General features: G+C 34.0%; 7 protein-coding genes and 1 pseudogene across 15 annotated transcripts; 2 read left to right on the top strand and 6 right to left on the bottom strand.

The window, feature by feature from the left end:
* The first annotated feature begins 1,214 nt into the window (after positions 1 to 1,214).
* POF1B (POF1B actin binding protein) lies at positions 1,215 to 74,390 on the top strand. Its single transcript, XM_079123031.1, has 17 exons — positions 1,215 to 1,229; positions 1,340 to 1,663; positions 15,620 to 15,694; positions 18,895 to 18,975; positions 26,608 to 26,709; positions 31,765 to 31,947; positions 52,433 to 52,563; positions 57,001 to 57,028; positions 58,348 to 58,422; positions 62,702 to 62,794; positions 63,663 to 63,776; positions 64,468 to 64,620; positions 64,922 to 65,041; positions 67,162 to 67,290; positions 68,100 to 68,182; positions 70,891 to 71,009; positions 73,527 to 74,390. Exons 2-17 carry the CDS (start codon positions 1,379 to 1,381, stop codon positions 73,730 to 73,732), a joined length of 1,977 nt encoding a protein of 658 aa, XP_078979157.1. The 5' UTR covers positions 1,215 to 1,229; positions 1,340 to 1,378; the 3' UTR covers positions 73,733 to 74,390.
* Positions 74,391 to 75,107: 717 nt separating this feature from the next.
* ZNF711 (zinc finger protein 711) lies at positions 75,108 to 105,540 on the bottom strand. 6 transcript variants are annotated; one of them, XM_079123019.1, is made up of 10 exons: positions 103,651 to 105,502; positions 102,566 to 102,710; positions 101,973 to 102,077; positions 93,309 to 93,869; positions 87,132 to 87,287; positions 86,307 to 86,444; positions 84,212 to 84,349; positions 83,316 to 83,363; positions 81,934 to 82,077; positions 75,108 to 81,467 (listed from the first exon to the last, which is right to left on the bottom strand). In XM_079123019.1, the coding sequence occupies exons 3-10, from the start codon at positions 102,049 to 102,051 to the stop codon at positions 80,290 to 80,292; spliced, it is 2,442 nt and encodes an 813-aa protein (XP_078979145.1). In that variant the 5' UTR covers positions 102,052 to 102,077; positions 102,566 to 102,710; positions 103,651 to 105,502; the 3' UTR covers positions 75,108 to 80,289. The 6 variants fall into 6 exon arrangements, with proteins under 6 accessions (XP_078979145.1, XP_078979143.1, XP_078979144.1 ...); XM_079123017.1 differs by having other exon boundaries at positions 102,455 to 102,710; XM_079123018.1 differs by having other exon boundaries at positions 102,450 to 102,710.
* A 15,762-nt stretch (positions 105,541 to 121,302) lies between these two features.
* Positions 121,303 to 225,861, bottom strand: LOC306650783 (uncharacterized protein; the record flags this gene model as incomplete). Its single annotated transcript, XM_079123093.1, has 7 exons — positions 121,303 to 121,757; positions 126,585 to 126,723; positions 127,294 to 127,376; positions 201,063 to 201,156; positions 203,992 to 204,183; positions 223,701 to 223,806; positions 225,786 to 225,861. 7 exons carry the CDS (start codon positions 225,859 to 225,861, stop codon positions 121,626 to 121,628), a joined length of 822 nt encoding a protein of 273 aa, XP_078979219.1. The 3' UTR covers positions 121,303 to 121,625.
* Positions 225,862 to 236,844: 10,983 nt separating this feature from the next.
* On the bottom strand, positions 236,845 to 239,664 carry LOC306650786 (bcl-2-like protein 1; annotated as a pseudogene). Its single transcript has one exon. The product of its transcript is annotated as a bcl-2-like protein 1 (transcript).
* A 48,371-nt stretch (positions 239,665 to 288,035) lies between these two features.
* Positions 288,036 to 309,904, top strand: SATL1 (spermidine/spermine N1-acetyl transferase like 1). 2 transcript variants are annotated; one of them, XM_079123049.1, is made up of 6 exons: positions 288,036 to 288,936; positions 293,665 to 293,716; positions 301,086 to 301,166; positions 301,565 to 301,666; positions 307,024 to 307,064; positions 307,676 to 309,904. In XM_079123049.1, exons 1-6 carry the CDS (start codon positions 288,076 to 288,078, stop codon positions 307,844 to 307,846), a joined length of 1,308 nt encoding a protein of 435 aa, XP_078979175.1. In that variant the 5' UTR covers positions 288,036 to 288,075; the 3' UTR covers positions 307,847 to 309,904. The 2 variants fall into 2 exon arrangements, with proteins under 2 accessions (XP_078979175.1, XP_078979176.1); XM_079123050.1 differs by lacking the exon at positions 301,086 to 301,166.
* Positions 309,905 to 310,346: 442 nt separating this feature from the next.
* APOOL (apolipoprotein O like) lies at positions 310,347 to 379,194 on the bottom strand. Of its 2 annotated transcripts, XM_079123092.1 has the most exons (10): positions 379,060 to 379,140; positions 372,865 to 372,986; positions 355,978 to 356,082; positions 350,335 to 350,454; positions 347,481 to 347,535; positions 345,618 to 345,716; positions 332,762 to 332,853; positions 325,727 to 325,840; positions 325,414 to 325,525; positions 310,347 to 310,926 (listed from the first exon to the last, which is right to left on the bottom strand). In XM_079123092.1, exons 3-10 carry the CDS (start codon positions 356,080 to 356,082, stop codon positions 310,838 to 310,840), a joined length of 786 nt encoding a protein of 261 aa, XP_078979218.1. In that variant the 5' UTR covers positions 372,865 to 372,986; positions 379,060 to 379,140; the 3' UTR covers positions 310,347 to 310,837. The 2 variants fall into 2 exon arrangements, with proteins under 2 accessions (XP_078979218.1, XP_078979217.1); XM_079123091.1 differs by lacking the exon at positions 372,865 to 372,986 and having other exon boundaries at positions 379,060 to 379,194.
* Positions 379,195 to 436,252: 57,058 nt separating this feature from the next.
* On the bottom strand, positions 436,253 to 953,589 carry LOC306651566 (uncharacterized protein). Its single transcript, XM_079124236.1, has 23 exons — positions 953,523 to 953,589; positions 950,579 to 950,745; positions 949,039 to 949,168; positions 801,257 to 801,420; positions 795,034 to 795,072; positions 758,769 to 758,968; positions 754,427 to 754,514; positions 704,743 to 704,784; positions 663,479 to 663,598; positions 619,603 to 619,686; positions 573,682 to 573,803; positions 571,737 to 573,226; positions 568,433 to 568,525; positions 541,501 to 543,995; positions 497,079 to 498,115; positions 494,502 to 494,550; positions 472,096 to 472,169; positions 465,189 to 465,260; positions 445,040 to 445,104; positions 443,719 to 443,819; positions 439,708 to 439,864; positions 438,907 to 439,371; positions 436,253 to 437,278 (listed from the first exon to the last, which is right to left on the bottom strand). Exons 3-23 carry the CDS (start codon positions 949,115 to 949,117, stop codon positions 436,863 to 436,865), a joined length of 7,452 nt encoding a protein of 2,483 aa, XP_078980362.1. The 5' UTR covers positions 949,118 to 949,168; positions 950,579 to 950,745; positions 953,523 to 953,589; the 3' UTR covers positions 436,253 to 436,862.
* Positions 450,466 to 451,063, bottom strand: LOC306651403 (ubiquitin-conjugating enzyme E2 D2-like; the record flags this gene model as incomplete). The annotated part of the gene is made up of 1 exon (XM_079123972.1): positions 450,466 to 451,063. The coding sequence occupies exon 1, from the start codon at positions 450,907 to 450,909 to the stop codon at positions 450,466 to 450,468; it is 444 nt and encodes a 147-aa protein (XP_078980098.1). The 5' UTR covers positions 450,910 to 451,063.
* Positions 953,590 to 1,045,853: the final 92,264 nt, after the last annotated feature.

Consider the following 1,045,853-nt stretch of genomic DNA (forward strand, 5'->3'; position numbering starts at 1 on the left):
TCCCAGATCCACCTTTCACTGATTAATAACTTTGGGAAATTTTTCAGCCTTTTCATAACTATGCCTCAGTTTCTCACTCATAAATCCTTATAAAATTGTTGTGAGGGTAAGATAATTCATGTAAAGCTCCTTGAGCAGTACCTGGTCAATAGTAAATGGCCAGTAAATCATTACCCTTTTTTCACTCAGCAGAGAAAAGTTGACTAGCCAGCTGAAGGACATTGTCTTCCTCTCCAGAGTAGGAGTGGTATGCTAAGTCCTATGGTACATGTACACATCAAGAAAATACTGCTTTTCTGAAGGTACCTCCAGTGAATATTTTGATGCTGAAATATCCAGCAAGGCAAAGTCTGCTAGGTAAGTAAGCATTATGATTGGAATTTCAAGTCATAATAAATATAAGTGCTAAGCATATTTAAATTTCATTTTGTTAGTTAAGGTACTTGGTAGGACTTGTAGCTCCCTTAACAACTGGATATTAAAGAGGCAATCAAGCTCAATGTTTCCTAGGACACAAATAAAGTGAGGGTAAATTCCTTTGTTAAAATGCTAAACAATAAACATAAATGCCAAAAATGCAATTTCTTGACCATTCCTACCCTACCCCTGCCCCCATTTCTGGATAGCAATTCAATCATCTGGACAAACCTCTTGCAATGCATTTTAGAAAAGCATACCATCACTGGAACATGATAAAACAGGTTCATAAATTAGAGTTGCTAGAAGGAAACCCCATAGCATTCTCTTTTATCTGCAGTTATCACCTAAGTTTTGTGAAGAATGCAGTTTTGTCTCTGAAAATTAGTGGTCGGAGATTCTGGAATGATAGTACTTAGGCTTGCCACCACTTTGTTCAGCTTATGAACCGTGGGAAAACCACTTTCATTTGATGTTTGTTACTTTTTTTTTTTCCTTTAACAAGATTGGTATTGGTATGTCTTTGTCTTCAAATTTCCAATTCCATGGGTTTGGAAGCTCTGGTTTCAGTCCTGAAATTCTGCGTTTCTTATCTTTACAGACTCCTTTACCTACTGGGAAGTCTTATAACTATCTCCATGACAAGGCAGGGCCTCTACTGGCACGCAAACCTGCCAGGTGAATCCGCCCTTCAGGGGTGTGGCAGTACAATTTCCTGGAGCAATCTCGCAGGGTGGCTCCACTTTTCGTTTGAGCTCAACTACTTTGTTGCCTCCTCTGCAGCTGCCAGACCTGCTCTTGCTGCTGCTCAGGTAACTCATCTCTCGCTTGCACCTCTATGAGCAGAGGTGGTTGATAAATAGTTTCTGCCCACGTGCCTGCCTGCACTTTTTAAAATTGTCATTCTCTGTTTATTCCTTAGGGAGAGCATCTGGGGAGTCCCTTTCCAACCACCAAGGAGATGATGAGCTCGAGCTATTGGAGTGAGACCAGCAGCAGCAGCTGTGGGACCCAGCAGCCCCTAGAGATGCTACAGTGCCAGCCCCAACATTACCACTGCTACCATCAGTCAAGCCAAGCTCAACAGCCTCCAGAAAAAAATGTAGTGTATGAGCGAGTGAGGACCTACAGCGGGCCCATGAACAGAGTGGTGCAGGCCTTGGACCCCATCAGCCCCCGGGAAGTGCTCTCCCCTCTCAAAACTGCCTCTTCCTACCAAAACTTGGTTTGGAGCGACCATTCTCAGGTATCACAAAGACAGTTATTCCCTTAGTGGAAAAGGAACTCTGAACCTCATTTCTCTCCTTCCTTTCTGTTTATTTGCCTCTATTCTACAGGATCTCTCTTGGCAGATTACAGTTATATATGCCTTGGACAATCTCCCAAATTTTATTTCTTGGCCATTTTTTTAATCATTTACTAGTGCCTATACTTGTTCATTTACCAGTTCCAGTGACTTGCATAATCTAACCAGAGCATTGGTTTTCTGTTGGAGTTGACTGGAAGAACTGATCTGAGTGAGATAAATTTTGCCTCTTCTGCAAAGCAAACCTCATCTTGAATACAGTCATTTTTTTAGAACAGGTTCTCACTGATTTATTTTGTATCACAAGCAAACAGTTTTTTAATAGATTATTTTTAGTTATACATAACAGGAGAATCCATTTTGATATAATTATAAAAGCATGGAATATATTTTATTCTAGTTAGGCATGTGAGAAGTGACAAGTAATTATTTGTGTTCAGTTAGTAGTTTGCTGCTTCAAGATAAGAGACAAGTGCAAATGTCTGTTTGAATTATCATATGGGTTTCATCTTCTGAAAATGGCACATTGATTCTTATACAGACTAGGTGAATAATTTATGTAATATTGATAGAACGAGTACAGAACGAAGAGGTATAGTATTAAAGAACATAAGAAGTAACCAATTGTTATATAAAGCAGCAAAAGATGCAACTCTAATATACCATTTCAAAATGAAACAAATTTGTTTCTAAGGTTTTTTTTAATCACCAATACCTGTGCTGATAATCTTGCCAATAAATTAAAAGTAATATTGCGAGACTGTATATAATGAACAGCTTTATGTTTATTTTCATTCTCTGACTTTATTTACATTAATTTTACATGTCTTTAAACTTTCTGGAAGCTTCTATCCAATCTGAAATTCTGTTTTCAAAATACAACTTGTATTTTGAGAAATTCAGAATGCAACCATTGGGATTTCAGCCTGTGTTACATTATTATAGCAATTGACAATAGTATGAATTATTTTTCAAGCAATTTAAGGAGGATATGAAGCAATATTTCTAATGTGTCTAATAAAATTATTTTAAAGTATTTTTCAAAGATATAAATAATCTGAAAAACCAAATGCTGCAATTTCACTTTTCTGTTCAACACTCAGCTTAATTTCAGGGGAAAAATTTGAAATAGTATTTACGGTCAGTAATTTCTTGGTAGTGAAGAACTCTACCTATATTGAACTCAAAGGAAAGAAAATTATAAAGGCTAAACATACCAGTTTATGTAAGTGATAATAATAATACAAATGTACATTCAAATATTCAGTATTAAGATGCTAATGAACAAAGTGTTTGTCATCTTTGTTCCATAGTAGCCCACAAAACAATGAAGGTTGAAAACAATGATTACTATTATTATAGAAATGCTAAAACCATCCTGTTTGTCATAATTTAACCAATTTAGACACTTTTCCTGTGAACTTGGTAGTAAAAGAAAGGTAGATAGATATATACCAAAAAGCTGAATTTTGGCAAATTATAAATATTGTCCAAAGAACAGGTCTTAAGATCATACTTTATTGTGTGTTCCATTGCTCAGCTTTCTTGTTTAACAATACCAGGACCATGCTGGACAAGCTTTTTACTAGTTTTTCCTTCTTTTACCTGATATTTGCCAAAGTGATCTTTCTAGACTATCTCCATCTTGAAATATAGTTTCCTATTAAAAACTGTATAAAGAAACTTAGGGATAGAACGTATGGCCACAAAAACCAAGGGAAGAGATTGGAACAAAGGACACTGTGAAGTCTGAAGTTATTTATAATTAAAAAGAAAGAAAAGATCTGGGTGTGGATATTGAGGGGTGAAATTCAAGTTATGTTTTAAAGGAAAATAAAAAGAAGCCTTATTTCCTTGGTGGGACAATATGCAGGAAAATTTGACTGTAAAATGCGGAACTGGTTTGGATATAAAATCCACTGTAAAAGAATATGGCAAGATAGCTTTTAGATAGCTACCACAAAGAATGTGAGCACAAAACCCTTATTTTCTTCTTTTCTTGTTTATTGGAGGGATGGCATTGTGACATTATGTGAAACAGTGCCTATGTTTGCTCTGAAATTACCATCATGCTAACGAAATGGGAAAGATGTGATGGCAAGTTTATTATATATCATACCAAGAAGTACATATTACTCAAAAACCTTTCATTTATTTTATGTTTTAATAAAGTCTCTGTTTCATATGCCATGTTTCAGATGAACTGGTATGTAGGCATTATTCTGATGCCAAAGTATGTGACCCTGGCAGCTAGGGAAATGAGTATTACATTCAATTGATGGTCATCCTGAATTCAATTAAAGTTTTACTTTGTTTTCAAGCATTTTGGTGTTTGGATAACATTCAAAGAACTCATGAAATTTTAAAATAAATATTGCCAGTAGTAAAATATGTTCCCTTTCAGTAACTTAAATTGATACCACTCTGATTTGCTCCCTGGATCTTAATTTTAACTCATGTAGTAAGCATTTTATATTTAACCGAATGCTTTTTGCAGCACTTTAGTATTTTTTATTTTTATTTTTTTGGAACATGGGTTTCCCTTATTGCAGTCTTATGCACTAAAATGATGTTAGGGATGTAAATATTTAAACTTTCTCTAGATATATTGTTGCTTTGTTGCTTGTCTATGATTGATCAAGTATACTTTGTTTTTCTCAGTTATTATTAAATTTAGAAATCACTTACTAGCAAGTTGTCTGATTTCATGGTAGAATTAAAATTATTAGGTTTATCCATAAGAATAAGTATAATCAACCTCAGGTATAATCAAGGTCATGGATGCATTTTAGAATTCAATGTAGTATTGTAAATCAATGACTAGTATTCCAGAAACTGCTTAAAAGAACAAAACCCTTTAGAACTCAACCTTTGGAACTTAAAATATTAACCTAGCATCCTTAACTCAAACTGAAATACTGCCTTAAATTTTTAAGAGCAGCATTGATGTAAATTACTCATTGGACTTCCATTTCCCCTTCTACTAATTTAAATTTTCATGAAGTTCAAGATATTTTCCATGAATACAGAGGAACTCTATATAGAGAAAGAAAAATTGATCAAAATAAACTAATTTTTAATTCTACGCATTCACTGAACATGTACTTATTATTTATAAAAATAAATGTCTTTTTATAGAAAAACAGTGATTTTTTTATGGATAAATACTATTTGCTTGTCTGGGGAGAATCCACTCTGAGGATAAATATACAGAGCCCGTTCTACAGGTGATCCATATGAATATCTGTATTTCACTTTAAAAGCTTATTTTTTTATTGTGGCCATTGAATATTTTACTCATTAAAATACTGGTCTTTTAATCTATGTGTTGTAAAAGTTGCCATTCTTTTGAATTTGAAACCTGAAATCAAATCTAATTCTAGAGAGCTACCTAAGGAAAAGGCACATTTATGGATGGATGGCCTCTGATTTCAGTAATTATTCAGCAGGGGCTTACCTTTGTTTACATGATTATTTCCTTTGTATTTGGTTGCAACTATCATATAATGCTCCCATATTGTGTTAGGATTTCTAAATACTATCAGAAAGTTTTCCTGTTCTGTGGGAAAGGGCGTGTTGCTTTGATAAATTGTTGTTCAAGGGCGTGGTCACTAAAGTGAATGATTGTTCAGGGAACTAGGTTGCCTGAAAAAAGAATGAGGTCATTGGATAAAGAGACTGGTGTTTTCAGTTCTGGTCATCTCTAGTGCTTATAATTAAATGAAGCTGTAGGAATTGAGTGCAACTAATTGCTGGGTGAAAATGCCCATGGCAATCGTCTCTTCTTTTAAGGGAGGTCTAAAAAATTTCTGGGAGCGTTTTCAGTTAGTGGCAAACAAATACATTAGAGATAACTTTTTCTTCACACCAGAAGCTACCCAATAGAGGCTCTTTTTTTTTTAACTTCCAGTGGAGCATATATACTTGTGGTATTTAAAGATAGAAAGCATGTGCTGCAAAGGAACTGTATATTATTTCATCTGCATCTACTTTCCTTCAGAGAGGTGGTGTGGGGGACACCCAGTAATGAGTTCTTAAATGAAAGATTCGTGCTGAGAGAAAGAGGGGAGGGAGGTAGTTCTAATACTAGTACATTCTATGCTTTATTTACATGTCAACAGAATAACACATTTTATCCTAAATGAAGGAAACATTTGTTTCATATAAAGAGAGATCATTATAATTTACATGTTTCTTGTTGCATAAAGTTCAGCAATAAACTTAAGCAGGTGTTAACCATATTACTTCTGTCTTAAAATTTCTAACAGCGTCTCCCATACTATTCAGGGGATTTATTGAAATAATAGTTTACCTTGGGAAATTCTGTCAGCATAAATGTCAACCAGTTTTTTAAAGTATTGCCTCTTTTGAAATTGTTCAGCCTATACATTTACTAACTATTATTACTCTCAGTGATTCTCATAGTTATTGCAACTGACAGAAAGATCATAAGTCTCCCATGGTTTCCTTCTTGGTACATTATATTTTATAACACACATTCTTAGGCACTACAACTAGTGCCTAAGTTTTAAAATTCAAATTCAGCAGCATAAAAGAGTTCTATGTTTATTTTAACAAGCTTCCAAATATTTGTAGAACAAAATTCTTCAATATATATATATATATATATATATATTTCTTTTTCCAAGTACTGTATTACCTTGGATAAATCACTTGATCTGTAAGGACCTCAGTTTTCTCATTGTAAACCATGGATCCTTCAGGATTGTGGTGGATAGTGAATGAGATGGCATGTAAAGGTATTCAGTAAAATGTCTGACATGAAGGTAGCATTCAATAGTTTTCTTTATTTCATATTTGATTTCTAAAAGTATAGCTGAAAAATGTCCCTTGCTACACAGGCAAGAAAATAAACTAAATGAACAGACTATAAAATAAGAGTTCCTTTGACACTGGAAAGGTTAGGTAAATCCACATGCTTGAAAGGCTTATTAGGACTCCACTAGCTAAGAAAGAGTAAGGAGGAAAAGCATTAAAGCAATTTTCTAAAATGTGTGGTATATGATCAAAAGGCAGAAACAGCAGGAATGGATTTGAAATGTTTACTGGAATAAATATCCTTTAGAAAGATTAATTTGGAAGTTTTCATGCTCTCTTTGAACTTGAACCTCAGCATTTGAGATGGGGATTTTAAATTTGCTATTGTTTTCTTTTTTCCTTTATTAAATCTAAAGTGACACAAAGCATTAAAGCTTGCTTGCAGTCTATCTCTCTCTTAAGATTTTCTCTAGAGTTGCTCTTCCAACGTGGTAACCACTAGTTATATGTAGCTATGTACTTTTACATATAAATTAATTAAAATCAAATAAGATTAAACATTCAGCTCTTCAGTCACACTAGCATCATTTTAAGTATTCAGCAGCTTCATGGGGCAAGTGGCTACTGAATTGAACAGTACAGATACTGCATATTTTTTACCATGGTAGAGAGTTCTACTGGTCAATGAGACTATAAATTTAAGCCACTCATATAAATACAGAAATATTTCTAAGATCACTATATTTAAAGAAATTCATGGTGGTACAAATATGTGACCAAGGTACTTTTCCAGTTCATGTAATCAACTATAATGTGCATAAAATGAAGCTATAGTCTCTCAATGTATAAGTTTGGAGTGATTACTTTATTAGAAGAATTAAACTCATAAATATTTGTGGGGCACCAGTGATTTAACCAAGGGGTGCTTCTCCACTGCGCCATATTCCTGACCCTTTTTTATTTTTTATTTTGAGACAGAATCTTTCTAAGTTGCTGAGGCTACCCTTAAACTTGCAATCCTCTTGCCTCAGCCTCCCAAGAAACTGGGACTACAAGCTTGCCTAGCTAAATGAAAAGAAATGAATGACTTACATATATATGCATGTAAATATTCTGTTTATGTACTTTTTTTCACAGAAACCACTTTTTTCACAAAGCAAGTGACTAGGAAGAGAAGATGAAAAGTAGCTCCCTTTAATCTAAATGCATCTTCCTTCTTTTTCTGAGACAGTTTCTTACTATGTTGTCCAGGCTGGTCTTACACTCCTGGACACAAGCAATCTTCCTGTTTTACCTCCTGAGTAGCTGGGAAAATAAACATGACCAACTATGCCCAGCTTTATTTCTTTTTGGTATGTGATCTGGGTTTTATGTACTCTCTGGAACTTCTTCCAACCTACCTTACTCTACTAAGTTAATTTTCAACTTTAGTAAGTAAAGTTCAACACTATTTCCATTTTTATAAATTAAGTAAATGAGGTACAGAGATATTATGTGACTTTCTTGAATTCATATAGCTAATAGCAGTCTAGTTCTAGGTCTATGCCTGTAACCACTATGCTGTGTTGAATATTCTTACACATTTGATTATTGTTTATATTACAAAATATCTGATATCTGATTCTTTGTTATATTTCATGATCATTTTCTTGTATGTTCTCCAATTATGAACCACCTATAATCCTTCAGGAATAAGCCAAAGGATTATAAGCAAACAATATAGATGAACATAAATAAATAATGTAAGTTAACATCCCATTTAAAATATTATGTTATTTACCAAGAATGTAGAAATTTAGTTGTTCAGAACTTCTTTTTTATATTTCTCATAAAATCTTACTGATTTTTTTGTAACAAAATATATAATGTTATATAGTACTAACTTGTAATTTTTAGTTATTTAAAGAGTCCAGATGCTTTGGTATAATTTTGATAGAATCATTATGAAAACATAAAATTGGCTTGCATATACTGTGAAATTTATTACCTCGACAATAAAATGGCATTTGTTTATAATTTAGAATGCAAAGGTGGGTCTGAACTGTTTATCTTGGTGATATTAATAGACTTCTTTAAGGGTAGTCCCATTCTAAATTTATAATCTATCTCCCATTACCCATCTCTTTATGCAGTATGTTCCAGAATACTAAAGTGCTTTTTCTTGAGTAAACTGAATAATTGCCTCCCTTCCCACTCCTACTTTGTTAATTCCATTCCAGGCTCTATCAGTATGCACCTTGCCTCATATCTCTGTAGAATCCCACCCATCTCTCAAAGTTCATCAGAGAAGTTGTCTTCTATAATCTTCTCACCCCCTTCTCAAAATAGTACTCCACTCCTGCCTCCATCCTAGAAATGTTCTCTTGGTACTACCAATATAACTTTGCATTATTTAACTATAAAATGACATAGGTATCTATTATACAGACTAGTGTACTTCTGTGGTCTTTCTTTCCCACCAGCCTGGACTGTACTTGCTGAAGGGTGAGATTATTTAAAAAACCAAAACTCAAAGACAAATCCAAATAAATATTTTGGTACATGGAATAGAACTGAAAATTATATGTAAGTTTTCTTTTCCTCTCTCTCTATCCTTTGCCTACCCCCCTCTCTGTTTTTTCCTCCCTTTCTTTGATTATGGCTTCCAAAAACTGCCTGAACATGGCTTCCAGCCGTGGCTTTAGTAAAAATATATGACTTAAGTGGGACTGTTTGTGGCTTTCACTCTTCCATGCCCTCTCTTTGAACTGAAAATGGAAGACACAAATTGCATCTTTAAAAAAGTGAACAACACATAAAATAAACATAAGGAAGCTATTTAATGAGTCAATTAGTTTTCTATTCTAGTTCTTGGACCCCATTAAGCATCTGGATTTGACTTGTTTATATTTGGTTTGTACTTTTTTTTCCTATGGACAAATATTTATCATTACTTATTATGGGAAATGTTGTTAAAGGGGTAGCTATTCTGGTTCATCATCACATCATTTCTCTAGGTTCTCATTGTGCTACTTCCTTTAATCAAATTATCTTGAAGCTGTTAGTTTGCTTTTAGAGATACTCCCTCCACATCCCCTGCTGCTGAAATTCTAAGTCTTGTGCTTTTATTTATTCCATTTTATTCAATGACCCTGTTAAACATATCAGGTATGTGTCCAGAAATTTCCTCATAAAAACTATTGCTACCATTCTATACTTATTCACATACCAAAAGACATTTAGAACTTTCTAAGATTTTATTTCAAGCATTTTGCAAGATAAGATGCATTAGTTATTAGTCTAGTATACAAATAAAGAAACCAAGGCTCAAATAGCTAAAATTTACTTGTCCAAGTTTAGCACAGCTAGTAAATGGCTGTGCTGTGGAGTTTTGAAACCATATATCCACTACACTAATTAACCTTAGATACTAAGTTAAATAGGTGTATAGTTTTTCATTTCAGCAAATCATTTTATGGTTACCCTTACTGTATTTTTCCTATTCTAGAAAGCATCAAAAATACATTGGAGATCAAAAATAGTTTCCAGGGCTGGGGTTGTGGTTCAGTGGCAGAGCGCTTGCCTAGCATGTGTGAGGCACTGGGTTTGATCTCGGCACCACATGTAGACAAATGAGTAAATAAAGGTCTAAAAATTAAAAAAAAAATAGTTTCCATTCTGATTTTTAATAAATAATCCTGAAATTCAGAATATACCTTAAGTTTTAAGGTTTCTCACATACCTAGTTTTATTCCAATAAAACCTCTCCTGATTCTGATTTCCCTTCTTTCTCCATTGCAGTGTTGCTATGGTTTGGATATGAGGTGTCCCCAGAAGTTCTTGTGTTATTGCTGGAATATTCAGAAGTGAAGTGATTGGATTATAACAAGTGTAACCTGATCAGTTCCTCCTAGTTTGAATGAACAGATTGGGTGGTACCTTTAGGCAGGTGGGATGTAGCTGAAGGAGGTACATCACTTGCAGCATGCTCAAGAAGGGTTATTCTTTCTATGGCCTCCTCCTTCTGCTCCCCCTTCTCCTTCTCTCTCTCTCTTCTCTCTCTCTCTCTCTCTCTCTCTCTCTCTCTCTCTCTCTCTCTCTCTCTCTCTCTCTCTCTCTCTCGAAGTGCTGTCTCACTTTGGGTCTAGAGCAGTAGTGTTCACTGTCTATGAACTGAGACCTCTGAAACTGTGAGGTCCTAATTTTCTCTTCTAAGTTGTTCTTGGCAGGTATTTTGGTCACAGCATGAGAAAACTAAAACAACTGTGCTACTCAAAAGCACCCTTGCTTTGGTAATAAGTGAGAAATTTTGGCCATTTATACTTCAACAGATTTAATTCTGAAAAACATAGCTATTTTAACAGTTGGAAATGAAGTGCATTTTTGTGAATAGTGAATTTTCTAGAGAAACCAGAGTTTCTGAGTTCTGGTTTAGAATGTACTACGTTATGAGCAATTATCCCAAGTAATATAGTGAAAATATCTCAAAAAGCAGATTGGTTTTGATCCATTCTGATCTTAAAATTGGTAATTCCATATATACTTTATAAAAAATAAATGGGGAAGAAGAGGAAAAGTGCTATTACAGTTTTCCCAACATGTATAATCATTACCTGAGGAAGCTCAGGAGAAACAGATTTGGCTTATATATCACACCTAAGCCCACGTAATTATAAATGAAATGCTTTTTTACCAGAACACTATGTAAGGAAAGTTATCAGAAATGTAATATTTCTTATTTAGCAGGTCTGATCCACAGGAATAAATGACTCAATAATATGCTTAATATTTTATCAGAAAATTAGGGAAAGCCTTCCTGCAAAATTGAAGGGTTTACATGATAGAAGTATTAAATAAAAGTTCAATGTTTTATTGCACTTAGAGGTCTGTAACTATGCTCTAAATATATCATGTGTTCTATAAATGCCTATTGAATTTTTAGAAGCTTAAATTACTTAATCAAGGCTCTTCCCTCATATAGTCATTTTCAGGTGGATTTCTTAATTTCAGATATCCAAAAGTTGTTTTTAACATTAAAAAATTTAAAAAGACAATTATCCAGCTTCCTGTTATAAGGACTAGTTGAATTTAACCCTTAGAATTAGGTTACACAACTGGAAAAACAGGAAATATAATGAAATGAGCTTTATATGTGGCAAAATATAGTGGTTAAGAATATGAGTTCTGGGAGTTATGGGAACCTAAATTTGAATTCCAGCATGAAAGATTAGCTATGTAATCTTTAGCTAGATAATTAACCTATCTTTGTCTATCATTACTCATGTATATAATGGGGTTGTAATGGTACCTTCCTTATAGGGTCATTGAAAATTCTTAATAAGTGTTGGTTGCTATCATAATCATAGGCAAACAAGACTAAGGAGTTTAGAAGATTTGAAATCACTTTATGTTTATGGAAAAAAGCGGTAGGAATGATCTCCCATATTCACAGAATGTCAGAAATAGAAAGAAACTTAAAAATCTTCTAATCCACACTTACCTATATCCACATCCCATTTCTTACATGATGAAACTCAAGTTCATGGTGATGGCACTAGTTGTCCAATGTCACATAAATAACTTGTAATATAGCTAAGAGTAAAATTTTACCCAAAGCTCCTGACAACCAGTCCAGGAATTCTTCAACTATATAATCACCACACCACCCTATCCCTGCCTTAAATTATTTGGTTATCAGGAATGTAGGGTTGTGGTACTGATGGCAGAACAAAAATGTCATTGTTCATTGAATTTAATGATTTTAACATGAGGGATTTAAGTGAGCTATATTAAGATGAGTGAAACTATAAATTAAAAACTGATATAGGTTATTGTGAGGAGGTTTGTATTCTTATACCTGGGTACCCTTTAAAACCGAGACATCAACTTCATTCATTCAGTCATAAACATTTATATTACTTCCAATGGAACAGGCAATGGCTACTTGTAGCATGACTTGCTTCAATTCTGCCTACAAGAAAATGCCACTGAAAGTAATTTTTCTCATGGTCTAGGGAACTCCCTTAGATCATTTTACATAATTCTGTGGGCTTCCAGGGAAAGTGGATTTTATTTAGCAAGTCTTTCTGGAATTAATGAATCTTCGGTTCAGATAGGTTCACCCTTTATGATCTGGAAAAATCCATACTGCTATAATTTAAATTCAGGCTGGTCGACACCGCATGTCTTAATGTCTCATTCATATTAAGCTTAATGTTTTACTTTTTGAAGTTATTACATTTGTCCTGTAATATTTCCATGAGAGTTATATAAGAAAAGACACATTTGTTCAGATGATCAATTCAAGTAGAGTTAGAAATACATAAGTATATTATAATCTATGGAATTAATGTACCAACTTTCCAAATGTAAGAAAATTAAAAAGTACCTTTGTTTTAGGGTCAGACTAATCTTCGCTCAAATTTAATTTGCCCTTTAAATGTTTACTATCTCAACATCCTAATGAACTAATCCTGCATATATTAGTATAAATATATGTGTTGACATGGTGTATGTGCATGACTGCATGTCTGTGTGTGTGTGTGTGTGTATGTTTGCACCTGTCTATTTGGGTTAATATCTGCAAGGTTATAAAACTTAGTAGATTTTTTATCATAAAAGCTAGTCCACTTGGCTAGAAAGGTTCAGTATGTTTCAATTTGCTAATGCTATCAGATTTGAACTGATTTAATGGAGGAGGAGATAACTGCCACTTATAAAACACCAACCAGGTGCCAGCTGTGTGTACAAACTGTCTTCTTAGAATTATAATAATATCAGCCCTAGTCTAAACAGGATAAACAGTTTTAGAAAAGTAACCAGCCATTGTGAATACTTTCATACATTGCTGATGGATATATAGTTCACAAATCCATTTAGGAATTCAGGTAGTATCTAAATTCATTTTAAGAATAATGCACATCTAGGTGGGGATATAGCTCAGTTGATAGAGTGCTTGCCTTGCAAGCAGAAGGCCCTGGGTTCCATCCCCAGTACCACAAAAAAAAAAAAAAAAAAAAAAGAATAATGCACATCTTCCATGCCTCAGGAATCCCACTTATTTTGTGGGATTCTAGAGAAGCACTCACACTGCACAAGGATGCTAACTATAGAATTGTGAAAATCTGGAAATAACTTAAATATTGATTAGTTGGAAAATAAGCTATCAAACAAACATTATAGAACACTATCAACTTAATGAGTTAAAACATATACCTTGTAAATAAGAGCTACTGTTAGTTTAAGTTGTACAATAATAAAGTTGATAAACATTACTATTTATACATGGATATTTATGTAAAGATACACTTGACAATAATGGTTACTTCTGGGAAATCGATTTGACTGAAGGGAGGATAGTTATGGAAGATCTTTTACTTTATCTGCGTAAAATGTTATGTTAAGAATGTACCACCAGGCCTGGTGGTGCATGTTTGCAATTCCAGCAACTTGGGAGCCTGAGGCAGGGGGATTGTGAGTTCATAGCCAGCCTCAGCGAAACCCTGTCTCTAAATAAAATACAAAAAAATGACTGGGGATGTAGCTCAGTGTTAAAGAGCCTCTGGATTCAATCCCCAGTACCAAAAAACAAAAAATAATGTACTATGTAATACATAACCAAAAAAATCCCTTTCCTTTCTTTCTCCTTGAACCTGCTACACTTGGATCTGTGGTCCAAACTCACCTGCACATGGTTATCTGTAATCATTTTCCTAAACTGAAGAGCATGTTACTGTTTGGTCTACAATCATTATTTAATACTCTGTGTCTGAGAAATTCTCCTTGGCTACCAGCAGGATTTCTGGGAACATACTCAGATACTGTCTAGAAACAATGAACCTGAAATATTTCTGTTGATGTAGGGGGACAGGAAGGATGAAAATGTTACAAGTTGAACAACAAAAAAGAAAGCACGCAGAATAGTTGGCAGTTTGAGTAAATGTATGGTCCTGTTTTAAGAATACATTACACTTGTATTATAGATTTGCTTATGTATGAATCCATCCATGTTTCCCTTGTATTAAATCCATGGTTGTGATTTTTAAAATTTCCCTTGTTCCAAAGAAAAAAAAGTTTTGTCTTTGTGGGACAATATCTTGGAGTTATGTCAATTAATTTTAAATTATAGGTATGGGATGATGGAATAATGTGATCAACTCTGTGCACACTAATAAAGCTCCACAGGTTTGCTGAATTGGGAAAAATATAAACAATGCCAGTATAATCAATAGAGTGACCATTTTATCTGATCATTATATAAATCATATCTTTTTCATTTTTTTTTTTTTTTTTTTTTTTTTTTTTGCGGTACTGGGGATCAAACTCAGGGCCCTGTGCTTGCAAGGCAAGCACTCTACCAGCTGAGGTATCTCCCTAGCCCTATCGTTTTCATTTTTATGGATCATTTTTATATTAGAATCCACTCGCTTTGGAATTAAACTAGAATCAGAAAAGACAAAGAACAATTAAGAGGGAGCTTGAAGTAATCTAAGGGCAACAGTCAAGTTTTCAAAAGTATTTTTCTATATTGGTTGGGCAATTTTTACAGTTAATACTTTTGTTTGATAAATTTCGCATTTCTTAGCCCATTAAGTCCCAAATTTTCAATTCTATTACTTTTTCAATGAAATCGACATAGGTGTATTAAAATAAGTTGTAAACCAATCCAGAGCTTACACATTCTTTATGTTCATTAAGAGCAAAAATACAGATTGTCTTATATATAGGACACAGGGACAATATAGCATAAGACAACATACTATGTATAGGACATTGGTCAAATATATCTGAGATGCTGAGACAAAATGGGATATTAATTACAAGCATATAATAACATTGGGGTATATATCAGCACCCCAAAGAAGAAAAAATACATAACCTACAGGTATAAGGAGAATGTATTCCTATGAAAGTGCTCTAGAAATTATTTTATCATTAGGTTACTTGAAAACCTGATAAAGTAATTCAATAATGTACTCTTTGGAATGATGGACATCATCAAAGAAAGCCCTATATAATATTCTTATTTCTGGCTGATAATATTATTAGAAAACTAAATGACATAATGCCTCAGGAAACTATGACTTTCAGAGGATACTGTTCAGTAAAAATTACTGAACCTTTTGTTTCTCTCAACAGGAACTCCATTCTCCAACTCTGAAAATATCTTCTTGTGCCCCAAGCACTCTACATATAACCGAAAATACTGAACAGGTAAAAAAGTTATGAATAAGATTTGATTTGTTTTAACTCTTTTATGTAAGTCATGATCATATTTGTAAGCAATCTTTAGGCCTGCATTAGGCTTTCTACAGTCACAAAATGTCAGGATCCTAAAAAGAAAAAGGAGACTCTAAACATAAGAATCAGCTCAGTCAATTAAAGGAATGTAAAATGAGTGCTATGAATCAGATTCTTCAGTTTCATTGTCTGTTCAATCTAATTGCCTTTAGCTTGAGTGAAGTTTAATGTTAACCAAAAATATCTGAGTGAATATAGATATTTTAAGGGTAATTGATTTTAGCATAAAGCTCCTTGTAATTTGAAAAATGGACTTTGTGATTGATAATATTTTGTTTGTATTCAGAGAGAATAACTTATAAGGCGAGAACTAGCCTTTCTCATAGGTGTATGATTTGAAAGAGACCAGGGTCTATTTTTCTTAGCATTTAGGGTCTAATAATCCCACTTTTAGAATTCTTGAATCTAGGCAATGTTTGAATGAAAGGCCTCTATAATGATGATTAAATACTATGTTAATAAATATGTGTTTTTACCCAGTTGCCATATATCCAAAATTATATTCTAAGAAATCAAACCATTATATACCATAAAGTTTGTGCTTAAGTGGGAGGGGAGCATAGGGAGTATGGAATTTAGAGGATAGTAGGGGAAAGAAGATACTGTTTTAAAAACCATCTGTTTTAGTCAGCTATTTTGCTGCTGTGACTAAATGATCTGTCTACCACAATTATAGAGGAGGAAAGGTTTATTTGAGGGCTCACAGTTTCAGAGGTCTTAATCCATAGAAGGCCAGCTCCATTCCTCAGGGTTCAAGGTGAGGTTGTACATTATGGCAGAAGAGTGTGGCAGAGGGAAGCAGCTCACATCATCAGGAAGCAAAGAAAGTCTCCTCTTTCCATATACAAAATATATACCCTAAAGCCATGCTCCAATTTCAATCTCCTCCAGTCACACCCTACCATTTCAATTAATATCATCAGGGATTAATTCACTGATTGGGTTAAGACTCTTACAACCCAATCATTTCTCCTCTGAACCTTTCTGCATTGTCTCATGTGAGCTTCTGGGGGACACCTCACATCCAAACTGTTAACACCATTCCATCCAGATTAAGTGCCAGAGTGTGAACTTGGATAATGAGGACATAAATGAAACAATGAACAAACAAACAAACTAGTCTTTAGACCTTGAGTACCATAATGAAAATGTGACATTATGCAAAATGAATAAGATTACCAAAGAAAAGTTTTCCTACTACTTCCCAGTTTGGGCTAGACTAAAGTCAATCAAAATCATGCATTTATTCAGCAAATATTTGCTCAATGCCAAGTTTGTGACAATATTGCACAAAAGCGAGTTAGACCCAATTTTTTTACGCTATGGTAGAACTGCTTCAAAAACTTAAGTCCATAAAGAATGATAAAATTATGGCATTTGCAGGCAAATGGATGAAATTGGAGAATATCATGCTAAGTGAGATAAGCCAATCTCAAAAAGCCAAAGGACGAATGATATCGCTAATAAGTGGAGGATGACACATAATGGGGGGGAGGGAAGGGTTAGTGTTAGGGTTAGAGTTAGGGTTAGGGAGGGGGGCAAGTATGGAGGAAGGAACTACTGTATAGAGGGTAAAGAGGGGTGGGAGGGGTGGGGGGAAGGGAAAAAATAACAGAATGAATCAAACAACATTACTCTATGTAAATTTATGATTACACAAATGGTATGCCTTTACGCCATGTACAAACAGAGAAACAACATGTATCCCATTTGTTTACAATAAAAAAAAAAGAATTAAGTTCTGGTAATACATTGCAAAGCATTGTTAATGTATGCTTCAAAATAACTGAAAGATTTTAAATATTATCACCACAAAGAAATGATAAATATTTGATATGATGCATATGTCCGTCAGCTTGATTTAATCCACAATGTACACATGTAATGAAACTCACATTGTACCTGTAGTTATATACAATTACTTGTAAGAATAAAATAATAAAATGGATGCACAAGAAAAAAAAAAACTTAAGTCCACTTAAATTACAATTCCCTATACCTAAATCCAGATAATCACATTAACTGTTACACATTTAATTTCTCTACATTTAATTTCTGAAAATAAAAATGTTTATTATAGAAAAGTTTAAAATTACAAAAGAATGTAAGAATGAATAATACAAATCATTCATGATTTATTCCCTCTCCCAGAGATACTACTCTTAACATTGTTATATTTTCTTTAGTTCAGAAACAAAATTAAGATCATACTATATATGTTGTTTTGTATCCTTATTTTTTCACTTAAACTTATATGATATTATGAGCATTTTCTAGTAAATGTGCCTTGCTCAAGATAATTATTTAATAGCTATAGATGGTTATTTAATTTCCCCCCTCTCCTTAAGATTATGCTCATTCTACTGAACCTTTATCAGCATTGTTGTCTTTAAAATTTTCAGTAAGTATGTGTTATGCTTTTGTTAACTATTATTCCTAATTTGGTTGATCATGTTTTGTTAAGCTTATTAACCATTTCCTTTTCTTCTTTTATCAATTGTACATGTCATTTACTCATTTCTCTATTAATGTCAAGACTTTATCTTCATTGACATATAAGAACTCTCTTTATATTAATGATATTGACTCTTTCCCATCTAACCTTTACAAATTTTTAGTGTTTTCTCTCCATTTTAATGTTTATGGCCCTCTCCTTTCAACACACTGAAGATTTAAAAGTATATGTGCACACACACACACACACACACACACACACACACACACACACACACATATACTCACAATTTTTTTTCTGTGCCCTTCCATTTTTTTAAATATTGGATGTCCTTTCCAAACCAAATTCTTATTAAATAAATATTAAGCTACATTTTCTTCTAATCATGTGGTAACACAATGAAACATATATTTTGAAATTCTCTACAAATATTGTTCATTTATCACTGTGAGACACCAATAAATTAGAATAGTGCTGGGCACACAACACCTGGTTTCATGAATGTTCCCAAGTCTGAAATTAACTATAGAATCACATATCATGATTCATGCAAATGACTCTAAAACTTTCACTCTAAAACTTGGTCCCTATTAATACTGATGGCTCTAAGGTCACTAAATATATAGAAATAAGCACATGTATATTTTTTTCTTTTCAGGAACTTCATTCTCCAGCAGTGAAAGTCACAACATATCCACAGACTACTATTAGGAGATATATAGTACAAAATCCTGAACAGGTAAGATGTCACAGAAACTCTTTTTCCAACATATAATTCCTTCAAAGTTGATAGGTAAACTAGAAGGGCAAGTCAGTTACCTGGTCATTAAAATCAAGTCATTGGAATTTTTTTAGTAATAAAGTGAATTTCTAATCATTCATATAAAAAATGCCATCTTTCAGACAACCAGGCACCCATTTATTCTGATTTATAGATGCAATAGTTCCAAGCAGCTTAAAAATTCTTGGGTTATAAGTGGTTTCTGATTCTATAGCCATACTCTTGAACTACAAAGGATTTTTCACACTTTGAACCAAAGAGAAAAGGCACAAAGTCCTTTCATAGTCTTTCCATAAAAACCCTATTAACTGTTACACCAGGGATTAGAGTTTTTAGACTATTTAGTTTTGCATTTGAGATATGGACTAGAAAGAAGAAAATGAAAAGTCAAAAGTTCAAAACTGTCTTCATGCTTTTGTTGTTTAGAATGTATGCTTATATGTGCCTAGCAATGAGATGTTTTGAAAATTATATTTAATATTAAGATATACGATCTTGCAATTCACAAAGTAGGTCATTATTCTGTGTCCCATTTTGAGAAGAAAATTAAGAAAATTATTTTTGTTCACAGTAACAAGCTTTCCCTGATATTTACATTCACATTCCCCTCCTAAACACACACACACACACACACAAACACAAAACATTATCAGCAAAAGGAAGTTCCATGAGGATATAAGGACATCATTTTACAATTGGCTACAAAAAGCTATACAGAAATTCTTTGTTTTGCTTTTTTTTTAAAGCAGAAGTTGAAAGAATGTATGTAAACATCCTCAAATAAAGTACACAAAATTCAAATGAGAGCATGACCACAATTAATTTGAAACTAAAATTATATTCTTGCAACAACAAAGTTATAGAAAAATGAGTCATTAAGTAATTGCTATTGTGACATAACTTCATGCTATAGTTGAAGTACTTTGCACAGCTGTAATCTCCAACTACCTTTAACTTTGTCACATTGTTTAATTTTCTGATTTTTTAAATGGATTATTGCTCATTTTGGCAGATCAGAGAGATTACTGAATAACAAAAACCTCCTTTCATTCCTCATTATTTGCTCTCTTTCAGTTCAATGCAAATTTTTTCTTTTTTTTCTTTTTATTTTTACAGACTGCATTTTGATTCATTGTACACAAATGTGGTACATAATTTCGTTTCTATGGTTGTACATGATGTAGATTCATACCATTCATGTAATCATACATGTACATAGGCTAATGATGTCTGTCTCATTCCACCATTTTTCATACCCCCTCCCTCTCATTTCCCTCTACGTAATCTAAAGTCCCTCCATTCTCCTCTCACCCCCACCCCCACCCCCATTATGTATCATCATCCACTTATCAGGGAAAACATTTGGCCTTTGTTTCTCCACTTCTCAGGGAAACAATTTTCACCTCCCTTATAAGATAAAATAAATGATTGGTTTCAGCTATGGAAGACAAAGCATTAAATTAGGGTGCCATGCTTGCTATTTAGGTGAGTGAGAAGGTTATGCTTGGTTTCTACTAGTGTCCAGTTCCACAATTCCTCATTTATTTATTCTAAAATCATGTTGTCATGTTTCCTTATTTAGGGACACCACTGGTTCTGCATGTGTGTGTGTAAATCTATTACACACAAACTCTGAGTATGGTTTGCAGTGTATCTTTTTTTCTCATTTGACCAATCCCTTTATACTTTCTCCATATTCCTCCCCCTTTTTCATTTTCACATGAAAACTGGGCGATATGCATTTTTGAATGCATGGTCCACTTGATCTGGCTTCAAAAGAGTTATTTCTAGATAACACTTCTTTCCCATAATGTGAAAACCTGTGTTTCCCTAGGTTTTATCTAGAAATTTTAAGCATCAAATAATTTGTATTTCAATCCACTTTGCCAGCAAATCTTATGTGACGTTGGAAGAAGTTTTATTTTTCATCCAATGTTAATAAGAAAAGAGGAAAATTAATAGTTATTGGTTATATACCATATGCTAAGCAATTTACATATTGTATTCCATTTAATCCTACAAAAGTGAAGAAACAGAAGCACAGAGAGATTCATTCATCTGTTCAGTGAATATTTATCAGTTACTCTGTGGCAGAAATTGCCCTAAAAAGGTCCCCACTTTTGTGAAACTTAAGTTTTAACTGGTGCAGAAATATTCAGTTACAAAGTGGCAGAGCTGGAAATGGAATCGAAGAATATATATCTGGGAAAAAATATTGCAACTTAGGAGAGTTGATGATGGAGGTAAATTGGGTACCATAGTCTTACCTATAAATCCTCTTACCTTCCATGTAGTTACAAAGGCAGAGAAATTAGATGTATGCAAGTACATAATGTATTAGAAACACTGGGCTTCCTCTGTAGGAACTCATCGTTTTGAGCTGTGGTTCAACTATAAACAATTTCTCAATAAGACCCAGCAGAGGACTTAAGAAAAATAGTGATTTTAAAGCTTTTAAGTCTCTCCTTTATTGAGGAATAAAACAAATTTCAAGCCCCATGCTTTGTAAACAAAAATAATCTAACTGGTCTTGCAAAGCAGCTTGAAAATCCTGTCTAGATATATTCCCCATTTTATTTCTAAATACATTCCTTTTTTGCTTGCTCTTTTAAATCCCACAGGAGAAGACTCTAGTTTAATTACAATATTTATAATAAGCTGAGCCTCCTAAATGGCAGCTTCATCCTCTTTCACCTCTCAGCTTGTCTAATCTTTATTTCTCCTCCCTGTAATTAAACTGATCTCAATCCAATTCTTTCATTATGATTTCCTTCTATCTTTGTTCAGACTTTTTCTTTTTGGTTGTTTCAAAGTGTTCTTAGTCTCCATTTGATACCATTTTAGTCAAAGGACTTAAGCATTTTCATTTATTATTTGAACCAGAAATTTAAAAAATAATTTTATTCCATCCATGGATAGAATCTTATTGATATTTATCAGTTTCATTAATTTTTCAATTGTGTAGCTTTCACTGTGGGGAGGAAACTATACAGCCTTCAAATAGAAACAAGGAAATAGATATGTTTCCTAAATCAAAGGAACTTATAGTTAACTATAAGGAACTTATAGTTAACTTATAATGAAGGGTGAAAAGACATGACCACAAATAGCTATGTAAAATACCGGGTGGGATGATAAAATACAGCTAAAATATTATTAGAGTCAGATGTAGGAGATAACATATATGCTGGGGGGAATTATTGAAGGACTTTTTTGTGGTCTTTAAGTTATTAAATGATTAACATTGTTTTAAGCATCCTTTTACTAAAAATGTAGCTAAAATTTTAATTAAGTGTGATTTGCTCAGGTCTTCTCGAATTCACCACTCTTTTCTGACAGCTGTTCTGGTGATAGTTTTAACAAAATTTAATAACTTACTGGACATGGAGATTGAAAGAAGAAAAATCACATATACTCAAAGCTTTTCAGCTTAAGACACTATAAATATGGCAGCCCAACTAACAGGATTAAGAAGGGTAGAGAAGACAAAGATGATCTGGCAAAGAAGATTTAAGCGCTGTTTGAACCAGTGGCATTTGAGGTACATGGAAGATACCCAATAGTTAAAATGATGCAGAGAAAGTCATATTTGAGACAGAGACATGGGAGTACTATTAAAGTTATTATCAAAGTTTTAGGGATAGTTGGGCATGGTGGCACATACTTATAATCCCAGCAGCTCGGGAGGCTGAGGCAGGATGATTACAAGTTCAAAACCAGCCTCAGCAATTTAACAAGTCCCTAAGTAACTTAGTGAGACCCTGTCTCAAAATAAAAACAATAATAATAATAATAAGGGCTGGGGAGGTGGCTTGGTGGTTAAGTGCCCCCTGAATTCAATCCCTGCTTTTAAAAAAAGCTATGGGAATGAGTGAGATCACTGGGACACAATCGAGAATATTAAGATCAGAAAATCAAGAAATGCTCACTTTAAAGTGACAGAAAAAGTGAGGCACATTCATAGGAAGAGGTGTTATCAGAGAAGGATGTGAACGTAAATAAATGAAGCAAATAACAAAAGGGAGTGATCAACCATCTCTAATAGTTCTAATGACCACCCAAGAGGGTAAATTTTGAGAATGGGGTTGATCATTAAGAAATCAATAGTGATAATTGAGAGACCAGATTTGGTATATGTGTGGTAGCAAAATTCAAATGTAAAAAGTAAATGGGTGAGTGTATCAAGAGGAAATGGAGGAAATGAGTGAGGATTACTGTTATGAAAAGGATATTTGTGAGAAAAAGGAAAGATGGAATGGTAGCTAAAGGAGAATTCAGATGTTTGGAGACACTGGGAGAATTGTAGATACTGGGAAAGAACCAGTAATAAGGAAAGCTAAAGATGTAACAGAGTATAGAGACAAACAATGCTGGAGGTGTCAAGAGGGGATAGTACTCTGGGTACATAAAGAGAAGTGACACTGGGGAGAGAGTATTTCTTTCTAGAGTAGAAACTGAAGAGAGATTTTTAAGTGTGGAGGAACATGGGATTAGGTTATCTTTGTTTTCTCCATAAACAGAAGGAGAATGAGGGAATATGAGCATGTGGGGGTTGAGGAAAATAATATTTGTAGCCACAGTTATAGGGAACTTGATGAATATAAGTATAATCACAAAGTTTGGAATGTTTACTTGAAATTGGATAGCTTGCACTTATAATAAGCATATTTTTAAAAATTTCTTTGTTGGAGTTTTGTGGCCTGGGAACAGCAAAGTAGATGCTGGGAATTACATACTTTGTTAGATGTGAGAACTACTGCTGAAGGTTCCAAACATAACAATTAAATTTATAAGATCAACTATTTTGAAAGCACCTTTTAATTTTTAGTGTAGATATGGCACCAATTCAAATGTACAGATTAAACAAAAGATGATGCCCAAATAGTAAAACTGTTTAGCAGTTCCTTTGTTGATAAATCTAAACTTCTGATTAAAGTTGCTATTCTGATTTGCTATATTAAAATAATTTATTCATATTGATGTTTGATTTTACTGTCAAAGATTTTGGAAAAATAATTATTTCAATTTGAAGTCTTTTTAAAAAAGTCATTTTAAAATAATGAGGCCAACAAGCATTCTAGAGAGAATCAGTACTGTTAACTCCTGAACCATCTTTCTTCCTTAAAAATAGTAATAAAGGTTCAGGATTTATAGTAAAATCATTTGAGAGAAAAGAAAATTTCATGTTTTAATAAATTTGTTTTCTCTCTCTTAGTTCATGTCATCTGTTCTCTCTCAATCATATGCTCCTTTGCTATGGGGTATTCCAGATTTATAAGTCCTTGCCCTCAATAAGCCCATTTTCATTTATTTTGAACTTGATATTCTAGAAACATTAAAATAACATTCTCAGAAATTATTTTAAATATATTATAGATTTTAAATATTATAACAGTGTTATTAAAAACCAATAATATTTGTACATTAAAGTTATAAACAAAGGGTGCCCTACACCCTTTGCTACAAGATACCCTACATTATTGTCCCTATGATAAGCAAACTGAACTTCAGAGAAGGTTAAATGGCTTTCCTATTTTCACAGTTCATAGACAATGAAGGAAGAAATCAAATACAGGTTTTATGACTTCATAACTTTTTTTTTCCCAATTAGGCTTGCTTCTACTAATTTTAGTAGTGAAACTCAGTGGAGTTTTATAATAGTCCAAATCTAATCCAGTTTGTAGTTGTTACTTGTTGACATCTCTACAGCACTTAAACTTTCAACTTCCTGCTACTTCCTGAAAATTTCCCATCTTGACTTCTATGACATATTTTTCTTCTGATTCTCAGATCTCCTACAACTTGTTTAGTTCTATCTTTCATCTTCACTCATCTTTTTAGCAATTGCATGGTTTTAACTAAGATTTCTAAGCAGTTTGTTCTGAAATCCAGATGTGCAGTCTTGAAATTCCTACTTAATTCCGGACCTGTGTTTTGAAATTCCTACTTAGTTCCAGATCTGTGTTTACAACCATATGCTAGATGTGTACATATAAGTACCCACCCACATATTTGTTGCTTTGTGATGCTGGGGATTGAGCCCTGGGTCTCACATATACTAGGTAAGCACTCTGACACTGAAGTACACCCCCAGACACTTATACATTTTTATTACAGTCTTTGTGGTATCTCTTTACAACAATTTCATATTTTCAAACTTGTTGACTTCTATTTTTATACTTCTCTTGAATTTCTACTTTATTCCATCTCCTTATATTCAAAGATCATCTTAACTTTCTTTAAAACTCCACTTGATGCAAGTATCCTACCTGAGAACTATTAGATAGAACTCAGGTTTTCACCCTCTTAGCATGTTCCTATACATTATTTTTCTATACTTTTATTGACACTTGTTACTTTCTACTTCTTACTTTAGATCTTTGTCTTCATGCATTATCTAGAGCGAGGATTTGGAAAAGTTCCCCATAAAGGGCAAGATGGTAAAAATTGTAGGCTTCGTTAGCCATATAGAGCCTTGGATCTTCCTTTTTTTATTATTTATAGTCCCTTAAAAATTTAAATGTCATGTGTATCTTGAGGACAGTACAAAAAAGTGTCTGTTATAGTTTTATAAATTCTGATCAATATTAAATGCTCCTGGTAATAAGTGTGATTCATGTTTGTATGCCTCATAGCCAGTTAGCAAAGTACATTATGCATACCAAGCAATATTTTATGTGATTGATTATAACTACCAAAGAAGTTCATTAACAAAAACAAATACACACAAAATAGCTTCCAGAGATATATATATTGTTGTTGATAGACCTTTATTTTATTCATTTACTTATATGCGATGCTGAGAATCAAACCAAAATGATACCAAAAGATGGCAAAAGAATTTACTACACATTACATTTTACACTCCTGGTCTGATTCTTATTAGTCCTTTTCTGGTTTATTTCAGATCTTGAACATGTCACCAGCCTTTATTTCAATGGCTAACATCTTCTAAGCACTTGGCTAATCCTCCAGCAATTTAGTTGATTATATGTAGATACAGTGGCTCTTAAAGCTTTTATTCTGCTCTTAGTATTCAAAGCATATGTTGCACTGAGAGTCTTCACCTTGATTATAATCACAAGAATTGTACACTTCAAGGGCACCCAAATCAAGTTGTGGGAAAAAATAATTGATATAGTTCCACCTACTTTATGGCCTAGTAATGCTGAATTATGTTTATTTTGTATTTCTATGATAATAATTTTGCATAGAAAGAAACGTACAAGTGAACCCAATTTAAATGAGCTTGACCTGATAGCATGTGATCTGCCTCAGAGGAAACTAATTATATTTTGTTTGCCTTGGTAACAGAAAAAAAATATATATATATATATAATCTTTCTTACCTCATTCCAGTCTCTCCCAAAAGACCTAATAAAAGGTAGTAGGAGAAATTCAGATCTTTCTCTATGATAAATAGACTGCTTTTATTTCCTTATACATATCAGAACCATGTTGGGATGTCATTCCACTCTCCTCCTAAATCTGATGCTACCACCGAGCCTATGACAAACTGAGTATTTTAAGTTAAGATTCCTTAGAAAAGATACCTTTCAAAGCAAAACATAGTCTTTACTGTCTTTATAGGAACCACTGTCTCCATTCTTAAGAGGAGGCCATTTCTTCCCAGGAAACAATGTTATTTACGAAAAAACAATAAGAAAAGTGGAGAAGCTAAATACAGATCAGGTAAGTAATAATTGTTTTAAAACTTGTCTTATAAGTGTAAAACTGTTATTAAATGAATATTAAAATATTCATAAATATTTTAAAGATAGAGCTAAAATGACATTCAATTGTCAAATGCCAGGCAGGACTACCATGAATTATGATAATATTTCATTATATCTGCAGCTCTTAATGGTATCCTCAGTAATCTCATATTCATTTTATTATGTGAAGTATTATTTTCCCCATTTTGGTAAAAGGGAACTGAAGACAAGATATGTGAATCACAGAAAATTAATGGTAGAATCTGAAATATATATAAAATATACATGTATATGAATATATATGTTTTGTGTTTTTTCTTTTAAACTAGTCTCAAAAATGATAATTTAAAGCATAATTTTGCGTTAATTATTTTTAACATATAATGAATTTCAAATGAATAATATATATGAATCGCTATGTAATACACCGTATACTGTGAAAGTTCTAGAACACTAAGGCTTCAAATCACATTTTAAAAATTCCATTAAGCTTAATTGAGAGACCAAGTACAGAGTGCAAAACTGCTGAAGTACTAATCTCATAGCATCTATAGCACCAAGTCCTTTATGCAGTGTTATTGCAACCAGCAGAGGTTTCATGTTATTCTGCTTAGTGTATATAAGTTTGATCAGTCCAATTAAAGCCTGTGATTATCTCTTGAACATTTTTGAACAAGGACAATGTATCAGTTTCCTAGGACTATTCTAATAAATTGCCACATATTGGATGGTTTAAAAAAGAGAAATTTATTGTCTCACAGGTCTGAAAGCCAGAGGTCTGAAAGCACTGAGCAGGGCCATACTCCTTTTGAAGCCTCAATGGAAAGAACCCTTCTATGCCTGCTTCTTACTTTCTGGTAGCTTCAGGCATTCTTTGGCATGTAAATGTATTACTCTAATCCTCTGTCTTTTTATGGCATCTTCCATGTGCATCTTCACATTGGCTTCCCTCTGTGCATGTTTGTCTCTGTGTTCAAATTTCCCATATTTATAAGGACAGTAGTCATATTGGATTAGGATCTATCCTAATGACTTCATTATAACTTGATTACATCTATAAAGATAGTTTCCTAATAAGCGAACATTCTAAATTACTGGGGGTTAGAGTTTCAGCATATCTTTGCAGGGGATAACAGTCAATTAATGATAGGCAGTTAAATGATATCAAATCAGTTTGGATAATAAAATTATTTTTTTCTCATATACAATTTAGACTGACTGACATGTACTAGAATTTCATTTTTTGACTGAGGATGAACCCAGGGGCACTTTACCACTGTTATCTCCTTAATCCTTTCTCTTTTTTATTTTGAGATAGGGTCTAAGTTGCTGAGGCTGGTCTCCAACTTGTGATCCTCCTGCCTCAGCCTCCTGAGTCACTGGGATGACAGATGTGCACCACTGCACCTGGCCATGTTTTATTTTATGAGCACGCAAGGGCAATAATTATCAGATGTGTAGTAACTAACACAGTTACTTATTTGATGCCCAGCAAAAATGAAATGGAGTAAACTCTCAGAATAATAAACATTCAAATTTTGTTTTGCTTAGAAAAATGAATATAGTATGAAGAGTTTGGTATGGAATGTATCGAATATATATATGGTAGAAGAGCATAAGAATAGTTCTGAACATTATGGTATCAAGTAGAAACACTTCATCAAGTATGCCTGTTCTTCCAAGGGCCAGAATTTTCTTCAAGCTACCAAATTATAAAATCTGTAATTTATCTAACTGGGCTGCCTAACAATAAGGTTTTACATATTTTAATATTAAAAAAAATATTTGAGTAGAAACATTTCATGTTGCTTCTAGCTTCTTGTTTCAAAGAAAAACAGGTTTTTTCCTAATTCTTGGTCATTACAATAAAAAATTGACTCCTGTGCAATATATTAACATTATACAGCTGGAATAGCTAAAGAAAAGCTCCTTTAAGGGAACACTGCCATGCCACAATAAATCTCACTTATATGTGTAATTATAATACATTCTTTAAAAAACAATAGGAGGGAAACCAGTAAAGTAGAGGAAGGGGAGAAAGGGTAGGGTGGTGTGAAGGGTCAGGGGTGGTTCTGGAGAATGGGATTGAGCAAATTATGTTATGTGCACCTACAAACATGTCACCATGAATCCCACCATTGTGTATAATTATAATGCCCCAATAAAAACCATAAAAATGAGAAAACCACTACTGTTTACTATTAAGTTGAGTATTTACTTGATTATGCCCACTTTTCTTATTAATGACTTAAAGAATTTGGGAGTTTTTGAACTGCCATGGAAGCTGTCCAAGGTTAAAAAAAAACCGTGTAGACATAACAAACTATAACTTCTTTGTTCTAGTTAAGTTTCCTCTGTGATGGAGAACATATTAGGATAAAATGGATAAAGCCAGAGTCTGCATGAAACTGTTTATTGTCACTAGTGGATTAATTAAATATGACTAGCTGATAGGAGATGTGACCTATCCAAAACAAAAGATGTCTTCATAGTGAAGGGATGGTAAAGTAGTACCAGTTACAAGATAATTATTCAATTCATATAATTTGTACTCTATAATTCTTTTTTATCCATCAAAGAGAAATAATCCATGATAAATCAGAAATGTTTGATATTTATTTTGTACTTAGAAAATTCAGTTCATGGCATGCTTCAAAGATTAATTCATATATGAACATCTTACTCTAGAATAGTAACTTTTTAGTCAGGTATAAAATTGAAAGTGGGGCTATGAGTGTAGCTCTGTAGTAGAGCTGTTGCGTAATAGCAACAGCTCGAATTGAAAATTTGCTATGATTTCAGGAGAACCAATATATGGTTCATAGGCTAGATAGGATCAGAGAAAGTGTAGAGCACCCTAGATGATAGGAATGTCAGTGTTCTATTCAAGAGTCAACTGATACATTAACAGAGGAAGATGATTAATAAATGAGTTTTGTTTTCTTTTTTGGCCTTTGTTGATTTGTCCTTTCCAAGTATTTCCTCACTTGTTTTTTGGGGTATACATTGTTGTAGTTTTTTCAGGAGAAATTCTATCTCATTAGTGTTCAAGAGCCCCACTAAGTGATGCTCTTCTTATATTGTCAATGTGATTTTTATCCTAATCTAGTTTACAATGGTATTGTTTACCATAAAAGAATAGATAATATATTTAAACCCCCAAACTTGTACAAAGGTTGCTGACAGCATATGGTTAATTTTCTAAACTGTTAAGATCTTAGAGTTAGCATACTTTTAAAGTGAGTCATATTTAAAAACAATCTAGAGAAAATAATTCTAAGAATTGATTCTATGACATTTACCTATATGTCTATCAAAGTAACTTGTATTTGTAAAATGTGTTTCTTGATCCTTTTTTTCTTTCAAATCTATTATATATATAAGATAAATATATATACTTATGAAGGTAATTTGTATAAATGGTAAGAATTTTCAGAGTCTAAAGAGACTCTAAAAATATAAAAAGAGTATGAAAATGCATACAGTGAAAAACAAGCTTATTTGGATCATTTTTATCCCTAGTTTCTCTTAGCAGAGTTTGCCATTTTTAAGTTGATTGGTTTATGCCTACAGAAGCATTTATGTATATTCATAAATATATATGTAAATACATTCTTTATAAGTTGTACTCGAAGAATACTAGATTAATTCTTCTGTACTTTTGATTTAATATAGGTTGAAAATTTTTTCAGGTAAAAATGTAAAATGTGAAGTACTTTACTATTTTAATATAGGTCAACTTTCCACAATTGAAAGGAAATAGAGCATTGAATTCAAACATTCGAAGTTAGTTGTACATAAATGTAGCATTATGACACAAAACTGAATATTTTCCTTTGAAAACAAGCTTCTAGTTTTCTCTTATCAAAGTAGAATAATAACAACATACTATAGCAGATATCTGAATTCCTCAAAGCTAAAATGCCTAGATATATTTTCTTAGTTTATTTTCTATACTTACCAGAAAAGAAATTCATGGCATATAAACAATCAGATAGCAAAGATTTAGTTTAGACGTAACAAATTCAAGAATATCTTGAGACCAGTATATGTTCATCCTAGTACCTGAAAGAACTCTGCTAGAAATCATGAGTTCCAACCCCAATTTTGCCATTAATTACAGTCATTATAATTAAATCATCTTGCTTTTCTAGATATCAGGGGTTCATTTTCTACCTTCAAAATTAGTGAGGTAGATGATAATAAAGTCAATGATGATGACATGGATGATATAATAATAGTAATAATAATAGTGATAAATGTATTACTCACCTCCCTTATACTATGCAATGTACAGACATTAGTGCATTTACCTCTCACAAAACCCAGTTAGAACCCATGTTGAATACAGTTTTGCAAATTAGAAAACTGAGACTCAAAAAGATATATATATGTATGTATGTATGTATGTATATATATATGTATAATATAATTTTTTAAGATCAAAGAGTAAGAGTAAGTGGAAGAGTTAGTTTTCTGAATTGGAAGCACCAGTCACTTGTTTTCAATCTTTTTTTAAAAAATTCATACTCGATTTTCATAAGCATAAGTACTTTGCCCCCTACCGTGACTCTAATATGCTTCCTGACACTGAAAATCAGTACATTAAATTATTTTCTAATTTTATACCCATCTACATTTTTGGTGTTATGGTATTATTATGTAATTAGATACCAAAGTGCCTGTTGAATCATCAAAGAAAGATTAATTAATATTAATATTCATTATAGTTTTACTGATAAGTGTAACTGGAATATTAATTTAATCAGAACATGCTATTCCCTGACCTATCTAAGTGAGTATTTGGACAGTCCCAGCTACCTGATTGAATAAAAATAAAATTCAATACAAGTTTTCCCAATGGAGTAATTTGAAAAATAATATAGCATCAATTAATACTACAAATTCTAGGGTTTAAATTATATTGTGAAAAAAATGCATTGAGTTCTAAAATGTGTTTTCTGTTGCTTTTTATTATTGATTAGTGTTATTTATTCTCAGTGGTTAGTTTTTATATGTTTATGTGTTTTAGGAATGCTATCCTCAGGTTCAATGTCATCATCATATCATACAACAGCCTCAGATCATCCACTCTCCACACTGTCAACAATCCCATTCTAGCCAACAAATACATAGCATCACAGGAAGTGATTCAACTTCTACAAACATTGGAAATGAGCTGTGTCATGGTGGAGCAAACCAGATACATGAGCAGGTAAAATCAATCAGCTGATTCCTTTTCAAATGGAAATAACATCCTTGGATACTTCTCACACCATTATATAAGTACTCACATTAAATTTTCATCAAAAAATTGAGTTTTACCACTGTCATTTGTGTATTGTTACAAATTTTTAAAAACCAATTATCCCATCTCTCAAAGACAGAACAATTCAGGTTCTTTAATACATTAAATCTATGACTTAAATTATGACTCAAATAATACGTAATTTCTCGCTGATCCTTCTAAAATAAGTCCAGTTGTTATGCAACATTAAATAATCTTCATGAGATATATGGCGTTTAAATGAACAACAAATTAGAAATATTATTTAAGATGATTATAATGGTTACATTTCACAAGCTAATTACTTCCTATATGTGTTATTTGAAACTATTGTACTAATCCAAATAAAAATATGTTTATATTTCTTTGTATATTAAAACAAAATAGAAACCACACTTAGTAGCTAAAGAAATATCTCTTGGGATGACATCCTCAGTGACTAATTTATGTTTAGAAGACTGGAATCTTTTAAACATCTGTTATACACGTGTTAAAAGAAAAAAATGATTTTCTTATATCTGGTAAACCAATAATCACAACTGGAACAATGGCGAATCAGACATCAGGAATCTTTTTTCAGATCTCAAATCAACATCTCATAGGCAACTATTACTAGAAGACAAAAGAATAAGAAAGAATAAATAAGGAACCTGCCAATATAAGATTTTGGATTGTTTTAAATATATGTGAGATCATTTCTAAAGATTGAATTTTGAAATAAATACTATTGGACAAAAAAAAAACTATAAATGATTTTAAAAATCTATATTTTCCTAATCTGAGAAAACCCTAAAATTGCCTTTCCTCTGAATGTCTGCACAAAAATATTACTCTAAACCACAATCCAAAGGCCATTGAATTTCTTTTATTATATGGATTAATAATGACTATAAAAGTGTTATTAGGTTAAATAATTTGAAATTGTCATTTAAACAGGTCACATTGGTCAAATGTCAGTAATATCATACAGTTCAATCTAATCCTGATTTTGACTAAGTTTCCTCTAATAGAGGAAAGTAGAAAACACAAAAAATATAATGCAAAGCAAAGTCTTGTGTACCATTAAAGATAAACAAACAAAATGCATTGGGAAGACAAGGGAGAAGAAATTAATTTCAGCTGGGAGATCAAGGAAGCGATTGAGAAGGTGGTAATTTACCAGGACTTTGAAAAATAGGCAGAATTTCCATCAAGTAGCACTGTGGTATTGCACAAAGATAATAACCAAGGAGATGAGAATCATATAAATTAAGTTAAAGACTTATGGAAATACATTTTATGTTTCAGGAATAGTGTTTTGTTATGTATGGAATAGAAGATATGTGATAAGGAGATACAAGGGTATAGTGTTACCATATTGAGTTAAAGCCAGATTGTGAGGTTCTTAAGTGTAAAATTACAAATTTTGGACTTTCTTTAGTAGGCAATGGAGAGTGAGTGTTATGGTTTGGATGTGAGGTATCCCACAAAAGCTCATGTGTAGACAATGCAAGAAGGCTTAAACGTGAAATGATTGGGTTATGAAAGCCTTAACCCAATCAGTGAATTAATTCCCTGATAGGGATTAACTGAGTGGTAACTTAAGGCAGATAGGGTATAGCTGGAATAGGTGGTTTACTAGGGTATATAATTTGTATCTGGCTCTCTCTGCTTCCTAATTGTCATGTCTTGAGAAAATTCCCTTCATCACACTCTTCCCCCATGATGTTCTGCCTGAACTCAAACTCTGAGGACCAGAGCCAGCTGATGATGGACTGAGACCTCAGAAACCGTGAGCCCACAAATTTTTCTTGTTTGGTCATTTGTTTACAACAATGAAAAAGTGACTAAAACAGAAATTTGTACTGAGAAGTAGGATGGTTTCTGTGACTAACCTGACCATGTGGTTCAGAAGCTTTGGAACTTTTTGGAATTTGTAGGAGGAATTTTGGAAAGTTTAGCAATAAAACCTGGAAAAGTGTTAGATTGTTGTAAGAAGAGCTTAATGGAGCTCAGAAGACCAGAATGCTGATACAATATGGAAAATAAAGACAAGGCTCATGAACTTTCAGAGGAAGAGGAGGAGGTCTCTATTGGAAACTGGACTAGAGGCCATTCATGTTACATTCTAGCTAAGAAGTTGTCTGCATTTTGCCTGGTTCCTGAAACTTTCTGTGAGGCTGATTCTGGTGGAAAAAATGTCTAGGCAGTATAGGATTCAGGTGGTGGCATGGATGTTGCAGGCGACTTTTAGCCAAGTTTGTTTTGAAATTCAGGAGTAGAAAGATTAGAAAAATTTGGACTTAAAGGCAGGAATAAAACTGGGGCTAAGGAAGTTGCAGTTGTTAAAGACATGACAGCCACTAAAGAAATGCTAAAGACTTTGTCCAGAGACAATAAGAAAGATGCCCCAAGGGCATTTCAGGAATTGACAAGACCATACCCACAGGCTCAAAGGAGTAAAAATTCCTTTGAGAAGAGACCAGTGGGGCACCATGCTTGCATAGGAGAACCTAGAAGATTGTTTCATCATGCTCTTCCACCTAGGCACTCAGAGGCTGGAATAGCCATCCTCCCTGGAGGGTTGGCTACTGCTAGAGATGGGGCCAGACCTTGGAGTTAAATATGTGGTGCTGGTTCTGCACGAATGCAGGATAATGGCGTTAAGAGGGTCATGACGGCTTCCACCAAGATTCCAAAGGAAGGTCTGGGAAGGCCAGGCAAAGTGCCCCAGGGTCAGAATCACTGCAGGCAGTCCAAGACAGTGATGAATGGAGATGTAAAGAAGATGCTGAAGCTCCAATGGAGCCCCTTGAGATTAATAAATGCCAGTAATGTGGGATCTCTGCTGAGGAAAGCAGCAGGAAACGAGCAAAGACAATCCAACACAGAGGCCACTTTGGCTGTAACCAGCAAAGCAATAGGGGTAGACTAAGCAAGTCCTTTGGAGAGAACATCAGAGTGCCTTTTGCTTCAAATGCCAGATATGGAAATATAGGAGTTGTTTGCCCAGCAGGATTTAGGTCTTCCTTTGATCCCATCCCTTCTTTTTTATTAATTTTTTTGATTTTTATTTTTACAGACTGCATTTTGATTCATTGTACACAAATGGGGTACAACTTTTCATTTCTATGGTTGTACACAATGTAGATTCACACCATTCATGTAATCATACATATACATAGGGTAATACTATCTGTCTAATTCTACTATCTTTCCATCCCCCACCCCCTCCCACCCCATTTTCCTCTACACCATCCAAAGTTCCTTCATTTTCTGCCCACCCCCCGCAACCCCCTCTCATATCATCATTCACTTATCAGAGAAAACATTCGGCCTTTGGGGTTTATGGGCTTGACCTATTTCACTTAGCATGATATTTTCCAGCTTCATCCATTTACCAGCAAATGCCATGATTTTATTCTTCTTTGTGGCTGAGTAATATTCCATTGTGTATATATACCACAATTTCTTTGTCCATTCATCAATTGAAGGGCATCTCATTTGGTTCCACATTCCAGCTATTGTGAATTAAGCTGCTATAAACATTGATGTAGCTGCATCACTGAACTATACTGATTTTAAGTCCTATGGGTATCAAATGAGGAGTGGGATAGCTGGGTCAAAAGGTGGGTCCATTCCAAGTTTTCTGAGGAATCTCCATACTGCTTTCCAGAGTAGTTGCACCGTTTTGCATTTCCACCAGCAATGTATGAGAGTGCCTTTTTCCCCACATCCAAGCCAACACTTATTATTGCTTGTGTTCTTGATAATAGCCATGCTAATTGGAGTTAGATGAAATCTTAGGGTGGTTTTAATTTGTATTTCTCTAATTACTAGGGATGATGAGCACTTTTTCATATATTTGTTGATCACCTGTGTATCTTCTTCTGTGAAGTGTCTGCCCAGTTCCTTAGCCCATTTATTGATTGGTTCTTTGTATTTTTGGTGTAAAGTTTTTAAGTTCTTTATAAACTTTGGAGAGTAGTGCTCTGTCTGAGGTGTGTGTGAAAAAGATTTTCTCCCACTCTGTAGGCTCTCTTTTCATATTACTGATTGTTTCTTTTGCTGAGAAAAAACTTTTTAGCTTGAATCTATCCCATTTATTGATTCTTGCTTTTATTTCTTGCACTATGGGGGTCTTGTCAAGGGATTCTGGTCCTAAGCCAATGTGATAGAGACTTGGGCCTATTTCTTCTATTTGTTGCAGCGTCTCAGGTCTAATTCCCAGATCCTTGATTCATTTTGAGTTGAGTTTTGTGTGGGGAGAGAGATAGGGTTTAATTTCATTTTTCTGCATATGGATTTCCAGTTTTCCCAGCACCATTTGTTGAAGAGGCTATCTTTTCTCCATTGTAAGTTTTTGGCACCTTTGTCTAGTATGAGAAAACTGTACTTATGTGGGTATGTCTCTGTGTCTTCTATCCTGTACCTGTCTATTTTGGTGCTGATACCATGCTGTTTTTTTTTACTATTGCTCTATAGTAGTGTTTAAGGTCTGGTATTGTGATACCTCCTGCATCACTCGTGTTTCCCAGGATTTCTTTGGCTATTCTGGGTCTTTTGTTCTTCCAGATGAATTTCATAATTGCTTTCTCTATTTCTATGAGAAATGTCATTGGGATTTTAGTTGGAATTGTGATAAATCTGTAAAGCACCTTTGGCCCATCCTTTCTTTCTAGGCCCCAATTTTTGTGATGGAAATGGTTACTCTATACCTTTATATATTGATTGCATGCTTGTAAAAACACTTGATTTTTACAGGAACTCAGAATACAAGTTTGCCTTGAGTCTCAGAGGAGACTTTGGACTTGAACTTTGTAGCAATCATGTAACTGTTGAGACTATGGGAACTCTTGGAAATGGACTGAATGTATTCCGCACTGTGAGAAGGTCATGAGCTCTTGGATGCCAGGGTTGGAATGATATGGTTTGGATGTGATGTTTTGAGAGTTCCCCCAAAAGCTCATGTGTGAGATAATGCAAGAAGGCTTAAAGGTGAAATGACTTTGTTATGAAAGCCTTAACACAATCAGTGAATTAATTCCCCAATGGGGATTAACTGAGGGTAACTGAAGGTAGATAGGGTGTGACTGGAGGAGGTGGGTCATTGGGGGTTTGCCTTTGGGGTATATAGTTTGTATCTGGTCAGTGGAGGCTCTCTCTGCTACCTGATTATCAGATCTTGAGCCATTTCCCTCCATCACACTCTTCCACCATGATGTTCTGCTTAACCTCGAGACCTGAGGAATGAGACCTGAGGAATGAGTCTGTCTATGGGCTGAGACCTCTGAAACCATTAGCTCCAAAATAAACTTTGTCCTTCTTAAATTGTTCTTCTTAAGTCTTTTGGTTGCAGATATGAAAAAGCTGACTAATACAGTGAGTGAAGATAATTGAGTAGGAAAATACTCATAGGTATGCTCTAAAAGTTTAATCCTTAGCAGCTTTGTGCAAAATAGACTAGCATATTGATTGCTTTTCTTTCTACAATGATGAAATTAGGAAAGTGTTATTATTGCCCTTATCATTCAGATAAGGAAACTGAGCTCTGAAGAGGTTAAGTTACTTGCAGAGGCTTACATGGTTAGATTATTGTGGGTCCAGGATTCATACATAAGTTAACTAACTCCAGAACCCAATGGTTACCCTACCCCTTGGATTTGAGTCAGTTATATGGAGAGTATTTGAACAATAATGTAAACTTTAATAGAGCACTGTATTGAAAGTGTCTGACAGTAGGGAAATATTAGTGATGTAATAGGAAGTGTACTAGCTTAAGGATAAAAAGATTTGGGTTCCATTTCTAGCTTTGTCCCTTTTAAGCTATGTGATCTTCATAATATGAAACCAGTCTAGTATCTTCATTCAAAAAATTGGAGTAATAATGTCTACCTCACAGGGTTGAAATAAAAACTAAATGAAATACATGCTGAAACTTTAGAAACTATAAAGTCCACAACATGAAAAAATGCCATGGAGAGGGCTGGGATGTGACTCAGTTGTAGCATGCTCGCCTAGCATGCATGAGGCCCTGGGTTCGATTCTTAGCACCACATAAAAATAAAATAAAGGTATTAAAAATTAAAATAAAATACGAGCATTTCCTTTTTTAAAATGTCATGGAGAAAGATTTGTGACTAGAATAAAATTTAACATAGAATAATGACAGTAGGAACTGTTTGAGAGATAATTATCACAGATGAAAACAATATCAATGGATTAAGAATTTGTGCCCAGGCCAGGTGTAGTGGCACATGCCTGTAATCCCAGTAGCTCAGGAGGCTGGTTCAAAACCAGTTTCATGAAAAGCAAGACACTAAGCCAATCAGTGAGACCCTGTCTCTAAATAAAATACAAAATACAGCTGGTGATATGGCTCAGTGGTCAAGTGCTCCTGAGTTCAATCCCTGGTTCCCGCTCCCCCCCAAAAAAGAATTTTTGTCCAATGGCAACAGTAATGCTATATATAACTACCTTAGTACATCTAATAATATATTTGATCAGACATTTTATTATGTACTTAGAAAACGGGCAGGATTTAATGACTAATATATCACTTTTTTTTTTTTTTTACAATACTGAGGATTGAACCTATGGACACTCTACCAACTGATCTACACTGAAGCCCTTTTTTATTTAATTTATTTTGAGACAGGATCTTGCTAAGTTGCTGAAACTGTCCTCAAACTTGCCTCAGTCTTCTGAATAATTGGGATTATAGGCATGTGCCACCACACCCAGTTACATCACTTCCTATTTTACTATTCACACTATAGTTTGAGATTTCTCTGTAGTTTTGTTAAAGTTTGAAGGATTTTTGTGTAGATACAGTTTTTTAGTATTTTATTTAGGATAAAGGCAGGATGCATAGGACTGATGAACAAAGGAGTATAGGTGAGTTTTGTAACCCTAGGCTCCTTGGTGTTTACATTTCTGTATAGTTGTGACGATGGGTAGAAGAATCTTTTTAAAGGGTAATAAAGCAGATACAATTTAGGCTCTTTAAAAACTAAAATTTGTCCCATTTCAAAAATTTTTGTTTGAAGTTATATTTTGGAAGTAGCATAAAGTGGTAAGGATTTAGGCTTTCTGTTTAATTATCTGGTTTGATAAAACCTGATTCTGCTGAGCTGCATGGCCTCCTGTAATTAATTGGGTTGAACCTCCATTCCTTCTTCTATACCAGGGCATCATACTTTATTGTACAATATATCCTATAAAAAGATGATTAAATGAGACAAAATATGTAAAATACCTAGCTTAGTGCCAAGCACATAGTAGATGCTCAAATTAATGTTTGAGTCTTGACCTTCTTTCTTCACCAAACTTAGACCCCAGATGTTTCAAGGCATCAGTATAAAGCAGGCATGGTGGTATAAGCCCTTAATTCCAGATACTTGAGAGGTGGTGACAGGAGAATTGCAAGTTCAAGGTTAGCATCAGTAAGTTGGTGAAACCCAGCCTCAAAATGTTAAAAAAATATATAAAAAATTGGTTCATTATAATGCTCTTTGTGTGTGTGTGTGTGTGTTTGTGTGTTGCTAGGGACCAAATCCAGAATCTTTTACATGCTACATGTGTGCTCTATCACTCAGCTGTAGTACTATTTTTAGTATTTTAAAATGCTTGCCCCAAAGGAAAGGGTTTTGAAATATATTTCAGAATCATGTGTCCAAAACCCTGACTTCACAATATTTTTTTATAAAACTAATATATGTATATTTTTCATGGCCCTCCCTCAGGGTAATTTTGGTTTCAAATTCAGAATATCTCTAGCCATGTGCCAGGGGAAATTAATATCATGATGTAATCATCATGCCATTAGCAAGGATAATTTCACAAATATTAATAACAGAAAAGCTCAGCTGAACTCGTTTTATAAGTTGTCATACAGCAGGTGTTTATAAGAATGACCAAATAAATATTTATATTGTGTATATAACTCTCTTGCACTTGGTTTGTGACTTCCAGGAAATATTTAAAGTCACAGGAAGTTGTAAAGAGAACAGTTCTGCCTGCTCAGATAGTGCTGTCTCCAAAGGAAAAATAACTCCAACTTGGGATGTAATATTGTCTTTCTTCCATTTTTTTAAAAAATTTCAATTGTCAAGGTCAGTCTTAGTGTCTTAGTGTCAAATGCATTTTCTGTCAGGTCTTCTTTTCAGGAAGCTTGCTACAAAGTTTATTTTACATAAGTCATTCACTAATGATGGAATTTGGTGGGTGGTTACTTCAATAAACTTAGCATCTTCACTCAATGTGTGGCTCAAGTCCTTCTTCATATTTATTGCTTTCATTCCTATTATTGAAATTGAGTGTCATTTGTGCAAACTTCAATTCCCTGCTATCCATATCAAAAATTTAATTTGTATCTCTTTGGGCGCCATATTTGTCTCCTGCTACCACATGCAACCCCCTGCTATGTTGCACCTTTTTTTTAATGACAATCTCCCCTTTGTTTTATAAAATTGTTACTTATTTAGTATTGTTAGAAATTAGTTTTTATTAACAAAGTAATACACTTACATAGCTTAAAAGTTCAACTAGTACTCAAAAACATAAAATAGAAATTCCCTGTCCAAGCCCTCTTTCCACCCAGATCAGATATCCAGAGGTCAATCATTTTCAATTCTTAGTTTTGTTTTCTGGCATTTACCATTTACCTCCATCTAGCTAAATAGTATGCATATATTTATGATGGTATTTTTTGATTTATCAAATATTCTGTATTTTCTGTTGATAATTCTGGTATACAAAGATTTTGTTAATCTTTCAACCACCTGCTTTCCTCCCTTCCACCCATTCCAAAACAGTTAAATATCCATCTTTCTTTTTTTGCTAAATTAGTGTTCAGTATTTATGTCACTGTTACAATATAAATAGTGTTTACTACTAAACCTGTTGGTGTGTTGTTTCGCTTTTTTTAATTAATATAATTATGATTTTTCTAATGATGCTAATTTCTCAGGCATTACTTATTATTTTCTCAATACAATTTTATACTCAGTCAAATATTCTGGAGTTGTTTTGTTTTGTTTGGTTCTGTTTTGGATACTGGGGATTGAACTCAGGGGCACTCAACCACTGAGTCATATCCCCAGAACTATTTTATATTTTATTTAGAGAAAAGATCTCACTGAGTGGCTTAGTGCCTTGCTTTTACTCTTCTTAAAACTCAGTAATCCACATACACCATCCTTCTTGACTCAAATTACCATTATCTATTGACTTTCTGGTTACTCACACCATCCTTCAAATGTTTCATCAAGCAGCTTACAGTCTTCTCTCCACTTCCTCCATACCCTGTCCTGGAATCATCTATGCGAATTAGACCATCCCTATCAGTGATCCTTCCCACACTCTGTCCTCATAGTTCTTCATCACCTTTAATTTCTTCATTTCTTTGTATTCAGTCTACATAGACTTTGGTCATTCCTTGAATTTATATTATCACTTGAAACTGTTTAACCTGAAGTACTGAATGTCTCTTTCTCTTATCATTACTTTATTACCTCATCTTCTATGCTCTCCTTTCTACTTAACCTGCCTTCATTGAGATTCCAGCCCTCAGTTCCAAGCCAAGTTGGCCACATTGTCAACCAATTCAACAATCCTTTTCCTTGAAGTTGGTTAACTTTTTGTTGCATTCTGTTTTATTGTCTTCACTGTACAGATCTCTTAATTTGAGTAAACTAACATCTACTTTCTCTGTTCTGAGATTTTGACTTCTTTGTGTGATAAAGAAAGTCCCTAAATTAAGCCAATTTAGTCTAGGAAAGATTGTTTCTGTCTTGGTGTCCTCTTTCCATTAATAGACAACTCTTTTAACTAATTCTAAATGGCTTGCTACCAGTATTTAATGTCTAATCCTTTTCTGACCCTCCCTACTTTTACTACAAGTCCCATTACTGCTCTTTCCCAAGTCCCATTACTGGTAGATGACCTTGACTTCTACTAAAATTGGGAAGTGGAGTTCAAGCTTATTGTGTGCCAGAATCAGTTGAAAGGTCTGTTTAGGTAGAGATTGCTGGGGTCTGACAATTTCTATTTCCAATTCCTTAATTATTTGAATTCTACTGGTCCAAAGACCACAATTTATGTTCACTATGTGAATTTCAATGACCTACTTCACTGAAAAAATTTCTCTATTCCTTTAGCATTCTTGATTATTTTGATTCAAGAATTAAGATTACATTTGTTTTCAAGTTAACTCCATTTGCAATCCTATCATTCCATTGACAATATCTCATCTGTTTTTTTTTTTTTACCTCCACAAAATTTACAAAGGAAGAAGGCATGCTCACTTATGCCATGTCCTCACTACCCACACATTCCTTAACAGTTTGTGAATCATATTCTAGCTTTGCTATGTTCCTGAAACTTCTTTTATTGACCTCCAAGTTGCCAAATTCAACTTTCTTTACTGGTTCTCATCTTGTTCCAGTTCTATTGCATATGATACTTTTTTTATCTATTATAGATATTCTTCCATTATACTTTATTGTTGCTTCTAAGTCCTTTTCTGTTTCAGTCAGGCTTTACAGTACTATGACTGAAGTACCTGATAAGAACGATGTAGAGGAAGTTTATTTTGGCTGGTGGTTTCAGAAGTTCAGTCCACTTTGGGCTGACTTCATAATTTTGGGCCCCAGGTGAGATAGAACATCATGGCATAATGGGGTGGCAGAGGAGAGCAACTCAGAACATGGCAACCAGGAAGAAGAGAGAGAGAGAGAGAATACGTGAGAGAGGGAACACTGCTCACTCTGGACAAAATACAAACCCCAGCCACTTCTTCCAGACACACCTTACCTACCTACAGTAACCACTGATTAGGTTATTTTACTCATAATCTAATCATGTTACCTCTGAAAATTCTTGTGTTGCCTCATGCATGAGCTTTAGGGGGACACTTCATATCTCATTCATAACATCTCAAGCTCTTCTCCCTTCACTCACAAAGAGACCTTCCCTAAGGACCCAACTGTGGCCCCTTTCTCCTTCTTCTACCATCTGTCTCTTGACAATATGATATAAAATCTTGACTTCTGCCATACCTCTACATGGACACCTACCAGAATTTCTTCCTCAGCTCTAATATGTCATTTTAATTGCCTGCATGAATCTCTTTTTAACTGACACACAGGGACCTGCAACTGACCATGCCAGATTTTACTGTGTCTCCTCTTTTAATGGTATCTCTAGTTCTCTAATTATCAGACTTAAAATTTAATATCATTTTAACTTTTCCCTCTATTTTGCCACTCCATACCTATTCAGTTGTCATAGTTTAATGATTGTATACGTATCTCCATTTATCTCACTGAAAGTCATCTCTTTCTTAGAATTTTTTTAATATTTGCTAAAAGTTGTCTCAGAATTCTTTTGCCTTTGATTTGAGCCTCTATTTATATTTGTTATCAATTAGTCTATTCCTTACATTAATGCTATTTAGGTTTATAATGTAGCTCTTCTGAAAGACTATAAAAATCATGAAGATATTGAGGAGGCAATAGCTTATTTGATTGTTTCTAGTAGTACTTGGGACAGTGCTTACCAAGTTCTCAGTAAAATGTGTGCTTAATTAAGGAATGACTCATGCCACTGAGACCTTATAAAGCCTATATTTGGTTTGTGGGTATAGATTTTAGCTACAGGTTTAATAAGAAACTAAAATATATGATAAATTACCAGTGCCAGTGTATATGTGCAAGTAAGTATTTCCACTAGACTTGCTTATATAAGCTAAGTGTTTCCATACTTTGAATAAATTATATGCTATGGAATCATAGAACAGAGAAATTATAGAGAAGTAGAAAACAGGAAAAAGTTAACAACAAATGTATTACCAAGCTGTTATGTACTTAAAAAATACATATTAATTTTTTTGATGTATATATTTATGCATTTATACCTCCTTTCTCATTTCAAGGAATTTGGAATGGCTTATGAGAATCAATAAGATGCAATGGAATAAAAAAAGATATAAGTGTCAATGACAGGGTAAATATAATGGAATGATAACACCAGAGGGAAAAGTACACAGAAATTCAGGCCACAGAGTTTTGTCATTAGTAAAACAGAATCAAAACTTTGGCTCTGAGCTTCCCAGAAACGCTTGGGAAAAAAAGAAAAAGCATAATTCTTTATAAAGTTTCCATTGTCCATGAGAGAAAAGCTTTATAAATTATTAATATTCATTTTGTAATATAGTAAAATATTATACATTTAATTTTTCAGTTAGAATAATTTAAGAAGCTACAAATGTTATTATTCACTTATCCATACTCATTATGAAATGACTATGCAAATCAGCAATGTGTTTTTCTAATTGGTTGTGAGTAGAGGAATCACAATATTTTATAATATAATATCAAATTTACGTACACACAAGCGCACACACCAAAATGAAGTCAGAGAAACCTTGATTAGGTTTTACTAAAGTGCATTTAAGTGAGCTTTATTAAAGCAACTTTCCAACCAGTGATTTTCTATCAATTCTACTTAATATGTATTCCCAATTTCATCCTTGATTACAATTTTCTCACTACTTACCTTCCATCATTAGGCTGTTAAAAAGGCTGTCCTTAATATATATTTTGATTAATGAAATAAATTGATGCAGAATCAGCATTATTAATAAATTTATGATGTTGAAAATATTTAATCTATTTATCCAATATATTTTATTAGCACTTACTATATTAAGGCACTATGTAAGGTGATGAAATTTTAGGAAGATACTAAGACAGTATCTCTACTCTCAAGTAGCTAAGAATGTTTAAACATAAACAATATTCTTCTACTCTTTTTATCATAATTCTAATAGAAAATTGTATGCCTTAAATTAAATAAAATCATTATTTTCACAATTAATAATTTACAAAATATTTTACCCCTATTCTTTTATTTATTTATTTTGATGCTGAGGGTTGAACACAGGGTTGCTTTACCACTGAGCTACATTCCCAGCCCTTTTTAAGTTTTTTTAATTATTATTTTTAAAACTTTGAGACATGATCTCACCAAGTTGCTGAACCTGGCCTAAAATTTGTGATCTTCCTGTCTTAGCGTTCTGTGTTACTGGGATTACAAGTGGATGCCACTACTCCCAGCTCCCACTATTTAATTCTATTTGATACTTCCCATAACTTTGTAAAGTAGTCACTAAATTACCTACCTTTTAGAGTTGAGAAAACTAGGTTATGCAATTTACTTAACCCACAACTAGGAAGTATGACTTCAATTTCCGTTTTCTTCATTACCATACTTTGCTTTATAAGTATATCCATATGCAAATTTATATTGGGTGTTTAACAACTTAACTATCACAAGTAAAGAATTCTTTATTTTAGAATTGTGATTATTGTACAGTAAATTCAGTTCATTGATATTTATTTATTTATATTTATGTTAATTTTTTTATTATAAACAAATGGGATACATGTTGTTTCTCTGTACGTGGAGTCAAGGCATACCATTCGTGTAATCATAAATTTACATAGGGTAATGTTGTTTGATTCATTCTGTTATTTTTTTCCTCCCCCCACCCCTCTTTTCCCTCTATACAGTCCTTCCTTCCTCCATTCTTGCCACCCTCCTTAACTCTAACCCTAAACCTAATCCTAACCCTAACGCTAACCCCTCCCACCCCCCCATTATATGTCATGATCCACTTATCAGCGAGATCATTTGTCCTTTGGTTTTTTGAGATTGGCTTATCTTAACATGATATTCTCCAATTTCATCCATTTGCCTGGAAATGCCATGATTTTATTATTCTTTATGGCTGAGTAATATTCCATTGTATACATATATCACAGTTTCATTATTCATTCATCAACTGAAGGGCATCTAGGTTGGTTCCACAATCTGGCTATGGTGAATTGAGCAGCTATGAACATTGATGTGGCTGTATCTCTGTAGTATGCTGATTTTAAGTCCTTTGGGTATAGGCCAAGGAGTGGGATAGCTGGGTCAAATGGTGGTTCCATTCCAAGGTTTCTGAGGACTCTCCATACTGCTTTCCAGAGTGGCTGCACTAATTTGCAACCCCACCAGCAATGTATGAGTGTACCTTTTTCCTCACATCCTCTCCAACACCTATTGTTGCTTATGTTCTTGATAATTGCCATTCTAATTGGGGCGAGGTGGAATCTTAGGGTAGTTTTGATTTGCATTTATCTTAGTACTAGAGATGTTGAACATTTTTTCATATATCTGTTGATTGCTTGTACATCTTCTTCTGTGAAGTGTCTGTTCATTTCCTTAGCCCATTTGTTGATTGGATTATTTGTATTCTTGGTGTAGAGTTTTTTGAGTTCTTTATATATTCTGGAAATTAGTGCTCTATCTGAAGTATGAGTGGCAAAGATATTCTCCCACTCTGTAGGCTCTCTCTTCACATTACTGATAGTTTCCTTTGCTGAGAGAAAGCTTTTTAGTTTGAATCTATCCCAGTTATTGATTCTTACTTTTATTTCTTGTGCTATGGGAGTCCTGTTAAGGAAGTCTGATCCTAAGCCAACAAGGTGAAGATTTGGACCTACATTTTCTTCTATAAGATGCGGGGTCTCTGGTCTGATTCCAAGGTCCCTGATCCATTTTGAGTTGAGTTTTGTGCTGGGTGAGAGATAGGGGTTTAATTTCATTCTGTTGCATATGGATTTCCAGTTTTCCCAGCACCATTTGTTGAAGAGGCTATCTTTTCTCCATTGCATATTTTTGTCCCCTTTGTCTAGTATGAGAAAATTGTATTTATTTGGGTTTGTGTCCATGTCCTCTCTTCTGTACCATTGATCTACCTGTCTATTTTGGTACCAATACCATGCTGTTTTTGTTACTATTGCTTTGTAGTAGAGTTGAAGATCTGGTATTGTGATACCCCTGCTTCGCTCTTTCTGCTGAGGATTGCTTTAGCTATTCTGGGTTTCTTATTTTTGTGTGCTGGCGATATAGCCCATCACGTAGAGTGCCTGCCTTGCATGCTGGAGACCAGGGTTCGAGTCCCCAGCCCTGTTAGATTGTGGAAATAACAAACAAACTAAACCAATTCAGAGGCTCCCGATCTTCAGTCCTCTCCCCTCATTGATGTTTATTGAAAATCAAATATGTACCTTATATTGTATAATAGATAATTTCTTTATTAAATATGTACCCAGATTAAAATAGCATTAAGGATTTTCAGAACATAAAATTCTTATACGTTTTCTCTCTCTAGGTTTGGTTGCTATTTTTGGTACAAAATATGTGCAACCAAATGATGTTGCACTAAAATGCATTTAATTTTCTCAGAGATTAATACCCACTGGATTAAGGATTATTTGAGTCAGTTTGATAGCTATTAAATGTCTAAAATTAAAACAATATTAAATGGTATCCTTATTTATCTATAAATGTCATCATATCCTTATGAGCTTTACTGATTATATAGATATCATTTATACCTTTTAACTTTTTATTAATGTATTTTCATTGTCATGTAGCAGTTCAAAAGTTATTTCTCAATTGAATCTTAGCACAGCCAATCTCATTATTTAACATGTTCATGAGTTTTAGAATGTTAGGTACTTAATGTCTAATCACTTTAACATGATATTTTAAGCACTGTATAATCTGTTAATAGCCCTTCTGAATAGGTGACTTAATAGGTAGACACTAAAGACTGTTCCTGGTGGGAATAAATTGAATTAAGACAATGTGCTCTCATACTGAATTGTGATTTGTTCCTTGGGTGCAAACTAGCCGCCAGAAAAATTCTCACAGGTGTGTGTCATTAAGCTTGAGGGGCACCAGGCAAGAAAAGATAGTTCAGGTGAAATTAGCAGCAATTGTGTTTCTACTATCTTTAGGGTTCTAAAATTACTGTGACTGAACTTTACAAATATGGTTGGTCCAAATCATCATCTTTGAATATCAAAATTGATACAGTGTAGGCCTAGCTAGAAAAGTTTACCTACTATTCCTGGAATCTCATAGTACACAAATATGACACAAAACCCCAAGATAAAATTAGGACAAGAACTTCAAGGCAGTAGTGAGATGAGGTCCGTGATTTCCCTTTGGAAAGTACTTACTTTCTTCAGATATTCTGAAAAGTGACCATTAATCTGGTTATAAATCTTAATGTGGTCGCTTGACTTGGGTTTTCTGGAGTCATTAAAGATTTCTCATCTGCAACCAGAGAAAAGGAACTGGACATCTAGGTATTTATTAGAACAAAGTAGTGATCTGATTGAAGGTATTTTATTGTCACAAGTTCAAGAATCTTTCATAATTTTTTGAAGAAATACCACACATTGGATATCTGGAACAACTGTTCATTAGCAGTCTATATTCCTTTTCTGTTTATATGTGAACAGTTAAAGTTATTTAGAAAGATTGACATTTGGCAGATGAGTAAATATGGAGGGTACTTATATCTCAAGTATCCTATCAACTCAATATCATAAGATACAAAACCTCTATCTACTACATACAGTTCTTCTGGCCCAAAGCATTCATGTTTCCTTGGGAAGCTCCTTATTATGGCTTTCTCAGAGCAAAAAGAAGATGACTTTTAGCCAACTCTAAAAGTTATGCCAGGGCTGGGGTTGTAGCTCAGTGGTAGAGCACTTGCCTAGCAAGTGTGAGGGTTCAATACTCAGCACACATGAAAACAAATAAAAGAATTGTGTCCATCTATTTTTAAAAAGTTTAAATAAAAGCTATGCCAAAACACCCACAATCAATTCCAATAACATTTAGACATTCTAAGAAGTTGTGATTTAGTAATGGGAAAAATGGCTAACTGGCACATCCCAGTTTGTGATTAGAAAATTTCATTTTATTCTTGAGTACTACTCTTATTAAAGATTTAATACTAGGTGAGAATTTGAATTCCTCTGTCCTCACAACTCCAAAATTTTGAACTCAACTGAGTTTTGGTTTCTACTGAATTTTACTTAATTATTATAAATCATAGATTCTAAAAAACAATAAGAATATATTCACGAGTGAATTTTTTCTTCTGGTTTCTCTACTGTGACATTTCTCTTAGCAAAAGAATTCATTCTTCAATTTTAATTATCTTAACCTTTTCTCTAGCTAAAATTTATTGCCTGAACTTTAGGCATATTTTGCATAGATTTCCACTGAAGAAAGAAAATTCCTCACTGTTTTAAGTGCTAGCCCAACTCACCTCCAAAGTAATTACCTCCTAAGTATATACATAGAGATAGTGTAAATCCAAAGTAGCCAAGAAAACAAATAACAGAAGTCATTTGGGAAGGTAATGTATTTTAATGGTAATGAAGTATGTAGTGAGAAGCATTACCTAATTTACTCTTTATGCGGAGTGCATGGCAGTGCCTAGAACACATAGTAAGCCCTGAATAAATATTACTTATTATTATCTTTTCTTGTAATAAAATTGTTTCCTATAGAAACTTCTAATACCCTTTTCTAGCTTTGAACATATATAAAATGTTGATGAAAGTCACTTCATGTCTTGGTCTATGTGATTCTTCGAGTGCTTAAATACACCACACAGAAATCACATAAGTAAAATTTAATTAATGGCACTAATGATTAATGTGGGAAAGAAGGATGCACCTAAAAAGTCTACCTATGTGCAGTACAATGACAAGAGTGTATTTATGCACAACAGCGAATATTTTAAGACAATTCGCAACTATGAAATTACTCTTTCCAATGATTCAGATGGGAAAGAAACATGATTTTCATAGCATTAGGAGAGAATTATCAGCTGAGAGAAAATTATGCAAAATTCTAAATTCATACAATTAATTGTCTGGAAATTTTAGAAGATACACTCAGCACTTGAATATTCTTGGCTAAAAAATGTCCTGTTCTACTTGGGAAAGTTGTCATCTGAGAAGGGACACATGGGGGGATGAGAGAGGAATAGGGGCCAGTCACTGCAAAGAAAATATCCTCAAGATAAATAGAGTGACGTTTATATGATGCCTAGATTTTCAATCTCTGCCATGATTTGGATATGATTTGTACCCCTAAGGTTTATATAGTGGAAGTTTTATCCCTGGTGTGGTGGTGCTCTGATTTTGTTTTGAGCAGGGTAATACCAGGGATTGAACTCAGGGACATTAGACCACTGTAACATATCCCCAGCCCTATTTTGTGTTTTATTTAGAGACAGAGTCTCACTGAATTGCTTAGTGCCTCACTTTTGTTGAGGCTGGCTTTGAACTTGTGATCCTCCTGTCTCAGCCTCCCAGGCCACTGGGATTACAAGTGTGTGCCACTGCGCCAGGCTGCTATGATGTTTTGAGATATTTAAGAGGCAAAGCCAGTGGGAGTTGGTTAGGTCATTGAGAATATCACATTCAGAAGGAATTAAGGTAATTCTTGTGAGATGCTGAATTAATTCTCCTGAAAGAGCTGTTCTAAAAAGATTGCCCCCTTCCCCTGTTCTGGATTCCTGCTTCATCACATAATCACTCCCTCTGTTACATACTACCAACATTCTGATGCCATTTGCCATGAAGCTGTCACCAAAGCTGAACTGATACTGGTGCCATGCTCCTGAACCTCCAGAACTGAAAATCAAATAAACTTTTCTTTGTGAAATACCCACCCTCAGGTAGTTAGCTACACAAGAAAGCAGTCTAATACACCTTCTTATCTAGCTAATTTTGCTTTTTAAAATCACATTGAAACCATGTTTGCTGGCTGCTCTCAGATTGATTAATATATAGATGACCAACAGGGGGGAAATGAATGAATAATACACAAAATAAACATTTAAGTATTTAAGCTTACTTCGACTATGGACTAGCCTGGTTTCAACCTTCATTTCCTGAGAGAAGCCTGTGATAGAGGAGCTGATGGTTCAGAGCTTGAAGTCCTAGGGGAACTGAAATGTCAGCCTCCAACTCTACAATTCAGTTTAGTTGCTGCAACTAAGTAGCTCGTCCCTCTTAACTTTTTATTAATGTATTTTCATTGTCATGTAGCAGTTCAAAAGTTATTTCTCAGGTGAATCTTAGCACAGCAGAGAGTACAGGCATCACAATGATAACTCTTGAGGAAGTTTTGCCTACATCCATTTTGGTTTTCTTAAAAATTCTCATTGACTGCATTAAAAACAGTCTGTAAAAAAATATCCTTTCAGAATCTGCATCAGTTCTAATCAGGTAGATAAATTCTTGCTATTCAACAGGTACTCACTGGGTAGCTAAAGAAATTTTAGCCAATATTGTGCTAAATACTATGGGATATACCAAAAATATGACATTATTTACTGCTAAGTTTTCTTGTTATTTCTTTGGGGGAAGAGAGAGAGTGCTGAGAGAACAAGACTTGTATGTGTTAAAAACTACCAAAACAACTCAAGATAATTGAACACAAAGAACAAAATTAAATTAGCCGTGTTGGCTGGCAGAGTTTCAATTTTCATGGAACTGATAATCTTGACAGGGATTTCAAGGATGGGTAAGATTTTAACACAACCAAAAGGATAGAGCATGTTCTAAGCAATTGACAATGCAAGTAAAGACCCAAAGGCAGACTGAAACAGAGAGCTTGTAAGGAAACAAAGTGTTACTAAGTTGCTAGGTTCATATAAACATTCAAAAGTATTATATTAAATATTTAAATATAGATCTATGGATATGTATTTTTATATACCATAGTACCTAGAATTTATGCACTACTTGTAAATTTTGTGACATTTAAACCTACTGTGTGACACTGACTTTACAGATTAACCCAAAGATTGGTAGTAAACGATATGAAGCCAACAAATTAGTCTTATTTAGGACACTATTCATGATAATTTGTGTCTAGGATTTCAAATGTCTCTTGGGTCTGTGAATTTTCAACACTTGGGTCTGAACTACTTTTCTCCAAGTCAGATCGACTAGATAGATATTCAGTCCAAATAATAAAAGGAGGGAGTCTAACAAGAAATTCATAAAACATATTGAATAACATAAGTTTTCTTAGTCTAACTTTAAGATATATTAGTAAAACGAGATCCCTTTCACTGAAAATATGTAAGTCTAAATGAAAATAATTATTCTGTAGTCAGCATAAGTCAAATATCACATTTTCTTTTCCCACAGGAGGCAGATGACAAATCCTGGTGGTATTAATGAGAAATTCAGAGATTATTACTTATTTTACTGTTTTATTTAAGTACCTATATTCAGTATTTGTTATTCAAGTTTTACATTCATTGGTTCATGTAGACTTGAGTGAAATGAAATTGAATATGTTATTGCAGTGTTTAATTGTCTTTAAATTCTTCCCTTAAGGAAAAAAAGTGATACCTTAGATACAAAGAAAGTTTAGGAATTAATTCATGTGATAACTTTAATAGGTTATTTTAATTTTTACATTTTATATGAGAATATCTGTGAACTTAGAAAAACATAATATTTTTTATAATTCTGATTGATGTTTGCTTCAGGTGATAATTCAGGATGATGGCCCTGAAAAATTGGATCCCAAATATTTTGGAGAGTTGCTTGCTGACCTAAGCCGTAAGAACACGGATCTGTATCACTGCTTATTAGAACATTTGCAGAGAATTGGAGGAAGGTACTGTAAATATATATTTTGCTTTGATATTGTAGCTATCAAATATTTTACTACATTATTATATTTTAATAGACTTTTTTAAAAGAGAAGTTTTATGTTCATGGCAGGACTTTCATATGTTTAGTGGGTAAATGAGCAACTGTGAGTAAAGCTGAGTAGATGGCTTATTTTAAAAATTATATGTAGTTTATGAAAATCATCAAAGGTCACGCTAGTCATTTAAGGATCATTTTGTATATGAACTGATGAATGGATAAAAAAATGTGGTATATGTACACAATGGAATATTATTTAGCTATAAAAAGAATTAAATCCTATCATTTGTGATGACATGGACAGAAGGGAGATCATTATATTAAGTTAAATAAGCAGGGCACAGAAACACAAATACCATATGATCTCACTCATATGTAGAATCTAAATATGTTGATCTCATAGAAGTAGAAATTATAATAGGAGTTACCAGAACCTGAGGACAGTAGCGATGTGGAATGGGGAAAGGTTGATCTTTTGGTACTAAGTAACTGATGCATAGGAACAAGAAATTCTGGTGTGCTATTGCACAGTAGGGTGAATATTAGGTAATGATAATAGAGTGTCCATTTCAAAAACCTAGAAAAATGATTTTGGTTTTTTTTACCATAAAGAAGTGATAGATGTTTGATAAGATGCATAAGTTTAAAAGCCTGATTTAAGTGTTGGAAATGTATAAATGTATTGTAACATTATATGGAATCTCATAAATATTTATACTTTTTAAATGTTAACACAAAATGTATGTTATTCTATGACTTGTTTTAAGATATTGCATGTATGATACAAGATATAGTCCCACTGCCAACACACTACTATTAATCTCCTATGATGAATACCCAATATATGGAGGCCAATGCTCAATGTACTTAATACACTATATTAACTTTAAATATTTTATTTATATTACATCTGAATATGAAGTATAAATACCTATTTATAAATATAAAGTATTATGTATGATATGTAATTATATATGTTTAAAATATGCATTAATAGTTTATCCACTATTCATGTATAAATGATAGCATGCTATCATGAAATGAACTCCATGGATTTTACCTCCAAAGTTGCCTATTACATTTTTAGTCACAGCATGTATGTGACCGACTATCAGGCAAAATCTACAAGAGCTCTTTAAATTCAGAATAATCTGAAAGAAAAGGAAAAATCAATAGTTTTCTTTCAGATCAGACTTTTTATTACCTAGATTCTTCCACTTCTTAAATATGATTTTTACAATATGTAATTTTATGTAATATATACAATTTACACATAAGGGACAACACCATATATGCCATTTTGTATACCATTTTAGGGTGCTACATCTTCATTTTTTCTGATTAATACCTTCTCCCATTGACTGAACAATTCTCCCTGTATCCCATTACACATGAAAACACCTATTTCATACATTCATCACTTCATACAAGTTCACTACCTTAAAATTTTCCCCCTAAGTTTCTATAATCAATTATTTTATTGAGTGTTTACTATGTGCGGCACATTGTACAAAGCACTTTATTTGTATTATTGAACCAAAAAAAATTTCAGATGAAGGCCCAAAGGAGAGTAAGCTTTTCTTTTTGTTTGTTTTTCATTTTTTTAGTTGTCAATGGACCTTTATTTTATTTATTTATATGTGGTGCTGAGAATAATACCCAGTGCCTCACACATGGTAGGCAAGTGCTGTAAAACTGAGCTACAACTCCAGCCCCAAGAAAGTAGGTTTTTAAGCAGGTCACACAGCTACTAAGGGCTTGAAATGAATTCAATCATTTTTGGTAATCTTATACCTATAAACTATTTTCTGATAAACCTTCCATAGATCCTCATTTGGATCTAGGTGCTGCTCCTCTTCTGTGCATTTATTGTGCCCTAGGGGTATTATTTTCTCTCTTCTTTTATGAGATGGGAGTCAACTGTGTTGCTCAGTCTGGCCTCAAACTCCTGGGCTCCAGTGAGCTGCTCCCAACTCAGCTTCCTAAGTATCTGGGACTATAGAATCATGTCACCATGTTGATTTTGTGAATATTTCTATCAAAGTATCACATTGTAAAATTAAGAGGTATAAAGAAACATAGTCTTAAGTATCCTAATTCTAAACTGTTTGCAGGGGGCTACCAAGGATTGAAACCAGGGGTACTTAACTACTGAACCTCATTCCCCACTCTTTTTAAAAAAATGTTTTTATTTTGAAAATGGGTCTTGCTTAGTTCCTTAGGGCCTTGCTAAGTTGGTGAGGCTGGCTTTGAACTTGTAATCCTCCTGCTTTGGACTCCTCAGTCACTGGGATACAGATGTGTACCACTAAGCCTGGAATAAGTACCCTAATTCTAGATCCAGAGTTCACCTCCTAGGTTCATGTTCCAGTTTTTATTACATACCAGATATTTAATATCAGATAATTTGTCTGATCACTATGTCTCAGTTTATTCAATAAAGTTTTATAGAATAAGAGTAAACTATACTCCAAGTAGATTGTCTCATACTAATTATAAGCATAGAAAGTAACTAAGCAAGGGGAGTTAAATTATTTCAAATTTTATAAACTCTCCAAGGTAGATAAGGTCTTGTAAAATTTTGGTACCCAAGAGTGTCTGCTTCTCAGAGGTTATCAGTTTCTTTCTCTTCGTTCCTCTTCCTCAATCTTTCGCTGCTTCCAACTTTTGTTTTTCCTCATTAAATTTCTTCCTTCCCAGAAGGTAAGATAGCATATAGTGAGTGCTACTTTGTTTCTTTTTCTGCCCAGTGTAATTCCAGCTACTATCCCCCAATGCAGAATGGAGATATAATCCACAATGACATTTCCATCTCCCTGATCTGCTCTTTGTTTCCACCTTCTCCTAGTGTCCCTCCTCCTTCTGTTTCCACTTTTTTTTCTTTTTCCAAAATGCAATTCAGCAATGAGTGGGCTGCAAGTTCAGAATTCAGGAAGATTGTCTCAAGAAACCATTCTAATTACTTTCTAAATTTCCAATATTAAATACTATCTATTGTTCCTTGTTTTGTTTATTGGTTTTGTTTTCTTATTTACAGAAAGAAGTGAGTGACTAAGAACATGTATACTAAATTGGTATTGGAATAGGGAGAAAAAAGAATTACCATATTTAAATACAAAATTATCTATTTATATTATTATAATTCCCATTAACATTAATGCAAGATTCCTGAAACTGCATTGTGATTCCTGATTTTAACGTGCTTTATCTTCAAATATATACATACAGTTAATATAGTGAGACAATTCAAAACTAGATGGATTATTTTTTGGCTACGTCCTCCCCACAATTTCTATTTTGGACAACACAGGACACATCACATACATACATACAGATAATTGCACATATATCATCATACCTTGGGAAATGGTACCTTCAGATCTTTTCTCCACACTAGCTTGTACATTTTTCTAAGTGTAAGAGGTTTTACATAGTAAGTGACCCACTTATCTCTGTAAGCAAGCTGTTACTAATAAGCAATTACTTAAAAGGTAAATATAGGTACTAATATACTAAAATTGTCTTTAACATATTCTGACGATATCAGAACATGTATACTGTATATTATTGTTGTTACTGTTTCTTTGTTTGAGAAGTATATTCACCATATGTATGTTGCCTAATTCTTCCACCAAGTACAGAGATAGCAAGTATATAAAAATAAAAGTCTTTCTGTTGCCTCTGACAACATAAGAACTATATCATTTCCAGTTTTCACCATTCCCAAAAGAGCTAGTACCAGTCTAGTGTGACTACTAACAATATTACTGAAGCATTTGCCTAGTTAATGGGGTCCTACAAAGGGCTTTCCAAATCCACTGGCCAAAGTTTCATTTTGATGCTAGAAATTCTATTATCCTACCAAAATTTTGATCACTTTAAGGTTTTATCCTATGTAAAGATTCAAATACCTTCAAGCCTCATTACTACCATATAATAGTACAGGTTGAATGAGTTAGTATTGTCTTTCGACTGTTAATTTTGATTAAAAGGATATGAGAAACTTAAACAGTGTAGAGAGAAACTGATATTATCACTGATCAGGAGCAATACAAGGAGAAAAGAGAGGTGGAGGTGAAGAGAAAAAACCTATTGTTATTTTATTCATTGAGGTAGCATTTACTGGCAAGCACTTAGGACTTCTACATTTAGCCTCAGAAGGATGGTGCTAATGGGTAATGTACTAACCAGTTCTGTAAATTTTGTCTTTGGTATTCTGATGTTGATATTATTAATAGATTAGCTAATTGAAGGAAAATTATTTTAGCCAAACTAAAAGTGCCATTTTAGATAGTTTCAAATTTTTCATTTGGATTATTAAAAAATAAAACTAATAAAATTATAGCATTTATGTATTATAAGTGAGTACATTTTCCAAAGATTCTCTTTTTTATTCTTGCAGCAAACAGGACTTCGAGTCTACTGATAAAGTAAGTGCAAAAATAGTTAAAAAGAAAACATAATAGATAGCAAAGTATACTCTGATATTTGAATTTAGTTTTAGTTTAGTACTTTGTTTTATAGTACTTTAATTAGACTGAAAACACAGGTGTTAAGAGAAATAATTATTTTCTTTTCAAATAGCTATTTATACCTTTTTAATGGCTATAGAAGTAGTCACCATTCACACAAAAAATGTTTTGTCAGTTGTCACTTTACGGGTTTATCTTTGCTTATTAGAACATTTAAAATTACATTGACCTTATACTGCCTCCTTCAGAACACTGAAATCTACAAAATTAAGTAGATAGCAAATTTAATTATAATATGCTTGAAAACCTTGTGTGTGCCAGCAACTCAAAGTAAAAATTGAGTATTCTATTACATATGTAATTTTGTTAATAATTTCTTTTAATGGTATAAGTAATCAAATAGAAAAGAACTTATTCCAGTGCAATAAAAAGCACAATCACCTCTTTTGTGTTAATCTTTATCTTTATTTTCAATATATTGGAATACTGAATTCATTACAATAATTCAGTAAATCCTAAATTGCCTTTTAAAAAGCATTTCAATTCAGTTTCTCCTTTAAAATTAGTTGAAGCTTCCCACTGTTGCTGTGGCAACATCCTAATCTTTCAAAAGTCTCCACAGCTCTATGTAAATTCCCAATAAACCCTGAAACACCTTTAGTTTTATTTTCCAAAGTTTCATTATTTAAAAATTCAGGGGCTAGGGATATAGCTCAGTTGGTAGAGTATTTGCTTTGCAAGCACAAGGCCCTGGGTTCAATTCCCAGCACCAAAAAAAAAAAAAAAAAAAAAAAAAAATTCAGCTTCTAAAATGGCATATCTATCCCACAACAAAATTTATAGTTGTGGAAAGCTATACTAAATAACGTGTTTGATAGAATTTAATAGACCATTTTGTTTTTTAAATTGCTTTTTTTCCCAGTTGTGAGAATTGAACCCAGGGCCTTGTGAACCCTAGGCAAGCACTCTACCATTGAACTCTATTCCAATCCCTAAATTGCTTTTTAAAATAGAATTTGAATGTTTTATTGTTTGACCAAAGCTTGTCCATATAAATGCTTAGAAATCTGTGTTCTTTCCATGCCTAAGTTATATAATTTTTTAAAAAAAGAATTGATAAGACTATAAATGAAGTTTGTGGAAACTATTCATCATAAACTGAATTAATCTTTTAATGTCCCTAAAAAATATGCCTCACTACATAAAAGTCAGTGGACTGCGGACCCTAGGATTAAAATACTAATGTGGTCAATGTGTAAATCTCTCTTTTCTTACAGTCGGAAGATATAGAATCATTGATTCCTAAAGGACTATCGGAGTTTACAAAACAGCAAATTCGCTATATTCTACAGGTGAGACATGTACAGAGTGGGAGTATGAGATAGACACTAACAAACTATACCTTAGGATGCCTCCCTTAATTAAGAAAAGAAAGTCCAAAATGAAAAAAAAATGTTCCACAGGAATTGATTATTTTTTTAATTAGATATTGGTATAAAAAAGAAAAGGCATAAAAGATAAAAGTAATTAGGATTGCATGATAGTTCAGTCAGATCATTAGAAACTAGTATTTAATGATTAGCATTTAGGAAATCATTCTAGAAATAATATTTTCTGCTATGGAATGCCTTTAATTCACTTTTCAGTGTTTTAGTACAATCTGATTCTAACTCAGTATTTGCCTTCCTCTTCTCAATTCCATAATCTACCCCACCCCACCCAACCATGGATAGTAAGAGACTGAAAGGCCAGTGCCTTGCTTTTCCTGAGTTGTGGAAGATTAGAGAAACTGAGCAGTAAATTCCCCTATAAAGAAGTGAGAGACCACAGATCAAGATATGTGCTAAAGAAATATGACTAAAGACAAGAGTGCATGCATTTGCAAGAAAAAAATTCTAAATATAATCTAGTTTTGTCTGGTGAAACCAATGTCCAAGATTGATACTTGGTCTCAGACTATTGTTGATCATCCAGGTATTGACCATGGTGGCATATTTGTGAAACCTAAATATTTTAAATGGCATACAGTCTGTATTATAAAGATGTTGTGATATAGGGAACATATATGCTTTAGAACCTGAATCTTGGAGATATCCTCCATATTGTCTCTGGTAGTGGGATATTCATTCAAAGTATATTCTTTCTATTTATCTACTTTCCATTCTATTTGAAGTGAGTTTCTCATAGACAACACATTGTTGGGTGATATTTTTTTCTTTGTCCATTCTGTCTCTGCATTCTAATTGGCATATTTGGAAAAATTGCATGTATTGGCATAGGATTAGATCTGACTTTTTAATTTTTATTTCATGCTTTTATCCTTTTTTATAAATCCATATATTCTTTGTCCTGTGTCCCAATGGATTAAACACATTTTAGAATTTCATTTTGATTTTTCACTAATGCTTTTGAGTATATATCTTAGTATAGGTTTTACATAGTCTCTCTAGGTATAATATATTATGTATCTATAATTTATCCCAATGTATTGGTGTCAACATTTTATCTGTTTCAGTGAACTGCAGAAAACTTTGCTTCCTTTGTTTCTTTCTCTTTCATATTTGTAAAATTATTGTGTGAAACAGTCCCTCTCTGTACATCAAGAAATTTATCGTTTTAATTTTTTGCTTCAACTATCGAACATAACATAGAAAACTGAAGAAATAGAAAGCATATTGTATTTACCTTCATTTTACTTCTCATGCTATTTTTTTCCATCTTAATAGTGCCAATCCATTGTTTATTATTTTCTTCTTTTTAGAAAAATTCCTTTAGCATTTTTCAGAGTAGGTTTGCTACTAACAAGTGATCTTCATTTTCTTTCATCTGAAAATGTTGTGATTTTTCTATTCATTTCTAAAGTGAAACAATCTCATTGGATACAGTATTTGCAGTTGACAGTTCTGTACTTTTAGCATTTAGATACAGAACCAGGCGGGGTAGGTAATGAAGAACGGAGGAAGGATGGATTGTGTAGAGGAAAATGAGAGGTGGAGAAAGGGGAGAGGGGAAAGAAAGATAATAGAATGAGACAAACATCATTACCCCATGTACATGTTTGATTATGCAAATGGTATGACTCTACTTCGTGTACAACCAGAGAAATGATAGTTTTGCCCCATTTGTGTACAATGAATCAAAATTATAAAATATAAAAATAAATAAATAAAAATATAGTATGCCAATTCCTTCTGACCTCCGTGGTTTCTGATGAGAAGTGTACTATTATTTTAATTGATTTTCCTAATAGTTAAGGCTTTTCTGTGCTGCTTTCAAACTATTGTCTTTAGTTTTGAGAAGTTTTTTGTTTGTTTGTTTTTATTTTTGTACCTGTATTGAACTCAGGGCACTCGAACACTGAGCCACATCCCCGGCACTTTTTTACATTTTATTTAGAGACAGGGTCTCACTGAGTTGCTTAGTGCCTCACTTTTGCTGAGGCTGGCTTTGAACTTAAGATCCTCTGACCTCAGCCTCACTAGCCACTGGGATTACAGGCGTGTGCCACCGCACTCAGCTAGTTTTAAGAAGTGCGATTGGTCTTGGCATAAATTTCTTTGGTTTTATCCTATTGGGGGTTTGTTTAGGTTCTGGAATATATGTTAATTGCTTTTGCTAATTTGAGGGAATTTAGGTTTTTGTATATTTGTTCAATTCTATCCTTTTCTTTCATTATGGACTCTAGTAACATGAATAGTAGATATGTATTATACTCCTCTGGTTGTTTAGGCTCCATTCAGTTACTTTTCTGATGTTTTCTCTCTGCTACTCAGTTTATGTAGTTTCTTTTTCTCTTTAAATTTATCCATTATTTTCCCTGTCCTCTCCATTCTACTTTTTAGTCCATCCATTGAGAGTTGTTTTGTTTTTGCTTTTTTGCTTGCTTATTGAATTTTTCAGTTCTAAAAATTTATATATACTTATATATTTTTTCTTTCTTTTTTGTTTGTTACCAGGTTTGAATCTAGGGGCACTTAACACCTGAGACATATCCCCAGTCCTTTCTTTATTTTTTATTTTGAAGAAGAATCTCACTATGTTGCTTAGAACCTTACTAAATTGCTAAGGCTGACTTTGAAATTGTAATCCTGCCGAGTTGCTAGGATTACAGATGTCCCACTGTGCCCAGATCTTTTTTTATTTTTTATATTTACTATTTCTTTATTGAGAATTTCTAGTTTGTTGTTGAGACATGGTTCTTTTTGTTTGCTTCAGTCTGTTTGCTGAAGCATTTTAGGGTGGTTGCTTAAAAACCTTGTCAGATAGTTCTGATATTTCAGTTATCTTGATGTTGGCATATGTTGTTTTTCTTATTAAATTGAGATTTCCTTGTTCTTGAAATGGTAAGTGATTTTCAGTTGAAATCTGGCCATTTTCGGTATCATGACACTGGATATTATTCTAATATTCTGTTCTAGCAGGACATCTCTGATTCTGAAACATCAGAGGAAGTAGGGGTGCTTTCACAGCCAGCTGGAAAAGGAAGATGTCTAGGTTTCTCTACTCAGTCTCTCTTGATATGATAGCATGGAAGTCCAAGCTCCCTTCATGATATCAACTGGCACCACAGTCTTGGGATTTCATTTTTTCCCAGCTAGGATGAAGGACTCATCTCTCTATTTTTTTTTTAACCAACACCAACCTGATGAGTGATGTTGGTATGCTTCTTTAGTGTCTGATGATGGAAGAAGTCTGGGCTTGACTCTCAGCTTTTGCTTGTTTGGGTGAGGGGAGACTTGCAATTTTTCCTGTTGTATTTTGCTGTAATAAAGGGTTATCACCTAAACATTTCTGTCTTCCTAGCAACCCCTACCCTTTCATGATCCTTTGGCTATTGAAAAAAGGCTTTTCTTAGGACATTTTTGTCCAAATCCGTTGGTATATTTGGATTACCTGTTTTCCCAACACCAGTCTGTGATATATTTAAAAAAAAACAAAAAACAAGAATTCAATATTGCATTCCTCAGTTCCAAATATACTATTCTTTTATCACCATTCTGAGCTTTTAAATATTTCTTTTATATATAATATCCAGGGTTTCTAGCACATTTAGTAAGAGAACTAGGGAAAGGTATTTATTTCTCCTTTATCTTTCCAGAAGCTGAATTTGCCTTTTTTTAAAAAACATATTTTTCTTTAAGTAAATGAGAATAATTTAGTGATAGGCTTTTCTCCTTCTTCTTTATAATTAGAGATGATCCTATACTTCAAATTTAAATTTAATTCCTATTAAATTCTTCTTAATTTAGGAAAAATCTATGCAGTCGGCAGCACGCTTAGGGAGATTCATTTCATTACTTGAAGGTTGATTTCTTATCTTTTCTAAATTTTTAACAAAGAATTAAAGCAAAATTGATAGAATTTTACCATGTGAGAAAGATGATACTTTGTCATGTAAGACATAATAAAACCCTTATTCCCAATACATGGCTATGATCTCTGAAGGAATACTGCTGGGACTGTTTAAGTACACTATTGAAAAAATGTCTTGTGTCACTATTATAATATAGTAATGTCCAAAATAAAATTATAAATAAGTTTACTGTAGGAACAGAAAAATAAGATTACTTTCATTTATATTGCCTATTTTTAAATGTTAATAAAAATAAACCATCAATTTTTGTCCTCCAGATGAGAGGTATGTCTGATAAGTCACTCAGGCTAGTGCTGTCCACATTCAGCAACATACGGGAGGAGCTTGGACATCTTCAAAATGACTTGACTGTAAGGATTATATTGATTTTTATTGATTTTTTTTTTTATTCCCTAAGCACTTCTAATTCTTCACTCCCAACCATATAAATGAAGACATTTAGTATACTTTTTAAAAATTCAATACAACACAGCAATATTATGTTTACCCAGACATAGCTAATTTTTTTCTCAAGAGTTAGAAAAGGAAAAAAAAAAAACTGTCCAATGTGTAATGTTCAGTTTGAAAGTGCTGAGTGTGCACTTATTATTTAGTTTACTACTAAGGTAATTTAATGGTGAAAGCCACGGAGTAGCCCACAATATTAGAATAATCTCACTCATTGAATAGAAATTTCCCATTTCTTAATAATAAAGCATACTCCAATTTCCTTTTCAAACATAACAATTTAAAAACTTCTTTCTCTGAGAACTTAACCTTTACTATTTTCTATTTTAATTGGTATTCCTGGTGCCATCAACTAGACACATTCAGAATGCTTTTCTTACAATGAATAACTCCTTGAGGACTTTGAAGTGGTTTTTCTTTTGTTTCTTCATTCTAATGAATGTAGTTAGTCTCTAATTTGAAAATTCACCACCTGCTGGGGTTAACAAGGAATCTTTGCAGATTGAATAAAAACATTAAAATAATTCAGAAGGTTCTACTTCATTGCACTTAGAGTTAGTCCATCAAAATATCCTTTGCAATATAGGCTTTGAATGTTTCAATCTTGTTTATACCACACTTTGCTTAACTTTTAATAATTTTGCTTTATTAAGCAACCTCAAATGAAACAAGTGTTTACTTAAATCTTCCAATATAGACAACTCTTTGTAGTATGTGGTTGTTGACAAGCTCCTGTTATTCTGAATCATAATAAATAATTTATGCTTTTAGTCACTGGAAAATGACAAGATAAGCCTTGAGAAGAACTTGGCATTCAAAGAAACTCAAATAAAAGAGTATGAAGAACTCTTGGCATCAGTGAGAGCAAATAATCGCCAGCAGCAAGTAAGTTATGATTTTGTTGGTGATATACTAGATTGATAGTTTTTATATGCACAATGACTAATACATTAGAATTATGAGATACAATCCAGACAGAATTAATATATGATGAAAGAATGTTTTCATATGAGAATTGAGTGGTTTTAGAAAAGACAACCTTATATATTTTAGGCATAAAGTATATACAGTCCAAAATTATCTGTATTTTTGAGTGATAAGAATTATATGAATACTAAATGAATAATAAGTGAATGAACTCTAGAAGAGTATTCCTGATATCTGAGTAAAGATGATTCCTAAGAAACTGTATTGAGTCTCTTAGCTCCTTCCTAATCACCCTCATGACTGTTCTAAATTCTTGCTCAGTTGCTAGTGGTCACATAAATAATCAGGTACATGGTCATTTTGATGCCTACTAGAAGGCAAGATAAAATATTATCAAAGAGTAGCAAGAATCTTATTACTAACTTGGGACACCAAAAACTCATGTAGCCTTGACTCATTTTCACTGAAGATAGGCAAGTGAGAATAGGAGCAAGACTAATATCTTACAAGGCTGATTTAACACACTAAGAGAATGAATATAAAATAATGAGCATGGGAAAATATTTGCTTGGTTTTAATTGAATGAACTGATTAAAAGAACACTTCACTGAAAATATATTTGTCTTATATACTTGTGTCTTCCTTATAGCAAGGACTTCAAGACTCAAACTCAAAATGCCAGGCATTGGAAGAAAATAATCTTTCTCTTCGACATACATTATCAGACATGGAATACAGATTAAAAGAACTGGAATATTGTAAACGTAATTTAGAGCAAGAGAATAAAAACCTTAGAATGCAGGTATTAAAATTCTGTTTTAAAGATAGAACATTGCCTTAGTTATGTCAGTATAATTCTAGCATTGACAATAGTAAAATTCCTTCCTTCCTTCCTGTTCCTCTTGAGAAAGTATGTAGATTGCTTTCTGATAACCTGTTCTTATCAAAGGGAAATTTGAGTTTTACAAAACAGTTTCTGAAAACCACTATCATTATTGGTATGTCATATTTAATCATGGTTTCATGTAATATTAATTCTTGAAACATAATATGTATTTCCTTCATAACAATCCAATTATGAAAAGTTATTTCATCTTGTGTAGGTTTCTGAGACTTGCACAGGCCCAATGCTGCAGGCTAAAATGGATGAGATTGGCAACCATTACATGGAAATGGTTAAAAACTTGAGAGGAGAGAAAGATAGAGAGATCTGCAAACTACGGGTATGTTGATCCTATATTTTATAATACACAGGTCAGCACAGTTTCTATCACAATGATAGTTTCAAGTTTAAACGCACAAGGAAAAATCAACTGAAGGTAAAGTTTTATGAATACGCCACAGAACCTTTTGTTATAATTACACATCACCATGTATAAAATATCATTGTTAAATTGTTTTCTGATTTTGCTTAATCTCTTCTAGGATAGTAAAGGAAAACATTAATTTCATTGTATTGGGTTTTGTTATTGTGCTTTGTGGGGTTAGGTGGAGCCCTTTGTTATCTTGCTTATAGCATGCTTATGCAGGCAAGAGAACAATTCAAGATTATCTAGCAAAACCATAATTGAATTTATAAAATCATCCCTGAATTTGAGAGATGATGAATATCAAAGACTTTGTCAAGCACAAGAATAAAATTGCTATTAAGTTTTATGTACCTACAATTGGTAATAAAACTAGAGACTAGAGTATTTACAATAATAAGTATATAGTGACTTACCTTTTAATTCTAGGTTGAATTGGCTTAATATAACCCATAATTTATTGATTTCTAAATATCTAAATATTCTAAATATATCAAATATACTTAAATTTCTTTTTTTTGGGGGGGGAGAGTACCAGAAATTGAACGTAGGTACACTAATCCACTGAGTCACATCTCTAGCCCTATTTTGTATTTTATATAGAGACAGGCTCACTGAGTTAAGTGCCTCACTATTGCTGAAGTTGACTTTCAACTTGTGATCCTCCTGCCTCAGCCTCCTGAGCCACTGGGATTACCAGTGTGTGCCCCCATGCAGGGCCCTTAAATTTCTTAATAAGCAAAATGATAAAAGATTTTTCTCTCCAAATATAACCTATGATGTTTACCAAAAATCAAAATGAAACAAAACATAATTTTCTAAAAAACATACTGATTAGCAGATTTCTTCCACTGTTTCTTCTTTCCTTCTCAACATTACTAACTTTAACCAAACAGTCATCTATATACACATATATAAAAAGAAAAATAAGCCAGGCACAGTGGCACATACCTATAATCTCAGTGACTCGGGAGGCTGAGGCAGAAGGATCGTGAGTTCAAGGCCAGCTTCAGCAAAAGTGAGACGCTAAGCAACTCAGTGAGACCATTTCCCTAAATAAAATACAAAATAGGGCTGGGGATGTGGTTCAGTAGTTGATTGCCCCTGAGTTCAATCCCAGGTACCAAAAAAGAAACAAGAAAAAGAAAATGAACAAGATTTGTAGTCAGACCTGTGTTGATGTGTACTTATTTACCGTGTGAGTCTGTGTCATTTAACCTCTGGAATTTGTTTCCTTCTTTTAATCAGTGAGGATTATAATAATTTTTATCTCAAAGAGATGCTATGAGGCCTGAGAAAATCATGCAGGTGAAATAATTTGTTAACTTAAAATCATAAATTTAGTATTGAAATTTCTTTGATTACTATTTTAAGGAATCTAAAGTGCTTGTTTTGTTAGCTTTATTTTAGTTCTTGTGACCAAACACCATTGCTTTGATAATGTTTAAGTGCTAAGTAGCAAAATATCATTTTAAAAATATTTTTAGTTGTTGATGGACCTTTATTTTATGCATTTATTTATAAGTGGTGCTAAGAATCAAACCCAGTGCCTTGCATATGCTAGGCAAGCACTCTATCACTGAGCCACAACCCCAGCTCTGCAAAATATCTTTTAAAAATGAAAAAATCTTGGCTGGGTGCAGTGGTTGCACACCTGTAATCCCAAAGGCATGGGAGGCTGAGACAGGAGAATCATGAGTTCAAAGCCAGCCTAAGTAACTTAGTGAGGACCTAAGCAACTCAGGAAGACCCTGTCTCTAAATAAAAATATAAAAATATGGGCTGGGGATGTGGCTCAGTGGTTCAGCACCCCTGGGTTCAATCCCTGGTTAAAAAAAAGAAAAAAATGAAAAATTCCTGTCATTTCAATTCATTTTTTATATTCACAAATTTCTATGTAAGTTTGTAATTATTGGTAGTTTTCTGTTCATCTCATGACTAGCTGTGTGACTGTGTAACTAAAACTACACTGGAACTCAGTTATAAACTTAATAAAGAAGGGCTATAATAATACTTTCTTCTTTCTACATCCTTAGTCTCAGTTAAACCAGTACCAAAAAGATGTTTCAAGAAGAGAAGGAAGTTGTAGTGATTTCCAATTCAAGCTTCATGAACTCACAAGCTTGCTGGAAGAGAAGGATTCCCTTATAAAACGTCAGTCAGAGGTAAAGAAAGAAAGGGATAGGAAAATAGAAGAATAATGTAACTCAGTCCAATAAGATAAACACTTCCCAGGGATTAGAAAAGGAAACATTACCAAGACACACTTTATTATGTGGAAATGCATGTGAAGAAGTAGATTAATATTTCAGAAGATATAATTCAAATGAAAGTTAGAATTGAAGCAAAAAGAAGTGCTGTGGTACTGTACATTTAATATTTCTAAGACACTGACTTTTTGATTTCATTAGCAGTGAAACTCCCTCAAAGCCTATGAGCTTCTTATTAAATATGGGCTGCTTCATCAAGTGACTGTGTTAAATTCCTCCCTGTATCTTCAGTATGTAGTTGAGGATTTGGCACACAATAAGTACAAAGGGAACTACCAAAATGGTGACTAATATCATATTGTGGTTATTGAACAAATGGTGCTTATAGTAACATTCACCGATAGGAACCTGTGTGCTTCCATATTGAAATCTCAATACATTTATTCTTTGACTATATTTTTCAGGTTTTTTAGGACAGAAACATTCACATCCTTATCTTAAGAACTATGCCCATTTAACCTCAAGTTAGCCACCAAAGATAGATATCCTACCTCCTTTAGTGGATTCTTACGAAAGTATATAACTTCTTGAATACCATGAAGCAATATTATATGATAATCAACAAAGAAATTAGAACATTTTTGCCTCATGGTTAAAAAGGAAAGGGGTGATAATTATCCTAGTAACCTTGATTAATGATCAAGCATACATCTTACCTCATGTTTCTACTTTTTTAAATGATTATGTTGTTTTTCATTTTTAAGGAACTTTCAAAGTTGAGACAAGAAATATATTCATCTCATACCCAACCCTCCAGTGCTGGAAGGACTACTATTACTACTAAAAAGTAATGTATTTATATGAAGTTTTAATATGACTGGTTAATATACATTTCAAGTTATTGTACTGGTTATTATATATTTCAAGTTATTAAAATTGATCACTAGACAGTTTGGTGTTTTTTACTAAACAATAATTCTACTGAAGAATTAATATTCACAAAGGACATTGTTATTCTCTTCAATACAGTCCTATAACACACCTTTCCTGTATTCACAATCTGTTAAATATTATGCAAATGAAAACAAATAATTGGTTGGTTGACCAACTGTATTAGGACTCTTAGTTGTATGTTACAGAGACAACTTAGTGTGTTTAAACCATCTATACTTAATATGATTATCTATAATGTTGGATTTAAATTTACCATCTTACTCTTCGTTTTCTTTTTGTTTCATGTTTTCTTTATTCCCCTTGTGCTCTTTCTTCTTCTGGATAAATTACTTTTTACATAATTACACTTTATCTATGTGATTAATTATTAGACATATCTTTTTTATGATTTTAGTAGAGCTTACAATTTGCTTCTTTATCAGTCTACCTTCAAACAATATTATATCCCCTTCACATGCAGCCTAATTTCACAATTTTTGGCCTATATATTTTCTTTTACATATATTAAAACCCCCAAATAAATTAGTTTTAATTTTTAAAGACATATTAAGAGTAATGGAAGCAGTGTTTTAAATTTGCCCACATATTTATCTTTTCTGGCACCATTAGTTCCTTTGCTTAGATCCAAATTTCTATCTGGTATGATTTTCCCTCTGTCTGAATGAACAAATTCATTAAATTTTTATCATGCTGCTCTTTTGATGAAGATTTCTTTTGGCTTTTTAAATCTGAAAGTCTTTATCATGCCCTCATTATACAGAGATACAATAATAGTTCCTTATCTGAGGGGGATATGTTCCAAGACACTGAGTGGATACCTGAAACATGGTGTAGTACTGAATCCTATGTATGCTGTTTCTTTCCTATTTGTTTTTATAATAAATCTTAGGAATATCATCATATTATTATTTTCTTATTAAGATGAGAGCTTTTACCTTTTCCCTGGAAAGGAGTATGTTATATATTTTCTTGGATATATATGCATTGCCACCATCACTACTCTTGTGCCTGGGGGACCTTATTAAGTAAGATGGTTACATGAATGAAAGCACTGTTGTTTGAATGATTGATCTGATAATTGAGAAAGCTACTTATTGATTAGCAGCTTCATAACATATTCATCATGGATGGATGAATTTAATATCAAACATCATGGATGTTTGATATTAAAATTATGATTTTTTTTCCTCTGGGTAGTGTTCATTTTTCTCTGGTTGTTTTAAGATTCTCTACCACTGACTTTTAGCAATTTGATAATGTGCCTCTCTGTGTTTTTCTTCATGTTTCTTTTTCTTGTGGTTTAACCAACTTCTCAAATCTGTGTAATTTCATTTTTCATCAAACTTGGAAACAATTTGGTTGTGATTTAGTCAATTACTTCTCATCTTTTGTCATTCTTCATAACTTTAATGCACACACACAATGGCAATTAACATTTTCCATGGTAACTCATGCTGAATATATTTTTCCCTCATATATTATTCAAAACAATTTCTTTATGCCTTCAAACTTACTATAGTAAATAGTGCCTATTCTGCTGTTAATCCTAGTCAATTTATTTTTCATCTTTAAAAGTCCAATATGATCTTTTTAATATCCTCCATTATTTTCCTAATTGTGTTTGTGCATTCCTCTAACTTCTTGAATATATCTGGTGTATTTCTAATAGATGCACCTTTTCTTCTCATTTTTTAATCAGCATTATTTCTTGGCTTGTTTCCTTTATTTTTCTCTTCATTATTAGTCATACCTTCCAGTTTCATTGCATGACTACTGAATTTTTTTATGGAATGCCATATATTAAGGTTTTATATTGTTGTATTCTAGAATTTTTGTATTACTTAAAATATTTGGAAGCTTTATTCTGAGATAAATTTACTTGGAAGCAGATCAACACTATCAAGTCTTGCTTTTAAACTCTATTAGAACAACCTGTATTTAAGGCTAATTCATATGCCCCTACCAAGGCTTCTATGTTGTCTATGGGATACCCCATATGTTAGAAGTTATTTCTACTCTGGTTAGAGGAACACAAAAAAGACCATCCTTGTGCAAATTCAAGGAATTGCCAACCTGCTCCTTTTCAATGGTCTTTCCCTGGCATTAATAACGTCTTCCCATATGTATATTGATCAGCTTTCACCAATTTACAGGGAAGCCTCTACATGTCCCCTGACCTCTCTTCATCTGTATAACTTTCTCTTGTCTGATAATCTGTCCACGAATTCTGGCTGCCTTAACCTATCTTTTCTCTAAACTCTCTCATCAATTTCTGAAATGTTTTGTTTACTTTTCCCTATCCTTTAACTGACTAAATCTTTCTAGGCAGTAAGTTAGGCATTTGTAGGACACACATTATTTGTATCCTTGTATGGAATCATTTCCCTATCCTGACAATGATCCATCACAGCCAGAGGTACAAGTTCCTCCCCTTTATTTTTTAGAAAATAATTGTAATGAATCTTTGCCTATTGAGAGGTGGTTTATTTCTTTGAAACATTTAAAAGTCATTCAGAGCCAATTGGTTTATTAAGGGGAATTAAACTAGGAGTGATTAAATGAGTTATTTTCTCATCCACTGTATACTTTATTATATTATAGGTACAGGACACAATATCCAATCCTAGGACTCCTGTATGATGACTATGAATACATACCACCAGGTAGTGACACACAGACTATTGTGATTGAGAAAACAGAAGACAAATGGACTTGTGTAAGTTCACATGAGCACTTCTACCCCTAATTTGTCTATATCTTAATAGCCTTTACAATTTGAGGCAAAATATCAAATATCCTGGACAATTATGAAGGAGAATGAAGGATGGGATAGAGGCATGTTCTAGTAGAGTCTGTTTTATGTATTTGAATACAGTACTTACTCCTGTTTACATTGTATTAGGATTTTGATAGGCAAGAAGGTGTTTATCTATTTTCTCACTAGATTGTAAGATCATCCAGTTTGAAATCCTACAGTACAGAGTGAGCCTGCTGAACAGTCCTTTAAATGTCATGTAGTCTAATATCTCCCTTCTACAAAGATCACTAGGTAACACAGACCTCAGCATCTTTCAGAGTCATTCAATTCATTGTTAAGGGGCTAATTATTAAAACCTTCCTATGAGCAATGTTAGCTACTTCTCCAGAATTTTTACTGATTGACTTGTTAAGTTTTAAATTAGTGATCATCAAAGAGGAAATATAACTGGACATAGTGGAAAACACCTGTACTCCCAGCAGCTTGGAAAGCTGAGGCAGGAGGATCACAAGTTCAAAGCCAGCCTCAGCAACTTAGTGAGATCCTAAGCAACTCAGCAGGACCCTGTCTCTAAATAAAATATAAAAAAGGGCTGGGGATATGGCTCAATGGTTAAGCACCCCTGGATTCACTCCACAGTACCAAAAACAAACAAACAAACAAACAAACAAACAAACAAAAAAGGAAATATATATTCCCAGCACAGTAGTTCTCTTCAAGGGTAAGTTTATCCTCTAGGGCACATTAAGCATTGTTCAGAGACATTTTGAGTTCTCATGTCGAAAGCAGGGCTATATTGGCATCAAGTGTACAAAGGCCAAAGGTGCTTCTAAGTATCCTACAATGTGCAGAGCCACCCCTCACAACAAAGAATTATGCAGCCCAAAATATTCATAGCACCAAAGTTGAGAAATCCTGCTAACACAACAAAATGCTCTTCAGGTTTTTTTTTTCTCTAATTACATACTCCTATACTCTTGCAAGAGATTCTAATAATAATAATACAGTGAGCACAGAAATGTGTGATATCTCTCAGGTGCAATGGACAGGATAAAGGTTGAGAATACTAGCCCTCAAACTATACATAATCCATTGTAAAATATTGTAAAAATTCTCATTATGTTAAAATTCCCAACCTATCCAACTGCTTTGGGTACTAAAATCAGGCAGAACTAATCCATGGTTATTAAATTCAAGAAGTGATTATTATTGGGAAGTAGGCAGGGGAGTATAAAGAAGACATGTGGTTACTAATAATGTTCTCTTTCTTGAGAAACAGATGATTGCATATGCGTGTTCAGTTTGGGAAAGTTCAACTAGTTGATTGATTATAATATGTGTACTTTTCTACATGTTTACTATATGTTAGTAAATATCCTGTGACAAGCAATAAACATAAAAATAATATTTTGCAGAACTTTTTGAAGGGATTAAAATTATAATTATAGACGTATTAATAAAATTATGTCTGTCAAATAACTAACCTTACCAAATATCTTTTGGTTAAATAAATTCAAATATACTTTTTAATATTTTTAGTTGTAGATGGACACAATGCCTTTATTTTATTTATTTTTATGTGGTGCTGAAGATCAAACCCAGTGCCTCACACATTGTAGGGAAACACTGTACCTCTGAGCTACCACCCCAGACCAAGCTCAAATATTTGAGTAATCAAAAATTAGAAAGTTTTTGGCTCTGAAACTGATCTTTAACTATATAATCAAACCATCAGTCTTGTAAATATGGTTGTCTATCATTAGTGGAAATGACCAATATTTAATAACCCCAAATAAATATGCATACATAATCTGATCTTTGAAATGTTATTTTACTTAATCATTAATTAGTTTAGAATTACTTATTGCTAATTATCAACTGATAAAGGGTACTTGATGACCCAAGAACCATATGATTAGCAAAACATGTCAACATAGGATTTAAAATTTGTCACTCAGATAATTTCATGCTGAAAGTTAAGATTGGAAACAATTGTTGCTAATAACCACGTGTCCCATAGGTGGCAACAGTGTGAGAACCAGCCAAATAAGAAGAATAGTAGCCATTTCTTCCCTCTACATTAAAATATATAGCAATAAACATTAAAGTTTATACCTGAAAAGGCTCTAGAGACTGGTAACAATTCAAAATATATTCAAGTATGTTCAAAGATGATAGATTCATATTTATTAATTGAAACCTTTGAGCATATATCTAAATTATAAATATGACACTATGGAAAAAATCAACTAAATCTTTCCTCCTCCCTGATTAAAATCATTTGAAAAATTTGCCTTCACTAAAGTCAGAAAGACAGATCTTTGTTTCAATTAATGTCATATAAAGGAGAACCATAAAAGGACAATGCATTTCTAGTGGTTTATACATATCAATTTAAATAATTTCCATAATTTTAAGTATACAATAATAACTGTTTTAATTATGGACCAATTGTAAGATAACTGTTTTTCTTTTCTAGCCCTGAAACAACTTCAAAGAATTACAACTCAAAGGAAAATTTGTGTGTCTGTATTAGTATCTACATTATTTTTTCCATCACTAAAGGCCAATCAAAAATTTGAACCATGCTACTACCCAATGAATCTATGGAATAACTTAATTCTACAGATTTTTCTCCAGCCATTTATGAGAACTCAATCCTTTCTATTTGTGTCTCCAATATAATAGCAAACAAACGAAAAGAGGGAACTTGCTTGTTTAAATTTCTATTGCAGACACTGTAGAACAAAACCAGCTATTTTTAAAAAATATGTTAAGTATCTTAGATGTTTAACTAGTTTGTAGAGGTAGATATTTTACAGGTTATTCCATTAGAATGTTTTCTCCAATATTTGCTGTACAATTTACTTAAAAGATTTAATATTGATTTTAACAGTGAGTCAAAAAACAATTTAAATTTTAAAATAAAAGACTAGGCCATGATACATACAATGTAAATTGCATTTTCTCACATGAACCCTATGACTAAAAGAGATGCTTCATTACATACTGTTTGCACTTATTGGAAACACAACTAAATCAAAGTTGATGGTTCATTTCATTTAACAGGGAATTGGGATGATGTCTTTTCAAATAAGTAAATCCATTTAATTATTAATTATGCTTCTCAGTTTGTAGTACATATCCTTTTGTGCCTTGACAAATTTGTTCTTTCAAAGCACATCCTCCCCAAATAGTCACTCACTTCCTTAAAAACATGTAATACTCTACTGTAGTAGTGGTCAAAAAGAAGGTATGGTTTTTCATAGTGGTATACAAATATAATATTGAAGTACTACATATATAGAAAAGCTTATAGAATAAAATAGCAACAAATACTTGATAGCTGTATCCTGCTTGGGAATATATTTTATAGTAGAGTATTTAATGTACTTAAAATTTGGTTAATTAGTTGTACTCTAATGACCTTACAAAATGAACCCAAGAATTTTTAAATACATTACAAGGTAAGAATGAAATTTCTTAATTTCAACTTGTTCAGCTAAAGTTAAAGAGTTACCAAAAGTCATCGTGTTTGTATTAAGGCAACAAATATATTTGGGTTACATGTAAATGAACTTATGCACTGAACTCTCTGCAAATATATATATAAAATTATGTCATTCTTTATAGTGATATTTTAATAACTACTAACAAATTGTTATGATAAGCACAGATCATACACTAAATAATAGGGGAAATTATGAGAAAAATGTTTTCAAAATCCTTTTGTAGAAATATATAAATAGGTCTTATTATGCAGGTAAAAAGACTTATTTATATTATCTAATGCTTTGGGGAAAATGTTAGGCTCCATAGTTTGAATTGATCCAATTCCTACTTTATCAATATTTTGTGATAGTTTTGGTCTTACATCTTTTGCTTGTTGTAGAAACAACAGAGCAGTTTCTCCTCTGCTAAATACTCATATATGTAACCATAATAAAAATGTATAGCTATCCACCCACTAAAAGTGATATGAGGAAGATTTATGAGCCTGATAGAAAACTACCACCATTACTGTTTGAAAATGAGAACAGGTGTAATTTTTCTAAAACACTCAAAACAAAGTATCCAAAACTTGGGAGCAGTTAAGAAGTCAGCATTTTCTTGTCCTACTAGATCCATGGATAGTGAATATGGATCATATTAAGGTACTTATTATATGCAATCTTTTTTAAAACTCTTAATGCAAAATTAATGCTATGGAGAGCTGTTATATATATTTAAATATATGTATATTTGCATATACATATTTAAATACAGATATTTAAATATATATCTTTTGTTTGTGATTAATATCAACATAAATAGTTATATCTTTTCCTCTCACTAGTTTTAACCAGCTTATTTATGAAAATTACAAAGATGGCAAGTGAGAAATGCCTGTTTACCTAATACCTATTTCAGTATGTTTTCACTTTAGATCTGTCAAATAAAATGGAATCTATACATTAATAAAGTAATTTGTATCTAAAATGTGTTAAGTATTTGTGAAAGTTCAAGAAGGAAATGTGTAGGAAAGCTTTTTAACTTAGCTGTAAATTTTTGTCAGGAAGTTATTCTCATGTGAATGCTTATATGGGAGCTAATAAGCACCACTCTAATTTAAAAAATCCAAAAGGACTTCCTAATATGAACTACTGAAGATGGCAATTTAACATGGTTTGACCTCCAGCTGATCCAGATTTCTACTTCAAATTAGAATATCTTCCTTGTACATTGAGTTTTCTTCTCACTTGTTTCAAACATGATTCCATAATGTATTCATCCCACCTTTGTAATGGGGTTGTAATCATATTACTTTTTCTTAATATGGACAGAACCAAATGAACAAATTAAATCTTTTTAAAAATTGTATCTCACTACACAGTTTAGATCCTTAACTAAGCCATCATTACACCTTTTCCCCTTTACTGTAATCTACAAAGATTAATGTTTCTTTTGAAAAAAAATGTTTTGAAAATATTTCCTCAAATGGTCCAATTTCCCACCATATGTAATTACTAAATTTATTGGATTCCACTGTACAGTTTGTCTAATAAAATGTGAAGTATTTAAGGCTTATCTGAAGATAAACAGGAAAACATTTAAATAAAGAATATAATAAATTTCCCTAATTAACAATATTTACTCCAGAATAAGAGATACCCCTTTTAGTCTAAAAAGAAAAAACTGCAATTATATGACAATTTTGATAGCGGATCTCATTATATGATAGACTTAGTAATCTACTTTTATTCATTCCTTAAAGACAATGAAAATGTTGTTGGTTTCCCATCCCATCACTTTAAATACTTTGTTATTGAAGTATATCTTCCTGAGATGCTTTATGTTAAGTGGAAGTCTTTACTTTGATCCTATAGATGGTTTGCTAATAAACTTTGAATGCTCCTAGTTTATATGCCAAAATTCAACAAAGCAGACCAATTTCTTAAAATAGGAGAATACATAGGCTTTTTAATGTGATTTTCCAAAAGGTCTGATGAGCTAGTCATGTTATTAAGGGTGAGAGGTTTTGGAATCTAGGATGACAGAATTTGGGAATGAGATGGGAAGTGATTAAGACATACATTAGGGGTTAAATGGTAGTGTTCATATTGTCAACTGGTTCAGATTTAAAAGTGGAGTTTTCTCTTTGCAATAGTTACTTGGGTAATGTTCAAAGAGAAAGACATAATAACTGGAACAGGCAAGTGAAACACTTTTAGTAGGGGATACTATACTATCTAGTATTGAACCTACTGCCCATAACAACATCCAGTTCTTATCTAGGACCCAAGTTTCTAAAATAACTTTCTCAATGAGTTCCAAATTCACAAGCTCTCTTTTGAAGGATAAGATAAAGTGGGGTTATACAAAATTGTGAATTGGGAAAATTCTGTTATTCTACTGTTTCAATATAGTCCTACATTTTCTGTAAATGAAACCTTACTGATTTTAAAAGACTTCAAAGAATTCTAAGCCTAGCTAGCTTTTTTTGTTGTTGTTCTCACAAGAGGTTCTGAAAGATATGAACACAAGGATTCTTTTATTCCTCTGCCTGCATAGGATATGAGTCATTTGCTATATCTTTTATCAACAAATTATTTAAGAGATATTAAGAATTTGCTTCAAATTAAACCAAAGGGGGAAGAATGCATCAAATAAACCAATTGGTAAGTGCAAGAAGAAGGAAATATATTAATCAAAAATGATTTGTCATGAAATGGTACAATTGTTGAACTGGGTGAGGGTTACACAGAGGTTAATTATATTCTTCTACACCTGTGTGTGCATGTTTCTGTGTCTTTCAGGACAGTTCAAGGTTTGAACTGGTGATTGTCTTGTATGAGACACAAGAAATTGTATATAAGGACCCTATTTAAATAACAATTCCTAAATACTATCCTCTCTATCATGTCATGGGCCTTTTTAGATTTGGATAATTCCATCTATACATAATGACATGAACTCTTCTGGAAAAATTATTTTTCAGTAATTCTCAATTTTTCTTTCTTGTGAAGGTACTTCAATTTTCAGATCTACATTTTTTACATGGAATTTGTTTTGGTATATAGGAAAACCTGTGCCAGTAAAAATCTATATTTAAATAATCTTTCATTTGTGACACTGACTGAATTTGTATGTTTTATTTTTCTTGGGCTGAAGCTTTCTAGTTCTGATTTATAAGTAAAAGTAAATCCAACCCACCTTGTTCCAGCTCCACCATAACCATGAACAACAGAAATAAGTTATCACGGCTCTCTGCTCCCCTCAGCAACTCTATGATACAATTTCAGACAGCCTGCAGAAGGATTCTTAAAAACATCAATCAAACCTATTACACTCTTCCTTGAAACCCCCAAAAGGCTTCCTACTTCGAACTTCTCACAGGTCCCCTCTCCTATCATTTCCCCTTACCCATCATTATTAAACCAAATTTGCTCTCTCTCACATAATTTGCATTTTTTAGTATCTCTGCCTTGCTATTCAATATCTACATGTGACAGCTTCCCTCTTGCCACTTGTGTTTCAGTTCAAATGACATGTACTAAGGAATGCTTCTGTCCACTCACCCACAGCAATCAGTTACACTGGATGCTTTTCTACTATCTTAGTTTTCATTTGGTGGCAACATAAGGGAACTTCCTAGAAATTCACAATTTAGGGCCCACAATTAAACTAGAATATTAATTTTAAAAAGCTCCCTAGGTGAATCAATAGACATAAAAATTGAGAACACTAGTCTAACATGTAAAAGTAATTGATTTCTTCTTTTTCAGCTAATGATTGTTAAAGAATAATAATCTTAGTTATAACTAAGAGTGATACATCTAGGTATTAAAATTCTATTAACTTCACACTAGTTAGAACATAGCAAGTTATTCATGTGCTCATTTTCAGAAATTATTCTCAAATACTTGAATCAATGCTTTCCTTTTCAATGTATATTCAGAATATAACTAGATTATTATCTCAGGGCTATATCATGAAAACAGGTTAAGAATCTTTAGTTTTTCTATAATATTAAATCTCAGGCCCTCTCAGCACTTCATTATGATTTTAGCAAATAACACATTCTTCAGGAATATTCCTGCCACCAGAATTGTTTAAATTCCTAGCTCATATAATTTTTAATTCACAAAATTCAACAAGATGATTAAAAGGTCCAAACTGCCTAAGAAACGTTAAGTTAAAAGGAGTGAACATTACAGCTCAACTTTAAATAAGCTCATAAAACCTAAAATTGCAATAAATGCCTTTTATTGTATGCTCATTTCAATGAGTAACATTTAGAAATAATAATCCCACATAACAGCGACAATCTTATTTTACAGCGTGTACATCATTTACAGCCACATAACACACAATTTTAGATTTTCCAAATTTAATATTCTGAAGTTAAGAAAGATTTAAAAAATTATTCTCAAGTAACTGATTCTTATCTGGTGCAAATAAAGAAAGGTGAACATTATTTGAAACACAAAGCCACAATATAGCATGAAGTAAAATTACATTTTAAGTATGTTCAACAGCTGAATGTAAACATGAAGCAACTAAAACTTAAAAGTACACATCATATGCATTACATTTATGAACAGGGTTTTCAGTAAATTTCCCTAAACCAGCTTTAAATATAAGCGCCATTTTGATTTGCAGCATGCTAACACAAAGCGTTGTTAAAGGGATGCATATTTTAAATTTATACACTGTAAACTGAATATCCACCTCCAAACTCTATTGGCAGCATATTGTTCTGTTAAATACTGCACAAATACTGCCTCATATTGAAAATGCATGTTAATAATATGGTATATAGATTTTTAAAATCAAAAATTTCAATAATGGCATAAAATTGCACCTTTAAACATTAGAGCAAGTAAGACTAGAATAATCATACTTGCTAAGACCCTAAAAAAACCTCTGAACATTATATTTAAGAAAACTGTGTTCTCTGTTTAATCTTTAGACCATTAAGAAATATAGTGCTGATTTTGTTTGCAACACTACAGTTGCATCCATTTTAGAAAGCCACATTTGACTCAAATGTACTTTTGTCACATATGCCATACAGAACAATAAACTTGAACATCAGAAAAAAGGGAAGTTTATTCCTTAGACTTTATGCTAGATTTCAGTACAGAATGCTGTATTTTAAATATCCTATCCTCTGATAAAATATTAGCTGCTCTGAAATTCTTTAATAGTACTGAATCAATTGAAACTGTTTCTCAGTGAAATTTATTTAAATGAATACACAAAACTTTATCCTTTTCTGGAATTCAATTTCCAGGTATAATATAAAAGGCTCAATGACTAAGTGACTGATGGATGACTGCAATTTATTTCCCCACCCCATCTGTAAAATTGCATAAAAGTGAGGCTTGCTTGCTAAAGCAAAGCATTGTTAAAACTCCTCAATTATGTGTTCTCTTTTCAGAAACATTTGTTTCTAGTATGATCAACCAAATAAGGTATTTGTCTTTACTTTTCCCCTTTGTAATTTAATTTGTGTATACTATTAAATAAACACTTTAAGTTTTTCTGAAATCATTCTATGGTGCTTCTTAAAATTCTTTAAGTAATTTTCAAAGGGCTATGAGACTCCCCTGTCAATTCAAATATTTTAAGATCTTTATTACAAAGAATGTAAAGTTATGGTTTAATATCAAGCTTTGAAATCAGATGAAACAATGAGATTTTCCTCCAAAGTGGCATATCTTATTTTCTAAATAGCTTCTTTCTTTATATTGATATAATTATATAAGAGCCTCTTTGTGGTGCCTCATAATATGCTGATTTTTTTCTGATGGTCTTCGAAATCCTTTCTTGCAGAATTCACACCTGTGTGGATAGTCTTTTGTATGAATTGAGATCACATGTCGTTTAAAGCCAGATGCATCTGTAGTGCTGTATTCACAATACTCACATTGGTAAATCTTCCTTCCAGTATGGGTCTTCATATGCTTTTTGAGTTCATTTTGCTGTCTGAACCCTCTCTTGCACCTTTTACATTTTAATGACTGATCCTTAGTATGAACTGAAAGGATATGACCACTAAGAATGAATGGATCTGATGTCTTAAAGTCACAGTGCCTACACTGATGAATCTTCCTACCCTTATGAATATCACTATGCTTTTTGAGCTCAGAAGGACGATGGAAACCTTTATCACAGACCTCACATTTGTGAGGAAAATCCTTGGTATGGACAGATATGATGTGCCGCTTAAGGTCACTTGAGTTGGTGCTCTTATGATCACAATGAGGACACTGGTGTGTCTTATGTCCTTGAAACAAATCCAGATGACGCTGAAGCTCCCTTTCATCACCAAATGCTTGGGGACAATGCTCACATTTATATGGCAAATTGTTACCATGTTTAGACTTAATGTGAGTTTTCAGATTTGACTGATCTGCACACCTGAAGACACAATACTGACATTGATATGGCTTCTCACCAGTATGGGTTCTCATATGTTTCTTGAGTTCAGAAGGATGGCGAAAACCCTTCCCGCATTCAACACAAACATGAGGAAAATTCTTGCTGTGAACAGCCAGCAAATGTCTGTTCAAGAGTCCTTGTTCTGCAGTTTCATAGTCACAGTATTTGCACTTGTGCATCTTCGGTTCCTTGTCTCTTAAAATAAGTTTATTTGAACTCAGTGGACTAGCCTCTCTGTATCTTCGTGTGTATTCTGTAAATTCATGTGTTTTGTCAACTTTGTTTATAAGCTTATGGCTTTCTAAGTGGTTATGGAAACTTACTTTCTTGTTAGTTGTAAAGTCACAATCTGTACACTGATATTTTTTTCTCATCAAATGATCAGGATGATTCTTCATGTGTCTTTTTAAGAATCCCCTGGATTTAAACTTTTTTGTGCAAATATGGCAAGGGTATACTGTCAGGGGCTGTCCATCAGGACCTATTATAACAGCTAGATAAAAAAAAATAAAGGAAATTTGACATTTGGTCAGACTATTTTAATGGATTTTACAACAAAGGTGACAAAACTAGCTGACATTCACTATGCGAAAACTATATTAGTTGAATAAAATCCTATAAGATAAAATTACAAAAGAAATTTATGGTAAAATAGCTCACTAAAAAGGATTCTACTACAGACCACTCACCTGCCAAAATGTTACCATCATATATACTTGGAAAACCAGAATTTGACACCCTTTACTGTTAAAACAACTTGAAAATTCTCTTTAAAAGGAGCAAACAAGCAGTTTTATTAAGTACCAGTATCACACTGTTAAAAAACAATTATCTACATAATACACAAACAGGTACATGGAGAGTATGACTAACTGTAAGCAACAGATTTTTTTCCTTTGGTTACAAAAATAATTGCACATCTCCAATTATTATAATATTCATAAAGCAGAGTATTTTACCTGTTTGCCACTGCCTTGTTTCTCCCTTTCTCCTCTTCTTCGATTTTTGTTTAAGTACTTTATTTGTATTAATACTATCACAAATTTGAAGGTACTGTGCTGCTGTACTACTTCTGTTTTCTAATGTTGAGTCCAAAGTATTTCCTAAAAAAAAAAAAAAATCAATGCATTGTTAAAATACATATAATTACGCTTTTTTGGTTTTGGTAGATTAATTACTACAGATGACATGGTACCAAGTTGCCTTTGCAGTAGTGAATTTCACATTATCATTCTCTATTTTTTTTCTGTCACAGATGTGTACATGTAAACACTCTGAATAGGATATCACATGAAATTAATGTTAAAATATATCACTTGGATTATCCTAAAAAATAAAACTGATGAGATCAATGTAACACAAAAATCTGAGTTTTATGACCCTATTAAAAATATTGTCATCAGACCAATTTCTCACCATAGGAGGCTGATAAAATCATAGTGATTTAGCAAGAAATATACATATATCAATGAAGCAATATAATCATGATAACTATATGTAATGCATGCAAAATCCAATTTCTTACATATGTGCTTTAGAATATAGTATACTTGATGTGAAGGGAAATAAGATTGGTTTTAGGAATTTAAATAACTGTGGCAGGCAATTTGGTATAATTTCAGTGGGATCAGTGCATAGGGAATAAAATCCTTAATAAAACTCCAGTTCTCACAAATATATTGTGGTGCTGTGCAATTTAATTTAAAATTGTAGATCTATAAAACTGTCAGGCTAGCTTATATGCTGCAATATATTCCTCTCATCAATTTCAGTGAAATCTACATTTAAGTTTAGATCATCAAATTCTTCCCAAAAGTGGAAACAGAACAATCAAACACTTTGTCATGAGAAAAAGCCTCCTTGCTTAATAAAAAAAAATATCAACCATAAAATACTACTTAGGGTGAATTAAAACTAAAAAAATTATGTTAACACATGGATTTTATATAACTGTTAATAAATTGATCAATCTATATCTCAAATGTTTGCCATATATATTAAGAAAACAGTTCCACTCGAGAAAAACATTAACAAATGACTGATACCATGAAAACACTTCTACTTTTCTGCCAAAATTTATATTTTATAATTTTTCCAAAGCAGCCTTGTATGACCTATGTGGTAAATTTTGTATCTTGAGAGAATGAACTGCATTCACTGATTAATTCCCATTATATCCACATAGAAGTTAATTTGCAAAAGAGGCAAATTACTATGTAACTTTATTAGGTATGTCCAGGCAAGGTAACAGTCCAACAAATGTTTCTGCAGATTCAAACTATTCTTTACCTACCAAGCAGTATATAAAACCAGATATTTAACATACAAAATGCTCCCTTACCTGATGCTTGACAATCTTCATATCTTCGGGAAACTCTTCTTTCATCTCCTAAAAAAAAAAAGGAAAAAGACTAATTACTAACTGATATGCTGATTATAAAAATTACTAGAGATCACATTTTAATCTATTAAAATCTTACTTTGCCCAACATTCCTTGGATTAAAAACTGTTTTCCTGAGTTCTTCCACTCCCTTGGATTAGGTAATTTCACACACTGAAAATAAGGGCTGCTGTCAGCATTCTTGAATTATTTACATTTAGGACAGTTTTACTTTTTAAATGTAAATTCTGTAACTATTTCTTCAAAGTACTTCTAGCACTGGAGATGCTCAATAAATGACTGTTGAATGAATGTACCTTTGGGAGAACCAATTTAGGTAAATTAATGCATTTGAACACCAACATTTTTCAAAGTAAACAGTATACCTGGACTACCTTGTACAATACACAGAAATGAGATTGACAGACAGAAGGGGAAGAAAATAACTCGATAAATTTACCTTCTATGACATAGTTTCTAAAAGAGCACACCTGAATTTGTTGCTTTTCAGAACCCCAAAATCTTATCTGTGGTGTTAATAATTGAAATGGATTTTTCCAAAAGAGGAAGGATTGATTTTTCAAAGGATACTCCTATTTTAGGAAAATAAAATGTTTTATGGCACTCTCTCATACAGGTAGGATTTAAAATAGATCCTACTGAAAATGTATTAAGCAAGGTTCACTTATGTGATAGGAAAAAAACGTAAAGTAACTAGAAATGAATCAGTCCACACAAAACATTTTATTATATTAGCCAACTCACAGTGGCATTAGCACAGCATATTTAATGGCCTAAAGGCTGATTAAATACATATGTTATGTACTTATCAGGTGAAAAAATGCCAGTGTCCTACCATATGCCGCAGCCCAGACAACAGGGACAATTGTTTTATTAACATCAGAGTCCTCAAGCTGAATCTCAGGGAGAGAAGTTCCTTCCTCTTCCCCTACAATGACTTCCATGTAAACTTCATCTGCTATTTCAGCGCAACCTAAATTTTAGAAATAATTCCTTGTTTATAACCCCAAATATTTAATAAGTGGGTAAAAAATCGAAACAATTTAAATCTTCCAACTTTCAAGATTTCAGTTTGGTTAATTTGAAATTTTGTAAATTTAGTGTAAGTTTATATTAGGCAATTTGGAGGCTAATGCCACTAGGAGACAATAATTTACAAAAATTCTTTTTCTCTCAGATATAAGTCCTATGAAAATGGCTTTTTAATTATATAAAATGTGTGCTTTCCATATATTGGCTGCTTTTATAGCCCATTGGGGATTGCAATTTTATAAAAAGAATTGTATTCAATAAATTTACCTGGTAGTACTTTGAACTCAGAACAGTTTCCCATAGAATATTAGAAAGTATTTACACTATCTCATATACTACATTCAATGTTATTTATGTAATAAAAAAATGAAAATACTGGTAGTTGAAAATTTCTATAAATTAGAATTATATATATATATGTAAATGTATATATAATGTATATCATCAAATGCTGTTGCTCAAGGACGTGTGTACACACTTCAAGAAGCGGAATTTAAGAGACTACTGAGGAGAAAAACAATTGAGGCACATTTAAAAATATTGTGGTTAAAAATATTTAAATATACAAAGCCAGTTTATATACTTTATGTGAAGCATCTGTTTACATTTAACCTGTTAAATAGAAAACTGACTTGAATTTATGCTTTTCTTTGATTCACACACTGAGATCTATTTACTATAAAAGCATGTGAAAATAAATGTAGGAAAAAATGTCCTTCCTTCTCCAAGTTTCTCTTTTTTCCATTAATGAGAAAGAGACCCTGGTCTGTTTTTCACATCCCCCTGGCACTCTGGTATCAGCCAACCTAAGCCTTAGTCTCCAACCTCCTACTGTGTCCTTTTACTAACTAATAAATTAAACACATTAATAAAAGATTTAGAGATCATATAGAAATTATTTCATTGAACCCTATCATCTCCACTCATATTTTTTGATATTTCAACTGAGATATACAACTCATGTAAATAGGTAGAATTCAGTTCCCCATGTCTTCAAGAGAAGGAAACATGAGGAATAGCTGTCAGAATGCAGTTCAGGTAAAAACCCAACATTGTCGAGGTAATGCTGTGAAATAGATGTTCTTTCCCTACTTGTGCAAAACAATAGCGTTTTCTCAACGTGCCAAGGAGACAGAAGTAGCCTTAGAGAAGGACTGTGTACTGAGGTGTGGAGAAAGTATGCAGAGAATTAAATGTCTTCAGAAATCATAACAGGAAAGGAAACCTGAGGATTTTTTTTTTTTAACCCTGTGGTACTCAGCCACAAGAAATCTTAAGGAACAACTACTTGGATACCATCAATAGCACTAATAAATCAAGATATTGACAGATTGACTTGAATGAATACTTACACAGCTAACCTCTGAGTGGCAGAAGAAGCAAAACCAGTTAGTCCTTCCCCTGCTAAATCCAGAGACCAATAGTGCTCAGTGCCATATGGAAAGAACACTGGCAGTAAAGTTAGATAGATATGAGTTCAAATCCTGCCTTCTAAACTTAATATTGGAATGGTCTTGGGCAAATTATTTTCCCTCAGTCTTTCTTCCTTCCATAAAATAAGGATAATACCACCTACATCAGACATGAGTTGTGAGAATAAAATGAGATAATGTGTGTGTAACATATCCAATAACACATATAACATTGATAATTCTCCATACATTTTCAAGCTCCGTTAATTCAGGAACAGTATATTGCTTATCACTGTATTTCCAGTATATTAACTTAGATATTGTATTTTATGTTTGCTGATGTGAACAATATATGTATACACTTATTTGTAGCAAAGGGTCAGGCTTATTTTAATAAATTTTGCTCTTATAATGCTTCTATGATTGCTTGCTTTTTTGAAAATACAAACATTACTCATGGGTTACTACAGTTCCCTTTTGTCTTACTGATATCATCTTCTTCTTGAGAAGAATCTTTAACTGCCATGTAAACCATCTTCTCCCGCTGCATTCGGCTCTGGTCAAGCACTCCGGCTACAGAATGTCCACTGGTGTACTCGCTCTCTGTGACAATTTCTGTTCCACCTTAAAAATTAAAGCACATGTCCAAATAGAGAAGTATCATGGAATAACTCCCTGAATTAATAAAGAGAATATACAAGAACTTTTTACCTTTAGAAAAATATAATTTTCAAAATTCCAAAATAAACTTCAAAGTGCCAAGAAAATTGTCATATAAGTTACAGTTTACATTTTCTGTCATCAGAGAAACAATAATTACTAACACATCACACTTAAATTCCAAGCATCATTTAAGTTTTTTAACATATATTTGCCCATTTATTCCTTACAATAGCCATATTAGGTAGTTACTGTCATTATGGCCATTTTAATGAATGAGGAAACAAGAGGCAGATGGAGGTTATGTAACTCACTTGGGTGGCTCAGCTAAATGTCAGAACTAAGATTAAAACCCCAAACATCCTGCCTATAGAACTCAAGTTCTTAAATACACATTAAAATTTCTTACTCTAAATTCTCTTCATTCATTTTGATATTTCCAGCTATAATACTCTACTCATGTTTGAAACACTCTAAGAATAACATATTTTGTATTCTTGCTTTATATTCACATACACAATTTTAAAATATACCACCAAAGAAAACTATTTAAAAATCTCTACTTTGAGGGCAATTTTAGAATAGTCCCTAGAAAAATAACAATAAATTCTAATTCATATAATAGCAATAATCTAAAATTAGTCTTTGTACCTATTTCAACATCATCTTCAGCCTCTGCTTTAAATATATACACTTTTATTACTTCTGAACCAAACCCATCTTCTTTAACATCTTCTTGTGAACCATCACTGCCGATTTTTAATGGTGTGTTCCCCATATGCTCTAATTTCTCTCCAACATCATCCACTGTAAAATATAAAGAGGAAATTATTTCAGTCAAAAAGTACTACCAATATTTAGGGTGTGATAAGCATAAATGCAACATGAAATAATGTATTTTAACCAAGTACCTACTATATTCATTTGATAACCTATAATGTGGTCACAAAGTGTTGTTTCATAGGATAACAGTACACAAGATAGGATACACTACATGATCAGAGTTAGATTTAAAAAAACTATTCAGAGATTTGAATTTATAAATAGGAAATAATAACTATTTAGCTTCAAATAAAATGACCTGGAGAAAAGATTGAATAATCTTCCATCACCAAAATCAATAACAAAAATTTATAGAACACATTACTTATAAAGTCCATAAACAACTCCCAAATTAAACAGCAGTTAATTATAAAATAAATTAGCATATTAAATCTAGAATTTTTAAAAAAGGAAGAAACAGAACATATTAACGATTTTATAAAAGGGGCTTTTCATAAATCCTTACAAAAATAAAATCTTAGTAAATAATTTCTACTGAGTCAATGGGAAACAACTTCAAACCACAAATTTTGTGTAAGTCTAAGTTTAGCAACATATGCTTTATTTCAAAGACATATGCAAAGGACATAACTAAACTGGGTACCTTTACCTCTTTCTTCTTATTAAAAACCTGATGTTTCAGTATGCATGAAAAAAATCAATAATATATAAAGGTAAAGCAACAGTATTTGAGACTACTACTTACATTTTAAGTATACTTACTAAATTCTATTTTCTGCTGTACAGTTTTTAAGGATAACATTTAGTTTCACACAAACAGAATACATGAACTGTGCAATGAATAGATTATACCTATAAATTTTTCCTATGGCCATAAGTAATATTCAAACAATATGTTCTCCCTAAATATTATATGCCTACCATTTTTAATTTTAATACTATTCCTATAAAACTAAAATGCATTCTAAATTTAAAATCTTCTGATATACATATGTATATATATGTATATCACATTACAATATATGAAACATCAAATTCTGAAGGTTCTAAGTATACATAATTCTAGAAATATGAAAAACAGAATAAATTATTAAAAAGCTATAAACTTGGTGTTCGTAAAATCTTAAAAATATTCAGGAATATATAAATGGGTCAAATACTACATTTTCCCTATTTCAGTTTCAAATTTGATACATATATTTAATAATGTAATTTTGGCATTTGAAAATGGAAAAGACCACATTTTAGAAATTCCCTTTACTTTGTAAAACTACTTAAACTTTGTTACTCAATACACATGATTCCACACACTTAAGATTTTAAGTATTTTATTGTCTATGAAAGAAAGCACTCGAATGATAAAAAATAAATGGACTAAATATTTTTATTCTATCATAGCAACTAATTACATTACTATACTTTGGGCAATTTGCGGGAGACTACAAAACAAATTAAAATGAAAGTAAAAAATGATGAAGTACATGATATTATTGGTTTAATAGCTCATAACATGTTGGAAACATGACATCATAAGAAAAATTAAAATAGACAAATTAAGTTTTCAGGAAAAAAAAGTACTTTCTTACAAAGATAGGATTAAAATATCAAAAAGTTTCCAAAACATGAATTTCTCATGTTGGAATAACTTAGTTATTTATAAACCCTGCTCTATTATATGTGAATGGTTTAAAGTCACCACAGTTCCCTCTGGAACAAGGTGAACTAAAGCTGCAATTCACTACATTAAAGCTCATGAAATTAAATACACATTTTTGGCAAATTTAAAATGCATAAGATCATTTTACCTTTAAGTTTTGTAATTATTGTTGCTATTCTCTCAGATTACATTTTCTGTTCTTAAGGTCTTTAATTTTAATGCATTCATCATTTCCTATTTAGATTCCTCAGAATGAACAATTTTGAAATATACTGAGTGACTGATTTGTTCCATATTTTAAGTTCATGGATTATAAAATTATTAAGGATATTGGTGTGCAGTTTGAAGTAAATCATCAAGATTTAGCCTTTGTTACATAAAGTACCATGTTGACAGACTTAATAGGCAATCAACTAATTTTAAAAACAAATCCTCAAAGACTCATATTAAATCATTCAGTCCCAAGTTTTCAATTCTGAAAATATTTCAAAGAAAATTACTCAAGTGCATTAAAATAGGATGGAAATATTCTAGAGCTTATATATGATTTATTATTAAGAAAGATAACAGACTGTTCAATTAACAGAACACTGAAAAATATAGTATCTGATAATTTGAAATGCAGTGCCTTCCTCAAAATGACAACCTAGTTCTAGAAAATACTTTCTTGAATGCATTTCTTATATTACCTAACAATTATGTACATAATATTTTGTTCAGTTGAACATTTAGAAGTAGCTTTTGCAACAAAGTTTATGCCATTTCACAATGAATTCTAAAATATTTTCAAATGCTGTAATGATTTCCCTATTACTTTTCTTAAAATTATAGACACCTGAAAACATATAATTATTTCATATACCCTAAGTGGTATATTTATTGCTCAATTTAAGATCTTATATGTGTTCCACATACAGGATGATAGGACAAAATGTGTTAATGCAGATAAAACTTAAAATACCAGCAGGGGGCAGCGATTCATGAATGTAATCCCAGCTATTTGGGAGGCTAATTCAGGAGGATCTCAAGATATTGGCCAGTCTCTACATTTAGCAAGACCCTGTCTCAAAGTTAAAAAAAAAAAAAAAAAAAGTTGGGGTTTAGCTTGTAGTAGAGAACCCCTGAATTCAATTTCTAGCATGGAAAAAAAACCTTAAAATATCTAGAATTCAAGTGTAACATTTTTGTTTATTGTAAGGCACAAGATATTCAGGTCCTACAGTGTTGTTTTTCAAATCACCGATAAGTGGGTATTGTATTCACACCACAGAAATCAACTAGCATTAAACATAAAACAGAATAGTAAAGCACACTGTTTGCCAACATTACGACATTTAGTAACATTAAATGTTCTTCTATAACCTATTGGCACAATTTGATTAAACTGTATTTTAGGAAACTGTATAATATAACACTGCTTTTTAAAGCTAAGTAGGCTTTTTAGTGCTTTAATGCTGTATCTACAAAAATTATACAGAGGATATGATTCCAATGTATATATACTGATATAATAGAGGGGTAGGGTTAAACAATGTACAAAGGATCTATATTTCACAATGGAGATAAAAACAAAAAATATAGTCACATTTAAATTTCAAAGGTATGCTACTCTCAAATATATATCCAACAGAACTAAAAACATACCTACACAAATATTATATGCAAATATTCACAGCATTATTCATAATAGACCAAAATGAAAATCCAAAATGTTCATCAACTGATGAGTAACCAAATATGGCATATCCATACAATGGAAAATTACTTGGAGATTAAAAGGAATGAAGTCCCCATACATGCTATGACATGAATGATCCTTGAAAACATTATGAATAGTGAAAAAAGCCAGATATAAAAGGCCGCACATTGTGAGATTCCACTTATATGAAATATCTAGAATAGGAAAAATCTAAAAATTGAATTATGGTTGCCTGTGGGTGAATGACATGGCAAGTAACTTCTAAAGGCTATAGAGGGGGTTGGGGATATGGCTCAGTTGGTAGAGTGTTTATCTTGCATGCACAAGGCCCTGGGTTCAATCCCCAGCAGCACCACCAAGAAAATATAAAATAAAAAAAAAAAGGCTATCGAATTTCATTTGTGGGTAATGAAACATTTTAAAATGATTAGACAATGGTTATACAAATCTGAATAAACTAAAAACAATTTACAAACATTAAATGGGTGAATTTGTATGGTGTGTGAATTATATCTTGATGAAGTGGTTTTACTTTTTTTTTCTTTTTGCGGTGCTGGGGATCAAACCCAGGGCCTTGTGCTTGCAAGGTAAGCACTCTACCAACTGAGCTATCTCCCCAGCCCGGTTTTACTTTTAGAATAACTTTTTTCTTTTATCCCTGAAATCAGTGAGGTTTGAATGAGATCAACCTACCAAGATATTTTGTTTTATACAAAATTATGTTCCTGAAGGAAATATTATTTACTTATTTTTACTTATTTCATAAGTAGAAAGTCATTTAAATACATTAAAGTGGCTCATTATAAAGGAATATCCCTGTTTCAGTGAAGCTTTTCATAAGAAAATAATCACTCACAAATGTCTTATGGGTGTTAGATATTTTTAGAGAAGAGCACATCTGGGACAATATTAGAAAGATATGGTTATTTTCTTAATTTCAATGTTACTTAGCACAAGTGGGAGAGCCTAACCATCTGCTCAGATAAAGAATTTGTGAAGTCTGGCTTGAGTATAGATTAAACTCAGATGTATCTAAGATACTAAGAAAAGATAAACTTCCTACCGCTAAAACTCAGCTACTGATGAGGTTTCCTTACAAAAATATTTAGGGATTCGGTAACAAGACAAAGTTCTAATTTAAGTACTCAGCTTTAAGTCTTAGATATTTGAAAACCTCTATTTCAGAAAAGAGGAAAAAAAATGACTTCTTGATTTAACATTATGGTCTTTTTAAGGTAATGTATTCTCTAATTTTTGAAAGATACAACAGTCAACAGAAACTGAGAGGTAATAAAAATGAATCAAAAATTAAGGAAGAGATTAAATCAAACGAAAATGGTTCCAGTAGTGCAAGCATTATAAAAAAGGTCAAAGATAACGATGGTGGGATAATGAGTGATGTAAGAAAACATTTAATTTATGTATATTTGCAAATACATTTTCTATAACATAAAATAACTTAGTCTTAACTTCATCTGATGAAGGAGTGATTAATCCTCAGCTTAAATTCCCCCTAAAATTATCCTGCAGTTGTTTCAGTAACATTAGAGTTATATAATATGCTCTTTAATTTTCAGTCTAAGAAGCACAGAATTCTTTGCATTTGACATATGTGGTAATTGTCAAGACAAATATTTGAACCTAACATATTCCAGAAACGTTTTGAAAAAACTTTCACAGAATCAAATCATAGAAGATAATGCAAGGTATGACTATTTATAGTAGAGGATATCTAAGTTTTAGGTCACTTTAATACCAATTTAATGAATACCACTTTGAAGACATATTGAATTTCTTTTCAAAGAAACAACCATATCGTTTTATAAATGATAATAATAGTTATTGTAATGTTAAGATGTAAATATACTATTGCTTTAGTAAACTACATCTGTTTAAGAATATGTAATAACATCTTCATTTTTTAATGGCTTAAATCAGTCCCTTAAAAGCAATGTAAATATTCACCATCAAAAGGAAAATGTTAACATATTAGACTTTGAAATCATATTTACAAATTTAAAAATCTAGTTTGTTTTAAATTCACCGACACATATATAACATTTATTTACTATATATTCATACATACACACACTCAGTGGTAATTCTCTTCCCAGTTAATCATTTTTGCATTTTTAAAAAGAACAAAATTCTTCCCCAGAAAAGTGACAAGTTTTTTTCTAATCTTTACTACATTTAGCATGATTTCTTCAAATTTTATAAAGAACAGATCCATTTCTTTTTCAAGCTCCAACAATAACATATCATGAGATTTTTATCATCATTGCTTTTCTGGAAAACCCATCACTTCAAAGGAAAATAAAATATTTCTATCTTCCTTCCTCAGATGTAAAGTTTTAAGGATCTCACATAGAACTCTGAAATAAATGCTAATAGTTTTGCATAAACTATATGCATACATACTTAGTCAAATGGAATACAAACATAGGGAGAACTATAGAATACAATTTCTATTCTGATATTAAAACACTGCATCATACCACTTTATTTTGGGGATAAAATTTCACTTAAAAACATGAATAAACTAAAAAAAATCTGAACACACCTTTGAAAAAATTAATTTTCAAAAGGTTTCCCTGTGACTTTTATTGAATACGTCCTCCATCCCAGAAAATCTTTCCAAGTTATATAAATCAATCTCCTGAGTAATGAAAGACTTTGTTTCACTTACAAGATATCATTAAGTAGTCTTCAGAAGTGCTCTTGACATCATCATCATCATCATCATCATCATCATCATCATCTTCGGTTTTTATAGTAACTGTAGAACCAGGAACACCACCAGCTGCTTGAATCACAGTTTCTGTATCTGAATTAGTTACAAGAACCTCCTCTGATACCATTGTGGGAGAGTCAACTCCTGAAACGCAATCTTGAACCACATGTTCTAAGTGTCCATCAGGACCAGTAACAAGGTCAGCCACAAAAACTTGCTCAGGTACTCTAACAGTTTCTGTAATTAGTTCAGAAGTCAAGATATGATCCCCATCATCCTCTTCTAAGTCTTCTTCAATGGCAACATCAGCTTCAAGTACAGCTTCAGGAACAATCACACCTTCTGTTACTACATCAGTCTCTGTGATGATATCAGGCCCATGGACAACTTCAGCTGCAAGGCCATGATCAAGAGTTATCCCATCATCTGTGACGACATCAGAAACTAATACAGCTTCAGGAACTGAAACAACAATATGGTCTCCATCTATATGTGCAGTACCAGCCATCCCAGCCACTATAATACAAACAATTATCCAAAAAAAGGTAAAGTTATTTTATTAATTAAAAGTAATATATTTAATACATTAACTGTTATAAAATATTACTTAATTATTAAAGTTCTTGCTAAATATAGCATTTTTAAAATATCACTGAAAATTTAACTGTAATAAAAATATCACTAACTAGGAATTGGAGTAGAAGTGGGTGAAAAAAGATGTTAGTAAAATTGAAATTAATACCAAAAAAAAAGTACTTTATTTTCAAGTAAAACATAAGATCAATAATGACACACCACCACACCCCAAAGAAACAGATAAAAAACAGTGGTAATGCTATAGGTTGGTGAGAATGTGGAGAAACTGGATCTCTCATATGTTGTTGGTGGAAATGTAAAATGGTAACAGCCACTCTGGAAAATAGTTGGGCAGTTTCATACAAAACTATAGACATTCACTTACCATACAAACCAACAATTGCTCTCTAGGGCATTTTTCCACAGAAACCTTAAAACATATGCTTATTCAAAAATTGTACATAAAAATTCACAACTCATAAAAGCTATTACTCATAGTAGCAAAAAATTGGAAACAAACCAAATGTCACTTATCAGGTAAACGATTGATTAAACCAATTCTGGCATACCCTTACTATATACTACTACTCAAAAATAAAAAGGAGCACACTATGATACATTCAAAAACCTCAATGAATCTCCAGAAAATGATTCTGAGTGAAAAAAGCCATCATTGAAATTGCCATACTGTATAATATATAAATGGAATAATTGGTATAACAGTCTTAAGATAATAAAACTACAGGGATGAAGAACAGATTAGTAGTTGCCAAAGATGGAATATGTGTGTTAATAGAACAAGAATAGCATATGTATGGTGATGGAACAATTCTGTGTATTCACTGTGGTGGTGTTTACAATAATCCATACATGGACCAAAACCATATAGGTACCACACACACACACACACACACACACACAAATCTGTGTAAAAACACTGAAAACTGAATGCGGTCTGTAGTTCTAGTTAACAGTAAAGTACCAATGTCAATTTTCTACTTGTGATATTGTACTACGGTTACATAAAATGCCAATACTGGAGAAAACATTAAAACCTATATACTACTTTTCCCTAATTCCTGAGAGTGCATATTTTTTTCAAAGAATAAAATGAAAATAAAGACATTAACAAAAAATTAATATATCCAAATAAGTTAATAAAATATATTATAAAATATTTATTATAAACATGAAAGTCCCTGAAATTGTTTCACTTATAAGAATTAATGTATCTGAAGTGGAAGGCATTATTCAATACCTTATTTAGTGGATCAAAAAAACTAATCATTTTAGACTAAATTTTGGTTTGATAATAGTAAATCTACAACAGGATCAAAACTTAAATGTTTTTCATGAGCAGCAGGGTAAATACCAACTCCCACTTGCCTTGTAAATATTGTATAAGCATAAACTCTCTTCATAAGCAATCATTACATTCTGCCACTCTGAGGTGGTAAACAAGATTGTTTGTTTTCTCTAGTAATAAGAGAAATGCAAATCAAAGCTACCCTAAGATTCCATCTCACCCCAATTAGAATGGCGATTATCAAGAACACAAGCAATAATAGGTGTTGGAGAGGATGTGGGGAAAAAGGTACACTCATACATTGCTGGTGGGGTTGCAAATTAGTGCAGCCACTCTGGAAAGCAGTATGGAGAGTCCTCAGAAACCTTGGAATGGAACCACCATTTGACCCAGCTATCCCACTCCTTGGCCTATACCCAAAGGACTTAAAATCAGCATACTACAGAGATACAGCCACATCAGTGTTCATTGCTGCTCAATTCACAATAGCCAGATTGTGGAACCAACCTAGATGTCCTTCAATTGATGAATGGATAAAGAAACTGTGGCATATATATATATATATACAATGGAATATTATTCAGCCATAAAAAATGATAAAATTATGGCATTTGCAGGCAAATGGATGAAATTGGAGAGTATCATGCTAAGTGAGATAAGCCAATCTCAAAAAACTAAAGGACGAATGATCTCGCTGATAAGCGGATGAGGACATATAATGGAGGGTGGGAGGGGTTAGCGTTAGGGTTAGGTTTAGGGTTAGCGTTAAGGAGGGTGGTAAGAATGGAGGAAGGAAGGACTGTATAGAGGCAAAAGAGGGGTGGGAGGGGAGGGGGGAGGGAAAAAATAACAGAATGAATCAATCAACATTACCCTATGTAAATTTATGATTACACAAATGGTATGCCTTGACTCCATGTACAAATAGAGGAACAACATGTATCCCATTTGTTTACAATAAAAAAAAAGATTGTTGGCCTGGTTATAATGAAATTATCTATATCTAGTTAAAATAAATTATAATAAAATTTTATTCTGAAATAATTCATCACAGAAGTCTTTTCCACCCAATGATCACTTTCTATAAACTATGAGAGAATGCCATTTGCCATACAATGTTCATTAGTTTTAATCAATTCACCATGGAAGTTAGTTAACATGAATAGAGACCAACTGACACCATCAAAAACCCAGCCCATCAAATAATAAAGTAAGAAGGGAACACTGCTCAACTTTCATTGGAGCTCTTCAGAGCATCTCCCTTTTTATTCTCTTGAATACTTGTCACCGTTCTCAAACTCTAATCTAAACCACCAGATTACCTCAAAAGAATACCATGATTCTGCAAATCTGTTAGACAAAGGGAATTTGTATAAAACAGATACTTTTATTCATTTATTATTCCACTGGATGTTTAAATAAGAGGAAAGAGGTGAAGTTTCAAATTTAGCATTTAATCTAGAAATGTGATGGCTTTTAGCATGAAAAAAATAAATATTAAGTGCACAAAATTCACAGTACTATAATTCTATATAAATAGATAATAAAATTACTATTTCATAAAAATCTTTATACAAATCAAAGACTTAAAATATAGGAAATACCACTTATTTAGAGCATTGCTGGAGGTTAGTTGGTTCCTGAGAGTAGATACAGAGAAGGATAGACTAATGCTTATACTGACCTGGGTTCTGATTAACTTCACTGTGTGGATTCATTCTAAGAATATGGAATAAGTGCCTTTCATTTTGTTTTATTTTGTTCTTTTTATTATTATTATGTGGGTTTTTTTTTTTTTATTGAACTCATGGACACTTTAAAATTTAACTATAACCCCAAACCTTTTTGTTTCTTGAGACAGGGTATTGCTAAGTTGCTCAGACTGGATTTTAGCTTGTGATCCTCCTGCTTCAGCCTCCCAAGTGGGCTGGGAGCAAGTTCACCAAGCCTCTAGTGGGAATTTACAGGTAAAAATAACTCAGATCTTAACCAAAATAAATCTAAATATGCTTGTTTACCCTGAACCAAATGATCTTAAGTATTCTAGAACAAGAATTGATGAGTCCAGCACAGGATTCTGGCAGATTACTCAGACCAAGATCCAAGATGGCTCCTATTAAATTTTACTCTTCCCTCTACTCAGTTTATCTGTTAGATTTCACTGTATACCTAAATAAAGTCATTTATTTAGCTATACACTAGCTATATTTATTAATTACTGATAATGAGCCAAGCAACCAGATAATATTTTATGTATATTTTCTCACTTAATTCTCAGAACACATGTTTAAGATGGGTATTATTATCCTCATTAAATATGGAGAATCTATAATTTAGAGAGGTTAAGTAAACTTGCCAAGGTTCAATGTAGGAACTGAACTTACTATTTAACTCCAGACTATTTATTTTTTTTTTACTTGCCTAGGAGGAGAGTTTATTTACTTACTATAGAAACTGTTTTAAAAAGATATTTATAGGATTAACCAAGTGGGGCACTGCTAGAAGACTAATTTGAGGGAAAAAGTAAAAAAAGACCTATCACCTAGAAACTCATTTAAATTTTAAAACATTTCACAAGTAGCACTAAAATGGTATGAAGAATTTACTTTACTAGTATAGGAAAATAAAAATGAGAAGAAAAACAAGTGTGAAATGAATGCCATAACCAGATAACAGTAGGAAACAAGTCCTGACTTCCAGTATTTTCCATCTTACTTAAGTTACTTAATTTAAATGTGAATATATGCAGTTTCACCAGAGTAATGGAATAAAATTTGTTATTTGTTGGGTCTGTCTTGTACTACTGTCTAAGACTATTTTCTTTTTAACTTCTAAAACAACATAGACTTTTTGCAATATCAAACTCTAATAAAACATTACACTGACATACCACAAAAATAGCCCAATGTTCTAAAATTTTAAACCTCAACTATCTTTCAGAATAAATTGGTCTAACAATTCTAGATTAATGGTTCAAATTTTCTATATAATAGTTACTCCATATTCCCAACCAAGAACTTTATAGAATTTAGAGTTTTTGACACGTAGGGTATTTATTTGGTTAGTTCTACTTACACAGGCCAAATTCAATGTTTCACAAATATAACTAAATTCATTCATTTCAAATATCAAAGTTTTGATGCTAACAGAAATTCAAAATGAATAGATCTAATTTCAAATGAAATGTTAGAATTTAGAAAACTTAACAGATGGGTAAATAAGCACAGGGGTTGCTTTAGTAAAAAATATATGAATCAATAGAACTAAAATTTCCAAAAGTCTTCTTAACAAAGTTTTCTTTAGGAGTATACCTGTTTGACATCTTTCCATTTCACAAAATAACATACACCTATGTATGAAATTGTGATCACAACTATATATCAAATACAGAAAGAATTCCTGTCTTCTAAGAGTTTAGAATCTATTTACCAAGGAAATACATAGGTTAACATATTTTAGATCAATATCATCCCTAACCACAAATTAGTGGATTTTACCAATATTAATTATAATTGATTTAACTGTAAATTAAGAAAAATATCTTGGGCTGGGTTGTGGCTCAGTGGTACAGCACTTGCCCAGCACATATGAGGCAATAAGTTCAATCACCAGCACCACATAAAAAATACTAAATAGGGCCAGAGATGTGGCCTAGTGGTTAAGTGTTCCTGAGTTCAATCCCCAGTACAAAAAAAAAAAAAAAAAAAAAAAAACTAAATAAATGGAATAAAGCTATTGGGTCCATCTACAACTAAAAATATTTTAAAATATATCTTAAAAATATAAAAACAATTAAGTTGACATTTGATTTTTATACCTAAATTTAATGAACATAAAAAATGGCATTAAAAAAAACACATCCTTTCATAAAACCAATAACCAAAAATACTATTAGAGAGTTAAATCACAAACCAGTGTATATCAGAAAGTAGTGGTTTCATATTTTTGTCTGCAATAAATAAGTTTCTCTTTTAATTTCTCATTTTAGAAGTGGCTTCAAATTATACAATGAAAATACCAATGAGAAACTTTAAGTAGTTCTTAAAGTCTTCAATTTTACTACGACAAGGGGTAGTAGAGGAAAACTTTGTTTTCTAGGCCATAACATTTATGTTTGTGTATAAATATATGTGTGTATGTGTATTCACCCCAGTTCAAATAAAAGGATGCAAAGATGTGTTCACTCTGTGGTTTCAAGTATGCCTTGGCACACTGCCACATGCCTCCAAGGGCACAAGTCTAAGATGCAAAGCTTTAGGTCAAACAAGGAATTGTTCTAACGTCCTAAAAGTGTTTCAACAACCTAAATATCTGTCCACAAATGAATGGATACACAAAATGTGGTTTACCTATACTATGAAATAAAATTTGAGAATACAAATGAATGAAGTACTAAAACATGCCACATGAATGACACTTGAAGTCATGCTAAGGATAAAAGCCAGACAAAAAGGTCTTATATTATAAAAAATATTCAGAATAGGAAAATCCATAGATTAGTGGATGCCTAGTGCTGGTGAGGATGGAGAAGATGGGGAATAACTGCTGGTGAGTATTAGGGCTTTTCATTTGTTTTTTAGGGTTACACAATATTCTAAAATTACTCCCAAGGTGATGGTTGCACAATTCTCTGAACATGCTAAAAGCCATTGAAATGCAAGTTTTAATAGAGGTGGATAGTTTGGTGTATGAATTATATCAGTAAAAATACAGAAGGAAAAACATATATAAAAATTTTAAATAGCATGTTTTACTTCCCTAGCAACTAAAATAGAATGAAGTATTAAAAGTAATAAAATATTAATTACACCTCAAGGCACTGAAGATGAACAATGGAAAGGAAAGTAAGAGGAACACCAAGTAAATATTCACTAGCATCAATCAGATGATTGTCATCCTTTGGAAGGAAACACATTCTACTTGGTAATAGGAGCATCTTCAGGAGTAAAGGGGGTCATGGCAAATTACGAAGTGTTACAAATAGTTAAAGTTTTGTATTAAATAGGAAAAATACTATATTACTTCCATTTTTAAAATATAAAAGCCCTAAAAGGGGCTGGGGAGATAGCTCAGTCGGTAGAGTGCTTGCCTTGTAAGCACAAGGCCCTGGGTTCAATCCCCAGCACCCAAAAATAAAATAAAATAAAATAAATTTTAAATAGTAAAAAAAGTAAAGTTTGAAATTTCAAGCAAAAATTACTTATGCTGAAATTAGTGTATTCCAGTGTTCTAAAAACTATCACCTTTTGAGCCAATAATTCACAAGGACATATATAACCACCTATTTTTTTAGTCCTGTTGTCGCTCCTGTAGAATTTATTTTGTACATTTTCCCACTCCAAATCATTTCTAACTCAACACAATTAATTTATCTTTTAGGAGACTAAGTCCATGATTCCTTTCTACATCATCAATTAACTACACAGGCATTCCAATCCTTACAACATTCAAATATAATGTACCCAGGTTTACTCAGTCTGACAGCAGTGTCAAAGAATCATTGAAATGGAGAGAACTTTAAATATTATTTAGTCCAGCCCACTCATAAAAGTGAATTCAGTCATTTAGCCAAGTTACACACCTAATAAACAGCACCTCCATGTCTACAATCCACTTTTTCTGATACTTATTACTCTGGGTTTTTCATATGGAACCAAATGACATATTTGATGACATTATCCAAAAATAGTAGTGTCATTTCTAATTTGAGCAAAGTATCATGGGTTCTAGTTCTCCATCACTAATTTCAGTTTCAAAATCTCTGTTACCTTATGTTTCCTGTTTACCTTTTATCCCAATTTACCATTTGTATTTTCTGCTTTTACTCAGATCTTGAGTTTTTATGATCACATTCCTGCTTCTTTTATTTCAGATATTTCTATCTCCTCTGTAATTCAGAACAACCCTGCCTGCATTCATTTATTTTGTTGACTATCAACAGAGTTTTAACATCTCCATCAAAAAGACTACTTTTAAGAGGCTACTAAAACACTTGGCCACAAAAGTAGGGAGGTTTTTTTTCTTTAAAAAGAAAAAATGTATACTATTAATAACAAATTTCTCAGGAAAAGCATCAGAATAAAATTAATTACCAAGTGCATGATTTTGCCTATATCACTTTATATGCATCTAACTACTCTGAATTGGTGAAAACACTTCCTTTTCCAGATTTATTAACAATACTACTTAAAATGTATGTTAGAAAGCCAATTTAACAGAATGAATCAAACAACATTACTCTATGTAAATTTATGAATACACAAATGGTATGCCTTTACGCCATGTACAGAGAAAGCCAATTTAAAATTTCCTACACCTGGTAATTTATACATAAGTATAAATATATTTACAACGTGACATAATTATGTACTTACTAATGCAACCTAAGGGGGCTGGGAATATAGCTCAATTGGTAGAGTGCTTGCCTAGCATGCACAAGGCCCTGAGTTCGATCTCCAGGACCACACAAAAAAACAACTAATGCAACCTAAGTTTTTCATTTCCAGTAACAATATTTCTATATTCCAAGTTTGCTTACTTCAGTCCTCCCACAAACTACAAAAATTAAGTATACCACTGACACAGATTATTTTAAGCAAATAATAAGCCTTATAATTTTATTTTTCTAGTAAGAGAATAATTTTTCGTTGTAGGTCTTCCTTTCCTTAATTTATTTTTGATATTTAGTATGTTCTTACTTTTAAAAAAGAAAAAATGCAACAAAGAAAATGCTTTACCAAAATCCTGCATAATCATGGTATGGGCCATTCTAGAGTCTGATGTGTGCAATCCAAGACTTCCTCCACCTGAATCCATACTTAGCAAAGTTCATTCAAAAATATCTGTAAAAGAAATGAATTTAAAAATAGTTTACATTTATCTCAAGTCAGTTGTTTTGAGAAAAAAAAAAAGCAACTGAAAATATGCTTCTCAACCAGGTGTGCAAAGCTTATTACAAACAAAACAAAACAAACAAACAAAAACCCCAAAAACCTAATTTGATGGTTTATGTGATAACTATAATTAAAAAAGGGGTAGGTGGAAGTAAACCAAAGATTATGGAGAATAAGGCACGGTAAAGGTGATGAGCCATAGAGAAATGATAGAAGCAAGCAAAAGAACAAAACTGCAGAATTGAGGTTAAGATTGAAATACAGGTTATAAAAGAAGAAAAAGAACAAGATGAGAACAGACAATAGTTGGGATATTTATACATTACTAGAGGACTCAGATGTCTAGTATTAGTGAATTTCATCCAGTAGCTCTCATCCATTTCTTCCAGACCCAGATCAGCCCTGCAGCGGAGCTCTGCAGATAAACTTGTATTCACCTCTGGCTCCTGGGGTTCTACTTATAATGTAAAATGTTCTATCCCAGTTTCCCTGGAGTTCTTTGAACCAGTAAGGACTTCTGGCCTCACTCTACTACATTCTCTTGTCTCACAGTTTTGAGGACTCATGAAACATGACTGCTTCCTAAATATGGTAAAGATAAGATCAATCACATACAAACATTTAGCAAAGTATTTCAGCATATCATTTTAATTGTACAACTGATTTTTTTTTCAGTAGTGATAAAAAAATCATGCTAGCCTCATGGTGGTTTTGAAAGCAAAGGTTCAACTTATTTCATTTGAAAATGATTTATCATAGATTTAAGATCATCAGAGAGTAAGGAACATAAAGCTAAATGCTGACAATCTATTTCTTATAATTACTTATGTGCATTTACCTTTCAAATGTAAGATTCTAAGTAAATCAAACAAAAAAAGTATAAACTTCATAAGGCATTTATCACATTTTCATTTAGAAAGTGTTTAATACACTCGGATATACTGCTCAAAAGATGATATGTGTATATATATATATATAATATATAATGAAAGTTTTACAAAGCTGCCATGTAAAACAAAATCTATTCTTAAATGCTGAGAGATTGCTAAGTGTTTTCTTCCTCTGCCTTAAGGCTCTACAGTACACAATAGGTAGAAGAACTTCACAGGGTAATTCCTTAGCAACACTGGAGCTAAATACAACATATGCATAAATATGCTATAGCAGTGAGTGACATTTAAGGATCAAAGGCTTCAAAGAATCAAAGGATTCAGACAAAATTATTTATCTATACCTAAGTAAAATTACCTAATTTTAGAAATTCTTAGCCTTTTAAAATATTTTTTTCAAACATCAAATTGTTTCAGCTTTCTGCTAAACAACATGAGATCAAGAGGCCAAGAGAGTTCAGAATAAATTACCTGTAAGCTCACAAAACAAATTAAAATGCAATAAAGACTTATTTTTAACACTTAACTACTCTTTGGTCTTCAATTTAATTGATCTCTTTATAACAGAACAATTATAAATGATTTAAATTTATTTAATAGTTAAATAAAAGATTAAATAACTTGTTAATCACCTTCATATGATTGCCTTGAAGAAATTGTAGATTTTCTCACACATTGTAAAGTAAAATCTGCAGCAATTTCTCCTTATTTTTCCTTCTGAACTATGTTATTTTCTTTGGGAAAATGTTCTTTTTACCTATTGTAAAAATATATTCAAAATTAGATATTTTAAAACATTCTACAACAAATCCCTTACACAACTTAGGAATGTTTTTCTTTACACTTCAACTTTCAGGATGAGGCTGGGAAGAGCTCATGTGCTCAAATCTGTGTTTATCGAAAAAGCAATCAAAAGGGATGCCAAGAGAAACAACTATCTACTGCAACATGTGCAATGTTATTACGCTTAAAATTTGACCACTTGATTAAACCAAAATCTTCTCTTAAAATTCATTTTAAATCCACTAGGAATACTTTATTTTGGAAAGTATAAGAGAACCAAGAGCAAGGTTTCTCCTTGCTAAATCCATACAAAAATCACCACCCTAGTACTCAATGAAGTGTAAAAATTACAACATATAGTGCAAATATTATGAGAAGAATCAAACTGTATGAATACCAAATAAATAAATTGGAGCACCGTTTTTTTCACACAGGAACTTTCAATAAGGTCAATAACAAATGAGGCAAGAGAACAGCAGTTTGTTAAGCATTCAATAACCAAGAGATAGCTAGATTTCTCAATCTTCTCTAGAGTGTACCTCAATATCCTTATGGTATGGAGGTAACATACCAAGTATGCTTCAAGTAAACATCTTTCCATCAATGCACGAGGAGCAGAAATCATGAAAATAGAATTTTACTCGCATATGTGTCCTCTAAACATAGCTTATTCAGGACCAAGCTTCTCAGTGTTGTCAATAGGGTGAAGCACAGAAGAGAAAAGATAAGGCGGCAGAGCAGGAGAATGCGAAAGTAGTATTTGTAGAGACAGAAGACAAAGGAACCCTGGCAAGTAGCAGTATTGCAGCTTTGGACTCAGCCCTCTTCCCGCATAAGTCTCCCTTTCCCACAACCATGCCAAGTTTCAATCATTTCAAGCAGAACGCACACACGTGCCCTTTAGGATATTACCCATCTGTCTCGATCTTAAACCCAGGGAGAGAACCTTCGCACTGGAAATGAAGAGACCGATGAGACAAGAATACCCTTTCCTCCCCTCCTCCCTCTTCTCACTTGGTGCAGCGGTCGCCACCGCCACTACCCACGCCGTGCTGCCCAGCCCCTCAGCCGCCTCCCGCTCCCTCTGCCCTGCTACGTGGGAGACGGCTGGGAACCAAAATGGTGGTGTTTTAGTGGAGGCGACAGTTGCCGCACACAGCACCCCCCTCCCAGGCTGTGAGGGCTCCCTACTCCCTAAAATGCCCGATTGAGTGCCACTTCTTTGCAAATCCTGCCATCCCTCACGCATTCCAAAGGTTACCATCAGCAGCGGGCGGGGGAACAGAAGCGACACGGTGGGGGGCGAGACTGAAAGGAACATGGTGGGGGGTCGCTGAGAGAAAATGTCAAGGGGACGCCGCATTCTTCACTTCATCGTTTTGTTTTCCGCCATTTTCCCGTCACCCTAAACCACCGACGGCCTCAACGACGGCTGTAGCTCCCTGGGGCTCTGGCCTAGGGTAATAAGAGGGTGGCTACCTGTTTATGTGTGTGTCGCGGGGCGGGGGGAACCCTTACTTTCTTCAAATCCTTCAGTCCCTGCCAGCGGCTGAGAACTGTTCGCCTGAGGGTGAGGGAAAGCCTAGAGAATAGACGCCACTTCCATTGTTCCCTTCTCCTCACACTGTATACTGGGTGTGAGCTTCTCCTGCCCTCACACAGGAGGAACTGAGTGCGGCGGACCCAAGTCCCTTCAGTTTCTCTTCAGTAGTCTCCTTACCTGCGGCCGCCGCCACCGCCACCGCCGCCACCACCGCCGCCGCCTCCGCCGCCGCCGCCAATCGCACTAGGACCTTGATCTGGATTGCTGCGGGGGGGGGGGGGGGCGGCAGCTGTGGATCCGTAAGGTCCTCACATTAAGGTTTCCGAGGTTCCGCAGCCCGAGCCAATCACAAGCTACTCTGCGTCTGGGAGGCGCGTCGTCTTGTCCTCCTTTATATCGCTGCTGACATGCTGAGGTTGCATTACGTCACGCTACCCTTGCTGCAGGGTAGGGGGCCACGAGGGAACGCGCGCAGGCGCGCGCGCGGGAGATTGAGGAGCCCGCGCTGGGTTTGTGCTTGGAGACCCCGCGGACTTGCAGCGGGGGCTGCAGCGCTGGTCGAATCCAAGTGCGCAAGCCCAGATCTTGGCGCGCCCCTGAGGAGTTTCCGTGGGAAGATTTTCTGTTTTCCAGGTTTCCCAAGGGAGATGAACAGGGTGGGGAGGGGGAAATCAATGACAGAATGACCACTCTTTGAATCTCTAATATAAATTGGATGGCACGAAACAAAACAAACAAACAGAACCGGCCCGACCCTTGAGGATTTGACAAATTAGGCTGACCAGAGAGATTAGAGGTGTTCTTCTCCACCAAAACAAAACCAAAAACTGTGTGTTTTGCTGTTTCCTCTTACCCTTCTTTTTATATTTCCTAATGGTAGACAGTAATGAAGAAAGTAAAGGAGAGTTAAAAGCATGGAAGAGAAAGGTGGACGAGGAACCTAAATGCAGTGAACACTAAATATTTCTTGAACGTGTCACTTTCAGCTTCTGTCAGCATCTGGAGAACAGTAAGAAATTCTGTGGATGAGGGGTGGAGAAAAGAGTGATGAGATATGACTGAAAGGCAGGTGAGGACCAGATTGTATTTGCAAAGTATCTTACATTCTGATAATTTATCTTTAACTCTATAATCTTTTGAAATTGATAGCAGTACTTTAGTGGGGAAAGGATACAATCCTTTGAGAAAATAGTAAGTCATTACCCGTGTATAATTTGAATATTTATAAATAAACATGTTATTATTGTGAATTATCTAGAAGACAATATTTGAATGCAGGAGTACAGGATCTGACTCATATCAGTCCAGGAGGTACTAAACTTTCTCTGTAAAGGGCCTGGTAGTAAATGTTTTGATTTTGTAAATAGTAACAAGTAAATTTTAAATTTTGTTAGTGCCATGGGGGTGGGAGGGATAGAATCCTGGACCTCACACATGCTGCACAAGTGCTCTACCATTGAGTTATACCACCAGCCTAGTAAAATATTTTTGAGGGTCATACCATATCTCACAAATACTCAACTCTGCCATTGTAACCTCAAAGCAGCCATAGACAATATATACACAAGTGAGCATGGCCATAATACAGTAGAACTTTATTCATGAAAACTAACATTAGAATTTTTATTTCATTTTTCTATGCCATGAAAATTATTATTTCTTGACTTTTTTCACTATTTGAAAATATAAAAACCATTCGTAGTTACAGGTCATTAAAAAAAAAACAGGCAGTTGTTCATATGTGGCATGTGGACCATAGTTTTACGGTCCTAGTAGTTATCATTCATTTATACTTTTATTTTCCTTCCTAGATGAACAAAGGTATTTTATGAGTGTGTTCCCATGCGTGACATGTATTTTCCTATTTTATACCCTGGCAAACACTACTTAATGGTCTTTTAGTGACAGTTCCAACAGATAACTAAGAAAAGAAAGTTGAAAAGTCGTGGGGTTTTTCTACCAATCAACTTGGTGAATTGTACACTGTAGTAGATAATTTTTAAAACTTGAAGATCATCCTTTCTTCTTTTCCTCTTCAAAAATCTGGTCATTCAAAATATCCTGAGAATTCTATCTTCTTTATTTCTGTGTAGTTGAACCTTTTTCCCCAATTCCTAATATTATTATTTTGTTCAGATTCACATTCTTTCTTACCTGCATCATTGCAACACTCTGCTTAGTAGTCCTTCTGGGTCCCTATACTCAAAAAATGCCAGAATTTTTTAAAAAGTCACCAAATTAGGAAAACATCTCATATTGAGATTCCCCACTCCTTTCTCACTTCAGTTGAAGTTCTGGCCAATTGCGACTGTTATAATGTCTTCCGACTCATTTCTTTGCTACAAGTCTCTCTACTCCACTAGATATCTTTTACAGCATAGAATCTACATCAACAGAGTTAACTTGCATCACAAAACTAATATCTCACTACTCTGCTTAAATGTTGCTGTCAATTGCTCCTAGATCTCTTGGCACCCAGGTAAGGATAGAATGGTTGTGGTAATTCCAGCTAGCAACAGTGGGGAAGACCATTCAACACAGGCCTTTTGGGTATTGGGTTAACATTTAAAGGAGGAAACTGACTACTTTGTGGAAGAACTATTAAGCAGGGCAGTTTGTGCTATTTTTTAAGAATAGTGTTGTTTTTATATCCATGCTTTAGTATTTCTGCATTTTCATAGTAGCTGCAAGACCAATAATATTAATGAGGTGCTATAAACTGATATAATTTATAGCTTGCTTGTTTTTATAGCTTGATACCTTCAACCTTCTGCTGCCCTCTTCAAATCTTAGCCATCTAAAAGTGGTATGCTATGGGGACACTTAAACATCAAGTAGTGTTGTCTCTTTTTCCATATAGTTACCAGATGGAAGATTTCCTCAACTCCTGTCTTTATGAAAGAGATTTGTCAAGAGACACAGTTAGAAAAAACATAAACTGGTTTGTTTGTTTGTTTTTTGTTTTTGTTTTTTTTTTCTTTGTGAGATGAAAATAAATATATATATATGATATAGAGCAGGCCTCCTCCAAGAGAGGAAGGGATGTGGGGTTTCCTGCCAGGTAGGTTTTTATATTTGGGCTTGGACCTTCCCTCACACATTATGAATTTGGGCATGGGATTATTTTGGTTCCCCGCCATGACTTAAGTGTTGCACCTGTGCCAATTTTGCCATGTTGGAAAATTTCCAGCATAGAATACAGCCATTTTCTCCAGATTGACAGAGCTATCTGGCCACAAGAAAGCAGTCCCTAAGAAGTACAGCTTTCAGGTGGGTACCATCCAGGGGCAGAGACTGAATTTCCTTTCCCCACTTCCCTTGCTCAAGTCTATCTAGGCACCTATTCTAATATGACTATGGAGTCACAGTGTGTCAACAATTATACTGTCATTTATGTGAGCCTCATCTGTGAAAACTTATATCCTCTTCTTGTTTCTCTGTACTTCTCACAATTCCCAAGAATATAATCCAAAATAAATGAAAATAAGCATAGTCAAATACTCAAAATTTCCAGAAGACCACCCTGTAACTGAATACTGTTTTACATTACCAACACTCACATTTGTATTTACATGCACACAAGCACCAGATAGTACTAATTTAATTGTCCTTGGATGATTTGAAATAAAGGGATTAGACTTCATTTGTAAATTATATGATTCTACCAGGTGTACTGTACAGAATACAATTTCTTCATAGAGTGGTGAGGGAAGTGAGTCATCCCATAGCATACAAGAAGGAAAGCCACAATCGAAATGCCATTTCAGAGTCATATTCATGTGGTGAGCAGCAATTTAGTTTCAGTAAAACAATAAAATATATAATATTAAATTAATACTGTTAATTTATTAATTTTATTATTTATTGTTTGGTTTTATAATTGTAAAAACTTCAGAAGCCCAAAGCATATATTTCTTACTTGCACTTATACTTGTTTAAGCAAAAGTATAAGAAAACTAATTTAAGTCACCACTGAAGAATACAGTTTTTCCTTGTAATAGTCTATAATAAAAATATAAAAAGACACACAATAGTCTATAAATACCATCCTACACAAAAAGTACTAGAACTCATTGGGGGAAATAGCAAATTCCCTAATTCAGATGGGAAATAAGTGTGATGACAGTGTGTCATTTTGATGTCAGAGAGCAAAGAAACCATCAAGACTAATGTGATCATGTCCAAAGTGTACATAAGCATAAAAATAACAGTACCTGAGAATGATGGAATCACATCAAATATGTAAAAAATGTATGAGCTGAGTAAGGATAAATAGAGAAATCCTCCCATTCCCAAAGAAAAACATCAGTGGATTCCATTTTTCTTTTATGCATAAAACATCAACTCCATATTCTGACAATTAACAATAAGAAGTTCCCACCATTTAATTCTACTTTTCCTATACAAACAATTTTAGGATAAATAAATAGGCTTAGTTGGATTAGACAAATTTTGTTTGTTTTACAAGAAGTATCATTAGTAAATGTAGCCAATTACCATTTCACAAGCTCAAATGAAATAACAAATTCTAGCAAGATCATCAGTTGGTGAAACATGAACCACTATGGAAACCATTATGAAAGTTCTTTAAAAATCTAAAAATGAAACTATTATATGATCCATCCATACTGTTCCTGCATATTTATTCAAAGTAATTAAAGACAGCATACTCTAGAGATACATGCATTCCTGTGTTTATTGCAACACAATTCACAATAGACAAGTTATGGAATCTCTTTAGGTGTTCATGAACAGAAGAATGGATGAAGAAAATATACAGAATGGATTTTTATTCAACCATAAAGAAGAATGAAAGGATTTGCAGGAAAATGAATAGAATTAGGAAGCAACAAGTTATTTGAAATAAGCCAGGCTCAGAAGTACAAGTATCATGTATTTTCCATCACACATGAAGCTAGAGAGTAAAATGAAAAAAGTGGTTCTTATGAAAATACAAGAGAGATCATTAAGGTAGAGGAAGGGGACTGAAAGAGAGAAGGGTAAGGGGAGGTGAAATTGAACAAATTATGCTATATTCATATAAGAATGTGTTACAGTTAAACCCACTTCTGTATAACTAATATGCACTAATATAAACATCATTAGACAAATGAAAATGAAGATCCAAAGGAACTATCACTATATATCTATTAGATCAAGTAAAATAAACATAATTATCATATCAAATTCTGGTGATTATCTTACTAAATTGATGAGGCTGGCCTCGAATTTGTGATAATCCTTCCTCAATCTCCTGAGTCACTGGAATTGAAGGTACGTGCCATCACACATTGCTTTTTATCTTATTTATCATGGTAAACAAACTTAACTTTAGATCAACATTCATAACATGTATTAAATTTTACAAAAAATATTTTTAACTAAAGGAACAATGCTGTAAAGTCTATTTCTATGATGTAGTCGTCTTACATAACTGAAAATTTATATCCACTTACCCATTGAACAGCAACTCACCATTTCCCATTCTTCCAGTGCCTAGCAACTAATTTTCTATTATTTTTCTCTGAGTTCAACTATTTAGAAACTGTATGTAAGTGAAGTTATGTAGTATTTGTCCTTCCGTATCTATCTTATTTCACTTAGAATAATATAATCTGTTTCTCATGTTATCACAAATTGCAGGATTGCTTTCAATTTAATAGGTGAATAGCATCCCATTGTGTCTATATGCCATTTTATTCATTATTAGTTGGACTTTTAGATTGTTTCCAGATCATGGCTATTGTGAACAGTGCTTCAGTGAACATGGTAGTGCGGATCTCTTCCAGATCCTAATTTCATTTCTTTTGGATATATACCCCAAATTTAAATTATAGATTATATGTAGTTTTATTCCCAATTTTCTGAGGAAACTCCATACTGCCTTTTATGATGATTGTACTAATTTACTTTCTCACCAATAATGTACAACTGTCCTTTTTCACATCCTTGCCAGCAATTTCTGTCTTCTGATGTTTTGATAACAGCAATGCTAATAGATGCAGAAGTGGGATTATTTTTCACTTTGGTTTTGATTTGCATTTCCTCGATGATTGTTATTGTTGAGCATCTATTTATGTATTTACTGACGTTCTGTATGTAGTCTTTGAAAAATGTTTATTCAAGTTCTTTGCTCATGTTTTAACTGGGTTATTTTATTCCATTTTAATTTTTATTTTTTGCTAGTGAGTTGTAGTGGTTCAATATATATTTTGAAGATTAGCCTTAGTATATCTGAGAACGTTTCTTCCATTTTGTAGGTTTACTGTCTCCTCTGTTGATTGTTTCCTTTGTTTTGTAGAAACTTTTTTTTTTTTTATGTAGTCTCACTTGTTCATGTTGGCTTTTATTGCTTGTGTTTTTGGTGTCATATCTAAGAAATCATTGCTGGGACAAATATCGCAGAACTTTGCCCTTGTTTCCACCTATGAGTTTTAAGGTTTAAGAATTTATGTTTAAATCTTTAATCCATTTTAAATTGATCTTTGTGTATGCTGCTAAAAAAAGATTCAGTGTCATTCTTTTGTATATGGATATCCAGTTTCCCAGCACTGTTTGTTGAAAAGACTGTCATTTCCCTAGTTTTGCTTCTTTGTTTATTCATACTGAGAATTAAACCCAGGGTTACTGAAGCACTGAGCAGCATTCCCAGTCCTTTTTTGTTTCAATTGTAGACAGACACATTACCTTTATTTTATTTATTCATTTTCATGTGGTGCTGGAAATCAAACCCAATGCCTCATGCATGCTAGGCAAGTACTCTACCACTGAGCTAAAATCCAAGTCCCTCAGCCCTTTTTTATATTTTTATTTTGAGACACAGCCTTGCTAAGTTGCTTAGGGCCTTGCAAAGTTGCTAAGGCTGGCTTTGAACTCAATACTCTCCTGCCTCAGACTTCCAGGCCTCTGGGATGACAGGCCTACACCATGGCGACCAGCTCACATTTGTGTATTCTTACCACCTTGTTGAAGATCAATTGGTCCCATGCATTTCTTAATTTATTCGGGGGTGCTCTCTACTGTTCATTGATACATATGTCTGATTTTATGCCAGACCATACTTCCTTCATTACTGTAACCTTGCAATATATATTGAAATTGGAAAAAATTATGCCTATAACTTTATTCTTCTTATCAAAATTGCTTTGGATGTTTAGGAATATTTATGGTTACATATAAATTTCATGATTATATCGTCTATCACTTGTAAAAAGTATTATTGGAATTTTGATAGGAATTTCACTGAAACCATGCATTGCTTTGGGTAATCTGGGCATTTTGATGATATGGAGTCTTTCATCCCATGGCCATGTGATATCTTTCCTTTCTTACCATATATTGTGTCTTATTTAATTTCCTTCATCAATGTTCTGGTGTTTTTAGTTTAGAAATCTTTCACTCGCTTTGTTTATTCCTAAATGTTTTATTATTTTAGATGCTATTGTAAATGGAATTGTTATTTTAAATTTCCTTTTCAGATAGTTCATTGTTAGTGCACTGATTTTTATGTTGATTTTAGTTCCTACAACTTTACTGAATTTATTAGTTCTAACAGGGTTTTGTGAAATCTTTAGGATTTTCTAGATATAAGATCTAGTCGTGGGCTGAGGTTGTAGATCAGTGGTAGAGTGCTTGCCTAGCATGTGTGAGGTTCTGAGTTCAATTCTCAGCACTGCATATAAGTAAATTAAAAAATAAATAAAATAAAATAAAGCTCCATCAACAACTAAAAAATGTTTAACAAAAAAATCAAGTCAGATGCAGAGATAATTTTACTTTTTCCTTTCTCATTTGGATGACTTTTGTTTTCTTGTGGAATTACTCTGCCTAGTACTTCTAGTACCACATTAAATAGAAGCAGTAAGAGTAGACATCCTTGCTTTATTCCTGATTTCAGAGAAAAAGGTTTCAGTTTTTCACTACTGAGTATGATGTTAGCTATGTGTTTATCACATATAGTTTTTGTTATAGTGAGATAGATATATTTCTGTAACTAAAATGTCAAGAGTTTTATCATGTAACAATGTTGAATTTTGTCATATGCTTTTTATGCCTGCATCTAATAGAATCATGCAATTTTTATACTTAAATCTGTTAATGTGCTATACCACAGTAATTTAGTTTGCATATGCAGAAACATCCTTGCATCCCGGGATAAATTCCACTTACTTGCCATGAATAATCTTCTTTATTAGTGCATTTTAATTACACAAAATAATGGGTTTCATTGTGATATATTCATATATACATAAAGCATATGTGGATCAACTCCACCCTCCCCTAACCCACCCAATTGTCCCCTACCCACTCCCCTCCTTTTCTCTAATAGTCTCCCTGCTAGTTTTCTGTTATTTACCCCTCTGGATTGCACATATAATGGAAAACTTATGACACTTGTCTTTCTGAGTCTGGCTTTTCTTGCTTAACCATATGATCCTTTTCATCTATTTTCCTGAAAATTGCATTGATTTTGCTCTTCTTTATGGATGAATAATACTCCATTTTTTGTGTGTATATATATGTGTGTGTGTGTGTGTGTGTGTGTGTGTGTGTGTGTGTGTGTACACTGCATTTTTCTTTATCCAATCATCCTTTGACAGGCAGCATCTATTTCCTCCAATTTGTTGTTGAAAAACTGAATTATTTGTCCTGTAGAGTCACCTGCAGTCTGTATTTTTCCAATTACACCTACATGGTGGTTTTAACCTATTATTCTTTTCATGTGATTCCTCATCTAGGTCCTTGTTGATATCTAGTGCTATAATTTTAATATGTCCCCCAAATTTCATGTGTTGGAAACTTAATTTCTAATGCAATATTGTTGGAAGTCATGTCCTATAAAGATGTGACTAGGTCACAAAGGCTCTATTCTCATTAATGGATTAATGTAATTATTGCATGAATGGGTTAATTTTTGTGAGAGTAAGATTATAATAAATATGTGTTTGACTCCCTCTTGTTGACTTACTCTCTAGTGTTTTCTGCCTTCTGCCTTGGGATGATGCAGCAAGAAGGCTAAAGACCAGCACGTTGATACTGGATTTTCCGGCCTCTAAAACCATAAGAAATATATGTCTATTGTTTGTAAATTAGTCAGTCTGTGTTATTCGGTTATAGAATACAAAACAGACTCAGAGGGAGCATGACAATGTTGAAACTTTGATTTCAAACTTTTGGTTTCCAGAATTGTAAGAGGATAAATACCTGTTGTAGTATCACCCAATTTGTGCCAATTTATTATGGCAACCATGGGAAAATAATACAGTAGGTTAGAGCATTGATGTTAGAGTCAGGTCTGAATTTTTGACTTTCCTCAGTCACTTACCAGCTGCAGGATTTTTCCTTTCGAACTCATCCCCAATCCCTGACAAGGACAATTACTCTGGTGATCATTATCTAGAACTACCTTTTTTCCCTGCCCCTCTAGTTCATTACTTTAAACAAGTGCTCTTACTTTTGACAATAGAATTAATCTCACATACATTTTGAAAACTATTCTGAGTGTCCCTGGGCAAGAAGCACTAGGGAAGTTTTAACTTTTCTACACCTGGCCATAGTAAGCACTTATTAGCTTTCAGCTTTAGTGTTATTAAGGAAGGCAAAGCCACAAAAGAAGGCAAGAAAAGTACTGGCATTAGTATATAATGTATATTCTCTCTCTCTCTCTCTCTGTCTTCTCTTCCCTCCCCAGGCTATTATTTACATAAAGAACAATTTAGTTTCATTTTGTAATTTGAAAGCAATAGATGATGTATTCCTAACTATGATTTTTACCTACATTTTTTAAAAAAATTTTTTAGATGTTGATAGACCTTTATTTTATTTGCTTACTTATATGTGGTGCTGAGACTCGAACCCAGTGTCTCACACATGCTAGGCAAATGTTATACCACTGAACCACAATCCCAGCCCTGATTTTCACCTATGTTAAACCTGTACTTCCAGAGCCATAAAAAGTGCACAATGTTTTCTCATTTCTATACTTAAGAATATATTCTTTCCCTTTAGTTCTAAGCATATGGATTTTCAATGTCAATGGGGAAAATATCATTATGTTAATATAGTGACCAATCTGATTATATCTATTGAACTAAGATTCTGGGCACTGAAATACTAGCCTGCTTATAGCTATCAAGGGAATTCCTCAATGTCACTAATTAGTTCACCAGTGAGTAGTAGTGTTACTACAGGAAACCTGGGCAAGTAACTAATTAAACATATAGTATAATGCTTCATTTTAATTATGTAATTTTTACAAAAACAATATACATGGGTTATAGTTGGTCTCAAATATATCTACCTATATCAGATATGAAACTGTCAAAATGTGGAGTTCCAATCAGAAATCTTAACATATTCACCAATTATGTATTTGAAAAGTTAGCATGCTACTATCAATTGTTAGCTTTTTTAAATGGAAAACAATTCTGAAGAAAACAATTTCTGTAGGATTCTAACTAATACAAAGGATTTATCTCACATAGGGGAAACATAACTGGATCTTCTTCTGAACTACCCAAATGGATAAAGTCTAGTAAGATTATCAAGACTTCAGAATTTCAAGAAATTTTCAAAAGGATGAAACAGGCTCTGAATTCTTCTAAGGTTGGATGCTCCACCTTTTTCAAATCCATCTATAATAGTGTCCTACAAAATTGGATGTTTTGCTATAACAACATGAAAATATAAAACATCTTGTAATATATATCAATGAAAATCTTTTGCTCAAAGAAAGAAAATTACTTTCTTTCTAGAAATAAGATATGAAAATTTTACAGACTTTGAATAACTCAGGGCATAATGTTTTCTTAAGAGTTTCCTTTTGAAATCAATCCCAATCCATGACAAAGATAATTAATTGTTCTGGTGATTATTATCTAAAATTCTCTTTTTCCCTGTTCCCCTAAACTATACTTCAAACAGACTTTCCCACTTTTGACTTCATAGAGTCAAGCATGCCAACATGTTGAAAACTATTCTGAATAACCCTGGGCAGGAAGCCTGTAGAAAGCTTCCTTCTAGAGAGGTATTTGGCACAGTATCAAACTTCTTTCTTACTGTTGATGACCTGTGTCTTTCATTCAGTTACAATAATTATACAGCAACATTTTGTTGCCCTGACTCATTGTTCTAGGATTTTTGTTACCCAGTCAACAGGTTCTAAATCTCTGCTAAATATCTTTCTAGATCTAACTCACTTTCTAGACCTTCATCTAGATACTTTTGACACGTCCTTCAGGATTTGGATATGTCTTGAAAGGAAACTGAAAAGTTACCTTATCTATACTCTTCATTTTAAAGAGGAGGACACTGAGAATTTGATCCATCCTTTCTGTCTGGCACTATGTTTTCTACCTGATTCTCTAGGCTTTTGATGACATCTCTGAAATTCCCTTTTCTGCCTTACTAAAAATGTCCTTTTTCTAGCCTAATAAAAATTTCCACCAAGTATTCACCTAATCTTACCATGTTTCTAGATTATAAGTGTCAATAACATAAACGTTGTGGGCCAGGAAATGGGAAAAGTCTTAAGATAAAATATTATTTTTATCATAATTAGAAAATATTACTACTGTGTATCTCAACTAGATATGAAAGCACAAACCTTAAATATATGCTGCATAGACCAGTCATAATTATACGTACTATGTGCCCAAAGTATCTATTAAGATAAACATTGAAGTGTACAGGAAAAAGGGAAAATTCCTCTGAAACTGTTAAAAATTCCATAAGGGGTGAATATTCCTTCAGAAATTAGCATGAACAAATTTGTATACAAAACTATAAAGTTGTCGCTATTTCAAGGATAGTGCTAAAACAAGAACTATTATGGATAAAATTAAAATAATCTAAGCTAGATACTTCTACCTATAAAAGTAATGTAAAGTGGAGTGTTCCTTCTTTAAGTGTTTAGTACAAATTCTTTCTTGGTTGAGAACCTATGGGGGTACTTACCCCATAAACATACTATTAACTTGGCTAATTTTATCTCTTTCTTTTAGTAATGAGGAGCAAAGAATATAAGGACTTGTGATCATGTTTGGCAATGTCAGAAAGTCAAGCCAAACTCAGCAGTGAGCCTAACAGGAAGGAGTTGTAAACCAAATTGCCTTTGTCATGATGAGATACATGTATGAGTCAACAAACGGGCCTGATCGCATAATTAATTAAGTCAGGCAGTCCAGGTGTAATATCTCAGAAGACTTGTCAGAATGAAAAAGAAGAAAGAGAGAGAGGTAGAAGAAAAGTTTGGAAAAGTCAGCTAAGGCAGTTATAATTAACCATGTACTATAAGATCAAACATGGAAGAAGCCTTTGTTCACATTAGCCTTATTCCCATATTAATTTGTGGTAGCCAATAGCTATGATTTTGGGCTACCTTTTTCTGGGTGCTGTTTTAAGTGCTTTATATCTCTTGTTCCATTTAATCTTCACAACCACCCTATGAAGTACATGGTATTTTCCTCATTGTGGAGTGAATGAAACTGAGGCATAAAGGATACATCACTTACCTAATGTTACATGGCTAGTAAGTGGAGAAGCTAGGATTTTAATTCAGCAGGCCATCTACAGAAATATTTAAAGCTGTTAACCACTATTCTAGATTATCCCCTGCGTATAGACTATTCTTTTTGACTATCCTGAGTCTTTTCCTATTCTAGTGTCAGCACTTACAGTAGAAGCCTCTGACAATTTGAGAGCTCTTCATTGAACATAGACAGCATCTCTAACCACCCAGACTCTGTTGTTAGGTCAGCCTTAGCATCAAGAGACCAATACTTTCAATACCTAAGGTATATTTCTGATTAGACATGTAGGAGCCAGCTAGAGTCTGCTCTTGTATGGTTTTAAATACCTACATAAGTCATACCACCCAAGGTCTGGACCTGTATGATTCTTAGTATGAGTAAAGGAATCTTTTAACAACCTGAAGTCTATTCATGTTCCCAACTATGTAATTTTCATAGAAAAACATTCAACCAGCCATGACTCTTTCAGGGCCAATTCGATTTAGACATTTTTTCTTGGATGGTCACATCTTCCATAGAAGCAGAATCTGAATGTCAGGAACCTGTTTCTCATTAGGTTATCCAGATAGAGGATACCACATGTATGAAAACCCTAAAAGAAAAAGTGCAAGTCCAGTATGACTAGAACACAAAGCAAGATGGAGAGTGGTATGTTAATAAACTGGAAAATACTTACTACAGTAGCTACAGACTTTGTAGTCAGGATGGTTGTGCTTGAATTCTGGATTCTGATACTGTGTGACTTTGGACAAGTTAATAAATTATGCAAAGCCTCAATTTCCTCATTGGTTGTTAGTGAAAATAAGAGTACCCACCTCATAGGGAAGATGTAAAGATGTCATAAGATAATGCTTGTGAAGCATTTTTGCAGTTAAATCATAGGAAATATACTGTGCTACACACTAACACATAGAAACAAACACATGCTAGATATAGATATAAATATAGATAGAAAAAGACAGAAAAACAGAGACAGAAACCCCATATTGTGGAGTCTTTGAGAGCTTTGTAAACTATGGTAAGAATTTGAAGCTTTATTCTAGGGTAATTGGAAGATAGTAAAATGTTTCAAGGAGAAGTATTTTTTTTAACAAAATTAGGTTTGCATTTTAAAACATTTTCCTAGATGCACTGTGGCAATAGGGTAGAATAGAGACAAGTGTAGATATGGGAAAAACAACTAGAATCCTGTTAAAATTGCCCAGGGGAAAATGGTGAGGTCTTGTATGAGGGTAGTGGCAGAGTGAATAAACATGTGAAAGTAGACATATTTGAAATATATTTAGGAAGTAAGAAGGGACAGGTATTGGTGACAAATTATGTTGTATGGGAATGAGACTTGATAGGTACTTTGTTTCTCCAACTTCCTCCCCACTCCACCCAGGGGATTAAGGAGAGATGGTTGAATAACAGGATCAGTGGTTGACAAACTAGCATAGGATACTTTGTAATATATCTTACGTAAAGAATTTGGAGTTATTCGAGATGATAATTTAAACAAGAAGGTCAAATGATGGAAGAGTAAGGCCAAGGCAAAGGCTGGGGAGAATGAAATTTATACAATGGACAAAAGCATTACCCTTAGATGGGATATGAGACATATTAAAACAAGCAGATGAATGTGGGGCTATTTGTAGATTTGGGTGTTTCCATTTGATGGGTTTAATTTGTTATTTAAATTACAAAGTGAGGTCAACTTTCAAGAATTGGGGTGAGTTGGAATGGGTCAAACCTCAATGAAAGGTATCAAATAAGTACTGCAGGGAATTGGAGAGTGGCCTATTCCATTGTCAGATTTGGGGCAGTGTTAATTGCCCAGTTGAACCTGAAGGTCATGAATCTACAGTGATATTCATTTGCTCCTTTCCTTACAGTTCTTTCATTAGCTTATTGTTTTCCAGTCTTATCATTGACTTATTGACCTGTTAAGACCTATCCCCATGAATAATACCAATATACTTTCAACTACAACTTCTTCCTCCTGTCTATGACATTTCAAAGTCTCTATGTTCTGTGAATATACTTAGAAATCACTTTGATTGACCTTTCCTCTCAGTTCTTATCTTCACTGGTTCAGTTATTGAGTTCATTATCTCTAACTTTTAACTGGTTTCCTGCCTCTCATATTGTCTCCTTTAAATATATCTTTCACAGTCATCAAAGTGATCAATATAAAATATAAATTCTGATCATGATTGTGTAAAACTTTTCAATGGAGTTTCTATGGTCTCAATATGTTCTGAGCATATCCTCCATAGATTCATATGCTGGAGGTTTGACCTCAGTGTGGTAGTATGGAGGTGGTAGAAACTTTAAGAGGTGGGGCCTAGTGAAAGGTGGGCAGGTCATGGAAGATTGCACTTAGAAGGGATCAGTGCCAGTTTCATGGAGTGGTTTAGTCCTTCAAGAATGAGTTGTTATAAGAAGAACAAACCTGGCCCTTCCCCAGCCTCTGGATTCTTGCATCACCATATGATTTCTCATTCTTGCATGTGCTGTCATCACAGTGACATTCACCAGGTTGTGTTTACCAGAGTTTAGTAGATTAGGGGGGCATACTCTAGAGCCTCCAGGACTGTCAGTTGAATAAACCTCTTTTCTTTATAAAGTATCCAGTATCACAAAACAGACTAATATGGAGCCCTTTAATTAATAATATTTAGTCTATGTTTCCTAACATGGCATATAAAATTTTCCAGATCTAGTCTTTGCCACCTCCTCAGCCCCACCTCTTATCTTATTCCCTTCTCCATTTTTATACTGCAGCAGTATTTGCAATTCCCTTCATACTCCATGTAGTTTTTCACATCCATGCTCTGTGTATATTCCCTTTGTCTCAAAACTCTCATAATCCAACTCCTACTCATTTTTTTTGCAATAGCTTAATCATCACTATTATAAAAGTGGTCTTCTTCCTCCACCTTTATCGTCACAATTCTTCCTATAATTGGTTAATTAGTGTTTGATTTCCTAGTTTCTTGTATACATCTTTATCATTGCATTGGTCACACTGAATTTAAATAATTGATTTTTGTCTTTGTCTCTTCTACCAATCTAATCTCTAGGGATTATCTCAGATTCATCTTTGTACCTTAGCAACTATCCAGTCCTAGGTACTTAGTTAGCATGATAAGTGCCTTTTAATGAAAGGAAGGATTAAAGGGGAGAAGAAGTTATAAAAGAAGAAAGGAAATATGGGGAGGGAGGAACCCAAATCTTGGGATCATTCTTTGAACCACTCAGTTTATAGAAATCGTTTAGCAATTCTTATTTTATTTTCAGGAATTAATTTATAATCAAATTGCATACTTCAAATATAATTCATTAGTTGTATACTGATGCTTTGGTGCAATTCTTTAGATTTATCCCATAACTGTAAAGTACTCAATATTTTCTATAATTTGCAATCAATATATTATGTACTTTATGATAAAATGCACTTTATGAAGATACATATAATGAATCAGTAAACGAGTATTATGCCAAATTTATGTAGAAACATGTATCTCCTATCCCAGCTAGGTTAATGAAGTTGGATATTGGAGATGAATGTTTTCCTCTGTGAACATGATGGGTAGGAAATATTCAAGATATCATGGGAAACACTGATGGCATAAATGCAGAAAGAAAAGTAAAGTATTTAGAGCACAGAGGAATCATAATTTTTTCTTAAGGTATTACAAGAATGCTTTAAAAATGATCAGATGATCATGTATCTTATTGTATATATATATTTTGTTCTACAGGGAACTTAATAATTATATTTCATCTGCACACGTCCTATTCTATAAGGATTTCCTGGTTCTTCAGAACTTGAATATTCAATGTGTTGTCTCTCTTTTTGAATGTAGCTTGACTTTGGAACTCCTGGTGTAGAAAAATCCTGCAAGAAAATTTAAAATATCAAGTGTAATTAAAAGACATTTAATAAAATTCCTGTTCTTGTTTACATATGATTATGCATTGGGTCAAATAGGCTTATATTATCTAAGTCAACTTAGAAATCTGTTTAATCATTATTAGAAATTTGTAGTCATTTAAAACAACACATAAAATATTTTCCTTTAGTAAATGAATTCTTCACTACTTTTAAAAAACCATTAAATAATGCACTTGTAATAATGCAATTTTTCCAGACTGGTTTAGGTATTGTGTAACCCAAATTCTCAGTACTAAAGTAAGAAATTAATATGACTGGAGAAAATGTTTGAAGGAAAAATAAATATTTCTTTTTTTATGATATTGTGGTACCAAAATTCACACTCAGATACTATACAAGGATGAATTGACATAGTATTACATCAAAATTAAATTTATTTTATGAAATATCCCATTTTTCCTTTTTGTACAATTATGTACACAGATTTCTAATTATATGGTTGTTTTCACAATACATCTATGACAGCATTAATTATATCATAAAACCAGAATGTTATCATTACTATAGAAATCATTTATGATAGTGGTTCATACTCCATTTCCCCCAGCATAACATGTTGTTTTCTAATAATTAAACAATCTCTACTCACAAATTCCCTTTTATATTACAGAGACCCCAAGAAAATATGTCCCTGAGCATCTAAAATATCATTTTAACACAGATCTGAGAAAGTATGAATACTGTAGGCTTTTATTTGAGACCCCTCTATATTTACTAGGAGACATATTGGTAACCTTCATCTGTATGAGAATGACTCAAATGTTTCAAACATTTTAAACATGTATATGGTTGACCACTACTCTGTGGTAGGCACTGTGCATGACATTCACAATGCAAGAATAAAAAAAACAAAAGATTTTCCCTCATCTGGAGGAATTCAAAGTCAAGTGGGGGGTTATATATCAATAGACAAAAGAGAATTATAACATATTACCTTAGTAAAAGAATGAAGGCAACAACATAGTTACTGATGAGAAGGCAGAAGAGAGAGCACTACCTCTGATTAGAGATTTGGGGAAAGGCTTCATGTAGAATATGATATTCAAGTAGGTATTTTAGGATGATTCACGTTTTTTTCTTTTTTTTTTTTCAGAAATTGAATCAAATGCTCAGTAATGACATACTTGCGAAACATTAGGTTTGGTATGGTCAAATCAATAGTACATAAGCACAAGAGTAACAAGAGATAAATCTGGAGAGCTGTAAAGATAAGAGGAGCTAGAATATGAGCATCCTTTTATTCTTTCTTCAGGAGTTTTAACTTTGAACTACTATCACTAAGGATTAGATGAGATTTGGCTTAATGATGGTCACATTGGCAACAGCATGATATTTAAGTCTAAAATAGAAGAGACAGGTGTCAGAGTAGTTAACAATAATTTAGAAGGTGAATAATGAAGGCCTGAATTATGTTAGTGGCAAGGGAAATGATTTTTCAGGATGGAGGAGATTCCAGAGTGGTAGCACTTTCAATTTTAAAACCTAGATCATCCCTGTCAAACCGTGGTAAGTTGGCCACTTGAGATTTAGGACAAAAGTCCACATGACCACTACTAATGTGTGTAATTACATTTAGGGAGCCTGATAAGGAAAAAAGATTCTCCTTGTGTTCACAGAGTTCAGGATTAAATGAGTAGATAAATTATACCATTTACTGAGATACAGTGTGTGGAAGAGGAGTGAGGTGGGTGTTGAAGCCCTGCTAGAAACATAAATGAACGAGTATCCCTTAGGCTAATAGAATCACTGGTCTATATCTAGAGAGACTTATATGAGTTGGAATTAGATTTAAATTTCACCAACAAGATGGAACCCTGGAAAATAACAACATTTACACTGTGTACAGAGTTGAAAGTATTTCTGAAACGTTTGGGGAATTATAGTCAGAGAGGCAGGCAAATCACCAGGAAAAGAAGTATCCTGGCAGATGAAGGAAGAGTTCAAGAATCAGTGAGCATCAAATGCTGATGGAGAGGTCAGGAATGACAAAAATCTTAATAATCCTTTTTGTATCTGACAAAAATAGTATACTCAGTGATGGAAATTTTAATAAAATGGTTTAATAGAATGCTGGGACTGGTTTCCATGTATTCTTTAAATCATATAGAAGAAAAATTTTCAAGTTATTAGCAGAGAGTGAGATGAAATTTTTTTCAGATATTTTCTAAGGAGCTCTGGCCACATTCTTTCTTGTCTTATGCACTATCTTACCCTCATTAATATCTGTATAACTTCAACTTTTGTTCATTCCTTATCTTTTTCCACTTTCAATTCTTCCCTTACTTCTTGTAATTTATTATCAATACTTTTTGACTGAGGTAGCCAAGAAAGACAGCTATGGCTCATGTCATCCCTTTTGAGTTTTTTATCCACCTCTTCTATTTTCACTACTTTCCTTCTTTTTTTTTTTTTTTTTTCGTACCAGGAATTGAACCCAGGGAAACTAAATCACTGAGCCATACACCCAGCTCCCTTTTCATATTTTATTTAGAGACAGGGTCTCACTGAGTTACTTAGGACCTTGCTAAGTTGCTGAGGCTGGCTTTGAACTTACTATCCTTCTGCCTCAGCCTCCCAGTCCACTTTTAGAAGTTGTAAGTAAGGATAATGCTGATATATACAGCACACTGCAGGTAATTCACTAATCTATGTTATTGTTATCCAAGACTGTTATTCTCAGCACCCTGTGATCTTTTATTTTGCAGCACTTATCACAATTTTTAATTTTATACATGTTTACTTGTTTAATATCTGTTTTCCCCACCAAGCTATAGCTCCATAGGGGCAGGGACAGAAACCTTTTTTTTTTTTTTCATCATTAACTACCATAGTGCCTGGCACATTTGGTTCAACCAATTGGCTGAATTATTCATAATGTCATGTTAGTCAATTGGCATCATTCTGTTTTAAAAGATTAATCTGTCTGTCTCAGACTTCCTATAATCCCCTAAACTTCAAGAGTCATTATTTCTTCCCCTCTCACCTTAGCTTCCAATAAGAGGCTCAGTTATTCCATTGTAGTGTCCTTTAAAGGGTAAGTTGCTATTATCTAGGCACACCTTAATAAATGACCCTCCAGGGGTCATATCCCTTGTATAACTCCCTCCGCTCCTTGAGTGTGGGAAGAAACTGTGTCTTTCTTTTAGCCAGAAGAATAAAGAGTATAAATGAGATAACTACTCTCTTGAATAGGTTCCAATCTTTAAGACTCTATTCTATCAGAATGGAGCTAGATATTCTGCTGGCCCTTAAAAAGTAAGCTGCAGTGTTGTGAGAGGGTCTGTCAAAGGGCCACATGGCAACTGTAGGTGGCCTCTAGGAACTGAAAGTAGCTCATAGCTGATAGCAAGGAATAGTGGGGTTGGTGGAAAGGGAGTAATATTCTGCAGCTTCAAGGTAGTGGAAGGTGCCAACAAATATGTGAATTTAGAAAAAGCAGCCTGCCTGACACCTTGATTGAAGCCTTTTGAGATCCTAAACAGTAGACCTATACCCATTCCTGGTCCATGGAATCTGAGGAAATAAATGTGCTTAAGTTGCTGTGTGGGAATTTGTTATGCAGCAGTAGATAACTAATACACAAATCAAAACTGATCCTAAATCCATGTGCATTCAAACCCAGCCAGTTTCCCCTCTATATTCTCAATATTAACCTTTCCTCTTTCCTTCTCAGGCTTGCTCTTCTTGGATTTCCACACATATTGACCTACAATGAATTCAGTGCAGTTGTCTCTCATTTCCTTCTTTCAGAATTTCATATATCCCTTAAATGTTCCCAGATTTTTCCCAGTTCTATTGTCCATCACTGGTTCACATATTCTATTCTAAAGTGTGCTAGAGCACATTAGAAAATCAGTTTTTCCTCAATCACACATTTAGCATTTTGTCTTCTTGAATAATTAAAATCATTAAAACTGCACATTTACATTTCCATGATTTAGCACTCTGAGGTCACTCTTCAAATTTACAATGGATTTTTGAGACAATGTTTATTTGCCACAGTCAACCAAAAATTATCCCCTTACCCCAGAACGATTAATTATATGGACAACCATCAGGTATTCATTTCTGGTGAACTAGTTCTATTTTTCTATAATTCATTTAATTTGTTAAGAAAATTCAAAAAGGTAGCTTTCAGATGATAACCTACCTTACTATTTTTTTCTGATTGCTGTTTTTAAATGCTTCTATAAATAAATACAGTTTGTACTCAGTGTTGTTAATATGTCTTATAACTGGTGACCAGCAGTTAGCTAGTATTCAGCATTAGCCTGGGTGATGTACTTTATGATGTACTAAACTTTATGATGTACTAAACTACACTAAAACATAAAAAGAGTTGTGTTGTTAAATTATGACAATTTAATGACTACAATATCATAAGACCAGTTTCACTGCTGAGTTAGTCTCATGGGACTTAACTAGTCTTCCTTTCTTTGATCTCAAATCTCCTTTTAAAGATTGTAAATGTAAGTATTTTATATAATAATCTTACATAAATCATTTATGAACATATTACATATATCTATACTTGTACATGTATACTAATACATATTATCTATTGTATATCTTTGACTTAATTTTCCTAATCTTATTTTAATAAATGAAAGATTAGTTATAGTTAGTCATATAAAATCTACTTCCCAAACTCTTATCTGAACCAATTCTGTCATATACTTTTCTTATAATGAAGACTTAGTATTCACTGTGATACCTGAATTTCCATTATGGCAATAACCATATATAGAAATTGAGATGCATAATACATACAAAGAATGGCTTCATGTGCACGTCTGAAGAGTATTTGTTCCCATAATTTGCTTCAGGTTTAGTCGTTCCCTGAGAATCATCCCAATTACGAGAAGAATAGTTGTAATGATAGTCCTCTTTGGGCTCATGAATCATAAAGCTGTTTTAAATAAAAATAAATAAGAAATATTTCAGGATTTTTAAAAATATCAAACACATAGTGCTGATGTGGTGAGATTATTTCGACAATATTCTATAGGAAGCAAATAAATTAAGTTATTCAGAAGTCACATTAGATTGCTACAACATGCATAATAGATTAATGACATCCTTATAAAACTGAAAGAACTATATCATTATTCTTTTATTCTTTTTGTTGGGTAATATCTCCTATGTCTGTCTCAGAATGTTTGAGGAACTATTATGATACTTAGATAAATGAAGAAAGTACATTTAGAAAGTCTTAACATTAATTTTTGTCAGTGCTGAATTTTCTTTCAGGAAATGTTTGAAACTACTGTCTTTTATTTGGGCAGAAACACAGTTATGTACCTAATCCCAGTTGGAAATATTGTTATGATTGACCGTTTCCCTTTCTCTCTGTAACCTACTTCCTACCAAAAAATAAATACATAAATTTAAACTGTCCAATAAAATTTTCCCAGATGAAATACTGTTTCTCATTTTCAATATTTGCATGTGTTACTTTCCCTTTTAAGGAATAACTTACTTATAATTTCTTCCAGAGAACTGTGATGATGGAGATACAGGACTTCCAGGAAGCACCCCCTGATGGGATAAGCTCCAGGGATTCTGCCCATAGATTTTTTTTAAGAGAAAGAGAAACATGTTAGTCAGGATTTTAAAGAAATTTGAAATACAATATATAATAGCCCATGTTGATTCTACATGATAATAGGTAAATATTAAGATAGCTCCAAAACTGTTCCTAAAAAATAACAAATAAATAGTATTTATAAAAAAGATAACATTTATGTTTTATACTGACAACTTTGTAAGCCTCTATTTATTTTATTCTACCTATCAATCAATCATCTATTTAGGGATGGAGAATGTCCTCCTAAAGGGAAATTGCAAGTACAGGATACATTTTCGTCACACTCTAAGCAGAAAATGACCCTTCCAAACAAAAGGATTAAATTTAAATCCTGTTTCCCACTGTTACATTGTGAAACAAAATCCCAGAGAAAACACAGTTGACAAAAAGTAACTCAGGTAAAGAAAAATTAAGGTTAAATTCAGAAAGCTACAGCATTAAACAGCCACAGCATACTTCAGGTTTGTAAAAAAAAATTTCTGCCAATCAATTGATAAAATCTTAGAATTCAAAGTCTGTACTTCAAGTAAGCATATGGGTAAAGACTGAATTGTAGTAATATGACAATTGAAACAAGAAATTGACATTTAATCACAGACATGAGACATGTAAGATTGGATTCAAGTCTATACCAAGCCTAATGTTATAGCTACACTAGTTATGGGTAGGTATATAACATTTATGGTATGGCTACTTTGATGGAGTCCTTTTAAAACTGAGGATAGTTTTACATAGCTGATTGATATGATTATTTTGACACTGAAAATTTTGATTTAGCCTATGAAATTATCCACCAGACTTTGATTTAAAAAGAAAAAAATAATTTGAAATTCACATCAAGACCCATCCCTAAGGTTCAGCTCATATCCACAATCACCCTTGATGGATAGGGAATCTTGTATTGGTAATAACATCAGGGGATGAGATAGAGAAAGGTTAGTTTTCATCTGGAAAGACCTACTGATACAAACAGGAAGAATAAAACAGACCCAATATTTCTCCATTTTTCAGATATCTTTCTTTTGTCTTTGAGCTTTCCTTTTCTGCTTTGTTTTTGCAATCTTCTTTAAAATGAAATAAAAAACCACAACAAAACAAAAAAAGAAAACCATTACTATTGAAAGTGTGATTTCAATGAAGCTTGGCAAGAAAGCCTCCCTTGTATCTATAGCTAGTCCCTCTGTTATTTGCTCATTGATGTCATAGTGAGTAGAATCAAGAGTTTCTGAAAGTTCCATGGCTGAAGTCTTAAAGGGGCTACTCTTTTTTTTTTTCATGGTGGACCTAACTTCTTTGGTTCATGTTTCTTTCTCTTGTAGCTATATCAGATGTGATGAAAAGAAGTCTATCTAAAATTTGGATTTGGGGGCCATAAATGCAGGTTCTTTAGCCTCACCAATGTGGATATTTTGAAGATGAAGATAAGGATCCCAGATGATGAAGTCTCAGCATATAGAAGAACTGGTGTGTATCTCCCACTTGGTCTTATTTAAAATCTTTAATCCAGATTAAACACTTGATACAACTATGCAGATATAAGAAAAGGTCTTTAGGGCAAAATTTAAGAGTGGGAAATTATAGAATAGAAGGAAGGACCAAAGGGGAAACTTAGTTACTTTTTGTTTTTGTTTTATTGGGGTATTTTTATCAGACCCTGTGGATGGTGGTGATATTAGTTGTGGTAGAAGTGTGGCATTTCACTCTTTTGAGCACAGGAGGATTAAAAAAGAACTACAGTTACTTAATGAAAATAATTGTTATGGTTTAGATGTGAGGTGAACAAAAAGCTCATATTAGATAATACAGAAATGTTGAGAGGTAAATGATTAGATTATGAGAGTTATAATATAACTAGTGGATTAATTCATGTGTTGGATTAATAATTTGAATGAATTACTGGGTGGTAACCATAGGCTGGGGGACAGGGCTGGAGGAAGTAGGTCACTGGGAACATGACCTGGGGGATTATATATCCCCCTGGCGCTCTCTCTCTCTCTCTCTCTCTCTCTCTCTCTCTCTCTCTCTCTCTCTCTCTCTCTCTCTCTCTCTCTCCCCCTCTCCTTTCTGACTGCTAGGAAGTTGAGCATCTTTTGTCAATTATTACCTTCTGCCATGATATTCTGCCTCACCTCAGGCCCAGAGCATTGGAGTCAGTAAAACATGTACTGAATACTCTGAAACCATGAGGCTAAAATAAACTTTTCTTCCTCTGTTCTTGTGAAATATTTTGGTCTCAGTGACAAAAGCTAACCAACATAACAAATTTCTCCAGAATTAGTGATTGCATCAGATCCTTGAGGTAGGGTCACCATATCATTTATTGTCCAACCAGAACCCTTAAGAGAATGATAAAGTGAGCTATTAATGTTTAGATAGAAACAATAGGCAGATACTGGGTCTATACTGGTCACCCTAATTTGAAGGTGCTGTTATTGAACCCAAAACTGAACCTCCCCATATTCTTCAGAAACATAAACAATGTAGTCTTTATTTTCTCCACAGAAAGAAATTTCTCTTCTATATCTTATTTCACAAAACCTTAATAAATCCTACTCAGTATTAATAAACATAAACAGGGATTCTCTTGTTCCAATCACACAGTAAGGTTGATGCTTTGAGAATATGGGACAGATATGTTCAATATAGCATTAAAACATCTATAGTTCGATTTGACAATTTCAAAGAACAAAGATAAAGCAATGTGGAGGGGTTCATTACAGCACAATTGTAGGAAAGTCATCAGATTCCCATTTAAATTCATGATCAAAAAAGGAAAACATCATCTGTGAGTTTGGAAAAGTAAAGAAATCAAGAGAAGTTTTTGGAATTCACTGACAATACAAAGACAAAAAAGGAAGGAAGAAAGAAAGGATACACAAGATGACACAAATACAACTAATCTCTTTATAACAGCCTGACCAGGTCACCATTTATTGGGAGTCAGAGGCCAAGTATTTGTCCTATTCCCTCTTCTCCTGAATTCCAGTGAAGTTTTCCCAGTTGTTACAGAATAAAAGCCATATCTAGGATAGTAATACCTGTAACCAGGATTATTTTCAATCAAATAGGAATAAATCTGAATTTCTCAGATAAATTTAAGGGCTTAAATCTTATGATAAGAAATGCTCCTCATCCAATGTTTCTCATGTACCATTTGCTAAAACCCAAATCCTTAGAACCATCTTTGATTCCTCTTTTTCCTTCATACCCCAATGTTCAATCTATCAGCATATTGTATTTGTTCTATTTCTAAAATAGAATTCCAAGTCTACTTTCTGCTTTCTCCACTGACATTGTCCTGTTTCAAGGACATTATGTCTCTCTGAGACTTCTGTCAGATTTCAAGCTCTTCTTCACTCTTCAAGTTGTGGCTTCCTACAAACCAAACTCTGTACAACATTCCCAATCATTGCCATAGAGAAAATCCCCCAGTGTGACTTTCCAACTGTACTTAAAACAAAAGCAAATATGTAAGGATATGTAAGGATATCTTACATATCCTGCAGGATATGTAAGGATATCTTACATATCCTGCACAGTCCAACATAATCCATCTACCTAGTCAACATTTCAGACATGCTGAATTGCTTTCTTTGAAATAAGGAAAACTGTTTTTCCCTTATGGATTTATGAATATGGTCTTCTCTCTGTGCAGAAACTTCTTTCTCTGACTTTTTCATATATGGAATGGTTTTTTTCAGGCTTTACTCTCAAGTATCAGTCTTTACTGAGCTTTCCCTAATATTTTCCACTTAATATTGCCCACCCCAATGTCATCATTACAGCACCCTATTTTATTTTATTCATAACATTTCTAGCACAATCTGAAATAATCTTATTTACTTATTTATTTATTTACTATATGTCTCCTCTCCCTTCTTGAATGTAAGGTCTATGAGGATAAGACTTAATCTTGGATATCACTATATCCCCAGTTTATAAAACAGTTCTAGGTATATAATAGGCATTTAATATTTTTTGAATAAATCAATGAATAATGAAAATCATTGAATGCATTGTTATGCTAAAAACCAAAAGGAATAACATTAAGTCCTTTTCTTATGGAGTCTATAATCACTATTCTGGGACCCTCTACTTTAATAGCTTGATCCTGCAAAAATAGTGACTTTAAGTTCCCTTTAAGCTCTTTTGGATCAATTGTGAAAAGAATTTTTAACTTTCTCAGTATCCTTTACTATGTGCCAGATTGGCTTGTGAAACTCAGGAAAAAAATATTTTACATTCATCATTGAAAAAGAAACTGTGCATTCATAAATATAAATTATATATAAATGTAGAAAAATAACTCATTAAGAGTACAACTTAACATAGCTCAAGTATGTGGGGACACATATTATTATAAAGATGGGCTTTTAAAACTAGCAACATAGAGCCATAATTTCCTGACAAAATTCATGTTAATGAACACTCTCCTATGCTATGTTGAAATTCTTTCTAGCCAGAAGTACAGAAATCTAATGAAATTAAGTATTTTAAAACTCTGAGTAAAACTTTTTCCTAACTCTGATATAAGTCACTCACACACATGCTTGCATGCACACACATACACACACACATATGCACCCACAAATACACATTTATGTGAATATGCTGGAAGCTGCATTAAAATGGAGTCCTGTCCCTTGAATTTTATATTATGCTATTAAACAGTACACTGAAGTACTGTAGACTAGAAAGAGTGAATGCATCTGCCAAGGGTGTACATTTTACAACTGTTGCGTAATATAAATTCTGAGAGAATATAACACATGTTACTCTCAGTTTCCTCCATTGGCACTACACCTAATAGACCACATGCCTTAAATTTTTACAACTACAGTCTTGATTTTGCATAACTTTTTTTCAATAATGGAAATTTGCTAAACATATTAGCTAAAAATTGACTTACAACCCACGCAAAACTTTTTATGTAGATAAATACACAGATACTTAAAATCACTTTTTAAATAATAACTGGCCCAACTTTTATATCAGAAAATGTAATTTCTATTGAGGTATTAACTCTTAAATTATTTCATGAATTAGCATTAGAAAGAGAACCCAAAATTTAGTGGAATGATCCTGGAGATAATGGGCAATTTTCTATCATCAATCCTTTTTTTTAATCCATGTATTCTCCTGGGGTGATCACATATAGTCCCAGGATTCAAGCATCAACCCTGCATTATTTAATCTCTTGAGCCTTAATTTCTTCATTTAAATTTTTTTTTGGTACTAGGAGTTGAAGTCAGGGGCACTTTACCACTGAGCAACATCCCCAGCCAGCATCATCATCATCATCATCATCACCATCATCATTATATTTTGAAACAGATATCTCTAAGTTGCCAAAGCTAACCTCAAATTTGTGATCCTCCTGCCTCAGCCTTCCATGTTACTGGGATTGCAGGTGTGTATCATCACACCTGGCAATTTCCTCATTTTAAAACAGGAATAATAAAAAATATCTGACTCATATGTTTCTGCATGAACTTTCAATTAAATAATGCAGATGAAGAGCTGAGTCCAGTGCCTGGAAAAGTATATCTTTTCATTGGGTCTACCTCAAAGAAAATCTTTAATGTAGAAATATATCTTCCACAATTATTCATGCCATAAGTTTTTACAGGGTACCTTCTATGTATTAAACATCTATATACAGCAATAAATAAAACACAGATATTGTACTTCAGAGGGAAGGGATAACAGGCAAGAAAATAATCTAGTCTCTGCCTATAAAGGATAATGAGAGGATCAAGTAGGAGAACATGCATGAAATACCTTAAAAATGTGACCTGCAACACAAAAGTAAGATATTCCTCATCACTTATTCTTATTTACATTTTTAAAATGAGTTTTATTAGGATATCACAGCTCCAACTACTATATACTCCTGATTGATCCCTGATGGATGTGACATCTAAGATGACGGAGGGGAATAAGAGCCCAAGGCTGTCACCCTACCCCTAGTGCAAAAAGCTCAGGAAAGTCCTGAGAGAAATTGCTTGGCAATAGTTGTGTTACACTTGTGTTCAGTCCTATAATTTCCCTAGCTGAGAGAAATTTTATTGAGTTCCAATGTGCCCCACTCCCTGACAGACACTATGGTGTAAAACCCTTGAGTCACCTTCTTATTCCCAAGCATGCATACCTGGAGGGATCTCAGGGCCTGGTCCTTGGTTGGCCCATCTACTGTAGCAGCTGAGAAAAATAACACACTTTTGCTGACATTATATCTACTCTGGTCCTGTGTCAGTTGCCTCTGCACCTTGTCCAATCATGCACTCCTGATAGGACTGGTTGTGAATTTTACACAGAGGATTCTATTATTCTTCCCTCACATCTCCCTGTGAAGCACCTGGATGAATACCAGTGTCTAATGTGAGGAAAAGTGCTTGTGGTCCCCCTACGAATATTGGAGTAGCCAATACCAGAGACCCATTCAAGGAAGAGAGTCAATATCAACATGAAGAAACTGCCATCACTATATAATGGCCACCACTTCCATTGTAGTAGTAACCATACTGGGTACATTCTGCTGTAAACAACATACCTAGCAAACTGCTAGAGTGTTCCTGATTTTATGCTACCCATAGAAACAGTGGGTATCTCCAACTTTAATACAGTACATGCTATACCCAAACTCACCAACCACATCCAAACAAGTACGGGAAGTTTCCACTACATTAGCCAGATTAACATTGCCACAATAAACATGGGTATGAAGGTATCTCTTTTAAATGCTAACTTCATTTTGTTTGGATTGATACCCAGGAGTGGGAGAGCTGGATCACATAGTAACTCTATTTTTAGTTTTATAAGGAATCTGTACTGTTTTCCATAGTGGTCATGCTAATTTATATTCCCACCAACAGTTTTAAATGTTTCTTTTTCTTACATCATCACCACCAGATTTATTTATTTATTTATTTAATGATAATAGCCATTCTAACCAGGGTGAAACTATATTTCACTGAAATTTTGTTTTGCTATCCCTGATGACTAATGATATTGAGCAATTTTTAAAATTTATTTATTGGCCATTTGTGTTTATCTTCTCAGGAGTGTCTATTTAGATCATTTGTTATTCTTAAATTGGATTTCTTAAGTTTTTTAAGCTTCTTTATGTAGTCTGAATATTAATCCTCTATTAATGAATAGCATGAAGACAACTTCTGCCATTATTTGGGTTGTCTCTTTACTCTGTTGTTTCCATTTCCATGCAGAGGTTTTTAGTTAGATGTAGTCCCTTTTGTCAATTTTTGCTTTTGTTTCTTGTGCTTTTGAAGTCCTACCGCCAGCTCTAAGATCTTAAAGTGTTTTTCCTATGTTTTTATCAAGTAGTGTCAGAGTTTCAGGTCTTATATTAAAGTCTGTGATCCATTTTGAGTTGTTTTTTTTACAGTGTGAAAGAGAAGGGTCATTTTGGTCTACTGCATATGGACATCTAGTTTTCCTAGCATCATTGCTTAAAGAAGACTATTCTTTCTTAAATATATGAGTTCAATAACTACATCAACAATTACCTGTGTATGCATGGTTTTATTTCTGGGTTCTCTATTCTCTTCTATTGGTATATGAGTCTATTTTTATACCAATATCCTGCTACAGTTGTTACTACTACTGTATGAAGTATGTCTTGAAATCAAACTATTTTTATTTTCCTCAATATTACTTTGGCTACTTGGGGTCTTTTTTGATTCCATATGAATTGTAGGATCGATATTTTTGGTTCTGCGAAGAATGTCGTCTGTATTTTGATGGAAATTGCATTGAAAAATCTAGACTGCTTTTTGAAGAACGAACATTGGTAATATTCATTCGTCCAATCCAAAAGTATGGGAGATCTTTTTCCTTTTTAGTGTCTCCTTCAATTTTTTCAGTGTTTCATAATTTTCATTATAGAAGTCTTTCATCCTTAATATTCCAGATATTTGATATCTGTGACTACTATTAAAGGATTGCTTTCAGGATTTCTTTCCCAGAGGATTCATTATTGATGTATAGAAAAGAAACTTATTTTTGTGTGATGCTTTTATATCCTGCTTCTTTTCTGAATTTGTTTAACAGTTCTAATAGTCTTTTGGTTAAATATTTAGGTTTTTCTATATCTAAAATTATATCATCTGCAAACAAGGATAATTTTACTTCCTCCTTTCTTATTTGTATGCCTTTTCTTTCTTTCTTTTGATGAACTGCTGTGCCTAAATTTTCTAGTGTTAGACTGAATAAGACAAGTGAGAATAGACACCATTCTCTTATTACTGATAGTAGAGGAAAGGCATTTATTTTTTCCCCATTCAGTATGATGTTCTCTATGTGTTTGCCATATGTAGCCTTTGGTATGTTGAGGTGTGATACTCCTATACCTGATTTGTTCAGGGCTTATATCATGAATTTTATTTGAATTTTATCACTGACTTTATCTATTGGGATGATCATATTTTTATCCTTCATTCTCTTTATGTGATTTTGTTTATTGATCCATATATGTTGAAACATCCTTTTATCCCCAGAATGAAACCAACTTAATCATAGTGTATGATATTTTTGATGTACTGTTGAATTCAATTTGTTAATATTTTGTTGAGGACTTAAGCAACTATGTTCATTGGGGATAATGATCTTTAGTTTTCATTTTCTTTTCCTTTTGTCTTTTTCTTTTTTTGCTGTTGTGTCCTTCTCAGGTTTTGGTAACATGGTAAGGCTGGACTCATAGAATGAGTTTGGAAGGATTTCCCCTTTAAATTCTGAAGAATAGTTAGTTCATCTTTAAATTTTTTGGTAAAATTCAGTAGTGGGCTATCTGGTCCTGACTTTTCTTTCTTGGGAGAATTTTATTACTGATTCAATCTCATTACTTTGTTTATTGGTCTGTTTATGTTTTTTATGTCACCTTAATTCAATTTTTGTTGGTCATATGTCCCCTTATCCATTTCTTCTAGATTTTCCATTTTTTTAGTATATGATTTCCAGTTATAATGTCTCCTTTTTCATCTTTAATTTTATTTATTTTATTTTCTCTGTATCTCTTTTTCTCATTCTAGCTAAAGACTTGTTAATTTGCTTATCTTTTCAGGGAACAAATTCTGTTTCCTAGATCATTTATATTGTTCTTTTAGACTCTATCATTATTATTATTATTATTTCATTATTATTATTTCTTTCCTTCTACTAATTTGGTGTTTGGTTAGTTCTTGATTTTCTAAGGCCCTGAGATGCATCAGTTAGTTGTTTACTTGAAATCTATTTTTTATGGAGGCACTCATTGCTACAAATTTCCCTTCATGTTGTTTTTGTTTTATCCAACAGGGTTTTATATATATCCATTGTGATTACTTTTAAGGAATTCTTAAAGTCTTGTGACTTCCCCAATGACCCACTGTTAATTCAATGTTTTATTCAGTCTTCATATATTTGTATGATTTCTAAAAGTTATCTTTTTGATTTCTAGTTTAATTCAATTGCAATTAGAAAAGATATAGAATGTTATTTCAATATCTTGAATTTGTTGAGACGTCTTTTGTGTCCTAATATGGGTTTATTCTAGAGAAAGTCCCATACTCTATGAAAAGAATGTATATTCTGCAGTTTTGACTGTATTATTCTGCAAATATCTGTTCAGTTCATTTAATCTATTTTGTAGTTTAACATTTATGTTAACTGATTCTATTTCTATCTGATCTATCCATTGGTGAGAATGTGTATTGAAATTAACCCACTGTCATTGTATTGAAGCTTATTTCTCCTTTAGGGTCTGATAGTCTTTGTTTTATAATATTGAGTGCTATGATATTCAGTGCATATAGATTTATGATTATAATATCTTTTTGATAAATTTGTCCTTTTATCATTTTATAATGTCTTTCTTTGTCTCTTGTTACTGTTCTTCTTCTAAAGTCTATTATTTCAGATATTAATATAGATTTTTTTACTTGCTTTCATATTCCATTTGGTGGAATATCATTGTTCATCCATTCTCTTTCAGTCTCTGTATATCCTCACTTGTGAGGTGAGTTTCTTTTAGGTAACATGTTGAGCCTTGTTTTTAATCCATTCAGTCAGTCTGTATATTTTAATTGAAGAATTAAGACCATTTGAATTCAAAATTATTAATTAAAGGAATGGACTAGTGCCTGATATTTTGTTGATTTTCTTCTAGTTGTTTTGAATAATCTTTGTTCATTTCCTCCTCTTGTATTCATCTTTTTAGCTTGATGATTTATTTTACTGTAATATAGGATTCTTTTGTATTTCTCATTTTGTATCAAATCTTCTAGTGGGATTTATCTTTTACATATTGTCATGGTATTAATTATATTTCTTCCATTTCTGCATGTAGGGCTCCATCAAGCATCTTTTTCAAGGCTGGTCTAGTGGCTATGGATTTCCTCAGTTTTTAGACCTTATCTTGAAAGGTCTTAAAACTGGGAATGTAGCTCATTGGTAGAATGCTTGCATAGTATGTGCCAGGACCAGGTTCAATCCCAAGCACCACAAAAAGAAAAAAGAAAAAAGAAAGAAAGAAAGAAAAAGAGAGTGTATAAAAAAAGAGAAGAGTTCTAGTTCTTCTTTGATTTTCCATATGATGGAATGGATATTTCTACCATAATTATTGGATGACTTTCTTAGTGACTTTCTCTTGCAATTCATTGTCAACAGATGAATGGATAAATAACATATATTACATATACATAATGGAATATTTTCAGAAACTTAGAATGAAATCCTGTTATTTTGCAGCAAATGGAGAACTGGAGGAAGCAAGTAAGCCAGATGCAGAAGGAAAAATATCACATGTTCGCTCTCATATGTAGAAACTTAAAAAAAACAGAAAGTAGAAAAGGGAATATCAGGGACTGCAAAGGGCAGAAGGGGAGGTAAGAGTAGAAGACTGAATGGACACAATCAATGCCTGATATATGCAGGAATAGAAATATCCCAGTGACTTCCATTGATTTGAATAATTAATGTACATTAGTAATCAAAATTTCAAAAAAGATATAACTCACATACCATAAAATTCACCCACATAAAGTATACAACTCAATGGTTTTTCAGTATTTTCTGAGTTGCCCAACTACTGCTGAAAGTTTATAACATTCTTGTCACCTCCAAAAAGAAACTCTGTAGTCAATGGAAATAATTCATCATTTCTCCACAACAACTACTGATCTAGGCATCCATCAATCTACTGTCCATTTGGAATTTCTTCCTTTGAACATTCCATATGGATGGAATCATATAATATGTAATCCATTGGGACTGGTATTTTTGTCATTGCTGATACCAAAGTCACAAAGATTTATAACTGTTACGTCCAAAAGTTGTATCATTTTACCTTTTAGCTTTATGTTGTGATATTTTCTGAACCAATTTTTGTGTATGGTGTAAAGTAGGTGTATACTTTCATTATTATGCATATGGATATCCAAATGTCCCAGTAAGTTTTTTGAGAAAGTTTTCTTCCATTGAATTTTATTGACACACTTATCAGACATAAATTGATTGTAAATGTGAAGCTTTGTTTTTGAACTCTCAATTTTATTACATTGATCTGTATATCCTTATCCAATACCTCATCATCTTAACTACCACAGATTTGTTCAAAATATGAGTCTACCAACATTTTAATTAGTATTTTAATTGTCCTTGTTTTCAGATATAGTGTGATATTTCAATACATGTATAAAATATGTATTGACCAAAATATGATAATTTACATTTCCACCTCCTTATCATTACATTCTGTCTGGTGCCTTTGTTAGATTTACTTGAAAAATACATATATTAATATGAACTCTAGTCATCTCACCATTCCTGAGAACACTAGAACTCATTACTTCAATTTAACTGTTTTGGTACCTATTATCCAACTGTGTTTAGTCCACCTCCTTATCTCAATTTCCAGCATGTAGTAATCACTACACTACTGTCAGATTGACTTTTAGCATCTACACACAAGAGAGGACAAGCAGTTTTTCTTTCTATGTCTGAATTATTTCATCTATTATGTCCTATTCCATCCATTCTGCTGCAAATGATAGTATATCATTTTTATGATTGAATAATATTCCTTTGTGTGTATATATACCTTATTTTCCATTTATTCATTGATGGGTATTGAGATTAATTCCATCTCTTAGCTACTGTGTATAGTGCAGCAATAAACATGGGAGTATAGCTTTGGTATAATGATATCATTTTCTTTGGGTATACAGTGGGATAGTCAGATAATATGGAGATCTATTTTTAGGATTTTTTAGGAACACCCATACCATTCTCCATAGTGGATGTACTAATTTACAAAACTACAGGATAAAAAATAAAAGTAAAAAATAAGTAGCATTTTATACATCAATGACAATATTGCTGAGAAAGAAATTATGAAAGTAATCTCAGTCACAAAAGTTACAAAAATACCTAGGATTTATATTATCTAAGGAAGTAAATTATCTCTACAACAAAAAATTTAAAACTCTGATGAAAGAAATTGAGGAAGACAAACACAAAATTGGAAAGATCTACATTCCTGGATTATAAGATTTAATATTGTTAAAATGCTCATACTATCTATAGTCAATGCAGTTCCTATCAAAATACCAATGGTATTCTTCACATAAATAGAAAAAATCCTAAAATTCATATGCAACCACAAAAGACCCCAAATAGCCAAAAGAGTGTTAAACAAAAAGAACAAATCTGTGAACATCACACTACCTGACTTAAAAATATATTACAATGCCATAGTAATCAAAACAGTATTGGTACTTACATAAAAAGAGACACACAGACCAGTGGAACAGAACAAAGTACCTAGAAATAACACCATGCATTTATAGTCAACTAATAGCTAACAGAGACCAAAAACATACAAACCCTTCTTAATAAATGGTATTAGGGAAACTGGATGTCAGTATGCAGAAGAATGAAACTAGACCCCTATAACCCTACACAAAAATCAATTCAAAATGAATCAAAGACTTCACTGTAAGACCTGACAGTATGCACCTAGGAGGTTAAGATCCCACAAGCACAGTTAAAAGCAACAGAAGCAAAAATAGATAAATGGGAATGCACCAAACTAAGAAATTTCTATTTAGCAAGAGAAATGATCAAAAGAGTGGAAAAGGAGGAACAATTTATAAACTTTATACAACAAAGAATTAATATGCAGAATATGTAAAGAACAAAATAACCTCTAAAACACCAAAACAAATAACACAGTTTAAAAGCAAGTAAATTATATGAACAGGCACTTCTCAAAGGAAGAAATTTGAATAGCCAAAAAAGTTATGAAAAAGTGCTCAGCATCATTAGCCATCAGGAGAATGCAAATCAAAACTTCAATGAAATATCTCTTCCACTCAGAATGGCTTTTATCAAAAAGAAAAAAAAAACAAATGTTGGCAAGGATGTGGAAAAAGGGAATTCTTACACACTGCTGGTGAGTTCTCCAACTTTGTTCAACATTTTCAAAATTGTTTTGGCTATCCTGGGGTTCCTTTACTTTTATATGAATTTTATACTCACAATATCCCTTTTAGAGAAAAAGGCAGATTGAATTTTCATGGGGCTTGCCTTGAATCTGCATGTCAGTTTGGGGATTATTGTCATCTTTACAATATTAAGCCTTCTAATCCATGAACACAGGATGTATTTCCATTTATTAAGGTCTTCTTTACTTTTTTTCAACAATGCTTTGTGTTTATTGTTTTGTGTTGCTTTTGTTAAATGTATTCCTACTTTTTTTCCATTTTGATACTATAGTAAATGAAACTATTTTCTTAATTTCATTTTATATTTCATTAGTTCTTCATAGTTATACATGACAGTAGAATCCACTCTGATAAAATTATACAAGATTGGGATATATTTTATTCTAATTAGGATTCCATTCCCATGGGTGGGCACCATGGTGGGATTCATTTTAAGATTAATCATTGCTTATATATAGATATTTGTTTTATTTTGTATATTGGTCTTGCATCTTGTTCTATTTCAACAGCAGGCTCAATAAAGACTTGAAGTTATATTCAACCTTGTGGCAAGAGTGGGTTTGTAGGAATATATTGGGTAGTCTCTGATTCTTTCTTTAGGAGCTAAAATTCTGCCCCCCCTCAGCCTTGAGAAATTAATATTTATCAAATAATTCAACTACCTCCAATTCAATATTTATATGTTGTCATAATGATTTTATAAAATACAGTTCTGAGCATACTCTCAATCATCTGAACCCTTTTTTTTTCCAGACTCATCCTTTTTTCTGGTCTCCCATTTCAGTCCCAAATATGTCCTTTCTGCTTTTGTCAAATATGTTCTACTGCTTTTGTCATTGCTTTGATCCTAAATTTTCTCTATGAATAACAATAGTTGAGTTTTTCACACTCAGTCTTCTTTTCTTTCCATATTTTTATTGGTGCATTATAGTTGTACATAATGGTTGGATTCATTACTGCATATTTGGGCATACACACAATATAAAATTATGATTTGGCCAGTATCATTCCCAAGTGTTTCCCTTTCCCTCTCTTCTTCCCTTCCCTGATCCCTTTCCTCCACTTTAATGATCTCCCTTAGATTTTCAGGAGATCCCTCACCATTTCCCTCTTATGAGAGAAAAATATGACCATTGACTTTCTGAGTTCAGATTATTTCACTTGGCATAATGCTCTCAAATTCCATCCATTTTCCTGAAAAATGTGATAATTTCATTTTTATTTATGACTGAATAAAACTCCATTATGTATATAGACAACATTTTCTTTACCCATTCATCGAGAGACACCTAGACTTGTTCCATAATTTGGCAATTGTGAATTGTGCTGCTCTACACATAGACATACATGTATCACTATAAGTCTGGCTTTAATTCTTTAGGATAAATGCCAATGAGTCACATTAACTATTTTTCTGTGGAGGGGTTATTGAGGATTGAACCCAGGGGTTCTTAACCATGGAATCATATACTCAGTCCTTTTTTTTAAATTTTAAGACAGGGTATCACTAAGTTGCTAGGGTCTTGCTAAGTTGCTAAGGCTGATCTCCAACTTGCAATCTTCCTGCCTCAGCCTCCTTAGTTGCTGGGATTACAAGCGTATGCCACCAAACCCAGCTTCAATTTTCTTAAAAGATGTTCTACTGCCTATATTTCTTTGCCTCCCCTCTTTTCTTAATCTCCTACTATATGCCTTCTGTCTTCCACCAGTCCAATGGAAGTATGTGCTGCCTCTGAATCTGGAGCTAGAAGAAAATTCTTAGTGAAACATAAATGTTTTTGGAGTCATAATGCTATAGTTCTACCAGATTTATACTTATATCTCCCAAATCAATATTTATAACTAAGACTTTTACCCTAAGCTGCAGCCATATATATTCAACTTTCCACTTTATGACTCCACCCTCATGATCAATAGGTTCTTCAAACTTAACAGAGCTACAACTGTTATCTCCTAATCTGTTCTTCCTTCCTTATGTCTAGTCTAGCTGAATGGACAACCACAAATCCAGTAACCCATATCAGAAAACAACTCTTTATTCTGGACTGTCCTTGTACATATCCTATCAGACTTTTCAATTCTATGTTTTGAGTATTTTTTTCAACTCCAACTCCATTTTTACTAAGTTTGGGTCACTTATCAATTCTTGCCTTTCCCATAACTGGTGTTTCTGTTTCCAATCTTGTTTACTGTTTCTTTCACTCCTATGCATTCTGCACACAGCAACAGCAGCAATATTTATTTAAATTTGTTTTTAAATGATATATCAGAGTTATATTTCTAAAATGCAGATCTGATCATGGCAATCTTTTATTTAAAATCTTTAGTTTTCCTGACTATCTCCCCACTTCACGCACTGTCTTTAGAATAAAATCCCTTACCATGACTTAAAAAAAAAAAGTCTTTGCCTGGAACATATCATGACCCCTGTGTTCCAGATATATTGAAACATGCATATATTGTACAGCTCTTCAAATAAAGCACAGTTTCACTCAGTTCCATTGCTTTTAATGAACCCTTGCTTTTCCTGCTTCTTTGTCTAAGGAGTTCCTACTTAGCCCTGAGAAGCCTTCCTTAATACTCTAAATTAGGAACATATAAGTTTACATGGCATTCTGTGTATACCTACCTATTTCAGAACTAATCTCATTGTATATTTATCATTTTTCTTCTCACTAGACAATGATTTTGAGAACAGTGTTATAATCTTATCTTTATCTGTAGGACTTTACCAGTGCCTGAAATCAATTAGTTCCTCAATCAGTACCTATTGAATGAATGTTATAGAATATAGAATATCATTGTCCTCTTATACTTGCTTACTTCCAAAATTACAAACCTCCAACTAAATATATAATCATGACTTACTTTTAAAACTCTTATATTACCTTTAGCTTTAATTTTATCCTTGTGTCTTATAGTGAAAAGCACTTTTAGAGTAGAGTGTGGTCACCTACTTAAGGTAAAACTTCTCTCCATGAGTTATAAAATACAGAGGAGTGTTTTATTTGTAGTATACACTTTGTGACTCATTTAACCAAATATTACCTAAGTAGAGAAACAAGTCATCTAACACATAATTTTATTTTGAGAGCTTATTAAGAGGTAGGCACTCTGCTAAGCATTAAGGATAAAACATATGACATAGTTTCTTCTCTCAAACAGCTAAAAAAGAGCTGGGCTATAGCTCAGTGGCAAAGCCCTTGCCTTCCATATGTAAAACCCTGGTTCTATCCCCAGTTCCAAAAGAGAAAAGATAAAAAAAAAAAAAAAAAAAAAAACTTCATCAAATAGTGAAAAAAGTAATGGGGAATGTAGGTGTACATCCTCATAATTCAATGTTGTGTGTATTATAGGGACAGTGTATATGAGACGCTGTGAAACTATCTGAAAATAAGTGAGCAAAATTAAAGACTGACTTCATTAGTGAAATATTCTACAAAGAACATGCTTTTGATCTCACATTTACTGAATGAGTGTGAATTTTCAGGTATGTGAGATTAGGGGTCAAAGAAAAAGGAGACCATTAAAGACAAAGGAAAAATAATGTAGAGTGTGGAAAGTGTGAAAATGCAGGAAGTGCTTGAAAAACTCCAAGTACCATAAAGTGTTTAGAATACAAGACAGTGAGTGGAAGGGAAGTCAGAAAATGAGGTTAGTAAAGAAAACCTCAAGTCAATCAGGAAAAGCTGTGAGCTATGCCAAGGGATTTAATTTTAAACCTGTAGATCACTGGACACCGTTAAAAAGTTTATCGTCTTTAAAGTAACAGGTGTTTATATGTTTCAGAAAGATCAAGTTAGATCCCCAAGTGAGACTGAATGTCATGGATTAACATAGTGCAAAAATGGAAGCTGATAGGCTAGTTAGGGGACTAAGGTAATAGAACAGATTAAAGATGATGAATACTGATTAAACTTACACAATGGTAATAGAGATAGAGACAAGTGACAAATTTAAGAAATACAAAGAGCTAATAAGTGTGATGTGATCATTGACGTGGCAAATGAGGAAGAGAGAATAGACAAGGATCAAGTCTGCAATTCTGGCTTAAGTAACTTGATCTCTTTTACTGAACCAGATGAAGTTGTCTATAGGTCACACTGTTAGGTGTTCATAATAGAGATACCATATCCTGAAAGATCACTGAACTAAGGGATTTAAAGGATAACGGAGCCATTAGCTTATTTCAGGAAATGTAGAAAACAATAGCAAATTCCTAAATCACCATTTTTTTCTTCATATTCTCTCACAAAAGTTGAGTAAGTGCCAGAGACATGAACTTTTGGTATAATCAGAACACTGGTACTGATTGTTTCCAGTTATATTTCTGCATCAGAAACTATGCCGTATATTTCATCAATATTTTCCCCATGGTTATAACCCTTGGTCAGAGTTGAAGCTTGGCCAATTAGTAACCCAAAAATATTTTGCCCAGATCATCAGCTTCAATTCTGGAGATCATTATGCTAATACTATTTGAACCTTGAATGTTACATTCATATTTTAAATAGGAACAATTGGCTTTAATGTAGTCTGAAAAAATATGATTGCAAAGTAAACAAGGAAAGCATCACTTTGCTATGGTTGTTATACTGACCTTGGTCCTCACTGAAGTACTTTAGCAATTCTCTTATGCTCAGATATTAATACATGTTAAATAATGTACATTTGTTTTGAATCTTTACACAATAATGCATACTTTCTGTTAGTTAATACACCAGTTTTCTTCCAGATCTAAAATCATGTAAATTCGGTTCTATCTTGTTTGGTGGGGAGTGATTTTCTTTTTATTCTACTGTATTAGTCAGTAAAATGAAAACAGAGGAGGCTTAAACAATGCACTCTGTTCAGGCTGAGACTATGATTTTTTATGTGCTTAGGAAAAGAAAAGGAAGTATATATGGGCATTTGTCATTTTAATTTTTTAAAAATTGATTTAGACCTTTTGAGAAGTATATCATAATGATTGATTATTGGCACATGTATTGTAGAGTGATCCTTCTAGAAACAACCCAAGTCCTAACTTCACCAATATTGAACTAGTTACTCTAACTCACACTTGCTTCTCTCAGAAATTCTACTGTTATTATTGTCAGGTTAGCTCTCAACTGTACTTAAATCTAAATATGTTGCTTTATTATTTCCAACTTTATCATAAGCTTACAGAACTGAGGAAATACATCTTCTATTTCTTGTCTATGCCATACAACCTGCAGCACAGAGACACTGAGATACTGAACTGGTTGATTGAAACATCATGTATAGAAGTATTAACTCCTAGAGTTACATGAAATTACTCAATTGCTTATATAATTGACATTGCCCTAACACTACTTGCATCATCTCTTCTACCATAGATACAATAGAACTCTGATATTGATATAATGAGTCTAATTTTTAGCTTATGAAAATTGCACTCATTGTTTTACAGTAGAATTGTGAACTTGTTTATATTTTGAATGAATGACAGTGTCTGGTGATAATTAAGTTAAATCACTAACTGAATAAGTTCTGTTTCTTTAATTTTATTAAATAACAAAATATCCATTCTAACATACATCTTAAATTTGTTATTAACTAAGATATTATGCCATACATTTTGATAGTTATTTTATAGCATGTTTGCTAGTGATTAATCTTAACACATTCTCATGACTTAGGGTAATAGTGAAGGTTGGATTGAGTTCCTTTGAAAATAGGACCATAATATTTATCCAGCTGAGTTAGATGCCAAAGTGTGAATTAACAATCTGTAGATAGTCATGAGTTTTTAACATTATTACTATTACTATTTTATTTTAATGCAGATAACTATGACTTAAACATTAAATATTCAAATAGGATAGATCCTATTAAATAAGGTCATTGCTTATTAGAATATAATTTTTCTTGTTAAACAAAAAGTTTCTGAGATAGTTTTATTTTTGCTATCTCTAAATTTTATGTATCTTACAAGCCTAGACTATTTTATTACTAGTTTGTTATAACAAATATAGGTACCACAGGTCAAATGTAGCTGTGTTATAACCATAATTACAGAATAAGTATATTTTAAAATAATTTTATTAAACACCAAACTGCAATAATGCAAAGGACAAGACTAAAAATTATATTTATTTTTAATTTAATAAAGGAATATATTTGAGCATGAATAAATTAATATTCAAAAATTTAAGCTTTCACGTTTCTAAAAATGACCTTGGCAATCATATTTTTCCATTTGGTAATAAATTGGTATGGGAATAAATTAGAATTCATTAGCAAGGAAATGATTAAAGAAAAGACAAAAGTTTTCTTTCTTTGAACATTCACTTAACGAATGCTGCCATTAGCTCTTCTGACCGTGCTTTATAACTAGCAGTTGCCTGACTCCAACTGTGCAATATCCATATTAGAGTGATACACACAAATTGAATATCAAATCTTGCTAAGTAGCATTCATAGTTTTGTGTTACAAATGCCTTGTTGTGCCTTTTTCTGAAAACTCCATTTATGATTCAATGGATATTAGCATAATTTCATAAAGATCTTTTATCTGAGAATAATATTCAGATTCAAATTGGCTCCCCTTTTTGGGTGCATGTAACTGTAAGGAAATCTTGTGTGATCATTACATTGAAGCCTTGAACTATGGAGAAACACAAAACTGCTTCAAAAATATTCAGAATTCTGTACATTTAAATGCTTAAACCGGGATGAAGACCTTTTAATACAAGAAACTTGTCACATCAAAATCTTGTTTGAGGGCTGAAAATATAGCTCACAGTACAGTGCTTGCCTAGGATGCAAGACTGTAGGTTTAATCATTAGTATTACCAAAAAGAAAAAAAAATTGTTTGCTTCCAAAAATGACCTTCTCTTCAAGTTTTCTGGAAAATTATGCCTATAGAACCAGTTATAAAAAGGTTCAAAGACAAAATTTTAGGAAAGTTAATAGAAATGACAATTCACTATTTCCTACTAAATCTATTTATCATCATCAAATAATGATGGAATATATGACTTAAAGACTGGGACATGAAATAATTTGTTATATTTTAATCATTTAATGGGTAAATAATATTTTTGCATGAGTAAATTAAGTAATTGTATGACAAAAAATTCATTATCAATACTGATGCATTAGCTAGCTTTCTGTTACTGTAACAAAATACCTGAGATAATCAACTTAAAAAGAGAAAGGGTTCATTTTAGTCAACAATTTTAAGTTCTCACTTCAAGAACTTTTATGTTCTTGTCCTCTTGCTTTTAAACCTGAAGTGTGGCAGCAGAGAATGACAGCATTGTGTAGCAAAACAAAACTGCTTGCCTCATCAAGAACCAGAAAGCACAAGAGAGAAAGAGAAAGGAACTGGGGTCCCAAAATCCTCTTCAATGGCACAGTGACCTTCCTCACATTAGGCCCTTCCACTTAAATGTTTTACCACTTCCTACTAGCACTGCAGCAGTAAGCCTTTCTCTTATGGGCCATTGTGGGTACTTGTCCAAATGATAGCGAACACAAAATTCAAGACAACTCTGATGAATTCTGGAGTCACATATTGTGTTGTCTTTAATACAAGAGTTAAACATGAAAAGAAAAAGGCAACATTTACTAAAATCTCTTTATCATCATCAAATAACATTAACTGAACATCCACAAGATACATAGCAATCATAAACATGGAGTTTCAAGATAAATGTCACATCCTGGTTGTTAATAAATTTGCAATTCAAGTAGAAAAGTAATGAAGATAGTGTATCCAAATATTTTATAATGAACAAGTACAAAAAAACAAGATACTATATTCCCAAGCAAATAAAATTCATCTTTTTAAATATTTATTTGTCTGCTATGGCCAAATTCCATTTTACATATGGCATTTTTTACATGAAGGTAAAAATTTATTTCTGAAGAGATAATAAATGATATAATCTGCTAAAAATTCACCAAGTTTTCACAGAATCATATTTTTAAGTGGATAAACTAGAAATCATTTAAATTTTGAACTGATTTGTTTTCATTTTACAAAAATAGAAGTGGTGTGTATGGATGAATATGTGACAGTAAACTCATCATTATGTATAATTATAACACACCAATAAAATAAGAAAACAATCAGGACTTGGACCTGAAAGATAAAACATGTTTGTGGAAATACAGCATAGGACTATTTTAAATTAAAAAATAGAGTAGAGGTTAGAGATGTCCAGAAGAATTTAAAATGTTTAGAATTTTTAAAAACTTCTTATTTTAATAAGTATACATTTATTTTTTAAAATTTCTTAATTTGGACTAATTTGTTGTATATGATAGTAGAATGCATTTATACATTTTGGTAGATCATACATAAATGGATTGTAATCTCTCATTTTTCTGATAATACATATTGTAGGAATATATTGCTCACTCCTCGGTTTATACTCAAAGGACTTAAAATCAACATACTGCAGTGACACAGCCACATCAATGTTTATAGTAGCTCAATTCATCATAGCTAAAATATGGAACCAATCTAGATGCCCTTCCACAGATGAATGATAAAGAAAATGTGATATATATATATATATATATATATATAATATACACACACACACACACAATGGAATATTACTCAGCTTTACAGAAGAATGATATTATGGCATCTGTTGGCAAATGGATGGAGTTAGAGAATATCATGCTAAGCAAAATAAGTCAAACCCAAAAAACCAAAGGTCAAATGTATATATACTTTAATGTGTAATGCTAAAACAGAAATTTTGTTTCTTCCTTTCTAACTGATGTATCAGTTTGTATAGCTATTTTTTGTATTTGAAGCACTTTGTCTTTACTATCCCAGTGATTATTGAGACACTATATGACAGTGTCTTTACTATCTCTGTATTATGAGGCAGAGATGGCATATGCCTCTGTATTTTTTAATGGATGATGAAATTAACATATAGGTATGTGATTTGTTTGAGGTCATATAACCAAACCTATAACTCTTTGTTCTTTCTGAGAGATCAAGAACTTTAAAATCACTTTAAGAGTTTGATTTTGCAGGTACATTCAGGTGTTGTTTTCAGGTTAAAGGAGAAGAACTGGTGACTAAAAAAAATATGAGTCCTAATTTCCCCACCCCCAGCAAGCTGGATTTCAGTCTGCTCTGGTGCAATCAAGACTGCTCCCAGACATCTTATTTTATATGAAATATTTCAGTTCCCCACAAAGTATTACTGAAAGGCTATGTCAATATGGCAACTGTCTCAAGTGTCTTAGAGTATGCATATTGAGGCAATCTATACTTCAGATTGCACTTTGGTTCCTCCTTAGACTGAACTAGAAATTAACTACCAAGAAATAAAGGAAAGAAAGCAATGTTTCCCTAAGCATTTACTCAACTGAGAATTTTTCTCAATATTGCTCCCAGGAGGGAAATGAATTCTCATTCTTTCTCTCTCTTAATCTAATACCCCTACACACACATTATACTCAACAGCGTTTCAAGTAGAAATTTATATTTTTAAACTTTACAATGATTATTTTTTCAAGTTGTGGTATTTTATCAATTGACAAATTGTTTCTTATTAAATTGATCTTTAAGATTATGGATAGTACCAGTTCTAATGTTTCCATTTAGATTATATGTAATATCTCACAGAGCATACAAGAAAAATCAAAGAGAAGAGAGACATTTACTATAAGCATTTCCCAAGTGTATGCAATTACATTTTTGAACATTATGATAAAAATTCAGAATCTGGAAGGAGGATATTGAAATGTATAAAATAGGTAGAATATCTAAGTGATGTAACAAGATAGGAGAAACTGGATCAGAGACTTACAAAGAGGAAATAGTTGGTTCACTAATAATTTTGAGTTTAGCAGTCTAACAACAGGAAGCACCTTCCACCTTGGCTTTGCCTACTCTGAAAAAAAAATAAGAATACAAATATAAACAGGAACCAGATTGGTAATAAATGAAAATTGCATATCACTAACTTGCCTCTCAGTTTTAACACCCTTAGATAAATTATATTTAATATAAATAGGGAAAGGAAAGAACAATGAAGAAAATGTAAGAGCAAAAAGCTTTTGAAGATAAGAATCTGGTTTTACATATCTCTCCAATCTGCCTTCTTACTCTCAGTGTAATATAATGTTTGTACATGATGAACACTAAAGTTATATTTTTAAATTGAAGGGTAAAGTAGTCCTCAAACCAGTCAATGACATCTTAAAGGAAAATGAGAGTGTGAGAAGAGTTAACTTGTTAAATTCTCCTTGACTTCTTTAGAGCCTTTGACCCTACTAACCTAATTTAACCTGTGTTTTATAATTTCTTATCCATGAAACTCACAAGGTTATTGTGAGAATTAAAATATAATGTATATAAGGTAACTAGCACATGTCTTGGCACATGAGTTCTCAACTTATGTTAGGTATTATTGTTTTTTTCTTAAATTTCTCAGTAGGTAACTGTGTTTTACTGGAAGATTGAACTTAGAGTTCAAATACCTGGTTTTGAATTCTGATTCTGTTGCTTAGTATCATGGTCCTGTGTTGTTACTTATAATTAATTACCTCATTTTAAAAAATTGAGCAATAAGACCATGCAGGGAAACCATGTAAATTAAAATAAAAATGTTGTATTATAGATATATACCATGCCTAGGAAGATGACTGACAAATGGTAGATGTTCAATAAATGTTAGTTCTTCTTTGCTCCCTTACCTTATGCATATTCTATCCCATCATACCTAGCTCACAGTAAAGGTTAATGAATATTGACTGAGAAAAAGCATTGCAGCTATTCAATTACCATGATTCACACATTTTTTAATAAATTCAATAAGTGTAAAAGAACATGTTCACAGAAACATTTCTGAGACTCTGATCACATGCTTCCAAACTCAGACTTTTAATACTATAACACACAGAAGGAAATTAGAAACCAAATACAAAAACTGCCTTGAGAAACTTTTAAAGATTTTAAAAAGAGATTACATAAATTATTTCCATTGACTTTTATAGAGGAAATTATTAAGAATAGCACTTTATCTATTCATCTGTTGTGGGGTACCTGGACTGGTTCTGTAACTTGGCTATTGTGAATTGCACTACTATAAACAATGATGTGTCATTCTGTAGTGATCTATACTTTGCTTATTTTAGTTCTTTTGGATAAAAACCAAGCAAGTGGAAAGTAAATAGGTGTGACTGGAGAACATGATGGTAAGTAAAATAAGCCACATTGAGAAAGTCAAGGGTAAAACATTTTCTCTCATATGTGGAAGCTAGAGAAAAATAAATGTAAAAGGGGAAATCCCATCAAAATAGAAGGTAGATCAATAGACTAGAGGAAGGGGATTGAGAGGGAAGGAGGGGAGATGGGAAAAGGGAGGAACTGAGGAAGGAAATTGATCAAATTATGCTATGCACATATATGAATATACCACAGTGAATTCCATTCTATAAAGCACCAATTTTTAAAAACAATAAAGAAATAGAAGGAATACCAGAAGGCCATGGATTAGAGGAAGGAGGATAGGGGGAGGGAGCAGGGGAAGGAATGAAGATGTACTGGGGACTAAAATGAAGCAAGTTACATTGCATGCATATATGGTTATGTTAAAATGAACCCTGCTATTATGTATAATTATAATGCATTAATTAAAACATTTTTAAAAGAATACACTTATCTCAAAGTATGTATTAAATTAGAAAGACCAGAGGTATTGAACAAATTATTTTAAATGACTAGGATGCTCTATGTTCTTCCCAAAATAGTAGCAACTAGTCACATGTGACTATCTGCATATAAAATTAATTAATTAAAATAAAATATAAACATAAAAACCACAAATGATTCATCACAGTAGCCACAGTTCAAGCCCATAAGAGCCACATGTGGATAATGGTTAACATAATGGACAATGATTTATGGATCATCATAAATCAATGATCATCCATAAATTAATTATGGATCATCCAATTATGATCCAATTATGATCATCCATAAATCAATGATTTATGGATCATTGTCCATTATAGGAACAAATTCTATTTGAAATCATTTATCAATATTTATAAAATATTAAGGACTGAAGAGTACCTTCCCAAAATTTGAAGGAGCTCAAAGTTGATATGAAATAGATGACCAATAAATGTTAAATTTTGTTATAAATGACTGCTATGCTAACTCCAACAAATAAGGATAAAATCCAATCATGGTGGGTAAGACAATAGATTAACAAAGATCATCAATGTTTAAGAAAATATAAACCACAAGGTAAAAACAATCACAATTTCTCTAAGAAACAAGGTGACTAAATCAATTAGGGTTTTTCTGAACATTTTGAGTAAGGGAGTTGAAATGGTTAAAACTGGTTTAGACCTTCAAAAACACTTGACAAATTTCCACAACAAAAGCTCTTTTAAAATTTAGGTCACCATGGAGCTAGAGAAATTGTAGTTGAATAGTTGGTCTCTAAGTTTCTTTCAGGCTACCATTTGATCCTGGCCTTTCTGGGAATTAACTGTCAAATTGACAAGGATAAACTGTGTAGAGATTTCCCAAGGCTGGGTGAGTGGGTAGAGCTCAGCAGATAAGCTTCAATAAACTGAGTGTTATTTATTAAACAAAATGGGTTTTAAAAAATAACCTTGGCATTTAACATAGTGATAAAAAAGAGTTGAAAAAGAGTAAAACACATACATACACAAACTCTTTTGATTCTTCAAATATGATGTTGAAGCAAATTTAAAGTATGATATGCTGAAATGGATATAGATTCTTAGAGTAGACTATCTAGAATATTAGCTATCATCTAGTCTGCTCTCTGACCCAAAGATGTTCCCTCTGTCTCATTTTAGCCTTTTCTGGAATACTTCCAGTTTGGAATTGAACACCCTACTCACAGGAACAATCTACTTAACTATTGATTGCTCCAATTGTTATAAAATAAATGCATTACATTGAACATAAATTGTCCTCCCTGTAATCTCTACCATTAGTTCTGGTTGTCCTTCTTGGACCTATGCAAATCTCATACAAGTGCCCTGCTCATACTTTAAAATACCTATTATGTATAATATGTACAGATTATTTTGTCTGCCATTGTTAAACTTAGAGTCTAGTTGGAAAGTAGACACTAAAAAAATACCAGTCATATTTTGATCTTCATGGATAAGCTGGAATAAATGTGGAAGTTCAGGAATCTCTTTAAAATTGCTAGATCATATGGTATTTTTATTTTTAGTTTGTAGAAGAACTTCTATACTGTTTTTCAAAATGGTTATATCAATTTACATTCCTATCACCAGTTTACAAAAGTTCCCTTTCTCCACATCTGTATCACCACTTGTTATCATTCATTGTTTTGATAATAGCCATTTTAACATGTGTTCAGAAATATTCACAAGAGCTAAGACACAGAAGCAAAAAAGAGTGTATATCAATACATGAATGGAAAAATAAAATATGGTATACATACACAATGGAATATTGCACAGTATTATTTCCTTTTTTAAAAAAGAAGGAAATTCTGTCATTCATAACAACATGGATGGAACAGAAGGACATTATGCTAAGTGAAATAAGCTAGGCACAAAAAGGCAGATTCTGTATGATCTCATGTGCAATCTAAAGAAGTTGATCTTATAGAAATAGTACAAAGGTGGAGGGGAGGAAAGGAATGGGAAAAGGGAAGATATTTATCAAAAGGAACAAACTTTCAGATGCACTGTAGAAATAAGTTATAATAATCTATTGCACTGCATGGTGAACACAATTCATAATACTATATATTACAAAATTACTAAAAATATATTTTTAACATTCTCAGCAGAAAAGTAGACTGTTGAGGTGATGAATATATTAATTATCTTGACTGAATATTTTAATAATATATACATAGATGAAAACATGATATTGTACCCCATTGATATATATATTGTAATTAAAATTAATTTGAATATTTTGAAAGATTAAACATCCAAATGATTATATAGTTGCATTGTAAGACATGTTATGAAGGGGAAAACATCTTCTACAAGAGTGTATAAAAAGGAACCTAACCTATACTTTATTGTTTCGTGGATTTTTATCACATCACTGGATAACAGGGATAAAGATGTCCATATGTATTCACACATGTCCCAGTAAAGGACTGGGGACCTAAGAAATTTTCAATGAATGTTTATTTTAAAATAACTTTTTTTTTTAACTAATTTTAGACTAACAGAAAAGTTGCAAAAACAGTATAGTGTGTTCCCATATTAATTTAACTCAACTTCTCCTAGTGGTACCATCTTATAAAACCATCCTACTTTATCAAAACCAGAAAAACAGTGATTCTTGGAAGCTGTGTATAAATTATGGGTTTGATTGAGGCAACATAAGGCAGGGAATCTGCTTTTCTGGGAACTTCTGGGTGAAATTCCCTGATTCGGGAAAGCCCCGATCATGGTGGTGCCCTGCTTTAGCTCACAGCACTAAGTTCAAACACAGCCACCCAGATATGGGCATAACCTACCAAGCACCAAACAGCCTATTTTCCCCACTCTTATCCCATTTTCCTAAAGAAGCTCCTTACGGATTCCCTTTGGTGTGTCCCATTGCAAATAAAGCATTCGCAGGGTTTTCTCTTTGTTAGAGTCAAACCCATCATGTCTGTTCAAACCATCACAATCCCCACTTTGAAATTAAAAATATATATATATATATATTTCTTGCCATTTTTTTCAATTTTATTTTTACAGACTGCATTTTGATTCATTTTACATAAATGGGGTACAACTTTTCATTTCTATGGTTGTACACCATGTAGATTCACACCATTCTTGTAATCATACATGTATATAGGGTAATAATGTCTGTCTCAGTCCACTATCTTTCCTTCCTCCTGCCCCCATTTCCCTCTACATAATCCAAACTTCCTTCATTCTTCTCTTACCCCTTGCTTATGTATCATCATCCACTTATCAGAGAAAACATTTAGGCTTTGTTTTTTGGGGGGATTGGCTTATTTCACTTAGCATAATATTCTCCAACTCCATCCATTTACCAGCAAATGCCATAATTTTATTCTTCTTTATGACTGAATAATATTCCATTGTGTAGAAACTGTGTATACCACAGTTTCTTTATCCATTCCTCAATTGAAGGGTATCTAGATTGGGTCCACAATATAGTTGTTGTGAATTGAACAGCTACAAACATTGATGTAGGTGTTTTACTATAATATGCTGATTTTAATTCCTTTCAGAATAAACAAAGGTATGAAATAGCTGGGTCAAGTGGTGGTTCCATTCCAAGTATTCCGAGAAATCTACATACTATTTTCCAGGGTTGCTGCACCAATTTGCATTCCCACCAGCAATGTATGAGTGTGTCTTTTTCCCCACATCCATGCCAACACTTATTATTGCTTGTGTTCTTGATAATCACCATTCTAATTGGAGTTAGATGAAAACTTAGGGTGGTTTTGACTTGCATTTCTCTAATTACTAGGGATGATGAGCACTTTTTCATATATTTGTTGATCACCTGTATATCTTCTTCTGTGAAGTGTCTGCCCAGTTCCTTAGCCCATTTATTGATTGGGTTCTTTGTATTTTTGATATAGTTTTGTAAGTTCTTTATAAATTTTGGAGATTAGTGCTCTGTCTGAAGCGTGTGTGGAAAAGATTTTCTCCCACTCTGTAAGCTCTCTTTTCACATTATTGATTCTTTCCTTTGCTGATAAAAGGCTTTTTAGTTTGAATTCATCCCATTTGTTGATCCATGCTTTTGTTTCTTCTGCTCTGGGAATTGTTTAGGAAGTCTGGTCCTAAGTCAGCAAGATGAAGATTCAGGCCTACTTTTTCTTCTATTTGGTGAAGGGTCTCAGGTCAAATTTCTAGATCCTTGATCCATTTTGAGTTGAGTTTTGTACAGGGAGAGAGATAGGGGTTTAATTTCATTTAACTGCATATGGACTTACAGTTTTTCTAGCACCATTTGTTGAAGAGGCTATCTTTTCTCCATTGTATGTTTTTGGCACCTTTGTCTAATATGAGAAAACTATACTTATGTGGGTCTGTCTCTGTGTCTTCTATCCTGTACCATTGGTCTACCTGTTTATTTTGGTGCCAATACTATGCCATTTTTGTTACTTTTGCTCTGTAGTAGAGTTTAAGGTCTGGTATTGCGTTACATCCTTCATCACTCTTCTTGCTAAGGATTTCTTTGGCTATTCTGGGTCTCTTATTTTTCCAAATGAATTTCATGATTGCTTTCTCTGAAGCAATGTCATTGGGAGTTTAATTGGAATTGTGTTAAATCTGTACAGCACTTTTGGAAGTATGGCCATTTTGATAATATTAATTTTGCCTATCCAAGAACATGGAAGATATGTCCATTTCCTAAGGTTTTCTTTAATTTCCTTCTTTAGTGTTCTGCAGTTTTCATTGTAGAGGTCTTTCACCTATTTTGTTAGATTTATTCCCAAGTATTTTGTTTTGAGGCTATTGTGATTGGAGTAGCTTTCCTAATTTCTCTTTCAGAGGATTCACCACATATGAATAAAAACACATTAGATTTATGGGTGTTGATTTTATATCCTGCTACTCTGCTGAATTCATTTATTAGTTCTAGAAGTTGTCTTGTGGAATTTTTTGGATCCTCTAAATTTATAACCATGTTATCAGCAAATAGGGATAGCTTGAGTTCTTCTTTTCCTATTCGTATCTCTTTAATTTCTTTGGTCTGTCTAATTGCTCTTGCCAGTATTTCAAGCACAATGTTGAATAGAAGAGATGAAAGAAGGCATTCCTGCCTTGTTCCAGTTTTTAGAGGGAATGCTTTCAGTTTTTCTCCATTAAAAATGATGTTGGCTGTGGGCTCAGCGTAGATACCCTTTACAATGTTGAGGTATGTTCCTATTATTCCTATTTTTTCTAGTGTTTCGAGCATGAAGATGTGTTGTATTTTTCAAACGCTTTCCCTGCATCTATTGAAATAATCATATGATTCTTAATCTTCAGTCTATTGATGTGATGAATTACATTTATTGATTTCTCTATGTTGAACCAACCTTGAATCCCCAGATGAACCCCACTTGATCGTGGTGCACTATCTTTTAAAAATGTTTCTGTATGCAATTTGCCAGAATTTTGTTAAGGATTTTTGTGTCTATGTTCCTCAGCGATATTGGTCTAAAGTTTTTTTCCTTGATGCATCTTTGTCTGATTTTGGTATCAGAGTGATACTAGCTTCATAGAATGAGTTTGGAAGCATTCCCTCTTTTTCTATGTCATGAAATACATTGAGGAGTATTGGTATAAGTTCTTCTTTGAAGGTCTTGTAGAACTTGACTGAGAATCCATCTGGTCCAAGACTTTTCTTGTTTGGTAGGCTTTTGATGCCTTCGTCTACTTCATTGCTTGAAATTGATCTTCTTTAATTGTGTATGTCCTCTTGATCCAGTTTTGGTGGATCGTATGTCTCCAGAAATGTGTCAATGACTTCAAGATTTTCTATTTTGTTGGAGTATAGATTTTCAAAGTAGTTAGTGCACCACAATCTAACAATTTTATGTATTTCCTTTTTCATCATGAATTTTAGCAATTTGAGTATTCTCTCTCCATCTCTGCATTAGTGTGGCTAAGATTTTATCTATTTTGTTTACTTTTTCTTTCTTTTTTTTCTTGAAGTGCTGGGAATTGAATCCAGGGCCTTGTGCTTGGGAGGCAAGCATTCTATGAACTGAGTTATATACCCAGCCCTTGTTTAATTTTCCAAAGAACCAATATTTTGTTTTTCAATATTTTCAATTGTTTCTTTTGTCTCAATTTCATTGATTTCAGCTCCTGTCTTCTACTAGTTTTAGTGTTGTTCTGTTCTTCTTTTTTGAGGGCTTTGAGATGTACTGTTAGGTCATTTAGTTGTTGACTTTTTATTCTTTATTTCAATGCATTTCATGCAATGAATTTTCTTCTTATTACTGCTTTCATGGTGTCCCAGAGATTTTGATATGTTTTATCATCATTCTCATTTACCTCTAAGAATTTTTTATCTCCTCCCTGGGAACTTCTGTTATACATGCTTCATTCAATAGTGTATTTAATCTCCAGGTTTTGGAGTAGTTTCTGTTTTTACTTTTATCATTGATTTTTAATTTTACTCCATTTTGATCTGTTAGAATACAAGGTATTATCTCTATTTTTTGTATTTACTAAGGGCTGCATTGTGGCATAACTTGTGGTCCATTTTAGAGAAGGATCCATGTGCAGCTGCGAAGAAAGTATATTCACTCATTGATGGATGGAATATTCTATATATGTCTGTTAAGTCTAAGTTATTGATTGTGTTATTGAGTTCTATGGTTTCTTTGTTCAGTTTTTGTTTAGAAGATCTATCCAGTGGTGAGAGTAGTGTGTTAAAGTCACCCAGAATTATTGTGCAGTGGTCTACTTGTTTCTGAGCATGGAGAAGGATTTGTTTGACACACATGGATGTGTCAATGTTTGGGGCATAAATATTTATGATCTTTATGTCTTCCTGATTTCTGGTTGCCACAGCAGTATGAAATGTCCTTCTTTAGCCTTTGGACTAACTTTGGCTTGACGTCCACTTTATCTGATATAAGGATGGAAACCCCAGCTGTTTTACTGAGTCAGTATGCATGGTATGTTTTTTCCTATCCTTTCACCTTTAATCTGTGTGTAACTTTTTCTATGAGATTAGTCTCTTGCAGGCAGCATATTGTTGGATCTTTCTTTTTATTCCAATCTGCCAGTCTATGTCTTTTGATTAACGAGTTTGGACCGTTAACATTCAGGGTTATCATTGAGATATGATTTGTATTCTGGGTCATTTTGGCTTATTTTTGGTTTTTAACTTGACTTGGTTTCTCCTTTGATTGACTTTTCCTTTAGGATAGTTCCTCCCTTTGCTGACTTACATTGTTGTTTTTCATTGCCTCCTCATGGAATATTTTGCTGAGAATGTTCTGCAACTCAGGCTTTCTATTTGTAAATTCTTTTAACTTTTTTTTTCATGGAAGGATTTTATTTCATCATCAAATCTGAAGGTTAGTTTTGCTAGGTATAACTTCTTGGTTGGCATCCATGTTCTTTCAGAGCTTGAAATATGTTGTTCCAGGCCCTTCTAGCTTTTAGGGTCTGGGCTGAGAAATCTGCTGATATCCATATTGATTTCCCCCTATATGTAATCTGATGCTTTCCTCTTGCAGCCTTTAAAATTCTCTTTATTTTGGATGTTAGACATTTTCATTTTAATGTGCCTTGCTGTGGATCTGTTGTAATTTTGTACATTTGTCCTGTAAAACTCTTGTATTTGATTTTCCATTTCATTCTTCTGATTTGGCAAAATTTCTGATATTATTTCATTGAATAGATTGTTCATTCCTTTGGTTTGTATCTGTGCCTTCTTCAATTTCAGTAATTCTTAAATTTGGTCTTTTCATGGTATCTCATAATTCTTGGAGGTTCTGTTCAGGTTTCTTACCATCTTCTCTCTTTGGTCAACTTTGTTTTCAAGATTAAATATTTTGTCTTCAATGTCTGAAGTTCTGTCTTCCAAGTGATCTAGCCTATTGGTTATGCTTTCTATTGAGATTTTAATTTGATTTATTGTTTCCTTCATTTCAAGGATTTCTGGCTTTTTTTTATCAGAAACTCTCTTTATTGAAATGATCTTTTGCTTCCTGCATTTGCTCTTTTATCTGTTGATTGGTGTGATCATTCAATGCCTGCATTTGCTCTCTTATTTCATCATTTGCTTCTCTAATCATTTTAATTATGTACATTCTGAACTCCCTTTCTGACATTTCTTCTGCCATGTCATTAGATTCTGTTGTTGTAGCATCTAGGTTTGTTTGGGATGCTTTCTTCCCTTGTTTTTTCATGTTGTTCATGTATCTTTTCCTCTAGCAGTGCAGCTCTGGAGTACTGCAGTTTCCCCCTATAGGCCTATAGTAACCCTGCATGTTTCCAAAACCTCTTCTTTAATGGGGAGATCAATAATAGCAGCACTTGGTACAGACAATATGCAGTCCTAAACCAAATAAACCCTATGAAGACATTAATAGACCAGAGAGGATGAGCTTGATTATTATCTACAGTATATCCAATAGATTTGCAATGAGGTGTACAGTTTCAAATGGTAGACAAAGAAGATGGGGAAGGGTGTAGGATGTAACTGTTAATGGGATAAGATAAGATTATATACAGGTACTAGAATGTAGGAAGAGTGAAAGTGGAATCAAAAGAAGTTGATTGTTAGCATGAGAAAAGGGTGAAAGAGACCCTTAGAAAACAGGTAAACAAAAGGAAAATGTAGTGAGAAAAATAAAGGAATAAATACTTTAAAATTTCAAAAAGGAAAAAAAAGTATCTACACTCTAACAGTCATATATTATTCAAACCTCCCAGTCTTCAGTAGCCTGATGCATGAGAGGTACCTGACAATGAACTTCCATTCTCCAGCAGGCATCTCAGGATGGGAATTGAACTCCTAAAGATGGCAGCTTCCATTTCCAGGATAATCCAAGATGGCTGCAATGTATTCCAATGTGTTGGCAAATGAGGAGCCACAGTGTGGGTGAACCAGGCATGTGGGCTGAGTCTTCTTGGGACATGGGCAGGCTGGGGATCCTGAAGGCAGGGCATGTTTGGTTGGGCCAAGGGTCTCCTGGCTTTTGTCCCAAAATGGTGGCAGCCATGTGTAACCAAACCTGCGAGTACTTTTCATCAGATTGACAGGCAACAGTGGGCAGCAGGCAATCCGCTGGCAGTCTGTGGGTGGTCTGCAGGCTAACAACAGATGGTCTGTAGGTGGACCTCAGGCAGTGGGTAATGGGTAGTTGAAAGGCAGGTGATAGGCAGGCAAGAGCCAGGCAAATGGGCAAATGGTGAATGATAGGTGGCAGTCAGTGAGCACTCTCCACTCAAATAGTAGGCAATATGCTGGCAGATGCTGGGCGATTGTGGTGGACAAATGGTGTAAACAGCAGGGGATCAATAAGCAGCAAAGACTGCTTCACAGAGAAGCAGATTTTCCTCTACTTGAATCCTGAGTTATGGAGCGACAAGGACCACAGCCTCTCTCTAGTCCACCATCTTGGATCTCCTTGTCTTTATTTTTAAATACTACTTTTCCAGCTGGCACACACCTCTGATGGTTACACATTCCCTCCCCATGCAGCATGTGGGTAAAAAATGATGACCCAAAACTATTAATTAAATATAGACCTTGTGCAAATTTCAACAATTTTCTCACTGATAGACGTTTCCTGGTCTAGAATTCAATCCAGACTCCTGCATTGCATTTACTTACATATACTTAGTCTCTTCCAGTTTATTGACAGAAATTCAGTCTTCAATTTTCATGATCTTAATAATTTTGAAGAATACTGGTAAATTATTTTGCAGATTTCCCTTAAATGATTTTTTTGATGCTTTCTTATATTGAGATTGAAATTGTATATTTTTGGCAAGAAAATTAGAGAAGTGATGTATCTTTCTTAGTGCATCATTTTGGGGAAAAATAATGTCAATATCTTATTACTAATAATGTTAACCTTGATCAAATATTTAAGGTGGTATCTGCTGGGTTGTTTTTCAAAACAGTTTTATTTAGTCTGTTATTGAAACCAAACTAGTCTTAGAAAAACTTCTGAATAAATAATAATTTATACAGTGAAAGATTTTTCCTCTTATGATCCCTACAATTCATTTCCCACCCCCTATTCCTCTAAGTGGTAAAATTTTTATAGTAGTTTGTGTAGAGTGTCTTTATATAAATATAAGCAAATATGTATATATATAAATATTTATGTGTTCATATGTAGCAAATATGTAAATATAAAAGCACATATATGTGTGGTGTGTGTGTGTGTTCTAGTTTATTCCTTATTCATACAAAAAGGAAGCATACTATACACACTACTTAGCACATTATTTTATTTTCATTGAACATGCATTGGAGGATATTTCATTTTAGTGCATAGAGATCTTTCTTCTTTTGTAAGGTTATATAGTGTTCCATTGTATGGGCATAGGATGGATTATGTAACCATGCCCACTTGATAGTTCATTTGCCTTATTTAAATCCTCTCCTATTGCAACTGATGCTATAATAATTCTTGTGAATATTTGAGTTTGCACCTGTGGGGAGATATCCAGTAGGATAGACTCAGATATTATACTGTTGGATCAAATGATACGTTCATTTGTAATTGCCAAACTCTTTTTTTCAATTGTTTCAATAATTATTTTATTTTGTATATTTATTTTTATATGATGATATGGATCAAAAAAGTGCCTTACCATGCTAGGCAAGCACTCTTATCACTGAGCCACAAACCCAGCCCCACCAAACTGTTTTTCTACCAGCTGTTTTTCTTATAGGCTCATCAAGGCAGAAGTTGCCCCTCATTCATGGTTTCACTTTCCAGAATTTCAGTTATATACAATCAACCATGGTATGAAAATATGAAGTAGAAAGTTCCAGAAAAGAACAATTCTTAAAACTTATAAATTTTATCAATCTACTCAGTGAGATGAATTTTTGTGCCATTTTCCTCCATCCTATCAGGAACATGAATCTTCCTTATGTTCATGTAGCCACACCCTATACATTACCTACCTGCTAGTCACTTACTAGCTGTTTCTGTTATCAGATTGCCCCTTGTGCTGTTGCAGTGCTTATGTTCATGTAACCCTTATTTTACTTTTTAATGGCCCCCAGCTCACAAAAGTATTGATGCAAAGGAGGCAGCAGGGCATAAAGCCCAGAGGACAAATTAACTCTGGTATTATGTGGCAATGCTGTATGGTATATAGGAAAAACACATATTAATAGAGTTTGGTACTGTCTTTGATTTCAGGCATCTATTAAGTTCTTGGAATATATCTCCTGCAGCTAAGGGGAGAATTACTGTAGAAAATATTCTCAAGCTTTTGTATTTTCACCAAATGATAGGCAAAAAATGTTATTTAGTACAATCATAGAAACATTTCTTTTGTTATGAGCGATATTGAATGGCTTTTTACAAATTCAAAGGAGGGACATTTGAATTTCTTTTTCAGGAAACTGTGTATTCAAACTAATTTGCACATTTTTATTGGTTGTTCATACTTCACTATATTGAAAAACTCTAAATGTTAAGGGAAGTTGGTCCTTTGTGATATTTATGTTGGTTATCTTCTGTTTGTGGATCTACTCTCCACCTTTGTCTTCCTTTTTATCTTCCCCCAGAAAATTTACCCTTATTATCAATGCCCTCCTTTGGCCCCTGACTTTCTGTTGGGTTTTGGTTAAATCACATCAGGATACAAGAGAGAGGGAAGAGAGTGATATTGAAATATTTATTTCTCTAGTTTCTTCTCTACATGTTTGCCTTGAAATGATAGCATCCTTTAACTATGATGATCTGCTCCACATAATTCTTTCATCCAAGGTTCCAGTAACCATTCCTTCTCTTCATTCTTTCATGCATGCAGGTGGTGACAGCCTAATATTACTAGCTTTCAGGTTATACATTATCTTTGAGGTTCTCTTATCTACCCTTAGTAACGTGATTTTCATGTGCTATCTGTTTCTTCTTGGGACTCTGATAAATATAATATGAATTGCAAATAATTTTTCCTAGTGTTGTCATATATCATTGATAATGGTGATTTAATAATATAGAAGCATTTTGTTTCATTTGTAATGCAGTAAACTCTAATTAGTCATTTTTCATGGCTGCTGTATTTTGAATCATAGGAAGAACTTCCTCATTCTTGTGTTATTAAAGATTTCTCTCATATTTTAGTCTAGTAGTCATAGGATTTCAATTCTTTTTTTCAGTTCTTTATATGTAAATATTTGATCCATTTTGCATTCACTTGTGTGTAGTGAGTGTAAGATCTAAAACTTGAACATGTATTAGAATCACCTAGAGAGTTTTAAAAACATGGATTGTTGAGCTGCAACCTAGAGTTTCTAATTCAGTAGATCTGGAAAGGAATCAACAAATTCATTTTTAACAATTTCCCAAGTTGATGGTTCTGTTGGTCAGAACCATACTTCAAAAACCACTATTATAAAGTATAGATCCAATTTTATTTTTTTCTGGGTGGCTGTCCGGTTGTCCCATCACTAATAATTATTTCATCTTTTCCTCATGTATACAATATATTAAATTCTAATTTCTGGTCTTTCTATTCTGTTTTATTAGACCATTTGTCTATTAATGCCTCAGCATCATACAATTTTTGCTGTTAAGGCTTTATGTTAATTTTTAATAACTAATAAGTCTAGTGTCTTCTCTGTTCATTCTTTGAGTTTAATTGTTTATTTTGTGCATGAAATCTAAAATATTTTTGTATACTTAAAATCAGTTTGTATATTTAAACAAATGTCTAAAACATTGTATTTTTACTGGAATTGTGTTAATGTCTTTAGCTTAGAATGAATTTATACTACATGATTTTTATTTTTATTGTCAAAGGACATGCTATATATATTTCTGTGTGTTTGGTTCTTCTTTTATTACTACAGTGCTTATAAATTTTGAACATTGAAGTGGTAGAGCATATCTAGTCAGCAACCCTCAACTTCTCCAAAGCTCAGAAAGGAAGCAGTGAGAGAACAGCTGAGCAGATAGGTAGGAGACACAGTAAATACTCTAAAACTCAATATTGAAGACAGCTTTGAGACTTGGAGAGACTTGGATTTTGGTTACCAGAGAAGAAAATAAGAACATAGGTCCTTGACCCTGAACTCTTGTTAGGATGGGGTCAGGGGGAAGGTTAGAAAACAGAAAGAGGGAGGGGAAATTCCATAAGCTTATTTCCTTAACAAAAGCTGTAATGAAAAGCAGAACAAGTTAAAATGGGAGAGAAGCAGCAAAGACAGTGAAGGAGATCATATACCTGAACCCAAATTGTGGGATGAAAGCTGTGCCATTAAGGACAGGTATTTTGTTGATTCCACAGTTAGTCATCCTCCCTAGAAGAAATTAAATCATCATAGCTTCTTTTTATCTTAAGACAGTAACAAATATAATCAGAGGGAACACCTCTGAAATGTGTCTTCTCAGTAATCCATCTAAAATGAACTTGTTGGGGGATCATTGTTAGTTGAAAGTTACTGAAACCTTCTCTCCATCACCTAGGACAAGGGAAGTAGGGTGGAGGTGATATAAAACCTATTACTCCCTGGAAGTGTTATCCCAACCCAACGCTCCACATAGCCTCTGCAAGATCTCAGGGAAAGATGGGCTAACTTACATCTTACCACCATCACAGTGACCAGTAAAACCCCGCTGAGCTTCACTAGCCAGAGTGAAGACTTCAGTGCCACAAAGAGCCTACACCCACATGCCCCACAGTTGAAGATAGCTACCAAGCACTTATACAGTGCCCGTCTTAGTTTTTTCCTTGCTGTAACCAAAAGATCTGACACCAACAATTTTAGAGGAGGAAAAGTTTATTTGAGGCTCATGGTTTGAGAGGCCTCAGTCCATAGATGGTTGGCTTTATTGCTCTGGACCCAAATTAGGCAGAATACCATGCCAGAAGAGTATTATGGAGGAAACTAGCTCAGTACATGGCACCAGGAAGCAGAGGGAGACTGCTTCACTCACCAGGGATAAAATATATACCCCAAAGACATGCCCCCAAAGACCCTGCAGATACACCCTACCTGCCTATAGTTCAAGCTGTTAAGCCTTATCAAGGGATTAATGTACTGATTAGGTTAAGTCTCTTATAACCCAATCATTTCACCTCTAAACTTTGTTTTGTTGTCTTGCACATAAGCTTTTTTGGCAGGGGCACTTAATATCTAAACCATAAGTGTGTCTCTATAAGTTCCAGTGGAGAAGCATGCATTCAATGATGTTTAACCACCAACCACTGGCAGCAGGAGTTCAGACATAGGTAGGCCAACTGACACTCTACCCCAGTCACAGGGACAATACTACATTTACCTATAGCAGCCAGAGTGAAGATTTCTCTGCCAAAGACCACCCACAGAGAGCACAAAATCACATTTCCCACACCTGAAGACAGCTACTGAAGTCAGAATTGGGGACAGGCAGTTAGTGTAGAAATAGGGGATGGGGTCAAATCGAGGAAATGAAGGCCATGAAAGCCATCTGCATCTGGAAGTTGGAGACTGCCCCTGGGAGAATGGAATGTTAAGGATCTCTGGAGCTCATTGATTATCAAATTTACCTGCCTTTATCAAGGACTGCAAGCAAGGAGCTGCTAATTAATGCCCCCTGGGCCCTTGCCTGGCTGAACCACTTTGGCCCTCCTCCTGCCCCATCTGCTTCTCACTTTTTACATCACACCTGCAAAACCAGGCCTAGTCTTGTAGGCAGGAAGGAGAGATAAGGGGGGAGAGAACTGGAGAACAAAAGAGACCTTAACCTATAAAAGATGTATTGTAGGGTGCGCTCACTTCTTTGGACTTTAGAACATCAGCCACGGCCCCCTTCTCCCTCCAGAGAGACGTATGTATTACTACTTTTAAATAAAACCTGCTTAATATGCTTGCCTTGCCGTGCTTCTCTAGTGTTCAAACTTCAACATTAGAGGGAGCAGAACTCATCATCGGTAAACGGCGGTATCACTACCAAACTCTATGCCATTTTAAAAAAGGCCCTGTGAAGGGGAGTGGGGGCACAGCCTCCTACAGCAGTCAACAACAGCCCTGATCCTTGCATTCTGTGTCCCTACGCCCAACAGAAATGGTCAGTAAATGTAGCACAGTATCCACTAAGACCACTTGGGACCTTAGGCTAACAAACAAGAATCTGTTGGCTAGAAAACCATGACAATCAGGGAGGTACCTCCTGTGCCTCAGTAACTGTAGAATACACAGTTGCACATCACAGAGTTGCCAGTTAACTCAATTATCATTCAGATGCAAAGACATAGAGAAGCCAATTTCTGAAGCAGCCAACAGAGAACTTCATGCATAGACAATGGTAGTACAACCCAAAAAGGGGTTTACAAGGTAATACCTCATGGGCACCAACTATAACCCAGTATGCCAACATACAAATCCACTGTCCTGAAACCTGTGCATTCCAGAGAAGATAGCATTCCTAACCTCCACACTGCCAGACCACAGGGCACCACATGAAACAGACTATAATTCTACCACCTTAGACCAACATACTCTGCAAACTCTGAACTATACACAGAGTACCCAATTTTGAATTTGATAGTGCGGAATTCATGAGGCTTTTCTTCAGCTCCCCCTATGAGGGATAAACTGGACTGCTGAGTCACAGACAATTAGGGACCATCTCCTCTAATCTAACAGAAAGTTAGTAGATACCTAGTCACACTAAGATTGGAGAGGAGTTCCTAAAATGCTATCAGAGGAGAGCTGATGTAATCACTATCTCCACGCCCAGGGAAACACAGAGGTAAAGCTGAAGTGTAGTGGGCATCTTCTGAAGGCCCCAAATCCTGCTGAAATCCAAACCAGGAAGACTAAATAAAATATTTCTCCACCACAGAATGAATTATCTTAAATGGCTCTAACACCAATTTGATCTTACATATTGAGTATTGATACTTTTCATCATTCAATAATTTTCATATTCAGTTGATAGATGTTCTGTTATTTGCTACTGTACCCTCAATCCATTTGACTGCATTTCTTCAAATAGCTTTAACTGGAATCATTCTATCTTTGTTTTTGTAGCTCAGGTTTACATTTGCTCCTCTTTTGCATTACCTGCTTCTGCCTCAAATGTCTCCACCCATCCTTTTATTCTTTTCACCTTGGTTTGCATTGTTCTTTTCTATTTCTTTTTTGTTCCTTTGCCCAAAATTTCTCTCCTCCTTTTTTAGCCCCTATATAGTGTAATTATTATTTATATGTCTGTAATAACTAATTTCTCAACTTATTACAGAATAGTACTACAATTTTACAAGCATATTATAAGAACTATGGAGAACATTTGTGGGTTTCAGCCCAGGGATGCAAGGTTGGTTCAACATATACAAATCAATAAATGTAATTCATCACATAAAGTTCAAGACAAGAATCATATGATTATCTCAATAGAGGCAGAAAAAGAATTTGACAAAATTCAGCACGTATTCATGTTAAAAAAGTTTGAGAATCTAGAGATAGAAGGAACTTACTTAAACATTGTTAACACTATATGCAACAAAATGAAGGCCCATATATGGAATGGAGAGAAACTTAAAGCTTTTCTTCTAAAATCAGAAGCAAGACAAGAATGCCCATTGTTACCACTTTTATTCAATACAGTTATTGAATCTCTATCCAGAGAAATTGGGCAAGAAAAATAAAGGGATACAAATAGGAAAAGAAGTTAAACTATCTTTGCTGATAACATGATCCTATATTCAGAAGAACAAAATAACTCCACCTAACAACTTTTAAAGCTGATAAATTCAGCAAATTAGCAGGATACAAGAGTACCATCAATAAGTAACTTTCCTATACTCAAATAATGAATTTGCTGAGAATGAAATCAGGAAAATATTCCATTAACAATAGCCTCAAAAGAAAAGTACTCAGGAATAAATCTAACCAAGGAGGGAAAAGTCCTCTACAATGTAAAATATAGAACATTGAAGAAAGAAATTGAAGAAGACCTTAGAAGTCAGAAAGACCTTACATTTTCTTCGATAGTCAGAATCAATGTTGTCAAAATGGCCACATTACTAAAAGAAATCTACAGATTCAATGAAATTTCTATCAAAATACCAATGATACTCTAAACAAACTAGAAGATAGAGTCCTAAAATTCATTTTGAAGAATAAAAGACCCAGAATAACCACAGCAATACTAAGCAAGATGAGAAATGCTGGGAGTATCACAATATCTGATTTCAAATTATACTACAGAGCTAGAGTAACATAGCAGTGTGGTATTGGCATAAAAATAGACATGAAGACCAATGGAATAGGAAAGAAGACACAGAGACAAATCTGCATAGGTATTGTCACCTGATACTTGATCATGGTCCCAAAAACATAGGTTGGAGAAAAGATAGCCTTTTGAAAAAATGGTTCTGAGAAATTTGGATATCCATGTATAGGAGACTAAAGCTAGATCCCTAACTTGCCCTCTGCATAAAAGTTAACTCGAACTGGATTAAAGATCTATGAATTAGAGAAGAAACTTTGTAACAGCCAGAAAAAAATATAGGGTCAGCACTCCGACGTATTGGTGCAGGCACTGATTTCATTAACAGAACCCCTAAAACTTTCAAAAAATAAATCCAAGAATGAATAAGTGTGACAACATCAAATTACAAAGCTTATGCACAGAAAAGGAAACAAGAGAGACTATAGAATGGGAGAACTTTGTGTGTTCCTTCTCTGACAGGGGATTAATATCCAGAATATATAAAGAACTAAAAACACCAAAACAAAATCAATAAATAGGCAAAGGAACTTAGCAGACACTTCTCAAAAGAAGAAATAAAAATGGCCAACAAATATATGAAAAAATATGCAGTATCCCTAGCAATCAGGAAAATTCAAAATAAAACAACATTGAGATTTTATCTCACTCCAGTTAAAATGACAATCATCAAGGATACAAAGAATAATAAATGCTGGCTAGGATACGCATGTTTCACTCATATATTGCTTCACTCATATATTGTTGGTGGGACTGTAAATTAACAGAACCACTTTGAAAAGTAGTGATTGTCCTACTCTTCCTCAAAAGACTAGCAATGGAACCACCACGTGACCCAGATATCCCACTCCTTAGTATTTATCCTAAAGAACTAAATCAGCATACTCTAATGATACAAGCACATCAGTATTTATAGCAGCATAATTAAAAATAGCCAAGTTATGGAACCAGCCAAGTGCCTGCCAACAGATGAACGGATAAAGAAAGTGTGATACACACACGTACACACACACAGGGTGGAATTTTACTCAGTCATAAGGATTAATGAAATTATGGTACTTGCTTGTAAATTAATGGAACTGGAGAACATCATGCTAAGTGAAATAAGTGAAATTCAGAAAGTCAAGAGTCAAATGTTTGCTTTTGTATGCAAAAGCTAGAGCAAAATAAGGGAAAATTGGGTGGAGCCCATGAAAATAGAAGGGAGGTTAGTGAAGTAGGAGATAGAAGGCAAGGGAGGAGGTATGGGAAATGGGAGGAAGTGCAGAACTAAATCAACACATTGTGCTATGTTCATATGTGAATATACCATAGTGCATTTAGCCTCTATGCATATCTATAAATCACCCATTTAAAAAAAAACTATAAATAAATAGAAGGAAGAGTAAAGTAGAGGAAGGGGAACAGAGAAGGGAGGAAGAGAGGGAGAGAGGAAGTGCTGAGGAATGAAATGGAGCAAATTATTTTCCATGCTTGTTTGATTATGTCAAAATTAACCCAAATACTATGTATAACTAATGCACTAATAAAAATCTTTTAAAAAGTTTTATTCATACACATATTATAATTTTATTCTTCAGTATATTCTTAGTTATTTCATCCTTTTTTCTAATAAATTATATTTACATGGAAGCATTAAGAATATCTACAAAACAGATGCAACATTTCTTGCAATTACAGAGTGCTATTCAGCTAACAGAACAACAATTATTTTGTATAAGCTGCATCAGAGAAAACTGAAATTGAAAACTACTGTCCCCATATATAATTAATTTGTGCTGTGCACCAACAAGAACCTGCTTTAAATTTACATGCCAATTTACAAACCCCCAACTGTACCAGACAAGGTTACTGGCTACTGAGAAACTACCAGGTGAGGACTATCAAAACATATATTTGGTAGTGTGTTAACTATACAAAAAAAGACACTGTACAATTTAAAAACAAATCTTACACAGCATTACATTTCAATTTTTTTCTTTAAAATAAATGAGTTACTTACAGGGGGTTATATGCTTTATAGACAAGAAAGAAAACTGCTAGAACCAACTTATCATCATCTTCTTCATCTTCATCTTCATTTCCTCTTCCTCCTTATCCTCTTCATCTTCCTCCTCTTCCTTCTTTTTCTGGCTTTCTTCAGTCTTGACAATTCCCTTTTTAGCTGTATCAGGTATTCCTCTAGCTCAGTAGGTGGCAATATCCTTTTTTTAAAATTTATTTTTATTGTAAACAAATGGGATACATGTTGATTCTCTGTTTGTACATGAAGTAGAGGCATACCATTTGTGTAATTATACGTTTACCTAGGGTAATATTGTTTGATTCATTCTATTATTTTTTGATTGTGGATCCTTTTATTCTTATAATTTTATTAATAATGCATAAATGGTTAATGGACAGTCATCACCAACTTGACTGACTTAAATCAACTATCCTGTGGAAAGAATATTTTGTATCTCATCCAATTTACCAATGATTGTTCATAAGCTGGTTAAAAATGTCATCTTGTACCCAAATTTACACAATAAATAAATCTAACTGATGTATCAAAATACATTTTGGACAGACACGAGTCCCAGCCCAACCCGGCCCCAGCTCATGGTCTAGTGCCCCTGCTGTGGTTGACCATCTGTCAACACGTGGGGGTGCCTCTGCCCACTAGCATGGGTTATACTCCACCTGGACGCCACCATTCCTAGAGTGGCAACACTCTTCATGGAATACCACATTATCAAGTTCCTCCCAGGCATCAGGCTACTGAAGAGTAGGAGGTTTGAAAAGTACAGTATAGTTTTATTGTAGTTTTTTTTATTAATAGTAATATTATGATTATTCCTATTATACCTAGTATTATTCCTACTTTGCTTTACTTTTATTAATATGTTTCTCATCCTCTCTAGTTTTCTCTTATCTGTCTCCATGGAGACTCTTTCTTCCTTTTCTCATGCTAATGACCAATTTCTTTTAATTCAACTTTCACTACTCCTACAACATAGTACCTCTATAGATTCACTTCTTATTCATAAACGTTATATCCTACACTCTTCCCCATCCTCTTTGTTCATCATTAGAAAGTGTGGTCCTTATTGTAAGCCATTGGCTAAGCTGTAGATAATACTAGAACTCATAATCTCTATTAAGACGATAGGATTAATATCTTAAAAGGGACTATTTGAGTTAAGGATGTGTATTGGTTGTATGGTGTGCTGCTAATATTGATCTCTCACTTCAAGGTGAGGTATTGGAAACCTGCAGAGACACTATAAGTCTATAGGGGGGAAAATGCAATACCTCATATTTACAATGTTAGCAGGGAAGATACATGAACAACATGAAAAAAATAAGGGAAGAAAGTGTCCCAAACAAACCTAGAAGCTACAGCAATAAAATCCAATGACAGCATAGCAGAAGAAATTTCAGAAAGGGAGTTCAGAATGTACATAATTAAAATGATCAGAGAAGCAAATGATGAAATAAGAGAACAAATGCAGTCATTGAATGATCACACCAATCAACAGTAAAAGGGCAAATGCAGGAAGCAAAAGATCATTTCAATAAAGAGATAGAGATTCTGAAAAACAAACAAACAAACAGAAATCCTTGAAATGAAGGAAACAATAAACCAAATTAAAAACTCAATAGAAAGTATAACCAACAGGCTATACCACTTGGAAGACAGAACCTTAGACATTGAAAACAAAATATTTTTGGGGGGTGCTGTGGATCAAACCCAGGGCCTTGTCCTTACAAGGCAAGCACTCTACCAACTGAGCTATCTCCCCAGCCCCTGAAAACAAAATATTTAATCTTCAAAACAAAGTTCAACAACAGAAAAGATGGTAAGAAAACAGAAATGGAACCTACAAAAATTATGGAATATTGTGAAAAGACCAAATTTAAGAATTATTGAGATCGAGGAAGGCAGAGATACACACCAAAGGCATGAGTAATCTATTCAATGAAATAATATCAGAAAATTTCCCAAATCAGAAGAACGAAATGGAAAATCAAATACAAGAGGCTTACAGGACACCAAATGTACAAAATTACAACAGATTCACACCAAGGCACATTAAAATGAAAATATATAACTTCCAAAATAAAGATAGAATTTTAAAGTCTGTGAGAAAAAAGAATCAGATTACATTCAGGGGAAAACAAATATGAATATCAGGAAATTTCTCAATCCAGACCCTAAAAGCTAGAAGGGCCTGGAATGACATATTCCAAGCTCTGAAAGAAAATGGATGCCAACCAAAAATCTTATACCTAAAAAAACTAACCTTCAGATTTGACAATGAAATAAAATCCTTGCATGATGAACGAAAGAAAAAATAATTTACAAATAGAAAAGTTAAAGAACATTCTCAGCAAAATATTCCATGGGGAAGAAATGAAAAACAACAACGTAAGTCAGCATAGGGAAGAACTACCCTAAAGGAAGCTACATAAAGGAGAAACCAAGTCAAGTTAAAAACCAAAAGTAAGCCAAAATGACCGGGAATACAAATCATATCTCAATAATAACACTGAATGTTAATGACCTGAACTCTTTAATCGAAAGCCATAGATTGGCAGATTGGATTAAAAAGAAAGACCCAACAATATTCTGCCTTCAAAAGACTCATCTAATAGAATAAGATACCCACAGACTAAAGGTGAAAGGATGGGGAAAAACATACCATGCACGTGGACTAATTTAAAAAGTGGGGGTATCCATCCTCATATGAGTTAAAGTGGACTTCATGCCAAAATTAGTTAGAAGGTATAAAGAAGGACATTTCATACTGCTTAAAGGAAGCATAAATCATCAAGACATAACAATCATAAATATTTTTGCTCCCCAAAATGGCACATCCACGTATGTTAAACAAATCCTTCTCAATTCCAGAAACCAAATAGACAACACAATAATACTAGGTGACTTCAACACGCCTCTCTCTCATCATTGGACAGATGTTCCAAAAAAAATTGAACAAAGAAACCATAGAACTCAATAACACAAAAGATAATTGAGACTTAACAGACATATACAGAATATTCCATCCATCAATGAGTGAAGACACTTTCTTCTCAGCAGCACATGGATCCTTCTCTAGAATAGACCATATGTTATGTTACAAAGCTACTCTTAGCAAATACAAAAAAATATTAGAGATCCTATCTTGCATTCAATCAGACCATAATGGAATGAAATTAGGAATCATTGATAAAATTTAAAAAAAAACAGAAACCAATCCAACACCTGGAGATTAAATAATATGCTATTGAATGATTAATGGATAACAGAAGACATTAGGGGGAAATAAAAAAATTCTTAGAGGTAAACAAGAACAAAGATACAACATATCAAAATCTCTGGAACAGAATGAAAGCAGTACTAAGAGGAAAATTCATTGAATGGAGCACATTCAGTAAAAAAAGAAAAAAATCAACAAATAAACAACCTAAATAACAAGCTCAAATCCCTAGAAAGAGAAGAACAGATCAACACCAGCATAACAGAATACAGGAAAAAATTACAATCAGAGCTGTAATCAATGAAATTGAAACAAAAGAAACAATTCAAAAATTGACAAAACAAAAAGTTGCTTCCTTGAAAAAATAAAAAAAATTGATATACCCTTAGCCACACTTATGAAGAGAAGGAGAGAGAAAACTCAAATTACTAAAATTTATGAAAAAAAGGAAATATCACAACAGACACTATTGAAATAAAAACATCATTAGAAGCTATTTTGAAAATCTATATTCCAACAAAATAGAAAATCTCAAAGACATCAACAGGTTTCTAGAGACATATGATCCACCCAAACTGAATCTGGAGGACATTTAAATTGACCAATTTCAAGCGATGAAATAGAAGTCATCAAAAGCCTACCAACAAAGAAAAGTTCGGGACCAGATGGGTTCTCAGCCGAGTTCTATAAGACCTTCAAAGAAGAGCTCATCCTAATACTCCTCAAAGTATTCCATGAAATAGAGGAGGAGGGAACCCTTCCAAACTCATTCTATGAAGCTAATATCATCCTGATACCAAAACCAGACAAAGATACATTGAGGAAAGAAAATTTTAGACCAATATTGCTAATGAACATAGACCCAAAAATTCTTAACAAAATTTTATCAAATTCCATGCAAAAACATATTAAAAAGATAGTGCACCATGATCAAGTGGGTTTCATTCCAGGGATGCAGGTTTTGTTCAATATCCAGAAATCAATAAATGTCATTCACCATATCAACAGACTTAAAGTTAATAATCACATGATTATTTCAATAGATGCAGAAAAAGCATTTGATAAAATACAGCACCCCTTCATGCTCAAAACACTAGAAAAAATAGGGATAGTAGGAACATTCCTCAACATTGCAAAGGCTATCTATGCTAAGCCCATGGTCAACATCATTCTAAATGGAGAAAAATTGAAAGCGTTCCCCCTAAAAACTGGAACAAGGCGATGATGCTCTCTTTCACCACTTCTATTTAACATTGTCCTTGAAACTTTACCCAGAGCAATTAGACAGACCAAAGAAATTAAAGGGATATGAATAGGAAAAGAAGAACTCAAACTATCCCTATTTGCTAATGACACGATTCTATATTTAGAGGAGACAAAAATGCCACCAGAAAAATTCTAGAACTCAAAAATGAATTTGTAAAATAGCAGGATATAAAATCAATTCTTATAGATCTAATGCATTTTTATTCATAAGTGATGAATCCTCTGAAAGAAAAGTTAGGAAAGCTACTCCATTCATAATAGCCTGAAAAAAAAATAAAATACTTGGGAATAGATCTAACAAAAGAAGTGAAAGACCTCTACAAAGAGAACTACAGAATACTAAAGAAAGAAATTAAAGAAAACCTTAGGAGATGGAAAGATCTCCCATGTTCTTGGATAGGCAGAATTAATATTGTCAAAACAGCCATACTACCAAAAGTGCTATACAAATTCAATGCAATTCCAATTAAAATCCCAATGAAGTACCTCGTAGAAATAAAGCAAGCAGTCATGAAATCCATTTGGAAGAATAAGAGACACAGAATAATTAAAGAAATCCTTAGCAGAAAGAGTGAAGCAGGGGGTATCACAATACCATATCTTCAACTATACTACAGAGCAATAGTAACAAAAATGGCATGGTATTGGTACCAAAATAGGTAGACTAATGGTACAGAATCAAAGACACAGAGACAAGCCCACATAAATACAGTTTTCTCATACTAGAGAAAGGTGCCAAAAACATACGGCAGAGAAAAGATAGCCTGTTCAACAAGTGGTGCTGGCAAAACTGGAAATCCATATGCAGCAAAATGAAACTATATCCCTCTCTCTCACCCTGCACAAAACTCAACTCAAAATGGATCAAGGATCTAGGAATTAGACCAGAGACCCTGCACCTAACAGAAGAAAAAGTAGGTGCAAACCTTCATCATGTCAACTTAGGATCAGACTTCCTTAATATGACTCCCAAAGCAAAAGAAAAAAAAAAAAACAGGAATCAATAATTTTCAAACTAGAAACCTTTTTCTCAGCCGAAAATAATCAACAATGTGAAGAGAGAGCCTAAAGAGTGGGACAAATTCTTTGCCACACATACTTCAGATATAGCACTAATCTCCAGAATCTATAAAGAACTCAAAAAACTTTACACCAATGAATAAATGGGCTAAGGAAATGAGCTGACACTTCACAGAAGATCTACAATCAACAGATACATGAAAAAATGTTCAACATCTCTAGTAATAAGAGAAATACAAATCAAAAATACCCTAGGATTTCATCTCACCCCAATTAGAATGTCTATTATCAAGAATAGAAGCAACAATAGGTGTTGGCGAGGATGGGGGGGAAAGGTACACTTATACATTGCTGATGGGGTTGCAAATTAGTGCAGCCACTCTGGAAAGCAGTGTGGAGATTCCTTAGAAAACTTGGAATGGAACCACTGTTTGACCTAGCTATCCCACTCCTTAGCCTACACCCAAAGGACTTAAAATCAGCATACTACAGTGATGCAGCCACATCAATGTTCATAGCCGCTCAATTCACAATAGCTAGATGTGGAACCAACCTAGATGCCCTTCATTTGATGAATGGATACAGAAACTGTGGTATATATACACAATGGAATATTACTCAGCCATAAAGAAGAATAAAATTATGGCATTTTCAGGCAAATGGATGAAATTGGAGAATATCATGCTAAGTGAGATAAGCCAATCCCCAAAAGCCAAATGGCAAACATTTTCTCTGATAAGCAGATGTTGATCCGTAATGGGGAGGTGGAATTAAGGGACTTTGGATTCTGCAGAGAGGAGTAAGGGGAGGGGAGGGAATGGGGGAATGGGAAGGATGGTAGAATGAGATGGACATTATTACCCTATATACATGTGTGAATACCCTACTGATGTGACTCTGCACTATCTTCAGTCAGAGGAAGGAGACATTGTGCTCCATTTGTGTACAATGTGTCTAAATGCATTTTATGTCATGTATAACCAGTTAGAATAAATTTTTTAAAATTTAAAAAAATCTTTAAAAAAGGAAAATTCTGAGAAGCGGACTAAAGCATCTGGGTGCTTCTTCTTGTGCTCCTCCCAGCAAGTTTGCACAAAGAATGCAAATCAAGGGGCTGGGGATTTAGCTCAGTCGGTAGAGTGCTTGCCTTGTAAGCACAAGGCCCTGGGTTCCATCCCCAGCACCCAAAAAAAAAAAAATGCAAATCATGACATTTTGCCTCTGGGCTTCTTAGGATCTTCTTTGCCCATATTTCATTGTTTTTCCTCATTGAAACACAGAGTTGCCAAGAGCCAAGTGTTTTGACTCCACCTGTCTAATTATTTAGGTCTAATGTCTTTATTTTGCCTAATTTTATTGGCCAATAGTGTTAGATAATAGTGGTGGTAGTGGGCATCCTTGTCTTGGTCCTTACTTTAGAGAGATTGTGTCTATGTTTCTTATGACCTTTAAGAAATTTCGAGTTGAGAAAGATACATTTTATTAAGTTGAGGAAGCATATATTCATTTCTATTTTATCAAGTTCCTCCTTCCATGAATGTGTATTAATTTTTGTCAAATGCCATTTTGATATTTGTGGGTATCATAAAAATAAATAGATCTTCATCTATTAACTTGAAGAATTACATAGCCTTTCATTCCTCGAATACTACTACTTAGTCATGACAGGGAAGCCAGCATTGGGGATAGGCAGTTAGTGTAGATATAGAGGATCGGGTCAAATGGAGGCCATGAAAGCCATCTGCATCTGGAAGTTGGAGACTGCCCTTGGGAGAATGGAATGTCAAGGATCTCTGGAGCTCATTGATTACCAAATTTACCTGCCCTTATCAAGGATTGCAGGCAAGGAGCTGCTAATTAATGCCCCCTGGGCCCTTGCCTGACTGAATCACTTTGGCCCTCCCCCTGCCCCATCCACTTCTCGATTTTTACATCTCACCTGCAAAACCAGGCCTAGTCTTGTAGGTAGGAAGGAGAGATAAGGGGGAGAGAACTGGAGAACAAAAGAGACCATAACTTATAAAAGATGTAGGGTGAGCTCACTTGTTGGGGACTTTAGAACGTCAGCCATGGCCCCCTTCTTCCTGCTGGGAGAAGTCTGTATTATTAGCTTTAAATAAAACCTGCTTAAAATGCTTGCCTTGGCGTGCTTCTCTAGTGTTCAATCTTCAACATTAGAAGGAGCAGAACTCGTCACCAGTAAACAGCGGTATCAACAGGTTACTTTTTCATGTGCCACTAGATACTGGTTGCTAATATTTTATTCTGGATTTAGCATGTATATTCATTGAAGCGTTTAAGGGAGTGGTCTACAGATTTATTTACTTATTTATTCATTGGTCTTTGATTTATACATGACAAGTGTCCAGTTTGACAATATTACAGTTTTTTAAAGATTTTTTTTTGTTTTTGTACTAAAGTTATAGTCATTTCATTAAAAATTCAGAAGCTACATTCTTTTTGATCTGAAAGAGTTTAAATATCATTAGAATTCCTCGTGAAATTCCTAGCCCAGTGCTATTTGTGTGCGTCTGTGTGTTTGTGTGTGTGTGTGTGTGTGATGTGTGTTTAACTTTCTCTGTTGGTTCCATGGAAATCAGTCTGTTTAAATTTACTGTCTTTTCAGAAAGCAATTATTTAATTCACTTTTTAAAGTTTATCTGTATAGAGTTGAGCAAAGTTTTCTCTTATGATTCTTTCCATTTCTTTCATTTCTGAAGTTATTTCCCTTATCATTATTTTATATATTTGAAGAAAGCAAAGAATTTTTAATTTGGAACTTTGAAAAGCAAGGAAAACTTGAAATAAGGGAGACAAAAGCACTTATACTGTTCCATGTAAAGAAAAATGTGGTAATATCTTGGTAAATTTATTGCTGTAGTATTTTGTGTATTTTAGGAAAATGATACTCATTTGTGATCCTTTAGCATTTTACAGTATCCTATTTTCCTAGTTTTACTTGATTGAGTCTTGTTTTAAAGTGCCTTTTGGGCTGAATGTTTTCTCTGATATGCGGATGTTGACTCACAATAGGCCGGGTTGGGGGATGGGGATGTTCACTGATTGGACAGGGTGGAGTGGAGGAAGAGGGGGGGGATGGGAATGGTTAAGAGAGTAGAATGAATCAGACATAACATTCCTAGCTCATATATGAATACACGACCCATGTAATTCCACACCATGAACAACCACAGAAATGGGAAGTTATACTGTCATGTATAACTAAAAAGAACAAATAAATTTTCTTAAAAAAATTAAAAAAAAATAAAGTGTCTTTTGTGTGAAATAAATCAGTTAAAATTTGATGAAAATCAGAATAATCTCATACTGGTGGTACAATCCTGTAAGTAACTTGGCCCAGATTCCTTAACTATACATTTTCTGCTTTGGGATTTTCAAAGAGGCTTTTCCACAAAAAAAGAAGATGGACAATATAAAAGCTAATCACTGCCATCTACTGGTACTCTTGGGGAATTTCATCCAGTGAATTTTCCTATGGAGTAGGTGGTTAATGTTTATAAAATAATATTTTATAAAATAATTCCAGAAAGTTTGGGAGCATCATAACCTTTCCTAACATGGAAAAATAGTAAGGAAGAAAATTAAGGAAGATTAGAACTTTATCCAGCGTTTTATGATTTTTCTCTTAGCTTCTCTTTTCAATATATATGTTCAGCTTATACATATAGAAAACTAATCTAATCTAGCTGCTTCAAAACAAGCTAATACTTCTGTAACCAAGAGTCTTGCAGTTATCATCATCTATGGTGCCACACAATATTAGTAATATAATAACAGTAGTTTAACATAAGGTGGTGATTGAAAGTATTACTTTACATATTTTTATTGTTGATTCATGTGTTTATTTATTTTGTGTAAAACATTCTTTTTTGGGGGGCGGGTACCGGGATTGAACTCAGGGGCACTCAACCACTGAGCCACATCCCCAGTCCTATTTTGTATTTTATTTAGAGATGGGGTCTCACTGAGTTGCTTAGCACCTCACTGTTGCTGAGGCTGGCTCCTCCAACCTCAGACTCTGGAGCCACTGGGATTAGAGGCATGCACCACTGCTCCTGACTTGTGGAATACATTCTTATACAAGTGCTAATTTAAGACAGTCAGTCTTAGTGGCACAGGAAACAGAAGGAGAGATGAAATAATGGTAGAATGTTTGGGGCACTGGGTAAAAGGAAAACATTTCCCTTTCATTGTATTATGCATGTTATTTGAAGTCTCTTAGAACCACATTGCTCTCCTTCTAATCTCTAAAGATGGGTGGAAAGTGCCATTATTTTCAATGCTAAAACTGAAACTTGGTGTGGTTAAGAACATACGGGTAGTAAACATTGGAATGCCTCCTTTCTTTTCACTGAATATTCTCTTCCTATACAATCTCCTTCTCTCTCATCTGTATGCCAGTTACTTAAAGTTCTTCTATTGGTCAACTTCTCATTGCCCATTATCTATGAACTAAACTCTAGCAGCATGGCCTGTTTAAGAAATATCGTAGAAAAGTCATAATATACAGACTAGAACAGACACCATCCTACTCTTAAAGATTAGAATCATGAAGTATGGCACACGTTTATCTGCAGCAAAATTCTCAGGTCACAGAATTTCTCAGTATAGGACAGCCTCTTTTGCCTTTGTAAAATCTGGCTGATGTAACATAGAGCCTGCTTAATGCTTTTAGTTTCCTAGTATGAAAATGATGAATAAAACTAGCCAGTTGAAGATGGTAGCTCAACATGCTTGGCACAGGCTACTCAAGGTTATCATGTTTGGAAATTCTACTACATAGTACCAGGCCACATCAAAGAAGTCCTTCAAATTTCATTTAAGTATTGACAAACCAAAATCTCTAAACGGATGTGGAAAAATACTACCTAGTAAAGTAAACATGGAGATGGTATACCAGCACCTGAATTTCCTTGTAATGGAATAGCTTGGCTGCTCCATGGTCATAGAGGCACTGAATTCAGGACCACAAATCTTCTGTCTGGTAATATGGGAACTCCTTGACTAAATAAAGCATAATAGTGGAATTCAACTTCCAGTCACTCAAATATATTTCTCAGGGTTTTTGCAAAGGCGGATAGTCTAAGACCATCTGATTAAAAGTTTCTAGAGGTCAGATATAATGATCAGATAAATATATCATTAGGTAAATGAAATACCCATTGATCCATAAGTTCATTTGATATCATTCAGTTATTACCGAGAGACAGTAGACTTATTTTTTAGGTTATTAAAAAAATCACTGGATCAGGGTTTCAAGATGGCAGACTAGAGGGTGGCTGCATTTCATGCTGCTCCAGGACTCAGGATTCAAAAGAGGAGATATTGAGAGACTTGGGACCAACTCAAAGCCTTCGAGTGAGTCTCTCTTGTTGGGGAGGCATCCCGGATGGGGTGGTAGTCCCTGAACGCAGGGAACTTTGTGAAGTAGAGCTGCCCAATGAGACACCCTGCCCCCTGCTGGAGCAGTGAACATGGAACAGTGAGCATCGTAGAGGAGGCCCTCAAACAGCACTTGGACTCAGAGCAACCACTGGGGCTCCGGGCGGCTTCCAAGAGGAGGAGCTGCTCAGCTAGCTGTTTGGACTCAGAGTGACCGCTCCTGAACACCGGGGGGTGCCCGGAAGAGGACGAGGTGCGCGGCGGGTCACTTGGACTCAGAGTGACTGCACCAGAGCTCTGGGCAGCTGCTCAGAGGAGGAGGTGAGTGGTGAGTTCTTTGGACTCAAAGCGACCGCTCCTGAACACTGGGGGGGGTGCCCGGAGGAGGAGCATGGTGGGTCACTTGGAATCAGAGCAACTGCTCCGGAATACCCGGGGGGGGGCTGCCCGGAGGAGAAGGAGAAGCGCGGCGGGTCACTTGGACTCGGAGTGACTGCCCAGGGCTATGGGTGGTTGGCGGGAGGAGGAGGCACACAGTGAGTTGCTTGGACTCCTAGTGACCGCACCGAAACACCGGGCGGCTGTCCGAAGGAAGAGGCATGCGGTGGGTCGCTGGGACTCGGAGTGACTGTACAGGGCTCCAGGTGGCTGCTCAGAGGAGGCGCCACATAGCCAGGCAATTAGGTGCAGAGCAGGGTCCCAGGACCTAGGAGGCTTCTTGGTGGAAGAGCCACACAGAGACACACTTAGGGGCAGAGCGAAGGTTCCAGGACTGCGGGCAGATTCTCTGAGGAGAGGCAGCCTAAGGAGACCGACTGCAAAGGGTGAGGCTCCCAGGCCCAGGGGGTAGGTCTGGGCCACTGGGAACGTTGCAGAGGAAGGCAGCCAGCCCAGGCAGTAGTTGTAGATTGAGGGGAACCTGTAGGAGGGGAACTGACCAGTGAGACCTCCCCACCAAGTGAGTCTTCCCTGCCGGGTGAGGTTTTCCCACAAGGCCAGTAAAACCAGAGACACAGGCCTAAACAGGTCGTGCCTTAGCCTGCAGCCTAGTTCCTCTTTGGATGACCATTGGTCAACAAGTGGAGGCACCTCTGCCCACTAGCAGGGAACCCCACCAGAAGGCCACCACCCCTAGAGAGGCAGCTTCCTTGTGGCGCACCACATTATCAACTTCCTCCAAGACCTCAGGCTACTGAAGGCTAAGAGGGGATATACTAGAAATCTTCAGGCACATTATAAGTCAATAGAGGAAAACTGCAATATCTTAGCAGTCCACTGATACCTGAACAAGATGAGAAAACAAGGGAAGAAAATGCCCCAAGCAAATGTAATTGTTACATCAATAAAATCCAATGACAGCATGGAGGAAGAAATGACAGAAAGGGAGTTTAGAATGTACATAATTAAAATGATCAGGGAAGCAAACGATGAGATGAAAGAGCAAATGCAGGCACTGAATGATGAGATGAAAGAGCAAATGCAGGCATTGAATGATTGCACCAATCGACAGTTAAAAGAGCAAATACAGGAAGCAAAAGATCATTTGAATAAAGAGTTAGAAATATTGGAAAAAAAACAAACAGAAATCCTTAAAATGAAGGAAACAATAAACCAAATTAAGAACTCCGTAGAAAGCATAAACAATAGGATAGAACACCTGGAAGACAGAACCTCAGATATTAAAGACAAAATATTTAACCTTGAAAACAAAGTTGACAAAACAGAGAAGATGGTAAGAAATCATGAACAGAATCTACAAGAACTATGGGATATCATGAAAAGGCCAATTTAAGAATTATTGGGATTGAGGAAGGCTTAGAGAAACATGCCAAAGGAATGAACAATCTATTCAATGAAATAATATCAGAAAATTTCCCAAATCTGAACAATGAAATGGAAAATCAAGTTCAAGAGGCTTATAGGACTCCAAATACACAAAATCACAACAGACCCACACCAAGGCACATTATAATGAAAATACCTAACATACAAAATACAGAATTTTAAAGGCTGTGAGAGAAAAGAACCAAATTACATTCAGGGGGAAACCAATACGATGTCAGCAGATTTTTTCAATCCAGACCCTAAAAGCTAGAAGGGCCTGGAACAACATTTTTCAAGCCCTGAAAGAAAATGGATGCCAACCAAGAATCTTATACCTAGCAAAACTTACCTTCAAATTTGACGATGAAATAAAATCCTTCCATGATAAACAAAAGCTAAAAGATTTTACAAAAAGAAAGCCAGCACTACAGAACAATTCTCAGCAAAATATTCCATGAGGAAGAGATGAAAAACAAAGAAGCAAATCACCAAGGGAGGAATTATCCTAATGGAATTGTCAAATAAAGGAGGAACCAAGTTGTGTCAAAAAAATAAATAAATAAATAAATAAAATTTAAAAAATGACCGGGAATACAAATCATATCTCAATAATAACCCTGAATGTTAATGGCCTGAATTCATCAATCAAAAGACATAGACTGAACTGGGAGTGCCGTAAAGGAGGCCGCTCGGCACAGCGCTGGGACTCGGAGCAACCACTGGGGCTCCGGCGGCTGCCCAGGGGAGGAGTGGCGAGGAGAGCTGTGTGGACTCAGGATACCGGGGCCTGCACTGAGGAGGAGGAGGAGCGCGGCCGCTTGGATTCGGAGTGACTGCACCAGAGCTACAGGCGGTTGCCAGAGGAGGGGCTGCATGGCGAGCTGTTTGGACTCAGACCACTTCTGAACACCGAGGCCCGCCCGGAGGAGTAGGAGGAGGAGGAGGAGGAGCGTGGCGGGTCGTTTGGACTCGCAGTGACTGCATTAGCGCTCCAGGCGGCTGCTCAGAGGAGAAGGCGAGTGGTGAGTTGTTTGGACTTAAAGTGACAGCTCCTGAACACAGGGGGGCTGCCTGGAGGAGAAGCGTGGTGGGTCGCTTGGTATTGAGTGGCCGCACCAGAGCTCCGGGCGGTTGCCCAGAGGACGCGTGCAGCAGGTCACGTGGATTCAGAGCCACTCAGAGCGACCGCTCCAGAACACCCGGGGGGTTATCTGGAGAAGGAGGAGGAACGGGGAGGGTCACTTCAACTCGGAGTGATTGATTGCCCAGGGCTACAGGTGGTTGGTGGGAGGAGGAGGCATGCAGTGAGTTTCTTGGACTCCTAGTGACCGCACCGGAATACTGGGTGGCTGTCTGGAGGAAGAGGCGTGTGGCGGGTCTCTGGGACTCAGAGCGATTGTACGGGGCCCCAGGTGGCTGCTCAGAGGAGGGGCCGCATAGCCAGGCGATTAGGTGCAGAGCAGGGTCCCAGGATCTAGGAGGCTTCTTGGTGGAAGAGCCGCACAGAGACAGGCTTAGGGCGGAGCGAAGGTTCCAGGCCTGCGGGCAGATACTCGGAGGGGCAGCCTAAGGAGATTCATCTGCGAAGGGTGAGGCTCCCAGGCCCAGGAGGTAGGGCTGGGCCCCTGGGATCTTTGCAGAGGAAGGCAGCCCAGCCCAGGCGGTAGCTGTAAATTCAGGGGAACCTCTAGGAGGGAACTGAACAGCGACACCTCCCCACCGGGTGAGTCTTCCCTGCCGGATGAGTTTTCCCCACAAGGACGGTAAAACCAGAGACTCAGGCCCAAACAGGCCTTGCCTCAGCCCGCAGCCTAGGTCCCCTTTGGATGACCATTGGTCAACAAGTGGAGGCACCTCTGCCCACTAGCAGGGATTATACCCCACCTGAAGGACACCACTCCTAGCGAGGCAGCTTCCTTGTGGAGCACCGCATTATCAACTTCCTCCAAGACTTCAGCCTACTGAAGGCTAAGGGGGGATATATATAGAAATCTTCAAGGATATTGTAAGTCAATAGAGGAAATCTGCAATATCTCAGCGGTCCACTGATACCTGAACAATATGAGAAAACAAGGAAAGAAAATGCTGCAAACAAATCTAGATGTTACATCAATAAAACCCAATGACAGCATGGCAGAAGAAATGAGGGAAAAGGAGTTCAGAATGTACATAATTAAAATGATCAGAGAAGCAAACGATGAGATGAAAGAGCAAATGCATGCACTGAATGATGAGATGAAAGAGCAAATGCAAGCATTGAATGATCGCACCAATCGACAGCTAAAAGAGCAAATACAGGAAGCAAAAGATCATTTCAATAAAGAGTTAGAGGTATTGAGAAGAAAACAAACAGAAATCCTTGACATGAAGGAAACAATAAACCAAATTAAGAACTCCATAGAAAGCATATCCAATAGGATAGAACACCTGGAAGACAGAACCTCAGACATTGAAGACAAAGTATTTAACTTTGAAAACAAAGTTGAACAAACAGAGAACATGGAAAGAAATCATGAACAGAATCTACAAGAACTATGGGATATCATGAAAAGGCCAAATTTAAGAATTATTGGGATTGAGGAAGGCCTAGAAAAACAAGCCAAAGGAATGAACAATTTATTCAATGAAATAATTTCACAAAATTTCCCAAATCTGAAGAATGAAATGGAAAATCAAGTTCAAGAGGCTTACAGGACTCCAAATACACAAAATTACAACAGACCCACACCAAGGCACATTATAATGAAAATACCTAACATACAAAATAAAGACAGAATTTTAAAGGCTGTGAGAGAAAAGAACCAATTTACATTCAGGGGGAAACCAATACGGATATCAGCAGATTTTTCAATCTAGACCTTAAAAGCTAGAAGGGGCTGGAACAACATTTTTCAAGCCCTGAAAGAAAATGGATGCCAACCAAGAATCTTATACCCAGCAAAACTTACCTTCAAGTTTGATGATGAAATAAAATCCTTCCATGATAAACAAAAGCTAAAAGAATTTACAAAAAGAAATCCAGCATTACAGAACATTCTCAGCAAAATATTCCATGAGGAAGAGATGAAAAACAAAGAAGCAAATCAGCAAAGGGAGGAATTATCCTAAAGGAATTGTCAAATAAAGGACGAAACAAGTTGTGTCAAACAAATAAATAAATAAAATTTAAAAAATGAACCAAATGACTGGGAAACCAAATCATATCTCTATAATAACCCTGAATGTTAATGGCCTGAATTCATCAATCAAAAGACATAGACTGGCAGATTGGATTAAAAAGAAAGATCCAACAATATGTTGCATGCAAGAGACTCATGTCACAGAAAAAGATACCCATAGCCTAAAGGTGAAAGGATGGGGAAAAACATACCATGCACATGGACTCAGCAAAAAAGCTGGAGTATCCATTCTCATTTCAGATAATGTGGACTTCAAGCCAAAGTTAGTCAGAAGGGATAAAGAAGGACATTTCATACTGCTTAAGGGAAGCATAAATCAGTAAGACATAACAATCATAAACATCTATGCCCCAAACAGTGGCTCATCCATGTATGTCAAACAAATCCTTCTCAATTTCAGAAACCAAATAGACCATAACACAATAATACCAGGTGATTTTAACACGCCTCTCTCACCACTGGACAGATCTTCCAGACAAAAAATGAACAAAGAAACCATAGATCTCAATAACACAATCAATAATTCAGACTTAACGGACATTTATAGAATATACCATCCAACCGAGAGCGAATACACTTTCTTCTCAGCAGCACATGGATCCTTCTCTAAAATAGACCATATATTATGCCACAAAGCTAATGTTAGCAAATACAAGAAGATAGAGACACTACCATGTACTCTATCAGATCATAATGGATTAAAGTTAGAAATAAATGAAAGAGTAAAACACAGAAACTATTCCAACATCTGGAGATTAAACAATATGCTATTATATGACGAATGGATAACAGAAGATATTAGGAAGGAAATTAAAAAATTCTTAGAGGTAAATGAGAACAAAGAAACATCATATCAAAATCTCTGGGACACTATGAAAGTAGTACTTAGAGGAAAATTTATTTCATGGAGCGCATTTAATAAAAGAAGTAAAACTCAACAAATAAACGACCTAACACTACAGCTCAAAGCCCTAGAAAAAGAAGAACAGAACAGCACCAAAAGTAGTAGAAGACAGGAAATAGTTAAACTCAGAGCTGAAATCAATGAAATTGAAACAAAAGAAACAATACAAAAAATTGACAAAATAAATAGTTGGCTCTTCGAAAAAATAAACAAAATTGATAAACCTTTAGCCACACTATCAAAGACGAGAGAAAACCCAAATCACTAAAATTCGGAATGAACAAGGAAATATCACAACAGACACAATTGAAATACAAAACATAATTAGAAGCTATTTTGAAAATCTATACTCCAACAAAACAGAAAATTTCGAAGACATCAACAGGTTTCTAGAGACATATGAATTGCCTAAACTGAACGAGGAGGACATACACAATTTAAATAGACCAATTTCAAGTACTGAAATAGAAGAAGTCATCAAAAGCCTACCAACAAAGAAAAGTCCGGGACCAGATGGGTTCTCAGCCGAGTTCTACAAAACCTTTAAAAAAGAGCTCATTCCAATACTTCTCAAAGTATTCCATAAAATAGAAGAGGAGGGAACCCTCCCAAACTCATTCTATGAAGCCAATATTACCCTGATACCTAAACCAGACAGAGACACATTGAGAAAAGAAAATTTCAGACCAATATCCTTAATGAACATCGACGCAAAAATTCTCAATAAAATTTTAGCAAATCACATCCAAAAATATATTAAAAAGATAGTGCACCATGATCAAGTGGGTTTTATCCCAGGAATGCAAGGTTGGTTCAACATCAGGAAATCAATAAATGTAATTCACCATATGAATAGACTTAATGTCAAGAGTCACATGATTATTTCAATAGATGCAGAAAAAACATTTGATAAAATACAGCACCCCTTCATGCTCAAACACTAGAAAAAATAGGGATAGTGGGAACATTCCTTAACATTGTAAAGGCCATCTATTCTATGCCCATGGCTAATATCATTCTAAATGGTGAAAACCTGAAAAGCATTCCCCCTAAAAACTGGAACAAGGCAGGGATGCCCTCTTTCACCACTTCTAGTCAATATTGTCCTTGAAACTCTAGCCAGAGCAATTAGACAGAACAAAGAAATTAAAGGGATACGTATACGAAAAGAAGAACTCAAACTATCCGTATTTGCTGATGATATGATTATATACTTAGAGGAACCAGGAAATTCCACCAGAAAACTTTTAGAACTCATAAGTGAATTCAGTAAAGTAGAGGGATATAAGATCAATGCACATAAATCTAATGCATTTTTATACATAAGTGATGAATCTTTGGAAAGAATAATTAGGAAAACTACCCCATTCACAATAGCCTCAAGAAAAATAAAATACTTGGGAATCAATCTAACAAAAGAGGTGAAAGATGTCTACAATGAGAACTACAGAACACTAAAGAAAGAAATTAAAGAAAACCTTAGAAGATGGAAAGATCTCCCATGTTCTTGGATAGGCAGAATTAATATTGTCAAAGTGGCCATACTACCTAAAGTGCTATACAGATTCAATGCAATTCCAATTAAAATCCCAATGACGTACCTTACAAAAATAGAGCAAGCAATTATGAAATTCCTCTGGAAGAATAAGAAACCCAGAATAGCTAAAGCAATCCTTAGCAGAAACAGTGAAGCAGGGGGAATCGCAATACCAGATCTTCAACTCTACTACAAAGCAATAGTAACAAAATGGCATCGTATTGGTACCAAAATAGAATGGTAGATCAATGGTATAGAATAGAGGACATGGACACAAACCCAAAGAAATACAATTTTCTCATTCTAGACAAAGGGGCCAAAAATATGCAATGGAGAAAAGATAGCCTCTTCAACACATGGTGCTGGGAAAACTGGAAATCCATTTGCAACAGAATTAAACTAAACCCATATCTCTCACCATGCACGAAACTAAACTCAAAATGGATTAAGGACCTCGGAATAAGACCAGAGACCCTGCAGATTACAGAAGAAAAAGTAGGTCCAGATCTTCAGCATGTCGGCTTAGGACCAGGCTTCCTCAACAGGACTCCCATAGCACAAGAAATAAAATCAAGAATCAATAACTGGGATAGATTCAAACTAAAAACTTTCTCTCAGCAAAGGAAATTATCAGCAATGTGAAGAAAGAGCCTACAGAGTGGGAGAAAATCTTTGCCAATCATACTTCAGATAGAGCACTAATCTCCAGAATCTATAAAGAACTCAAAAAACTCTACTCCAAGAATTCAAACAGTCCAGTCAACAAATGGGCTAAGGAAATGAAGAGACACTTCACAGAAGATCTACAAGCAATTAACAAACATTTGGAAAAATGTTCAACATCTCTAGTAATAAGAGATATGCAAATCAAAACCACCCTAAGATTCCATGTCACCCCAATTAGAATGGTGATTATTAAGAATACAAGCAACAACAGATGTTGGCGAGGATGTGGGGAGAAAGGTACACTCATACATTGCTGGTGGGGCTGCAAGTTAGTGCAGCCACTCTGGAAAGCAGTGTGGAGATTCCTTAGAAAACTTGGAATGGAACCACCATTTGACCCAGCTATCCCACTCCTTGGCCTATACCCAAAGGACTTAAAATCAGCATACTACAGAGATACAGCCACATCAATGTTCATAGCTACTCAATTCACCATAGCCAGATTGTGGAATCAACCTAGATGTCCTTCATTTGATGAATGGATAAAGAAACTGTGCTATATATATACAATGGAATATTACTCAGCCATAAAGAATGATAAAATTTTGGCATTTGCAGGCAAATGAATGAAATTGGAGAATATCATGCTAAGTGAGATAAGCCAATCCCAAAAAACCAAAGGACGAATGATATTGCTAATAAGTGTATGATGACACCTAATGGGGGGTGGGAGGGTTTAGTGTTATGGTTAGAGTTAGGGTTATGGAGGGGGGCAAAAATGGAGGAAGGAAAGACTGTGTAGAGGGAAAAGAGTGGTGGGAGGGTTGGGGGGAAGGGAAAAATAACAGAATGAATCAAACAACATTATCCTATGTAAATTTATGATTACACAAATGGTATGCCTTTATGCCATGTACAAACAAGAAAAAACATGTATTCCATTTGTTTACATTAAAAAAAATCAGGGATCATGGGAAAACAGCTGAATCTAGGGCTGCAGTAGGAAGTATATAAGATGAACATGGAATATCTTATAATACCAGAAATTGAGGAAACATTAAAAACCCATGTTCACAAGCAATGATGGGGGATGTCAAAAAAATGCAGAAACCAACAGACGTCCCAATGACTGAAGTGGGAACAATTTGTGCAATCAATCAAGCAAGCAGCAACAGAATTTAATCTTATTTTCCACATCCCACATACATGTCAATTTTATTTATAATATCTCTTAGATCTTCAGCCTATTTATTATTAGATCTGTGAGGCTTTTAATTTTCTCCCCTAAATTATCACGGCCTCTGAGATGGGCCTTTGCTTTCAAGCTTAACTCTAGATCCCTCTATTCTACAAAGGGACCCAGTCTTTAAATGTAGTTCTCACCATGTTTGTCCTTTGCTTAAAATTCTGAAATATTCTTCTGCCTAGATCCCTTAGTGTGACCCTTTATAATATGATCCTAGATGACCTTTTGTCAGTATTTTCTACTATTTCTTCCTCACAAAGCCCAAACTTCCCATAAGCCAGGACAAAAAAACTTGACACCAACATCCAGAAGATACCTTCTAACAGACCTGAACTGGTGTTTCAAGAGTAGATAGTAGAGAGAATTGAGGAAAATTAGTGGAATGTCAAATAATTAGTAGACACTGCTTAGTTTATGGCACAGAGCAAGTGAACAGATAACATTTGATAAATGCTTATTGAACAGAACTGAACTTGGTCCCACAAGGCAGATAATGGGTAAAAGTTCATTAACTGTTTGTAGCACCACATATAGAAAATAAAAGAATAATAATGTATTTAACATAAAAAAATCACTGTATACTTAAGATACGTTAGCAAGGCTATTTTGCAGGTGACACTATTCCTGTCATTAATACTTTTGATCAAGAAATGGGTAATGATGGTCTACAGTCATCTAATCCTTGACAAAGTTGCCAAAAACGTAGGTTGAAGAAAAAAACAGCCTTTTTAACAAATGGTGCTATGAAGATTGGTTATCCATATGTAGAAGAATGAAACTAGCATCAAAATGGATGAAAGACATAGGAACTAGAACTGAAACTATGCAAGTCCTGTAAGAAAATATAGGGTAAACACTCCAGCATGCAGGCACGGGCAATGACTTGCTCAATAGGACCCCTAAAGCTCAAGTAACAATGACAAGTGATAATAAATGGGATGGCATCAATTAAAATGTTTCTGCTCATCCAAGGAAAGAATTAGGAATATGAAGAGACGACCCACAGAATGGGAGAAAATCTTTGCTCATTACTCTTCTGACAGGATTAATATCTAGGATATATAAAGAACTCAAATAACATTATGCCAAAAAAATCAGATAACCCAATTGATAATGAGCAAATGAATTAAACAGACATTTCTCAAAAGAAAAATAAATGTCTAAAGAATATATGAAAAAAACATTTAACATCATTAGCAATTAGGGAAATTCAAATAAAAACTACACTGAGATTTCATTTCCTACCAGTCAGAATGGCAGTCCTCAAGAATACAAGCAATAATAAGGACTGGAGAGGATATAAAGAAAAAGGAAAACTTTTAAACTGTCAGTGGGATTGTAAATTAGTACAATCACAAAGGAAATCAGTATGGAGGTTCCCCAAAATATTAAGCATGGAACTACCATGTGACCCAACTATACTACTTCACAGTATTATCCTAAAGAATTAAAATCATCATAGTAGAGTGACATATTCATAACCATATTTATAATAGCACAACTCACAATAGCCAAGCTATGGAACCAGCCTTGGTGTCAATAGATGATGGATAAAGAAAATGTACCATATATACAAAGGAGGTTTATTCAGTCATAAATAAAAATGAAATTTTGTCATTTTCAGGAAAATAGATGGAACTAGAGACTATCATGTTAAGCAAAATAAGTCAAACTCAGAAGGGGAAGGGTTGTATTTTTTCTCTCATATGAGGAAGCTAGAAGGAAAAAGGTAAAGAAAGGTGGGTAGAATCTCATGAAAACCAACAGGACATCAGTAGAGGAAAGGAACCAAGGGGTGGAAGGTAGGGAGGGATGGGAAAGTGCTGGGGAGTGATATTGGCCAAATTATATTCTTAGACATGTACATGGATGAACATGTAACAAATCCCATCATTATGTACAACTATAATGCACCAATAAAATGTGGGGAAAAAGAGATGGGTAATAATGGTGTCAAAGATATACAATAAGAAGAGATTGAAGACCAAGGAAATAATGGCTATTACCAGACTGTCCATATGCCTCCCTACATAGAGTTCAATAAATATTTTCCCAGAGGGAGTCACCCATCAGCAACTATTTTTTTTATTTTTTTTTCCTTTTTTAATTGTAAACAAATGGGATACATGTTGTTTCTCTGTTTGTACATGGAGTAAAGGCATTCCATTTGTGTAATCATAAATTTACATAAGGTGGGGGGTGGGAGGGGTTAGTGTTAGGGTCAGCAACTATTTTTGACAGGTTTTGATGGAATAAGCTATGGGGCTTGCCAAACTAGTTATTGGTTGATAAGTCTGCCTTCTGTTCTCAGATTTGCCCTAGCTTGGATCTGGAGGCAGATGTCTGCCACCTTCTTTCCACAGAGAGAGGATATGGAACATCAATCCCCTTTCCTTCCACCTGATAATGACCATCTTTGATAAAGTCCAGATGATTCTTAACCATATCCCATTAACATTGGAAATGTAACTGTTTATGTCCAGTATTCAGAAGGACATCCTATGGGCAGATACCACACACTAAACCACCTTTTCACCATGAAGAAAGATTTTTGTCATCTTTGTTCCATGCCATTTCTGAGGGTTTCAATAAAGATAGGTAACAGAGAGTTAGCTTGATGGGTTCATATTCATACCAGAAAGGAGAGTGAATTTGCCAAAGCAGTAAGAAGATATAAGAAGGATATAAGCTAAGCTTTTATCTGGCACAAAGATCTGTGCTCTAAGTCTGGAGTCTCAATGCTTCATACTGTGCCATAGGCCCTTCAGGAATTAAGACAATAGTTCAGGTTCATTCTGTAATAGTTGCCTAGCAAGAGGCTGAAGTTTGGATAAATCAGGCTACTATCCCACAGTGCTCCACTGTCTCTTTGCCCACCAATTAACCTTATTTATTCAAGTACATATTGGTATAAAGCACATATCAGGGGCTGGGGAGATAGCTCAGTCGGTAGAGCGCTTGCCTTGCAAGCACAAGGCCCTGGGTTTGATCCCCAGCACTGCAAAAAAAAAAAAAAAAAAAAAAAAAAAAGCACATATCGGCAGAACAAAGTTATTTTTTATTTTTTCAGGGCACTTAGATTATTCTATATGCACTCAGGTTTCTGGAATGCAAAGAGCCATATAGCACACTGCTTTTATCCTGGTAGACGGGTAACATGGAATAGTTTTTATTTGCTTACTGTAAATAGTAACATAAATCATTTCTAGACTATAAACAGGCATTGTTCCAAGCTCCTTGCGTATAATATTTCATTTAATCATTTCACAACTTTATAAAGCAAGCTAATTTTAATTGCAGTTGAAACTGAGTTTTCAGAGATACAATGGTTTAAGTAACTATTCAACTATTCAAGTAACTAGGTGGTGAGTTCCAGGCCTCTGACTCAATAGCTCATATTCCTATAACATCATTTGCTCTATGAAATTCAAATTCTTGAGTTTACCTGTAAAACTGTACTTGATGTTAAACACAAAACTCCAAGCAAGGGAGCTTACAATAATGCCTTTTAAATCGAAATTTTTCAAGCCCTGGGAACATCAGGGGCCTAGAATAGAGACAGGCACTAGGCAGTTCAGAAGTGCAGTGTCAGTGGCTCTAGCCTCACCTCAACAGTTGAAAGGTGAGCACTGTCAGTGAGACAGGGTTCTTTTGCAGCACATTTGTTACCTGAATATTGAAATGAAGATTGTGAACATAGGCCAGCTGTGGAAAGGACCAGGGGTGAGAGAACATTTGCCAACAATGACATAAATGCCGGTGAGAATTCAAAAGGTAGTTAAAAATATGGTTGAATAAAGTGGGGAATGATGACATTATTTGGTAGTGGGGAAAAAAGAATTTATCAAAGTTGTGACTAGGACATCAATTTATTTTTATTTTTATTTTTTTATTTTTGGAACCAGGGATTGAACCCAGGGGCTTCACCACTGAGCCACATCCCCTGCCTGTTTTTATCTTTTTATTTTGAGACAAGGTCTTGCTAAGTCGATCAGGCTGGCCTCGAACTTGTGATCCTCCTGTCTCACCTTCCTGAGCTGCTGGGATTAGTACCCAGCATAGAACAACAAATTTTAATTCATTCCAAAATTTGTGTATCACCAAGTGAACTGAGTTTCTTTCCCCTATCTAACTCAGAGCAAAACAAATTATGCATTAAATTGCCAGGAAGCAGAAGATCAACAGATTGTTTTTGCTCAGTGTTTTGGTTGAAATTTTACAAAGAACTGTCTCAGAAGATAAACTCATTGCCAAACTCAAGTGTTTAAATAGCAATGGGGAAATAACTACATCAGTTTTGAAGACAAATTTAAAATGGAAAAAAGATTGATTGTTACATCATGCGTGGCATTAATAACATCAATTTTTTAATTTTCAAACTTCTCCTATTGTTAATTCATGTCTATCAATTTATATTTTGAGCCTAGATAATGAGTGATGTATCTCCTAATGACCCTTTTGATTCAGGAATCATTAATACTGGTAAAAGTTCCTGAATATTAAAGATATTTTCTCTCTTCTTTTTTCAAGCTTAGGGCATTTACACTCTTATAATACAGACAAGAAAACCTAGAATTTCTTGTCATAATCAGAACAGAATAATTGGGAGGGGAAAGATTTCCTAAACATGAAAATGTTGCAGTTTACTATTATATATCAATTAACTGTATTTTAGTAGCATACTTGAAATTAGAAATTATAGGCATTAAATAATATGTTGATATTATAAAATAAATATTCATAATTAAGCTTTAATAGTCTCTATGGATTTAGTCTTATGAGATTAAAAAGGTAAACAATAATGAAATGGTTAGTTTTAACTAGATCACTAATGTAACTTTAAACAGTGTTCTGCCTTTTCTCTTGTGATCACAACACAGGAATAGGAATAGGCTTAACCTGATTTATGCTAATTTTCATTTTTGGCCCTCTTGTAATGAGTGGCTGGCTTTTATGGATTATAGCCACCAGCATCTATTAATTAGTTTACTATTCTTTAGTTTCAAATGACTGGTTATGAAAGATTTCTTCATCCTACAGCTCCCCCTTTGGTGATCAGATCATCAACATGTGACACACATGATAATGTGTAAGTTTTACACATAATAAATAAGACTCATCGGGAGTATTCATTCATTTCTTTTCATGCATTCACTCATGTGTTCAAGGATTTATTTAGTTTCTTAGGTGTGCCCTGTGCTAATACCAACTAATGCTGACAAGAGAATGAAAAAACAAAATTGCAAATGATCTTCTGCTTAGACCTCTATAAAAAGTAACCTCTTTCCTTTAATCCTAAATATTATTTCTTTATTAAAACTCTATTATTTTAATTATATTTCCATTTTATGAATGTTTCACTTTTACAGGCTTTACATTTAACACTAGACTACAAAGTCAGGAAAGATTTTTATGTGGAAATTCCTAATATTGTTTTTTAATTTTATTGATTTTTAGTTGTACATTATAGTAGAATCCATTTTTACATAATTATAAACTCATGGAATATATTTTGTTCTAATTCAGACCCCAGTACCTCTCCCTTCCCTCTACTGATCTTTCTGCCATTTACCCATAGTTACTTTTCGAAATTAATTTCTTGTGGCTGTACAGTATGTTGAGATTCACTGTAGTGTATTCTTATATGTGCATAGGAAAGTTGTGTCAGATTCATTTATCAGTGCATAATATTTCTTTCAATCATATTTTAAAATGATTAAACTAATGCTTTTCATATTTCATTGTTGACCTGAAAATGGCAAAGATAAAATACTGTAGAATAATATTCCCCTTCCAATTACCAATATCCCTTTTGTGTATCTAGCCAATATTTTTCCTAAAGCAAAATATTGGACTATTAAAAAAAATCATGGTAAAATACATTATTTCAGCCAGGCACGGTGGCACACCTGTAATCCTAGAGGCTAGGGAGCCTGAGGCAGGAGGATTTTGAGTTCAAAACCAGCCTCAGCAACTTAGTGAGGCCCAGAGCAACTCAGTTACTTAGCAAGATTCTGTCTATAAAATTTTTAAAAGAGACTTGGGATGTTGCTTAGTGGTTTAACCCTTGGGCTCAATTCCTGGTACCAAAAACAAAATAACAACAACAAAAAAATGGATATTATTTCAACTTGCTGATGTCCATAATGGGTTATCTGTCATAATGGGTTATCTTTTTATAAACCTCATTTCATGAATTATATAAGTGACATAAGATAGGACCTTATATATTTATAAATTCATAAAACTGTGAACTGTGACTAAAAATTTACTTTTAGGGTAGAGTTAATGTAAATACCCAGTGATACTGCATATTGAAAATATAGCTATGGTCTGGAGATTATCATAATTTGCACAGTATTTTATATATAGTAGAAATCTCTACAAGATTTAGCTACTTGAATAGGATACTTATAATGAGAAATTATTTAAGTCATGATAATAGTCTCAACTGTACATAGGAATACTTTAATTAATTAGATATTATTTTCATTCATTATCTAGGAAGAATGATTTCCTGAATATAGTAAATGGATAATTTAAAACTTAGCTGATCATCTGCTACTACTTTCAATTTATTCAATTTGAAAATATAATAAAGTTGCCAATTTCCTAAGTTAGTGATTATTACTGCCAAATTTAGAAAATCTGATTCTTAGGCAAGGTATTTTTTTCTTTGTGGTGAGCATTTTTCCATATTTTTTGCTCCTATTATATGGTTTAATCTTCCTTTTTATTCTCTTCAAGCAATATCAGTATTTATTTCTAGGCTCTTCAAAATATGCCTGTTTCCTGAGTCTCTGATAAATGTACATCCCCCCACCCCCACCCCTGACATAGTTCCTTTGTATTTTCATGAGTAAAAATAGTTCAAACATGTTATACCCTGTATAAAGGGCTGAACCATATAAATTTAGTTTAACTGGCAGGTAAATTTTAGAAAGTATTTATGATCAGGACAATAATCCAGAATAACCAACACAGGCAGTGGTGAATTCTTCTCATGAAACTAAACTACCCAGCACAACTTCCTGTGAAATACTCACAGAATATATTGGGGTGTCGAATTATATGCTCATATTAGGATTGTAACAACTTTGAAAACAAGTCTGTGGTAAATGTAAAAGTGGGAATAGAGATGGGGTGAAGAAGAGGTAGCAAATATGTGGTCTTACCACCCACTCAAATTTAATTGTCAAGACAATTAGGAAAGATTAATGTTGACAATTCAAGAATGAATTACTTTCCTTACTAGTCCTGGATCTGTGTGTATATGTGAACAAGCTGAATAAAGAAAATACTGATCAATTTGTGTGATAAACATTATTTAATTCTATGGTTCATGTGAGACTTAACTTCTGAGAATGTTGTTACTTACCAAAGTCAATATTTTAAATATATGTTTAGAGAAGAGTGCATCTTTACACCTTTCTAAACAATTTAAGTCAAATGTCTCATATTTCTATATTAAGTTGCTAATCTATAGTGCATTTGTTTTCTAATTCCACAGACTTTGGAAAATAATCTGCAAGTGAAGAATGTGGTAGATTGGGACAGTCATGATGGTTCACATGTGGCTTCCTCAATCAAGGAAATGGTCACAACTCTGAAGAGAAATTTTTCATAGTAGATGTATTCAGACAGATGTAATAAGAATTATAGCAGACATTTAGCCACAGGAAGATTGAAATGATAAAAGGGAGAGTAACACTTATTGAACATACTCCAAGTGATGGACATTTTACGTGGCTTTACTCATAAATTTTAGAGTGTACATAACATTAAGTAAAAAACTAATTAGCACAAGTTTTTAAAAAATTTAAAATGTAAAGAAAAGACATGATGAATGATGAGAGGGGAGGAGAGAGGATGAGAAGGTCAACTTGGAGATTTGAAAAACAAGTTGTTGGCAGAAGTAACTATGGAAATTAAGAACAAGTGAATTCTTAGAAATGATACAGGATATGCTAGGTTCTCTAACTCATATCACAAAACACTGGGTCATTTCAAGGGAAAAGTAGGCAAACAAAGCCATTTGACAGTCTTAGAGATTAGAATTTTAGAGCTATCAACAATATTTACAGTAGAATATTTGCCCAGAATATTTTTAACTTTATTTTGAAAAACAATGTGTAACAGTTCCTTCATACTATAAGTCACAATATTTAATTGTTTTGACTTCTGGTAAAAAGTATCTGATCACTATCAATTCAATAATACTTTATCTTAACCTTTATGTGTTTCAATGTTTACCTTGCCTTGACGTTATTAAGATGGTACCATACATGAAACATTATGCAGAATTATGCTTCGGTTTGAGTTCTGTAATCTCAATGGAGGTCTTACTTCGTTAAAATATAGATATCATAATTGGGCATATTCTAGAACTTAACTAACAATAATACAATGGCTTTGTGTTAGGTTGTTTGTGATTTGTTTGATTTAAATTACTGTTGCTTCTACTTTTGATAATTGTGGTCTAATATGACACACAGACCCTTTTGTTTTCTATTCAGAGATGCTTCTAAAGTATAGTGAATTGCAGAGATTTCCCCACAAGTCTTTTCCTTTGGAGGGTCTGTGCTAATATATATCTTCCTATCTATCCACAGGATTCAAATTCTTTTTCCTCTTATTCATCTTTCTAATCCCTCTTTAAGGACTTTCCCTTTGATATGTGTTTAACTTTCACCAAGTCTGCCTCTGATACCTGTGTTAACTGGATTTTACCTGGAAACAAATAATGGAGGTGGGGGGAGATAATGATCATTCACAGTGTAATTTCCCCAGGCCTGGCCTGTACTCTTGATATATACCATGAGATCAATCATTCCATATTTATGCAATTTGATCTTCTGATAACACTTCATTTTATTGTCTCTGACTACTGCTTTAATCTCCAAGTTTTTTTTTAATTTCTCCAAGGCTTTTTTTTTTTCTGGTCTCTTCTGTAAACTTAGTTTATTTGTTAAATGAATTTCAGTATTTACCTGGCCTTGATCTAGTTGAGGAGGCCTCAAATGAGTATCAAATGCATATTCAGATTTATGCTGAGGTTGAAGTCCAGACAAACTCTTCTGTTCTCTGACATATTAAAAAGACAAAAAAAAAAAAAAAAAAGAGCAGTAGCTTAAATGTTTGTAAATCACTTGTTTGATGAATTTTTTTGACAGTACAGAATGAATGTTTGTGTTTTAAGACTGTAACCAAAAGAAAGCAATGGCAATAGTTACAATTTATTGAATGTTTTCCATGTTTAAGTTATTTTACATAACATTAACTGACTTTATACAACATTTTATTATAAAATACTTTTAAGCATATATCAAAATTGAAAGAATTTTATGGTGAATATGCATATGTCTTCCACATTGATTCCACCATTTTTACTATACTTGTTTTAAATTGTATCTGTTCATCTATTCATCCCTCCCATCCATCCATTTACCCATCTTATTTTTATGCAATTGAAAGTTAATTGTAGACATAAGGATATTTTGAAAAAGTTACATTATCTTCTTTGAATATTTACAAAAAGTCTACAAGTCAATTAAATTTTGCAGATGAGAAACCTGAGGCTGAGAAATTTTTAGAAAATTTCCGTAGGCCACACAGTGATTCATGGGGCATCAATTTGAGCCCCACTCTTCCTGGTTTGATGACCTTTACTTTATCCATTATACTAAGCAATATCCCAGAGTATGTTTGGAGTTACTTTGTCAATTCATGGTTCATGGAATGACAGAAGAAATATTAAAGAGCTCAAATTAAAATGTATTTAATGGAAATAAAACAAGGCAGCTCAATTTTATACTCAACAAGCCTATAAATCAGCCAAAATGTGTGGGCACACTTCTACTACCTGATTTATAATCAAGCTTTCCATTTTGCCTTTGCTTCTTGGTGCACTTTCCCATTAATTATTTCATTTGGATCTCAAAACTACGAGGAAGTAGAATATATACTACCCCTCTTTCTTTTTTTTTTCTTGTATTGTTTTTTTTTTAGATGACAGTAGAATCCATTCTGATATAATTATACAAGCAAGGAATATATCTTATTCTAATTCAATCCCCAGTATTTCTTCTTCTCCTTCCCTCCCCCACCCCTGCTGCCTTCTCTGTACTGATCTTTCTGCCATTTACTCATAGTTATTTTTTAAATTAATTTCTTGTTGACATACACATTGCTGAGATTCACTGTGGTATATTCATGTATGTACATAGGGAAGTTATGTCAGATTCATTCTGCTCTTTCCTTTTCCCATCTCCCTTCCCTTCTCTTCATTCCCCTTTGTCTACTCTACTTTCTATTAAAGAGGAAAATAGCTAAGGGATCCACTCAAAGTCACAGCTAGTCAGTAGAAGAGAGAGATTTAGAATAAAAATAAAGTGTTGTAGAAAACTTTGGCATAGGAAAACTACAAAAAATAGTTTTAAAGTGACTTGTTTACATATATGATTTCTAATTAAAATGATTCTTACCATCTCAGGGGGTTACCAATCTATGTCAAGTGGTGATATGAAATTTTTCACATTAATGTAAACATAAAATTAATTTTATTAACATTAATATTATACACACACGCACCACATGGTACTTTTTTTAAATTTTTTTATTGTAAACAAATGGGATACATGTTGTTTGTCTGTTTGTACATGGGTTAAAGGCATACCATTTGTATAATCATAAATTTACATATGGTAATGTTGTTTGATTCATTCTATTATTTTTACCACATGGTACTTTAAAGAACATGGAATAATGGTGAAAAAGAATTCTGATTTTAAAATGACAAAATGGACAGTTTATCTTATTTCCCTCAGAAACAAATATCTAAGGTTGTTTAAAGTATTGACTTTATTGTAAGTGTCAAGTCTAATCTTAGGAGTATGAGGTTAACAGTAAAAGTCACTTTAAAAAGTAATATTTCAACCTGTTCTTGTAATACATATAAGGTAACTTTACCTTATCATTGGGGAATGGTACTTTAAAGTTGATGCCAATTTGAATTAACTGATAGAAAATTTACGAGATTTTATTCTGTTGGTACTTAACCCTCATATCTCTATTATTCTAAGGCAATGAAAAGTAAAAAAGAAGTGCAGTAAAGGAAATGCAGCAGGGCTTTGCAGGTTTCAAAGCACAGTTTTACTTAATTATATTCCATAGCATAGCATGAACTTTAGGTCTAGTATTCAGATTTATCCCATGACCTTGGCCAAATTTTTTTATCTCTTTGGGTCTCAGTGATTTTATCAGTACTTAATAGCATTATGGAGAGGAATAAATCAATTGTTAGATGTGAAACACTTATAATTCAGTCTGAAACTTATAATAAATCCTCAACAAATGACAGCTGCTCTCAGTATTATTCTCACCCTCTATGTGAAGTGAATAGTCCTTATTATAAATATCACTACATTATAGATAAAGAAATTAAAGCCCAGTGAGGCAAAGAGACTTACCCAAGGCAGAGTCAGATTACAGGCAAATATATTAGATTCCTCTTTCAATTTCTGTCATTGTTGCTGGGATTTGGGGCTAAGTAGAAAGTACTTGCTAAGCAGCCTCCCTTCCCTCACCCCCACACTATTAGGCAGTATGTGTATACACACAAATACTGCCCTGGTGTATGGAAAACATTGAGATAGGACAATTGTTCTGCGAATTACACTAGGTTTTTAGGTTTTTACTAGGGGAAAGGACTTCCCAGTTTTTGCTCTATATCCACATCCTGAACAAAATATTTCTAGTTTGGCAGTGTTAATCTGAATTTGCTGGAATTTAATTAAAATGTTGATGAATATGAGAGAACATACCAGCTACGTACTTGATAAATGATATTAGTTCTTGGTTAATTTGCTGATCGCAGAAGAGATTTCCCATTATTCTCAGTGGTATTTAGAAATATCTTACCGGTTATTATCTATATTCTTCTTTGAATTCTTTTTACAGTAGTGGATTGTCTGGATTGTTACACCAACAATTAAAGCCAATCCTATTCCAGGCAATGTTGCTACTAAAATCAGATCCAGAGTATTCCAGAGTTGGTCACATTTAGCTCCCATGAACCAATAGTTTCCCCACTGACCTCTGAAGTTTAGACATCTAAAGATAATAGAAATAGAAAATTTTACAAATTAGGAAGAAAACAAATTGTCTCCCCTGAATGAATCCATTTCATTGTTATACAACCATGAGGTTTCTCTTTAAGGCTTCAAGAGATTTGTTGTCCCATTTTCCACTTGAGTAAGCATTCTAAAAGTACAGGTTTAAACACATAGAGTCATCATGTTGAAAGCTGTCAGGATTTTCCAACCATTAGCTAATGAAGATGTGGCACTTATTTACAACTAATAAAGGTGTGCATGGTGGGGAGAGTCTCAACCAGAATGGTTTTCTCAAGACTACTTTAAAAAATATTCACATTTTGCCCACTGCTTATACCTATATTCACTTTGGATACTCTAGGTCTATTGGTGCTATGAAAAGTTTTTGAAGCAGCCTAGGCTATCACTTCTGTAATTGCAGGCTGAGTGTGACACCCACCCATTCATATAGAGATGAATACAGGTTTACAGACTAACCTGCCATTCTATAGCAAATGCAAAAAAAATAAATAAATAAATATGAGAAGGTGAGAATAGACTATATGCCAGCAAAATATGACTGCCCCCATTTTTGTCATGACTCCAGATTTTGCTCCTTTATTTCATAGAAATAAATGACTCAGATTTGATCTAGTGTTCTTTTTTTATTAATAAAGGCATGGGGCTCTGCCAAATAAAGTTAATTTGTTCCTCTGGTGCACAGACCAAAAACTGGCATGGTGTATACTCACACAGAAATGTCTATAATTGTAAAGTGGGAGAATATGACTTCACATCCCCACTGGGAGTGACCAATGGAAAAATTTGTTCATGTAGTCTGTTTAGAGAATGTTTCACTATCTCCTGCAGAAGTCTTATGGGATTACCCAGTTGAACAGTAAGTCTCAGTAAGTAAGCTACTCCTAGATTGTGCTGTTCCAAACATTAAGTAGTAATATTGTGGCTGACATGAATGGACTAATTATATGATATTTTATAACCCTACTTGTCTAGAATTATCTAAGAAAACATATATACCAGCTTTAAATCATTAGTCATATACTTTATAAGATTCAATGTTTAATATATAGCTAATTATCATTCATTTAAGGAGATAAACCATACTTTTCAAATATCTTATCCATACACATGAATTTCTTCCAAGAAAAAGACTGAAAAGAATATATTTCTTATTTAGTCTAGGAATGCATCACAAAGAAATTGTCTAATATGCAATAATATGTAACCCATTCAACAGTTATTGACTACTGTGTGCAAAGTAATATTCCAGGCACTTAAAATGAACTAATGAATAAAACAAAAGTACATATCTTCAATTAGTTTACAATAGAGTAGTGAAAGACAAAAAATAAGCGTAATTAGTAAATTACATATAATGTTTAAAATTGAGAATTGTTGTGGAGTAAGGAAAAATAGAACAGTAAGGGGAATCAGCAATATGGGAGGAATGGTATTAGGAGAGATTGTAGTGATATAATAAGGTAGTAAAGAGCAGGCCCCATTTAAAAAGCAACATTTGAACAAAGACTGATGGGAGTAAAGGAGTTACCATATAATATTTGGGGAGAACAGCATTCCAAGCAAAGGGAGTAGAAAGTACAAAGGGTCTGAAGCAGGAGTGAGTCTGCTCAGATGTTTGAGGAACAAGAAAACGAGTGTGGTTGAGCATAGCTAAGTTAGGGGTGTATGATAGAAGTCTGTAAAGCCAAAGAGATAGCTCTTCAGATCACAAAAACTTTACAGACCATTATATACACTTTTGGCTTTCATATTGAATGAAATGAGGAATAATTATAGGGTTTTGAGATGAATTGGTGACATGATCTAGATTGTTTTAAAAGGATCACTATTTTTTTTCTTCAGTGCTGGGTATGGAACTCAGGCCCTTGTAACATGCTAGACAAGATTTTTACCAATGAACTGTATTCCCAGCCCTTTTCATATTATTGTATTTTGAGATAGGGTCTTGTTAAGTTGTCCAGGCTGGCACTGAACATGCAGTCCTCCTGCTTCAGCCTCCTGAGTAACTGGGATTACAGATGTGTGCCACCACCTTCAACAGATAAGTCTCTTTTTTCATTCGTTTTTGATATTTGAGTTGATATTTTTATATTGTTTGAGATAAGAGCTAAATTCATTCTGCATATGAATATTGTTTTTCCAACATCATTTATTCAAGAAACAACTGTTCTTTCTCCAATGTGTGCTCTTGGTACCATTGTTGAAAGTGAATTGATCATGGGTTTATTTCTGGGGTCTCTATTTTTCATTGTTCTAGGGTATGTTTCTGTTTTTCTGTGAGTACCATAATGTTTTGATGGCTATAGCTTTGTAGCATATTTTGAAATCAGGTAGTGTGATACCTCCAGTTTTGTTCTTTTTTGCTCAAGATTGCATTGGTTAGTGTGGTTCCATATGAATTTAGGATTCTTTTTGATATTTCTGGGAGAAATTTCATTGGGATTTTTAATTGAATGTAGACTAGAGGGTAAAAGATCTTTTTCCATGTAGAAACAGGGAGAAAGATCACAAACATATTCAGTAATCTAGGCAAGAAATGATGGTAGCTTTGGTCAGAATGAGAGCAGTGAAGATGAGGATGAGAAATGGTTGATTTCTGGTTATCTTTTTAAAGATCATGAATAGGATTTCCTGAATAACAGCAAATGTCCATGCAAGAAAAGGAGGAATGAAGAATGATTTCGAAGTTTTAGGTGAGAAAGAGCGAAAGTAGAACAGGTTTGTGGTAGTTGTGGGAACTCAGGGTTTTTTTGTACTTGCTTACTTTGAGATGGGTTTTAGATATCCAAATGGAGATAATGAGTAGGAAGCTACATCTCTGAGTCTGGAAGTATTAATTTTCCCAACTGGTTGGTATTTAAACTCCATTTACAACAGGCTCAAAAAATATCAAATATCTGTACACAATGGAGGGAATACAGATGAAGACCAGGGACATAGACATTGCAGCATTAAGTAAGTGTGAAGAATAGAAGAAACCAAAGAAATTAAAAGTAGAGAGTGAAGAAGGAAAAAAAAAGAAAAGGGAATATTTTGGAAGCCAAGTGAAAATTCAAGGGAGAGATCACAATCAACTATGTTAAACACTTCTGAGCATATTTTGAGACAATTCCTATTCTCCTATCCTCAGAACTTTAAATATTTTATCCTATTTAATTCATCAAGCCATCCTTGAAGATATATATATATATATCTTCATATATATATGTATATATATTTATTTATATTTGTTTTCTATCATCAATTTGAAATGAAATTTTATATAAAATATATGTATTTTTAAATGACAGATAAAATTATATTTATCATGTGTATCATGATGTTTTAAAATATACATATATATTGTGGAGTGGTTACATCTAGCTAATTATGATATGTATAACATCAAAAAGTTATTTTCTTGGTGAAAGCACTTAACACCTACTTTCTTGGTATTTTTCAAGAATGCACTGTATCATTATTGACTATATTCACCATGCTGTACAACACATCTCTTGAACTTATTCCTCCTATGGAAGTGTAATGTTGTATCCTTTGACTCACAACTCCGTAAGTAGTTGGCACTTTTATTCTTGTACATCAGTAGATGTGAACATTGGTTGAAGGATATATTAACTGTAGGAACCAAAATTACATATTGGGCATTTGTTTTTACTTTGGCCGATGTTGTTAAGTTGTCTGTCTTAAATATATTTTCAATTTGGCTTTTGTTCTTTCTATATTTGGAACATCTGTGTGTTCATGTGTGCACATGTGCATGTATGTGTGGTGTGATCTGTGTGTTATATCATGGATAGTGGTGGTGGTATATGTGTCTTTGGGAAATTTAAGAAATGCTATAAAGATACTTTCATCATTTAAAATAATGATCATGTCATATAGTTTGATATATTTAACCCTGATTTATTAGTGTCTAACTCTGATTTATAGTGTTAAAACATCCGATTCGAACCATATATTAAATATACTTAGTAATAAAAAAGATCACTTTTCACTATGTAGACTGTATGGGTTCAGCTTGAGGTGACTGCAGCCATCTTGAGACATAACCACCATGATTGCACCAGATTAACTTTAGTTTTCCTACACAGTTTCCCAGTAAACTATAATTAGTCAAAACTGTTAAGAGTGGTATGGTGAATTTTATAACTGAATCCCGACTCCTGGAATGTGTCTGAGCATATTAGCTTAAGATGAACAAAGTGCATTCCTATTGCACTTTGAAGTCACTTTTGCCTAATCCATGCTCATCCTTGTGTCCTAAATTGTGTGAATCCACATGGTCTTGCTGCTGACCAGTTTCATGGTTCTGTCAGTAAGTCCCCTAATGCATTCCACTTTATGCAATTTGAGATTTGTCTTTCTTACTTTCCTCAGTCTCATGTGACCTTGTATCCAGTATTCACATATAAGGACTGGGTTATTTTGGAAGAATTGGCAAGCCAGTAAGGAAAACTATGAAATGGGAAAGGGGATGGAACTCTATTGGGTAGAGAGTATCCCATATGTTAAATGTCTGCAGCATTCTGCATTAGTACAAGGATACCTCAATTGGGTTTGGAGCATCTGTTTGTTCAATGTCCCTTATCTTACTGTGATAAGAAAGGGTAGTTTCTTTCCACTGCAGTGGATGGTCATTATTGTAGGCAGTTCATTTGGCCATCTATGGCCAGCTGGCAGTAAATGAAAAGATAAAGAAATTAGAGGAGTTACAATGTGAAAGAGATATGCACCTCTCTTCCTCTCTCTTAGCCTATAACCTGGCTGAAAAAAAGGAAAAATGAGAAGCCAAATTTGAAACTCCAGCTTGTCACTATGTGTAACTGGAGGGGAAGAACTGGAAGAACAAACAGGTGAGAGATGTTATCTCAAGATCAGAAGGAGATGCAAAGAATTGCAATCCCTGGGAGAAGAAGGGTGAGGAAGAACTGGAGATGGAAGTGAAAGAGAACAGGGAATTCTCCTGCCTGTGAGCCTTTTTTTCCTTTATCATTAATGCAATACAAAGTAAAAGCATAGCATGTGTAGTTGCAGGAGGGGAGTATCCAATTCAAGAAACTATTACTTTTCTGAATAATAATTTTTAAAATAGAATTGCTAGATATTGCAAACATTTTTAAACAATTGCCCTGTGAGCCTCCGACTGCCAAGCTAGTGAGACTCTGTGACACAGGAGGGTATATATGTATTTCTCTGATAGAAAATGAAACTGATAATACAAGAAATACTAGCACTCATTCAGTCCTATGCATCACCTACATAATGCCCACCAGATCCAAATAAATCATTCTCTAATGGATTATATCATCTTACACATTAACAAATGAAGGTCAGAGACCTCCATGGAAAAGCACAGTGGAAGACCAGCGTATTCTTCAGGAATCGGGCTTGTGACAATGTATTTATACACAGGTATTTCAGGGACCAAATAAAGTCATTTTCACAGCTGGATTGAAAAACAAAACAAAACAAAACAAAACAAAAAAAACACCTACATGATGCCAATCAAGAATGTACAGCCCTAAATCACATACAAAAACATATTAGAAAGATAGTGCACCATGACCAAGTTGGGTTCATCCCAAGAATGCAAGTTTGGTTCAATGTATGGAAATCAATAAGCATAATTCACCACATCAATAGACTTTAAGACAAGAATCATATGATCATCTCAATAGATTCAGAAAATGCATTTGACAAAATACAGCACCACTTCATATTCAAAACACTAGATAAAGTAGGGATAGTAGGAACATATCTCAACATTGTAAAAGCTACTTATGCTAAACCCAAGGCCAACATCATTCTAAATGGAGAAAAACTGAAAGCATTTCCTCTAACAACTGGAACAAGGGAAAGATGCTTTCTTTCACCACTTTTATTCAACATCATCATTGCAACTCTAGCCAGAGCAATGAGACAGATGAGAGAAATTAAATGGATACAAAGAGGAAAGAAAACCTCAAACTATCACTATTCGCCAATGAGAAGATTCTTCATTTAGAAGATCCAAAACACTGCGCGAGAAAACTTCTAGAACTAATAAATGAATTCAGCAAAGTAGCAGGATATAAAATCAATACCCATAAAACAAACACATTCCTATATATCAGTGATGGATCCACCAAAACAGAAATTAGGAAAACTACCCCATTTACAACAGACTCAAAAAATATCAAATACTTGGAAATTGATTTAACAAGAGGTGAAAGACCTCTACAATTAAAACTACAGAACACTAAAGAGGTAAATTGAGGAAGACCTTTGAAGATGGAAAGATCTCCCATGCTCTTGGATAGGCAGAATTAATATTGTCAAAATGGTTATACTATCAAAACTGTTATACAGATTTAATGTCATTCTTATTAAAATCCCAATGAAATTCTTTGTATAACTAGAAAAAGCAAACATGAAATTCATTTGGAAAACTAAGAGACCCAGAATAGCCAAAGCAATCCTTAGCAAGAAGAATGAAGCAGAAGGCATCACAATTCTACACCTTAAACTATACTACAGAGTCATAGTAACAAAAATGGCATGGTATTCGTACCAAAACCAATAGGTAGACCAATGGTACAGAATAGAAGACACAGATACAAACCCACATGAATACACTTATTGCATACTAGAAAAAGGCACCAAAAACTTTCATTGGAGAAAAGGTAGCCTCTTCAACAAATAGTGCTGGAAATATTGGAAATACATATGAAGCAAAATTAAATTAAACCCCTATTTCTTACCCTTCATGAAACTCAACTCAAAGTGGATCAAAGATTTAGACACTAGAATAGAGACCCTAATAGAAGAAAAAGTAAGCTCAAATCTTCATCATGTTGGCTTAGGAACTGACTTCCTTAACAAGACTCCCAAAGCACAAGAAGTAAAATCAAGAATCGATAAATGGGAAGGATTCAAACTAAAAAGCTTCTTCCCAGCAAAGGAAACAATAACATTAAGAGAGAGCCTACAGAATTGGAGAAAACATTTACCAAATGTACCTGAGCATTAATCTCCAGGACATATAAAGAGCTCAAAAAACAACACCAAAAATAAAAAATAATCCACTCAATAAATGGGCTAAGGAACTGAGCAGACACTTCACAGAAGAAGAAATACAATTGATCAACAAATATATGAAAAAATCATCATCATCTCTAGTGATTAGAGAAATGCAAATCAAAACTACACTGAGATTCCATCTCATGCCAGTCAACATGACAATCTTCAAGAATACAAGAAACAATAAATGTTGATGAGGGTATAGGGAAAAAGGTACACTCATACATTGCTGGTAGGACTGCAAATTGTTGCAACCACTGTGGAAAGAAGTACAGGGATTCCTCAGAAAACTTGAAATGGAACCACAATTTGACCCAGTTAGACCACTCCTTGGTTTATGCCCAAAGAACTTACACATACTACAGTGATGCAGCCATATTGATGTTTATAGCAGATCAATTCACAATAGCTAAACTTTGGAACCAACAAAGGTGCCCTTCAACAGATGAATGGATAAAGAAAATGTGGTACATATACACAATGGAATATTACTCAGCCTTAAAGATGAATGAAATTATGGAATTTACTGGTAAATGGATAGAGCTGGAGAATATCAAGTTAAGCAAAATAAGACAATCCCAAAAAACCAAAGACCAAATGTTTTCTCTGACATGTGGATGCTAATGCACAATAAGAGAGGGACCTAGGGAAGAACAGAGGTACTTTTGATTAGGCAGAGGGGAGTGAAATAAGGGGCAGGGTGTAAGGGGGTAGGAAGGATAGTAGAATGAATTGAACATTAATACCCTATGTGCATATATGAGTATACAACTGGTATGAACCCTACATCATGTACAACCAGAAGAATTAGAAGTTATACTCCATTTTTATATGATGTATCAGAATGCATCCTACTGGCATATATAAATAATTAGAACAAATAAAAAAGAATGTACAGCCCTTTCTTCTCCCTTGTTAGCCTGATTGTTGGGCAGGATGCTTATAATGTGGATGAGTGTATTACCAACCTGGGAGAGACTGAATGTAGCTGGGTTGGGGTGCGATTTGTCACAAAGAATGATAGGAAAAAAGGGACAAATACAAATAGGAAAGAAAAGAAATGTGGGACCATTTAAGAAGACAGCAGATGCAGTATCATTTTCTTTATGCTTGTATCTCCAGAGAAAAATATGATAAACTACTTAGTACAGTCTTGGTAGTGTACTAGAAAAAAAATTTACATTGGAAAAGCAGTTCTAATCTTCTCCCTGTGCTTCCAAAAAGGGGAAGAACTCTCATGATTTGGCATTGCTGGTTACTCTGGATACATTACCCCACTCTCAGAGATCATGGGTGGAGTAAAGGTCACCCCAGTGTGAGAGCTATAGGGGTTGACCAGAGGCCTCACATGGAACTCATTATCTGCTTTTCCTCCAAGAATAAGGAGAATACAATTGTTCCATATTTGGTACTATTCTCCCTAGCGCCTGATGATACTCTAGGGAGAGATATTTTATTGGGAAAGACATTACTAAACTTCGTGGGGGAGTTTAGATTCAAAGTTTGGGTGGCAAATGGAGTGTTGAAGAGGGAAGCAAAAAGGGGCCTTGTTAGTGTTCCTGTTCCTAAGAGGGTGGTAAATACTCAGCAGTAAAAGCTGCCAGGTGGACATGTCAAGATTAGAGAGACCATAAAATAATTAAGAGTAGGTTAGGATTTTCTGGCATGCACATAGTGACTCTAATATCCCTGTCTGAACAGTGAAAAAGCCAGATACAACTTGGAGAATGACTGGATGACAGGGAGCTAAATAAGTTTTTACCTACTATTTACGCTGTGTTGCTTAACATTATCTAGGTACTGAACAATATCACAGCCTCCCCTGGCTCTATGCATGCTGTTCTGTGTTTATTTAATGCTCTTTTCAGTATTCCTTTAAAACTGCTGTCATAAAATCAGTTCTCTTTCACTTGGAAGAAAAGGCAATGGAAATTCCCTACTGTTGTGATTTGGTTCTATATAATGAGGATGTCATATGTCATGATTTGGATGTGAGGTGTCCTCCAAAAGATCATGTATGAGACAATGCAAGAAAGTAAAATGATTCAGTTGTAAGAGCCTTACCCCAAACAGTGAATTAATCCCAAGATAGGAATTTGCTGAGTGATAACTGAAGGCAGGAAAGGTGTGGTTATTAAATGTGGGTCACTGGGGGTGTGACTTTGGGGTATATATTTTGTATCAGGTGAGTGGAAGCTCCTTCTCTCTTTCTGCTTTCTGATTGTCATGTCTTGAGCCAGTTTCCTCCACCACACTTTTCCATCATGATATTCTATCTCATCTCAAACCCCAAGGAATAGAGCAGGCTCTCTATGGACTGAGATCTCTGAAACCATGAGCCCCTAAATAAACTTTTCCTCCTCAACTTGTCAGGTCTTTCTGTTCACAGTAGTAAAAAAAGCTGACTAAAACAGAAATTGGTACCAAGAATTGGGGTCACTGCTGTGACAAACCTGACCAAATGGTTTAGAAATTTGGGGAGCTTTTTGGAATTTGTGAGAGGAATTTTGGAAAGTATACAGATGAAAGCTTGAAGAGCTTCAGATTGTTGTAAGTGGAACTTAGTAGGTGATTCTAGTGGTTGCTCAGAAGATGAGAATACTAATAGAATTGTGGACATTAAAGACAGGACTCATGACATTTCAGAGGAAAAGGAGTATGCTATCGGTAATTGAAAGAGGCTATTCATGTTGTGTTCTGGCTAAAAAGTTATCTATGTTCTGCCCTTTTCCTGAGACTTTTTAAAGGCTGATTTAAAAAATGATAGACCTCTTAATCCAGCAGAAGAAATTTCTAAGTAGCACAGTATGTAGGCAGTGGCATGGATATTGCTAGTGACTTAGCCAAGTTTATTATGATGTTCAGGAGCAGAATGAAGAGCAGAAATATTTGAAAAACTTGGACTTGAAAGGTAGGAGTAAAACTGGGGCTAAGGGAGTTGTGGTTGTTAAAGACATTACTGCCACTAAACTAATGCTAAAGACTTTGCCCAGAGAAAATAAGAAAGGTGGCTTGAGGGTGTCTCAAGAATCCTCAAGAACACACCCATCTCAGGCTCAAGAAAGTAAAGGTAAAATTCTCTTGAGAAGGGCTGGAGACATAGCTCAGTTGGTAGAGTGCTTGCCTTGCAAGCATGAGGTCCTGGGTTCAATCCCCAGCACCACAAAAAAAAAATTATCTTGAGAAGAGACCAGTGGGTAAGAGACCAGTGGGTCACACTGCTTGCACAGGATGGCCTAGGAAGTTGTTTCACCAAGCTCAGCTACCCACACTCAGAGGCTACTACAGCCACAGTTCCTGAAGGCCTGGCTACTACTTAAATTGGCAGCAGACCTTAGTAGCAACCACAGTGCTGATTCTGCAGGATTGCTGATTGCTGGAGTTAGGGGGTCATGGAGGTTTCCACAGAGAATTCAGAGGAAGGCTTGAGAAGCCAGGCAAAATGCAGTAGTGTCAGAATTTCTGCAGGCAACCCCTGATAGGGAGATGAGTGGAGATATGAAGAGGAAACTGAAGCTATAGTGGAAATCATCAAGATTAAGAAAGTGAAGTACAGTGCAACATCTGCCAAAGAAAGTAGCAGAAATCAAGCAGAGACAAGACAACAGAAAGGCCATGTGGGCTGAAACCAGCAAAGCCATAAGGGCAGAGCTACACAAGCCCTTTGGAAAGAACATTAGGTTGCCTAGTGAAGCCAGAATCGAGGACCAGCAATTATTGTAGAATAGGGAATATGGTTGAATTCAGGAATGGAGGCTATCTGAATCTGGGAAGTTGGAGACCACCCCTGGGAGATTGGAATGTCAGTGTCTCCAGAGCCCTTTTGATCACTAAGGTTATCTGCCTATACTACCCCTCCCAAAAGGTTGCAGGCAGGGAATTGCTAAATAGTGCCCCCTGGGCCCCTACCTGCCTGAATGGCTCCATTTGGCCCTCCCCCACTGCCCATCTGCTTTCACCTTTTTGCCATCTCACTGGCATCTCTTGGGCCTAGTCACATAGGTAGGAAGAAGAGGGATAAGTGGGGAGAGAGCAGGAGAACAAAGAAGACTCCAATCTATAAAAGGTGCAGGGCTCTCTCACTTCTTGGAATTCCAGAACACCAGCTATGGCCCCCTTCTCCCTCCCAGGAGAAGTCTGTGCTACTAACTTTAAATAAAACCTGCTTCATATACTTGCCTTAGCATGCTTCTCTGTTGTTATACTTTAACATACGAAGAAGCAGAACTCGTCACTGATAAATGGCAATATCATTAGTGCTCCAGATGCTGGACATGGAACTACAGAAATTGCTTGTTCAACTGGATTTTGGTCTTGCTTTGGTCCCATCCCTTCTTTCTATGCCCTTATATCTCCTTCTGGAATGGAAATGTTTACTATGTGCCTTTATGTATAGGGTATATGTAACTTACTTTTGATTTTTACAGGGCTCACACTGAGAGTTTACCTTGAATCTCAGTGGAGTCTTTGGATTTTGACTTTTGGAAAATCTTGGAACTGTTACTACTACAGGGACTCTTGGAAATAAAGTAAATGTATTTGGCATTGAGATGGTTATGAGCTTTTGGGGACCACGGGTGCAATGTTATGGTTTAGATATGAGGTATACCCCAAAAGCTCATATGTGAGACAATTAAAGAAAACTTAGAGGTGAAATGATTGGGTTGAGAGAACCTTAACACAATCAGTGAATTAATTCCCTCATTGGAATTAACTGAGTGGTAACTGAAGGCTGATAGGGTATGACTAGAAGAGGTTGGTCAATGAGATCATGACTTTGCGGTATATATTTTGTATTAGGTTAGTAGAGTCTCTCTCTCTCTCTCTCTCTCTCTCTCTCTCTCTCTCTCTCTCTCTCTCTCTTTCTCTCTCTCTGCTTCCTGATTGTCATGTCTTAAGCTACTTTCCTCCACCACATTCTTCTGCCATAACGCTCTGCCTCATCTAGGACCCCAAGGAAGGAAGCCCTATCTATGGACCTCTGAAACCATAAGCCCCCCAAAAAAGACTTTTCTTCCTCTAATTATTCTTGCCAGCTCTTTTTGGTTGCAGTGGTGAAAAAGCTGACTAAAATATCATGATAAGTGATGAAGGTTATATTCTGTCACAGGACACAGTAGAATGTGTACTTATGTATGTCAGAGAAATTAGGCTGTCAGTCTCAAGATTTAAGGGCCTGGACCATCCATTCAGTTCGTAGGGTTGGTGGTCTAGTGAGGTAAGACCAATTTTACTACAAGCATCATGGCAGATTAAGTGCAAACTCTCCCCATTCCCTGACAAAGACATATGGGTTTTTGTTGGACTCCTAGATTATTGGCAGACTTTCATTCCTCACCTCTCTCAATGGCTACACCTAGAAAAGTTTTTGACAGCCTAGGCACTAACTCTGTGCACCCCTTTACCAAGTGTGCCAATATAGTTAGATGTCACTTATATAGCAGATGGTATGAGTTGGGCTCTCTGGCAAGGACAAGATAGATAAAAGCTACCACTAGGTTTTTGGTCACATCTCTGGAAAGGAGTTGAAACTAGATGTACTCCTTTAAAAATGGCAGTTTCTAGCAGTGCACAATGCCAGATGGAGCCACTGACCAACACTTTACTGGTTATAGAGCAAACTGACCTAACTATAGAGGGATGCGTGGATGGCCTACATTACTAACTTAAATTTACTATAGTGCCAGATTCCTACTTTAAATAATGGCATGCATATTCACAACAAAGCAGAGCACCATCCAATAGTATATCGACTCTTGAACTATAGATGGTGTTGGGTCTGATTACTTATAAAACTGCTGAAGTACCCCACGTGGTCATCATAGTGCCTATGATCTCACAAATGAAAGAGGGTTTGAACTCCATAACTGAAAATGTGTGGTATACATTTGGGTCCAGCAGGGAAAACTCAATTTTCTGGATTCCTGCTGCAGTAATCCTGACACTAATACTATCTGGTTTGAGATGGAACAAAACATGAACAACAAATGGGCAGAACTATTTGTGGTATGCCTGGTAGTAACATATAGACATGCCCACTGGTTATTTGTGCTGACAATTTGGCAGTGTACCAAGACCTTACATTGTGGATTGCACAACGGCAAGTGAAACAATGGTCTACTGGCCTTATGTAAGCATTTCTTACCATATTGCTATATAAAAGGTCTTGATAATGAAGTGTAATATGAAGGTACCTGCCCCAGATTGACAGTGGCCAGAGCACCCATTTCACAGGATATGGTGTCCATAATTAGGCCCAAAAATATATGTGAGGGTACTTTATCTGCCAAATAACCCTAAGGCAGCAGTGTTGGAAAGAGAGAATAGCTTATTAAAGCAAAATATATGGGCCCTAGTAGGCAAATCCCACCTTTGCCAACTGTACTGAAATCCTTGAAAAACTGTTAATAAATTTAAATACCCATACAGCTGGCATGCCTGCCACTTATGAGCACCTGGAGGCTCAGTCTCCCACTCCAAAGATCTATGTTCAATCTCTACATCCACATGTAATACTTCCAGTGTTGATACACTGAAGAAAGTGCTGGTGTTTCAAACACAGGAAGTATTAAACCCAGGGGAGGGGATAATTCAGTGGCTTTTTCTCCTTGGATATGTTGGATATTTCTGGCTACAGTGTGTGAAGATTCTGGCCCTCCTAATTTTATCCCCATTGGTCCTGTTGGACTCTGGACCTGTGGTCATGGGCTTATGCTTTTAGTGGGCTAAAAAAAATAGCTCAGGGCACTACACTTGGCCTCCTTCTCTGGCATGCCCTTTTGTCATTCATTTTAGGAATCACTCATGGACTCAGACTGTTGGCCAACATGTGTTGTTAGTTCCACCCCATCAATGCCCAGATGCAGCTCCTGTGTTGTCTAATACAGATGATGCCACCAGTATTGTCTTGCTGGGTGGCACAAATTTATCTTTAGAAATCCCTATGAAACATGTTTTTCCATCTATAGCTACAATTTTGCTATTTTCACTGTTTTCCCTAGAAACTATGGAACCTAAGTTAATGCCTTTTCTGATTTTGTACCTTCTCTAGGAGAGATAGCATGTGGTTGGCTCCTTGAGATACTGCTGAGAAAATTAATTATTTTCATTTGCATAATTGTTCTCTTATTTGGTGCAAGTGCCTCTACTGTTTCCGTGAATTCTACTTACAAGTTAGATAAATGACCTCAGAACACACCACCTACAAAATACTAACACCCTTCACAGGCTTAGGGCACATTGAGGAAGAGGGGGACATGGGGGATTGTAAAGCTGGTTTCAAGGAATGCAATGTAGGGATTCAATTTGACAAGACTCAGCCATCTTGATAATTACTATGATTTCACCAAAGTAGCCCTAATCAGTTATTTCTGCATATTGTCCCAGAAAACTGTAAACATGTAAAACTGTTAGAATTGTATGGAAAGTTTTACAACTGAACCATGACTCCAATAAAGTGCCTGACTATTGTATACTAGCTTAAGATGAACCAGGTATATTCCAGTTAAGATGAAGTCACCTTTGTCCTAACCAAATGTATCCCCTTCCTTCTAATCCAAATTGTGGTGAGCCAACTGATCTTACTTCCATCCAGGTCTATGCTTCTGTCAGTAAGTTCCTCAGAAAATTTCAATCTGAGCAATTCTAGATCTGCCTGCCTCTCTTTTAGTCTCCTGGCACTTTGGAGCTGATCTACACCCATAAGAACTGTGTTGTTCTAGAACATAAACATCCATAGAAAGTAACAGTTGCATATGTATAGAGGCACTTTAACACCAGAACAAGTATTTTGCACATTGAGATTTGCCAATAAAATAAATTGAAGTAATTTGTTTGAAACAACTTGGTGGAGAAAAACTTTAAAATAAGCATAATGTTAATATTATACAGAAATTAATAAATATAAAGACTTTTTAAAACAAGGAAAATAATCATAATAAAAATTAGGAAGAGTTGGTCATGGTGGCACACACCTGTAATCCCAGTGACTTGGAAGGTGGAGGCAGGGGGATTGCAAGTTCTAGACCAGCCTCACATCACAGTACCAGACGACAAAATATACTACAGATCCATAGTAACAAAACCAGCATGGTATTGACACCAGAACAGGCATGAAGACCAATGGAATAGAAGACACAGAGACAAACTCATAAAAATATAGTTACCTCATACTAGACAAAGGATCCAAAAACATACATTGGAGAAAAGATAATCTTTAAAAAAATGGCGCTGAGAAAACTGGAAATTCATAGATAGTAGATTGAAATTTAACTCTTATCTTGCACAAAACTCAACTCAAAGTGTATCAAGGACCTAGGAATTAGACTGGAAACCCTGTATCTACTAGAAGAAAATACATGCCCAACACCCCAACTTATCAGCTCAGGAAATGACTTCATTAACAAGACTCCTAAAGCATAGGAAGTAAAACACAAAGTCAATGAATGTGATGGCAGCAAATTATAAAGTTTCTTTATATCAAAAGAAACAGTCAAGAGCATGAAGAAAGAACCTAGAAATGGGAGAAATTGGAACAGAATTAGAACAGAAACTATGCAACTCCTAGAAGAAAACATAGGGTCAAAATTCCAGCACATAGGCATAGGCAATGACTTTCTTAATAAGAGCCCTAAAGCTCAGTAAACAATGCTAAGTGTTAGTAATAGGTATAGCATCAATTAAAACATTTCTGTAAATCAAAGGAAACAATTAGGAATATGAAATGAGAACCTACAGAGTGAGAGAAAATATTTGCTCACTACTCTTCTGACAGAGGATTAATAACTAGATATATAAAGAACTCAAAAAACTTTACACCAAAAAAATCACATAACCCAATTAATACATAGGCAAATGAATTAAACAGACCTTTCTCAAGAGAAGAACTATAAATGGCAAGAAATATATAGAAAAATGGTCAACATCATTAGCAATAGGAAATACAAACAAAACTGAACTACAATTTCATCTCATATAGTCAGAATGGCAGTCATCAAGAATACAAACAATAATAAGTACTAGAGAGGATGTAGGGAAAAAATGAACACTTTTACACTGTTGGTGAGATTGTAAATTAGTACAACCACTATGGAAATCAGTATGGAGGTTCCTCAAATGACTAGCCATGGAAACACCATATGACCCAGCTATAACATTCCTTTTTATTTATCCTAAAGAATTAAAATCATCATACTACAGTGATGGAGCTGCATCAATGTTTATAGCAGCACAGTTTACGATAGCTAAGCTATGGAACCAACCTAGGTGCCCTTCAACAGATGAATGGATAAACAAAAAGTGGTATATATACACAATGGAATATTACTCAGCCATTAAAAGACTTTATGGCATTTGCAGGTAAATGGATGGAGTTGGACAATATTATGCTAAGTGAAATAAGGCATTCCCAAAAAGAGAAAGGTCGATTGCTTTCTCTGATAGTGGAAGCTAACATACAATGGGGGGGGGGCAAGAAAGAATAGAAGTTCAAAGGAGTAGACAAAAGCGAATGAAGGGAAGAGAGGAAAGATGAGATAAGGAAGGACTGTGGAATGTATCCGACATAACATTCCTATGTATGTATATGAATATACCACAGTGAATTTCACCATTGTGTTCACCCACAAGAAATTAACAAAATAACTATGGATAAATGGCAGAAAGATCAGTATAGTGAAGGGAGTAATGGGGAAAGGGATGTTCTGGGGATTGAATAAAACAAGATATATTCCAAACATTTATAATTATGTCAAAATGGATTGTACTGTAATGAAAAACCAAAAAGGATAAAAGAAAGAAAGAAAACAAACCTAAACTCAGCAATTTAGCGAGGCTTTAAGAAAATTAGTGGGACTCTGTCTCAAAATAAGAAATAACAGAAGGGCTGGGGATGTAATTCACTAGTAAAGTGCCTCTGGGTTCAACCACCAGTATTGAAAAAAAAATAGGAAGACAGGTAAAGGGTAATTGGCTATTAGTGAAAAGGTTGATTAGCTGCCTCCAGAATTCCTCCAAATATGACTTTATGAAATAGTACCAAATTATCATTTCCTTTTTTTCTTTTCTTTCTTTCCTTCTTTCTTTCTTTTCTTTCTTTCTTTCTTTCTTTCTTTCTTTCTTTCTTTCTTTCTTTCTTTCTTTCTTTCTTCTTTTATAAAGAAAGAGAGAAAGGGAACAAAGGAAAGGAAATTTCATCAAAATGGGAGAAAGATCAGTAGAGTAGACAAAGGAGATTGAGGAGGAGGAAGAAGGAACCAGAAAACGGAGGAACAGTGGAATGAATCTGATCAAACTTTTGTATGTGCATGCATGTATGTGGCAAATTGGATCCCAGCCTGGGGTGTATCCACAAGACACTGTTATAGTTTGGGTATGAGGTGTACCCCAATTGATCATGTGTGAGACAATGCAATAGGATTTAGAGGAGCAATGATTGGGCTATGAGTGTTTACCCAATCAGGGTGAATGAATCTCCTGATGGGATTAACTGAGTGGTAACTGAAGGCAGATAGGGTGTGGCTGGAGGAAGCTGGTCATTGGAGGTGTGACTTTGGGGTATATATTTTGCATCTAGTGACTGGAGTCTCTTTCTCTGCTTTCTGATCATCCTGTGAGCTACTTCCCTCCACCACATTCTTCTGCCATGATGTTCTGCCTCACCTTGAGCCCCCAAGGAATAGAGCCAGCTGTCTATGGACCAAGATTGCTGAAATCATGAGACCTCAAATAAACTTGTCCTCCTGTATAATTGTTCTGGTTAGGTCTTTCAGTCACAGAAGTAAAAAATGCTGACTGAATCAAACATTAATTTTTAAAAATGTAAATTATAAAGGGATTGAAGAGGGATCAGTGGAGTGGAGGGAAGAAGGATGGAGAGTGTTGGGGACTGAATTGGAGTGGTCTGTGTTCCATGCTTTTGTGATTATGTCAGGGTGTATCCTGGTGCTGTATATAACTAAAAAGAATAAATAAGTAAAATGAAATTGACGTATATGGGTCTGTATTGTTGAATTACTTCTCACTTCTTGGATGTAATTTTGTAACCTGGTTTTAATCCCTACCTTGATCTTAGAACAATATTCTAAAGGTTATCACCAACAACTTCTGGATGCTAAATCCAGGGATGTTTTTATTCTTTTGAGAAACAGATTCACTATTTTACCCAGGATGGTGGTGAATTCATGGGTTCAAATGATCCTTCTGCCTCAGCTTCCCACATAGGGCTTCAGGCATGGTACCATCATACCCAGCTTCAGTGGTATTTTAAAAATAATTTTCATCCTCTTCAATATGCTTCCAGTACTTTGCACTTCTGAGCAACAACTCCCAGAGTTGATTAATGCAATAAACTCTTACAGAGTATATTTTGTATGCCAGATGTTGTGCTAGATGCTGGAGATAAATAAGACTAAATTCTTATTGTGGTTCACTCAAAGAGGAAACATATCCTACATTCAAAAACATTGTAGTAGAATTGCTATTTTAACAATATGACAGATCTTAGTTGTAAAGGCCAAGTTAGAATTTGTCAAGGGAAGAAAGGGTGTTTCAGGAGGGGAAAGGAAAAGAAAATGTAATAGAAAGAAGTTGTATATGCAAACATTCAAAGATGAGAGGGGAAACAGTGCATTTGAGGAACTGAAAATACTGTCACACAGTATATATAGTGAGTGGTGTACAAACTATTTTTATTTTACCAAACATAAAATTATCTCAAGTCACCATGTCTTTGCTTATACATGTGTATGCTACTGTAAATTTTCAAAATTCAGTTCAAAAGATATAGATGCTGAAAAACTTCTCATATATCTTTTCTTTCTCACAAATGTACTTTTTCTTATTCTTATGCTATATTTTTCCTAAGTCTTTCATATTTGACATATCTACTCTCATTTATGTGGTTATAAAAATAAAATATCTACAAAAATTTTAAAAGAAAAATTATTTATGGCTCAAAGAACACATTTGTTATAAAAAATGAAACTAAAAACAAAGAAGGGTCATCACAGAGCCTTTAAAATATATATTAATTTACAAAAAATTCATTCATATATCACATGTCTGGATTATAGCTATTACATAAAATGATTCACACTCAAATTCTACTTTGTTAGAACTATAAGCCATTTATTTATTAATACTTGTAACTGAGCTGTAAAAAAGTCTATAGAAATCAGTTTTGAATGTTGCTAATCTCAAAGTTAATACAAATCATCTGTTTCAATTATTAAAATTTTAGTATATTATTTTTAAATAGCAGGTTAATATAATTTAGGAAGACCAGAACAGTTGTGCCACATGTGTAGGAGCCATTACTGAATAAAATATAATTTTAAAGGAACCATTACATCATTAAATATTGCAAACAAAAATAGAATGAATTTTTTTTACAATACATTAGGTTTTCTCTGCTTTTATAGCATATACAACACTTACTTGCAAAAAGGCTCTCCATCCTTGCATGCACAAACAATATTCTCTGGACAGAAATCTGTTATATTTCCTGGACAATCATCAAAGTCAGTCACAGATGTACAGTTGGCTGTAAATAACAAAGTTCAAAACTCCCTCAAAAGTACAGAACAAATTTGAATACTGCATATGTGAAAAGTTCTGCATGTTAGAAAAACTGTTAATCATGAAATGATCAAATTATGTTATGTGCATTACAGATATGCCACAATGAAACCCACTATTCTGTGTAATTGTTATGCACCCCTAAAAATTTTAAAAAGAAAATAACTGTGGTATTTTGAGAATGTTTAAATATCATACTATCATGCACTAGGCTTCAGAAATTAAGATAAATATCCAAACAAATTTTCTATTACTTTGTAATTGATGATTTTTATATAATGGCTTTAAAAAAGGAATACATAATATTATTGTCAAATGACATCTAATATTTGAAACAAAACTCCCTCAACAAGAAGGAGTTGTTGAATAGAAGTTATTTGGGGCTAAATTTGTGTACTGTCTTCTGGCTAAGGAAAAACAAGGTGATATAGCCAAAGATAGAGTCAATATAGTACTGTTGTTCTAGTACAATTCCATTTTATGCCCATTACCCTGGAATAAATTTATTAATGACGCTCCCTTCACTCCCAAGTGCACTCATTTAGACGGGTAAATTTAAAGTCACAATAGTGGCAGGTCACTGGGATAACAGGCACTTCAATCTTAATGATTTTTTATATTTCTGGGGCTAATATGGAGAGTCATTTTGCCAATGACATGACCACTGTATCCCTCCCCAGTCTGACCTGAGAAAAAGTTTTTTACACTCTGAGAATTGATGAGTAGAAAAGTTTTCTATGATTCAAAGGACCCATAAGCATGCACAGAAACTATAATTCCAAGAAAAGCTGAAATATTTTGAGACTCTGCCAGTCTAAATATAAAGAAAAGATTTTATAGAGTGAGATTTCAGATTGTTGGAATCCCAGGCTCCTGAATATCTGTATATCTGTTTGGCATTGGAGGTGTCAAGGCAAGAAGGAGAAATGTCTATGATAAGATCAGGCTTATAGAACCTAAAAGGAAGCCATTTTCCCTTAGCAGATCATATTTTTCCTAATGTACAAGTGACAGACTGATTTTCCTATATAAACATATTGCCAAAAGAAACAAAACATAATGGAATTTGTAAGCGAAAACACAAAACTGTACATTAAAAGTTTCTCATTTTCTAATATGGAAGCAATATCCACTGACCAAAGGTTTATTTGGTTATGCTACCCAACATTACAAAGGGTCAAATGGTGTTGCTTAGAAAATTTTAAGATAAATCTGTTTTTTTTTTAATTTTTAAATAATTTTTTTAGTTGTAGATGGACACAATACCTTTATTTTATTTATTTATTTTTACATGGTGCTGAGGATTAAACCCAGTGCCTCACACATGCTAGGTAAGTACTCTACCACTGAGCTATAACCCCAGCCCAAAATATCTGTTTTCAATGGACAGCATTTAGAGAAAGAATTAGACTTCTGGACTTGGCAAATATTTTAGGATCTTTTTTTATAGATGGATGATTATATCATGTATTTCTTTGGCTATCTCTTTTTATAAGGATTCATATAATTTTGATGCTATCAAGTAAGTACATGTTTCTAATGAACATATTTCATATTAAAATTTTTGTGAAAAATAAAAAACTTTATAGATTCTGAGAAACAAAGTGCTTGAATGCAAGTAGCTGAAAATAATCATTAATGTTGGCATAAATAAAAATTTTAGTTAGTAGTCCATAGAACTTTTCATATTTCATGTTCATTTCAGAGATCAGAAATAAACATGTTAGATTCAAGAGAAAATTACGGAAAGCCTCTAAAAATAAACTTTATAAAAAGGCAGATACATTTAAGTTTGCTATTTTTTTTTAGCAACAGAAACTTTGCTTATCTTATCCAGTTATTTAGACTTGCATAAGACCACAGTATTGCTTCCCTGTCTAATGAGAATCTACTTAATTTTTATATTTTCAATCTACAGAAATAAAGCAATTAAAAATTTCTTACGTTGTGCACAATGTACAGTCAGAAAACAGCAGGAGATGAACAAACTTCTTGTAAGTATAAACATGCAATCCACCATTGTGTGAGGAAGGTAGAAATCTAAGTAGTTCTGACAACTGCACTTTAAAACTACTGCAATTATTAGAGGCAGCTGGTGAACTGAGATTGTGAATAGTTTATATAAGAGATAAGTAAGATGGATTTTGAACTTTTTCCTTTGTATAAATTACTAGTTAACTTTTTTGGTCATATACTTGTTATTTCCCCATATGTACACTTCCCACAAACAGAACATGCAAGATTTATCTATGAATCATATAATGCTGGAGTTTAGTCATAGCTGTTTGTACTTTCTTTAACTATTTATCTTTGTACCATGCTTCATAATGTTTTATTATTTGTCAAGGAAAAAAGAAGTCATTTGTTGAAATATATTGCTACAAATAGTTTTCAACCCTGTTCAAAATTAGAGATCTCTAACCTTATAGTAACTCATATGGCTAAGAATCTCAGGACATCATTGGGTATCATTAGCAAGGAAAATAAAGTAACAATAAGAAAAAAAAAGAAGTGGAAGATGGCAGAAAGAGAAAAACAAAAGTAAGGAGAGCTGCCAGAAAGAGAAAATAAAGAGAAGATAAAGAAGGAATTGTCAGAAAGAACAAATACAGATGTAATTTAATTGGGTCATTAAACTTTTTAATCTCTTTTATTAGAATATTCTCATTCATTCTTTCTCCTCCCTCTTATTCTCTTATCTTTCAATCCCCTCATAAGTTCACATTTGTCAGAATGTAAGTTCATGTTATGCTGATCATATCTGCTGTGTGTTTTCCACCTAGGTCATCTTGACAAGTAATGTTTAAACTTGTGTCCTTTGTATATATCAAAATCCACTATTTTCCATTCCTGTTGGCAAGTATATTTTATGTTCTATTTCCTGCTTGTTATTTATCTGTTTTTGTACATTATTTTCCACTTCTACTTTCTGGCCATCAATTGAATTGCAGTTTCATGAGAGTTCCATACTGAACCTTCATGCCACCTGCTAATACAGATAATTTTCTCCCTACCTGGCTCACCTTGACTCAGTATAATTTATTAGTTTTCAATAATTGTACTTAATTTTTTAAAATGTTGTCCTTGTTTTATAATACCATAGTTGTAAAATTTATGCTTAATGGCATTAGTACAATATTATGAAATTACGCATACAAAATTAGTATAACATATTTGAAAAGTGGGCAGTTTTTCTTTGTTTCCATTATGGTGAGAGCCAAGTCCTTATTTGAGCATTTAGTAAGAAATAAGATACAGAGTATCATAAATCAGTGTCTAACTCTCTACTTGACTTTTACATGAATTTCTTCTACAAAATTCCACTGGCTTTTGAGATTTTCATGTCTCATGGTTTAGAATTGATAGGTTACTGTTGTCACTAAAGTTGTGCTTAAACAATCTAGTGACAAGTAATTCAGATCTCTGTAAGAAGATATCTGATAGCTGTCAGAAATATCCTTTCTTCTAATAAGACAAAAAAAGCTTTTCTGAAATTTCTAGCAAATATGGAACAAATTTATTGTGGCTCACTTTGAAACTCCCTGCTATAATGTGAGACTGTGGAAACAGTAGCATTCAGACAATGAGACAGAAGTCATGGGAAGGTAATATTTGTAGCTCACTTACCTGAATTTATTATTAGTGTAGTTAATAACTCCCTTCTTCATTTAATTCTTTCTAAGACACTAAGGTTAGCTATAAATTACATATGTGAAGCACTCAATGGTGAGTACATATTGGAAAAACACATTATCCCTCACCAGTCCAAAGAACAAAGTTTCTCCCCCAAATACGGACTGGAAGTACCAGTTTTTAGTATGTCAGACTGCCTGTGTCTAAACATTGTCATGTGGCACAATTCTAACCAATGAGATGTACCAGAAATCTGGCGGGCCTTCTCAGAAAGTTTCCCTCCTTGATAAAAAGAAAAGGTTGCCTTCCTTGGTCATCTCCCTTTCTTCCTCCTTTGCATACAGTTATGTCAGGACGTGACAGTGGAATAGTTCTAGTCATCTTGTCACCATGAGTGGAACCATCTTAAAACCCTGGAGGGTACAGAGTGAAAAGATGAAAAAAAAAAAAAAGTCCTTGAAAACATCATTGAACTAATTAATCAACTCATTCATTGTTTCTTTTGTTCTCTTGCCTACTTATTTTTTGTTGTTGTTTTGTTTTGTTTTGTTTTGGTACCAAAAATTAAAACCAGAGGTTCTTTATCATTGAGCCACATCCCAAACCCTTTTAATTTTTTTATTTTGAGATTGTGTCTCACTAACTTGTTTAGAGCCTCACTAAATTGTTGAGGCTGACTTTGAACCTGCAATCCTCATGCCTTGGCCTCCCAAGTCGCTGGAGTAATAGATGTATGTCACCAAACCTCGCTTCCTCATGCCTTCTTAAGAACTTTGCTCCAGAAATTCTTTCCTCTCTTTCCTGCATTAGAATTTTTGATTCTCAATTGCAGCATTCCTGTTAACAAACATGACCTAATACATCTCATCTCCCAAACAAACAAGAAGTACTTTCCCCCACATCTTCTCCCAGCTATTTCCTTTTCGTCTATCCCATTAGTATCAAAAGGGGTGCTACTTCCAATATTTCTTCCCCAGTCTGTCATGAACCCACTTAAGTGAAAGTTTCTTCTCACTAAATTGGTTCTAGCACACCAAGAATCACAGTCTAAATCAGCTTATAGCAGAAGCTACTGGAGCCAACAATTGGCAGGAAATCTGAAATGAAAATTGGTGAGGCTGAGCATGGACCAGCTTGAAAGGTAAAAAGCAAATAAAGAAACCCTACAAAACTCCTGGGGCCAGATGTCAGATCACTGCAATAAAAACTATAAAACATTTATGAAAGAAATTGAAAAGGTCATAAGAAATGAAAGGCATTCCATGTTCACAGTTTGGAAAAATCAATATTGTTAAAATGTCTGTATCACCCAAGGCAATGTACAAATTCAATACACAGCGAAATTCTTCACAAAAATAGAAGAAATGATACTAAAATTCATAGAGAATCACAAAAGACCCCAAATGGCCAAAGTAATCCTGAATAAAACAAAGAAATCTGGAAGCATCAAAATATCTCATTTCAAAATACAGCACAGTGACAGTAACCAAAACAAAATGGTACTGGTATAAAAGCAGATACATAGGGACAGGATTGTAGCTCAGTGGTGGAGTACTTGCCTAGCATGTGTGAGATACTGGGTTCAGTTCTCAGTACCACACAAAAATTAATAAATGAAATATTGTGTCCATCTATAACAAAAAATTAAAAATAAAACAGATATAGAAAAATGGAATACAATTGAAAACCCAAAAATAAATCTGAACACTTATAGTCAGCAGAATTTCAGGAAAGGTACAAGGAACATAAATTGGAGAAAGGATAAACTCTTCGATAAATGGTGCCGAGAAAGCTGAATATCCATTTGCAGAAGAATGAAACTAGAATACTCTCTCATACCAGTTAAAAAAAATCAATTCAAAATTGATCAATGATTTAAATTCAAGACCCAAAACTGTCAAAATACTCTTAAGAAAATACAGGGAAAACTCTTCATGACATTGGTATGGTCAACAAATTTTTAGAGTAGATTCCAAGAGCACAGCCAACAAAAGGAAAAGTAGACGAAAGGGATTTTGTCAAATGCAAAAGTTTCTATATCGCAAAGACAAGAATCATGAGGGTGGGGATAGGTCAGTGGTAGAGTGCTTGCCTGGCATGCAGATGGCCCTGTGTTCAATCCCCAGCACCAAAAAGAAAAGAAAAAGTAAAAAATCAAAAGGAAAGAGTCAACAAAGTGAAGACATAGTTTTCAGAATGGGAGAAAATATTTAAAAATTATTAGTTTGCAAGGGATGAACAACTAGAAAATAAAGGAACTTAATGGAAAATAACTGATTAAAAATAGGCAAATGAGAGAAACAGTATGTATCTAATAAATTTAAAAAAATAGGCAAATGATCTGAACAGACATTTCTCAAAGAGAATAGTTACTGGGTACAAATACAGGTGGTTAGGAAGAATAAGTTCCAGTATTCTATTGTACATTAAGATGACTATAGTTAAAATAATTTATTGCCAATTTCTAAATAAATAAAAGAAAGAATTTGAATGTTTCCCACACAAAACTGATAAATGTTTTAGGTGATGGATATGCTAATTACTTTGATTGGTTATTACACATTGTATACATTTATTGAACTATCAGGCTGTACAACTTAAATATGCACATTATGTGTCAATTTTAAAAAACTTCCTAGATCCCAGTCTTTGGGGGGCCCTCATGCTTTAAATACCTTACTGCCACACCAATAGTGCTTCAGTATAATACAAGTGGACTGCAACTCATAGAGATGCAAGATAGAGACTCTATTCAGGGAGCCTCTAGAAAAACTCATAACAGGGGAGACAGAGCCAAGGATACTAGAAGGAATTTTGACTCTTGGCACCACAACTACAGCAAAAAGTAAACACCTAACTCCAAAAGAGACAGACAAAAAATCACATACTTTCTCCTTTTACCTGACACATCATGTCCAGGTTTCAACAAAAATGTACAAGCCATGTTAAAAGGCTGGAAAAAATAACTTAAAGAAAACAAAGCACCAGAATAAGATTAAGATATGTTAGAGAGTTTGGAATTATCAGATTTGGAATTACCAGATTTGGAATTTAGAGTAATCATGATTCATATGCCAAAGCTATAATGGATGAAGTGGACAACATGAAAGCACAGGTGGGTAATGTAAGCAGTGAGATGAAAATTTTAAGAAAAAATAAAAAAGAGATTCTACATATCAAAATAATGGAACAAAAGTGAATAATGTCTTTTGTTGGGCTTATTACATTGGACATGGCTGAGAAAATAAGCTGGAAAATATATTTATAGAAAATTTACAAATTGAAAATCAAAAAGGAAAAAAAAAGAATAAAAACAACCTTGCCAGAATACACAAGAATTGTGAGATTATTATTAAAAATGTAACATATGTATAATGGGAATATCAGGAGAATAAAGAAAGGAATAAAATAATTATTTGAAGTAATAATGGCTGAGAATTTTCCATAATTAATGGCAGAGACTAAACCACAGATCCAGGAATCTCAGAGAACACTAAGCAGAGTAAGTACCAAAAACTCTACATCTAGGTATATCTCATATTCAAACTGCAGAAAATCAAATAAAAAGAAAATCATGAAAGAAGACTGAATGGAGTGGAAGTGGAGGGGAGCTACTAAAATAATGAAATACAGAGAAGCTGATAGCTCAGACTAAGCTGATGACAGTGGAGGTGGAGAAAAATTGTTGGTTTTGAAGTATGTTTCAAAGATCAATTTTACAAAATTTCCTAAACCAATGCAAATGGCATGTAGAATTAGTAGAGTTAGCATAACATATCCATGGCTCCTAGCATCACACTCATTAAAAGTTCTTAACTGTAGTCTCCTTAAACCCAAATTACTAAAATTCAGAATGAACAAGGAAATATCACAACAGACACAATTGAAATACAAAACATAATTAGAAGCTATTTTGAAAATCTATACTCCAACAAAACAGAAAATCTCAAAGACATCAACAGGTTTCTAGAGACATGAATTGCCTAAACTGAACGAGGAGGACATACACAATTTAAATAGACCAATTTCAAGTAATGAAATAGAAGAAGTCATCAAAAGCCCACCAACAAAGAAAAGTCCGGGACCAGATGGGTTCTCAGCCGAGTTCTACAAAACCTTTAAAGAAGAGCTCATTCCAATACTCCTCAAAGTATTCCATAAAATAGAAGAGGAGGGAACCCTCCCAAACTCATTCTATGAAGCCAATATCACCCTGATACCTAAACCAGACAGAGACACTTCGAGGAAAGAAAATTTCAGACCAATATTCTTAATGAACATCGACACAAAAATTCTCAACAAAATCTTAGCAAATTGCATACAAAAATATACTAAAAAGATAGTGCACCACGATCAAGTGGGTTTTATCCCAGGGATGCAAGGTTGGTTCAACATTCAAAAATCAATAAATGTAATACACCATATCAATAGACTTAAAGTCAAGAATCACATGATTATTGCAATATATGCAGAAAAAGCATTTGATAAAATACAGCATCCCTTCATGATCAAAACACTGGAAAAAATAGGGATAGTGAGAACATTCCTTAACATTATAAAGGCCATCTATGCTAAGCCCATGGCCAATGTCATTCTAAATGGTGAAAAACTGAAAGCATTCCCCCTAAAAACTGGAACAAGGCAGGGATACCCTCTTTCACCACTTCTATTCAACATTGTCCTTGAAACTCTAGCCAGAGCAATTAGACAGACCAAGGAAATTAAAGGGATACAAATAGGAAAAGAAGAACTCAAACTATCCCTGTTCGCTGATGACATGATTATATATTTAGAGGAACTAGAAAATTCCACCAGAAAACGTTTAGAACTCATAAGTGAATTCAGTAAAGTAGCAGGATATAAGATTAATACTCATAAATCCAATGCATTTTTATACATAAGTGATGATTCTTCAGAAAGAGAAGTTAGGAAAACTACCCCATTCACAATAGCTTCAAAAAAAAAATAAAATACTTGGGAATCGATCTAACAAAAGAGGTGAAAGATCTCTACAATGAGAACTACAGAACACTAAAGAAAGAAATGAAAGAAAACCTTAGAAGATGGAAAGATCTCCCATGTTCTTGGATAGGCAGAACTAATATTGTCAAAATGGCCATACTACCAAAAGTGCTATACAAATTCAATGAAATTCCAATTAAAATGCCAATGACGTACCTCACAGAAATAGAGCAAGCAATCATGATATTCATCTGGAAGAATAAGAAACCCAGAATAGCTAAAGCAATCCTTAGCAGGAAGGGTGAAGCAGAGGGTATCGCAATACCAGACCTTCAACTGTACTACAAAGCAATAGTAACAAAAACGGCATGGTATTGGCACCAAAATAGACAGGTAGATCAATGGTACAGAATAGAGGACATGGACACAAACCCAAATAAATACAATTTTCTCATACTTGACAAAGGTGTCAAAAATATGTAATGGAGAAAAGATAGCCTCTTCAACAAATGGTTCTGGGAAAACTGGAAATCCATATGCAACAGAATGAAACTAAACCCCTATCTCTCACCCTGCACAAAACTCAACTCACAATGGATCAAGGACCTTGAAATCAGACCAGAGACCCCGCATCTTATAGAAGAAAAAGTAGGTCCAAATCTTCACCTTGTTGGTTTAGGATCAGGATTCCTTAACAGGACTCCCATAGCTCAAGAAATAAAAGTGAGAATCAATAACTGGGATAGATTCAAACTAAATCGCTTTCTCTCAGCAAAGGAAACTATCAGCAATGCAATGAGAGAGCCTACAGAGTGGGAGAAAATCTTTGCCACTCATACTTCAGATAGAGCGCTAATTTCCAGAATATATAAAGAACTCAAAAAACTCTACACCAAGAATACAAATAACCCAATCAACAAATGGGCTAAGGATATGAACAGACACTTCACAGAAGAAGATCTACAAGCAATCAACAAACATATGGAAAAAATGTTCAACATCTTTAGTAATAAGAGAAATGCAAATCAAAACTACCCTAAGATTCCACCTCGCCCCAATTAGAATGGTGATTATCAAGAACACAAGCAACAATAGGTGTTGGCGAGGATGTGGGGAAAAAGGTTCACTCATACATTGCTGGTGGTGCTGCAAATTAGTGCAGCCACTCTGGAAAGCAGTGTGGAGATTCCTCAGAAAACTTGGAATGGAACCACCATTTGACCCAGCTATCCCACTAGCCAGATTGTGGAACCAACCTATATGCACCTCAATTGATGAATGGATAAAGAAACTCTGGTATATATATATACCATGGAATATTACTCAGCCACAAAGAATAATAAAATTATGGCATTTGCAGGCAAATGGATGCAGTTGGAGAATATCATGCTAAGTGAGTTAATCCAATCTCAAAAAACCAAAGGACGAATGATCTCACTGATAAGCAGATGATGACACATATAGGGAGTGGGAAGGGGGCAGGAATGGAGGAAGGAGGGACTCTATAGAGGGATGAGAGGGGTGGGAAGGGTCGGGGGGGAGAAAAAAAATAACAGAATGAATCAAATCTATTACCCTAGGTAAATGTATGATTACACAAATGGTTTGCCTCTACATCATGTACAAACAGAGAAACAAGATGCATCCCATTTGTTTACAATAAAAATGAATTTAAAAAATTTAAAAAGTAAAGATATAGGAAATATCTGAGACTTATTTTTATAGTCACAAAATAATGTTGACTAGAATAAGCATACTAGTGATTCTATCCTTACTTTAACAGGTGCAATTTTAATGATAGATTTTTCTGTGTGGTATATTGACAAATAGTTTTTATTTTCCTCATTGTACCTTTTCTGTTTTCTACACTAAATATGCATTTGTCTATACATTAATAAAAAATTCACAGGATAAAATTACAGTTATGATGTTAGACCTACTCCATTTCCTGGCCCTTTCCACCCAGTCCTTGCTATAAAAATCTCTTAATTGGCTTTCATCCTTCTTTCATTCATTCTCTTCTCAGTAAAGAGATGCTTCTCAATCTTAACAAATCTCATCCTTCAATTTCCGTGGCTGATCCAATCTTTTTTTGCCTCCTTATGGTCTCTCTTTTATTTATTATTCCTTCTGTTTCTTGAATCTTCATCCTCTACGCTTTTGTTGGTGCTTCCCATCAGTATTTAAACATGTGTAAGCCTTTTCCGAAAGAGAGAGAGAAACTAAACTCAACCCTCCATTGAGGGTTTCCAGCTCGTTGGAAAAGTAACACCCCCTTACTATGTCCTTTCTCATTTGTTTTTGTTTAAAAAAAATCATTTAGTAAATGCTAAAGTAAGAAATTTCATATATAAAATTTTCCATATATAAAAAGTACAGGTACATTTTAATATTTCCTATGCACTCATGAAATATTTGTGAGGCTGCTACAAGGAAATATCCCTGGACTCCCTCATTTCTTATCTATTCCTCAGCCTATAGCAGTTTGATTCCATTTCCTTCACTCAAATGAAATTGAATCTACTCACCAAGGTTGTCTACAATTTATTAGTTTTTAAACTCACTGGGCATTTTTCCACCTTTATTTTCTGTAATTATTTGACACTGGTGACCTCTCCCTTCTGGAAACTCTGCTTCCTTGTCTTCTGTGACATGATTCTCTTCCTGACTTTCTCCATTTTGCTATAAACAAAGCCTTCCAGTCTTCTTCAGGTGCTCCTGTTTTTCCATTTAGTCCACAAGTATTGGTATTTATTATGACTCTATCCTTGGCAGTTCTAATATTACTTTTTGTTTTCTCTGTTGAGTATCCTTACTGTGACTGTGTCCTCTGCCATTTCTCTAAAAGTATGCTTAAATTTGTCTCCAGTCCAGATGTCCAACAGCTTAACAAACATCTTTGCTTGGAAATTTCAAAGTCACCTCAAATTTTATGTGACTGAAATCGATCTCATAATATTGCTTCCCTACCTGATCCATCTCCTATATGTCAGCTCATTAAATTGCACTCGCATCTTTCTATTCCTTAAAGCTCAAAATCTAAGAGTTTTCCTACATCCTACCACCTCTCTCATCTTTAAATATAGTCAGCTGCCACATATCACATATCCACACAACTCCTAAGTAATTCTTGAATGTGTCCCTTTTATTTCCTACCTCCACTCCATTTACCTTCTCTTCCTTCTTCTTTTTCTAAGAGTCTCACTATTTTGCCCAGCTTGGTCTCAAAATCCTGGGCTCGGGTGGTCTCTCTGCCTCAGCCTCCAGATTAGCCAGAATTACAAGTGTGTACCACCATGCTCAGTTATTATCATTATTTACCTAGGTTCTTCTATTCATTAGATTTATCTGTCTAAAACAAAAAACTTCTCATGTCACTATTTTGCTTAAATTTCTCTGATGGTTCTCAGTCACCTTTAAGGTAAATCCAAACTCCTTAATATAGGATACTAAGTCCTTTCAAAATCTAGCTTCCATCTACCTCTTCAGTTTCATTAATTGCTACTTCTTCAGTCACGCTCTAAGCATTTGAACAACTTAACAGATAAGAAGAATACCCCTTGCTTTTTGTTATCGAGAGACATTCATAAAAGCTTTTTCTTCTTTCTTGAATACACTTCACTCTCCTTTCACATGAGCAACTCCTTCTTCCCACTTCAAACTCAGTTTAGACTGCCATCTCCCCAGGGAATTTTACTTGACCCTGCAGTTTGAGATGATTTGCATTTTGTTTGTCCTTTAGCAACCTCTGGAGTAAAACATGTAGTTTTGCTTGTAAAATATCCATATATGGTATCATCTCTCCAGTGATACTGAAATTTTTGAGAACAGAAATTCATCTGTTCATCTTTGTCTCCCTAGTACTCTATATAATACCTCCATGGCACACCATTGGTGATGAACAGTTATTTGAATGAATGCCTAAATGAATTAATGCTTTTCCCCTTCCATAAGCCTGATATCCAAATCTCTATATTCTCTTCCATTCAGGCTTTCCTTTCTCATATTTCAAATATTTCTTATTTTTGGTTTAATGTGTCTTAAAGAGTTCCATCTTGAAGTTCTACATTGACAGTGTGTATGTTTATGTGTGTGTATATCCATAAAGATGGATACTTGTAGATGCTTTATGCTTTTATTAATGGAAAAAATGCTCATTAGAGGACATAAGCTTTTGAAGTTTTAATTCTGAGCAGAGAAGAAATATTTTGCTTCCTCATACAAAATTTCTTTAATTCAAGAGCTCCCTGAATATGTACTTCTTTCAGTTTACTATTAAACAATGCAGAGAGTAATTTACTCTTGGCCATGTAAGAAAATGTGCATGTAGCACATTTATTATATTAATAGAATGATATAATTCTATTAAATATTGAAAGCAGGAGAAATCTAAATTCTTTAATGGTGTAAAATATTTATGGAAGTCATAAGTGGTAATACAAGGCAATGATATAAAACAATTTACTTCATAGTATCGGTAACCATTTGGTTTGAAAAAGTCATTAACAATTCATATTCTTCATCAGATATTTTGTTATTTACCAGCAGAATTTGGAGGAAATTAATATCAATGGATTATAAAATTTTAAAAGTGTAAACTGTTTTGTTTTACATATGGAAAGAATGAGGTTCAGATAAGTTAATGCCTTCACTGAGATCACAGAGCTTGGATTAGTGACAAAACTAAAATTGAACATTTCTTGGTTCTCAGATCTGATGTTATGAATAATAATGCAAACTACATTTTTATATTGCTTTAGAGCTTAAAAAGTAGTTATAGATGCATTATCTTGTCTGATTCTCAAAATCATCTTTGAGATCAGGTAAATATCATCACTAATTTACAGGTGAGAAAATAAGAGTAGGGTGAGATGAAGTGGGGTAGGGCTCAGAGAGATTAAGTAAACTTCTAATGTCAAACAGTTCTGAGTGTCAGAGCTCGGAACTGGATTCAACTCTTCTGATTCTAAATTGTATACTGAATCAAAATATACTGCACAGGAATCTGAAGCATCAAGTTGGTAACACATCTTAGCTTTTTATTCTATTTTATCTTCTCCTTTTTTAGAAATAGCTCATTAATATATGAGGGAATATTTTGAGGAAGTTGAGTGGATAATTTAAAATACTCCCTAAGTCATTTTTCCAATGTTTCAAAATAACTTTGAACTTTGATTCATGTGTCATCTTTTTTTTCTACTAAGTCAACACAGTTTATTACTGAACTGCACTTTCACCTGCACACAGACTATTTCAAAGAGCTGGAACAAGTGGTGGGGGCAGGTCCCCCTCAAGAGCCAAAACCCCTGGGACAGCTTCCCTGGATCAGGGCAGGGAAGGGAGTATTAGGCCACCAATATCTGGGTACCAGCTCTCCACATGAATGCACACAGCAAACCAGCAGCTCCTCCTCACACATAAATACGGACATGGTTAACAAAAATAGTATATCATCTTCACAAGGAATAAAAACTAGTCTGGAATGTGTACAGCAGAGATTCTGGGGTGGCCAGTGCTGTGCTGGGACCCCCAGAGATCAGACAGGCCAAGGGTGGTGCAGAGGAGAGAGGGAGGCCTGAAAGACTCCTGGCCAGGCCAAGACAAAGATGCCACAGGCTGATCTTGCAGGAAGTGAGGCAGCTGAGGACATAAACAGCTCTGGCACACCTATCTTGGGACCAGTTGGTCCCTCAGTCATGGTCATGGGAGCCAGGGGATGGGGCGAAGGGACTAGGGTGGTGCTAAACTGCAAGAGTCACCCTAGCTTTAACATGGAGTACTTCTTGCAGTTATAACCTCCTCCCTCTTAGGTGGAACTGGCTTCTAGCCAGAGGCCTCTGGAGAACATTCAGACTAGGAGTGGGGACTTTGGCCAGGCCAGAGGTGGAGAGGAAATCCTGATCCTTGCTTCTTTATCCCAAGCAGCCTGAGTTACTAATTAGTCAAAAGTGGCCTCTAAATGGCTCTTAGGGGTACAGATGGAAGGAATAGTTGCCCAGGTCCAGAGGCAGATGGGAAATGATTAACTCTGAGGCCACATACATCAAAACAAAAGCAATCCAGTCTTTCTGGAGAAGATGGCCAAAAAACTTTCTAGCTCCTTACCAGGAAAGCAGTCTCAGAGGTGAAGGGATAGTGAGGGTTCTACTAATTAGGTAGGGCCCTCCTGCCCCCAAGCACCACCCACTCCCTGCCAGCCTTCATTGGACAGATTTTAGGGAAATTTTGTGAATTTTGAGGCCAAAAAAACTAAGGTATGTGAGAAGGTGGCTCTTACAGAAACCTGGTAGATTCTAGAAAACTAATTGAAGGGGACCAGTTCTTGGCCCAACTCAGTGATGAATGGATGGGCATGGGCTTAATGTAGTGGTTCTCCTGGTGGCAATGGTGGCTGGATGGAGGGATGTAGTGGGGTGGGATTGGGTGGGAGGGAAGGTGAATGGGTGGTCAGTGTCTGGTTATTTCTGACTGAAGAGTGAGCCCAGCAGAACCACAGTGGCCACAGTTATACTGGTCAGGAAAGAGGGGTTGAAGTGCTCCTGGTCCTTCCAGTTCTCAGTCACTGCATTATTCCCTTAGAGTTCCACAAAAGTGTCCCAGTCGCTGTTCTCCTAGATCCAAGGCTGTAGGTGGTTATTCAGGTAAGTGGCCATTCGACTTGTGATCTGACTCACCAATACTTGTACTTTGTGTCCATACTTTCCATGCATAGTTCCCTGCTGAAGGAGAAAAAGGCCACAATGTGACCCCAGTTTACTCCATCCCGGAAGAATTCCTTCACTACCCGTTCAAAGCTCTTATATATTGTCCCCGGGGGTGATGTAGAGCCAGGACGTCAGGTCACTGAATGCCCTCAGGTACCGCAGTTCAAACTTGTCACTTGCCTCCCTCAGTGCTTGCTTCACTGCTGCCATGGGGATCACCTCCCGGGCATCCAAACTGCTGCTGTGACCCTGGCTCCATTCACCGCAGGGGCTGTTCGCCAGATGCCATGATGCATTACCATTGATGGCACTGGGTGTCTCCACCTGTGATTCAGTTACTTCTGGGGCTTCGGTCTTGTTCTCTTCCACTAAACTGCCTCCAGCTGTATCCTTTTTGGGAAAGCTTGTAGGAAAGAAAGTCAACCACCCGCTCCAAGTAGCTCTGAGACATTTTAATAATAATGTGTCATCTTAATTACAGTGAATAAGTTTCTTATAATGGTATATACTGGCTTACCCAAAACAGGATGTTGAACTTGTGATGAAAGGAACAAGCTCTCAGTCTTAGCACCATCTTCTTGGAAACCTCTGAACCATGAGAGCCAAGTGGAGGAAGAAGCGAATGCACAGGCTGAAGCACAAAAGAAGAAAGATGAGGCTGAGGTCCAATTAAACTAGCTTGGCACTGTGGAGGTAAAAGGAGTAGAAATAAGGAACATCAGAGGCCAGGGACGTTGGGACAAGTTGTTGGACTGCCTGCTACTGTCCAGATTTTGTCTCAGTGGATACAGAACTTATATTGCCATTCGGTCACCAAGACCACCACCTTGCTCATAACAGCCCCTGTTGATCCTTTGCCCGGGAAATTGGGCACTCTGGACTAATAAGTTTCTCAATTGTGGCCAGTGTAACACATGTACAATAAATCATCCCTTCTGTTATTTTAGCTGAAGAACCAAAAAAAGAAAAGAAAAGAAAAAACAAAGGCCACTGGGCATTTGGGCATTTCCACCCCTGGAAGTGGATTCAAATCTTGAAGAATTTGTCAGGTACCTAGTCTTAAGGATTCTTTAAGGCTATAGAAACTGAGTGAGATGTGGTTGCTGCTCTTTGGGCTGTCCAAATCAATAGGCTTTATTTAAAAATTACACAAAATCCAAGCTCTAAAGTAGTGACATTTATAATTCACAGAAAATAAAACTGGTAAGACTGGAGTAGCCAGATAACGTCTCTATACACTGAGAGCAGAAGTACAAAGTAGTGGTTAAAAGCATAAACTCTGGATCTAGACTGCCTAAATTTAAGTCCCAGTTCCATTATTTACTGTGTGACTTTGAGATAATTACTGTAACTTTTTTATACTGCAGCGTCCTCACCATTAAAATGAAGATAACAATGTTACCTGTATCATAATTGGTAGAGTTAAATGAATTAATATAATTATAAGTATTAGAACAATTCCAGGCACCGAATGCTTTATACATGAATAAAATAATTAATAACCTGGATTTGTGGGAGGGGTAGACTACATGAGAAAGGTGGAATCTCATGAGATAAAATGGGAAGCTGTTACAGTAATCCAGGCTATGATGATACAGGATGAGGGGACTTTAACAGATATAAAATTGAAAGTAAGAAGGGATGTTTTGATGATGGATTGGAGATAATGTAGGGGAGAGAGAGCCTTAAATCTACTGCAGTTCTGGATTTATCCTTATATTAACTCTTAGGAGGTTAAGTCAATTTTGGACTTTTGAAATCACTTAGGGCTCTCTGACTTTGTACTGAAATAGACCTGCAAACTTTTTTTGTAAGAGATCTTTTGGACCAGATAAAAACATAATAATGTGTGAAGCATATTTTAATCTCTTGAGGTCCATCACAGGGCAATTATTCACCATGGGAGTTGACTAAGTACCTTGAACAGGCAATTCACAATTTGAGAAAAAAACAGACATTGGAATTAGACTTCTTAGTAATAAATTACATACTTGGTGAGGTCTTCAAAGGAATGATCCAAGAATGAACTAGTTGTATTACAGGTGGACAATTTCATTATTTTAAGTTTCATGACACTGATGCCTTTTAAAGAAAACAATTTGTTCATGAAATATTTCTTGACATCTTGAGCAACCAAGTTTTTCCTAATATATATCACATTATATTAGATATTAGATATATGTATATATAACATATATTATATATTCTATCTATCTATCTATTGAAAAAGATATAGTAAGTATTGTGAGGAACAACCATGGAGTGCTATGGGGAAATAAAACAGAGGTATCTTATTTTATCTTCTAATATGATCTTTAATACATAATATATATATATATAAGAAAAAACCTTGATATATATATATATATATATATATATATATATATATATATATATATATATAGCTGTTGTTTCTCATCTGAAATCTGTGCAGTGAATGATATGGTACTATGGATGTTTGGTTAAGCAAATTCTTGTGGGATTATTACAGATTGACTTTGAGAGTTATGTTCTCATGAGTTCAGAGTTCAGAAGAGATAACAGACATTTATATAATGCAGTGGGCAATTATCCTATCACTCTTCTTCGCATGCATGTACACACATGCACACACACACACACACACACACATTCTTCTTGTTGTTTTTACCTTCAAGTGGAAGGAAGAAGAGACAAGATGAAAGTGAAGCTGGGCACAGTGGCACACACCTGTAATCCCAGCAATTGAGGAGGCTGAGAAAGGAAGATTGCAAGTTTGAGACTAGCCTCAGCAACTTGGCAAGACCCTGTCAACAAAATAAAAAATAAAAAAGGCAGGGGATGTGGCTTAGTGGTAAAGTGATCCTGGATTAGAGCCCCAGTACAAAAATAAATAAATAAATAAAAGATTAAAATAATGTATTCTTGCTTTCACCTTCATATTTTGCCTTGCTATTCAGTTTGTCACTTCTAAAGGAAAGATACAAATTTCCACATCAAAACAAAATAAAAAATCAAATTAGATACCTGTGTTATATTCACAAGTGCATTCCATGGTTCCTATTCATAGGATTTATGATGTCTCTGTTCACTCAATAAGTAGAAGGATATAATTTGCCTATGCTGCTAGCTCCATAAGGGAGTTACTGCGTTGATTTTGTGCACCAGTGTATCCCCAGTGCATAAATATATGTCTGGCACATGCTGCATTGTCCCCATGTAGTCATAAATGACCCAGTTTCTTTCCTGTCTTCTTCTTACCTGCAGTTCTCAGAATAATTTATAGAATGTACTTGGAACACAATATCCTGAGACAGGGAGGAACTTCCTGAAACAATCAGCCTTGTTCCTGCCCCTTGTAGGGAAATTAACATCTAGAGTTAGGAAGATATTGTCATGGCCAGGTCAGGTTTTTTTCTCCTCTCCCCTGGAAGCAGTAAGACCTTCACAGCTTTGCACACCAAATCATTACAGATTGACTTTTTTTATACCCTGAGGTATAAAACCCATGGAAGGCTGCCTTTCATGGTTCCTCAGTTGTCATTCAAGAGGAGCATGACAATCAAGACACCATCAAATAAGTATTCTTGAGCCTCAGGGAACTGGCTCATAATGCATCTTATACTTTTCCAGTCCCTGGCTGCCTATCCACAGATTATAAATCCACTTAATATTACTTGTTGCATGTGAGTATGTTCTGTCTCTACCAAATTCAGGCAATTGGTAAAAGTGTAGCCCAAAATGCAGTAGGTAGAAATATTTGGATTCTTGTTCCTGATGGTGATTATTTTTGCTATCCTGCACAGTGGGAGTTCTCTCTTGGGGCAGTAATTAGTGGACATTCTTTACTTCACACAGTGCTAAGTACACATTTGTCTGATGAATGAATTAATGAAGCACCTAGTTCCATGCTAGATACTTGACATGTAATGTACATTTATTCTTTAACAACAGTTCGGTGAGGAAGGTATTATTACTAGCACCTTTTTAAAAATGAGGAAACTGAACTTCAGAGACACTGAAAAATGTATCTAACATCAGAATCCTTAAGTGACAGTTCCCAAATTCAAACTTAGGTCTGTTGAACTTCAAAGCTAGTGCTCTTCACTCTATCTCATTGTTTCAGTATATGCTTAATGTGATTTCTCTGTGATGTAAAAGATGTACTCTGAGGTCATATTGAAAAGTAACAGAAGAAACAAATAAAACAAATGTACAAAGATAAATAGGTCTACATCAATCCCTAATACCTAAACATCACAGATAAAGTTGGATTGCAAAATGTATTTAAGTACAACTTTCAGAATGTTTTTATAAATCATGGAGTTACTATTATAGACCTTGACTTTTAAAAACAATTATTTTTCATAATATTTAAAACTTCAAATGTAATATACAATCCTATTTTTAGAAATACATAATTTTAAAAATCATTTATCCTCCTCCCAGTCCTATTATCCAGTGGTAACTAGATTTAACAGTTTGCTTTGTTGTGTACATGTCTTTTGTTTTTTGTTTCTGAAAAATTTCCTACAATTTCCATTAAAATTATGAAACAGTAGTTGGCAGTTATTAAGAAAGTCAAGCCAGAAGTAGATAAATATTTTCTATTTACTATGTATGTTTTGAAGGCATGAAACTTTTTGAAACCACTGATATGCAGGTTCAAAGGGCCATGCAGAGTTCATTGGTTCTTACTTTAGGAAACTCCTTTCCTATTATATTTTTCTTCTTTTCTTTTCTCTTTCTTTCCTTCCTTCCTTCCTTGCTCTCTCTTTTTCTTCCAACATTGAGTGCTTGTCATATGTGAGACACTGGGGATATAATTGTGAGCAAGGAAAACATAGTCCCAGATTTCATTGCAAGTTAGAGGGGAAATATAAACATACAATTTTAACTCAGTTTGATGAGCCATATGACAGAATGTGGTTCTTAAACTTTAAGGTGTGATCAGAATCATTTGGGATGCTTGTTACATTTGTAGACTGGCCTTACACCATACTTACTGAATCAGAACATCTGGACGAGTAATCTCAGTAATCTCCATTTTAATAAGCTCCTCAAGTGTGCTGATCTGGGTGTCTTCTTTTGGCAATATGTAGAGGAAAAAAAGGTGTAATGGGAGAGTACATTGGAGGCAGTTTTATTTAAAGGGGTCAATGACAAATTCCGTTAAAAATTATGTTTAGATTCAGACTTGAACAATCAGTAAGAATTAACTAAGCAAGTGGAAGTTGGGCATTGGAAAGTGGGTAAGAGAATAATAAGAAGAGACACTTCACTGAATTTAAGAAGGAGAAAATCTGAATTTAGGAAGTAAAATAATTTTAATACGTCTAAAAAGTAGATCTGTTATTTTTGTTATTTATTTATTTATTTTTAATTGGCCAATGCAAATTTTACATACCTATGATATACATGTTTTTCAGATATATATTTTATATATATATGTACATATAGTGGAATGATTAAATTAAATTAAATAATATAACCATCATTTCACAGATGTCTTATTTTTTATGTGGTGAGAACATTTTAAATCTACTTTCTTAGCAGTTTTCAAATACATTAATATTATTATGCATTATTAGTTAATTATAGTCATCATGCTGTACAACAGATCTCTAGAAATTATTCTTCTTCTCTAACTGAAACCTTGTATCTCTTAACCAACCCCTTGGAGTTTAAGGTGTGGAGAGCTATGGTAAGTGAATAATATACCACCAACATGGAATGGGCAGCTTCAGATAGTAAGAAAGGGAGTTACCCCCATAGGGATCATAAGATTTAAGAGAAGGTTCAGGGAGATGGGTAAGAAAATTAAGAAGGCCATTCAATTATTTTCTGTCATATTTTTGGTCAATTAGTTATTTCATGTTGTATACACATACACACACACATAATCATTGTCACTAAATATGCTAATAACCTCTTTTATTTGCACTTTCTAATACATTTTTGTTATCTAATTGGATCCCTCAGAACAAATCTAGGGTAGATTGGACATTTGACAGATGAGAAAACTGAGGTTCATTAGAGGTTAACTTTTTAAAGCACAAAACTTATGAAAAAGCACGGAACTAAATATTTTTTTTCAATATTTTGTCTTTATTGATTGACTAGAATTAATGAGTTTCAGAATGTGAATTATTCGATATACTGCTTATTATAGTTTTTACTATTTCATTTATCAGCTGTCAGGGAAACATTTCACTATTTTTAACAATAACTATGACTGTTAATATCTCTACTGTTGTATCACAGAAAATATTTGTATGCCCAGAAATTTTTTAAATGACTGCCAGAATACATTTATCTCATCACATTGCAATAATTCATATACATAATAGTAAGCTTATTGAGAAAATGTTAATGCCATATTCGTTTATATATCCAGAGTACCGACCACAATGCTGGATATAAATAAATGTTTGCTGATAAGAGTATTTCTATTTTCCTCAACAATTGATAAAAAATTTATTGTCTGATGGCATTAGCTGCATCTTTAATGCTTATGTATCACATATAGAACTCACACACTGCACTGCTTAGTATTTGTTGACTGATGCTCAAAACGTAGGAAATGAATCCACAAATGCAAGAGTTACATTCTCCAGCATTTTATAATTCCATTCAGATGACCCTTGAGATTTATTCTATGCTAATACAACGCAGTAGCATATAGACCATCGTCATTTAATCAAGTCATTTCTGAAATATTCAACATACTCTATATTTTTATAATTAACTCTAAAACATTTGACTTTTTTAAAATTTATTTTTATTGTAAACAAATGGGATACATGTTATTTCAGTTTGTACATGGAGTAACAGCATACCATTTGCATATTCATATATTTACATAGAGTAATGATGCTTGATTCATTCCGTTATTTTTTCCCTTCCCCCCCACCCCTCCCACATCTCTTTTCCCTCTGTACAGTCCCTCCTTCCTCCATTCTTGTACCCCTCCCACCCCCATTATGTGTCATCATCCGCTTATCAGTGAGATCATTCCTCTTTTGGATTTTTGAGATTGGCTTATCTCACTTAACATGATATTCTCCAATTTCATCCAATTGCCTGCAAATGCCATAATTTTATTTTTCTTTATAGCTGAGTAATATTCCATTGTATATATATACCACAGTTTCTTTATTCATTCATCAATTGAAGGGCATCTAGGTTAGTTCCATAGTCTGGCTATTGTGAATTGAGCAGCTATGAACATTGATGTGGCTGCATCTCTGTAGTATGCTGATTTTAAGTCCTTTGGGTATAGGCCAAGGAGTGGGATAGCTGGGTCAAATGGTAGGTCCATACCAAGTTTTCTAAGGAATCTCCACACTGCTTTCCAGAGTTGCTGCACTAATTTGCAGCCCCACCAGCAATGTATGAGTGTACCTTTTTCCCCACCTCCTCTCCAACACCTATTGTTGCTTGTATTCTTGATAATTGCCATTGTAATTGGGGTGAGATGGAATCTTAGTGTAGTTTTGATTTGCATTTCTCTTATTACTAAAGATGTTGAACATTATTTCATATATCTGTTGATTGCTTCTACATCTTCTTCTGTGAAGTGTCTGTTCATATCCTTAGCCCATTTGTTGACTGGATTATTTGTATTCTTGGTGTAGAGTTTTTTGAGTTCTTTATATATTCTGGAAATTAGTGCTCTATCTGAAATATGAGTGGCAAAGATATTCTCACACTCTGTAGGCTCTCTCTTCACATTGCTGGTAGTTTCCTTTGCTGAGAGAAAGCTTTTTAGTTTGAATCTATCCCACTTATTGATTCTTGCTTTTATTTCCTGTGCTATGGGAGTCCTGTTAAGGAAGTCTGATCCTAAGCCAACAAGGTGAAGATTTGGACCTACTTTTTCTTCTACAAGATGCAGGGTCTCTGGTCTGATTTGAAGGTCCTTGATCCATTGTGAGTTGAGTTTTGTGCAGGGTGAGAGATAGGGATTTAGTTTCATTCTGTTGCATATGGATTTCTAGTTTTCCCAGCACCATTTGTTGAATTACACCATTTCTCCATTACATATTTTTGGCACCTTTGTCTAGTATGAGAAAATTGTATTTATTTGGGTTTGTGTCCATGTCCTCTATTCTGTACCATTGATCTACCTGTCTATTTAACCATTTCTATTTAACAGATCTAACCATACTGTTTTTGTTACTATTGCTTTGTAGTATAGTTGAAGTTCTGGTATTGCAATATCCCTGGTTTCATTCTTCCTGCTAAGGATTGCTTTAGCTATTCTGGGTTTCTTATTCTTCCACATGAATTTCATGATTGCTTGCTCTATTTCTGTGAGGTACGTCATTGGGATTTTAATTGGAATTGCATTGAATCTGTATAGCACTTTTGATAGTATGGCCATTTGGACAACATTAATTCTGCCTATTCAAGAACATTGGAGATCTTTCCATCTTCTAAGGTCTTCCTTAATTTCTTTCTTCAATGTTTTGTAGTTTTCATTGTAGAGATCTTTAAACTCTTTGGTTAGATTGATACCCAAGTATTTTTTTTTTTAGGCTATTGCAAATGGAGTTGTTTTCCTCATTTCCCTTTCAGCTGTTTCGTCGCTTGCGTATAAAAATGTTGTAGATTTATGTGTGTTGATTTCATAGCCTGCTATTTTGCTGAATTCATTGATGAGGTCTAGAAGTTTTCTGGAGGAGGTTTTTGGATCCTCTAAATATAGAATCATGTCATCCACAAATAGTGATAGCTTAAGTTCCTCTTTTCCTATTCGTATCCCTTTAATTTCTTTAGTCTGCCTAATTGCTCTGGCTAGAGATTCGAGGACAATGTTGAATAGAAGGGGCGAAAGAGGACATCACTGTGTTGTTCCCGTTTTTAAAGGGAATGGTTTCAGTTTTTCTCAGTTAAGAATGATGTTGGCCATGGCCTTAGCATAAATAGCCTTTGCAATGTTCAGGTATGTTCCTACTATCCCTATTTTTTCTAGGGTTTTGAGCATGAAGGGGTGTTGTATTTTGTCAATCGCTTTTTCTGCGTCAATTGAAATAACCATATGATTCTTATCCTTAAGTCTATTGACATGATGGATTGCGTTTATTGATTTACGAATGTTGAACCATCCTGGCATTCCAGGAATGAACCCCACTTGATCATGGTGCACAATTTTCTTAATATGTTTTTGGATATGGTTTGCCAATATTTTGTTAAGGATCTTTGCATCTATATTCATCAAGGATATTGGTCTAAAATTTTCTTTCCTTGATGTGTCTTTTCCTGGTTTGGGTATGAGGGTGATATTAGCTTCATAGAATGAGTTTGGTAGGGTACCCTCCTTTTCTATTTCCTGGAATACTTTGAGAAGTATTGGGATGAGTTCTTCTTTGATGGTCTTGTAGAACTCGGCTGAGAATCCATCTGGTCCTGGGCTTTCCTTGGATGGTAGATTTTTAATGGCTTCTTCTATTTCATTGCTTGATATTGATCTGTTTAAATCGTGTATGTCCTCCTGGTTCAGTTTGGGAGGAGCATATGTCTCTAGAAATTTGTCAATGTCTTCAGTACTTTCTATTTTGTTGGAGTACAGATTTTCAAAGTAGCTTCTCATTATGTTCTGTATCTCAGTGGTGTCTGTTGTGATATTTCCTCTTGCATCATGTATTTTAGTAATTTGAGTCTTCTCTCTCCTTCTCTTTGTAAGTGTGGCTAAGGGTTCATCTATTTTGTTTACTTTCTCAAGGAACCAACTTTTTGTTATGTCAATTTTTTGAATAGTTTCTTTTGTTTCAATTTCATTGATTTCAGCTCTGATTTTAATTATTTCCTGTCTTCTACTACTTTTGCTGTTATTCTGTTCTTTTTCTAGGACTCTGAGCTGTAATGTTAGGTCATTTAGTTGTTGACTTTTCATTCTTTTCTGGAATGCGTTCCATGCAATGAATATTCCTCTATGTACTGCTTTCATAGTGTCCCAGAGATTTTGATATGTTGTATCATCATTCTCATTGACCTCTAAGAATTTTTTTTAATCTCCTCCCTGATGTTTTTTGTTATCCATGTTTCATTCAATAGCATATTATTTAATCTCCAAGTGTTGGAGTAATTTCCTTTTTTTATTTTGTCATTGATTTCTACTCTCAGTCCATTATGATCTCATAGAACACAAGGCAGTAGCTCTATTTTTTTGCATTTCCTAAGGGCTGCTTTGTGGCATAACATATGGTCTATTTTCGAGAAGGTTCCATGTGCTGCTGAGAAGAAAGTGGATCTGCTCATTGATGGATGGAATATTCTATATATGTCTATTAAGTCTAGGTTATTGATTGTGTTATTGAGTTCTATGATTTCTTTGGTTGGATCTTGTTTGGAAGATCTATCTAGTGGTGACAGCGGTGCATTAAAGTCACCCAGAATTATTGTGTTGTGGTCTATGTGATTTTTGAAATTGAGAAGGATTTGTTTGATGTACAGGGATGCACCATTGTTTGGGGCATAAATATTTACTATCATTATGTCTTCCTGATTAATGGTTCCTTAAGCAGTATGAAATGTCCTTCTTTATCCCTTCTGACTAACTTTGGCTTGAAGTTCACTTTATCTGATATAAAGATGGAAACCCCCGCTTTTTTACTGAGTCCATGTGCGTGGTAGGTTTTTTTCCCATCCTTTCACCTCTATTCTGTGGATGTCTTTTTCTATGAGATGAGTATCTTGCAGGCAGCATATTGTTGGGTCTTTCTTTTTAATCCATTCTGACAGTCTATGTCTTTTGATTGAGGAGTTTAGGCCATTAACGTTCAGGGTTATTATTGAGAAATGATTTGTATTCCCAGTCATTTGGCTTATTCTTGATTTTTAAGTCGGCTTGGGTTCTCCTTTGAGTGGTTTTTTGCTAAGGTAGTTCCTCCCTTTGCTGACCTCCATTGTTGTTTTTCATTTCCTCCTCATGGAATATTTTGTTGAGAACATTCTGTAGTGCAGGCTTTCTATTTGTAAATTCTTTTAACTTTTGTTCATCATGGAAGGATTTTATTTCATCTTCAAATCTGAAGGTTAGTTTTGCTGGGTATAGGATTCTTGGTTGGCAACCATGTTCTTTCAGAGCTTGGAATATGTTGGTCCAGGCCCTTCTAGCTTTTAGAGTCTGGGTTGAGAAGTCTGCTGCTATCCGTATTGGTCTCCCCCTATATGTAATCTGATGCTTTTCTCTCACGGCCTTCAAAATCCTATCTTCATTTTGAATGTTAGGCATTTTCATTATAATGTGCCTTGGTGTGGATCTGTTGTGATTCTGTGCATTTGGTGTTCTGTAAGCCTCTTGTATTTGATTTTCCATTTCATTCTTCAGGTTTGGGAAATTTTCTGATATTATTTCATTGAATAGGTTGTTCATTCCTTTGCTTTGTATCTCTGTGCCTTCCTCAATCCCAATAATTCTTAAATTTGGTCTTTTCATGATGTCCCATAGTTCTTGGAGATTCTGTTCATGATTTCTTACCATCTTCTCTGTTTGGGTGACTTTATTTTGAAGATTAAATATTTTGTCTTCATTGTCTGAGGTTCTGTCTTCCAAGTGGTCTAGTCTTTTGGTGTTGCTTTCCATTGAGTTTTTTAGTTGGTTTATTGTCTCCTTCATTTCAAGGATTTCCATTTGGTTTTTTTTTTTTTTTTTGAGAATCTCTATCTCTTTGTTGAAATGATCTTTTGCTTCCCGCAGTTGCTCTGTCAGCTTATTGGTATTATCATTCATTGCCTGCATTTGCTCTCTTATCTCATCCTTTGCTTCGCGAATCATCTTAATCATGTATAATCTGAAGTCCTTTTCTGACATTTCTTCTAACATCCTGTCATTGGATTCTATTAGTATAGAATCTAGATTTGTTTGGATCATTTTCTTCCCTTGTTTTTTCATGTTGTTCATGTATCTTCCCCTCTAGCAGTGCAGATCTGGAGTATTGCAGATTTCCCCCTATAGGCTTATAGTGGCCCTATAGGTTTCCAAAAGCATTTCGTTAAGGGGAGATCAATATTAGCAGTGCCCACATCAGACACTATGCAATCCTAAACCAAATAGCCCCTGACAATGAGCTTCAAGCCTCCAGCATGCGTCTCAGGATGGGATTTGTCCCACCTGAAGATCGGAGCTACGGCTTCCAGGTTTATGCAAGATGGCTGCTCTGGCTTCCAAATGTGTTTTCAAATGGGGAGCTACAGTTCAGGGTTGGACGTGGTCAGCTGGAGGTCCTGGAGACAGGATGCAGTTGGTCCGGCAGGGGTCCTGGAGGTCGGGTGTGTTTGGTGTGGTTATGGGAACCTGGAGGCCGGGTGCAATTGGTCAGTCTGGGGTCCCGGTGATTGGGCGCAGTCAGTTGGTCTGGGGGTCCTGGTGGCAGGGAGCAGTCAGTTGATGTGAGGGCCCCAGAGGAAGGGAGTGATCGGTTGGGCTGAGGGATCCTGGAGACAGGGCTCAGTCAGTCCGGCCAGGGGTCCTACGGGGCCTGGCTGTTGTCTCAAAATGGCGGCAGTCACGTGTAATCAAACCTGCAGGTACTGTAACAGTGAACTTCCAGGCAACAGCAGTTAGCTGGTTCTCCACTGGTGGTCTGCGGTCAGTCTGCTGGCAGCTGTCAGACGATCGGGAGGTGAACCTCAATCATTGGGTGATGGATTGGGGTAAGGCAGGCAATGGACAGGTGAGAGGCAGGCAAATGGCAGATGATAGATGCCTGACAGTGAGAAATCTGCTTTCAAAAAAGGCGTCGATATGCTAGCAGATTTCAGGTGATCACAGCAGACAAATGGGGTAAAGAGCAGGGGATCAATAAGCAGCAAAAACTGCCTCACCTAGAAACAGATATCCTCTGCTTGAATCCGGTGTTACGGAGCAACAAGGAACACAGCCTCCCTCTAGTCCACCATCTTGGATCCAATCAATATTTTTTATGAATATAATTTTTTTGTATTGCATTTTTTATTAAAATATTTTGTTGGTGCATAATTATACACAGTAGTTTGATTAACTGAGATATATTCATACATGCATATAACGTAATATGACCAAGATCATTTCCCCTACTTTGTCCCCTGATCCTCTTACTATAGGGTCATTGATTCCCTTTCATTTCCATATTACTTTTATTTTCTTTGCTTCTTTCTAGCTTCAGCGTATGAGAGAAAGTATATGACTCTTGAGTTTCTGAGTGGCTTATTTCCCTTAATATGATACTCTTTATAGCATGATATATATTCATTGCATTTAGTGTAATGACAGTGATATTTTTATTAATTTTGATTTATTCACAATGTTTAATTTTATCCTAATAATTATTGCATAAATGCTCTTCTCATGAGTCTTATTCTTTCCTGACAACTCTTGTATATTTTTTTATCTCCATCTATGTGTGGGATTTATTTAAATATCTTCTGCTTGCTGGTTGAGTATTCAAGAATTGTTTTGTTTGTGATTATCTTGGAAGACTCTCATCTCTCTTTTGATAATGAAGGATAACTTTGCCGAATATGACAATCTTGGTTGATAGTTATTTTCTTTCAGGGCTTAAAACATTGTTCCAAGCTCTCAGATTTGAGGGTTTCTTCTAAGAAATCATGTAGTATTCTGATTGGCTTACCTCAGAATGTTACCTGACATTTTTCTCTAGAGGCTTTTTAAATTCAATTGATTTTCTGTACATTTGATATTTTAATTAAAATGTGTCATGGAGAGGTTCCTTCTTGGTCTTGTCTACTTGGCGTGTGAAATGCCTCCTGTATCTTCATATTCATTTCATTCTCAATGTTTGGGAAATATTCTGCTATCATTTGACTGAATTGTTTATCAGAACCATTCACTTGTATCTCTATTCATACATTAATGCCAAGGAGTCTTATATTTGGTCTCTTAACATCATCCCAGAGTTCTTGTATATTATTTTTTGGATTAATGTTAATCATGTTTAAGAATCACATATTCAAAAAGAGCACACTCTGAGGCCCTGGGCACTTAGAACATCAATGTATGAGATCTGGTGAAGGAACAGAATTCAGGTGGTAACATAAACTAGTCCCGTGCTGAAGATAGACTCCCAGGAAAGGTAATACTTAGTAAAGGAATATCCACTTGTAATAGTTTTAATAGTTACAGTCAGATTACATCAGGTAAGGATTACAGAAACTACACTGACTCCAGAAATCTCTGATTGTTGCTACTTTTATGCATCCAGGATTCCTGGGTGTTAGCATTAAAAAATTGTCTTATCTCTTCTATATGTGGCAAATAAATCACACTGTTTGATTATTTTCAAATTTTGAAGCAGATAAGCTTGAGTCACCTTTCAGTTGATTATTATTTAGATTTTTTTTCTCCCCTGAGTCATACTCAGATTCTGTACCCTGAAATGTACTTTCTTATACCCTGCAGTCTTCATGCATTTGCCCCTATTAGGAACCTAGGTTTACATAGGTCTGTTTCTGAAGATTTTTCGTAACATGTAAAAAGGACAAACAAGTGTGTCTCTTAAGTCAAAAGGTACTCCTGGGATATCTGCTTTGGGCTCTCTATTTAAATGGGGAAGAAATAATATTTCTCCAGACTGACATCCCCCATACCAGGAGCAAACCAGATTAGAGCAGCATAGTAAGAATTTCATACAATTCTGTATATTGGAAGTTCTAAATTATGACACATGGTGCTCAGAAGCTACTTAATTTGTATTTTTTATTTACTTTTTTTTTAGTTACACATGAAAGTAGAATCCATTTTGATAAAATTATACAAACATGGAATATATCATATTATAGTTAGGATGCCATTTTTGTGGATGTACATGATGGTGGGATTCACTGATATTTTCATATATGTATATAGGAAAATTATGTCAGATTCATTTCACTATCTTTTCTTTTCCTATTCCCCTGCCTTCCCTCCATTTCCCAATGTCTAATCTAATGAATATCTATTACCCACTTATTGTGGGCAAATTTGAATATATCAGAGAAAACATTCAACCTTTGGCTTTTGGGGACTGGCTTAATTCACTTAGCATGGTAGTCTCCAGTTCCATCTATTTACTGGAAAATGTCAAAAAGTCATTCTGCTTTATGGCTGAGTAATATTTCATTTTGTATATATACAACATTTTCTTTATCTTTTCCTCTGTTTAAGGGCACCTAGGTTGTTCCATAGCTTAGCTGTTGTGAATTGAGCTGCTATAAACATTAATGTGTCTGTGCTACTGTAGTATGCTGCTTTTAAATCTTTGGATATATACCAAGGAGTGGCATAACTTGGTAAAATGGTGGTTTCTTTCCTAGTTCTTTGAGGACTTTCCATAATGCATTCCAGAGTGGTTGCACCAATTTGCAGTCCCACCAGCAATGTATGAGTGTACTTTTTCTCCTACATCCTTGCTCACATTTATTGTTACTTGTATTCTTAATAATTGTCATTCTGACTAGAGTGAAATAAAATCTCAGTATAGTTTTAATTTGCACTTCTCAAATTAATAAAGATGTTGAACATTTTTCAAATATTTGTTGAGCATTCACATTTCTTCTTCTATGAAGTGTCTGTTCAGTTCCTTTGCCCTTTTATGGACTATTTGTTTTGGGTTATTTGTTTTGTTTTGTTTTGGTGTTGAGTGCTTAATATATTCTGGAAATTAATGTTCTATCTGAGGTGAAGGTGGCAGATTCTCCCATTCTATAGATTCTCTCTTTATGTTCTTGAGTGTTTCCTTTGCTGTGAAGTTTTTTAGTGTGATGTCATCCCATTTACTGATTATTGATTTTACTTCTTGTGGTAAATGAATATTGTTAAGGAATTCATTTTCTGAGACAATATGTTGTAGTGTTGGGCCTACATTTTCTTCTAATAGGTGCAGGGTCTCTGGTCTAATTCCTAGGTCTTTGTTCATTTCAAGTTGAGTTTTATGCAGGGTGAGAGAGAAGGGTTTAATTTCATTTTGCTGCATATGGATTTCCAATTTTCCCAGCACCATTTGTTGAAGAAGCTATCTTTTTTTCGCTGCAAGTTTTTGGAGCTTTTGTCTAGTATGAGATAACTATTTTTGTGGGATTGTTTGTGTCTTCTATTCTATTCCTTGGTCTTCATGCCTGTTTCGTTGCAAATACCATGTCATTTTTGTTACTATGACTTCCTTAAGCAGTATGAGATGGCCTTCTTTGTTCCTTCTGATTAACTTTGGCTTGAAGTTCACTTTATCAGATACAGGAATAGAAACCCCTGCTTGTTTATAAAATCCATTTGAATGCTAAGATTTTTCCCCATCCTTTCTCTTTCAGTCTGTGGATGTGTTTGCCTATGAGGTGGGTGTCTTGAATACAACATATTTTTGGTTCTTGATTTTTAATTCAGTCTACCAGCCTAAGTCTTTTTTTTTTTTTTCCGTGCTGGGGATTTGAACCCAGGGTCTTGTACTTGTGAGGCAAGCACTCTACCAACTGAGCTATATCCCCAGCCCCAGCCTAAGTCTTTTGATTGATGAGTTGCATCCATTACCAGTGTTATTATTGAGAGATGATTTTTATTTTATGTCATTTTGGTTTCTAGTTTTTAAGTTGAATTAGATTCTCCTTTGATATATTGTACTTCTAGTGTATTTTCATCCTCTGCTGATTTTCATTTCTGTTCTCCATTTACTCTTCATGAAATATTTTATTGAATATGCTTTATAGTGCCAGCTTTCTAGTTGTGAATTCTATTAACTTTTGTTTATTGTGGAAGTTTTTAATTTGATCTTTAATTCTGAACCTGTATTTTGCTGGGTATAGTATTCTTAGTTGGCATCCATTTTCATTCAGAGCTTCAGTTGTTTTTCTTTAGCCACTTTTAAAATTCTATCTTTATTATGTATGTTAGTCATTTTCATAAAATAGTGCTTTATAGAGTCTGTTGTTGTTTTGTATATTTGGAGTCCTTTATGCCTCCTGTATTTGATTTTCCATTTCATTCTTAAGACATAGGTAATTTTCTGTAATTATTTTATTGAAGTTTGTGCATTCATTTAGTTTGTACTTCAGAGCCTTTATCTATCCCTATGAATCTTACATTTGTCCTTTAAATGTTATCCCATATTTCTTAAAAATTATCTTCATGGTTTATTAACATCTCTTTTTAAAAAATGTTTTAGTTGTTGATGGGCCTTTATTTATTTATTTATATGTGATGCTGAGAATTGAACCCATTGCCTCACACATGCTAGGAAAGTGCTCTACCACTGATCCACAATCCCAATCGGGTTTCTTAATATCTTTTCTCCATGTTCAAACTTGTTTTCAAGATTGTATACTTTGTCTTCATTGTCTAAAAATCTATTTTCCATATGGTCTAGTCCATTGGTGATGCTTTTCATTGAATTTTTAATTTGGTTTATTGATTCCTTCATTTTGAGAATTTCTTATTGATTATTATTCAGAATTTCTCTCCTTAGTGAAGTGATACTTCCCTTCTCATATTTTACTCTGATTTCTCTCCTTACATCATCTTTTATCTTGTAGATCATCTTAACTATGAAATTTCAGAATTGCTTGTCTGACATTTCTTCCACTGGTGTTGACGGAGTGTCTTGTTGAGTCATTCTGGTTTGTTCTCTTGTTTGTTCATATTGTTTGTGTGTCTACCCATATATCTGAATGAATCTAAGGCAGCATAACTTCTATCTATCAGCTTTTAATGACCCTGTAGGTTTTCACTGCCTCACAAATTAGGGGGAACCATATAATAGTAACAACTTATGCATACAATTTATATCAGTAAATTAAGTACTTAGTTCCTATATGGCATCTACAATATTATTTGACACATTAAATACAAGTGGTAGGATCAGAAATTTCTATCAGTAAAGACAGTAAGTAATCATGAATTATATCTGGCACGGAATCAAACAACAGTAGTTTTCTGTTACTTACACTGTAGTGATTTTTGCTATGGCATTAGTGGTGGGGTCTGGCATTTTACAAAACAGTGTTAAGAGATGTTAAGAAGAGAGTTAGTCAAGAGGAGAGAAGATAACAGAGGTAATGCAGGATGTGTTGTTTATGAGGGGGGAGGAGAAAAAATTGAGAGTGAAAGAGAAAAAATGAGAATGAAAGAGAGAAGAATAGAGTTTAACTGTTAGCAAGAGAAAAAGTAGAAAGAGAAACAAAGGTAATAGAAAACACAAAACCAAACTGAAATATATGAATTGAAGACCCTTACCCTCAAAAACCCAAGTAAGAAAAAATAACTACCTTCAAGAAATGCTAGAAATGAGAAATGCATATGTATAAATAACCATGAATCAATCAGTACACTTTGCACCAAAAATAAATAAATTAGAAAAATAGCAGAGAGTAAATGAGTGTGTATATTTGCTGTCCATTTCTTAGTTTCCTTTCTCAGAAGAATGGTGTAGGGTGGGATGGGAAGTGCTGTGTTGGCTCCACTCCCAGGGTCTAATTGCTACTGGGTTCTGTGAGATGAGTTTCTATAGCTGAAGCTCCCAGGAGCAGGGCTTAGGTTTAGTATGGCCCCAGGTGTTTTATTGTGTGGGGAGTTGTTGGGTGATATTAAATCAATGAACCTCTAGTACTAGTACTAGTCTCTTCAGGGCTCCACTTGTGGGACAAGGGAGCCAATCCTTCTCAGTTTCTGTTCCCAGATACTGCCCTTCTTGGTCTCCAGGGGTCTGTCCTCAAGTGCTGTCACTCCCACCCATCTGATTCCCCTACAGTCTGTGGCTGGTCCTGCATGCTGCCAGACTCAAAGGAGGTGAAGGAGCTGGGCTCACCCTGGGCTCTCTGATCTGTATTACCTGCTGAGAAAAATACTCACTGTGCCTGAAATTCTCTGGATTTGCTAGGCTCAGTCTATATTCCTCAGTGGTGGCTACCAGGATCATGTATGTATTCAGCTCTGAACTCTTAGTTCTAAGCTCCAGCTCACTTTTGGTGCTACTGCAGTGTGGTTGACACAAGATGGCTCCTGCCTCAGTTTCCAATGCTCAACTGTCAAACCCAGGGTGTCTTTCATGCACCAGTTTAATAAGCCAAATAGACTCTGGGTCAGTAAAGGGCAGGCTGCCCCTCTGATCCCAGTCCAGGGATTCTCCACATCACCATTGTCCACAGCACTTCTCAGTCTTTTCTGACCTTGTATACTAATTCCCCTGCTCCCGCCAACAACCCAGGACCAATTTTATTCCTTTTTCTTGTTTAATGCACCAAAATTTCCAATTCTTCAAAGTGCTCTGTCCAATATAAAGTATCACTTGTCTCTTTTTCATCCTCTTCAGAGAGAAGAGGTATTCCTGCTACTTCAGTCCTGTGTCACAGAGCTTTAAGAAATGCACCTTCCCTCTAGTTCACCATTTTTTTTTCTCCATTTCTTGTATATTCTGATCATGGTTTCTTTTTCTTTAATACTGTCTGAATATTAATCATCAACCACTTGTCTTCGAGCTCTGATATTGTCTTTTACTTGGTCTAATCCATTGGAGTGACTTTCAATTAAATTATTATCAGGTCTTTTATTCTTTTATTTACTTACTTTTGTGCAGTGCTGAGGATTGAACCCAGTGCCTCACACATGCTAATCAAGCACTTAACCACTAAGCTACAACCCTAGCCCATTTCAAGATTTCTATTTTTTAATATCTTTATCTCTTTATTTAAATGTTTTTTTTTAATTTTTTTTTATTGTAAACAAATGGGATACATGTTGTTTCTCTGTTTGTACATGGCGTAAAGGCATACCATTTGTGTAATCATAAATTTACATAGAGTAATGTTGTTTGATTCATTCTGTTATTTTTTCCCTTCCCCCCACCCCTCCCACCCCTCTTTACCCTCTATATAGTACTTCCTTCCTCCATACTTGCCCCCCTCCCTAACCCTAACTCTAACCCTAATACTAACCCTTCCCTCCCCCCCCATTATGTGTCATCCTCCACTTATCAGCGATATCATTCGTCCTTTGGCTTTTTGAGATCGGCCTATCTCACTTAGCATGATATTCTCCAATTTCACCCATTTGCCTGCAAATGTCATAATTTTATCATTCTTTATGGCTGAGTAATATTCCATTGTATATATATACCACAGTTTCTTTATCCACTCATCAATTGAAGGACATCTAGGTTGGTTCCACAGTCTGGCTATTGTGAATTGAGCAGCTATGAACATTGATGTGGCTGTATCTCTGTAGTATGCAGATTTTAAGTCCTTTGGGTATAAGCCAAGGAGTGGGATAGCTGGGTCAAATGGTGGTTCCATTCCAAGTTTTCTAAGGAATCTCCACACTGCTTTCCATAGTGGCTGCACTAATTTGCAGCCCCACCAGCAGTGTATGAGTGTACATTTCTCCCCACATCCTCGCCAACACCTGTTGTTGCTCGTATTCTTGATAATCGCCATTCTAATTGGGGTGAGATGGAATCTTAGGGTGGTTTTGATTTGCATTTCTCTTATTACTAGAGATGTTGAACATTTTTCCATATGTTTGTTGATTGCTTGTAGATCTTCTTCTGTGAAGTGTCTATTCATTTCCTTAGCCCATTTGTTGACTGGACTATTTGAATTCTTGGAGTAGAGTTTTTTGAGGTCTTTATAGATTCTGGAGATTAGTGCTCTCTCTGAAGTATGATTGGCAAAGATATTCTCCCACTCTGTAGGCTCTTTCTTCGCATTGCTGATAGTTTCCTTTGCTGAGAGAAAGCTTTTTAGTTTGAATCTATCCCAGTGGTTGATTCTAGCTTTTATTTCTTGTGCTATGGGAGTCCTGTTAAGGAAGTCTGGTCCTAGACCAACAAGGTGAAGATTTGGACCTACTTTTTCTTCTATAATCTGCAGGGTCTCTGGTCTGATTCCGAGGTCCTTAATCCATTTTGAGTTGAGTTTCGTGCATGGTGAGAGATATGGGTTTAGTTTCATTCTGTTGCATATGGATTTCCAATTCTCCCAGCACCATTTGTTGAAGAGGCTATCTTTTCTCCATTGCATATTTTTGGCACCTTTGTCTAGTATGAGAAAATTGTATTTATTTGGGTTTGTGTCCGTGTCCTCTATTCTGTACCATTGATCTACCTTTCTATTTTGGTACCAATACCATGCCGTTTTTGTTACTATTGCTTTGTAGTAGAGTTGAAGATCTGGTATTGCAATACCCCCTGTTTCACTCTTCCTGCTAAGGATTGCTTTAGCTATTCTGGGTTTCTTATTCTTCCAGATGAATTTCATAATTGCCTGCTCTATTTCTGTAAGGTACGTCATTGGGATTTTAATTGGAATTGCATTGAATTTGTATAGCACTTTAGGTAGTATGGCCATTTTGACAATATTAATTCTTCCTATCCAAGAACATGGAAGATCTTTCCATCTTCTAAGGTGTTCTTTAATTTCTTTCTTTAGTGTTGTATAGTTCTCATTGTAGAGGTCTTTCACCTCTTTTGTGAGATTGATTCCCAAGTATTTTATTTTTTTCGAGGCTATTGTGAATGGGGTAGTTTTCCTAATTTCTCTTTCTGAAGATTCATCACTTATGTATAAAAATGCGTTGGATTTATGGGCATTGATCTTGTAACCTGCTACTTTACTGAAATCACTTATGAGTTCTAAGAGTTTTCTGGTGGAATTTCCAGGTTCCTCTAAATATATAATCATGTCATCAGCGAACAGGGATAGTTTGAGTTCTTCTTTTCCAATTCGTATCCCTTTAATTTCTTTGGTTTGTCTAATTGCTCTGGCCAGAGTCTCAAGAACGATGTTGAATAGAAGTGGTGAAAGAGGGCATCCCTGCCTTGTTCCAGTTTTTAGGGGGAATGCTTTCAGTTTTTCACCATTTAGAATGATATTGTCCATGGGCTTAGCATAAATGGCCTTTACAATGTTAAGGAATGTTCCCACTATCCCTATTTTTTCTAGTGTTTTGAACATGAAGGGGTGCTGTATTTTATCAAATGCTTTTTCTGCATCTATTGAAATAATCATGTGATTCTTGACTTTAAGTCTATTAATATGGTGAATTACGTTTATTGATTTCCGGATGTTGAACCAACCTTGCATCCCTGGGATGAAACCCACTTGATCATGGTGCACTATCTTTTTAATATGTTTTTGTATGCGATTTGCTAAAATTTTGTTGAGAATTTTTGTGTCGATGTTCATTAAGGATATTGGTCTGAAATTTTCTTTCCTTGATGAGTCTCTGTCTGGTTTAGGTATCAGGGTGATATTGGCTTCATAGAATGAGTTTGGGAGGGTTCCCTCCTCTTCTATTTTATGGAATACTTTGAGAAGTATTGGAATGAGCTCTTCCTTAAAGGTTTTGCAGAACTCGGCTGAGAACCCATCTGGTCCCGGACTTTTCTTTGTTGGTAGGCTTTTGATGACTTCTTCTATTTCAGTACTTGAAATTGGTCTATTTAAATTGTTTATGTCCTCCTCATTCAGTTTAGGCAATTCATATGTCTCTAGAAACCTGTTGATGTCTTCGAAATTTTCTATTTTGTTGGAGTATAGATTTTCAAAATAGCTTCTAATTATGTTTTCTATTTCAATCCTGTCTGTTGTGATATTTCCTTGTTCATTCCGAATTTTAGTGATTTGGGTTTTCTCTCATCTTCTCTTTGTTAGTGTGGCTAAAGGTTTATCAATTTTGTTTATTTTTTCGAAGAACCAACTATTTATTTTGTCAATTTTTTGTATTGTTTCTTTTGTTTCAATTTCATTGATTTCAGCTCTGAGTTTAACTATTTCCTGTCTTCTACTACTTTTGTTGATGTTCTGTTCTTCTTTTTCTAGGGCTTTGAGCTGTAGTGTTAGGTTGTTTATTTGTTGAGTTTTACTTCTTTTATTAAATGCGCTCCATGAAATAAATTTCCCTCTAAGTACTGCTTTCATAGTGTCCCAGAGATTTTGATATGATGTTTCTTTGTTCTCATTTACCTCTAAGAATTTTTTAATTTCCTTCCTAATATCTTCTGTTATCCATTCATCATATAATAGCATATTGTTTAATCTCCAGCTGTTGGAGTAGCTTCTATTTTTTACTCTTTCATTTATTTCTAACTTCAATCCATTATGATCTGATAGAATACATGCTAGTGTCTCTATCTTCTTGTATTTGCTAACATTAGCTTTGTGGCATAATATATGGTCTATTTTAGAGAAGGATCCATGTGCTGCTGAGAAGAAAGTGTATTCACTCTTGGTTGGATGGTATATTCTATAAATGTCCGTTAAGTCTAAATTATTGATTGTGTTATTGAGATCTATGGTTTCTTTGTTCAATTTTTGTCTGGAAGATCTGTCCAGTGGTGAGAGAGGCGTGTTAAAATCACCTAGTATTATTGTGTTGTGGTCTATTTGGTTTCTGAAATTGAGAAGGATTTGTTTGACATACATAGATGAGCCACTGTTTGGGGCATAGATGTTTAGGATTGTTATATCTTGCTGATTTATGCTTCCCTTAAGCAGTATGAAATGACCTTCTTTATCCCTTCTGACTAACTTTGGCTTGAAGTCCACATTATCGGAAATGAGGATGGATACCCCAGCTTTTTTGCTGAGTCCATGTGCATGGTATGTTTTTCCCCATCCTTTCACCTTTAGTCTATGGGTATCTTTTTCTATGAGGTGAGTCTCTTGCAGGCAACATATTGTTGGATCTTTCTTTTTAATCCAGTCTGCCAGTCTATGTCTTTTGATTGATGAATTCAGGCCATTAACATTCAGGGTTATTATAGAGAAATGATTTGGTTTCCCGGTCATTTGGTTCATTTTTAAAATTTTGTTTATTTATTTGTTTGACACAACTTGTTTCCTCCTTTATTTGACAATTCCTTTAGGATAATTCCTCCCTTTGCTGATTTGCTTCTTTGTTTTTCATCTCTTCCTCATGGAATATTTTGTTGAGAATGTTCTGTAATGCTGGCTTTCTTTTTGTAAATTCTTTTAGCTTCTGTTTATCATGGAAGGATTTTATTTCATCGTGAAATTTCAAGGTAAGTTTTGCTGGGTATAAGATTCTTGGTTGGCATCCATTTTCTTTCAGGGCTTGAAAAATGTTGTTCCAGGCTCTTCTAGCTTTTAGGGTCTGGATTGAAAAATCTGCTGATATCAGTATTCGTTTCCCCCTGAATGTAATTTGGTTCTTTTCTCTCACAGCCTTTAAAATTCTGTCTTTATTTTGTATGTTAGGTATTTTCATTATAATGTGCCTTGGTGTGGGTCTGTTGTAATTTTGTGTATTTGGAGTCCTATAAGCCTCTTGAACTTGATTTTCCATTTCATTCTTCAGATTTGGGAAATTTTCTGATATTATTTCATTGAATAAATTGTTCATTCCTTTGGCTTGTTTCTCTAGGCATCCTCAATCCCAATAATTCTTAAATTTGGCCTTTTCATGATATCCCATAGTTCTTGGAGATTCTGTTCATGATTTCTTACCATCTTCTCTGTTTGTTCAACTTTGTTTTCAAGGTTAAATATTTTGTGTTCAATGTCTGAGGTTCTGTCTTCCAGGTGTTCTATCCTATTGGATATGCTTTCTATGGAGTTCTTAATTTGGTTTATTGTTTCCTTCATGTCAAGAATTTCTGTTTGGTTTTTTTTCAATATCTCTAACTCTTTATTGAAATGATCTTTTGCTTCCTGTATTTGCTCTTTTAACTGTCGATTGGTGCGATCATTCAATGCTTGCATTTGCTCTTTCATCTCGTCGTTTGCTTCTCTGATCATTTTAATTATGTACATTCTGAACTCCTTTTCTGTCATTTCTTCTGCCATGCTGTCATTGGGTTTTATTGATGTAACATCTAGATTTGTTTGCAGCATTTTCTTTCCTTGTTTTCTCATATTGTTCAGGTATCAGTGGACCGCTGAGATATTGCAGATTTCCTCTATTGACTTACAATGTCCCTGAAGATTTCTATATATATCCCCCCTTAGCCTTCAGTAGCCTGAAGTCTTGGAGGAAGTTGATAATGCGGTGCTCCACAAGGAAGCTGCCTCTCTAGGAGTGGTGGCCTTCAGGTGGGGTATAATCCCTGCTAGTGGGCAGAGGTGCCTCCACTTGTTAACCAATGGTCATCCAAACGGGACCTAGGCTGCGGGCTGAGGCAAGGCCTGTTTGGGCCTGAGTCTCTGGTTTTACCGTCCTTGTGGGGAAACCTCACCCAGCAGGGAAGACTCACCCGGTGGGTAGGTCTCGCTGGTCATTCCCTCCTAGAGGTTTCCCTCAATTTACAGCTACCGCCTGGGCTGGGCTGCCTTCCTCTGCAAAGTTCCCAGGGGCCCGGCCCTACCTCCTGGGTCTGGGAGCCTCACCCTTTGCAGATGAATCTCCTTAGGCTGCCCCTCCTCAGAGAATTTGCCCACAGGCCTGGAACCTTCGCTCCGCCCTAAGCCTGTCTCTGTGCGGCTCTTCCACCCAGAAGCCTCCTAGATCCTGGGACCCTGCTCTGCACCTAATCGCCTGGCTGTGTGGTCCCTCCTCTGAGCAGCCACCTGTGGCCCCGAACAATCGCTCTGAGTCCCAGAGACCCGCCACAGGCCTCTTCCTCCAGACAGCCGCCCAGTATTCCGGTGTGGTCACTAGGAGTCCAAGAAACTCACTTCGTGCCTCCTCCTCCCACCAACCACCTGTAGCCCGGGGCAATCAATCACTCCGAGTCGAAGTGACCCTCCCCGTTCCTCCTCCTTCTCCAGATAACCCCCCGAGTGTTCAGGAGCAGTCCCTCTGAGTGGCTCTGAATCCACGTGACCCGCTTCACGGGTCCTCTGGGCAACCGCCCGGAGCTCTGGTGCGGGCACTCAAGACCAAGCGACCCACCACGCTTTTCCTCCAGGCAGCCCCCCTGTGTTCAGGAGCTGTCACTTTAAGACCAAACAACTCACCACTCGCCTTCTCCTCTGAGCAGCCGCCTGGAGCGCTAATGCAGTCACTGCGAGTCCAAAGGACCCTCCGTGCTCCTCCTCCTCCTCCTCCTACTCCTCCGGGCAGGCCCCGGGGTTCAGAAGTGGTCAGAGTCCAAACAGCTCGCCACGCAGCCCCTTCTCTGGCAACCCCCTGTAGCTCTGGTGTAGTCACCCGAATCCAAGCGGCCGCGCTCCTCTTCCTCCTCCTCGTCCTCAGGGCAGGCCCCGGGGTTCAGAAGCGTCGTTCTGAGTCCAAACAGCTCACTGCGGAGCTTCTCCTCTGGCAACCACCTGTAGCTCTGGTGCAGTCACTCCGAATCCAAGCTGCCACGTTCCTCCTCCTCCTCCTCAGGGCAGGCCCCGGTGTCCTGAGTCCACACAGCTCTCCTCGCCACTCCTCCCCTGGGCAGCCGCCGGAGCCCCAGTGGTTGCTCCGAGTCCCAGCGCTGTGCCGAGCGGCCTCCTTTACGGCGCTCCCAGCTGTCCGAGTTCACTGCTCCAGCGGGGGGAGGGGCGTCTCGCCGGCAGCTCTACTTCACAAAGTTTCCTGCGTTCCAGGACCACCGTCCCATCCGGGATGCCTCCCCAGGGGGTGAGAGTCACCCGGCTGCTTTGAGTTGGTCCCAAGCGTCTCAATATCTCCTCTTTTGAATCCTGAGTCCTGGAGCAACATGAAATGCAGCCACCCTCTAGGCCGCCATCTTGAAAAACCCCTTAAATGTTTTTTCACATCCTGTATTTTCTCTTAGTTCATTCCTTAGATCTTTTTATCATTGATTAATAATTTTAACAATCAACTTTTTGAATTATCCATCCAAAATTCCATTTACTTTTCTACCTGTGGATCATTATTGCAGGGTTATAAACTTTTGGGAATATTTTGTTTTCCTCTTTCCTCATGGTTTCTGAGATTCTGTAGTTGTACATCTGATGTGGATTTCTCCTCTTCCTCTTTCATGTGAAGGTTGTTTAATGAGCAGTTATCACTATAATAAATTCTGTGCTGGGTGTATATGTTAGCTGCCGCACATTGAATCAGAGGAATAACCCTCAGTAACAGTGGTAATTTAAAAGCAATTTAAAAGCAAACCATACATGAATTCATACTATAAATGAGAAAAGTAGGTGAGAAATAAAATAGTATAGGCTGAGAATATTAAGCATTGAGGGTTAATGATATATGCTAAATTGAATGGGTAGACGTGCTAAAATTAAAAAGAGAGAAAAAATGTAGTGGAGGGGATGGAAACAGGAGATAAATTCAGGAAAGAAAGAAGGATGAAGGAGGGGGGAGGGATTAGGGATGGGTATAAAGAAAAGAGGTATTGGCAAAATACATAAAATTAGAACTCTGAAAAAGCACAAAATTGGGGAAATACTAGAAATTACTTTACATTGATCAGTCAATCCAACAACAATTATGAATATATTCAGTTTTCTTCTTGATGATGTTTTTAAAATGGTGATATTCTTTCCAGTGTTGTTTTGATTTTAGAATGTCCTACTTATGAGGATGTTTTGTGACTTAGTCAGGAAATCTGGATGCTGACTCCTGCAGCAAGTATTGGGGGAGGATTGTCCCTTTCATAGCAGCATTCATCCTTTTTATTGTGACCAGGGACAGAGGTATAACTTTGTCAGGGCTGTGGGTCAGCCCTCTCATTCACAAAACCTGGTAACAATGCAGATTGCACTAAATTCCAAGAGCCTCAGATGGTGTGTTGGGGAAGATTTGTGGGAAGTGTCCAGGTCTATTTTTTTATTAGATCTCGGAGAGCATCTATTATATGGTGTGTTCTTCTAATCTGCCATTTTCCCCCCAGAACTGATTCTTGGACTAGAACTATTTTGTTTGTTATGTTTACATTTCAAAATGTCCAATTCACTGTTCTTCTACTATCTTTTTCCATATCCAATGGCATCTTGAATTCTGAGGTTAACATCCAAGATTCTGTATACTCCAGCTCACTCAAAGTTGAAAGTGTCATCATCATATCTGTGGTGATCCACACTGCCCAGGGCCAGTTTAAACAGGACCCATTTGTCTTCACCCTTCTCTATGATGAACAACTCTAAATTTTTTTATGATAGATTCATAGAAGAAAAAAATCTTGTCTTAGAATATATGCTGCAAAATTACTGGCATCTGGTATGTACTTGTTAAATAAGTACAACACTCATGGTAATACCCTTTTCTGTAAAAGCTCAAGATATTACAGGGGTTAGTTTATTGCTGTGGTTTTTCAGTTCCAAAGTTCAAATGAAGTAGAACCCTCTCATCAACATCATTGACATAAATTAAGTTTATGGTAATATGCCTTCTACAACTTTGGTTCCTTCTATGTTGGGTATTTCCTAATAATCCCAAAGTAAATAATTCTCAATATCAACCTTGTTAGCTTTTTTGATCTTGTATTTTCCCACAATTATGTTCCTCTGAAGATCTTTTATCTTATCATTTTCTTCAAGAGTATAATGTTTTGACAGGTGGTAAAGAAAGATTTGCATTATTGCTCTTGAGGAGCTTTGATAGTTCAGAAAGACAATACATAAATGGTGAAAAATTGGTAAGAATAATGAGAACAAATAAGGGACAGAGAATATAAAATTTCTATCACACAGTTACATTATCTGTCCCCTGTATCCCTTCAACCATACCCCATTAAGACAAGCTTTCCCATAGTTAGAGCATAGGAATAGGGATTTTTAAAGAGACTAGAAAAGCAAGAATATAATAATACTAGTTGAATATTTAGCAATTTCAAAAGAAAACTATTTGAAGGAGGAAAAACAGGATTTAAATTCCATTAATTTTCTTATTAAGACTCAAACTGGATCATTCCATTAGTGTTTCTGAATTATTTTATCCTAGACTGAGTTTTTTTCCTTTTTGTCCTTTCTTCACTTAATTAAAACATACACTAAACCTATTACCTTTTACTATTAAGATAAAATGGAAAAAAAATAGAAATTAAAAATATTGTTAATTGCTGCTAATGATATGTAAAACCCCTTGCAAAGGTAGCTCTTATGTACTAATTTCCTCAAATTCCCTCTAAAGTATTTGAGGAGTTGGGAGTAAAAGCAGATTTTTTTTAAATAAGAGAAGAATGTCCTAACTTGACATTCCCATGGTATGTGCTAAAACTTATACACTGAAGGAGGTCTTTTATCAAATTATACCATATAGCAAATGCAAGTTATTTAGGCATGTTAAATAGGTCTTTTCTCCGGATTTTGGCAACTGCTATTTTTCCAAAAACTCTCCAGGATTTCTCAGAAATGTTTACAGTGATATTTATTTAAATATATATTGTGTAAATAGGTTCACTTGAACATTGATAACCATGAAATAGGAAACAATTAAAATATGTATTGAAGATGGGATTGATTAAATAAATGAAAACAAATACACCATGAAGTGACTCAGGATCTGATTCTTAGCAGTGCGTTCTGGGGTCACAGTAGTCCTACATTTTTATCCTTACCCATTTCCAAATGGATGGAAAGACTAACTTCTCTAAGATTCAATTTATATATTTGATATATTGGGATCTTTATGTCTACCTCATTGTAAGTATTAAATGGGATCATGTACATAAAATACCTTCCATAATAGCTTGGCCCTTGATAAATGTTCAACAGGGCCTTGAACAATTTGACATATGGTTGATATTTAATATTTGTTGAATATAGTAAAAACTTCCATTTTGAAATATGTAAAAAATAGAATGACTAAACTGAGCTAATTAAAACATGAATTATCTCACTCATATTTTGTGGAGAGAACATTTACAAATCTACTCTCTTAGCAACTTTCAGGAATACAATATATCAACATCTCAGAAGGTATCTGAGTATATCTAAGAAGTAAATCTTGACTCCTCCACAACCTAGAACTAAAACAGTAAAAACAGCTGACCAGATAAATGGGTAACAGAGTAAACACTCTAAAACTGAATGCTGGACAGCTTGAAACTTGGAGAGACCTGGAATTTGATTCCTGGGACAGAAAATAAGGACAGAATTCCTTGACCCTGAGCCCTGACCATGATGGGGTCATGGGTGAGGGATAACAAAAGAGAAATAAGGAGAGGAAAAGCACATAAGTGTATTTCCTTGATAAGAGTTGGACAGAAAAGCAAACTAAGTTAAAATAGGACAAGAGCAAAAAGACAGTAAAGAAGATCAAACAGTTCAACCCAAATATTTGGGAAAAAGCTGTGCCAGGTAGGACAAACATTTTGGAGAGACCACAGCTAAACAACCTCCCTAGAAGAAACTTAGTTAATACAGCTTCTGCCAACCTACAGATAGTAACAAATACAACCATAGAGAATGCCTCTGAAACAAGTTGTCTCAATAATTCCTCTACAACGAACTCTTAGCTGAAGGTTAAAAAACCTTCACCTCAGACAAGAGGAACAGGGTGGAGCTAACAAAAGAGCAAATCATTACCAGGAAGTAATATCCACAACCCAGTGTTCCCCAGTCCCTGAAGGACAGGTAAAGATTGACCAACTGACACCCTGTCCTCCTTATGGTGAAATGTAAAACCCAGTGATCTTCAGCAGCCGGAGTGGAGGCTTTTGTGCCATAGACTGCCCAAAGGGAGCCTATACTCATAGGCTGCACAATTGCAGATGGCCACCATGCCCTTAGATAGGGCCACTAATAACAAGACCCAGCAGGGGAACCAGCACTCATTGTTGAACTCGAGCCACTGACAGCCCTGAGTCCTATACCCTGCACTCTTATAACCAACAGAAACAGGAGATGCAGCATCCTCCAAACAAGGAAACTTGAGCCTTGGGGTAGACTAACAAACACCAATTAGCAAGAAAACTGCAGCAACCAGGGAAGTAGTTCCTTTGCCCAAGCACCTCTAGGAGGGTCTACAGCTGCAAGGTCCAGATTTGCCAGTTAACTCAGTTCTTATTTATATGTACACATCCAAACAAAGTAATTTCCTGAGGCTATCTCCAAGCATTCTGTAGAGAACCTTGTACATACACAATGACAGTACACTCCTGAAAAATCTTACAAAGGAGCATCCCACAGACATCAGCTACCACCCAGTGTACCCAGATACAAGCCCTCCTACCTGCAGCCTATGCACATCAGAGGGGGCAGCAGCCATACAAAAATTCCAGAAGTCACCCAGCACATCAAACAGACTATAATACCTCAACTTTAGACTGCCACAACCCCATATGCTTTGAAATATATATGGGGGATACCACACTGGATTTGATAGTCTGGAAACATGAAGCTTTTATTCATAGAGGAATACAAGACCATACCTCCTTAACAGGGAGTAACCTGAATGCTATAGCACAGACAATTAAAAGACCATCTCCTCAGATCTATCTGAAAGCCAAAGATCATAGGGAGCTTCCTAGAATTGCATCATAGGTAGCTTGTGTGAAAACTATCTCCACACTCAGGGAAACTTAGAGATAAACCCAAAGAATTGTGGGCATCTTCTAAAGGTCCAAATTCTGATGAAATTCAAAATAGGAAGACTCAATAGGAAATCTCCCTACATTGATATGGAATATAATTAGCTGTAATGTCTGTTTTGATCTTACAGATGTTAATTTTCTCATTGAGTCAACATAGTCCCTTATTATTTGATAATATAGCCCTTATCCCCATTGATTGTATTCTTTTGTTTTAAAGAATTAACTGGTATCATTCTTTCTACCTTTGCTTTCCTAGCTCAGGTTTATACTTGTTCCTCTTAGTCTCTCTTTTTCCTCTTCCATTACCTGAACCTGCCTCATCAAATTCTCCCCCATTTTTCTTCACTGTATTTGGTTTTTATTTTTTCCTATTCTTTCTAGTTTTCCTTTGCCCATTTTTCTCTTCTCTCCTTTTTCAACCCCTATACATTGTAATAGTAATTCTACTATATTTCATGAATACTCTACCAATCTATTCATAAACATTCCTACAGTTTTGTACCTGGTTTAGAAGATTTATGGAAAATATTTTCAGTAAGTATTTTCCCCTAAGGTTTATTAGTCCATGGTTTTGACCTGAAATATTTTCAGTTAGGGTATAGTATCTTCTCTCAAAATGGTTCTGGATACTGGGGCTAGCAGAGGGTAAACATTAGGTGAAGTATCAATACTTAAATATTTTCCCAGCCCAGGTAGCTTAAGACAAGGAATCTCACTAAATAGTCCCTGGCATAAAGGTAGAAGAGATAATCATTGCAGCAGAAGGGGAGGAATGCAAAATAACATAAAAAGGAAGGGAGTAAGTCATCCAAAACAGCCTTCAACACTTAAACAACTGATCCCATTGACATCACTGTGGAAGAAATGCTGCAGAAAGAATTTAGAAAGTTCAGATTTAAAATGTGTAGTGAAATAAAGCAGGATATAAAGAATGAAATGAGAGGAAAATACAGGAAGAGAAAAACGATATCAATTAAAAAAAATTCTGAAAAAGAACCAAACAGAAATCCTAGAAATGAAAGACTCAATCAAATCAAATCAAATAAAAAATTCAGGTGAAAGCATCAAAATCGATTAGAACACACAGAAGACAAATTCTCAGGCCTCAAAGACAAAGTATATAATCTTGAAAATAAAGAAAAGATGTTAAGAGACTATGATCAGAATATTCAAAAAATCTGTTATAACATTAACAGGTCAAATCTAAGAATTGTTGCACAGATGGAGGTACTGAAATGCAAAATAAGGGAATGCACAACCTTTTCAATTAAATAATATCAGAAAGTTTTCCAAACTTTAGGAACAATATGGAATTTCAAACAAAAGAGGCATTAAGGATCAGAAATAGGTAAGATCATAAAAGATCCTCTCCAAGACATGTTATAATTAAAATGCCTAATATGCAGAGCAAGAATAGATTTTTTAAAGCTGTAAAATACAAAGGGTATGCCATATTCAGAGGTAAACCAATTAAAATTTCAAATGATTTCTTACCTTATACTCTAAAATCCAGGAGGAGGGCTTGGAATAATATATAAGCCCTGAAAGAAAATGGATGTCAACCAAGATTGCTACATCTAGCAAAACTATCCTTAAGAATTGAAGATGAAATAAAAATTGTCTATGATAAACAGAAACTAAAAAATTCAAAACCACTAAGCCAGCACTATAAACATACTCAATAAAAAATTTCACATAGAAGAAAGGAAAAATAAATATCAAACCCAGAGTATTGTTGAAGCTCTACAGAAGAATAGTTAATTAAAGGGGATTCAAGTTTGAATTGAACATTAGAAATATAGTCAAACAGCAGGAAACAAAAAATCACCTCTCTATTAAAATATTGAAGGTAAATGGTCTAAACTGCCTAATCAAAAGACATACATTGACAGAATAGATTAAAAAATAAGACCTAACCATATGTTGTTTACAGGAGACTCACCTTACAGTGACTGAAGGTGAAAGGATGGAAGAAGATATACTATGTGAATGGAGAACAAAAGCATGCAAGAATAGCTATGTTCATATCAGACAAAGTAGACTTTGAACAAAAATCAATCAGAAAAGACAAAGTAGGTCACTTTGTACTTGTTAAGGGAATCATCCAACAGCAATATAAGATGGTTGTAATATGTATATCCCAAGCATCAGTGCACCACTGTACATAAAGCAAACCTTACCCAAAATAAAGACTCAAGTAGATTCCAAGACAATAATATTGGGTGATTTTAACACATCTCCCTCATGAATAGATCAGGCATTCTAGATATAAACTAAGTGAAGATTCTTTGGAACTAAAAAACTACTACTAATTGAATGAACTTAGCAGACATCTAGTGAATATTTTATACAGCAGCAACCAAATTCACTCTTTCTTTTCAGCTGCAAATGGAACATTTTCTAAAATAGACCATATTTTAGGACAAGAAGTAAATCTTTGTGAATACAAAAAATAGACAATTTCTTACATCTGATCAGATTATAATGAAATTAGAAATCAGTGACAAGATAAACAGAAAACATTTTAACAACTGGAGATTAAATAATACACTTTTGAATAGTGAATGAGTCATAGAAGAATTTGTAGTCATAGGGAGAAATAAAATATTCTTAGACACAAATGAGAACATATACAATATATCATAATCAGTGGGACAGTATGAATTCAGTTCTAAAAGGAAAGTTTAGAGCACTGAGTGACTACATTAAATAAAAAACAAAACATAAAGTTCTAAAATAAATGATCTAATGTTATAACTCAAGGCCCTAGAAAAGAAAGAACAATTCTAAAATCAGAAGACAGGAAATAATATCAGTAGTATAGTTAATGAAATTGATTCTAAAAAAATCAATACAAAGGATCAGTACAATCAAGAGCTGTTTCTTGAAATGATAAACACAATTGATAAATCCTTATCCAAACTAACCAAAAGAAACAGAAGAACAGGATCAACAAAAATTGAGATGAAGAAGGAGATATTACCACAGACAAATTCTGAAATCCAGAGGATCATTGGGAACTAATTTGAAAATTTAAACTCTAATAAACTTGAAACTGTAGAAGATATTGGCAAATTCCTGTAAACATATGAGCTATCAAAATTGAAACATGAAGATATGTAAAATCTAAATAGACTAATATCAAGCAATGAGATTGAAGTGATAATAAAAGGTTTACAAGAAAGTAAAGTCCTGGACCAGCGAGATTCTCAGTTGGGCTCTACCAGACTTTTAAAGAAGAATTAATACCACTCCTCCTCAAATTATTGCATGAAATAGGGAACACTTGAAAATTCATTCTTTGAAGCCAGAATCACCTTGATGCCAAAACTAGATGAAGATCCATCAAGGAAAGAATACACTGGACCGATATGCCTGATGAACCTAGATGTAAAAATCCTTAATAAAATATTGGCAATGACATTAAAAAATGCATTAGGAACACAGTAAACCATGATTGAGTGGGTTTCATCCCAGGGATGCAAAATAACTTCAACATACAGAAATCAATAAGTGTAATTCACCACATAAATGGAATTAACAAGAATCACACAATCATCTCAATAGATACAGAAAAAGCCTTTGACAAAATCCAGCATCCATTCACATTAAAATGCTGGAGAGCTGGGTGTGGTGGTACGTGCCTGCAAACTCAATGACTCAGGAGACTGAGGCAGGACTGCAAGTTTGAGGCCAGTGTTGGCAACTTTGTGAGGCTCTAGGCAACTTAGCAAAATTCTGTCTCAAAATAAAAAGTGACAAGGATGTAAGATGGAGGGAAAGCACCTCTGGGTTCAATCCCCAGTATAAAAAAAAATGCTGGAGAAAGTAGGGATAGAAAGAACTTACCTCAACATTGTAAAGACTATGAGAAACCCAAAATGTACATTATACTGAATGGAGATAAACTAAAAGCATTTTCTCTTAAGTCAGGGACAAGACAAGAATGCCCATTCTCACTACTCCTATTCAATATAGTTCTTGAATCTCTAGCCAGAGTAATTAGGCTAGAGAAGGAAAGAAAAGAGATACAGATGAAAAGTTCAAATATCTCTGTTTGCTAATGACAAGGTTCTATATCTAGAATACCCAAAAAATTCCGCCAGAATTTTAGAGCTAATAAACTCTGAAATGTTACAGAATACAAAATCAACATATGAAAAGCAATTGCTTTCCTATATTCCAATAATGAATCTGCTCAGAAGGAAATCAGGAAGACTACCCTCTTCACAATACTCTCAAAAAATACTTGGGAATAAAACTAACCAAAGAAGGGATAGACCCCCATAATGAAAACTATGGAACACACACACAAAAAAAAAAAAAAAAAAAAGAAGAAAGAAAGAAATCAAAGACCTTGGAAGATCTAATGACCTCCCATGTTTTTGGGTTGGCAGGATTAATACTGTCAAAATGGCCACACAATCAAAAGAGAAGTTAGAGTTGAATAAGGGAAAAAAGTGGCAGATCCACTGAAAACAGAAGGGAGTTCAGTGAACTCAAGGAAGGGGAGTGAGGGGAGAGAGGAAGGATAGGAAAAGGGAGGAACAGCAGAATGAAATTGTGTAAATTATGCTGTGTATATATATATGAATATATCAGAGTGAATGATACCTTTATGTTTATCTATAAAGCATCAATGAAAAAAAACAACAAATAAACAGAAGGAAGGTCAGTAAAGTAGAGGAAGGGAAACTGATTGTGGTATGAGAGAAGGAAAAGAGGAAGCAGTGGGGACCAAAATGGAGAAAATTATATTCCATGTATATATCCTTGGGTTAATATGGAGATTCCTTAAAGAATGTGGAATGGATTCACCATTTGACTCAGTTACCCCACTCCTTGGTTTATACCCAAAGGGCTTAAAATCACCAGACTACTGTGATGCAGCCACATCAATGTTTATAGCAGCTCAATTCACAATAGCTTAGCTATGGAACCAACCTAGGTGCCCTTCAACTGATGAATGGATAAAGAAAATGTGGTATATATACACAACAGGATATCACTCAGCCATAAAGAAGAATGAAATTATGGCATTTGCTGGTAAATGGATGGATTTGGAGACTATCATGGTAAGTGAAATAAACAAATCTCAAAAAACCAAAGGATTAATGTTCTCTCTGATATGTGGAAGCTCACACACAATAAGGGGTGGGGATAGAAGTTCACTGGATTAGACAAAGGGGAATGTAGGGAAGGAAGGGGATGGGAATAGGAAAGACAGTAGAATGAATCAGACATAACTTGCCTCTAATCATATATGAACACACAACTGGTGAAACTCCACATCATGTGCAACCACAAGGATGGGATCCTAATTAGAGTAAGTTATACACCATGTATGTATAATATGTTTTTTTTTTATTGTAAACAAATGGGATACATGTTGTTTCTCTGTTTGTACATGGCGTAAAGGCATACCATTTGTGTAATCATAAATTTACATAGAGTAATGTTGTTTGATTCATTGTTATTTTTTCCCTTCCCCCCCACCCCTCCCACCCCTCTTTACCCTCTATACAGTACTTCCTTCCTCCATACTTGCCCCCCTCCCTAACCCTAACTCTAACCCTAACACTAACCCTTCCCTCCCCCCCATTATCTCTCATCCTCCACTTATTAGCGATATCATTCGTCCTTTGGCTTTTTGAGATTGGCTTATCTCACTTAGCATGATATTCTCCAACTTCATCCATTTGCCTGCAAATGCCATAATTTTATCATTCTTTATGGCTGAGTAATATTCCATTGTATATATATACCACAGTTTCTTTATCCACTCATCAATTGAAGGGCATCTAGGTTGGTTCCACAGTCTGGCTATTGTGAATTGAGCAGCTATGAACATTGATGTGGCTGTATCTCTGTAGTATGCTGATTTTAAGTCCTTTGGGTATAAGCCAAGGAGTGGGATAGCTGGGTCAAATGGAGGGTCCATTCCAAGTTTTCTAAGGAATCTCCACACTGCTTTCCAGAGTGGCTGCACTAATTTGCAGCCCCACCAGCAATGTATGAGTGTACCTTTCTCCCCACATCCTCGCCAACACCTGTTGTTGCTTGTATTCTTGATAATCGCCATTCTAATTGGGGTGAGATGGAATCTTAGGGTGGTTTTGATTTGCATTTCTCTTATTACTAGAGATGTTGAACATTTTTCCATATGTTTGTTGATTGCTTGTAGATCTTCTTCTGTAAAGTGTCTATTCATTTCCTTAGCCCATTTGTCGATTGGATTATTTGAATTCTTGGAGTAGAGTTTTTTGAGTTCTCATAGATTCTGGAGATTAGTGCTCTATCTGAAGTATGATTGGCAAAGATATTCTCCCACTCTGTAGGCTCTCTCTTCACATTACTGATAGTTTCCTTTGCTGAGAGAAAGCTTTTTAGTATGAATCTATCCCAGTGGTTGATTCTAGCTTTTATTTCTTGTGCTATGGGAGTCCTGTTAAGGAAGTCTGATCCTAGACCAACAAGGTGAAGATTTGGACCTACTTTTTCTTCTATAATCTGCAGGGTGTCTGGTCTGATTCCGAGGTCCTTAATCCATTTTGAGTTTAGTTTCGTGCATGGTGAGAAATATGGGTTTAGTTTCATTCTGTTGCATATGGATTTCCAATTCTCCCAGCACCATTTGTTGAAGAGGCTATCTTTTCTCCATTGCATATTTTTGGCACCTTTGTCTAGTATGAGAAAATTGTATTTATTTGGGTTTGTGTCCGTGTCCTCTATTCTGTACCATTGATCTACCTTTCTATTTTGGTACCAATACCATGCCGTTTTTGTTACTATTGCTTTGTAGTAGAGTTGAAGATCTGGTATTGCAATACCCCCTGATTCACTCTTCCTGCTAAGGATTGCTTTAGCTATTCTGGGTTTCTTATTCTTCCAGATGAATTTCATAATTGCTTGCTCTATTTCTGTAAGGTACGTCATTGGGATTTTAATTGGAATTGCATTGAATTTGTATAGCACTTTAGGTAGTATGGCCATTTTGACAATATTAATTCTGCCTATCCGAGAACATGGAAGATATTTCCATCTTCTAAGGTGTTCTTTAATTTCTTTCTTTAGTGTTGTATAGTTCTCATTGTAGAGGTTTTTCACCTCTTTTGTGAGATTGATTCCCAAGTATTTTATTTTTTTCGAGGCTATTGTGAATGGGGTAGTTTTCCTAATTTCTCTTTCTGACGATTCATCACTTATGTATAAAAATGCATTGGATTTATGGGCATTGATCTTGTAAACTGCTACTTTACTGAATTCACTTATGAGTTCTAAGAGTTTTCTGGTGGAATTTCCAGGTTCCTCTAAATATATAATCATGTCATCAGCGAACAGGGATAGTTTGAGTTCTTCTTTTCCAATTCGTATCCCTTTAATTTCTTTGGTTTGTCTAATTGCTCTGGCCAGAGTCTCAAGAACGATGTTGAATAGAAGTGGTGAAAGAGGGCATCCCTGCCTTGTTCCAGTTTTTAGGGGGAATGCTTTCAGTTTTTCACCATTTAGAATGATATTGTCCATGGGCTTAGCATAAATGGCCTTTACAATGTTAAGGAATGTTCCCACTATCCCTATTTTTTCTAGTGTTTTGAGCATGAAGGGGTGCTGTATTTTATCAAATGCTTTTTCTGCATCTATTGAAATAATCATGTGATTCTTGACTTTAAGTCTATTAATATGGTGAATTACGTTTATTGATTTCCGGATGTTGAACCAACCTTGCATCCCTGGGATGAAACCCACTTGATCATGGTGCACTATCTTTTTAATATGTTTTTGTATGCGATTTGCTAAAATTTTGTTGAGAATTTTTGCGTCGATATTCATTAAGGATATTGGTCTGAAATTTTCTTTCCTTAATGAGTCTCTGTCTAGTTTAGGTATCAGTGTGATATTGGCTTCATAGAATGAATTTGGGAGGGTTCCCTCCTCTTCTATTTTATGGAATACTTTGAGAAGTATTGGAATGAGCTCTTCTTTAAAGGTTTTGTAGAACTTGGCTGAGAACCCATCTGGTCCCGGACTTTTCTTTGTTGGTAGGCTTTTGATGACTTCTTCTATTTCAGTACTTGAAATTGGTCTATTTAAATTGTGTATGTCCTCCTCGTTCAGTTTAGGCAATTCATATGTCTCTAGAAACCTGTTGATGTCTTCGAAATTTTCTGTTTTGTTGGAGTATAGATTTTCAAAATAGCTTCTAGTTATGTTTTGTATTTCAATCCTGTCTGTTGTGATATTTCCTTGTTCATTCCGAATTTTAGTGATTTGGGTTTTCTCTCGTCTTCTCTTTGTTAGTGTGGCTAAAGGTTTATCAATTTTGTTTATTTTTTCGAAGAACCAACTATTTATTTTGTCAATTTTTTGTATTGTTTCTTTTGTTTCAATTTCATTGATTTCAGCTCTGAGTTTAACTATTTCCTGTCTTCTACTACTTTTGGTGCTGGTCTGTTCTTCTTTTTCTAGGGCTTTGAGCTGTAGTGTTAGGTTGTTTATTTGTTGAGTTTTACTTCTTTTATTAAATGCGCTCCATGAAATAAATTTCCCTCTAAGTACTGCTCTCATAGTGTCCCAGAGGTTTTGATATGCTGTTTCTTTGTTCTCATTTACCTCTAAGAATTTTTTAATTTCCTTCCTAATATCTTCTGTTATCCATTCATCATATAATAGCATATTGTTTAATCTCCAGATGTTGGAATAGTTTCTGTGTTTTACTCTTTCATTTATTTCTAACTTCAATCCATTATGATCTGATAGAATACATGCTAGTGTCTCTATCTTCTTGTATTTGCTAACATTAGCTTTGTGGCATAATTTATGGTCTATTTTAGAGAAGGATCCATGTGCTGCTGAGAAGAAAGTGTATTCGCTCTTGATTGGATGGTATACTCTATAAATGTCTGTTAAGTCTAAATTATTGATTGTGTTATTGAGATCTATGGTTTCTTTGTTCAATTTTTGTCTGGAAGATCTGTCCAGTGGTGAGAGAGGCGTGTTAAAATCACCTAGTACTATTGTGTTATGGTCTATTTGGTTTCTGAAATTGAGAAGGATTTGTTTGACATACATGGATGAGCCACTGTTTGGGGCATAGATGTTTATGATTGTTATATCTTGCTGATTTATGGTTCCCTTAAGCAGTGTGAAATGACCATCTTTGTCCTTTCTGACTAACTTTGGCTTGAAGTCCACATTATCGGAAATGAGGATGGATACTCCAGCTTTTTTGCTGAGTCCATGTGCATGGTATGTTTTTCCCCATCCTTTCACCTTTAGTCTATGGGTATCTTTTTCTATGTGGTGAGTCTCTTGCATGCAACATATTGTTGGATCTTTCTTTTTAATCCAATCTGCCAGTCTATGTCTTTTGATTGATGAATTCAGGCCATTAACATTCAGGGTTATTATAGAGATATGATTTGGTTTCCCAGTCATTTGGTTCATTTTTTATTTATTTGTTTGACACAACTTGTTTCCTCCTTTATTTGACAATTCCTTTAGGATAATTCCTCCCTTTGCTGATTTGCTTCTTTGTTTTTCATCTCTTCCTCATGGAATATTTTGCTGACAATATTCTGTAATGCTGGCTTTCTTTTTGTAAATTCTCTTAGCTTTTGTTTATCATGGAAGGATTTTATTTCATCATCAAATTTGAAAGTAAGTTTTGCTGGGTATAAGATTCTTGGTTGGCATCCATTTTCTTTCAGGGCTTGAAAAATGTTGTTCCAGGCTCTTCTAGCTTTTAGGGTCTGGATTGAAAAATCTGCTGATATCAGTATTCGTTTCCCCCTGAATGTAATTTGGTTCTTTTCTCTCACAGCCCTTAAAATTCTGTCTTTATTTTGTATGTTAGGTATTTTCATTATAATGTGCCTTGGTGTGGGTCTGTTGTAATTTTGTGTATTTGGAGTCCTATAAGCCTCTTGAACTTGATTTTCCATTTCATTCTTCAGATTTGGGAAATTTTCTGATATTATTTCATTGAATAAATTGTTCATTCCTTTGGCTTGTTTCTCTAGGCCTTCCTCAATCCCAATAATTCTTAAATTTGGCCTTTTCATGATATCCCATAGTTCTTGTAGATTCTGTTCATGATTTCTTACCATCTTCTCTGTTTGTTCAACTTTGTTTTCTGAAATGATCTTTTGCTTCCTGTATTTGCTCTTTTAACTGTCGATTTTTGCGATCGTTGAATGCTTGCATTTGCTCTTTCATCTCATCATTCAGTGCATGCATTTGCTCTTTCATATCATCGTTTGCTTCTCTGATCGTTTTAATTATGTACATTCTGAACTCCTTTTCTGTCATTTCTTCTGCCATGCTGTCATTGGGTTTTATTGATGTAACATCTAGATTTGTTTGCAGCATTTTCTTTCCTTGTTTTCTCATATTGTTCAGGTATCAGTGGACCGCTGAGATATTGCAGATTTCCTCTATTGACTTACAATGTCCCTGAAGATTTCTATATATATCCCCCCTTAGCCTTCAGTAGGCTGAAGTCTTGGAGGAAGTTCATAATGCAGTGCTCCACAAGGAAGTTGCCTCTCTAGGAGTGGTGGCCTTCAGGTGGGGTATATTCCCTGCTAGTGGGCAGAGTTGCCTCCACTTGTTGACCAATGGTCATCCAAAGGGGACCTAGGCTGCGGGCTGAGGCAAGGCCTGTTTGGGCCTGAGTCTCTGGTTTTACCGTCCTTGTGGGGAAACCTCACCCAGCAGGGAAGACTCACCCGGTGGGGAGGTCTCGTTTGTCAGTTCCCTCCTAGAGGTTCCCCTCAATTTACAGCTACTGCCTGGGCTGGGCTGCCTTCCTCTGCAAAGTTCCCAGGGGCCCGGCCCTACCTCCTGGGCCTGGGAGCCTCACCCTTTGCAGATGAATCTCCTTAGGCTGCCCCTCCTCAGAGAATTTGCCCACAGGCCTGGAACCTTCGCTCCGCCCTAAGCCTGTCTCTGTGCGGCTCTTCCACCCAGAAGCCTCCTAGATCCTGGGACCCTGCTCTGCACCTAATCGCCTGGCTGTGTGGTCCCTCCTCTGAGCAGCCACCTGTGGCCCCGAACAATCGCTCTGAGTCCCAGAGACCCGCCACAGGCCTCTTCCTCCAGACAGCCGCCCAGTATTCCGGTGTGGTCACTAGGAGTCCAAGAAACTCACTTCGTGCCTCCTCCTCCCACCAACCACCTGTAGCCCGGGGCAATCAATCACTCCGAGTCGAAGTGACCCTCCCCGTTCCTCCTCCTTCTCCAGATAACCCCCCGAGTGTTCAGGAGCAGTCCCTCTGAGTGGCTCTGAATCCACGTGACCCGCTTCACGGGTCCTCTGGGCAACCGCCCGGAGCTCTGGTGCGGCCACTCAAGACCAAGCGTCCCACCACGCTTTTCCTCCAGGCAGCCCCCCTGTGTTCAGGAGCTGTCACTTTAAGACCAAACAACTCACCACTCGCCTTCTCCTCTGAGCAGCCGCCTGGAGCGCTAATGCAGTCACTGCGAGTCCAAAGGACCCTCCGTGCTCCTCCTCCTCCTCCTCCTACTCCTCCGGGCAGGCCCCGGGGTTCAGAAGTGGTCAGAGTCCAAACAGCTCGCCACGCAGCCCCTTCTCTGGCAACCCCCTGTAGCTCTGGTGTAGTCACCCGAATCCAAGCGGCCGCGCTCCTCTTCCTCCTCCTCGTCCTCAGGGCAGGCCCCGGGGTTCAGAAGCGTCGTTCTGAGTCCAAACAGCTCGCCGCGCGGCTTCTCCTCTGGCAACCGCCTGTAGCTCTGGTGCAGTCACTCCGAATCCAAGCGGCCATGCTCCTCCTCCTCCTCCTCCTCAGGGCAGGCCCCGGTGTCCTGAGTCCACACAGCTCTCCTCGCCACTCCTCCCCTGGGCAGCCGCCGGAGCCCCAGTGGTTGCTCCGAATCCCAGTGCTGTGCCGAGCGGCCTCCTTCACGGCGCTCCTAGTTGTCCGAGTTCACTGCTCCAGCGGAGGGAGGGGCGTCTCGCCGGCAGCTCTACTTCACAAAGTTTCCTGCGTTCCGGGACCACCGTCCCATCCGGGACACCTTCCCAACGGGTGAGAGTCACCCGGCTGCTTTGAGTTGGTCCCAAGTGTCTCAGTATCTCCTCTTTTGAATCCTGAGTCCTGGAGCAACATGAAATGCAGCCACCCTCTAGGCCGCCATCTTGAAACCTCTGTTTTTTTTTTTTTTTTTTTCCCCTCTGAGGTGCCAGGGATTCAAACCACGACCCTTGCACATACTAGGCAAGTGCTCTCCAAAATGAGCTACTTCTTCAGCTCCTATATAATATGTTGAGACACACTCTACTGTCATGTATATCTAAAAAGAACAATTAAAAATTTTTTAAATGAACCACAGTATTATGTAAAGCTATAGGACACTAAAAAAAAACTTAAAATATTTCTGAAAAAAGAATGTTATTAGCAAAACAAATAGTTATTATGATGTTTTCTTATTCAAACAGAAACTATAAGAACAGTCAGGGAAATACAAATCTAATTAGGATTCTAAGCATTTTAATTTCTATTTTATGCATTTCTTACGTAACCAAAAAGTTGCCCAGTCTTCTGGAGTCCCATAATGATCAAATCTTTTGAGTTTAAACTCCAGGTATCCAGACTATCTATTCATATTACAAAGCCCTCCTTTTCCAGGGCAACTACTTTCTTTTGTATCTGTGCATGAAACAGTCCTACTTACCATCAATTTTTCCAACCCCTGAGCTCAACTTCTACAGCTAATAATAACTGTATGACTCTTCCTCCAGCATTTCTGCCCATATACAACCATGAATACAAAGTTAGTGTATGGCAAGTGACTTCAATTAAAGTACTGGTGTGAAGGTAGGAATATTTCCATAGAGCTCCAAATAGGAAAAAAATTAAAACTGAATATTGACATCTGACAGGAAAACTTTCATTGGCTCTTTCGTGCTCTGACTTTAGCTTACCTACCAGTTTTGTGAGGTTCTGTTCCTCAAGGCAAGGACTCATCCCTTCCATTTAACCCCTCTTTTCCTAATTTCTGAGCTATTAAGCCTCTTTATCCAGACTGCTGTCTGAAAAAAATATTCAAGTTCTTCTTTTTATATGCAAAGCAATTTCATTCTCTCCCCCTTGCCCAGTCTAGGCTCTAGACCCATCTTGCCTCTCAGAAATGGTTACTGTTGTGAAACTTTTCTAAACAAAAACATCTATCCTGGATCTGCACCTTTAGCTAAGCAGAAAGACACCATAAGCAAAGACATGAATTTTCCTTTCATTGGAAATTTGATAATGGTACCTGGAACTGAAGAAAATTCAAATTCTTAGGTATGCTCGTTTCCAATTAGAGCAAATATAGAGGTCATTACTTTTCATAAAACTTTCCAAATTTTCTACAATGAGCAAATGTTTCTTAATAAAATAAGATAAAGCAAATATTACTTTCAAAGAAAGCATTGCTTATTGATCAATGTCTCCACAGTACCTTGAAGTTTTCATTTTGGAAAATATCCCATTTGTCAATTCTGCTCCTTTCTGGCTCCTTGCCTTAAAGTCCCCCTCCAACCTCAACCCTACATTTTCCCCTTCCTCCTTTCCTGTTTGCATCCAACAGGAGGGAAAAGAAGTCTATGAACTTCAAAAGGAAAGGAGAAAAATATTGGCTCTGTGTTAGAGGGATAATCCCACAAATTTAAACTCTGCTTGTCATAGATGAAAACTATATGATGTCAAACTGGAGTCCGAATTTAGAATACTTTATTGTATCTTCAGAAAAGGGAGTAATATAGATGGTACTTATTAGAGTTTAAATGCATAAAAATGTCAATATTTTAAGATATATGGGGATGGCTTTTTATGTTATTTCAAACTAGTTCAGTAAGCACACAGTGTACATACATTTTGAACTTTTTGAAATAGAATTTGTCAAATATTAGCATATAAAACTCACTACTCAGACTAGATCTTTAATAATATATCATGTTAAGTTTAAAATTACATTTGCTAGAAATTTGCTGTTACTATTTGTAAGTAAAGAAAACCTCTAATGTTAGTAATATGTACACTTCCATGAAATATAAGCTTACACTATTTATCATTTAGCCTTTCAGTTCCTAAACTGGATGACAGTGCCACTTTGTGGCAAAGATTGATTACTGAAGGTTTTGTTTAAATATTCTAAACATTCTCCTTAATGGTTTATCCTAATTGGGTTTTTGAATGGCTGATGGATGCCGTTTCATTCTAAGTTTCCAAGATAAAATAAGTTGTACTAATAAGAAATTTTAAGCAATAATAAATATTTTTGGACATGTTCCCTTAAATTGTGTTCAGTTTCACAATGTTCAAACCCCATTTTCTTTAAAGAGAAAAAAAATCAAAAACCAACTACCAAAGTGGTCTTAAACTGATGTAAAAATGCAGAAGAAACTCCTTAACCAGTTCTAGATTGCCAAACTGCATTTCTAATTTTATTTTTAAAGGCAACAACTGGAAATTTAATATGTCCCTCTTCCTCTACTACAGCAAAAACCAACATTATCCGTCCCCACAATAAATTCTGTATATTGTTTGATTTTGTAAAGCAAAGAGCAAAATAACTTTGTATTTTTCCTGGTATTTCAGTATAAAAAATAACTGTGTTTTCCTTATTTTTTCTGGATTTTAAGCTGTGTGATCTATGTCAAGCTACTCAATATCTCTGAATCTTAGTTTCTTTACCTGCAAAATGAAGATAATAATATTACCTACCTCTTATATTGGTGTGAAGATTAAGTGAGTACATACAAATAGTGTTCCTTAGAATTGTGTCTGACACACAAGAAGCACCATTAAATTATAACTCTCATTTTTATTACAAAAATTGTGGATCAAGGTCACCAACATACCTACAACTAATTTTTATGCAGCTTAGAATAGTTCTGTGATATGATTTGGTTTACCTGTCATGTTAGGAAGATGGACTCTCTAGGTACAATTTATACACAGCATGGGCCTAATAGTAATGTTTTCTGGTTTTAATTCAAATCATCCATCTATAGAATGGGCATTGGATCCTATCCCCATTATGGCATTAACTGTACTTGCAAAAATTAAAAAATATATATTTTAAAGTTCCAGTTGGTAAAATGGGGGAAAATATGTCACATAGTTGCTTAGATAAGTGAAATAATGCATATGTAAAGAACTTAGCACAGTGCAAGATTTAGAACAGGCTCAACTGAGTTCCTCCAGTATCTATGAAAAAACATAAATTAAAACAGTATTAAGATAAGTTTCATAAAATACACTTTTTAGGAAATGAGTCAGCAGATAAAATGAAAGAAGGAGTACTGGGCCTGGGGAGAGGGAGGAGTGAGAGGGCACTATAGCTGACCTCAGAGATAAGGGGGTAGAGAATGAGGAGTGAATAAGAGGCAGAACAGTGTATCTGGCAAAAATCCTGGACAGGGAATCAAACAGACTTTAATTTGTTCTGACAACTGTCATGAGTCCTTTTAAAGTTTGCAAGTCTCTTGAGACAGTTTCCTCAGAATGGGGAGTAATAACATTACTATAGGATTAAATTAGAATATGTAAGTGGCTCACATTGAGTCTAGGTCATAAAATAATTTAATAAATAGTAGTTGTAACTATGTAATTTTTAAAGGCATACTTTCTGCATTTAGGTCTTGAGTACCTCATTGGGACAACCCCTTTAAGCATTCTATTTTCTATTATATGTGAAAATTAGAACAGAAATAGAAAATTTTATAAGGATTTGGAGACATAGGAAAGGGAATTGGGTGGGGGCAAGTATCGTTAATTTGTTGTTCAGAATAGCAGACTTCTTGGAGGGACAGCCAGAAACATACTCTGAGACACCTTGCCCCTGGTATCACCCTCTCAAAATTTTAGAGAAGATAAAGTAGTAGTCAAGAGGGCTCTCCCTCTTGCCCTATCCTGCCCCTACCATAAGTGGGTGGGGCCACTGTAGGCATTGTGATGGCATCATTATGACATCATTTTGATAAGGTGACTGTATAAGGTGGGTAAAGTGGTAATTCCCTAGGGTCATTTTCTTCTTCCCCTTCCAGCTGGCTGGCAGGGAAAAGCCAAATGCCAAGCTGAAACCCAGCTAAGCTTGTAGCTGTGATCACTGGTGAATACATCTCCAATAAATCTGAGGCAACAATAATCTTCCTTAGGTAACCACCTCTTTATCCAATTCCCAAGAGGCTAATCTTGAAGCATAATTCAAGAGGAAAAAAACTAGAAGAAGCTCACAGCCTCGCATCATAGCATTGCACTTAAGAGATCCTATTCCATCAGGACAGTTATTGGCCAGCCAGTCATCTGCCAACCAGTCAAACGTCAACCAGCCCTTGGCCAACCCATCTTCAGCCAACCAGGCAACAATCAACTGTGCATGAATCAATCAGGTATGAAACAATCAAGCTTATCAAATATGAACCAAACAGGAACAAGTCAGTCAGGCACAAGTTTACTTGATATGAACCAAATAGTCATGAACCAACCAAAAACAAGCACACATGATGTGATCCATCCAGGCAGGAAACATTCAAGGGTCAGCCAACCAGGCATTAAGCAATCAGGCACCAGTCAATCAGGCATGTGTCAATCAGGCCTAAGTCAACCAGGCATGGATCTACTGGACACAAACCAACCAGGCATTTTGCAACAAAGCATGAGTCAACCAGGTATGAGAGAAGCAGGCCCAAGCCAAAGAAACTTGAATCTACAGGACATAAAACAACCAGACATTTTGAAACCAAGCATGAGCCAAACTGGTATGAGAGAACCAGGCCCAAGCCAAAGAAACTTGAATCTACAGGACATAAGCCAATCAGACATGAAACAACCAGACATTTTGAAACCAAGCATGAGCCAAAGAGCTATGAGAGAACCAGCCCCAAGCCAAAGAGACTTCAATCTACAGGACATAAGCCAATCAGGTATGAAACAACCAGGCATTTTTAAACCAAGCATGAGCCAAACAGGTATGAGAGAACCAGGCCCAAGCCAAAGAGACTTCAATCTACAGGACATAAGCCAATCAGGCATGAAACAACCAGACATTTTGAAACCAAGCATGAGCCAAAGAGCTATGAGAGAACCAGGCCCAAGCCAAAGAGACTTCAATCTACAGGACATAAGCCAATCAGGTATGAAACAACCAGGCATTTTTAAACCAAGCATGAGCCAAACAGGTATGAGAGAACCAGGCCCAAACCAAAGAGACTTCAATCTACAGGACATAAGCCAATCAGGCATGAAACAACCAGACATTTTGAAACCAAGCATGAGCCAAAGAGCTATGAGAGAACCAGGCCCAAGCCAAAGAGACTTCAATCTACAGGACATAAGCCAATCAGGTATGAAACAACCAGGCATTTTTAAACCAAGCATGAGCCAAACAGGTATGAGAGAACCAGGCCCAAGCCAAAGAGACTTCAATCTACAGGACATAAGCCAATCAGGCATGAAACAATCAGGAATTTTGAAACCAAGCATGAGCCAACTAGGTATGAGAGAACCAGGCCCAAGCCAAACAGACATGAATCTACTGGACATGAAACAATCAGGCATTTTGAAACCAGGCATTTTGAAACCAAGCATGAGCCAACTAGGTATGAGAGAACCAGGCCCAAGCCATTCAGGTATCAATCTACTGGACATAAACCAATCAGGCATGAAACAATCAGGCATTTTGAAACCAGGCATTTTGAAACCGAGCATGAGCCAACCAGGTATGAGAGAACCAGGCCCAAGCCATTCAGGTATGAATCTACTGGACATAAACCAATCAGGCATGAAACAACCAGGCATTTTGAAACCAGGCATTTTGAAACCGAGTATGAGCCAACCAGGTATGAGAGAACCAAGCCCAAAGCAACCAGGTATGTTGCAACGCAGCATGAGCCAACCAGGTATGAGAGAACTAGGCCCAAGCCAACCAGGAATGGATCTAATGGACACAATCCAAGCAGGCATGAAACAATCAGGCACGTGGCAACCAGGTATGCGGCAACGAGGCCCAAGCCATTCTGGCTTGAATTTACTGGACACAAACCAGTCAGGCATGTGGCAACCAGGCATGAGGCAAGCAGACACCAGGCAACTATTCCTGGACCAACGAAGCACGTGGCAACCAGGTATAAGCCAACAGTTTCCAAACCAAACAGGCACATGGAAACCATACACAAGCCAATTCAGAATAAACCAAGCAGATACGAGTCAACCAGGCATGGGCCAACCAGGCATGAATTTTCCAGGCACAAGCCAACCAGGTAGGAGCCGACGAAGTTCCAGTCAAATAGGGCCAATCCACTTAGTCAGGAGTTCAACAGGAAGGAGCCAGTCAGGTATGAGTAAATTTGAAAGGAGTAAATCACCCACAAGGAAACCAATCATGACTTCTTTCCGAATAAGACCTGCAGAGGCTCGAGACTGCCCAGAAATTCTGCAGCTGATTAAAGTAAGCCTGTCTCTCCTAATTCCTTGTAACTTCATTGCATTAGTGTAGGGCTGCAAGAGAGCAAGAAAAGCATAATCTGGGTTTGAATTCTGGCTCAGCTAATTATGACACATGTACACAACCTTCTGGAAGTCACTAAACCTCTCAATCTTCATTTTTCCACATACAAAGTCAATATTATATAATAATTTCCATCAAAAAAGATTGCTGTAATGATTCAATAACAATATACATGTAGATTACTTGTCATATAGTAAGGGGTTCAAAGAATCATGGATCATTTACAGACCGAACATGATGTCTCTCCTGGGGAAATTTTAACATTAAAAGAGGATCTCAGAAAAGAGAAATGCTTAATCAAACAAATCAATGACAGGATTTCAGATATTAATTACTAATATTTTGGAGTAGGTAGTTTTGTTTCTTCTAAGATGATACCTGATTGTAAAATCTGATGATTGACTTCCTAAAAACAATATTCTCACTCAAAAGATTTTCCATACAATTTGAGACAGTTGATACCAGAAGTTCATCCACACACAACCCCCAGAATCAAGGAGCTGAGTTGAAAATTTCTTGTGTAAACATTTGTTTTAATGGCTTTCCTTGAAATCATTCTGATATAGTAAAGGGAGCAATCTAATAGCCATAGTTCTGTGCTGAAGTTCTGCACCACTTAAGGCAATCATTTATGTGATACACAAGCAAAACATTTCCATATAAAGATATATAAAAAAGCAGTAGCCCAGATCCTTTATGGAGTAAATATAGGGCTAAAATAAGGAACCAATTATATATATGGAAACAATATGAAGATTTTTGTAATGAAAATGATTGCATTTTCTCATTATATATAATAACTAAATCTTATCTAAATCAGGTCACATTTATATTCCCTCTGATTAGAGAGCAATGTTTAAATTTTTTTCACTTATTAGTTCATAAAATTGTACAATTTAATGGGTTGTGGCATTTCCACCCACGCATGTTTTGCTTTGTTTGTATTCACCCTTTCTATTACAAACTACCCTCTCTTGTGCTCCCTTTTCTCTCCTCATCCCCTGTTACCTTTCCTTTCCCTACTACCTAACTACTTTCAGGTCCTTTTTTCTTGGTTTCCACACAGGAGAAAATGAGAAGAAATGTGATAATTGTCTTTTTGTGTCTGGCCTATTTTGCTTAACATAAGGACCCCCTAATTCCGTCGATTTTTCTACAAATATGTTTCCATTCTTCTTTATATCTGACTCTTGTGTGGCTACCATATTTTCTAATGACCAAAATAAAATATCCAGTTTTCTAGTGAAATCCATCTGTCAAAGTGATATTAGGCCCAGGCATAGGTTAGTAAGAACTTGGATATATATCTTTCCAAGGTTTCTACCATACTCCATCCTCATAAGTTCCCACATCATTTCTCTTAAGTGGCATTAATCTTCATGGAATCAAAATACTATGGCCAACAGGTTAGTTATTCCACTTAAGATCTACATTTTCCCAGATAGTAGAAAATAATTTTAGAGTTTTTGTGGTTCCAGTATCTGACAACTATTTGGTCATTAATAAATTTATTGTTGCACGACAGTGAATCTCTCCACTAGGATAGAATTCATTTCTTATTTTCCCAACAATGCCCATTAACATCACTGGATGAAAACACACCACTGGACTCCACACTTAAATGAAACTGTATCTCTGAAGTTCCTTATTATATTTATATTTTAATTTGCCTCATGTTCTTGAAATACACCATAAGTTTCTTGAAAGTAATTAAATGTGTAGTCAATGTAGAAAAATAATTGAAAAGTTAAACACTTTCTATGCATCACAGAAATATGGAGTGATTAGTTTTGAGCTTTTTGTTCTTTATATATATCCATTTCCCCTAAATCCTGCTCATTGTTAAATTTGCAAAATACTCTTGTCTTGCAAAGAAGTTTAGAGTTTTCCATCACAGTAATTTCTTTGCTGAATATATTAGAGGTTTTATTTAATGTCCTGCCACAAAAATTCCTCAAAATATCTCCTATATGCAACCATTTTAAATTTAACCACATCACAACATTATCTAGGGATCTAGTCATGTTATAGATAGATATAATTTCTTGCTTACCAGATTTTCCATCTAAAGTAGTGGTTCTCAAAGTGTGGTTTTGGTCCATTGGTGATACATAGATGACTACTGAGTAGTAGTAAGATTTCATTTTGTTTATAATGTAAACATTGAAGATCATGTACTAAGTCCTTTAAAGGATGTAGGGATTACTGAATTACTATCTCTTACCTAAAGGAATTTAAAGGGTAACAGGGAAGGTATGGACATAAATAATTCTTGAACTCTCTGCCAAGTTCATTCTCCAGATAGATAGAAGCTAAACTGTTCAAAACCCAATTTGGCTTCTGGTTGTATTGAGAATAAAATTAAAACTTCTTACCAAGGCTCTACATAACCTAGACCATTGTTTCAGTCAGCTTTTTCACTGTTGTGAGCAAAAGCCCTGACAAGAACAATTGTAGAGGAGGAAAAAGTTTATTTGGAACTCATGGCTTCACAGGTCTAAGTGCACACATGGCCAACTTCATTGCTTTGGATCAAAGGTGAGGAAGAACTATGTGGCTGAAGGGCATGGCCGAGAAAAGCATCTCAGCACGTTGCACCAGGAAGCACAGAGAGAGAATGGTCTCCAGAGACAAAATACATACCCTAAAGACATGTCCCCAGAGACCCACCTCCTCCAGTCATGCCCTACCGGCCTATAGTTACACCCTAATTAATCCATTCAAGTGGACCAATGCTCTGATTAGGTTTAAGGCTATCATAACTCAATCATTTCACCTCTTAACTTTCTTGCATTGTTTCACACATCAATATTTGGAGGACACCTAATATGTAAGCCATAATACCTTTGTTATCCTACTTAAGTATATAAGTATGTACACATCATATTTACATATTTTTTGTTTTACTTTTCCCCCATCCCGCAGTGCTGGGGATTCGAACCCCAGTCCTTCTGCATGTGAGGCAAAAACCTTACCAGATGGGCTACATCGTCAGCTCTTATTCACATATTTTAAAGTCCTTTTCCATTATAAATTTCATACAATTCAGTCAATATCCTTAAGTTACACATGAAAAGAAATGCAAAAATGAAGAGTAATGAGGTCAGATGATTCCTAACATATATTATAAAGCTGTGAGTAATTAGAATGTTATGATCATTGGTGCAGAGGTAGATCAGTAGGATCTAATGGAGAAGTCCTCTTTATTATACATGATAATATGGCATATGATAAAAGGGATATTTCAAGTCAGTGAATAAGATGGTTATTCAATGAATGGCATTAAGGACAACTGGGGGAAAAAGATAAAGGTGAAATTCTACCTCATTTCTTCAACCTAAAAATGTCTATATGGTAGATTTTAGTTTCTTGAGCTGTACTACTCCTTTCTATTTATCCAAAAGGAAGTCAGCATACTCCATAGAAACATGCAAAACCATGTGCATAATGCACAAAAGTCAAGTTATGGAAACAGACTATGGAGTCTACCAATGGAAAAATGAATAAAGAAAATGTGATATATATATATATAGAATATATAAATTTATTTATATATAAATATAAATATATAAATATATATGATATATATATAAATTTATATAAATATATATATGATATATATATATCAGAGTTTTTTCAGCCATAAACAACAAAATTATATCATTTGTAGGAAAATGGATGGAACTGTAGAGTATCATGTTAAGCAAAACAAGCCAGATACAGAAAGACAAGTATTGCATGTTTTCTCTCATAAGTGGAACCTAATGGGAAAAACAAAAGAAAATAAAGGGACATCATGAAAGTATAAGGCAGCATAGAGGCAGAGGGTCTGGGGGACAGAAGAGAGAAGGGGAGTTACTAGGGAGTGAAATTTACCAAATAATGTTATATGCATGTATCAATATACCCGAATGAAACCTATCATTCTATATAATCAATATGTACCAATAAAAAAGAAAATAAGAATATCTATTTTTATAATTTTCCAAGCATGAGATACAAATCATGAAGGAATTAATTTGAGTATGTAAATGAGATAATAGTAAATATCCCCATTAAAATATCTAAAGTTTCTGGGCATGGTGGCACATGCCTATAATCCCAGCAACTCAGGAGGCTGAGGCAGGAGGATTGTAAGTTTGAGGCCAGCCTCAGCAAATTAGTGAGGCCCTAAGGAAATTAGTGAGACCCTGTCTCAAGACAAAATAAATAAATAAATAAATAAAAAGGACTGGGGATGTGGTTCAGTGGTTAAGCACCCCTGGGTACCAACAACAAAAGTCTAAAATTAATCTGGCAAAAACCCCTCACAAACACCTGACCAACTTTTCTGTAAAGTCTACAAGCCGCATACAACATGAATTTTGTAACCTTCATATCACAAATTTGTGACCTTCATTCATGAGGAATTGACTCTATCTACCTACCTACCAATGTATAATCTATATTTATCAATCTATCATCTATCTAATCTATCTATATTTTTATTCTTTTGTTGCATCGATTCTTTAGATTTTTAGTTTCTAGATTACTGGGTTTAAGTTTGACTCACTTTTAGCACTTCCCAGGATATCATGTCCATAAATGTTCAATACAAACTCCATGATGATTATCATGTTAAGAATTCATCACTAAATCATAAACTGAAGGTTTTCTCTACTTTGACAGGAACTGGCTGCCTGTGAAAATATGTTACATGCAGTGAAGTTAACAGCAATGGGTAAGATGTTTTGTGGTATTTTCGGAGCAAGAAAAGTAAACATGAATGTATGCACACAGGACTAGTACTTAGATATATGGAAGCTGATGTGATTGGTACATAAAAATGATGCCATTAGTAAACTATACATGCACATGACATAAATTTGCTAGTTTCACCAGTGCTCCTCTGTTTTATACTTTCCTGTTTTTAGCATGAGACTGATATTTGACAGCACTTACACCTTTACAGGTACAATAGATTTCAACTGGTTTTCAAAACATAGAACAAGAAAAATTATTGGTCAAATAAAGAATGTAATTTAAAACTCACTATGTTGGAAGAAGCTTGACGTGATTCAATGGACAAAAGCAAATGATTTAAAATATTTGCAAAGTATTTAATACCCTTGATAGCCAGCAATAATGGGATAATTAGTGATTTATGATGAATTAGAACTTTAAGGTAATAAACATAAATATTAAAAGATGATTAAGGCATTTAAAATTACAAATGGAAAAGACTAAAGAGTTATTTACTAAACCATAAAAGAGTATGATGAAGGATAACTCCCTGAAGATTAATAACTGAGAATGCATATAATCAATTGAGAACATTATACCTAGAAGATAATGGGTTTCAGTCTAATACTGTGTGACAGATTCAGAAGGACATTAGAATGGCTTGTGGGATTTTTGGTGCCATGCCTTAACTAACTAACCTTGGGTGCTTTGGTCAAAAATAGAACCCTGAGTTGCACAGATCGTGAATGTCATCTCATGTGATGATTCTTATGTTCTTACACTTGATAATAAACATCATTAGAATGTTAACTGAAGAGTAATTTTGTTGGTTTAAAGGAAACATTAAGAAACACAAAGTTGAAAGTAAAGGGCACTCATGAAAGTAGTACTCAAACTAAAACAGTATTACTATGTTGAGATATAACATTTCATTGTGGCTAGGGAAAATACTGCTTGCTCAGGGTAATGTATAACAGTTATTCCTTTTTGGGTGGGATACCAGGAATTGAATCCAGGGATGCTTAACAACTGTGCCACATCCTCAGTCCCCATATTTTTTTGAGACAGTGTCTCAGTAATTGAACCTCTGCTGAATTGCTGACGCTGGCTTTGAATTTGTGATCCTCCTGCCTCAGCCTTCCCAGACACTGGGATCACAGGTGTGTCCATCACACCTGGCTATAAAAGTTAATCTTAAAAAAACAACAACAAAATATTTTATATACTCCATATTCCAGTCTTAGGATTCAGTATTCCTTTGAATGGTAGTAATTTCATAATATCCTCAGTCCTTTTTTTTCATTGTACAAAGTCCTTGTGTATTTGTATAGTTGCAGGTAAAATACTTGGTATTTTCTCTTACCTATTACTGTAAAGTTTTATGAACTATAGTAAAATATACACAAATTACCTTTTTAACCATTCCTAGGTGTACAATTCCTGACATTAAATATATTCACAATGTGGCATGACCATTATGGTGATTCATCTCCAGAACTTTGTCGGAATGAAAATCTGTAATAATAAAACCGACTCTCTATTGCTGTTCTCCTTCCCCTCTAGCCCCTGACTTCTGCTCTATTTTCTGTCTCTACTAATTTGCCTCTTCGAGGTACCCCCCATACAATTGGAAATATACAATATCTGTGTTTATGTGTCAGGATTATTTCACTTAGCATAATGTTTTCAATTTTCATCATGGTGTAGCCTTTATAAGTATTTCAGTCCTTTTTAAGATTGAATAATATTCCATTGTCTGTATAAACCACATTTTGTCATCATTTGGGTTGTTTCTCCCTTTTGACTCTTGTGAATTATGTTGCTATGAAATATTGATGTACAATGTTTCAATCAATTGACTATACATGTGTTTATTTTTGGGCTTTCTAGTCTGTTCTGTTTGTCTCTCTGTCCTTTTGCAAGCGCCTGAGTTCCAGCTTTCAATTCATTTGGCCATACACATAGCTAGAAGTGACATTGCTGGATCATATGAAAATTCTGTTTATTTTTTTGAGGAACCATCAAAATGTTTTCCACAGCAGCTGCACCATTTTACATTCCCATCAGCAACACATAGGGTCCCAAATTCTACACATACTCACCAAAACTTAATTTCTTTTTTTCTGATTTTGTTTTTGTATAATGATCATTCTAATGGGTACGAAGTGGTATCTCACTGTGCTTTTGGTTTGTGTTGCCCTAATTTATGATGTTGAGCTTCTTGTCATGTATTCACTGTTCCTTTGTATATCTTGAGAAATATCTACTTATGTCTTTTACCCATTTTTGTATTGAGTTGTAGGTGTTCTTAATATATTCTTCATATTCATTCTTTATAAGATTTCCAAATGTTTCCACCAATTCTGTGACTTTACCTCCTTTGATATTATCCTATAATACACAAAATTCTTTTTGGTTTCATTTGATGTTTTTTTTTTCACTGCCTTGTGCTTTTGGTATCATAGCTAAGAAATCGTTACTAGATTCAATTATATGAGGATCTTCCATGCTTCCAAATTATAAGTTTTATAGTTTTAGCACTTACATAGAGGTCTTTGATACATTTTAAATGAAATTTTGTACATAGTATGAAGGTAAGTATCCAAATTTGCTATTTTGCATATAAATAGTTTCCCCAGAAAAATTTGTTGAAGACAGTCCTTCCCTTAATGAATGATCTTGGCATCCTTCCCAAAAATCGAATGTTCAGATGCGTGTTTATTTTGGGGCTCTCTAGTCTGTTACACTTCTCTATCTGTCCTTTTGCAAGTACTATAATGTTTTAATTACTATAACCTTTTAGAAATTTTCAAAGTCAGAAAGTGTGAATCCTCCAATGTTCTTTATTTTTAAGTTGTTTTGGCTATTTGTGGCCTTTGGAATTCCATATGAATTCAAGGATCAGATTTTCAATTTCTTTTTTATAATGGTTATATAGTTTTTATTAAATGTAGTAGTCAGGATTTACATTTTTTATTAAAATCTTCTTTAATTTATAGACTGCATTTTGATTCATTGTACACAAATAGGGTACAACTTTTCATTCTATGGTTGTACACAATGTAAATTCACACCATTCATGTCATCATACATATACATAGGGTAATACTGTGTTTCATTTTACTGTCTTTCTGGATTTTGGAATTTTGAGAGACTGTGTTGAATACGTAAATCACTTTGGGTAATATTAACCTAAAAATGTTAAGTATTCTATCTATAAACATGGGCTTTCTTCAATTTATTTAGGTCTTCTTTACTTTCTTTCACAAAAATTTCTAGTTTTCAGTATAAAGTAGTGTCCCCCTTATCCAAAGATATGTTCCAAGACCCTCAGTTGGTGCCTGATAGTACAAAATCCTAGATATATTATTTTTCCCCTATACACATGTATAATGAAGTTTAATTTATAAATAGGCATAGTAAAAGATTAACAATAATAATGAGGTGACATAATCATTACAATATAATAATACATTTTCAGCATCATTTCTCTTGTGCTTTGTGGCTATTAATTAAAGCAAGGGTTTTGTGAACATAAGAACTGAAGTACCACAAAAACTGATGGTAGTACCAAGATATCTTCTAAGTGACCAGTGGGCAGGTAGAGTATACAGCAAGGGTATACCCCCACTTCAATGTAGGAATTTCCTCCTTTTCTAAGGTTTAATATTTGTAACCTCTTTCTATTCTTTTAAAATCTAGCTGTCAATTTTGTTATTTTCAAATGACCGATTTTTGATTCCATCAAGTTCCTCCATTGTTTCTATCCATCTTATTTATTTCTGCCAATTCTTTTTACCTATCTTCTGCAAGCTTTGGGTCATTTGCTCTTCTTTTCCTAATGCCTTGAGGCATAAAATTATTGTTTGAGATCTTATTTCTTTTTATAATGTCATATAGATGTTTCCCTGTGCACTGCTTTCACTGCATCCTCTGATATGTTGCTTTCATTTTCATTCATCTCGAAGTGTTCTCATATTTCCTTTGTGATTTGATTGTTTACAAGAATGTTGTTTAATTTTCACATATTTGTTAATTTCAATTTTTTTGTTTTTTTCCCCTAGATTCAGTACACTGTAATTGGAAAAGATACTGTGTATGATTTCAAGTTTTTTAAATGTATAAAGACTTGGTTTATGTGCTAACATATGTCATATCCTGGAGAAGTTACATCTACCTTGAAAAAAATGTTAATGATGTTGATTACAGGTAGTGTTCTGCATGTCTGCTAGTTCCAATAGGTTTATGGTGTTGTGCACATCATCTACTGCCTTATTTATCTTGTTTAATTGTTTCATACATTATTAACAATGGGGTATTGAAGTCCCCTACTTTTATATTACTGTATATTTCTTCTTTCAGTTCTATCAATGTTTCCTTCATATATTTTGAAGCTGTAATAGCTGCTGCATGTTTATAATTGGTATATTTTCTTGTTGAATTTACCCTTCTATCATTACATAATGTCCTTGCCTCTTACAGTAGTTTTTGTTGTTGTTGTTGTTTGGGTACTGGGGATTGAACCTGGGGGTGCTTAAACACTGAGATACTTCCGCAGCCCTTTTTATTTATTTTTTTTCCCTCCCCCCACCCCTCCCACCCCTCTTTTCCTCTATACAGTCCTTCCTTCCTCCATTCTTGCCCCACTCCCTAAACTTAAACCTAAACCTAACCCTAACACTAACCCCTCCCATTATGTCATCATCCGCTTATCAGCAAGATCATTCATCCTTTGGTTTTTTGAGATTGGCTTATCTCACTTAGCATGATATTCTCCAATTTCATCCATTTGCCTGCAAATGCCATAATTTTATCATCCTTTATGGTGGAGTAATATTCCATTGTATATATATATACCACAGTTTCTTTATCCAATCATCAATTGAAGGACATCTAGGTTGGTTCCACAATCTGGTTATTGTGAATTGAGCAGCTATGAACATTGATGTGGCTGTATCTCTGTAGTATGCTGATTTTAAGTCCTTCGGGTATAGGCCAAGGAGTGGGATAGCTGAGTCAAATGGTGGTTCCATTCCAAGCTTTCTCAGGAATCTCCATACTGCTTTCCAGAGTGGCTGCACTAATTTGCAACCCCCCCATCAATGTATGAGTGTACCTTTTTCCCCACATCCTCGCCAACACCTATTGTTGCTTGTCTTCTTGATAATCGCCATTCTAATTAGGGTGAGATGGAATCTTAGGGTAGTTTTGATTTGCATTTCTCTTATTACTAGAGATGTTGAACATTTTTTCATATATCTGTTGATTGCTTCTACATCTTCTTCTGTGAAGTGTCTGTTCATATCCTTAGCCCATTTGTCGATTGGATTATTTGTATTCTTGGTGTTTGTAGAGTTCTTTGAGTTCTTTATATATTCTGGAAATTAGTGCTCTATCTGAAGTATGAGTGGCAAAGAATTTCTCCCACTCTGTAGGCTCTCTCTTCACATTACTGATAGTTTCCTTGGCTGAGAGAAAGCTTTTTAGTTTGAATCTATCCCAGTTATTGATTCTTGATTTTATTTCTTGTGCTATGGAGTCCTGTTAAGGAAGTCTGATCCTAAGCTGACATGTTGAAGATTTGGCCCTACTTTTTCTTCTATAAGATGATGGGTCTCTGGTCTGATTCTGAGGTCCCTGATCCATTTTGAGTTGAGTTTTGTGCAGGGTGAGAGATAGGGGTTTAATTTCATTCTGTTGCATATGAATTTCGTTTTCCCAGCACCATTTGTTGAAGAGGCTATCTTTTCTCCATTGCATATTTATATTTTGAGATAGGGTCTCACTAAGTCACTGAGACTGGCTTTGAACTTGCGATCTTCCTGCTTTAGCCCTCTAACTCGCTGAGATTACAGGTGTCTGACACCATGCCTGGCCTCTTAAAATAGTTTTTGACATCAACTTTATTTTGCCTGATGTTAAATGTAGCCACCCCAGCTCTTTTGGTTATTTGCACAAAATTCTCTTTTTCTTTTATTCCATTTTCAAATGATTTGTTTTTTTCCTGCTTTAATATTTAATTTCTGGTGAGTGTATTTAAAAACCTGGAAAGCCTAGAAATGAAAATACCTTTATAATTCCATATGCTGCACAATTGACACAATTGTAGTAGACAGAATGGGAAATTACCTGGGAATGAAATGTCTACTAATATTTCAAAGTTAACACAACTTACAATGCTTTATTCATCCCACATGTCCATTAATGTAACCTCCTATCTCATTCTATTCATGATTTGAGACTCATATTTTCAAACTATTTGTATCTTTGAATCTAATATGTTACTTGTAGATAACATATCATTGGATCATGTCTTTTAAAAATTTCATCCATTTTGCTAATCTGTGTTTTGACTGGAGTATTTGATCCTTTAACATTTTAATTACTGATGGAATGGGGTATAGCTCAGTGGTAGAGTGCTTGCTTAGTATGAGTGAGGCCTAGGCTTGAAACCCAGCACTGCAAAAATTAAGGAAAAAAATGACTGATAAGATTGACCTGTGTCAATCTTTTATATGCCAAAAGTTATGTATCTTTTTAATGTCTCACTTCCCTTTGTATCTAATTGATTTTTTAGTGAAGCACTTTCTCAGGATTTGCTTGTTTCTTGATTGCTATAGGGTGTCCCTGTAAGGGATTGACCCGAGTTGAAAACTAATTATGATCTTAGGTTTTATTGGAGCACATATTTCCCTAGTCATTTGTGGTGGTTTTGTAAATTACCTTTTGTGTTTTGCTTTCACTGTCCAACAGTGTCACTCTTTTAAATTTCTAGCAAACCACTTCAGATCATGGGGGCTGGAATAATGGCAACCAACCTTAAGTCCTCACCTAAGTGGTCATAGTGGCAGTCCACCTTTAGGATATAAAACATCATTATTTTTAAAATGAAAACAATTGAGAATATTTATTGCTAATATAAAACACAAACTTTCAAGCAGAAATCAGAATTTGGAACTTTAGTTCACCACTAACACCTGACAGATTCCCACTACCTAAAGACTTGTCTGATGAAACCTCAACGCTTGCAAGACAAGATACTTATTCCCCACCCATCCTCTGGCAATCTGCTCCACAAATGCATGTTGCCCTCCCCACAGCTGCCTGCCACTGGATGGGACAGTAGTGAAGGTCAAGAATCTGGCATGACACTGATGGCTGAATTCCTCCTAAATTAACTGTGGTTTACCACTCAGCCTGTCTCCTAGAAGTTGAAAGTGTTCAAATAATCTAAAGAGCTCCAAAATATTCAGTTCAGACAGCTACTACTAGTACAATTTTCATCCAGATAAAGAGTCAAATTCCTGGAGCTTTCTACTCACCCTCTCAGATGCAAAATTCCTTTGTATGTTAAATTGATATTTCAGATTTATTGAGGGATGGCTTTGGGGAAAATCCCCTTTTCTACTGCCTGATTGCTGAAGTAACCAATCAACGAACACCATCAGGTAAAGTAAACCTTCCTTTTCCAATTTAATCTGAAGCATATTTTCTATATCCTGAAAACGAAGTACCATTACATAGCACAAACTCCTATACTAATTAGGAATATTCACGTATAAGCCTAGTTTATTTTTTTACAAAGAAAACGTATGCTTTGTACATGTTTGTTCATTTAAAACTTTGGAAGAACATATGCAAACTATAAAAAAGAGTACTTGTCTTTTAAAGGTTGTATTACAGAGGAATTAAACTTTCTGTGTTATACATTTATGTATTGCTTGAATGTTGTCTCATGAGCATCTATTACTTTAATAGTTAAACCAAACAACAAAATATTCTATTTTGGGGAAAAGATATTTCTAAATTCATTAACCTGTTAATGATCCCTCTTCTCTCTTCCTAGGCAAAATGCCCATTGGATTTGCCATGTACTACTTCACATATGACCCCTGGATTGGCAAGTTACTTTACCTAGAGGATTTTTATGTCATTGAAGAATACCGAGGTAAAACTAGGATTATATTACTTAAAAATAATTAGAAAACTAAGGGGGCAATCCAAGATGATGGACTAGAGGGTGACTGCATCTCCAGTCACTCCAGAAGCCAGGATTCAAGAAGGGGAGGCATTGAGAGACTCGGACTAAAATAGAGCCACGGGGTGAGACTCCCACACCCGGTGAAGCTCGGCCTGGGCGGCAGGCACGGAAAGTAGCGGCTTATCAGAGTAGGACAGGGCAGCTAGAGTCCTCCCCAGGCAGCCCTGTGCACTCCGGCGGTGGGCTCCTCCCACACGGCCAGCTTCTCCAGCATCTCGGAACAGGCCCCCCAGTGAGAGCCTTTCTGTACAGAACCAGCTCCAAGTCCATGAGCCAGCGCGGCGAGGTCCGGCCCGCAGGTAGCTTCAGGGAACAGGACAGGGCAGCCAGGGACTTTCCCAAGCAGCCCGGCTCCCTCCGGTGGGAGGCGCCTTTCAAGGCTAGCTTCTCAGAGCAGACCGCCCAGTGAGAGCCTTTCTACACAGAGCCAGCTACAAGTCCCCAAGCCAGCGGAGAGCTCCGACCCGCAAGCAGCCTCTGGGACCAAGGCACGGCAGCCAGAGACCTCTCCAGGCGGCCCTGTCCCCTCCGGCCGCAGGCTCTTTCCATGGGGTGATCCAAGATGGTGGACTAGAGGGTGATTGCATCTCCAGTCGCTCCAGAACCCAGGATTCAAGAATGGGAGGCATTGAGAGACACAGACTAAAATAGAGCCACGGGGTGAATCTCCCCCACCCGGTGAAACTCGGCCTGGGCAGCTTATCAGAGCAGGGCAGGGCAGCTAGAGTCTTCCCCAAGCAGCCCTGCACACTCCGGTGGTGGGCTCCTGCCACACGGCCAGCTTCTTGGAGCAGACCCCCAGTGAGAGCCTTTCCACACAGAGCCAGCTCCAAGCCCTGGAACCAGTAGCGGGCTAGGGGCAGCTTTCTTCGGAAGCACTGCATTATCAAGTTACTCCAAGACTTCAGGTTACTGAAGGCTGGGAGGTGATACCCTGGAAATCTACAGGGACACTATAAGCCAATAGAGGAAATCTGCAATATCTCAGACACCCACTGACATCTAATCAATATGAGAAAACAAGGGAAGAAAATGTCGCAAACAAACCTAGATACTATATCAATAAAACCCAATGACAGCATAGCACAAGAAATGTCAGAAAGGGAGTTCAGAATGTACATAATTACATTCAGGGGGGAACCAATAAGAATATCAGCAGATTTTTCAATACAGACCCTAAAAGCTACAAGGGCCTGGAACAACATTTACCAATCCCTGAAAGAAAACGGACGCCAACCAAGAATCTTATACCCAGCAAAACTTACTTTCAGATTTGACGACAAAATAAGATCCTTCCATGATAAACAAAAGCTAAAGGAATTTACAAAAAGAAAGCCGGCATTACAGAACATTCTCAGCAAAATATTCCATGAGGAAGAGATGAAAAACAACGATGCAAATCAGCAACAGGAGGAATTAGCCTAAAGGAATAGCCAAATAATGGAGAAACCAAATCATGTCAAAAAACAAAAATGAGTCAAATGACTGGGAATACAAATCATATCACAATAATAACCCTGAATGTTAATGGCCTGAACTCATCAATCAAAAGACATAGACTGGCAGATTGGATTAAAAAGAAAAATCCAACAATATGCAGCCTGCAAGAGACTCATCTCAAAGAAAGAGATACCCATAGACTAAAGGTGAAAGGATGGGAAAAAATATACCATGCACATGGACACAGCAAAAGAGCTGGAGTATCCATCCTCATTTCAGAGAATGTGAACTTCAAACCAAAACTAGTCAGAAGGGATAAAGAAGGACATTACATACTGCTTAAGGGAAGCATAAATCAGCAAGACATAACAATCATAAGTATCTATACACCGAACATTGGCTCATCCATGTACGTCAAACAAATCCTCCTCAATTCCAGAAATCAAATAGACCACAACACAATAATACTAGGAGATTAACACACCTCTCTCACCACTGGATAGATCTTCCAAACAAAAATTGAATAAAGAAACCATAGATCTTAATAACACAATCAACAATTTAGACTTAACCGACGTATATAGAATGTACCATCCAACAAAGAACCAATGCACTTTCTTCTCAGCAGCACAGAGATCCTTCTCTAAAATAGACCATGTCTTATGCCACAAAGCTAATGTTAGCAAATACAAGATAGAGAAACTACCTTGTACTCTATCAGATCATAATGGATTGAAATAAGAAATAAATGACAGAATAGAAAACAGAAACTTCTCCAATACCTGGAGATTAAATAATACGCTATTATATGATGAATGGATAACAGAAGACATCAGGAGGGAAATAAAAAATTTTAGCAAATGGCATACAAAAATATATTAAAAAGATAGTGCACCACAATCAAGTGGGTTTTATCCCAGGGATGCAAGGTTGGTTCAACATCCGGAAATCAATAAATGTCATTCACCATATCAACAGACTAAAAGTTAAGAATGACATGATTATTTCAATAGATAAAATACAGCATCCCTTCATGCTCAAAACACTAGAAAAAATTGGGGTAGTGGGCACATTCCTTAACATTGTAAAGGCCATCTACGCTAAGCCCATGAAAAATATCATTCTAAATGGTGAAAAACTGAGAGCATTCCCCCTAAAAACTAGAACAAGGCAGGGATGCCCTCTTTCACCACTTCTACTCAACATCGTTCTGGAGACCCTAGCCAGAGCAATTAGACAAACCAAAGAAATTGAAGGGATACAAATTGGAAAAGAAGAACTCAAACTATCCCTGTTCACTGATGACATGATTATATATTTGGAGGAACCTGGAAATTCCACCAGAAAACTCTTAGAACTCATAAGTGAATTCAGTAAAGTAGCAGGTTACAAGATCAATGCTCATAAATCCAATGCATTTTTATACATAAGTGATGAATCTTCAGAAAGAGAATTTAGGAAAACTACCCCATTCACAATAGCATCGAAAAAAATAAAATACTTGGGAATCCATCTCACAAAAGAGGTGAAACACCTCTACAATGAGAACTACAGAACACTAAAGAAAGAAATTAAAGAAAACCTTAGAAGATGGAAAGATCTCCCATGTTCTAGGATAGGTAGAATGAATATTGTCAAAATGGCCATACTACCAAAAGTGCTATACAGATTCAATTCAATTCCAATTAAAATCCCAATGATGTACTTTACAGAAATAGAGCAAGCAATTATGAAATTCATCTGGAAGAATCAGAAACCCAGAATAGCTAAAGCAATCTTTAGCAGGAAGGGTGAAGCAGGGGATATCGCAATACCAGATCTTCAACTCTATTACAAAGCAATAGTAACAAAAACGGCATGGTATTGGTACCAAAATAGACAGGTAGATCAATGGTACAGAAGAGAGGACATGGACACAAACCCAAATAAATACAATTTCTCATACTAGACAAAGGGGCCAAAAATATGCAATGGAGAAAAGATAGCCTCTTCAACAAATGGTGCTGGGAAAACTGGAAAACCATATGCAACAGAATGAAATTAAACCCCTATCTCTCACCCTGCACAAAACTCAACTCAAATTGGATCAAGGACCTCAGAATCAGACCAGAGATCCTGCATCTTATAGAAGAAAAAGTAGGTCCAAACCTTCAACTTGTTCGCTTAGGATGAAACTTCCTTAACAGGACTCCATAGCATAAGAAATAAAAGCAAGAATCAACAACTGGGATAGATTCAAACTGAAAAGCTTTCTCTCAGCAAAGGAAACTATCAGTAATGTGAAGAGAGAGCCTACAGAGTGGGAGAATATCTTTGCCACTCATACTTCAGATAGAGCGTTAATTTCCAAAATCTATAAAGAACTCAAAAAACTCTACACCAAGAATACAAATAATCCAATCAACAAATGGGCTAAGGAAATGAACAGACACTTCACAGAAGAAGATGTACAAGCAATCAACAGATTTATGAAAACATGTTCAGCATCTCTATTTATAAGAGAAATGCAAATCAAAACTACCCTAAGATTTCATCATACCCCAATTAGAATGGCGATTATCAAGAAGACAAGCAACAACAGGTGTTGGCGAGGATGTGGGGAGAAAGGTACACTCATACATTGCTGGTGGAACTGCAAATTAGTGCAGCCACTCTGGAAAGCAGTATGGAGAGTCCTGAGAAAGCTTGGAATGGAACCACCATTTGACCCAGCTATCCCACTCATTGGCCTATATGCAATGGACTTAAAATCAGCATACTACAGAGATACAGCCACATCAATGTTCATAGCTGCTCAATTCACCATAGCCAGATTGTGGAACCAACCTAGATGCCCTTCAGTTGATGAATGGATAACGAAACTGTGACATATATATACAATGGAATATTACTCTGCCATGAAGAATGATAAAATTATGGCATTTGCAGGCAAATGGATGAAATTGGAGAATATCATGCTAAGTGAGATAAGCCAATCTCAAAAAACTAAAGGACGAATGATCTCGGTGATAAGCGGATGAGGACATATATTGGGGGTAGGAGGGGTTAGCTTAGGGTTAGGGTTAGGTTTAGGGTTAGCGATAAGGAGGGACGTAAGAATGGAGGAAAGAAGGACTGTATAGAGGGCAAAGAGGGGTGGGAGGGGTGGGGGGAAGGGAAAAAATAACAGAATGAATCAAACAACATTGCCCTATGTAAATTTATGATTACACAAATGGTATGGCTTGACTCCATGTAGAAATAGAGAAACAACATTTATCCCATTTGTTTAAATAATAAAAAACATATATATATATAAAATTAGAAAACTAAAAAAAGCATATATTAATTTGTGGAACAGGGACAGGATTTAATATAAATATACTTTTTTGTTTTGTAACTCATTTCTATTTCATGAGCCTGATCAGTATGCTAGTGTAGTGACGACTCAATCACAAATAAGAAAACCATTTTATTAGTGTGCATTAATGTTTGAATAAGCCATGTTATCATAGCTATTCTTTTATTTTTAAAAACAATAAATTTTAGATTGGTTTTTAGTATTCATAGATTAGAAAAACGGCCTGTTAAAAAACGATGGTGACAGAGACTTGTTTCTTCTTCATTGATCTTTAAAATAAACCTAAAGTCTTTTACATTAACTTTGGTACCACATTCCAATTACAAAAAAGAGATATAATATACATTCATGAGTTAGTTTCACTATACACTCTTAAGAATATGTAACAACCTGATAATACGGTTTTATATTTTATCCCTTTTAAACTAAAGGTAAGTGGAATTTTTCATCTTATGGTTTTCATTTGGCATTATCTATTTAACAGGCCTAGGTATTGGAGCTCAAATGCTGAAGAGGCTAAGTCAGGTATGTATTATAATTAGTACTAATGTTCCAAACATTATCCTTTTCTTCTTCAAATATTACTTAACATGGCATAAATTAGGAAATTAATTTCAGTACTTAAACATAAACCTAATGTACTTCACATTTTTATCTGAATTAAACTGGATTTTCAAATTGAATACATGAGTTATATTTAATTAAATTTGATTTCTATGTAATCCACAACCACACAGTATACCTTTTTTGTTATGAAGTAGAAGTAAGCCTGATAGAGATTAGAAGGCAACTTTATCCACAAAATATATTTGCAATGTGAATGACAACAATATAAAACAAACTTTTTCATTTTGCAAATAGATATGAGAATATGTGTGCTGTTAGGTAACTTTTTCTATAGAATAAAGACTCTGCAATCAATTTTGGGCTTTTGAAGAGAGGGGTTGTAATGCTTCAAAAAGTGGAAGTTTTTTCTTTTTATAGCTATACAGAAGTCCAAAAGATAATGCTTGTATTCTTATTTCCAAATATTGTGCACATATAATGTCTTGCATATAGTAGACCTTCAATAAAATAATGTTAATGAATACTATATTTCAAATAAAAGTAATCTTTGTTTATTTGTTTTTAAACAGATAGCCATCATGAGCCAATGTAACTGCATGCACTTTCTTGTTGTCATTTGGAACCAGGCTTCTATTGAGTATTACACAAGTCGAGGGGCTTTAGACCTTTCTTCTGAAGAGGGCTGGCATTTATTCAGGTTTAACAGAGAAGAACTCATGGACATGGCAGAAGAAGAATGAAAGTGGCCTCATAACAACTCATCCCAACATAGGCTCCAACATCTGAATGTCACCTGAGTCAAACAGCAGTTTGACTTTGAATGTTGTAAAATACAACAAATGATAATATTCTTGTTTGAGAAGATCTTTTACTTTGAAACAGATTTTGCAGATACAGTTAACTATCCTTTATCCAAAGTAATATACTAATGGTTAGAAGCAGTGCTAGTAATCCAAAGGAACAAGTGATTTCAAAATCACTTATGCTTGGTTTTGGCATATTTATTATTAACGTACCATATTTCATCAAATTTACAATGCTAATTTTTTCACATTTTAACATATTTGAAATTGGAATAGTGTAATTATCAACTGGCAGGTTTTTTTCTTCTTAAAGTTCTACGATGTGTTTTACATTTGATGAAATAAAGGTCCTTCTGAATAGAAAGAGCAGCCTAAAATATTCATTTCACATACTGACATTAAATCCTAAAGAGCTTACTTGTGAAAAACTAGCAAATGAACTGAGTCTTCGAGAAGTTTTAAGCTTTAAGCATCACTACCTCCTAGACATTATCCCAGAATTACATTTCATCTCTAAGCATCTATAGCTTTTTGGTTGTACATACATTAGGACAGATATCACATATAACATTCTTATTTGTATGTTTCTTTCCTTCCTGGTAGAGTATAAGTTCTTTACTGAATTATAATTATTGTTATCCTGTAACTAGCAACAACCAGCATGGCAGTATATGAGAGTTCTATGTATTAGGCATTTCATGGGCATAGAAGAAAAATTCAGCCACACCCACAAGAAGCCTTGTCTATGAGAAAATACTACTAATAACAAATGGGGTGGGCTATTATATCTATAAATACCAAGTACTTTGGAATGTAGAAAAAGAACATTGAAATTCTACCTTGGAGAATTGAGAAAGGGGACACTGGTATTGGATTTGGAGGATGGGTACAGAGTTAGAATGTCGAGCAAGATGAAACAGAAGAGCATTCGAAGAGGAAACATTCACAAAGGCAGAAAATACTGAGGTATAAATTACACAGCATGTTCATCAATGAATACAATAGAAAATTTATTGGTAGTAGGGTGAACAGGAAGAAGGAAGAGAAGATTGGCACTAATGAACCACTGTACCAACCCCGTATTGCTTAATTCCAGGCTTTAAGAAGATATTTGTTTAAGCTACTGCTAGCTGGTTAACTTGAAAGCAGAACAGACTGATAGTGAGCAGATAAACCAGGAAGCTACTCTGATAACCCAGGAGATCAATGATGAAGACCTGCATGAGAGCAATGATAGGATTAGAAAATAACAAAGGTAGAACAAATTTAACAAGAAATAAGGAGAAGGCGACAGACACAATTTATTTTTAGGTACACTGACCTATAACTATATTGGAATATCTTTGGGATGTTAGGTGGATATAAATAAAAATAATTAGAAATATGGATCTACAAACTAATTAATAATTAGAAATATTGGTCTACAACACTGGAGATACATGACAGCTGAACTATGAATGAAGCCAATGAAGTTGGTTGAATGAAAATGAGAGGGCATATAGAATGAAAAAAGATCATAAGGGATGCAGTTTGAAGAGTTTTAACATTTAAGGAATTTAGAGCAAGAAAATAAGAATAAAGAAAAAGAAGCAGGAAAAACAAGAAGCAAAAGGAGAAGTGAGTTTCAAAGATGGAGTGGTGAAGTCTAATTGCATAAAAATTCATGTTGGTATAGAGTTCAGGATGTTGTAAGTTATAAAAAAATTGAAGGTGGGGAATTCAGAAAGGGACATTAATTACACATTAAAAAGTATGGAAATAACAGGAGTTCAAGAAAAGAAAGTTTCATAGAAAAGGTAGAGTTAAGAAAATTTCTTTGTTTTTATTCCTTTTGGATAAAGAATAGCTAAATATTTTTAGAGGCTGAGGAAAATAATTGAGAGGAAAGAAAACAAAGACTGGAGATTCAACAGAATGGCATATGGTTCTAGTTAAAGACAGGAAGGAATGAGATCAGGAACACAAATAGAAGCATCAGCTTTAGGAAAGGGGATTCATGGCTGAAAAGAGGTAAAACCTGCAAGGCAGATGGAAAGTAGTTGGAAATGGTTATGTCTAGTAATATATTTTATGCTCTATGAAATAGGAAATGTAGTCAACTTTGATGGGTATAGGAGGCTTGAGAAGAATAAAAGGTTTTTAATACTTCTCAAGAACAGAAAAGTAAACTGCCCAGGGACCAGTAGAAGGATTGCTAAGTAGCTTTAGGGGGCCTGTGAAGGATATGGTCCTTTTATAGAGAGACATCTTCAGACATTTAAGAGAATTTGACCTTAATAAAACAAAAAGACAAAGCCAAAAGAACTGTGTCATAAAATATAGATACTTTATTCCAGGTCTCAGAAATGAAGAGAGAGAGAGAAAGAGAGGGAGGGAGGGAGAGAGAGGGAGAGAGGGAGAGAGGGAGAGAGAAGGAGGGAGAGGGAGGGAGAGAGAGGGAAGGAGAGGGAAGGAGAGGGAGGGAGAGGGAGGGAGGGAGCGGGAGGGAACACATCCTTCCACATACCATTCTAATTTAACTGACATTAATTCAAAAAATCTAGAGATGTGTGTACACATACATATGTATACACATATATGTATGTGCATATATTTTTATATACACACATATTTTCAGATTTTTGTGCCAATGGTAATCATACCTTTACTGTGGTTTGCTTTCTAATAAATGTCCTTACAAATCATCAAATGCATCCTCATATTTCTGTGTTGCTTCAATCATTCATTTAATATTATTTTGATTGCACTCAAGAGTTTGTGTTTTAATCATTTATGTGATTGGTCAAACTGTACATTTTAAGATGTCAAGAAAAAAACCTGATTAAAGTTATATTCTACTTGTTGGTTACCCATTATATGATTTTTCATCACTATTTGCAACTTCACACATCTTGTAGTTCTCTATGCAGTCTCTCTATGCAGTCTATTTCAGCTTCTAGTGCTGTACATATCTACATCTTCTGGATGGGACTGCCCGTGATCCATGAGCTTGGGGTCAGGCATAAATTGTGTAGCACCTGATAAATATTAAAACAATAAAAAAATAGTCATTTAGTGAATTAAATTTTGGGACCGTATGTTAATGAAGCAAACAGACAAAACTCTGCCAACATGGACCTAACATTCAAGTTGAATGAGACAGACAATAACTTACGTAAAATATATATCAGATGGTGGTGAGTGCTATGCAGAAAAATAAAGCGGGGAGAGACATATGGAATATCTGGGTGATTTGCAATTTTATAGAATGACTAGGGAAAGTCTTCTGGAAAGATATATTAGCCAAGAACTAAAGGATATGTGCCCTGAAAATATCTGTAGGAATGCCTTCCAGGATGAGCTGACAGCAAACATAATAGACCCAAGGCACATTTGAGGAACCAAGACAGCTGGATCCGTAGAAAAGATGTGGTGTGTGTGGGTGGGGGACACTGGATGATAGGAGACGTGATCAGATTGGGTCACAAAGAGCCACGGTAAGGATTTCAGCTTTCATTTTAAATGAGATGAGAAACTAGAGGACCATTTTAAGTAGACACAATCTTATGTTTTTTAATAAGAACACTTTCAGCTATAGAGAAGAGATCATGGGCAAAAAGGGTACAGGGAGGGTGATCAGTCAGGAAGCAAATGCAGTACTCCAGGAAGAATACTGAGTTCTTTACTTAGGGTGAAAGCAATGGAGGTGGTGAAAAGGAATTAGATTCTAAAGATAAAATGGACAGTTTCCTAAATGGACTGAATATGTTATATGAGAGGTGTTCATTTATCTCAAAAAACTGGAAGAATGAAGTTGACATTTACTAAAATAGGACAAAATGTGACAGAAGCAGGTCTGAAGGGAAACAAATGAAATGTAGTCTTAGATGTGTTGAACTTGATTTTGCTTACTAAACAACTGAGTAAAAATGTTGTTTAGGCAGATAAACCTGTGAATCTACTGAGTTCAGAGGAGGCCTTGACTGGTTTATAAATTTTACAGTCACAGCCTACATATAGCATTTTAAACAACGGGACTATGTGAGATCATCTATAATCAGAGAAGTCCAAGGTAGGAGCCCTTTGGTACTCCAACTTATTGAGGTTAAGAAGATTAGGAGAATGTAGCAGAGAAGACTGAAAGAAAAGCTAATCAGTGATATAAGAGAACCAAGAGTAAATGCTATCTTGCAGGCCAAATGAAGAGATAATTTCAAGGAGGAGTTTAACCTGTATAAACTGTACTGACAGACTGCATCAGTTGGAGCCAGAATTCCTGCTTTTGACAATATGTAGATTAACAGTGATTATAACAAGCTTATCTTGTACTATGCAAAATGCTAAGCTATTTTCATGCATTATCTCATAACATCACCATGAGGTAGATGCCATTTTTATACAGTCATTCACATATAATGACATATTGATAAAGGTTTTGTAATATTATACTGTAGCTAAAAAAGTTCTTTCACCTAGTGACATCAGAGTACAACACATTATACACATATGGGGTGATGTTGATGTAAACAAATCTACCTTCTGGTGGTCAAATAAAAGCATAGCCATATAAAATTATACTCAATACTTGATAACAATGTTATTTACTCAAAGTGGTATATACTCTATCATAAGTTTTAAAGTGAACTCATAAAAATATTTACTGTAAAACAGTATGACATGTTGTGGCAGCAGTAGTCTCATATGTCTTGCACTTACCATATCCCTTGATTGTATCAAGAGGACACGTTTAAGTAAGAGGACAGGTTTATATAAGTACACTTTATGATGTTCTCATAATGGTGCAATCATCTAATGCCACATTTCTCAGAATAGATCCCTATTGTTAAGCAATATATAACTGTATTAGTGTTTTATAGATAAGGAAATTTTAATTTAGAGAGGTTAAGTAACTTGAACAATGTCACTCAACTGATAATGTGATACAAACAAGACTGAATCCAAGTATGTTTAACACCAACACAACAACCTTGGCTTTTCTATAAAATAGGTACTAGAGTAATAACAATCTCATATAATTATTTTTAATATTAAATAGGATAATGGGTACAAAGTTTTGCATATAATACCTTGGGCACAGTAATTACATAATACTAAAATGTTTCTTCTGAGCACTGTTCTATTTAAATGTTTTCCTTCAAAATGTGATTTGTTTTAAAAATATTTTATTACATTTGAGAATCACACATTTTTTCTATAGGACAATTAAATTTCAATTTTATAATGAAAAAGTGGAGAAATAGATTTGGATACATTGATTTCTTTTACTCCTATTTTTTAGGAACATTTTCTATTTTATAATGTGAGAAACACCTATCTATAACTTCTTCATCAAATGTATTTTTTAAAAAACAACCAGATAATAAGTAACCATTATCCATAATAGCAATACAGTTCTCTGTAGATCAGGAATTCTTAACTTGAGGTCTCATTGGGAGTCTATGTTATGACTTATGTGATCTACTAAATGGAATGGGGAAAATTTTTATTTATTTTCACTAATGTCTCAAAATAGACATTTTCTTCTTCAATAATGGACACAGGCAAAAAAGATGACAGCATTAGCAGTACTTTGCATTTTGTCACCAATAGAAATCACAGATGTTTTCGTATCACATCATAGATGCAGATTATCTAAAATTTACACTTACAACTATTGAAAATTGTACTACTAACCTATATTAAATATTGTTCAACACTTTTTAAATAATATCATATATTACTGTATATTTTACATATTCTGTCATTTGAAAACATTTTGAGAAGGAATCTTAGCACATAAATGGTTAAGAACCTGCTAGAAAGGCTTTCTTAAGTATCTTTACTGCCACCTGGTGGAAATCATTGCTCAGTATAAGTAAATAGTGTGCTATGAAATTGCTCTTTTTTATCAAGTTAACATAGTTATCAGTAGGCATGCGACAAATAATTTTATGTGTCTTAATGTGCTGAATCTGCTTACTAGTACCCATAAATTGACTAAGTCCTCTAGCACTTCTATCCACTTCCTTAATTTATATTCTTGTCCAAAGTCTTCTCAAATATTCACCTCAACCAAACTTCCTGAATTAGAAAGGTCCTTTTAAATTTAGATCTCATCCCTTAAATGTTCTTAAAAGGCTTCAAGATTTTAATTTATCCATAGCTTAGGTAGAGTTTACTAATTAGAAAACATGCTTCAGAATTCTCTGTGGAGCTTTTCCTAAAATGTATCCTCTTATAGATCTCACCTCTGGAGATTCAGACTTGTAATTCTTCAGTAGTGTCTGGGAATGTTGAAAACAAAACAAAATCTCAAGTAATTGTGATATAGATCACTCTGATTTAGAATCACTTTGCCTAAGTTATTTTGTTTCCATCATTTTAAAACTCTTTTTCTCATGCTCTTCCGAAGAATTAAGGAATATATCCTTCCTCTTAGAAGTTTCTTCATCCCTTGGACGGATCAAGGACTCTCCCAACAAAAGGATGGAGTCATAATAAAACTCTTCTTGAATCTCAATGCCCCAGTAATTATGACACTTTACTTGTATTTATATTTTGATCACTCATAAAATTTTATTTACTGCTTAAAGTTTCTTAGCAGACTTTTGGACAGATCACCAATAAATTTCTGAGTGAAGTTAAGGATTGCCAGTAATTCTATACTTCTTTCTTGCATATAAAACCAGGATGATATTCAGCATTCAGCTTCTCAGTAATTCAACATTTAAAGACAGCAGTTATGAAAAGTACTTTCTCACACTTTGTTCTATACTTTCTATTCTTTTATCTCTCTGTGCTTCAGTTTGCTGGGTTTTGTTGACTTATCTTTGAGTTTATCAATGCTGTTTTCTGTATACAGAATACTATTAAACCTCGCTAATGAGTTCATTTCAGGTAGTATTTTTTTTTTTTCACTTCTGGAATACAAACTTAATTTTTAGTAGATTCCAAGTTTCTGTGAAATTTTATAACTTTTCATCCTTTGGGTCCATCATGTTTTTCCAATTCACATATTAGTTACAATTAATATAAAGTTGATTTCTGTGAATTTTCCATGTTTAAGTCACCTGCAGATTTGATACTATTGCTTTATTTATTTTCTCATTTGTCAGTCATATATTCCTATCTTTTTGCATGACTACTAGTTGTTTGTTTGTATGGCAGACACTGTATATAAAATAACTGACAAAGTTCCAGATGGTATCATCTACAAGAAAGGAGTCTAATTTTCCTCTTTGAAGAATGGTGAAGCATTTATCATCTCAATCCCCCTAGGCATTGAGCTGGGTTTGGCTGGGTTGTAGGTTAAGTGAGTCAGAATTCTGGTTCCTCCCTGTTTTTTAGGTCTGGCACTCCTTGGCTTCTAATTGACAGCCTGACAAGTTTCTATCGTTAGCACTAAAAGGCTGCAGGAAATCTGGTTTTGTCCTTCAAAGGTTTTGAGGTTGGCTTTTTAATCTCATGATACACAAAAAAGTCTGGCAAACATCATGAGGGGGAGTAAGTTGTGTATATGTGCACACCCTCTCCATGTAGAACAGGAAATGGCAGACCTTTCTTGCAAAAGGTCGAGTAAATATTTTTGATTTTGTGAACCACATGGTATCCACTAGAACAGCTCAACTATGCCACTGTTTATGAAAGTCACCATAGAAAATACAAAAATGAATGTAGCTATATTATATTGAAACTTTATTTGTTCACCAATGTCTGAATTTCATGTAATTTTCACTTGTCATGAAGTAGTATTTCTTTAATTATCTCAGAATTTAAAACACATATAAAACATTCGTAATTTGTAGAACATACAAAAAACAGGCAGGGAGTCACATCTGGTATATGGGTCATAGGTTGCCAACTGCTGCTTTAGGGAACATTATCCTGTAAGTCCATGGAAGATTTCATTCTGCTTTCACTACATTCTTGAAGAGGTCCATGATATCAACTTACCAAATTTGTGATTCTTCAAATAGTATAATTTTCACCTTAAATGTGTAAGGGAGGTAGGGAAGTGAACCCATGTTCAGAGAATTAATAATATAATCAGTATACACCCAATCTGTTCCATATGGTATTAAGTGGTGGTTCATTAGCTAGCAATCACTAAGGTGTAGTAAATGAAAATTTATTTAATGGCAAAAAATAATTACTCTAAACAAATGATAATGACTTCTTCTTCTTTATTATTATTATTAGTAGTAGTAGTAGCCACATCCCCAGCCCTTCTATTTTATTTAGAGAAAGAGTGTTGCTGAGTTGCTTAGGGTCTTGTTAAGTTGCTAAGGCTGGTTTGAATTCAGGGTCCTCTTGCCTCAGCTTCCCAAGCCACTGGAAGTACAGGCATGTGCCATGGAGCTCGGCTGATGACATCCTTTAACACTCATTAAGACCTTAGTATGTGCCTAACATTATGCTTGGTGCTTTATATGCAATATCTCATTTGATATTCACAAAAACCATGTGAGATCTATTACTGTCCCTCTTTCATTCGTGAGGGGACTGAGGCTAGAGGTGATACATAATTTGCCCCAGGTAACAAAACTATTAAAAGCTGCATGTGGAATTCAGATTAAAGTCTTATTCTAAAACCTATAATCACAGTCACTACTTTTTCCCATGTTACAGAACTTTGGGATTACATGTGAAATGTAGAAATGGTGAATCTCAAGTGTAGGAAAATCAACTCTGAATCATATATTGTTAATGACTGAATGTTTGTGTTTCAAATATCACATGTTGAAACCCTAACCACCATTGTGATGGTATTGGTAGGTGATGTCTTTGGGAGGTAATTAGGATTAGATGAGATGTTGAGGGTGGAGCCCTCATGAATAGAATTAATGTCCTCGTAAGAGTTCTTTTTTTTTTTTTATTGTAAACAAATGGGATACATGTTGTTTCTCTGTTTGTACATGGCGTAAAGGCATACCATTTGTGTAATCATAAATTTACATACAGTAATGTTGTTTGATTCATTCTGTTATTTTTTCCCTTCCCCCCACCCCTCCCACCCCTCTTTACCCTCTATACAGTACTTTCTTCCTCCATACTTGCCCCCCTCCCTAACCCTAACTCTAACCCTAACATTAACCCTTCCCTCCCCCCCTTTATGTGTCATCCTCCACTTATTAGCGATATCATTCGTCCTTTGGCTTTTTGAGATTGGCTTATCTCACTTAGCATGATATTCTCCAATTTCATCCATTTGCCTGCAAATGCCATAATTTTGTCATTCTTTATGGCTGAGTAATATTCCATTGTGTATATATACCACAGTTTCTTTATCCACTCATCAATTGAAGGGCATCTAGGTTGGTTCCATAGTCTGGCTATTGTGAATTGAGCAGCGATGAACATTGATGTGGCTGTATCTCTGTAGTATGCTGATTTTAAGTCCTTTGGGTATAGGCCAAGGAGTGGGATAGCTGGGTCAAATGGAGGGTCCATTCCAAGTTTTCTAAGGAATCTCCACACTGCTTTCCAGAGTGGCTGCACTAATTTGCAGCCCCACCAGCAATGTATGAGTGTACCTTTCTCCCCACATCCTCGCCAACACCTGTTGCTTGTATTTTTGATAATCGCCATTCTAATTGGGGTGAGATGGAATCTTAGGGTGGTTTTGATTTGCATTTCTCTTATTACTAGAGATGTTTAACATTTTTTCATATGTTTATTGATTGCTTGTACATCTTCTTCTGTGAAGTGTCTGTTCATTTCCTTAGCCCACTTGTCGATTGGATTATTTGTATTGTTGGTGTAGAGTTTTTTGAGTTCTTTATAGATTCTGGAGATTAGTGCTCTATCTGAAGTATGATTGGCAAAGATATTCTCCCACTCTGTAGGCTCTTTCTTCACATTACTGATAGTTTCCTTTCCTGAGAGAAAGCTTTTTAGTTTGAATCTATCCCAGTTATTGATTCTTGCTTTTATTTCTTATGCTATGGGAGTCCTGTTGAGGAAGTCTGGTCCTAGCCCGACATGTTGAAGATCGGGACCTACTTTTTCTTCTATAATCTGCAGAGTCTCTGGTCTGATTCCAAGGTCCTTAATCCATTTTGAGTTGAGTTTTGTGCAGGGTGAGAGATATGGGTTTAGTTTCATTCTGTTGCATATGGATTTCCAATTCTCCCAGCACCATTTGTTGAAGAGGCTATCTTTTCTCCATTGCATATTTTTGGTGCCTTTGTCTAGTATTAGAAAGTTGTATTTATTTGGGTTTGTGTCCGTGTCCTCTATTCAGTACCATTGATCTACCTGTCTATTTTGGTACCAGTACCATGCCATCTTTGTTACTATTGCTTTGTAATAAAGTTGAAGTTCGGGTATTGCAATACCCCCTGCTTCATTTTTCCTGCGAAGGATTGCTTTAGCTATTCTGGGTTTCTTATTCTTCCAGATGAATTTCATGATTGCTTGCTCTATTTCTGTAAGGTACGTCATTGGGATTTTAATTGGGATTGCATTGAATCTGTATAGCACTTTTGGTAGTATGGCCATTTTGACAATATTAATTCGGCCTATCCAAGAACATGGGAGATCTTTCCATCTTCTAAGGTTTTCTTTAATATCTTTCTTTAGTGTTCTGTAGTTCTCATTGCAGAGGTCTTTCACCTCTTTTGTGAGATTGATTCCCAAGTATTTTATTTTTTTCGATGCTATGGTGAATGGGGTAGTTTTCATAATTTCTCTTTCTGAGGATTCATCACTTATGTATAAAAATGCATTGGATTTATGAGCATTGATCTTGTAACCTGCCACTTTACTGAATTCACTTATGAGTTCTAACAGTTTTCTGGTGGAATTTCCTGGTTCCTCTAAGTATATAATCATATCATCCGCAAATAGGAATAGTTTGAGTTCTTCTTTTCCTATTCGTATTCCTTTAATTTCCTTGGTCTGTCTAATTGCTCTGGCTAGAGTCTCAAGAACAATATTGAATAGGAGTGGTGAAAGAGGGCATCCCTGTCTTGTTCCACTTTTTAGGGGGAATGCTTTCAGTTTTTCACCGTTTAGAATGATATTAGCCATGGGCTTAGCATAGATGGCCTTTACAATGTTAAGGAATATTCCCACTATCCCTATTTTTTCTAGTGTTTTGAGCATGAAGGGGTGCTGTATTTTATCAAATGCTTTTTCTGCATCTATTGAAATAATCATGTGATTCTTGACTTTAAGTCTATTGATATGGTGAATTACATTTATTGATTTCCGGATGTTGAACCAACCTTGCATCCCTGGGATAAAACCCACTTGATCGTGGTGCACTATCTTTTTAATGTATTTTTGTATGCGATTTGCTAAAATTTTATTGAGAATTTTTGCGTCAATGTTCATTAATGATATCGGTCTGAAATTTTCTTTCCTCGATTTGTCTCTGTCTGGCTTGGGTATCAGGGTAATATTGGTTTCATAGAATGAGTTTGGGAGGGTACCCTCCTCTTCTATTTCATGGAATACTTTGAGAAGTATTGGAATGAGCTCTTCTTTAAAGGTTTTGTAGAACTTGGCTGAGAACCCATCTGGTCCTGGACTTTTCTTTGTTGGTAGGCTTTTGATGACCTCTTCTACTTCATTACTTGAAATTGTTCTATTTAAATTGTGTATGTCCTCCTCGTTCAATTTAGGCAATTCATATGTCTCTAGAAACCTGTTGATGTCTTCGAAATTTTCTATTTGGTTAGAATAAAGATTTTCAAAATAGCTTCTAATTATGTTTTGTATTTCACTTGTGTCTGTTGTGATATTTCCTTGTTCATTCCGAATTTTGGTGATTTGGGTTTTCTCTCGTCTTCTCTTTGTTAGAGTGGCTAAGGGTTTATCAATTTTGTTTATTTTTTCAAAGAAACAACTATTTATTTTGTCAATTTTTTGTATTGTTTCTTTTGTTTCAATTTCGTTGATTTCAGCTCTGAGTTTAACTATTTCCTGTCTTCTACTACTTTTGGTGTTGGTCTGTTCTTCTTTTTCCAGGGCTTTGAGCTGTAGTGTTAGGTTGTTTATTTGTTGATTTTTACTTCTTTTATTGAATGCGCTCCATGAAATAAATTTTCCTCTAAGTACTGCTTTCATAGTGTCCCAAAGATTTTGATATGATGTTTCTTTGTTCTCATTTACCTCTAAGAATTTTTTAATTTCCTTCCTAATATCTTCTGTTATCCATTCATCATGTAATAGCATATTGTTTAATCTCCAGCTGTTGGAGTAGCTTCTATTTTTTACTCTTTCATTTATTTCTAACTTCAATCCATTATGATCTGATAGAATACAAGGTAGTGTCTCTATCTTCTTGTATTTGCTAACATTAGCTTTGTGGCATAATATATGGTCTATTTTAGAGAAGGATCCATGTGCTGCTGAGAAGAAAGTGTATTCGCTCTTGATTGGATGGTATATTCTATAAATGTCCATTAAGTCTAAATTATTGATTGTGTTATTGAGATCTATAGTTTCTTTGTTCAATTTTTGTTTGGAAGATCTGTCCAGTGGTGAGAGAAGCGTGTTAAAATCACCTAGTATTATTGTGTTATGGTCTATTTGGTTTCTGAAATTGAGAAGGATTGGTTTGACATACATGGATGAGCCACTGTTTGGGGCATAGATGTTTATGATTGTTATGTCTTGCTGATTTATGGTTCCCTTAAGCAGTATGTAATGTCCTTCTTTATCCCTTCTGACTAGTTTTGACTTGAAGTCCACATTATCTGAAATGAGGATGGATACTCCAGCTCTTCTGCTGAGTCCATGTGCATGGTATGTTTTCCCCCATCCTTTCACCTTTAGTCTGTGGGTATCTCTTTCTACGAGGTGAGTCTCTTGCAGGCAACATATTGTTGGATCTTTCTTTTTGATCCAATCTGCCAGTCTATGTCTTTTGATTGATGAGTTCAGGCCATTAATATTCAGGGTTATTATTGAGATATGATTAGTATTCCCGGTCATTTGGTTCATTTTATTTATTTATTTATTTATTTATTTTGAGACGACTTGGTTCTTCCTTTATTTGACAATTCCTTTAAGATAGTTCCTCCCATTGCTGATTTGTTTCTTTGTTTTTCATCTCTTCCTCGTGGAATATTTTGCTGAGAATGTTCTGTAATGCTGGCTTTCTTTTTGTAAATTCTTTTAGCTTTTGTTTATCATGGAAGGATTTTATTTCATCATCAAATTTGAGGGTAAGTTTTGCTGGGTATAAGATTCTTGGTTGGCATCCATTTTCTTTCAGGGCTTGAAAAATGTCGTTCCAGGCCCTTCTAGCTTTTAGGGTCTGGATTGAAAAATCTGCTGATATCCGTATTGGTTTCCCCCTGAATGTAATTTGATTCCTCTCTCTTGCGGCCTTTAAAATTCTGTCTTTATTTTGTATGTTGGGCATTTTCATTATAATGTGCCTTGGTGTGGGTCTGTTGTAATTTTGTATATTTGGAGTCCTATAAGCCTCTTGTACTTGGTCTTCCATTTCATTCTTCAGATTTGGGAAATTTTCTGATAGTATTTCATTGAACAGATTGTTCATTCCTTTGGTCTGTTTCTCTAAGCCTTCCTCAATTCCAATAATTCTTAAATTTGGCCTCTTCATGATATCTCATAGTTCTTGGAGATTCTGTTCATGATTTCTTACCATCTTCTCTGTTCAACTTTGTTTTCAAGGTTAAATATTTTATCTTCAATGTCTGATGTTCTGTCTTCCAGGTGTTCTATTCTATTGGTTATGCTTTCTATGGAGTTCTTAATTTGGTTTATTGTTTCCTTCATTTCAAGGATTTCAGTTCGTTTTTTTTTCAATGTCTCTAACTCTTTATTGAAATGATCTTTTGCTTCCTGTATTTGCTCTTTTAACTGTCGATTGGTGCGATCATTCAGTGCCTGCATTTGCTCTTGCATCTCGTCATTTGCTTCCCTGAGCATTTTAATTATGTACATTCTGAACTCCCTTTCTGTCATTTCTTCTGCCATGCTGTCGTTGGGTTTCATTGATGTAACATCTAGATTTGTTTGCAGCATTTTCTTTCCTTGTTTTCTCATATTGTTCAGGTATCAGTTGACCGCTGTGATATTGCAGATTTCCTCTATTGTCTTATAATATCCCTGAAGATTTCTATTATATCCCCTCTTAGTCTTCAGTAGCCTGAAGTCTTGGAGGAAGTTGATAATGCAGTGCTCCACAAGGGAGCTGACTCCCTAGGGGTGGTGGCCTTCCGGTAGGGTATATTCCCTGCTAGTGGGCAGAGGTATCTTCACTTGCTGGTGAATGGTCATCCAAAAGGGAAGTAGGATGTGGGCTGATGCAAGACCAGTTTGGGCCTGTGTCTCTGATTTTACAGTCCTTTTGGGAGAACCTCACCCGACAGGGAGGAGTCACCCGGTGGGGAGGTCTCACTGGTCAGTTTTCCTCCCAGAGGTTCCATTCAATTCACAACTACCGCCTGGGCTGGGCAGCCTTCTTCTGCAATGTTCCCAGGGACCCGGACCTACCTCCTGGGCCTGGAAGCCTCACCCTTCGCAAACGAATATCCTTAGGCTGCCTCTCCTCAGAGAAGCTGCCTGCAGTCCTGGAGCCTTCGCTCCGCCCCTCAGTTTGTCTGTGGGGCTCTTCCACCAAGAAGCCGTCTAGGACCCTGCTCTGCACTTTTCGCCTGGCTATGCGGCCCCTCCTCTGAGCAGCCACCTGGAGCCCCTTACAATCGCTCCGAGTCCCAGTGACCTGCCACATGCCTTTTCCTCCGGTAGCCACCTGTTGTTCCGTGCGGTCGCTCTAAATCCAAGTGACCCACCACGCACCTCTTTCTCCACCAGGCAGTCACCCAGAGATCTGGTGCGTCATGAGTCCCAAGAACTCACTGTGCACCCTCTTGTCCCGACTGCCACCCGTAGCCCTGGTGCAGTCACTTCGAGCCCAAGCACCCCGCCGCGCTCCTCCTCCTTCTCCAGACAACCCCCCTGTGTTCAGGAGCGGATGCTCTGGGACCAAACCACTCACCACGCTGTTCCACCAGATAGCCGCCCAGAGCCCTGGCGCAGCTGCTCCAATTCCAAGCGACGTGCCGAGCCCGTATTTCTCCTTCTCCTCTGGGCAGCCCCCTGTGTTCAGGGATGGTCGCTTTCAGTCCAAACAGCTCACCGAGCACCTTCTCCTTTGGGCAGCCTCCCAGAGCCCGGGTGGGTTGCGCCGAGTCCAAGCGCTGTGGTGAACAGCCACCTCTCCAATGCTCCCAGTTGTCTGCGATCACTGCTCCGGCGGGGGGAGGGGCGTCTCGCCGGCAGCTCTACTTCGCATAGATCCCTGCTTTTGGGGCTACCGCCCCTTCCGGGACGCCTGCCCAGTGGGAAACACTCACCCGGCTGCTTTGAGTTGGTCCCAAGTCTCTCAATATCTCCTCTTCTTGAGTCCTGAGTCCACGCTGCTCCTCCGGATAGCCGCCCGGAGCCCTGGCGCAGCTGCTCCAAGTCCAAGCGACGTGCCGAGCCCGTATTTCTCCTTCTCCTCTGGGCAGCCCCCTGTGTTCAGGGGTAGTCGCTTTCAGTCCAAACAGCTCACCAAGCACCTACTCCCTTGGGCAGCCTCCCAGAGCCCGGGTGGGTTGCGCCGAGTCCAAACGCTGTGGTGAACAGCCACCTCTCCAATGCTCCCAGTTGTCTGCGATCACTGCTCCGGCGGGGGGAGGGGCGCCTCGCCGGCAGCTCTACTTCGCATAGATCCCTGCTTTTGGGGCTACCGCCCCGTCCGGGACGCCTGCCCGGTGGGAGACGCTCCCCCGGCTGCTTTGAGTTGGTCCCAAGACTCTCTATATCTCCTCTTCTTGAGTCCTGTGTCCTGGAGCAACACGAAACGCAGCCACCCTCTAGTCCGCCATCTTGAATCCCTCCTCGTAAGAGTTCTGAAAGGCTTGCTTCCTCTGTTTTGTAGGTAGTTGACTTGTTGCAGTGTCCTCAAATGGCAGAGAGAATACTACCAATCAACAGAAGAGCGCATTCACAAGAACCTGACCATGATGGCAACCTAGTCTTGAACTTCAGCTTTTAGAATGTGAGAAATGAATTTCTGTTATAAGCAACACAGTCTATGGTACTTCTTCTATATACTTCTTACCTACACTAAGACATATAAGGATGAATAGCACTGGCATCACTCTCTGCCTCTGCATATGTCCTAAGAATATGTGTCATATACCACACAGGCAAAAACAGATGGTTAAAGGATTCCAAAATCCAGATAATTAAAGAAAAGATATTAGCTAGGCACAATTTTAGTCCCAATTGTTAGAGTATGTTTCATCTTTACCAGAATATTTGGGAATAAACAGGCATTTTAAAAAATGACTGGATACATTATATGCTTTGGGAATATGGTTGGCTGTGAGTTATTTAGAGAAAGTCTAAAAACTAAAACTTATCTTGATTAGAAAAGAATGGCAATAGAGGAAAATAATAAAACTCAAATCAGGTTTGGTATTTGGTGACAGTTTTTATAAAGATTAAGTATAAGGAGGGGGCTGAAATTAGAAACTAAATTCTGGTTTTAAATTAGAAAAAAATATACAATGGCAAGGGCTTAGGCTTTGTTATCAGGAAAATCTAGGCTATAAACACAGCTCTGCTACTTACAAGCTATACTTATTGGAACAAGATATTTAAGCTCCCTGATTCTCAGTCTTTTCATTAACCAATGGGAATAATTACTGCTACACTAGAGTTTGTTTTGCTTTTCTTTGTGGGTGAGGATCAAATAACAGTACACTTAAAACGCTTTGTATCACAGTACATGCTTGATAAAGGGTAGATATTACTGGTACTTTCTACTTCTCCACCTGAGTTGGGTCATATTTTATTAGCAATAAGACACCTTAATGGGTTGAATTATCCACATTGTACACACAGAAAAACAGATATGCAAACCAGTTACACATGCGTTTGTGTGAATGTACTGTCAAAATAGTATTAAAATCTCTGCTACATTCTTTGCAATCACAACAAAAATGGCAGTATTTGTTTACAAATTATAATTGCCAAGTATTGATTGCCAATATTGAATACTAGCAAAGTTATAAGTATTGTAATTGGTACCATCTCTATTATTTGATGCTGTAATTTCTCTTGGCACCTAAACATAATAAAAATAGAGGTGGTGGAATCTAAGATTGACAAAGACTGACAGGCAAGTAGCACAAGAAATAGAAACTGATATTTCTTTATGTAGGCATGACTCATACCTATGTATTGATAGAACCCAGAAAGTTACACTTTCCTTCTCCTGACAAAATGGCTCACATTTATAAAGTGATATTAAATGCTTCACTCAATCAACTTGTCAGTGCTATTCTATGCGCCCACATATAATGATCTATGTTATGAACTAAGAGGTGATTTAAAACAAAACAGGTCCCCATAACCTAAAAAGAAATACAAACTACATGTACGAGAGAGAAAAAAATGTATGAGAAAACCACATAAGTTCAAACCAATTATAATGCTATGAAATTATTTAATAAAAGAAAGAAAATGAAATTGAATTATTGCAAACAAACCTGAGACAGATTCTGATTTGGTCTTTGTTTCAGGGCTGAGTTCTGTTGGCAAAGGCACTGAATGTTTCTGGACGTGAGTTGTTTTTGCAGGTATTTCATCAGAGTTGCCTAGCTGTTTACCAAAAAGATTTTTCCTTCATAAGTAGATCATTTTACTAAGAAAATATAATACCCCAAAGAATTATGGCAGTATACTATGATTCCTTTACCTACTTTCATTTTATCATTTACCTCGGTCCAATACCCCCATTATTAGTCAACACCAACCCAAACAAAACTCATGTCTACCTTGTTGGTCCCATTTAAATTCTACCTTATTTCTTTCCTTAGGTTCAGGGAGTGATTCCTTTTTGTTGCTTTTTTTCCATAAGGATTTAAATGCTTCATAAATTTGCTGGCTAGCAGCATATGCCTTTTTTCCAGTTACCTAAACAAGAGGTGAGTCAAAAACATATTTTTAAAAGTTAAAATAAAAATATTTTAAATTCATATCAGGTATTTTATATGAACATTCAGGTTATAAAGAATCAATAGCAAAAATATAAAAATCTAAATCTCATAACACAAAGCACCATTTTCCAAATCTTATATGAAAAATTATTTCTCATATAAAGGCTAATGAATATAAAATTTACATGTATACTATAACTTGTTAATTGTAAATTAAGTGTATTTTACTATTATTTTTGCAACATTGAAAGGATTGAAACCAAGATCTTGTGCATAGCAGTTGCACACTCCACAAAGTGGCATTCCCAGACCTATTTTATTATGTTAAAATTATTTTCCAAGTTTTATTGAGGTATAATTGACAAATAAAAATTATATCTATTTAAGATAAACAACACAGTGTTTTGATATATCTTTTTATAATGATTCTTGCAGTTTAGTTAATTTGTCACCTCACAGAGTCTCCGTGCATGTGCTCTTTTGTGTGCTTATGTGTGTGGAGAACACTTAGGATCTACTCCCTCAGCAAATTTCAAGTATTCCATGCATTATTATTCTATAATTGACCTGCTGCACATAGATCTTCAGAATCTTCTCATCCATTTTTTTTACTTAATGTCCATGGATTATGTACCTATCTTATAAGAAAGAAAAATTTATGGCAAATGAAATAAGTTAAAAATCTAAACACCTAGAAAAAATTTATGAAAAATGGTCAATTCCCATCACTTAAATGTTTAGTATATTTTAGTGATTTAAAGAAAACCACAAAGAATTGGCTCTGTAGAATATGCTGTAACTTGTAATCAGTAGATTATCACTCATCTTTAACGAAGAATGAAACTATAGCAATTTTCTGGTAAACGTTCTCATTTTATGACTGAAAGTTTGTCTTTTGACCAACATCTCCCCATTTCCTTTAACCCCACAGTCCTTGGCAACCATTATTCTACAATCTGCTTCTGTAAGATCAACTAATCTAGATTCCACATATAAGTGATACTATACAAATTTGTATTTCTGTTTCCCAAAATTTGTGACAATGTGGTTAATCTTGGGAAACCTAATGCTAAGTGAAAACTGTGTCTATCTGCCTTAAGTTTGGGGAAAATAATTTGACATAATAAACAGCTGAATGAAAAAAAATGAGATTTTGAAACTATAATGTTATTACATTTCTTAAATTTTTATGGTACTTTCTCCATTCGCTAAGAAAGCAACTAATTTCTCTAGAAAAGAAAAATATTTTTTGGGTAGAGAGATAAAATAAATGAACCACACACTATAGCAGAGACTGGAATTCCTAAAGTTGCTGCTCCTTGCATTCATATTACTTTCCCTTTGAAAATCTCCTTCTGATTCCTTCTTATCCCTTAGTCATCCTTTTGTTCCTTGTTGCTAAAGTAAATTCAAGAATTATTGATTTTTCATGGGGAGATTTCCAGTATTACCCTTTCTATAAACATGATTTTTAAAGTTCTCTTTTTCTTCCTCATGTAGAAAAGTTTCTCCTATTTTCACTAAGTATATACATATACTTAAAAAATTAAGCAACATATTAGTATAAAGAAAGTCCTCTTTCTCTCCCAATATAACCTTTGTTAACAGTTATATAGGTAGCCTTTCTGAAGTTTTACTATTCTATATACATTATATATATAATTGCCTCCTTATCTGTGGGGGATATGTTCCAAGATCTCTAGTGGATGAATGAAACTGAACCTTACATATTATATATATATATATATATATATATATATATACACATATATATATATACACACACACACACACGTGTGGACACATATGTATATCCATCCCTATGTAACTATACTTTTTTCTAAATAAGTATCTGATAATGCTTAATTTCAATTAGGTACAGTAAAATATTAACAAAAATTAATAAAGCAGAACAATTATAACAACAAAATGTATAAGTTTTATGGAAGTTCTCTAACTCAAAATATCTTACTATACTGTAAATCTTAGGTACTTCAACAAATGGTTACTTTTTCCTTAAGACAACTTTCATTTTTTACTTAAAGGAAGCACTTTTTAGTTTTTCTTTAGTCCATCTAAGTAGTGCCAGTACCTCTTCTCTTCTGTTTTGGGACCATCATTAAGTAAATAAGAATTACTTGAACACAAGTAGTGAGGTATTGTTATGGTTGACCTGATAACCGAGATGGCTGCCAAGTGACTAACAAGTGGGTAGTGTTATAGCATATACATTTGTTAGGCAGTAGCTAGCACATGAAAGAAGAGACAAAAAAAACTACTAAGGGACTAGGAAAATAATGATCAAAAGTGCCATATGTATAAGCTTTTTGCCTCTCATGATCAAAATGGCAGCTTTCCTTGCTTTTAGCTGCCTATCTGATAGCCATCTGGAATGTAAGCTGCATAAGTAGGTGCCCAAACTGATTTGAGACCAGAAGAAAAAAGTGTCATTTTAAATCCAAGCTGCTGTGGTACATACAACAATGTTTTCTCTTTTCTTATAATTTGGGATTATGCTCTATCAATAAGTTCCTCCTTAAACGATTTTCTCTTTACTCCAGATGGTCACAAGGAAGAAAAATAGAAAGGTCCTATATGTACAAGTTTTCTTTTTCTTAAAAATCTTTTTCAGAGGATTTCACAGGCTCCCACATTCTTTAAATATCTGGGCTGAATCTAATCAGATCCAAAAGTGCACTCTTGTAGTTGTCCTATGTGCTCCTTTCCTACAGTAATTATGACCATGTCATTTTTTTGTTCTTGTCTTTTTTTGAGCTCAAGTTCTTTTTTGTATGATGAATTCATTTTTTTCTCCTAAACAAATTAGTCTTGTTTGTCTAACTGAAGTTTATTGCCCTCTGCTCTTTTACTGTTTTTATTCAGTGACCAGTTATTCAAGGATTAATTCTCAAATACACTAGAAAAAGAAAGAGACGACCTTTAAAGAATCCTAAGCAGGGAAAATAAACCATGGTAATGGTGGGAGTAAATCTGCTTCCATGAAGGATGAGTGACCAGTTGAACCTTTAATTTCAGCATCCATCAGCATTCTGTCAGCATGGCAGACAGAATCTATTCCTAAAGTTCCTGACTTCATATGTTCTATTTTGATTTCTGAATTGCTAAATCTGACAGTCTGTATAATAAACCTTTATAGCTCTTTTGTATACTACCTGTGGAAGTCATACCTGGCAAAAAGCTATAAAATCTTTGTTTCCTGTTGATTTTTATTTCTGTGTTTGCATGTTGCGTCTACATGTGCGCTTGTATCTATATATGTACATGGTACCAAAATTGGCTATAGATAAATGAGCACTCAAAAACTTTTTAAAAAGTATCCAAATAACTTTCAATTCACATGATTTAAAATGATTCGAGAGAAAACTAAAGATGCCTTTAAAATCACTAACCCACACATTTTTTTCCTAGGTAAACAGCCAATGAAGAGTGTTGTTTTTTATAAAATGTTTACAGTATATTATCCATTACTTCTAGGATTTTTCTTCAACAAAAAAAGGTGTCTTAAAATGTTAACCACTTGGTTTAAATGGATAACCTAAATTAAAAATAAGTAAACCAGATTTAACATAAATAAGATAAACATTTATAAGTATGCTTTAATAAATTATTGGTCAATAGAAATAGTTTAGGGCTGGGGAGATAGCTCAGCTGGTAGATAGAGTGCTTGCCTTGCAAGCACAAGGCCCTGAGTTCAATCTCCAGTACAGCAAAAAAAAAAAAAAAGAAATAGTTTAAGATTGCTTTGTTTCTGGGTCTAAAAATAAAAAGATTGAGCATTAAAATCTACTTTCATACATTGCTCTACATACAAGAAAAAAAGTGTCAATAAAAAACCTATAAGGAAAACTATTTTATTGCACTAAAAAGTATTTTGTATATATTCATAAAATTGTTAAGGACTGTTTTAAAATGTAAACTTAAAATGTCAGTAACTAGGAAAGAAATGTAAGAAAGCTACAGGTATGAAAATACATTATGGTAAGAATAATTAAAGGGAAAAGAAAATATTTCTGGATGAAAAAGTATCTTGTAGTGTAGTATAATATTTTTGTCCTAAACTTCAAGATAAAAGTGAGGACAAAACTAATGATATAAACTGGTTATTAAATGTCTAAGTAAACTACAAAAGGTTCGTAGAAGTTAAATATAAAATAGTTTGTGTGTGATGAAGTCATCTATAATCATCACAATCAGATAAACTTATTTAAGGGTTTTTTCCCCAAAGGTCAACTGTTAATACATTAATATAAAACAAAGTCTAATTCTGTTTAAAAATATGAAGATTTTCTTAAAACATTAATCTCCTCTTATCTATCAAGATGATTTCTTGTGTCTTCTAGGTTTTATTACTTAGAGAAACTAAGTCGTAAAGAAATTAGGGTTTTTAACTGTTTTAAAGTCTTTTAAATGATTATTTCATAACTGGTTAATAAACAACTGCTATTTTAGGTAATTGCAAGATAGTTAACATCCTAAATATATGAGACCATACACACACACACACATATACACATCTGAGAACTAAATATATTTGTCCGAGGCTTATAAAAGTTCATAAAATTAAACTTAATATAGGTTTACAGGAAAGGTAACCAGTAAATGCTCTCTTTTAAACATTGTTTCTGACAGAAAAGGGCCACATTGCCATTTGAAAACCTGGCTTGCATCCGTTTGCTTAATTACATAAATGTTTCATTATTATATAAATGAGATACATTTATATATAAAATAATAATTTTAGGAAAATTAAAAGTTTTATAAAGACTCAAATTAAATGGCTAAAAATTAACTGCTGTGAAATTAGAGGTTAGCAAGATAACTATAAAAGGCTGGGAAAATAATAAAATTTAAAAGAATTATTAAGCATTCATATACTTTAAAACTGTTTTTAAGGGTGATTTTCATTTTCAAGAAATGTAAACAGGAATTTATAGACATGGCACATTGAAAGAAAGATATTGTATATCTTCAACAAGGAGATTGGTACTCAAAGCCCTCCTTTAAAATAGAGAAAAAGGAACATTCATGCTTTAATTTGAAATAAAATTTCAGATACATATTTTATATATTTATATTTTGTTATATATTTTTATAATTACTTGCTTTAGTATTTTCTATTGTTAACTACTGATCCTGATAATATCAATAGAAAGGGTTCTATTGTGTATACACATTTTTTTCATGCAAATATGAATGGTGGGAGTCAAAGACTCAAGTCCATCATGGATCTCAGGTTAAGCAACCATTTTCCCTCTATAATATATTTTGCCAAATATTACACATAAGATTGATGTGTTACAGTCAAAGAAAACACAAGCATTTTAGCTCTAGAAATCATTATTTATCCTAGAAGAACTTTAAGGGAATCAACATTAATACCTCTTGTATTATACAAACTTATTTTAAGTTCAGCAATTCATTTGTTTTTCCTTTGGTAAAAATTAAATTAAATTTAATATCTTACTTTTAAAAACAAAAAGAGATGCATACTATACTCTCATAGTTATCTGGGCATTCACCCATCGATTTTTTTCTAACTATGTATGCATTGAAAGATGTCTAGAAATGTGTTTTATCAAATTTTAACACTGTTATTTTTAGGGACAGAAGTATTGTGTGTGGTTATTTTTCTTGTAAGTTTTCCTTTCTATAATGCTTGTATTATTTAAGGAGATGAGTAGGTGTCATTTTGATCAAAAGAAGAATAAAAAGCAATTAAAGAAAAAAATGTACAATCAGTGGTAGCATCATCCACTGGGAACATTAATGTAGAGGAAACCAGGGCACCTGCAGCTAAGTGTGATACTGGGCAAGTCAGTGACTGTGAAAATTCTCTGGGTCATAGTTTCCTTATTGGTAAATGAGAAAATATGGACACTGAATTAAGCATCCTCAAAGTTTTCTTTGAGCATCAACATGTTATTAATTTCAGTGGCTAATTCCAACATAAATTCTTATGAGGGAGTTTTAAAAATAAATTTGTTTTTATTAATCAATTCTCTCAAGTATAGCTAGACTTAATGCTCTCTTCCTTTGTTATAAACTTTTATAGCTTGATCACATTATAAATTCTACAGTACATGATATCCTTGGCATTTTCAAAATACTGAATAGGCAGTTTTATCTACATAATTAAAGAGATGTACAAATGAGAATATAAATACAGTAAGTCCTTCTCTAACACTATGCACTGCATCAAGTGTGAGAAGGAAATGTTAAATGTTGATAATTAATGGAAGAAGGAAAGGAGGGGGAAACGCATAGCCCAAAATTCTCCTTCTCAATCTGAATATGTATTAAAAAAAATACTACAAAACCTTTTCAAATCATTATGATAATCTTTAGCTTTATAGGGAAGCTCACAAGAAAATTATGAAACAACTGTAATAAGCATTTTTGGTGGAAGGTATTTCTTTGTTCTATGTGGTTTCAGAATTCTTTTTCTATATGTCTATGTATATTTTTTAACATTCAGAAAACTTGGTAATTAATTGATTATTTCTTGCATTATGTTAATCTTCTTGAAAGAATAGCTGCTAAAAAGTGTACTTTTCTATTCATAAAAAACCAGAATCTCATGTAGCAGCAATGGAAGAGTATTTCTGCTCAAAAATTCTAATTTGACATCTCTGAATATAGTCCTCAAACCTGCATTTATGTTGTTCAAATATATTTTTAAAAATTCATACTGTTTCTGATGATTTAAGAATAGCATTTACCAGGTCAAGGTGCTAAAGCAATTTTGCCTACATAAGTGGATACCAACTATATAGCTCTGAAAATTAAATGCTGCAGTTATTGTAAAACATCAAAGTATTATCACACTGAGAGTTTTTAAAAAATTGTGAAAGGCTGCTGTCACTTAAAAAGAACTTACCTTTGCAATTATTACTGACTGAACTGGATAGCAAACAGTTGCTCCTAAAGTGGCCAGTCCTAGTGGATAAGCAACCTTTTTAAACCCAGAACCTATAAAATTAAAAAAAAAATTCCAAATAGATGCCACAAGAAATTTGAATCTTATACTATAACATTTCCTTTGCTCTCCTTAAGCTATCATTGTCTTTTAAATTGCTGTTTAGGTCCTAATACCAATCAAAATGATACCTAAAATGCTCTTAAGGATCTCAATTCCATTAATAACTTTTAGCTGTTTTGTCCAATTAATAAAGGTGTTCTCATTCTAATACACATAAGTACCTAAACAAAAGGAATGGATGATTTTCTTCTTTTTTAAAGCTAGGTAGCTTTTTGTGTCCTAAGAAAGTTGTAACCACACTTTTTTCAAGTATCTAACAAAGGATGATAATAAAAAATAATTAGTCAACTACTGTCTTTGTGACACCATGTTAAAGTGAAATTAACTATCTCATATGTTCTTTTTTTGATTAAGTACTTTGGAAGGCAAATGACTGAACTAATTAATCAGCTAAGGACTTTAAAAAGTACATAGCTCCTTCATGTCACTGACTTAGAAAACTGAGTAATTCCATAACTTAACATAATTAATGCACTTCCAAAAGTGCTTCAATTAAGCATCTAAGAGTCACTTTTCATACCATTTTTGAAAGCACAACCCTTCCCAAAAATTTACAAATTGAAACTCACTAGGAACTTCAATACATAAAACTTGTAAATTTGAAGTTGCTCTGATTAAACCAGGAGTGAGAAGCTAACCTTGTTTGTGTGGCTTATTCGTTTGCCTCCATTCATACCTAAACACTTTCAGGGAACTCTAGGTTCTGCAGAACAGTTGGAAATCTGCCACTGTAAGCTAAATCTTAGTTTCACCAGACAGTTTGTTCAAAATAATGTGTATCCTAAATGCTTGTCTGGGTATTTTGGGCAATTATATGATAGAAGTTTAAGTTGGGGTTAAGTATTTTTTTTATCCTCTCAAACGGCTTCTTCAATCCCTAATTGACAGTGGAATGAAACTGACAAAATTATCCTATGTACATATGTTTTAGTCAGCTTTCTTGCTGCTGCAACTAAAAGATCTGAATAAAACAATTTTAGGAGAGGAACAGTTTATTTGAGGGTTCATGGTTTTAGAGGTTTTAGTCCTTAGAAGGCCCGCTCCATTCCTTGGGGCTCGAGGTGAGACAGAACATCATGGCAAAAGAATGTGGCAGAGGGAATCAGTTCACATGATGATCAGAGTGCAGTGAGAGAGAAAAACTCCACTCTCCACATATAAAATATATATCCCACAGCCACACTCCCAATGAACCATTTCCTCCATCCATATCCCACAGGCCTCCAGTTACCAGTTAATCCCATCAGGGATCAATTCACTGATTAGGTTAAGGCTATAGCCCAATCATTTCTCCTCCAAACCATCTTGCATTGTCTCACACATGAGGTTTTGGAGGACACCTCACATCCAAACCATAACAACATATATGAATATACCACCATGAATTTCACCTTTATGTGTACCTGCAAGGCACTAATTTAATAAAAAGCTATGATAGAAGAAACACCAGTAGAGTAGAGGAAAGGGAACAGGGCGAGGGAAGAGGGGAGTAAAAGGGGAAGTCCTAGGAAGTGAATTAGAGTAAATTACATTCAATGCTTGCATAATTATGTCAAAAATGTACCCCAACATCATGTATAAAAAAAGTATTAACAAAAAACTAAAGGAAAAAAGAAACAGCTTATGTGGTATATCAATAAAGACTAAGGTAAGAAATATCTGCTAATATTTGCAGGCAACATTGCACTTTAGGGAAGGTTAAAACAACAGGTATATTTCTGACTGGTTTGATTATTATTAATGAAGACTTTTACATCATGTCTATTATAGACTGAGTTTGAGGGAGGTCAGTAGGCAAACTCCTTCTATCTCTAGTGTCAGTGTTCTTGAGATTTAGACTGCTATTATGTCATACGGGGAAAGAGGGTCTAGGTTAATTAAAATATACACTATTTTGCTCTTTTATTCCTATTCATTATCATGCCAGTATCTATTATTTAATTGTTGATTTTTTAGTTCTAATATCTCAATTTTAATTCCTTTGACTCACTCGAATTTCTCCAACTGTGTTGCTCCTAAACTTGTTAGGAGGTGTTTTTCCCTTGATGTGCATTTTAAAGATTAAAAGACTTAGGTTTGTCCTCTCTTTACCTGATATGATAGTCTGCAAGAAAATAAATTTAAGTTCAACAGTCCTACTCTATTAATTACAAAAGGACTCTAGATACAATCACTAACTAGTTATGTATTATGTACTAAGAAACCATTAAGTGATTTCCTTACCTTGGACCTTTATCTGTAGCTTAACAGGGTTAGACAAAACCACAGCTGTTGAACACTTTTGACTATGACTAATACAAAGAAATGAATTTTACATCATAACCTATGACCTGCCACACACACATACACTTCATAGAAGCAAAAGTGTCATGATATTTACCCATGCTAAATACAAAGGACTCTGATATTTGCTATTTTTCTCTATTATCTTTTTTATTGATTTTTTATTTTATTAATTTTTTATTTGTTCTAATTAGCTGTTCATGACAGTAGAATGCATTTATACATTTTTATGGATCATACATAAGTGGAATGTAATTTCTCATTTTTCTAATTTGTACATACTGTAGGATCATATCAGTCATGCAGTCATAAATGTACTTGAGGTAATAGTGTCTGTTTCACTCTATTACCCTTCCTTCCCCCCATACCTCTTCCCCTCCCTTCACTCCCCTCTACCTAATATACTGTAACTCTATTCTTCCCCAGTCACCCCCGCCCCTGCCATTTATGGTGAATTAGCATGTGTGTGCATATCAGAGAATACATTCGACCTTTAGATTTTTAGGTTTGGCTTATTTTGCTTAGTATGATATTCTCCAATTCCATCCATTTACCAGCAAATGCCATAATTTCATTCTTCTTTAAGGCTGAGTAATATTCCATTGTGTCTATATACCACATTTTCTTTATCCATTCCTCTGTTGAAGGGCAGCTAGTTTGGTTCCATAGTTCAGCTATTGTGAGTTGAGCTGCTGTAAACATTGATGTGGCTGCATCACTGTAGTATGCTGATTTTAAGACTCCCAAAGCACAAGAAATCCATTTTATCTTTTAATAAAATGCTTCCTTAGATCTACTACATTATTTCACTATTTACTAGTAGGTTGAAATCTTAAGTCTAAAACATATGCATTAGATTATTCTAGAGCTGACATTCAGAAATATGGTAAATGACCTAAGGAACAATTTATCTTTTAAGAGGATTACGAGTTCCTTACTGAGAAACTAAGTCATGCATTTTGGACAATTTCCTTCAAAATTTAGCAGGGAGTAGATTGTGGGAAGGGAGGTTGGAGAGTGGTTGCCAGAACAGAGTTAGATAAAAGTATTAAATTCTGTTCTATAGCACAGTGGGGTGACTAAAGTTTACAAAAAAACTATTATATATCTTAGGAATAACCAGAAGAGAGGAGCTTGAAGTCTCTAAATAAACAAGTGAGGAGACAGAAACATTAATTACCATGATTTGATCATTACATATTATAGGAGCAATGCAATATCATACTGTACTCCATACATATATATAATTATTGTGTTCTAATTAAAAAATTAAATGTTTCAGGAGATGGAAATGTCAACCACACCATAGAAATATATATAATTAAAATAATAAAAAGATGAGATGTATAAAAATTATTTGAGTATTATTTTACATATGGTGATCTTGGTTTTAAAGTGTTTCCTACTGAATAATTTATACTGCATATTCAATTAGAAGTTGCTCAGGTATTAGAAAAAGAAATGGGACATAGGCATTATTATTACATATAGGGAGAGCGTTGGGTCTACTGGGATGAGATATATGGGTCAGAGTTCAGATGCTGGAATTTTCTTACATATACCCAAAGCTGTAGTACCCAAATAGATGTACTTAATTTGAAGTTGCATTTAGGATTATATATTTGTACAAACCAACCACAATATGATACCACACTCCAGACTGGTTCAGAGTTGTGCCTTCCAACCACAAGTAATTTAGTTTGGGGACAATGTTTAGCAAATGGGTGTGGACAGAGAATAGATAGAAGGTGGCCAAAATGACTACTGACCAGAGAACTACACTAGTGTAATAAGGGCATAAGGGAGGAGGCAACACATTAATGCCTACTGAAAGGAATACTCATGCCCAGAGGCAAAAAATGACCAAAGACAAAATTCACTGTGTACTTATCAGATAGGATTACCTGATGGTATAGAGAGAGTTAACATAAGATGCCTGAGACCACTATCATTAGAAAACCCTGTGGGTAAGGTTGGTCCTTGGCTAGCATCTGGGCACTTATAAGCAGTTCTCTATAATGATTTAAAACATTTGCTAAATAAGAGTGGCTCACTGTGCTTAAACTCTGTACAAATAATGTGATTTATGCTGAATATATGCTTTCCTTCTGGAAGTTTGTAATTTTGGTACATGCTAGGTAGATACTATTTCTTTAGCCAGCTCTCAATTAAACCTTGGTCACTCAGCCTGTAGTTGTTACTCAACCCTTGTTGACAACATCTCATTCACATTGTCACAACTCATTACGGAAGAAAGTAAGCACACCCAAGGTGACTCCACTGGGAAAGAACTCGTGAAAGTTTATATCCAATTTCTTCTAAACTCTGTACTATGTACTTTTTCCTTTTCCTTCTGCTGATTTTACTCTATCATTTCACTGCAATATGACCATATGCTGAACCCTTAAGTCTTTCTAGCTAACCACCAAATCTAGGTGTGGTCTTAGGGACTCTCCACTCAAGTGGTATAGTGGTAAGAAAGGAAAAAGTTGGAAGAGACACAGGGTAAAAAAGGGGACAAAGAAATAAAACATATTAAGTCTCATGATGAATGAGAGTAGTGAGCTGTTATCTACTTTCAGGATCTTCATTCTGAGCTGGATAAAACGGTCCCAGCTACCTTCATCTAGAAGAAACTAGAAGTAAACTAAATTTTATCTGAGATCTGAATATCTATCTCAAATCCTTAACATGGCCCCTAGAATGTGAGGTCAATATTAACAAAAGGCAGTTTGAGTGGTTAATGTACATTTTCACATTAACATAAAGCTCTTAAGAATATTCTTTGGGGGGCAATCCAAGATGGCGGACTAAAGGGTGACTGCATCTCCAGTCGCTCCAGAAGCCAGGATTCAAGAAGGGGAGGCATTGAGAGACTCGGACTAAAATAGAACCACGCGGTGAGTCTCCCCCACCCAGTGAAGCTTGGCCCGGGTGGCAGGCCCGGATTCGGGCAGCTTATTAGAATACGGCAGGGCAGCTAGAGTCTCCCCCAGGCAGCCCTGAGCACTCCGGTGGTGGGCTCCTCCCACAGGGCCACATTCTCCAGCTTCTAGGAGCAGGCCCCCCAGTGAGAGCCTTTCTGCACAGAACCAGCTCTAAGTCCCTGAGTCAGCACGCAGCGAGCTCCAGCCTGCCCGCAGGTTGCTTCAGAGACCAGGACAGGGAAGCCAGGGACTTCCCCAAGAAGCCTGGCTCCCTCCGGCGGGAGGCGTCTTTCTAGGCTAGCCGCTCGGAGCAGAATGTCCAGTGAGAGCCTTTCTACACAGAGCCAGCCACAAGTGCCCAAGCCAGCGGACAGCTCGGCCCACAAGCAGCCTCTGGGACAAGGGCAGGGCAGCCAGAGACCTCTCCAGGCAGCCCTGCCCCCTCCGGCCGTAGGCTTTTTCCATGGGGTGATCCAACATGGCGGACTAGAGGGGGACTGCATCGCCAGTCGCTCCTGAACCCAGGATTCAAGAAGGGGAGGCATTGAGAAACTCAGACTAAAAATGAACCACGGGGTGAGTCTCCCCCACCCGGTGAAGCTCGGCCCGGACGGCAGGCCCGGATTCAGGTGGCTTATTAGAGTAGGGCAGGGCAGCTAGAGTCTTCTCTAGGCATCCCTCGGCACTCCGGTGGTGGGCTCCTGCCACACGGCCAGCTTCTCGGAGCAGGTCCCCCAGTGAGAGCCTTTCCACACAGAGCCAGCTCCAAGCCCTGGAACCAGTGGCGGGCTAAGGGCAGCTTTCTTCGGAAGCACTGCATTATCAAGTTACTCCAAGACTTCAGGCTACTGAAGGCTGGGAGGTGATACACTGGAAATCTACAGGGACACGATAAGCCAATAGAGGATATCTGCAATATCACAGAGTCCCACTACATCTGACCAATATGAGAAAACAAGGGAAGAAAATGTCGCAAACAAACCTAGATACTATATCAATAAAACTCAATGACAGCACAGCAGAAGAAATGTCAGAAAGGGAGTTCAGAATGTACATAATGAAAATGATCAGGGAAGCAAACGAGGAGATGAAAGAGCAAATGAAGGCATTAAATGATGGCACCAATCAACAGTTAAAAGACCAAATACGCAAAGCAAGAGATCATTTCAATAAAGAGTTAGAGATACTGAAAAAAAACCAGAAATCCTTGAAATGAAGAAAACAATAAACCAAGTTAAAAACTCCATAGAAAGCATAACCAATAGGATAGAACACTTGGAAGACAGAATCTCAGATACTGAAGAAAAAGTATTTAATCTTGAAAACAAAGTGACCAAACAGAAAAGATGGTAAGAAATCATGAACAGAATCTACAAGAATTATGGGACATCATGAAAAGGCCAAATTTAAGAATTATTGGGATTGAGGAAGGCTTAGAGAAACAAACCAAAGGAATGAACAAGCTATTCAATGAAATAATATCAGAAAATTTCCCAAATCTGAAGAATGAATTGGAAAACCAAGTACAAGAGGCTTATAGGACTCCAAATAAACAAAATTACAACAGACCCACACCAAGGCACATTATTATGAAAATACCTAACATACAAAATAAAGACAGAATTTTAAAGGCCGTGAGAGAAAAGAATCAAATTACATTCATGGGGAAACCAATAAGAATATCAGCAGATTTTTCAATCTAGACCCTAAAAGCTAGAAGGGCCTGGAACAACACTTACCAAGCCCTGAAAGAAAACGGATGCCAACCAAGAATCTTATACCCAGCAAAACTTACGTTCAGATTTGATGACAAAATAAGATCCTTCCATGATAAACAAAAGCTAAAGAATTTACAAAAAGAAAGCCGGCATTACAGAACATTCTCAGCAAAATATTCCATGAGGAAGAGATGAAAAACAATGATGCAAATCAGCAACAGGAGGAATTAGCCTAAAGGAATAGCCAAATAAAGGAGAAACCAAATCATGTCAAAAAACAAAAATGAGTCAAATGACTGGGAATACAAATCATATCACAATAATAACCCTGAATGTTAATGGCCTGAACTCATCAATCAAAAGACACAGACTGGCAGATTGGATTAAAAAGAAAAATCCAACAATATGCTGCCTGCAAGAGACTCATCTCAAAGAAAGAGATACCCATAGACTAAAGGTGAAAGGATGGGAAAAAACATACCATAGACACGGACACAGCAAAAAAGCTGGAGTATCCATCCTCATTTCAGAGAATGTGGACTTCAAGCCAAAACTAGTCAGAAGGGAAAAAGAAGGACATTACATACTGCTGAAGGGAAGCATAAATCAACAAGACATAAAAATCATAAATATCTATGCCCCGAACATTGGCTCATCCATGTACGTCAAATAAATCCTTCTCAATTCCAGAAATGAAATAGACCACAACGCAATAATACTAGGAGATTTTAACACACCTCTCTCACCACTGGATAGATCGCCCAAACAAAAATTGAATAAAGATACCACAGATCTCAATAACACAATCAACAATTTAGACTTAACCGATGTATATAGAATATACCATCCAACAAAGAACGAATGCACTTTCTTCTCAGCAGCACATGGATCCTTCTCTAAAATAGACCATGTTTTATGCCACAAAGCTACTGGTAGCAAATACAAGAAGACAGAGATACTACCTTGTAATCTATCAGATCTTAATGGATTGAAATTACAAATAAATGACAGAATAAAAACCAGAAACTTCTCCAATACCTGGAGATTAAATAATACACTATTATATGATGAATGGATAACAGAAGACATCAGGAGGGAAATTAAAAAATTCTTAGAAATAAACGAGAACAAAGACACATCATATCAAAACCTCTGGGACACTATGAAACCAGTACTTAGAGGAAGATTTATTTCATGGGGTGCATTCAACAAAAGAAGTAGAAATCAACAAATAAACGACTTAACACTACAGCTCAAAGCCCTAGACAAAGAAGAGCAGACCAACACCAAAAGTAGTAGAAGAGAGGAAATAGTTAAAATCAGAGCCGAAATCAATGAAATTGAAACAAAAGAAACAATCGGAAAAATTAACAAAATAGTTGATTCTTTGAAAAAATAAACAAAATTGATAAACCCTTAGCCACACTAACAAAGAGAAAGAGGGAGAAAACTCAAATTACTAAAATTCGGAATGAAGAAGGAAATCTCACAACAGACACAACTGAAATACAAAACATAATTAGAAGCTATTTTGAAAATCTATACTCCAACAAAACAGAAAACCTCCAAGACATCAACAAGTTTCTAGAGACATATGAATTACCTAAACTGAACCACGAGGACATACACAACGTAAATAAATCAATTTCAAGCAATGAAACAGAAGAGGTCATCAAAAGCCTACCGACAAAGAAAAGTCCAGGACCAGATGGGTTCTCAGCCGAGTTTTACAAAACCTTTAAAGAAGTGCTCATTCCAATACTTCTCAAAGTATTCCATAAAAAAGAAGAGGAGGGAACCCTCCCAAACTCATTCTATGAAGCCAATATTACCCTGATACCTAAGCCAGACAGAGACACATCGAGGAAAGAAAAGTTCAGACCAATATCCTTAATGAACAACGACGCAAAAATTCTCAACAAAATTTTAGCAAATGGCATACAAAAATATATTAAAAAGATAGTGCACCACAATCAAGTGGGTTTTATCCCAGGGATGCAAGGTTGGTTCAACATCCGGAAATCAATAAATGTCATTCACCATATCAACAGACTAAAAGTTAAGAATGACATGATTATTTCAATAGATAAAATACAGCATCCCTTCATGCTCAAAACACTAGAAAAAATTGGGGTAGTGGGCACATTCCTTAACATTGTAAAGGCCATCTACGCTAAGCCCATGGCAAATATCATTCTAAATGGTGAAAAACTGAAAGCATTCCCCCTAAAAACTGGAACAAGACAGGGATGCCCTCTTTCACCACTTCTATTCAACATCATTCTGGAGACCCTAGCCAGAGCAATTAGACAAACCAAAGAAATTAAAGGGATATAAATTGGAAAAGAAGAACTCAAACTATCCCTGTTCACTGATGACATGATTATATATTTGGAGGAACCTGGAAATTCCACCAGAAAACTCTTAGAACTCATAAGTGAATTCAGTAAAGTAGCAGGTTACAAGATCAATGCTCATAAATCCAATGCATTTTTATTCAGAAGTGATGAATCTTCAGAAAGAGAATTTAGGAAAACTACCCCATTCACAATAGCATCGAAAAAAATAAAATACTTGGGAATCCATCTCACAAAAGAGGTGAAACACCTCTACAATGAGAACTACAGAACACTAAAGAAAGAAATTAAAGAAAACCTTAGAAGATGGAAAGATCTCCCATGTTCTTGGATAGGTAGAATGAATATTGTCAAAATGGCCATACTACCAAAAGTGCTATACAGATTCAATGCAATTCCAATTAAAATCCTAATGATGTACCTTACAGAAATAGAGCAAGCAATTATGAAATTCATCTGGAAGAATCAGAAACCCAGAATAGCTAAAGCAATCCTCAGTAGAACGAGCGAAGCAGGGGATATTGCAATACCAGATCTTCAACTCTATTACAAAGCAATAGTAACAAAAACGGCATGGTATTGGTACCAAAATAGACAGGTAGATCAATGGTACAGAAGAGAGGACATGGACACAAACCCAAATAAATACAATTTTCTCATACTAGACAAAGGGTCCAAAAATATGCAATGGAGAAAAGATAGCCTCTTCAACAAATGGTGCAGGGAAAACTGGAAAACCATATGCAACAGAATGAAATTAAACCCCTATCTCTCACCCTGCACAAAACTCAACTCAAAATGGATCAAGGACCTCAGAATCAGACCAGAGACCCTGCATCTAATAGAAGAAAATGTAGGTCCAAACCTTCTACTTGTTCGCTTAGGATCAGACTTCCTTAACAGGACTCCCATAGCACAAGAAATAAAAGCAAGAATCAACAACTGGGATAGATTCAAACTAAAAAGCTTTCTCTCAGCAAAGGAAACTATCAATAATGTGAAGAGAGAGCCTACAGAGTGGGAGAATATCTTTGCCACTCATACTTCAGATAGAGCGTTAATTTCCAGAATCTATAAAGAACTCAAAAAACTACACCAAGAATACAAATAATCCTATCAATAAATGGGCTAAGGAAATGAACAGACACTTCACAGAAGAAGATCTGCAAGCAATCAACAGATTTATGAAAAAATGTTCAACACCTCTAGTAATAAGAGAAATGCAAATCAAAACTACCCTACGATTTCATCTCACCCCAATTAGAATGGCGATTATCAAGAACACAAGCAACAATAGTTGTTGGCGAGGATGTGGGGAAAAAGGTACACTCATACATTGATGGGGGGGTTGCAAATTAGTTCAGCTAGTCTGGAAAGCAGTATGGAGATTCCTGAGAAAGCTTGGAATGGAACCACCATTTGACCCAGCTATCCCACTCCTTGGCCTACACCCAAAGGACTTAAAATCAGCATACTACAGAGATACAGCCACATCAATGTTCATAGCTGCTCAATTCACCATTAGTAGATTGTGGAACCAACCTAGATGCCCTTCAGTTGATGAATGGATAAAGAAACTGTGGCACATATATACAATGGAATATTACTCCACCATGAAGAATGATAAAATTATGGCATTTGCAGGCAAATGGATGAAATTGGAGAATATCATGCTAAGTGAGATAAGCCAGTCTCAAAAAACTAAAGGATGAATGATCTCGCTGATAAGCGGATGAGGACATATATTGGGGGGTAGGAGGGGTTAGCGTTAGGGTTAGGGTTAGGTTTAGGCTTAGGGATAAGGAGGGTGGTAAGAATGGAGGAAGGAAGTACTGTACAGAGGGAACAGAGGGGTGGGAGGGGTGCGGGGGGAGGGAAAAAAATAACAGAATGAATGAAACAACATTGCCCTATGTAAATTTATGATTTTTAATTAAAAAAAAAAAGAATATTCTTTGGTAGTTGAGAAACTGTTAAGACATTTAAAAAATAAAATTACCTGGAAGAAAAAAAATGTCAGATTCAATTTTAATAGAAACAACTATGTATTTTAACACTTTTTTATAAATTGATCATAAAGAAAATTTATACATTTCTATCAACTTTAATATATGTACCATCATGTAACAAAAACCACAGTTAAGATACATAATAATTATCCATTCTTAAAAAACACCTCATGCTATCTCCTTTTATAGTTGTACCTTTTCCTCACTCCTAACTCCTGGGAATCAATTACCTGTTTTCTATCACGATAGTTTGTCTTTTTGAGAATGTCATCTGAATGGAAACATAAATAGACTGGCTTCTTTAATCCAGACTCATCAGGATTGGTACACATGTTATTGAATAGCATTCATTTGTATGGATATGCCACAATTTATTTCAGCCATTTACATGTTGACAAACTTCTGGACTACTTCCAGATTTATAAGATTATGAACAAAGCTACACCAAACCATTGTGTACAAGTTTTTTTTTTTTAATTTCATTAGTTTTCTTTTTTATATCTAGTTCATGATTCTTAAGTATTTTACAAAATCCCAGGAAAATTTGCAGATTCCTTTTTATATAAAATTTTAGGGCTGATGAATTTCTGAGACTATTTAATAGACTACAGATAATTCTAGATAGTCCAGACATTTATTAGGTATTATTAATGTTAGTATTTAATGGATTCCAAAGGTATGTCCCTTCTTCCCTTTCTTTTATAATGAATTCATCAGTGCATTATAGTTTTACATAACTATGGGTTTCATTTTGACATTCATAAATGCATATAACAAAATTTGCTCCAACTCAGTCCCCAATACTTCTCTATTGCCTCCCATCCTCGCTCCCCATAATCCCCTTCCTCTATTGTCTTCCTTCTATTAATTTAATTTTAATTGTTACAATATAGCTATACATATAAGTAGAATTCATTGTGATGTATTTTTACATGATATAACACAATGTGGACAATATCAGGTTTTTCATTTCTCCAGGGTACATACCCAGAAGTGGAATTGCAAAGTTGCATGTGAAGAGTATGTTTCACTTTATGAGAAGCTATCAAACTATTTTTCAGATTGGCTAAATCATTTTGTACTTTTACAAGTAGTGCATAAGAGTTTTCGCTCCTCTTCATTCTTGACTATTGTTGATATGGTTGGTTTTAAACCTTTTGGACATTTTGAAATGTGCCATGTTATCTCATTGTAGTTCTCATCTGCATTTCCCTAATGACTAATGAGATTGAAAACATTTTACAAATCTTTATAAAAGGAAACACAGTGTACTAAGGAATCTAAAGTTTCTACACTAACCTATTCTGATGTTGTTCAATAAAGGCTATGAGGTTTGCTCATCAAAGTAAAATTTATAAATTGGTATAATGTCATTGAAAGAGCATATTTTTAAAACCTACCTTTTCTTGCTGAAACCAAGCCTGCCAATCCTGAAATTGTAATCACACCCATTTTTGGAAGAAAATCTCGAGGAGGATTCTTCAGATAGACATATGCATCTCAAGAAATAAGGTAAAAATTAATATAAATGACTGACTACAATTGCATATTCCGTAATTATTATGCAGAAAGGTTAACGAGATTAGCTTATTAATAGTTGTCAATAAGGTAACAGTGAATGGTTTAAGTACTCTTTAAAAGAGCTATATAAAATGATTATATGAGCAATGATATAAAACTATATAATAATTACTCATTACAAAATAAAATCTCTTTAATATATTTATTTTCTTAATGACAGTTATTACTCATTTATAAAATATGATGCTTTAGAGGGTACATCTTAATATGTATTACTTTAGGGCAAATTCATGATTTTCAATATATTATATCATTATAATGAACATGCTTCTTCCCTTATCTGTTCAAGCAATGGGTAGGACTCATTTCATTCAGAAATGAAATAGATAACCATATCCAGGAGCTCTGCCACTAGAACTTCCTTATCACTATTTCCCAATAAACTCAGGTAGCCATTGCTCTCGGTTAAAACCAACAATCAGGAAAAGAAGTGAGGCAAGACAAAAAGCAGATGAAGAATAAACAAAAGTCTGGATGCGTTGGGTTCCTGTGTATTTAAATTCCTTATAGTTCAAAAAATACACTCTTTTGTCATAGTTATTTATTGGCAATCATAAATTTAGTCATATTCCTCAAGATTGATGAGGGAAGTAAATTTTGAATTCTTAACATATTAAATTCAAATACAGGTCATCAACTTCAGGAAGATATTAATTTTTAAGTATTTAGGTGATCTTTCTGTCTAATATTTATTTTGACAACTGTTATATGCCAAGAATATTAGAAACCTATATCTGCTGCCAAACACTATTAATGAGCTGAAGAGTCAAATACAATTAATTTCTCACATTAGCTTATATATTCCAGGTTGACTGAATGGAATTGATAGCAAAGTACTATACATTTTAATAACAAATAACACTTTCATTTGGTATTGGGAATTGAACCCAGAGGTATTCTACTACTAACCTATACCCTAAGTCCTTTTTATTTATTTTTATTTTGAAACAGATTCTCACTAATTTGCAGAGGATCTCACTAACTTGCTCACTCTGGCTTCAAACTTGTGAAATGCCTGTGTCAGTCTCCTGAGTCACTGGGATTACAGGTGTGCACCAACACACCCAGCTGCAAATAACATTTATTTAAACTAATTAGCAACAGTGAAGAAATATTTTTAATTTATACTTTTTAAGAATATAATATGGACTTTACAGTTAAAATAGATCTTAGTTTGACTATGGGCACTGCCACTTACTAATGATGTGACCTTCGTAACTTACTTAATCTTTTCAAACCTCAGCATCTTCATGTGTAAATACTATAATTATATGTGTAAAGACTTAAATTATTATGTGTAAATATATATTATATGTGTAAAATATAATTATATTACATTTTATATATTATATTTTATGTTATATGTAAAAACATAATTATATGTGTAAATACATAAATTATTATGTGTAAATACTATAATTATAATACCAATGCTAACAGAATTATGACAAAAATAGAAAAAATATGTAAAATGCTTTACATAATGCTTTAGCATATAGTAACTGCTAAATAAATGGTAGATATTTGATGATTTACTATTATCAGTAAAATACAGAATATCTTCTGAATTGGTAAAAACATGATAATGGAGTAGTATACCATGCTTATTTTTCTCATACTTAAATACTGCATCTTAAAAACATAATAGAACATTTCTAATTATGGATGGTTCACTCAGTTACCTTTTCCAATCTGTACTGTATCCATTATTCCATTTTTCACGAAGACATAAACACCCTAAGAATAAAAGGAAGATAAAAGGACATCTGTGTTTTTCAAGTTGCTGATAAATAGATCAATAGAAATAGCCTATATTTCTGAGATTATATTAAAAAGTTGACTTAGAATTACATCAAAATCTAAAACCAGCTTTTTAATTCATTCACTATGAAGATAGTTGCTTAATTTATCTCCTCTTCATTTCTTGCTTTTTATTCTATTTAACATGAATAATACTTGTTTACTGATTTCCCATATAGGTGGGTAAAGTAATGCCTATAAAATAATAGAGCAATTCACAGAAAATATATTGAAAAAATATAAAGATTTATCATCTTATTTTATAATAGCCTAGAGAAATAAATGGAACTTGAATAAAGCATGAAGGGAGGTATATTTCAGCACAGAAGCAACATCTGATTAATAAAGATACAGCAGCAACAACAGAATGATTTGTGGAGAAAAAAACAAAAACAGGAAAAAGCCTAAAGAGCTTCAACTCCTTTTTTTTCTTAGTTTTCATTAGAATAAGGGAAAAATTGAAACAAGGCCTTTATTTCAAATTATCCTACTCAGACTACTATCCATCTTACTTTTAAATAGGAAAATAAATTCTCCATAAATCAGGATCATATTAACCTATTTGAGGAATTAAAGGCTTTTCCTTTTACCTGTTTTTAACTAATTTATTTTAATGCAGAAAAGACTTACATATATTTATTGTGTGATAGGTATTCTATTTGCATTAGAGGAAAACTAATGTCACAAAATGACTTACTCATAATCATGCTGTATAAACCAGAAAAAACAATCCAAACTCCTTCTCTGAACTAGTTGCTGCAAAACCATGGGATAAAAACAAGATGAGAAGAGATTTTCAAAGCATAAAAACAAATGATTATATCAGATGGGAAAAAAGGAGTTATTGGTATTGATATATCTTGGTCTAATAATTTTGTCTCAGTTTAATGGTAAACAGATATGCAGAGATTTGTCCCATTCATCCTGGTTTAAAGTTATGCAAACCAACACAGACCTAACTGCCACTGTGCTACTTCTCTTTGTGGACTGTCTTACAAAAATTTCACACTCAGCATTAAAATACCTGTTGACCAGTTGATTGGAAATCATTTAACCGTTAAGTCTTTGGGAAAAATTCCTTAGCTGAGTTTAGGAATTCATTTGTACCACAAGGGGGCACTGCTACCTAAATTTAAAAACACTACAGAGAAGTATGAACTTGCTCTACATGATTTTAGGTTTCAAGCAGAATGCAATTTGAGACACACATAATTTTTTTAAAGATTAGATTATGTTTTCAGGGAAAAATTAGTACAAGTTATTTATACTGATTAAACGCATTTGAAATGCTCTTCAACCTATTTGTTTTAGTGTATTAACAGAAATGTTCTTTCGGTCTTAAAATGGTTGAGAATTACAATAGCAATTTAAAAATCTCTCAGGGACAATTTTCCTCACTGAAGACACATCTGAGAACACTATAAAAAATTAGGTCTCAGGAGATTTTAAATGTGAATCATTTAGCTACTGGCGTGCAGCTTTGGGGGCATGATTCAGATCATAATTACTTAAGATATTTCTCTCAGAGATCAAAGTATTAAGAGTGTGTAGTATAACTAGTACCATTAGAATCATATGACAAGCACAATTTTTCAAAAAAAAACTTCATATATTCATCAGATGTATGAAATATCATCTGGAATGCCCAGAGTTCACTGATTTGGTATTTCACCTAAGGACAATTATATTTCCTAAGCTCATTAGAATTTTCTGTTTAACAGGAATGCATTAGAAACTAAAAAAAGCACAAAGGATCACAATCAGAGAGGCTATATTTGGGAAAAATTGTGTGGATTTTAGGTCAGAATGACAAAAATATTATTCCAATATTATCATTAAGAAACTCATATTGGAGATGCTCATGTAAATACAACGATGTTTATATAATAATAATGAAATATCAGTGTTGTATCAGCTTACTTGACCACTCTGCAGCTGGACACTGCTTATTTAAGGCTAGAGCATCAAAGTCTGATGAAGTCCATTTGACCTAATAGCTGCCTCTAGTTAGAAAGGTCTTAAGAGAAAACCTCAAGTGAACAATATTTAGCTCAGTCAAATAAAGAATAATTCAGAAGTAATCTCAGAACCTCTTCGTATATGCTAGTTAAACATACACCTTAAATGAACTACTTTAATATGTACATTAGGTTGAATATGGCTACAAATACTTTGCTTCTACTCCAAGTGGAAGTAGAAGTGGCATCTAGTTCCCCTTCCTTTCAAACTGGCCTTAGTGATTTGACTTTACACAAGAATGCTGTTACATGAATGACTGTTTTTGGACATCTGAAGATAGGTAAGAAAATTGGAAAGTTCTGCCTAGGGCCTCTTGTAACTTTGTCATTAGGAGCCCTGAACTTCCCACGTAAAGTTATCTACCTAGAGACCAACATGCTTGAGAGATCATGACAGATGCTTCAGTTGACAATCCCAGTTGAGCCCAGTCTTCCAACCATCCTTGACAAGGTGCCACAGATGCAAATAAAGGTGTCTTGTACAATCCAGATCAGCCCATTTGCCAGATAAATACCACGAATGGCTTCTGTTAATACCACATGCAACAGAAGAAATACCTGTCTGAATTCTGATCGAATTCCTGACCCACAAAAGCATAGGTCAGGAATTTGATGTTTCAAGCCACCAAGTTTTAGGGGTAGATTTTTACACATCAATCAATAATTGGAAATTAACCTGAAACCTCTGATATTAAACCAACTATCAGAATGAACTTACCTTGCACCAGCCAATGTAATGACCAGTTGTAGTGCGGATGGATGCAAAGCCCATCTGTAAACGGCCAGGCTGCTCTTCTACATATTTAGACTGAAGAGGTGGTGTAGCGTATATGGGAAGCTAGAGTCAGAAAAACATTCATGTCAAAAACATAAAATAGTTGGACTGCCTTTTCCTGTAGTATTGCAGAACAGGAATACTTATCAATTTTCCTCCTAAAAACAACTAAAACTGCTGATAAAATTTAAAACCATCTTAAATACAGGGATGATGTGGTAAACAGGTTAGTAAGACTAGGGACCCAACAGGCCAGAAATTAAGTGATACCACATATAGTTCGACCCAGTGGCTCTAATCCTATGTGTATGCAGAAGAAACTACTGATACTAGCACACCTAGGGGTATGTATAATATCATTCATAGCAAAACTCTAATTGCAAAAATCTGGAAACAACCCCAAGGTTCATCAACACCAAAACAGGTAAACTGGAATATATCCATACACTGGAATATTACAAATTAGAGAAAATAGAAAAATAATAGTCATATGGAAAAATCTAGACTAATTTCAGGAATATGTTAAGGAAAAAGAAAAAAAAAAGGTAAGAGCATAAAACTGCAGGTATGTTTCTATTAACATACAGTTCAAACAAATGCAAAACCAAAAATGCCCAAATTGTTTAGCCATACAAACATATAAGGTAAAATTATAAAGGAAGGAAATAATAAGAATTCAGAGTAGTGGTTATACCTGAATGAACCAAGGTAAGTACCCAGGGGATACTGTTTTGTTTTTCCTTGAAATTGGGTGGTAGGTACATGGTTATTTATTATCATATCAGTACTGCTGGTTCTTATACCTTCAATATATTGAATGAATAGGCTTTTGATGCTAGTCAATATTCAATAAAACCAAGTATAAATATAAAAGAACTATGAAAATTTCAGGTAAAATCTTACTTACTTTTACAAAGTGAATAGAAATTCGTTTTTATATTCAGAGTGTAGCATCTTCCTTCGAAATGTGGAGAAGATATAACCGGGGAGAACCAAGTTTACAAATCAACATAAAGGGAACTAGATGATTAACGTCTTTGGATTTGATCCTGTACCAATAACAATCATGAGATAATAGCTAATAATATATTGTATTCTTATAAAATGCTCCAAGAGTTGATGCAGTGTTCTCACCATAAAAATCATAATTATGTAGGTATATCTAACAATCAGATTTAGGCATTCCATGATGTGTGTGTGTGTATATATATGTCAAAACATCACATATGAGGTACATACATACAATTTTATCTGTCAACTTAAAATATTAAAATAAAAACCAATACACAGTATCAGCTTTATAAAATTTCCAGTAGTAGGTTTAAAAGTCTTGTTTTACCATTAAATGACACTTTACTACCCATACTAGGACTAAAGAGTTAGTGTTTCTCTTTCCAGACGAATGCTGGAATTTAAATTAACCAAGTTGGCAATTATGTATGAATAGGAGGGTCAGATATGCACATTTTATATTAAAAGTACATATTACATATAAAAAGCAGATATGTTATAGGTAGAGATATTTTCATCTTCCCTAGAAAGGTACATGGATGTACTGGTATTAAAACGGGCAAAATTATTTACTTAAATGTTTGTTCATCATATCCCTCATCTGTATTTATGATCCCCAATTCCATACTTTATTAATCATTAACTGTACTTATTCTTCTCCCTATCCTCATGGAAATCTCCTGATTCTTAATATATACCCCAACATACATTAGATTAATAGCTTAAAAAAAGTTCTTTATTTGTGGTCTATTGTAAACAAAATTTTATATATACATTTTCTAGAAAGAAAATTTAAAATTTTCATCGGATTTTCAAAGGGGTAAGAAAAGTTAAGAACCAGTACTTTCTAATATTTTCTTCTTAGGGGCATTCAAGCATAGTTGAAAGGTTTATATAAAAGGATATCATTTCTCTTTTTAGAATTTTAGGAACCATTCAGTACCATGTTATTACAATCACTACTGAGAGAATATTCTCACAATAAACTGGAGGCCTTGGTCTTAAATGCCACTTATTGTATAAACACAATCTATTTGTACTTAGTTAGAAATCATGATTAGATCCAGTAAGCTATAAAACCACATTTAAAATTAAATTGAACCAAATAACTAGAAATTTCAAATCAATATTTTTCTCAGTTACTTCTTGGTGAAAAGAAGCAAATGGCAAGAAAATAAGTAAAGCTCATGTCAGAGGGATTTTTTAAAAAAGTGTTAATTTATATATGTAGTTGGCTACATACATGCACCCAATTACCAGTCATTTTACTGACTTGAACACTGAAATTTTCAAGGTTAAAAAAATGATTACCCTGTGGTCCTGAAGAGTTTCCTATTAAAGGAAGATTTATTTATGTTCACTATATGGCACTTAATAAGGCAGGAGCATACTGGTAACTTTTTAAAATATTTTTAGTTGTAGATGGACACAATACCTTTATTTCATTTATTTATTTTATGTGGTACTGAGGATCAAACCCAGTGCCTGACATGTGATAGGAAAACACTCTACCACTGAGCTACAACCACAGCATGCTGTTGCAACATCTTTTAAAAAATTTATCAGTATGGGACTGGGGTTGTGGTTCAGTGGTAGAGCGCTTGCCTAGCATGTGTCAGGCACTGAGTTTTACACAATAAAAGTACCTAGAAATGCAGCATGTAAATGACATTTTTATTAATTCAAAAATTCTAAATTCCTCAAGATTAAATCTTGACTTTGTGAAGAGTCCCTATCACACAGATGACAACAAAATTTGTAATTCAATTAAATTCAAATTAAAATGTACTGAGGAAAATAATAAATATCAAGGAATCCTATATATTCTACTAGTACAGTAAAGATGCACTCATTTACTTTAGAATTCAGAAATATGTAAATTTAGCTATTAGGAACAAATATCAGTTATTTATCTTCCTATTTAGATTTTTGAGCTGCCCAAATATGGGAATGTCAAGGAAGGTTTAAAATGTCATCCTTCTGAGATTAGTAAAGAGAAAGAAAACAGAGTCAGCAAGTAGGAAGAATGGTGAATCTACTGAAGACTGCTAATGAAAATTAATAACACTTTACCCAGTGCTTAAAACCATGCTGCACACAAACTCAGAAGGAACTCAGGAAATCTTTTCCTTTTCTGGAATATGTGACTATCACAGTTTTGCACATAAATTTGCCAATATTTATGGCAAATTGTCAACAATTTTTATGCCACCAGCCCTACATTAATTCTGCTTCTAGAAATCTATCCTAAGGAAACAGTTATAGATGTATACAAAGATTTAGTTAAGTGGTTCAGTAAGCAAGGTATAATAGCAAAATTATGGGAAATACTCTCAATTTCCAAAAATTTATGAAAGTTTTACATTTGATAGTGATACATTTATACAACAGAATATTTATGTCACCATTAAGATTTCTACCCAATATTGTTATTGGTAGAGTCAGAGTTCAGACTCAGACCTATCTGACTTACGAATATACCACTAAGTCTTTACACAAATCTTAGGTGTGACCTCAGGCTGGTAGACATAAATAGAATAGTAAATAAACAGAATTAGTAATCAGAATGGCAGCTCAACAGGTTAGCATGATGGGCCAGATCAATAAGATGAGATCTAGACAGGCATAAATACACCTGGCAACTGAGTCCAATAAATCCAAAAGCATAAGTACAGATCGGGACATGACACAGCTTACCAATAGCCTGTGTAAAAAAGTTAGTGAATTTTAGAAAACTATGTCACGGTCAAAGGCTGTTTAAGAGCACAGTTGATTGAGAATTCCAAACAAAAAATAAATATAGAAACTAGTATGATCTTAGGCCACATTAATACAAATGTAACATATAAAACAGGAGAAAGTGTCTGACTCTATCCTTCAATAGTCAAAATACATCTAAAGAAAACATTAACCATCCAGAACATGGCATAGAGTAATCATGGCAGTGAAGGAACTCAAAGCTATGACATGAGGAATAATTAAAACAATTAATACTTTCTTTCATCTAAGAAGCAAAATGTTATGGTTTGGATATGAAGTATGCCCCATGAATATGTGTTGAAGCCTTGATCTCGAGTGAAGTAATGTGCAGAGGTGGAGCTGTGGGGAAGCAATTAATGTACGAACTCTGACTTCATCAGTGAATTAAACTTTTGATAATTTAATGGACTGTAGGCAAGAAGGGCATGTTTGGAAGGAGAAGGTCATGGTTCCTTGCCCTTGGGGACAGTATCTGATCCCTGGCCCCTTCCTCTCTCTGCTTTCCAACAGTCATGAGCTGAGCAGCTTTCCTCTGCCATGCCCCTTGTCCCATGATATTCTGCCTCATCTCAGGTCCAAAACAATGAAGCCTGCTGACCAGGGTCGAAAAGCACTGAAACCATGAGCCAAAATCAATCTTTCTTCCTCTAAATTGAGTTTCTCAGGTACTTGTCACAAAGATGAGAGGCTAAGACACAAAATCATTTAAGGGAAAACTGACATCTGAGGTGTTGTTTTTTGGAAGAGAAATGAGAATTTTTCTGTGTGATGTCAATAAATGGCACACATACATGAAAATGGTAGTAGTTATTATGAGGCAGGTTTGTATTTGACATAAGGAAGTACCTAATTATGATTTGGATCTAGAAACGTTCCCTAAAAATCTCATGTTATGTTAAAAAGCATAATCCCCAATAGAGAAAGGTTCAGAGGTTGGGTTTCTAGGTAATAATGAGAGTTGTGCCCTCAACCTTCAATCCATTTGAAGGATTAATAATCTGAATGGATTACAGGGTGATAACTATAGGCAGATGGGAAATGGTTAGGGGAAACAGGCCACTGCAGGCCAGTCTGGCCACTATATATTATTTCTGGCTCTTAGATCTCTCTGCTTCCTGAATGCCATGAGCTGACAGCTTTCTTTCACTGTACCTTCCTGCCATGTTCTGCCTTACCTCCAGTCCAGACCAATGGAGTTGGCTGACCATGAACTGATACCTCTGAAATGTGAGCTTAAAATAAAAATTTCCTCAAGTTGTTCTTGTCAAGTATTTTGATCACAGTGTCAGAAAGCTGACTAACAGACCTTAAGTCAAATGAGAGCATCCAAAAAATGGAACAGGCTCCTTAGATTCTTTAATGCAGCTTTTTATGCATGTAGAAGATAAGTGGTCATTGAGTGTGACTACTGTAGAAAGGAGTATAATACCATACAGGAGACTGAACTAGAAAACATCTAAGGTCCCTTCTAAAACTGATATGATTTTTGAGACATGCTAATACTGGATATAGCTATATAAGTATTTCAAGAAAGAAAAGTCATACTGTTTAGATGGTGTAAGACCTTGTACTAATATTATTTATAAAGAAAAATCACCAAATATTTTTCACTGAAGTTAAAGTTAGATGTTTGTGTTAAATATACTATATAGAGATACTTTATAACTATTTCTTTCAACATATCAAACATACCTAACAGGTTTCAAAGATATTTATGACCAATAAAGGTATGAAAAACAACAAAAACAATCACCACAGAGATTTTGCATTGTCTTTACATAAAGTAAGGTTCATAAACTTTTATAGGCAATTTACCTGGTCTGGTCTTATTAGCTTCTTTTTGTATTCCTCTTCTCTGGACACACGTACACTTACACATGCATATATCAGACTTGCTGGCATGGTTGTTAGCTTTCCCATCTGAGAGAGATATATTAAAAAAAAAAAAAAAACCTTTTAATCTGAAAAGCTACCAAGCTTCCATTTCTTGATAAATTTGAGGGACATCTCAGGAACATTATTGCTTTCCCTTAAATATATTAAATATTCCTGCCTTCCCAAAATATATCACTTTTTATTTCTTATATATAATTGGTATTCACCAATAAAATAACAAGATTTCTGTTCCATACCTATGTCAGATATCACTAAAAATATTAAAACAGGGAACTTGGCTCTCTCAGCAGGAATATGAGACCAGAGGCTGACTGCTAACATGGTGGGTGGGTGACCAGCAAGACCTGACCTATGCAGTTGCACCCCAGGAACCACATACAGGTGGGTCCAGTGCCCCTGCCGGCCAAACATAGGCCATGTGGGGGAAGGGACTGAAGCTGTAGCCTACACACACTTGGCAGGCTCCTCTGTTCTGGGGCACATACTTCATGCCACTTTCCCCCCACCCCCTGCTCACACACAGCAGGGATATATCCAAGGCTGACTTCTTGCTCTTATCCCTGCCTCCCTGCCCCTTTGCTGCAGAAAATGAACCAGCCACAGAGAATGTCACCTGTGGTCATGGACAAAGAATTCAAGGACCTCCTGGACTTCAGAAAGATGTTTCTACTGCCTGTGGCAAAGGGGAAGGGCCTGTCCCCCCACCACCCTAGCCTACCCATAGTTTGGAAGTTCACGGTTCAACTACTGGCCCAGCTGGGGCTCCTGGGGCACTCACAATGGCAATAAGAACCTTTCCTATTTTGACCTCCAGCAAAGGTGCCCACTTCAGTGAGTTCCATTCCAGCCACACTTTGTCCATATACCCAGCACCTGGACTTGGAGGTAAGGGTGATGGTTGAAGCACATACTCCACCTTCAACAGAAATACAGTTTTTCAGCAACTTGACTGAGGCTGGCTTCTTACAAGGCAAGCTGGTTCTCAGCAACACCGTGTCACTGTCTACACTGGCAACCCTGCATGGACAGCTATGGACAGAGGCCTCCCTCTATATACAGCCCAAGATGATCCATGAAATTCCACCTTTTTTTTCCCCATAAACTTAGATGAAAATAAAGGAATTCTGTCACCAGCTCATTTGACAAGACTTCCAGCAGAACCTATCCCACTGGCTTCTATATAGCAGAAAGCAGCCTAGTATTTCCAGCAGCCATTTTAGCGTCCCCCTGACCAGGCAGGATACAGATCTATAATGAGTGGAAGATCATTCCCTCACTTCTCCTGACAAGCAGCAGCAATTCCATGGGTGGTGGTAGTGGTGGCCGAATTAGTCTGAACACATGGGCTACCAGCTGCACTGAGTAGGAAGTGGACTCCAGGGTATGTGTTCCGGAGCCATGTATAGCAGTGTTGCTGGAAATATTCTGCCAGTGGGTAGGGCTGATAGTCTCTCGGGTTCCCACAAGACAACAGCCAGCATCAGTCAAGCAATTTCTTCTCATCAAGTCCCACAACCTGGTAAGGCTAGGAGGGCCACCACAGTATCCCCAAGTAGGAGCCCCTAGTGTCCCTTGCAATATGATCTGCAGAAAAAGATTCAAGACCTGAATGAGGCAATCCACTTTCACAGCATCCACAGGGTTAGCAATATGCACTGTTGCTAGGTTGCTGCATAGCCATGCAGCAACCTAGCAACAGCCCCACTTACATCACTGGGTGGGCAGTGCCAGGCTTGGTTACAGGCAGCTGTTAGGAGCACAGCTTTGCAAATAGCCCCAGTTCCTTTAAACAGACACTCAGCCCTCCCCAGTCAGTCCAGCATGCTCCTGGAATATGCACTAAGGCAGGCAACAGTAAGATCAAGAGGGGAGGGGAGGACAAGAATACTTTGGGGGCCAACAGCTCAGAGGAGTAGGTGGAGCTCATGATGACCCCACAGATGCAGCCCAGCCTAGATGAAAATGACCTTCTCCTCCCCGTTCACCCACCAAGTGCAAAAATTTGAATGGGAGAACAGGGTGGCCAGCAATGCCCATGAGCATCAATGAGACTTCTAAGAGTTAGAGTGTATGTGCTAGTTGCACGTCAACAGCAAGAAGCCCCAGACCAACTGCTCCTTGTGAACTGGGAAAAGCAAGTGCAACAGGGCAACCTGAACTCCCACATAGCCTACTTGAAATAGCAAGAAAAGGTGTCCACGTGTTGGAGACCTCTGGATGGTGTTTTCAGCTGCCTACCCAGGCCTAAGACCCAAAATCCTCCCAGGGACATGTGAAAGGTAAGCGGTGTTGGATGGGCATCCCAATTGCAGTCCAGTGTCCTTATCTGAACACTAACACTAAATGGTCCTTTAAGGACTGCCCTATTCTTTGTCCAGTAAGTGGGCTTGAAGGGCCACAACTCACACACACCTGTGGTCAGCATTGTATACATTAGTGAACTAATAAAGCTCTAAGTGCTGGGGAGGGAGCAAGAAGCTAAGAGTGGTCTAGGAATCCCATGATCTCCCTGCCTGGCTTGGCCTCAAAGGCCATGATCTCTTATTTCCAAAGTATTAGTCACCTTCATTCCCTGTGACTAGCTTCATACTGAAACTGTTTTGGCTCCAATGTACAGACTGAAAGGAGCTTTTTGTTTTTCATATATCTTTTTTGTTTGGTAGTGTTTTTTTTTTTTTTTTTTAAGACAAGAATGATTCCTTTCTCCTTTTCAGTTTGGTTTGCATTGGTTTTATATACAAAAAAATTTACATAAGTCTTCTTTGTCTTGCTATTTTTGCTGCTGTTTCTAGAAAAGAGTGTTGGATTTCATGATCAATCAGATTAAAAGTTGTATTTAAAAGATCCGAAAATATTAAAACTAGTGCATGAACTAGTTTTTTACCTATGAACCTGAGATATTATGAATAAAACTAAATTTAATGTTTGAAAATGTCAATTCTTAAAACATCTAAACTCTTAAGATACCTGTCTAGATCTTCTTATCTTCTTCTGAAGACATTATTCCCTAGCTATAAGAAAAACACTTTAGAAGTATGACATTATCGGAAAATTTTTTCTACAACTTAATATTCTCAAGTATAGTCATTATTACTTTATAATGTGACAATGTGTAGAGTATAAAATAATTTCTTAAATACTGATAGACAACTATAATCCAGTATTCCAGAGTATTGATTTACTGATAGTACATTAAAAATTAATATACCTATTAAAGTGCCTAGGTATCTTCTATATAATTTCTATTTAGTTGGGTAAGGTCCATCCATTCTTTCTTACTATCTTCACAAACACCTTGACCTTTATTGATAAGGCAGTGTGGCATAATGTAAAAAATACAAGCTGAGGGGTTGCACAGATCTGGTTTCTGAAATAGTTATGGAATTTATTGTGTAAAGCTGAGCATAATACTTAATGTAAGCTCCTCATGTTATGCGGCTCAGAATGGTAATCACGAACCATACATAATTATTTAAATTGAAATTAAAATTAAATAAAATAAAAATTTAGTTGCATTAGCCCCATTCCATATACCCAACAACCATAATATATATAAAACAATTCCATCATCACAGAAGATTCTAGTGGTCAGTTGTATTTTAAGTCTTAGACTATATGTATGAAAAAAAATAGGCATGCCTTTCTGGTTTTGATTATCATGAGGATTAAATAAGGAATTATAAAAAATTTCTTATATTTAATAAATAAGCAATTCATTTAAGTTTTCCATTCCTTCTGATTGATGAATAAAGAAGATATGTGGCTGGGCTTACTCCCCATTTTTTTTCTCATGTATATTTGGTGGTAGGAAATCATTGTCCAATCATTATACACTGTAGACATGTATCAAATTATCAGACTATATCCCATTAAACACTTTTAAAATTCCAATAAAAGAAGAAGGAAATCAGATGAAGATTGGCACACTTAGGTCTTTTCAAGCCCAGGTTACCTCAGAGAAGTAGGCAATACTATCAAAGGGGAAGCTGATGGTATATAACACAGAAAATTTAGAACAAGGATTGGAAAAGTAAAGCCCTAAGCTAAATCTGGTCTGGACTCAGCTTAATTAACACACACACACACACACACACACACACACACACACACACACACACACACACACAGAGTTAACGTAATATAAAACAACAAACAAAAGCAAAGAAGAATATGCAACTAGAGATTTTATTTGTCCTGCAAAGCCTAAAACATTTACCATCTGACTATTAAAGGAAAAAAAAATTGCCAAACTCCAATTTAGAAAATCAAATATGATTTTTTTAAGTATCCACATTTGGGGGTACTATAACTTATAGACTCACAGGGATGCCATGAATTAAATACCATTAAAATTGAGCAGAGGTGATAGAGTTTGATTTAAAACTATTTATAAATGCAAAATAATTATTTGTCAAGTCAAAATTATAAATGACTTGTTTAAAATCTGTGGTAGATAACAACTGGCTCCTTCCAAAAGATAACAGGTTCTAGAAAATAATTCTATCATGCAGAGATTTAAAAATAGCAAAACTGAAGGTAAATACCATGTAATTCTCCCTCTCCCTTAGGACTCATCCCTTCAAAGCGCTCTATAATCAAAATATAGTTGATGTTTGTTATTTGAAATAGTTTTTTTAAGTAGCTGTGAACCACTGCTTCTGTGGAAAATATTGAATAGCTTCTTTTGGCTACAGTGTCATAAAGCCATCAATATATAACTTTGTTTCATGTTTCCTTCTGTTTCATGATACCTTATTTGATATATTTTATTGATACATTAACATTGAACTCTCCGCCAACAGCACTATAACTCATGCTTGAAGTTATCAACATATATAAAGCATACCATACCACAGCTTTCTTGCACTTAACATTGTATAGGACTTTAGCCCTCTGCTTGGGAGCCTAATTAGTAAAATCACCAAAAAAGCAGAAAAAGGTAACACTAAACAGACCACAAAAAGGACACATGTTCACGATATGACAGTTGAAACAAGAAAGGAGAGCACTGCCTTCGATATGACAGCTGAAACAAGAAAGGAGAGCACTGCCTTGTTGGACCACAGCTAAAAACTTGTAGAGGACTCAGATCAAATGTTTTGTCACTTTGGGTGTATCTCCAAATGATCAAGAAAGTGCCAGGAGTACTGACTATAGAATCCCAATTACATTTTAGTGAGCAGGCAAATTCACAAATACACAATCAATGAATAATGAGGGCTGACTATAATTGATTTTTGCCAGCTATTTAATTCCACACAACATGCATCCTTTAAGCTATGTTAACATCTCATCACTTAAAGGCCTGGTAGGTATTCTGGATTTTCTCTTCTTTACTAGAACTGAAGTTTAAAGTTCTATAAGAAATTCTGTTACTTGATTTGTAACAATGCATAATCTAAGCAATCTAAAATCTACCATTTGTTGTTCTTTAATATATATCATTGTATGGTAAAAAATTAATTATATTAAGTCCTCTGATCACTAAAAAACAAAATTTAAACAACAAACCTTAAAAATTAAAACAATAATGAAATAAACAAACCATAAGAAAGTAATGACCACAGAGCTAGGAACAATTCAAAGTGAATTTGGAACCAGCCACATAATTGTCCATCCCCAATGGGCAGTCCAAATGGAGAAAGAGAACAGTAAAATGGGAAAAGCCTTCAATTTTAATAATCATATTTTTTGGTAGTAGTGCTAGCATTTTATTACGACACTGCTCTGTGGATATGGGAGAATAGGATAAAATTAATTTTTATATTTTAAAGACTGGGATTTTCAGTATGCAAAATAGGAAAGATGTAAGATTGATGAAGTTAAAACACAATCTTATAGTTCTAAATTTTTTTCAGAATTATCAGTTGAACTCATGATAAAGGAAATATAGGAGACAGAGAACCACAATAAAAGATTCCATGAAAATCCAATAAGTATGCTCAAATTTGGAAATTTTATACGGCAAATGTTAAGACCCAAAGTATTCAGCAAACAGAGGGAGAGAAATGGAGAAATAGATTAAATTTCAATAAATTGCAATGTTTAGAAACTATTGGTCCTGGGATCAAAAACAAACATTTAGATATTATGATATATTCAGGGATATTTGAACATTAATTCGGTATTTGGGATTAAGGAATTATTGTTAATTATGAGGTATGATAATTTTGTAGGTTTTTTATAAGCACTCCAATACATTAAGACACACACACTGATATTTAACAGATAAAATATGTCTAGAATATGCTTCAAAAGAATCCAGGCTTTAAAAGAATATTGATGAAATAAGATTGGTCAAAATTCAATACTTGTTAAAGTTAGCATAATATGTCATATTATATTTCATATTACTCTCTAAAATTTATGTGAAAATGAGTGAAATTTTCCATATAAAAATTTTAAAAGATTCTATGAAATTTAAAGATATATCCCATTAAAATTTTACAACAGTATTTTTGGTTGAAAGAATGAGTACAGTTTATCAAAATAAATGGCAAAAGCAGAAGCAAGCACTCTAGTATTACAGACCTCAATATTCTACTGTGACTTTACTCTCAAGTACCAAAATAAAGTAGCTTACTGTTTATATTTCTTGTTTATCCCTTTCTTTATTAAAAAAGAGGCTTTTAATTTCTTCTTTAATTATTAATACATACTTGAATTGTTTCCAGTTTGCACATAATGCTGTTGTAAAATTCTTTCACACGGTGAACATAGTTAGGCATTTCAATTGGGTATATGCCTAATCATCTTTTTTTAGTTGTTGATTTTAGATGTACTTGACAGTAGGTGTATTTTGATATATTATACCTATACGGAGTGCAATTCATTCAAATTGTGATCCCATTCTTATGGTTGTACACGATGTGGACATGACTGGTTGTATATTCATATGTGAACGTAGTAAAGTTATATCCAATTCGTGCTATTGTCTTTCTTTTTCCCATTCCCCCTCCCTTACCTTCATCCCTTTGTCTAATCCAATGAACTTCTATACTTCTAACTACCCTCCCTTGTTATGTTTTAGCATCCACATATCAGAGAAACCTTTCAGCCTTTGGGTTTTTGGGACTGGCTTTTTCATTTAGCATGATATTCTCCAGTTCCATCCATTTACCAGCAAATATACTATTCCATTCTTTTCCATTGTGTATATATACCACATTTTTTTAATCCATTCATTTGTTGAAGGACACCTAGGTTGGTTCCATAGCTTGACTATTGTGAATAGAGCTGCTATAAACATTGATGTGGCTGAGGCACTGTAGTATGAGTTACATACTGTATATAAGAAGTGTAGTACACCTTACTTTCTTTTCTTTCATTCTGAAAACTTTACCAAATACCTACTATTATATTAGGTACTGGTATTTCAAAGATGATTAAGATATGATTCATGTTCTCAGATTCATAGTCTAATAGGAGAAACAAGATTCTAACACAACCACCACCAGGGTTGATGATATAGGTAGGCACAAGGTACTCTAGGGACCACCAACCTGGACCAGGCCCTTATCATCTCCTTGGTAAAGTAGTGAAAAGAAGACAGATTTTATAGTTAGTTGTTGATTCAATTCTAGCTCCAGTACTGGTGATATGGCTATGATCAAGTGATCAGTATCAATTTCCACATGTGTAATATCACCTATCTCATAGGTCTACACAGAAAGAACTCAATATATACTTGCTGTTACCATCATCACTATTACTTCATCCTCAGTATCCTAGCCCATGGCCACAACTCCAGCATCATTTAGTTCCAATGAACTATAATTTCTACTGTCAAGTCAAGATAAACCTTGTCAATCAGATCGTTACCCTAGCTTAAAAGAATGAATTGGCCTCTTCTTTTCTAACACACAGATTAAAACCATTTTGTACTTTTCCAGTTCTCCATAATCTTTCTCAATATATACAAGTGGTCTTACTTCCCACTTCTCCTCAACTCTTACATTTCAAGATTATATTCTGTGTATACATCATGATATACTATCCTATAGGCTTAAAGGTGTAATAAGCCTACTTTACACCTCAAACAGATCTCTAATCAGAAATTTATTGAAACAGTATAAAATACAGGATTATGAAATACAAAATTGTTTTAATTTACCAATGGTCACCCAAAGTCTACAAAAAATTATCAGAGATATCATCTATTGGCTTATTTGACATGAAAAATACCAAACCATGAATTCATTCATAGTTTCCTTAGTCCAGAACTGACAACTTTGTTCATGAAATGACCTATGAAAGAAAGAAAATACTTGGAAAAATGCTGCCTCATATTTACTGAGCACATCACACTTCCCACAAAGCCAAGAAGTCGTATGTGTGTGTGTGTTTACATATATAAATAATTTCATATTCATGGGACAAAAGCAAATGACATTAGCAACCTTCATAAGAAAACATTTTCTAAGTTTTTTTTCTGTGTTCAATATTCTTTTGGGCCCACTATATATTCATGTCTCCATTTTGATAACAACTATAGCATATTATAAATGTCAAAGTTAAAAACTTAAAACAGTAAGTAATAAAGAATGGGTTCAAGGGCTGGAGTTGTGGTTCAGTGGTAGAGCACTTGCCTAGCATGTGTGAGGTACTAGGTTTGATTCTCAGCACTGCGCACAAATATTTTTTAAAAAAGTCCATTGACAACTAAAAAAATATTAAAAATGCTAACGTTTAAAAAAAAAGAATGGGATCAACTCTGGTTCAATGATGGTCGGGAATTAGAAGGTACACTTGAAATGCAATTTTCATCAAATATAAAGCCCTGGCATTTAAAGGTCAAACTTAAGCTGAACAAATAACTACACAGCGCAGTGTGGCTGTATTATTAAATTATAGAATATTAATGATAAACTATTTCAAGTACCAAGTACATTATGTTGTATGAAAGAAATTATTTTGCCATTAAAATTTTGTGATGTAATTATTATTAATACCTGAAAAATGTCAAAAATTTATTTTATATAAATAAAAATTCAAGGAGAAAAATTGTAAAATAAAAATACATGCAGAGTAGAGTTACACAAATAAACATCTAAAATCCTCCAGAAATGACACAATTGATTGGCATAATTCAACTGTAATTGGTTTATGTTAATCAGGATCAGACAAATACAAAATACTGTTAATTAGTAAGTGAATATTTAAAAAAAAAACACCTAGGCAACCCCCCCAATTTTTCCCATATACAATATCCACTTTTATACATGTGTGTGTTATATACAGGAAAAAATATATACCTTGTGGAATTGCAGGAGAGGAATACTAAAGTTATTCTATTTATTTGAAAAAATAGTAAAACTCCAATAAGATGATTTTTCAAGCTATTTTCAGTGAAGAATTTAAATGGTATACATTTCTTAAAATAGGATTAAAGAAACTACACTGGGAAGTTGATTTAAGCTTCCTAACAGTCCTAAGGTTAATATAAAATTCTAAAACTGATTCAGTGATGTAACCATGTTTGAAAATCTAATGAAAATTATTAACTATCTTCTCCCAAAATGTACTCTACACCGAGAATTTTGCATATGCTCACAGACTCCTAGATTCTCTGAAGCATTTGAGGACCCATAAAACTATTTATTTTTTTCATTTATTAGCATCATTTATTGAAATAAGTTATTTCTTTTTTTTAATTATTTATTATTAAATTTTTTTACAGACTGCATTTTGATTCATTGTACACAAATGGGGTATATCATTTTGTTTCTATGGTTGTACATGATGTAGATTCATACCATTCATGTAATCATGCATGTACATAGGGTAATGATGTCTGTGTCATTCCACCATTTTTCATACCCCTGTCCCTCTCATTTCCCTCTACATAATCTAAAGTTCCCCCATTCTTCTCTCACTCCCCACCCCCTGACCCCCACTATATATCACTCTCCACTTACCAGGGAAAACATCTGGCCTTTGGTTTTTTGGGATTGGCTTACTTCACTTAGCATGATATTCTCCAATTCCATCCTTTTATTTGCAAATGCCATAATATTATTCTTCGTTATGGTTGAATAATATTCCATTGTCTATATATACCACAGTTTCTTTATCCATTCATCTAATGGACCCACCTTTTGACCCAGTTATCTGACTCCTTGGTTTATACCCAAAGGACTTAAAATCAGCATACTACAGTAACAGTCACATCAATGTTTGTAGTAGCTCAGTTCACAATAGCTAGATTGTGGAAAATGTTTCTTTTTTAAAATTGTATTTGTTATTATTATTATAAGTAGTAGTAGTAGTAAGTACCAGGGATTGAACCCAGGGGCACTTAACCACTGAACCGCATCCCCAGCCATTTTTTATACTTTGACATATCATCTTGCTAAGTTGCTCAGGGGCTCACCAAGTTGCTGAGACTGGCTTTGAACCTCTGGTCATCCTGCCTCACCCTCCCAAGCCATTGGGATTACAGGCATGCATCACTGCACCCAAAGAAACAATAGGGTTTAAAGTAGTTTCAGAACATTCCTTGCCCCAAGTTCAACCTTCTGAAGACCACTTAGAAGTGGCCAACAAGCAAGCCTGATTCTTTCAACTGAAAACAGCACTCTACTTTATATATGAGAGACAAAATCTCTTGGTCAAATTAACATGGTTATTAGTATTTTGTATTAAATGCATAGTTAAAACATACTACCTTCTATCTAAATTGATGTATGTTTAACAAGAATGGCCAAAAATGCTTTGATTTTTGAGTTTCCTAGGGAAAATTGTTTTATACCATGATAGCTTAAATCATTTTTTACAAGGCCCCATTTTGTGGAGGCCAATATATCTAGTAGTGGAGGGAGGTAAAAATGTATGGTAAAAAGTTTCCATTCCATTTGTGGAATTTGTGTCAGATGAGCTACTCATAAGGTATCATCATCTCAGCTATTTATAAACTTTGGATCATTGGATTTGGGTAAGGAACAGAAGAAATTTGTAGTCTACCATCCTTATTAAAGGAAAAAGTTAGCTTACCTATTACTAATTACTCTGTTTGTTCTTTCTTCTTACCTCCCCCCACACTTTTTGTACTTCTTTCTCCCATCATTTAATTTTTTCCCACAACCATTTGTTCCAAATTGTTTTTTAATCCTTATTTTACCTCTACTTTTTCTTTCTTTTCCCCAATAGTGGCTTTATCAGCAGAGGAGGGAGGACTATAACTGATTATATCAAACTGTTCTTTCTGGGTGATTTCCTTTGTCTACAGAACTAATGTATACATACTGCTGAAGAAAACAAACATATGGGCATAAATATACAACCAATGATGTTTTTAGCCTTTTCTGACTTTTTAAGTAAGGATGGGAGGAACAGAAATTTTCCTGAAAGATCAAGAACCGCTCTTGAATAATGATTATTAAATTTAACATAAGATGTTGACATTTGTTTTAAAAGTGTGGTATATCAGACATACCAACTTCTTAGTATGAGAATTTCAATATCTGAATTCAATGTAACCTTAAAGATCATCTGATATAGACATTTCTCTGATGCTAAAATTCTTTCTGAAACATGCTAACAGTGTGTAACCTTCTTTAGTACCAGGAAGCTCTATCAATAGATCATCCCCCCCCCCTTTTTAACATCTCTATGAAAATATTCTTCAGTAGAGTGACATGTAAGAATGTCCATATAATCTTCACTGATCTAGTTTCAAAACTCTGGGTCATACAGAAAAGGTCCAGCCTCTCTTTCACATGAAAACCCATACTGATCCCCTTTTCTGACTTCTGGTCTACACCACTGTGTCTCCAAGACTATTTTCCAAGGATAATAAAGTTTCTGATAATACCAAATGCCACTCAGCCCATCTTGTTTTAAAAGAGATACTACTGTATTTTTTCTGGTTGATATTGTAAATAGGAAAAGGTGTTATTGCTTCATTTTGGAGACACAGCTTAAGAGCTATTTCCTGACAGCAACATAAAAGTCTTACACAGGCTGCCCTGTTTTAGATTAATCACCAGTGAGTCACTAGCAGAGGACCTCTACATATCAGCCTGCTTATTTTCTTCAGAAAATGAGTAGGTGAATCATCTCAAAGAGAATAAACCATCATTAAATGTACACAGAACAGCTGAGCCTTTCAGCCATAGTATTATTTATTATACCAGTATAGAAAAAGCTGATACTCTGCTGAAAGAGGATATATTTTTTTAAATCATGCCTATATTTTCTTATGAAACTCTTGCAAAAGAGTACAGTAGAACAAATAATCAAACTACAATAATCAAATTACAAAAACATACATGTACAATTTGGGCCTTTCACATCAGTATTTCAGAGTCTACTTCAGAGGACTGAAATATTGATATCAAAAACAACCTACAGAAAAGCTATCACAGTAAAATTTTCACCAAACTATAAAGCCTGCTAGCATCTCAATTCTTGAAGCTTTGGGACTATACTAAGCCTTAATTTACACTGTTATAAGTTAAGCTTTTATACAAAGGTCAATGAAAATGTGACTCTCATTCATACTCTACTAGAATTTTACCTATATCAACCGGGATTATTCTTTTTTTTATTAAAATATTTTTTATTTTTACAGACACATTTTGATTCATTGTACACAAATGGGGTACAACTTATCATTTCTATGGTTGTACAAATGTATATTCACACCATTCATTCAACTGGGATTATTCTTAAGGAAACTCTTCTTAAGCCATGAACACTATTTTATGCTTCACAGGATAGTTTTTAAGTAAACCATTTCTGCAGTAACACCTGCATTCAAATTTCTAGCTTAGTGATTGAATGACAGAAAGGATAACATTTTATACATAAGGAATATGGAAACCAACTAAATACAGTATATGCCACAATTTAAAGGTAATTTCTGTCATGAAAAATATCATAAATAACTACCAGGGTCTGAATGAAATCAGAATAATTTTAAAAATAAATAATGCTATAAATAAATCTTTAATAAAATTTATAATATACAACAAATTTCTATTCTACTTGCTTGAGACTACTGATATTCATTATTATGAGAAAGAGGTTTTCAGTCCACTGACATGAAGGATGTGAGGCTTAAATTGAGATCTGATTATTAGTAATACTGAAATACAGGAGGTGCTGGGAATATTAAGATTCTTCTACAACAGAATAACAGCAGCAGCTAGCAATCATTGAACATTTGAATAGAACAAACAGTGCTATGTACATTTGTATTATCTATTTAGTACATTCTAGTTTAAAATCCTGAAAAAAAAGTATTATTCTATTTCTAATTATACAGATAAAACTGAAGTTGAGACACATTAAGTGATGTGCCTAAAGTCTACAGCTATTATATGGTAAAGCAGGGAAACTCACAAGAATCCAAAAAGACATGTATATGGTCATTCATAACAGTATTATTTGTAACAAATAATGGGAAAAAATTAAACATGAGAAATAAAGAAAAATGATGGGGAAAGTGACCATAATACTCATTAACAGAATAGAAAAATAAACGTGGCATATTTTTAAAATGGAATACTCTGCAGCAGTGAAAATGAATGAACAAGAGCTACACATGTAAACATAAATGCAAATCATGAACAATGCTAACTGATAACAAGTAGCAGAAGAACATATGCACCAAAAATAAAACTTATGTAAAAGCACACAAAATAGTATATAAACTTTAGGAATATGCATACATATAGTAAAAGTCTATAAACATGCATGTCAATGTTCAATACCAAAGTCAGGAAAGGAGTTATGTGGGAGCTCACGAAGCAAGAGGAATACTATCAAGGTTAGAGGGGTAAAAAGGAGGTTTCAACTGTGTTTTAAGTGTTCACTGTATTATTGTTAATATACTTTTGTATGTCTGTACCATTTTACATTAAATTTTTAAAAACCATAAGCCATTTTGGATTTGTTTCAAGGATTTACCACTGCCTTAAAGTTAAATTCCAACTTATTTTAGCAAATACTCTACCATCTTGCTTTTTCTAATCCAATCTTATCTTCTATCAGTAAGTCCAAATTAACCTTTTTGATTTAGCCAGCCTAACTGCCTTAAATTCCTGGAATACATCATAACAATGTTCAACTCCAAACCATATCTGACAAGCTAACTACTCCAATACTGATAATTTAAATGTCAGCATTGGAGGTTTGAGGACTTAGTTTTATAATACATAAGTCCTTTTTAATTTGAATTGCTAAGTTTTTGTATATGTTATAGTATTGAAATAGATATGATTTAAAAACATCCATTTAATAAGTTTATGTTCTCTTTACAAAACTTTGTTTCCTTAGAGTAGAAATTATGTTGTAAAATATGTATGCATCCTTATTGTACTTGTTATATTATCAGTATTATTAAACTACTGAACAGAATAAGTCATTTTATAGAGCTAGAGCCTTTAGATAATTCAATCTTAATACAATAAAGAATTCTTACATACACGTGAATGCCAGAGATAAGTCAATCCAGGACTAATCAAACACCTATCTTAAAATGATATCAAAGATAAAATCCTAAAGAAGTAATTATATGCCACTATTTGAAGACAAAAAAACTAGTGTAAATACCATTATATAAAATACAGTATAGATCATAATCAAATACTTCCTCTACCAGCATAGTTGGAGATTTTGATATTGGAGTTTATGTTTGTTTTAAAGATACCTCAATTGTTCAAAAGAAAAGTAATAAGTACAATTTAACCAACACTTAGTCACAGCACAATTAGAAAGAATACTCTCCTTCAGATACATTATATGATTTATGTTTCTGAAAGTATGCTGTATATCTCACTTTTGCACCAATTTATGTAATGCATCTTTTTCTTGTGGATGTTTTCTAAATATCTCTTTTTCTTCTATCAGTTTGAATGGAACATGTAAAGGGGAATAGGATATGTATGTGTGCACGTGTGTGTTGGGGGGTATTTATTCTAGGTGGAGTTCTCTGTTCTTACATCTGTGATTTGATGTATTTCATTATTTTTAAAAAATTGTAATTATTTCCTCAAATGTTTTTCTTCCTACAAAGACATTTTTAATATGAAATAAAGGTTCAAAATTTCAAAACACTAGCAAAAACCATTTTTAAAAGTAAACTATATACATGGAATTTTGAAAAAATAGGTATATTACACTTTAATATTATCCCCTTTTAGAAATTAATATATTTTAAAATTTGTAATTACAATAAACTTTCCTTCTAAATACATACTTGTTTATATTGGCATCACAAAATGCACTCATTCATTCATTAAACAAACATTAGTGTCTGCTATATACCATGTTTCCAAATTCTGAGTTACAAAAATGAATGAAACATGGTCTGTGTTTCTAAGGAACATCTCAGTTTGTTCAGTAAGAAAAAAATAAAAATACTCGCAAATATAGTTGTAAGCAGCATACTTACACAGCACAGGAATGTACTGTGGTGACACAAAGAACAAACTGATCTGTTCTACCTGGGGAGCAGAGACAGTATATTCCCATTTTCAAGTACTGGAAAAATTTACCTATAAAGAACATGAGTAAGTCAATCTACAAAAGCACAGGATAATTCAAGATTTAAACATATTCTGAACTATTAATTAAATTCACATTTCCTCTACAAGGCTACTTAGTTTTTATGGATGGGAAGTTGAAAAGTTATTCAAAGTTTTAGCTTATTCAACAAATACTTCCTAAAGGTTATGCTCTAGGCAGGTGATATATTAAGACATGTGGGATATAAAAGTGAAAAAAATATTGTTTCTGCTCTCAAGGATAATATAACCCCCTAGGGTGGGACTCAGACAAATATATCACAAGAATAGGATGCTAAAATGACATGATGGAGGGCAAACCTGATAAAAAGCGAAGATGGCAAAGTGGAGCACCTTAACCATCTGGATGTTGGCCTCTGGGACAGGGGTGGGCAGGCCCCTGGGAAGCCAATTGCTCTACTGCACCATTCGAGAATCCTTATCACACAGAACAAACACTTTCCTGATAGTTGTCTTTAAGATACAAAGTATGACTCTTCTTGAAGCCAGATCAACTCAAGCAAAAAGCAGAACAAAACAAAACACCAAAATAAACTTTTTATCTTCCTGTGTTTTAATTTTGTTACTATTAGTTATGGAGAATCAATTTCTTAATTCTTCATTTTTATAAACATGGATAAATTCTTTATTTTTAAAATTTGCTATTTTTCTATTCTTAGTTTTAGTACTAATACAACTTACTTGTCTGTGACATTTACCAGAATAAAGAATTACAATGAAAAAAAAAAAAAAACAAAATTCTGAACTCAGGACATGAAGGACATGACAGGTATTTCTATGTTCTATTCTAGAGTGGGTAGTCCTGCTTCTTTTATCCAGCCACATTACCTCCACGGTTTGGAGTGAAAGACTGCTTTTCTTTTGTCCCACCTTTCAGATTCAACACAGAAAGAAGCCCTTACGAGGCAGTTATCCTGCTGACTTCTCCAGGAAGAAAAAAGAAACTGATATGGGTCTTCTGTTGCAATCTGCTTAATTATCAAGAAATTATTTTGTAAGCTAAAGACAACTGATAGACAGTTTCAAGGTTTTAGTCTAAGTTTGCTTGGCCCTGTTTCTTTGGGTCTATGGTAGCCCAGTATATAATGGGTAGAATATGTAGAAAAGAAAGACTGTCACCTCATGGTAGCCATGAAGCAAAGAGAAAGAAGGGGCCAAGGTTCCAATATCTCCTTCGAGGACACACCCCCAATGACCTAACTCCCTCCCACCTGGCCCCACCTCCTAAAAGTTTCTGAGGCTGGAGAAGGCATTGTGCAGGTATTGTAAAACTGACCTTCAACCCTCTTCGATTTGTCTTTTCTTAATTCTGTGCTGCACTCAGATGCTGTATCTTATGGTTTCCTAAGCTCTGGTGAAGTTACTTTCATACATGGACAATTGTTTGAATTGATGTATCTGTAGAAGGACAAGAGCAGGACAGTCATATTCTGTCATCTTGCTTATGTCCACCTCTAAGCTGAGATTTGGATCACAGATGCTTCCTTAAGCTTCTTAAGCCCCAAGAGCTCCATAAATCTGTCATTTCTAATGTAGCACTTACCCTACAATTTAGAAATGCTTTCATTTCCAAGATCTTAAGTACCTGAAAATTTCCCATTGAAATTAATCACCATTTACATCTCCCTTGTTCTTGCAGCTTGTTCTTTCTCACTATGCCCAACAATCTCCTAGTACCCTAGACAATCACTTCTATTCTTTTTCATTTATATCTTTATCCAGTTTGGACCACTATTTGGATAAATTCCCCAGGTTATGTATTACTCCCACCTTGCCAAACACTCAGAACTTGAGCATACCCATTCTCTCCTTTTGCTTTTCTAGGATGTGAGCAGTTCTGGAGAAAGTCCTAACAATAAAAATAGTATCAGCTGGGCCCTCACCTCTATGCAAGTATTTTGTTCAATCTCTAAATTACTAAATTCACTAAATTGCCTACAATGTTCTTTCCAAGTCTTTTACATTCTTGAACTCTTGAAGGTATGTTCTACTTTTCCTCTCTTAGATGACCTTATACTGAGAAGACACAGACATCCAATATGAGGTCTCCAATTTCCCATCTCTGTTCTTCAAAATCTCTCTGTATGTTCTTCATTTTTTATCTACCTGTCCTAGCCTACAAAGTCAATGATTCCTTTTTTCCAAGGTTAATCCTTCCATTTGTCCTTTTAATTTTACCATCTCTTTATGAAATAAGGTTGAGTGCAGCTTCTAGATTTAGACCATACTATTTCAGATCTACTTCTACCACTTACTGCTGAGCAAGTTACTTAAACTTTCTAAGTTTTGTTTTCCATACCTGTTAAAATACTGGCAAACAGCATACAAAAACACATTAAAAAGATAGTGCATCATAATCAAGTGAGTTTCATTTCAGGGATGCAAGGCTGGTTTAACATGCAGAAATAAATGTAATTCACCACATAAATACCCTAAGAAAAAGAATAACATAATTACCTCGATAGATGCATAAAAAGCATTTGAAAAGGTGTAGCACCCATTCATGATTTAAAACACTAGAAAAACTAGGGAGAAGTAATTTACGTCAACATTGCATAAGCTATATGTGATAAATCCAAGGTCAACATTATACTGAATGGAGAAAAACTGAAAGTATTTCCTCTAAAGAAAGGAACAAGACAAGGATACCCACTTCCATCACTCCTACTCAACATAGTCCTTGAAACTCTAGTCAGAGCAATCAGGCAAAATAAAGAAATCAATGGGATAAAAATAGGAAATAAGAGCGCAAATAATCTCTGTTTACTGCTCACATGATCCTCTATTTAGAAGAACCAAAAAGACTTCCAGGGCTGGGGATATAGCTCAGTTGGTAGAGTGCCTGCCTTGCAAGCACAAGGCCCTGGGTTCAATCCCCAGCACCGCAAAAAAAAAAAAAAAAAAAAAAAAAAAAAAAAAAAAAAAAAAAAAAAAAGAAAAAAAAGACTTCTAGAGCTCATAAATGAATTCTCCAAAGTAGGATATAAACTCAACACCCATAAATCAATTGTGTTCCTGTTTTCCAATGATGAATCTCCTGAAAGAGAAATTAGGAAAACTATCCCATTTATAATATCTTCAAAAAAATAAAATAAAATATTTGGGAAGGAATCTAACAAAAGATGTGAAGAACCTCTACAATGAAAACTATGTAACTTTAAAGAAAGAAATTGAAGAAAACCTTAGAAGGTGGAAAGACTTCACGTCCTTAGGAAGAATTAATATTGCCAAAATGGCCATACTGCCAAAAACACTATAGATTCAACGAAATTTCTATCAAAATTCCAATGGCATTTTCAAAGAACTGGAAAAGACAGTTATGAAATTCATGTGGAAAAATAAAAGATCCAGAATAGCCAAAGCAATCCTTAGTAAGAAAAGTGAAGCAGGAGTCATTGCAATATGGAACTCCAAATTATACTACACAGCTAAAGTAACAAAACCAGCATAGTTCTGTCATCAAAACAGGCATGAAGACCAATGGAAGAGAACAGAAGACACAGAGACAAAACCACATAAATACACTTATCTTGATACCAGATAAAGGTGCCAAAAGAGTATGTTGGAGAAAAGATAGCCTTTTTAACAAATGGTACTAGGAAAACTGGAAATTCATATGTAGAAGAATGAAATTTAACCCCATCTCTCACCCTGCACAGAAGTCAACTCAAAGTGGATCAGAGACCTAGGAATTAGTCCAGAAGCCCTGTGACTACTAGAAAAGAATGTAGGCCCCAAACTCCAACATGTTGGCAAAGGAACCAACTTCCTTAAAAAGACTCCTAAAGCACAAGAAAGAAAATAAATCAATAAGTAGGATGGCATTAAATTGAAAAGCTTCTGCATAGCAAAGGAAACAAGCATAGAGAGAGAGTCTACAGAATTGGAGAAAATGCTACCTGCTCCTCAGGTAGGGCATTAATATTCAGGATGTACAAAGAACTCAAATATCTTGACACCAAAACAAACAAACAATCCAATCAATAAATGGGCAGAAGAAGTAACTACTTATTTCTTTACACTTGTAAAAAAAAAAAGAAATGCAGTCAACAAATATATGAAAAAATGTTCAACATTTCTAGCAATTAAAGAAAGGCAAATTAAGACCACACTGAGATTTCATCTCATTTAAGTCAGAATGGCAATTATTGAGAATATACACTCATACACTGTTGGTGCAAATTAGTACAACCATTCTGGAAAGCAGTTTGGAGATTCCTCAGAAAACTAGGAATGAACCATCATATGGTTCCCACTCCTCAGTATATATCCAAAAGATTTAAAATCAGCGTACTACAGTGATGCAGTACTGCCAGTTGGTAGCAGCATATTTCATAATATGCTATGGAACAAACATAGGTGACCTTCAACAGATGAATGGGAAGAGAAAATGTGGTACATATGCATACTGGAGTATTACTCAGCTATAAAGAACAATGTTTTGATATTTGCCAGTGAATTGATGGAACTGGAGACTATCATGCTAAGTAAAACAAATCAGTCCCAAAGCATTAAATGTCAAATATTTTTTTTCTGTTATGCAGAAGCTAATCCAAAATTGGGGGGTGGATAAAATATAACAAGGAAGAGAGAAAGGGGAATAAAGGCCAGGGAGAGGTAATTCCATCAAAATAGAGGAAAGATCTGTAGAGTAGATAAAGGAGATAAAGGAAGAGGAAGAAGGGATGGAGTAAGGGAAGAACAGTGGAAACTTTCACATGTGCATGCATGGATGTGGACATTAGGTCCCAGCCTTCGGTGTATGCACAGAACACTTAAAAAACAAACAAACAAACAAAAGGACTGAAGAGGGATCAGTAGAGTGGAGGGAGGGGAGCAGGGATGACGTGTGGGGGCATGTATTGGAGTGGATTGGGTTCCATGTTTTGTAATTATGTCAAGGTGTATCCTGGCATTGTATCATAACTAAAAAGGATTTTATTAAAAAAAAAGTGTGACATCATTATTTTACTTTAAAAAGGTGATAAGTAACAGTATGTACTCCAAGGGCCACTGAAATACAAAAGAGAAAGTCAAAAGAATGTGATTAGTGAAATACACGCCTCATATTAAATGTTAAATATAACGTAATGGCAGTGATTAATGTTATTATCTTTCAATCTATGCTAGCTCTTAGCACATCGTCCTTCTCTTCAAACTTGCAACAAGTCTCCTGTTTTTAATTAAAAGACACTTTGGGAATTTGCTCCCCCATCCCAAGATATCTTTCCTTCCTTTCACCACTAAACTTCTCTAAAAATATACTTTGTTTCCATAAAAAGCAGGGAGTAGTGCAAAGACTTTGATGTCAAATACACCTGTGTTTCAGCCTGATTTTTCCACTTAGGAGCTGTAAGACCTGCAACTGGCACTTTTTCTAAGCCTGTTTTTCATCTGCAGAATGAGTACAATGACCCTTTCTGAAGGCCATCAAAACACTTAAATTGAAAATACATGTAAAGAAAATAGCCAAAGTGGGTGATAAGCAAATGCCATTTCTCCATCTCTTACCCTTTCTTTAACCTCCTACAATCTAGAATCTCCTTCTATTACTGTAATACCTTTTCATCTCATTTTAGCTCTCATTAGCATTATGACTTTGGGCATTTATTTGACTTTGCTAAACATTAGTTTTTCATCTATAAAAATGATAATATCTACCACTTGAAGTTTCTTAAGAATAAATGAATTAACATTTATAAAATGTTTTAGCACAGTGCCCGACTATGAGCTAATGGTCAAATCAAAATATTTTCTTTCTCTAGCTTTCACTAATAGCACACTATTCTAATTTGCTCTAATAACCACTGACCATTTATTCTGTCTCTGCACCTCCTTCATGAAGCTGTTTTTTATTGTCTTCAAACTATGTGTAAGCTTTTTCTCCTTTGAACCCTCAGAGCACTTTGTACTTCTCTTGATATAAGGCACTTTCCTTTCTCTGAAATCATAGTCATTTGTATTATGTTGCATCTCCACTGCTTAATTTAGTCTCTTTCATCCTCTTTGCCTGGTACTTATGAATTCAAGTATAATTTTTAAATATCAAATATAAACCAGACCTGTGCTGGCTATTAATAATATAAAGACTAAGATGCTATAACTATTGTCCTTAAGAAATTTATAGTTTAGGACAGTAGAAGAGACAAGTAAATAGCCTATTTTTTGTATTGCAAGAAATGCTATGTCAAGAGTATCCTGAGAGTCTCTGAGAGCATAATGAGAAAATATTTAAAGTAGGCTGGTGACAGTAAGGACAGTCTCTTATAAAAGGCACTTTTTGCATAGCAAATGGGGAGGCTGCTCACAAAATATCCGTCAAATGAATACATGAACTGTAAGTAGAAAGTGACTGGATGAGGATGGGAAAGGGCACTTAAGGACCATCAGAAAAGAGGAGATAAAAAAAATGACATGGAGGGATGAAGCAAGTAATTTAGTACTGAGGACAGAAATTTTTCCAAGAGTCTGGAGATGAAGCTGGAGAGTCAAGGCAGGATGAGATGTTCTAGACATAGGAATGTGACCTGGGCCCACAAGGCTGGTAAAGAAGTACCGGTAAAGACTTTTTAGCAGAGGAGCATATTCAGATTTGCATTTTGGTCGAAGTACTATGGCAGCACTGGGGAAAATGGATTTCACAAGAGTCAGACTAGAGGTAGAATTCAGTTAGGAGGATGTTATGATAATTCAGATGAAGGATGAGCTCCAGAACTACAGAAATGAAGTGAGAATGGTAAATCAAGATGACACTGGGACAACTTCAAATCAACTGCAGCTGAACTTAATTATGTGTATTTGTATCTCCAAGCCTAGCAAAAATATATTATACTTAAAACATCTTATGTAAATACTTGTAGACTGCCGTTATTGAAACCTTCTTAAGTAATTGCAGCCAGCTGCGTCACTTCCTTTACTCAGATTCCTAAGTAAACACACCTTTTCTCACTTTAAAACTCAAATTTGTTATTAGAACACGGAGACTAACAACACCACGTACAAACTCGCACTCTGCAAAGACTCTGGGTCATCTCTATACTGGATTTTTTTTTAACCCCAAATAATATTTGAACAAACTCCTTCGATAAAGTCATGAGGCTCTGCTCTGGGCGCCGAGACAAACGCCAAGGATTCTTTTCTCTTTCCTGCAAGCAGCTCCTGGCCTGGCCATTTTCACCCAGCGGTTCCCAGTGTGTACCATGCTGCTGTATAAACAATCAATCACAGGGGACTAAGGAGAGGGCAGTATTCCGGGCTGAGGAAACTCTGGAGGGGCAGGTGTCTAGAAGTTTCAAATGTTAATGATTCCAAAGTACCCACATCTCCACCCGGCCAGTTTCTGTGGAACTATCTTCCGAAGAGAGAAGGAGCCTTTCTAGAGTTACTTGAAGGTCATCGACACCAAAAGAAAAAAAAGAAAAGGAAATGAAGAAAAAGTAAAATGAAACTAAGCAAGTTTATTTTCACTCACCCTAACGACCGCCATCTCTATGACCCCCTCCGCTCCAGTATTCATACGGGGAACGCAGAGGGACAAAGTAGTTCAACTAGATTTCTCTCGCGAGAACCCCGCCCCGCTTTGCCTTTTGGCGGCAGGCTCCCGCCGTTTCTCTGCCCTCTTACAGACGCTTTGGCAGCTATTGCAATTAGATTGTGACCCTTCTTCCGGAGACAAGTTTTATCCTTGTAATTGATCATCCAGATCCCTAATAAAGTCTCTCAGAATATTCTCCATAGGCCAGTTGAAGTTTGTTTCCTTGGGTACATAACTTTCGTTATTTTTTTTTCTTCAGGCATACATGATATTTAGATAAGAACTTAAAATTGAAGTCCAACTGCCTTTAAAAAATAACTATGTAGTCACATGGAGAACACTTTATGTCTGCCATAGAGGGACATGTTCATTTATTCTAAAACTATGTCACTGAGCACCAACTCTGTGCCAGGCAGGTCTTAAGAGTACAGAATTAAACTTCGTGGCATCTCATGAAGCTTATTCTTACAGAAGCCAAAGAAAAACAAATACCACATAGTGCCAAATGCTATGAAAGAAAGTAAAGCAATGTGGAGACAGGATGGGTTTTTGTTGATTTATATAGATTAGATAAAGAATCGCTGATGAGGTGATTTGGGGAAATCCTGAAGGAATTTAGTGAAGAGTGTTCCCTAAAGACAGAATAGAAATGAAAAAGTTCAGCCTGGGGGAGTGATGAATTCAGAAGTAGAGAAAAAACATACTATATAGGGTTTGTGTCACCATAAGGAGCTCGAATTTTATTCTGAATAAGATGGGAAGTCATTGGAGGGTTTTGAGCAACGTGTGACATGGTCTGTTACATTCTGAAAGGTTGAGTTGGGTGTTGTCAGGAGACAATACTATGGGTGGCTACAACAATCTCAATAGGGTCAAGGTCTCCCTAAAACCTCCAGTGAATTCTTCTAAATAAATAAGATATTTATAATGTGTCCATCAACATCTTCAATGTTAATTCATTCAGCTGTCTAACAAATATTTATTAGGTACAAACTATATACCAAGCATTAGTAGTGTACCTACAACATTTGATATTCAAAGTAGATTCTTTTTTTAACAGAAGCTCCTTTATATGACACAATTATTTTTTAAGAAATAATGATGAAATTAAATTAGTAACAATGGCCATAAAAATAGAGTCAAATTTTTCTTTTATTGAACTTCATGTATATATGTGTACACATAAACACATATAAAAATGACAATACAAAATAAAACAAAATAAAGCAAGTAGTTTGACACAATGAATACAGGAAAGATAACCATATTTAAAATTGTGTTAATGCATTTTTACAGCAGAAAAAACCTCATATCTACCAGAGAAATAAATAATAGTAGTTTCTGGTTTTGAGTCTTAACATCTGCATATTTGTTAATGACTTCATCAAAAGTTTAATACTTATGAATATTTAATACTTTAGACAGCTTTGTTGGTTTATTTTTGTTCATACTTGATTGTTGATTGATGAATACTTTTTGATAAATTTTAAATCAGTTAATTTTCTCATTAAAGGACAGATATCCAAATAGTAAAAGTTTTAAAAATTTTGATGAGCTGAAAGTGATAACACTCACCTATAATCTCAGCAGCTCTCAAGGCTCTCATGTTCAAGGCCAGCCTTAGCAAGTTAGTGAGACCCTAAATAACTTAGCAAGACCCTATCTCAAAATTAAAAAAATAAAAAGGATGGGGATGTAGCTCAGTGGTCAAAGGCCCCTGGGTTCAGTCTCCAGTAAAAAACAAATAATAAAATAGAAAAAAAAATAACGTGCTGGGGATTTAGCTCAGTAGTAGAATGCCACTGCATTCAGTCCCTAGTATCAATAAAAGAAAAAAAAATTCGTATGAGTGAGTTTGGGATAGATTCATAAAAAAACCTATTTTCCCCAAACTCCAGGAATTATAATACCACCTATATCATTGTTTCTTTAGAATCAAATATGAAGGCATTCAAATTTTCTACAGTTGGAAATTTCAAACAAAATATCTTCACCAGAAATTAATCACAAATTCTGTTATACTTGATAACAACTTTAGAAATTTTTATTCTTTAAAAATCAGTGAGCTCTGTTTCCTGGTCGTCATGTTCTGGGCTGCTTTTCTCTGATACAGGGGCCTTGTGCTGTGATGCTCTGCCTCATTTCGGATCTAGAGCTATGGTGTAAACTGACCATGGAATGAATCTGTGAAACCAATACTGATAAGACTGCTGTGAACAGAGCAAAGTGAATAGAGCAAATCTTTAGGGCAAAGGAATTTGCATTCTAACTGAAGAAGAAAAGCAATTAACAGTCTTGCTAAATTTCCAGACTGGCCTTGAATTATCAGTCCTCCTGTCTCAATGTTCCTAGACACTGGGATTACAAGCATGCTCCATGAACTATTTATGGAAATAAAACACTTTATATGTTTCTTGGTCTGAGTACTTGAGATGTCAATTTTATACCCAGCCTCAGGTAAATGCAAATTTAAGATTTACAGGTTGCTGGACTGGGGTTGTAGCTCAGTGGGTAGTGTGCTGACCTAGCACAAGTGAGGCGCTGGATTTGAGATTCAGCACCACATAAAAAACAAATGAAAAACAAAGGTTAAATTCTTAAAGAAAAATCAGATTTACAGGGTACTTAAAATTATATCAGGACCTCACCAAGTTACTGAGAACATTGCTAGTTGCTGAGGCTGACTTTGAATTTAGGATTCTTCTGACTCAGCCTTCTGATTCACTGGGATTATGGAAAGACTGTTCAAAGAACAGGACAAGCTCCTACAGCGTGGGACAAATAATGTGCTTGGAAAATAATCAGCAGTATCTTCAGAGGAAAACACTCAAAGCAGGGAGCAAATTCACATGGAGTCACTGGTCAAACACACCAAAAATAATCAGCTGGAAGGCTATGGAAAGAGAGTTCTTAAAGGAAATAACACAAAATCCTTCACCTTAGTGGAGCTACTATTTACTTCAGACTTTGCCTCCTTCAGAAGTAAGCATCTTACTCTTTGTTCAAGTTCCTTAATGGGATATGTACATATATCCAACAATGGACTGTCAGTCATATGACATGAAGCCCCAACTCCCTCAAGATGGAGAGATGAGGCAGATACAGTGGCACATACCTGTAATTCCAGTGACTTTAGGAGGCTAAGGCAGGAGGATCACAAGTTCAAAGCCAGCCTCAGCAATTTAGTGAGGCCCTGTAGCAAAATAAAAAATTTTTAAAAATCTGGGATATAGTTCAGTGGTGGTTGAATGCCCATGAGTTCAGTCCCTAATACTAACAAATCAAAATAAAAAACAAAAAGAAAAAAAAATGAACAGATTGAGGGATGAACAGGATGAGCAGGATACTGGGTGGGGGTAGGAGAGGGGACTTGAAACAGAACCTCTCTGAAAATAAGGGCAACTTCTTGATAATTTGTTTCTCTGAAGAAATTGAAACAGATCCCTGAAAATAAAGATTCAAATTGTTTTATCTCCAGAACTTCCTCATACTTAAAATGTAATCTTCCTCCTATTGAGGGCAGATGCCCTGGAAGTTGAGCCTGACAGAATTCTCTGGCTAACTGAATCTGCATAGGCTTATTTCCTGCCTTTTGTCTCACTTTGCCTTTTCTTCACTTATTACAGTTTTCCTCAACATTGAATTCTCAAAAATGATTTGAGACAAAAACTCTCCTGTACATACCTTCAAAGTTGGCTTTAAATGAACCTAATTTCCTTCTCCCCTCAAATCATTGAAAATGTCTTACTGAAACTTTGACATCATTTAATAGATTGCTTAGGAAAAAGGTCCAGTTCTTGATGTAAATGACAAAAATATTCAATAACAGCCCTTTTTATTTCTTCCAATGTCAAATAAGAATCTTTTTTCATTCATCCTGCTATCATTCTGTAAATGATTAAAATTTAAACATTCACTTCTTTACATTATATTAGTGCCTAGTAAATGACTTTCTCCACTTTTTCTGTAATCCAGTCTTTAAAGTTTAAAACTTAATTTTCCACTTAGTTTTTTAGTTTTTCAAGGCTATGTTTTTCAAATATTTTTCTGATGAATATCATTAAAAAGTTAACAACAGAAAAATCCAAATTCAGTAAAATTTTCACATATGAATCAAAAGTTTCGCATTCCAAGCAAAAATATTATTACACTTCTAAGGTTACATTATTCCACTGTTTTAAATGTTCTAAAAACAACTTACTTGTTTATTACTATAATTATTAACATATATTAAATGTAGAAATTAATGGGTTTCACTATGGCATTTCTGTTTATGCATATATCAAGCTTTGATTTTGTCCACACTTCCTTCTCCAACCTCTTTCCCCTGCAACCCAACTTCCTCCAAATTCCTATTGAGTGAGGGTGCCCTCAGGTCATCTATTTTTTGTAGTTTTTATTAGTTCATTTTAGTTATGTGTAATACTAGGTTTCATTCTGACAATTATACAAGCATGGAAAATAATTTGCTCTCCCTTAATCCCCAGGACTTCCCCTTTCCCTCTCCTCCTTCTTCCCCCAGTTTTCTTCCCTCTACTCCACTGATCTTCTATTTACTTAGAGTATTTTTTTAGATTACTCTTTTGTGGATATAATAACAATGAGATTCACTATGGTATTATCATATATGTATATAGGAAAGTTGATCAGATTCATTCCACCATTCTTCCCTTTTTCTGTCTTTCCTCCCCTCTCTACTCCACTGATCTGTCTTCTATTTTCATGGAATTGCCCCACTTCTCTCTCTCTCTCTCTCTCTCTCTCTTTCTTTGTTTTCCTTCCTGCCTGCCTTATTTTGGTCTAGCTTCTGAGCATCAGAGAAAACTTTCAACTTTTGAATTTCTGGGTCTAGCTTATTTCACTTAGCATGATAGTGTCCAGTTCCACCCATCTACATGCAAAGGCCATAATTCCATTCTTCTTTATGACTCAGTAATATTTCATTGTGTATAAATAGCATATTTTCTTTATCCATTCATCTATTGAGAGGCAAATAAACTGATTCCATATCTTGGCTACTGTGAATAGTCCCATGGATATGCAGGTATCTCTTTTGCATGCTGATTAAATCTCCTTTGAATGTATAACCAGGAGTAGTATATCTGGATCATAGAGTTGCTCTATTTTTAAGTTTTTGAGGTTTTCTGTAGTGGCTGTTCAAGTTTACATTTCTACTAACAGCATATAAAGTTTTCTTCTTCTCCACAACCTCACCAATATCTGTTTTGTTTGCTTTTTGATGTTTTCTAATAGTTAATGGTATGGAGTAGAATTTCAAAGCTGTTTTAATTTCAATTTTCCTAACGACTGAAGATATTAATCATTTTTCATATATTTATTGTTCTCATTTATACTCCCTCATTTGTCTAGTGTCTATTCAGATCATATTACCACTTATTAATTGGATTATTTGGTTTTGCCAAGAAGTTTTAGGGGTACTTTATGTATTCTGGATATTAATCATCCGTTAGGTAAATAGCTGGCAAAGATTTTATCCCATTCTGTTTTATTGTTTCCTCTTCTGTGAAGAAGATTTTAATTTGATGTAATCCCATGTGTCAATTCCTGGTTTTGTTTCCTGGGCTATAGGAGTCCTATCCGAAATAATTGCCTGGGTCAATATCTTGAAATGTTTCCCCTTTGCTTTCTTCTACTAGTTTCAATGTTTCAGGTCTTATATTGAGGTATGAAGTACATTTTTAGTTAATATTGTACAAAATGGAAATTAGGGATATATTTTCAATCATCTACATGTGAATATTCAGTTTTGCCAGCACCATTTGTTGATGAGGCTGTCCTTTCTCCAATATGTTTTTGGCAACTTTTTCAATAATCAGTTGTTTGAAGTTGTGTGGGTTTATTTCTGGGTCCTCTATTCTGCTCAGTTACCATTTCTGTCTTTTTTTTTATGCCAATGCTATGCTGTTGTTTTTAATATGGCTCTGTAGTTTGTTTTGAAATCAAATATTTTGATGTCTCCAACATTCCTCTTTGTGCTCAGGATTGCTTTCACTATTCCATGTCTTTTGGGATTCCATATCAATTTTAAGATTGTTATTTCTAGTACTATAAAGAATGTCATTAGTATTTTGATGGAAATTGCATTGAATCAGTAGATTGTTCAGGGTAGTATAGATATTTTAACTGTGTTTTCCCAATATATGAGTATGGGAGATGGTTCAAACTTCTAGTTTCTTTTTATTTCATCTTTCAGTATTTTCTAATTTTCATTATAGAGGTCTGTCACATGCATTGTTAGGATTATTACTAGATCTGTGTGTGTGTGTGTGTGTGTGTGTGTGTGTGTGTGTGTGTGTAATGAGGATGGAATTGCTTTCCTGAATTATTTCTTAGTGAGTTCACTATGGGTATATAGAAAAGTTAGTGATTTTTATGTTGATTTTTGTATCCTGCAACTTCACTGATTTTGATATCATGCCTAAACATCTTTTTGTATCTATAGATTTTTCATGTATAGATTTTCTGTGTATAGAATCATCATCTCCAAACAGTGATGATTTGATTTTGTCTTTTCTATTTGTTTACATTTTATTTCTTTCTTTTTCCTAATTGATTGTGCTAAAACTCCTACTACTATATTGAATAAGAGTAGTGAGAGTGGATGCCCTTGTCTTGTTTCTGGTCTTAGAGGAAATGGTTTCAGGTGTTTCTCATTCAGTATGATGTTGACTTTGTGTTTATCATATATAACCTTTACTATGTTTAGGGATGATCACTCAATACCTATGCTATTCAAGGCTTCATTATGAAGGGATGTTGAATTTTATTAAATATTTTTCTACATCCATTGAGATGAATATGTGATATTCATCCTTCATTCTAGTTATGTGCTCCATTACATGTTTTGATTACTATACACTGAACTTCATTACTGGAATGGAAACAACTTGCTCTTGATATGTGATCTTAATAATATACTTTTAAATTCTATTTGCAAGTGTTTTGTTCAGGATTTTTGCATCTATTTGTCATGGATATTGAACAGCAGTTTTTTCTTCTTTCCTTCCTTCCTTTCTTTCTTTCTTTCTTTCTTTCTTTCTTTCTTTCTTTCTTTCTTTCTTTCTTTCTTTCTTTCTTTCTTTCTTTCTTTCTTTCTTTCTCCTTTTCAGTTTGTGGTAGCAGCATAATACTAACTTCGTAGAATGAGTTCGAAAGGGATACCTTCCCTTTATGTTTTTTAGAATATTTTGAGAAGCATTGGTGTTAGCTCTTTAAAATCTGGTACAATTTAGCAGTGTATTCATACAGTTCTGTGTTTCTGATGGGGAATTTTTTGTTCCTGCTTCAATTTCATTAATTCTTACTGATATATTTATTTTTTATCTTCTTTGTTCAATTTATCATGTCATACATGTCCAGAAGTTTGTCAGTTCTTTCTAAGTCTTCCAATTTATTGGCATATAGTTTTTCAAAATGTTCCCTAATGAATCCTTGAATCTCAGTGGTATTTGTTGGAATGTCTCCTTTTTCATCTGCAATTTTATTTATTTGGACCTTTTCTCTCTTATAGTTAGTTTAGCTAAAGGTTTGTTAAATTTGTTTATCTTTTCAAAGAGAAAATTATTACTTTCATTTGTCCTTTTTGTATGTATATATCTCCAGGCACTCTCAAAAGTAGTATGGAGATTCCTCAGAAAACTTGGAATGGACCCCCCCCCCCCAATTTGACCCAGTTATCCCACTCCTTGGTTTATACCCAAAGGACTTAAAATCAGCATACTACAGTGATGCAGCCACATCAATATTTATAGAAACTCAATTCACAGTAGCTAGGTTGTGGAACCAACCTAGATACCCTTCAATAAATGAATGGATAAACAAACTTTGGTACATATACACAATGGCATATTACTTAGCCTTAGAGAAGAATAAAATTATGACATTTGTAGGAAAATGGTTGGAGTTGGTGAATATCCTGCTAAGTGAAATAAACCAATCCCAAAAAACCAGAGGCTGAATGTTTTCTCTGATAAGTGGATGCTGATACATAACAGGGGTGGGGGGCAGGGAGGGGGTAAGGGAAGAATGGATGAAAGTTGGATTGTGTAGAGGGGAATGAGGGGAGGGGAGGGGACAGGGGGAAAGAAAGATGATGGAATGAGACAAACATCATTACCCTATGATCATGTATGGTTACACGAATGGTGTGACTCTACATCATGTACAACAAGAAAAATGAAAAGTTGCATCCCATTTGTGTACAATGAATCAGAATGCGTTCTGTTGTCATATATAACTAAATAGAACAAACAATAAAAATAAAAAATAAAAAACTTATTTTGAGGTCTAATATATGGTCTATTTTGTAAAAAGTCCCATGTGTTCATGAAAAGAATGTGTATTCTGCAGCTGTTGAATGGAATATTCTGTAGACACCTATGTATTTCATTTTATCTATAGTATAATTTATCTTTCACGTTTCTTTGTTAATTTCTTGTCTGGATGATCTATGTATTGGAAAAAGTGTAATTTGAATAACTCACTATTATTATATTGGTCCTCTCTCACTTTATCTCTAGTAGAATTTGTTTTACAAAGTTGGGTGCTGTGATGTTCAGTGTATATATGATTATAATTGTTCTGTCTTCTTGGTGTATTATTCCATTTATAAAAAACATAGTGACCTTCTTTACCCTTCTAACTAACTTTCTCTTAAAGTTTATTGTTAAGAGGTAAGTGTACCTCCTCTTCCTTGCTTTCAGATTCCATTTCCTTGCAATATTGTTTTCCATCCTTTCAATTTCAGGCTGTGTATATCTTTGCACATGAGATGAATTTCTTATATTTAACATATGGGTGGGTCTTGTTTTTCAATACATTCAGACAGTCTTTGTCTTCTAATTGGAGAATTAAGACCATTTAATTTCAGAGTTATTTTTGAGTGGTATGTGCATATCCCTGTCATTTTCTTGATTTGCTTCTGGTTGTTTTAATAATTAGGTGTATGTTTCTTCCTCCCTTTATCATTTTAGGATTTTCATGGTTTACTGCATTAATGTTTGATTCTTTTGATTGTTTTTCATTTTTATTTGCATGTCTCCTTTTCTAATATTTTTCTTTTTTCTTTCATGCATTCTCATGAGTATTTATCTTTCTTCCTTTCTCAGGTGTAAGATTGCCTTTGTCATCTTTAATGTTGGGCTAGTGGTCATGAATTCTCTAAGTTTATGTTTATCTTGGGAGATCTTTGTTTACCCTCAATAGTGAATGATAACCTTGCTTATTATAGTAATCTTAGAAGTTTTGTTTCAGGTCTTCCAATACATTATTACACGCCCGCCTGGTTTTCACAATTTCTTCTAAGAATTCTGCTGTTAGTCTAATAGGTTTGCCTTTGAATGTGATTTGGCACTTCTTGGTTTCAACTTTTAACATCTTTATTCATTCTTTGCTTTTGGCAATTTAATTGTATGTTGCGAACAGATTCTTTTCTAGTCATGCCTATTTGAGGTTCTAAATGCCTCCTACACCTGGATGTCCATGTCTTTCCCAAGATTTTGGAAATTTTCTGCTATTATTTTACTCAGTACATTTTATCTGCCTTAGCATGTAGTTCTTCTCCATCTGTTCTATGTTTATCTAGATATTTGATTTATTAATGGTATTCCAGAGATCTTGTTCTCTGCATTCTTATTTTTTAAAATTGTATTGAGTGTAATAATATAGCAGTTTTCTTCAAGCCCTGATACTCTTCTCTTTTCTGCTTGATTTGGTCTATTTTTGAGTCATTCAACTGTGATTTTTATCTGACCAAACTCCTCATTTTTAAGATTTCTGATTAATTCTTTTGTAAAATCTCTCTTTAGTGAACTGCTCATTAATATTCTGCATTGTCTTCCTCAATTTATTCAAGTGATTATTCGTATTCCCTGGATTTCACTGAACTTTTTAAAAATTATTCTTTTGAATTATTTGTCTTGAATTTAATCCATTTCAAAATCTTTAGAATGTGTTACTATGGTGTTATGAATCTTAAGAAGTGACATACTATCTTGTTTCATATTTCTTTTGCTTCCATGTTGAGATTTATGCATCTGTTGAGATGAATATCTTTTCCATTATTATGTGGTGTATTTCACAGTATGTGGCTTTCTGCTTTAATATGACTCAGGATATCAGTGTGTTGTGTATTACTGAATTTGTTTTCAACTTGACTCAGTTGTTCACTCTCCATGTCATTTTTTGTTGCAATTCATGGATCAGGGCACAGAATGTACCATTTTGGAGTCTGAGAGACCTACACTCTCTACAAACCTTGCAAGATAGAGACACTCTGATTATTCAGGCAGATGTTCTGTAGGCAGCAGATTATGTGAAATGCACCCTCTGAGGTTACTCTTATTATAGAAGTGGGAGACTCTTATCAGGAGTAGTGGATTTCCATAGGCACTGCTGATAGTAGTAGTTACTTGAAAGTGATTCTGATGGTGGTTGCTATAGTCACGATAAAGGGTCTAAAATTTTTATCCTCCAGTTGGAGACTGGTGTGGATCTAAGTGCTTCATGGGATGGGTCAGTGTCTGGAATCACATTTTCTTTCCTGTGAAATTCACCTTCAGTCTTACCAGCACTATGCCATCAGACCAAGTATGGCTGCAGTTGATGTAGAGAAACCCCACAGATGCAGTGTCCACATCTGTTGTGTTTTTCATTCTCCTGTTATTGTAGTGTGCCTGCCCAGGAGCCTAATCTTAGCCTATTCCTAGTTGTGCCCACTTGGGTATGGATCAACAGCTGGGCATTTATGTCCCCACTTTTCTTTAAGCAGAAGTATATTTCAGGGTTTGAGCAGGACTGGGTTTTGGTTGGAGTTTAGCTTTCTTCTGATCTGGGAGTAAAGCTCAAAGATTGTCTGCCAATGGTGCATGAGACCCTGGGCTGAATCCCTAGCACCAGAAGAAAAGAGAGAAAATTTAAAAATAAAATAGATAAATAAAAACAAGGAGAAAGAAGAAACTAATAATGGAAAGAAAATGAAAGAAAAAAGGATAAATGGGAAGAATAAAAATCAAATTGAAAAAAAATTAATGAAAATAAAAGAAAAATTAAAAATGAAAGAATGGATGAATAAAATAATGAGTCATAAATTCTTCCTAGCTAAGGAACTCAGAAACATAAAAGGTAGCCTGATCACAGGTTATACCAATCTCATCTTCTCTCCATGTGTTTCTAAAGTTGGAATCTGGTAGGTATAGGGAAGGAGGTAGTGGTTTACAGCTACAACTTGTTGGGATTCCTCCCAGTACCTGCCAAACTAGCTGAGGTGTAATGTAGGCCATGCCAGGCATTTCTTGCCCAACACATAAAGGCAAAATATTAGCCACACCAGGGATATAGTCTCTTCAGAGGTTTTTGTTTTCTTTTCAAAAATTTATTCTAATTAGTTATACATGAAAGTAGAATGAATTTTGACACATTGTTCACAAATGCAGCACAACTTGTCATTCCTCTGACTGTGCATGATGCAGAGTCACATCAGTCATGTAATCATACATATAAATAGGGTAATAATGTCTGTCTCATTCTATCATCCTTCCCACTCCAACACTCCTCCCCTCCCCTCACTCCTCTCTGCCCAATCCAATGTTCCTCCATTCTTCCCTACACACCGCACTATGGATCAGCATCCACTTATCAGAGAAAACATTTGGCTCTTGGTTGTTTCACTTTGGCTTATTTCCCTTAGCATGATATTCTCTAACTCCATCCATTCCATAATTTCATTCTTCTTTAAGGCAGAGTAATATTCCATTGTGTGTATATATATATATATATATCACCTTTTCTTTACTTATTCATCCATTGAAGGGCATCTAGGTTGGATCCACAGTTTAGCTATTGTAAATTGAGCTGTTACAAACATTGATGTGGCTATGTCACTGTAGTATGCTGATTTTAAATCCTTTGGGTATAGACCAAGGAGTGGGATAGCTGGGTCAATGGTGGGTCTAGTCCAAGTTTTCTGAGGAATCTCCAAACTGCTTTCCAGAGTGGCTACACCAATTTGCAATTCCACCAGCAATGCATGAGTGTACTTTTTCCACACATCCTCGCCAACACTCATTGTTGCTTGTATTCTTGGTAATTGCCATTCTCACTGAAGTGAGATGACATCTTAGGGTAGTTTTGATTTGCATTTCTCTAATTACTGGAGATGTTGAACATCTTTTCATATATTTGTTGATGAACTTCTGTGAAGTGTTGGTTCAGTTCCTTAGCCCCTTTATTGATTGGGTTATTTGTATTTTTGGTGTTAAGTTTTCTGAGTTCTTTTTTATATCCTGGAGATTAGTGCTCTCTCTGAGGTGGGTGTGGTAAAGATTTTCTCCCACTCTGTAGGCTCTCTCCAGAGTTTTAAATCTGTGCACTGAGTGGTGTGGCAAGTGGTAGGGTCATAGTTGCCAAGATATTCAGGCTAATTGAATTTGATTATAATGTGACCCATTTCAGGCCTATATTCACTCCAGAGGTTTTTAAACTATTTGCCTTGTCACATGTTGAAACTACTGAAGGCAAAAAGAGTAATTGAACCACTGAGTTTTGTGCTAGAGTGAGTTTGTGGGAACCAGTCTGTTACCCTCAACCCCAGCACCTTGGAACCTTTCTCCCATTTGAGCCATATGCTACTCATGTTGCACCTAGTCACAGATGGCAGGTTTATTTTAACCACTGATTCCAGAAGGCAGTGCCCTCCTCTTCCCTCCTCATTTCCGCCTGTGTCCCCTGCAACATAAAACTCATAGTGGATAGTCAGAGACACTCCCCGAAGACAAGATTGTCTCCTGTGGCTGTGGTCTGCCCAGTCATTGCAGTGGGGTGTCCACATGGACTCTGAGATATGGTTATGCAGGGTTTTATGACCTCCCACCTCACAGCAATATGGTCTCAGATGATAATACTGTACTTAGTATGGTTCCTGGCTATAGCACTCTGAAAGTTTTTGAAAGATGCATTGAAATGTTTCCCTAAACCTAACTTGCTATGTAGGATCCAGGTCACTTATTTATTTAAGCTGCTTGGCTATACAGCCTTCTGAATCACACCACGATTCTTTCTCATTCACCTTTACTCCCCTTGAAGGGAGAGTACTCTTTCTCTGACTGAGGTGCCAAATGCTAGTTGAAGGGGTATTCTTCTTCTCTTGCTTCGTTATTCTTCCTATCATCTAGATTTCACCAGGATTCATTTTCTCTGTTGTCAATTTCCAGTGGTTACCCATGGCCACTCACTTCCCCAAGCAGTTACACACCTGTTACTTTGTTTCTATCCCATGAAGAAGCAGAATAGTTCTGGGTGCCCCTATTTTGTCATCTTCTGACTTACTGTTTAAAATCTTAAACACAAGTCATTCCAAGTGCTCACATAAGATGGCAGAACTGAAGGAACCCAAGTTCTGTTTATCTTTTTTATCTATAAAATGTTTTCTTTATTACCTCTAATTTTACCATACTTTGTGAAGTTTTAAACACCTAGAAAGAAAAGATGTTTCAAATAAGTACTTAAGGTTGTCCACTACAATCAGTGTGCTATCATTGTTTATTTAAAATCTACTAGTAAAATGCAGGGATATATGTAGTACCACCAGGGATGGAGACACAAATTACACCAAAGATGAGCTCCAACAATTAATAAAATTTGTGATCTTATTCTCCAAGTGAATGCATGTAGTTTGATTGATATGTGCTAGAGACCAAATGCATACATAACTGGGAATTCTCCAATCTTTATGAAGAGTAAAATGTCTGCTAAACAATGATAAAACATGTTATTAGGTTACATATATGTATATGATTAAATCTCAACAGTATCCACAAAATTTCTCTAGAATTTAAACACAAAAAAAGTCTAAGGAAAGTAAGGAGTATTTTCTCACTCACATTTGATTAGAATTGCCAAGGCACAGTGATAATAAAAAGTAGGATGATTTTATTATGTTTTTGAAAAATTCTCTACACATACTCCTTTCTCTTATTGCCTTCACTCAGGTCTGACTACTCCCACTTCTGCCCATGGTACACTACTAGTACAAATTCTTCTACAAAACAGACATAATCTCTAACCTGGTGGAAATTAAGCATACATTTTTCAATGAAAAAAACAAATAAGATAATTTTAAATACTGATAAATAATATAGAGTGTGACTGATTTGAGAGGAAAGTTTCTTTAGATTAGGAGGGCAAAGAATCTCTTCAAGGATCAGACTTTTGAGTAAAAAGAGAATCCAATCAAGAGTGTTCCAGGCAGAGGGAACAACATATACAAATACTCTGAGTTGTTAAGAAACTTACTGCATTGCATGTGAAGTAGAAAGTGATATAGAAGTCAGGCAGGATTCAAATCATATATAAAGAATTTGTATTTATATTTTGAAGGACATACGTTTTTAAATATTGATAAACTTACTGTAGATTTACCAATTGCTACTGATTACTTTGATCACAAAATTAAGCTTTGCTTAATGAGCAGTTTTAGAATCAAAGTAAGATTTTGACTTCTAAAAGAGGAGTTCTATAAGGGAACAAATTAGATCAGAGATACTCCAAGTTAGTGTACATAAGAATCACCTGAATGATTTGATAAAATGCAGATTTCTGAATACCTCCCCTACATGTTAGTATTTGTTTGATGTTATATAGAGGTGTTCTAAAGAGTGTTTCATGTATAACTAATGTTGGGTATTTTCATCAGATTTTGAGATAATTGTCAGTTCCAATTAGATTAAATTCATGACTTATAATGGTATCTTGTTTCCAGCTTTGATATTCTAAGCTTTTATAAGGGCTCTCATTTAATTTTATTTGGTGATCCTGGGCAACTTCAGTTTTGGATACATTACATCCTTTTCTCCAATGACTATAACTCCACTTCCACTTCACCATCCACAATGATGGCCATATCTTTAACTTTCTTTTCATTAGAAAACTGATTATCTCTGAAAATTTAAATTCAAACTTTTATTTTTCTCAGACCTCAATTATTATCCTTTGAGTTATTTTAACTATACCTTTTCTTTGGTTTCCTTTAGATCTCCAGGCCTTAAGTCTGTACTAACTATCTATGGCCAGACAAAAATTTATCTCAAATTTGGCAATATAAAAAAACAAACATTTATTATCTCATGATTTTGTGGGTCAGGAATTGAGAAATGACTCAGATGTGTGACTTTTCCTCCTGGGATCTCATGAATCTCTAGACAAAGTACTGGTTAGAGCTTCAGTTATAAGAATTTTTGATTGGATCTGCAGGAACCACTTCCAAGTTGGTTCATTCACAACATTGTTGGAAGGAGACCACAGTTATTTTCCATGTGAATCTTTCCATAGGGAATTGTTTTCATGACATGGTAATTAGCTTCCTCTGAAATGAGTGATATGAGAGAAAGAACAATGAGGAAGCTACTTTGCCTTTTATGTCCCAATTGTGGATGTCACAGGCTGTCTCCTCAGCCACATTCATTAACAATGAGTCACAAAGTAAACCCCATACTCCTCAGGAAGGGAAGTAAGCCCTTGGTTTTAAAATGAGGGCTATCAAGGGATTTTTATACATCTTTTAAAGACTTAAACATCTTTCCTTTTTTTCTACTATCCACTGATAGTAGATCTTTTATCTACTATCATCACTGATCTTTTATCTTTTCTAACCAGCATGCACTTCATGATACATCTCTTCAATCACTTTGTTATCAATAAACTCAACTACTCAGACTCACTGTAACAGCTTCATTTTACCACCTGGAAAAATAAACTTACATTCTGCCTCAGTTTAGGTGTACTTACACAGCTCATTCTCTTTTATATGGTGGCTATTTTAAATCTTCTCTTAGTAAACTTAAACTGGGTGCTGTTGCATGCTCTTTTGGGGACTTCTTGTTTTCCCATTCACTAATTCTTGGTTAGGTTTAGTTATAAGTAACAAAATTCTATATATCAATAATAATTTATTATATACTTCCTTTTCACATAGGCAGTTCAGGGATGATATGTGAACTTCATGATTTTTAGGAAACCAAACCCCTTCTATCTTCTCGTTCCAGCATCTTCAACATATATATCTACTTCCTGGTTCAAAATGGTTCCTCCACTTCTAGTCATTACAGTTGAATTTCAATAAGCAGGAAGGATAAAAGGGGAACAAGAAGAATTCACTCCCTACATTAAGGGCGTTTCTCAACAGTGCAAGACTTATTGCTGCTGCTCAGATTCTGTTGGCCAGAAACTAGTTACGTATCCAGACTTAATAGCAAGGGAGTCTAGGAAATTAACTCTATAACTGGAACAGTGATATTTCCAGATTAAGAAAGAAAAAACTTGGTTCTGTTAATACAGAAGATAGAATGAATAAAGGAATCTATTTCACAGTGCTTTACTTTTTACTTCATACACTGGATAATTTCACCCTACCTGTGACTTCAACTAGTAACTTTATAGAGTTGATTCCTAAATCCATTTATTCTTCTTAAAGCTATCTTTGAGCTTCAGACAGTCAGTTAGTGACAGGAAATCATAAGTTCTGTAATTATTTGGATTGCAGCACCTTGAGGCACTATAGAACAAGGTTCCTACTCAGATTGTATAGCCTATGCATGTGAGTCTTCTCTGGATTGTGGTGCTTGTGTGAGCTCCTTTTTCTTCTTCCTTCTCCCCCTCCTCTTCTTCTCCTTCACCTTCTACATATCTTTCATTTTACAGACCCAGGGCCTGTTGTATACTAGGCAAGGATTCTACTAGTGAGCTACATTTGAAGCCCTGATGTAGTAAATTAAAAAAAAAATCTTCCCTCAAGTTCTTGGAAATATAATTTTGCTTCAATATAAGGGGGAAGAAATGTTAAATGCATTTGCCATTAGTGTCCTTCAATCTAGGAGAAAAGAGAAAATAAGTATTAAATCACAAAAACAAAGTCCTATAACTATTATGCTCTGCAACTGGGCTTTATGTTTTTAATATTCTTGAACAACTTTGAGTAGACTTCTGATTCTTACAAACATATACGACCTAAGACAAATTTATTTTTTAATTTAATTATTGTTTAACTTAAATTTATTTTAACTGGCATATAAAACACAAAAATTTTATGTATTAATAAAATACCACATGGGGTTTCCATGAATGTATATTTAAATCAGGTTAAACATATCTACCTCCTCAAATATCTATCATTTCATTAAGGTGAAAACACCAAAAATTCTTTCTTCTAGCTTTTTAAAATATGCAGTGTATTATTGATTTCTATAGTAACAATACTGAGCAATAGCATATCAAAACTTCTTATGTCTATATTGATCAGCTGCTCCCCATCCCTCCTTTTCCCCTACTATTCTCAGCCTCTGGTAACAACCATTTCACTCTCAACTTCCAACGATATCAACTTTTAAAATCTGTATATAAGGGAGCTCATGCTGTACTTGTCTATTTATGCTGACTTATTTCACTTGACAAAATGATCTCCACTTTCATTCATATTATCACATGACAGGATTGCATTGAATGGTTGAATGGTATTCCATTGTATTTATGCACCATATTTTTTAATTTTTCAGTTGATGGACACATAGATGATTTCCATTTCTTTGTTATTGTGAGTAGTGCTGCTGCAAACATGGAGTGCAGATGTCTCTATTTGATTTCATCTTCTTTGTATATATGCCCAATAGTGAGATTGGTAGATCATGTGGGAGTTCTATTTTTTAATTATTTTGAGAAGTCTGCATGCTATTGTTCATAATGACCTACAAATTGTTAAAATTTTATTTTTGATTGATAGATAATTGTATAAACTTATGGAATCCAAAGTAATATTTGGGTAGATGTTTACATTGTGGAATGACTAAATGAAGTTAATTAATAAATCCTTCAACTCATCTATTTATATTTTTTATGGAGATGATATTTAGTATCTACTTTTAGAACTACTTTTTCATTCATGCTAAGTGAGATAAGCTAATCTCAAAAAAACAAAGGAAGAATGGTCTTGCTGATAAGTGGATGATGACACATAATGGGGGGGTGGGAGGGGTTAGTGTTAAGGTTAGGGTTAGGTTTAGGGTTAGGGTTAGGGAGGGTGGTAAGAATGGAGGAAGGAAGGACTGTATAGAGGGAAAAGAGGGGTGGGAGGGGTGGGGGGGAGGGAAAAATAACACAATGAATCAAACAACATTACCCTATGTAAATTTATGATTACACAAATGGTATGCCTTTACTCCATGTACAAACAGAAAAAAAAATGTTATGAAAGAGATTTAAAAAAAAAAAGAACTACTTTTTCATCCAATATTCCCACAAATGTGTATATATGCAAAGGAATTGAAATCTGTATGTCAACGAGATACCTTCACCCCCATTGTTTATCACAGCATTATTCACAATAGGTAAGATATACAAGAAGCCTAGATGTTCGTAAGCAAACAAATAAAGACAATGTAGCATATATACAATGAGTACTGTGAAGCCTTTGTAAAGGAGAAAATTTTGTCATTTGCAGTAATAGATGAACCTGGAGGATGTTATGCTGAGTGAAATAAGCCAAGCACAGAAAAACAAATACTTGATTTTATGGAAACAAAGTAAACTTTATAGTGGAATAGGGGAAGATGTGAGTAGATATGAGTTTAGTTTGCAATGTGCAGAATTAGCTCAGATGGGAAATATGAATTGTCTATAAAGATTTAGAAATCTTATATATATGTCCTTCAAAATCTTGATAATAGATGAGATTGCTCAGGGAGATCATAAAGTGGTATTTCTCTCAGTTATCTTTTAAGACTGTTTAGAATTTTCAGAAGGAAAATGCAAAGAAATAATTTGTCCATATTTTTCATTAATTTGAAATCAAAGATAAATATACTTGCAGAAATTCCATTATACTCTTAATAATTATATACTCATATAAGAGGGGAAATTATTAATTAATAATTAGAGAAAATGAGCATAACCAATTCTTTTCCTGTAAACAGGTGAGAGAGACCAGTAACTATAAGGGAAAAAAGCAGTGGTCAATAATCCATTATAAATATAGATTGTTAGCCATTATGTGCTTGGACAAAGGAGACAAAGGATGTGAAAATTTTGCCTAAATACTAAAAAAGTGAAAAGGTGAAGAAAAATGAAATTAGAAACTACAATGATAAATATCTGAAAAATTAGATTTTTATTGGACCAGTGATCTTTTCACTTCAAACCCCTGGAATGCTATCCAATGAGAATTAAGAAAATAATGGATTGAATTTATTGATACTTTTGTGCCATGTTCACAGTCATCTTTTTGGTAAACAAAATGAGTTTTTCTAAAATAAATACAAAATAATGTTTGTGAAATAGAATTTATTAGTTCGGTAAATGTTGAGAAGATTTTTTAAAAAATGGTATCTTTAAAGATTATACGTATTATAGGAAAAGGAGAAAAAGATATGTTATTGCTAATAACTGTTTTAGTCAGCTTTTTCATCATTCTGACCAAAAGACCCAATGAGAACAATTGGAGGAGAGGTTTCTGGTTTATGAGGTCTAAGACCATAGCTAGCTGACTCCACTGATTGGGGCCCAGGTGAGGTAGAATATCATGGCAGAAGGGTGGGGCAGAGGAAAGCAGCTCAGGACATGGCAACAAGAAACAGAGAGCTCCACTCACCAGGGACAACATATAAATTCCAAATACACATTCCCAGTGACCTACTTCTTCCAGTCGCATCCTGTCTGCCTACAGTTACCACCCTGTAACTATACACCTTGTAACTGTACCACCCTGATTAGTGGATTAATCCATATATGAGGTTAAAACTTTCATAACCCAATCATTTCAACTCTAAATTTTCTTGCATTGTCCCACACAATAGCTTTTAGGGGACACCTTTAAAGTATAACACTGTGTAAATCTAGATCCTAACCGTTTTTACAGAGAACATACTATTGGTAAAATTCCTCTATGAAACAACACTCTTAGACACTGCATAGTAACCAACATATATACAATGTAACAGAACAGTTAAACAAAGAATTCATGCATATTAAATGTTCATGATCTTATGTTAGACAATTGTTTCTCAGATAAAATAGAAAAAAAGTGATAAAAATAAGATTTAAATTGATTTTTTTTGTTTTTGGTACTAGGGATTGAACCCTGGGATGCAGTACCACTGAGCTACATCCCAAACTTCAAATTAATTATATTTAAAAAAAATTGAGACAATGTCTTACTAAATTGCTGAGACTGGTTTTAATTAGCAATTCTCCTGTCTCTGCCTCCCTAGTCTCTATTATCACTGGTGTGTGCCACTGCACCTGCATATTTTGTCCAATTTTGAAACTCATGTATTTCAAAGGACAACATCAGGAAAGTGAATGATAAACTACAGAATAAAAGAAAACATATGCAAACCACATCACAAAGTAGATTTCTATCTGTAATACGTAACTTTACAACTCAATAATAAAGATAACCCAATTAATAATGGACAAAAGATCTGAATATACATTTTTACAAAAGACATATGCAAATGGTCAATAAGACTATGAAAAATAGGTCACTCCGCAATGCCGGATTCAAGCAGAGGATATCTGTTTCTCGGTGAGGCAGTTTTTGCTGCTTATTGATCCCCTGCTCTTTACCCCATTTGTCTGCTGTGATCACCTGCAGTCTGCCAGCATATCGACGCCTTTTTTGAGAGCAGATTGCTCACTGTCAGGCATCTATCATCTGCCATTTGCCTGCCTCTCGCCTGTCCATCACCCAACGCTCGAGGTTCACCTCCCTGATCGTCTGACAGCTGCCAGCCGACTGACCGCAGAACGCTAGTGGAGATCCAGCTGCCTGCTGCTGCCTGGAAGTTCACTGTCACAGTACCTGCGGGTTTGATTACACGTGGCTGCTGCCATTTTGAGACAACAGCCAGGCCCTGTAGGACCCCTGGCCGGACTGACTGAGTCCCGTCTCCAGGATCCCTCAGCCCTACTGATCACTCCCTGCCTCTGGGGCCCTCACATCAACTGACTGCTCCCTGCCGCCAGGACCCCCAGACCAACTGATTGCATCGTATCACTGGGACCCAAGACCAACTGATTGCACCTGGCCTCCTGGATCCCACAACCACACCAAACACACCCAAGCTCCAGGACCACTGCTGGACCAACTGCATCCTGTCTCCAGGACCTCCAGCTGACCACATCCACCCCTGAGCTACAGCTCCCCATTTGCCAACATATTTGGAAGCCAGTGCAGCCATCTTGGATAATCCTGGAAGCCTTAGCTCCGATCTTCAGGTGGGGCAAATCCCATCCTGAGACGCCTGCTGGAGGCTTGAAGCTCATTGTCAGGTACCTCTCATACATCAGGCTACTGAACACTGGGAGGTTTCATTAGTATATGACTGTTATACAGTAGATTTTTTTTCTACTTCTTAAAAAAAATTTAAGTTTTTATTTCTTTACACTTCTTGCTTTCTTTTCCTTCTGTTTACCTGTTCCCTCAGAGTCGCTTTCTCCCTTATTTACATGCTAACATCCGATTTCTTTTGATTACACTCTCACCCTTTCTATTTTCTAGAACTTCTGAATATTATTTTATTATCCCATTAGCAGCCATATTCTTCATCCCTCTGCATCTTCTTTGTCCTCCTTCAGAAACTGCAGACATTATTGTAAACCTGTTTGTTTTACCGAAGACAACATTTGACTTCATTTTGTTTATTATGGCAATTTTGTTATTGTCCCCATAGGGGCTATTTGGTCTAGGATTGCATAGTGTCTGATGTGGGCACTGCTAATATTGATCTCCCCTTAAAGAAAGGGTTTTGGAAACCTATAGGGCCACTATAAGCCTATAGGGGGAAATCCGCAATACCCCAGATCTGCACTGCTAGAGGGGAAGATACATGAACAACATGAAAAAACAAGGGAAGAAAATGATCCAAACAAATCTAGATTCTATAGTAATAGAATCCAATGACAGGATGTTAGAAGAAATGTGAGAAAAGGACTTCAGATTATACATGATTAAGATGATTCGCGAAGCAAAGGATGAGATAAGAGAGCAAATGCAGGCAATGAATGATAATACCAATAAGCTGAAAGAGCACCTGCAGGAAGCAAAAGATAATTTCAACAAATAGAGATTCTCAAAAAAAAAAAAAAAAAAAAAAAAAAAAAAAAAAAAAAGAAAAAGAAAAACCAAACGGAAATCCTTGAAATGAAGGAGACAATAAACCAAATAAAAAACTCAATGGAAAGCATCACCAAAAGACTGGAACACTTGGAAGACAGAACTTCAGACAATGAAGACAAAATATTTAATCTTGAAAATAAAGTTGCCCAAACAGAGAAGATGGTAAGAAATCATGAACAGAATCTCCCAGAACTGTGGGACATCATGAAAAGACCAAATTTAAGAATTGCTGGGATTGAGGAAGGCACAGAGATACAAACCAAAGGAATGAACAACCTATTCAATGAAATAATATCAGAAAATCTCCCAAACCTGAAGAATGAAATGGAAAATCAAATACAAGAGGGTTACAGAACACCAAATGCACAGAATCACAACAGATCCACACCAAGTCACATTATAATGAAAATGCCTAACATTCAAAATGAAGATAGGATTTTGAAGGCTGTGAGAGAAAAGCATCAGATTACATATGAGGGGAGACCAATACTGATAGCAGCAGACTTCTCAACCCAGACTCTAAAAGCTAGAAGGGCCTGGACCAACATATTTCAAGCTCTGAAAGAACATGGTTGCCAACCAAGAATCCTATACCCAGCAAAACTAACCTTCAGATTTGAAGATGAAATAAAATCCTTCCAAGATAAACAAAAGTTAAAAGAATTTACAAATAGAAAGCCTGCACTACAGAATGTTCTCAACAAAATATTCCATGAGGAGGAAATGAAAAACAACAATGTAGGTCAGCAAAGGGAGGAACTACCTTAGAGAAAAACCACTCAAAGGAGAACCCAAGCTGACTTAAAAACCAAAAATAAGCCAAAAGACTGGGAATACAAATCATTTCTCAATAATAACCCTGAACGTTAATGGCCTAAACTCCTCAATCAAAAGACATAGACTGTCAGAATGGATTAAAAAGAAAGACCCAACAATATGCTTCCTGCAAGAGACTCATCTCATAGAAAAAGACATCCACAGACTAAAGGTGAAAGGATGGGTAAAAACCTACCACGCACATGGACTCAGTAAAAAAGCGGGGGTTTCCATCCTTATATCAGATAAAGTGGACTTCAAGCCAAAGTTAGTCAGAAGGGATAAAGAAGGACATTTCATACTGCTTAAGGGAACCATAAATCAGGAAGACATAATGATAGTAAATATTTATGCCCCAAACAATGGTGCATCCCTGTACATCAAACAAATGCTTCTCAATTTCAAGAATCACATAGACCACAACACAATAATTCTGGGCGACATTAATGCACCGCTGTCACCACTAGATAGATCTTCCAAACAAAATCCAACAAAAGAAATCATAGAACTCAATAACGCAATCAATAACTTAGACTTAATGGACATATATAGAATATTCCATCCATCAACGAGCAGATTCACTTTCTTCTCAGCAGCACATGGAACCTTCTCAAAAATAGACCATATGTTATGCCACAAAGCAGCCCTTAGGAAATGCAAAAAAATAGAGCTACTGCCTTGTGTTCTATCAGATAATAATGGACTGAGAGTAGAAATCAATGACAAAATAAAAAAAGGAAATTACTCCAACACTTGGAGACTAAATAATATGCTATTGAATGAAACATGGATAACAACAAACATCAGGGAGGAGATTAAAAAATTCTTAGAGGTCAATGAGAATGATGATACAACATATCAAAATCTCTGGGACACTATGAAAGCGGTAGTAAGAGGAAAATTCATTGCATGGAGCGCATTCCAGAAAAGAATGAAAAGTCAACAATTAAATGACCTAACATTACAGCTCAAAGCCCTAGAGAAAGAAGAACAGAATAACAGCAAAAGTAGTAGAAGACAGGAAATCATTAAAATCAGAGCTGAAATCAATGAAATTGAAACAAAAGAAACTACTCAAAAAATTGACATAACAAAAAGTTGGTTCTTTGAGAAAGTAAACAAAATAGATAAACCCTTAGCCACACTAACAAAGAGAAGGAGAGAGAAAACTCAAATTACCAAAATACATGATGCAAAAGGAAATATCACGACAGACACCACTGAGATACAGAACATAATGAGAAGCTACTTTGAAAATCTGTATTCCAACAAAATAGAAAGTACCGAAGACATTGACAAATTTCTAGAGACATATGCTCCTCCCAAACTGAACCAGGAGGACATACACGATTTAAACAGATCAATATCAAGCAATGAAATAGAAGAAGCCATTAAAAAATCTACCATCCAAGAAAAGCCCAGGACCAGACGGACTCTCAGTCGAGTTCTACAAGACCTTTAAAGAAGAACTCATTCCAATACTTCTCAAAGTATTCCAGGAAATAGAAAAGGAGGGTACCCTACCAAACTCATTCTATGAAGCTAATATCACCCTCATACACAAACCAGGAAAAGACACATCAAGGAAAGAAAATTTTAGACCAATATCCTTGATGAATATAGATGCAAAGATCCTTAACAAAATATTGGCAAACCGTATCCAAAAACATATTAAGAAAATTGTGCACCACAATCAAGTGGGGTTCATTCCTGGAATGCAAGGATGGTTCAACATTCATAAATCAATAAACATAATCCATCATATCATTAGACTTAAGGATAAGAATCATATGGTTATTTCAATTGACACAGAAAAAGCAACTGACAAAATACAACACCACTTCATGCTCAAAACACTAAAAAAATAGGGGTAGTAGGAACATACCTGAACATTGTAAAGGCTATTTATGCTAAGCTCATGGCCAACATCATTCTTAATGTAGAAAAACTGAAACCATTCCCTTTAAAAACGGGAACAAGACAGGGATGTCCTCTTTCACCACTTCTATTCAACACTGTCCTAGAAACTCTAGCCAGAGCAATTAGGCAGACTACGGAAATTAAAGGGATACAAATAGGAAAAGAGGAACTTAAGCTGTCACTATTTGCGGATGACGTGATTCTACATTTAGAGGATCCAAAAACCTCCTCCAGAAAACTTCTAGACCTCATCAATGAATTCAGCAAAATAGCAGGCTATAAAATCAACACGCATACATCTACAGCATTTTTATACGCAAGCCATGAAACAGCTGAAAGGGAAATGAGGAAAACAACTCCATTTGCAATAGCCTCAAAAAAAATAAAATACTTGGGCATCAAACTAACCAAAGAGGTAAAAGATCTCTACAATGAAAACTACAAAACACTGAAGAAAGAAATTAAGGAAGACCTTAGAAGATGGAAAGATCTCCCATGTTCTTGGATAGGCAGAATTAATATTGTCCAAATGGTCATACTACCAAAAGTGCTATAAAGATTCAATGCAATTCCAATTAAAATCCCAATGACGTACCTCACAGAAATAGAGCAAGCAATCATGAAATTCATGTGGAAGAATAAGAAACCCAGAATAGCTAAAGCAATCCTTAGCAGGAAGAAGGAAACAGGGGGTATCGAAATACCAGAACTTCAACTATACTACAAAGCAATAGTAACAAAAACAGCATGGTATTGGCACCAAAATAGACAGATAGATCAATGGTACAGAATAGAGGACACGGACAAAAACCCAAATAAATACAATTTTCTAATACTAGAAAAAGGTGCCAAAAATATGCAATGGAGAAAAGATAGCCTCTTCAACAAATGGTGCTGGGAAAACTGGAAATCCATATGCAACAGAATGAAACTAAACCCCTATCTCCCACCATGCACGAAACTAATCTCAAAATTAAGAACCTCGGAATCAGATCAGAGACCCTGCAGATTATAGAAAAAAAAGTAGGTCCAGATCATCAACATGTTGGCTTAGGACCAGACTTCCTCAACAGGACTCCCATAGCACAAGAAATAAAAGCAAGAATCAATAACTGGGATAGATTCAAACTAAATAGCTTCATCTCAGCAAAGGAAACTATCAGCAATGCGAAGAAAGAACCTACAGAGTGGGAGAAAATCTTTGCCAATCATACTTCAGATAGAGCACTAATCTCCAGAATCTATAAAGAACTCAAACAACTCTATACCAAGAATGCAAATAATTCAACCGACAAATTGGCTAAGGAAATGAATAGACACTTCACAGAAGATCTACAAGTAATCAACAAACATATGGAAAAAAGTTCAACATCTGTAGTAATAAGAGAAATGCAAATCAAAACTACACTAAGATTCCATCTCACCCCAATTAGAATGGCGATTATCAAGAATACAAGCAACAATAGGTGTTGGCGAGGATGTGGGGAAAAAGGTACACTCATACATTGCTGGTGGGACTGCAAATTAGTGCAGCCACTCTGGAAAGCAGTGTGGAGATTCCTTAGAAAACTTGGAATGGACCCACCATTTGACCCAGCTATCCCACTCCTTGGCCAATAGCCTGTCTTCTACTACTTTTGGTGCTGGTCTGTTCTTCTTTTTCTAGGGCTTTGAGCGGTAGTGTTAGGTCGTTTATTTGTTGTGTTTTACTTCTTTTATTAAATGCGCTCCATGAAATAAATTTTCCTCTAAGTACTGCTTTCATAGTGTCCCAGAGATTTTGATATGATGTTTGTTTGTTCTCATTTACCTCTAAGAATTTTTAAATTTCCTTCCTAATATCTTATGTTATCCAATCATCATATAAGAGCATATTGTTTAATCTCTAGGTGTTGGAGTAGTTTCTGTTTTTTACTCTTTCATTTAGTTCTAACTTCAATCCATTGTGATCTGATAGAATACAAGGTAGTGTCTCTATCTTCTTGTATTTGCTAACATTAGCTTTGTGGCATAATTTATGGTCTATTTTAGAGAAGGATCCATGTGCTGCTGAGAAGAAAGTGTATTCGCTCTTGGTTGGATGGTATACTCTATAAATGTCTGTAAAGTCTAAATTACTGATTGTGTTATTGAGATCTATGGTTTCCTTGTTCAATTTTTGTCTGGAAGATCTGTCCAGTGGTGAGAGAGGCGTGTTAAAATCACCTAGTATTATTGTGTTATGGTCTATTTGATTTCTGAAATTGAGAAGGATTTGTTTGACATACATGGATGAGCCACTGTTTGGGGCATAGATGTTTATGATTGTTATATCTTGCTGATTTATGCTTCCCTTAAGCAGTATGAAATGTCCTTCTTTATCCCTTCTGACTAACTTTGGCTTGAAGTCCACATTATCTGAAATGAGGATGGATACTCCAGCTATTTTGCTGAGTCCATGTGCATGGTATGTTTTTCCCCATCCTTTCACCTTTAGTCTATGGGTATCTTTTTCTATGAGGTGAGTTTCTTGCAGGCAACATATTGTTGGTTCTTTCTTTTTAATCCATTGTGCCAGTCTATGTCTTTTGATTGATGAATTCAGGCCATTAACATTCAGGGTTATTACTGAGATATGATTTGTATTCCCGGTCATTTGGTTCATTTATTTTATTTTATTTTATTTATGTATTTATTTATTTGACACGACTTGGTTCCTCCTTTATTTGACAATTCCTTTAGGATAATTCCTCCCTTTGCTGATTTGCTTCTTTGTTTTTCATCTCTTCCTCATGGAATATTTTGCTGAGAATGTTCTGTAATGCTGGCTTTCTTTTTGTGAATTCTTTTAGCTTTTGTTTATCATGGAAGGATTTTATTTCATCATCAAATTTGAAGGTAAGTTTTGCTGGGTATAAGATTCTTGGTTGGCATCCATTTTCTTTCAGGGCTTGAAAAATGTTGTTCCATGCCCTTCTAGTTTTTAGGGTCTGGATTGAAAAATCTGCTGATACCCGTATTGGTTTCCCCCTGAATGTAATTTGGTTCTTTTCTCTCACAGCCTTTAAAATTCTGCCTTTATTTTGTATGTTAGGTATTTTCATTATAATGTGCCTTGGTGTGGGTCTGTTGTAATTTTGTGTATTTGGAGTCCTATAAGCCTCTTGAACTTGATTTTCCATTTCATTCTTCAGATTTGGGAAATTTTCTGATATTATTTCATTGAATAGATTGTTCATTCCTTTGGTTTGTTTCTCTAAGCCTTCCTCAATCCCAATAATTCTTAAATTTGGCCTTTTCATGATATCCCATAGTTCTTGGAGATTCTGTTCATGATTTCTTACCATCTTCTCTGTTCAACTTTGTTTTCAAGGTTAAATATTTTGTCTTCAATGTCTGAGGTTCTGTCTTCCAGGTATTTTATCCTACTGGATATGCTTTCTATGGAGTTCTTAATTTGATTTATTGTTTCCTTCATGTCAAGGATTTCTGTTTGTTTTTTTTTTTTCAATATCTCCAACTCTTTATTGAAATGATCTTTTGCTTCCTGTATTTGCTCTTTTAACTGTTGATTGGTGTGATCATTCAATGCCTGCATTTGCTCTTTCATCTCATCATTCAGTGCCTGCATTTGCTCTTTCATCTCATTGTTTGCTTCCCTGATCATTTTAATTATGTACATTCTGAACTCCTTTTCTGTCTTTTCTTCTGCCATGCTGTCATTGGATTTTATTGATGTAACACCTAGATTTGTTTGGGGCATTTTCTTACCTTGTCTTCTCATATTGTTCAGATATCAGTGGACCATTGAGATATTACAGATTTCCTCTATTGACTTACAATGTCCCTGAAGATTTCTAGTATATCCTCTCTTAGCCTTCAGTAGCCTGAAGTCTTGGAGGAAGTTGATAATGCGGTGCTCCACAAGGAAGCTGCCTCTCTAGGGGTGGTGGCCTTCAGTTGGGGTATATTCCCTGTTAGTGGGCAGAGGTGCCTCCACTTGTTGACCAATGGTCATCCAAAGGGGAACTAGGCTGCGGGCTGAGGAAAGGCCTGTTTGGCCCTGTGTCTCTGGTTTTACCATCCTTGTGGGAAAACCTCACCCGGCAGGGAAGACTCACCCAGTGGGGAGGTCTCGCTGGTCAGTTCCCCTCCTAGAGGTTCCCCTCAATTTACAGCTACCACCTGGGCTGGGCTGCCTTCCTCTGCAATGTTCCCAGGGGCCCGGCCCTACCTCCTGGGCCTGGGAGCCTCACCATTCGCAGACGAGTCTCCTTAGGCTGCCTCTCCTCAGAGAATCTTCCCGCAGTCCTGAAACCTTCGCTCCGCCCCTAAGCATGTCTCTCTGTGGCTCTTCCACCAAGAAACCTCCTAGGTCCTGGGACCCTGCTCTGCACCTAATCACCTGGCTATGTAGCCCCTCCTCTGAGCAGACACCTGGAGCCCCGTACAATTGCTCCGAGTCCCAGTGACCCGTGGCATGCCTCTTCCTCCAGACAGCCGCCCGGTGTTCCGGAGCGGTCATTAGGAGACCAAGCAACTCACTGCATGCCTCCTCCTCCCGCCAACCACCCGTAGCCCTGGGCAGTCACTCCGTGTCCAAGTGACCCCCCTGTTCCTCCTTCTCCTCCGGGCAGCCCCCCGGGTATTCAGGAGCGGTCACTCTGAGTTGCTGTGAGTCCAAGCGACCCGCTGCACACCTCCTCTGGGCAGCCCCCCGGAGCTATGGTGCAGCCGCTGGAGACCAAGCGACCCACCGCGCTCCTCCTCCAGGCAGCCCCCCGGTGTTCAGGAGCGGTCGCTTTGAGTCCAAACAACTCACCACTCACCTCCTCCTCTGAGCAGCCTCCTGGAGCTCTGATGCAGTCACTGAAGTCCAAGCGACCCGCTGCACTCCTCCTCCTCCTCCGGGTCGGTCCCTGATGTTCAGAAGCGGTCGCTCTGAGTCCAAACAGCTCACCACGCAGCTCCTCCTCTGGGATCCGCCTGTAGCTCTGGTGCAGTCACTCCAAGTCCAAGTGACCCGTCGTGCTCCTCCTCCTCCTCCTCAGGGCAGGCCCTGGTGTTCAGGAGCGGTGGCTTTGAGTCCAAACAGCTCACCGTGCAGCTCCTCCTCTGGCAACTGCCTGTAGCTCTGGTGCAGTCGCTCCGAGTCCAAGTCGCTGCTTCCTCCTCCTCCTCATCCTCCTCCTCCGGGTAGGACCCGGTGTTCAGAAGTGGTCGCTCTGAGTCCAAACAGCTCTCCTCACCGCTCCTCCTCTGGGCAGCCGCCCAGAGCCCCAGTGGTTGCTCCAAGTCTAAGCACTGTGCTGAGCGGCCTCCTCTACAATGCTCCCAGTTGTCCAAGTTCACTGCTCCAGTGGGGGAAGGGCTGTCTCACTGGGCAGCTGTACTTCACAAAGTTCCCAGCGTTCCAGGACGACTGCCCCATCCGGGACGCCTCCCCAATGAGAGAGACTCACCCGGCTGCTTTGAGTTGGTCCCAAGTCTCTCAATATCTCCTCTTTTGAATCCTGAGTCCTGAAGCAACATGAAATGCAGCCACCCTCTAATCCGCCATCTTGAAAACCGATACTGAAGATATTAAAATTTAAGAGATTGCTTTGAAGATTTCCAATGAAATAAATTTGGAAATCTAGATAATGTGTAATGTCATAGAAAAACAGTATACCAAAATTGGCTGAATTATAGAAACTACTTCCTGTCTCTGTCTGCTTCCTGCCTACCATGAGAAGAGAGACTTTCCTCCATCTTTTTTTTTCCATAATGTTCTCCCTCACCACAGGGACAGAATGATGAAACCAACCAACCACCAACTTAATCCTCTGAAGCTTTGAGTCAAAAATTCTTTCCTCCTCTAAGTTGTTCTTTTCAGGTATTTTTGTCACAGTGATGCAAAGCTGAATAACACAGTGAGACCTAGAAATCCTATTAATTATTTCTGTTATTGATCTGAAATATTCTTTTTTATTTCTGACACATTGTTAGAAGTAAAGGATTTATGAGATAAACTGTATCCTAGATAAAATCCTATAATTTTGTCAAAATACATAAACCGTATGTATTTTGACAAAATTATAACTTTAGTTTTGAAACCTTATGCTCTTTCTGGGCTAAAACATTGAGCAGATACATGGTGTGTGAGTCAGCTTTCTGTCACCATGACAAAATATCTGAGCAAATCAACTTAAAAGGAGGAGATATTATTTTGGCTCATGCTTTTAGTGATATAAGTCCTTGGTTAACTACCACCAATGATTTAGACTTGTCATAAGACAAAACATCATGACAGGAAGCATGTGGTGAAGCAAAGCTTCTCAGCTCATTGGAGTCAGGAAGCAAAGAGAGATAGAGGAAGAGGTAGGGGACAAAATATACCCTTCAGGGGCAGGCACCCAATGACAAACTTCCTCCAACTAGGTTTTACCTCCTAAAGTTTCCACCACTTCCCAATTGTCCATCAAGTTATGAATCCATAAATGGGTTACTGCATTCATTAAATCAGAACCCTTATGATCTAAATACCTCCCCAAGGTCTCACCTCTGAACACTACTATATTGGGGACCAAGATTTTAAGACAGGAGATTTGTGGAGACATTTAAGATCCAAACTACAACACTTTGCTTCATATTTAAGCACAACAAAGGTCATCCACATATTTTATTCATAGAATCCCTTGGAAACTTAAAGTCCTTGAGGTTTTTTTGAAAAGTAGGAGTATGCCTCAGGAAATCCTTGAGGCATTATAGCCCAAGCTTATTGCTTATTTCCTCTGTTTTATGAACATGTGTGGATGAAGAGGAAATGAGAGAGGTAAACTAAGTTTATAATTGATTAAAGTAAAATTTTCAATAAAAGGTGCAATTTGTCATATTGAAAATGGCCTGGAAACCTGAATATAAGACATAGATGAATTTCAAGGACAACAATAGTGTGGCTGGAATCAATTGATCTCTACCTGAAAATGTCAACAGTGGTAAGACACCACCAACAGTCTTGAAGAGATCTATGATCTGATGTAACATATTTTGTAATATATTTGCCAGGAGCAGGTGGGAGACCATGTCCCTGTTCTCTCATATTTTGAGATTCAAAAGGTCAACTTTAGATGGGGATAATAAATATGACATGTCATGGTAGCATCTCCATCAGAAACAGGTTCAGGGTTGATCAACAACTTGATTCAGTCCTTTCAGAGATTAGAACTCCACTGTGGACATCTATATGAGTGTTATGGTTTGCATATGAAGTAGCTCCCCAAACTCCTCTGTCAACGTGGGAGATTAAATGATTCAATTATAAGAATATCATAACCTAATTAAATGATGAATAATTTGAATGGATTATTGGGTGGTAAACATAGGCAGATGGGCAGGTGGGGTGAGCCTGAAGGAAGTGCTTCACTGGGGATTATGTATTTTTCCCTTGAGATTATATATTTTGTCCTTGGTTCCTCCCACTCTCTCTGATTCTAGGTTGCCATGAGGTGAGCAGCCATCCTCTGCCTCACCCTTCCACCATGATTTTCAGCCTCACCTCAGACCTAGAGCAATGGACAATGGACTGAATATCCGAAACCATGAACCCAAAATAAACTTTTTCTCCTCTATGTTATTCTTGTTGGCTATTTTTATCCTGGGAATGAAAACCTATCTAACAAATGTGGGACTCAATTTTATCAGCAGCTACAATTTTTTTTCACAGTTCAAAATACCAATGAGGGGTGTTTTAAATCTGCTATTCTGTGGTTTCCCAAGTGGAAGACCAAACTCCTAGACTATTGGTAATAACTCAGAAGCCTAAATTCTGCCTTCTGAGTGAAGCATCCACATTCACTTTTGATTCTGTATAGCAGGTTCTGAAGGTGAACAGCCACGGAATTCGTGTGGATATTGGGATTTAACTCAGTTGAACCATCCATAACCTAAGTCCAGGCATTTAGCAGAATCTCTGTGAATTCACAGTTCAATTGGACACAGTGAATTTGCTTCAGGATTCAGAGAGGTTTAATATTTCCCCTAGAGAAATAGTGGCCACAATTTTATGTAAAGACCTTTGGTTAGGGTCAGCTTTTAAAATATATCACTTTCATTTGATAAATAAGACACTTTATATCCTTTAAACCCTTTTACTCATTGACCCATTAACAAAATGGAAACATCAGACAAGAGAATTAGAAGAAGTGCATGCATCTGGAGGTAACTTTATGGTGGAGACTGCCTTAATTTTCCAGATCTACCAATTTTCATAATCAATAGATATAAAGACTTGTATTATCATCAGAATCCAAAGACTAACAATGTTATGAGCCTCCTGTTTGGTAGTGAGGGGTCAAAGATACATCAAGTAGGCCCATGCATGCTTTGGGGGTTTATCTAAAGGCTCTAAATATCAGAGAAAGACATAATAATTATTGACTCATGCATTGGTGGAAAATGCTAGAAGAGTTTGCCCTACTAGCACATTTTTCTAACTATAGTTCTCCCCTGATACAGATTATCATTTTTTCTTTTTCATTTGTTATTTTTAGTTACACATGACAGCAGAGTACATTTCAATTCATTGTACATAAATTGAATACAACTTTTTCTTTCTCTGGTTTTACACAATGTAAAGTCACACCATTCATGCAATCATGTGTGTACATAGGGTAATGATATCAGTCTCATTCTACCATCTTTCTCAACCTCTGTGCACACTCCTGTCTTCTCATTCCCCTCTGCCCAATCCAGAGTTCCTCCATTCTTCCCTTACCTCCCACACCCATTATGTATCAGCATCCAATTATCAGAGAAAACATTTTGCCTTTGTTTTTGGGGATTGGCTTATTTTGCTTAGCATGATATTCTCCAACTCTATCCATTTTCCTGCAAATGTCATTATTTTATTCTTCTTTAAGGCTGATTAATATTCCATTGTGTATACATACCACAGTTTCTTTATCCATTCATCTGTTGAAGGGCATCTAGGTTGATTCCACAATCTAGCTATCGTGAATTGAACTGTTATAAACATTAATGTGGCTGCATCACTGTAGTATGCTGATTTTAAGTCCTTTGGGTATAGGCCAAGAAGTAGGATAGCTGGGTCAAATGGTTCCATTTCAAGTTTTTAAAGGACTCTCCATACTACTTTCCAGAGTGGTTGCATGAATTTGCAGTCTCACCAGCAATGTACAAGTGTACCTTTTTCTGCATATCCTTGCCAATATTTATAGTTGCTTGTATTCTTGATAATTGCCATTATAATGGAAGTGAAATGAAATATTAGGATAGTTTTGATTTTCATTTCTCTAATTACTAGAGATATTAAACATTTTTCATGTATTTGTTGATCAATTGTATATCTTCTTCTGTGAAGTATGTGCTCAGATCCTTAGCCCATTTATTGATTGGGTTATTTGTGTTTTTAGTGTTAAATTTTTTGAGTTCTTTATAAATCCTGGAGATTATTGCTCCCTCTGACGTTCCTGTGGTAAAGATTTTTCCCACTCTGTAGACTCTCTCTTGACTTTATTGTTTCCTTTGTTGAGAAAATACTTTTTCATTTGAATTCATCCCATTTATTGATTCTTGATTTTATTTCTTTCAATGTGGGAGTCTTCTTAAGTAAGTCTGGTCCTAGGTCCACTATTTCTTCTATTTGGTGCATAGTATTCGAACCAAAATAGACAGGTAGGCCAATGGTACAGAATAGAAGACACAGAGATAAATCCACATAAATACAGTCACCTCATACTAGACAAAGGGGCTGAAAACATACAATGGAGAAAAGACAGTCTTTTCAACAAATGGTGCTGGGAAAACTGGAAGTCCTTATGCATCAAAATGAAATTAAAATCATATCTCTCACCCTGCACAAAACTCAACTAAAAATGGATCAAGATGATCATTTTTCAAGACTGGAGTTATAATTCTATAGTAGAACATGCCTAGCATGCATGTGGCCCTGGGTTCAATCCCCAAAACTCCCTCCAAATCATCCCTTTATGTATTCATTGATGGATAAATAAAAAAAAATTCTACCACCTATTCAGGTATAAAACCAACAAAATTAGAACATTGTGTAGAGAACCCAACATAAAGTTTCTTTAACTTCCCTCCTGCACTATCAATCCTGCCCAAAACCCAACACTGAATTAAAGGGTATCTCCCTGCCAACATATCTGTTGGGTAGGTGACTTGAGCTTCTGTACTAAATATAGTTAAACAAATTTGAGTCATTCCCCTCCTGGAGTGTTCTAGTGTATTCACCATGTTTATCTTTAACATAGGTGATATGAAGGTAGAGGGGGACGAAGGGATCCTGGAGCACAGAGAGTTAAAGTGATTCTACATCAATGATCAAGGCACATATACTTTTAATTTCAAGCACATGCCAAGGGACAAAATTTTCCATTAACTCAGAATTGGCAAAAATAATTAGAGTTCTAATTGATGTTTACTCATGATCCATGGATGGAGATAGTCTCCATTCTAAAAAATAGAATGAGAGCTCCAGCTGGGCAATAACAAAACACTGGGTTTGTAAGGTAGGAACAAGAAAACAGAACAATAGAAACCATTAATTAATGTCAATTTACTTCAGGCTATTTTTCGTAAGGGTTAAAGCAGAGGGAATTTGCCCTATTACACTGACACATCAGGTAGGCTGGAATCTTCTTTTGTCAAGAAAAAATGGTCTATTTGGCACTGGCTCTATTTTGGTTCAATCAGGTCTACTGGGACCACATGCAGAAAGCTAGTCCAAAATGATGTCATCCCATTTGCTTTGTTTAACACAGTCCAATAGCTGTTCACAGTTCAATGTTTTCAGGACATATCTAAAAGTTCTAGACATCAGAGGAAGTCAGGGCAAATTTTAACCCATTTACTGGTGGCAAATACCAGTAGAGATTACCCCACAAAGAAATGAACATTTAGTGTTTTTGGTCCACTTAAACTTCTAGATCAATTCTGTGTCTTCTTTGACCCTTCCTTCTCTCACTGGGGCAGACTGACCAACAAAGAAAAGCATCTTTCAGTCTTCTTGTTTCCATCTTACTTCCTTATTGATCCTCAGTCTCATTAACAAGGACAGTGGGAACTCTTATCCCCTTCCACCACCACCACCACTGCAATTTAAGTAAGTGCGTTCAGTTCTGAATGCTGGGGAGTTTTCTCTTCTCTTTTAGTTCAGCTTGTGAAGACAAGATGGCCTTCATACTTTCCTATTGCAGTAACTCATGCCCTTATCAGCAACACATCCTAACTGCTAAAACTTTGAAGAGCTGTGCAGAGTCTGCAATTTTACCATACTTGTCATTTAACAAGTGAGTGTGTCAGTTTCATAGATGTTGACACAAAGTACGAGATTCCTGTGACAGAGAAAAAGAGTTTATTATTCATGGCATAGCAGGCAGTATGAACTTCATGCTCACATTAGATTTTTTTGCTCCTGCCACAGTCCCATGAGGATGATGGAGGACAGCCTAGGTGGATGCTGTGCATAAATGGGTTTGTGTCACAGCTGAGGAGACCCATAATCTTATAAATTGATGCTAACGAATGTGCTGTAACCTTTCCTTAGAGGTTGTCATTGTCTTCACTATACAGGTCAACAAAAATATCTAACATTTACCCTCAAATGACTATTTTCTAAGTGTATTTGCTATACAAACATCCTCAAAAATATAATATGGAATGAAGTTTTCACAACATGTGTAGAAGTGCCATAGAAAATTCCAACTAAGCAAAGGATAAAAGAAAATCGTGGACTTGATTCCCCTTGGAGACACTTCATCAATCACATGACTTTATTTTCCCTCTTTTTCCCTTAGCTAATGCAGAGCAATTCATTTTCCAGTGTCTTTTCTGTTTACAGTATCCATTGGCATCTTAATTAAGAGAGTCTGTCCTTTGGAATTTAATTTCTGGGGTGGGAACACCACATTGCTTTATTTATAAGGACATCAATTTATTATAATTCTTATTTTGTCATTGTTTTAAGACTTTTTGAAAATGTTTGCTAAGTTGTTAGAGGTCTGATGATGAGGCTATTGACCATTTTATGTTGGGCTTGCCTAAAACATCATCAATTTCTAGCTATCTATTTTTACAGAAAAGATTTTGGGCATAGCCCCAAACCAACTTTTAGAAATTCCTCTGTTTTCATCTGCAATTCAGATTATTTCAAGTGTTAGGGTGTTAATATCCAGGATATACAAAGAACTCAGAAAACTTAACACCAAAAAACAAATAACCCAGTTAATAAATGGTCTAAATAACTTCTCAAAAGAAGAAATATGGATGGTCAATGAATATACAAAAAATGTTCAACATCTCTAGCAATTAGAGAAATGCAAATTAAAGTACACTGAGATTTCATCTCATTCCAGTTAGAATGGCAATTATCAAGAACACAAGTAACAATAAATGTTGCCGAGGATGTGGAGAAAAAGGTGCATTCATACATTCTTGGTGGTACTGCAAATTGGTGTAACCTAATGCCTTCTTATTTTGTCTTTTCCATTATTTTTTTTTCTTTTTGAACAAGAAGAAAACAAAATTCACCATTATATATGAACTAATTCATACAGATCTGGGAGTCTTGGACTACATATTTCTATAACTACTACAAGTTCATCTACTATTTTCCCTCCATTCTTTTTAGGCTTTGGAAAGTCTTTGTGACAGTGTCTCATGGGTCAAAATGGAACCAGAACCTCAAGAGTTCCATTTTTTCTCTGTTCTTATGGTATTGAACTCTGGGAGGAAATTAAATTATGGGGTTTCCGACTGGCAAAAAAAGGAGTGAAGTGGGTTTGAGGGAGAGATAGGGGCAGAGAGAAATTGAGAATCATAGAATTAGAAAGAGGAATAGTAGGATAAAGGCTCTTAGGTCCAAGTTTTGATATAGGGGAATTCTAAAAGATTATTTTGAGTTTTTCATTTTTCTTTTGTCTTGGCCAAAGTACTTTTCAAAGCAGCATTTTTACTGCGTGTGTGAAAGGAGTTATTTGTTTTACTAATGTAAGTTTGCATGATGCAAAATTTTTCTCGGAAAATGAACAAAACACAATGGAAAACTGTGTAAACAATGGAATTTTATGGCAATTTCTTACAAGTTGAATGAGCAGCCTTTCCAAAATGTAAAAAACATCTTCCTTTTCCTCCATGTTCAGGGCAGTGATTTTTTATTTGAATTTCTCTTTTAACATTTTTTCATACAAGTAAAATATAGATCACTTAATGCTTAAAATTCTGCTCCTTTCTTCTAAAGTCCCTCTCAAATGTATAATTTTATTCATCTGAAATTCTCTGAAGTGGCCACTATCATTCAAAATTATCCTTGATGAAATTATGCCATTTAGAATAAGTACATGAATTTGGATTATAACATAAAAAACAAGAAGCAGGAGTCTAGTTCAGAAGGGGGAAAACTTATGTTTAGGCTGAAAGAAAAGCTTGAGAATCTAGGAACAATCAATCTAAAGATTTATCTACGCACTTCGTGTCTCAACCCACCAATCTAATGCCTGAAATTTTCGAACATACACCCTGACCAAATTTATATTACCAGAGAAGACTGAAATTTTTAACAAGGATAGCTCTCCCATAAGTAGCCTCTGATGGACAAGATAATACTGAGGATAGTTCTCATAAAATTTTAATGAATGAACCAAGGCAAAGCCTGACTAATAGATGCAATTCTGAGAAAAAACTGAACACATTTTCCCTGGGAAGCAATTGAGGAAAAGATTTATTTGGGCTTGTATTTTTTTCTGCATCTGTTTCTCTTCCCCTTGTATATGAACAATAAAAATGACAAGGACAGACAGAGGCAAGCGGTGTTGTAAATTCTAAGTCATATTTATATTAAAGAATTAAGGATTTTTCCAATGTGGTGAGATAAGCCAAAGAATACCTAAAAAGACTTCCTGATCCTCAGATGTTGAAATGAACTCAGTATTTGGAGAGTTCAACTAGATGTAATTATAGTGCCATCCAGTGTGAAACCTCTTTCCCTCAAGGTCTGAAAACCCACAAGCCAGGAGGCTCAAGGAAACTTGGAGGAACATACAGTTTTGTATGGACAAACAACATGTTTGTTGTGGACCATTTTTGATGAGGAGGTCTTAGTCTTGTCTGAATCTCAATGAGATTCCCAAGTCTGTAAGTAAGGTTAACTCCTCAAAATACTGCCATGGAAAATATTGCCTGTTGACAAGGCAAACCTGAATTTCTTGCTTACTGAGGTAAGGGAGAGTACTGCCACAATAGAAATTTAACACCGTATCAGAGGGGGAAAGGTAGAGTCATAATACTGTCAGTTTTCATGTACTATACTATTATAAAACACCTGAAGTCAGATATTTTATGTTTTAAAAGAGGCTTATTTAGCTCATGCTTCAATGGCATGGTGCTAGTATCACATTGACTCTAGTGAGAACCTTGGGCAGATGGTATCACAATGGCAAGAGCAAGTCCCTACCTCTTAAAGTGTCACAACCTCTCAAATATTGTAACACTGAGGACCAAGGTGCTAGCTAACACATAAACTCTGGGGGTACACTCAAAACATATCCAGACCATAGTGCTTATTTAAATTTTTTAAATAGGCTTTAATTTTTCAAAGCAGTTTTATGACCACAGCAAAATTAAGTAGAAAATATGAAGAGTTCCTATATACTTGCCCCAAAGTATGCACTGCCTCCCTTAGTATGAACTTCTGGCACTAGAGCGATACTTTTATAAACATCAGTGAACTTACACTAGTATACCATTATTATCCAAACTTCATAGTTCATAGGAGTGGTTACCTTGGTGTTGCATACTGTATAAGTTTATTTTTTGTTGTCATTGTTTTCTGGCACTGGGGATCTAATAAAGGGGCATTTTATTATTGAGCTACATCTTCAGTCATTTATATATTTTACTTTGTGTCACAGTCTCTCTAAGTTGCTGAAGTTGACCTTGAACTTGTGATTCTCCTGTCTCAGACTCCCGAGTTGCTGGGATTACAGATATGCACCACTGAGCAGGTTTATATGAATTTTGATAAATGTCTACTGACATGTGTTCACCACTAACGTATAATGCAGGAGAATTTCATGTCCCCCAAATCCTCCGTGTTCTATCATCCCTCCCTCTCTCAACTTCTAAAAATCACAGATTTTTTACTGGCTATATTGTTTTGCCTTTTCTAGGATATTATATAGTTGAAATCTTACTGTATGCAATCCTTTAATATTGGTTTCTTTCACTTAATAATATGTTTTAAAATTTCATCCAAATCTTTTCATGACTTGATAGCTATTTCTTTTTATTACTAAATAATACACTATTGTTTGGATGTACTGCAGTGTATTTATCTTTTCCCTTGCAAAAGGATATCTTGATTGTTTCCAAGTTTTGGCAATTTATGAATAAAGTTGCTATAAACCTCTGTGCACAGGTTTAGTGTGTCCATAAATTTTCAACTAATTTTAGTACATATCAAGGAGTACAATCAATTGTATGATAAGGTATGTGTAATTTTTAAAGAAAAGCGATAATCTGTCTTTAAGAGTGGTCATATCATTTTGTGTTCCCACCAGCAAAGAATGAGAATTCTTGCTGCTCTGCACTTTCATCAGCATTTGGTTTGGATTTTGGCCATTTTAATAGGTGCGTAGTGATACTTAATTTGCAATTTCCTTATGACACATGATGCTGAGCAACTTTTTACATACTTATTTGCCATTTTTATATCTTCTTCAGTGAAGTGCCTTTTCAGATCATTGTTTTAATCTGGTTGTTCATTTTCTTGTTTTTAAGTTTATTAAGAGTTTTGTTTCATTCAAGTCAATAATATTTCAACACTGCAGGCTTTGTTTGGATGATATATGATGAATGATGATATAATAGTTTTGATTGGTGAACAAACAAAGTAAGGATTTTTAAGGTAAGGGGATTAAAATCTATGGGTGTTAATTGTTATTTGGTGCTAATTATAAAGAATTGGTGGATCTTTCAGGAAGTTTCCGGAATTAACAATAAATTTTTTGCAAATTTTATTATCCTAGTTATGAAGAGTCATCTGGAATAGTGATGTTATATTAATGGGAGAGTAGAATAGTAAGACCATGGTAATGTATACATTTTGCTAAGAGTACAGATGGTTTCAGTAGGAAAAAACCAAGTATTACAAGCAAGAAACAATAAGTTATAACATTTGGTAGCTCTGCAGTAAGCAATATTTTGAAAGTTAACACAGCAAAAAATCAAGGCATGGGAATATTATTAAGTTCAAAACTTGAATAATAGAAAAACTGAAATATTGCTAAGATAATGGTTTTTAAGCACTCTACACACAAAATTAGAGCATATGAGGTACTGCACATTTTAATTGGTGCCTTTTCACACACATATTTGTGCACACATATATATGGAAACATCATATTGTACACCATATATATACATAATATTTGTCAACTTAAATATAGAAAAGGAGACAATTATATAGGGAATATAAGGACAGTAGAGGGGATGATAGTAAAGGTTGTTTGAAAAAAATGTCACTAAGCAATAATTTAAAGTTATTGAAATGAATAGGTGGTATCATAAAAATGTTCAAAATACCATAAACATATGATTTAAAATAATTTTGGAAATTTATTTACAAATAAATGTTTAGGAACTACTATCAGAAAAAGAGGTAAGATGTTTTAAAAAAAGCTGACTGTAGAAAGCTAGACAAAGCTCTCATATTATATTAACTGACTGATTTCAGCTCTGGGAATGAATTATTCCAGTCCATTCATTACATTTTTAGATAGTTTAAAATTACTTTAATTTGCATATTTGCATATGGTTAAATTTAAGCATTTAACTTTTTAACATTTTAGTCTAATGTATGTATTCCTTAGCGACTGATGGGACACTAAAAGTACTCTTTAGTGAGAAATTATGCCATAAACTTTGGGTTATATTTCATCTAAATATCCAAAGCTATTTGACAGTGGCAGGAAAGTCATCTTACTGTTACTGATGACTTATAAATTGTGAATTAAGACTTTCTGATTTGGTAGAAATAAAGAATAAAGTAGGAAGTGATTAAGAATCTAATCTTAAGTTTAATTTGCAGAATATGACTTAAGGGCTAAGACTGTGGTTGGGAAATTTCCAAAATAGAAAATATAAATGTTTAAAAGCTGAACATTTTCTTTAGTAAAGAGAGGAAGGCAAATTAAAATAGCAATGGCATACTTGCAATAACAATTCCGATACTTACATGGATATGGAGAAAGGATTATCCTGGAGGCAGTGTAAATTCATATGGATGTTTGAGGGGAAATTCAACAATACTTACTAAAATTTAGAATATTCATACCATATAAGTTAGCAGTTTCATTTTCCAAGTGTATATTCTACAGATGCTCTCTCACAAGATATAAGGAAGTGGATATAATCTTGTAGCATCTTTTTTGTTGTGACAAAGAAAAGGTAAGTGACCTAAATGTAGATGAAATTATAACCTATTTTGGTATAATAGTATTATTATGGAATACTATAAAACATTTAAAGAAAATGAGGTTCTTACATATATACATTTAAAAACATCTCTAAGACACGTGATTGAGTGAAAATAGAATGTCTTACAAAAATGTATTTGACTTTATCTCATGTATAGAAAATAAGCAAAACACAAATGCTTTTTCACCTACAACAGAGTTTTTTACATAGTACTCTTTGTAACCATGAAAAGGAAAGAATAAATGATACTCAACTGGGATAAGGAGACTGATGTGCAACTCCATCTGTAATTTTGTAGGTTCTAGATATTTTCATCACATATTACAACCTGCATAATTACATTTACTGATATGAAACTGCTATTACATTCAGAAATATTATGTTTCATTTTCAGTGAAAACTTTTCAATTAATCTTTCAATATTTTTAGTGAAAATTGATAATAACTTTGTGGGAGGAATTCCCATTAACATATATCCAGAGGTTGAAAATCTGAGAAACATGATGTAGTAAGAGAATACTATGGATACGATAACATGAAAATTTCTCAACCAGATGGAAAAATTAAAAACTGAAAATGATAATTTCACACGTAGGAGAAGTTGAAGAGTGTGGCAAGAGCAGAGAAACAGTGTATCAATCAATAATTGGTCATTGGTAACATTGGTGACCTAGTTTTAGTGGAGGGATTGGTACAAAGACTGGATTGCAGTGGACTGAAGAGTCTGTATCATGTCTGTATCCGAAAGATAGAGAGGGTGATAACTAGACAGAGATACAAAGTCAGAGCAAAGTTTCAGTTTTCCCCTGCATGAGAAAGTTTTAGTTTATATTACAAAAGGAATAAACTTGCAGAAAGTGAGAGTTTGTAGAAAAAGACTCACCCAGACTGAAAGATGAGAGAGTAATAGTAGGTAAAGTGCATGTAGAACATTCACCTCTAATTTTATAAGTGATATATTATTTTTATTTATTAAAAATAAATTGAACTTTTATAACTTAAAAACTACAAAAACGAAGGCAATAATATTACCTTTTCAGGGGAAATCCATTTTCAAAGTTTGGTGTGATATTTCCCATTTGTTTTTCCATTTTGGCTATTTTAAAAGACCAATGGGCCTTCAGACTACTTGAGAATATAACCAGTGATGGCTATGACTATATTTTCTAGCCTGGATATTATTTCCCTTTTGAACAAAATTAATAGAACTTCTTGAATTTCATATGCAGTTATTAATATAGATAATATGTCTTTCTCTGTTCTTGTCCACTAGGTTTATCAACTAAAGCAATCTACCTTCACTTAACAGTGTTTATAGTGCATCTTTCCTCTTTTATCCAAGGGATATGCCAACTATCCTGTTCTGAGACACAAATTATTTGGTGAAGACATTGATTTCCTATCCTAGAACACTGACAATCTTACTGTTGTCAGTAAGTGGTGTGGTGTGTCACCTGGCACACCACAATTTTTATAGTGCACATAAAGGTGATATTTAGTAAATTGACCTTGGATACCTGGAAGTTAGAAAAATGCTAAATATCTTGGTAAAGCAGATAGTGTGCCTGGGAAACTAATACTGGATAAATAGTTTTGCTTGCTCCCTCATTAAAAGTATTCTTTAATAGGAGCTGTTGTGGCCAGGGGCATGTGAGAATTTCCTATAAACTGAAAGATAAATGTTATGGTTTGGATGCAAGGTGTCCCCCAAAAGCTCACATGTGAGACAATGAAAGAAGGCTTGGAGGAGAAATTATTTATTTATAGCCTTAACCTAATTAGTGAATTAATCACTGGTAGGATTAACTGATTGGTGACTGGAGACAGGTGGGGTGTGACTGGAGGAAGTGGATCAGTGGGGGCATGGCTATGGAGTATATATTTTGTATTTGGAGAGTGGAGTTTCTCTCTGCTTTCTGATCATCATGTGAGTTGCTTCCCTCTAACACACTCTTCTGCCATGATGGTTAGCCTGAGGATGGAATCAGCCTTCTATGGACTAAGACTTCTGAAACCATGAGTGCTCAAATAAACTTTTCCTCCCTTAAAATTGTTCTGGTCAGATCTTTTAGTCACTGCAGTGAAATAGCTGACTAAAACAATAAACATCTGCACCTTTAACTCCCTACCACTAAGAAGGAGATGCAAAATCTGATGGGTGTTTTTCAAATCTTGGAATAGCATGTAATTCACACAAATGGATTTTTCAGTTCAGTTATTGTTTCCTTCTTGTGGGGCTGAAAGTAAGAGGAAAGTCTCTACTAGTTCAGTATGAGGAAAACACTTCTCTATCCATCTGTCCTCATATTTTCAGTATTCTAATTGTTCTTGAATGTTTATTGAAGCCAGAGATAAGACCAAGTTTAAGTCTGGGGCAAACTCAGTTAAACGAATTATAATAGATGGTTTTGGTCTATATTCTGTTCCTGCAATATAATAACTAGTGTTGGTATATTTGAAATAAAATAAGTTTATTTAGCTCGGTTTTGTGGCTGTAAATCCAAGATTATGCAGCATTAACAGTTTGTCCTCTGGTTAGGGCCTTTTTAGCTGTGTCACAACATGGAAAGAAAATAGGAAGGGAAATGTCTTCATAAAGGCCAGGCAAAGTGTGTGGGGTGGCCAAAATTTATGACAATCCACTTTTGTAGGACTAGGTGGGGGTCCTGTGGCAACAGTTTCTTGAGTGCAGCACTCCCAGTGATCTTACCACCTTCCATTAAACCTTATCACTAAAGGTTCTGCCAGCCCCCAACACTGTCATACTGGGGAGCAAGCTTCCAGAACATCAACCTTTGGGTGAAACACTCAAACCATATCTAAATTGTAGAAGACACACAGAGAATTTTGGAGCAAGACCATAAGTAGTATTTTCCAACTCCTCTTTTGAGACAGAGCTCCTAAATTGCTACTTGACAATTATGGAGACCACATAATAGCCAAGGAATGCCAGGTGTCCTGTGATGCCAGTCATATAGGAAATGCACTCATCTGCTTAGTTATAAAGTTGGATTTCTCAGTAAAAGAAAATTATTATGTGAAATAGTTGATGATATCCCCCAAGGTCTCCAAAGATACAGGTAGGCAATATTAATAGATGTGTACCTTCATCTTAGTGTGTACAAACCTGTTATGTTTTTACCCATTCTCTCTAAATTAGTGTCTTTCTAAATGGGGACTCCCCTATAACCAACTGATCATTAATAAGAAGACTCTTTCCTGGTTTGTAGATGGCTGTTTCTTAGGTGCTGTTACTTGTCAGAAATGAACTGCTACAGGATTGTAACCTCTAAAATGGTAAACTTGAATAATAAAGGAGAAGGGATACTTTTCTAGTAAGTAGAAGTTTGAACTGTACATCCTATAGTCTACCAATCCAGAAATTAGGAATGATGTGAGACCAGGGTTTGAAGTAATTTGGGGAAAATTGCTAAGTATTTGACTAGGTAGTTAAAGACTCACTCTATTGTCATATATGCAGTGTGTGTTGATTATAATTTTAATTATACTTAGAACGCAGAATAGTGACAAAATAAAAACTGTGAATAATCTTGGAAAAACTGAATGGGAAACGAGTACAAGAAATGGTAATCACCTGGAAATTGTGGAATATGAGAATGGCAAGCTGTATTTAAAGTGGTCCTATGGTCAATATTCGGATGAAAGAGTGTGATGTGAGTTTGGTGTGTTATTCACTATTAAAATGATTAGTTCTTTTGGAGTTGTATTCAGGAAATGTTGGAAATCATTATGGATATATGTGTCTAGAATGAAAGGTGTTGTGTTTTAGGCAAAGAGTAAAATATACCAGATTGAAATACAGTAAATCTACAATTCCTTTAATGCTTATCTCCTTCTGAGGAAATACATTCTAATCAATTCTTTTCTGAAGTGGCTTACTTAATATGAAACTCTGGTATGTGGAAGTTGTCAGAATGAATAAACTCAATAGTATAATGATTTTACTAAAGCTACATAGCTTTCAGTTTGACTAAATTGGCACCAATGCCTAAGCCTCCTGGATCTTTAGTACATTTTATACCAAATCATGTTGTTGTATATTTAATTTCTGGTTTTGCTAAACAATGGTTTTATGTGAATTTAAATCTAGATTTTCCTTCCAGGTATACAGGTGCACACCTGTAATCCCAGAAACTTGGGATGGTTAAGCAGGAGAATCACAAATTCGAAAGAAGCCTTGGAAACTTATAAAGGCCCTGTCTCAAAATTTAAAAAAATTAAAAATTTAAAGGATTTGGGATGTAGCTCAGTGTTAAAGCTCCCTTGGATTCAATCTCCAATACAACAACAACAACAATAATAATATAAATCCAGATTTCCCACTGTGAAATTATGATAATGGAAACATTCTTTTAATACACAGGTAAATTAAACTAACAGAATTTTGTAATGCATAGTTTTCTTTTCCTCCAAATAGTATTTTTACAATATTCAACAAAAGCATAGTGAGCTCCAGATGATGTGTTAGGCACACTGTCTTACACTTTTCTTCCTTTTTTCTTTTCTTCTGTGGGGGCCTTGAAAATGTCCATTACAGACCTCCAACTACAGGAGTGTAATTCACCAAGGTCCCCAGGTGCAGCACTCCAAAATCCACTGCTGTATTTGCACTGAGACAACATGTCCCATTGATTGCTGCCCTCATATGATTCAATATGGGAGGGAAATTAAGACAACCACATTCCAGAGAGATATGGGACCCCTCTAACAAATATCTTGGGTTTGAGATATCCACCATAAACTAGATGAAATATCCTTAGTTTGTGGAGAGATCTAGAATTCTTCTATACAACCTTCCTTCTTTCCTCCTTCTCTTCCTACCTTTCTTCCTTTCCCTAAGACCTGCTGACTCTCCCAGTTTTTTCCATCTCCCTGACCATTTTCTTTCACAGGAGTTTCTCCAAGTAAAATCCTTGTATATTTAACTATATCTTGGAATCTACTACTCAAAGGAATCATACGAACACACATTCTCTTCTTTTTCTTTATCTTTATCAATAGTTTAGTCCTAAAATACTGAGTGGGTAGAGCGAGTTAAGCATCTACATTTTTTGGGGTGGGGGTATAGTGACCCACAGCATAAGGAGGAAATGTGATGGGAAGTGTAATGGGCCACTTTAGAGAGTCAAAATAAAGAAGAGAGAGGAAGGTATTCTCAAATAAGGGAACCCTTTCCTATAATGTTACAGTTAAATCAAGTTGAAAATGGTACCCTTGGTCAAAGAAGGTCTGGAAGAAGAGTCTCAATCTGAGTAAGAAGAGAATCCCAGGTGAAGGGCAACCTGGTAAGGTGGGGGATGAGCCCAAGCAGGATGCAGAGAGTGCTCACATAGAATGGGCTGATATGGGTACTCAGTGTCTGAGTGAGATAAAGAAAGCATCTGTATCTCTGCAGAGGGGGGTCTGGAGCAGAAAGAGTTTGAGTAGGATGAGGAGGACATACCTGTGGGGTGAGGATATGTTTGACACAGAATAGATACTCAGAGTACCAAAAGGGAAAGTGAAGTACCTGAAAGGGATAAGGGCTTAAATGCATAAATGGTAGATTAACTACTTAATCAAATAACTATATTAACTATAATTAAAATCAGGTTTCTCACTGCCACAGAAAGACATTACAAATGTGCAAAAGGTGATAATAGTAGTAGAGTATTGGACTAAAATTAAAGATATTGATGGGATCTCACGGTTTTCAATATATGGTGATATATATAGAGATATAGATGTAAATATAATTGTATCTGTTTATATCTATCTACCTATCTATCCTTTTGTACATTGAATCTATACAATAAAAGCAGCCATATCTCAGTAGTTTTGAATCAACCTAAGAACTAGCTCTTTGCTTATAATTAACAATCTCCGCTAAAAGGAATGACAATTCCTTGAACACAACAATACTCTCTAGCACATTTCAACATGTCAACAATGGGGACATGTTGAAATAATAAGGAATAAGCTCTAAAGAGGATCACACTGAATAAATGAGGGACATTTTGAACATAAAAATAATGTGTTACAAATAATCAAGTATAATCAGAAACTATATGTCCTTACAAATATAAATGGTGAAAAATTAAAAGTTCAATGAAGAAATGAATACTTAAATAGGATAAATCAAGATTGTGTGTCATCTGATAGGATGTAATGAGAAGAATGTAACACACTGTGATATTCTTGTTGAAGATTGTAAATCGAATCTAATTATGAGGAAATACAGGCAAACGTTAAATTTAAAGACACTCTAACTCACAAAATTTGGCTTGTAATCTTCAAAAGTCCAGGTCATGAAACTCACGGGAAGATGGAAGGACTACACTACATACTGTGTGAAATAAGTCAATCCCAAAAAACAAAGGCTGAATGTTGTCTCTGATGTGCAGATGCTAACAATAAGGGTGGGGGAAGGAAACAATAAAAGTTCATTGGATTAGACAAAGGGGAACGAAGGGAAGGGACTGGGGTGGGAATAGGAGGGAGTAGAACGAATCAGACATAACTTTCCTGTGTTTGTATATGAATAAACAACGAGTATAACTCCTCCTCATGTACAGCCACAAGAATGGGATCCTAATTAAAATAAGTTATACCCAATGTATGTATAATATGTCAAAAATATACTCTACTGTCATGTATACCTAAAAAGAACAAATATAAAATAAAATAAAGACTGAAGAATCATGGCATCAAACTGCAACATGTGATTCTGAACTAGATCTTTCTGCCATAAAGGGCACCATTGACACATTCCATGTAACATGAATAGGGCTTGGCAATTGCCTATTTTTAATTGTTGCATTGTGGTTACATAGGTGAATATTCTTGTTTGTAGGAAATACATACTAAATTACTTAAATGGTGGTTCTTAGATCAGTAATTTAGTCTTAAATGGTGCAGAAATAAAAATGTAGTCTACAGTATTTATAGGTTTTATTCCTATGTATCCAATTATTTCAAAATAAATGTAAAAATATGGATTTCTATGTTGTATCCTCAGAGATTCTTATTTAGTATCAGGGTATAGCATTAAAAATAATTTTTGACTACTTCTTCAAGAGATTTGGATGCATATTAAATTAGGGAGTCATTATTTCATAGAAAATTATCATATAAATAAGAACAATAAATATGATTATATTTCTTTATGGTTGTATTATTTTAGGATTCAATGTCTAGGAATTTGATGTTTTTTAGTGAAAGAATATTCTTCTAGAATTCTTGTAGTAATAGAGTCTACATTATATTTGTCTGAGACTATTCTATGTTAAGTCAATAAGGACTTAAACCATTCTGTTTCTGTGAATGTTTTATTGATAGCTAGTTTTATGAGTTATTTCTTATAAAATTGTAACAAAAGTGGTTATCAGTTGTTACCAGTGTGGCTTTTCATAACCACACTCATTATTTACTGCTCCCTAACTAGACTTTCAGCTTTGCCAGTGTATGGATGAGTTTGTTTTACTCAACATTATATTCCCTAAAGCTTAACATAGTACAGGCCACAAGGTTGGTGCACAATAGTACATTGAACAAAGTGACTGAATGACACAGCTCTATCTTCTCAAGTTTTCTGCAGTAATTTTCTTTTCAATGAAACTTTACTATTAGGACACTTATGTTCATTCATTCATTGGTTAGATTAATTTTTCCTGTATAAAATATTCACATTTTTAAATCATAAATTAATTAGAACCATTAGAATAAAATTGTGACTGGGACTGAAGTTGTTGCTCAGTGGCAGAGTGTTTGCCTAGCATGTGTGAGGCACTGGCATCCTTAGCATCACATAAAAATAAGTAAATAATATAAAGGTATTGCGTCCATCTATATCTTTAAAAAAAGTAATAAAATTGTGACAAAGGTAGTTTGGGTTGGCTTTGTTCATCACCATTGTCTGATCACTATATTGAAGTTGAAATGAATTCTAATATGTGTAATGTATATTAGTATATATACATATATTAATTAAAATATATACTCATTAAAGATAATAATATTTTTTCAATAATTATTCAATGGAAATGTGTGTACAGTGCACTTCTGAAGTTAACAATAGTAAATGTCTGAAGTACTCGAAGTACCCCAAAAGGAAAACATCAATAGAATTCCTTACAGGTTGGTGAACTGGGAAAAGAGGACTGTAAAAAAGGTGTATCTGGAATCCTTGTGTGTTTCTCGGAAATTGTAATGTTGTTTAATGGGTTTAGTTTATACATAATTAAGTTGAACAAAGTTACTCAAGAGTTAAAGTAGTACCATAGAACTTGCTTGACATATTTTTTAGTGACTACTGTTTTGTGAGGCGTGGCTAACATTTTGAAGCATTCAAGTAGTTAAGTCTGTAATTATTTGCTTGACTTTAAAATATCTGAATTAGGAATATTTCAATGAAAAATGTATTTAAAAGAAATACAAATATAAGAGATTATATTGATTACCATTTATTGATATATAAGTTTACAAATGAAGTTTTTAAAGCAAAAGACAAATTCGAATGTAGAAAGAGATATGTTACTTTCACTATTGTGCCAGATACATATTTTTCAGCAAATTAATGTTAGCAAAAAAGACCATTTTAAATGTTTTTGCATCGCACCTTACACATCATTGCAATGTATCAGAAAAAAAATATGCCTAATGAGGACATAGTAACATTACTTCCAATAAATTTTATCAGACACAAAATATTAACAAGATAATTTGCAGAATCTGATAGAAAAAATGGCATCAATCACAATCAATATCACAATTTACTTGAAAAGAAGAAGGAAGAGAAACAGTTAACACATGTTACAAAATCTAGAGTACAAGTCTCAACATGGTACAAACACAAAGTAGAAAATACTCAGGAGAAACAACATTATCCAGGAGTTGAAACTTATTTTTAAATAAATAAGAGGGAGTAAATTAATTTTTATTTCTGTATCATCAACCATTTCTGGTGTTTTAGTTAATAAGATTTATATGTAAGAAAAGAGTGTAGTTTCTCATAAATACGAATTGAATTTTTGATGAAATTTTATCTATAAATTAAAGATGTGAAACATTTATAGCAAACGGAAATTTTCAATCTGGAAATTTGGAGGTTAGCTGACCTTTCTGTTTTCATTCATAACTTTCAGACTCTAATGTCAGTATTCCCCTGTTTGCTATCTTAGCAGGGCAAAGACTTAGAAACATGGATTTATATTATGGATACAGTTGAAGTTGTGTCATGCACACTTACAGAAAAAGATTCAAAAAGTAGAAGCTGCCTCATCAGGTGATTTTGATTTTTGAAAACGTTCTAATAAATGTTTGGTGAGTTTTGCTACAGAAATAAGATTGATTTAGTAATTTGGCTTTTAAATTGTTATAACTCCTCTGTAGTATTCATCATTTGAAATTTAAGTTAGTAACATCAAAATACCTGTTGTGAGCCTTGCACGATTAGGGTACTCTTATAGATTAAGCACCAGCAGTTTTATGGTCTAGTGCTGCAATAATTCAACCCCTGAATAAAGAAAAAAAATCACATCAGTCTACACCACATTTTACTTAAAAATACAGTACAGACCAAGGTATACATCACATATATATTAAAATATCACCTTGAATGGTATACTGTTTAAACACGCCACAGTATTTAGTAAATAAGACAGTCAACAATGGCCAGCAATTAATGACAATACACATTTTCAAAAACCAAATACAGCATCAGTGTAAAAAGGAAAATGTTTCACAATACCAGTGTACTTTGCTTATTTTCCTTTTTTCCTTTGAAAATAAAACCAAGGTGTGTCCTTCATTTTCAAAATGTGGAGATTAAACTCATTATGAATACTAAAACCGTAAGCATTGCATTAACTTTTGCTGATTTTTTGGAATCAGAGAAGAGTTTTTTTTTAAAACTTTTTATTCTCCCATTAAGACAGACTTGTTCTCTAGTCACTGGTGATAAACATAGCAAAAGAGAAATATGGAGTCACTTGAAATATACCAAACATAGTTATAACAAATTTAAACACTTGGTTTGAGAGTTTGATGAACAGTTTAAAGGTTTGGGAATGTGTAATGTGTAGAGGTGTTTTTTAACCAAATTTTGACATAATGGGCATTTTCAAATCAATTGTATTTCCTTATGAATTTTCTCTTCATGATAGAATTTAGAATCCCTCTAAGTACTGCACATGTATTGGCATTTACTCTTATTACATAGTACTGAAATGTTAATAATGAACTTTGGACACTATTATTGTGCAACTTTAAAATTCTCAAATTTCTATGTGTTTATTTTCAAATGATATAGATACACTAATGGAGGAATAATGAAAATTAGCTAATATTATTCTCTTCACGATTTGGGGGCTTTGGGGGACAAATCAGTGATATTAACTGTTGAGATTTCTAACACAGTTTAGTATTAACTATTATTTAGAATGTCACTGTGGTTTTCAAGTGAATTTTATTTTGAAGACAGCCTTTTATTTTACTCTAATATATGTATAGGAATAGAGAATTTAGTTTGCAGGGGACACTAATTGCATGAGATGAGGAAATGTACTATAGGTGAATCAGCTTCAAAAATTAACTCCTAAAAATATTACTTTTTAATAGCAAAAATATGCTCTTGGTAGATTCACAAAGTGCATATTTTATCTTTTTTGTCAACATATTTTACAAATTAGGTGAAGAAATTGGTGATGTATATCTGTTCATTTATTCAGAGAGCCTAAAATGAGTACTTCTTTAAGTGAGAGGTTTTTTTATAACATAAGAAATAAAGGAAAAATCTGGATCTTTTTATATCATTCACAAATTAAAATTTAAAGAGAAAACTAAAACAGAAAAGGGCTTGAAATATATACTGTATATGTTTTTATTATCTCTGAAAAACTGGCAGAAACCAATCTATTTTCCCTATCAAGAATTCCTTTGGGTGTACATGGTAGTCAGGTCCCTGCATTTTGACAATCATTTTCATTTGGCTGCTTTAATATCAGAGATATTACATTTTAGAACATATTGACATTCTAGAAAATATACCATTTTTGAATTATTACTTTCATAAATCAGTGAAGCCATGAAATAGACATCTTAACTCCATTCATGGTTCTTACTTAGTCTTTATTCCATCTCGACCTTTGAAATTCAAGATTGAAAGAGAATTTGATTAGTATTAGGGTGGAGTTAAAGGGTCAATGCTGGGATGAGATTAGGGAAAGGAGAGGTCAAGTGTGGAGTGAGCGTTGGAATGAGTCTTAGGAATAGGCTTAGAGAGAGGATAACAATAGGAAATGTGGTGGGGATAGTAATGGGGATAGAGTTTGTGGAATTTGATAGGAAGAAGAAGAAGGTGAGCAATGAACTGAGGATAAAGGATAGGGAAGATACCAGAATGTACCCAGAATGAGGTAGGGGCCAGGAAAGGGTTAGGGGTAAAGTGGAGATGAGATATGGATAGTAGGGAGAAGAGTTGGGGGTAGGGTAAAGGATGGAGTGGAGTAAAGGTTGGATTGAGGAACTTGCACAGAGGGTGAGAATTAGGGGATCAGGGACAGTATAAACTCAGGGTTATAAATGCTAAAGTTTAATTATTTTAAAGTTTATTTGTTCATATATAAATAACAAAATGACAAGTTTCAAAAGAAAAAATGAAAAAAATTGTCCTCAAAATAATTGTTTTAGGAAACATAATTTAGTTTAAAAACTATAGTTTATTCTCATTTTTTCCTTTTTTCCCCCTCTCATATTCCACAAGATTGTCACTCACATCAGTGAGTTTCTCTGCTCTTGAAATATTTACTGAACAAGGCACATATGATTTATTCCCTATGATACATTAAAAGTACTTTGCTATATTTTTAATTTCCACTTCAAAAATATATTTAAAACAAAATTATGAAATAGAAATACCACATGCAATTAATGAAGCTTTCCTGATATTTTATGGATTTTAGAGTAAAGAATGTATACTGTCTATATTGTCTCATTCTTTAAAAAAATATCATTGTACATTCAGTTACTATTAGGTTGATGATTGAAAGAAATTACTTTGTCTTTTTTTTGGATAAATTTTCCTATACCTGCATATTTTAATTTTATAATGATTACTAATACTGTAGTTTTCTGAAATAAATTAAGGTTTCACTAGATGTATAAGGCCTCGGTTCTTCATTTTATTTTCTAATTATAGGCAAACAGACATTTTCCCATATTTTTAACATATCTTCTACAAACTATTGAAGTTTCTTTGTTCTATTGTATAGGTAATGGTTATATACGGATATTGTCTCAACTCAGAATGCTTAAAATATTTTGAATTCAATTAAATATTTTGGGAAATATTTTTAACACTGTTGATTGAAATGGAGGTGGCAGTTATGTGTGTACCACAATTTTGTTGATTCTTAGAGGGGTGATTTCATGATAATTTTCTCCTTAGCATCTTTCGATTAAACTTTCAGCAAAATATTTTTTCAATTACTTAATTTTAAAGCTTAAACAGAGATACATGTTTTTTAATAAGAAAAACATTTTTATTCTTCTGCTAAGTAACTTGAGAAGTAAAAAAATACTTGGTCTTGTCTGAATGCACACTATATAATTTAATTTAAAATGGAAATAATTTTAATACAATCAGGGGGTTGGATATGAAAAATTTGTAAAGTTAGAATTTACCTCTTATTCCCATTGGGCAGGGCAAACTTAATGTTTTTCTAGAGCCTTAGAAGGAAAATAATTATGGTAGTTACATGGTAAATATTGTTTTCTAATTTACTGTTCTTAGTTGTATAGTACAATGTCAGGAAAACTTCAGATTCTTTCTCCTACCTCATGTCACTATCGGTTTTTAATAAGTAATTTTCTTCTTCTTTTAAAAGGGATACATTCAAATGTAGAAATATTAGACATAGTTGGGTTTAATCTATCTTTCATTTGGTAAAAGCAACTAGTTAGACAATTCACATGAACTTAGTGACAAAATTTTCTTATTGAATATATTCTAAACTCTTTACTCTCTGTTCTGTAGAATTATGATGTTGAGAGATTTTTGATAACCCACTTGGACCTAGAGAACCCTAAGAAGATACGGTACCATCTTTGAAGAGAAACGATGTGTCACTGAAATTCTGAACACCAGTGCTATAAGTCATTTTCTTTACATGATTAACATTATTTTCTTAAACCATTTCTGTATTTGATTCTTTCCTTAATAGTTTCATTCAATTTCTTAAAACTTTACAAAGAAGCAGCTGGCCATTTTACATGTATTTTTATATTTAAATTTAAGCCACTAAACACAATACCCAAAATTATATGGATCACAAAGCATGAGAAATAACACTCATATAGCAGGGTTTTGTTGCTGTTAATGATGGTGGTGTTTTCATGACCATCTTCAATTACATATCACTGTTAAATATAATTGAGACAAATTTTGTTTGCTGTGATCCTTTTCACTTCCCTTCTGATAAATGTTAATTCTTAGTAAGTTATCTCTCAATTTCCACCTTACTTTACTACTTTTTCACTCATAAGGTGGTTCACTGTGAAGGTTAGTATGCAATAGTTCTTTTCCAGTCTGTATGACAAGAGATCATACAGAATACACTAGCTGGTAAACAAGGTGAGCTGTTAAGTTGTTTTTTTTTTTTTTTCCTCAATCAGGCATTGGCAGTAACTGAAATATGGCAGCCTGTATTCTTCCATTATTTTTGTGGTTTTGCCACCCTACACAAAATTCAGTTGACTCAAGTCTGACATGGGTTGATAAGAAGTAGGAGAAAAGAAGTCTCACTACCTTTCTTTTAATTCTGAGGCCAAAGATCTGGTTCAGTTAGCACAAGCTGAACCAGAGGAGTGAAGAGAGGGAGGCTAGCCAGCCTCTTCACCTCCTTCCTCAAAGGCCAAATAGATCCTGTAAATGCACAAGTGTTTGCCTTTAAACCATAGATTACCACCCCTTGCACTATGTGTTAAGGCACATAATAAGGGGTTAGGTGGTAACATATTATTTAAATTGCCCTTGGTTTTATAAAAACAACAGCTACCATTATTCAGGAAAGTTGAAAATTTAGATGTACAAATTGAATAGTGACCCATATGCCCTAAAACTGCAGAAATTTGATATATGTATGAATATAAAGTAATGAGATTATTTCCCCATGTAATTTATGAGTTAATCTCATTAACTTATAGTCACACTTTATCTATCTTAAAGTATTTATGAAATAAATATTTTGCAAACTGCATTTTGTAGTTAAATAAGGTTGTGTGATTTTAATACCATGCTGATCATCTGAGTCATTGAAAAGTTTTCATCTTCTGAAAAGGGCATTCTGTTCAGTAATTTAGTAAAATGTTTCAAAATATTCTCCCTTCTACTCTGCATATTTCAATTCCAGACTAATTTAGTTGAGAATAATAAACAATTTTCAAAGGAAAATATTGTTTCAGCATGCAATATTTTAGGCATCCTGTGGTTCAATCAGTGTTGTCTTAGCCATATTATTTACATTACAAGCACATAGTCTATTTACAGTTCTACAGTTTGTCTCCTTGTATTTTTAAGGCTTCCCATAAATATTTACAATTTTGTTAGATATATGCCATAAAAATAAATACATATATTTAAATAGTCTTGTCAGTGAACTTTCTTCAGAGGTCCTATCTGGATATTTTTTAGAAGCCTGGTTCCTTAGCTTCAAGTCTATAAATTTTTTGGATATTAAGCTGGACACATCCAGATAAATGTTAATTACTATGAGATCTCTTTCATTTGCCCATCAAAATATCAAAGAATAGCTGAAGTTAGTATATATATAAGGTGTACTGTATTATCTGGACATTGGTTGGTATTTTGTTTAGTGATAGAAGACATTGTATTTCTTTACAAAGTAGAAAAAAGTAGAAATTTAAGCTTAAGGAAGTAAGCATAGTACTCCTCCATGATGCATTCCTCCAACCAAACTATGCCACACATAATTGATGATTGCAATACAGAATAAATTAGTAAATTAACTCTAATCTAGTTCCAAAATTCTGATAAAGACCAATGTAATAAGTATATTCATATATTCATTTATGTATTCTAATTTTAGATATCCTTTTTGCTATTTTGGTTTGTCAGAGTTGGTACTTCTGTTTTGATGCTGAATATCTTGGTGTGTTTCATTAACTATTAGGACTACTTTGTATTGTATTCTTTCTGTTTAAAAATTTTTTTAGTTGCCAATGGACCTTTATTTTATTTATTTATATGTGGTGTTGACAATCAAACCCAGTGCCTCACACATGCTAGGCAGGTGCTCTACCCAGAGCTACAAACCCAGCCCTGTGTTCTTTCTTATAATTGGTGTTCACCTATCTTTGAGAGCTCAGTAAGTAGAGAGGATATAGTATGTCTGGAAGTTCCAACATTATGCCTGAGATAGTCAACATTATCCATGGAAACTCCAACACCACTGCCCCAGGGAACTCCACTATTGCCTGAAGGAATTTCAGGATTACATATGAGGACTCCAGCATTGCTCCTGAGAACTTCAGAATTATCAATGGGTACTCCAACATTAACCATGACATTCGTACTGGGAATTCTAATATTGCCCTTGGGAAGTCCAACATTATCTTCTGGAATTCCAATTTTGCTTCGCATTGTAGAAGAATACTCAAAGTTTGGATTGATAGGAGGATATTCTCCAGAGCCTGACAAAATGTCCTTTTGCCAAGCTTCTTCAATTCTGTTTCTTTCCTTTGAATTTTCTAAAATGCAAAATCAAAAATTGTTCTTAAGTGTTGAAGATTGATTTCTCTTTTGAGAAGAAACAATTAGGATGACAGATAAATATTTTCATATTCTATGCCAGTACAATCACCTTACGAATTTAAAATCACATGGCAATGTTAGCACAGTACATAATATTTTATTTAGGAAAATATTTTGATAAACTGTTTTGGGGGTAAAAGATAAACAGAAAAAATCAATGGCTAGATGAGCTTGCACACTGATTAGAAATTTGGGAATAGTGGAGAGTAGAGAAATGGGAGAGAGGCTGAGCAACATTATGATAGGATGGGAGCCTGCTGAAGGATGTTAATTAATAAGACATTATAGTGGTGGTTGGTTTAAGGAAATTTAGGAACAAAGATGGTGAGTATGTGATTTTAATTCTTTTGTATCAGAAATTAATACCATCAAGAATTAAGTGGAAACATGAAAACAGAGAACAGGGAGCCAGGAATCATTAGAACTCTTGAGGAGTGTATTGAATGTGAGATTGAGGTTAAGCCAATTTTATGAATGTTTTAGAGAATGATGTAATTCGAGTTGACTTTAGGTTATACTTCAATTTCAATCTCTGTCCTAAATATGGGTAGAAAAAGAAACAATTTTCAGATTGGGCCAAATTATAATTTCTGCACAATGTTTGTCTTAGAATTCAGATTCTTCTATGAAGCCACTTTCAGTGGTTTGGTAGAGCTATTCCTAAGTAAAAATTCTAGTTGATAACATAATTTTCATTAAGTTATGGGAGCAGGTTTCCTACATGAATTAGAAAGCAAAATTCCTAAAACTATTTATTATCCTCAGTAGCATTTTTGTATATTGTTTAAATAGCTCTAATGATAAAGACAAAGATATTACTCTGTAGTTACTAGCAAATTTCTAGCTGGGACTTGAAAATACATTAAAATTATTTCATTAATATTACCTTTAAGCAGGGATTGTCTGTAATATTATTATTATTGATAATATATATATTATTATCAATATTAATATATTGATAATATAATAATATTATTATTATTATTGATGATTATTCATTCATCAATTCATACTATCTAGTAATTAGAGTGCTCACATACAAGAAGAAATGAAAAAAAAAGTTTGGTGTATTTCTTAAACATAAGGGTCATGCCCATTACCCATTCAGTTTCCAACCTAAGCCCCTATTATTTAGTTCCTGGGTGATGAATGCATAAGGGGGTAAAATCGTTTTTTTTGTATTCTATGGATTAAAACTATGATTGAGTGAAAACTAGTCATATTCTCAAGAATACCCACTAGGAGAAAGTTATTTTTAAAAGAGAAAATTCATTCCAAATTTCTGAAGTCACAGCAAGTCTGTTTTAAGGTTTTATTTTCCCATGATGATTAAATGGTTCATGAATAGAATTTTTCCAACTTAAAGTCAGATTTTAAGCACCAAATATAAGGTATAAAATTGCAGGGTATTCACCATTCTCTCAGAAAAAGCTAATGTTTTGGGAATAGCAAGAAATAGATTTCCAGGTGGTGAATTTGAAAATAAATTTACTGATGAAATCTACTTGTGTGGAAAATCATACATAATTTAAAAACCTAGTTACAACAAATTCAAAAAGCTTACCTCCTGTGAACAAATTATGATCACTTGGGAAGAAGAAGTGTTTCTCCTCTGGATTTAATGTCAATTCAGGTGGATTTAGTTTTTCTCTCCTGCTATCACTGTATCGTGGTAAGCTGTGACTGCGCTGCCGCTGGAGCTTAGGTCGCTGGGGCAGCAGTGGAAAAGGGCCTTGCAAAGGATGGAGGTAGGGATCCCTGGGTGGGGTGGTTGCTTGATTCTCCTCCTCTGGTGCTAGCTGGAGGTAGCCAATCTCTCTGTCTTCTTCTGTAGGAATAGTTTGGACAATGTGGAGCCCTTCACTGTTAAGTGGTGCTTCTAAGAGCTCTGCCCAGGAACGCCTGAAGATAGATCTTTCTCTAAGAGGATACATGTTTCTTGCTACTTCCAGATCCTCACTTCCTGGGGACTCTGCATTTTCAGGAGATTCCAGCCACAGATTTCTTGGGGTTCGTGGGCAACCGTATTCTGAGGATGGTGAACATTTATTTATTAAAGCCTCCAAGTGTATAAGCCCAGTGAATTTCAAAGTTGGAATTTCTGTATCATCTAGCTCCTCCTTTCCAGGCACACCAGCAACAAGTATTGCAGTGCCTTTCCCCCTTTCCTCTGGACTGGCAATTCCTGTAACATCTAAGCGTTGAGATTCTGGGACCCCTGGAGATTTAACTGGAATTTTCTCTAGACGAAGAAGCCCTGAAGTTTTTGGTCTTATAAGGGCAATGCTCTCTACCTCTTTAGTTAGTGGGGGGGTGGTGACCATCATCACTTGACTGATAATCCCCTGGTCCCTCTGATGGATACCTTCTCCGTCGTGTTGACGGGAGGCCATAGTTGGTTTCTGTTGTTTTTTCCTTCTAGTCTTTTCCCGAATTTCCGCATCAATAGGACGAAAATAGATGAATTCAGCAGAAACGTTTTGAGTGCATCTATATTGAAAGTTTGGATTCACAGAAACAATCTGAAAGAAAATTCAATTTCAAAGACACCATTTATTGCATTATACCAATACATTTAATATCCTTGTCTTAGTTTTGGTACATTTTATTTTAGATCTGTAGGTCTAGGATAACACTAATGTAGACAATATGGACAAAGCTGAATTCCTTCAAGTTAATTGAGAAATATAAGAATCTCCTAGAGTATCACTTTTTTCTTTAAGAGGTAGATGATATTAGTTTAATGTTTCCAAAGTATATTTTCTATAACTGCACCAAAGTCTCCACCCCACCAAATACACATGACCCTATGGCCAATAATTTGGAAAATGACATTTATTATAATTCTCTCTTAAAAGTTTCATAAGATATAGGAGACAATTATAGGCTATGAAAAATCTTTTTATTGCTATATAGTCACATTAATCATATATTTTATTTGATTCATTCTAATGCTTTGACATCTGGGGCCTTGCTGACCTTGGAGGAACTGACTCTTCCAGGGTTAACTAACATCTAGAGATAATAAACAGCTTGCATGTGAGCACACCTTTCAAATTAAAACCAACCAGTCCAGAGTTCATACTTACAAACACTTCACATTCCAGACACCATCTCTTTGTCCTGATAACTCCAGGATGGGGCCCCAGAAAACCAAAGACAGTACCTGTACCCCAGAACTCAATGAAATTATTCAAACTATCCTGTTTGCCTTGCATCATATCAGCAATTTTGGTGATTTCCCCATGTGCACTTTCATATCTCCTTGGTGGCATGGCATGCTGCCTTCTCTTCGGATGTGTTAGTACAAGAAACTATTTTCAATGGTAGTTATTTCCTGATATATTGCCCTTTTGAAGGTGGTGGAAGGGGGTTAGAGCTCTTCCAAATATTCATTCCCAGAAAATTATCATTAATTGACATGCCTAGCAATCATTTATCTACTTTTTGTCTCAGTAGATTTACATACACTGGACATTGCATATAAATAGAATTATACAATATATGGCCCTTTGTATGACTTAGCATAGTATTTCCAAGGTTCATTTATGTTATGGCATGTATTGGTACTTCATTCATTTTCATGGTCAAAAAATATTCTAATGTATGAATATGCCTCATTTTGTTTATTGATTAATTAGTTGATGGAAATTTGGGTTGTTTCCACATTTTTACTCTTAGAAGAAGAATGCTGCTTTGAACATTCATGTCTTAAGTCTGTACGTGTTTTCATTTCTCTTAGGCATGTACCTCAGTGAAATTACTAGATCTGCTTGTAGCTCTATTTAACCATTAGAAAACCACCAGACTGTTTCTCAAAGTGGTTGCACCATTTTCTATTCCTGAGATTGTATTTAACCTAGGTCTATTCCAAACATAGTTTAATTCAAATAATTATAAAGACCATTTTTATTGTATTAGCACCATTTTATGGAAGGATTATGGGTGTAATTCTGTTCTAATCAAATAGACAAGACTTCCCCTTGTCACCGCCAAAATAATAAAAATAGAGGACTAGTAAATAGACATTTTTTTTTCTCCTAAAATGTTTAATGGTAAAATGCAAAAGAGTTGGGAGAAGGTTTCATGGGAACTTAACACTCATCTTCCAGTTAACAACACAACATGAAATGAGTAATTATTAGCCTGAAGTATTCAATGTGATGGTGTTGCTTTATTCACTTTTTCTTTGTTTCAGGTTATAAAAGGATCATATGATAAAAGTAATGGGAAAAAAATTGAAAAAATAGTAGACTTTAGAATCAAATGCAGATAATACAGAGTGGATATTTGGAATTTTACTATACTTTTTTCTAAGCTTTGTATTTATGCCCTTTCAAAATGAGAAGTGAAAAAAAAAACCTACTCTAAGCTGTAAATAAATTCCTGAGGTTTTATACATTTATCTTAAAATATGATTTGAATAAGAATTTTATTTCTTGAAGTAACATTTCTTCAGTCCAATTTATGTTGATACCATCCTTTTTTTTTCATTTTCTTTTTTTTTTTTTTAATTTTATTGTAAACAAATGGGATACATGTTGCCTCTCTGTTTGTACATGGTGCAAAGGCATACCATTTGTGTAATCATAAATCCACATACAATAATGTTGTTTGATTCATTCTGTTATTTTTTCCCCTTCCCCCCACCCCTCCCACCCCTCTTTACCCTCTATACAGTACTTTCTTCCTCCATACTTGCCCCCCTCCCTAACCCTAACTCTAACCCTAACACTAACACTTCCCTCCCCCCCATTATGTGTCATCCTCCACTTATTAGCGATATCATTCGTCCCTTGTCTTTTTGAGATTGGCTTATCTCACTTAGCATGATATTCTCCAATTTCATCCATTTGCCTGCAAATGCCATAATTTTGTCATTCTTTATGGCTGAGTAATATTCCATTGTGTATATATACCACAGTTTCTTTATCCACTCGTCAATTGAAGGGCATCTAGGTTGGTTCCATAGTCTGGCTATTGTGAATTGAGCAGCTATGAACATTGATGTGGCTGTATCTCTGTAGTATGCTGATTTTAGATCCTTTGGGTATAGGCCAAGGAGTGGGATAGCTGGGTCAAATGGAGGGTCCATTCCAAGTTTTCTAAGGAATCTCCACACTGCTTTCCAGAGTGGCTGCACTAATTTGCAGCCCCACCAGCAATGTATGAGTGTACCTTTCTCCCCACATCCTCGCCAACACCTGTTGCTTGTATTTTTGATAATCGCCATTCTAATTGGGGTGAGATGGAATCTTAGGGTGGTTTTGATTTGCATTTCTCTTATTACTAGAGATGTTGAACATTTTTTTTCATATGTTTATTGATTGCTTGTACATCTTCTTCTGTGAAGTGTCTGTTCATTTCCTTAGCCCATTTGTCGATTGGATTATTTGTATTGTTGGTGTAGAGGTTTTTGAGTTCTTTATAGATTCTGGAGATTAGTGCTCTATCTAAAGTATGATTGGCAAAGATATTCTCCCACTCTGTAGGCTCTTTCTTCACATTACTGATAGTTTCCTTTGCTGAGAGAAAGCTTTTTAGTTTGAATCTATCCCAGTTATTGATTCTTGCTTTTATTTCTTGTGCTATGTGAGTCCTGTTGAGGAAGTCTGGTCCTAGGCCGACATGTTGAAGATCGGGACCTACTTTTTCTTCTATAATCTGCAGAGTCTCTGGTCTGATTCCATCCTTTTTAATGCTCAAAGAAACAAAAATCTACACATGTTAACTACCAACTTGGCATATCAGGTTCAAACATACCAGCTAATAAATAAAGTAAATCAGAGGAACATTATTGTCCTCCTTCTTTTACTGTTTTTCTCTATGCATTGTACTATTCTATTTTCTAGAAGAGGTATTCATATTTCACACTAAGATTTTTTATACAGATACTTCATTATGCTATGAATACATGTTTTATTGCTGAATGCATTTTTTTTTTCTTTTAATACAGGGGATTGAACACAGGGGCACTTAATCACCGAGTCACATCCTCAGCCTATTTTATTTATTTATTTTTTTATTTTGAGACTGGGCCTTGATAAGTTGCTTAGGACCTTGCTAAGTTGCTGAGGCTGGCTTTGAACTTTTGATCCTCTTGCCTCAGCCTCCCAAGCTGCTGGGATTACAGGCATGTGCACCATAACTGACCGAATGCACTTTTATTTTACTTTTAAATTTGTTTTGTAGTTGTAATGGACAGAATACCTTTATTTTGCTTATTTTTATGTGGTTCTAAGGAATGAACCCAGTGTCTCACACATGCTAGGCAAGTTGCTATAGCCCTAGACTTGAATACACTTTTAAACAACAAAAAAATCTGAGTTTTTTGAATGTGGTTGCTGCTGAGCAATGTTAAAATGGTAGTACTTACAGTAGTTGCTTCATGGCAGTTATCACACCAAATCACAGGGAAGTCTTTCTTCAAGGCCAAAACACATTTTGCATAAATCATAGCACCTATACGTCTGTATTCTGTAAGGAAAAAATAGGGCTCTGAGTTTGAAAAGTCTATCCAAGTTACCTTGTAGGTTGGCACATTTTCTCATAGTCTTAAATATATGCTAGAGTTTGAACAGTGTGATGGTGGCAGATAAAAATAGGAATGTTTTTATTCTTTTCTTCCCTGTGAGCACATAACAGCCTACCTACCTAAGGATGACAGTGGTTGATATTTTGAAATAGTATGGAAATTTTTGTTACACAGAGTGCTAATGATGTATCCAGGATTTTGTTAAATAACCATATACAGATACTTCTTTCTGAGGCATTCAATAAACTACTGATTTTAAGATAACTGAAATTGAGCTCAACTATGGAAACAGTGGTTAAGGTAGTACGCACAGACGGAGCATTCCTGCTGTTCATTGCTGTCTATGTGTATAAATCTGTGCATTGGTGGAGTATTTCACTGAGTAATTGGTTATCTGGAATAGCTCCTTTTAATTAATTAATTTACTTACTATTTGTTCTTTTTAGATAGCTCCTTTCAGATAATTTTTCTTGTTAATTTATTCATATTCTGTAACTTTTAACTGTGCAATAAAGTTTTATGACTTTTGATCACTAAATATTGGTATTTGGTAATTCATTTATACTTGCTTTTAGATGAATATTAAAATTAGTAAAAATGTATGTGTAATGCTACTGTATAAGCCTTGTCCCCTTTGTTTTTCCTTTACTATCCACATTAGCTTACATAAAAGATTTTTAAAAATTATTGACAATAATGAATACTTGAAATGGAGAATGTTTTAAATAATACTATGTGTATTTGATATCAAAATTACTCTATACTTGATTCTTCTATCAGTGGAAGTGATCAGGTGATATTTATTGTTTTATAAAGGTAAACAGTAATACTAAGGACTACATCAATTTGGTTAATCTAATCCTGATTTTTATCCTTTGAGAATTTTTTCATCTGGAATTTAGAAAATATTTGTATGCAGAATTGCACAAGTGCACAGGGATACGTGTTGCACTATGTTTATGATGGTGAAATCTCTGGCGAATAGGCTAGAAATCGTTTGTACTTTTAATTACATGGTCAGAGAGTCAAGAAGTAAAGTAAGTGAGAAGCAAATAAAAAGGAACAATACCTATGGAAAAATGTCTTACCAATGAGATTAGTTTTAAATCATGTTTTTGCATTTTCTAAACTGTGCAAATCATTGGAACTTTGAAGTCCTTACCTGCATTAGCAGCTGCATCTCCAAAGGAGGAACCATATGCTAACTGTAACATTTGACTAACCCAACTGAAACAAATCCAAAGGAGAAAAAAAAGGAAATAGTTACTAATAACAGTCAATCAATATGAGTGATTGTGATGTGCATGATACTTTCTCAGTTAATGTATAAATCATAAGAGGTAGGAACTATTATTATTCCCATTTAACAGATGAGAAATCTGAGGATCAGAGAGGTTAAGTAGTATGCCTGAGTTCAAACAGTTACTAAGTGGTAATGCTCATAATCTGGGCAGTGTATATTCAGAACCTACAATCTTTAACTCTACAAGATACAATTTCTAAATATCATTAGAGGTACATTAAAATTCAAAGGGATAAAGCATTAGCATCAAATGCCAAAGAGTTCCGTAGACATTAATTTTCCTTAGGGTGAAATTTTAAATTAATAATAGAGTAATAACCAGAATGAAAAAAAAAAAACAAATTTCATGATTTGAGGCCTCTAAAAATTATATAAGAACCTTCTCTAAAAATGATATTAAAGAAAGCTACATCATTGGTGGTTGCATACTTTCTATGCTCTCCATGTCACCAATATTAGAAAGCTAAATACTATAGTCACATTCAGAGGTAAACCAATCTGGATTTCATCTGATTTCTCAACCCTAAAATTAGGAGGTCTTTGAATAATATATACTAAGAGCTGAAAGAAAATGGATGCCAACAAAGAATATTACACCCAGCAAAATTAAGCTTCAGATTTGATGATGAAACGTTTCAAGATAAATAAATTTAAAAGAATTCACAACTAGAAAACCTGCACTATAAAACATACTCATAATATGTTTCATGAAGAATAAATAAAAAAATAAAATTGAGGACTGGGTTTTAGCTCAGTGGTAGAGCACTTGCCTTGAATGTGTGAGGCATTGGGTTTGATACTCAGCACCACAAGGAAATAATTAAATAAAATAAAGGTACTGTGTCCATGTACAACAAAAATTATTACAGAAATAAAAATTAAATTTAAAACCAGCAAAGGGAGGGACTACACTAGAAGAATGGTCAATCAAAGGAGAAACTAATACATATTAAAAATAAAAAATAAATCAAAATGATAAGGAATAAAAAATATTTTTCAATAATAATATTGAATGTAAATGATTTAATCTCATCCATTAAAAGGGATAGCCTGGCAGATTGAATTAAAAACAAGAGCCAACAATATGCTGTCTGCAAAAGACTCACCTTATAGGCAAAGACATTCACAGACTGAAGGCAAATGGATGAGAGAAAACATATAATTCACATGGGTTTTTTAAGCAAGTAGGGGTTTCTATATTCATATCAGATAAAGTGGACTTCAAGCCAAAGTTAATCAGAAGGGACAAAGAAGAACATTTCATACTACTTAATAATTTTACAACCACAAGAAATAACAATGATAAATACTTATGCCCCAAACAATGGAACATCTATGTATATCAAACCAACCCTTCTCAATATCAAGAATCAAATAGACCACAACACAATAATAAGGGGTGACTTTAACATATCTCTCTCATCACTGGATAGATCTAACCAAAAATCTAAACAAATAAACTTATAGAACTAAAAAATACAATCAATAGTTTAGACTTAATAGTCATATATACAATATTTCGCCCATCAGTGACTGAATACACTTTCTTCTCAACAGCACATGGATCATTTTCTAAAATAGACCATATCCTAGGCCACAGTGCAACTCCCAGCAAATACAAAAACCATAGAGGTAATACCTTGCATCCTATCATTTCATAATGGAATGAAATTAGAAATCAATTATAAAATATAAATAGAAGCTACTCCAAAACCTGGAGACCAAATAATACACTATTAAAAGATAAATGGATACCAGAAGAAATTAAGGATGAAATTTAAAAAAATAATTAGAAGTAAATGAGAACAGCAACACAACATATTCAAATCCCTGGGACACCATGAAGGCAGTTCTAGGAGGAAAGTTCATAGGATTGAGCATATTCATTTAAGGAATAGAAAATCACCAAATAAATAATCTAACATTACATCTCAGGGCCCTAGAACAAGAAGAACAAATCAACCAAAAAGCAGTAGAAGACAGGAAATATTTAAAATCCGAGTTAAAATCAATGAAACTGAAACAAAAAAATTAAAAATCAACAAAACAAAAGTTGGTCTTTGAAAAAATAAAATTTATTAAACTCTTAGCCAAGTTAACCAACAGAAAGAGGGGAAAAAACTTTTTTAATTGCTAAAATTCATGATGAAAAAGGAAATATCACCAGGGACACTACTGAAATTCAGAGAATAATCAGCAACCATCTGTTTATAGCACAATTTTCAAGATGAAGCACTGACCTGATGGTGTCTACAGAGGCAAAATTCAGTCATAATTTCCTATTCCCAAAACATATAAGTAATGACTTTAAAAATAATGCCAAGCACTTAGTAAACTGAAAATACTAATTTTACACTGGACTCTTTGTTTTAGAAAGAATTTAGTAGTTTTTACTAGGAAAAAGCTATGCCTTTTGATGCTTAGGATTGAATCCTTTCCCCACAGGAGTTCAGTTTATTCTGCTTCTGAAAATACTGATAAAAGAATAAGATCATTCCCTCCTCTCCTAATCCAAATAAAATTTTTAACATTTCATTATTTATTTTACTGAAATTTAGAAACTGGTGGGTGAAGATTAACAGATCAAGATTGTAGTGAACAGTGTGAATAAAATGGAACACTACATATTCTAATAAGAAAGTGTTACCATACTGATATTGTCATTTTGATCTTCTCAACATGTCCTGCTTAGACTGCACTGTTTAGCCTCAAATATTTACTATTATGTGGGTATATTTTTTGTATTAAAAATACTGCATTTGAATCAAAATAACAGACAATATAATTAGTAACTATGAATTATAACAGGAAAAAGCATAATACTATGAGATAATTTTATTCTAAAACTTCTGGTTATTATTATTGATGATCTATATTGATAACTTAAAGATACATATTGTAACTTTACAACACAAATTTCTGTTAGGCTCTTGGGAAGACTATAATCCTAAATTCTGTATTAGAGTTACTTAACTGCCCATGTTTTAACTGCCTTGTCATATTAAACAAATTCTTGGTGTGATTAATATATTAATGATATTTAGTGACATGGGTAGATATTTTATTCACTTAGAGTTTTTGCATATAATGTAAATATTTTGTTAATATTCTCTTAGAGGCATGAAAAAACTAAAGAACAAAGATTACAGAGCATTTACTTGCAAACTAAGCAAAAAATAAAGTTTTTAGTAAGAACTGTATTAAGACAGAATTCTCTTTCCTTCTCTCAATTTCAAGTGTTCCATAGACACTTGTGCCTAGTGGTTACTGCATTGAATAGTGTACATATAGAATATTTCCAACATTTCAGAATGTTTTATTAGACATTCTTTAATGTTTCTTTAATGTATAGGAAAAAGAGAAATTTTATGTTTTAGGTGTTATCTTTGACATAGAATTCAATTTTTCACGTATATTTAATGGTTGGTTTAATGAATATTTTAAAAATCTGAAATAAGTGATTTTAGCAAATCTTTTGAAAACTATAACTCCTTCATTGTCCCTTGAAAATAATACATTATAGATAAGATACTAAATTTAAATTTACATTTTCAAAATGAATTTTAAAAAGAAAAATCTTATTTAGAAATTAAAATTTTTCTCAAGTGAGAAATTAATGTAATTTTCACAGGATTGTATATCAGAAATTAGTTTTTGTTTTTTCTTTGTGCTCCAGCTAAAAGAAAATTTGGTATTTATTTAAAATATAATGTCAATAGCATTGTCATCATCCATGTGAATTATTTTTAAATGTTCATGAAAGCAGTAAGAAACTACACATATATTTTCCCTGCTGAGCAAGGATTGTTGTCCTCTTTTTCTGGAGATGTTATAAACTTTCTTTTAGAAACTTAAAGTTTTGAAAATTACTATTCTTCAAACTACCAGAGTGCAATTTTCCATATTTCTGTACATATTATGACAACATTTATCTTGGACTAGCAAGATTTTTTTAATATAAATAATGTACATTTTCTTACAGATGTACTTACTGATCTTTATTTAATAACTGATTTTCCTTTTCAGAATATTAAAAACTGAAAAGATATAAAATTGTGCTACAGTGGGTAAGAAAGGATTATTAAAATTTTAGTACCATGTTGAATATATTTTTTTTTCCTCTTTAAACTGCTTTATTGAGGAATATTTGTACAGCAGACAGCCTGAGAAGATAGAGAGCCCTCCAGGACAGAGTTGATTTGTTTTCGGATCAGGTTAATAAGAACATCTCTCTCGGGCCAAAGACGGGGCAGGTTTTCTAGCATGCTCCTTCAAAGACTGGGGCTGCTCAGCTGTGACAGAAACCCTCTGTGTGTGCAGCAGCCTCCTGGTCTGATACACATCTCCCCCTTGGGATTTGTGGGGTAAGGGGAACCTACATCAGTGAAGCTCATGCTGCCTCCTTGCTGTGCCAGGATTAATAAAGGCCTTTGTCGCAAACCCAGGAGTCTCTGTCATTCTTCCAGCCTCCACCTAAATGCTGACAGGTTAACTTGAAGGCTTGCAAGCTGTGTAAAAATCTCAGAATGTACATGGTTCTTGTGAAAACAAGACAAATTAGAGCCCAGTAGGTATGTCCAGAGAAGTCATATATAATCCAGAGGATGGGAAAAAGGCAGAGTGGGTAAAATTGTGGGAATAGAAGAAGTGGGAGGTAGAAAACTGGGATCAAAACATTTATTTGTAGCAACTATTAAGCCATCTGGTTTTCCGTCAGTTAAGTCTGTACCTCAAAATAAAGGCTGTGGGTTAATATTAATCTTGACCAAAACCAAAATACCTAAAGGCCTAAGTTCTTCAGAATGAAATGGATGCCTAGTTTTGTAATTTTCACTCAGAATTTCCTACCTGTCAGTTCTAGACTCCACAGTTTTCCCACTGCTAGGCTGAGGTGGAATTGCTCTCCTCATCCCTAAGACACAACCCTCTTGATCTTTTTCAATTCTAAACCATTAAAAAAGTCTTCAGTCAAAACTAAATTGAAACTGGCTTCATATTCTTTTTTTCACCTCCACCCTCCTACTCCCCAGACAACTTCCAAGAACCTAGCACTTCCCCCTCCCTTCGCCCCAGCCCTTTCCCACAGTCCTCCCCTTCCTGCTCCTCCCCTCTTTACCCAATTCCGTTCCCTTGTGCCCAGATGTGAAAATTTTACAGTGAATGCCCAGAAGGATGGGGGAGACCTCACTTCATAGAAAGTAATCAAAGGACCACCAATTAATTGAATTGTCAATTTTGGATTTATTATTATGGCGATGGCGAAGGATTGGCATTATATTTGGAAATCACATGGCATATTTTTCGGTCCACTCTCGAGCGACTCTGTCATACTTTCTCCTGTCCTTTAGATAGATTTTAGCAATTTCAGGAACCAAAGGATCATCCGGGTTTGGGTCGCACAACATAGAGCAGATGGACAACAGCACTTTAGAAATTGTCAGCGCTGGCGACCACTCCGATCTAAGGATGTCTAGACAGATGCTCCCGCTTCTGTTGATATTCGGATGGTAAATTCGAGTGATGAACGTGATCTTGGGTGGTTTGAAGGGATAATCAGATGGAAACTGTATGGACAGAAAAAAGACCCCTCCCTGGTAGGGACTGTCGTTGGGCCCCATGATGGCAGCTTGCCAACGGAACATATCGTTCCCCACGGGCCCTGCAGAGCACTGGGCTGGGGGGTCTCGAGCCAGGTCTAGGAGCTCCTTGTGAATGCGCTTCAGAGCCATCGCGGGGTGGCCACTGCCTGGCACAGGGGCTGGCGCTTGTGGAGGAAGTCGGCGATCGCGACCGAGGGGTGCAGGGTGCGGCGGGGCGGATGGCAGCACTGGGGTGCCGGTGCTGGTCGCGGGGTCTGAGTGGCGCCGGTCAGGAGCCGAGAGGCTGCCGAGACCCGGAGGGAAAGGGGCGCGCCCCTGCACCTGAGGCTCTGCAGAACACCTGTGGTTCAGGGCCGCTGTCGACGTGCCTTCTGGAGCTAAAAATTCCGTTGCAGGGAGGCCGCGCCTCCTTAGGACGCTGCTGCCCAGAGAGGCCCCTGCTCCTGTCCAGGGCAGCCCGCTGCTGCCGCTGGCCCCTGACGCCCACATCCGGGCCCTGGCAACAGGAGGGGATCGGCTCTGTGAGGTCACAGAGGCCGCCCTGACGGAGCCGCGCTGCGTCGCCGCCCCCGCGCCCCGAGGAGTCCCGAGGGGCGGGGGCGGAGCGCGGAGGGAGGGGGTCAAGGGTGGGGGTGGGGGCAGTGCGGGACTCCCCGCGCTCCGCTGCCTGGCACGCTCTCCGAGTGGCGGGGAGGGTCACTACGCGCCGCCCTCCGCCCAGTTACCGGGATGGTAGGACCAGTTGGACGAAGGCCCCTTCCTTTCCCTTGGCTCACCTGCCTGGAACGCAGGTGCTACTGCTTTGACTTGATCCTGATCTCTCTCTCTGTCCATCTTTGAGAGTAAGGTACCCAGGCTGTGGACTGGACTTACGTGTGTATTTCCTAACAGGGATAGCCTCTTGTACATACAACCTCAGCATTTGTAAGTTCGGGATAATACATTTTACAGTAACTTTTGATAATATTTTGGTGAATTTATTTTTATGAAGATTTAAAGCCTTCAAATTTTCGATTTGGAGTTGAAATAAATTTAATGTTTGAAGAACTACTGACAGAACAGGTTGTGAGGGAGGAAGAAAGGAAGGAAAATAAATCAGTAGATCATCTGGTATATATATATGCGCTGTAGTTATTGTTCTTTACGAATGCAGTCATTTGGGGAGGGATGATAGTTCTAACAGCAACGTGACTGCAGAACAGAATCTTTTCAATTCTTGATAGTTTCCTATACATATATTGATTTTACGTATAGAAATGTAAAGCCAGATAAGTACTATCAAAATAGGTTAGTCTGTTTGCCATTCAATTCCTTTCCATAATTAATAAACAGTTCTTAAATTTTGCTAAGAAAATAGTAGATTACAGTTGCACTTGTGCTGAATATTCAGTTATGAAAATTTCCTGCTGCAAAATTAATATACCTATTCAACCAACATAGGAAAGCAAGATAAGAATTACTTGACAATACAAGGGGAAGAATGTAGAAGTGTGACTCGATTTTTAAATAATGCTATAAAGGGCTGGGGAGATAGCTCAGTCGGTAGACTGCTTGCCTTGCAAGCCCAAAGCCCTGGATTTGATCCCCAACACCGCAAAATAAATAAATTAAAAAAATAAAAAATAATGCTATCAAGTGTCTAACTCATTGAAAGGAACTCTCAGAGACTTCTGGTGTTATATGGTACCAAAGAACATTTTTTTTTTCCCATTTTTAATCCTCATATAACATTTTATTTAAAAGTCCTAAAATTAACAGCATAATCAACAATAAAATTTTTAGCAATTGTACTTTTAAATTAATGTACTATTTCAGTGTTCCATTTGTTGTTATTTACTTATTTTTTAAATTGGTGTATTATAGTTATACATAATACTGGAATTCATTGAGATATGTTCATACATATATATGAGATAGTTTGGTTAGTTACATTCTGCTGTTCCTTCCCTTTCCCATTCCTCCTTCCTTCCCCTGGTTTACCTTCCTCTACTTCACAAGAAGAGTATTTTTTTTTTTTGTTATTGTTGTTCTGAAGGTAAACTATTCATGTCACTGTGCTGAATAGCAATTTAAAACTCTACATTTAAAATAACATTTTGTAAGTACATTCAAAAAGAATATCAAGGCTACTCCCTTGTGTAGAAATCATATGTAAAATTGCAAACTTCTGAGATAAGAGTTCAAAGGTATCTTTTTCCACAGGAATGAGATTTGAAAATTATTTTGCAGTATGGGATGTGATTAATGCCAAATTTTTTATTGGACTGGGTATCAGGATCATGTAATCTTGTGTGAATTCTCTATAGGAAAGGAAAGTGTGACCATGATCCTCATATGCTTTCTGTGCAATACACCTTTTTACATTCAATTTCATCCCCATTGTGGCTGTCTTCATTTAGTTATGTAATCATTTATCACCCAAATATGATTTTATGCACACACGCATAATTATGTTTTTGAGACAGAGTCTCCATATATTGCATGTTACCCAGGTCCATCCTAGCCTGGAACTCTTGATTTCTCTACCTTGGTCTCTAGAGTAGCTGGAGCTGCACACATGTGCTATTATGCCTGACCACAAAAATATATGTTTAATGAGTGTTTATACTGCCAGTCTTCCAGCTCTCAAATCCATCTTAAATACTGCCATGTAGAATAATCTTCCCAAAACATAAATCATTTCCTATCATTGTGTGTGTGTGTTTCAATAGTTCTCCATCACCTTCGGGATGAATTCTTAACTTCAAAGCCGTCCTGCTAATTCCTCCCCAGGGAAAATTAAACATTTTTCTGCTACACAAAAACTTTTTTTGTTCTTCTAATACAGCATATATTATACTACACTGTCATTGTCTAAATGTTCACCCTCTTAACCAATCTCATAGATCTCTGATAATAGGATTGGCCTGGATATTTTTTGTCCTCTTATTGCCTAGTGTATACTAGGTACTCAATATTTTCTGGAGGAATGCATGCATTCATTAAAAGTTAAATGATATAATTTGGGCAGGGATTGATATAAAATGTTATAATTTCCATTTCTCTACATAACCTACAATTTAGGTCATAAACAGTATAGGTTATGAGATATTATACCACAACAAAAACAAAAAGCAATATAGTGGGTTTCTATTGCATTATTCTTCATTTGACAAGCCCTCAATGACAGTTCAAAGCCACTTTCCCTTTCATATGACATAATGGAATGCTTCTCTTAGAGTTTAGTCATAAGGGCATATTGCTTTCTTCAGATACAGTCACTATTACACTTTCATTATAGATAATGAGCTTTCAAAATTTTAGGAATAAAAATGATACAAGCATCCTTTCAATGTGGCGTGTTATTGAAACACATATTTAATTCCACAAAGAGACAGCCTTATTTCATTACCCAAAGAAAATTCTGTTAAGGCAATGCTTGCTTTCATACTATCTCTAGAGTTCATTACTAATCAAAGGTCACTCATAATGCTAGCATTCAGCTTAAAATGTATGGGTTAGAATAGGTTAATATCTATCAACTGTTTTTCATCTTCCATCACTGTGTCTAGCCCAAGTGTTACATTTAGTTATTAGAGAAAAATCACAGCTCAGTAACTGATTATTTAATCTCCCATGATCCTGGGAGAAGTTGATATAATTAATGAATTTTGAATTTTTTTAAATCAGGAAAGTTATAAAAAATCAATATCTAAAAGTTTAATAAGGTTGTTGTGTCTAAAGTGTTTCTCAAACTTGAGCTTTTATCAGGATCATCTGGAGGGCTTTTTAAAAAACAGAGTGTGTCCAAACTTTAAAACTCAAAATCAGCTGTCACTCCAGGTGATGCTGATGATCCTGGCCTGTGAGTAGTACTTTGAGAACGATTGGCTTAAAGCAAAGCAATGTAATTGGCAGCTTACATCAGAGAATTTGGGCTTAAGGATCCTCAAAAATTCATCCACATGCTATGGTTAATGATCTTATGTTACTGATGTGTGCTCAAGAGGATCCTAGGTAACAGGGGCCATACAAATGAAGGTGACTTGATTTTCTTTTTTTTTTAATGTCTGTATGTTTATGTTGGAAATACCATACTAATCATGCCAATTGAACAATCAGTTGACAATGTAAGCTATTATATTGTTGAGTGTTAGTGTTGTCATTCAAGAAAAAAAAATATGCTACAAGGTAGGATGCTAGATTTAGTTAGGCTTGCGTTCATGGTTTCTTCAGGAATTAGATCGTAAATAGGTCATAAAGGTTAGTTAGATGTTTTGGATAGGTCCAATGAGAGAGTAGATTCTGAGCTGATCCAACAAGGGAAAAGGTGCTCCAATAAAAATTATAAAGAATCACAAGACAGAAGAGTTACTTAAGGAATATCAGAGAGGCTAGTGGTAGGAATTGTTAGATAAATTCTAAAGAAAAAGGAACTCTAAATTATTCAGAAGTTTGAAATACTGTTGATTTGAAACTTTCCAGAAAAAAAAAATTAGGACAATTGTTCAGTCTATTTTTAATCCATTTAGAAAAATAGATTTATAGAGGTATAACTAACATACTATCAACTGTATGTTTTAAGTGCACAATTTGATATGTATACAACTGTGAAACTATCACAACAATCAAGAAAATGCACATATTCATCTTCCCGCAAAATTTTGTGTCCCTTCATAAACTCTCCTTTACTCACCCCATAACATATAACCACCAAGTCACCTTTTGTCAAAGTCTGAGTTTTATATAATATATATAAAGTCATGCAGTATGTGTTTCCTAGTTGGTTTATTTCACTTAGTGTAATTATTTTGAGATTTGTCCATATTGTTGCCTGCATCATCAGTTGAAGTGTTCTTATGTGTGAGTCATATTCCACTATGTGTATGTACACCAGTTTGTTCATCCACTTACCTATTGGTGGTCATTTAATTGCTTTCAATTTTGGGCCACTATGAATAAAGTTGCTATGAACATTTGTGTACGAGTCTTTCTGTAACCATATGCTTTTATTGCTTTTGGATGAATATCTAGGACTGTAATGGCTGGAATATGTGTTAAGTGTATGTTTAACTTTATAAGTAACTGCTCAACTGGATTTCAAAATGATTGTAGCATTTTCATTCCAAACAGTGATGTATGAATGTTCTTCACTCTGTATTTTCAATAACACATGGTATTGTTAGTATTTTGTGTCTTAGACATTCTAATAAGCATCAAGTGGTATCATTGTGGTACTGTGATTGAATAATGTTGACTATTATTTCATGTGTTTATTTATCATCTGTATATCTTATGAAATAAGGTGTCTGTTCAAATATTTTGCCCATTTTATTTGGGTAGTTTATTTTCAGTTATTGAATATTGATAGTTCTGTATATATTCTGGTTACAAGTACATTATCAAGTATATGACTTACAAATATTTTCTCCTTCTGACTACGGCTTGTGTTTTAATTCTCTTAACATTAGCAAAGATCATATTTTTATTTAGATAAAGTCCAATTTTTAATATTTTCATTTGTGGATTATAATTTTGGTGTTTTATATACTAAACCTTTGCTTCAACCAAGTCAACAAAGAATTTATCCTATATATTTTTCTAAGAGCTTTATACTTTTAAGTTTTAGATTTTTGTCTGTGATCCATTTTAGTTAATATTTTATATGCCCTGAGTTGTAGATTAAAGTTCTTTTTTTTAATATGGATATTCATTTTTTTCAGCATAATTAAAATGTCTATCCTTTTGGTACTGAGTTGATTTGTACTTTTATTGAGTATCAATTGTCCATATATGTATTGTCTATTTCTGGACTTTCCCTTGTGCTGTATTGATCTATTTGTCTATCATTATCCAAGGATTACACTGTATTTATTTTTGTAGCTTTATATTAAATTTTGAAATCAGATTGTGGTAGATATCCAAATTTCTTCTGTTTAAATAATTGTTTTGGCTATTTTATGTTCTTTGTGATTTCATATGGATTTTAGAACCAGCTTTCTAATGTCTTTTAAAAAGGCTGCTGAAATTCTGACTGAAATTGCAATGAAATCTATAGATTAATTTGTGGGGGAATGCTAGGGTAATGATATTTAAACTTTTGACTTACAAACATAATGAATTTTCAGTTTATTGAAGTTTACTTTCAGTTTCTTCAGGAATATTTTGCATTTCTCAACATAGAGATATTGTACATTATTTTTTATAATTTCTGAGCATTTTATATACTTTGACCTTTTAAATTATATTTTAAAATATAAAAACTGACTTTTTGATGCTGATATATGGAAATAGAAATGAATTTTGTATATGGATTTTGAATCTTGCAACTTTACTAAACTCACTGATTATAAGTAGTTTTCATGAAAATTCAAATATAGAATTCTTTTTGCTCCTTTAACTCAATGATTTCAATTAACATGTCTTCAATTGAGTGATTCTTTCTTTTGCTTGATCAAGTCTGCTGCTGAATACCTCTAATAAATTTTTCATTTCACTTTTGTATTTCTAAGTTCAAGAATTTCTGCTTGGTTCTTTTTTATAGTTTTTATCTTTTTCATGATATTCTCATTTTTCCATGCATAATACTTCTCCATATTTCCTTTAGTTGTTTGTGTTATTTTCAAAAACTTATTTAGCACCTTTATAAACTTATTTAAAATTTCTTGTCAGGCAGCACCTAGATATATTTTTTTAGGGTTGATTTTCAGAGTTTTTTTGATTCTTTCATGGGGCCATGTTTTCTTACTTCTTTTTAGGCCTTGTAATTATTTTTTGAGATTTGGGAATTTGACAAAACAACCACCTCAGTCTTTACACATGATGAACTTCATGTAGGGGAAAACCTTCACTGATCAGGTCAACTAGATTCTAGGGCCTGTTATTCTTTTTCTGTGTGTTTTTTAGACTTGTTCATGTACTTTTAGCCATCTCAAATCCCTAAAAAGTTTTTTCTTCTATCTTCTTTAGACGTCTATAACCTCTTTTCCCACCTCTTCTGTCTGTGGAATTTTAGCTTTAATGTGTTGCCATAATTGCATCTGTTTCAGCAGCTTCATAACGCAATCAGTTCAATCAATGCTCTTGGGCTAGGCAAGTCAGTACTTCAGCAGCCCCCCAAATAACCAGAATGTTGGAAACTCGATCTAATATTTTTTTCCAACCAGAGTTGGATTGTGTGGGAAGTCTGCTCACAGTAGATTTTCCACAATAGATTGGAAGTTAGAGGGGCACAAAGGGGCTTACACAATGCCATGGACATTTCAGCTTTTTTCACTGAGATTTCTTTTAGGTTTATGTTAATCTAGATGCTATAACTCCTGAATGGGTCTGTAGAATTCTCACAAAGTTAATCTGGTACATATATTACTTAATGTCTCTGTGGCAGAGTGAGGACCTAAAGTTTCCTTGTTCACCACCTTGTCGACATCACTTTCACTGATTGCTTTGTGAATATAAATACAACCTTACATTCCTGGGATAAAACCCACTTGGTCCTGATATATAATATATTTTATATCTTGCAAAATTCAATTTGAGAAAATTTTTGTTAAGAATTTTGACACCTATATTCATGAGGGATATTTGTTGTTTTAGTTTTAATTTTCTTATAATGTCTTTTTCTGATTTTGGTATGAGGGCCATGTTGGCCTCATAATATCTTCTGGGAAAGTTCCACTAGAGTGAATATTTTTTGTTTAATGGGTACAAATTACTAGAGAATCTGTCAACCTAGAGTTTGGTGGCCAGGTTTTTACAAACTTAGGTTCTTTAACAGAGGTAGGGTTATTTAAGCTTTCTGTTTCTTCCTGCATAAACTTTGAGAATATTCCATTATGAAGCTTTAATATTTTTAGAATACATATTGATTTTATTTCCTGATATTGGTAATTTGTGTCTTCCCTTTTTTCCCCCAATCATTAAAGGTAGAGATTGTTCAATTATATTACTCTTCTCAAAGAACAAGGTTTTGGTTCCATTAATTTTTCTATATGTAATTTTTCTATTTTGATTTTCCCTTTTTATGTTATTTCCTCACTCATGCTTAATTTTCTCAACTTTTTAATTTATATTTTAATTGTTGAGACCAAGATTAGCAACTTAAAACCTTTCTTATTTTCTAATAGTAATTTAGTACTGAGAATTAAACCCAGGGGTATCTACCACTAACTATATCCTCAGCTCTTTTGTTTAGAAGCAGGGCCTTGCTAAGTCGCCGAGGTTCTCACTAACTTGTTGAGGGTGATCTTGAACTTGTGATCATTCTGACTCCGCCTTCGAAGTCACTGGAATTACAGACATGCACCGCTGAGACAGGAAGATAGCTCTCCCATAGGTGGCCAGGATAAGGGCCTTGGGAAGGAAAGGAGGTAAGGGGGACTTGCCAACCTTAAAAGAAACATCAGGTCTGAAGGACATCCTGTGACTTGTCATGCCCTGTCAACTTTAAACTTTATGACTTCTGAGTTAGAATATCGGTTTCTATTCCTCACAGCTTCAACCACACCAACCTTCTTTAGTTACCCTTGCCCTTAAACCTAGCAATAGGCAATGGCCAAGTAAACCCCAGTCTGCAGTGCTTCCTCATCCCAGCAGATGTGTCAGACCACAAGGTTGGACCCTCTCCTCTTAATTTTGTAAATAAAGGAATTTGCAAGACAAAGAACCCACTCATTCATGCTTTGTATTTCTACCACCATGATTAGCCTAAGTATTTCTTTAATGGCATCTCATACATTTTGATATGTACTGTTTTTATTTTGTTCAGTCCAAAATACATCTAATTTTCATTTTGCTTTCTTCCTTGGACTATGTGTTATTTAGAGGTGAGTTAATTTGATTTTGAATATTTGAAGGTTTTTCAGATATCTTTCCTTTATTGTTTCTAATTTAGTTGCATTGTGCCCAGAGAAAATGATTGTATGACCTAATATTAAGAATATTTTTTATACTCAGTGGTAGAAATTGTATAATTTGAATGTGTGAAGCAAATTATAACATGGAATAATTATTATAATCTTCCCTACAGAGAAGCAAAGAGTAATGTGACAAGCTTAATACATCAGTATAAATTTCTAAATCAAGGCAAACAACCAAGACTATGTCTATAGGTTCTAATAATGCTTCCATTTTGATTGCACTGATGGTCAGATAAGTTAAGAACTGGTTCATCTGAATTTTTTTTGTTTACTTAATTAATTCCTTGATGGTTTTATGTCAACATACTATGTCAAAGAAGTTGGATAACATATTGGTAGAGACTAATAAAATATTTTTGGTTCTAAGATTTCTAGTGTATGAAAGGTTTAATTCTATTATAAAACATAACTTCTATTAATTTTTCCTTCATGTTTTTCTTTAGATGAATATCTGGAGTATTTATTCTGTGATTTTTATCTTGAGCCACTCTCCTTGATTTTAGTCTTCTGTTTTATATTGTAATTAATAGATTAAGCAAATACATTCATTTTTTGCTAAGTTACTTAGTCTTATCTGCTTTGTCAGATATTCATCATCCTGAGTTAATAACCACAAGATTAAGAAGATTCAATAATCTTCTACTTAACTTTACAAGCACATAGAAAGATTTTATGAATTGTTTTAGTTTATCCCACTAATCAAATAAGCTTTACTTACAGTATAAGTAGCTTGTAGTTATGGCTATCAACCTTTACATTTTGTTTTACTGAGAAGTAAATGATGATTGACTTGCCAAACAGAAACAAATAGGCATGCAGACTTTCTGTAATGAATTCATGTATCTAAATTAACTATTGAGAGTAATTTCATCTGCTACAATTGCTCAGTCTTTATAAGTAATATCACCCAGATGATCAAGCATTTGCTCTGGTTTGATAATTCAACATGTTTCTGTTGTTCTCTTTTAATTAAATATCCACTTAGATTTTTTAGAAAACTAACAGATGAACTTGCCCCAAACATCTTAAGCATTGACAAGAGAATATGACAATATTTGCAGCCTTTGTGTAACTCTTTTTTCTTTTTGTGTAGCTAATTGGATTAAAAAACAAGCAACACTCTAAACCTATCAATTCTATGCAGAGCATTGCTTCTTTAGATTTAAGTTTAAATAACTGTTTAATACTGTGATAATCTAAGTCTGTGTTGCATAATATTTAAATTTAAAAACTGTTTCAGTGAAAATATTATATATCATATAATTTAAAAAGTTATGCACACAAAGCAGAAAATCAGAGTAATATGAAGTCTTAAAAGGGATTGCCAAATATGGGGCACAATACTTAATTCAATCAGTGGGCCGATTTTCACATATATGAAGATGAAGAGAAGCACCACGATCTTTGAAAAGTTTTATCTAACTATGTATTAAATTTTATTTAATTGAAAATCATGTTTGATATGATTTGCTATTACAGGAAATGCAAATTTACTTTATATGCCTTTTTACATCACAGTTTAGATGTTAGAAATTGTGTTGATATAGATGACAATTTAGTCATGATCTCTGAAACTACAGTTTTACTTATCAGTTACTGTTATGCTTTCAAATTATTCCATCTCACTTTCCAAGGAAAAAAATGTAACATAAATTGATGAGATTTAATTTTTACTTTTCAGTTGTATATTAAAAATTATGATGTTTCTACAGAGGCATATTTATTTTATTTATTTCAATTGAAACAACCTATATTCCTCTTCTTCCATTTTTCCAATAAAATCACTCTCCAGATGTGGAACGTTTTCAAGAAAAAAAAAATCATACTATAGCTACCCGTTATTATCCAAATGATACTTGATATATTTTTAAATTACGTAAAATTCCTGAAAAATGGTTTACAAGAGATCTCCATTCTTATTTTATATTTTAACATAATAATTTGCATGTTTCAAGTTCAAGTTCAAGTTATCATGGAGTAGCTCTAACTTTTCTTTGACTAGAAGACCAAGCAATTATCATGGTGAGAAAAAAGCAGATATTAAGATTATTTTATTCTTTCATAGTTTTATTTCTGAGGTACTGACTATAGAATATGTTCACTTAGGTTATCCTTACACTGTAAAAGTTAGGAATGAGATTAATTTTCTGGGATAAGCAGCTTTTCCTTTGAAACATTGTTTTGATGATATTTTGTGCAGAAATGTGTCAGGTACATTTCTATTATTCACTGTGAATGCAATGACTCAATTTACCCTTTGATGTGCCATTTAAATATTTTTAAAGGGTTTAACTTTTTCAGAGCACCTTGCCTCCTTCTTCATGAAGACAGTAAGTGGGAAACAATCATGGTCATCCATTATTCCTAACTTTTTCATAAACTTTATTGCACCCCTACCTATGCATTTACTCCTTTTTAAACCTAATTTCCACTGTACATACTGTCCATTTCATTCTCTCATTCCTTTCTTTGTTTCAACAGCTATTTGCTTAACATCATTATCTTCAATTTCTTCCTCTTTATTGATTTTTTGCCTGTAAACATATTCCTATCTTTTCCCTCATATAAAACAAAAATCTACTTTTAATCCTGATTTTCTTCCAAATATCAAATACTATCCCTACTGTATTTCTTGACAGAATAGAACATATTTATTGTTTTCACATCAGTATATTTTTCAAAGTTTTTCCAGGGAGCTTCTTGCTATATTAATAATTATGCCATTCTCTGGGGATATTTGCATAGCTTTTCTGATAGTAGAATTTTATTTCTTCTTATAAAAAGTTATTAATTTAGTGCTGTCAAGAAAGAGGTTATTTTTTCCCCATACAGTAACAATATTGTTGTACTTGTGTCTCAGAGGCATAAATTATAGATAGTAGCAATGTGACAGTATAAAATTGGATGTAATTAAAATTGAGAGTGGGCTATATAAACTCACTAAGTGAAGAACATTCCTTCCTTCTGGCATGTTGAATAAAAACATAAGCAATTTTCCCTTTGAAATTATAGTTAATTTAATTTCAATTTTAATTAAACATGAACACAAGAGCCTGTTATAATCAAAGGTTCATCGATGACATTAGTCAACACGCTTTAAACCTGCAGGATGTAGTTTAGAATATCAATAAACTTTACCTAATTTGAACTAAATGTCTTTAGAGCATATTTTCTTTACATGAAATACATATACATATATTTTTTAAAGAGGGAAATCTGCATTCATCCACTCCATAGAGAGTGTACTTGATATACAAACAGATTAAATATGATCTACTTGAAATACTTGAAGGGTTGATAAACTTAAAGCTAATTCATGGCATAGAGCTGCAGTCAGTTTATGGACAGTAGAATAATCAAGTTAACCAACATATGATTTGTCAATTTTATTGGGCATTCTTTCAAAACTCACATAAATGCATGTAAAATTATTCAAAAAATTGGCTCAGAAGGTCAAGGCAGGCGGATAATGCGTTCAAATCTAGCCACAGCAACTTAACAAGGCCCTAATCAACTCAGCAGGACCCTGTCTCTAAATAAAATATTTAAAAAGGGTGGGGATATGTTTTACTGGTTAAGTGCCTCTGGGTTCAATCCCTGGTGCAAAACAAAACAAAACAAAGCAATTAAACAATACATATTTCTTCATTATACAAACAATGTCAGTGTAAAAAATTTAATACAATGTGCACTTCAGTAAAGTCAGTGTCAATCGTTCCCCAAGCCTTGCTGGCAATACAGGAAAATGGCACACATATATAGTATACCATCTTTTCATGCTATGGTCATTTTTTTGGTCTATAAATATGAATGTTTATTGCAAAGGACTTAATAACCCCACAATGAAATTTCCATTATGGTTTAGATATTTAGTGTTCCCCAAAAGCTCACAAGTGAGACAGACAATGCAAGAAAGTTTAGAGGAGAAATCATTGGGTTGACAGCCTTAACCCAATCAGTGAATTAATCCCCTGATAGGGATTAACTGAGTGGAAAGTGAAGGTGGATAGGGTACAGATGGAGGAGGTGGGTAATTGGGAGTGTTCATGCTATAGTCTTAAGTATCATTGAAAGCATAAATATCATTGATGAATGCTGATTGGATACTTTGTGTAAAATATTCAAAGTCATACTTGTTTTTAGTTTTACCTTGAGAAATATGATAAAATGGATATTAGACAACCCTAGTTGAAATATCTGTTCCTTAAAATAAGGCACGTTTTAGACAAGAACATTTATAAGTTGTGGGACACAGGCCCTTAGGCTTATATCTACAGATATTTTCATATATTATTATTTCTGGGGTTAACATCTCATATGCAAAGAAGTTGTAGGTATAAAACGAACTCCTGATTCAGAAAGTGCAACATTTTTCCTTCCATAAGGACACAATACTGCATGTTTGTTTTGCTTTTATGTTTTTGCTATAGAATGCTAGGAGAATATAAAAATTATGCTATAATATCACTGCAATTCTGCCTATCTTCTGAATTTTCTGTCTATCTACTTTCCAGGCTTTAGTTGCTCATAAAATGTTGCAATTCTATTCCTCTTCTCTAGTCCAGTGGTTCTCAGAGTCCTGGGAGCACCAGTATCATCACTCAGAGGTTTGTTACATAGGTGAATTTTCACCCTCTGCTCTAGACCCAGTGAATCAAAAACTATAGGGAGTCTGTCTTTCAATAAGGTCTCCAGGATATTCTGATGCACACTCAAGTTTTAGAACCACTGTCCTAATTCTTCTCATCTATGCCTATGGCTTTAAGTACCATATCAATGCTGATAATTTCCAAATTAAATATCCACCTCATCCCTTATAAACTCCAGAATCAGAGGAACAGCCTAACTGAAGCTCCACAAGATGTCTCAAAGGAACCCCAAAGTCTGCATGTTCACAGGTCAAACTTACATTTTTGTCCCAGAAACATGATCTTTTTCCTTGAAAATTACAATAAAATTCATCTTGATACACAAACCAGAATCCTAGTAATAATCTTTGATATTTCTCTCCCTCAATTGCTATAGCCAAGTGTTTGTTTTACTTACCAAAGATATCTTAAATAAATCTACTTTTTTCTCTTTTATTCCCACCATTCTAGCCCAAGTAAGCCTTTATTCCTGTCTGTGCACATGCCCTTTGCTCCTTTTTATCAATTTATGCCCTGATATAATTACCTCTTTCTGATCAACTTTTACTTGCTTACTCTGGCTCTTGAAATAGACTAAAAATCATTAACCTGATGGTTCATATGAACTTTGAAGCCTAGATGATACCTGCCTTTGTAGCCTTATTTCATAAGATGCTGCTCCTTTATCTCCATATTCCAACACACTGGCCTTCTATTAGTTATTATAGCTCCCCTCAAGTACACTAAAATGCATTAGGATGAAGGTAAAATAATTTTACTTTCAAGAAAAAACATTGTTTCCTCTGGATCTAGTAAGGTACTATCACATAATTGATCCTCAATAAATATATATTGAATCAATAAATGAATAAAAATCACTTACTAATTCATCTCATCTGAGCAATCAGCAGCAAAATAGAAATTCTTGATTCTTGCATGGGTACCTTGGAAAGCACTAGGGGAAAAAGACAAAGCAGAAAATTCAGATTTCCTTCAACAACCATTGAAACATTTAATTCTGTAACCCACAATGGGGTTGCAGTAACCACCTAGTAAAATTCTTTTTTGTATTTAAAGTCCAGAAAGGTAAAATGACTTGCTAAAGGTAATAAATTAGTGACTGAGATTGAATTAAGATACTGATTTTTAGTACAACAGTCTGAGAATATTCTGTTTGTTTCTTATAAGATTAAGAAATGTCTTGATTTTAAATGAAATGTCACACAGCATTAAAGGGGTAAAATATGATGATTTAATAATAACAGAGTTAATGATTAGTGTCTACATTTCTGCAGAACAATTAGGTTCTTCCTTAATGTTTCTTTCAAATGTCAATATTTTTTTCATTTTCCCTTTGACATATGCACATATAGGTAAATATGTCTGTCTTCTTTCTATGGGTTCATGTGTTTCCAAAGTAAATGATGTATATATGATTATGGAATTTTCTCTATTTATCTTTCTATCTGGAGGGGGGAGAGGGAGAGGGGGGAGGGAGGGAAGGAAAGAGGCAGAGGGTGAGCACCTTTGAATGTTAGTGAAGTATTTCTATAAAGATCTAAAAGTGCCTCAATGGTACAGTTATTATTTGATATTATTTTTTGAGGATCTTAACTCCCTAAACTCACTCAGGTTTTTTTTTTATTTCATTGAGATCAATCCCAATGTCTTATTTGCTACTTGTACTAGGATATCATGCACTTGAAATAAGAAATTCATTAAAATTAACAGAAAATTTATATGTAAATCCTCCATCCATCAATTAATGATTTTCATGGCTTCAGGTTACCAGAAGGAAATGAATAAACAAATATTTTCTCATAGAAAATGACTAAAATAAAAGACACACTATAATAAATTTTGTAAAAATTTCTGGTAGAAGAGTTACCTGTATGGATATCTACTTGAATGTAATTAATGTACTAGACAACAATTCCTATTATTAGAAGAATTTTTTAAGATTATCTTTTTGGTAAAAAAATAAACATATGCATAATTCCTAAAGCAATCTTTTCTCAATAAATACAACATTGGTTTTGATCATCTCCCTTGCAACTTAAATTTCTAATGGTTGTCTTATAGTTACTATAAGCCACTTTATAGGGCTGAGAATTTCCTTCTATATAGCAACAGCCCTTTCTAAAACTGCCTCATTCTCATAATTGCACCATTACCCTCAATTGAGTATGAATTTCCAGTTAATTCAATACTTTTCAATGTAATATATATTTGTTAAGTAGACACTATTACAGACACCATTCTGGTGAAACACTTCTAAAATTACTTGTCTATAAAATAGGGGTGCTGGCTTTGATCAAGAAAGTCTCTCCTGGCACTTAAAGTTTTATGACTCTGTAAAATACACATAATAAGTTAAATTAAAATGACTTCCTTAAAGAAAGCCTTATTTTCTTTTTTACCAGGGCATATATATATTTTTAAGTTCCTGGTAGCATGATGTGGGGTTAAGAGCTCAAGCTTTGGGGCTGGAGATATAGTTTAGTGGTAAAGTGCTTGCTTTATATGTGTGATGCCCTGGGTTCACTCCCTAGCACGGAAAACAAAAATAAGAGCTTAAGCTTGCTCAAATTCATAATGCCATTTACTAGCTGAATGAATTGGGCAAATTAACCTTGCAGTTTTCTCATCTATAGTAGAATAATGCTTCACAGGATTGTTGGCAGTATTAGAAGAAACAGTGTATGGAAAATACTAAGCATATAATATCTGGCATACAGTATATGCTAAAAAGTGGGAAGGAGACTTTTTAAAGGACAGAAACTTTTGTATAAAAGCTGTAGTTCTCAAGAAGATCTTGGTACATATCATTGTAAAAATTGTCACTTTGGCTTAAAATATTTCGGGTTCTAGTTTTGATTCTAGTAAAAAGATGGGTGAGGTATTCTCTATAATACTGCTTTAAATGCATAGAAATCCATAGTGAAATGTGTAACTTTCTCCTTTCTAATCAATTCAGGTCTGTCATTCATTAATTCAAATTGTATTGGGGTCTGTATATATATTTCTGATTATAACTCTTTGAAGTACTCATTTCCTTAAAATCTGACATGCATCCAATTTGGTAAATGAACTTTGCATTAAAGAATTAGCACTGAAGAAATGCGAATCACTTTTTTCTTGAGTTATTTACTTGTATAGAGTTTCATCTTACTTATGGTTAATAGCTTACAATTTACCTTTTACTGATACCTTTCACATTTCTCAATCCCTGTGACCAACCCAATGATAGATATCCCTCTTCTGGGCTGAGGCATTTAGATGAGTATTGATTTTTCCATCTTAAATTCAGCTACAGTTTGTGGTTTATATGGTGTATATGCAGGGATATCTGAGTTCCCTTCTTTTATGAGATGATGTAAAGACCATCATGCAGCCTCTCTCTGTGTGCTTGCTTCAAAGAGGTCATTGTAGAACTTTGCTAATACAATTCCGCTTGTAACTTTTCATGAAATCGAAACAGTCATTTAAGATTCTACAAATATGTTTTAGACTGAATCTTTCTTCAAATTTACTTCATTCATTAAAAATCCCCATGACTAAGGATGGCATATGGGTATAGAAAACGATTTTAATTTGTTCTCGATTTGCACAGGTCCAGTCAGAAGGAAGGTGTTTTACTATCTCCAATAAGATCACTGTTAACAATTGAGCAAAGAATATAGGTGCCAGGCTCATGTTAGTTGTCATGTCTATCACTCACCAATCTATTTTCTTTCTTTTTGGGGGAGGCTACTGGGGAATGAACCTGGAGTTTTTAACCACTGAGTCACATCCACAACCCTTTTTAATATTTTTATTTAGAGACAAGGTCTCAGTATGTTGCTGAGGCTGGCTTTGAACTTGTGATTCTCCTACCTTAGCCTCCTGAGACACTAGGATTACAGGCATCACTGATTTATTTTCTTGCTAATACATCTGAAGACTAAATTGACCAAATTATTGTTATGTGCATTCATGAATATACCAAAGTGAATTCCACTTTTATATATAACTATAATGCACCAATTAAAAATAAATTAATAAAAGGAAGACGAATATAGTAGAGTTAGGGGACTGGGGTATGAGGAGGGGAGGGAAGGGAATAGTACTGGATTGAAATGAAGAAAATTACATTTTATGCATTCATGAATGTGTCAAAATGAAGCTATAATGCACTAATAAAAACATAAAAGCCCAAATACATGATGATCCTTGCAATAAATGTATTCTCCATAATTGTGTGTCATTCCTGTTCAATTCTGTCATATGTTCTCACTGAAGAAATCATTACTTTAGAAATATTTTGTCTATAAAAGCACTACTTTTTCAAAAAAGCTCATGTGTTCTTTTTTACACAAGGATTCTTTTCATTGTTTTAAAATAGAAATTTTAATTTATTAAGTATTCATACATTAGGAAACAAATCTGAATAGAAATAATTTCTTCTCTGTAGTTGAATATCATAGAATCAATGTTAGTATCTTTGATATATAGTCTAGAGGAATAGCCCATTTTAAGGAAGTTAATTTAATATTTATTTTTCAATAGAAAAGAGAAATTTAGACCATTTAACCATAGTTAGCAGTATATAAAAATACTCCAAAGAAAACATGAGAAAACATTTTGGAACTAAAATTTGCTGATTTTCTGAAATGAAAATTCAGTGCTAATACTTAACATTTTTATTTAGGTGAATAGATATATATGATGATTTTTGGCATTAGTACCTCACTGCCCTTATATATAAAGGAATTGAAACTACTGCACAATATTTTATCTTTTGGATATTTATCTTACAAATATTTATTCCTCACTTTTATATTCTATTATGTTAAGAATATGTAGATATTAATATTCATAAATTATAACTTTTACTTTATAAGTAAGCATGTCCTTTTGGAGAAAATGAATATTCTGTTGACATTTGGGTTATGAACCAAAGGTTAGTATAGTTTTTCCATATCTGCTTCCTTAATTATTTATCCATTTATAAATTATTTGATTGAATAGGACCCTAAACCTATTTGAACCTGATTTTGAGTTTTTAGGTTCTTTAAATAACTTGGTCAAGAAATTGGGGTCTTTTCCAACTGCAAATGATTTCTAATCATTGGTATCAAATATAAATATACCTAGTAATGTGTCTATTCTCTTTTGGGGGACATATCCTTGCTTAACTCTATTTATAACATAGAAGAGAAAGAAAGCAAATCAAAATTGGAGGATACAAATGGGACCAGAGGGCATCTCCATGTGTGTTTGTGTGGGTCACTTAAACAGTATACTTAGGAAATATTTTGGAAACTGTGAAGCAAAGACCTGATCTAGTAGCATACATACTTCATTTTCCTAATACAGATTTAAATACAGTCAAGTAGGACAAGATATCCTTTAATAAGGGTAATAAGGAATCTGACTCCATTTTTTTTCTTTTTTGGTACTGGGGTTTGAACTCAGGGACACTCCACCACTAAGCCACATCCCCAGCCCTATTTTGCATTTTATTTAGATACAGGGTCTCCCTGAGTTGCTTAGTGCCTCACAGTTGCTGAAGCTGGCTTTGAATTCCCCATCCTACTGCCTCCACCTAGCATGTGCCAACATGCCAGGCCCTGAGTCCATTTTTGATACTTGACCGCACATAGTTTTTAACTTCTTTCGTCTTTCTCTTTTGCTGGAACCTTAAGCTCAGCAACAGTGTGTAACCAGCACAAAAGACAAGTCTCATTTTCCTACTCTCTCAAGATATTTTTCGATCAGCCTGGAATGCCTACATGTGATGCTGCCCTAAAAAAAATCCTCATTATGCAAATAATAAACATTTTCACTGTCTCCTGTTGTGTGTGTCTACCATCTGAATATATGAACCAAATTTGGGGGTATTGGGGTGAAGGTTTATTCCAATTCTGTGGGTAATATTATTATCAAAATTAGAGACAGTCATTAAAAAGAAGATATAGTTATATAAATAAAAGAATATGTATTGCATATTATTCACCAAATCCAATAATGATTTGAATTCTGTTTTCCAAGACCAAAAAATTAGGTAAGAAATTTTTTAAAGAGTATGGTTTGATGGTATCCACTTGATGGTAGAGGCCAACTCTCATTCCTCAGAATAGAACTAAAATTTTCCAGACCTGGGAGATGAACCTTTGAGTAACTTAACTCCCTTCCACTTTAAAAGTAAGGCTGGGGCTGGGGAATAGCTCAGTTGGTAGAGTGCAAGGCCTTGGGTTCAATCCCCAGCACCGCAAAAAAAAAAAAAAAAAGTAAGACTGGTTTTCTGTGTTCATCTTTATCACTCGTAGATATATCACTCCTGTACATTACAGTCTAGATGTAGAAAAGTTATGTTCTCATCCAGGTCTATACCAGACACACGGATAAGGATTATCTAGATATGCTCTCAAGGATAGACTACCAAAACCTTAGTTGGAGAATTACGAGAAAAATTTGTTTCTACTTCTTATTTTGGGCTTTAATATTTAAGGCCTCCAGGAGAGAGTTTAAGATATTAAAATGTGGAGGCTGTGATTGTGGCTCAGTGGTGGAGTGCCTGCCTAAAATGTGTAGGGCTCTGGGTTCAATTCTCAGCGCCACATAAAAATAAATAAAATAAGAATAAAAAGCAGTGTTTAAAAAAGCTATTAAAAGTGGAAATTATATCACTATCCTCAATAGCCAATTCTTGACAATTTATTTCAACTTATTGATAATTCAAGTCATCCTGCTTCAAGTTAAATACACATTTTTACAATTTTCTTTCCAAAATTCCACCTGTCTTTTCATAAATTAAAAATACATTGTAATAATTATATCACTTTCCCTACCACTAAAACCATCAATTTATTTAAATTTTATCCATGTAATCAGTTTACATATCACTTTAATTGGATGTTTATCTTCCCTGCACCTTTTGAAGTTTCAGTTCATCTGTTCTGAAGTCTGATAAAGGCAGATATATAAGAAAAATATAGTATCATATTAAGAAAGCACAACACCCAGTAATTTATAGATGCTTACCATTTCAATATTTTCTTGTTTATACTGTCATCTTTCTAACATGTTAATTTTATAGCACTGATATAATAGCCTAAGTAGACAGCTTTGACTTACAGAAGTTTTCTATTTTTGACAGTGGTGAGTTTTGTCCTTAATTTCTTAGATAGGTTGAATTTTTTAAAAATTTGGTGGAACCAATAATCTAGTTCATCAAATTATTTATAGAATAGTAGGCATAAAAGAAGGAGGAGGAATTATATTTATTTGGATCCACTTCCTGATTAACTTCAAGCCCTTGTTTGATAAAGGGTTAAATGGGCTATATTAAAAATAAGGAAAAAGAACAAACTGAAGCTGATTGATTTCCCTTCTCTAAAGCTTGCTGGTGGTTTGATGGACACATTCTTTAATTATGGGAATCAGGTAGACAATGTATTATTTGAAGAGCATTGTAACATAGTAGGTATTGCAATATGGTAAGTTAGAGAAATACTTCATGAAATAAAAGCGTGACTCCTCCCAAAGAAAAACAGCAGACATTTCCAACATTTAACATATAAAGGAAGGTAAAAAGTGAACTAGTTTTTTCATAAGTTGAAAGTGTTACAATTGTGGAATCCATCAACTATAAGTTTCAATCACAGCATAATGCTAGAATATTAGTAGTCTGAAGTTACCAGGAATGTGACTACTAGAAAATTAAAAATTATAAATATGTGCTGTGTTACATTTCTATTGCACAGTGCTGATCTGGACTCTGAATTTAAAGATTTACTATTACTTACTGGTTTCTTCTGCAATGTGGAGCTAAGCCAATTCGGAATTCAGGTAGGTATATAAAACCATCAGCCTTGGTGTCCTACAGAAATTGGAAAAAGGAAAGAATAAACTAATATAAGTAAAATGCTGAACTGAGAGAGACTTTGAAATGAATCAAGTCACTGTTGTTGTAATGAACAGCATTTTTCTAGACTGCTTATTAAATAGTGTAGTTTGCTTAGCATGCACTTGAAGTAGCTTTATGCAAAGCAAATGGATCGTGCATTTATTAAACCACCAATAGTAACAACAACTCTTATATTAATGATTATACAAAGGTACTTCAAAATATGCAAACAGCTCTCAACATCATTAGGACATTCAAAGCAGGCAATCGATTTATCAACAAAGGCCAGCAAAACAGCAGTTATAGCAGCACTTAGCACATTTCCAAAACTTACATTTTATAATATAGAATGGAGATTACATATACAAATTATTTCCTATTTCATATCTCTTCAAAAAAATCTAATAATTTAATTGCTCAGCATGAAATTCTTTAGCATATAGACATAAGAGAGCAATATTTGGAATGTAGTCTTCCCTGTGTCTTTATTAGCTTATCTTTTATAAGCAACCCATCAAATTTCTAAGAAATTGTTATACAATGATACAAGGTTGGACATCTTCCAACCTATTTACAGAGCTTAGTAAGGTCTGGCAATTGTAATGCTGTCCATGCTTACCAAGCCACTTGTTCTTTCTGAGTCACAATTTCTTCAAGGATGAGAAAGGGGAACAGATTACTGATATGTTGCAATGTTTCTAACATGCATTGTAATTGTCTACAGAAGTATCAAAGTTATGTGAAAATATAAACTTAGCAATCATTGAATTAAAAAATCAAAATCTCATACATTTAATAAAAATCTGACAAAGGGTCACCTGGAAAAAAGTATAAAAATGAATACAACAAAAAGCCACTGGAACTCTGATTAAACTTGAATGAAGCTAATTAATTCTAAGAATGTCAAATTAAAAACATGGCAGATAGAATTCACTGTTTTTTTGTTTAATTTGGATAGGGATTAGATGCATGATATTTATCATGGGGGATTATGAAAGTAGTATGACATTATGAAATAATTGCTTTTGAAAAAACGTTCACATTTGAAGTAGAATATTTTTCACATTAGTTGGGAAAATAAAGACATGATGGGAAGTGAACTTTATTGAGGACTTATATGGCAGGAAGTGTGCAGATACTTTATATATATCAATTTGTTTAATAATCACAATTATTCATTAATTCAACTATTATCCATTGAACCCATGTAGTGTCATATGAAGGAGATCAATGGTTGAACTCCTGAGGAGAGGTTGGGAGAAACAGTACTTATGAAACATGATTGATGAGGAGACAGACATTAATACAAGAATACAAGTGAAAAACTAAAGTGAAGAAGTGTGTTAAATACTGGGAAAGGTGAGGTATATGATGCTATAAGAGCTGGCAAGAATTGATTAAGTTGGTGGAAGGGGATCAGAGAAGGCTTCCCTAAAGGTTGAAGTCTTGAAGCAAGATCTGAAGGAAGACTAGAATTTGACCAGGTGAGGGGATCGTAGAGCATTACAAGAAGAAAGAATGGCATATGCAAAGTTTCTGTGGTTGGATGGAGCATAACATATTAGAGAAAATAAAAGATTAAAGAAGGCCAGTGGAGCTGAAATGTAAAACTGTAGTATATATGGGATAAGATGTGACTGGAGAGGTATGGTATATATATATATATATATATATATATATATATATATATACACCATATATATATGTGTGTGTGTGTGTGTGTGTGTGTGTGTGTGTGTGTATGAACAGGTAGTTCTTGTTCGGGATAGTTTTTTAGTGTAAGTATAATGGGAAGTTATTGATGGCATTTAATAAAGGGGACAAGCAAGAAAGCAGGGTGAGGGGAGGTAGTAAAGATATGATCAAATTAGAATTTTGAAAAGATTCATGTGTAGAGTGGAAGAAAAAAATAGAGGGAGGTCAAAGCAAATGTGAGTATTCAAGTAGGAAGCTATTGAAATTGTTCAAGTGAAAGATGATTATAGCTTAGACTAGGGTGAAGGCAGTGACAATGGAGATAAATGGATTAATTTGAGCAATATTTTGGCTATATTATTGTAGTGAATATGTAGATATGAATAATTAAAAGAGGTGAAAGAGTGGTAGAGGATGAAAGGATGACTCCTTAGGAGAAAAATCACAGGAAGGAAAAACCATTTTGAGGATTGCAAGATGATGAGTTTTGTTTTGTACATATTGAATAGGGTCACTCTTGACATATCTCAGTAAAGAGATTAATTGAATACATGAGTTCTCTTTAAGAGTATGTTGGACTATAAATATAAATATGTGTAACCTTTGTATACAGATAGTAATTGAAGCCATACACATGGATAAAATAATCTAGAAAAAGAGTACAGATTAATAAAACAATCTAGAACTGATTCCTGAAGAAATTTTAATGGTCTGAGAGAGTAGGAAAATCCTGCAAAAGTGATAGAGGAAGGAATGCCAGGAGAAAAATATGGAGAGTTGTGGTAGAATAAGGTCTGAAATGTCTGTTGGATTTAGCAACATGGATGCTCAAGATAACCTTATCAAAGTAATTCTAAAGGAGTAATTGAAATAGAACAGAGATTGGAGAACACTTAGGTGTAATATACTGAAGAAAGTATAAAGAACACTGTTAAGAATTCTGACATATTTAAGGTGAAAACTGGAAATTTCCTCTGAGTTCTAGATTTTTCTCACCACTGGGATAGGTTTAGTGACATATTACAGTCAACATGTCCAAAACTAAACTCATGACCTTGTCCCTTCTGCTCCACAAAACAAAACAAATCAAAACAAAACAAAAATCAAAAACAAACAAAACAAAACCCCCTGGTTTCTTAGTTGGCTTTCAAGACCAGTGAAAGATACCTTACTCATCTCACTTTTATTTAAATTGAAAGATTCCAGCACATTTAAATTTATAGAAACATATCTGGTTGTGAGGAAGAGGATCAACATGTAATGAAAATATTTGGCAAATATTATTATGTGCCATGAGAAAAATGAAGAAAATGAGTCTCAGAGAAATTAAGTAACTAGCCCAATCTCTTCAAGATAGTAAGTAAAGAGTCTGGATTACAAACCAGGTATTTTTGACTGCAAAACCATTAATTACAATGCCTTTCCTAGATGACAATGTTTAGCAAAGAAGTAGCATCAATGGCCTACTACCTAACATTAAATATTATAAGAATACCTTTATTTTTCAGAAATTCATATCCTTAATACTGATATAAAGGTTAAGGACTATTCTCATTCAATGAAAGCTTTTCTTTCCTTCCTGGTGCACTTACATTCAGGTGTGAGAACCAGTAGAGAGTTGAGTGTTTCAAAATAAACCAGTATCTTTTCCAATTAAAAAAGGAGATTCCTCTAGACTCTCTTTTTTTCCAAAGCCATCCCTCGCATTTCCCGTGGCCCAATTCAGTACAGGCCATTGCACAAAACTGAGTTCTAAAACAAAAAAATCGGTCTTCCTCAGAGAAAAATGAGGGCAAGACCCTTCTAAACCAAGACACTGTAAAAACAAACATAGGAATGAAATGTTAATTTGGATATCATAACAATATAGATTTTAATTATTATAACATTTTCACAAGTTTACAATAATCTAACAACCCAACAATACATGACAAAATTTTTCTTCTCACCACAAATGGCAATATCTTCATCTTTTATTTATTTATGGCCATTTGTATTTACTGTTTTGTTATCTATCTTTTAGCCATTTTTTTCCTCATGGTCTGTTAATGTTGATCTTACTGATGGAAATATTTAGGCTATTAACCTTTTGCCTTTCATATATATCTCAAATATTTTTCCCAAGATATTTTGCCTTTGTCCTTTATTTATGGCATTTTTTACATACATAATTTTCAATATTTAGTCACAGATATGAATAGTTTGTTTTGTTTTAATTTTAATGCTTACAAGTGTTTATAAACATTCAAATCATTAATTCATCTGCAATGGTTTTTATATATTATATAATACTGGGACCTTGATGTATTTCTTCTTCCAAAAAGAACTGAATACTGTGAATTGAACTCAGGGATACTTTATCATTCAGGCTCATCCACATCCTTTTTTTTTTTTATTTTGAGGTAGTTTCTCACTAAGTTGCTAATTTGCTGAAGCTGGTTTTTTACTTATTATGCTTCTTATAGCCTTCCATGTTACATGTATTACAGAATTGTACGACCATGCCTGACCTTTCTATATATTTTGAAAGTTGCTCCATACTGATTATTATATGAACTGTCTTTTCCCCATTGATGTGAAATATTATCTTTATCATATTTTAAAATATTTTATATATTTAGTTTATTACCATATTTTCCATTTTTTATTCAAATATCTGTATCTTTATTTTTGTCCTTACAATAGTGTATTATATATCTTGAGTGTTTTAGGATGTATTAGGGTAGATTCTTTCCTAATATTTTAGAATTTTTTCTTAGATTTTCCTCACAATGTTTCCTCAGATGAAATTTTAGAGTTACAGTTAACTTCTAAACAAATCCCATTAAAAATTGATTGAAACAGTGTTGCATTTAAATTTAACTTGAAGTTTGTCAAATTGAGTGTTCTAAATCAGGAATATGGCCATTTAAGTCATCAGTTATCTAAGACTTCCTTTCTAAAAAAATTTTGTAGTTTTCCTTATGTATGTCTTACACATTTCATATTGTTTAGTCTTGTGTATTTTATAGTTTTGTTGCTATTTAAGAAAAAACATCCATTTAATCATTATTATTTTATTGTAACATAATTGATACTATAGTTTTAATAGTCAACAATTATACTATACTATTATTGATTCTATAGTTTATAGTCAACAATTTAGTCTTTTATTCTATATGTAGGCAGTAGTCTAAAACCATACGATTTTACCTAAAATTTAATTAATTTATGGAATAAGTGAAAGTAAGCTATTGGAAGCAAATCAATTCTTATTTGTGTCATCAAATAAAATTAAAAACAAGATTGAGAACAGCATTTGCCTCTCTTTTTCACATTATTTTAAAGCACCTCTGTACAATGAATATGAAAATCGGGTCTCAGAGTACTTATTTCTACTGAACTCCTCCCTTCCTTCATGTATTACTTTTCTTTAAAAGCTCCAAATAAATTTATTTAAGATATTAGACATTTTATTTAAAAATTCAGCTTGGATTAATTACAATTGCCTTAATATGACATTGTAAATTTGTAATTTTCCTTTAAAAAACTCACTACTCCAGAGTCCAGCTTGTAGCAATTACACTAATTACCAGATTATTGTTGTTTCATTCTGGACTTTCACAGGGTTCTACCAATATCCATCAAGTTTCAGTTGAATAGTCCCTTGTATTGTCATTTTTATTGTAATAGTATATATACTCCAAGTATAGGTCTCTTCATAAAGCTAAATGTAGCTCTACATTTTTCCTATGGTCAGCTCTGTCTTAAGAGAAAATTACTAAAGAAAGCAGCCTAAATTAAACTTTGAAAACCATGGTAGTAGTAGGCCACTCTTTTCTGATGTGAGTTCTCCCAGATAAAATTATGAGGGAATGGTGGGGACTCTAAGATTATAATACTTTTGCAAAACTGCTACCTCAAATTGTGGTCACTATTACATCTTTTTACTGTGGGAGATTTTTCCAGATAAATCATTTTCTAACAGAGAACTTTTTAAGCTGGAAGGAACATTAAAAATCTTCTAGCTCAATTCTTTGCTTTACTGATAAAGAAATAAGGTCAACAGATGTCAAGTTATACGTGCAATATTATTGCTAATTGATGAAAGACCTTGAACAAGAGCCCCAATCTTCAATTACGCCTGCTACTTACTTTGCCTATTATTACACCCTGAGGTAGCTTAGAATCTCCTTAAGTGCCTGTATTGGTTTCATAATAAGTATGAATGTTTAAATGGTTTATTAAAATATCACTTTTGAAATACAGGTTTTATTCACTGAGGGTAGAGTGGGTAAAATTTCATGACAACAAAAATCTGTTCAGATATTAGGAGTAATCATAAGACGAGCTTCTTATAAAAATGATCTCATTATAATATTTATAAAGTCTGAACTTTTTGAAAAATAGGACCCCTTTTAATGGAATGAGAGAAAACAAAGAGGGTCCTTTTTTGTTCATGATTTATGTTTACAGGAAGATAAATAGTACAGGCTTACAAAAATATCTTGATATCTATATGCTATATTTTCATTTTACCAACTTGATAATATTAAAAAAATTAATTAGCAGTCACAGAATTTACCAATCTTTATTTTTAAATCTAATTTATTGTCCCACATAAGTTGCCCAAATTTATTATCTGGTCAGCTGACACAAATTAACTAGTAGACCATTAAGATCAAACAATCGATATAATGTTATCATTATAAATAGTTGAACCCAGGCAGAAAACAATAAAATTGAATAGACGAATTGTTTTAGCTAGTAGCAATTGCTTATTTAATTTTAAGGTTTTAATCTTTAATTCCAATAAACTTATTTTATGAAGCTGGAGCAATTTGAAGAGAGACTGAAAAGAGGAATATATGTACACTCAGTGAAAGATTGAATCATGTCCAATTCTTAGACCCCAGTTGTGTTCATTCTCCATTGCTATCAGGAAATTTTCGTGTAGAATGCATGCATAAATAACTATCTGCTCATTTGACCATTCTTAGAAAAACTCTGTTACATCTCTAAGATAGCCCATACTTCAATGTTATTGCTTTAGCTCCCCAATATAAACAGCAGTTGACAGAAATGCATTTAGAGGAAACAGAAGGGAACAAAGCCAACAAATATAAACTTACAATTGAACCAGCTTTGGGCTTTTGCCTTCATGAAAAAATTTATAAAAGCCTACAAAGAAAAGGACATTCAAATTAACTAATTAATCTGTCAGTTTCAATGCTTATAATAATTATTTTGCTATATCTGTTAGACCAGGCAACAATAACACTTTAAGTTCATTTAAAATTATAGAAGGAATATTATAAACATGGTAAAAACCTAAAAAAATCACAGAAGAGTTTTCTTAATTTAAATCAGGAATTGCTAGTAAATGTATCAAATAATTTTTCTATAAGAGATGGCAATATATGAATTTTCTTCTTTAACCTAAAAGTGATGAATGTGACTAACAGGCTTTCTTCTATTAAACTCTCCTTGAGTTGAAAGTAGAATGGTGGTTAGCATAAAATAAGAACATTATAAGGGGAGAAAGGTTGATTAAAGGGTACTACATCACAGTTAGATAGGAGCAGGAAGATCTGGGGTAATATTGCACAGTATGATGATTATAGATAAAAATTATGTACTATATACTTCAAAAAGCCAGAAGAAAGGATTTTGAAAGTTTTCTCTGCAAATAATTGATACATGTTTGAGGAGATAAATATGCTTAATTTGAGTCAAATATTATGAAACATATACTTGCAACCAATATTACATGGTATGCCGTTAATATGTCCAACATATATGTTTCTTGTGTATCAGCTAAAAATACAAAAAATAAAAAATTGTGAATTCTCCTTGAATTTCTGTAGCAAACCCTATTCCCGCACATTGTATTTTTTTAAATGTGCTACTGGAATTAACTTGCTATTATATAATTCACAATTTTGCATTTATGCCATTAATTGACCATGATGATTGTTTCTCATTTTATTTTTGGTAGCAAAGTTATGGTATTCAAATAAGCTTACATAAGATTAGAATGACCATTAAAGCGTGAGAAAATATGATTCACAAAAATTTTATACTAGTCTGTGGTCAATGACATGTTAATTTTTCTTGTGTCAACTTTAGTATTTCATATTTTTCCAAGAAGCTTTCCATTTCAATGTATTTATAACTTTTAATGATTATAAGATTAATACAAACACAGGCAGGAAAACTTAAAATTCTCCTGTCTCATACCCATCACCAGTAGTTTCATTCATATCAGTAAACACTATTACCAGTTTGTACTTCCTACTAAGAAGTTTTCAATATTTTTCACACATTTGGTGCATACATGAACCCAACAATTTTATGTAAACTATAAAAAACTTTAAACCACCACTTTAAAATATTAAATCTATAGTTGTAAAACTATATCAGTAATAAATATACATACTGTTTTATCTAGAGTAGTAAGAGGGTAGATTTGACTTGCACTATGTTACCAAATATTTATACAAGGCTAGTAATTCATAAACTAAACAACTTTTTGGTTTATGCATCCCATTTTCAGAATAAAGTGCATGTGTCTTTTGTGTGTATGAAATGAGATCTGCTGATATTTAAAAAAAAAGTCTGAATAAGACACTTAGCTATAATGTTCTTTATATTGAGATAAGATTTGGTGTTTTAGTATAAAATTCATACAGACTACAATTTTTTAATTTTTAAAGAACATCCTTCAACCCTCAACCTTATGGCAGTTACCCTTGATGATAGGCGAACCCTCAGAAGCACAGTGTAAATAACATAAAACCCTTGAAGAGGGAATGCTGGTGGTATCACAGAGAGCAGGGGTTACCCTTTTCATCCCCTCTGAGGGGCAGGTGAGGGCGAAGGCCTCCTGCTTGAGATCAGGGGAAGGCTACAGGGATGGTCAGGAGTCTTATTATATTATTAGTACTATTATTATCATTTGTCCCATAACATCTTTTTGGTATTTGCTCTAAAAGCCAGTTTCATGATATTTTTATCTACTTGTGTTCAACATTTATGATGATGTATTTCAGACATTTTTAAATACAAGTTACATTTTCCAGCTTCTTTATAGGGGCATTTATCACCTTCAATTTTCAACAACTGATTGAATAATAATTTATCAAAAGACCTATTGACCTTAATTAGAGAATAAGTTCATAAATAAGTTAAGAAAATTAAATAATTCATGAGGTTATGAAGAAATATGAGAAAAATCCTTTTCTTCCTTGTAAATGATGAAGCATTTAAGGAAACTAGAATTTAAGCCCTATGTGATATTTATAAAACTGTCATCAATAGAACATCTGAGAGAGACAAGAAAAAAATATGAAGATTATTTCAAGTAGAGATGACCAAGGCTCTGCAAAATCCTTTACAGAAGAATAATTTCAAGAAAAGATTAAATATGCACAGATAATGGAAATCAATGTGGTCATCTTTTTGACAAAATTATGACAAATGATGATCTCACACACACAAAAAGAACTTTAAGCAAGTGCAATTTTATTAAAGAAATGGATATGGTTTTCTTCCTTATGATGCTTTTTTCCAATTTTCCATTTATTTCTTCATGTCTATGTTAGTAATGCCACTTCCTTTTTAATTTTAGAAGTAGAGAAAATTTAATTATGTAATATATTAAATTTTCAACTATTTATAGAATTTCTAGAATGTATGCATTTTCTTATTCATTGTCTTACCTGATCATGTAACAATCCTATAAAGTGGGTATAATGAATATAAATTTTCCTATGTTGCAGATGAGAAAATAATTTCAGAATGAAGCACTGTTTTGTCTATGATCACAGGCAGCAGCCTAACAGGAAGAGCCATTTCCCCTGAATCCATATGTCTTCATCCTTATTCCAATGACTTTCCCACATAAACACACTATAAGAAATACTATTCAAATGCACCTATTATTATGCCTGACACAGAGCACATATTCAATACAAGATAGAAATTAATATTATTATTTGAAATGAAAGCAATCAATAATACAATAAACAGAAGCCAAATCAGAAAATATTCAGATGGAAAACCCTGAAATACATGTTTCAAATGATCTCCAAGTTTTTAAACTCCTCACATGCATGTGTCTCATTATGCCATTAATTTGATGTTTTGAGAGTTCTCAGACCAAGTTACAGCTCCTTGTCCCTTCATGAATGCCTTAAATTGGAGGAGATTTTTTTGTCATGGAACTCTTCACAGTCTGATTAAACCTATGAACCCATTTTCAGAATAATATTTCAATGCATAAAAATAAATTACATAGGATTACAATGGAAATTGTTTTTCCTTAAATAAAGTTCTCAAAATAATGAGGGATAATTCATAATTCAATTAGATAAAATCTATCAGCAGGTATAATGATGATTGCAATTTTGAAAGAATGGTTAATATAAATTATATATTGAGATATATGTAATAACTAGTATGTGATATAAAAATGTGGTATCTTTGTGGGGAAAGGCACAACATTATGAATACTATTATGGTTTATTAGTTTATTCATTTAGTTAGAAAGGTTGTTAAAATTCAGTAAAATTTGATGTATATAAGATGCATTTTTAACTCTCCAACTTCATGGAATCCACTGAATTCTATCCATGATAGAATGTTTGATGGTCTATGGATCCCAGCCAGAGAACTCTTGCCCTAAAACAAAGTCCACCAGTCATCAAGAACCATCCATTGATAGAGCAATCCAAGTTAATTTTCCTATTTCCTCATACTTAAATTGAAAATGCCAATATTTTTAATATAATATAATGTATAATTTTATATTCACCAAAAGAAATAGAATAGAAGAGAAAGTCCATGGTAAACAGAAAACTGATTTAGAAAGAAGAGAGAGATTTTAGAGGACACAAAGAAACATAAAAAAATTATCTAAATTTACTCTGAGAGAAATTCAAGCAGTCTTCCATGAAAAAGGAATAACTCAGGACTAGGAAATACTTCCTGGAAATATGAATTATGATTGCTAAACTATTGAAGGAAAAATCAGAGTTCAAGACAACCATTGTGCTATATTTTATTACTGGCCTAAATTTAGAGTTAATGCTATCCGTCCTTTCTTTTAAGTCCTTTTGTTCCATCAGATTAGTACTTAAAGAAGTCCTAGGCCTTTTGGACAGGTTTGCAAATTCCCTTTTTGGTTTTCTGGTTGCAGCACAGTAAGCACTTTACAGGAACAGAGTAGAAAGACTAATTATGGTCTCCAACACAGTTTACTGCTGAGAATAGAGGTATGAATCTGGGTAAGTATTAGTAACTTGTTTCCTAATAAGGAAGTGGGTCTTATTTTTTCCACAAGTATTTTGTTTTCCTCTATATTGAACTTCTTTATTCCAGGTATTCTTGTGAGAAGGGGATATTTTGTCCCATAAGGAAACATTTGGCAATGCCTGGAGTCATGTTTGGTTGGCATAAGTGACATCAAGGTAGAGGCCAAGAATGCTACCAAGACACACTACAATGCATACAACAGCCCCCACAACAAATAAAGATCTGACCTGAAATGTCAAAATGCCCAGGTTGAATACTGATGCTTTATTTAAGGACTGTAAAAGGAAAGACACAAGTGATAGAATTGTTAAACCACACTTAATGAAAGCCATTTTGTATTTGAGAATTCATTTAAAATAGAGATATCTCTGTACCATATACTTTTGAAAGTCACATAATCTATTCTCAATCTATTAAAATATATTTATAATATTGTAGACTACATACTTGATTTAAAAATATCTTGATTTAAAATATCATTCAATAAAAGAATAAAAATTCAACAAATAAATGACCTAACATTACATCTCAAAACCCTAGAAAAAGAAGAACAGATCAACACCAATAGATCAACACAAAAAGTAGTAGCTGCAGGATATAATTAAAATCAGAGCTAAAATCAATGAAATTGAAACAAATGAAGCAATTGAAAAAATTGAGAAAACAAAAATTTGGTTCTTTGAAAAAATAATCAAAATTGATAAACCCTTAGCCACACTAATGAAGAGGAGAGAGAAAACTCAAATTACTAAAATTCATGATGGAAAAGGAAATATCACAACAGATATTATTGAAATACAAAACAATTAGAAGCTATTTTGAAAATCTATACTCCGACAAAATAGAAAATCTTGAAGACATCGACAAATTATAGGCTTTGTGTAAGAAATACCAAAACATTGGATTGGTTTAATCTTTTCATTATTTGGAATGATGATTTTGACATTTTGACAGGGATAAACTGAGACTGATGAAAAACCTCAGAGGCAAAATAGAAATACTAATCTCAGCTCTACTTTTAAAATGCAGATCATTTTGAAATGTTAAAGAAAATACAAAGAAATCTCATTTGGAGGTTTAAGTCAAATATTTTATCAAAATATCTAACTTATTTTAAAATAATTTCCCTAGAGGTAGCCAGAGAGGTTTAATTTATAGTTAAAATTGAAGTGGAAACCATTAATATTATATGATGTATGGCTTTAAAAATTTAATCAATAATAATTTAACTAAATTATTTTAGTAATTAGCTTATCATTTTTCTTTATTTTTCAAAATTATAATCAACTAGATATAGTGGGCAGGGACAAGCTAAGGAACTATGTTTTTAAAAATGAGAAATTCAGAGTTCACTGAATATTCAATTCAGAGGCTTATTCTTCATTAGATGTAAAACATTTCTACAAATTCTAAATTAGGATTAAATGGAAATTATTTAAGGAAGAATTAGAGGTTCTGTGTCTAAAATCATAATTATATAAGAGGTCAGGCTTTAAGAAAAGTATCATTTTGAATGTTTTTTATGGGAGAGAGAGCGTTTAGCCTTTGGGTTTTTTGGGATTGGCTTATTTCACTTAGCATTTTAGTCTCCAGTTCTTTTAAAAAGTAGATTTACCTATATATTTCTGCTAATACTAAACTCCTGATGTTGAATATTTTGAGTCTTTTCTTTCATGTCATGTGAGTTTAAAAATTGTTAACTAATTGTGAACTTTTGTTTTTTGCTTTACTATATGGGGACTGAACCCAAGACCTAGTGTATTTTTAGGCAAGCACTCTACCACTGAGCTACATCTTCAGCCATAGAATTATTCGATGAAAGTTTAACATAGGAGCAAAATTTGAACGTATATTGAATAATAGTTGGAAAAACTGGTGAAAGAATGGTTAGAATGAAACATCACCAAAGTAAAAATAAAGTTTTACTGAAGAGAATTTTAAAAATAAACATCTTTTTGTGGAAGGTGTCTTTTTCAGTGAAATTGAAAATTGTTATGAGTATATTTAAAATTCAGGCATTAGAACATTTTACTCTTTGATGGAACTTCATCTCCCTATCCCCTTCATGTACTCTTAGAGTACACATGATGTATTCTTGCTTTAACTAAAACATGGCAATTGGCCCAGAATAGTTAGAACTTGCTTAATTACTACCAGCATTCCTAATTTTTGTCCCCATTTCCAACTCAAAACTGAATAAAGTAAAATGAGTTTATTAAACTAATCATATAAGACATCCTGCTTCTAGATAGCCTACATCCAGCTCTCCCACGTCCACAGTATACAATCAGAGCATAGCTGATACCTATCTTTTCACTGTAAGCTTTCCTGCTCTCCTGCCTGATTTGATTGTCTGCCAACACAAGTGATGGTAGCTGACTCTCTTGATATAACTAGTTCTGAAAAAATAGCCTTTCCTTTTCATTTGGGCAGTCTTTATTTCCTGCTACATCCCTATTACATAGCTATTTTAAAGCCAAAGTTTTTAACTGGTTATATACATGATAACCAACTAAGAAGCCTGAGAAATGGCAGATAGTTAAGCACTACTCAAGTTTAAATCAGCATTTCTCTGTAGGGCTTTGCAATGAATATTTTTAACAAGATCCCAGTTGATTATTGTACAGTACAGTCTGAGAACAGATGTTCTGTGGAAATATGTTCTTTTATTTCATATTTATGAATACTAATTCCAAGCTGGGTGATAGTAGAAAACAAGCAAAAATAACTACAATAATAAAGTACAAATCTGCAGAATCTATAAAGAACTCAAAAAAACTTTACACCAAGAATAAAAATAATTCAATCAATAAATGGGTTAAGGAAATGAGCAGACACTTCATAGAAGAAAATCTACAAGCAATCAACAGATATATGAAAAAATGTTCAACATCTCTAATAAGAGAAATGCAAATCAAAACTACCCTAAGATTTCATCTCACCCCAATTAGAATGTCTATTATCAAGAATGCAAGCAACAATAGGAGTTGAGGAGGATGGGGGGAAAAGGTACTCTCATACATTGGTGGTGGGGTTGCAAATTGGTGCAGCCACTCTGGAAGGCAGTGTGGCGATTCCTTAGAGAACTTGGAATGGAACCACCATTTGACTCAGCTATTCCACTCCTCGGTCTATACCCAAAGGACTTAAAATCAGCATACTACAGTGATGTAGCCACATCAATGTTCATAGCTGCTGAACTCACAATAGCTATATTGTGAACCAACCTAGATGCCCTTCAATTGATGAATGGACAAAGAAACTGTGGTATATATACACAATGGAATATTACTCAGCCATAAAGAAGAATAAAATTATGGCATTTGCAGGTAAATGAATGGAACTGGAAAATATCATGCTAAGTGAGATAATCCTATCCCAAAAAAACAAAGGCTGAATTATCTCTCTGATAAGTGGATGATGATACATAATGGGGGGGAGGCAAGAATGGAGGAAGGATGTTTTGTATAGGGGAAAATGAGGGTGGGAGGGGGTGGGGGGAAGGAAAAATAACAGAATGAGACAAATATCATTACCCTATGTACATGTATGATTACAAAAGAGGTGAGGCTCTACTTCGTGTACAACCAGAGAAAGAACAGTTGTACCCCATTTGTGTAAACAAAACATCTACAGCAGTTTGAAATTTATTCTGACAGATAAAATCAAATACCCTTATAAACAAAGGTTTTTGTTTTCTAATATTACGAATGTTTCCTGAAATGGGTCATCACTCTAGCATTGTTCATAAACCCCTAAATGAAATCAGTGGTAAATGAAGAAGTAGTGTTAGCACAGTGCAGATCAGATAATTATTTGACAAGAAGAAAATTGATTGTTTGCTCTCAAATATAAGAACGATATAACACTAGCTTGGAAAAACCATTCTTACTCCCTTCTGAAAGTAGAAAAGTAATCAGCCATTTCTATGTATTGATTAATTCTGGAAAGGGGCCTTTTGGCAAGGTTGATAATTTGTTTTAAGTTTAACAGAATCCAGCCAAGACAACCCATTGGGTCTTGTGTTGTATTCAGAAAACAACCTGAGACAAAAGACACTTTCATAAAGATTCCCCCCCGCAGTTATCAATTTCCCAAAGTGTAATATTCAAATTTTCTAAGCAATATTACAGTGACTACTTGCTAATATTAAAGGTATATTATTCTAATTACTAATAGCATGTATTTTACCTTAATTACTTTTCCTTTGAGGATTACCTGGGTTATTCAAGTTAATGAGACACAATATGAATCAAACGTCAATGAAAAACAAAACAAATATTATATTATTTTGAACCAGGGCAAGGTCAAATTTATGGATTATTAAAGCATTAAAATAATTTCAGGGAATGACTAAGTAAGAGTGATTGTCTCCCACACATCACTTTATCCACTGAATTCAAGATTAGAAATATTTAGAACTAAGGAAAATTTTGGAGGAAATTTCCAACAAATTAAGTGATTTTTTACTTTCAATGATGTCATCTACTTTCATTGAAAATACACTTAAAAATAATTGAGACAAAGTGTGATGTGGCCACTAGAGTGGAAGAACAAGGGATTGCATTTGTTGATCAGGTCATGGTAGGGATGTGGAGGTTGTGTATATTAGAGGGAGAACTGAGGAAATCAGGAGTTAGGCAATAGTGGTAAGAAGAGTGAAGTTTAATTGCTTCTTGAATATAGATGTGTTAGATATAAAAAGAGCACTAACTGTGATGAAGGGTAAACACCAGAAGGTTGTAGGGTATGGTAAAGAAAAAGTGCATGGTTTTTCAGTTCTAAAACAACAGTCTTTTTAACCTATTAACACTATACTTGATAATCTACTTGAGTGAAAGGAATATACTATCTTGTCTTAGATTTATAATATATTTTTTAGTATCTCTGTCCTTACGCAGTTTCTCGATTGGCATGTTTTTTATATATTAGACATCAGGTACCTGTCAATTGATGAGAAATATGCAGCCATAACATATTTGTTTAATTCTTGTTTTGGCATTTCTCTATTAAAAAACTATAAAGAAGTCACCTATTTAAAAGTATACATTGAAGGCACCATAAGACATTTCCAAACATATGTAAAACCAAATACACTAAAGTTTCATTTGGTTTATAATCCATGCCATGACTACATTACAATAAGATCCTTTTGGAAACTTTATTACTTAAGTTCCCCAACTGCATTTAAATTGAGCCAGAATGTACAGAATACTGATAAACAGTGTTTAGAGAGAGGTTGTACTATAAAATATGATCTATTCTGTGTGTATTCTGTGGTCTGAAGGACATTTAGAAATTCCAAGTCATCTGTGGAAACACCAAAATACTCTTCATTTATATAACATTTTTACTGCATCTTATTTAATATACCCAATATTTTGGAGGTCTTATAGCTTCAATTTTGGTTTTCTGTGCTTGCAGTTGAAATCTATTTAATTTTAATGTTCTACGTTTTTGCTTTCTGAGGCACATACTAATCAAAGACTAGCATCTCCTAAATAAGATCAAGAATAAATCAGATCAAAATTCGAATAATCTGAACTTTCATATATACATGCATGAATTTACCTTAATGAATTTCAATATGAAGTATATCCAAGAGACTAATTAAAAATAAAACTATAAATAATTGCAGAAAGATCAGTAGAGTAGATGGAGGGGAGCAAAGGAGGGGGCAGGGAAGAGGGAGGTGCTGGGGACTGAATTAGAACAAATTGTACTGAATGCTTTTGTGATTATGTCAAAATGTATTCCAATGTTATATATAACTAAAAAGAATCAATAAATATAAGATAAAATAAAAATTTAAATATAGATACACTTTAAATACAGGTAGCCTACTATCTTATTCTTTTTGAAAATTATTTGGGCTATTCTAGTTCATCTGACTTTTCTTATGTATTCTCTGTATCTTCCACTACACTTACTTGGATTTCATAGCTATTATATTAAACCCATATTTAGATTTGGAGAGACTTCACATCATTATATGTTGAATCTTCCAATCCATGAACACAATATGCTCATTGATTAAGATCTTTGATTTCTTTCATAGGTGTTTGTAGTTTCCATCATTTAAGTACTATATATGTTATGTTAGATTGAAACCAACATATTTCCTTTTTGAGTGATTTTAAGAGCTATTATATTTTTAAATTTTTTGTGTACATGTGTTTAATTATAGTTTATGCAAATAAAGTTGATTTTCGTAAGTTTATCTTCTTTCATGTAATCTTATTAAATCATTTATTAGTTTTAGTGCGTTTTTGTAGATTCATTGGGAGTTTTAGATACAATGCCATCTGTAAATACAGCTTTATTTCTTCCTTTCGAATCTGTATAGTTTCCCTTTCTTACCTTATTTGCTGAAGAAAATGTTCAGTTCTATTTGAAAGTGGTGAGAGGGCATTTTCAACTTGTTCCTGGTTTTAATGGGAAAACATTAAATGCTTCACCATTCAGTATAATTCTGCAGGATTTTCTGTAGGTGCTTTTGTATGATTTCATGTGGGATTGTTTTTAGCTTGTTAATATTGTGGATTATTGGAATGATTTTCAAATATTGAGCCAGCATTGTATCCCCAGAATGAAATTCACTAGGTAATGATGTATTTTTTAAATATATTATGAATTCCATTGGCTAATACTTTGTCAAATATTTGTGCATCTACATTTATCTATATTCATTAGGAGTATTGTTCTGTTTGGGGTTTTTTGTGCTTTGGATATGGTATCAGAGTAATGCTACCTTCAAAGAATTAATGGAGAAGGTCTGGTTCCTATTCTATTTTCTGAAAGAGATTGTATTTAATTGGTGTTAATTCTCCTTTAAGGATTTCAGAGAATTTTTCAGTGAAATAATTTGGGACAAAAGATTATTTTCATGAAGTTTTAAATTACAAATAAAATTTTAAAAATAACTACATGCCTATTCAAGTTATCTTTTCTATTTTGGGTTATCCGTGGCATTTTTTTCCTTTTTGAGGAATTGGTTCACTTCATTTAAGTTGTCAAATTTATGGATATAGATTTTTTCATAATAATCTGTTCTTATCCATTTTACATCTTCCAGATGTATAGTAATAACTTTTATTTCATTATTTGATATTGGTATTTTTTCATTTATTAGTTTTGTTAGATTTTTTCAATTTTATTGATCTTCTTATAAAAGCATATCTTTGTTTCATTGATCTTCTCGTTTTTCTGTTCTCAATTTCATTGGTTTATGTTCTCATCTTTATGATTTCCTTTCCTCCTGATTATTTTTGTATATATTTTGCTCTTTTTTGTAAGTTCTTGAACTGAGGTTTAGTTTATTTATTTGAGACTTTTTCTCTTTCTTAATGTAACCATTTGATGGTATACATTTTGCACTCAGCACTGCTTTAAATGTGTACCACTCATTTTGATATATTTTCATTTCCATTTAATTCAGTATATACTTTAATTCCTATATACTTTTTAATTTCCTATTGTGATTTACTCTATGTCCCAGAGATTTTGTAGATTCTGTATGATTTCCATCCATTAAAAATTTCTTGAAAAGAATGTGCATTCTTCTATTTTTTGGAAGGAGAGTTCTATGAAACAGGACAGATAAAATATTAGGTCATGAAACAAACCTCAAGTAATTATTTATAAGAATGGAAATAAGAGGCTGTTTTCTAATACAGGTGAATCAAACCTAGGAAAGCAATAAAAAAACTATAACAAAGAAAATCTCCAAACATCTGGAAATTAAACAACATTTTTCTAAATAATAAGATAAAAACAATGAAAGGAAGAGGTGGTACAAGTACATACTTCCATATGGAGTTAGAGTACCAGGTTCCCTCTCAAACTGGGTTTATACTTGAGGGGGAGGCACACTTTATTATTGCTAGGACTGGGGTGTGTAGTTCTGGTTTCCCACTAAGTCTCTGCTGATACCATTATGGTTAAGAGAGATAATAGTGTTTACTTATTATTCCCCACCTGGTTCTCACTAACACCTTGGGCAGGGGTGGCCTTGGTACCTGTGGGCAGAGGTGAAAGTTCTAACACTGTACTAGGCCATTTCTGACCTGATTCCAGCATGAGGAGAGAGGGGAACATTCATTATGGCTGGGCCAAGTGTATGTCTAGGCTCTCCATGTTGTCTTCACTGACTTGGGGCAGGGGATAATTGCTACCTAACATGGGCTTGGGTTTTGGGGTGTGGGATGTCTCAACACAACCTAGTAAGGGTGGAAATCTATACTTTCTACTTACTTGATATTTGCTGGTGGATGCAAACCTTGAGACTCAAGTTTGTGCTTAGCTGGAGTAGAGCAATTATTGTCCAACATTTTCCTGTTTTTCTATAATACACCTTTCCTTCTTATTTAGCTGGGGAGAACAGCTTTTCTTGGGACATATTCATATGTACCTATTAGCATTTTCAGGTTGCCGGCTCCTTCAGCATTTAGTCTAGGATATGTAAGGCAAAGAAAATTCAGGGACCTCACCACTGTGGTGTTTCTCAGATCTTGAGTGTCCCTACTTGATCTGCCTTCTTTTTTACAAGTTTTGGAATTTCAGTCTGTTTGTTTTTTTGTAAATAATATTCAACATTTTAGTTGTAATTAGAGGACAAAATAGGGGAAAATGCCTATATTTAATCTTCTTGGAGGTAGAAGTCAAAGTACATATTTTTAAGCCACATGCATGCTTATGTCATATACTGCTTAAATCTTTAAACTGTTTCATAGTTTTTATAATAAATATTGCAGACCGTAATGGAGATAATTGTGTATATTGTTTGGTCTTACCTATCAATACAAGCTAACTTACAATTTTTAACCAACTTTCTATACTCCAGTGCGGGGAGCCACCCATAACTTGTATGAGTACCAAGGATAGCTGGACCATTAACCAGGAAAATCTGGTCTTAGGAACTCTCAGTTATCAAAACTGTTTGAGATTGCCTGAATTAAGTGGTTATCCTGGGTTAGTTCACTGCCAAAGTTCAAATGCAAAACCCTGGATGTGGGAATGACCCACTAGAGCTGAATGGCTTGCTTAAGTCTACCCCTTACCCTGTTTTTCATGGAAGAAGCCCCTACTGGTCCCCTTTTGATCTTCACTGCTATAAATAAACCAAGCATGGGCTCCTTCCTTTGTTAGAGCCATATCCTTATGGAAGGCTCAGTAGGTCATGACTCTGCATTTAAGAGATAATTCTGTCTCCTGTCATTATTTGTGATAAATAAATGTCATAGCCTTTTATTCAGCAGCCAGCCCATCCCTTCTACAGGAAACCACTTCTTCGCCCATGTAGGACGTGCAATGGATACTCTGGTGCTTCTGATGATTTTGTAGTAAATTTAATGTGCCTTATTACCACTTGCTGGACAATATTTATATGTGCTCCTCCTTCCACCTTAATTGCACTATCTCCACCCACTTATCCACCTATCTACCTCCATTACCTTGTTTACTTTTACTCTTCTTTCACTCTCAGATCCATTACTTTATTGAGGATAATTTTTCTGAGAGCCTCTCCACCCCCATCACCTCTGAGACACACATAGACACAAACACACACACACAATTCTATGACATGTGTCTTGTTAACATTTCTTTAAAGCACACACTTCAGTTCATAGGTACACATTTATGTGTATAATTAAAAATGAATATCTGGTTCATTAACTACAAAGTACACACAATGAAAAACCTTTGTATTCCTAATCCTAGCAATATACATATAAATATATATATATATGATTAATAGTTAGTAAATGATAAGTAATATGTAGTTAATTACATGAAAATAAGTTAATTTTAATGTAGAGCTTGGGAAGAAAAGTCTGCTAATGCACAGTCTTAGTGTAGGAGACCCAGAATGGAGAAAGAAATATTTCCTTCCTCTTCAAGTGGCTTTCACAATCCACCACTATTATTTGTAAAATAGTAACTGAAAATGAATGTATGGGATGGGCAACATCATTTTCTTTGTCTAAATTGTCAGGATGCCTTAACTTCCTATATTTTTTTCATCCTTCACACATCTCAACCCTTTATACATGTCTGTCCCCTCAACTCCTCATACTCTGCTAGATATGATTCAGATTGATTTGAATTTGGGACAAAAATCCATTGGGAAATATTAGGACATTATTTTTTCGAGAACAGTTAGTTCACATTTATAGTTGGTACCTCTAGCTATGACATTGTTCTAAGCTTTCAGATTAGTCCAATCTGACTTTCAAATAACTATGTGATTGTTGGCATTTGAAGACAAGTTGATGTCAGAAGCAGGATGTATTCATTTTTCAAAAAATACCAACATTCTTGAATATAAACACTTATTAACAATGATACTATCTTTATACATATTTCTGAAGGCATTTGTGCCTGTACAATGTACACAACCAAATTCCTGCCATCCCTTATCATTAATATTGTTTCTACCTCAGTGAGAAAAAATATTGAGTAGGTAGATATGTTTAAAGCAAATTAAAAATTCTGTTCTTTGCAGACATATGACCAAAAACCATTTTAAGTCCTCCACAGAAATTCTCATGAGATGACAATAGCAAGAAATGTGGTGAAAATGAAACATTTTTCCCAAACTCTGATGAAAAGCCTAATATTTCTGAATAAAGTGGTGATAGTAATTTTTCTTTTTTTATTTTTCACTTTACAAACATGTATTGGTCGTCCATTACATGCTAGGCAATGATTCTATTTCCACTTTTTTTTTGTTCAAACATATTTCCACCATTTTTAAAATTTCATGCAGGTAAGAGGTATTCTACAGACACATTTATGCTAATCATAACACCAAGAGACTTCAGATAAATGAGGTAAGTTGAGCCATCAATCTTTATCCAACCATGCTTGGTGAGTCTAGCATTTACTTGCAAAATTAATTTCCTTCTTAGGAAAAGAAGAGAAATTATAATCAACTCAACTCAGACTTCATGAAGTACATGCTAGGATAGTCAATTCATATTTACAGGCTACCTTTGTTTATGTTATTTTTAATTATAAAGGTAGTACAGTTGACATACTAAAATATTTTTCCAAAAATATTCAAGAAAAAAGATGAATAAGCTGTAAATATTGAATATATTCTTTCTCCCAATCTCAATACTTCTGTGTGCATTCTTCCAAACTTTCAGTGTAAACACACAATTATTCTTCTACAGATTTTATGCAAAAATATGAATCCTCTAGAAAGAATAAAGTGAGTTCATATGAATTGATACAGGATGATATCAATGTCATAATGGTAGTGAACAAAACTGACTTGAAGAACAGTACAGAAAATATTTGTGTAGATTTTACCATTAAAATTGAGAATCCCCTTCTATTTTGATTTCTATCAGTAGTAGACCTAGGAAAAAGATGAAAACATATTTTAAATTTGATGAAAAAGTAATTCAGAGATCAACAAATCCAAAAATAATTTTAAGTATAAAAGTGAATATTCTCAGTCTTTCAAAAATGTAAACGCCCATCCCTTCACTTCTCACAAAATGTTCAAGTAGCAACAGAAAAACTGGTACCTAAGTACTCACAAAATTATCCTTAGAAGTAGCCCTGGGGCTTCCCTCTGCATGATCAATTACTAGTGACCAAATTAGAAAGGCAATATAGAAAGAAAGCCCATTGTCTTGACAGATTTATATATATAAAACTCTTTGTGTGTATGTGTGTGTTAATAGGAGTCAATGGAGAAATTTTATTTTATTCCTCATGTGAATTGGATAGTGTGTATTATGTTTCTCAAGTAATAAAAGTATTTTCTAAAATTATTGCACAAAACAAATAAGTTACTCATGGACTTCTATTTCCAAAGCATTGTGAACATATGTAGTTTAAATTGTGACTAAGATGAATTATGATAAATTGAATTTTGTGTATTCAATACAAATCAAATCAATCATATAATAGTCTAAATATAGTTGATGGAATAATATAAAAAGAAACTAGTAATGCCACTGAACTATATATCAATGCTCTAAATGTTCATATAATTTTTGATTATCAGTCTGTAATTGTGTAATAATGTTCACCAAGAATTCTCTAATTAAAAAAGCAAAGTAGAAAACATAGCCATTTGTATTTAAGAGTATGGTACACTGTAATTATAAAGAGTATTTGTTCAAAGGTATATTCAAGCATAATGTAAAATATTTCATAATCAAACTGAAGTTCAAAGCATCTTTACATCCAAAACATCAATATTATTGAAGAGGGTTGTCCAGTATGATAGATTTTATGATACAGCAAATATTCCACTCCTCCTTTTTTATGAGATAACTGCATATTTTTTGCTCTACTGATACTGTGTTGGTTGCATGAGTTTCTGTGGTCATTGGAGCATGGAAGTCTGAACAGAAGCTTTATATGTGTAGTAAAGCTTGGCATCTTGTGTGCCTACCATCTTCTCTGATAGTGTTACATCTCAAATAGGGACTAGTTTCATTATCTTGAGTCCTGACATTGAAATAATAATGAGTAAGACCTGAAAACAATGTACAGACTGAATAGAATCACTTTATCTAACCTACAAACTGATTAATGAGAAATAAATAGTAAGTCATTGAAGTTCAGGGATCATTTATTACTGAGCATTGTAACAATGAAAGTTCAAGAGTAATGCCTACTATATAGAATGTCAAATAATTAGGCTCCTAGTTAATACCCATGAAGATTTGAGGAAAGTGTAAGTTTACATCTCTGAGTTAGTTGTTGATGGACCTTTATTTTTGTTTATTTATATGCAGTGTTGAGAATCAAACACAGTACCTCAAACATGGGAGGCGAGTGCTCTACCATTGAGCTACGAGCCAAGCCCTGGAAAATCAAGTTTGTCTCACCATTAAGCATGACTCTCTAGTTATGCATATTGTTTGGACTAAGTGGCCAGTATCAAGCCACCCCCACTCATTTGTCACAGCATGTTCTAATCATAGCAAAGACTTAAAATTTTTAAAAAATCTGATTCAAATTGCAAATATTCTTCTAGAGAAATATATAAGCATCACCCTGATATTTAGACTTCTATAAATATGAAAGTTGCTGTATTATTATAATAATTAAAGGAATTAAGTGGTTTTAGTTCTGATGTATGTTCTAAATCTATAATGAGGAAGTAATTTTTTACAAATATTAAATTTTTAATTAATTATATTTTTGTAAAATAGTTTATATTTTACATATTTTATATGTATATATTTATATTTTTATTTTGTTTTTATATTTTGATATATTTGTAAATTTGTTCTATAGAAAGGGCTACATAACAAATTTTACTCTTGAAATTGGCAACTTTTCTTTAGATTATAAGCAGCTTAAAGTTGTCAGTACTGAAAGTATCTGAGAAATATCTGATATATTCAGGAAATATTTCTCAGATACTCAAAGTATCTGAGAAAAAAATTTTTAGTGCTGGATTATATTTTAAAAACTGGCCATAAGATGTGATATTAAACCTAATCTAAGAACATTTTCATTTCTTGACTATTCAAAATGATGTTAAAAGTGTTTTCTATATTTGGTATTTTGGGGGTGACATATTGAAATTATGACTATCTTTTGGGGAGATAACTTTATCATTTTTCAACTGTTCTGTTTATAGAAATATCCAATATTTTTAATTATCTTTATATCTTCCCATGAAGGGAAGATACGGCTAAATGCAAAGCACTTAAAACAACAACATAAAACCCTGTTCCATTTTACTAAGAGATTTTTCTAGAAAAATCAGGGGAGATAAAAACCTTTCTTGAAAAATTTTAAAATAGTGAGTACTTGTCATTAGACTCACACTTAGTGACATGATGAAAAATGCAGACTTATTTTAATTATATAATACATAAAGGACTTATTATATGAAAGGATACATAGAAAACCTACTGTGTTGATTGCTTTGCAGATCTAGATGTTTCCTCAGCATATCCTTCTGCTGGTTTCACGGTAAGTTCCACTGCAGAGCCCAGAACAAGTTCTCCTTCAGGTCTCATAGGAGATCTTCTTGCTGATCCCAGAGCAAGTCCTTGTGTAGGACTCACATTTCTCCTTGAAGGACTCACAGTATGTCGTCTTGCAGGTCTCTCAATATATCCTCCTACAGGACTCTTAACACGTCCCCTACCATGTCTCTCAGCATGTACTCTTGAAGGATTCTCAGCACGACCTCTTGCAGGACTTCTTGTCATGGCACGTCCTCTTGTATGTCCCCTTGCATATCTCTCAGCATATCCTCTTGCAGAACTCACAGAACAAACTCTTGAAGGGCTCATAGAATGGTGCCTTGCAGGAATTACTGCACGTCCCGCAACAGGCCTCACAGAAAATTCTCTTGCAGCATTCATAGCACGTCCTCTTGTAGGACTCATGGCATGTTCCCTAGCAGGTCTCTCAGCATGGCCACTTGCAGAACTCATAGAAAGACCCCTTGCAGGACTCATAGCAAATTCCCTTGGAGGTCTTACAGAAAGATGGTTGGTAGGACCCGCAGCACTTCCCTTTTCATTTCTCTTTTTATCATGTTGTTTTGCAAGACTCACAGCACAACCTGTCATAGAACTTAGAGCAAGCTTCCTAACAGGGCTCATGATACGTCCCCTTGCACATCTCTCAGCATGGCCTATTGTAGGATTCAGAGAAGGACTCCTTGCAGGACTCACAGATCGACCCCTTGCAGAATGTACAGCAAGTTCCCATGTAGGACTCAAGGTATGTACCCTATCATGTCTCTCAGAATATTCCATTGCAGGACTTGCTACATGGCCTCCTTTGGGTTGCATGGGAAGTCCTCTTCCAGATTCCCTAGCAGGTCCCTCCATTATTCCCCAGACAGTTTCTTCAGAAGATCTTCTAGTTGCTTTCCCTATAGGTCCTCCAAAAGATTCCCCTTCAGCACTCAAAGCACCATCATAGTAGTCAAACAACTGTAGAAAATAAAGAGATTAAAAAAATAGGATTGACTATAAGAATATTTAAAATCTTAAAGGTAGTAGACACATGTTAAGATATATAAGGGAGTTTCTCAGTAAAGGTCACATTTTAAATTGTTTAAATTATTTGATAATTTGTTTATTTTCAAACTAAATTGGAGGGTAAAGAAAAATAACAACTAATTATGCATATCTTGGTTTTCCTGTTTAAAAAAATCATACAATTTTTATTAGTGCATTATAATTGTACAAAATTGTGAGTTTACTTTTGCCATATTCATAAATGCATATAACAATTTGTTGTACTTCAGTCCCTAGGACTATCCCCTTCCCCCTCCCTTGCTCCAATCCTTTTCCTCTACTTTATTGGTCTTCTATTTATTTTTCAATTGGTGCATTATAGTTATACATAAGAGTGAATTCATTGTGATAAATTTACACATACACATGACATAGCATGGTCAATTTCATTCCATTATCCTCTCCTTTCCTATCCCTCCTCCCTCTCAAAATCATACATCTTTTTAAACTGAAAACAGCTTATGCATTTGGTAGCTGTTTGGACATTAGTTTAAATTTTTGGAATATAAAATTGGACACGTCACAATCTACTTCTCAAGCACTTAAACAACTCAAGTATTTTTTTTTTGTAATAATGTGGGTATTTGCTTATATTTGCAAAAGAGAAACTGAAAAAAGCAAATCCAGAAATTAACTGAGGACAGACATTTCCAAGGATGAGTGGTAATGAAGTGTGAGTGATAGAGATGAAACTGATACTGAGTAAATATTTTTATATAATTTTGATTTTTGAAATACACACATAGCTTATACTTTCAAAATTATAATTAAATAAAATATTGAAAAAGAAAACTCCAAAAGTAAATACAGAAACAAGTAAATATAGTTGTATATCAAATAAAAATATAAAATAGAAATACTAATTGAAGCAATTTTTTGATGACCATATTCAACCTATGCATCCTTGGTTTCATATATATATATATATATATATATATATATATATATATATAAAACAATAAAAAATACTGAATTTTACTCAGTAGAACTATTAATATTGGCATTGATTTAATAAGTCTTAAACTATTTTGTGTTAATTTTAGACTACAATTTTGTGTTGGTAATATTTATTTTGACAATTTTATGATCTAGGTGTAAAATAGTTGTTAAATGGGGAAACGAATGTGGAATGGAAGACATAAAGAAGTGTTCTGTGAAACTAAATTTACATTAGAGTTAAGTATGAACCTACGATTTAAACACAAATACACACATGCAGTTTCTGGATATATCTACTAAAAGGTGCTTACAAGCAATAATATTATAGTAGCAGTAAGCATATTTATTGACTAAATTTTGGTTTCTTAATACCATTCAACATTAAAAGAAGCCAAGATCAGCTGAAGCAATGATTGATTACAATTCTGTAACAGAAAAAGAACAAGGCAATCCTAGGACAGCTTACTATATTCAAAAACAAAAGTTGAATGACTATTGGGACCTATCAAAAAGGTGTATGAACTTGTTTGAAGCGGCATCCATTATTTAAATTTGGAATAATTAAAATGCCACAGTGTGATGTAATGAACTTTAACACATTTAGTAAATGAAGAATCCATGAATCTTCTATCATACGCAAAATGTGTTGAGGAAAAGGGAAATCTTTCCCTTATAGAAAATTTCTAGTTGTAAATGAAAGTTTAAAGAGAAATAAAATTTGCAATTCCCATTGTAATATAGATTCAGTTAAGGATAATCACTAGATGCCAAAAGAAATGGGTGAAAGGTTGCTGTGAACTGGGATATTTATATCAAAATGATTATCCATCTATTACTAATTGAAAAAGAAAATTACTTTTACAACGGAGAGCACAGTGTATAAATTATAGCTAAGGTAATCAAACCAACAACAGAACAAGTTGATGTGATGTGCTTCCTGACTGTGATGCAATAGGGAATACACATTACCATCTATATAGTATTCATGCTAAAAATATTTAACCTGAATCCATTCATTATGCAATCCCAGATTGTTGGATATTTTACAACCAAATGGTCTGAATTCTTAGAAAAGATCAGAGAAGTTGTTCCATATTAAAGGAGACTAAAGGGACATGACAAGCAACTATTCCTTTACTGGATTGTATATTAAACAAAAATTCCTATAGAGGAACAATTGATAAGTTGAAAATTAATCATATATTTGAAAATTGTATAACTATTACTTTTCTTAGGAGGAATAACAGTATTGGCTCTGTGTAGAAGAATGCCCAACACTTTGGAAGATGCTGAAGTATTTCAGCATGATGTCTGCAACTTACTTTCAAAAAATATTCACAAAAAAATAAAAATAAGGTATGGAGGGGGAAGAAGGACAAAGGGAAGGAGAAGAAAGGGGTAAGGGAAGAGCAGAGACAATGTAATTTAAAAAAAGTATAAAATCACAACTTCTCATCATAGTCCTTCTAACAAGAGAAAGGACTTTTTGTACAATGTTTATCCAGTTATATGGGATCAGATAAAAATACTGAAGGAGCTGGAGATATAGCTCAGTGATAGAGTGTTTGCCTGAATCTATTCATTAGATAATACCAGACTGTTGGACATTTTTACAAGTCTAATGGCTTTGATTCTTCAAAAAGGTCAATATCATGAAAGTCTCTATATTAATGGAGACTAAAAAGACAAGACAATACCTAGTACTGCAAAAACAAACAAACAAAAAACCAAACAAATAATATAAAGCTAAAGTTGAAGTATTTAGAGACTAGACCTAAATTAAATGGTGCTTTACAGATTTATAGAATCTAATACTTTTGTATGTGTGTGTATTTTTATAAATTTTGGTGATATATATTGCCTGCAGGAATAAGAAAGTCATTTGGAGCACCAGAATTAGCTTAAGGAGAGAGAATTTTCATACTTTTTAAAATCTTTCTGCAAGTCTGATTTTAGTTGAGGAAAAACATCCATGGATAAAAAGAGCAAGCCTAAATTATTAATTGTATTTTTTAGTTCTATAGCTTCTTTATTTAGTTTTGGTTTGGAGGATATATCCAGTGGTGAGAGAGGTGTGTTAAATTCACTGAGTATTATTATGTTGTGGTCTATTTGCTTTTTAAAATTGAGAAGGGTTTGTTTGATGTATGTAGATGCTCCATTGTTTGGGGCATAAGTATTTATGATTGTTATGTCTTGTTGATGTATAATTCCCTTAAATAGTATGAAATGTTCTTCTTTTTCCTTTTTGATTAACTTTGATTTGAAATCTACTTTATCTGATATGAGGATAGAAACCTCTACTTGTTTATGAGATCCATAAGACCGATATGTTTTTTCTCATCTTTTTACCTTCAATCTGTGTATGTCATTGCCTATGAGGTGAGTCTCTAGGATACAGACACTGTTGGGTCTTATTTCTTAATCCACGCTGCCAGTCTGTGTCTTTTGATTGATGAGTTTAGGCTATCAACATTCAATGTTATTATTGAGATGATTTTTATTCCTTATCATTTTTATTTATCATTTTTAATTTGAATTAGTTTCTCATTTGATTGACAATTCTTCCAGTGTTTTTACTCCCTTTGCTGGTTTTCATTTTTATTTTTAATTTCTTCTTCATGAAATATCTTATTAAGTATATAGTGTAAACTTTCTAGCTGTAAATTCTTTTAACTTTTGTTTATCATGAAAGATTTTTATTTCATCAACAATCCTAAAGCTTATTTTGCTGGGTATAGTATTCTTGGCTGGCATTCATTTTTTTTCAGAGCTGGTATCAAATGAAAAAGCTTCTTAACAGGAAAGGAAACAATCAAGAACATGAAAAGAGAGCCTATAAATATCTTTGCCTCCTGCATCTCAGATAGAGCAATAATCTCCAGTATATATCAAAAACTCAAAAAACATAACACCAAAAAACTCCACAAACAAACAAATAACCCAATCAATAAATGGGCAAAGGAACTGAACAGACATTTCACAGAAGAAGAAATACAAGTGGTCAACAAACATATAAAAATTGTTCAACATCACTAGCAATTAGAGAAATGCAAATTAAAACTACACTGGGATTTCATCTCACCCATGTCAGAATTGCAATTATCAAGAATACAAGTAACAATCAATGTTGTCAAGGATGTGGGGGAAGAGTTAAATTCATACGTTACTGGTGGGACTATAAATTGGTGCAACCACTATGGAAAGCAGTATAGAAATTCCTTAGAAAACTTGGAATGGAAACACCATTTGACCCAGTTATCCCACTTCTTGGCATATACCCAAAAGATATAAAATCAGCATATTATAGTGGCCACATCAATGTTAATAGCAGCACAATTCACAATAGCTAAGCTATGGAACCAATGTAGATGCCCTTTAACAGATGAATGTGGTTTAAATACACAATGGAATATTACTTAGCTACAAAGAAGAATGAAATTATGACATTTGTCAGTAAATAGATGTAACTGGAGGCTACCATGCTAAGTGAAATAGGCCAATTCCAAAAAATTAAAGGCCTAATGTTCTCTGATATGTGGACACTGACTTGTAATAGATGGGGGTGGGAGAAATGAAATGTGGAGGTTCACCAGATGGGATGAGGGGGAATGGGGGGAAGGGAGAGAGATAGAAATGGGAAAGAAAGTAGAACAAATCTGACATAACTTTCCTATGTTCATACATGAATGCACAACCAGTCTAACTCCACATTATGCACAACCACAAGAATGGGAATTTATACTCCATGTATGTATATGTCAAACTGCATTCTGTTGTCATATATGACTAAAAGAACAAATTAAAAAATTTGAAAAAATTAAAAGTAAGCAAGAATATTGGCAAAGAGAAAAAATATGCTTTTTTATTGATATTTTAAAAAGATCTACTTATCCTATAAAAATTAAATTTTTTAAAATAAATTAGTTGTAAATTTAAATATCCATATCTGTCAATAACTTCAAAACACAATATCTAGAGATACAAGATGGCGGACTAGAGGGAGGCTGTGTTCCTTGTCACTCTGTAACTGGTTTCAAGCAGAGGATATCTGTTTCTTGGTGAGGCAGTTTTTGCTGCTTATCGATCCCCTGCTGTTTACCCCATTTGTCTACTATGATCACCTGCAGTCTGCCAGCATATCGACGCCATTTTTGAGTGCAGATTGCTCACTGTCAGGCGCCTATCCTCTGCCATTTGCCTGCCTCTTGCCTGCCCATCACCTGCCTTACACCTATCCAACACCCACCGCCTGAGGTTAACCTCCCGATCGTGGGAGAGCAGTCAGCAAACTGATCACCGACTGCCAGTGGAGCGCCAGCTGCCTGCTGTTGCCTGGAAGTTCACTGTTACAGTACCTGCAGGTTTGATTACATGTGGATGCCACCATTTAGAGACAAAAGCCAGGCCACATAGGACCCCTGGCCAGACTGACTTGAGCCCCATATTCAGGATCCCTCAGCCCGACCAATCACTCTCTGCCTCTGGGGCTCTCACATCAACTGACTGCTCCCTGCCGCCAGGACCCCCAGACCAACTGACTACGACCTATCACCAGGACCCCAGACCGACTGTTTGCACCTGGCCTCCAGGATCCCGCAACCACACCAAACACACCAGACCTCCAGGACCCATGCCTGACCAACCGCACCCTGCTTCCAGGACCTCCAGCTGACTATGTCCACAGCCCAAGCTGCAGCTTCCCATTTGCCAACACATTTGGAAGCCAGAGTGGCCTTCTTGGATAATCCTGGAAGCTGTATTTCCCATCTTTAGGTGGGGCAAATCGCATCCTGAGATGCCTGCTGGAGACTTGAAGCTCATTGTCAGGTATCTCTCATGCATCAGGCTACTGAAGACTGGGAGGTTTGAATACTATATGACTGTTATAGTGTAGATTTTCCTTTTTCTCCTTATTGAAAAATTTTAAGTTTTTATTTCTTTACTTTTCTTGCTCTTTTTCTTTTGTTTACCTGTTCCCTCAGAGTCTCTATCTCCCTTTTTGAATGCTAACAACCAATTTCTTTTTATTATACTCTCACCCTTTCTATTATCTAGAACTTCTGTATATTCTTTTCTTATCCCATTAACAGCTACATCCTACATCCTTCTGCATCCTCTTTGTCCTCCATTAGAAACTGCAGACCTTATTGCAAATCTGTTTGTTATACTGAAGATAATAATTGAACTCATTCTGTTTATTATGACAATATTGTTAATGTCCTCATAGGAGCTAAATGGTCTAGGATTGCATACTGTCTGAATTGGTCACTGCTAATATTGATCTCCCCCTTGAAGAAAACGTTTAGGAAACCTATAGGGCCACTATGAGCCTATGGGGGGAATCTGCAATACCCCAGATCTGCACTGCTAGAGGGAAAGACACATGAGCAACATGAAAAAACAAGGGAAGAAAATGATCCAAACAAACCTAGATTCTATATTAATAGAATCCAATGACAGTATGTTAGAAGAAATGTCAGAAAAGGACTTTGGATTATACATGATTAAGATGATTTGTGAAGCAAAGGATGAGATAAGAGAGCAAATGTAGGCAATGAATGATAATACCAATAAGCAGTTGAAAGAGCAACTGCAGGAAGCAAAAGATCATTTCAGCAAAGAGATATTCTCAAAAAAAAAAAAAAGGAAATCCTTGAAATGAAGGAAACAATAAACCAAATAAAAAATTCAATGGAAAGCATCACCAAAAAACTAGACCACTTGGAAGACAGAACCTCAGACAATGAAGACAAAATATTTAATCTTGAAAATAAAGTTACCCAAACAGAGAAGATGGTAAGAAATCATGAACAGAACCTCCAAGAACTATGGGACATCATGAAAAGACCAAATTGAAGAATTATTGGGATTGAGGAATGCACAGAGATACAAACCAAAGGAATGAACAACCTATTCAATGAAATAATATCAGAAAATTCTTACAGGTCAATGAGAATGACAGTACAACATATCAAAATCTTTGGGACAGTATGAAAGCAGTACTAAGAGGAAAATTCATTGCATGGAGCGTATTCAAGAAAAGAATGAAAAGTCAATAACTAAATGTCCTAACATTACAGCTCAAAGCCCAAGAAAAAGAAGAACAGAATAACAGCAAAAGTCAGAGAAGACAGGAAATAATTAAAATCAGAGCTGAAATCAATGAAATTGAAACAAAAGAAACAATTAAAAAATTGACAAAACAAAGTTGCTTCTTTGAAAAAGTAAACAAAATAGACAAACCCTTAGCCACACTAACAAAGAGAAGGAGAGAGAAAACTCAAATTACTAAAATTCGTGATGAAAAAGGAAATATGATGACAGACACCACTGAAATACAGAACATAATGAGAAGCTACTTTGAAAATCTGTATTCCAACAAAATAGAAACTGCTGAAGACATTGACAAATTTCTAGAGACATATGATTCTCCCAAACTGAACCAGGAAGACATACACAATTTAAACAGATCAATATCAAGCAATGAAATAGAAGAAGCCATTAAAAACCTACCATCAAAGAAAAGCCCAGGACCAGACAGATTCTCAGCTGAGTTCTACAAGACCTTCAAAGAAGAACTCATTCCAATACTCCTCAATATATTCCACGAAATTCCAAATGCATTCTATGAAGCTAATATCACCCTCATACACAAACGAGGCAAAGACACATCAAGAAAAGGAAATTTTAGACCAATATCCTTGATGAATATAGATGCAGAGATCCTTAACAAAATACTGGCAAACTGTATCCAAAAACATATTAAGAAAATTGTGCACCCAGATCAACTGGGGTTCATCCCTGGAATGCAAGGATGGTTTAAAATCCATAAATCAATAAACGTAATCCATCATGTCAATAGACTTAAGGATAAGAATCATATAGTTATTTCAATTGATGCAGAAAAAGCATTCAACAAACTCTAACACCCCTTCATGCTCAAAACACTTGTAAAAGTAGGGATAGTAGGAATGTACCTGAAAATTTTAAAGGCTATTTATGCTAAGCCTACGGCCAACATCATTCTTAATGGAGAAAAACTGAAAGCATTCCCTTTAAAAGCGGGAACAATTCAGGGATGTGCTCTTTCACCACTTCTATTCAACATTGTCCTCGAAACTCTAGCCAGAGCAATTAGGCAGACTAAAGAAATCAAAGGGATATGAATAGGAAAAGAGGAACTTAAGCTGTCACTATTTGCTGATGACATGATTCTATATTTACAGTATCCAAAAAACTCCTCCAGAAAACTTCTAGACCTCATCAATGAATTCAGCAAAATAGCAGGCTATAAAATCAACACACATAAATCTAAAGCATTTTTATGCACAAGCGATGGAACATCTGAAATTGAAATGAGGAAAACAACTCCATTTGCAATAGCCTCAAAAAAAAATAAAATACTTGGGAATCAATCTAACCAAAGAGGTAAAAGATCTCTACAATGAAAACTTTAAAACATTGAAGAAAGTAAGTGAGGAAGACCTTAGAAGATGGAAGATCTCCCATGTTCTTGGATAGGCATAATTAATATTGTCAAAATGGCCATACTACCAAAAGTGCTACACAGATTCAATGCAATTCCAATTAAAATCCCAATGACGTACCTCACAGAAATAGAGCAAGCAATCATAAAATTCATCTGGAAGAATAAGAAACCCAGAATAGCTAAAGCAATCCTTAGCAGGAAGAGTGAAGCAGGGGGTATCGCAATACCAGACCTTCAAATGTACTACAAAGCAATAGTATAACGGCATGGTATTGGTACCGAAATAGGTAGATCAATGGTAAAAAACAGAGGACATGGACACAAACCCAAATAAATACAATTTTCTCATACTAGACAAAGGGGCCAAAAATATGCAATGAAGAAAAGATAACCTCTTCAACAAATGGTGCTGGGAAAACTGGAAATCCATATGCAGCAGAATGAAATTAAACCCTTATCTCTCACCCTTCACAAAAATCAACTCAAAATGGATCAAGGACCTCGGAATTAGACCTGAGACCCTTCATCTTATAGAAGAAAAAGTAGGTCCAAATCTTCAACATGTCTGCTTAGGATCAGACTTCCTTAACAGGATTCACATAGCTCAAGAAATAAAAGTAAGAATCAATAACTGGGATAGATTCAAAATAAAAAGCTTTCTCTCAGCAAAAGAAACTATCAGCAATGTGAAGAGAGAGTCTACAGAGTGGGAGAAAATCTTTGCCAATCATACTTCAGATAGAGCACTAATTTCCAGAATCTATAAAGAACTCAAAAAACTCTACACCAAGAATACAAATAATCCAATCAACAAATGGGCTAAGGAAATGAACAGACACTTCACAGAAGATCTACAAGCAATCCACAGATATATGAAAAATGCTCAACATCTCTAGTAATAAGAGAATTGCAAATCAAAACTACCCTAAGATTCCATCTCACCCCAATTAGAATGACGATTATCAAGAATACAAGCAACAATAGGTGTTGGCGAGGATGTGGGGGAAAAGGTACACTCATACATTGCTGGTGGGGCTGCAAATTAGTGCAGTCACTCTGGAAAGCAGTGTGGAGATTCCTTAGAAAATTTGGAAAGGAACCACCATTTGACCAAGCTATCCCACTCCTTGACCTATACCCAAAGAACTTAAAATCAGCATACTACAGAGATACAGCCACAACAATGTTCATAGCTGCTTAATTCACAATAGTCAGATTGTGGAACCAACACAGATGCCCCTCAATTGATGAATGGATAAAGAAACTGTGATATATATATATATATATATACACCATGGAATATTACTCATCCATAAATAGTAATAAAATTATGACATTTGCAGGCAAATTGAAGAAATTGGAGAATATCATGCTAAGTGAGATAAGCCAATCTTAAAAAACCATAGGACGAATGATCTTGGTGATAAGCGAATGATGACACATAATGGGATGTGGGAGGGGTGGGGGGAAGGAAAAAATAACAGAATGAATCAAACACCATTACCCTATGGAAATGTATGATTACACAACTGGTATGCCTTTACTTCATGTACAGAGAAACTACATGTATGCCATTTGTTTACAATAAAAATAAATTTAAAAAAAGAATCAGATAATGTGTGCTACTAGTCTCTGTTGAAATAACCAACTTTGCTACTGTAGTGTGTGAACTACCATAGATAATACAGTCAAGGTCGTGCTCCAATGGCTGTAGTAGGCTGACTCCTGCCTTAAACCATCAGTAAGGGCTTGGTTGCAGCTCAGTGGTAGAGCACTTGCCTAGCACATATGAGGCACTAGGTTTGATCCTCAGCACTACATAAAAATAAACAAATGAAATAAAAAAACCACAATATCTGAGTAGAAGGCTTTTATGTTGTTTTTTAATATGCAAATGTCACATTAGCCATGTAGAGAGAATACTTCATTGTGGTTTAAAGTGCCTGATTTGAAAATATGACCACTGTTACTTAGTCATACTGTAATTAACATAATACCTGGTTAACTATGAAGGTAATAGATTTCTTTACATGTCTTTAAGTGCTTGAGATACAATTAGTTTTATAATTTTTAATGTACCATAACCAGATGTCTTATGAAAGAAGCAGAAAATTATTTCAAAAGTCACAACCTAGAAGAAAAAAATAAATATTCTTAATTTCCACAGATATTAGGTTTTTTTTATCAATTAATATTAGCCAACAAAACCCCATGAAAACCTGTTTTAATACTATCAACATGGGATATTGTACAGAGTAAGTTAGAAGATGAAGAGAATACATGCAACATGGTGTATTAATGGAGAGAGTAAATCACGATGAAGAATGTCATGTCACCTGATCAGCTAGAGGACAGCAAAATGATATAGAGTACACACATATGGCGTTTGAATGAAGTATCTAAACAGAAAAGAGTAATGTGAAGTGGGAGGCACAAGGGAGGTAATAGTACAAACATAAAATTTATTTCATTTTCATTTCTGAAGGATATTTTTTGTTAGTGGTAGTGATTGAACTCAGGGCTTCACACATGCTAGACAAAGACTTTATCACTGATCTACATCCCCTGGTCCCAGGTCCTGAAGGATGTTTTACTATTTAATTATAGTTAGTATGTTTTTTCTTTCAATACATTAATGACATTAATCCAATATCTTTTGGCCTCCATTTTTTCTGATGATAAGTCAGTGATAAATCTTTTTCTCATACCCTTCTATGTAATGGGTTAGCAAACTCTGAACTATGATCTCCTTTTTATATGCCATAAGAACATTTTTTATATTTTAAAAGAGTTATTTGGAAAACAAGGAATATGTCACAGAGGAAAACCATGGGTCTGAAATATTTACCAATACTTGCTGAATATAATGCATTTTCTGTTTCTGATGTTTTTCAAATTTTTCTTTATGATTTTCATCAATTTACTAAGGTGTATGCATATGTTGTTTTCTTTACATTATCTTATTTGAGATTTTATAGACTTCCTGAATTGTGTAAATTCATGTCTTTCATCAAATTTGATAATTTTTGGTTCATTTTTAAAGCTCTTTTGTTTTGCTCCAGTACCATTCTTTTTCTATTGCAACTCCAGTTACACATATTTCATATCATTTTATATTGTGCCCAATATTTAGATCTCTGAAACTCTGTTCATTTTTTCCTGTGATTACTTTTTCCTCCAATCTTCTAGTTGAATAAATAAAGAAAATCTTCTCAGGTCCATGACTTGTCAGCCATTTCCAATCTGCTTTTATGATTCCAGTGAATCTTTTATGATAGTTACTTTACTTTTTGTTGGTAGTAAGGATTGAACTCAGGGGCAATTTACCAATGAATATCATCTCCAGCCTTTTTAATTCATTATTTATTTATTTATTCATTTATTTATTTATTAGTCAGGGTCTTACTAAGTTGCTAAGGCTGACCTCAAACTTGTGATCCTCCTGCCTCATCTTCACGAATCACTATTTTACTTTTTAAATCCTATACTTTTTACTGGGTGTATTTTAGTAGTTTTCATTTGTTTGTTGATATTTATTATCCATTCACATGTTTTCCTTTAATTATTTCTTTGCTGAGTAGGGTAAACTTCAGATAGTTTTACTTTGCCCAACTATCAAACATAAATTAGTGAGAGGCCCCAAACCCAACCAGAACATGAGACTCCCTTTCTGCATATCTTCTTTTTCATATGCTCCTGCAGAGCCAGAAATTCCTGTCAGTTGATCTGCCATAAATTGCAATCTCTGGCATCTCAATTCCTTGTAATCATTGTGCACTATATGACTTACAATTCTCTATACTCCTGTACAGAAATTGTTCCCAGATAGAGAGCTAGATGATATGATCATGGGTTCATCCTGTGTTTCCCTTCTCTCTGGAATCATAGCCATGCATTACTTGTGTTACTCACTGATGAAAAACAGATACTTAATTCCTGTTGTTCTGCTATAATTGTCTACTGTGGGAGTGTAAGTCTGGTACCAACTACTCCAAAATGATTAGAAACAGAAATCCCTCAATTATTAACTTTGTACTTACAATTTTTTAAAGAGTAAACCCTAACTTTCCTTTAAACGTTTGTGAGATAAAGAAAGGAAAATGAAGAATAGAGATTTGATAATATATAAACTGCATGGAGTGGTTGCTATGGGCCTGGTAATATTCTAAGTGCCCTATAGATATTAATTTATTTGATTCTCATGGTATCTCTATGAAGTAGACACTATTATTATCCTCACTTTGCAGAAAAGAAAATAAGGACAGAAAAGTGAAAAGTAACTTGGTTAAGGTCATAAGCTATAATTAAGCTGATATTGAAATCCCACCAGTCTAATTTCAGAGTTTGCATTATTAACCAAAATTATAGAGTGATTTTCATAAAGCAAGAAGTAAAAATAGTCACTCTAAGTTGAGGTGCATATTCCATTCTTACTTTCATTTAAAAAAGATTATGGATTTGATAAAGACTGATGTGTTTAGAGGTGATTTTTTTCACATACTTGTATGCAGACAACATTGCTGTGAATTACTAGGCTCTCTAATTTTTACAAATGCCATGTATTTCCATATTTCTAATCATGATTAACTACTTTGCCTATTGCTGTCAGGACTAATCAAATATTTAACATTCTTTTGTACAGTCAATAGATAGGAATATATTAAGATTCAAGTGCTCAAGGAAACAATCAACAATGTGTATAGAGTTCCTACAGATTGGGAGTAAATTTTCACCACCAGTTCCTCAGATAAGGCATTAATTTCCAGGATATACAAAGAACTCAAAAAGTTTAACACCAGAAAAACGAATAACCAAGTAAATAAATGGGCAAAGGAATTGAACAAACATGTCACAGAAGAAGAAATATGAATGGTCAAAAATATGAAAAATGCTCAAAATACTTAGCAATTAGAGAAATGCAAATTAAAACTGCACTGAAAATCCATATCACTCATTTGAGAATGGCAGTTATAAAGGATACAAATAACAATATATGCTGATGAAGATGTGGGGAGAAAGGTATTCTTGTACATTGTTTACATTGTTGGTGGAACTGGGAATTGGTGCAACCACTATAGAAAGCAGTATGGAGATTCCTTAGAAAATTTGGAATGGAACCACCATTTGACCCAGTTATCCTACTGCTTGGTTTATACCCAAAGGACTTAAAAACAGCATACTACAGTGATGCAGTCACATCCATATTTATAGCAGCTCAATTCACAATAGCCAAGCTGTGGAAACAAAGGAGATGCCCTTCAACAGATGAATGAATAAAGAACTTGTGGCATATATACACAATGGAATATTACTCATTCATAAAGAAGAATGAAATTTTGGCATTTGCTGGTATATGGATGGAACTGGAAAATATCATGTTAAGTGATATAAGCCAATCCCAGAACTAAAGGTCGAATGTTCTAACTGATTTATAGATGCTAACCCAAAACAATGGAGGTTGGGGAGGTGAATAATAGAAATCCATTGGAGTAGACAAAGGGAAATGAAGGGAAGGGAAGAAGGGGAGGGGAATAAGAAAGATAGTAGAATTAATTGGATATAACTTTCCTAGTCTTATATTTGTATACACGACCAGGGTAACTCTGCATCATGTATGACCACAAGAGTGGGAACCTAAGTAGAATAAGTTATACTCTATGTGTGTATATTCTGCCAAAATACATTCTGCTGTCATGTACAACTAAAAATTTAAAAATATTAAATATAAGTCAGTTTAGAAATGTAGCTCAGTGCTAAAGCACTTGCCTAGCATATGTGAAGCCCTGAGTTCCATCTCCAGTACTACAAAAGAAAGAAAGAAAAATATATCATATATACATATATTATTACTTTATACCATATAATATCATTTTGGATTACTAATGAAAATAGAAAAGATTCATGGATATGAAAAAATTCAAATGCTCTTGGGATATAATCAGGATATCAATGTTGAAGTCAGAATACACGAGTAGACATCAGTTGTAAATGAATACCATTTTAACTTGTTTTATCAATAAGTACTCATCAATGTATCTCAATGGGTAATATTATTTTTATGATAAATTGTTAGAATTTTAATCATATGATTCAATCACATCGTGCAATATATTTTTTAAACTCGAATAATGAAATATGGTGTAAATAAGCAAAAAGAAAAAAATGTCCATTTTCATAGTATAATATAAAAATATAAAATATTTGAAATGTAATTAATGGCTCTTATTAAAGCACGGATAAAGGAAATTATTCAGGAAGTTTGTATAACTCCTCCTAATGGCTAGACGTATGTTTTAATGGAAATTTCAAGTCCTGAAGTCACATTTCATAATTGAATCCATTAATCCCTACTGGGTTTAAATAAAGCTATTGAAACTGAATAGTGAGAATTATTAAAATAAAAATAAGAAAGGGCAAATATTTTATAATACTTAAAAAAATTCTCCAAGAACTGATTGCTTCCTATTAAGCCCTATAACTGGAGTGAGATTATAGTGATCTTAAACCTGTTTTGTAATCATTATTCATTTACTGAAATTGATAATGTTTCATGTTTATTTTACTCCATTTGTTGAGTTCTGTCATAAGTTTGATGGGTTATCTTGTTGAGCAAAGGAACTGTAATAACACTTTTCTTATATGATAGTGGAAGAGATGTACAAAACCTTAATCAATTTTTATTACCTACCATTTGATGTGATCACATTACTAAGAGCTATGTGGAAAAGGAGTACCTATAATGTTGGTCTATACACAAAAGACTTAAAATCAGCATACTACAGTGATGCAGCCACATCAATGTTTATAGCAGCTCAATTCACAATGGCTAAGCTATGGAACCAACCAGGATGCCCTTCAATAGATGAATGGATAAAGAAACTGTGATATATATGTATATATATATATATATATACACACACACACACACACACAATGGAATATTACTCAGCCTTACAGGAGAATAAAATTATGACATTTACAGATAAATGGATGGAGTTGGAGAATATCGTAGTAAGTGAAATAAGCCAATTCCCCAAAAACAAAGGGCAAATATTTTCTCTGATATGTGAATGCTGATCCATAATGGGGATGGACAAAGGAAGAAAGGAGGAACTTTGGATTGGGCAGAGGGAAGTGAGGGGAGGGCAGGGGGCAGTGGAGTGGGAGAGATGGTGGGATCAGGTTGACATCATTACCCAAGGTACTTATATGATCACACAAATGGTATGACTCTACATCATGTATAACCAGAGAAATGAAAAGTTGTGCTCCATTCATGCACAATGAAATGAAATGCATTCTGCTGTCATGTATAACTAATTAGAACAAATGAAAAAAGAAAATGTGGTATATAAACACAATGGATTATTTTTCAGACATAAAGGAAAATGAAATTATGGCATTTGCCAGTAAATGAATGGAACTGGAGACTAGCATGCTAAGTGAAATAAGTCAATTTCCCCCAAAAAACAAAGAACAAATGTTCTGTCTGCTATGCAGATGCTAACACACAAAAGGGGGGGGCTGGAATAGAAGTTTGTTGAATTAGACAAATGGGAATGATGGGAAGAGAGGAGGACAGGAATAGGAAAGACAGTAGAATGAACTGAATATAACTTTTCTATGTTCACATGTAAATACATGACCAGTGTAACTCCACTTCATGTACAATCACAAGAAATGAAATTTATTTTCCATGTATGTATGTCAAAATATACTCTAGTGTCATGTATGTCTAAAAAGAACAAACAAAAAATACAAACAACAAAAAAGTAAAACAGTGTAGGTAAAAACCTCATGATACTGGTTCAGGCAATAGTTTCATGGATATATCATCAAAAGCATCAGCAGGAAAAGCAAAATTAGACAAATGGGACTACATGAAAATATAAAGTTTCTGCAGGGCAAATTAATAATCAAAAGTGTGAAAAGACAACCTACAGAATGAGAGAAAATATCTGTCCTTGGAAAAGGGATTAACTCCAAAATACATACGGAACACCTACAATTCCCAAACAACAAAATCCCTAATAACTACATTTTGAAATGGGGAAAATATCACTACATCAAAACAAAATTGAGTGTTCATTTCTGTTTTGTTCTAACTTTTCAAAAAGTATAGTAAGTTTTCTTTAGTGAGGGAGTAGAGCAGGGAAAGAATATTTAAACTGGAACAGAGTTTCATAAACAATACTCTCATAACAGTGTTTTTTAAATTGTGGACCAACAGTATCAGAATCACTTGCTAACATGCATATTATTTTTGGTCCAAACAATGGTTCATTAATTCAAAATACTTGAGAAGTGAAAGCAATATGAAGTGTGTAAAAGCACCCACAGAAACCGCTGTGCACATTAAAATTTAAGAAATAGGCTGTGATGACCTGCAAGTTTTACATAAGATGTGAAAGCTCAGTAAGGAGAACAGAGAGGTATGATAAAATACAGTCATCATTTAGAGCAAAATGGTGTTCTGTAGAATCAGAAGTTCTGTACTTATCAACTATCTGAACTTGGGGGAATAATTTAATTCTTCTGACCTTCAATTTCATTAGTTGTTAAGATGGAAAATTATTAGCCAATTTTCAGAACTGTGAGGATTAACTGATATATTTGCCATGGAAGTATTTGTTAAACTGTAAAATACTTAAATTACTTATTGTATTATTAACTATAATAATCAGCCAGTAAACACCCAAGTATCAAATACCATGCTAGGTATATTGGAACCTAATTATAATATCTTTATGTGCTTTGTAGAACAAAAGAATCATCTTAAACAGAACTCCTTTTAGCATGCTGCAAACTAAATTCGCTTGAGGATGATTCAAAATGTTAAGTACAGGAATTAAGTAAAAATGAATGTGAATTCTTGAAAAGAATTACAATATTACTCCATATATTGAACTGTCATTTGTCCCTAAAACATTCACAATGCAGTTGTAGCTGATTTTTATTCATGTCTGCCTATTGATTGTGAAGTTACCAAGGTGAGTTACCAAAAACTGAAAAGTGCTTTCAATCAAGTTTACTGTTCACACTCCATGATAACTGATGAAGCATTATCATTTCAAGACCACATTTTGTGATAATAGTAATAAGTTATGGATTGTGAACAAAAAATAGAATATATATGATTAGCTATATAGGGAAAAGGGCAAGAAACAATGTAGATCACTCCTGCAAGATGGACCTCACTACTTTTCATGAGAGATTCTTTGATTTTATATAACATGTCTAAATTATAAAATCTATAAAATGGGAATAACAATATTCTTTTTAATAATGAAAATTTAATAATTTTAAATAGAAGTAACTTACAAGATTTAAGGCAGTCTAATATGTAGATAATCCCTTTCAGCATGTGGCCTGTTTGCCATGTAATTTTGAATTTCTTTATTGTATTAGTTTAAAATTAGTATTTTGATCAGATAGTTTTGTGTGTATATAAGTAATTTTAATCTGCTGTTTTGACATTAGCATACTCCCACTTTATATTCTCATTATCTTCCTGTTACATGGTATTTCTTCACCAGCATGTTCACACAGGTTAAAGAAAGATGTGTTGAAAATCTGTGTTCTGAAAACCTTTATTATTTATTAATCTGGAGGTAAACTTTCTTATTAGCATTTATCCTGCACCAGGAACTAGGCAAAAATATTTCAAAGAAAATGAAAAACAGAAGCTAAATTTCCTGAAAGATTTTTCAAGACACTTTAAAAAATTAGAATGCATTCTAATATTCTAATTTTTTAGCATATTCAGGCACTGGAATTAAAAAAAAAAAGAATCTCAGGACCACATTTATTTATGAGTGTAGAATTTTCTTCTTATAATTTAAAATTAGAATGAGATAGATAAAAAGTGTTGAATATAGAACCTGACATATAATAAGAAGTTAGCCTAGGATAGTTTTCATTAATTAGTTATCATCATTATTATTATCCAATATGAGGGCTAAATTTGAGCTATGAATATTTACTCTCTATTTTTCCTAATGTGTGGATCAATATGATAGAATTTACATTTATTCTCATTTTATCAGATATATTACTTTTTCTTTCCTTTGTCTCACTGTGTGTTTTGGTATTGATTGACAACAAATAACCGAGAATTAGCAGTAATTGATATGATTTATTATTAATGTTGTCTAAACCTTCCCAATTTGAGATATACCCTACATGCATCAAGTGTTGTATAACATGTTCCATGAGAATACATCTCTGCCTCTAAGTAGAAAAAAGTTAGACATTGGCTAGAAAACACTATTCAATAATAATAACATCTGCCTTGGAAGGTGGTATATATTAAAACTATTTACTACTTTGTAAAAGGAATTTTAATGAGAAGTCATTTGCAGGTACTCCAAATTTAAATGGGCGGGAGGAATATGGAGATGTTTAGGAATTTGCATGTTCTATATAGAAACTACAAGGAATTTTTTATTATATAATCTATGAATTAAAATTCTAGCACAAGTAACACCCCTTTACTTTTGTGTATTTAGATAATATTTAGGTAATAATTATCACATTTCTTAGGTTTTGCTTCTCGGTCTGGTTTCTTATAACATTTGCCTTCATCCAAAGAAGTTGCTGGTGGCTTAAATTATATTGCCTGAAAGATACTGTCAAAAGAGAATAGTGATATTAAGTCATAATTAACAAATGCCCAATTCAATACCATGAGAACTTAGATAACAGTGTTCATTGTAGATTTTCCCATCTTCAGTATTTTAAGGAATTTTAATGGCAATTTAAATAACCACAATTATGTAAATCAGGTGTGGAAAATAGGTGATAGTTGAAAGTACTCAAATTTTGCTTGATGTTTCCCCACAGAGTTAAAACTAATGAAAAATGAGAATTACATATATATGAATGTTTTATAGTAAAGGAGTACCAATTAATATTGTACCAGAAATTTAATTGTGCAGTTGGAATCATATCATGTGAATATATATATTCATACATATATATGGGTTTTTCTATTTTATTTTTCATACTTCAGTCATTTTGAATAAGGAATCAACTAAAGTTTAATAAACAACACTATTTTTCCTCATACTGAAATGACTGGAGAAGGTGAAATTAATAGTATAACTGGGGGATGTAAAAAGGTGACCATAGTTTATTAATGTATATAGTGATAACCAAGAAACAGTCATCCATTTGTTTGAGATGCATGTTTCCTCATCAGACACTGAATTCCTGGAAGACAAGGCTATATCTAGTTAAATTTTCTATTGCCAGGATGTAAGAGAATAGCAGTTAAGTAATTTTTGGTTGTCTGATGAGGTTATAACATTACTTTTGAATTAAAGTCTAAGTTAGCCACGCATAATAACACATATTCAATCTCTAATAAATCTAGCAAGTAGCTTTAAGAGTGTTACAACTAATATAAACCCATTCTCTCCATATTGTTTTATGTTAACCTAACTTACTGTAGGTTTCTCTCATTAGAAGTATACCAAGAATTTAATCGTTCCTGTGAGCTCATCTTATATGCTGTAGTGTATCACTTTCCATGTTGACTTTGGTAATTCCAGATTTGTCTCATCCATCATGTCTACCAATGTAAGTGTCAGTACTATAAATACCATTTGCTTTACTTCTCTTCCTACCCCACTCCTTTCCTCTGTGAATCTTACAAAATTTCATAGCTCTTGGTACAGCAAATCTTATAGGATCTTCAGTGTTGCTTTGGAATTTTATTTAAGATACATAACTCAAAGATCAACATCTTTCTGGAATTTGTATTCTAACAACAATGGTGATCCAAACGACCTCATTATTTTCAGTCACTATTTTTTCTCTTTCTAGATACATATTAGAGTTTTGGTTAACTTTATATGAAGGAAGAATAGGGCAATACATAACAGGGTATAACTTGAAAGGCATGGAAAGGCTTACTTAGTAAATACCATTCTTTTGGCTAACATGCCAAAGTATTTTCACTTTCACCTTTAGAATAATGTCTATTACAATAGACATATTTTTGAAATGTAGAATTCATTAACAGAGATTAACAGTGATTCTCAAACTGTTGTTGCATCAACATTACCTGGGGATTCTTCAGAAATACAAATTTTCAAGCCTCACACTAGGCCTACTGAATAAGAGACTCTGGAAGTGGGGCTCTGTAATATTTTTAAAACTTATTTTATTTTTAAATTGATAGTAAATACATGTACTTATTCATAGAGTAAATTTGTAATTTGGTACATGTATACAATGTGTAATGATCAAATCAGGGTAGTTAGCATTTCCATCTCATCAAATATAATCATTTTTATGTGTTGGGAAACTTCAAACTTTCTGCTGTAGTTAGCTCTCTGGGTGTTTCACTGGGTGTTTGATAACTACTGGAGTATTGATTCTCTGACAGAGAGCAGGAAATTAGATGAACAAGATATAAGTCCAACACTTACATGTATGGGAGAAAGACATAGTCACTGAGTGAGTAGAGGGTCTGTATATCACCTGGGTGGTCATAGGGCAATATGAAAACTAAACAGCATTTAGTAATTCAGATGTAGTTTAAGAGTCAAGAAAGATGCCTCACCAACTCTTAGTTTTGTCCTGGGATCGTCTTGAATACAGGTAAACACTAAAAATATCATTCTGTATAATTCTGAAGTCAATCTTGTTTAAAGAATTTGCGTAGATTATAGAGATTATATATAGTCATAAGAGGTAGAGAATAATGGAAACTTAAGTCATTTAATAACTTCCCCCACCTCCTACAGACATACCAAGTTGTAGAGCTACTCCGGCACCAAACTACCTTCTCAAAAACTAAGTGTACTCCTCAGCTTTTTCACTGCTGTGACTAAAAGATCTGACCAGAACAACTGTAGGTGAGGAAAGGTTTATAAGGGGGCTCATGTTTTCAGAGGTCTTAGTCCATAGAAGTCTGGATCCATTCCTTGGTGCTCAAGGTGAGGCAGAACATCATGGCAGGAATAGTGTGGCAGAGGGAAGCAGCTCACATGATGATCAGAAAGCAGAGTCAACACTTTCTAAATACAAAATTACTGCATAGCCATGCCCCCAATGAACCACTTCCTCCAGACACACCCTTTGCCTCCAGTTACCACTCAGTTAATCCCAACAGAGATTAATTACCTGATTAGGTTAAGGCTATAACCCAATTATTTCACCTCTAAACCTTGAATTGTCTCACGTGAGCTTTTGGGGAACACTACATCTAAACTATAACACTAAGAAAGTCAGGTGGGAGAGCATAATGCCAGTTTTTAATATAACAAAACAAAAAGACACACTAAAGACCCAGGAAGAAAGATTTGCTGTGTCACCTCTCTCCAAACCTCAGGGAGCCCACCAAGAAGAGCCATTTTGGGCTTGGGGGGGGGGGGTCGAGGGAATTAAGAACAGGCTTTAGACTTGAAATGCAATACCAGGCCCACTGCAGTTAATCACAGTGCTGGGAAAAGCCCCATAATCCCCACCACAAGGACAATATGTGCATACTGAGAACTGAATTAGGTCAGTCAGCTGACTGCCTTCACCCCTCTCCTCCAAGTTCAGGTAGTAAACCATGAAACAACATTCTATCCACTAGGGAGAAGGATATGAAAGCTAACATAGGGTTTTTTTTTTTTCTAGAATCTCAGTGCCAGACATTCTGTGGTGAGGCCCAGCACCTGGAAGAAACTGAAGGCCCTGCACACAGGATGTAGATAAGAGAATACATCTCTAAACTGGTTCCAGCTACAGGTGGAGACCTGTGTACCTGCAGGATAGATTTCAAGATACACCTTGCAACATTTCCAGTCTTAGAGTGAGCTAGGGGCACACATATCCTCCTCCTGCGACTCTGCAGGTCCCCAAAGGTGTGCGATTCAGGTACTATTCAACTTGGCATTAGCCTTGGTGGCCTAGGAACTTTTTCTACCACATCCCACACTCAGGCAGCACGGCTATTACCAGGTCATTGCTTGCAGAGGAGGCTCTAGAAGTATCCTAGCCCCATGAAAAGACTTGGGCCCCTGTAAGATAAACTTCTCTTTTGGCCTATGTAACCAAATGTGGTGGCATGGACCTCAGTGTACCTCTGAGTTGGTGCAGGTCCTTATTACAGTGTGAGATTCAAGTACAACCCAGTTAACAATCAACCTAGGTGGCTAACAGAAAGTCTTCATCAACACTTCCCTAACCTTCAGCAGCATAGATAGTATGGTGCAAAGTCCCATTTGCTGGGTGCAGGACAGGATAGTAAGCATAAGACTTTGCTCTGGAACTTAGTACTGGTCCAGTGAAACCTGACACTGGGTAGACTGGAACAGTCCCTATTCCTAAGTCTGCCTGCTGACAGAGACTTTGAAACAACTCCAGTGTCAGGGGAGGACAAAAGGTTCTAGTTTATTTTTTGGACTTCTATTCCAGCCAGTATCACTTGTGACTGGTTGCAGCAATATTAGAACATGAGGCCACCTCAGCAATAGGTAGCCCAGAGCAGTGTGGAAATTAGTCTTATCCTTAATGTTGTGTTTATTATGTTGGGCTGTGGGCTCAGGGTATAATACAGCTAGTTGGCATTGTTGGCCACAAGGTAACAGGAGACTGTGTGTGGTTCATTTATGATGACTCCACATACAGAGCCAGGTGCAATACTGCAGGGCCTGGTCACAGGCTAGTAACTGTAGATGAGGTATCTGGGTCCATACCAGCTCCATGAGGTTGTGTTAAAAGTGTACTCTTTCTAGTTACTCTTCTGGTTCATTCTGAACAACACACCAAGTAGATTTGGGGAAACCTTGGTTTGGATTGCCCTTTAGTATGGAAACACTGAGCATTCTCTAGGCAAATCTGAACCTGGGCACCATCCAGTCCAGAAATAGTGAAAGTGAATACAGTATCAGAGAAAATAAGAAGTCTGCTTAGAATTTCTTGAAAGAAAGGCATAAACACAGCCAGAATACAAGGAGAGAAATAAACACGTAAGCCCTCAAAGCCCTGATGATGTTGTATATCAACCAGTATAAAGAGCTTTCAGGAAAGCATGACTTCACCTAACAGTCAAAATAAGGTGTGGAGTGCGGTGATCTGGTTCAGAGTGATTGTCTTGTGGCTGTGGTGCACCTGCAAACACTGGGAACTTCCTTTGAAAAAACTAGTGATATAAGCCAGTTTAATCCTCTCTGTGTTCAAGTAATCAGGATTTCTTAAAACATTAATCTGCTCTTACCTGTCAAGATAATTTCTTATGTCCATTAAGTTTTATTATTTAGAAAAACTAGTCTTAAAGAAATTAGGGTTTGTACAACTGTGGTTAAGCAACAACTGTCATTTTATAGTATTACACTACATTCCAGATCCAATTTTTACTTTAAAATTAAACTTGATTAATATAAGAACATCAGCATAATTGTGGTGCTGTTACTGACTTCCTTCTATGCTGAATGTATTCATATCTTCTGAGTATGCCAGTCTTTAAAGTATAAGATTTAAAAAAAACATTTTACCAAGCTGGTGTTCTTCAAACTAAAGATTAAGATAAAGACTTGGTATTATAAAATGTGTTTCTTAATTCACACCTATCATATAAACTAAATATAATTTTACTTTTTAATTTCATTTTGTATTTTCCTTGTAAACTTTATAACTATTATCTGTTAGTGTCCTACAGGAGTACAAAAAGCTTCTCCTTTTCAGTATTTAGGCAGCCTAATTAAAGGACATGTGATTTGTCCACCAAACTTACAAATTAAAACTGATATTTTATATACTCTATTTTCAAAAGTTACTGGGAGATATTAACTGGTTACAGCTTAGCCTACAATTATCCACTGTAGACTTAAGCTCTTTATTTGACATTTTATGTGGAGAGCCCTCTCTTGCCTCTTCTTGACATCTTACTACAGAAGCAAGGGCTGAATTAATAAAGGTTGAAACTGCCCTCAAGACTACACAACTTACCAGAATTAATTCACAGGAGCCTATACATGTGTTGATACTTCCTACTTCTCATGCCCCTACAGGGCCATATGACAGTCTTTAGGATAAGTTATTGAATGACTCCACCTTGCTCACTCTCCTCCAAAATCTTTGATCTCATTCATGATCTTGTTGCTCAACATATTATAAAAGGCAGAGGTTGAGTTATACAATTAATGGGGAGCTGAGCCTTCTTTTACCCTTTTCAGTTCAATAACGACATTGGCTTTGGCAATACTCACTTGCTTGGCAAGTAGCTTTTGCTGATTTTCCTGGCCAAGAAGAAAATCAGTATCCTTGTAATAAGCTTATCCAGTTTGCTACCATACCTCCTTTATCTTTCCAAAAATTGTATGCGCTCAGCCAATAGCTGAAGCAATCACAGTATTTACTGATGGCTCCAGTTCAGGTAGGGCTGGTTACTATAGCCTTGCTCAGCTAAAGTGGTACAAACACCACTTCTATAAAATGAGCAGAACTTCAAGCTCTTATTTATGAAATTGTTGTCAATGTTCGCATTACATACTATACACTTCAGTTTTACTTACTGGGGTTAATCCTAGTGGTTTTTGGTCAAATCAATTATGGCAAATGGATGTAACTCACATCCTTATATTTGGTAAAGAGTGCTATGTCCATGTAAATATTGTCACTCTTGCTTCAGTTTTGCTACTGCTTGAACAGGAGAAAATACTCATCAAGTTATTTCTCACTGTTTGTCTACTTCTGCAGTGCTGAACTGTCCACTACAAACTAAAATGATAATGCTCCATCTTATACAAATTATCCTTTTTGACAAGTTTGCAGTCCATATCATATTGATCACTGCACTAGCATCCCTTACAATCCTCAAAGCTAGGCCATTGCAGAACCAGCTTACTTATCCCTCAAGTTGTAATTTAAAAAAGGGGGGATTACAGAGTGCCACAAAATCATTTTAATCATGTTCTCTTTGTTTTTTTGAATTGTGATGCTCAGGGTGTGCAGCTGAGTGACACATGACTCCCACTGCAGTAAGCCCATCAGGCATAGTCTGGCGGAGAGGCTTATAAATCTCAATGGAATAGATCAAATTCAGTGGTAATGTGGGGTAAAGGTCATGCTTGTGCCTTTCCAGAAGGTGCAGCTCATTCTATCTGGGTACCTGAATGTGCTGTTCATCATCACCATGAAGTATCTCAAGCCACAGTTCAAACAAATGAAGCTCACACTGGAGGTGTTAACCCTAATCTCCTCTGGGAGCAAGAAGTTGGGGAGGAAGAAGAAGAGGTGAAATGGAAGAGGAGTAACAGACCCAGAATACCCAACTGCCAGCCTGGGAACAACTGAAGAACCTGACATATCTGGCTGAACAGATGGTCAATCTGCAGGGAGATACTAAATCTCCAGCCACCATGTTTGTGGTTATGCTGCTTTATTGAATTGTCAAGTAAGTAGGGTTCATGGGGAAATTTATTGGACATATTTTCCAGATCCACCTTTAGTACACCCAACTGTGTGGACTTGAGAATTCATTCCATTGTTTACTAATGATACACACATGATGGGAGGCTTTTCAGATAAACATATTACCCCTGATTATTCAGTTGGGTTTAATTATAGTGGATATAGTGGAAGTCTACCTATATGTTGGTCCCACAATGAAAATACCAGCTGTCTAAAATTGGCCCCAGAGGATAAGACAGCATATGGAGAAGCCAAGGTAGTCAAAGTCACTGGCCCTTGGGGATGTGACAAAGTATGTCCACACAGTTACAATAATTGGACTCCCCAAGGACATAACTATGCTTCCCATAGAGCATTCATTAATACTCTACTGTCTTAATCACACAACAGAATTGGGTACCTTTTCTAAATGGGTGGAGTGTGCCAACATTTTGCCAGTATGTCATAATATCTATGGCAGTAGTGGATATGTTTTGGATTGGTCTCACAGAGTTGATAAGAGACACCCACATAAAAAATTCATGACTCCTAGAGTATTTATAAGTAATGTTCTGACCTTCAGTAGTGCTGGTATACAAAGAGATCTGTGCTATTTGATAGCCACCATAGATTTCATAAATTATACTGGTATTTCTCTAACTGATCTTGTAGGGAAGAGTTGTAGAGTAGTTCCCCACTATCGCCTGTGGGCCTGTATGCAATCCCCTTATGTTTTAATTTCTGGTAATATAAAAGTAAACAGTATGAGAGAAAAGTACCATGTAACTTGTCAAAGTTGCAATCTGACTAATTGCATTACTAGGTATAACGGAGGGCAGGGAGTACTTGTGTTACACCAACCCTCTTTTATTATGACCCCAGCTAACATTTCAGATGCCTGGTATTCCAATACTGGAGTACAAGTCCTACAACAGATTCATGCCAGTTAGAAAGACACCAGCATGCTCTTGGTCTTATTGTATTTCGAATAGTCACTCTGACATCTGTTTTGGCCTCTGCCATAATATCTGCTACAGCCTTGTCCAAAAGCATTTAAAACACTCACTTTCTTAATGAATTGGCTCAGACTGCTTCCAAAGCCCTGCAAAACCAGAAAGATATTGATGACAAGATAGAAATGAAATTAAAATTAAATGCTCTGGAAGCTATGATCATAAATATAGAAAATAAGCTTGCCGCTCTTAAGTTCAGACAACGGCTTCACTGCCATGCTAGCTACAAATATGTTTGTGTTACAGTGGCAAGGTATAATGCTTCTCAAAGGGATTTGGGGAAAAGTTAAAAGCCATCTAATGTGAATTTGGCAGAGAAATAATGATAGTCTAGACCTTATGGAGTTACATCATCACATCTAAGATATTCAGGAAATTTGGAATGATCTTGTGGATCAGAATGGCTTACTAAACAAATACTTGATGGCTTGAATGGTTTTAATCTCTGGAATATGTTAAAACATACAATATGGTACAATCTTGGGATTATGTCTTTTCTACTAATTCTCTTTTGTGTTATAGCAATAGGATGCCACATCTTCTGAGGCAAAATCTGATAGCTCCAAATAACCGCAAACCATTTGTGCTTAAAAAATAGAAAAGGAGATGTGGAGTGCAGTGATCTGGATGAGAGTTTCTGATTGTCTCATGGCTGTGGTGCACCTGCAAATGCTGGGAACTTCCTGTGCAAAAAGTATGGGTCAAGATGGCCAAGTTGCTATGGCAATGCCATGTCCATGAAGGTTCTGTGTAAAACATGAAGCTGTGTCAATCTTGGCCTTGATCTCAGACACCAGCTCCCATGGATAAAGGATTCTTAACACAGCAAGATAATCACAATGTTTCACCAGTGTTGTAACCTCCAAACCTGCCTAATTAGTCGAAACTCTGGACAAGGGACTTTCTGCGTGCTACAGGGCACTCCTAGCACTGCAATAGTGGAATAGCTACAAAAATATTTCAATAGATGCAGAAAAAGCACTTGATAAAATACAGCATCCCTTCATGCTCAAAACACTAGAAAAAATAGGGATAGTGGGAACATTCCTTAACATTGTAAAGGCCATCTATGCTAAGCCCATGGCCAATATCATTCTAAATGGTGAAAAACTGAGAGCATTCCCCCTAAAAACTGGAACAAAGCAGGGATGCCCTCTTTCACCACTTCTATTCAACATCGTTCTTGAAACTCTAGCCAGAGCAATTAGACAAACCAAAGAAATTAAAGGGATACGAATTGGAAAAGAGGAACACAAATTATCCCTGTGCGCTGATGACATGATTATATATTTAGAGGAGCCTGGAAATTCCACCAGAAAACTCTTAGAACTCATAAGTGAATGCAGTAAAGTAGCGGGATATAAGATCAATGCACATAAATCTAATGCATTTTTATACATAAGTGATGAATCTTTGGAAAGAATAATTAGGAAAACTACTCCATTCACAATAGCCTCGAAAAAAATAAAATACTTGGGAATCAATCTCACAAAAGAGGTGAAAGACCTCTACAATGAGAACTACAGAACATGAAAGAAAGAAATTAAAGAAAACCTTAGAAGATGGAAAGATCTCCCATGTTCTTGGATAGGAAGAATTAATATTGTCAAAAATGGCCATACTACCTAAAGTGCTATACAGATTCAATGCAATTCCAATTAAAATCCCAATGACGTACCTTACAGAAATAGTGCAAGCAATTATGAAATTCATCTAGAAGAATAAGAAACCCAGAATAGCTAAAGCAATCCTTAGCAGGAAGAATGAAACAGGGGGTATTGCAATACCAGATCTTCAACTCTACTACAAAGCAATAGTAACAAAAACAGCATGGTATTGGTACCAAAATAGACATGTAGATCAATGGTACAGAATAGAGGACAGGGACACAAACCCAAATAAATACAATTTTCTCATAGTAGACAAAGGGGCCAAAAGTATGCAATGGAGAAAAGATAACCTCTTCAACAAATGGTGCTGGGAGAATTGGAAATCCATATGCAACAGAATGAAACTAAATCCATATCTCTCACCATGCACAAAACTAAACTCAAAATGGATTAAGGACCTTGGAATCAGACCAGAGACCCTGCAGATTATAGAAGAAAAAGTAGGTCCAGATCTTCAACATGTCGGCTTAGGACCAGACTTCCTCAACAGGACTCCCATAGCATAAGAAATAAAAGCAAGAATCAATAACTGGGATAGATTCAAACTAAAAAGCTTTCTCTCAGCAAAGGGAACTATCAGCAATGCGAAGAAAGAGCCTGCAGAGTGGGAGAAAATCTTTGCCAATCATACTTCAAATAGAACACTAATCTCCAGAATCTATAAAGAACTCAAAAAACTTTACATCAAGAATACAAATAATCCAATCAACAAATGGGCTAAGGAAATGAATACACACTTCACAGAAGAAGATCTAAAAGCAATCAACAAACATATGGAAAAATGTTCAACATCTGTAGTAATAAGAGAAATGCAAATCAAAACTACCCTAAGATTCCATTTCACCCCAATTAGAATGGCGATTATCAAGAATACAAGCAACAACAGATGTTGGCGAGGATGTGGGGAGAAAGGTACACTCATACATTACTGGTGGGGCTGCAAATTAGTGCAGTCACTCTGGAAAGCAGTGTGGAGATTCCTTAGAAAACTTGGAATGGAATCACCATTTGACCCAGCTATCCAACTCCTTGGCCTATACCCAAAGGACTTAAAATCAGCATACTACAGAGATACAGTCACATCAATGTTCATAGCTGCTCAATTCCCAATAGCCAGATTGTGGAACCAACCTAGATGTCTTTCAATTAATGAATGGATAAAGAAACTGTGGTATATATATATACAATGGAATATTACTCAGCCATAAGAACGATAAAATTATTGTAGGCAAATGGATAAAATTGGAGAATATCATGCTAAGTGAGATAAGCCAATCTCAAAAAACCAAAGGATGAATGATAGCACTAATAAGTGGATGATGACACATAATGGGGGGAGGGAGGGGTTAGTGTTCGGGTTAGAGTTGGGGTTAGGGAGGGTGGCAAGAATGGAGGAAGGAAGGACTGTATAGAGGGAAAAGAGGGGTGGGAGGGGTTGGGGGAAGGGAAAAAATAACAGAATGAATTAAACATTACCCTATGTAAATTTGTGATTACACAAAGGGTATGCCTTTACGCCATGTACAAACAGAGAAACAGCATGTATTCCATTTGTTTATAATAAAAAAAAAAAACTTAAAAAATTTCCAGTCTTTTAATTATCTAGTGCACAAAAAACAATGCCGCTGTAGTCTTCAAATTCATGATTGTGATACCCCCTATATAAAAAACTTATAGAGCCAACACTGAGTCACTGCTTTTCTATTTCAGATCAGTGTCCAACCTGATACCACTTTTCTCTCTCTCTATGTGTGTGTCTTCCTAATCCCCCATCACCCCTCGCTGGTATCTGAATTAACATCCATGTAGGTCAGGGCAACAAGGCGCCCAAAATTGACGAGACAGTAATCAGTGTGGAAGATTATTCAGATAATTTAAAACAGCTGTATTAAGGAAACTCAATGAGCATGAAGAAAACACAGAAATATTTCAATACTCAAAGATAGACCAAACAAATTGAAGCAATTTAAAAGTTGGATACAAATATCCAGGTACAGGAAGTTCAATTATTACCAGTCAGATTTAACTTAACTGAGTATACCTTAAGACATATACTTAAACAGTCAAAAAAACAAGATTCTGAAGACTGCAGGAGAGAAAATAAAACCAGACACATAGGGGTTTCCCAGTTCATCTGACAGCAGCATTTTCAGCAAAATCCTTATAGGCAAGGAGAGAGTAGCATGAGATTTTCACAGCACTGAGAGAAAAGAACTGCCAACTCAAAACACTGTATACAAGAAAGTGCCCATGAAGGAGAGATAAAGACTTCTCAAATAAAAGTTGGGAGAATATATGTCTACCAGACCTGTTCTACAAGAGATGCCAGAGGAAGTTCTTCAAACTTAAAGAAAAAAAAAAATAACGGGTAAAAATAAAATATAGGAAGGTGCAAAAGTCAGTAGTAGAAGTAATACAAGTTCAGAATGCTCTAATATTTTAAGTATGGTATGTACATGGTGTGTAAACTATTGATACTTTGACTAAAAAACAAAGTGGTTAAAACTAATCCTAATTAAATTGTTAGATGTAAGCAATAAGAAAGGTAAAAAACTGTATCAAAAATAAAAATGTTAGGAAATATTGAGAATGAAATTATAGTTTTCTTATTAGTACATTTTCTCTTCTTTTGTTTCTGTTCTTATTTTTATGATGAAGTGAAATTGAAATCATTTCCAAAATTGTATTTTTAAGCCTTTTGGTAACCACAGAGAAAAAATGTATAACAGAAAAAGCAAAAATAATAAGGATCAAAATACAGTATGAGAAAAAAAAAAGAAAAAAATACAGTATGAGAATAAATCAAATTAAGCAGAAAGGAAGACTGTAAGAGAGAAAGAAATGAATCACAACAAAACTAGAAAACAAGATAAAAATGGATAGAGCAAGACATTACTAATATATAAATACCTTGAATGTCAACAGATTACATTCTATTAAAAGACATAGAGCAACCATATGAATATAAATAGGAGCCAACTATCCGTTGCTTAGAAAAACCTCACTTCATCTATAAGGATAAACATAGGATGAAATTTAAGGGATGGAATAGATATTCCATGCAAAGAGAATCCAAATGAAAGCAGGAACACGTTTGGATGACCCTAGGTTCATTGTAATTTCACTTATGTTTTTTCCATCAGTTTTGCTTAGGAACTAATGGAAAATTTTCTAAAATGGCAAAATCAGCTTGTTCAGGCACACTAAGCCATGGTAAGAAACAGTCACTGCTCCAAATACATAACACATGAGTAGCAAGGTTTCCAAACCCAATACGGTTACCCAACTTGTCATGTGGAAAACCCTCTGCTGCCTCATCTCTTAGAATAGCCTGCTCCACATTCTCTGGAGTAAACTTTCACTTCACTAAACAAACCCTTTATGTTTACCCTAAATGAAATAAAAATAATAAAGAAAGAAGAAGAACCAAAAAGTAAAAGAAAGCAAGAATAGCCACACTGAGATAAGGTAAACTTTAAATTAAAAACAATGAATAGAGACAAGTGAGGTCATTATATAATGATAAAGTGACCAACTTAGCAAGAGGAAATAACAATTCTAAATATATAGGCACCTAATATTGGGGATCCTGAATATCCAAAACAAATATAACTAGACACAAAGGGAAGTTGGATCTCTTACAGCATTATATACCTGTAATACCAGCAACCCAGGAGGCTGCTCTTCATGTTGGCAAATTTTCTCTTCCACATTGAAGGCATTTCCTTCAACGACTGTTAGCTTCACAGTGTTCCCAATAGTTTTTAGCTCTTTTTCTCCTAATGCTATTTTTCAGAATGGCCTTGTATTCTACTGACCCCACACAATAAGTAAGTTCCCACAAAGTTCTTTAACAAAACTAAAATGTCTTTGAATTTCCATGTAAATAAAAAAGACATCCTTACTTTTCTCACACACATTAGGATCTCGTAACAGAGTCCTATTTTAGATTATAGAGTTACAAACCATGAACTATTAGTGTTTGATAAGAATTTTGTGAACCTTAATTTTATAGATATAAAAAGTGAGTCTCAAAGAGGTTAAATCATCCATCACTCAATCTTTTTCTTTTTCTTTAGCACAGAATAAGCACTTACTAAAACTACCAGAAAATGAATCTTGGATTTTGACACATGCTTTTTTTTTAGAATAATAATAGCAATTATTATGAGCCTCAGATTTCCAAAAAGGTTCTCGGGGTGAGCAACAATATTTTTCAGAGTTATGTAAAAAAAAAAATAATGTTTCCACCCAGTTAAATATATGTGACATAAACTATGTGTGTCTGCAGTAGTTGTCTTCATCTGCTTTCTTGTATAAGAACCGAAATGATATCTTCAATCAGCATCAAGTAAAAATTATGGCAACATATCATCTTTGAAGCAGACAGAAATAATAAAAAAAATGTCATTGTGGCATTTTCTTTGATCAGTAATCATTCTGCATTGTTAATATTATTGAGGAAAAATGTTCAACACCCCTAGTAATTAAAGAAATGCAAATCAAAACTACTCTAAGATTTCATTTCACTCCAGTCAGAATGGCAATTGTCAAGAATATGAGCAACAATAAGTTTTGGCGAGAATGTGGGGAAAAGGTACACTCATACATTGCTGGTGGGATTGCAAATTGGTGAAACCACTATGTAACACAGTATGGGGATTCCTTAGAAAATCTGGAATGGAAGCACCATTTGAGTCAGTTATCCCACTCCTTGGTCTATACCCAAAGGATTTAAAATCAGCATACTACAGTGACGCAGTCACATCAATGTTTTTAGCAGCTCAAATCACAATAGCCAGATTGTGAAACCAACCTAGATACCCTTCAGTAGATGAATGGATAAAGAAACTGTGGCATATATACACAATGGAATATTACTGAGCCTTGGGAGAATAAAATTTTGGAATTTGCAGGTAAATGGATGGAGTTAGAGAATATTTTGCTAGGTGAAATAATCCAACACCCCCAAACCAAAGTCCAAATGTTTTCCCTGATATGTGGATGCTGATCCATAATGGGGGAGCCAAGGGAAGAATAGAAGAACTTTGGATTGGGTAGAGGGGAGTGAGGGAAGGAGAGGGGTTTGGGGGTGGGAAAGATTGTTGAATGAGATGGACATCATTACCCTAGGTACATGTATGATCATATGTATTGTATGACTCTACATCATGTACAACCAGAGAAATGAAAAGTTGTGCTCCATTTGTATACAAAGTGTCAAAATGCATTCTACTGTCATGTATAATTCATAAGAACAAATAAAAACGAAATTAAAAAATGTATTTGAAAGATAAAGTGTTGACAAAAGTCATAAAGAAAAAGTAGTATTTACATCTTAAAGATGCATTAAACCTTTAAAGGGAACACAATAATGTGATACCTATGTAAGTTCTATGTTTTCCTTAGAACTGTTAGACTACTTAAAACTGCATTAAAGTTTTTATAAGACTATAAATTATTCATTCTGCAACTATAAGGATATATTAAATGTCATGTATATATATATATAGTTATTAGATTGCCTTTCAAAGTGAAGATTTGATTTCAAAATTGCAATATTCTCTCAACTATATCTTTGCCTCTCTCTCAACTTCAATTCATCCTTCTGGAATAATTTTCTCCAAATACCATTTTCATTGAATATTCATTAAATCAAGAATCCACAAACTCTCCTATTTATTAAGTCCAATTTATTCATCCTGTTGGTCAAAGTTAAACTGGGTATGTTCTAACATTATTTTCTTATGATTGTCTTTATGCACTCAGATCTACCCCCTCACTCTTCCATGCCCACAATGCTCATCATCCCTTCCCTTTACCTTTGCCATGACTGCCTGTCCTTCTGCAGAAAGAAAAAGCTCTCTACCAAGTCACATCTTAAACATAAGCCTGTGGACCATAGAATATGGGTATTGTAAACTCTCCTTCAAATTTATTTCAGCCTCCTCATTGTACTGAAACCCAGACAAGTAAATTGACTTGGCCAAAGTCCAGCATGTAACATGTTTTAGGATCTAGAGTTTGAACCAAGATGTTTTGCCAGATGCCTAGTCTCATGTTCTTTCACTGCATTTAATTTTACTTTCTCACACTAAATAACATCCCTTTAAGCACCCCACATTGATCACTTTGGTGAATCCTTATTGTACTTATAATTAATGCTGCAGAGTTTAGCATATGTGTGAGAAATAATGTTTCAAAATCCTATTATATGCAAGACACTGGTGTAGCCACCTAACATAACATTTTCTCAGTAGTTTCAGTAGCCCCCTGAAGTAGACTGTATTGATATTTTACAGTGAATTAATCTAAGACGGAAAGAAACAAATTTCCTGAAATAAATAGAATGGGGAATCAAATACATGCAATTCTGTTCCCAACTACCTAATGTAATATTTTTCAAAAGTTTCATTATGCTCATCTTGCCTCTCTTCAAATAGACACCTTTTCTTCCTTTTTTGTTCTTTTTAGATATACATGACAGCAGAGTGTTCAAATAGACTCTTAACTATCAGTTTCCTCCATATATATAGGAAACCATGGAGTGATGGCTCTTTGTTTGGGTAGAGACAATGGGTGTGACTACTGGAGGGGATATCTTTGAGGAAAAAAATAAATATGTCATAATATGACACTTTTGTTGAGTGAAAGAATTATATTAATAGTTTGGAGTTCTTCAGTCATCATATCCAAGGGTTTGATTAAGAGGTCATCAAACATTAGGTTTCAGGTACCAAAAGGTTTATCAGATTCATGGACATGCTTTTGTTTTCTTGAACAGGGACAATTTTGTCAGTTTATTTTACAGAAAAAATTATTTTTTTTTGTGGTGTTGGGGATTGAACCCAGGGCCTTGTGCATGCAAGGCAAGCACTCTACCAACTGAGCTATATCACCAGCCTGAAAAAAAAGTATTTTTAGGGATACCAAATTGAGTAACTCTTTTAAAATTTATTTTGCACAATGAACTAGATTTTTTGTTGTGTACATGCAGTGTGTGCTTTGGTACTAAAAACTTGATAAACACCATTTTGTAGAAATTTTCAGTTGAAAAAGATTTATTAAGTTAGGCATAGTGGCACATGCCTTTAATACCAGCAACTCGGGAGACTGAGGTATGAGGATTGCAAGTTCAAAGCCATTCTCAGCTACTTCATGAGGCCCTAAACAACTTAGTCAGACCCTGTCTCAAACTAAAAAAATACAAAGTGCTGGGAAAAGATGTGACTCTGTTGTAAGTGCCCTGGGTTCAATTTCTGTGCTGAAAAAAATTCATCAAAGGGAAATTTATGTTTACATATTTTGTGATTATGCAGAAATGTCTTAGAATCAATGAAGGTTAATTATATCCATAGTAGTTGTTCTATGTAAAAATGTAATTTTAATTTATTACTTTTCCTTTTGAATTTTTGCTTCATTGACTTAATTAACATTAAGGAAAAATAGCACAGTTCTGGTAATCAAAGAAATAAAATTTCTATTGTAAGCAATTTCCTTGAGCTATAAAACTTTCTGGAGCTCATTATTACAATATAAGTGTTCTGTATCCATGTTTTCCCAAAAATTATGTATTTGTATCTTTGAACAATATCTTTTGTCCTTTTGAGTCTTAGTTTTCTTATTTCTACAAAAAAATGGAGGTTTTCTTACCTGTGATGATGACTTTAAAAGAATCATTTGAGGATCAAAAATTGTAATGATGCTTGAAAACCCCATAAAAGTATAAGGATTTTTAAACAATTTACTGTACTTTTCTTTTATCTTTTTTTAATACTCTGGGATATATTAAAGTCCAGACCAGAGCTAATCTTAGGTGGATTTGGAACAGCTTTTTAAGATATTACTCAGAATTCCATCTTAATTTGTCACAAACTGATATTTCTACCCACATAAAAAGTCTTTCTTGTTCCTTATTCCTTAATTTCCTTAATAACACTACCACTATTACATAAGAAAACAGACTTATTCTAAAATTTTCCTTCTTTCTTTCCTCCCAGATCCAATTATTTACCAATTCCAAGTCATTCTTGTCTTAATATCTCTCAATGTGTCTTTTACTTCTATTCTTGTAGTTTATTGCCTTATCTTTAGCCCTTTTAAATTAGTCTAGACTGCTACAGTTGTGTCCTAACAGGTGTCTTTCTAGTCTCCTTCCCTCACACCTCTTCTCAAATTAATCCTCCTCACTACCAGTAGAGTGATTTATATCAAGCACAATGAAATCATATGGCCATCCAGCTTTAAATCATTAAAGTATTATCCATCACTTCTGGGATAAAGGCTACATTTCATACTATGGTATACAAAGTTCCTGCTTGCCTTTCCAATGTCAGTACATATTACCCCCCAACCCATACCATGTACTCTATGCATGCCAAAGAGTGGGTGCTTACACAGATGTGCTAATATATTTTCAACTGAATTTAAGAACAGAAACTTGAGGATAGAGGGTTAATACTGTTCATAGATATCTGAGATTTAGGGGCAAGGTAAAGCTTAAGTAGAGGAAAGGTACCAAAAAGAACATGATGCTTAGAAACACAAACAAAGCAAGGCACAGAAAAAGTGGAGAGACTTACCTAGCTGGAGCAGAGGTCTGAATTTAAGTAATTAATAATAAAGCATAATGAGAGAATGGTGACAAATTACTGGAAACTTATAAAAATATTTGTCAGGTCAACAACACTTGATGGCCTATGTATCTTGTAGTTGCCAAAAGTCTGCCTGGTAATTATTAGTCAACAAATTGGTGTTTATTTTTTATGGATACCTGGAATCCTATTCCTTGGCACTAACTCCAAAACAAAGCAACACAGTTTTCTCTCAGTTATTTCACTTCATATTTTTTCAGCTCTCTTGACAAGTACTATTAAAACTCCATATGATTTATTGAATGTTTTTGGGGAAACTTCAGAGTTAGCCTCATTACTTCCAATACTTTCACCTTTAAAACGTCTTAGTTGAGGGTATAGGTTAGCATTTACCCTAGGTTATTAAGGTTGAATTATATAAATAGCAGGTTAAGCAAACAATGCACAATAGTGTTGAGTCTTAACTATCTTAATTTTGTGTACCACACTTATAAAACAATAATAATAAACAGCATTCATAATAAAATAGAAATTTATTATGGGTTATATTAAATCTATAATGGCCATCATAATATTCAAGGCATCTATCATAAGATTTGCTAAAAGATAAGGCCATCTTCTTCTGGAGACAGACTTAACTGAAAAGATGGAAATAATCTCTGGTTCAAATATCTGAATTCATTTTGAGTCATTTTCAATACAAAATTATTTAAAAATGATTGCTAGAAATGACCACATTATGTTCTTTTCCTAACTCCGAGTCTGCCAGAAATAAATAAGATAGATGGGATAATTGTCACATGGCAGTCTGAAGCAATATTGGTGACCACAATAGACAAGAAGAGCATGGTAATGTACTGGGTAGGGTATGTATGAATAAACATATAATAAACATTGCTCAGGGATCTCTGCAGTTTTTCAACAAAGTTATTTGCTCATATCCTCAGAACCTTCTTGGTTGTGCCTTTCTCTTTTCCATCTCAAGGTATTCTTTTCATTAATCAAGAGCCAAGTTTTGACTCCTACCTGTCGGGAGTTTGAGCTGCAACAATAGGATAAAAAGAAACTAGGGAGTTAAAATTGTGTATGTCCATGTACAAATAAACCACAATGAATCTCACTTTAAATAAGCATATATGTATATATGTATACACACATCTACATAAATAATAATATAAGGGATATCAGTGAAATAGAGCAAGTTGATTGGGGGGAGGGAAGATGGAAGGGAAAGGAAAGATAACTGGGAAACAATTGAGAAAATTATGGTATGTGAATATATGAATATGGAATAACAAACCACACTACTATGTACGATTATAATGCACTAATAAGACATGAAAACTTTAAAAGAAAAAGTAAAAGGGACAATGAGAGAAAAGTACATGTTTATCCTCAGAGTACTTTATTTTGTATTCTTTATAAATTTTGCACTTTTATTCTTTTTTAAATTTTTTATTTGTTCTTTTCAGTTATACATGACAGTATAATGCATTTTGACATATATACATACATGGGTTGTACATGATGTGGAATTACAGTGGTCATGTATTCATATAAGAATGTAGGAAAGTTATGTTCTACTGTCTACTCTCTTATTTCCATCCCCACTTCCTTTCATCTCCCTTTGTATAATCTATAGACTACTTTAAATAAAATATTTAGCAGAAAATATTGGATATCTTGACCCTTGAAAGGATCAATTTTTTTTGCCTAAGAAACTAATATGCTCACCTTACAATCATAGGAATAATACTTTCTTAACATACTAAGATGAAGATACAGTAATGCTCATTTTGCAACTTAAGTGTCTGCTAAACTGGGTTTATGCAATATTTACTATATTTCAAACCTATAATTGTATGTTATTATATGAAATTAACTGTAACTATTTGTAGACTCTGATTCTTTATCACTTTGTAACTGTGACCTTAAAAAGGTTACTGTGTTTCATTTTCCTCATCTGTAAAATAGGGATAGTAATGTAACTTCATAGAATTGTGAGGATTAAATGTGCTAACACAGTAAAATATGAATTCATATCAGAAAATAAATGATCATTAAATGCTATTAAATGGATGCTTGAAGATTTACCCTGAATTTTATCTACTTATTCAATTTCAACAATGACATTACCTCAGTCGTTGTTAAGTCACATCATATTCTATTAACAAACTGTATTCAAGAGAAGTATGAAGCAGTGAAAACAATCATATTGATTTTTTTCTGATATTTTGCTTAAAACCCTCACAATTAACAATCTTAGTCCTTTGTTCTGGTTCAGAACGTGTACAGCTACCTAAAAATGTTCTTTTCAGAGTCTACAACAAAACTTAGCTTGCCTCATTATCTAACACTGGGTAGTCTTTTTGGTTGTAAACAGTTTCTATTATTGGGTATATAGCATTTATGAGATGAAATTTAAAAAAATCTCTGCTTGTTTCTCTTGTCATTTCTATTTGCTTTGTACTTAACTAGCTATTTGCGAACTATAAAAGTATTATAAAAAAAAGTATTATATTCCAGAAATTAATTTAAAATTTAGTTGTTTATATTTATTTTTTTTTCTTATTAAAATCACTATAAAACCTCACGGAACTGTTGTGCTCAATGAAACCCCAAAGCAGGGGACATTATCTGATGTGTGTGTGTGTGTGTGTCCATGCAGACACATATGCGTAGTGTGTGCACACATGTGTTTGTATAGGTAGGCTCTCTACGAAAGGGTAGTGGTTAAAATATACTGGGAGGCTGTTTCCAGCGTCAGTAATCACACAATAGATTTGGTTTAGAAGAGCTTGCATACATGTTAGGATGTGAGATTAGAAAGAAGCAGATCAGGAAATTCAAAGGATAATACTGAAAAATACTTTTATTACAAATGGATTTAGGTTATTCAGAAAGTATTGATATCCAATGATATGATAAAATTAAGATTTCAGTAAGCATGTTTATTATTCCACAATTTTTCTGCTATCACTATATATGTATATCACTATATACATATATATATATATATGAAATGTATATTTCCTTTGCCTTCATGTCCAATATGCTCATTATTGTTACATTCATATCCTCATTTTTTCATTTACTTTAGGAACTATTGGATCACAAGTCTCTAATCAATCAGGAAAAATATATGACTTTGAAATTCTTGTAGAAAGAATAGGGGCAGTTATGAAGATGGTCTTCACTTTGAACTTGGGTATCTTTGGAGAGAGATTGGCAGACATGTCTCATCAGAGGAAAAAACTGGAATTTTGTAATGTGCTTGTGTAATACTTTCACATTTATCATCTTTGATACCCAATATACTCAATCTCACACTTAAACTTTGAAAATATAGCCTATTATTTATTCTTCTAAGGAAAGAAAATGAAATATATTCAAACAGTAGCATCTTTTAAATGCAAGCCTGAAAACCATGACACATCACAGATTCTGCAGCTGTTTTACTTCTGCAGCTGTAACCACACTTGTGTTAATGCATCAAATACCTGCTATATTTAAGATCTAGGAGTGGAAAATTTGTTTATCCATATGTGAATATATTAAGTATTAATATATTTGGAAGGACATTGCTTTGATTATCTGGAATATGTGAATAATGTGTTTTCCTGCCCAAAGATTGAACTTTACTAAGATTTATTTCAATGAAAGTTAAGCAGATGAATTAAACTTATTAATGTATTTCCATGGCTACTTGACCAGGAAGGAAATGATACATTTGGTAGTCTACTTAAAAATGAAAGTCCAACAACTTTTGGCCACTTCTGCCAATCTTCCTTTTGAAGACATTGTATTGCAACTTTAGCCTCTCCTAAACTAAGATTTATCCTTAGGCTTCCTCAAATATTCAAGATACTTATAAATAACAGAATGATTGCTAGTTAATTTTTAAAGCAATTGTTAGAGATGTTAAGAGAACTTTGGTACAAAAAAGAAGGACAAATTTGATTGGCATTCATTACTGAGAAAGCCTACATAACTCCATATTTATAAAACATTGGTTGTAATAAGCTACTATATAAAACTGTCTTTCTCTTCAGTGTCACTACTGAATCATCCTTGTTCTAAAAGTCTACCCATAAATAAGAAATGACTACTTCTTGTTATGGCCCTATTACAATTCTTCTCAAGTAGAATGGAATCTGTCAAAGAATTAAACTGATTAAATCAGAGTAAATTTTACTTATAAATAAAAGTAATTTGCACAGTCTAACTTTAAGAAAAGTCCACTTTTAATTTAGCTCCTTGAATACTGAATTATATTATTTTTGCAAAATTTAAAAGACTATTGGATAACTTATTAAATGACATTAGACCCTTAGTAACAGAGTTCTAATACCACTGAACATAATATTAAAATTGCAGAAAGATAATTTTAGGAGTTAAGATTTTATGTTTTATTTCTGAAAAGTGCAGCTCAAAATGATAACCTACAGACTTATATTCCCAACTAATTTAAATACATTTATGACATGGGATCCGAACATCTTGTTTCTAAGCATTCTTGAAACTCACTTATTTTCATATAGCTTCTACCCACAAATGACCACTTGTTAAATATACTCTGGGTTCTTCAGAGAACAGCAATCATGGTTCTCATTGACTCTCTATAATTTTGAGCATGCTACACTATTTTATTATTAAATGGCTCTGGAAAGAATGAAAAAAAATGGTGTAAGTGGCTTGCCTGTATATTATGATACAGTTTGGCTGTTTATGTTCAATAGAAAAGTCTTTTTTCATTTAGAGTGAGCTTCTCTTACTTCTTTGAATGGGAAAGGACCCTTGTTTTCTGCACTATAGTTGTTTTGCAATAGATATAGGACATGTAATAAATGAGGAAAATGTGGAAATACCAAAGCTCTAAGTGAAGGCAATCATTTATTCTTCCAGAAAATGCTTTGTTAGTGAAGGTATGGAAAAAGGATTAATTATCAAACTATTTATAACTTAGTGTGAAGTTCTGTCCATCTCCAATAAAATAAAGTAATTGGTTGAAAATGTTTCCATTGCCTAGTACTGGACAAACAAGTAATAAGGGCATAGTATATATCTGACCAGATATTTTATTATAAACTCGTTATTGTATTTGGGGAAATAAATACTTTACATTTGAAAAAAGTTGCTTTTGAGAAGAAAGTCTTCTACTTTTGCAGATAGTTTTTATCTTGTTACCTCCAGTTCTCAATATGATTTGAACTTCAAAATGATGACCACATTCCTTAAAATTAGTAAGCTTAAACATATTATAACTATGTATTCATTCAGCTAAAACACCAAAGAGATAAAATGAGACATTTTAAATGCTTTCATATCCTGCAAAAGTCCATTTGTGAGGAACAACTTTCTAATAGGAAGGCTTATATCTGAGAAATATTATTTTTATTATTTACTACTATTTTTATTATATTGTAAATAATATTTTTATTATTTACAACTATACTTTAAATTTACATTAAAGTTTTAAAGTCATATTAGGTAATTACAACTGTTCCCATGGAGGTGTAGTCTCTTGGGAAGACCCAGAATTGTTCTCTATTAAGGAGATACCAAATTTGACACTTCCATTCCGGTTATAAGAATCTGTGTCTCATTCTAAATATAAAATTGCATTCAATTACATATTCTAGTGTAAAATAAAGCAATTATTTCAACTTAAACATTTATGCACACAAACATTATGGTTAAAATTAAATGTATTTGCTTTCATGACTAACAGAATGTAAAATTCAATGTATATAAAATTATTTATGACCTAATGGCAACATGTTGGTAAAGTTTCATCAAAAAGAATATCACTTGCTCTTGTCAAAAATAGTTTACCAAACACTTATCAATCTTAATTTCCACATGCAATTCAGAGTACTAGAGGAAACATTTGATATGTATTACTGGACAAAGTTTATGAGCTATGCAACCCTTGATAGAATAGACAACTAGTCAGCCACCATGCAATTAAAGCCATTTTGCTATTCACCAACTATACAACAGATGAATCTTTCAAGTGGAAAACTGTAGTGTTGGTGCTAGGGGTCAAAGCTGAAATAATACCAGACAACTTGTCTCCTCTCTTCCATGACTTGAATATCCAACTAAATAAAAAATAAAATTTTAGATTCTGTTCAATAACCTAACACTGAATTATAGGAAATGGAGAAGAAATAAAATATCTACATTGATACAAACTTACCTTAAAAAATTGATTCACAGCACCTGATGATATGGCAAACTTCACAACATCTGGTGGTTCAGCTTCTACTATAATATCAAAACTAGGGAGTGGAATATTTGGATTGTAGTGAATCTTTAAACTGACAGGATCCTTGATGCCAATGGTATTCTGTACCCCAGAGGAATATTTTGAAAAACAAGATTCCTTGGCATCAAGGAAATCCTTGGACCCAATGCCATGCATAAAGGTAGTAGAGTCCATGGAACTGGCAGAAACTTTGAATGGAGTCTGACACTTTTGTTCATCAAAAATGATGAATTTTCTACCAAGATTAGATGAATCAGAAAATTTTGAGGTGGTCAAATTCTTAGGAGTGAAAATATAGCTAGTGCTAGCAGCAAAAGTGGGATAGTTTCCATAAATGATATTAGGGACAGAAGTACTGGAATTGATTTCTAATTCAGGACCAGAGAGATTATTGCCTATATTAGCAGAATGAGCATTCTGCATATTTATAGCAATATAATTGGTATTGGCAACAATTGTAGAGTCAATGAAATGAGTAAATCTAGGGATATGGTTGGTGTCTGAGTCATAGTTAGTTCCAGTATTATACCTAGGGTTAACAACACTACTATAGCTAGTGGTGTTGCTGGTATCAGTGAAAGTGACAGTGCTAGCTGCAGAGTTGGGTCTAGCAGCATAGCTCTTTCCATAAATATAGTTTGGATTGGTTACTAAGGTAGACCTTACTGCATGGGTAAATTCTGGGACATAGTCATGGTCTGAGTCATGATGTGGTGCAGCTGTATAGTTGTGGCCAGTAGCACTAGTGGGTCTTGTATCATAGCTGGCTTCAGTATCATTGTTAAGAATAATAGCATTGTTGTTACTAGTAGTATTACTGGGACTGACATTATAATTAGAGTCAGGATCTTTTTGTGGAACAGTGGTATTGTTGGGGTTGTGGAAATTGTTAGGGCCAAAGTCATTGCTACTGGGGCCAAGGTTATTGGTAGTTGATCTGATATTCTGGAAGCCAGGGCCAATGTTGGGGCAAAAGTCATTGCCTAGCTTGGTAGCATTGCTAGGGCCAGCACCATTATTGGAACAAGAAGTATAGATCAGGCCAGTTCTATTTTGGGTCCCAGATGTGTCGTTTGGATTAGTGTCATTGTTGGAGTTGGCAGTATTGTCCTGATCAACTAGGACAGAACCACTGTATGAATTATTGGTGTGTATATCCTCCTCAGTATCAGTGTTAAATTTGGAGCCACTATCATTGTTAGTGGCATTATCAATGTTAGGGTCATTTTCACTGTTGGGGTTGTTTCCATTGTTTGGGTCACCATCGCTGCTGGAATCAGTTCCACTTGTAGGCCCAGCATCACCACTGGGATCAAACTCATTGTTATTGGCATCATATTCAGAGTTGTTGCCTTTGGGATCTTTGTCATCAGAGTCAGACTTATCTTTGGGATCTTTCTTTTCTTTGGTGTTGTTTTCGTCTTCAGGGTCTGTTTCTTCTTCAGCATCTGTCTCATCTTCAGAGTTAGTGTCAGTTTTATGGTCTATCTCATCTTTGGGAAGAGGTCTGTCTTTAGCCTTGGCAGAATTGTTGTGATTTCCAGTACTGACAACTTCAGTCTCATTGTCAGGATTGATCTCATTTTTGGGTTTGGCAGTAAGGTTGAACTTATGTTCACTTTCAACTCCAGTAACATTGCAGGTGTTGATGGCAGTGTCTGGGTCAGAGGTACTGTGGTGGCCTATGGTGTTTTCAGAATTTATGGGAAAGGTATGGGTAATGGAGGCTATGAGATTTTGGAAAGCTGAACAGCTTTCACGATGTAAATAAGTTGAGCCCAAGGAATATTTAGATTCTTCCTGGTGTAGAGGACAGCAGATGGCCACAGGACCCTTATGATCCAGGGTCTGAGATAAAGGACTGTATTGATAGGTTTCATGGTGTCTAACAGATTTGGGGCTTATGGAATATTTAGAATCCAAAGGAATTTGGAGATGTAAAGGACAGTCAGGGTCAGAATCATCATCAGAATTCATGACACACTTATGAAAAGGAGAGTTAGTGATTTCCATAAAGCATCTGAAGCATCTTTTAGTTCCCATATCCACAGAAGGTATGTTATTTCTTTGAGTCTTAGGGCATACAACAGAAGTAGGGCTTATGGAAGTTGGACTGCAGACAGGTGCTGAAACACCAGAAGAGTAACCCTCAGCACTTAGATGAATAGGATCAAATTGAGACCGAGAACTCTGAAAATTATGTGCATATCTATAGTTCTTGCAATGGCTCTTATAGAAAGAAATTTTATGGCTGGATTTTCTTTCGTGCTTGTCATCCATGAATGTGTTTGGGTCTGAAGAAATGTTATTGTGCTTTTCCTTTAAGTTTTGCTGTGAGGCTTGCTTCTGACTGAGAGTTGGAGACGCCTCTTTGAATCTCACCATCTTGTCATCACTCAGGTACTTAACAAGTTGAATTCTGGAAACTGATAAAGAGTAAAACATGAGCAAGAGTAGCCAAAAACATAATGAATTCTGACTTTGACGTTCACATTAAAACATAAATCTGTGCAAGGAAAAAATATTTCCTTCAATATATTATTGTGAGTGTTATTTGATATTTCAAGAGCAGACCATGACCATAAATATTCTACTCAAGTAAGTGTCATCTTGAGCTTACTAAGGAATAAAAATGAAACATGGCCATTTATCTCTGATATTTACATTCTTCAGATGCAGAGAGTTTACTCCTTAGAAGAGAACTTATTATACAAGAATTCACAGAATGATGTGAGCAAAATAAAACTTTGGTTTTAGATAGCTTTATTACTACATATCTATATTACACTTCATTTTGCTTCTATAAATACTAGAAAATTAGTATTTCTTGGGATAAAATGTTTCATAAATGTTACCATGGAATAAACTTATACTCCAGGTAAATAGGCAAAAGTAAAAACAAACACGACTCCATTTTTGAAACAAAAGTTCTTTTCTACCACTCTCCCAGGCTCCTAAGTATATTTTTCCAGGTGCGTTACTAAACACAAAATCATACTTGAGAAGGTGTCTAAGAATGGTGAATGGTACCTTCCACTTAGAAATTAATAGTGACTTTTTATAGAGAAAGTGATATGCCTTCTCATCAACTTTCCCTTAAGGTCAACAAGAGTTCTTAATGAAGTTTTAAATTGAATGCACATAATCTTTTAGGTATTTATAACAGATATACCTTTAAGTAGGTTTACTGTGAAAAATTATTTGATAGGTATGGCATATATTCCTTTGCCTGTAATTAAACATTTTTTATTGTAAAGTCCTCATGAATATCTTTCTAAGAAAATGAGATCATATTCTTATCAGTGTGTGATGTTGTTTTGTTGCTCCTGCTAATATGAAGTATTAAATTATTTTCACATAATGACGAAGAAAAGAAATCATGGTAGCCTATGTATTTCTATGCTTTAGAGTAAATACAAAAGTAAAACCATAAAATTTCTATCCAAAGTCAAGTGCCAAAAATATTGAAGATGGTAGCATTGTCTTAGTGGTTCCAGTCCCAATAGCATGTATCATATACTTTACTCATATGGTTCTATTATTTTAAATTAGTACAAAAGTTTGCAGCCTGACAGAAATATAAAAGGTAATACAACTTATCTATTTTTCACACTCTTTCATATTCATGATAACAGTGAAAAATACTAAAAACATTATAAACAATCAGACTTGAAAGCAAATTGGAAGTATACTCATATTGCAGGTGTACAGGATTATTAAACACAATGAAAATGAATACTGTTTGCAAAAGTGCAGATCAAGTACATGATTTTGTGACAGTAAATTTTAATATTTTATCTTGTTATCATAAATGGTATACAACATTAGAATGAAATTAAAATGAAATCCCACTTCTCAGGCATTAGTACTGAATTACTAGTACTCAGAGATATAGTACTAGTATTATAGAAACAGAGTACATATAGTTAGGAAAATCTCTGTCATTAAATAAGGCTAAAAATGAGGCTCTGATTTCCAAAATCAGTTGAAAATATACATATGAAAGAGATAAAATGGTGAACAATTTATTTCTACATAATGGTTCTCAAAAATGATGCTTCTGTTTATGCCAAGAAGCATGATGATCTATACCCTAACTCATGTACTTACGTAAACATTTTCCTAGAAATCTCTATTTGATGTTAACATAGTTCAGTCCTCCAGATAGTCCCTGGGCTTCTAATTACATTGTTTAATGTTGTCCTGTGACTTCTACCTTATATTAATACAGATTCTTCTTCCTTTTTTTAAGGATGTACTTTTATTTAAGCTTATTTACTATCTATAATTAGTTTATTATTTACTATCTATAATTAGTTAATTCATTCATTATACACTTATTTCAATAAATATTTGCAAATGGAAATACTGAAGTAGGCTTGGAAATAGAGGTGAAAAGCACTAAGTCCTGTTGTACTTCAGAAACTGATGGCTATATTATGAGTGTGAGCAATGCTGTGGTAGTATAGAAAATTCTATCTCTGCCCCAGAAGTATCAGTAAAGGTTTCATATAATAAATGAATTATACAAGATGAATAAAAGTCTTTTAGATGGATACAGCATAGTTTAAATGCATGGGGGATACTAAGAATCAGATGATAATTTGGCCTGAAGGTTCTTGTCCTCTAACAAGGCTAATTGGTGAAAGTTTTCTCTTACACAAGAGCATTACATGAAGACTGGCAGAGGTAACAGTTTTGTCGAATATGCAGACCCCAAAACAAAGAGTCAAGGAGAACAATGAAACAGGGAAATTTGTTCCAAACAAAGGAACAAGATACATATCTAGAAACTGACCTTAATGTAATGGAAATATATGACTTACTTGACAGGTAAGTCAAAAATAAGTATCACAACTATGTTAATCAATGTAGAGAAAAACTGTGGGAAAAGATGACCCCATATAACAAACCTCAGCAAGATGAAATCCAAATCTTTTAATTGTTTTTGCATCAAATGTTTTATGTAGTCTTCCCTCCTTATTTATTTTTTCATAGTTCTAATTTTATTTTTTTCAATTAACTGCATTTTTCTTTATGCCTCTTTTTTCTTCTTCATCTCCATTCCTTTATTCTTCTTTCTCCCCTCATTTTGTCTTCTATCTTCCTTCCCTTCTCCACCTATTTGTCTGTTTATCTGTCTCTCTCTCTCTCTCTCTCAATGGTATTAAGTGTCAAACCCCTGGTCTCAATCATGCTAGGCAAATGCTTTACCACTGATGTACATTCCCAGACCTTCTTTTTTATTTTTGGTACTGGGGAGTTAACCCAGGTACACTCTACCAATTAGCTACATACTCAGACATTTTTATTTTTTATTGTGAGGCAAGATCTCACTAAGTTGCCCAGGCTGGCCTTGAACTTGCAATCCTTCTGAATCAGCCTCCTGAGTTTCTGGGCTTATAAACAAACACCACCAGTCATGTTTAATTATTTACCACTTTTCCAATGTACTTTATAGTTAGACTAACAATACCCCCTAGTTTTCTGCCTATCCTATATTATTTTCTCCCACTTTCTCAATGGATAGTAGATTCATATAGATAATTAGTAATACATTTTTAAATATATGTTGATATGTGGATTACTATTAAGTTACTACTTTTACTGCTAGTGTGACTCCCTAAATTCAAAGTGGTACTGGTAGTTGATTAGCACCTTGATTATGTTGACTGGGTATTTTAACACTAAGATGTAACCCCAGTGCAAGGAAGATTGTAAAGCAATAAGTACTCACCTAAAGACCCTAACATAGTAGAAAAAGTGAAATCTATTACAACAGATGTAAAAAATATAAAATCTGAAAAAATGAAGAAACAAAACAACTGGGCACATCCAAAAATTTATAATCCCTCCAGGACTGAATCCACAGATATCGAAGTACATAAAATCCTGGACAAATAACTCAAATAATTGATTGTGAAAATGATAAATGACTTAAAAGAAGAGATAAGGGTTGAACTAAGAAAGAAATTCAGGATATGAAAAAACATTTAAATAAAGAGATGAGGATTATGAAAAAAAAAACCAAAAATCTTGGAAATGAAAGGATCAATAAGTTACAAGAAATATTCAGATAAAAATCTGTTTTATAGATTATATCAAATAGAAGTTCGAATTTCAGAACTTGAAGGAACCTGTCCTTGAACATTCAACTAGTGTTAGATTAACCAGAACATACAGGAGTTCTGAAACAACATTAGGAGATCAAACTTAAGGCTCAATGGCATTGAGAAAATAGCAGAGACATAGGCTAATGGCATTGATAATTTTTTCAGTAAAATACTAACAGAAAAATGCTCAAATCTTGGGAATGATTCAGACATCCAGATACTTGAGACATTTAGAACACTGAATAGCCAAGACCAGAAAATAATCTCTCTATGACACATTATTATTAAAATGTCAAATCTGAAAATATTTAAAAACATACAGGAGAGTGACACCAGGTCACACTTAGAGGAAAGTGGGTCAGAATTATGTAAGATTTCTCAGAAGAAACTCTGAAATTGAGGATAGGTTGGAACAACATATTTGAAGAAATGAAAGAAAATAATGGCCAATCAAGATTGTTATATTCAGCAAAAATATCCATGAGAATAAAGGAGGAAATCAAAAATTTACAAGGTAAGCATAAATAGAAGAAATTCATGGTTACTAGGCTAGCACTGCAGAAGATATTTAAGTGTACACATGTAAGATGATGAAATAAACAAGAAAGCAGGGAAAATAATAAATCTCGTTAGAAGAATACAGAAGCAAGTGAGAATTAAGATTGAGGTAAATGTTAGAAATAAATAAAAATGACAGGAATATATACTTATCTATAATAACACTGCATGTAAGTGGTCCCAATTCTCTAAGACAGACTGGTAAATTGGATAAAAAATCAAGGCCAATTATATGTTTCTGAAAGAAACATACCTCAAAGGCAAGGACAACTACAGACTGGAAGTGAAAGAATGGAAGTTTTTATTTCATGCAATTGAAACCCAAAAGCAGTTAGGGGTAGTCAATTTTATATATGACAATGTTAACATCAAACAAAAGAGAGAAGACCCAAATAAGTAAAATTAGAGACAAAAATTCAACATCAAAAAGACCACCACTGATGTTCAAGGATCATTAGTCCCTAATGATCCTCTTTTTTGTTGATGAATTATAATTCTGCATATTAGTGGGAATCATTATGCCATATTTGTATATGTACATACATAACTTTTTGTTTTTTGGGTGCTGGGGATCGAACCCAGGGCCTTGTGCTTACAAGGCAAGCACTCTACCAACTGAGCTATCTCCCCAGCCCCACATACATAACTTAATCAGTCTCATTCCCCTTAATCTCCTTCATCTCTCCTCTCTTCCCTACCCCAATCTACTTGTTCTACTGTTGTTTTTGCTATTATTATTTTAATTACTGCTATATGTGTATATATATATACTATATATTTATATGTATACACACACACACACACACACACACATATATATATATATATATATATATATAGAGAGAGAGAGAGAGAGAGAGAGAGAGAGAGAGAGGTATATTTGTACATGGATATAGCATAATTTGGTAGATTTTGTTCCCCAGTACTTCTCCATGCTCTCCCCTCCTTCCTCTCAATCTTCTTCCTCTTATCTATTGGTCTCCCTTCTATTTTCATGACAATAGTGAGTATTTTGAAAACTTGTATTCCAATAAATTGGGAAAGCTGTAAGAAATGGATAAATTTCTAGATATATACAATCTGCCAAATGTCTAAAAACAGAATGTAGAAAATCAAAAGATACCAATAACAAAGAATGGCCATAACACAGAAATAAAAAACTTCCCAAGAAAGAAAATCCTGGGAGCAGACAGATTTATAGATGAATTCCACCAGACCTTTAAAGAAGAACTAATGTTCATGCTCTATAAATTTTTCTAGGAATCAGAATGGTGTAAACACTTATAAATTCATTCTAAGACACTTCTTAGAATATATATCCCTTATACCAAAATCAGAAGGAGGAAACTTCAAGGAAAGAAAACTATAGCCCAATAACCATGATGAACATATATGCACAAACCCTTAATAAAATATTAGCAAAGCATAGTCCTCAATAATGTGTTGTATGTCATGAGCAAGTTGATTTCATTCCCAGGAAGCAACAGTGGTTCAAAATACAGCAATCAACAAATGTAAAACATCACATAAGTAGAATCAGGGGCAGAAATCACATGATCATCTCAACAGGTGCAGAAAAAGCCTTTGGAAAAAATCAATTCCCATTCATAATAAAGAACATAATAAAATTAAAGATAGAATAAACTTACTTTAACATCATAAATGCTATATATGACAAACCCAAAGTCAATATCATACTAAATTAGGAAAACTGAAAGCATATTCTCTCATATCAGGAAGAAGAAAAGCATACACAATTTTGCCATTCTCAGTCAATATAGTAGGTGATCCCCAGTACTACAGAAATAAAAAAAAATACAACAATATATTAATTGAGACTTTAGCCATAACAATTAGGCAAGAGAATGAAATAAAAGGAATACAAACAAAAAGGCAGAAGTCAAATTGTCGCTGTTTGCAGAAGATATACTCAGAATATCCTAAAAGTTCCACCAGATGACTTCTCGAGCTGATAAATAAATTTAGTAAAGTAGCGAGACACAGGATAAAATTACCAAAAATAATTATCTTTTCTACACTCCAGTAATGAATCTTTTGAAAAAGAAATCAGGAAAACAAATCCATTTAACATAGCTTCAGAAAATTCCTAGGAATAAATCTAACCAAAGGGGTAAAAGATCCCCCCCCACACACAAGGAAAATCATGGAACTCAGAATTAGGAAATATAAGTATAAAGCAACTGATGGAAAAAATAAAACTTCCATGTTCATGAATAGGAAGTGTTGTTGAAATGGCCATAGTCCCCAAAGCATTGTACAGATTCAATGCAATTTCCATATAATTTCCAGTGATATTTTTCTTAGATCTAGAGCACAAGTCTTAAAATTTATATGGAAGAACAAAAGACTCAGATAGGAAAATCAATTCTTCACAAAAAGAGTAAAGCTGGAAGCATCTTGATAACCAACTTCAAATTATATTGCAGAATCGTACTAACAAAACGGTTAGGTACTGGTATAAAAATACACATGTAAAAAAATGAAACAGAATAGAAGACACAGAGACAAATCATTACAGTTACAGTTATTTTCTTCTTGGCAAAAGAGAAACTTATGTTGGATAAAAGGAAGCCTCTTCAATAAATGGTACTGGGAAAACTGAATATCCATACATAGAAGATTGAAACTAAATCACTAACTCTCATCTGAAGTAAAGTCAACTCAAAATAGGGGACCTAGGAATAAGACCAGGAAGTTTGCAAATGTTAGAAAAGAACATAATGGAAATAGGCAAACATTCCGTCATATGCAGTGACTTCCCCAGTAGGACTCCTGTAGCTCAGGAAATAATACCAAGAGTCAGTAAATGGGAGGACATCTAACTAAAATGTTTCTTCACAGCAAAGGAAACAACAGTGTGACTAGAAAAACTATGTAATGGGAGAAAATCTTAGCCAGCTACTCTTCTGACAGAGGATTAATATCTAGAATATATAAAGAAATCAAATCTAACACCAATAAAGTCCAAATAACCCAATAAACAAATGGCCAAATTAAATAAACTGACGCTTGCCAAAAGAAGAAGTAAGAGTGCTGTGGTTGTAGCTCAGTGGTAGAGCATTAGTGTAAGGCACTGGGGTTGACCCTCAGTATGACATTAAAATAAATAAATAAAATAAAGACATTGTGAAAAAAAGTATGAATGGACAACATTTATGTGAATAAATGTTTAATATTTCTAGCCATCAGAGAAATGTAAATCAAAGCTCTAATGAAGTTTCATCTCACCTCCAGTTAGAAAGGCAATCATCAAGAATACAAATAACAATAAATGCCAGAAAGAATGCATATAAACTGCTGGTGGGAAGGGTGGGAAGGAAAATTAGTACAGAATCCATGGAAATCAGTAGGGATTTTTCTCAAAATATTAAGAATGGATCCACCATATGATCCAGCTCTACTATTCTTCATCTTTTACCAAAACAACAACAATGGCTACAACAAATCACTAAAGTCAATATGCCATTGAGACACATGCATACTCATGTTAATAGCAGTGCAATTCACAAAGCAAAATTGTGTCTATTGACACAGGAATGGATAAAGAAAATGTGGTATATATTTACAATGGAGTTTTTTCTTTTTCAGTCATAAAGAAGGACAAAATTATGTAATGTTCAGGAAAATGGGTGGTACTGGAGAGCATCATGGTAAATGAAATAAGCCAGACTCAGAGTGAAGGGTCATGTATTTTGTCTCATATGTGAATGTTAGAGATTTTAAAAGGGGAAAAAAGAGACCTTGTGAATTACTAGGGAGACAAGTAGATTACAGGACAGGGATCGGAGGAGGGAAGAGGAAGGGTAATGGAAGGTCCTAATAAATGGAATTGATCAAAGTATATTATGTTCATCTGTGAATATGCCACAATGAAACCTGCTATTCTCTATGATGATTATGCACCAATAAAATACTCTTCTGGTACTGGGCTATTTTGCCTGCATATCTTTATAGGATTTACCTCTCAGTTTTATTTAATATCTAGTTTGTGATGGTTACCCCTTCCAGGAAGAAAAGAAAATATTTGGAACTAATTTCTCATCACTTACCTGTTTTGATTCTTCAATCCCACTAATTCAAACTTCTGGCAACATTATTTTATTTAAAATGTTTCTTTTTCCCCCAATGGAGTTCACCAGTTATCTTCAAATCACTAATTTCTCCAGTTAATTCTTATCCTTTATCTTCCTTGACATATCAGTATCACTTAATTCAATCGTTGCTTCATTTTTCTTGAAGGGTTTCTTCACTTGACTTTTAGGATGCTTCACAAACTTTCATGATATTTTTCCTCCTGTATCACTGGCTACTCATTCTCAATATCCTTTGCTGGTTCTTACTCATCTTCCTAATCTTATGCTTGGATTGCCCCATAAATCAGTCCTTTGAATTCTTTTTTTACAATAAACCTTTGATGTTCATATTCAGATATAAACTATATGGATCAATTTGTCTATCAGCTATTTGTTATCATCTATCATCTATCTTTGACATTGTTTGCTCCCTTGACCTGAAGTGCTCCTTTCATTCATATATGTGTTTTTTCAAATGACATCTTTTCAATGAGGCTTTTCCTGACTACCAAACATGAAATTTCAAACATCAAAATGTTATTGGGAACTTGCAATCTTCCTTCTCTCCTTTTTTATTCATTGCACTTATTGCTTTGAGTTTCATATTTTGTGTAATATCCATGCATGTTAATAAATGTGTATGCCTTTTCTTCTGTTTATATATTGTTAATTTTATTTCTTTAGACTTGTTTGTTCAGAAGGGGAGGGGAAATTTACTCCCTACAAGGCAATGAAATATGTATGTATGGTATATGTGTGTGTGTGAGTGTGTGTGTGTGTGTATGTGTGTATTAAAGAAAGAGAGAATGGGGGTAATGTTAGAGAATGAATTCAGTTATGATGGTAGAGTCTGTAGTACAAGAAAGGACAACAATTTGTTTGGAGGTAGAAGTGAGAATGGGGGAGAGAGGAGAGGGTAAAAAAGCACTATAGTCTCTTTTTTTTCCCTTCACTTTACTATTATATTTAATGTCAAAATATATACCAAGACAAAGGCCCATGTGTTAACATAGCAGACCTGAAACTGCTATCGTTAGAAAGTCCTATTTGTAAGGTTGGTCCTTGGCTGGCATCTCTTGGTTTTGTGGAGGATTTTCAACATTCTTAGTATTAATCAGTGGCTCACTGTGCCTAAAAAGTTTGTACAAACATTATGGTTTAGTCTGAACATCTGATTTTTCTGGGACTTGGGAATTTGCATATATTCTAGGCAAAGTGCCCCTAAAGCTAACTTCCATTTAAAACCCCATGCACTGAATCTCTAATAGACTTCCCAGGTAAACATTTTAAACACATATATTATTATTTATCTGGGGGGGAGTTAACCTCACCCTGTGTGACTTCATAGGAAGACATCTTGGAATCTCATATACAGTTTTCTCTGGACTTTTTGGCACCCTGTGCTCTTCTGTCTTTTTCTAATTTTACATTATACCTTTTCACTGTAATAAAGAAATGTATCCATAAATACAAATGGATCCTGGGCCTTGTGAATATTCCTAGAGAATTTTTGAATCTGGGATAGTCTTGAGGAACCTTGAGAGAGTTGATGTTAGAAGTGAGATTCACTAAAATAATGCTGATTCACTGAAATAAGGAAAAAGCTTTTTTTTTCTGTAAATGGAAGGATGAAAGGTCAAATGATGATAAACCTTAGGTGCTTATATAGCTATAGCATCATTCACAGTATAAAATATTAGGTGAAATATTATTTGTTGGAGAGATAAATGTTCCCAGTGGAACTGAAAATTATCTCAGCAGAGTTGTTTTTCTAGGTACATAGGTTGCTTTGGGAAATGCTAACTAAAGTGGGAAGAAAAAAGGTGGTTTCCAGATGACTATTTTTTTTCTTTCCTCCAGTTGAGAAAGAATAGGACTCCAGAATTCCCAATGTAAGCTTTAGACGGGTATAAAATGCTTAAAACGTTATGTTGCTATCTCCTTTATGTGAAAGGCAAAAAACAATATAAATCAGTTTTGAGTGCTCCAGTGAAGCTTTAGATAAAACCAGGGAAAAAGGAGAAAATGACTATAGTTACTATAATTTTAATATATTTCAGTGAGTTCCCCAAGGTTTTATGTTTTGAAATTTATCCCCACCTCATTGTGAGGTATTAGGAAGACAGAAAAATAACCTAATTATGGGGTTTAGAGGTGGAGACTTTAGTGATTAGGATTTGATAAAATTATAAGGTGAATCCTGGTGGTTTACAAGAAAAAAAATATTTATAAGGTATCTTGGTGTTTTTCCCATGAGGAATACACACTCAATCTTGTGCTCCCTGCCTCTTGTCATGCAATGCCCTACACCACCTTAGGATCCTTCCAGCAAGAGGGCCACCATCAAATGTGACTGCTCAACCTTGCACCTCCAGAACCATGATTTTAATTGAAGTTTTTAAATTTTGTTTTTAAATTTTTACACACTGCATTTTGATTCATTATATACAAATGGGGTACAATTTTTCATTTCTATGGTTGTGCCCGATGTAGATTCATACCATTTGTGTAATCATACATGTACACAGGGTATTGATGTCTATCTCATTCCACTATCTTTCATATCCCCATGCCCTCCTCCCTTTCATTTCCCTCTATGTAATTTAAATTTCCTCCATTCTTCTCTTGCCTCCCGTTCCCCACCCCATACCCATTAGGTATCATAATCCACTTGTCAGGGAAAACATTCGACCTCTGTTTTTTATGGAATTGGCTTATTTCACTTAGAATGATATTCTCCAGTTCCATCCATTTATCTGCAAATGTCATAATATTATTCTTCTTTATGGCTGAATAATATTCCATTGTGTATATATACCACAGTTTCTCTATCCATTCATCTGTTGAAGGGCATCTAGGTTGGTTCCATAATCTAACTATTGTGAACTGAGCTGCTATAAACATTGATGTGGCTGTGTTGCTGTAGTACGCTAATTTCAAGTCCTTTGGGATAACTGGGTCAAAAGGTGGGTCCATTCCAAATTTTCTGAGGAATCTCCACACTGTTTTCTAGAGTGGCTGCACCAATTTGCAACTTCACCAGCAACGTAAAAGTGTGTCTTTTCCCCACATCCATGCCAACATCTATTATTGTTTGTGTTCTTGATAATACCATTCTAATTGGAGTAAGATGAAATCTTAGAGTTGTTTTTGTTTTTCTCTAATTACTAGAGATTTTGAACAATTTTTCATATATTTATTAATCACCTGTATATCTTCTTCTGTAAAAGTGTCCACTTCCTTAGCCCATTTATTGATTGGGTTCTTCATATTTTTGATTTAAAGTTTTGTAAGTTCTTTATAAATTTTGGAGATTAGTGCTCTATCTGAAGTGCTGAAGTTTTCGATAAATTAGTTTACCCTAGTTATTGCTTTATTTAAAGCAGCTTGCCTTAGTTATTGCAACAAAGAATTTACTACAATGCCATTTATTTAGCATACTTGCTACTGTTGTAGCAGCTCCCCTCTTCTTTCATTCTAGAGAAGATTTCCCTGAAGTTGTAAAGATAATCCTGTAAATTCTAAATTTACTGCTATAGATTTGAGCAACCTTCTAATGGGAGACAAATGATTTTTAAATTTTGAAATTTTGTAGCTCATGTATATGAGAAACATGATATAAATATTAAATGATTATAATTTCATAAGTGCTAGAGGAATCATACAGATCATAGGGTAAAAAGAAATTGTTAACAGGATATAACTTCCTTGCTTTCTGTCACTAGTGAGTAGTTTGAAATTTAAATGCTTTGAATATGGGAAACAGAACTGATTTTTTTCTATTATTTTTGCCTATTAGAATCTATGAGAAAAAAGGAAGTAATATAAAAAAGAGGCAATTTCTAAATAGAGATATGTTTGAAGTTTTTAAAAAGAATTTTGAGCTTGCCAATAAACATGTGTGACATCAGATGTCTGACTCTTGGAAGCAGATAATTTTCCCATCTCCTGTACATATTTTTAGCAGATCAATTTGAACTCTGAGAATGGGAGGATAAAAAAAATATTTAGGAAATCCTTGTTTGCCACTTGGACTTGGAACACAATTTTCTGGCCCTACAATTGCTTGGCTTTGGATCTGCCTAAAGAAAGCCACTGGGTTTTTCTTTTCTTTTCTTTTTTTCTTTCTGAATCATGAATACTTAGATCCTTATTGCCTGGACCTGACTCAGCTTAAACTGCAATACATCAGCTGTTTCAGCCCCATAACTAGCTGTTTCAAAGAGAAATCTCATGAACTCACTCTATTCAATGAAAAGAATTCAGAATGGGAATGATATAGATTTAGGACACACTTCTGAGGGGCCAGAAACTAAGAAAAAAATCATCAATGATAATTGGACTATCTGGGTCATACACAAATTCCAACAGGAAAGTATCCCCATATAAGTCCGTTTGAAAAAAAAAGATGCTAATTACATTTATATTTCTGATACTGAGACTAATTACATTCATGATCTGTGACTTCTGCCAAAACTTGAATTAGGGAGAGCACACACCACAGGGAAGGTGATCACTACTGACGTAACTTTGGATACCCTCTGGAGGATGTCTCACTGCTGTTGACTTAATGCTCAGCTTTCCACATTAGTTGAAGTTTGTAACAATGACTAATACCCTTACTTCTTTTACCTCTCTATATTTTAGTAGTCACATCTTAGTATAGAAATTTGTTAAATGTAGAAAAGAATTGATCTTTTACAGACTTCTAACCAGACTCTGATAAAAAGGGTGAAAGATTATGTAAAGCCATTTCAAAAATTTTTGAAAATGTACAACATGTATTTCTAATTACATTGTATAAAATATTTTTGTCTAAAAATACATTTGCATATAAGTTATCAAGACAAAGGTCTGTGTAAAAGTAGAGAATAAATGAAAATGAAGTATAAATATTACTGTACAAACCACACTGTTTGCACAATGATTGAGGGAAAAAAAAACAAACTCTGAAAACTGGGGAGATATGGGTGTTTGGGTAGTGCTTTAATGATCTTTGTTTTTCAAAATTATTTCCAAAAGACTTTCCCTGTTTCTAAAGGAAAACTCCCAATGCTGACTCCCCAAGCTGCTTTGAGCCTTTTAAATTACAAAAGTGACTGCTGAGCCTAAGATCACACCTGACACCACTGATTATGAGACAGTAGGGGGTGGCCTTACCCCAGCACTTTCTACAAATACACTTCCAGGTGTCATGTATGCTCCTGAGGAAGATAAATTGGTGCCATGAACAAGCAAATCAGTTTGGAACTAACAGCCTTTAGGCAGGTGTTCTGAAACCAAGGACTGAACTGAATTAATTGGACTATACTAAAAACCTTCTGGTAGAATGTCCCATGATGGGAGGACACAGTGGAGATTCTGTATTGCCTGACAAATATATTCCATTTATAGGGTGCACCTCAAAACAGATAAAAAATCAATAAAGAAAATTGAGGACACAATCAGGGATTTAAGACAGATCTTTCTGGTTAAGGACTTTTTTTCCTTAAGGAAAGCATAAATGACAAACAGAACAATACTGCAGGTTGGTAACATCATGTTGTGTGGCGTCCAACTACTAATATTTTTTTCTGTAAAGACCTCTTTCTTTATCTTGGTGTAGGGCCAAGTTGGCAGATTGGGCACAAGGGAGTTAACACAGAATTCCTGAAACTGGGGTATTCTTGGACTTCCTTGTAAGGTTGAGCCTTGGCTGTTGTCTAGGAATTTGAGTTTGGGGAGAATTCCCAACATCCCCAGAACCTGTGAGTGGTTCACTGTACCTAAACTGTACAATGTTTTTTATGTTAAACATATGTTTCTCTTCTGAAGGATTAGAACTTTTAGTGAGGCAAAGAGTGCATACATGATCAGTATGCAGTAAAAATCACTGGCACTGGAGACGTTGAATTGTAGCATGACATTATGAGGACCTCCATAATCCCACTCCCCAGTGAAACGTGTGAAAAATAATTTTTACATACCAATCATTTAACATCTCTGGAAATAGTCTTAAGGGACTACAATAAATTAAGAAATATTTATTCAGAAAATATATTAAAATTAATAAAGAAAAGAGAGTTCATTGTATTTGAAATATGACTTCTCCCCTTTCTTCTCAATTCAGCAAAATGAAAACTTCTTTCTGGACAGACACAGCCTCTCCCAGAAGCTCCCACTTTGAGGAATTTCTTCTGTGTAGAAGCAGGACTTCACCATTTCTTATCCTGTCCTCAGCCACCTATTGTTGAATCCAAGTTCCAGGATATTGTGCCTAAAGGTATGGGGTCTCTCTTTCCCCACAAGTCCCTACTCATGGAATAGAGAATATCGTTTCGGCATTGTGTTGCTGAAAATACTAGAGTCTCAACTTCATTTGTCCAGCTCACAAGGCAATAGCTGCATGCCAGAATGAAGCCAAGGAAAACAGAAGCTACCCCCATATTCAGTATGAACTCAGATCTTAAATTAGGGGTGTCATTTCTAGAGAGGTATGCCATTTTCCTTACCACTGACCCCAGAGCACTGTCTCAGAACTCTTCCCTGGAGGGAGAACAAGTCATAAAACAGCTTTTAATCTCTTCCCAAAGGAACTGAGTTCATTTACAACAGAACATGTAGTTCAAGGATAAGGGTACTGCTAGGGTTTAATGTTTGTTTCCCTCTAACATTCACATTGAAAATTAATCCTTAGTATAACAGTATTTATAGGTGGATTCTTTAGGAGTGGCTAGGCCATGAGGGCTTCTGTTCTCATTGATAGAATTAATAAATTTACAGAAGTGCTTTAGGTAACTAGCTAGGCTCTCTTGTTGCCTTTCTACCTTCTGCCATGTGAGGACAAAGTGTATGTACCCTCTAGGGGAAGGAGTATTTGAAGTGGTATTTTGGAAGCAGAGATCAGTTCCTCATCAGACACTGAACCTGCCAGTGCCTTGATCTTATATATCCCAGCCTCTATTATTGGGAGCAATAGATGTATGTTATTTATAAATGACCCAATATGTGGTAATTTGTTATAACAGCAGGAATGGAATGACACAGGTGCTCTCAAAAGTACAGATCAGCTGTAGGGCAATGGCAGAAAGTTCAATCTCGCCAGTTCTGCATGAGAAATCAGAGATTAGAATCCTGCTGGTCATTCTATCTATCCTTTAGGCCAGACGTCTGCAGATTTGGTTAAAATATGCTGTGAAAAAATATTTTTTCTGTGAAAATTCCTGCCTCATCAACAGGGAAAGTACTATTGGAAAAAATAATTTAGTATGATTCAATATATATTTATTATTAAATCTGTAAGATAAAAAAAGAACAATGGAGTTTGTGGTGAAAGTCAACTGAGAGGAGATTGGTAGATTCAATGAGGATAAAGGTTAAATTATATGACAGCTACTTTAAGGAGAGAATCAGGGATATATATAAGTGAGACTAGCAGGACTGGGGTCATAAAAATCCAAAACTGACCAGAAGACTTATTCCTTCAAAGACTAAATTTGATAGGATTCATTTGTAGAGCACTTTATGCCACAGGGCTTTGCTAGAAACAAACAGAATATTCATGTATCAATTTAGTGGAGCTTAATAAGTCTGTGTGGCCAAAGAAGGAGATGAAGAAAACCATGCCAAAAGCACTGCCAACCCAAGATTACTGTGGGTAACAAAAAAGCCAAGATGCCTTGAGGAGCAATATAAGAAACTTAGCACTATGGTACAAAACGGACAATACTAAAATAATTCATTCAGCCTCCAAACAAATAAACACACAAAATAACAATCTCCAGGGTGGAGAAACATTATCTGGAGTCACAAAAATATCTATGTTCCAAGTCAAAATTGTGACACATGCAAAGAAATTGGGAAGTATAATGGCAATGGAAACTATCTATTGGTAATCAGATGTTGAATTTAATATAAATATTTAAAAGTATTCTATAAATATGTTCAAAAAACTAAAAATCATGGTTAAAGAAGTAGAGAAAGACATGGTGACAATGTCATCTTCAAATAAAAACAACAGTAAAGAATAGTAGAGAAAAACAGTAAAGTGAAAGAAATCAATATGAAAAGGAAAAGGAAATGGAATTTCTGAAATTCGAAAGGTATAATAGTCAACATGAAACACTCACTAGAATGGCTCAATTGTAGATTTGAATTGAGAGAATTAGCAAACTTAAGAAAAATGGTAGAGATTTGAAATCTGAAAAGCAGAGATAAAAAAGAATATAAAAAGTGAACAGAGCTGGGGCCCAGTGGCACACATCTGCAATCCCAGAGGATCATGAGGCTGATACAGGAGGACTGCAAGTTCAAGACCAGCCTCAGCAATTTAGTGAGGACCTTTGCGACTTAGTGACATCTTGCATCAAAATAAAAAACATAAAAAGAATTTGAGATGTGGATCAATGATTAAGCACCCCTGGGTTAGATTCCCAGTACCAAAAAAAAATTAGTGAACAGAACCTCAGAGAAATGTGATCTACCATTAAGTATGTCAACATATGCATAAAGTGAGTACTAGAAGTTAGGATAAATGGACAGGAGCAGAGGATCAGACAAAATATTTCAATAAATAATGATTGAAAATCTTATGAATTTATTGAGAAACTAATTTTCTCATGCAGCTCATTATATCCAAGTATATTACACACACTAAAATCTAGAAATGGACACATCTGAGTAAACACACTGAAAATCAATGACAAGAAGATTATCTTGAAAGCAGCAAGAGAAAAAAAAAAAAAAAAACAACAACTCATCCCTTACTAGGTGTGTTAATCTGTTTTATGTTAGCATAAAAAGATACCTGAGGCTGAATGCTTTCTCAAGAACAGAAGTTTGCTTAAGTTATAGTTTTGGATATTGAAAATCCAAACCACATGGGGTTGGTAATATAGATGGCTATCCTAATTGCATCATATCACGATGGAGAGCATCTTGGCAGGAGCCCATGTATGAAAGAGACATAACAGTGCTAGATAGGGAGCCAGAATGATGGGAGGGATCCAGTTCATGAAAAACTAACTCAGGAGGCCACAAGAGCTGTGTGGATCCTTTCTGAGTGTAAAATCCCCTATGACCTAATGGTCTCCCAGTACACCTATCTTAAAGATCTCTCCACCTCTTAATATCAACATACTGAGGACCCAACTTACAACATATGATCCTTTTGAGGACACACTCAAACCTTATTTAAACCATAGCACAAGAAAATCACAAGAGTAACAGCTGACGTTTCAGTGGAAACCAGAAAGGCAGGAGTCAGTGGGATAATATATTCAAAGAGCTCAAAGGAAAAAGAGAAAGTAAGGATCCAGCACAATTAATCTTCAAAAAAGTAGATTACACAAATATCTCCAGATAAATAAAAATGAAATGTTTGTTGCTAACATACCCACCTTATGAAAAGCATCAAAGGTAGTTTTTCAGGCAAAAAACAAGTGACCCTAGAAGGTAATTTTAGTCCTTATTTCAAAACAAAGGCCATAAATAAAGGTAAGAATGTAATTAGCAAAGGTATTATAAATGTTTATTTTCTATTCTTAACTTGATTTAAAAACAATTTTATGAAGTAAAGTTTATTTATCATAGGATCTAGAATACATAGAAATGTAATATATTTGCCAATAACAAAAAAAGGAGGTGAATAGCACCAACTTTAATAGGACTAAGAAAATCTCTCCAGTTGATGACACTAATTCAGAAAAAAAGAGAAACAAATTATGAGAAATTTAATTAATATAATGTATAATGTATAATGTAATAATAGCATATACTTATTCTCTCTTTTCTCTCAAGTACTTTATCACGTAAAATCATTACAGTAATAATTACATCAAAGTGCTAATGTGTTTGTGTGTGTGTATGTGTGTGTGTGTGTATCACACCATAAGGATGAAAATTAGAATAAAGTAATATAGGAGTAATATTTCTATATCTCACTGGAATTAAGTAAGCATATATCTGAAAGAGATAATGATAAGATGCATACAGTAAGACCTAGGGTAATCACTAAGGAAATAAAAAAAATAAAAACTGCCATGACCAAAATTAAATGCTTCATTAGAAAATATTTACCTAATGCAAAGGAAATAGCAAAGAAAGAGTAATGGAACAAAAGAGACATGGGACACATAGAAAATGACAGGTAAAATGGCAAATATAAATTTGACTATAATAATGATTACATGAAACATGGACAATCCAATCAAATGCAGATATTGTAAGACTGTAAGATTCAAAGACATGCTGTGGGAGGAATCATACTTTAGATTCCAAGATACAAAAAAAGTGAAAGCAAAAGGATGGAAAATATAAATCATGAAAATAGGAGTCTCAGAAAGCTGGAGTGGCTATAGTAATATCTGAAAAAAAAAGAACTTTAAAACAAACACTGTTACTAGAGATAAAGAAGATCATTTTATGACGAAGAAACTGTCAACTAATCAGGTAAATAATACAATTATGAATACACATTCATTTAACAACACCAAAAGATATGAAACAAAACCTGACAGAAACCAATAGAGAAGTAGTACAAAAATAATAGTTGAATACATTAATATTCCATATTCAATAATGGATAAAATGAGTCTAAAGATAAATAACGAAAAACAAAACATGAACTACAGTATAAATCAACTAGAACTAATAGACATTGATATAAAACATTCTGCTTCACAACCAAAGAATATACATTATTCTCAAATTCAGGCAGAAAATTCTCCAGTATAGAGCATATGCTAGGCAATAAAAAAATCAATAAATTTAAAGAAACAGAAATAAAGCAAGCTATATTCCCAAATATAATGGTGTGAAACTAGAATTAAGTAACCAAAAGAAAAGTGAAAATTCCACAAGTATGAGGAAATTACATAGCATACTCTAAAACAACCAATGGGTTAAAGAAATTACAGGAGAAATTAGAGACAAAAGAAAATGAAAACACAAGACACCAAAACCTCCAGGACTTATCAAAAGATCAGAGGGAAATTTATAGCTATGAAGGCACGTTATGTAAGAAGAAAGACCTGAAATCAATTACAGATCTTTAGAACATAAAGAATGAGATAAGAGCAACTTAAAAACAGAAGATAGAAGGAAATAAGGTGGTGGTTGTGGCTCAGTGGTAGAGTGCTTGCCTAGTACATGTGAAGCAATGGGTTCAATCCTTAGCACCACATGAAGATAAATAAATAAATGAAGGTAAAAAAGAAGATGGGAGAATATAAAAAAGATTTAAGGAGAGATAAATAAATAGAAAATATATGAACCCATAGTTGGTTCTTTGGAAATACCAAAAATCAAAACAAAACAAACTGGCAATAACTTAGGTAGACTAAGAAAGAGAAGACGCAAATTACTAAGTATGGAAGTGAAAATGGGACATAATTACAATCCTTCAGAAATAAAAAGGGATTATGGGAGGACTCTATGAACAATTTGTGTACCAAAAACTAGATAACTTTTATGAAATGGACAACTTTCAAGAAATACACAAACTACCAAAACTGACACAAGAAGAAGAAATAGAAAATTTTCACTGACCTACAATAATTGAATCAATAGTTAAAAACATGTATCCCATTTGTTTACAATAAAAATAAATAAAAAAACTTCCAAACAAATAATAGTGCAGAAACAGATAATATTACTGGTAAATTACACTGAACTTTAAAATAAGAATTAATGCTAATCCTTCTCAAAGTCTTTCTTGAAATAGGAGAAAGTTCTTTCTAATATACACCATTGAGGCAAGAATTAGCCAGATACCAACATTGCACAAGGACATACATCCAAAAGAAAACTATTGACCAATATCTCTTATGAATGTGGATGCAACAATCCTCTACAAAATACTAGCAAATGGAATCTAGCAGCATATTACAAGGATTATACATCATGACTGGGATTTACCTCTGGAATGCAAGGTTTGTTTAACATTTGAGAATAAAATTATGTGGCACACTATATCAATAAGATAAAAAATTATGTGATCATACCAATAAAGAAGAAAAAGGTATTACAACTTACACACTTTCATGATAAAGACAATTAACAAACTAAGAATAGTAATCTAATAAAGGTAGAATACGAAAATTCATGCAAAAAACATGTTTAGTGGTGAAAGAATAGATATATTACCCATTAGATAATTGTGGATTATCTGTTCTCACCATTCTCTTCAAAGTACATAAAATTATACATTACATATTAATATTAGATTTTGTACTGGAGTTCCTACTTAGAGAAATTAGGGAAAGAGTACATAAAAGGCATTCAGACTGGAAAAAATCTTTACAGATTATATGACTTTGTGTATAGAAATTCCTCAGGAAACTACTAAAACCTATAATAATAAATAAGTGAATCAAGTTTCAAGAAACGAGATCAATATTTAAAAGTCTACTGTCTTTCTATATACTTGCAATGAAAATTCAAAAATTAATTTGAGAAAACAATTCCATTCACAACACCATCAAAAATAATTTGAGATTATTCAATGAGAAGTTCAAAATCATACACTGAAAACACAAAGTATTATTGAATAAAATTTTTAAAAATACCTGTGGAACATCATTCAATGTATTGGAAGATTTAATCTTATTAATATGATGATACTCCAGAAATTGATCTATAAATTCAATGCAGTCTCTATCAGTGGAAATTTTTGTTTAAAGTGACAAGCTCATTCTAAAATTCATATGGAATTGCAAAGAGTCTGTAAAGTCCAAAATTGTCTTGAAAAAGAATAACAAAGTGGTAGTATTTATACTCGATTTCAAAACTTACTACAAGGCAATTAGAAATCAAGAAAATGTGGTGCTGACAAAATTATAGGCATTTAAGTCAACGGAATAGAATTTAGATTCAGAAATAAAATCATGGGTCAATAGGAATCCGACTTTTTTGTATTCCATGGGGAAAAGTATAATCTTTTCAATAAATGTAATTGGGGCAATGGAGAGAAACACAAAAAAGAATGAACTGTTCTCACGTGATACCTTATGCAAAAATTAACTCAAAATGGATCAAATACTTAAATATAAGATCTAAAATTACAAAACTCTTAGGAAAAATTATAGTTGTATATCTTTAAAACCTTGGAGTAGGAAAAGTACTCTTAGAGATGACACTCAAATCATGAGCAACAAAAGGAAAAAGTATGAGAATATGGATTTCATAAAACTTAAGGTCTTTTGTGTTTCAGACACCATCAAGAAACTAAATGTACAATCCATAGACTAGGAAAAATATTTCACATTTATATCTGTTAATATGCCTATAATATATAAGGAGGTCTTACATTTTGATAATAAAAATATAACAATTAAAAATGGTCAAAAGATTCAATTAGACATTCACCCAAGGAAGACATGAAACGACCAAAAATTACATTAAAAGACATCAAGGAAATGTAAATCAAAACCACAAAGTCAGACCTTTTAATATTCAATAGGGTTATTACTGCTGCGATGAAAGTACACAGTCACTTTGGGAAGTAGTCTGGCAGTTATTTAAGCTATTAACAGTGGAGTTACTCAAGCAATTCCACTGTAAGATGTATACACAATAGATATGAAAATATATAGCCTACATAAAAACTTGCATACAAATGTTCATAGTGGTCAAAATGTGTAATCAATTCAAATATTCATCATCTGACAGATAATATACACAATATGTGATATATCCATATTGTGGAATATCATTCAGTCATATAAAGAATGAAGAACTGATATAGGCTACAATATGGAGCAACTTTGAAAACATTATGCAATTAGATTAATGTAGTCACAAAGTACCATGCATTATATGATTCCATTCATATGAAGTATACAGAATTTAGGAATCTGTAGAAATAGAGTAGAGGAATATACTTAAAACCATCACATTTTTATACCTTATTGAGTAAATTAAATCTCATATACATTGTTTTAAAAAGAATCTAATGAACTTCCCTGATAGACAATATTGCACACGTTCTGGACTTTGGAGATAGAGTAAGGCTATTTTCTTCATACTGCTTTAGCATTAGCATAGAGAAGGAAGAGACATGGTGAAAGCTGACTTTAAGAAATGTATTATCAATAAGAGCAATGCTGGTGGCATCACAATATCTATTCTCAAATTTATCCTACAAAGCTATAATAAAAATAGCTTGATACTGTCATAAAAACAGGCAATGGAATAGAAGACACAGAGACAATTCCTCACATGTCATATGATCCTTGAGAAAGGTTCCAAAAACACATGTTGGAGAAAAGATAACCTTTTTAATGAATAGTTCTGAGAAAACTGAATATCCATATGCAGAAGAATGAAAGTAAATCTCTGTGTCTCACCCTCTACAAAAATCAATTCAAAATGGATCAAATATATATGAAATGACCAGAAACACTGAAACTACTAGAAGAAAACATAGACTCAATACTCCAACATATTGGTACAGGCTTCTACTTCATTAAGGCTCTAATGCTCAAGAAATAATACCAAGAATCAATAAGTGTGATGGCATCAAATTAAAAAACTTCAGCACAGCAAAGGAAACAAGAGTGTGAAGAGAGAGACTACAGAGAGAAGATATGTGCCAACTACTCTTCCAATAGGGGATTAATATCCAGAGTATATAAAAAAACTAAAAAAAGAAACACTTAACACCATAAAAACAAATAATCAAATCAATAAATGAACAGATTAACTAATTACTCAAAAGATGAAATATAAATGGCCAACAATCATAAGAAAAAATGTTCAGCGTCCTTAGCAAACATGGAAATGCAAGTCAAAACTACATTGAGATTTCACCTCACTATCACTTAGAATAATCATCAGGAATACAAATAGAAACAACCGTTGTCAAGAGGGGAAAAGATAAGCTTACACATTGTTAGTGGAACTGCAAATTAGCACAACTACTTTGAAAAAGAGTATGGAGATTTCTCAAAGACTAGGAATGGGACCACAATATGACTGAATTATCCCACTCCTTGGTATTTATCTAAAATAACTAAAATCTGTATAGTACAGTGATACAGGCACATCGATGTTTAGAGCAGTGCAATTCACAATAGCCACGTTATGGAATCAACCCAGGTGCCCATCAACAGATAAGTGGATAAAGAAAATGTGGTATCTAGACACAGTGGAATTTCACTCAGCCATAAAGAAGAATGAAATTATGTCATTTGCTGGTAAAGAGAACTGGAAAATATGATAAGTTAACTAAGTCAGTCTCAGAAAATCAAGTGTCAAATGTTTTCTCTTGTATGTGGAAACCAGAGAGAATAAAGGAATTACAAAAAGGGATCTAATGAAACTAAAAGGGAGACCAATAGAGTAGAGGAAGGAAATTGAGAGGGAGGAAGGAGGGGAGGGCATGGGGAACAAAAACTACTAAAATATGCTATGTCAATGTACATGTATACCACAATGAATATGGCATTTACATATTATTAGAATGCACTAATTAACAATAATTAAAATAGTAGGAGATTAGTAGACTATAGTAAATTCATCAGGGGGAGGGAGAAGGGTAGGGAAAAGAAAGTTAAAGGGAAATGAGATTGATAAAAATGATATGTATATGTATAAATATGGCATAATTATTCTCAATATTATGTATAATATTAATACATCAATAAATAATAGTAATACACTAAAATTTGAGGAATATGCATGAGAGAAATAGCATAAAGTGAACTTTTTTCTTTTTGTCTTTGTTATACATGTCTTTTTATTTATTAATGAAAAGGGAAGTATTAGCTACGATACAACAAAAAGTAAGCAAATATCTCGAGAAAAATTGCCAAAGATGACATACAGCAACAGCTGCATGAATTATGGGAAACTGATTCTACTAGGATAAGACCCTTGGATCCTCCTACTTAGTCTCCCTTAAATTTTGCTTCATGTACTTTTCCCTTTGCTGATTTTACTTTGTAGTAAATTGTATCCTTGAGTGATGCTGCATATTGAGTCCAGTGAGTCCTAGAGAATCACTATACCTGAATATAGTCTTAAGGGCCTCTTAAACAACACTTTCTGACTTTAATTTATTCCAAATATTGAGAGAGAATATGATTAGATTCTTAGGCAATTTCTATTGAATATACTCACCTTTGCTATCTATTTGTTGTTGCACAGAGTGTTGTTCTTTAGTTACCTTTCCCTGAACAACAGGTGGTGGGAGGAAAACAGGCCTCCAAAAACCTAGAAAATATAAAATAGACCATATTATTTTCCAATTCCTAATAAAGACAATGTAAAAAGTAGAACTTTATAATTCTGTGGTGAAAAATTGTTTCTAATTATACCATTTTTTCTTCAAATATATCATACTAGTGACCCTATTCTCAATTTTCATGGAGTTTATTAAAGCAATACCAAAAATTAAGCTTAAAATATTTTATCATATATTATAGTATATTTTCTCCATACAAAATTAAGATGTTCATTTAACTCTCTCTAAAATAATTGTAGAAATTTTTTGCTTTAAAAGATAAGGTATAAAGTGGGCTAACAAGTATCCATTTATGGTTTCTAGTCTCAGAAGCAAAGTGAGTTAGTTCTAGGTCTTGGAGATACAGCAAGGCTGTTTTCCTCATAACTCTTTACTATTGACCTAGACAAAGGACAGGTGTTGGTTAAAGCCATGGTAGTGAATAGGATATGAATAGCATAGTGGTTTATATCATTATCTTTGTGATATGTTCTTTACTTATTAATGAAAAGACAAGTATCCTTTAAGATACAACAAGAAATAAGCAAATGTCTGAATAAACATTTTGTCAAAGGAGACATATAAGTGACAAAAGATACTTTTTTACATCTATACCCTTGAATTGTAATTCTAGGATTTTAAAAATCACATTTAGACTGTCAGGTTATATTTTCAATATATAATAGATAAAGATGACTGAAAGCACCTAGCAAAAGTTTGATTTTTATATTTGAAAGTATTTTCCCCTATGGATTAGCCCATATGGCAATGCATGCTTTATATTAATAGTAATCTACATATTAGATAACTCCTATCTAATTGCAATATAAATAATATAATTATTATAGGAGTATAGTGTATACCTCATATAGTTGAAAAATAGTACATCTTCATGGTTAACATTAGAGACACTGGAGCATGAGTTCACACCCTCCTTTTATTTATCATGTTACCTTGGTTAATATTACATAACTTCCTTGTTCCTTAGTTTCATCTTTGGTAAAAAAATAAAAAAAGATAATAGTATTTACTTACCAGAGTTCTGAGGTTTTAACGTATGCACGGATTAATAGTGAATTAATATTAATAAATTTGTACTACTGAATTAGTAGTAACGAAATAGTATATGTAAAGGGTTTAGAAGAGTTCATGGCAGTGCTATATAAACCTTATCTATGATCTGTAAAGGGATATAACATTAGTGGGAATGCGTAACACATGTGATTTGTGTAACATAATACTTAATATAGTATAAGCACTCAATTTCAACTGCTATTATTTTTACATAATGGACTTTGTAAGTTTGAAATGTGCTACTTAAGGTTCTACTTTCATGTATTTATTATAATATATACTAAGCACAGGATAGGCAATGAACAAAATTTTGTGATGCACATCAATAAAAATGAAGTTGAATCTCATGAGTTTATAGCTCTGAGCAATAGTTATTCCATTTCATTGAATATTTATCAGATGGTGGTTGTAAGTATTAAAAACTGATGCAAGAGGAAAAATTTCAATCTTTATACCCTCTGTGCTGATTAATGTAACTCTTAAGGGATTGCTACTATTACCTCATTACAACAGAATGATATTAAATTAGTGGAGAATTAACATAGTGTTACTCAATTTGAATCCAATGAAAACATAGTTTTAAAAATTTTTCCTTTCTTTGTAAAAGGTAAGTTTTTCTTTATCACTACCTGGCCAATAAACTATTTTAAAAGACAATCTCTGAAACTAATTTCTCACATAATTTTTCTGTCCAATAGATTGCATTTCTATATAGAGGGCAGAGAATTCTTTGATAAATATTTTCCATTGCTGTTTAAATAAAATTATCATAGTTATTCTAGCTGAATTTATGAAGTGGGATAAACATACCTGTGTGACAATCAATGCTGCATAAAACTTTGTGTTGCTAATGCCCCCAAATGCAGAACATACCTTCTTTTTATTAGAAAAATTATTATACCATACTTAAACCATATGGCATCCTAGAAATTTCAATGTTCTTTGGGACAATCTTAAAGGCTTCTTATGTGATGTTATGGTTTAGAATATGAGGTGTCCCCCAAAAGCTCATGTGTGAAACAATGCAAGAAAGTTCAGAGGTGAAATGATTGGGTTAGGAGAACCTTAACACAATCAGTGAATTAATCCTCTGATAAGATTAATTGGATGGTAACTGTAGCTAGGTAAAGTGTGGCTGGAGGAGGTGGGTCATTGGGGGTATGCCTTTGGAGTACTTATTTTGTACATGGTGAGTGAAGACTTTGTCTCCCTCTGCTTCCTGGTGTGATGTCTTGAGCTACTTCCCTCCACCATACTCTTCTGCCATGATGTTCTGCCGCATCTCAGGCCCTGAGGAATAGATTTGGCCATCTATAGAGTGTGACCTCTGAACCTGTGAACCCCCAAATAAACTATTCCTCCTCTAATTGTTCTTGTCAGGTCTTCTGGTCCTAGCAATGTAAAAGCTGACTAAAACATGTGGAAATAGTATATTCAAATACGAAGCAATGGTCATATGTTAATATTATTTTAAACACTATTATTGAAAGAAGTTACAGTTTATAGAATTATTGCAATTTCATAGGAAAACTTTCTTAGAAAAGTTTAGAGTCAAGTTGTTAGGTTTCTTTTGGTGCTTTGAGCTGAAGGGTTTTGTGGAAATGACTAATATAAACAAAAACACTTTTGATAAGCATACCTTAATGAAATGTCTTAGGAAATCAAGAATTATAATGATTTAGTGTGATAAACATGATTCATAACATAAATCCAACTGTTCACTGGAAATCATGGATATTTGATAATGATTTCTTGAGAGAAGCAAGAAAAGTTGAATCTTTTTTGGCTTGAATATTTACCTCATTCCACAATAACTAAGAAAAATTATTAGTTATTTGTACATATATAATGATGATAGCTAAATTCAACATGGTGTTTCCTAGGTCAACATAACCATCTTTGCTAAGGATTCTTTAATTTTCCTCCTTTTAAATTAAGGAGATTAAAAAACTAAAGTGAGATTTGCCTGATTTTTAAAAGTGAAATGAAAATTGGGATTGAGATGTATTTTCTCTGAATTTCTGATAAAATGGTCTCAGATCCAAATCTGTCAATTTTTCAAATGCCATAATGTTATTATTCTTGTAAAACAAGATGTTTTCAAAGGCAAGATGCATTTACTCTTACCTTGAGGACGATTTTCCTTTCTGCGAGCACCAAGCCGTTCTGCTTCATTCTCTGAGTTAAGGTGATGTCTTTCACTCTCAACAGTAGTTCTGTGCTTTTTTTCATTATCAGACTCTGCGAGATGGTGTTCACTTTCTTCATCTACTTGACGTTTTACATTTTCAAATTCTTCCCTCTCTATCTCCATCAGGTGTCTTTTACTTTCAAACTCATTTTGATGTCTTTCATTTGCAGAATTGGTGTGATGTTTTTCATAATGAGAGTCTACTTTATGCTTATCCAAGTCATGCTGAAGTTTTTGAGAGTCATCCTGACATCTTTCAGAGATATCCTGAAGTTTTACAGACCTATGCCGGTAGTTTCTGGGGCTATCCCAACATCTACCATGATCAAAGTCTGATTGTTCTTTTTCAGAGTCTTTCATGTTTCTTTCAGATTCAGACTTACCCATCCAGAATATTTCCAAGTCACAGACACTTTGGCAAGTTTTGGCCTTCCTGATGTGTTTCAGAGAATCATTGGCCATCCCCAAGCTTTCAGAGTTCAAGTCCACTATATGTCTTTCAGACCATGAATCTATCCAGAACCCCTCAGAATCAGTGCTCAGCTGGAATGTTTTTGGATCCATAAGACATTTCTCAGTTGCTAAAGCTATCTCATATCTTTCTGTGTCTGAGTCCATCCCGCATGGTTCAGAGTCAGAGTCCATCATATATCTCTTAGATCTAATCTTGTCATGTTTTTCTTCCCCCATCAGATGTACCCTGGATTGAGAGTCTGAGTTCATTCTACATATTTCTGTTTCTGAGTCCATCACATGCCTTTCAGAAGCAGTGACCATCCAGAGCTTTTCATTCTCCATCAACCTCTTTTCAGATTCCATTAGACGTTTTATAGAATCTGAGGCCATTTGGTGTTTTTCTGCCTTCAACTTGCATTTCTCAGTTGCAGAGGCCATGGGGCATTTTTCTGAGTCTGAGTCTATCCCCAGTCTTTCATCATCAGAGTCCATCAGATATTTTTCAGAATCAGAGTCTACCAAGTATTTTTCTGAACCTGAGTCCATCCAGTGTTTCAGAGAGTCAGAGTCAAACTGGCACTGCTCAACTTTCACCAGATGTTGCTCTGACTCCATCAGATCTTCCTCAGAGCCTGAAGCCATTTGGTATCTTTTTGCTTCTAAAAAGTGATTTCTAGAGTCCCTGGCACATGTTTCTGAGTCTGAATCTATTCCCCAAATTACTGAGTCAGAGCCTTTTGAGTGTTGCTCTAAGTCATAGTCAGAACTTATGCCTCTATCAGAGTCAGAATCAATCACACATCTTTCAGAACCAGAGTCCATAAGATGGGTGTCACTTTCAATTTTTGTTAGGTCTTGGAGACTTTTATAATCCAAAGAACCACCTAAAGTTATAGAAACTTTTGTATCAGAAACTTCTGTTTCAGATTTGTTTCCTCCATCATGCCTCAGCATAACTGCTTCTTCATTACTTAAAGAAAAGACAAACATGGATACTTGTTTGAATATTCATCAAGTATTAGTAAACACATTGATTTCCTGTTGAAATCCTTTCATAGGAAAATATTATAGAGTGTATAGTTCTACTTGTCTAATTGTGGACAGCAAGAGACAACATTAAGATTCTTGTGAAAAAATATTGGATGACTATTCTAGTATGTTAACTGGAAGACTTACTGCATGTTGATTTTACAGTCACTTGCATCTTCACTCACATTAACTGTTTTCCAATATAGCTGAAAGTAATTGCCTGACTAGGCTACTTCCTTGCAATATATCATTTTCTTGTTCTTATCCAATCAATACATAATATTTGGGGATCTAATATCATGATAAAATGTAGTATAAAATAAATGTAGACTGTTTCTATATTCTTCTCTAAGCTAAGATTGTATTTATGTAGTCCTGATTATTAGTGAAGCTTACATTGGAGTGTTGAGTCTTTCTGGAGGAAAATAGTCAAATATGTTAGGTACTTTTTCATTTGGAAGTGACACATCTTGAAAGGAAGAGACAGATTCACTTGCTGAAGTAGTTGTTGTCATTGGCTGCAAAACAAATAATATTTTTTAAAAAAATTCTCAGTAGTAATTAACATTAAATAAATCACATTAAGGTATTTAGACTTAGTTACACTTATGTTTAATGGATAGTCATAGAAATTTTGAAGAAAACCAGAAAAATTAATATTTGAATATTAGAGCAGGTATGACAGACACATTATGGGGTATCTTCCCTTCTGCTCTTTTTTATAACCTGATGTTCCTAATTGGAGAAGTATTATTCCTTTTCTTAGAGATTTTACATTCAGAAAAGTTTTTTCTTTTTTTTTTTATCTGCCATTTGCTTAAAAATAGGATACATATGTAACCTCAGGCACATGGAAAATCCATTTCTCTCATATGCTCAGATAAGTAGAAAAAGCCAGTGTAGAGAATGTAAAGAATAAAACAGCCATATGTAGAAGAAGTAGAAACAAGACATCACATGTGTCTAGAGGAACAGAGATGGAAATAATTTTTTCCTGGGTTCCTGATGTTTAAATCACTCTAATTTCTACTTTACTTCTGCTCTTTACTTCTCAAAGGTAATCACAGATCATTGAAATAAGTTCTCACCTCCTGTCCTATTTTATTGTCAAGCAAGTATGAGTGAGATTCTGTTCCTTTCAACCAAAATGACCTTCATAAGACATTAGAATTGCTGTCAATATGTTAATGTTAATCTCAAAGTGGAAAATATATAATAATTGTGACTTTTTGGAATAGGGAGGATCTTACACAAGTGAAGATAGAGTTAAGTAACCAAAATTATTTTCCTTCTTCAGTGAAACAAAAAAGAAATAAAAGAATCATATTGTAATGTGTCATTTATTTATGATATAAGAAAGCCATCCTATGTCATAACATACGTCAGAGTTGATTGTAACAAAAGATTTGAAATCTCCCTTCTCAGATAATAACCATGAGGTTCAAATAAAATAATGTTTAGGAGAAAACATTCATTCTGAAAACTGTTAAATAATTATAAAATATAATTATTAACAAATAAAAGAGAAACATCACATTGACTTACATGAAAAATAAACATGAAAAGTGTTGACACTGTTACATGCTAGGGGAAATAGATAGCAAATGACATTCATTGTTCTAAAAAGTACAAATACACAGAATTTCTTTTGATTCCTAGTCTCAAATCATATTAATAGCTATTCAGTAATAGTTACTCTGCCACTAGTTCACTAGTTGTAATTATTTTAAGACAAAAATAAAGGCTAAAGGAAATTGTAAGCTGATTTTATTCAACTTGAAATATTATATTTTAAATAAATATATGCCTTCATAAATTGGTAAACTAACATTTTTACTTGTGTTTGATATACCCTGATAACCAACCTCCTGAGGAAATACATACATTGTATTTTTATTCTTTCTAAGAGAGCCTATGACAGCTATGCATTGTATTACATTGACAAAAAAAATCATCCAAATTTGGCTTTTGAACCATGAACTGTTTTATACATTTAGAGAAATGAAAAATTAAAAATAAAACAAACCTTAAAACTGCAGATGGAAACAAAAATACTTTACCTATATATCAAATGTATAAAATAATCACACAGAATAAAGGAATGACTCAAATGAAAAAAAATTAATAGAAGATGAAGTTAATATACAACTCACATTGGTTATTTATATTAGTACACTGCTTAAATCTTTGGGGATTGCAATGTTATCAAAGTTTTATGTCTGCTTTTTGGAACATTAAACCAAATATCTTCCTTAGCAGATATACTTTCAAAAGATGATATAAAGTGCTGGAGGGGTTAAATGTTATTCTTAGTAACACCACTTTCTACAGGTGGTGATGTTGAAATATACGTTTTGCTGTAACATCAGTTAACATTAATGAATTCATTAACTAGAACTATATAACATTAATTTCTTTTTAGATCTAAGATGACTTTTCTGAGATGTGAAATTCTGTGAAGTACTGAGAAAGTGAAAGTATTGAGAAAGTATAGTACTGAGAAAGAAAAATTACTGCAAAGCCCAAACTCAAATTGATTTTTTTTGACATTTTTTAAAAAATTAAAAATTTGTTCTTATTAGTTATACATGACAGTAGAATTATTTTGACATATTATACATATAAAGAGTATAACTTACCATTCTTCTGGTTGTACAAGATGTGGAATTACATTGGTCAAATATTTTGATAAATACGTCTCTGACTAATGTATTATAAGGCATGCCTTTTTTCTAGAACATTGCTTAATTTTTCTCTAAAGAACTCTAACTTTTGCACAGTACATTATACTAATTTGCTGTTAAATCTACGAACTTCGGTTCGAAGGTTAGTATTCTAATTTATGCTCTTTACATCTGATTTTTTGTTGCATCTTATTTATGGAACTGTAAAGTTATTTGGGTGTATATTTGTGTGTGTGTGTGTGTGTGTGTGTGTGTGTGTGTGTGTCCTTCCATAATCTTCACAAATAACTTTCGCCATTAAGATGAGGAAATTCATAATACTTCCTGATGTGGTGACATCAGTGCTATGGCCATAACCTATAATACACAACTAAATCACAACTATATTAATCATTCTGAAAAAATTGACTCAAGGGGTAAACTAAGATTCAGAGTCTATCGGATGACATCAACTGAATTCCTAGGTTCATTGGGTAATATGGAGATACAAAAAGTTACCATTAATGCCCTGTGTTATACTTTATTTCACAGAAAACTTTTTCTGTCCATAGCCTTTTTAAAGCAAAAAGTTCCATTATACCACCAGTGTTAATTTTTATTGAAATTTTCTGCAAAGAAAATTGTAACATGCGATTTGTAAATTTTTAAGAATTTTAGGTTTTAAAACAGGGAGTTGCAAATGAGTATGCAAGAGAGCAAGGGAAAGATTAATTTAATTTCCAAAGGAAGTAAAGCTCAATATTCTTGGGACTTAACTCTTCAGTGGTTCTTCTTCTCCTGTAAACTATCTGCATCATTGTATATTGCACTTTTCCTTGAAGGTTTACTTTGGGAAAGTGAATTTACTGAGAATGTACCTCCATAATTTACTGCCAAGGAAAGAATTCAGAATATCCAGATATTTCCAACAAATACCCTAAATAAGTACAACCCCGGTTTAGGTAATGTCAAGTCAACTTGTTGAGGGGCTGACAAACTATGTTCTGAGGGCAAATCCAGTCCACCACCTAATTTGGTATGACTCAAGACCAAAGAATATTTTTTGTATATGTATATGAATAAAATGTAAAAAATCCATTTACCTATTTATTGAAAACAGTTGCTTCAAGAATTGAGTAAACTGTAATTACAAAGCCTAAAGTATTTACAATCTGGTCTTTTAATGAAAATGTTTGGCAATCTCTGATTTTTCTAACTCAGTTTCCTAAGGCTTTAAGCAAGAAAAAATATCTAGAATATACCAGGAACTCAAAAAATTTAACAAAATAAATCAATAACAACTGGACAGTCATGGGCATGGTGGCACACACCTGTAATTCCAGCAGCTTTTGAGGCTGAGACAAAGCCAGCCTCAGCAACAGGAAGGCCCTGTCTCTAAATAAAATACAAAATAGGGCTTGGGATGTAGTTCAGTGGTTGAGTGTCCCTGAGTTCAATCCCTGGTAAGAAAATTTAAAAAAAAGCTGGGCAAATTATCTGAATATATATTGCTCTAAAGACAAAATACAAGTGATCAACAAATATTCAAAAAATGTTCAGTATATCAGAAAAACAAAACCAAAATATTCCCAAAACCAGTACAAGGAAGAAATAAGAACAAAAGAGCCAAAGTTAATGAAATAGAGAATGAAATAATAGAGGATCAACAAAATGGAGTTGATCCTTTGAGAAGATGAACAAGATTGATAAATCCTTAGCCAAACTAACAAAAGAAAGAGAGGGAAGACCCAAATTAATAAACTTAGAGAAAAAGTGTATATTAAAACAGACACCACTGTAATCAATAGGGACTATTTTGAAAACACATATTCTAATTGAAATATTTAGAAGAACTGAAAAAATTCTAGGCATATATGATCTACCAAAGTAGAACAAAGATGAGAAGTTTCCTCTGGAATGAATCTGACATTACTTAGCTTTGTACATATATGACCACAGTGAATCTCACTATCATGTACAGCCACAAGAAAATAATTTTAAAAAAACTATGACTAAATGGCAGAAAGATCAATAGAGGGAAGGAAGCAGGGGATTGGGGGGAGGGGAAGGAGAGGTACTGGAGACTGAATTCAAACAGGATGCATTCTATGCTTTTATAATTATGTCAAAATTATTCTACTGTCACATGTAACTAAAAAGATCAAATAAAAATAAAAATTTAAAAAAACTGAAATGGACTAATAATAATCAAAGACACTGAGGTGGGAATTTTAAAAATTCAGTGAAGAAAGACCAGGAGGAATTCACAGGTAAATTTTATAAGTCATTTAAAGAAGAAATAAAACCAATGCTCTCAATTTATTTCATGAAATAGAAAGGGTGGTAACTCTTCTGAACTCTTTATTCAAAACCAGTATCATCCTAATTTTTAAAGCCAGAAAAGGAAACTTTAACAAAGATAATTACAGACCAACATCATTGTTGAACATAGATACAAAATATTTAGTAAAATAATTACAGATATAATTCAACAATACATTAAAAATATTGTACACAGTGATCAAGTTGCTTTCACTCCAAGAAATCATGGAAGGTTCAATAAATGTAAATCAATAAGTGTAATGTATCATATGAAGATAATCAGATAAAAAATCACACTGCCATCTCAATGGATGCAGAAGATTGCTTTGACAAATTCAACAACCATTAATGTTAAAATCCCTTATGAAGGAACTTAGCTCAACATAATAAAGTTTATAAATGCAAACTTAAAGTCCATGTTACACTAAATAGGAGGTAACAGAAGGCATTTCCTCCAAAATCAGGAATAATTAAAAGAATATCTACTTTCACTACTCCTATTTGACATAGTACTGGAAATTCTATCCACAACAATCAGGCAAGAGAAAGAAATAAAAGGAATATAAATAAGAAAGGAAGTAGTCAAATTATGCCCTTTTGCAAATAATATGATCCTACACTTAAAATATCCTGAAGGTTTCACTAGAAAATTTCTAGAATTGGTAAGCAATTCAACAAAATAGCACAATAAGAAAGCAGTTTACAAATACTAATAACTTTTGTATAATTTAAAAATGAATATGCCAATAAGAAATCAAGAAAATAATCCCATTCACAGAAGCTTCAAAAATATGTAGAGGGGCTGGGGAGATAGCTCAGTCGGTAGAGTGCTTGCCTTGTAAGCACAAGGCCCTGGGTTCAATCCCCAGCACCCCCAAAAAAATATGTAGGAATGAATCTAATGAAAGAGGTAAAAGATCTCTACAAGGAAAATGATACACCACTGGAAAAAAAAAAAGAACTTGAAGAAGATACTGAAAGATCCATAAACTTCCCATGTGTGTGGATAAGTAGATTTGATGTTGTTAAAATAGTCACATTATCAAAAGCCACATATAGATTCCATGTAACCTGCATATAAGTACCAATAATATTCTCCTCAGAATTAGACAAATAAACTCTAAATTTCATATAAAAGAAAAAGAAAAGATCCACAATAGCTAAAGAAATCCTGAGGGAAAGAGCAATGCTGGAACCATCACAACATCCAAATTCAAATTATACTATGGGGCCATAGTAATAAAACCACCATGACACTGACTGTTTTTTCAATTCTACTAATGGACTAGAATAGAAAACACAGAGATAAACCATACAGTTAAAGTCAACTGATTCCTCACAAAGTTTCTAAAACATATCCTAGAGAAATGGCAATCACTTTCTCAAATGGTGCTGTGATAACTGAAATAGCCATATGTGAAAGAATGATCACCATCTAGATCAACAACTCTCATCATGTGCAAAAAGCTACTCAAAATGGATCAAAGAAATAGAAATAACATAAGAAACTTTGAACCTGATAAACAAACAAACAAATGAACAACAACAAAAAAAAACAGGGGAAACATTTCAACATATAGGCAAAGATAATCACTTTACCAATATGACTCTTTTAGCTTAGGATATAATACCAAAGACCTATAAATGGAATGTCATCATAAAGTTTCTGCACAGAAAGATAAACAATTGTAAAGAGATGGCATATGGAATGAGAGAAAATTTTTGGCATCTAGTCTTCTGACAGAGGATTAATATTTAAATTCAGGATATTTAAACGTCAAAAAAACTCAACAGCATAAAAAACAAACACTTTCAATGAATGGGCAGATACTTCTCAAAAAAAGAGTGCAAATGGCCAATGATAATATAACAATGTTCACCATAGTTAGTTATCAGAAAAATGGAAATCTAAACTACATTGATACTGTACCTCATTCCAGTCAGAATGGCAATCATCAAGACCACAAATAACACTAAAGGGCGGAAAGGAACTCATATACACTGTTGTTAAGAATGCAATTTAACTTGCATTTCTCTAATTACTTGAGAAGTTGAACACTTTTTCATATATTTAGTAATCACCTGTATATCTTCTTCTGTAAAGTGTCTGTCCAGTTCCTTGGCCCATTTATTGATTGGGTTCGTTGTATTTTTGGTGTATAGTCTTGTAAATTCTTTATAAATTTTGGAGATTAGTGCCCTATCTGAAGTGCATGTGGAAAAGATTTTCTCCCATTCTGTAGGCTCTCTTCACATTATTGATTGTATCATTTGCTGAGAAAAAGCTTTTTAGTTTGAAGCCATCCCATTTATTAATTCTTGCTTTGATTTCTTGTGCTTTGGGAGTCTCATTAAGGAAATCTGATCCTAAGCCAACATGATGAAGATTCAGGCCTGCTTTGTTTTCCATTTGGTGCAGGGTCTCTGGTCTAATTCCTAAGTCCTTGATCGATTTTGAGTTGAGTTTTGTGCAGGGTGAGAGATAGAGGTATGGATTTCCAGTTTTCTCAGCACCATTTGTTGAACAGGCTATCTTTTCTCCATTGTATGTTTTTGGCTCCTTTGTCTAGTATGAGGTAACTGTACTTATGCGGGTTTGTCTCTGTGTTTTCTTTTCTGTATCATCGTCTACCTGTCTTATTTTGGTGCCAATACCATACCATTTTTGTTTCTATTGCTCTGTAGTATAGTTTAAGAGCTATTATGAAGAACACAAACAATAATAGGTGTTGGCGTGGATGCGGGAAAAAGGCACACTTTTACATTGCTAGTGGAGTTGCAAATTGGTGTAGCCACTCTGGAAAGCAGTGTGGAGATTCCTCAGAAAATTTGGAATGGACCCACCTTTTGACCCAGTTATCCCAATCCTCGGTTTATACCCCCAAAACTTAAAATTAGCATACTACAGTAACACAGCCACATCATTATAGCAGCTCAATTCACAATAACTAGATTGTGGAACTAACCTAGATGCCCTTCAACAGATGAATGGATAAAGAAACTGTGGTATGTATGCACAATGGAATATTATTCAGCCATGAAGAAGAAGAATATTATAGCATTTGCAGATAAATGGATGGAGTTGGAGAATATCATGCTAAGTGAAATAAGCCAATCCCAAAAAACCAAAGGCCAAATGTTTTCCCTGATACTTTGATGATATATAATGGGGGTAGGGGGTGGGGGGTAAGAGAAGAATGGAGGAACTTTAGAATATGTAGAAGAAAATGAGAGGGAGGGGGTATAAAAAAATGGTGGAATGAGACAGACATCATTACCCTATGTACATGTATGATTACATGAATGGTATGAATCTACATTGTGACAACCATAGAAATGAAATGATGTACCCCATTTGTGTAAAATGAATCAAAATGCAGTCTGTAAATATAAAAAAATTAAAAAATAATAAAAAATAATTGTACACAAAAAATAGAATGCAATTTAGTATAGCCAGTATGGAAATCAGTATGGCAGTTTCTCAAAACAAATGGAACTACTATTTCATTCCTGGTATTTATTATGACTTCTTGGTATTCATCTGAAAGAATCTAAGTCGTCATACTTTAAAGTTGCATATCTATGTTTATCACAGCATAGTTTGCAATAGTTAGGTTATGGAATCAGCCGAATTGTGTTTCAACAGATGCATGGCTAAAGAAAATGTGGCATATATACACAATGAAGTTTATTCACTCATAAAAATTAAATTGTTATTTTTAGGAAAATAGATGGATCAGGAGAACATCATGTTAAGTGAAATAAGCAAGATGCAGAAAGTCAAGTATTATACATTTTCTCTGATATATGGATGGTGGAGGGAGAAAAAGAAAAGGAGCACTTCAGGAAAATAGAAGGAACCTGGTAGAACATATAAATCCTATGAAGGGGGGATGGCACCGTAAGGGGGGAGGTATTGGAAGTGAAATTGGACAGATTGTTATATGTATATACAAATATGCTACAGTGAAATTAACTATCATGTATAATTAATATGCACTAATAATAACAAATAGATTTTAAAACTGAATAAACAGTGAAGGAATGGAGTGGTGGGAATGCTAATTATGTTTATTTGATCAAAATATAATATATATGTTTATCAAGTCATCAAATTATATCCTGAAAATATGTGCAATTTTATATGTCAACTAAAATAACTATTTATGACGATAATTACTAAACAAATGTGTAATCATAATAACTATAACCTTAAAATAAGAAGTAATAAAGATGAAGTTTGCAATAGTCAAAAATATTCAGTAGATGAACTAAAATATATTTGAAGTAGATGAAAAGAAATATGTATTTTAGAAGGCAGGAAAAAATTTCAGTGACTTTGAAGATACATCAATTGAATTCCTCCAGTTCAATTAACAGGAAAATATATTTAAAGACAATTATAATGCATCAGAAACTTGTGGGATAACACCAAACATGCCAGGAAGGCTTAAAGAGTCTTAGAAGCAGAAAAGAAACAGAAGCAGATAAAACTGCTTCTTCTATCAATTGACTTCAGTGTGTAATTATGAACATATTTGAAATAGAAAAAAATAGAAAGTCTAAGAAAACATGTAAATAGAAATTCTTGTAAGTAAATAGAAGATAGGAAGACATAATGGAGAAAACAGAGGAAAGAATCAGTAAAACTGAAGATAGAAAAATAGATATTAACAATTACGAACACTCATTAAGCAGAAAAAAATGAATAGGACTTCAGGGAATGTGAGATTATAAGAAATGATTTAACATTGTCTCACTGAAATTCCAGGAGAGTGGGAAGAAGAAAGTTTTAAAATGTACTTAAAGAAATAACAGCTTAAAAGCACCCCCATTTGGCAAAAGGAATAATTTTAAGAACTTAAAAGAAGATATACCATAGTAAAGAAGAAGAAATTAAACCTTACTTATAAGGAAACAATAATTAGAATGCACACCATATATTTTGTTATCAGAAATCATGGAAATAACAGACTTCTTTTTAGAGAAATGCAAATCAAAACTACTCTATGATTTCATCTCACTTCTGTCAAAATGGCAATTATCAAGAATACAAGTAACAATAAATGTTGGTGAAGATGTGGGGAAAAAGGTACACTCATACATTATTGGTGAAACCACTATGGAAAACAGTATGGAGATTCATCAGAAAACTGTTAATGGAACCACCATTTAACCCAGTTATCCCACCTCTTGTTTTACCCCCAATGGATTTAAAATCAGCATACTACAGTGATACAGCAACATCTATGTTTATAGCAGCTCAATTAACCATAGCTACACTACAGAACCAACCTAGATGTCCTTCAACAGATGAATAGACAAAGAAAATGTGGTACATATGCACAATGGAATATTACTCAGCCTTAAAAAAGCCTGAAATTATGGCATTCGCAGGTAAATGAATGGAGCTGGAGAACATGATGCTAACTAAGCAAAATAAGAGAAACCCAAAAAACCAAAGACCAAATGTTTCTCTGATAAGTGGATGCTAATTCATAATGGGGCAGGGTGGGGAAGAATGAAGGAACTTTGGATTTTTCAGAGAGGAGTGAGGGGAGGGGAGAAGATGGGAAGGTCAGTGGAATGAGACAGACATTATTACCCTATGTACATGAATGATTATACTACCAGTGTAACTCTACACCATAAGCAGCCAGAAGGAGTTGTGCTCCATTTGTGTACAATGTGTTAAAATGCATTCTACTGTCATGTATACCTAAGTAGAACAAATTAAAATAAAAGAAAATAAAGAAATGATAGATTTTGAACAGAATGTTAGCAAATAAAATTTATCAGTATATAATAAGAATTGAGAATTGTATGTAATTCACCAAGAAAAGTTTCATTTACTCAGGATGAAAGGCTCATTCAACATTTAAAAATCACATAATTTAAACCATTTTATTCTTGTCAAAGAACAAACATATGGTCATATCAGTATAAACTAAAATAACTAAAAAAATAAAATATTTATTCATGTTTTTAAAAAGTCTAAGTAAACTAAATAGAGGTGAATATAGCAAAAATCCTACAGGTAACATCATAACTAATGTTGAGAAACTAGATGTCGTCCTGCTGAGACCAGGAATTAGACAAAGATATCCCCTCTCACTACTCCTATTCAGCACAGTTCTGGAAGTACTAGCTAATCCAATATGACAGCTAATATAACATACACAGATTGGAAAAAAAGAAATAAACTTTTGTTCATATATGACATGACTGTCTATGTATGACAACCCCAAATATTCAACCAAAGGAAAAAAGAAAGAAACCTTCCTGGAACTCACATAAGCAATCATAGCAAAATGGCAGAATTCACAGTTAGTATACAAAAGCTAATTAATTTCTTTTCTTTTTTTTTTTTATTTTGTTGCTGGGGATTGAACCCAGGGCCTTGTGCTTACAAGGTAAGCACTCTACCGACTGAGCTATCTCCCCAGCCCTTAATTTCTTTTTTATAAGTTCGTTATGATTATATATAATGGTGGAATTCATTGTGATATGTATACATAACATAATTAGATCAATTTCACCCTGGTACCTCCATTTTCTCTCTTTTCATTCTTCCCCCTTATGTCAGAAATATGGAATAATTTATTCTAGACCTAATTTGGAAAAACAAAAGTCCCAGAATAACTACCACAGTATTTCAGGAGTAAGTAAATGCTACCTGACTGATACCATCTGAATTTAAGACTTACTATAGAGTTATAGTAATCAATATAATGTGTTATGGGTGAAAGAACAGACATTTGATCAATGAAACAGAATAGAGAACCTGAAATACACCCTCACAAAATCAGTCAACTTCTTTGACAAATCAGTGAAGGCAATTCTTTGGAGAAAGAATAGTCTTCTTAACAAATGGTGCTGGAATTACTGGGTATATATATGTCAAAAAAAAAAAAAAGAATCCAGACACCATCCTTAGCCTTTTCACAAAAATGAACTGAAATTACATTAAACATTTACACTTAAAACGTAAAATCCTGGAATTACTAAAACAAAACAGAAAAACATGTAGGTGACTTTGATTTGGTAATTAACACTTAGATATAACATCAAAAGCATGATCTTTTAAACAAAAACTGACCATTTAGAATCCATTAAAAAACTCTGCTCTATGAAAGTTATTATTAAGGTAAGAAGATTATAAGTCACAGAGTGGGTGAACGTCTTTGCAAAGCACATAGATAATAAAGGAACAGTATGGTAAATATACAAAAACTCAACAAAAACTAAAAGAACAACTCAATTTTAAAACAGGAAAATTTTCTTGACACCTCACCAAAGGAGATATACAATATGAGAAATAAGCATATGAAAAGATGTGCCATTAGGGAACTGCAGATTAGAACAACAGGATATCACTACAACTATTAGAATGATTAATATCTAAAACACTGTCAATACTAAATGTTTGTAACAATGAGGAGCAACAGAAACTATCATTCATTGCTTTGTGAATCTAAAATGGTGAGTCACTTTAGGAGACAGTTTGGCAGCAGCTTACAAAATTAAACAAACACATACTATATTATACAGCAATTGTGCTCCTTTAAATTCACCTAAATAAGCTGAAACATGTCTACAAAAATATGAACATAATTGTTTATAGATTTGTTCATAATTGCCAAATCCTTGAAGATTCCATTTAAACAGAAGAATTCACACTGAAGTGGTTTTAAGAATGGTATATGTTCTTTATTATCAACAGCCAATAAAGTATGTTATCATCACACCTGAAATGTAAAAATACCTTGCTTAGAGTGTAAGATAATTTTGCATTATTTTGTACATGGAGTATTGATGGAGAGTGGGTAAAAACCTATTCTCAAGATGGTCCTCCAGGGGTAACATTTTTTCTGTGTGTTTTTCTTTCAGAATACAAACTTCAGTTATTAATGTCAGCCAAGCCTGCTAAATTATTGCTAAATTTTTTTTCCAATTTTAAACTCTGACAAAACCTCCTGTTATTTTAAGTGATAGGTAAAAGAACAATTGATTTTAGTTTCTTAAGTACAAGATAAGTGTTTATTAAATACAATGTTTATTGGAAGAGTTGACATTGACATCACAAGTTGATAATGAAAAAAAGAATGATGAAATAAGAAACCAAAGATCTTAGAAGAAACTAAGATTATAATTTCTCCTGTCCTCTCTGCCTGCTTAGTTATCACTTTCAATAACCTTGCTTCTAAATTAACTTTGTGACTGGAAATAAAACTCAGGGAATTATATCATTTTATAATATTTTATAATTGGCAGTGTCATAATTGAAACTGCTAATTTTGTCTTGCAAATATAGCAACTCTAGATATACTTCTTTGAAGTCTTACTTAAAGACAACAATCACTGTATATATTTATACTAACTCATGGGGAGGAAAACAGCTTTAGTAATTATCATAAACCATAAATTCAATCATATAGGAAGACAATACAAAGTCCTAAAAGGGTTTCCTGGCATAGCTGTTTGAGTAGTATACTTAAGTTTCCATAATAAAGATAATTTAAAATTTAATTTTTTTCCTTTTTAGCAATTAAATAACAAAACCAAACAAAAAATGGTTAAAATGCCATATATCTATGTTCTTTATATAAAAATTCATAATTTAAAAAAGAAAAGTTTATTTGCAAAAAAGCATTTGGTACAGATTGGATACCCTTGTCTGAAATACTGAGGATCAAAACTGTTTTACATCATTTTTTTCTTTTTTTGCATTTTGGAATATTTGCCAGCGCATGATATACCTTGGGAATGGAACTCAAGTAAAAGCAAATAATCATTATCTCCTACATATATAGCTCACATAATCTGAAATTAATTTTATACCATATTTTTAGTGAACATGCATTTATATTGTGATATGTAACATTAGGCAAAGTGTAGAATTTTGCACATGTGGGAATCATATTGGTACTCAAAAATTTTGAGCTTTTGGAGGATTTCAGACTTTGGATTTTCATTTTAGGATTGTCTAATTGATAAATGTTTGTTTTTGAATCAATACCAAATATGAAATTTTCAAGAAGCATTCCTAGGTAATGCAGATGAGAAATCATACATAGTAAATGTCAAACACAAAATTGTAATCTGTACAAATAATTAGTTTTTCTTGGAATGAGAATAATAAGTTCAAAGTTGAAATCTTAAGCATGATCATTTCCATAGAATTAGTAATAAAATCACATTTTTAGAAATGAAATCATATTAAAAATTTCTAATGATTGTGTTGTCAGAACACAGATGTTACAAGGAGAAAAATAAGCTAATTTGATTGGCTTTTTCCATTTTCATAAATGTACAGCATGGACACATTCTTTGGTTTGATTTTATTAGCAAAAATACTGAAATTAAAATTTTAACCGATTGAGGGAAATAAATAGTGAAAGGAGATTCAAATATTATGTAAGAAACACTTTAAAATAGCATTTAATAATCAATGCCTACAGATGTATTATGATTAACAATTGCTAATTTCTCATATCAATGATCTGTCATAGAAAATATAAGGAAAATTTGTTAAGTGATTCCACTAAATATTTGCATTAGGTAGTTATTCAATTACCTTTGCTCTAAACTTTAGGTACATATTTGAAAATTGTGTCTGAAACCTGAACTGCTCCTTTCCATATTATATCATTAAATAACATTTAATTGAGCAGTTTTCCCAACATTTTCAGGGACCAATAATTCAAAAATTTGAAATCAATGGAGTTATGGTGTATTCTAAAAAAACTTCTATGTGAGAATTAACTTTAGAAATAGGTTATCTTTAACTTTAAAATATGAACAAATACAGCTCAATATTACAGCTTTTTATTATCATTATTGAAAGAGTTCTTTCATCTATTCATAGGGTCCCATGTTATCGTCCATATTTAAAGGTGTCAAATAGTTCCCTCATGTCTCAAGTTAGCACACTGAAATATTGACAGCCAACCTTTAAGTATTTATGAATTTTCACAGGAAACCTCTATAAATTATTTATAAATTTCTCAAAGGGGAAATACTTTAACACGTTCAACCTGATTTTTAAAAACAGAATGACTAAAAATGGCTGAAGATAATTGCAGCTGAATTCAGGTAACTAATAATTTGACACAAGAATCATTATATAATATAAAGTCACTTAGAATTGAGAGATCACATGTCCTTACTCTGTCTTCATTGTTGCCCTGTCTCTTATCATTTCTATACATTGTAACCCACATGACATTTCTCACGCTGAAATCTGACATTTCACTGTTTAAAATCCTTTAGTGGCATTCCATTTCTTTGAAAATAAAGACCAAATTTCATAGAACATGAAATATGAGGCTTTTGATATGCTGGCTTTTTCTACCTACTCCCTTAAATCTCATTTGTTTCCTTCCAAGTCTCACCACCCAATCTTACCTCAGAACTATCTTTGCTTTTGTAACTCATAGTTATCCTTTAGTTCTCAACGTATCATTTCCTCAATGCCTTTGCCTTTGATTCACGCATGCAAGAAAAAATTCCATTACATTCAGATGAGCCTGTATTTTTACTTCAAAACACTGACCTAAATAATTTTATTGTCTATTACCTTAAATGAGAACCAAGATTCCATGATGGTATGAATTTTTCCTTGTTTATGGAAGTAACCAATGTACATAGCCTAGTACTTGGAAATAGTATGTACCCAAAATATTTGGTAAAAGAATAATGAAACCTTGTGCTCCACTCATACTCATGTGCTTTCAGGTTTTCAAAAGAATCTCACTCCTTCCCTTTCTCTTTCTCTCTCTCTTACACACACACACACACACACACACACACATACACACACACACACACACACCTTGTACTTCCCGTTACACATGCTGCCTGGCTTATTTCAATATCAAATTCTGGCTATCACCTTTATTTGGGAAATATTTTTCTGCTCACTTTAATAATGATATATACATATGTGTGTGTATTAACCTTTAAGTATACACACACACACACACACACACACACACAAGTTCTACATTCCCTCTTTAATGTCTTTTTTATAGTTAGTAGTTACAAAAGGCTGGAATGTTCCTTAAACCTTTGCATTATAAAAATCATTACCAGCAATATAGAAATAGTAATATGATACATGTGGTGGAAGCAATAAAAACAGTGACCATTATTTTATGCTTACTACTCCATGAGTCAAAGACAGAAATTTTCACTCAAGTAGCAAGTGACAAAGAGTACATATTCTGGAACTAAAAGGATTAAATTCAAATATTAAATGTATCTATAATTAGCCATGTGAAATTAGACAAACTTTTTTGTTCCTTGGCAACTTTATCTGTAAAACAAGAATACTAAAAGAACTTATCTCTTGAAGTTTTTAGAAGGTTCAATGAGTAAATATTTATAAAGTGCTTAGAAGAGTACCTGGGACTTAGTAAACCCTATAGAAAAATTTTTAACAAGTTAAATAAATAAGTAAATAAATTCCACCATTTCCAATACTGCATGAAAAATTATCTGAACTCTGAAAATGAGTATACTCAAAAGGCCTCTTTGCATTAAATAATTACATAAAACTCAGATTTACTTGATTAAATGCAGAATTCCTTCTTTCATTACTAACTTCCTACCTTCTTTCCATTTTGTTATGTACTTTTCAGAGTACTAATGCCAAATATTGTTTTTAATGTTTTCTTGACATTTAAATTTTAAAATGAGCAAAACAATATGATGTGTTAGTAAAGAATGTGTAGTAATGGGAACTTTGGAACACTGTTGGTGGAAATGTAAATTTGTACAAGTATTATAGAAAACAGTGTGAATGTTCCTTAAAAAAATTGAAATAGAACTACAATGTGACCCAGTAATCCTAATTTTGTGTATTTACCCAAAGGAATTGAAACCAAAATTACTAAGAGACATCTGCATTCCCGTGTTCATTTCAGCATTATTCATAAAAGACAAGATATGGAAACAAATTTCTAACAACAGATGAATGAATGAAGAAAATATGGTACATTCACATAATGTAATGCTATTTGGCCTTTACAAAGAAGGAAATTTTGTCATTTGCAGTATGAATGGGGTGAAGGACATTATGCTAATTGAAATAAGCCAGACACAGAAGGACACATATTATATGATCTCAATTATATGTGGAAATCAAAATAGGCAAATTCTTGAAGAAGAGAGTAGAATGGTGGTTGCCTGGGGTTGGGGTGGGGGCAGACAGAAAGAGGAAGATAATGTTCAAAGGGTACAAGGAATGAAGGAAAGGGAGGAGGGATGAGAATGGGAAAGACAGTGGAATGAATCAGACATAACTTTCGTACACTCATATATAAATACATGACCAGTGAAACTCCAAATCATGGTCAACCACAAGAATGGGATCCTAATTAGAATAAGTTATACTCCATGTATGTATAATATATGAAAATACACTCTACTGTCAGGTGTATCTATCTAAAAAGAGCAAATTAAAAGAAGTGTACAGGTTCAGTTATGCACAGTAAGTAAATTTTGGAGACATATTATACAGCCAAGTGCCTATAATTAACAATACTGTGTTGTATAATTAAAATTTGTTTATAGAGTGGATGTTAAGTGTTCCTACCATGAAAAATACTATTCATAGTAAATGGTACAGTAGGAAACCTTGGGAGGTGAGGTGTATGTTTATTTCTTAGATGGTACTACTGATTTCATGGGTGTATACTTATCCCCCGACCTCATTAGTAGTATACATTAAATATGTACAGCTTTGTACATGCCAAACATATCTCATTAATATGTTTAATTTTAAAGATGAAATTAGCTTTTCATAAACCAATCTGTGTAGATTTCATTGTTATCTATTGGAGGCCAATTAAATATTTTATAAAAATATATTATGAGTGCTCAAACCATTCCTAATCAGAAAAACAATCTATTTGTATCACACATCCTGCATCGTAGCATTTTATACACTTATGCTCTATTCTACTGTACCAAATTGGCAGTGTCCAGTGGAAAGTAAGTATTAAATGTATGAGAACAAGTGAAATTGTTAAATTTCATAGTATTTATAACATAATAACAAATACAAATTTTTAGAAAGTTATGTGCCTACTGGGAGACACTCAACTGACTTAAAGCAAATGTCGTAGATTTCCTGTATGTTTATATTCTGATGATTCATGATAAATATATTGATAGAGTTTTCAGCAAATAATAAGATTGCAAATGCAGTGGTCTGTGAGCTGAAGGAAATGCTTTTGTATTAAAAATATGAATGCTTATAACCCTGTACTCAGCTGATATCAGTAAGCTCAAAGTTGTCTGGTAAGTATATGGTTGCATATTGGGTTTGGATACACATATTTATGTGATAGTAACATTGGTTCAGTCACCCATTCAACAACTATTTATTAACCATTGATTATGTACTTTGTACTGCTCTAATCATTGGAAGTACAATTGTACACAAAAACAGTAACAATCCCTGTCCTTGAGGCAATTATAGACAGATGGTCATTAAACCCCAAAAACCACAAAAGTGAAAATTATTGTCAGTTTCCCTCTGTTATATCCTCTATATCTTTCTTGTTTCATGTTTTTCTGACCTTAATTTTTTTTCTGGTAATCTCATTCCTGTTTTCCTTAGAGTCTAATGCCCAGGATCATTTCTTAACTATAGCAGCTATTTTATGTACTGTTTCATTGAAGTTCTGTATTTAAATTTATGAGAAAGGTAGTTTTCCCTCACATTTAATGTAGCCACTTAACACAATTAAAATGACTAGTTTATTAAGATAACCAAAATATATACTATTATGAAAAATCCAGAAGAATGAAGATAGTTTGTATAAGGAAATGGTGGAAAAGGGGATACTCAAGTGATGTCATGTAAACAAATTTTATTCTAAGAGGCACTGTGTAATCAAATAACATGGAATCTAGAATCAGTCAGACATGAGTTAGAATCCAACCTTAACCACTTAATGTTCTTATCCAAAGTAATAAAACCACACTGAGCTGTCATCTCTTCATTTGCAAACTAGGGCTAAATAGTACTTCGATGTCAGGATTGTAATGAAAACATTTTCTGGTTTATATTACAGGTTCAATAAATGTCATTTTCATTTCTTTTGCTTTACCTATTTGTTCTGGTTGGTGCTGACTCCAAGTATACTTATACTATTTATGGCAAATTTGAAGTGATTGATCTATGTTAACAATAATTTATCAGCAACTTCTATCTTTCCCTGGCATTATTTCCCTGCTTCCTAAATGTAGACCTCTACTAAAAGACATTTTCATCTTTTTTTCTGATAACAAATTATACACTCATTAAAAAGTTAAATTACATTACCTAATTTTTTAAAACTTTACCATTGGCATTTATTATGATCTCATTTATGAAAACCACACTCAATAATTTGAATTTGGTAGATTAAAGCAGAATTTTATCACATACAGGCACATCAGAGTAAAGTATTAGGGAATTAGGACTTCATCGTAAACATTAATTATCTATTACTTATTTGTTACAAAAAGGTCTTTCTTTAGAAATGAGGGTGTAGCTCAGTGGTAAAGTGCTTGCCTGACATGTACAAAACCCTGGGTTCCATCCACAGCACTGCAAAAACAAATAAATATATAAAGTAAGAATAAAAATGTCTACAACTGAGTACTAATTGCATATCAATATGTCTCGCCTTTTTTCTAAAAAGTTGAATTCAACTTAGAGATGGACGCATATGAGTGACAAAAATATACAAAATATCACTGGTGATATCTGAAGTATATTTCCTTGTGATATATTTAAACAAAGAATACAGATACTTAAGAAAAACATGCCAGAAATAGATGCCCTCAGTGGCCTTATTTTAAACTGTTTAAATATGGAGTCTTTAAATTCAGTAAACTAGGTTCAAACTTCCTATAACTTCATTTAGTAAATGGAAAAATTCTGATAAATAGGGTATAATTTTTGGATCAGAACAGATAACAGATGTTGTTTTAAGTATCATGGGCAATAACTTTTTGGCACTTAATTTTTACTGATGATATTATTTTTCTTAACTACCAATAAGGCAGGTAAAAAGAAAGTTCAGAGATTAAAGGAAGGTGGAAAAATGGATAGATTTTCTCCTGCCTATGAAACCTCATCTCGTTCTTTCCATTTAAAACTATTAAACCTAGATCAAATCTCCTGTATAAATAACACTCAGAATAACAGGTTTCCCTGTTTGAATTTGTGTAGAACTTTAATTTTTTTGGTCTGCATTCCTTTTTCAGACTTGATCATCTATTATACTATATCAATGACCTGTGAGCCTTATTTGAATTAAAAAATATTTTTTGCTGACACAATCTTTTTGAAATTATCTTAATTTGAATCAATTCAGGTAAGTGTATGCTCTCTATTACACAATTATTATTTTGGTAATTTCGTCAGTTGCAATAATTTACAACAATTTCTTGGGCCCTGAAGTTCTCTGAGTATAAATCCTTAGTCCCCATTTTATATTTCTTTGTAGTGTAAGTTACTAGTAAAGGAAAAAAAGCATAGTATTGTACTATTGAAATTAATTATTTCAAATAATGCCTAACACCAAAGAAGGAGTTCCCTGTATAAGTACAGAGTGAATGAGTGGTAAAACAAATTAAAATGAAGTTAAAGAAAATAAGAAGCAGAAAATGGAAGCTGAGTTATAGCCTATGATGATCATCTCCTCACAGACACAAGTTGGGCAGCTATTTATGCACCAAACTACTTTCACAAGAACTATGAAAATCCAGTGAGCAACCATAATGCCTATTTGTAGTAGGGAAAAAAAAAAAAAAACATTACATTGATGAAGACAGGAAGGAAAGATTTTTTGGCATTACCCTTCCTTCCACTCAATAAAGTAGCCCAAAGCAGAGAGAGATGTTACCTGCTTGGGAGAGTGAGAGAGAATTAAGTCCAATCCTTAGATTTCAAACCAAGCACAAGACCCACTACAGTGAAACTCAGTGCTGGGTAAAGCCCCATAATCCCCTATCACCAAGCCAATAAATGTAGATTGAGCAGCTGGAATTTAATAAGCCATGGTGACTGACTCTAAACAACACACCTTCTCCAAATCTGGATGAAATAGCTGGGAGAAAGACTTCAAGAATCTGGAGCTCTTCACTTCTCAGTGTCCTAACTGGTCATGATTAAGCTTCCAGTTACAGTGTTTTAAATATTTTTAAGTAAAGTAGACAAGATGAACTATTATTTGTTGTTTCTAAATAAGAGGGGTGAAACTCAGTCATAGAGCATTTGCCTAGTATGTGCAAGGCCGTTGGCTTTACCCTCAGTACCACACAAACAAGAAACAAATAAAAGTAAAAGTAACTATAAAATTATATTTTCAGATATGTGGATGTAAATGTTTTCAGTTTGGAAATTGCTAACTTACATACTAAATTAGCAAAAACTCTTCTAAACAATATAAAACACAGAAATCTCTAAAGTAAGAAAAGTATTACAACACTAGTTCATTTTATTTCTTTGCTTTTCTCACAATGCTTACCATAATGTATTACTTTTAAAATTCTACATTTTAGCGTGGAATCAACTTTGGAGAAATTATTGCTCAATACCCTAATTTTCCTTAGTAGCCACTCAATAAATATTTGTTGATTAATTTTGTCCTATAAGGAGAAAAATCAATAAAAGTCTATTGAAGAACAATGGAGAAACAATGAAGAAATAATCAGCATTTCAGTTCCTCTTCTACCTTTCCTTTTATGTTCCTCCCTTAAAATTTTAAGGTGATGACTTTTATAAAAGAAAGAAATAGTGGTACAGTGACCAGAAAATCAAAATTATTGAAATAAAGTAAAATTAGAAAAGTGTACCATGGAAAAAGCTGTGATGCAAGAAGGGGAAAGTGGTCTAGAGAGAATACTGTGTGATTTAGTAAAAATTGGGATAGAACCTTCACAACTGGCAAACATCAAATTGGCACTTAACTACATATACATTTTGGAAAATTATGAAAATGAAAGTGATTTATTAATTTATACTCTCTAATTTACAATAAGTGAATATAAACCAACTTTTTCCCTGGACAGATCCCTTTAAAAATATTCTCAAGATATCCATGAGTTAGGAAACTTCTAACATGGCTACCAATAACATTTCCCTCCTTGTATTTATGTCCCTTGGTGATTATCACACTTTCAATTATTTATAATGAATAGAATATGAAAAAATTATAGAATGTCACCTCTTAGATTAGGTTCTATGGATTGTGACGTCCATCTTGCCTACCCCAGTTTGTTCCCTTGCTTGATTTCTCTAATGGAATTCAGCAACTATGCAGTTTCTCATATGTTGAAACTGTGGGAGGCATCCAACAACAGCTAGCAAGGGATTGAGATCCTGTACTAAAGTCTAATATTTTAATACACCTATAAAATATAGTGAGTGAATTCAATCTCTTGTGAGAACCCACTTTCTGCTTCACAAATGACCATTTCTAGCTATGTCACCACAGGATGGAAGGGGAGAACTTTGGACTCTTCAGTTCACTTTAAGGCCCATAATCTTAATTATGAGGTTTCTGACCTCATGATGTAATCACATCCCAGAGGCCCCACTTCCTGACACCATCACATTTTAGATTCATTTCAAAATGTGGGTTTTGGGGAAACATAAACATTCATGGCATTCTGATAATGGAAGAGGCTATGAATATGGGGGGAGAGGATAAATGGTATATCTCTGTTCCTTTCTCTCAATATTGCCATGAATCTAAGACTTTTAATAAAAAATATTTTTATAAAAAGACAAATGTATAAAGCAAAAATACTTAATGTTGGTTGGCATACAAAGTGTAAAGAAGGAACAGTATTTATGAATTAAGACTATGGAGAGAAGGGAGTTATATAGTAATAATGCTTGAATGCTATTGAAATTAATTGCCAGGCACAGTGGCACACACCTGTAATCCCAAGTACTAGGGAGTCTGAGGCAAGAGGATTGCAAGTTCAAGGCCAGACTGAGAAATTTAGCAAAACTCTGCCTCAAAAATAAATAATATTAAAAAGGGCTGAGGGTGTAGCTCAGTGGCAGAGTATTTTCTTAGTATGTACAAATACCTGGGTTTAATTCCTGGTGCTGAAAAGAAAAAAATAAAATAAAAAAGATTAATAATTTATTAACCCAAATTTGATTATTTTAAATTAATAGGTAAAGAGAAATTTCTAGAGAAATCTCAAAGAAATTAACTCAATATAACAAAAGCAATGACAAAATAGCACAATAGAAGAAGTCTAAGGAACACAAAAGAAAGCACTAATAGAATAATAAATAAACAGAATACATAAGAGAACTACACAACAAATAACAACAAGTCTGTTATAAACCTTACGTTATCAGTAGTTACATTAACTGAAATTTCATTAAACACTTCAATTAAAAGGCAGAAATTCTTGAGTTGATTTAGAGACATTTTTCAACTATGTGATGTTTACAATTGATATCCTTCAGATTTTTAGAAAGTGTCATTCAATTAGAAAGACATTGGTGAGAATAAAGATGGCAGAGTGGATCTAAGCAGCAATACTCAAACCCTCCACAGTCCAGCAAGGAAGCAGTAAGAAAACAGCAGGCCAGAGAGGTGGGTGACAGAGTAAATACTCTATAACTCAATATTGGATACTTTGAGATTTAGAGGGACTTGGAGTTTGGTTACTGAAGGAGAAAATAATGTCAGAATTCAGTGACCATGAATCCCAACCAGGGTGGAGTCAGGAAGGACATAACACAGAGAGAAAGAGGGAGAGAAAAGAGATTTACTTAACAGCATCTGCAATGAAAAGCTATTAAAATGGGACAAGAGCAGCAAAGACATTGAAGGAGATCAATCAGTATAATCCAAATTGTGTACTGAAATCTGTGCCAGGCAGGACAGCAACTTTCTAGCGTTCAGAGCTAGCCAGACACCCCAGAAGAACTTAAATAAGCACAGCATCTCCCCATCTTCAGACAGTAACAAATAAATTCAGAGGGAATACTTCCGAAATTTGTTCTCAGTAATCCATCAGAAAGAACTTGTAGAAGGACCACTGCTACGTGAAAATTACTGAAAACCTCTCCCTTGATCCTCAGACAAGGGGAGTGGGGTGGGGGTGACCTGAGAGGTAATCACTCCTAGTGAGTGCAAACTCCAGCCCAATGTTCCACACAACCTCCACAAGAGCTCAGGCGAAGATTGGTCCATTTACATTCTACCCTTGTCATGGTGATGTTAGAACCAGGCAGGGTGGATGCTTCTGTGCCACAGACAGAACACAGACTGCCTGTACCTATGAGCCCCACAATTGCAGAATATCAGAAAGTACTTAGATTACACTGCTCCAAAGAAGTCTAAGTGGAGGGGAGTTGGTGCCTGTGGTTCACAATCATGGTCAGCTTGAGCTCAGATGTGGGTGGGACAACTGAATCTTTATTCCAGTCACTTCCAGGGAGGAGGTTTCTGCACTAGAGACCACTCACAGAGAGCATTCAATAACAGTTCTCACACATGCAGACAGCCACCAAGCTCTATGCCACTTTAAAGAAGGTCCTGTGTAGGGGAGTGGGTGCACAGCATCCCACATGGGTCAGTGCATCAGCCCTGATCCCTGCATCCTGTGACCTTGCACCTAACAGAAAGAACTAACAGGCATAGCAAAGCACATTTCAAGCATGCAGGTTCAGGCCCTGGGCTGATGAACAAGAACCAAATGGTGAAAAATCCATAGCAACCATGGAACTTGCTCCTGTGTCTCAGCATTTCTAGGAGAATCCAAAGCTGGGAGTCCCAGAGTTGCCAGTTAACTCAATTCTCATTCAGCTAGGTGGACCACAGAAGGCAATTCCTGAGGATAACCCCAAGCAGCCAGCAAAGAACCTCACACATACACAATGGCATTACACCCCACAAAGTGGATTACAGAGGAGTGCTTCACAGACATCAGCCACCACTAACCAGTGAGCTCATATACAAGTCCACTGACATGCAACCTGTGACCTACAGAGAAACCTGCAATCCTACATCCTCCACAGGCTACTCAGTGACACATAAAAATACAAGAATACCTCTAAATTAGACTACCACTCTACACACACTCTTGAAATGTATATTTGGTAGACAACACTAGATTTGACAGTGCTTGATACACAGAGATTTTTCTAAGAAGAGCACACAATACTATACCTTCTAATGGAATAACCAGACTCTAAACACAGATAATGAGGGACAATCTCCTCTGACCCAACAGAAATCTGAGTAGGAAGACAGACCCAGTGATTGGAAAGGGGCTCCTAGAATTTTATTAGCTGGTGGGGTCACTACTTTCACACTCAGGGAGACATAGAGGTAAAGCTAAAGAGAGTGGGCTTCTTCAAAAGCTCCCAAATCCTGATGAAATCCAAACTAGTAAGATTCAAAAAAAATTTTCTCTACCTCATCATAAACTATTACAAACAGCTCTGATATCAATCTTTATGTTATATATATTACTCTTCATTTTAAAGATATATATTCCCCTATTAACTGATACTGTGCTTTCAACCCATTTGATTATATTTCTTCCATTCCTTTTAATGTTGTACAGCATTAATTGGAATAATTCTATCTTTGTTTTCCTAGCTCAGGTTTACGCTTGCTCCACCTTTTAAAAAATACTTGTTCTTATTAGTTATACATGACAGTAGAATGAATTTATGTACTTTATATATCATGAATAAATGGAGTGTAATTTCTCATTTTTCTGATTGTATATGTTGTAGAATCTCATCAGTCATGCAATCATATATGTACATAAGGTAATAATGTCTGTTTCATTCTATTCTTCTTATCCCCATATCCCCTCCCCTTCTTTTACTTGCCTCTACCTAATCTAAAGTAACTCTATTCTTCCCTAGTGCCCCCACCCTTATTGTGAATTATCCTCTGCATATCAGCGAGAACATTTGGCCTTTGGTTTTGGGGGACTGGCTTACTTCCCTTAGCATGGTATTCTCCACCTCCATCCATTCACTTGCTCCTCTTAGTTCCTCTTTTCCATCTTGCATTACCTGTTTCTGCTTCAAATCCCCACCCCATCTTTTTCTTCTTTTTACCTTGGTTTGCATTATTATTTTCTATATTTTCTCTTTCTTTTTTATCTTTTGCTCAATTTTTCCTTTCTTTTATACCCTGTATAATGGAAAATTAATTTTAAAATCTTTAATAACTAGCTTCTCTACTTATTTCAGAACAACATGAGTACAATTTTATACTCAGATTAGAGGGACTGTGGAGAATATTTTGAAATGTTTTTTATCCCCATAAGATTCATTGGTATGTGGCTTTGCTATGAAGTCATTGTAATTAATATGGTATAATATATTCTTTCAAAGTGGTGTGGATTGGGGGAACACTGGAGAGCACATGCTAAATTGGAGTGTGACTATTTGGGTATTCACCCAGCATAGGGCCCTAAAGAGAAAGAAGCTCACTAATAATCCCTTGCATAAAAGTAGAAGACATAATCATCCCAGCAGATGGGTGAAATACAAACAAGATGAAAAAACAAAGGAATAAACCATCCTAAACAGTGCACAGCACTTCAACAACTGATTTCATTGACTCCACAGTGGAGGAAAAGTGGAAGAATTTATAAAGTTCATTGTTAAAATGTTCAAGAAGCTAAAAGAAAACATAAGGACAGGACTTAGAGAAAATATACAGGAAGTGAACTATCATTTCACTAAGACAATAGAGATTCTGAAAAAGAAATCCTGGAAATGAAAGAATCAATTCTATTAAAAACTCAGTGGAAAGCATCACCAATAGATTAAACCACTTTGAAGACATATTCTCAGGCTCTGGAGACAAATATATAATGTTAACGATAATTTGACAATAAAGAAAAGATGTTAAGAGACCATGTCCAGAATATTCAAGAAATCTGTGATAATATTAATAGAACAAATCTAAAAATGATTGATCTAGATGAAAGCACTAAAACACAAACTAAAGCAGTGCACATTTTCAATGAAATAAATTCAGTAAATTTCCAAACTTTAGGAACAAAATGGAAATCCAAATACAAGACATGTTTCAAATCCCAAAAACGCCAGATCAAAAAAGATTCTCTCCAAGATGAATTATAATTAAAATGCATAATTACAGAGAATATACATAGAATTTTAAAAGATGCAAAAGAAAAATGGCAGGTCACATTTATAGGAAAATCTATTAGGACTTCAACCCCTTTCTCAGTTCAGACCCTAAAAAGAAGTATGGCTTGGAATAATATATACCAAATCCTGAATGAAAATGGGTGCCAACAAACATTACTATATACAGCAAAATTATCCTTCAGAATTGAATATAAAATAAAAACCTTCCATAATTGGAAAAACAAAAAGAATTCATAATCACTAATCCTGTAATATAATCCATACTCAATAAAATATTTTACACTGAAGATATGAAAAATAAATAAAAATCAGACAATAGAGGGTTAAGTCTCACTAGAATAATCAAGTTTTGAAGGAGAATCAAGTCTGCATTAATCATTAAAAATAAATCAAAATGGCAGGCAATTAAAATCATCTCTCTATAATAACATTGAATGCTAATGATATGAACTCTTCAAAGAAATTGATTGGCAGGATGAAATAAAAAACAAAACCTGAATATATATTTTTTAAGAAATTGACTTTACAAAGACATCTAAAAAATGAAAGTGAAAGGATGAGAAAATATATACCATGCAAATGGAGGCCATAAGCAAGGAAAGAGAGCTACTCTCATATCAAAGTAGATTTCGAGACAAAATTAATCAGAAGAGACAAAGAAGGACACTTTATATGGGTTAAAGGAATCATCCAACACAAGATATGACTGCAAATATTTGTGTCACAATCATTGGTGCATCTACATACAAAAAACACTTCTCAATATAATCAAATAGAACATAATATGATAATATTGAGTGATTTCAGCATACCTCTCTTACTATAAAATAGGTTATTCAGACATAAACAAAGGAAAGACTTCACAACTAAAAAAAAAAAGAAATCAAATTCACCTATAGATATCTGTAGAATAGATATCCATCAATAAACAATATGACTTTCATCTCAGTAGCACAAATTTCCGTAAAATCAATCTTATTCTAGGACATAAAACAAGTGTTAACAAAGACAAAAATAGAGAATATCTTTCATCCTATCAAGTACTACTGGAATGAAATTAGAAAGCAACAATAAGATAAAAACAGGAACCATTTTAACTTCTGGAGACTAAAAAATACACTTTACAAATGAGAAATGGATCATAGAAGAAATCAGGAGAGAAATAAATGAATTATTTTACACAAAGGAAAACAGATACAACATCTCTAAGACAATAAGAAGACAGTTTGAAGAAGAAAGTTTATAGCATTGAGCTCCAACAGTAACAAAATAGAAAGATCCAAAATAAATAATTGAATGTGATTCCTCAAGACCCTAGAAAAAGAACAATCTAATTCCAAAATCAGTAGAAGACTGAAAATAATTACGAAGAAAAGCAAAATAAAATAAAATTGAGAATAAAAAATTAAAATGATTAATAAAATAAAGAATTGGTTCTTTGAAAAGATAAATATGACTGATAAACCCTTATCCAAACTAATGAAAAGAAACAGAGATGATCCAAATCAACAAAAGTAAAGATGAAAAAGGAGATATGACCACAGATGCTTCTGAAATCCAGAGCCTCAGAGAAAGTATTTTGAAAATTTATACTCTAGTAAACTGGAAAATATGGAAGATATGGACAAATTTCTAGACACATGTGACTTACCCAAATTTATCCAGGGAGACAGAGTAGACCTAAACAGACCAATATCAAGCAATGATATTGAAGCAGTGATTAAAACCTTTCCAACATTGTGCATGGAGTTGCACACCTGTAATCCTAGTGCCTCAGGAGGATGACACAGGAGTGTAGTGAGTTCAACGTAAGCCTCAGCAAGTTAGCAAGGCCCTAAACAACTTAGTGAGACCCTGTCTCTAAAATAAAAATATAAAAATGGCTGGGGATATGTTCAGTGGTTAAGCACCCCTGGGCAATTCCCAGTACCACAAACAAACAAACAAGCAAAAAAACAAAAACAAAAAAACCCTTCCAGCAAACGAAAGCCCAAAATCAGATGTATTCTCGGCCACATTTTAAGAGACCTTTAAAGAAGGACTAATGCAAATCTTCCTTAAATTATCTTATTAAATAAAAAGGAAGGAAACACTATCCTGAAGCTGTTATTAAAATCAGACAAAGGCACATCAAGAAAAAAAGTAACTTCAGACAAATAACCCCAATGAACATGGACGGAAAAATATTTAACAAAATATTGGCAAATGGCATTTATAAACACATTAAGAACATAGTTAACTAGGAATTTCATTCCAGCTATTCAACTTTGGTTCAAGATGCACAAATCAACAAATGTAATTCACCACCTAAATTTAAGGACAAGAATCATATAATCCTATCCACTAATGCAGAGACTATTCAACAAAATCCAGTCAACCTTTGTGCTAAAAACACTGCAGAAACTAGGGACAGAAGAAGCTTCCTCCGGATTGTGAGGGCTGCATAAAAGAATCCCAAGGTGAACTTCATACTCATTGGAGAAAAACTGAAAGCATTTCATTTCTCTTAAAATCAGGTAAAGACAAGGGGGTCCACACTTAACCACTATTATTCAACATAGTTATTGAAACTCCAGCCAGGGCAATCTGGTAAGTGAAGTAAATTAATGGACTATGAACAGAAAAAAATGGATTTAAATTATCTCTGCTTCCTGATGAAATGATCCTATATCATGAATCCAAAATACTCCACCAGAAAACTTTTCAAGCTGATGTACAAATTCAGAAATGTGGTAGGATACAAGATCAGCACAAATAAATCAATCATGTAACTATACTCTAATAATGAATCTGGTAAGAAAGAAACCAGGAAAACTATCTCATTTACAACAACCTAAAAAATACTTTGGAATAAATCTAACCAAGGAGTTGAAAGAGTTCTACAATGAAAAATAAAGAACACCAAAGAAAGAATTTGAAGAAGACCATAGAAGATTGAAATCCTACTATCATTATTGCAAAGTCAGTATTAATATTACCAAAAAGGCCATACTAACAAAAGTTTATACATATTTAATGCAATCCCCATCAAAGTATCAATGCCATTTTCCACAAAACTAGAAAAATTGGCCTAAAGTTCATATGGAAGAATTAAAGACCCCGAATATCCAAAGAAATTCTGAGAAGAAAAGTGATGTTGGGGACATCACAATACCTTATCTCAAATAATACTACAGAGCTAAAGTAACAAAAACAGCATGGTAACAGGATCAAAACAGTCATGACAATCAATTTAATAGAATAGAAAACTCAAGAGACAAATATACGTAGATACAGCTGATTCTTGAAAATGGTGCCAAAAACATAAGTTGGAGAAAAAGATAGCCTTTTAAAAAATGGGAACCAGAAACCTGAGTATTCATATACAGAAGAATAAAACTAGTTCCCAATCTATCAATCTGCACAAAAGAAAACTCAAAGTGGACGAAAGAACTAGGAAATAAATGGGAAACTTTGCAACCACTAGAAGAAAATAGAGATTCAATACTCCATCACTTTGGAGCAGGTGCTCACTTCTTTAACAAAACTCCTAAAGCTCATAAAGTAAAATCAAGAATAAGTGAGTGGAATGTCATCAAATTTAAAAGCTTCAGGAGAAAAGGAAACAATTAAGAACATTAAGGGGAACCTACAAATTGGAGAAGGTCTTTGCCACCTGTTTCTCTGACGGGATGAAATCCAGAATAAATAAAGAACTGAAAAAACATAACGCCCAAAACAAATAACTCAGTTAATAAATAGGCAAAGAAACTAAACAAACACTTCTAAAAACAGAATTACAAATGCCCAACAAATACCTGAAAAAATTTTATATTCCTAGCACCTGGAAATGTAAATCGAAATTACATTGAGGTATCATTTTACTCTATTTAAAATGGCAACCATTAAGAATGCAAAAAAATAAAAAATGCTGGTGAGGATGTTGGGAAAAAGGTGCAATTATACATTATTATTATACTGTAAATTAGTACAACCGGTTTGAAAAACAGTATGGATATTCCTCAAAAGACTAGAAATATAACCACTATATAATCCAACTATTCCACTCCTCAATATCTATCCAAAAGACCTAAAATCAGCTTACTCTATTGATACAGGAACATCAGAGTTTATAGCAGTGCAATTCACAAGAGCAGAGTTATGAACCAGCAAAGGTGCCTGTCAACAGGCAATTAAATAAAGAAACAGTTGTATATACACCCAATGGAGTTTTATTCAACCCATGAAGAAAACTGAAATTATGTAATTTGTTGGTAAATGGGTGGAACTAGAGAATACCATGCTAAGTAAAATAATCTGGAAATTCAAGGATATAATGGAAGTTAGATCAAAATAAGAAAAGAAAGGTGGGGAAGAATCCCATTAAGATAAAAGTAGATCAGTGGAGTACAGGAAAGGTATTGAGGGAGAGGAAGGAGGGACAGGAAAAGTCACCATCGGTGGAATGAAACCAACAGCATTGGAGGAGATCCAATATGGCGGAGTAGAGGGTAACTGCATCTTCCGTTGCTACAGAACTCAGGATTCAAGAAGGGAGGTATTACAAGGCAAGCACTCTACCGACTGAGCTATCTCCCCAGCCCCGAAGGGGAGGTATTGAGAGACTCGGACCAACATAGAGCTGCAGGGTGAGTCTCTCCCACCGGGTGAAGCTCGGTAGGGGAGGCAGGACCAGACAGGGGCAGCTTCTTGGAGCAGGGCAGGGCAGTGAGAGTCTTCCCCAAGCAGCCCTGCTCTTTCCGGCAGCAGGTGCAATCCACAGCCACCTTCTAGGACATTGAGAGACTTCACGAAGCAGCCCTGCTCCCTCCCATGGCAGGCCCAATCCACAGCCAGGTTCTCAGAGCAGACCTGCCTAGTGAGAGCTTTTCACCACAGAGCCAATCCCAAGCCACAGACCAAGCTGGGGGCCCCCAGGCAGCTTCTGGGACCAGGGCAGGGCAGCGAGAGACTTCCCCAAGCAACCCTGCTCTCTCTAGCAGCAGGCGGGTTCCACAGCCAGATTCTTGGAGCAGGCCCGCCTGGTGAGAGCTTTTCCTGCACAGAGCAAAACCCAAGTCCTGAACCCAGAGGCGGGCCCAGCTTGCCGGCAGCTTCTGAGACCAGGCAGGACAGGGAGAGGTTTTCCCCAATTAGCCCGGCTCCCTCAGGCATGGGCAGGCTCTGTCTATAGCCAGCTTCTAGGAGTAGAATCCCGCAGTGAAGGACTTCCACAAAGAACCAACTACAGCCCTGGACCCAGTAGCGGGCTAGGGGCAGCTTTCTTTGGAAATACTGCAATATCAAGTTCCTCCAAGATTTCAGGATACTGAAGGCTGGGAGGTGATACACTGGAAATCTACAGGGACACTATAAGCCAATAGAGGAAATCTGCAATATCTCAGAGTCCCACTGATATCTGACCAATATGAGAAAACAACGGAAGAAAATGTCCCAAACAAATCTATATACTATATCAATAAAACGCAATGACAGCACAGCAGAAGAAATTTCAGAAAGGGAGTTCAGAATGTATATAATTAATACAATCAGGGAAGCAAATGAGGAGATGAAAGAGCAAAGGCAGGCATTGAAGGAAGAGATGAAAGAGCAAATGCAGGCATTAAATGATCGCACCAATCAACAGTTAAAAGAGCAAATACCGGAAGCAAAAGATCATTTCAATAAAGAGAGATATTGAAAAAACAAACAAACAGAAATCCTTGAAATGAAGGAAACAATAAACGAAGTTAAAAACTCCATAGAAAGCATAACCAATAGGATAGAAAACCTGGTAGACAAAACCTCAGACATTGAAGACAAAATATTTAATTGTGAAAACAAAATTGACCCAACAGAGAAGATGGTAAGAAATCATGAACAGAATCTACAAGAATTATGGGATACCATGAAAAGGCCCAATTTAAGAATTATTGGGATTGAGGAAGGCTTAGAGAAACAAACCAAAAAAATGAGCAATCTATTCCATGAAATAATATCCGAATATTTCCCAAATCTGAAGAATGAAATAGAAAATCAAGTTCAAGAGGCTTATAGGACTCCAAATACACAAAATTACAACAGACCCACACCAAAGCACATTATTATGAAAATACCTAACATACAAAAAAAAAGACAGAATTTAAAAGGCCATGAGAGAAAAGAATCAAATTACATTCAGGGGGAAACCAATAAGAATATCAGCAGATTGTTCAATCCAGACCCTAAAACCTAGAAGGGTCTGGAACAACATTTACCAAGCCCTGAAAGAAAATGGATGCAACCAAGAATCTTATACCCAGCAAAACTTACTTTCAGATTTGAAGACATTTCCTTCCATGATAAACAAAAGCTAAAGGAATTCACAAAAAGAAAGCCGGCATTACAGAACATTCTCAGCAAAATATTGCATGAAGAAGAGATGAAAAACAACAATGCAAATCAGCAACAGGAGACACTAGCCTAAAGGAATAGCCAAATAAAGGAGAAACCAAATCATGTCAAAAAAAAAAAAATGAGTCAAATGACTGGGAATACAAATCATATCACAATAATAACCCTGAATGTTAATGGCCTGAACTCATCAATCAAAAGACATAGACTGGCAGATTGGACTAAAAAGAAAAATCCAACAATATGCTCCCTGCAAGAGACTCATGTCATAGAAAGAGATACCCACAGACTAAAGGTGAAAGGATGGGAAAAAACATACCATTCACATGGACACAGCAAAAAAGATGGAGTATCCTTGCTCATTTCACATAATGGGAACTTCAAGCCAAAACCAGTCAGAAAGGATAACGAAGGACATTATATACTGCTTAAGGGAAGCATAAATCAGCAAGACATAACAATCATAAATATCTATGTGTCGAACATTGGTTCATCCATGTACATCAAACAAATCCTTCTCAATTCCAGAAATCAAACAGACCACAACACAATAATACCAGGTGATTTTAACACACCTCTCTCACCACTGGATAGATCCTCCAAACAAAAATTGAACAAAGAAACCATAGATCTCAATAACACAATCAACAATTTAGACTTAACCGACATATATAGAATATACGATCCAACGAAGAACAAATATACTTTCTTCTCAGCAGCACATGGATCCTTCTCTAAAATAGACCATATTTTATGCCACAAAACTACTGTTAGCAAATACAAGAAGATAGAGATACTACCTTGTATTCTATCAGATCATAATGGATTAAAATTAGAAAGAAATGACAGAATAAAAAACAGAAACTTCTCCAATACCTGGAGATTAAATAATACGCTATTATATGATGAATGGATAACAGAAGACATCAGGAAGGAAATAAAAAATTCTTAGAAGTAAACGAGAACACAGACATATCATATCAAAATCTCTGGGACACTATGAAAGCGGTACTTAGAGGAAAATTTATTTCCTGGAGCACATTCAACAAAAGAAGTAAAAATCAACGAATAAACGACTTAACACTACAGCTCAGAGCCCTAGAAAAAGAAGAGCACACCAACACCAAAAGTAGTAGAAGACAGGAAATAGTTAAAATCAGAGCTGAAATCAATGAAATTGAAACAAAAGAATCAATCGAAAAAATTAACAAAATAAAGAGTTGGTTCTTTGAATAAATAAAGAAAATTGATCAACACTTAGCCACACTAACAAAGAGAAAGATACAGAAAACTCAAATTACTAAAATTCAGATTGAACAAGGAAATATCACAATAGACACGAGTGAAATAAAAAACATAATCAGAAGCTATTTTGAAAATCTATACTCCAACAAAACAGAAAACCTCGAAGACATCAACAAGTTTCTAGAGACATATGAATTACCTAAACTGATCCAGGAGGACATACACAACTTAAATACATCAATTTCAAGCAATGAAATAGAAGAGGTCATCAAAGGCCCACCTCAAAGAAAAGTCCGAGACCACATGGGTTCTCAGCCGAGTTCTACAAAACCTTTAAAGAAGAGCTCATTCCAATACTCCTCAAAGTATTCCATGAAATAGAAGAGGAGGGAACCCTCCCAAATTCATTCTATGAAGCCAATATCACCCTGATACCTAAACCAGACAGAGACACATCGAGGAAAGAAAATTTCAGATCAATATGCTTAATGAATATCGATGCAAAAATTCTCAACAAACTTTTAGCAAATCGCATACAAAAACATATTAAAAAGATAGTGCACCATGATGAAGTGGGTTTCATCCCAGGGATGCAAGGTTGGTTCAATATGAGGAAATCAATAAATGTAATTCACCATATCAACAGACTTAAAAGCAAGAATCACATGATTATTTCTATAGATGCAGAATAAGCATTTGATAAAATACAGCATCCCTTCATGCTCAAAACACGAGAAAAAATTGGGGTAGTGGGAACATTCGTTAACATTGTGAAGGCCATCTACGCTAAGCCCATGGCCAATATCATTCTAAATGGTGAAAAACTGAAAGCATTCCCCCTAAAAACTGGAACAAGGCAGGGATGCCCTCTTTCACCACTTCTATTCAACATCATCCTTGAAACTCTAGCCAGAGCAATTAGACAAACCAAAGAAATTAAAGGGATACGAATTGGAAAAGAAGAACTCACACTATCCCTGTTCGCTGATGACATGATTATATATTTAGAGGAACCCGGAAATTCCACCAGAAAACTTTTAGAACTCATAAGCGAATTCAGTAATGTAGCAGTGTACAAGATCAATGCTCATAAATCCAATGCATTTTTATACATAAGTGATGAATATTCAGAAAGAGAATTTAGGAAAACTACCCCAGTCATAATAGCATCAAAAAAAATAAAATTCTTATGAATCAATCTAACCAAAGAGGTGAAAGACCTCTACAATACAAACTACAGAACACTAAAGAAAGAAATTAAAGAAAATCTTAGAAGATGGAACGATCTCCCAGGTTGTTGGATAGGCAGAATTAATATTGTCATCAAAATGGCCATACTACCAAAAGTGCCATACAGATTCAATGCAATTCCAATTAAAATCCCAATGACGTACCTTACAGAAATAGAGCAAGCAATCATGAAATTCATCTGGAAGAATAAGAAACCCAGAATAGCGAAAGCAATCCTTAGCAGAAAGAGCGAAACAGGGGGTATCACAATACAAGATCTTCAACTATACTACAAAGCAATAGTAACAAAAATGGCATGGTATTGGTACCAAAATAGACAGGTAGATCAATGGTACATACTTCAGATAGTGCACTAATTTCCAGAATACACAAAGAACTCAAAATCTCTACACCAAGAATACAAATAATCCAGTCAACAAATGGGCTAAGAAAATGAACAGATACTTCACAGAAGAAGATGTACAAGCAATCAACAGATATATGAAAAAATGTTCAATATCTCTAGTAATAAAAGAAATGCAAATCAAAACTACCCTAAGATTCCATCTCACCCCAATTAGAATGGCGATTATCAAGAACACAAGCAACAATAGGTGTTGGCGAGGATGTGGGGAAAAAGGTACACTCATACATTGCTGGTGGGGCTGCACATTAGTGCAGCCACTCTGGAAAGCAGTACGGAGATTCCTCAGAAAGCTTGGAATGGAACCACCATTTGACCCAGCTATCCAACTCCTTAGACTATACCCAAAGAACTTAAAATCAGCATACTAGAAAGATTCAGCCACAACAGTGTTCATAGCTGCTCAATTCACAATAGCCAGATTGTGGAACCAACCCAGATGTCTTTCAATCGATGAGTGGATAAAGAAACTGTGGTATATATATACAATGGAATATTACTCAGCCATAAAGAATGATGAAATTATGGCATTTGCAGGCAAATGGATGAAATTGTAGAATATCATGCTAAGTGAGATAAGCCAATCTCAAAAAACCAAAGGACGAATGATCTTGCTGATAAGCAGATGATGGCACATAAATGGCAGGTGAGAGGTGTTAGTGTTAGGGTTAGGTCTAGGTTTAGGGTTAGGGTTAGGGAGAGTGGCAAGAATGGAGGAAGGAAGTATTGTATAGAGGAAAAAGAGGGGTGGGAGGGGTGGGAGGGGTGGGGGGATGGGAAAAAATAACAGAATGAATCAAACATTACTCTATGTAAATTTATGATTACACAAATGGTATGCCTTTACTCCATGTACAAACATTAAAACAACATGTATCCCATTTGTTTACAATTAAAATAAAGGAGGGATAGGAACAAATCCTATTTTTGTGACAATCCAGTGGGTTAGGGTAGCTCAAGGACAGATAGATCATAAGGAAATCAGCAAAAACATGATGAAAGACTAGCTTTCCAAAACAGCTTTCTGAAAATAAGTCTAGCAAGACATATATCTCTGGAAAAAAATTAAAGACTTTTGTTTTTACTCAAACTAAGATCATAAAATTATATCACTTTGGAGAAATTTTTTTTTTGCCTAAGCAAATTAAAGTTCAGACTTGGGCAGCATCCCAGTTACATTCAAGCCACTGTTCCAGGAAATGGGATATGAAAACATGGATATACCAGGCAAATTTTTAGAGAATGCATGGTCCTAATCCTAGAAGATTTGGTAGCAACCCAAGTCATTTACAGAGCAATTATAACTCTATTAACTATTCATCCATTCTTGCTGATGATACATCTCTGAACTTATAGAGTAAAATCAATAAACAACAGTGCTGAAAAAAAATTGAACGAATTATACTATTTACTTATATGACTACCACAGTGAATTTCATCTTCATGTTTACCTATAAAGAACGAATTTAAAAACTGTATGTAAATAGAAGAAAGATGAGTAGAGTAGAGGAAGGGGAACATGGGGAAAGAGGAGGGGAGGGAAAAAGGAACACTTGGGACTTAAGTGGAGCAAATTATATGCATGTATGATTATGTCAAAATTAATCCCAATGTCCTGTACAATTATAATACCCTACTAAGATCATGAAAAGAAGACAAAGAAATTCTAAACTTGTGACCACTAAACAAAAGAATGCCAGAATATATGAAGGAAATATCAAAATGAAGGAAGAAATAATAAATTCAAGAATAATATATGGAGATTTGGATACCCCATTCTTGATAGTTGCTATTGCAAAGAGGCAGAAGGTCAAAACAGATCCAGAAGATATCCATAGAAAACTATAACAAACAACAACAGAAAAATACACATTATACTCATGCTTTCAAGGAACATTCTCCAGAAGAAATCATGTTAGTTTGCAAAAAATCCCTCATTTTAAAAGATTAGCATTATGCAATATATGTTCCCTAAATACGATGAAATAAAATTAGAAATCAATAATGAAGGAAAATTTGAGAAATCAATATATAAGTGGAAATAGAAAAACACTCCTATTTAAGCAATGAGTCTGAGAGGAAATGCAAGGAGAAATTAGAAAATACTTGCATGGGATTAAAACTAAAACAATAAAACTCATGGGATACAACTAAAGCAATGGAGGGAAATTTGTGGCTATAAACACTCATGTGAAAAGTGGAGGAAAGAACATCCAGAGTTCACAGGTCAGAAAACAATATTTGTACAATGTCATTGCTCCTCAAACTGATCTATAGTTTCAATGGAGTCCCCATACAAATTCCAGGTGGCTTCTTTTTTGCAGAAATTGATAATCTGACCCTAAAATTCATATGGTAATGCAAGGGAGGCAACGAAGCCAAAAATGTCTGGAAAAGTAAGACCAATAATGGTTTACAGAGCTATATGCCAGAAACAAAAAAAAAATAAGGCAAAGATTTCATATATAACAACAAAAACAGAAATGGCAACAAAAATAGAAAAAATTAATTTGATCAAATTTCAAAAATTGTGTTTCAGAACACATTATCAGAAGTTGACAATACAATATATTTATAAGAGAAAATATTTTCATATTATTTATCTTATTTGGGATTGTATCTAGGTCATACAAAGAACTGTTACAATTCAATTATAAAGGGACAACCTAACTTCAAAATAAGCAAAGGATCTAAATGGATATTTTTATAATGGAAATATGTAAAGACCAATAAAAACCTGAAATGATGCCTAATATACAAATCAAACCACACTGTAATAGCACTTCACAAGTACTGGTCAGGCTATTATTCAAATAACTTACAATAATAAGTTTTGGAAAGAATGAAAGAGATTGTAACCCTCATAAGTTGCTGGTGAGAATTTAAAATGGTTCGGCCACTTTGGAATGGAGTGTGTCAGTTCTTTGAATGATCAGACATGGACCTACCATTAGGACCCAACATTTCCATGCCTGGGCATATACCCAAGAAAAGTGAACATTTATGTCCATAGAAAGTGTACACATAACTGATCATAGCTGTATTAATGGATACATATTGTATATATACATAATCAAATATTATTTAAAAATAAAAAGGAATGAAATAAAGATACAAGTCATATCTCAAATGAATCATGAAAACATGTGTTAAGTGAAAAGAAGTTAGATATAAAAGGTCACATATTGTTTCATTACATTTACCTGAAACATCCAGAATAGCAAATATTTTGTGACAAAAGTAGATTAGTGTTTCCCACGGACTAGAAGAATGATGGAATGGATAAGGACTGATGTAATTACTGGATTTCTTTTTGGGGTGATGAAAGTACTTCAAAATTGATTGTGGAGATATCTCTAGAACTCTGAGTATGACAAAAGCACTAAGTTGTATACTTTAGTTGGTTAATTATATGGATATGAGATTATATTTCAATAAAATTAAGTATTTTGGCCCTTAAGATTTATATTTCAATAAAGATTATGTAAATTATTTAGTTTAGCTTTATGTAAATCTCAAGACCTGAAAACTGGCTCCAATTAGATTCCACAGAAGTTATCCAACTATTGTTTTACAAAATAATTGAGATGTGTTTTATTAAATTAAGAAAAAGTATAGTAGCTCCAGTATTTCAGAAGGAATACAATGAAGACTTGTTGGCTTAAGTTCTATTAAAAAAAAGGAAAAATAATCACTAAACTGAATACAAAATACAATTTACATACAATTTCCTATATACAATGCTATTGTCTTATGAATTTTCTCTTCCAGACATATGGATCCAATCGGTGACCTGCAAATAAACTTTTATGCTTCAACTCCATTCCTCTTTCTGTTTTAATCTGTCTTATTTTCTTCCTCCCCCTGTACCTCAAGTCCTGCCTCCTATGTGATGCTACAGGGACTCTGTCAAATATTTGGGGTGAAATATTTAATATTGTGTCCTTAATGACTCTTGCTTATGACTATTTATTTATACTCCCAGTGATGCTGCAAACTTTATATATTTTGCCTTCCTCGTTTAATATACAGCAGGAAGTGGTATTACAATAGTACTAGTTTTACTAAACTTAAAATTTTCTGTGAAGGAATGACATGTATTATTAGATGAAAGAGATGAAGTGTTTTGAACTAGAGCATTGCTAGATGGTATCACTTGTGCAAGATTCAACAAGAAAGAAGGAAAATATGAGGTATATAAATTTTTGAAGTGAATATCCAAATGGCTGAAGAATGGCTAAAAAATGGTTTTCAATGAATTGCTGTCATTATAGGAGCACACAATAAGTACTTCAGGCCAGGGTCACTCTTACATTCAATATTATTAAAATTTATTTCTATGCTGTTGCCAAAGATTTGTGAAAAACCTCATTAGGCTTGTAAATGACATAAAGATGTATTGATAGGATGTACCTTGGAGAACAGAATGAGCATAAAATAATTATGGTACATAGGAGAGCCATTCTGAAAAAATACGATACTCAGGGAAGATATTTGTTGAAAAACATAGAGGTGATGGAATAGAGTAACAAAATATGAACTTTCAAGGTGAAAAGTGATACACATATATGTAATTAATAATATCTAAGAGTCACAATGAACACTAGATAGTAATGTTGAAAATTACACATTCATCAATTGTTTTGTAATACATACAAAATAAGCAAGAAAACTATTCCCTTATAATCAGCAATTGTTAGAGCTTTATAAAATTACTGAAACTAATTCTGCACAGTCCATCTAATGGCTAAAGTACTGAAAAAAAACCATAAAGGGAACTGGGCCATTATGGGGAAAGGTTAATTTATAAACAGAGGAGAGGGATGAAGAGTGATTTATTGATCTTCCGGATCATAAAGAACAAAAGTAAAAAGAGTATAGGTTCTGCAGCAATTGATTAATTTATTTATTCATTCCTTAAATAATGATCTCAATAAAAACTTGTTTTGAAATGGTGGTTTTGCAATGTACCATCTCTTTCTAACTTGAACAAAAAGGTATTAGTATACACGTCATCGCGTTACTATGAGGACAAAATTAGTATAATATACAAAGCAATCACAGTATTGTTTCAAGCAGGGCATGAGTTACAAACTCAAATTTTAGAGACCAAGACAATATAAGTAAGGAATATGCAATAATAGGAAATAGTAGTGACTCTGAAATGCTAAAAATTCATGTTCTATTCTTAAGGAGGCAGGCAGTGTTCCAGTGCATTGTGGTCATAAAGAAATGAGTGCACAGTGCTGTTAAGCATTCAGATTTTTCAAAGTGAAGTGAATTAGTCTCTTTGACCTACCTCACATTTTTCTATTAAAACTCCAACCATGTATGGAATTTCAGCAACAAAAGCCCTTAAAGATTTTACTTCTCATTTTCCTTCCTTGATAAACATGTTGAAGAAGAATAACTGCAATTATTAAATCACAATTGTCTTTTCCATTCTGCTATTTTCTATACTAGTAATAGACTAATTAGGAACAGTTTGAAATTCAAAGTGATATGGAGAAATCATAAAATTAGTATGTCTATTCTGATCTATAGCTGAAGTAAGTATCTAGGGAATGGAACATGCACTGAAAATATCATCCAAGCAAGTTGAAGTTATTACAATTTCTCAACATGTATTAATTTTATATGCTTTACTCTGAATATCTTCTAACAAATAATTTTACTGACTGCTTTCTGCCCTTCTCATTGATACTGATTACTTTATGTACTATACAGACTTCCAAATTTTCCTCGATCCAATTGCAAGAAATGGAAAGCAGAATTTTGATTTTCTATTTGTATTTTAGGGGAAATTCTCAGCATATAGAATACGCCAAATCCTTTCCTTAATATGTTAATAACTGAAAATTGAATTTGCTCAAAGCTAATTCCAACTTACAGTAAAAGTAACTAAGTTATAAGTTGAAATTTATTGGATACAACATAGTTCTCAGCATAGAAGTGTGGTTTATGCTCATGGCCTTTTGCTTTCTGGTTCACTGTAAGTGAAAAAAAGTATGTCTTGTATTGAGGCTTCTCAAATACCTTGTAGTGCCACTCAGTATTTCTATGCTGAGAAAAGTTAGGTTTGTTATGTAGCAGAACATACTATTAAGTACAATTTTTCTCAGATACTTTGGACAACTACAAATAGATGATTTCGGTAAAGAAATTTTTGTCTGTGCCTACCACCTTATAATCATATAACACACTTTTTTATTTAAAAATGCTTTCACATAATTAATCATATATGATCTAACACCAAAACTGAAGTAAGTAGAGCAGTAATTGTAATTTGCACCTCACAGGTGAGTTAGTTGAATGACCTGTTTTGTGCAAAACAATGTGTTACTTGGTCACTGAGTCATGACCATGTCTGGTCTCTTATCTGCAATTAGTTGACTGCCTTTTCCATTGTAAGATCTGAAATTTATGTATACCAAATTACAAGACTAGTGCATGAACTGGCAAATATTTATATTTAGTATGGTCAATGTATGCTCTTAGGTGTGTGAAGGATGAACAATGTTGTTACCATGAAAGACAATATACCTGCTTAATAGAGTATTTCTCCACATAAAAGAGAAACAACAATACAAAGTAGTACATGAAGAGAAAATTTTATGACATTATAATCTACAACAGGTGTAATCATCAGGAAAAGCTTCATGGAGAGGGTAGAAATAAATTTTGGAGAGACAACAAATATTCAGATTATAAGAAAGAAGTATGGCATTTTCAGAGATTAAATGGTTTGAGCAAAGACAAGTTACTAGGAAGGCATGCAGTGAATTCTTAAGAGAGTAAGTAGCTCATTGTGACAGAAGCAAAAGTAAAACAAAATAAAGAAGCAAAACCTAAATACCATATGGATATTGAGAAAACCATCGTTGCTGTTTTAGTGAATATTTTTGAATTAGAAGGTTAGGTATTTGGGATTAATTTACGGTAAAGAAGAACCCTGAAAGGTTTTAAGTAGGAGTATGACACTATCATATAGAAATGTTTTAGAAAGAAAAACTTCTTTGTGGTGCATAGTGTAGATTATTAATGGGAAAGTTAGATGTACTTATTATGCAATTAATTGGGTAGGTTCAATGTTTTATGTAACAGAACAATAATAATAAAAACAAAACTTCATTTATTTTCTTTAAAAATAATTCACATTTAAAGAGGAGTATGTTTTGAGAACTTAAATAAGCTATAGTAGAATATGTAAACTATCTTGAGAGGAAAAAATATACATATGATAGGAATATATAGGCATACCACCACCATATGAACAGGAAAATTCTGTGGTTGATTTTATTTATTTTTATTCTAATAATTTGATGTTTTAAATAAGAAGAAAAAAACTTAAGAATATGCTAATTGAATTTGAAAGATACCTGACATCCTGCAAACTTTCTCATCTCTAATAATATGTTGTATTTTGTCATTTTTCAATATAATTGAATGGCAATACATCTCTAAAAGCAAAATCAGTAGCAATAGCCATTTTAACTAGCCCTGCAGAAATAAAAAATAGTATAAACTAGTGGTATTTACATTCTTTCCCACAAATTGTAAAAAAGAGTTTTAAATTATTTTTCAGTAAAGACACTATACAAATTTTCTTAATGCAAATGACATCTTTAAGCAGGGGGATTATTAGTATTTTACCATACATAGTACTTTTCTCTTTTGGGAACCTAACTAATTTTAGCACTGCCAATAACTCATAACCTTGTCTTGATTTAAAGTAGGCCAATCTGTATAACCTTTTCTGGAAAGAAAGGAAACCAAATGGAACTTTGTTTTGGAGTGAGGTAATTGTAGGAAATCTGTAGACAAATGCTAGGAAGGAAATAGTGTTGCACATTGAAGGAGACCCTGAGCTCAGTAGTCAGATGACCGTTTAACAATTATGTGACTGGGTAAGTTATTCACTCTATATGGTCCAATTTCTTCAATTGTAAAATGGAGAAAATAATATACATGATAATATACGTAATTCATAAGTTTAATGCAAAGATTACATCAACACTTACAAAATGATTATCATAAGGCTCAGTCTACAGAAAATAATCCATACATGATAGCTATGATTACGTGGACCTACACTTCGCTGAGTGTTTCTTTGGCAAAAAATGACAGTCCCTGTAACCACACTCAGAAAGTATGCACAATAGAAACTTTATATGTGTGAAAAGTAAATAGTTCTTTCATTGATGTAGTAGTAGACTTAGTGACTAGATGAACATTTTTCTACATATACCTTTAACATTATCTCTGATAAAGAAACTGTAAAGATACAGACAACTGAGACATCATTACCACATATGGGTAAGGTTTCCCCTTTATACCTACTAAGAAACACACAGCAGATTCCAAGCAAAAGGCACATCCAATATGTGTGGAACTCTTAGAACTTTGCATGTTCAGAAAATGAATGAGGGTAATACATTTTTGGGGTTTGTTATAATACAAATGTAATTATAAATTTGTCATAATATAAATATAACTATAATTTTTTATAATATAAATTAAAATGTTATATGATGATAAAATTGCAATATATTTTGGGGAATTTTAATTTCAGAATGTGATGGTTACAAAAAGAGTTATGACTCATCAATATGTTGTATTTTTATGTTAGCTTATGTGAGAAAGGAGAGTAAAATTTCTAGATATAGTCAATGAAATTGTTTCTATTAAAGTAGCTAAACAATTTTATTTTTCTGATATTTAAATATTGCTTGGAAAATATTTCCAAAATTATTGAATCAGAGGATCTTTGTAAGAAAATAAGTATGCAATGTAATTGTATTTTTCCTTTTTGAAATACTGGGTAATGTAGGAAATTTACTTTTTGAATGTGGAAGTGGAAGTTGGAGGAGTCTAATTACTGTACAATTTGGTCAGAGGGTTCAGGAATATTCTAAAATATATTCCTTGTATATGTGAGTGTGTGTATCCTAGAAGTGTAAATGTTCCTGTCTTATTAACACTAGTCTGAGGTTTCCTTTCCTTGGGTAGAAAGGATGGAGATAGCTGAATAAAAACACCAGGATTCACTGTGTTTATCAGGATTTCCATGGACTTTTGGTTTTTTCCCTCTGGTCATAGTGGACCAAATATTCTTCAGGCTTATTCATACTGGATCATGGATTTTTGTTCTGTCCTTGCACTGAGATATCAGTCATCTAGTCATACATCTATCCTTTCATTTATTTAATAAACATTAATTCCATACTATATTCAAAGTTCATTTCTACTTGCTGCAGTTACACAAATCAATAAGAAAAATGACAAAGACTGACTAAGATACAATGTGAAGAAAACTTTGACAATATCATTTACAAAGTGCCACATGACTAAGAAGAAGAAACAGATTAATTCTACCTAAGGATATCCAACAAGGCTTCACAAAAGAATTGACATTTAAGCTAAATGTTGGAGAATGAATCTAAGCACACAAACATATGAAAGGTCCAAAAAATTGGGAGTATCTTGAAAATTTGTGGATTTAAGAGCACTTGGAGTTATGGCCAATAGAGTACAGGACAGGGAGTTTCATAATGTGATGTCGAGAATTTCATTACATTTTTAAGGATTGTGTATATTTTGCTAAGGTATAAAAGCTAGTAAAAGCAACTGAGAACCAGAGTAGTCAAGAAACATAAGAAACTTATAGAAAAATTAAGTGTTACAGAATGTTTCAAGGGAGAAAGTATCACGGGGACAAAAGGTAAATATGACTCTATTTGTATCCAAATAATATTGTAAGGAGACCAATTCTATCAAGGCCCTTAAATTTAAGCCACTTTTGGAACATTTTTTGTCATGAAATTTGTCTTTTCCCTAATAGTGAAAGTCTCAATGCTCAAAATGGAGTAATTCAATTTACTCACCATTGATGGATATTGAGTTGGAGGCATATAATCTAGTCCCTTTTCCATTGTACAACTCATTGCTTCAAGTTCAATGATAACTGGCTAAAAGCAAATGTGAAAACATTAAATGTTGAGACAAACATCTTGTAAAAAGGAAATCACAGTTGTATATAAAAGGCTCATATATTCCAGTTTGCCTTGTAATATTTTCATGAAAAGATATCAGATCATAAACTAAGTACATTTACAATGCTGATTATATTAATAGCTAATGTTTGAGAGCTTCATATATGTTAGACATCATTCTTGGAATTTTATACATATTTACTCCTTTAATCCTTACAAAAACCATATGAAGTAGGTACTACTACTATGTACATGAGGAAATCAGGGCCCAGAGAAGTAAAGTAACAGCCAAACTCACAAAGTTTTTAAGAAATGAAATTTGAATTCAAGGAGTCTTTTAATCACTAGACCACCCAGACTAGTAAACACAAAGGTCTAAATTTAATCATATTATGAAGATATACAGGGAATGAGTTAATAATCTTTGTAGAGAAGATAATGTATGCCAGGCTGTATTTTTAGTGATTTTTCAATATGAACTTATTTTATATATCTTGTCATATTAATATTAACTTACTTTACATGAACATTTGAAGAAATATACTATGTAAAATATATATTGAATCATCTTAAGTTCACTTCTATTCCTGAAAAATTTGCACAACATGTCGTACATTTTAAGAAGTATATGAACAAAGACATATCACAAATTTGACATCCTTGAAAAAGAAAAAGTTCCTGGATATATACATATAATCAAGATTGAATCATGAAAAAATTAAAACCCTGAAAAGATCAATAGTGAATGAGATTGAGTAACATGAAATGTTGCATTGAAGGAAATCCTAGAAATATATGGCTTTACTGCTACTTTTCTCCACACACATAAAGAAGAACAATTCCAATTCTCCTTAAGTTATTCCAAAATATTAAACAGAAAGGAATTCTTCCAAACTCATTCTTTAAGGTCATCTTTACCTTGATACCAAAAACATATAAGGATACACAACAATAATGAAAACTATAGCCCAAAGCCTTGAGAAATTTAGATGCAAAAATCTTCAATTAAATATATGAAACCAAATCCAACAGCACATTACAATGATTATTTACGTAATCAAGTGCAACTCATCCAAGGGAACAAGGGTACTTCAATATATGCAAATCAATAAACATGATATAACATGTATCAGTAGAAAGGACAAAAATCACATGATCATCTTAACAAATGCAGATATTTGATAAAATTCAGCATCTCTTTATGATAAAAATGCTGAATAAATTAAGTATTCAACATAATAAAGGTCATTGATTATAAACCAACAGCTAACATCAAAATAAATGGGGAAAAAGTGAAGTCTTTCTCTTTGAGATCTGGAAGAAGAAAAGGATGCACACTTTCACTTTTTATTCAATATAGTACCAGAAGTCTTAGCCAGAACAATCTGGTAAGAAAATGACTGGGATCCTAATTAGAATAAGATATATTTCATGCTCATATAAATCTATCAAAATAGATTCTATTGTCATGTATAAACAAAAAGAACAAATAAATATAACAAAATACTATAAAAATAAAATAGTCAAAGTAAAAAAAAGAAACAAAAAACATTTAAATTAGAAAAGAAGCTAAATCACTGATAGCAGATGATATTTCTTATATAGAAAAACCCCAAATACTCTACTTAAAAAATAACAGCACTAATAAACAAATTCAGCAAAATTGCAGGATATGAAATCAATGTACATAAATCAGTAGCATATTTAATCACAAGTAATCAAGAGGGTAAGACTGAAATATAAGCTTGATGCGAGGTTAGCAAATAGTCCCTACCCCAGAATAAAATGAAAAAGAAAAAAAAGTTCTGTGGATGTAACTCCATGGTAGAGCACTTGCCTACCATGTGCACAATACTTGGTTCAATACCCATTACCATAAAAAAAGTCAATAGTGACACTATGTCTCTATTTGCTAACAGGGAATTATCTTAAATAGAAAACAAAAGAGCAACACTATTTACCACAGTCATAAAAATTAAAATATCTAGGAATACATTTAATGAAAAAAAAAATGAAAGAGATAGATGTACAATGAAAACTCTTTAAATTTTGATTAAAAAAATGAAGAGAAAAGACACAAAAATGGAGGGACATTCTACGTTCTCTGATGGAACAACATTTTTAAAATGTCCAAACTATTCGAAGCAATCTATAGAATCAGTACATTCCCTGCCAAAATACCAGTGACATTCTTAAAAGAATTAGAAAAAAAAATCTTAAAACTTGTATTTATCACAATAGAAAAGCAGGATATATTACATTAACTTAATTTAAAATATACTAAAAAAATACAATAACAGACTCAGAGACCAATGAAATGGGAGAGAGAGGCTAAAAGTAAACCCACACATCTAAAGTTAACTGATTTTCATCAAATAAACTAAGAATACATATTAGGAAAAGGAGTGCTTTTTTAAGAAACCGTACTGGGGAAACTGGACATCTACATGCAGAACAATGAAACTAGATGCTTACTGTTCACCAGTTAAAAATCAACTCAAATATATTAAAGACTTAAATATAAGACCTGTAACTACAAATTACTGGAAGAAAACATGGGGGAAATTCTTCACAAGAATGGAATGGGCAAGAATTGTTTCATAAGCTCACAAAAGACAGAAAAAAATTAATGATAAACCAACAAGGACTAGAGTTGTACCTCAGTGGTACAGTGCTAGCCCCTCACTTGTGAGGCACTGGTTTTGATCCTCAGTACCACATAAAAATGAAAATAAAATAAAAATAACACAATTAAAATAAAGGCATTGTGTTCATCTATAACTGAAAAAATATTTTTAAAATGAAAATAAAATAAAAATAAAAAGATAAATGAACAACATTACATCAAAGTAAAAACGTTCTGAACAGAAAAGGAAACAGTCAACAGAATAAAGTGACAACCTACAGAATAGGAGAAAATATTTGCAAACTTTACATTTTACAAGGATTTAATAAGGTACGATGAACTCACTTAATTCAATAGCATAAAAAAGAAAAAAATTAAAATGTGTAATACACAAAAATAAAAATTTCTCAAAAGAAGATGTACAAGTGGCCAGCAGGTATATGGAAAAACGATCAACACCACGAATCATTAGGGAAATAGAAATCAAAACCACAATAAGTATCACTTCACTTGAGTAAGAAAAACTAATATCAAAGAAGACAAAAGATAACAAGTGATGGGAGATATGTGGAAAAGAAGGAATCCTTGCACACAGTTGGTAGAAATGTAAATTGGTAGAATCATTAAAGCAAACAATATGGATGATTCTCAAAAAAAAAAAAAAAATAGAACTCTAGAACTACCATATAACCCAGCAATCTCACTACTAGGTATTTATACAAAGGATTGAAATCAGCAGTCAAAGAGACATTCGGACTCTCATGGTCATTGCAGCACTATTCACAGTAGCTAAGAAGTAGAAATTACTTGTGTCCCATCAAGAGATGACAAGACAAATAAATTGTAGTGCATATGTACAATGAAATACTATTTAGTCAATAAAAAGAAGAATATCCTGCCATTTTCAATAACATGGCTGGAACGGGAGATTCTAATATTACATGAAATAAGCCACACATATGAAAATGAGTACCACATTATCTCACTCATATACGGAATCTACAAACAAACTAACAAAAATTTGATCTCATAAGAGTAGAGAGTAGGATGGTGATTACCAAAAGTTGGGAAAAGTAATGGGGAGGGAGGAATTGGGAAAGGCTGATCAAACACTAATTTAAGTTAGATAGGAGGAAGAAAGTCTGGTTTGCTATTGTAGTGTAGTGTGAATAAAGACAATGATTATGAATTATGTTAAAATTCTTTTACCTCTTTTTGTGGTGAGAATTTTAAAACTCTTGTTTCTCAAATATTGTACACACTATATTATTATTAACTATATCATCATGCTGCAAAATAGATCTCCAGAATATTTTAAAATAAGTATTTAACATAAGGAATAAGATACCAATTGCCTACATAAATATGCCCTAAATACTAGCAAAGATAATTTATCTGGGAATTCTTTTCCACTCATAAAGGCAAACTTAGAGAACAATAGTTTTTCTGTGTTGTCATGTGGTCCTCTATTCCATTACATAAGCAGCAGTTATTATATTTGTTAACAGAAGAACATTTAGAGTCAATGATCTTGAGTTCTGGTTGTATTATTTATGAGCTGTGTATCTCTATCAAAGTGAAACTTTCCAAGTTTCCTCATTGGTGAAAGAAAGATAATATAAATACCTTCCTCAAATGGATGTTGTATGTAGTAAATTGAATGACGTAATATAAATAAAGTGTCTTGTAGAAAGGCTCCATTAACTTATGCTACTAATACTTATCTGCATTTTCCTTATAATATGAAAAAAATCACCAAATTAATGAATTTACATATTAATGTTGAAGGATATCCATTTTGTTAGGAAAGACCTTAATTAAAAATTATAACCAATGCCAAACCATAAAATATATCAGTGTGGTCTTTCCTGTGGAAAATGAGGGCTAAAATTCAAAGGTTCTTCTGAGAATTCAAGTTCCTTGTCCTTATTGGGCATTTAATTATAGAATTTCAATGAAGATCAATAAAGTCTTTGCCTATATGTAAAAATAATTCACATATTTGTTGATTCTTTCCTACCATTATACTAATTCTTAATCCAGTTTAGGACATTTTCAAACTAAAAAGCTTTTTCTCAGAAAAGGAACTCTCAGCAATGTGGAGAGTGAGCCTACAGAGTGGGAGAATATCTTTGCCGCACATACTTCAGATAGAGCACTAATCTCCAGAATATATAAAGAACTCAAAAAACTCTACACCAAGAATACAAATAACCCAATCAACAAATGGGTTAAGGAAATGAGCAGACACTTCACAGAAGATCTACAAGCAATCAACAGATATATGAAAAGATGTTTAACATCTCTTGTAATAAGAGAAATGCAAATCAAAATCACCCTAACATTTCATCTCACCCCAATTAGAATGGTGATTATTAAGAATACAAGCAACACTAGGAGTTGGAGAGGATGTGGGGAAAAAGGTACACTCATACATTGTTGGTGGGGTTGCAAATTAGTGCAGCTACTCTGGAAAGCAGTGTAGCGATTCCTTAAAAAAACTTGGAATGGAACCACCATTTGACCCAGCTACTCCACTCCTTGTCCTATACCCAAAGAACTTAAAATCAGCATACTACAGTGATGCAGCCTCATCAATGTTCATAGCTGCTCAGTTCACAATAACTAGATTGTGGAACCAACCTAGATGTCCTTCAACTGATGAATGGATAAAGAAACTGTGGTATATATACACAACAGAATATTACTCAGCCATAAAGAAGAATAAAATCATGGCATTACAGGCAAATGGATGAAGTTGGCAAATATCATGCTAAGTGAGATAAGCCAATCCCAAAAATCCAAAGGCTGTATTATCTCTCTGATAAGCTGATGATGATACATGATGGGGGGTGGAAAGGAGGCAAGAATGGAGGAAGAATGGATTGTATAGAGGAAAAAGAAGGGTGGGAAGGGTGGGGGGAAGGAAAAATAACAGAAGGAGACAAACATCATTAACCTATGTACATGTATGAATACACAAGTTGTATGACTTCATGTACAACCAGAGAAACAAGTTGTAACCCATTTGTTTACAATGAATCAAAATAAATAAATAATTAAAAAACTAACCACAATCATTTAGCATCATGACAATTAAATTCAATAATATTTACTGACTTTAATAATCTCATAATGTAATGTCACATTTGTCAAGATGAAACCCAATTGTTTGACTAATTTGATAGGTAAAAATATCCTCTGATCAGCTGAATTTAATTAATATATTTTATCTTTAAAAAATAAATATCAGAAAAAGGGAGATTTCAACAGTTTTTTTTCAATTTTAATGAAATCAAAGTCATGTACTAATTACTTAATTTAAAGATAGTGAAAGAATTTAGAATAGTATTTTATTATCTTTACTACCTCCAAAGTTGAGCACTGAAAAGAAAATAGTTATGACTGAATTTTAAGATGCAAACACATACAAAAAGGAATGATATCTTTTAATATTAGAGAGGTATATTTTATCTTACCTCATCCTATATAAAAGAGTTTTTCTGCTTTTCTATGATATTTTTTTCTAACTTATCCTATATTGAAGTGAATAATATAATTTGAAGTCAGGTATCAGTTCTATGTATAATTTGGAAAAAATCAGGAAAGATATTCACTAATGCTTAACAGAGAATACTTCTGAGGGAGGAGGAAGTTTTACTTTTTACTTCATTTAAAATTCAGTTTAAAAATTGATCAAACAATAAATCATTTGAAAAGAAACTCTGAAGTCAATTCTGTTTGATAATGAATAAATTCATGCTCAGAGGTAAAGAATTTTAAATTCTCTTTGCTGCACGGTATATAAATATATACTTTTATATATTATATTATACATAATAGTATATATTTTCATAATCATGTACTTTAAAAATAGTATATTTTATAGTATATTATATTGTATTTATTTTATGTCATATAGTAGGGAAATGTGCTTTTAATCTTTATTTCTTTGAATTTTAAAAAGTTTTAATTTCAGATTAGTGCTTAACATGTTTATGGTTTTCACTTGGTGAGCTGACACATTTTTAGTTTTTAAAAATTCATTAATTTTAAATAGCAGATTTTAAAATTTCATTTAATGTGCTATGTTGATAAATTACTATCAAAAGTAAACAATTCAATAATGTTTTCTTTAGAGTTTGTTACAAGGTAGTGCAGAGTAGAGACTGTTTAAATATTTGTTGAACTAAGGTGATAATAAAGTTAATGAACTGAAGAAGCACTGCAGTAAAAAATGCATAAAATTCAAAAATGCTTCCTCTAAAATATATTAATATTGGAAACAAAAAACAATGAAATATAGAATAGGACATTAATGCCATATGAAACCACATAATATATGGCCCACAGAAATTTCCAAGTATTAATATATTTGAGTAGGAACTTGGATCCATACCACCCTCAGTTATTTATTTGCCAGGTAACATTGAAAAAGTTATTCAGTTCCAGTATATCAAGATTCTTGTCTATTAAAAGTGGCTAATAGCCTAGAAAGGCTATTATTGAGGACATGGACACAAACCCAAATAAATACAATTTTCTCATACTAGACAAAGGTGCCAAAAATATGCAATGGAGAAAAGATAGCCTCTTCATCAAATGGTGCGGGAAAAACTGGAAATCCATATGCAACAGAATGAAATTAAACCCCTATCTCTCACTCTGCACAAAACTCAACTCAAAATGGATCAAGGACCTTGGAATCAGACCAGAGACCCTGCATCTTATAGAAGAAAAAGTACGCCCAAACCTTCAACTTGTTGGCTTAGGATCAGACTTCCTTAACAGGACTCCCATAGCCCAAGAAATAAAAGCAAGAATCAACAACTGGGATAGATTCAAACTAAAAAGCTTTCTCTCAGCAAAGGAAACTATCAGTAATGTGAAGAGAGAGCCTACAGAGTGGGAGAATATCTTTGCCACTCATACTTCAGATAGAGCACTAATTTCCAGAATCTATAAAGAACTCAAAAAACTCTACACCAAGAATACAAATAATCCAATCAACAAATGGGTTAAGGAAATGAACAGACACTTCACAGAAGATCTACAAGCAATCAACAGATATATGAAAAAATGTTCAGCATCTCTATTTATAAGAGAAATGCAAATCAAAACTACCCTAAGATTTCATCTCACCCCAATTAGAATGGCGATTATCAAGAACACAAGCAACAATAGGTGTTGGTGAGGATGTGGGGATAAAGGTACACTCATACATTGCTGGTGGGGTTGCAAATTAGTGCAGCCACTCTGGAAAGCAGTATGGAGATTCCTGAGAAAGCTTGGAATGGAACCACCATTTGACCCAGCTATCCCACTCCTTGGCCTATACCCAAAGGACTTAAAATCAGCATACTACAGAGATACAGCCACATCAATGTTCATAGCTGCTCAATTCACCATAGCCAGATTGTGGAACCAATCTAGATGCCCTTTAGTTGATGAATGGATAAAGAAACTGTGGTATATATATATACAATGGAATGTTATTCTGCCATGAAGAATGATAAAATGGCATTTGCAGGCAAATGAATGAAATTGGAGAATATCATACTAAGTGAGATAAGCCAATCTCAAGAAACTAAAGGATGAATGATCTCGCTGATAAGTGGATGAGGACATATAATGGGGGGTAGGAGGGGTTAGCGTTAGGGTTAGGGTTAGGTTTAGGGTTAGGGATAAGGAGGGTGGTAAGAATGGAAGAAGGAAGGACTTTATAGAGGGAAAAGAGGGGTGGGAGGGGTGGGGAGAAGGGAAACAATAACAGAATGAATCAAGCAACATTGCCCTATGTAAATTTATGATTTTTAATAAAAAAAAAGAAAGAGGAAAAAAGTGGCTAATAATAATGTATACTGAAGTGAATTAAATTAGTTAGCATATGTCCAGAATTTAGAATAGTTTTTGGTCTGTTGCAAATATAACCTATTCTGCTAAATTTATGTTTCCTTATTACAATTTATCTCATGGTTAATTGGTAAAAGTGGAAAGATATCAACATAAATTTTAAGTTTTGTTACACAATTTTCCTATCATGCTAATGTCCTGAAGTGATCAGAACCAAGTTTTATTACAGTTAAAGGGAAAGCTCCAAGCAATATATGAAGACATTCAGAAAGTGATAAAATTCAATAAGTATCCATGGTTAGTGCCAGTAGTGACTCAAGAGCTCAATACATTTTCTTTGTGTTAAAAGTTCTGGAAAACTGGAAGTGACACTTTCCTGATGTTAACAAAACCCAACGATATGAGTATTTTTTTGTAGCAGATTTCTCTCGGATTATGTTTTTAATATATAGGAAACTGGTACTTATTTAATGCAAATATGTGCAAAGATCAATATCTAGAATTAAGAAGGATAAGCAACAGAGTAAAGTTTGTTAAAGATGAACTGACTGATTCTAGAATGCATACACTAATTAAGGTTTATCTATAATATTTTGTTAATATTCTTATTTCTATTATCATGACTGGATTACAAAGACCTTAAGTTTTGAAGTTTGACTCATCTGATCCAGCTTTATTTTGCCTATATTTCTTATATTTTGTGTGAACAACTTTGTAGAATATGAGGTATATTTTCAGCAACACATATATGATAGTATAGCAAAATGCTATAAATGTGAATAATTATTCAATAAATATTAAATAAACAAATGTCAGAAATTATTCAATAAGTATTAATAATTATTATTTTTGAAAAAGGCTAATTACTAAAGTCTTCATAAATTATTTTTCTCAACTAGGCTTGAAAGGATGATAAGAAATTCAAACAGTAGAAATTGATGGTAGGCACGGTGGCACATAAGTATAATAAGAGCTACTGGGAGGCTGTGGCAGGAGGATCAAAAGTTCAACACCAGCCTTGTCAACTAGTAAGAACTTGTTTCTAAATCATAAATAAGTAAATAAATAAATAGGGTTAGGGATGTAGTCCAGTGACTGAACACTTGCCTAGCATGTGCAAGACCCTGAGTTCAATCTGCAGAATTGGAAAGAGAAAAAAAGGAAACGGGGGTGGGGGTTGGGGGGGGAGAGGGAGAGAGAGAGAGAGAGAGAGAGAGAGAGAGAGAGAGAGAGAGAAGCTGAGAATAGTTTTAGGAGAAGAGAACACCATAAATAAGAATATATGTATGACTGCATGACCAATGTGATCCTGCAATATGTGTAATCAAAGAACTTAGAGATTATACAGTATTTATGTATGATCTGTCAAAGTATATAAATGCATTCTACTGTAATGTACAACTAATTAAAACAAATATAGTTAAAAAATTTTAAAAAATACAAGATGGAAAAGGCAGATCAAGGATGGTGAATTGATTTAATTTGCCTGATGGGGAACAAAATTATGGGACAGAATATGAGAAATGTATTTGAGCCCTGTAAATCACCCTTGAATTATTTGGTGGAAAATAGTAAAACTGTTTTGGATTATCATGAAAGTTGAAACTTCCACTTTTCAAGGCATTTTCTTGTTCACATCTGGACCCAGGCAAAGTGACTAAAGTTCAATTACTACTGGTAACACTGATATCATATTTTAGTCATATCAGGACTTTGCCTTCGAGAATATAGAAATAAAAATAAGCTTTTTGCTTTAAATTTTTCTGTAAATTTGAAGATATTAAGCTTTTATTTTAGATAAAATTGAAACACACAACTTAAGTGGTACCCAGAGGCAGAAATATAGGATATTTAAATGCATAAAGTAAAGTTGAATGAAAATAGTAAAAAGAAAATAAATAAATGCCTGCCTCTACATTTCTAGTCACAGAACTCAAATACAAATTTTGTTTTGTTCCACTTAATACTTCCCAGTTCTATCTTATTCAACCTTGAACTGCTTATTTTTCTTTTGCAATTTCAATTGTGCCTTCAAAATTACCAGTCCATATTCTGAATTACCTGTCCCTCAAAATACAGTCCAAACCTTCATTCCTCTCTTCAATCCACCCAAACAGCAGAAACCACTCACATTCTCATCACGTGGCCCACTTTATAAAGAAAGATAATCATACTTTGCTGATTAAAAGTCAGATATTTCTGTAAAAAGCATGTAAAGGAGGCAGGAGAACCACAAGTGCCAGACAAGCCTTGATAACTTCCTGAGACACTGTCTCAAAATAAAAAAAACTAAAATAAAAGGCATGGGTATTGTAGCTCAGTGGCAGAGTGTCCCTGGTTTCAATTCTTAGTACCTCAAAAAACAAAGAAACAAAGTTTGGGTAATCACCTCTGTTCTTAATGACACTATTAAATAGTAATACAAAGGAGCATATACACACAATGGAATATTACTCGGTCAAAAAGAAGAATGAAATTATTGGAATTTTCCAGTAAAAGGACAGAATTGGAAAATATCATGCAAAGAGAAAAAAGTCAGTCCCCCAAAACCAAAGGCTGAATGCTGTCTCTGATTTATGGATGCCAACCCACAACAAGGGAGGGTAGGGAGGAGATGGATAGAAATTCATTGGATTAGACAAAGGAGACTGAAAGGATGGGAAGGGAGAAAGATATAGGAAAGACAGTAGAATGAATTGGACATAACTTTATTATGTTCAGACATGAATATATGACAAGTCTAAATCCACATTATGTAAAACCACAAAAATGGCATCCTAATTGGAATGGGTTTTACTCCATGTACGTATAATATGTCAAAATACACACTACTGTCACATATATCTAGAAACTATAAAATGGGCAAGTCTATTTGGTTTGACATTGTATTATATAAAAATTAATTCAAAGGGTAATAGAATCATTTTGTGAAGAAACATGTTATGGTTTAGATGTGGTATCCCCCAAAAGCTCTCGTGTGAGACAATGCAAGGTTTGGAGGGGAAATGATTGGGCTATAGCCTTAACCTAATCGGTGAATTAATCCCTAATGGGATTGAGTGATAACTGGAGGCAGATGGAGTGTGGGAAGTAGTTCACTGGGGACAGGGCCATGGGGTATATATTTTGTATCAGGAGAGTGGAGTTTCTCTCTCTCTGCTTCCTGATCGTCAGGTGAGCTGCTTCCCTCGGCCATACTCTTCTGCCATGATGTTCAGCCTCACCTGCAGCCCTGAGAAATGGAGTCTACTGTCTATGGATTGAGACCTCTGAAGCCATAATCCCTTAAATAAACTTGTCCTCCTTTACAATTATTCTGGTCATGTTTTCTAGTCATAGCATTAAAAAAGCTGATTAAAACACAACATGAAAGACCTTGATGAATAAGCACTTATTTTCTTTCTCACTTCTTCAAAATATCCCATATTCCCTCTGTTAACTGTATGGTGTAATTCCCAAAGTGTTAATTATCTCTATAAGTTTTATCTTATTTTTAAAACCTAAAATGTCCAACAACTTTACAATAGCATCTGCTTTCATATATATTGAAAAGAATTCAGCTCATTTCTGCTAATGAATCTGATATTATATTTAAAAATTCCTTCACTATCAGCACCCTTCTTTGTCTCAAAACCCACACTTAAAGAAAAATTTTCATTAAGTTGGTAAAAGGTTTGAGGCTATTTGAAAAAAGAACTCAAAATAAGAAAAAATTTTAAAAATATTTCAAATTTGTCATATGGGATTTTTGTGACTGACCTTTTTCCATATTACTAGTTAATAGGTACAATTTTGGCTGCTTATTTTCAATGAATATGAATGGGGATTAACATTAGTGAAATTAGCAGAGTAAGGATCTACAAAAATTCTTACCTCCATATCAGCAATGAGAAAACTAGAAAAAGTGGTCAGAATCAACTTTTTTCTTTTTGAGTTTGGAAATTAAACGTTTTTAGCCATTGGGAAGAATTTTTTCAAGAAAAGTGGTAGAATCTCCTTGAGAACCATGAACATTGTGTTATTTTCATTTATTCTAATCTCATTCTCCCTGTTCGTGTTAAGTCAACAGTGTTAAATTATGGTGAAAACAACAGCCTAGCAGCCTACAGAAAGGTAGAACGAGGTTGAAGCTCCTTCAAACCTCATTTCTAGAGAACTTTATCATTTGACCTGTCTGGTGATTTATTGGAAGACCCCACTTACAGGACTATATTTATTTGACCCAATTAAGTAATTACCTACTCTTAAACATTTTCTCTGTGGTATTTGTTTTCAAAAATTATTGGTAATTTTTAACTACATGGCTGCCTGACATGTGGGTACCATTTGGGCAAACAAGAAGCTAACCAAAAATTACAAAGGAAAAGCTGGAGAATTATATGTTCCAAAGAGCTTTCATAAGCTCCAACATATTCACTGGGGAAGTGACAAATCTATGGGTATTCATAGAGCTGTACGCATGACCAGGCCATGCACATACTTAGGAAACCTCCATGAAGTTCTTAAGTTTTCACTTAAGGCTGAAATTGAGGTTATGGGAATGCATGAAAGGAATACTAAGAACAGAGATGACAACTACATATCTGAATTGTATGTTTCTCTATGTTATTACATGCTTCATAAAAAAGCAAGTGACCATTACTATTCTGCTTAAACTCCTCTCCAAAGACTTGTGGAATTTAAGTGATGTATTTTTAAACTCCAGAAATAAACTGTGAATCATAACTTTCAGTGACAATAACTATTATTCTACTTTTTATCCAAAAGGAATTAATCATTTGCACAAAACAATATTCACTTTTGGAACTTCAAGGAATACATTTCGCATGGAACAGAGAATGATATAACAAGTAGTAAAAAATTATGATTTTTTTTAAACATTTGCTCTTGGCTGAATTATTTCTCCTCCTCTCAGATCCCCATGTCCCTGTTTTTTCTTCATCATGACATATTGGGATCTGTAGGCTGTCAAAGGAGTTATGGGAAGAAAACACTTGCAGATTATATATCTGATAAGGAATTGATATCTAAAATACATGAAGAATTCATAAAACTCAATAGCAGATCAACAGATAACCCAATCAAAAAATTGACATGAGACCTGAATAGATATTTTTCCCCAAAGAAGACATACAAATGGACAACAGACACATGAAAAGATTCTCAGCATCAAAAATCATTGGGGAAATTCAAATCAAAACCACAAGGGAATATTACCTTACAACTCTTGTGATGGTTATTATCAAAAAGATTAGCCACAACAAGTGTGTGTGAAAATTTAGAGCAAAGGGCACCTCTGTGAAATGTTGGTGCAGAATGTAAACTGGTACAGTCATTTTGAAAAACAGTAAGGAGGTTTCTCAAATAATAGAACTATCATGTGATTTGAAATTTTTTTTCTGGATGTATACACAAAGAAAATGAAATTGATACTACAAAAATATATCTGCATTCTGATGTTTGTTGCAGTATTATTCACAACAGCCTGGAAATAACTTGTGCCCACTGATGGATGAATGGATAAAATAACCCATATACACAAGGAATATTAATTATTTAAAATAAATCCTTACCATTTGTGATCATATGCAAGAATATGAAGGACATCATGCCAAGTGAAATAAGCTGATGTCAAAAGAAAAACACTGAATGGTTTCATTCATATGTAGAACCAAGAAGTTCAATATATAGTAACAGAGTAGAATGATAGTTACCAGGGGCAGGGATGTCAGAGAAATTGGTATTTTGGGGTCAAAGATATAAGGTTACACTTATAAGAGATGAATGGTTCTAATGTAAACCATGTAGACTATAGTTAGTAATTCTGCATCACATAATGGAAATTTGCTGAGAGAGTAGATTTCAGGTGCTGTCACCCCCCATACACTTACATATAAGGTAGTTACATGAGAAAATATGTAAGTTCATTTGAATTACTGTTGTAATCATTTTATCATGCACGTGTCAATCAAAATATATTATTGTATAATCAAATTTAGATACTTTAAAAAATAAAATAGAATGCCCTATTGTTCTTTCCTAATTTTGGTGATCTTCTTTATTTTAACCTATGTCCTACTTGACTCAGAGTTTATTCCTTAGCTGGAGATATCTCTAACCATACAATCTAAGCTTTCTGGAAATTTCATTTTCTTCTCTTGTTGGATAAAATAATATTCAGAAAGGTAATTAGTATGGATATGTAATATCTGTCATCATTATTAAACTATATCAAACAAAATATAATCCAGCCTTCAGATCATTGAATTCCAGTGTTTCCCTTATGTAAATAAGCTGGCTATGATACAATTTCAGTTTCAAAATCCTGACAATTTAGTGTATTTGAAAAATAAATCTAAGACTCATCTTTGGGGAAATACCAACTAAGTAATTTCAGCCAGAATTAATACACAAATATAAATTATTTCAAAAAATTGGAGTAGAAATTATTTGTTATCAAGTCCACTTGGGGATACATAATTTTTAACTTTCTTTAGTAAAGAAAACACAAAACTTGTGGCTGGGGTAGAGAGAGAAAGTAGATGCTTTGGATGTACAAGGCCTTGAATTCTATTTGCAGTACCAATTTAAAAGGAAAAAGAAAGGAAGAGAAGAGAAAGAACTTTGATTTCAAACTGATTCTTAAGTATTACAGGATATTTCAAGGAACAAATTCAAAATGACCAGGGTTAAGAAAAAGCATTTTAAAACTCCAACATAACTAAGCAAGTCGTTTTATGTTTAAATAAAATTAGAGATTAAATGAATGATCCCTTTATTATATTTATGATTTGATGTAGGAGGTACTTCATAATTGTATTATAGGTTTTTTTTTTAATTTTGAAGTTTCCATTCTGTTATTTGCCAACTTCATATAGAGAAAATAAATTTCCTAACCTATCCTCTTATCCCTTGGTTGCTATAGTTTGTTGGTGCAGTTGGATACTGAAAATACTTTTTTTAAACTCTAAAAGGTATCTATGGTGGTTAGTAGTTCTTCTGCCTCAGTATCAACTCATCGTATGATTCCCTGGAAGTGTTATACTAAGTTAATGTTGTACAATAGGAGATGCATATGTTGAATAGCAAAATTCATAGAGTCTGTTATAAAATTGTACTCTTTGCATATGTACCTATGTTATAATAGATGGACTGTGATGGAATTGTGGGGAGGGCAGAAATAAACTGTAAAAGGCCCATCCTGGTACCAATAAAAGGAATGTGAGTGAGGTTCTAACTTTCCTTTATGCTAAGGAAATAATAAATAAATAAATGCAATTATGTAAACATTACATAAATAATGTAATTTTAGTGATCTTATTTTAAAAACCTAATGCAATAAGGAAAGTAAAATACTGATAATAACTGCTCCTATTAAAGTTCTGTTTTCAGAGATGTGTTAGATGCTGTATTTTAAATATTCCTCATAATAGAACAAATTTGCAGATAACCTCAGAAGGGTTCATTGATTGGTCAGAAATAAGATTGAAGCACAGATTTGATTAATTTTGAAGCCTATATGTACTCTTTCTACTGACTACACCAGAAATTCTCAGTGTTTGGTTCTCAGATTAGAAGCCTCTGCATCACCTAGGAAGCCAAATTCTTGTATCTCAACCCACACATATTGAAATGAGAAAGACTAGAATTGGAGCCTAGTAATTTGCATTTTAATAATTTCATCAAGATAATCCTGCTATAAACCAAATTTGAAAATTAATTTCAACCAAAATAACATACATTGAACAAAAAGAAGAAATAGAAAAGTATCTCTTACAGAATGTAACTGGCACTAAGCATTAAGTAAATATAGGAAAGTTCTAAAATGCACATTACTAACAAGGAGAAGATTATATATAGAAAGAATATAGAAATATGGACTCCTTAAAAAGGCAAATCTTTTTTTACTATAAATATAATTCTATTTATTATTTCTGATTTTAAAATTTATTTTTGTTGTATATATTTGAGGTATGCTACATGTTTTTCATACATCTACATGTTAAAATGATTACTACAGTAATTCATCACCTTCTATAGTTATCTCTTGATTGATGTTAGAAACTCCAAAATCTAGTATCTTATTAAACTTTCAATATAAAATAGTATTAACTATAGCTTAATCCTGTATATTGGATTTCTAGACTCATTCATTCTAACTGAACATATGAATTGTATCCTTTGACTTACTCCTTCTTATCTTCCCCCATCAATGACCCTGGTAACGATAGTTATACTCTGTGTTTCTATTTATTTGACCTTTTTCCTAGATTTTGCAGGTAAGTGAGGTGGGTGGTGTTATTCTTTCTCCATCTGGCTTATTTTACTTCCTCCAGTTTCATTCATGTTGTTGCAAATAGCCTTATCTCCTTTTGGAAGGCCAAGTAATATTCCATCACAAGTATTTGTGTGTGTGTGTTTGTCTGTCTTGTCTGTCTCTCTGCTGATTTCTTTATCCATTCATTAGTTGAATATTTTTTAATGGAGAGAACTTAGGATGACTTCTGAGTTTACCATGAAAATGTTATGTTCCATTCATCCTGCCTTCAATTTGAGCACTATGTTTCTACTCTAATATTTTTAAAATATATTCTTAGTTATAGATGGACGCAATTACTTTATTTTATTTATTTTTATGTGGTGCTGATTATCTAACCCAGTGTTTTACACATGCTAGGCAAGCACTCCACTACTGAGCCACAACTCCAGCCCCACCTATTTTAATATTTTTGTTGCTTTAAAATTCTGATTTTTCCTTTGGTATCAGGGATAGAACTGTATATTGGATTTCTAGACTCATTCATTCTAACTGAACATATGAATTGTATCCTTTGACTTACTCCTTCTTATCTTCCCCCATCAATGACCCTGGTAATCATATTCTCCACCATTGAAATAAATCCCAGTTCAGTTTGATATTTATTTGGGCATAATATACTTGTGAAAGAGATTTTTCATTACATTTCCTATTGTTAAAATTGAGAATTACCTTACTTTTTTAGCATAAATATGTTCATATACAGAAGTCTAGAGAATGTTTTTTGAGTTTATAGAATTATTCTATGCTAATTATTTCTTTTTTGCAAACTTTGTAAAATCTAATACACAATAAAGTAAGCTTCATTCTTTTTTTAAATTTATTTTTATTGTAAACAAATGGGATACATGTTGTTTCTCTGTTGTACACGGAGTAAAGGCATACTGTGGAACCAACCTAGATGCCTTCAATTGATGAATGGATAAAGAAACTGTGGTATATTTATACAATGGAATATCACTCAGCCATAAAGAATAATAAAATTATGGCATTTGCAGGCAAATGGATGAAACTGGAGAATATCATGCTAAGTGAGATAAGCCAATCTCAAAAAAATACAAAGGAAAGCTTCATTCTTTTTTTTTTTTTTTTTTTTTTGCGGTGCTGGGGATTGAACTCAGGGCCTATGTGCTTGTAAGGCAAGCACTCTACCAACTGAGCTATCTCCCCAGCCCAAGCTTCATTCTTGAAAACAATATATGAGTCATATTAAATCAGATATTTTTTCAGAAATTCCAATGATGGTATGTGGTCTCTTGTTCACCAAAATTGAAAGATATCTAAACAAATAAATTCCTTTAATAATAGATTGTAAAGGATCATCAGTTCATTTACATTTCCCAGTAGAAATGATTTTTAACATCAGAGAAAGTTGTAAGTAATCATGGCAAAGATATACATAATATTCCATGCAGATGTGCATATGTCATGCAGTATGTGTAGGTTATTAAAGTGTTCTGGTACTAGTTGATACTCAGGTGATATTCATTAAAATACAATTCGAATTGTAATTTAACACAAAAAAATATTAAAGGATCACTCAGGGTATGGAGCTGACACTGGACTCAGCAGCTATCTAGTCTAAAGAGATTATGTTCAAAGACTTGAAAATTCAATCCAGGCCCTTAAGCCTGGATACTGATAATATCACAATGATAAAACTTTTATTTCCAAATGTATTCAGTATAGCAACATAGTGCAACGTAAAGGACACTATACTAAGAACCTGATAATCTGGTCTGGAAGTTAGGAAATATTTGACTTGTGTCTTAATATTGTCATTCAACTAGTTGCAGGATTAAAGCTGTTTAATCAGTTTAATATTAAGAACCAGTGGAACATAGTATTCAAGAACACGGGCTTTGTAGTTAGACTGGGTCCAGTTCTGGACTCTGTAACTTACTAACTTTGTGACGTTGGCTTTGTTCATTAAACTCTACTGTGTGTTGAATTGTGCCCGTAGAAATAATTGTCAATGTCCTAAAGCACTAATGTATGCATGTGCTTTATTTATCAATATGGTCTTTGCAGATATTAGCAAGTTAAGATGAATGAAGATATATGGCATTAGGGTGGCCCCTAACCAATAATTACTATCCTTATAAGGGAGACAAACTTTTGGAGACAGAGAGACACACAAAAGAATAAAAGGATATGACCACAGAGGCAGAAACTGGAAGGATATAACTATTGTCCAGGATCGCCAATTGTTTTTGGCAACCACCAGAAGCTAGAGCCTTCAGAAAGAGCACGGTCCTGATGACACCTGTATTTTGGATTTCTAGCCTATGGAATTGTGAGAGAATACAATTCTATTGTTTTATGACATTTGTTTTATGACAATTTGTTATAGCAGCCCTAAGAATCTAATACAACCTCTAAAAGTTCAGTTCCCTTTTCTGTAAAGTTACTTATATTTCACTCAGTCATTTTGAGAATTAAATGACAGAATGCATATGGAATATATATAGTGTTCATCAAATATTAGTCCTAATTATCAATGGTTTATACACTTATAAATGGAATAATATTTTAGCTCAGATTGTCTCACCCTGATACTGAGAGTATCAAATAAGAGAATACATAGGAATGTACACTTGGAGTGGTAAGATGCTCTAAGGGATTTCTAATTTCACAAAATTTTACCTACGTTGGTTATGTAACTGGATTTCAATCCTGGGAAAAAAAAAGAAGTAATTGCTCCCAACGCCAAAAAGAATTATTGTCTTTGCTTTGTTATAAAATATTTGGGGAAAATTCTCAAACTTTACCAAAGACCATACAAGTATTAAACATCATCATCTCTTTCCTCCAGTCTCAGGAAAGGAAGGTAAGTTATGCAAAATCAATTTCAAACACTCATAATGTAAATTAGCTGACCAAAAAACAGGTGGGAATTGAGGTTCAATAGTTCTTCCAAACTACTCTTGTAACAGAGCAGCTTACTCTGGAAGCTGTCCTTAAAAGAATTACTTTCACCTCACCACACTAATCTAATATATTCCCTAATCTTTTAAGGATCCATCTTTTTGTGCTGTACTCTAAATTCTAAAGCGAGGATTCTTTAACACACTCCCTTTTCTTAAGTCGCATGTTAAATAGCATTTGTCATGGTACTAACTAATGCAAAGCCTCATTTAACTTTCAGAAAAGTAATCTGTCTGTCTGAAAAGAAAAATCAAGTACTCCTCCCAAATTATCTGATTCCCTTGGGATGTTCTAGGAAAGAAAAAGATACCACTACCTTAAAAAGGAGGAGCTTGGCCAAAACATAGATGATTTTTTCCTGCACATTGTCTGACCATGCCACCATTTTCTCATATAAAAGTCATTCATACCTGGAGGCCTCCTGAAATGGAGATATGAGGTGAAAACACTCCTTTATCTTCTTCAGGATCAACTTTGAATACAGCTGACTTTTTCCACCACTGTCTCCTGAATTTTTGGTCAAGTGGTGGGCAGTGTGATCTTTTAATTCCAATAAAACTCTGATATAATGAATCAAATGTATAAGCCAAATTGATTAAAATCCTAAAGGATAGAATAATGCTACCTCAAATCTGCCTATTCTAAATTTGAGTCAGTGTACAGAAAAGTAATCTTCCTGCTTGTACAGTTTCCTTGAGGCTAAAATAGTAAGTACAAATTTTTAAATGAATATTTTTTGCTTATTTTGCCACCTTATATTATGAAGCTATTTCTTTTGCTGCTTTTACTATGAACCCAACCAAAGTTTTCCTATCATCATTATGGAAAAGTCCTTTATTCAAATTGTGAAATTTGTTTGAACTGAATTGTAACCCTGAAAATAATATCTAGGTCTCTATTGCTAGCTAAGAGAATATTTCATTTGTTTTTTTCTTACTTCTCCCCATGAAATAAGGATGAAAATATACAAAATGATGGGTCCACAAAAATATGTAAAACAGTGACAGAGTAAATTATGAACATGTACACTAAACTCTAAAATTTTCCCTTTTAGTTTTGGAAACAAACTCTTCCTCAATTTTATGGTTATATTTATTTCTAAATGCCAAATTAGATATTTAGCAAATACATTACAATAATGAGTTATAGTAACAGTTCAAGATTTGATTATTAAGTATCAAAGTTTTTTGTAAATATAGAAGGAAAGGCAGAAAAGGCTTGGCATTTATCTAATGGCTGCTTAAAATTAACCTTGACTTGGCTACCAGGAATTTACATGAAATAATCCCAAAGTCAGACCTGTTTCTTATTCTTTGTATTGTAGCATGTTTTCATTTATCTGTGATGCAAACAAAGAGAATGCGTATTTACTTCAAATAATAAAAATTCATTCTATCTAGCTAAAGGCCTACTCCCATTAGCACTTCAATATGCAATTTACACTTACATTTGGACATTCAAATTGAGCATCATATCATCAAAGGTAATTTTGTGGATGAATTAATAATCCTTCCATTCTTTGACAATGACTGTATTTATGTCAACACCACATATAAGTAGAGACTCTAGGACTATTTCCTCTACCTGAAAATTATAAATAATGAACACATACAAACTAGTGAATGATCAGGAATATTTCTAGCTATAATAGTTATTTGTGTTTCCAGCCTAATACGATTTCTAGAAAACTGAATAAAATTACTAAATTGCTTCTAAACACTGCAAAGTACATAAGTAGATAGTGTTATTGTGACTTCATTAAACTGGCTTCCTGTAGCCTAAGAAAATCTGGTTTAGGATTTTTGACCATTTATTTTTCCAACATCCTGGAAAACAATGTCATTTCCAAGATGATATTTATTGCTTAGGTTTCTCAAGCATGTAGATGGCTTGGAACTTGGTTGGTTACAGAGTGGATATAAAATACAGTGACCTTCTGCATCTAATGCAAGTAATAAAAGAAAATATTTTTCTCCACTTTTATTTTAGGTTTCCAAATGCAATTTTGGTAGCTATACATAAAAGCAAGGTCTAACTTTATTTCCCACTTTCTAAAATCCCAATCCTAGAGTTTGGGATGTACCTCAATTGTAGAGTGATTGCCATTATGCAAGGTTCAATCCTCATTACTGGAAAAAAATAAAACCCAAGGCTTACCCTTAATTTTTTTCACCATGTCTTATTGATTTAGTGTTATAATTATAGGGGAAAGTGAGAATATTTTTTCTAACCATTGCTAGGTATAGTTAAATCTGCATAATATGTAATACAGATTATCAAGAATTATGCATAACAAATTTATTTAATATGTTGTATTTAAAATAGGAGATTTCAGAAATAAAGACTCTAAAGACTAGGAGAAAGTGCATTTTTATGGTTAGTCAAGATTGGAGGACAAAGGGTGTAATTAAGTGGTAACCAACAGACGAGAACTTCATGGGGCCTGTTTTTTCAGTCCTCTAGAACTATAAGTATAGCATAGGACCCTCTGGTATGAGGGTCTTATTACTTGCTTTCAGGGGAGATAAACAGGTCATAGAATTTTTTTATGACTTTGTCTCAGGGGGAAAAGGAGGGAGGAGGTCTGAGTCACCATCCTGCTTGTGCAGTTTCCTTGAGCTTAAAATGCTCAGTATGTCAAGATGATATATTTTAGGATATCATGTTCTGGGCATGGACAATTGTCTCTTGCATTCATTCCTACGTTTCTTCTTCCTTTGCTATCTTTAAGTATAGAAATTAATCTCATATCAGGCACATGGCTAGCAGGATAAATTTTCGTAAAACACTTAATTCTTCTATTAGTATTCTCATTTGAGAAATTCCATGATTCAAGGGATTCAGTGAGATAATAAATTAAAAACAAAACAGTGATTGGTTCTTAGTGGACATCTTAAATGTTAGCTGCTCTCTTCCTCTATCATTCCTTAACTCAACAAAATAATATTCTATTTGATTTTCCTCCTCTCTATTTTTATTCTCTAATCTATATGACTGCCTTTTTCTAATCCCTTATCGCTTCATCACATCATTTCTCTATTCAAAGACTTAAAATAATTTAATCATGCAAATATACAAATATATTTATTTATATTATTAAATAACTTAGTTTCATCAGAATCTACATTTCCAGTATATTTCTGGATATTTTCAAACAAATGTCTGCCCTAACCAGGGTGGTATAAATAAAAATACAAATGTCCATGGTCTTTGCGCATACTGATTTCACTATGTGTGTGTGTGTGTGTGTGTGTGTGTGTGTGTGTGTGAATAGCTTCCTTCTACCTTGACTATGTCTACATTTTACCAGTTGGCTAAAACCAACATACGTTCTTTAAAAATAATCCTGAAGAATCAAAAGATCTACTTTAAATTCCAGGTATCTTAAAATACCTGACTTTGGTTTCTTTCTAGGTTAGATAAACATCAGATACTTAATTCTGAATTAGTTTCCTTAAAAGCAAAGAGAACTGTTTACTTAGTACTACATGTCATGGATACATTCTGCTTCAATGTGCAGTTATTAGGATGAACAAAATATTAAATATATAAAAACTTTTCTACTGCAAATAAATGTTTTTGATTTTTAAAAATACAAATGGTTTCACAAAGAGAAATAATGAATTTTGAAACATTAAAGATGGTATTTCAGAACCCATTCTGACAAATCTCTTTGTGGTTATCATAACATGTTACTGTGAAAATAACCAATGTCTAGAGCCATAGTTTTCAACTTGAAGTGATTTTGTCATCCTCGGTCATCAGACATGTTTCAAGATGTATGTCATCACAATTAGGGAGATGCTACTAGCATTTAGTATGTAGAGCACAGAAATGCTACTAAATATTCTACAATCACCGATGGGGCTCTCTACCCCAAAACAAAGCATAATCCAGCCACAGATGCCAGTGTTGCTGAGCATGAGAAACTCTGTTCTAGTATTGTAAAAAATAATCATTAGCTTATCTATCAGAAGATATGGGAGAATGTATCTATAAAATTTACTTTTTACTGACTGGGTTGCCTTGAAAAACTTCAGTTACCTCATCTAGAAAATGGAAAAAAAAAAGATATCTCTTCTACCTTCTTTGTAGAGTTGGCATAAAAATAGTACCTACACTAATAAATTTCAAAACATAAATAGTATAGTGTTTGAGGAATGATTATGGTGGTAGTTGAAGTACTGGCCTTGTTTATAAACCAAACCCTTAACGTATTGTATTTCTGATGCCAAAAAAGATACATTTCAACTATTTTTTGGGGGAAAGCTAAATCATGACCTTTACGAGATTATTTTAACTTTAAGTATAAGGTACATATATAGTTTTATATATCAGGCTTTATATTCAGATTTAAAATGTGTTTTGTGAAATAATATTTATTTGAAAACAAATATTAATGAACGTATAAAAAACATTCATTCTCTTGCCCGTCTTTTGCCCTTAGGCACCTTGAACAAATATATTATTTACTTTAAAGAGAAACTTGAAGAGGAAAAAAGCAGAATGCCTGCATTAAATCCCTAAAGGACATCTATACAATGTAGTAGAACAGTCAATTGCTTATGAAAACATACCCTAGAAATGTACCTAAGTTCTAAATTAATGTATGATGTCTGTCACAAGTTTATTTGATACACATTCTTTAAGAAAATGCAGAAGAATTAATTAGTATACATGGATGGTTAATTCTACATAAACAAACTCCTTTCAATATTACAATGTAAACATAAATCAAATCTTTGCATAATGGCATTGGAACTATACTTACCTTAGATTAGCTCCTTGGTATTTAAGCAGATAATAAGAATTCATGATTGAATATAACATGGTAAGTAAAAGGAAATAAAATTAAGCAAAACTTAGAAACAGTACAAACATTTGTTCCCTAGTAATGGATCTTTGTCATATCTACATGAAAACCTGAGTTCAGTTCTGGAGATTTCCAAAGTAATAATGGAAATATTTTTTTCAGATTCCAAATATAAATTCCCAATTAATTTGATTTGCTGTGGGTTTTGCAAAACACTGAAACTGTGACAGCACTTGGAAGCAGAAGTACTCCTTTCCAAAAACCTAGCAGTCCATATTAAAATATTAGCCAGCTATTTTCAGTCTGTAAAAGAACAACAATAAAAAAACCCTCTTTACCTCTTAATAAAAATTTTTTTGCAGTAGCATTTTCTTAGGCTAGAAAGTTTGGAGGACAAATATCATGCTATAGCTTGGATGGAAAATTCATGATAATAGTACACGGTACAATGCAATGACATTGTTTTATCCTAAAAGGTCTATCTTAATTTGATTACAAATTTCTCTTTGGAGACATAATTAAACACTCCAGTTTTTCCTCATCAGTAAAATCAGGATAATAACAGTCCTATCTCACAGGGTTTTGTAGATATTTAAAAGTGCTAATATATGTACATCATTTAGAATGGTCCTAAGAACATAATAAGGAATGCCTGAGTATTAGAATTAGTACTAGAATTATTACTAATATTTCAATTTCTTGTTGGAATTCAGAAAATTTAAAAACTGAATGTGAAAAGCTGAAATGAAGCTTTCTTCATCCCCATAAGATTCCAAGTTGTAGGTTATGTATTGCCCAGTCCACAATACCCTAATATCTATTTTAATTATATAAGTAATTTATTATTCTATTGACAACTGTCATATATTAATAATACATTTTTACACTCTTAATATGAAAATGCAGAAACCCAATCTACTCAATATATAATACTGTTAAAATGCTGCCAGCTTTTTTTTTTTCCCTTTGTGGCATCTTTATTTTCCTGCTTGTGATGTGAATATAGGTCAGAAAAATCAGCTGCACTGATGTACTTTAGCTGAATGTAAAAGAGGGAGAGTGGACAAGGAAGGGACAGGGTGGCAATTCCAGACTGACTGCCAGTTTTTGAACAAAAATTCACAATGTTATTCAGAAGCACTGAGATAATTAGTTCAATGAATTTAGAGAAAATATTGTTAAATAACTTATTTTGAGTATGGATAATCAACATTTTCTTTGGGGCTTTGCTTTGAAGTAAGTCTTTTATATAGGTAAATGGCAAGAGATGAAGGGATAATGAAATGAAAAATGTACCTTTTCTCTGAGGAAATAATATGAATTATTAGAATATAAACTATAAATGATGTTTATTGGGAGCATAAATTTTTGTTCACTGCTTCATGTAGAAGAGTTCATAACACATTTTAGGTATTTAGTGAAGAATAAATGAATGAATATAAATAGAGAATATAGTTACTCTATCTTCATGGTAGCCATAGAGACAATAATCATGAGAATACATCACAGCTAAACCAAAATTAATAACAGTTCCTTATGAAAATCCAGAACATGGATAATTTTCTGGTGGATGCAAGTAAGGAGAAATAAAGCCACTTTTTACAGGATACATAAATCAGAAAGGATCTAAAAAGGCAGTTTCAATGAGGAAAAAACCTTAATGTTGTTGTATTAATGTTTTACACATCATTTAAAAAAGAGAAGAAGTGATGGGAAATACTATCAAAGTGTGTATGTGTATATGTATGTATATTGCCTATGGAGCTTTTGCAATAAAGACTGTATTTGGAAACAAGTAACTCAAGCATCGAACTAATTGTTCATTGTGTCTAGAAATATTTCTCTTTCTTCCCCTGTTTTTTTTCAAATGATACAAAAATTTACACATTTATGAGGTATCATGTGATTTTTTTGGTACATTATATTTTGTGTTATTTTCCACTTCTGCACTCTCCATATTTTCTCTTTCCTGAGTGGCATCTTTAAAAAAGGAGAAAGGAAAGACTTGTAATATCCCATGAATTAGGAAATTGAGAAGAAAAGGAATTAAGAGTTTATTTGGTATAATGAATCATTAAGATCAAAGCAGATAGATCATATGCCCTCTTAATCCATAATAGATAGCTGGCACTCCACTGAAGTTTAAGGAAAAATTCACTCAAGTTATACAAATACAATGCTGATTATGCCAAGTTAACTTGTGAAAACACAAGTGCCAGAAAATTGAAAGTAATAGCTCATCAAAATAAAGATTTCTATAATTTGAGAATTAAAAATAGCAATAGTTGAGGAAATCTACATTTATAAATAGAAGTAAACATCCTGGGAAGAGGAACAATCAATGTCCTAGTTATGTATTTATATATTAGATTAAAAGAGTTAGCTAAAATTCAAAAGTTAAAATAAGTTAGATATTTTATTACATTTTATTTTCATTCTAGGACAGTTGAATTGATTATTTAATTTTATCTTCTTTTTTTGCGTGGAGGTACTGGGGATTGAACCCAGGGGTGCTCTACCACTCAGATACATCCCTAGACCTTTTAATTTTGAGATGATCCCTCTAAGTTGCCAAGGTTGGCTTTGAGCTTGTGATCTTCCTTTCTCAGCCTCTTGAGTTGCTGGGATTATAGGCATGTGCCAACACTCCTAGCTTTTAATTGCATTTCCTATATTAATAATTAAGAGCCTCCTATCAATTCCAAATTCAATTTTACTTAGGACTAATGCTTTCAAACTAAGAAAATAATTGTTAGTTTGGTCACAATAGTTAGCCCAAATAAACAGAAATACTGTTTTATTTACTTGCTTTAATTTTTTCTAGCTGTGTAATCACGATTATTACCAGCAGAAGGTCAAAATTTATCTTCGATGGGTGTTCATCTTTAAAATCCAAAATACAACTCTTATATGCCTTTTTCCTTGTTTGATTAAAGAGAAAAACAGATGTTTCTATTAAGGAAGGTTATCAGATGAATGACAAAGTAATTTAAATGGATTTTACCCATGAAAATTCTACAATAAAAGTCACAAAATATTCTTAAATTGTTGAACGTACATTCAGGTTACTGAACTTGACACTTAAAAACCGAGATATTCTTTTTAAGACACTGACCAAAATTAAAGATTAAAATATTTGAAAAGGAGTCAGAAAAATTTATAAATGATCCAGAAGTTCCTATGGGCTCACCAAGAAGATTGATCTGATTTTTGACTCATTTTGTATCATGGTCCCAATTTTGAATATGTATAAACACAAATACATTTTATAATGTGTAATTATATAACATAGTTATATAATAATAATAATAAAGCTATATTATAATATAATTATTATAATAGTACCAATTAATATCAATAAAATAAGTTGATTTAATATTATATATTATAATATAGCACATATGTAATATGCATACATTATACAATATTAATATTATATAATGTATATTATCCTGTGTATATATTATGTTATATTATTAACTATAAAAATCTGTAATCTAATATAATGCTATACAAAGTATATATACTAATTTTAATAGTAATAATATATGAATATTATATGTAAAATATATATAATCTCTAGATTATGAGCTCCACTTATTTTAATGTGTCATTTTTTGAAATATCTACAGAATTGTAAACTTGGGATTGGGATTTAATAAACTCTAATCTGCTATTGTTTGTATAGATATAACTAAAAGTTTTCATTTTTCCACTATTCATTTTTCTGGTTCTGAGTAGAAGTAGAAGGGTAAGCTATTGCTTTGTGTAGTGTGAGGTAAAGTCTTTCACAGATCCTCCAAATATCTTTACCTTTGACTAACAGAGAATAAAATTTCAAAATATATAAAGCTGATTATTTAGGTTAACCCATCTCCAAAACCCTGTATAAAATATGAATGTTAGCCAAAATTTAAGTCCTCATTATTATATTACCTGTGAATAAGAGCCAGGTAAAATGGATTTTGATACAAGGAGTGGATTTGGAAAGATCTGAAATGTAGTATTCTGTTGAGAAGATCAAGGAAACTGGATCTGTTCTCTTACTGAACCATTACATAATTTTGTTAGGTCAGGACAACAATAATATTTGAATTCCTAAAGATATTTCCTGAAGTATTCTAACTGAACTACTGATCTTAAATAATAGGCAGATAATCTTTTAATTTGGATGTAAAATGTGCCAGTTAAACACATGTCTTTGTTTTTGTGTCAAATAAGCCCAATTTAAATCTTTATTGCTACTCTCTACCTTCATGCTATACCAATTAATAATCAGCAATGCGTATGTAAGTCCTGTTGATTATATACCTCTGTTATAAGAAGACTAATATAGATATTCTACATTTTTAAACAAAATATTCCATTAAAATTTTATTTTATTCATAGTAAATTTCATGTATGTGCACATATATATATATATACATATATATGTTGCATAAATGAGTACTGTTTAACAATAATTGCTAGAAAAAATACTGTAATTATGATTGGGGACAAGAGGTGCAAGTGGTGGGAACACAGGGTTAAGGGGATAATTCTATAAAATGGGCCCACTATACTGATCCCACATATATTCTTTTATAAGAAGCAATTTACCTGAATCCCTGCCTGGAGTAAGTGGACAGAATAGATATATCATTCTTCAGCAAACTACTTTTTTTGCAGGAGAAATGAAGGCCTAAATAATATTGATAAAAGGAACCCAAGTTACCCTCAAGGGGGAGGCTTTCGTGGCTCTTTTCGCAGACCAGTTCCTGAAATTCAGGAAGAAAAGTATAATTAGTTCCAATCATAAAATCCTTAAGAATTTATGCTTAAGAATCCAATTTGAACTGATTAGTATGGGCCAGAGTGACCTAGAGTTGTCATGGCAGTGGGGAATTGAAAGTCCAATATCATTCTGCTATTTTTCCACAGTCAAGAGGTGGACCTGTGTGAGACTGTTTGCAAAGTTCTCTGGGATCCCCAGTAAAACTGGAGTAAAGGAGAGACATGCTGTCCCTTTGGACTCTGAGAGAACCTACTCTCTCCCTTGAGAGTATCCACTTTCCCTTTTCCTATCCCTCCAATAAACTCATGCCTGTTACTCTGAGTAACATGTCTGAAATCTTTTGGGTTTTGAAGGGGGAGGGGGTCTTTGTCCTGCCTTGGTTTCTCAAAAGGTCCCAGTCTGGTATCATTTGGTATTTCTGCCCAGTTATCATCAACTATTACTGATTATTGGCTGCCTTCAGCTTCCACAATTCTTTTTTGGTTGCTTTCCCAATTCAGTCTTTTTCTAAACCTCCATTCTCCACCTCACATTTTTATTAACTAGAGGAAAAATCTTGAGACAATTATGGTTTTGTTTTGTTCATTTGTTTTGTCTTTTGACTAGAGCAAACTCTAGTAAAGGCTGAAAGGTCTCTTGATTGGAAGTTGGATGACACAGCCCTTAGAGACCAACAGAATGTTGTGGAACCTTACTCAAGGCTATTTATGGTGAAGGACAGGGGCACCCTCCATCTCTTTGGGTCAGGATGCCCTAGTTAATGCCCTTTGCTTCTCCTGCTCAAAATGTCAGCTTTCCTACCTCCTTATCTTTTGCCTGGATATCTATATTTCTGAGGATTGTATCTGGAATATAAGCTGCATGAGTAATTATTCAAACAGTTCAAGACCAGAGTAAAAGTATTATTTTAAAATACAAGCCTCTGTGGGACATAACTTCTATCTGTTCTTGTACTCTGGGATTCTGGGGAGAAAAGGTAAAGGGATCTCAAAAGCCTGGCTACACCAGTCAAACTTCTGAGGTTGTTTAAGAAGTCTACATTCTGTTCTTAGATTAACGTAGCAGGTGTTACCCTAAACCACAGAGACTGAGCTTCAGGAAGCTGACAGGACAGGCCTGCGAATATCAGGGGATGCCCTACTTCCCTCAGGGTTTTCTCTTCTCCCTAGATGGGTATAAGGAAGGAAAATGGAAAGATCCCATATGTACAAGTCATCTATAAACTGAGACCTTCTCCTGAGGACCTCATGGGCTCCTACATTCTTTAAACAACTGACTCTAATTTGATCCAAAAGTGTTCTCTGGTCTGATATAGATGTTCCATGTTGTCCTCTACTAGAGTAATTATGGGCATGCCAATTTTGTTTCAGAATCTCTCTCTTTTTTTTTTTTGAGCTCATGGTTTTTCTCATGAATTCACTTTGACTCTGCATGTCTAAAAATTAATATATTTTGTTTTGTATATCTGTAGAGTTGTTTTTTTCTTTGATGTCTTTACTCAGAGATCAATTATTTACGGAAAAAATTATGAAATCTTTATTTCCTGTCAGTTTTTATGTATATTTGTGAACACGTGTGTATTGTACTTTGTATCTACATAAGTCATTTTGTCTCCGTATCTCTGACATAGTACCAACATTGACAAATAGATAAATGAGCACTCCTAAATTTAAAAAAAAAATGGATCCAAATACCTTTCAGTTCACATGAACTGGTTTTATAAATATATAAAAGTAATAATGTCTTTAAAAATTAATAACCCAAACATTTCTCTATGTGCAATCTATAGTGTTGATGTCTATAAAACTTTTAAATTGTAATGTCCATTGCTTTTAGAATTTTTCTTTAGCAGGACAATAATATCTTAAATTGTTAACCAAGATTGATTTTCATTGGTAACCTAAGTTAAAAATGAGTAAATTCATTTTAACATAAATGGGATAAGTATTTAAAAATGTGTTTGTTAGAGGTTATATCTGATTTGCAAAGATAAAACACTAAAACATCAACTGATAAATACAAATTCAAGTACTCCTGGCTTCTTAAATTTCATGAGGTAACATACAGTTGGAGTATTAAACATGTTTTCATAAGTTGGTAAATGGAAAACATAGTTTAAGATTGCATGTTCCTGGGTCTTACACTAAAAGCATGGTTACTAAGAGTTAAAATTCTAACAGGTGTAATCCCATATGCAAAGAGTACAAAAAGTTTCAGCTTTGTTTCTATTAAAGTTCTGTAGAAAGAGTAAAATATTTAATTTTGTTAAAAATGAGTAATTGGAAAAAATTCAAAAGTTTCAAAAGAGTTGTTTCAGGATATAAATTTAAGAGTCAGCGACTGGAAAAGGAATATATAAAATAACAAATTTAGTTGAGGATTTATTTGTGTCATTTAAGGTTTTGCAATTGGATAAAATACCCTGTCAAGAATAAGTGATATATAAAGATTATGATATTCTTTACACTGGGATGGAAATTTAAATGTATGTTTGGAAGGTAATAAGAAGACCTAATTTGTTTAAAAGCTCAACCTTTGAATTTCTGAGATGGGCTTATTTCACATAGCATGATATTCTCTATTTCCATCCATTTACCAGCAAAAGACAATGTTTTTTCAATGTAATTTAAGATGAAAACTTGTGTCAGCCTTAACAACAAGTAAAGACATGAAGCTATATTAAAAAGGGGGTTTTAGACAGGAGTGCTGGATAACTATCACAAAAGTCTGTCAGAGTCACAAGTTTTTTCAAAGTGAAATTGAGACTGACAAGTCTTCCTAATCTCCAGTATAGGTGAGCTTGATCTGTACTTCTGTTTTACTGTATGATAATCTAGCCCCAATATTTATCTCTGATATTGGTCTAAAATATATAATGTAGCATATAAAATCCTAATATTACCAAGAAAACCCTAAGTGACACACCTAAATTATCACTCTATTAAACACAGAGGTAAAGCTAATATAAAGCATGTTGGGGATCAGCACAGTGGGCCCATTTTATAGAATTATTCCCTTAACCTCATGTTCTGCCACTCACATTTTCTGTCCCCTATCAGTTAAAGAATTAATTTGTAGCTTCCTAGATGACCAATGGATTACTACTGAGAAATGCAAAAATCATAATCACTCCACATGAATCCGTGCAATACAAGTTTGAAGAAAATCTAGCATGGTTTTTCACAGACTAAGGTTATGTTCCTAGTATGATCCCAGCCTTTCTTAAAATAAATTCCTATAAAAGCTAAAACTAGGAGAGTTAACTGCTAATTGTAACCTAGTGTTGATGATAGGACAATAGGGGTTAACCTCTTCTTAGAAGAGTTATTTTAAAAAGATGAGAATTATAAATTATTTCTCTTTCTATTGAGACATAAATCATCTACCACCCAGAACTATCTTCCCAAAAATCTTGCACTCCTCTTTTAAATGCAACAATTCAAAAGAGATACCTTTTAGTTCCAGTCCTTGTGGGAGGGTAAGGGCCGAAGTTTCATGATCACCTTTGTCCAACTTGTACCACTACCTCCTGTCATAAATATAAGAGAAGTTTGTCTCTTCCTTGGATAAGTACCAATTAACAAACCCAGATGGCCTACTCACATGGACCAAACTCATTCCTTAAAGTCCTTTAGTACTTTCCCTTTAGCACAACTGAGTGTTTCCAGTTTCCTGCCTTTTGTTTTGGTGGAGTTGATCTCCAGTTTCATTAAGGTCTCTCCCCGTTACAGTAGTTATTACTGAATAAATTTTGTTTTTACTTTATTTTTTAAATAAGTATTTGGATTTACTTATCTTTGAAATTATAATTATTTTTCTTTAAAAAGTGCAACTAATAACTGTATTTCCTTATTATTTTCAGTGATACATGAAGAATCATTTAAATTATTGATATCTTTAGAATCACTGCTATTAAAAAAACACTGACAAAAATTTAAGTTAAAACACTTGCACTGGCCAAACTTTATTTTCCAGAAAATTTGAAAAATTAGCAAGAATGAAGACCAAAATAATAAAACTAAACTATACTGCCAACAATGAATTTTGTTATTTATTGTCTCTGATATTTCCCTCTATTAACTAGTCCCATACCTTTAGTGTCCTCCATTTGCCAGCTAAAATTTGATGAATTCAATTTGAACCAAACATATAAAAATGTGAGATTTTCCTTAAATCCTAGAATAAACATCAAAAAATAAACAATCTTGGCTGGGATGATAGGCTCCAGAACCAGATAGCGTGCTAGGAAGCTAGAGTTGTAATTATTGATATATGATTACAATTGAAATAAAGAATTCATGTATTTTTTAAAAAGGTCTTTATATATTTTGTAAAACAACACACCTTATTGATGGCAAAAGGCACCATATTTTCCCCTTTTCAACTAACTCAAAGCATTAGGAAAAAATGGATTGTTGAGGAAAACTGATAGTGAATGATATTTTAAAAACTGATTTGCCATTGAATCTATCCCATTAATTGATTCCTGCTTTTATTTCTTGTGCGTTGGGAGTCTTGTTAAGGAAATCTGGTCCTCAGCCAACATGATGAAGATTTGGAGCTACTTTTTATTCTATTAGGTGCAGGGTCTCTGTTCTAATTCCTAGGTCCTTGATCCATTTTGAGTTGAGTTTTGTACAGGGTGACAGATAAGGGTTTAGTTTAATTTTGCTGTATATGGATTTCCAATTTTCCCAGTACCATTAGTTGAATAGGCTGTCTTTTCTCCAATGTATCTTTTTGGTACCTTTGTCTAGTATGAGATAACCGTATTTATGTGGGTTTGTCTCTGTGTCCTCTATTCTGTACCATTGGTCTATCTATCTATTTTGGAGCCAATACCATGTTGTTTTTGTTACTATTGTTCTGTAGTATAGTTGAAGGCCTGGTATTGTGACACCACCTTCTTCACTCTTACTGCTAAGGATTGCTTTGGCTATGATAAATGGATGGAGTTGAAGAATACCATACTAAGTGAAATATGTCAATCCCCAAAAACCAAAGACTGAATGATTTCTCTGATAAGTGAATGATGACACATAATGGGGTGAGGCAAGACTGGAGGAAGGGTGGATAGTATAGAGGAACATGAGGGGTGGGGAGAGGGTGGGGAAGGAAAGATAATAGAGTGAGACAAGCATCATTATCCTATATACATGTATGATGACATAAATGGTGAGACTCTTCTATGTGTACAACCAGAGAAACAAAAGTTGTACCCCATTTATGTACAGTGAATCAAAATATAAAAATTTTAAAAACTGATTTGCTTGGATTTCCAAGTATTTAGACGAAAAGATAAAATATAAAATAGATTTAGTTTAAGTATTGTAAAGAACAATAATATGCTTAAGTAGAAGAAAAATGAATGAAAATAATCTTTTGCCTAAACTCATAAAGGAAGAAAAAACTGCATTTACCCATGTATCTGTTTTGATTTTCAAAATTTCATAAGTAATTGGGAGTAAACTACTCAAAATGAATTAGTTACTATTAGTTCTGAGGCAACACTATGCTTTCTCCTAGTTCCCTATTGCCCATCATATATAAAACTGGCTTTTCCTCACACCAGGGAACCTGTTCCACTTTTTCTCTCCTGTCTACAACCCCCTGTTTTAAATGTCCCAGGATTATAAAAGACCTTGTTTTTATTATTTAAAATGAAATTATCAGACAAAGCAAAATAACTTTGTAAGCATCCACAGCTTTAGTATTTCTACTTAGAATGAGGAGTGTTTGTGAAAAAGATAACTTAATGGACAGAAACGTAAGTTCATTATTGATATATACTGAAATTTCTTGGTTGTTTTTGGTAAACATTCAATTTATGCTGCACAAACTGGCCTTACCACAGCATCATAACCATATATAATGGTATCTCCTATAAACTACTACTGATTATCTCCTTTCTGAGATAAATTATTTGGTACTGATTTGTGTAATTTATCCTCAAACTAATACTTTCATTGTTTGTTATGATTTATACTACCCATAAGAGATCCATGAAGAATTAATTTAGAATTATACCATGATGAAGGAATTAGAGTTTGAATTTTTCCAGGTTAAAATAACTCTTTTTCTATACTGCCTTTCGTTAGACTGCAAACTTGAGAGATGTGGCAGGCACATTGTCATTATCAAGCAGGGTGACTGGCATATAGTGGGTGCGTAAGACAATATCAAACCTTTGATTGTTTAACCAATGGATGAAAAAGTTGTTCTATTCCTACTCTGGAGTACAGTAGTTTGAATCAAAATATGTCTTTGTAATTATTACATTTTTTTACTTCTATATAAGCTCATCATGCTTATTCTTCAAAAGTAAATTTTTGTACATTCATATTAAATTTCAATTTCAAAGATAACCCTAAAGGTAACCCTTTATGTTTTTCTTGAGAAAGAATAATTTTCTCCTTAGAAAATTTGCAATTTTTATTCTGTTTTGAAATATTTCACTTTTCACATTTCTTTAATATTTCTACTTTCTGATTAGAAAGTAAGAAGATAATTTGTTGGAATTGTCTATAAACGATAGTTTATTAAGACATGACACAGAATATTCACTAGTATCCTTTTTATAATAACAAATAATGATCTCAATTTTATTGAGCACTACTTATCCTCACAGTACCCTTATTGGGTAACTATCATTAACTTTATTTTATTTCCAAGGAAACTAACAGTCAAATAATTGTTTAGTGTTATATGACTTAGTTTATGACAACACTTTCATTTGTACCAATAAGTATCTAAAGTTGTATGAACTTCAGTGAATTAACGATGATCACACAGCTAATAATTAAAACAACAAAGATGACAACCTAAGTTTCCTGACTGCTAGTACACTACTCTGTGTTCTCAATAATCACATTTCTGTCTTCCTCTTTACAGACAAGTTTAAGCATAACCTAGTTTTTACTTGAGGGAGATATCTAAGTGAAAATATAGATTGGACGTTATCTTCATATGAATAAGTGAAACCATGGCAATTTCCTTGAAGTGAATTTACCTAAAGGAAAGCAGGGCTTCACAAACATTAGTTTGCATCAGAAAAACTGAGAGTTTCCTTAAAAATTACACATTTCCCGGGGTTAGGATTGTAGTTCAGTGATAGAGGGCCTGCCTAGCACATGTGAGGCACTGGGTTCGATCTTCAGCACCATATAAAAATAAATAAATAAAATTAAGGTATTGTGTCCATCTACAACTAAAAATAATAATTTCAAAAAATTACACATTTCTGGACCCCTCTTTTGCAGACTCTGATTTAGAAGATGTGAAAGTAGAGTTCATTAATCTCTCTCTTTGTGTGTGTGTGTGTGTGTGTGTGTGTGTGTGTGTGTGTGTATTATATATTATATATATTGGTACCAGGGATTGAATCCAGCATCACTTAACCAGTCATCCATGTCCCCAGCACTCCCCTAGTTTTGTAAGATTTTGAGATAGCATCTTGCTTAATTGCTTAGGGGCTGGCTAATTTGCTCATCCTGGCTTTGAACTTGCAATCCTCCTGCCTCAACCTCCTGAGTTGCTGGGACTACAGGCTTTCACCACTGTGCCCGGCATGAATCTGCATTTTTTAATAAGTGTCTGTATAGTCAAAAGAACATACCTTGAAAAACACTGATGCAGAGGGAGCAGAGGAAAAGCAAAACACTTCAGCAGAAAGTGTAGAGAAAATCAGTATTTACAGAACAAATAAACAGAATCTCTTGAAAAAGACTGAGAAATATGGCCAGATAATTAGGAGAATACAGGAAACACAATTTCACAAAAGCTAAAAGAAGACAGTTTCAAAGAAGCAGTGATCAACTGCATTACAGATAAATAAGATGAGCCTGGAAGTTTCAGGAGAGCAATTAGGGTACGAACTTGATTTCTGTGGGTTGAGCAGTGGATGGGATGTTAGAGATTCATAACATTGTCTTTCTAGCAATCTTGGGTTAAAAGTGAAGAAGGCAATAAAGAGTTAAAAGAAGCAGATAAAGGAATATTTTATTTTGCAAAATGAGGGAGACTTGAGAGTGTCTATATGTTGAACACAAGCAACAGGTGAGTAGAAAAGTCAAGATGTAAACAAAAATAAAAAGAAACAAGGTGCTAGAAGACATGAGAGGATAAAAGGATTATATTTATAATGGAGGGGAAATGTCCCCACTGTACCTGTAGGGGAATGAAGTAAGGTTGCTTATGGATAAGAATAATTTTTTTTTTATTTTTGAGACTGAGAGATTTACAACTTTTCCTTTAATTTGTGGCTATGATATGATTCTATGCATATCTATTTAATATTGCTTTACTTCCCTGGTGAAACAATTTATCATATGAAATACCCATCTTTATCTCTAGTAATATTTTTTAATCTTAAATTCTACTTAGTCTGATATGCCAGCTTTCTTTTAAGAACTGTTTGCACTGTATATCTTTTTCTATCTTTTTACCTTCAAGTATTGTATATTTTTATATTGTAGGTGAATTTCTTGTAAGCAGCCTCTAGGGTTTTTTTTCCCTACCTCATATGACATTTCTTTCAATTGAAACTTTTTCTGTATTTGCATTTAATGTTATTATTGGTATGTTTGGGTATAAATTTACCCCCTTACTACTGGATATTTATTTTTCCTTTAAATTTTTCTTCCCCTTCTTATCCTTTCTTGTTTCACCTTCAGTTGTTACTATCAATTTCCCCTATGTTGATATACAGCTATACATTACTTTATTATTCTTTTAGTTTTTATCATAATCATTCATGATTTCTCACAGTAATTTTTCACTTCTTGGATAATACAAAGACCTTAGAATATTTAAAGTTAATTTACTCCCTTACCTTCCTATTTTTTACTGTTGTAATAAGTTTATATATTTAAGCCCCATATCATTATTATTGTTGTTATTATTGTACACAGTCAATAATCATTTAGATTTACATACATATTTACCATTTTTGTTGCTCTTCATTCTTTTCTGCATCCTCAAGCTTCCATCTGGGATCAATTTTCTTCTGAAGAAGTTGTTTAGTTGGATATTCCAGTAAGAATTTCTCAATTCATCTTGTCCAGAAAGTCAATATTCACTTTCATTTTTGAAGAATATTTCAAAAGGACATAGCATTCTAAGTTGACAGTTATTTTCTTTCAGCACTTTGTTCGTATTAAAAAATAGCATTCTGGGACTAAGGTTGTAGCTCATTGGTAAAACACTTGCCTAGCACATGTGACACCCTGGGTTCGATCCTCAGCACCACATAAAAATAAATAAAGGTATTGTGTTCATCTACAACTAAAAATCTTTTAAAAAATATTTGCATTAAAAACAACAAAAATTAGCATTCCATTGTTTATGATGTCATTGTCTTCTGTCTTGCATAAATTCACAGTCTAAGTTTCCTTACTTTTCCAGATTTTGGTCCCATATTTTTCATTGACTGTTAGCACTCCAATATCTTCACGTTTTAAAACATTTTCAAGCTTTTCTGGTTCTGTTCAGTCATACCGTTGATAACAAATGCCAAGTTCGCCATTATTGAAGGTAATCCCAAGAAGTTCATATTTCATTGGCCAAGTATTTTTTTTCTGAAGAGGGAGGTAAGGTTATAATCTGAGATTAAAAGGGTTCTAGAGTTGGATAGAGGGCCATTATTTTGGAGAGTGGTGAAATTTTGGATTAGATTATAAGACAAGATAGCTGAGCATGGATGATTAAATGGACAAATAGGTGATTTTGATGACTCAACTGAACTTGATATTAGTGACAAACAGGAGTAGAACGGTATACTGTGCTGTGCATCTATGCTTTGACTTTTAAATTTTTAAAAATGGGTATGATAATTGTTACTGCCCTGTCTACCAGCATAATTTTGAGGATAAAATGAGTTCATGGGGTATGTATTCCAAAAGAAAAGTTGTATGTGAAAATAAACAAAGAGGTTGTACATATAATGGCTAATTATATTCATGCAGACTTTTAAAAATTGAGTAAGACACGAAATTACCTTATTTTATTCAAGAGAAAAATATGTAAGGAATTGTGTCTTTCAGGGTGTTTACTTTTTTACTATCACGGGTTTGTTTGTAGAATTGGAATTGATTGGGGAAACATTTGTGGAAGATTAAGGATAGGCATTTAGCTGATTATATCACACTTGAAGCAAATGGAAGAGAACATGGAGGGAAAGAAAAGAGATGGAATGGGAAAATAAGCGCAAAAAACCTACTCTGTGATTTCCACATCTATACTTCATTCTTTAAATCTGAGTTATTGTAATATCTTCCAAGTGAACCTAATTTAACACAGCTATCTCACCAGGCTAGCTGCTGCTGTATGCATATCAAGGTCAATCAATGGTCAATGGGTTGCTTCAGAAAGATTCATCCAGAATATAGCCAGTCTAGTTAGTGTCTGATTGTGGGTTACTGGTTTATAACCTGGGTCTTACCATTAGAATGGAAACCGTATGTCAGCTATGTGATTCTAATATTTCCCTCTGGGCAAAGATGGAATATCTGAGCTCAATAATTTTGTAACTCAGTTATTTATTTGCTGTGGTAACATGGGAGTAGATAAAATCTGAAACCAGCTTGGTAAAGGTAAAACAAAACAGCCACTTTTTGAAACTCAATAACGGATTTCCATAATGGATCATATGACACAGTTTGGGGGCACAAAATATTCTTTTTGATGAATTTTATAATGAAAATATGATAGCCATGCAATGTTTCAATATATAACCATGTACTTTTAATTCTTTTGTAACCTTCTTTTATATTTGGAAGTGATTCCACTATTGATTTGTTTTAAAATCACAAAGCCCACAGAGTAGACTAATACATTTTTAAATGTTAAAAGACACTGGATATACTTTTGGTTGTCTTAGAAAAATACACTTACTTCTTAATTTTTGTTCTTTCTAGTGCACTAAGGGTGATTTTTTTCTTCCATCTAATCATTTTTTGGAAAATTTCTTCTATTATTTCCTTCAACAATGAATATTGAATTATTTCCGCATCTACTAATTAGAATATTATATTATATTTTCCAAAGATACAATTAAATATTGCATCTTTATTTTTTGTTTTGGATTGCTGATGTTGATAATAAGAATTGACGCTAATAGCAAAATTTCTTGCAACACGGTAGATTTCATAATTGAGTAGAGTATCATTGACTACTTACGGGATTGAGATAATGCAAATGTTGTGACTTAGATAGTTGTCAAAAGCAGGGGAAACTATAATTTAAAAAACCATAGCATGTGATAAAGTCTCAGAATGTATGAAATTTTTTTAATTGTCATAAGAAAAGCATGGTTGATTTTCCTAATCCTTTGATCAAACCATTGCTCTTAATTATCCATGCATAAATGCACAGAAAGCACACAGAGCAAACATCCTAGATGAAAATGAGCATGAAAAGATGTTGGTAGAGAAGATGACATCACTCCAGTACATTTCCCTGTACATAAAACAATAGAGTCAGGTGGGCAACTTGGTTATTTGATATGGGGTTGGGATATGCTCACATTTGTTGGTAAGTTTCTTTAGCTATCTAAAAGAAAGCGTCCTCTAACCTATTTACCCATGTGAAAATGGTTGCATCTTTATGATCAGTGCTTAATGAGATAAAACAAAAATAATTCAGGTAGTTGATTAAGAGGGACACATACTGGCTTGGTACATTCCTTGCTGACACAAAAGCCATATGCATATAGTATTTACGTTTGACTTCCAATGTTGTTTTCTTCTTTCACGGTACTTGTGTCCATGGAGTTAGAAGAACTGTTAAAATAAGGAGTGGAGCCAAAGAGAAGTGTGAAGAGGAAAACATGCCTATTTCCATAGATGGATTTACCATGAAGCAAATAAAATACAAGTTTTAGGGCCCCTCTCTTGTACAGGTCCCTTCCAAGACACCAAGAGTATTTGATGTTTGCAATATTTTTCAGCTTTTTAAAATTCATAATCTATTGATTTTTCTCATTGTAAATATTCAATTTGTATAAAATATTTTATTAATATTTTAAAGAGGGACCCCCAAACTGTATAATGTCTAGACTCTTCAAACCTGAATTCTTTCCTGTTGCTTCTGCTTTACTAATAATCAGTAGAATTTGATTTGATATCCTCTACACTACTACCACTTCAGTCACTACTAATACAGAAGAATTTGTAGCTACAAACATTTTGAGGAAATTCAATAATATTCAATCCATTTCCATGTTAGGAATTAATTTACCACTAATATATTCATTAGATAATAATTTGTTTGAGAGGCCACTGTGGAAAGAAAGATTTGGTCCTCTTAAGCTATATTCAATTCATACAACTATAAGTGACCACAGATATCATTCACCCAATTACTACATTTTATATGAGAAAATAAGGATTAGAGAAAAAGTATTACTAGCCCATTTCACATCTAGATAGTTAGTGGTAAAGTAGAAATTTTATGAAAACTAGATAATGCTCTAATTTATACTAATTTTATAATATCTTTGCCACTACATTTATGAGATTTATTTCCTAACATGTTTTGGATTTGTTTATTTTGCAAAATGAGGTTATTATCTATGGCTGAGAAAGCCAATTTATTGAACAATATTTTGAATCACCATCAGCATAGAATGACATGTTCATTTTGCACACAATATATAGTTTAATGACATCCTTGATTAAAATGAACTATAACAACTTCTATTTATATGGTCTACCCATTTTTTCATGACATTAACTGATTTATTTCAATTCACATAAATTTATATTAAGCATCTCTATCCACTCACTTTTATTGTTATGTTAAAATCAGATGTTTCATACCACTGAAATAATAATGTAATTATGCAAACAGATAAGAGGATAGATTTGGCAATAGGTAAAAATGATTCTGAAAGTACTAGCAGGGTATTTGATGGGATACTTCATATTATAGCTTGAACATTTTTCCCATTAAATCATTCTCTCTGTAGGAGGAAATCTGAAAGTTATTTGGCCCTTTGTTTAGGGAGATGTTAAGTCATAACTATGTCACCTTGAAAAGTATAAGAAATTCACCTGAACAGATACAATCATTGGTTAAGAGACTAAAATAGCAACCTTAAAAATGCAATCTGACATCTTTGGAATTTATTCTTTAAATTTCTGGATAAAATACCTCAGTGTGCTGTGAAAATATTTATAACAAGTTTTATAGATATACATATATATAATACAATAATGCATATAAATTATCACTAAGTCCCCAGTGATTAATTGGCAAAGGGTAATGAACACATAATCCGGCCAAAAAGAAATACAATTGGCTAATAAATATAAAGGAAAATATTTAACATTTTACTAGAAGCGGAACACAAAAATGATTAGGAGTATAAGGACTGTCTTTCAATTAGATAATTCCATTTGTTTAAATTTTAAAAGCATTATGAATCATTTACACATATATGCTACTGATATAAGTGTAAATTGAGTACTGTTATTTAGGAAAACAATTTATTAGTATATATGAAAAAAGCTAAAGATGTTCATAAGCCTTGGGCCAATAATTACATCTGTCCTGAAAAAGAAAAGCCTTATGTATGAATCTTCACAATTAGGTGCATCAGAGCATTATTTATAATAATAACAACATAATAATTTAAAATGATTTTAGCTCACAATAAAAAATCAAGTAAATTATGTTCTATCACATGATCAAATTATACTACATATAATTTGATATGTGTGTATGTGCAAATGCATGTGTTTGATATAAAATAAATAAAAGACAGGAAGAAAATGCATAAATATTGCTAATAATTAAACATCTTAAATGCTTTTCTAATTTTTCTGTATTTTTCTATAATTAATATTTGATAATTTCAAATTATAATAATTCGTCTTAATAACTAATTTAAAGAAATGGCTAACATGGCAAAAACATACCAAATGTAAGAAAATAGTCCATGCAATTAAAACAAAAAATGATATTTGATTTTATAATACTTGTAGAAATAAGGAAAAGAGATAAGACCCAATGCTGGTGGGAATATTGGTAGAACTTTTCTGTAGATAATTTAAAACTACAAATAACCTTAAAACAACTGTACAAAGTTACCATAACCAGAATCTTGAGACTATATCCAGGGCAATTAGTCCAAAGGTTAAAATGTATTATACCTAACAAAGATAATTACGTCAGCTTTATTTTCAGCAGAGGGAACATATAATAATCTAAATATGACAATAATTGGTTGAATAAATTATGACATATAAATTTAATGGTATGTAATATATTCAGTTAAAATTAATATAAAGATTACATGGCAAAAGATATGTCATTATATCATTTAGTATACTGCCTATTTTGAGAAGCATTAGATAGAAAAAATGCACAAATGATCACTGTGTTAGAATTTGAGAGACATTTATAAACCTTTTGTACATTCTTTATATTAATTATAAATCATTGTTTAAAACTGCTTACCACTTGCACCCTAGGTGGCCTCTCTTCAGGGTTCCTGAATGCTGGAATTTGTATTTCAGGTCCTGGAATATCAGGTGGCAGAGCAATTATGTAATGACAGATTTTAGTTACACCCTTGCACTAGGAAAGAAGAAAACAAAATGAAACTCACATTAGATGTTAACTCAGTGGTAATGCATAATTTCCATTTTAAAATATGACTATATATTCTAAGGAAGATATTACAGGACTCACAAAATGTGTGAAAAGTGTTTTATTTGTGCCACAAATAATAAAGCTTTCCTGAGTGAGTTAAATGCATGGTATCAAAGTATAAAATTGACTTCTTTTTTTTTTTTTTTTTTTTTGGTCTTCTTAATTGGGGTACAGGAGATATGGCGATGGGTGAACAGAGTTGAAAACACATTTTAAATTTTCATTTATTCTCTTATTTTTAAGGGGATTTTAGAAAATGCTTTAGTGTTGAAAAATATAATAAACATCACTCGAAATCTCACCAACAGGGAAACAAGGTAAGTATTAAATTTACTCATTTTGACATCAATAAATATCTATTTATTCTGGCTTTATTTCAAAAGGTACATTTTAAAAGAGTTCTTTTGTATAGCCCTGTATATATATATATATATATATGTCTTTAGGAATTATATAATCACATCCTTTAAATATAGAAACCCCCTAAAGGAAATACAAACAGTGCAAATTTTTAATGATTTGTATTAATAAAATACATAGAATTTGCTTTTTAAATGTCAGTTAATGGTTAGGAAAGGAATTAAAAATTCTATGTAAAAGGAGTCATAAATAATTAACCAATATACTGCCTATCTCTTCATTGCAAACTTTAGTGTGGGCACTATAGATTACATATAACTCTTTGACTCTTAATCACTTAAAAGTTTTCGCCAAATATAGAGCTATATAAATACTTATTATTGTTATTAGGGTGCAAAATCAATTCTCAAATAGTTTCAAGAACATGTAGAAAGAGGAAGTTTAACAATGACTTTAGGTAAAGGGAACATTGAAAACAGTGACCTAAATGGTAAAAGGGAAGAATAGCCTACATTCATAGAGACCTGAAAAACATACTGTAGTAAAAAATAATTCATTCTGGTACCAAATATCTATTTTATCCCTAGTAAATATTTCAATTTGATGTACATATTATTTAAAATAAAAATAATAATATAGCACAGCCTATAGTTACAGTCATAAATTTATTTTTGAAAGCAGAATCAGAGACTATTTAGGTTGTTTATTACCTTAAGTAACATCTAGTCCTATCCATTTATTTAGAGATGGGGAAACAGGCTATTGCAATTTAACCTTTAAGGCAAGAACCTTATCTTCATGCACTTTGATATTCCTTTACTAAAACCAGTGCCCAGAACATAGTGGATATTTGTTAATTGCTGAATGAAAGAAATGTAGTTCCAATAGAGAATTGGGGCTCTAACTGGGGTCTGTGGATGACTCTCACTGGAAGAATTGTTAACTAAGTAAGAATCAAGTCTGAATTAATTACTAGAAGTGAATCAAAATGGCAGGAAATAAAAATCATCTCTGTGTAATGACATTAAATGTGCATGTCTCCAATCAGACAAAATAGAGTAGCTGAATGGATTTAAAAACAAGACCCAATCATATCTTGTTTGCAAGAGATTCATGTTAAAGGCAAAGACATCCTCAGAATGAAGGTGAAAGAGTGGGAAAAGATAGAGTACACAAATTGAGACTGAAAGCTAGCAGAGGTAGTTACTCTCATATCTGACAAAGTAGACTTCAAAGCAAAATTAATAAGAGACAAAAAGGCTCTTCACACTGATGAAGGGATTATGTAAGTATTTATATAAATGTAAATATTTATGCCCCAAACAAGATTGCACTAACATACATAAAAGAAACCCTTCTCATTATGAAGAATCAGGAGATCACAACACAATAGACACAGGATGATTTTCACACACCTCTCTTGGCAATAGATAGAACATCTAGACAGAATCTAAGTAAGAACTATTCATAAATAAAATACTATAAATTAAATGGACCTAATAGACATCTATAGACTATTTGATCCATCAACAACCAAATTCGTAGCATACATCAAACAAATCCTTCTCAATTTCCAGAATAAAATAGACCACAACACAATAATATTGGGTGACATTAATATGCCTCCCTTATCGTTGGACAGATCTTCCAAATAAATGAAATTAAAATAGCTAAGTATTTAAAAAATATAATTGATAATTTTTATCACAAACATGTATAGAATATTTCATCCATCAATGATTGAATACAGTTTCTTCTCAGCAGCACACGGATCCTTCTCTAAAATTGACTATACCTTAGGGCACAAAGCAACTTTCAGCAAATATAAAAAATAGAGATGATATCTTGCATTCTGTAAGATCGTAGTGGAATTAAAATAGAATCAATAACAAAATAAAAATAGAAGCTTCTCTAACACTTGGAGACTAAATAACACATTATTAAATGAACAATGGATAGCTTAAGGAAACAAGGGTGAAATAAAACAAAATACTTAAAGATAAGTGAGAATAGTAACACAACAATCAGAATCTCTGGGACACTACGAAAATGGTTCTAAGAAGAAAGTTCAATATTGAGCTCTTTCATTAAAAGAATAGAATGTCACCAAATAAGTAATCTAACATTACATCTTAAGGTCCTAGAAAAAGAAGAACAAATCAACACCAAAATCAGTAAAAGATAGGAAGTAATTATGATGAGAGTTGAAATCAATAAAATTGAAAAAACACAAATTTAAAAATAGACTAAACAAAAAGTCGGTTTTTAAAAAAAAATAAATAAAATTGATAAACCCTTTACCAAGTTAACCAAGAAAAAGAGAAAAAAACCCTCAAATTTCTACAATCCTTGAAAAAGGAAATATCACCATAGACAATAGACACTACCGAAATAAAGGTGATAATTAGAAAAAAATTTGAAAATTTGTACTCCAATAAAGTAAAAATTTTGAAGACATTAAAAACATTTCTAGAGACACGTGATCTACTCAAATTGAATCAGATATAGAACATGTAAACATACCAGTTTCAAGCAATGAAAATGAAAATATCATCACAATACCACTAATAAAGAAAAAAAGCCCAGGACCAGATAGATACTCAGCCAAGTTCTACCATACCTTCAAGGAGGAAGTAACAGTAATCCTCCTCAAATTATTCCAAGAAAGAGAAAATGAGGCAATCTTTCCAAACTCATTCTGTGAAGTTATAATCACCCTATACCCAAACCAGACAAAGACATATCAAGAAAAGAAGACTTCAGAGCAATATACCTGATGAACATAGATGCAAAAGTTCTCAATAAAATTCTGGCAAATCACATACAAAAGCATATTAAAATGATAGTGTACCATGACCTAGTGGGTTTCATCCCAGGGGTGCCAGGTGGGTTCAACATATGAAAATCAAGAAACATAATTCACCACATCAATAGACTTAAATACAAGAATCATGTGATTATCTCAACAGATGCAGAAAAAGCATTTGACAAAATATAGCATTTGTTAATGTTCAAAGCACTAGAAAAACTAGGGTTAGTAGGAACATACCTCAACATTTTAAAAGTTATAAACATTAAACACAAGTCGAGCATCATTCTAAATGGAGAAAAACTGAAAGCATTGCCCCTAAAAATTGGAGCAAGGTAGGGATTCCCTCTTTTCCCACTTCTATTCAATATCTTGAAACACCTTCCAAAACAATTAGGCAAAGAAAGAAATTAAAGGAATACAAATAGGAAAAGAAGAGTTCAAACTATTCCTATCTGTGGATGGCAAAATCTTATTTAGAAGAAATCCACCACAAAACTTCCAGTACTCATAAATGAATAAAATAGCAGGATATAAAATTAACACACATAAACTTTATTCCTATACACCAATGGTGAGTCAGCTGAAAGATAAATTAGAAAAATTATCACAATCATAATATCATCAAAAATTTAAATACTTGGAAATCAATCTAACAAAAGAGATGAAAGTTCTCTACAATGAAAATTACAGAACACAACAGAAAAAAATTGAAGATCTTAGAAGATGGAAAGATCATGCATTTTCTTGAATAGACAAAATTAATATCTTCAAAATGACCGTACTACCAAAAGTACTGTACAGATTTAATTAAATTCCTATTAAAATTCCAATGATAATCTTCATAGAAAAAGAAAAATTGCTTATGAAATTCATTTGGAAAAGAGGACAGAATAGCCAAACCAGTCCTTAGCAGGAAGAATGAAGCAGGAGGTATCACAATACCAGACCTTAAATTATACTACAGACCTATAGTAATAAAATGAGCATAGTATGTTCCTACTACCCTAGTTTTTCCAGTGTTTTGAACATGAAAGTGTGCTGTATTTTGCCAAATTTTTTTTTTGCATCTATTGAGATGATCACATGATTCTTGTCTTAAGTCTATTCATGTGATGAATTATGTTTATTGATTTCAGTATGTTGAAACAACCTTGCATCCCTGGGATGAACACCAATTGATCATGGTACACTATCTTTTAAATATGTATTTTGTATGTGATTTGCAAGAATTTTATTGAGAATTTTTGCAACTATATTCATCAGGGATATTGGTCTGAAGTTTTCTTTCTTTGGTGTGTCTTTGTCTGGTTTTGGTATCAGGGTGATACTAGCTTCATAGAATGAGTTTGGAAGGGTTACTTGTAGTGCTCAGTGGACTGCTCAATGGGCTGCCTGGCAGGTCAGCAGCTGCCAACGCAGTGCTCTGCCCACATGAACCTGCCCGATGTTGGCTGGTCTCGGCAGGCAGCAGGCGGGCAGGTTGCCCTGCAGTCTGGCTCTCCCCTCAGACCTCGGGCTGACTAAGACCAGTACACCCTATGACCTCGTGGGGCTCCTTCCTGGGCGGTGAGGTGTTGGACGCCCCGCAGGGAAAGGCAAGAAGGCATGACAGCACCCCCAGCTGTCAATCTGCCATCCTAGCCAGCCATTGGTCCACCTGTCAGCTTGCGCTCGGCAGCCATTGGCTTAATCCATAGTCCTCGAATTTTAACTGCTCAGCAAGTGGCCCGGGAAATTCAACTACTTAAGAGAAGCTCCCCCGCTATGCTCTCTGTAGTGTGTTCTCTCTCTTCAGGGCAGACACTGTTAGTCTGCCAAATAAAATCTCTTGAGTGAGTTCCGCTTCCGGAGTGGTTTGTCTGGGCGCCTTTTTACTTTTCATTACTTCCTTTTCTATTTCATGGAATAATTTGAGGAGTATTGGTGTTGATTCTTCATCATAGGTCTTGTAAAACTCCACTGAGATTCCATCTGATCCTGGTCTTTTTTTGATTGGTAGGCTTTTGATGATGTCTTCTATTTCATTGTTTGAAAATTGTGGATCAAAAGACTTAGGCATTAAAACAGACACCCTGTGCCTAATACAAGAAAAACAGTCCCAAATCTTCAGCATTTAGAATCAGACTTCCTTACCAAGACTGCAAAAGCACAAGAAGTACAATCAAGAATCAAAAAATGGGATGGATTCAAACAAAAAAGCTTCTTTACAGCAAAGGAAACAATCAATAGCATGAAGAGAAAGCCTACAAAATGGGAGAAATCTTTACCACAGTTCCCTCAGATAGAGGATTAAACTCCAGGATATATGAAGAACTCAAAAAACCTAACATACACACACGCAGAAAAAAACAAGTGACCCAATCAACAATGGGCTAAGGAGCTGAATAGACACTTCACAGAAGAGGAAATATAAAGATCAAAAATATATGAACCATTTGACCCAGTTATTCCACTTCTAGATTTATACCCAAAGGACTTAAAATCAGCATACTACTGTGACACAGTCACATAAAAGTTTACAGCTGCTCAATTCTCAATAGCTAGATTATAGAACCAACCTAGATGCCCTTCAGTAGATGAGTGGATAAAGAAACTGTGATATATATATATATATATATATATATATATATATACACATACATATATACACACACACACACACACACACACACACACACACACACACATAATGGAATACTACTTAGCCATATAGAAGAATAAAGTTATGGCATTTGCAGGTAAATTAATGGACTTGGAGAATATCATGCTAAGTGAAAAAAGCCGATCCCAAAAACCAAAGGCTGAATGTTTTCTCTGATAAGTGGATACTGGTACATAACAGGGGTGGGGAGGGAGTAAGGGAAGAATGGAGGAACATTGGATTGTGTAGAGGGATGAGGGGAGGAGAGGCAGGGAAGGAAAGATAATGGAATGAGATAAACATCATTACCCTATATACGTGTATGATTACACGAATGGTGTGACCCTACATCGTGTACAACCAGAGAAATGAGAAGTTGCAACACATTTGTGTACGATGAATCAAAATGAAATCTGTAAAAATAAAAAAAAATAAAAAGAAATATATGAAAACATGTTCAACATCTCTAGCAATAAAGAAATGCAAATCAAAATTACTGAATGATTTCATCTCACTCAAGTTAGAATGGCAATTATCAAGAATACAAGAAACAAAGAATGTTGCTGAGGATGTGGGGAAATAGGTATACTTATACATTGCTGGTGGGACTGCAGATTGGTACAACCATTATGAAAAGCAGTAAGGAGATTCCTCAGGAATCTTGGAATGGAAACACCATTTGACCCAGCTATCCTACTCCTCAGTTTATACCCAAAGGACTTACAATCATCACATTACAATGACACAGCCACAGCAATGTTTATAGCAGCTCAAATCACAATAGTTCATACTAGACAAAGGCACCATAAACATACATTGGAGAAAAGATAGCCTCTTCAACAAATGGTGCTGGGAAAACTGGAAATTCATATGTAGCAAAACGAAATTTTAAGCCTATATCTCACACTGCAAAAAACTCAACTAAAAGTGGATCAAGGACCTAAGCATTAGACTATAGACCCCACACGTACTAGAAAATCCATCAGGTTAGCTTAGGAACCAACATCCTCAACAAGACTCCTAAAGAGCAAGAAGTAAAATCAAGAATCAATAAATTGGATGGTATTAGACTAAAAAGCTTCTTCTCAGCAAAGAAAGCAATCAAGAGTATGATACAAAATGGAATGATATCTTTGCCACCCACAACTCAATGAATTAATATCCAATATATACAAAGAACAGAAAAATTTCACAGCACAAAAAACAAAACAAAACATTACAAAAACCCAAACAATTCAATTGATAAGTGGGCAAAGGAACTGAACATATACTTCTTAAAAGAAGAAATATGAATGGTCAACAAATATATGAAAAAATATTCAACACCTGTAGTAATTATAGAAGTGGAAATCAAAACTAAACTGAGATTTCATCTTACTCTATACAGAATGACAAAAATTAAGAAAACATGTTACAATAAATGTTGGCAAGGATGTGAGGAAAAGTGTATACTTGTAAGTTGCTGGTGGGACTGAAAATTGGTGTAACCAATCTGGAAAGCAGTAAGGAGATTCCTCAAAAACTAGGAATGGAACTACCATTTGATCTGGTTATATCACTCCTTGGTACATATTCAAAGGATTTAAAATCAGCATGCTACAGTCACATAGTCACATCAATGTTTATAGTAGCTCAATTCATACTAGCTAAGCTATCCAACCAACTTAGATGCCCTTCAACCAATGAGTGGATAAAAAAATGTTGTATATATACATAATGGATTATTACACATTCATAAAAAAGAAAGATTTCATGACTTTTGGCAGTAAACTGATGGATCTGAAGACTGTCATGTTAAGTGAAGTAAACCAGTCCCAAAAGACCAATGGCCAACTGTTCTCTTTGATATGTGGATGCTAATCCACAACAAGGAGTATAGAAGGGAAGAATGGATTAGACAATGGGGAATTAAGGGAAGGATAGGGGATAAGAATAGGAAGGAAGTAGAATGAATCTGACATAAATTTCCTGTGTTCATATATGAATACACAACCTATGCAACTCTACATCATGTACAATCACAAGAATGGAATCCAATTTAGAATGTTATATTTGATATAAATATATGTAATGTGTGAAAATACACTCTACTGTCATGGATATATAAAAAGAACAAATAAAAAAATAACACAACAACTGAATTGGTTTCTTCTCAGTTGCACTTGGAACATTCTCTAAAAGGATCATATTTCAGTTCACAAAGCAGTTCTAAACAAATAGAAAAAAATAGAAGTAATTACGTCTGTTATCAGATCATAATGGAATGAAATTAGAAATCAACAACATAATAAAAAATAGTTACCATTGTAACTCTTGGAGATTAAATATTACCCTTATAAATGAGGAATGGATCATAGAAGAAATTAGGGGAGAAATTTAAAAATTCTTAGAAACATCCAAAAGGGAAAAAAGATAACACATATGAAAATTTCAGGACCCTATGAAGGCAATTCTAAGAGGAAAATTTATAGCATGAGATCCTACATTGAAAAAGTTGATAGATCACAAATAAATAATCTAATATTGCACCTGAAGACCCCAGAAAAAGAACAGGATAAATCCAAACTCCACAGAAGACAGGATATAAATAAGATGAGAGCCAAAATTAAGGAAATTGAGAATATAAATGTAAAAGCAATAAAAAAGATTAATTTAACAGAGTTGCCTCTTTGAGAAGACAAATAAGATTGACAAACACTTAGCCAAACTAAACAAAAGAAAGAAGATGCAAACCAACAAAATTAGGTTGAAAAAGGAATTATTACCACAGGCACTGCTGAAATTCAGAGGATTACTAGCTACTATTTTGAAAATTGATACACAAATAAACTGGACAATCTAGAAGATACAGACAAATTTCTAGACACATATGACATACTCAACTCAAATTATGAGGATATAGAAAATCTCAACAGACCAATATCAAGTAACAAAATTGAAGCACTAACAACCTTCCGAAAAATAAAAGTTCAGGAATAGACCTATTCTCAGCCAAGTTCTTCAAGACCTGCAAATAAACAGTAATGCCAGTCCTTCTCAACTTATTCCACTAAAAAGTAAGGGAGGGAACATTGCGAAATTCATTCTAATAAGCCAGTATCAAAGTGATACCCAAATCAGACAAAGACATATTAAGGAAAGAAGCTCCAGACCAATAACTCTGATGAACATAGGTGCAAAAATATGTACTAAAATATTGGCAAACCATGTTTAAAACACTTTAAGAACATAGAACACAAAGATGAATTGGGTTTCATCCAGGAGATGATAGGTTGGTTCAACATAAGCAAATCAATAAATATAGTTTGCCACATAAATTGATTTAAAGATGAATACATGATCATCTTTTTATATTTTTATGTTCTAATTAGTTATACATGATAGTAGAATGCACTTATGCATTTTGATAAATTATACATAAATGGAGTATAATTTCTCATTTTAATGAATGCAGAAAAATCTGAACACATATTCCTGATAAAAATGCTTGCTAACTATGTGGGGAGCCATCAATTTCTAGCAGAATCAGACTTAGATGAGCCATGGGATACAGAGGTCTGATTCCCAGGAACTGACAGTCATGGGAGACTGTTTCAGACAGCCTAGGAGTAAGTGGCCCTGTAGTGGGGTGGTTTACCCTCTCTTCCCTAAGCAAATGACTTCCTTAACTCCACCCAGTCCTTTTTCTCTCAGAAGCTGCCCCTCCCAGTCTGGGCCCCTTTACCTGTGTGACAATAGATAAAGATGAAGGTGGGGTTCTGCATATTGTTGGAGGCCAGATCTTGTATGTCCCAATCTGTCACACCCCTTTCAAACTGAAAAGACTTTTGGCTCTTGTGTTTTTATTGATTAGATAAGTTTATTAGTAATTAATTTATTTATTGCTGACACCACCATTCTCCGGCAGTTTACTCTTCCCTCATCTACACTGGATGTGGATGAAACCCCCACAAACTAGGTATAGAATGATCTTAACTAAATATTGTAAAGGTTATAAAGAACAAATTCCAGATGAACTTCATACCAAATGGAGTAAAACTAAAGGTATTTCCTCTAAAGTCAGGAATAAGACAAGGAGGTCTACTCTCTCCACTCCTATTCATCATAGTTCTCGAAACCCAAGATAGAGTAATCATGCAATTAAAGGTAACTTAATGGATACAAATAGGAAAAGAATAATTCAAAGCATCTCTGATAATGACATGATCCTTTATCTAGAAGACCCAAAAAGGACTGCTAAAACTGATAAATGAATTCAACAACTTGGAAGTATATAAAATAAAAATACATTAATCAATCACTTTCCTGTAGACCAATAATGAGTCACACCTCAAAAGACATGAGAAAAACTATCCCATTCACAACAACCTAAAAAACAAATATAATTGGGAATAAATCTAACCACAGAAATGAAAGACCTCTAAAGTGAAAAAATATAAAACACTGAAGAAAGAGATTGAAGGAGACCTTCTGAGATGGGAAGATTTTCCATGGTGTTGCATAAAAATAATCATGAGAAATTAATTTTTAAAATAATTATGAGTAAATAGCAGAAAGATTAGTAGAGTTAAGGGAGCAGAGGTGTGGTCAGGGGAGGGGAAGGAGAGGTACTGGGGACTAAAATAGAACAAGATATATTCCATACTTTTATAGTATGTCAAAATGGACTCTACTGTTATGTATAACTAAAAGAAATAATAAGTAAGTTTTAGAAATGGAAAAAAGAAGAAATAATTAAAATTGTCAGAACGGCTATTCTACCAAAAGGTTATACAGATTCAATGCAATCCCCATCAAATTACTAATGACATTCTTCACAAAATTAGACAAAAATAGTCCCAAATTTCATTTGGAAAAATGAAAGATCCAGAATAGCCAAAGCAAAACTGTGCAAAACAGCAATGCTAGAGGCATCACAATACCAGATCTCAAATCCTACTATATACTATAGTAACAAAATTAGCGTGGTATTGGCACCAGAACTGAAATTAAGACCAATGGAAAAGAACAAAAGATACAGAGACAAATCCACACAGATACAATCATCTGCTAATAAAACAAGTGCCAAAAATATAAGTTGGGGAAAAGATAGCCTTTTAAACAGATTGTCCTTCTGAAAACTGAACATCCACAGGTAGAATAGTGAGGCTAGATCACTAGATTCCATTCTGCATTAAAAGTCAACTAAAAGTGGATAAAAGAGCAAGGAATTAGACCAGAAACTCTGTAACTACTACAAGAAAATTTAGGCTCAACACTACAACATATTGACACAGACTCTGACTTTCTTAACAAGACTCCTAAAGCACTGGAAATAAAACAAAGAATATGTGTAATGGCATCAAATTTAAAAGTTTCTGTACAACACAGCAAACAAGAGAATGAATAAAGATTCTACAGTATGGGAGAAAATCTTTGCCCGCTACTCCTCCAACAGGGAATTAATATCCAGAATATATAAAATACTAAAAAAATTAACACCAAAAACCAAACAAAAAAACAAAAAAAAATCACAGTCAATAAATGGGCAGTCGAACTAAACAAACATTGCTCAAAGTAATAGAAATGATCAACAAATATATTTTAGGCTGTTCACTATCACTAGCAATCAAATCAAAACTACTGGGATTTCATGTAATTCCTGTTAGAATGACGATTATAAAAGTACAAATAAGATAATAAATATTTACAAGGACGTGCCAAAGAAAACTCATTCACAAATTGTCAGGGGGACTGAAAATTGGCACAATCATTTTGAAAAGCAGTATGTAGACTTCTTCAAGGACTAGGAATGAAACCATCATATGACCCAGTTATTCCCCTTCTTGGTATTTATCTGTGAGATGTAAAATGGACAGGCGAGAGGCAGGCAAATGGCAGATGACAGACACCTGTCCATTGCCTGCCTTACACCTATGCATCACCCAACGGACGAGGTTTACCTCCCGATCCTCCGACAGCAGTCAGCAAACTGATCGCCGACCACAAGTGGAGCACCAGCTGCCTGCTGTCGCCTAGAAGTTCACTGTTACAGTACCTGTAGGTTTGATTACATGTGGCTGCCACCATTTTGAGACAACAGCCAGGCCCCGTAGGACCCCTGGCCGGACTGACTGAGCCCCGTCTCCCGGATCCCTCAGCCCGACCGATCACTCCCTGCCTCTGGGCCCCTCACATCGACTGACTGCTCCCTGCTGCCAGGACCCCCAACCAACTGACTGCGCCCGGCCTCCAGGATCCCCCAACTACACCAAACACACAGGACATCCAGGACCCCTGCTGGACCAACTGCATGCCGTCTCCAGGACCTCCAGCTGACCACGTACACCCCTGAGCTGCAACTTCACATTTGCCAACACATTTCGAAACCAGAGCAGCCAACTTGGATAATCCTGGAAGCCAAAGCTCCAATCCTTGGGTGGGGCAAACCCCATCCTGTGACGCCTACTGGAGGCTTGAAGCTCATTGTCAGGTACCTCTCATGCATCAGGCTACTGAACACTGGGAGGTTTCATCAGTATATGACTGTTATACAGTAGATTTTCATTTTTCTCCTATTTAAAAAATTTAAGCTTTTATTTCTTTAGTTTTCTTGCTCTCTTTTCCTTTGGTTTACTTGTTCCCTCAGAGTCTATTTCTCCCTTTTTTGCATGCTAACATCTGATTTCTTTTGATTACACTCTCATCCTTTCTATTTTCTAGAACTTCTGTATGTTCTTTTCTTATCCCATTAACATCCATATTCTACATCCCTCTGCATCCTCTTTGTCCTCCATTAGAAACTGCAGACCTCATTGCAAACCTGTTTGTTTTACCGAAGATAATATTTGAACTTATTTTGTTTACTATGACAATTCTGTTATTGTACCCATAGGGGCTGTTTGGTCTAGGATTGCATAGTGTCTGATTTGGGCACTGCTAATATTGATCTCCCTTTAAAGAAAGGGTTTTGGAAACCTATAGGGCCACTATAAGCCTATAGGGGGAAATCTGCAATACCCCAGATCTGCACTGCTAGAGGAGAAGATACATGAACAACATGAAAAAACAAGGGAAGAAAATGATCCAAACAAATCTAGATTCTATATTAATAGAATCCAATGACAGTATGTTAGAAGAAATGTCAGAAAAGGACTTCAGATTATACATGATTAAGAGGATTCACGAAGCAAAGGATGAGATAAGAGAGCAAATGCAGGCAATGAATGATAATACCAATAAGCTGAAAGAGCACCTGCAGGAAGCAAAAGATCATTTCAATACAGAGATAGAGATTCTCAAGGAAAAACTAAATGGAAATCCTTGAAATGAAGGAGACAATAAACCAAATAAAAAACTCAAGGGAAAGCATTACCAAAAGACTAGACCACTTGGAAGACAGAACCTCAGACAATGAAGACAAAATATTTAATCTTGAAAATAAAGTTGCCCAAACAGAGAAGATGGTAAGAAATCATAAACAGAATCTCCAAGAACTATGGGATATCATGAAAAGACCAAATTGAAGAATTATTGGGATTGAGGAAGGCACAGAGATACAAACCAAAGGAATAAACAACCTATTCAATGAAATAGTATCAGAAAATTTTCCAAACCTGAAGAATGAAATGGAAAATCAAATACGAGAGGCTTACAGAACACCAAATGCACAGTATCACAACAGATCCACACCAAGTCACATTATAATGAAAATGCCTAACATTCAAAATAAAGATAGGATTTTGAATGCCACGAGAAGAAAGCATCAGATTACATATCAGGGGAGGCCAATACAGATAGCAGCAGACTTCTCAACCCAGACTCTAAAAGCTAGAAGGGTCTGGAACAACATATTTCAAGCTCTGAAAGAACATGGTTGCCAACCAAGAATCCTATACCAGCAAAACTTACCTTCAGATTTGAAGATGAAATAAAATCCTTCCATAATAAACAAAAGTTAAAAGAATTTACAAATAGAAAGCCTGCACTACAGAATGTTCTCAACAAAATATTCCATGAGGAGGAAATGAAAAACAATAATGTAGGTCAGCAAAGGGACGAACAACCTTAGAGAAAAACCACTCAAAGGAGAAACCAAGCCAACTTAAAAACCAAAAATAAGCCAAATGACTGGGAATACAAATCATATCACAATAATAACCCTGAATGCTAATGGCCTGAACTCATCAATCAAAAGACATAGACTGGCAGAATGGATTAAAAAGAAAGACCCAAAAATATGTTGCCTGCAAGAGACTCATCTCACAGAAAAACACATCCACAGACTAAAGGTGAAAGGACGGAAAAATCCTACCACACACATGGACTCATTAAAAAAGCGGGGGTTTCCATTCTTATATCAGATAAAGTGGACTTCAAGCCAAAGTTAGTCAGAAGGGATAAAGAAGGACATTTCATACTGCTTAAGGGAACCATAAATCAGGAAGACATAATGATAGTAAATATTTATGCCCCAAACAATGGTGCATCCCTGTACATCAAACAAATCCTTCTCAATTTCAGGAATCACATAGACCACAACACAATAATTCTGGGTGACTTTATTGTACCGCTGTCACCACTAGATTGATGTTCCAAACAAAATTCAACCAAAGAAATCGTAGAACTCAATAACACAATCAATAACCTAGACTTAATAGACACATATAGAATATTCCATCCATCAATGAGCAGATTCACTTTCTTTTCAGCAGCACGTGGAACCTTCTCGAAAATAGACCATATGTTATGCCACAAAGCAGCCCTTAGGAAATGTAAAAAAATAGAGATACTCCCTTGTGTTCTATCAGATCATAATGGACTCAGAGTAGAAATCAATGACAAAATAAAAAAGAAAAATTATTCCAACACCTGGAGACTAAATAATATGCTATTGAATGAAGCATGGATAACAAAAAACATCAGGGAGGAGATTAAAAAATTCTTATAGAGGTCAAAGAGAACGACGATACAACATATCAAAATCTCTGGGACACTATGAAAGCAGTACTAAGAGGAAAATTCGTTGCATGGAGCACATTCCAGAAAAGAATGAAAAGTCAACAACTTAATGACCTAACATTACAGCTCAAAGCCCTAGAGAAAGAAGAACAGAATAACAGCAAAAGTAGAAGACAGGAAATAATTAAAATCAGAGCTGAAATCAATGAAATTGAAACAAAAGAAACTACTCAAAAAATTGACAAAACTAAAAGTTGGTTCTTTGAGAAAGTAAACAAAATAGACAAACCCTTAGCCACACTAACAAAGAGGAGAGAGAAGCCTCAAATTCCTAAAATACATGATGCAAAAGGAAATTCCACAACAGACACCACTGAGATACAGAACATAATGAAAAGCTACTTTAAAAATCTGTATTCCAACAAAATAGAAACTACCGAAGACATTGACAAATTTCTAGAGACATATGCTCCTCCCAAACTGAACCAGGAGGACATACACAATTTAAACAGATCAATATCAAGCAATGAAGTAGAAGAAACCATTAAAAATCTACCATCAAAGAAAAGCCCAGGACCAGACAGATTCTCAGCCGAGTTCTACAAGACCTTCAAAGAAGAACTCATTCCAATATTTCTCAAAGTATTCCAGGAAATAGAAAAGGAGGGTACCCTACTGAACTCATTTTATGAAGCTAATATCACCCTCATACCCAAACCAGGAAAAGACACATCAAGGAAAGAAAATTTTAGACCAATATCCTTGATGAATATAGATGCAAAGATCCTTAAGAAAATATTGGCAAGCTATGGAAAAACATATTAAGAAAATTGTGCACCACAATCAAGTGGGGTTCATCCCTGGAATGCAAGAATGGTTCAACATTCGTAAATCAATAAACGTAAACCATCATGTCAATAAACTAAAGGATAAAAATCATATGGTTATTTCAATTGACACAGAAAAAGCGTTCGACAAAATACAACACCTCTTTATGCTCAAAACCCTAGAAAAAATAGGGATAGCAGGAACATACCTGAACATTGTAAAGGCTATTTATGCTAAGCCCATGTCCAACATCATTCTTAATAGAGAAAAACTGAAACCATTCCCTTTAAAAACGGGAACAAGCCTGGGATGTCCTCTTTCAACACTTCTATTCAACATTGTCCACAAAACTCTAGCCAGAGCAATTAGGCAGACTAAAGAAATTAAAGGGATACGAATAGGAAAAGAGGAACTTAAGCTGTCACTATTTGCAGATGACATGATTCTATATTTAGAGGATCCAAAAACTTCCTCCAGAAAACTTCTATACCTCATCAATGAATTCAGCAAAATAGCAGGCTATAAAATCAACATGCATAAATCTAAAGTGTTTTTATATGCAAGCGACAAAACAGCTGAAAGGGAAATGAGGAAAACAAACCCATATGCAATAGCCTTAAAAAAAAAAAAAAAACCTTGGGAATCAATCTAACCAAAGAGGTAAAAGATCTCTACAATGAAATCTACAAAACACTGAAGAAAGAAATTAAGGAAGACCTTAGAAGATGGAAAGATGTCCCATGTTCTTGGATAGGCAGAATTAATATCGTCAAAATGGCCATACTATCAAAAGTGCTATACAGATTCAATGCAATTCCAATTAATATCCCAATGATGTACCTTACAGAAATAGAGCAAGCAATCATGAAATTCATCTGGAAGAATAAGAAACCCAGAAGAGCTAAAGCATTCCTTAGCAGAAAGAATGAAACAGGGGGTATCGCAATACCAGAACTTCAACTATACTACAAAGCAATAGTAAGAAAAACGGCATGGTATTGGCACCAAAATAGACAGGTAGATCAATGGTACAGAATAGAGGACACAGACACAAACCCAAATAAATACAATTTTCTAATACTAGACAAAGGTACCAAAAATATGCAATGGACAAAAGATAGCCTGTTCAACAAATGGTGCTGGGAAAACTGGAAATCCATATGCAACAGAATGAAACTAAACCCCTATCTCTCACCGTGCACAAAAATCAGCTCACAATGGATCAAGGACCTTGAAATCAGACCAGAGACCCTGCATCTTTTTTTTTTTTTACAGCTGTATCAGAACTTTATTTAACAACTCAGAAAGAGCCAAAATTGATGGATCATAACATGGTATGTGGAGAACAATGTCAAAGAATGCAAAGTGCCCCCAAAATCATTCTGTTCAATACTGGTTCTTTCAATAATGTCTGTGAAAGAAGCTTCATAAAGAAAGACTAACTTCAATATGGAAACTGATTTAAAAAAAATTCATTTCGCAATTTTGACAATCTAGAAAAAAAGTTTTGACTAGATAACAGACATCATGATTAAGTAGAAAACACAAGAATAAAAATTAATTATCACTAAAAATATTGCACACTTCAGCTGTTTCCTCCAAATTTGCTTTATATAATTGGATGGATAAAAATTAACAAACATAAATTTAAGCAAGATACATTAACTTTTTAAGAAAACCCAATAATCTAATTTCTTTCAATTTTTCTTAAATTAATTTGAGTGTTTCCATCATGGTGCTCATAAGGAAATTAAACAACATACGGCTACTACAGTTGAATGTCAAATTAAGTACTTATGACATACTAAATTCTTCTATAATACAATTATGAAGAATCTTTAAGGAACTTATGTTTTGTATGTAGAAAAGTGTTAAGAGTCAAACATTCAACTCAATAAAAACAAGAAATATTTCTGATTCCTTTGTTAGGTGGAGACTGCTTCTCCTTTTGCTAATGAATGTTTTTTAGCTGTAATATCACTGAGATGAACAGATAAATCACCTTGAGTACATAAGGAAAAATAAACACATGCTAAATGGATAAACATTACTATTACATCTTTACTAGACCATCTCTACCTCTAACACTTCAGAAGCTTAGAGATTTAGAGTATTCTTACATTAACTGCAAGAAAAATTAAAGGAGAAATTCCTTTTTTGAAATCACAACTATGAAGTCATGTGGTTATACAAATTCTGCATTTGTATGCAAAACATGAAGCACATTTACCTTTATTTTCCCTACTTAGTCTTGTCAATCACCTAGCAGGACTTAACAGATACCTTTCCAAGAAATAGAGACTGAGATGTATTTATATAACTTCAATTACCTCATCACTACAGTAATGAGAGATGCAGTATCCTTTTGCTATGGTTCAAGACAAAAGGGAGGGAGATCACAAGAAAGAGAAATAAAAATTATTACAACTGAGAAACTACTTCTCATTAAGTTTCACTGGGGTGCCACCTTCATTTTTACATAAGCATGGTGGCATAATTCAAGCTCAATTAATCAGAAATCTTAATATTTAAAATTTACCTTGACTTTCATTTATCACATTAACAACAAAAAGAATTAGATAAAACCCATAGGAAAGGGTAATATTAAACCCACTCTGCTGAGTTGATTTATAGACACATTTAACTCAATTTTTATAGAAAAGGGATAGTGCATCTCAGTTTGCTTACAAGCTAGGAGATCACTTAAAATTCTGCATTGCCTAACTGCAAACAGAATATAGCACTTACAACAGGTTATAAATAAACTGGTTTTCAAGCATAGAGTCAGCCCCAACGATAATACACTATTTAAAAAGACGTAAGGCAATGAATTCCATTTCCAATGGAAAAAAAGAACTGTGCAAACAAGCTTAAAACTACTTTTTTTGTGCCAGTGTTATAAAATGTAGCTTTTAATAAAACCTTGACCCAAATGCCTTCAGAAAAGAATTTGGTGGAGAGAAGAAAGTTATTTCATTTAGGAACAATAACCACTATCTTTTTCCTAATCTTCAACACACACAATTTAACATATACAGCTGCTTTAACACTTCACACAATTCCTATGTACTGGAGTAATAACAAGATCTAAATACAATTATATTTTTAAACACTGGGTCAAGGCTTTACATAAAAATACCATCCTACTTTCCCACCCTAAGTTTCTAAAATATCACATACTTTCCTCAACATCTGCAGCCATTCAGGAATTTTTAGGAAAATTTTGTGCATGATCTTAATTCCTAATCCCTGGTTCTTTGGGCTCAGTGACGAAAGATAAAAATCATCAAAAATGATGGTTCACTTGAAGTCAGACGAGAGACCCTGGCTCAATTAGTCTCATAGGATGAAAGCAGTTCTGCATCAACTGGCTCCATGCAGGAGGGGCACGTGAAGAGCTCATCAACCAGTCATCTATACAGTCCTTGTGATAGATGTGCATGCACGGGTCCACATAAACAAAGTCCATCATACAGATCACACACTCCCGGATTTTTTGGGACCCTGAATCTTACAGAAGAAAAAGTAGGTCTAAATCTTCACCTTGTTGGCTTAGGATCAGACTTCCTTAACAGGACTCCCATAGCACAAGAAATAAAAGCAAGAATCAATAACTGGGATAGATTCAAACTAAATAGCTTTCTCTCAGCAAAGGAAACTATCAGCAATGCGAAGAGAGAGCCTACAGAGTGGGAGAATATCTTTGCCACTCATACTTCAGATAGAGCACTAATTTCCAGAATCTATAAAGAACTCAAAAAACTCTACACCAAGAATACAAATAATCCAATCAACAAATGGGCTAACGAAATGAACAGACACTTCACAGAAGAAGATCTACAAACAATCAACAAACATATGGAAAAATGTTCACCATCTTTAGTAATAAAAGAAATGCAAATCAAAACTACACTAAGATTCCATCTCACCCCAGTTAGAATGGCGACTATCAAGAATACAAGCAACAATAGGTGTTGGAGAGGATGCGGGAAAAAGGTACACTCATACATTGCTGGTGGGCTTGCAAATTAGTGCAGCCACTCTGGAAAGCAGTGTGGAGATTCCTTAGAAAATTTGGAATGGACCTATCATTTGACCCAGCTATCCCACTCCTTGGCCTATACCCAAAGGACTTAAAATCAGCATACTACAGAGATACAGTCACATCAATGTTCATAGCTGCTCAATTCACAATAGTCAGACTGTGGAACCAACTTAGATGCCCTTCAATTGATGAATGGATAAAGAAACTGTGATATATATATATATATATATATATATATATATATATACACAATGGAATATTACTCAGCTATAAAGAATAATAAAATTATGGCATTTGCAGGCAAATGGATGAAATTGGAGAATATCATGTTAAGTAAGATAAGCCAATATCAAAAATCCAAAAGGCAAATGATCTCACTGATAAGCGGATGATGACACATAATGGGGTGTGGGAGGGTGGCAAGAATGGAGGAAGGAAGGACTGTGGGGGGGAAGGAAAAAATAACGGAATGAATCAAACATCATTACTCTATGTAAATGTATGAATATGCAAATGGTATGCTGTTACTCCATGTACAAACAGAAACAACATGTATCCCATTTGTTTACAATAAAAATAAATTAAAAAAAAAAGAATCAAACCCAATGTCCCATACATGCTGGGCAAATGCTCTACCATTGAGGTACAACCCTAGCGTATTATTTTAATTTTTGAAAATTTTGAGTATGTTTAGTTACATTACTTTCTTTCCACCTCATTTACTGTCTGATTTTTTTTTTTTTTTTTTTTTTTGGTACTGGGGATTGAACTAAGGCACTTGACCACTGAGCCACATTCCCAGCTCTTTTTGTATTTTATTTAGAGACAGGGTCTCACTGAGTTGTTAAGGACCTCACTTTTTTCTTTTTCTTTTCTTTTTTTTTTTTTTTTTTGAGGCTGACTTTGAACTTGTGATCCTCCTGCCTCAGTCTCCTGAGTCCCTGGGATTACAGGCATGCACCACCGTGCCCAGCTTGCTTTTGTTTTTAAATTGGATTTTAAAATCACCCTTATTTAGAAAAATATACTATTTTCTTTTTAAAAATTATTTTAAAATATGCATTTTTTAGTTGTCAGTGGACCTTTATTTTTTATTAATTTATATGTGGTACTGAGAATGGAACCCAGAACTTCAGACATGCAAGCCAAGTGCTCTGCCATTGAGCCACCATCCCAACCCCATTTTTCAATTTTTGAATTAGTACATTATAATTTATAATGATGAGATTTGCTGTTACATATTTGTATATGCACGCAATATAACAATATAATTCGGCAAATATAATTTCCTAGCATTTCCCCTTTACCTCTCACCTCCCTCCTCCTGTTCCCTTTCCTTCACTCTACTGATCTCCTTTCAGTTTTCATGAGACCCCCCCACCACGCCTTTCCTTTCCTTTTTCTTTACTAGCTTCACATATGAGAGAAAACATATCACCCTTGACTTTCTGAAGTTGGCTTAAAAAATACAATATTTTCAATGGGTTTGTGTTTATCTCATAAGTTAATTTAACATGACATGTAAAAAAAAATAAAATAAAATAAAATATAAACCCAGTTAATAAATGGTGTTAGGACTTGAATAGCCATAGATGGCATAAAAATGGTGAACAGTTATGTGAAAAGTTGCTCAATTGCACCAACCACCAGAGAAGCAAAAACCAAAAGTACTATTAAATACCTCTTCACACCTATATTAGGATAGCTATTATAAAGACAAGAGTTACAAGTGTTGGTTAGAGTATGAGAAAGGAAATCCTTGGATGCTGTTGGTATGAAAGTAGGCTAGAGTAACCATTATAGATAATAGTGAGAAATTCCAAAGAAATTAAAAATAGAACTAGCACATGATGAAGCATTCCTGTTTTGGGGTGTATACCAAAAATAATTAAAATCAGTGCCTTGTAGAAATGTCTACATTCCTATGTCTGTTGTACTCATCACAATATCCATGATGTAGTAACAACCTAGGTGTCCATTATTGGGACACATATCTCCACCCTTCTATAATGAAATATTGTTCAGATTCACAAAAGGAGGAGACTGTGAAATATGATATTACATAGATGGACCTAGAAGATAAAATAATGAGTGAAATAAGACAGACAAAGAAGGAAAGATATTTTATGATCTCAACTATATGTGTGTTATAGTTTGTATCTGGATTGTTCCCCAAAGGCTTGTGCTTGAAGACTTGGTCCTGAATGTTGTTATTGTTGGATCATGGCAAAAACTAACAAGTGAGACCTCTTTGGATCCTTGGGTCGTGTAATTGAAGAAGATATCTTATTCAAGAACTGCCCCCACCCTTGTGGCTGCCATGCTTGACAGCAGTTTTCCTTCATCATGCTATCTCTGCTATGATGATATTCTAACTAATCACAAGCCCACAGTGATGGAGTCAAGTGAATGTGGACTGAAAATTTGAAAAACTTGGGCCAAAATATATATTTTCACATTTAAGTGATTTTTTTTCAGGTATTTTTGTCACATTAATGGAATGTTGATTAGCATGATGTGGAATTTAAGAAAAATAGGTCAACTACATAGAAATATGGAATAAAGTAGTGGTTACCAAAGTCAAGGTGGATTGAATTGGGAGATGTAGGAAAAGTATACAAAGAAGGAAATATGGAATAGCATTAGGGATATAGTTAATGATAGTGCCTTGTTTTCAGGGTTTTTGTGAATATTTATAGCTGCACTTGCCACAGGGGAGGGAAATGTGAAGTAGGAGAGATAATGGATATGATAATTTTTCCACTAGAGGAAACATTTTGATATGTATGCATCTTAAAACATAATATAGTATACCATAAAAGTGCACAACAAAATTTAGTTTTAAAAATTCTATCATAAAACACAAAGTAAAAATTAGGGAAATATACTCTATATGTTAAAATCATTAAGAAGGAATTTCAAAACAATGGTATAATATGATCACATTTTCATTTAGGAAAAAACCATAATAAGACATGTGTGTATATCAATACTTCAGTTAGTATAGAAAAAAGTTCCAAAGGTAAATAACAGTTAATAGTGAATCCTTTTAGAGTATTTAATTTTGTTTGGAGAGCAGAAATGTGTAGGAAAATTTTTCATTTTTTATACTTCTGTATCATTTGAAATTTTTACAATAGATATGTATTTTACTTTTGTTATTCAGACTAAAGTAAAATAACTATCAAAACTTTTTAAAAGGGTATAAGATGTGCGAAACATAAGTAACATCTCTCTTCCTAGTAAATTATACTACCATTCGGAAACTCCTTAAAAAGCTATGAATAGGGCTTCTCAGAGGAGGGCAGGGCAGCTAGAGTCTTTCCCAGGTAGCCCTGCTCCCTCCAGCAGTGGGCTTCTCCCACATGGCCAGCTTCTTGGAGCAGGCCCCCCAGTGAGAGCCTTTCTGCACAGAACCAGCTCCAAGTACCAGAGCCAGTGGAGAGCTCTGGCCCGCAGGCAGCGTCTGGGACCAGGGCAGGGCAGCCAGAGAATTCTCTAGGTGGCCCTGCTCCCTTCGGCCTCAGGCTCTTTCCACGGGGCGATCCAAGATGGTAGACTAGAGAGTGACTGCATCACCTGTCGCTCCAGAACCCAGGATTCTAGAAGGGGAAGCATTGAGAGACTCGGACTAAAATAGAGCCATGGGGAGAGTCTCCCCAAACCGGTGAAGCTCGGCCCCGCGGCAGGCCTGGATAGAGGCGGCTTCTCAGAGGAGGGCAGGACAGCTAGAGTCTTCCCCAGGTAGCCCTGCTCCATCCAGCGGTGGGCTCCTCCCACAAGGCCAGCTTCTCGGAGCAGGCCCCCCAGTGAGAGCCTTTCTGCACAGAACCAGCTCCAAGTCCCTGGGCCAGCAGCGAGTTCCACCTTGCAGGCAGCTTCAGGGACCAGGACAGAGAAGCCAGAGACTTCCCCAAGCAGCCCTGCTCACTCCGGCGGCAGACTAGTTTCATGGGTAGCTTCTCAGAGAAGACCGCCCAGTGAGAGCCTTTCCGCACAGAGCCAGTTCCAAGCCCTGGAACCAGTAGAAGGCCAGGGGCAGCTTTCTTTGGAAGCACTGCATTATCAAGTTCCTCCAAGACTTCAGGCTACAGAAGGCAGGGAGGTGATACACTGGAAATCTACAGGGACACTATAAGCCAATAGAGGAAATCTGCAATATCTCAGAGTCCCACTGATATCTGGCCAATATGAGAAAACAATGGAAGAAAATGTCCCAAACAAACCTAGATACTATATCAATAAAATTCAATGACAGCACAGCAGAAGAAATGTCAGAAAGGGAGTTCAGAATGTACATAATTAAAACAATCAGGGAAGCAAATGAGGAGATGAAAGAGCAAATGCAGGCATTAAATGATTGCACCAATCAACAGTGAAAAGAGCAAATACGGGAAGCAAGATATCATTTCAATGAAGAATTAGAGATACTGAAAAAAAACAAAACAAAAATCCTTGAAATGAAGGAAACAATAAACCAAGTTAAAAACTCCATAGAAAGCATAACCAATAGGATAGAACACCTGGAAGATAGAACCTCAGACATTGATGACAAAATATTTAATCTTGAAAACAAAGTTGAACAAAAAGAGAAGATGGTAATAAATCATGAACAGAATCTACAAGAATTATGGGATATCATGAAAAGGCCAAATTTAAGAATTATTGGGATTGAGGAAGGCTTAGAGAAACAAACCAAAGGAATGAACAATCTATTCCATGAAATAATACCAGAAAATTTCCCAAATCTGAAGAATGAAATGGAAAACCAGGTACAAGAGGCTTATAGGACTCCAAATATACAAAATTACAAAAGACCCACACCAACGCACATTATTATTAAAATACCTAACATAGAAAAAAAAAAAAAAGACAGAATTTAAAAGGCTGTGAGAGAAAAGAATCAAATTACATTCAGGGGGAAATCAATAAGAATATCAGCAGATTTTTCAATCCAGATCCTAAAACCTAGAAGGGCCTGGAACAACATTTACCAAGCCCTGAAAGAAAATGGATGCCAACCAAGAATCTTATACCCAGCAAAACTTACTTTCAGATTTGACGATGAAATAAGATCCTTCCATGATAAACAAAAGCTAAAGGAATTCACAAAAAGAAAGCCGGCATTACAGAACATTCTCAGCAAAATATTCCATGAGGAAGAGATGAAAAACAACGATGCAAATCAGCAACGGGAGGAACTAGCCTAACGGAATAGCCAAATAAAGGAGAAACCAAATCATGTCAAAAAACAAAAATGAGTCAAATGACTGGGAATACAAATCATATCACAATAATAACCCTGAATGTTAATGGCCTGAACTCATGAATCAAAATACATAGACTGGCAGATTGGATTAAAAAGAAAAACCAACAATATGCTGCCTGCAAGAGACTCATCTCATAGAAAGAGATACCCATAGACTAAAGGTGAAAGGATGGGAAAAAACATACAATTCACATGGACACAGCAAAGAAGCTGGAGTATACATCCTCATTTCAGATAATGTGGATTTCAGGCCAAAACTAGTCAAAAGGGATAAAGAAGGACATTACATACTGCTTAAGGGAAGCATAAATCAGCAAGACATAACAATCATAAATATCATGCCCCCAACATTGGCTCATCCATGTACGTCAAACAAATCCTTCTCAATTCCAGAAATCAAATAGACCACAACACAATAATACTAGGCGATTTTAACACACCTCTCTCACCGCTGGATAGATCCTCCAAACAAAAATTGAACAAAGAAAGCATAGATCTCAATAACACAATCAACAATTTAGACTTAACCGACGTATATAGAATATACCATCCAACAAAGAACGAATGCACTTTCTTCTCAGCAGCACATGGATCCTTCTCTAAAATAGACCATATTTTATGCCACAAAGCTACTATTAGGAAACACAAGAAGGTAGAGATACTACCTTGTATTCTATCACATCATAATGCAATGAAATTAGTAATAAATGACAGAATAAAAAACAGAAACTTCTCCAATACCTGGAGATTAAATAATACACTATTATATGCTGAATGGATTACAGAAGACATCAGGAGGGAAATAAAAAATTCTCAGAACTAAACGAGAACATGTCACATCATATCAAAATCTCTGGGACACTAAGAAAGTAGTACTTAGAGGAAGATTTATTTCATCAGGCGCATTCAACAAAAGAAGTAGAAATCAACAAATAAACAACTTAACGCTACAGCTCAGAGCCCTAGAAAAAGAAGAGCACACCAACACCAAAAGTAGTAGAAGACAGGAAAATTAAAATCAGAGCCAAAATCAATGAAATTGAAACAAAAGAAACAATCAGAAAAATTAACAATATAAATAGTTGGTTCTTTGAAAAATTAAACAAAATTGAAAGCCCTTAGCAACACTAAGAAAGAGAAAGAGGGAGAAAACTCAAATTACTAAAATTCGGAATGAACAAGGAAATATCACAACAGACACAAGTGAAATGCAAAACATAATTAGAAGCTATTTTGAAAATCTATACTCCAACAAAACAGAAAACCTCAAAGACATCAACAAATTTCTACAGACATATGTATTACCTAACTGAACAAGGAGGATATACACAACTTAAATAAATCAATTTCAAGCAATGAAATAGAAGAGGTCATCAAAAGCCTACCAACAAAGAAAAGTCCGGGACCAGATGGGTTCTCAGCTGAGTTCTACAAAACCTTTAAAGAAGTGCTCATTCCATTACTCCTCAAAGTAGTCCATGAAATAGAAGAGGAGGGAACCCTCCCAAATTCATTCTATGAAGCCAATATCACCCTGATACCTAAACCATACAGAGACACATTGAGGAAAGAACATTTCAGACCAATATCCTTAATGAACATCGACACAAAAATTCTCAACAAAATTTTAGCAAATTGCATAAAAAAATACGTTAAAAAGATAGTACACCACTATCAAGTGGGTTTTATCCCAGGGATGCAAGGTTGTTTCATTTGGAAATCAATAATTGTCATTCACCATATCAACAGACTTCAAGTTAAGAATCACATGATTATTTCAATAGATGCAGAATAAGTATTCGATAAAATACAGCATCCCTTCATGCTCAAAACACTAGAAAAAACAGGCATAGTGGTGACATTCCTTAACATTGTAAAGGCCATCTATGCTAAGCCCATGGCCAATATCATTCTAAATGTGAAAAACTGAATGCATTACCCCTAAAAACTGAAACAAGGCAGGAATGCCCTCTTTCACCACTTCTATTCAACTTTGTCCTGGAAACTCTAGCCAGAGCAATTAGAGAAACCAAAGAAACTAAAGGGATACGAATTGGAAAAGAAGAACTCACACTATCCCTGTTCACTGATGACATGATTATATATTTAGAGGAAACTAGAAATTCCACCAGAAAACTTTTAGAACTCATAAGTGAATTCAGTAAAGTAGCAGGTTACAAGATCAATGCTCAGAAGTCCAATGCATTTTTATACATAAGTGATGAATCTTCAGAAAGAGAAATTAGGAAACTACCCCATTCACAATAGCATCGAAAAAAATAAAATACTTGGGAATCCATCTCACAAAAGAGGTGAAAGACCTCTACAATGAGAACTACAGAACACTAAAGAAAGAAATTAAAGAAAACCTTAGGAGATGGAAAGATCTCCCATGTTCTTGGATAGGCAGAATTAATATTGTCAAAATGGCCATACTTCCAAAAGTGCTATACAGACTCAATGCAATTCCAATTAAAATCCCAATGACGTACCTTACAGAAATAGAGTAAGCAATTATGAATTTCATTGGGAAGAATAAAAAACTCAGAATATCTAAAGAAATCCTTAGTAGAAAGAGCGAAGCAGGGGGTATCGCAATACCAGATCTTCAACTCTACTACAAAGCAATAGTAACAAAAACAGCATGGTATTCGTACCAAAATAGACAGGTAGATCAATGGTACAGAATAGAGGACATGGACAGAAACCCAAATAAATACAATTTTCTCATACTAGGCAAAGGGGCCAAAAATATGCAATGGAGAAATGATAGCCTCTTCAACAAATGGTGCTGGGAAAACTGGAAAACCATATGCAACAGAAAGAAATTAAACCCCTATCTCTCACCCTGCACAAAAATCAACTCACAATTGATCAAGTATCTCAGAATCAGACCAGAGACCCTGCATCTTATAGAAGACAAAGCAGGTCCAAATCTTCACCTTCAGACTTCCTTAACAGGACTCCCATAGCACAAGAAATAAAAGCAAGAATCAACAACTGGGATAGATTCAAACTAAATAGCTTTCTCTCAGCAAAGGAAACTATCAGTAATGTGAAGAGAGAGACTACAGAGTGGGAGAATATCTTTGCCAATCATACTTCAGATAGAGCACCAATTTCTAGAATATATAAAGAACTCAAAAAACTCTACACCAAGAATACAAATAATCCTATCAACAAATGGTCTGAGGAAATGAACAGACACTTCACAGAAGAAAGTGTACAAGCAATCAACAGATATATGAAAAAATGTTCAACATCTCTAGTAATAAGAGAAATGCAAATCAAAACTACACTAAGATTCCATCTCACCCCAATTAGAATGACGATTATCAAGAATACAAGCAACAATAGGTGTTGGCGAGGATGTGGGGAAAAAGGTACACTCATACATTGCTGGTGGGCTTGCAAAGTAGTGCAGCCACTCTGGAAAGCAGTATGGAGATTCCTGAGAAAGCTTGGAATGGAACCACCATTTGACCCAGCTACCCCACTCCTTGGCCTATACCCAAAGGACTTAAAATCAGCATAGTACAGAGATACAGCCACATCAATGTTCATTGCTGCTCAATTCACCATGTCTAGATTGTGGAACCAACCTGGATGTCCTTCAATTGATGAATGGTTAAAGAAACTGTGGCATATATATACAATGGAATATTACTCCGCCATAAAGAATGATAAAATTATGGCATTTGCAGGCAAATGGATGCATTTGGAGAATATCGTGCTAAGTGAGATAAGCCAATCTCAAAAACTAAAGGACAAATGATCTCACTGATATGTGGATGAGGACATATAATGGGGGGTGTGTGGGGTTAGTATTAGGGTTAGGGTTAGGTTTAGGGTTAGGGTTAAGGAGGGTGGTAAGAATGGAGGAAGGAAGGAGTGTATAGAGTTAAAAGAGGGGTGGGTGTGATGGGGGGAAAGAAAAAAAAATAACAGAATGAATCAAACAACATTACCCTATGTAAATTTATGATTACACAAATGGTATGCCTTGTCTCTACATAGAGACAAATAGAGAAACAACATGTATCCCATTTGTTTACAATAAAAATAAATAAATAAAACATACATTTTATTTATAGGTGATAAAAAAAGCTATGAATAATTTCAGCATACTATTTTGGACACAATTCTCACATAAGAGAGCTCAAAACATATGTTCATAGGAATACAAACATGAAGTTAAAACCAGTTTGCCATGTATGTGACTCATGTCATGGTGATTCTAAATAACCAATGAAAATCAAAGACTAATTTTCATATTATCTTCTTTATGGCTCAAAAAAATATCTACTCTTATTCAATTTAATATACCAGCATAACCATGCATTTACATTTTGCATAGTATATTCACAATGAACTAATCAAAATACCTAAGAAAAAGCATAATTCAAAATATTTGCTTCATAAATGATATGGGAAATCAAGCCTACGCTGCTTCAAAAATTAACTTTCATATTTTTCCCATCTGCACTATCAATTATTTATGCTACCACATATTTTACATATGAACGAACTGAACCAAATACTTCATTGTACACACAAATCCAAGAAAAACTGACTTAATAAAAGTAATTTAAAAATAATACTGAGAATATACAATGTTAATTCTAGACAATATCAATTCATACTGGAAAAAAGCTTTGCCTTGTTTACTGCAAAGAAGGTAGTGGATAAGCGTGTAGTCTCAGAATCTTGGGATGAGGAGGCATAGGATTTACAAGTTTAAGGCCAGCCTCAGCAACTTAGAAAGGCCCTAAGTAACTTATGGAGACCCTGTCTCAAAACAAACTAAAGGTTGGGATGTGGCTCAGGAGCTAAGCACTGCTGGTACCAAAAAAATAAAGGACTTCAGAGAGTAAATTCCTTACAAATTAAAGTAGTTTATATACTCCTTACAAAATACAGTGTCATCCTTTCTCTTGCTCCTCTCATTTTGAACATGATTTTATCATTTCAGTTAATTCATATGGTTAAAAACAGACACACTTAGTATTCTCAGCATATTTCACTACACAACTTCAAAGAATCATGAAATGTAGTGTCTTTTTTTCCCGCTTTGGGCAAATTATTGTCCCAAAATCAGACATTGTATGCATTTGCTTTAAAAGCCAAGGATTTTTTGAAGAAGTTTGTTTAGAGAATATATGACTTGTAAATATCTTTGAATTTGCTTCTTGAGAAACTGCTTTGCATTTTACCCAAGGAATGTGTAATCTAAAGGCAGTATAAATAAGTTTACATTAAGAATAGAATGTCAGAACAAAGTATGGAAAAAGATATCTTTCTTGACTACATCATCATAAACATTAAGATGCCTGCCAGGACAAATAATTAGTAATGAAGGTCAATGTTTGAAAAGTGGGGAAATACACTGATTTTTTGAAGAATTTGTGTTATGTTTTTGAAAAAAAGATTGGATTGTAGCTAAAAATCACTTTTTGAATATGCAATAAAATAGGACATAAAAAGTAATGCAATGAAATAGAAAATAAAATATAATGCCTGTCTATGTTAGACTTATTTTTCACTTCATTAATTCACTATTGTGTAAATAAAAATCTTAAATAGAAGGTAAAGAAAACACACACATCTTATCATTATTTTCTTCTCACTGTTGTTACTTCCATGATATATGCAAACAGATTTGGATAAAGAATATATGATAAGTCTTTTGGGACTGTTGGAACAGTGTCATTTTGTCTTCCCCAGTTCATATTTTCCAGTTCCTTTTATTTCTCATATAAAAGTGAATTATATAGAGTTGTCAAATGCATTTGTATGGAAAATCCATTCTATTGTTTAGTTGTATGTCAACTGGGAAAACAAAAATTCACTGAATTTGACAGTTCTGCCACTATAAATTATGTATTATTGTTTCCTTTACTTTTTCCTCATGAACTCATGGTTCAGTTTCCAAACACACAGACACGAAAATAATACTCAAAGTCACTTAAATCAAGTGGCTAAGAGAATTTCAGAGAGAGGAGACCTGCAAAAGTAACACCCTATATTTCTTCAGTCAAAATTTCAATTAACATTGTTTTTATTATAGTATCCCTGAGAGTTTAACAGCATAAGCTGTGCTATGACAGCTACAAAGAGTGCATATATCAGAAATGGTTCCATGTATCCTCTTAATTAAGTGAGGGAAATGCCTCCAAAGACTTTGAAATTACATATGAAATTCTGTGATATTAGCCAGGGACTCTTTAAGTATTACACTATTCTCACCTCCAACCTCCAGCTCCACTGAGAATTTCTAAAATCCTAGCCTTTCTTTTAATCCAAATACTTCTCAGGCTTCCAACTTTAATGTAGGTAGCACAACATCTGTCAAAAGTGAGTTCCCCTTTTTTTATAACACATTTAACTTCCTTCTCTGAGCAAGTATTTGTCTTCTCAACCTGCTATGACAAAAGAATACTTTAATATTCCTGGCCACCATTTTTACTTCTGTATTTCTCTATGTGAATCATTTCAAAATAACTCTTTAGAAGAATATATATCAAACTATTTATTTTTCTCTGGAATATATTGTTACTCATAAGGCCATGGACATTTTTATAATTTGTTTATAATTATTTAAATATTAGGACCATTTAGAAGTGGTAGTGTAATTAATAAGTTTCTGGATAATATCAAAGAATATAGTCAATATATTTATTTGGTTAAATACAAATGACCATTATTCTAAAACACTAAGCTGCTTTTATTCCCTATATTTACAAACTGTAAGAAGAAAGTTAAAATCCTTGAACGAATTTTAAGAAATAAGGAAGTTGAAGCTAGAATCACCGATTTATGTACAGGAGGACTTCTGAGCTTATGAAATTCCCTCTCTAGGTATTATTTTTATAATGATTCTTTGATCCCCCTCTAGTGCTGAAATGAAGACAATACACCCACAACAGATTCCTGGAAAATGAGTACTTAAGGTGCCACTGAGTGCGAAATACTGGAAATGCCTTTGGACTTAGAGAAAATAAGCAATCTGCTTAGAAAGTTTGGAAAGACAAACACTAAGTCAGATATTGAGGAATGGAATAAATACTTAAAGCTTCATTTCACAGGAGACATTGCATGAAAACAACTATCAAGGACTTTCAGGAAATTGGCCTCATATATAAGGTACCAGAAACAAAGTAGACAGTAATTGAAATAGGAAAAATCTTGGGAAGATATTTTATAGCACCTGGTTTGAAGAAACTCAATGATCTTGAACAAAACACAATTTGAATCAAAATTGTAACAGAAATTAAACAGATAGAAGGAAGCAAACAAAAATTACAATCATAAGTCCTTGTGTTACAAAATATTCAGTAATAAATATGTGATAGAAGACATTGATGGCAGGACAGATCAGATAGAAGAAAGAATTAATGAGCTTGAAGACAGGTAATTTGAAATACACAGAGGAGAAAAAAGAAAAGAATGAAGAGGTATGAAGAAAGCTCACAGAAATTTTGGAAGAGTATCACAAGAACAAATACACTATTGAAAAAAAATGCTTTTATGGGGAGTACAGGGGATTGAACTCAGGGGTACTCTACCACTGAGTCTCATCCCTAGCCCTATTTTATATTTTATTTAGAGACAGGGTCTCACTGAGTTGCCTAGCACCTCACTTTTACTGAGGCTGGCTTTGAACTTGTGATCCTCCTGCCTCAGCCTCGGGAGCTGGTAGGATTACAGGAGTGTGCCACTGCCCCTGGCTGCTATTGAAATTTAAAAGAAAAGATAGAATACCAAAAATCATAGGAAGGTAACTTAATGAAATCGTAGCAGAAAACTTCCAAAAACTAGAGAAAGATACAAATATACAGGTAAAGGAAGATCAAAGGTCACCAGTCCAATTTAACACACTCAGTTGTACCAAAGATAGCTTATAATCAAGCTCCCATGTTTAAAAGATAAAGATCCTCAATGTGGCAAGATAAAATAAACAACACATATGTATGTTCCAATTCGACTAACAGTAGACTTCTCAGAAGAAATCTCAAAGGTCAGGAGACAGTGGCATATGATTCACAGTCCTAAAGGAAGAAAATGGTTAACTGTGAATACTCTACACAGCAAAACTATCAAGAAATGAAGAAGAGATAAAAGTGTTCTCTGAGAAACAACAGCTGAGAGAATATCCACAACACATCTGTCTCAGAAGAAATTCTAAGGAAAGCTCTTGAGACTGAATTAGATACTAATGAGTAAGAAGAAAACTTGGGAAGTTATAGAATTCACTGGTAATATGAACTATACAGATAAAATCAAAATGATCTAATAAAGTAAATATGGTGTGTAAATCATTCAAAACTTTAAAGACAAAAGAAATACTTTTTTTAAAAATTACTTTAGTCTTAAGATATAAGCAATATAAAAAGCTGTAAAAGAAAATATCAAAAATTGAAAATGTTGGGTGGAAAGAAGGGCAAGTGCAGTTTTCTTAGTATATTTTCTCTTTGTTCCATTTTTATCTTTAAGATAATAATATAATATAATAATATAACTTCAAAGCATCCTGTTATTATCAAAACTTTTGTAAAACTCAAGGTAACCACATTGAAAAAAATCTGTAATAAACAAAGCCAAAATAATAAGCAAAGAATCAAAGCACATTATAAGCATCATTCAATTAATTGCCAGGGAAGGCTATAAGAAAGGGAGGAAAAAAAGAATGGAACTACAACAAAACTATAAAAAATGTTACATGACTCTAGTAAAATCTTAACTATAAGAATTAACTTGAATGTCAGTTGATTAAATTTACCAATTAAAAGGTTCAGAGTGATGGATTGGACAAAAAAATGATCCAACTGTTTTGGTTACACAAAACTCACTTTACCCCTAAGGACACACACAGTGAAAGTCTAGGGAAGTAGTAAACTATTCCATGCAAATGGATACCAAAAGAAAGCAGAGGTAGTCATATTAATAGCAGATAAACTTTAAATCAAAAGCAGTAAAAACAAACAAGGAGTATCATTATATAATAACAAAGGAGTCAATTCAGCAAAGAGCAGATAAGAGTTCTAAATATGCATGCACCCAATATTGAAGCCCAAAAATATATAAAACTAATACAAATAGACCTAAAGGGAGAGATTTGCTCTAATAAAATAACAGCTGAGGACATGAACCCCTTACTTGCAGCAATGGACAGATCATCCAGACAGAAATTCATTGATGAAATAGCAGATTTAAATTATACCCTAGACCAAATGGACCTAACCAGACATTTACAAAATATTTCATTCAACAGGGGCAGAATACACATTTTTTTCATCAGTACATGGAATATTCTCTAGTATGAACCATATAAACAAGAATATGAGCAACAATAAATACTGGTTCATTCGAGGGGAAAAGGGTACACCTGTACATTCTGGTGGAACTACTGACTAGTGCAACAACTCTGGAAAGCAATATCATCAAAAAACTAGGGATGGAACCACCATATGACCCAACTATCCCACTCCTTGGTATTTTCCCCAAAGGTCTGAAATTGGCATACTGCAGAGACCTCATCAATTTACACAATTACAAAAGCTAAATTATGGAATCAACTCAGATGCCCATCAATACATAAATGGATAAAGAAAATGTGATGTACACACACAAAATGGAGTTCTACTCAGTCATAAATAATAATGAAATTTTGGTGTTTTCCAGGAAATAGATGGAAATGGAAGATATCATGCTAACTCAAATTAGCCAAACTCAAAAGCTCAAAGATTGAATGTTTTCTTTTTTAAGTGGAAGCTAGAATAAAATAAAGGAAAGGGGGAGGGAAAGATAGGATAACATAAAGAGCTAACCAAATACAAATAAACAGATGATCTAATGAAAATCTAGTAGAGAAAGAGAATGGGAGAGGGGAGGGAGAATGGGTGGGGAAAGAAGAAGGGAAAAGAGGGGATCATGAATTAAAGTTGATTTGCATGCATGTACTTGTTGTCAGGATGAACACAACCACTATAAGATTATAAACTTCTAATAAAATAAATAAATTAAATAAAAACAAGACCCAACTTATATATGTCACTTGCAAAGACTCACCTTATAGGCAAAGACTTCCATAAGCTGAAAGTAAAGACTGGAAAATGACAGTGCATACTTATGCAGTCTAAGCAGCAGTAGGTATTCTCATATCTGACAAAGCATGTTTCAAGCAAAAATTAATCACAAGAGATATTAAGTAAGGTAACTACAAACTTCAAAAGTGAACAACACAAACAGGAAGTTATAATGATCGTAAATATTTATACCCCAAACATCAGTGCAACTAATTACATAAAACAAACACTTCTTGATATTAAGTCTCAGACAGAACTCAATACAATAGTACTGGATGATTTCAATGCACCTCTCTCACCAATAGGCAGGTAACTCAGATATAACACCAATAAAATAAATTCTGATCTACATAAGCCCTAAATCAAATTGGAAGTAACAGACATCTAGAGAATATTTCATCAAAGAACAGGTAACCGAACTTTCCTTTCAAAAGCTCATGAAACCTTTTCTAAAACAGAACATATTTTAGGTCACAAAGCAAGTCTTAGAAAATTTTTTAAAAATCCCTTATGTCATATCAGAGCATAGTGGAATAAAATCAGACATTAGAAGTAAAAGAAATCAAAGAAACCACATAAACACATGAGATTGAAAAATACACTTTTGAATGAGGAATGGATCATAGAAACAATCAGAGCAGAAATAAAATTCAGAGAATCACACAAAGATAATTTACAATATAACAATATCTGTGTGACACCATGAAGGCAGTTCTAAATGGCATTAACATTAAGAGCCTGTTTAACAAAAACAGATCCCAAATAAACACTAATGTTACATCTCAAGTCCCTAGAAAAGCAGGAACATTCCAAAACCATAAGAAGACAGGAAATAACTAAGATAAGAACCAAAATTAATGAAGTAGAGAATACCGAAAAAGAAAAAGAAAAGAAAATGAAGACTCAATGTTACAGTGATTTGGTTCTTTGAAAAGATAAGCCCTTATCCAAAGTAAACAAAAGGGAGAAACAAACCAAATTAACAAAGTTACAGATGAAATATCACAATAGACATTTCCAAAACCCAGAGGATCTTCAGGGAGTGTTTTGAAAATATACATTCCAATAAATTAAAAATCTAGCAAGATATTGACAAATTTCTGTTCCAGCCAAACTGAAGTAGGAGAACATAGAAAACATAACCAGATCAATATTAAGCAATGTTACTCAAACAGTAATAAAAATCCTTCCAACAAAGGAAAGCCTGGGGCCAGATGGATTCACACCTGACTTCTACCATACTTTTAAAGAACTAATGACTATTGTCTTTTAATTATTCCATGAAATATAAAAAGAAAAAAATACTCCCAAATTCCTTCTATGATGCAGGTATCGCCCTGATACCAAAAAAAGATAAAGACACAGCAAGGAAAGAAAACTACAAACCAATATACTTGTTGAACATAAACACAAAATATTCTTAAAAATATATAAGGACAGTGTTTTCAATAAATGGTACTGATAAAATTGAATGTCCACATGTGTAAGAATGAAGCTAGATCACTCTCTCACCATCTACAGGGATCAACTCAAAATGGGTTAAAGACTTTGATGTAAGACCTGAAACTATCAGGAGAAATGCTTCACAATATTAGACCAGGAAAGGATTTTATTGGAACAGAAACCAAAAGCACAGGAAAGGAAAGTATAAGTAGACAAATGGGATTATATTAAAAAAAAGCTTCTACACTGCAAAGTATAAACTTAACACTGAGAGAGCCTACAGAATGGGAGAAGATATTTGCAATGTATATATTTGATAAGTGGCTTATATACCGACAATATGATAGTTCAAAAATTAAATTATAAATAATTAAATAACTGAATTTAAAAATGTGTGATAGATTTAAATAGGCATTTCTATCCTTTTCCCTGTTTTGTTCTTTGGTACTTGGTTGGACCCTGGAGCACTCTGCCACTGAACTACATCCCCAGTACTTTCTTATTTTTTTTTTCTTTTATTTTGAGACAGCATCTCACTGAATTGCTGAGGGTCTTACTTAGTTGCTGAGTATGGCCTCAAACTTGTGATCCTCTTTCCTCAGCCCACTGGGCCATTGGAACTGTAGGTACACACTACTATGCCCAGCACTGAATAGACATTTCTCAAATGGATATATATAACTAGCCAACAGGTACATGAAAAAATGTTCAGCATCACTAATAATCAGGGAAATACAATTCAAAACCACAATGAGGGTACCACCTCATCCAAGTAAGAATGACTAATATTAAAAAGACTAAAGTTAGCAAGTGTTGGTGAAGATGTAGAGAAAAAGGAATATTTTAGGGATGCAAATTATTACAGCCACTGTTATAAAAATCATATTTTGATTCATTTCTACCAGAAGCCTCATTTTGTTTTGACTGAAGACTGTTTTCTCATACATTAAGTGATCAAATACTATAGCTGGTTATTCTCTTCTCTGTCTCTACATATGAGAGCTTTGAGCGGTTAAAACGATCATGAATGAATTGAGACACAGAGGAAAGTGGAAGTAATGCCATGAGCTTAGATTGCATCACCAGCCAATGATTTGAATTGTTTTCACGACTTGCATGTATTGACGGCTTAAAGTACACTTGGCATAGAACCCTGATTTGGTTTGATCTTCATGTCTTGGGCAGGACTTGTTAGTTGAAGATAGAATACAGGAGTATATGAGTTCTCTCACTACTCATACATGCCAATTTGGGACTTGGATTTTACACTCTCTCTGCGGTTGTGGCCTTGTCAACCTTCACCTTCTCCCTTCACTCTTTTAACTTACTCATTTTACCACAAATGGAGACTTGAACTCCACTATATTGACGGAGGTGGTAGTTGTCAGGTTTTGTTTTGTTTTTGAATGGCTGTGTACATTTTAAAATTATAATTAGATAATATATTATTTTTTGTACAATATTATCAGTTTAACTGAGTCAGGCAATGGGGCAGTTAGCATGTTGGGGCCAGGAAGAGACAAATTAGATAGGGACAGAGTGCTTCAGTTCCAGGCAGTCTGCACAAAAACTGATTAACCTCCCTCTTGAAAATGCCAATTATCTGGTTACCTCACTTTAAATGACATTAAATTTGAATTTGATAGCAATTAGTTCTGGACACAAACTTTTGATCTTAGTTGAAATTTGTTGGAGGGGGGAAAAAATAAACAAAAATTCAAATGTTGATTTTTGTCCCCTGATATTATGCAGAATTGGAAAGTTGCATCTGTCTAGATGCTATTACCCTTTTAGTAGCCCAGATTATAGTTTAGACCTTTAAGAAAGTAGACTCTTGTTTTTTAGGGATTTATTTATATTTTTACATACTCATGAATTTTGCCTCAGTAAAGAGAATAAGAAACAAATTCATAAGTTGGTCTTCTATTTATATGTTGATTCCAAAAGCTGTTTGTGTACTTGCTATGGTTTGTTAATTACAGGCCTAAATTAAATGACTTAGTAGCAAATATGATAAATGTAAATGTGTTTACGTTTTGTGAAGTAGGCAGTGATACTTATAGAGCAGTTAATTAACTCCTCATGTAAATATGAAACCAAACATTTCTTTAAAAAATAGCCACTATGGAAAATGCTATGGAGGTTCCTGAAGATAGGAAAATTAAAACTAATATATGATTGAATAGTTCCAATCGTGGACATATATCCAAAATAAATGAAATTAGTATGTCAAAGAGACATCTGCACTGCTTTGTTAATTACAGTACCAGTCACAACAGCCAAAAAATATCAACAACCTAACTGTCCATCAACTTAAACATTGATAAAGAAAATGTGGTACATATGCACAACGGAATACTATTAACCTATAAAAATAGTAAAAACTTGCCACTTGTAACCGCATAAATGTAACTAGAGGTCATTATGTTAAGTTAAAGTCAGGCACAGAAAGACAAACACTGCATGATTTCACTCATGTGTGGAATCTAATAAGTTGATCTCATAAAACTTAAGAGACAAGTGCTAGTTACTAGGGACCAGGGACAGAGAATGGGTGAGGGATGAGGAAAGTTTGATCAATGGTTACTAAATTATATCATAAAGTACCAAGAAGCTATAAGGTGCCATTGTGCAGTATGGAAACTGTAGATAATAATTATGTTCTTAATTATATACTGTATATTTGAAAAAGCTAGAAGAAAAGATTCTGAAAGTTTGTACCACAAATAATAAATATTTGAGGAGATAAATATGTTTAATCTATTATAAACATCATTCAGTGAATATATGTATTGAACATTTCATGGTATCCCCTCCATATTCATAACTTTTGTGTATCAATTAAAATATTACATAAATAAAACAGCACATATGCCTGACCCCCCAAAATTTGTCAATTACCCGGGACATGGCTGTACATGCCTGTAATCCCAGAGACTCAAGTGGATGAGTCAGGAGGATTACAGTATGAAGGCTAGCTGCAGCAACATATTGAGGCCCTAAGCAACTCAGTGAGACCTTGTCTCAAAATAAAAATTAAAAAGGCCTGGGGATGTGATTCAGTGGTGAAACACCCCTGAGTTCAATCCCAGATGCAAAAAAAAAAAAAAAAAAAAAAAAGGAAAAAGAAAAAATCTGTCAAGTAGCCTATTTTTGCTCCTTATTTTTTTTCTTCTCCACTCTCTATGAATTCTAAGTCCTCATGCTTCCTTTCAACTTGGCCTGAACAAAACCTGTCGTTCAAAAAAGATCCCAATATTTTCTTGCACTTAAAAAAAAAAAACATACTAGGTAAAATTGGTAGATCTCTCAGGAAAAATTTCACCCAGGTAAAGAATAACTCTAAATCATAGAAATTACTTTTAAACATCAGTGTATTGGAAAATAGTCATTTCTCAGGCAAAAATGTCTCCTCTTTTGTAAATGGTGATCATAAGTGTTTGAACATCTTAAACTTCTTTCAAATCCATACTAGCTTGATCTATCTAGAATCAAGGAAAACTAATACCATGATTGTTTCAGCCTCAACTAAAACACTCCTGGCAATCTTTAGGTCTGGAGAAGGCTAGCATATTTTTCTCTCCCAAAGGGGAAAAAAAAAAAAAAAAAGACTGAACAGAGGTAACCAATGCAAAAACTGTGGGCCCAAGTTTTCATTTGGTGGAACGAATTGAGGTGAAGTACTTCCTAAGTAGTGGCATTTTAAGAGGAATTTCTCTGTCATTACTTGATATTAATCATTTCAAATAATTTTGACTTATAAAGTATGTTACCACCACTTTGTTTGGTTGGTTAGAAATTTCAGAATAAGTTAAAATCGCTGCCCAAAACAAAGCTTCACAAAAGAAAAATAATATGGGAAGAGTATTTCAAATAACAAATGTTAGTAAAGAGACTTGTTTTAATGTTGGGGAGTTCTGACATTTGCTCAGTACAGGGTATCTTTTTCATTAGGTTCATGGCTTTTATTTTTCTTTCATATTCTAAAATACAATCTTCTGTAAGAAACAATTATTTACTTGATTTTTATCCAATTTCATTTGTATGCCACAAAATATCATCAAAACATATTTTAAAATTCATTATATAGGTTTACCTACTTTTATATAGAATGTCATAAGAATTGGTATCCTAGCATCAAGAACTGGGCTTTAGGTGATGGAGGGAACTTAGAGAGAAAGAGGAGTGGTCTGAGGTGGGTCATTTCATGAGTTTAGAGTGGATCCTGTAGATGGAGCTGCCTTGGGGGGCCCTGGTACTGCCATATGGGCATCTACTGTGCACATGAAGCAAGTTACTTAACTTGTTTAGACATTTATTTTCTAATATGTAAAGTGAGAAAAATAAGACTTCCAGTGGGTTAATGTGAAAAATAATGAGGTAACACTTTGTGTGAGCCCAATATGTATTAACTAGTATTAATAGAAAACACTATTAAATTATTTTAATAAAGCAGTCTGAAATTTCAGATGTACACCAAGCAAATGATTTAAACTATATTTGCAATCAATGCCATTGCTGTTGAAGGATAAAAACTAAGATCATTTAAAAGCACTAAGAAATTCATACAACAAAAGCAAAAAAAAAAAAAGGAATATATGGTGCATAGGAAAATATATCAAACAAAGTGTTGGAAGACCACTTACCACATCTATGATATCAGATTCCATTTCATGGCTAAGATCAGACTACAAGAAAAAGGAAAACAGAAGTTAGTGTCTAATTAATAATATGAAATCTGTTATTGTTTAATTAAGGAGACTGAACAAATATCCATACATTTGTGTTTCAATCTATTTATTTTTAAGTTATAGAATTTATTGTTTGTAACCTGAGGAACCAGTCAATATGAGAGTCTCTGTCTCTTAACTGACAGCTTTTATTATAATTTTACATTTATTGTGATTTCGATACATTTGAACTTATTATTTTTTTACTGTATTATTTTATGTATTTTATGGACCATGATATTTTTGGACCCCTTTACCATACTTCCTCGCATTCTATTGAGTAACCTATTCCTCATTCTCTTGGTTTCCCCCTCTATTAGTCAATATAATACATATTCTATTTATGTACATTTAATATAAGAGTTTTATGTATAGTAGACTTAATTTGGCTAATCAATACCTGTATCTTTCTCTGATCAGGACAATGATCTTAATATGTTTATACTCAAATCTCCACTTTTCCATTTATTATGTTGCCATTATCCAAAATTTGTCTTATATTTTCTTCAACTGCCAAAATTAGTCTTCTATACAGCCAAAGATTATAAATATGAAAAATATTTTAATGATATCCTCCACACCATAGTTTTAAAAAGGAACTTTATTTATTTTATAATGAATAACATATAAATTCACTAATTAAAATATACAGGTTGAAGATAATATTTTCCTATGTGTATGGCTGCATGATCATAATAAAAGTAAGAATATTAAATGGTTCCAGTACTCCAGAAGTTCCCCTATGGTCCTTCTCAGTCTGTCTTCAAAGAGTAGGCAATATTCCAAATTATCTCTTAAATTATTTTTTCTGCTTTGAACTTTATATAAATGAAAACAGAGTATGCATTATGTTGTCTTAGGCTTCTTTCCCTCACTGTATTTTGTATAACAGTCATCTGGGCTGTTTCACATCACCATTTCAGTTTTACATGTTACATGTTTTCTCATTCTTCCAGTTTCATTACTTTTGTTCTTATATTTAGAGTACAATTCTAATAAAATCATTTAAGTACATTTAAATACAAAAATGATACGTTAGTTTTAATTTTAATTGAAATATTAAACTATTTAAATTTAAGGCAATTATCAATAGATGTGCACTTATGTATATAATTTTACAGTATTTTTTCTTTGTTTCATCCGTTTTTTTATTCCTCTTTTTCAATTAAATATTTATATGATTCTATTTCTTCTTGTCTATTAGGTTTCTATCTATATATTCTTTTGTTACTTTTTCCATGTTTACTATAGAACAAATTTTCAAAGCCTGCTTTAGAAAACACTTTGTGTTCCCAAGATATTTTCAGGGAATAATGAGAAAATTATTTCATAATAATCTTAAAAACATATTTTTTCACTTGAAGTGTTCGTGACTACTCAGTGGTATATTACAGAGGGTTATGACCTGTGATAATGTAATATCTAAATACAAATGCAAATATAAATATCCAGCTGTCTCCTACCAACCCAGAATTAATAGCATAGGAAATCTTAAATAAGCAATTATTCTTAATTTTTGTTTAGTTTTAGAAAATGTCTTTCTTTAACATATGCTATTCATGTTAACACACAGTTGGCTTATTATAGTTAGATTTTTAACTATGGGAAATATCAATAGATTTAACCCACATAAACAAACATTCTTAGGGATTGCAAATAATCTTTGAGATAAAATGGCTCCTGAGGCCAAAAGTTTTAATAACTGTTACACTCCAGATTTTTATATGCATATAATTCTATAAGTTCAATTAAATTGGTTATTTTACCACTATAAAATAGTATCTAGAATTTTACATAAAACTTGTGTCACTGTTGTCATATTTTTACCATTACAACTATCATATATTTTATGACATTATTATTATTTTTGTATTAAATAGGCAATATTCATTTATATTTTACCCACATATTAACTTTTCCTTGGGTCTTTCATTCCTTTCTGCAATTTCTTCTATATGAGATAATTTTCATTCAGGCAGACGAATTCCTTTTATTTTAGTTCAGTTGTCCTGTGACAAATTCTTTTTACATTTATTTTTTGTAAAAACATCTTAAGTTTGCTTTACTTTTAAAGAGTATATATATTCAATTTTGCCCTCAATTGTAAACAACAGAATGCAACCTGGTATCATTTATTTTCTTTCACCAATTTAAAGATATTGCAAAATTGCACTTAATAGAGTGACATACCATTCCTATTTGCTTAGGACTATTACAGTTTTCACGTCAAAGACCTTTTCTTAGAACTCCCTTAGTCCTTGGAAAATTACAACAGTTTCTTATCCTGTTTGAGTTACTGTTTCTTCTGCTAAAATTCAGCTGCCTAAGTGTAGCTACTTTCAAGAATGTCTCCTTTATCTGACTGATACTAAGATTTATTTTTTCTTTTTAAAGAAAAGACATTTATTTAGCTCACAGTTCAGAAGGTTCAAGAGCATGGTGCCAGCATCTTCTTTGTTCTGGTGTGTAAATCACAGTGGATGGCAGTGCAATGGTAGGAACACATGTGAGAGTGGCAAGTGGTGCACACAAAAGACATTCACAGGTGGTACCAGGCTCCCTCATAACAACTGATTCCTGTGGGAACTAATTGACTCCCAGGAGACCCGTATTTCCCTTCCAACAGTGGTACACCAGGACTTAATTACCATTCACTAGAGCCCCCTTTTAATTATATTTGTTGTAAATGATACATAAAAATAAAAAATTGTGCATAATAATGGAGCTCCATGTGATATTTCAATGCATGTGTATATCACGTGATGTTTACATCCAGTTAATTTTCTGTATTGGATTTTTCAGTAATTTGAACTACAACAATGTGTATAGGTGTATAGGTGAGGTTTTATTTATTTATAATATACTTGTTGATTTGCTGAACTTCAATCTTTGGGTTGATTGATGTCCATTGTCACATTTGAAAAATTTTTCCTGTTCTTTTTTTTTAATTAAAAATCATAAATTTACATAGGGCAATGTTATTTGATTCATTTTGTTATTATTTTCCTTTCCCCCCCACCCCTCCCACACTTCTCTTCCCTCTATACAGTCCTTCCTTCCTCCATTCTTACCACCCTACTTATCCCTAACCCTAAAACTCACCCTAACCCTAACACTAACCCCTCCTACCCCCCATTATATGTTCTCATCCGCTTATCAGCGAGATCATTTGTCCTTTAGTTTTTTGAGATTGGCTTATCTCACTTAGCATGATATTCTACAATTTCATCCATTTGCCTGCAAATGCCATAATTTTATCATTCTTCATGGCAGAGAAATAATCCATTGTATATAGATGCCACAGTTTCTTTATACATTCATCAACTGAAGGGCATCTAGGTTGGTTCCACAATCTGGCTATGGTGATTTGAGCAGCTATGAACATTGATGTGGCTGTATCTCTGTAGTATGCTGATTTTAAGTCCTTTGGGTATAGGCCAAGGAGTTGGGTAGCTGGGTCAAATGGTGGTTCCATTCCATGCTTTCTCAGGAATCTCCATACTGCTTTCCAGAGTGGCTGCACTAATTTGCAACCCCACCAGGAATGTATGAGTGTACCTTTTTCCCCACATCCTCACCAAAATCTATTGTTGCTTGTGTTCTTGATAATCAACATTCTAATTGGGGTGAGGTGGAATCTTAGTGTAGTTTTGATTTGCATTTCTCTTATTACTAAATATGATGAACATTTTTTCATATATCTGTTGATTGCTTGTACATCTTCTTCTGTGAAGTGTCTGTAAATTTCCTTAACCCATTTGTTGATTGGATTATTTGTATTCTTGGTGTAGAGTTTTTTGAGTTCTTTATAGATTCTGGAAATTAGTGCTCTATCTGAAGTATGAGTGGCAAAGATACTCTCCCACTCTGTAGGCTCTCTCTTCACATTACTGATAGTTTCCTTTGCTGGGAGAAAGCTTTTTAGTTTGAATCTACCCCAGTTGTTGATTCCTGCTTTTATTTCTTGTGCTATGGGAGTCCTGTTAAGGAAGTGTGATCCTAAGCCAACAAGTTGAAGTTTTGGACCTACTTTTTCTTCTATAAGATGCAGGGTCACTGGTCTGATTCCAAGGTCCTTGACCCATTCTGAGATGAGTTTTGTGCAGGGTGAGAGATAGGGGTTTAATTTCATTCTGTTGCATATGGATTTCCAGTTTTCCCAGCACCATTTGTTGAAGAGGCTATCATTTCTCCATTGCATATTTTTGGCACCTTTGTCTAGTATGAGAAAATTGTATTTATTTGGGTTTCTGTCCATGTCCTCTATTCTGTACCATTGATTTACCTGTCTATTTTGGTAACAATACCATGCCGTCTTTCTTACTATTGCTTTGTAATAGAGTTGAAAATCTGGTATTGCGATACCCCTGCTTCGCTCTTTCTACTGAGGATTGCTGTAGCTATTCTGGGTTTCTTATTCTTCCAGATGAATTTCATAATTGCTTGCTCTATTTCTGTAAGGTACATCATTGAGATTTTAATTGGAATTGCATTGAATTTGTATAGCACTTTAGGTAGTATGGCCATTTTGACAATATTAATTCTGCCTATCCAAGAACATGGGAGATCTTTCCATCTCCTAAGGTTTTCTTTAATTTCTTTCTTTAGTGTTCTGTAGTTCTAATTGTAGAGGTCTTTCACCTCTTTTGTGAGATTGATTCCCAAGTATTTTATTTTTTTTTTTTTCGATGCTATTGTGAATGGCATAGTTTTCCTAATTTCTCTTTCTGAAGATTTATCACTTATGTATAAAAATACATTGGATTTATGAGCATTGATCTTGTAATCTGCTACTTTAGTGAATTCACTTATGAGTTCTAAGAGTTTTCTGGTGGAATTTCCAGGTTCCTCTAAATATATAATCATGTCACCAGTGAACAGTGATAGTTTGAGTTCTTCTTTTCCAATTCCTATCCCTTTAATTTCTTTGGTTTGTCTAATTTCTCTGGCTAGAGTCTCAAGAATGATGTTGACTAGAAGTGGTGAAAGAGGGCATGCCTGCCTTGTTCCAGTTTTTAGGGGGATTGCTTTCAGTTTTTCACCGTTTAGAATGATATTGGCCATGGGCTTAGCGTAGATGGCCTTTACAATGTTAAGGAATGTTCCTACTACCCCAATTTTTTCTAGTGTTTTGAGCATGAAGGGATGCTGTATTTTATCGAATGCTTTTTCTGCATCTATTGAAATAATCATGTGATTCTTAACTTGAAGTCTATTGATATGGTGAATTACATTTATTGATTTCCGGATGTTGAACCAACCTTGCATCCCTGGGATAAAACCCACTTGATCGTGGTGCACGATCTTTTTAATATATTTTTGTATGCGATTTGCTAAAATTTTGTTGAGAATTTTTGCGTCAATGTTCATTAATGATATTGGTCTGAAATTTTCTTTCCTCGATGTGTCTCTGTCTGGTTTAGGTATCTGGGTGATATTGGCTTCATAGACCATGTTTTATGCCACAAAGCTACTGTTAGCAAATACAAGAAGATCGAGCTACTACCTTGTACTCTCTCAGATCATAATGGATTGAAATTAGAAATAAATGACAATAAAAAACAGAAACTTCTCCAATACTTGGAGATTAAATAATACACTATTATATGATGAATGGATAACAGAAGGCATCAGGAGGGAAATAAAAAAGTTCTTAGAAGTAAACGAGAACAAAGACACATGATATCAAAATCTCTGGGACACTATGAAAGCAGTACTGGAGGAAGATTTATTTCGTCGGGTGCATTCAACAAAAAAGTAGAAATCAACAAATAAACGACTTAACACTACAGCTCAAAGCTCTAGAAAAAGAAGAGCAGACCAACACCAAAAGTAGTAGAAAACAGGAAATAGTTAAAATCAGAGCTGATTTCAATGAAATTGAAACAAAAGAAACAATCGGAAAAATTAGCGAAATAAATAGTTGGTTCTTTGAAAAAATAAACAAAATTGAAAAACCCTTAGCCACACTAACAAAGAGAAAGAGGGAGAAAACTCAAATTACTAAAATTCGGAATGAACAAGGAAATATCACAACAGACACAAGTGAAATACAAAACATAATTAGAATCTATTTTGAAAATCTATACTCCAGCAAAACAGAAAAGTTCAAAGACTTCAACAACTTTCTAGAGACATATGAATTACCTAAACTGAACGAGGAAGACATACACAACTTAAATAAATCAATTTCAAGCAAGGAAATAGAAGAGGTCATCAAAAGCCTACCAACAAAGAAAAGTCCAGGACCAGATGGGTTCTCAGCCGAGTTCTACAAAACCTTTTAAGAAGAGCTCATTCCAATACTTCTCAAAGTATTCCATAAATTAGAAGAGGAGGGAACCCTCCCAAACTCATTCTATGAAGCCAATATCACCCTGATACCTGTTCGTTCTTTGAATATTGCTTTTGTCACATTCTCCCTTTCCTCACCTCTTAGAATGCCAATTACATGTATGTTGGACATTTTTAACATGATATACATCCTCTATTGTCATTTCCCAGCTCATTGCTTTAGTGGAACAATTTTCAGTTAACTTATCTTCAAGTTCATTAATATACTCCAATATTGAATCCATATATCAAAATAGCTCTTAATTTCAAATATGATATTTTTCAGTTTCAGAATATACAATTATTGTTATGTACAGTTAATAGTATTTTATAAATACTAATTTTTATCAACTTTATTCACCTTTTTCTCAGGATCTAGAGTTGCTATAGTATTAGATCTAAGTTTTCTGATTTTCAAAAAATATTAGAGGACATTAAAAGAAGAGGAAATGTTGATTCATACATGCACCAAAAAAATCAGGGAATAAAGCTGACTGTGAGAGGCTGGGAATTGTGGAGAGCTTTATTAGTTCATTTTCTTTTACTATAACAAATGACTTGATATTGAACTATATATAAAGAAAAAAAAAGTTTTGTTAAGCACACCTTTTTGGAGGATGAAAGTTAAAGATAAATCAGCCTGATGCATTTAGCCTTTTGTGAGAACCCTCTTGATTTTGTCACAACATGGTATAAAAATAGAAAGACTGGGTCTAAGTATATGGGGGTGACCTTGTTTCCTAACAACCCACTCTTTTGAGAACTAACAAGGTTCCCATGAAAACTACATAAATCTCTTTCCAAGGACTTAATTCCCTCCAAAAAGGCCCCATCACTTAAAGGTTCTATTGCCTCTCAACATTGTTTCAGTGGGAACTGAGTTTCCCTCATATGAGTCTCTGGGGGATAATTCATATCCAAACCACATCATGGGGAATACAGAAAGATGATTAAAATATTATGAGGTATGGTTGGACAGGAGGAATAACTTCCATGTTCTGAAGAAATGTAACTATGGTTAAAAGCATTTAATTGTATATTTGGAGCAAATTATGTTATATGTATATATGAGTATATCAAAATGAATTCCAGAATTATGGATAACTGTAATGCAGTAATAAAAAGTAAAGATACTTCAGCAACAAGGAAAAATATCCAGTAAGAGGATTTTGAATGTTACCAACACAAAGAAATGGTAAATGTCGGAGGTGATGGATATACCAATTACCCTGGCCTTATCATTGCACATTATACATAGATGTGAAAACATCACAACATATCCCATAAGTATTTAAAATTATGTTTCAATGAAAAATATACTAATAACTCTCTGAGCAAGCCCAGATGTCAGACTTCATTTATAAATTCTTCAGAGAAACTACTAAAATATGTTCAAAGTAAAGAAGAAAACATGTTTCAAAGGTAAAGAAATTTATAAAGACAATGACTCATCAAATAAAGAACATCAATAAATAGGTATAAATTATACACAAAAACTTAAATGTATACTATATACTTGGAAATGCAATAATTGGAAAGAAAAACTTAAAAAGGAGCTCAACATTTTATTTAGTTATAAGGGAAAAGCAGCAAAATTGAATATAGAACAATATAGAGTCTGTGATGTAAACAATGGGGAGAAAATAAAAATAAAGCAATGGCACTTCAATATAACATTAGACATGATTAATATGCATAGTGGAAGTATGTATAGTGGGAGTACCAGAAACAAAAGTGAAAAGGGTAGAAATTTTTCAAAAATAATGGCTGTAAACTTTCCATATTTGATTTTAAAATAGTAATATACATATCCAACATACTCAATTAATCTCATTTAAGAAAGTTAAGTGTGAAAACTTCCACATTCAGAAAAATTATGGTAAAAATGAGACAATTCAAAGTATTAAAATAATCATGAAAAAAACAAGTGGTTTCATGAAAGGGAATCATGGTAAAATTAGTAGCCAATTTTTCATTAGAAATAATGCAGGCCAGATGGTAGACATATTCAAAGTAGTGGAAAAAAAAGACATTTTCCTATTAATCACAATACCATTATAACAACTACCAATAAAAGAATAAAGTCATGCCTAACCACAGTGTACATTGAAAATTTACCACTTGTTTCCCCAAATGATATTTATGGTTTTATGTACAATTTGTGGTAATACCAAAGTCACTTTTTCATGGGAAAAATTCAAGATTGACCGAGGTCAGTAATGAGTGCTGAGATCATATTGGAAAGGGAGAATGTATTCAAGTTTTGAGAATCTCAATTTTAACAGCATTTGCACCCACTGATTCTATTATTTTTTTAAATTTATTTTTACTGTAAACAAATGGGATACATCTTCTTTCTCTGTACATGAATTAGTGGAATACCTTTTGTGTAATCATACATTTACCTAGGATAATAGTTGTTGATTCATTCTGTTATTTTTTTCATCCCACCCAGCTATCCTACACCTATTTCCCTCTATGCAATTCCTCCTTCCTCCATTCTTTCCCCATTCCACACCTCATTATGTGTCATCATTTGCTTATCAGTGAGATCATTCATCCTTTGGTTGTTTGAGATTGGTTTATCTCACTTAGCATGATATTCTCCAATTTTATCCATTTGCCTGCAAATGCCATAATTTTATTTATCTAGGTTGGTTCCACAATCTGGCTATTGTGAGTTGAGCAGCTATGAATATTGCTGTGGCTGTATCTCTGTAGTATGCTGATTTTAAGTCCTTTGGGTATAGGCCAAGGAGTGGGATAGCTGGGTCAAATGGTAATTCCATTCCAAATTTTCTAAGGAATCTCCACACTGCTTTCCGGAGTAGCTGCACTAATTTGCAACCCCACCAGCAATGTATGAGTGTACCTTTGTCCACTCATCCTTGCCAACACCTATTGTTGCTAGTATTCTTAACAATCGCCATTCTAATTGGGGTGAGATGGAATCTTAGGGTAGTTTTGATTCGCATTTCTGTTTTTTTTATTGTAAACAAATGGGATACATGTTGTTTCTCTGTTTGTACATGGTGTAAGGCATACCATTTGTGTAATCATAAATTTACATAGGGTAATGTAGTTTGATTCATTCTGTTAGTTTTCCCTTCCCCCCACCCCTCACCCCTCTTTTCCCTCTATACAGTCCTTCCTTCCTCCATTCTTGCCCCCCTCCCTAACCCTAACTCTAACCCTAACACTAACCCCTTCCTCCCCCCATTATGGGTGCTCATGCACTTATTAGTGATATCATTGGACCTTTGGTTTTCTGAGATTGGCTTATCTCACTTAACATGATATTCTCCAATTTCATCCATTTGCCGGCAAACGCCATAATTTTATCATTCTTTATGACTGCATAATATTCCATTGTATATATACCACAGTTTCTTTATCCATTCGTCAATTGAAGGACATCTAGGTTGGTTCCACAATCTGGCTATTGTGAATTGAGCAGCTATGAATACTGATGTGGCTGTATCTCTGTAGTATGCTGATTTTAAGTCCTTTGGGTATAGGCCAAGGAGTGGGATAGCTGGGTCAAATGGTGGGTCCATTCCAAGTTTTCTAAGGAATCTCCACACTGCTTTCCAGAGTGGCTGCACTAATTTGCAGCCCCATCAGTAATGTATGAGTGTACCTTTCTCCCCACATCCTCGCCAACACCTGTTGTTGCTTGTATTCTTGATAATCACCATTATAATTGGGGTGAGATGGAATCTTAGGGTGGTTTTGATTTGCATTTCTCTTATTACTAGAGATGTTGAACATTTTTCCATATGATTGTTGATTGCTTGTAGATCTTCTTCTGTGAAGCATCTATTCATTTCCTTAGCCCATTTGTTAATTGGGTGTAGAGTTTTTTGAGTTCTTTATATATTCTAGAAATTTGTGCTCCATCTGAAGTATGAGTGGCAAAGATTTTCTCCCACTCTGTAGGTTCTCTCTACGCATTGCTGATAGTTTCCTTTGCTGAGAGAAAGCTTTTTAGTTTGAATCTATCCCAGTTATTGATTCTTGCTTTTATTTCTTGAACTATGGGAGTTCTGTGAAAGAAGTCTGATCCTAAGACGACATGTTGAAGATTTGGACCTACTTTTTCTTCTAAAAGAAGAAGGGTCTCTGTTCTGATTCCAAGGTCCGTGATCCATTTTGAGTTGATTTTTGTGCAGAGTGAGAGATAGGGGCTTAGTTCCATTCTGTTGCATATGGATTTCCAGTTTTCCCAGCACCATTTGTTGAAGAGGCTATCTTTTCTCCATTGCATATTTTTGGCCCCTTTGTCTAGTATGAGAAAATTGTATTTATTTGGGTTTGTGTCCACGTCCTCTATTCTGTACCATTGATCTACCTTTCTGTTTTGGTACCAATACCATGCCGTTTTTGTTACTATTGCTTTGTAGTAGAGTTGAAGATCTGGTATTGCAATACCCCTTGTTTCACTCTTCCTGCTAAGGATTGCTTTAGCTATTCTGGGTTTCTTATTCTTTCAGATGAATTTCATGATTGTTTGCTCTATTTCTGTAAGGTACTTCAATGGGATTTTAATTGGGATTGCATTGAATCTGTATAGCACTTTTGGTAGTATGGCCATTTTGACAATATTAATTCTGCCTATCCAAGAACATGGGAGATCTTTCCATCTTCTAAGGCTTTCTTTAATTTCTTTCTTTCATGTTCTGTAGTTCTCATTGTAGAGGTCTTTCACCTCTTTTTTGAGATTGATTCCCAAGTATTTTTTATTTCAAAGCTATTGTGAATGGAGTAGTTTTCCTAACTTCTTGCCGGGGTCCAGCCCCAGCAGGGGTCCATGGGTTCCACACTGGTAAGGGGGCGCGGGGATGCAGTGTTGGCGATGGATGTAGAATGAAAGACACAGACTCTAGTTCTGGTGCAATCATTCCCACTTTATTCTGGGGAAGGCTGGTTTTATATACATTTTTCTTCAGGCTTTGATGACAGGCTTGTGACTAATAAAATCAAAGAAGTTTCCAAAGCACAGGCAGAAATTGTTTTTACCAAAAGATTATGAGAAAACAGTAACCTTACAGATTATCCTTACTCAATCACCAGGGCTTGCCATTGATAAAACAAGCTGGTCCATATCTAGTAGCTACTGTGGGAGGTGCTTTGTGCTTCGAACTTGGGGAAACATTGTTATCTATAAGTTTCTGTGCCCCAATAGGTTCTGGCTGTGGCAGTAAATGCAGTGTTTGGTTTTTGACATAATAAAAACATTCTGCTGTTGTGAGGTTAATCATCACACGGTTTCAACATGGGTTTTGTCTCCATGATGTTTTTCTGGAAATTTATAGAATTATTCCCATCACCTCTAGCAAGATCCCCAGACTGAAGTGAGTAATATATTATTAGGAAAACTCCACAGAATAACATCCAAGCTAGGGAGGCATACATCTGGCATGCAATCCTTTTAGGATGAGTCTTTGCAATCATCCTTCAGTGGAACTCTGTCAAGCACTGTAAGGAGAGCCAGGTGCCCCCACAACTTCTCTTTCTGAAGATTCATCACTTATGTATAAAAATGCATTGGATTTATGAGCATTGATCTTATATCCTGCTACTTTACTGAATTGACTTATGAGTTCTAAAAGTTTTCTGGTGGAATTTCCCGGTTCCTCTAAATATATAATCATGTCATCAGCGAACAGGGAGAGTTTGAGTTCCTCTTTTCCAATTCGTATCCCTTTAATATCCTTGGTCTGTCTAATTGCACTGGCTAGAGTTTCCAGGACAATGTTGAATAGAAGTGGTGAAATCGGGCATCCCTGCCTTGTTCCAATTTTTAGGGGGGAATGCTTTCAGTTTTTCACCATTTAGAATGACATTGGTCATGGGCTTAGCATAGATGGCCTTTACAATGTTAAGGAATGTTCCCATTATCCCTATTTTTTCTAGTGTTTTGATCATGAAGGGATGCTGTATTTTATCAAATGCTTTTTCTGCATCTATCACAATGATCATGGGATTCTTGACTTGAAGTCTGTTGATATGGTGAATTACATTTATTGATTTATGAATGTTAAACCAACCTTGCATCCTGGGATAAAACCCACTTGATCATGGTGCACTCTCTTTTTAATATATTTTTGTATGCGATTTGCTAAGATTTTGTTGAGAATTTTTGCATCAATTTTCATTAAGGATAATGGTCTGAAATTTTCTTTTCTCAATATGTCTCTGTCAGGTTTAGGTATCAGGGTGATATTGGCTTCATAGAATGAGTTTGGGAGTGTTGTCTCCACTTCTATTTCATGAAATACTTTGAGAAGTTTTGGAATGAGCTTTTCTTTAAAGGTTTTGTAGAACTCGGCTAAGAACCCATCTGGTCCTACACTTTTCTTTGTTGGTAGGCTTTTGATGACTTCTTCTATTTCATTACTTGAAATTGATCTATTCAAATTGTGTATGTCCTCCTGGTTCAGTTTAGGTAACTCATATGCCTCTAGAAAGCTGTTGATGTCTTCGAGATTTTCTGTTTTGTTGGAGTATAGATTTTCAAAATAGCTTCTAATTATGTTTTGTATTTCACTCGTGTCTGTTGTGATATTTCCTTGCTCATTCCGAATTTTCGTAATTTGAGTTTTCTCCCTCTTTCTCTTCGTTAGTGTTGCTAAGGGTTTATCGATTTTGTTTATTTTTTCAAGAACCAACTATTTATTTTGTCAATTTTTTGATTGTTTCTTTTGTTTCAATTTCATTGATTTTGCTCTGATTTTAACTATTTCCTGTTTTCTACTACTTTTGTTGTTGGTCTGCTCTTCTTTTTCTAGGGCTTTGAGCTGTAGTGTTAGGTTGCTTATTTGTTGATTTTTTCTTCTTTTATTGAATGCACTCCATGAAATAAATTTTCCTCTAAGTACTGCTTTCATAGTGTCCCAGAGATTTTGATATGATGTTTCTGTGTTCACATTTACCTCTATGAATTTTTTAATTTCCTTCCTGATGTCTTCTGTTATCCATTCATCACACAATAGCATATTATTTAATCTCCAGGTGTTGGAGTAGTTTCTGTTTTTAACTCTGTCATTTATTTCTAATTTCAATCCATTATGATCTGATAGAACACAAGGTAGTATCTCTATCGTCTTGTACTTGGTAACATTAGCTTTGTGGCATAAAATATGGTCTATTTTAGAGAAGGATCCATGTGCTGCTGAGAAGAAAGTGTATTCATTCTTCATTGGATGGTATATTCCATATTTGTTTGTTATGTCTAAATTATCAATTGTGTTCTTGAGATCTATGGTTTCTTTGTTCAATTTTTGTTTGGAAGATCTATCCAGTGATGAGAGAGGTGTGTTAAAATCACCTAGTATTATATTTGTTGTGGTCTATTTGATTTCTGGAATTGAGAAGGATTTATTTGATGTATATGAATGAGCCAATGTTTGGGGCATAGATATTTATGATTGTTATGTCTTGCTGATTTATGCTTCCCTTAAGCAGTATGAAATGTTCTTCTTTATCCCTTCTGACTAGTTTTGGCTTGAAGTCCACATTATCTGATATGTGGATGGATACTCTGGCTTTTTTGCTGTGTCCATGTGCATGGTATGTTTTTTCCCATCCTTTCATCTTTAGTCTGTGGGTATCTCTGTCTATGAGATGAGTTTCTTGCAGGCAGCAAATTGTGGATCTTTCTATTTTTAAATCCAATCTGCCAGTCTAAGTCTTTGATTAATGAGTTCAGGCCATTAACATTCAGGGTTATTATTGATGTATGATTTGTATTCCTGGTAATTTGGCTCATTTTTTTTTTTTACACAACTTGGTTTCTCCTTTTTTTGGCTATTCCTTTAGGGTAGCTCCACCCTTTGCTGATTTACATTGTTGTTATTCATATCTTCCTCATGGAATATTTTGCTGAGAATGTTCTGTAATGTTGGCTTTTTTTTTGTAAATTCTTTTAGCTTTTGTTTATCATGGAAGGATTTTATTTCATTGTCAAATCTGAAGGTAAGTTTTGCTGGGTATAAGATTTTTGGTTGGCATCTGTTTTCTTTCAGGGCTTGAAAAATGTTGTTCCAGGACCTTCTAGCTTTTAGGGTCTGGATTGAAAAATCTGCTGGTATCCATGTTGGTTTCCCCCTGAATGCAATTTGATTCTTTTCTCTCACAGCCTTTAACATTCTGTCTTTATTTTGTATGTTAGGTATTATCATAATAATGTGCCTTGGTGTGGGTCTATTGTAATTTTGTGTATTTGGAGTCCTATAAGCCTCTTGTACTTGATTTTCCATTTCATTCTTTACAGTTGGGAAATTTTCTGATATTATTTCATTGAATAGATTGTTCATTCCTTTGGTTTGTTTCTCTAAGCCTTCCTCAATCCCAATAATTCTTAAATTTGGCCTTTTCATGATGTCCCATAATTCTTGTAGATTCTGTTCATGATTTCTTACCATCTTCTCTGTTTGGTCAACTTTGTTTCACAGATTAAATATTTTGTCTTCAATATTTTAGGTTCTGTCTTCCAGGTGTTCTATCCTATTGGTTATGCTTTCTTTGGAGTTTTTAACTGGGTATATTTTTTCCTTCATTTCAAGGATTTCTGTTTTTTTTTTTTTCAATATCTCTAACTCTTTATTGAAATGATCTTTTGCTTCCCATATTTACTCTTTTAATTGTTGATTGGTGCGATCATTCAATGCCTGCATTTGCTCTTTCATCTCATCCTTCAATGCCTGCATTTGCTCTTTCATCTCCTCGTTTGCTTCCCTGATTGTTTTAATTATGTACATTCTGAACTCCCTTTCTGACATTTCTTCTGCCATGCTGTCATTGGACTTTATTGCTATAACATCTAGGTTTGTTTGGGACATTTTCTTCCCTTGTTTCCTCATATTGCTCAGGTATCTACCCCACTACAAGTAAAACTCTTGGATATTGCAGATTTCCTCTATTGACTAATATTGTCTCTGTAAATTTCCTATAACTCACCTCTTAGCTTTCAGTAGCCTGCAGTCTCAGAGGAACTTGATAATGGGGTGCTCCACTAGGAAGCTGCCCCTCTAGGGGTGGTGTCCTTCAGGTGAGGTGTATTCCCTGTTAGTTGTCAGAGGCGCCTCCACTTGTTGACTGATGGTCAGTCAAAGGGGAACTAGACTGCAGACTGTTGCACGTCTGATCTGGGCCTGTGTCTCTGGTTCTACTGCCTTGGTGGGAGAGTCTCGCCCAGCAGGGAAGACTCACTCAGTGGGGAAGTTTCGCTGGGCAGCTCTCCTCTGAGTAGTTCCCTTCGGTCCAGAACTACCACCTGGACTGGGCAGGCCTCCTCTGCGATGTTCCCAGGGATCCTGACCTACTGCCTGGGCTGGGGAGCCTGGCCCTGCGAGGGACTCCCTCACTGAGTGGCCCTCCTCTGCTACATTCCCTGTGGACCGGAGCTACCACCTCGGTCTTGGACCTTCACTCTTTGTTGAAGCCTCTCACTGTGTGGCCCTCCTCTGCAATGCTCCTGGTTGACTGGAATCTCTGCTGCAGCAGGGGAATCTCACTGGGCCACTCTACTCCATGAAGTTCCTTGTGTTTTGGGACTGCTGCCCATCTGGGGAGCCCAACCAGTGGGAGAGACTCACCCAGTGGCTCTCAGTTGGTCCCAAGTCTCTCAATACCTCCTCTTCTTCACTCCTGGGTCTTGTCAAAGTTCCTCTAGCCTCCTGTAGGTGTCTCAGGAAGGGAGCTGCCCTTCCAATGATGATGGCCACACGCTCAGGCATAATTCAAAATGCTTGCACCAGCCTCTAAAGAAGTCTGTGGCTAGCTCTGTGATGCAGGCGGGCTGGCTCTTCTGCCGGCTTGCTCTGCGATAGCAACAGACCTTGGCGTGGTGGTTGGGCAGGGTTGCTCAGTGATGGTGTCTGTCTTCGGCCTGGTAGTTGGGCAGGTTGGCTGCCCGCCATCTATCTCCGCAAGGCAGGCGGGTTCGGTGCCCACTGGCTACCTCTGCAATGCAGGCAGCCTGACTTGCCTGCCAGCTCACTCTGCGACTGCAACTGACCTATTATTTCTAATGTTTTAAAAAGCTGTGAGATTTCGATCCTAGAGATAGGTATTCTTATGAAACTGATGAATAACATTAAATAGCAGCAAAATAAAGTAGTACAAAAAAATTAAATAACATTAAGACAATATTTTTCCTTTAATTTCACTTTTATTTTTGTTTTTTGGTACCAGGGATTGAACCCAGGGGTGATTAAACATGGAGCCACATCCCCAGGCCTTTTTCTTTGTATTTTGAGACTGGGTCTCACTAGGTGTTTTACAGTCTCGCTATGTTGCTGACACTGCTAGCCTGCTGCCTCAGCCTACTAAATCGCTGGGATTACAGGTGTGCACTACCATGCCCAACTGTAATTTCACATCTTTTCACAACCAGCTTAATAGATGTAGAAAGACAGTATACATAAAATAACTATATTTCTATACGCAATTTTCTCTTTGATTTAGATCAAAGCTGACATATATTTTTACTCAAAAAACATAGGAGATAATATAGTATGACTTTTTATAAGTGCTGAAGTCTGAGTTAATAGGAACAGGAGTTTTACTGTTGGCTCAGTTACCAGGCAGGCATTTTAGCCTTGGTACTGTTATTTACTACTCTGAGCAACATTTTCATTACATAGCAAAAAATATTGGGTAGAAATAGATGATTTATAAGTGAATATCCAGTTCTTACCTGCTCTGGGTTTATAAACTTTTTACATATATTACTAGACAAACGGAAGTTCTAGGAGAAAGTTTGTAAGAAGCTAGCAAAATTAAAATTAGAGACAGAAGTAGTTTCTATAGAGTGTTCTTGTCATTTGAAAGTCATTGCAGACCCATGCACTTAACTTGATATGTGGAATAGAGTCACAGTTAAGCAACCAAGAGACACTACTGGGTATAAAACATGGCACCAAATGAGAAGTTACAATAAATAGTCAATGATACATGACAGGTGACCAGTGAAAGAAAAGAGAATGAGAATAACTTTGGATCATTTAGTGTAGAGTCACAGATTGTGATATCACCTCATTGGTATAGGTCAATAATTTATGTTTTTAATAGGTACATAAGTGATAAAGAATAGTAATGTATTATGAGGAGGTGTGTAGTAGATATTTATTTGCTGGAGTTGAAGTAAAATAAAAAACAAGATCCAAACTTTATGTTGTTTCTAAGAAACCAACATTATGCATATATATGCATGTGGATTGAAAGTACAAAGATAAAGATAAAAATATGAACTATACAAAAATTGATCAAAAGAAAGTGAAAGTAGTTATATTAATTTAATTAAGAGTAGAATTAGGAGCAAGGGAAGCAATCAGGGATAATGAAGTGTATTTAGGATAATAAAAACATCAATTCTCCAAGAAAATGTATTTTTTTAAAAAAAAGAATAGCAAATGCTATGAGGCAAATATTCATGTATCCGAAAGGAGAAATAGATATATATGCTATCACAGTTGCAGACATCAATATCCCTCTATCAGACATTAACAAATTCAACAGGCAGAAAATCAGAAAAGAGGTATTTGGGCTCAACAACACAATCAATCAACTGGATATGATGAACAGCTATAGAGTAGTTTATACAAGAAGAACAGACTACACATTATCCTCAAGTTCAAATGAAACATTTAACAAAACAAATCAAATTCTGGACCATAAATATACATTAATAAATTTGAAAGAATATAAATCATACAATATCTACCCTCAGGGCATGATAGAATTAAACTAGAAATCACTAAAAGAAAGGTGGGAAATCCTAAAATACATAAAAATTAAACAACAAAACTTCCAATTAACAAATTGGCAAATAATCTTATGTATGAGAAGATGCTCGATATATGTCATATTGAAAATTGAAAATGAAACTGATATATACTGAACACCTATTAGAATGACTAAAATTCAAAACATGAATATTATCAAATATTGGTAAGGATATGAGGCATCATGTACTTTCTTTATTGCTTTCAGGATTTAAAAAAATGTCAACTTCCAAATGAGAAAGTTTGGAAGTTTCTATCTAACAACTTTAAACATCTTATCATACAATCCAGGAATCACACTCTTAGGTATTTAACCACATGTCTTGTGACTCACATCTACACAAATATCTGCAGGTGGTTAATATTTAAAAGAAATACAGTGCTTGCTTTGGCAGCACATATACTAAAATTGGAGCAATACAGAGAAGATGAGCCTGGCCCCTGTACAAGGATGACACACAAATTTGTGAAGCATTCCATATTTTTAAAAATAAAGTTTTGAATATCTAAAAAATTAATAAAAATCAATAAAAGAAATCCAATATTTCAGCAGTTAAACAAGTTGAGCTATCAAATCATGAACAGAGGGACCTTAAATATATAGTGCCAAATGAAAAGAAAAAGTCACCTAAAATCTACATAATTCTAATTTCGTGACATTATGGAAAAGGAAAAATGATATCGTAAAATTGTGCTAGGGATTAAGGGTAGGGGTGTACTAGGGGATGATAAATCAGTGGAGCACTGGTAATTTTTAGAGGAATGAAACTATTCTGTATGAATCTGTAATGGTGGATACATGGAATTATTCAATGACAAAATACATAAAACCATACAACACAGAGTAAACACTAATAAGGAATGGATTTCAGTTAATAAAAATACATTAGTATGGGTTCTTTAATTATAAAAAATTTGTACCACAGTGATGCAAGTTATTAATGACCAGTGGTACTATGGGTGTGCAGGAAATATATGCAAATTCTCTTTACTTTTCATTCAGTATTTCTGTAAATGTAAAACTTTTCTAAAAATTCTATATAAACAAAAAAATGAAACATGGTGTTACAAATGACTCAACAATTTCACTCCTATGTCTCTATCCCAATGAATTCAAAGAATTCACAAAATAACTATTTTAAAAAACACTTGTGGACCCAAGATGGCAGACTAGAGGGTGACTGCATCTCCCATCCCTCCAGAACCCAGGATTCAAGAAGGAGAGACATTGAGAGATTCAGACTAACACAGAGTCGCAGAGTGAGTCTCTCCCACTAGGTGAGGCTCAGCCCATGCGGCAGGCCCAGACAGGGTCAGCTTCTCAGAGAAGGGCAGGGCAGCTAGAGTCTTCCCCAAGTAGCCCTGCTCCCTCTGGCAGCAGGCTCGTTCCACAGCCAGCTTCTTGGAGCAGGCCACCCAGTGAGAGCATTTCTCCACAAAGCCAGCTCTAATACCCAGACCCAGCGGCAGCCCCGGCCTGCAGGTGGCTTCTGGGACCACAGCAGGGCAGCCAGAGACTTCCCCAAGCAGCCCTGCTCCCTCCAACAGCAGGCACGATCTACGGCCAGGTCCTCCAGCAGACCCGCCCAGTAAGAGCTATTCAGCACACAGCCAGCCCCCAGCCCTGGAACCAGTAGCAGGCTAGGGGCAGATTTCTTTGGAAGCACTGCATTATCAAGTTCCTCTAGGACTTCAGGCTACTGAAGGCTGAGAGGTGATATACTAGAAATCTACAGGGACACTATAAGCAAATAGAGGAAATCTGCAATATCTCAGAGTCCCACTGATATCTGACCAATAGGAGAAAACAAGGGAAGAAAATGTCCCAAACAAGCCTAGATACTATATCAATAAAACCCAATGAAAGTACAGTAGAAGAAATGTCAGAAAGGGAGTTCAGAATGTACATAATTAAAACAATCAGGGAAGCAAATGAGGAGATGAAAGAGCAAATGCAGTCATTGAAGGAGGAGATGAAAGAGCAAATGCAGGCATTAAATGATTGCACCAATCAACAGTTAAAAGAGCAATTACGTGAAGCAAGAGACCATTTCAATAAAGAATTAGAGATACCGAAAAAAAAAAATAAAAACAGAAATCCTTGAAATGAAGGAAACAATAAACCAAGTTAAAAACTCCAAAGAAAGCATAACCAATAGGATAGAACACCTGGAAGATAGGACCTCAGATATTGAAGACAAAATAATTAATCTTGAAAACAAAATTGACCAAACAGAGAAGATGGTAGGAAATCATGAACAGAATCTACAAGAATTATGGGATATCATGAAAAGGCCCAATGTAAGAATTATTGGGATTGAGGAAGGCTTAGAGAAACAAACCAAAAAAATGAGCAATCTATTCCATGAAATAATATCAGGAAATTTCCCAAATCTGAAGAATGATGGAAAACCAGGTACAAGAGCCTTATAGGACTCCAAATACACAAAATTACAATAGACTCACACCAAGGCACATTATAATGATAATACCTAACATACAAAATAAAGACAAAATTTTAAAGGCTGTGACAGAAAAGAATCAAATTGCATTCAGGGGGAAACCAATAAGAATATCAGCAGATTTTTCAGTCCAGACCCTAAAACCTAGAAGGGCCTGGAACAAAATTTTTCAAGCCCTGAAAGAAAACGGATGCCATCCAAGAATCTTATACCCAGCAAAACTTACTTTCAGATTGGACAAAGAAAGAAAATCCTTCCATGATAAACAAAAGCTAAAAGAATTTACAAAAAGAAAGCTGGCATTATAGAACATACTCAGTAAAATATTTCATGAGGAAGAGATGAAAAACAACAATGCAAATCAGTAACAGGAGGAACTAGTCTAAACGCATAGCCAAATAAAGGAGAAACCAAATCATGTCAAAAAACAAAAATGAGTCAAACGACTGGGAATACAAATCATACATCAATAATAACCTTGAATATTAATGGCCTGAACTCATCAATCAAAAGACAGAGACTGGCAGATTGGATTAAAAAGAAAAATCCAACAATATGCTGCCTGCAAGAGACTCACCTCATAGACAGAGATACCCATAGATAAAGGTGAAAGGATGGGAAAAAACGTACCATGCACATGGACACAGCAAAAAAGCCAGAGTATCCTTCCTCATTTCAGATAATGTGGACTTCAAACCAAAACTAGTCAGAAGGGATAAAGAAGGACATTACATACTGCTTAAGGGAAGAATAAATCAGCCAGACATAACAATCATAAACATCTATGCCCCCAACATTGGCTCATCCATGTACGTCAAACAAATCCTTCTCAATTCCAGAAATCAAATAGACCACAACACAATAATACTAGGCAATTTTAACACACCTCTCTCACCACTGGATTGATCTTCCAAACAAAAATTGAACAAAGAAACCATAGATCTCAATAACACAATCAACAATTTAGACTTAACAGACATATATAGAATATACCATCCAACAAAGAACGAATACACTTTCTTCTCAGCAGCACACGGATCCTTCTCTAAAATAGATCATATTTTATGCCACAAAGCTACTGTTAGCAAATACAAGAAGGTAGAGATACTACCTTGTATTCTATCACATCATAATGGATTGAAATTAGAAATAAATGACAGAATAAAAAACAGAAGCTTCTCCACTACCTGGAGATTAATTAATACACTATTATATGATGAATGGATAACAGAAGACATCAGGAGGGAAATAAAAAATTCTTAGAAGTAAATGAGAACAAAGGCATATCATGTCAAAATCTCTGGGACACTATGAAAGCAGTACTTAGAGGAAGATTTATTTCATCGGGCACATTCAACAGAAGAAGTAAAAATCTACAAATAAACGACTTAACACTACAGCTCAAAGCTCTAGAAAAAGAAGAGTAGACCAACACCAGAAGTAGTAGAAAACAGGAAATAGTTAAAATCAGAGCTGATGTCAACAAAATTGAAACAAACTAAACAATCGGAAAAATTAACAATACAAATAGTTGGTTCTTTGAAAAATTAAACAAAATTGATAAACCCTTAGCCACATTAAAAAAGACAAAGAGGGAGAAAACTCAAATTACTAAAATTCAGAATGAACAAGGAAATATCACAACAGACAGGAGTGAAATAAAAAACATAATTAGAAGCTATTTTGAAAATCTATAGTACAACAAAACAGAAAACTTCAAAGACATCAACAGCTTTCTAGAGACATATGAATTGCCTAAACTGAACGAGGAGGACACACACAACTTAAATAAATCAATTTCAAGCATGGAAATAGAAGAGGTCATAAAAAGCCTACCAACAAAGAAAACTCCAGGACCACATGGGTTCTTAGCCAAGTTCTACAAAACCTTTAAAGAAGAGCTCAATCCAATACTCCCCAAAGTATTCTATGAAATAGAAGAGGAGGGAACGCTCCCAAATTCATTCTATGAAGCCAATATCACCCTGATACCTAAACCAGACAGAGACACATCGAGGAAAGAAAATTTCAGACCAATATCTTTAATGAACTTCGACGCAAAAATTCTCAACAAAATTTTAGTAAATCACATACAAAAATACATTAAAAAGATAGTGCACCACACTCAAGTAGGTTTTATACCAGGGATGCAAGTTTGGTTCAACATCTGGAAATCAATAAATGTCATTCACCATATCAACAGACTTCAAGTTAAGAATCACATGATTATTTCGATACATGCAGAAAATGCATTTGATAAAATACAGCATTCCTTCATGCTCAAAACACTAGAAAAAACAGGCATAGTGGTGACATTCCTTAACATTGTAAAAGCCATCTATGCTAAGCCCATGGCCAATATTGTCCTAAATGGTGAAAAACTGAAAGCATTTCCCCTAAAATCTAGAACAAGGTAGGAATGCCCTGTTTCACCACTTCTAGTCAACATCGTCCTTGAAACTCTAGCCAGAGCAATTAGACAAATTAAAGAAATTAACGGGATAGAAATTGGAAAAGAAGAACTCAAACTATCCCTGTTCACTGATGACATGATTACATATTTAGAGGAACCTGGAAACTCCACCCGAAAACTTTTAGAACTCATAAGTGAGTTCAGTAAAGTAGCAGGTTACAAGATCAAAGCTCAGAAATCCAATGCATTTTTATACATAAGTGATGAATCTTCAGAAAGAGAAATTAGGAAAACTACCCCATTCACAATAGCATTGAAAAAAATAAAATACTTGGGAATCAATCTCACAAAAGAGGGGAAAGACCTCTACAATGAGAACTAAAGAAGACTAAAGAAAGAAATTAAAGAATACCTTAGAGGATGGAAAGATCTCCCATGTTCTTGGATAGGCAGAATTAATATTGTCAAAATGGCCATACTATCAAAAGTGCTATATAGATTCAATGCAATTCTAATTAAAATCCCAATGTCCTACCTTACAGAAATAGAGCAAGCAATTATGAAATTCATCTGGAAGAATAAGAAACCCAGAATGGCTTCAACAATCCTTAGCCGAAAAAGCAAAGCAGGTGGTATCACAATACCAGATCTTTAACTTTACTACAAAGCAATAGTAACAAAAACGGCATGGTATTGGTACCAAAATAGACAGGTAGATCAATGGTACAGAATAGAGGACATGGACACAGACCCAAATAAATACAATTTTCTCATATTAGACAAAGGGCCAAAAATATGCAATGGGGAAAAGATAGCCTCTTCAACAAATGGTGCTGGGAAAACTGGAAAACCATATGCAACAGAATGAAATTAAACCCCTATCTCTCACCCTGCTCAAAACTCAACTCAAAATGGATCAAGGACCTCGGAATCAGACCAGAGACCCTGCATCTTATCAAAGAAAAGTAGGTCCAAATCTTCAACATGTCAGCTTAGTATCAGACTTCCTTAACAGGACACACATAGCACAAGAAATAAAAAAAACAAGAATCAACAACTGGGATAGATTCAAACTAAAAAGCTTTCTCTCAGCAAGAAACTATCAGTAATGTGAAGAGAGAGCTCACAGAGTGGAAGAAAATCTTTGCATCTCATACTTCAGATAGAGCGCTATTTTCCAGAATCTATAAAGAACTCAAAAAACTCTACACCAAGAATACAAATAATCCAATCAACAAATGGGCTAAGGAAATGAACAGACACTTCACAGAAGATCTACAAGCAATCAACAGATATATGAAAAAATGTTCCACATCTCTAGTAATAAGAGAAATGCAAATCAAAACTACCCTAAGATTCCACCTCACCCCAATTTGAATGGCGATTATCAAGAACAGAAGCAATAATAGGTGTTGGTGAAGATGTGGGGAAAAAGGTACACTCATACATTGCTGTTGGGTTTGCAAATTAATGCAACCACTCTGGAAAACAGTATGGAGATTCCTGAGAAACCTTGGAATGGAACCACCATTTGAGCCAGCTCTCCCATCTCCTTGGCCTATACCCAAAGGATTTGAAGTGAGCATTCTACAGAGATACAGCCACATCAATGTTCATTGCTGCTCAATTCACCATAGCCAGATTTTGGAACCAACCTAGATGTCCTTCAATTGATGAATGGATAAAGTAACTGTGGCATATATATACAATGGAATATTACTCTGCCATACATAATGATAATATCATGGCATCTGCAGGCAAATGGATGAAATTGGAGAACACCATGCTAAGTTAGATAATCCAATCTCAGAAAACCAAAGGATGAATGATCTTGCTGATAAGCAGATGATGACATATAATGGGGGGTGGGAGGGATTATCATCAGGGTCAGGGTTAGGTTTAGTGTTAGGGTTAAGGATGGTGGGATGAATGGTGGAAAAGAGAGAAAAGAGGAGTGGGAGGGGTGGGGGGAAGGAAAAAGTAACAGAATGAATCAAACAACATTACCCTATGTAAATTTATGATTACACAAATGGTATGCCTTTACTCCATGTATCCCATTTGTTTACAAAAAAATAATAAAAATTTTTGCAAAAAAGAAAATAAATAAAAAAAAACTTGTGTGCAAATGCTTATAATAGCAATATTAACAAAACCCAAGATGTGGAAATAATACAAATGTTCATGTTTCAATAAATGATATTTGGCATACCCACACAAGCAAAAAGGAATAAAGTACTTTGCCAACAGTACCAATATTTGCTATAGCATATATGAACTTAAAAAATATTTTATTAAGTGAAAAAAGTCAGGAAAATCTGATGATTAATGTTTTACTGTTTGATCTTCAATTTCAATGGTCTCTAAAAGTGGCATAATAAATATATGATGTTCAGGTTTATCATGAGAATCAGCATTAAACATGGAAAGTAATTAGCATGTAATTATTATTTTATTAGGCCAAGTTTCTGAACTGTTGAATGAGGTAATGTGTCATTTGATGATTTCTAATTTCCAATGCATAAACAATCTCCAAGTGTTATTACTGATAGCATAATATTTTAGAAAATATTTTGCATATTTTATAATATGGAGTTCTTCATTCAGTACCAAATTAATTAAAACAATATAAATTTTGAATCAAACTAGTTTTAGACAGTGAGTGAAGAGAATTACCAGTTGCTACCATTATAAACTATGTTATTCAAGTAAAACTTTGCCTAGGCTAATATTAAATTTGATGAAAAAATACCTTAGGTTAGTTATTTTTCAACTTTACTCTATCAGAATCATCTGGAGGGTCTGCTGGGCCCCATCCCCAGAGTTTTTGATTTGTTTGGTTTTAGGCAAAGCCACAAAACTTGCAATTCTATCAAGTTCCCAGGTTATGCTGATGAAAAATACTACCTTAGGGTATCATTGTTAAAATTTCACATCTGAGACCATGATAATGAAAACAGACATATTATTTATGATAAACTACATCTACTCTGCATACTGCTTCCACACATTGTAAATGATATTTGATTCACTAAATTTATTGTACTTTATGTCTTTCAATTTCTTTAATATTGAATAAACAGATTAATTTATGTTGTTACCAAAAATATGTTTCTTCCTTAAATATTTATTCTAAATAATCTTCCATGCTAATTCAATCACATCATACCTTATTTTTCAACTTGGTAGCTTTTTAGTTATGATTTAAAATATGAAAACCTGGATTCATGGGGAAAATATCAAATTTTTTCTACATACTATATTTCTGCCTCAATCAAATATTTTATTTCATCTGGAGAAGCAGTCACTACCATGTTTTAAATGACATTTACTAATGCTCTCATAATTACTGTAATGTGTTAAGTCTTCTATTTTCAGAAAAAAGCTTTGTTTTACAATCTTAAATTTTCTAACTTCTCACTGAAACTCAGAATTATAAAATTCTCTAGGAATTATGCAAATATATATTAAGGAATTTCTATAGCAACGTTCTCCTGTAGCAGAATTGACTGGTACATACATTTGACATGGAATTCCCTATGCAGCTTTCCTATATGTTAACTCTTTAATGATATTAGAGGATGGTTTGAATCACAATAGGCTAAAATTAGAAACAGCAACATAGAAATCAAGGTTTTGAAAAATAAAGCAATGAATGGGATGGGATAATCGATAAGGTGAAAGTATGTAGTGATGGTAATGTTATGTTCACTTTATTGCTTTACTGGTAGCTGGGACTGGCTTTTAGATATCATTACTGACTTTGATCATGTTAATAGATCATTGCCAATGCCTAAGAACTGCAAAAGTGAAAGAGTGGATTGAAGCCCCTCCTTTTAGAAAACCAAAATATAAATAGTAGAAAACATATCAGAGATACTGCAATCACAAATTACACTTTCATCCCTGTGGAATATTCATTATGGGTCTGAATATAAGCATATTGAGCCCCAAATGAAAGGGAACCAGGCTCTACCTCAATATCAGATGGAAATCCCCAAAAGATTAGTCTCACTTTATGTTTTATGTCAACATAAATTCCAGCCTTTACTGAAGAATGAATAATTAAAGTATCTAATATTATTAGGATTCTTTTTTATGAGGCTTTAATTTTAAAGGAAATATAAGCTCTCCAAGAGAATCAGGAAGGAATCCCTGAGGCAAACATTTGTATATTTAGAAAAGCAAAGGGGACCACAGCACAAAGGAAACAATTTTATTACATAAGCTAATGATAAAATAAATTATCCTTGCTGGAACATTTCTGCTTCCATGAGATTTTGCAAAATTAACAATGTACAATTAAATGAAAACACTTCAAACACAAATCTTGAAATTCACAGGTACATTTTCTTTGCTGGCAAATGAACTATGTCCATCTGCAGTACAAATATTAAGTCACTAACCATTTTTCCATATTCAGCATTGAGAGCCCAAAAACAAATATGCTCTTCTACAATATTCACTGTGAGTATTAAAAAGTCTAGTATGTATAGTAATTTTCACATTAATGCATATCACATAAATTATATATGCATAATAATGAGAAAAGAAACAACATATGACTCCTAAAAATAAAATATTTCTGAATCTATGACAGATTTGGATCATCTGTTCTGCTTTTTATCATCAGGACAACTAGGATTTAAGATGAATGATAAAGCCTTGTTCAGAAGCTACAAACTGCAGTGCACTTTATGAATGTGCTGCTTGGAATAGTCTATTTGTGATACGCTGGATACACAAATTTGCTTAACTGTATACAACATGTAGCCACTGCATCAAATTAATTTGGAGGACCCTTGTTTGTAAAGGAGATTTGTAGGTCCCACCTAATAGTCTGGATCTCATCCTTGGACACATAGTTTAATTTTTTGGAGATTTTTTTGAAAATAACAATAGGCAGGTCCCATTTCATATCAATTAAATCTAGCATCTCTAGAGTTGAGTATGAGCATTAATAGTTTTGAAATTTCCTCAGATAATTCTTTTTTTTAGCAGGTTTTGAACCCAGGGGTGCTGTACAGCTGTGCCACATTTTTATAAAATTATGAGAGTTATATTTTATCCCTCTTTTAGTCTCCCCATATTTCCTTTATTTTGAATTCTAAAGCTCTCTGAAGATATCATACTAACACAATCCTAACCAAAGATAAACGTAGCTATGTGACCTTAAAATAGATATTATTATTTTCATTATTATTATTATTTTAGGACTACCCTGATATTTTATTTGTGATGACTAAATTGTGATCTAAGCATCAAGTCATCTTCTGAAATGTTTTCAGAATTGTTCAAATATTGGTAAAGCTTAAGAGAAATGAGAGAGAAAAGAGGGAGCAACATTTGAAAGAGCAGGAAATAAAAAGGTAAATGGAATAGTAAGAGGAGCTTTTTCTTATTTCTTTTTAAGAGATAAATCCTTTGTAATGTAGCCTTTTCTAACCTTTTTAAAAATTTAACCTTGCGATAGAAAATTACAACATAAGGCAAAAAAAAATCTGAGTTTGGTATTGCTTTACTCTGTGTGAAATGGAGGGAGGGTGAAATTAAAAAGCTAAAAAAGATTATTCTGCTCTGCATAATAAACAGTTGGAGCTAAAGCTAAGTACTCTTATGTATTTGGAATGATGAGAGATTAAAAGTATTCCTCGATGTTCATGAGGGTTTTCTTTTCATTCTGAGACCAAACTAAACAGATATAATAGAGGCTATGCAAATCTTTTTATAAGTCAATTTATTCAACCTCTAGAAGTTTCTCAGAAGATAATGGGAAAAAAAGAGTTAATGATGAATCCAAGTAATATTTACTTCAATATTTGTTAAAAAAAAAAAATATATATATATATTCATTAAGTGCTATTATCTTCTTGAGTAAATAGTCATCAAGTTAAAAAATATTGAAATATTAGATAAAGACAAATACAGCTCAGAGTTAAGACTCTAGTGTAGAGTTCTCAGTCAGAGGCAATTTTGTCCCATGGGGGAATTTTGGCAATATTTGGAGATACATATATCCCATGAAACAAAAATTTTCAAAACCAAAATGTCCATAGTGTTACGTTGAGAAGTCCTGCTTAGTTTGGAAAGAGCACCTGTATTCAAAATCTTAGTCTCACTACTAATAGCTGTGTGAACTCAGGCAAATTACTTAACTCCTCTTGTTTTAGGTTCCTCATTTGTAAAATGGGGATAATAGAACTTTATTATGTAAATATGGTTCATACTCGGCTATCAAGATTAAATAAGTTAACTTGCTTAATGTTTGATGCAGTGACTACTAGTTGTTTACAGAGTTGGGCTATAATCACCAATGCTTGAGTAGTCAATATGTTGGAGGGACTTGAGGAACATTTTAAAGATTTATGCATATCTCTACACTGTCAGTATCTTTGGAGTGGGATTTGGGGAAACAAGGATCTCAGATACAATTTCAGGAGTTGATGCTGCAAGTATTGTACATGTAATCTCACTAAGAATGCCAGTGTGGTATGTGTGTAATGCCTCTAACATAAAGCCAAAAGTTACCATTATCATCTGAAGAATCATGACTATATGTGAGCATTGATCTGAGAATTATACTCCTTAAATGACATTCGTGGAGTAGTGGTAATCTTGGAAACCTAAGTTCCTTTCTCTGGGCTTCTGTTTGCCCACATGTCAAATCAGGCAAATAGATTAGGCATTCTTTAAAGATATTGTCATGTCTGACTTTATAGGACTGAATGTATAAATTTTATCTTCAATAGTTCCAAGTCAATACTTTCAAATTGCATTTCCCTAAAATTGATGTTCTCATGCTACAAAAGGGCCCTAATCCTATTTTGGAGGTAGAAAATATTTCATCTTAGCATGTCTATTAGCTGCCACAGTACCTAGAATACAATAGGTATTTATGAGTGTTTAAGTTCCCTTCTACAAGCACATGATAGTGATATCTAAGATTGTGTTTACTGAAAAGAAGCGTGTACATAATGCAAACAATGCTTTCAGTACTACTTTTTATAACTGCTGAAGGTATGAGGTTGTGCAGTCCTGGGAAATGCTTATTTGATAACAGTTGCTTATTTAAGGCTTAGACACCCATTTCTCAATGAATTTTCAATTGCTCATACTTGGCTAGTATATGTATAATATTTTATTTTATTTGTAGGCTTTATACCTTTCAGTGGACTTATCCATACACAGTTGATTTCCCATCTTTGATTGGGGCATTAATTACTCACATTAGTTTGAGGACACAGTTTAACGAACAACAACAGTAGAATTAAGGAATTTCCAGAACTCCAGATAAAACAGAATTTTATCTAAAAAGTTTTCTTTTAAGTGGGAAAATGAGGAACATAACTTGAAATTCTTTTCAGGCCAAATTTCCACAGGTCTCTAAATCATACACAGAATATGAAGGCAATTAGGAAGCCAATGGTATAACTGAAACTGTGCTTTAAGGAAATTAATCTCATAGACTATGATGATAAAATTGGAGTAGAGTATGTGCTGAGAGTTTCTCTGACTATTTTGCTCTGAGTAATTTTCTTTTTCATGATATGAAAAAAAAAGTGCAGTGTTTGTCATCAAAGCAGTGAACAAGGAAGCTGCTGGAGCTGGCAAGTATACATAATCTTTAGAGAAAGTCCAGAAGATTATTAGATGAATTTAATCCAAAATCCCTGGCATATTCATTTAACCATCAGTAGAAAACCAGTTTCAGAAGAATTTGCCTTGATGGCAATTAAAATTCATTCCTTCGGATGGAAAGGAGGATATTTTGTAGACTGTGTATGTGTGTGTGTGTGTGTGTGTGTGTGTGTGTGTGTGTGTTAGTTTTAAGTTATTCATTCTTTAAATCAGGAATTTTTAATGGAAACAATTTGACCAAATGTATGTCACGAGATTTTGAGTTCCATTAAAACAAAATTTAATGACAAAAAAAAATGGAGTAAAATAAGATAGAAGGGCAAACATAGGGAATCAGTTAAGATGGTATTCCAATGGCCTAGGTCTGAAAAAAAGCCATAGATATGACTTATTTTATTCCTCTATTCAAGTAAATGTCAGGACTACATTTCCACCCTTTCCTGATCAATATGAAGTTATGAAAGGCTATGTGACATGCTATGTCTAATAAAATGTGAACAAAAGCCATGAGTGTCACTTCTGGTTGAAAGCTTTAATATAGAATACTATACATTTCCATTTCCCATCTTTGTGAGTACATAAGTATGTATTAAGATGTAGCCTCCATTAGCATGGATCTCTGAGTTAATATAAGAAGAATTCCTCTGTCAATAAATTTTTTACATGTATAGCAAGATTAAGAAATATTCTTTGGCACTTTAAGTTCATGGTCAGCAAACTAAATCCTGTGAGTCAAATCTAGCCCATCACACTTTAAAAAATTATCCCATGAGCTAAGAATGTTTTCTACATTTTAAGTGGTTGAAAAAACAGAAAAATAAAGTTTTAGGGCAAGCAAAATTATATATAGATCAAATTTCAATATTTTTCCACTCCTAGTTTTTTTAGGAATCTCCATACTGTTTTCAAAAGTGGTTGGAATAATTTGCAGATTCATCAACAATTTGTGAGCATGCCCTTTTCCCCACAACCTTGCCAACGCTTATTATTTTTATTATTGATATTTGCAATTATGACTGGAGTGAGATGAAATGTCAGTGTAATTTTGATTTCAATTTCCTAATTGCTAGGTAACATTTTTTCATATAATTGTTGGTCATTTGTATTTCTTCTTTAGTGAAGTGTCTGTTTGGTTTTCTTGCCTATGGGGATACAGCCACTTCAGTGTTTACAGCAGCACAATTCAAATAACTATGCTATGGAAGCAATCTAGGTGCCCTTGAACAGATGATTGGGTAAAGAAAACGTGATACACACACACACACACACACACACATATAACAGAATACTACTCAGCCATGAATTAAATTTTGGCATTTTGGGGTAAATGGATGGAACTGTAGACTATCATGCTAAGTGAAATAAGCTAGAATCAAAATGTCAAAGGCAGAGTAGTTACAGAGGAAGAATATATATGAATTAAAATATGATAAAAATTATGGGACATAAGAATAGAGTCAGTCAAGTATTGTAATATAATAGATGAACAGGAGGCAGTTGATATAGAAAAAGAGCAAAGTTCACTGGGACAATTATTTTTACTTCTTTTTCAAATGCTATTATTACCAAACTGAGAGGATATCCATGTGAAATCCTGTCACACATACAATAATTCCTGGAAGTAATTTTAATAAAAATTTCCTTAATTGCAAACATTGCCACCCATTTTATAAATTAAAACATTTAATTTATAGTAAATAGCATGCTTTCAAAGATTTTTGGATTCATATTTTTGGATGTGAAGCCATCAATCTAAAAGTAAATTACAGAAGCAAAACAAAATATTTTAAGCAAAGTATTATAATAATATTTATAAAATTAATTACTACATTTTAATATTAACTTAGATGGATTATACCTAGAATAGCTTAGACTAAAATTACTAGACAGTGATTTTCATGAAAAAAGAATCAAAATCATCTGATTTATATTTACATCATCTACAATGCTTGCTCACGGCAGGCATCTAGTATTTGTTCAACGAATGAACTAAATAAAAGTAACTAATAAATTTACTTCCCCAACTTTAAACATAAAAATTTTAAAAATTAATAATCCAAGTACAAGAGTATTTATGTGCCTGTCTCTTTTTTACACTGTCAAGAAGGAGCATGTTAGTACATATTTGTGATCATAGTATTCATATTAAGCAATTTTGATCATTACTCAGCTCTAGATGTTAGGTAATATTTCACTGTCAATCTCAGATTTACTGAATCCTTTGTAACCAAATATATTGCTCACTACATTGTCTTTCTTATCTATCAATTATACTATCCAATAAAGATAAAAATTGTATCAGGGTAAGTCATATTTCCCACCATTATTTCTGAAACATTTATCAATTTCTAAATTTTTCTATTTCCAACATTTTGATACACGGTGATATACACCACAATACATTGGATAGGTAAATTTCAACTGTCAGGTCTATGGTGTGCTGCAACTGTTATTGCCAATGGAGGTAAATTCTTTACTCTGCATTAGAATTATAATGTTCAGAAAAGACCTTGGAACCAATTCAAACTTTTCAGATGTTATTGGAAGATGCAAGATGTTATTTCAAAATGAGAGGTCACTGTCGATTTTCACATTTGTATGGAACTTCTACAACTGCATTCATCTGATTTATTTGGTACATTTTATTTATGATACTTTGAGATATAACTTATATGAAGAAAATCATTAATAGATGAATAAAGGGGTTTACCATGTGTTCAACTAGACCTTGTTCCAGTCATTTTCTCTCCCTTCCATTAATTTTTGTCCAAGATAATGTACTTCATGCTTATATGATTCTTGACTCAGAAAATTTCTCCTTAGTTTAACTTAGTACATTGTACAAAGAACCTAGCCAAGGTTAATTCTGAATTGAAGAAGAAAAGAAGGCATCTTTACTTAGATTGAACTCAAATCTTCCAAACAATGTGCATGAAAGAGCAGAATTATGGGAGGAAGTCATAGGTATGTCCTAGTTTTATTTTTTTTTAATTCTGAATCCCTTTTGGTGTGATAATTACATTAATGAATTTGGGGTATAATTTAATTTTTTCCACAAAGCATCAAGATGGTCCTCTCCTCCCATTTTCCCACCCAAAGCTGATTCAGGAAGGCCATGCTAGTGTAAGCATATGAAGGAAAGTCACACATATTTCTACCTCATGGTTCATTAGTTAAATAGAATTGTTGAAGCCAGTGATTTCTGAGATATCAGGGATTTATTTATTTATTCATTTAGGGTACTGGGGGATTGGACCCAGGAACACTTAACCACTGAGCTACATCCACAGCTCTTTTAAATTTTGTTTTTATTTTGACACAGGGTCTAAGTTGCTGAGGCTAGTCTCAAACTTGTGATTTTCCTGCCTCAGCCTCACAAGTCCTTGTGATTATAGGCATGTTGACACCATGCCCAGTTGATATCAGGGTTTTAAAGAGTGTTAAATGTACCTCTTCAGAGGTCTTACCTGTTATTAAGAAAAATAACTCATATTCAATCTCTACATAAAAAGGTTTTAACACAGGTGGTTCATTTTGTTAGATACTAAATGAAGGTCTTAGTTCCTATGAATAATATTGCCTTTGCCTATAGCCATGCTATAGCATCATGAAAACATATCTCTCAAAGATCCTATTTTGATGAGCAAACTAATAATCAGTCTTAATTACTACATTCCAACTACATTGCATTATCCTATTAAAATTGAAACAATTCTCAGGACCTCCTTCCAGCCAAGGACTGAAAATAATAGGAATAGTAATGCAAGTCCATTCCTAGAAGATACAGGCCACTTCTCACAGGTGACTATCTTGTAAACTTCCCAGTGACCTTGCTAAAATTTTTGAGGGTTGCTCTTCTGTATGAGGCTGACCTGTCTCTCTCCTTCCTCCCTCCCTTCCTTCCTCCCTCCCTCCCTTCCTCCCTCCCTCCCTCCCTCCCTTCCTTCCTTCCTCTCTTCCTTCCTTCCTCCCTTCCTTCCTTCCTTCCTCTCTTCCTTCCTTCCTCTCTTCCATTTCTTCTTTCCTCCTTTCCTCTGCTCTTCAACAAGGATCAGACCTACTTCACAATCTGATGTTTTTCTCAGTCTCCTCTATTTCCCTTCAGAGGAGTTCTATCCAATAAATTTCTCCCATATGTAATCTCAACTTGTCCTCTGCTACTGATAGGACCCAGCCTAAAACTCACTCTATCCCTAACTACATACATGGACATTCTATTTATCAATTATTTACAATAAAATATATATCTCATATATGGCATCTTTTTGTATCAAACTCTGAACACTGTATATGTATCACTCCAGTAATATTAAGATATCACCATGAAGGGGGAAAAAATCTTTTAAAACTAGGTGAACTAAAATTCAAAGAATGTAAGTGATATTTCTCTTGGTATAGTAAATCCTTTAAAGTATGATGCAAAAATATTATTTTATTAGAGATAAAAACACTATGAACCCTAACATAGAGATCATTAGAAATAAAAAGCTAAGGCTTAATACTTTTCAAGAATGAGTCATGATCTAGGTTTGGACCACTCTTGTCACTTTTATTCAATTATTGTATAGGAAATGATAGCATAAGAAAAAGAAATACAAAGAAGCAAGATTGGAAAGGAAGAAGTTATTTCTCTTTCCAGAGTCATGATTGTGTATATAGAAAAATCCAAAGGGCCATTAATAAAAAACAAACTAAGTGAGTTAGAACTAATGAGTTAAACATAGTCACAAGATTCAAGATCAATATGCAAAACTGATTACATTTCTATATAGTACAATGGACGATTTAATTATAATGCCTATAAATAAAATTGTGAAAAATTACATTTAATCTAACATCAAATAATAAATAAGATATTTAGAAATAAATTTAAGAAAAAAAATTAAGACTTATGTGTTGGGAGAAATCCTAGTTCTTGGCTGGCAGTAGTGAACGTCTCAAGTGTGTAAACCTGCGGGGAGGAGCATTCCGCTTCAGTCACCAAGGAAAGTAAACAACTGCCCCAGGTTGACTCAGTGTTATCAAGGGAACCCGTATAGGAACCTGGTAGTCTGATACCCCATGGCACATTGTGATTGGGCAAGAAACCTATATAATGTATAACTGTTCCCACAATAAACAAGTTTGCAGGCTGCTTGCCACAATCCTGCTTCCACCCAGTTCCCAGAGTCTGGGTCTTGACTCTGCGCCCTTACCCTGTGTTTGAGCTAGCCCAGCACAAGAGCAGCTACACCTATGCAACAAGACTACAAAATGTTGAAATAAAATAGATAAGCTTTAACTAAATGAAAATACATAACTTATTCATGGATTTGAAGACAATGTATTTAGGATGGCAATATACAAATTTCAATTGATTTGATGCAATCTCTCTCCAAATTGTAGCTTCCTTTCTTTTGTAGGCTGAAATTAATAAGTTTACAAAATTTATATGGAAATTCAAGGAATAATGAACTCTACAAACAATCTTTAAAAAGAAGAAGAAAGTTGATGGATTCACTGTTATCTAATTACAAAATTCACTACAAAGTTTCAGTAATCTGATGATGTGTTACTTGTAAATGTAATGATCAAAAGAAAAGAATTGAGTCTTACTTATAATTACGCTCTTACCTATAATTTAAATTTTAACATTTAAATTTAATTTTTAACAAAAGTGTCAAACAATTCAATAGAGAAAGAATAGTCTTTTCAAGAAATCCTTCTAGGACACCTAGGTATCTCCATGTGAATGAATGAAGTTGAATTTTCACGTCATACAAAAACTTAACATAAAAAGTGCCCTACAATTAGACTTAAGAGACAAAAATTGGGTAAACTGTTATGTATTGGGGTAAATAAATAGTTTTTAAGATATGACAATGGCAACATGAATAGTAAATTGTCAGGGACGCTCACTTCTGAGGGCCCATGGAGGCGGGCACGCCCTGGCCTGATCTTCAAGATGGCGCCTGGCGTGGTGCCAGAAAAAGCTTGAAGCTATTAACAAGTTTCAGGAAGTACTCCCAATTGGCTGATGTACTTTGTGCTTGGCTTGTGTACAGTACATGTTTTAGGCGTTTACTTGATATGTCCATGCATTCGCCACAGGGACAACTTTCTGATTGGTCCCTGTATTCTTTATAACCTGGAGTAGTTCCACATTGAGAGGCCTTTTGTCCACATTAAAGAGAAGAAGCTTCACTGCACCAAAAAAGACATACGTGTTATCATTCCCTACGCGGGCAGTGGGAAGTGATAGTAAATGACAGCATTAAGAAGTAAAAGTAAAACCCTTAGAGTGGCAGAAAATGATTACAAATCACATTTCATACATGAAATATATCTAGAATAGGTGAAAAACACGAGTCAGTAATAAAAAGACATATTGAATGGTTCTGGAAAAAATGGATATTAACATGCAGAAAAATGAAACTAAACTTCTCTATCTCCCCAGTTATAAAAACACAGAATGAATTAAAGATTTAATTGTAATGCCTGAACGTATGAAAGTACTAGAGAAAAGCATACAGGAAGTACTTTAGGACACCAAAATAGGCAAGGATTTTGGAAAACAAAAGAATAGTAAAAATAGTTAAAACCAAAACCAGATAAATAGGATTGCATCAGACAAAAAAGTTTCTGCACAACAATGGAAACACCCAATAGACTAAAGAAACAACCTACAGAATGGGAGAAAAATTAGCAAATGATATATGAGACAAGGGGTTAATAACCATAAGATATATAGAATTCAAAAAACTTAACAGCAGAAACAAAACGATGTGAATAAGAATGGGCAATAGACCTAAATAGATATTGTTGGAAATCACAATGAGGCAAACTGCTTGTCATGAGTGACTCCTTCTTATGGGAAGTAGTGTAGCCTATGGGGACATGGTTAAAGTTTTTTGAGTTCTTTATAGATTCTGGAGATTAGTGCTCTATGTGTGGCAAATATTTTCTCCCACTCTGTAGGCTCTCACTTCACATTGCTGATAAGTTTCCTTGGCTGAGAAAAAGCTTTTTAGTTTGAATCTATCCCAATTATTGATTCCTGATTTTATTTCTTGTGCTTTAGGAGTCATGTTAAGGAAGTCTGGTCCTAAGCCGACAGGAAGAAGATTTGGACCTACTTTTTCTACTATTAGGTGCAGGGTCTTTGGTCTGATTCTGAGGTCCTTGATTCATTTTGAATTAAGTTTTGTGCAGGGTGAGAGATAAGGATTTAATTTCATTTTGCTGCATATGGATTTCCAGTTTTCCCAGCACGATTTGTTGAAGAGGCTATCTTTTCTCCATTGTATGTTTTTGGCACCTTTGTCTAGTATGAGAAAACTTTATTTATGTGTGTTTGTCTCTGTGTCCTCTATTCTGTACCATTGGTCTGCCTGTCTATTTGGTGTTAATACCATGCTGTTTTTGTTACTATTGCTCTGTAGTATAGTTGAAAGTCTGGTATTGTGGTGCCTCCTGCTTCACTCTTCCTGCTAAGAATTGCTTTAGCTATTCTGGGTTTCTTGTACAGAAGAAGATCTATAAGCAATCAACATAAATGAAAAAATGTTCAACATCTCTAGTAATAAGAGAAATGCAAATCAAAACTACCCTAAGATTTCATCTCACCCCAATTAGAATGGTTATTATCAAGAATACAAGCAATAATAGTTGTTGCCAAGGGTGTGGGGAAAAATGTAGACTCATACATTGCTGGTGGGGTTGCAAATTAGTGCAGCCACTCTGGAAAGCAGTGTGGAGATTCCTTAGAAAACTTGAAATGGAGCCACCATTTGACCCAGCTATCCCACTCCTTGGCCTATACTCAAAGGACTTAAAATCAGAATACTACAGTGATGCAGCCACACCAATGATCATAGCTGCTCAATTCACAATAGCTAGATTGTGGAACCAACCTAGATACCCTTCAATTGATGAATGGATAAAGAAACTGTGGTATATGTACATAATGGAATATTACTCAGTCATAAAGGAAAATAAAATTATGGCATTTGCAGTTAAATGAACACAGTTGGGGGATATCATGCTAAGTGAAATAAGCCAATCTCAAAAAACCAGAGGCCGAATGATTTCTCTGACAAGCGGATGAAGATACATAAGGGAGGTGGGAAGGAGGCAAGAATGGAGGAAGGATTAATTGTATATAGGAAAAGCAGGGGTGGGAAGGGTTGGGAGGAAGGAAAAATAACAGAATGAGACAAACATCATTAACCTATGTACATGTATGATTACACAAATGGTGCAACTCTACTTCATGTACTACCAGAGATACAACAGTTGTACCCCATTTGTGTAAAATGAATCAAAATAAATAAATAAATAAAACAAAAAATAATTAAAGTTATGATAAGAGAAAAGTAGCATATACTGTGCACAGCAAAATTTATCTGAGTTCTGGAAACAGAACCTTACAGGAAGTTAGAACACTTCCCTGGGTATGAAGTTATTAGTTACACAATGTAACATATACTGATAAAAACAGAATCTCTGCTTGCTGGCATGCTAAGCTACTTGCCAATGATAATAAAAGGATGAAGAGACAAACTCAGAGGATCTGGGCTCACTCCTGCTTTAATGTACCCCATGAGTTAGTTTTTCTTTGTGTATTTATCAGGACATTTGATGTCCTGTGCATGTTACCTGTTCTACAGACTTTGGAAACACCTCTGGCAGAGGTTATATTGGACGTTCCAGTCAGTAAATTGACAAAAAGTCTCAGGGACCTTCCCGTTGAGCCTGCAACAAAGTCTGCTTTCTCTTTCTCAAACAGAGCAAATATGATGAATTCAAACTCTTCTTAAGTTAAAGGGCATGCCTTTCAGCTAAAAGGCTTATTCAAGACAATAGGAGGACCTGTTCATTATCAGATATATTGGAGCATTTGATTGTCATTAGGGAATAATGCCCCTGGTATTCAGACCCTGGTAGTTTGGAAACAGAAACTTGGGAGCACATAGGACAGAGTCTCATGATGTCCACAGGACCAGTTACATTAAAATATTAAACTATATGGAATCAATGCCCATTAGCTATCCAACCAATCCAAACTCTGCAGACATCAAATGTTACTCTTCTGGAAAACACCTGATGGAACTTGGAACCGTATAATTGGATATCAACAAGGATTCACATAGAAAGCAGAACTTTATGCCACTATATTGGCTTTAAAACATTTTGCTGGCTCACTACTTAATCTCAGTTTGCATTCCCAATATGTTTGTTGTACTTTTCAAATATTATTGGATGCTTACCTTAACCCATCACAAGATTCTCCTCGTTTTTTTTTTAAGCATGCCGTCTACTTCGTGGTATAGATGGTTATATCCTATATACATCAGCATGTGCATTGCCACTCACCTTTTCATGACCTGTTACTACAGGCAATCATAAAAGGCTGAAAAATTAGTATTAATATCCATAATTTTTGTTAATACACATTCCCCAACTTCATTTCAAAAGGCCCAAAATTCTCATGCCTTTTACCATCAAAATGCTAAGGTTTTGGGTTTATTTTTCAGTATCTCACATTCCCAAGCAAAACCTATTGTTCAAGCCAGCCGTATATGTCAACACTTAGGGGCTATACAGCCCTTAGGAGTCAATCCTTGTGGTATTCATGCTAATGAATTATGGCAAATGAATGCTATACACCATGTTTTATGGCTTGGAGAACTTCTGGTAGGTTTATGGAATAAACAAAAGCTTGAATGTGATTCATTATTTCTTTGATTTTGTGCCATACTTTACCTTACAATGATACCTCTGGAATATGATTAACTATTGCGTAGTCACTGTCACTTGTATTTGCTTCCCCTCTTGGTAAAGATATTAAAGCATGTCAGAAGGATCCTGACGAACAAATGCAACTACTTAAACCACAAGAATATAACACTACACAATGTTTAATGCAATTTGTCCATTCTCTATCTTCTTTATCTTGGTTTGCAGAAATAAATCTTTAATGATGGATACTATTAATCATAACTTGTCTACTAGCTCTGATTCTAATTTGCAACTTACCCTCTATACTACCATGCTGAAATAAGGACAGTTCTGCAGTATATGCATGATTACCATGATTATCATAGCACCTTCAATAACACCAGCACTAGACTTAAATTTGATGGAACAGTCTTTGTTAAATGTTTTAAAAAGGGGGATATGTTGGAGTCACAATGAGACAAATAGCTTGTCATGAATGACTCTATCATATGGGAAGTAGCACTTAGGGAGAAGGTTATATTAGGTTAAAAAATGAATGATTAGAGAAAAAATATTGTATGCTGCAAATAACAAAAGTTTATCTGAGTCTTGAAAACAGAACATTCCAAGAAGTTAGAACATTTCCCTGGGTATGAAGTCATTAGTTACAGAATGTAATATATACTGATAAAAACAGGATCCCTGTTTGCTGGCATGCTAAGTTACTTGCTGATGAGAATAAACGGGTGAGGATCTCAGTTCACTTATAGTTTAAATTACCCCATGAATAAGTTTTTTTTCATTGTTACCACAACATGATATTTCTTAAAAGAATCCATACAAATGACCAAGAAAAATATTCAACTTCAGTAATCTCTAGGGAAATGAAAATCAAAACCACAATGAGATATCAACTCGCTCCACTAAGAATGGCTATTATAGCCTAAGAAAGATGGCGTACTAGAGAAAGAATACACTTCCCTGCAGTTTCATAGCACCAGGTTTACAAAACAAGAATATTGCTTCTCAGCAAGGTAGGAAACTAAGAAATCCTCAATGAAAATTAATACTGGACTGTAAAAGAAAACAGGGAAAGACAGAAGCTTGAGCGTAATATAAAAAATATATGTCAGAGACATACCACCTTGGCAACCATCACAGTAGTAGCAACAGCTGAGGGGAGTGGGAGCACAGGCAAAGGAGACAGAGTGCCTGGCAGATAAAAAAATAAAAATAATGAAAAAATTGTCTTGGGGAAAGATGTGGATTAGAGAAGAAGCCTGATTTTAATGGAAACAGAGTCAGTAGAGGAAGCAGTTCAGTAAAAGGAAGTCCCCCAAAAGTTCTCCTTAGGGGGCTATCCACTGGCACAGAAAACAGTTGTGCAGTGTGGGAAACATCTGTAAGGGCTGTGTAGCAATGAGCAAAGACAGATCAGAAACTCAAAAAAGAAGTTGCCAGAAGTCACCAATTAAATTCCCAGTGGATGTCTGAGCCAGAGACTGAAGTAATCACAAAGAAAATTATACCTGGTCCATACAGGTTCTGAACACTAAGTGAAAAAGCTCCCTTTGTTGGTAGCACTCCATAGACCTCTTGGGATGACATTTAAAGTGGCCACCTAGAAACATCTGCATTCCAAATTGGATAACTATCATTTCATATCCATAGCAGTGAATGTGAAACTTGTGGAGTTTTATTTCCTATGTCCTGAAACTGAATTTCACCCGAGGGCCCAGCGATCAAGACATCCTTCAGAGACTAGCATCTCCTAGACAATAGAGGGTGTGAATCAAATCTCAAATACCCACCAACAGAGTTCCAAAATTTGACCAAGAGTAAACTCCAACATCTGAAACTTCCAATTTAGAACTGTGTACCACCACCACCACCCCACACAAATACACAATTTGTCAGCACCCACAGTCTATCCCACATTATACTGGGAGCCTAGAAGCTGAGATATACTACAACCAGTTTCGCCCACTTGCCACAATGGCTGACTGCTAAGGGGAGAACACAGAGGCAATGGACTTAACAACCCCAGCCATTGACCTAAGGACTACAAAGTCAAAAATAAATATAAAGATGAAAACACAACCCTGCATAGTTTTGATTACCTCAGTAGGAAGAAGTCCTTTATTTCTCAGTAAGATTTCTTCTCCTTTTTTTTTATTGTTTTATCTTTCCTGTCTCTTTTTTCCTCTGTATTTCCCCCATTTAAAAAATATTATTTTTTTAATTATTTTTTTAAAATTTAACTTCTTTTTCAAATGTGATTGCATCATATTTTATATATTCACATAATTTTATTTTCCCTTTAATTTCTTTTCTTTGCACCTGTTTATTATTTAACCTTGGTTTGATAGGTGAGGTACAATTATATGTGGGTTTGAGTTGTTTTGTTCTTACATTCACTTTTTTGCCCATTGGTTTTTGTCTCATTTATCATTCTTTCTTTCTTTTCCCACTAATTTTCCTGTTCCTTCTTCCTCTCTTGTTTTTTTCAATACTTTTAGTTAATTTGTTATTTCTCCTTCTTTGCCATCTATCTTATGCCTCTACAATGTTCTTTTTTTAACCAATTTGAACTTTTCTTGCCTTCTTAAATTATTTTTTCTTCACATAAGAAACTGTTATCCATTCGGGTACAGTGGCACATGCCTGTAATCCCAAAAACTTGAGAGGCTGAAGCAGGAAGGTTAGGGAGTTCAAGGCTAGCCTCAGCAAAGGTAAGGCACTAGGCAACTTAGTGAGACCCTGTTTCTAAATAAAATAAAAAATCAGTCTAGCTAGGTGGCTCAGTGGTTGGGTACCCCTGAGTTAAATACTCAGTACCCCCCACCCCACAAAGAAACTGTTATCCAACTAAATAATATAATTTTAAAGTTTATGTAATTCTCACCTCATTCATATTACTGAGATTATTAATATAGTGAACAACATAATAGACAACTGCTGAATAATTCCTGATCAAATCCACAGTGTTTTCTTGTTGATACTCTTGTTAATTGTTGACCCTACCAATCCTGTATAGGTGGCAGCTAGTGTAATACATGACAAAGTAAACACCAGACATTTATCTTAAGGCTGTACATCTGTTGGTAACTTCTATTCTTGGCTCCCTTCTTCCTCTTAGAGGGACTGGAAAGTGATTTGGACACTTCAAGATCACAGAGTATAGATTTTGCTGCAGAGCAATAACCACAACTCAGCCTAGTAACAGAGAATGTTAACCCACAGAGGATAGATCAGCACCTGAGCCTCAACATCACAAAGAATTGGGAGACAAAAATCCCCCAGAAGAACAACTAAGCCACAAGGAGGAATAACCAGAGGGATTCCTCAGGTCATACCCCCAGAAATCTAATCATATATCAAAACAGAGAGAAGTCCTAGAACAATACCACCACCAACAACAAAATAACTATACACAAAAGGATATGTGTATAAAACTGAAAGGGGGAGTCAATCTCAATTGATTCACAAGTCCAAGACCACTGGAAACATGAAGAAACAATCAAATAAATATCCCCCACGAATTCACAATCACTTAACAAAGGATAACACAATACAGAAATGGATAAAATTCCAGAAAAAGATTATAAAAAAATTAACATTCAATGAAGAAGATCTAAGGAACAAATTATGGGAGCAACTACAGGAGATGAAACATCATTTCAAAGAAACAGATAACATAAACAAATGAATTCAGTAAAGTAGCAGTTTATAAGATCAATGCTCATAAATCTAATGCATTTTTATACATAAGTGATGAATCTTCAGAAAGAGAAGTTAGGAAAACTACCCCATTCACAATAGCCTCAAAACAATGAAATAATTGGGAATCAATCTAACAAAAGATGGGAAAGAACTCTACAATGAGAACTACAGAACACTAAAGAAAGAAAGTAAAGAAAACCCTAGAAGATGGAAAGATCTCCCATGTTCTTGAATAGGCAGAATCAATATTGTCAAAATGGCCATACTACCAAAAGTGCTATACAGATTCAATGCAATTCCAATTAAAATCCCAATGATGTACCTTACAAAAACAGAGCAAGCAATCATGAAATTCATCTAGAAGAATAAGAAACCCAGAATAGCTAAAACAATCCTTAGCAGGAAGAGTGAAGCAGGGGGTATCACAATACCAGAACGTCAACTCTACTACAAAGCAATAGTAACAAAAACGGCATGGTATCGTACCAAAATAGACAGGTAGATCAATGGTACAGAATAGAGGACATGGACACAAACCCAAATAAATACAATTTTCTCATACTAGACAAAGGGGCCAAAAACATGCAATGGAGAAAAGATAGCCTCTTCAACAAATGGTGCTGGGAAAACTGGAAAACCACATGCAACAGAATGGAACTAAGCCCCTATCTCTCACCCTGCACAAAAATAAACTCAAAATGGATCAAGACCTTGGAATCAGACCAGAGACCCTGCATCTTATAGAAGAAAAAGCAGGTCCAAATCTTCACCTTGGTGGCTTAGGATCAGACTTCCTTAACAGGACTCCCATAGCACAAGAAATAAAAGCAAGAATCAACAACTGGGATAGATTCAAACTAAAAAGCTTTCTCTCAGCAAAGGAAACAATCAGTAATGTGAAGAGAGAGCCTACAGAGTGGGAGAATATCTTTGCCACTCATACTTCAGATAGAGCACTAATTTCCAAAATATATAAAGAACTCAAAAAACTCTACACCAAGAATACAAATAATCCAATCAACAAATGGGCTAAGGAAATGAACAGACACTTCACAGAAGAAGATCTACAAGCAATCAACAAATATATGGAAAAATGTTCAACATCTCTAGTAATAAGAGAAATGCAAATCAAAACTACACTAAGATTCCATCTCACCCCAGTTAGAATGGCAATTATCAAGAATACAAGCAACAATAGGTGTTGGCGAGGATGTGGGGAAAAAAGTACACTCATACATTGCTGGTGGGCTTGCAAATTAGTGCAGCCACTCTGGAAAGCAGTGTGGAGATTTCTGAGAAAGCTTGTAATGGAACCACCATTTGACCCAGCTATCCCACTCCTTGGCCTATACCCAAAGGCCTTAAAATCAGCATACTACATTGACACAGCCACATCAATATTCATAGCTGCTCAATTCAGCTATGAACAATAGCCAGATTGTGGAACCAACCTAGATGCCCCTCAATTGATGAGTGGATAAAGAAACTGTGGTGCGCAAATATATACATATATATATATATATATATATATATATATATATGTATATATATACACACACATACATACAATGGAATATTACTCAGCCATAAAGAATAATAAAATTATGGCATTTGCAGGCAAATGGATGAAATTGGGGAATATCATGCTAAGTGAGATGAGCCAATCTCAAAAAACCAAAGGATGAATGATCTCGCTGATAAGCGGATGATGATACATAATGTGGGGTGGGAGGGAGGCAAGAATGGAGGAGGGAAGGACTTTATAGAGGGGAAAAGAGGGGTGGGAGGGGTGGGGGGAAGAAAAAATAACAATTATTCAACATCATTATCCTTGGTAAATGTATGATTACACAAATGGTATGCCTCTACTTCATGTACAGAAAAACAAGTTGCATGTCACTTGTTTACAATAAAAAATTTTAAAAAAGAAAAAAATATTAAAATCTTCCTGTCCATTAACACAGGATATTTTCCATATATTTAAATATTCTTAGCTTTCTTTGAGTCATGTTTTTTAGTTTTATGTGTTTCATCACATTGATTAAATTACTCATAAGTATGTTATAAAATGGTATTATTATAAATGGAACTGTTAATTAAAGTTTTAGATTGTTCATTTTAAGTATCATGGAAACACAACTGATTTTTTGTGCATTGGTCTTTTACCCTATAGCTTTGATCAACTTATTTATTAGCTCTAATAACTTTTCTTATATATTATTTGGACTTTCCAATAAGATAATGTTATTTGTAAGCAGTGATAATTTTATTTTTTCCTTTCCAATTTGGATTTTTCAAAATTTCTATTTTTTTATTTAATTGCCCTAGATGGAACTTTCAGTGTAATATTCAATAAGAGTGGTAATAGTGGACAACATTTCATTCTTGCTCTTCAGAGGAAAACTTTCATTCTTTTACCATTGATCATAATCTTAACTGTGGGCTTTTTATAAATGCCATATGTGATGATGAGAAAGTTCCGTAGTATTCCTAGTTGTCTGAATGTTTTATTTAACCATAAAAAAGAACTGGCTTATTTCAAATGCCCTGTCTCTATTGACTGAGATGCTCATGCATTTTTCCCTTCATTTCATGAATATATAGTTTGATGACTGATTATTTTATAGCAAATAAACCTTATATTTCTAGGATAAATCCCACAATATCATGACATATTATCTTTATAATAGTCTGTTTTATTATTTTCAATAGTATTTTTTGAGTATATTTCTATTGGTATTTATAATGACATTGGTCTCTAATTTTCTTTCTTTGTGACATCTTCCATTGGCTTTGGAATTAAAATAATGCTAGCCTGAAAAATGAGTTAGGTAGTATCCCCTTCCTTTCTATTCTTTGTAAGGGTTTGAGAATGATTGGTTATTGTTTTAAAAATATTTTGAATGAAATTATCTTGTCCTGGAGTTTTCATTTTGGGGAGATTTTTAATTGTAAATTCAATCTCTTTACTTTGTTATTGTTGCATTACTATTTTCTTTTTCTTCTTCACTCAGTTTAGGTAATTTGTATGTTTCCAGAAAATGTGTTTATTTCATCTTGGTTTTGAAACTTGTCAGTAAAAAGTTATTCACATAATTCTCTTATGATCCTTTATGTGTGTAAGACTGAACTAATCTTCTAATTTCTTTATTTTATTTTATCATTATTGACTTCTCTCTCTTTTTCATTATCAGTCTCATTAAGTATTTGTCTATTTTAAATTATTAGTTTCTCTTTTGGGGGGCATTACTCGGGATTGAACTCAGAGGCACTCCACCACTGAGCAACATCCCCAGCCCTATGATGTATTTTATTTAGAGACAGGGTCTCACTGATTTGCTTAGCACCTTGCTTTTCCTGAGGCTGGCATTGAACTAGCCATCCTCCTGCCTCAGTCTCCCAAGCCACGAGGATTAAAATAATGAGTTTCTTTATGCTTTCTTGATTTTTTTTTATTGAATGCAGGCCATTATGTATGAAAAATTAAAAAATCATTTGAGGCTTTTGATGATATTATTTTCCATTACAGAGAATTTACTTTTGATTTTGTCAGTTGTAGTAGGGGGAGCAGATCAAATTAATTCAATCAAGAATAACACTAAAAGCTGAGCTTCAGTTTTGGGGAGATATAGTTTCCTTCTGGTTTATCATTAAACCTAGCACTTAATCCATCACTGTTCCTAATTAAAAGCTTGGTTGGCCAAGAGTACCCATTTAATTCACTTAGTTATATAAAACTAATGAAAACTCTGGTCAGCTTTTCAGCTTCTCATCAACAAATTTTTACTCAGTCTTTCAGTTTCTTGGTTGCCTATTTTAATTGAATAAATAGTCACAAGATAAAATCAGTGCAAAAGTGAGATTCATTATGCTTAGCTTTCTTTCTCTATGGGATATTTTAAGTATAAACTCCACCTTGCCTTAATATCTTTTTGTGTTCTTAAATAGAAGTGCTTATGTTTTCTAAATTTTCATATTTTACTTTGTAAGATGATTAGTCTAATAAGAATCTGGAGTGTCTTTGCTGTAAATAGCAGACTAATTTTTAGGATATTCATGAGACATAAATTATTCCATGACCCTTTCTCCACAGTAAGGCAAGAAATGGTATAGACTGAGCTAGGTGTGGACCTTTAGAATGAAAAGCCTCATCTACATATTAATACAGAAAATATTTGGACTTCAGTTACCAATATTCTTGTCTTTTCACACACTTGCCCTCACCTGCAGAAGAAATTCCATTCAGTTAACAAGCCTGAAATGAGGATTTGAAGATTAAAAAATTTATTATATCTAGCCTGTATAACTGTGCCTACCAAGCTATTTACTACCACACAGACATGAGCTATTATTAAACTTCAAACTAATTTCAGGAAAACAAATGCAACACATGAACACAAAACCTGTGATAATGAATACTATTTCAAGAATTTCTGGTATGTTTAATCACTATCAAATATATTAAATTTTGAAAAATAAGACTTCATATGTTTATCAGGCTGGCTGCAAACTCCTGGGCTAGAGAGATCTTTTTACCTCAGCCACCCAATTAGCTGGGAATACAGGCATGCACTACTATACCCAGCTCACCTCTAAATATTTATCAGACCACTTACTATGTACAAATATCCTGAATAATCTTAATAGAAAATAATAGCAGATAAGATCTAGCCTCAAGAGAATTAAAAACTTTTTGTTAAGATATGATATATACATTAAAATTAAACATTATATGTTTACATATCTCAGTATTATGCTAATATTTGAAGGAAATAATTTTGTCTTACTCATTTTTCTTTCCTTTCTGAAGCCTAGTACATGGATTTATATAGTGCCAACCCTCAAATGTTTATGGAATTAAATCAATGGTAGAAATTAGCATATTCCAAATTCAGTGTAATAAGAACTGCAAAATAAGTCACCTTGTTGTATGAATGTGTGTATGTACAGATAAATGAATGGATGAAATTAAGTATAAATAGACAAATGGATGAGTGAGTCCTTAATTAGTCCTTAAAGATATATTGTGTTATGATAAGGAGAGCAATCATGGTAGCAAATTTTAGGTAGAACAAATAATATGACAAAATTATGGAGACTAATCTATGAAACATTTAAGGACAAATGAATAAAACAACTTCATGGTAGTACAAGGGTCATATAAAATATGGTAAAATAATAGACTATTATGAAACAAGAAGGATGCTGAATGCCAGTTTTTCCAAGATCAGACAATTTTCCCTATATAATAGCAATCATTTGAAAGTTCTGATCAGCTTAATAGTTATTTTAGAAAAATACAGCAATAGCAGTAAATTCAAATTGAATAGGAAAGAGATTTGAGGTGACAACTCCATTTAGTAGCTATACCAACATTCCATGTATTTTTTAGCAAAGTATAGAGTGGAATTTCAATGTTGGCACTAAAAATGATAAAAGAAGGGACAGATTGTATAGGAATTATTAAAGATAAAGTTGGTAGACTTGATGAACAAATGTATATGAAGATTTATGGGGAACAGCACAACAAAACTATGTCTTACCTGTTCAGAAAAATGTTTCAGTAATGTGATATGTTTAATGAGATGACTTTTCAGACTGGAAAATTCTGACATGCAATCAAACGGAGGCCTGCCAGGAAAGGATGAAAAAGAGAGTCCATCAATCTGAGTTTTATTGTATACTGTACCTTTAAACCTTAAGAAATTGAAAATAATAATCCACAATATGTAGAGTTTTATATCAAAAAGTCCAGGAGTCAGTTAAAATCTATATATCAAAAAGTAACAAATATTATGCAGAAGTTTTAGTGTGCAATATTTCTATCACTTCAGTTAAGTGGCAAGATGGTAAGAGCAAAATATAATTATTTCTGTTTGCAAATTACTGTAAAAATGTATATAGCAGAGTAGGTTTATTTTATATTGTTTCCTTTTCTTAACTTCCTTAGTGTACATAAAAAGTAACAAAGAAGACAGGAAAAGAGAGTCAAATATAACCTAAATACACCATTGAAAAATAAATATTTGCTTATATTTATTTTTTTCTACAAAAGGAAAATATTTTATTTGAGACACTATAGCTAAATGAAAAGTTTGAATTTTATTATTTGTATCTAATATAATCTTTAATCTTATTTGGTATGGGGGGCCAGTAATTACAAGTGGAAATTTGAATACAATTATAAGACATATACCTTTTATTGAAATAAGATCACTGATTTCATATGCATATTAAGAATATTTCAGAAACGGAGAACAATTTTCAGAATGTCACTTGTAAAATAAATAAATACTACAGTGCTGAATCCATATTGACCCTCAGAAGGTATGTGAAACTTTATTTTTAAGAATCAGCAAGAAAAAGAAATTTGTAAGCTACCCTCCTAATTGCTAAGACATTAAAGCCCTGGTGTTTGCATTAAAGTTCCCTTTGCTTGAGGTTGTTTCCATAGCATATAGCATGGGCAATGACTGAAATTACCTCTAATAATTAAGCATATAAACTTACACGGCAAAAATAGTTGCCAGGATACACAGTACAATCTTCTACAACTCTGTCCAGGGAAAGAAAACTTTGGGGAACATTTGTTGGGCCATTTGTTCTTTTCATCTATTTCTATATCAAAAACTTGTGATTTAATAAGAAAGAAAACATTGACCTTCTTTTTTTTATAAAATGGAGCCTAGCTAGGCATAGTGGTGCACACCTGTAATCCCAGCAGCTACAAATCTGGGGCAGGAGGATCACAAGTTCAATGCCAGCCTCAGAAGTTTGGCGAACCTCTAAGCAACTTAGTGAGTCCCTGTCTCAACAATCAAACAATAACAACAACAACAACAGCAAATATATATATGGGATGTTGCTCAATGATTAAGCACCCCTGGGTTCAACCACTGGTACCAAAAAAAAAAAAAAAAAAAAAAGCCCGTCCCTTTAATCTATTCTATCTCTTACTTTTGAACATAAAACATGCTCAATTTATGTTTCCTTAAGAGCCCTTACCAGCAAAATCTTATGCATATATGTGACGTGGTCTTGAATCACATTATACCAAATGAATTCATAAATTCTCTTTGCTTCAAATCCATAAGCCACTTACAATTTTAATGGCTAATGAAAACAATGTAATGAGAAAAAAATCATGTCAACAAATTCTTAAGATTTCATTTAGTACCATGAATAAAATCTTTCAAAAGTCCATAACTTCTACAGTAAATCTGAAAATATATCTTCTGTTACTAATAAAGAAGCACTAAAAGGAAGTTTTATATGAATATAAGCTTATAGTACTTGTAAAATAAATTTTTTGCATACCAAAGGTCAGTTGAAAAAGTTCAATTAATTCACTGTAAGTCTGAACATTTTACAGAAAAAGAAGAGGAAACTCATTAAGGGAAGAGGTCAAATAACAGGCTGTTCTCCATTTTATTCATGATATCTTGAATTAAATTCTTGAATCAAATTCAATTCTCAAAATTGCTATTGTCTCTTTTACCAAAATGACTCATGAGACTTATATCCTCTTATTAAGTAAATCTGAAATAATTTTGTGCTTGAAATAGTAGTTTTATTAAACAAGGATAAATCAGGTGAAATAATTGCTTTCACCACAATTTGAGAATAATTCAGTATTATAATTAATGATGAAAATTTTACATTTAACAGTATCTTTCCTGTTTAATTTTTCTACAAAGAGCTGAGGCTGATTTTAGAATAAATCACTTTCCCCAGGAACATAATGATTCAATTTCAAAGAGGAAAGAAGGAGCAATTGCTCTAGTTGACACTCTAACTAGATATGTGGTAAGGGAAAATATAATTATTGTGTAAGAAATTCAATTTGGTTGAGCCATAACTATTCTCGAAATCCTTGATGCTATCTTTTCATAAATAATCAGATGATTCCCTGATGCAACTTGCAAAACATAAGGACATTTCTGGAAGGTCTTTGTAAAATCAGAAGTGATTAAAGCAAAGAAATTAAAAAGTACTGAGGTGATCTACAACAACCATGTGCAGTATATGATATACAAAAATTGTTTCATCACATTTTTGATGTTCAAAGATCATAATTTAGAATGCTCAAATTAGCTTAGTAAAAATGTTACTCAACAGAAATATCTCTTATTTGCTGGTCACTAATTCTTAAGAAAATCCTACATGATTATTTAATATTTTAAACTAAAGTTTAAAACCTTGAGATGAAAGATCCTATGGTGATTTTCCATATTTCAAACGTGATTATATGACATATGAGGTCTTTTTTATAGCTCATCTTATTCTAAAACAGGAATCTACCTCCTTATGGGCTACTTACTATAAAATACAGGAAGAAAAATATAAGTTCCTGTTAATCCTACATGGTCCCACTGAGAACAAATACACCCTTAAATTGAAGAATTTAGTGAAACTCTGGAAGATTAATTCTTAATACTGATAATATGATGTGAATTTTTTAATAAGACTACTTTAATATAATGAGAAAATCTAACATTTTGAATTAACAAATACTAGGTTAAGTAGATTGTAACTCATTATGGTGACTTCATTTTAGTGAGATCCTCTTTTTTGGGGGAGGAATGGGTACCAAGGATTGAACTCAGGGGCATTCAACCAGAGTCACATCTCCAGTCCTATTTTGTATTTTGTTTAAATACAGGATCTCACTGAGTTGCTTAGTGCCTCACTTTTGTTGAGGTTGGCTTTGAAGTTTCCATCCTCCTGCTTCAGCCTCCCAAGCTGCTGAAATTTCAGGCATGCCACTGCACCCAACATGAGGTCCTCTTTTTGACACTACTTCATCCTGTGGATATCTTCGCTGTGTTCCTAATATAATTTTCCTCTTTTTCTCCTTAAGTTGAGCATATTCCAAGGATCCAAATAATTTGCTTTCTGATTGTGCTTGCTGGGCTTTCCTTGCTTCAGTTTGTTACTGGATAGATATTTGTAAGAGACTCCAACGGAAAGGGAGTAGAGGAACTGAAGAATATGCTCAATTTCTTCTAATATGCACTTTAAAATTTATTTGAACAAATGGGTCAATTACTTCTTCTTTCTTTCTTTATATGAACAAACAGATTTTAAATCAAAAATTAACTGTAATAAAAAATAGATCATAAGGGATCAGAAAGAGCAGTTAACAAAGAAGTAGGGGCAAATGTCATGACTTCTTGTATTTGTCTAAATGATCATAAAAAGAGGCTTCTATCTACGTATCCTCCCTTATCTTGGGATATAACACTTAGAAGAAGTAAAAGGTCTAGGAATAAATATTCATAAAATCCTTTATTTGTATATAGAACTAAGAGTTGACAAAAATCTTTCATCAAAACAATAATTTGAAAGTTAAAATATTAATGTTATAAAATCAAGATTAGGAATTTGATAACCACCACCTTTTCTTAGTAACACAAGAATTCAAAGACAGTATTAATTTTTCTTTCACAAAATATCCCTAATTTAATTATCATACAAAGAAAAATTATTTTGCTATTGTTAAAATATGCAGATGTGATAATTTAGAACTCTGGGGTAACATGCGTTCTAGGAAGACTGTAGAAAAACAAGTGCTACTTCACATGCACCTTTGGAGTTTGAGTTATAAAAGAAACCCAAAGTGGATCCTTTCTAAAATAAATATTATTTTTGTAAAATGAACAAATTTTTTTAAAAGTCAGATGATCAAATATTTGTTCATTTAAGGAGAATTGTAGAAATATGCTGTGCATTCCAGGGAGATGGTCGGAGCAACAATAAATTATCTGTAAACACCTTTTAAAAATGTGAGAATAAAATAAAGTCCATATGGAAGTTTCTAAGGAGAAACAAGAAGGAAAAAATACAACTATCTTATTGATTTAAAGATCAGATATTAAGAATTACCTTTCCAGAAGGCTTAGTATCATCTTGACCATGTTAGTCAGTTCAAGAGCAGCTGTAAGAATATTATGAGGTGGTTGTTCAACAGTGCCATGTAGACTACGCGCTCTTCTTCTTTCCGATATCATGACAAGAACACGATCAATAGCATGCTCAAGATGTTCACTTTGTTTCCCAAATCTTGTAAGCATCTTTTTGTCATTCTGAAATTAAAGTAGGAGTTTGGGGGGAGAAATGAAGAGTACTTTTCTAATACATTATAAACATGGAATAGGTTCAATACCAACATCATTTAGCCAAAGTAATGTAAGAGGGATGCAAAATTACCATCAAGTACTTTCAATCCTTTAAATATTGTTCATGGCAGATGCACAGACAGCACAAAAGGAATAAAGTTCAGCCATGAAAATATTGATATTTTAATATTATTATATACAAAAGTACTACAATTAGGATGTGTTAAGATATTGCCTTTTTGATAGATCTATCTCATGTCTTTTCTAGAGCATAATCTTTCAAGAGGAGAACCCATGCTACTTTACTCATTGGACAGTATTGGGTATAGAATAAAAGAAATAGAGAATGAGGTTCCTTTCATTTATCCTTACTCCCTGGAAATTATGTATATCCCTTTCTGAGAGCTTATAATTTAAACATGAGCTGTAAGATTTTTAATTGGGTAAGGTATTTAAATGAAACACTTGATTAGACACTCCCATTTACATGTGTTCTTCACATGAACATGTGTACACAAACTGAACCACCCATACTATATTTCCACAACCTTGTGAAACAGCTATCAGAAATAACCACAGAGTTTCAATAATGGCTACATGTGGCCTGCTCTTTAGAAAATGTTACTCTAGTTTGGCTACATAATGGTCAAAGAACTATCTTTGGATTACTAAATAGTGAGGGAACCTGTTAGAAATGACATTCCCTTTTGGTCTTGGGAAGTTTTGGGTGCAAGAAAATTTTTTTTAGGAACCAGATCTATAAATATACTTTTTTGTCAGAGTCCAAAAGAAATTATATGAAAATCATATTTGTATGATTGCTATGGATCCAGAGAACCAAATATACAGCTCTTCAATTATCACTTCTGCCTAAAATATGACATATTATGTGATATGTTCAAATGTTCACTCTTAGCAATTGTTTTTAACTATCAAGATTCAACCTCAAAAAAGTAGTGTTCTACATTCCTGATGTTTTGATAGTGTCTATCTCATACAAATGAGCTTGCTTTAAATTTGCTGATTGGCAAAGTAAGGTGTGCATTTGGGTATATATTTCAATTTTTCAAAGGGATTTAGAATATTAAAATGAAAGCAATAGAAAATGAAGGATTATATATTTTATTTGTAGATGTCAGAAAGACATCAGCTATTAAGGCCAATTTTCAAAATGCGAGCATTCATCTCCTTCTACCCTTTGCTTCCTAACATTCCCTTGCTTTTATTGATATAATCTAGTATCACAGATATGAATAATTATGATTAACATTAAAATTAATTAATAGTATATGAATACATACTTTATATTTCAAGAACTTATCAAAATTATGTTTAACTTTATAATTTATAATGATATAAATGTTATTTTAACAAGATGTTTCACTAGTTTAATTGCTTTTTGAGAATTGTTTTATATTATAACTTCACTTTTCTTAATTCTTTATTTTTACTTATTTCACGTTCAGGTGAAATATATCTCCAGTACTTTTAAGGAATACATGGACAATATACTTCCTGATTTTAAAGTGCTAAATTTTTTTAGCTTCCAAATCACATGATTGGTTTCCAAAGTTCACACCAACTTATCTTTAAAATAGAAGCCTCCTGATCTGTAGTGATATTTTTATTCTTATTAAGTATTGTTGGCCCTAAAAAGATTAGGGAAAATGGAGATTTCCTGACATACACCACACTTTTTTCACTGTGGTGAAACAAATATATCTAGGTCTTTTGTGAGACCGATTTTGTTCAAATCTGAAGTCTTAAGTATTTTTTTCTAAAATGTAGTTAATAGTGTCTGCTTTATCTATGCATAAGATATTTAAATATATCAAATGCAGAAATATGAGATACTATTTATATATAATTAGTATGTGTTAAAAAGAATCACAGTAGTTTAGAAAATCCTAAGTACTAAATTCTAAATGATGGGCAATCTCTGCAATACAAAGGAAATTTCAAAGAAATTAACATTTAGCTCTTCTGATATCATAAGTAAATTTGGATTGACTTCCTGAGGGTAGTTTTAGAAAATTACATTAAAATTGAACAACCAACAAATACTTTTTTTGTTCTTGTTGTTGACACCTCCTCACAAGACCTTCAAGAGTGCAAACTTAGACATACGTCTTTCTTTTTTGTTTTTAAAATATTTTTTTGCAAAATATTTATTTTTCTGTTACTCCAAAATATCTAGGTCAGATAATTTATAATTAGGAGATGTTTAGAATTTGAAATGCAGTCCAGTAGTGATATAATGGGAATTATGCCTGCCTGGATAGCTAACAGCAAATGATGCCACTTAAATTGTAATAGAGAGGGTCTTGTTGAAATTTTATAAAGTCATATAGATTCGTATCCAAGTGTTAAACTGTCACTAACAATTATACATAGCATTGAAGTCATGAAGTTTTCCAAGTGTTTCTCATATGCTAACTTTTCATAAAATACTGGAACTTCTCTGAAGTTACAAACGTCACAGTGTACCAAAAGTGATTCACTTCAATACCTTTGAGAACCTATAAACATGTTAAGAGTTCAGAAAGACAACTCTTCATATTTCCAATAAAATTTGTTACTGACATTTCAGATTTGATTTTGATGCATTAAATGAGATAAATAAATTATTTTTTCTATTTCACAGTTGACTATTTTTGCTAGTATATGACCTTCATTAATTTGAGTAAAGAACTTTCAATAATTGATGAGAATAATAAAAGTAGAAAGGAATGTCACATATATTTCATTAAGCTTCCAGTAAAGCTATGATAGGATCCTCTTCAATATGTACCAGTTTTTCCCAAATACTTAATATTGATATTGGATTGTTTTGCAATTTTCTAACATTATTCATCCCATTCTATGTGAATCAGTAGTAACATCCAAAGAAGTTGCAATTATAGAATGGAACACATGCATTTAGAAAACACAAATCTATACAGAGAAGTCTACCTGTTGTTTTCTACTTTAAATATGGGAATCTTCTCAAGGGTATCAAAAAAAAAAAAACATTGGATTTGTGGAATGGAAAATAGGATAGATATACCATAAAATCATCTTCTTTAGATGTACACTATATTTTGTAGAAAGGGGGAACACCGTTTTTTATTTCATAGTCTGGGGGTAACTTATAACTAAATTAAATCTGTGACTTTTTTTTTTCATTTATATCTTGTGTCATGAACAAGATCTACAGGTTTCCAGATTTGACTTTACATACATTACTACAAAGGAGATAAAATATCTGTTACATATTCTGTTCAATGTTTTATTTACTTATTGAGAAAACTCTTAACTACTTTATTTACCTAAAATCAGATGTGAATACCCAAATATTAAACTCTAAATATGGATAAATATTTTTTACTTCCGGGATCCAGTAAACATCAACATTAATGAAAGAAATAAAATTTTGAGTCTCCTACTGTGATTTAAATGAAATTAGGTGAGATAATTTTCCCCAAAGAACATAATTAAAGTCATAATTTACATGGTTCTGATAAATGGAAGGCTCTGATTAAAAATTTCCACAGTTTATTGATTATCTGACATAAAATCCTGGTCCTTCAAAAATAAGAGCACATCCCTAAGAGCTGTATTTTCCAGGAGTAATATACTTTGAAAAATCAAGTCAATGCCTGTCGTTAAGGGAGATATAAACATTGTAGAAGAAATTCCAACCTCTTTGATCTTTTTTTCCATCACTGTATTTGAAGTCAAAGGTCTGAATTCATATCCAGCCTTTAACAATTTACTAAAAATATAACTGATTCATTCTTGGTTTAATTCTCTTATTTGTAAAACTAAGATCCTTAACGAAAATTCTAGGTTATAATTGAAGGTTTATGTTTAAAAACTATAGGATGAAACTAAAGATAAATAATGTGAAATAACTTTAAAACTATAAATCAGTATACAGGTCAGATCTATTATTTTCAGGACATTATTAGATATTATAACAAGAGTAATCACATACTATAAAGAAGACAACATATTATTTATGATTAAGAAAGCTGAAAAATATTTATAAAGAATATCTTACATAATATGTATTTCCTTCATTGTTCTAGTGGAGTCTACTTAAAGATCAAAAAAATCACTTGCCCATACCCATTAACTTTGAAACATTTTGAACTCTACCATTTATTGTTTTTCTTTCTTTATCCACTTTTATTTTCCCTTTGTTACACTGCTTTAAAAAAAAAAAAAAACACTGGCTATAATTTCATGCTTGTATCCATTCTAGAATTCCTTTCCTCATTTGGTGGTAAACAATACCATGTCATTGGTTTTCATTTTCAAGCTTGCTAATGTACCCTTTCTCTTTAATACATCTTCTTAATTCCTTCATGCAAATGAGCATAGTAACCAGTACATAATTCCTATTTAAAACTTTTCTCATATTTCCTGTTTTAATTCTTTAAAATAACAGCTAATGTAAAATATTTAAAAGGGATTGTGGCAGCCTACTATTTTAAGGCATCCACTTTAACTTAAATATTCACATACAACTCCATAAATGGGAAACTCTCTCCAAGGCTATAATGCACATTTGTTAAGTTTCCTAAACCAAATGACAAGAAATATTTTTATTACATATTAAATGAAAAAGAAAATTAACAAATTTTATTAATTACCCAGTGGTTGAAAAATTCCAAAGATGATAAAATTTCTCTTTTTACATATCTGTTCATTCACACCAGAAATAGCTACTAACATGCCTATAATGATGATTTGCCAACTTGGATCTGCCTAGCTTGTGGGATTATTTGGTATGCCAAGGGTTCTTTCAAATGAACAGGTGAATGTGTTCATTTTCTCTGACAATGTTTATTCAAGGCAAACTAATCACATTTCTTTTTTAAAATGTCAAATTTAAGCTTTTTCCCAAATGAAATATACAGACAATTCCAATATAGAAAGCAAGTTTTAGGAAACTTTATCGGCAGTGGTGATTGGGTATTGTGCATTATTCCTCTATATACACCTTAGAGGTGGCGTGACCCCTTCTCTCCTCTCTAATCATGGATATGCTAAGCTTGGCATACAAAGCTTCAGTGCCTTCCAATCTCAATTCAAAGACTAGGCATGCTTTCCAGGACACAAAAAAGGTCTACAAGGACATCCAAGAATCACCAACATGACCAAGAGTACTGCTTGCCCGCTTTTCAGGTAAATAATTATAAGAGATATCATAGTTGTATTTTATATATTGATATCTCTTTAAATCTAGACTTTTCTGGCTTTTGGGTAGCAACTAATTTTAACAAATGCTTCTGTTTGTGTTATGGTAGCTGTCAACTGTGGTGGCACCTACACTTTTAGATAACAGTAAAGAGTAATACATCTTTCCAAACTGTAAAAATGTCTTGAATGTTCCTAAATAACCTGCTGCCATTTAATTTGTTTTCTGAACATTCTGGTTCTTTCCATTTCTGTGTTACTCTTTTAGTCAAAGAAGCCACCTGTACCAGTACTGAGAACAGATCTGTGCACCTATGAAATGTGAATGGACATTTGATCCATCTTTGTAGGCCACTATAATTAAGCCACCAAACCTGAATGCTACAGTTGGCATCATGATTTTTGGCAACAACATATTCCACAACCTGTAGTAGGTTTTCTATTGGTTTTTCTGATGTCTTTCAGTCACTCACACAGCTTGCCCTCATACTTAGCCATACAGGCCAGTATACCCATGTACTTTAAGGTCTCATGTTGAACAGTACTTTTGAAGAAGTGACACTCTACTAACATCTTTCAGAATATTCTGGATGCTTTCAATGTACTAAGATCCTAGGAGATTTTCAAGTAAGTTACCCTGGGGTGAAAATATGCTTTCCACACTTCATGAAACTGTTACCCTTTCATGTTTGAAGTTATCTTCTCCCAGTTCCAGGATGATCCACTGTTTCCACCTCTTTAAGTAGCATATCTGTTCTATGTCATGATCTGCTGAAGGACCTAGGTCACACTTAGTGTCACAGTTCTTTGCAAAGGGATTTTTAAGGTAATTAGACTATTTCTTGTATTTGATTTTATGCCTTTCTCTGGATTGAAGCCATAAAATCAGTTTCATTGGAACTCTTGCTTCTTCTTTGCATTAGGGAATTGTGCTTGCTCATAGGTACACAAAGCATCTATTTCAAACAGTCTAGACAAGGCCTCTGAATAAAAACACAGACCATACTTTCTTGGTCCACTTCTTCAGAAGGGTTCATGTTTCACTTTTGGCCACATGAATAAGAGGAATTAGAGAAATCCACAAGATGGGACTGCTTCTACAGAAAACCACTTTAAACTTATTAGCTGCCTGTATGTGGTCTGAAATGCCTTCATCTTTAGATTTTTTCCTCCATTTTCTTTGGTCTATTAGCAATGTCAATGGCATTTCTTGTTTTTGTACTCCACAGGGGTCATTACCTCAGATGCCACTATGTTTTGCTAAACTATCAGGGCATGAACAACCTCTCAGGATTCCTAAATACTTCTTCAATGAACACTTTAAAATCAATTGTTTTTATCCACTACTTTCTCTCTGGTATTTCAGTCCTCTAACTCATAAATATCACACTTTATTTCACCATTCTCTTACTTTACATGTGCGTGTGTGCGTGTGTGTGTGTAGTAATTTGTTAACTAACTTCTTTTCCTATGTCTAGCTATCTAGAAGTCTTCACTCAATTATATGCCCATCTCCATATTCTGGAATGCATAAAATCAATAAGTTCAGGTACCATGCATAATATTTTTGGTTCTTCACATTCCCATCATTCATTACAATGCTTGGCATGCAGAAAGTGTTTAAAGTAGTCATTGAATGAATGAAAGAAGGAAAGTAGGAAGGCCAACATAAAATGTAAAGGGTCAGGAAATCCATTCTCTAGTTTTATCATTTCTACTATCTAACAATGTAGCCTTCAAAAAATCATTAAGTCACTCAAACTTATTAAACAGAAATAAATTCTAAATGTTATAAATTATTAAATTTATAAAATAAAGAAAATAGAAAAAATAAGCATTTGAAAAGTATTTTAAATACATACTATATAATTTCACAATTCATACACATTTCCTTTTTACTCAATATATTCCATACCTCATTTTAGGTATGGCATTCAAAATTAGATATGATACACATGCACATGTAAAGTAAGAGAATTTTTTCTGATGAACATTTGTTTAAAAAGGATATAATGATTTTAAAGAGTGTCTCCCTATATTCTCTACAGAAGTCCATAGTGATGTGCAACAGAAATGTTAAATATAATATATTCAGTAAGGGTTATTTTGAATGCTAATTATATATTATGATCAATTTCTAATAAAACACACTCCAACACAAAATAGTTCATGATTACCTTAGCATTAAATGAGTATACTCATTATTCCTTAAGTTGCTAATACATTAGATAGCAGTGACCATAGAGAACAATCCTTCCTATGCTTCCCCTTTGTTGTTTGGGAAACCACTGTATAGATAAAATATGCCTTCCCGGATCTGCAACCATTTTTAATTATTTGAAAGGTAATTGAAGTGAAGGGCAAAATTTCTTAAATATTCTACAAATTCATTTCCAAATGCTAATTATTTCTAAGAAGATCCTAGTCTCAAAAAATTGCAATGTGTGCAGCTGATTCAATATTTGGGAGATCACATACACGTTATTTTACACTAATTTCTGGAAAGAAAGCCAATGCAAATATTAAGGAAACACATTCTACTATGCCCACCCAAAACATTCAACTACCTAGTACAGGTGTAAAAAAGTCAGCCAAGATCAGCCACATTCAGCCAAAAGGTACCCAGTCAGGAAATATAAGTGTTTATAGAAGTATGCATAAAGCTTATACTGGCCTCAGATTGATAGTGGGGGTGGTGCCAAGGATTAAATAATAGAAAGGTATAGAGGAAATTGGTAGAATGAGAAGAGATATGAAAGGAATTCAGAGAAGATATAGGATAAGACAGAAGTTGAATGTATGATAAGGATGTCTGTTCAGCAGTCTTAGAGTGATATTCAAGATATGAGAATATACTATATGTTGAAAATTTAAAGGGCTTAAAATTAGGATACTACAGTGACACAGTCACAGAAATATCATAGCAGCACAATTCACAACACCAAAGCTATGGAACCAAACTAGGTGACCTTCAACAGGTGAACTGATAAAGAATGTGGTACATATCAACAATAGAATATTATTCAGTCATAAGGAAGAATGAAATTACGTAATTTGCTGGAAATTGGATGGAACTAGAGAATCTTATGCTCCAGCCCCCCACCCCCCAAAAAAGTTGAATCTTTTCTTTGATAAGTGGATGCTAATACACAATGAAGCGGGGAATAGAAGTTCATTGAATTAGACAAATGGGAATGAAAGGAAGGGAGAAGCACGGTAATAGGAAAGACAATAATGATTGGACATAACTTTCCTATGTTCATATATGAATACACCATCACTGAAACTCCACATCATGTACAACCACAAGAATGAGATTCTAATTAAAATATGTTATACCCATGTACGTGTAATATGTGAAAATACATTCTACTATCATGTATACCTAAAAAGAACTAATAAAAATTAAAAAAATAAAAGAGATGATATACAAACTTTAAAAAATCTGAAATTATACACAGAAATGCTTTCTTTTAGGAATTAACTACTATGATGATAACATCATTGAAAAGTGATATTAGTATCTGGAAGTTGAACATTTAAAATAAAAGTGAAGAGGAAAGGAGTAGAAACATAAGGAAAAGAGGTGACTTTTCTGATCATAAAGAAAAATCAGTCCAAGAGTCTAACATTTCTATAGCTAATAGTCTTCCATTTTACCAAAGTTGATATTGATTTCTGAGAGACTAAAGCTATTATAAAGGAAGAACTTAGTATAAAATAACTTTTATGTTCTCTATTGAAGGAATAGGAGAAAAATCATCAAAGGTGAATTCTAAATAATAGGTTTTACACAAACAGAAGGAATAGAATTATTTTTAGTAGAGTATTATAAAAGGAAGATCATAACATGAAAATTTTACTGTTTTTATATTATAATGAATCTGAATGACTGAGGGAAATTGTGAATGATTATGCCAAAGGTGACATTTTTAAAAAATAACATTTAGTCTTAACTACAATATTGATAGCATTTCTTTCTATACTAAAATTAATTCTTAGTTTCAGAAAAGGAGTTATATCCCAAAATAGTGCTAAAATTTTCTAACTTCTCATGAAAGTTCATGAAATAGCATGATTTGAAGTATTTCAGTGCTGCTGCTGATTACTAATGATTGCTTTTGGAGCCAATTGTTAATGTTAAAATGATGGACTTTAGCAACTCCAGGAGCTTTGCAATCAATGGGTTTTTAAGTGTTCCCAGTATTGTGAGAAATGAATAGCACTAATTAAAGAAAAATAAGTTATATGCATACTCAGAGGAAAATAAGGATCTAGATTATTCTTTGAAATTAATGGAGGGATAGAGTTTCTTGATGATGTATTATATAATTATGTCCAGATATCTTCATAGAAGTAAGTTACTTATTGTTTGGATCAAGGAGTATTCCATGAAAAAGCTCATATGCTAAGGCAATACAACAATATTCGGCAGTGACAAAACTGGATTATGAGAGCTATAATGTCATTTTCATGTATTAATACATTTAATTTGATGGAAAGTTGTGCACTAATTGTAGTAAGTTGGGCATGGATAGAGGAAGTAGATCACTTGGGGCATGCCATTGGGGATTATATCTTGTCCCTGGCTCCTTGCTCTTTCTTGCTCTGCTTCCCAGTTGAGTAAACTAAGGAGCTTTCCACCACCACAGCCTTCTACCTTGGTGTTCTGCCTCAACTGAGACCCAGAGCAATGGAGTCTGCCAACCATATACAGAACCTCTGAAATAATGAATCCAAAATGAATGTGTCCTCCTCTGAATAGTTCTTGTCAGATATTGTTGTCGCAGTGATGAAAAACTAACACATAATCTAATGTTTATAATATAGGCATTTTAAAAATTCATGAGAATTTAATGTTTCTGTAAATGAAGATACTGTAGATTAGTAGACTCAATTGTATTTGTAAAACATACATATGTATATATACATTAATATAAACAGGAAATACATGTAGTTTGTGAAAATCATATGTAATACATAAAACTATATATATATGTATATATACATATATATAAATATAGTGTGTGTGTGTGTGTATTTGACTACTAAGGTACAGTTAGGAGAAGTAGTTCTGGTTTGCTATTGCACACTATGGTGACTGTAGATAACCTTGCATTTCAAAAAGCTAGAAAGAGAGGATTTTGAAAGATGCTGCCATAAAGAAATGACAAATATTTGAGGAAGAACATATGTTTTACTTGATTTAAATATCATGCAATATATACATGCATGGAAACACTTCATGGAAATCCACTGACACATATGAATTTTATGCATCACTGAAAATAAATTTAAAATTATGTAAAATTGAAAGCCCATGGAAATGTTTCAAAAATATTGGATGAGAAGGGGGGGTGAACCAAGAGGGCAGACTAGAGGGTGACTGCATCTCCTGTCGCTCCAGAACCCAGGATTCAAGAAAGGGAGGCATTGAGAGACTTGGAGTAACATAGAGCCATGGGGTAAGTCTCCCCCACCAGGTGAAGCTCGGCCCGGGCAGCAGGCCCAGACAGGGGCGGCTTCTCAGAGCAGGGCAGGGCAGCTAGAATCTTCCCCAGGGAGCCCTGCTCCCTCCTGCGGTGGGCTCCTTGCCTGGTCAGCTTCTCAGAGCAGGCCGCCCAATAAGAGCCTTTCTGCACAGGTCCCGGAGCCTGCAGTGAGCTCCAGACTGCAGGCATATTCAGGGACCAGGGCAGGGCGGCCAGAGACTTCCCAAGCAGCCCTGCTCCCTCCAGCGGCAGGCTCCTGTCACAGCAAGCTTCTCAGAGCAGGCCGCCCAGTGAAAGCCTTTCCACAGAGAGCCAGCTCCAAGCCCTGGAAACAGTAGTCAACTAGGGGCAGCTTTCTTTGGAAGCACTGCATTATCAAGTTCCCCCAAGACTTCAGGCTACTGAAGGCTGGGAGGTGATATACTGGAAAACTACAGGGATATTATAAGCCAATAGAAGAAATCTGCAATATCTCAGAGTCCCACTGATATCTGACCAATATGAGAAAACAAGGAAAGAAAATGTCCCAAACAAACCTAGATACTATATCAATAAAACCCAATGACAGCACAGCAGAAGAAATGTCAGAAAAGGAGTTCAGAATGTACATAACTGAAACAATCAGGGAAGCAAACAAAGAGATGAAAGAGCAAATGCAGGCATTGAAGGAGGAGATGAAATATCAAATACAGGCATTAAATGACTGCACCAATCAACAGTTAAAAGAGCAATTACATGAAGCAAGAGATCCTTTCAATAAAGAATTAGAGATACTGAAAAAAAACCAAACAAAAATCCTTGAAATGAAGGAAACAATAAACCAAGTTAAAAACTCCATAGAAAGCATAACCAATAGCATAGAACACATGGAAGACAGAACCTCAGACACTGAAGACAAAATATTTAACATTGAAAACAAAGTTGAACAAACAGATAAGATGGTAAGAAATCATGAACAGAATCTACAAGAATTATAGGATATCATGAAAAGGCCCAATTTAAGAATTATTGGGATTGAGGAAGGCTTAGAGAAACAAACCAAAGGAATGAACAATCTATTCAATGAAATAATATCAGAAAATTTCCCAAATCTGAAGAATGAAATGGAAAACCAAGTAAAAGAAGCATAAAGGACTCCAAATATATAAAATTACAACAGACCCACAACAAGGCACATTATTATGAAAACACCTAACATACAAAATAAAGACAGAATGTTAAAGGCCACGAGAGAAAAGAATCAAATTGCATTCAGGGGGAAACCAATAAGAATATCAGCAGATTTTTCAATCCAGACCCTAAAACCTAGAAAGGCCTGGAACAACATTTACCAAACCCTGAAAGAAAATGGATGACAACCAAGAATCTTATACCCAGCAAAACTTGCTTTCAGATTTGACAATGAAATAAGATCCTTCCATGATAAACAAAAGCTAAAGGAATTCACAAAAAGAAAGCCGGCATTGCAGAACATTCTCAGCAAAATATTCCATGAGGAAGAGATGAAAAACAACGATGCAAATCAGCAACGGGAGGAACTAGCCTAAAGGAATAGCCAAATAAAGGAGAAACCAAATAATGTCAAAAAACAAAGATGAGTCAAATGACTGGGAATACAAATCATACATCAATAATAACCCTTAATGTTAATGGCCTGAACTCATCAATCAAAAGACATACACTGGCAGATTGGATGAAAAAGGAAAACCAACAATATGCTGCCTGCAAGAGACTCATCTCATAGAAAGAGATACCCATACACTAAAGGTGAAAGGATGGGAAAAAACATACCATGCACATGGACACAGCAAAAAAACTGGAGTATCCATCGTCATTTCAGAGAATGTGGACTTCAAGCCAAAACTAGTCAGAAGGGACATTACATACTGTTTAAGGGAAGCATAAATCAGCAAGACATAACAATCATAAATATCTATGCCCCGAACATTGGCTCAACAATATACATCAAGCAAATCCTTCTAAATTCAAAAACCAAATAGACCACAACACAATAATACTAGGCGATTTTAACACACCTCTCTCCACTGGATAGATCTTCCAAACAAAAATTGAACAAAGAAACCATAGATCTCAATAACACAATCAACAATGTAGACTTAAAGGACATATATAGACTATACCATCCAACAAAGAACGAATACACTTTCTTCTCAGCAGCAAATGCATCCTTCTCTAAAATAGACCATATTTTATGCCACAAAGCTACTGTTAGCAAATACAAGAAGATAGAGATACTACATTGTATTCTATCACATCATAATGGATTGAAATTAGAAATAAATGACAGAATAAAAAACAGAAACTTCTCCAATACCTGGAGATTAAATAATACGCTATTATATGATGAAGGGATAACAGAAGACATCAGGAGGGAAATAAAAAATTCTTAGAAGTAAATGAGAACAAAGAAATAACATATCAAAATCTCTGGGACACTATGAAAGCAGTACTTAGAGGAAGATTTATTTCGTCGGGTGCATTCAACAAAAGAAGTAAAAATCAACAAATAAACGACTTAACACAGGAGCTCAAAGCACTAGAAAAAGAAGAGCAGACCAACACCAGAAGTAGTAGAAAACAGGAAATAGTTAAAATCAGAGCTGATTTCAATGAAATTGAAACAAAAGAAACAATCGGAAAAATTAGCAATATAAATAGATGGTTCTTTGAAAAAATAAACAAAATTGATAAACCCTTAGCCACACTAACAAAGAGAAAGAGGGAGAAAACTCAAATTACTAAAATTCGGAATGAACAAGGAAATATCACAACAGACACAAGTGAAATACAAAACATAATTAGAAGCTATTTTGAAAATCTATACTCCAACAAAACAGAAAACTTCAAAGACATCAACAAGTTTCTAGAGACATATGAATTACCTAAACTGAACCAGGAGGACATACACAACTTAAATAAATCAATTTCAAGCAATGAAATAGAAGAGGTCATCAAAAGCCTACCAACAAAGAAAAGTCCAGGACCAGATGGGTTCTCAGTCGAGTTCTACAAAACCTTTAAGGAAGAGCTCATTCCAATACTCCTCAAAGTATTCCATGAAATAGAACAGGAGGGAACCCTCCCAAACTCATTCTAGGAATCCAATATCACCCTGATACCTAAATCAGACAGAGACACATCGAGGAAAGAAAATTTCAGACCAATATCCTTAATGAACATTGACACAAAAATTCTCAACAAAATGTTAGCAAATCACATACAAAAATATATTAAAAAGATAGTGCAACATGATCAAGTGGGTTTTATCCCAGGGATGCAAGGTTGGTTCAACATCCAGAAATCAATAAATGTCATTCACCATATCAACAGATTTCATGTTAAGAATCACATGATTATTTCAATAGATGCAGAAAAAGCATTCGATAAAATATAGCATCCTTCATGCTCAAAACACTAGAAAAAATAGGGGTAGTGGGAACATTCCTTAACATTGTAAAGGCCATCTACACTAAGCCCTTGGCCATTATCATTCTAAACAGTGAAAAACTGAAAGCATTCCCACTAAAAACTGGAACAAGGCAGGGATGCCCTCTTTCACCTCTTCTATTCAACATCGTCCTGGAAACTCTAGCCAGAGCAATTAGACAAACCAAAGAAATAAATGGATACGAATTGGAAAGAAGAACTCAAACTATCCCTGTTTGCTGATCACATGATTATATATTTAGAGGAACCTGGAAATTCCACCAGAAAACTCTTAGAACTCATAAGTGAATTCAGTAAAGTAGCAGGTTACAAGATCAATGCTCATAAATCCAATGCATTTTTATACATAATTGATGAATCTTCAGAAAGAGAAGTTAGGAAAACTACCCCATTCACGATAGCATAAAAAAAAAAATACTTGGGAATCAATCTCACAAAAGAGGTGAAAGACCTCTACAGTGAGAACTACAGAACACTAAAGAAAGTAACTGAAGGAAAACCTAGAAGATGGAAAGATCTCCCATGTTCTTGAATAGGCAGAATTAATATTGTCAAAATGGTCATACTACCAAAAGGGCTATACAGATTTAATGCAATTCCAAATAAATCCCAATGATGTTCCTTACAGAAGTAGAGCAAGCAATTATGAAATTCATCTGGAAGAATAAGAAACCCAGAATAGCTAAAGCAATCCTTAGCAGAAAGATCAAAGCAGGGGGTATCGCAATACCAGATCTTTAACTTTATTACAAAGCAATACTAACAAAAACGGCATGGTATTGGTACCAAAATAGACAGGTAGACCAATGGTACGGAAGAGAAGACATGGACACAAACCCAAATAAATAGAATTTTCTCATGCTAGACAAAGGGGCCAAAAACATGCAATGGAGAAAAGATAGCCTCTTCAACAAATGGTGCTGGGAAAACTGGAAATGCATATGCAACTGAATGAAATTAAACCCCTATCTCTCACCCTGCACAAAACTCAACTCAAAATGGATCAACACCTCGGAATCAGACCAGAGACCCTGCATCTTACAGAAGAAAAAGTAGGTCCAAATCTTCAACTTGGTGGCTTGGGATCACACTTCCTTAACAGGACTCCCATAGCACAAGAAATAAAAGCAAGAATTAACAACTGGAATAGATTCAAACTAAAAAGCTTATTCTCAGCAAAGGAAACTATCAGTAATGTGAAGAGAGAGCCTACAGAGTGGGACAATATCTTTGCCACTCATATTTCAGATAGAGTGCTAATTTCCAGAATATATAAGAACTCAAAAATCTCTACACCAAGAATACAAATAATCCAATCAACAAATGGGCTAAGGAAATGAACAGACACTTCACAGAAGAGGAAGTACAAGCAGTCAACAAACATATGGAAAAATGTTCGACATCTCTAGTAATAAGAGAAATGCAAATCAAAACTACCCTAAGATTTCATCTCACCCCAATTAGAATAGCGATTATCAAGAATACAAGCAACAATAGGTGTTGGCAAGGATGTGGTGAAAATGGTACACTCATACATTGCTGGTGGGCTTGCAAAGTAGTGCAGCCACTCTGGAAAGCAGTATGGAGATTCCTGAGAAAGCTTGTAATGGAACCACCATTTGACCCAGCTATCCCACTCCTTGGCCTATACCCAAAGGACTTAAAATCAGAATACTACAGAGATACAGCCACATCAATGTTCATTGCTGCTCAATTCACCATAGCCAGATTGTGGAACCAACCTAGATGTCCTTCAATTGATGAATGGGTAAAGAAACTGTGGCATATATATATATATATTGTGGCATATATATATATATATATATATATATATACACACAATGAAATATTACTCCGCTATAAAGAATGATAAACTTATGGCATTTGCTGGCAAATGTATGAAATTGGAGTATATCATGCTAAGTGAGATAAGCCAATCTCAAAAAAACTAAAGGACGAATGATCTTATCGATAAGTGCATGGTGACACATAATGGGGGGAGGGCGGGGTTAGTGATAGGTTAGGTTTAGAATTAGGGTTAGGGAGGGGGGCAAGAATGGAGGAAGGAAGGACTGTATAGAGGGAAAAGAGGGGTGGCAGGCGTGGGGGGAAGGGAAAAAAAATAACAGAATGAATCCAACAACATTACCCTATGTAAATTTATGATTACACAAATGGTATGACTTGACTCCATGTACAAACAGAGAAACAACATATATCCCATTTGTTTACAATAAAAAAATGAATTAGAAGGAAAAAAAATAGGACAAAACTTTTTTTTTTTCTTTTTGCAGTGCTGGGGATTGAACCTAGGGTCTTGTGCTTGCCAGTCAAGCACTCTGCCAACTGAGCTATCTCCCCAGCTCCAAGGAAAAAACTTTTGAAATTTAAAAATATATTTAGCCAAGTGGTGTCTTCTAAAGTGGTACACAATAATCATTAATATATATAACTACAGTATGCCAAATAAAGGATGAAATTAGGATGGCCAAACATTACCGACATAGATGTTCAATATCATGTACATGTTTAGATATTTTCTATTATTCTTAATCTGCAACTTTGGGCATTATATAGGTTTTTATTATTATGGATAGCAGACGTATGTCTTACAAAATCCATGAATCCTGAAACCAAAAACCTACTCTGTGAGTCAACATTTGACTTTAAGTAGTACAAATAGTCAAGGAAACTTTCACCCTATATCACTTGGAGATGGAGAATTCCCATGGTTTTGTGGAGAGTTATACTTGGATCCTGAATTATTTTAAAAACCCAAAAAAAAGATGTACAATTAAATCTGACCACTAAAGATAAAAATATGAATATTATTTATAATTGTGTGAATTTGGCTCACTCAAACAAACTGAGTGCCATCTATATTCCAGACACAATTCAACACTGCAATAAATTTAATACGATGATCCTTGTACCTGTGAAACATATTCAAAATTATTCAACAGAGGTGAAAACAATTTCATGATATTTAAAAATATATTCACATAGATTTAATTTTTCAGCATGTTCCTTAAAATGTTGACCATATATAAAGCATGATTCAACATTAAAATAATGTCTAATATCTAACTTATTTGAAGAAATATGGCATCTTACTGATTTGATTAAGAACTCATATTTTGAATTTTTCACATTATGGTTGACAATGAAGAAGGTCTACCTACACCCTAAAATAACATGAATTTCAAATTAAGGAAAATAACTGAGAATGGGTTAATTTTTCTTGTGTTGGTATCTGACACCTTTCATAGAAATAGAACAATTACAGTTTGCATGTGGCTAAACTTTTATTTGGAAATGTAGTAATCTTCTGTGATCTGAATATGTGTGAGACCTTCCAAATTTTATATGTTGAAATATTAACTCACCAGATAGAGATATTAGTAAGTAAGGACTTGGGACAGTGATTAAGTCATATGGTAGAGCACTCAGGAATAGAAATAGTGCCTTTAAAAAGAATCTGACCGAACTTTCAGATGTATATACAAGAATATACCACAGTAGATCTGAACATTAAATGTATCCACAAGACACTAATTAAAAATAACAATAAATGAATTCCATAAGGAACAGTAGAGTAGAGGAAGGTGAGCAGGGGGAGGGAGGAAAGTACTGAGGACTAGATTAGAGCAAATTATATTCCATACTTTTTCTATTATGTCGAAATGTCTCCTAATGTTATATATTGTTGGGGCTGTGCCATGTTGGCGGCACCAGGATGGCGCCTGATCACATCGGAAGCGAGGAGGTTAATTGACATAAGCACACTCAGGTGATTTTCTCATCCACGCACACAATGTATGCGCATGTGTTCTCGAGCACTAATTGCCTGCTAGAGCATCTCGCCTAATCTTTGCGTAAGAGGCGTGGCCCTGCTCTCCGCATCCTGGAGGTGATATAAGCGTAGGCGGAGCGAGACAGAGATATAGCAGCCATTAGAAGCAACCAGAGGAAAAGACACGTGGCGCAGCAGTAGCCAGAGAAGAAGACATGCCACAGCAGCCATTAGAAGCAGCCAGAGGGAAAAACATAGCAGCAAGTAGGGGCAGCTGCGGAAGCAGATTGCGGAACGGAGAACTGACACGCATCACTAGGGCACCTTAGGTAGACACACCGTTAGTTCACAGGATGCAGGACTTTAAGGCGTGGCAGACCTCTCTCCTTCTAAGCTCTAAGAAAAGCCTGTCTTTCTTTCAAAGTTTCTCTCTTAAGCAAAGTTTCTTTCTCTCTGATAAGCGGGGGTCTCTCTCTCTCTCCTCTCAAAGCAAGTAACAAGCAAGAAACAAAGTCTCTCTCTCTCTCCTCTCAAAGCAAGTAAACCTCATTTCCTCTATCCTCTATAAACAAGCAAGAAAGCAGTGCACCAAGAGAAAGATAGAAGTGCCTCAGTTTCCACTCCACCACCCATAAGACCCATGCAAGTTTTTGCTGCAGGCAGTGACAAATATCCATGGATTTTGGAACCGCAAAGAGACAGTGACAATATATAACTAAGTAAAATCAATTTAAAAAGAGACCCAAGAAAGATCTCTTATACCCTGCACATTGTTAGAAAAGCCCATAAAAGATGGCCATCTATTCCATAGCAGGCCTTTCCCAGATACTCTATCTGGTGGCACCTTCATCTTGAACATGCTAATCACTATAACTTGGAAAAATAAATGTATATTTTTATAAGCAATGTTATATTTTGTCCTGAGTCCAATCAAGGCATTATCTAACATATATTTTACTGTGTGAGTGTGTGTGTGTGTGTGTGTGTGTGTGTGTGTCTGTGTGTTTTGGTATGTGAAAGAGGGAGGGTGTAAAAGAGAGATTGAGAGAGAGCACAAGTATGAAGGATCTAACAAATGAATTTCTAAGGAGGTTTTCAGGAAATATGCTCATTTTATGTTTGTTTAGCCTTCTACTTCAAAGGTTAATCATTTAAGTGATTTGACCTCAACAAAAGCTTTCAAATTTGTTAAATTGTGCACCTTTTGCCAGATTCCCTGATGTGAAATGTCAGACTAGCAGAAGAAAACATATTTGCTAAATAACAATACATTTTCATGAAATCATTGACCCTAATAAAAATATAAATCTTTCAAAGAATATACAGTGAATCATGAAATCATGTTTTTTTTTCCTTTAAAGGTTACACGAAAATATTGAATTCTGTTTACTTTGAAACCTTCAAATGGTTCAGGAACTTATAAAGAACAAATATATCTTTTCTTTTTAAATGAATATTAAATTTAAGAATGGGGAGATTACTGAATATCATATTAATGTTGTACCACAAACACCAACAATGAGAAACAGCTAAGTCCTTTTGAATACTAACTTTAAGAACAATGAGGTGATATTTAATATAACTCAGCATTTTGAGACAAGAACTGATTTTATTACTGCATTTATATATAATATATATAAATAATATATATATGTATATAGTCCCCTAATTCTACAGTGATGATTAGGGATGCTATTCCAAGAAATGCTGCATAGATAGAAATATGTGCATGAATACTCTATTTCATTTAAAATAAAATTGTTCAAATAAAGTAATAAAGCACATTCCACTGTATTTTTCTTCTGTGTACTTTTCAATAATTTATAATAAATTTGTATTTTATGTCATATTAATGCTTCATATTGTTCAGGGAAAGTGATAAAGTTATAAAATTCTATATTAATTGTCCCTCCAAAGATACATTATGAAATTAATAAAAATACAATATATAAAGCATTCAAAATATCTGATCTATGAGCAATGAAAACTTCGCAAATGTCAGAATATTGAAGCGAGCATGGCAATCTTGAACTGCCAGGTACTAAATGATCTTAGATACAATGACATACTTCCATTTTTAAATATAATTGAGAATAAGAAAAGTACTTATTTAGCAGCAACATAGTATGTCACTGAAATTGCATAATAGGTCTTCCATTTCATTATGGACATGAAGAAAGAAAAATAAAGGTTTCATCCACATAGGATACATCAAGCAATATACTCCAATGCTAAGACTTTACACATCTCAACACCTTTTCACAACCTGTCTATAAGGAGCAGAAAGTGAAGAAATAACTGTACTGAAGAAGTTGACCAAAAACAAACTGAATTAAGGTGAGAGAATGAACTTCATATTTTAGAAGTATGATTTCAGCCTAATAATTTTTCAAGTCTATTCACTATGGAGTGCTATTTGGAAATTATTTGAGGATGAAAGTTTTCATATGGTTACACATGGCTTCCAGTAACAGCTCAATGGCACAATTATGATATCATAGCACTTTTGATTTCAGGGGGTTTACAAATAAAGATGGCCTGTATTACTAGGTAATGAGTGCTCAAAAGCTGTGCTTGGTAGTATGTGCTAAAAGGCATGAGTTGCTTACTGCATAATCTCTCCTTATTTCTAATGATTGGAAAAGTGATGTTAGAAGGCAGGTTAATCCATTTGTCTCTCTCAATGCCTGCTCTCCTGTGGAGAAATTCATAGAAAAGGCATAAGGGTATGTTTTAGTCAGCTTTTTCACTGCTGTGACAAAAAGACCTGAGAAGAACAATTTTAAGAAGGGAAACTTTATTTTGACACTCACAGTTTCAGAGGTCTCAGTTCATAAAGAGCTGGTTCCATTCCTTGGGGCTCAAGGTGAGGCAGAACATCATGACAGAAGTATGTGGAGGAGGAAAGCAGGTCAGACCACAACCACCAAGAAGCAGAGAGAGTCTAAGCTCAGCTCTCAAAATATATACCCAAAAGGCACACTCCAATGACCCACCTCCTCCAGCCACACCTTACATGCCTATAATAACCACAACTCAGGCATCTGTACCAAATGATTAACACATTGATTAGGTTAAGGCTAACCCAAGCATTTTACCTCTAAGCTTTCTTGCATTTTCTCACACATGAGCTTTGTGGAGACACTTAATATCTAAACCATCACAAGGTACTTATTCTGGAAGGCTACACCGATGCTGCTCATCTTAAAATGAGGTTGGGTCCTGATGAACTTATCATAAATTAAAAATCCTAAGTCAAAAATCCATCTAATATACCTAATTTACTGAACTTCATTAGACTACATTTGGGCAAAGTAATTTAACACAAAGTCTGCATTCAGCAAATTTTATTACATATCCAACACAAAGTTGAATATAGTAGAATACAGTTATTTATTTACTGTTATTATCATGTGATTGGGAAATATGGCTCTCTGCTGCTACCCAGCATCATGAGAGAACACTGTACCACATATTACTAGACCAGGAAGATATCAAAATTCAAAAATTTAAGTGCCACATTTTTTAAATGTATATTGGTTTTGCACCACTATAGAGTTAAAACATCATAAGTCAAATCATAATTAGTTGGGTACTGTCTATATTCTTTCCAACAGTTGCTGTCTTCCACTACCCAAGCTAGAAGTATAAAGAGCAGTGAATTTGGAAGGAAAAAGTGAAAGAGGACATAAAAATCAATGTTTGTAGAGATTCAAACTTAATAGGAAAAGTCGAAGAACACAGAGGGAAGAAAAGAGTGTCCTAAATAGCTTTGTATGTAAAATTAGGTATTTTCTTTGAATGGTGAAAGCAAAACTATCATATTAAAATTCAAGTTTTGAAAATACTGAGAACTTGAAAAATCTGAGCTAAAGAAAACTGTTTAAGGAAGAATTGTATCAACTCTAATTAATACAATGTCTGGAGTCATGACACAGCAGGGATATTCTTGCAGATTCTATTAGATAATGAAGATAATCACAAATTGTAGAGCCAGGAACAAGGAGATGGAATGAAAAACAAATTAATATAATTCAATATAATGTTTCAAAACAAACCAGCTTTCAATTATCAGACCATCTCATTTCCCTTATCTGTCAAAAAAGAGAAGACCTGAAGTTATTACCAGGGTATCAGAACAATCTGAAAGTATGGTAATGTAAAACTAAGTACCTACGAACTCAGACAGGCTATGCTGCAAAAGGGAAGTTACCACCTTATTAAAAAAAATAGTATGTTTTACTGTGTTATTCTGGATTGAATAAAAATATGTGATCCCACCTACTGAAATTCTTAAGATGCCAGAACTTTAAAAAATGATTTTAAACTCCTAGAAAATTTGATAAAGGGAATAAAACTATAAGTTATTAATATATAATCATGAGAGCTGACATTTTTCTTTTTGTGAGTCAGGAACTCTGCTTTTCACTAACTCAATAATCATTTTGACTTTATGATACAGTATTATTAACCTCATTTACAAATGTGGAAAGTAAGGCAAAAAAAAAAAAAGAAAATACTTTATGTAAATTGTTTATCACTGTGCCTGACATTTAACATGTTAGAATTACAAACCTCAAAAGCTAGATTGCTTTTAGTAAGCAAAGGGAGTATTTATAAGTATTTAGAAGAGCTAAGTGGAGACATGGAGGAACATAGTATCTCATCGTACTTATCTCCTTTGTTGTAACTATGCTTGGTTCCTAAAGACTTAAGGTGTAGGACTAGCCTGAAAGAACAGAAAGAGAGGGATTTGATGAGACTTTTGCCTTTTCTAGATTCTGCAAAAATTTTTTCAGACACAGAAATGCCTGTTTTTTGTTATTGGAAACATAATTTTCCAACTTATACCATCTTTTTAGTCACCATTGATGATCACTATCAACTCCTTGGATGTATACCTCTTTACTTCCTGAACTTTTGTCTGGAGCCGGCAGGTCACACGCCCTGCCTTGCCTCAAGGTCAGGCGCTTTGACTCATGGTCACGCCCCCTGCCGTGCCTCATGCTGAGCTAAGATGGCGCCTGCCGGATGCTGGCGGGGCGTGCCATTACCTGTTTACACACCTGTCAGACTATACCAGGTGCATCACACTAGATTGCGTGGTGCTTCATGATTGGACAATTACACTTCCTTATTGGAGTTCTGGCGCGAGACTAGTCTTGCCTTCGCGCGCTTTACTCTGATTGGTTTCTGTACTTTATATTAACTGTGTTAATTCTTCTAATAAACGAGACTTGATCAGGCATTTGTCTTGTCTCCATTTCTCGTGTCTCTTGTCTCTTTCAATCCCAGCACCCCCCTCCAGGTACCCGTTGATGTCCTGCAGGCCGGGGCAAGTGGCGCCCAATGGTGTGGCTTCGGATATGGGGGAATTCGCGAGGGAAGAGGCGTGTAAGTGTTCGGCTGAAGAAAAAAAAGTGAAAGTGAAAGTCAGTTCGACAAAGATCGCCGCGGGAGCCTGCTGCGCCGTTCTTAAAGGTACAGTAGTGCCAAACTATGGGACAAGAATTAAGTAAGCATAAAGTTTTTGTTAAGCAATTAAAAGAAGCTTTAAAGACACGGGGAGTAAAGGTTAAGAGTAATGATCTTTTTAAGTTTTTTGACCTTATTAAGGACACCTGTCCGTGGTTCTCACAAGAAGGAAGCATTAATATAAGAAGTTGGAATAGGGTGGGAGATGCTTTGGGAGATTTTCACAGAACGTTTGGCCCAGATAAAGTTCCTATTACAGCTTTTGCTTACTGGAATCTCATAAAGGAACTTTTAGAACATACAACAAATAATTCTGATATAGCAGCAGCAGTTACTCAGACAGAGGACATTTTAAAAGCAGCATCAAAACAGGATCTTCAGGGAGAGCCCTCCGAGGATAAGGGGGAGGGAGATCTTATTTCCCTTGAGAGTGAAGATGAGGAAGTTACAAGTCCTTTTCCAGATGCAGGCAGCACAGGTGTTAAAAAGAAAACTCAACATCAGAACAAAGCTCCACCTAAAATTTATCCTTCATTGACTCGTTTTAAAGACCTTTCAAATGAGAATAAAATAGATGATGAGGAAGTTGATTTGGACCTCATAAATGAGGAAGCCTCAAAATATCCTAATCCTGACTGCATGCTTAAACAAGGACAGTCTGTTTTCTCAAATTCACCTCCTTATCACACACACTCTGCTCCTATGGCAATGGCAGCGATAGATCCAAAGGAAGACCTTAAAGAAAAAATTAAACATTTGGAGGAACAAATAAATCTAGAGGAACAATACCAAGCTCTGATTACCAGGTTACAAAAATTAAAGACAGGCAATGAATCAGTGCCCAGTCCTGATGGATTTAAAAGGGATATTCGCCCTCAAATTCTATCTGGACAACAGTGTCCAAGAGGAGGAGTTCCCTTAATCAACAGGGATTTAAAACCCCCTCCGCTAAGTGCTTTCCCTGTTACTGAGACAAGGGATAACCAGGGACAACCCTGGAGGCACCACACTGGCTTTGATTTTACTATCATAAAAGAATTAAAAACTGCTGTTTCTCAGTACAGGGCTACAGCGCCATACACCCTTGCTATTTTAGACTCCATAGCAGAAAATTGGTTAACACCACAGGATTGGAATACTTTAGTCAGAGCCACCCTGACTGGAGGTGACTTCTTGCTTTGGAAGTCTGAATATTTTGAAAATTGCAAAGAGACAGCTAAAAGAAATCAACAAGCAGGAAATGGGTGGACTTTTGATATGCTCACTGGAGTAGGAGATTATGAAACCACAGACAATCAGATGCAGTATGACCCTGGAGCGTATGCTCAGATACAGGCGGCAGCAACTAAGGCCTGGAGAAAATTGCCTGTTAAGGGAGACATCAGCATGTCTCTTACAGGAGTTAAGGCCCTGATGAGCCCTTTGCTGACTTTGTTCACAGACTTATAACAACGGCTGGTCATATTTTTGGCAGTTCTGATGCAGGTCTTGACTATGTCAAGCAACTTGCTTATGAAAATGCCAATCCTGCATGCCAAGCCGCTATAAGACCATACAGAAAGAAGACAGATTTAACAGGATATATTCGTCTGTGCTCAGATATAGGACCTTCTTATCAACAGGGCTTAGCAATGGCAGCTGCTTTTAGTGGACAGACAGTGAGGGATTTTCTTAATAATAAAGACAAAAACAAAAGGGCCTGTTTTAAATGTGGCAAGGGTGGACACTTTGCCAAAGACTGCAGATCAGATTTACAAAAAACTCTTGAGGACAAAATACCTGGTCTCTGCCCTAGGTGCAAGAGAGGAAAACATTGGGCTAATGAATGCAAGTCCAAAAGAGACAATCAGGGAAATCCCCTTCCGCCACATCAGGGAAACGGAAGGAGGGGCCCGCCTCAGGCCCCAAAACAAGCATATGGGGCAATCAGTTTCATTCCAGCCAACAGCAGCAACAACAATCCATTTCAGACATCAGTAGAGCAACCCCAGGGAGTGCAGGATTGGACCTCAGTTCCACCTCCCATGTCGTATTAACTCCTGACATGGGCCCTCAAGCCTTGAATACTGGAATTTTTGGCCCATTGCCCTCAGGTTATTTTGGCTTAATTTTAGGAAGAAGTAGTTCTACCATGAATGGTTTACAAGTACTCCCAGGAGTTGTAGATCAAGATTTCTTGTGAGAAATTAAGATCATGGCTAAAACAGATAACAACATTATTACTGTTACTCAGGGAGAAAGAATAGCACAGCTGATACTGTTACCATTAGTTCCAACCAAACACCCAGTTCAAAATCCTAGGAGAGGAAATGGAAGTTTTGGATCCTCTAGTGTATATTGGGTACAACACATAACTGATCAAAAACCTTCTTTGACCTTATGGCTAGATGGCAAGTCCTTTACAGGTCTAATAGATACAGGAGCAGATGTGACCATAATTAAACAAGAGGATTGGCCTTCTTCTTGGCCTACCACAGAAATTATGACTAATCTTAGGGGTATTGGTCAAAGTACAAATCCAAAGCAGAGTTCTAAATACCTCACTTGGAGAGACAAAGAAAACAACACAGGTCTCATTAAGCCTTATATCATACCTCATTTGCCTGTTAATTTGTGGGGAAGAGACCTATTATCTCAGATGAAAGTAATCATGTGCAGCCCCAATGAAACGGTTGCTGCCCAAATGCTATCTCAGGGATATACACCAGGAAAAGGGCTAGGAAAGGCCGAAAATGGTATTTTACATCCCATTCCCAATGTAGGACAGATAGACAGAAAAGGCTTGGGAAATTTTTGATTTCGGCCATTGACATGCCTGCACCCCAACTGTGTGCAGATCCAATAACTTGGAAATCAGATGAACCAGTTTGGGTTGATCAATGGCCGCTAACTTCTGAAAAACTTGAAGCTGCTCGAATGTTAGTGCAGGAACAGCTAACAGCCGGACATATCATAGAGACTAATTCCCCTTGGAATACTCCTATATTTGTAATTAAGAAAAAATCTGGTAAATGGAGATTACTACAGGACTTAAGGGCTGTCAATGTCACTATGGTGCTCATGGGAGCCCTGCAACCAGGGCTGCCATCTCCTGTAGCCATCCCTCAAGGATATTTTAAGGTAATTATTGACGTCAAAGACTGTTTTTTTACTATCCCTCTACATGTAGATGATCAAAAAATGATTTGCTTTTAGTCTACCATCAATAAACTTTAGAGAACCTATGAGAAGATATCAGTGGAAGGTATTGCCACAAGGAATGGCTAATAGTCCAACCTTATGCCAAAAGTTTGTTGCTCGTGCCTTACAGCTTATTAGAGATTCTTGGAAACAAATGTATATTATTCATTATATGGATGATATACTCATAGCAGGACAATCAGGAGAACAGGTATTACTGTCTCACACAACTTAAACAGCAGCTGACTACAGTAGGACTACAAATTTCTCCAGAAAAAGTTCAGCTACAAGACCCTTATACTTACCTAGGTTTCCTGCTCAATGGGCCTAGGATTATTAATCAAAAGGCAACAATCAGGAGAGATCGTTTAAATACACTTAATGACTTCCAGAAGCTTCTAGGTGATATAAATTGGCTTCAACCATATCTTAAATTAACCACAGGGGAGTTAAAACCATTGTTTGAGATATTAAAAGGAGATCCTAATCCACAATCATCCAGGACTATATCTCCTGATGCATTAGCTGCTCTTAAAAAGGTGGAGAATTCTATTGCAGGTCAATTTGTTACCAATATTGATTATTCTCGTCCCTTAACGCTCATTATATTTAATACTTCCATCACTCCAACTGGTCTTTTCTGGCAAGATAATCCTATTTTGTGGATTCATCTTCCTTCCTCACCCAAAAAAGTGCTATTGCCTTATTATGATGCAGTAGCTGATCTGATTATCATGGGGAGAGAAGATTCTAGAAAATATTTTGGAATAGACCCATATAAGATTATTCAACCCTACACCCGATCTCAGGTCAATTGGCTGTTACAAAATACTGACACCTGGCCTATAGCTTGTGCGTCATTCACAGGTGACATAGATAATCATTATCCACCAAATAAATTGGTTCAGTTTTGCAAACTACATCCTTTTGTGTTCCCTCGTATTATTAGAAGGGAGCCCTTACACAACGCTCTTGTTGTCTTTACTGATGGATCATCCACAGGAACAGCTGCTTACACCTTCCTTGATAGAACTGTCACTTTCCAGACAAAATGTACATCTGCCCAACTTGTTGAATTACAGGCTCTTATTGCAGTTTTATCTGCCTTTCCCAATCAACCCCTTAATATCTACACAGACAGTGCCTACTTAGCACACTCAGTGCCACTCCTTGAAACTGTCTCTCAGATCAGACATGTTTCTAAAACAGCATCACTGTTCCTTCAATGTCAGACACTTATCCATAATAGAGGGGAGCCTTTGTTTATTGGACACATCAGAGCTCACTCTGGCCTTCCGGGTCCATTAGTTAAGGGCAACAGAATTGCTGACACAGCCACCAAAATGGTTGCAGTAGCTTTTTCAGATAATATTAAGCAAGCTCAAGACACTCATAACCTACATCATTTAAATGCCCGCTCTCTTAGGTTACTCTATAAAATCACTGGGGAACAAGCAAGGCAAATAGTAAAAGGCTGTACCACATGTGCTACTCATCTACTGGTTCCACATCTAGGAGTTAATCCTAAAGGCCTTGTTCCTAACATGGTGTGGCAAATGGATGTTACTCATTTTTTAAAGTTTGGTAATCTAAAATATATTCATGTTTGCATAGATAAATTTAGTGGATTTATATTGGCTACACTTCAGGCTGGAGAAGCAATGAAACACGTAATTGCCCATCTATTACATTGTTTCTCAGTCTTGGGCATACCTAAACAGATTAAAACAGATAACGGCCCTGGATATACAGCAAAAACCCTCCAAAAATTTTGTGAAAAATTACAAATTCAACATGTCACCGGAATTCCTTATAATCCTCAAGGCCAAGGAATGGTTGAGAGAGCACATCTCTCTCTTAAAACTACTATTGATAAAATAAAAAAGGGGGAATGGTACCCAATCAAGGGTTCTCCCCGTAATATACTCAATCATGCTTTACTCATTCTCAATTTTTTAAAAATGGATGATGATGGGAAATCTGCCGCTGATCGTTTCTGGCACCTGGAATCTCAAAAACATTTTGCCATGGTAAAATGGAAAGATCCATTGGATGGTTCATGGCATGGTCCAGACCCAGTCTTAATCTGGGGTTGAGGTTCAGTCTGCATCTTCTCTCAGAAAGCTGATGCAGCCAGATGGCTGCCAGAGCACCTTGTATGCCAAGTTAATGAAGTTACCTCCTCCAGGGATAAAAATCATCCCTGAGAGTCTTTTCTTTTCCTTCCACAGGAATGAACAAAACATTGCTTCTCTGGATGATGGCTGCCTGTTCACTGCTCTCCTACAGCCATGCAGGGTTTGAGGACCCTGCTAAGGCTCGTGAGTATTTACTGGAGCTCAAAAACAAACCATGAGAAGTGCTGCTTCTATGCCAACAAGTCAGGAATCGTTAAGAACAAGATCAAACAGCTGCAAGAAGACCTAGAAAAACACCGACGAGCACTGGCTGATAATCCACTATGGACCGGATTCAGTGGACTCCTTCCCTATCTCCTTCCCTTCTTAGGTCCCCTCCTTTTCTTGCTGCTAGTCGTATCTATAGGTCCTTTGATATTCAACAAGATTATGGCTTTCATCAAAGCTCAAATTGAGGCTTTACAGGCAAAACCTATTCAGGTTCATTACCATCGGCTGGAGATGATGGATTGTGATGGTGCAACATTTGATCAATATTAGATCGCAATAGACCATCACCCCTGTGCGCTGAACTGGTCAGCCAATGACGGGTAAGATTCGTGGGAGCACATACCAACCTAAGACAAGAAATGAGGGCAAGAGCCTCATTATCCAATGACGGGTAAGGATGCTGCTCTGGCACGGACAACCTAAGACAGGCGCAGTTCCCGAGGGATTGTCACTCCAGCTCTATAAAATAAAAAAGGGGGACCTGTCCGGAGCCGGCAGGTCACGCGCCCTGCCTTGCCTCAAGGTCAGGCGCTTTGACTCATGGTCACGCCCCCTGCCGTGCCTCATGCTGAGCTAAGATGGCGCCTGCCGGATGCTGGCGGGGCGTGCCATTACCTGTTTACACACCTGTCAGACTATACCAGGTGCATCACACTAGATTGCGTGGTGCTTCATGATTGGACAATTACACTTCCTTATTGGAGTTCTGGCACAAGACTAGTCTTGCCTTCGCGCGCTTTACTCTGATTGGTTTCTGTACTTTATATTAACTGTGTTAATTCTTCTAATAAACGAGACTTGATCAGGCATTTGTCTTGTCTCCATTTCTCGTGTCTCTTGTCTCTTTCAATCCCAGCACCCCCCTCCAGGTACCCGTTGATGTCCTGCAGGCCGGGGCAAACTTTCTCATCCAATTCATAGTATGTTAAAATTCCTCAGTTTATGTGATTTTCACGTCTTCCACCTTTGTTTTTCTTTAGAATTTAGCTTGTATAGTCACAACTTGGAACTAATCAGTAAGAATGGAAAAGAAGATATGGAATCACACCACAAAGGAAAATCACTCAGAGCTTGATAAATAATTGTGTGTGAATTATTCAATTTGTAGGAATTTTAAAAGTCAAAGGTAGTTTACAGTTACAACCTGGCTAAATAACCAAACACCTCATAATGTGACTAGTGTTTTTTTCAAATAAAACCTCTTATTATGTATTATGGATAACCAATGGAAAGTCTACTAGACACTGCAAAGATACCTAAATTTATCATTAAAATTATTGCACTAGATAAGATATTTCAATAGTGGAAATTAGATACATTAATGCCAGTACCCAGTGATTTGAACTAGTAATATATGGGGCCTTTTTCACTGTGAAATATAATAATTTGGCTATAAATATGCATTCTATATGTAAAAGCTAAATGATGACCTAGGACTAAATGAAATTTACTTCAAATGGAACATAAGCAATTGAATATAGATTGGTAATAGTAATAACAGGTGTTACTTATTGTCTGCATGCTAGACACTGGTCTCAAGGTTTACTTACACATTTCTAACTCTGTCAATATTGGTAAAGTGATTTGTTTGATTCCTATTCAGTAGATGAAGAAACTGAAAATCAGAGAGGCTAAATAATTAACCTTATATTACAAAGTTCTGAAATTAATATTAAAAACCAAATGCTTGAGATATAAAATGGAGAGGGTTTAATCTTATAGTGATGTAGCTTCCCTATTAACACTTTGAGTCTTAGGCACTTATAATTCAAGGTTAATAAAATTTCTAAGAAAAGACATTCCAAAGGGGCAGATGGAAAGGAAAGGTTTGTAGACCACCATCCCTTAACACCAAAGTGTAAAAGCAGAAGCAAAGGTGAGTGACCTCAAATATTTCTTCTCAAAAATTCTCCTGGGGTAAGCAGGATAATGCTTCCCCAAAAATGTCCATTTAATAATCCACTGTGATCTATGTAGGTGTTATGTTACATGGTCAAGTGAATTAAGGTTATTTATGGAATTAAGATTGCTGATCAGCTGACCATAAAATCTGTAGATTATCCTGGATTATCAGGGTGAGCCCAGTACAATAACATAGGCCTGTAAATGCAAAAAAAATGAAGGCAGAAAAGGAAGTCATGGAGCTGTCAAAATGGATAAAAGGGGCAGGAAAAATTTAAAGAAGGATAGAGCCAAGCATTCTTGGATTTGAAGATTAAAAATGGCTGCTATGAGGCAAATATGTGAGTAGCTGGAAGTGACCTTCAGCTGTCAGTCAGCAAGGAAACAGAGACTTCAATCCTACAACGAGATGAATTCTACCAATAATCAGAATGAACAAGGAAATAGACTCTCTCCTAGAACATTAAAAGGGGAAGCAGGCCTGGAATCACATTTATTTTAGCTCACTGAGACTTGTACTAGATTTCCAAACTAAGAATAAATGAGTGCTATTTTAAGCCATTATATTTGTGGTGACTTGATAATTCATCAATAGAAAACTAAAACACATGAAGATGACTATTTAAGAGTAACTATCAGGAATGAAGCCTTGCCAGTCCCACTGGCACATGCCTGTAATCCTAGTGGCTGGGAAGCCTGAGGCACAAGGATCCTGAGTTCAAAGCCAGCCTTAGCGAAAGCAAGGTGCTAAGGAAGTCAGTGAGACCCTGTCTCTAAATAGAATACAAAATAGGACTGGGGATGTGACTGTGTTCAAGTGACACTTATTTCAATATCCAGTGCCCCCACCAAAAAAAAGATGTAATAAATATTCAAAACTTACCACCTCCTTTATTATTTTATCACAGTTAACTATTATTTGTTTTTGAGTCATTTACTTCAATTGTATCCATGTGTTGGTGTGCTATTCTACATCTTTTCCCAATTCAGTCATGTTGGTAATTTGAAGTCAGAGAGGGAGTGTTTACTCTATAGACAAGAACAAACACTACAAATAAGGTTTTTACTTATTGTTTGGTTAATTGTTAATAGTTATGAGTCTGTAGCTATTGTATCATGCATAGCACAAAAAGTTGAGAAATGATTCTTCTGAATTTCAAAATCTATCATTTGATATAACAATGCAACTTGTTTTACAAATGAATGAGTGAACTTGCAACATGCATTTTTCTTATTTCCCATTTTTATTCATTATTGTAAAAGTAATCTAACATTCATGATGAAATTGTACGCATTTGTTAATTACATAGTTGCTATAATACAATTAGTCAAAAATTATTGAAAGTATACCCTAAGATTAAATAGTATATATGGTTTTATAATAAAGAATACTGTATGCCTTATTATTAATTGTAAATTATTTTCTAGAAATCTTCTTAGTTTGTTATTTGTGAAATGTATGTATACATAGTTGTGGGGTTCCTTTTGACATATTCATATATGCATATAACATAATTTTCTCCATTTCTAACCCCACAACTGCCCCTTTCCTCCTCCTCCTCCCTTGCCTGATCCCATTGCTTTACTCTATTGGTCTTCTTTCTATTAACTAAATTTTACTTGGTGCATTATAGTTATACATATAAGCGGAATTCATTGTGGCATATCCATATATACATGTAGTATAATTTTGTCAGTTTCATTCCACAGTTCCTCTACTTCCCCATCACTCCACCCTCCCTCTTAATCCTCTTCTTCTACTCCACTATTCTCTCTTCTAATTTTATTATATTGCCTTTTCCCAAAAATTCCTTATTTCTCTCTATCTTCTGTGTTTAAGAGAAAATATCCAATCCTTGACTTTCTGAGTCTGACTTATTTCACTTTGCAAGATGTTCTCCAGTTCTATTCATTTACCAGCAAAGGTGATAATTTCATTCTTTGTTATGGCTCAGTAAAACTTCATTGTGTATGCATACCAAAATCTTATCTATTCATCTGTTGATAGACACCTGGGCTGGTTACATAATTTGGCTATTGTGAATCATGGTGCTATTGATTTTGGTAAGTGTGTATCACTACAGTATGTGGATTTAGTTATTTTGGATAAATATAAAGGAGTGGGATAGCTGAGTCATATAACATTTCTGGAAATCCCTAGTGTTTTGAGAAATGTCCATACTAATTTCTAAATTGGTTGTAATAATTTGCAGCTCCAACAGCAATATCTAAGTATACATTTTCATCCACATCCTCATCATGTGCCATGTATCTTTAAAATTAATTACATGTATATAATATTACACCTATTCCTATGCAGCCCTACATCAGGCATGTTATTTTTCAGAATCCCAGTTGTTAACCATTAACTAGCATACCACTAATTTAACCTTGCATTCATTTTCATTAACTATGCCTTAAAAACAAGTAAATAAAATGTTCCTGTCACCTAAAAAAGCATTAACTTTGACATGTAACCCAAGTAAACATAACAGTGTTTTTATTTCTTCTTTATGAGGTATGGTAATAACCAAAGCATGAGGGAAAAGGACTTTACAAAATGATCCTGTGCACAAAGTCAATAATATTTTCCTTGAACTCATGAGTCATAGGTTTAGGATACTATAGCTCACCTTGACTTCTCCATAAACTCTATTTCTGGAGACCCAAAGCACTGCAGACATCCTCATTGATTCTCCAGCTAATCTTTTATTGCACTTTTATAGGAAAGCTCTTCTTTTTACTTGGGATGAGCTTTACTCATAAATTCCTAATTCAAGGTTCTTATCCCCAGCATACCCCTGGAGATATGTTCATCAGTTCTGAATCCACATATCTGTCTTCTAAGAAGGGTTATGGAATTCTTCTTGAAAAGGGACTCCCTGTGGCCTGTTTCAATATCTGAAATATGATGTTATATATGATGGTCTATCCAGCAAAAACAATGTTCCTCTCTGGATGAGAAAAAATATCATGTTGGAAAAGATGGAAAAATATTTTGTAACCCTAAGATCATATATGTGTGTGGGCATATCTATGATGTAAATATGTGAAATATATTTTGCATATTATTACATAAGTGTTTTACAGATGATAAAGGTCTAAATAAATGTAAACTGTTAATATTCTTCCTTTTATTATTGCCATGATAATTTTTCATTATAGCCAGCCTCGTTTTCTTTTCATTCTTAACACCTGTTGTTTTCGAACAGCAATAGTAAGAGGATTTGATTGCTTGAAATGAAGTAGGAAAGTCAAGAATGACAAAAAATAAACTGGAGAGCTATCATTAAAGATAGACATTATATTCATGAGGGGATTTTAATGGTGATTTAGCAGTCTGATTTTAATTTCTTAGGTAATTGTCCAAGAGGATATTAAGACGAGGATAGTGCCAAAGAAAGATTACTCTGCCTGAACTGTGTAGTGTGGATTTGAGCACAGAGCCAAGGAACAATGAGATAAGGGACTTAATGTGGTCGTGGTGGTGATGATGATAATGATATGATAGGGTGGGGGAGGTGGAAGAGAAAAAGAAGGTGGTAACAATTATGGAAGCAAGACAAAGGAGGTGGAAAGTAAAAAGCATTAGTAGCCAAAATTTATTCAACATCATTTGCAAAAATCCCTAATATTATCTCAGGTAATATCTATAACAATTTTCAGCATTATCCCCAATTTTAGATAAAGTTGTATAAGATCTGATCCATATTTTTACACAAGATCATATAGCTATGTACACAAGGACATAGATCTTTTAAGTGTTATCTGAATATAACCCCAAGCAGACTGTTTTTAGAGCATACACTCTGCAGCATAATTTAAAGGGATAAGATTTTTTGAGGTTCCCATATACCCAGGTAGTTGAATGTATTCCAAGAGCATCTTTGAATTAAAATCAAATGAATAATCTACAACAACCAGTAGATCTGTATATAAAGCAATGTGATAACTACAATAAAATTAGTTCAAAGTAGCATTTAGATTAAAATTTCACTTGGTATACAATTGCAATATAACTGTTTCCAATTGCAAACCACTATGTATACTAAAATTTCACAGTAATGGTATGCTGAAAGTGATTAAAACCAGAACGGATATGAATATTCAACAATATCAGACCCCAGGAGAAAGTTGACATTACTCCTCAAAAGTATCCAAATAAGCAAACTCTTCATAGTCTCAGCTATGTTGAAGATATTGGTCTTATTCAGTGTCAATAAGGATGCTTCATATTTATAACTGAGCATTTAAATATCTAATTTAATTCCACCAAGTATGATATTGACATATTTTTATAAAAAAATTAAATTGTGAACCCATAGATCTAAATAATCTATACTGTTTATTGCTTACAAGGAAATTTACAAATGAATCTGTAAGCCTCCTTTTCATACATTCCTTCACTAACCATATCTAATGATTCTTTTCTGTTAAATACTGTGACTGAAAAATGATAAATCAATAATCTTTTGATGAAATGTGTCTACTCATTAATAGTTCCTCTATTTCTTCGCTTACAAAATGCATCAATGGTAAGTTATTTATAAAAAATTCCCTGGTGAACAGACATACTGCATATAAAACAAAAAGAAAAAAACCAGAAAAATTTCCATTACTTAAAAACTTTTATACACTAGCAAAACCACGAAATTGTATGTTTTTGTCCAAGAAGAAAGGAACAACCTTATAACTCACAAACACACACACACACAGGCACAGGTACTCTCTCACACACGACTTACATAGTACAGAAGATAAGGAAGGTGATAATGTATCCAAATACCATGATATCAGAAAGCTCAGGGCCAAAAGAGAAAAAGTGATAGATTTTTGCAGAAACAGTATTACCTAGTTCTCATGCAACATGAACCAATCAGTCATTCAGATGCTTCCATCTGGATATTTAGTACACTGGAAAGATCCCAATTGACTCACTTTTTTTCATATTATAAGCAGTTGTTAATGGTAGCAATTCTGAAGCTACTTATTAACTACACTGTGAAACATGAAATTAAAAATCTGAGTACATCATATCATCATACTTAGGTCCTTAGTGTTATGTGAATTACATTTTTCTTTAATTCTTCCCAATAGATTTTGTTATTGTTGCTACTGTTGCTTTCTTACCTGGTCTTCTTCTTGCATAGCTTGCTCTTCAACTTTGCTCTAAATGGGGTGGAAGGAAGAGAAACAAAACAACTTATGAACAAAAAAGAGCCAAGGAATAAGAAATAGGATTTTAACAGGAAAATGTTTAGAAAACAAAGAGAAGATGAACTATGCAGGTAAGTTCTGCAGAGCGCATTCCAGTTCTCTTTTTGTACAAATGATGTCTAGATGCATTTATATTATCTTAGTAATATTATTTAATCATGTACAAATCTATGTGACTGGATTCAATTTCAAACATCATTTCTGAAATCTCATAAAATATATTGTAGAAAATTTGAAAACAACTGTAAATGATAAAAAAAAATTCTAAATCAATTTTCTCACATCTCTGCCTTTCAAGATTACTGATCCTGCTTTTGAAATAATGTGCATATGTTTTTAGTTCTACCCACCCCCATACAAAGAGAGAAAATTCACCTGAGTCTGGAGACTTGAGCCCTTGGCAATTTCATCTCTCAGAAAAGAAAACCATGATAAGAATAAATTTTCTGATCCAAATTCTAACTAAGAAATAACTACTTAGAAGTGACAGAAGCTTTGGGAGAGAGTGACCATGTCATCTTAGAGTTAGCAAGTAGTAGTGAAAGAAGGGAATGGTAGGCATAGTCAGACACATGTCTTGCTATTAATAGAATGACATTTCCAGCAGCTGTCCAAATAGTTCAAGTCCCCCTTCACAACTGTACCTTACCTCAGAGTCTGTAAAATTAACCAGATACCAATTCTTGTATTTAAATAACTATGAATGAACTTGAGGAACTTCCTACTTTATAGGCTGTATAAGTGATAAATTATACAGTACGATAGTGGCACAATTTCCCTAAATTTTTGTTTGCCATACAATATGCCACTATGGAATCAGATATCTAGTCAAAGAGTTGGCCAGGCATTAGTTTATGCTATTAAACATCTTTAGTCTTTATATTTAATTTCTATTAATAGGTGTAGTAAAATGAGATTGTAGAAGTAAAACCAGAAAGAAAAATTATTTGGATTACCAGGCTTCATAATTATTTTAGGGTTTTCTCTCCTAGAATGTTGAAGAACATAAAGATATGAAGATGGACTTTAATTTAAATCATATACTGATGTTATGGTATAATTAGTATTTTCAGAATTAACAGATACACAAAATAAAATTTTGTCTGCTTGGGTAAGAAAGATTAAGTATGCAAGCAATGCATGTAGATCAATTTTACCATAATGGTAACACAAATAATGAAAAGGAAAAAAAAGAAAAACAATACAAGTGAGGTTTTTAGAGCACAAAATTAGTCACAAATATGGTACCACAGAATGCAGAATGTACAGAGTTTACATTCATAAATAATCTCAATTTATAAAACTTTTTTTTATTATTATGCTATAACACATTTATTTTCATATCTAAGTACTTCTGTTTCCCACTACACTTAAATATCTATTTCATTATAATCCTGGTTACTCAAGTTTTTTCATTCATTGACATACTACTCTGGGGTACTCAGTAACAATTTAACTGAGAAGATTTTTTTGTGTGTTTTCTATCAAATCTGTTTGGAGTTGTTGAAATCTAACTCCACTGTACTGGGAAAAAACAAAGTTGTGAAGGACATTTTAATAAAAATATCTGTACATGCCAGAAAGATTTACAAGTTGTCAAATAAAGACTTTAGAATTTACAAGTTGTCAAATAAAGACTTTAATTTTGTTTTAGATAACCTTCAAAAAGACATTCAGTGCAGGTAAATTAACTTGAAAGTGTTGAATCTTGAAACCAAGAAGTCAGTTACTATTCATTCCTTCCAACTGTTGAAGAGTAAACCATCTGCTTTGTCATCATTTAAATCACATTCCATTCTTCTAACATAGTTACAATTTATAACCATTTGTTATAGCAACATGGGAGTAAGAGGCAACTGGATATATTTTTAAAGAAAGCTGTATGGTATTCTCTACATTTCAAAAGGTGGAGGGAGGGAACAATAGCTTCAGTATCTGAAAATATTGCTTGACTGTCTGACTTCACAGGAATTTTTTAGTGTGTTTTATGAAACGTTTTCACCATGAAGTAAAGATAAGCATTCATTCTTCTACTCAATATTTCAAGAAGAATAATGTAAGAAAAGGAACTTCTAAAATGTCTAATATTCTATTGCAAACTTTGAAGTATAGAAAATATTACATGAAACAATATGGCATAAGGAAAGCAACAAAATGTTTTATCTTTTTCTCAATTTTTCAGAGAAAATAATGTAATCCACAAAGTAAATTATTATCCCATACTTTATGCCATTTATGTACAGAAAAAATATATAAAAGATGTCATATTTAAGATTTTTTATTAGATAGTAATGGATTCTGCCTCAGGTTTAAATATGAGCTAGGTTTGAGTACAAATTCCAAAAAGAACATAGAAATAAAATTTTAAATATAAAAGAAAATGTCATCTCTCTGCATTAATATATGGAACTTTTGAAATATAATTTTCATCATTATTTTTATTTTTCAGTTTTTGAAAAAAATTCCTTCTGATTATTTTTCAACTTTTACTTTTACTAGAATAGATGATGAATTGTGAATCTTTGCAAGGATTCTTCAAACTTTATAAGTGTCACTGATAGTAATTGTGGTGAAAACACTGTGATATTTAGAGGAAATACCACAGTCAGTGTTCAATTAATTCCTATTATGTCATTCCAGAAAAAGAAAATTCCCTGCTCCTCTGAGATTGATAAGTTCTTATTGTCACAGAGTTAGATTCCTCCTTGTAATGATATTAGCTTCTCACCCTTGTCAGTAATTATCTTCACATAACTTAATTCAATTATACGAAATATAATTTGTATTTATTGATGGGTCTAATAAATCAATGAGTATATTTTAGTGCACATCAAAATTAATTTGCTGTGTCCACACTGCCAAATGCATATAAACACATCTACACACATTTTTAATATAAGTAATCTGCTGTCCTTTGATAACTGTTTTTTTTTCTCATATTCTTTGTAATTCAAAGACAAGAGCAAATCCAGTAGTGAAGATGGTAAATTCAATAAAAATATTTTCTGCTCCATGCTTTGATGACAAATCCTTTGAATATTTCTTGATTGCTTAGAGTCATATAGTAAAAACAGAAGTAACTATATATCAGTATCTGTCAGTAACTGCTCCTTTATCTTTCCAGAAAGGAGGTACATTCTGTGAGTGATTTGAAGGTCCTACTGAGGTGTCTGATAATACATGATAGTACCTTCTTAACCAAGGCAAGATGAATATATGTGAGGGTTAAAAATTAACAATTCTTAACTGATATAAAATTTTAAGTTCCTAGCTGATTTCTAAAATGCAAACATGCTAACCTGATTAAAAATATGCAAGCACAATAATAGGGATCTTCCATAAAGCAAGTTACGTATTTAAGAAGACCTTAGCCCAAGTAATAGTTAAGTTTGTTATGTGATTAACCCATCTGACTCTGTTACACATAATTCTTTTTAACATAAGAAAATATATTCCTTAAAATACTGTCCATACATTTATGATACAAAATTTTCCCTCTATTAAATTTGACTCTGGAGTCAATGCCTTCCTTGTCAGATGTATCTCTCTTAACCTCTACTAATTTCCTGGTTCCCCTCATAGACTTTGACCCTTCTTGTCCTTCTGTATTTCGCCCTTCCTTAACCTTTCTCTCCTTCCTACTATAATTGGGTCATAAGAATACTAGCTAAAAGACTAGAATTCTAGTCTCAGTTCCATAGAAATAAACAATAGAGCATGACAATTAAGTTTTATGACCCTTAGTTTCTTCATCTGTAAAATGGATGTGATAACACCAACCACTAATGTTCCTTTCTTAGCTCTCAAAGTTGATATGAAAATTAGACAATTATATGGGGAGCTATTTTTAAAGCAATTCCTTTGTAAATAAAGTCAAGTGGCATTATAAAGAACATCAGCTCAAATTCTTAAATTTAATCTTTCTGATCTTCTCCATCAATGCATTTCCCTCATGAGGAAGCATATATACTCTCTCAAAGTTTTCACTATAACTTGGTATATTGGTAGATCTCAAAATTATGTTTCTCAATGTGATTTCCAGCCCTCTATCAACACAAAAAAAATATTTAAATTCTATAAAGTTGTGATGCAGAGAATTGTGGAAAATTGGTTATTTTATACCATAATTTCTTCTCATCTCTCCTTGTATTTCTCCATTTTATCTTTTGTGAGATATTTAATATCTGTATATATGTGTTCCATATATCTGTTTTCCATTTGACTGTAAAATTCAGATAGACTAATATCTACTAAATATATGCTAAGGAATATAGTCATATTCTATAATTGCTGGTTGGTATCCCTTCATTTGGCAAATTGCACCCTTCTTGGAAGCACAAAATAATTCCCTAAAAAAATTATTATCTAATAAATCATTTGTTATTTAAACCTGCACTGTGGTCACTTTTTCTGTTTATTTCCAGTGCACACTCTCTTAAGCATTTTTCTTCTATTGGGGTATCACTGTTTCGTCCTGGAAGACCCACATATATAGTTAAGATATGATGTAGTATTTGGCTCATTTCCAGAATTTGAGTCAGAAAAAGTCTTATTATTAGTCTCATTGCTCAACAAACTATATAAAAACTTATCTCTATTTGACCTCTGGGAACAAATGTACCTTCATAGGCTGATCTTTCAAAATGTTTAAGTGGGACAAGTGCAAGAGAAGCTAAACATAGTCATGAAACATTTAGAAAGTGTAGGTCTTTAAAATCTTCAGGCTGCTATATATTTCAATAAACTTGACAGAAGAACCAAGTTTTGCTTTACAACTACTTTTTCCCTTTCATCAAAAAGAACTCCTTTGAAAAACAAACACACTACTCGGGAAAGATAACATGGTAGCATCCTCGGAAAGATTGATTTATGAGGTCATGTAAAGAAAAAAAAAAGAACTGAATTTAAATACAAGGATATTTTAGAGAATGGTTGCTTATTGAGACAGATTATTAATGTCTCCTCCATCAAATATTTTAAAATGGCATTTTACTATATACAAAATGTTTTACTGCATAGGGAACATTTTTTACTATATAGGAAACAATTACTTGAGGTCTTGGTATAGTCACTAGTTTCTGCCGTAAATTTTCCATGAAGAAATAAAACACTGCTTAATCTAGGTAATGGAATACAAATGAACCTTCTACTACATATTGCTATTTCATTCAGGCACTGTGCGAAGTTCTTATGGCTAGTTAGTAATATTAGATGAATTTTCAACTGCATGAAATACAAGGCTTGATTAAAATATACATATTGTCACACCATTATAATCTAAGCAGAATAGGAAGGAAAATGATACAGATATACATAGATTTAATTTTTAAAGAATATGGCATTTTTACAGAGGAAGTGGAAGGACAAAGGTCATCCAAAAGGGATATGACATATTACAATTTTAAAAATCTATTAGAAATAAAATATTTCCAATCATGTCAAATGAAAATATGGGGAATCAAAGTTTTACATACTAGGTGTACGATATTATTTGATTACTGATATAATTGAAGATCCTCAATTAAAAATTAGTTGAATTGTTAGATGAATTTAATATGATCGCAGCCCTGAAATAATAAAAAATTTTTTCACCTTTCTTAAATAGTTCTAGGTGTGCCCATATATAGTATTATTATTTTGGTTTGATTTGCTTTTTATATAAAATGTCAACTCTATTTCTAAGTAAAGATACAGCTGTCTAGAACATTGTGTCATGCCTTAATAACCCCCAGATCATTCTTTGTTTCTTTTTGAGCTTCAGTAAATATAACTGTACTCTTTCTTGATTTTAATATGAATTTATAAGCTGATTCTCTAGGATATCCTGACTTTTATTTCTCAGAAAAATGACTAGGCAGAATATCCTTGAATTTCCTCTACAATGATGGGACACATCATCCCCCAAGTTAGTAGTACTAACTTGAGACAGAGCCAAGATTCAAAATCAGGAACGGGAGGGGCTCAGTGGAAGACTTCAAAAGAGTAATCAGAGACTTAACAGTCACACTAAACTTTAAACTGAAAAAGTAGAAAACTACAATGTGTAGCAGAAAGAAGCACTTTTTTTTTTTTTACTTAACTCATTCTTTTGTTAACTAGGAAGACAGGCAATATAGAAAGACTTCTCTCTACTTACCTTTCTACAAATATTAGCAACTGCTTTTAATAGTATATCCTGGTGATCAGTTCGACTTATGCCAAGTTCAGTAAGTCTTTGCTGAGTGATGTTGAGTAACCTCTCCCCATTGATTCCTGCTCTTTCAAAGATTTCTCCATATACTAGGAAATTATAATCTAAGCCTGAGAAAGAAAAGATAGAAGTCAAAGAAAATAATTCTTTGTAAAAATAACTATAAAATTCTACTTCTTAATCAATTTTTAGTTATAATAAATGCCTCCTTGGATGGATTTTCTTTCACATTGTACTTAGTTTCTTCATACTTCTTTTAAGATTATAGCCAGATTGTGGAACCAATCTAGATGCCCTTCAGTTGATGAATGGATAAAGAAACTGTTGCATATATATACAATGGAATATTACTCTGCCATGAAGAATGATAAAATCATGGCATTTGCAGGCAAATGGATGAAACTGGAGGATATCATGCTAAGTGAGAGAAGCCAATCTCAAAAAACTAAAGGACGAATGATCTCGCTGATAAGCGGATGAGGACATATAAGGGGGGGTAGGAGGGGTTAGCGTTAGGGTTAGGGTTAGGTTTAGGGTTAGGAATAAGGAGGGTGGTAAGAATGAGGAAGGAAGGACTGTATAGAGGGAAAAGAGGGGTGGGAAGGGTGGGGGGAAGGGAAAAAATAACAGAATGAATCAAACAATATTGCCCTATGTAAATTTATGATTTTTAATTAAAATAAATAAAAAAAAGAAATGACTAGATATCTGATTAATAAAGCTTTCATGTTTATAGATAGAAGTAATTTAATCAGAATGACTTGTTAATTGTTTCATTAATAGCTCAAAATGATACATATGTAAATAAAAGTCAAAACAATATATACTGACATTGTTCAAAATCCAGTTGCAGACTATTGATTAGTGAAAGCATGGGACCTATTTCAGGACCATATGCTTTAACTGGTTTACATGCTTTTCCAGGAAGTTTTAATAAAATAGCTTATAAAAGAAAAGGAAAAATAAACTAAAATGTGAAATTTACATTTTCCCTATCAGAGATTTGCTCATGTATAATGACCAAATTATTAAATTATACACATCACAATTCTTCAATTTATTCTTATGGTCTTGTTGACAGTTTATTACTTTATAATGCAAATATTTGCTGCATTTCATAAAACAAAATGTGGAATCTGGGTATGTGAAATATTGAGGATATTTAAACTCAATAAATTGCTACTTGTATCTTTTTTCTTTTTTTAATTTACACATCATGCATGCACGAATGTTATGTATAAATAAAAAGAACCGAATTTTTAAAAGGCCACTGAGAGATAGTAAAAAATTAAACATATAAAAAAGAGTAAAGGAAAACAAAATTCCCTCCTTAGTGAATAAATTTCAAATATAATAACTAAACAAAGATTCATGTATACCTGGTCACAAACCTATGAAAACAGGAGTCATTCTATTGGACATAAATAAATAAATATATTTATTTCCTAAATGTAATTGATTAAAATTCCAGTTACATACTACTTCAAAGTGAAATAATCAATTTAAAACAGAAATCTTATTTTTAGTATCTGGCATACAAGTTTCAAGGTTTTAAAACTATCTGTATTTTTATATACTTTCTCACAGAGTGCTAAGGCTCAAATTACTACCATAAATTAATATTATGAACAAATATCTATCAATCTGAATTTTTGTGATTTTTAAAACGATTTATATGGTATATACACCCAACTCTATGTGGCATTTCTGTTGTTATCCCATGTCACTTTTCCCCAAGAACATTTTATTTAAAATATCTATTTACAAATACAAAGAACACTATTATTTTTAAATATAATGTGCATGAATATATGTATGCAAGCATTTGGGTAAATTTTATCTCTATTTTGGCAAATGGATAAGTAATTTTTGTAGTTATGACCTAATATAGACTAAGAGATTAGGTCATATACTTTGTTAAGAAACAGCATGACTTGCTGTATTAATACCTAACACTTGCCACCATTCTAAGCACTTCTCATAAATTACCTCATTTGATTTCACAACTCTGGAATATAGAAACTACTATGTTACCATCTGTAATCCCAGTAACTGGGAAGGCTGAGGCAGGACAATTACAAATTTAAGGCTAGCCACAGCAACTTACTCAGTGACTTAGCAAAACCCTGTCTCAAAAATAAAAGTAAAAGTAAAAAGAACTGGGATATAGTTCAGTGATAAAGAATTCCTAGGTTCAATACTCAGTCCAAAAGAAAGGAGAAGAAAAGAAACTACAATGTGACCTTACAGATGTAAAAACCGACTCGACTCTTGGAAAAGTAAGTTACTTACTTAAGGATATACAAACTAATAAGTGACTGAATAGTCTCTGCATTTAAGGATCTTACAATTTGGTTTAAAGCAGCTGGACATGGTGTCACACACCGGTAATTCAGGTACTCAGGAGGTTGAGGCAGGAGGATTGCAAGTTCAAAGTCAGGCTCAGCAACTTAGTGAGACTTTAAGAAATCCTGCCTAAAAACATTTTTTAAATTTATTTTTTATTTTTTATTTTTACAGATTGCATTTTGATTCATTGTACACAAATGGGGTTCAACTTTTTGTTCCTATTCACATCATTCATGTAATCATGCATGTACAGAGGGTAGTGATATCTGTCTCATTCCACCATTTTTCATACCCCCTCCCTCTCATTTCCTTCCACACAATCTAAAGTTCCTCCATTCTTCTCTTACCCCCCACCCCCATTATGTATCATCATCCATTTTCAGAGAAAATATTTGGCCTTTGGTTTGGGGGGATTGGCTTATTTTAAAAATATTTAAAAATAAAAGAATAAATAAATGAGAATTGGCATCTGATAATTTGATAAAGGTGCCAAAATATACGTTGGAAAAAAGACAATCTTTTCAACAAATGGTGCTGGGAAAACTGGATCTCTGGATGTAGAAGAATGAAATCAGATCCCTACCCTTCACCTTGAACAAAAGTAAAATCAAAATGGATCAAAGACTTAGGAGTTAGACCAGAAACCATGCAACCAATAGAATTTAACAGAAGGTGAGAATTCCATCATATAGTTACAGGCACTGCCTTCCTTAACCAGAGCCCTAAAACTCAAGACATAATAGCAAGAATCAGTAAGTGGGATTCCACCAAATTACAAATCTTCTGCACATAAAAAGAAACAAAACAGTGAAGAGAGCGCCTACAGAATGGGGAAAAATCTGTTAGTCACTGCTCTGATGTAGGATTTATATCCAGAATATATACAGTGCTCAAAAAACCTAATGCCAAAAAATCCAAATAACCAAATTATTTAATGGGTAAAAGGAGTAAATGGTAATTTCCCAAAAGAAGACATACAAATGGCCAACAAATATATGAATAAATATTCAACATCTCTAGCTATCAGGGAAATGCAAATTAAAACTATAGTAAGATTTCATCTCAACTCAATCAAAATGGTAATTATCAAGAACACAATCAATAATGAATGCTGGTGAGGATGTGGGGAAAAAGGTGCATTGTTGGTGGTACTGCAAATTAGTATAACCTCTATAAAAAGCATTGCAGAGACTACTCAAGAAATTAGGAATGGAATCACTATGTGATGCAGCTATCCCACTCTTTGCTGTTTATTAAAAAAAAAACTACAATCAGCATACTACAGTGATACAGCCATTTCAATGTTTATAGTAGCACAATTCAGTATAGCTATACTATGTAATCAATCCAGATGTGCCCATCAACAGATGAATGGTTCAAGAAAGTGATATATATATATATATATATATATATATATATATATGAGAGAGAGAGAGAGAATGGATTTTTCTCATCCACAAAAAACAATGAAATAATGACATTAGCTGGTAAATGGATGAAAATGGAGAAAACCATGCTATGTGAAATTTGCCAGACTCAAAAAATCAAGAGATGAATGTGAAATTAGAGCAAAATAAGGGATAGAAGGTGAGAGAGGAGGATACTGGTTATCATAAAGATATAAGTAGTTCAGTAGAGTAGAAGAAGCAAGGATAAAAGGGAAAGGGATAGAAATATAGAATGAATTTAACAATATCATGTTATATACATATATAAATGTACCAGAAAGAATTTTACCTTTAGTATATGTAGAAAATACCAATCAAAGATAAATATAGGAGTGAAAGGATGATCAATAAAGGAGAGGAGAGAGAATGGGGAAGGGAGAAGAAAAAGGGAGGGGAAGAAATGGGGAATAAAATCAAGTTCCTTGCAGATATTATTTTGTCAAAACAAACCCCAATACTATATACAATTATAATTAAAAGGAGGGGACTTAGGGATGTGGCTCAGTGTTTCAACACCCCTGGATTCAGTTCCCAGTACAAAAAAAAATTGGTTTCAGGCAATGGAATATAAACACATACAGAAAGGTCATAAAAGTCTCACAGTAAAAAAAATGCCCAAAATTTAAATTAGCAAGGAAGAGTGTAAGTATTAATACAAGAGTGAATAGAATCAATTTCACTGACTAGGCAATGTTTTCACACACATGCTCATTACAACAAATTGCAATTCAACATTTCCTACCACTATAAACAGCATTAAATTTGACTTCAACAATGAATACTTTATGTCCTATGTATGGATAAATAAAATGTTATTTGTTTTATTAGTTTCATTGTACATATTTATGGAGTAAAAGGTTATGTTTTGATATATGTATACATTATGGAACTATGAAATCAAGATAATGACAATATTCATCACCTCCTACACTTACCATATTTTGTAAAAGGTGAAAACATTTAAAATTGTTATCTTAGAGATCAACCTAAATGTCCATCAACAGATGAGTGATTAAAGAAAACATGGTATATATAAGGAATGGAATATTATCCTTCCATAAAAAAAAGAACATGCACACTCTATTAAGTAAAATAAATCAAGATCCAAAAAAACAACAACACTATGCTATTTGAGCCTAATTTGGACTCATACTCATATGTGTGCTGTAATTTTATCATGAAGAAGACCAGAAATGGACTGCAAAGAATTCAAGGAAAGTATATGTTACTGAGTTGTATTAGTCATCAATTGGTAAAGAAACTTAAATTAATAATACAACTGAAAATTCAAGAGATGTATCTACAGTCAAATATAATTCAAATTTTCTAAAACTCAAAATTTAAGAAAATTATATTCATCTGTATTTCATAAGGAACTGGCACATATTTGAATTAGAAACAATAAAAAATCCAAAATGCCATGAAATACATTTTAAAACTCCTCCATTTATTGAATTTCAAGCGGCAAATATTTCTTATCACTATGACCTATGAACTGTGAATTGCTTGAAATTAGCAAATTAGTCATACAAATCATATATAAGGAGCATAAATATATTACTATGAGCAAAGTATGGAACTTGAATCCAGATATAGCCAGGAATTTCAAATATGCAAAACAAACCTGGCTTGAGCAGATAAATTTGTCTCATACATGTAATATTATAGAACAGTTGTTCACGATAAAGATGCTAAATATATATTATAGGCATTTATTTTAAAATATAGCAGAAATATTGTAGAAACAAATTGACTTGAAGGAAAACATATGTTATGAAATTCCAAAATTAGAGGAACAAACTATGGTAAAGCTCTGAATGTTAAGAACTGCACTTAAAATAACCATTTAAAATTACACACAAGTAAAATTATCAATGTTAACTTTTTTAGTGAGTTATGAGCAGAGATAATACATTAAATGCATAATATATATGAAATTCAAAGGGACCCTGTTAACTTGCATGTATATGTGTATATGTTCATTTGTACCAGATATATTCCCTAATTTGGGAAGGATTTAAGTCAAAATTTAAATTACTAAATGTCAACTGACAAGGTGGATAGGGAAAGGTTGATTAAAACATTTCCACAATGGGAAAATGTTAGTCAGAGGACACAAACTTTAAGTCATACTTAAGTTCTGCAGATTTAAATTTATCACGGTGAATACAGTTAATAATATTGTATTATTTAAGTTTGCTAAGAGAGTAGATCTTATGCATACACATGCAAACTGTTCCGTGAAAATGTGTTAATTGTGGTAATCACAAAATTGCATGTACATATTGAGTCATGATACTGTATACCTTCAACATACAGGTTTGTCAATTATACCTCAAGAAAACTGGACAAATTCAAATAAAATGTTTTTGTAAACAAGTCACAAATTAGCTAATGAAATAAAATATTAAGTTGAAAATGCTATTTCTGAAACAACTGTAAAGATCCAATTTTTTTAGTGACTAGATGATACCCCTTTACCTTAATATGACTCATTTACAATGCAGATACTAGACAAAACTATGAAAGGAGCAGAACTGAATATTGGGGTTTGTGTATTTCCCTTTCAACACTCACACCTGTCAGCTTGTGGCGGGCGAGACCTGGGGCCCAGGGTTACGCCACATGCATCTAAGATGGCGACTGGCAGAGAGCCAAAAGGCGTGCTGAATGCGCCTGGAGAAAAATAGGAAGCATTTACCATTGGCTGTATGATAATTAATTCAGCCGCCTAACGGTGGACAGATATATCTTACATGTATGCTTGAGCTTGTGATCGCTTGACCTTTAACAGGATTGGATGGACATATCTGATTACAATTGCTTATGCATGAGACTGCTTACATATTGAGGGTGTTATCCGAATAAAGCAGAAGCTGCTTCATGAACTTCTGAAATATATGTGTCATTTGTCCCGCTGGTCGGCAGCAAGCGGCAAGTGGAGGCAAGGGCATCAGCTGTGGAATTATACAATGCCATACAATATTGCAGCCCACACATGTCTCATATACATATTGCTTCAATTCTTAAGATATTTTGGGACATTTTGATTTTTTGTTGTATTTTCACAGAATAAGGAACTACCATGAGAAAAATACCTTTAAAAATAATGGGGTTAGGATGTTACTCAATGGTAAAATGCTTGCGCAGCATGTGTGAGGTCCTGAGTTCAAGCCCCAAGGATAAAAACTTAACCCTCGCTTGTTTCTGCTAAAAAAGAAAAAGAAAAAAAATAATAAAGAAATAGCCCATAAAAAACTTAAAACACTCTTTCTAACTGAATTATTTTCACTTACTAAAATAAAGATTTCTTTTTCTCGAGAGATGGTAGTACTTAAAAACTATAAATTCTGCTGTTTTATGGCATAACAGTGAATATAATTAGCACTAATATATTATAAATAGTGAAATAGTGAGAATAAATGATTTTGAATGTATTCATCATAAAAATAAGTTTAAGGGATAATGTGATAATTCCCCTTATCATTACCCAATATACACATAAGTCAAAACATCAAATTCTACTTCATAAACTATATATAAATGTTACATGTCAATCAAAAAGTTTGATAGAATAAACACAAAGCAGGATGTTTTAATTGACTTTGCCACAGTAAAAGCTATAAATTGGATAAAAACATCAAGAAAATGTATACAAATATTCAGAGAACACAAGTGTTAGTGTCCTACATAAGAACTGACATAAACAAAATACTTTTCAGAGCTGGATATTGGTGAAAATTATGCATTCACTTTCTAAACCTAAAATAACATTGAGTTACCTGTACAAAATCGATGAATATCTGAGATGAAAACCACTTTCAATTATACAGATGTATTCAGAATGAGACTTATTTTGGGGTCCTTAATTCTAATTACCCTGAGGTAAAGGTCCTGCTTAGCATTTTAAAATAAACAACCAAATATTTAAATGAAAACTGCATGATCAGTCCAACATTTTAGTCCCTAACAAAGAAAAATAATGCATAACAAATAGGAAAAACTAAAATTATGTAAAGGGTTAACATATTTATATCTTCTCAAAACAAATTCTTTCAATTTTTACCAGTGCCACGTTCAGTGGAGTATGAGATTTATTTTTAAGTATATAAAATAAAATGAAAGATATTTAAAATTGAAAATGAAATTGAAACTTATAAAAGGACAGACCAAATTTCTACATCGTAACCCAATCCATTCAAGTAGTATAATGCCAAGGCTAAAATTACAATTGCATTCAAAAGTACATAGTGCACCATAATCAAGTTGGCTTCAACTCAGGGCTTCGAGGTTGATTCAACATGTGCAAATCAATAAATATGATTTACCACATAAACAGAGTTAACTAAAAGAATCACATGCTTAAAAAAAAAAGAATCATATGATTATCTCAAGAGTTGCAGAAAAAGCATTTGACAAACTCCAGCACCCATTCATGTTTAAAACACTTGAGAAAGTATGGATAGAAGAAACTTAACTAACAAGATCAACTACACAGTAATGGAAGAAAACCTGAAAGCATTTCCTTTGAAACTAGGAACAAGTATGCCAATCTTACTACTCCTATTGAACATAGTTTTTGAAATTCTAGCCAGTGCAATCAGGCAAGAGAAGAAAATTGAAGGCATAAAAATAGGAAAAGAAGAAGTGAAAATATCTTTGTTAATGACATGATACTAAACTTAGAAGACACAAAAATGTTCACCAGAAGACTTTTAGATATGGTAAACATATTTAGCAAAGTAGCAGGATACAAGATCACCATATATAAGTCAATCATTTCCTATAATCCAATAATAAATCTGATGAGGAAAAATTGGTAAACTAAACTATTCTATTCATAATAACCTAAAAAATAACCAAAGAGGTGAAAAACCTCTACAATGAGAACTATAGAACACTGAAGAAAGAAACTGAAGACCTTAGAAGGTGGAAAGTCCTCCTTTGATAGGCAAAACTAATGTTAAAAAATGGCCATACTACCAAAAGTGTTATGAGATTCAATAAAATCCACATCAATATGCCAAAGACATACTTCATAGAACTAGGTAAAAAATGTTCTTAAATTCATTTGGAACAACACAATACTGAAGAAGAAGAGCAATGCTGGAGGAATAACAATACTACACCTCAAATTCTACTACAGAATGATATTTAAAAAAATCAGCATGTTATTGTCACCAGAAGAAACATGAAGACCAATGGAATAGAACAGAAGGCAGGAACAAATCCACGTAGATACTCATTTGTCATTGACATTCGGGAAGATGTCAAAAACAGTGTGGACAAAAAGATAGCCTTTTAACAGAGTGCTAGGAAAACTGGATTCCACATGTAGAAGAGTAAAACTTGACCTATATCTCTCAGCCTGCACAAAAGTCAACACCAAGTAGATCAAAGAACTAGAAATTATACAAGAAATGCTGCAACTGCTACAAGTAAATGTGGACCCAACACTCCAACATATTGGCCAGACACTAACTTCTTTAACAAGACACCTAAAGGACAAGAAATAAAAACAAGAATTGATAAGTGGAACATCATCAAATTAAAAAGCTTCTACATAGCAAAGAAAACAGGACACTGAAAGAAAGCCTAAAGAATGGGAAAAGATCTTTGCACCCTGCTCCTCAGAAAGGGGATTAATACCCAGAATATATGTATTTTAAAAACTCAGAAAAAATAATACTACAGAACAAATAATCCAATTAATGAATGGGCAAAATAATTAAAAACACTTCTCAAAAGAAGAATTACAAATAGCCAAAAATAAATTTTAAAAATTGCAATATCTCTAGAAATCAGGAAAATTTAAATCAAAATTACACTGAGATTTTCTCATGTTCCAGTCAGAACATATATTAAAAATAAATACTGGTGAGAATGTTGAGGGAAAAGGTATACTCATATATCATTGGAGGGACTACAAATTTATCCATCCACCCTTTTTTTTTGTAAACAAATGGGATACTTGTTGTTTCTCTATTTGTACATGGAGTCAAGGCATACCATTTGTGTAATCATAAATTTACATAGGGTAATGTTGTTTGATTCATTCTGTTATTTCTTTTTCCCTCCCCCCACCCCTCCCACCCCTCTTTTCCCTCTATACAGTCCTTCCTATCTCCATTCTTACCACCCTCCTTATCCCTAACCCTAAACCTAACCCTAACCCTAATGCTAACCCCTCCCACCCTACATTATATGTCCTCATCCGCTTATCAGCGAGATCATTCGTCCTTTAGTTTGTTGAGATTGGCTTCTCTCACTTAGCATGATATCCTCCAATTTCATCCATTTGCCTGCAAATGCCATAACTTTATCATTCTTCATGGCAGAGTAATATTCCATTGTATATATATGCCACAGTTTCTTTATCCATTCATCAAAGGAGGGGCATCTAGGTTGGTTCCACAATCTGGCTATGGTGAATTGAGCAGCTATGAACATTGATGTGGCTGTATCTCTGTAGTATGCTGATTTTAAGGCCTTTGGGTATAGGCCAAGGAGTGGGATAGCTGGGTCAAATGGTGGTTCCATTCCAAGCTTTCTCAGGAATCTCCATACTGCTTTCCAGAGTGGTTGCACTAATTTGCAACCCCACCAGCAATGTATGAGTGTACCTTTTTCCCCACATCCTCGCCAACACTTATTGTTGCTTGTGTTCTTGATAATCGCCATTCTAATTGGGGTGAGATGAAATCTTAGGGTAGTTTTGATTTGCATTTCTCTTATTACTGGAGATGTTGAACATTTTTTCATATATCTGTTAATTGCTTGTACATCTTCTTCTGGGAAGTATCTGTTCATTTCCATAGCCCATTTGTTGATTGGATTATTTGTATTCTTGGTGTAGAGTTTTTTGAGTTCTTTATAGATTCTGGAAATTAGTGCTCTATCTGAAGTATGAGTGGCAAAGATATTCTTCCACTCTGTAGGCTCTCTCTTCACATTACTGATGATTTCCTTTGCTGAGAGAAAGTTTTTTAGTTTGAATCTATCTCAGTTGTTGATTCTTGCTTTTATTTCTTGTGCTATGGGAGTCCTGTTAAGGAAGTCTGATCCTAAGCCACCAAGGTGAAGATTTGGACCTGCTTTTTCTTCTATAAGATGCAGGGTCTCTGGTCTGATTCCAAGGGCCTTGATCCATGGTGAGTTGTTTTTTGTGCAGGGTAAGAGATAGGGGTTTAATTTCATTCAGTTGCGTATGGATTTCCAGTTTTCCCAGCACCATTTGTTGAAGAGGCTATTTTTTCTCCATTGCATATTTTTTTCCCCTTTGTCTAGTATGAAAAAATTGTATTTATTTGGGTTTGTGTCCACATCCTCTATTCCGTACCATTGATCTACCTGTCTATTTTGGAACCAATACCATGCCATTTTTGTTATTATTGCTTTGTAATAGAGTTGAAGATCTGGTAATGCGATACCCCCTGCTTCGCTCTTTCTATGAGGATTGCTTTAGCTATTCTGGGTTGTTTATTCTTCCAGATGAATTTCATAATTGCTTGCTCTATTTCTATAAGGGACATCATTGGGATTTTAATTGCAATTGCATTGAATCTGTATAGCCCTTTTGGTAGTATGGCCATTTTGACAATATTAATTCTGCCTGTCCAAGAACATGGGAGATCTTTCCATCTTCTAAGGTTTTCTTTAATTTCTTTCTTCCGTGTTCTGCAGTTCTCATACAGAGGTCTTTCACCTCTTTTGTGAGACTGATTCCCAAACATTTTATTTTTTTCAATGCTATTGTGAATGGGGTAGTTTTCCTAATTTCTCTTTCTGAAGATTCATCACTTATGTATAAAAATACATTTGATTTATGAGCATTGATCTTGTAACCTGCTACTTTACTGAATTCAATTATGAGTTCTAAGAGTTTTCTGGTGGAATTTCCAGGTTTCTCTAAATATATAATCATGTCATCAGCGAACAGGGATAGTTTGAGTTCTTCTTTCCAATTTGTATCCATTTATTTCTTTGGTTTGTCTAATTGCTGTGGCTAGAGTTTCAAGGACAATGTTGAATAGAAGGGCATCCCTGCCTGTTCCAGTTTTTAGGGGAATGCTTTCAGTTTTTCACCATTTAGAACGATATTGGCAATGGGCTTAGCGTAGATGGCCTTTACAATGTTAAGGAATGTTCCCACTGTCCCAAATTTTTCTAGTGTTTTGAGCATGAAGGGATGCTGTATTTTATCAAATGCTTTTTCTGCATCTATTGAAATAATCATGTGATTCTTAACTTGAAGTCTGTTGATATGGTGAATGACATTTATTGATTTCTGGATGTTGAACCAACCTTGCATCCCTGGGATAAAACCCACTTGATCGTGGTGCACTTTGAAAAAATAAACAAAATTGATAAGCCTTTAGCCACACTAACAAAGAGAATGAGGGAGAAAACTAAAATTACTAAAATTCAGAATGAATAAGGAAATATCACAACAGACACGAGTGAAATAGAAAACATAATTAGAAGCTATTGAATACCTATATTCCAACTAAACAGAAAACCTCAAAGACATCAACAAGTTTCTAGAGACATATGAATTACCTAAACTGAACAAGGAGGACATACACAATTTAAATAAATCAATTTCAAGCAAGGAAATAGAAGAGGTCATCAAAAGCCTACCAACAAAGAAAAGTCCGGGACCAGATGGATTCTCAGCCAAGTTCTACAAAACCTTTAAAGAAGAGCTCATTCCAATACTCCTCAAAGTATTCCATGAAATAGAAGAGGAGGGAACCCTCCCAAACTCATTCTATGAAGCCAATATCACCCTGATACCTAAACCTGACAGAGACACATTTAGGAAAGAAAATTTCAGACCAATATTCTTAATGAACATCGACGCAAAAATTCTCAACATAACTTTAGCAAATTGCATACAAAAACATATTAAAAGGATAGTGCACCATGATCCATCCACTCTTAAATACAGTATGGTGATTCCTCGATAAACTAGGAAGGGAAAAACCATATGACTCAGCTTTCTCACTTTGTGGTATTTATCCAAAAGAAATGTAATCAGCATACTATAGTGAGATAGCCACAAAAATGTTTATAGCAGTACAATTCATAATAGCCAAGTTATGGAACCAGTCCAATTACCTGTCACCAGATGAATGGATAAAGAAAATGGAGGTTTACCCAACCAGAAATAATGATTTTTGGTATTTGCTGGTAAATGGATGAAACTGGAGAATATTATGCCAAGAGAAATAAGACAGACCCAGAAAATGAAGGGTCAAAGTTTTTTTCTCATATGCAGAAGCTAAAGCAGAATAAGTGAAAGAGGGGGGATCCCATTAAAAATAGAAAAGAGATCAGTGTAGTAGAGGAAGGGAGTTGAGGTGGGGAGGAAAGAGAAGAAAAGTGAAGGACAGTAGTGGATTGAAATTGACCAAAGTGTCCTATGTACATATATGAATATAACATAGTGAATTTCACCTTTATGTATATCCATAAAGCACTAATTTTTAAAATAACTATAAATAATAGGAGGAAGACCAGGACAGTAGAGGGAAGGGAACTGGGGGAAGGAGGAAGGGAGGAAAAGAGGAAGTACTGTGGATTGATTTGAAGCAAATTATATTCGATACTTGTATAGTTATGTCAAAATGAATTTCAATATTATGTATAACTGTAATAATATTTAAAAACTAAGAATACCTAAACAGAGCAGTACTGCTTCAAATCCAGGTGCCAACTTTTAGTAGTTGCATAATTAGAGGAAAATCATTTCATTTTTGTAAAGACTAAATTTATAATGTTTAAAATAAAAGTAATGACAGCACCATTCTCATATTTCTTGTTAGTATTAAATAAGATAAAGAAGTAAAATCATATTATCACAGTACAAAGCACATTATTAGAAAATAATAAATGTGAACTAACTTTATCATCATTATTGTTATCACATAAGATGGTTGGCAAGGTAATATATTCTGCCTACCTTATTCAATGAATATTTTGAGAGCACCCTTTAATAAAAAAAGGATTGGAATTAAATATACTTTATTATTGTCTTAATTTCCATGATGTCTAACTGAAAATTTAGAAAGCAATGACACTAGAGGAATGTGAAATAAAAGGAGAAGGAAAATAATGTCAGTGGATTTTAACATTCATCCTCTCCATTCCTAGATCTGTCCTGTTATTTTATTGGCATGTAGTTATCTGGGAATGAGTTCACTCTGCTTAACAGAGTCTGAGTTGTGTATGCTTTAATACTGAATTTGAATTTTTCTAAAATCAATTTTCACTGTCTACATATTGATAGTTAATTTTAATAAAATCTTTGATTTTTATAAATACATGTTAATTACCATTTTCTATTTATGTGATCTTTATTACGTTTATTAAATGAAAATGTGATGTAATATTACTGTTTAATTTTCTTGATGGGTTCTTCCATTAGAATGTTTTATTGGCATGCAAATATTTAAGTTGTGTTTAATAAACAGTTAAGATATACCTAACATATTAAAATGCAATGTGACAAGAGTGCCAGAATAAAGATATTTTCTTTATGTGTCATCATTTCCAGCAAAAAGTAAAACAAAAAATTCCAACTCATCTTCCACACATACACCTCCCCCCTCAAAATTCCTTAAACCAAATGGCATAAACTTCAGGGATTAGTCATGATTACATGAATTTCAATTTTTTTTCTTTCATTAAAATATGGAGTGGGGTGTTGCGGTTTTTAGATTATATTAATAGCACTTCAGAATCCAGTTATATTAGAAATTCATTCAATAAACTCTAAAGTTGATGGAACATAAATAAAATGGATCTCTTATAAATAATAGAATTAAGTCATTAAAGAAAGCAAATTATTTTGAACTTCATCTTGCTATTACCAAGAAGTTAAATAAATCAGCAAGAACTCAATTGTGTTTATAAAGTATTATCTTTCTCTTTTCAGACTCTGAAACCCCTGAAAATCATATTTTCTATGTAAGACATGCTCTTATTTTACAAGATACAACTTGGTTATGAATCATAACCTGTGTTTACAGATATTACTGAAAAGTATGTAGCCCCAATATATCTTTTCATACTAAACATGAAAGATTTTTATATAACATTGTCTAGAGTCTTTAGCATTCATCTTAAATCCTGTTCACAGTTTCTGCTAGCTATCATTTAGATTCTAGTTCGGTTTAAAACATTTGCTCTGTAGTTAAGAATGTCAAATTCATGGCATTGGTCCTTCTAATCTTCCACCTTGTTCTTGTATCAGATATGGTTATTTGATCATAACATTCACTTTTTAGGCTTGGATTCAACCACAGAATCCTTTTTGATGTAACTACTTTAGACAGCAGCCACTAGCCAATCGATGACACAAACACTAATATATTATTTGCTATACTAGATTTGAAGAAAATCTCTACTCCTTATTTTAGCACACCAATATAATTGGTTATTGGCAGGCTTTTCAGCTGTATATGCAGCAAAACACTTATATTTATGTTAATTATTGTATCAGCTAAATGTATTGTCATTATCTACACTATATTGCTTATCACAATGTTTATTAAGAATTAATTTAGTGTTTTCCACAAAGCAATACCTGAAATTTTTTATTAGATATTAAGGTGTTTCAGACACAATTATAATTACTCACATACAGAAACTCTCTGTTAAATAAAAATTCTAAATATTCCCAAAATGTTCTGGTTAATTCTTTCACCAGTTCCAAAATCTTCCCCATCATCAATCTGAACATCCTACCACTTCTTCAAACTTCAACTTCACTTTCTTCTGTACATTTCTTACTCGTTTCACTTATTTTACTTGTCTTATGTTGTATTTACTCACTGATGCCTTATTTCCCCCACTAGTCTGAAAATTAGTGGAAACTGGAGTATCAAAAATTCACCCTTGCATTATTTTTGGTCTCTAAAATAAGTTTCAGAACACAGAAATAATTCTATAATTGGAAATCAAAGTGCACATAAATACTGAGTAACTGATTCAATGGGCAGTCTCCACTCTTCTCTGTGTAATCTGAAATGTGCAGGGGTATCCTTCTTTGGTTATCATAATAAGTGGAGAACAATACTAGTATTTAGTGGCAAAAAGTCAGGCATACTTAACATCCTGCATTGTATGAAACAATCCCTCAAAAGAAAGAATTATGCCCACATCTTTGATCACACTCCCCTTACTATCAGTAACTCCCGCCTTGAGAAATATTGACCAAGTTCATGAATATTTGTATGGAAACTTTATACTAAAATTAATTTTCATAGGAACAAAAAGTCAATATTTATTGTGGTATTAATAAATCAATCAACATAAGTACCTACATATTTGTTTAGTGCTGTATTAACTATTGGGTAGGTATTCAGGGACAAGCAAAAGACTGAAACAATAGATAACTGTATCAAGAAAGCTAGCATGTCCACTAAAATTCTACTAGTAAGAACAGGACATCAGAAACTATCAAGTCTGAGATCAAACTAAGTATGTATAAATAGTACATTTTTTAACCTTGTATATGATTAATATACTTGTACTATAAACTTAGGGAGGCCTTATGATCCCTAATTAAAACAAGGAAATATGACTTTCACACATATCTTTGTTTCTTCCAAAAAAAGTTTCAAACCATTGAGAAACACTAGACTCTAACCAGTTAGGATATAGGTAGTAATTACCTAAGGTGAATTACAGTGGTTCTTTCAGAATATTATTTACAGTATTCAAATAGAACTTTGTGTCTTAAACCAGGTGAGTTTCACTGGTCTCATGCTGGAAGAATAAAATTGCCACTAAACACATTATTTCTTCTATGAGCCACTTATACCAATTATTTCTGTTCAATTCAGTTGTCACTGTGGAGTCCAGGACTTTTGCAAGAAAACTGCCCAATATATTTGCCTGAAATGAAGTAGGAAGGATTGAGATGACTCTCAGGATGTTCTCAAAGCAAAGTGGCAGTCTCTCAATACCATCTGAGCAGCCCACAAAGTACTGCTCCTAGATAGGAAAACCATTATCCAAACTTCCATGTCACAAATGCTAATAATTTTACATTCAACTTTTATTCTGTAAAGTTTATATACTCCCATAAAGAAGTTAGATTATAAAGTTTTCTGCAACTAAAATTTATTCTAATGTTAAAAATTTATATATACTTTATAAAAATATACTTCGAAAGACATTCATGAGAAAAGTAGGAAAACAATTCTTTTTCTAAAATATCCTGAATACTTACAATATCATAAAGTTTCCTTATTTCTGTCCAACTTAAAAGCAGATTTGATTTACTCTTGACTCTAATACATAGACACAGATTCCATTCTAAAGACATTTTATTCAACAGTTCATATCCTTTCATTAACCAAGTAATCAAGTAATAATTTTTACATTTTTGGTATTATTTCAAATTTCTCATTTTCCTCATTGACATTTCAGTGATTATGATGATAAATATAGGACATGAAGTAAATGATCTTGTGGCATTATTCTAATTATTTTGACACTCAAAATTCCACAAGAAGTATAAATTCCACAACTTATGCTAATTTTGAATGCCATATATTGGAACAAGGTACTCAGGTGAAGGAACATATAGGGACTAATATTCAGTTCTACTCTGCCTGCAAATAGATGAGCCTGATTTGGGGCTGCATTCCTTCTGAAGGAAGTGTGCCCTTTTCTCCACCTAAAGGTCCAGTCAGTTCTCCAGACAGTACTTGAAAGGGGCCTAAAATTGATCAGTGGAAAGCTATATTTCTAATGTGCTTCCCAGAGGGGAAATCTTCTAAGTAACACAGAGGTTCCTTACAGGTAACAGTGATCTCACTCCTGATATTGCAAGTAATATTAATTATATATATTTTTAACTGTTATCTGTTACTTTTGGTTTTATATCTTCATGCTTTATCTATACAGCTCATATGCATTGTGACTGAGGATTGTGATTTATGTTTTACAGTACTCCCAAGAGCACCTAGAATTATACCCAATTTTTGATTATTGACTACCTGCTTATTCACTTAATGCACTAAATTTAAGTATATGCCACAGACCAAAATAAGAATGTGAAAGACTTAGCTATCATATTACAAGTAACTACAAATCTAGAAAATATTTACTTCTGTTCTTGAGGATTTTTAATGTGTTTTGCTTTTCTTGTGAAATTTTAGTTTCTTTTAAATTAAGTGAGGTTCAAGTCTTCTCTATTTGGCAGATGGCTCTTTGAAATCAAGTTAAATATTGGGCCCTACATCTTTAAATGTGGTGTGCTGTATCAATGATTCAGTTATGTTGGTAGTATGTAGATAGCTAACTTGAACACTAAATCTTAACAAAAAGCATTGTAACAATACGAATACATATCACTGTAAAGGGAAATGTTTACATTATAAATGAACACAAATAGGGCTCCTGGTTTCTGCTGCAGTATGAAAGAAACTTGAAAGCTGCCACTCTGTCCTAACAAGTCAAAACTGAACAGTCTTAAGAATCAGTAACTCTTCTTAGATCTGCCAAAGATGTATGATCAGATAACAAACAACTGCACCAAACATTGGAGAAACCAACAGGAGAATATATAAAAACCACAATTTAGTGGAGCAGACACAAAATCAGAAACTCCACATGAATCAACACAGTACTTGGAATACCTGAATTGTAACTGAGGAGTTTCTGGAGGTTCAGAGAAAGAGTTAAAGACTCCAGGGGTAGGAAATCATAGACAGGGTGCCAAAATTTGTTAGTTTTACCTCCAGGAGGTAAATCATCACAGAAGAAAATCATCTTGTGTTTCTTGGAAAATAAGGAGAAAAATGAATCATTTTGAAATATACCAGAACATTCTGTTCTTCTTCCAAAGGTCTTCACTCAAGAGTGACTAACCAGATTTAACTCATTGGGGTGTTATCAGAGTATAACTAACTGGTAGTGGGGAAGGGATACCAAACTCTACTTCACTTTAATCTTTCTGCCCCACCAAAAGGGGAAATACGTAGAAGCATTTCTGAGGTTCACAGTCCAGTTGCACAGTCTCACTATAAAGCTAATATCTAATCATAGAATTATAGAGCAATTCCCCTCATCCTATAACTTATAATTTCATTACTAATGGTCTATGTATATAAATTCCTTTCACAGGATATACCACGCCAGAGTATAAAAAAAGATGTACTATAAGAAAATTTAAAAATCTCACAACTTGTAGAGAAAATGCATCAGAACCACAATCGAATACATAAGAAATTAGAGAATTATCAAACTATGAATATAAGTGAACTATGATTATATGCTAATGTCTTTAAATGGATAAAGTAGATGTGTAAGAACACATTCAAAATGTAAGCAGAGAAATGGAAATTCTATGAAACAAACAAAAATTGAAGAAATCAAAAACATTGTAGCAGCAATGAATAATGCCTTTCATAGGCTAAGTAGTAGATTGGGCCTGGTTGAGGAAAGAAACTTTGAGCTTCAGAATATCTAAAGAGAAATTTTAAAATGGAATGGCAAAAAAGTAAAAAGATTGACAAAAATGCAAAAACCCAGAACAATACCCAAGAACTTCAGGGTAACAGAAAAATAGTTAACATATACATGATGGCAATAACAGAATAAAAGAAATGGAGAGAGAGACAGGGGATGACAGTGGGGGGAGGACAGTCAGTCTGCTCAGTTCCTTAACCCACTTATTGATTGGGTTATTTGTACTCTTGGTGTAAAGTTTTCTGAGTTCTTTATAAATTCTGGAGATTGTGCTCTATCTGTGGTAAAGATTTTCTCCCACTCTGTAGGCTCTCTCTTCACATTGTTGATTATTTCCTTTGCTGACATAAAGCTTTTTAGTTTGAATCTATCCCATTTATTGATTCCTGCTTTGATTTCTTAGGCTTTGGGAGTCATGTTAAGGAGCTCCGATCCTATGTCAACATGATGAAGATTTGGACCTACTTTTCCTTCTATTAGGTGCAGGGTCTCTGGTCTAATTCCTAGGTCCTTCCTTGATCTACTTTGAGTTGAGTTTTCTGCAGAGTGAGATATAGGGGTTTAGTTTCATTTTGCTCCATATTGATTTCCAGTTTTCCCAGCACAATTTGTTGAATAGTCTATCTTTTCTCCATTGTATGTTTTTGGCACCTTTGTATAGCATGAGATAATCGTATGTGTGTGGGTTTGTTGCTGTGTCCTCTACTCTGTACCACTGGTCTACCTATCTATTTTGGTGCTAATACCATGCCATTTTGTTACTATTGCTCTGTAGTATAACTCAAGGTCTGGTATTGTGATACCTCCTGCTTCACTTTTCCTGCTAAGGATTGCTTTGGCAATTCTGAGTCTCTTATTCTTCCAAATGAATTTCATGATTGCTTTCTCTATTTCTATGAGGTAGGTCATTGGAATTTTAATTGGAATTGCATTGAATCTATATAGCACTTTTGGTAGAATGGCCATGTTGACATTATTAATTCTGCCTATTCAAGAACATGGGAGATTTTTCCATCTTCTAAGGTTTTCTTTAATTTCTTTCTTTAGTGTTCTGTAGTACTCATTGTAAAGGACTTTCCCCTCTTTTCTTAGATTGATTCCCAAGTATTTTATTTTTTTGAGGCTATTGTGAATGGGGTAGTTTTCCTAATTTCTCTTTCAGAGGTTTCATCACGTACGAATAGGAATGCATTATATTTATGAGTGTTGATTTTAGATCCTGCTACTTTGCTGAATTCATTTATTGGTTCTAGAAGTTTTCTGGTGGAATTTCTTGGATCTTTTAAATATAGAATCATGTCATCAGCAAACAGTGATTGTTTGAGCAGACATTTCATAGAAGAAGATTTACGAGCAATCAACACATATATGAAAAACTATTCAACATCTCTAGTAATAAGAGAAATGCAAATCAAAACTACCCTAAGATTTCATCTCACCCCAATTAGAATGGCTATTATCAAAAATACAAGCAACAATAGGTGTTGATGAGGATGTGGGGAAAAAGGTACATTCATGCATTGCTGGTGGAGTTGCAAATTAGTGCAGCCACTCTGGAAAGCAGTGTGGAGATTCCTTAGAAAACTTGGAATGGACCCACCACTTGACCCAGCTATCCCACTCCTTGGCCTATACCCAAAGGACTTAAAATCAGCATACTACATTGACGCAGTTACATCAATGTTTATAGCAGCTCAATTCACAATAGCTAGATTGTGGAACAAAACTAGATGCCCTTCAACAGTTGAATGGATAAAGAAACTATGGTATATATATATATATATATATATATATATATATATATATATATATATATATATATATATACAATGGAATATTTATTCATCCATAAAGAAGAATAAAATTATGGCATTTTCAGGTTAATTGATGGAGTTAGAATATCATGTTAAGTGAGATAAATCAATCTTCCCAAACCAAAGGCCAAATGTATTCTCTGATAAGTGGATGATGATACTTAATCGGGGGGGAGGGAGTAAGGGAAGAAGGAAGGAAGGATGGATTGTATAGAGGGAAATGAGGGTTGGGGAGGGGGCCAGGGAGAAGAAAAGATAATGGAATGAGATAAACATCATTACCCTATGTACGTGTATGATTACACAAACAGTGTGACTCTACTTGTGTACAATCAGAGAAATGAAATTTGTATTCCATTTGTGTACAATGAATCAAAAATAAAAAGTAGAGAGGGAGAGAGAAGAGAAAGTAAACTATATTTAAGATAATAATGCCTACATTTCAAATCTTTACAAGTAAACCAAATTCAAAACAAAAGTTAAAACACTGTGTTTGGTCAAAGTACAGAATTTTAACTTCAAATCATGTCATATTCAGCAGCCCCAAGCCCTTAACATATCAACTAATACATATAATAATTACACCAATTTAATCATGAAATAAATTCCTTAATAATGTTCAATGTTTTGTAGTTGAAATTTTACAAATTTATTCATTTCAAATTCTCTTATGACCGAGTGCTCAAATCCTAGAGACTTATAGTATCAAAATTTTCATTATAATAGAATGTGTTACAATATTTTGCAAATATTTTCAATAAAATTTCTAAAATGCAGAACATTCAAAGATTAAGAATTATTATATAATATCCCTCTTACACTATAAATTCATTGATACTGAAATTCATTTCTCACATTAAATTTGTAAGTCATATTATATTATAGGTATGATGGCTGAGTTTATTATGTGAGAATATATATTTGTATCTAATTCAGTAAATTTTGCCAGAATTATCAGACTGCATATTGATGTACATATGTACTCTGCACAATACCAGAAAAATACTGTCATACAAGAGTTTTGCTGTATTAAATTTAGAAAATTCAATAAGTTAAGTTTTATACTTAGTTGACATTCTATATAATTTTTCTAATTCAGAACATTCCTGTGAAAAATTATATAACTTCCAGTGGTAAAGTATACCCAATTATAAATTTCAAATGCAACAATAAACTTATAAATTTTCTTTTATCATTAGTGTATCACAGTTTTCTATGTATATATTAGTGCATTCAATTTTGAGATAATCACAAATGCATATAACAATTTGCCCATTATCAATCCCCAATATTTCACCTTTCTTTCCCTCACCTTTTCCTCTCCTTCCTCCACTGATCACCATCCTCTACTTCTACTGGTCTTCCTTTTATTTATATATTATTTTCTAAATTGGTGCATTACACTTATACTTTAAAGTGGAATTCACTGTAATGTATTTATATATGCATATAGTGTAGGTCAGTCAATGTTAATCTTCAGTTGCTTCCCTTGCCCACCATTCCTCCCTTCCCCTCAATCTCCTCCTTCTACTCCATGAAAAGGTAATTTTTTTTTAATTTTGGTAGTTGGGATTGAACACTGTGTGTTCTACCACTGAGTTACATCCCCAGTCTTTTATAAATTTATTTTGAGATATAGTATCAGTAAGTTTTGCAAGCTAGACTTTGAACATATAATCCTCCTGCCTCAGCTTCCAGAGTCACTGGAATTATAAGCACATGAAGTACTTACACTTACATAAAATACTCATTAGTTAAAATTTCTTAGTCTAACAAATATGCCATTAGAGAAGTGTTTCCTCATTTGTTTTTTTTTGGACCACTTCCATCAGAATGAACTAGAGTTATAGTCCACCATAACAAGAACACTGAACAGACACTCTGCAGTAGATTGTTCTCTTTGCCATCACAGCATCATCTAAAATGTGTTGTGTTTTCTTTATCCTATTACATGCTAAACAAAAGGTTCAATCAACTTCATTAATATTTTTATTTTCTACATTATAACTCATTGACAATTCTTAATTAGAAACTAACTACTAATTTTTTTAAAAAAAGATAAAATGGAGAAGTAAATTATCAAGAAGAAGCCCCACAAAACTAATACTACTTCAAGATACCTCATGTACAAATGTTGCATTTATGGCCGAAGCTCTCATGCTGTACACTGGTAACTTCATATCCATGACAGAACTACATTTTAAAAAGGTCAAAATGCCTGCTTGAAGCAAGCAGTGTAGAAAAGACTGAAAAGAATGGAGTACTGATGATCTCAGTTAATGAAGCAAACCTAACAAAGCAGCTATACACATGACTTTCTTACTTCTCTTCATGATCATCTTCCTTTGTGCCCTCACCAAATCCACAAGTCTACCCTTCCCTTGGTGCATCTTCATTATACTGATAATTCTGTTTCACCAATACATCAAAACACTCAATTTTCTAATCAGATACCTGATCAAGATATTTTTTTCTCTTTCTCTTTGTGAAGCTTTGTCCAGATGTTAGCCAGCTGAAGAGGCCATCATAGCTCTTAGTAAGATAAAATTAATGAAGAAACTGTATTTTTTAATTTTCTCTATCTGTATATAACTGTATATATCCAAAACCAATTATATGACTTTTTTTTCTTTTTTTTATATTTCAAGTATTCAGGGAAAAGAAAGTTGACTTCTGGGAATAATGAAACCAAGGACACTGTGCTCTCTTTTGCAGAGAAATGTTTATTCTTCATTAAAAAGATAATGCTTAATTTCAAAAGGTTGAACATGGAGCTGAAAAAGCAGATTTCTACCTGGTTAAGTTAAAGTACTGAATGTTCCTAAAACATATGACCTCTAGTCCTATAATATTTGACTTTGGATCAGATATATTTTATATTTTTATGCATTATAAGTCCTCATCTCTCAGTAATTTCTCCTGATACTATCAAACCAATTCTATTAGGCTCAGATTAACTAAATGCATTTTTTAATGATGTGTCTATAGCACTTGTACTTCTGTGGTTTTAAAACAGCTTTATGTTATAAGCACCGATTCCTTTCAATAAAATACTGAGATAAATTTTCAGCTGTTCATCTATTATTACAATTAATACAGTTTTCCCAAGATTTTGAAAGCTACCTAAGTGAATTTTTCATCCTGCATTCTGCATATAGGACTTACAAAAGTGGCTATTCAAAGGATCTAACAGTTTCTTTTTTTTTTATTTAAACAAATGGGATACATGTTGTTTCTCTATTTCTACATGGAGTCAAGGCATACCATTTGTGTAATCATAAATTTACATAGGGTAATGTTGTTTGATTCATTCTGTTATTTTTTTGCCCTGCCCCCCACCCCTCCCACCACTCTTTTCCCTCTATACAGTCCTTCCTTCCTCCATTCTTATGACCCTCCTTATCCCTAACCCTAAAACTAACCCTAACCCTAATGCTAACACCTCCCACCCCACATTATATGTCCTCATCCACTTATCAGCAAGATCATTCGTCCTTTAGTTTCCTGAGATTGGCTTATCTCACTTAGTATGATATTCTCCAATTTCATCCATTTGCCTGCAAATGTCATAATTTTATCATTCTTCATGGCAGAGTAATATTCCATTATATATATATATATATATATGCCACAGTTTCTTTATCCATTCATCAACTGAAGGGCATCTAGGTTGGTTCCACAATCTGGCTATGGTGAATTGAGCAGCTATGAACACTGATGTGGCTGTATCTCTGTAGTATGCTGATTTTAAGTCCTTTGGGTATAGGCCAAGGAGTGGGATAGCTGGGTCGAATGGTAGTTCCATTCCAAGCTTTCTCAGGAATCTCCATAATGCATTCCAGAGTGGTTGCACTAATTTGCAACCCCACCAGCAATGTATGAGTATACCTTTTTCCCCACATCCTCGCCAATACCTATTGTTGCTCGTGTTCTTGATAATGGCCATTCTAACTGGGGTGAGATGAAATCTTAGGGTAGTATTGATCTGCATTTCTCTTATTACTAGAGATGTTGAACATTTTTTCATATATCTGTTGATTGCTTGTACATCTTCTTCTGGGAAGTGTCTGTTTATTTCCTTAGCCCATTTGTTGATTGGTATATTTGTATTCTTGGTGTAGAGTTTTTTGAGTTCTTTACAGATTCTGGAAATTAGCGCTCTATCTGAAGTATGAGTGGCAAAGATATTCTCACACTCTGTAGGCTCTCTCTTCACATCACTGATAGTTTCCTTTGCTGAGAGAAACCTTTTTAGTTTGAATCTATCGCAGTGGTTGATTCTTGCTTTTATTTCTTGTGCTATGGGAGTCCTGTTAAGGAAGTCTGATACTAAGCCAAGAAGTTGAAGATTTGGACCTACTTTTCCTTCTGTAAGATGCAGGGCCTCTGGTCTGATTCCGAGGTCCTCGATCCATTGTTGAGCTGATTTTTTTGCAGGGTGAGAGATAGGGGTTTCATTTTATTCTGTTGCATATGGATTTCCAGTTTTCCCAGCATCATTTGTTGAAGAGGCTATCTTTTCTCCATTGCATATTTTTGTCCCCTTTGTCTAGTATGAGAAAATTGTATTTATTTGGGTTTGTGTCCACATCCTCTATTCCGTACCATTGATCTACCTGTCTATTTTGGAACCATACCATGCCATTTTTGTTATTATTGCTTTGTAATAGAGTTGAAGATCTGGTAATGCGATACCCCCTGCTTCGCTCTTTCTACTGAGGATTGCTTTAGCTATTCTGGGTTGTTTATTCTTCCAGATGAATTTCATAATTGCTTGCTCTATTTCTGTAAGGGACATCATTGGGATTTTAATTGGAATTGCATTGAATCTGTATAGCACTTTTGGTAGTATGGCCATTTTGACAATATTAATTCTGCCTATCCAAGAACATGGCAGATCTTTCCATCTTCTAAGGTTTTCTTTAATTACTTTCTTTAGTGTTCGGTAGTTCTCATTGTAGAGGTCTTTCACCTCTTTTGTGAGATTGATTCCCAAGTATTTTATTTTATTTTTTTTGATGCTATTGTGAATGGGGTAGTTTTCCTAACTTCTCTTTCTTAAGATTCATCACTTATGTATAAAAATGCATTGGATTTATGAGCATTGATCTTGTAACCTGCTACTTTACTGAATTCACTTATGAGTTCTAAGAGTTTTCCGGTGGAATTTCCAGGTTCCTCTAAATATATAATCATGTCATCAGCAAACAGGGATAGTTTGAGTTCTTCTTTTCCAATTCGAATCCCATTAATTTCTTTGGTTTGTCTAATTGCTCTGGCTAGTCTCAAGAACGATGTTGAATAGAAGTGGTGAAAGAGGGCATCCCTGCCTTGTTCCAGTTTTTGGGGGGAATGCTTTCAGTTTTTCACCATTTAGAATGATATTGGCCATGGGCTTAGCATAGATGGCCTTTACAATGTTAAGGAATGTTCCCACTGTCCCAATTTTTTCTAGTGTTTTGAGCATGAAGGGATGCTGTATTTTATCAAACGCTTTTTCTGCATCTATTGAAATAATCACGTGATTCTTAACTTTTAGTCTGTTGATATGGTGAATGACATTTATTGATTTCCGGATGTTGAACCAACCTTGCATCCCTGGGATAAAACCCACTTGATCGTGGTGCACGATCTTTTTAATATATTTTTCTATGCAATTTGCTAAAATTTTGTTGAGATTTTATGCGTCGATATTCATTAAGGATATTGGTCTGAAATTTTCTTTACTCGATGTGTCTCTGTATGTTTTAGGTATCAGGGTGATATTGGCTTCATAGAATGGGTTTGGGAGGGTTCCCTCCTCTTCTATTTCATGGAATACCTTGAAGAGTATTAGAATGAGCTCTTCTTTAAAGGTTTTGTAGAACTCGGCTGAGAACCCATCTGGTCCCGGACTTTTCTTTGTTGGTAGGCTGTTGATGACCTCTTCTATTTCATTGCTTGAAATTGATTTATTTAAATTGTGTATGTCCTCCTGGTTTAGCTTAAGTAATTCATATGTCTCTAGAAAGCTGTTGATGTCTTCGATGTTTTCTGTTTTATTGGAGTATAGATTTTCAAAATAGCTTCTAATTATGTTTTGTATTTCACTCGTGTGTTTCGTGGTATTTCCTTGTTCATTCCGAATTTTAGCAATTTGAGCTTTCTCCCTTTTTCTCTTTGTTATTGTGGCTAAGGATTTATCAATTTTGTTTATTTTTTCAAGGAAGCAACTATTCATTTTGTTAATTTTTCCAATTATTTCTTTTGTTTTAATTTCATTGATTTTGGCTCTGGTTTTATCTATTTCCTGTCTTCTACTACTTTTGGTGTTGGTCTGCTCTTCTTTTTCTAGGGCTTTGAGCTGTAGTGTAAACTCCCTTATTTGTTGATTTCTACTTCTTTTGTTGAATGCGCCTCTTGAATTAAATCTTCCTCTAAGTACTGCTTTCATAGTGTCCCAGAGATTTTCATATGATGTGTCTTTGTTCTTGTTTACTTCTAAGAATTTTTTATTTCCCTCTTGATGTCTTCTGTTATCCATTCATCATATAATAGTGTATTATTTAATCTCCCGGTATTGGAGAAGCTTCTGTTTTTTATTCTGCCATTTATTTCTAATTTCAATCCATTATGGTCTGATAGAGTACAAGGAAGTATCTCTATCGTCTTGTATTTGCTAACAGTAGCTTTGTGGCATAAAACATGGTGTATTTTAGAGACGGATCCATGTGCTGCTGAGAAGAAAGTATATTCATTCTTTCTTGGATGGTATATTCTATATAAGTCGGTTAAGTCTAAATTGTTGATTGTGTTATTGAGATCTATGGTTTCTTTATTCAATTGTTGGTTGGACGATCTATACAGCGGTGAGAGAGGTGTGTTAAAATCGCCTAGTATTATTGTGTTGTGGTCTATTTGATTTCTGGAATTGAGAAGGATTTGTTTGATGTACATGGATGAGCCAATGTTCAGAGCATAGATATTTATGATTGTTATGTCTTGCTGATTTATGTTTCCCTTAAGCAGTATGTAAAGTCCTGCTTTATCCCTTCTGACTAGTTTTGGTTTGAAGTCCACATTCTCTGAAATGAGGATGGATACTCCAGCTTTTTTGCTGTGTCCGTGTGCATGGTATGTTTTTTCCCATCCTTTCACCTTTAGTCTATGGGTATCTCTTTCTATGAGTTGAGTCTCTTGCAGGCAGCATATTGTTGGTTTTTCTTTCTAATCCAATCTGCTAGTCTATGTCTTTTGATTGATGAATTCAGGCCACTAACATTCAGGTTTATTATTGTGATATGATTTGTATTCCCAGTCATTTGACTCATTTTTGTTTTTTGACATGATTTGGTTTCTCCTTTATTTGTCTGTTCCTTTAGGCTACTACCTCCCATTGCTGATTTGCATCGTTGTTTTTCATCTCTTCCTCATGGAATATTTTGTTGTGAATGTTCGTTCTGTAATGCCGGCTTTCTTTTTATAAATTCCTTTAGCTTTTGTGTATGATGGAAGGATCTTATTTCATTATCAAATCTGAAAGTAAGTTTTTCTGGGTATAAGATTCTTGGTTGTCATCCATTTTCTTTCAGGGCTTAAAAAATGTTGTTCCAGGCCCTTCTAGTTTTAGGGTCTGGATTGAAAAATCTGCTGATATTCTTATTGGTTTCCCCCTGAATGTAATTTGATTCTTTTCTCTTGCAGCCTTTATAATTCTGTCATTATTTTGTATGTTAGGTATTTTCATAATAAAGTGCGTTGGTGTGGGTCTTTTGTAATTTTGTATATTTGGAGTCCTATAATCCTCTTGTACCTGGTTTTCCATTTCATTCTTTATATTTGGGAAATTTTCTGATATTATTTCATTGAATATATTGTTTCTTCCTTTAGTTTGTTTCTCTAAGCCTTTCTCAATCCCAATAATTCTTAAATTTGGGCTTTTCATGATATCCCGTAATTCTTATAGATTCTGTTCATGATTTCTTACCATCTTCTCTGTTTGGTCAACTTTGTTTTCACGATTAAATATTTTTTCTTCAATGTCTGAGGTTCTGTCTTCCAGGTGTTCTATCCTATTAGTTATGCTTTCTATGGAGTTTTTAACTTGGTTTATTGTTTGCTTCATTTCAAGGATTTCTGTTTTTTTTTTTTTTTAGTATCTCTAACTCTTTATTGAAATGATCTCTTGCTTCCCATATTTGCACTTTTAACTGTTGATTGGTGCAATCATTTAATGCTTGCTTTGCTCTTTTATCTCCTCCTTCAATGCCTGCATTTGCTCTTTCATCTCCTCCTTTGCTTCCCTGATTGTTTTAATTATGTACATTCTGAACTCCCTTTCTGACATTTCTTCTGCTGTGCTGTCATTGGGTTTTACTGATATAGTATCTAGGTTTGTTTGGGACATTTTCTTCCCTTGTTTTCTCAAATTGGTCAGATGTTAGTGGGACTCTGTGATATTGCAGATTCCTCTATTGGCTTATAGTGTCCCTGTAGATTTCCAGTGTATCACCTCCCAGCCTTCAGTAGCCTGAAGTCTTGGAGAAACTTGATAATGCAGTGCTTCCAAAGAAAGCTGACCCTAGCCCGCTACTGGTTCCAGGGCTTGGAGCTGGTTCTGTGTGCAAAGGCTCTCACTCTGGGGCCGCCCTGAGAAGCTGGCCATGTGGGAGGAGCCCACCACAGGAGTGCGCAGGGCTGCCTGTGGAAGACTCTAGCTGCCCTGGCCTACTCTAATAAGCCACCCCAATCCGGGCCTGCTGCCTGGGCTGAGCTTCACAGGGTGGGTGAGACTCACTCCGGGGCTCTATTTTAGTCCGAGTCTCTCAATGCCTCCCCTTCTTGAATCCTTGGTTCTGGAGCAACTGGAGATGCATTCACCCTCTAGTCCGCCATCTTGGATCACCCCATTGAAAAAGCCTGTGGCCAGAGGGGGCAGGGCCACCTGGAGAGGTCTCTGGCTGCCCTACCCTGGTCCCAGAGGCTGCTTGCAGGTCGGATCTCTCCGCTGGCTTGGGAACGTGTGGCTGGCTCTGTGTAGAAAGGCTCTCACTGGGCAGTCTACTCTGAGAAGCTAGCCTAGAAAGGCGCTTCCCACCGAGGTAGCAGGCTGCTTGGGGAAGTCCCTGGCTGCCCTGTCATGGTCCCTGAAGCAACCTGCGGGCCAGAGCTCGCTGGGCTGTTCAGGGACTTGGAGTTGGTTCTGTGCAGAAAGGCTCTCACTGGGGGGCCTGCTCCGAGAGGCTGGAGAAGCTTGCCGTGTGGGAGGAGCCCACCGCTGGAGTGTGCAGGGCTGCCTGGGGAAGACTCTAGCTGCCCTGCCCTACTCTAATAAGCCGCCAGAATCCGGGCCTACCACGGCTGAGCTTCACGGGGTGGGGGAGACTCACCCCATGGCTCTATTTTAGTCCGAGTCTTTCAATGCCTCCCCTTCTTGAATCCTTGGTTCTGGAGCAACTGGAGAAGCAGTCACCCTCTAGTCCACCATCTTGGATCACCATCTGTTTCTTAATAAGGTTTTACATGTTAACATATTCCCTGTTTCTGACAATCATATTATTTGTTATGCTAATGTTTCACGTAATTAATTTTAAAGTTAATCCTATATAACACAACTTGAAATTTGTCATTCCTGTTGTAAAAAATATGAAAATGGGAAAAGAATAAAACCATATGAAAGGTTAAATAATATAAAAGTGTGGATTTCGAGAAAAGCTTGACTGAGTACAGTGAGTCAGAGAGTAATTTATACTCAGAATACAAAAGCATAATAACTATAGAACACTTTTCTTTATTGTGAAATATCTAAAAATATAAATTTTTTTAACCTATGATTTAGATGTTCCCAGAATTTGTCCAATTTTTAAGAAAACAATCAATTACCTGCATGAAAATATTCAAATTTAAAACAACTTAGAGACATATTTTTCAGCATTGGAACTTCAATATTCACAATAATTTAGGAAATTTATTCTGACACAAGACAGTGAATATGATAAGAAAAAACAATAGTTCAGTAAAAGAATCAGGCTTTCAGTTCCAGCTCTGTGGCATATGTACATTTTTTTAATCTTTGGTTAACTTGAATAAGTTTGTTTATATAATGAGTGTATTTGTGTGTACGTGCATATGTGTGTATGTGGGTGTGTGTACATACGTGTGTATCCTCTTGCCCTTTAGTAGCATTTTATATATGGATCTACAAGGCATTGAGGAGGAAACAGAGAAGAAAATAAAATTACATTTTTAATATTTCAACATGGAGTGTGGCCATTACCAGTGCAAAAATTTTGCTCCTCCCCACACCCAAAAATGACTTCATTTTTTGTGGCATTGAGAATTGAATCCAGGGCCTCTCACATGCTAGGCAAGTGCTTTACTACTTTGCAACAACTACAGGTCCCAAAATATGATTTTATGCAATCAATCAACATATCACCACTACTATGGGATGATACTTTGGTTGTTTCTACTGCATGCCTAACATATTTAATGAAGTCTCTCCACTCTGGTTCATGTAATCTCAAGCTATTCTCAGCAGTGTGGATTTGGGGAATTATGTAGTTTAGAGATATCCAGTAATTATCTTTTTTTGGTTCTTGTTTTTTCCCTGGACTGATATCATTTTACCCTATACTTTTGCATAACGGTATTCAAAGACTCAAGGTATTCACTACATATACATTTGAATCTGTTAAGAGGGAATATAACATGATAAGTGTTCTTCCCACAATAAAAACATTTTCAAAATGTAGAGTGGATGACAGTTATAATTCATAAAAGTTTTCAATGGGGAAATAAAAGACAGAGTGTGGAATGTTGAATTTTGGACATATGACCAAATATGAAGATGATTCATTTCAATGGAAAAAGAAAGTCTCAAAATGCCATGGTAAGAAGAAAAGGAATATATATATATATATATATATAGCTGGATGTATAGTACCTCTCTACTAGCATAATCTGATTAGCACTCTGCGTTTCATTATATAAACTCTGATACCTTAAGTCTCTTATTCTATTGAGATATGCTAAAGGCATAGAATGGGCAAGAAACATGTCTTCTATCCCATACTTCTATTTACCTTTTCTATACCCTTCCACTTAAAAGTTGTTTCTTGGAAACCTTCCTTACACATTTTAAAAATCCCAAAGGTGTTGTTCATCTCAATTGAGAAGGTAAAATGAAGGTAAAACAGTTTTTTATATAAAAATATCATGTCTCTGAAAAACTCTAGACTCTTTACACAAATTTCACTATTATTTAGTATGTCTAAGATGTTCTACAAATGAATCAAATTCAGTGAAGGATAGGGCCAAAAAAGGAAATGAGACTCAACATTTCTCATTGGTTACAGATAGAAAATGAGGTTCTTTGGGTTTCTTCAGGAAATATTTATTATTTATATCTTTGGCATTGTTAACAAAACAAATGCTCTTACTCAGAAGAAAGAAATGCAGGAAAACACAGTGCCTTGAATTCCCTATGCTTTATGCAACATAAAACTACAATCTAACTAAAAAAATAACTGTAGTAGTTCCACTAAATATATGTGACCTTGTCCAAGTCACAGATTTGGAGGGAACATATAAATATATATGTTTTAAGTTTCATAAATACAGGATATTAATATGAATAAGACTTATGCTGATTTTGTGCATGCCATGTTTCTCAAATTCTTACATAATTATTTCATAGCAGCTTTACTGTATATAGAATTTTTATGCATATTTCTTTTCATGTGATACAAATATTCTATTGGCACAGATGATCAAAAAGAAACATTAAGTCATTTAATATACTTGAAAACTGAAGAAACCTTTCTAAAGTGAAAACTGATCCTTAAAAGCAACTATTTAGTAATTTGATAATTACTAATATTTCATAAATGAGTGATATTTTCACCTGAGTGATATTTTCACCTGGTGTTACTAGAAATTTCTGGATTATGTGTTACTCCAAACTATTTTTTCAATGATGTTTTTAGTGCTAGTACCTAATTTTGTGTAAGTGCATTATAGAGTACTGTATACCTGAACCTGAAAGGGTATAGTTTGTTTTATTATTTTTTTATAATTTATTTATTTTGAATCATTGTAAATAAATCAGGTACAACTGGTTTCTCTGGTTGTACATGAAGTAGAGTCATACCATTTGTGTAATCATACATGTACATAGGGTAATGATGTTTGTCTCATTCTTTTTCCTTACCCCCCACCCCTCTTTCTCCTCTACACAATCCATCCTTCCTCCATTCTTGCCTCCCTCCCACCCACCCCCATTATGTAGCATCATCTGCTTTGTATTATTATTTTAAAATAAGTCTTTCCTTAATTTAGAGATATTCTAATAATTTCTTTTTTCCAACAGTAACACGGGTTTATATGGGACAAATCTTCAATTTTTCTTACAGTACACTTTTTTGCCCAAAATCATCAATTAATAGTTAACTTCTATATGAATGGTTGGATGTAAATTAATTTAATAATTTTGTTAGGCTATTAATTCACAAGATTTAGTTTTAATATATTACAGAGGATATATAGTTGGAGGACAGTTTTAAATGTTGTTTTGTAAACATTGTAAATATTTTGTTTTACTACTCTCTTAAAACACAAAATGAGTGTTTATTTTTAATACTGGAGATTGAACCCATGAATGCTTATTTTTAATGGACTGTTCTGACAGGAAGTTTTCCACACTTCAGCATGCCTGAAGGATGTCTATGTGAAAAATAAATTGGTCTGCACCAAAAATAGAGTATAGTACTCCCAACAGAAATACTGTGAACTCAATAGGTACTCCAAAAAAGTGTATCTTCAGAAAAACACAGTAGAGACAATATGTGTACTTAGTCATTAAAAAAAATCTGTGTAATATTTGTAATATTTGTAATCTGTATAATATTGTTTTCAGTTCTTTAACCATTGGTGAGTGCAGAGAACATAAAGTTTATATTTTAATACTTTACTGAGTTACAAAAATAGACACAAAAGTTGCAAATACTTAGTTTACACAACTTCCTGGGTTTAGAGAATATTATTCACAAATGAAACAAGCACCACAATTTATGCCATAAACATATACATAACCTCTAAAAATTTCCTCTGTCATGATGATGATGATAAAAACATTTAACATAACATCTACATTTCTTAAAAATTGAAGCACTTAATAGAGTATTACTAATTATATGTGTTGTGCTCTACAGTACACCCAAAGGACTTACTCATCTTGCATAACCTCAAGAAATCTGTGTTTGTTGAATCTCTGGACATAATAATAATAGTTTATCTTCATTTCCACAATGTTTGATACATCAATGACCACTTTTAATTTGCATACCAATTTTTCAAAATAGGTCAGTTTGAACAAGGAAACAATAAAAATCCTCATTTTACAGAGGTTAGATGATTTTCTTAGATTTTTTTTCCTAACTTTACTCTGATATTGTTTCCATTACATCATATAGCCTTTCTGTATATTTTCACATGCTTGTGCAAATATCAAAAATTTACATATCTACCATAATTTTGTCAGACCCCTTTTTCCCTTGAGGTTCTAGTTTATTATACTTAGAGATTATAAAGAACAACATTTCACAACTATATAATGTTGTAAAATGTTTTCACATTTTTCAATATGAATTGAGTATGAAGACTACACCAACGCATATCATAATCAAACTGCAGACAGTCAAAGATAAATTTAAAAATCTTGAAAGAAACCAGAGGGGAAAATACCTTATTAATAGAGTAACAATATAAGAATTAAATCTACCTTCTCAGAAACCAAGCAAGCAAAAATAGAGTGGAATGAATATTTAAATACAGAGGAAAAAAAAAAAACACCAACCTAGAATTGCAGTATAAAATTTTCCTTCAAAAGTGAAAGATAAATAAAGACTAACCAGACAAAGAATAATTGAGGAAATTTGATGCCAGTATACCAGTCTGGCAAGAAATGTGAAAAAAAAATTTCAGAGAGAAGGAAATTTATGTAGGTGAGAAAATCAGAACTATACAAACCTTCTTCCTATGACCATTCATAAGAAATACTACTATAAAGTAAAAAACAGATTAGAAAAAAAAAAAAAAACCAAGATTTAAGATCAGAAAACCCATGATCTACTTCTGACACTATAGCTGGAGTAGGTTAGCTCAACTATGTCTCAGTTTCTCCATTGGTAAAATGGAAATTATACCTGGCTCATATCAAAATACCATGTAAGTGGTAAAATGCTATTTGAATCTTGAGATTTCAAATTAACATTAAAATAATACAAAATCTACTAATAAGTGGAGGATGACACATAATGGGGGGGAGGGAAGGGTTAGTGTTAGGGTTAGAGTTAGGGTTAGGGAGGGGGCATGTATGGAGGAAGGAAGTACTGTATAGAGGGAAAAGAGGGGTGGGAGGGGTGGGGGGAAGGGAAAAAATAACAGAATGAATCAAACAACATTGTTCTATGTAAATTTATGATTACACAAATGGTATGCCTTTACGCCATGTACAAACAGAGAAACAACATGTATCCCATTTGTTTACAATTTAAAAAATAAAAAATAAAAAATACAAAAATACAAAATCTAATAAATAAAAAGTCTAGAACTGTTTTAAAAATACAAATATTAAGTACATTTGAAATAAACTCGAACCCTTTCCTAGATATTGTAAAATCATTATTTACAAGTTTATTTCTAATAAGAATATACAACAGAATAATAAATTCAGGGTGTACTTGTTTGAATTGAAAGTATTATTGGCATGCTTCTTTTCTATCAATGTATCATGCATATTTTTATTAGTACTGAATGAATTCTTCATCATTTGTTGCCAAAATAAGTGAAATTTCTCAGACTTAAAAAAGAGAATAAAAATGTCCTAAGTAAATGATTGGCTTCAAACATAAAAAGTAAATGTATGCTTTTATCAACAATGCAAACAAAAATGCAAAAGCCAGCACACTTAACATGAAAAAATCTATAGCAAATTAACTATCCAAGCTCCAAGCTTCCATTTTAAAACAGTTTATTAGACTTGTTTTTTCTCCTACTGAATTACAAAAATGGTTACAAGTATGTATTTTTGGTTAAAAATCTCTACATTTTTAAAAGCATTTAACTATTTCATAAATAATTTCAATATATGTAGATAGAAGACTAAAACTGCTTTTTAGCAATTACTAGAGTTTAAAAAGGCAATTCATAATAGGCTTATTCTGAAAGAATTAAAGCTTTACAGTCTCCCTTTTGCTTATGGCTAAAGCACACTGGTTAAGTAACACTTCCTTCATTATTTGATCAGGTAAATGATAACCACTTATTTAAGTATTCCAAGCATTGAAAATCACAAAACTTGGAAATAAAGCTTTAAAATGAAACTAAATGTTGCATTTCAATATAAATTAAAAAGATAAAAATGTTCAGCAACATAGTTACAAAAATGTTTATGATTATTTAAACATTGGACAGTTTACTCACAAGTTGAAATTGAGTTTTATTACTCCCATTATTGCCATGTCAGTCTATGACTCTTCCAGGAAAAAGAAAATGGAACCTATTTTTTCCTCCAGTAAAGGAACACACTTTACTCCAATAACTACCAATGACAAACACCATCCAAAGTCATGAGGAAAGATTAAAATCAAACAAATAAAACAGACCAAGGTATCTTATAATAGTAAGCAAAGATTGTATGGGATACTCAGTTATAAAGAAGAATGCAATCATGGCATTTGCTGTTAAATGAGTAGAAGTGAAGATGCTCATGCTAACTGAAATAAACTAGAGCCAGAAAGTCAAAGATCAAAGATCAAATGTTTTCTCTGATATGTGGAAGCTAGTCCAAAATAAGGGGGGGGGGGGCAGAGGTAGAAAAAAGAAAGAAAAGGGGGAATCCATCAAAAGAGAAGAAAGATCAGTAGAGTAGAGGAAGAGGATTTTGGGGGGGAGGGACTGGATAAGGGAAGAACAGTAGAAAGAATCTGACTAATGTTTCTATGTACACCCATGTATATACCACACTGAACCTCACTTTTATGTATATCCAGAAGGCACTAATTTAAGTGTGTGTTTGTGTGTTTGTATGTGTGTGTGTGTATACACAACAGAAAGACTGAAAAACAGAGGGAAGTAGAGGGAAGGGAGCACGGGGAGGGATGAGGAGGAAGGGAAGGAGAAGAAGTACTAGGGACTGAATTAGAGCAAATTATATTCTATGCTTTTATAAAAAAATGAATCCTATAGTATGATGTATAACTAAAAAGAACTAATTAGAAATAACACATTGGAGAACAGTCTTTAGTCACATCTACCTCAAAATAAGTTTTTCACCTTATGCAAGCTGGGCATCCTTTTCTCATCATATGTTGAAAATCCACCATACCTAAACTTGCTACATAGTGTAGATTATGCACTCAGAGTTAGGAGGTTTCATTAGATAAGAACATTCCAATCTTGTAGAGAACCACCAGTGTCATGTTATTCCTAATTCTGTTCCTTTCACAAGAGTGTTTTTATTCTTGTCTTTTCACCAAGACCATTTTTGGTATATTCTTTAAGTTATCTAATCTGTTTCTTATAAAACAGCTTGCTACCCTGGTTGTGGCAATCAAATTGTTTGACAAACAACTGATTTAATCTCCCTCCCCACATGTGTTTTATGTCTTTAATACTTGTTTGAAATCTATAAGACCCAAGAGCACATGTTCAGCTTGCCTGAAATTGTGTCTCCCAAGTTGCAACTATGACCAGCCCAAACCACCTCTCCTTCTCCTCGTTAATTTGTGCAATTATTTTTTTTTGTACTGGGGATTGAACCCAGAGTCACGACCACTAAGACACATCCCAGCTCTTTTTATTTATTTTTTTCTCTTGAGACAGAGACTCTCTAAATTGCTTAGGGTCTTGCTAAATTAATGAGTCTGATCCTGAACTTGTGATTCTCCTGCCTCAGCCTGCAAGCCTCTGGAATTACAGGTGTGCACCACCACTCCCAGCTTTCTATTAGTCATAAGGGTCAACAGTCTCCTTTTCTAAAGGTTATATGAGTGGAAATTTAGTCAGTACTTATTGAAAATCATCTCTTAGCAAATGTAGAAAAATGAAAAATAAAATACTATATTAAAAAGCACAAAAATGAAGATAAGAATGCATGTTCCATACACAAGTCAATAAATTATCATTTATAAGCCTCCAGTTCACTGAGCAATTTTCTGAACTGTGAGGGGGAGAGGGAACATGAAAGTGCAATAACATTTTCTCTGAATTTGAGACACTGAAGAAATGGATTTGGAGATCATCTACAACCTCTTCATTTTCAGTTAAGACATTCAAAGCTCAGTAAAGGTTAAGCCACTTAACCTGGTTAAACTGGTACAGAAATACAACTCTTAGCTTGGTGCTTGGTGTTCTTTCTATGTACCTCAATGCTTTTTTCTAAAACTTTTTTTTATCAACTAAACAATTAATTCATGCTCATTTTATAGAACTTGGCAATTTAATAATGCTACATTTGTCATGTTACAAGGATGAATATAAAAATTATTCCTCTAGATAATTTGTGTGCATATACATTCTATCAATTCTATTTCATAATTGAATTCTGTTAACACAAAAGTAGCATCATGATCATTTGTTCCGTAGCATTAAATATTCCTCAGAAGAAACACCTTGGGATTGCTAGTCCACCATTTTTCCTTCATCCTAATAGCTATTACCTTTTACTAAAAGGAACATCTTTCACCTGGGCTACATCATTTGCCATACTCTCTCTGCTTACATGCTTACATTCTTCCAGTCTACAACCTGAGTAATGTCATTTTATCTTCTGATTAATCTATATCTGTATCAAATATTGATTACACTGTTCAATTGTAAAGTACTTTGAGTTTTACCCTCAACAAAGACTGTTTCAAAAACAGTCTCTTCCCTAGTTTATCAGTAATCACAGATTGTTACTTCCATGTGTACACTACACGGAAGATAGACGGAGTCCTGAAAATTCCCAAAGCATTGTGTCAATCAGGTTTCCATTTCAAGTAAAATGCTCCTTCCGCTCCTTAATAAACAACAAATACCATCCATGAGATATAATGTTGTGTCTTCATTTCAAAATGAGGAAACTTAACCATAAATAGTAACTTGGGAGTTAATTTGCTTGCCCCAAATTTATCTGGCATGTTCCAGTTGCCTCTCCAGTTGCTCAATAACATCTTGTGCATATAAGATTTATATTATGCCTGTGAACTCTTTAACCTGACAAATACGTGCTAAATCTTATTAGCATGAAAAAGACTCACACTATCTTTCTGAGTCATTTAGCTGGTATTATCACAAAACTCTAAATTTTCTTCCTCTACCCAACACAAATAAAAGGTGTACACACCATTTTCTAAATCTATGTAATCAACAAAAACAACAATAAAACAGCACATAATTTGATGCATTAACTTGCTGGCCATACATTTACCAAAAAAACACAAAAACCTATATATGGGTATCATATAAAACCCCTATTTAGAATATTTTAATGATTATATAAGACAGCTTTTAAATGTACTATTACCAATAATCATATAACAATTTTAATTTATATATAGATTTTTAAACAGTTTATATTATTTTAGTGTTTATCAAAGTGCATCTTCTATTTATAATATTCATCTTCTGCATTATAAATGTATAAAAATTAACTTCTAAATAAGTATATTTACATTTTAACAAGACAGTTGAAATAAAGGAAAATATTAGGTAAATTTTTTGTGTATTTGGCACATAGATATGAAAAAAATCATAATCATCAACAGAAGTTTAAGAAAAAATGATTAGGAAATTTGAGAACTTGTGGAAACTACTTCACATAATCTCTATTAGTAAAGTTCCTGGAATGAGCCTCTCTCAAGGCCATTCCTTTGAATACATGATAAAAGTATGAAAATGAAAGAAAACACTATTGTCTCTTTACAATGATGATGATGATCATCATCATAACAGGGGTTTAATATGAGGCAAGGTAACATTCTCAGAATTTTCCAAGTTGATTCATTTAGTTCTCATAAAAACCATTTGAATATGGGGAGTATTATAAATCTCATGAGGTAGTAAAAGTCCAAAGATATGAAAACTTGTTCAAAGTCACAAGCAAGGATGTGATAAGCATGAATTCAAACTTAGGCAGTCCACTCGAGAAGCATTTTTGTAGTCTATGGCAAAAATCAGTTGACAGATACTGAGCTGCACTTTCCCTCGTAGATTCATTTTCTCCAAACTCAATCTGCCCTTCCCTGAGTTCATGATGTACTTAAGATATTTATAGTATTCATATTTAAATTAGTAAATTTACAATCATTGACCTTTTAGTTTAGATTTAAATTTTAAGAGCTTCATCATTTAATGTGCTTCAGAAAAAAAGGAAACTACAAAGTGTAACATAAAAGCCAACTACTGCCCACAAAAATCATCACACTTGACTGTATTTATATTCAACAAATTGAATGCAAGAAACAATCAGTGACTATTTATTATGTAAAAGGTAATTTTGAGGCACTATGGAAAAAATAGAAATGAATAAGCTATCATCTCTTTCTTCAGAGAGTTTAGACTTTCTGGTAAGATCCAGGGAAATACATTACCAATGCTAAAATGTGACACATGCCACAGAGATCCAAGCAAGGAACCATGTGAAGATGGAGGAAGAAAAAATTGATTTTATTTGTGACTATAAGTGAAGATTATAAGACACAACATCTGAATTAGACATTGAAGGATAAGAATGAGTACCACAGGTAGAAAGGAGTAGACTCCCTCTCTAGGAAGAGGATAAGGGTGGGAAAATCAGAGAAGACAATATCTGGCATGTTCTTGCAAGGCAAGTAGCATGGAGGGACACAGAATCGTCAAGAAAAAGAATGATGTGCATGGGAACTAATAGTGGTAGATATAACAGAAAGAATGGCTTGCACAAACTTGTAAAGAGCCTTCAAACTGTTAAATGTATTTACAAACTTTTTTCTATGCAATGATAAAAACCACACAATTCTTCAAAATTATTATTGTCATGATGGTACATTGGCATATTTGGGGAAACGTGTGTATTTACTTTGTTTTCATTAACTATTTTAAGCAGTTAAACATATGTCACAGAACTATGGTAAGAATTTAGGATATTTTTCTCAACACAAGTCAAAGTTATTGTTTTCTGGAAAGCAAGAAACTCAACAGTGACAGCTGCATACTAACTTGGGTGAGTTTGATAAAACAAAGCTTTCCCACAGGTGTTCCAAAATTCAACACAATTACATTACAGGAAGGAGTATGATTTATTTAGTTTTTTATTTCTAGCATGTAACTGGGTAATTACAAAATATTAGGGAAATGGCAAATATATAAAATAAAACATTATGATTGAAGTTATTAGCATTAGTTATTATCATTAGTTAGCATTGTATTTATAAAATTCATAACAGCTAGTATTTGTGCCTCTTAATTTAGAACTGCATGTTGCCACTGTGTCAGGCACTCTTTTTACATTACTCTTTTAATTCTTAATGTAGATTAAGAATTCTATGAATTAGGGACATGATTATTCCTACTTTATACATCAGGTGACTTAAGATTAAACAAGTCAATTATTCAAGGGTACAAATCTGGTTAGCAATAGAGTGAACTTGGGAATAATATACCTAAATTTATCACTTAGCTCCAGTTTATCGAGACAGAATATTTGAGGTTGTGTCAGATACTACAAGAAACTGTCTAAAATTGATATAATTCTAAAGTATTTTTCATAGTACAAAGGAAAAGAGTTTATTCTAAGGGAAATAAGCAATGAAGAGGGTAACTTCAAAAGAGCAGATGGAAGAATATGGAAGTCTCTTGATGATATAGCATACCATATGCCAAGTTTTATCATATATTTCTAATTAAACTATTTTGAGATAACTGCAGACTCACATGAAGTTTTGAGAAATAATACACATAAATGTCATGTACACTTTACCCAGTTTCTCCCAATGGCAACATCTTCAAATGCCCTAGTACAATGTCACAACTGGAATATTAACACTGATAAAATCCAAGAAAAAAGAATATTAGAGAATATTCTTTCATTTCCCCAATTTTACGTGTACTTATTTGTATGTGTTTAATTTCATCATTGTGCATGTTTGTATACAAACCACCACATTTAAGAAAGAATTTAGTTCCATGATAACACAGATACTTTGTATTGCCCTTTTATAAGCACAACCACCTCTCTCCTGCCCTACTTCATCACTGTCATCATGACAACAACTAATTTGTTAATTATATTTAAAATTTTCAGCATTTGTTATATAGTAGAATCATGCTGTATATAATATTTTAGAATTGAATTTTTACGCAGTGTAATTACCTAAGGATTCAATCCAAATTTTTGTGTTTCTAGGTATCCTTTTCATTCCTGACTAGTATTTTGTTGCATAGATGTACCAAATTATTTATTCACATTTTGAAGGTCATCTGGATTGTTTCCAGTTTTTAGCTGTTATGAACAAATCTGCTATGAATATCTATATACAGGTTTTTTTGTGGGTATGTTTATGATTTCTCTGGAAAATATCCCAAGAATGCAAATGGTAATTAAAGAGTTTAGTTTTAAAAGACCTTACAAAAATATTTTTTAGAATAACTATACCATTTTATATTCCCACAAGCAGTGTAAGAGTGATCATTTCTCTATATTTTCATCAGAACATGTTGCCTTTTTTAAAAATTAGCCATTATGATGGGTATGCTGTTAAGGATATCTCACAGTAATTCTAATTTGCACTTCCCAGGTGGCAATGACGTTTAACAATTTTTTCTACAATCTCAATATTCTCTTCAATGAAATGCCTCATTATATGTTTTGCCCACTTCCTAAGTGAACTGATAATTTACTGTTGAATTTTGAGTTTTATATATATCCTAAATACCAGTGTTTCAGATATATGATTTGAAAGTATATCTCCCCATTTTCAGCTTGCCTTTTGTCCCTCTTAACAACTGAGCTTTAATTACAGGAAATAAAGGGTATAAATCTCCATTAGTACATGTGAAACTTCAAGTTATTTATTATTTCAATAGTGATCATCACCACCATTATTATTATCACTGCTACTGCAACTACTACTATTGCCATAAAGATTATTTTTAACATGATTATGTTAGTTGCCCTTAAAGAAGTCAATTGATTTATTTTTTCCAGGTGGATACCTAGTATAGTATTCTTTTTTAACTTCTTCAAACTAGTGCATTATTAGTTACACAAAATTTTGGGGTTCATTTTGACATATATATATATACAAGTATGGAATATAATTTGTTCCAAGTCAGTCCCCTTGCCATTACTCCCTCCTTTCCTTGTTTCTTTTCCGCTATTCTTCCATTCTTTTGTGTATTTATATATAGTTTTTTTTTTTAATTCTACATTATAGATACACATACAAGTGAAATTCACTGTGGTATTTTCATACTTGTCCATAGAACAGCTTGGTGAACTTCATTCCAACTCTCCTCCCTGTTCATATCCTTCCTGCCTTTCCCCATCTCCCTTCCTCAACTCCACTGATTTCTGTTTTCATGGGATCCTCCATTCTTTATTTCTTATTTTTGTTTAGCTTCTGCATTTCAGAGAAAACATATGATCCTTGACTTTCAGGGTCTGGATTATTCCCTTTAGCATAATGTTCTCCAGTTCCAACCATACACCAGCAAATGACATAGCATTTTTCTTATGACTGAGTAAAACTTCATTGTGCATATATGCCGCATATTCTTTATCCACTCTTGCTGTAAGCATCTGAACTGGTTCCATAATTAACTATATTGAATAATGCTGCTATAATCTTTGATTGACTGTAGCCTGATGATATGCAATTTTAAAATCTTTTGTATAAATACCAAGGAGTGGGATAACTGGGTAACATGTTGTTTTCATTTGTGCATTTTGAGGAATTTTCATACTGTTTTCTAGAGTGGTTGCACTAATTTGCAGACCTAACAACAATGTATGAGTGTTCCTTTCCCCACAAATTCTTGGCAGCATACGTTATCATTTGTATTCTTCATAGTTGCCATTCTGAATTGAATGGGATGAAATCTTAGTGTAGTTTTGATTTACATTTCCCTGATTGTTAAAGATGTTAAAATTTTTTTCATGTTTGTTGTCCATTTTTATGTTTTCTTTTGAGAAATGCCTGTATAGTTCTTTTTGCTCATGTATTAACTGGGTTTTTTTTTTTTTGAGTGTTAAGTTTAGTTTTCAAAATTTTTTATATAACTGGATATAAATTCCTTATCTGAGCTGGCAAAGATCTTCCATTATCTACGCTTTCTCTTCACACTCTTGTTTCCTTTGATGTGTAGAAGATTTATAATTTAATGACAATCTACCTCCTGACACTTGGATCTACTTTTTGTGGATTATAAATCTTTATAAGAAAGTTGGTGTCCATGAAAATATGTTGGAATGTTGGACATTCTTTTTCGTCTAGCAGGTTTAGATTTTCTGGTCTAATTATTAGGGTCTTTGATCCACTTTGAGTTGATTGACATGTAGGGTAAAAGTTTCATTCTTTTACATATGGGTATCCAGCTTTCCCTGCACCATTTGTTAAAAAGACTACCTTATCTCCAACTTATTTTTTGGCATCTTTGCCAAGTATCAGATGACTGTATCTATGTGGATTTGTTTCTTTGTTTTCTATTCTATTCTATCATTCTTCATGTCTGTTTTGATACCATGCTTATTTTGTTCTCATAGCTCTGTATTTGAATTTGAGGTCCTATATTATGATGCTTTAAGCATTGCTCTTCTTGCTCAGGGTTGCTCTGGTTATTCTTGGTTTCTTATTCTTTCAAAAGGATTTCAGAACTGTGTTTTCTGTTTTTGAGAAGAATGTCATTGGTATTTTGAAGGGGATGTAATTGGATCTATATAAAACTTTTGGTAGTATGGCCATTTTGTTAATATTAGTTCTACTTATCCAAGAACATTGGAGGTATTTCCATATTGTAAAGTCTGCTTTAATTTATTTCTTCAGTTTTTTATAGTTTCATGGTAAGGGTAATTCACCTTTTTGGCTAGATTTATTCCAAGTATTTATTTTTTGAGGTTAATGTGAATAGGATATTTTTCCTAATTTCTTTTTCAGCAGATTCACTATTGGAGTACAGGAAGGTGGTTTATTTATGTATGTTGCACTTGTATCTTGTTACCTTGCAAAATTTGTTTATCAGACCTAGAAGTCCTTTGGCAAAGCTAAGTATAGGATCATGTCGTCCGCAAATAGATAATTGGATTTATTTTCCTGTTTTTATTCCCTCAATTTTCTTCTCTTGCTTGATTCCTATGGCTAGAGTTTTAAGGACTATGTTGAATAGTGTTGAATATGAGTGGTGTGAGTGGACATCCTTTCATTTTTCCTGTTTTTAGAAGAAATGCCTTCAGTGTTTCTCCGTTCAGTATGATATTGGCCTTGGGTTTATTATACATAGACTTTATGATGTTGACATAAGTTCTATCCATAGTTTCTCTAGTTTTTTAAACATGAATAGGTGCTGGATCTTGTCAAATGTTTTTTTCTTTCCCTGCATCTAATGAGATAATCATGTGATTCTTTTTCTTTGTGTGGTGACTTACATATATATTCATTTGCATATGTTGAACCAATCTTGCATCCCTAGGATAAAATCCACTTAATCATGGTACACTGTTTATTTAGTGTTTATTTGAATTACTTTGCCATTATTTTACTACAGAATGTGCATGGATGTTCATCAGGAAAATTGGTCTGAAGTTTTCTTTCTTTAATGCGTTCTTATCTGGTTTTGATATTGGGGTAATATTGGCTTCACAGAATTAATTTGAGAATGTTTCATACTTTTCCATTTCTTGAAATAATTTGAGTAGGATTGACATTAGTTCTTCTTTAAAGTGTATTAGAACTCAGCTGAGAATTCATCTGGTCCTGGGCTTTCTTCGTTGGAAGACTTGTAATAGCTGTTTCCATTTTTTCACTTGATATTGGTCAGTTTAAGTTTTCTATATCCTCGTGGTTCAATTTGAGTAGGTCATATGTCTCTAGGAATATTTCAATGTCTTTAAGATTTTCTAGTTTATTAGAGCTAAATTTTCAAAATAGTGTCTAAAAATTCTCTGAATTTGAGAAGTGTGTGTGTGGTGATACCTCTCTTTCATCTCTAATGATGTTGATTTGGGGCTTCTCTAACTTTCTTCAGGTTAGTTTGGTTAAGGGTTTATCAATCTTTATCTTTTTGAAGAAACAACACTTTCTTTCATCAATCCTATGCATTTTTTAAAATCTAAATTCCATTAATTTTGGCTCTGAGCTTAATTATTTCATGTCATATACTGATATGGGTATTCATCATTTTTCTCTTCTTCTAGGGCCTTGACATATAACAACACAGTTTTTATTTAGGATTTTTCTACTTATTTTAATGTAGAAACCCATAGTCACTGCCTTCATCTTATCCTAGATATTTTGATATGTTGCATCCCTATTCTCATTTCTTTCTAAGTTTTTAATTTCTGCTCTGATTATTCTGTCATCCATTCCTTATATGAAAATATTTTATAATGGTTTCCTATTTTTTGTCATCAATTTCTAATTACATACTATTATATCTGATAGGATATGGAGAATTATCTTTGTTATTTTTTCTATTTTTAACATTGGCTTTGGGCTATAAAATATGATCTGTTTTAGAGGAAGTTCCATGTGTGCTGACAACATAGTTAATTCAGGTGATGAATGAAATGTGTTATAGATGTTCATTATTTTCATTTGATTAATAGTAATATTTTTGTTCTGAAGAGACTTTATGTAGTTTATGTCTGGGTGATCTAGCTAGTGGTGAGAGAGGTGTGTCAAAATTACCCAGTATTTTTGAATTTTTTTTTATTCTATTTAGCAGGGTTTGTAGGTGCCCTGTTGTTAGGAGCAAAAATATTTAAGATCATTATATATATTTGTTAGATTATACCCATAGTATAAAATGACCTTGTTTCTTCTGAATAATTTTGTTCTGAAGTCCATGTTGTTACATCTGAGAGTAAATACTCCTGATTTCTTTCAGTTTCCATTTGCATGCTATATATTTTCCCATTCTTTCACTTTTAACCTGAGGATATCTTTGCTTATAAGGTGAGTCTTATTAAAAAAAAAAACATTGTGGGGTCATGTTTTTAAATCCGTTTTCTAAACTATGTCTTTTGTTTGGCTAGTTTATATCTTCTACATTCAGTCATATTATAGAAGAATAAATTTTGTTTCCTGCCATTCTGATTTATTTCTAATACTATATCCTTGCACTGACTATTCTTATAGTGCAATTCATTTCTAAGCTGGATTTCATTTTCATTTCTTCTGCATGACATATCTCATTATGTTTTGTAATTGAGGCTTAGTAGTTATGAATTCTTTTCATTTCTACTCATCATGCAATGCTTTTATTTCATCTTCAATTCTGAGGCATAGTTTTGCTGGACACAGTAATCTTGGTTGGTGCTCATTTTTAGGGCTTGTTACACATCATTCCAAGATCTCCTGCTTTTAGGATCTGGGTTGAGATTCAGTTGAAACCTAAGTTGTCTTAACTTGAAATTTGACTTTGCATTTCTTCTTTTGTGGCTTTTAAAATTCTATAATCACTCTATTCAATAGGTATTTTCATTATACTGTGTCAGGCAGAGGATCTTTTTGATTTTCACTATTTGGGGATCTTTATGAATCTCACATTTGGATTTCCATATCAATTCTAAGATTTGTAATTTTTGTTATTATTTCATTTAAAAGATTATGCATTCCTTTATTTTATGTTTTGGAGCCTTCTTCTAACACGCTGTTTCTTAAATTTAGTCTCTTAATATTATCCTAGATATCTTGAATACTCTGGTCATCATCACTTTTTATCCTTTTTTTAAATTATTTACTTTTTAAGATTACATACTTTGTCTTCAAATCCTGAGAATCTGTCTTCAAAGTGATCTCATCTATTGGTGATGATTTCCATTGAACTTCTAATATGATTTATTGAGATTTCTTTCACTTCTAGATTTCCATTTGGTTCTTTTTCAGAATCTCTACCTCCTTATTAAAATGATAATTTCACTTCCTATATTTTCTATTTTCATTCCTTACATCTTCTTTTAGTCTGTTCAATATTTTATTTTTGTTGAACATTTTAAATATGAAATTTATAAATACTTTTTCTGACATTGTCTCCACTGTAATGTCAATGTGCTCAGCTATTTTGTTGTGGCCTGTTTGTGGTGGTTTGTTCCCATGCTTTGTCATATGGATTGTATGTCTACCCATCTGTTGGGATGATCATTGCTGCTTCTTTTATGCAAGAGGCTATTTAGTAAGCTTTTTTCTCTTAAGAGTCCCAGGCTGGGTTATTATTCATGTATTGATGCTTTCACTTAGTGTATGTCCTTTATTGTTCCCAGTATCAGCATCACTTTGAAAGAAGACATAAAACCTTATTTATCACAATCACTTCTGAGCAAAGTCACACACTAATCAACCAAAGAAGAAACAAAAATTTGTTGATAGGGTTCTCCACATTTTTTCTAATCCAGGTATTAATTTGTATTATGTTCACTAGAAGCATCTTTCTCCTCTTTGGTGTTGGTCATCTTGCTACTCATAAATCAGAGATTATTTGACATGATAAACCCAGAATAATGAAGTCCTCTCTGAGTGATCTGAACTTGGGAAAGTGCTTACAGCAACAAGTCAAGACTGAACTCTCATTGGTGTGGTATGGTTTTGGGCAGAATCTGCTTATACCCATCACTGCCACTGCTTCCTATACCTATTCCGCCTCAGAGCTTCTTGCTCCCTCACTCAACCTATACTTCCAAAGATCTCTTGGGTCCCAGAGAGCCTAAATGCATTACTTTAAAATAGGTTATATGTCAAAAATTTTAACTTCATAAAATTGTGCAAGAAAATATGTTATGAACTGAATTGTGTCCCCTAAAGTTCATCAATTGAAGCTAACCCCCAGTTTATTTGTGTTTAGAGATAGGGCATTTAAACAGATAATTAAGGCCAAATGGGACCAGCCACAATGGTGAGAGTCCAATGTAATACCACAATTTCATTATAAAAGGAGGAAAAGATGTAAGGAATGTGCGCTTGAACAGAGGAAAGGTCATGAGTGGAGACAGTGAGAAGGTGGCCATATGCATGCTAGGAAAAATGCCCTCAGTTAAAATCAATCCTGCTGACACCTTGATTTTCAGACTTCAGAACTTTGAGAAAATAAACACCTGTAGTATATCACTAAATATGGTATTCTTCTATAACAATTGACAAATACTAGTTATTGTACTTTATATTGAGAAGCAGGGTTCTACTATAAGAAACATCAAAAATATGAAAGTAGCATAGGTATTGAGTAATGGGCAGAGGATGGAAGAGTTTTGAGTTGCATGTTGTAAAAAGCTTATACTGCTTGAAAAATCTCTTGATAGAAAAATAGGTGTTAAATATATTTCTGGTGAGTTCTCAGATATAAATGAAGAAAATATTATTGAAAATGAGGTGAAAATTGATCCTTCTCTTAAAGTGGCAAAGGATTTGGCAAAATTTTCTTCCTGGAATTTTGTGAAGGTGAACTTTTGAGTAACAGATATGGATATTTAGCAGATAAAATTTCTAATCAATGCATTGAAGGTGAAACCTAGTTTCTCCTTACTGCTTATATTTAAATACAAGAGGAGAGAGACAGCAGACTTATTAAACAAAAAGAAACCAGTTCTAGAGAAGATTAGAAAACTTATCAGTCCAATAATATGAATAAAAGGAGAAAGAATATTCTGAAAGGAAGACTAAGGAAGTATCCAATCACCCATAAGAACATTACGCATGGATTTCTAGAGTCATTTTAGAAAGTGTTATAAGAAGATATGGGATTGTACCAGAAAATCACTGATAATTTGTTCTAAAGTATACAGAAATGAGAGGAGGTAAATAGGGTTTTCAGATTTCTGTGATTCTACAGGATGAGATAATAGATCTGTCAGGCTGTGAATATAATTTATTGCTCGTAAAAAGAAACAACCACAGGGGTGATTCAGGTATCTGTGTGGCTCTGCTGAAATCACAATTCCAAAATATGGAGACCTGGTGGGAAATATCACTCTTCTTTGAATTCAGGGGTATGGGCCACCTGCTCAGTTTCAACAATCAGGCTTCCTCAACCTAGGGCATTAGGGCTAAAGAAACTGCCAATGCTCAAAGGGGCAGAGCTACTTCCCATGGTCAAGGAGGCAGGACTACTGTCACATTGGGCAAAAGTGGTGAAGGCACAATCTTAGTGACCCTAGAAGGATAGGCGACAGCTCTAGTGAACACAGAGAGCAGAGCATTTTGACACAGAGGGTTTCTCAAGGCTTTATTTCTAATGGAATTTACCTTCCTAGGATTTGGATATGCTTGGGACCCATTACCTCTTTTTTATTTCTTACCTTCTTTTGGAATAGGAATATATATTTTGTTCCTGTCCCTGTCCACTAATGCATTTTGAATGTGCACACTTGTGTGGTTTCACAGCCTTACAGCTTGAGAAGAATCTTCCATCAGGATGAATCACAAATTGAAACCCACTCATATGTGACAGAAGATATACAGATGAGACTTTGAATATAGAGTTGATGCTAGAATGGATGAAGGATTCTGGGGATGTTGGGATGGGGTGAATGTATTTTGCATGTGAGGATGATAGCAATTTTGGAGACCAGAGGGCAGAATGTTATTAACTGAATTGTGTCTCCCCAAAATTCAGAAATTGAATAATAACCTCCAATGCCACTCAGAGATAAAATATTCAAGAAGGTGATTAAGCTTCAATGAAATAATAAATTTGGGGCCTTAATCCATATGACTGGTGTCCTTGTGAGAACAGAGACAGGAGCAATGCATGTACATACAGAGGAAAGGCCACGAAAGGGTATAGGGAGAATGTAATCATATGAAGGCAGAAGAAAGCTTTCATTCCAAATAATCCTAATTTTACCTTGACCTTGTATTTTCAGACTCCAGAATTTTGATAAAATAAATTCTGTTGGCTTATGCCACTCAGTCTGTGTATTTTATAATGACATCCTGAAGACTACTACAGTATCCCTTGTTCAAAATAAGATTCAGGCATAGTGATTATTTCTGCACATTGTCTCATTGATTACAGGAATTCTGGATTTTTAGTTTTATACATATTAAATGTCTCAAATATAAATATACTTGGTGGAATTTTTTATATTGGGAGAGGCTTTTAGCAACATTCACAAATTATATTTAAAATCAAATATTACATTTTACAATTAGAATTGACCTTAAATACACTTCTGAGATTATGTCAGGGTGTATCCTGGTGTTGCATATAACTTAAAATTTAAAAATCACTTAGAACAACATCTTAATTTTACAAATGAAAAAACAGAATCTCAAAGAGGTGGTACACTGCAGTCAGTGGCAGAGCAATGATTAAGTGGACACCTTTCTAAAGTGCTAGCCCAGTGATACTTCCATTATAGATTATAACTTTATTTCAAAGAGATGCAAGTTTAAGTAAGTGCCTAATAAAGATCAGAGTCTGATAGCTCTAACTCTAATAGAGATAATATGCTTATTATATATGAGATTGTCCACAAAATGAATTATCTTAATGCTAAGGAATATGCTTATGGACAATGCGATCATGACAAAACTGTATTAATCAATTTGATATTTAAAATTCATCCCAATCCAGATGACACTCTATCTATTTGAAAGAAACCACTGACCAAAGTGATGGGCACATAGATTAAAAAATTGACTTAAAAAGATCTAATCATAATTGTTATATATTTCTAAAAGCCATGTCTTTCAGATTTTTTCCTGAAATTACAATTGTGAACAAATCCTACCTCAGAAAGATATTTATATATCATGAAAACAATAAGATCTTAATATAAAGCATTAACAGACTTATTCATATATACATCTCCACATGTGGATAATTCCTGGATGCTTCAAATTCAATCTAAGAAGTTTCTTTTTAATACCAGATTTATAGAGATATAATTCACACACTGCAAAGCTCCCCTTATAAACTGTACAAATCAGTGGTTTTCAGTGTATTCACAGATATGTGCAAATAACACTATTGTCAATTTCAGAATATTTATTGTCCATTCAAGAAGAAACACACCATTAGCTATTATACCCTATTTCGCTATCCTTTACAGAACTAAGAAAATATTGAACTGCTCTGTGCCTCACCAAAATTGCCTTTTGTCAATACTTCATGTAATTGGAATCATGAAATTAGTCTTTTGTGTTTGGTTTATTTTCCTTTTCATATTTTTTAGGGTTCATCCATGAATGAACACTGAAAATATTTTAATTCATTTTTATGACTGAAAATATTACAGTATATATCCATATTTTGTTTATTCATTTTCACTATTACTAAAGTTCCTTTTGAGAGTAGACATTTCAGAAGTGTGTATCATCATAAAGATTACTTTCTCTCTCCTAGAAATACCACATGGCATGCTGTACAAAAATATTCAATGTAATAAACAAAAAGGGTAACATTAATTTCCAAAGTTAACAGTTTTGAACCATGTAAGTGAACTTTTATGAACAGCTGATTTAATTAAATACTTGGATACTAGTCAATATTTAATTAAATTAGAAACCGGTAAATTGAATAAAGTAATCTAATTATGAAAGTGAACACAACCATATTATCAAATTTGAAATTCTACCCTTCCAATTGTTTTATCACTGCTCAAATTCATCCCATTCAGAAACCATATCCCAATTCATCATTTCCAGCTTTACTACACTTTGTGGCTAATATCTGTTAGTCTTTTAAAGTACCAATAGATAATATCTTGTGACGATCTCACATTCCATACTATCAAACTGCAGATCTACTGCAATGTCTCACTGTTCAAGGGAAGCTTGTTTACAAATATAAAACAGCTCATAATCCTAATTGCTTTTAAAAAGGTAAAATTCAAATACTTTTCAAATCTGTGAACTCTTACAGTCAGGTGATATATCAAAATCTACATTCGAGGAAAAAACAAAACAAAACTTTGCAGGAGACTTACTTGGCACTTGTAGTAGACAAAAGCATACCAAGAAAAAACGGAATAAACAAACAATTGTATTCTATAGTCTTTTTGTTACTCTCTATTACTTTCATTGGTAAATTTTGGTATTTTTAATTGACCAAATAATAACTGCATATATTTACATGATACAATGTAGTATATATGCATATATCAAAACATCACATACTAGAATGAGTAAATCAAGCTGATTGCTACATCCATCACTTCACATACTTTCAAATAAATAATTTAAAGTACTTCTTTTAAAGAAATTCAATGAAATGCAAATTAAAACAACTCTAAGATTTCATCTTACTCCAATTAGAATGACTATTATCAAGAACACAAACAATAATAGATGTTGGCTTGGATGTGGGGAAAAAGGCATGCTTTTACATTGCTGGTGGAGTTGCAAATTGGTGTAGCAACTCTGGAAAACAGTGTGGAGATTCCTCAGAAAACTTGGAATGGTTCCACCTTTTGACTCAGTTATCCCACTCTTCAGTTTATACTCAAAGCATGTAAAATTAGCATACTACAGTAACACAGTCACATAAACACAGTTGTTTATAGCAGCTCAAATCACAATAGCTAGATTGTGGAACCAACCTAGATGCCCTTCAACATAGAGAAAGAAACTGTGGTATATACACACAATGGAATATTGTTCAGGCATAAAGAAGAATAATATTATGGCATTTGCAGAAAAATGGATGGAATTGTAGAATATCATGTTAAGTGAAATAAGCAAATCCCCAAAATCCAAAGGCTGAATGTTTTCCCTGATAATTGGATGATGATATATAACGGGGGTGTGAATGGGGGTGAGAGAACGGAGGAACTTTAGATTACATAGAGGGAAATGAGAGGGGGATATGAAAAATGGTGGAATGAGACAGACATCATTACCCTATGTACATGTTTGATTACACAAATGGTATGAATCTACATTGTGCACAACTATAGAAATGAAAAGATGTACCCCACTGTGTACAATGAATCAAAATGCAAAAAAATAAATTCAATGAACTTGAAAAAAATGAGAAACATTTCAATATTCTAATATAAACATAACAAGATGAAAACAACATTTTAAAATCAAATAGAAAACCTTAAGCTTAAAAGTACACTCAGCAATATTAAAACTGCAAAAAAAAAATGCATCAATAGCAGGATAAAGCCACAGAATAAAGACAGGTGTCAGGCAGTAAAAAGTAATGAAGAAAAATGAAGAATGTTTTTGTAAATGTTGAGATAAAATTAAAAGAAAACATTGTTGGGTTATTTGGACTCAACAAGTACTTGTGAATATCCACAGGGTAGAAATAATAACAGAAATAATAATAGAAAATAAATAATAATAGAAAACACCAATATCCCAGAGAAAGATGCAAATATCCAGAGAGAAAAGAAAAAGGTCAAGAGATTTGACTCAACCAAGTGTTCCCCAAGATAGTTTATTATCAAACATTCAAAATAAAAAGGTAAAAAGAAGATTCTCAGGGCAGCAAGAGAAAACAAATGACACAGAAAGGTGTTCCCATTTGTCAGACAACAGATTTCTCAGGAGTAACCTTACAGATCAGGAAAGAAAGGCATGAGATTTTCAGATGACTGAAAGAAAAATATTGCCAACCGAGAATACTATGCCCAGCAAAGTTATCATGTAGGTATGAAAGAGAGAAAAAGACATTCTTAGACAAACAAAAGCTGAGAGGATATACCTCCCCCTGACCTATCCTATAAAAAATGCTAAAGGGAGTTCTTCAAACTTCGAGAAAGAAAGGTTAATGAATAAGACAAAAACAACAGAAAGTATAAAACTTACTGGTAAGAGCAATTATACAAACAAGTTCAAAATGCTCTTCAATTGTAAGCAAGGTGTTTACAATATTCAATTTCTTAGTATGAAGATTAAAATAACAAAATAATTAAAAATAGTAAGTATATTCATATTTTAAGAGACAAAAAAGAATGTATAAAATTCAAAATGTGAGAAGGTCATGGAGTGGAAGCATAAATTTCTTTTTTGATTTTTTAATTTTTTCTTATTAGTTATACATGACAGGAGTATGCATTTATGCATTTTGATAAATCATACATAAATGGAGTACAATTTCTCATTTTTCTGATTATACATGTTGTAGGATGATATCAGTCATACAATCATACATGTACATGAGGTAATAAAGTCTGTTTCACTCTACTACCTTCCCTCCCTCCATACTCCTTACCCTCCCTTCACTCCCCTCTACCTAAAGTAAATCTTTTCTTCCCTATCACCCCCTGACCTTATTGCAAATTAGCATTTGCATATCAGAGAAAATATTCAGATTTTGGTTTTTGGGTTTGGCTTACTTTTCTTAGCATGATTCTCTCCAACTCCATCCATTTACCAGCAAATGCCATAATTTCATTCTTGTTTAAACCTGAATAATATTCCATCATATTCATATATATACACACATATACATAAATGTTGGGGGCTGCGCCATGTTGATCACATCGGCAGCAAGGAGGTTAATTGACATAAGCACACTCAGGTGATTTTATCGTCCATGCACACAATGTATGTGCATTTGTTCTCGAGCACTAATTGCCTGCTCGGAGAGTCTCCCCTAATCTTTGTGTAAGAGGCGTGGCCCTGCTCTTCGCCTCCTGGAGGTGATATAAGTGTAGGCGGAGCGAGACAGAGACACACACACACACACACGGAAGCAGCTAGGACACACACGGCAGCAGCGAGTAGGGGCAGCGGCGGAAGGCAGATCGCAGAGCAGAGAACTGAGACGCATCACTGAAGCACCTTAGGTAGATGTACCCTTAGTTCACAGGATGCAGGACTTTAAGGCGCAGCAAGTCTCTCTTCCTCTAAACTCTAAGCAAAGTCTGTCCTTCTCTCAAAGTCTCTCTTAAGCAAAGTCTCTCTCTCTCCTCTCAAAGCAAGTAAACCTCATTTCCTCTATCCTCTATGAACAAACAAGCAAGAAAGCAGTGCACTAAAGAGAAAGATAGAAGTGCCTCAGTTTCCAGTCCACCACCCATAAGACCCGTGCAAGTTGTTGCTGCAGGTGGTGACAAATATCCACGGATTTTGTACCGCAAAGAGCCAGCGACACATAAATACATATGTATATATATGATGTACACCACATTTTTTAATCCATTCATCTGTTCAAGGACACCTAGGTTGGTTTCATAGTTTAACTATTGTTGAGCTGCTATAAACACTGAGATGACTGCATCATTGTAGTATGCTGATTTTAAGTCCTTTGGATATAAACTGAGGAGTGAGATAGCTGGGTCAAATGGTTGTTGCATTCCAAATTTTCCATACTGCTTTCCATAATGGTTGTATCAATTTGCATTTCCATCAGCAAGGTATAAGTGTACCTTTTTCCCCACAAACTCACCAACATTTATTGTTCCCTGTATTCATGATAATTGCCTTTCTGATTGGAGTGAGATGAAATCTTAGAGGAGATTTGATTTGCATTTCTCTATGCTAGAGATATTGACCATTTTTTCATATATTTGTTGATTGTATTTCTTATTCTGCAAACTGTTTGGTTCCTTAGCCCATTTATTGATTGCTCATTGGCAGCATTTTCTCTTGTTCTTTCTGTTTATTTGGTTTTGCTCTTCTCTTTATCATTATGTCAAATTAGCATTCCAAATCAGCTTGTTTTAACCAAAACATTTTATTTTCCTGTCTCTTGATAATCAAAAATAAAAAAATCTATATAATGAGCAAGCTATCAAAAAAAAAAACACTAATGCAATAAATCACTTAAATGCAGGGGAAGATTGGAAGGAAGGAAATAAAGAAAGAAAAACAAAACTAGAAAGAACAAGTTTCAAAATGACTGTCATGAGATCTTACCTGTAGATAATTACCTTGAATGTAAATGCATTAATTTTCATAATTAAAAATTACAGTGTTTGAATGGATTAAAATATAAGGTAAAACTATATATTGCTACAAAGCAATGCACCTCACCTATTATGACACACACAGACTGAAAGTGAAAGGGTACAATAAAATATTCCAGATAAGTGGAATCTAATAGAAAGCAGAATTGTCCATTATTACATCAGATAAAATAAACTTTAAATCCAAAACCACAAGAAGAAAGAAGGAACTTGCATTATGATAAAGGGTCAATTCATCAAAAGGAAATATTAATTCTAAATACAAACATTTTATATTTATATATAATATATAAACATATATATGTATATATTTATTTAAAATATAAATAGACCTAAAGCAAGAGAGAGAATTCAATACTAATAATAGGTGGGTACTTCATCATCCCACTTTCAGTAATGGACAGATCATCCAGACAGAAAATCGACTAATATATGGCAGAGGTAAATTTCACCGTAGACCATAGGGACCTAAGAGACATTTACATAACATTGAATACAAAATTTATAGAATACGTTCATCTCATCAGCCAATGGACCATTTTCCAAGAAAATTATACAATAGGCCACAAAAGAATCTTCAAGATGTTTTAAAAAACTGAAATCACATCAAGTATATTTTCTGACCACAATGCAACAAAAGTAGAAATAAAGAACAAGAAAAATTTGAAAACTGCAAAATACATAGAAATTAAGCAAATTACTTTTGAACAACCAACATATCAAGGAAGAAATCAAGAATAAAATTTAAAAATATATTGAAACATATAAAATTGGAGACACAATATACCAAAATCTATGGGATATATCAAAAGCAATACTAAGAGAAAGCTTATAATAAAATAAATAACTGATCACTGAATGTCTAGGCACTAGAAATATGAAAACAAATAAAACCCAAAATTAGTAAAAGAACAGCACAATAAAGAACAGAAATAAATGAAATAGAGACCCAAAAGAAATTATACAAATGATTAACAAAAAAATGGTATACGGAATGATAAAATAGACAAAATCCTAGGTAATCTAGGTGAGAAAAAAGAAATATTCAAATGAATTCTCATATACCTTATAATCATGAAAAAAAGACAATTTGGACACTCCAGTAACAAATAACAAGCTTGAATCAATAATAAAAATTCTAAAAATCCAGGACCAGAAGAATTGACTGCTGACTACTATAACTGTTTAAAGAAAAAAATTCGATTTCCCTTAAGTAATTCCAAAAATAGTTATAAGAAGGAATTATTCCAAATACATTCTCAGTCCAACCACTCCCCGATACTAAAATCAGATTAGGACACACGCACAAACATGTAATATAGGCCAATATTTTTGATGAACCTAGATGCTAAAACCCACAAAAAATATGAGCAACATCAAATTCAACAGCACATTAAAATTTTTCCACCATTATTAAGTAGCATTCATATCAGGGGCTGAGGATGGTTCACTAAACACAAATCAGTAACTGTGATATGACACATCAACAGAAGGAAAGAAGAAAAAAGTTATGGTCATTTCAATTGATGCAGAAAAGACATTTAATAAAACTCAAATTCCCTTCATGATGAAAACATCAAGCAAATTAAAACATATAAGGAATATAACTCAACATAATAAATTCCATTTATAATAAGCTAATAGCTACCAATATACTGAAAGGGAAAATGCTGAAAGCTTTCTAAGCTCTGGAACAAGACAAGGATGCCCATGTTCACCACTTTTATTCAACATGTAATAGAGGAAGATAAAGAAATAAAGGGCATTAAAAATGGAAAAGGAGTCAAATTTTCATTGATCACAGATTAAGTGATCTTTATCTAGAAAATCGCAAAATATTTCACCAAAAAACCTATCAGAACTAAATGAATTCAGCAAAACTTCAGAATGCAAAATAAACACATGGAAATTACTAAAAATGCTATGTGCTATTAGTGAACTATCTGAAATAAAAATTTGGAATTTAATTCCATTTACAAATATCAACAAAATATAAATGCCTAAGATTAAATTTAACCAAGGAGGTAAAAGATATCTATAATGAAAACTTTAAAATTTATTAAAGAAATTAATGAGGACACAAATATGTGTCAGAAATGGGAGAAATTGAAAGTTTTAAAATGTCCATACTGCCTAACGTGAACTACATATTCACCACAATCATTTTCAAATATAAAAATACCTAGGCAAATCCTACCATTGTGTACCTCCATAAGAATGGAGTCCTAATTGGAATAAGATATAATCTATGCTTTTATAATTTTATCAAAATTGATTTTACTGTCATATATAAATAATAACCAAAAAAAGGGAAAACACCATGCATTTTGAATTTAAAAAGTGAATTAATACTATGCTTCTTCACCATGACATTATAGTGTGGCTATTGCTCTAATAGTTGAAAACACTAGAAGAGCAGAAATTTCAGTTGATTACTAGAATTAGGAACACCCACCAAAGTCCCTAAACCCTCCTCAAGTACAATCAGCATACATTTAATTTAACAATATTTGAGTCATTTGAAACATAATAAAAGTGAAATATATTCAATACACATTTCAAGTTAGAAGAATCACAATGACATTCTTCACAGAAATAGTAAAATCAATCCTAAAATTTATGTAGAACAATACATACAAAATAATAACTTAAGTAGTCAAATCCATCTTGAGTAAAAAGAAACAAGAAGTATTACACTACCTGACTTCAAAATGTATTATAAAGCTGTAGTGTCCAAACACTATGGTATTTTGTTAAAAACAATATACAGACTAATGGAACAGAATAGAAAGCCTAGAACTAAACACATGTATCAACAGCCAACAAATTTTCTCATAGGTCCTAAGAATACACACTAGAAGTAAAACAGTCTTTTCAACAAATGCCACTGGAAAAATCAGATAACCACTGGTAGAAAAGGAAACTAGACATATTTTGCTCACCATTTATAAAAATTAATCCAAAATGGATTTAGGATTTAAATGTAAGAGCCAAAACTATGAAACTAGTGGAGGAAAATAAAAGAAAAGTACTTGAGAACACTGAGTCAAGACTTTGTGTACTATATCCCAAAACACGCTCCTATCCCTTCTTTCCCCTTTGTCTAATCCAATGAACTTCTATTATTCCCTCAACCTCCCTTACTTTATGTTAGTATCCACACATCAAAGAGAACATTCAAGCTTTGGTTTTGGGGAATTGTTTTATTTCACTTAGCATATTCTCCAGTTCCATCCATTTACCACCAAATGCCATAATTTCATTCTTCATTATGGCTGAGTAATAGTCTGTATTATACATATATGACATTTTCTTTATCCATTCATCTGTTGAAGAGCACCTACTTTGGTTCCATAGCTTGGCTATTGTGAATTGAGCTGATATTAATACTGATATGGCTGTGTCACTGTAGTATGCTGATTTATGTTCATCAGATATATATCAAGGAGTGAGCTAACTGGGTCAAATGGTGGTTCCATACTATGTTTTCTGAAGAATTGCCATAGTGCTTTCTAGAGTGGTTGCACCAATTTACAGTCCCACCAGAATAAGTGAATCAAGAACCTAGGCATTACACCAGAGACCCTGCACCTGCTAGAAGAAAATATAAAGCCCATGGTGTGTAACCATGTCAGCTTAGGAACCAACTTAGTCAACAAGACACCTAAAGCACAAGAAGTAAAATCAAGAATCAATAAAAGGGATGATATTAAACTACAAAGGATTCTTCACAGCAAAGAAAACAATAGAGAACATGAAGAGAGAGCCTACAGAATGGGAGAAAATGTTTGCCACCTATACCTTAGAAAGAGCATTAACCTCCAGGATATACAAAAAATTCAACACCAAAAAACAAATAACCCAATCAATAGGTGGGCAATGGAACTGAACAGGCACATAACAAGAAGAAATACAAATGGTCAACAAATATATGAAAAAAATTCAACTCTCTAGCAATTTGAGAAATGCAAAAGAAAAGCACACTGAGATTCCATGTCACTCCAGTCAGAATAGTAATACAAATAACAATAAGTGTTGGCAAGATGTGGGAATACAGGTACCCTCAGATTTTGTCATTTTGAATTGAGGAGATTTCATTGGTATTGAGTAAGCAAGGTTACACAATAGAGGTCAATATATAAAAAAATCAATTGTAAACATAGTCCCCAACATAAAGTGGTTCAAATTATAAGTTTTCAACTTTTAGGTGAAAGCAATATGCTTTCAAAAGAAGCCATACTTCACATTTTTATTTTTTCCTGGACTACTGATATGCAGTATGATGCCCTCTCACAATGTCCAACTGCAGACTAATGTAAGTATTCCGAATATTTTTAAAGTAGGCTAAAATAAGCTATGATGTTTAATAAGTTAGGGATACTGTGTTTTTATTTGCAATATCTAACCCATCACAAGCAAAGGAGCATCTATGGCTCCATTTATTAAACATAAACAATTGTTAATTTAAAAAAAAAGTACTATTTACAAAAACATCAAAAATATAAAATACTTATGTACAAATTTAACAAAATATGGGCAGTATTCCTATACTGTAAAATACAAAACTCTGATGAAAGAAATCCAAGATGACCTAAGTTATAGAACTACACCATATTCTTGGCTGGTATGGCTCAATATTCATAAAAAATAAATTATTCTCAAATTTATCTATTTTTAATTAAAATATTTAATTGAAAAATCTATGTATTGAATGTATACAATCTGATTTGATATATATTAACACTGTGTAATGATTATTACAAATTAATGAGCAAGTTCATCACCACCAATGCTGTAAATTAAAACTCCAGAATTGTTCAACTTAGAACTGAAAATGTGCATCCCTTGATAAGCTATTCCCATTTTCTCCAAATCCCCATCCTCTGGAAACTGCTGTTCTGTTCTTTGTTTCTATAAATTTGATATTTTTAAATTTACACATGTAAGTTATATCATATGGTATTTGTCTTCTTTCTCCGCTTTCACTCTGCATAAAGTATTCCATGTTCATCTATGTCATTTTAAATGACAGGATCTCCTTCTTTTAATGGCTGAACACTATTCCATTTTATATATATGTTTTGATAATATATAACAATTTAATTTTATCCAGGTATCTTGTCTATAGACCACTTGAGTTATCCACATATCTTGGCTATCATGAATAATGTTGCAATGAACACAGAGGCACAGATATCACTTTTGAATACTGATTTCATTTCCTCTGAATATATTCCCAGAAGTAGCATTGCTAGATTATATGATAGCTTTATATTTAATTTTTAAAGAAAACTTCATACTGTTCTCCATAACAAGTATACTGATTTATATTCCCATCAACCGTTTATGTGGGCTCTATCTTTGCCAAAACTTACTTCCTATCTTTTAAATTATTTTTTTTATTTTTACAGACTGCACCTTGATTTATTTTACACAAATGGGGTACATCTTTTCATTTCTATAGTTGTGCACAATGTAGATTCATACTACTCGTGTAATCATACATGTACATAGGGTAATGATGTCTGTCTCATTCCACCATTTTTCATACCAATCCCCATCTCATTTCCCTTGATGTAATCTAAAGTTTCTCCATTCTTCTCACAACCCCACCCCCTACCCCCATTATATATCATCATTCACTTATCAGGGAAAACATTTGGCCTTTGGTTTTTTAGGATTGACTTATTTCACTTAGCATAATATTCTCCAATTCCATCCAGCAATTTTTAGTAGTATTTCTCAGATTATTAGTGACGTTGATCACTGTTTCATATACTTTGTGAACATTTAAATGTTTTGAGAAATAATCATTCAGTTTCTTTTGTGGTATGGATATATGTTATTCAAAGGCCCATGTGTTAAAGACTTCACCAGTGGCAATATTAGGAGATAGTGGAACCTTTAAGAGTTTGTGCCCAGTGGGATGACATTAGGTCAGTGGTGACATGCCCAGTCCATTCCTCCCACCTCTCTTTGTTTCCCATATTCTATTAGGTGAGCAGGTTGCTCTACCACATCTACCTTTTCAGGATATACTACCTTGCCACAGACCTAAAGCAACACAGCAAACTGATCGTGGGTTGGAATCTCTTAATGTATGAGCCAAAATAAACGTTTCCACGTTCTAAGTCATTTGATTATCTCAAACATTTTGTTAAAGTAATGGAAATATGACTAACAGAGATTCTTTGTTCATTTATAAATCAGAATTTTTTAAAATAGTGAATTTAAATTTCTTATATATTGTAGGTATTAGCAACTTTTCAGATCTATAGTTTGTAAATATGGTCTCCCATTCTGCAGGTTGTCTTTTAAATTTTTTCAGTGTTTCCTTTGATTTACTGAAGTTTTCTCATATATTTGATATATATTTTCTCATATATTTGATATATTTTCATTTTTCTTTCTTCTTGTTGTTTGTTGTTGATTCTTTTGTCATGCACAAAAATGTCATTGCTAAGATTATCAAGAAATATTTTTCCTATTTTCTTAGAAAAATTATATGATTTTAGAATTTATGTCTAAGTCTTTAATCCACCTCAAGTTAATATTTGCATGTTCTGTAAAACAATAGTAAATATTTATTGATTCAGTAAATTTTTTAATAACCCATCAAGATATTTTATAGAAGTTGACAAGAAAATTGCAATACATATGCGGGAAAATGAAAGCATCCTTGATAAAAAGACCACATTTTAGGATACAAAATAAATGTTAGCAAATGCAAAAAAATAAAAGAAAGAAAGAAACAATCCCTTGCATCTGATCAGATTGTAAAGGAGTAAAATTAGAAATTGATAAAAAAAAATTTTAAAAACCAAACCATTTTAACACAGATAAATTAAATGATACAATTTTGAATGAGGAATGGTGAAGAAAAGACATAAGAGGAGAAATTTTTAAAAATCAGAAACAAATGAAAACAGATACATTTCATCAAAATCTCTACAACACTATGATGGCATTTGTAAAAGAATTGAGTTCCTACATAAAAAAAGAAAGATCTCAAAAATATCTAAAGTTACATTTCAAGGCTGTAGAAAAAAAAGAAGAAACTAATACCAAACTCTGTTGAAGAAAGTAGATAATTTAGAACCAAATTAATGAAAGTTAGAATAGAAATATTACAAAGGATCAATGAAAGAGCTGGTTCTTTGCAAAGAGAAATAAGATTGATAAACCTTTGGCCAGCCTAACCAAATGAAAGAGAGAAAAGTCTCAAATAAATAAAATTAAGAGATGAAAAAGGAGATGTCACCACAGACATTGCTGAAATCCTGAGGAACATAAGGAACTATTTTCAAAACTTATATTCTAATAAATTGGAAAATCTAGAAATTATTGACAAATTTCTAGACACATAGGGTTTACCAAAGTTGAACCAAGAGGATAAAGAAAAACAGAACATACCAATACCAAGCAATGAGATTGAAACAGCAATAAAAAGACTCCCAACAAAGAAAATGCAAGAGCAGATAGATTCTCATTCAAGTTCTACAAGATCTTTAAAGAAGAACTTTTGCCAGTACTCCCCAAATTCTTCTATAAAATAGACAGAGAGGGAACACATCCAAATTCATTCTAAGAAATATCACCCTGATACCAAAACAAGATAAAGACACATCAAGGAAAGCATACAATGAATCAATATCCCTGAGAAAAATGATGCAAAAATCCTCAATAAAATACTGTCAAAATGTTTTCGAAAACGTTTTAAGCAGATAGTAAACCATGATCAATTGGGTTTTATCCCAGGGATGCAAGGTTAGTTCAAAAGACACAAATCAAAAATGTAATTTATCGACTTCCCCAAGCAGCCTGGCTCCCACCAGCTTCAAAGACCAGGACAGGGTAGCCAGGGACTTCCCCAAGCAGCCCGGCTCCCTGAGGCGGGAAGTGCCTTTTCAGGCTAGCTTCTCAGAGCAGACCGCCCAGTGTGAGCCTTTCTACACAGAGCCAGCCACAAGTCCCCAAGCCAGCAGAGACCTCTGACCTGCACACAGCCTCTGGGACCAGAGCAGGTCAGCCAGAGACCTCTCCAGGTGGGCCTGCCCCCCTCCAGCCACAGGCTTTTTCAACTGGGCGATACAAGATGGTGGACTAGAGGGTGAATGCATCTCCAGTTGCTCCAGAACCCAGGATTCAAGAAGGGGAGGCATTGAGAAACTCAGAATAAAAAAGAACCACGGGGTCAGTCTCTCCCTCCCGGTGAAGCTCGGCCCAGGCGGCAGGCCCGGATTCGGGTGGCATATTAGAGTAGGGCAGGGCAGCTAGAGTCTTCCACAGGCAGCCCTGGGCACTCCAGCAGTGGGCTCCTTCCACAAGGCCAGCTACTCGGAGCAGGCCCCCCCAGTGAGAGCCTTTCCACACAGAGCCAGCTCCAAACCCTGTGAACCAGTAGTGGGCTAGGGACAGCTTTCTTCGGAAGTACTGCATTATCAAGTTACTCCAAGACTTCAGGCTACTGAAGGCTGGGAGGTGATACACTGGAAATCTACAGGGACACTATAAGCAAATAGAGGAAATCTGCAATATCACAGAGTCCCACTGATATCTGACCAATATGAGAAAACAAAGGAAGAAAATGTCCCAAACAAACCTAGATACTATATCAATAAAATCCAATGACAGCACAGAAGAAGAAATGTCAGAAAGGGAGATCAGAATATACATAATTAAAACAATCAGGGAAGCAAACGAGGAGATGAAAGAGCAAATGCAGGCATTGAAGGAGGAGATGAATGAGCAAATGCAGGCATTAAATGATCACACCAATGAACATTTAAAAGAGCAAATACAGGAAGCAAGAGATCATTTCAATAAAGAGTTAGAGACACTGAAAAAAAACAAACAGAAATTCTTGAAATGAAGGACACAATAAACCAAGTTAAAAACTCCATAGAAAGCATAACCAATAGGATAGAAGACCAGGAAGACAGAACCTCAGATATTGAAGACAAAATAATTAATCTTGAAAACAAAGTTGACCAAACAGAAAAGATGGTAAAAAATCATGAACAGAATATACAAGAATTATGGGATATCATGAAAAGGCCCAATTTAAGAATTATTGGGATTGAGGAAGGCTTAGAGAAACAAACCAAAGGAATGAACAATCTATTCAATGAAATAATATCAGAAAATTTCCCAAATCTGAAGAATGAAATGGAAAACCAGGTACAAGAGGCTTATACGATTCCAAATATACAAAATTACAACAGACCCACACCAAGGCACATTATTATGAAAATACCTAACATACAAAATAAAGACAAAATTTAGAGAGAAAAGAATCAAATTACATTCAGGGGGAAACCAATAAGAATATCAGCAGATTTTTCAATCCAGACTCTAAAAGCTAGAAGGGCGTGGACAATATTTACCAAACCCTGAAAGAAAACGGATGCCAACCAAGAATCTTATACCCAGAAAAACTTACTTTCAGATTTGATGATGAAATAAGATCCTTCCATGATAAACAAAAGCTAAAGGAATTTACAAAAAGAAAGCCGGCATTACAGAACATTCTCAGCAAAATATTCCATGAGGAAGAGATGAAAAACAACGATGCAAATCAGCAACGGGAGGAACTAGCCTAAAGGAATAGCCAAATAAAGGAGAAACCAAATCATGTTAAAAAAAACAAAAATGAGTCAAATGACTGGGAATACAAATCATATCACAATAATAACCCTGAATGTCAATCAAAAGACATAGACTGGCAGATTGGAGTAAAAAGAAAAATCCAACAATATGCTGCCTGCAAGAGACTCATCTCATAGAAAGAGATACCCATAGACTAAAGCTGAAAGGATGTGAAAAAACATACCATGTACACGGACACAGCAAAAAAGCTGGAGTATCCATCCTCATTTCAGAGAATGTGGACTTCAAACCAAAACTAGTCAGAAGGGATAAAGAAGGACTTTACATACTGCTTAAGGGAAGCATAAATCAGCAAGACATAACAATCATAAATATTTATGCCCTGAACATTGACTCATCCATGTACATCAAACAAATCCTTCTCAATTCCAGAAATCAAATAGACCACAACACAATAATACTAGGTGATATTAACACACATCTCTCACCGCTGGATAGATCGTCCAACCAACAATTGAATAAAGAAACCATAGATCTCAATAATACAATCAACAATTTAGTCTTAACCGACTTATATAGAATATACCATCCAAGAAAGAATGAATACACTTTCTTCTCAGCAGCACATGGATCCTTCTCTAAAATAGACCATGTTTTATGCCACAAAGCTACTGTTAGCAAATACAAGAAGATAGAGATACTACCTTGTACTCTGTCAGATCATAATGGATTGAAATTGGAAATAAATGATAGAATAAAAAGCAGAAAGTTCTCCAATACCTGGAGATTAAATAATACACTTTTATATGATGAATGGAAAACAGAAGCCATCAGGAGAGAAATTAAAAAATTCTTAGAAGTAAACGAGCACAAAGACACATCATACCAAAACCTCTGGGACACTATGAAAGCAGTACTTAGAGGAAGATTTATTTCATGGGGCACATTCAACAAAAGAAGTAGAAATCAACAAATGAACGACTTAACACTACAGCTCAAAGCCCTAGAAAAAGAACAGCAGTCCAACACCAAAAGTAGTAGAAGACAGGAAATAGTTAAAATCAGAGCCAAAATCAATGAAATTGAAACAAAAGAAACAATTGGAAAAATTAACAAAATAAATAGCTGGTTCTTTCAAAAATTAAACAAAATTGATAATCCCTTAGCCACAGTAACAAAGAGAAGGAGGGAGAAAATTCAAATTACTAAAATTTGGAATGAACAAGGAAATATCACAATAGACACGAATAAATACAAAACATAATTAGAAGCTATTTTGATAATCTATACTCCAATAAAACAGAAAACATCGAAGACATCAACAAATTTCTGGAGACATATGAATTACCTAAACTGAACAACGAGGACATACAAAACCTAAATAAATGAATTTCAAGCAATGAAACAGAAGAGGTCATCAAAAGCCTACCAACAAAGAAAAGTCCGGGACCAGATGGGTTCTCAGCCGAGTTCTACAAAACATTTAAAGAAGAGCTCATTCCAATACTCCTCAAAGTATTCCATAAAATAGAAGAGGAGGGAACCCTCCCAAACTCATTCTATGAAGCCAATATCACACTGATACCTAAACCAGACAGAGACACATCAAGGAAAGAAAATTTCAGACCAATAGCCTTAATGAACATTGACGTGAAAAATGTCAACAAAATTTTAGCAAATCGCATACAAAAATATATTAAAAAGATCGTGCACCACGATCAAGTGGGTTTTATCCCAGGGATGCAAGGTTGGCTCAACATCCGGAAATCAATAAATGTCATTCACCATATCAACAGACTAAAAGTTAAGAATCGCATGATTATTTCAATAGATGCAGAAAAAGCATTCGATAGAATACAGCATCCGTTCATGCTCAAAACACTAGAAAAAATCGGGGTGGTGGGAACATTCCTTAACATTTTAAAGGCCATCTATGCTAAGCCCATGGCCAATATCATTCTAAATGGTGAAAAACTGAAAGCATTCCCCCTAAAAACTGGAACAAGGCAGGGATGCCCTCTTTCACCACTTCTATTCAACATCATTCTTGAGACTCTAGCCAGAGCAATTAGACAAACCAATGAAATTAAAGGGATACGAATTGGAAAAGAAGAACTCAAACTATCCCTTTTCGCTGATGACATGATTATATATTTAGAGGAACCAGGAAATTCCACCAGAAAACTCTTAGAACTCATAAGTGAATTCAGTAAAGTAGCAGGTTACAAGATCAATGCTCATAAATCTAATGCATTTTTATACGTAAGTGATGAATCATCAGAAAGAGAAATTAGGAAAACTACCCCATTCACAATAGCATTGAAAAAAATAAAATGCTTGGGAATCAATCTCACAAAAGAGGTGAAAGACCTCTGTATGAGAACTGCAGAACACTGAAGAAAGAAATTAAAGAAAACCTTAGAAGATGGAAAGATCTCCCATGTTCTTGGATAGCAGAATTAATATTGTCAAAATGGACATACTACCAAAAGTGCTAAACAGATTCAATGCAATTCCAATTAAAATCCCAATGATGTAACTTACAGAAATAGAGCAAGCAATTATGAAATTCATCTGGAAGAATAAGAATCCCAGAATAGCTAAAGCAATCCTCAGTAGAAAGAGCGAAGCAGGGGATATCGCAATACCAGATCTTCAACACTATTACAAAGCAATAGTAATGAAAACGGCATGGTATTGGTACCAAAATAGACAGGTAGATCAATGTACAGAATAGAGGACATGGACACAAACCCAAATAAATGCAAATTTGTTATACTAGACAAAGGGGACAAAAATATGCAATGGAGAAAAGATAGCCTCTTCAACAAATGGTACTGGGAAAACTGGAAATCCATATGCAACAGAATGAAATTAAACCCCTATCTCTCACCCTGCACAAAACTCAACTCAAAATGGATCAAGGACCTTAGAATCAGACCAGAGACCCTGCACCTTATAGAAGAAAATGTAGGTCCAAACCTTCAACTTGTTGGCTTAGGATCAGACTTCCTTAACAGGACTCACATAGCACAAGAAATAAAAGCAAGAATCAACAAGTGGGATAGATTCAAACTAAAAAGCCTTCTCTCAGCAAAAGAAACTATCAGTAATGTGAAGGGAGAGCCTATAGAGTGGGAGAATATCTTTGCCACTCATACTTGAGATAGAGCGCTAATTTCCAGAAACTGTAAAGAACTCAAAAAACTCTACACCAAGAATACAAATAATCCAATCAATAAATGGGCTAAGGAAATGAACAGACACTTCCCAGAAGAAGATGTACAAGCAATCAACAGATATATGAAAAAATTGTTCAACATCTCTAGTAATAAGAGAAATGCAAATCAAAACTACCCTAAGATTTCATCTCACCCCAATTAGAATGGCGATTATCAAGAACACAAGCAACAATAGGTGTTGGCGAGTATGTGGGGAAAATAGTACACTCATACATTGCTGGTGGGGTTGCAAATTAGTGCAGCCACTCTGGAAAGCAGTATGGAGATTCCTGAGAAAGCTTGTAATGGAACCACCATTTGACCCAGCTATCCCACTCCTTGGCCTATACCCAAAGGACTTAAAATCAGCATACTACAAAGATACAGCCACATCAATGTTCATAGCTGCTCAATTCACCATAGCCAGATTGTGGAACCAACCTAGATGCCCTTCAGTTGATGAATGGATAAAGAAACTGTGTCATATATATATAATGGAATATTACTCTGCCATGAAGAATGATAAAATTATGGCATTTGCAGGCAAATGGATGAAATTGGAGGATATCATGCTAAGTGAGATAAGCCAATCTCAAAAAACTAAAGGACGGATGATTTTGCTGATAAGTGGATGAGTACATATAATGTGGGGGTAGAAGGGGTTAGCCTCAGGGTTAGGGTTAGGTTTAGGGTTAGGGATAAGGAGGGTGGTAAGAGTGGAGGAAGGAAGGACTGTATAGAGGGAAAAGAGGGGTGGGAGGGGTGGGAGGGGTGGGAAGGGTGGGGGAGAAAGGGAAAAAAATAACAATGAATCAAACAACATTGCTCTATTTAAATTTATGATTTTTAATAACAAAGTGTAATTTATCATATAATTGAATGAAGGACAAAAATATCACGATCATCTCAGTATATGCAATAAAATATTTTGACAAAATCCATCACTAATTCATATGACAACCTTGGAAACAGGGATTAAATGGATGTACCTCAATATCATAAAGGCTCTATATGAAAAACACAAAGCTAATATCATACTGAAAAGAAAAGACTGAAATCATTTCCTCAACATTCAGGACCAAGATAATGATACCCACTCTCACCACTCCTATTTAATATAGTTATTGAAACTAGCCAGAACAATCAGACAATAGAAGGACATTAAGGGAATATGAATATAAAAAGAAGTGAAACTATCTCTGTTGCAGATAAAATGACTATATTCAGAAGACTCAAAATACTCCATCAAAGAACTTCTAAAGTTGATTAACAAATTAAGCCAAGTAGCAGGATACATGGTTATCATACAGTAATCAATAGCCTTCTTATACTCTAATAATGAATCTGCAGAGAAAAAAAATCAGGAAAAATAATTCCATTCACAGTAACATAAAAAATTGAAGCACTTGGGACTAAATCTAACCACTGAAGTAAAAGATCTTTATAGTGAAAATCAGAATACTGAAGAAGAAATTGAAGACGACTTTAGAGATGAAGAGACATACAAAGCTCTTGGATAAAATAAATTCATACTGTCAAAATGGCCATATAATCGACGGAATCAAAAACAATGTAATTTCCATCAAAATAGTAATGACATTCTTCACAGAACCAAAAAAATACTAAAATTGATATGGAGAATAATAGGCCCAGAAAAGCCAAATGAATACTGAGCAAAAAGAGTGATGCTGGTGGCCTCATAATACCTGTTCTCAAATTATACTACAGAGTTATAGTAAGAAAAACATTATGGTATTGTCACCAAAATAGACATGAAGACCAATGGAATAGAAGACTGAGACAAATAAAGATAGACAGAGTCACATGATCCTTAAAAAATGTGTCAAAAACCTACACTGGAGAAAAGATAGAACTGGTACTGGGAAAACCACATATCCATCTATAGAAAAATGAACTGATATCCCTGAATAAAATACAAGTCAAAGTGGATCAATGATTTAGGAACTATACCAGAAATATTGAAACTTCTGGAAAACTTAGGGTCAACACTGTGACCCATATGTGCCAGCACCAACTTCCTTATTAAGACTTCTAAAGATGAACAAAACCAAGAATCCATATGTGAGGTGGCTTCAAATTAAAAAGCTTCTGCATAGCAAAGGAAACAATATCATGAAGAGAGCATATATAGATTGGGAGACATTTTTGCCAGCTATTCTTCTCATATGGGATTAATTATCCAGAATACACAAAGAACTTAACAAAACCTTAACACCAGTAACAGAAAACAAAACAAAACAAAAATAATTCAATCAATAAGTGGGCAAATAAACTAAAAAAACATTTATCTAAAAAAATTCAAATGATCAACAGATATATGAAAAAATTCTCAACATTCATAGCAATCATAGAAATCCAAGTCAAAGCTATAATGAAGATTTCCTCTCACTGGTAAGACTGTCAACCATAAAGAATACAAATAACAAAAATAATCTGGCAAAGATGTGTGCAAATGGTACACTTACATTGTTGGTGGAACTACAAATTAATACAACCACTTTGGATATCAGTATGGAGATTCATTAAAATATTAGGAATGAACTCATCACATGACTCAGCTATCAAACTCATTGGTATTCATCAAAAAAATTAATATCAGCTTACTATAGTGATATCTGTATATAAATGTTTAAAGCAGCTCAATTTACAATAGCCAATTCATGGAACCAGCACTGATGATCATGAACATATGAACAGATAAGGAAAATGTGCTATATATACACAATGGATATTTACTCATTCATGAAGAAGAATGAAATTATGTCATTTTCTGGTAAATGGAAGAAACTAGAGAACCTTATGCTGAGTGAAATCAGTCAGACTCAGAAACTCATGGGTTGAATATTTTCCCTTATATATCAGAAACTAGAGAGAAGAAAGGAAATTTTAAAAGGGGGATATCTCATGGCAATAGATGGGAGAACAGTGGAGTACAGGAAGGGCAAAAAGGAGGAAAAAGGATGGATGTGAAAGGGAAGCAATAGAATGAAATTAAATAAAACATGTCATATGCATTTATGAATATATCACAATGAATGACATTTTCCTATATAGCTACAATGCACCAATTTTAAAAATAAATCAATAGGAAAAGAAGACCAAAGTTTTGGGACTCAATAGTATAAAAGAAGACTCAACGTTTTAGGATTTCATGACTACAGTGAAACCAACGGTAATCAAGACAGTATGGTATTGGCAAATGATAAATAAGAGTAATGAAATAGAAAAGAAGGCTCCCAAATAGTCACACATACATATGGTTAATTGACTTTTCACAAAAGTGCATAGACAATTCAATAGAAAAACAACAAACTTTCCAAGAGTTAATTGTGCTTGAAGAATTGGACATTAATAATTTAAAAGTTAAGCTTGAACCTCATTTTGCTCCATGCATAAATATTGAGTAAAAATGAGACATAGATATGGATTAAAACCTAACACTACAAAAGTTCTAGAATAAAGTCTTTGCATTCTTCATCAGGCAATTGTTTTTTAGATATAACACTAAAAACCTCATTCATAAAAGAATGTTAAACTAGACTTCATCAAACTTGAAAGTTTCTCTTCAAAAAATATCAAGTGAAAACACAGTTTTTGAAAGTATATTTTCAATCATGTTTCTGATAAAGAGCTTGTAACCAGGATTTCGATTTTTTCTTCTGTTCAAATTTCTGATTTTTATTCAGATGCCTACATCTACATAGAGTCAAAGAGGTACAGCAAACAAATATTTCCACCAAACTAAGGTTACATGGGTAGGGTCAAGTTAACTGAGATGTTATGCAACCAAGTAGTTTAATTATTCTATGATAGTGGAGACTTATCCTAACCTAAACATAGACCATTTAAGTATTAAACTACAATGAAGATTGACCTAAATTATTTTATATGAAGTAATTACAAAAATTTTTATTTATTTTAAATGAACTATAATTTCACTTCATTATGAGATTTAAAAAAAATAAATACACACTTTCAATTCTGGAAACTGCAGATATCATTGATTGATATCACCAAATTCTGGTAATAGAGTCCCAGGTATACCAAAACAAAATCCAAAGACATACAGATTCTACTACGCTTTGCCGCATGAATTTTCCTTTTGAGTTATACCACTAGAAAATCCATCACATACAATTGATGAAATACCACCCCATGTGCATTATAATTAATGTCAAGAATTAAACTAAAAAAGTAAAACCAAATGTAAATCTTGATTATCCACTTTTAACTTTTCTATTTTGTGAATTATCCATGATTTCTTGCCTTTATTACTGCTAGTTAGTACACAAATAACACCACAGCAGGAAGGTCAAGTTGTTCTGTTTTCCAATTCCTTATACATTATAAAGCAAACGGAAGTGACATTCATAGTATTCATTTCAGAAGAGCCATTCAATAGTTCCCCTCTGATAACATGCACATGTGGTGATGAATATTCCAGAATAAATGAAATATTCCTCAACACATACACTATTTATTCCTAAACTTTTTCCTTCCACTTCTTGGAAAATGACTCCCTACTCCTAGATTATCTTTCCTTTTGTCTGAAATATGTCTCTAGTTATAGACAATCACTATTATAATGTACTTGTTATACTTTAGATATGTGGCATCCCCAAAAATACTCATCTATGAGATAATACAAGAAGGTTTAGAGGTAAAATAATTTGGTTATGAACACTTTAACTCAATCAGATTTATAAATTTTTTTCTGACCTTTTTACTTCATATTCAATTAAATTCAGGTCCAGAAATATAAAGTAAGTATTTATAGTGCATGTATAATTATACTAAGCCTTACAAGATTGTAAAGAAAATGACCGATTCTCTAAAAGAGACATAAAAATAAATAAATGTATAAAAGGAATACCCTGTCACCCAAGTATCCTTGCACTAATATCACTATCTTCTGGCAGTTTTCAGGAACACAGTGCCTCTGTTTCAACCACAGACCTACTGAATTAGAAACCAGAATCTGTATCTAAACAAGATATCCAGATGGCTCTAATAAGGAAAATGGGAGAAACAGTGGAATGAATCAGATCAAATATATATACATACATATACATATATATATATATATCAAAATCACAATAAAATTCACCTTTATATATATTCATAATGCACTGATTTAAAAACTATAGATACATAGAAGAAAGCTTAATAGAGGAGAGCAAAGGGGACATGAGGAGAGAAAGAAAAGTTACAGGGAAGTAGGGAATTACTGAGAACTGCATTGGAGCAAATTATATTCCATGATTGTATAATTATATCAAAATGAACTCCAATAGTATGTGTAACTATAACCCACTAACAGAAAAACAAGTTTGGGAAGCACTGTTCTAGTCATTGGCCTGACTTCTGCCTCTAAATTACACTGAACATGATAATGACTTGTAAGCACCAGAGACTGAATACAGAAAACAATTAGAAATTAATATTCCATGTTTAATGCTAATAAAATGTTCATGGGGATTTTCACAAATTTTAATAATAAATTTAACAACTGTTCATTATTCACATTTTGAAAATGCAAAAATATCCCAAACTTTAAATTCCTTATAACACTACCACTATTAACAAAGGGATTATGGGTTATTTAATTCCAGTGTGTTTTAAATGCCTAAATTCAATAAAATATCAGACTACATAGGCTTTTTTTGCAAAATGCATTTTCAAAAGAATTTACTCACAACATTATGTATTTTTCTTCAAAAACATGGTATTTAATGGTTTCATAATATTCTATCTAAACTATATACATTATGTTTTTAATCATTACCTATTGTTAAATATTTAGGTGTTTCTACTCCTTTGTTTTGTGTGCATTACAACATAGTAAACATCTATAATAAATCAAGGACCCTCAAAATGTGGTCCAAAGTGTCCAGGGTATTCCCTGAGACTCTTTGCTGAGCCTGCAAAGTTTTCCTTTTCTCAGGTACATATCTGTGTGGCCCTATTTCTTCAAACAAAATTATGAAACAGACTATATGAGAACACAAATGTGACAATCCCTTACCTTCTATTAAACCAGTCACTAAATATATTGGCAAAGATGTAAAACAGTTCTATGTCTCTATTTTTCACTTTGGAAAAGTTATTTTCCATAGGGTCAATGTTACCATGTAACAAGTTTATTTTAATAATTTTAAATTAAATAAAAATGTCTATTCTAAGTTATCAGTTTTAATTTCTAAAACAAAGCAAATGTTTTTATATGTAATCTATATAAATAAGAGTTATTTGGGGCCTTGAAAAATTTTTAGGTCAAGAAAGATTCTGAAACAAAAATTTTGATAACCACTGTGGTAATTAAACTGACCTAGCTCCATTCAATCCTCAAGCCCATGTACATATGTTTTCCTTTTTATCAAATAATTGTAAGATAACAAATTTTTATAATAGTTGATATTTTGATCAAACATCAACTTATGAGTATATGAAAAAATTATATGTACTATGTCCCAGAATATATTGAGTCTAACTTATGGAAAAAATCTTCAAACCTGCCACATTTTCCTTTTAGGGACTCATAATTGAAAAATATCAAGCTTTAGAATCTCTCAATACTGAAGTGATGACATTTTAATAAAGTGTCACAAATGCTAAGAGATTCCAAATGCACTGCCATTTGTAAAAGTTGAACTTAACTGGTGAATAGGAAATTCTTTCTGAGGAGTCTTTAAATATACTATTTTCTGTGCTCAGAATACTGAACTTCCACCTTTCAGGTTCCTGCATTAATGTCATATTTTTTCTGGATAATACAAATGCAATATAAATTCTGCCTTTTCTACATTGCTTCATAGTATACTATACTTACATTAACTAATTATTTTATATTTTAAAATTTATATTTCATTTAATATGTTATATATCACATAAAAGTACACAAATCAAGCTAATAATTGCATATTAGCCTTGTGTATAATTATCTCTCCACCATCACAATGTAGTCACTATTAAGGCAGAAACTTTACTTGTTATCATATTGATTACCTGTTTTAGTCAGCTCATATTGAAAGCATACCATTCCATCCCGGTCTCCAAAAGCTCATGGCTGTCTCACAATGTAAAATACATGTAGTCTATTTTCAAGTGTCCCCATAATCTTAACAGTTTTAGCAGTGCCTAAAAGTCCAAGTCCATAGTCTCCTCTGAGAGTCAAGGTGAACTCTCACCATAAGTCCCTGTAAATATCAAAAGCAAGTTACATATATCCAATATGTGTCTCTAGGCAAAGTCTTTATCATTTCTTTAATGACAGTAATGTCAACTTCCTTAGCCTCAGTTTTACTTCCACCTATCAAGTCCAAGTGTTTCAAATTTTTCTGCTCTGTTTTCTGATCCTGATTTTAACAATAAACTTGGCTAAAGTTGCCAGTAATATCCATGCCACTTCCTGAAGGCTGTGATGTCTCAAAATTTCCTCTAACAGATTAATTATTCCATCACCTTTGCATTTAGTTCACAGAAAGTATCAGGATACATACAAAATGTAGACAACTTAGGTAGAACATAACACAAATGGTCTCTTTCAATTTCCAAAAGAATTCTCATTTTCCTTTCTTTACTGTCTGAGAACCCCTCTTTTCTCTCTGCAGACCTATCAGCATTCAGATCTACTTCACTATCACCAGAATGACCTATTAAGGTCCATTTACAACATTCTAAAGGTTTTTCAGCTTTTGTTGCTAAACTTTCCAAATTCCTTCCAATGAATTCTAAAAAGCACCAAAAGCTTATGGACTACATGGTCGGGTTAATCACAGGAATTATTCCTCTTCTAAGTACCAATTTCTGTTTTAGTCTGCTTTTTGTCCTATGACCAAAAGACCTGACAAGAACAATTATATAGGAAGAAAAACTTATTTGGGGGTTCTTGGTTTCAGAAGTCACAGTCCATAGATAGCCAGGTGGATTACTCTGGATCCAAAGTGTGGCAGAACATCATGGCAGAAGAGAATAGAAAAGGAAAGTGGCTCAGGACATGACTACAAGGAAAAGATTCTCCTCACCAGGGACAAAATATAAACACCAAAAGCATACCTCCAATGACCCAACTCCTCCAGCCACACACTACCTGCCTATAGTTATCACCCTGTTAATCCCTATCAGTGGATGAAGGAAATGATTAGGTTAAGTCTTTCATAACCCAATCATTCCACCTCTAAACTTTATTGCATTGTTTTACACATGAACTTTAAGGGACACCTCACATCTAAACCATAATATTACCAGTAAAAAACTTGCCTGTGACCATTGGAGGCATTCAGTTACTGAATGAATACAGAATCGACTTCCTAGGAGAAAAAAATGGCCTGAAAGTTTCTTTGCCATGTAAGATAATTGGCTTCTCAGAGTCTTAAAGTGCAGGCTAAGTTGATGATTCAAAATTGGATACACTCTCTGCCCTGATGAGTAATTGGGAGTAGAGAGGAGGAAAAAGAAAGAAAAGAGGAATGAAATTTCTTACTATAGCCTAAATTTAATAACCATAATTCCCTTAGTAAAAACTCAGTGGTTATTTATGATTAAAAGTAGTATTTTAAAGAAATTTATCAACAAACTGGTATAAAGCAATGACATAAATAATTTCAATATGTTTATTTCATTGTACAGAATTTTATTTTTCTACAATCTTATTATTCTCTAACTTGAGAACTCCAACTTATTCCACATTTTATGAGTCCGTTTATATAAAGTTCAAAACCAGTCTAAAACATCAGAAATCAGAAAAATGGCTACTCTTTGGGGGAAAGAAGTGATTGGAAGATGGTGTTAAAGTAAGTTTCTCATTTGCTAGTATGGTTCTGTTTCTAGATCAGGTTCTGATTACACAGGTTATATACTTTATGAAAATTCTGCTATGTTCTCGTGAATCAAGACTTTTCTCTAGGACTATTAAAATTTTAATTATTTAAAAACCTATTATAAAAAGGTATATTAGTTGTGATTTCTTATCCTTACCCACATGCTATTGGTTAGAAAGACCATTTTTTTTTTCCTTTTTGGGTGCAATTGTATTTTCTAAATATAAAACAAAATCTAATAATTTTTATTTCTTCTACAAAATATAACAATTACGGAAACCTGTGTTATCTATGCCCTACTTTAACATCTATGGTTTAGAAGTGATATTTCAAATGTATTTGGAGGCATGTTGGGATTTGTTTGAAGATTTAAGGTCAAATATCTGGTCTGTAAGTTTACAGTGGCGTAACCAAGGTTAAAACACAATCATTCCAAACTATCTTAAACATGTTAAAATGAGATTATAAAATCTAAATCAGACTTAAACAGAGGTTATGAGGATTAAGTGAAATACTGTGTAAAATTTCTTTGTAAACTATATGATTTCTAACTACTGACATCGTAACAGAAGAAAACAATGTCCTTGTTAGAAATTTAAAATATTACTATTCTTTCTTCTAAATCAGTATTACATAGTTGCTGACAAATTTGTTGGAAAAGAAACATTACATGTAAGCTGTATAATAATTTTGGATTTACAATTTTTCCTACAATTGATTTCAAAGTGTCTTAGGCAATGGTGAGTAATATTAACTTGAAGTTTTAAAAACAAAGAAAAAGTCATTGTTGATAGGATTATATTAGCCTGATTCCCTTACATTGATGTATTACTTCTACTACATATTTTAAAATCTTGTTTGTGTGTTTCATTGACACAGTACTTGTATACATTTACAGGGCACAATGTGACATTTCCATGCATGTGTTTAATATTTAATAATCAGATTAGGACAACTGGTACATATATTACTCTCTCTATATATCCAAATATATATGCCATATATATATGCCATATTATATATATATGCCATATTTTATATATATATATATTTCTTTATGTTGGGACCATTCAAAATCCTCTATAATAGTTATTTTGAAATATTCAATTTCTTGTTGTCACTCAGTTATTCTGTTATTTATTGTTATTCTAAATAACATGAGTTATTTCTACGTAAGTGCACACCTGTACATATTAACCATTTATCACCATTCTTCCCTTTTCCACACTCTTCCCAGGCTTTGGGTAACTACTCATTCTATTCTGTACTTCCTTTTTTAGTGTATTTTTAAATTATAGATGGACAAAATAACTTTATTTATTTATTCTTATGTAGTGCTGAGGATTGAACCCAGTGACTGACACAAGCTAGACAAATCTACTACTTAACCACAACCCCAGTCCCATATGCTCTACTTCTTTGAAATCAACATTCTTTATTCCATATATATCTAAGAACATGCAGTATTGTTTTTTTTTTCTGTTTCTGACTTATTTCACTTAATATAATATCCTCCAATTCCATCCTTGCTAGAAGTTTAATGGTGAACTGTGTATTAGAAAATATTGATTTGGCTTGACTTATCTCAGAGTTAAATCCAACCAATAGCAAAGAACATCATCATTCCTATCTTGGATATAATGTTTTTCAATTGGTTGAGATCTGTTGTAGCTCTCCATAACTTCATTGAGTGCTCTCTGAGGAAACAGACCATTACTTCATGTCTTACCTACGTCTTATTAAGTGTTATACATACAAGTTGATGACAATAAATAAATACCTGTTTGATTGACTGGATTTGGAGAAATGTCATTTCTTTGACATACTAAGTACTTAACAAATTTCACCATTTAAAATTTTTCTACCATGGTAAAGTACAGTCAACTGATATTCAGTTACCACAATAATTTACATTAAACTGTTTCTTCTTGCTAGCTAAACTCAAAGAGGGGAAAAAACATGATATCATGGTGCTCCATAATGCAAAGTGATATAGACATGGAAAGAAAATTAAAATGATGGAAAAAATCTTACTAGCAATATATAAATAAATTATAAGTTAATAAAACTGGAGAAGATTAACAATGCCCAGAATTAAATCAACAGAACAAATATCAAGTGCTTCTATAAACTGAGTGAACAAGATAAATACCTAGAATTTGAGTTACACAAAAATGTAATCTCTTAAGAATATCTGCAACACTTGCTTAGACTATAATGACTCACGAAAATAACTTTTTAATTCATTTTCAATTGGAAAGATGCTTTTATTTTTTATTTCTTCTTTAGAGATCTATGGGGTTTTGGCTAAGTTTTTTTGTTGTTTGATTTAGGAGCATAACATATAGTTATTTTAAGACACAATGTTTCTTTTGAGTATATATTTAGTTGCTTATTGATGACTAGGACTTGGTAAACGGTTATTTAACAGTTTTTGACAAAATGCAAGCTCTTTATACTTTAAAATCAACATCCTGGCCTGTTTGATAATTCACCTGAGACTGGCTCCTGCAGCTGTATCCAGCTGTTATCTAAAGATGCCTCAAGTTTTCTAAATTAACAATTTTCTAAATTAACAAATTTCAAAAATTTTAAATTAACAAATTTCTAAATTTGTTACTTCATTTTTGCTAACATTGAGTAGTACTAAATTTTTGTCCCATCACTTAAGGAAATGCTGTATTAACAAGTAATATTAATAGGACGTGCTGAGATTGAGTAGAAAGCAGTTCTAGATACTAACATGTGGTGGTATTTCCCTCCAAAACTACCTATGCCTGCCCCTCCTACCATTTCCCTTAATATATTAAGCTACCCACACTTCATTCTGATGAAAATCTTGCAAAAGATTGTTCTTTTTATCTACAAAACTCTTGGAATAGTGAAAAATGTGAAGTCAAAAATAATGTTTTTGAGAATTCTGTGACCCTGCCCCAAACTGCAAAACAAAAAAATATTTAGGGTAACATTATTTAAATGGGCATATTTGAATTTTGAATTACAAATGAACCACAGGAATATAACTTACATAACTAAAGGAGAATATGAGAATTCAGGACATCTGAGTAGTCAAGAGAAACATATTACCAAAGGCAAATGTGAATATAAGACTAGGATTTAGACCTCAAAATGACTGCTATTCCTCCACTTTGTTATTCATGTTTGATGTACTTCATTCTCAGTTTATTTATCTTTCTAGGTCCACCAGGTCTCTGTCATTACTTAAGGTAATTGACAATGTTATAATATCATTAAAAATGCTGAAAAATTCAGTTCAATTAAAAGAAGAGGAAAAGGGATATAATAAATACTTCATAAAGATGAGTCCCCGAAATCTAATTTTTTGCTTACTATTTAGAAGAAAATGCTCATATTATTTGATGTCATTAAAGATCTAAGAAGTTAAATAGAATCAAACCTGATTTATATGAACTTATCATATAAATGCTTATTTCAATGGCATACTATAATCCACTAAATCTTATTACACTCTAGATCTAAATCATTTGCTCTAGCTAAAATTTAACCACAAAATGGCAAAATCATGGCTACAGGTTGTGTATTCCTTATCTTAAATACTCTGGAACACAAGTGTTCTGAATTTGAAATTTTTTTGGATTTTGGAATATTTGCATATAAGTAATGAGATAATCTGGAGAGGGGAAACAAGTATAAACACAGAATCCATTTATGTCTCAAATACCTCTTAAACACATTGACTAAAATTAATTTCATACAGTATTTTCAGTGTACCTGTGTTTTGACTCTGACCTATCACTTAGGGCCATGTGTGAAACTTTCCATTTGTGATATAATGTAAGTGCTCAAAATTTTTAAGGTTCTGAAGCATTATGGATTCCAAATTTTTGGATTAAGGATGCTGAATTTGCATTTTAAATTAATCTTAACAGTCATTGGACACATGTAAAGAATAAAACATAAATCTAAACATAATAATGGATATTAATACTAAAAGATTTAATTGGTTAATGAAAACAGGGGAAAAGCTTAGCCTCTTCTGTCTTAAGACCTACCTTGCTACAAATTGTGTAGACCAAACAGCTCTACAAAATGTTGAGCTTCTATGTTTTGAGGTTTATTTTTTTGTGTGGCAAGAATAAAGTAACCAAAGGAGCTGAGCATGATAGCTTACACCTGTTATCCCAGTGATTTGGGAGGCAGAGACAAAAGGATTGCAAGTTCAAGGTTAACCTCAGCAAAATGCAAGTCTCTAAGCAACTGAAAAAGACATTGACTCAAAATACAAATTTTAAAAAGTAGGGGTGACTGGGGATATAGCTCAGTGGTAAAGCACCCTTGGGTTCAATATCCAGTACCAAAAAAAGAGTCAAAGGACCTACCATTGTAAAATAGTTTCCCTGATACTATAAATTGAAAATAAAAACATTACCAAAGCATAAAATGAACCCAAAGAAATCCACAAAGCTATTATCCCTATGATGAATGAATATATTTACTTTTAAAAAAAGGGTTAACATCCTGAAAGATGTCTTTCTCCCTGTTCTTTGTGCTAAGTGTAAGCAGAAACCTGAGTATTGTAAACAAAGCAAACGTAAGAAAATTCTGAAAATTAGTAATAGAAAGGTAAACTTTCTAAGGGCCTAGGTACCTGAGGAACTACATAGTAGTGAATTCCCTGCATTTTCTTTTTGACTTTAGACAATAACTACTCTACTCCAACCAAAAATCACTGAGAGAAATCTGCAATCCCCACATGCCAGCAAAGGTCCAGTGGGAAGTTCATATTCTCAGTTTCATCAGACTATAACAAGTTGTTTTACTGCCCCTTACTCTCCACCCCCACCAGGAATGTAATAGTGAAAACATAATAGAAAGTCAGGAATTTGATCGTCATGAATCAATATTTGGACTTCATGAGGCACTAGAATTCTCAGCAACAGTAATAAGATGTCTTCACATCAATGGACATGAATAAGGGAAGGCACTGCTATGCATGATGCTCAGTAGAGAAACTAGATTTTCACTTTGAGCAGAAAGTAGTGAGTTGATGCAACCCACTGCTTCTGTAGTAGAGTTAAACAAAATGAACTAATGCAGAAAATGTAAATAATATCCAGAATTTCATAACGTTAATATGACATTGTCAAGGTTTCATTCAAAACTCACTAATCATTCAATGAACCAGCAACATAAATTGACTGTTAACAGTGAGATGAAATATATTAGAAGCACAAAATTCTCAAAATCTCATAAAAGAAACAAATGACATAAAGAACAATCAAATATAAGTTTTAAAATTGAATTGATATAATAAATAAAATAAAATCTCAGATGAGGAGACTCAACAACAGAGTGGAAAGGACAGAGAAAAGAATCCGTGAACTTAAATCTAAAATAACAAAATTTACCAAATTGGGAAAACAGGAAAAAAAATAGACCAGAGATGGGAAAAAAATGATCAGAGCCTAAGCCACTTGGAGAACTAAAACAACAGTTTTAAAATTCATTCTACTGGAATCCTTGAAGGAGAGGGGGAAGAAAAGGCTGAAAAAGTATTAGATGAAATAAAGGCTGAGAACATCTGAAAATGCATAAATATAAAGATTCTAGAAACTGAGTATATCCAAAACAGGATAAACACAAAGAAGTCCACAAGAGACATCACAATCTTCTGAAAATGCAAAGAAAAAAATCTTGAAAGCATTTAGAGAGAAAAAAAGGCTTTACCAACAGCGAAAAACAACTCAAACAAAAACAAATTTCTCATCAGAAGCAAGAAGTCAGAAGGAAGTGGCACAATGTGTTTTAGAACTGAAAAAAATACAGAACTGTCAATCAAAAATCCTGTCAGTAATGAAAATATCCTTCAAGTTGAGGGGAAAGCAAGAGTTTCTTAGATGAGAAAAATCTAAGAGAAATTGTTGCCAACAGACCTGCATCACAGGAAAGTTAAAAAGAAGTTTTCCATCTGCAAACAGTAATATAAGAAGAAACCCTGGATGATCAGGATAGAAGAACAAATGTGGATGCAAAAATATGGGTAAATCCAATATGATTTCACTCACCTCTTCCATTTCTAAATTGTTTGATATCTGATGGAAAATTATAATTATGTATGATACAGTTCTAAACATTAGAAAGGTAATATTAAAGTCAATTAAATTCAAAACAGAAGATAAAAGACATAAAAGTATGATTTCTAGATTTCTCATAAACATATGTACTGACATCAGTACACTATGATGAATTCTGTATATTTAATGAATGCATGTATATATATATATATATATATATCTAGAACAGCTACTTAGAGTTGTATAAAAATGCATTCAAAAACTATATATAAAACTGAACTCGGAAAAATGATTATGTAACCCACACAAATGAAGGAGAAAGTAAACAATAAAAGGAAAACATAGAGGAAAAAACCCCAGAAACTAAATGGCAGTCTTAATTACTAACATACATAACTACCTTAAATGTATATATTTGGTGTGACCAACAGGGATTTAGCTCAGAAATGCAAAGTTGTTTCAAAACAATGAGCCTCAATCACTTCAATAAAAGAAGAAAAAAACAACACCAATAGAATAAATAATAATTTAAAAACACGTGGTCATCTCAGTAGATAGAGAAAGAGCATTTGAGAAAATCTAACACCCTTTTATGAAAAACAATAGAAAAACTAGGAAAAGAAAACACTTCCACAGCCCTATAATGACTGTCTACTAAAAACCAACAGGGATAATCACACTTAATGGTGAATGACTGCATGTTTCCTATGTATAAGTAAACAGAAAAGATTATCTGCACTTGCCTCTTTTCTTCAACATTATACTGGAGAATCTAAACAATGAAACTAAGCCCTCCAAGTAAATAAAAGACATTCATGTCAGAACTTAGGAACTATATCTTACTACATTATACAAAATTGTAAATAATACATGCTCACACATACAAATCTGCTAGAACTGATAAACAAGTGCAAAATATTATAAAATTCAAACCCAACATTTAAAAACAATGTGCAGTGTTATATATAAACAGAAAAATAAAAATTAAGAAAATAATTGCATTTATAATAACACCAAAAGGAACAAAATATTTAGGAATAAATTCATCAAAAGATGTGTATTTCTTATACAGAGAAGACTACAAATTACTGAAGAAAGAAATTAAATAATACCTAATAAAAGAAAGATTTTTCTATTCACAAATAGGAAGAATTAAAATGATTAATTTGGCAACAGCTACAAAAACAAACTGCAGAATCAACACATTCCTTATCAAAATTCCATATGAATTTTTATGGAAAGTAATAAGTTAACAATGTAATTAGCACTATAATTGGCAAGAGACCCAAAATAGCCATAACAAACTTGAAAAGAAAGTTAAAAGAACTCACACCTACTGATTTTAAGACCTACTAAAAAGCTAATATATTTAAGAGTTTATTACATAAAGCTAGACATATAGATCAATTTAATATTTAAAATTAGTGAGCCCAGTCACTTATGATGAATTGTCTTTTGAAAAAGATGACATGATAACTCAGTGGGGGAAAACAGTCCTTTTCAAGGTAATAGAATTTATTTCACTACAAAAGATTTAGGTTTGCTTAAAACTTGAATAGAAAATATAGAGAAGTCTCACATATCTTTCCTTCCCACCCTGCACATAGTTTCCTTTAATTTTACATCTTTTATTAGTTTGTTTTATTTTATTTTATAGCAGATAAACCAATATTGATACATTATTATTAACTAAAGTTCTTGGTTTATATTAGGTTTCACTCTTGGTGTTAAACATTCTACGGTTTGACAAATATTTAATGACTTGTGCTCCCCATCACTGTTTTCTAAAGAAGAGTTTAATTGTCCTAAAAATCTCTAATGCTTCATCTATTTGTCCCACTCCCCCAAACCTTGGCACTTGCAAATCATTTAAACTCAATGTTACTTTTTCCAGAAAGTCATATGTTGGAATTATTGTTTTAGTTAGCTTTTTCATCACCATGACAAAAACACCTGACAAAGGACAATTAGACAAGGGAAAGTTGATTTGGGGCCCAAGTTTCAAAGATGCTGTCCATGATTGGCCAACTCCACAGCTCTGGACCTGAGATAAAACAGAACATCACAGCAGAAGGTCACAATAGAGGAAAGGAGCTCAGGACATGGCAGAGAGAATTCCACTCACTAGGGAGAAAATATAAACATCAAAGTCATACCCCCAGTAACTTATCTCTTAAGGCCACATCCAACCTGCTTCAGTCATCACTCACTTAATCACTATCTGTGGGATTCATTGATGAGGCCACAGCTCTCATAATCTAATCATTTCACCTTGGAACATTCTTGCATTTTCTCACACATGAGTTTTTGGGGTTCACCACTTATCTTAAACATAATAATCATAGAATATATAGTCTTTTCAAATTATCATAAGAATAGTCTTTTCAAACAAATGATGTTAGAACAACTGGAGATCCATAATCAAAGAAATTAATTTGAAATCCTATCTCATACCATATACAAAAGTCAAGATTAATTGAACCAGAATTAATTCAAGTGCTAGGGTTCTACTTTAGTTGTGAAGCACTTGCCCATCACCTGTGAGGCCCCATTCCCAGAACTGGAAAAAAATAAAATAGTAGTAGCAGTAGTAGCAGTAATAGTAGTAGTAGTAGTAGTAATGCCAAATGTATCCTGAACCTACATGTAAGAGCCAAAACTATTAAATTCTTACTGAAAAACACAGGAATAAATTTTTGTGACCTTAGATAAAGTACAAATTTGTTAGATATAAAATTTCAAAAGAAATAAAAGAGAAATAGATACTTTGGGCTACAACAATATGTTAAAACTTTGGGGCTGCAGTTGTACCTCAGTGGTAGAGCGCTTGCCTAGTATGTGTGAGTCAGTGGGTTCAATCCTCAGCACCACACAGAAATAAATAGATTAAATAATGGTATCTTGCCCTTCTAGAACAAATTTTTTTTAAATTTAAAACTTTGATTACTCTTGAGCCCTTTAAAAGAAATAAATTTTATCATTTGCAATATGATAGATGAACCTGAAGGACATCATGCAAAGTGAAATAAGCCAGGTATAGAAAGACAATTACTGCATAATCCCACATATATATGAAATCTAAAAATCCGAACTCAGAAGTAGAAAGTATAATAGTGGTAATATAATAGTGGTAACCAGAGCCCATGGGAAGAGGAGGAACTGGGAGATAATGGTCAAAAGTTACAAAGTTCAATTATCCAGAATTAGGAAATTCTAGTTATCTCTTATGCATCATGGTAACTATAGTTAATCGTTAAGGGAACAGATCTTAAATATCTCAAAACAAAAGGAATATGAGGCATTCATTAGCTTGATTTAATCATTCCACATTGTGTGTATATCACAGTATAAAATATAAATGTATAAAATTATTATTTGTCAATTACAACTTAATAATACTGCAGAAAATTTAAAGACTTATGCACTTTAAAGAATGCCATCAAGATAGTGAATGGAGGGCAGGAGTTATGCCTCAGGGTAGAGAAATTGCCTAGCACATGTGAGGCACTGCATTCAATCCTCAGCACCACATAAAAACAAATAAAGTTGTTAAAAAAAAAAAAAGACAGTGAATAGGGAAGCCACAAAATGAGAAAATAAGAGAAAACATTTTTCATATTTTGTATCAAATATGAGACTGTATCCATAATATGAAGTCCTCTTAAAACTCAAAATTTTAAAAAAATGTAAAAAACTTTTGGGAAACACACAAATGTTTAATATCTTAATTGCGATATTGTTTACAAATGTGTATACATTATCAAACTTTATTGAACTGTAGTTTCAAAAAGGGTTTATGTTATTATATGGAAATTACACTGCTGTAAATCAACTGACTACTTTTTAAAATATGTCCATCATCATCCAAACAACATTACTGCTAATACTCTAGGGCATATTTTTTCAAATATTTTCCATACATGTTTGTGTGCATACATTTGTGTGTTTGCACAAAGAATGATATCATTTTTATTAAACATAACTGATTTTTATGTAAGAAAATATACACAATGGATTTTAAAAGAAATTTATTAATAGGAGATATAATAATAATCAAAAGTATATGAACATAAGAACTAGCCATAAGAGAAAGCCAAAACTAAATTGCCATGAGATACTTCACATGCACTAGGATGGCTATGAAATAAAAAGGTACTAACAAGTGTTGACAAGGATTGGGGGTAACAGGAGTGCTCATAGTGGAATGTAAAATGAAGCAGCCCTATAGGAAAAAGATTAAAAGTGTTCAAATTGGTAAACACAGATTCAATACACAGCTCACTTTTGTGGAATAAATATTTTTGTTCCCTTTTTACCAATATTCATATTAAAATTCTAAACCACAGTGTGATGGTATCAGGACACAATGGTTTTGGACATCAGTATTTTATGAGAGTGGGGCCCACAGGAATTGGATTAATGTCCTTATAAGAAAAGAAAGTAAGATTTTTCTCCAAGCCGTCATCTACCTACCAGGAAGAGTGCTGCTCACACCAAACAACAGATCAGCTGGACATTGATCTTTGACTTCTAAGACTCAAGAACTGAGAGAACTGTTCTTTGCTTAAGTCACCCATTCTGCCATATAATGATACAGCAGTCCAAACTAAGACATTCAACAAAGCAACCCTTAGATATATACTTAAATAATGGAAAACATGTGCCAACCCTAAAATATGTATGTAAATGATCATAGCAAAACCATTCATATTTGTCTACTCTATTATGAAAAATAGAAGCAACCTGAATGTCAGTAAAATAACAAATGGGAAAACAAATAGGGTATATCTAGAAAGGGAATATTATTCAGTCATAAAAAGTAAAGATCTACTGACAGACACTACAGCATGAATGACCCTTGGCAACATCATGCTAAGTGAAATATTCCAAACATAAAAATGCTACATCATGCATGATTTCATTTTCATGAGATATATAGAAAAAAAGAAAATCCATAGAAAAAGAGTTATTTGTCAGAGGCTGGGAAGTAAGGGGAATTAGAATACTGCTGCTAGTTATAGGGTATCTTCTTGGGTTATAAAATTCTTCTTAAAGTATATTAGTGCTGATTGTTGCACAAATCTTTATACAAAAAAGAGCAGTATAATTCAAAAGTATGAAATTAACAGTATGTGAACTACACTTCAAACAATAATGTTATGAATTATGTAAATGGCATGTGTATGCAATTGAAAGAGACAGATAAGAAGAGTGAATTTAAAATAATATCTTCCATCTGCATGTACTCCACCAAAAAATGATAACCACCACCACCTTGTTACAAATATATTGATACAGACCAGGTGAAATTTAGAAGATGGAAAAATATACATTATACCAATATTAATGAAAGGAATACAGGAGTAGCTACAAAGATAGTCAATAAAAAGTAGATTTCATAGAAAAAGAAATTTTCAGGGTCAGAGTGGAAAATCATATGATAACAAAAGGAGCAATCTCTCATGTTAACAGCAATCTTTAATGTATTGTACCGAACCGAAAATTTCCAAAGTATAAAAAATAAGAACCAAAAAGAGAAAAAGACAAAAGTGTAATTATTGTTGACAATTTCAACACACTGTTCCCAACAAGTAATAAAATAGGTAGACAAATAATCACCAAGGGATGATAACAACTCAATAACTTCATCAATCACCAAGATATAATCTAAATTTCTAGAATATCCCACTGAAAACATGAATTATACATTCTTTTCAATTGTTAATGGGAAATACAATAAGATATAATAATATCTCAAACCATAAAACTCCAACATTTTTAAATAATTTAAATCATACAAAGTAAATTTCTAAAAAATGGGACCAAACTATAAATAGAAATCAATAAGGATAAGACAACAAAAAGTCAATATCAAATTAGAATTTTTTATCATATGAAATTATCCTTCAAAGGGAAAAAAAACTGATTCCCAGTAGACTGCTTCACAAGAAATATTAAAGGATCTTCATCGGAAGTATGTATATGTGTGTGTGTGTGTGTGTGTGTGTGTGTGTGTGTGTGTACATATATTGTTTTACAAGAAATATTAAAGGATACACACACACACACACACACACACACACACACACATATATATATATATATATATATCAGAAGAAAGCAGCATCATTAGAGAAGGTGGAATTCATGGTGCAAGAAAAACTTTTATTTTGATTATTGTTAATTAGTGTAACAGATAATATTTTGTTCAAAATAATCACAGTAAAAATTTATTCCATGACTATAACCTGTGTATAAGTGAAATGAAAGACAGCAATGTTCAAAGAGATGGGAGGGAGGAATTAGAATTCCTTTGTTTTTATAATTCATTGCACTACTTGTGAAGTAGGGTACTGTTATTTGGAACTGATGATCATGTGTAAATGTAAAATTTGATGGCAGTTATTAGAAAAGAAATTAAAATAACAGAAGTAAAAATGAGTGCTTTAGTCAACTTTTTCAACATTGTTACCAAAAGATCTGACAAGAAGTTCAGAGATCTCAGTTAATAGATGGTTGACTTATTGCTCTGGGCCTGAAATGAGGTAGAACACCATGGTGGAAGGATGTGAAGAAAGCAGTTCAGGATATGACAATCAGGAAGCAGAGAGAGTGTTCCATACACCACAGTCAAAATATAAACGCCAAATGCATGCCACCAGTGACCTCCCTCCTCCAGTCACAACCTACCTGCCTATAGGTATCACCTGTTTATGTCGATTGATTAATCCACTGTCATATCTCTAATAATGTAATAATTTCACCTATGAAAATTCTTGCATTATATCACACACGAGCTTTTGGGGTCACCACCTATCTAAACCATAACAATCTTATAATTGATAGGCTAAGAAAAAATATTTTTTAAAATCCTATAAAATATTCAGTGCTAATTACAAAATTTAAAAAAGGGAGGAGAAAAATAATAACAAAGAACAAAGACAATGAACATGAAAGAGCAATATGTATGGAAGGTATCAGCCCAAATATACCAAAAATCACTTTAAATGACAATGATTTGAATACATTAATTGAAAATCACAGATTATCCCAATGGGTCAAAAAATAAGATCCAACTTTTTGTTTTATAAAAGAAATCAAACTCAAATATAAATAAATAAATGGATTAAATATGATGTTATGGATATACATATATTATGCTAAAAGCAATATAATAATGCAGGAGTAACTATACTGATTTCAAACAGATCTGACTTAGAGCAAACAATATTTTCAAGCATAAAGACAAGAACATGATAAAGGAGACAATTTTCTAAGATGATAACAATCCTTAACACATATGTGCCCATAATGATGCATCAAAATGTATTAGGTAAAATCTGACAGAAAACAAGAAAAAAAGGCATTTAGAGTTTGCACAGGACTGCAATCCCAGCTACCTGGGAGGCTGAAGAAGGAGGATCTCAAGTTTGAAGTCAGCCTCAGCAAATTAGTGAGACCCTGTCTCAAAATTTAAAATGAAATAAAATAAAATGGACTGGGAATATAGCTCAGTTGTAGAGCCCCCCTTGGTTCAATACTCAAATTCACAAAAAAAGAAGAAAAAAATGGAGAGAGAGAGCAGAAGGAAGGAAAACAAAAACTACAATCTACTACTATAGTTGGAAAAGTTCACACTCCTTTATCAGAAATCGACAGATCCGAAAGGACATACCTAAACTCAACATCATCTTTAATCAATGACATAAAGGTCACCTGTAGACTACTTCAAACTAAATTTCCCTAAATGAATGAACAGATAAAGAAAATTTGCTATTTATAGATGATAGGAAAACATTTATCCACTTTTTTAGAAAACATGAAATCCTGACATTTACAGTCACACGGGAATAAGTCAGGCACAGAAATATAAACACCACATGATCATGTTCATATGTGCAATCTAAAGAATTCAATCTCACAGAAGTTGACAGTAAAATGACAGTAAAATAGTAGTTTCCAGAAAACTGGTGCAAGTAATGATAAGGGGGAATGGGAAGAGGTTGGTCAATTGGTACAACCTTACAGTGAACAAAAGTTCTGGTCTTATATGGCACACAAAGATGTTTGTAATATAATTTTCCTAATTTATTATTATAACATTATTATTTATAAATCCTCAAATGTGGAAAAGCAGATATATTTTTCAAGAGATCAGTGGGTAAATAAATTCTAGTATATATGGACAATGGAATACTATTCAGCACAAAAAAGGAAATGAGTTATGAATTCATGTAAAGATGCTGAGGAGAGTTAGCTCCATAATGCTCACTGAAATAAGTAACCATGGATAAATGGATGGAACTGGAGACTATCATGCCTTATTTTATCATGAAATAAAGTAGTCCCCCAAAATAACAAAGGCTGAATATCTTCTCTGATATGCAGATGCTAACTAACAATAAGCAGAAGGGGAAGGAAACAATAAAAGTTCACTGGATTAGACAGGAGAATAAAGGGAAGGGAGGGGGTGAGTATAGGAAAGAGTCGAATGAATCAGACATAACTCTCCTATGTTCTTACAGGATTACAAGACCAATGTAACTCAACATTATGGACAACCACAAAAAGGGGAAGTTATACTCCATGTGTGCATGATAAGTCAAAATACATTCTACTGTCATGTATAACTAAAAAGAACAAATAAAATATTAAAAATAAATCAGCATGGTAAGACTAACTAATATATATTTCTATCTAGAAGATATCTTGGAAAAGGCTAAACTATGGAGAAAGTAAATATTTAGCAGTTGCCAAGAGTTAGGGAGAGTGGGATGAGCAGGTATACACATGATATATAAGGAAGTGAAACTATTCTACATAATTCTGCAATGTTGAATACATGTATTATGCATTTTTCATGGTCCACAGAATTTACAACATCAAAAGTGAAGCCTAATGAATAAGAAGTTAATTGTGGGAGAGATTATGCATTTGGTTGGCTGAGGGATCATATGGGTACTGTTCATACTTTCCAAAAAAATTGCTATGAACATAAAGCTTCTCAGAAAAAAATGTTAATATTAAAAACACTGCATCTAACATTATATTTAATGGTGAAAGACTGAAAGTTTTATTCCTCAGATCAAAACAAGACATGAGTGCCTTCTGCCACCACTCTTATTCAACATAGTGCTAGAAGTTATAGTCCACACAATGAATCAAGAAAACAACTGTATCTTCACTTTCATTGCTTGAAATTCATCTGCTCAAAGTTTCCATATCTTCCTGATTCAATCTGCATAGGTCATATGTCTATAGAAAGTTGTCAATATCTTCAATATTTTCTATTTTAGTGGAGTATACATTTTCAAAATAGTTTCTGATTATTGTTTGTATTTCAGTAGTGTCCATGATATTTTCTTTTACATCGCAGATTTTAGTAATTTGAGTTTTTCCCTCTTTCTCTTGGTTAGATTGGCTAAGGGTTGATCAATTTTATTTATATTTTCAAACAGCCAACATTTTGTTTCATTGATTTTTTGAAATTTTTGTTTCAATTTAATTGATATCAGTTGATTTCAATTATTTCCCATCTTCTACTGATATTAGTGCTGATTTGTTCTTGTTCATGTAGGGCTTTGAGATGTAATGTTAGATTATTTATTTGGTGATGTTCTCTTATTTTAGTGAATGAGCTCAATCAATGAACTTTTCTCTGAGAAATGCCTTCACAGTGTCCCACAGATTTTGATATGTTCTGTTGCTATTCTCATTTATCATTAAGCATTTTTTTTTACTTCACCCTGACTTCTTCTGCTATCCATTGGTTATTCAATAGCATATTATTTAGACTCCAGGTGTTAGAGTAGCTTCTGTTTTATTTTATAGTTGATTTCTAATTTCATTGCATTATGATCTGATAGAATGCAAGATATTATCCCTATTTTTTGTCTTTTCTAAGAGTTGCATTGTGGTTTAAGATATAGCATATTTAAGAAAATGATATGTGTGCTACTGAGAAGAAAGTATATTCAGTCATTGGTGGATGAAAGAGTCTATATATGTCTCTTAAGTCTAAGTTATTGTATTTTTAGTTCTATAGCTTTCTCATTTGCCTATGCATATACATATGTGTATGTATACATATGTGTGTATTATATGTGTGTGTGTATATATATATATCATAGTAGCGTGTATTTTGACATATTATACATACATGGAGTGCAACCCATTACAGTGTTGATCCCATTCTTGTGGTTGAACATGATGTGGAGTTAACAGTGGTCATGTTTTCATATATGGGCATAGAAATATTATGTCCAATTCATTCTACTGCCTTTCCTATTCCCATCCCTGTTCCCATCATTTAATCCCCCTTTGTCTAATCCAATGAACTTTTACATTTCCCATACCTACCCTCCCTTGTTATAGGTTAGTATTCACATATCAGACCTTTGGTTTTGGGGACTGATTAGTTTCACTTAGCATGATATCCTCCAGTTCCATTAATTTACTGCAAATGCCATATTTTCATTCTTCTTTTTTCCCAGTTTCACATTATTTTTTTAATTTTATTTGTACATGACAGTACAATGCATTTATACATTTTGATAGATCATACATAAATGGAGTGTAATCACTCATTTTTCTGATTATACATACTGCAGGATCACATCAGCCATGCAGTCATACATGCACATGAGGTAATAATGTCTGTTTCATCTACTATCATCCCTTCCCACATACCCCATCCCCTCCCTTCACTCCACTCTACCTAATATAAAGTAACTCCATTCTTGCCTATCCCCCACTCATTGTGAATTATCTTCTGCATATCAGAGAAAACATTGCACCTGTGGTTTTTGGGGTATGGCTTATTTCACTTAGCATGGTATTCTCTAACTGACTGAATAACATTCCATTGCAGGAATATACCACATCTTCTTTTTCTGTTCCTCTGTTGAAGGGCACCTCAGTTGGCTCCAAAATTTGTCTATCATGAATTGAGCTACTGTGAACATTGGTGTGGCTGCATCACTGTAGTATGCTGATTTTGTGTCCTTTGGGGATAAACCAAAGAGTGGGATAACACAGTCAAATGATCATTCCACTCCTAGTTTGTTCAGTTCATTTGCCTGTTTATTGATTGAGCTATTTTTTTTATTTTTACTCTTAAGTTATTTGAGTTCTTTGTATATCCTGGAGGTTAATGCTCTATCTGAGGTGCAGGTGGTAAAAGGAAAATATTTTTTCCCATTCTGTTCATGTTCTTGATTGTTTCCTTTGCTGTGAAGAAGCATTTTAGTTTGATGCCATTCCACTTATTGATTCTTGATTTTAATTCTTGTCCTTTAGGAGTCTTATTGAGAAAGTCTGTTTCCTGAGCCAATAGGATAAACCAATGGGGCTACTTTTTCTTCTAATATCCACAGGATCTCTAGTCTAATGCCAAGGTCCTTGATCATCTTTGAGTTAAGTTTTGTGCAGGGTGAGATATAGGGTTCAGTTTCAATCTTCTAATTTGTTTGGAAGATCTATCCAGTGATGAGTGAGGCATGTTAAAGTCACACAGTGTTATTGTGCTGTAGTCCATTTGATTCATGAAATTGAGAAGGGTTTTTTTTGGGGGGGGGCATAAATATTTACAATTGTTATAACTCGTCAATGTATAATTCCCTAAAGCAGTAAGAAATGAACTTCTTTGTCCATTCTGATTAACTTTGGCTTAAAGTCCACTTTATATAACATCAGATAGGAACCCCTGCTTGTTTATGAGATTTATGTGAATGATATGTTTTCTACCATCCTTTTAACTTCAATTTGTGGATATCTTTCCCTCAAGGTGAGTCTCTTAGAGACAGCATATTTTTGGGTCTTGTTTTTTAATCCAATCTGCCAGTACATGTCTTTTTTTATTTTTTAGTTGTAGATCGACAAAATATCTTTATTTATGTGGTGTTGGGGATCGAACTCAGTGCCTTGCATGTGCAAGGCAAGTGCTCTACCACTGAGCCACAGTCCTAGCCCAGTACATGTCTTTTGATTGATGAGTTTAGACAATTTATATTCAATGATATTATTGAGAAATGATTTTGGTTCCCTCTCATTTCAATTTATTTTTGGTTTTCAATTTTTATTAGTTTCTACAGTGATTGACTATTCTTCTAGAGCATTTTTCCCCCTTTGCTGGTTTTCAATTTTATTTTTTCATTTCTTCTTCATGAAATATTTTATTGAATAAGTTTCATACTGTTGGCTTTCTAGTTGTGAATTATTTTAACTTTTGTTTATAATGCAAGTTTTCATTTTACTGTTAATTCTGAAACTTAATCTTGCTGAGCATAATATTCTTGGTTGGTATTCATTTTCTTTCAGAGCTTTCTATATATTATTCTAAGACCTCCCAGTTATTAGGGTCTAGGTGGAGATATAACTTGAGATCTGGATTGATTTCCCTCTAAATCTTACCTGTCATTTTTCTCTGGCAGCCTTTCAAACTCTATATTTTCTATATTAGGTACTTTCATAACAATGTATATTGGTATGAGTCTGTTGTAATTTTTAATATTTAGGGTCCTGTAAGCCTTCTGTATTTGAATTTTCAACATATCCAGAAGTCATAGAAATGCAAATTAAAACTGTTCTGAGATTCTATCTCACTCCAGTCAGAATGTCAATTATCAAGAATACAAGAAACAATAAATGTTAACAAGGATGTGGGGAAAATGTAAACTCATACATTGCTGATGGGAATGCAAATTGGTGTAACTACTCTGGAAATCAGTATGGAGATTCCTTAGAAAACTTGGTATGGAATGACCATTTGACCCAATTATCCCACTCCTTGGTATATATTCAAAGACATTAACATCAGCATAAAACATTGATGCAGCCACATTAATGTTCATAGCAGCACAATTCACAATAGCTAAGCTATGGAAGGTGCCCTTTAACAGATGAATGAATAAAGAAAAAATATACACAATGGAATATTAGTCATAAAAGAGCATAACTTTTTGACTTCTGCAGGTAAATACATGGATGTGGAGGCTATCAGCCTAAATGAAATAACTCAATCTCTAAAAACCAAAGCTCAAATGTTCTCTTTGATATGGAAATGCTAACACATTACAAGAGGGATGTTAACAATAAAAGTTTCAGTGGATTAGACAAACAGGAATGGAGGTAAGGGAGAGTTGATAAGAATGGGGAAGACAGTAGAATGAACATGACCCTATATTTCCTATATTCATGCATGAGTACACCACCAGTGAAACTCCAGAGCACGTAAAACCACAAGAATGTGATCCTAACTAGAATAAGTTATAGTCCATGTATGCATAACATGTCAAAATACACTCTACAGTTTTGTATACCTAAGAAGAACAAATAAGAAAATGAAATAAAATGCATACAGATTAAAAGGTAAGACTTTGTGCTATTTCTTTTAACAGATAACATGATTGTCTGCATAGAAAAAGACCCTCCTATAATTAATAAGTCCGTTCATCAAGGTTTTAGGATATAAGAAAAATGGAGAAGAATTGCATCTCGTTGTATTTCTATTTAGTAGCAATGAACAAATTCACGAACCCCAAAATTAAAATTGCAATAGCATTTACGATTTCCAAAGCGTATGTAAGTGCAAATAAAACAAATTATGTATAGCACTTGTAAATTTAAAAACTATAAAATTGTGATGAAATAAATCAAAATCTAAATAAATGGTAAAATATACAATGTTGATGGGATGGAAGATTCTACAAAGTAAATATGAAAACCTACCTCAACTCATTTACCAATAAATTCAATCCTTATCAAAACCTAAATAAAGATATGTATATATATAATTATTCTAATAATTATATGTAAAAATATAAGAACTTGAATGAGTGAAAACAATTTTTAAGAAAGTAATAAACTTAAAGTATCAGTTCACCTGATTTCAAGTCTTACACGGTTAATTAATGAAAACTGTAGAGTGTTAATGGAGATGTAACCACATGGATCAATGGAACATTCAGAATGTACAAACAGACCCACATAAATATGTTCAAGTTATTTTTGACAAAGGTGAAATTCAACTCATTGGAGAAAAAACAGACTCCTCTACAAATTGTTCTGGAGTCATGAACATTCATAGGCAAAATAATTAAATTTGACATATTTCTTGCACTTGAAAAAATATCTCTAAATATATCATGTAAATAAATATAAAATATATATGTCAAAACTTTCAGGAAAACCTAGGAAAAAAATCCTTGTCATTTCTAAAGGTAACAAGTTCCTAGAACTGACACAAAAATAATTTATAAAAAATTTGATAAACTCAACATTATCACAAATAAAACACAAGATCCTATTAGTAGGACTGAAGAAAATGATACAGAAGAAAATATTTCAAATCACATATGTGAAAAATAATTTTTATCTGGATATATAAAGAACTACAAAACCTCAGATACAACAACAACAACAAAATCCAGGTAGAAAATGAACAAAGTACATTAAAAGACATTTTGCAAAAATGGATATAAAGATAGAAATGGGCACATGACAATATTTTCAAAATCATTAGCATTTTTGAAAATACAAATTAAAACTACAATAAAGCCAATCAGCAAGGCTAGCATAAAAATAAACAGTAACACCACCAAACTCTAGAAAGGATGCAGAGAAAATGGAGTACTCCTATGTTGCTAGTTGGAAAGTTAAATGGCATAGTCACTCTGCCAAACAATTTAGTAGCTGCTTGAGAATCTAAGCATGCTATTACCATACAACACAGGAATTGAACTTGGGCACTTATTCCCAGAGGAAAGAAGACTTATGTATACACAAAAATATTGTACATGAATATTTATAGTAGAGTTTCTCTCAATAACCCAAAAATAAGAAATTCATCTCAGATTTCCTTTAGAGAATTACTTAGCTATCCATACTGTTAGCTACTACTTACTAATGAAAAGGAATGAAGTACTTGAACAAAATACAGGCTAAAACTATAAAACACTTCCAAAGAATTTTGCCAGATGAAAAAAAAAACTCAGAAATTAAAAGGTTGTACATTATATGAATACATTTATGTAATATTCTTAAAATGACAAAACTATACAAATGTAGAACAGGCTAACATTTGTCCAAGTTAAAGAAGTAGTGAGGTGGCAGGGTTACATGTGTTTCTAAAATACAGGCTGAGAGATCATTATGGTGATAGAAATATTCTGTATCTTGACTGTATCAGTTGATATTTTGGCTGTAGTATTATACTATAATGTTGAAAGAATTTTCAATTGTTAAAGCTATGTAAAAAGTACCTCGGATCTATGTATTATCTTTTACAACTCAGTGTTAATCTACAATTATTTCAAAATCTAAATAAATTAAATACACAGCAAATACTTTCACAAAATAAATACTTTAAGGTGCTCCTGAAGTGCTAGTGTCTACCAGGTGAGCATCACCATATTTGTTTTAATTTGTGTGCTTGCTTTGGTATCAAAGGCATAAGTCATCACATATATTTTAGAAAATATATATTTGTTCCTTAACAAATTTGTTTCATTTGTTCCTTAAATGAAACAACAACAGATATTTAGATGCAAGGCAGATTGAAGATGATGTAGAAATATCATGATTTTATGAATTCTCAGAACTTCCCTATGAATTTTTTAATTCTAAGCAAGGATTACCTTTTCCTCAAAGAATGAGTAATGGAGGATAATGAAGTGACTCCACTGGCTTTGGTTCTATCTAATTTCAAAGTCTAATGGAAAATGATATTGTCATTTTCAGGGAAATTTAAGAGGTTGTAAGTTTGTAAGTCTCTCTCTTCTTTAGCCATTCATTGGCATGTGACTGCCTGATTTAACTAATGACAGAATAGTATGCCTCATTAGCTGTGCAGGGTTTTGAGAGTAAAAATTCTTATTCTTTAGGATCAATATCTGACAACATATCTTGAATCAAAGGGTATATTTTATTTCACCATGGGTGATACTTTCTAATTAGCGCATACCACAAACACAAGAGATGATATTAAGGAAGAATAACACTTAAATGGGATCGAGGTCACTGAGATTTTGTTCTCAATAATTCTGCTGCCTTACCTGAGTAATTTATCTTTTCTTACCTTAATTTCAAAAAAATAAGTAATAACATTTGCAGTCTTTTTCTGTGTAATGAAGAAGTAAGACTATTCCTCTGTGAGGTCTGAGAAGTATATTTTTACTCCAAAATTTTGTGAATGCTGTAATGTTCCCCCCACTAACATATGTACTTCATAGAAATAGGCATCATTTGTGTTTGTGAACTATTTTATCACCAGCACTTAATACTGTAACCAGCATATACTAAATGCTCAACAAACACACATTGTATGATTCAATCAAGTCTATGAAAAAAAATCTAAAAACAATGCAAAAGATCATCATTCTCTAGAATCTAGATTAACTTTTAAAGAATATTCTAGGGCAAGAAAGCAAGCCCTCAATTATATTGAAATCCTTCATAAGTAAAAAATCAATATGATTCATTAGAAAAAGGAGAATCTTTTTAACAAATGGTACTAGAACAACTGAGTATCCATAAGATAAAAATAAAATATATGTAGATATAGACATTTCATGAGTATAACTCAAAATGGATTGTAGACTTATAAGGTAAAACTCAAAATAACAGAAGTAATCAAGGAGAAAGCTTTAGTGACTTAAGGCTTGTTCATGACTTCTTAGATAAATATCAAAATCAATAAATGGGATGGATTCAAACTAAAAAACTTCTTTTCAGCAAAGAAAACCGTTAGTAATGTGAAGACAGAGCCTACAGAATGGGAGAAAATCTTTACCACATGCACATCAGATACAGCATTAATCTCTAGGACATATAAATAACTCAAAAACACCAAAAAAAAAAAACAAATAAGCCAATCAATAACTAGTCTAAGGAACTGAACAGACAGTTCACAAAAGAAATACAGGGATCAAGAAATATATTAAAACATGTTCAACATCTCTTGCAATTAGAGAAATGCAAATCAAAACTATTCTAAGATTTCATCTTACTCCACTCAGAATGGCAATTAACAAGAAAACAAGAAACAATAAATGTTAGTGAGGATATGGGGAAATATATACACTCATACATTACTGGTGGGAGTGCAAATCAGTACAACCATTATGGAAAGCAGTATGGAAATTCCTCAGAAAACTTTGAATGGAGTCGTCATTTGACTCAGTTATCCCATTCCTTGGTTTATACCCAAAGGACTTAAAATCAACATACTACAGTGACACAACCACATCAATGTTTACAGCAGCCTAAATCTCAATAGCTAAACTAGGGATCCAACCTAGGTGCCCTTAGGTGAATGGATAAAGAAAATGTGATATATCATTCAGCCTTAAAGAAGAATGAAATTATGGCATTTGCAGCTAAATGGATGGAGTTGGAGAATATTATGCTAAGAAAAATAAGTCAATCCTAAAGAACCAAAGGCTGAATATTTTCTCTGATATGCTGATGCTAATTCACAATCAAGGGGGGTAGCTAGGGAAGAATAGAGGTACTGTGGATTAGGCAGAGGTGAGTGAAGGGAGTGGATAAGGGGGTAGGAAGCATAGTAGAGTGAATTGGATATTATTACCCTATGTGCATATATGATTACATGACTGGTGTGAGTCTACATTATGTATAACCAGAAGAATGAGAATTTATACTCCATTTATGTATGATGTGTCAAAATGCATTCTACTGTATTAAATAACAAGTTATAAAAAAATCAATTTTGTGAAAGGAAAAAACCTCATAATTTGGACTTCAGTAAAATTAAATATTTCTGTTCTGTGAAGGACTCTATTAAGATAACAAAAATACAAGCTATGGGTTTGGAATAAATTTTTGAGTACACATCTAATAAAGATTCTGATAAAGATCACTTGAAATTATAAAATAAGGAAATAATACAATTAAAAAATGGGCAAAAGTTCTGAAAAATCTTGTAACAAACAAGATATGTAGATGGCAAAATGCATATGAAAGGATGTTCAAAATCACATATCATAAGGGAATTACAAATTTAAAAATAATGAGATATCACTACAGACCTTTAAAATTCGCTAAACCCAAAACACTGACAATACTAAATGTTGTCAATAATGTGGATCAAAAGGAACTGTCATGCATTGTTTGTGGGAATGCAAAAAGGTACAACCACCTGGAAGACAGTTTAGCAGCTTGTTACAAAACAAGCTCTAACCAAGTGATTCAACAATTGAATGCTGATATTTAGCCAAATGAGTTAAACTTATGTGCACAAACTTACACATAGATATTGATAGCAGCTTTATTTGTAATTACTAAAGACTGTAAGCAATAGATGTGTCTTTCAATAGATGAAACAAGCAGTATTACATTCATATAATGTAACATTATTAAGACATTTTAATGAGTGTTCTCATGCCACACAGATATGGACATACCATAAAAACATATAGCTAAGTAAAAGAAGTCAGTTTGAAAAGAGTTCATACTATATGAACCCAAACACATGACATTCTGGAGGATGCAAAATGTGGAGGCATTAAAAAGTTCATTGGGACCAAGAGTGAAGGAGGAGAAAGGCAGGGATGAATCCATGAAAAACAGGGAGTTTTTAGGACACTAAAATTATTACATATGATGTAGGAATGATACATTTACCAAAGTCATAGAAAATACAACGTAAAAAATAAACTCTAATGTAAACTATTGACTTCAGCAGTATGGAGATTCCTCAGAAAATTTGGAATGAACCCACCATTTGACCCAGCTATCCCACTCCTTCCTTTATACCCAAAGGAATTAAAATCAGCATACTACAGAGTTACAGCCACATCAATGTTCATAGCTGCTCAATTCACAATAGCCAGATTGTGGAACCAACCTAGATGCCCTTCAATTGACAAATTTATAAAGAAACAGTATAGAAACAGTGGTATACAGCCCCAATGAAATATTACTCAGCCATAAGGAAGAATAAAATTATGGCATTTGCTGGTAAATGGATGAAGTTGGAAAATATCATACTAAGTGAAATAGGCCAAGCCCAAAAAACCAAAGGCTGAATGTTTTCTCTGATAAGTGCATGACAATATATAATGAGGGGGGGTGGGAGGGGAAGAGAAGAATGAAGGAACTTTGGATGGTGTAGAGGAAAATGGGATGGGAGGGGTGGGGGATGGAGAGATAATAGAATGAGACAGACAGTATTACCCTAGGTATATGTATGACTACATGAATGGTGTAAATCTACATTGTGTACAACCATAGAAATGAAAAGTTGTACCCCATTTGTGTACAATGAATCAAAATGCTGTCTGTAAAAATAAAAAAGATTTTAATAAAAAATTAATTAAATTTTAAAAAATAATAAATTATATCACTGGGAAAAATAGAAAATACAATGTAAAGAATAAACTGTAATGTAAAGTATTAACTTCAGTGAAAATGTATGGATGTTGGCTCATCCTTTAAAACAAATGGATCACATTAACAAAACACAAAACTAATAAGAGAATTGTGTGGGAAAGAGAGGGAATATTTGTAACCTCCATATAATTTGCAATCATTTTTTCTATATTTAAAAAATCCTAAGAAAATGTGACTTTAAAATATGATAATTACACTGAATAAATTCAATAAATTTTAAAAAAAGTAATGTGGTGATTTGTGTTCTTGCTTTAAATACAACTGATTCATTAAGGCTAATTTAGTCATGTAAAACTCTGAAAACCATTAAACCATGATTTTGTTTAACAAGTGTTGACAATTTGCTTCCAATAGTATATTCAAACCATGACTGCCTTGAAGGGGCAATTTTTTATAATAGATCAATGTGAACTTTATAAGTATTTTGCAGTCTTTACTATTGACAATTTAAGGATTTTCAAAAAAGTTTAAAAGTCTATCTTTTCTATAATCTACATCTGATTAACTGCCTCATATGCCAATATCTTCCAAATGAATTTCATGACACTCTTCCTATTTCTATAACGAATGTCATTAAAATTTTAATTGGAATTGCAAAGGTGCCAAAAACATACATTGGAGAAAGATAGCCTATTCAACAAATGGTGCTGGGAAAACTGGAAATCCATTAGTAGAATGAAATTTAATCTCTATTACTCACCCCACACAAAACTAATCAAAAAGTGGATCAAAAACATAGATATTAGACCAGAAACCCCGTACCCACTTGAAGAAAATGTTAGCTCAATATGCAAAACATGTTGGCTTATGAATCAACTTCTTCAACAAGACTCCTGAAGCACAAGAAGTAAAATTTTTAAAAAATCAATAAATGGGAAGGTATCAAACTAAAAGGCTTTTTCACAGTAAAGGAACCAGTGCAGAGCATGAAAAGAGAACCTACAGAATGGGAGAAAATATTTGTCACCCACACCTCAGATAAGGCATTAATTGTTAATTTCCAGGATATAAAAAGAACTCAAAAAGCTTAACAAAAAAAGAACCCAAACAATAAATAGGCAAATGCACTAAACAGACACTTGTCTAAAGAAGAATATAGTCAAGAGATGTATGAAAAAATGTTCAACATCTCTAGCAATTAGAGCAATGCAATTTAAAACTACACTGAGATTTCACCTGACTCCAAATAGAACTGCAATTATCAAGGATAGAAGGAACAATAAATGTTGGTGAGGATGTGGGAAAGAGGGTACACTGATACATTGTTGGTAGGACTGCGAAGTAGTGCAACCACTCTGGAAAGCAGTATCAAGATTCCTCAAAAATTTCCTTATATGACTCAGTCATTCCACTCCTCAATATATATCCAAAGGAGTTAAAATGAGCATACTACAGTGATGCAGCCACATCAATGTTCATAGCAGCACAGTTCACAATAGCTTAAGCTGTGTAACCAACCCAGATGCCCATCTACATATGAATAGATAAATAAAGTGTGATACATATACACAATGAAATATTACTCAGTCATAAAGAATAATGAGTTTATAACATTCATCAGTTAAAGATTGGGTCTGGGGACTATCATGATAAGTGAAATAAGCCAATCCCCAAAAAAGCTTAAATGATCTCTTTGATATATGAATGGTAACCCACAACATGAGGGTCAAGGGAAGAACAGAAGTTCAGTGGATTAGACAAAGAGGAATGAAAGGAAGGGAGTGGAGTTAGGAATAGGAAAGACAGTGGAATAAACCTGAAATAACTTTCCTATGTACATATATGAATACACCCTAGTGAATCTCAACATTGTTTATATTCACAAGACTGGGATCCTAATTAGAATAAGATATATATGCGATGCTTTTATAAATATTTAAAAATAGATTCTACTGTCATGTATAACCAAAAAGAACCAATAAAAATAATAAACCAATGTCTTAATTTGGTACATTTCTCAAAAGAGTTTGAAGCATTGACTATACCTCCAAATAAGGACAGGTCACATTAGGGCTCAGAAAACATCAAGTATCTGGATTAGATAGGAATTGAAATATAATAAACTATTATATACTTATATATTTCTATGCTTTATGAATATTATTACTCTACAAGCCACCTTGAAACAAATTATAAAAACAAATTAAATAGCATTTGATACAGGAGAAAAATCTGCAAAACCATTTTGTAAATTAAAAAATAGCAGTCTATTTGAGAAGATAATGTTTAACAGGATGGCTTCGACCATTTTCTGTTATAATAAAAAATAACTGGGATCAGATATTTTATTTAAAAAATTACTTCTTATAGTTTTGGAGGCTACAAGGTTCAAGAGAATGGCATTGTGATCTTCTCAATATGCCAGATCATAACATGTCAGAGTACATCACGTGGTCAGACAAGGTAAGTTTGCTTGTTCAGGTTACCTTTTCTTCTTTTAGGAAACCACTAATGCCATTGTGGAGGTTATATCCATATGATCTCAATTAATTCAAATTACCTACTAAAGGTCCCACCTCCAAATGCCAATAACAAATGAATTTGTGGATTAACTTTCTAAATTTTGAACTTTGGGAGACATTCAAATCATAGCACAAGATTAGCATGAAGACATATTATTGAGGATATATGGATGAGTTACATAGTAGAATATGTTAGTTTTGTCTATTAATATTGTTATAAGTGTTGGAATATATTTTCAATTTTTAGAATGTTCAAAAAATATTATAATATAATATAGTTATACTAAAGCCACATTGCTTTGTTCTGAATTAAAATTTAAACAACTTGCTATGATAACAAGTTATTTCTTGTTGATAAAACTAATGAACAGAAATAATGTTTGGCTTATAACCATAAACAATATTATTAACTATTTAATAAATGTAATCTTGATAAAGATATTTTAGTAAATAGGGAACTTGGAGAAGAAGATAATAACAAAGGGAGTCTTAATGGTAAAAAAAATCCTTAGGCAAGAAAAAGGTTAAGAATATTTGGAGTAGACTTACCAAAAAATGCATGGAGAAATAAAATGCTTATCAAAATGTGGTCTTAGGACCCCAGAATGTGCTAATGCCTTATTTTGATGTTAAAAGTATACCATAGCTTGACAGACCTTCCTTATGTTCTTCTTACTGGGTATCATGTCTGACATAAGGACTTAAAATGTGCAAAAAAGGAATTATATAGAAATGAAATTTTATTGTCTTTTTTCTTTTGTCATTGCCTTCTCATTCTCACCAAAGATATCAAGTTTCCATAACAGAGAGTTTTTTTTATATGGCTCCCACAATATTCTTGTTGCATCTTGAATTATATATCAGCATACTGAAATCCTTTTTAGCTTGATAACTGGTTGCTTAAAATGCAATAGCTCTTGAGGTCTGACATGCAAATATGATCTCAAATCTTCAAATCTGGCCTACATATCTTAAGTATCTCTCTTTCCCTCACAGGGAAAAACTTAACTTTAACTTAGCAAACTAAACTTTAAGGCATGTAAGATTCTGTTTTAAAAAGTTGTGCCAAATAAAAGAATAGTAGGCAATTCTGGTGATATTAATGATAAGTGATTCTGAAATGTAAAACACGCTTGCACAAGAAATGCTAAAATCATTAACCCAAAAGTTGATTAGTAATGGAACCAAGATCAGATAGAATAATCATAACATTTAGAACAGGTAGGAAGAGTGAGAAAGGAACTGTAGTAACCCCCTCATCCATGAAGATTAACTTCCAGAACCTGAAGTGGATGCCTAAATCTGCAGATAACAACAAATCCTATACATACCATTTTTTCCTATATGCCCTGAAATGTTTCCACAACTACCAGAGTTAATCTGTCCTTTCATATTTTATGACCTGGAGCCTCCTTTGCATCACTATTCTTGTACTTTGTAGCTACAAGTAAAGTAAAGGATAATTGAATACAAGCACTGTAATAGCACAAATGATTTGATCAATCAATTGGCTACTAAGAGATTGATAGGTTGTACATATTTTATGTACATATATCCATATATATATCTCCATCTCCATGGTGTGACAGAACAAAATGGTGTGGGTTTTCATCATGTTAATTACAATGACAGGCAATTTAAAATTTATGAATAGTTCATCTCTGGAATTTTCTTTGTGTGTGTGTGTGTGTGGTGCCTTGTGCTTGTGCTTGCAAGGCAAGCACTCTACCAACTGAGCTATACCCCCAGCCCCATCTATGGAATTTTCCATGTAACATTTATGGACCTCAATTGACCACAGCTGAAAACTCTGGAAAGCAAAGCAATGGATAAGTGGGACTATTATATTCTCAAGCTGAATAATCAGGACAATTCATTTGATAATCTCCTGATATTTTATCTACCTTAAAATCATATTGTCAAAGTATATTAACTCAAAAGTCAGGGATGACTTTCAAAATTGTATTACCATTTTCCCTTTTTTGTATAAATTTTGGTGCTATGGAAAACAATCTTATTTTTCCACCATAGTTATGCCTTGACAAATTAATTTTCCCAATTGTTCAAATGACAACTTAATCCAATTTTTCAAGTAAATCTTGAAAACTCTGAATTCTGAATGATAAATCTAATACTCCTGATAGAGTGTAAGTGATATATGAAGTCAATGAAGAGACATCAATGAGGTATTTATATGAGTCTGTACCTCATCATTTCAATATGGATGGAAGCTGGCAAGATGGCAGTTGAATAAGATCCTCCAATCATCTGCCTCAGATTTGCAAAACTAAACAGTTATTCAAAAACCAAACTATCTTCATGAGAGATAAAGGAAACCAGACAAGAAACCATATGTCCTGCTTTCAGAAGAACAGAAACACTTGCCTCAGTCACCCATCCCCCAATTCCAAGCATCACAGTGTGGTTAGAGTGAAAGTGAGTGAATTAAGTCCAGACTGTAGACTTGAAACATGTGACCAAAATTGTCAACATAAAAACCCATTCTGGCAAAGCCCTACAACTTTTATCCCTAAGTCAATAGACATTGACTGAGCTGCTAGAACAGCATTAGAGCAGATGTAAAAGAAATCACTTCCCATTTCCCTTCCATAAGCATCGGCAGAACTGGGAGGAACAAGATTCCACCTGCTGAAGAACACTGCACAAAAGCTAGCACAAAGGAATTGAACTTGGAGCTCAGCGCCAAGACTGCCACATTGAGATCTAGAATTAAGTGCAGAACAAAGATCCCATTCACAGGCGAGAGGTCACAGAAGGATCCTCCAGACCTCCTTAGCATCAAATGAACACCAGTGGAACAGACTCAAGTTTCAGCTTATATCATTTTCAACCTTAGAGTTGGACTGTGACATTCCCCACCTGCTAATTGTGCAGGATCCTGTGGTTCTGAGATTCATGTGTGACCAAAGTTAGCACCAGCCAAGGGACCATCCCCACCATCATTCCCCAGTCTCAGGGAGCACAACTGTCACCAGGAAAGTGATTGAAAATGGAGCTCTGAACATGTCCTAGCATCAAACAAAGGCCTCTATGACAGTTAAGCAGACATATATTTTGGTCTCCCTCACTACCAATGGTGACAAAAGGGTCTCAATGTACACCTGAGACTGTGCAGGTCCTTATATCTTTCAAACTCTGGCATGACCCAGTTCAGCATAAGTCTAGGTGGTCAAGGAACTGCTTTTACCCACACTACCTAACCTCAGACAGCACAGCATGGAACAAGTCCCCATTCACCTGGAGTAAAACAGGGTACTAAGTACAGGACTTTGCCCTGGAACTTAGAGATTGGCTAATGAAACCTAATACTGGACAGATCCTAATATGCGCCCCAGTTACTGCCATGCCTACAGAATGAATTTTTGGAATAGCTTAGGAATCAGAGGTGGAAAAAAGAAAAATATGAGAATGAATGTAGATGAATGAAAAAAGTTTATGGGAACTTTGCCACAGTATTAAGAGCAAATATTTGGGTAATTGTGATTCAAGAGGGATTTGATAATATGAAAGGGGTATAAAGCTTATTCAAATAAATAATAAAAGAAAACTTCTCAAACCTATGGAAATGTAAAAATACACAGGAAGAAGAAGGTCAAAGGACATCAATCAGAATAACTCAAACAAATCCAACCTATGGTATATTATAATAAAGTTCACAGAGTTGAAAGATAAAGAGAAAATTCACAAAGCAGTAAAAGAAAAAAACACAAAAATAATGATGTGGCCTGAGATCTTCACAATATTGGGCAAAAGAAACAATTGAGAATACTGTTCACAGCAGTTATACTTTAGAAATGAAGACGATAAAGACATACCCAAACTAATGCTGAAAGACTATATTGCAACCAGACCTGTTTTATGAGAAATGCTAAAGGTAGTTCTTCAAACTGAAAGAAAGCCTAATAAATAAGAAGGCCTCATAAGATATAAAACTCACCAGTGAGAGTAATTTTACAGATACATTTAGAATATTCTGATCTCATAAACAGTGCATAAACCATTCATATGATTAGTATGAAGACTAAAACACTGCAGACTGAGATATAATGAAACAATTAAAATATAAGAACTACATTATTATGTTAAGAGTAGGTAATATAGAGAGATGGAAAATGGGTTAACCAAAAATTCAAATGTGGAGAATGGGGTACAAGTGTGGTTTTTATTAGCATATTTTATCTTTCATTTTTTTCTGTTCTCATCATCTTTTTGTTCTTTGTTTGTTTAGTTGGTGGATATTTTTGTTTGTGATTTTTTTTTCTTTTTAAGATAACGTTCCTGTATATTGTATAGCCAGGTCTCAAACTCATGGGTTCAAAGGATCCTCCTGCCTCCTCCTACCAAGTAGTGGGAATTATGTGTGTACACCACCACACCCAGCTCTTCTTCTTATCTTTATGATCATGTTAAGTTGCTATAAATTTCAAAATAACTTGTTATAATCAAAAGGTGTTTTTTTGTTTGTTTGTTTGTTTTTTGGGGTGCTGAGGATTGAACCCAGGGCCTTGTGCTTACAAGGCAAGCACTCTACCAACTGAGCTATCTCCCTAGCCCCTCAAAAGGTGTTTTTAAGCCTCATGTTAACCATGAAGCAATATTCTACAGGGAAAATAAAAATAGTTTTAAAATGATCAAAACACACCACTAAAGTAAGACAACCACAAGTGAAGACTATAAAAGTGAGACAAATAAATTTATTATAATAAAACTGGAAACCAAGTTATAAAGTATCTGTGGTAAAACTGTAGCTTTTGGTTATTACCATGAAGGTAAATGAATTAAATATTCCAATTAACAGACACAGTGAATGAATGGATTTAAAAAAAAACCTAACCAATTAGAGCATTATAGATATACATAAAGGTGAAATCCACTGTGGTATGTTCGTATATGTACATAGGATAGTTTGGTCATTTCACATTAATGTAAAGTCCTCTGGGTTCATTTGTGTTGTTGCAAATGACAGGATAGGATTTCATGTTTTATTATTGCTGCATAATGTTCTGTTGTGTGTGTGTGTGTATATATATATATATATCACAATTTACTTATTCATCTATCAATGGACATTTGTCTTGATTCATATCCTGCCTACTGTGAACAGTGTTGCAACAAACATGGGAGTGCAGTTGTCTCTTGGACATGCTGATTTCATTTCCTTTATGTAAATACCAAAAAGTGGGACAGCAGCATCATATGCTAGTTGTGTTTTTTAATTTTTGAGCAAGTTTTATTTTGTTTGGAAAAACTTGCTTTTAAAGCAACTAAATAAAAATGGGGAATTTCCTTTTATCCCAAGATAATGATCAAAAGACCTGATTTTCATCTGAATTCCACACTCTACTAATCAAAATGTATCAAAAAGAAGGAATGGATGTGATTTAGAAATAATTAGAAATAAAAAAACTGGATCCCAAATACACATCTGACACAATCTGACAGTCCATGTGAATCTTCTATAGTCTTAGTTTCCTACCCAATAAACCAAGTAGATTGAACTAAACTATCTCTATGGTTTCTTCAGGCTGTGTCATTCTATGAATCAGATTTGCTCTTCCTCAATCTTAAGACAAATAACGGAGGTCAATAAAGTTATTCCAATCATTATTTTATGATTTTAATCTATTTCTGCTAATGTGTCCATCGAAATAAGCAACAATGATAAATGATATTTAATGGAGTCTAGTGTTCTCACAATTCAATAATTTATATCCTTTCCAATAAAGTGAGACTGAACCCTACAGCTTCTCAGAGATGAAGGTTTTGGAACCCATTCTTTCATTTGGTATAACACCTGAAAGTAAAAATGGCTCTTCTAATCTAGATTTAAATAACTAAAAAGGATTGATCTTTTTATACAGGGTAGTATACAAAGTAATTCAAAATCAAGGAATTACTAAGAATATTTATAATAGTCATTCATGAACCTGTTAAACCAAAAAGGAATGCCCTTATTTCAAAAGCAAACAAATTTTTCACCAATTTCATCAAAGCACAGTAGACTGATATCTTAGCATGATACAATATGAAAGGAAAATGACACTTTACTTCAAACATATTCTAGATTAATTGAAGCAAAGAGATAAACATTATCTGCAAATACTGGATTATGTTTAATTTCTTTACAATCTCAGCTCCAATGCATAAAACTATTCCTACAAGATAAGGTAATTTTTGTTCCAATATTTTTGTGGTGTACCATGACCACTTCTCTGACAATTTCAGGTTGTTAATGAATGAACAAAATTAACCTGTCAATATTATTTACAATTATATACTAAGATTATATCAATGTCAAAATAAATAAAACATGAAATTTCAAATCCTCAGCTATCTCATTTGTTTCCCAAACTGAATTTATATCTATATTCTCCAAATAAGATTTCTCTTTTCCCTACCTCATATTCCCATGACTTACCATTTTTGGCCACTCACTAGTTTTTCAGGTTCTATCGGCACTAGTCAACTCCAGTGCATAATATTTTTAACAGTTTGCAAGCAAAACTCTATTTGTTTACAAGTTTGTTTAATGTATGTTACAGTATTTTGAGTTCTCCGTGGTAGAAAAAGCATAATGCTGCATGATGTCATTTTAACACAGCTGGCATTATTTTCTTTTTTTCCCTGCCTTATTACATTTGCATAAAATCACCAAGATACCGTGTTTATCTTCATTGGAGTCCAATCTGTATTACATGAGCATACAAGTATGATTTTGCTTGAAAAACTATTTTGTCACACCTTTACAGTCTCCTTTAAACATGGAAATGCAAGAATAATAAACCTGGGGTTTTCAGAAGACTTGGGTCCTGATCTCAGCTCTGTTGTATTTCCTTGGCAACTCAGTAACATGATGAGCATCTATTTCCTTTCTACTAAGAAATGCTGATTACCTGGGCAAATAAACCCAAAGGTTTAGCAAGAAAAAGTTAAACCAATCTGCACTACGTCATCAAATTTGTGCTAAATTTTATCTGTAGGATTTAGACTGAATTATTTTCTATAAAGTAAGATCAATTATGGGGGATGGAATTAGAAACAGAGTACATGAGTATGAGTGCATATTTCGCTTTTCTTATTTAAATCCTCTTCGAGTAGATAGATAGATAGACAGATGGAGTTCTACAAGCAGCATCTCAATCTTTACAAAAGCTCTGTATAATTAGTATTATTCCCATTTTGTAGGTGGTAGATCTGACACTCAGAATGATAAATACCTGGTGCAAGATAAAACAATTTATAATTGACAATACAAGTAGAAGTCCTTTCCAGTGTACCTTATGACCTCAAAATTTTATTATTACTTGGGAAGCCTCATAAATATTACAAATGAGTTATATAGGAATAAACACAAGTAACTGAAAACTAAAGTGACCCCATGCATTTCCTTTAATACATCTAATGCAATATTTTGTCTACTTGAACTATTTTACTAAAAGCTTAGTATTTCAAGAATTATGAATGTGACAATCTAATGTTTGGTACAAACTGCTCTCCTTGCATCTTAGAAGAGGAGGAGAAAATATAGAGCTATTTAAAATCAGATTTGTGTTCTAGACTGAATATAACAATATAACCAGTCAATAATAATAACAAATACAATGGTAAAATAAAGAAATAAATGGAGAGATAACATAAACTTTGAGATAAAAGTCAACCAATTACAAAATATGGACCTTATATGCATTTATATTTGGACAAAACATCATTAAAATGTCTTTTCAAAGACAATTGGTAAAATATGAACAGTGAAACAGTATCCTAAAATATAAAGCAATTACTGGTAATTTTAGGTAGAAAGGTATTGTGATTTTTTTTTTTAATTGCTATCATTGGGTCTCAGTGGCAGAGTGCTTGCCTAGCACATGTTAAGCACTGGGTTTGATCCTCAGCACCGCATAACAAAAGAAACAAATAAAATACAGGAATGCTGTTCATCTATAACTACAAAAAATGTTTCAAAAAATCTCCATCATCAGGCTGGGGTTGTAGCTCAGTGGTAGAGGGCTAGTCTAGTACGCATGAGGTACTAGGTTTGATCCTCAGCACCATATAAAAAATTAATGAACAAAATAAAGGTATTGGGTTCATCTAAGACTAAAAATAGTCCATCATTTAGAGACACAGGTTGAGTATCTCTTATCAAAAATGTTTGGGATGAGAAGTGTTTCATATTTAGGAATTTTTGTATTTTGGAATATTTGCATAGACTTTACACTTTTGAGCATCCCTAGGTCAAAAAGACAAAATTTGAAGTGCTCTAAAATCTTGGGCTTTTTGAGCATCATTTTAGCACTCAAAAATTTTGAGTTTAGAGCATTTCAATTACAAATTTACAGATTAGGAGTGCTCAACATCCACATACTGAAATAGTTATAGATGAAGTAATGATCATTGGAATTTGCTTCAAAAAAAATCTCAGGATAGGGAAGAAATTAGTAAGAGTACTGGTAAAACAACTTAAGCCATACATTAATACTTATTGAAGCTAAGTGATAAATGCATTGTAGTTCATTATGTATTTGTCCATACTTTGTATGCATTTGAGATTTCAACAATTAGAAATAAAACAACAGCTCTCTGCTTCCTGATCACCATCTGAGCTGCTTCCCTGCACCACACTCTTCTGCCATGATGTTCAGCCTCACCTTGAGCCCTGAGGAATGGAGCCAGCTGTCTATGGACTGAGACCTCTGAAACCATTGTGAACCCCCAAAATAAACTTTACCTCCTTACGATTGTTCTTGTGAGGTTTTTTGGTTGCAGCAGCAAAAAAGCTGATTAAAACAAGCTTGTCAAAGAGATAAACTGCTGGAGAGATCCAAGATGGTGGACTAGTGGGTGACTACATCTCCCGTCATTCCAGAACTCAGGATTCAACAAGGGGAGGTATTGAGAGACTCGGACCAACACAGCCGCGGGGTGAGACTCTCCCACCAGGTGAGGCTCAGCCCGGGTGGCAGGCACGGACACGGGCAGCTTCTTGGAGCAGAGCAGGGCAGTGAGAGTCTTCCCCAAGCAGCCCTGCTCCCTCCAGCAGCAGGTGCAATCCACAGCCAGCTTCTTGGAGCAGGCCCACCCAGTGAGAGCTATTCCCCACAGAGCCAATCCCGAGCCCTGAACCCAGCGGCCGGTCCCGGCCCACAGGCAACTTCTCAGACCAGGGCAGGGCAGCGAGAGACTTACCCAAGCAGCCCTGCTCCCTCACACAGCAGGCCCAGTCCACAGCCAGGTTCTCAGAGCAGCCCCCCACCCAGTGAGAGCTTTTCCGCACAGAGACAACCCCAAGCCCAGAACCCAGCTGTGGGCCCTGGCATACAGGTAGCTTGTGGGACCAAGGCATGACAGGGAGAGGATTTCCCTGAGCACCTTGGCTCCCTCGGGCAGGAGCAGGCCCTGTCTATAGCCAGATTCTAGGAGTAGGCCCACAGAGTGAGAGGATTTCAACATAGGACCAGCCCCCAGCCCTGGACCCAGTAGCGAGCTAGGGGCAGCTTTCCTTGGAAGCACGGCATTATCAAGTTCCTCTAAGACTTCAGGCTACTGAAGGCTGGGAGGTGATACACTGGAAATCTACAGGGACACTATAAGCCAATAGAGGAAATCTGCAATATCTGAGTCCCACTGATATCTGACCAATATGAGAAAACAAGGGAAGAAAATGTCCCAAACAAACCTATATACTATATCAATAAAACCCAATGACAGCACAGCAGAAGAAATGTCAGAAAGGGAGTTCAGAATGTACATAATTAAAACAATCAGAGAAGCAAACGAGGAGATGAAAGAGCAAATGCAGGCATTAAATGATCGCACCAATCAACAATTAAAAGAGCAAATACATGAAGCAAGAGATCATTTCAACAAAGAGTAAGAGATACTGAAAAAACAAACAAACAGAAATCCTTGAAATGAAGGAAACAATAAACCAAGTTAAAAATGCCATAGAAAGCATAACCAATAGGATAGAAAACCTGGATGGCAGAACCTCAGACATTGAAGACAAAATATTTAATCTTGAAAACAAAATTGACCAAACAGAGAAGATGGTAAGAAATCATGAACAGAATCTACAAGAATTATGGGATATCATGAAAAGGCCCAATTTAAGAATTATTGGGATTGAGGAAGGCTTAGAGAAACAAACCAAAGCAATGAACAATCTATTCAATGAAATAATATCAGAAAATTTCCAAATCTGAAGAAAGAAATGAAAAACCAGGTACAAGAGGCTTAAAGGACTCCAAATATACAAAATTACAACAGACCCACACCAAGGCACATTATTATGAAAATACCTAACATACAAAATAAAGACAGAATTTTAAAGGCTGTGAGAGAAAAAAATCAAATTACATTCAGGGGAAAACCAAAAAGAATATCAGCAGATTTTTCAATCCAAACCGTAAGAGCTAGAAGGGCCTAGAACAACATTTACCAAGCCCTGAAAGAAAACGGTTGCCAAACAAGAATCTTATACCCAGCAAAACTTACTTTCAGATTTGATGATGAAAGAAAATCCTTCCATGATAAACAAAAGCTAAAAGAATTTACAAAAAGAAAGCCGGCATTACAGAACATTCTCAGCAAAATATTCCGTGAGGAAGACATGAAAAACAATGATGCAAATCAGCAACAGGAGGAACTAGCCTAAAGGAATAACCAAATAAAGGAATAACCAAATCATGTCAAAAAACAAAAATGAGTCAAATGACCAGGAATAAAAATCATATCACAATAATAACCCTGAATGTTAATGGCCTGAACTCCTCAATAAAAAGACATAGACTGGCAGATTGGAGTAAAAAGAAAAATCCAACAATATGCTGCCTACAAGATACTCATCTCATAGAAAGAGATACGCACAGACTAAAGGTGAAAGGATGGGAAAAATCATACCATGCACACAGACACAGCAAAAAAGCTGGAGTATCCATCCTCATTTCAGAGAATGTGGACTTCAAGCCAAAACTAGTCAGAAGGGATAAAGCAGGACATTACATACTGCTTAAGGGAAGCATAAATCAGCAACACATAACAATCATAAATATCTATGCCCTGAACATTGGCTCATCCATATACGTCAAACAAATCCTTCTCAATTCCAGAAATCAAATAGACCACAACACAATAATACTAGGCGATTTTAACACACCTCTCTCACCACTGGATAGATCTTCCAAACAAAAATTGAATAAAGAAACCACAGATTTCAATAACACAAATAACAATTTAGACTTAACGGACATATATAGAATATACCATCCAACGAAGAACGAATTTACTTTCCTCTCAGCAGCACATGGATCCTTCTCTAAAATACACCATATTTTATGCCACAAAGCTACTGTTAGCAAATACAAGAAGATATAGATACTACCTTGAATTCTATCAGATCATAATAGATTGAAATTAGAAATAAATGACAGAATAAAAACCAGAAAATTCTCCAATACCTGGAGACTAAATAATATGCTGTTATATGATGAATGGATAAAGGAAGACATCAGGAGGGAAATAAAAAAATTCTTAGAAGTAAACAAGAACAAAGACACATCATATCAAAATCTCTGGGACACTATGAAAGCAGTACTTAGAGGAAGATTTATTTCATGGAGCGTATTCAACAAAAGAAGAAAAAAATTAACAAATAAACGACTTAATGCTAAAGCTCAAAGCCTTAGCAAAAGAAGAGCAGACCAACACCAAAAGTAGTAGAAGACAGGAAATAGTTAAAATCGGTGCTGAAATCAATGAAACTGAAACAAAATAGTCAAAAAATTAACAAAATAAAGAGTTGTTTCTTTGAAAAAATAAACAAAATTGATAAACAGCCACATGAACAAAGAGAGAAAACTCAAATCACTAAAATTCGGAATGAACTAGGAAATATCACAACAGACACGAGTGAAATACAAAACATAATCAGAAGATAGTTTGAAAATCTATACTCCAACAAAACAGAAAACTTGAAGACATCAACAAGTTTCTAGACACATATGAATTACCTAAACTGAACCAGGAGGACATACACAACTTAAATAAATCATTTTCACGTAATGAAATAGAAGAGGTCATCAAAAGTCTACCAACAAAGAAAAGTCCGGGACCACATGGGTTCACAGCTGAGTTCTACAAAACTTTTAATGAAGAGTTCATTGCAATACTCCTCAAAGTATTCCAAGAAATAGAAGAGGAGGGAACCCTCCCAAACTCATTCTATGAAGCCAATATCACCCTGATACCTAAGCCAGACAGAGACACATTGAGGAAAAAAATTTCAGACCAATATCTTTAATGAACATCGATGCAAAAATACTCAACAAAATTTTAGCAAGTCCCATACAAAAATATATTAAAAAGATAGTGCACCACAATCAAGTGGGTTTTATCCCAGAGATGCAAGGTTGGTTCAACATCTGGAAATCAATAAATGTCATTCACCATATCAACAGACTAAAAGTTAAGAATCACATGATTATTTCGATAGATGCAGAAAAAGCATTTGATAAAATACAACATCCCTTCATGTTCAAAACACTAGAAAAAATAAGCATAGTGGAAACATTCCTTAACATCGTAAAGGCCATCTACGCTAAGCCCATGGCCTATATCATTCTAAATTGTGAAAAACTGAAAGCATTCCCCCTAAAAACTGGAACAAGGCAGGGATGCCCTCCTTCACCACTTCTATTCAACATCGTTCTTGAGACTCTAGCCAGAGCAATTAGACAAACCAACGAAATTAAAGGGATACGAATTGAAAAAGAAGAACTAAAACTATCCCTTTTCGCTGATGACATGATTATATATTTAGAGGAACCAGGAAATTCCACCAGAAAACTTTTAGAACTCATAAGTGAATTCAGTAAAGTAGCAGGTTACAAGATCGATGCTCATAAATCCAATGCATTTTTATACATAAGTGATGAATGTACAGAAAGAGAAGTTAGGAAAACTACCCCATTCACAATAGCCTCAAAAAAAATAAAATACTTGGGAATCAATCTCACAAAAGAGCTGAAAGACCTCTACAATGAGAACTACAGAACACAAAGAAGAAATTAAACAAAATTTTAGAAGATGGAAGGATCTCCCATGTTCTTGGATAGGCAGAATTAATATTGTTAAAATGGCCATACTACCAAAAGTGCTATACAGATTCAATGCAATACCAATTAAAATCCCAATGACGTACCTTACAGAATTAGAGCAAGCAATCATGAAATTCATCTGGAAGAATAAGAATCCCAGAATAGCTAGAGCAATCCTTAGCAGAAAGAGGGTGTCGCAATACCAGATCTTCAACTCTACTACAAAGCAATAATAACAAAAACGGCATGGTATTGGCACCAAAATAGACAGGTAGATCAATGGTGCAGAATAGAGGACATGGACACAAACCAAAAAAAACTACAATTTTCTCATACTAGACAAAGTGTCCAAAAATATGCAATGGAGAAAAGATAGCCTCTTCAACAAATGGTGCTGGGAAAACTGGAAATCCATATGCAACAGAATGAAATTAAACCCCTATCTCTCACCCTGCACAAAACTCAACACAAAATGGATCAAGGACTCGGAGTCAGACCAGAGACCCTGCAACTTATGGAAGAAAAAGTAGGTCCAAATCATCAACATGTCAGCTTAGGATCAGACTTCCGTAACAGGACTCCCACAGCACAAGAAATAAAGCAAGAATCAATAACTGGGATAGATTCAAAAAAAAGCTTTCTCTCAGCAAAGGAAACTATCAGCAATGTGAAGAGAGTCTACAGAGTGGGAGAAAATCTTTGCCACTCATACTTCAGATAGAGCACTAATTTCCAGAATCTATAAAGAACTCAAAAGACTACACCAAGAATACAAATAATCCAATCAACAAATGGGCTAAGAAAACGAACAGACACGTCACAGAAAAAGATCTACAAGCAATCAACAGATATATGAAAAAATGTTCAACATCTCTAGTAATCAGAGAAATGCAAATCAAAACTACCCTAAGATTCCATCTCGCCCCAATTAGAATGGTGATTATCAAGAACACAAGCAACAACAGATGTTAGCGAGGATTTGGGGAAAATGGTACACTCATACATTGCTTTCGGGGCTCCAAATTAGTGCAGCCACTTAGTAAAGCAGTATGGAGATTCCGGAGAAAGCTTGGAATGGAACCACCATTTGACCCAGCTATCCCACTCCTTGGCCTATACCCAAAGGACTTAAAATCAGCATACTACACAGAGATACAGCCACATCAATGTTCATTGCTGCTCAATTCATGATAGCCAGATTGTGCAACCAACCTAGATGTCCTTCAACTGATGAATGGATAAAGAAACTGTTGTGTATATAGAGAATGGAATATTACTCTGCCATAAAGAATGATAAAATTATGGCATTTGCAGGCAAATGGATGAAATTGGAGAATATCATGCTAAGTGAGATACGCCAATCTCAAAAAAACCTAAGGACAAAGGATCTCGCTGATAAACGGATGATGACACATAATGGCGTTTGGGAGAGGTTAGGGTTAAGGTTAGGGTTAGGGAAGGTGGCCAGAATGGAGGAAGGAAGGACTGTATAGAGGGAAAAGAGGGGTGGGATGGGTGGGGGAAAAGGGAAAAAATAACAGAATGAATCAAACGACATTACCCTATGTAAATTTATGATTACACAAATGGTATGCCTTTACTCCATGTACAAACAGAGAAACAACATGTATCCCATTTGTTTACAATTAAAAAAAGAAATCAAACAACGGAGTTCGCTTTTTGCATAACTTGATAAAACCAAAGATACAAACATATACCAATTCTGGACATCCTTTATGAATCGCCTTTATTATCAAGTAGTGATATAATTAGCAGTTGTCATAACACACATTCAAAAGGTTCCTTCTAAGTGTTTTTGACATGGCCTGGCTATTAAATGTTGCAGCATGTACCTTATTAAATTTATTAAATTTAAATAAAGTTCAAAAGCTATCAAAAGTGATAAATTATGCTATTAACAAAAAAATAATTTACAATAATTTCAGTGGGCATGTTTTACTAATAAATAAGCATTCATTCATTCAAGGAAAAAGCTAAAGTAGTTTATATCTAAAACTCTCCCCATATACCCAACTTCCCCCATATTCTCTTCAAATTATTTTTAAAGTAAATAGGAAATTAAGTTAATTCTCTTTAGAGTTAAAAAGTTATTCAGAATACATTAGCAGTTTATCATCTTGAATGCCAAAAGGAATGCCTAGAAAAAATATCTTCGGTATCACTTTTCTTATACTTTCTACGTAGTCCCCTGATAGCATATTTAAATACTTTGCTGTCAATTATACAATATTGCTTTCTCATCTGAATCATCAAATCAGGCAATTCTTCACACTTCTTCAAAATCTCCAACACCTCTCAGAAAAGCAGACTTCTCATTCTTCAGAGTAGTGTTTTCAATTCAAACCTAGCTTTAAAGAATTCACCGGTTTTCTCCCTTGAAATGCTGTATTTTTTTAACTGCTACTGTCCTCTCCCAGCAACCTTTGTATCCTTCATTAGAGATTTTCCTAAAAATATTGCCTATAGCATCGCAAGTGAAAATTCAGAAAGGCCAAGCACCAAAATATTTATCTTATATAATCTTCATATGCATAATATTGCCTACCTGTCAATTCACTATGCTGTCCTCATCTATGTGTTTACCAGTTTCACAGAACTAGACTCTACAAAACTCTAAAAAGAATGAAATATCAAAACATATATATATAAACATATACATGAACATAAACATACATATCTCTATTATTTATTTCCCAAAGTTGAAACTCTTACATAGGATTCTTTTACACACAACATACATTACATGCTCATATTTGTGTTATGGTTAATAAGTACCATACAAAATACTCATATCCTAACCCCTCGAAACTATAAATGAATGGGAAAAAAGAACTTTGTAGATTTATTTAAGTTAAATATCTTAAGATGAGGGAAACTGGATTATCTCAGTAGGTCCTAATGGCGATCACAGTGTCTTTATTAGCTGGAGGCAGAGGGAGATATGAACATAGAAGAGTAGTAGGAGAATAGATAATGAAAACTAGAGATATTTGAGTGATACAAACCAAGGAAAGGTGGAAAACGTCAGGTAAACAGTTTTTTTCCCCCTAAATTTTCAGAAAGAATTAACCTTGCCAAAAACCTTGCTTTGGCCAGTGAAACTGATTTTGTATTTTTGGCCTCCAGAACCATAAGATAATAAACTTATTTTAGTTTACCAAGTTTGCAGTAATTTGTTATAGTAGCCATAGGAAACTAGCACATGCAAGAATTAGAAGTTATTATTTGTCTAAAAAGAAAAAAATGTCAAAGGCCCTCTGCAAATCTCTAATTAAAAAGACGGTTCACTTATTTGACACATTTGTGAGAAATAATGCCCACATTTTACTCTGTTGAGGGAAAGTTATGGGTTTACCTGTAGATATTCATCATCTTTTCAATAATAATGCTTGCTTTAGTGAGGTGCTGGTTACCTTGTGCACTCAACATGACAAACAACCCCTTAATTTGAAATTATACTTATAATGGAAAAAAGACATTTATGATTTTTTTTTTTTGGTCAGGTAACAATATGAACAAAGCAAATGCTGTCTTTAGTGCAAAATATGCTCAATTCCTATCCAACTTTCTTTTTATAAGAAGATACTATATTGTTAAATGCTCTCTTATTACACAAAATTTTATATTATTTCATAATATCTATGCATGTTACTAAAAATAGCACAGGATGATTGTCTTCTTTTAATGGTTTCATATGTGTTTAAGTTATATCTAGTGTCCAGATGACTCCCAATATGGAATTGCCAAACCTCTCTTAATTTTCTTAATTATACATGCCATTTCTCACTAATGGAAATAATATCAGGGAATAATTTCAACTTTGTACTTATTTAAATGGATTGTTAGCAGAGGTTAGAATGGGGGCAATTGAAGTTTAAGAAATCATAATTCTTTATAAAAAGTTTATTAAATTTTAGCTTTTATATATTAATTATTTCATAATAATTTTTTCTTTAAATGTATAATATTCAGGGATAAGAGTTTTAATCAGTGTGTTCAGAGCTTAGGTTAATATCAAACCCCTTCTTGATTGAACTCTTTTTGTTAATTCTTTATAAAAATCATCTGAATACTTTTTAAAATATATATATATATTTATTTATTTGTAGGTGGACACAATACCTTTATTTTTATTTTTATGTGGTGCTGAGGATCAAACCCAGGGCCTCATGTGTGCTAGGTGAGCACTCTACCACTGAGTCATAAACCCAACCCTGAATCCCTTTTTTTTGTCTTGGTAAATAGAGTTTTAATTACTACAATTGAAATTCTTTCAATAGCAAGACACTCTATCAGAGCCAAGCATAGTGGCACATGCTAGTAATCCCAGTAGTTCAGGAGACTGACACAGGAGGATCACAGGTTCAAAGCTAGCCTCGTCAATTTTGTGAGTCTACAAGCAAACTAGTGAGACCATGTTTCAAAATAAAAAAATGAAAAAGGGGCTGAGGATGTGGCTTGGCAGTTAAGCACCTTGGATTCAATCCCCAGTACCAAAAAAAAGGTCATTATTCTAGAAATCAAAACATGATATGAATCCAAGTTTCCCATGGTATGAGTTTGAGCCAGATTTGTACCAACTCTAAGATGATCCCAAAGGTTTTTTTTTTTTTTATGCCTTTTAGGTACATAAAAATTCTTGTGATATTTCTAATAAAAGCCATGTGGCATAATGTGAACTAACTGTAACATCTGACTAATTAAAATTTTGTGATAATAAAAGTATTAGCTTGGGCTGCCATCACAAAATGCCATAGACTAGATGGCCTAAGCAACAGAAATGCACTTTCTCACAACTCTGGAGACTAAAAGTATAAAAACTGGGTGCCAGCATGGTCGAGTTTGATAAGGACTCTTTTCCTGGGTTTCAGAGGGCTGCTTTCTTGCTGTGTCTTCACCTGATAGAGTGAGTGGACTCTTGCCTTTCTTCCTTATAATATAAACACACTGGTCTTATCTGATCAGTACCATCCTTATAAACTCAATATTAATTCCATCCAAAAAAACCTATCTTTAAAGAAAGCTACACTAGGGCTTAGGACTTCAACATATGAATTTGGAGGTATACAATTCAATCCATATTAATGGATATTAATTTCTACCACTATGTTCTTCCTCCATTTTCTAGCCAGAAATTTTCAAAAACTGAATTCCTGTAGGAGGTAAGGAAAAAACAGAAAGGATATCAAATCAACACAGGGGAAAATAGCTGCAAACACACAAGGAGAGTATGACATACCATATTTTCATAATGAAAGACTCTGAGATCACTAATACTTGTGATATGTTGTCACAAAGTAAATATATTCATGAGGAATAAATGTTACTATAAATTTGAATTTTTACCAAGCATGTAGCATTCTGACTGCATGAGTCTAAATATCCCATTAAGTGTCCATTATTTGCTTGTGTTTACCAGCAAGAAACAGAATTCTCTAGTCAATTCTCATGTATCTTCTTTGAATAACAGGTGAAAATAAAGAAAGAAACAGAAAAATTTTAAGTGTGCCATAGCTTATGACATCCTCCAACAAAGATATAATGTGCTCATTTCCTTGTAAATGTGACTGAGCCTACAGCAAAGAAAACACTTCTCAATTTTTCTAAATGCTGCATAATGTTCATAGTTATCAAAGGTGATTATTGTTCTGCCCATCAGGTGATCTTTCAAGCAGCAGCAACTGAATTACTGAAAAGTTTTATTCAAAAGTTTTCATATGATTTAAATATAGAGGTTGTTCACCTGTCTGATAGAACCAGAGGTTAGTATGAATATTCATGTTTTGTTTTATTTTGTTGTCAATCTTACAATGCACTTGTTATGATGAGTAAAATAACATCCTGAGGTTCTCAATATAAATTACCTTGTAAAGGAATAGTCAATATTTGATTAGGGGATATCATGTTATTTTCTGTCCTTTGGTGTCAGACTCTGAAGGTTCATGAAAGATAGTGTTAGCTTATTTACTAATTTTTAAAGGTGGTGCTACCCTAATGTGAAACATGTATCCCTGGATATTTTCAGCTATAACTCCACATCAGATTGAAGTGTTAGAACTCATGGCTGAACAGAAAAAATTTGTCCCAAATTGATGAACACTGTAACTACTAGGTGACAGTGAAATTTGCCCCTTGTCTTTTAAGATAAATGTGAGATGTAGTACAGCAAAAGCTACAATGTTACATAGGAACTTGTAAGATCATAGGTCTTGATGCTCCAGAAATAAGCCTTCTCATTTGAAGAAGGCCCTGGGACCAGGAATTCATTCTCAGTGTAGAAGACCTACCCAAGACCTCATCCCAGATTTTCCTCAGTGACAGAAGAGACAAAAGATGAATATATCTCAGACCTGTCAATCACTTCATGTGGACCATAGCAAATGGTCACATTATAGGAGTCATTATCATCTTAATACATATCACTCAGAAAGAAAGAAAACTTCTGGACCCCATCAGATGTACTTATAAAAGGATGCCAAATTGGAGAACTAGTTATGGAACCACATGTGCTCTCCACATTGGATCATGGAGAAGAGTCATGGATAGGAGTTGCATTCAAATTCTCAAGGACATGACTAAGGATGAACTTCACACACACACACACACACAATAGAGAAATCTCAGAAAGATGATCTGAGGTAAAAGAATGGACAAAGAAAAAATGAAAAAATGTGAACTCAGCCAAATATTCTCATTTTAAAGTTCGTATATTTCTATATAATTATAATGTCAAATTTCAGGGTTACCAAAAGTATTAAGCTAAAATACTTAAAAATAAAAATAGCATGTAAAAATAGCATGTAAATTAAGAAGAGGCTAACTAAATCTAAGATGTTTCGAAGTTATAAATTAGTTGCTAAAATGTTTAATATTCTTTTATAGACTTTGTAAAATGATCTGTTCAGATTTCAATTCCCAGAATAATCACTAAAAGAATATAGTACATGCATTACAGATTAGGATGGAGAAAAATATATGAAAAATATAATGAAAATATATTGAAATCAAGAAAATGAAAATGAAACATGTAAAAAGCAGGGAGACAAATGACCAAAATTTAGCATATTGTTAATTTCATGAAATAAATGGAATAACTCCATCATTTCAAAAGCAGAGATTATGATATTGGGTTTTAAAAATCCTGCAATATGCTATTTATGAAACAGTGTTAAGGCACAGGGACAAGGAAAGATAGAAAGCAAAGGATGTGAAAAGATAAAGTAGTTATAACCTGATGATATAAAAATGATAACTTTTTATTACATAAAACATGTTTTATGACATAAATATGAGGGCCAAAGATGGAAAAGTCTCAAAATTCAATATTCTAGTGAAAGAAAACAGCCAAAACTCTTACACATGGTTCTAGGAGTTTAAAAATCATACAACCTCTTCAAAGTACTGTTTCATAGTGTCTGCTAAAAGAAAGTATATGTCTATCATTTAACTAAAGGTTCCACCCTTTGGTAGATACCCAAGAAAAATAATGAAATAAACCCCCCAAGGCATGTGTAATATAATACTAATAGTATATTTATTTATTTATTATATTTTTATTATATTTATTTATATTTATCTATTGTATCAGCTCTATTCATCTCATAAACAAACTTTGGTACATACAAAACACTAAAAAAGAAAAGGACAAACTACCAATACAAACGACTTGGAAAAAATTCAGTGATACATGTCGAATGGAAGAAGCAAGACACTATACAATTCCACTCTTCAAGAATAAACAAAACACTTGATCATCACAAAATTAATAATATGCTATGGACTGAGTTGTATCACCATCCAAATGCATGTGTTGAAGCTCTAACTCCAATATACAGCATTTGGAGATGAGGTCTTTGGGTGGTGTTCAGGTTTTGAGGTCATGAGAGTAGGGTCCTCATAATGAAATTATTGCCATTATTAGAAGAGACCACAGAACACTTGCTGAATCCCCTCTTTCTACCCCATGATGTCATGATGCAACCATCTGCAAGTCAGGAAGACAGTCTTCATCAAAAACTAAATTGGACTGATACCTTGATCTTGGCAATCCCAGACTCCTGAAGTCTGAGAAATATATACTTCTTGCTTAAGTCATACAGTCTATGGTATTCTGTTATAAAGCCCAAACCAACTAAGAACACTTTTTATCTTTAGGGGAATAAAGACTGTGAAGTGGCACATCTGGAAACATTTGGGGATATTTTAAATGTGTATCTATATCTGTGGAATTACATAAGAATATACATACATATATATGTTACCTCGAATCAACAAATACATTTCCAACACACACATAGAGAGTTTATTACAAAAAGAAAACACAACAATCTTTCCCCCTAAGTGATTATCCTCTTTGAAAAACTAAAGTCCATTAACTCAAATACACCTAGACCACGTCCTCTTTTTATCTTACTTTTTTTTATCTTACAAATTTTTTTTTGATTACTGATTCCTTTAGAAAGATTTTCCACAATGTGAGAAAGGCATGAACAGGGAGAGAGAAAAATAAATGGTAGAAAGCAAAACAATATGTCATAAGAAAATCACTAAGGACCAGGAAAATAAAAATGTGAAACACTGGTTAATGACATTTTAATGAGAAAATGTATGCCAAAAGAATTTAAATAGTAGGATACAATTATTATTTCACATATAGCAATTTTTAACCTATAAAGTGATTCCATACACAACATAATCTTTTCTGATTCTTGCAAATACCCTGCTAGGCAGGAAGAGCATATATTTTTCTCCATTAACAATAAAGAAACAAACTCCAAATATTCAAATGGTTTATAAATGTGAGAACCTTGGCAAGATATACTAACTCTATTCTCTTTACAACACTAAAGAGAAAAGATTGAGTGAGAAAAGCATTAAATGATGAGGGAAGTTGCTTAAAATTACTATTGGTCCTATTTTATTTAGTACACCTTTTTCTAAAGAAATATGATTAAATATGCTTTAAAGGAAAGAGAATTGGTCTATTACTCCTTGTAATAGAAGCTACATAATCCTAACAACAAAAAAGTACAACTGTCTGGTCATATACTTCAATATTCTTACTAATGCACATCTTTACCATTTAGTTCTCACTCAGTGTTCTATATCTATATTTGGAGAATAAACAGAGCCTGCAAAGAAGCTCTGTCACTTCCACAAATTCATCCCAAAAATAGTTTGTCAATACCAAAATCTGAACTTTGCTCTATTAAACCTAAAATATTTAAATGGAGAAAATACATGTATTTGGCCTACATATTAAATTCTGCATCCACAAACAAGTGTTACAGAAGATGCCCTTTCCCTTTTAAAATTAAGTAATAAAGAAATCTCTTTCACATGCTAAGGAAATGTAGACAGTACTTATTTATGTGAACAAAACTCAGAAATAACTCTAATTGTAATATTACTAGAAGCCCAACTTGAAGCCCAAGTTTAAAAATAAGAATGTCATGAATGACAAAGGAAATTCCAATTAAAATGCTATGGTGAGAACATGAAAAATAAAAGATATCAAATAGGAAGAATATAGCTCTGTCATTGGATCACCCTGACATAGGAGGATGGTCATTATGGAGATTACCTTCTAGAATTTCTGTAAAACAACTGATTTGCTTCCTTCATCACCCTCATCATATGCTATAGTGGGCTAGTGTTAAGTTTCCTGTGTATATGTGTATGTGTGCACACTCACATATGTATTACTATAACAAATACCTGAAATAATCATTGTGTAAAGTTAAAAGGTTTACTGTGGCCACAGTTTTGTGGTTTCAGTCCATGGTTGGTTGGCTTCTTGATTTGGGCCTTTTGAGACATAATAAATCACAGTAGGGAGCATATGGTCAAGCAAAGCTCTGACCTGAAAATAAGAACAAGAAGAGAAAGGGACAGATTTCCTAGAATCACCTACAAGGGTATGCCCTAGTGACCTGAAGACCTTCCAGGAGGTCCCATTTCTTGTAGCACCCGCCACTAATAGTACCATGCTGATGACCAAGCTTTTAGCAAATGGGTTTTGGAGGTATATTTTGGGGGCTGGAGTTAATGCCTAAGTGTGCTCACATATACCACTAAGAGTAGTTGTTTGGCCTTATGCTCGACCCCAGAATTAGCTTTTACCTTTTAGTATCATGTCCATTTTTTAATAACTCACATGATATAAAATGTTCATGAGTATAGATGACCATTAGTACAGAATCTGAGAAGAGTTTATTGGCATTTGAATATTTTAAACAGTATTTCTCTGAGAATGTTATTCTTTCTTGGAATAATCAGTATTGAAATGAAGTTCAATAGTAAAATGTCATTTGATGTATCCCTGAATCACCTTCAGTACCAAACAGTGTTCTGCATATTGCTTGTGCTAGAGAAATTCATATTGAATGAGTTCATGTGTAAATAATAGTAAAAAATAGATTTGTTAATTTTTGATCCATTTAATAAATGATGTTTCCATGATGAATCTGATACCTAATTCACAAGGAAGTCAATATATTCACTCTACATATACCCCCCAAAAATAGCCTTTAATTTTTTATTCAGTCAGTGGTGGGATTAAATCACATGCTTTACAAATAAATTATAAGGTAATGCCTAGAATCCTGAAGATGATACATGAATCTCTCAGTGTTGTAAAAGGAAAATGATACAATTTCATATATTTATGCAAATAAAATTATCTAAATAAATATACAGAAATTGTCTCTCAAGAGTGGGACTGTAGAGCCTACAGATAATTATTACTTTCTTATTTTTCCTTCTCCACATTTTCTCAGTACACAATATATATTACCTATTTATTTTAAAATATCTTAAAATGTTTATTTAAGGTATATACATCCCATCAGAAATAAGTCTCTATTAATTATACTGAAAATCATTATTTTATAAAGCACTGCTTCCAGATGGAAGGCATAATCTATACCAATTTAAAACTCAAATATCTTCAGACTGAAAGACTCTAAATGTCAAGCAAGCACCTTTTTCACTCAATTCAAGTTGATGTTCTATTGTGCCATGTGAATACCAACATCATAGTCTATGTGAATATTAGCTTCTTAGTTGGAAAGTACTAGGTAAATCCCTGCTTTGGAATATAAATAGTCAAATTCCCATAAATACCTGAAAACTATTTTGTATTTAAGAAATGTAAAATTTTCACATAACATCAGAAATAAAAGTTTATATTTTATATTTCTACCTCCTCAACAACAGTTCTATGCAATTGAGAAATTTTCCTCATAGGAAGTTAATACCATACATGCCATATTCCCCAGGCATGGGAGCTGATCAAACAAAAAGTATTGAAACAGAGATGGTACCAACAGTTTAAGAAATTAGGAATATTCACAGATAATGTCAAGCAGTCATAATACAGGTAGTGAATTAATTAAAAGCAAAAGATTCCAAAGGTTTGCTAGGAATTATGTAATGGGAATACTGAAGATCGCAACCAATGCCAGCAGCAGCATTTTCTCAGCAGTTCTTGGCCCTCTTGCCCACCAGCTCTCTAGCGTGGCAGAAATGAGGGAAATACATATTAACACCTTTAAACTAAATGTATAATTATTCTAAGTTGGATCAATGCAACTTGAATTACCTACTAATTTTTTTATATCTTTCTCACTAAAGATGAATGAGAACAAATGCAAACCCCAAGCATCAAATAGAACTTTATCTTCCTATATTTCAGATTTTAGACAATACTTCATTCAGTAATGAACAAAAGGAATGTGACCACAAGCTATAAGGATTTACGAGGAATTTATACATACAGCACTGTTAAGGTTTGACATTTGAATATTTAAAGTTGCACCAAACCTACTCTTCACCCCATTTCACTAAAATTAACAACCTGAACCTTGAAAGTCTTCTAGGTTCCAATCTGGCATATAAGGAATTTAGAAGTTATTATTACATCCTAACAGAAAAGTAAAAATTTGAACAAACTGAAAAAAAATCGTCAATTCTTTTGGATTTGTCAAATTCATATGGCAAATGATTGTCTCCTGAATTGAAGAAAACAACCGAGAGATAAAGAGAATCACAATCTACCAGAGCAAAAACCCATGAACAAAACCCTTAATGGGAACAAGTGCTAGAGTAGGAAAACCTAAAGCATAATTTATGAGTTGCTGGATGGAGATCCAGTCAAAGTGGGAGTCCCAAACGTTTTTAAGTTTGGCCTTGTTACCTGGAGCACTATCAGGTTCTCACAATGAATATCAAAGAAAAATCCCCTCATGCTTCCTGCAGCAGGAAGGTAAGAAGTAAGTATTTTGAAATAAACCAGATAACTCTGTTCTTAACAAGGCCTGCCTCCAACTGAAGCTACTGGACTGGGGATATAAGTCAGTGGTAGACTATGTGGTTAGCACATGAAAGAAGGATAAACTACTGTACCAGAGCCTATGGTTTGAATATTCCTTCTAAAACACATGTTCAAATCTAATTACTATTGCGATAGTATGACTTATCCTTAATGAATGGATTAAGGCCCTTGTCACAGAACTGAGTTAGTTTTTTTTGTGGAAACAGGTACCTCGAAGAAGGATAAATGTGGCCCCTTTACTCTGTCTTCCTTGCTCACATGTCCTTCTGCCTTTCACTATGGGTTGATACAACATTAAAGCCCTTGCCAGATGCTAATGCCAATTTTTTGATCTTCCCAGCCTCCAGAACCATGAGGCAAATGAAGTTCTATTGCTTATAAATTAAAACAATCTCAGATATTTTATTATAGCAACAGAAAATATGCCAAGGAGCTAATCTGTCGGGGATTTACAGGAACATAATTCACTTCACAAAAACAAGACACTACTTCAGCATGTTCAAGCCTTCCTCACATAGGAAAAGAAATACAAAACTCCAGCCCCTGCCACCCATACTATCCCAGCAAAGACAAGAAAAATTAAAAGAGCTTCTGAAGGTCATAGCAAAAGGCCACAGGGTCGTCAAAACCTAAGAACTTATCATAGGACTATAAAATGCTTCCTTTTCACTCAAAACCTACTAGCACATCACTAAAACCATAATTACTAGAGATGTTTGATGTAGTACATCATTTCAAGCTTTCAACAAAAATTATAATATATACTAAACAGGTAAAAATCACAACTAGAAAAGACAGCAATTATCAAAAACAAGCAGATATGGCTTGGTTGTTAGAATTATTGGATCATGAATTTAAAACAACTATGATGAAAACACTAAATGCTCAAGTGGGAAAAACAGACAACATACAAGAACAGAAGAGTAATGTTAGAAGAGACAGAATTCTAAGAAAGAATCAGAATAAGTGTTAGACATAAAACTGTAACAAATAATGATCGATACTGATAGACCCATTAGTAGTCTTAATACAACTGAGGAGAGTATCCCAGACATTGATGATATAACTATGTAAACTTTCAAAACTGAAAATAAAAGACTAGAAAAATGTTTAAAAAAACATATAAATGTCTAAGAATAGTGGGACAACAGTTAATGTATAATTTTTACAATTGGGTTAAAAAAAAGAGGTGAGAAACAAAAGCAATGTTTGAAAAAATAATGACTGAAAATATCCACCAGTTAATGTCATAAACCAAACAGCAAATTCAGAAAGCTTAAACAACCATGGGAAGAATGTCAACAATAAAGCAAATCAAAACCAATAAATAAATGACTAGTCATATAGCTAAACTGCAGAAAAACAAAGATTATGAAAGATACCAGAATTTTTTAAAAAGCTGAACTATAGAGGAATAAATGTAAAAATTACATCCATCTTCTCCTAAGAAACAATGCAAGCAAAAAGAGGGTAGGGTGATATATTTAAGATTTGAGCCAAAAATTCAACATCAAACTACATTTTTTTTTTACCCTACAAAATTATCCTTCAAGGATAGATAAGTGACTTTCTCAGATGACAAAAATTTAGATAAATAGTTGGCAGTATATCTGCCTTTCAAGAAACTTATAAAAGACAGATTTTTTAAAAAGCAAAAATTATAGTTATTAATTTCAGCATACTGTTCCCAGCAAGCAATAAAATATGCAGACAATAATTCACTTAAAGGACAACTCAATAATATCATCAACCAACAAGTATTAATCTAAATTTCCTGAAAGTCCCATGGAAAGCAAGAGTTTATTCTTTTCAAGTGTTCCTGATACATACACTAAGATGGAACAATATTTAGAATCATAAAAAAAAACATTTTAAAATAATTTAAAACTTATAAAGTATGTTTTTCAACAAAAATGATATCAAACTATAAATCAATAAGAAAAGTATAACAAAATACCTTAAGAGCAAACTAGAATGTTTTAGCCTATGAAATTAGCATTCAAAGAGAAAGGAATTAAGACTTTATTACACACACATACAAAATGAGGGAATAGATTCCTAGTGGATAGCCTTGCAAGAAATGTTAAAGGACGGTTTTCAGAAAGAGGGAAAATTATATGGGTCAGAAATTTGGACCCACATAAAAAAGAAACATCAATAAAGAACATCAATGGAGAAGTGTACAATTATGATAAAGAAATACTTTATTTTGATCATTCTTAATTGATTTAAAAGACAAAATTTTACACAAAGTAATAGCAAAAATTTATTCCATGACTATAGCCTAAGTAAAAGTGAAATAAAATACAGCAATGATGCAAGACATGGAGGAAGGAATTATGGTACTTGGTTTTTATAAAGTATTGCACTACGTGTGAAACAGTGTAGTGTTATTTGAAACAGACCTGGACTATTTGTGAATTACTTTTACAAACTTTTACTAATTCTATAGAAATGAACTGGAAATGTTAAAAATAAATAAAAATGAGTATAATTAATAGGCTAAGAAACAATAGAAAATTGAATTATGCAAAATATTCAAAGACAATCACCAAATTAGAAAAAAGGGGAAGAAAATAACAAAGACAATGTACAGAAAAGAACAAGTGTGGGAGATATCAGTCCAAATATACCCAAAACTGAAAACACCAATTAAGACACAGACTATCAAGGTGGATCAAAAAATAAGACATGATTTTATTTTGTCTATAAAAAATTTAAATATAAAGAAGTACGTAAGGCAGGGGATGTAGCTCAGCTGGTAGAGTGCTTACCTTGCAAGCACAAGGCCCTGGGTTCAATCCCCAGCACCGCAAAAAAAAAAAAAAAAAAAAAAAAAAAAGAAATAAGAAATAGGTAGATTAAATGTGAACTTGTGGAAGAGATATACCATGCTAACATCAATCAAAATAATGCAGAGGTAGCTGTACTGATTTCAGACAGAACTGACAAAGAGCAAAGAATATAATCAGGCATAAAAAGTGGGATAATAAAATGATAAAGGAGTAAATTGAGAAGACAACAATCCTTAACACATGCATGCCCACAACAGAGCATAAAAATATGTTAGGTGAAAGCTGACAGAAAACAATAAGTAATGCCCAGCACAGTGACAAAAGAATAACTGGATTCAGGCTAAGGCAGAAGAATCTCCAGTTTGAGACCAGCCTCAACAAATTAGCAAGGTCCTATCTCAAAATAAATATTAGAAAGGGCTAGTGATGTAACTCAGTGGAAAGAAATAAAGGGGGAGGGAGGGAACAGAAAAGAAAAGCAAAGAAAAAAGAAAAGAAAATAGAATCCACTAATACAGTTGGAGCTGTTGAAACAGGCTGAATTTGAAAGACCCCCCTTCTCTGAAATAAGGAAGTTCTTTCTAATGAGAGTTAAAGCTGAACAGCTACAACCCACTTTTCTGACTGAATCCAAAGAAGTGGGAGAGCAGAGAGCTGCCCTCTCTCTCCATCCCGTCTAATACCGGATAACAAATTTTGCATATGACCTACATTTTGCCCCAATTTGCTCCTCCTCAAGACAACTATATCAATATATGCATATCATCTGCTTTTGTTTCTATAAATTATAACTGCTTCTGTGTGGCAATAGGATACACAATTTAACTGTTTCTTCCAGGTTTGATCAAACTTCATAAAGTTCCTTTTTTCCTTTTCCAAATTTTGCCTATTTCTTATGCAGGTGGACATCTAAGTAAGGATGAGGGGATCCAGCCAGTCAGAATACAGACAGGGTGCCTGGATTAGGCTGCTGATAGCAATGTCAAAAACCCTTGTACCAGGAATGGAAAGAGACATTCCAGGCAGAAAATCAGGGAGAACCTAGTTAAACTCAACAACTTCATCAATCAACTGGATACGAAGGAAATCTATTAATTCACTGAACAACAGCAAAATATTCATTCTTCTCAAGTACCCATGAAACACCAAGAAAAAGACCACACTATTGGCCATAAGGCATACATTACTAAATTCAAAAGCATAAAAATCATACAATGTCTGTTTTGGAACTAAAATAGAATTAAAATAGTCATCAATAACAGAAATATATCTGAAAAATCTCAAAATGCTTCCAGATAAAAAAAGCACAGTTCTAGATCACAAGTGGGTCTAAGAAGATATTTGAAGAGTAATTTTAAAATACTTTGAACAAAATAAAATTTTTAAAAATTACCAAAACTTGTGGGAATGCAATGAAAATCATGCTTTAAGAGAATGTATGGTTTTGAATTGTATATATATATATATATATGTACATGCATATATATGTATATATATAAACAATCTAAATGAAATAATATAATCTTAGGAAACTAAAAAAAGAAGAGTAAATTAAATTCAAAACAAGCAGAAAAAATAATGAAAGAACAGAAATCAGTAAAACTGAAGACAAGAAATCAACAGCAAAAATTGATATTTCTTGAAAAGACCAATAAACTTAAAAGCCTCTAACTAGACAGAGAAAGAAAAAGACACTAACTACTAATATCTTAAATGAAAGAGGGGTCATCAAAACAGCTCCCAGGAATTTTAAAGGATAATAAGCAAATACTGTGAACAATTATATGCCCACAGATTTGGTAACCTAGATCAAATGGAGCAATTCTTTGAAGGACACAATCCACGAACACTCACACAAGAAGAAATAGTTTGAATAGGTTTATATCTATGAAATAAATTCAGTCTATATTTAACAACCTTCTGATAGACATCTCCAAAATAGAAATCACCGAGATAGAAATCACCAGGCCCTGAGGAATGCACCTGTAAATTCTACCAAACACTTAAGGGAAGATCATGCCAATTCTCTATAATCTACAAAAGACCGAAGCAGAGGGAATACTTCCTTACTCCTTCCATAAATGTTTTTGAAGTCAGCATCACCCTAACACCAAAGTCAGAGAAAATCATCACACTAAAAGAAAACTAAAGACCAACATCTATCATAAACAGAGGTAATAATGCATTAGCAAAATTAGTAAATCCAATACAAAACTATATATTGTCAATTCCACACCAAAATCAAAAGGGATCTCAGGTATGCAAGTCTGGTTCAATTTTTAAAAATCAATTATTGTAATCAATCTCATTAATAGGCTAACTAGAAAAAAATCATGACTACTTTCTCAACAGAAGTAGAACAATCTTTTGACAGCATCCTACAGTCATTCATGATAAAAGCTATGAGCAAACTAGGAATAAAGGGGAGTATCTTCACGTTGACAAAATTGACAAAATATCTTCAGCTAACATATTTAATGGTGAGAAATTGAAGCACTCCTTTCAAGTTCAGGAACAAGGGAAGAATGTATATTTTCATCAGTCTTTTTCAACATTATACTAGAAGTCCTAGCTAATGAAATTAAAGGAAAAGGTGCGAAATGCATAAATATTTGGAGGGAAATATTAAGACAATCTGTTCATGTATTGCGTGTTCATCTCTGTAGAAAAATACAAAAAATTGTCAACGAAATTTCATGGAGCTAATACATGACTATATGTTTACATGGTTACAAGGTTACCATAGAAATGTCACTTTCTATATGCCAGCAATGACAGGTGAAATTTGAAATTCAATATCAAGGGAGAGATGAAAAGGCAGAATGAAAAGTGGTTATAGCTCAAAGAAATTATTTTACATGATATTATAATTGCAAATAGTAGTTTTTTTCTCTTTTTTTGGTACTGGGAATTGAATCCAGTGGAGCTTAATCACTGAGCCACATCCCCAACCCTCTTTTATATTTTAATTAGAGACAGGGTTTCACTGAGTTGCTTAGGGCCTTACTAAGTTGCTGAGTCTGGCTTTGACCCTGTGATCCTCCTACCTCCAGCTGGACAGTGGTAATTTTAGATGTATCAAAACCTATAAAATGTGCCACATCGAGTGCATCCCAATGCAAACCATGTGCTTTGCTTGATAATGATATGTCAATTTTGGTTCATCAGTTGTAACAATGTACCACTGTGGTACAAGATGTGGATAGGGGAAGGCTGTGTTGTGAGGAATTTGCGTGAACTCTGTACTTTTTTCTCAATTTTGTATGAACCTAAAACTACTGTAAAATAAAGTCTAGTTTAAACAAAATAAACAAGACAGAAACCTCTGGTTTCTTTCATTAATCAAGAAAAATACTGGGTTCAAAAGGTGTGTACATAAATTGGATTGAAATAATTATGATTCATTTCATTAGGGGCTCACTACTCAATTTTAAAACCTAATATTAAGATATTCTCAGTCCTTTTAGAAACAAGTGATTAGCAGAAATGAATTAAGATCACCAACTTAGCTTTCTCAAAAACTCAGAAGCTCATGATTGTTGAGGTCATGTTATGTGGGTGGAATACAGAATATCAAACTTTTCATTGACCAATAGCAGTATTTGTTCAGTGTTTGACCTTTCTTGGAAGAAAATTAAATTGAGATATAGGGATTATTGTAAATGGAACCATTTTCTCATCACTCACTCAAGGAAAAATTGGAAGTCCTCAAAGAGTCAAAATGGAATTGATTGAAACAACAAAAATTCTTAGCAAATTATTTCAAATTAGAGGGAACTACCAATGTTACAAAATTGCAGATATATATCTGTATGTTATATTAATCGCCTAGTAACTTCAAAAACTGATAGAGGAATTGGCTCTTCTTCATGTTGGGCACTGGTTCTGGACTTTATACCTTCATGCTTTTACACATGATATTCAATTCTAACTTCCTATTTAGAAGAGATTGTTTAGTTGCCCTGAATAGAAGCAACATGTTAGAAGTGTGGAAGAATTTAGAGAATAAAAGGGCCAAAGAGCTGCTCAACATACATTGAGATTTTTTGGCTTAATATCTTAGTTTAGAAACTATTCGATAGACATTAAATGCAAAATAGAGTAGATATTTACATTTTAAAGCAGTCTATTGCTCTCATCAGATTTTTAAATGGGTTCGGATTTGAGTACATTAACTGATTAAGAGGTCATCTTCTATGCACTATTGTAGGTCACTGAAACTTGTAAACTTAAATAAAACAAGTGTATTGAACTCTGAGAGCTAAGGCAATTCTGCAAGGACCCAATTTACAATCTGAAGGTAAATAAATTGTTCTAATAAATCTGGATCAGGATATATGGAAATAACTAAGTGGTAATTTTATGTATTGTACTGTATTATTAAAGGTTTAGATGTTAGCTTCATTTTTACTATTAGTCAATAAATCAACAAACATTGTAAATGAAAACAAGTTGATCTCTTTCTATCCAGTTGAAATAGTAGTACCCAGAAAACTAATTTGCTCCTTATGCTTTTTTCTTTATACAGCCTGGGATTTATTATAAAATATTACATCATCATAATTATATCCCACTATATCCTGCCCTGCAGAAGAAATAAAATTTATGAATATATTTTTCTAAACTTTGTAAAATAAATCTTTACTTTGAATTGAGATTTTAGAGGTGCTTAGGTCAAAGGACTTATTGTTTTACAGTTTAGGAAAAGACTGATGAATACATTTTTTTTTTTTTTCGGTGCTAGGGATTGAACCTAGGGCCTTGTGCTTGCGAGGCAGGCACTCTACCAACTGAGCTATATCCCCAGCCTGAATAAAATTTTTGAGAACTAATTCTCTCATGATATCCTTGAAAACCTAAGTGTGGTCTAGTTGTTTAACATAATACAACCTCAATATTTAAAATTTCAAATGCCTATGGCTTCAATAATACCTGCTTTAGATTTTCCTTTATGTGATACAACCAATGACTAGACCATTAACTAAAATTGGAGTAAGAAATGATAAAAAGTAGAGGTATAATGAGAAGGTAGTAAAAGGAATAAAAAATAAGCTCAAAATTATCCAGAGGAATTCTTCAACTCCCTACAAAGGATAAGGAAGTTTCATCTGAGAATTTATTAAAACATTTTTCACATAAAAGTAACTTTTAACATTTTTAAAATTAATAAAACCATCAATTATATCAAGCCCTGACTAATAATGAGGTAAATATAAATATAAGCTAATAAAATTGTTATTAAATCAATAAAATATATTTTTGAGAACATGACATAACATAGTTTAGCTGACTTGTGTTACATACCTCCACAAACACATTTAACAGTGAATCTCTAATTTGATTGATGTTCTATGATTCCAACAAACAGCAAGCATTTACCTGAGTTTAAATAGAGCTCTCTTAATATCAAATTATAATATAAATATACAGTGTCATAACTAGATGAAATATTAGAGATCTGTAGTTTTATATTTCATTAATAATTTTCCTGATATATTAGGAGGACTTAGGGGGCCATGTAACAGAGAACACTAGACAAAATCAAAAGAAGACCTTGACTCAATTGTGTCACATATTATTAGTGTGATTAGAATTTTGATAAAATCTTCAATTCACTGACTCTGTCATACTTTGGAAAATTATATGAGTCTACCAACACTGTAAGAAGATCTATTAAAATAGTTAAAAATAGCAGACCATCAAGGAAACATCATAAGTAAACAATACAGTAATATTAACTATAGTCACCATGCTATAGGTTAGATGCCCAGAATTTATTCATAACTGAAAGTCTGTACACATTGACAAATCTTTTCTATTTTGCTGGCCCTCAGTCACTGGAAACCAACATTCTACCCTCTGCTTTTATGAATTTATTATTTTTTTAAGATTCTACACCTGAGATGATGTATTTTTCTTTATCTGACTTATTTACCTTAGCAATAACGTATTCCAGATTCATCCATTTTGTTGCAAATAGCAGAAATCTCTTCTTTTCTTTTGGGGGCTGAATAATATTGCTGTATGTGTGTGTGAGAGAGAGAAAGAGAGAGAGAGAGAGAGAGAGAGAGAGATTTCCTTTGTTCATTCATTTATCACTGAACATTGTTTCTATATCTTGACTAATGCGAATAATGCTGCAATGACTGTAGAGGTACAGATATTGCTTCACTATACTGATTTTATTTCCTTTTAATATATTCCCAGAAGTAGGATTGATGGATCACAATCCTAAATTCTACTTTTAAAAAATCTGACATACACATCTATACAAAAGGCATTTAATTGTGGTGATATATTAATTAATTTGATTGTTATGATCATTTCATAATATATACATATATCAAATCATCCAATTGTGTACCTGAAATATTTATATTTTGTCAATTGTAGAACTAACAAATATGGAAAGAAAGAAGCATTGAGGATTATGATCATTTGAATATGCTAAAGTACTGAGATGATAATTTAGCCTTCCATCTATGAGAGTATTTATCTTTAATTCTATTGACATAATTTTTCTAAATAGAGGAAACTGATACTAAGAAGTCTGGAATAACCTCAAGAAAGCAAAATTCCAATCACAATAGCATCAGTTTTTCTCCACAGATAAAATGCATCAAATAAATGTTAGAATAATTTTTAACTCTGGCAATGTGCCTTATAAACTTGTGATAGTAAGTATGCCTGGCATTCTTCAGTGATGTTCTTACAAGCTCTTCCTCGGGGTGTCAAATGTTGTTTTGCTTACATGTATTGCCACTATAAGTTTTGAGGAAGTTCCAAAATCACCAGAAAAAAACTGTTTGGTCTTCCCACTTTAATGCTAGGGAAAGTTCCTATGACCCCTTGCAAAAGCATGTGCTAGATTAGACGCTAAGTATAGAACTCTTTTATATCATTTAAAAATGCAATTTTTTGTGTGTGAATTCCAAGACTAAGTCACAGGATATATTGTTCTCCTCTTGCTCTCTTTCTAACACCGCTTTCTTTAGAGGAAGCCAGCTGTCTTGTTATGGAGACACTCAAGTAGCACTCTGGAGAATTCCATGTGGCAAGTTACTGGTTTATTCTCAGTTCCAGCACTAACTTGCCAGGCATGAAGGTGAACCATTTAAGAAGAGGATTCTCTAGGCCCAGACAAACCTTCAGATGACAGCAACTTCTATACAACACCATAAATGCAACCTCATGAGAGACCCTGAGCCAGAACTACACAACCAAAACACAGCTAAATTCCTGACTCACTGAAACTGAGATCATAAATATTTACTGTTTTAAACTACTAAGGTTTGGAATAATTTATTAGGTAGCAATGTATAACAAAATACTGATACTAAGTCAATGATAAAGAGGATATTTCATGATTTTAAAGTGTATCCCCACAGACTGTTTATTGTTTGCAGAGGAGGAAAAAGGAAGTAACTGTGTTGTTGCAAAGTCAAGCAATATTATCAATATTAACCTGTTATCAAAATTAACACCACCAATAAGAGGTATATATAGGGCTGGAATTGCAGCTCAGTGATGGAATGCTTGCTTAGCATGCATAAGGCACTGGGTTTGATCCTCAGCATCATACAAAACTAGATAAAATAAAGTTAGAAAAAAAAAAGCTGAAATTCTTTTTAAAAAATGCGGATATACATCATATGCCTCCAGAGGATGTACCCTGAGAAGGAAACAATGTCGCCTACTCCATATTCTGGCTAAGAGGGAATAACTTTGATCAAATCATAAGGAAAGATCCAACAAACCCAAATGAGGAATATTCTATTTCAAAAAAACAGGTGGATTTATTTTTCCAAGTATATATCATAAAAGACAAAGGTTATGGAAATATTTTTGTTAAAAGAGGGTGACAGCCGAATGCAATATCCAATCTAAAACTGGAAGCTATGCTGAAGGGAATAAAAATACTGAAAAGAATATGAAGTCAATTCACAAAATTGGACTATAAATGAAAGAGTACTTGAAATAATTGATAATTTTGATAAAATCAATGATAAGTATACTATGGTATGTGGGAAAATTCTTATTTTTTGGAAAATATAGCAATTATTTGGGGCAAATTATGTTGATAAAATTATTGCTAACTGTACTATGATATATTAAGAAAAATATTATTCTTAGGAAATATAGCATTAAGAATTCAGAGGTGAAGTATTATGATGTACCTAATATAACTCCAAATGTTCCATAAAAAAATTCTGGGGTGGAGAGAATGACAGAGTATGTACAAATGAAGTAAGTGGAATAAAATGTTAATAACACATGAATGTGGGTAAAGAGTAATGGGTGTGCATTATGATTTTCATTTTTGCAACTTATATTTGTTAAAAGTTATAAATAAATAGCTTTTTTAAAAACAGAAGTTTAACTTATATTTTAATTGATCTCAAAATTCACTTGTGGCAATCTAAATGGTTATTTTTTCAATTCTATACTGGTCACAACAAGTATTATACGTCAGACTATAGGCTTATTATTACTATAACTAGAGGGCTTTGGGGATTTGTTCTTTAAATAATAAGAGGCTTTGTGGCCAAACAATAATTAAAACAATAAAAATGAAATAAATAAAAATGAGGGATTAGTGGGGTGTGATGGATGTCGCCTGTAATCTCAATGGCTCAGTAGGCTGAGGCAGGAGGATCATAAGTTCTAAGTCAGCCTCAGAAACTTAGAAAAGCCCTAAGCAACTCAGGGAGTCTCCAAATAAAGTATTCTGTGGTTTCAGTTGTTAAGAACCCTTGGGTTCAATCCCTAAAAACAAAAATAAATAAATAAATAAAATTTTTAAAAAATTGAAAAAAGAAGAACTAATTGAGGAGGTATGTGTAGAGATGGTGTAAATGTATGTGAAAGAAACTGCAATTTTGTTTTACCTAGCATTTTTCTAATATTTTTCAATTAGTCTTCATTAGTTCTATGTTTTGGAGATATTAGAGATAAAATAACATTAAGTATAGTGTGATTTTAAATAATGCTAATGTACTTAACTCTCCTTTATACACACCAAGAGAAGAGATTATAAATTCAGAAAAAAATAAAATCGATACCAGTTTATTTCCCAATGACAATTTCTCTACCTTAGTTGTAGTTATAGGTGGATCCCATTTCCCTGTATTCCATTACTCTCCTGCATTCCCATGGTACTCTGTGTGCCTTGTTTCACAAAGCTATAGAAACAGTAGTAGCTGTCTCAACCTGCTGTTAAATTATCAGAGCCAATTCCCTATCTTCAGACTTAAATAGAAAGATAGAAACCTAGAGAAAGAATAACATCTGGTTTTGTTCCCCCAACAGTCTCTATATCTACACTGCAACTTTTTCAGTTATCTCCAAAAAAAAATAATTTAAGAGACATTTGAATGAATCTTAGCCTTCCCCTAAAATGTTCTCTCCTCTTAAAGCATCAGATTTTGAAACTGGTGATTTATACCTAATCCCTCCCCAAATTCATGTGGTTTATTTTTCAGTTGCTTCAAGGAACAAGCTATAATTATCACATTGGTGTCCTTTCTAATGTTTTCATACTTACCATTCTTAAGTATTTTTTAGCATTTTGACTTTTATTTTATTTTTATATTTGATATATATTTACATTGTGGAATGATTAAATCAAACTAACATATCCATTACCTTAAACACCATTTTTGTGGTAAGAACATATAAAGTCTACTCTTAGCAATTTTGAAATACACATCATTATTAACTATAGTCACCATTCTGTACAACAGATAACAAAAACTTATTCTTTCTAACTGAAACTTAACTATACCCTTTATCAAGGCCTTCATTTAAATCACAAAGCACATACTGAATGATACATTCAATATTGTCATAGTCACTACAGTGGCATGATTCTCCTGTGAAATACATCTTGAATAGCCTATGATTTTGACAATATGAACATTATGGCATTTCATAATTTTCTAATTTTGCAAGCTCCCCAGTTTAGTTCATCATTTTCTGACCAAAAAATATTCTCAAAATTAAAATTTTATCCTAATTAACATCTTCTAAGCTGTGGTATACCTACCTGATTTATGATATTTAAATCCATAGGTAGATACAGCTAACAATCTTACAAACCTGTAAGATTCAAGAAGGTGCATAAAGAGAATATGTTGGTGCTGCTGCTACTATAATTTTGTATGCCAAACTTTATGTCTCGAGCATAATAATAGTTAATTTTTAATAGGACAAAATTGGAACAATGATAAAATACATTTCACAAATTTATTTTGTATTTAATTTTTACAAAATATTTTATTTTTTCCATTTCATTACTATACACCTCTTAGACATGTATGTCTGTGTTACCAATTTGAGAAAAAAGAAACCTGATTCCTAAAGGTCAAATGGCTCATCTAGGATTGCAATCCGTTTTAGTGATTAATCAAGCCTAGAAATGGTGTCTCCAAATTCTCGGTCTATGTTCTCTCAACCGATTTAGGATTTCTCCTTTGTTAAATTTAAATCACACATCTGTTTTACCTGAATCTAGGAAAGTCCTTTATTTAACAACAAATGAACATACTAGTTTTTCTAAACACTAGAAGTATCAAAATCAGAGCATTCTTCAAAAGTACATTTGTGTCTCAAACTGTACAATATTATAAGGGTAATGTTCCCAGAAAAACTAATTTAAACATGATATCCTAGATATGCTAACGTAAATCTACCTGCAAATCCCCTGGCATTTTTAGTTTTGCCTCAGCTTTTCCCCTTTAAATTGGCCACAGAAAAGGTCTTCTGTAAGCCAAATTGGTATGATAAGTAAAGAATCTCTAATTTTATATTCGATGAGAAAATTGAAATTATTAAGACCAGAAGCCTATTAATTCATGATATGCTTATCTGAATTTTATTATCCTACAATGATGATTAAAACATGCTCATGTGACCCAGAAAAAGTTAATATGTGTGACAATTTGAAAGTTTCTGGCTACAAGGGCAATTTTACAGGAAAAATTAAAAAGGTAAATATTATGTTCATAATTCTGTCAATAATAATATTTATTAAGCATCTATTCTTTGCAGGGCACAGCAATGCATGCCATCAGAAACAAAGACAAATACAATGGTACCTCTTGCCTTCAAAGAACTTACAGTTTGATAAAGAGAATACAAAATGTGCATACATAAATGCATAAGTACACACATAAACACATACACACAAATGCAACAGGCAGAAAGTGCTTTGAGAAACAGATGAAGTGTTATGGAACCACAGAGAAAGATAAATCTTCCATTAGTGGTATTTTCAGTAGATTTCAAATGCAAGGTCAGGAAGCTAGAGGGAAATAATTCATAGAAACAAAACCAGCAATAGCAATTGGGAAAACTTAAAATTTCCTTCCAAATGCAAGAACCAAGTTTTATTCCATTTATATACTGCACCTGCTTGTGCACTACTGAGTAAGATGGGCTTCAGAGGTTTTAATTTTTCTGACATTAAAAATTATATGTCAGTACTAAAATGTGAACAAAGAAAACAGAATTCTGTCTTCATTTGAAATGGTTCTGCATAAAAATAATTTTGACACAACTGAAATTATTTCATACTAAATTCTCATTCATATTAGTGTGCTAGATAACTGTACCATTTCAACTTAATGTGAGAGAAATCTTATTACACTGAAGTTGTTTATAGAGAATCAAAACTTTAAAGGTACTGTAATTCTTTAATAATGTTAATTTCATCTATGAATTGTTTAATTATGTTTACTTAACATAGCAGAATATGCTAAACCAGCTTTAGTAATCACTATTTATAACAGTGTAAAGAAAAAAAACACTTCAATAATGCAAAGGTTCAGGGGCTGGGGCTATAGCTCAGTTGGTAGAGTGCTTGCTGCAAGCACAAGGCCCTGGGTTCAATCCCCAGCACTGCAAAAAGAAAAAAAAAAATAATAATGCAAAGGTTCATAGTAACTAATTACCTTAAGAAGAGTTTGTATAGCTAAAAATACAAATGACTGCCAATTTTTCCCAAAGTAAAGCTATGTTTTAATGCTAATAAATAAAAGTGATAAAGTCTTGTGATCTCCCCTTTTTCTTGGATTAGTAAACATTCACTAGGTGTGTCTGTTAATGTGAACACCATGTAACAGAGGCAGGCATAACCTTTGCTTTGAAAGATTATAAGAATTAAGTATTAAGTAAGTATAATAAATTTTAATTAGTAATAAAATTAAGTGCATTTAATGCCCCTCTTTTTTACATATTACATTATAGAGCCCATGATAATCAGTGAGCACTGGCTCTTTTTCTTGTAAAAAAATGTAAATATTAAATATTATGCTATACTGTTCCTCTAGTATCCTTATTTTAGAATGTTTGGTTGCTTCCCATAATAATATATCAATCTGATTAACTGTAAAAATCACACAGTAATATACTAAATAAAGTGTAATTAATATATTAATCCCAATATTCATATAATAAGACATTAATATGAAGAAATTATTCTTGTGATGTGTTTATTAAAATATAAACTTGTGACCCTAAATTCTATATTCCAGGTGCAAATGTTTAATATTTAAATATCTTCTGAAAAGACTGCAAAATATTTTGTGTGTTTATGAATGGATATTCTTTGAAATTTGGGCAACTAAGCACATAAAAGAAGAAGAGGATTGAAGTGGAAAGACAAGACTCTGAGAGGTCTCAGAACATCTTACCTTCTACCCACAAACGAACTTCAGTGGGAGAGGATGTCACAGTAGGATCTCGTTGGAAATGATGAAACACTTGTTCCATGTCTCAGAGTAGATGAAATCTTCCAACGTTTGAGACTAATAATCTGAATACCTAAGAAAGAAATAATAGAAATTAATCAGCTTCAGGCTTCATCTATTCATACGGACTGAATTATAATTAGCATGTGTTAAATGATGTAGGAGTTTGAAGGAAAAGAGTCCACTATTAAATAATAATTAATTATTTTGAGTGCTTGTTTAGTAAAATAAAAAATATCAAATGTCAGATTCTACTTCTGTCCCACAGGAACTGTAAATCTACTAAGAAGGATCAAAACCACAATACTGTTAATTAAACTTAAGTACTCTACAAATAAAATGTTAAGAAATTTATGCTGAGGGTTGGGGATATAGCTCAGTTGGTAGAGTGCGTGCCTCACATACACAAGGCCTTGGGTTTAATCCCCAGCACCACATACACACACACACACACACACACACACACACACACACACACAAAGTTTATACTGAATGCAAGGAAAAGGGCTTAATGCAAAAGGTGCCACAAGAGTCAAATCAAAGAAGACAATACAGAAAGGAACCTTGAGAAAAAAGTGATAACATCTGCTCTACCTAAATGAAAGTGTCTTATGAGACTGATGAAGAGAGGGAAAAAAAAGAAGTGAAATACTTTCTAAAAGGTAAAACATTCGTCACAAAAATATGAGACATTATTATTCTTGGTAATTTTGAAACTCCCATTTGTTGCAGCTTGAAGTGTCCATTCTGTGCTACTCACCACTTAATACCCACACTAGGAAAGATGCAGAAAATGGCATAATAATGACAATTTTAGAAACAACACTGTGATAGTGCAGATGCTCTCTGAATCGTTTCCCCTGTTTTTATTTTAACTGATTTTTATGAATTGTTTTGCAAAAATGTAAATCATTATTATTTATGCTAAACAAATTACCTAAAATCACAGCCAAAACACTTCCTTAATAAAAGAAAATTGAATTTAAGTCTCTCTTTCCCAGCCTAAATAAGTGGGACCAAATCAGTTGAATGTTACAGTCACATTTTCCCTCTCTTCACTTAGCCCAATTTACTGAGGCACTGCGTTATACACCCACTTCTTGAATTTCTGTAGGACATTTTGTGTTTAACCTAACCTTCCCCCTCATAAAAACTGGATTTGATGTTAATAATATCATCACCATAGAAATCTTTGTTTATTATTTGAAATATGGCTTATTTAAAATTTTTTGGAAAAATAAAAGAAAACTGAATTTGAATCTGACTCTCACATCACAGAAATGGCTGAAAAAGCTAGTGAGACTCAGGGACTCAATTTTAATTGTATTTAATTTTAATTTACTGAAATTAATGATTACTGCATGGGGCAACACAGCTTTAGAGCTTCCAAAAAGGAGTAAAGTCACATAATTGGTGGACAATCACAGACTGAAAAATAAGGCTACTAAAGTAACAGGAAGATCTGAAGAATACTGATGCTTACAATCAGATTTTCTTTTGTCTTAAAAAAAGCAGGATGAAGTAGCAAGGAGTCTTCCAGATCCAGCAGTTTTGAGGGTAGCAGAGGCTGTACAGATGGGGGAGAGTGGGAGATAAAGGAAAGGAGATTTGGGTGAACTCCAAGAATGAACTGTGAAGGTTTCTCAATTACTGTGGAAAAAAAATGAAATTAGTAAGAAAACACTTATGGAAGTTCTGACTTTCAGAATAAAGTTTGTTAAAATATAAATGTAAAGCATTTCATTTCATTCAAGTATACTGAACAAATGAGTGGTACATGCTTACTTTATGCCAAGAACAGGAAATTTCCTAATAGAAAACATGTATTTGTGCTATTATGATTTTTATAAGATCACCTAACACCCACTACTTTTGAGGAAAGGAGTTTTTAGTATGCAGTGAGGATAATTTTGTCTGTTATTTTCGCTAATTAATGTATATATTATTGATCTAATCTACCTAAATATTTTCGTTTTGCCCTTTCCAGTTTGTTACTTTCTTCCTATAACTCTAGATAAGGACTGTGGCCTGTTTTCTACTCTTACAAATCCATTCTTTGTTTATACAAAATATTCACTAAGGGTTATTATTTCAGTTTTTGAGAACCAAATTGGGGTGATAGGAAAGAAAGGAAACAAAAACTGTCAAAACAATTTTTAAAAATAAACTATCAGTGATCTAAGGTAGTGGAAAATTTCCCTCTTAAGACCTGAGTCTATTCCAATGAAAGTTGACTAGCTTTAAAAAGAGCTAATTAACCTTGCTTTATGTTGAAAGGCTTGGGACTATAGGCTGCCTACGGTGCTAAGCTGGAAATTAGAGACTTCTAATTGTTAGCATTTTAATTAAGCTTACTGTGTATTTTAAACAAACAATAGAAGTCCTAATAATCATATCTATGAAAAGAAGGTGGTAACATTTAAAATTATTCAAAAAGAATTTCTAAAACATCAGCTGACTGGACCACAAAAGAATTATATAAATAATGTTGCGGGGGATCATAAAGGGTAATCACAGACTCGGGGGAATAAAACAATAGAGGTGTTATCTAATAAAAAGGTCAACCATTCTGCGTTTGGAATGGCCACAACAGAAATGGCCCAGAGCTTGTTTAGGCAGTAGTGTGTGCTTGTGGACAGCGAAAATGCTGTGAGAAATGTTTCTCATGTTGAGCTGAAGTACACTTTCTCAGAACTTATGTCCCCTCTCCTCTTTTTTTTGCCCTAGTTCTGCCTCACGCTATGCCTGTGAACGAGTCTCTTCGAAGAAGTCTTTCACCTCAGAGTCAGTGCAACTACCATCCCCGTCCCGCCAAATCGTCAGTTGGACACCTTAACCGTCCCAGTACAGCCTTTTCCGTCCTTGGTATCTTGTAAGAATGTTTCTCAGCTCTGTCCTCACTGAAATCCCCTGTCTAGTCTGTCAAGATCGCCATCTACAATGCGAAACTGGGAGAATTAGTGAGAAACCCAGGCAGTTTGATTACCTGAGGCCACGGGACCCAGAGACGCCTGGTCTTTCTTACTGCTTCCCCGCCCTTTTGCCCAGGCAGTCACATATATCTCCTCCCCTCCGAAAGTACCGGTGTTCTCCAGCGACCGCCGCGCGGTTTAGAGCTTTCAAGGCGAAGGTTCACAGAGCTATAAACGCTTCCCTGCCTCCCCCTACAGCCGCTCAGAGGGCTACAGCATGCAGCCTCGCTTCTTGCCTCTCCCCCATCCCATCTGTTCAGACGCCCTGGGGTCTGGATTCCCTTCAGTCGCCAACTTGGCTGTTAGTTAGGTCTGGGAAGGACCAGTCCCAACCGCCCCACGCCCTGTCCCGGCTCGCTCACAGCCAACAACCAGGAACGCGAACTGAGGGTGACGTAGCGTTAGCCCGAGTCTGGGCAAGGTGGGGGGCGGGGTGAAGTGGTTGGCGGGGCAACTGGTCTTTGCGTTTTCCAGGCACTTAACAGCTGTTAAAAGTTTGTTTTTCTTGAGAAATTGTCTGAAAATTAGTGGGCATGCTTTAGGAACTCTCACAAGATTAAACACACCCACACACAGTGAGCGTGAATTTAGGAGAAGAAAACAGCGGGAAGCAACAGGTGGTCATAGATTTCAGAATAATAGGGACCATCTATGGAATGCTGAGCTGTGGGAATGTTGAGCCTAAGTGAGGCGGTGGCCCTCCATAGCATGTGTGGGAAGTTCACTTTCCCTTTCTTGATCTAACTTTACAGATCATAAAACTGAGGGCTAGAACTAGGGTCTCTTGTAGTCTTACACTCCGTTCCTCCCACTGTCAAGATTAGTTCAAGTAGTTCTCATATTGATGAGTGGTGGATTTAGATAATGCCTGTTTAAAGTGTCCAAGTTCGTACCCGGTGTTGACAATGAAACTTAGAAGTATTTTGTTTCATTTGAACACAAATGATCACCAAAACACTGCATCCCCTAACCTTGTGAGTTTGTGAACCTCGTTTTAAATAAAGCTGAAATTATCCAAACATATTTTTAAGTCCTTCTCAATATCATGGGTGAATATTCCTTTTCCTGTGTAGTGTCTGTGAAGCTATGAACACCAGGCATTGTACAATGATGAGTGAATGCGCTTATTTTAAAATCCTTTATCAAAGGAACCATCTTAAAACTGAAATAAACTGAACTGAAATTTTTATTAATATCCCCATTCACCTGAAAACATTTCCCCAAAAGCTCCATGTCCCAAAAGGAGGCTGCATGGCCCACCAAAGAGAATTATTAATTGATGAATAGCTGAAATGAACCTGAAATAATTTTATATAATTCCTTCATTTTACAGGTGAGGAAACTGAGGCCCAGATATAAGAAATTTGTTCCAGGTCACATAGCGATTTAATGGCAGAACTAGATGAAGCCCAGGCCAACCTCAGTGCAGTACTCCCACCAAACCCCAGTACATACCAGATTTAAACAGCATCTCAGGGGAGTGCAGAAAGTTTTGTGAAATCCCACATAGGTTTCTTCTGTCTTCCAGATTCTAGGCACAAGAACGGGTGGGGAAAACAAAGAAAAACAAAACAAAACATCCAAACACTAATGATGAGAGAGGAAAGCCAGTGATGGTGAGTGGGAAGCAGTAGAAGCAACATAGAAAACAATGAGTGCTTTACAAGTATGGATATACATGTATCACTTCAGACAAAATTAAACTATTACAAATTATCAAGCAGGGGAAAAGATGCTGGCTCATGCACACTTTTACAAAGAGAGTTGTTTGCCACCTTTTCCAGTTGTCTCAAAGCAATTTCTCTCCTGTTTGCTCAATCTATATGTATTTGCTATACAAATGTAATTCATAGTTGTTGTTGTTATTAAGATAACTTTATATAACAGCCAGAACATAATTTCAACAGCCAAAATTACCTTACTTTTATGTATTTGAGTATATCATTAAAAATTCATCTATCAACAGAAATTAAGTTAGATCTGGCACATTCGACTTGTGGAAATCTTACTTTTCATTATTTAATCAATGAGATATTTTTCTTTGGAGCTACGGCATAATACTTCATTTGTTGTTATTCCCCAGGGGTTCAGCATGTGCAAGCTAATCTGATAAACTAATCTGTGGTAATTGTTAATAATTGTTGCCAACCTCCCTCTTAAGGTATATGTAATTTACCAGTAGCTTTGTGTACTGAATGGTAATCAGAAAGACCTGGCAAGGATTAATTACTTCTAGAGGACTTTTCTGTTTATCCCTTCAAATTTTCTATACAGGTATATATTTATTTATGTAAACATAAAAGAAAACAAGTAAACTAAGAATATAACATATAATGACTTCTTTTCATATCCTCTAATTTTAAGGAAAAGTGTTAATGATATGCAGTGGTGATAAACAATATCACATCACAAATTTCAAATGGTTTTCACAGTGGTAGGGTTTATCAGTATCAAGTTATAGGTTTCAAAGTATTTTCACATGCATGTTCTCCTTCCCTTCCATGAATGATATTCCATTTTTCATAAACAAGACTAAAATCTTATGAGTACATAGCCACTGCTACATTTTGTTAATAAAAATCAATTTTGATAAATATTAAAACTACATAGAATTTGACGCATTTCATACTATTGCTGGGGGTAGTTATTTGCAAAGAATCTCTTGCAAAATCTCCATAATAACAACCATAACCCATATTATAGAAATTTACACCATATCAAGCTACTAAGGTACATTATGGATATGTCATTATAGAAATATCATCTCAATAACAGAATGATTTTTTCCCCTTTCTCTCATGTTTCTCCCTCTCTCTTCTACTTCTTATGCAAAATCCTACTACATAGTACCAGGACAGGGTGAAAACACTATTGCATACTTCCCTATTTTATTAAGATATAAATGAAATCATGAATTTATTTTAACTATGTAATCACAAAGAATTCATATTTCCCATTTCCATCTTTGTAAGACTCAACTCAGACAAAATAGACCTTCTATAAATATAAACAGGAAAGGTTCCATTAAAAAATCTCAGGAAACCTGACATAAGGCATGGTGACTATAGTTAATAACGTATTGCTCACTTTAAATTTACAAAGAGTAAAGCATTACACAGAGATCTTAACTATTCTCACCACAAAAGATAAAAAGGTAACTATGCGAAGTGAAGGATATATTAATTAGTTTGATCATGGTAATAATTTCACAATGTACACCTTACATTCACCACATTGCACACCTGAAATATATACAATTTTGTCAACTATGTCTTAATAAAGCTGGAAAAATAATAGTTACAAATCCCAATTCCCAATACATTTAGCCTTCCCAATAAAATGTAATTCTCCACATTACAAACCAATAAATATCCTTCTGAGAATATAAATAAATCATGTCCTTATTTGATCCTTTAACTTGAAATCCAAAAATTATCTATTCCTTATTTTAAAATATTAGCTAATAAAAGCAGCAGTTACAAAATCATTCCACTTTTTTTTCCTATTTTCTTCATTGATCTGTCATACAAGTCAGGCACAGGTTGCTTATCACGATTCAACTATAAATTTATAAGAAAGAGTGACTCACCTATGAACAAGCAGCAGGTTGTCACGTTCAGGATGAAATTCAAACAACGCTGACTCTTATTACAAGTAAGAGAGCTTACCACAAGGTCTGCACTCTGAGAAATGCTTCCTAAATCTAACCTACTCCCCTAAGCAACAGCCTTCATCCATCTACTGGTCATTGCTTTCCCTGACGTTATTTGCTGTACTGTAGTAGCATCCAGTCACACGGCAGCTGCATGGGAGGGGATATGTAACAAGTACCTTACAAATCATCCCCTGCATCTGTGTGATGCCTTGTGAGCTGCAGAGCATCTCTACATATGTTATCACATTTGAGCTCCACAGAAAAGTTTTGAAAATGCTTGGGATGAGAGATTATTACACCTATCAAGAACATGATACAACTGAAGCTTAGAAAGGTTAAATTATTTGCCCAATACAGTACTGTGAGCTGACAGAAAGGTCTGAGACTTGAACCCAGCTATTTTCACTCCCTAGCACTCTCTCTATCACCCCTTAAATAAGAATGTGAAAGAGTTTTAATGATGTTTTTCAGAATTTATGGCAATTATTTCAGCTTCCCCTTTAGAAAGTAATAGAAAATTAATTGTACATCATAAGCATATGATTTGGTTTTCTATGCAATACACTATCCTGGCACCAACCCTACCTTTTCAAAAACTCCTTCTCTCTTCCATATTCCTTCTATTACTCTCACAAATATAAACTTATCTTTATGCATTTCCTTGATGATAGATTTTACTTCCTAGAATTAAACTACTGCTCAGTGCAGGTGATCCCAAACCCCAATTTTTAATGCATATTCACCTCCATATCTATTATTATCAGCTCAAATAACCTGTCAAATTAGCCCCTTTGTCTAACTTCTCAATATTTTTCCTTACAAAGATAGGAAAACCTTATCAGCCTACACGCTAGGACACACAGAATTTTTCATAAACAAAAAGAGATCTGCTATCAAAATCCCCACTGAGTGAACTAGTATTTGAGTGGTATAGTCCAGAAATATTGAAAGAGGTGAGGGAGGAAAAAGATGAAAAGTGATGGTTTCTATTATTCAAACAGGAAAAGATACTGGGTATTATTAGAGGTCACTCTAATCAGTGATTAGAAGTCACTGATGAACTTGGAGTTTTGAGAGTAGAATTCAGATTGTAAGCACCAATAATAAAAATAATAATAGCAAAAATAATTATTGAGCACTTACTCCATGCCAGGAACAGTGCCCACATTTATTTAGTTTTTAAAATAAAATCATAATGTTTATTATTGCATGTATGTAATCAGCACCAAGATCAAGAAACAGATCATTGCCCATGCAAAACACTTGAAAATTTATTTTTCTGTTCTTACTGTGTTTATTCTTATTTCCATTTTGTACGTGATAAATTAGTTAGATATGTTACAACATTTAAGATTGCACTGATATCTTGCATCATGAATGGGTTTGGAATATTGCTACGTACTTGCAAAGTTCATACCACACCTTCAAAGAGTTAGGTAGTGATGCAAAGGTCAGAGATAAGATTAAAATTTGAGCAGCCAATAGAGCTGAGGAAAGATTTGAAAGGATGAAAAGATGCTTTAAAATAATCGTGGACTGGAACTAATGAAGAGGGAGAGATCAGTGACACTATAAAGTAAAATATTAAATTGTTAAAGGTTTGGGAGTTGAAGAATTAACCAAAAAAGGAAAAAAAGAAAAGAAAAAAAGGAAAAAGAGGAACACACTCTTTACCATGAACATACAGAGACATACTGATGTGGAGAGAAGATTGACAGAGACAAGTAGTTTATCCATATTGAGATTGAGAATCTTAAATATAGGGTAAAATTAAGGTGTCATTTCAAATAATAACCATGATTTAATTAAAACTAAATGGTAGAAAAATAATAATCAGTTAATATTTATTGAACACTGAAAACATACCATGCACTGTTCTAAGTTGTTTTCTTATTTCGACTAAACCAAATTGAATAAATAACTCTGGAAGATAGAAACCAATGGTTTCCCCATTTTACTGATCAAGAAACTAAGGTTAATTATAGACTAACTTGAGAACAGCAAGAAATGGCAGCTGACAAAAACCAAGAAAACTGTAAATGGAGATTTATTCATGTAAAATTGACCAGGATCACAGATTGTGAAAACGGCCATTATACGTATTAGTAACCATTCAATGCATCATCTAGCTTTATAGAGAAATAAAATAATTAATATTAATGATGATCTTGAATTAGCCAGAAAAGAACTTATGTTTAGTAAATTCTAAGAGGAAGTAGTTTATGTCAAACTCTAAATGACTATTATCCCATATAGTCACTCTGAAAGAGGTGTTGCTATTTTGAAGACATTAAACAAAAACAACAACAAAAGTATAAATGGTAAAACCCCTTTAGTTTTCATTATCCAAATGATTCATTCAACATGGGCTCTAAATCATTGGGGTTTTAGAGTACATGCAAACACACATATGTGCATGCACACATTTAATTATGAGAATACAAACTGAGGGTAAATCTTTAGAACTGTTCCTAATAATCCAAGAATTAAAGACACAAGCATGAACTTTGAGAAAACAAAAAAGAAAAAGAAACAGGCTAAATATCCAGCTCAAGTTCACACACACAAAAAAAACATTAAGTAGTACATTTATAATTTGAACCCAACCTATCTGAATACAGATTTCTTATACAAAGACAGCTATGTAAGTACTTGTTCTTCAGAGAATAAAAATGTCAAAGCACACAATAAATGGGTGGGATATCAAGTAGTGAACAGATGAGGTGGGAGAAGAAGCACAGGTATTAGTAGAATTGAGTTCAGTGAAATTAAAAACATGCAAGAGAAGACTGAGATAGTAGCTCAGTGGTAGAGTGCTTGCCAAGCATAGGTGAGGCACTGGGTTCAATCCTCAGCACCACATAAAAACAAAATAAAGTTAAAGTTAAACTTAAAAAAAAAACATGGAAAGGAGTAGTGAAAGTAGATCCAGCCCTTTGTGAAAATTATAATGTGTTGGAAAGATTCAGTTTTGGATTGCAATCTCCATATGCACTTAATAGATGTATACTAATAAACATAAGGAATATATAAATTACACCAATGAGAACCATCCTGTAGAAGGTCTACAAGCTGTTACTTCTAGACCTCATTACTCTATAGCTAAATTTAAAATGTCTAACATGTTGAAATCAAAAGCATTAATTTGAATTATATCTCCCTCTTCTCCTCTACCCCATTAATGCCATTAGTTTTTCAATTCTCTTCTAGAATTTGCACTACACATCCAGGCAATAGACATCTTTGTACACAGTGTTACATGATGGTAATGGAAAACATACATATCCTTTAAATTACCTAATAGCCAGTAGCCAGTCACAATAGGTGACATTTTTACTCACTGCTTTGGGGTAATTCCTAAATATGAATATTCTAGAGGATGAAATATTAAATCTCATCTGTGCTCATTAGCCAGGAGACTGAGGAAAGGACATTTAGTCTTATAAGTATCTAAGGGAGAATGATATTATGAAGATACAGAGCTTCAGATGCTGTTCAACCAGAAACATGGGAAGTTGGGCTTAAGATATACTTGTGCTACTTTACAGTTTGAACAGTGTTTATATTGTGACACGACTTTGCCCACTATTTGTTTTTGCTCTTCAAATCTCAGTACAATTAATTCAAAAGAAAGCTTGGTGTTTATTATGGCTTCTTTCCTGAATAAATAAGTTCTATCAAACAAATCAAATGTGTATCCACTTCAATAAGTACACTTTGAACAAATTAAAGGGAGAGACACTAATGTCAAAATATTAAATACAAAAGTATCTGAAAGTATATACATAGAGAAGACTTAACATCACGAGAAGGTAATGTCCTCAATATAGAAAAAGTAATTACATGTAAAACTGCATTGTAAATATTTCTTATCTGCCAAAGAATGGCTCAATGTCTATAATAACTTCAGACATTCTATGTGTGTGTGCATGGAAACAGTGGATCCTCTTTAGAATCTCAGTAATAATATATTTGCCTAACCTAAAAGCCAAGTTATTCCTTACCAATTGTATGACTTCAGCTGGAGTCTAATACTACCTAACTTTAAAATATAATACAAAGTTATAGTGATCAAAACAGCATGGAACTGGCATAAAAACAGACATATAACCCAATTAGTTAGAATATAAAGCCCATAAATAATTCTGTGAATAAATATTCAATTGATCTTCAACAAAATTTCTAAGAATATACATGGGGAAAGTATAGTCTTTTCAATAGTGTTGGAACTGAACATCCACATAAAAAAGAATGAAATCAGACCTATATCCCACACCATATATAAAAATTAACTCAAAGTGGAATGAAGATATAAACATAAGATTTTGAGCTATAAAGCTATGAGAAAAAACGTTTTGCATATGACTCTCAAAGAACAGGAAACAATAGAAAAATTGACAAATAAGAGTCTATAAAAATAAGAAGCTTCTACACAACATTGGAAATTAAAAATGAACCTATTGAATGAGAGAGAATATTCAAAAACCATATATCTGATAAGTGGTTAATAACCAAAATCCAAAGCAACCAATGCCAAGAAAACAGGTAACCTTGTAAAAAATCAAGCAAAAGACCTGAATAAATATCTGTCAATGTTCAGCACACAAAAGGCCACAAAGTATATGAAACATTGCTCAATATCACTAATCAACAGGAAAATGTACATTAAAAGTGCAATGAGATATAACCTCATGCCTGTTATGATGACTATTATCAAAAAGAAAAAATATAACAAGTGTTGGAGAGAATGTGGAGAAAGGGAATTCTTTTGCATTGTTGGTAGATATGTAAATTAGTATAACCATTATGGAAAACGGTATGAATATTCCTCAACAAATTAAAAATAGAACTACCATATTATCCATTAACCAAACTTCTGTACGTACACCCAAAGGGAATGAAACTGGGATGTCAAAGAGATAGCTTGATTCCATATTCTTTGCAGTATCATTTACAATATCCAACCTGTGAATCAACTGAGATTCTGATCAACAGATGAATGGATAAAGATAATATGGTATACATACAGAATGGAATATTTTTCAGCCTTAAGAAAGAGGAAAACCCTGTCATTTTTGTCAACATAAATGAATCTGGAGCATAATGTGCTTAGAGAAATAAGTCAGGCACAGAAGACAAATACTGTTTGATCTCACTTGTATATGGAATCTACAAAAGTTGAGCCACAGTGGAGCACACCTGTAATCCCAGCTACTTGGGAGGCTGAGATAGGAGAATTGCAAGTCTGAGGTAAGCCTTAGCAACATAGTGAGATCTTGTCCCACCAAAAAGGTGAGGGGACTGGGAATATAGCTCAGTAATAGAGTGCCTCTGGGTTCAATCCTCAGTAGCATCAAAAAAAAGAGAAAATGAAAAAAAGAAAAGAAAGAAAGGTCAAATTCTTAGAAGCAGAGAATATAATGATTGCCAGGGACTGGGGAGATGGGACAGAGGGAATGAGGAGATATTGGTAAAAAAGTACAAAGTTTCACTTAGACCAGAGGAATAAGTTCTGAATATCTGTTGTACAGCATGTATACTGTAGTTAATAATAATGTATTGTATTACTGAAAGGAGATAATAATATTCTCATCATGAAAGAATTAAGTATGTGAGTATGTGAGGTGATATCTATGTTAATTACCTTGATTTAATGATACTGTATACACATATTTAAAAAATCATGTTGTACACACTAAATAAAAAAACTAATCATCAATTGTATCTTAATAAAGCTGAGGGAAAATTAAACTAAAAATTTAAATGAAACTTTAAAAAATAAAATGTGAAATTTTCTGTTTCTTGACTAAACAAAATAGTGATTTGTCTTCTTCATATAAGATGTTTCAAAAAGCATTAACATTGTTCATTGATTCTGAATGAATAGATTTAAAACCACCGATTTCACTATTGTTTTTCCAAGGTGAGTTGTAAATGAATGTTCAGTTGTGTTTATTTAAGCTACATCCAAAATTCCTGCCTTAGTCAGAGGAAAATATTGTCCTCAAACCCACTAGGCTCTGGAACTACCAAATTAAACTTCTCAAGCCTCAGATGATCTAAATTATTTCTCTGGTCTGAGTTTCTCGAGATTTTCCCTTTGTTCAGAAATTGGACAGTATTATCCTGCTGTATTGCTTAATTACCTTGAGCAAATCATTTAATATTTTTGAGGCTCGATTCTTTCATCTGCAAAATGGGGACAATAAAACCTCAAAGTGCTGCTTTGTTGATCAACTGAGGTAATTACGTGAAGGTGTTTTGTAGAGCAAATGTAAGGTAAATCATTATTTCTTAGAAATAGTACACGAGTAAAAATAAGATGTTTTTCTTCTTTTAAACTAGTTGCCTATTCTTTCTTAACAAAATTAGAAGGTATAAAAGGAATTTAGTCTTTCATGTCAAAAAAAAAAACAAAAAAACGAGGCAGGTTGATCTCAACTTTTTCTTTGTCTTTTTACAAAGGGGCAAGTGAACAGGGACATTTAGAATAGAGTGTTCAAAACTGAATCTTGTCTCTCATGAACAAGACTGTAATGGGCCTCATTGGAAAGGAGGTACAAAGAGATAAGATCAGATTGTTCTTCATGATCTGGTTTTTATACTGACCACCTGGTCTATGGTTTTATAAAGATTTAACATTTTGCAATAGTCTTACTTGGCAGAAAATATTGGCCTTACTGGAGGACTTCAGGATTTAACTGGCTAAGATACTGCAATAGGACCTCCTTAAATTACAATGCCATTTCAATTCTCTATTGAAAAGAAGGATGTAGTGGGGTAAAGGGTGAAAAAGTAGAACTGAGTGTAGTGGTTGAGAACTCACATCACCTGTTTAATTACAGCTATGCTTTTGGTACAAGGTCCTCATAAGTATCACCCCTGAGTTCATGCCAGGGGCACAGCTGACATGAAGGATAGGACTCTGACATACGTTCTCCAGCATTCCAGAGCTATTTTTAACTGGAACAGTAAATACCTCATATTATTTCTCCAGTTGTGTAGTAAGAAAAGCATGGTGAAAACCTAAAGGAAATTCTATGTATCTGATAATGTGCTGTTATTTCTATATCTCTGACACTGTTTTTGTCTCTTTCTTACTCTCCTCCCTTTCCACTTCAAAGGCATTAAATTACCCGACTCTCATTTTGCTACTGAGTCAAATCTATATTTTTGGCCTAAGTTATGATAGTCAGATACACTGCCCTGTGCCAGTTTTTGCAATTCTAAAATATTATTTCCTACAAAGAAATTTCAAAGAGTTTTGAGAGAGTAGAGCTGAGGGTTTCTGAGTTCAAAACCATAAAATGTTACTATATTTTTATATTTATCATTGTGTCCACAATTTAAATCACTGCTTTAAAAATATTATACAAATTCAATAATTCACCATGCTGTTAGAACACAAAGCAAGTAGCTGATTTAATGAAAGGAAAAAAATTGAAAGGGAGTCACAGGAGGTCTGTGTGATGGGAATACTAATGAGATGCACTAACGTCACAGATATATCTGCTCATTCTTGACCCATTCTTCATTTATGAACCAATTTGAAATCAGGGAATTACATGCTAAGGAAAACCATTTATCCAAACTTAATTGATCTGAACAAGGATCAATGCATTCTAGTTAGTCAGTTTACCTACTGAATTAACTTATTTTATTTGACTTTCAGTCTCCGGATCACTAAGTAGGAATACAGAGTTCAAGTAATAATATCAATAAAAATAAGGTACATATGTGAAAGAAATATTTATATTTGAACAGTCATTTTGGAACATACCTTTCTTCCAGTTGCTCTACACATAATCCCTGGGATCAATCAGCACCAACTTGGAATATCTGATTTTACATGAAGGTATTACCCTACTGGGTACAGTTGAAACAGATCACTTGAGGTTTTAAACTCAAAACTGTTAACCATGTTCAACCCAGTAAATATATTAGTGCTCTAAATTTTAGATAAATATTTATTTTGATCTCTAAACAGCATGTCCTCTTGTTTTCCATTAAATATACTTTATAACACAAAATAACATGGCTAACCTATTCTAGGAAGATTGGAAAGTTTTGCGATAATGGATTAAGGTTATATAATTTTTAATGTATTTTATCTTCATTTTAAAGTTAAATTATGGATAGAGAAGTAATTTAAACTACACTTGGCAGTATTTCAGAAGGCCTGAGCTCAAAATCCAAGCTTAACTATAACTCTGTGAGTAACCTGGAATAAGTCATTTGACCATTTATGGATACTATTTTGGAATGCAATAAATTAGCTCACAAATTTGAGAGAAAAATCTCATATTAGTAGTTTTCTAAAGCAGAACACTTAAAATATCAGCATTGTGGAATCTCAAAGAAGTATTAAGGCTGGGAATGTGATTCAGTTGTAGAGCATGTGCCTCACATGTATTATATCCTGAATTTGATCCCCAGTAGGAACAAAAAAGTGGGAAAAGGAAGGAACATTCAATAAATTGCTATGAAATAATTATTTCAGCAAATTAGAAATGAACAATATTATATCATCATTCACACCTAATATGAAAATTTATTCCAGATGGCTCAAATAATTAAATTAAAAATTAAGGAAGAAATAAGGGTAAATATTTGTTAGCTCTCAAGATAGGTAAGAACTTTCTCAGGATGAGTACTACTGAAGAAATCTCTGTGGTGAGAAATAATTTTTAAATCTCCTATATGAAAACTGTCATAAATAATGAAAAAAGTCAAATGATAATTTTATAAAAATAATACTTGTAATAAATCCAATAACAGATTAATATCCTTACTATAGAAAATATTCGTAGATTTTGATGAGGAAATATTTTAATACAAAGTAGAAAATGTGCAGAGGATTTGAACAAAGAAATATTGAGGCTAATAAATATACAAAGCAATTAAAACTCAGCAGTGAACTTATCAGTATTAAATCACAAAATACAGGGTTTTATTTTATTTTTCTTTTTTAACCTAACAAACAATATATATGCATATATATATAGTTTATATAGATATATGTATAGCTTAAATACATATATATGGTGTTCACATATTTATATTTAAGGCTGAAGGTTAAAAGTTATTTTGTGTATGAATGCACAATTTTACCTCCCACTTATGTGATGTACAAATGTGAGGTAAAAAAGTGAATTCATACACTTCTATTAAGAACATTAAATAGTACAATTTTCCTAGAAAGTGATGTGGCATTACACAATACCTTACAATTATTCATACCCATACACTCAATTTTCAATTTTCTAACTTCTGAGAGGCTGGAAAATTTGCCCAGAGAAATGGGCAAAGATTTTTGTATATGTTTGCTTAACAACACAATTATGAAAAATAGCAACATATTAGAAACTGCATAAATTTATAATGAGTGTTGGCTGAATAAATGGTGATAGATCCATGTGATGGAGTGTATGCAATCAATACACCATTTCTGAATATTTAATTCTGAAGTTTAATGTTTATTTTGTTGACTGAATATTAATAAATAGGTATATATGTAAAATCTAACTTTGTCTTTGAGAAGCATATATAACTGTTTACTAATATACATATTTATATATTTCTTATATATACAGATATATATATATAAAATCAATGAAAAGTATGAAGGAATCTATCAAAGTTAAAAGTTATCTGGTGAATGAGATTTGACTTTTGTTCTTTATGTGTTTCCCAAAATTCTAATGAGGTAATACATATGTTAATTAGCTAGGCTAAACCATTCCGTGGTGTAAACATACTGCAAAACACTATGTTCACATGATAAATACATACAGTATTTATCTGCATGATAAAAAAGCTCTATTTTTCGCGGGGTGGGGGGAGAATCCTTTCATTTGGAATCAGAACCGCACACCCTAAGTCATTAGGCAGCTGTTTTAGATCAGACAAATACTGCCCATTTGCAGGCACAACACAGGCTCCTTGATAGCCAGCATTTTAACCTGCTTAATTTTTTAAAGTTATTGTTTCAAATATTTTTATTTTATTTTTAATGAAATTTAATAGGATAAAACAAATTAATTAGAATGAGAGAATAAAATTCCAAATTTATTTGACACATAAAAAAATAGATGTGTTAGTAGAATGGCAAAAGTATAAGTAACCTGTATATTAAAGAACACACACAATTAGTATTCAGTTAGCATGGGTCTGTGGCAATTCACTTATTTTCTAATAGCCCATACAGTCTTCAATGATGAAAGGAAAGAGGACTGAATTAAGTGATCTCTAAGGTTTATTCCAAATCTACAATTGAATGAGTCTAATGTAAAGTATCTTCAATAAATTTCTTTCTGTCAGTTTTCCCTCTCAAATCACAGATAAGTTTTCTAGGAGGAAATATTAAAACTAGGGTTTTCTTTTGAATTGGGACTCTTTAAATAAATAATAACATTTTATAACTCAGCTTAATAAGCAAAAATGTGATTCCCAAGCTCATGTTACTCCAAGAAAATCAATGCTTTACATTCTAGAATTACATTTTAATTTACATGTTACTCTGAGAAAATCAATGCTTACATTCAGTTTTATTGCTTATCTAAGGAAGGATTCACTGATTTCACATCTTTCTACAATGTTCCTATAAGCCTAATACTATAAATCATGCTTTGTTAGAAAAGTAATTCTAGTGCTGGATTTTTAATGTAATCAATTGAATCTGACAAAGAAAAAGGTGCAATTAAGTAACCTGTAGGTTTTGAAGTGCTCTAAATTAATGCTACTGTCTTCTCTCAACAGCTTCTTCACACAAGTTGAAATTTTTTACATTTACTTCTTTAAATTTCTTTGCATTCAATATGATTATTATTAATTTTGTTGGCATGATTGCTAAGACAAGGACAAGTATCAAAAAAAAGAAAAGAATAAAAGAGCAAGCATATCATAAAACTGAGGAAATGTTTGTTTGAAATTCAAAGGATCAAAATTCTAGCATGGAGTGAGAGCAGGATCTGGTTTTAAAATTCTGACTCCACTGAAGGATAATATCTGAATCTGGTCACAAATAAATAACATCTATGCAAAGAAATAATTTAAAGTTATTTTTCTTTTGCAAACCTCCTCCCACCAACCTATTTATCTCTTCCCATTCCCTTAAATATCCATTCTGTATTGCAATCTAGATAGGCCTTAATTAGGAAAATGAATTTCCAATAAAGTTTCAACAGCTAATGATTTTCTTTAAGGTGTTTCTTTGCTCATGGGATATTTAAAATGTAATAAATGAGTATAATATGATAAATTTGTTCAAGGTTCAAAGGAAATAATTTAAGTAATCTTTCATAGATGAATTCCAGGCCATTATGAGAGATATTTTGGTCAGTCTTCCCCACCTCCAAATTACTCAACACCATCTTTTTTAAAAGCTTATTTGGTCACAAGGCTATTAAGCACAATGGAAAATGTTAATTTTCAAAACTGAAAGAGACAAACTAATGTGCTACTTATATTAGTAAACTAACCCCAGTTTTTTAAATGGATGCTCAAAATTGAGACATGACATTCTAGCCCTATTTATAAATCATGACCTGTGATATTTTCCAGTTAAACTATGTCAAAAGATAGCAGGGTATTATATAAAACTGTCCAATTAGCAATGGTCTCAAAATCAGCCAAGAAATGAGAACGGTTTGCCTGTTTGCATTGACAGTATTAAAAGGAAAGTGTTGTTTGTTTAAATAGAAACAACAGACATTTTAAGTGTTCTCTGTACCTCTCCCCAAAATTATAAAGAACATTTCGGATAGTTTTCCATAATTATGAGTTACCAAAGTGTAAACAGCACTTCAGAGTAACAGAAGTAAATTATTAATATAAAAGACAGAAAATCATACTACCAGAGAGATTTGAAGATCTGTATTGACATATTATAGCAATGAAATATTAGCAGACCTGTTGAATTTGGATGTCATTTTATTTTTTTTTTCTTATAAAATGAGTATTCTTCATCTTAGAGGATGTCGTTTTAAAGAACAGAATTATTTTGTTAATTCTTGAGATTTGTTTTTGAATACCAAGCAAATTCCCATCACATAGAATATAAACCTGCCTTCATATTTGTCATTAAAAAGGGAAGATTCATTTTGAACTATTCAATTGTCAAAATATTTAATAAACAATTTCAGAAGCCTTCTAGTGTATCTTTTCATAACCTTCTGAATTTCTCCTTCCTCCTTTCTTTTCTTCTCTTTTAACTGTGTCTCCAAAGCTCTCTATAGCTGGATTTGTAACTGCATTAAGAGTATAGATTAATAAAGCAGCACTTTAGTTAACCTACATTCACCAAGTAAGTTTAAAGTCCAAATGATTTCATTATTTTTATAATTATTATGGACTTTTATTTTATTATGCATATGTTAATCAGTTTATCAAAACTTTGGATTAATTACTGAAATGGCTGTGCCTGTCAGAACTGCAGTGATTGACTATTAAAAAGAACCAAAAGGCTGTATGTATAGATTATTGGTAGAGCACTTGCCTAGCAAGCATACGGCCCTGAGTTCAATACCCAGTACCACTAGGGGAAAAATGTATGAAGTCATAAAGTAACTAATACAAATAAATAGAATGATCAAACTTGACCTGAACCAGAATTGGCAAGTTAGTTCTCATAAAGAATGAACATGAAGAGAGGTGATACAAAGACAATGACATCCCTATTGACTTTGACTGGACACAATCCCTGATTCTAAGAAACCCGTCTTTTTTAGTCATGATGTGTACATGACAGATGATGCCCCAAATGTATTTGGAATGTAAGTCACAAAGATAAACAGAGGGAGAGAGAGAGAAAATTGCTTCTGTGCAGTACCCCTACTTTTTTCCCCAAATCCCACCAACTACCCTGCTATTTCCTTGAGAATTCCAGAATTTCCATGATTAACATAACTGGCAAATTAATCCTGCTCTCTGTGACTGCAGTGCATAATTGACATATGCAAAAAACCTTACACACTTAGAGACCTAGGACATTTATGTTCTTTCAGTGCATTAAAATTACACCTGCTAGGGATAGCTGTGAAAGCTACAAATATTAAAGAACAACATCTTTTTTAATGATTATTCAACAGAACACCAAGCAGACAATTGAAATAAACATTTAACACTTAATTAACTGCATATAGATCATCATTGCATTTCGTAACCCCAGTTTGGCTTCCCTTGCCCTCTGTCCTCTTTCCCGGGCCCTGATAAGCCTATGCAATTAAGAAGTTAAATTCACCAGACCTCACCCACCCACAAAATATATTTTTACATAGAAATTTTTGTTAAATACGCAGTTTTCAAATATCCATACCACTTTGAAATCTCCATTGATGTAGACAAGTGAAAACTGCCTGTATTTTAAGAATCAGTCATAGGATATAGCTTACTAAAGCAGAGACTGGCTGATTTCAAAAGCATAATCTCCCACCATAAGCAAATATCTCATTCACATTACTGGTTTTTTCTGGCATCTGGCCACTATATTTTTGCTATTTTCTTTATTTACATGTTTCTCATATTTTTCTAATGTCTTATGTTCTACAAAATCAAATCCTTAGTAATGCAACACATTTAAATAGCTGGGAATAGAAATTTCTTTTTTTAATTTTTGATATTATAGGTTAACAATAGGGAGGAGGGATTCAAACCCACCTGCTATTGGCAGTCCCACATAATTTTTATATATCCAAAACTGGTTTATAGATCAGCAAGGAAAGCACCATTAATGTTACTAGAAGCATACTTAATAATTTCTTTGCTGGATGTACCAGGAACTCCATCTTAATGGTAAGGCTTATTTTATTTGGTTTTATTAACTTTCCCTAGCTACTAATTTATCTTCAACCACCACCCACATTTCAGTCCCTTGTATCAGTCATAAAACCAAGTTAGAGTTTTATATACTATTTGTCTACTATTTTTTTAACTTCTGAATTTATGAAGTGTCTAGTCACTTTGAAATTAGAAAAAGTATTTGTGCCTTCTTTGGTGTGACTGTATACTTATATATATTTTTCTTACAACAAATTTATTTCTTTCTCCTTAATTTTGTTTTGGTTTGTAATAGCTATTCATAAATTTATGATTTCTTTTGACATAATTATAAATGCATGGAGTACAGTTCACTCCAATTAAGTCCTCAGTACTTACCTTACTCTCCCTTTCTTACCTTCCTGTTACCTTTCCTCTACTAATTTTTTCTACTTATTTACTTTTTTAAATTAGTGTCTTATGGATACGTGTAATGGTGAGATTCACTAAAGTCTATTCATATATGCACATTAGAAGTTAGATCAGATTTATTCCACTTTTCTTACATTATATTTTGATTTCCGAATCAACTTCTAATTGAAATCAACTACCAAATCACCTCAAACCTCTATTTTAACTTCTATTAAATATTTTAACATGGGCACTAATAAGTATTAAAATGAAATGTATGAGATTGTTACTGTTACCTGTCCAGGCATCAGGGAGGTTTAAAAAAAAAAAAAAAAAAAAGGAGCAAACAACAGAAAAGAGAAAAGCAGTAATTTGAATATTCCAGAAACTAAATGATTAATCTCTAACCTGAGTTGGCTGTTGTTGGCAACATTTAAAAAAAAAAAAACCCTGTAACTGCTTATTAAATCATTTTCTTTTATGAGAAGTACTTTATAATCAGTATGTAAAAATTGCCTCAACCACATAGAGCAAATGTTTCTCAGATTAAATGTACTCTCTAAATAGGCTTAGCATTTAGCTTCAGCCTTTACTTAAACAATTAATTAACAATTGAACAGAATATGACACATGCAGTTTTATTCAACTTTTCCTACATGTACCTGGATCATTGTAAACACTCAATAAATACCTGGTGATTTGTTCAGTTGTTGTTGTGCCTTAGTAATACAAAACAATGTAGTCTGTTAAAACCATTTGGATCAGCCCTTCCAAGTAAAGTACCCCCTCATCATTTTAGTTCCTCTTTACCAAGGAAAATCTCAACATCATTACACAGGGACATACATATCTGATGTGCAGGCCAAATATTCTGTAATCTCCTAAATCATGTTTACACCCACAATATACTTTTATTCATAGAAAATAAAGAACCCCATTGCCATTATTGCTAGAACACCCTGATTTTAAAAATCAAAATATCTGACTGAATACTACAGTTTGCCAGGCTTAAACACAAAGTTGCATTTCTTGTTATATATCCATGATATTCTGGCAATAGCTGACTTTTACAGATGCGTTGCAGTTCTCAAATCAATACATTTAACTCAAATGAGCAGCCAGAATATGTCAGGGCATAACAAATGAGAGTTTCTAATTAGTCTTTGGCATTGCAATATTTTTAAAAGGTAAATCTCAGCCAATGGGTAAGTCCCAAGCAATTCCTATGGAGACAGAACATACTACTTGAATACCAGGAATACTCTGGAGTTTCATCTTGATTAGTAATGAAATAACCATCTGCCAAATGCAGGCAGTAAAGTGGCACTAATCAGGAAAATGACAGGAAAGTTACTTCTGAACTAATTGTCCTTCTGCTAAATGAAAAACTAAATCACTGTGATGTCGCCTAAGCCTTTACATGCATTACTTGGAATGAAAATGCACACTTTAAGTTTAGCAATATAAATGTAAATACTTTAACATATAATTTTCTGAGTTTGTTTTTAGAGTGGAAAATTATATCCCAGATTACATATAGAGGCAAAAATGCTGATATAGTTAAATGTCTCAGAAAGAAGAATATAAATTTAGTAGCAAATACTAGAAGTTTATTTATGCTTTCACTCATATTTGCAAACTTACTGTGTACTACAAAGATATGATCTCGAATGACCTTATTTAATAAGTGATTTGCAGTAGATTATTGGAAAATTCAGGAGTCTTAAACTGTTGAATATTTTTCTATTTATATTAAGAAAATTTAGAACTGAAGATTAATAAGATAAAAAGTCCAATTGCATGTTAAGAACAAAAATATTTATATTTGGAGTAGACAAAATAAACACAGAGAAATATTAACTAGTCCAAATATAGACAAACGCATTAACCAACCTTTAATTAAATTTGCTTTAAAAGTATCAGTACATTCTTGAAAAGAAGCAACAAGTGTTAAATTGTTAACTGTATTTTGTCATTCTAGGTTTTGACTCACCCTTTACTGTCATCATAAATTCTCCTTTTGCTCAGCCCCCTATACAATTCTGAAAATAATAAATATTGACAACTTTTTTGGCATTTGACACATCTCATCTTTCCACAGAGACTTGTTTCTGTTAAGGTATGCATGCACAGATATCTGTTATTTAGCTAGTCACATCAGAAATCATCTTGGATGAAATATGTAGGGTAATTAGCATTTCCAATATTCTTGAATTGACAGTCACAATGCTGTGGAAACAAACTATAATATTTTCATTTCTCTAGAAAAGCTAACTACTGATGTTATTGATATCTATTTATACACCCATTTTATCAAAATGAACAAAATTAGCATTAAAATGACTGTTGCCATGTATCACAAAAACTAGGAAATCACAATCCTCATGAGTCAGCTGAATTCTTTTCTCTACAAAGTGAAAATATCTTCACAAAAATTTCTAGTGTAACAGGTACATAAAATTTTTATTTTTGCCCCATCCTTAAAAGCAAACAACTTAACTCTCCACAGCAAAAATAATAAATATGCTTTAAATTACTTTGGAATAGTATAAAATTGTGCAGAAAAAATTAGAATCTTCTACAATGTCATTTTCTTGCCTTTCATTTTTAAATACTGACTTCATTTGTGTCCAGTAAGAGAGAACATTTTATTCATTTTATAAATCTTACACCTAGTATACTTATGTATACAAGGAAAAATGTTTTCTATCTTCCTACCTACATATTATGAGCTACAGATATACAGGCAGGTAATAGTTTCTAAGTTTTCTTAAGGAATTCCATGAGTGAGAGTGTGCCTACAGAAAAGGCAGCCTCTGTCATTTTCTACCATAGTCCCTACACTGAGCAAGGACTGTACTTTCCACTGCAATAGTGACTGTCCTAATATATACATTTTCAAAACAAATACATACTAAACAAGTGAGAACCTGGACAATGACTAGTATCACTGACATTAGCAAGATCTTTTATTCCAGACCTCATCTGCATTCCCAGGATCCTGGCTGAGAACTCTGCCAACTGCTGCATACATGCATGATTTCAAGCCACATCACCAATTCTAAAGGCGGGTGTGGGGGATCACCTAATCCCGAAAGATTGAAAGCCACATAAACACAAAACAAACATCATTCAGCACACAAAGAAGTATACAGACTTGCCTGTTTTTGTCTACTGAAGCATTCAATTCTAACCGCACTTCTTGCTAAGCAGATTCCAGCAGCATGCTCTCTGTGAAGCTCAATCAGCCCCGTTTAATCAGGCTTAAGGGAAACTACTGTATTACATAGTATATGAATACATTCAAAGTAAACTAACAAGTGTCTGAAAACAACAGAATCCACCATTCCCACCAAGATGCCAAATCATAAAATTACATTAGAAGCAGAGAATATAATCAAAATATGTAGAGAATATCACCTTTTGTCCAAGATATGCTGAAGTATCTTACTTGCTAACAGTTTCAGTGATAATACTTTCTCATCTATACTAAAGGATGAGGGGGAGAGGATAGAAGAGGGGAAGAGCATGAGGGAAAGAAAAGGAGAAGAGAGGAAAGGGAAGGGGAAGAACGGAATCTTTCCTTCTATCCCACAGCAAGGCAGGAAAGGAAATTCTGTATCAGTTGCCAATGTAGCCCCATGACGAGCCTTGATCTGATGTGTGTGTGTGTGTGTGTGTGTGTGTGTGTGTGTGTGTGTTTTAATTACTTTTGTACCAAACCAATAATGAACACAATTAGACCCACTGGTTACCTATCACATTTCCCCTGCTGTATAACACTCTCAACCAATTTGGAGCAACAATATTTTAATCAAAAACTAATCTAATTTGTATGCATTTACAATTAGTTTCTATCCCAAGATCTACTTATTACATTTCCAGAAATATCAAAGTATAGATCCTTTGTAACAATTCAGTCCTATGTTCCTCTAGGCTTAAAGTTGTCTGAAGCTTTCTCATCCCAATCAATTCCAGAAAATCTATTCAATATAGGAGAAAATAGCTGAACTATAACTGACTAGCTGATTGTTTCACATTTTTAAAATTGTTTGTCATTCAAATTAAGGCAATATATGAATTAGTAATTAATTAGTTGGTACCAGGCATAATGCTGAATATTTCTATCTTCATGCTTCAGAAAAAATTCATGAACTTAGGATATATGACCCTAAGTTGAATTTTCGAGTATTCTACTCAGAATTTAGGGATAGAAAGGGATAAAATAGGCCATTTGAAGATTCATTCTCTTGCCAGTGTTGAAAAATATAGTTTTCTCTCCCAAAATCTTAACTATACCTTGAGCCTACATGGAAGTTTATACTTTTCTCCCAACTTTCAAAAATAAGTATATTGGTGAAGCTATAAACAAATGCTAAATATATAAATTCTTCTTATCCTGAAATTATTGACCACAGATAGATCTTAGTGCATACTCAGAATAACAAGAGCATAAATTAAAGCATTCTCAACCAACTTTTATTGGATGGCATAATAAAAAAATTTTTTGTCATACTTAAAGTCAATATTTTTAAAATGAGTCCATATATTATTTAAAAATTCCCTTTTTGAATGAAATGGAACATATCTTGTTATGTGCACATCTGAATATGGCACAATGAGCCCCACTATTGTATGTAATTATAGTGTACTAATAAAACATAATAATTTTTAAATAAAATTTCCTTTTTATATTTACCAGATATGCATACAATTTAGGAAGGAGAACTTGCTTTTAGGAATGTGCTGTTATTTCTTTTGCTCCTTTACAGTTGTGATCCCAAACATACTCTTCTTCTCAAAGGGATTTTCAGCCAGCTAGTGATTGTTACCTCATTGCTTAAAGTGCTCTGAGAAGTTACCATGCCCACAAGGCATTAATCGAGGACCACTTTAAAAGATATATCAGTGTTGGCAATTTTCTGTCCGTGACGGCCAAGTTAGAGAAAAATCACTCTTGCTGACTAATTTGCTCTATAACTGCAGTAAACTTCAGTTATGAAGAATATTTGGGAATGAGTCATTCCAATGAGTACAGTCATGCAGATAGTTGAAGTTTATGTCTTGATCATCGATTCTTCTGAAAAATAAAATAGTCCTTCCATCTTCATTTTGAGTATGAGTTATTTTTACTTAGGTAAAAAATAAAAATAAAAAATTATATTTGTCTTTAATTTCATGCTTTAGGCTTAAGAACACTGTCACTCCATAGGAATATCCCACTGTCATTGTAAGCAGAGAACAAAATCTATAATGTTTAACCTTTTTTTTGGCTAATGTTTTAATAAGTTAGCGACATCACTCAGAATCTGAAATCGCATAGTATGTTATTGTACAATTGTGCCCTGAGGGAGAGTGCTGATTGCTTCTATGCCAAATGACCTATTCTTTGTGAGTTTTTGTTCCTGAGCTTTATTGTTTTTCTGTCTTTTCTCCATCTCTGTCACAGCTGGTTTGGGTGTCAATGCGCTTCCTTCTGTAGTCCCTCTTCTTACTTGTAATTTGCTGAGGATTTGAACACCATATATTCAGCTTCCTTCAAGTGTGGGATACAAATCAAAACACCAGCTATTAATGATAATTTTTATTGTTCAGATACATTTAGTCAGTTAGTTAAATTATTGGTTCCAAATGATATTCTAAAAGGTAAATTTACTTAATTGCTAGGTTCAGTTCACTGGAGTTGGGGCAGGGAAGTGGGTAAGGGTAAGGTAAGTACTGAGGACTGAATTGGAGCAAATTATATTCAATGCATTCATAATTATGTCAAAATGAATCCTACTGTTATGTATAACTATTTCAAACCAATAAGAATAATGAAAAATTAGACAGGTCTCAACATGCACAACTAGGAGGCACATCCTTATAAAGATCGCCATTTATTTTTTAGCCAACTTGCATAATGTAGGTAAGGACAAATAACCTCACAGCATGAGTGTTAAGTAACTTCACTGAGATAGTCACTCAGCTCTTGGGGGTATATTATCCATTATAATGGTGATGCTTATTAGTCTCTGTGGTGTATAGGAAGTTTTATACTCAGGAAAAAAATACTTGAAGGAAGTGACAGTTCTATCCTTTTAAAACTAATGAAGATAAATCACCTTTAAAAGTAATGAAGTTACAGGTGATAAGATTTTAAAGTAAAGTTTCTTCCAGCACACAGACATATTAGAGTAATTCATCTTTCTGTGTGTTTACACTGGATTAGGAGTCAGGAGTCCTGGGTTCTCATCTTAGTTCCGTCACTAATATGCTCTATGGCCATGAGCAAGGCGTTTAACCTTTATAAACTGTGTTCGAGTTTCCCAGTCTTATGTTTACAGTATAATTGTAATAATAATGTGGAATTACGTTTGTAGAAGTCCTTTTTGTTAAACAGATAAAATCAGCAGGATGTCCTGATACATACCTATAATCCTAGTGACTAGATAAGCTGGGTCAGGAGGGTCATAAGTTCATAGTCAGCCTCAGCATCTTAGTGAGACCATATCTTAAAATAAAAAATAAATAAATAAAAAGGCTGCTGGGGGTATAGCTCAGTGGAAGAGCACACCTTTTTTTCAGTCTCCAGTACTGAAAAAAATCAATTTACAAATGTAAAGTATTAATTTCACTGTCACATCAAATTTATAGGAAAAAAAACCAAACTCACATCGTATTTGATTATAAATATTGAAGTTTATAAACAATCCAGAGAATATCCTAATTTTAAAGTTGGAGCGACAGAGAACTAGAGATTAAAATTGACTCATCTACAGTAATATAGTTAATAACAAAAGAAGCAGAAATGAAGCAAGCTACTAATTCTGTGATGGCTTTTATGTCTCCTTTTCTATTTAGTCAATGTTCAGCAGAATACAACTGTGGGTAGCTAAATAGTGTGCTACAAAAAAATCCAAATTGAAAGGACCTCTGAAAAGCTTTCATGTAAGCTTATTTATATCAAGTCTTGAGGCATACATAGTTAACTGTTTCTTATAAAGGAAATCACACAACAAACTAACTCAGGAGATTTATCTTTCATCACAATGTCACTGTCTACAATTGAGCCCAATCTGTAATGAGTGTACATTTTAATTAATTTATGATTCAGCAGAGGTCTGTGCCAAACCTGTTGGAAAACTCAGACCATAGGAGAGGATTGTGGGCATCACAGAACAGGCACCACCCAGGAAGTTAACAGAGGGTGGAGGTTGCTATTAGGGATGAGTTATTGCTGGGTTTCCTGTACTTATAAATAACAGGTTACTGGGGCACTTGAGTTATGAGTGGTTAAGAGGAGGAAGGCTGTTCCAGTGAAATAAAGAAGAAAGAAGAGAGTAGGTAGAGGATGACCAACTGTATGCCAGGAAATGTATATGTATCACTGGATTTGCAACCCCCAAACAATTTATGAGGTACATACCCTATTCATTTGACAGAGTAATAGTCATAGTTATGTGCCAGATACTGGAATAAGAATGTCACATACATTTAATCCTTATGACAACAGACCTAGAATTGTATTACTAATCCCATATTGTATTAATACATCTTAATATTATATATTGCTATTATACTATTATCTCCTATCATTATTTCTATTTTACAGAGGAAGAAACAGCTTAGAGAATTAAGACCCAGTTAAAAGTGAGATGACCCATGAATGGGATCCTAATTAGTATAAATTATACTCCATGTATGTATAATATGTCAAAATATACTCTACGGTCATTTATATCTAAAAAGAACAAATAAAAATAAATTAATTAATTAAAGGTAAAATACCTAAGGCCATACACCTAGAAAATACTTCTTTAATACTCACTACAATCCTCTGAGGTATGCAATGATATTCAGTATATAGCATGAGGAAACAGAGGTTCACAGAGTAAGAACTGAGTAAATATTTATTTTTACTAATAGCAGGAAGAACATTGGGCAAAAACAAAAAATATCAGGACTTCTCGATTTTATCCTTAATTGGGCCAATAGTTTTAAAAGTTCAGCTGGTTTTCTAGCTGTTAACCATTCATTAATAAAAATGAGAAAGTATCACCTTAAAAACTTCTGAGAATAACAGTGTCCCCCAGTCTTTGACTCTGGTTTCAAATGTTCTTAACTAAGGGTAACATGACTCAGGTTCATTTCCCTAGCTGCAGAATGGAACTTCAGACCCCTTTTAAAAAAGTATTTTGTGTACTCTGCACATTTGTCATTATTGGCTTGTTTCCACGGAAGCTACCAACCATAGTAATAATAGGTTTTATTCCCATCCCTTTTCTGAAATGACTTGGCCTTTCCTTCTCCCTATCCAACCCTATCACAAACCCCTTCCTCAAACACAGCTGACTTTAGCTTATGGAAGACCAACTTTGATTTTCTTGTTCTTTTTAAAGTTATCACTGCTGTTTTGATGTTTTTTGGGGTGAATCTATAAATAAAGGAACATATGACTATGAATTTCATGCCTGCCCAAAACGTTTCAATTAAGGATTATGAATGAACACATTAGTTAAGATCAACCAATAACATTCATCTATACTTCTTGTTTATTAAAAAAAAAACTCCATTCTTACTTTCTTCCGTACCCTTTTCAGAAACGTTATCTTGAATTTTTCTAATATTGGAGTGCCTATTATAGTAAAATAGAAAAAATATTTGACGAGTAAAAACGATAACATGTCGATTATTTAACATGTCCCAGGAATTATTTTAATCACCTGTTTGCTACAAATGATGTACTACTGTTACCTCAACTTTGTTAAAAGTCAACCAAGGTCCAGAAAGTTTTGTAACTTTGGTAAGGCACACAGCTAAGAAAGGTGAGAACTAGGATGCAGATTTAGTTATTCTAAATCATTATTTGACAATCATTATTTGACATTGTTTCTCAATCTGAGACATTTCTGGTTTTGAGGAAAGCTAAATTATAAATCATGGCTTTGATAATACCTGGCTATATCACTTTAGTCATTACAACTCTTTGTGCTTCAATTTCTTCATCTGTAAAATTAGGCTGTATTAAATGTTCTCAAATGCCCTTTTGGTTTAAATATTCCATGATTATGTGCACACACGTGCACACACAAAGGTTTTCCTGTACAGTTGCCCTTCATTTGCATAGTAATTATCACAAGCTCAAAGATAAGTACTGGCATTGCTTTCTCATAATTAAATCCTATATGAATACCTGTATATCATCCTACCTCTTTCTATCTGCATAGCTCATTATAAAGGGGCAAGTAAACAAGAGTAGAATCAATTCACCAAATCCTCTCTTTGTATTATTTTGAGAACTCTTCTGACAGAAATCATCCATAGTTTATTCATAGCCCTTATTTTGGGCTATTCATAATGCTGCCTCTATCTTTTTCTATTATCTTCAAAAACAACTATTCTTTGTACATTGGACAGGGTAGAAAATAAATTGTATGACTTCCTTATTTTTGCTTAGTGCCTAGACTCAGATGTTTCTGGTCATCTAACCTTCTTTACCAAGGAAGTAGGTAATACTATTGGGACAGAAAAATGTGGTCTTCTTGGGAACTGTCTTTAGCTAGAGGAATTCTTGGTAACTAGTTCACTGGAATTTGTCTAGATATAGGCAACTCAATAAATATATGATAAATACATCTTGGAAAAGGAACAGTTGAGGTTTATGTTTGAGAAATGAATTTGAAGTGATATCTTTTTTTCATATAGAGTAGTGTGTGTGTTTTTATGTGTTTGTGTGTGTAATTTTGTGCGTTTGTGATACAGTTGATTTCAAGCTAAGATATTAAGACCCTCAAGCTAAATCTCAGTTTTGCAGAACCCCAATTTCAGTGGCATGTAGAATAACACAAACAATTTACCTACAGATTGGAATAGGTTGAAAGCTGTTTCAAGAACAAACCTTAAAGTGAACACAAGAAGTCTTTTGAAGCAGGAGGTATCACAATACCAGACCCCCAGAGTGCAAGAAATAAAAGCAAGAATAAATAAATGGGATAGGTTCAAACTAAAAAGCTTTTTCTCAGCAAAGGAAACAATCAATAATGTGAAAAGAGAGCCCACAGAGTGGGAGAAAATCTTTTCCACACACACTTCAGACAGAGCACTCATCTCCAAGGTTTATAAAGAACTTAAAAAACTTTATACCACAAATACAAAGAACCCAGTCAATAAATGGGCTAAGGAATGGGACAGACACTTCACAAAAGAAGATATACAGGTGATCAACAAATATATGAAAAAGTGTTAATCATCTCTAATAATTAGAGAAATGCAAATTAAAACCACCCTAAGATTTCATCTAACTCTAATTAGAATAGCTATTATGAAAAACACAAGCAATAATAAGTGTTGGTGTGGATGTAGGGGAAAAGGCACACTCATACATTGCTGTGGAGTTGCAAATTGGTGCAGCCACTCTGGAAAGCAGTATGTTGATTCCTCAGAAAATTTGGGATGGACCCACCATTTGACCCAGCTATCCCATTCCTTGGTTTATAGTCAAAAGACTTAAAATCATCATACTACAGTGATGCACCCACACCAATGTTCATAGCAGCTCAATTTACTATACCTAGATTATGGAACCAATCTAGATGTCCTTCAATATATGAGTGACTGAAGAAATTGTGGCATATATACACAATGGAATATTACTCAGCCATAAAGAAGAATAAAATTATGATATTTACTGGTAAATGGATGGAGTCAGAGAATATCATGGTAAGTGAAATAAGTCAATCCCAAAACACGAAAGACTGAATGTTTTCTCCGATAGGTGGATGCTGATAAGTAACTGGGAGGGGAGGGTATAAGTGAAGAATGGAGGAACTTTGGATTGTATAGAGGGAAATAAAGGGAGGGGAGGGGCAGGGGAAAGAAAGATGGTGGAATGAGACAAACATCATTACCCTATGTACATGTATGATTACACAAATTGTATGAATCTACATTGTGTACAGCCATAGAAATGAAAAGTTGTACCCCATTTGTGTACAAAGAATCAAAATGCAGTCTCTAAAAAATAATATATATATATATAGAGAGAGAGAGAGAGAAAAAATAAGATATTTTTTCATATATTTCTTGGCCATTTGTAATTTCTTCTTTTAAGAAGTATCATTTTACTTATTGCCCATTTACTAATTATGTTATTTATTTTTCTGGTGTTAAGTATTTTTGAGTCATTTATATACTTTGGATATTAATCTCTACCATTCAGAGAAATGAAAGTCAAAACTACATTGATTTCAATTCACTCCAGTCAGAATAGTAATTAACAAGAATATAAATAATATTAATTGCTGGGAAGGATGTTGGGAAAAGATACATTCATACATTATTGGTGAGATTCCAAATTAGTAAAACCGTTCCAGAAAGCAGTATGGATTTTTCTCAACAAACTAGGAATGGAAGCACCATATGACTCACCTATCCCACTCCTCAGTATTTTTCCAGAAGAACCAAAATCACAATACTATAGTGATTCAGGCACATAGATGTTTGTAACAACAGAATTCACAATAGCCAAGTTATAGAACCGGCCTGTTGACAGAAAAACAGACAAAGAAAATTTGGCATATATACACAATGGAAGTTTACTCAGTAATAAAGAAGAATAGAATTATGGCATTTGCTGATAAATGGATGGAACTGGAGAACATAATGCTAAGTGAAGTCAGCCAGACTCTGTAAATCAAGGGTCAAATATTTTCTCTCATATGCAGAAGCTAGACCAAAATAAGGTAAAAAGGTTATCCCATGAAAATAAGGAAGATCAGTGGAGTAGAGGTAGGGAATTGAGGAAGAGGGAGGAGGGATGGAAAAAGAGGAATGGTGGAATGAAATTGACCAAATTATGCTATGTGTATATATATATGACTATACCTGGTGAATTTCACCTTTATGTATATCTACAAAGCACTAATTTTAAAAAATCTATAAATAAATAGAAGGTAGATCAGTAGAGAAAGGAGAACAGGGGAGGGAGAATGGGAAGGACTGGGGACTGAAGTAGAGCAAATTATATTCCATGCTTGTGTGATTATCTCTAAATGAACACTGATATTATATACATGTATAATGCACTAAAACATAAAAGGATATATTCGTAGAGTTTTTTGTATTTATTCTAAAAATTTAAAGACAGCATAATTTAGAGATATGTGATAAACATATCCATGTTTATCACAGAATAACTCACTATAGCCAAGTTGTAGAACCAGCCTAGGTGTCCATCAATGAATGAATGGATTAAAAAAAAATGTGGCCTATATACACAATTGAGTTTTTTAATTAACCATAAAGAATGAAATTATGTAATTTTCAGGGAAATAGATGGAACTGGAAAGCATCATATTAAGCAAAATAAGTGAAACTCAAAAAGACAAGTGTCATATGTTTTCTCTCACGTGTAGAAGCAGGGAGTGGCTGTCATAAAAGAAAAAGATGATTGGGGTAGAGGAAGGGGAAAAGTGGGAGGAAGGAGGGTATGGCTAGTTGGGGTTATTGGGGAATGAAATCATACATTTTATGTGCATGTATGAATGTGCCACAATGAAATCTACTCTTTCTATAATTAATATGCATAAAGAGGTTTTTATTTCTCTTTTATTCAGTTTATCACTGGTGTTTTAAAAATTAGTGATTTGTTTCGATATTTCCTTCTTTCCTTCCTTTTCAGCACCTGGAAAAGGCAACTAAGGTAACTGGAAGATTTAATACAGTAACATGAATGTATCGGAAAATAAATAATACATAATATTCATAACACATCATTTATTATGTGTATGAAATTAATTAAGGTTTTTCTTTTACTTTCCTGGGTTCAAATCCTATCTACAAAATGATAGAAATAGGTTTTTCTTAGGATGAAACAATATGATATGGCAAAATAATTATTCCTAACTCATACCTAATCCAACAATTTAAGTGTAAGGATAAGTTTTTGCACAGATACATAAGAAAATCTGATTTAACCATGCAGCAATTATGTGCTTCATATAAGTGTGCATTTATCTTAAAATGGTGGGACCATTCTGTAATTCTTCCAGAGATGAAAAACAGACTTTTTATCTATTTAGATAGACAAACAGATAAGATACTATGTATTTGGTCTTTTTTACCCATACAACAGTAATACAAGGTAGGTATTATTACTCACATCATTTCCATTTTACAACTGATTAAATCAAAGTTTAGCAAGATTCAAAATGTATTTTTATGTCACTAGGTACTAGGGACCAGTTATACCTAACATCACATCCCATGTTGTATCAATCATGCCACAGGATGTCAAATTCTGAAATTTTTTGTAGCACATACATACATATATATAGACAAGAAAGTGTATGTGCACATTCATATACATACACAGGTTTAATTGCTTTGGAAAGAGAGGACATCTCTTTTAATAAAGCTTTTTACAATGAAAATTTTAAATACATGTATAAAGAGAAAAATAGTATAATATACTTCTGTTTTCACCACCTAGCTATAACTCCTAACATTTTCCCAATCTTATTTCATTTATTTATCCCTATTTCGCTTGCCCACATTTAATTTTATCTCTCATGTATTTTAAAGTAAATCTCAGATATCATGTAATTTCTTCCTTAACACTTCAGTGTATAGTTTTTACCAAGAAAGAACTTGTGTTTTGTTCAAAACGCAAGTCATCATTCTATTATCACATCTAATAAAATTAACAATAATTCCTTAACATCCTCTAATACCCAACTGAGAATCTTTTACAACTGAGAGAACTTAGTAATTGTGAGCTAACCACATGGCAATGTCTTAGATTAAATGCCTGGACACTGTCTTACTTATAAAATACCCATTCTTTAACATGAAAATATTTTTCAGTTTAGTAATACACATAACATCAATTTATTTGATAGGAGTACAGTATGGACCTAAAGAAAGGGAAAAACTGGGGAGGTTTCAGTAATTAGCGAATTTTCACAAAAGGAAACTACATATGAATTTAGTACCACTGAGAGTAGAGATCATCTGATGATAGGATATTAAGACCAGAACTTGGCTCAAGAAAAGAGCAAGGCAAAACCTTTGTTGACAAAATCAAAGAGGATATGAAGAGAAACTCTTAGTTAAATGGATGGCAGTGTATATAGGGCAAGAGCCCAAATTCTGTGATATTTCCTAAGATAGCAAGTCAGAGGAGCATGCTCATTTTGACGCTAAACTAACATGTTATGATTTAGAGCACCTTAAATCTCCCTCACTAGGAACAGGATTGACGTCAGAGTTCAGGGTGGACTGCACGTGAGTTTCTTGTGATCCTTGTTTATTGTGGCATTATTCACAATAGCAAAGATATGGAACCTGCCTAGGTGACCATCAACTGGTGAATGGATAAAGAAATATGGTGTATATACACACAGTGGAGTACTAATTAGAACAATGAAATTCTGTCTCATGCAGGAAAATGGATGGAACTGGAGAACATCATGTAAAAAAATAATTCAGGCAAAGAAAAGATAAGTATTGCAAATTTTCTCTCATTTGTGGAAACAAAAAAAACTGAAAGTACAAGAGTAGAAGAGGGTTTACTAGGGACTAGGAAGGTTTCCTGGGGGAAGGGGAGAGGTGTAGTAAAGATAGAAAAAGGTTAGATGAGCATGAACAATGCATAGCACATATATGTATAGAAATACCACAGTGAATCCCATTAATTTATAAAATTAACATTTTAATAATTATAATTAAAATTATGAATATTAAGAAACTAGTGAGCTCCTTCAAAGTCTATTTCTTTAATTCTGTAATTTAACAGATTAAGTGGTTAATTACAGCAGCAAGTTATTGATAGCCCTTGTTTTGGTGGACCTTTGAGGAAAAAGGAGATAACTAGGTGATCAAGGAAAGCATATTCTCTTTTCTGGTATCCTTGCTTAACCCAAGTCACTTTATAAGTGATTATTATCTTCTACAGACCTTCTCAGAAGGAACTGAGAATATTTTTCTGAAATGAGATTATTGCAATCTAGGAGTTAATAACTAAAAAGAGGTTGAAGTTGTATCTGAGAAAGGTAGAGCAATAACTGTTATGGTTTTGATACAAGATTGTATAAATTAGAATTTATTGGTGAAAGGGCCTTGATAGAACCCCTCAAATTATTCCCCTAAGGCAAACTTCTGAAGTTACTTCTGCCTTTGTTTCTTCTTTGGGGGATACAAGGTGTACCCCAAAAGATTATGTGTGAGATAATGCAAGAATGTTTAGAGATGACATGATTTGGTTATGAGAGTTTTAAAACTATCAGTGCAATTAGTTCTCTAATAGGGATTAACTGGTTGGTAACTGTATGCATGTAGGTTGTGGCTGGATGAGGTGGGTCACTAGGAGTATAATTTGGGGTGTGTCCTTGTTGAACTGAGCTTGCTCTCTCTCTCTCTCTCTCTCTCTCTCTCTCTCTCTCTCTCTCTCTCTCTCTCTCGCTCTCGCTCTTTCTCCTTCCTGATCGACATGTGCTGAGCTGCTTTCTTCTGCCACATCCTTCTACCATGATGTTCTGCCTCACCTGGGGCACAGACCAATGGGAGTGGTGGTCTCTAGACTGAGACTATTGAAATAAACCCAGATCCCCAAATAAACTTTTCCTCCTCTAAAATTATTCTTGTCAGATCTTTTGGTCATGATGGTGAAAAAGCTGACTAAAATGGTTGGAGAACTAAACAGGGAATTTAGCATCTCAAGGAAGGTAAACCTGGGGAAATAGCTCAATGTTATCTCTAGCTTTGTCCTTCAAAAGAATTACTGTCTTAGACAGATATAATATATGACCACTAGGAAACAGTATTCTATGGTATAATAATATCATAAACCACTTTATGTCTTCTTTTACACTCAGTAACTTTCTCGCTCAATAAATACCTTTATGATTCTAACATGGGTTCCTTCATTAAGGGGAAAGATAAGACTATGCCCTGGATAGAAGACAAAAAATGTTGTAAAGAGATTAATAAATTCTAATAATGGTATCTGATTTGATACTGCTACATAAACACCTGGGAACAAATTAATATGTTATAAACTTGGATAAAATATGATATTTTTATCAAGGCCAGATTGTAGACTTGCCAACTATTCAATATAGGTTAGTGATCATCAAAGACTCTTGATATTCAGACTAAACGGTACCTCAGTAAAGTAATGAAATAAGTACCATTTGTCTTTGCTTCCTCCATTCTATTCTCTTTAATGTTTCACTTTATTAAGGTGCCTTTCTCAATTCAGACATCCACAGATATTCCTAACAAACACTGCTTCCTTGGCAGGTGTCAGCCTTCATTTATTTTCTTTCAGGAATATCTTCAATCTAAGTTATTTAGTTGCTCTGACTTCCTGAAAAGATGTCTCATCTATAGGAGCAGGTAAAAGGGCCTTGATAGAACCCCTCAAATTATTCCCCTAAGGCAAACATTTGAAGTTACTTCTGCCTTTGTTTCTTCCTTACTCCTTATTCAATTTTACTTTATCACCTCACTTTAGTACATTCATCAGTTTCTAAGAGAAAGCAAAGTGGTAAACCCATTTCAATTTACCTTCTTTCTGTATATCATCCACGCTTCAAATGGGAATGGCAGATTAATAATTATTACTTCTTTCTCCAAATGACATTGACATTACCAACAAAGCTTCTCTCTCTATATATATACATATATATACATATACGCACACACATACACACTCTATATGTGTATGATGTGTGCATATGTAAATATACACATATGTAATTTGAGAGATGCTATATATATCTATATTTATCCATATATATATGGATAGATAGGTAGATAGATAGATTGATATGCTCAGCATACACTAGGGAGCAAAATACACATGTTATGACTGACAGGATTCATGTTAGGCATGCATGTAGAATCTAGAATAAAAATCCCAAGATATTCAAAGAAACCCTGGGTCAAAGATGACCCCTGCCTAAAATTATCTCACTCATGTCTAGCAACAAGATGAAAAGTCTAACCATGAAACCATCTTCATTCAATTTGTCTATAGAAAATTCATTATTTTTACCCAGGGGTCTGGAGTTAATTTCCTGTTTCTGTTTGTATGATTAGTATGAGCATAAAATCCTAATGGGTAAATAAACAGTGTCCCCTGGAGAGTAAAGGCAAAATCAGGGAGAAAGATAAAATGTTATTCAAGATTAAAACAACTATAGAATAGACTTGTGACTTGAAGGGCCACAAAGTTTAAAGATATCACCATTGGCTAATTTCCATCACTGTTTGAAATTGAACATTGTTTTTTATTTGATTCCATTTAGAATGATTAGATATGAAATACCCTGCATAAAGTAACACAATAATTGGTTGTTTTCTGATTAAGTTAAGCTGATTTTCATCTGTTCGTTAGATATTTCTTAACTTAATATATCACTGGTGCTTCTAATTCAAAATGTTATAAAAATACTATCCTTATATTCTTTCCCTCATCCTTAAACTGTTTCTCTCTCATTTGTTTCTTTCTTTTGTTTACATTTTGAAACAGGGTCTTGCTAATTTGTTTAGGGCCACTGTAAGTTGCTGAAGCTAGCTTTGAACTTGTGATCCTCAGGCCCCAGACTCCAAATCCTTGGGATTACAGGAATGCACCACCACACCTGGCTCTTTTTCTTATTTTGTTAATTATGTCATTTGCATCCTACTCACCTAAGTTCCAAGTCTTGAAAATACGTTGATTCATTCCCCTTCCTCCGTTTCCTTTTTCACTATGAAGTCAGTAAGTTTCCAAGGCACATCTATATATAACATTTTCTCCACCATCTTTGTATTTTTAATTCTTGAAAATTATTGAAAGCCAGGATCAAATACCACTTTCCCATAAGTCTACCATGATCTCTTTGAACTCAGGGACACACAACCAGCTAGAAGTAGCACTAAGATTATGTCTTCACACTGCATCATTCCTAAACTCCCTATACATGGTGCTCCCTACACACTAGAAGCTGATTCTAACATAGAGGTAAAGTGAAAAAGCAGAAGATGAAAAATAGGATTATATTGGGTAGTGGATTATCATAAGAAAGGTATATAAACAAATAGCCAGATACACTAGAAATCAAAGTAGCAGGGACAGTAATTTATGTTTAAGCACAAAAGCTTATGACCCAGTGTGAAGCCCATCACCTAGTTTTACCAGCCAGGTGGTTTTGGGTGACTTTGACTCTTAAGTAGACATAATATTAGCTAGGTCATAGATTTGTAATATGAAGATCAAATAAAATAGCATGTGCAAAAATTTTGTCTGCTTCACAGAAAATGAAAAGTGTTAATTCTGTCACAATTTATGTCAATCTCATAGTCTATACCTCATTTTTTACCTTGTGGAAGATTCTTTGCATATATACTTTGTCTCTTCTATTAGATAAAGAGTAGAGATACAATATTATCCATATTTTTATCCCCACCCAAGCACCTAGCATGGTGTATAACAGGAAGTAAGTACATAATAGATATTGAGCATATATCACATATGGAAAATATATAAAGTGAATTGCCAGTGATCTTTAAAGGAAGAAATAAATGGTCATACCTATATTTTTATTAGATTGGTAGCAAAAACAGCCCAAATGTCAGGTAGAAAAGTTAAATGTGTCTTAAAAACACATTGTTGTGTTTGAACATTGCATAAAAAATATCAGTGACCTCATGAAGCTAACATTTTAGCTAATCTTAGTTACTTATTGTCAAGAGCTTCAGGGAACATGGCAATGAACCAAGTTCTCTGAACCTTGAAATACACTGCAAACTAAGTATATTACAAAATATGCAGTATCTGCCTTGACATTGCACTGAGGCATTTCATTTGTTCCCTTTTAACATAAGAATACTATTGATTTCTTCTCTAGTTCAACTTCCTGTAGTATACTTGGTTTTCCTTAAGAATAATGGAAGTCTCGTAGGGTTTGATCCTACTTAGCTAATAGAATTCAACATGATCATGATACAAGGGACACAGTGTTCTTAAAGACAATATACTGTCCTTTGGAACATATTGCTTTGAGAAGACTTTCTTGGAATTTCCTCACTGATGTTTTCTTTTAGACTTTAAAAGCCCAAAGGTGACAGGGTAAGATAGTAGGCTCCTTAATTGAACAACAAATTCAGCCAGGCTACAGTGGTACTTAGAGAAGTTTAATTTCAGTCTATAATCAAATTTGATTTAACAATCTGTTAATCTTGGGTCAAACATTGCCCTCTGAGCAATGTTGTAGCCTTCCCAGAAATACAATTTAAGTTTAAAATGGATACTCTGCATTCCATTTAATTCTCATGGTATTGTACTTGGATATTAATTGAGCACAAGATTCTGTCATTCTTAACTTCATTCTAGTACCCATTCAACTGACAAAATAAGGGTGCTTATCCTTCTTCTTTTCTGAGGCCTAGCTTCCTGGAACCCTTTCTACAAGAGATTCTTGGTGTGTCTGTTTGATAACATAATAAAATAATATGATAAAATAACAAATCAATTTCACCAATAAAAGTGATATTACAGGGGCTGTGGATATAGCTCAGTTGGTAGAGTGCTTGCCTCAAAAGCACAAGGCCCTGGGTTCCACCCCATAAAAAAATGTGATGTTCCCTAACAGTCAGATTCTCTAGGGTGCTTTCTCTCTTGGGGAATGTTCCTTTATGTCTCTGATACAAGTTAAATGATTGTGTGTTACAGTACAACTCTGAAGGGTTGCTCCCAGCAGGGTTCTTCCATCTAAAATGCGGAAGTACTACATGACTATTTCAAAATATTTATTGAAAGTCCACTGGAAGCATATTCAAGAAAGAAATCTACATGATATTTCATGCTCTTGTAATTTTATCTATGACTACACGACTTTAGATATTTCCTAGAATTCTCTAATGTTCAGAAGAGCTTTCTCCAGAGACACTGATATGGCAAGACTCTGAAATAATGCTAACCCACCTTACCAATGTTTTATTTTCAGAGGTTCAATATAGATATTGTCATTGATTTCACATATAAGAAGTGTGTAAATGAATTCAATTCCTCATCACGCTCCCCTTGAAGAAGACAAGTAAATGTGTTCTCTGACTATAAATTATGTATGAAAGCTAGATGTGAGCAGTGATTTGATTTGGAGTTGTATCTACCTCTGAACTATGACTGTCTGAGATCTAGGTAAAGTTGAGATCTTTGTGCCCCAACTTTCATCTACCCAAATATTTTTGTTTTTATTCAAAAAGTACAACCCACAAGTATCAATCATACGAGACCCATTTTTTAAGGTCTTTCTGTAGAATTTAATTTTATAATAAATTTTGAAGTTTTGTCTTCTTCTCCACCCTATTAGCTGGGTTGCAAATTCTCACAATAACCAATTAGTACATTTTAAAAATAAACAATTGTGTATATTTGAAGTTTACAACATGGTGTTATGGGATATATAGAGTTAGTAAAGATGGTTACTATTGTTAAAACAAAATTACATTTGTTATCTCATATAGTTGTTTTATTCTTCATGACCTGAACAGCTAAAATCTACTCATTTACAAAAAAAAATTCCCAGTATCTTATAGTTTGGGCAATTTTTTGGTTGATGATAATGGTTGTTCTCTTTTTGATTATATTTAAGTCATATGTACAGATATCAAGACTGCCATCATTTCGTGGCATTGGGTCAGGTTCTCAGAAAGTTTTATGTTATATGACTTTCTAAATAAAAATGTCATTGCATTTTAATAAGGACAACAATTTTAATTATTCATGTAACTATGTGCTTGAGCAAAGTAACTAATATTTACGGGTCCAAATTTCCTCATATATATAAGAAGATATGTAGTATCTGTCTTTTTACTAAGGGTCCAATAATTTTATAAAAAAATATTTGCTACCTTTTCCATCTGTATAAGATAGAAGAATAAAGACAATTTTACTGTACATTTTGTTCAAAACTTACCAATGTCACCAATAAGAATTAAATAATAAAAAACACTCCAGTATCAATAAAACAGGCACTCACAAATCACAAACCAGGAACCATAACTGCTAGGGACCATGCAGTCAGTATCTGACAGAGAGAAGTCTAATTCCCACAAACATACATTGTCAGTTTTCCTGAACTCTGGAAATTCCTATCTTTTATCTTACTGTCTCCTTTTTGAACACTTGTATATCTTCATTAATCTGTCATAAAATGAATTAACATAATCTATGGTTTATTTGGGGAACCAGATAACTTTTTCTGAATTCTTGAACTCCTTGGGCAATTTATTTGGAAGAGCATATTTTTCTTTCAACATTTGCTTTTGTTCTTATACTCCTTTTATTTGACAGTAACTATGTGCATGTCCAATGTGAGTTCTTTTTTGATTTCTCCTATGTGAAAGGGAAGAGTCTTTTTGCATACAAATAAGATGAAAAAGAGAGGAGGAATCTGGGAAAATCTGCAACTTCTCTTAGGTGCTGTTACTTGGGAGCCCCTCTCACAACATCTGTTATTTTACTTATCTTTAGGTAAGTTGACTTCAATTTACTGTTTTACAGGTAGACGGGACTCAGAGCAAGTCCTTTTAAATCACATGCTTTCCACAGGCTTTCGGTGTCATGTTATGGCAATTGCTGCTTTCCCACCTCTTCTCCACTCCGCTCTTCCTTTCACAGTCTCCTTTGCCTAAGAGCTAAATGGTAAATACAATGAAATTTTCGGTGTGATGGTTTTGCCTTCGACTCCCTGCATCACTGTAGTATGCAGATTTTTAGTCTTTTGGGTATAGACTGAGGAGGGGGATAGCTGGGTCAAATGGTAGTTCCATTCCAAGTTATCTAAAGAATCTTCATACTGCTTTATAGAGTGGTTGAACGAATTTGCAGTCCCACCTGCAATGTATGAGTATATTTTTTCCCCACATCTTTGCCAACACTTATTGTTGCTTGTTTTCTTGACCATTGCCATTCTGACTGAGATGATATCTTAGAATAGTTTTGATTTGCATTTCTCTAATTACTAGAGATGTTGAATTTTTTCCATATTTTTGCTGATGGATTATATATCTTCTTTTGTGAACTGTCTGCTCAGTTCCTTAGCCTATTTATTGACTAGGATATTGATTTTTTTGGTGTTAAATTTTTTGAGTTCTTTATATATCCTGGAGATTGTGCTCCAGGTACAGATTTTCTCCCACTATGTAAGCTCTCTCTCTCTCTCTCTCTCTCTCTCTCTCTCTCTCTTCACACTATTGATTGTTTCCTTTGCTGAGAAGAAGCTTTTTAGTTTGAATCCATTACATTGTTGATTCTTGATTTTATTTCTTTCACTCTCGAGTCTTGTCGAGGAAATTAGGTCCTAAGCCAATATGATGAAGATTTGGGCCTGCTTTTTTTCTATTAGGTGCAGGGTCTCTGTTCTAGTGCCTAAGTCCTTGATCCACTTTGAGTTGAATTTTATGCAGGCTGAGAGATAGGGGTTTAACTTCATTTTGCTGCATATGGATTTCCAGTTTCTCTAGAACCATTTGTCAAAGAAGCTATCTTTTCTCCACTGTAGTTTTGGCAACTTTGTCTAGTATGAGATAACTGTACTTATGTGGGTTTGTCTCTGTGTATATTGATGAAATTTCAAAGAAAGTCAAAGAAATGAAGAGATGGAAGATAATGATGGGATAATAAATCTTGATAATTAGTCTAGGATATCAAATATTCAAAGAATTGGAGTTCCAAAACAGAAATGGTGGAGAAATGGAAAGGAAATTATCCAAGAAGTCATCCAGAACACTGAATACAAAAATTCACACACAGTGGTTTATCATGAAATTGGAGGCACAAAAGAATGCTAATGCCCTAAATTAAAAAGACCACAAGGAATACAAATGTAATTCAACAAGTTGGGTTTATTACACATTCCATTATGAAAGAACAGACACCAAAGGAATTTGAAAATATTAACTTTATACAGTGAGCATCTTATTTTTTATTATTTTTTTTCCTGAATTGTGATGATCCCTAATGGTTAATGATAGTCTCTGGATTTCTCTAAGTATTATTCCTTGGTGCAATATTCTTATGCTTTTATATAAACAGCCTACATGATTAGACATACACAGAGGTATACAAAGTTCAATATTTTGGTAAGTATAAATATACCTTTAAAATAATTGATGAGAGCTGTGTGCAGTGGAACATGCCTATAATCTCAGTGGCTTGGGAGGCTGAGACAGGAGGATTGCAAGTTTAAAGTCAGCCTCAGCAAAAGCGAGGTGCTAAGCAACTCACTGGGACCCTGTCTCTAAATAAAATACAAAATAGGGATAAAATACAAAATAGGGTTGGGGAAGTTGCTCAGTGGTTGAGTGCTCCTGAATTTAATCCCTGGTACCCAAAAATAAGTAAACAAATAAACTAATTGATGAGATATTAAATAAAACAATATGTTGTAGTAAATTTACTACCCTCTTTATCCAATTTGTATTCTTAGAATGTGGGCCAAACATCTGAATGATTTTTTGACCAGTTAATCTTTAAAGTTTCTGAAGAGAGAGAAATAGGAAGTGAAACAGAAAAGAAAAAGGAAAAAAGACTTTGCCAGCTTCACACAAATAGCTAATTATTTCTTCTCTGTGAAGAGTGGAGAGAAAATTTAGATTAGAAGAGTACTGTACAGCTATGTGACATAACCTGGCACTTGTGAAAATTTTCTCAAACTGAACAAGTGAGAAGTCAACATTTATTAATTGCTGAAATGTAGAAACAAATGAGGCAATGTTTCCTAAAGTAAACAAAATTATCTCTCTTCTAGACAAATAGAACAATGTCATCTAAGAACTTTCTGTGTTTGTGGTATCTAAGGACTTCAAAAGATTCATTTTAATGTTGCAGTTCATGCAAAACAGTGATTTGCCAGCAATTTTCTTTTTGTTGTTGGTGTTGTTGTTGTCTATATGTCATATCTGTGACTTCTGGCTTTAAATCACCACCCCCAAAATGGACAGAGCATTGGATGTATCAGTATCAGGAGTTACTCCTGTTTGCTGTCTAAATGTGCTGATTAGGAAAACATTTTTAACTTTCTCCTATTTTGGCTATCAGATGAAATCTTCTGAACTTCTCTACCTCAGACTGTCTTACGGATGATAAGTAAATGAATATACCACTAGAAGATTTGAGAGTGATTAACTTTGCAGAGTAGAAATTGATAGAGTGAGGGGAGTCAAGGCTCTGCTACTTTCATTATAAACTTGCAGTATTTTGTTTTCACGTTTGAAAAGGGTTTTCATTAAAGTTACTAAAATAAATGCTTAAACTATGAGAAGAACATTCTTCTGATGTTAAAGAAATCTTGTATCTTTGTAAAAAATGACCACAAAATATCCCCAGAAAATTGATTAGGACCAGTGAACAGTAAGACATCCTGAGGAGACAACTTGGTGTTTTCCGGGGAAAGTAAAATCAGACTGATATCAAATTATTCTGAAGCCATGCATAGTATCAAAAGTCATTGGAGCAAAATTTGCAAAGCTTTCAAGGAAAGAAAATGTTAGCCTGAAACAACACCAAGCCAAATTATCTTTCAGGTGGTGAAACAATACTGAGACATTTGCATACTGCAACAACTCAGCAAGTAGAACAACAATGAATCTTTTCTAAAAATATGATGACCAAATCCAAGAGAGAGAGATTTAAAAAATAAAATCCAATATAACTCAACAGTGAAAACTAAATATTCTAATTAAAATGTGTTAAAATCTGAATAGACATTTCTTAAAAGATGATATACGAATGACCAACAGATACTTGAAAAATGCTCCACAGCACTAACCACAAGGGAATGCAAATCAAAATGACATTGGAATACCACCTCACCCCATTTAGAATGGCTATTATCAAAAAGACAAAAGAAAGAAAGAAAAAGAAAATGCAAATGTTCATGAAGATGTGGAGAAAGGGGAACTCTTATACAGTGTCCATGGAAAAGTAAATTAGTATAGCCATTACGAAAAATATCATGGAAGTTCCTCAAAAAATTAAAAATGGAACTATCACGTGATCCAGAAAACCCACTACTGGGTATATAATCAAAGAACAATATATCATCATGTCAAAGATCCACATCCACTCTCTGTGCTGCATTACTATTTACAATATCCAGGATATAGAATCAATCTAAATGTCCATCAATGGATGAATGGATAAATAAATGTAGCATTTGTATATAATTGAACACTATTTGACCATAAAAGCACAAAATCCTATTACTTAAGACAACATGTGTGGATATGGAGGGCATTATTTTAAGTTAAATAAGTCAGGTACAAAATAACAAATACTATATTTTCACTTATATGTAGAATCTAAAAATGTTTATCTCAGAAAAGACTATACTAGAGTAAAAAAAGTTTATTTGAAGTTAAATAATATATTTGGTTCAGTTTCTTTTTCTTCTGCTTATTTGAATTAGCATTTATTTCAAAGTTTTCATTTAAAAATATAAATTGGATTATGTTTGTGTAATTTTGCCATTTAATCAGAATGTTTATCCACCCAAAGTGATAGATTTACTGATCCAAGTTTTTCACTCATCTGTTAAAATAATTATATGTCCACAGCTTTACCAATGTCTCAAGGTGAGTTAACTATATTTCATTGAGGTTTGACATTGTATTTAGCTGTATGAGTTGCTTTGGCTGATCCAAAGTTAGAAGACAAGAAATAAGTAAAAGCTTGCAATGTGTCTGCAAAATTTGATTTGACTATTTTGTATTTTCACCATTATCATGAAAGATTCTTTTAGCCACCATTCTTCTAAACAGATCATCAAAAAGAAACATAAGGAGCAAAATAAATTGCCCTATAGCTTCATTTTTGAATACCACTGAAATTTTTCATTGTTATATAGTAGTAGGTTATTGAAAAAGTATCTATCTGTCCATCATTTCATACATTCATTTATCGGTATATCCTCCTACTGAGATATCTAGAGTGATTGTTGTCTATTAAATAATATCAGTGATTGCTTCTCAGTGATGTGATTTAATTTTTGAAAATTATTCTTATTCCTTTATGTTTTAATTGAATACTCAAATGGGAAAGCTCCTGCTAACACATGTATTCATTATTGATCTAAAATTATGATGTCAGGAAACATTTCTGAGAGCACTTACAAGTTATTTCTTACTGGGTGGGCCCAGTGGTGCATGCTTGTAATCCAGTGGCTTGGGAGACTAAGGCAGGAGGATCATGAATTTAAAGCCAGCCTCAGCAACTTAGCAAGGCCCTAGGCAACCAAGTGAGACCCTGACTCTAAATAAAATTTAAAAAGTGCTGTGATGTGGCTCAGTGGTTAAGCACTCACAGGTTTAATTCTTGGTATCGAAAAATTTAAAAAAATGAAAATGTAAAAATTTTAAAAGTTATTTTTTACTATTGCTCTTTGTGATGTACATGAGTTTTGTGTACATACATATACTTTTGTTAGGTTAAATTTTTTAAGGTAACATTAAATTTGCTATCAAATTCTCTATTTATACGGGCAGGTCATCTCAAGAGCCAGCAAATTAGAACTACTAGCTGCTAAACTTTAGAACATTGTATTCTCTTGTGGATTATTAAATATTTCACTGTGGTGCTTCAGTGTTATGTGCTTGCTCTTAAATCTTTGCTAAATGTAATATATTTCATATCACATATATAGTGAATATCTATTTAATAAGTAGGAAGACATGAGATGAATTTTTACACAATGGGAAAACCCCCACTGTCTTCCTATCTAAAAATGTTGAAATAAGTAAAAGACTCAGAGGTGGCAAGCATCAACCACATGTTTATTTCACTTCAATGTAAATTTGGGGGAATTCTCTAAACTTTTGTTTCTCAGGGTTACCTGATTAATGAATTGCTTTGTTCTCTGCCAAATTAAAAAAAAAAGAAAAGAAAGAGAAATAAATTGTTTACATCCTTACAATCACATCCTTAACAGTAACTGTCAAAAAGTTTATCTTATGATAACCACTATCTTTAGGTTGGCAAAAAGAAAGCTAAGAAGAATGAGCACTGCCTTAAAGTATTTGATGGACTGGACTGTCATGTGTGTGTGTGTGTGTGTGTGTGTGTGTGTGTGTGTGTTAGAGAGAGAGAGAGAGAGAGAGAGAGGATTGTTTTATGTTTATATCTTTAAAAGACCCAAAATGACAGATGGAAATTGCAAAGTTTAAATAATTTAAATAATACGAATTTTAGTTTGATATTAGGAAGAACTTTATAAATAATACTGTTAAAAGTTGATACATTCAATTTCATGAGGTAAAAAAGTCTCATAATTGGAAGTATTCAAGCAGAGCATGTATGATCGATCATCTTTCAAGAAAGGTATTCAAGAAAATTCTGAGTTTTTTGTTTGTTTTATTTGGCAAAGGGATGAATAAGTGGCTGGACTATGACAGCTGAAGAACATTCCAACTCTTAAGATTTGAAGATTATTTTGCTTTAGAGGAAATTCTGTTGTAAAATGTGACTTCTACTTCTAAAATACATGTAACCTCAAATAAAGCTAAAAGGCAAAAGACAAACAGGAAAATCATTGCAAACTACGTGATATGAAAGAATGACTATCATTAATATATAATTAGAAAAAAAATCCCTCTCAGTGGAAAAAAAAAAAGGTCAAGTCATAAAAGAAGGAATATAGATAGCCAATGACCTTAATGAAACACATCAGAAAAACTAAATTCTGAATGTTTTCTCTGATATGTGGATGCTAATTCACAATAAGGGGGTGCTTATTGTGAAAAATAGAGGTACTCTGAATTAGGAAGAGGGGAATGAAGTTAGGAAAGGGGGTCTGGGATAGGAAGGATAGCAGAATGAATCAGACATCATTACCCTATATGTATATATGACTACACGACTGCTGTAATTCCACATCATGTACATCCAGAAGAATGAGAAGTTATAGTACATTTATGTACAATGTGCCAAAATACATTCTACTGTCATGTATAACTAATTAGAACAAATAAAAATATATTTTGCACACTAGTAATTGAAAAATTATAAACCATAACAAAGTGACATTTTTCACTTCTAAAATTGAAAAAAAGTTTAATAATCCCATTGTTGCAAAGTAAAAGGGACCTAAGCACTGTAAATTTTATTCAAGTAAATAATAGATAAAATATATTGTTAATAATAATAGACAGGGGCTGGGGATATAACTCAGTGGTAGAACACTTGTTTAGCATACCGGAGTCCCTGGGATCAATTCCTGACACTACACACACACACACACACACACACACACACACACACAAAGACAAATAAAAAGAAAAAAATAGTGGATATTTCAAAGCATTTACCTTTGTCTTGATCTTTAATTTAATTGATCATTAAACCCTCCCTATTAGAAAGATCACCATTATATAGACTTTACAGATGAAAAAAACCTGAGATTTAGGAAGATTGACTCTTTGCCGAAAACCATTTATTTACTGGTTGGTGAAAACAACAATCAACCCAAAATATATCTGACTCCAAGGATAAGGCTCTTTACTACTATATTGTAGCAGCTCCAATATTTCCCCTATATTTTTGTTCAGTTTTTCCCTTTATTTCTCACTCCAACACATTCTATTGCTCAGTCACTTCAAATGTTATCATTGCTTGAACAGAACTTTCATTTAAAAAAAAAAAACGATCCTAACATAATTTGTTAAATATTCCAGTTTCCACAGATTTAATGAAATGCCATAGTAACCTTACACTGTCTTTACATGACTGTAATTCCTGAGTTCTACTTTCTGTCTTCAGTATGTTTGACTTTTCCTGGCCTAACACTAAAGTTTCAATTACTAAATTATATCTGCCAAAGAACTCCTTGATTTTAGCCTAATAGACTTTCACTTTTATAAAGGTTTTTATAATGTTAGCATAGTTTTAGATTTAAAGAAAATCTGAAAAACTATTTAACACAGTTCATATACCAGTTTTCCCTATTGTTAATACTATTATAGTTTCTCACAACTACGGAACAAATACTGATACATTATTATTATCTAAAGACCATATGTAATTCATATTTCCTTAGTTATATTTTTTTCTCTTCCAAGATCCCATTTAGGATACCACATCACATTCAGTTGTCATGTTTCCCATGAGACTTTTCTGGGATGTGACAATTTCTCAGACTTAGTTTAAATAAGTACATAAAATATATTACTGCTTGCTGTGGCATGTGACAATTTGTTTCAAGGAAGCTTATTGTATTAATTTGATTCTAAACACTCGCAATAGGCATAGAATTCATGTTAAAGCTCCAGTGATGATAGCTGAAATAATTCACACGAAACCTCTAAAGAGAATGGAAACAGCTCATCAACATTAATTATATAGCTACTAATAAGAATGGATTCTGATTTTACATCCTTTTGGTATAAACCGAGGAATGGGATAGCTGGGTCAAATGGTGGTTCCATTCTAAGTTTCCTGAGGAATCTCCACACTGCTTTCCAGAGTAGTTGCGCCAATTTGCAACCCTACCAGCAATGTGTGAATGTACAATTTTCCCCACATCCTTGCCAACAACTACTGTTGCTTGTATTCTTGATCATAGTCATTCTAATTGAGGTGAGATGAAATCTTAGGGTAGTTTTGATTTGCACATCTCTTATTACTAGAGGTGTCTAACATTTTTTCATATATCTGTATGAAACACTTATGTATCTTCTTCTGAAGTGTTCACTCGGTTCCTCAGTCCATTAATTGATTGGATTATTTGTATTTTTGGTGTTAAGTTTTCTGAGTTCTTTAAAAATTTTGGAGAATGGTGCTCTATCTGAAGTGTATGTGCTAAAGATTTTCTCCCACTCTGCAGGCTGAGAAAAAACTTTTTAGTTTGAATCCATCCCATTTATCAATTCTTGCTTGTATTTCTTTCACACTTAATTATCAGCATACTGCAGTGATGTAGCCACATCAATGTTTATAGAAGCTCAATTCACAATAGCTTGATTGTGGAACCAATGTAGATGCCCTTCAATAATGAATGGATAAAGAAACAGTGGTATATATACACAATGGAATATTACTCAGCCTTAAAGAAGAATAAAATTATGGCATTTGCAGGTAAATGGATGGAGTTGAAGAATATCATACTAAATGAAATAAGCCAATCCCCCAAATCCAAAGACCAAATAAATTTTCTGATATATGGATGCTGAAACATAAGGGGGGAAGGGGTAAAGGAAGAATGGAGGGATGTTGGATTGTGTAGAGATAAATGAGGGGAAGGAGTGTGGGGGGAAGGAAAGATAGTGGAATGAGACAAACTTCATTACCCAATGTACATGTATGGTTACACAAATGGCGTAATGAATGGTGTAACTCTACATCATATACGACCAGAGAAATGAAAAGTTGTACTCCATTTGTGTACAATGAATCAAAATGCATTCTTCTGTAATGTATAACTAAACAGAACAAACAATTTTTAAAAAACATAAAAAATACAATAGTATGGATTCTGAGCTGGACGTGGTAGCACACACCTGCAATCCCAGCAGCTCTGGAGGTTGAGAAAGGAGGATGGTGAGTTCAAAGCCAGCCTCAGCAAAAGCAAAGAGCTAAGCAACTCAGTGAGACCCTGTCTCTAAATAAAATGCAATACAGGGTTAGGGATGTGGCTCAGTGGTTGAGTGCCCCTGAGTTCAATCCCTGGCACCAATAAAAAAAAAAATGAATTCTGTCCAACATCCAACTACTATAACCCTATGTTGTCAAAAAATTTCATTATTTGTATATTAGAAAGACAAAGTTTATGTCCTTAACCTTAACCACTGGCAGTGTTAATGTAGCAACAATATCCCTCATCCCTTTCTGTACCTCCATGCTTCTTCAATTAAAACTATTATAAAAGTTCTGGAAAGAAACATTGAGCATGGTGTCTTAAAAATATTACACGATCCCCAGCACCGCAAAAAAAAAAAAAAAAATTACACGAGGGACATAAATGTTGATTTGTTTGAAACAACATTTTCTAAACATTTTATATCAAGAATGTACAGCAAGCACTCTGTGTAATTACAATCCCCATTGATGTATCTGTTAACTCACATGTAAGTAATGGTATTTCATCCTTTCCATGGCATTGGAATTTCCTCCACAAAGGCTAAAATGGATGGAATGTTTTTATTCCTTCAGAAGTCACATGCTGAAACCTAATCTGGAATGGCATTTAGAGGTAAGGGTTTTGGGAGGTGATTAGGTTTATATGAGGCCTAAGGGTGAAGACCACAGGATGGGATTTTTGCCCTATAAGAAGAAAAACTCCAGAACTGACTCTCTGACATGTGATGATATAGCAAAAAGGTAGGCATCTGCAAACAAGGAAGGGGAATGCATCTGTCCCCAGATCATGAGACTTCCCAGGTTCCAAAACTGTGAGAAATAATTCTTTGTTGATTAAACCACTTAGTCTACGGCATTTTGTTACATCAATTCAAGCTGACTATGACAGAGGCTATTCAAACAATTATAACAGTCATTTGGAATGGATATAAAATTCTACAAAGAATCTCAGCAGCAGAAAATGAAGTGTTATTGTTTAGATGTAAGTTGTCCCACAAAACCTCATGTGTGAGACAATGCAAGAATGTTCAGAAGTGAAGTGACTGAGAGTTGCATCCTAATCAGTGGGTCAGTCCACTGTTATGGAGTAACAGGGTAGTATCTGTAGGCACATATGGTGTGGCTGGAGGAAGCAGGTCACTGGGGACATGCCTTTGTGGTTTATATTTTGTCCCTGGTGATCAGAGTGCCCCTTCTCTCTCACCTTTGTGGTTGCCCTGTCCTGAGCTGTTCTCCTCTACCACACCCTTTTGCCATCACATTGTCCCTCACCTTGGGTGAGAGCAATGGAATCAGTCATCTGTGGATTGAGACCTCTGAAACCATGAACCCCAAATATAATGTTCCTGCTCTACATTGTTCTGGTCTGGTCTATTGGTCACAACCATGAGAATATGACTAAACCATGATGCCTACTCATCTTTCCCCACAAATTTTTACATTAATTTTTTATTTGTTTCCACTTGGGACAGCTATGACAGAAAATTCCTAGACACATTATTCCTGATTCATTTATTGATAAGAAGTTTTATTTTCCTCTTCCATCAATACACAGCTCTGTAATCACCTTACCTAATACCTACCCTTGTACAATCTCTAATTTTCCTTTCTGTTATAAATATCTATTGTAAGTAACCACCTTTGAGTAATTAATTACATTTTGTCAAACCAGCTGGTTCTTATACATTTTCTATATTGTGTTAAAAATCAGGGTATATGGAGGTGGTACAGTGCTTAAAACATGAGCTCGATCCATGATTTATTGTGTAACCTTGAGCCAATTACTAAACATCATTAAGTCTTTGTTTCCTAATATACTAAATTGAGGCAGCAGTTAAATTTTTTGAAAAAGTACTTTTGACAATTAAAATGACAGTAATTTTTCATGCATTTCAGTACCATTGCTATTAAACACTTAATGAAATATTAGAAAATATTAAAATCCCAGATTCACTATTTATTTCTACCTTACTTGAACTCTGTGATTGCATTAACACAAAAACAAAGGTGCTGATAAATGTATCATTTACTACAGCAGAATACTAATATTGTCTCTAAATCTAGTTCTTTTACTAGTTATGGATATGTGAAGGAATAGACTTCCCCACTCCCATGAGCTTAGATACGAGTATGTTTGTAGTTATGGCCAGTTAACTGGGAACAGGACAGATTCATTTTACTTCCAATCTGAAGCATTTAATTACCATGATTTAACTCTTTCTCTCTCTTCCTCTTACATAGCAAAAACTAAAGTCTCATACTGAAATGGTGGCACAAGAAGATACTGAAGGTCTTGTCAGTCTGAGTCCCTGGGTGAGCACAATAAGAACAAAATCACCTTCCTAACCTGTTGACCCCAATGAACAGGAAAGATGCGTGAGACATAGGTGTATGTTGTTATAAACCATTGAAATTTGGAAGTTATTTTTCCATTGTAACCTAACCTAATATGACTGATTCATCTGCCTGGTATAGGTGGTTCCCTACAGAGTGAAATAGAAATATATATATATATATATATATATATATATATATATATATATATATAAATCCTTTAGTATAGTAGCTAACTAGAAAGAGTTAGGTAGCTAACTGCCTAACATCTTGATTATCTACTTAGGTTTTGGCAATCCTTCACTTTATGAGATATCTCTCATCTCCTACTACACAAGTTGAAAATATCAGATACTCCTTTTTCTAACCACCCTTGGAGGTAGGGTATGAAAATACTTAGTCTCTCCTAATCAGAATCACTCACGCTAGATTTTCAATGGAAGCTGATAATGTGAGGACATAGGGGCCATCCAGAAATAATTCAGGTAATTGACAGTGGTAGTAGCACAACTATGTCAATTACTTGGAGGCAGTAGTGTTATAAATTCTTATGGCAGTTTCCAGTTTCAGGGATCTCAGTAGAGTAACATATAAAACCAAGGGCCCTTTAGGCTGAGAAAGTCTATGAATTATCATTTTGTGCTTAATTTAGCCCTAGCCAGTTCCACTTTCTTGTGATCAAGGACCCCAATACATATAGTAAGTTGTCAATATGAAATATCCATTATTATTATTTTCCTCTAGATATATAATACAGGACTATTCCCCATCATACAGTCAGAGATCTTGTCTTCTTCATCTTTCTCTCCTCAGATCTTAACAGAGTGCAAATCATAAAGTAGGTAGTAAAATAAATTACTGTTAATTTTAATAAATAATAGCAAAACTGCTTTCTAGGAATTAGATAGATACCTCTTTATACCTATCTCAATTCTAATGTCATCTGCCTCTTGAGAATATCTACTCTTTTTTTTTTAACAAATATTTTTACCATGAAACGTTAAGGTCAAGAATGATTTAGAAATTTTCTACTTGTCTAAATTCAGTGTATGTCTATTTCCTGTCACAGTAAAGCATGTTACTGGTATATCCTCTTTTGTATTCAGAGAATGATGCAGATATTAAAATACAGAGTTAATAGAATAAACTTAATTCTGATCACCAAAAGCCTTATTCTGGTTTTAATCTACTCATTTAGATTTGTTTATTGTCTAGTAAGATTGCTTTGACCTCATGTAGCTTTTCTATTGAATAACCCATTCACTGGTAACCATTCTTGGCAGTCCTTGAAAGCAGAGCCTCTCTTACTGTACATGACTCTGCATCAGTCTCTTCAACTCTGTGAACATACAAATGTAGGGTACACAGCACAATACCTTGTACAAAGTAGACACTAGATATAGGTTTATTAAATGGCCTCTACTGTTTTCCCCCAGTGCATATTCATTTACCTTTAATTTCCAGGGTACACACACTCTGAAAGTGCTCAGCTCTGCTGAGGGAAAAATCACTTGGTGCATTGCTTTTTTCATTCTCATTTAGCAATATATAATCTTTAGGTGGATCATCTAGGAAATGTACTGAATTTAAGAAATACATATTTGCAACATTGAATTGCCAACCAAATAATGGCCAGATAAAAATCAATGCCAATTATGTGAAGATGTTTCATCATGTGCAGAATATAGTAACTAGAATATAAATATTTTTATATGTGTGTAGCAGATTCTTCATGTGAAAAAAATCTGATGAATTTTATTTTTACAGAAAAATGTAAACATGTTATAAAAAGGACAGCTATAGTTTGAAAACAAAAATGTCTAAAATACACGATTTTTCCTCTACCAATTCTTCTCATAGGGATTTATGCTAAGAAAATAATCAAAGACATGCAAAAATTAACACATAAGGATTTTCATCATGAAATTATAATAATGAAAAATTAGAAAATGTCAGGCAATAGAAAATTAAGTGAATTATAGTAAGTCTATGTGGATACAAGGTATACTGCCATTAAAATTATGCTGTGAATGAACATTAATCAACATGGGAAAATAGTCACTATCCATTAGTAAGTTAAAACAAAAGCTTTTATTCTTCTTTAGAAGAATGTGTTTAAAAGGTAATGATTCTTCTTTGGAATAGATACAAAATTGTATTAAAAAGATCACCTTAGAAATATAGATATCTGCAAAGGCAATAACAATAATTATTTCTGGGTGGTAATATTACAGATAATTGTTAGTGTACTATTTGTTTTTTAACATGTTTTATGTATTTGGAACATTTACTTTTGTAATTAGAAAAAAATTATAAAAACATAAAGGATCCTTCTATATTATAATAATTTATAGTGCTTACAAATTTTCCATTGAAAAATAAGACAGGCAATTTGAGAGTTGCTGGTGTAATGTAACTTACATTTTTTTAATATATGGATTTAGCATGTAATTTATTTGACAATGAAGGGAACCATATTGTGTTATTTAAACTGAGATTGAAACTAATTCCTGGAGGGGGAATAAACAATTCAGAAGCAGCATTGTTTATACTCAGTCCTGATTATTTCTATTCTGCCTGTTTCTTTAAACCCATAGATTGTGAGTTGTTGTAAACCTACAGAGAGTTTCTTTGATGAATGGGGTTTGTGTTCTCCTTTATAAATTCTCTGGAAATCAGATCAGATTTAATAAGTCAGCTGCATGTCTTACTTTTGTACCTCTCAGAGACTTACTAATAGGTGTCAAAGTTGGTGATGATGTGTAGCCATGGCTGCAGGAAGAATCAGTGCAGGAGCTTATTAGTATTAGAGCCAGTGCAAGGCTGGGAGACAGAATTATGAAGAATCCTGTTTCTCCCAGTGCAATCAGATCGAATGTACACGTTGCCTAGACACTTGAAAGGAAAAGGCTTGTGAAGTTTCAGGACATACAGTTTAAAATATAAAGATGATGAGATCCATGTTCTCAGAATTTACAGTCTTAATTTAATCCATAGGAAATCATGATTCATAACAAATACCTCAACCATGCATACTGGATTGGCCCAGTAAACAACATGAAACACATATGAGTTTATCTGCTATAAATGTCTATGTTTTATGACTCAAAAACGCTCAGATAATTTCTATTGCTTAAACATTAAAATACATTGTAAAGAAGACACAAGTAATGATGTACAAAACATTTGCATAGAAAAAAGAGAACATACACAAATAAAAATCAAGCATCAAAAGACTGCCTGGGGCGTTGTACAAGTTTAGAATTTTCAGTTTGATATTACCTGAATCTCTTCATTCTAATTTTCAACATTTTTTTCTGATTGTGAATTAAATTTACCACCATAACTCTCCAGATACCTTTAGTATTTTTCTCATCCCATGTTTCTAACTTTCACCTTAACTCCCATTCACTTGGAAAATATGACAAACTTTAGAAATGATAAACTAAGTACATTTTACCTCTACTTAGGAGACATTCAAACCAGTATAATTAATCAATCAATTCAGTTACTCAAAAGTACTAGCTGTATTTTACAGAGATATTGGGATCTGTGTAGCATCCATTATTAAGGAAAAAAAGAACTCTGCTTATTAAATTATAAAATCAGGTTTAAAAAGCTAAATGTAACAAAAAATAGAGCCAGCCCTGCATTTCTTAAGTATGCAGGTTAGAGAGGGAAGCATGCTTGTAATGGCTATATGAATACAATTCATATTAATGCTGGATATTCTGTCTGCAGTGACAGACATCTATATATTTTCAGTATTGAAGAATTACCAGTTTTTTCAAGATGGCGGACTAGAGGGTGGCTGCATTTCAGTTTGCTCCAGGACTCAGGATTCAAAAGAGGAGATATTGAGAGACTTGGGACCAACTCAAAGCAGCCAGGTGAGTCTCTCTCATTGGGGAGGTGTCCCAGAATGCAGGGAACTTTGTGAAGTAGAGCTGCCTGGCGAGACACCCCTCCCCCCGCTGGAGCAGTGAACTCGGACAACTGGGAGCATCGTAGAGGAGGCCGCTCAGCACAGTGCTGGGACTCAGAGCAACCACTGGGGCTCCAGGCGGCTGCCCAGAGGAGGAGCGGTGAGGAGAGCTGTGTGGACTCAGAGCAACTGCTCCTGAACACTGGGGCCTGCCTGGAGGAGAAGGAGGAGGAAAGGGGTGGGTTACTTGGACTCGGAGTGACTGCCCAGGGCTACTGGCAGTTGGCAAGAGGAGGAGGCACACAGTGAGTTGCTTGGACTCCTACTGACCGCACCGGAACACTGGGCGGCTGTCTGGAGGAAGAGGCGTGCGGCGGGTCGCTGGGACTCGGAGGAGGAGCTGCATAGCCAGGTGATGAGGTGCAGAGCAGGGTCCCAGGACCTAGGAGGCTTCTTGGTGGAAGAGCCACACAGAGACACGCTTGGGGACGGAGTGAAGGTTCCAGGACTGTGGGCAGATTCTCTGAGGAGAGGCAGCCTAAGAAGACTCCCAGCCCAGGAGGTAGGTCTGGGCCCCTGGGGACGTTGCAGAGGAAGGCAGCCCAGCCCAGGCGGTAGTTGTGGATTGAGGGGAACTGACCAGCAAGACCTCCCCACCGGGTGAGTCTTCCCTGCCGGGCGAGGTTTTCCCACAAGGACGGTAAAACCAGAGACACAGGCCCAAGCAGGCCTTACCTCAGCCCGCAGCCTAGTTCCCCTTTGGATGACCACTGGTCAACAAGTGGAGGCACCTCTCCAAACTAGCAGGGAATATACCCCACCTGCAGGCCACAACCCCAGAGAGGCAGCTTCCTTGTGGAGCACCGCATTATCAACTTCCTCCAAGACTTCAGTCTACTGAAGGCTAAGAGGGGATATACTAGAAATCTTCAGGGACATTGTAAGTCAATAGAGGAAATCTTCAATATCTCAGCAGTCCACTGATACCTGAACAATATGATAAAACAAGGGAAGAAAATGCCCCAAATCTAGATGTTACATCAATAAAACCCAATGACAGCATGGCAGAATAAATGACAGAAAAGGAGTTCAGAATGTAAATAATTAAAATGATCAGGCAAGTAAACGATGACATGAAAGACCAAATGCAGGCACTGAATGATGAGATGAAAGAGCAAATGCAGGCATTGAATGATCGCACTAATCGACAGTTAAAAGAGCAAGTACAGGAAGCAAAAGATCATTTCAATAAAGAGTTAGAGATATTAAAAAAAAAACAGAAATCCTTGAAATGAAGGAAACAATAAACCAAATTAAAAACTCCATAGAAAGCATATCCAGTAGGATAGAACACCTGGAAGACAGAACCTCAGACATTGAAGACAAAATATTTAACCTTGAAAACAAAGTTGAACAAACAGAGAAGATGGTAAGAAATCATGAACAGAATCTGCAAGAACTATGGGATATCATGAAAAGGCCCAATTTAAGAATTATTCGGATTGAAGAAGGCTTAGAGAAACAAACCAAAGGAATGAACAATCAATTCAATGAAATAATATCAGAAAATTTCCCAAATCAGAAGAATGAAACGGAAATCGAGTTCAAGAGGCTTATAGGACTCCAAATACACAAAATTACAACAGACCCACACCAAGGCACATTATAATGAAAATACCTAACATAAAAAATAAAGACAGAATTTTAAAGGCTGTGAGAGAAAAGAACCAAATTATATTCAGGGGGAAACCAATACAGATATCAGCAGATTTCTCAATCCAGACCCTAAAAGCTAGAAGGGCAAGGAACAACATTTTTCAAGCCCTGAAAGAAAATGGATGTCAACCAAGAATCTTAATCCCAGCAAAACTTACCTTCAAATATGACGATGAAATAAAATCCTTCCATGATAAATAAAAGCTAAAAGAATTTAGAAAAAGAAAGCCAGCATTACAGAACATTCTCAGCAAAATATTCCATGAGGAAGAGATGAAAAACAAAGAAGCAAATCAGCAAAGGGAGGAATTATCCTAAAGGAATTGTCAAATAAAGGAGGAAACAAGTTGTGTCAAACAAATAAATAAATAAAATTTTAAAAATGAACCAAATGACTGGGAAACCAAATCATATCTCAATAATAACCCTTAATGTTAATGGCCTGAATTCATCAATCAAAAGACATAGACTGGCAGATTGGATTAAAAAGAAAGATCCAACAATATGTTGCCTGCAAGAGACTCACCTCATAGAAAAAGATACCCATGGACTAAAGGTGAAAGGATGGGGAAAAACATATCATGCACATGGACTCAGCAAAAAAGCTGGAGTATCCATCCTCATTTCAGATAATGTGGACTTCAGGCCAAAGTTAGTCAGAAGGGATAAAGAAGGACATTTCATACTGCTTAAGGGAAGCATAAATCAGCAAGATACAACAATCATAAACATCTATGCCCCAAACAATGGCTCATCCATGTATGTCAAACAAATCCTTCTCAATTTCAGAAACCAAATAGACCAAAACACAGTAATACTAGGTGATTTTTAACACACCTTTCTGACCACTGGACAGATTTTCCAAACAAAAATTGAACAAAGAAACCATAGATCTCAATAACACAATCAATAATTTAGACTTAACAGATATTTATAGAGTATACCATCCAACCAAGAGCGAATACACTTTCTTCTCAGCAGCACATGGATCCTTCTCTAAAATAGACCATATATTAAGCCACAAAGCTAATGTTAGCAAATACAAGAAGATAGAGACACTACCTTGTAAACTATCAGATCATAATGGATTGAAGTTAGAAATAAATGAAAGAGTAAAAAACAGAAACCATTCCAACACCTGCAGATTAAACAATATGCTATTATATGATGAATGGATAACAAGATATTAGGAAGGAAATTTAAAAAAATTCTTAGAAGTAAATGAGAACAAAGAAACATCATATCAAAATCTCTGGGATACTACGAAAGCAGTACTTAGAGGGAAATTTATTTCATGGAGCACATTTAATAAAAGAAGTAAAACTCAACAAATAAACAAACTAACACTACAGCTCAAAGCCCTAGAAAAAGAAGAACAGACCAGCACCAAAAGAAGTAGAAGACAGGAAATAGTTAAACTCAGAACTGAAATCAACGAAATTGAAGCAAAAGAAACAATACAAAAAATTGACAAAATAAATAGTTCGTTCTTCAAAAAAAAAATAAACAAAATTGATAAATCTTTAGCCACACTAACAAAGAGAAGACGAGAGAAAACCCAGATCACTAAAATTCGGAAGGAACAAGGAAATATCACAACAGACATCATTGAAATACAAAACATAATTAGAAGCTATTTTGATAATCTATACTCCAACAAAATAGAAAATTTTGAAGACATCAACAGGTTTCCAGAGACATATGAATTGCCTAAACTGAATGAGGAGAACATACACAATTTAAATAGACCAATTTCAAGTAATGAAATGGAAGAAGTCATCAAAAGCCTACCAACAAAGAAAAGTCCAGGACCAGATGGGTTCTCAGCCGAGTTCTACAAAACCTTTAAGGAAGAGCTCGTTCCAATACTTCTCAAAGTATTCCATAAAATAGAAGACGAGGGAACCCTCCCAAACTCATTCTATGAAGCCAATATCACCCTGATACCTAAACCAGACAGAGACACATCGAGGAAAGAAAATTTCAGACCAATATCCTTAATGAACATCGACGCAACAATTCTCAACAAAATTTTAGCAAATCGCATACAAAAACATATTAAAAAGACAGTGCACCATGATCAAGTGGGTTTCATCCCAGGGATGCAGGATTGGTTCAACATCAGGAAATCAATAAATGTCATTCACCATATCAATAGACTTAAAGTCAAGAATCACAAGATTATTTCAATAGATGCAGAAAAAGCATTTGATAAATTACAGCACCTCTTCATGCTCAAAATACTAGAAAAAATAGGGATAGTGGGAACATTCCTTAACATTGTAAAGGCCATTTATGCTAGCCCATGGCTAATATCGTTCTAAATGGTGAAAAACTGAAAGCATTCCCCCTAAAAACTGGAACAAGGCAGGGATGCCCTCTTTTACCACTTCTATTCAACATCGTCCTTGAAACTCTATCCAGAGCAATTGGGCAGACCAAAGAAATTAAAGGGATATGAATAGGAAAAGAAGAACTCAAACTATCCCTATTTGCTGATAATATGATTATATACTTAGAGGAACCAGGAAATTCCACCAGAAAACTTTTAGAACTCATAAGTGAATTCAGTAAAGTAGCAGGATATAAGATCAATGCACATAAATCTAATGCATTTTTATACATAAGTGATGAATCTTTGGAAAGAATAATCAGGAAAACTACCCCATTCACAATAGCATCAAAAAAAAATAAAATACTTGGGAATCAATCTCACAAAAGAATTGAAAGACCTCTACAATGAGAACTACAGAACACTAAAGAAAGAAATTAAAGAAAACCTTAGAAGATGGAAAGATCTCCCATGTTCTTGGATAGGAAGAATTAATATTTCAAAATGGCCATACTACCTAAAGTGCTATACAGATTCAATGCAATTCCAATTAAAATCCCAATGACGTACCTTACAGAAATAGAGCAAGCAATTATGAAATTCATCTGGAAGAATAAGAAACCCAGAATAGCTAAAGCAATCCTTAGCAGGAAGAGTGAAACAGGGGGTATGGCAATACCAGATCTTCAACTCTACTACAAAGCAATAGTAACAAAAATGGTATGGTATTGGTACCAAAATAGAAAGGTAGATCAATGGTACAGAATAGAGGACATGGACACAAACCCAAATAAAACAATTTTCTCATACTAGACAAAGGGACCAAAAATATGCAATGGAGAAAAGAGAGCCTCTTCAACATATGGTGCTAGGAGAATTGGAAATCCATATGCAACAGAATGAAAATAAACCCATGTCTCTCACCATGCAGGAAACTAATCTCAAAATGGATTAAGGACCTCGGAATCAGACCAGAGACCCTGCAGATTATAGAAAAAAAGTAGGTCCAGACCTTCAACATGTGGGCATAGGACCAGAATTCCTTAACAGGACTCCCATAGCACAAGAAATAAAAGCAAGAATCAATAACTGGGATAGATTCAAACTAAAAAACTTTCTCTCAGCAAAGGAAACTATATCAGCAATGCGAAGAAAGAACCTACAGAGTGGGAGAAAATCTTTGCCAATCATACTTCAGATAGAGCACTAATTTCCAGAATCTATAAAGAACTCAAAAAACTCTACACCAAGAATGCAAATAATTCAATCGACAAATGGGCTAAGGAAATGAATAGACACTTCACCGAAGAAGGTCTACAAGCAATCAACAAATATATGGAAAAATGTTCAACATCTCTAGTAATAAGAGAAATGCAATTCAAAACCACCCCAAGATTCCATCTCACCCCAATTAGAATGGCGATTATCAAAATACAAGCAACAACGGGTATTGGCGAGTTTGTGGGGAGAAAGGTACACTCATACATTACTGGTGGGGCTGCAAATTAGTGCAGCCACTCTGGAAAGCAGTGTGGATATTCCTTAGAAAACTTGGAATGGAACCACCATTTGACCCCGCTATCCCACTCCTTGGCCTATACCCAAAGGACTTAAAATCATCATACTACAGAGATACAGCCTCATCAATGTTCATAGCTGCTCAGTTCACGATAGCCAGACTGTGGAACCAACCTAGATGTCCTCCAATTGATGAATGAATAAAGAAACTGTGGTATATATATACAATGGAATATTACTCAGCCATAAAGAATGATAAAATTATGGCATTTGCTGGCAAATGGATGAAATTGGAGAATATCATGCTAAGTAAGATAAGCCAATCTCAAAAAACCAGAGGACGAATGATATCGCTAATAAGTGGATGATGACACTTAATTGGGGGGAGGGAGGGGTTAGTATTAGGGTTAGAGTTAGGGTTAGGGAGGGGGGCAAGAATGGAGGAAGGAAGGACTGTATAGAGGGAAAGAGGACTGTATAGAGGGGTGGGGGGAAGGGAAAAAATAACAGAAGGAATCAAACAACATTACCCTATGTAAATTTATGATTACACAAATGGTATGCCTTTACACCATGTACAGAGAAACAACATGTATCCCATTTGTTTACAATAAAGAAAAGGAGCATAAAAAATAAATAAAATAAGAAAAAAAAGAATTATCATTTGCAATTTTTAGCTATAGGTTAGGTTTTAATGATAGTTTACTTTCTCCGATCAAGATTTCTCAGACCAAACAAATATTCTGAGAATGGGAGAAAGATTTTTTTAAGGCTAAATTAACAGAATATCCATATGTTCATTCACTTCTTTGTGATTTTAATAATGGCATTTCTCATGTGCAGCACTGAACAACTGATGCCCTTTAAAAATATTTTCAAATGTGTTAGGAAACTTCTCAGTATGCTTTAACTTGTTCAGAAAGGCAGTCTTTGCAAAAGTGTCTTTTCTTATAAGAGGTAAACAATTGCAGTGATGGCCACCTTGGAAACAACCAAACAACTTGACAAACAAACAAAAGACATAGTAAATCAAAAATTCTAAAATATTTTAAGAAAGAATTTTAGTTCTTATAAGATTGTCATTTTCATGTGTTCTAGAATAAGCAATTATATCAAGACACATTATTTATTAGCATACTTTAAGACAATATATTGATGGATAATTAGGGACAAATTTGCCTGCAATAGACAGGCATTATATAAAGTTTCAAAAGTCACAATAAGATGCAAACCCAGTATTATCTCAAGCATGTTTTCTTATTGGGATATAGAAAAAAATCCAATTTTTTCACATCCCCTTTCTACCATACCATATAGTTATATCACCAAAAAAATAATTTTAAAAACAGATACATAAAATCTTATGCTATACAACTCATATCTGAATTACATGCATTCTTCTTTTGTGTTTCCATAGCACATTGTGTTCTATTATTTTATTTTATGGCATTTTTAACTAGACTGTATGTTCCTATCTTATTGAGTTGCTGTGGAAAATTAAACAAAAAAACATACAGTGTATGGCACAAAGTAGGTATTTAGCAACTGGTATCTCTTATTATATCAATAAACTGGGCTTCTGTTTACATGGATAATTTGAAGAGTTTAAACAAACCCTTATTCTGCAAAATGTCTCCAACATGGCCCCCCCTGGAATGATGTCCTTGGATTTTTTTCTTTTTGCTTGTTTTTAGTTCTCTTTGTTTCCCTCCCTCTCTTCCTTACACCCTCTCTCCTTCCCTCCTCCCTCCCTTCCTTACTTCCTTCCTTTTCATACTCTTGTCGTATTACCTAATGTGGAAGATATTACTTGTTTAATGTGCTCCTTTTTTCTTTCAAACAGAAGGCAATTTTATTCATGGTAGTAGTGTGCTAGCTCAAAACAAATCTGTTTCTTAATTTCCCTATAACTGTGTTAAATAATTAGAAGTATTCATTGGGCAGAGCTGTGGCCAATGAGATGCATGAGGAAGTCCCTGGGAAGGACATCCCTTTCTAATCTAAAAGGTGAAATCTTACAAGCCCTTTACCATTTTGATCCTTTACATTCCTTTTTCCTCACAGAACCTTAGCTGTAAGGACTAGATTTATCTCACAGCATAAGTCAACAATCATAAAAACAAAATTTATAGTGCTAAAAACAAGGAGGAAATTAAAAAGAATCAGATCTTTAATGGGATAATTAAGCTATAGGACAAGCTCCTAGACTGCTGACTACCAAACTTACCTCTTTAAGCCCTTAAAGCAAGTCTGTTTTCCTTAACTGATACAACAATCTTCCTATGTGTGAAAACATATTTTCAGTGTTCTCTATTCTCTTAAATCATTTGCAGCATGAAAACTTCACAGAGAGTTTTATAATACACACAGTGAAGGGAGAAACTCAGAGCATTGTTTAGGTAGAATGGCCTATAGTCTGCTGAGACAGTATGGAAGTACTCGGTACCTACTCAAAGGAGATGTTTAATTTCAAGGAAAAGACATAGAAAACAAGCATAGGTCACCTCTCAATTTGTTCAGGAGTCAGGGAATAAAAGTTTGAGAACTCTGGAAGATTTTTGTTAACACATTTTTCTAAGACCCATAATCTGATTTTGTAATTGTTTTCATGGTATACATGACAGAGTGGAAACAGGGATATTTCAATTTTATATGGAATAATCCGTGACAGATATATCTGGGATTATTTTTAGCAGTGTTTTTTTCTTCCCCCATGGGTCAGCATCTGCTTCTCCATTTATTATAGCAAACACTAAAAAGTTTTTTCCCTAGGATGTATAGATATTACAAAGCCAACCATTATGCATTTAAGTAATTTGGCCCTGATTTAATCTCCAGATAGTTGAGTTTTATAATGCACAGTCACTGGTCACTTAAACCTGTGCCACGTAGACAACATACTTTGAAATGGGATAATCTGTTAGAAGAAAGGGCTTAATTATAATTAATGCTTAAAATATCCTTTCTGATAACACTAGAGATATTATGCACTGATTTCCTATGATCAAAATTATTTTACCTTTTCTTGGTAGATTAATCTGATATCTTCTATTTGTTCCAAATTATTGGTGAATTGCAAGCTTATTGCCAGATTAATTTAGGAATACATCTGGAAATGCATTAAAAAGATGAGAATTCCTCTGCAAGTATAACGGTGTCACTGTTTTTAATTACCTAACATATAATGTAGTATATTTTCCATAATTAATGTACAAGCAAAATATAATTTGAATAAAATTTGATTTTCCTATATTTTTCATGAAGAAAATAGAAAAAATAAAAATCTCATCTATTTTTCAGATTTGTGAGAGATAGAATGTTGTCTTAGACTTAATTGGATTCACTAATTATTAGCTATGTAGCCTTGAACAAGTGAATTAAACTTATTGAGTCTCTCCTACATGAAATGAGAATATTTTATGTGAAGTTTAAATGATTGACATAGGGAATATATAATAGCAACCACAAGGCATTTAATAGAATAAATGGGATATTTGAGATAGGTGGATATTTTGAGTAGAATTCTTTTACCTTCCCCCCAAAAGAGATGTTTAGTCCCCAGCCACCAGTATCTCAGAATGTGAACCTCTTTGGAAATAGGTTTATCACAGATGTAATTAGTAAAGATGATACCATACTTGAGTATTATGGGCCCCTAATCCAATAAAACCATCCTTATAAGAAGATGGCCATATGAAGTCACAGAGATATGGGAGGAAATGCTAGTCAGTGATGAAGACAGAGTTACACAGCTGCAAGACAAAAAAATACAATTGCTGGTAATCATCTTCTGAAAGATGATTCAAGAAAGAGGCCAAAAAATATTTCTCTATATGATTAAGAGGGAACATTGCCTTGCTGATACCTTGATATCACACTTCTAGATCTATGTATGAAATGTTATAGTTTGCAGTACTTTGTTATGAAGTCCTTAGGAAATTAATATACTGATTTTCCTTTTAAAAAAACTATTCATCAAAGAAATTTTACCCAACCATACACCCAGAAATTAAACATATACTTCCTAGACAGAGTTGACAGTATGTGTCAGGGACTTCTGTATATCAGGAATTGTTCTAGGTGTCAGACATGTATTGGCAAACCAAAACAAGTGCAGTACCTATTCACATGGAGTTTATCATCTCATGCAGTAGGTAGACAGTAAGCAAATAACTGCACCAAAGAATAGACAGTGCATATTCAGTTCATTGAAGGTACAGATGTCAAAACAAAACACAACTGTGTAAAAATGAAAAGTTAATTTTATTAACTGAACTTAATTTCAATGATGAGAAATTACCAAGTTGTATTGTTGCAAACTTAAGCTCATTCCATTTGTGGTTTCTTTATCTTTCCCCAGGTTTGAGTCTCAATTCCCAGGTTGGGGTGAGGACTATGTGGTACTTAAGCAGAAGTGATAGGTGAGTACTTGTTTATCTGGGCTGACATCTGCTAGGATGTAGTTCATTTCTAAAATATTATATTTTGTTCACAAATACAAAGTTCCATTTGATCCAGCTCTATTTCAGTTATCCCCTCTTAGGTACACAGGGAGCCTCCATAAGATTGTCTTGGGCATAAATCGGTGTCTAAACATCAGTCACTGGTATATTAGAATTTTGTTGTTTCTCTGGGTTCTACCAGGAAAGGGGGACACTGATTTCCTCTTCATCAGCCATCCTATCTTAGTCCATTATGATGGCTATAACAAATTACCTTACACTGGGTAATTTATTTGAAAAAACTGAATTTACTTACAATTCTGAAGGTTGGAAAGTTCAATATCAAGGTGCCAAAAGATTTGGTGTGTTCACATGGAGGCAGGGATGAACAAGTTTCCTTGGGCATCTTTCATAAAGGTATTAATCCCATTCATGAGTACTGAACCCTCACAAACTAATAACCTTCTAAAATACTACCACACTGGGGATTAAGTTTCAACATATGAATTTTGGCACGACAGACATTCAGAACACAATATTTTCCTAACCACTCTAAGGTTATTTTTGCTGTTTTTTTTTTCCTCCTCTGTCAAGGTCTTAAGCCCTCTTGCTCTTCTCGAACAGTGGCAAGGGAAGGGGACACTCCCCAACAAGGTCAGACTGGGATAGGTAGGGCCGACTGACCGCCCGCTCCCAGCCCTCCAGGCGGAGGACAATCAGATGCGTCAGGGAGACCAGTCACAACAGGAACTCGTTTACTGAGGCAGTCACACAGCTTTTATGTAGGGTGGGGGCTGGGTGGGAACCAATCAGCTTAAAGGTCAGCAAGGCACGGGGGTTCACGCAGGCGAGAGTCCCATAGAACTATATGGCAAGCATGAGCTGATCACGTTTGCAGAACTGTTGTTAAACAATCCCTGACGGTGGTCCAATTTATTGTCATTAACTATTGAAACTGCCTTTGAGGCCTTGATCTTGCTCACCCCCCAGGGATTAAGGAGTCAGCCTGAGTTAGTTAACGTGTCATTAGTCCCAACACATCCCCCTTTTTTGTTTTATATTAAGGATGTGTCTGTCTTAGGTTGCCCCTGGGAGGGTCTTACCCATCATGGAACATCACCCTAACAGTTTGGGGGTCCGCCTTACTTGAAGGTGTGCCTGTCTTAGGCTGTCCTCCTCTGAGGATCTTACCCGTCATTGACTACCACCTTAGCACTTCAGGTGGGCCCCTCAGGAGGAGCAGGGCTTAAGGGAGAGACACTTAGACCCCAGTGTCCTGATACGAGTGATCCATGATCCTATAGGGCTCCCAATCATCATTATAAAGGGCAGTATAATGCTGTCGGACCACCATGAGCTGCACAGACTTAGCCTGGCTTTTCAGGAAATGGATAAGCTTATTGATTATGCAAGGCCCAAAGGTGAACACAAGGATAATGGTGATTAGCGGTCCCCTAAGCGGGAGGAGGTAGGGAAGCCACCCGTATAACCCAGTCCAGAGGAAATTAGAGTGGAGCTCACTCCTACAATGTTCCAGATCTTCTTGTAGGTTTTTGATTTTATCTTGTACAATGCCAGAGCAGTTGGCATACAAACAGCACTCTTCACCAAGGATCAGGCAAAGCCCTCCTTCCTTCGCCGTTGCAGGACAACAGCGGCCAAGGAATCAGTTGAGCCTGTAGATCTAAGATGGTAGAGTTGCAAAGTGCAATGTTAGGAGCTCTGTGTAGCTCTCAAGGAAGTCCACTGTCCAAAGTCATGAGGTCAGAGACCCCAATCTCAATCACTGCTGTCCCATTTTTGCTACTGCGCATTACATATATTGACTCCTGAGTCAATATGAACATTAGTTAACACAATTTAACATTATATCTAAAACATGAAATTAAAGAAAGGCTGAGTGCTTTTAACTTTCCTTTTGTGTGGCAAAGTAACAAAATGTTTTCATGTTTAACCTTTAAACAAATCAGGCTCTAACTTTTAGAAATACATTTACATTTAAAATTCTTTATCTCAGTGTAAAAAGTAACAAATTTTACATATACCCTATTGATAACAGGTCCTATAATAGAACATCAAATGATAGAAATAAATCCCCCATAAAATTTACTCTTTATAAGTTTAAAATTACCATTACAGACAAGTTTAGTTTGGAGAATAGCAGCTTGATAAATTTCCTGTTTTAAAAACTTGTATACCTGGAAAATATGAACACATTTAATATACTAAGAGTGACCATTTCACAATTACTTTGACAGTTTTATATTACCAAATTTAATTTTTTAAAGAAAAATTTAGACTCTAATGTAGTACAATACTCTAACATTGTTTTAACCATAATTGTATAAACCACAATTTTTAAGACTAATTGTTCTAAAGAATAAAATTTAATAGACACAAAGTTAAGAGTGAATTAGTATTTCTAAGAAATACTTGTCATTTTACCATATAGATTAAACTTTGGTTTATATCAGAACATTAATATTTCACCTTAGGAAAAACCTTAAATACCTTTAACTGTGTCACATACATACAACCAACTTAGTTACATGCAAACTTGTTGAAACTTGCCCTTTACAGACTTTCTTAGTACTTACTTAGACCCTCATGTATTTCATCACATAAATTCTTACCCAGAAACATTTTGTTCTTCACTAAATATATTTCCATATCTAGAACCTTTTACTTTTTCTTTCCTATGTGTTGACCTTTTTGTTCACATTCTGAAACAACTCTTAAGAAATTTATAAATTACTCCATTTTAATAAGATTAAATATTTTGTTATTTATAGTACTCTAATTGAAACACAGTTGAAACTTTTGCTACCCTTCGTATATAGAATTGTACCTGTTAGGACATAACTCTTAGTAACTTTGTTTTTAGTGACACAAAGCAATTTAAACCCTTTTATTTACCAATCTATGAAAACACCAATAATGTTTAAGTATGTTACCCCATGGAATTGAAGGAGTTAAGAGTACTAAATGTTATTTAACAATTAGCATTTTAACTTTGTAAATTAATCAGATGTCTCTACAAACACATTTGAGTAATCCCATACACGTTAACTCTAATTCACTTATTTTCTTTAAAAAAAACAAGATATTAGACAAGTGTCCTGAACAGTATTTGCCATCTTTTTCTTCTTGAAGGAAAGTCCTGGAAAAATTGATGTTAGACATTTTATTAACATCAACATTTTATTAGTTTGACCACCTAGAGACTTGTGAGTTATTTTTAAAGACATTTTACTTTAATTAGTTTACCCAATTTGAATTGAACCTTTTTAAATCACGTGAATTAAAAGTATCTGGATCCATTTTTTAAATTTAAATTTTAGGAGCGCTCAGTTTTGATACAGACAAAACATGACATCAGACAGCATGACATACAAATAACAGAAAATCAAAGGCCTTGTAACTTTATAGGTGAATCTCCATTGCAATGTAACAGATGTTCAAAAACTCTAGTTGAATAAAAAAATAGAACTGATCAAAAAAGTCATGAGCTCAAAAAAAATGTAGAATTAAAAAAAAACAAGAGTCCTGGAAAAATGATACGGCCGTTAATTACTTTATTAAAGCACCATAAAATTTACTTTTGCTGGAGTTCAGGTAAGACTTTTTTTTTTTTTTTTTTTTCTTCTTCTTGGGTTTGAGACTGGTCTCCTACTAAGCATTCTGGCTTCCTCCATTTACATTTCAATGTAAGCCTTGACTGAGATCTGGAAGGAGCTGACAGATTTTAGCAGAAACTTTGTGCCTAAGGCATTTTAGCCCCTTTTCCTGGTTCAATTGTGAAACAATTATCTCCCACTACTTGTGGGGAATGGGGCTACTATATCATACTCCTTACTAGGACATGCTACTGATGGTTGGGCTGGTTACTCCCTCCACACTGGCGTTTGTGGGACCTTGTGGCAGGAGGACTAGGTGGGCTGGGCTGGGGAATGGAAGCAGAAACAGCTGAGTCCAAGTTGGAGGAGGAGGAGGGATTAAGAGGGGGAGAAGGAGGAGGCATTCGAGTTTGCAGGAAGAGCATAGAAGCGTAAGAAAGAAGAGACTTGAAGATAAGGAATCCCTTTCCATCTGCCTGCTCGCTTGCGGAAGCTGTGTGCCAATATCTGTGGTAGCCACAATCCACCTTCCCATGGAGCGATCTTTCATCGCTGCACAGGCCAATTTGTGATTGGTAGTCATTCCTTCCCAAACTAACATTTTAACATTTACCGGGAAGGCCATACAGGGAGGGGGGAGGTTAGAGTCAGTGGTTCTCTCCCAGTATTATAAAATGGCCTCTGGGAAGATTTCCCACCATCTGTAAGGAGGAGGGCGAGGGCTTTCATTGGAGTCTGATGTGGCCCCAGAATACAAGATGGTGGCAATGAGCCTCCCTGGGGCGGAAATGGGCCCTTGCTATGTGTAGAGGCTGGCTGCCCTCGTGGTTCCTCGACCTTGGGAGGAACAGATGGAGATGGATTGGGCTCCTCATTAAAGGTCTCCCAACGTTGTTTACTATGTGGCAAGTTTCTGGAAGGAGATACAATGGGAGGAGCCAGTGGTTCTTTAGGTGGAGGCTCTTTGGGGGGAACCTTGGAGACCCCTTTGGGAGGTCCTGGAGAGAAGCAGGCCTTAAGGGCAGATAATGTAGGGCAGACTACCAATGGGGGACCCTGCCCTAAATTGATTTCCCTCTTCCTAACAAATTGTTGTACACAATCCCATGTGGACCAGTCAAAAAGATTAGCGTCAGGAAGCCAAGGGGCCACCCAAGTAAAGGTGCCCCAGGCTTTTTCCGCCTGTGTATGAGACCACTCAAGGCCCTACTCTTCAGCATGAGTCTAAGAGCTGAGAGTGCAGGGTCACCATGTGTGGTGTGTGTTTGCCCCATCTTTTCAGGGATGCCTTACCTTGGAACTCGCTTGGCCCCATCTGCCGGTACTTTCAGTTTCGAAGCTGCCTCTTCGCTTTGGCTGCAGATCAGCTTTCAGGGGTCTGAAGTTGGGCGCCAGATGTCGGGGTCTTAAGCCCCCTTGCTCTTCTTGACCAGTGACAAGGGAAGGGGCCACTCCCCAACAAGGCCAGACTGGGAAAGGTAGGGCTGACTGACCGCCTTCACCCAGCCCTCTGGCCGGAGGACAATCAGAAGTGTCAGGGAGACCAGTCACAGCAGGAACTCATTTATTGAGGAAGTCACACAGCTTTTATGTAGGGTGGGGGCTAGGCGGGAACCAATCAGCTTAAAGGTCAGCAAGGCATGGAAGATTCACATGTTCACCTAACTGTTGTTAACCAATCCCTGACAGTGGTCCTATTTATTGTCATTAGCTATTGAAACCGCCTTTAAGGCCTTGATCTTGCTCACCTGCCAGGGATTAAGGAGTCAGCCTGAGTTAGTTAATGTGTCATTAGTCCCAACACTCCTCCTTATGTGCTTTGTCCTGAAAGGGAGACAGACCACTATCTAACTTCCCTCTGTTTCCCAGGGAATCTTTTCTATTCTGGGTCAGAAGTTTTATTTTGTTTCATCTGAATTATTCCAAATCTATTTTATTTTCTGTGTCCATGAATCTTTTTTGAGGGGCTAGATTTTTGAAACTGAAAAAGCGAATGATGCCTTTTTACGAATTCTTTCTCTGTTACTTCGCTTTACCTTGAGGCAATAAGCATAGAATTCCTAAATGAGGAAAAGTGAATTTGGAGGGAAACTATCTGACACTCCTCATCTCTTAACATGGTCACCTTAACTCAAGTGCAGTTACTGAGAGCTGAATAGCACTTAAGACCTATGGTAGTTTGTTCCTTGTTCCTTGTGAGAACACTAACTAATCACAATGAAAATTCCATTATCGATACTGAGACAGGCCATATTTCCCCTGATGAAATTCTCCCCTTCCAGGATACATAGATAGAAACAGAATGCAAGACTCACAAGCTTTCTGCCTTGAACAGCAGCTGCTTCTGCTGAAATGGAGGCAGCATCAAGCAACACTCGCTCCCCATTCTGTCTCCACTGGACTCCACCCCTCTCCGCTCCTACGGCATTTCTTCTCTAACTTACCAACTTCATCTTAGTAGGAGGGTCATTCATGTTCCACATATCTCCACTGTCTGTCAGCATTAGAGAAATCAAATACAACATGGTTATATAGGAAAGATAAAAATTATTCTTGGGAATGTTAAGAGACATTTCTAGCTCTATATAATGATATGATAGCTGGAGGTACAGAAAGTCTTGTGACATTAATGAAACATTGAATTGGAAGACAGAATTACAGAATTTGAACTTCAAATATAGAGGAAAAAGATTATATAAGTGACCCAAACACGATGCCTACATGTTGGGTTATTTTGTACGGTTGAGGATATAACAAGTCTATTAATGACTGCTAAACACAGTTACTAAGGCAATATTTAGTTATAAGACAGGAGGTCTAAAAGAATGTATGAGAAAAAGTCTATGACTACATATTTCAGTAAAGGATTAATTCTTCCTGAGGTAAAGAATATTAAGAAAGACTTCTCAGAGGAGATGATATTTGGGCATTAGAAGAACACATTTTCACAAGACAGGGAAAAATGAACATTTCATGTTAAATAGCAAAACACTCAAATTTGAGTTCATTTCTGTTTCTGTGGAAACTGTTAAAGTTTGAAAGATAGATGATGGACTCAGAAAACCATTTTGTTTACAGAAGAATGCTGTTATTAGGCACAGGAACCATGGAAAACATCAGAGTTGATATCAAGATGAATTAAGTGAAATAAGAGCAAAGGGACAATTATAATAATAGTTTGTATATTTGCCTACATATATTTTTCTGATTATTTTAGAAGGAATAGTATATATTTCCCCTATATAATTTTATTCACTTTAGCGTTTAACTGCTTTTTAAATTCAGTGATTAGAATAATCCACTGTTCTTAAACAACTTTTAATAATAATTCATTTAGCTACTGTTACTGGTAAACTAGGAACTTGTGAAAAATGAAAAGTCACACCTCCTCTTCAGTACATGTGTGGATTAAGAATGTGAATATAATATGCCATAATGAAAATCACAGGAATTTCATTGCATACAACAAAACATCACATGAAGTCTATAAATAGTGCTATTTATTTGATTAAACAGAGGGAAGTTTTAGAAACAATCAGATTTTCTCAGATCTGTAATTAAAGTTAAATTTTTTAAATCTTGAAAAATAATATTTTATTTATCCAGGAAAGGATTTAATCCCCCAAGTCAGTGAAAAACATTTCTCAGATTGATGATGGAAACAACACAATTAATATATATATTTTTTAAATTTGTTCTTTTTAGTTATACATTACAGTAGAATGTATTTTGGCAAATTATACAAAATAGATTATAACTTACACTATTATCCCACTGTTGTGATTGTACATGCATGTATAAGTTATACTATACATAGAGTTTGTATTTGCCAAAATAAATTCTACTGTCATGTATAACAGCCATATATCTATTAATTATAAAAATATATATGTTATATAGGGAGAAAAATAATCATGAAAGATGAATGCAATTGGACCTCTGTACCTGTAGTTCTTGCATCCATCAACCAAACTCATATTTAAAATATTAGGTAAAAAGTTACACCCTAACTGAACATATACATAACTTTTTTTCTTGTCATTTTTTCCCACATAACACATAGTATAATAACTATTTACATAGCATTTACATACAGTAGAATTATAAGTAGTCTATGGATGATTTAAAATATGTGGAAAGATGTGCATAGGTTACAAATAAATACTATGTTATTTTTATAAGGAACTTGGACATTCATTAATTCTACCATCTGTGGGGGGTTCTGGAAGCACTCCCTGTAGATACTGAAGGAAAACTGTAAGTGAATCTTCATTTCTGATATGATAAAAAGGAATTGTGGGAAAGCTTACTAATATTGGGAAGGGTATAGAGAAAAGAAAACACCTGCACACTGTTGGTTGGAATGTACATTGGTAGGGCCATTATAGAAAACAGCACAGAAGAAGTTGAAAATACAGCTAGAATATAACCCAGGAATCACTCTTATGGGCATATACATAGAAGAAATGACATCATGACCCTGTAAAGATATTTATGCTCCTATATTCACTGCAGCATTATTCACAATAACAAAATAAGGAGACAACCTAAGCTTCCAACATCATAGAAATGGATAAAGAAACGGAAAAAAAAGTGAAATAGTCAAAATCATGGAAGCGGTAAGTAGAAAGATAATTGTTGAGGTGAGGGGCTGAAGGAAATGTGATGTTGTTGCTCAATAGGTATAAAGTATCTGTTATGCAAGATGTGTGAGTTTTTGAGACTTGCTATATAATATTTTGCTTATAGTTAATAATACTGTACTGTTACAATACAGTACATTTGTTAAAGGGGTAGATCTCATGTTAAGTAATCTCACACAAAAAAGTATAAACAAAACCCAACAAAGGAACATGGGGAATTTTTTGGAAGTAATGAGTACTTTTACTATCTTGATTATGGTGATGGTTAAATGGGTATGTACATATGTCCAAACTTATCAAACAGCATGTATTAAACATGTATTTTTTTCATATATCAATTATACTTCATAAAAGCTATATAATGAAATGAAACTTATTTTGCTTGCTGCATGGAGAACGAATAACTTAGGGAAGGATGAAGAGTAGAAACAAAAGATTAATTAGGATTGTATCCTGTATATTCCAGGGAGGATAAACTGGTAGAGTTAGGACAGCATATTGTAGATAGAACTAGTTAAATATAGATATGTTTAAGACAGACTTAGTTGGTAAAATCTGTATGTTTTGGTGATAGTTTAGCTATGGGAAATAAGGGGAAAATGTGTTAAAAATGACATTTAATTTGCTGGCTTGCAAACTGAATAGGGAACACTTAAAGCATAGACCACTTCCTTCCAGGTATCTTTTAATTTAGTTTACTTTTTTTGATAGTGATGGTAAGATTATCATTTTACTCTTGGACATTTTGAATTTCAGATACATCGGAGCTCTTGAGCAGATTCATGCAATGTTGATTTAGCACTCAGAAGAGCTCTGGTGCCTGTCTAACTAAATATCAAAAGTCATCCACACAAAAAATAAATTTTATTTATTTTTTGCCTCTCAGAAGAAGTACTTACCTTATGTGTAAGCAAGTAATTTTGTGACGTGGTGGGAAAATCAAAATCAGAACAACTGAACTTTGATCACTATCAATTATTAAGTGGTTCCTGTGAAACATTCCAAGCATTCCAAGGTCAGATTTGTCCATATTTAAAGTGATGATGAAAAGCCTGCTTTCCCTACCTCTGGTTTTATATGAGCATCAAATTAGATAAGGTATATGAAAGTGTAAAACATTACACTCACTTCAGTAGTATCAAAAAAGTTCTACTACCTGCTGAATTACTCCTTTAAATTAGAACCACATATTATGTGAATTTGAAGGCAACTAAAAAGTTATATAATGTAATACCCATATTCAGCTGACAGGTGAATAAGGCAGAGACCAATTAGATCACTTGCCATGATCACAGATCTGATTTTTGGAAAAACTGTGAATTTGTAAGCTTCCATCTTACAGTTATGACACACTATTAAGTGTGTTCTATGGACTGATTTGTACTGATATTGTCAATTGAATCCTACTGCACAGAAAAACTGCAAGGGATGTGGTAATTATTGGTACTTCATGAAGAATGTTTCCTGTCAGAAAGATTTGTGTGGGCATGTGCAGGTGTGATGAGAGAGAGAGAGAGAAAGAGAGAGAGAGAGAGAGAGAGAGAGAGAGAGAGAGAAACTAAACACCATCAGTGGACTCTGAATACAGATTGATAGTTTTTTTTGTTCTCTGCATTTATTATTTCCTTGGAAGATATTTTTAAGTTAAGGTTTATTGTTGCATTTTGGACACTTACCAAAAACATCAAGAAACTTCAGAATCAATTGATTTAATTCACTGACATCTGGATAGTTTTGCGTTTTACATTTATATGATACATCACAATATTGAGATGAGTCTTTAGTATCAGAGAGTTCAAAATTTCCAGAGAAAATTTGAATATTTTGTTTGATAAACTTCAGAGAAAGCTGTTATGCAGTAGGTTTTGTCTTTTTTGACCTAAAATAATATAGCTAAACTGTTATAATTGATATTGCCATCTGTTGGATCTAAAGTATAGCTGACATTTTTCAGCTATTTGCTTTCCTTATTCTTTGTTAAAAGTTATTTTAAGTTTTTGAAGACATAATTTGTTTTCTTCCCTCTGTGTATTTGAAGTATTTTGAGGTTAGAAGAAAATTTGTTTATTTTGTCCTTGAACAACCACTCCCCCCTCCCATGTTCCCTCTTTCCACACTTCTAAGCACACAATGTCAGTACATTGCTTAGTACATTGAGGGTATTTGATACAAAATTTTTGACTTCAATTTCACAAGGTATCTAATACAGAATTCACTGTTCTGGGAAAAACAACTTCTAGAGGGGTGGATCAACAAGGGAAGAATCAGTTTGTTCCAAGTAATTTAATGGGTTGGGCTAAAGCCATTATTTAAGCAGTCATATCATTAGAGTTTAGAAGACCTGACATGAACTACTGGACAGTGAGACAATTGGGACTTCATGATTCAATGTCAGTTTAGAATGGAAAATGATTATGAAATCAAAGTAGAAAGGAGGGAGGATAAATATGAAATCCAAAAAGAATTTTACCTTGATGAGGCAAAATCCATTCATGAACTGGTTCCATATGCATGATTTCAGGTGGAATTTTCTAGATACAAATTTGCCAGACACATATAGATATTGTCAAGATATATCTTGTCAAGTTATGGGTCTCTTTTGGAGGTTTTCCTGTGTGTGCATGTGTGTGTGTGTTTATTGCACATGTTCATGTGTGCACATGTGTGTATGTGTATGAAAGGAAAGGAGAGAAAGAATGAGAGAGTGAATCTACTTATTTTTAAAGGTGCACATCAAATATACAGATGTAGGTTTCATTGTGGTATGTTTGTACATGCATATAGCCTAATTTGATCAATTTTTTTCCATAAGTAAGTCCAGTCACTGTATGCAGATAAACTACCCATGGGATGATCAGTCATCATGCAGAAATATACAGGAAAGAGAATCAGTCAGTTGGCTTGGGTCTTAGAGTGAGATGTCTACTGCTAAAAGGTGAACACTATATTTAATAACTTGAACTTAGATTTGGCAAGGGATAAATTCATAAAGTGCCTTTGACAGTCATTGTTAAATATCAGGGTATTTTTAAAGTTCTACCACAACCCTCTTCCTGCCAGAGATTATAATTTTATACCCATATCCCACAAAAGGAAGATAATTTTTTTCTTGCCATTCCCATTCTATTGCTTCTTCTTTTGGCATTATTTCTGTTAATAAATGAACAACAACAGCTTTCATTTTGTTCTTTGGGTGAATTTAGTTAGCCTGACAACATTTCAAATTCTGCTTGTGCTCGTTGTCCTCATACATTTATTATTAGCATCTAAATATGGGGCAAATTTCAACACCCAAGAGGACTAGTGCAATGTTACAGGCACAGAACTATTAGATACAGCATCTTTTACTCTTTCTTTTAATGCAAAAACTCAGTTTCAGTGTGACTTTGAATGTGCCACATTCAAAGGGGAGGGGAGCATGTTAAAAGCTAAAACTGAGAATATAGAGCCAGAGGACTTTAAATTTTATGTGTAAGTTTTTGACCGGAAGAAAACTATGTTTTGATTAACATTAGCAATTGTGACAGTAATCAAATATGCATATGGGAGGGCACTGGCTGGGTTAACAGATGAGGATTTTTTTTTCAAGGGCAGATATTACGATATTCAAAACTATTAGCCAAACTCAAAATTATGCAATGATGGCAGGAGGCTATGTGGTATTAGAGTAAAGGACTAAGACTGTGAGTCTTAAGAGTTCTACTTTGAACTCAGTTCCTGATTTAGGAAATAATGCAGATCTAGTCATTTACCTTTTCTGGGAATTGAATTCTTTGTTGGTAAAATAAGTAGTGGGATTAGGTAACCACTATAGTCATTATAAGTGCTGATATTAATCAATTATCTAAATTCCAAATAATATTTTCTCTCATCTTATTACTATTCCACAAATCTATGGAATAATGCTACCTAAGATTTCTGTTCTTAGGGTTTCATAACTTAAAATGGGCAGAGTGGATGAAGACCTTCTTTTTGGCCTGGTATTTAAAGAAAGTAAAAGGTTGTTACTAAACAATTTCCAACATATATACCAAATATTCCAAAAGGAGCAATCCTTAAACATAGCCAATTACAGCATCATATATCTGAAAGATCCAAGTGCTCTAATGCAGGAAGAACTGTCCTTTTGTCAAAAATCAAAACACCATGTCTATTAAGATAGAATGGCAAAAATTGCATAATAGAGTTCGAAAAAACCCTCAATTTTTAAAAATTTGCCATTCACTATTCCTAAACCTTTAACCAATGCAATATTCGCAGCCATCACTGCAGGTCAGAACATAATAAGATTGTATTTATAGTATTGTGCCAGCCTTGTAGCTAATTTTCTTTATTCTGTTGTGTCTGCTTTTTTTTCTACAACTTTCATAGCACTAGCAAACAAAACTTTCCAAAACTTTGTTTGCATAATTTTATCCTCTGTTTCCTTTCATTGATATGTAATTCTATTTCTGATAACATTTCCACATTCCTCCTGAAAATAACTCTGCTTTAGACAGATTTGTTTCATTAATTCTCTGATCATATTTTCTTTACCTCTTATTTCTGTGTTTCTTAGCAGAGTTTGTGTTTCAGTTTTGGAATATTTTCTCTGCCAATCCATTGGTGTCATGTCCTTCAAAACATACCTTTCAAATCATTGCTTCCAAAAAGATTTCCCATATGCAGATTGCTACACTGAGTTCTGGTAACTTGTCATTCTAATTCATATATATGTTTGAATTGTCTTAAAACATGATGTTTTCCTTTTTCTTAAGTATTTAATATTCAGTGAAGAAACCATAAAAATGCAGATAAGCTAAGAGAATAAAATTTAAGACCAGTCTAAACCATAGGAGAGGAGTTCTCAAACTCTAATTTACAGAAAAATCACCTGGGGTTCATATTCAAAATTAAGTGTACCAGGCCTCATATCCAAATTTTGACTGAAGAATTTTCCATGGGGCCAGGAAATCTATGTTATGAGTGCCTGGATGGTTCTGATATAAGTAATCTCCAGATCACATGATGACAAACATTACTGGAGTTGGTCAGGCATCCTGAGTCCTGATACCACATCTTCAGAAAACTAACCTCTATTTTAATGTCTATGAAAACAAAGGCCAAATTTGTCTTCTTCAGACATGACAGTTTGTCCTATGGGCTTTGTAGGTCTTAATAAATATTTCTTGAAGGAATTAATAGATTTGTTTTTAATAATCAATTTATTTTTTTCAAATTATGTCACTCATGCTTATAAAAATAAATTTAAAAATAGAGTACAAAGATATACAAAAGCAAAATCTATTATTTGTTTCAAATCTTTCATTTACTTCCCATGACTTCAAAGTAATAGTGAAAGCCTGGTTTCTATCCTACCCTGCATTCTTCTAACTGAATGAATTGGTTGAATTATGGAATAATGGAAGTAATTATACCACCAGATATAATTTTCATATATTTCTTGGAATGCAATACTGTTAAAGGTAATAAGGAATTCATGGAACCTGTTCTACTCTCTCATGGAAAAGAGGAAAATACTTGAGGTCCAGTAAGGGAAATGTTAACTTTGATACACATGTGTATAAAGACTCATTCTGATTTAGATTACATATGGCAGACAGGAGCAGTGAGAAGAGAGGAATCAAAAATAATTTTAAGGTTGTCAGACTAGAAGAATAGGTGAATGATGGTGTCAGTGGTGGTAAAAGCCAGAGTGGTGTCTGGGGGATGAACTGAATTTCTTTTTTGACAAGTTAAATCTCAAGTATCAAGAATTCATAAAAAGAGATTTATTAAGAATTTAACTGAAGTTAGTATTGTAAAGTGGAGAATAGGAAATAGTTTGAAGTTGTAAATCCAACATTTTAGTTTTAGCCCTGCCACTAACAGTCCATGTGATTTTAAAAAGGCATAGTTTCTCTGAGCCTAAAATTTCCTCATCTGCAAATATGGATAATTAATCTACCCTGCTTACTTTATGAGGTGTTGTGAGGAGCATGGAAGATTTGTCTAATAGCACATGTGATGAAAAATTAAATCCTAATTGAATTAAGTGCTTAATTGAGCCTAAATATTTGGAAAGTACTTTGTGAATTGTAAAGAACTCTGTAATACATGATGATGGTGATTGCCATTTTTTAGTACCATGAAATATTATGTTAATAAGCATATAACATGACCTGAAGAGACATAATCATGGAATTTGAGATATTTACAATTGTCTTCTAACCCTACGTTCATAGACAATTACCAAGAGATGTCTACATTTAACGCATAGAATGGCCCTGTCAACTCCTTTGCATGTGTATTTTTATGGAGCTCGCAATAATATTTAAGGAATTGCAATGCAGTCTTTCTCACTTAATTTGACTTTAGATAACTTCTCTCCTTTGGCCTTTGGTCCTGTGCAAATGCAGGGATAACTTCTGTGACTTCTTGGATTCCTGTGATTAAAAGATTTTATATATCTGATAAAGTTGGAGTGGTATTCTTGTACCTTGTTTCAATAATAAATTCTTAGCTGGTGTTTTATACCTAAAGAAATGGAAATTCAACGAAATGAGCCCTTACTGTTGAATTTGAAAATCTCCACTTTTTTTCGTTTTGTTTCCTTAGTTCTTCCAACATCTTTTGAATGAATTGAAACCAACTAGTCCTTGTAACATCTGAGAGGTACATCATTAGCTTCTCATTCTTTACCTCTTCCCTTCTTCTTAGCAAACATGCTCACGGATACATCATACTACTATCACCAGTACCACAATGAACAACAACAAGGAAAAGACTTGTGCTGTGCTATGGTTCTCTTTATTCAATTCAGTTAGAACTTGCTGTGTACCAACTATGAGCAAAGCTTATGCTAGGCTGCATAAAATAATGAAGAAGCATTTTCAAAGGCAATGAGTTAGAATTTTTGAGTATGTATTATTTGCTAGGAACTCTGCTAGGTGATTTTACTTTGATGTCATTATTTAGTCACAGATTGACCTGACTGTGGCCTAGGGTACTGTCAAAAAGAAAGGAAGGAGGAAGTTCCAGGTACATTCTGAAGGAAGAATTGATAAGACTTAGTTATTCTAGGGCTGATGTTGTAGCACAATGGTACACAATGGTAGAGCACTTGCATAGTACATATGAGGCACTGGGTTCAATTCTCAGCATCACATACAAATAAATAAATAAAATAAAGATATTGTGGCCATCTATAGCTAAAATATATTTTAAAAAGACTTAGTTATTCTATACATTATAGGTGCGATAGTTTTAGGGAAGGAATAAGTTAGTGTCAAAAGCAGATGCTTTTTTCTCATGTTTGGGTGATTAGAGAATGTGATAGATAAAAATAGTCACCTTAGGAAGATATAGCAGTTTAAAGGGAAGATATAGGGAAATGACCTATATTGTATTCTATACCTATTTCTTGAAGTGTAAATGAATCTTCTCAAGGAGGATGTCTAGTGGGTAGATGACACCAGAGTCCTAGAATAGATGGGAGCACTATGCATAGCTCAAGCAGTGTGGTGTTAAAGATTCAGATTAGCAGTAGTCTGAGAAAAGTGATTACTGTATAACACTACAATGCTTCCATATGACAATGTCACCAGTAAGTATTTTGAAAAATATTTTATTGGTGCATTATAATTACATATTATAGTGGGATTTGTTGTGACATATTTGTACACACACATAACAATTTGCTCAATATTCCCTAGTACTTCCCCTTTTCCTTCCCTCCTCCCTCACCCAATCCATGTCTTTTATTCTACTTGTTTTCTTTCTACTTTTAATTGTTCCGTTAATAATTATACCCAAAGTGGGATTATGATTTATTGACACATGCACGTAGCATCATTTAGTTGATTGCATTCTTCACTACTTCCCCTTTTTTTTCCTTCCTTACTCCCTCTCTATCCCCTTCCTCTACCACTCACCCTTCTATTTCATGATATCACTTTTTAATTCCATTTTTTTTCTAGTTTCTGCATATTAGAGAAAAGATTTAATATTTGGCTTTTCTGAATCTGTTTTCTTTTACCTAACAAGATGTTCAACAATTCCATCCCTGTTCCTATTGAATGGAAGTGCGTTGCATTAGCCTTTGTATAATCTAAATTCAGCTGCAACCAAATATAGCACCATTCTGCATTCTTGTTTATTTATCCCTGATCCACCTTTCCCTTTCTACTGCTACACTGGTTTAAAAGTAGAAAAGAGTATGCATATTTAACATGAAACCTACACTTTTAAAAATTTTCAAAGTAAATACAGTATTGTTAGCTATAGCATAATGTCATAAAGCAGATATCTAGAATTTTTTTTTTTTTTTTTTGCGGTGCTGGGGATTTGAACCCAGGGCCTTGTGCTTGCAAGGCAAACACTCTACCAACCGAGCTATATCCCCAGCCCCAGATATCTAGAATTTATCAATTTTTTCATAAATTTATATGAATACGAACTCTCCATTTCCTCATTTTACTTTCTGCTTCTGAGTTCAGTATTTTAGATCCATTGTAAAAGTGGCATCAATGCTCTTACAACAATAAAATAAACAAGAAGAATACTGTATCAAATCTGAAAAACCCTTTAAGTAATTTAAAGAGGCTCTCTACTGGTTAAGTTGAGGGAATTTGAGCATTACTAAGAAAATTAATAGCAGTGGATAGAGAATTTTCAAATAGATTTAAATCCATGAACTCATAATTATACTTAAACTAACAAAAACAAAACAGCAACAACACCAAAAAATAAATAAAATACAATCCCCAAAAGAGTGTGTGTATAAAGGAGTCCTTTACATTTACATGCACACAACATTTTTCCATTTAAACAGTGCCCACATCCTGTCTCAGTGAGTAATTGAGAGCTTAAAATTACAACCCACTGCACTATTTGCATGTTTTTCTAACTAAGGTACACTATATATTCTACAAACAAAATGTCACATGTTGAACAATTGTTGATAGGGATTGAGCACCCATAAATTTTTTGTCTGCAACTAAGAAATTAAATTTTCTAATGCTTTCAAAATCAAGGTCTGCAAACTCATCACAAATGGTAATTTATTTTTTAGTACAGAGGCAGTCTAGGGTATGGATATCTGAAACCTATACCTTCACCCTCACCTTCTATTTTCTATTTAAAATGTCTATTACCTTGGAGAAGACACTTTCTTAACCAGTAGACAATTTCCATAATCTCTTGAGCTCTAACATTTTGCAATTTAATGAAAATTCTCTTTGGAGAATAATTTTATTCACTGTGGTGTTTGTCTATTTGGGAAGAAAATATCTTTCTGTGAACTACCCCTGAGATTAGATGTCAATCATTTCACCTTTCACATTTTTGTTCATAGATGCATATATAAAGCTTTTAGCCTGATTTTACCCATTGGATCAAGTAACTGAATCATTTGCCATTCTATTTAATATGTCATAAGTAGAGTGGGAATAGTGCCCATTGATTTTTATTTCTCTATTTTCTATTCACACATGTATGGAAATTTTATGTTACAGGAAAATCTTTATTGAGAAAACTTTTTTTTTGTACTTGGAGATTATTTTTGTTTTCCCTTTATATTATGTTCCTCAGCTAATGGACTTGAAATGGCCACTTCTAAATTGCTGATAAAATGTGTCATTGGGAATAAAAAGAGACAAAAATGCTAATATGTGACAATCCTATACTTTTGTAGGTATAACATGGCATCAGTAATATGGAAAAATGGTTGGTAGTATAGATGGCAACTTGCTTCCACAATGTACATTGAGATCTTATTGCCTATCTTAACACTTAATTCATATTATATGAATTAATCAGAATGTATTAAAATGATGAAGCATTGGGATGCTTTTTATATGTGTTAGAATTCCAGTAATTATCAAGCTCTGATAATTAAAATGATGCTGGTGTTCCCAGGCAAGTCCAACACTTAAAAGACTTAGTGGGCTACATCTCTACCTGTTGCCATAGCCCTGTATTTTATTCATTCATGCTTTCATTCAATAAGTAGTCATTGAATGTCTACTGGTAGAGGACCATTATTATTTGTGCAGTTGGCTATAAATGCAAAGAAGTTGGCTGGGAGTTTGGTAAGTGCTGGCAGTTGGTAGAAAGAATGAGTGATCCTACAACTCAGCAGTCTACTAGGTTGATCTATCCAAGTCAAAATTCACAAGTAGTAGTCTGAGTTCCATGAGCAAATTTTGGCAAGGTAATGCAATGGAAGTTTTAAGTTTAACTAGAAACCAGGAGGTCGAACGTCTTGTGCAAAACAGGATAGTAACAACTGATTTGTTAGAATATATTAGACTTGATGAATGTCTTTTATCTATACCTTTCTAGATGGTCTCATGAAGTCCCATGTCTTTGAATGTCATGTATAGTTTGAGAACTACTATTTCCATATATCCTGCCTCTATCTCTCCTCTTCAAACTCCTATATCTAACTTTTCATTTGAAGTCTCTACTTGATATTGAATTGGCAACCAAACTTAACACAGCCAAAATGGAATTCTTTATTTTCATCCCCCACCCTGTTCTTCCAGTAGTCTTCCCCTTCTCAATAAATTCTATGACCACTCATTTATTTCTTCAAACAGAAAGCGCTAGAAGACATTCTCTTTTCTTCACTGCTACCTGTCCCTCCTGTATTTACTCCATTAGCAAGTGCTATCAGTGCTATCTTAAAAACATATCCTAAATATCTTCTCCTCCCTTTGTTCCCAATACCATCAACTAGTCAAATCCAGCATCAAATCTCACTAGGACAAAATGAATTATTTCTTATCTGATTTCCCTGATTCTATTGTCACCCCACACACCCCACTTCTGCACACTTCAACTCAAATGATCTTAAAAGAATAAGCTGGGTCTAGTTATGCCCAACTGAAAACCCTCTAGTGACTTTCCATTACACTTGGAATAAAATCCATACTTTTCACCATAGGCTCTGTGATCTAATTATTTACCACGGCCCTTTGGACACTGATTTGGGTATACTAGCTTTTTCCCCCTATGCTATAAACAAGTCAAAATAGTAATTACTACCCTATGAAATCATTTGCTCCCAGATCTTTTCATATTACTGGTACTTTCTTGTACTTCATGTCTCAGGTGAAATGCAACTGCCTCACAGAGGTCTTCCTTATGAACCCTATCTAAAGAAATGCACCAAAGGCTCAGTCAGTATCTATTCATTTATTTGCATCATCGATGGTTTCTCCTTCCATTTTAATGTAATCTCTGTAAGGACAGCTAAGTGGCCTGTATCTTTAGTATCTAGAACAGTGACTCATTACGTAATAGACACTCAAGAACTAATTATTGACAGATCGAATAAAATATGAACATAAAACCAGGGAACTATAATTCTCAGCCATAAATGCCTTCACTCCCTCCTATTCCAATGAAAGAAAATCCTCTAAAGATACCAGATTAGAGAGCTAAAAATCTAGCAGTTTTCTAATAAGGAGAAAATGAAAATATTATAATTATTCTTATTATCTATTTAGAAGATTGGTGAAAAGAGATATCAGAACCACTGTGCCACATGTTTAAAAATCCTTAAAAAACAAATAAGCAGTTATGCTGTTTCTGCCCAAACATCAATCCCAGGGCATGAGGTACTGTGTGAAATTTGTAATTACATAAGGGATACCATTGTAAAATACTTATGTTAAAGTTTGTACTCTTCTCTGATGAAATTAAAGTGGTGAAAAACCTAGAAATCAGCAATTATTGCTTCATAAATCTGGATTTTCTTCAGATATCCATATAGCTGCTATGCCTGGTGGCTTAGCTGCCTAACCTCTATTGCAATACATGTGGGAATACCATTTTGCTAATTGGATATCTTAAGGCTCTAGGGATGATTTAGAAGAAGAATCAGCTGTGTGAAAAACTATGCTGAGGGACTTCATTCAGATCACTGTAAACATTCTTACCAAATTCAGGGGAGATTCAAACATCCTTGAAAGTCCATAAGGAAATGAATTGTTTGTTCTAATTAGTTATACATGACAACAGAACGTATTTTGACACATTGTACACAAATGGGGTACAACTTCTCCTTCCTGTGGCTGTACACAACGCAGAGTCACACCAGTCCTTCAATCATACAAGTACATAGGGTAATGATGTTCATCTTATTCCACCGTCCTTAACCCCACACTTCCTCCCCTCCCCTCACACCCCTCTGAACCATCCAAAGTTCCTCCATTCTTCTCTAGCCCCCTCCCCATTATGGATCAGCATCCACACATCAGAGAAAACACTCGGCCTTTGGTTATTTGGGATTGGCTTATTTCACTTTGCATGATATTTTCCAGCTATATCCATTTACCTTCAAATGCCATAGTTTCATTCTTCTTTAAGGCTGATTAATATTCTATTGTGTTTGTGTGTGTGTGTGTGTGTATACATGTATATATGCCATATTTTCTTTATCCATTCATTATTGAAGGGCTTCTAGGTTGGTTCTACAATCTAGCTACTGTGAATTGAGCAGCTATAAACATTAATGTGGCTGCATCACTGTAGTATGCTGATTTTAGGTCCTTTCGGTATAAACCAAGGAGTGCAATAGCTGGGTCAAATGATGTTTCCATTCCAAGTTTTCTGAGGAATCTCCATACTGCTTTCCAGAATGGTTGTATCAATTTTCAGGGCCACCAGCAATGTATGAGTGTACTTTTTTTCCCCACATCCTTGCCAACACCTATTGTTGCTTTTTTTTTTTTTTATTCTGCAGGCAATTTTATTTGAATTCTTTAACTCAATTATCTCTATTTTAGGTTGGAGAAAGATAATATGAACCAAAAAAAAAAAAAAAAAGGCAGAATTGCCCTTACCTTCTTTTTTTTTTTTTTTTTGAATTTATGACTTATTCTTTTTTTTTTTAATTGTAAACAAATGGGATACATGTTGTTTCTCTGTTTGTACATGGCGTAAAGGCATACCATTTGTGTAATCATAAATTTACATAGAGTAATATTGTTTGATTCATTCTGTTATTTTTTCCTTTCCCCCCCACCCCTCCCACCCCTCTTTACCCTCTATACAGTACTTCCTTCCTCCATACTTGCCCCCCTCCCTAACCCTAACTCTAACCCTAACACTAACCTGTCCCTCCCCCCCATTATGTGTCATCCTCCACTTATTAGTGATATCATTCGTCCTTTGGCTTTTTGAGATTGGCTTATCTCACTTAGCATGATATTCTCCAGTTTCATCCATTTGCCTGCAAATGCCATAATTTTATCATTCTTTATGGCTGAGTAATATTCCATTGTATATATATACCACAGTTTCTTTATCCACTCATCAATTGAAGGGCATCTAGGTTGGTTCCACAGTCTGGCTATTGTGAATTGAGCAGCTATGAACATTGATGTGGCTGTATCTCTGTAGTATGCAGATTTTAAGTCCTTTGGGTATAAGCCAAGGAGTGGGATAGCTGGGTCAAATGGAGGGTCCATTCCAAGTTTTCTAAGGAATCTCCACACTGCTTTCCAGAGTGGCTGCACTAATTTGCAGCCCCACCAGCAATGTATGAGTGTACCTTTCTCCCCACATCCTCGCCAACACCTGTTGTTGCTCGTATTCTTGATAATCGCCATTCTAATTGGGGTGAGATGGAATCTTAGGGTGGTTTTGATTTGCATTTCTCTTATTACTAGAGATGTTGAACATTTTTCCATATGTTTGTTGATTGCTTGTAGATCTTCTTCTGTGAAGTGTCTATTCATTTCCTTAGCCCATTTGTTGACTGGATTATTTGAATTCTTGGAGTAGAGTTTTTTGAGTTCTTTATAGATTCTGGAGATTAGCGCCCTATCTGAAGTACAAGTGGCAAAATATTCTCCCACTCTGTAGGCTCTTTCTTCGCATTGCTGATAGTTTCCTTTGCTGAGAGAAAGCTTGGAAATCCATATGCAACAGAATGAAACTAAACCCATATCTCTCACCATGCACGAAACTAAATTCAAAATGGATTAAGGACCTCGGAATCAGACCAGAGACCCTGCATCTTATAGAAGAAAAAGTAGGTCCAAATCTTCACCTTGTTGGTCTAGGACCAGACTTCCTTAACAGGACTCCCATAGCACAAGAAATAAAAGCTAGAATCAACCACTGGGATAGATTCAAACTATTGTTGCTTCTTATATTCTTGATAATTGTCATTCTGATTGGACTGAGATGAAATCATAATTTTGTTTTGCATTTCTCTAATTGCTGGAGATATTGAACGTGTTTTCATATATTTGTTGATTGATTGTATTTCTTCTGTGATGTGTCTGTACAGAGATATAGTAACAAAAACAGCATGGTATTGGCACCAAAATAGACATGTAAGCCAGTTGCACAGAATAGAGGACACAGAGGCAAACATGCATAAATACAGTTATCTCATAGTAGACAAAGGCAACAAAAATATACATTGGAGAAAAGATAGCCTCTTCAACAAATGGTGCTGGGAAAACTGGAAATCCATATGCAGCAAAATGAAATTGAACCCCTCTCACCCTGCACAAAACTCAACTTAAAGTGAATCAAAGACTTAGGCATTACAACAGAGACCCTGTGCCTTATAGAATAAAAAATAGGCCCAAATCTTCATCGTGTCAGCTTAGAAACTGACTTCCTTAACAAGACTCTTAAAGTGCAAGAAGTAAAATCAAGAATCAATAAATGGGATGGATTCAAACTAAAAAGCTTTTCCTCAGCAAAGGAAACAAGAACTCCCTTTGAGTTTTCTAGATTACAGTACTAAACTAGATTTCTGGCATCATTGAAATTCCCCACAAGCTAGCAGAAAAGGTATTTGCATCGATTTTTATATGTAGGGAGCCTAAACTAGCCACTTCACCTCTTGTTCATATTAAAAGTATCTGAGAACATCAATGACTGCTACAAGTCACCCAAACATAGTAGGCATTTAATTAGCAGTTAATAGGGCACCTTAATAATTAGATTAGAAAAGTTTTAGTGTTAGAATGAATATTTATTGAACATCCATTCAAAAGTCTTTGAATCCATAGTATAAGCTGAACTTTCAAAGAGGTAATTTTTAAAAACAACTTGTCATCAAGGATGTTATAGTCTATTTATACAGAGACAGACACTGTTTCAGCAGTTCAAAAATACAAAACATCTATGCAGAAGATATCATTAGGCACTAAATGAGTGGTAAGCACAGTGCTGGCTACAGCAGCTCAATGGAGGAAATAATCACTATAACTTGAAATCAGAGAAGGCTTTTTGATGCGAATATGTCTTGCACTGTGTCAGCAACCAGTATTACTTATTTTTCCATAAATGTTGTGAATATAAATTTGTATTTAAGAATTACTATTATTTTTCTCAGTTTCTTATAACAATTAAATAAACCTCATGATCTTTTATTCATTGGGCATCCTTAGGATATATGCATTCAATATTACATTATTTTCCATTTTGATACATTGCTTCATAGTTGTTTTCAAGTGTCATGCATGCTACCCAGGTACACTGTTACCCTGAGCTAAGAGTGTGAAGGTTTTAGTGGCTAATCTTGCTAATAATATCCTTTGTCATTTGTCATTGATCCTCTCATTATCCAGGTAAATTTTAGAAAACCCTTAAAAATCATATGAAAAATCACATTTTAACTACAGCAAGTAAATTAAACAAAATCTGATTTGGAGTGTATTTTTTTATTCATATGTGAATATAAGTTAATTATGTGCATGTCTTACTCCTGTATGTTGAAATCTCCTTGAGAACTGAGACCATGTTTAATTTATGTTTGTATAATCCCTTCCCCACTATATGCATTTAGCATGGTGACCACTCAATACATGTTTATTGAACTGAAGCCAATGGTAACAGAATGGATATGAGAGAGAGAAATGGGAAAATTCATGAGAAATTAACAAGTAAGCAATTTTTAAATTCAGATATCCTGTTTGGAAATACTTTAATCTGCTGAAAGTATTTGGACAATACATATTCAATTTGCTGATCATATTTTCTATTACATTTGTAATAGAACATTTGTATCCAACCAGATAATGTGCTATTTTAGATAGTTTATGAGAAATATGTCTCTACACACATATGCTAATAAGGCTTTCTTGAAATAATACACTTGGTTTTCTTACTCATGTTTGCTTATTAGCAATCAAGAGGCAGATTTTCCTCATGAATTTAAATCAGCTCTTTTTCTCACTATCTTTAATAAATCACTTCAGTGAGATGATTCGCAAAGAAACTTAGATATTTAAGAATTCATTCATACCTACTTACTTTCCATTACTATAGATTCCATTTACTCATTTTATGTGCCTCATATGTCACAGAAAATAATTAGTTTGGGGATTTTTTGTAGATAATTGAGTGAAGAATTTATCTCTTCTGCTGAGTCTTTTCAGTCAGAAACTAACAGACTTTTGAAAGGACAAAATAATGATAGTCCCCATAAGGACTTCTAACAAATTAACTTTGAGGGTAATCTAATTACCTGTGCTTTAGAATATAAAGCTTTGCAAGAGATGCAATAATTACATATCATCCCCAAATTAAAAAGAAAGCAATTTGGGCCCTCAAAATATATTTCTGGACAGAACTATAGAATTGGATCAAATGACATTTTAAAATGTATTTTTAAATGCTTTAGGATGGTTGCCAGTTACTATATTGTGTGATGTAACTATACCACACTGTTCTGGAAATATATACTTGATGACACATTCTTCTGAATTCCTGGAAAAGCTACCAATTTTCACATATTTGCTTCAAAGTCCTAGTCAGAGGAAGGCAAAATCTTGCATATAATCTACTTTCTATGATATCTGGAATATGTTTTTTGTTGCTTAAGAAGAATAGTCTTTAGTTTCTTGGGATACAGATTTAGCAATTCTTAAAATAATTGCTTCTACTCATTCAGTCAGAAAAATGTTTTACTTTCTAGTCTGGATCTTCTTTAAGAGCTATTTCCCTATTGTCCACCTCCTATTTCTCTATTTATCACCCAGGCACAAATTGTCTCACAGCATTTACTCATTCAGTCTTTCAGTAAATATTTTTATGTGTCTCCTATGTTCTGGGCACTGTTTTAAGTGTGTTTTGAGCAAAATTACAATAGTATCTGAAGTCATAGAGTCTAAAGTGTTTCAGGAGATGCAATCAAATGACTACCCAAAGAATATATAATAACAACTGTGATTAGTGCTCTTTAAGAAATCAACATGGTACTCTACGAGTTTAGAAATGGGTTGATACTGGAGAATTTTGCCTCATTTCTTCTTGGGCAGTGTTAGTCACTACTTTCTCTATGTGTACCACTCACTTTCCTGCACTCCCATATTGTTTAGGGTATGTGTTATTTTTATTTTTTCACTTTTTATATATGTAAGTATCTTCATTTTATTTTAATATTTTTATTTTTAATTGACACAAAGAAATTATATATTTTATGTGATAGGATGTAATGTTTAAATATGTGTATACAATTTATAGTGATGGAATAAATATTTTCTTTATACTATTTATCACACTATAAGAATTGTTCATGTGGTTTTCCTCTTAGAAAACTGTAAATTTAGGCTTCAAAAATAGACAAACATGGGTTTAAACTCTATTTCTTACATTTGAACTCTAAGACCTTGGACAAATAACTAAATCTCTCTGAATTGCAGTTTGCTCACTTTCAAAATGAAGATGATAGAATCTTAAAGTGTGGGTAAGAACTACATTATATTATGGAAAGCAGCTAGTTCAGTTCTGGGAATAAACTCTCTACCTTATTGGTCACAGGGCTTTTGTAGCCATTTTTGTTCCTTAATGTCTAATCCATCATAGCTTCATGATTCATGTTATTGAATGAATTTTCAATACAGAATATCCACACTTTTAGACAAAATGTACTTCTAAAGCATATATGAATTTTACTGAATTCAGTAAAATTCAGACTGTATATATGATATATCTTTATGTTCTGGAGGTGCTGACTAATTTTAACCTTACAAGACACTTTTGAATGCATAGGTAAATTTTTTGTAAGAGGCTAACCTTTCTTGATCCTCCTCAAATGACAAGAGTGGAAATATTCAAAAGGGAGAAGATTGCTGGTTGCATTTATTAATCAACAATTATCCAATTTTGTGCCAGGCAAGAGAAATGTAAGGCACGATTTCTTCACTTAAGGAGCTTACAATCTAGTTGAGAAGACTGACTCATGAGACTATTATAACAATTAAATGCAAATTTGTGTGGTACTGGTTTTCAGTGCCGTAGGAATCCGGGAAAGGGAGAAATCAGCATGAGCTGCAGAGTATCAGGAAAGACTATTAAGTTATGGCTTCAAATATAAAGGAGGTTTTTCAAGCCTAGGAAGACAAATGGAGAAAAAGAGAAATTATTTGGAAGAAATTCCAGTATGACCATTCTTTGCTTTCCAGTTTCAAATTGAAAAAAGAAATTGACTTAATACCTCATGCAATTAAACTAAAATATTTTCTCTTATAGTTGATATAAAATACTTCTTTACATGAAACCTGTTACAATGCATATCTATTTCCTAATGTGAAAAAAGGAAATAGTAACATGTATTACATATAATTAAAATAATCATGTGTTTTTAAATCAGCTTTATTGTCTCTGTGACCAAAAGACCTGACAAGAGCAATTAGAGGAGGAAAACTTATTTTGGCTCAGTTTCAGATATCTCAGTCTATAGATGGCTGACTTTATAGTTTTGAGCCCAAGGAGAGGCAAAACATCATGGCAGAAGAGAATGGCAGAAGAAAGCATCTCAGGACATGGAAACAGAAAGCAGAGAGAACTAGTTCTGCTTATGAGAAACAATAAAACCCCAATGTCACACCCCAAGGACCTACCTCCTCCAGCCATACCCTCCCTGTCTAGAGTTATGATCCAGTTAAACCACATCATTGGATTCATGCACTGATGTGGTTACACCTTTCATAATCCAATCTAATCATTTCACCTTTGAATGTTTTTGCACCATTTCATGCAAGAGTTTTGGGGAACACCTCATATCTGAACCACAAAAAAGTGCTTCACTATTGTATTATATCCTGAAGACTGATCTTAGTCACAAGTTTTAAGACCTTACTTACAGCTATGTAACAATTTTATTATCACATAAAACAAATTCCAATAACAAAACAATTTTTATTAAAATAAATGCCCTTTTAAAATATTAAATTGCACTACCAATTATCAAGTTTTATTTTAAACAGAAATAATATTGACTTTTTCTTTTTTTCCTTCTTTTCAGTGCTTGAGATTGTACCCAGGGTTTCATGTTTGCTAGGCAAGCATTCTACTAGTGAATTACACACTGCCAGACATTGACTTTTACTTTAAATCAAATTCTAATTTAAACTTTTTGCTATCTTGTAACTGCTCTGTTTATTATTAGTTTGCTATTTTACCTATTTTCCACCAATGTTAATTTAGCAGAAACATTTAAGTCTGAGGGTGGGGCTTAAGGATAAATAGTTTTAGAAAATATAGCAATCTCATTGTATAGCTAGGTTTGCATTCATGTGTACAAGATTTGGGTAAGCTTAGAACACCACTGTTTCAACATTTGGCAGAAGCTAGTATAGTACTCCTTATAAATGTATCCTATGAAACTATGAATGTGCATCATTTCCCCCATATTACATGTTGATAGTCTTCATTATGGAGTTATCAATAATACAAAAACAACAATGCAAAACTCCCCAAATATAAATGATTTTAGAACAGATAAGTAAAACACTGACACATTTTTAAATGGACACGGATTAAAGGAATATAATGTACTACTTGGAAAACATACATTAATTATTCTTGAGGAATAGTACAAAAATCCTCCTGAAATTTTGTACTGTGGTTGCCCAGTTACTTTGTAGGGCATTAACAGCCACATCCTTCATTTTATTTTAACTTGGTTAATGGAAGGGAATGGATGACTGGGCAATCCAAAACACAAGTGTTCCAACCATCATTCCAATTTGGATGAATTCTGTTATTTATGTGTGTGTTCTTTACTGAGTAGACAGGTTTCTCAAAACCTGTTTCTACATTTGAATGTAGGGGCTGGGATTGTAGCTGGGTGATAAGGCACTTGCCTAGCAAATGTGAGGTACTGGGTTCAATCCTCAGCACCACACAAAAATAAATAAATGAAAATAAAGGTGTTGTGTTTATCTACTACTAAAATATTTAAAAACAGATGTGTATATATGCATATACATATCGGAGAAATCATATCTGATATAATGAAAGATTAATAATTACCAAATAAATTATTTCAAAAACTAATAACTATTATCTATAATAATTCAAGGCAGAAGTTATATAGTATTTTTCTGTGTGAAGAAAAATGTGGTCTGTGATGAGATGAACAAAATTACAGTTGTTCTAAAGGAATCTGCAAGCTAATGAAAGAGAAAGCTATCACAAAAGAGATGATCATAAGTGTTCAAGCTAAAAATGTAAAAACTTTCTTCACATAACTTTCTTTTATATAGGACCTACAATAAAATATTCAAATGTAGCTCTATAAAGATATCTTTGAGAAATTTGACTACTTTTGCTTTGGATCAGTAGCTTTTGGGAGTTCTAATTTAGAATAAGGTTATTGCTCATAAATCCTAAAGGACTTAATCTTTAGTGTGTTCCTGAGACTATCTCAAAATTCTCAAGTAGAATTTCACAGAAGATATATTGTAACTCAGTTCACTGTTTTGACCAAATGGAACATCTTAAACTATCAAGCACATTATCAAAGGTACAAAGCTCTATGAAGCTTTTATTAAATTAAGTGTCTTTTTTAATTGAAAAGCTATCAAACTGTCTAGTTATAT

This window comes from Sciurus vulgaris (assembly GCF_902686455.1).
Source record: "Sciurus vulgaris genome assembly, chromosome: X".
In the NCBI taxonomy this organism is placed as follows: domain Eukaryota; kingdom Metazoa; phylum Chordata; class Mammalia; order Rodentia; family Sciuridae; genus Sciurus; species Sciurus vulgaris.

Excerpts from the sequence above, each read along its gene's own strand:
- POF1B (XM_079123031.1), top strand. The coding sequence starts at position 1,379 with ATGATGAGCTCGAGCTATTGGAGTGAGACCAGCAGCAGCAGCTGTGGG. Across the intron at positions 18,976-26,607 it reads TAGTACAAAATCCTGAACAG|GAACCACTGTCTCCATTCTT; the intron begins GTAAGATGTCAC and ends CTGTCTTTATAG. Across the intron at positions 26,710-31,764 it reads AGAAGCTAAATACAGATCAG|GAATGCTATCCTCAGGTTCA; the intron begins GTAAGTAATAAT and ends TATGTGTTTTAG.
- ZNF711 (XM_079123021.1), bottom strand. The coding sequence starts at position 102,051 with ATGGATTCAGGTGGAGGAAGTCTTGGATTGCACACATCAGACTCTAGA. Across the intron at positions 86,445-87,131 it reads TGAAGATGATGTTGAAATAG|GTGGAACAGAAATTGTCACA; the intron begins GTACAAAGACTA and ends TTAATTTTTAAG. Across the intron at positions 82,078-83,315 it reads TGAAGATTGTCAAGCATCAG|GAAATACTTTGGACTCAACA; the intron begins GTAAGGGAGCAT and ends TTTTTTTTTTAG.
- SATL1 (XM_079123049.1), top strand. The coding sequence starts at position 288,076 with ATGAGCCAACTAGGTATGAGAGAACCAGGCCCAAGCCATTCAGGTATC. Across the intron at positions 301,667-307,023 it reads TGTCATTGAAGAATACCGAG|GCCTAGGTATTGGAGCTCAA; the intron begins GTAAAACTAGGA and ends TCTATTTAACAG. Across the intron at positions 307,065-307,675 it reads TGCTGAAGAGGCTAAGTCAG|ATAGCCATCATGAGCCAATG; the intron begins GTATGTATTATA and ends GTTTTTAAACAG.
- APOOL (XM_079123091.1), bottom strand. The coding sequence starts at position 379,104 with ATGAATACTGGAGCGGAGGGGGTCATAGAGATGGCGGTCGTTAGG. Across the intron at positions 347,536-350,334 it reads ATTACATTGGCTGGTGCAAG|GGTGTTTATGTCTTCGTGAA; the intron begins GTAAGTTCATTC and ends TTTTATTCTTAG. Across the intron at positions 345,717-347,480 it reads TACAGTACAGATTGGAAAAG|ATGCATATGTCTATCTGAAG; the intron begins GTAACTGAGTGA and ends TTATTTCTTGAG.
- LOC306651566 (XM_079124236.1), bottom strand. The coding sequence starts at position 949,117 with ATGGAACAAGTGTTTCATCATTTCCAACGAGATCCTACTGTGACATCC. Across the intron at positions 573,227-573,681 it reads GAAAGACTCAACACTCCAAT|TAATGAAGAAGCAGTTATGC; the intron begins GTAAGCTTCACT and ends CTTTTCTTTAAG. Across the intron at positions 437,279-438,906 it reads TCATAATTTGTTCACAGGAG|AAAATTCAAAGGAAAGAAAC; the intron begins GTAAGCTTTTTG and ends TTTGCATTTTAG.